Here is a 1,153,433-nt window from a genome sequence, read left to right on the forward strand (position 1 = left end):
CTTTCTTTCCCCTCAAGAGAGAAGTCATAAGCAGAGGTGATTTCTCCCCGCACTGAGCTGTGCTGGTGTGAGGGAGAAAATGATTTCCATAGAGTAAAAGTGCTCATTATACCTCTTTCAATGTGACTGTTTGCAATAAAATTTGTGCTCATCTTGGGTACTGCAACCTTTTAACTGGAATCTGGATTTCTCCTAAAGCTATTTTGGCCTATATATTATTGTTAGATAAGTGCTCCTATGGGAATAAAGAGGTTTCAGAATTCCTATTTCACCACTTTATTGACATTATTATTTGCCTAAACGTTTTAGTTGAGTCATTCATTATATTTGGTTTTTTATCTTTAGTGCATTCTATGAAAATAATGTTAAGAGAGAACGATGGCAAATAACTTACATCCCATTTGCCATTAGTCAGTAGTGGCTGTTTAGTAAGATAAAGTAGCGCAGCAGGAAGATAAAGTTCACAGTGAATTAGCAACCTCTGCCATTTCACAGGATGAGGACATAGTAGCATGTAGGTCTGATATTTGCTATTTCTATAAAGAAACGCTGCCAATTAATATATCTTGCAATATTAACAATGATAATGATTACAACAATAATACAGTAACATCTAGCTCAGTTAGTCAACAGAGCCAAATATCAACAGTACAACGATTGAAATTTCTTTTGAGAGCCAAATTTTTTAAACTTAAACTATATAGGTAGGTACACTGTTATTAACTTAATTAGGGTACTCCTAAGGCTTAGGAAGAGCCACACTCAAGGGGCCAAAGAGCCGCATGTGGCTCGCGAGCCGCAGTTTGCCGACCACGGATCTAGCTGATACTGAATACTTTCTGTGGTGATAAGCACTACAATAAGGATTAAGCTAAGTACTTTACAAGTACCGCCAGCCACATTTACTTCTCACTATAGGTGGGAATCTATTACACATATTACCCTTGAGATATCTGAAGTTTAGAGAGGTTAGATAATTACCAAAGTCACTAACTGAGCACGTTTCAAATGCAGGTTTGTTTTTAACAGGCACCTTGTCACCTGCCAAGTAACAGCATACACCTAGAATCCTAGATGGTATTTTACAGTTTTTAAAGTACTTTCTCATAACCCACCTGATTTGTCATGTAAGAGACCCTTATTGAGGTTGTGGTTGACAGGATAGGTGATATTGCTCATCTGACTTGTCAAAGGAGATAAAGGCTTTCCTTCAATTGATATGCATGTGGCCTGAGCTAGACCGAACCGGATATGATGAAAAGAATCAGAAGTCAGAGATGTTATTAACTTATTCTTTCATCTTCTATGCAATACTCATTAATTGTCTTCTGTGACACAGATGACACTGAGCTTTAATTCTCCTTTGCCTTTGTTTGTCTTCAGGATATTGGGTCGTTTACTGCATCATGATTTTATAATATAAGAGTAAGGGATACCTATTCAAACAAATTCAGATGCAAATTCCAATTCATGATCTGCCCATTAGAAAAGTAGACCATGTACACGGTTGCCATTAACCTTCTGATAACTTTTGTAATCTAAAAAATCTGCATTGATTAATTCTTGGTATTTGCTAGATAATAATATAAACACTTTAAAAATAAACACAGATTTAATCCCCATGATAACTCTGTAATGAAGTTACTATCATTATTACCTTCATTTTTAAAAATAGTTTTACAATTAAAGCACAGCAAAGGTGAGTAACTTTCCCAAGGTAGAGTTTGGGTTGTAATCCAAAGACTCTTGTTTCCAAAGCTTGCTTGCATTCACAATTTATGATGAAACATAATGTTGTTCTGAGGGTCAAATTAAAGTGGGCAATAAATGCAATACACCAAACATAGTCTGAGACATAGTATATATTCAATAAAAGTTACTCTCCTTTCCTTGTGAGCCTAGGTTTTATGACTGCAAAGCTGTGCTATATTCATTAAAGCACTCTGCCTCTATAAATAGTGACAGGAAGGAATGCTGTGTCAGAAAGATTCTAAACAAGGGATCGTGTAATTTACATCACAGAAATAGCCAAGGAGGAAATGTGGCTTTCTGTAAGAAAACAATTTCCCTGTAGCCCCTTTTCCCTCTCCAATCTGCATTTTTATAAGATCAGGTCATTGAGTATGAGTTCAGTGGCTTGTGTTCATAAACAATTTCAAATCTAGATAGTTAATTAAACAATACATTCTTTAGCTGGAAAGAAAAAGCAAAATATATTCTCAGTCTACATTGGAGCATATCAGAAATAAATAAAACTTTGATATAAGAATCTAAATATTTTCCTTCCAGTTCATTGAACACTTAGAATGATTTTGAATTCAGAATGTACATAAAAATAGATATGCATATTAATATAGTCCCTATTCTTTGGAAAAAGGCTAATTCATACTTTATTGATCCATTGGTTGATTGAATGAATAATATTTTTGGTCATTGTATATTTACTTCACTACTGTTTGTTAAAGGTCCATTTACTTAGGGAATGAAAACCTAACAATTATAACCTAATTCCAAGAGCTCTAGAATATTCTCAGGCTATTCCAGGATAGAAACCACATTTAATAATCCAATAAAGACCCCAGATCACTTTAGTAAAGTTGGTAAAAACCAATACTTTTTCATTGTGTTAAGAGTGTAACAAATTAAAATATATCATGTCATCCATGAAAGTGGAATCAGAGACTGCTTAATTTTTCTAATACATATTTTGAAAGAACCATAATGTTTCATTTCTCTGACTTTTTTTCTACCAAAAAGTAAATTATAATACTATTTTCCTCCATACAATCTAAAAGCTCCCCCTACTGTTGGAGAAGCTGTTAAGAAAACATCTTTCAATTTTAGCTTCTTCATCAAGTCAAACAACCAATGCTTTGTTCTATTGGTAGGACTAAAACAAGAGGGGGAAATAGAGTTGTGAGGTTCAACCTGCCATATACCTCAAGGATCATATAGATTGAATATGAGAAGGAAGCTCTACTATTTTTTTCCTTCAATCTGCCTCACCTTATGCATATGTTAAATAGTGTGAACATTTCACCATGCTAGACATTAAAAATACCTCTTTTTAGAATAATAAATCTCCTTAATCAAAGGCAGTTCATTCCTCTGATGCTCAAAACAGAATTAAATGATTTCTCCTATGCTGGAGGAAAAAAGCTTATTTTGGATTTATGATCAAAGGCAAATCTAAATATGAAACTTGACTTATAACTTACAGGTCAACTTTGAGTACCTGGGGTCAGATAGAATTGGTAGAAAAGAGTGGGGCCATTTAAAAAATATTGATGGGACTGCCCTGTTTCTTAGGCTGGGTTCCTTCATAAGTGGACACTGAGATAATAATTTGAGTACAAGTAATTAATTTGGAAATAATCTAGGAAGCAATAGCAGAGAGTGGAAAGTGAGAGAGGATAAGAAGAAAGCCAATAAAATGTGCCTTATGGGACTGATTATTCCTCCTGGTGAATGAGGCTTGGTTATGGAAGCAAACGTAGAGAGGTAGCACATACCTCAGTGTTGCCTTCTTGGGGCTAGAAAGCCAATCTTCTCTCTGTCATTAGTTGATGGATCCCAAATGGCTCAAACCATTAGTTCTACCACAAACCAAGCTGGCCTGGAGCAGGTGACGCACACACATATGCCCAGAAAACAACAGCAATATCAGAGTCACAGGTGTTTTCAGTAAGTGGCTTTGTGCTACATTGACTTGAGTTTAAAGGGGACGCAGCCTCAACAACATCAGCTACCTCTGATTGAAAAGACACAAAAATTATCAAAGGCTCTTTCACTCCTTCTATACAGAGCCATATTGTCACGGCAACTTGAGAATTTAACATTTTGAGTTTTTAACAGTTTGTTCACCTGAATCTGGGGGTTCTCAGTCCATTCTCCTCTGGGTATTGAGGCTTTTCAGGAAGCTTCGTGCATCGGGGCATGTGGGGGCTCAGTGGAGCAGAGAAGGGCATTATGAATACTGCATAGAGACACCAGCCAGAGGGTACTATTTTCTTATGCTGTTTTTTTGCATCTGGGAGATAATTATTTACATGCACCTGGTCAATGCTAAACTGAGGAGATTGAGCCTGTGGACATTTTAGCTACACAAATAACTCCAACAAAGGTAAAATTTCCATTAGAACTTGTCTTTAGACTCTAAGAAGGTTTCATTCTAGTTGAAATTAAAGCAAAGAATATAGACTCTATAAACCAGGCATACCTAGTCTCATTGACTTCTCAAAATTGTCCTTCAGGGAATGTTTGACATTGAGTGTAAGAAAGGTAACTGTCATTGCCCATTATAAATTTCAGTCAGGTCATTTTCCTTTATCTTAAAGTCAATCTTCACTAAGATGCTATTTAACATGTAATAGGAAGCTTTCTATCAACAGTGTCTGCTAGGGAACAAGTGTCAGTCAAATTCCTGACAGCAAACTCCAAGACAAGCCAGTAGAATTCATCTATGTGGTGGCATAAAAAGAAAAAAACAACAACTGAGGATAGCTTTAGGTACTTAGGGGACAATATCAAGGACTCCAATATTAGAGGTGTTCTAGAAGAGAGAGAATTGACATAACATTTATTCAAATAAATAATGACTGAACATGTCCCTAATCTAAGGAAAGACACAAACATCCAGATTCAGGAAACCCAGTGTTCAAAATAAGATGAATCTAAAGAACTCGCACAGATGCACATTATATTTACATCGACAAATGTTAAAGACAAGGAAAGAATCATAAAAGTAGCAGCAGAAAACAACTTTTATATGCAGGGAACCCCCATAAACAAAAGCAGTTCCAAAGGGAGGCGATAAATACCTACATTAAGAAAAAAGAAACACCTTAAATAAACAACCTTACTTTATAGCTCAAGAAACTAAGAAGAAGGAAAAAAAAAAGCTCAAAACATGTAAAGTAAGGAAACAACAAGATTACAAGTGGAATTAAATGAAATAGAGACTAAAAAGGCAATGGACAAATCAATAAAACTAAGGGCTATTTTTGTAAAAATACACATTATAGACAAACCTTTAACTAGACTTAATAAGAATAAAAGAGAGAAAAACAAATAAATAGAATTAGAAAAATTAAGAATTATAACTGGCACCACCCAAAGACAAAGATCTATAAAAGAATACTATGAACAGCCCTAGCTGGTTTTGCCCAGTGGATAGAGTGTTGGCCTCCTGACTGAAGGGTTCCGGGTTCAATTCTGGTCTAGGTCACATGCCAGTTGTGGGCTCAGTCCCCAGCAGGCGGCGAGCAGGAGGCAGCCAATCAATGATTCTCATCATTGATGTTTCTATCTCTCTCCCTTTCCCTTCTTCTCTGAATCAACAAAAACATATTTTAAAAAAAGAATACTGTGAACAATTAATTATATGTCAACAAATTGGGCAACTATCAAAAAATGGACAAATTTCTGGAAACATACAACCTATCAAAACTGAATCATGAAAGAACATACAATCTGAAAATATCAATTACTAGTAAAGATATTCCATCGTAATCTAATACCCTCCAATAAATAAGATTCAGGACAAGTTTTAAAAAGTTACAGAATGAAAGAGCATTGTTCATGATACACTGATTGCTTCAAGTTCTTTGGCATTTTTTTCCATTGAGCAGTAGAATCCATTTTCTCTCCCTTTGCATGTCAACTAACATGATTTCTTTGACTAGTAGAATGTGGCAGAATTAAATCTATGCAAGTCCTGGGCTGAGCATTTTAAGAGGACTGGCAGCCCTACCCAGTTTGGCTCAGTGGATGGAGCATTGGCCTACAGACCCAAGGGTCCCGGGTTCTATTCTGGTCAAGAGCACATACCTTGGTTGCAGGCTCCTCCCCAGCCAAGCACTGGTCAGGGTTCCTGCAGGAGGCAAGCAACCAATATATTTCTCTCACATCGGTATTTCTCTCAGTCTCCTACTCTCTCTTCTACTATCTCTAAAAATCAATGGAAAAATATCTTCAATTGAGGATTTTAAAAAAAAAAAGAAATAGGACTGGCAGTTTCTACCTTGGAATCTAAGAGGTCATTTTAAAACATCTGACTACCGCGAGAAGGAGAGATTTCATGGTAAGCCCTGATCAGATAGGAGCAAGGGACCCAGCTGGGCTCAGCTGCCTACTCACCCTGCAAAGGTGAGAGGTAAGGATGTGATGTCATCTGGGATGCTCCTGCTCAGAGATACTGGCAGCTGAATGATACTACCAAGAAGCCTAGCTTACCCCACATGGAGCTGAACAATCCTTGAGGAAAAAACCTGACTCACAAAAATCTCCAAATACAGCAAAATGGTAGTCTAATCCATTAATTTCTATAAAGATTTTTCTAGAATGTAATAAATAACTGGGGGTACCGTTTCCCCTATCTTATAATAGAAATTGATTTTTTACTTAGAATTTTGTTGAATTACATTTGAACAGTGTATCACATAACATCAAAATTATGTAAATATGCAGATTTGCAAACCTGAAAAAAACCAAAAACCCACAAACCTCCACAAAGTAAAATGAATTTTAGTTCCGTATGTATCTCTAAAAATGCATGTATCTAGGTGCAGTGTGCTTTTGTAGTGAAGGGGGAAGGGGAGAGGGAGGTGAAGACCTTTTTATTAGACCAAACACTTCTTTAAACCTAGCCCAAAAGAATTCCCTAAAAGCCCAGGTGTCGGAACTATAAAACAATTTCTTCAAAAATATATTTTTTCTCCTTTGTTGAAGGAATGTGTCTAGCAGAAATTCAGCTAACAATCAAATACTGCTCTTAGACAACCAGTAGACAAGATGAAATTTTCCTTTTAGCCAGACACAAAATAAATATTGCAGAAATCAAAGTAAATCATAAAATATATGATAGATTGGAACCCAACATTGCCTGTTCTGTCTATATAACATATATGTCATTGGTTGCCTTCAGAGCCTTTATTATCAACAAGTAAAAAAAAAATTTCTCCTAGGACTGGAGTAGAAAGTCTTTTCTTAGAGACATATAACAAATGCAGAATGGCCATTTTTGCTTTTATGGCAAATTGTTCCCTGGACATAAGCAACATATATTGCATTTTTTGGCTCACTCTAAAATACAAATTGAATCATCGTCTGTATCCTCAGCCTATCTAGTTATTAGTATAGTGATTCAGACCTTGGCGTCCACCGCTGAACTGCTTGAGTTAGTATCTCAGCCACAATCCCTAGCTATGTGTCCTTGGAGAGATTATTGAACTTTTCTGTGCCTAAGCTTTCTCCTCTGTAAAATACTTCACTATGTGTAAGGGGGAGGGAGAATTTTAGGATTCATGTTAAGCACAATGAGTGGGTTTATGGAGTTCCTCATACTTCTTTTCTAAAAGTAAAATTCTAAACTGTTCAAATATAAAGTGCTTATTTTTTAAATTAAATTTGTTCGTGTGACATTGGTTAATAGAATTATATAGGTTCCAAGAGTGCAATTCTATAATACATCATTTGTATAGTGCATTGTGTCCACAATCCAAGGTCAAATCTTCTGCCCTCACCATATACTTTTAAAATATATTTTTATTGATTTCAGAGAGGAAGGGAGAAGGATAGAAACATCAATGATGAGAGAGAATCATTGATCAACTGCCTTCTGCATGGGATCATGCCGGCAACCTGGATATGTTCCCTGATTGGGAATAGAACTTTATCTTCCTGGTACATAGATTGACGCTCAACCACTGAGCCAAGTCGGCAGGGCAATCACCTTATATTGACCATCATATCCTTTTCTACCCATCCAAGCCCCTTTCCTCTAGTAACCACTGAAGTGCCCTTTGATATATGATTAAATAAAGAAGATTAGGTACATATACACAATGGACTATTACTCAGCCATAAGAAAAGATTAAATGCTGCCATCAACTAGGCAAATAAGTCAAACAAAAAACTCAAGAGCCATATGATTTCACTCAAATATGGGATATAAAATTGAAAGCAACAAATGAGCAAACATGCTAATTATATTTTAATAAACTCAATTTGGAGAAATAAAATTCATAAATGATTTTCTTAGAGATTTACAAACCACTTTTCTAAAATAACACCCAATCAATATTTTTTAATGTGTTGTCCTGGGTCATAAGAATCAAACTTACCTTGTCAGTTATTTAAAAATCTTGCAATAAGTTGCCCTGGCTTGTGTGACTCAGGTTTGATTCCTGGTCAAAGACATATACCTGGGTTACAGGTTCATCCCTGGTTGAGGCACATGTGGGAGGCAACCAATCAATGTGTTTCTCTCATATCAATGTTTCTCTCTCTTTCTCTCTACCTTTCTCTCCCTCCCTTCCACTCTCTCTAAAAAATAATCAATGGAAAAATGTCCTCAGGTGAGGATAACAACAAAAAAAGTTAAAAAGAAATAAATATAACATAAAATCTTGGATTACAAGTCAAATCTACTAAACAGAAATGTGATTAGAAGTTTTAGGAGAAGAATCTTCACCTTAAGCCCTGTCCAGGTGAATACAACTCACACTAGAACTTTAGAACTATTGATAGAGATATTCTAAATCTTACTGCTAAATTATGCTGACCAACAGCACAAGTAACCTGCTCTTATATAGAAACTAGGGGCCCAATGCACGAATTTGTGCACCTTAAAAGGAACTGTGGGCCATGAGGCTGTGGTGGGCACAGGGGGCAGGTCTTGGCCCATCCTCCACACCCTCAACCGGCCCCAGTCCCCTGTCTGCTGGCAGCCCCACTCCTGCTGCTGCTGCTCCCACACACTGTGTGAATGGCAGCTGCTGCCCTGATCATGCCTCAGGAGCAGGGGGAGGTGGAGAAGCCCTGAGGGGCAATCGGGGCTGGAAGCCGCTGCTCACACCCGCTGCTGGCGCCAAGCAATCGGGGCTGGCACCAGGCCCCAGCAGTGGGTGTGAGTGGGGCTTGAGCCAGCAGCAGGTGCAAGCCCCTGGCGGGACCACGGCATGCGAGAGCAAAGAATTTTCAGTAACTACCGGAGGCTTGCCCCAATGACAGTGACCGGCGCCTACCTTGGTCTGGCGCCCCTGCTCACCTCCTCCACCATCCCACCGCAGCTGATGCCCGCCATGTTTCATGCTCTGCTGCCTGCTGCCGACGCCCGCCATGTTCCTCGCACGCGCCCCCGGTGGTCAGCACATGTCACAGCAACTGGTTGTTCCGCCGTTCAGTATATTTGCACATTAGGGTTATATAGGGTTATATATATATATATATATATATATATATATATATATATATATGGGCTTTTTGGAAATACAATTGTAATTATGCAATTGAAATAACTGAGGGATATTATCATGTATATATATAAAAGGCTAAGCGACCGTTTGACCATTCGACCATTCAACCAGTAGCTATGACGTGCACTCACCACCAGGGGGCAGATGCTCAACACACACGCGTGGAAACATGAACAGACTGATGAATCTCAGAGGGAAGGGTGGAGGGGTGAGGGTGGGAAAGAGATTAACCAAAGATCTTATATGCATACTAGAGGCCCTGTGCACGGATTCATGCACCAGTGGGGTCCCTTGGCCTGGCCTGCAGGAATTGGGCCGAAACTGGCAATCCGACATCCCCCGAGGGGTCCTGGATTGCGAGAGGGTGCAGGCCAGGCCGAGGGACCCCACCAGTGCATGAATCCTTGCACCAGGCCTCTAGTTGTACATAAAAATCTTCATCCTGTATATTCTAAGAATGGTGTTTAACATGTCACATAAAACCACTAAGGAATTTATTTATTAAGAAAGTGTCCAGGATTAACTTTCTCACGTCATTAAGATATTTTTTTTTTCTGGAAAGGTGTTGTAAAAACTTGTGATATTTAATTTAGTACATGTACAATTACATTTATTTATATGCAAGAGAATTGAATCACATATATACTGTCACCAAACAAAGGGGCGGGGGGGAGTTTGACAACAAACAAAAGAACACATGGAGAAAGTCAATGGAAATGGGAGATGTGTAGGAATTTGTTGTGCTTTATTTCCCCTTCCTCGGCAGGCTGATTTGCTGAAAACTATCAAGAAGAGCAGTTTTCCCTGGAGGAAACGGACTCAGTTATAATGGAAAGTAATTTCGGTTATTTATAGGTTCCAGAGAAGCCTTGTGAATTCAATACTGGCTTGTTTATCTGTGGGCAATGGTGTTGTTTTTCCTTCTGCTGGCATCTTCAACTTACTTCAGCCAGAATTGCCCCATTTCCCTCTTTATGATTCCTCAGTGTGCTGATATATTAATTTTATGAACAAGTTATGAATTTTGAAATTTGTTCATCAAGCTCACATACCAGTTACAAGTATTGAAAGTTGTAACTGAACATAATTCTCTTTTGTATTTTGGCTGCCAGAAAGCTACAAGCTGATTTTGCCATCCAAATTTAAAAACTGTACTGAATTTCATTGCACACATTTCTACGTTCAAGCTCTTACTGGTTTAATAGCTCTCTATTGTTTCTATCCTGCTGATCTCTATGTTTCTATACTATAGGTATTTTTGTAATCTACCACAAATCCCTTTGAAAATATGGGGACAATTTTTTTAATGGCTACTTTGATAGATGAAAATTTACATTATTATTAGTATTTACTCTCTATTGTGTTCTTTCTTCAACAAGGGCCTTATATGATAGTAAATACTTGGGTTTATGGGCTTAATTCTGAGCATCTGATATAACTGATATAAAGCTATCTAAGTATAATCTTCTGCTTTTAAATAATAAAAAAATTCCTGAAGTAAAGAAGCAGAGGCACTATTAAAATGCAGATCATAATTATGGAGCAAACATTTTTAAATTAAACAGAATACACACTCCTAGCAATAAGTTTTAAATTTTCATAACTCCTTAGCTATCCGCTATTGGCAGCCCGATCTTAAAAAGCTTTGATTAAAAATTCTCTGATTTACTTTGAAATCCAAATATGTAATTCAGATCCATCCCCGAGGCATACAATTTGCTTTGGAGATCCAAGACAGCTTGCCAAAACATTCTTATCACTCTTCTTATGCACTAGTTTGGTATATTTCATTTCAAAACGTAGCATCTCTTCCTTCAGTGTTGGTACTAAAGTATTTCCCTGCATGTTTTAGTAATCATTTTCTCTCTCTCTCTTTCATAGTACCTGAACCAGGGGGGTGGCGGGGAGCGGGGGTGGGGGGGGGGGTAGTGGGGGAGTACATAGAAAACATCCTTTTGCTGACAGAATAAGACCATTTGTGATTAAGATATTTCTAGAAAATGACATGATTGTGTGTTATAGTGCTTACTACACTCAAAAAGAAAGACAATGTCCCCCTAAACGGAAAATATTTTATTTGACCAATCATCTCTTGTTAACTTATATTCTGTTTAGCACAAGGGGGCTAATCAGATCCCATTGTTTTTAAATGAATGAGGTCTATGAAAATACTCATTCCTGAGCTGTTAACTGTGGGATCCTGTTGATACCCTGATTTTTATATTTTACAATATCCCGAGTAGATGTCCCAAGTTTAACAGAATGCTGTACAGCTACTCTGTGAGCAGCTCCTGGTAAACGTGCTAGCTACTTCATGTGGTTACTCGTTGTTATCTGGCTTCAAAAGCCTGTTGTTCATTTTTATTTTTTACATGCCACCAAAAGGCCCAACAGTGACTAATAAGGGAGAATTATTTACAATGTAATTCAAAGAAAAGTTGCCAAACTGGTCACCAAATGGAGTTATGCATATTATTCTATTTGGATTTTCAGATGAAATTTGAATTATTCACTGTACTCATACTTATGGTCTGTTAAATGATTAACTGCATTTACTTCCAAGAGAACAATTGGCAATGCCAGTTTGCACTTCATTATCCCTATGGCTCTATCTTATTCTACATTAATTTGATGTGATTTTAGTCATATTTAATGAGTTTTATCAATTTTGAAAAAATTAATTATCTTAATTTTGGTTACTGGTCTTTAGTTACATCCCCAGATATAAATAATAAATGCCTTTCAAAATTATTTCTTGAACAGATGCTTCTCTTTTATTAATATCTTATAGATCTGTGTCAAACCTAGAACTATTCATTGTTTTTAATTAGTAGATAACAATTAGCACACACGTATGCATGTAGATATGCAAATATGCATCCATAAATATATGCATTGGTATATATGCAACTATAACAAACACATACGCATGTCAATTAAAGCTAAATTGTTCAATTGAATTGGACTGAGTAGAAATTTAACTTGCATGTTTCAAGTTTGTTGATTCTGTTAAGTGAATATTTCCTTGTTAGAATGGCCTGTTTTCCAATGTTAGTTAAACTGCATAAAGCAATATGAAAGTTTTATAATTTATGATATTACATCACATTTTTATTTTCGATATCTGAGCCTCAGAGCAACTACTACCAAAGTCTTTTAAACAATTAACTATTTTCTCTTCCCACATTAGCTAATCCTTAATTGAACTCAAATTTTAAAACACTACTCTTATCTGATAAATATGTATTTAATTATAAAACAATATTCAGATCAAATATAAATATGCAGATTTTTTCATGCTATCATTTTTGTAATATATAAAATACTTTCAAGTATGCAGCACCACATAAAATTTTATTGCATGAATTCATCAAGCACCATTATTATAAAGGTAATTTTTCAAAATACATACTATTAATTTGACAAATTAACATTTATGGCAAAATATTTTTAAAATTAGCATTTTAAGATACAGTCACATTGTGAAAAGGCAAAATTCTTATTATGTATATTAACTGCACTAATCTTCTAGGCCTGCCATAACAACATACTACAGACTTGATGGCTTGAAAAACAGACATGTATTTTTTTCCCCCACAATTCTGTAGGCTGAAGTCCAAGATCAAGGCATCAGCAAGGTTGGTTTCTTCTGCGACCTCTCTCCATGGTTTGCAGAAAGCCCTCTTCTCTGTGTCTACAGGTGCTCCGCCCTCTGTACCTGTTTGTGTCTTCATTGTCTCTTCTTATATCAGTTTAGGGTCCACTCTAATGACTTCATTTTAACATGATTATATCTTTAAGAACCCTATCTCCAAATACAGTCACTAGAGATTAGGATTTCAGCGTAATAATTTTAGGAGAACATAACTGGGCCCATATCCCTTGTTCTGTAGCCTATGCCATCTCCCAGCAGTGAGAAGGCACCAAATTCTTCCTGTGCTTTGAATCTCTAATGTTCTCTTTAGCTACCAGCTGGAACAAATTCTGTTTTTAAAAGAGTTCACCTACTTGGAGTCAGACCCACCTGGATAATCTGATTACTTATAGGTCAACTGAATCTAGTCTTTATTTACATCTGTAAAATCCCTGTAGAACAGCCCTAGTTTCTGGTTTGGTTCAATGAAAATGCATCAGGAATCTTGGGGTGAGCTTCATCTTCAGAATTAAGCCTTCCCTGAACATTTACTACTTAAAAGACTATTAAATCCATAACACCTAAAATTAAAGACAATGACAAAGTAGATGTTATCAATGTCTTTAGTGTATGAGAAAATTGAAGCTTATTATTTTATTTATTTTTTTATTTTTAGCTCAAAGTACTCCATTTAGCTGAATCTGAATTTAATCCCAGGAATGTCTGTTTATACATCTCATACATCATGAGGCGCCAATTAAATCAAATTAAGGTATTGTCAAATAAACAAGTATTTAAGAGGAAATAAAAATATTTAAAGATCAAAAATTCTTACTAAGCTGCAAGGTATGTCTATATTAAAAATGCTTAACTCTAATAAATATTTTCATAATAGAAAAGTGAAGAAACCCAAGACTCTAAAGACATCTTTTTCCCTCACTCCTTTCCATTGTCTGCCAATTTTGTAACCTGATAGCATTTGTTCAAATGCTTAAGCCTTGCTTCTAAGTCTTACTTTGTAATTGTGGTTCCCCTCCATGGGTTTTATGTTATACAGGACTAGTTTCAATTTAGTGCTTTGTGACATTTTCAGATTTCAAGCACCCAGTCAGTTTTGAAGGATTAGAAATTTAAGCTTCTTAATGTTTCCTGCAAAAAAAGGTTTTATTAGAAGTAAGCTGGAAAAAATTACTTCAAATTATTTTTAGAGTATAGAACTTAGGTATCTCCAATGTATAGCAATACGTTTTTATTTCCTTATCTAAATTTTTAGTATGTGGTTTTTAAAATAATTTAAAATATTTTAAATAAAACAAAAAATCACTGAAGTATTTTTATATTTGATCCTTCTTATGCCAAATTTAACTGAAGAATTCATATAATAATATGAACCAGAGAGGGAGGGCAAAAGAGTTCATTACTAACCCTACATCAATTTCTAAATTCAGTGTTTAGTAGGTTTTGTTGACTAGTTTGTTCAGAAATTTAACTTGCCTTGTATGTGATAGATTGTTCTTTTTTACTTGTTTTGTGTGTGTGACTTCTTAGTTTTCAATTCTCTTTATTGAGAAATAAAGAGGGTACATGCCAGAAAAGTCATCAATTGTAACCCTATAATCCTATAACTCTTATTGAATGTACTAGTATACTGTTTGTAATCATCAACACAATCTAGCATAGAATATATGGATCACCATAAAATTTTCTCTTGGCAGTCAACCCCAGCTCCTATATCCAGTGCCAGGCACTATAGAACATATATATGTATATATACTGGGTGTCCCCCAAAAATGTATACACACTTTAACAGCTGATAGCTCAATTGATGTTTCTTTCTTTTCATATTTAAGCCATTGGAATTAATAATTATTCAAAGTATATATACATTTTTGGAACACCCTGTATATCTGTATGTATATATGTACATATAATATTTGTATAGATATGAATGAATGTGTGTATATGTGATACACACAATATTTAGTGGGGCATTTTTCTAGAATTTTCATTCAAATGCAATAATGCAATATAGTCTTTCAGTTTGGTTTTTCACTTAGCATATTATTGATAAATGTAATAAGTGAGAGGGCAAGATTATATAATAACTAGAGGCCCAGTGCATGAAAATGGTGCATGGTGGGGGGGAATCCCTCAGCCCCGCCTGAACCCTCTCCAATTGGGACCCCTACACCTTTTTCTTATCTAGCTAGCCTCTTCACATTAAAAAAAAATAACTGAAATACCACCTACTCTAGGAAATCCTCTATGAACAAATCTCTTTACAGTCTGTATTAAGTATTTTCATAGTATACCATTCTTTTTCTTTAGCAGCAACTTAGAGTGTATGCAATCTGCTTCTCATTCTTGCCTCTGAATTCTTTCTGGTTGCTCTTGTAATAGCAAAGCTTACCCAATTTACATTTGCCCTTCAAGGGCTTAAATTTGGTTCAGTTTCTAGTTTGCTCCCTGCTTCTTTTTAGCAATAAATTTGGGTTGTGATAGTAAGCCTCACTTGTAATCAAGCCTGTAGGTCTCCCTATCTGAATATTTCTATAATACCTATCACTTTAGCATACCTGAGATTGTGTTCATTTATAGAAAAGTAACAATAAATGTCACCTGATCGTTTGATCTTCTAATAATATTTTATAGCAAGATGTATCTTTCTAGTAATTTAACTATTATAAAACGGAGGCGTACACAAATAGATCACATTGAACAATAAAGAATGACTCAAATATCAAAGCATAGTACACTTAGGGCCCCCCTTGTCCTGTGCCTCAGATATCATAGCATAGTACACAGTTCACATGGAACTCAGCTTCCTTTAAAATTGGAAAGGATGCCATACTCATCATGAAGCAGCTACTTCCACACATATTTTTTTTATTTAATTCACAGCACATACTCTTCGTACTAATTGTTGGAAAATCACCCTAGCAATTGCCTCTGTTCCACTCTGTATTGTTGCCTAACATTCTGATGTCATTACTGCACTTTTATCATCTACTCGCTCTAATAAGATTGTGAATTACTTAGCTAAAACCGGTTTGGCTCAGTGGATAGAGCGTCGGCCTGCGGACTGAAAGGTCCCAGGTTCGATTCCGGTCAAGGGCATGTACCTGGGTTGCAGGCACATCCCCAGTAGGAGATGTGCAGGAGACAGCTGGTCGATGTTTCTCTCTCATCGATGTTTCTAACTCTCTATCTCTCTCTCCCTTCTTCTCTAAAAAAAAAAAAATCAATAAAATATATTTAAAAAAAAAAGACTGTGAATCATTTAAGGGCAGAGATCATGACTTGAGCTTGGTGCCTAGATAAATATTCAAATGCCACCCAGTCCAAATGACTGTGATGAGAGAGGCCCACCATTGCTGGAGACCTCTGATTTTTATTTCAGGGGCCTCACTTGTTCTGCTCCTTTACAGAGGGGGTGAGTAGGGGCTGAGGGAATTTGGGGAAACCCAGACAGAATTCTCCTCCTGCAAGATTTTGCTAAGCTGGCTCCGGGGACCACCGGGCAGCTTCTTCGCCTGAGACCACTGAGCTTTTGTCCAATTAAAACCCAGACACACAGCAATAACAAAGGCACTGGTCTCCTACGGCAAATGCGTGGGGCTCAAACCCCAGCCTGCAGGAACTCACCCCCCCACCCCCCCCCCACTCCCACCCCCGTGGTCAGGGTTAGGCCGATGGGTGGGCCTGGGCTGGGGCTCCTGACTCTGGGGAGAGGGAGACTGCCCCTGACCCAGGAAGCTATCAACCAAAAAATCAGAGAAGCACAGAGGATGATTCAAAGACACAAAAGACAACGCTGGCGATTCCTTCAATGTCTGGAGTAAAAACAAACCAAAACAAAACCCTGAACTTGCACACGCACGTTCAGAAAAATGGAAAAACGCTGCTCAAGGGAAAAGCAATTCAGACCCAGGCAGGAGGGCTGCGGGCTGCCGGCTGCGGGCCCCAGACCCTGCACCAAGCGCGAAGGCGGAGGGACTCTGCTCCAGGTCCACGCTGAGCGACAGGAAGCTGAGCTGCCGGCGCGTGGGGGCCACACAAAGGCCAGCTTTTCTTGCTACGCAGCGAACATGGCGGAGCGCTCCGGGGCTCCAGGGCTGCAGTGCGCACCCTGGGGCTGGGCCTAGGCAAGCGCTTGCCCGGCCTCTCCTCCCGCCGACCACCTCAGGCCCTGGCCTCCAGGCCGCCACCAGCCCGCCTGCCTGCCCCCTTATCCTCACCCGCAGGCTGCCCCTCACTTACCGGCAACTGGTGAGCGCTCGGGCTCCTGCAGGGCCCTGAACTGGTCCATGGCGGAGGCTGGTGGGTGGAGCGGCTTCTTTGCCCAGGACCTCAGGCGGCTTCTCCTGGGCGGCCACAGCTGCAGGCATGCAGCCCGGCTTTGTCAGGAAGGACGTCCAGAAGACATCCGGTCTAATTAGCATATTACCCTTTTATTAGTATACATTCTGCATTACTTAGGATTATGTTTGCCTATGAGTGGTCATCAAAATATCCACAGTTTAAACAACATAGAAATTTCTGTCACAACAATCTGAGGATAGATGACATAGGGAAGGTGGGTGTGACATTTAGCGGTACAAGCTTAGCATAAAAATACAGTTTTTAAAAATATTTTTATTGATTTCAGAGAGGAAGGGAGAGGGAGAGAGTAAAACATCAATGATGAGAGAGAATCATTGATTGGCTGCCTCCTGCATGCCCCACAATAGGGATCGAGCCCACAATCCCGACATGCACCCTGACTGGGAATCAAGTCTGTCTGGCTCATAGGTCCGTGCTCAACTATTGAGCAACACTAGCCAGGCTAAAAATACAATTTTTATTTTTTTCTCTTTTCTTCCTCTCTATTTCATTCCCCTTCCTTTTACTAACTGAATATGTAATTAAATAATCAAATGTACATATGATCTGGCTAAGATTTTGTTGCAGTTTTCAGTTGACCAGGCAAGAACAAAAAGACTTTTACGGGAGCCTTGAACCTAGACACCTGGCCACGATGAATGAGGAGGCTGATTGATTAGGTCTCAGAAACACTTGGATGATGCACCCTCCTGTTCTGGCAACCAGTAATGAAGACATTTATCAAGAGCCCCAACAGGGACTCAAATTCCAGGAGGTCACATCACCAGAAACCCCTTTGTGCCTTCTGCCCACATCCCCTTCCCTTGACGCCCCTATATAAGCTTACTTCTAACAAGCTAAAGGGGAAGGTGGATGTTAGGGTTTTTACGGGTCACCTTCCCAGATTTCCAGCAGCTGGTATTATTAAATGTGCACGTATCATCCAAGCCCTATCTCTGCTTTTTGGCTGGCAGGAGAGCCCCAGCCTCCATTGATCTCCAGTTTCAGCATCTTGTTTATAGTGCTCATTTTTAAATACAGCGTTTCCACTTGGAGTTCCATGAAACCCTTTTGAGAGTCAACTACTAAGTCCACATTTCAGCTCGCATGAGGAAAAAGAGATTTAAAAAAAAAACAACTCATTTATTTTCCCTTTGAGAACAAGTTTTATTCACCACTTCCACTAAAATTTCCTTGACCAGAACTTAACCGCATGGTTGAGCTTTTTAAATGCTCAATATTAGGCCATTTATCCATAAAATATTCAAAGAATTAAAAGGAAGAGAAAATGAAGATTGGTGCACAAGTATGAATTTTTATGAAGGTTGTGCTCTTATAATCTTCACTCTCTAAAATTTGTCCTTTATTGCCACTTAATTTAGCTAAATTAAAAATCACATGTGTGATGCATTTGCAATATGTAGAGACATCCTAACATTGGCTGTGCACTTGGCTTATTTTATTATTTAACTTTCACTTCCGGACAGAATCTTTATAGTTTTTATTTTTATAAGTAACACAGATGTGGTTATAAAACTCCAATAATAGTACATTGGTTTCCTTTTCAACCTGCATTGCTAACTCAGTCAGATCAAATGTTTTTTAAATGCCAATTATGTCCCGTATGAAGTAGTCACTTTCCAGAGTTTCGAGTAGTTATCTTCATAAAAATCAGGATGGTTTGCTTGCTTTGAATTAGAGTCACTCCCTCAGCCCGTGTTCGCTGGAATTCCTAAGGCAATCATCTTCAAAGTTTTTTTCTCAGCTGGATGGATCGTCTGCACAGCATTTCACAGAGCTGGGGCTCATTCATTCTACATGGACCTAACAAAGTTCTTTCTGCAATTACCGAGCAGATAGCCTGGAGTCAGGCAGTGGCTTTCCATTTTAAACCTACTGAAAGTTGAATTTTCATTTAAAAACACATCATAGAGCTGCAACTTAATCTGAAACCCACAATACTCTAACCAAAAGAAGGAAAATGAATCAACTTCTAAAGAAATTGGCAGAACAAAGTTGATATTTCTAATATGATAGAAATAGTGCTCATAATATTTTCCTATGTCACACAATTAAGATATGAATCTCTTGTGGGGTTTTTTTGTCCTTGTTGGAAGAATTTCCAATCTTTGACAAATATATTAATAAAACTATCTCTAATACCTCACTGTTAATAAAATGGTTGGTTTTCAGTCAAATGCTATCTTTATGTTCTTAATACTAAACTATAAAAGTAAAAAAAAACATTCTAAATGAATTTGGTTTTGATACAAAAAGCTACTTGTTTAAATGTAAAATAGTCACCTAAATTAAAACACACTAGTTTATTTTTAAAGTGACATAAATACAGGAACCATTATTATGTATATCTTACATATTAAATGGTCAATAAATGGTTGCTAAATAAGATGCAAATTAATGGATAGCATGTTAAAATTCATAATTTTAACCTAAGACTTTCTCTAAAGTGATAACTGTTTTTGAATTTTAATCTAAACACATTTTACATTTGATTTTGTCAAAATTAAAGTTTGTGTTTGACTCTTATAATTGTGATACACACTGATTTCACTGAATTTAAATGGCTTGTTTTTTACTTATATACAATATGGATTCTTTAGGTAGTTCACAAGCACTTTTATTAACATAAATAACTATACAGCATTTTTATATTGTCTCAGTTTAAGAAATATAATGAAGTAAAACTAGATTAAAAATTTTGGTGAACCTACCGGTGAGAAAAGCATTAGCTAAATCATGAAAAATATAAAAACTGAAATTAATCTATTCATGTAGCTGACTTTAAAAGCAATTGACATCAGCAGGTCAGAAAAAAATTAAAATAAGTTATATAAGCACAATTTTATTTTAGGCAATAACTAGTAGGTTGTAAAGAAAATATATAAATATATGTCCAATATAAAAACTCATTTGCTTTATTTTTGTCCTATTGAATAAAAATATTTTTCACATGATCTACTTAACTTTTAGAAACTCACAAATATCGCTTCTTGGCCTTTTGGCTAAGATCAAGTGTAGAAACTCACAAATATTTGCTTTTATGAGGAGAATAACCAAGATGGCGGCATAGGTAAACACCGGAGACTGCTGCCGCAAACAACCACTTCAAAAATACAACTAAAAGACGGAACAGACATCACCCAGAACCACAGGAAAGCTGGCTGAGGAGAGACTCTTCAACTAGAAGGAAAGAGAACAGCATACCGAAGCTCAGAAGAGGCGCAGTGTGGAAAATATAAAGGTACCGAGGTGTGCGCGCAAAGCAGGCTGGTGGCTGAGGGCGCAGTTGTCGTTTTCAATCAGGAGGGAGTCTCAGACTCTGGGCTCCAGATCCGGGCGAGTCTCTAGGGACTCAGACTCAGATGGGAGAAGTGGCATCAGTTGGAATCTGAGGGCAGCCTTCTCTCCGAGGTTTGCAGTGGAGTCCAGGGTTCTGAGAAGCAGAGCCTCTAGGACCGGGGCTGAGAGCAGCCATAACTGCTCCCTCCGCCCACCCGCCCTGTTGATCCCGCCCCGCCCAAGCCCTGCGCAGAGCCATTTGCTGGATCGCCTCAGGCAAAGGCTAGATTAGCACCTCCCCAGAGGACAGAAGTTTTCCACACAGCTGATTCTCACAGCCGGTCAGCCTGGTGGTCAAATCCCTCTAGTATTAACTACAACAATCAGGGCTTAACTACAACAAGACTGCGCACAAAGACTACTAGGGGGTGTACCAAGAAAGCGTAAAAAATGCAGAGACAAAGAAACAGGACAAAACTATCAAGGGAGGATATTGAGTTCAGAACCACACTTTTGAGGTCTCTCAAGAGGCTTCTAGAGTCTGTCGATAAACTTGATGAGATGTACAGGAAATCTAATGAGACCCTCGATGGTGTGATAAAGGACCATCTAGATAGTAAGCATACACTAACTGAAATAAAGAATATTATACAGACTCCCAACAGCAGACCAGAGGAGGGCAAGAATCAAGTCAAAGTTTTGAAATTCGAAGAAGCGAGAAACACCCAACCAGAGAAGCAAAATGAAAAAAGAACCCAAAAATACGAAGATAGTGTAAGGATCCTCTGGGACAGCTTCTAACGTATCAACATCAGAATTATAGGGGTACCAGAAGATGAGAGAGAGCAAGATATTGAAAACCTATTTGAAGAAATAATGACAGAAAACTTCCCCCACCTGGTGAAAGAAATGGACTTACAGGTCCAAGAAGCGCAGAGAACCCCAAACAAAAGGAATCCAAAGAGAACCACACCAAGACACATCATCATTAAAATGCCAAGAGCAAAAGACAAAGAGAGAATCTTAAAAGCAGCAAGAGAAAGAAACTCAGTTACCTACAAGGGAATACCCATACGACTGTCAGCTGATTTCTCAACAGAAACTTTGCAGGCCAGAAGGTAGTGGCAAGAAATATTCAAAGTGATGAATAGCAAGAACCTACAACCAAGATTACTTTATCCAGCAAAGCTATCATTCAGAATTGAAGGTCAGATAAAGAGCTTCACAGATAAGGAAAAGCTAAAAGAGTTCATCACCACTAAACCAGTATTATACGAAATGCTGAAAGGTATCCTTTAAGAAGAGGAAGAAGAAAAAGGTAAAGATACAAATTGTGAACAACAAACATGCATCTATCAACAAGTGAATCTAAGAATCAAGTGAATAAATAATCTGATGTACAGAATGAACTGGTGATTATAATGAATCAGGGACATAGAGAGGGAATGGACAGACTATTCTTGGGGGGGAAAGGGGACTGGGAGATGCGGGAAGAGACTGGACAAAAATCGTGCACCTATGGATGAGGACAGTGGGTGGGGAGTGAGGGCGGAGGGTGGGGCGGGAACTGGGAGGAGGGGAGTTATGGGGGGGAAAAAAAGAGGAACAAATGTAATCTGAACAATAAAGATTTTAAATAAATAAATAAATAAATAAATAAAAAAAAATATTTGCTTTTATATTACAAACAGTAAGAGAGAAGAAAATATTTATGTATTTTTAAGGTGTTTGGTGAGAACTAAAGAAACAGATGTTTGCATTCAACCTTACCTCTTAGAATTGCCTGTAGTTGAAGGTATTGATTTCCGTTCTCAGGCACAGCTGAGGATATAAGGCTACACCCTAGTAAAGCACAGGACTTACTCTCCTAGTCACCTCTAGTTCTGCTGTGACCCTGCAAACATAGTTACAGTTACTAGCTCCTTGGAAACATACAACCTTTGACAAATTTTACTAACAATAAATGTTTTTGATGATCATGTCAAGAATCTCTTTGGCAAGAATATGGATTCATTTCCTGCAACAAGTTTTGAGAACTCTGCTATCTCCCTTTCCTTTCTGACACCCTTCAGGATAAGAGTAAATTACTTGCATTTTTTTTTCTACCAGTGGGGGAATGCATTCATTTTTCCAGGAACTGTGTTCTCAATTTCTGACAGAAAATCAATAACCAATTTCCCTCCAGTTGAATGTAAAATAAATGAAAAATAAATTGAAAAGAGAAAAAAAATGGTTTTGCATCTGTTAAAGTAAAATTCATTTTCTTGCATTTAACTTTTGTCTTTTGTCATACAGTGGAGAATGGGCTTATTACCTCCATTTTTATGTCCCATTAACTTGTGTGTCCACCCATTTGGTCATGCTATACTCAAAATAATTTAGAACATTATGCCATCCTCAATTGTTAATATTCCCCGATTAAATCCCTTATCATATGCATATACTTGTACATTTTGTTAGTCTATCCATGTGCTATGGCATAAGAAACGGAACATAAGAATACATTTGTCCCATGGAACTTCTTTACTGAGAGGTGTGAATTAAATCCGTGATTAATAATGTATCTTGAAAGAATGAATGAATAACAATGAAGGTACCCAAGAGAATATAAACATGCATTATTATTGCTTAGAGCAGTGGTTCTCAACCTTGGCTGCACATTAGAATCACCTGGGAATCTTTTTAAAATCCTGATTTCTGGGCCTCATCCTCCAGAAATTCTGTTTCTTTGTTACAAATGTTGTGGCCTCACCCCATAACAAAGCAACAGAATTTCTGGAGGATGAGGCGCAGAAATCAGGATTTTAAAAAGATTCCCAGGTGATTCTAATGTGCAGCCAAGGTTGAGAACCACTGGCTTAGAGTGACTTGAAAATCTTGACAACTTGATAACAAGAAAAATAAAATAAATGATAAATGAATCCATTTGTATAAAAAAAATTCTAAAAAGAATAGGGACCTGGAAATCACATTCTTTGGAGACACATTCTTCAAATTCCCAAATACTTCTGGGTTGCAAATATTATGCACTAGTGTGAGACACTGTGGGATTTGCACTCCCACACAATAAAACTATGAAATAATCCTGCCAATATAAGACACAAGAGGAGGAATGAAATCTGTGGAACAAAGAAAATGAATACTCTATAAAGTTGGACTCTTTTTTTTTTTTTCAGAGATATGTAGGACAGGGAGTGATATGTGGCAGTGATTGGGGAAAAATCTAGGAGCTATTTTTAAAACAACTTCTACATGGAATGGGAAATGAAATAACCTAGAGATAAGTAAACGATTACCAAGCTTAGGTATGTCAAGGGGAGACAGAAATGAGATGGAAAGAGCTTAACCATTGAAGTTAATCTAACATATGTCCATATCAGGGTCCTGAAAATTATTAGCTTTGAGACCATGGGAAATCATATCATTTCTCAGTGCCTCAGTTTTCACATTTAAGAAAAAATTAAAGGTTGAAATGTAATAACTAAAAAGTTGATGGAAATACATTTTCCTCTGAGCGAACTGCAAAGTGAAACATAGCATGCATGCTGCAATAAGAAAGAAGTTTACTTTTTAATGTACTGATTTTATGCAAGATTAAAATCGTAAAACAGAACGGCCCACTTCAGAATTCAGGCATCTTTGATACTGAAATAAAGAGATAGGAGAGCGCAGGTATTTCTTTAAATTTATATAGTCCTTTGCAAGGTAGAGGATTGGAATCTTTTGTATATAGATCACTGTTTTGTTACTGCTCTTTTTACTTGGTTTTGCTTTTCTCCTTAGAACTGTCACTTAAAAGGGATGTGACTATTGGTATGTTTTGAAATCAGGTTGAGAATTTGTATTTGCATTATGAAATGAGAGGTATTACTTACCTGGGACTGTGTACATGAAATGAAAGGTAAGCATATAGCTGGAAATGAGCACACTATGTTATTACCAAATGTTTATTCAAGTCTTCTTCCAATACTAAAATTTATATGACTATGTCTCTGAAAATAAGAATTGACTAATCTCTAATCATTTTTCTAATTTAAAAATTGTACGATTTCTACAGAAATTTTCTCTAAGCTTTGTAAATTATTCATTATACTTGTATGTAGGCAAGGCACTATTCCTACAAGAGTAACTGCTGAGGCAAAAAATGTCACATTCTTATTAGAACAAAAGATTTAGACATATCTGTAATATGCTTAATGTGACTTTCTCTTATGTAACTAGTTTACATGCTCCATCATAAGCCTGCATTTTTAAGGGTCATTATTTGAGATTCCTCTTCATTTCTGTGTCTTCAGCTAAACATTCAAATGTTGGGCACCTAATATACTTATTTCATTTTATTTTGCATATGACCTTTTCACTATTTCAAGGATTTAAGGAATGTTATAATTAATTTATAAATTGTAATGAGGAATTTTGCTTTGCTCATTTTTTGTGTTCATCAGTTTAATCACTTGACAAAAACAATGACTTTCCCACATTACCTTCCTAAACAATAACTTGGTATACCATATTGTTATAGTTGGACAAATATGTATATAGCAGTTATCAAACATCAAATCCTACCTTCACATAATAATCTCATTGGATTAAAGAAATGATAGATCCACCATATTTAATATTTTGAGTGATAAAAATAAATGTAAGTATACACACACACAAAGAAGCAAACATTTAAATTCATGCAGAAAAAAACATTATGCTCTCAAATGTTACCACTTAGATGTAATGAGTCAATTCCTTGTGAAAACAAACTAGCAAAACTCATACAAGAGAAATAAGGAACCTAAATTTCCCTGTACCTATTAAATTACTTAAATTCATAATTAACTTAATCTATAACTATAAGCTAACAGCGTAAAAATAATTTCATCAAGGTATTTAACATAAAAAACCCATTTAACAAAAAATCTAACAGCCATTCATGATTTTTAAAATCTCAGTAAATTAGAAATAAAAATATATGTTCCCAACTTGATTTAAAGAATCTAAAAAGAAAAAAAAATTACTATCACCCTGAAGTTTGGGCATGGCAAGGAAGTCTGCTATCACTATTGCTAGTAAACATTGTAGTGCAATAAGCACATTCTTACATAGAACAAAAAGAGAAGAAAAAGAAATAAAAAGAATATATTAAATAGAAATAAATAAATAAAACATTTGTATTTGAACACGATATGAATGTATAAGGTCATATCATCTACTAAAAATCTGAAATAATAACAAAATATAGCAAGATCACAGCATACAAGTACAACTTAAACAAAAGGCAATTGTTTCCCTATGATCAGCACTAACAATGAAAATTTTAATGTAACATCTATAATACTCACCAGAAAATAAATAATTAGTTATAAATCTACTAAATTATATATAAGTTCTATATGCAGACAATTGCAGAAATTATGGTAGAATTCAAAGAACATCTAAATCATAGGAGATATAGTGTGTGTTATAGATTGGAAGATAAATTATTGTTAATATGTTAATTCTTTCAATTTGATCTATAGATTCTATGCAATTCCTATCAAAATCCCAGCAAGTTACCTGATAGATATAAACGTATTGGCTCTAAAGTTCATAAGGAAAAGCAAAAATTCTGAAATAACCAAACCAACACTGAAGAACAAAGTTGGAGTACTCACACTCAAGATCTCAAGACTTTCATAAAACAACAGTAATCAAGACAGCATGATTTTGCAAAAGAATAGACACAGGGAAACATGGAACTAAATAGAGAGTCCAGAAATAAATCCACACAAATATAAAAGGTCAAAGCAATTCAGTGGAGAATGGAGATTGTCTTTTCAACAAAGTGTGCTGGAACAGTTGAATGTTCATCAGCAAAAAAAGTGCTTAACACACACAATATAACTTTCGTAAAAATTAGCTCCAAATGAATTTGCCTCCATAAAATGGAATGATATTCAGTGATAAAAGACAATGAGCTATAAATAATTAAAACTAGAAATGAACTATTATTACTGATACACACAAAAACATGAATGTCTTTAATTTATATGAATAAGTCAAAGAGTCTGCATGAAAAGGCGGCACACTGTCTGATTCCATTTGTATGGTAGTCTGGAAAGGTAAAACTATAAAGACACTACCCATACCAGTGGTTGGCAGGAGTCGGGAGGGAGCCCTTGAGCACAGGGGATATTTTTTAAAGCAGTAAAACAATTATAGATGGGACTGTGATGGTGGATGCACAACACTATGTGCTTGTCAAAATCTATAGAACTTTACAGCATGAAAAGTAAACCTTAATGTATGCAAATTAAAAATATATAGTTTTAGAGGCTAGGGGATTGAATGGTTGAATGCAGAATGTGGCAATATAATCTGTTCAGCAACGAGATGAAACAAGCTCACTGAAACTAGTAGAGTGGAAAGGTTGTGACCTAAGTGACTTCGGAAATGAGTAGAGTCAATAAGACTAAAGGAAAACAACTCTGATCAAGATGTTTTGCATGAGGGCATGAGTTCATAATTCTGACGTACTGTACTATATACGTATGCTGAAATCAAACAATTACATGAATGAAAAGCAGATATTGGGAAGCAGGTTTCTTACTTTTGGAGTAAGAGTTTACACATAAGTGGGAGAGAGACGACTATACTTAATGATGTAGTGTGATCCAGGTGGTAATGTATTAGAATTGGAGACGTTAGCATGAACAAATTTTTGTTTAATAAAGTTACAGATGGTTACATATAGAAGTATGTTTGTATAGAGGTTGGTGTACAGAGTATTTTCTTGCTCTGTTATCTGAGAGGACCTAGAATCACAAATACCTCAGTAGCAAGGAGGACACTTAACATCTCGACCTTTGTCTGTAATACAATTTTTCAATAAAAAGATGCAAAGATTTTATGAGGAATGGCTGATTCTACAAGTAGGGCAGGAAATATACAAGTTGATTCTAGAACTTGTAGTGGCAGATAGTGAGAAAGTGCTCAAGACGTATAAGCAAATAAACTGAAAACAAAATTAAGCAGCAATGGGAATATGTATAAGGCACACTTACCAGATAAAATAGCTTTATAAATGAAGTAGTATTGGATTATGAAAAAAGTATAGAATACATATCTGAGTCCATATTCAAATAAATGATTGAATAAATAAATGGAAAATAGTGAATTTTCTCACTCTTCCCATGTACATCTCTACAAATCAATCTTGTTGAAGTATTTTGACAGTTATTACTTAAAAATAGTTACATGGTTCTCTTGATGCGATGTGTGGTGAGTGTTAATGTATAATCAACCAAATCCATAATACAAATATTTTGATATTCATATTATGTGTTAAGATCTCTATGATTATCAGTTTTATGTAATCAATATATACATGGTTTAATGAAATTCATGTAATTCTAATGCAACTTAAGAGTCAAGAAGTTTTAGAAGAAACTTAGTTTAATACCAAGAGCAACAAGTTAATTTTACCAAGAGATTAGAAGAGAGGGAGGCTAAATTGTTGCTCCATATGACATTTCCAGTTAGGGATAGAATTTGGTACAAAAGCAATTTTATATTATTTCAAGTGTATCATTGTTTCACTCTTATGTGTTGATGGAATACTTCTTTGAGAACAATTAAAGGTTGCATTTTATAAATATGTCAGTGACATACATGTGTTAAATATATAAGTATATATTTCTGTGAAAGTAAACATTCAATGTAATTATGAAACTATAGCATAACCATTGTTAATGACCAAAATTTCCCATGTAAGTTCTAAACATTTTTATATTGCTTAATGAAGACCAGTGGCTGTGTTATTATAAATAAGGATTCCAAAAAATTATGTGTTGAAATATTAATTTTAGTGCTTTTGTAGTGTAAAAAATATCTCATACTTTCAATTTATAAGCACCAAAGACCTCTTTTCAATAAATCACTCTTATGGTTTCCCCCTTGGAGCTGAAATTATTCCCATTCAAGATTTTATTTTCCTCATGTTTATTTGTTTGGTTGCTTGTTGCAGATCAAATAATTTTTAAAATTCTGTTAAAATCTGTGTGCTTGATAAGGGCTGAATTGGCTAGCCCTCAAATTCATATTTTGAAGTCCAAACCACCAGTACCTTATAATTGAAGTAAAAAGAGGTTCGGTGAATAGGCTCAGTATGACTGGTGTTACTAAAAGAAGAGGAATGCCTTGAAGCAGAGAGAAGATGGCCATGTACAAGCCAAAGAGACCAGGCCTTAGAAGAAACCAACTCTTTGAACTCCTTGATCTTGGACTTCTTCCCTCCAGAACTAGGAGGAAATAAAGGTCTGTTGTTTAAGCCACCCAGTCTGTGGTACTTTGTTATGGCAGCCCTAGCAAAATAATGCAGCGGTGCAGCAAAAATAAAAGCTGGGGGTACCTAAAAAAGCTTGTTAGTTTGGAGAAAAGACCCACCAATTTTATGTTTTTGCTTAGTATCTCATTCCTGTGGCTTACCATGACCTGCCCCTCACAGGTTTTCTCCATGCCACCATTTTTCTGCTGTATCCCTGTGTGCAACAGCAGTTAGATTCTCTCACAAGATGCAAAATGCAGTAATTCCTGGTAAGAACTAGTTTGTCAGCCCTAGTGATCTTGCAGTTCAACCTCCTGGAAAGGCATATGCATCAAATCATGTTGCAAGGAGAAATCCCGAAGTTGCCTTAATTTTTTTTTTCTCTAGAATAGTTATCATATCACCAGCTTTTTAAAAATAAATATTTTCCAAAGCATATTATAGTGCAAATTATTAGGCTACATGAGTATTCTAATGCAGTTCCCAGGGGTGAGACAAAGGTAATGAGGTGGTGAGGGGATGAAAATGAGGTCAACAATTATTCCTAATAGAGACAAGAAGGCAAGTATTAGACACCAAAAAAAAAGGGATGGGAAATGCAGATTCAAATGGCCAAATTGCCACGACATAATTATTAGTTATATATTTTGAAGTAAGTACTTAGTAAAGAATAGGACTGAATATAAGCTGCCTGGATTATCTACTTTTCTATTTGTTTTCCCCGTGTGTGAATTTTTATTTTCACAACCTTACAAATATAAATATATTCATAAATATTTCATAAATATAGCTAGATATGATGCATAGATCAGGATGGATCTATAAAATTTTTTTCCTATATATAGTTTCAATGCTTCTGTAGTCACTGGTATACTTTAAATATTAAGAAAAAATACTCTTACTTGATAGTTATCTGGTTTGTTAAGTACATTTTTAGCTAGTGCACATAGATCATTTGAAAATAGTGTATGCGTATAGTTTGTCTGAATGCTTTAAAATTTAATATTTCTTAGAAATCTGTATCAAATTAAACAGTAAAAGTTCTTTACAAAATAGTTGTAGGAATAATTTATATTGAAATTATTGCAGATCATGGTGTAACGAAGCAATTCGGAGCCTCAATATAATAACATTCTCACAAAGTTGAAATCCATGTTAATAAAATAAGTAAATAAACTGTCCGGCTTTTTGCTTGTGTTTATTTTAGGAGTCAGTTATTGGTTTGAGTTTTCTGAAGTCCCTGATATTTTTTGTTTAGTGTTGTATAATAAATACTTTTTAGGAATGCTATAATTCCATCCTGTATTATTTGATATGTATTTTATTTTATTTAGTCACCACATAATCCCTAGCTTATAAGAAATTCTGAGAAGCTATATAATTAATTTATTTTTCATGTTTAAATTAATGGTGCTTCCCCCCCCAAAAAAATTTTTTTTCATAAAAACACAACTTAAAGTTTTATCTATGAATGAAGACTTCAATGGTCACTTGTTAAAACCAACCTTCCACACACCACCAGCACAGTATTAAAACAAAACCAATGTTTATTTTAATGTGGAGTTTTAGCCCTGAGGCCTCTCTTTAGAAAGAGGGATTTTTTAAAATTTCATTTCTTAAAAGTTTATTTTTTTTGATAAAAAGTAACATTTTAATGAATAGCTTAATATGAAGTAATGGTAAGATCAAACATTGCTTTTAAAATTCAGAACTTACATATTGAATTTAACATTACATATATTTCAATTTTCTGAAAGGGTGGGGAAAACAAATGTGTTTCGGCATACAGTTTTAAAAATTTTTGAATTCTAAGAAGATGGAGTTCGGAAGTATGTTGTTTTTTTCTCAAAAGGAATTAGAAGTCAGCATGTTGCTATTGCTCCTTGGCATATGAAGACGCTGTCTTTGTTTTATGTCCTCTGTGTCTCTGAGTCCTGTGATGTCATCACAGCGGAGTGTACTGTACACCACTTTAAATGATAAGAGTTTCAATAGGCACTTTAGTGGAATTAAGAAAAATCTAACACTCTTCCACCGTGATGCCACCTAGCTATCTTCATTCTAGGTTGTCATGTCAGTAAATTGTGTTTAATAGGCCTGAGCTCGTCTCAGTGTGTTTCCAAAGCAGCAAAACCAAACCAAGCAAGTACATATAATAGGATTTATCTTGTGTTGGCAGAATAAACCAAAATTGACAATATGATAAATATAGCAACTTGCTAGAAACCAGATACTCAAAGACATCTTGTCCTATAAAGCTGTGGTGTGTGTGTGTGTGTGTGCGTGTGTGTGTGTCTGTGTGTGTGTGTGTGTGTGAGTGATTTCTTTTTTCTTAAATTTCTCCTGTTGATATAGTCTTTGCTTCTCCCCTAAGTGACTTTATCAGGATTATAACTCTCTTCTTCGCCAAACATGTCTGCCAAGACTTTGAAGCGGGGGCCCCAGTCTGTCAGATAGTCATAGTCCTGGTCAGCTTCCGAGGTGAGAGAGTCTATGGAGCTGAGGGAGTCTGCGACTGATCCGGTTCCCTCGTAGGCATATGTTGCCAACGAATCATATGGTGGGGCGGTTGGGTCCACATCATTTTCCTGTAGCCTTTGATGAATGAAATCCCTTATGTCTGTGTTATCTTCCACTGCGGGTCTCTGCCGAGGTAAACAGAGGGAGTCTGGCTTTATGTCCCTGCGGATTTTGTTATCTTCAATCACTTTTGGGTTTCTCAGAGCACCAATGTCGAAAGCCTGGGTGTCCTCCTCCCCACCTCCTTCGTCGTCATAATGGATAACGTTGTCTCTGATGTCTTCTTTAGAGGTCATCACGGTGTCTTTCTTCTTCTGCCTTCTCAGAGCGACATACAGCACCACTATGACTAGAAGACAAAACATTGAAAGTTGAGAATATGTCAGTTCATCGCCTCATAAAAATAAAATTGATCAGGGCTGACTGATTTTATTTAATAACATACTGTCACTGAAATCAATAAGAATCAGATCCATGCTTATGTTTTTTCATTATCTAAACTCAACCTAATTTTAAAACTATAACTAACAAGAAATCATAGCCACATTATTCACAGACTCAAACAATTATGGCCTTGCTACAACAAATATAACATGCATTATATTTAAATATTTGACTGTCTGGTAAAAAGTGTTTTACAAAGTTACAAAAAGAAGAATGTTATTGCCCAGTCAGAGTGGCTCAGTAGTTGAGCATCGACCTATGAATCAGGAGACCATGGTTCAATTCCTGGTCAGGGCACATGCCCCAATTTCAGGCTCTATCCCCAGTGGGGGGCATGCAGGAAGCAGCCTATTGATTATTCCATTTCATCATTGATCCTCTCTGAACTCAATAAAAAATATATTTAAAAAAGAAAAGCATTGTTTTTGTAAATATACAGAGAGCTGTATAGCATTGATATTATGAAATGTGAATATTATAGCTCATCAACAATAATTAGGTATTACTCATACCTAGATTTCCCAATTATGTTAACTTTTTTAATGAAATAAACATAAATCTTCCTGTGATAATAATTTTTAAAAGCAATAAATAAGCAAGAGATAAAGAGAAGAATATACAATGTAAAGGCCTTATTTTATAAGCTATTTATCTAAGAGCTCTAATTATTTAAATTCTGTGTCCTACTATATTGAGATGTTTTCCAAGCCAAATGCCTGGTATCCATATTACCTTCATGAAGCATGATCATACTTTGAAGTAGTTAACTAATATACTTTCATTATTGAATATCTCTTTGTCTCTATGTTGACTCATCACCATCATTAAATCATATATCTCTTCTAGAGTAAATAGGCACAGATTCAAACCATGAAGTCAGCACTCAACTTCACTTGTCACATATCCCCTCTTCTCCGTAATGATGGTAATAGTTGAAAGACAAAATGTGTTTGATCTACCACAGCAAAGCCTGGAAGATTCTTGTCATAGGATGATGAAAGTCCATTTATTCCCTCTTCCTCCAAAATTAGAGTTTGATGAATTGAAAAGACGGGGGAGCGATAGGTAGAGCTCTTGCAGAATAGGCTCCTCCCAGAGTTTAGGCAACTTTCAGAACTAAAGGGAGTCTTTATTGTTTGTTCACCTGGGGAGTACATGAGAGGCTGCAACCTCACAGAGAAGCCTGGCATATAAAATAGCTTTAGCATTGCCACGATCGAGAGGGAGACTAGATAGATGTGCCTGAAGACCACCTAAAAGGTATCCAAGCACCGCAAGATTCTTATGCTTCCCCTTACCTAGGAAGGATATGAAAATGGTTAAGAATAAGCTGGAAGATTTCAAGGAGCCTGACATTAGTTAAGAAGGTCAAACAATGGATGGACTTTTAAGTAGAGCCCATGGCAAGATTAAGAGTGCCAACATATATTGCTGTCTACCAGCAAAGTAACAAATCTAGACCTGTGCAGGTGCACTGGGGACATGAATAAGTGATGGACAGCAATACATAAGGTTGACCTGAGCAAGAATAACTGCTACACTGTAACAGCAGCCGTGGCCAAAAGCAAGCATCCAGAAGATGTCACGTCATGCTAGGTTGATATGCAAAACTCTATAATTCAAAGAGCTTTTAGATAAAAGAAGAGTGTGAGAGAGGACTGGTTGATTTGAAGTGAAACACCTAATTGATCATGTTCTATTTCAGATGTGAGAACATTATTTTGAATCTTCCCTTTTAGGTTTCTGTCATCAGCACAAACAGATGCCAGACATAATTTACCATAAATTATAATGATATGAAAATACTTTGTTCTACACACCAGGGTACTTGTGTGGAATTAATATTTACATCATGTAAATTGGACTAGAACTTTGCCCTCCAAGCCAAGTGAGATTATGACCCAGAAACTGTTCTTCACAAATTATTGTGTAATGCCTTACTCTATCCTTTACCTCCCACTGTGTTTTTTATTTTGTTTTCAATCCTAGGAATAAAGGGAGGTGTCTACATTTGTCAGGATTTTGTGTGGTTAAATAATAAACATTCATATATAAACTGATTCCACAGTGTCCACTGTGTATCTGTTGCAATTTGAATTTAAAATAATGACTAAAATAACCCCAGAAAATCTCTCTTCACTTTTTGTAATTCCCTGGCAATAAATTAATTTGGGAAATGGAGTCAGCTGAAGAGTTGATGGAAGACGGAAATCCCTAACTAGGTTTGTGTTTATTCTCCCAGAGATGTTACAGAATACATTTACTTTGATCCCTTTCATCTGGCGTACTGCTAGATATTTCAGTGTGGTCTCTTCTGTTCCACTGGAAATGGCTAGAATTTTGATGTGAAGATATTTGAGAAAAGATGAATAAAAATCACTTCTGGCTGGCTGTTTGAACAGAAAAAAAAAATAAATTAGAGGTTCCCTTAGTTTATCTCTATTTATTTCTTCCCCTTCCTCTTTTCTTTACTAGTATTTATTAAACTAATGTTTGAGAACTATTATTCATCTGGTGTATTTTTAATGGCTATACAGTATCTTAGGGAGTAATAATCACTAGGATGTAAAATAAGTGGAGAAGCCAGTACAGTAAATAGGATATTTGTTACAGAAAATTTCATTGCGGCAAGTTCCACAAACTGTTATTGTTTGGAAATCCTCTAAGGCTTGAACACACTTTTGTATTTTTGATTATGTTATTTATTTATGCCCGATGCTATACATCCAAAATAGAAAATTAACTTTCCTAAAAATATAATTCAATATAAATAGATAATCTTCCTTCTAATCCAATATAGCATCTCAGTGAAGAAACATTGATTTACATTGTAATTTGAGGATATACAGGAGAGAGAGAGGCAGAGGGAGAGAGAGCAAGGGAGAAGAAGAAGAAGAAGAAGAAGAAGAAGAAGAAGAAGAAGAAGGAGGAGGAGGAGGAGGAGGAGGAGGAGGAGGAGGAGGAGGAGGAGGAGGAGGAGAAATGAGGGGAAGGGGGAGGAAGGGGCAGGGGAGGGGAGGGAGAGAGGGAGAGGGAGGAGGGAAAAAAGAGAAACGGTTAATATTGAAACCCACCTAAGAGTATAACAATGCACAGCAGGATTGCAATCAAAGCCCCAGTGCTGAGTCCTACAGGTAGAAAAATTGCTTCCACATTACAAGACAGGATGGTACCATCAGAGTCACATCTACAAACTCGAATAGTCATTGTGCTAGTGCTGCTCTGGACAGGATAGCTGCTGTCTTCTATCACAACAGGGAGGAAATATAGCTCTTGTTGCCTCCGGCTGTATCCATTTCTTCTGGCTTCAATTCCAGCTGTGTTGTCTACAAAACATGACATTTATGAAAAGATGGTTACTATGAGCTTCACCTCAAAGTGGATGTCTGCTAAACAGTAAGAGGCTCTTCCTAAATTAATAAAATACATCATATTTTAATTCTTTTATCATGAAAGATGCCAAAAATTAATAAAAGTAATTCTTGGGGGAAAAAGAAAAATTATTCTTCTCTGGTAAAAGAATTACATTTGCTATTTAGAAGGAATATAGTATGGTGTACAAAAAAAAGGAGATGTGTTTACCTATTTATTATGACATCAAAATCTCATAGAGAAAAAATGCTTCTGTGAATATTTTCTCACATGATAGCAGGACAAATTATTACAAGTATGAATCTGCAAAAGAATCTTACCTTACAACCTATTATTTAAAAACACAACAAATATCAAATTGCTATTTCAGATTAACACTTGATTTTCCCCCAACAAATTATGTCTATATATAAACTTTAAAATTTAAATGTTAGAGTTAACATCTAAAGGAAAATAAAGTGTGTTAATATCATTAAGATTCATAAAATTTTTTAAATACCACCATGAATTACAATAATCACCATTTTAATTACAAAAAATATTTTATTTTTCATAAAATCAATAATAGCAATGTTTACTTGAAATAGTCCAAGACAATAGAATTCTAAATATTTCATGTACTGCTACCTGGAATTTTGTATTTCTCACATTGGATTTCCATATTTTATGTATTGAAGTGCTTTTAGGAAATGTATTGATGTTCTTCTTGGTGTCCTTTTATAAAGTTCCATGTTACAGGTACATTTTTATGTGGTACTTACTTCTGAAGTCACGGACTGTAAAATTTGGTTTGATGGCAGCTTCAGGTGATACTCTAAAGGAGAATTGCTGCCCAGCAGGGGAAAGATCTCGGTCAGCAGCGCTGACTAACTGAATGATCTGAAACAAAGTGGAGATGAAACTTGAAGTCAGTCGTCAGTTTCAAAGGGAATTTTACATTCCAGGCTGAAAAGTTTATTTAATGAGGCAAGCAAGTAGACAGAATTGACACATTGAGGATTCATATCAGTAAATCAATTATTTACAAATAATTTTAATGTATAAATATGTAAACATTGATAGCGTATGGGTTCACTCCAAATCAATATCTGCATAACTCAAAAGCTTAATAGCATTGTACTCACCAGTAGGCAAAATAAAATTAAAATGTACTTACTTGCATTTTAAATTAGATGAAATAAGTGCTTTTGAACCAAAGTATGAAAATGCTTACTGGAACAAAATCTGTGAGTATTTAAAAACCCTGACATTAGCAAAATTTCAGCATAGTTATTTTGTGAGAATGAGTTTTACTTCATAAATAAATAAAATGATGAGAGAGATAAAAGGATGCACATTTGTTTCTGTTGTTATGTTTGCTGTCTCTCAATGGGTAAAAGTACATTTTTTTCAGGGTTTTTTAAGAAGAAAGCAGTTTTCATCCAGTTTCAAAGATTTTCCCTAAATTGTCCCCATTGGGTTTTATTGTAGTTAAAATTCTGATACTTCATTAAAATGCCTTTAAGAATTTGGAGATTAAAAATTACTTCTGAGAGCCCAACTATGAAATTGATAATTCACTTCATAAATAAGCATCTCAGAATGGTTTTGAGGCATTCAGTTATTAATATATCCAATGGCTTTGCATCAGAATAAATTTCAGGAACTTTGTGTGAGAAGGTGAGAGCCTTATGCTGGCTTAGTTATCATGTTCCTTGACTTCATCTGAATCCAAAGAAAGACCTTAGATTTAGAATGCCATATCTTGGTCCCAGTGGGCGAAGCATGCATCGTATCTTCTCAGATTGATGCTCTTAAACATGTGATTTAATCTACTTTTTGTTTTAATTTCATACTTAAAATCCAATTTTATGACTCTGATCAACCTTCTGATGCAGATGTGTGTGCATACATACACAGAGACACACAGACACACATCTGAGACTTGGAGTGTCTGGTGCAGTATCAGTATCATCCTCTAATGAGAATTCCAGTTTTTTGGTTCAGTGCGAATCAGTTGCAGGATTATCATAAGTGAGACTTTAATTATTCAACACCAAAGGTCAGATCATGGAATGTGGTAATTTAGCCAAAGAACCACCCTATAGGCCCTGTAAAACTTTAACTTCACACAAATCCATATGCTCAGATCTAGATCTCATCCATAAAATCTAACGTATCGGAGCACTAATGACTGTTTTTCAAGTTTTGTTTTATTTTCTTTTAACTACTTACAAGTAGCATAATTATTTACTAAATTAAAGGTATGTAACGTTAATGCATATCAAGAACATAACTTTTGAATTAAAAAAAAAAGTCATTCAACCACCAAAGAGACATGACAATTGGGGCATAACTGTCACTTACTTGGAATAATTGCCCTAAGGAAAATAACTCCCAGATAAATCTTTGCTGATCCTATATATAAAAATTTACTGGTATACACAGCCTCATCTCTTTCTCTTTTCTATTTCTTATTTTGATACAGACATACATACATACATACATATTCAATTATAATTCAGAAAAGATAAATGGTTCCTATGCATAGCTCCTAGGTGAAGGGCAGAATGGCTGAGGTCAAAGCAGAAGGTGCTCATGTACTACACTCTCCGCAAACTCAAGAGGCATTTCAGGGTTATGCTTTGTACATAAATGTATCCCCATAGGGCACACAAGCCCAACAGAGATATTAGCAAAAGATCCTCCAAGGATACATGTATTTCTCACCAATTTGTCAAGATATTAAAAAAAGGAAGTTATCTCTAGTAACTGCCACTACTCCCAAATTTTTAAACCCTTTAATCTACTAGGTAAACATAGAAGCCTTAAGTAGAGTTCTATTTCCAAAAGGCTTTCATTTAGTGCATTGCAAGTTTCCGATTGATATGAAATAATTAATGTGCCTAATTACTTACAAATAAAGGATTGACTTTTGGGGATGGGGAGGAGGGATCTGAAAAGTAGAAAATGACTAAGTTAAAGTAAACTTCTTATAACTCCCCAAATAACTAAATCAGGTTGTGTATTTGTATAAACATTTATGCAGCACCTACTATTTCAGACAATAAAACAAGCATTGGGCTCATCCTATGTAAATTGTGGGTACATTTAAGGTGTTTATCACTTGGGAAAATGTGACTAAACTAGTCATGCTGAAATAAAACTAATAGTTTTCCCTCAATTATCAAAAGAGGATTAGAGCAGCAGCATCCACTACATGTTTCTGTATTTTCCCTCACCAAAATGACAGCTACTCACACCACATACTGCTATTACACACTTGAACTAGGGCAAGCATAAGTCAGAACATGGATTTTTTTTAAATTTAATAGCCCTATGGTAATGGACATCATAGATTTAAAACTATGAGGCAAATGTCCTATACAGCATAGAAGACAGTCAAAATGAAATAAATACTATAAAAAAAGAAATAAATACTATAGATTAAAGAATGCCCTTATCTAAAAATACATTCTTTTTAAATATTAAGATTTTTTCAAGTAAAAATTAAAACTTCATATTTTCTTAAAGGAGTAGTTACACTACTTAAAGGTGTTTTAAATATAGAACAAACTAAAGGATATCAACATATTTTTTCTTTTGGAACCTAGGTGCACAGATTGGTTTAGTCATAATTTTTTTGCATGAAATACACTTATTTGTTTATGCCTGATAACCATTATTTTATTTTACTCATTCATTCACTCATTCATTCATTTATAATAAGGTAGAAAAAAAACCTGGAGGCCCACGATCACCAACATAAATCCGAAGACTTTGACAGAAACTTTCATTACTGTGTGTGTACATATTCATGTATAGTCTTACAACCTAAAGCACATGCATGGAATAGGCCTTTATACACTCTTAATTAACAATATTGATAAGATACCTGTCCTGGTTTGGCATTTTCACAAACAGATGTTTCATATGGCACAGCTATTTCTGGTGGAAATTCATTGACATCTAGGACATTAATCAATATGCTGACTTTGCTGGTTAATAATGTGTTACCTATTAAAATATAAAAAGAGAAAAGATAATTTAAAAATCTGGTCAGTTATTGCTTATACTGAAAATAGCATATTTTTTTAAATTCAACCTTTATTTGGAATCCCAGTGACCCACTAAGGTGTTGTACTGAGTATAAATAAGAAAGAGATGAGTAAATGAGGTACCAATGTTTCATTCTCAGAGAACTAGCAGTGCACTACACCAGTGTTTAATCCTGAAACTCACCACCAAAGTAAGGCCAACCTTTTAGCTGTTAGTTTATCATGAGAGTCACCATCCTACCAGGGTTAGTTCATAGAACCAATCACCAATAGTAATATTTTCCACTGAATAAAACAAACATTTTTTATGTTGTGTCCATATAATTAAAACATTATTGGTTAGAATCACTTACATATTTAAATAACTCTCTCAAAAAGATTCCTCCTGGAAAGAATGATGATAAATTACAAAGAGAATGAAAGAGAGATGGCTTTTTACAAATAAAAATTAAACAGATGTAAGGATGTAGAAGTAAATTACTTGCTGACATCCTGTTTAATACGACTCAGTTGGTTAGAGTGCTGTGCCATGCACAGAAGGGTCAGGGGTTGGATTCCCTGTCAGGGCACATAGCCAGGCTGTGGGTTCAGTCCCTGCTGGGGTGTGTTTGGGAGGCAATCAATCGATGTTTCTCTGTCTCTCTATCCCTCTCCCTTCCTCTCTCTCTAGAATCAATGAAAAACATACCATACAGTGAGGATTTCCCTCGTACCTTTCTGTGTGAAAGTATAATGTCTTGCTTATTTTCCATATTAACATTACAACATGCTATTCTTATTGCTAGTTTACCTTGTTTGATGCCCATCTGATGAATATTTTTTTCTTTGTGAACCTTATGCACTGAACACAAATATGTAGCAATAAATAAGTAAATAAATAAATAAGTAGTAAAATGTCACTGGTGCTTTCATATTCATTATAAGTATAAATTTGTTGAAAAAAATAAATGTTATGATATAAATATTTTCACTTAAGGTGTAACATTATTTATTTCACACAAGTACAAAGCCAATCAATTTATTTATTAATTATGAACATATCCATTTGTTGCAGAGTATGACATCCTGGGCATAAGGGACATATATGATGATGTCCTTAATATTAAGAACTTCATACCTGAGAAGATCGCTAAGTTTTTTGAGATCATCTATTTTACAAGTGAATAAAATAAAATATAGTGCATGATGTCAATAAATTTTCCATGTAAAAATGTTGCCTAGTTTTGCATTCAATTTTTGGTATGTGATGTTTAAGATGAATTTTCTGTATATACCCTTTTATTTAAATCCAAATTTCAACCTTCAGGTAAAAAGCTCATCATGTAGTTTAATTTCCTAAGAAAATTGGATACTAATTAAGAAAAAGAAAAATAAGAGTAGCATTGCCGTTGTGTATGTGATTTTGATGGAGCAATTATACTGATTTAAAGTACTGTTGCAGTTTAATTAGGGTAGTATACCATAAGCAGTTGAGTAAGTCTAAAATAAAATATAAGGTATTACAACATAAATTTGAATTCCATTATATTTACACAGCATATAATAGTGAAGAAAAATGGTATCATTTCTAAATTAAGTTTATGATTATACTGGTGTTAATGATTATTATTTCCATGTAAATGATACATTGCAAGGCTTTATGAAATGGTATGAACTTTTACCATTATATAAATTATATAAATGAAGTGATTCTCTCTTCAAAGTGTTACTCTTACAAGTACTACTGAAATGTTGCCAATACTGTACTAGTATAAATCAAACTTCCCTTTCTTTGAAAATACAAAATAGTTTCATATAGTTACTTCGGGGGGCGGGGGAGGAAATTATAGAACAGTAGATAAAAAACCTAGACTCACATGTAAAGTAAGGTATCTATGAAAAGAAAGAGAGAGCAATTATTTGAGCAATAGAAGGGAAAAAATAACTTCAATCTAGAATTAAAATTAATGGTTATATTAAGTTCTCAAAAGTCATCTGCACTCTAAGAGTAACTATTTATATGACTGATTCCACTGTTTTGCTCCCTAGTCAATGTCTTTTGCAACCTCCACCTGGAAGTTATATGAGAGCACATTTAAATCTGAAGTCTCTATAATTCAACATAATTTGCAGTTATAGTTTATTAAAATTCTTTATTTTATTTAACTTCTGACTACTTCTAAACTTTACTATTCTCAATAATAGACTTCAGTCTTAGTTTTCCATAACCCAAAACAAATTGTGCTTTGCATGTAATATGATATTGTATGAAAGTTTATAAAAACAAATGTATAAATTAATGTTGAGCCTGAAATATAGTAAGCCTAAAGTTTGATTTTTCTGTACATATGAAAATCATATCACTTGCATTATGTTGAATTAAAAAGAATTTATAAAAAAAATAGATTTATATGCCAAATAGACTTAAAAATTAATTAACTAACAATGTAATCACAACTCATATTGATATTTATACGTAGAAAATTTCCTCCAAATATAGTATTCCCTAAGTCAATTCACTGATTTTTGACCCATTTCACAATAACTGGAAATAATCCATTATCATCCAGATAATTAAATGACTAAGAAAAGAATTATCTTTGGTATCATGTTTATTTTACAATTATATAAAACATGTTCTAGGGTTCTAATGTAGTTATTCTTAGTTATTTTCCCTAATTATATGTATTATAGTAATAGCAAAATAAAATAGAAATATTTTCATGTTGAAAATTTCTGATAATTTGAATGAAGTGAATTTTTGGAGCTTCTGTCTCTTTAAAAAGTCTCAAGATTAGCATAATAAAAACAGCAAAGTAGCAATGCATAAAAGAATTACTAGAACTCTAATAAAATTATTTGGATCCCCAACTATAGCAACACTGATTAATGACTGCTTTTTAATTAATTGGAAGTTGTTCAATCATTGTACCATTTCATTTCACCTGAGAGTTTTTATAGAAGATACAGGGACCAACATATGCTAGTTCAATCTGCAATAAGGTATATTTATACAATTTTGTTCTTCTTGGCAGGGCAAGTATGGGCTATTTATTTCTCAGTCATTCAGTATGATGATAGTTTTCTGCTCAGCTGGCTAGTTCAATCAATGAAAATAGCCTTATGCATAAGAATATGAATAACGTTTACTTTTAAACTCTGTGAATTCAAGCAAAATAAAGCCCAGAATAAGCTATTCTTTTTCTTTTTCTTTTTTTAAATCCTCACCTGAGGATGACTTCTAGAGAGAGTAGAAAGGGGGCAGGAGGGGGAGAGAAGGAGAAACATCAACGTGAGAGAGACACATTGATTGGTTGCCTTCTGCATGGCCTTGACCAGGGGTGGGGAACCTGCAACTGAGGTACATGCCCTTGACCTAGAGGCTGTGGGCCAACATGCTAACAACTGAGAAAAACTGGCCAGGGCCACAGTAAGCTCTTCTTATTGCAGAATATTTAATTAATGCAGAGTATGTGTTTAGCCTCTTTATTTTTCACACAGAAATATAGTGTTTACACCAGCAGACTTATCAAGGGTTCTAAAATCCATCCACACAGTAGTCTTTAAATAAATACTAAACTAGACCAGGGATAGATAGAGATTTTAGAAATGTTAGCTTACTCCTATATTCTTTATAGATAGATGATAGATAAATAGATAGATAGATAGATAGATAGATTGATTAATCGATTATGGGTCTAAGTCACAGTTCTGCATATGTTCCAGTAAGGGCCAACATAATTTATGACACTCCACACACTTGGGTCTCCTAATTTTCATTTAAGTAAATACTAACTCAGTGGGCCAACATGTGCCCTAATTATATTAATAATATTAAAAATAGCATTCCCTAAGAGTTTGAAAAATCTAAGTCTTTGAGGATCAATGGCCCTTGCTTCCACTATAAGAATCCATAGTCTCCTTTCATTTCCCAAATAGTTGAAGCTCAAAACTTTGATTTAGGTGCCAGACATGCTCCAACAAGTACCCTTATAGCATGACGATGGCTTTATGGCCTGGGTAGCTATTGGGAAGAAAGACATCCTCTAGAGCTACAATACAGGTGATCAATGCACTACCCACACTTTCACCTGGAGTTAAGGTACAGGGCCTACTACTCCTACTTCAAAAAACATGCACAAGTTTTGTGTGTGCATTTATAAGAAGGTTTAGGTTAGATTGGACAGTATTCTGATAATAATCTATGGAAACTATGGCTTTGATGAATAGAAGAGACGGCCTCTGGTCAGCTGTCACTATGTCCAAGTCCTATACTCAATATCTTAGACAACTCATTTTCACTATATTGTCAAACATCTTAGGAAACAAAAGCTAATGTACAACATGGTTAAACTGCCCCCAACATTCTGGATGAATGAAATAATTGAAAGTTAGCATGAAAGGAATGCAGAATAGCATATGTAACTGTGACAGGACGTGATACTGGAGGGAGGAAAGATGACACGTGTGAAAGGAGGTTTCGGGAAAACAAAGAGGATGGGGGCGGGGACTCCAAAGGGGAGACTGCATTCTGTTCTGCTGATAATATCTCTGCTCAGACTGGATCATCTGTGTTCAGAGCCTAACTGAGCAAGGAGGGCAGGAGATGGCAGAAGAAGGATGCAGTAGAAGAGTAGCCTGTAATGTGCCTACTTAGCATGACAAAGATGTGTGAATTTCCTCAGGGTCAAGTTAGTACAGCAGAAAGGAGCTGAAATTGAAAAATTATGCTATTAAATCACCAAAGAAGACTGCCTGTTCCACAAGGGGGATGCTGGAATTAAAAGGCTGTAAGGTCTTCTGCTGGTGGCCATATCAAGTTCCTATGCAGATGGAATGAGAGATACTCCCTCCCTTCCAACCACCACCAGCAGCATTAACTAACTAAAATAATCACAGAAGACAGTATTTGGGCAACTGTCAACTGCCAATCCATTTTAATCATAGATGCAGTGGCAACCAAACACTATATGGGGACAGATAAGGGAGATTTGTGCATTTTTATCTCCCTATCTCTTTTCCACTCTAACGGACTAGAGAATCTATTCCCACAAGCAAAGAATCACGGCTCTAATTTATAGTGTCATTGAATTCTGCCGTTATCTATCTGCTGCATAAAACAAATGGCCCCAACGTGTAGTTGCTTGAAATAATTACACTTTTCGTATCTCTCACAATTGTGTGAGTAAGAATCTGGGCAGGCTTTGGCTGGGTAATAGATTGCATTTCACATGGTAGCGACAGCAGTTACGTTGCGGTATTCAGCTAGCAAGTGGCCTGGACTAGAGGTTCCAGGTTTCACTCACACTTCCAGAACACTGGCAGGTATGGTTAGAAGGCGGAGCTGACCTTGGATGGTCAGCCTGAGCACCGGCAAGGCACGTGGCCTCTCTAGTGTGGTAGCCTCAGGGTAGCCAGCCTTCTCACATGACAGGTCACTGTTCCAAGGTACAAGGCAGAAGCTACATTGACGTTCCTGTTAGGCTTACCTTTAGTAATCAGAATAACCTGAAGGGAATGAAATGTGCTAAAGACCTCACCAAGGCCTGGGAATAGGTGTCTGATTATTCATGTTTTGAAGCAGTTGCTGAAGATAAACAAAACTGTTTCTTATTTACCCCCCAGTGAGTTGAGATTGATCAAAAGCCCCTCAAACAGAAACATTCACAGCCAGCTCTTGTCCCCCGCCCTCTCCCACACACACACCTGAGAGGTGAAATTAGCTGCCAAAGTGTTTGTATCACATGCATAAAATTAAATAGGCCTGAAACAAAATGAACCGATACTCAAAAGGGATTTCCCCAAATCTTTCAAGAGATCATAAGCAGATGGACTGGAAAGATACACTTTTGTTGCAAACGGCTGTACTGAGAGCCAGATGGCACCACACACACCTAATCTGTTACCTTAGGACGTTGTGACAATACCCTTGATCATCCAGCCAAACAAAGAAGACCTACAATCACTCAGTCCTGGGGATTCTCTTCTGGTCCAGGCAGGAATCAACTCAAGCAATCATTTGTAACTATCCTATAGATTCTGAGTGACTCCTTGAAGAATACTTAAAACTCCTGTGTATCCACAGTGATATTCATTTAAAAATTAGATTCTAATGAAAGCAGAGAGAAGGAAGAGGGGTGATTTTTAAAATGCAGTCTTCAATTTCAGAAAATATTTCAGAATGGGTGATTTTATAATTACTTCCTCCTGCCTGGCCAATGAAGCTCCCAATCATATAGGGGGATCTGATGTAGAAGAGAAGTGGGGGGTCTGGTGGGATTTTGAGGGTGCAGCGGGGAAGGGATGAGGTCACACAATGAAATGCAGCACTGGATATTCATGCAATCCTGCAAACAGGGCTCGCTGGCAGCTGTCACAACCTCTCCGGACTGATGCCCTGAGGGAAAGGAACAGGTTTCGGAGTTTCCCCAGGAGACCACTCAGCTGTCAGTCCAAAAATGAAAAACACCTCAGCAGGGACTCGTTTAAGAGTGTTAAATCCAAAAGCTGCAGTATAACATCGAGTCCATCTATGCCATACTTACTAACTTTACGCGCAATTATGGAGAAATTATACTGTGCCGTGCTTTCTCTATCTAGCAATTCATTAGTGGCGATGGTTCCTTCGGTTCCATCGATTGTAAAGTAGCTGTCCCCATCACTCTTCCAGTCTATGAAGTACCTGTATATAAAAAGGAGGAGATGCAAATGCACAATGATTACACATTAATCATAACGGCAGTCAGGCTAACTTGACACAGTTCCTTATTTTTTCTCCCTGTAGCTATTACCCACCTTGCAATAAAGAAGAGTGTAAATGACAGCTTCTTTATTGCAAAGTCAGTATGCTCAAGGGGAAAGGGGAAATAATGAAAGATTTAGTGCTCCTGCTGTTCATATTATTTTAGGGTCTTGACACCTTGAAAGCTCAGCAGAGACTAAAATTCTGAAGCTGACCATGGGTTTCCTTAACCTGCTGAATATTAAAACCTTTTTGAGCCGTAAAAATTCCCTTAATGGCGGCTTTGGGAAGAGCTGGGGGTGGGAGAGACATCTGGAAACAGCTGCAAAGAACTTCGGCCAGAGCAGAAGTAGAATCTTTGTATTCACAGATAGGGAAAAGAACATCATATTAAGGAAATTGAGGGGACATTTTTAAACTGACAATGTGGTAAATGCACAGAAATCTTTCCCCCAAAGACATATAAAAGGGCCATTGTTGTTTATTGTTCTATAAATCTGGACACCTTTAAAAAAAACAGTGACCTTGGTTAATACTGTCTTTTTTTATCTTCTTTATTAGCTAATCTTCTTGGTGATAACAGACACTGCCATTTTAGCTACTGGACTGAAAAATCCAAGAAAAAACAAAACAAAAAACAGACATTGAATTTATATAAATCTTCAGGTAATGAGAGAAATATAGTGGCGTGCACACACACACACACATATATGCATATGTATGCATATATATTATATATATAATTATATTAAAACATATATTTTCAATCATAATAATAAACATTTTGAAATTTTACCATGTACTTGACATTGATCCAAATATCTATGTATGTTTGTTTATCAAAAACCCACAAAAGCCCTAAAAGTGAGTACTATTAATCTTCCCATTTCATATATGAGGAAACGGAAGCATGGAGACATTAAGAAATTCTCCCAAGTTCACCTAGTTAGAACGTTTCAGAGCTAATATTTGAACCAGGTCATCAATGTTTTTCCTTATAATTATTATTATAGAGTAGTACCAATTTTAAATAAACATTGTACATGACAGGGCTTTGCAAACCAAAAGGCTCAATGCACCATATATTTATCATCATTATTCTGGCCAGCTGAATCAAGGCAAGGCCACTACAAACCATGGGTGAAAGCAGATGACATCTTCGTTATTAGCCCATCTAAATCACCAGGCCAAAGGAAGTGATCTATTTGTTCATCAGAGTAAGTTAAGGTATCTATTTCAAAATAGCAGACAAGCTGGTCATTGGAAACTAGGGCAGTTTGGATGTCATTTTAGTGCTAAATCAAAATTACTTTGCCTTTCTACCGTAGATGAGATTTATAATTCTTGTCAATATTTGTTAGAAACTGATTTCTGAACCAGAAGATAGCTGAGAATTATAGGATCAGTGTAGGAGTCATGCTGTTAATCTGCCTTTGACAATTCTCTTGTTGATTTGAGGGGTGAGAATGCATTAATGTCTAATGATATCAATGTTGTATCCTGTCTCATAAGAATGTTCTCAAAAACCATAAATGAAGTTAAGGCACATTTGAAAGTCAGGGAGTACAGGGTATAATGAGTTTAATTCTCTCTATCACATAATCTTTTCTGGACAAGAGAGCATTTCTCACCGTAGCCCTTTTCAGAACCTTTACTCAGTAGAGTCCATGCCTAAATTAAGAAGAAAATTGCTATGGAATTTCTTTCATGACTACAGCATTTTTGGAAGAATGTTGGTGTAGATTGTGTTCATTTGTACAATTTAGCAAATATTTGCTCGTGTCCACTATGTTTTAGACCCCATACTAGGATTGAGGCATATTATTTTAATAAAGTACAATCCTACCAATGAAGAGTCTTGTTGGGTAGACACATATAAGCAGATTTCAACATCTGCTAGAAGAACAAAGAAGACATTAGAGAGTGCAAAGAAAAGACATGCAGTTCAAGCCTATTGGTTCAGACAGACTTTCCTGCAGGTGATTGGCTGATATTGGAAGAAGGTAAAGGAATTTTTGAGGAGAAGAGTGAGGCAGACAAAGTGAGGAGAGGAAGAAAGGTTTTTCAGGAAGTTTCAAAAGGAGTTTAGCAAAGCCATGGAGTTTGTGTTAGGAAACTGCCTACAAGTTGTTGGTAATTATGGAAACATATCTGAGAGGCACAATAACTTGAAAAAAGGTAAGTGATTTAAGTCATGAGTTATAACAGCGAGATAGGCTATGATCCTGTGGGTAATGAACACTATCAAAGGGTATAATTAGGGTATGGATTAAAAGGTACGGCCTTTTAATGGTTATCGTGGTTATATTTATTTTATTTTTTTCCATTATTCAACTGTGTTTTAAAGATTTGTGAAAATTTAAAATACTGGTAATATCCAGTATGGACAAATGGGCAGTGTCACCGTTTTGTTCCATGCCATTTTGTTATAACATTGATGAGAAAACAGAATTGATGCCGGCAAGGGCCATGTGTGTGGGGAGCGTGCACTTCTCTCCCTGTCTGCATGGGTTTTCTCTAGGTGCTCTGGTTTCCACACATGCCCCCCCGCTTCCTCTGTCTAAATTGTCCCAATCAGAAGGAATGTAGGTATGTTGTGAGTGGCTTTGTGATGGAAAGGCATCCTGGCATCCTGTTCAATGTTGGGTGTATTTTAAGGGGACCAGACTGTAAGCATTTCCTGTATACCAGAATCTTGCCGAGAGACAAGGATATAAAGGGGTATAAAGAGATTTGATTCAATGGGTTATGAGAAGTACTTGAAATAACTAGGGATATGCCGGCTGAAAGAAGGAGACAGAAAGACATGCCAGCTGCCTTTGACTTCATAAGGATGCTGATATAAAGCAGGTGTTAGATTTACTTGTCACATTCCAGTGGAATAGAGATAAGACGAGGCATTGAATCTATAGAAATTATTCAGATAAATGTAACAAAGACATGTCAGAGCTGCCCAAGGTCATAACGAGTATCCTCAGGGAACAGTAAGCACCATGAGTAATGAGAAATTGACCATCCAAATGCTTGGTGCAGAGGGAGTAGAACAAATTTAAGCATGGTTGGAGATTCTACAAGTACTTGACAATGCTGAGATGCTATTACTATTACCCATATAGAATGAAACCCATCTCTCTTTCTTTGCATGGAATGCAATGCTTTTTTAAAAAAATAAATATTTTTATTGATTTCAGAGAGAAAGGGAGGAGAGAGAGTGAGAAACATCAATGATGAAAGAGTGTCATTGATTGGCTACCTCTTGCACACCCCCTACTGGGGATGGAGCCCGCAACCCAGGCATGTGCCCTTGACGGGAATCAAACCCAGGACGCTTCAATCTGCAAGCCGATGCTCTGTGCACTGGGCCAAACCAGTTAGGGCACAATACTTTTCAATTATTGTTTCCTACCAGCAATCTTGTTGTGACCACTACAAACATACTCTACTCCAAGCACTCCAATAAATTACCACTTTACAAACATAAAATTATTTTTTTCATAACCTATTTCAATAATATCTATAGTCACATACATATAATTCCATCATTTAACCCAAATAATTAAATCATTTTGGCATATTCACTAAGTTGTGCAACAATGCAGCAGTTTTTTTTTTTTTAATTTAAACTTATTAGTTCACATATTTTTCATTTAATGGGGTAAGCTCCAATTATTTGAAAATTTCACTTGTATGAGACAAAAGTTGTGATGTGTGGTGTTAGGATCTTATATTTCTTCTATATTTACTTTATCATATAAAGCTTAACATTGTATTCTTATTCATATTAGCTTAATTCTAGTCAAATAAAGAAATTTTATTTTTATGTAGCTATGTTCTATTAAGTATATATATATATACTTATATATATATACATATGTTTACATATATTTTATCTATATTACATCTATATATTCAAAAGCCCAATAAAACATTGTTATAATTATTGCCATTTATAATTTTATGTCTATTAAAGCTAAAAAATAAAGAAAAGCAAGTATCTTCAGAAGATCTTCTGAGTTCTCTATTCTTTTTTTAAATATAGATTTTTATTGGTTTCAGAGAGGAAGGGAGAGGGAGAGAGAGAGATAGAAACACCAATGATGAGAGAGAATCACTGATGGGCTGCCTCCTGCACACCCCACCCTGCAACCCAGGCATGTGCCCTCACTGGGAATCGAACTGCATGAACCTTCTGGTTCATAGGCCGATGTTCAACCACTGAGCCACACTAGCTAGGCTGAATTTTCTATTCTTATGTTCATTTTATAACCCTGGGAAATTCTCTGAATCTCTGTCCAGGCATGGGTGAAGGCAGAGGGTGATCTCATTTTGGCTTCCCACGAACTAGCAAAATGGAATAGTGATTGGATCCCATATCATCTGCCTGCCAGGGATAGAGCCTGTGTCTTTCCAGCAGGGTTGGGTGGGGGAAGCAAGCAGCCCACCTCCCAACCACACTCACAGGAATTTGTCCTCTGAGACTCAGAGTTGGGGGGATGAGAAACCCTGCCCCTCAGGTAAGATGTTACATCTCATTGGGAGCTGAGGGCAGAGGAGTCATGTTTTCTCAACCACATCAGGCCAGAGTGGGTTCGCTGTCCAGCTGAGTTGGGAGATGGGAGTGGGAGGCAGGGCTCAGGTCCTGTGTCATGTGCCACAGTCTACTGCCATTCTTAAAATGTTTCAGTAGATTTTCTTCTGTAAATATTTCTTCCATTTACTATATGCTTTTAGAAAATTTCCAGGGACAGTAAATGGTAGATTTTTATTTTTTAAATAATTTTAAAAATATAGTTTTCACCATTTATGTTCGTTTCACTGGGAAGTGTCTGCAAAATAACATCCCATATCCTTGGCAACACAGAGGTGAATAAAGCTAGTCTCAGGAAATTCAAAGGGCCTTGAGGAAGAAAGACAACCATCTGCACAGAAAGTATATAAACTGCCTTATACTTGCCAAAATCTACCTCAAAATTGAATGCTGTTACCTAAATACTATATTAAGTTCAATGCACAGATTTTATTTTCTCTTCCTACCTAAGAGCTAAATATTTATCCTTCAAAACAATGCATTTAGGGTTTTAAAAATTTAAATATTAAGTATTATTTAGGACAATCATCTACTTTTGGTTTCTTAAGGACTTTCTTCGTTTTCATACTGAAAACACTAAATCCCAGAAAACTCTTCAATCCCAGACAAAATTCAGACAATCACTTTACATCTAGTTAATTATAATTTACAGCAATGTTATAATTTACAAAGCTGATTAAAAAAGAAATATATCTTTGTACAATGAATCACTGTACACATGTTATTTTTTATTGTAATTTTAAGTTTTCCTGGACACATTAAAAAATTCATGTATACACAAAATGCTGTGTCTATATTGTTGTTTAATGCTTCTACACATATATCAATCCAAATCCAATTATCTTGCAACTTTAGTAAGCAAATTCATGTATTTAGTTCAGTCTAACACTGACATAGAATTTGATTCTATAAATCAACCACCATTGAGTGGTAGTGAATAATAACACATAAAGATGCTGACTTTCTGAAGAGAGAGAACTAGAGTGATATACTAATTCCTTCACTTACCTTGAGCAATCAGGTCAGAAATTTCCCCCTAATGCCTGTTCTCTTTGTCTCCTATAATATTTGGAAAATAATATCCACCCAACAGTGCAATAGTGAGTTCTTGTAAAGATGAAATGAGAGAAGATATATGTGCTTTGGCATAGAATTGTGTGTGTGTGTGTGTGTGTGTGAGTGAGAGAGAGAGAGAGAGAGAGAGAGTATATGTATTATTTTCTTCCTCTCTCTGTCCACATCTAATCTAATAAAAGAGAAGCATGCAAATTGACCACACCTCTGCTACTCCCCAAGCCACGCCTACCAGCCAATCAGAGATACTATATGCAAATTAACTTGACCAAGATGGTGTCCAGCAGCCACAGAGCTGGAGAAAGCAGGAGGCTTGGTTGCCCCTGCGATGGAGGAAGCCAAGCTTCTCACCTGCCCTGGCCAGCTGTGGCCTCCACTCAAGAGAACAAAGTTTTAATTATAGAAGATAAGTAAATCCCAGATACCTGCTTCCAGCCAGCCTCCACTGGGAGCTTGGGTGGCTGGGGGCTGTTGCCAGCCTGCAAACAGCCATCAGCCTCTCACCCAGGATGGCCACACCGTCATGGGGTGAGGGTCCCCACTGGGGGCCTTGGCCAGCCTGCAAACAGCCATCAGCCCCTCACCCAGGCTGGCCAGGCACCCAAGCAGGAACCTCCACCCTGATCTGGGACACCCTTCAGTGCAAACCAGCCGGCCCCTATCCATGCACCAGGCCTCTATCCTATATAATAAAAGGGTAATATGCAAATTGACCCTAACAGCAGAACGACTGGGAATGACTGGTCACTATGACACACACTGACCACCAGGGGGCAGACACTCAATGCAGGAGCTGCCCACTGGTGGTCAGTGCACTCCCACATGGGGGAGCTCTGCTCAGCCACAAGCCAGGCTGATGGCTGCCAGTACAGCGGTGGTGGTGGGAGCCTCTCCGGCCTCCTCAGCAGCGCTAAGGATGTCTGACTTCAGCTTAGGCCTGCTCTCTGCTAGCAAGTGGACATCCTCTGAAGGCTCCGGGGTGCCAAAGGGATGTCTGACTGCCAGCTTAGGCCCAATCCCCCAGGGAGCAGGCCTAAGCCAGCAGGTGGACATCGCTTGAGGGGTCCCAGACTGCGAGAGGGCACAGGCTGGGCTGAGGGACCCCCCCGAGTGCACAAATTTTTGTGCACTGGGCCTCTAGAATATATATATCACATACAACTCAATAGTGAAAAAACAAATAATTTGATTTTAAAATGGACAAAAGAACTTGATAGGTATTTTTCCAAAGGGGACATACAAATAGCCAACAGGTAGATGAGTGGTGTTACACATCACTAATCATCAGGGAAATCCAAATCAAAACCACTAAGAGATAACACCTGAGGGGCCCCAGACTGCGAGAGGGCACAGGCCAGGCTGAGGGGTCCCCCCCGCAGAGTGCACAAATTTTTGTGCACGGGACCTCTACTTATTAATAATGGTGTATTACCTTCCCCCAAAACATTCCTGCCATACAAATGTTTGTTATGTTCTAGACAGCCGTGGGAAAACTACGGCCCGCGGGCCGGATCCGGCCCGTTTGAAATGAATAAAACTAAAAATAAAATAAAAACCGTACCCTTTTATGTAATGATGTTTGCTTTGAATTTATATTAGTTCACACAAACACTCCATCCATGCTTTTGTTCCGGCCCTTCGGTCCTCGAGTCAAAAAGTTTGCCCACCCCTGGTCTAGAACCAAGTTGGGCCATACACAGCCTTCAACTTTAAAATATCTGAGTCAAAAAGCTCCCACACAATCCCCAAAAGTAGAAACCATGAGCACCAATATCCACCCCAATTTCACACTGTGGTGCTTTTGCTCTGCTCTCATTCACTATTTGCTGGCATCTAATTTTTACCTCTGTTATTTTGTGAGGTTTGATACCTCCTTTTCTCTGGATGTTATTCTCCCAGAAAGCTCGCTGCCTTCTTCAGGAGTTACCTCAAACTTATTTGAACATTTTCCACTCAGCTGTACATCTTCAGCATCTTTCCATAGCTGGTCAGACTCTAAGACTATAGGTCTAGTACTAGGTCCTGGCATTTTCCTGATGTCCTACCTTTATGTGACTAATCTTGGTGCCTGACTGAATAGTAAATGTGCGACAACCACCATTTTTTATTGTGATAATTGACCCTAACAGCAGAACGACTGGGAATGACTGGTCACTATGACAGTTAGGGTCAATTTGCATATTACCCTTTTATTATATAGGATATATAAATTATCACAATAATAGCAATGAGTTGATATTTATAAGAAATGATCAAAAATGGGCTGACAGTGGAACCTCCCTTACATTTCCTGGACAATTCATAGAATATATGACCCAGTTCTAAAATGTCTAGATAATCTTTAAGATGTATACCCTCAGAGTGAACCACCAATGTGTACATTGGTTTTGTGACAGTCCGCATTAAATATTAGGGTAGAATGATATTTTAATTGAAACTAATCACAAGAGTATAACATGAAAGCTCTAATTTGGCCTAACTCACTGGCTTAAATAAGCAAAATCTTTAAATACAGACTGTAAGTTATATTTATTTGATGAGTAGATGAAATATCAGATTCAAATAAAAAACAAAAAAATGTTCATGACCTATCGAAAATGAAGCAAATCTGTAATTTTTAGATGTATGCATAGTGACTGTTGCTAAGAAACCTGTTTTAACAATTGAATAGAAATCAAAAATTAAAATATTAACTTAATCTGTATAGGCTACTTGACAGTGTACAATTTTATTACTTTTCTATAAATTAGTTTTCAGAAATGCTTTTTAAAAATTATGTTCTTTATTAGGTAAGCATTCTTCTTAATTTTTTTTCCTAATAACTTTCTTACATTTAATGGAAAAGCTACCTTTGACCCAACTCAACTCTCAGACACATTTTGTAAAACATATCTGAAGGTATAGTTATTCTGAAAATATTACATCTCATTCTTTAAAGCTATAAAGATGTATGAATAATGATTCAGGTCACAGTAGGAAATATTCATTTGTTAAAAAGTAATACTGTTATAGGCACTTCTCACCAACATCAGAGAAGTGTGACCAGACAGGACAGCCCCCTGAGCCAGTGGGAGAACGCTGTCCCCAACCTTGATCCTGGTCTTCTCATACACATGAATTTATATGAGACCCTGACTGCGTTGTGAAAAGCCAATTTGTTAAAGCAATTAAAGCATGCACCTTTATTGAAAAAAAGCAACAGCAAAGCAAGCGAACCTGTACATCTGGCTTATGAAGCACAGACGGACTCTCAGCTAATCTGGAGAGCAGGCTGGGTGGGGAGGCGAAAGGCATCATGCACCCTCCTGTCCATGATCTCAAAATTCCTCTGCTGACTGTTTGGGTACAGATCAATCCTCAAGGTCCCTTCATTTACTTTGTTGTGGCTTCCCCAGGATTCATGAAATGCACCTGGCAACTTTATCTTGCCAAGCCTCGAGACTGCTGGCTTCTCTGCTTAGACTTAAAGTGTAAAATTGTCCCCTTTTCCTTTTCCTTTTCCCCATTCCTTTCTGCATTCTCTCATCAGGTAGTTTTGTGTTTTTTTTGTTTTGTTTTGTTTTTAGCTATTTGCTCGAGTGTCCTCGGCTGGGGAAGATAATGTTTTGTTAGTTACAAGCTGGCTGCAAATTGCCCACGCTGTTTGGCCTTGTTTTAACTTTTGTGTCTCAGTCTCCCTATTCCTCCTGCCCTGGAATCCTGTAACAGTTTTAGCTGGCTCCCAAGGTCACGTCTATATTTTCTCCTTCCTTTCACCCCTTGCCCTGTCTGCCTACTCCTGTTTCTAACTCCTCTCAATAATAAATGAGGACAGTTTAAGCAATTGGAGGGAAACAAAAATACAACACCTATAATTTTAATAATATTTGATTCTGATATATTTATCTTTCTTTAGAGATATGTTTGAATATTACATACTTCCAAATGCAAAGTTTAAGAAACCTGAAACACTAATTCAGAAGAATATATGCAGTTCTATGTTCACTGCAGCATTAATTATAGCCAAAATATGGAAGCCACCGAAGTGCCCACCGGTAGATGAGTTGATTAAAAATAGTGGTACAAATATATAATGGAATATTGCTTGGTTATAAAAAAGAATGAAATCTTTCCATATGTGATGGCTGGATGGATGTAGAAGGTATCATGATAAGCAGACTAAGTCAGACAGAGAAAGACAAATGCCACGTGATTTCATTTATATGTGGGAACTAAAGAAGAGAATGAGCTAGCAAACAAAATAGAAACTGACTCATAGATACAGAGGATGAGTTAATGATTGCCAGAGGGAAGAGGTGTTTGGGGACCAGGTAAAAAAGTGAAGGAATTAAGAAGTAAAAACTGGTAGTTACAAAATAGTCATTGTGATGTAAAGTACAGTATACATAACATAATCAATAATATTGTAATAGCTATGTATGATGCAGGTGGTTACTTGAAACACTGGGGGGATCACTTTGTAAAGGATATGGTTGTCTAACTACTATGCTGTACACCTGAAACTAATACAAAATAATACTGAGTAAAAATTCCACAAGATGAGAAAAAAAGGAAATTAAGGTCTGGGCAGGAGAGATCAGAGAAGGGCTATTTGGATTCATTACAACTAATTGAAACTTGCTTCTAAACTCTTTGAATCCTTGATTAATGTCATTGCATTCTGGCTCTTTGCTGTGTGCAGTGATGATAAAATAGTTATATTAGTAAGTACCCAGTAGTATAGAATAGCAGAGTCCTAAATAAACACCTCGCAAAATAAGCCTGTGAAAAGACAGTTAAGCAAAATAAAATGAAACAAACAGACCATCTCTAAATATATCAAGTAGTTTTACATTTTGATGCTTATTTTGCACAACATATTTTTACTATCAATCTTAAGTCAGCAAACATGTTTTCAGACCAAGAAAAGTTGATTCATACCCTGTGTTTCCTCAACTGATGATTCAAGCTTATTGTTTACTCCAAGGACATGGAAGAAAGACAACTTTCATATTGACTCAAAGGCAGTTTTATCTTTGGACAACCCCTCTTGGGGATCCATCTGTGTCTACAGCTTTAGTGAGTCAGTACCCTTTAGAAGGAAGACTGGGGATACTACTTTATTTCACATAAAATAGCACTTGTCAGACACTAGCTCCTGTGACATTAAAAAAAATGGATTTATAGATGGAGAGTTTCTCTAAAATGTAGCTTTCCTTTATTTCTCCCTCAAGGGTCTTGACTCTAACCACTTTCCTATATTTGAAAGTGAGTAACGCTCAGCTTATCTTTACCCAATGTAAATTTTTACTTATAAACTCTGATTTTTCTTTTCAAGTATTAAATTAAATCATAATTTATTACTATTTTGATATAAACATGCTTTATCAGTCCTCAAAAATAGGACATACAGTAAATTTAAACAACCTAGCAGGTTCTCCAAGATAACGTGTCCACTATGTCCCAAGAGTCTCCTCATTTGTTGCACTGGAGAGAGTTTCAATCCGTATTTATTTACTTTCATATTACTTCCTGTATAACCTTCAATATTTCTTCTGCAGCTGTTTATGTTCTTGAAAGTACCTGTAAATGTGCTCACTGGACATTTCCCGCTTCATAATTATCAACAGGGGCTTCAGGAACAAGATTGATGAATGACTTCGTATATAACAACTACTAACATGGCAGATTCTTGAGAATGCCCCTACAGACACTGGTAATAAATATCGTTTCCTGGCGTTTAACTGGAAGTGAATCATGTTGGTATATGAACATGTAGAACAACAACTTGAACGCCATGAGTAAATTAGCCAGCACTCGACCTGACATGTAGGGCACTCAGCAATTGCAATTTGCTTCCCTTTCCCCAAAACAAATGTTTTCTTTAGGGTTCTCTTCTGATCACAGACAGATATGCTTCAAGAAGGAACATATTTGAGCCACTCTGGAAGATGGATTCAGATGAATACAAAGAGCAGATCTTACACACTCTCAAGACATTTCCTGAGATTTTCCTATGTGCTATGAATATGTTGAGGCCATAGCTTTATGGTTAATCCATGTTTTTAAATCAATAATTACCCCATGGCATAAAATCTTATGCTATATGTGTCTATGTATATTTCCCTATAACAATAGAGTAGTGTTTTGCATTTTTATGTAATTCTTTCAACAATAAAGATTTTTAAAATATAATAATAAGTATTTTTTATAAAAGCCTACTTAATGCTTCTTTGGTATGGTCTTGTATACTATGTGTAGGCAGGTGGTATGTGGGCACGTGGCGAGGACTTTAAAGGTAGATGAGAAGCAAAGCTGAAGGAGAACAAGTCTCAAAATATGTTGTAGGATCAATGTATGAGTGAGGAATGGGTAAACCCACCAGGTTTCAGTCGTGCAAGTGGAATTTCTGGGTTTGAGGGGTTGGGGAGAGAGACTTCTTACACTTTCTTACTCCATTGATTGCTTTGTTGACTCACTACCCTGCAGCCGCATGTCAATAGAAGCTCTTGGCAAAGTCTGGGTTTTGAGGAATTCCATAATTCAACTTATCCAAGGGCTGACTCCAACTGTGCTTCCATAAGCAGACACGATTGTGACAGTGAGAAAAGACACTGCAGAATGCAAATGTTTTTCAAACACGACTTTGGGTGAAAGACAGAGACTTTAGAAAAATGTATTCAATGCCTATTATATTCCAGGCACTGTAAAATATCTTAACATTAATCAAGAGAATCAGCCTTTGAGGTTGTATTATTAAATCCCTTTTAGAAATGAAAGTTGAGGTCGGTTAGCTTGAGTGGCATGTCCAACATCACACCACTACCAAATGCCATTGCAAGGATTTATTGTCAGAGGTTTCTGTGCAAATCCTATGGCTTTTCCACTAATATCTATGAGAAGCCACTATATTTCCCTGTAGGTTTGGACAAAGCATTTTTTAAATGCTTTTATTTCTTTTTCTGCAGAAAAAAAAAGGTTTTTTTATCTTACCTAACAGCACTGCTGCCCACATCGAGGTCTTGTGCAGTGACGGCGCCAATGATGGTGCCAACGGGGGTGTCTTCATAAACCTCCATGGTGTAGAGCGGCTTGCTGAAGACCGGCGGCTCCTCCACGTCCAGCACGCTGATCTTCACGGTGGCCGTGTCTTTGAAGGGGCCCGCGGAGTGAAACCGGTGGTCAAGGTGAAGGTTGGAGGCTTCCACTTTAAAAGTATACGCCTTCTTTGTTTCAAAATCCAATGGCTGTAGCGAGGACAAACCAAACGTGAGGAGGTGCATTCACATAGAAGGCTCAGAGATAGTGAACAAGGCTTCAGATCATTTGCAAGCGAATACAAATTGTATTGGTTTCAGTAATTCATTGTCCTTGACACTTAATTGCTAAGGGGATGTTTCAAGAAAAGAATAACCCCCTCCCCCCCCCCTTGTAGAAGATGCTGGGTAACTTGTAAAGATAACCAGTTGCACACATTAATAATGACATATATGTGCACATCCATGCTAAGTAGGGTTTGTTCATTTTATCTGAGCGGTTAAAACAGCAAAAGAGCAACTTTTAAGGGAAGTATTTTCTGCTCTTATACAATGCTGACATCTAGTGGAAGTTAGCAGTAATTACAACACAAAATTGAAACTGGATAATTAAAGATACTCTTTAGATCCCACTTAAAAACTTGGTATAACAATGTATGTTTCTTTTTCTTGGACTATTTTTCATATTGTGGCAAAAATATAATTTTATATTAAACACTTTTAAATGGGTAGATCTTTTCACTAAAAAAAGTACTGTATCAAGATTTACAAAACTTGCACAGTGTTAATTATGAAAATAGTTTTAGACTTTTGTTTTCTCAGCATTGAATATATAATTATTAGACACTAGAATTGTTAGGCATTGTCAAAATGTGTTTTTAACCAATAATTAAGGTTTTGAACATATATAATCAAATGAAAGAAAACTGTGAAATATATTTGGATGTCATTTGTCACTGATTCTTTATTTTAACTTTATTACTGCCTATATTCACTTTTTTTCTGAATATTAGTTTTATGTTTCCAATAATTGAAAATATTTTATTCTATAAATATGGTGTTGCTGTGGAATTTTATAGAAATGAAAACGTTAAGGTCAATGAATCTGACTCCTGACCACCTATGAAAAGTTAAGACAATGTGAAATTGACATTAACTTCAAGATTTACTGGGACCTTTAAAACTTTCACTTTCTAAATTAATTCCTTCTAGCATGACTCCTAGGACTTGCTAGACTTGCTAATTGCTGTGTGGACCCATCTGTTCTTTGCCTCAGTACACCTGGGGGAAATAAAGGAAGTCTATTTCTCTCTTTCAAGGACAAGATTGTTGTTTTATGTGTTTTCTCTAAGGATGGAAAAGGAAAATCTAAAAATTACTGTGAAATCTTCAAAACCTCTCACAATTCCATGAAGGTTATTATAGCAAACGGCAATTCCTCTTGGACTTGACATTGTTTTTTTCACAGTAATTTTTATTCAGCATCTGTTTATTTTTCCTCTAATTATTCCCTTTGTTTTATTTTATTCATCCATATTTTATCTGCTTTTATATTTAATGCTTTCTTTTACTTTTTAAAATATTTTTAGTTGCTCACCTCATAACTACTTACATATTATATCAATTTTCTTCCATTTCCATCTCTTTCCTGTTAGGGATCTAGATTTATCTTTAAGCCAATAAAAGTAAGGAATGTCATACTCACAGGCTATGGTTGATATTTTAGTTATTGATTATGTCTTGAAAAAGTAGAGGAGATAATCCTATAACGCTTTTGTTTTGATTGGCCCACACCTTCTTTTGTTAAAGGTAGCAACTTATGAAACTCATATTTGCAAAACAGATTGCAAAACATTATTCAAGAGAAAAACATGAAACTGCCACAAATACAATTGGAAATGTTTAGCCCAGAATGAAGAAGATCAAAGCAAGACAGGGCATATATTTCCACACATTGAAAAGCTATCATGTTAAATCAGTTAGGTTTATTCTATTTATTAGTCTCTTATAGAATTAACTAGAAGCCGGGTGCATGAACTCATGCACCAGTGGGGTCCCTCGGCCTGGCCGGCTGGGATCAGGCTGAAACCGGCTCTCCGACATTCCCTAAGGGGTCCCAGATTGTGAGAGGGTGCAGGCCAGGCTGAGGGACTCCATCGGTGCAGGATCGGGGCCAGAGAGGGACACGGGAGGTTGGCTAGCCAGGGAGGGACTGCTGGAGGGCTCCAGGCTGTGTCTGGCCCTTCTCACTCAGTCCTGATCAGCTGGACCCCAGCAGCAAGCTAATCTACTGCTCAGAGCATCTGCCCTCTGGTGGTCAGTGCACATCATAGTGAGCGGTTGAGTGTCCTTAGCATATCATTAGCATATTATGCTTTGATTGGTTGAATGGACAACCAGACGACTGGACACTTAGCATATTAGGCTTTAATTATATAGGATAACTATTTAAGTTATTAAAATGGTATCTTCAGATTTCAAAAAGTGAGAAATGTTTAACAAATTAAACCATTCAAATTTAATTAATTTTAAAATATTAATGGCCTATGTGGTGGTCACCTAGCCATCTTGAGGACAGTAAGATACAATGACAATTAAGGTTTGCTCTCTCTTTGTATTCAACAAACTCAGAGAGAAACATGTTATCTTGTTTAAAGAATGAGTTGTTAGAAGAAATACTAAGTTACATGTCATTTGAAGTTTTGGGGGGAAATCTGATGAGTTAAAAGATATCTGAGACAGATGGATGTATGAGACAGAGTACTAACTAATCCAAAGTAAAGAACATAGACAAGTATATTTGTTTTTGTTAGCTCTATATGGTCAGTGAATATTAAACATGATTTTTCTGTTATAGTGATCCCTAACTTCTAGGGTAAGACTATTTTGACTTTATCACCTTGAGTCCTTTGCCTAGAAATTTTTTTGAGCTGCCCTGGTTTCTACTTCCTTTTTTATGACCCAGAATTAACTTTTATCCTAGAATGCATGAGTTATTACCAATTATTCCTCATTTCGCTCTCTACTTTCTCCTAGAGATTAAAATGCCTCTAATTATCTAAATGATTAGGCAACTTTTTCCAGGTAAGTCCTCAGTTTTATTTACCAATTTGTTTAAAATTCCACAGCTATCTGATGGATTTGACTCTTCACTTTAATATATTTTTATTGATTTCAGAGAGGGAGGAAAAGGGAAAGAGAGATAGAAACATCATTGATGAGAGAAAATCATTGATTAGCTGCCTCCTGTACATCCCCTACTGGGGGTTGTTGAGTCCACAACCCAGGCATGTGCTCTATCCTGAGTGTGTGTGTGGGGGGGGGGGGGGGGGGAGGGGGCAGGAATTGAACTGTTGTGACCTCCAAGGTTCATAGGTCAGCGCTCATCCACTGAGTCACAACAGCCAGGCTTGACTCTCCACTTTAAAGTCCATTTCAAGCCTAGAAATGAAGGGAGAATTCTCATACCTTTCCTACATTTTTAAAGGGAATCAGACATAGCCTATGCCTTTTAAGATCTCTTTACCTATCACAGCAGGCAAACACTTGGTGGTCAGGGAGATACACAGCGAGATGAAAGAACATTTCTGTACATACATGTTTTTATTTTCATATTTTTTACAACTGAACACTGATATCCTGCAATGATAAAGAACTAAAAAAAACATAGAAGAAATGCTACAATAATATCCTAGAAGGCCTTACTTCTTCATGACCCTGACCCTTAGGCAATGCCACTTTATAAAAACTGAGCAGTTCAGAAATAACAAAGACGAACAACAGTGATCTCTCTCTAGGTGACTTTATCCAACCCATATCACTGAGTACCCTCCACTTTTTGTGGAGGGAGACATGGGGTGGTGTCAAGGAATGAAATTCATCTACTTTACAATCGACAAAGACTCTGATATTTGAAATAAAAAGAGAACAGTCAGGATTTCATTTGCTAGAAAAATAAAATAAAATTCTAAGACAGAACTCTATAATTATAAAGGTGAGCTAATTTACTCAATGTCAAATACAAGAGAATAACTTCCTGAGCTCTTCCAGAATTCATCATGTTTCTAGATGATGTTAAGTGGAAATGCATAGCTAGAGTTATATTTTGAGGAATTGGAAAAACAGGGGCTTAGACAGAATTCCAAGATATCCATAAGATCCCTGTCCTAATGACCTGTACTTTTGTATGATCCCATGTCCTTGAGTGTGCAAGAGGCCTGTGAATTGAATGGGATATCACCCCAAATATTTGCTGTTTTATGGAAAAAATAATTATGCAAATATAATTAAGATTCTTACTGGGTGTTGAGTTATTAAAAGGGTGACTATATTTGAAAGCTCTGATCTAATCGTGTGAAGTTATAAAAGAAAGGCACACTACAGGTGGTTTTCTAGGGCTGTGAGTAAACTTGTGAGTGTAGGAGTCCTCCTGGCAACTACTTAAGGGGTGCCTATAGGAAATGAGACTGAACGTTGGCCAGTAGCTAGCAAAAACATACGGACTTCAGTCTTAAAGCCATAAAGAGAAGAATCTACTATCAACCAGTTGGATGAAGGTAAGGTATACACCTCAGAGAATAGCATGAAAGTGGTGGAAAGGAGTAATGAGGAGGGTTGTAACTTAACCCATGAAGGAAATATTAACCCTAGTCAGGAGAAGTCAGTGGCTGGGCCATGTTTTACTTTGCAAGGGGAGGTCAATGGCAATGGAAGCAGCATAAGAAAACCCCTTGATTTCTGGTTTAAGGAACTGGAGACGAGGTGGGGCCTTATCCAGGTAGAAGAAAACATAAGCACGTGTGCTTGTGTTGGGAGAAGAGAGGGAATTCAGCTTTAGACATTTTGAGTTTGAAAAGACTATGCAACACACAGAAATGTCTACAAGGCAGCAGCTAATCTGCCTCCGTTATGTCAATTTGGGGCTAATTTAGAGTTGATGAGACTGAATGAGGAAGTTAGGCAGATGCTAAAAAAAAAAAGGATGAAGACAAAGCTTTTCAAAAACAAGAACATATTGTTTGCAGAAACAAATAATAAACACCACTTAATTTTCTTTGAAATTCTGCATGACAGACTAGCTAAAAAGAAGAGTATTTTAAATTTAAATTCAGGTGTATATCTGCCTATATATAAAAAATTAACCACATGATGGTGCTCTGCTACCAAATCATGTGAACTCACTTTCATGCCATGTAAGACCACAGAAAGAATTGAGTTTTAGTGACTAACAGGGCATAAGGAAAATATAAATGTCCATTGGGATCAGTTGAGAGCGTAACCTACTTATTAGAGTCCTGGCGAAGAGTAAAGTGTTTTATCTCTTATGTTTTTATTTATTTGTTTGTTTTTTAAATATATTTTTATTGATTTCAGAGAGGATGGGAGGTAGAAAGATAGAAACATCAATGGTGAGATAGAATCATTGACCAGCTGCCTCCTCCACGACCTACAATGGGAATAGAGCTCACAACCCTGGTATGTGACCTGACCGGGAATTGAACCATGACCTCTTGGTTCATGAGTGAACCCTCAACCACTGAGTGACACTGGCTGGGCTTATCTAATATTTTTAAGAAAAAAGAAAACAATTCTTTGTTGGATTCAGTGGGATCACAGCTATGTTTGCTATGTTTATTTAAAATGAAGTAACAATGCCAAGTAACATCAAGATAATAAGGGCTGTTTTTTTATTTCCTAAAAGTTTTATTATTTTAAAATAAATAGGCTATTATTTTAGCATTCTTTATCTTAAACATTATATCGTTACTTATTAGTTCCCAATAAATACCTTCTGTAGAAGTGATATGGAACTATTTGAGAAATCACACAAGATATTGATTTGTCCTCTTACTTAATTTAAGTATTCATCCTACTACTTAATTGCCTAAATTTCTTAATCAGTAACAAGAGAACCACACTGCTTGTCTCTGCTTCAGTTTCACCCTAATGAAGAAGCCTTTTCTGGCCATTATGAGATTGCCAACACCCTCCACTATGCTGGTTATCCCTTCACCCTGCTTTACGTTGTTCAAACCTGAATTTAGCACTGTTGACAGTGCTTTTAAATTTGTTTATTGTTCTCACTTCTTTCACTCCTCCAGTAACAGAGCTTTCCCACATCAGGATTCCTCCACTATGATATCAACGACGCTCACCAACAGTGTGTGAGTTAGGTACATATATTCTCAGAAAAGTCGTAAAAGGGGCAAGACCAAGCTTGGTGGTGATAAAGTTTACTTGTACATCTTATTTTTACATTAATTTTTAATCTACAATTGTAACAATAAAAATTGAAAATCAATTAAACTCTGGTAGACTTTTTAATGATTTAATCAAACTAATAGGCCTGATTGTTTCAACAGAAATATATACCTGTTGAATCACAGATATAGTGCAAGTGGGAGTGAATGTTTTAGAAACAACTGGTCTTTTTTTAAAAATTCGAAATATTGCTAGCTGAAGGAAAATTAAAATTGTTGTCATTCTCAAGTTTTAGTCTTTCTGTTCTTTAATTATGATCAGGTAGTCAACTGTCTAAAAACTTGTCTATGTACCTTTTTTAATTTGATGATTCCTTCTTGTGTATCCTCATCTGTGACGATGTCAAACAAATTTCCTCCATCTCCTGGGACAATATTGTATTCAATTTCTGCATTTTGTCCAAAGTCAGGATCCACAGCTCTTATTCTTCCAATAGCTGAGCCAATAGGAGAAGATTCAGGAACTTTCAGATGGAAGATGCCTGATGGGACATAGAAATTGTGTTGACAGTAGAGTTAGTAAAGTATGTAATAAGATTCCTAGACTGGAAAAATATACACAGTAGGATTTATTTATAGGAAGTAAATCAAATTTAAAGCATATTTGTAAAAAATGAAAGGCAATAAGCTGTCAAGTTAAGGATTATAATTAGGAGTAATTGATCCTTTCCTAGAATTTTAATTGGGTATTATAAATAGTAGTGTGTGTTAAATTAAAGTTAGTGTGAGGAAATATTTTACATATTAACAGCATCTGAGGTACCTAATATTAATGTGAAGGTGGTAATATCCATGAAATTAAATTGTAATTAATACAAAAGAATGCAGGGTATATTATATAGATGATAGAAGATATACATATATTTAAATATTTATAGAAAATAAAGGTTATGTTTTCTAGCATAAATAAATATGCAATGTATATAAAATAATATAAATATATAATTAACTAGACTACTTACTCAGTTAGGATAAATCATTAAACTAAAAATGGCATGTAAAACGATTATATATCTAGGTAACTGCATTCCACATTTTAATCTATGATGGAACTAAGTAGAGTATATTATAGACTAATATTCAACTTATGTTTACTAAATCTGTACTGGATATCTGCTAGTCACTTTTACAAACTTTTAAAATTAGGATATAAAGTTCTAGCTCCCATATTTTTAGCATAAAAAATAAAATAAAATAAAATGCTTATATTTTTACCACCAGGTGGAGCACTGACATTACAATTAACTTCATACTGAGTCAGAAAATCTAGAAAAATCCCTACCTATATAAAATATACCAGAATCATAAAAAATTATAATGTCCCACAAAAATGAAAACATGTACATTATTTAAAAGACTTTTCAAAATTTTGTAAGATATAACATGAAGAAAAATATAGTATAAGCTATTTCACTGACATCTTATCAAAGTAGATATTAATGAATTAAATAGCAGTCTGTTCAAATCAAAATAAGGAAAAAAGAAGCAATCAACAGTTTATGGAGAGTCTGCCAAATAGTTTCTTTTTTTCTTCCCAATTATTTTTATTGGCCTTATAGTTATTTCACAATCAGTTTCAATATTTGGTTCTTTCATTAGACCTGGTAGCCCTTACAATTTGGCATCTTCCCTTCCCCTCAAAAAAAGATACCCACCAGTTGCTCTTACAATGTTAAAATTAGCCTTATTTTTCCAATGGACATAACCTCAGTGGGACATGCAATATATTTAGTCTCAAGAGAGCTAAATATTTACCTAAAATGTCTTTAGTTCCATGTAAAGGACAGAAAGTACATTTTACCATTTTACAGTGGTATAAAATACTTGTTTAACTAATTAATAATTATTTAATAGTATGCCAGCCTCCAGAGAATGAATATATGGAGAACACATTTAAGAAATAAACAAATAAGTATAAATAAATAAAAATACTCCACGTGGCAATAATAAAGTGTTATTATAAACATTATAAAATAATTTTGGTGTAAGAAGTTATATTAATCAAACTAGCCACTTCTCATAGGCTAGACTTATATTTTATTAGGTTTTATTCCCTAAAAACTTAATACTGTGGCTGTCCTATAGAGACACTCAGCGTCTGAGGATTAAAGTAGGGTCTGAACTTGAGGCAAGCAGAGCAAAGAGAAAGAATAAATCATATTTTACGTTGTCTACAAGAAGACTGAAGATAGATATTCAAAAGGAATTTTTCTGAGTTTAAATAACCATGATTACATAAGTAATACCTCATGTGGCTTTTGCAACCAACTTTCTATCGAGTGTAGGTATTTCCAATAGCCATATCAAACCCTGATCCTATAGAAGCACTCCTGAGATATTAGCAAATGTGAGGATGCATGAATTCCTGTTTAATGTTCTAAAAAAGTGTTTGACACCATTATTTTAACTTGTACTAAACTTTTCAGGGCAAATTCCAAATATAAAAGACTAGGCATAAATATGTGGGCTATTTTTGTTATCCCTTTTTCTTCCTTTTTTTAAAAAATGGATTTCAGAGAGGAGTGGAGAGATAAAGAGAGATAGAAACATCAATGATGAGAGAGTCATTGATTGGCTGCCTCCTGCACATCCCACACTGGGGATGGAGCCCACAAACCGGGCATGTGCCCTGACCTAGAATTGAACCGTGAACTCCGGTTTCATAGGTCTATGCTCAACCACTGAGCTATGCTGGCTGGGCCTTCTTTTCTTAATGTCTATTAAATAGAAACATGGTTTATCAAAAGGGTCTCCACATCCTTTGCCTCTCAGTTTGTGATGGTGATAAAGAACCTGAAGAAACACTAAAAACCTTAAATCTATAGTATGGATGGTCATGGTCTAATCTCAAGGTACATTAATACTTGTTAGGGAAAGACTTATATTTTGCTATAAAATGGAGAAACTGAGTTCTATGTTGAATAATGGATTGTAAATCCTCCTCCAACAGGATATATAATTAGGAGGCTTATGGGAATAATTATCAAAGACATAGCTGGCAGGTAGATAGCTGAGAGAGATAGAGAGCTGTCAAGTGTAATGGTTTCCAGATTTCAAACACAGCAACCAGCAGAACTGGGTAGTGATGGTGATGCCCCCTGGAGAGGGGAAGGGGTGTGGTTGTGGTGTTGAATGGAATCTTTAGAAAAATATGGGCATCTAACTTTAAAAAATCATGGATATTTACTCTATCTGATCAAGGGGAAAATTTTTAAGTTACATGTTAGGTTTATGAGTTAGCTTTCCATGTGGACATTTAAAAGCAAAAATAAAAGAATCAAAAGTCAGGGGAGATAATCTTGTCTGGTGTCATCACTTAGGAATTATGGTTATCGAAGGTGAAGAGTTCAGCCAGAATCGAGAGCCTCCAATGTCAGAAGAATTTTAAAAACTCTGAAAGGTAACCAGAAGAACATTAGATAATACACATTATGGACGAAAGAGTGTCCCACCTTTCCAAGACAATATGCTGAGATATGAACTTGATGTTTTGCAAAAGCACATTTTATAAGGCCAATAACAATATATGTGAAGACAACTATTTATTTTGGTACTCTATCACTATAAGTTCAGCAGTAGGCTTTTGTTGTTGTTGTTGGTGGTGGTGGTTTTTAAATTGCGAGCATACAATATGCCTGAAAATTTCATAATGGCATTGGAAAACATGCTAAATTGAAGTGGTAGCATTGTCCAAATAAATTTTGATTCCATAGTATTCCAATAACATGCCCTACCAAAATTAAGATATAAGAGAAGTAAAACAGTGATTCACCACCTACATCTTTTATACGCATTGAGGTTTTAGTGTACATAAGACACACATATACAGAGCACTGTACTTTCTGTTCTTTACATAACAGAAATACATTTCAGGAAGGTGGAAGACACATTTATTAAGATAAGAATTTCTCAATAAAATATTGTAGTTGATAAAACGTCTACAGAATATGGAACAAGGCAGAGAAACTGTGCAATACTCATGTCGGATTGTTTAGGTTCTGTCGTTTTATTTCCGATGACTTGACATTTTATCATTTCTAGAAACTCAACAGCAATAAAGCCGGGGTCATTCAGATTAATTCAAAACCAAAGTAATCTTCCCCTGTGCCAAAGTCGGACCACTTATGATGTACTATGTAATTACACTGCCAACATCTTCTGGGCGCCCTACTTTTGACGCATATGAAATATCTTAATGGCGCTACCTGTACCACACACATTAAGAAATAAAACAGGTGACAAGAAATTGTTCACAGACTCAATCAAAATGTGTACTTACATATTCATCAAATATACATGCTATGCTTAACAAAATAACCCTGTGCCTGTGGAGAAGGAGAAAATTGCATGTAGTAAACTAAGTTGAAATTTAATAAAGAAATTATGTACCTTCTTACAAATTCTATTCCATGTTTATTCCAAAGTAAAGGTATCTGTTACTCAGTTATAGGCTAAGTAAGTATCCTCTCAGTATTCATGCTGTTTTAAAAAATTACACTTTGATTTTTATGGCTCACCGTGTGTGTGTGTGTGTGTGTGTGTGTGTGCATGTCAAGGGCATGCATTGATACCTAAGGACAATACATATACATTATAGTTCCTCTTTTTTCCCTTGAAGAAATTTTAAAGTTTTGATAAAAGTACCAAAATAGATATATTTACTTAACAAAGTATAAATCAATGTTATAATTTACTAAGAGATAAAGATTATAGAATCTAAAATATAATTTAAGTGAATTAATTATATAGTACTGTAAAAGCTTTCAGTGATAAGAATAGCATACAAAAAGACGAAATAATCTATTACAAATTATCTTTGACATACATTTTATTTTATGCTTATATAGTAACAACTATTCTAAAATTACTCAAAAGCAATATATGAAAAGTTAATGTTCAACTCCACTTAAAAATTATCTATAAGACACGTAACTAATTTGGAGGTAAATAGTATTTTAAAATACTAGAGTCCTGCCTGGCCTACGTGAATCAGTGGTTGAGCTTCTACCTATAAAGCAGGAGGTCACAGTTCAATTCTCAGTCAGTGCACATGCCTGGGTTGCAGGCTTGATCCTCAGTGTGCGGTGTGCAGGAGGCAGCCAGTCAATGATTCTCTCTCTATCGCTCCCTCTCCTTTCCTCTCTGAAATCAATAAAAATGTATTTAAAAATATTAGAGTTCTAGAAGTATTGTAATGCTTAATTAGAAATTATTTCAAATTATTAAGAATGTTAAACATTGTTAAGAACTTGAAAATATATATTGAGACCACTTAAATAAACAATTATTTGAAATACAACATTTTTATTAAACTTTAGAAAATAAATGCATATGACCACACACTGTTGATTCAGTGATTGAATTCAGGCATTAGCTGTTTCTGATAGTGATCCTCCATGTTTGCAAGTGTGTGTCTGAGATTTACCATCTAATTACATAGAAAAAAAGCTGCTTTGTTGATATTTTTGGTTTAATTACTAAAGCAAATATAACATCACATGAAATGATTTCACCTTATCCTAAAAAAATTAATCAGGAAATGAAAGCAAAAATATATCTTTATGAGTAAAAAGAAACTTTGTATAAATGGTATACCCATTATAACCTCTTATTAGCTATTTGTCTTGAGGCAAAATATTTAATCTTTCTTTTCCTAATCTGTAAAATGTGAAAAATAATAACAACTATAATTTAATTATCATCATTTTTTATTATTATGCCTACCTAACTTGTAGATTTGTGTTTAAAAATTAGTATGCAATAAAACTCAGTAATATCTAATATTGCTAGTTATTTTTTAAATAGTATTTTTGTAGATATCTCTCTATCTTTATATATAAAAGCCTAAGCGACCAGAATAACTGGAACCAGAATGACTGATTGCTAAGACGCACACTGACCACAAGGGGGCAGGCACTCAATGCAGGATCTGCCCCACAGCCAACCTCCCCCATCTGGCCAACCTCCCACAGTCTTTCTCCCTGGCCAGCAGCCCCGGTCGCCCGATTGGGGCCTACTGGCCAACCTCATGCGGTCCCTCTCCCCTGGCCAGCCAACCTCTTGCAGTCCCTCAGTCCGCCCCCACCGGCAGACCCTGATCTCCTGATTGGGCTGGTCCTCAGACTAGGATGGGGAACCGGGGGTGGGTGGAGGCAGATGCGGCCCCTTTTCCAGGGGAGGTGAGGGCCAGATTCCTCTTTGGGGCCAGTGGCCAACTTCCAATTCCCCGTCCGTCCACCTGGCCAGCAGGCCCTGATTGGCTTTTGCCCGTCCACTGCAGTGGTGGTGAGGGAAGGAAGAGGGGGGAGGCAGGGAGCCCTGATCACAGGCCAGGCCTAGGAACCCTCTCCATGCACGAATTTTATGCACTGGGCATCTAGTATTATAATATTTTCCTATAGGAATGATAATAATCAACAGGAAACTGCCTACAGAGGAATGGAGATGAAAGAAAGGGAGGTGTTAAAAAGTTCTGAACAGTCATGCTAATTTTAACTGAAACACTTTCCCATATGTTGAAAATTGAAGGTTTCAAGAATAAAAATATATTGTTGGTTGAAGAACATATTATACCCTCTATTTCCTTGAAAGCCTGAAGCTTTGTGTGTTTTCAATAAGCCTTAATTAAAGTAATAGAAAAATAATCCACAAGGAAGAATGAGTCTGATTTTTAAGAAGATGGATTCAAGCTGTATTTTAGTCAAGCATACTAAACATACAGTGAATGAAATGCCTCAGTAATGGCAGAGAACTCCACTCCAGCTCATAGAATGAATCAGAGATGAACAAATCTGTGGAAGTGTCAAGTATTTGCATCAAGAGTTTTACTGTATTGGCTAAATCACTTCACCTTTATAAAGGTTATAATTGCCCAGACTAGATTTTAATTAAACATGTACATGAATATGAATTACCATGTGCACAATCTCCAGCATATTAATGGATTAAGTTCTATAAATTCTATTTAATGATAGCAATATTTCTTTTCTCAAAGCAATGAGAAATTATATTCTTTAAACTATTAAATTCTGAGATGCTAAACACAACACAAAAATTTAGGGATAGATATTGCCTTGATCTTTTTAGATTCTTTGGATAGTAGATTAATTTTTAAATCTTCCAATAATTCAGATGACTCATATTTGATTCAACTACAATTTTTAATAGCCTCCTCCAAGGAATGATAAAGAAAACTCAAACAAACAAACAAAAAAGATTGTGTTTGTTCTGATGGCATTTCTAGTCTAGTAGGGGAGTGTAATGTGATCTATAATATATATATATTAGGTTTTCCTCAGTCCCTGTTTTTTAGCACAGAGTTCCTAAAACCCTATGAGAGCTAGAAAGGTTTCTTTATGTTAATAAGGTGACTTTTACATTATACATAAGGATGAGGACTAGTTGCAAAGAGACCCAACCCTGTGATTAAAAGGAAGGGGTTCAGGCCAGACCTGAGCCCAGAGGGTCGGAGGGAGACCGCATGGCAGACAGCCGCGTCTCTTGGGACAGACACAGACCCTGACCAGGGTAAGGAGTTCCGCGGGTTTGCTGGCGCCAGGAGATTTGAGATTTGGATTTTGTGATTGCGGAGAACTGAGACTAAAGGGGGCATCCTGAGGAACTGACCGGACCATGCAGTGCCCATAAGAGAGGAGCGTTTCCCAGACCATGCAGTGCTGGTAAGAGAGGAGCGTTTCCGCGGCCGGCCGGCGTTTGTCTGTTTCTTTGTTTTCACTGAACCCTGCTCATAGGACAGTTCGGATACAGACACTCACCTGTGCTGAAGAGAGGGTGAAGGTGCAGACGAGGGGAATCTGGGGAGAGGCTGAGGAAAGAGGGGGAGCCGGAGGAGGTGGCAGCGAATTGAGTGCTGAGACCCCCCTGGGCCCAGGACTGGGGCAGCCATTCCTCCAGAGGGTGGAATTCCTACCCCCAGCCCCCCAGGCAAGGAGCACAGCCACACCCAGATTCCACCCTGTATGAGATAAAGGATTAAAACAAGCTGATTAGTCCCTGGGAGTTACCAGGGTCTGGCCTATAGAGGGATTTTCAGTCCCACCAACAACACAGAGCAGGGTAAGGATTAAAAAAGGATAGAGAAGCTGTATAGCCTCAGAGGCCAACCCAAAAACACTGCCACCCAGAGGCTGAGCCACAAACTGACTCTTAGGGGAATACAAATTAAGGCAGACTGGATCACAAATACGGCCTGCTTTAAAATCAGGACTGTGATTTACAACACGGAGGAACAGTGTAATGCAGGCAAATTCAACACTCTCCTAAATACCTGGCAGGACTAAGGCGAACCAGGCTGAAGAGTAGAAGAACCGAAAGACCATCACTACTGCAAATTTTTTCTTTTTCTTTTTCTTTTTAATTTTTTCACCTTTTTACTAAGAAACCAATTTTTTTTTCTCTTTTTCTTCTTTTTCCATCACCTGATTTTACCCTTTCAATTACCACATTTTTATTTTTAACCAGTATTATTACTGCTACCATTTTACCATTTTTTAAAGTGCCATTTTATTTTCTCTTTATTTTCTTTTGGGATTAGTGTTCTCCATTCTATTTTCATCGTTCCTTTAGCATTAATTTTCCCTATCTCAATTTCACCTCTTTGCTAAAACCCTCTTCCTTACTTTTCCCCTTTTGGTGTCCTGTTTCTCTTACCCTATTCCTGCTCCAGACTTTCCCAATTCCCTCTTTTTACCCCCTGTCTAATTCCACCCTACTTATATATCCTATTTCCAATCTACTGCTCTAAATCCTTATACACCTATTCTTTATCCTTCTTCACTTTCCAAACATTTTTTTCTCTCTTATCTTTCTATTGTTTTCTTGATTGTTGAATATATTGGGCTTTTTTTTTTTTTTATTTTTATTTTTTTTTATTTGTTTGTTTGTTTTGTTTTGTGTTTTTTCTTCTTTTTTAGGACTGGTTGTGAGGTTGTTTTTCTTTTTCTTTTTCTTTTTCTTTTCTTTTTTTTTTTTCTGCTGGTTTTTCCCTTCCCACCCCACCCCACCCCGGTTATTTTTGTGCTTCTGTTTTCCCTTACCCCTCTGGATATTATTGGTGGTTTGTAGTTTGCATTCATCTCCAGGGATCTGTTGCTGGAATTTGTTGAGATTAGTGGCAGTTCTATTGGAGTTTGCTCCTCATACCAATAGTCTCTTCCCCGCTTCTACTTCATTCTCTTTTTTCGCTCTCTTTTTTTCCCCCCTCTTTTTTCCCAATTCTATTTTTGCACTCCTTTTTTGTTTGTTTTTTTCTTATTTTTCTTTTCTGTTCTCTCTTTTATCTTCTTCTCTTCTTTCTCCCTTATCCCCTAATTCTCTTAATTCGGGTGGTCACCTTTATTTGGGGTTATTAATATTGTGAATATACTTGTGTTCAGTGCCTGGTACGTTGTGCCTTGCTCTGTTGTATTTTGTGCCTTTAAATCAACGCAGCAGATCCAAGCAACAGCAGCCCCCTGATCACCGCAGCCTCCTGATCACCACAGCCTCCAGATCACCACACCCTCTGTCTGTGGAACAGCAGCTGTACGTGAAGCCTCCCCCCACCAGCCAGAAGAGCCAACACAGCTGTGAACAACACCCACCAGAGGAGCTGCTGCCAACTGGAAAGCAGCTGCTACCGCAACCGTCTGAGCAGCAACCACAACCCAAGGAGCCCCTGCCACCCAGGGAGCAGCCACTGAACATCTCAACATCTACATATGTCAGCGAGATCAAACATGGGTAGGCAAAGAAACCCCCAAAGGAAAGAAAAGGAGGACTCGCCAGAAAAGCAGCTAAGTGAGACAGAGATATGCAACATGACGGAAAAAGAATTCAGAATAAGGTTCCTAGAGTACATGCACCAGATGTTCAAGAAGCAAGAAGAAACAGATGAAAAACTCAACTACTTATGCAAGAAGCTAGAAGAAACAGATGAAAAAATCAACAACTTAAGTAAGTCCCAAGAAGAAATGAAGAGTGACATAGCTTCAATAAAAAACTCCATTGAAAGTATCAACAGTAGACTGGGAGAAGCGGAGGACCGAATTAGTGAATTAGAAGACAAGGAAGCAAAACACACTCAAACTGTACGGCAAATGGAGAAAAAAATTAAAAGACAGGAGGAGAGCCTAAGGGAGCTTTGGGACAACATGAAACGAAACAACATACGAATAATAGGGGTGCCAGAACAACAGAAAGATGAACATGGATTAGAAAACCTATTCGAAGAAATAATATCAGAAAACTTCCCTGAGGTGGGGAAGAAAAAAGTCACACAAGCCCAGAGAGTCCAAAACAAGGTGAACCCGAAAAGACCCACACCAAGACACATCATAATTACCATGGCAAATGTTCAGGATAAAGAGAGAATCTTACAGGCTGCAAGAGAGAGACGGAAAGTAACATACAAGGGATCTCCCATTAGATTATCAAATGATTTCTCAACAGAAACACATCAGGCCAGAAAAGAATGGACAGAAATCTACAAAGTGATGCAAAGCAAAGGACTGAATCCAAGAATACTCTATCCAGCAAGGCTATCATTCAAAATTGAAGGGGAAATAAGAAGCTTCACAGACAAAAAAGGGCTAAGGGAGTTTATCACCACCAAGCCAGCCATGCAAGAAATGCTAAAGGGACTGGTGTAAAAAGAAGAAATATCAAGCTCAGAAAGAAAACAGCCACACACACACACAAAAAAAGTAATGGCTACAAACAAGTACCTTTCAATAATAACTTTAAATGTAAATGGACTAACTGCTCCAACCAAAAGACATCGAGTGGCTGAATGGATAAAAAAACATGACCCATACATCTGCTGTCTACAAGAGACCCACCTCATTAGAAGGGACTCACACAGACTGAAAGTGAAGGGATGGAAAAATATCTTTCACGCAAATGGAAAGGAAAAGAAAGCTGGGGTAGCAATACTTATATCTGACAAAATACATCTCAAAGTGAAGGCCATAACCAGAGATAAGGAAGGCCACTTCATAATACTAAAGGGATCAATACAACAAGAAGATATAACCCTGGTAAACATATATGCACCCAATGCAGGAGCACCCACATACATAAGAAAACTTCTGGAAGATATCAGGGGAGAGATCGACAACAATACAATCATAGTAGGGGACTTTAATACACCACTGACATCACTGGATAAATCCGCTAGACAAAAACTCAGCAAAGAAACAGCAATCCTAAATGACTCACTAGATCAGATGGACTTAATTGACATCTTCAGAACACTTCACCCCACAGCTGCAGAATATACATTCCTCTCAGGTGCTCATGGGACATATTCAAAAATAGACCCCATATTGGGTCACAAGCAAAGTCTCCACAAATTCAAGAAGATTGAAATCATAAAAAGCTTCTTCGCAGACCACGATGGCATAATGTTAGAAATAAACTACAATAAAAACAACCCAAAATACTCAAACACTTGGAAGCTGAATAGCATGTTATTAAATATTGATTGGGTTACCGATGACATCAAAGAAGAAATTAAAAACATCCTGGACACTAATGACAATGAAAACACAACAATCCAAAACCTCTGGGACACAATGAAAGCAGTCCTGAGAGGAAAGTTTATAGCTCTACAGGCCTATCTCAAAAAACAAGAAAAAATGGTAGTCAATCATCTAACTCTACAACTCAAAGAATTAGAAAGAGAGCAACAAGAAAACCCCAGAGTGAGCAGAAGGAAGGAGATAATAAAGATTAGAGCAGAAATCAATGAAATAGAGACCAAAAAAACAATACAGAAAATCAATGAAACCAAGAGCTGGTTCTTTGAAAGGATAAACAAGATTGACAAACCCCTCGCCAGGCTCACCAAGAAGCAAAGAGAAAGGTCCCAAATAAACCAAATCAGAAATGATAGAGGCGAAATAACAACAGACCCCACAGAAATACAAATGATTGTTAAACAATACTACGGGCAACTCTACTCCAACAAACTAGACAACCTGGAGGAAATGGACAAATTCCTAGAAAAATACAACATTCCAAAACTCAATCAGGAAGAATCTAAAAACCTCAATAGGCCAATAACTATGGAAGAAATTGAAGCAGTCATCAGAAAGCTTCCAGCAAACAAAAGCCCAGGGCCAGACGGCTTCACAGGGGAGTTCTACCAAACATTCAAGGAAGAACTAAAACCTACCCTCCTCAGACTACTACAAAAAATTCAAGAGGAAGGAACGCTTCCAAGCTCATTCTATGAAGCCAGCATCACCCTAATACCAAAACCAGGTAAAGACATCACAATGAAAGAGAATTACAGGCCAATATCCCTCATGAACATAGATGCCAAAATCCTCAACAAAATCTTAGCAAATCGGATCCAGCAGTACATCAGAAGGATCATACACCATGACCAAGTAGGATTTATCCCAGAGATGCAAGGATGGTACAACATCCGTAAATCAATAAATGTGATACATCACATAAACAAATTGAAAGAAAAAAACCACATGGTCATATCAATTGATGCAGAAAAAGCATTCGACAAAATCCAACACCCATTTTTGATAAAAACTCTCAGAAAGGTGGGAATAGAAGGATCATACCTCAACATAATAAAAGCCATATATGACAGGCCCACAGCCAACATCATACTCAATGGACAAAAACTAACACCATTTCCCCTAAGAACAGGAACAAGACAGGGATGCCCACTCTCACCACTCCTGTTCAACATAGTACTGGAAGTATTAGCCATTGCAATTAGGCAAGAAGAAGAAATAAAAGGCATCCAAATTGGAAAAGAGGAAGTAAAACTGTCCTTATTTGCAGATGACATGATATTATACATACAAAACCCTAGAGACTCCATCAAAAAGCTACTAGACTTAATACATGAATTTGGCAATGTAGCAGGATACAAAATTAACCCCAAGAAATCTGAGGCATTTCTATACACCAATAGTGAACTTTCAGAAAGGGAGATCAGAAAAACAATCCCATTTACCATCGCACCAAAAAAATTAAGATACCTAGGAATAAACTTAACTAAAGAGGTTAAAGACCTCTACTCAGAAAACTACAGGACGTTGAAAAAAGAGATAGAGGAAGACATAAACAGATGGAAGAACATACCATGTTCTTGGATTGGTAGAATCAACATCATTAAAATGTCCATACTACCCAAAGCAATCTATACATTCAACGCACTTCCCATTAAAATACCAATGGCCTTCTTCAAAGATCTAGAACGAACTCTCCAAAAATTCATCTGGAATAAAAAAAGACCCCGAATAGCTGCAACGATCCTGAGAAAGAACAAAGTAGGTGGGATCTCAATGCCAGATATCAAGCTGTATTACAAAGCCACTGTTCTCAAAACTGCCTGGTACTGGCACAAGAACAGACATATAGATCAGTGGAATAGAATAGAGAGTCCAGAAATTAGCCCGAACCAATATGCTCAATTAATTTTTGACAAAGGAGGCATGAACATACAATGGAGCCAAGATAGTCTCTTCAATAAATGGTGTTGGGAAAATTGGACAGACATATGCAAGAAAATGAAACTAGACCACCAACTTACACCATACACAAGAATAAACTCAAAATGGATAAAGGACTTAAATGTACGACAGGAAACCATAAAAATTCTAGAAGAATACAAAGGCAACAAAATCTCAGACATATGCCAAAGCAATTTCTTCACTGATACAGCTCCTAGGGCAGTTGAAACTAAAGAGAAAATGAACAAATGGGACTACATCAAAATAAAAAGCTTCTGCACAGCAAAAGAAACCATCAACAAAACAACAAGAAAACCCACCTCGTGGGAAAACATATTTGCCAACGTCATATCTGATAAGGGCTTAATCTCCAAAATTTATAGGGAACTCATACAACTTAACAAAAAGAAGATAAACAATCCAATCAAAAAATGGGCAAAGGATCTAAATAGACACCTTTCAAAAGAGGACATTCAGAAAGCCAAGAGACATATGAAAACAAGCTCAAAGTCACTAATCATCCGAGAGATGCAAATCAAAACAACAATGAGGTACCATCTCACACCTGTCAGAATGGCCATCATCAACAAATCAACAAACGACAAGTGCTGGAGAGGATGTGGAGAAAAAGGAACACTTGTGCACTGCTGGTGGGAATGCAGACTGGTGCAGCCACTATGGAAGGCAGTATGGAGGTTCCTCAAAAAATTGGAAATGGAACTCCCATTTGACCCTGTGATCCCACTTCTAGGAATATATCCCAAGAAACCAGAAACACCAATCAGAAAGGATATATGCACCCAGATGTTCATAGCAGCACAATTCACCATAGCTAAGATCTGGAAACAGCCTAAGTGCCCATCAGTAGATGAATGGATTAGAAAACTGTGGTACATCTACACGATGGAATACTATGCTGCTGTAAAAAAGAAGGAACTCCTACCATTTGCAACATCATGGATGGAACTGGAGAGCATTATGCTAAGTGAAACAAGCCAGTCAATGAAGGAAAAATACCACATGATCTCACTCATTCATGGATAATAAAGACCATTACAAACTTTTGAACAATAATAGATACAGAGGCAGAGCTGCCTCAAACTGATTGTCAAACTGCAGTGGGAAGGCCAGAGAGAGTTGAGGGGCAGGAGGGAGGGGAGTAAGAGATCAACCGAAGGACTTGTATGCATACATATAAGCATAACTAATGGACATAAGACACTGGGGGGTAAGGGAGGGTAGGGGTTTGTCAAGGGCGGGGGGGAAAAAAGGACACTTATGTAATACCCTTTGTAATACTTTAAGCGAAAAATAAAAAAAAAAAAATAAAAGGAAGGGGTTCAGCCCAGCATTGCTCCTTGGTTGAGCATAGATCTATGAGCAGAAACCTGCAACCTGTGCATGTGCCCTGACCTGGAATTGAACTGTGATCTCATGGTTCATAGGTCAACACTCAACCACTGAGCCATGCCGCATAGGCCGAGGAATCAATTTTGATCACTAACCTCAAATGCACCTTCAAAATTGGCTACAGCTTGGCAAGAGTGGCTCAGTGGTTGAGCACCTACCTATGAACCAGGCGCTCACAATTTGATTCCTGGGTTGTGGCTCCATCCCCAGTGGGGGTCGTGCAGGAGGCAGCCAATCAATGATTCTCTCTCATTATTGATGTTTCTATCTCTCTCCCTCTCCCTTCCTCTCTGAAATAATATATATATATATATATATATATATATATATTTATTTATTTATTTATTTTTAAAAAAAGATTAAGTGCAAAATATGCTAGTAAAGGTAACCATTTCATCCATCTCACATGTGTTACTGTCAGTTTACAAAAGCACAATATGCAAATGTAATAACAATGTGCTTGTCTTTGTCTCCTATTGTTCTTTAAATTTTCTTCAGTGAGAGTAAGCTTTGTCTTTTCTGCCCATTGTTAAATAATAGGCAGTCTGATATTCAATTTAATTTCCCAAAATCTAGGTTTGGGCAACAGAATTGTTCAGTCTATCATAGTAATCAGTATTTCAATTCTCATACAAAAGTAAGACATCTCCTGTCTGCTACCAATCTCCAAGCCACACTGGGCCAATTGCAGATGGAATTTGGGGTATGAGTGGCTTGGCAGGTTTTCCCCTGTCTCATCCTTTGCTTGCCAGGGTGATGTTGCCTAACCGAGGAGGCAGCAAAGCTAGGGAACTGGGCTGTTCTACTTTAGTGGATAGTTTTTGTCTCTCTGGGACTGACTCTGGCACTCTTGAGGGCTCTCGGAAGCTTTTCCTACGACAGACCCTGACAAAGGCATTCCCTCTACTTTGATATAACGTTCTCCTTAAGCTCTGCATCTTCTCGCCATCCATTCCACACACAGCGTCTCACTGAGGAAAATCTCTCCGGTAGGTCTTAAAATGACTCTGGGCTGGTTCTCCTTTCTGCTTACTCATTTCTAACTCCTTTTGTTGGCTGTCATTACTTTCCCAAAAGAAAACCTGTTCTTCTGTCTTGCTCTTTCTCAAAACACTTTAGCAATTTTAAGCACGAGGCAGGCATCAGTCCATGCATTTACCCAGGTTTTGGACTTTATTATTGGTCCATGTTGAAGGGAAGGCTTCCCTCTCCAGGCCTGAGAGGCGAGAGAAGGGCAGCCCTAATCCTTACTTTTATCAGATAAGGGTTCCGAATGGCTTCTCCAAAGAAATCTTTCACACAAATTTTCCCTCCATCCCACACCCCATAAAAAGTGTGTTAAAAGGATACAAATAGGGTTGTTGTGATAGATTTTTTCCAAGAGTCTAAAGGGCATCCTGACATTTCAATTGAAAATTCGATTTTGTTCTGGGGCCACACTTGGCTATGTGGTTTCCATTTTATCTTGGCTTCCAGTGGAAACGTCAACATTAATCTATGGTTATATCTGTATACCTTCCTCCTCCTTTTCTCCAATTTCAATTGAGATGACCTTTTAGTCTGTTTCCTCTTATTAAACTCCAGCAATTTGTAAGTATCGTACTATTCACTACAGGGTCTATCTTCTCTGCATTCGGTACTTTCTTCTCAAATGAGATACTTCCAAATAGCTGCAAGCTGCTCATATTCGCTCACATTACAAAACTTTTCCCTTGTCCCTACATCTGATCCTAGCCAGCCTCCTGATTTGCTTTTTCTTTTCCAGCAGAACTTCTCAAAGATAGTCCTGGTTACCCATTCCTACCAGATAATCACTCCACAAAGCGGCTTTCATCTAATATTTGAACCAGCCACTCTATTAAAAACAGTTTCCCCTGAGATCTCCATGACAACCTTGTCCATCAATCCAGTGACAACTTTTTTAGTTGAATTCATTATAAGCAGCACTGGATACTCATGTGCATTCCATCTTTCCTGAAACACATCGCTCCTTAAAATCCGTGACACTATCTTTCTGGTTTTTCTCCAAACACATCTTTCTTCTTCTTAGCTTCCTTTGTTGGTGTTCTCAAATAGAATCTGGATAAGTAATTCTAAAATTTGGCTGCATATTGGAATGATGTAGAACGTTTAAAAAAAAAGAAATAAAAAGACTGCCCAAGGGATTCTCATTTAATCGTTCCGAGTTTAGACCTGAACAGCAGGATAGACTAAACTGCCTGCTGTTCTGCTTTGCAATCATGATCAGGAACCATTATCTCAGGCTGTTTTATCCAAGCTTTTATTCTTCCCAAGAATTTCATCAGCCCCTTGACTTCATTTTTTTATATTCATGCTAAAACTTCCTTACCTTTTAATTCTGGCCTGTATACATATTTGGGTTTTATACATGACAAAGCATCATCTGATTCCAGTACTTCACCTGGATATCTCCAAGGCATTTCTGCCTGAACATATTCAAAACATACTCATGGACCTGCTATGCCTCCAGAAGAAGGCCCTTTTTAATATCCACTGTCGTAGCAAGTAACATTACAATCTCTCTATCTCCAGAACTAGAATCCTCTCTTTCATAGCACATTCATTAAAATTGCTGATTGTTTTACCTCTTAAAAATAACTCAAATCTATCCACATACTGCCATTTCAACCATCTGTGCCACGATCATAGAAAGATTAAATAACTCATAGTTCTTGTCTGTATCACTGCAATTGTCTGCTAACTCTCGTCCATATGTCTGTTCTTCCCACCCTCCCCCCACCAGCAGTCTCTTCTGCATGGCAAGGGTAAAGGGGTCATGTCTATCATTCTTAGTAGAAACTTCATTCCTTCTACCATGAAGAGGACTGGTGGGAGAAAATGCATACACTTTTAGAAAATCAACATGAAAGAAAGAACTTTTAAAATAGATAGTACTTTTTAAGTACAGTAGAATAGGCATAATAAGAATAGCAATTATTTGTATAGTGCTTTCTATTTTCCAGGAACTTTTCTAAACACTTTCTCTTAAAAACTAATATCATCCTCATATGAAGACTTTGAGGTAGATACTATTATTCTCAGTTGGTGATATCCTAGTAAATGTTTAATAATAAGGTCAGAGAGGCAGGGAGGACAGATGTAAGCCCTTCATTTTAGTGTTTATGCCAGTGGGGCATCACTGAACACATAGTTGGGAGATGTACACAACTGGATCTAAGGTCCTGGGAGAGCCAGCTCCAGCACATCACTCTACGCTTCTACAAATGAAGAAACTGAGGAGCATACAACTGGGCACTCCCAGGCAGTGAGATGAACCAATCGAGTGACATTTCTGAGCTAACCTGCAATCTCTCATTTGGTCTTCCCATTTTATTTTACTTGGTTTTATTGCCTGAGTATTAGTCAAATAGAGACAACATTGGGTTCACATAGAAGGTTGTGTGTGTGTGTGTGTATGTGTGTGTGTGTGTGTGTTTTAATACAAGACATTCAATTTTTTCCTTAAATCAGCTATACTGATGAATGCAAATTCCAATGAAGGGTGGATTGAGTGGGTAGGATTTGCTTGGTAAAAGTTTCATTTTTCAGTGCTTATTGAGCAAAATCAATGAAGATATAGAGAAAAGAGAATTAGGAGATGTAAGAGTGTTCTGGGAAAGAAATATAACTCTAAAGATGAAATGACTTCTGTTTCTGCATCCACATTGATTATACCTCTTCTGTCTTTCCAATTCTCCCATCCTTATTACCTAGATTCTAGCTTTCAAGTACAATTTTTTTTTATGTTTAATACTATAGTTCTACAAATGTGCAAATTCAATAAATACATATCTATATTTCCTTGCAAAATGAATTTATTTATAATATTTTTCAAGAAATTGCATTGGAAATCCCAACCAAACCAATTACAAATGAGCAATGAAAAACAACCTACTTATATTACTTAATGAATGCCAGAATGAAAAGTGTTTCTGATTCTCAAAAATATCTATTTTTAATAAATGTGATTTATATACTAACCACTCTCCCCATTACATAATAGTAAACATGATGAATAGTTGGCAAGAGTTCACAACATTTCAAATGCATCAATAGCTTTCCACTGTTCATCCATTTTTCTGGTGTACATTTAATATTTCCTTAAAAGCTCCATTAAATATGTAAACTCTTCTTTTGTCCTTGTAGATATAATTTCTTATCTATCTAACAGAACCCAGTAAATGGGTACTTCTCTAGGAGGTGTGAGTGATATTGCCCAATAATTTCACACACACACACACACACACACACACACATGCCCCATAAAGCTTTATCTCAAATTATCAGTAAATTTAGCATCTTATAAACTAAGCTCCTGAAAAATATTTGGAATTGAAATACACAAGGTGATATTTATTCACCCAAAGCTTTTATTTATCACAAATATTTTCCCCATTGACTTTAGAGAGTGAAAGGGAGAGGGGGAGGGAGGGGGGAGGAGGGAGAGAGAGAGAGAAACCCCAATGTGACTGTGACAGAGATACAATTGTTTGCCTCCCAAATGCACCCCAACCAGGGTGGGGATTGGACCTGCAACCCAGGTACATGCCCTTGACCAGGAATTGAACCTGTGACCATCAGGTACGCAGGCCTATGCTCTAACTAATTAGAAACACAGGCCAGGGACTCACAAATATTTTTTGAAATATTATGAGTCTAGAAAAATTAAATTTGGTGGTAGAGTTTTCTCTCATAATATTTTGGTTTCTGTTAGCCAAACTAAATTTTTAACTGCACCTAATTGATTTGCAAATTTTATTTCTAAATATCCATCCCATATTCATATATTGTGTATGTACACAATGGTTTACATTTTCTGTGATGGCATGTCTTTTATTATTTGAAAGCTCCCTATCTCTTCCAATTTTATTGCTTATGCCTAAAATGATTCATTTGCTTACTACTCCTCATCTCTTTTGCATAAATTATATTCCCCGTTCTTTCAATGATAGCTTACAGTTAATTTTTGTTAATTTATTTTATTGTTTTTCATTGCCATTTTTTTCACAATTCTTTAATAATACATCTTGCTTTTGCAATGGTCTAAAATATTTTGGTACACATTTGTTCTCACACTGTCTAATTCTTACAGGTTTCAGAAATCAGTGTTGGTACTATTTCCTTTAAAATCCTCTCAGATCTACTCTGTAATTATTTGGGTGTTCATCTTATACATTCATATATCATTCTGTATGTAAGGTTATCATTTATTTTACTTTAGGTAGTATAATTTCCCACCAACTTAACCATCTCCTCATTATACATAGAGCTTCTGGAGGAAAGGGATTAAATTTTTTTATCCCCTTAATGAAATACAAAATATTGATATAGACTTTTTTACATTTACACTTCAATAAAACTAGCAATCAATGCAGCATTATTCACTAAATGATGTAATTTATTTTCTCTAGTATTTGTTAATGTGATATATTTCTTATGAACAAAATCTTTTATTTCTATGTTTTTTGGGGGGGTATTCTTATAATCTGTTTAACTCTTCTAAAGAAATGTTTTAGAAGTCCAATTTCTTTTCCTATATGAACATACTAAGACCAGTGATAAGGCAAATATGAAATACAGAAATTTAAAGCATTTGAAACAAATGGTGACTTTATGATGCCTTCACCTCTATGATTAAAAATTACCCACCCATCAGAAGTCTATGTACAGGGTGGGGCAAAGTAGATTTGTAGTTGTGAGTGTGCAAAGCACAGAGTTCATTCTTGTATTATTATTAATTATTGTGTTATTTTCCATATGAATAACTGTAGGCCTACTTTTGCCCCACCCTGCATTAAAGTTTTTACGTGGTTAGATTTTAAGTTCTCCTTATATCTTTGTTCATTCTCTTTCCTGGATTTCTTTGTATCTAAAATTTAAAGAGAGTTGTGTCTTCTATAATCTGCCTAATTTTATCCATGCCTCACACTGCACTTATCACTTCTATGTTTATGTCCGTCAGAAATTTTTCTTTGACTCAGACTTCTCTTTGAGGATCCCTCTATTTTCAACCATCTCCTGCTCATCTCTACTCAAATGTCATTATAGCAGCTGAGAAAACACCTTTCTCCTCAAATTTTTTTCTTCACAGGCTCTTTATCTTACATATCTCTGAATCCCACATATGACTAAGTCCTTTCCATTCTGCCACTGAAACATTACTCAATTCTGCCTCTATGTATCGCCTCCAAACAACTGCCCTGGGTTTGTGTAACATCTACACTCTACTTCAGCCTTTACCAAGTTATAAAAGTTACTTTCTTAAGATACTGATATAAAATATTGCCCCTGTATTCAAAACCACACAGAGATACATAAATACATGTTTCTATTTCAGAGTTGTGGCAATCTATTACCAATACCTTTTTTTATTGTTAAATTCTTACTGTATATTTCTTTTCAACTTATATGTTATTCACAAATATTTTCTTAACTAGTGGCCCGGTGCATGAAATTTGTGCACTTGGGGGGTCTCTCAGCCAGGCCTGCACCATCTTGCAGTCCTGGAGGTCTTGGGGGGTGTCCTACTGACATCTCATGGAGAGAGAGACTAAGCCAGCAGTTGGACATCCTTAGCACCGCAGCAAAGGTGGGAGAGGCTCCCGCCACCGCCGCTGTGCTCACCAGCTTGAGCCCAGCTCAGGGCTTCTAGCTGAGCGGCACTCCCCCTGTGAGAGAGCACTGACCACCAGGGAGCAGCTCCTGTATTGAGCATCTGCCCCTTGGTGGTCTGTGCACGTCATAACGACTGGTTGTTCCGGTGTTTGGTTGACTTTCATAGTAGCCTTTTACTATATAGGATGATCCCAGTAGGATCTAATTACCATATCCTACTTATGGCAATAATTATTTTGATCATATTTATATTTTGGAGTATTATTGCATTTGTAATATAGGTATTACATGTATGTAGATATTTGTCTTATAGTTTGCCTTGTATATATAATATATAAAAGATGAAGGGATTTTAATGGACTATAATGTAATTTTCATAGACTGGAAAGATAATAAAATACATAAGCTTTTAAAGGATACTAGGGAAATTATATTAACAATCAGTATATACTTTTTAATCTGAGTAAAATTGCTTCATTTCACTTCAGTCATTTTTATATTTGTTATAAAATTAATATACAGCAGAAAAAGACTAAGTGGGAAAAGTGTGGATATTTTGCTTTATGTGAATTAAGCACATCACTTAATTGATTTGATTTAATAATGCATAACTTAGATCAGCTTGTAGATAGTCATTTAAAATTCAAATAATGGACACAGTCAACATGCTTATTTTAACAGATGGAGACCTGCTACAGATATCTTTCACTAGAGTAGATGGCAGCTTCATAACTCGATGGAAAAGATTTTGCAAAGAAAGTATTTTGCCTTCATATGACTGACCTGAGCTCCTTTAACATGCCAGATATTATTTATATTGATGAAATGGTATTACTGCCTTTTTATGCACAGTTTTCTGGGATATGTGCAGGATTTTTTTTTGGCTAAACACTGCCCTCAAAAAATGCCTTCTAAGAAGGAGAGTGATCAAATGTTAGAGTTCAGAAGTCCCTGCAGAAAAATTAGGTCTTGGTTTTTCTCACCTAGTTGCCATGTGATCTTGGGAAAGTTATTTAAGATTTTTTAATCATATAGTCTTACTGTTTTATTTCTAAAATTGAGCTAGTGCTATACTATTATAGTAACAATTAAATGGAAACATATATGCAAGTCACTTTGCATAGTGCATGACACATAGTAATGTATGAGTCGATATCATTGTCACTCTGAGCATATCAAATGTGTAGGAAGTTCTGATATCTCACAAACCATCTATTTTACAACAATAAAATAACAAATGATTTATATTTGAATGATACAAATATATATGCTTTTTATTTTCATCTCTAACAGATTTATAGAAAAATGAATGTGATGGGTGTTTAACAATGTCACATATGTAAATGTACACACAAAAATCCCAAAATATGATTAGTAAATTTTAAGAAATTATCTTGTGCTTTTTAAGCAATGAAAAATGTAACTCATGACGTTCCTCTAAAGGAAGATGGTTTTTTCAGCGTAATTGCTTAACAGGCATGAACAAATTTAGCTAGTTATTATTTATGGATAGAATATATGTTACCTTGACTTTTACATTCAAAAGGCCATTATTTCAGTTTGTAATTTGATGTCATATATGCAGTTTAATTGCTCCCCGTGAGAAATATTCCTGCAAAAAGAACATTGGCTTCTAAAGAGATGGCTTTCTGTTTATAAATGGATTCTGTCTTTTCCCCTGAAGGATGTAATTCAAAATGACAGCACAGTAAAAAGGGCTTGACACAAAGGCATGTAACATTTCAAGGGGATTAATTTTTTATTCATGCAAAATGTGAATGCTCCTTTTCTTCTCATGATTTAAAAATATCTCTCACCTGTTAAAGTTCAGACTATAGTTCAAATATGCATGTAACACAAGCAGAAAATAATTGATCACAGGGATCTACTTGGTATATTTCTTCTGCCCTCTCTTTTCTCTGTTTATGGTGACAACTCAACATAAGTCATGCGACTCTTTTGCAGCTGTGTTCTAACGAACGGTTTTAGAGCAACAGGTAAAAGAAAGTAACAACTTTTTAATTTTCACATTAAGTCAAGTTAGAAGGACTGCAACGTTCCAACAGGCCTACGGCTTCATCCAGGTTCCCTTTCATGAGGTAAGATTTGGAAGTGACCTTCCCGATTCAGTGGGGCCTTTGCACTCCATCCTGGTTTCCTGGGCATACTAGTTCCTCTCCCCTGAAGATATTTTCATTTCCCTGAAGCCACAGCCTTCCCAGACTTTGACAAACCGCCCTCCATTTATACCTGCGAGAGCTCTAACCTTTCATTGGCCGAGTTTTATATTCCTCATCTGAAAAAAGCTCCACTATCCTCCTTGTGAATAAGAATACTGACACTCTCTAGGAAGACGTCTTCTCTTCCCTATACTCTAGACTGAATGTATTTTATATGCACAAAACCCAAAAGAGGACCCAGGTTCCCAAGGCCACACTGTATCAAAAGCAGAGTTATCTTCCAAACCATCTTCCTTAATTAGCCATTACAGCTGGTCACATATATGCAGTAGGAAAAAACAACAACAGCTGTGCTTGCTGGGTTGGGAACATATTCTTTATTATTCTCGTGTGCTAGATAATCAGATGCATATTTCTTTCTCCTTTTTAACATTAATTTATATTTTTTCTGTTTCCCTTAATAGCAAAGTAAGGGAACGTATTGCTCTAAGATGCTCTGTGTTGTTAACCACAACAAATGCTATCCAGCCATTTTTTCATATAGATGTTGCATTTGCTAAAGTGTGATGATTTCTAATTGCCACTCATAACATTGGCAAGTAAAATTTATGGTCACTGAGTAAATATATTTCCATAAAAATGGATAATAAATTTAAGGAAAAAATGACAAAGTAGTAAAATATGGAAAACAACATAGCTGAAGGAATAAAATGCCCATTCCATTAAGATTCTCAGTGTTATATAACTTTATTAGATGAACTTAAACTCTGCTTCTGGAGTCAGAAGAAGCGAATCATTTTCTGTTTTGTTTTGTTGTTTTTTTAAACTGTTCCTGCAAATGAGTACCTAGCGATTTGCTTGAATTTCTTATTTTACCAGGAATAAAAACATGTAGTTTCTGTATGTGAAGTCCCAGGAACACTAAACTAATCCTTGAAAAAGTATCAGAAATCGAACAGGTACTGATGGCTGTTAAATGTAACACTGCAAAAGAAAACTAGATAAAACACAAGTGAGAGGTATTCATTTTCAATGAGAAACTGAGTAACAGAGAAGATATATGTATGAATCATTCTATTATCATTGAAATAATAGCAATGTTTACCTATTACAAAATCAAAGTAAAATAGAATTAAAGTAATGTAAATAGCATCACTTTAATCTCTCTGATAAAAAAAAGTATATGAGGATGACTCAACACATAGTCACTAAAAAGAAGGCAGAAAATTCTTATGGTAATTAAATGATATAGCAAATAACATGGTGTCATATATGTGAAATATGTCTTAAATTACATTGCAATTGTCAAGTGTATTACCTTTCAATTAATGAATTAGAGCAATATCCCAATCTATTGTGAATATTTTACTTTCACAGAAATTGATAGCATAAGACTTAGGTGTTCAAGTTTTTACTCATTTATGTTATTTTCTATTAAAGTCACGCTGTGCATGAGTCTAATGGAAAACTGAAAATCTAAAGTCATTTAATTTTTATCCATTACTCTATGCTTATCAAAGACCAAAAGTATCTGAAAAACTATTGCAATCCCGGTAGTATTGGTTGAAATGTAAGAGCATTTTTCAAAAGCTGCACTGATTTAAACTTAACAGGAAAGAACATACTTTTGGGGAATCGAGGTGGATTGTCATTGACATCGGTGAGGGTGATGTTGACTATGGTCGTTCCGGCTAACCCTCCCAGTTGTCCGCCCATGTCCTTGGCTTGGATGAGGACTTGGTATTGTTCTTTGACCTCCCTGTCCATGTTTGGCAAAGCTGTTCTAATAACACCTTAAGGGAAAAAAATAACAAAAGATAAATATCACAAGTTGTAGTTTCCAAAAGAAAATAGTCCACAACAAGAAAATGATTCTACCTAGATTCACTAGCAAGGAGACAACAACAAAAATTATGTGTCTTTTAAAAATTGAAACACCCAAAGTGTGGTTAGGACATAAACATGTTATGGTGACAGCCATATAATGAAATGTGTGGCACTGTGGAATGTAGTTGAAGAATAATGTGTCAGCTGTAAAAGGTGGTCATTTATTTATCAACCAGGTCAGTTGTTATTTATACAGAATGATCCTGTCTTTAAAAGAGAATGAAAATGTTCAATTACAGATGAATATACTAAAAACATTAAGCGATTACACTGAGTGAGAGATTTCTAAAGATGACCATTTTCTTCTTCATTCTTAATTTCTTTAGGATAAATCCATTAATATTTTAGACACAATAAGTATCACCTTTGTATATTTTATTTTGTCTTTAGAGAGTCCTCTTAATTATTTTAGCCACTAGTTTCTTTTACTTTAGTCTTATGAAACTTTGTCAATACAGAGATCTTGTCTCTCTTATCACCAAGTTACTTCCCATTTAGGATAGTGCCTGCCATTTAGAAGGAATTCAGTTAGAATAACTGACTATTTGAAAGATTGGCTGAATAAATGAATGAATCTATAAATAACTAAATTTATGATCATGAATCATATAGTATATATGCATATATACATATCCTACTTTTCCACCCTGTGCCCAAGTGTAGAATTAATTTCTATTTCTATTTATTCATAGTGAAATAACTAAAACCTTTTGGATTTGTTGAAACAACATTATAAATAAATTTTATGCTAAATTCCAATCTATAGCCAATAGTTTTAGCAAAAGATTGCAGAGGATTTGTCTTAAACCCATGTGTCTTTGATAGTGTTGTTCCTTAAATAAAGTAGCACATATGAGGACAAAGATAATATCAACTCTCAGACACAGACACAAAATACAACCTCTGAATCATAAGCTGAATATCAATCCCCATTTAATCTATTCTTTCCACTATCAATTTACCAAATCTTGTTTTGCTGCTAATTCAAATTTAACTACAATCTAAGATTTCTTCTAACCATTGCCAGGAAATAGTTGCAAAAAAGGCAAGCTCCATTTTTTGCTATTGCAGCTTTATTCATGCATTGGCTCTGACTTTTATTCCAAGCTGTTTTTCCTCTCTTCATCACAGTTTCCTAATGTTTCATTCCCAAGTCTCTTAACTAAAAGTTTTCACCTCTGCACCTCAATGGCCTGTCCTACATGCCTTAAGCTATATGACTTCTGCTTGCATTACAATGCTTATATTTTTAGATAAATGCCTGGGTTTTAATTCATATGCATGTTGTGTTGTCCTGTTGTTGACCAGATCTGTCTTTACTCAATTCATTTTCAATATGAAAAATGCATATATATATATATATATATACACATTACTCAATTAATTTCTAATATGAATATTTCCAATATGAAAATCTATAAATGTGTTATACATTCACACACATATATTAGGTTGTTATTAAAGAGAGCAAGTAAGCATTAACAGACTTACTTAAGCCTAGATTTTTTTTCTTTTTCTGGTGATCTGTTACAATTGCCATCATGACCTCAAACTGCCCCGCCCTCCTGCTCCATCCTGAGTCTGTAGGGGACCTTTCTGCTCCTTCTAGCCACACTTCCGGTGTAATGCTGCTCAACTGGAAGGCGTGTTAGAAGTTAGAGAGCAAACAGGGCCCTTCATGTAGTTTCAAAGAAATCTCATCAATGAGTGTGATGTGCTTCTTCTCCCCACAACCATTTCCACTTAAAACCCTTGTCCCCGGGAAATAAAATATGACACTGGTAGATTTTAAATTTTTAGAGTTGAATCTAGGGATTCAGGAAACATTCAATGTGAAAAGAGAATCTTGAAACCTTGTGGTCCATGGAATCAGCCTGAAGGAAAACAAACCTACTTTTCAAGAAGTTACTCTTCTTCTGGGTACACACTGCTTATTAACTGCTTAACTTTTAAAGCCAAACAAACAGAAGTACATTGCGTGGTCTTGAGCAGGGAGGAATCTTGCCAAGGACCGGGCTTAAGTGCTAGTCCAGTGATGGCGAACCTTTTGAGCTCGGCATGTCAGCATTTTGAAAAACCCTAACTTAACTCTGTTGCCGTGTCACATATAGAAATTTTTTGATATTTGCAACCATAGTAAAACAAAGACATATATTTAAATGCCATTTAACAAAGAAAAGTTAAACAAAACAATGAGTTCGCGTGTCACTTCTGACACGTGTGTCATAGGTTTGCCATCACTGTTAGTCGAATGTGACCAGCAGAAAGAAATGCTGCATTCTGTTATTTCAGGTCCTAGGCCTCAGTTAATGAGCCCATCTCTATTTTTCAATAGCTGTATATAAAGATGCAACGACAACCTTCTATAATAATAGCTGCAGCCTAAAAAAAAAACAACAAAACAAAACACCACACATACACATGCATTTTATGGAACAGTATTAGTACTTTGTAGGAGTGATACCACAAACTTTAATTAATCTGGAATACATCCTATTTATTGGAAAAAAAGAGTAGAAAGGTAAGTATTCATTGGCTCCTAGTAGGTTTTGAGTGTGTTAAACCTAATGAACTTTCCAACATATATAATTAAGATAGTAATTAGAGTAAAAACCAGAATGAAGAAAATGGATTTTATTTCTGCCAAAGTTAATGGAAATATATGGCTGAGGGAATTATAAACTTAAAAATATATATATCCAGGGATGCTAGTCTTCCAGGGGATATATTCGCCATCTGCAATCACCACATATTGTATACAAGATCCTTAATCTGGGTGGATATCAGCCTATTTTGTAAAAATGTGTTAAATATGCTGAAAACAAATTGAGATAAAAATAATGCCATACTACATATGAGGAAGCAAATATTATACGTGATAAGCCAGGATATTTATATAAGCTTTTCTTGAATTGAGGGTAGGACTGAGACATGCGACACTAGGTTCCGTGAGCATTTGTACTAAAATATGCTTCATTCAGGCCCTGTTATTAGGTTTGAAGGTATAATAGCAAACACTCTTCCACTTATTCCCCCAGATCCACTTCATACACTTTCCTAGACCTCTGTTTGTTTTCTGGCTTCTGGTTGCCTTAGGCCAATTGTCAGGAGATGGTATGGGTAAAGGAGAATGAGGTTGGCGTTTCCCTTTCATGGAAACCACCCCCTATTTCCTGTCACAGTCCCTCACCCTGCAGTGTCTCCGGGCCCTTCTCATTCCTTCAGACCCAGTGTGGCTACTGAATGTACTTGCATTCCTCTTCCAGATTCTGCCCTGTCCCCATGGTTTCCCTACAGTCTGCTCACACTTTAATAAAGAGCTCTCTTATTAAATGAATCTCAAATTGCCCAATGGGGTGCCATCTGTTTCCATCTGGGATAATAATTAATACGGTCTCTGTCCAAGATTTTTGTGTGCAATGCACATCTAATGGCTGTGTGTTCATGTGGGGTGGTGAGGAGGCCATAAAGAAGTACTTAAATAATTAAGCTAATTTCAGATGGTGATTAGTGCTATGAGGAAAAAGAAATCAAGTGCTGTTAAACACGGTGTCAGAAAACTACTCTCGGGCAAAGCTTTAGAGCTGCAATCTCAGAGAATTGGAGAAAGCAGACCTGGAAATAACACAGGGTGGGGTACCCCAGGGAGGCAGAGCAGGGGAGCACAGCCCTTCAGAGCACCCAGGGAGAGCCCAGGAAGGGTGGTATCTAAACAGACCACAGTGGGGGAAGGAAGTCACAGTGCTTTCCAAAGATAAATAAACTTTCTGGGAAGCAACTTGAAAATCAACAAGCAGAACTATATCAAACTAAACAGCTTCTGCGCAGCAAAAGAATCAGTCAGCAAAATTAAAAAGCAATCTATAGAATGGGAGAAAATATTTGCACATCTGTCTTTGATAAGGGATTATTATCCAAAATAGGAAAGACTCATATAACTCAACAACAACAACAACAAAAAACTGTTAACAATGGGCAGAGGAACTGAATAACTTTTTTGCAATGAGGTTATACAAATGGCCACATGCAAAGGTGCTTGACATTAATAACCATCATGGAAAGTCAAATCAAAAGCGCACTAAGGTATCACAGGTGTAAGAATGGCTGTCATCATAAAGACAGAGAGATAGTAGTAAGTGTTGGAAGAAAGTTGGGTAGAGAAGAAAATTGGTGCAGCCATTATGAAAAACAGCGTGGAGGTTCCTCACAAAATTAAAATTAGAACTACCTTATGGTCCACAATCCTACTTCCAGACATATATCTAGAGAAAATAAATGTAGTAAAAATAAAAATAAATAAAAACAGAAGCTCATAGAATATCTGTACCTCCATGTTCATTGCAGAATTATTCTCAACAGCTAAAATATAGAAATATCCTAAGTATCCACCTGTGGATGATTGGATAAAGAAGACTGGACACATAGAATAGAATATTATTCAGTCATGAGGATCAAGGAAATTCTGTCATTTGAACAACAGGATAAAACATTTGCTCATTACTCATCATCTGCTTTAGCATTTCCAGCAATTTAAAGCACATAATCTCACAAAGCACTACTCTTATTTATGGACAGGTACTAACATATTTTTTTATATATAAAATGAAATTTTTCTCTTCCTGGAATTCATACCAGCCATTGACAGCCGATTTCTCCAGCAGCACAGAACACAGCTAGTTCTTCTTGTACCTGACAACTCTACAGCTTCCTAAAGTCATGTAGCACCTCCCCCCAGAGCACTTCCCTTTCAAGGTCAAACATTCTTAGTTCTGTCTGCTGAAGTTCCATGACTTTTGAAATTAAGCAAGTGAAGTTCACACAGAGTTCTCACAAAGTGTGGCAATGGTTCTCACAAGGAAACCATTGTCTGCAGAATGTTTTTAGTCAAGTAATTTTACTACAGATATGCAAAATATTTTAAAATAGCTAACCTGTTTTTTCATCTTAATACTTGTCTATTCCTCTAACACATATCCTTCCTTGCATTTATCACCATCTATTGTTTTTCTTTTCTTGTTACGTTCCTATTAGTCCTTGTATTAATGGGGGTGTGGAGGGAGAGTAATGATTGTTTTCTGTAGCAAATGCTCTTTTTTTTACTCTTGAAGAGAAAAAAGTTACATCTCTCTCACCAGCACCAATTGAGGTGTATGAATCCCATAAGACTTAACTCTGAATTAATATCAAAAAGCATTTTCAAATAATAAAGCTTTCTTAAGTATTTATATAGTTACTATAAGATATAAACTCTGGGCAGTGCTTTACTTTTAAATGGGGCTCAAAACACCAACACATTTTTATTTTTTTCACTTTATTTTATTTTTCTTTATTGATTAAGGAATTACATATATGTCCTTATCCCCTCATTGGCCCCCCTACCCCACTCCAGTTCGTTCATGCCCTCACCCCCTGGTGTGTGTGTCCATTGGTTAGGCTTATATGCATGCATACAAGTCCTTTGGTTGATCTCTCCCTCTTACCCCTACCGTCCCTCTGAGGTTTTAGCATCTGATCGATGCTTCTCTGTCTCTGGATCTGTTTTTGTTCATCAGTTTATGTTGCTCATTATAATCCACAAATGAGTGAGATCATGTGATATTTATCTGTCTGTTACTGACTTATTTTGCTTCCAACACATTTTTAAAGTCCTGAAAAAAATTATTATCAGTCAGGATATGGCAGAAGGTTTCATTTAGGACAGAGCCTTGAAGATTATAATTCCTGAAATAAAGGTGATAGTCAAATTTAAAAAGCAAAAATCTCGAGAAAGAGTGATTTCTCTCAGCAACCTCTATCAGACTTCCCTGAACATAAGCTAGGAGAGGTTCTCAGAGCACAGACCATCAGAATTGTGAATAAAGGCTAAAGGGCGGGGGGGAGTATCTTATGCATGGAACTCACTTAACTGTTTTCATATGAAATCTAGAAATTCAGGTTTAAATACATAAAATAAACACTCATAAATACTCATTTTTTTTTGACAATGAACATGATATTATAAAAGAGTTCCAGAGATAGATGTTCATAACGGTTGCACAACAATGTCAATGTGCTTAATGCCATTGAATTGTACATTTAAAATGGCTAAGATGGTAATTTTATTATGTATTTTTTGCCACAATAAAATTTTTAAAGTTCAGAGAAATGAAAAATTAAGTTTAGATAAATTATATCATAAAGTTCTCCCAAGTTGGGGCTTAGATAATTTAGGAAATTACAATATATCACCACATGATACATATAGTAGCAGTATCTAGTTACCCACGTCAGACTAGTTTTTGAAATCATTTAGGGAAAAATTTAAATAATTTAAAATAATCTTAAATATAATTTAAGACATAGGGTAAGTAATTCATAGTAATGTTTGTTTTCTTCAATTAAATAATTCTATAATCAATTATATGGAGATATTTAACATCTTGATTTCTTACACTAGGTAAAATATTACAATGTCTCTTGCTTGATGTTTTATAAATTTTGAATGTTTTTCTAATTAAATGTTAAGTGTAAAAATGTATGTCATATAGCATAACATGTTAATATAATACATAAGTAATAGGCTATAAAATTAACAATGTCAATGTTATTTAATATTTTATAGATTTATCTCTATTTGTGAGTTTTAAAAATATCTAATGGTATTTTAAGGCATATAAATGAATATTTGAACACTAACTCAGAAAAAAAAATTTCAGTTAATTCAAATAATGTTTGTCACACAACAGTGTCAATAAAGAAATCTTTAAATATTTTTTCTTATTTTAAATGAAAAATAAATGGTTATATTTATCTCTTCATAAATCTTAGGCACCAGAAGTTTTGATGAGACTCTTTCTTTAAAAATTGTTTTTAACTGCATCTACTCTCAAATGTGGAAACTTTTAAGATAATAGTTTCTCATGCATTTTATTTAATAACAGCAAAAGGAATCATAAAAGAAAGCTATATGGCTGGAACAAATGGAGACTATTTCTGAGAAATTGCAATTATGCTTGATTTTTTATTTACCCTTATTAACCACAAGGTGATAAATTTGACAAGAAGTCTTCTTAATGGTTTCTGTGCATGAAAACTAGTTATCATTTTATTAATGAAGCGTTTCATCATCCACTCTTTTCCTGTCTAGTGGTCTGAGGTATTGTTAGTATCAAGACTTCTGTCTCCAGTGAAAATCAATGCTTCAAAAAATCTATTCCATAGTTTATGCCAGAACTGTTTCATCTTCAGTTCTAAATAATAATCATTATGTAAAAAATACAAATATACAATTATAAACCATATTATGAATCTACTACTTTTCTATGATATAATATTTTCTAAAGACATTAGAATTTATTCGAGGTCGGTAATTAACAAGTAAAGTCAAGGGAATGTAAGTGTTTTGACTCATATAATTGTATCTGTCTAATATTAATTTGACTTTAACAATTATATTTTTACCCATGCTTTCTTCTTAAGCTCATCTTTGTATGATTTTATCTTACATTTTCTTAAAGATAGATATTGGCTTCATCTATAGTCATGTCACCAATATCAAGTCCTTCATCTTTCTGCTCCCACATTTAATCTGAGTACATAAACTCACCTAGTTTATAGAGTTAATCACTGCAAGCCAGTAACTGTACTCTAATACCTCACCAATCTCTCACCTCTTTTCTCGTTCCTCCATCCCCTCTGTCTCTGAGAAGTGCTTCTTAGAGTTTGAAAAGATCTAAGACACATGTATTGTTCATACTTCTATTCCTATTAGATTACCCATTATGGTACATTTAGAAAAGATAGGTAATTATGTAAGAAAAAATAACCCATCATGCTTCCGCCTGATAAAATGATGTTTAATATTTTAGATAACTTCCCTTCAATATTTGTTGATATATTTTTCCTATCCAGCATGTAAAACAGTTTCCCTCAAAGCATGGGGACCTCATTTTATTTAAAAACAAATACAAAATATTTCTGTCTACCCTCCTGCCCTTTCTAGACTTCCCATAGATTCTTATATATTTGTTTTTGAAAACAATTTAAATGGCTTGACTGGTTTTAAATATGAGACTGGTTTTAAAAACATAGACTAGTTTGGTGTTTCCAGTTTGCCAACCCTATCTTTTCCCTACTAGAAGCATACAACTTTATTAATCCAAGTCCATCATTCATAATCTTTGATGACAATAGCAATAAAAGCTCCATGATCTTACCATATGTCAACAAGGCCCAAACTGAACATGATTGAACCCAACCAAGAAAACCTGAAATAAAGGCCTGTTTTAGCCAGGATAATAAAAAAAATAAATTAAAAAAAGCAAGGACTTTTGAAAATGTAAAGTAAATCATACAGAGAATTCTAACTAGCAAATGTGGAGTTGACACACATATGTAAGAAAGATTTATATTTACACAAAGATTTATATTCAATCCAAAGGAAATAGTTCTGCAGCAGTGAGGTAAGACCCTATTTTCCTTTGCTTAATTACAGTGCATGCAAACTTTATTGTAGTATTAGAACAGGCAACTTCCCATGCCAAGATTTAATTAAAGTTTAAATATTTGAAGGCATGGTGGTAATGTTATTTCTAATAAAAAATTTACCTGTCTTGGGATCAATAGAGAAATAAGGTTGTCCCTGAAGAATGCTGTAAACGACTCGAGCACTGTTTCCATAGGTTGGGTCATCTGCATCCGTGGCCTTGACCTGGAGCACATATGCACCTGGAAAATAAGAAGATATGACTCTAGCATCTTTATTTGACTGAGATCAAGGCCATGTACGTTATCTGCTGGGCTTCTTTTTGGGGGAATTTGGCATTACTCTGTGAGCATATGATGTCACTGAGAATAATTTAGCCATTATAACCAAAATGTTAGGCAATGATATAGTTTGTGCAAATGATGCATGCTTTAAATATCAATTTTAAAAGCTGTGTCCATTTCCAGTAGTTAAATCATTGAACTAAAAGTCATCACGATAATTTTATTGATTTGTAACCCATAGAGAACATGCCACTGCTTATATGATCTCTTCTGCTTACTACAGATGCTTTAATTTCATGATTAGGACATCAATAGAAAAGCTAAAAGGTTTAAAGGCTTATTGAACTTTCAAGGGTGTAAGTAATTTGCAGTTGCAATTTAAAAATCAACAATTACATACCAGCATTAGGGAACCTTTAATTAGGATAATATTTGAGAAATTGAAGAATCCAAAATAATTGCAAACATAACTGTGAGAGCACCTCTATGTCTCTAGACTGCATTAACCCAAAGCCTCATTGACATAGAACATTATAGATAGTCCTAATTATCTGTAGCATTTCTCATTTTTTTTGACACTTGGTCATATTACTTATGTACTAAGAGAAATTGAAGGGAATTTTTTTTTAGTCTTCTATATTCATAGTCATACTTGAGTCTTTACAAACTTTTTTTGACTTTTTATTAAGTATAGTTGTATACAAACTTATATTGGTTATTTCAGTTTCGAGTGCACAGAATAGTTGTTTGGGATTTTTATACCTTACAGTGTGATCATTCCATTAAATCTAGTAATGATGTGTCACCTTGTAAACTTATCACAATATTATCCATCCCTTCCCTTCTGGTAACCATACCTTTGGTCTCTGCCTCCTACAACTTTTTAAGTGAGTACCCCTTATTACTGTCCTGTTCAATGCCACTATTCTGACGTGAAATAAAGCAAAAGCAAAAATATCAAACTAGAAATAAATAAATTAATATGTTGCTAACGAAGGAAGGAAATCTCTACTGAGCATAAAGGAGTAATATGTGCACCCCGAGTTATACAACCAGCAGCACCCCTTTTACCTCTTGTAGGAGTCAAAAGTAACTGCTCAGTTCGGGGAATATAAAATTGCTACTTTCCTTTCAGTTACTCAGGCTTTTTTTTTTTTAAGAAATATTTTGAAACAATGTCCAAATTTTACAATCAAAGTATTGAAGTGCAGTGATGTTAAAGTAGGCATTAATTCATTGATTCATTCATTTCTTCTTTCAATAAACAAGTGTGCAGTGGTGCACACCATGGTACTACTCCGAACATACAATAAAATATATGTTATGTAATTACTTACTCTGTCAAATGCCATTCCCAGAATGACAGTTTTAGATTCTACTCTTTTTTTGGGGGGGTGGGGGGAGGAGGCATCTTGGGTAGTAAATCAACCAACTTGCTGAAAATATAGAAATACATGGAAAATATAAGTGGTTTAAAGTGCATCGATGGCCTGTGTGAAATCTTTTTTTAATTTCCCTGATGAATATAAATATTCTATTTTTTTGCTTTTCTTTTTAAAAATTTTACCTTTATTGTTGAAAGTATTACATATGTCCTCCTTTTCCCCCTTTGACCCCTCTACCCCCCCCCCCCCCAGGCTTATACATACAAGCATACAAGTTCTTCGGTTAATCTATTCCAACCCACCCACCCACACCTTTCCTCTGAGATTCAACAGTCTGTTCCATGCTTCTATGTCTCTGGACCGATTTTGATATTCTATTAGTTGAATATATTATTTACCGTTTCTCATCCCTGCAACTATCTCAGCTGGCTTGCATCCCCACTTACAACTGCATCCCTATTTGCTTTTTCCTCCACCTCTTTTTACATAGGGGCATCGGAGTCATTGTCCCATAGCACAAAATCAATCACGGTACTCTCCTTCATTAAAAATCTAATGGGTTTCTCTTCCTATTAAAAGAAAAATAATCTAAACCCATTGACATGCTATGGATAGCATGGCATGAATGGGTTTCAATATCCCTCCCAGAGTATTTTCCAACTGTGCTGCCAGGGACCTCGTGCAGGGACCACACTGACTTATTGACTGTTTATTTGAAGCTCTTTCATTCCTCTGTGCTCTTGCTCCAGTGACCCTGTTACCTGGAGGACATTCACCTTCCACCATCTGGAAAAATCCTACTCACCCTTGATATCCCAGCTCCACTGTCTTTTCTAGGAATCCTAGTTTTTCTGCAAGAAGTAGAGATATTTTCTCCACCCTCTGTACTCTCGTGAACTGTAAAACCATTTACATCAACAGTCCTTCCACACTCACTCTTTGTACATGTGGTGCCTGTCATGAAGTGAGCCCCGAATAAATGTTTATTGGTTTGATACTTATAGTGCTCATATATTCACACAAAGGACACAAATACTGTACCCACAACACTCTAAACAGGTGATCCAGCAGCTAGTTATGGCGTTTACAGGATTTTAAAACACTAAATTGGGAGTTTAACTTGTCTTGAATTTTCAAATGTATTGATGTTCTCACTTCAGAAAGCAGAACCAAAAATGAGTGACAATGCATTAAAAAACCCCATAAGTAAGACATAGCCACAATATGCAATGTAAACCCAGGGGATTTAATATAAATATCTCTGTGAATAACATTAACCCTTCACACTGATGAATAAACAGGAAAAGAGAGAGGAATTTCACATGGCATATCATTTCCTTTTTGCTTTTACTTTATGTATACATTGCATTATAAACAAGAAATAATACACTTAGAGTTAGATAGAGAATCATAAATAGGTAGAAATTACTTCTGAAACAGAATTTGAAAATATATGTACATATTATTACATAAAAAGGCATCAAGAGCAGAGAAATGTAAATCATAAAGGTTTTTAGAGCCAAGCTAGAGTGTATGTGTATGTGTGTGTGTGTGTGTGTGTGAGAGAGAGAGAGAGTGTGAGTGTGTGTGTGTGTGTGTGTGTACATTTATGAGATTCCACAAAGATATTGGAGGTCTGCTAAAGCAGAATTAAATTATAAAGTAAAGCTAAGCATAGATGCACGGCAGGTGAGTTTAGTATTTAAAGTAACTGGGTCCTTTAATCCACTTCACATTAGATTTCACCGCACTGCCCACTTGGCTTTTCCTTCTGAGGATTCTCTTACTGCATTTGCCCCTGAAAGTTGTAAATGATGCCTCTGACTTCTTTGTCTCCCATAAGGGCTGCATATAAGGCATCCATAGGACGAAAAACACCAATCCCTGAGCCCCCATCAGAAAGTCTAATTTAATTGTTCGGGGTGTGCCAAGTATCAGAACTTTTTACAGTCTTGGCAGATAAGCCTAATGAGTACCCAGGCCTGAGAAGCTCAGCCCCATATAATTTCTCTAGAAACTTTCCTCAACAGAAGAGGTTGCATTGCTTGCCATTATGAAAGCCATCTTTGCTTCTAGAACCCTAGTTTTGAACTCTAGGTTTGCTTCTGGTGCCTAGGTTTGAATCCTACATCAACTACTAGCTAAGTGTGTGACCTCAAGCTAATTAGTTAACTTCTGTTTTAGATTCCCCATATTAAAAAAAAGTGAAAAAAATAGTATCCATTTCAGCAGTATTAAATGAGTTAATATTTTAAGGAAATTGTGCATCTTCCACATAGTATGTGCTATTAAAGTGTATGTAAATAAAATAAATACGTATGAACTCACTTTCTCTTCTCCTGCACCACACATAGGGTGACAACTCCCAAATGTGTAACACTAGCATGATTCTTATTCTCAAGTCCCACCCCTCGATGTTCTTATACTGATCTAGACTTTATCTTCCGTATGTTAGAAAATGCAATTTTGAGAATACTTATTTAAAATGTATCAAAATGGAAATGAGACTAGGATGGTTGTATCACTTCCTTAGCGACTCAAGAAAGAAGAGTTTGCATGCTTGTTTTTTCTTAATTTCTTTATTGATTAAGGTATTACATATGTGTCCTTACCCCCCCATTATCCCCCCAACACCCCCACTCATGCCCTCAACCCCTGGTGTCTGTGTCCATTGGTTAGGCTTATATGCATGCATACAAGTCCTTTGGTGTATACTTGTTAAATCTGTCTGAAATAACCAGAACTTTTAATGATTAGAAAGGACTTATGTCATAACAATCTCCTAGAGTGGAAGTAATGTCCCCTTCAAATGTACTTCTAGAATCAGAGCAGGAAACTTGGTTTCTCTCTGAACCCAATTCGGACCCTGCTCAGCCTGGCCTCACAGGGTCCCCCAGCAACCCTAATGCCGTGACAACAACTTATGATTTGTTATTCAGCCCAAGAACCCAAAAGCACTCTAAGGTTATAAAATCCCATCCTCGCTGTGTCCTAAAAATTTTAAACTATACATATTTATACCTTGTGAGTCAACTGTACTTTGATGGATAAGTGAATCCATTTTTATGAGCCTTTTATCTCTCCTTTGTGTGCCAAGAATTCTATACCAGGAACATCAGTACAAATGCTAATGTCTGTTCTCAGTGACACCTACTGAATTCCGATTTCCAGTGATGGTGCAAGTTGCCTCCTTTGTGCCTAGTGTCATTTGAAAATTATTTTCACAGGAAATTCCATAAAATTCATGATGAAAGACACTGGTTTGGAATTCATTCACTCAGTGGCTCTAAGCCATAACTCAGTAAACTTTGCTTTTTTTTTTTTTCTGTGCAGCATTGTATTTTTGAAGGATAAATAAAGCCCATCTGATTCAAATGCCTCTAAGCAAGGTGTTAAGGATGGTTAATGTGATTAATTAGCTTATCTAATACACACCATACATGCCTAAACTTAATTGTTTTTATTTGATTCGATGATTCTGCCATGTTAAGGGTAAAAAAGATCTTTCTACCTATTAATCAACCCAAGAATCCATGAATCCATTCATTCATTCATCTATCCCATGCACCCATCATCTCTCTCTCACTCTATTTCCATTATCTATCTGTCTATCTAGTTTTAATGGAGGGAAAAATACAAATTGAGTGTATTTGTGTGTGTGTGTGTGTGTGTGTGTGTGTGTGTGTGTGTGAAAACCAGACGTCAGAAGTACTGAATCATAGAACCAGCTCTGTAATGAAATATATGATCTTTTGCAAGTTATTTTAATTCTGTAAAGATAATGTGATTTCAGTGGATGGTGTAGTGATTGACCCAAATTAATCCCACCTGAGGTTAAAAAGTGTTTATATACCTATTCATATATCACTATGTCCCTCACACTTCCTTACATGTTAGATGAAGCTTAACTCTTTTGCAGGTGTTTGGCTGAAGTCTATACTAACAAACACAGACTTTTTTTCTGGTTAATAATGGTTGATTAGGGAGTATAAATATAACCCATTCCCAGTTAATAAAAGCAGAGATGTTTGCTGAGACCTTCTAAAAAATGCCCTATTTCTCTTTTTTCCTGGACACAGGTGTGCAAATGTGTGGAACTTCATTACCTACTGCAACACCTTAGGGGGAAAGTGGCTAGAGACAGTCACACACGAGAGGCACAAACTTGGGAATTCCAGGAAAAATAAATGGGGACTCTTGATCAAACCCTAATGAAGCTTAACCCCCAAGTGTTTTGATGATATGAGACCATAAATTCCTTTTTGTGTGAAATTTTATACTTTGATTTAAATTGGCATTTCTGTAACTTTAAATTAACAACATGTTGGTTATTCACTTAAACCCTCTAACCTTCTGTTATTTCTAATCCAAAATGAGAGTATAAATGGTCAGGATCTCATGAAACCCATTTGTGAGTTAATACATATAAATTGCTTAGTATAATAACTGGCACATAGGGAGCCCGTGTGAAATGGCTGTTAAAATTCTTCATCTTTACAAAAAGGGGTAAGATTTCATTGGTTTCCTTCTAATTGCAGTAAATATGTTGTACAAATTGAAACAATACCCAATCTTAACTCTTTCTACAATAACTTTGTCATTATTGCAGATTAATCCTTTGGTTACAGGATTTTGAACATTATCACTGCTCTGTCCAAATTCCTCAGTGCTGTGCCATGAATCACTGCATTCAGTTTGAACTCTTTCAAGACTGTTCACAGTCTGATTGATATCCATCAGCATTTTTTCATTTTAAAATTTAACTCTTCAGCTTCTTCAGACCTCCTCTTCAGGGAAATTTGTTGTATCCACTGCCCAACGAACATGAGAACTTGGACAATGAATTTTTGGTGAACTCTGAGCTTCTCATCTAAGAATTGGAAACATACTATATCTAAATTCCACAAAAGGTTTGCAAAGTATAAACTAAGTACATAAATCGCCTGCTCTGGTGTCTGCATCTCAATCTCTTCCCATAACCCAGTTTACCCTTGGGAGGACTAGAGACAAGCCCATTCACTGTTACACTTCCACAGAATATTTCCATCAGCCTCTTCCTTTGGTTGAAATCTTGCTTTCCCCCATCCTAGTACTTCCTGTTAGCACAGTATAGGCCCACAACTGTCTTCCTCCAACTTCCCATTCCTGCTTCTGTTTCTCTGATTGTTCCTGTTTGTCTTCTCTGGGGGCATTTATTTGGTCAAAATAAAGCTTCTTCAAGTTGCCTCCAACTGTGGTTGGTTTCCTCAGCATCATTTATTCTCAGCTCTCCCCTTTTTTTCAGTGGTCACCATTTCTTAGTGACCTTTAAAGACCCCTTTTCACACACCTCAACTTTTGTCTCTCACTCTATATGCCTGACTCTACAACCTCACTCATATGCTCCCCTAGCCTCTAGGGACTGGATCATCAGCTGTATTTCCCAATAGTTTAATTCACTAAACTACTAGTTAACTAGAACAAGGTACACTCAATTTCTTAGTTACATTCTCAACTTTTTTTTAATCACTTAGGGTTTACACCTTGTCCCATCTCTATTGAATATACATTTATAAATTACGTTTGTCCTCTTCATTCTTTCACTATTTTCCTTTAAAATTTTACTACTTTCACCTGAATTTTAGAGTTATAATACTTAATAATCCTCTGGTTGCCTGTCATAATCAATACCATCCACCCTGTATACTTTTAGCCACATTTGTCTTTCAAAAATGCAAGCGCTCTCTTTAATGCTTTCTTTGTGAATCTGTCCCTACCTACGTATCCAGGTTCACCTATTGCCACACTTTTTGTCTCCTATTTTGTTCTGTCTCGATAAAGTATTACTTCCCTAAAACACAGTGTTCATTCCTATCCTGCTCTTTGTATGTTCTGTTATGGATATCAGAAATGCTCTCCTTCACCAAAGTGAACTGCAGCCCAAATTAAAGACTGGCCTCAGTAGATTCTCTTCCCGACATCATTTCCATATGTTCAAAGAGCATCTTGTTTCACATCTCGCGTGTTTCCACTGGGCAGCAAGCACAGCACACAGAAAAAGGACTGCTGACAGTTCTTTTTTGGAATCCCTGTACCCACTACGGAGCTTGGTATACAAAAGTACTTAACACATGTCTCTTGAATAAGTACATTTATAAAAAATGAGTTTAGCTTAAATATTTTTTTGATTAACCAATGTTAAAGGTTTATAATGAAGCTTTATGATATATTTTGGCTCAGTCAAATAGCTCAACATCCCATCCTGTCAACAGTATGACAGTGATGCTGCTTTGCTGTCTGTTACAGAAATCAAAGGAGCAGCTTCAAATCCTTGAGAACACTTAGTGCCAGTGGCAAAGAGTACAATAAATCAATTACTAGCATATTGGCAACCCTGACACATCAAGCCCTGTGAAGTCTACAGAAGAGTGTACAACTCTACTCTCAGTTCCAAGGAAGGAGACAAACTTTTGTAAAATCAAGGGCTATCTTGAGGTCATATCTCTGGAAAATTTATTATAAGACAGCCTAGAACTTTTTTTTTTATTACAGTTCACTGGAAGGAAGTGGCATTGATTATTGATTCATTCATAAATTCAGACATTATTATGCCACTTGATGCTGCAATATTTGCAAAAGTACTCACAGATCCACATGTATAATGATAGAAAGCACATACAACTAAGATTTGACAATAACTGTAGCCATTATTGTTGAATAATCTTAGCCAATAGAGAATGTGTGTTGTTTGTGTATCAGGACTGTGACTTAATATTAAGGGTTTGTTCCTTCTATGTTGCTGTGGTTAAATGCTGTAGTGATTGAGACTGAGGTTTGGTTTTAATAATTGTTACACACAAAAAAGGACTTGGAAATCTACTTGTTTTGCCAGATTGATTGTAACCCAATTTATCAGGGCAGAACTGTGTTGTAGCAAACAAAATTCAATTACTAGATTTCATATGCCTTCTAATCCAAATTCTCCCAACTGATTAACTAATGATAATAGTTAAGCAACATAATCTGATCTTAGTTTTTCATCTCTAAATTGGGCATTTTTGAATAAAAACTTTAGGTCCCACTATATGAAAATATTTTTTGATTCTAGACAAAAGACCCTGATTAGTGTGATAATCAATGAAATTAAACATTGATGCAATTTTCAACTTTATTTCACTTTACATAAGTTTCTATCAAATATTTACTTTATATGTTTCTATCTTGATTTTAATTTTAAAAAATGATCACTCTTATGGTGATGTACATTTTCACTTATAAAAATACTTCAAAAGTTATTTTCTGTGTATGTGGTCAGAAGTAATTTGTTTAGGGAGCCTTCTAATCATTGCATCATGGGGTGTGAACTTGTTACAGGTTTGGGAAGAGTTTAATTGTCTTTGCCCATGAAGCAAGGAGCCAGAACTGTGGCTATCAGATCCATGACTCAGTTACCTCTGGCCATGTATTGTGATATGATAACATCAGTATTTTATTAATATCAATATTTATGTGACCAAATGTGATATGAAAGGAATAGAAAGTTCTTGGGTAGGATTTTCATACATGTGTACTGATTTAATTGAATAATTTCATTTTTATTTTTCTAAACTTGACAATATCTGTGACTTTCCATTTATATTTCTATTGTGCTCTATCTTTATCTCCCCACTTAGAATTTCTTTCTGATAATAATGCTTTGAATCTCCTTCATTTCCCCATTATTTTACCCCTTACTGAGTGCAAATTATAGACACTATTTAGTATGATGGATAAAATATTTCAACATGGAATTTATAATTACTTAATATAGATGGAAAAATAAATGCATAACCAAAATAAAAAAAATAAATTTATTATTATGAATAAATAGCTGAAGGAAAAATTCATTCCATTGTGATAGACCAGTTAATATTTCTCTACCAGTAAATGTGTATCTTATTTAGAATATAAGGAATGCCTTTTTTTTTTAATTCTCACCAGAGGATATTTTTCCATTGATTATCAAAGAGAGTGGAAGAGAGAGGGAAAGAGAAAGAAATATTGATGTGAGAGAGACACATCAATTGATTGCCTCCTGCATGTGCCCCGACCAGGGCCAGGCCGGGGAGAAGCCTAAAACCTAGGTACCTGCCCTTGACCAGAATCGAACCTGGAACCCTTTGCTCCCAGGCCAATGCTCTATCCACAGAGCCAAACTGGCTAGGGCGGCAATGCCTATTAATAATAAATGTAACTAAATTGAAATCATTCTATTCATAAAAATTGTAAACTGCTCTTTGAAAATTTAACAATATAGAATGATAAGCATTCAGCTTTTAAATATTATTGGGTGACATACTTTTAATAAATATACATTTTCCCAAATAAGTAATTATACTATTTTTAAAGCCAGTCTATTATTAATGGTCATCTAGTTTATGTTATTCATTACTATTACAAACAAAAAGATAATGTATATCCTTGCATATAAAAATTGATTAATATTAGATGATTAATTTATTTCTAAATAAGCATTACGTATTTAAAATAACAAAACATATTTGATTAAATATTTCTGATAGGAAATTAATATATTTAAGATAATACTCTCATATTTTTAATTAGGAAATGCAAATATCAGCATACTTCATTGTACATAAAGTTTTTATATTTTATTTATTAAAATAGCTTTTCGATAAATGAAAGAGAAAAATTATACCAAAATTTTTTTAAAAGTGCAATTGGATCATTGAAGGTACTTGTGGTCTTAATTTCTGAACCAAAAAAAGTATAAGGGATAATTTCCTTTTAAATATTATAATTTCCCCCAAAAAATAGTGGGGAGAGGGAGATTTGATCCCTGACTCACTGCAGAGGAATATTGCAATTCTGATCAGGAGCCCCACCATTCTCAGAACACATTCCTGCCCTGTCACCACGGGTTTTAGAAAAGCTGCAGCTCCTTGCACCTGGAATAGACACTGCCTTTGTGGGGCTTATCTTTTGGAAGAAAAATATTACCCATAATATGCTCCAAAGCTAGACTTCTGAAGCTTCTTTTACAGAGGTAATGTGAACAAAATATTTTACCTAAAAAAGCTTCTGCTCAGTCTATGCTTCCACATATGTGCAGGCTTGATAACACATGTCATCACACAATCACGAAGACGTATTCTCCTGCCTTTTGCATTCTAGACATCAAAAAGATGTGCTTTTTTTTTTCTATTTTCTCACATTCTCTGCTATAGGAAGTAACCATATCCATTAAAGCAATTCCAGTGTTTCTCAGTACATGTGATGGAGAACTGCTGCCTTTGCCTAAACTCCTTTTTGTGCAAATATCAGAGGCCAGAGCTGCCTTTCTTAGCATATCAGTTACTCCACATTGGCCAGGTTTGACTTTTATTGCCTATGGAATGAGGTGAAGTATCGGAGGCAGTCTAAGATACCAACCATTATAATACAAGCTCCATTTGACCAACAAAATATAAATCTCAAAGCTTCATTCAATGTTTCAGGAAATAGGAGAAGGAAATTTAAGTAACTGACACAAAAATGAATTAATTCCAGTAATAATGTTGCATTTTTCCCTTTGCCAAATTATAGTATACTCTCACATTTGATTATGTACTTGTGTGTATGTGTATTTTTTTATATTTCAAGAGCTAAACAACTAGTTTATGTTACTTAATTGTTAATATTTGTTTTCCTCACTCATCTCCCCATCCCAGGTACATCATTGAGCACTGCAACCACCACAAATATTTAATGAATGGTTGCTTAAAATAACTGAATACTGTGTGTTTTTTCTTTTATGAATGGAAGTCCTAAATAGATGTATAAAGTCAATTATGTGGTGTAATAGTTAATGGATATATAAGAAGAGTAAAGAAAACTGCAGTCTTTCAGATAATTATTTGATTAAGAAATAATTTTAATTGGTATGCTTCTCATGTGCTTTTACTATACTAACTTACTTTGGGATTCACGCTCAGTGTGGAGGGATAAAAATAGTTACGTGTTTTACATTTGTTCATTTGAATTAGCATGCTAGAAAATATAGACCTGTTCCACACCCATTAAAGCACAGTTTTAGAGATAGAGTGACTCTACATCTGTAGGCGTTGTAGAAGAGGCGTATATAAAGTAAGAGAATGATGGTGATTTTATAGTTGAAAAGTTGGATAGCTCAGTAAAGCTCATTTAAAAAAGAAACTGCACCAAATATACAAGGCCATATTCAAGTTTAGTTTATAAAATAAATGTAAGTAGTGCTATTTAGGAGAAAAAGTAAAAAAAGCAAAAACAAAACTGAACTTAATGTCATTAAAAAATTAGTATAGTTTCATATTAAAGAAACACAATAAAATGAGGAAGCAACTTGAAAATGACAAAAAATCTGAGTTTTGATCCATCTTCATAGAAGGTAGACTAGAATTTCAATAAATGATGACATTAAGTTCAAAAACTATATGTCTATATCTAAAATACTTTCCCTCCAAAATGACTCACCAGCTATATCTTTCATATATCATAATGATAATTCATAGTTCTATATCAAACATGTTTCCATTCATTTCAGGGTAGATAACATCAGATAAAGTAGAACTAAGAGAGTAGGAGAGCTCTGTGCGCCTCCGCGCCAGCCCCTCTCCCCCCTCGACCCGCGAGTGGGGCTGCACCCACGGCTGTCTCGCTCCAGTCTGGGCTGGGACTCACCCTACCAGTCCGGGAGACCAAAAGGCAGCGAAAACACAGGAAGCAGGAGAGGGACCCGAGTTAGAGCTTGGCCTTTGGAATCAACCAGCACTAATCTTGGCTGTTGGGAGGAGACAACAGGAGCGAGCAGAGACTCCAGTTTACAGACGGACTGCTCTCAAGCAGATTCAAGCAACAGCGGCCTCCTGATCACCACACGCTCTGCCTGGGGAACAGTTGCTGTGTGTGAAGCCTCCCTCCACCAGCCAGAAGAGCCACCACAGCTATGAACAGCACCCACCAGAGGCCCTGCTATCAACAGAGGAGCCGCTGCTACCACAACCGCCCAAGGAGCAACCACAACCCAAAGAGCCACTGCCACCCAGGGTCCAGCCACTGAACGACTCAACAACTAGTCATGTCAGTGAGATCAAACATGGGTAGACAAAGAAACCCCCAAAGGAAAGAAAAGGAGGACTCGCCAGAAAAGCAGCTAAGTGAGACAGAGATATACAACATGACGGAAAAAGAATTCAGAATAAGGTTCCTAGAGTACATGCACCAGATGTTCAAGAAGCAAGAAGAAACAGATGAAAAACTCAACTACTTATGCAAGAAGCTAGAAGAAACAGATGAAAAAACAACAACTTAAGTAAGTCCCAAGAAGAAATGAAGAGCGACATAGCTGCAATAAAAAACACCATTGAAAGTATCAACAGTAGACTGGGAGAAGCGGAGGACCGAATTAGTGAATTAGAAGACAAGGAAGCAAAACACACTCAAACTGTACTGCAATTGGAGAAAAAAATTAAAAGACAGGAAGAGAGCCTAAGGGAGCTTTGGGACAACATGAAACGAAACAACATACGAATAATAGGGGTGCCAGAACAACAGAAAGATGAACATGGATTAGAAAACCTATTCGAAGAAATAATATCAGAAAACTTCCCTGAGGTGGGGAAGAAAAAAGTCACACAAGCCCAGAGAGTCCCAAACAAGGTGAACCTGAAAAGACCCACACCAAGACACATCATAATTACCATGGCAAATGTTCAGGATAAAGAGAGAATCTTACAGGCTGCAAGAGAGAGACGGAAAGTAACATACAAGGGATCTCCCATTAGATTATCAAATGATTTCTCAACAGAAACACATCAGGCCAGAAAAGAATGGACGGAAATCTACAAAGTGATGCAAAGCAAAGGACTGAATCCAAGAATACTCTATCCAGCAAGGCTATCATTCAAAATTGAAGGGGAAATAAGAAGCTTCGCAGACAAAAAAGGGCTAAGGGAGTTTATCACCACCAAGCCAGCCATGCAAGAAATGCTAAAGGGACTGGTGTAAAAAGAAGAAATATCAAGCTCAGAAAGAAAACAGCCACACACACACACAAAAAGAAATGGCTACAAACAAGTACCTTTCAATAATAACTTTAAATGTAAATGGACTAAATGCTCCAACCAAAAGACATCGAATGGCTGAATGGATAAAAAAACATGACCCATACATCTGCTGTCTATAAGAGACCCACCTCATTAGAAGGGACTCACACAGACTGAAAGTGAAGGGATTGAAAAATATCTTTCACGCAAATGGAAAGGAAAAGAAAGCTGGGGTAGCAATACTTATATCTGACAAAATACATCTCAAAGTGAAGGCCATAACCAGAGATAAGGAAGGCCACTTCATAATACTAAAGGGATCAATACAACAAGAAGATATAACCCTGGTAAACATATATGCACCCAATGCAGGAGCACCCACATACATAAGAAAACTTCTGGAAGATATCAGGGGAGAGATCGACAACAATACAATAATAGTAGGGGACTTTAATACACCACTGACATCACTGGATAAATCCACTAGACAAAAACTCAGCAAAGAAACAGCAATCCTAAATGACTCACTAGATCAGATGGACTTAATTGACATCTTCAGAACACTTCACCCCACAGCTGCGGAATATACATTCCTCTCAGGTGCTCATGGGACATGTTCAAAAATAGACCACATATTGGGTCACAAGCAAAGTCTCGACAAATTCAAGAAGATTGAAATCATAAAAAGCATCTTCGCAGACCACGATGGCATAATGTTAGAAATAAACTACAATAAAAACAACCCAAAATACTCAAACACTTGGAAGCTGAATAGCATGTTATTAAATATTGATTGGGTTACCGATGACAACAAAGAAGAAATTAAAAACATCCTGGACACTAATGACAATGAAAACACAACAATCCAAAACCTCTGGGACACAATGAAAGCAGTCCTGAGAGGAAAGTTTATAGCTCTACAGGCCTATCTCAAAAAACAAGAAAAAATGGTAGTCAATCATCTAACTCTACTACTCAAAGAATTAGAAAGAGAGCAACAAGAAAACCCCAGAGTGAGCAGAAGGAATGAGATAATAAAGATTAGAGCAGAAATCAATGAAATAGAGACCAAAAAAACAATACAGAAAATCAATGAAACCAAGAGCTGGTTCTTTGAAAGGATAAACAAGATTGACAAACCCCTAGCCAGGCTCACCAAGAAGCAAAGAGAGAGGTCCCAAATAAACCAAATCAGAAATGATAGAGGCGAAATAACAACAGACCCCACAGAAATACAAATGATTGTTAAACAATACTACGGGCAACTCTACTCCAACAAACTAGACAACCTGGAGGAAATGGACAAATTCCTAGAAAAATAAAACATTCCAAAACTCAATCAGGAAGAATCTAAAAACCTCAATAGGCCAATAACTATGGAAGAAATTGAAGCAGTCATCAGAAAGCTTCCAGCAAACAAAAGCCCAGGACCGGACGGCTTCACAGGGGAGTTTTACCAAAAATTCAAGGAAGAACTAAAACCTACCCTCCTCAGACTACTACAAAAAATTCAAGAGGAAGGAACACTTCCAAGCTCATTCTATGAAGCCAGCATCACCCTAATACCAAAACCAGGTAAAGACATCACAATGAAAGAGAATTACAGGCCAATATCCCTCATGAACATAGATGCTAAAATCCTCAACAAAATCTTAGCAAATCGGATCCAGCAGTACATCAGAAGGATCATACACCATGACCAAGTAGGATTTATCCCAGAGATGCAAGGATGGTACAACATCCGTAAATCAATAAATGTGATACATCACATAAACAAATTGAAAGAAAAAAACCACATGGTCATATCAATTGATGCAGAAAAAGCATTCGACAAAATCCAACACCCATTTTTGATAAAAACTCTCAGAAAGGTGGGAATAGAAGGATCATACATACCTCAACATAATAAAAGCCATATATGACAGGCCCACAGCCAACATCATACTCAATGGACAAAAACTAACACCATTTCTCCTAAGAACAGGAACAAGACAGGGATGCCCACTCTCACCACTCCTGTTCAACATAGTACTGGAAGTATTAGCCATTGCAATTAGGCAAGAAGAAGAAATAAAAGGCATCCAAATTGGAAAAGAGGAAGTAAAACTGTCCTTATTTGCAGATGACATGATATTATACATACAAAACCCTAGAGACTCCATCAAAAAGCTACTAGACTTAATACATGAATTTGGCAATGTAGCAGGATACAAAATTAACCCCAAGAAATCTGAGGCATTTCTATACACCAATAGTGAACTTTCAGAAAGGGAGATTAGAAAAACAATCCCATTTACCATCGCACCAAAAAAATTAAGATACCTAGGAATAAACTTAACTAAAGAGGTTAAAGACCTCTACTCAGAAAACTACAGGATGTTGAAAAAAGAGATAGAGGAAGACATAAACAGATGGAAGAACATACCATGTTCTTGGATTGGTAGAATCAACATCATTAAAATGTCCATACTACCCAAAGCAATCTATACATTCAACGCACTTCTCATTAAAATACCAATGGCCTTCTTCAAAGATCTAGAATTAACTCTCCAAAAATTCATCTGGAATAAAAAAAGACCCCGAATAGCTGCAACGATCCTGAGAAAGAACAAAGTAAGTGGGATCTCAATGCCAGATATCAAGCTGTATTACAAAGCCACTGTTCTCAAAACTGCCTGGTACTGGCACAAGAACAGACATATAGATCAGTGGAATAGAATAGAGAGTCCAGAAATTAGCCCGAACCAATATGCTCAATTAATTTTTGACAAAGGAGGCATGAACATACAATGGAGCCAAGATAGTCTCTTCAATAAATGGTGTTGGGAAAATTGGACAGATATATGGAAGAAAATTAAACTAGACCACCAACTTACACCATACACAAGAATAAACTCAAAATGGATAAAGAACTTAAATGTACGACAGGAAACCATAAAAATTCTAGAAGAATACAAAGGCAACAAAATCTCAGACATATGCCAAAACAATTTCTTCACTGATACAGCTCCTAGGGCAGTTGAAACTAAAGAGAAAATGAACAAATGGGACTACATCAAAATAAAAAGCTTCTGCACAGCAAAAGAAACCATCAACAAAACAACAAGAAAACCCACTTCGTGGGAAAACATATTTGCCAACGTCATATCTGATAAGGGCTTAATCTCCAAAATTTATAGGGAACTCACACAACTTAACAAAAAGAAGATAAACAACCCAATCAAAAAATGGGCAAAGGATCTAAATAGGCACCTTTCAAAAGAGGACATTCAGAAAGCCAAGAGACATATGAAAACATGCTCAAAGTCACTAATCATCCGAGAGATGCAAATCAAAACAACAATGAGGTACCATCTCACACCTGTCAGAATGGCCATCATCAACAAATCAACAAACGACAAGTGCTGGAGAGGATGTGGAGAAAAAGGAACACTTGTGCACTGCTGGTGGGAATGCAGACTGGTGCAGCCACTATGGAAGGCAGTATGGAGGCTCCTCAAAAAATTGGAAATGGAAATCCCATTTGACCCTGTGATCCCACTTCTAGGAATATATCCCAAGAAACCAGAAACACCAATCAGAAAGGATATATGCACCCAGATGTTCATAGCAGCACAATTCACCATAGCTAAGATCTGGAAACAGCCTAAGTGCCCATCAGTAGATGAATGGATTAGAAAACTGTGGTACATCTACACGATGGAATACTATGCTGCTGTTAAAAAGAAGGAACTCTTACCATTTGCAACAATGGATGGAACTGGAGAGCATTATGCTAAGTGAAACAAGCCAGTCAATGAAGGAAAAATACCACATGATCTCACTCTTTCATGGATAATTAAGACCATTACAAACTTTTGAACAATAATAAATACAGTGGCAGAGCTGCCTCAAACCGATTGTCGGACTGCAGTGGGAAGGCCAGGGAGGGTTGGGGGACAGGAGGGAGGGGAGTAAGAGATCAACTGAAGGACTTGTATGCATCCATATAACCATAACTAATGGACATAAGACACTGGGGAGTAAGGGAGGGCAGGGGCTTGTCAAGGGTGGGGGGGGGAAGGACACTTATGTAATACCCTTTGTAATACTTTTAGCGAAAAAAAAAAAAAAGAAAAAAAAAAGAACTAAGAGAAGACTGAGAGTTCTGGAAAAATGCATCCTTAGGTATTTAATACTATGTTCCAATTCCCTTTATACATTGAACACAAAGTTAATTTACAAATGTGGACGTTTAAGGCCCAGGCCTATTTTTGGGAATTCAACAAGAAATATTAACATTGGGCCCTTCATAGACTCAGGCATTTTGAGCTAGAAGTTTCTTAAGATAAAATCTCTTTTTAGCACTTTCAATTTTTGAAATGAGGAAAACAGCCAAAGAATGTCATTGAATTACACCCCACGCGCCCTATTACTATGAGTGTTGGGAGAAGAAACTAAATCTCTTTATTCTTGATCAATGTTTTTTCTCTAATATCTTTATTGCATCAACATTTAAAAAAATAATTTATTTATTAATTTCTTAGAGAAAGGAAAGGGGAGAGAGAGAGAGTGATCTGCTGTACCACTTATTTATATATTTATTGGCTTATTCTTGTATGTGCTCTGCCCGGTATTGAATCTGCAGCATTGGCATATGGGATGACACTATAATCAACTGAGCTACTCGGCCAGGGCTCCATCAACATTTCTTAAATAGGCACATTATGAAGGCAGGTGAATAATGTGGCTAGTGAGGCAGACACAATGGCAATTAGTGATGTTTGCCTCCTTTCCTGTTGGTCCTTTTCATAAAATAACACTCCGCAAGCCTCTCCACGGACTACACAATAATTAGTGGTCAATTGTTGGATTAAGTGATCTATATATGGATGTGGCCAAAGTAGCTAAATTTATCTTATGTAAGACAGTAAAAGTTTTCTTCAAACCAATCAATATTCCATAACTAGTTTCTATTTTTACTTAATTCTTCTTGCTAAATGTACCTTATTAATTATTTGGAAATGAGGAAAGAGTATGTGGATGGATCGAATCAAAACTTTAAAGGAAGACAGGAGAAAAAGTCAAAAGCAAATAATTTGATCTTTTAGTTACCTATCCTTATTTATAGAATAACTGAAAAACACAAAACTACCAAAATATTAAATAACTCTTTATGAGTAAACCTGAAAACATCTTGAAAAAGTCAACATAAAATTTGTTATTTCAAAGGAAATTTCCAGAAAATATGAACAACTGAAATGTTGCTTAATGAGGAAAAAAATACCCTAACACACACACACACACACACACACACACACACACACACACACACACACCTGTAAATAAGCCCCATTGGAAGGCATTGTCATTTTCAATGACCCCTCAACTGGTGGTCATAGATTTTCTCTGTAAATCTGATGGAGAGACATTTTCACTATCAATCCAGGAGTTGACATTCATTGGTCAGAAATATTGGCTGCATATGATGTCGGACATCTAGAAAGCTTCTGGCATTCTAAGCTTAGGTTATCAATCTCTTTTATATTTTGCTAACCAAAAATCTCCCTAGTGATGCCTTATGTTACTGAAGAGAAATGAAGCACAGAATGTCATTATGTTGAATGAAAATTTACTGACAAAGCAGATCTGAAGTCCCTAGGGACAGAATCGTGAGCCTATGCTATATGCCTCAAATTTCTGAGTTACCCAAAATTAAAGCTGACAGAGAGAATTGTCAGGTATTTATTTTTCATTGTATTTAAGACAAGTCTGAAACAATCATTGAAACACCAACATATTATGTTAGTTATGAATACATATTCTGCAATAAAAACGTTGTTTATAAAATGTCACCAATATTTCTAGCATAATTTATAAGGTAAAAACTCATCATTACAAAATACTTATCAGAACATTTAAAAAATAAGTGTAAACAAGGATCATCTAGATTTCATTATTTGCAGTGCATTAGTCTATATATCCCGTTACTCTGACCCTAATCAAATAATTCCAAAAGATTGACTATACCATTATTAAATTATAGAACACAACATCATTAAAATAGTAAAGAAAACTGGATAGGTTATATGATACTTAATGTTTATAATAGCTTTGATATTTTTTTAAAGTCAGCAGAAAATTGACATGTTCTTTCTTAATGACAAGTGTGACCTAATGTATTAAAAGTACTGGTTTAAATATTCAACAACTTCTTAAATATGCAGAATTAATCAAAAGGTTGGTTTATTGTGAGAAGAAATTATAGAAGTAATCCATACTTGTGATATGAAATATATATTAATATTTGAAGAAACAATTTGAAGAAGGAAAAAATAAATTTGGTAAGTGAAAAGGCTACCATACAACTTGACTTTCTCATGGAACCAAACAAAAAATATTGGATATCAGAGATGAGAACAGGAAAAGGCATTTCTGTGGCTTAACCTCACCAGCCTTTCTCCCACTATTTGTCCTGTTTTGCAGGAAAACTTTATACTTCTCAGTTCCCACTTCTCTTTCTACCTCTATGATTTAATTTATACTCTTCACCTGGGGGTTCCTCTCTCTTACGCTTTTATATTTGCTGTAAATTTATCCTTGAAATCGAAATTTAAGTATCATAACTGATAACCAGAATGGTGAGCCGAGGGTTTTGTCCCAGGGTTGTGTCTGGTGATGCTGAAGAATGAGCTCCACGGACCTGAAGATTTTAGCAAACTGTGGAAAATTTATTACAAACAGATTCAGACTCCCCACGGGGACGGGGAAGGCAATAATGGGCTGCCTGTGAAACCTTATACTATAGGGGTAAGTATTGGCTCTGTAGCTACCTGTGTCGCCACCTGATTGATTCCCTCATTGTTCTTGCCTAGCAACAGACCTGAACTTCCTCTGTTCCTATGCCTCAGTTCACCTTGTTGCTGCAGGCCCTCCCTCAGTTTCCCATGCCTCAACTTTGTGTTCAAAAGCATTCTATAATTTCAGCATGGTTGGTTTCTGTGGTAAGGCTTGCTCAAACTGCCTTGTCTGCTATGTTCCACCTGCCTGTATTTCCCACTGGAGCCCTGCCCCGTATGCCTGCATCAAGCTAACTCTCTCAAAACCACCATAGATTTATCTGTGACCTTTCTGGCTAGAGTGAATTTCTCCTCCCTTGTACTTCCACAGCACTCTTTACTTACATTAAATTATTTATTGCACACTACCTTGCTTTACAGATCTTAATGTACAGAGTTAGCTTCACTCCTGGCTTGTACATCGCTTGAAGGCAAGGGCAATCTGGTTTATTTTGCATCTCTCATGATAACCAGAGAACTTGGCCTAGTGCCACCTGAAAGTAGATACTTGATGCAACGTATTAAAAGCAGGTCCTGAGCGTGGTCAATCCAGACCCTAATTGGGAGGCTGGGTCAAAAGGTAAAGGGTTTAACAAAACAAAACAAAACAAAACAAGCAAACAAACAAAAAACAGCCATAGACAACAATATGGTGATTGCCAGAGGGAAAGGGGGGTTGGGGGTGGAAGAGTGCAAAGAGAGGATAAATGATGGTAGAAATAGACTTTGGGTGGTGAGTGCAGGATGCAGGATGCAGGGTGCTGTTTTTATCAAGTCTGCAACCTCACTTTAAAGTCCTACCTATAGGTGTGATTTTCCAACAAATTTGAGTTCCAAAGGAACCAGATGTTTACCCTTAACGCCATCTGTTTGCACTATTACAGGCTTGGCAAATAATAATATCACAGTCCTTCAGTCATTTATATTCATGATGAGGTTTAATTATTCCCTTAACAATTTTGCTCTATCTGCATATTACTTGCACTATCATCACTATGACTTGAATATCCTATATAATAATCCTATATTATAAAAGGGTAATATGCAAATTGACCCTAACAGTAGAACGACTGCCGACACTCAATGCAGGAGCTGCCCCCTGGTGGTCAGTGCACTCCCATATGGGGGAGCTCTGCTTAGCCACAAGCCAGGCTGATGGCTGCCAGCACAGCGGTGGTGGCGGGAGCCTCTCCCGCCTCCTCAGCAGCGCTAAGGAGCTTAGGCCTGCAGCTTAGGCCTGCTCCCCACTGGCAAGTGGACATCCCCCAAAGGCTCCCGGGCTGCCAAAGGGATGTCTGACTGCCAGCTTAGGCCCAATCCCCCCGGGGAGCGGGCCTAAGCCAGCAGGTGGACATCCCCCAAGGGGTCCCAGACTGCGAGAGGGCACAGGCTGGGCTGAGGGACCCCCCCACCCCGAGTGCACAAATTTTTGTGTACTGGGCCTCTAGAATATATATATCACATACAATTCAATAGTGAAAAAACAAATAATTTGATTTTAAAATGGACAAAAGAACTTGATAGGTATTTTTCCAAAGGGGACATACAAATAGCCAACAGGTAGATGAGTGGTGTTACACATCACTAATCATCAGGGAAATCCAAATCAAAACCACTAAGAGATAACACCTTATACCTGTTAGAATGGCCATAATGAAAAAGGCAAGAGATAGCAAGAGTTGGCAAGGATGTGGAGGAAAGCAAACTCTGTGTACTGCTGGTGGGAATGTAAATTGTTGTAACCACTATGGAAAACAGTATGGCAGTTCCTCAACAAATTAACTGTAGAACTACCAGAATGGGATTCAGCAATCCCATTTCTGCATATATATATGCAAAATAAATAAAATCACTAACACAAAAGGGATATCTGTATTCTCGTGTTTATTGTAGCATTATTCACAAGAGCCAAGACAGGGAAACAACCCAAGGGTCTCTCTATAAGTGAGAGGATAAAGAAAATGTAGTACACTCACACAGAAGAATATTATTCAGCTATAAAAAGAAGGCAATCCTTCCATGTGCAACAGCAGAGATGAACCTAATAGGCATTGTGTTAAGTGAAATAAGTCAGATACAGAATAACCAATACTGTATGATTTCACTTATATCTGGAATCTAAGTAAGTCAAACTCATAGAAACAGAGACTAAAATGGTGGCTTCCAGGGGTTACAAGGAGGAGAAAATAAGATGTTAGTCAAAGGGTATCCTGGGCTCTAATGCATAGTATGGTGACTATAGTCAACAGTATTGTATTATAGACTTGAAAGTTGCTAAAAGAATACATCTTAAATATTCTCATTGCAAAACAAAACACAACAGGGAAAACTTGTGATGTGATGGATGTCTTTACTAACTTTATTGTGGTAATCTTATGTATACTAGCATATATATATATATATACACACACACATATCAGATCATTACATTGTATACCTTATTTTATAGTGTTATATGTTATGTATCAATTATATCTCAATAAAGCTGGACATTTAAATAATAAAATACCTACCAGTCACTTTTTTCCTCTTCCTTTTTCCTGATTTACTTTTATAGCACTTATAACTGCTTTTTAAGAAAAAATAAACTAAGACATATGAGAGCCTTATTAATTTTTCTTTCTTTCTAAATTCACTGTCTAGCAAACACTCGATTCTCAATATTAAAATTTGGAAGAAAAGAATAATCTGAAGGAGAAAGTAAAACAATAGATAGAAATGAAAGTTTTAAAATCTGATAATATGTTACTATATGCAAACATTTATATTTATAAAATTATTTAAACTACTAACCCTTACCTAATGCTTAAGTCCTTAAAAAGACTAGTACTTTAGGTAGTTTTAGAACACAAAATAGTGTTCTAAACTAGATTAAGTTAATTTATTGGAGTAGAATATTTTCCGGATGTGTATATAATTAATGAAGCAGACAGGTCAAGGTCTTTTCATAAGATCTGCTGTGCCTTTTAATGTTCTTGACCTATTTTATTCACTGAGCAAACTCTTGTTTTTACATATTTAGCAAAAGTTGAAGTTTGTAACGCTCTGTGTCCAAATTAATGAGGTTTTGACACATGCTTTATAAGATGGCAACACGTTATTAGCCCAGAATAATAAACAGATACTCAAATGAGAAAACTAGACAACTCTGAAGTTCTTCCTGTCACCTTACTCTCCAGGGAAGTGAAAGGTGTTAAGAGGTGCTGAAAAATAATCAGAGAAGAGTCATTTTCTCATTCTGTAGTCTGGCTTGATTTACAGAACGTAACCCTTCAGATTGCATTTTTTTCCAGCTCCCAAAGGAATATATTCATTTTTACTGTGTTTATTAAATCACAGAGTTTAGGCAATGATAAGAAATTGGGCCTGACACTATGTGAGTCCATAGGCAGTGCCAGCGTGTCCTTCTCTTTCTCAGCTACCATCACCGCCCCCACCCCTCTCAGAATGCTCTGTCATCCCTCACAGATATGAAGTAAGAAATGATGGCTTTGTCTAGATAGAGCCCAACTCTGTGAAAATCAGTAGCAGATGTGGTCAACGGGCTATTGCAAAAGACAGCTTCAGTTTTATAGAAATATAACCTACATCGATACTGTTATTTATTGGGAGACCGATTTTATAAAGTCCAACAGCGTCTCACCATGCCGTACAAAACCTGCAGTGTTGCAGATATGTTAGAAGATGACAATGTGAATGAGGCATTTTTTAAAAAGGGCTAAATAGGGATGTGTTAAACTGAAGACCTTTCTGCCAAAAACCTCTTATGTGGTTTGTTTTGGGGTGGTGGTGTGAAGATGGGGGGGGGGGGGTGGAGGGGAATGGAGGGAGGAGAAAGATATGGCAGCTCAAAGCCAGTGACCCAGATAGAAAAGGAAAGGAGAACCGGGCATGATTTTCTCCCTAATCTTGAGAGCACTGGGTGAGATTTAAGTGGAGACCGTGTGTGAAACTGCAAGGCAAGCACATGAAATATAATTTGCTGCCACGTTGGCAAAGGGAGGGGCCGGACTGCAGGTGGGCTCTGGGATAATCTGTATCATGCCATGTAAGCATGATGGAAATAGCTTCAGAGAAGCGTGTGATTGCTGCAACCAATTTAACGCTGGAAGGAAAATATGATTACTCTGTATCTGGGAGTTCCTGCCCCAGCCCTATCCCAGGTGGGAATCAAAGAACAACCACTTGCTTGCTTCCTTACCCAAACCTTAGGGCAGCCCATGGCCTCTAGGTCAGGATACTGGTAGAAATGGGATTTAAAATAAAATCCCTGCTGCTCTTCCTGGCTTAGACTCATCACATTTCAGTAGTAGGTTCTAGTATCTGCCTGGAAAAATTTCTGCTCAGACATATTCTGCCCAAATACTTTGAGTACCCAGACTAATATCACTTCCTCTGTAAGCCTCAGTTTTCTCTGTTATAAAATGGATATAATGATAAGAGTTTTAAGCTCAGAAGAGTCACTGGTGCATTTTCACTGCCCCGGTTAAGTGAAAAATGTTTTACGTGTCCCCTCTCCTACTTGTTGAAAAGATGGATCATTTCTTTGTGTTTCTCTAAGGGTGGCACTTGGGGTATTTGTGTTGATGGGAAGTGGTGAAATAACTCTGCAAAGCAGAAAGGGCTTTTGGTTACTTAAGAGATCATTGGATGGCAGAGTAGCATCATAGCCCTGGGCAATAGGGAAAGAGGGGGCAGATTAGTGCAGCAATTGGGAATTTAGAGAGAGTTGAAAGGGTATTCTTACAGAGTTAGTTGTCCTATATGATAAGAGGCTAATATGCAAATAGACTGAACTGCGGGACAACTGGTCACTATGATGTGCACTGACCACCAGGGGGCAGACACTCTATGCATGAGCTGCCCCCTGGTGGTCAGTGTGCTCCTACTACAGGGGGAGTGCTGCTCAGCCAGAAGCCGGGCTCACAGCTGGCAAGCACAGCAGCATTGGTGGGAGCCTCTCCCACCTCCACAGCAGCGCTAAGGATGTCTGACTGCCAGCTTAGGCCCAAGAGGGCGCAGGCCAGGCTGAGGGACCCCCTCAAGTGCATGAATTTCATGCACCAGGCCTCTAGTATGTTAATAATTGTAACAGTTATTATCACAGTAAAGCTTTGTAACAAATACCCCAAGATTCATTGTCAACTCAATAAGCAACTACTCTCATGCTCATGGCTATGCAGATTCAAGCTGGGCTATTCTGATAGGCTGTTTCAGACTGTGCATCCAGACTGTGGGTCCAGCTGTGCTTGGCCACCTCTATGGGCTGGGCTAAGGGTTGATTCATGTGCCTTCATTCTGGGGCCCAAGTTGACATATTAACAGGTATCTGGCAGCCTCTGTCTTTGTGGCATTTACAGAGCATGAAAAGAAAAACTCAACTGTGTACTCAGATGTCTTCTCGACTTCTGTCATCTCTTAACATGCCATTGACCTCAGCAAGTCACATCACCAAGCCCCAAACCAAGGAGCAGAGATGTCTCTTCTGCCTCTCGTAGGACAAAGTCCTTACAAAGGACATGGATATGGGAAGGGGTACTCATCTTTGACACAGTGTTACTCTGGTCTCTTTCTTTATCATCAATACATTTCCAGAAAAGGCTGTATTGTTATCGAATGTTTCTGAAATCAGATTGTGGGTATAGTCTAGTTGTTTGCTTAATGTATCTGTCTGTGAGATCTTCTCCAACGTAGGAGCAGGGCAAAAAGAGTGTGGCCAAAAGGGCACATATTTATTTTACTAGGATTTCTCTGATTTAATCATTTTCTGGAGCTCAGTGTTGGAGAATTATGTTTCTTTCTTTGCTTGTGCCTGTTATTCTTCTGTATTCTCTTCTCAGAAAAAAAAACAGACCAAAAAGACCTATAAAGAAAACCCCACTTCTATTTTTCAATCATTTAGATTTCACCTCTCTGAGTATCACCCATCTGAGTCTAAAGAAGCCATAACCCCATTATCCCAATATCTACCTTTCCTGTTTCTGTCTATTGAATCCAGAATGTATTGTATCTCCAGCAATAATTATTCACTAAGGTAAAGCATTTATCCATACCTCTATGATTGCATCACACTTTTGTTTGTATTTAACTTATTTAGTTAATGTGCCATTGGATAGGTACCAGATTGGGGACTACCCAAAAATCTTCACACCAGACAATGCTGAGGGACATCCAGGTAAATCTGATCTATTTCTCAGACAAAAAAAGTCAATTTTGTAAACTTTGTATTTGGTTCGCAATTTTGCACTGTCTGGTAGTGAGAGATAAGTTGTCACACATTGCAATTAAAATCAAGAAGAAAATATTTAGCCCAGGCAGTGTTGCTCAGTGGTTGAGCATCCACCTTTGAACCAGGGGGTCCTGGATCAGTTCCTGGTCAAGGCACATGCCTGGTTTTCGTGCTCGATCCCCAGTAGGGTACATGCAGGAGGCAGCCGATCAATGATTATCTCTCATCATTGATATTTCTATCTCTTGCTCCCTCACCATTTCTCTCTGCAATCAATAAAACTATATATTTTAAAAAAGAAAAGAATATTTAGTTGGAATAAAACAATGGTTCCTATAATTTGGGATTTCTCAAACCAGTATCCTTTCATTATCTTTATATCAACAATGACAACAATGCTAATTAAAGCTTGGATCAGTAATAGGATTGTCCATGTTTTATTTTACCGTAAAAAGGACAAAAAAGAAAAATAAACAGTGCAAAACTCTACTACAACTTACAGGTTTGTTTCCCTAGAGATATTTGTAGCCAAAAGGAAAAAAGGAAAAAGGTTAAGATATATTCTCATGATAAAAGGCAATGTAGCTCATGGGGGGAAAGCATGGCTTTCTCCTGATGCTGTTCCATTTTGTCACCCATTGGTGATATCATCATAGACTGGAACCTAGAAATCATTTTCTTAAATAGTTTCATGTTTAACCTACCCATTTCAAGAGGTGTTGAAATTCCAAATGCTATGGGGGTCAAATGGAAATCTTTGGTCACAGAGAGAAAATAGCTGTTATTTTACACAGAACTAGACTGTTTGAGTTTAGAAAAATCTATGCTTCTCTGCTATTTACTTCCTATAGGACTATGCTTAGCAGTCATTTCCCATTTAACACCCAGGCCACCACTTATCTAAATGAGTTGCCATGTGGAAAATGTGTATGTACTTGCAGGCAGAGCATCCTAGCTGCATTATTCAGAACTCTTCTGGCTACAAGTGATAGCAAATCAACTCGAACTGCCTTAAGGGGGAAATGGACTTTATTGATTCACATAACCTGAAAGTCAAGAATGGTCTGGCTTCAAGCGTATCGGATCCAGAGGCTCCACAGCTGTCATCTGGACTCATGCTTTCCACCTCGGGGCTCTGGTTTCATCTGTGGTGCCTGATTTCTCAGACAGTGACAAGCCTGCCAGTGGCTCCAGGTTAACATGTTGTCTCTCAGCCACTTCAGGAGAAAGCAAACGTCCCTTTCCTACCAGACAATTCCAACATAAGTCTTAGAATTGGGCCTGGTTGGCTCAGATCACTTTGGCCTGAATTGAGTGCCATCCCTGAACTTAACTGATTGGCCAAATTGGTTTGACCTCTGGAGCTGCTGCTGCTGCAAGCCACCACAGAGGAGTGGAAAAAGTGAGAATGAGCCAGTTCCCACGAGAAAAGCAAGTTTGTTTGTTTGTTTTTTGTTAATCCTTAACTGAGGATATTTTCCCAGTGATTTTTAGAGAGAGTGGAAGGAAGGGAGAGAGATAGGGAGAGAGAAACATCCATGGATGTGAGAGAGACACACTGATTGGTTGCCTCCTGCACACACCCTGACTAGGGCAGGGGATCAAGCCTGCAACTAAAGTACATAACCTTGACCTGAATTGAACCAGGGACCCTTCATTCCATGGGCCATCACTCTATCCACTGAGCCTAACCAGCTAGGGAGAAAAGGAAGAGTATTGATTCCTTAAATCAAAGGAAGAATAATATGCTAGGATGCTCGGTAGGTGAAAATGCAGATCCCACCACTCTAAAAAATCTAATTACATAAACCCACCATTGAGGGTTATCTACAACAAAAGTCATTCCTTCTTCTATGCCAAGTCAGAGGCGATTGATAAGCCCTAGTGTTTGCCCTTCGAGAGGCCTCAATAATTCAGATCCCAAAGGGTAATGGAACTAGAAGACTCAACAATACAAACAGAATTAGCAACTTCTATCTCTGGAATCAAAATGTTCTTGAGGGAAATTTCCTGAAGGCTTTTGCCTAGGTACAGTCTACAAACTAGTAATGTGTTTTGTAGTGTTTAAAAGAAATTATTTTGCAAAGTTAATTTATCGGAAATGAAAATAACATATGTGTTGTCTTCTTCCACCTAAGCAAGTATTAAATTTTCTCTTTACAAAGGCCTCAGATAGACATAATCAATATTTCTCTCCACTGATGGTCATTCCATTATTATCTTAGCTTAACTGGTCCTTAGTAAGATCCTGAGCTCTTCATTAAAGTCAGAATCTAAATTCTAATACATAGCAGTTTCAAATTCAAATACATCCTCTAAAAACAAAATCATCCTCAGGCTATAAATTAGAGGTCACACTTGATGCTTATTTTAAAATACTTATTAGAACTCTATAATTATTGATCACTAGTTGACTTTTACCTAAGATTTGATAAAAGAGGGGCTGCTATATGCAATGATACTACAATACTATTGTCAACAATTTTTAAAATTATTATTAATAAACTACTATAATAAGGTCTATTAGAAGGTACAAAAGAATAAACATGTTTGAAGTTATCAAAAACTTATGTTGGAGAGGTTCCTTATAAAAATTAACAAAATATAATTTAAAACTATGAACTAAGGATGCATAATATTTAACTTTGGCATAATTTATCCTAACTACAAGGAAATCATTCATTTATACTTGTATTTCTTTGTTCTTTTAATCACATTCACTCCTCATCTTGCAAAATGGAAGCAACATTACTTTATATGAGGCACTATATAACTATTCAAATATTAATCCTTGTGTGTAATACATTCATGCTATTTATTTTTTCAAGCTGAATTCAAATTCAAAAGTATTTTTTCTTGTTTTTTCACCTGAAAAAGTTTATAGCTTCTGTGGTCATATTAAATTTGTTTGGAATATGGTGGTTATATTACATGGGTTGAACTACTTTAAACACCCTGATTGCAAAATCTCTTGCCTAACAGAACCCTGAGACTTACAAAGAGAAACTAGTCCATGCAGTTTTTGTAAAGCTCTCATTGTAAAAGTCAGAGGAATAGCAAGAGAGACTGTTTCCAAATATGTACAGACAAAATTGTCAGCTGCTAGATATTCCAAAAAAAAACCTAAAAAGCGAGCATGTGACTTTACGATGGTAAATTTTGACACTTTTTGATCTTAGTAAATATTAGGTACGTTGGACATATATTCAAAACCAGATACTTAGTATGATTTTTTGAGTGAAAACTAAATAATACACAGGAAAGGAAATGGACTGGAAAATTGTTAAGCAGCCTTACTTTTTGTCCTTGGGACGTCAACAACTCCTATCCTATCCATCAGCTCTGCACTAGGTCATTTCAAACACACAGCATGCTTTTTAGTGGAATTCTTGCTTTCACAAAGTTTTGATTGAAGTCCCAATGCTAACAATAAAAGGTGTCAAACTTTCCATATTTGTAAAGTTTTGAAAGGAATTTTGCCCTAAAGCAGTGGTTCTCAACCTGTGGGTCGCAACCCCTTTGGCGGTTGAACAACGCTTTCACAGGGGTCGCCTAAGACCATCCTGCATATCAGATATTTACATTATGATTCATAACAGTGGCAACATTACAGTTATGAAGTAGCAACGAAAATAATTTTATGGTTGGGTCACAACATGAGGAACTGTATTTAAAGGGCCAGAAAGTTGAGAACCACTGCAGGGTGATCAAAACCAGCCTGCCACAAGTGGACCATCACCCTCCAGGTTTTCTTAGGACAAAGCATTCCCGGGGGTGTCAGTAGAAAAAGTGATTTCAGAGTAGCTCTGCCAATACTGACTACACAGAACCATCATTAAAAACGCTCAGGCCATACCCGAAACACTACATCTCAACCTGTGAGGGTGGAGCACAGGTCTGGGCAGTTTTAAGGCTCCCCGGTGAGGGACTCCAGTGCGCAGCCAGGTCAGAGACCATCCAGGCAATGTTCCAGCTTTTCTTTCTCTCTCCCCAGCGTGCTCAAGACAAATGAATACTTTTGGAAAGCTTGAGAGGCCTCAACCAGTACACTGGGGAGCTTGGGGCTCAGAAGGACCACTGACCCACACCTGAGGAATTTTATAGGCAAGAGGACCAAAAAATGGGGCCTGGTGTGAGAAGGATTGAACTGGAGAACTACTAGAACTGCAGCAGGAAGGAGCTGTACTGCCAACTGTGGTTAAAGGTGCTGCCATATGGGAGCTAGACATGGAGAGTCTAAAATAGAAATATTCTTGAGTTGTTTTGGAAAGAATTTCATTTAAAAAGAATGTCTAAAAATGGTGAAAACTGTGTAAGTGGAACTTACAAGTGCCAATGCTAACAAATGGAGCACTGCCTAGGCCAGAGAACGGAGTCCTTATCCCCATTCTCCCCAGGAGATTATAACCTACAATCTCCAATACCTAGCAGCCCACTGGGCCTCCAGGGCAGGGGCATCCTTTGGACTTTGAGTTAGCCATACCTAGAAAGCATCAAACAAGATTACAATTATAATCTTCTGTAAAACTTTGCATTTCTCCTTGACCCACTCCCCATTCCCAGCTCAGCATTGGAGAGACCAACAACATGACAGTTAGTAGAGAAAGAGGAAGGATTTTAGAAAGAATAAGGGAGAGGAAACTAATGATATTCCGACTTCTCCAAAGCTAGCTTCTAATAAGACCTGATCTGTGAGCCAAGGGAAGTTTTGAACCCAATGAAAATAACATTTGGAAACTGGCCTGTTCAACAACAACACAAGATACATTCAATATTCAAGTTGTAATACAAAGGCAAGAATATGTCAATGGAGCTTGTATGAAGGCAGTGGAGTAGAAAAAAATAAACTTGTTCTATAATTTCAGTCTTCCTGAGTCCATCTCCTTCAATAAACATGTAACTTAAGTTCCTAATGATACTGTGCTTAGTATAAAGGAAAGGAAGCTAAGATAATTATATGCGTGTGGGTATATGGCTTGTCTGACATACAACACTAAATTTCTTGTAGACAGAACGCATAAAATCATTATCATTACAGTTGATGTGACATTATTATATTAGTGGTAAAATAGCATTTGTCTTAAGATCCAGTATCACCTACACCTAGAACTCATAGATGTTCAAATGATTTAGTGAATAGATCGATGAATAAAGAAATATGCAAATATAAGTTAGTGTATCATGGAGATAATCACTTTTTTATTATGTAGTAGTAGAACATCTACATTTACATATGTTTGCTAGTTGAAAGTACTAAAGTCTTGCTTTCTTCTCTCCCAATACCTCGACCCCTGCACTTGTTCCTTAATTTGTGTTTTGTTTTGTTTTTTCTCTCCTAATCTATCTTGCCCACCTCTTTTTAGTCTTAAACACACAGGTACACACACACACACACACACACACACACAGTTACAGGGGTGGGTCAGAGTGGTAACACATGACTTTCCTTGCTCCATACCTCACACCCTTCCTTACTCAGTCCTTTACCCCAAGTAGGAAGCATGAATTTGCTGCTCTTCCACTGATGCGCTTGGTGTACTTGGGAGAAGGGACAATGGCAGGGGCTGTGACCAGTCTACCGTAGGTAATGGCTAAATCTCTCTAGAGCTGGGATTTTGTTTTTGAAAACCTCCCTCTCTGCAGATTATAACCTACAATCTCCAATACCAATTTTATTAGAGATGGATGTGGTATTTTGGTCTCCAAATGCTTCCCTCCTGTGTTTATTCTCACCGGGCTCAAAGTTCAGGTCAGAAAAGGAGTTATTCAGTATTTGCCTTTATCTTTCTCCTCCTCATGTACCTAGTCAGAGCTTAGCAGTTTAATTCCCTATGGCTGTTTGTTTGTTTTCCCTCATCTTCTTTTTGCCATACAGCTATTAACTATTGTTATTCTGTCAAATACTGTATCTCACTCAGAATGTTTAAGTAAATTTGACCTAGCCCTTACTAATTGCTAGTCTTTTGTTCAACTTATGCTGTAAAATATGGTATTTGTTGTCCCCAAAGACAAATCTAATTATGTTATTTATTAGTGAAAAACTTTAATGTCTACTGGTTACCTTCAGGAAAACAATGCCTTTTCAGTTCCTTCCCAGGATGGATGACTTAACCTGCCTTTCCAGGGTTTGGTCCTGGTTCACCCACACACATTCTCTCCACACTGGCCTACCCACCCCTAACAATAACAATCTATCCGGCATTACTACCCACATTATCTCTAAATTTGTTAGCCTTGTAATAATCATACAGTTCAAATGTTCCTCATTCTATAAACAAATACCACTCTTGCCTCCTTCCCAACTTAGGGACAGTTGGTGTGTTGGTTACTTTTATGTCTGAAGTTGATTGGACTATGGTACCTACTTATTTGTCAAACATGAATGTAGATGTTGCTATGAAGATATTTTGTAGATAGAGTTAATACCTACAATCAGTTGAGGTCAGGTCAAAATTTCCTTCAATAATTTGAATCGGCCTCATCCAATAAGTAGGTTTTAAGATAAAAACTGAGGTTTTCTGGAGAAGAAATTCTGCCTGAAGTTTTTCATATCAACTCCTACCTGAGGTTCCGGCCTGCTGACCAACCCTATAAGTTATGGGTAAGCATGTCATGTGAGCCAGTTCCTTAAACTAAATCTCTCAATAGGTAGGTAAATAGATGGATGATAGATAGATTTCATATATATATAAATATAGGATACATTTATGCCATTGGTGTTTTTCTGTGGGGAACTCTGATTAGCTCTTCTCTGTATTACTATAAAATGTTACCTTCTTCTCAATTATAACACCCATTTATTCCTGTGCCTTTCAACTCTTCAAAAATGAACTATTTGATATCCGCTTACACTAATTTGCATCTAGAATATACACAATAAATACTTCATTAAAGAGAACAGAGAACATATTAGTGAATCCATCTTAGTTTTCTCAGGTCAGAAGCTCCACTACAATGTTTTCTTTTGTTCGCTGGTTTGCTTTTCTAAAGAGGGATTGACAATGTATGTTATCTTAAGAGACTGAAAGTGGGAGGAAAGATGACTTTGTGCATATTGAATCCTATTAAGTACAACATGCAACTTATTCCCTTTCTGACAAAGAAAAGGCCCAACAACAAACACTAAGAAACTACAGTTTCAAAGTATGGAAATTGTGTCACTTGTCTTCTAATTAATATGTGTGACATATTTTACATAGAAATGTGATTATTGTTTAAAGGTGCTAAAACTCAAATGTTTGATCATATTTATGCAAAGCTTTTACTGTCATACAAAAATTCCTTACCAAAACACAAAGATTCAGGTAGATGGTTCAGTTGTAAGCCTATTCTTGACATTTTTTGTTATTTCTGATATGACAATTTAAAATATATTTTATTGCACACAAAAACACATTAATGCCTCAGTTCTACCTAAAATGTGCCATTATTTCATTTGCCTATTTTGCCTCTTCTTTCATGCAATTTTTTTTTAACTTCTCTTAGAAAAATTGTCAGGCTTATACAATTAACCCTCAAAAGTTCCATGTGCCAATCTCAATCTTTTGCAGTATTTATTGCCACCAGTAGATGTCATCACTCCCTTCCCAAAAGCGACCATAGATGGCCTTGATTCACAGAAAAAAGACTGATAAATACATAATTTATTAAATCTAAAAGTCAACACTGTCTCTGAGGAATCATTTGGATACACTACAATTTTAATTAGTGTTTATATTTACTATTTAAAGATCATTATAAGCCTGTCACATGAGGATCAAGCACTGACAAACATTTTCACAGTCAGAATTGGTTAGAGTTCAGGTTAAGGCTTCTAAATTACTTCCCCGCAATTACTTAAGAAGAGAAATATTTCTACATCTACCACCACTGTTGATTCTTCCAATGATGATATTAAGGTAAGAAATAAATTAGAAGCTATTGAACACAGTTTATTCATTTTTACAGTTTTTCATTTCTCTTTTAGTAATATTATGACATATTATTTAAAACACATAATTATGTATACATATATCATACACAAACTGCACAAGCGTTCAGATTATTGTATGTAACTTTCATTCACTGACTCATTTGTCCACTCATTCAACAAATATTTATTGAGACCAACAAGGCCCAAGTACTGTTTTAGGCACGTGGATTACATTAGTAAACAGCAAAATCTGACAAATGCCGGAGTTGGTGAAATGTACATGTTCATGGTCATGTAAAAAATCTTATTTATAATAGAAGGATTTTTGACTGAAGAACAGTGCCTTGCCTTTAAGGTCAGATATCTTCAATCCATGAGAAGATATTTTAAAGTTTTAGAGGAACTTTTAGTTACCTGGGAACTGCCTAGCAGGGATCTCCAAAGTCAAGGTCACTTTTTGTGACTTGGCACAAAAGCCATGCTGAGAAACAACGTGGCATCTCAGGATCGTATTGGGACAAGTTAGAAGTTGAGTGGTACGTTCACTCCTTATCTCCTTTTCCTGAGCATCCAACACTCCAAAAGCAGGTAGGAAAGTAAGTGCATGAAACGGCAAAAGCATAGAGGGGAAAAAAGGGTGTCCTGAGTGTTATCACATTTGCTTCAGCAAAGGAAAAACTTCCTCTGCAGCAGAGACTGGAACTGCAGATTCTTCCTAATTCTCCATCTGCTGCTCACATTTTGGGTACTAGGTACACACAGAAAAACCTTTTCCTCCAAAGCATGAGCCTGGTCATCTTTCTTCTGTGTCTGTTCTCGAGAAGATAAAGTTGATCCACAGCATTTGTCGAGGACTTTATTCTCAGGAAATGTGAGGAATAAAAAATAGACATTTTTAAAGACATAAGGCCTACAACCCCACATTTTAGAAATACAGAATGACTATAAGGGGGCTCCAGTGGCGCAATCGGTTAGCGCGCGGTACTTATAAGAATGACTATAAGGTTTGAGTGCTACCATCTTAAGTTCTTTTTTAAAGCTTCACATCATAAATGAGGTAAATGAATGTAGGGTTAGCATTATCCGTATACTTGTCATAACGTCAAGATGAGTTTAGCACGGAGGAGCCTACATCTAATCCTACAATTAATCTGTTTATTTTATTCCTAAAGGAAGTAGACCTGCTCATTTTTTAATATAACTTAGTACATCCTAAAGCAATTTCCCTGTCTGTCTTCCTTTGTTTGCTCCTGTGGGACTCTCTGTTGTTGTTGTTTTTTTCCAATAAAAACTGTATGAGGCCAGAAGCAAGTGTTAGAGACCATTGTCATCTCATCCTTGAAGATCCTTTTTGAATTAGTAAAGTGCTTCCTTGAGTCACAGCAGAGTGCACTGGGGTCAGTCCAATCACCAGATGAAAAAGAATCACATCCTCTCTGTCCCCTCACCCTTCAGCAATGCCACTTCCTTTTCCCTTTCAGATATGATGGGAGAAAAAATCTGCCACCACAAATTTCCCTCTGAGCAGGGTGAACTGACGTTCCGTTTTCCGTGCATTTTGCTGACTTCAAAATGAACAGAATCCATCTCTGAAACTTCAGGGGCATTAAGAAGAGGCCGAGAAGACCATTTAAAGCTTTTCCCTGTGGAAAACTGCTGGTTTTCCTTCCTTGGCATCTGCTAATTTTAAAGCGCTCCTTTATCTGTGTTTCTTCAGACTACCCAACTCATTGGCAAAGTCTCAAATTGTTTTTAAACAGGGAGAGAAAAACACAAGAGTCTGTTCATGCAATGTGCAAACACCAAGCTTGTTATCATACTTTTTTGTACTCTGGGGGTGCCCGAGGTAGACAACTTTAACTGGTACATTTCAGAAGAGTGTATCATATTAGGGGATGACCTTTTTCAGAAACATTTCAATAATTAAAAAAAAAAGACACATGCATCTCATAAAGATTATTCACTCATTTGGCAGAGGAATAAGGGATAAAAATGATTTCTGTATTTCACCAATCATGCTGGGGGGGTGATTTCTATCATATAATTATTTCAAGTAATAATATACATTATTACCTTAATACAGGTTCCTACTGCAGTAGAAATATAGTGGTTACCTGAGTATAGATTGTTTCTCGCAAAGTTGCCTCATACTTAAGCACAATGCTATTCAGAGTGAGCTGAATATTTACACAGAGTTGATGCAAGAGATTGCTATAAAAATGCTTTTGTCAAATATCATCCAATATCACTTTCTTTGGGTAGGTAATTGAGATACATCTAACCTTCATAGTTAAATTCACACATTCTAAGGATGGCAAGAAATAAAGAGTCCAAAGTCACAAATTGTACCCCTGTGTTTACTACTTAATACCTTCTTGAACATGAGGACAATTGGTAAAATTTGCTAAGTATCAATTACCTAATCTTAGCAGATGTAATGATTCAGTTATTCACTCATTTGTTTAAAAATATTTATTAAGCCCGACTGGTATGCTCAGTGGTTGAGCATCGACCTATGAACCAGGAATTTATGGTTCAATTCCTGGTCAGGGCACATGCCTGGGTCATGGGCTTGATCTCTATTTGGGGGCATGAAGGAGGCAGACAAGCAATGATTCTCTCTCATCAATGCTGTTTCCTTCTCTCCCTTTCTCCCTCTCTTTTCCTCTCTGAAATCAATAAAAATCTATTTTAAAAAATATATATTAAGCATGTTTTCTGTGCAACTTTATACAAACTCTATTTATAACAATGGACTGATGTGAATATTAAACAATAAGATAGTTATTATAAAATAAGTACCAAGTAACCACACATTGTTTTTTTATAAAATAAAATAATTTTAAAATTACAATTTACTGTATATAAAAGCATAAAAGAAAAATGGGAACAAAGTGTCCATTCGCAGGGGACTCCTCAACTAAATCATGCTATAGCCTCACAGTGCAGCTTTTAGATTTTTGCAAGAACAAGGAAGGATGAACTGATATGGAAAACTGTCCATGATACAATATTAATGCATAAATGCAGTTATAAGACATGCTCCTATTAAAATTTTTAAAAAAGGATATAGGCACAGATATCCATGCATATGCCCACAACGGCACACTATACGTGCATATGTGTATCTTCAGATACGTGCACACGTGTGTTTTCTGGTGGGAAGAGGGGCTTGTGGAAAAGAAAAGAAACTTCCTCCTTCTCTTTTTCCTCCACATTCTTCCTCTTCTCCTCTCTCATCATTCTCTACTTCCACTTATTCTTTCCTTCTTCTTTTTTTCCTCCTCCTCTACCTCACTCTTCTAATCATGTTTGGATAGTTTACCATTTATTGCATAAAGTTTAAAAAATTAAAGTGATGGGATCATGGACTAATTTGATATATTTGCTTTCATTTTCTATACATTCCTATATTAAACTATGTGCTAGTTTAATTCAAGTGTCTGTTCAGTCATGGTTTAGCAGGCATTAGCAAGCTTTAAAACTTTACAAATCTGAAAGGGAAGAGCAGGGGAAAATGATTCTTGGTCAAACGAATGCATTTTTGGCGAATAAAAATGTAACATTTCCCTCTTGATTTTTTCCCCTCACATTTCTCAGTTAATTGAGGGGAAGTGTTTAAACAGTCATAATTGTCTTCCACTTCCCAGGTGCTTTCATCCGTTTATTTATTCATTCATCTATTTTTCATTTATCTACTTATTTAATTAACAGACATATATATTAAATATATACCTTGTCTCAGTCACTATGCTATGTGATAAGCATACAAAGATGAATAAAGTATAAAGCTCATGCCTCTTAAGAAGCATAAAGGATCCAGTCATTTAAACTAAAACATCTATAAGGTCTGTGAAGCCCTGTAGTAGATGTATGATAATTGTGGAGGAATGGGAGAGGAAAAAATAAGATAGCTAAAGTCTGCTTTTTGTTGTTGCCAGGGAAATCTTAGCAAAAAGGATACACTTCACTAGCGTACTTAGAAATCATGAGGTTTTGTGTTGAGGGCCAGTGATGATGTTTTGGTATTTATTTTCTGGTACTGAAATTGGAATCTGAGGGAACTGTCCCTATTTATAATGATTTTGGTATTGCAAAGTGACAGATTAATAAAGTAATGCTCAATCCTTAAGAAAATAAATTATGGTAATCAACTGGTATGTGAATGGGGTAAATCATTTTAGCAAAGAAAATGAAAAGCATAGCCAAGCAGGATTAAAACAGCCTAGGAGAGAGCTATGTCAGCAAGGCAGTGGTGTAGCAGTTCCCCGAGGTCCTGTAAGTGCTGAGAATTGTGTGATGAAATGAATGCACAACAGAGAAATGTGATAGAACAAGAGAAGTCCTGGGGGTCAGGTCCTGAAGATGTGATGTTAAAGGGGATTTTCCTCTAGAAAATGGGAAGCATTTTATAATCAGAAAAATATTGGTTCAAAATTTGACAAGGCAGTAACTTTAGTTACTGTTAACCATACATTTCCTCTAATTAAACTTTTCTCCCCACCCTGTTTCTTCTGTTTCTTCTCACCAGTCCATATTCAATACCTCAAGAAGTAGAGTCCTTTCCTTTATTTTCTTTCTTAATTTCCTTCTCTTCTTCCACCAGGTTTGGAAGGAGAGCAAGTGATTGAGTTAAAATTCTTTGAAAAATTCTGGACTATTTTAAATATCTACCTAGTGGAAAATGTATATACATTCTAATCTATTCCACTCCCAGGTAGATACAGATACTTTACATGGCACAAAGATGTATGTTGAAACCTGTTCACAGGAATGAAACACTTTATAATAACAAAACCTGGAATCAACTTAATTATCCTTTAATAAGGACATGGATTAATCAGTTTCAGTATGTCCATGTCATAGAAAAGTATACAGCCCTTTACAATATGAGTCAGCTGCATATGTACTGAAAAAGGTATAAAAGAACATCAAGTAAATATATATGTACCTTAATACATTGTTTGCAGGTAGTTTTTATCGCGCACTAACAGGTGGCTCTACTTCTTACAGTCAACGTAAAATGTATAAATACGTTTCCCACATACTTAATAAAAGTTGTACTAAAATGATAGATTATATATATATATATATATATATATATATATAGTTGAAATATCTCTATAAAATATAAAATCAAAGAAAAATACTTTGAATATATAGTACATAAAAAGTATAAAAAATTAGCTGCACTTTGAATTTTATGTATTCTGAGTCTTTGAATCTCTTCAATAATATATGATAATCTTAGTTTTACAATACAGATGAGTTCATAGGCATAAATAAATTTCCAATTTATTTCACTCAATGTATTAATTACGTTTATTGCCTTATTTTTACTTATTAAAATAAGGCATTTGCATTCATCATAGAAATTAGTTTTAGATTACAGAAATTATTTCAGTAATAATCAATTATAATCAATAATAATCAATAATAATCAATAATCAGTAATAATCAATAATAATGCATCTCAATTACTAAAATGTACAAAGAAGGGTGTTGTATGAAAGCAATGTGCATAAATACCTATATTTAAGACAAAATGGGAAAATGAACAATTTTATTTAAGATAAAAATTGCATTTATGTTTTTAACTCTGAAAACCTAAATATCTATTCACATATTAATTCTAATGACTTACAAACCTTTATTTCTTCATTGGATATACTTTGTTAGTTTTTACAAATGAACCTACATTTTTTCCTTTCTTCCTAATAATTAAACATATCTGAGACAAGATATAAAAATAATTTCAAATGTACTCATGATAAATAGAAATATTATAAGCTATATATAAAGAGCTATGATTTATTGAAAGTCAGTCTCAAATTCCAAAAACAGGCCAAACTTACTTAGGACTTTGGATTTCATACTGGAGGCAGTACAATTCTGTTAATGCTTAAAATATATTAATTTTATTATCACTTTTTTTTACAAAACTAAAACCTTTGAAATTTATGTTTATTTGGCCTAAATGTGATCCCTTTCTCCCTCTACATCTCTTTCTCTCCCTATCCTTCACACTTATTTAAAATGAAAAATCATTCCTCTGAGATTACAACAAAAATTCCAGAACTGTCTGTAAACCATCTTTAAGCCTATGTTTCTTCTTGAAACTATTATGCTCCTGAGAGAGTCAGACTTCCCAGTTTTAAATTTTCCCTTCACTTCAAAAGGGATTGAAGTTCTAAATGAACTTTTGTACATCTATTTTAACATTCACCGCTGCCCGCAAGCTAGCTGCAGGTCATTTCAGGTACCAGAAGCTGCACTAATTTGCAATATCTTTCTATGACTGTTTGTAGGTAAAATGTTGCAGGCTCCTGCCTCCAGCCAAGCTTTAGGATAGCACCATAATCTCTGAGAGAAAAATGTGAATTAACCTAATTATCTAAACATCAAAAGGAAATACACCTTACTTGACAATTTTTGAAAAGAGATAATGGTTTCTGTGGTTTTTCAACATTTATGAAAATATAGAAATTAAGATAATGGAGTCACTTAACCAATATTCATACGTAAATCGATCAAATCATTTTTCATTATATGAAAATTTTTTTAGTTTAAAGTTTCAAATTATGAATGATTTGTCAATTTTTGCTTAAACCAAACTTGAAACCCGTGACTGGTCATTCCCATTAAGAAACTTGACCCAAAGTCTGTTCCACTATGAAGCTTATATTAGTGATTGTGTGCTTAGATGCAGTTGAATTAAAAGAACTTTTTGGACCAAAACATTTGCACTATATACTTGGCAAATTGATTGGTATTCTTTGGCTTTGCAGTAACACATAAATTAAGTGACAAGGCATTTAGTAGAAAGATTCTGTGAAGTCTCTCCACATTGAATCAGGATGAACAATGGAACCATCTTCAAGTTTCAATGTGGAGACTGCTGTGGATAGCTGCACCTCCTAAGTTAGTTTCCTTCTAAATAACAAGGAAACTATTTTCCCTTTTATTGATTAAGATATTACAAATGTGTCCTTATCCCCCCAACCTCCCCTCATCCCCCCAATCCTGTCCTCACCCTCACCCCCTGTTGTCCACATCCATCCCTTATGCTTATATGCATGCATACAAGTCCTTTGGTTGATCTCTCCCCCTCACCCCCACCCTCCTCTATCTTCCCTCTGAGTTTTGAGCATCTGATCAATGCTTCTTTGTCTCTACATCTGTTTTTGTTCATCGGTTTATGTTGTTCATTATAATCCACAAATGAGTGAGAGCATGTGATATTTATCTTTCTCTGACTGACTTATTTCACTTAGCATAATGCTCTCCAGCTCCATCCATGCTGTTGCAAATGGTAGGATTTCCTTCCTTTTTACAGCAGCATAGTATTCCATTGTGTAGATGTGCCAAAGTTTTTTAATCCATTCATCTGCTGATGGGCACTTAGGCTGATTCCAAATCTTATCTATTGTAAATTCTGCTGCTATGAACATAGGGATGCATATATCCTTTCTGATTGATGTTTCTGGTTTCTTGGGATATATTCCTAGAAGTAGGATCACTGGGTCAAATGGGAGTTCCATTTTTAGTTTTTTGAGGAAACTCCATACTGTTCTCCACAGTGGCTGCACCAGTTTGCATTCCCACTAGCAGTGAACGAGGGTTCCTGTTTCTCCACATTCTCGCCAGCATTTGTCATTTGTTGATTTGTGGATGGGAAACTATTTTTAAATATGGAAACTGAAGAATATCTATTGTGGTAGACAAAATAATGGTTTCCCCAAATGACCACATCCTAGTACCTGAAATCTGTAGATATGTTACCTAAGATGGAAAAAAAGGATGTTACAGATGTGATACATATTTAAAATTCTAAAATATATTGCAACATAACACCCATTTTTATTTGTTTAATGGTGTCTTTTTTTTCTGGACGTTTATGTATAGTTTATTTGTGATTTGCTAGACTAGCCTGAAAGACAAACAACAAACACACTGGTGTAGGGGCAATGTAAAATCTCAATATTTACTATCAAATCAGCATCAACCCCCACATGACCTTTAGTGAGTTAGCACTGACTAGTGTGAGTGACACATGAGCAGGATGCAGAGTCCATATGTTTCTCTCCCTATATATATTTTTTCTATTTAAGGTTAGCTGGGAAAAAAAAGCTATGGTAAAAATGTAAGTAGGCATATATATATAATATTTAATTTATTCTTAAAATAGTATGCAGCCAGTTGTTGACATATATTTAAATCCAAACTTGACATTATTTTTTTCCTGATAGTGATTTTATGTGTTGTGTGGTACCTCTCCCTAATATTGGTGTGTAGGAAGAATATAGAAACCTAAGGTGTTTATCAGTTAAAGTTCTGACTTAACCAAAACACCGTAGTCAATGCCAACACACTAGGTTCGCCTAGGGAGGTGTCATTATTTTAGAATTATACTCACTAGTGTAGCAACTCGCAAATGAACTGTACTTAAACTTATAAAAACAGACACAATTACAGAAACAGAAAAAAGGAGTTAATACTGTAGTGTTGTTTTGTAAAACAAGTTAGAATTTAATAATTAACTGCAGAAATTATTTTCTTAATCATCCCCTTATTAATTTGGTAGTTTTCTAAAGAGAGGTTTTATCAATGAATTGGCAAGACCAGCTAAAAAATGTTTCAGGGCCCAGTGCAAAATTAAAATATGGGACACCTTGTTAAAAAATGACTAAAACATCATCATGGTGACAGCAGAGATTTAACAGAATGCAGGGCCCTTCTAGCACAGGACCCTGTGCAAATGCCCAGGTTGCACACTTATAACTGAAGCCCTAAAAATGAGTTAGTCATAAAAGTTTAAGGCTAGGGCCCATATCCATATTTTCATACACAACAGCACACGGATCTGTATCAATAGATGTGTCTATATACAATCTCAGAATTAGATTTTAGAGGGATTTTATAGATTATCTACTCCAACCTTGTCTTCTTACAAAGGAGAAAACTGAACCACAAAGCACTTTAATTCTATCAGCAGTTGAGATAAGAAAGGCAAGTAACATTATTCTAAACACACTTAAGCATTTCTCCCGACTGCCGGGTTAGTGCTCTTTCTATCATGGTAGTAGACCTTCCTGCTTTCGATCACAGCATAATTCTGCATAATCCAGTGTTTGAAATAATCTTTGAATAGATTATTTCATGCTGAGTTCCACAGGATAAAGAATGCTGATGACATAAAGAGAGTACAAGAATTTTAAGGGAATTATGTGTACTGATTATTATGCAGTCATGAAAAAACAAAAGTAGAGAATTATATAATTTGTTGTCAAAACTGAGACCCGTTTGAGAGTTGAGACAATGATATGTTGGGAAAACAATGAGAATAGTATTTCACTAAAGTGTAATGACGTTTTTTTAAAGCAGTGTTTTCTTTATCATTTATATTATTTACTTATTATAATTATATATCATTTTTTCTAATTCTCATGGTTTGGAATATACAGATTTAATATTCCTATGGGCAATTCATATTATATTGATTGAATTTAGGAATGAAAGGTAGATATGTTAGAAGCTTTGTTTTTTGGAGGTTTGATAGAAATCACAACATGATGTCTCTCAAAGCTATGAAAAAAATTATAAGCAAATAGACATCAATTAGAAGTGAAAATTCCGAAGTGAGACTGCATTCTGAAACCCTGTGTGTTGCTTATAACTGTCAGAGCATCTGTTTGCTTTTTTATTATAAAACAAGAGAGATTTTGCTACTGGATAAACAACTGATGTTCTGAAGGAGGGAGAGATCAGTTATTAATTGAATCAGTGTTTGGCCGGTCTCAGTAGCTTTTATTCTCAAGGTACTGTTTGATTATGATTGTGAACAAAGACTTTATCCTCTATTAAATGCAAACAGAAGAGGAGCAGGAATTTATAAGGAGACAGAGGAAAGCTGTGTGAGTGACATCGTTTGATTTGTTTGGGAGAAGTATTTGCTCCAGCAGACAACGCAATTCATGTTGAGTAGAGCGATTATACAGTGTGTTCCCTTGTGACACTCATATCCAAGAACTTTAGCGGCGGATAAAATGACTTAGAGCACTAATTATTCAGTTCCAATTATTTTAGGTGTTATGTTAGATTGTTATACATTAAGTTCTTTAATCCATATACAACCTTAAGTATCCCTATTTTACAAATGAGAAAATAGGTGCCTGTAAGTGTCAAATCACTTGCCTATAGTCATTCAGGTTGAAATTAATGGAGTTAATAATGTCTTAATCAAATGCCAATCTATTTTCACATAAAATAGAGGTCCCAAGATGTTTCTAAAAAAATTAATCATTGTTATTTGGGGGTCCATTTTGTTTCCAAATTAGGACACTTTTTTGTTGTTGCTGTTATCAGTATTCTGCAAACACTCTTTTAGCCCTGCTCTTCTCAGTTGTACTAATCCTTTTCAAAGAGACTTTCCAAAAATTACCCTCATGAAAAATAAACAAGTGGAGCTCCCAAAATAATCTTTAGAAGTATTCCTTCTTTTTCTATTTCCCAAGTAATAATCTTATTACTGTAGTAAAAGCACTCTAAACTACTTAATTCTAAGAGCTTTCCCAGGTTTAGAAGTTTTAAACCTGCTTCTGTCATTAGAAATTAACATATGAAGACAACATTTTTGCCAGTTGGGTGTGGGTCTCTATTTTGGTTCAGGTGACACACAAATCATATTTTTTTAAAAAAACTCACAAAATAGAATTTCTATATATTCCATTCATGCAATCTTCTTACAGAGTTGATATCTATTAGAAAAGCAATTGTTCATTCTGGTGTTTAGAATGCTTTGTTGGTTTAAGTATGTACCAGATTATTCTTTTAAAGAATCCGGGATAAGAAATTTAGGTAGCAAAATTTATATAAAATTGGATAATTCTAGAATATCTATTCTGACTAATCAGGCAAAAGTGAGAATAAGAAAATGATACTCAGTTTAAATAATAAATAAATATATTTGACAATGAAAATATAAACATGATCATATGTGTGAATTGGTTCAAATTAAGGCTTCTAGATAAATAGGCACTTAATATTAATTATAAAAATAAAATAAAATATAAATATATAATTCATATTATATTATAGAACTTAACTTTTATAAAGATGATACATTCTTTCAGAAAGGGAAGAAAAACATCTTCGTTTAAAAAGATTTGGGAAAATGGAGTTTCTAGTACTTGTGATAACAATGCTTTTAGTATAAATTATTTCATTGTTAAACAGCATATACTTGACTAAACAGGCAAAAAGAGGAAAAAAGGGCATAAAACCAAACTTTTGGATATTCAGGCTGCTACCAATTTCTTTCTTGTCTAATTTAAAATGTGCAGTAGCTAATGATATTTTGGCACTTTCTTAGCATCAAAGCGTTTCAAGAAATTATCCTATTACATTGTTTCTCCTTATAAGCAAAATTAGCATGGATGACAGTGTAATTGCTATGCTGTCTTTTCCTCTCCAGTGCTGTGGCCAATTAAACAAATTGTATCACATTTTGATATTCTTTTTTGTTAATTATTTGTAAGTGGTACCTTCTGATTTCCTTACTTTCAAGTTTCAGTTTCTTGGTCAGAAATGAAAATAGTGGCAACCTTAGTAAACTCTCTCTGACCTTACTGTATGAACAGCTTTCCTGTAACGGTTATTGTGCAGTGCATGTTAACACTGGCTGTTGTTATTGAATTTGTTTTCAGTAATTTTTCAGTTTTTTTTCACCACTCATATCAGTGAGGTGAAAGAACTTATGGTTCCTGAAAAATCATTTGGGGTAGGAATGTTTCAACCCAATCTGAAGGTTGCCCTCTTTCAATCTTCTTAGATTTAGTTTTAAACTTATACTTTTAATTTAAGAAAGATATGGTTACATAGCTGAAAGAATAATTATATTTTGCAGGGAAATAAAAAATATTTTATCATGAACTGCTAGTACTTTGAAACAGCACTTAAGTAATTTTAATAAAGTTAAAACTATTCCTTTCAGGATGGGCTAAATGGAGCATCTGATTTTATTCCTCATGTTATTGTGAGACTTACTTACACTCCTTATTTTATCTCTGTTCTTCTCTCTCTCTCTCTCTCTCTCTCTCTCTCTCTCTCTCTCTCTCTTTCTTCCCTGTGTTTTTGAGGAGGTGTTTTATAGAGTAAACACTTTTTATTCATAGGTATATTTAAATTGTGGATCTTAACCTCTTCTCTGATACTCAATCCACTAACTCATGTCTCAACAAATTTTCCTACAAAGGATTAATAGCAGACACTTTAGTCTTGTGGCCCACTCTGCCATGGTAGTGTGAAAGCAGGCACAGACAATCCGTAAATAAATGAGCGTGTGTGTCACTGTATTCCAACACAAACAGGTGTTGTACTGCAATAGACCTTTAGAAGGAATGCTTTCTGCGGACAAGGGTTTGGCCAGATTCTTCTCACTGTTCTACTCCTAGTACCTAAAATTATCTGGTAACTAATAGGTATCTCATTTGAATCTGTTAAACATACACCTAGAATAATATTATCGGCAAAATACAATACTATATGATTTGGGAAACACTTGGATCCTATATAAATCAGTTTCTTTTTTTTTTTCAATTGACTCCGGTGCCACACTTGGTTTTTATTGTGAATTTGGTTAAAAAACACAGATTTCCCAGGTTAATTCCTACATAGATTTTTATAGAGTGGCATGCTCTTCACTGCCTTTGAATCTGAATTCCATGCGCTTGTCATACTGAGTTATAGACAGACACAGACTTCAAGTCCTTCATATTGTTTGGGTTAAAGATCTCATTAAGTTAGTAGTCCTGCCATCTTGACTGTCTTTGAGTCTGCTCACTGGATGGACTATTTTCACCTGGATGGATGGGTGTAATCCATCAGTGTCTGGTTGCCTAAAGTTATCATTTGTAATACCAAGCTTAGTTTAAGTCCATCTTCTGACCTCAACGCATTGCACAATGAAAAGCAGAAACAAAAATTGTTTTGGAAAATGTAGCTGACATCCACGTGGACTACCCAGTACAAACAATTGAACCCTGAAAACTCCTATTGCCCGCAGGGTTTATGTAGGTACCACTGCTCTCCCATGAGCACTTGCCATAAAGCAAGAGACAATTGGGCCGAGGTAGCCTTTTGCCTGCGTCTGTGTACAGACACTAACCAGAATAGAGCAAATAAGAAAAAACAGTCCCTCGGCTGGAAGACGGCCTTAAAGAAAAATGATGCTCACAGCTATCCTGCCAGTAGCTGGCAAAGCAGTTTTTACAAAACATATTTAATGTTTACAACCACTTGGAGGCTGGGGAAAGAGTAATACTTTGAAAATATGTTTAATGTTTTGCAGTACTCAGTGGCCAAAAAGCAACTCCTGCTAACATATATTTAACGCTTAGAGTCATTTGGCTGTTAGAGAGAAAAAAAGAACTTCTTGTTAATTTTTAACATTTATTGCTGATCAGTGGCTGCTGAAGCAACTATCAGTGTAGCATGGTTTATGTTTGGGGACACACTGCGCTGCTACAAAAACAATTCATACACTTCTCTCGAAGCCATAAAAAAACTGTCAATACCATTACCTTTGCAATTGTACCACTAATAAAATCATAGGAATCAAACAGAGGAATAAAATGCTCCCTGAACACACAGTCATAACAGCCCGTGGCCAGGAAAAGAGCTCGGCCATGCTTGTGGTGTGGACACCACGCGGACCCTGGAGGGATCACTGGGCCCTGCTCAGTGTCAGCAAAGGTTTTTCAGTGAGTCAGCAGATTCCAAAGCAGAAGTGTCACCTGATAATTGGTGTTTCTTACAAATCAACAGCTTGTCTCCACACATTAAGGTAAAAGAGTGCTCTGTGCCAAAGAAATTTTGAATTGGAATAGAGAGTCTGTAAGGTTTTTGAATAGATTTGGTGCGGTTTGTAGAAAAAAACACACAAAAAAACAGTCGTAAATATTGAGCTCCTGTCAGAGGGAGTGACTCTATGGGAAAAGAAAAGGAATAAGATTATTAACTGGGTCCTCTACATCTTAGGCTTTTTGCCCTGCTAGTTTCTTGAGAATAGAAAAGCTACTGTCCAGCATGAAAAACCAGTATTGCGGTGGGGAAAATGGATTTGGGCCTTATCAAACACTTCCTGGGTCATCTTTGGCTCTCACAAAACAACTTGGATAGCTCAACAAATTGAGAAGGAAAAACTGAATGAAAGACCACTGCTTTAAACACCATTTATACAAGTCAAAATACAATCCAGAGGCTGTCAGTTCTAAGAACACTCCAAGTCCCTTTAAGAATCAAAGGTAACTCCTTCCTCTTTGCTGATCTAGAAGAATTCAGTCCTCAAGCTTAGCAGGGGTGGGAAGAGGTAGGCTTTCATGCGGGCAGACAGATGGGAATGGAATTGTTGGGCTGCAGGTGCAATAGGCCAGAGCAAGGTGTTGGAGCAGACAGAGGAAGGCGTCCACACAGAAGTGTGAGCAATGGGTATCAGAGACCTGTGGATGCAAGGGAGGCATCTGTGGGTGGGAACTCAGAGCTTGTGAAGTGAGCATAACCTCCAGTGAGAGAGAGAAAATAGTGGAAACAGCCAGCTCAGATTGTCAAGGCTGGAATGGAGTCCTCGGGGCATGTGCAAGGGGTTTGCAGGGTTGGTGACAATGAAAGATTGGTTATACATGGGGGCTTGATCAAATAAAATAAATTCAATATAAAAAGCGCTAGATTTCTCACTCTCAGAAAACAGAGTTATAAATTATAAAAGGAGTGAAGAAAAACTGGAATAAATGATGGTGTTAGATTGGAGTTGGGGTACTGGAATGAAATCATGGTTTTCAATATATGTAAAAAGACACACAAATATCTTCTCTCTCTCTCTCTCTCTCTCTCTCTATATATATATATATATATATATATATATACATATATATATATATATTTAGATAGATGCTTTTGTTGTGCCTATTGACTGGGGGTAATGACACTCTAATAGCAAATAGAAAAGAATACATATAGAAACCAGATTTTGGCTTTTAAATACTAATCTTTATATAAGAGGGCTTCCTGTAAAAATAGCATATTAAAGGACTGGGGCAGGCAAAGTGTGTAAGACAAGTCCAAAACAGAAAGTTTTGGGCCAGAAAGTAAGATATAATTAAAATAAATAAGGGTAATATCTAAAGGACCAGCTCAGCTGAGATAAAAAACAAACACAAAACACTGAATTTAGTAAGCCCCACCAAAAATTACTAACCTAGCCCTGACCGGTTTGGCTCAGTGGATAGAGCGTCGGCCTGCGGACCAGAGGGTCCCAGGTTCGATTCCGGTCAAGGGCATGTACCTTGGTTGCGGGCACATCTCCAGTAGGGGGTGTGCAGGAGGCAGCTGGTCGATGTTTCTTTCTCATTGATGTGTCTAACTCTCTATCCCTCTCCCTTCCTCTCTGGAAAAAAATCAATAAAAATATTTAAAAAAATTACTAACCTAAAAATAAATGGTATAATAAATTGCAATTAATTTTATTCTAAAGAACCTTGGAGTCATTTGTACTTTCTGATACACAAGAGTTAAGTTTTCATATAAAAATAAAGATCAAATTATAAAAAAAAACATTGCATGAAATTTTCATAATGATTAAATGAAGTAGGGAATGGAAATCTCTATTTAGATCTTCTGACCCTTAACTATAGCTCAGAAAATGGTAGAATGGTAGTTCTTACTACATAAATTATGATTCAGAATTGACATCAATAAAACGTGTCATAGCGACCTGATTTCCAAAACAGCTGTTTCATAATGGCTTACCTCAGGCAGAAGAGAATACAAGTATGAATATGGATTTGAAGATGTTAGACCTATCAGCACTCTGAGAGGGAAAGTAACTTCAAACAGACCACACTGATTCAAAATTACCAGATATGGAAGAGGACACATTACAGTAACTCATTGTCACTCCAGTGACCTTAAAGAATTAAGACCGCATTCATAATTCCAAATTTGTCTCTCAGGAGTAACTCTGAGTTGAGAATATCCGCATCGTTAAGTAATTTCCTTAGGTCACAGTAAAAGCACTGTAACTATGAATGTCACTTCCATGGCATATTGGATGTCACACAAGTTAGTAACAAAGTGACCTTTCTCTTAAACAATTCACAGATTCACTAGAATTTTCTTAAACTTTCAGGAACCAAATATATTTCACAGTCTTCCAGATCTCAAATCTTGATTTTCCTCTGAAATCTTTATGTACCCTGCTCACCACCATTTCCCCTTTTGTACAGTTTTGTTTCTTATATTTTCACTTTAGTTAATCTTTATTCCAGGTTTAATTGTTCATATTTTTACCTGTACACTTCCCTATTGCTAAATAAGCATTTGCATAATAAGCTTTGTTTCAGCCGAAACCGGTTTGGCTCAGTGGATAGAGCGTCGGCCTGCGGACTGAGGGGTCCCAGGTTCGATTCCGGTCAAGGGCATGTACCTGGGTTGCGGGCACATCCCCAGTAGGAGATGTGCAGGAGGCAGCTGATCGATGTTTCTCTGTCATCGATGTTTCTAACTCTCTCTCTCTCACTTCCTCTCTGTAAAAAATCAATAAAATATATTTAAAAAAAAATAAGCTTTGTTTCAATATTTCAATATCTCTTGATATTTATAGTAAAAATTAAAATAGCTATTTTACTATATGTAGTTTTAGTTTGTGTGATTCTTCTCTTTTATTGAAAATGAAGTAGAAACATTCTCAGTTATTGGGAAAGCATAGCTATTTCCTAGAGAATATCTCAAACACAGTGTATAAAACTGAAGGTGAGATTTACTGAAACAATAGCTGTACTGACCAATACAACATGGTAAGCTGCATTTGGCCTTGATCAAAAATTATTTTTAAGTTCTAAGAAAAATTAAAAATAATTGTTGGACAAAGTGACTTAGAGCAGTGAAGTATTTCCATAGGGTAAGAAGGCTATGCTTAGGAATGGAGTTCAGGAGCTCTGGGAACATCAGTATGATGCCTGGGTACACTGTTAGTTTTGGTTAGCTTTAGGTTGGCCGTATAAAAACAAAAACATCAGATACCACAGATCCAACTGTGTCTCCTGTGCTTTTAGTTATATGTGTATAGGCAAGATTGTGGGACATGGCAAAATTAGCGCCTGGTTGATATTAAATTTATAATATTTAATTTGGATGTGGTATTTAGACTTTTTAGTATTTGTTTGGAATGAGTATATTATGGAGATACAATATATTTTTCTGTAGATCTTTCTAATACCTCCCGGAAGCACAGAAAACCATGTCTCCACCCAATAGCATGCAAAAGCTATTGTGTTCTCCCTCACCTACCACTTGCCTGATTTTTCAGATTTATTTTTCTCTTCAAACACTAGCTGTGAACTCCTTATTTAAGGGCTCAGACTCTGTAGCTACCCCTTATCCTAATTGGCACAACAAAAACCTTTGTAAGGTAATTTTCTAATACTGGAGAGAAGTGTGTATGTTGGTTTAAGGATGCTGTTCAGGTAATAAAGCGTCACTGAGGGTCATGAATTCACATAAATATCTCCAATTTTCATGAAGTCAGAGCAGGTTACTGGTAAACCATTTATTACTAAAGGGCATTGTCTTCTTAAAAGCCATATTATTTTTTCTCAAAATATTACTTTCATTCCCCCCTCGCCCCTGTAAAATCAAAGCACAATTTTAAGAAATTGCTCTTTCCCTTTTCAGGGTCTTCTTTTCTAATAAGATTTCTTCCAATTATATTTCTAAATCTCTAGCAACCATAGCACCACATAAAAGAGGCAGCTCAAAAAATGTAGCAGACACGGAATAACAGATATGTAGCCTTGAATACACATACAAAACTTTAAGTCTAAGTGAAGTACTCTGAGCTAATTTCTCCGGTCAAGGAGAGAATATGGTCTTTGAATGCCCGATAAGGTCACAGACACAATTTCAAGTGCATGCATTTATGATCAATCCCTGTGAAAACTCCTGTAGCCAGTAACCTGCTTCTGCCCTTAGGGTACTCGGTGCAACATTCCTTGTGTGTCTACCATGCCTGTAAGGGTAGCAGAAGCCCCCTGAGGAATGTGAGACTTGGGAAATATTAGCAACAGCTCACATAGGAGTTTCAAGTTGTTACTTGGAAGTGATGAGTAGCTTTCTCTTACAAAAGAGCTAGAAACTAAAATTTACTTTGAAATAAGTTGAGGTATTGGCAATGGTGACTGAGAAATAATTGTTATAATTTAAAATTGTCAGTAAAGCTGGAACCCTTAACTCATCAACCATAAAATAAATATTATAGGGCTTTATCAGTTTAGGTTGTTATTGAAATGTGACTTTATTTTTTAAATGTATTTTTTATTGAGTTCAGAGATGAAGAGAGAGGGAGAGTGACAGAAACATCATTGATGAGCGAGAATCATTGATTGGCTGCCTCCTGTACGCCCCACACTGAGGAAGGAGCCCATAACCTGGGCAGGAGCTCTGACTGGGAATTGAACTGTGACCTTCTGGTTCATAGGTCGATGCTCAATCACTGAGCCATGCCAGTCGGGCTGATTTTACATTATTATTAATTATAAAGAATGAAGATGATACTAAAAGCTTAATTGTAAAATTACTCTAATACTGACTTCATAATCATATTTGTTTCCTAGGGTGATGGCTTAACCACTATGGTGACCTACAGCCACAAAGAAAACAATATCACCCTTCTGGGATTTCCAATGAAAGCAACAAAGGATGCAACACACCCCTTTCTGGACCACCTTCAGGCTCAGCTGTGACACATGTTGTGGATAATTTACCTTCAGCCAAGGATTACTATCTACTATTTGTTGAGTGTGGTGGTTACCTCCAGCTATATAGGTATCTGGAATGGTAATGACATCAATTTCAGTGCAAAGAGAGGACTTTTGTGAGTTCAGGGAAATGTAAATATGGGAAAGAATGTTTTATGTCCTAGATATTTATTTATCTACTTATATATTTAGAATGCAGCAAAAAGGAAGTTAAATAGAAAGAAAATTGGAAAAAATAAATGAAACTGTTGTATCCTCTACAGCAGCGGTTCTCAATCTGTGGGTCGCAACCCCCTTGGGGGTCGAACGACCCTTTCACAGGGGTCACCTAAGACCATTGGAAAACACATATATAATTACATATTGTTTTTGTGATTAATCACTATGCTTTAATTATGTTCAATTTGTAACAATGAAAATACATCCTGCATATCAGATATTTACGTTATGACTTATAACAGTAGCAAAATTAGTTATGAAGTAGCAACGAAAATAATTTTATGGTTGGGGGTCACCACAACATGAGGAACTGTATTAAAGGGTCGCGGCATTAGGAAGGTTGAGAACCACTGCTCTACAGTGAAAGAATACTCTTCTGGGTTACAAGTAAGATGTTTACGTCAACCTGCAGAAAATAAATGTGAAAAGGTCTTGTAGCATCTGATAGAATTCTGGTTTGTTTACTCACCCACAGGAGACATTTCTGGGACACTAGCAACATATGGTCCATCCAAAAACTTTGGCTCATTATCATTAATATCCTGCACTTTGATGATGAATTCTGATTCAGGCTCCAGGGGCTTCCTGGTTTCTATGTCCACAGCTTGAGCACGAAGCGTGTAGAAAGGTTTTTCTTCTCTATCCAGGCTCCTTATTGCATGAATGTCCCCTGTAGTTTCATCAATGGTGAAAACGGTGCCAGCGCCATCTCCAGAGAGGGTGTATTTAACAGTGCCCTCTCCCTTATCTAAGTCAGAATGGAGCTTTAGGGAGAGAGGGAGAGAGAGAGAGAGAGAGAGAGAGAGAGAGAGAGAGAGAGAGAGAGAATGAAGACCATTAAAGATATGGTTCTAGGTTAAAAAGCCATACTTTCAGTACAATTTTTAATCAGAAAAGGTAAACAAAAACAATATAATTCCTTTTTTCTGTTTGTTTTTGTTCACCAACTTTTTAATTATAAACATTTTAAACACACAAAAAAACAAAAATTTGAAAAATATATGGCGAACACCTGTATATCCCAAAGGCTCCACCATTCACCTTTGAATCTACTTGACTTCTCGCAGAGATAGATCCCCTATATGTCCTTCACTCCAGCTTTCTCTCAATCCATCCTATTGCTCAGTACATTGCAGATATCAGAAGTACAGTCCCCAAATACATGAGCATGCATAAATACAAGGATTTTGAACACTTGTATCTATTCGCTTCTTTTTTTCTTTATTGATTAAGGTATTTCATATGTGTCCTTATTCCCCTCATTGCCCCCACTCATGCCCTCACCCCCCTGGTGTCTGTGTCCATTGGTTAGGCTTATATGCATGCATACAAGTCCTTTGGTTGATCTCTCCCCCTTACCCCTACCCTCCCCTGCCTTCCCTCTGAGGCTTGATGGTCTGATGGATGCTTCTCTGTCTCTGGGTCCTATTTGCTTCTTTTACATACTTTTGCTCTTAAACTCTACATTTTAGTTTAGGTTCAGTAAGATAACATCATCATTCAAATTAATGTTATTAACATAAATATATTCATTTTGTAAATTTATATTGATCTCAAAATTTGCTCTGAAAGTATATATGTATATAAGTATAAGCAAAGGATTTAGACCTGAGCAAGTTATCTAATTAAGAGAATGAGAACACAATAAGGGGACACTAGATTTTGATTTTTCTTTGAAAGTTTCTGTATATTTTACTCAAGTCTAAGTAAAATGCTATGAATTATAGGAGGAAGCCTCTCACCCCCTCCCCGCTCCAATTCTTCATAAACTGCTGTGAAGCATAAGAAGGTTCAAGCGTAAAATCAAGCTGTAGATAAATCTTCTTTGAACCTCAGAATTTCAAATTACAGATCCCAACCATACCATTAAAAATATCCAACACATTGGGTATTGCTTTTGCTTTCAAATTCATCTAAAGATATGAGACAGGCAAATGTTCAATGCAAAAGCAATGACTTTATAAACTGTATCCATTTTGTCAACAGCTCAAAAAAATATGTGGTAATATTGCGGAAACGGAGTGAAAATTCTAAATAGGTTTTTACAATGTGATCCAAGTAGTTACCAAAAAAATCTTCATTTAGCTAAAATCAGAACCATTTTCTTTTTGAACTGACATAATAAAAAAGCAAATGTGTTTTCAGCTCTCTCCAAAACCCAAATTAAATTCAGTGTTGCTACTCCTTCCTCTTCCACCTTTTCCTTCTAATTTAAATCTGAGTTTTGTAGAAATTAAAACTTCAAAAAATATTTGAAGGTTTGGGGCAGAGGGTGGGGGCAGGGCAGGCTAGATGGAGTCAATGAGGGAGGAAGGGGGACATATGCTTTCAATGATAAAAATTAAAAAATATATATGTTAAATTTTGAACTGAAAATGAACTTTTTTAATGTAAAGCTCTTGAGAAGATTAGAATTTTTATAGTAGCTCATTGCAGGATAATACCTTAAAGGAGATCACATGCAATAACCTGCATTAGCAGGCAATATTCAAAACCAGTTATTCAGTGCTGATTAAGTCAGGCACATAGGTGACTAGCTTACACTATAGGTGTTTATTCACAATCAATCTAATATTAAATAAGTGGTGTTCACCTGATGTTGGGTACTGTAAAATCTTCTTCATATTACATATTAAATAACTTGAATAGAGAATGTTATAAACTAAAGTGAAACTCTCTTACCTAGAGATAACTTCTTTAATCATTTTTATACACTTTCAGTTATATATACTCATGTTAATAAATGTATATGAATATATACATATTTAAAATGGTTCACATATATTAACATATTCATATATTTTCTCATATGTCTGTGTAATTGTTTTCTTATTGTATATACATATATGCATAATTATTAAAATGATAAATGAGTTGCCCTAACCGGTTTGGCTCAGTGGATAGAGCGTCAGCCTGCGGACTAAAGAGTCCCAGGTTCGATTCCGGTCAAGGGCATGTACCTTGGTTGTGGGCACATCCCCAGTAGGGGGTGTGCAGGAGACAGCTGATCAATGTTTCTTTCTCATTGATGTTTCTAACTCTCTATCCCTCTCCCTTCCTCTCTGTAAAAAACCAATAAAATATATTTTAAAAAATGATAAATGAGTCAATACTTTCAATAACAATATATTATAATGATTTTCAGTGTCATTTGATTTTATTCAAAATTATTTTTAAATTTCCGTATTATATTCATTTAAGGAAGTCAATGGATTTTGCTTTTCTCTTAATAAAAAATGTGATGAATGTGTGTGTCCAACTTTTTAGTTCCTCAAAATACAAGGGTGATTTTTAAGATCAAAACCATGATCACTTTTATCAACATTTTTGAATCTTGAATGATTCCAGAAATTGATCTCTATAGATGAATTTATTTTTAATTTTTCAGCTTGGGAATCTAATTCAGGCTTAGCTTACACTGCAAAGCTACAGCTTAGTTTATTTGCATGAAGAAGGGAGGATGCAGAAGGGAAATTCTTGTGCTTTGCCTCATCTGAGTTGTGTTCAGAAAATCACATGATGCCCTTTTATACAGAGGCTTTAAGCTACACATACAGAAAGCTAATAACTCCTTCAGAGCCATTTAAAAATAACAGCGAGCGATGTTTCTTTTTCAATTATTTTTAAAAAGCTTTTTCTGGGTAGGTGATGACTATTTACTGAATGACACAGCCAACTCCAATAAAATCATCTTCTAATACTGACACTTAAAATAACATTTGTCCTAAAAACAGAGTTCCATAAATGGTGGATGTAGAAATATGCGGTGTCCAGGCAGTTGTTTTGTGGAAGTGGTGTTGTTATTTTCTGCTGTTTTCCAAGTCACCTCAGATGGAGCGTGAAAATGAGATGCCAAAAGAGGCTTAAAAAAGATACTGAGGTCTAGTGTCAGAGTGTAAGTGAAACTGAATTTTAGGACTAAAAAGTTTCGAGAAAGCTAATCTAAAGTCAAGTACTTACTAGCATATCTCTGATTATATTTTAGAAACCGCTGCACAAAAAAAGGAATTTATTCTTCTTTTCTCTGGGTTGAAAAGTGCACCTAAGAGTATAAAATGTTTTTATATTACCGTGTCCAGCAGTGATTTTTATTTTCATTTGCTATTTGCCCGGATAGGGGGTGGTTACTAGGCATGGGGAGAGAATGGGGTTTGTTGAAAGGAGAAATTGTTTTATTTACATACAGGATGTATTCAGATAAACTTGCAAAAATAAATATAAGGCAATTTTATGTGAGTTTCTTTGGCTGAAAAAATTTCATTATGTATGAAACAAATGACTTTTGCTGGATTCTCCTTGGTGATCTTATAAAGTACTAAGTGTTTTTTATAGTTGCTTAGGTTTCCTGTTAATGCCTGCTCTGTTCTCAGGAACATCACAGTGGCCATTGTTATTAGCTACAGTGCCATTCGATTGTTTTTAACTCGTTGTTTATTGACAAAGGAAGACCAGACCCAAAGATGATTTATAACTCTGTCTGAGTAATGGAATCATGCAAACGTTTTCTCTTTCTGAAGCCACTGAATGCTCAAGAATATTTGACATCTATTCCGTTCTGTTCCCGGAGGGGACTCATTTGTTCTTCCTCGCTTGATTGTTGCCATTCTAGCAAGAGGAATACTACTTTACAAGGTTGGGAATTCCCTTCAACAGCCCAATGTGGGTTGAGAACTCCCCTGCCTGGGTTACAGACCCAAAGCTATTTATCATCTGGAAATATTTCAACTTCTATTTAAGAAAGTAGAAACCCATTTCAAAAAGGCCCACATTTCCCCAGAGGTATGCTAAGGAGGAGCAAAGAACAAAGGCAATTTACCATGCTTGGGAGCAACAAAAGCTAATGTTTTAGGATATAGTATACATCTTGTTGCTAAAAGGAACCAACAGGCCCCAAATGGAATCTTGTGCTGTGCCCCACATCACCCAACCAAGTCAATTAACCTAATTGTCTCAACCTCTCCCAGGGATGTCACCTTGAACAAGTCAACCTGGAACTACTTGGTCAGCACTAGAGAGATCAACTGCCAGACAGACTCCTTCCTTTCCCCTTAGGAGGGTGATCTTGCATGAAGTGATGAGTCCTTTGCTCATCTTTTTCTGCCTCCTTTCCATCCATAAAAACCTTCTCCAGCTCTGCAGAGCTCCTTGCTATTTACTGTATGGGAAGCTACCTGATTCATGAATCACTGAATAAGCCCATTTGATCTTTCAATCTACTCCGTTGAATTTTTGTTATTTAACACTGCTAAAGAGAAAATATACTATCCACCAGATATTCTCTTTCATCTTTCCTTTTGTCCTTGATTATTATATGTGTGGTCATATGTGAGAGGCATCCTGTTTTGTTTTTTTTTCAGGTTGTCCTATTTTACAACTTGAGCTCACTCAGATTATATTAAATCATTTGAGAGTGTCACAATATATTAACAGGTATTTCTGCAAAAGTTTGAGAGGTCATTGGCATGGTGCCTGGATTTAGAAGGAAAAATATGGAAGGAGAAGGTTAAAATAATTTTTCATACATTTCCAAAGCTGTAGAACATTTTTCACAGAGCCGTTTTTTAGGTAACAAAACACTTCCAGACAATAAACTATTCTGATCAAACCATCGTTAATGGAATCTCTGTTTTTGAAATAAAAGTGCATTTTATGTATGGTTTTAAGTGTGGTTATTTTTTCAGAATACTAGGTAGATTTTTATGTTTCATTCTAGATTTAAAGGGACAAAAATGATGGCTCATTAATAACAATGATACATTGTTACATATATATTATTTATTAATTTGTTATTGCTAGTATTAATTTCTCAACATTATTATTTTTATTATTAGCACTTACTCAATATCTGTAATAGTTTTATAAGCTTTATTTAATTCTCAAACTAATCAGTGATATACTAACATGATAATTCCAATCAAAGAGATCTAACTAAAGTCAAATAGTTCAACATGTAAAAATTATATTTCAAAAGCTGCATGTTGTACCCTAACCTCTTTGCCTAAGCATTTAATAGCTCTAATACAGCAGTCAGATACAGATCTTAACTCTAATGTAAAACATAGACTGATCTAAAATCTATGAACCTGAGCAGACAGACATTTGGGGCTAAAATTCCAAACCCATTACTTCTTACCTGGATGTTACTGTGTAAGTTACTAAGTTTATGTAAATGTCAGAATCCTCATATGTAAAATATGGATTCTAATATTTACATTGTAAAATTTGGAGAATATTGTAAAGAATTTAACTTCATAACATCAATTTCCCTTCCTTTCTCTCTAAATAAACCCTGTAAAGTCAGATTTGTTTTCAGTCATATTAATTTATATTCATAGGCACAAGAAAACTAATTGGATCTGAAATAATGACAGAAAACCCTATCAGGCTTCTACTTTTTGCTAGGCAATTTTCCAATGACTTTGAGTCTAAAACCACTTTGCAAATCTAAAACCACTCTGATGTTCAGAACAACCCTATGAGTACAGCTCTAATCTTAGCCCTTATTTTGTGGATACAGGAATCATGGCACAATCAAGGTTGCCTCCAGACATACAAATAGAAAGATACAAAGCTGAGATTCAAATCAGGTAGTCTAACCCTGTGTGTCTTTGGGACTAGCACTAAACCAAACTCGTTCAATTTGATTACTATAATATAACTTTTCTTAACTTTCAAAACTGGGTCTCTCTTGAGACAAATTTTAAAAAAAAATCATCAAAATCTTTGGTTCAAGAATTAGATAAACCACAGATGCAAAATACACAGAATTAGTTTTGTGCCATCAGTTTGCTTGAGCAAAACCAAATTCTATTCTTATGGATGCATTACTTAAGAGAGTTTAATTCAAAAATGCTTTAAGAACTTGTGTGCATAACCCATGGACGCAGACAATAGGTGGTAAAGGCCTGGGATGGGGGTTGGGGTGGGCTAGAAGGGGTCAAAGCGGGAAAAGTGATACCTGTAATACTTTCAACAATAAAGCTTTAAAAAAATTCTCTGGACTGCCCATTGTTGATTCCAGGAGATACTAGAATAGAGAACATAACTTAGTACTTGCTCTCAAGAAGACAGGAGTACAGTTGGAGACAATCCTATATAATAAAAGGGTAATATGCAAATCGACCGAACAGCTGAACAACCAGTCTCTATGACGTGCACTGACCACCAGGGGGCAGACACTCATCACAGGAGCTATCCCCTGGTGGTCAGTGCACTCCCACAGGGGGAGTGCAGCTCAGCCAGAAGTCGGGCTCATGGTTGGCGAGTGTTGTGGCGGTGGCGGGAGCCTCTCCCACCTCCTCGGCAGCACTAAGCATGTCCTACTGATGGCTCCTGGACTGCAAAAGGGTGCAGGCCTGGCTGAGGAACTCCCCCTTCCCCCGTGCATGAATGTCGTGAACTGGGCCTCTAGTCTATATATATAAAAGCCTAAGCCTCCGCCAACCAGCTGACCATTTGACCGTCAAACCGGTAGCTATGATGCGCACTGACCACCAGGGGGCAGACACTCAATGCAAGAGCTGCTGCACTTCAATGACTCCCTCTTGCAATCCAGGACCCCTCAGGGGATGTCAGAGAGCTGGTTTCGGCTGGATCCCTGCAGACCAGGCCAAGGGACCCCACCTGTGCATGAATCCGTGCACTGTGCCTCTAGTATGTATCAACAATAATATTCATTCAAAATGGTTTCTTTTTATAGTTTTGTGCTTCTCAAATCACACTTTCCTATTGAAAATTTAAAAAGCATATACTATATATTTTAAAAAGCATGTTATGTTTGTGTTTTATTTAAAATACCAATTTATATATTCATAGTTAGAAATAATTCCAATATATTACGTGTCAATTATATATTTGGGATAATTAATAGTCACCTAAAAAATGAACATTTATGTTGAAGAGAATATACTTGCTTTTATATCAAAACATTTCAATTGAAACTGTTTTTACTAGGTTTGTACACATTTTATAACATAATTTGCTTTGAAACATATAGAAATCCATTATGTTAAGAACATAGTGAAGTAACCCCATTTTTTTATTGTTGACATTATTACATATGTCCACATCCACACCCCCTATCCTACCTCACCCAGACCCTCTCTCCCCATCCCTTTGCTCATAAATATATTGTTGTCTGTGTCTATGTATTATCCCTCTATGTTCTGTGGCTAATCCCTTCACCTTATTTTATCCAGTCCCCTTCCTCCTTCTCCTCTCCACTTAGTTAGAAAAACAGTCACTAACATGTATACTTTCATTCTCACAATTAACTAATGACCTTATAAGTAGATGTGAGAATGTGAGGATATTTAGGCGTGTGTGTATACATGTTGTATGTGAGGGGGAAAAAAAAGATGAAAAGAGCATTTGTGTTTTAACCTGCTCACATATGGACATTTTTTGAAAACTGAAAAAAAGACTATGTAGATATACATACTATAACAATGCTCTTTAGATAATGCAATCTGAAATTATGTTATCTGCTTATTTTCAAGGGTGGTTTGAAGGTGACCCATTTTCTGTAGCATGCATTACTGTAGAAATTGCTTTATGTCTTAATTACAAAACCACCTCATTGAAGTCTTTTATTTCCTTTCCTCACTTTATAATAAATACTTTAAATGGATTTTGAAAATATAATATTACAAACACAGAAAAAATAAATCCAAGTACAGATTGCGTTTTTCATATTATGAGTCAAGCTGTTTTATGTCAAACTTACTGTTAAGTATTCATATCTCTCAGTTTTTTTTTTTTTTTTTTTTTTTTTTTTGTTTTTTTGTTTTTTTTTAAATATATTTTATTGATTTTTTTACAGAGAGGAAGGGAGAGAGATAGAGAGTTAGAAACATCGACGAGAGAGAAACATCGACCAGCTGCCTCCCGCACATCTCCCACTGGGGATGTGCCCACAACCAAGGCACATGCCCCTGACCGGAATCGAACCCGGGACCCTTCAGTCCGCAGGCCGACGCTCTATCCACTGAGCCAAACCGGTTTTGGCAATATATCTCTCAGTTTTGTATAAATAAATATTATCTTATTTGCATGATCTGTATGTATTAAATATTCACTTTTTGCCAAATAGTATGAACATGAATAATCTTAATGCTAAATTTCAATATGTTAAACAGAAATAGTAACTGCTCTGTATTAGAAATGCAGTAAGTTGAACCTTGTTTCTGAGTGCAGGTTAACCAGAGATTTTTTTTTTTCTAAAGATCTTATTATAGACACATTAAGGAAGAAATAATTCGCAGGGCTCACTTATTTCCCAATAGGGCTAATAGGATTCTGAAGAAACCTCCAAAGAGATAATACTTTCACTTCAAATATAAATAGGAAAGAAAAATTAAAAAAATAAAATAAAAACATCTTTTCCAGGTGTTGGAAGCTCAATTTTGACTGCTTTTCACAAATATATATTATTGGATGCCTGAGTAAAATAAGTTGATTTCAGGCTATTGCATTTATAAAGGTCAAATAAAAAAGAAATTCTGGATTATAAAAGCAGATGCTTAATTTAATATTAATGGAGACCTTAAATCAAAGTTTCATTGTTTTCAAAAGTTACTTAATCACTTCGTTATTAAATTTTCCCAATAATTCATGGACTTAAGTTGAATATGTATGTGTGAATACATCACACTTTACTAAAGCTAACATATGAATATTATAGGTTGTATAGTTGCATGATTTCCACAATTACAACATAGTTCATTCACTTAACTCCTTTCACTGCTTTTTATAATTTTCAGGTCCATATATCACTAGCTGCTGATTAAGATAAGTTATAGACAGAATTTCTGAGATTAAACAGGGTCCAATTATACCTGATTGTATTATTGTAGATCATAAAACTTGTATTTCATACAAAATTAAATTCAAATCAAATCTTCATTCTTCATTATGATGTGTTCAGACATAGGGTGAGGCCGCAGGATTGTACAATGTTGCCCAGGATTTCGCTCCCCTTGGTGTATACTCTCTGCATAACCCCAGGACTGCGAAGCCTGTGGATTTAACTCTAGGCCTAGGTTCAGTGGCACTGACCTAATCACAGACGGCCTTTAAAAGCAAGAGGGCTTTTTCCAGGTGTAGACATAGAGGTCAGAGATACATGCCCCAGCTGGCGTAGGAGCACACAAACACCCATGTGGGGAATTGCTGATACAGAGGGGTGACCTCGAGGAGCTGAGGGCAGTCCCCACTTCACTGGTGGTAGTAGAAAAGGATTCTGTTTTCCTGTTTTAGATCAAAGTGAAATATCTCCCAATCTTAACTTTAAATATATATAAAGGGAGAGGGAGAGAGAGAGAGAGAAACAGCAATGATGAGAGAGAGAGAATCATTGATTGGCTGCCTCCTGCACACCCCCTACTGGGGATTGAGCCTGCAACCCAGACATGTGCCCTTAACCTGAATCGAACCAAGGACCCTCCAGTCTGCAGGCCCAGTCTATAGTTGGTTAAATGAGTAAAAATTGATTGTATTTTTTAATGAGTACACGCAGACCCACACTCTATCCACTGAGCCAAACCAGCTAGGCCCAATCTTACCTTTTGAATGAGGTAAATGAATGATCTAGTGTGTGATGAGCATAGGATTGAGGGCAGATCTTTCATCATGTAAACTGTTGTGGGAAGTGAAATGAAAGGTGTCACACTTAGGTTGTATCATAGGCCTCTGCTCTGCCATTCAAATAATAACAGTTAATTAAACTTGAATCAAATGCATGGATTCAGTACTTCCATCACGCCCCATGCAGGTATTCTGTAAGCCAGCTGTCCTAAGCATTTCTTTAAACATAGAATTTCCTGTAATGAAAGCTTAGCCGCGACATCATTATGCAAAATATGTGTTGAATGAAGCAGGGTCAGTGTGCACAGTTTCTTCCTACTCCCCTTCCCCAATTCAAAATCACAGATATTCAGTGGGAAAGGCATCACAATTCACAGAACACTTTTGAAATCCTCTGCTTGAACCTTTCTGAATCCACAACATAGCTACTGCCCAAGTCACTCCCCTACCTTCTGGGTGGAAAGCAATGTGCTGAACATGATTTCTCTTTAATTCCTCTGACATAAAAAATACAAACAATACTGTATTTTAGCTTGCAACAGGCTTCACTTATTGCCTGATAAAATGTTGAGTGCTTTCGCTTCTATGATCCTTCTGTTCTTGAAGATATAACGAACTTGCCATCCCTTTTATATCCTGAAGCCTTCTCTGAAAAGTTGCCATGTAATTTGTTGGTTTTGAGTACGTACTTGCTGCTAATGATGCTTGAAATTTATTGACCCTGTTTCTGGGAAGGAGAATAATAAGGCATTTGAGCAGCCAGCTCAGATATATATCAGTTCACCTACAAAAACTGTCTTTAAAAGCTGCCTAACAGAGGTGTAGGCTATGTCTTTCTTGTTCCAGAACTATTTCTACCAGGACTCGAACTGATCAATCCAGCGCGTTGCATAATTAATTCCTAGACTGGAGAGAATGGCCACTCTGGCTGTCACCCAATTATGTTGGTCATAGGCATCAATTAAACCAAATTGGGATACCTGGGATCGGGTATTCCCATAGTATTTTTAGTGTGATTTGAATTGTTAAGAAGGGGTATAGATTTAAAAAGAACAGAAAACAGTGTCAAAGCAATGGCTTCTGTAATGACACCGATCAGGCCTTTGGGACTGGAAAGCCCTTGGAGAACATTGTTTCAATTACTTCTTTTCACAAATGAGGAAATTGAGAATCCAAAAGGCTAAGTGATTTCCTCAGTATTATAGAGCTAGTTAATTACAGCAATCAAAATAGAAACTGGGTTATCCAACTCTGCCCAGAGTTCTTTCCATTAAACCAAGTAAAATTACCTGCTCCTATTTGGGGGCCACTTGGAATTGAAGTCAACCTTATAATGTTTAATAAATCAAAATATTATTGGCCTATACAATTTTAAAACTTTAAAAATAAAAAAACAACAACCTAGCTTTCTAATGGTTGCAGGCGAGATGAATTACATTCAATGTATTTCATTATGATTTCATATGTAAATGTGTTACAGAATTTATATGGGAAAAAGTCAGTACCACCAAAAGGCATCAGGGACTGAGAACAAATCGATGCTGGCTTACAAATGGCCACATCAATTTCAAGCTCCATTAGCAACACCGGAAAAATAACGAAGAGTAAAATTAGTAGACATAAGCTTTATTGTGTGGGCAAAGAACGATATATATCAAACGAAATGGGATCATTTGATTATTCATAATTATACTAATCTTTTCTATTTAAATAATTTATAGAGATGTACTAATTTTTTATAAGTATTGTCTTCTTTGACATCATTAATAATATTTTTCCTTCTTAGCAATGCCAGTGAGGAGCCTGAAGCTGGGGATATTAAAATATTTCTCCAATATATTACAGCTCGAAAGTTGAGAGACTGGAAACAAAACTCACATGTCTTAGTCTAAATAATTCACTTTCTCTTTCATGTGTTTTTTTTTTTCCATTTCATTTTAACCTATTTTGGAAGTTTTCTTTAACAAAAATAAAAATATTTCCCCCCTCATATTTAACTTTTTAAATGGCCCAAAACTTGTAGACATGAAGAGCAAATAATGTAAAATATTTTCTGCACTTCACATTTTTATCACGTTATATTTTGTAGAACATAAAATTTTATGAAACTATAGTTACATGCTTGCAATGGATTCTAAATCTCTCTTCATTTTCTATGTCATGAGTAAGAGTTGTAAACCTGAAAAATTAAAGCTGCAATGTAATTTATCTTATCCATAAATACTTGACTATAAGTTGTGCAATTTTGAAGTAAACAATGATAGATAAGACTAAGAATGATATTTCTCCATGGGAAGCTATCTGATAAATACCTAGAAATGCCATGACATCATTGTAATATGTCACCTGAATATAGAAAGAAAACTCTCCCCTACCTTTACATGCAATGAATAGTTATGTATAGTTGGTTCAATGAGTAAAAATTTATTGTATTTTTAATGAGTACACACATCTTTCTCACTCTTCCTATTATTACATATATGAAAATGTCAGATAATGCACATACGTATGTTTGATAGTTGTTTTTATTTCTATTGTAAATACAAAAACCAAATCAATCTAAATTTTCAAGCTAATGCATTATATGGAAAGTAATATACCTGATTATTTAGAAATACTTATAAAATCTACAGTGATCACACTTCACAACATTGTCTTCAATTTTAAAATAAGAATTTTAAAAGTTATTACATGTTATAAAGTCAATTGTGGACTGTGGATATATCTCCTTAGCTGGAAACTTGCTATAAAAAGTGAGTTTTAAAAATGACTTTTCTTCTTGTGAACTTTTTCAATCAGGGAGCTTGAGCTTATAATACAAGGCCAAGGCCTATGTCTGAGGAGACAGAAAGGAACTTCAATGTTGGGGTTTAAATTGTGCTTTGTCCTTATTATCCTATATAACTGCTAATTTTCCTTCTCCCTGATCCTATGTGTTTAATCATAATAAGCACTTCTCATCCACAAGGAAAAAAGCAGAGCAATCATAACATTTAGCCATGTAGCAGCAACAACAGTAGAGGGAAAAGGAACAAAACTAGAAATTTTATTCTTTATTAAATCTGTAGTAAGTTTAAGCTTTCAAAATTAAAAACAAATATACATACTAGTATATATACACACATATATACTCTAGTGATAATGCAATTCTAGTGCCTTCTCCATAAATCATGTATGGTTTGTACTATTAGTAACAACATAAATTTTATTTTGCGTATTATATCCCAGGCTGATTTTATGGAGTGCAGAGAGCAGAGTTTCCTGCTTGAAACAGTCCTAATAACTTCGTCTCATTAACAACTGTAGCATCAACTCATACATAAAAAATGTTGTTTCTCTTAAATATGAGAAAAATTTACCTACTTGGAATTCTCTGAGGAAAGAATCATTGATATTATCTATTTTTTTTCAGTTGACTTAAAAATCTTTTTATTCAGAGCTCCCTCGTCATCTGTCTCTCTCTGCAGTGACTTGTCAATGTCAGTTTCAAATTGTACTCGTCACGCTCTCGATGCTACAGGTCCCCTGCATCTGTCAAATGTGACCAGGCAGAGCTGCCATAACGGAGCATTTTGGATTCAAACAGCTGTGGTACCTTCTGGTCTATCGGTGTCGTCATCCTCACCATACTCAACTGTTCTATCTTTGGCCAGGGGCCTCTTTAAAATGACTCTGATAAGATAGTAAGTCTTTACAAAGTATTTCCAGGACCAGCATTTCAAGAAGAGTGATAGTGAATATTTTCTCACATAGAACATTTAAAATTATAGGGGTAATACGATCCTTTGTATCATCAGAATGAATATCTTTGGTGAACCACAGTTAGACTCCTGAAAAGTTAGTCCACCTGCAGTACATTATCTGGCACCATTTACATTTTGCAGCTAGACATTTGCATGGGAGACCAACTTTCATTTACTAAACTTTCTTAGCTGACTCTCATTAGTTCTTCTTCAAGTATCAATTCACGTAGACCTATGGATCCACCATGAGAAAATTGTTCAAGAATGTAGATGTTGCCCTGGCTGGTTTGGCTCAATGGATAGAGCGTCAGCCTGTGGACTCAAGGGTCCCAGGTTTGATTCCAGTCAAGGGCATATGCCCGGGTTGCGGGCTCGGTCCCCAGTGGGGGGCGTGCAGGAGGTGGCCTATCAATGATTCTCATCATTGATGTTTCTATCTCTCTCTTCCATTCCCTTCCTCTCTGAAATCATTAAAAATATATTTTAAAAAAAGAATGTCTAGATGCTTTTTGTCACATCCTTTTATCCAGGTCTTAAAAATAAAGCATGGACATTTAAAAGACAAACTGGAGGCAGCGTCTTCTAGCATTCCTATTATGTTTAACATTATGTGATTCAAAACACGAGTCTAAGAGCAAATAAAAACGGACTTTTCTTTTCAATTCAGAATACAAACCCATTGAACTATCTCTTCAGGTTTGAAGCCCCATCAGTTCACACTACACTATTTTCACAAGAAATATGATTTGATCTGAGAAGAACTGCAGCAGCCTGAAACATATATTCCCAGGACGTTTCTCTAAGAGTACTGTAGCCATTAAGTGTCTTCCATAATGTCTGTGATAAATCTTACTATTAGTGAACAATATCAGTTAAAGGCATCGATGGAACTGCTGCTAGTTCAGCCTACAGGTTCTCACCTGTTATGGAATTTTCCGGTCATAAACGTGGACAGGCCAATCTATTTAGATTTCTCTAAAGCAGTAGACTCGCAGTGGTTCTCAACCTTCCTAATCCTGCGACCCTTTAATATAGTTTCTCATGTTGTGGTGACCCCCAACCATTAAATTATTTTCATTGCTACTTCATAACTGTAATTTTGCTACTGTTATGAATTGTAATGTAAATATCTGATATGCAGGATGTATTTTCAGGGGTTGCGACCCACAGGTTGAGAACCGCTGGCTAAGGCTTCATTTTTATTGTTGTTTTTATTTTATGTAGATATAATGTAGGATATACATTTAAGAGCAGTCTTTGGAACTGAATGGTCTGAGTTTGGTGCTATGATCTTGGGCAAAATAGTGAACTTCCTATGTGTAAAATTGGAATAATAGTGTTAGCCAATAAGAATGTTAGCTAAATAAGATAATAAAAGTAAGGAGCTTCACACCGAACAAAAAGTAAGCACTACTAAGCCTTAGCTACTATTTCCTTCCAGCAGCTAATGCCTACTTTCTTGTCCTCATTGTTACTGGAATAAATCTGCTCTTTGCTTTTGTTACTGCAGTTTAGTCATGGTCAAACCCCTGTCCTCTGCATCTTCTTATGCTTAATGTTCTGTCCTTTTATTTCTATACTAGAGGCCCAATGCATGAAATTCGTGCAAGGGACTCGGCCCTTGCAGCTGCGGGGGCTTGCCTCGGCCCTGAAAGCCCCAGCTTTGTCTAGAAGGTCATCCGGAAGGATGTCCAGAAGGTAATTTGACTGTCCAGTCTAATTAGCATATTACGCGTTTATTATTATAGATTGATAGCCTGAGCCCACATCTATGTGTACTGAGATTTGCCTGAGATCAAGCATTTTCTGCAAGACAAAATAGATCATGGGGTATGAGAAAATCTTTGAGAGACTAGGAAGACTAGACACAGGCCTGCACTTTGAGCTGGTTCACCAAAACCAGAAAGAAAGGGGCTGGACCAGACTTCTTGATTCTTGCTTCGGCAACTCAAAAATCTGTCCATCACCATGACTGTTTCTAAGTACAAAGTGATCTAATTATTGCTGACTCAAATCTCTAGTCATAATGTGCTAGTTATTACTGACTGGAAATATTTCATCAATCAGGAGGACCCTCGCATCTCACCATATAGAAGCAGCAAAGATTATTACATTCCATGTCCAAATGATGGCCAGAATAATGCAGGAATGTTTTTCCTGCCATACATATGAATACAGTCAATGTACAATTCATTTTACTATATCGCTCGCATATAAAAGTATATTAACACTTTATTGAACGCCTACTCAGCTTAAAACAGAGCCTGTAGCTGTTCTTAATCCCAACATATTATTTACTTAGAATTGTTTTCTTACACCATTAGAAAAAATGACAATCAGGAAAATTTCATTGAGAGTTCCTATTTCTGAAATTTTATTCAGTCATTAAAAATCATTACTGATTTCATGAATTTTGAGAAAAATGAGAAGTCATTTGATATGTGTGTATCTACTCTAAGCAAAATAATGTGATCCCTCTAAAATTTCTCTTATTGAATAAATTAGAAAATAAATGTCAAAATAAATATCTTGCCCAATCCCACATAGCTAGAAGATAGGGAGTAAAATGCAATTATATAATAAATTTTCTATCTTTATCTTGCAGCTTTCAGTAAACTATTCTTCCAGAGCATTAAATCACAAAGTACAGTGAGATATGTTATCTATGATTTTACTAAGTCTACCTGAACGTCTAAATTTAGCAATCCCTTTGACAATATCTCAATTTGCCTTTTGGATCTGATTGCAAAGTTGATGAGTATGGCAATCATTGCCAGTGGCCTATTTAATATTCATTTCCCCTTCATTTTTATTAATAAAATCCTTCCATAGCGATGGAATCTATTATCAATGGGCTGTGTCTTGGCTAGCAGTTTGCCTAATTAAAATGTTCACCTTCCCATAGTACTTCAGACCCAAGGGTAGATATGGGATTCCATTTTGGCTAATGAGACAAACATGAACAAAACCTTTGGTGATGTTTAGGAAAATTTTTTTAAATGAACAAACTCATCTGGTATGTACTTTTTGCTGCTTTTCTTTCATTTTTTCCTCTTTTTTCCTTCCCTTTTCCCATATATTGCTGACATAATGGCTAGAAACATAGACACTACTTTATGAGCATAAAGGAGAAAGCAGAAAGTTTAAGATGATGAATTGGAAAATTAAAAGGTTATTTTTAATGTTATCTTGGACTTGCTGGACCAGACCCAAGATATTTATCTCTGGGTGTTTTTTTAAATCTCTACTTGCTTGGAAGGTTACAGTTTCTAACTTAGTAGATATTTTTCTTCATGCAACAGTATTTATGTCTGTAAAAATTATTTCCAATTCATAGTAAGAATCAAATCTCTGTAAACATATGCAAGAGAAAAAATCTTAAACTCATTTAATTTGCTCTATAAATAATTGATAAATATAACATGGACATGTTATAAACATGTTTGATTGATCTCTTTGTATGTTTTTCTAAATAAATATCCCATTCAATGAAAACTTAAGAGCTCTCTAATCTTATATAATAAAGAGCTAATATGCTAATTAGATCAGATGGCAGAATGACCTTCCGGAACTACCAGTGGGTCGGGGGCAGGGCCGAGAGGTAGCCAGGGCCGCGAGGGCCAAACCCCTTGCACGAATTTCATGTATCGGGCCCCTAGTAAATAATAAAACAGCTGTTTTTGTAAAGAATTTTAAAACATAAAACTTAACGGGAATTATCTGTAATGAAAATACAGAGCTACCTTCTACTGCAAATCAGAAAACAGGTCTGTATATTCATTTACATAAAATTGTTTTGAAACTGGTGTTTAATAATGCCATAATCCTTGTTTAATTATATTTTAAGAAAATATAATATTTGTATTTTATAATATTTAAAAAATAGGTTTTTATTGATTTTAGAGAAAGGAAGGGAGAGGGAATGAAAGATAGAAACATCGATGAAAGAGAAACAGCTATAGACTGCCTCATGTACGCCCCCTACTGGGCATCAAACCTGCAACCAGACATGTGCTTTGACCAAGAATAGAACCTGTGACCTCTTTGTGTCTGGTATCAATCACTGAGCCACACTAACGAGGCAAAATTTATGTTTTAAAATGATAATCAGTTCTTTATTAAATTTCTTTTCCATATCCTTCTGCAATGTAATTAAAATTCTATCAAATCAATTACAAATTATCTAGTTTAAACTGTATGTTTGAGCATCTGTATGTAATATGTTTGGACATAGTAATTTTCATTTAGAAGCATGTGGTCAATTACTATAATACAGAATATTATGTAAAATGTGTCCATAACATTTCATGTTTCTCTACTAGCCCAGAGATTCATCATGAAATAAAATATTTAATTAGTGTATAGAAACAAGATTTAGTGAGCACAGCAATATTGAAAAAAATCAATATAATTAACATCACATAAGCTCTATTTTCTGATTAAAGTATGATTCTGTGAAAGCTGATTCAAAGTGGATACAAATAGAAGTATTTATTTATTGAGCACCCTGAGAAAAAGTTTAAAACACATTCATAACTGACGGGTATCTGATTGGCCTTGTTTGAACATTATTAATTGTGCTTTCAAAAATAATATCATAAAGTTGAAGAAAAATATTAAAACAAAAAATGAGCTTTTGATTTAGTATACATATGCCTAAAAAGTGAGCATTTTTCATTTTAATAGTACCTGTGTGGGAACTATATGAGTGTTAAGGGATCTTACTGCCAGTCAAAGAATGGAATTTGCTTCTATAAATTTATGAATAACCTTTGCCTTATATTATAGATAACATTTTAGAATGATATATTTATATTAAATATGTATAAAAGAACTGTAATCTTCACATTTTCTCTAAGTATTGATGTGAATAATGTGTTAGTTGCAGAGAATATCAAGGGCTTATTTAACTAAAATTAATGAATAAGTCAGATTTCACTGTTAATGAAAATATAATTATTTTTTCTTTCATTGCTGTCACATTACCGAAGTAAATAAAACAATCATAAAAACCAATCCTTAACACTCTAAGTAAATATTCTTTTTACAGGTCCAGTAATTTAGAAGCTAACAATTTCATTTAATCATGATTCTATTGCCAAGGAGAATATGTCAGAGTAAACATTGTTATTGGAAATCAACTTTTGAAATAGATTTGGTTGCATTCACAGTGGGTTGACCTTCTGAGCACTATGGGAAATAATAATTTCATTGAATAATTCCAGTGCTGCCAGCTCTCCCAATGTGGGTAATTGACACATACATAAAGGAAAAATACTTGACTGCCACATGAAAAATAATGTGGAAATAATAAATTAATACATAAATTTAAACAGCAAATCATAAAATCAGTACCTGACCTTCTTGAAAAGTACCATATTGTCCGACCAGCTCAAAATTAGAGTAGTAGGTCTAGAATACAGCAACTTTAGTTCTTTTTGACCTGTCCCCCTAAACCACAATTTTGCCTTAGCTATTTAAGGTAAATGAGACTACATTTTAGTTTAGCTTATTCCTAACAAAAGAGTTTACTGATATAGAATTCTGTGAATCCATTTGATTTTATTTTTAAAATTCTGCGTCTCTGTAGTTCAATGCATGTATTTTAAGTAACATGTCATAGTTATCATTTTTTTATTTTGGTACATAGTCCTGAAAGATGCATTTTCTAATAAAGTATTCTACCTGGTAACCCATCTTCTAATATTGTATCCCCTTCACATCTTTGTCCAATCCTTCTAATTCACTCCCATGTCTTGGTTGTGTTTGTCTCTATCAACAACACATTATTACCTCCACTATTTATACACAAGTTATCCTTATCTCCAGACTGTGAGCATCTTAAAAATTTTAAAGGTAATATTTCCAAATATGCATCTTAATTATTTGTACTTAGTAACTAAATAAATGGTTTTTATTGTTGTTGTCGTTTTGTTTTATGAGTCAATGAATGAATGAATGAATGGCCAGTAGGCCAAAAAAAAAATGATTTAGATTTATTTGAAACCAAATCCAAAAATATAATATTTAGTTTCTTTTTGAAATGTATTATTAAAAGCATCATTCTGTGTTCAAACATTTTTGGTTAAGTCATCTTTTTTCTCCTTTTTTTCCCCAAACATTGAAGTAACAAATGCATTTTGAAACGGTAAGAATTTGACTAACAACCAAATAATCTAATGCTAAAACACACACACACACACACACACACACACAATAAAATAAAATAAAAAATAACACCTTGAATTCTGGGACTACACTGAACATATTATCTTTTTATCAGTGAATGAAAACTACAAATACCCTCATCAAATTTCCCACTCCATTTTCCTCTCCTTTCTTTCAGTACAGTCAATCATTCGTTTCTTGTCTCTGCTCATTTCCAAGCTGAGAACATATGGTCCTGCATTTTCATAAGACACTTGTCAAACATCAATTCTTTTGACACTCTGTCTTTTTGTAGTCACTGTGAAAACCTATTGTAACGCCAACTCAGTGCATGTGATCCACAAATGGAACACTACTGGAGAAAGGCAAGGACTGAAGTACATTGTGGCCAATATAAATGGCTCTTATTTCACTCAGTGAAAGCTAAATCCTTGTGATAGTTTTCAAGACCCTCTGATTTTGGGCCCCTACAGCCCATTCTCACTCTTTCCTTAACCTTGTCTCTAATCAAGTTCCTCTGTCTCCGAGTTCCATACACACAAGCCTGCCAACTCACAGAACTTGCACTGGCTGTTTGCTTGCCTAGAGTGCTATTCCTAGGTGTCCACATGACCAAATCTTACTTCCTGTAGTCCATACCATTGCCCATATGGCACCAAAATTAAGAATCCTTGTCAAACCCATCTCAAATGCTGCTGATCTTCCTCACTCTGGTCTACTTGTTTATTAACTAACACTGGTCACCTTTCAACATACACCTTTTGCTTGGCATTCATTCATTCATTCTTTTTTTTTAACCACCTTGCTAGACTGTAGTTTCTAAAAGACAGGGATATTGTCTGTTTTATATGCAAATGTGCCCCAACCATCCAGAAGACTGCTTTGATCACTAGGATTATTCAAAAAAATACTTGTTAAGCTAATGAATGCATGTATAATTACTACTCCGAATGCTTTTCTAAATTTCCTAAATTGTGCATCTGGTCAACTTGTTCGCCTACTCTCTGCGATGGTTATTTTAAATCTGCTCAGCTCACTTAGAGCCTCTAGCTCATTCCTTTACCTGGGCTGCTCAATATGGTTATCCACGTGCTCAGACTGGCTTAATCCTGTGGAAAAGTTTTCAGTCCTTTCTATCAGCCTTTGATGTTGTTTACCATTTAATTTTTAAAATAGTCTGTTGTTGGCTTTTGAGATACTGCTAGTACACTGACCTGGTTTTACTTCTACCTATCTGAAGCTCTCATCCATTTCCTTTCCAGGCTTATAGTTCACCTTTCTCCACCTACTGGTTTTGAGGCCACCTTCTCCTCTTAATTCATTAATGTCATTCACTTTCACAGCTTTGATCCTTATCAATACACTCAATTTAAAATAATAATGTAGGCTCTTTGACTAAGACAATGAAATGCACTAGTGTATATGCTAAGTTTTTATCTTAATTTTTTTTTATACTTTTGTTCAAGCATGACTTTACCATCATGGAGTATGGTGTTAGTATTAGCCTAGCATTTTCTGAAATTCTCATGATGCATAAATGTGACTACATCTTAAGTTATTAAAATAAATAGTTAATAAATGTTCCCCTTCCTTTTCATTCCATGCAAGTTTTCACAAAAAGACCCTTTTCTCCTTTTTCCTTTGACCAGGAGAAGGTTGGACTAAATATTTATGGCTGTTAATCCCTGTCCTTTTAATTTTGTGTAGTTCATGAGTCTTGAATTTAACCAGGGTTGACTTAGCAAGGCTTTTATTCTGGGTGAGAGCCCCATTTCACACAAATCATGAATGCTCTTTGCTTCATGGAACTCTATTGCTTTTTTTCCCCCAGAACCAATTATATCTTAGCTGATCTCTTGCCCTTTTAATTTTCCCTGATAGTTTTCAGAATAAAATGTGCAAACTGCTAATGCATTATTACTCCCACTTTCTGCTTATCCAGTCATGGATAAGGAAACAGAATTGCCTGTCTCTGGTTTATTACAAATTCACTATTCTCATTTATATCCAATATCAAAATTTTCCTTGCCCTGGATCAGCAATGCTCTCTGTCATCTTTGCTATTACTGTAAGTCTCTTTTAATGTTCTGTCTAAATTTATACACTTATCATTTGATATGTGTGAGTATGTCCATCTCCCCAGAGACTTTCATATTTTGTGTCTCTGCTTCAGAATTTCGGGGCCTAATTCCTATTCCTTCATATACTAAAGGTCTATGAGGAATGTTTGCCATTGAGGATTCCTTGAAGTCTCTCTCTGAGCACAGGTGAAATTACCTTTTGAATCATAAATATGTCCTCACCAGGCCCTGGATTAACTTATAAGTATATGATTGGCAACTAATCCTCAATAACAACTCCCTGCACTCTAGTTCCTTTTCAGGGGAAATAATCACAAACATGCTCCCATCTGTGTATCTGGGAAGGATAGTGAAGATAAGCAGCATTTAAGAAGAATTGCTTGAAGGACAGTGGGCCCACCATTTCTTCCAGATACTGGAAATTCTTTTTTAGAATAAGTTATGCCAGCATAGAACACTAATTCTCTACCATATAAAATCTACATCTTATAGAAATGCTTTAACAGTGTTTTTAACAGACATAAGGGGGGACATTACAAGAAAATGCTCTTTAAAATTTACCAGATTAGTTATAATCCTATATAATAAAAGCCTAATATGCAAATTGACAAGTTGCTATGATGCTCACTGACCACCAGAGGGCAGACTCTCAACACAGGAGATGCCCCCAGCCCACAGGTCCCGACCAGGCACACCCCCCCCCCCCGGGAGGGGGGGGGGAGGATGGGAGGAAGGGCCGGCAAGTGGATGGCACCAGGCCAGGTAAAGCAGGTGCCAGCAGGGGCCCCCTGATTGCCCAGCCAGTCGCCACACAGATCAGCCCACAGATCAGCCCCGATCACCGGCCAGGCCTAGGGACACTACCCATGCACGAATTTCAAGCACTGGGCCGCTAGTAAATATATATTTGCTTAAAGTGTCTTAACCACAAGGATATTGTTGATGATCATTGCTTTCATTACTGGGTACCCTCTTCAAAAAGACTAATGGGGAATTTTTTCTTATCTGACTTAAAGGAGCAGTTTGTCTTTTTACTTAGCAAAAACAATTGCATATGCACATGTGCATGTGTGAACACTTCACAGTTAACTTCTGGAAAGTCTGAACATATAACTATGTCAGATTTTCTAAAAGCAGATAGCAATCTTAGAGCCTCATGTGAAACACACTTTTAGAAAATAATTTTTCCTGGCTTGGATTTTGTACACTAACTTAATCTATGATTTCATAAACTTTTTCTTACTTTAATTTTCCTTCTATTCTAATGTCCTCAGTCAATTTATTTTATTTTATTTTATTTTGAAAAAGTATATGCAATTATAAGATATATTAACCCTTCCTGAAAATGCATAAAATAAGCAAATATGCACAAAAGATTAATAATCTTATACAATTTAAATCTCATTCTTTCACATACTATCAAACTGCATGCAGTATTTTACTTTTCATATATATATATATTTCATCTATATATGTAGAGAGAGAGAGCATAAATTTGTTTACCAAATAAAGAAAACTAGAGACTGAAAAACAAAGTCAATATGTTTTGTTTCTTTTAAAGAACTACTAGTGTTTATAATCCTGGCTGGTTTTCATCTCAATAAAGCCAAGTCTCTATTTTCAAAATACAGATTAATGGTTTAAAAATTAATTGTATTCAAAATGTCCATATATATTGATGTAATTAAAATACACATTGTATTTTTGAAAAGTTATTTTAATTATTAAAAATCTAGATATGTCAGAAAATGTCTGCTTTTTGAGCTTCTGTTTAAACAGCAAATGCCACACTAGGTATACAATGACATGTAAATTTCGTTTTCCATTGTTTGTACTATATTTTTAAACATCAAAAGAAAAGAGAAAGATGAAAATTTTTTAGCATTTTACTATAATATAGATCTCAAATAGTTGGAAAAGATGGTAGATTAAAAAAATTCATTTCAATTTGACAAGGAGAATAATTGATTTGTGATATGAAAGAGAAAATGATGAATTAATATATTTTGAATACTTATTGAGATATATAAGCAGAATGGAAAAGTTCATCATTGTCTCTCCAACTTACACCATATATTTCTTCTATTTTCAGAGTTAAATTTGTTTGTCTCTCAGTTGACAGCTAGTAATAGGCAAAAAGCTTTACCCTGATGATTTTCAGAACTGCTAAAATGTCTATGTGCAATCCCATAGAGACTTGTAATAGACCTTAGTGGCATAAAAGTATTAAAGATGATTCTGTATCTTTAATATAGTATACTGACTTGGTTTGGGTCATATAACATTTAAAAATAGAGAATGGGGCCTGGACAATGTGACTCAGTGGTTGAGCATTGACCTATGAACTTGGAGGTCATGGTTAGATTCTGAGCACATGCCAGGGTTGCAGGCTCGATTCCCAGTGTGGTCCTGCAGGAGGCAGCGGATCAATGATTCCCTCTCATCATTGATGTTTCTATATCTCTCTCCCTCTTCCTTTCTCTCTGAAATCAATAAAAATAGTTTCAAAAAAATAGAGAATGGGAGGGAGACAGAAAAATCTTAATTTAAGTGTAGCCTTTGCTACTTAGCTTGATATGTGACATAGAGCAGGTTATTTCATTACTCTCAAACTATTTTCTCTGCTTTGCATGAAAATAACAATGCTACCCTTTTTTTCATGTGGGAAATAAACTAATGTCCATGAACTGTTACTTGGTTTTAGTTATTTTAAATTGCTAAGTAGTCCTGATCCTATTTTTATATAACAAATGTCACCTGTAAATGCAAGTGCAGTGTTTTCTTTATTTGATAGATTTATTCACATGGAAATTTTGCTACAATTCATACCAAGTTACAAGGTGTCAGGAGAGGTGACCAAATTATATGGATATGACAAAGTGTTGAAATTTTAAGAATTCATCCAGAGGATCATGCATGCTTGTTCTTAAATGCTAAAATTATAAATAAGTAAACAGACAATGATGGAGTATAAGTCCCAATAAACATCTATGCAATGTTCCATAACACATGAAGTACTTAAGAGTCTCTAGTATTAGGACTTCTCATATTGGCTGTGATAGTTATCCATAAAAGGAATACAGGCTAAGTTCCCACTTCTTAGCTTTTTTTTTTTTAGAATAAAGCACTAAAACAAAACAATCAAACAAACAACAACAACAAAAAACTTGGTAGTAAGATCCTGTGAGTGAAAACTTAAAGCTTTTGATTATTGTTTTTCCAAAAGCTAATTAATGTTTATATTAAAAATATATTTTTTGAGGTGGCCCAGATATCTTTTGTGAATCTTATTTTTGAGTTTCTCTTATTTGAATATACTTCTTTTTTCAGTATCGGCTTCTAGAAAGAATAGTGAAGTAAAGAAAGAAAAAGGATTCTATATCTTAAGAAAGGATCTGCCTTAATAATATACAAATAAAACAAGGGAAGCAATCTGGTCTCATATTTGCTTGGAATATCCCATAACACTGTTATAGGCACCTGCCACTGACACCAGAGAGGGGTTATCAGTCAGGACAGCCCCCTGAGCCAGTAGGAGAGGGCTGTCCCCAACCTCCATTCTTGTATTCTCATATAAATGGATTTATGAGAGACCTTGACTGCCTTGTGAAAAGCCAATTTGTTAAAGCAATTAAAGCATGCACTTTTATTGAAAAAAAGCAAGCAAACCTATACATCTGGTTTATGAAGCACAGACGACTCTCAGCAAATCTGAAGAGCAGGCTGGGTGGGGGTCCGAGGCATCATATACCCTCCTGTCCATAAGCTTCAAAATTCCTCTGTGGACTGTTTTGGTACAGATTCATGCTCAAGGTCCCTTTTTACTTTGTTGTGGCTTTCCCAGGATTCATGAGAAGCATCAGGCAACTTTTTCTTACCAACCTTTGAGACTACTGGCTTCTCTGCTTAGGGAGTAAAACTGCCCCCCTTTTGTTCCCCTTAACCTTTTCCCTTTCTGTATTCACTCATTAGGGAGGTTCGTTGTTGTTGTTGTTGTTTTAACCACTTCCTCCTGTGTCTGTGGCTGAGGAATATAATGGTTTGTTCATTACAAGCTGGCTGCAAATTGCCCACACTGTTCGGCCTTGTTTTAACTTTCCTATCTCAGTTTCCCTATTCCTCCTGCCCTGGAACCCTGGAACAGTTTTAGCTGGCTCCAAAGGTCACGTCCATATTTCCTCCTTCCTTTCACCCCTTGCTCTGTCTGCCTAAACCTATTTCTCACTCCTCTCAATACCATTTATGTTTGAAGAATAATGAAAATTCATTGAGTACATGTTGATTTAAAAATAGAAATTTTCAGGATGTATATATAATATACACATATATTTACATATTATATCTCAGTTATATTAAATGACTTTATATATCTAGGTTTTACATAGAATGTGTGTATGTGTGCTTATTCTATTGAATATGTAATAATGGTTGATAGACAAATCCTTCTGTTATTGGTACAGGTTACATAACTGTCTCATTTAAGATAGGTCAGGCCAATTTGTGCTAGCTATCGATGGATTGGTGTTAAATAACAGCATGCAAAGAGTTATCCTACAATGAAAACAGAAGCATAGACAGAAACAATTCACAATGTAAGAAAAGTTTATATTATTCATAATATCATTCATTTGCCTTCCAAGTTAACTAGCCTACCATGGAACCATTTAATTTTAAAAATTACAACAAGCACATCATGACCATTTCAAAATCTTATGGTATAGTCCCAAACATGTCTATGTTTGATGGTACTGAATTTCAGCAGAAAAAAATGTACAAGATGCATGCACTTTAAAATATATCATATTTATGCAGAATATTTCAAATTTTAAATATGTATATATAAGACCGAATTAATGTAGCTGAAGTAAAATGTTATAACTGTAAGCTCATTCATGAATATCATGATAACCTTCAATGTAAATTTAAGGAAGCAAAAATAATGGAAAACTTTCCAAAAGCTTAAAGCAGGAGATAAAACTGTAGAAGTGTTTGCTCAACCGTTAATTGTGAATCAATTTGTTTAATTTTCTCACAGTTGATTTTGTTTAATTAGAAGATGACATTAACTAACTGCAGTTCAAGCTCATTGCAAAAATAAAAGAGGGTCTTTGACATACTGTCTTTCCTACTTAAAAAAAATATTTAGTGAGTGGTTAGTACACATTACTCTGTTGTATTGTTTGCTCTGAAAATAACATTTTAAATTTCAGAATATAGTAGCTTATCACAAAATAGAGATATACATATTGCAGCAATTTTTTGAAAGTTAGTGTTAACATAGCATGAGGGAAATGTAATTCAACTAGAGAAATGAAATTTTACATTTTCATCTCTAAAACTGAACAGTGATTCTCTGGAAATGATTTGCATTAATAAAATCTGTCAAAATGTGTTGAATATATGCAACATTTAGACAAATGTCACCATTATCTCTTGCTCAGACATGGTTTGAAGCCCATGTTCATCATGCTCTTTAATATATCATCCATGCATATTAAGACAACAATGGCCTTCAGCTACTTACATACATAATCATGATATAATGTCTGTGGCTTTTAAGAGTCCCAGCAAAATGTTGGATATATTCTTTTTTCAACTTACTTTGTTCTTTCACAGCGAACAGATCATTATACTGGAGATTAAAGCAAATAATCAGTATATACTCATTTAGCTTACAGTATCATATGTAATATTCACAGATCGACAAAAAAAGGCAAATTTACTTGAAAAGATCTACCAAATAGCTACAATGTGTGATTAGTTTTTTAAAGGTAAATGGATTGAGGAATTTGTATAATAGCACCCTACTTGCTAGATATCTCCCGTGGTCGGCAAACTGCGGCTCACAAGCCACATGCGGCTCTTTGGCCCCTTGAGTGTGGCTCTTCCTAAGCCTTAGGAGTACCCTAATTAAGTTAATAATAATGTACCTGCCTATATAGTTTAAGTTTAAAAAATTTGGCTCTCAAAAGAAATTTCAATTGTACTGTTGATATTTGGCTCTGTTGATTAAGGACTTTGCCGACCACTGACTAATCTCATTATGTGGGAGAGTGCCCATTATACAATATTCTCTGTAGAATTATATAAAGATAATTTGCTCTTAAGGTTTCGTCACTGCTAATAGCTAGACTGAATCAGATTAATTGTATATGTCATTATTTTGAAATTGCTGTTCATTGATATTGGGGTCACTGATTATATTGCAAAATGGAAGAACCCATGTGAGTTTCCCCAGATTGTAGTAAGTGATCTTCCTAGGTGGTCAGTAGTAATGGAGACACTTGTTTAAAAGTGTGAAAGGAGGACTTTTGTGATGCTTGCTAATCCTAACAGAGTCATTGCAGTCAGGTGCATGTAGGCTTGCATAAGCCAAGTAATTTGCAATTTTTCCATTTTGCCTTTATAGAACAATTTTTATGAGATGCTAAAAGTTTTCTAGATCAGGGGTTCTCAAACTATGGCCTGCGGACCACATGCGGCCCACCGAAAACATTTATCCGCCCGCTGGGTGTTTTTGCCGCTGCTGCCTGTCCTGCTTAGCTGCCGACTCGCCCCGGGCGCGCAGTGCGCATGTGTGGAATGTCTGAGGGACAGTGAACTGGCCCCGTTTAAAAAGTTTGAGGACCTCTGCTCTAGATCAACTGGCATTCAGTGTAGGAATATCTTACTCAGCAATACCTGCATTTAACCAATTCTGCTTCAGTAATTTGCACTCTTCTTTGAAACAGATCTTTGCACTTATAGACAACTTTGACTGACATGTCATTGTGTTAGCCAAGGAGGTTAGTATTTTAGACAGTAACTGGAGTTATTGAAACTACATTTACTGACCTTGCTTACTCTGTGCTGAATACCTTGTTACTATGAAAATTGACTCGTCATATGCAGAGGAAGATTCCAGCATCTGTTTCTACTCTAAGACCCACCATCACCAACTGAATCAGACTGGAGCAAGAGTGGACTCGTGGATCAGTATGGGCTATAATGTGCACTGAGACCTAGGCTACCTTGCATTGACCCTAGATTCCTTTCTCTTATTCTCTCTCTCCTCTTTTTCCCTGTACCACCCTTCTTTTGCAACTCTTTCCCCTTGAACTTTGACTAGAAACAACCTGGAGAGCTTACAGAAAGAATTGGACCAATGATCAGACACAAGAGACATCAAAACCTATACAAATTCAATTGTTCCAACCGCAACTTCATTAGTCATTGAAGGTGAGGAAAACTACAACCTGAGCTAGACCATAAGGCCCCATATCTCTCACTTCACCTCACTCTATAAAAACGTTAATCCATCTGCTGAGGAAATAAATTGGTCTCCAGATGCTCCTAACTGTGCAATGAGCTGAATAAAGTCATCAATCTCTATTTGAATAATAAGAACTTGCTTTGAAATTTTGGAAAGATTCTATTATCTGTGAATTTTGGACAAGATCCTAAAGAGACTACTCTCAAGAAATGTCCTTCTATTTAATGGAGAAGATGTAAAACTTTGGGGCCAAGAGTGCCATGCACTTAAAGAAGCAAATAAAAGAAAGGGTTAAAGAGAGTGAGACATTGAGAATTAACAGATACGGGAATATCTGAGCTGCTTTGATTTTTTTTTTCAACCGAGGACTTTGTTCGCTTTGGCTCTTACCGTTATTTAGTCTAGGCTATCTGCTTTTCTTGGATATTAAGAAAGGATTGTGCTTTTTCCAATATACATACTTGTTTCCCATAGTTAAGCTAGTTATAAGTGCATCAATCTTCAAAATCAAAAGTAACTTAACAGACACAGTTTTGGCAAGATAAGTTGCCTCCTACTTTCCTCTTTATGATAAATATTGATGAGTGCTTACCCTAAAAGAGGCTACGAGAGCTCACCCCCAAAAAAGTATTCAACACATGTTTCTTAATAAGAGGAAATGGTAACATTTTACCTAAAGACGGCCTCTTTGTCCTACACCCTTCTTAGAACTGCGGTTGCAGGCCTCAGAAGCCTGTCTGCTGCAGAAGCCACTATGGGAGCTGCTGAGTCAATGGCCCAGAGAGCTGTGACCAAGGGCTTCTCAGGGATCCTCCTCAGAATCTCATTTTATCAAGTGAGCAAATCACATGCCAAGGAAAGAATGTGAGTAAAAAGAGCAACATACTGGAAAATAGGAAATAAAAATGTTACTCAAATGGAGTACAGTGAGTCAATGGCCTCTGAAGAGTGAAAACATTCTAAACCTCATACTGGCTTCACGAATCCTAACTTCAGCTAGACAATTTGGTTCTGTCATTAGAGCAAATAGGATAGCCATGTGGCTATTCACATTAGACATCCTATTAAAAATGAGGATTAGTTTATTATATCATGAATGAAACTGATAGAACAAGTATTCAATTTGGCTATTTTACTTTTTCAAAAAATAATCTCTGAATATTAAGGCCTATAGGCCTTCTTTCTAGCCCATAATTTTCCTGGTCCCACTACATAACTTTGACTTAAATTTAAAACCAAATCATAGAAGCCACCTAAAAATCAAATGATGTTTTGATTTTTCTCTCTTTTGATATCATGTATGTAAATTACTCTCAGTAGATGCAGTCTGATTTATTTCCCAATAATATGTGGATTTTATCTCCTTGTCTTTTGCTCTATTCCCATCATGAAGAAAGACACCATTATTGTATGTCTAAAGTACTACAAAATGATCCAACTGGTCTCTTTCCTTCCATCCTAGCCAGTCTTCTGACAGTAATAAACAGTGACTAGAGGAACTTAAAAATAAAACAAACAGCAATTAGGTCATATTCCCATGTCAATAAGTTTCAACTATATATTCAGTAGCATAGCATCCAATACTCTTACTTGCAAGGCCATGCATGATCTACACTTGACTTCTGTGATTCCATCGTGTTGCATTCTCCCTCATGCTTACCAACCTCCCAGAGCATCCAGATCCTAAAAATCAAGATCTTGTCTGACTGAAGCCCTTTACATATGGCTGTTTACTTTGTAGAACTGATTCCTTACTCACACTAATGAACTTTGGAAAGAATGCTTTCCACTTGGATATCATTCATTTAAATATCCCATTATTTACATTTTTAATTATAAAAGTCACAATTTGCTTAATAATTGGTACATAGAAGTATTCAAAAAAGTAAGTGATGAATAAATAAGGAAACAGTTTGCTAGTTTTGGGGATGTATTCCTATGATTAGACAGGGTTTCCTGAAGCTTTCATTCTCTCAGGAATGTATAGGCGGCTTTCTACAAAGCTAGGAGGAATAAACTGAACACTATGACACTAGAGGAACTTAAAAATAAAACAAACAGCAGACTGCAATAGAAGTCAAGGTAGAGAAGATATTAAATGTATCATGGAGATAAAACATGTCTTCAGTAGCATATTAAAACAGGCTTGGGTAGTCTTGGCTAATACACTAATTCATAAATATAGGAGGTTTAATACAATAATGGTTTAACTGCCAGTCATGTATAGCTAAAGAGTAATCTAGCTTGTTAAAACCAATAGCATTTATTTTATTTTCTCTTATTCTAATAATCTTTACCCTTCCTTTTCTCATAAAACCACCATGCCTTCAACCTGTAATCAAGACACAATTTGAGCCGAAACCGGTTTGGCTCAGTGGATAGAGCGTCGGCCTGCGGACTGAAGGGTCCCGGGTTCTAGTCCGGTCAAGGGCATATACCTTGGTTGAGGGCACATCCCAGTAGGAGATGTGAGGAGGCAGCTGATCGATGTTTCTCTCTCATCGATGTTTCTAACTCTCTATCTCTCTCCCTTCCTCTCTGTAAAAAATCAATAATATATATATATATATATATATATATATATATATATATATAGATTAAATCTAAAAAAAAGACACAATTTGAGTTTCTGCCTGAATCTGTGACCTCAAATTGCAATTCTTTGATTTCAAATAAATACTATTGCCTTTCACTTTGACTTTTTCTTTTTAGGTTAACAATAAGTAAACAGAAAATCCAAATGCATGCATTGCCTTGTACCCTATTATATTATTTAAAATTTCTAAAAATTTCAATTAGACGTTTCTATCAATTATTTTATTTTATCTTTATAAAAATTCATCTAAAGAATGGAAAAGGAACATATATGTGCTTAGTGAGTACTCATTAGCAATTTTCCTGCCAATCTAATTGGTTCTAAATCTAAAAAGAAACAAAAAATAAAAAAAAAATGTTGAATTAGCTATGAATATTGAAATTAAAACAGAAACAAAAACAAAACACTGCCACAACAGACCTGACTGATCAGGCTTGTATGAAAAGAGAAAGAAAAAAACACACCACCAGAATTAATGAAACATGACTGGCATTGACTAACAGAGGACATAAATTTCTTAACCTAAGGAATTTTCTTTCTTGAGTCTTTATAGTGATTACTTGATAAATCTCATAGATAGGAAGACAGAAAAATATAAACAATATCTATTATAGATAGATATAAACATTATATGCAGTGGCTGACTTTACACCTCCCTGGAAACCCAGTGGTCAGGTGAGACCATACCAGATTACAACTCTAGATATCCATAGGTGACACACTCAAGGGGCAGACTCAGTGAGCACCAGAGCCCCACTGAAGCAAGTCCTGCTCCATAGGGGTGTCTCCTGTACAGCCGCTCTCTCACCGTAGTGACAGCTGGTCCTCATAGCCAATTGGTCTGAAGGTCAATTCCTCCTAGTGACACCAATAGAAATTGAGGCTCAACTACAACGAGACTGAGCACATAGCCCACAGAGTAGTGCACATAGAGTGTCCACCTCAGGTGATTGCGGAGGCTGAGCCACTGGGCTTTATAAGACACCTACTACACAAGGACATTCTATCAACTCAAGGAGACTTAACAGCTCTACCCAATACACAGAAATAAACATAGGGAAGCAGCCAAAATGCAGAGACAAAGAAACGTGTCACAAATGAAAGAAATGGAATAAAGCAAACTACTGGATATAGAGTGCAAAACCACAGTTATAAGGTTACTCAAGAATCTTCTAGAAACATCCAAGGGACTTAGTGAGACTTTCAAGGACCTTAGTGAGAATGCTAAAAAAAAAAAAAAAAAAAAAGAAAGAAAAAGGTCCAGTCAGAAATTAAGCATACACTGACTGTAATAAAGAATAATATACAAGGATTCAACAGTAGATTAGAGGATCCTGAGAATCAAATCAAAGATTTGAAATATCAGAAAGGAGAAAACACCCAATCAGAAGAACAAAAAGAAAAAAAAAAGAATCCAAAAATATGAAGATAGGGTAAGGAGCCTCTGGGACAACTTCAAGTGTACCAACATCCGAATTACGGGGGTGCCAGAAGAAGAAAGAGACCAAGATATTGAAAACCTATTAGAAGAAATAATGACAGAAAACTTCCCATACCCGGTGAAAGAAATAGACTTACAAGTCCAGGAAGCACAGAGAACCCCAAACAAGAGGAATTCAAAGAGGACCACACCAAGACATATCATCATTAAAATGCCAAGGGCAAAAGATAAAGAGAATCTTAAAAGCAGCATGAGAAAAACAGTTAGTTACCTACAAGGGAATACCCATATGACTGTCAGCTGATTTCTCAAAAGAAATTATGCAGGCCAGAAGGGAGTGGCAAGAAATATTCAAAGTGATGAATAGCAAGGACCTACAACCAAGATTACTCTACCCAGCAAGCAAAGCTATCATTTAGAATTAAAGTTCAGATAAAGAGCTTCACAGACAAGAAAAAGCTAAAGGAGTTCATCACCACCAAATGCTTATGTAAAATTCTGATGGGTATTCTTTAAGAAGAAGAAGAAAAAGATAAAAAATATGAACAACAAAATGGCAACAAATACATATCTATCAACAATTAAATCTAAAAATCAAATAAATAAGAAATTTAATGAACAGAATAAATTGGTGAATAAAATAGAATCAGAGGCATGGAAGTGGAGACTGATGAGTCTCAGAGGATAGGGGGATGGGGGGCAGGAAAAGATTAAATGAAGATCTTATATGCATGTATGCATTACCTATAGACACAGACAACAGAGTGGTGAAGGCCTGGGGCAGGGTGGGAACCAGGAGTGGGGAGCTATGGGGGAAAAAAGAGGGACATCTGCAATAATCTCAACAATAAAGATTAAAAAGCAATATTTTTAAATCATCAAAAACAATAAAAGCAGCATTGAATTCATTCCCAAAAAATCTACTTAATTTTGAAGGTTATTTGAAAAAGAGATAATGCCTCTGCAATGATTTTAATTTATTAATGATAACTATGATTACCTTATTATTTATTATATTATTATTATGTATCACCATTCTTCTGGAGACAAAATTAACAGGGACAGATATTGAAATGTGAGGATGAAGGAAGAGAGAGAACCCTTAGAGTCAGGTAAAATAGTCCTTATAGGTAAATAAAGTGGCAAGAATCACTCTCAACCCCCCACCCAGCATGACAGCCCACCTGTGCCCATGCTATTCCTTTACATAATTCTCTGGATGTTCCCTTTTCAGCCCTTATTGCAACTTGTAATTATAAACATGCGTGATGGTTTGATTAATAGCATGGTTCTTCCTAGCTTCTATGAATGTAAGGAGCATGAATATTTTCCTACTTGTCTGGCACATTGTGAATTCTCAACATACTAGTACATTTAAATAAAGTCACTGAATAAAAGATTAGAAAATCATTTCCGAAGTTAGTTGAATTCTGGTTATTTTTCAAGAGTGAAAATGCTCATATTTTTTTTCTATTTTATAAAGAAAAATTATGTGATGCATAGTGTGTTTGCAAGTGCCCGGGGAAAGACATTCTATGCTAGGAACTGTGCAGACAGATGACCTAAACTGGAGATCCCACAACAAGATCAAGATTCCTGCTCCCTCTAGATGCATGACATGAATGTGTAAAGGATAATTTTCTAGTATCACTCGTTTACATAGAAAGTACATTATTATAGATAAAGTACAGATTGGCTAACCCAAAGTAAGCCTTACAGAAAAATCAAACTTTCCTAGTTGAAAAACAGTTTACTGTAATTTTTGAGGAAGTGTTCAGGGGGAAAAAAATAAGACAACTGTGAATTTTCCAAGCAGATAAGAAAAATGTGTTAAAAAGTGAAAAACAAGTTATTAAAATTATATTGGAGGCTAGACTATCACTCTTGATATAGGCAACTTTAATAATCTATAACTTACTGTGTTCTGAATAAGCAAATGATAGCAGATAGTTCATATAAACTTCCCATATCTGCTTATGTATAATTATCCACCAGTGTTTCGGTTCCAGGTTAGACTGTATTCTGGATGTTGAAAAGGTCAGGCTTTCTGCTCTATAAGTGTTTTGGGTCTTGTGGAAAATTGGAGTGATGTGGAATCGCAGTATTCTTTTTCTTTAGCACACAAAGACCTAGTCAGACAGCAGAATAAAGTAGGAAGTCCATCTTATTAGTCATCAGCAGATCAAGGATAAAGATCCAATTTATATAAATTATTAGATGCATTAACCTTGTGCAGCTAAGTTAATCTGGCCTTATTCATATTGTGCAGCATAATATTAACTGCCCTACCAACATTCAATCTTATGAAAAGAAGTAAAGAACAAGAAGTATGCTAACTGTGGAAATTACTAAGGAGCTACATCATATTTGCTCTTTTATGACTTAATACAACAAAAACAGCAAATGTAATAGGACTAAAATATACCAAAAACTCAATTACCAACAGAAAATCAGATGATCAATCATCAGGTGTTCTAGATGTGACCTCAATTTAGAATTAAATATTGATGAAAAAAAGGTTTAATTTTTGGCAGACTGGCATGGCTCAGTGGTTGAGCATTGACCTATGAACCAGTTAGGGCACACGCACCAGTTGTGGGCTTGATCCCTGGTGTGAGGCAGGCAGGAGGCAGCAGATCAATGATTCTCTCTCATCATTGATGTCTCTGTCTCTCTCTCCCTCTTTCTTCCTCTCTAAAATCTCTCTCTCTCTCTCTCTCTCTCTCTCTATATATATATATTTTTTTTTTTTAAAGGAAAACAAGGTTTAATTTTTTAAAAGGTTTTACTTCTTTTTTTTGTACTAAAAACACACACAACACACAACCCAGAAGAAGAGTCTAAAACTCTGATCTTGATTTAACATTATGGAAAACTAAAACCTTTCAGATATGGTAAAAGGAAACTTTACCACTGTTACAACTCCTCACTATATTTATGATACCAGTTAAACTGTACAATCGCCAGCTGCCAGAATTCATTAGGATTATGTGAGAATCCCCTTGTGAAGTATCAGAAATCCATTGTTTGATTCTGAGTCTCCATCATTCCTATCAATTAAGATTAAACTAGTAACAACTACCTACTTTTGGATAGAGGCAGCTGGCATTGACATGTATGGGCCATTAACTGGATTCTATTAGGCATTTGTAGGGGGGAAATAAACACAGTATCTTAGATGGTATGACTGGTGCACTGAACTAATAATGGAAATGCTTTTTACTCTGGCTCACTGTTTATCAGTTGATGCATGTGCTCTTCTAGGAGAAAAAAATATCAATTTTTGAGCTTTGCCTTAATACTCCAAACAGCGCCTATTGCTTATGGTGATTGAATGCTGAGGATCATGGAACATGCTGAAGATGAAAGCAGTAAAGAATTACATATTGCTGCATCCAGGGACGGTAGGCAGAGTCACTGGGCAGAAACAGGATTTATTTCCAATATGATATGATAATGATCATATTATGAGCTGGTCCAAGATAGAACCTTGTCAAAACTCAGAAAATGGGAGACTGTTTCAGAAAGCCATAAATTGGTAAATTGGAAAACATTTTCTCTAGTGGATAGTCATTTATGGAAGGACAGACGAATGGAATTTTGTTATTGGGTTCAGTTTAGAGCTATTTTTTATTTGGTTGAGTTTAGAATAATTACTGCATGTAGATTTTTAGAGTCATGACATTGCTAATGAGCCTTATGTATACAGGGCATATTTCTTTGTCATCTGGAAAAAGCAAGTATTATTAGCCTTTCGGGGTTGTAAAATTTAATCAAGATTTAATTGCTGTTTTAAGGCACTATAAAGTTTCCCCTTAATAAAGATTTCATGTGGAAAAAAAAGTTAGTTTTCTAAACTAGTATCTCCCAGCCAAATATACCAAAGGACAGCCTTGGGATAACTCATTGCCTTGATTTAATACTGTTATTTTTCTTAACCTAAAAGAATTTTATTTTTGATAATTTAGGAAATGAATATTGAATTAGAGAAGGAATATGAGAGGAAAATTAATATTTATCTATAATCCTCACCTGTAATTTTTGTTACTGAAGTCTAAAATCAAGGATGGAGAGAAATGAGGATAAAAAAAACTGAATTTGGGATGTTGGATCAACACAAATAAATCACATAATAGCACAGACATAAAATATGAAAATGCCTGAGAACCATAATCTTGAAAATGAAAACCCAGTATGGTAGACAAAACAATGAGCGGGCTCCCCCTCTCTCTCTCTTCTTCTTAAAATGCCCACATCCTAATCCCTAGAATTTGTTACCTTGCTACTTTGCCTAAGCTCTGAATAGGTTACCATTTTTAGCAAAAGTCTATTTTGCAGATGTCATTAAATTGAGCATTTGAGATGGAGAGATTATTCTAGATTATCAGGGTGGGATCAAAGTAAACAGGTTCTTTATGAGAGTCAAAGACAGAGATTGGCTATGGAAAAGTAGAACTAGAATGATATAATCTGAGAATGATTATAGGCAATTGATGGATGGCTGCAGCTGTAAGGCAAGGAACACAGCAGCCATTAAAAGCTAGAACACACAAGGAAACAGATTCCCCCAGTGCTCTGGATGAAACATTGTCCTCCCAGCACCTTGTCAGACTTATTACCTACAAAACTGAAAGATATTACATTTACATTGTTTTAAGCCACTAAATTTGTGGTAATTGTAACAGCAGCTACAGGAAAGTAATGTACCCCACTCATTCACTATTAATAGAAAGTAGCATTGCCAATCCTATACTAATAAAATACAAACATGCAAATTGACCGTACTTTCGCTCTGCCTTAAGCCATGCCCACCAGCCAATCAGAGCAACTATATGCAAATTAACCCAACCAATATGGCGGCAGCAGCCATGGAGCTGGAGCGAGCAGGAGGTTTGCTTGCTCCAGTGATGGAGGAAGCCAAGCTTCCCTGCCTGCCACGGCCTGGCTCTGAGCTCCACTGAAAGCAACAAAGTTTCAATTATAGAAGGTAAACAAACCCCAGATACCTGCTTTCAGCCAGCCATGGCCGTGGCCACGGAGCTGGAGCCAGCAGCAGTGAGTTGCCCCTGGCGATGCAGGAAGCCAAGCTTTCCACAGGCCTCCGCTAAAGGCAACAAAGTTTCAATTATAGAAGGTAAATAAATCCCAGAATAGAAAAAAAAAAAAAAGAAAAAAGGGAGAGGCTGGGAGCTTACGTTGCCAGGGTGGTTGGCCAGCTTAAAAACAGCCCTCAGCCCCTCACCCAGACTGGCCAGGCACCCCAGTGGGGACCTCCCACCCTAAAGGGGGTGTGGCCAGCCTGAAAACAGCCATCAGTCCCTCACCCAGGCTGGCCAAACCTCCATGGGGTGAGGGTCCCTACTGGGGTGGACATCCTCCAAGGGGTCCCACACTGCAAGAGGGCATAGGCCAGGCTGACGGACCCCCCCGAGTGCACAAATTTTTATGCACCGGGCCTCTAGTCTATATATATAAAAGCCTAAGTGACCGTTACGACTGGTTGACCAGTCACTATGACAACACACTGACCACCAGGGGCAGATGTTCAACACAGGCACTGCCCCTGGTGGTCAATGAGCTCCCACAGCCAACCTCCCGCGGCCGGCCAACCTTCAGCAGTCCCACCCCTGGCTGGCCGGCCCTGATTGGCCCCAATCAGGACTGGGCTGGATGGCCCTGATAGGTCCCGATTGCCTGCCAGGCCAAGGGACCCCACCCATGTACGAATTCGTGCACTAGGACTCTATAAATATAAGAGCATGCCTAAACAGAATTTCAAAATTATAAACAATGTTGAGAAACCTATTGGCTGTTTACCTGTTCAAATATTATAGCTACTCTGAGTTGAAAATCAAACAAAAAACCTGGACAATTCTACATTTGAATGGCTTGAACAATTTGACAACTAAATTCATTGCCTATTTGATAAAAATGTTTGCTTTGCTACCCCATGGCAATTTAGCAAATAGATAAACGAAAAGTGGCCCAACAGTACAGCAGTTCTGGAAAAGTGGAAAGACCCCTAAGACCCTAACCCAAACATTTCCATCCTCCTCCTGAACCCAGTTACTTGCTTCTAACTCAAAAAGGCCATTTAATGTTCTTAGTGCTGTTTTCTTAAAGTCTGTAAGGTGGGAGTATTACCCTAGGAATCAACAGCTAAAGTATGTGTGAAAAGCAGCCTGGAAGAGTGGCACGTGGTTGGAAGATGTTAGACATCTTCCAATGCCACAATGTGAGACATTTTCCCATCAAATCTGATTCACAGAATCCTCCACACTCCAAGACAATTTGTTTTTTCTCATGGCTCACTGTCATTTACTTTTCGTTTTCCTTTGGGAGGCAGAATATTGCTTTCATCTTGAAAGTGTTTTCCCCAAATTACAGAATAGCTCATCATTTCTGCCATGTATTTTCATGAAGGGGTTAGAAATCCACTTGGTTAAATGTTGGAAACCCACCTGCTCAGATGCATAAGCAACGAAATGGTGTCTGAGCATCTCTTTAGGAACAGCTGCTGATCCCTGCATCCCCTTCATAACTGTTTCCTGGCATCTCCCCAACAACTTAAGCCTAAATTCTGAAAGCATGTGCTACTCAGACACAGTCCACAGATCTTTATGCTCAATAATGTCTAACATTTAAACAATCTGATCCAAGCTTTTTGTCTGTATATTACATGCAAGTATCAATGAAAATTTGAAACCTAAAAATAAAGACTTGGGAGAAGTGTCTGTTCAGGGTTGGGGGAGGGGATAGTAAAGGTTAAAGGGGTAGTAAAGGGGGTCAAATACACGGTGATGGAAGAAGGTTTGACTTTTGGGTGGTGGACACACAATGCAATATACAGGTGATGTATCATAGAAGTGTACACTAGGAACTATATAATTTTATTAACCAATGTCACCTCAATGTGTTTAATTACTAAATAAAATTTTAAAAACTATAATGAGGAAATACACATAAAAGAGAAAATCTTTTCTAGAAAAAATAATAGCAGTAAAGACTCCCCCCACTCTTTGCCCTAGCTATTCATCGAAATTTTTTCAGTATACCTTTGTGCCAAGCACTTGGTCATGTCAAAGGCATTCAAAGCTGAGTTTCTGCTACATGTAGATACTTATATACACTTCCTGTTTTCAACTGCCCCTACGTGCTGTTGACTTCCAAATCTCTATCTCTGAGTCTACTCATTTCTTCCAAGTAAAGTTAACACATTGAACTTCTGACTGGTCTTCATAAAAAAAAAAAAAATCCAAAATTATTCTCATCTCATTCATATTTTAACAGCTCAATACCCTTCTAACATTTTCTCTTTCTATTGACAGAAGGATAATGTGTGTGAAATAGTCACACTCAATGCCTCTAAGCTACAACTAGTGTAGTAAGAATGTAGGGTATGATAGGTATTTGGTTTTGTGTTTCTTCCCTATCATCCCCTTTTGCTGAGAGATTTTTGGTTTGAGTCTTTAGATAAATATTATTCTTGGGAGGATTGCCAATTGGGATACCCTTGTTTTCAGGGCAATAATATGAAACAAGCTAGATAAATCATTGCTCTACATTATCACTGGACACACATTGCTCATGGGAGAAAACCTAGACCTGGCAAGGAGGAAGTCTGTTTCCTCTCTCATTATTTGGCACATTAACTGACTGCAGCTATTGTTTTCGACTTGTAGTGACACATGATTAAGAGAATAATGAGAGGTTCTGAAACTTTTAGAAAAAGACACACAAAATTGAAAGTACTGATGATTCTTGAAATGTTTTAGTATATTCATAATTGTTTAAGGAATATCTTCTTAGTTCAAGATCTAGTCATGATTAATTTTTCCTGGTGAAAGAGTGAGTTATTGACCACAAATGACACTGTAGCCAAAGGAAGAAAAAATACTGAGTGCATAAAATATAAAAAATATAAAATAATTGATGATCAAGAGAAAGAGAGGAGACATATATAAGAATAGAATCAAGAAAAGAGAGTGTGTATTATTATATGGAAGCATTTAGGTTCACATGACAAACAAGCCCAAATTTTTCAGAGCATAGAACATAAACAAACAAATAAAAAGCCTTTATACAACATATTTATAAAAGTTTCAAAACTACTTCAGACAGCACTAGTGAGAACATTATGCAAATAATAATAAGGACCATGAAGAAAACGAATGACAACCCAGCATAGAACTGTGATGTGAGTAGCCTATGCAAGAATGAAGATCTGTGTATCCAGGAGAAAGATGGATCTATTAATATTCCAAACACACTATAATTTTCCATTATTTATGACTTATACATATGAAATATACAATTTATAGCTTGTTGCTTATACTCATGCTTGAATTAACTCTAGGGTAATTTGCATATAATTCTCATTAAAGAGTATGGATTCAATCCTTGTCAACAAATTCTTAGGTTTAGTAAATTTATGAATTAAGGATTCCTGGCTTCTATTGACACATATATATGCTGGAGTTAATATATACATATGCTGGGGATTAGTGGTCCATATCTATTACCAACATTACTCTGGTGCCAGAATTTAGCAACTCGTACAAAATGATTTTTAAAAAGTATTTCTATTGATTAAGCTTTATGTCATTGCACAACTACACTACAAATCATGCCAACCAGTAATTCTGTGTCCTTCTGCATCTTCCTCACTTAAGTTTAGCTGCTTTTAATTCTAAAATAAATCTCTAATTTGTACTTTTCTCTCCATGCTAACTGCTAATGTCTTAGTTCAAGCTCTGATGTCTGCGCCAAACTCTTCATGAATTCCCTTCCTCAAGTTCAATGCACATTCAATGTACTTCTATGTTCCTATCATGGAGGTCTCTCAGAATTAAAATGTGATAATTCCCCTCTTTTGTTTTAAACCCTCTAGGAAATGTACTTTTTTTCTATAGAAAACAAACTAAGTGACTTATTGTGTATAGACTAGCCCTTATGAGGTGGCTCATCTGGAACACTTTCACATCTAAGATGTTTCTTTTCCTTCCTAATCTCTTAATTTGTGCTCCTTCATATGCTCTAAACATCTTAGAGCAGTAGTTCTCAACCTTCCTAATGCCACAACCCTTCAATACAGTTCCTCATGTTATGGTGACCCCCAACCATAAAATTATTTTCGTTGCTACTTCATAACTGTAATTTTGCTACTGTTATGAATCGTAATGTAAATATCTGATATGCAGGATGTATTTTCATTGTTACAAATTGAACATAATTAAAGCATAGTGATTAATCACAAAAACAATATGTAATCATATATGTGTTTTCCGATGGTCTTAGGTGACCTCTGTGAAAGGGTCATTCGACCTCCAAAGGGGTCACGACCCACAGGTTGAGAACTGCTGTCTTAGAGTTTTGCTGAAGATCCACATTTGATCTGCTTACCCATGCTTTGTAGACACAGCTTTCTTGGCTGTATCTCCATTTATTTCCTGTCCTCCACAAGTTGATTTAAATGCTGAGATTCTATTACCAAAAATTAACATCAATTATTACTTTATACATAAAGCTCACTGGGTTTTTTCCATTCCCTCCTTCCCCCACCTCCTTTTCAAAATTCTTAGGGCCTCACAATTGTATTGTAATTTACCCCTCATTTCTATAGCTCATCTGTAACCTAGATTTGCGTAACTTTCAACATTGTGTATTGTGTTTATATAATTTCAAATGCATTTGATTATGAGCTCTTTATGATATGTTCTCTGTCTAAAAGACAATCTGACACACAGTAGGGGTTCACAGAGATTGGCTTAATTAAATCAAACAAAGTTAGTAATCTACTGGCTAGGAGGTAGTTTTCTAATAGAAAGTTCCAGTTCAACTTTTTATTGTATATCGCAACAGTTAAACACTTTCAAACTATCATTACAAGCATTTTCTACTTAGTATGGCAGTTCATCTGCTATCCAATTATCACCCTTTTAAGCCATACACACCTGGAATAATTTAGTCTTGGATCACTGTGACAATTTCAAACTCTTTTCTGTGGCACATCATGAGCAATTGAGGAAATTACAGTCTGTTCTCAATACTTGGTATTCCACGGAGAGTTTCTGAAAAAACTGACAATTTGGAACCTAAAATTCCCTGGTGGGAGTGCATCCATAAAACCAGCAAATATTGTGAGAACTTCATCTGCCCTGAGTGCACTGATCCTAAAATTAACATCCAAGAGGTGATTTTACCACTAATCAGTGTTTTGTTGAACTCTAAGCTAGTACTTTTCAAAGTGTGATTATTGGGACATCTATATCTGATGCATGAGGGTTTCCTGTTTAAAATGTAGATCCCACCCCATCATTGTAGCTCAGTGGTTGAGCATTGACCTATGAACCAGGAGGTCATGGTTTGACTCCCGTTCAGGGCACATGCACAGGGTTGTGGGCTCAATCCCCAGTGAAGCATGTAGGAGGCAGCAGATCAATGATTCTCTCTTATCATTGATGTTCCTATCTCTCTCTCCCTCTCCCTTCCTCTCTGAAATCAATAAAAACACATTTTTAAAAAATGTAGATTCCCATATACTAGCCAAAGCCCACTCATGCTCTGTCGAGAAGGAATCTGAAAATCGGATTTTCTTCTTCTTAGAACACTCTAAGCAATTACAATAAAACCTAAGTAACTTCTGCTATAATAAAACCTGACAGCTGTTCAGCCACGTGGATGACTTCCTGAAGATGGACTCACCTGAAGTTGAATCCTCCCACAGCCCCACTCATGGTATTATTTGAATGCTCTACCTCTAACCTTGTTACATAGGAGCCACTTAATAAATAAGAGCTGCAGTTATTCTTTTTCTATATTATGACAAAGTCAATTCTAGGAAAAACTCAGAGTCTAAATAATGACCTTTTAAAAAATTATATTGAGTTGCCGTTGTTATTGAAATACAGTATTTTCTTCTATAAATGATTATACATAGGGATTGAGCCTGCAGCTGAGGTCTGAGCGCTGGACTGGAATCAAACCTGGGCCGATGGGCATCTTCAGTCCGAGAGCAGATGCTCTATCCTCTGAGCCAAGCCAACCAGAGATGGGCATTTCCAGTCAAACAAAAAGAGAGTGAGAGAAGAATGTGGAAGAGAACAAGAACTGGAAACCACCTTTCAGAAAGCGGGTAGGCTGTGGTTTCAAAAGATGTATTTGGGGAAAGCACATAAATGATATGAGAGAGAAACTACTAAGACTTTCTTGGGGATTGTACGTCCATTCATTGTACCCGAAAGTAAAGGATTTGAGTATTTTCAAACTTCTCTTATCATGTGTATTTTTTTTTTTGTCTTTTAACTACAATTCTGCTCTGGGATTTAAACATGTGGGTCATAGCTTCGTGCATTTCACAACCCCTTGTTTAAAATCTTGTGAGTAAAGGAAGCAATGTGTGAAAAGCCTCAGAACTTTGCCTTGCACAAAGCATGAGTAAAACTCAGCAATGCTATCTATGAAAGGTACTTTTCTTCAATTTTTTCTCTCCCATAATCTTGTTTAAAGCTCCATTGTTTCCTCCTATCCACACAGCATTAAAGGAATAGGAGTTTGTTGCTATTTTATTTTACAATGTGTTGGTCTCACTTCAATGAGTATAATTGGCAACCTAGAACTATGTTTGATTATCTTCTTCCAGCCATATTTCACAAAATAATGTTTGTGACTATTTTCTTAGAAATCATTCACCTATGACAGCTCACTCAGCCTCCCTCTAATCCCCCTTCTATTCATGAAGCCACTTATCCAGTTGTGTGGCAAAAGAGACCTGAAATTTAATTTTGACTATTTTTGTGAATACACACTGAGGTGTTTGTTGTGTTTGCTTGTCTGTTCCACCCCTTTGCTTTCTAATAAGAGGATAACATAACAAATTTTACTCATTTGTTTCGATTTGCAAGATCTGTTTTTCCATAACCATCAACAGATTGTATTCAAAAATTGTTTTGACAAATGGTATATACATTTGTTGTTTTCCACATAACTTCTGCTGTCAAGCTTCATGGGGTTGCTTTCTAGGTAAAATAAACATTTATTACAATTGTTCGATTTATCTTAAAGTTTGTTGGAGCATGAGAATTAGTTTTTAAACACTTTATCATGACAGTAAGCAAAAAATAACATTTTAATAGCATAAGATCTAACCAAGGGACTATTCAAAGCAGACTTCAAACCTCTCAGGTATACCACTGTATATTTTGCCATGCGATATTTACATAACAAGAATGTTTTACACTTACATTTTCAAATGGATACCTGAAGATTTTCTTATCTCTAAATACATATTTAATGATTATATTGTTCAGTTTGTTTTTTTCATATAGGAAATCTGAGAATCTCTGCTATTGGGAGAAGAAATCACCCAGGATAAATGAAGGGGCATGTCTGAAGTACCGCTCTGCACTGCAGACTTGTTAGAAATATGTGGAGTGGTGTCCTGTGAGGCTTGCTGCTCTAAGCTCTTCATCTCCACTGAAACATAAACTCCCCCACATGTTCTTTATCCCATAATTGAGTAATTGTGATGTCCTTCAGGCACTAAATTAACATGTGTCTTAAGTTATAGCCCATTCAACATCATTTTTTATCGCCTTGAAAGTTACATCATGAGAATTACTAATATGTATAAAGCTACATGCCTTCCCATAGCTCCTCACCCATAGCCAGGGCTCACTTGGGAGCCTGCTTTCCTCTCTGCTAACGTGCTTTCCATGTCAGAAAGCCTACTAAACACGTTCAAATGTTATCCTGGCGAGGCAGGCACATTGCCTGCTCTTCTGGTTAGCCAGGATAAGTATCAGAACTTCTCTACATATCCATTCTTTACCCTTCATGTGCAGAAAACCATAGCATTCCACTCTTGGAGGTGCTGGGAGAATTAATGAAATAAATGCTGAGTACTTTCCATGCAGAAATCAGAAATTATCAAAGTCTGGGTATAACTGTTGCCGATATTATGGCTCAACCCTAACATTTACCCTATCACCCCATCGCTCACAGGCATTTTTAAATGCATCCCCTTCTTAAGCCTTGCATCAAATCCATAATTTCCTATGCCTGAATCCTTACCTCTTAAGTAACATCACAGTAATCAGTTTATAGTCAGCCAGAATGACCTTCCACTGTTATGGGAAATGCTGTCATTTCTCAGAAGCCAAAGTGGTGTCCCAGAGCAACAGGGTTATCAAAGTCAGCTACAACTTAAAGGATCTAGACTCATTTTATTAATTTTTATTCTTCATTTATGCATAATTTAATTTTTTGCTATGAACCCTGGTCAAGAAAATGTGTGGTCTACGTTTGCATAGGACCTCTAAGCTACAATAGAGGTCACTTGCTAACCACTAGAAATTCTTCTCTGTTAAGAAACTTTTTGAAACACCATCTCCACTCCATTATTTCCTTTTCCACCTTTTCATCTTATCAACTTTTATAAAAGTTGTAAATAATTCCTAGAGCTCTTAGGACCAGAGAGCTTGTAGTTAAATTCTGTCCCCACATAATATTTTCATATACTTGGTGAAGTTTTGACTTTTACACATTGAAAGCTAGAAATTTTTAAAGTAGAAACTAGTGTCTTCCTCCTAAAATAACTAGCATTTACTTTTGGCCCAAACATTTTCTTTGATCTGGGAAGAATGAATACAATGGCCTACTTTAGTCACACAGATATATCATATAGAATCTTCCCGCTGATGTGAGGGTAGCATTTTCTAACAAGACACTGTGGTTTGGAAAAGGTCAGCCTAAATCCTGGCTGATATTAATCTTTAAAATTAGGTTGATTTTGTCCCTATGTATTTCCTTTGAAAGTTTATAAAAGAACACAATACATTTCTAGTAGTAATGTGGAAGCTACTCGTGTGATTATGTCCAATGTATGTGGAATCCATGATTGAGGCTAAATGATCATAAGACTATCAGGAACCTCTAAGAAAAAAAAAAATAATGATCAGGAAAATTCTGTATCAAAACCAAGCGTAGACCCTGGGAGAATGGCATTAATTCATCCTAGAACACAGTTGATTCCGGACGCTCTGCCAATCGACTGCAAAGGGCATGCCTCCAGCAAAATAGCTGCAAGCATGTTGTGGTTTAATAAAGCTGGAACAATATGGTCACAGCCTTTAAAGCCAGGAAGTTATCTAAATGATGTACACATTAAGGTGGTCATATAATTTGTCACCCAACAGGGATACTTTTGCATGTAAATATGGGTGCTATTAAGAATTTCACCCTAACATCAGGAGAAAAGCTATACCTGACTGGATTATTGCTGAGAAAAAAACAGTTTTTTGTTTTGTTTGTTTGTTTGTTTGTTTGTTTGTTTTTTGTATCAGGAGGAACAGCCCTGGCCCCAGAAAATCAGCAGAGACGTGCACTTCAAGGCCAGGTTGCACTGGGACAATGACATTGCTGTGCTCTGCCCTTCACTGTCTGCAGAAGCGGCTGCAAGGGAAAGGTGCAAGCCTCGCGGGAAAGGACCGGACACCCTGCCCAAATGGCACATGGGATGCGTTTTCTAATCATCTCAAAAGAGCAAGTAAGAGTGACTGGATTTTGAAGCTCCACATTATCGAAGCCTAGGACTTAATGGGGAGCAATTTGAATCCTATATTTTTCCTCTTGACAACATCCACTCTTCCTTCCTATATAAGCTTCTGCTTTAGTCATCCCCAAATTCGCATGGTCCCTGCTCTTATGCATTTACTTATATTCTATTTGTTCTTCTGAACTCTCACCCAGGAAGCTTAGTATATTGAGAGTGTTCATAATTATTTTTCTGAAAGTGATAATTTCACTTCGTTGAACTGGAATATTCCCCTATTTAGTTAATTATTAACTTAATGACTGCTCTGATTAAAAAAACTACTTAGTGATATGTACTCATAGCCATTAATGAAGGCATCACTTTTGAAATATGAATGTGGCTATACTTCAGAACTGATTGAATAATAAATATTCAATAATTATTCTAAAGTATCTTCAGAACCCTATATGATAACTAAAGTTTGGTACTTAATCAAAGACTGCATGTGACAGAAAAAATCTAATCAGTGGAGGCAAAAACTAGAAATATACTTGACAAATTAATTAATAAGCCCATGTTTACACATATTAATAAAAATATACCCCAATGAACACTAGCATTCTAAAATATGAAATCTATATTTCTTTCATGAAATGCACACTTTTCAATTTTACATAAATTGCAAAGTTTATGTGTAATTGTTTATTGTAATAAAGATAAAGGAGGCAGGCATCATACATAATAAATGTTTAAATCAACCAAGAAAAGAAAATTGGGGTATTTTAAATGTGTTTAAATTATTTTTCTTCACTATGTATATTAACATTTATTTTATACTTAGTGTGCTATAAGACTCTGGTCTTGATTTTGTTCATTTGTTCACATGAATATATTTTGTTTAACCCAACTTCCCCGATACAGTGTAAACCCTGAATAAACTTGTTTCATCCTTGCTTTATGATAGGCATCACTGCACTCTCAACAAAGTGAATTTAATGAATTATAGTAATGATATTCCTACTTATTGTGACTATGTGTTCAAGATCATATGATACTGTTGTTCTGGTTATATGGATGTACTCAGATAAGGGAGCCAGAGATTGGGACATGGGCATGCTGGGAGATTCTTGGCAATCTCAGGGTAACTGTGGAAATGGGAATCTGTGTCTTAATCCATAGAATATGATAGATTCCATATATATATTTAATCTTTTCTGAAGGACTGAGATGCCCATTATGATGAAGCTTAAGAGAAAAAGAAAGAGAGAGAGAGAGAGAGAGAGAGAGAGAGAGAGAGAGAGAGAAAGGGGTCATGATTTGTCCACTGGCAAAGCAAGTCAGTTAATTGACAGAAGAAAGTAAATTATTTCTAACTTTACTAAGTCACTACATTATATGATGTTGCTTTCATAAGTCAACACATGACATAGCATTGGGAGACAATTTTCCATCCCCCCTTATGTTCCTGAAGGTCTTACACAGAAAGCAGTAAATGTCTTTAAAAAAAAAAACAAAAAAAAACTATGTATACTTTTAAGAATGTTTTTACATATAGCAAAGCACTTTGAAAAGTTGAGATAGTGTCTTCATCCAAGGCAAAGGTAGACATACTTACTACCCAGTGAACCAGAGGTAATGTCTCCTTTCTCACCCAAGGGCAGGAATTATCGGAGTTCCTCTGCCATAACGCAGCCCACTGCATGGGCAGCATCTACCTGGGCCCATCCTTTTCACCCTTATGGTGTGTGGAAACTGACTCAATTACACTGGTGCTCGTGCTGCTTATTTTACTGTGAGGGACAGCATCCCATTTCTCTGACCCAGGTATCTCATGTCTTCTTCCAGCACTCATGAAACTGAAAGACTAACAGTTCTCGATAGTTGACATAAGACAACATAAAAAAGCAATGGCATTCTTTAATAATGAGTGTGAGTATACATTGAGAGTCTTCTCTAAAGTGGTTACACTGATATATGTTATATAGGAAATGTCCTTTAGGCCATTTCTATGGGAAGTTTCAGGAGTAGAAAATGATTGCTTTCATACTAGTAATCTCATGTATTAGTCATATTGATTAACTATCAGTAGCAATAGAATATGTGGTACTTCATGAACAATGAAATACATACAGATGGTGCCTTCCATGACAGTTGTTTCACTTTTTCTCAGAGTCAAGAATGAGGACTGTTTCTTACAAAATGTACCAAAAGAACCCACTCATATTTCAAGTGTAAGTTTGAGTCAGATAACCGTGTATATATCCAGAAAGTCAATGTTGCTGTAAGATATGAACATTGAATTTTTATTATTTAGGTCATTCTATATTCCCTACTTTTCTGTTACCTTTTCATACAGGTGACCTTTCCCATGGTACTTCTCTAATAATTTCATTAGGTTAAATCTCTTATCATCTGGTATAATATGCAGGTCATAGATTTTTGTCAATGTTAGCCTTTATACAGCAACATTTCCAAGGAATCTAACTAATTCATAGAAAAGATTTCAGCAACACATGCACACACACACACACACACACACACACACACACACACACTGAACTGCAATGTGAGGTTTGTGACATATGTGCTTAAAATATTTCTGGTGAATATACAACCTGGATATGTGATATCACACTATATCATTAGTGTGTATTAGCATACTTGTGCTTCAGCACTTTTGTGTAGATAATTATTATAATACTTGGGATTTAAATCAAAGCCTCCTTACTCGTTATTCAACTGTTAAGTAACTATAGTCAAGCAAAATTAATAAATAATACCAAAATATTTTAGAAGAAAAAAGATTGAAATATATTAGATGTAGGGTAGAAAAACAGCAGGAGGAGGAAGAGGAGAAAAGAAGAAGGAGAAAAAGAAAAATAGTGCTCAAATATTTTAAATTATTTTTTTAATATTATTGATTTCAGAGAGAAAGGCAGAGGAGAGAGAGAAAAACATTAATGATGAGAGAGAATCATTGATCAGCTGCTTTCTGCACACTCCCTACTGGGGAATGAGCCTGAAACCCGGGCATGTTCCCTTGATGGGAATCGAATTTGGGACCCTTCAGTCTGCAGGCCGATGCTCTACCCACTGAGCCAAACCAGCCAGGGCGAGTGCTCAAATCATGCTGGCCATGTTATGTTTGAAATGCTGGCTTCAGTAATTCATATACTGACTTAAAGATAGTTAAATTTTATTCAAGGCCCTGCCAAGTCAATTAAAGTAAACACATTAAAGCTTTATGGCATAGCTATTATAAAGTAAGCATGCCAAAAGCAGAAAATAAATTGTAAAGGAGAGAGAACTAGAATACAGTGGGCATTGACGATTTGAAAAGTACTATCTTGTATTATTTAGTTGTTCAAGTTCCATTTCAAGCAATTTTCCTTTTATACATATTGCTATCTAGTCATATCAAAGATGATTATTTCAAAGACACCCTGATGTTTGAGAGAAACTATAAAACTCAGGGATATGTTTAAGAACCAAGGTGTGCATTAAAATATCAGGCTTATCTAATGGTTTCTTCTGATGTTTTGCTGCAGAAAGAGCAGGTAGCTAAAGAAGCTTTGATCAGCAGCCAGGTCAATACATTTGGCATTGGAAGGATTAGAAGACCTTGATATAGGGCACTTGAATATACTGCAAAGGTACTCAGATATGTAAGTGAGGCAGGAGTCAAGAGGATGTGTAAAGTTTTAAATCTGTATGAAGACTGAGTTGGTATAATGAACCTTGAATATCAAATGAACAGGAATTACTCTGATATTGAATGTTCACACTGTAGGAATAAATTGAACATGAAAACTACATTATGAGCTTTTCTTAAAGCTACGTGACTCACCAAATAGATGGATATATAGATAGATAGACAATAGTTGAGCCATGAAAATACCTCTAAATGTGTCAGTTTAACTTTATAACATAATTTGCATTTTTATTGGGTGCAATGGGTTATATAGGAGTCAGATTTTTGCCCTAATAGTGTGTTAGTTTAGGAGACATTTCAGATAGACAAATTATTTTTGTATTGCAATTAGAGCTATTTTAATAAGCTATCATACTATCTTTATTTTTCCTTTTCTCTCTTATTCTTTTTACTAATCCAAAACCAAATTCTTCATATAATTATTAAAAAAAATATTTCCACTGCTTTGACTTTCATATATAAAAGCATATATTTTTGCTGCTGAATCTCTGTGGAAACTTAGTATTTGTAGTTCCACCCTGGTTTGTCGTAGACTTCCCCTTTTTTGTATCCTTCTCTCTATTCCATCACACTGGCCCCATAATTCTGCAATAATGAATTAATACAATCATCTACTCCTTTTTCTTCTGTCTTAGACTCTTTATGGTAAAGAAAAGAACTGACGCATTGCTGTTAATTCCACCACCTGAAAAATCTTTAAAAAGTAATTTTTCTTAAATCCTAAGAATCAACCATCACTTATTCCTTCCACAAATTGGCCATCTCATCTTCATCAGCACCTGACTGGGTCTATTATTTCTGTGAAAGTTAATTGTATGTGTTAATTTAGCCCGGTCAAGGTGCCCAGATAAACGTTATTCTGGATGTCACTGTGAAAGTGTTCTTTTTTTAAAAAAAAAAAAAAAAGAAATTAACATTTAAATTGGTGGACTTTGAGTAAAACAGATTACCCAGCACAAGGGAGGTGGCCTCACCCAATTAGCTGAAAACCTTAATAAAACAATTATGGGCCTCTCCCAACCAATAAGGAAGCTACCAGCAGAAGACCTTTCAGTTCAAACTACAGCTCTTTCTGGGACCCTGCCTGTCTTCCTATCCTGAAGATATTGGACTTTCATGTCCACAATAACATGAGACAACTATACTTAAAATGAATAAATATATAAATATAAAATTACAGGTATATCCTATTTATTTTGATTTTCTGGTGAACCCCAACTGATAAAAATTTTGGTACTAGGAATGGTTATAGAGACACAAAATCTTATGAATGAGTTTTCTTAATTGATTCTGTGGTTTCTGCAACTGACTCTCTAATCTAATTAGGCTCAAATGTACTAATGACTCTGTTTCCAGTAGTTAAAAAGTGCCCATCAGCAGATGAGTGGATTAAAAACTGTGGTACATCTACACAATGGAATACTACACTACTATAAAAAAGAAGAGACTTTTACCATTTGCAACAGCATGGATGGAACTGGAGAGCATTACGCTAAGTGAAATAAGCCAGCCGGAGAAAGATAAATATCACATGATCTCACTTATATGTGGGGTATAATGATCAACAAAAACTGATGAAAAAAAAAATGGATCCAGAGAAGAGGTGGCACTGAGCAGACTGTCCAACCTCGGGGAGAAGGCAGGGGAGGGAGGATTAGAGATCAGCCAAAGGACTTGTATGCATGCATTTTAGCATGACCAATGGACACAGACACTAGGGCAGTGGAGGCTTGTCCTCAAGGGTGGGAGTGGTGGGGGAGGGGTGTTAATCCGGGGAAAAAAAGGAGACATTTAATACTTTCAACAATAAAAGTTCTTGGATTTTCTTAAAAACAAACAAACAAACAAAACAAAACAAAACAAAACAAACCCAACAATGCTGGTAGCCCGCAGTGTGGTCAAGCAACAGAGACATACAAAATGTCACAATTGCATACTCCTAATTAAACACTTATAAGAGTTAAGAATCTGGGTGATCATTTATATCAGTGGTTCCCAAACTTATTTGGCCTACCGCCCCCTTTCCAGAAAAAATATTACTCAGTGCCCCCTGGAAATTAAATTTTTTTTAAAAATTTTAATAGCAATTAAACAGAAAGATATATGTATTAATGTTTCTACCTTTTTCGTAAAATATAGTAATGTGTAAATTAGAAATATTGAAGTTTGAAATTATGAAACTATTTATTGAACTCAGAATAGAAAGATAATACAAAAAAAGTTAAAACAAATGCACCTGTGGCCATCACCGCCCCCCCTGGAACGCTGCAGCGCCCACCAGGGGGCGGTAGCGCCCACTTTGGGAATCACTGATTTATATGATTGATACGTTTTTGTCAAACTCATGATTATAATCATATGGCTGGTAGTGCCTAGTGTCCCTACATGCCTTAGTTTGTTTGAGCTGCTATAACAAAATACAATAGAGCCAGTCCTATATATAAACAACAGAAATTTACTTTTCACTGTTCTGGAAGCTGACAGTCTAAGACCAGAGTGTCCGAATGATCTGATATTGGCCGTCTTTAGAATTGCAGGTTCTGGCTGTGTCTTCACAAGGTAGGAGGAGCTGGGGAACTCAGTGTGTCTGGTTTATAAAGGCACTAGTACCATTCATGAGGACCCGATCTTGTGTACCTCTTAAAGGCCCTGCTTCCTAAGATCCCTACCTTACGCATTAGAATTTCTACAAATAAATTTGGGGAGACACAACTTTCAGACCATAGCACTGGACAAAGTGTGAAAAGAACCACATATACTCAGGGATTTGAATTCCCAATTCAAGTGCCACAAAATAACCTGACAACCTCTATGCCACAGAACTGAGATTGCTGAAAACAAGCAGAGCATCTCATCCTGTGAGTCACTGAATTAACAATGCAAATTGTCTACTTTTAAAGTGAATGCATTGATGGTGAAGGAATGGCGTCCTGCAAGTTGGAATGCAGATGTATGGGAAGACCATGATGAAGATGGGGGCATTGAAATCATAAATCCTGACGAGTCTTATTGGCCAACAAAGCTGCCTCTCCATCAGTATCTGAGGAAATTATCCCTGAATGCCTCAGGGCCTCCCTTGAGTCAACAGTCATAGAAGACTCTACTGGTTCATCATGAATCCATCCTTACCCGTCCTCTTTACTCTAGATCTATAAATGCACTCAAGTCTCAGGAGTCCCTGAAAGGTGACTACAAAGTGTAACCCACAAGGAAATGCATCACACACCAAAATAATGACTTGCTTTTTCTAATGAATACAGAGAGAAATCCAAAATACACATGTGAGAATAGATATCAAAAGTGTGAGCTCGCCCTAACTGGTCTGGCTCAGTGGAGAGAGTGTTGGTCTGTGGACTGAAGGGTCCCAGGTTCGATTTTGGTCAAGGGCATGTACCTTGGTTGTGGGCACATTTCCAGTAGGGGGTGTGCAGGAGGCAGCTGATTAATGTTCTCTCTCATCGATGTTTCTAACTCTCTATTCCTCTCCCTTTCTCTCTGTAAAAAATCAATAAAATATATATTTTTTAAAAAGTGTGAGCTATTGAATGGAGAAACATAAAGTTGGATCAGATTGGACTTATTGATGTGGGCCAATGAAGCAAATATCCCGCATCTAATGTTGCATTTAATTCTGTAGTTAATACTGCAGCTTCAGGGTTAGGAAGTGATTCAACAGTATGTTTGGCTGAAACATGGAGCAAAAGGTTGCCCACAGTGAATAAATTTGAAATTCCAGACCTGCCTTGGCTTATTGCAGAGGAAGGAATTGCAAAGCTTAGGGAAATTGGAACACTAACAAATTTGTCATTTAAGACCTACTCACGCACTCTGGAGGTGCCAGAGGACACATCTTTCACCATGACCTGGAGAAGCAAGCTTGAAAGGGGAGCTCCTACATCTTTGAAGTGCTCCATGATGGCTTTTCTCTGCAGGCCAGGACCAGCGAGAACTGCTCCCATGGAATTGGGAAATCTACATGCAATCGTAATAATTGGATCCTGAGGTGACAGGGATGGGGTGGCAGCATTCAATGGTCAAAGGCAAAGTGGGGATGGCTGCTATAATGGACAGCAGAGATAAAGCAGCTTTCTGAATACTGGGACACGCTGAGACCTATGGTACTGGCATTGTTCCTAGAAGTGAAATTGATAGGAAGACTATGAAATGCTTACTTGATCTGTATCAGCAAAAAAGTTCTAGTAAACACAAGTTTAACCCGAATCATAAAAACAGAGAGTTACAGCCCCGCAATCAATTCCCAGACTCAAGTTATAGACCCAGAATCCCTTGAATGGAAAAAGGCCTGATCTCCTTGAGGAAGGGACTCATTACACTATAAATTATAAAAAAATGTTACAGTTAATCTTTCTTCCAGCTTTCCCAGGAAGATTTTACTAGGGTTACTGTGCATGGGGGAAATGAAAAACATCAGACCCTTAAGGAACTACTGGGCACTGGCTCTAAACTGACACTAAATCCAGAAGATGTCAAAGTCACTGTTGGTCCACCAGTCAGAGTAGGGGCTGAAGGAGGCTAGGCTTCCGTGGATTTTAGCTCTGGTACATCTCTCAGTGGGCCCAACATATCCGCAAATCTGAACTATAATTGTTTTCCCAGCTCTGGAATACATAGTTGGAATACATTGGAACAAATATACTCCATAATTGTGTGTATATGCTTCTATGTCTATACACACATATATGTATAATATATATAGTTCATAATTAGAATAGCTACACTAAGTTTATCTGTAATGATTCCTTGAGTCTCCAGCCTACCAGCCTACTCTGCAGATTTTGGACTTGCATCTACACAGTCATATGTGACAAATTCCTTAAATAACTCTCTCTCTCTCAAGGACTCTCCATTTCTCTCTCTCTCCTCTCTCTCTCTCTCTCTCTCTTTCTCTCTCTCTCTACACACACACACACACACACACACACACACACACACACACTATTGGTTTGTTTCTCTGGAAAACACCATCTAATAGAGTATCTGTCACATCACACCTGGCATATCATAGATCAATCTCTTTCATTTACACTTTTAAAACGTATTCACTGTTCCCATCACTTTCTCCCTCCTTTGAGCTCTAGGGAAAACCATGAAAGTCAATTTGATGAAGGTCACCTCTGGCTCACTAACTGCCCAAACCAGTACAGGCTTTTCAGTCGTTATTTAATTTAACTTGTGGAGTTTGACATTATTTGTCATTTCTTATTCTTAAAGCTTTCTTTTAATTTATTATCCATGAAACTATCTAATTCTTCTTTGTCTGCTTTGCAGCTGAAAATCAGAGTTCTCACATATTCTCTTTAATTTTTTCTAGGGTATGTTATCCATTTATGCGATTTTGACTTCCATCTATACACCTATTATTCCTATATCTCTATGTCTACTGCCACAGTTTGGTCTTCTTGAAAGGATGTCAACATTAACATTTCTTCCCTGTAAACATAACAATTGCTGAGGCTAATGTCCACTAAGCTGCTCAGAACCCTCCCACCCCCATAACTTTCTACATGAATAAATTATTTTATATTTGAACCTTGGGAAATTAAATTTCCTCTCATTAAATAAAGCTCAGATGATGGGAAGTATACAAAGTAATGTTTTCCATAGATGCTCTAATTGCAAAGAATCAAAGCGAAATTTGAGGCTCAATTATAGTACTTTGGCTGATTATTGTGCTTAGTTTTTTTGCACTTGCTTTTTCCTTTAGCTCTGTATACTATATTATTTATAATACTGTACTTTTCTACAAACTGTCTCAAAGCCTTTCTAGAAAGAGCAAGAGCATAAATATATTTATATATGTTTACACACATATAATGGCTTAAATCGGTCCCCATGCTATCATATTACTATTCCCACATCTAGAATCATTAAGACAGAGTTAATTAAACTTTAACCATTTTCCATGTGGAAAGAAGATTTTGGCAACTGTTGTTTCATTTACATTAGAAACTCACAATGCCTCAGAACCCTGGGTTCATATTACAACTTACAGATGTGGGGCCATCTGCCTGTGAAAATGTCTTAATTTAATAATAGGCTCAAAGTCATACCTCTTTCTTTTTAATCTATTTATAAATACTAACTAATCTTGTAAATGAGTTGGATGAGTTCCATTCTATCATAGCAATTACAAAGGTAGAATTCTGGAATACCAAACAAAACTTGCATAAGCAACTCCTAGCTCCATTTTACTTATGTCCATTAGGAGGTGAAATGCTACTCTATTTAGGACAGACTAGAAGTCGTTTCATTAATTTTTCAACAGAATGTCCATTTTCTCACCTCAAAATTGAGCATCTAAAGGCTACTGAACTGCTTTAATCCAAACCAGAGCTTCCCTTTTCATCAGACCTGCACCAGGAACCTCTGATCCCTGTCTATCTTCTGTCATCAGCACAGTTGGGATAACTGACACCCATGAGGCCGTTGTAGAGCTGTGCTACCCTTTCATTTGTCTTGGATTTCAAAACGCAACCCTTAGATTAAATTAACAAGTTTACTAGCACAATATGAACCTATCTCACCCTAAAAATGTTTTAGTGATTATTATATTCCACGATGATTGTAGGGAGAAAGAGTATAAGTAGAAACAATGTGCAGTAGCACCAGGGGACTTCCATGTTTTGGAGTACTTTTCTCAAGGTTTTCTAAGACTGTTCTGTGCCCAAGTTTACCTGTGGACAGTGATGCCATCGGGGAGTGGTGCCGAGGGCTGGCCAGGACTTACTTGGGCCTCGGTGTCCATTTCTCCCATCAGTGTCCGTTAAGGCTCTCTCTGACTTCCTGCTCAATTTCGGAGGTCACCAGATATCCTGTGGAGCACCAGGACTGGCCCAGGAGTTGTCCTAAGGCAGCGGTTCTCAACCTGCGGGTTGTGACCCCTTTGGGGGTCGAACGACCCTTTCACAGGGCTCGCCTAAGACGATTGGAAAACACATATATAATTACATATTGTTTTTGTGATTAATCACTATGCTTTAATTATGTTCAATTTGTAACGATGAAATTGGGGTCACCACAACTGTATTAAAGGGTCGCGGCATTAGGAAGGTTGAGAACCACTGTCCTAGGGTCACATGCCCAGGCCTTGATTCCTAGTAGGTGGGAATCCTGTCAAGGACATTGCTCCTGCTTAATGGCCCTGAAGATTTTTGGCAAGATTATAAGAAACTGAATTGCCAGCATGGTACTCAAAGACTGATTTGATGTGAGTAGATTTTATATGTACAGAGGTGTCCCACAGGAAATACTTGTCTGGGAGCTCATATGCCTCGGGCAGCCTTGGCTGTGTCTTCATTGCTAACAAAGGTTTCTATTTAAGGACTTTCTGTACCACCTTATTCAATATTCTTTGAATACCTTTCCAAAAAATTTCTAGAAATGTACTGCAAAATATTAAGATCTTGAATAGATTTTCTTCTTTGACCTGACATTGAAATCATAAGACTCATTATGTTTATCATTAGTTTAGGATTCCAGAAAGTTCAGAGGACTTTAATGTTCAAGAGACATGCTCTCATGCTCTCCTATAAATCAACTACTAATACCCCTCTTACTATGGCTTCCCTTTACTGTCCTTGGACTTGCTTTAAACTCTCTTTATGCATATCTATTTTTTTCTTTTGTTCAGACCATGGCAAAATCTTTTAGAAAATTTAAAATCAGAATAAAATAAAATATTTACTGTTCCAGAAAAAAAAGTTTTCTAGTGCCATTGATAAGTTCTATCTATTCTAGACATAGGTAAAAATATTTTATATAAGGAAAATAACAGTAAAGCTTAAATGTGCTGAAACAGACAATTTCCATCAACTATTTTGTGGTGAAAAAAATGCCCATAAACTTCTAATATGACTAGAAAATTGTGTGCTGTGCTGAAGATCAATGTGTACGTATTTGGGTTCCAACATTTTTTTCACCTGACCGTAAATAGCTTCACAAATAGCTTGCAAAGCATATAATAAAGAAATTATTTATAAAGCATAAGCAAGCCAAGTCAAATACTTCAGAACCACAATTCTAATTTTTAAGGTGAAGAGGAAGAAAGATGTCTTGGTCATTCAAGGATACCAACAGCAGTTTCGAATATTTATACCTGGTGATTTTTTTCCTTTTTTCTTTCAGAGGTAAACAATTTCAGAATGTCTATGATGTGCTATAATAGCACTTTCTTAAAGACTTTTATATATTTCAACTTTATGTTTAGCAAAGAATGTAAAAAAAGAAAAAAATATATTAACCAGGGATAATCAAAGTAAAGATAGATTAAATTATATTCCCAAAAGCTTACCCGGGTCACTGAGTCAGGAAGAAAAAAACAGGTTTCTTGAATTTCATTTCCAGTGTTCAAGTCACTGGTTTGTTCCAACTCCTGCGCCAAACATCCACACACAATACACAACGCATAAGACCCCTTGCTATCAAGGGGTTGTCAAAAGAAACAGGCCATTACCTTTCCCACGTACTGAGGTTCGGAGCCCATGTATTCTTCCAGCACAAAGAACTGATTCCATACCCAGCCACGTTTAACTCGTTGGAAATGCAGCTGCCGCCCTGGCAGGTGGATAACATTCTCTCTTGGCTCCGTGGCTAAAGTTTGCTGTAGCTGTGGTGGAAGCGGTGTTAGGAGACCTCCATCAAACAGGACCCAGAGAAGCAGGGATAGGCAGTTCCTTGTAAGCATTGGCAAAGGCGTTCCTACAGCAGGGTAGTCAAAACTCCAGCACTTAATGTGGAATTGTGGAATCCAGGTTTGAGGTGTCTGTGGCCTCCCCCTCTTAGCTTTCTGTTTTATTGCAGAAATGATAATGCAGGCATTAATCCTTTTGATGAAACGGCTTCAGCAGTATTATATTCCATCTAAAGGGACCTATAAAACAGATTAACAGAGATATATTAAATTGCTAGAATCGCATGATAGTCATCAAAACTCTCATTATATCTGGCAGCATTTGAAGAAACAGAGAGGTCTTTTAAAAAATAGATTGATAAATGGTCATTGCTATTCAACCTGTTAATTTTGTGAGACTAAGCTTTTTACAGACTGGAAAAGTATTAGTTACAATGGAGCAAAAGGTGTATCATGAACAGAAGCAATATTTTGTTTAATTCAATAATCATCTTAAAGATACAACAGGGATCACTGTTTTTAAAGGGAACCAAGGGTAAGGTTTTGCAACCTCAGCACTGTGGACATTTTGGGGTGGATGATTCTTTGCTGCTGGGAGCTACCTTGTCCATTTTATGATTTTTTTGAAGCATCTCATTTCCTCTGGTCAACAGATAACAAAGTAGCATCCTCCCCACACCCTGTGTGACACACAAAACTATCTACAGACACTATCAAATACCCCCTGGGAAGAACAAAACGGGCCAAGATTGAGAACCACAGATTTTCAGAATAAGAGACAAAGCAGACAATTTTTAAAAAGCAAAAAGTTCCCTAGTAGATAGTACAAAGAATAAGACCATTCAGGAAAACAAACAAACCAAAACAAGATAAATTACGAAATGTAACAGTAAATGATCGTAATAAAATATAAACTATTACTAAACTGTCAGATGGCTTTACAAGCTTTAAGTTTCTTAAAAAAATTCTCTCTAGCCTTGAATACCAGAAACCCTAGCTATGTGGGAATTATTTTGTAGAGTTTGTCCAGCTCAGAGCAATTTTGGCTCCCTACCAGATGGACAACCTCTACTCTGCATGTAGGTAAAATGAGCTTTAAATCTCTCTTTACAGCAAAAATTTCCCCCCATTTATTTATTTAAGGTTTACTGAGTATCTACAATATACTAGGTCAGTGATGGCGAACCTATGACACTCGTGTCAGAGGTGACACGCAAACTCATTTTTTTGGTTGATTTTTCTTTGTTAAATGGCATTTAAATATATAAAATAAATATCAAAAATGTAAGTCTTTGTTTTACTATGGTTGTAAATATCAAAAAATTTCTATATGTGACACGGCACCAGAGTTAAGTTAGGGTTTTTCAAAATGCTGACACGCCGAGCTCAAAAGGTTCGCCATCACTGTACTAGGTCATTTGTTATACAGTAGAGAAGAAAACGGAGATAATTCTTGCCTCTCTTAAATCAAGAAACAACAAACAAATTAATGGTTACCAAATTAACAAAATTGGGTAAATGTACCAATGCTGTAAAAATAGGCAAGCAGAATATCCTGATGGCAAAACTTAAGTTAGCAAATTCAATTTGGTAAAAGCCTGTGATATGTGACAATTGTACTAACAGCTTCAGGAATAGGGGCATCCCTGTATTTTGCAAGCAAGCCGGAAAGACATGGCTTGATTCAGGGTGGATTTATAATTGGCATTAGAGGCACAGTGTCCACAGCTTATGAGGTTTTCAAGAGCCAGAAATGTTGGAGGCCGGAAATTACATATAATACTTCCAAAATAAGAGAACTAAAATCAAAATCAATGCCTGTTTAATTAAATGTTTATAAAGAATGGCATTTTGTCCACCTGTCAATTCAGTTCAATACTTATTCAGTTACATGTAATATAATAAAAAGTACAATGCGCTCTTCACAATTATTGAAATATCAACATTTAATGTGGAAGCAATTCCCCATGCTTGAGATAAGATGTGAGATGAAGTGTTTTACTCTAAAAGCATTCTATAAGGACACTCCAAAATAGGGTATGACATTTTTTAATAATCTGAATGGATGAGACTTTTAGACAGAAACATAAATAGTATATATTTTATTGCATCTTTTCATTCTGGAACATTAATGTTCATAAAAAGTTAACTTCAACCTATATTGTCCAATATGGTAACCACTACCCATATGTGGCTATTTGGTTGAAATTCGGCAATTTGATATTGCGACGTGCTCTGCTTTTAAACTGTATACCAAAATTCAAAGACAGTACGACAACTAAGAATTTAAAATAGCTCATTATTCATTTCTATATTTATTATTGTTGACACACTAATATTATCTTAAATAAATATAAACTGTGATATCAATTTTATCTCTTTTTACTTTTTAATGTGTTTACTAGAAAATTAAAATTGTATTTGCAGCTCACATTTGTGGTTTGCATTATTTCCCGTTGGACAGCACGGATTGAAACAATAGAGTTGAAATTGCAGGCTGTGATTTCTACTTAAGTCATTTATTCTTAGCATTCAAAATGAAATTTCAAACGTGAACTGTATCATGCCTGTGTAACGATATATTTAAGAGGTTAGAGAATGTTTGCAACTGTTTTCAATAAGCCTGTGTAAGTCCAGTGCTCACATTTCCCTCCTCTGTTTTCAAGTTTAAATTGCTAACAAGGACATCCAATATGTTTTAACTAGAGGCCCAGTGCACAAAAATTTGTGCACTGGCCGGGGCGGGGGTGTCCCTCAGCCCCACCTGTGCCCTCTCACAGTCTGGGACCCCTCGGGAGATAATGACCTGCTGGCTTAGGCCCGCTCCCAGGTGGCAGAGGGCAGGCCCAATCCCTAGATACAGCCCCTGGTCAGGCTCAGAGCAGGGCCAATTGCGGGGGTTGGGGCTCCGTACCCTGTCATGCACAGAGCAGGGCCGATCAGGGGGTTGGGGAGCTCCCCCTTGTCACGCACAGAGCAGGGCCAATCGGGGGGTTGGGGCGCCTTCCCCTGTCAGGAACAGAGCAGGGCGGATAGGGAGATTGTGGCCCCGCCCCCTGTCACACATAGAGCCGCAGGGCGATCAGGGTGTCTGGGCGCAGCCCCTTGTCACGCTGATCCCGGTGCCGGGAGGCCTCGCAACTCCGCTGATTCCGGTGCCAGGAGGCCTCGCGGCTCCGCTGATCCTGGGTTCAGGAGGATTTGCGGATCCGCTGATCCCGGTGCTGGGAGGCATGTTATCCTTTTACTATATAGGATAGAGGCCTGGTGCACGGGTGGGGGCTGGCTGGTTTGCCCTGAAGGGTGTCCCGGATCAGGATGGGGGTCCCGCTTGGGTGCCTGGCCAGCCTGGGTGAGGGGATGATGGCTGTTTGCAGCTGGTCACACCCCCTTCAGGGTTGGGGTCCCCACTGGGGTGCCTGGCCAGACTGGGTGAGGGGCTGAGGGCCGTTTTCAGTCTGGTGGGTGACTGAAGCTCCCAACCTCTCCTTTTTTCTTTTTTTTTTATTCTGGGATTTATTTACCTTCTATAGCTGTCACTGGAGCTGAGAGCCGGCTTTAGCTGTGCGGCTGACTCCAGCTTGAGGCCTCAGCTGCTGAAAGCAGGTTTCTGGAGTTTTGTTTAGCTTCTATATTTATAACAATGTTTCTTAGAGAGCAAGCTCAGAGGCCGGCAAGGCAGGTGGGGAACCTTGGCTTCCTCTGTCACTGGAGCAAGCAAGCCTCCTGTTCACTTCAGCTGCCTGGTAGCCGGCCACCATCTTGGTTGGCAGTTAATTTGCATATCGCCCTGATTAGCCAATGGGAAGGGTAGCGAAGTTACGGCTAATTACCATGTTTCTCTTTTATTAGATAAGATTTCTTGAATGTTCAGCGTCTTCTATGATTCTTCCTATACTTATGCAATCCTCGCTCAGGTGTGCTCAGACACATGGGAAGCTAAACACTGATAGAGAAGATGAAGGGTAAGACCTCTACCTTCCAAAACCTAGTCTAGTACATGGAGCACATTAGATTGTATTTCTACCTTTCTATTCCATAAAAATTTTCTCCTCCACTTTTTAGAAGGTGTGAAGTATCAAATTTTAAAGAGCAAGAACACCTAAGGTTATTCCCCTAAATAGGAGTCTTTTTATGTTATAGTAGAGATTTTTGATGTTGGACATCTGGCTATTTTCATCATCACTGTAACCACTTTGATTCCAGCTGCCCTTTCCCTTTTGGAGACAAAGGTGTCTAAAATCTGAGTTTAATTCCCTACTAGAGCAATCTTCTAGAAATCCTAAACTACCCATGGCATTTCCCAACTGTTATGCTAGAAAGTGTGTCTGCAATGTGAGGGGACTGACTTACAAATGATTGATAAGTAGACAAGAATCTATAATAATAAATGCATAATATGCTAATTAGACCAGACATTTTCCAGGACATCCTTCTGAACAACCTTCTGGATGAAGCCAGGGCTGCGAGGGAAGCCTGGGTCCTGGGTGCCTGCCAGCAGCTGGAAGCCTGGGTCCCAGGTGCCAGAGGGAAGCTGGTTCCAGCAGCCGGGGGAAGGCAGGCCTACTCTTGCACGAATTTCATGCATCGGGCCTGTAGTTTGAATATAACATAGAAAGTATGTTGTTTTCTAAGCTAATTTCCCAGTACATTAAATATTTACATCATGAAAAGAGGAAGCTTCCCACAAAATATTGTAATTAAGGCTCAAGTTAACTGGAGCCATGGAGGAGTACAGCTTGGAACACGATTCCCAGTTCCCTCACACACACATTCTGCTCTCTCCCTTTGGCTCTTGTTGGACACACTCTACCTCGGCATGCTGTGTTCTCTACATTGTGTGTGTGTACACTTCCCTCTTCTTCTTTCTCTAAGAAGGCTGATCCTTACTTATCCCTGCCACCAAATCACTTTTACCATTTTCCTTAAAATAGAATCAAATATTTACAGAAATATTTATTAGTGCTTTATTCTTGTATGTTCAGTACCCATGCAACTGCTCTGTGAAGGAGATGTTCTCATTATACCCATTTTACAGATAAAACAGGAACAGAGCAGTTAAAGGACTTGAACATGGTCCAACCTTTAACACCTAGAGGCAGCTTTGATTTGGGGCAGTCTGCTCGAGAGCCCATCCTCTTGCATGCTGTCCTAGGCTGCCCTGTATTAACGAATGCGTAAACAGAAGAAAGCATCAAGGCTTCAAATCCTAGCAAGACAAGCAATATGAGTTTAAAGACTTGAGTTCCAATATCTGTTTCCCAAAGCTAAGTAGGTGTTTCAATACTAAGCAGCTTAATTTTTCTTAGACTCATTTAGATCTTGTGTAGAATTAGAGGATCTAATCTATCAGGTCGATATCCTCTGAAGTCAGGGTACTCAAAACTCCCAGCACTCAACTACCAGGATATAAAAAGAGACACATAATTCTAGGCAGAGGTGGAAAAACACACACCTAAAAGCAGTAAGTGACAAGGCCAGGATGTTAACAGGATTGGATGGTGGCTGCAAAGTAAGAGACTGCACAGCAACCCAGCTAATCCACCCAGCAAGGTGCTGGGCAGGCCAGGGGACCTGGCATAGGTGCTGCACACAGAGGAAGGTGAGTGGTGTCCAGCTGTGCAGGCTTCTTGCAGTTCCCTTGGACTGGGGCTGCCGGGCAGGGGTCAGTCAGGTGAGAAGGCAGCTGGCTGGTCAGACCTCCTTGACAACTCTGGATCTGGGAGTCACTTCCAGCCTTGGTACGCACAAGTCATAATAAAATGCATGAATAAAAAGATGGGCTCTAAAACAAGACAGATCTGAGGAATCATTTCGAATGAAGTCATAGCATTGTTTTATGCTCAGTACTAAAATCTGTTAAGCAGCATTTGAATTGTGGGGACACAATCAACAATGCTATGGCTGTGGAGCTATATGCGTGATAAAATAGAACACTTCATATTTCATCACAAATAGAAAGTGTGTGCGTGTGTGTTTTGTAACTCGTGTTATTGAACTAGATCCTAAAATCCCTTCCAAGACTGTAGCACTGCAGTCCCTCTGGGAACAGATGAACAGAGATTATTCCCAGCACAGGACGCTGCTCCCAGATCCCAGGCCCCAGCCAGGTTTCAGCGGGAGCTGTGAAAGGGTTGCATCACAGCAAAAGCAATGCAAGGAGACTGAGGACTCTTATTCTTAAGCGAAAGGGAAACAACTCCCCCAGGCCCGAAACACAGCCTGACTTACAAGAAAAAAGCTATAAAACCGCCAACCTGGGTCCACTTGCCCAGCACCAACGGTGTTGTTATCAGAGCAAGAATAGCAGACTTGTTCTGGGGTGTCAGCACCCCCGGGAAACATGGGAACCTTAAAGAAGACATATTTGATACCAAGACCATCACCAGGGCTGTGTTTTATTCCATACATTGGGTTTGGGATATAGTGCTTAAAAATGTATATTTGTCTATTATTCCTAAAATTTTGTAGAGGCGAGGTGGCTTTCCAAAGACTTTTCAAATCTGAGTCTCTGGAGTTAAATATTCCTTTTAGCAGAAGGGCGATTTTTTTCATATATCAAAGCAAGGGACACTTGGGTGTGAAATAGCCAGTGACAGCTTTTCTGCTAAGTGTGCCCAAAGCTAAGAGATATAAAAAGGCTGTGGTTGCTGTCGGTATTTATATAGTTTTGGATGTGTTTGCTTTTAAGAACAACTTCTGATGAAAAAAATATTATTTCATGTAAATTACACACAAGGTCTGCCTTTGTTAGATGTTTTCTTAGGCTGACAGATGTGTTAATTATTACAAACGGTCCCCTGTGAAGGGCAACATTCCAAGGCTGCCTGTGTATTGGAGAACTCTTTCATGGTGACTATGCCTCTGGCCCAGCTGTAATGTTTAATGTCAATGTAAAATAAAAAGATAAAAAGATTTACATTCCCCCCTCTTCTCTCAAGTGAAAAAAAGATATTTTAATTTGAAATAATGTCATGGAAAAAAAAGATATTTTAATTTGAAATAATGTAGAGAGAGGCCTTCTTTTTCATATTATGAAAATAGAGTAAAATCATATATGTAATCCAAAAACTATTAAAATGTCAATCATAAACTTTATACCTCACTTTATAGAAATGTTTACCTTCTACACATACAATTTACAAGTGATTTAACTACATTTTAAATTCTCTGCTTCATATTGTATAAGTGCATTATCTTCATGAATCATCTAAAGATTCATGTGATAATTTAAGAATTTTATTCCTAGAAAAACTATCTGAAGGTTTTAACAGATATTGTGATGTGACATGTTAAACCTTCTTCAGAAATGAAAGCAGTTCTTAGAATGCCTTGGGGATGAACAAACATTCCTACTAAACCTCACTTGGTCTTAGTAAACTCACATCAAAATAAAACTTTGCTATCTCTGTGGTTCAGCAAAACCCTAACCCCAACTCTTTATTTTATAAATTTGACACTGAGAAGTAGAAATAGCAAACCAATTTCTGTTGCCCCTTAGGAGTAAAACAAAGATGCCTAAAAGTGATAATTAGCCCTAACCGGTTTGGCTCAGTGGAAAGAGCTTCCGCCTGCGGACTGAAGGGTCCCAGGTTCAATTCCAGTCAAGGGCATGTACCTTCGTTGCAGGCACATCCCCAGTGGGGGGTGTGCAGGAGGCAGCTGATCGATGTTTCTCACTCTCTATCCCTCTCCCTTCCTCTCTGTAAAAATCAATAAAATATATATTTTTTTAAAAAGTGATAATTACTCTATGGTCTTAATTTGTGGAGTTCACTGACTCTTACTCTCTGATTTGTCTGATCCTACTCTCTAATGCACACATATATACATAAATACATGTATAATAGCATATATTACATGTATAATAGTATATATCGTAGAGAGAGGTCTAGTATATATTATACATGCATCATACATATATAACATGGGACATCTTTCCAGTAAATGATGACAAGGGACACAGACAAGAGATTTGAGAGCACATTCGCTCTCACGGTAGGAGTTTGACTACATTGTTAGAACAGCCTTGATATGGCATTTTACCTTTTTGATCTTTCTCAGAAAAACCCATAACACCAGTCTAATCATCAGAAAAGCATTACACAAGTCCCAATTGAGTGACATTCTGTAAAATACCTGAGCAGTAGTCTTGAAAACTGTGAATGTCATCAAAAACAAGAAAAATCTGAAAAGCTGTCACAGCTAAGGGGAGCCTAAGAAAACATGACAAATTAAATGTGATGGATGAGATCCTGGAACAAAAAAAAAAGAACATTAAGTCTAAGGAGATATGAATAAAGTATGGATTTTAGTTAACAATAATGTATCAACATTGATTATTTAATTGTAACAAATGTATAACATTAATGTAAGATATTAAGTATAGGGTTGGCTGGGTAAAAGGTACTATGAATCCTCTGCACTATCTTTTCAATTTTTTCCGTAAATCTAAACCTGTTCAAAAAGTAAAGTTTATTTAAGAAAAAGAAAAGGAATACATAGGATTTGTAGCAAGGATTTATTATTATTTTTTAAAATAAATCTTTATTGTTGAAAGTATTATATATATTCCTTTTTTCCCCATTGATCTCTTCTAGCCAGACCCAGGCCTTCACCACCCTATTGTCTGTGTTCATGGGTTATGCATATATGCATACAAATCATTTGGTTGATGTCTTCCCTTCCACCCACCCACCCTCCCCCACTTGCCCTCTCAGATTCCACAGTCTTTTCTATGCTTCTATGTCTCTAGATCTATTTTGTTCATCAGATTATTTTGTTCATTAGATTCTACATATGAGTGAGGTCATATATAATACTTGTCTTTATCTGACTGGCTTATTTGGCTTAGCATAATGCACTCCAGTTCCCCATGCTGTCTCAAAGGGTACGAGATCTTTCTTTTTTACAGCTGCATAGTATTCCATGGTGTAAATGTACCACAGCTTTTTTATCTACTTTATCTACATGGTCTCTTTAAATGACAGAAAACAATTCAGACTTCACTGGAGAATTTGTTGATGAATTAATGATTAGTATACAGAAAAACAAGCAAACAAAAAGGCAATTATTTATTCTGTGGAAATGAACAAAAAATTACCACATATGAAATTAAATTACATCATTAAATGTTATATTGAAAAGTAAGACTATAATTTTTGCAACATTAACTCATAAACAGCACCCTTGGGCAAATATATATTTATTAGACATATGTGTTTAGTCAATGCTAGAAAGCAAGACAACAGATTCAAAATGGAGTCACTTGTGCTAGGCCCCATGTCAACAAACCAAGACTTATTTTCAGTTTCAGCATCTCTTTTCTAATGGCCAGATGTAGTGCTGCCCGATTATGAATCACTGAACCAAGCCAATTAGACCTTCAAATTTATTCAGCTGAATTTTAATTTTTTAAACCAAATCAATTCTTAAGAAATTAGAACCCCTTCTTATAAATTGAGAGATTGTGGTCAAATAAATGAGATGTTTTAAAAAATATTTGCAGCCCTGACCGGTTTGGCTCAGTGGATAGAGCGTCAGCCTGCAGACTGAAAGGTCCCAGGTTCGATTCCAATCAAGGGCATGTACCTTGGTTGCGGGCACATCCCCAGTAGGGGGTGTGCAGGAGGCAGCTGATCGATGTTTCTCTCTCATCGATGTTTTTAACTCTCTATCCCTCTCCCTCCCTCTCTGTAGGAAATCAATAAAATATATATATTTTATATATATTTTATATATATATAAAATATTTGCTGATAAATGGCTGTTATCTCATTATCTGGAGGCTTGGTTATGGCTAAAAATGGTGCAACCTACTTTCTAACAGATACAACAAACAATTACATAAAGTAATGGGACAAGAGCAGGAGAAAAATTACGTATTTAGAGTCCTCTTTGGAGATTACCTTTGTAAATGATGGAAATCAGTACTAGGAATAATTCAAGGGCTGAAAGCCACAGAATTGCCATTGTGATTACCACTGCACCATGCCTGGAAGTTTACTTTAAATAGGAAATAGTTTGGGTTTTTATTCTGCCTTCAAATTCTGTATCAACAAAATAAGGCAAAATGCTCCAGCTGTGGTAGACTGAAGAGGGCTTACAGGAAGCCAGCCACTAGGGACTGAGGGAGAGCTGCTTGGATAATCAGCCTAGAGTAGGATTAGATTAATCCCACTTTTAGCAAAATAGCCAAGACGGTGAGGGATCTTCAATTTCATCACACTCCTTAAACTTCATCTTCCTGAATTCTCAATCATATGCAGTTTAATCAGGGGAGAAGAAAAACAAAAAGTGGTACATTCTGAGATCGAAACTAAAGAGTTGGGTACCATATTTCTGGAATGGCACAGTGAGGCATTCAGCAGACACCCTCCACAACACAAACGTAATTTTACTGATGACATTATTTAAAAACAATCATTTTAAGTTGCTGGAAATTGTCTTAAGCATATACAGCAAATGCGGAAACATCCATGCAAGGAAATCTATTCATTCTTGGTACAAACTACAAGAGTCTATGACATTGAGCCCTGACCTGCTTCCTAAGGTGATATTTTAAAATGTATACATCCCGGGTCTGTGTTACAGAAGCTCTCTTCTCTGGGGAGGTGTAGCCAAGAAGTCGGAGGTTCCCTCTCCCCCCAGTTCCCAGGCTGGAGCTATGCTTTCATCCCTGGAAGGAAGGCTGGCAGCAATGTTTCTCATGCTCCCTTCCCCAGCCTGAGGAGCAGAAACCCTATTTCAGGCAGGTGGGATGGAGGGTATTAGACTCCCTTTTTCACCAGCCCTACTCAGAGAGTGAAATTCTACTTCAGACACACGAGGTAAAGAATACTAGGGCCTAAGCATTCCACTAGCTCACTTGTAGGGCAAACATTCCACATGTGTAGCAGCAAAACAAAGAAGACTAGGATTGCTACCCCCCATCACCACCACTGCCCACTCAGAGCAAGGGCAACAGTGCAGGAGAAGTGAGTCCTTGGTTCCCAGCTCTGTATTGCTGTTGCAGACATTCCTCCCAGGAAGAAAGAAGGCCAGAAGGACCGAGAGCTCCACCTCTCTGCCTGGTGGAAGGCACTTTATTTTGAACAGAATGCAAACTCCTTATCTGGGGAAATTGTTGAAAATAATGGAGATCTTGGTGGAGAGCAATTATGAGGAAGTTGTAGACCTATGATACAAGCAAATGGCACAACAGCTAGAAGCTTAATAGAGAGAACTAGGCAGAAAGACAACCAAGAAGAGCCCTGGGGAATCAGTAAACTCCGGGGGTTGGGAAGGTTGTGCACATATGCTAAGCTGAACTCATTCAGTGGCGATCACTGGAGGGGATGAAGCAGATGTGAAAGCATTCTCCAGGCCCATCAACACAGGCAGGAGCCTCACTGGCACAAGAGGCTTCAATACATCTTCCAACACTGACTGAGCAATACGCCACTCTGACCCAGGGGTAACTCCCAGGAAATCAATCTTAAAAATTATACTCATCCCTTGAAGTCTGGGAAAATGTGTGTATTTCCAACCTTGTGCCCTCTCAAAAGCAATTAGAGATGAAACCTTCCAGGTACTTGTCCCCAGGTAAACACGGAGCAAAAATAAACATAAAAATGCATGCAAATTCACTGATCAGCAATAGCAGCCTACAATCACATATATTCAACGGTAGAGAGTAAAAATATAAGTGGCAAAGCAGGCTCAAGCACAGCCATTGAACAATAGGTGGCTTATGCATATGCAGGGCCAATACCACATGTAGCCAGGTTAAAAGGTCAAATAAGAAAACAATAGGAATAAGGATATCAAAGGTTGCACATTGTGGATGTAATAGACATTTCCAAATGAGTTCATCCAATTCACTGAGCAAATAAATGACCAAGCAAACAACAAGAATAATACCCAGGGGAGGGGACTGGAGTTTCAATGTCCACTGCTGTTACAATATATTATTTATAAAGTTCAGTTTTCAACAATTATATGACATGCAAAGCAGAAGGAAAGTGTAACCCATACACAGGGGGTGGGAGGGTGGGGAATCAGAGAAATAGGTCTTAAAAGGGGCCTAAATAGTGATTAAAATACAAAGGCTACATCAAAATAAAAAGCTTCTGCACAGCAAAAGAAACCATCAACAAAACAAGAAAGCCCACTGCATGGTAGAACATATTTGTCAATGTTATCTCAGATAAGGGTTTAATCCAACATTTACAGGGAACTCATACAACTTAACAAAAGGAAGATAAACAATCCAATCAAAAAATGGGCAAAGGACCTAAATAGACACTTTTTGAAAGAGGACATTCAGAAAGCCAAGAGACATATGAAAACATGCTCAAAGTCACTAATCATCTGAGAGATGCAAATCAAAACAACAATGTGTTACCATCTCACACCTGTCAGAATGGCTATCATCAACAAATCAACAAACGGCAAGTGCTAGAGAGGATGTGGAGAAAAAGGAACCCTCCTGCACTGCTGGTGGGAGTGCAGACTGGTGCAGCCACTGTGGAGAACAGTATGGGGTTTCCTCAAAAACTAAAAATGTAACTCCCATTTGACCCAGGGATCCCACTTCTAGGAATATATCCCAAGAAACCAGAAACACCAATCAGAAAGGATATATGCACCCAGAGTAGTGCAATTTACAATAGCTAAGATTTGGAAACAGCCTAAATGCCCATCAGCAGATGAACGGATTAGAAAACTGTGGTATATCTACTCAATGGAATACTACGCTGCTATGAAAAAGAATGAATTCTTACCACTTGCAACAACATGGATGGAACTGGAGAGAATTATGTTAAGTGAAATAAGCCAGTCAGTGAAATATAAATACCACATGATCTCACTCATTTATGTAATATAAAGAACATTATAAACTGTTGAACAAAAATAGATAGAGGCAAAGAAGCATCGAACAGACTGTCAAACTACAGGGAAAAGGTAGGGGAGGGTTGGTTGGGGGGGTAAGAGATCAACCAAAGGACTTGTATGCATGCATATAAGCATAACCAATGGATACAAGACACTCCGGGGCCGGGGGGGGGGGGGTGGTGAGGGCAAGTACCGTGGGGTAGGGGAGGCCTGGGGGAGACCAATGGGGAAAAAAAGGAGACATAGGTACTACTATTTGTAATACCTTAGCCAGAGGTCCTCAAACTTTTTAAATAGGGGGCCAGTTCACTGTTCAGACCGTTGGAGGGCTGGACTATAGTTTAAAAAAAAAACTATGAACAAATTCCTATGCACACTGCACATATCATATTTTGAAGTAAAAAAACAAAAGGGGAACAAATACAATATTTGTATATGCATGTGGTTCACGGGCCGTAGTTTGAGGACCCCTGCCTCAGACAATAAAAAAAAAAATACAAAGGCATTAAGCAGCTATACCAATCATGGACTTTTGACCTAATAGCTCTCGGCCTGAAGTGAAGAAATAAAGAACCTAGGGGTCCATTTACAGATATGTCTTTAGCATCTTTATGTAACATCATTCAATGAAATATTATTTGGTTCTGAAAAAGAATAAAGTACTGAAATGTGCTGCAGCATGAACAGACCTTAAAAACATTATGCTACATGAAAGGTGCTAATCACAGAAAACTCTATATATGTATTTCATTAATAAGTACCCACCACTGCCACTATAGCCTGAGAGAAATCATCAAAAATATGTAATCAGCCTTAGCCAGTTTTACTCAGTGGATAGAGGGTGGGCCTTTAGGCTGAAGGGTCCCAGGTTTGATTCCGGTCAAGGGCACATACCCAGGTTATGTGTGGGTTAGATCCCCAGTATAGGAGGCAGCTCATCAATGATTCTCTCTCATCATTGATGTTTCTCTCTCTCCCTTTCCTTTCCTCTTTGAAATCAATAAAAATATATTTTAAAAAAATGTAACCTTATAGGGGTGGCTCTGGTCTAACAGGACTATATTTTAAAAAACCAGGCAGTACACAGGATTTGGCCAGCAGGCCATAGCTTGCTGACCCCTAAGATCAGAGATTTCTTTGAGTAGTACCTTTTGAGAGGTGGAGTGGAAAAATAACTCTAAAGTCGCTGATAATTAGATATCAGCATCATACTTCTATCTCAATAAGACAAGTGGGTGTGTTTAATTCTCTTTCAAATGCATGAAATGTTTTACAGTAAGCTTTGGAATCCAGGGAGGTGTTCAATAAGACATTATGATGCCCAGGGAGTTTCCTCTATCTTTATCCAACACTTATTCTTTGTGAGGGATGAGCTTTCAAATAATACCCCTCTATTGTCTTGTAAGGGTAAGTACCATTCAACACACAGTAGGAAACACACCACACCCCAGAGTGAAGAAGAGACGCTAACCTGCACTGACCTAAGTCATTTGAGGCTCTAAGTAATGTCCCCAGTGGGACTTAGGCATGTTCCCTACTCTCGTGATTAATGAATACAGTATTTCAGCAGATGCCTGCGCTGCCTTTCAGCACTTGCACCAGATGGGTGACAGAAAGGAAAACAAAAGCCATAATTCCATGACAGCTTCTAATATTGAATCTTGATGTATCTGGTCTCAAGGAGCAGACTTAACGACATTTCTATCTTTTTTATTATTATTATTTTTTCTTCTCTCACCCTGTCTCTTTCTCTCTTAGGACTTGTCATGCTCTTAACATTGGTGAAAAATACATTAACATTGAACTCTAGGAGAGGATGCAGGTAGCTCTCATTCTTACAGCTGGCAATCGAATGATGGGGTTGGGGGAGGGAGGCTCTTGGCACCTGCACAGCTGCTATGCAGCACAGACTTTCTCCGATGATAAACAAAGTGTCCTCTACTTGCTGGTGTGAGCACGTAGACGGATATTGACTTGGGCAGGTGCTGAGCTTTTCATGTATTGCATTGCATTCCCTCTCAAGTGCCACCAGAGTCCTTCTCACTTCTCACGCAGTTAATCATTCATTGCTTATTAACCAATTAATAAAGTCCAGAATCTCGATTGCTTTACAGATTAATAAACCCATTCAAAATGTCTTGGTAATTCCAGCCTTTAAAAGTCAGTGATTCTGAATTGAAGGTTCTGTGTAGAAGGCAGTAAAAATAACATAGCATTTCTATTTCTTACTTAATCAGAAGGTTATACTTTTCACTTATTCCATATAGTGATTTGGAATTGAATGTTTATTCCAATGCAACACCAGTGACCTATACGAACATGAAGTAACGGAACCATGTAAGTAAAAGAAGTTGCAGCTGCTTGTCGGGTCAAGATTTTGGCAATGAACATAAATTTGTCAAGCTATTGCACTTTGCATCATTATGGTTTGGAAGAAAAATCAATAATGCATTTGTAAGGGTAGTAGTCATTGAAACAAAACATAGAAACAGTCCGTGGTGAGGCCACATTTTAGCTGAACTCACAATGGCATGTTATAAGAAAATTTAATGGCAAACCTACAGCTTTGTAGATTGAGAGGCTAATCAATCAGTTCTAGGAAACTTGCAAGTAGAGGCATACAACACCTATATTACACTGGGTATAGCATACAAAATAGATAATTATCTGTTATCTTTGTAAATATATTTTAAAAGTACTTTTTAAAGTTTGGCAAGCAAATATCTATTGCCAGTTTCTTTGCTGATGTTTGAATTAGATCATATAAAAATTAGCATCATCATACATGGTTTTGGATCTAAGTTTGGGAAATACTCATTATTGTGATGTTTGTAGTTGGAAAGAGATGCTGCTTCATTTGGAGCCGGATTAAATGAGGGAGGGAGGCAGGGATAGAGAGAGGAAAAAAAGGAAGTTAAAAATTAGCCTTATTAATATCAGGGCTGTCCAAGAAGAACAGTATACTTTGAAAGTCTATACAACCAGACATCTACCTGATAGGGACAGAACTGTGTGTATGTGAAACATTGAATGATAACAGCAAATTTCCCTCCAAAGTAAACACCTCAATAAATACTCTCAGCCAAAGTAAATGAAAAAAATGTAGCCCCTAGCCTTCTTAAATCATTATTTCCAAACTTTTTGACCTTTAACTGTGCTAGGGTGAGGGACTGCGCCATGGAAGGGTTACAGAATGTTACAGAATGTGCTGGGAGTGGGGACTGACGTATGGAGAAGGATTGTGTTGCCAGGATATGAGGATTGTGTATGTGCTGGGAGGAGGGACTGACGTATGGAGGGGGGTTGCAGGGTTAGGAACCATGAAAGAAAAATTGCTAGATTGTCTTAGACCAGTCAGGTGTGACTCTGTTTACCCCCGCTTTGTGCTTATGAACTTTCTGTGAGCTTCTAAGGTAACAGTTTTGCTATAAAAATCATAATGCACACTTGCTCTTTGCCACATGCCGCGAGGCTTCCCAGAGGGGGAAGGTACGGGCTGTGGTCAGCTGGCCAGCTTAATAAACGGCTTTCAAATTTAAATTCTGAGTCGGTGGTCTATCTCGTTGAGCCAACCCATAACATTAACAATCTAATAATAGGTTTGCTGGGGTCCAACCCCAACAGGTCCAGGGGTCCCCAAAGGTGTGGACGGAGTCGGCGAAGAAGGAATGACACGGAGACAGCGTTCAGTGGATCAGCAGCCTAGCCAGGATCTCTAGCCAGGAACTCCAGCCAGGTTCTGGTCAGGATCTCCAGAGAAGTTTGGTCAGGACTTCCAGCGAAGATCTGGTTAGGATCTCCAACCAAGTTCTGGTGCCATGTTCTCTCGCTAGGTTCTCCAGCCAGGTTCTCCAGGTTCTACTGCCATGTTCTGTCTAGGTTCTCCAGCCAAGATCTGTCCCTAGGTTCTGTGTTCTGTTGTCTTGTTACATCTGTATTTATACCAGTTGATTTTAATCCTGTCAATTTCTATTCCAAAGGTTAGGGCGTTTCTTATTCCAGGGAGTAAAGATTATGTAGCTTAAGTGTGATTGTTTGTAGTTAAAGTGATTACCTACCCGCCTGGCACTTAGTTAAGGGGTTTTATCCCCTCCCTAACTTCAGGGAAAAATCCCTACCTGGGGAAACAACCTTTCTCGGAGAGGTGACCTTGGTTAAAACACATAGCGCCAAGAAAGTGAGCAAACATATTAAGAACAGTATGCCATATATGCCAGGTCCCTTGAAACAGCAAGGATGGACTGGCTCCCGGCATAGGTTAAAACATATAAAGTCGTTTTAATTTGACTTTGTAAATTATCTCAGAGGTTTCTCATCTTTCATTACATGTAAGGCCCTTGGTTTTCCTGTATAATTAATTCTGTTTTCGTTTCTGTCCATTTTTCAATGAGACATATTAATGTGTTATGGCGACTATAACAAAGACCATGAACTGGGTGGCTTAACCAACAGAAATGTATTACCTCATAGTTTAGGAGACTGGAAGTCTGAAAATAAGGCAATGGCAGGGTTGGTTTCTTCTGAGGATGTTGAGTAAGGATCTATTCCATGCCTCTTTCCCAGCTATGGGTAACCACAGGAGTTTTTTGGCTTATAGAAAACGTTCTTTCCATGCCTTCACATTGTCTTCCCTCTCTCTGTGTCATGTCTCTATGTGTCCCTATTCCCCCGACTTTTAATAAGGACAACAGATGGGAGGCATTGTGAGCCACCCTAATGACCTCAGTTTAACTTGATTGTCTCTATGAAGACTGGTTTTCAAATAAGGCCCCAGTCTGAGATACTGGAGAATGTCAACGTGATTTTTTCTGGAGGGCAACACATTTCAACCTATCACAGGTGAATCAATCTTTTTCTTTTTAAATTTTAAGAGCTTTTTAGGTATATATAACATTCGTCAGATGTGTTGTAAATATTATTTCTAGGTTAGTATATGTATTTTATTGGTTTTTTGGATTGTTATAACAGTTTGAATTATAAATTTTTATGGTCAAGTTTATTATTCGTTCAATTGTATTTCTGAGTGTTTCCACTTTCTGATATTGTCATTTACTACACTCACTTACTTGTTATGTAACCCTTTGACAATCTTGGGATGCATTTTGACATACAGAATGAGATAGGAATTCAGCTACTTTTAGACATAATATCTATTGACCTAATATTTTTTTTATATATATATATTTTATTGATTTTTTACAGAGAGGAAGGGAGAGGGATAGAGAGTTAGAAACATCAATGAGAGAGAAGCATCGATCAGCTGCCTCCTGCACATTCCCTACTGGGTATGTGCCCGCAACCAAGGTACATGCCCTTGACCGGAATTGAACCTGGGACCCTTGAGTCCGCAGGCTGACGCTCTATCCACTGAGCCAAACTGGTTAGGGCAGACCTAATATATTTTATTAATCAATAAATGCAATAATGTTTTAGTATAATAAGAGTAACTATTTATCAAATTTGACTATATTCTGGGTGCACTTCTAAAAACTTCGTTACTAGTCATTAATGCTTACAAAAATGCTTACTCTTTATCATTCATATTTTACAGAGGAGGAAACTGAGCCACAGTGAGATTCAGCCTGCCTGTCCTACGGGCTCCACATCTCCATTGGTCCTAGTTGACAACAAGTCCAAGAGCTGTTCAAGCACCAGAAAAGGATGCACTAAGAGATACGATGTATCCAGTAGATAATTATTTTATGCATATGCATCTCTTTCCTACTCCTCCATGTGTAATCACACAGTGGTACCGATTTCATATGGTGTATGAAGACGTGACTATTGAAATGATATGCATCCCAGTAGAAATAAAATCCTGAAATGAGAAGAGTAAGATCTCATAGGTGAGCCTTCTGGCACCAGTCAGCTGGTAGGAGAGGCAACTGTTTTTTTAGTTTGTTTGTTATTGTTGTTGTTTTGTCTTATATCCGCTGGACTTGGTCTTTTGTAGTCCTGGTTTCTTCATTTCCTTCTAGCTCCCTATTCTCCTGAGTCCCAGCCTTCTGAAAGCCCAGTCCAAGTGCATGAAGTATGTAAAAGACTGCCTGTAGGACATGCCACAGAGCCACATTTTTACTCTCTTTGAAACAGATCTTCTTTAGAGGTTTAATAATTTGATTAAATCAGTAGGCACCAGACTAACTTCAATGCAAGGAGAATGAATCCCATGTGACACCAAAATAGAAAATGTAATTACCACAGTAAAATAAAATAAAATTATATTAAATAACTTTGATATATAAAAATATTCACAAGAAATTCATAATAACACACAATAAAAATATATGAAAAAAGAGAGCAAGTGATAATGTAAAGGGTACTCATTCTTAATTAGTAATTATTAAATAATTATCTTTAATTAATGTGTATACATAATATGATGACCTGTTTTCCCATGGGTCCGTAAGGTGATGGTCATGAAGAATTTTATCACTGCATTGTTTGTGGGTAGCTAATAGAAGTGATACATAGGTGTGTATCACTACAGCTGTAAGGAAATAAAATCTGTACAGGCATAAGATGAAATACTATAAAGCAATCAGAAGTAATGAACTAGATTTACATGTAGCGACACAAATAGACTTCAAAACAGTAATGTTGAGTGAAAAAGCAGGAAACAGAAAAAAATTCTGAACAAAAATAATGTCTGCAATATACAATTTAGAAATAAACAAATGACACCACTATTTCTGTGACACTATCTACGGCAAAGTTTGGAAATAGGATTGGAAGGACACCTATAGTCTTGAATAACTGTTTCTAAACATGTGGAGGCATGGAAGAGAGACAAAAGGAAATCACATAAAGAGTGAGAGGTATTACAATGGGCAATGGTGCTAGTTAGCCATGGCCTGAAGCACATGATCACCTCAGTTTTATACGCCTGGGGTCTGATAGAGAGAACAATGTAGCTAGAGCCTTGTCATGTGGGCAACATAAGCCCAGGGTCCAACAGAGTGATCAAGTGATTTCATTGCCAGAGAAATGTCACCCTGAGTGACAAATGATGACAGGTGGCAAAAGTCTTCTCTTTAATGTCTTATGTCCTAACAGGTTCATAATAAATTTGGAGGGGATCTGAAGTATTTATCAATATTTATTCAGTAACTCCCTCAAGAAAATGAAAATTTGAACACTGGTAGTATATTATTTTTAAAATTAAAACCATATCACAAACTTGAGAGAATTACTTTTAGATTTTAGCCTGCATAATTTAAACTCATTTAAACATTTTACCAGGCAATAAACAGGCTATTTTGAGTCAAACACTGGTAGAGAGAACCATCATTAAAATGTGTGGAAAACATTGCCTACTTTGCAAGGGGCTGATTATCATACTTCATACTACTGTTTGTGATATTTCATTTGAGGAATATAATTGTCCATGCACCTTCCATGTTTCTGCAGATCTTGCAAATGAGGTCCTTTTAGATGATCTTTTCAAGAATGGAAGATAGAGATGGGTTATTTCTCTGGAGCAAAGGGTAGATCTACTTACAGTCTTGAGAGGCAGAGATTATATCTGCCTCCAGAGCAAGTCAAGCACCCTTACTACCCATTATAAATGATTCAAGTTTCCAAGTTCAGGGGCCCTCTCCTGCCAATCAACTCACTATGTGTGCAGATGGCACTTGGTTCTTTTCACATCACCTTATGGGAATCAAGGTTCAGCGAATGGGACAAGAAAATGCTGTAACACAGAACACTGCTGTCACTGTGAGTAATTAAGTACATTGTCTCTGGCCAAGAGTCTCATGCCTTCCACCTGCACCCCTGAAACTGTGGCAGGCTAATTTGTCAGCTTGCAAGCAGGTAAAACCTCACAGTTCTTTAACACTAACCAAGATAAAAAAAAAAAACAAAAACACAAAAAACACTGGAAACCCTCTGAACTCTGTGCCTACATAAAAAACAAACATATTTTATTTATGGAAGATAATAGAAGGAACTCCTTAGATTAAAAATGTGTACAGCCATGAATTCATCACAGATAGTTAAAATAATTACTCAATTAGATCTGAATACTCAGAATGTTTCCTAAATCATTATATTCCTACTATTTTCTTTAATGAGCAGGGGATATGGTTCTGTGACCAATTCTGACTTCTTAGGGGGATTTCCCCCATACCACCAAGCAATTCTGGGAGACTAGCTGGGTATACTACAATTCCACTTTATTCTGACACTATTTATCCAGAGATGACATCAGACCCTACTGGTTAAGGGTTCAGTCCTTCAAGACTCTACCCTCACACACACTTCAGATACCAGTCAAACCTGTGCTTCTGACCCACTGGATATAGATCAGAGGTCCTAACAAAACGCTCTGTGGGTTTATTTAATTTACTAAAGGGTCTCACATATCTCAGAGAAACATTATACTTATTAGATTAGTATTTTATTGTCCAGCCAGTGTGGCTCTGTGGTTGAGCGTCAACCTAGGAACCAAGAGGTCAGGGTTTGATTCCTGTTCAGGGCACAGGCTAGGATTGTGGGCTTGATCCCCAGTGTGGGGCATGCAGGAGACAGCCAACTGATGATTCTCATCATTGATGTTTCTATCTTTCTCTCCCTCTCCCTTCTTTTCTGAAATCAATAAAAATATGAAAAAAAGAGATTGACAGTTTATCATAAAAGGATTTGACTCAGGAAGAAATTAATGGGGCAAGGTATGTGGGAAGGGGCTCAGAACTTCCATACCCTGTCAGAAATACCACTGTCCCTACATCCTTTTAGGTTTTTATGGAGGCTTCATTACATAGAAATGATTGATTAAAACACTGGCTTCTAGAAATTTATTAAAAATCTAGGCCTCTATCTTTCCTGGAGGTCTGGGGGTGAAAGTCTAAGTTCCAACCCTCTAATCACAAGGTTGGTTCTCCTTACATCCAGCTCCATCCTTAAGTGTGGTCTAAGAGTCAACACATCAACATAATAAGAGACATCTTTGTGTCTCTCAACACAGGGAATGCCAAGGGTTTGCCTAACCTTGAGCCCAGAACTGTGGAAAAAGACCAATTATATATGAAAAATTTAATTTGATCACATAAATGACCAAATATATATTTCTCAGAAATCACAATATTGCAGCAGGTGGTGTAGTTAGTTACCCATTGTCCCTTTGCTGTGATCTATTTTCAAGCAATACCACTGTTCAGGTAACATTCATGTTATGACCAAATGTATATTCACTTATCAAAACATTGATAGAAGTAAGTTATAGAAAAAAGAGATATTATTTCAAAAGTTATGCTTGCCCTAACCGGTTTGGCTCAGTGGATAGAGCGTCAGCCTGAGGACTCAAGGGTCCCAGGTTCGGTTCCAGTCAAGGGCATGTACCTTGGTTTCGGGCACATCCCCAGTCAGGGGTGTGCAGGAGGCAGTTGATCGATGTTTCTCTCTCATCTGATGTTTCTAACTCTCTACTCCTCCCGCTTCCTCTCTGTAAAGAATCAATAAAATATATATAAAAAAAGTTATGGTTTATTCTAAATAAATAAAATATTAAAAATTTAGGTAAGAGGAATATGATCAAATATAGCTGTTTTTCCATTTTTACAGAGACCAATCATTTAGGCTATGATCCTAATCCAGGAACAACTCTATACTTAGTTGAATAATGCAATTTGAGTATCACTGTGTACTCAGTACTCTTAGTTACAAGTGAATTTTTGATTTACATAATCACATTCTGCCCACTTAAATATTCCCTGTGCAGTTGCACTTTTATATAATATACTTATTTACCATCTGTCCTCAATTTTGGTCAAGAGATGCTTCATATTTCCCAACACTTGACATGGTAATGTTGCTACCCCAAAATCATTTTTGTTAATACACATCTTGCTTATGTGCTGTCAATAAGACTTGCAGGCTCTTACTAGCTGAAAGATGCACTGCCATTGGAAGCTTTATATCCACCTATCAGAAACACAGAAAGTTCCTCTCAAGCCATCAAATATATGTAGGACTTGAAATGCATAAACACACACACACAATTACTGTAATGATATTAAGGAACTACTTGAAATAAATGACTTCGGCTATGTAAACATACATGTGAGTGACTGGCTTACATATATTTCATTTTCAATTTATATTGAGATGTAAAAATAATTTAATACTTATATTATTTACTTTTTTTCTTTAGGTTATTCCCCATAAATTTATAAAATAACATATTAATTTATTGAGAGATTATTCAAGACTAAGGTAAATTAAGCCCTCCCTGCTATTTATTTTTCTGATAATTTGAAAAGAATATTAAATATACATGTAGAATCTTATTTAAAAAACAACAAAACACAAGACTCCAACTAGATCGAATTACATTGCCTAGCTTTTACTAAAAGACACTCTGATGTGATAAATTTTTATAAGCCTGGGAGGCTTTTTCCTCTGGACAAGGATCTAGTTTTTCATTTCAAAAAGGTACACACACACACACACACACACACACACACACTAGTAGCCCAGTGCATGAAATTCGTGCACATTGAAAGGGAGTTAATTAGAGGAATGTAATTTGGACTATTTAATATCAATAATATGTGAGCGTGAGGCAGTCGCGTTTCTGAAATTCAATGACATGAATTTTAGCTATTACTTTGCCAAATAAATGGAATTTACAGATATCATTTAAAAGAGCATTCAGCTTAGCACATTTAGTACCGCTCAGGAGTTTTCTCGTGTTTTGCGTGCCATCTGTTAAGGACCGCTCACGAGTGTTCTCGTTTTTCACGCCCATGGAAAAAGGAGCGAATCTAGATACTTATGTAAATTTTGTTTGGTCCCTCTTCATAGAGAAAAATATTTTACGCAGTATCATACGTTAAAAAAGTACTAGGAACTTTAATTGCTTAATTGTTTTTGTAAATAAAAATGTTATAATTATTGAAAAACAACACCTAAAGAGCATTATGATGATTTAAATAATGTGCACTTTGCCCAAAAACGTGCGGTCCCTGGCATATGTCTTAGAGATTTCTATGCGGTACGCAATGTGTTAATATTAAAAACTCTGGCTACCAAGTCAGGTCTGTTTTCAACTTTTTGCCAGCATTGTAAATTGTTTGCAATATATGCCCATTTGGGGTTGCATATCATGTTTATGAATAAATCGGGATTGCCATACTTCGGTACAATTGCCATAGCATCCGGATATCGCTGCTGCATATTTCAGGGACAACCCTCAAAAGATGATGTAAGTATTACCATTTTACCAAACAGCACATTGTCATTTTCAGATTTAGATTTGGGATAATCCATCAAACCACTATATTTTTCAACTCTCAACTTAGATTGGTTTGCTTTGATGAAATTTACCCAATTGGCCTCCATTTTTGAATACGAATCCACGATAAACTGTTGAGTTAATTTTCCTGCATTTAAAATAGGACTGAACGTGTCCCGCACAGAGAGATGAAATCCATAATACTGCATTTGTGTGACTGGTGTCCTTACATTTTGTCTAGTATTATTGTCGATGACACGGTCGTCTCTGAGTCTTAATGCAAAATCTGTTCCCAAGCCTTTTTCACCATGTGGAAAAAGAATAGAATATGTCATCGCATCTAATGTAGGAAACAGGATATTGATTTGTTTCATTTGAGTGGCATTTGGATTATTGGGATCTGGTTTACAATGAATGAGCAAGTCCCTTTCAAAAGGAGGTTCTCCATCTTCGTTTCTGAATATGACAGCAACCTCGGTTACACGGGGAGAATTATATCTACCCGGGTCACTGTTACGATCGTATTTAATCATCATTGTTACCTCTGTGGGAGCAATACCTTTTGCTGCTGCTTCATATTGGGCTTCCTTTTCTACCTCATGCAGCATCTTGTACGATTTTGTTATTTCATTTATTTCATGCATGAGGTTGTTTATGTTGATCATGAGTCTTTCTGAGCAGCCCTGGTTTTCTGGCATTGCTAATATTTTACTTGTAGCTTCGGCTGTATCCAAAATATAGAGTTGAGCAAACTTCCGAGAAACACCATCCGAAGGATGTAAAGTTCCAGTACAGTGATAAACCTGTCCGTGTATTCTAAAACAGTATGGCCCATATCCTGATGGCGATGCAATATTTGCACCCATGGAAGCAAAAGCAAAAGAACTATTTATGGATCAAATATTTTCCATGAAATTTTTACTGTCAGAATCTTCGTTTGTCATTAATATTTTTAAATATGCCGGGTAATCTGGAAAATGTATATCATTTGGACAGACTTTCCCTTTGCTACAACATCAAGTAAACTTCCCATCGGATGGTTTTTTCATCAGAGAAATTTAGTGATAGGCAAAATTTGCATTGAACAGTCATTCCACCACAACTATGTTCGAGAATTGCATCCGCATGTACTCTATTTTTGCTGAGAAGGCAGTTCCTACCAGTATTGGTAGTACTTGTTGATGACTGTTCTCTAGACACATTCTGTTGTCACCACTGCCTTCTTTCAACTTCAAAGGCACATTGGTCTTTAGACATTTTCTGTCGATGACACCGGTGTTTTTCGACATCAGAGCAACATTTTTCCAGTAGCTGGTGTTCACATATATTCTGTCACAGGCACCGCCTTCTTTCAAGATCAGATGCACACTGCTCTGCAGACATTTTTTGTCGATAATGCCGGCATCCTTTGGCTGCAGAGCTACGTTGTATCAACAGTTGTTCTTTGGACATAGTCCCACCTCTCTGCTGTGATGGTCTGAGATGCAGGTGAATGAGAGTCCTGGCTGTCAGGCCGCTGAGAGCTGTCTGACTAAAGGCTGATTCTGGCTGATTCTGTGGGGGTGGGACTTTCTCTTCCCTGCTGTCAGTTTCCACAGCTGTGATGAGGAAGCTGGGGTGACAGAGGGAGCCGCGCCTTCCAAGATGCCCTCTCTCTCGCTCTGCTCTATGTCCAGCGGTATCCTGCTCTGCCAAGTCCTCCAAACCTCCCACTCTACCTCTCTCCTCGCTGGCAAAGGTCCCAGGAGCCCATGCGTGTGACTTGGCACGGCAGGCCTCACCTCCTGGGCCGCCAATGGTCCCGAGAACCCGCAGCCGCTGTTGCCTCCTGAGGCGCTTGACACCTGTGTATGCAAATTAACTGCCATATCTGTCAGCTTAATTTGAATATTCATGCTGATTGGCTGGCCAGCATAGTGGAGGGATGGTTAATTTGCATGTTTCTCTTTTATTAGATAGGAGATATATATACTGTATATATACCCCCCACCAGCTTGAAGGGTTGTACTCATGCATGTGGGTGCATGCTTTCATGCTGTTTCCACCAAATTCTCACTCTGCCATCTGCATGGTGCAACTGGAAACGTGATTCATCGGACCACATGACTTTTTTCCAATGCTCGACTGTCCAATCCTTGTGTTCCTGTGCAAATTGGAGACGTTTTATCTTGGTAACTGCAGACAGCAAAGGTGTTCGAACAGACCTTTGGCTATTTTGCTGATACTCACTCCATGGCTCCGAGTGCCAACAATCATCCCACACTCAAAGGCTGTTAAATCACATTGTTTACCCATATCTTCAGAAAAAAATCACTTCTACTGTTGTGGTAAACAACCTGCTTCCCTATTTATAATGGTCTGGCCCTCTAGCAACTTCAGCGCAAATTATAGCTAATTTGCCTACAAACGTCAGGTGGTCATAATAATCTGGCCACTCAGTATATATATAAAATGCACTCACATGTTTATATACACACACTCAAACATTTCTCTTCATCATGTTTATCAGTTTTGACTACTCTTACAAGACACAAGAAGGTATGGGTTCAGTTATATTTTCTAATTGGATGATGGTATGAGTCCCTGACTGAAACAAACTAACTTAAATACATAGATCAGTAGAGTTATGTAAACCTTACTCTTAAATATTTTGTAATCTAGATTAATTATATGGTCTATCATGGTCTTTTTCCCCTCCCTCAACTATCAATCATATATAAAAACTTTCAAATACTAAGATGATATAGATCTCCAAGCTCAGCAAATCTTAATCAACATATTTACAAAATAATTAGCAAGTGTCAGGTAAACACACAGTTTAATGGTCAAAGCCAAGTTTTGAGGTAAAAACCTGAATTTAATTAACCATTCTAACTTTTTGTCTCTGTAACATCATGCATACAAGATTTTTGTTTTATTTTTGCTATTTCTTAGGAAATCTCCATAAACATCCATTTCTGTTAAAGGAACAATTTACTAGATATTTTTGGTTCATAATGTTGTTATGAGAGAACATATGCAAAGAGACCAGCACTGTCCATGGCATACAGTGAACTTTCAATAAAGGGTAATCATGGTTATTTTAATATTAAAATAAAGTGACCAAAGCAGTTATCCAAATAGATACCAAAATAGAATATATTTTCAATGGTTTTAGAACATTTAGAACATTTACATAGTTACAAGTATATAGTTCTACTCAGATAATAAGATTAGAATCTACATTATAAGGTTAGTAGCTATAAAGGTGTCAGATTGTCTTCAACTGCTTCATGGGACCATTTTTCCCCTCATTGGCTGTATTTCTGTTTATATCTTCTGTTCATAAAATAGCCTGTTTAATTTCTATACATTGGCTACAATATTAGGATGACAAGTGTTTGCTTTTGATTGTTTAACCAATTAGAAATGCAGCAAATTTGAAAGCGAGGCTGACACCATTTGCTTTTTATTGTAATTGTAACCTTTGGCAGTGGATTTGCAGATGTGATCAAGTTACTAAGTGGTAAACTTTAAAATTAAGAAAACTACACTGGATTATAGGGGCAGGGCCAACCTAATCATGTGAGCCCTTTAACTCAGATCTTTCTTTTTCCTTATGCAGAAAAGGAAGTTTAAAAGGTATGGCAGTTAGTCAGACTCCAAGCATTGGAATAGTTCATACCATTTGGGGCATTGAAATGAAAGGGGAGCAAGTGCCAAGGCAATGGGACATCAGTCCTATGACTAAACTCTACTAACACCCAGTGAGTTTAGGAAGAGAATTTGAGCCCAAGGAAAAGTGTCACCCTAGCTAATACCTTTTAGCCCAGTGATGCCTTAAGCAAAGCATCTGCTAGGCCCTGTTGGACTTCTGTTCTACACATCTGGGAGGTAATAAATGAGTGTTGCTATAAGCCAATTCACTTGGGCTAATTTGTTACAGCAGCAACGGGTGACTGACACAAAGATGGACATCATCTTCATTCAGCTTTCCTGGAGCACCCACCACACTCACTTTTGATGCTCTTGGATTTTTCCAGCATTACTGCTACCTAAGACTTGATTGCTTTTTGTGATTTTTTTTTCTTTTTTGTAAAGAAATAAGTGAAAAGAAACAATGTTATGGTGGAATGAGAGATAGGAGTGACTCTAGGCTTGTGTCTGCCTTGCTGCGGTTGGTAAACTCACCCAAGGCAGGCAGGCCCCTGCACCACTAGCTCATCACCAGAACGCAAACAGTTCACCCTAATTTTCATGTCAAGGTTCAGGGGCTACAATTCTGTGAAATGGTTATTGAGCTTCAGGTATAATCTGAATTATTTTCTAGTAGCTTTGAAAAATATGAACGAAGTTTAAGACACAGAGACAGCTTCAATAGAGCTTATTTATTTTAAGTAACCTAAATAATATATAAAATCCTAATGAATGAGAACATAAAATCAAGTTCTGGAATGTGCGCCTCAGGATCCAAGGACTATTATATTCCCTAAGTATATCATTGTAACAGATGATTAGCCTTTGATTTAAAACACTGGACACAACCCAGTTCTGAATGAATGAGTGGAAATGCCATTCACTTTCAATTCATAAATGTTAATGAGTATTTAAGTGCTGGGCTACATTAGAAAAACAAGGATAAATGAGACAAAACTCCTGATCTTGAGGAGGTTACAGCATGAAAGGTAGACACATATGCACACTAATGAGAGTAACAGTGATGATAATATTAATGCTAATAACAGTAAGTTCCCTTTATTGAGTATTTTATATACCTAATTTTACATATATTACATCACGTAATTCTTATAATAATTTTAAAAGTTTAAGTACCATAATTACCCTGATCTAGTAGATAGCAAAATAGCAGCACTAGTGATATAAATAAATTATCGAGAGTCATGTATATATATAAAAAATGGTGAAAAAATTATTCATATCAGGGACCCCAACTTAGAATCATGCAGAATCAAGGCATCATCCTGTAGCTTTTTCTTTTTTTCCCCTGTAGCTTTTTCAATTCTCTCCTAAGAAACATAGGTCAAGTTACTTAGTATATGTACTTAGATATACAATCACAAAAAAGCACAAATGTTTAAAAACCAAATTCTTGATTTTTAAAATTCAAACTGTCCTCTGTACCGATTCCTATTCGTGTGAATGGTACCTACATCTCAATAGCTGCACATGCCAGACACCACTTAAATTAAGCTTAATTGAATCATTCTTTTCCACTTTCTCTCCCACCAAATACAATTCCAGTCTAACACCCAGACTGCTGACTTAGCCTCTATATCTCTTAGATCCATTTATTAACTTGATTTCAAGATAAGTCACAATCATCTCTTATGGTTCTGACCTAGACCAACACATATCACTTCACAATTAAAGCACTGCAGAGGCCTTCTGACAAAAATGCATTGAAAAATGAAAAAAATTAAAAGTGACTTCAAAGTCTCATATAGTACATTAACTGTACTCATATACCTTTCAAAATTATAGACTTCTTTGTTTTTTTCTCTTTTAATTCCTGCCCTTCTTATTCTCTAGGATCCTAAAATGTCAAGGAACTCCCACCATTATACTTCTAAACAATTTTCTTTCTCTCCCTTATCCACAAACTTCCATTGACTTTGTATTAATCTTCGTCTTCACCCTCTAGTACATTATTATCTCAGAACGTGTCATAAGCAACTTCTTTAAGAAATGTAATACTCCAATCATCCTGAATTGCTTTTCCCAATGCAATAAGAAGAGGCTGTATATTTGGTGAGGGGAAAATTGGGTGTGAAGTAGTTTTAGCCATTCGGCCACAACCAAATGTTCTTTTAGGGGAGTGAGAGCTTGGACAGTGAAGATGATAAGAAAAAGAGCAACGTGAATGAGAAGATAGTAGTGAGGCTGCTATTATATGTCTTAGGGGTTTCTAATCAAGAGAGTAAGCACAGACAGAGTAAAGCTCACGTGCATCAGATGTAGTTCTAGATCAATTTCAAATCCTTTCTTCTTGGTATGAAGTTGTGAGCATTGAAATTCTTTTTGCCTTCAATGTACTCATATCACTAAACAACAGTGCTAAAAACCTCCATTTATTTTGTTCTTTTCTTTTTTTTAATCTTTATTGTTGAAAGTACATATTTCATTTCCTAAGCGGCAATGAAATAACTTGACTTTGAATGTATAAGCTAGAGGTTCTTGTCACAGTACTTTATGTCTTCATAGTCAAAGTGACTACCAATCTCTAGCAGTTACTGATACCTTGATTATCTCTTTTATTCCCTCACACAAAGTAGAGCCAATATTTATAAGGGAAAAACAGAAATGTGCTATACATGCTAATTTTAAAATGGCTATAACATCAGAGTCCCTGGGTTGCTTGGAGTTTACCAATTTACGTGGTTAAACATTGATATTATTCTCCAAATAACAGTATGCTAATAAAGTTCTATTAAAGTGGGTACAAATTTGCATTTGAACAACCACAACAAAATTATTTACAAAGATAAAATAGCAAGAATTTAAAATTGCATGTATATGCTAAGGGGGTAAATAAAGTATGGCCCCCTGAAGCCACCGTAAGTAACTTTATTACTGCTTTCTTTCTATCTGAATTTTTAAAAAAAGAATAAGAAAAAAAAAAACACACAAGATTGTTTAAAAGGATGTCTTGTTTGTTCCTATATGAGGTTTATATGTCTCCCTGCTTCCATATGTGTGGGTAATTTTTTTTGAAATGTTTCTATTTTCAAGATTTGGGTTTTGATAAAGCCATACAATTTTTTGTTGTTGTTGTTGTTTTGCTTTGTTTTGCCTTATCCTGTTTATCCATCTTTTTCTGTTTTTACTAGTTCCAGTTATCAAGTTGCTTATCATGGACTTTATTCCATTTCTGATAACAATATCTATGGGGAAACACTCCACCATTTTTCCATTCTGGACTTGAGGCTCCAATGTTGAGATGGGTTCCAAGTGAATCACGCACAGTCTCTCCCCTGATTGCCAGCAGGCTGGCCTCTATCCTCAGTTCAAGCACATCGGTGAGGTTTTGAGATGTTCTCCTCACTTTCTGACAGACTACAATCTCTTCTGCAAAGAAAAGTCCTATGCTGACTTCTTATATGTTCTTTTAATTTATTCCAAAATGGGTCTGGATGATACTTGTTGAATTCTGGGGTGAGAAGCTGCACCTTTCTCTATTTCAGATTTCATTGAGATATTTAACAAAAACAAAAAAAGTTTGCTTATTTCAGTTTGGGGGAAATAAATTCTACAAGCTTATTTCATATTATTAACTTATTTTTTCCAAAATCTATATTATTTTTTAAGTAAAAGATACCAAGGGTTTAAATAAAGCTCATACAGAATTAAAGTATACAGAGATGTGAGTATATAAAGTGGGCATTTATTTATCTGCATTACAGTAATGGATTGCACTCTCCGCACACTGCACGCTGCTCCTCGGTGCTGAGTGCAGCACTTAGGGAAATGCACTCAGCCTTCATTCAGGTCGCAGGGACTGGAGATCATTCGAACGGCAACCTGGAGCCATCAGCTCTCTAAGTGGCCCTTCCGTCCATCCTTCAGACACATAAAAACTAATGTGTTCTGCCATGCACCTCATTTTCTACTGTTAGGTGTTATGAGGCACTAAGAAAAAGCTCCAGTCTGCCTCACATCTTCCTTTGGTTTGAGATGAAAAGAATGACAGAAATTCTATACATCCTGTGGAGGGCATTGGTATACCCCTGTCGAGGTAGTGCACATTGTGTTAAAGCATCACTTTATCGTGCCTATAAATAGTTCACATATACTTTTGATAAAATATAAAAAACAATTCTATCAAGAAAAAGTATGCTAAACAAATGTCATGTTCTTTGCAATTGAGCATGTATTTGTTGTATATATCTGATACATTTTAGAATTGTTTTCTACTTATAAAGTAGGCAATTACTCTATTAGTGAATAGCTGAGGTCTCTCCTGTCTTCAGGCTCACCCCTGCCTCCACCTCAGCTGCTTGCAGAAGTGGCAACTGCATCACAAAAGGCTGATGAAAGGTTTCGCAAGTGCCAAACTGCTAATTGTTAAGATCTCAAAGAAAATGACCATTTTTTGTTATTATCCCCAGTGCCATACCGAAGGCTGTTAAACAGGTTGCCTAATGTTCCCTACACATTGATTCATTCCAGTGTTAGAAAATGAGCCACGGGAAAAACAAAATGCAATCAAACAGAGAATGAACAAAGGAACATGTGTTAAAAGAGAGACTTCTGGCTAATTTTACAGACGAGAATGAAAACTCTCACAGTGTTTTTATGTGGGCAGGGTGTTGTATAGTCATAGCACTTCACATATAGCAGTTCTAAGCCTATCATTAACAACTGCACTGGGCTGTTTCAAATAAGCGCATGTGAAGGGAAAACTACAAAAAGGGAGAGATATGTCGAGTACAAGTGAAAGAGAAAAGTAGGTTAAAAAAATAATTAAATGAAAAAGAATATTTCAGGAAAATTATGATTAAATACATGAATTAAAAAATGACTTTAGTGTTTTTTTGAACCGCAGAATACTAACCAAAATTTATATATATATTTACTTCAGAGAGAAAGGGAGAGGGAGATAGAGATAGAAACATTAATGATGAGAGAGAATCATTGATTGACTGCCTCCTGCACACCCCCTACTGGGGATTGAGCCCACAACCCTGGCATGTGCCCTTCACCCCCTCATCGGAATCAAACCCAGGACCCTCAATCCACAGGCTGAGGCTCTTTCTACTGAGCAAAACCATCAAGGGCCAAATTCTTATATTTCTTCCCCTCAAGACCTTAAAGTTAACAATATCCATGTCTTTCGCAATTTCCATGCACTCTAAAACTTCAAATTCATCCACACACTTTCAGAATATCTGGTTATGCAAATGAGTCTCAGAACTGGTAAATTTATGTTATTGGAGGGTGTCTTGCAGCATAGGAGGCAGTAGTGTTGTATGCAGCCCTGGGAAGAGCATTAAATGAGATGTTATGAATGCAATATAAGCAGTGATTGCATGTCTGAATCTTGGTTTACAAGTAGAATTAGATATACAGAGACACTTTTTGACTCAGAAATTGCCTGACATTACCATTCTGTATGTTTAATATGCTATCTTTATGGGGATACTTTATGAAAGCTATAGGTTGTGACCTACTGCTCATTACACTTAGTTTCTGGGGTGCCAAAGACTGATGGAGGCACCAAAGTGCATTGTTGCTCTTTATTGGACCTTTGCATGTATCAGCCATGACTCCAATGCTAATAGCATCTGCTCTTTTGTTAGATTGATGTTCAAGGTTAGATAGGGAGATGAGCTTCTGATCTTGACCAGAAATGATTTCCCCACCACTAATTAGAAGAGGAAAAGGACAAGGTGGAGGTTGAACTTGGAATTAATAGGGATAATAGATGCTGAGGGTGCATAATAATACTCAATAAGATAATGCACTCTCTTCTCCAATTGACAAATTTACATAGCAAAGAGACTTGTTATTGTCAATCACGCAACATGTAAGATAGAAAGTTATTTCTGTTAAATATAGGTGTTGTTTTTTACATTTAAAAATATCTCTTTTATTTCACACAGATGACAAAAAGAAAAAAGTATCACCCAATTATTTTTTAACACATGATCCTTCAGGATAAGTAAATATATCTCCTATAAATACATACACTTCACTGGAAATATAAACTAAATATTATTATAAAGAATTATCAATAGAAATGAAACAGAACTGTTTCATTACTTTTACTTATTTATACCTCTTCCTCCAAGATAATCTCTCACAGAGGATGTTTTTTTCTCATTTAACCATCTCTCGCACTGAGAACCACAGTTCCTGAAATTTAGAGGAGGCGTTAGTATTTACCAACAATAACTACTTCTGAACACAAGCAGTTAAGACTGTGTTTCACTTTTTTCTCAAGTAAGTTTTCTAAATATGCTCTAGTAAGCCAGAAATATGCACATATGCACATCTGAATATAAATATTTGCTACCTTCTTTGTGTAAAGGTACATTTTAAGATACATGAAGTATAACATTGGCCTTAAGTTGTTAGGTAGCAGCTTATAGAGACAACAGCTTGTGCACAGATGACCAGAATGTAAGACTTTAAGTGACAAGTGAAAAAAATAAGTTTAAATTGCAAAACCTACTTGGGATGAGGAGGAATAATAAGTTCCAACTTGAAAAGAGCAAATATTTTTTAAAGTAAGTTGTATGAAGGATGAGTCAGATAACTACATGTATGATCAAGCTAGAAAGGGGGACATACTACACATGGGGCAGTGTTTCACAGTGAAAGTGTGAAGGTTTTGCATGTGACCAACTAGATCGATTTTACTATTTGTGTGACTATAGCTAGTTATGCAACATCTCTGAGGTTCCATTTCTTCATCTGTAAAATGCACAAAACAAATCCGACCTCATAGTATAGCTGTGAAGGTGAAATGAAATCATGGGTACAAATGCTAGGCAGAATGGCCCACAGTACGCACTCTATGAATGATACTTATAATTTTTATGCTTATGATTGTGATCATCATTCCAGAAAGCGAGAACAATCTCAGCAAAAATATAAATTTGAGCAAGCTCTGAGCAAAATTCTTTTAATGGGTTTATCAAAGGGTGCTTAAGAGCAGTTTGTGAGAAATAACATTGACAAAAAGCGCTGGTTGAAATGAACGTAGAAGCTCCTTTAATGTTAGAATAAGCATACTGGGCATGCTTTTTTATCTGTCTATGCCTGGCCTTCAGCTCCTGCTTGCTGTTTTCCAGTTCTTTATAAATAATTGTTTGGTTGTTTTTCCTTGATTAAAATGAAATTTTAATTGAAACCTGGCAAGCAGATCAAAGAAGCAAACTGAGTTGAGCTTTACTGATATTATTACTTAGCAACAATGTATAGGGTACGTTAGAGAAAATAAGAATGGAACACTATTACAATGATTAAGGCTAATTGTAAATGTAAACTGTTTAATGCAACTATTAAAGAAATATGGTCTATTGAGAGACACATTCAAATAAAAATCCTAATATTTCACTAAAATACTAGTAAGTTGCATAATATGTGCAAGGGAGGAGTTGAATTATATGCTGAAGTTTACATTTGGGGTTCAAAGGGTCTTGGGTAAAAGATACAGTGTGTTAAATTTGACACATGATGAGTTTGTGTACAATGTCAGGATACTGCATTTTACCAGTTAGACAAGCTAAAAAATAAGTGAGAGATATATATTTAGAAAGCATTAGCCCAGAAGTATTGAAAAAAGCACGAGAAAAAAAACTTATCAAAGAATTCTGGATTCAGGGAGGTGTTTGAAGAGATCACAGAAAGGTAATAGCAGCCATAATAAGGAACCAGAAGTCAGAGCCAGAAATCTTAAGTCAAGAACAGACAACATTCTAAAGAGACAGGGAAAAAAAGGGGGCAGTTACTGGAAAAGTTGAGAGCCATGGGAGATGCTGGCCCACTAGTGATTTTTTTGTTTGAGTAAGTTGCCATTAAAGAGTAGGGATGAACCTTAACTTAGAATGTAAGAGATGGGATAAATCATGGAAGCAGAAACAGTTAACGTCAATTATTACATAAATACATTTGCTCAAAAGAAGCCAGGAACCAAAGTAGGATAAAGCTTAAAAATAAAGTTTCTGTTTATTTTAATATTTTTATAAGGGGGAAATATTTTTAGAGTAAAAATTTGAGTATAAAAAGGAGAAGAATACATTTAAGTAGGCTTAGAAGTTCTCCAGTCCTCCGTCATACCAGCTCCTGACCACAGGCAACCACTGACCTAGATACCGTCACTATGGATAAGATTTATCTATGCTAAATTGTATATCAATGGTATTATAAGTAGGTATTAATTTGTTTCTGGTTTCTTTATCTCAGTATAATGATTCAAAATTTTCCATGTCATTGAGTATATGAGTCATTAGCTCCTTATTGCTGTATGTATTTCATTGTACTAATAATATCCATTCAATTTATTTCATCCAATTTATCCATTCAATTATTGATGAACTTTTGGGAGGTTTCCAGTTTTAGGCTAATAAAACTACTATGAACATTTTTGCACAAATATTTGTGTAGGCATGTTTAACTGAGAGTTTTATGTAAATAAAAATAATAACAACAACAACAATAACTACCTTTTAGAAAACTGGAAAGGTGGGGATCTGGAGTCTAGCCTTGGCTACTGTGTTTATTTGGGGTGGTGTTTTTCCTATTTATTAGACACCATTACCATATGTGCAAAATGTTTCCTCACCAATTCTTTATGTATGTTGGTTCTGCAGACAATTAATTGTGTGGTGCTGACTCTAGTGCTGACCCATGTTGAGTCAATAGCTGATGGATAGGATAGACTGATTTGAGCTGCTAGTATGCAGCTCCTGCATGCCTGTCTCAAAACGATCACAGAGTTTTAGAGCCAGGATGGCAACATTCCTCTCCTGAGTGATTAAATGGCTCTACTGCTATTCCAGGTCACCTGCTTCCTTGGTGAGACAGACCCTGAGCCTGGCTCTTTCCTCTCATCCTTGCACAAACTTTCAGCAGACAAACCTCATTGGGAAGGAACGATGTCCATGGCAGCATGGGGGAGTATTTCTCCATCTGTGTCATGTAACTGCAAGAAGTACTCGCAGATATTCCAGACCAGAGGAAACAGAAATATGTACACAAATTCCTTACAATTTTCAGAAATATTTGTTGGGTGGAGAGTCCTGGCTAAGAATTAGATCTGGCCTGATATAAAGAAACTAGAGGCCCAGCACACAAAATCCTGCGGGTAGGGTCCCTAGGGCCTAGCCTCCTGCGATCAGGGCCATCTTCTGCCCCTTTGCCAGACCCCAGGCTGAACGCTGCCTCCACCGCCGGGCTGTCAGGCCGTTGGGATCACCAGCTCATCCCCGGCTGCTAAGGGGGTCAGGCCAGCAGGAAAGCAAGCACCGGCAACTTCACCTCCATGCACATGGGCCAGGCTGGCCACTGATGGAACATACTGCCTGCTCGGGGCCTCTCACACAGGCACCGCAGCCGCTGCTGCCGCTGCTGCCACTACAGCTGCCGCTGGGGCTTGCGTCGCTGACAGAAGCTGCAGGGTGCACCCATGACCTACCCACTCCAGGGTGAGCAGTCATGAGCAGGCAGTGCGTTCCATCAGCAGCTGGCCGGGTTCACATGGAGGTGAGGTCGCTGGCATCTGCTTTCCCTCAGGCCTGAACCCCAGAGCAGCCGGGGATGAGCTGGTGATCCCAAAGGCCTGACGGCCAGCCCAGTCCTCCCGCCACCCACCCCGATTCCCCTGCTGATCCATCAGAGACTGTGGGCCAGGGGCAGGGACCACGAGGTCAGCCGTTCGGCCCGCTCACCAGTCCCCCGTCCCACCCTGCTCTGCTCGCAGGCTGGAGAGGGGGAGGGACAGAGAGGTGCTCAATGCACTTCATGGTGACCGGTTGTTTGGTCATCATGGTGCCTGACTTTTTATATATAGATAGATAGAACAATCGCAGATCCTTTGCTGGTTCTCTGTTAGCTGAGGGGAGCTTGGGTTATTTTGAAAGGCATTATAAACTGCCCCTTTTTCTTAAGCAACAATGTGCATGATTAGGTGGCAGAAAGTTATAGAAAGGAGAATTTAAGTTGTTGTTTACAAAATGTAAAATGTATATCTCCATAGAAAGCCTGGACAATCTTTACAAGGTAGATTATCTTTAAGAACTTATTTCTTTACAATAGTGCTTAATTCAACCCATCTAGATAGATATAGATTAGATAAGATAGATAGATGATTGAGATATAGATAAATAGATGATAGAGAGAGAGAGATAAATAGATGATAGATGATAGACAGATAGGTAGGTAGGTAGGTAGGTAGATAGATAGATAGATAGATAGATAGATGATAGACAGACATATTGAAAGCCTTGATTATAAGTGCTACAACCCCACTGGATTGTTGGTGACACAATTTTCTGAAGCGGAAGAAAGAGCAAAGCGGTCTTGGAAGACCTGCAAATAGAGAGCTAAGCCTGGGAGCTAGGGTACAGCAACGAGGTGCCTTTCCTACTGCTGTGTTTACATTATTTTTCTTTCCCATTAAACTCCTGGACCACTTACAATAAGCATCTGCAATTTTAAATTATTGCTGTTTTTTGTATTCTTAGTTTTATTTCCCTTGAGTTGATGTCGATTTCTGTGACATCTGATCTGCAGCAGCCTTGTACAGGAGGTATTGTGAATTAATAGGGAGGAAAAAACAACACATGGATTGAGGACAACAGGAGACAAACAGCAGACAGTAGTGGTTTAAGGCAAATATTAATGAAGATGTTCCAGACTATTAGCAGGAAAGTCCCAGGGGTGATTGACATTTGTATTCAGATCCGAGTAAAACAAAGAAACAGGGCCTGATCCAGGCAACATCTTTTTTTCTCAAATACTTTCAAGTAAGAAGACCATTGAAGAAGAGGGAGAGTGGAAGGTACTTAGGCTACATGTGGTTGTCATCCAGCCCAGCTATGCAACTCAGGTCCAGAATTCCTTCCCGGCCACTGATCACACCAAATTCCAAGGATTCATTACCTTCTATCCAGTGCTTTTCTCAGGGGCTTTTGTCGTGATCAAACCTAGTTTATTTTCAATAATTTCACAGTCCATTCTCAAACAAATATTCTTTCCAGAAAATATTTTCTTATAGAATCTGATAAAAATCTAAAATGAATGTATTCATTTGAGTCTTTTGATGGTCATCCCAAACACATACTAGTACACTCAAATTTAACAGTTAGAGATTGACAATATATACTATAAAGTTGTTCTGTCCATTCATAAGAAATATGTACAATAGGTTGCTAATATTTCTGTTTAATATTTCTGAAGGGGCACTAATGCCATTCATGAGGGCTCCACCTTGACTACCTCCCAAAGACCTCACTCCAAATACCATCACATTGGGAATTAGAATTTCAACATAGGAATTATGGGGGGACCCAAGACTCAGTCATTGCAGGGTTTATACATGAATACTCATGCACACACATAACTAAGTGTATACTGTTATCAATAACACTAACAAGTAAAATAAAACCCGCCAGTCTGCTTAATCAATTAGGTTATTTAATCAGTGTAAAATATTGCTAATTTTTAAACAAGATCGTTAATATCACTTTCAACTATTCTCATCCACCGATAAGGGTTTCAGATATATTTGAAATAGAAGAATGGTTGAGGATGAAGAGCAATCACTGCTTGATAGCATGCCAACAGTATGAATATTTGCATAGTTAAAACCAAGAAAGAATTATCAAAGATAAAAATAATTCTATGGGTTACTATTATCTTAGATCCTCAACTCCAAATAATCTTCTGTCTCTTTGTGAGAGCCTACGCTTATTTTCCACCAACTCACAAAGCTGGCATGAGCATTTGGACTTCATGGCACCTTCAGATTCCATGAACGGGAAGATGACAGAGAATTCTGCATCACCTCTCACAGGTGAGGAAAGCCAGGTGTCCAGATGCACTGCTCTGGAGGAAGAACAAGGTGAAAAAAGATGACCTGTGGTCCATTAGCTTGCAATAAACATGACTAATTGTCAAGGCATCGGCTTCATTCAGAGAACTCCAGAGCTCTTTCTTTTCTTAATAAATTATTTTCTAGGATGATGGATGCCGCTGTGGGGCCCACAGGCAGAGCTGAGACGAGCAGTGTGAAGGGAACTTTTGTCACTGTGGGAAAGTGAGTGAGCAGTGACATTAGGTGGGCTGTGACATTGACTGAAATAGATTCACTCAGGGAGACAAGTTAGATAGATCTTTGATCTTTTTATAAGAAGATGGATTGAAAAAAAATTAAGCAGGAGGATAGGAGGGACCGGATAAAACTAAATGTCTTTTTTCCTCTTTTTGTATTCTTACAATGTCCTGGTTCTTCAGCCTAGAGCTTTAAATATTTTTGAAACTACTTTCTGGAGAGACTGTCATCTTATAGTAATTGTGTGTGTATTGAGCTCCTGAAGCTACAGATGCTTTATAAAGCTACAATGTAGATTTATTTCTCTCCATAATCCCAGTCACTTTCCCTGTCTCCAAGTAAAAGGCAAGAGATGTAACATTTCATTGTTAATTACAGCAAGAGCAAGCTGGCTGCCAGAGAATAAAACCCCCAGCACTTCCCCCACCAACCTGCTGAGCTTTCAGCCATTTACTCATTAAACTTATGATGATGATGGAGCTTTTAAAACCTGCTGCTTACAGCGGACAGTAGGCCTTAAAATCTGTCATAAATTGCTCAGTTGAGGATATCAAATGGTAAGGAGAGTGATCCAGTTTAAGAGCCAACAAATTGGGCCATAAAAGAAAGTTGTGTCTTTAACTGAGCTTTCATTTTTACAAAGAATGTGAGGACAACTCCGTGACTATAAGTGGATGCTGAGGGATTGTTTAACTGAGAGTAGTTATCTATAATAATAAAAGGTTAATATGCTAATTAGACCGGACAGAGGGAAGCCTGAGTCCCACGTGCCTACAGGTGGCCAGAGGGAAGCTAACCCGGGTCCCAGGTGCCAGAGGGAAGCCGGTGCCAGCAGCTGGGGGGAAGGAAGGCCTACTCTTGCACACATTTCATGCATGGGGCCTCTAGTTCATAATAAAGGGCTAAATGCACAGGGTTGGGGGGACACCAAAGAAACAAAAGTACCCCAAGGTGCCTTTTGGTTTTGTTCTTAAATAATACAGCACAGACCAGTAAGAACGACTAAATCCACATTCCAAAGTGTATTTTCCTTAACATATTAATAAGAAGCTACATGAGATAAAACATGAATCGTTCAAGGTGAGTATAAATCAAATTAAAGATCTAAGCCTATGAGGAAATGTTCCCTTCCATCTAGTAAGAAATTTAAACATGCCCATCGATTTTGATGTTTGTCATTTATTTACTCAACAAATATTAGTGATTACTTATTATGGATCAGCTGGTTTTTCCTAAGGTCTTTGGAATAAAAGGGTGTACTTAACAAAACAAAAAAGTCTTCCTTTGAGGGAGAGAGATAGCAAAAAAAAAAAAAAAGGCAGAAAGCATAATATGTACTTAAGTTAAATGGCCTATTTAAAAGGGATAAGTCATTTTTAAAAATAGGAAAAGTGAAGCAGCAGGTGAAATGGGATAGGGTGAAATGGTGGTAGGAGAATAGGAAGATGCAAGTTCACCTAAAAGGTCATGTGAGCAAACATTTGGGAAGTGAGGGAGCTGGCAATGCAGACACTTGCTGGGAGAAGAGCTCCCCAGGCCCAGGTGCGGTGGTCACCCGTAAAGATCGGATTTGTTGAGAAAGCACATCTCCCAGTTTTAATCAATAGAAAAGTCAGTAAACACAAAGAGCAGAGGAGCGGCTGGCTGGGTGATGCCCCATATGAAGCAGTTCTTTTCAATAATTGTCAGGGCTAATCAGAAACTGATCATGCTACCCTACAATATTTACAACCACTAAGCACCTTTTTAAAGGCCTACATATGGCACCATGATGCCATTATAAAGATGGGCTTGTGTCAGAAGGTTGACATAAGCATGGTGCACATACTTCTGTCACTCTTCAATTATATATGCATAACAACAATATGCTATAAAAAGCTCATATTCCCATTGACAATGACTTCTGCTCTATTCATGTTAACAGAAGAATTTTTCTACCATTGTATTGCCATACTAATCAATTATTTAGAATCTTAAAGTTCCGGCTACAACTTTACCTGGGTAATGTAGCTATGAGGTTAGAGAGGAAAAATACTTTGATGAAAGCATCATTAAACAAAAATTGGAGAAAATGTACTATTTCGATACAGGCGGTATCATTTAGAACTTGAAATCCTGTAATCCAATCCAGGCAAAAATAAATTATCCTGGAACTGTATGCAAAAGAACAAGAAATGATCAGTAGCAAATCACCAAAATGAGCTGACACCACTTAATAATATCACAGATTTATGAATCATTCTAAAATTTAATTATCTGTTAGTCAATTAAGACATGCAAGCCTGGCGGCATGCTCAATGGTTTATCATTCGGCCAGTGTGGCTCGGTGGTTGAGCCTTGACCTATGAACCAGGAGGTCAGGGTTTGATTCCTGGTCAGGACACAGGCTCGGGTTGCGGGCAAGATTTCCCAGTGTGGGGCATGCAGGAGACAGCCAATCAATGATTCTCTCTAAGCATTGATGTTTCTATCTCTCTCTCCCTAACCCTTTCTCTCTGAAATCAATAAAAATATATTATAAAAAAGGCATGCAATTAACTATATGTTGTATGAAACCCTCTTTAGCCTGACCTTCCAATATGATTTGCAAAGCATTCTTCCTATTTTTAAGAGCCTCTTACAAGCCAGAACTTGCTTTATAACTTTTCAAAGAAGCAGTCTTGACAGCAAACACTCAGAGTATGAATTACAGGCTTTGTTTTCATATTTCATACTTTAATTGGCATTCAAGTTTCAGTACTAAGTTCTGTGTGGCCCAGAGTATGTGATTGTGCATGCAAGTTATATGAGGCCAAACAGTAAAATATCAATAGAATTCTGAATCTTTATAGAAGCTGTTTTATATCTCCTGGGATTGATATTAATGCATATTTTCATTTTATTTCTCTCTTTCTCTCTCTCTTTCCCAGTTTCCCTCTCCCTCTCTTTCAATTCTGACAGCCTGGGTACTGCTTTAGGACATTTACTAAATATACTACTGTGCTTTTCTTAGTGATTAATGACAATTAGGTTTAATGACTATTTTTCTTTATTATAAGTTCCCCTTTACATTTGGGATTTTAATTCTGCAAAATAACCATGCACAGTCATGGCTGTTTGTTCCTCTCAATCTGTCCCAGTGATTTCCCAGGAGCAAATGGTGCAATTGAAATCTTCACCTAACTATTCTCTTTCCATTGTAATTGGTGGCATCCATTTTTGAAGCAAGGTCTATTCTTGAGCTATTGTAGTTTGGTAATTTATGAGAACCCTTTGCCAAAAACAGGCACATGGGTTCTATAAATAAAGCGGTCTGATGATTGCTTGAACAAAACTGAGCCGGATGGATGACTGGCAATAAACTCTCATTAAGGTTAGGATACAAATGTGTCTGTCGTTTCTCTGAATAACCATTTTATGTCTCATTATACACTACTGTGCATTCCAGAAAATGGTAATTTTGAAAGATACCAGCCAGTTTTTAAAAAAAGATTAAAGAAACATAGTATTTAAGGTATATTTAATTAAGTCACATATTTAAATAAAAAGAGAATAAATGTGCATTGATGAAAATATTATTCATATGGAAGCAATAAGATTTCTACTGTAGAGCTAGAGCTATTTCATAATTTAAAAGCTTATTCCTTTTGTGATAAATTTTGTTATTTAAATTCAACTTAACCTCCCCTGTCTTCTAAAACTAAAAAGAGGACTTGTGGGCCCTTATTGTTTTTATTCACAGTTTAAACAAAATTAGTATTTCAGTTTGGCTTAGGAATTACAACTTAAAGATTTAAGTTCTAAAGATTGCTCATTTATAAAATGGCTTATGTACCTCAACTGCAATGTGAAAGTTTTAGAAATATAAAAGAAAAATGTGAAAGTCTTGTTATATTTAAATTGATAATACAAAGTATAGGGAGTTTAAACACAACTATATTTACAAACTCATTCTGATATATTTCAGTTTTTGTTGTTGTCAGTGAACTTTTTGTTGCTTCTCCTTCTTAAAAATTGCTCCTAAAGTGTTTATATTGATATGTTTAAAATTAAACTTGGGAAAATTAAAACAAAATGAAAATTAATGTGTAACTTTTATATTTAGCAAAATATAATTTTTATATCTATTTCATTTTCTTTGATATCAATGGAAGCCTTTTTAAAATTAAGTTAAAGTTTAACACATTAAATACTTATTTGAATAGGTGTAAGATCAAACAGATTTTGAGCCATTTCTACAAGATCTTTTTTTTTTAACATTATGCAAACAAAAGCTGTAATTTAATATTTTATTTTACTGTCAACTTATTCCTCTCCAACTTTTGATATGACAAACCCCATCTTTATTATTAACTTGTAAATATGTAGGACGCATTTATGCACATGGAGAGACTAGATATGGGTGGGAATCCTGTCAATTAACAAATGTTGCCCATCCCATTAGCAATAATAAACTAAAACCCTACTGACAAAATAGTCAGATAACCGGAACTCTAAGAATTTTAAGTTTTGGTGAAATATGGAATCATCAGTTTCCCCCCAGAATATTATTTCCTTCAACTAAAAAACAATAATAATAATAAGTCTTGAGGGTCAACACACTATAATTTATTAATTTAATCCTCATGCTTTAGTTATACAAATAATTTTTATATCTAAAATATATTTACCACCTAAAACATGTTCCTATGTAGATGGGTATTCATAGCAGAAAGCCACTAATCAATTGGTAAAATTAGCATCATTAATTACATTGCTTTAGTTAAGAAGAGCCAGAGTGTTTAAATTGTAGGAGGCTTTCAGGAAGCATGTGTAGGCAGAAGTGTGATCAGGTGTCTGCAGTAACTGTCTACATTATGCTTCCCTTTAGCTGGTGTCATCGCTCTGTCACTCTCATCCATTCCATAATTTCCACAGAAAGAAAGCAAACCACAACAACTCTTTAAATTCTGGAAATGTATGGCAAACTGTCACTGCTCTCTTATAAAGATGTTTATCTCAGGATTTTCCTGGGCTCACAATTTCTCAGTAGGTCTAGCCCTCCTTCCCAAATGCAAAGAAAACCCCAGTGATCAATGGGAACTACAGGGCTTATAACATCACAGCTTAATTCCTTAGATTAGCACTGGGCTCAAACCAGCAAAGGGATCCTGAGAAATTACTCTAAGTGTATTTAAAAGTGCCTAACTTCATCTTCCTCCTCTCCGCTGAAATATAAGCCAAGGCTATGAGGCTTTATCTTAATCATGTTTGAGCTTGAGAGCCATCCGTTGAAAACCTGTCTCAGTTTATAGATATGAGAGACTGTAATATTTTAGCAATTCCTACTGCCAAGTTGCTAAGCAATAAAACTATCTTGGTCCTTTCCTGCCAGTTCATCACGAAGAACTACTTTAGTTTTGCTTAGTCTCTTGGTGCAACAAATGGAAGGCAGCTGCACCAAGCGGACTTTCAGACACAGGCTGCCGAACAAATCCCTGGAACTTTCACCTCTTCGCATGGCTAATTGAGATGGCTTGAAGCAGAGAAATCCTAGAAAAAGCATGCTTTACATAACAGGGATTAAATTTATACAAATTTGAACTCATTCTAGCATCATGCTCTTTTCCCTTAGTCTCTTTAGCCGAGGTAAACATATGTGTGATGATTCCTCAGCTAAAGATACATTTCTCATGCTCTATCATGCTTGTCAAGCTATGTACCTTAAAGTAAATACATATTTCTGCTCAATATTTACTTGTGTTTTAAAAGTTTTGATCACGTGATGGATGGATAATGTGCAAAAGGAGAGAAGTGTATAATGTAAAACCTACAGTTCCACTTTATGTAAGTCTAGTCTTGGTATAAATTTTTTAGATCTTTCTGTGTTTGTACGTATGTGCATATATGTGTGTGTATATATATATATATGTATATATATACATATGTGTATATATATATACACATACATACATATGTTAAAATTTTATTCTACAAATTTACAGCAAAAATTGACACTTTCTTTATTACAGTTAGTGTTTTCATTAAAATTGTGTCAGATCCTGAGTCACCAACATGTCATTATATGAACTAAGACCTCCCCTTTCATCTCAGAGGTGCCATAAAGTCTCTTAAGTCTTGATTAGAGCATAACATTATAGAAAATCCCCCCCACCCCAGGCTTAGAATACACGTGTCACTAAAGAAATGCCCTCCATGCAAACTTACAGCTTCCCAAGAACTGCTCCTGTGCATCTCAGTCCTATAGATACTGCACTTTCTCCTGCTGAGAGACTTTGCGAGGTCTGTTCCCTCAGCCTGCCCACCTCACACTTCAGTGCTTTTACCTAGCCATTTCTTACTCATCTTTAATCTCAGCTTGAAAGCACAGAGTGTCCTAATGGAGGCCATCTCTGTCAGCCTACATGAAGATATGGATTGTCCCTGTTGGACAACATGACACTTTGTGTATCTCCTTCATAACACTTCTCACACTTGTCCCCCCCGCCCCTCGCCCCCACCCCTGCCCCTGATTCTGCGGTTCCCTTCTAAATTGTGATTTCAGTGAGAACAGGGCTTAGAGCCTGGCATTTATTCCTTACTTGAACAGATATCTATTAACATCTCCTATGGTGGAGCAATATATTGAATGCTCAGGATAAAGTGATATATTCTAATGGCATGATTCTCATTGACCTTACCTTTGAGACATGTGAACAAAGAGTTACACCAAAAATTAATAAAAATAGTGGTAACATCTATGAAGTGTGTAGTGTCCATGTGAACATATAAAACAAGTTACTCTGCTATAAGAAATGGATATTTAGGGAAGTGCCCCAGAAGAAGTCACATTTAAGTTGAGACGTAAGGAGCAAAAAGGATGTCATCAGGAGAAGAGAGGGTTCTTAGCTATTTTGTAGAACTGGAATGTTTATGGAGTAAAGAGCTAGTGAGCAATTAGTGATAGACATATTAAGGACAAGAGGTAGACTAAGGACCACTGTTCAGAGAGGTTTTTATATTCTTAAATATTTTAAATTGGGAAGTGACTACACACTATTAAGCAGCTCAGTGATATGAATAGGTCTACCAATTAAGATATATAATGGTGGATTTTTCCAAGATGGTGAAAACAAAGAGACTTGAATTGAAAAATATTTTGGAGCCGAAACCGGTTTGGCTCAGTGGATAGAGCGTCGGCCTGTGGACTGAAAGGTCCCAGGTTCAATTCCGGTTAAGGGCATGTACCTGGGTTGCGGGCACATCCCCAGTGGGGGGTGTGCAGGAGGCAGCTGATCGATGTTTCTCTCTCATCGATGTTTCTAACTCTCTATCTCTCTCCCTTCCTCTCTGTAAAAAATCAATAAAATATATTTTTAAAAAAAGAAAAATATTTTGGAGTCAGAAATGGAAGAACTTAGTCATGTATTGAATGTGAAGGGCCTGGTTAAAGAAGAAATGGGTAAAAATTATAATAAAAGCAATAGCTAACACTCATATAGCATTTGTTGGTATAACTCATTATTTTAATTGTTTCACATTTATTAGTTCATTTAATTCTTACAATAAACATATGAAATAGTACTCTAATATCATAAAGTGAAGCACAGAGTTATTAAATAACTTGTTTAACTCAGACAGCCATAGAGTAGAGCTAGTATTCAAACTATAGTGGTTTGGCTCCAGGAACTGGCATGCAAACATTATACCCAGGTTTTTGGAATAGGAATCCAAGTGGATGGTGGTACCATTAACTGAAGCAGAGAACATTAGAGAAGTGAATATGGGTTTCAATATAAGACTTTGAATTTTGGACTCTATGAACTTGATGAGCCTTCTGTGATGTGTAAGTGCAGAGGATAGTTCTGGCTTTCTAAAGTTGACTGGGAACAGGAGATATGATTTTGGAACTCATCGAAGTATAGATGATAACTAAAACCAGAGGCAAATGAGATCATCCTGGGTTTCACTTTACAGTAGAAGAGAAAGTCTATGATGAGTAAAGGGGACTGGCATAGAACTCAGAAGAAATTGCCTGAGTAGGAGGAAAAAACAATGGGAGGCTGTCACAGAGCCAAAGGAGAGGACAGTCAACCGGTACATTGCAGGTTCTCAGAATGTCTATTGATTTATTGATTGTTCATTAGGCAGTACTTTATTTTAACATCTACATATTTTTACCTGAGTGTTCTCAGCTCACTACATTTCATGCGTAAATCTATGATTGTGATATATGAATGGTGAGTCCTTTTATTTACAATTTTAAGGAAGAGCATACAGTGGGGCCTTGACTTACAAGTGTCCTGACTAACGAGTTTTTTGAGATACCAGCTGTCTCTCCGCCGATTTTTTTGCATTGAGTTGACAGAGTAATTTGAGTTAACGAGCTCCTTAACTAGCTCCTTAACGAGCTTGGTCTCAGAACGAATTAAACTCGTAAGTCAAGGCCCCACTGAAATAGGAAATACATTATTTTCTCTAAAAACATATATTTTCTTTCAGCATCCAATATGTGGTTCAGAAATATAATTAATATCTAAGATCTAAAAATTAGCAAATCTTGAGAATTGCATTTATTGGGTAAGGTCCAATACATTTCTAGGAAATAGCAGATTGGGTTAATGTTAATCTTATCCAACTAATATTTAAAAGGGTTCTCTGATTTATATTACTGCCATATCATACCATTCTGACTAATGTATGGCTAATGGTAACAGCATTATTTAGTTTTATATATAAGTACAGATATAAACTCTTTCAATTATTTTTGTCATGGTCAGTGTCTCATGGTCAAAAATTTAATTAAGTTTTTCCACTACAGCTAAAATGTAACATTGGGATTGATGTGTGCAGTGTGTTTTATTTATCAAAACTGCACCTGACCTATATCAAATTTTAAACAATTGTAATGCTCTACAGGTTTAGATTAATTAATAAGAATCGCATAAAAATGCACTCATGACCAGATTATAAAGTAAAAGTGACAATCTGGTAGCTGAATAATGATCCCAAGAGTTTAACATCAATTATGTGTATATATGCCAGAAACAACTCAGAACACAGCCAAAATTAATTTCACATAATTAAATATTTAGATTTAGAACCAGTTGTCAGATAAATTTTATGGCAAATATAGATTAATACATTGCAATGCTAATTAACATGAATTAAATTTACTCAACATCAGGAACTTGCAATGGTCTGATATAGTCACTTCACAAGATTACAAATTCCTTCCTAAAAAAGTTTTCCATTTTATTATCTTGACTTTCCAAACAGTACCTAGAACTTGTATGGATTGATGCAAAGTTGCTTCTCAGCTAATAGCCACTCAATATGCAGATAACATATGACTTTGAGTAAATAAATGACAAATTTGTTATATAAACTAAAAAGTTCTAAATAAATTTTATTGAAATAGTTAATCTAATTATCAAAACATTTTAAATTAACTTAAGTAATGCAATTTAAACATAGAAAATGATATTTTATCTAAAACCCAACTGAGAAAAAGAAATATCTTACTAACTTAGCCTATTTTCTCATATGAGATCCAGTGTTTCATAAACAGAGATATGTTTGTGTGTGTGTGTGTGTGTGTGTGTGTGTGTGTGTGTGTTTTCCTTCCTTCAATTATCCACTCTCTCCTGTCTCTCCATTTTATTTTATTGTTCTTCTAGGCCAATCACAAAAGCTGTTGAACAATGCTGAGGTTTTTGGTTTTCTTTTTTCTACTGTATTTCTTTAAAGTTCACTGAACTTGTTTCATTATTTCTAAAGCAAGAACCAATCAATCGGCAATTATTTACTTTTTCTTAGAAAAGTATGGGGCCACTTCTCATTCCATCCTACACTTCCCATTAGGGCAAGCCACAATCAACTCTTATGTGAATTACTACCGTAGCCTCCTAAATTGTCGCCTGCTCCAGCTCCCTAAAATCATTTCTTCCTACTGCAGCCAGTGATTAAAATGTAAATAACACATCTTCCCCTGCTTGCCACCCTCCACTGACATCCCATCACAATAGGAATAAAATACAGGGATTCATGGTACCTGAAGGAGAGTGCGATGCAGCTTGTGTTCACATCTATGCATTCATTCCCTTCCTGTCCCCTCTGGACCTACACTCTTGTTCTGCTGACCTCAGTCCTGTTTCCTTAACAGATAAAAGCTCATCCCTGCCTCAGGAACAATGGCTTTGCTCTGCTTTATGCTAGGAAAACTCTTTCTCTAAACAGTTTATTAAGGTCCCTGCTCAAATATCCTCTTCAAAGAAACTCTGTTACTTATTTGACTTTTTTTAAAACTTTTCTTCAGAGCTTTTATCAATACTTACTATAATACTATATCTATGTACCTTACTTTTTTCCTTTATCTTACTTTTTTTCTCTTCCTGTAATGCAAACTACTTGAATCAGGATTTGTCTCTTTTTTATGGTGGCATGTACCCCAACATAAATGAAGAAGCGAGTAACTAAATAATTATGGTCGCTCTATCTTGTGACTGTCCTTACTATTCTCCAATGTGAAAAGGGCAATCTTTTTACATGTTAAGCTATTCTTCACTTGAGACTTTTTTTTACAAAGTTAAATATAAAATTAAAAACAGATATTGCCTTTTTCAAATGGTAATCATTTTTATTCAAATTACCTTAATTCAAATGGCAATCATTTTTCACCTTCCTTATTATTTATGCATTAAATGTCAATTGAAATTACTGTGTTAAGTTCCATGAAATGTGTATTTTATGTCATTTTCAAATACTGTCTGGTTAAATAAACTATATATTCTTATGAATCAACCATGATTATGGCAATCTTATGAAATGTTACTGAATTTCCAGGTATGGAGATTAGTTTTCTATTATGAAAAGAGGAATAGAAGTCTAGAAAGAATTGAAGCACTGAAACTCTAAGCTATTAAATTACTCATTCAAAGAGGTGAGGGATTCTGGGAACATGGTAACCTGAATCTGCTTCAACTCCACGTCAAAAGCCAGTCACCTTTTGTGAGAAAATAGCTACTGCCATTTGTGATAAAATCATTAAAATCACATATACACAATCATATAAATTGTATAATTCTTAATTGTAAATAACACATGTAATTATCTATCTATCTATATAATAGAGGAATATGCAAATTAGCCAGGACGCAGTAATGTCACGACTAAACAGCAGGGACCTGAGGCTGCATGTCACCTGGCCAGAACGAGGGACCTCAGGCCGCGCCCCCTGCCCAGCAGGGCTTGACAGGGGACCTCAGGCCGTGCCCCCCACCCTGGCCCCAGCCCGGGGGACCTGAGACTGTGCCCCCTCCCTCCCAGAAAGGCTTGATGGGACTGGCCTGGTCTGGGTCTCACCCAATGGGGGTGAGGCCAGCCAGGTCTGGGTCTCCTACATTTTCGAAGCACATGCAGGTAGTGGGCGGGGACTTGACTCTAGGGTACACAGCATGCCCCAGACTCTGATAGGAGGGATATTTTCATATACATTTTACTAATTTTCTTTCATCACTGACACTTCTATTATAGAGAAAGGGCAAATAGCAATATTAAAGTATTTCCTCTAATTAATTTCCTTTTAATGTACATGAATTTTGTGCATCAGGCCACTAGTAATTTATATAATTGTGTATGTAAATATATACGTATATATGTGTGTAAATATGCACATAAAATATAAACTTAAATTATTAAAATATATTCAAGGCCATATAACTAGTTATTAGGAGATTTAGGATCATGTCACCTTTTAATGAGGTCTCTGTTATTTCTATCACATTTTTCAGATTGTTCATAAAGAAGGTTCTTAGTTACTATGAAATTACCGTGAGTGATGGTGAATCAGGCACTTTGATCCTGATAGGTGCTCAACGAATTCACTAGTCTCCCAACAAGCAAAACTCTAAAGCAGTCATTCCCACTCAGATGCTTTTGCTCATGATATGCTGTCATGAATACCAATTCTCTAACTCTTCCAAGAATAAATATGCATCTAACCATTTCTTAACCCAGTTAGATAGGAATAGAGACAAAAAAGGAAAAAGAAGGTGGGGGTGTATGGTGCACAATGGCAAATGAAAATGAGAATATTCAGTCAAGTATTTTATTTCTAAAACAGCGAACTATAACAGGGAACAGTTTCAAGGCAGTCGCACAGTAGGGACACAGCAGGTATGAAATATACAGTTGTTAACAGAATGAACTGATGCACTGATGAAGGAAAGAATTATCATGCTCACAGATGAGTAGAGAAAGAAGATGATCTAAGAGTTGAGGTTAAGAGTATTGAAATTTCTGAAGCACAGCACAGCTCAGAAATTCAATCTGAATATATTCCAATTCAGTGCCTTGAAATAGTCATAGTGATTGTCTATCTCATTCCATCATACAAAAAACAAAGCAAAACAAAACAAACAAACAAAAACCTCAAAGCATTTAAATGTTTTTCCAGCATGAAAATGTGCCGGGTTGTAGTTTATGTGTGGCCACTATCCATATTATTTCACTGAATTTAGTTTACCATGGATTTAGTTTATTTTTACTTATTCTAATTTTTAAAAGTAATTTTCCCCTCTGAAGCAATCCAAAGAGTGAAGAGTAAATATGCTGGGAGACTATGCTTGAGCGAAAGGAAAAAAAATGCTTTTAAAGGAGTACAACTAAAAACAATTAAAGTCAATATATTTAATTACTTGTTTTTTTATTGTATATTTTCGCCACATAGAAAATATTTTAAAATAACATGTTTTCAGTTCACATAGTATCTTATCTAATAGTTTTGAAAACAGATAATTATGATACCAGAGGTTTTGATAGTGCAAAGGGGACTGTTCTTATGTTTTGGGAAATAGCACAATATTTATCAGTGTGGTTCCATGCTCAGGAAGAGAGAAACAAACACACAGTTAACTCCAAGTTCATGTTACCTCATCCTACGAACTCTAACCCATGGGCTGTGCAGTGACCAAGTCTTTCCTATCTCTTTCTGGAATTCTCTGGCCTACCCATCATCCCAGGAGACTGGATCCCAAAGCAAGAACTTTGTCTACATACAGTTACTGTTGGGCTTCAGAGAAAAGGAAGCACTAAGAACTTTCCAACCTCACCATCCCTTGTTTATCTCCATCCTTAAAAAAAAAAAAGACATTATTTATCAATTGCTTAGTATTTAGCAGAAAATGTACTTGACTAGTTTATCTCTGTTTTACAGAAGTGTGAAATGGTAAGGATGTCAGGATGAAGTGACTTGCCTAAGGCCATAGTGTCAAGTAGGAATTTATATTCACCTTAAAATTTAATGTGCAGATGAATCCCCTACGTTCTTGATAAAATGCAGATGCTGAACCAGAAAGTCTGGGTTTGGGTTTGAAATTCTTGCTTTCTAACAAGACTCCTAGTCATAGGTTCCCTGGGAGTGGCTAGAGGCTTTGCCACATGGCTTGTTTTCCTATTAGAATAGGAACTGGGTCCCTGGGATCTATGGTTCTAAGAAACTCTGAAGGGAGAGGCTAGTATATTTATGGTCTCTGCCATCAACTTCTTAGTTTTATATTCTCGATTGTAAACTTGATAACCACTTCACCTTGAGAAAACACTTAAACTCTCCAAGCCTCAGTTTCTTCATCTGTAAAGTGAAAGCTAATAGTAGAACCCTTTCACTATAAGGGTCCTCAAAGACCAAATTAGAAAATTCGTGTACATAGGAATATAGTGCCTAGTACATAGGAAATGTTCAATATATATTAACTGATATTTGAAGTTAAAAATGACTTAGAAAATTCAAGAAGAAATTCCCTCCACTGAACTTCCCCAACTCAAATAGCATTGTATTGTTGGGCATTGCCATGTATAAAGTATTGACATGAATTTCACCACTTAAAACAATCCAAATTTATAGTTGAACCATTTTTATTGGTCGGGAGTCTGATACATTTTAGCTGGGTGTTCTACTTAGGGTCTTATAAGGTTGGAATAAAAAATGTTAGTCAACAACATCCTCACTTGAGGGCTCAACTAGGGAAGGATGCAGTTGCTTACAAAATCCCCGCAGGCAGCTGGCAGAACGTATTTCCCTGTGGGTCCAGGACTGAAGTTCCTAGTGTTTGCTAGCTGTCAGCTGGTGACGGATCTCAGCTCCTTGAGGCTGCTTTCAGGTTATGTCATGCGGCCCCCATCTCTGCAATAAAAAAGCTTCCCTCACACTGAACCTCTCCCACAACAAATCGCTCCGATTCTCCTTCTGCTCCCAGCCACAGAGAACTCTGCAGTTAAAGGTCTCCTGGGATTAAATCATGTCCTATGTTAAGGTCAACTGAGCATCAGCCATGACCAAATTGCTGTAGTAAACTCTGTCATAGTCACAGTCCCCAGCGTTATGCAAGAGGTATACCACAGTGGGAGGGAGATCTTAGTGGGCAATTTAGATTATTGATTACACCAAGCATAATGAGGGCCACTACTGGTATATGATTGAAAAGCTCGAAACTTTTTACTTCTCAAGTAAAAATTTTAACTTCATTCAAACTATTAGGAAACATGGATAGTTAGAAATTCAGTTTTAAGCAGTCATTAAGATCTTTTAAACATGATACCTTCTAAACATAGTATTAAAGAGCAACTGAGAATATTCTGTTTTTTAGAGAAATAATAATCTTCTTGGAACAAGGAATGATATATTTTGTACATGTTTGGGGTTTTGTAACAGATCATTGAACATAAGATGTTTTAAAGCACTTAAAAATCCCTAAAAAACAAGTCACATTTTTTACCGAAGGAAAGAAGTTGATATTGGATGAGAAATATTACATAAGCATCTAGTTAACGTGTATAAGGAAATATACTTCCGAACAATAGGAGGAAACGAAGGCCACACTGATTAGAAAAAGATTTACAGACATGAGCTGCATGCACTTGCTTTATGGACTAGAACAATTCTCTGCCTTCTGGAATTGGAGAATATGCAAGGGCTCATTCTGCCTTATGGGCATTTCAGAGCTTTTAATCTAATAAAACCTGTATGTCAGCCGGTAGCGTGTCAAAGTCTCATTACCCTGACTGCTCAGAGCTTGATGTGGAAGGTTAAGTCCTTGCACAAATGTACCCCTTGGGGTTCCCTGAGGTGGAGCTGTGCGGGTTTGCATCTTTACTTACTGACAAGAAAGGGGAAAGAAAAGATAGCATTACGTATTCCGTTCCTGTTTTCACTTATGCATTCACCAAGCACTGGGGATGATAAGAGTGGAGATTCCGTGGCATGGCCTAAGGACTGTGCAGGAGCATGCTCTTCATCTTACTTGTCTCATCAGAAGTCAGTTTCTAACCACATTCCGCAGAAAAGCCTGCTTGCTCCCTCTTTATCATAGTATCACTGGGACTTACTCAGAGATCTCCGGCGAACAAGTGGAGCTTAAGTATTGCAAAAGGAAGGTAAATGTAAACTGTACCTTATTGAAAAAGGTTACAGCGAGACAACAGGCAGAGACTTTTCAAATACAACTTAGTGAACATGAGTTTTACCAATGAGCAGACAACTGAAAAAACAGTGTTACTAAGTCCTTGTTTGAATTTTACGAAGTAGCATCTACCTATGCTCAAAGAAGAAAAAATATATAAATAAGGGAGTATTTTCTGTCTTTAAATAATTGAGAAAAAAATTAAGGGACATGCATCATTTAATGTAGTGGAAGAATGAATGTTATCTAAAATCACACAAATTTTACATATAAAACTAAGAGGTTGGCAGGGTTTTGCTAATGTTGCAAAATTTGAAATCCTTAAAAAAAAAAAAAAACCCTCAATGAGTAGTAGAGAACTGAGAAGTTTGAAAGTAAAATTCTCACTGCACTTAATCTCACATTGTCTTCTCAACCTTTTTGACATTTTAATTGCTGTGTCATTTCTCACTAAAATGGAAAGCATTTTTTTTACATATACATAATGTAGTCTGTATAAAGTGTATTGATAAAGTATAGATAAAGAGGCAGGATGTTAGAATTTTCCCCACTGCAACCTTATAGAATCAATCTCTCTCTCTCTCTCTCTCTCTCTCTCTCTCTCTCTCTCTCTCTCTCTCTCTCTCTCTCTCCTTTTTACATGGAGAAAAGAAAACGTGTTCTTCAATGTCTCTATATTATATTAACTCTAGTATGGGCATTTATAGGTAAAAAAAATATAGTTCGACAAAAGAAAAACTAGAAATGTGTCCTTCATTTCTGCATAGGAGACACTGCAGGAAATCAGTACCTCCCTTTGAGTCTGGTGATCTAGTTGCTTCTGAGAAATTTACATTTCCCTGACAGGCACTCTGTAAGGTCTGGTATACCTGGGTCACAGGAGTCCACACAATTTGCATCTTGAGTAATTTCTCTTTCCTTTCACCTGTTCCATGAGGAAGGAAGATTGAACCAGGTTATAAAAAGGAGCTCATTATGGCTGGGCTGAGAAGAGTAATTTTGTAGGTGTTCCTAGAGTGCAACAGTATCATATAATGATAACATTTCTCATAGATCCTCAGACCTATCCATACAGCAGGAAATGAAAGTCACACACACCGAGGCATACCTGATGCATTTGACCTGACATTCACCAAAAAATGTTGAAATGTCTCATCAAGGTCATTGGTGAAATATGATCAAAAGATGAATATACAGATCATTTCCCAACATATATGCAAGAGGAAAAACATCTAACTTACTTTTCATAAATCTGAAAAAAAACTCCTATATCTTATTCTGTCCTTTAAAAATTTATAAGGTCTAAATGTCAAATAGATATTTATATAATTATACAATAATACCTGTATATTTTCATAATTTGTGTAATTAGTTTAAAAATAAATAAATATAAAAAGGCAATGCTGAAATATTTTTGAATAAAAAATAAATAAAATACCATTAGTTATAATCAACTCTTTAGTATACCTATTTGAAACTTACCTATGGCTAATGTGAGTGAGTCTATTTAGATATCAATCTTAATAAGATAATTGTCACTGAGTCTAAAAATCCAATCTAGTTCAATGTTTTCTCCGCAAGATAAAGATTATAATGAGATCCAAATATTATGAATGTTCATCCTATATTCATGGAAACTAATGTCTGGGTATAGATGAAATATCTTATTACAATTCACTATATTATATTCAAACCTAGTATTTTGGGCCTCATATATAAAATGGATAGAGACTACAACTTTAAATGGGAGATGTTGACAACGGTACATAAAGAAGGGAATAAAAGATAAAGAAAATACTGCTTTTCAACAGTAAATATGTAATTTATTATCTGACTAACACATAATGAAAATGGGCAGTTTTTTTACAATAAAACTTTTTAGGGTAATGGGAATATGTATATGATTATACACATTTTGCTAATAAAACCTTGTTATTTTAATCAGAAAATGGAGCACAGAGGTAATTTTCTTAAAAATCCTTTTTCAATATAGAACCATTTTCCCCTCTAGATATATTCATCAAAATCATATTAACTCCTTTTTCATCTGTATGTATGTCCTACACAGTCCAGATAAATTTTCCCTCTGGCAGTTCTTTGTCTAACATAATCAGTGTTGACAAATACTATTAATCTTTTTGGTGCCCGCCAAGTAAAATTTTTCATCTTAATGCATGTGTCTGCACTGCAGATATTTAAATACTGAATACATACTCTAGCAAAAACTCACCTGGGTTTTTATCTGATAGACAAATTGCTTATCTATTTTGCTTAACCCCATAAACTTCATTACAGCCTACTAATTGGATAGGTATGAATGCACTGGAATCAATTTTACCATGAAATAAATTAAATTGTTTGTTAATCAGATTAAAATTATTACTCCTTTCTGAAAAAGGCAGATTGATGAACAACATGGCCATAGTCGAAAGGCAGTGTGTGTGTGTGTGTGTGTGTGTGTGTGTTAGTGTGTGTGTGTGTGTTTGTATGTGTGTGTGTATGTGAATATTTAATGATCCCCTAGTCTAATGTGTTAGACAAGCAAATAGTAATAGATGTGATAACAATAAAATATGAGGGTGGGGGCGGCCAAGGGGTGGTCAATGGAGGAAAAAGGAGACCTATGTAATACTTTAAACAATAAAGAATTTAAATTAAAAAAAATAAAATATGTACCAGGTCACAGAAAATTAGAAAAGCTTCACCCATCTGTTGTTCTTTGGTCCTAGACCTGTGTTCCAGAAGCTCTGTAATTCCTCAAAGAATCTTTATTTTAGTAGGGTAGCTATCATTTGGCAATGCAGTTAAGATTGAAAATGGGTTCAATCTGGTAGCATTATCTCCACAGAAGGCATTTTTTTTTTTTACAGAAAAACAAACAAAACAAATATTTAATGTTCTACATTGGATGTGTTAGAGGCGTTTTCCAAGGGACAATGTGGTATCTCTCTGGCTGAATATTTTTAGCAACTTTCCGTTTTTATTTACTTATTTTTATTTACTATGTTCTTATTGATTTTAGAGAGAGGAAGGGAGAGGGATAGAGGCATAGAAACATCAATCAGTGATTGGCTGCCTACTGTATACCATCTACTGGGGATCGAGCATGCAACCTGGGCATCTACTGACCTGGAATCGAACCAGTGACCTCTTGATCGACACTCAACCACTGAGCAACATGGGCCTAGTTCTCAGTTTTTATTTTTATATTGAGTAGTCACATGAATGATGTTTAGCAGGAAGAGATAAATCAAGTAAACCATTCTTTCAGATAAGGTAAGTTCCCATGGGTATTGACATGACCTTAGATCAGCTGTGGGCAAACTACGGCCGGCGGGCCGGTGAAATGAATAAAACTAAAAAAAAAAAAAAAAAAGACCGTACCCTTTTATGTAATGATGTTTACTTTGAATTTATATTAGTTCACACAAACACTCCATCCATGCTTTTGTTCCGGCCCTCCGGTCCAGTTTAAGAACCCATTGTGGCCCTCGAGTCAAAAAGTTTGCCCACCCCTGCCTTAGATGAATAGAAAGATTTAATGCCATGAGCAGAAAATGATTAAGGCTAGAATACCCTTGGCAAATGTGTTGGAGAAAATTGGCTTTGTATTCTGTAAGTCCCTTTTCTGATCCCCTGTATACATATGACCGCTGGAATGCACGTGCTCTGTGACCTTGCCCAAATCCTTAGGTTTTTATAACACTACTCAGGAAGAAGATACAAAGTGAAGAAGATGCATGTGGAGTTGAGTTATGAAAGAAGCGTTGCTATGTTCATGCTGTATATTCCCATTTGTGTATTTTATCTCGAATAGTGTCTTGAATTTCAATGAGTTCTTTGTTAGCAAGATATGTTACAGAGTTTCCTTGACCTCTTCTGAAAATTCAGGTGGGGAATTTTATATGAATTGCAGGTCCTTATAAAGAAATGAGTCCATTTTGGAAGCCTAAAAAATAAATTACTTAAAAGAGGTCATGTGTTTGTTAAGCATAATAAAAAATAGGTTGAAGCCCTAACCGGTTTGGCTCAGTGAAGCAGGGGTGGGCAAACTTTTTGACTCGAGGGCCACAATGGGTTCTTAAACTGGACCGGAGGGCCGGAACAAAAGCATGGATGGAGTGTTTGTGTGAACTAATATAAATTCAAAGTAAACATCATTACATAAAAGGGTACGGTCTTTTTTTTTTTAGTTTTATTCATTTCAAACGGGCCGGATCTGGCCCTGGAGCTGTAGTTTGCCCACAGCTGGAATAGAGCGTCAGCCTGGGGACTCAAGGGTCCCAGGTTCGATTCCGGTCAAGGGCATGTACCTTGGTTGCAGGCACATCCCCAGTAGGGAGTGTGCAGGAGGCAGCTGATCGATGTGTCTCTCTCATTGATGTTTCTAACTCTCTATCCCTCTCCTTTCCTTTCTGTAAAAAATCAATAACATATATTTTAAAAAATAAAATAAATAAATAAATAGGTTGAAGAAAGAAATCCAAGCACTTCAAGTGTATTCATTAACTGAAGTTAGAAATTCAATTTATAATTGAAATTTCTAAAAGCTTAGATGCTATATAATAAAAGCCTAATATGCAAATTGACTGAATGGCAGAAAAGTTGGTGGATTGACTGGTTGCTATGATGTGCACTGACCACCAGGGGGCAGTCGCTCATGGCAGGAGCTGCCCCCAGCCTGGAGGCCCCAGGCCAGCCAAGGTGGGTGCCAGCAGGGGCCCCCCGATAGCCCTGCCGGTCACCCCAGAGAGGGAGGTGACCAGTGGTGGCGGCAGGGGGTGTGTCCAGCGAGCAGGCGGAGCCAGGCCGGCCAAGATGGGTCCATCAGGGAGTCCCCGATTGCCCCAAAGATTGGCCCTTTTCGCCAGCCAGGCCTAGGAACCCTACCCATGCACAAATTTTATGTATTGAGCCTCTAGTCTATATTTATAAAAACCTAAACTACCAAAGACTGAATGACTGGTCACTATGATGTGCACTGACCACCAGGGAGCAGACCTTCAACACTAGATCTGTCCCTGGTGGTCAGTGCACTCCCAGAGTGGGAGTGCCACTCAGCTGACTGACGGCCCTCAGATGTCGGGCTCATGGTTGGTGGGTGTCGCTGCAGGGGCATGAGTCTCTCCTGCCTCTATGGCAGTGCTACCCAGCACTGGTGGTGGCAGACACAGCAGGGCCAGGATGAGCAGGAGCAGTACAGCACTTGGCCTGGCCTTGGGCTCCTCCCCAGCCGCCTGCCCCTTTGTGCACTACTACATCCTCTGAGGGGTCCCAGATTGTGAGAGGGCTCAGGCCAGGCTGAGAGACCCCACTGGTGCACGAATCCGTGCACTGGACCTCTAGTCTATATATACAAAAAGGCCAAGTGTCCATCTAACTGGTAGCTATGATGCACGCTGGCCATTTAAAAATAAATGGCACTGGAGACCTGGTGCCAACAAACCAACACTCAGCTTCCCCCAAGTGGGACACAGGCCCCACCACCTCTGCAGAGCAACACCCAACCAAATCGCAGCCAACACTACCAAGACCCCATGGCACAAAATGTGGCCCACAGCCTAGCCCACCCTGGAAACGGTCACTGTGGGCACTGGGTAATGACATCACATAGCAACACCTGGCTTCCTCTCCCTAGTGACTAGCCTCCTTGGAGTTTCTTCAGCCAAGGATCCCGACTTGCTTTACAGCCAGGTGCAAACATTTTCAGTTCAACCAAATGTTTGTGAAACATTTCCCCGTGCCTCAACTCATTTGATCCTCACAGAAGTCCTGGAGTAGGTAGATAGGAGACTTGGTAGAATCCTATTTTCTTTTAATTAGCCAGAAAACAGAGATTTGGAAACTTTAGAAACTTGACCTGACTGAAAAGAAATAAGAAATGCTGGAACTTGAAAATGACTTCAGGCTTTCTCACTGCACAGAATATAGTCAAACACTGCTACAGTTAAATATTTTACCCTTTGTTCTCCCTGCGTGATCTACAATAATAATCTGCTTTGTGTTGATATTTCCTGCTGTGTTGCTGACAATTATCTGAAAGAGACGTTGGGGTGCTTCACTGGGCTGGAAAAAGTTTAGCTAAATCAGAAAGCAGGTCTAATTAAGCAAGTTTGTCTGTATATATAAAAGGCTAAGTTGAATCGTGCATTCGTGATACATATGAAGCTTTTTGGCATGCCTGTGTTTTTACCTGTCATTGTTGATCATGAATTTTGTTGACACTTCTATTATAAAGGGCAAATAGAGATATTAAAATATTTCTTGTAATAAATTTCCTTTCAATGTGCATGAATCGTGCACTGGGACACTATGTCTGATTAACAAAAACATTTATGCTATCACAGAATGAGGGATTCCCTTTCTACTAAACTGCTCTTGTCAAAACCACATCACCCCATTCTGAGCCACATCTGACATAATTAAATACCTTCTTCTGCCCGGCTGACATGGCTCAGAGGTTGAACATCGACCTATGAACCAGGAGGTCATGGTTCAATTCCTGGTCAGGGCACATGCCCTGTTGTGGGCTCAATCCCCAGTGTGGGGTGTTTAGGAGGCAACCAATCAATGATCACCTCTCATCATTGATGTTTCTATCTCTCTTTCCTTCTCCCTTCCCCTCTGAAATCAATAAAAATATATTTTAAAAATAAATAAATAAATACCTCCTTCTTACATGGATTTCAATACATCACATACTCTTCATCTCACCTCATAGGTTATTCCTGACCATCTCTGCTGTTGGTTCCTCCTTTTCATTCTGACCTTCTAATGTCTTATCTAAGGACTCAGACCTTGACCATTTATTTATTCTACTTATATATATATTTGATTATATTTAGCATCTAGTATCAGTACTTAAACATCCTCAATATGATGATAACTCCCAAGCATATATCTTCATCCAAGACCACTCTCCTGTCCTGTGTATTTTTATGTTAATGGTACAAAGACTCAACTATCTATTTTCCACTCAACATTCACCACTTGGACGGCCAATATGAATCTCAAACTTGGCATGTATAAAACTTAACTCTGCTCTTCCAACCTCCATACAGAGGTTGGGGGAAAAAAATCATACAGAAAAAAAAAATCAGACCCACAAATTTGAAGTCATTCTTAAATCCTCTCTTTATTCTATGTTCTACACCTATTGCATTAGTAGCATACTGTCTAACATATTCATATTTTGAAATTTTTCACCACCTCTGCTGCTTACCTGGATTATCAAATCAGATCCCCATGAGTTAGGGAATTGATCCAGCATCAAGCTCAGTAATAACTTCAAGGACACAAGGAAACAAGAGATTCGAGTGAGGCAGAGAAATTTCTAGGATCCCCAGCGTGACTTTCTATGTCCATTTTTTATCTTGTAAAATGTACATTTTTCAAGAAATAAATGATAATTCTAATAAAGTATCTGGTCATGTCACTTGAACAGAGAGAACCATTTTTCTCTATTTCATACTTTATAGTTTATAATTTACATCATATTACCCAGGGTATTATGTCCCATAAATCCATATATTTCAGGTCTGTTTACTATAAGTAATCATAGTATAAGAAATGCTGCCAACCACTTTCATAGTAAGCACTCTCCTCCTAGCACAACGTATTTAGTTTAATTGTCATGAGGTCTGTCATTGTCATGTCTAATAAGAGATCAGACTTCTCACTGAATTTGTTTCTTTCCCAGGTGTTTTGCCAGGGTAAAGGGAATTAATTAATGGAAGACCTGCTGTGTAAACAATTATGTCTCACCTCATAATAGTATCTCTGCTTTCACTCTTATCTCCCCAACCATAATCTGTTCTCCACACAGCAAACAAAGGGGCCAGTGAGAATGAAGGTTTGGTCAGGTCATCCCCTTGCTCATCATTCTGAAATGACCTACTTGCTATTTCTTTCAGAAAGATAGACTAGTTTCTGACAACGGCCCCACATGACCAGTCTCTGTTTTCTCTCTCAATTCATCCTCTATTGATCCCCCTTAATTTTCTCCTCTGTAGCCAAACAAGCCTCCTAGATGGTCTTCAAATATGTAAGGTGTGTTTCTCTTTCTCAATAAATAAAATCCTTGATGATCCTACTTAAAAAATTGCAATTACCTACCCTCCTCTGCCCATTCTCTCTCTCTCTCTCTCTCTCTCTCTCTCTCTCTCTCTCTCTCTCTCTCCATCCGAGGTATATCCCCTTACTGTGTTTTATGTTTTTATTCCTTATCAATTATCACCTTACTTCTTTGTTCTGTTTTTAAAATATATTTTTATTGATTTCAGAGAGGAAGGGAGAGGGAGAGAGAAAGATAGGAACATCAATGATGAGAGAGAATCATTGATCTGCTGCCTCCTCTACACCCCACACTGGGGATCGAGCCTGCAAACTGGGCATGTGGCCTGACCAGGAATCAAACTGTGATCTCCTGGTTCATAGGTAGATGCTCAACCACTGAGCCACGCCAGCCGGGCTACTTTTCTGATCTGTTGTTCTTATTAACTCTTCCCTATATTACTTTACTAGCATACAAGTTTCAGAAGGGTAAGAATTTTACCTCTTTTATTCACTGATGTATCTATACCAAACACCCCACAAGAGGACCTGGTATACTCTATAGCAGACAGTAAATATTTTTGAATGAATACATGACTGCACCAGGAATGACATAGCTACTCATTTAAATTGGATCACCCCTTGATAGAGGTTAATGTTGTATGCATTCCCATAGCGTATTGTCTGATAGTCCATAGAGAGAACAACTTATCCTAAAATAAACTTCATTTAAAAAACATTTTCTGTTTCTAAAGTTGTAGTAATCAAAAAACCAAATTAACATTTTTCAAGTATTTTGCTAAAAATATTTGTGAAGAGTAGGTCAATAAGAAAAAATATAATCATTTTTACAGTCATGCATTGTTAAGTCCTAATATTGCACAATTTTGCTAAATTATAAAAATATATACACATATTTAAAATATTTTGACAGAGAGAAAACTACACAGTTTAAAACTAATTTAAAATGACTACAGAGAAGAGCTTCATTTTATAGAAATGCTGCTGTCCTAATGTATTTTATTTCAGGAGAATTTTCAATTCAATGTTTATACTTCAAAAATCACTAGCTTTTATAAATGATTGCTTCCTGTAGAGAAAGAATAGATTTTACAATTTTTAAAAGTGAAAATGACTGCCAAAGTCTATTCAAATCTAAAAAATCTTTTTAAAAAATATATGTTTACTGATTTTTTTTTTTTAAGAAAGAGAGGAAGGGAGAGGGAGAGAGAAACATCCATGGCCTTGACCAGGAATCGAACTGGTGACCTTTTGGTGCATGGGAGGACCTTCAACCTACTGTACCACGCCAACCAGGGAAAATCTAAGAAACATTTTAATTGGTGAGTAATATTATTTATATACTAGGGGCCCGGTGCATGAATCCGTGCACCTTGAAAGGAACTGTGGGCTGCAAGGCTGCAGTGGGCACAGGGGCGGGTCTCAACCCATCCTCTGTGTCCCCACCCAGCCCCTCCTGCCATGGCTCCCAGTCACCTGTCTGCAGCAGCCCCACTCCCGCTGCTGCTGCTCCCAGGCGCTGACAGCGCCAGCCCCACTTGCACCCGCTGATGATGTGGAGCAATTGGGGCCAGTGCCAGCAGCGAGTGTGAACAGGGCTGGCACTCTCAGTGGATGTGAGTGGCAGCTGCTGCCCAGATTGCCCCTCAGGAGCAGGGGGAGGTGGAGAAGCACTCAATCGGGGCTGGCAGCTGCCGTTCACACCCACTGATGGCACTGAGCAATTGGGGCTGGTGCTGGGCGCTGGCAGCAGGTATAAACGGCAGTGGGCCCTAGTGCCTGGCGGGACCATGATGCATGGGAGCAAAGAATTTTCAGTAACGACCAGAGGCTCGCCCTAATGACAGCGCCCAGCACCCAGCACCCCGCCTTGGTCTGGCGTCCCTGTTCACCTGTTCCACCATCCTGCCGTGGCTGATGTTACCATGTTCCATGATCTGCTGCCTGCTGCAGATGCCTGCCATGTTTCGTTTGCACCCCCTGGTGGTTAGTGCACATCATAGCGACTGGTTGTTTGGTTGTTATGCTGTTCTATCTATTTGGATATTAGGGATATATATATATATATATATCTTGAGGTTCAGAAGAAACTTGAATTGTTGATTCTCAATCTTAATGTGTCATATGGAAATATTTTAGAAAAATATAAGTGATTTTTAACTAAGAATAATAAACTAGCCTAAAAATCATAATTTACCTTTTATAATCATATACCTTTAATAGCATGAAATACACATATGAATGAGAAAATAGAGACCTGAATTTGTGTAGATAGACTCATATCAATCAGCAGGAGAAAACACATATAGAAATGAATTTGGATTTGGTTTGTGAGACAGTGTATTAGAATATCTCCATTTATATTCTGAGGGCTGCTGGTCACTTGAATGATTTTAAAGCAGAAGAACATATAAATGCCAATCAAGGAAATTACTCATGGGAGTCAATGCCTTTCTGAAAGAAAGATACCCCAGGGAACTAGAATGACCTTACACTGCCAAACCAAAGCAGATTGAAAAGTTTAATGCCCAGACAGATTTCGACAATGGTAACGGTATTGGTGTCCTTGGCTTGTCCCTACTCTGGGGAGTTATAACTTTAAATGCTTTGATTTTTGTTTATCATGACAAGTTCTTTAAATATACAGCTCTTTGGACTTAATATCTCTGGCATGCCCCATTTCCCTTCTGTGGATCTGGAATCAACCATAGAAAATAAAAAGTGGCAAAAATGGCAATATCTATAAAGACATCACTTAAATCTGTAATTCTATTTTGGGACTATAACACTATACATTTATAGTGCTATAAACAGAGAATCATATCATAATGAAATCTATATTTTCTCATTTTATATAGGTTTCTCTATTTTCTTTTATGATGTATTTTGTATATCACTCCTCTGGGTCTGGTTCATTAATGCCATTATGGTGGCACATAAATATATATCTGACCCAAAGGGTGACATCAACCTGTATTTTCTCAATCATGTTGATTTTTTTTTATCTTTCCTCACAACACCATCAATGAATGGATTCGTTTCCACTGCTTTTAAAGGTCATCATTTTCCTCCTATTAAATATAACTGCCAGGAATGGCACCTGAATGAGGACAAGAGAATTCTCAGGGCACCTGGGCGGGGGGGGGGGGGGCTGAGGGTGGGCAGGGGGAAGGTGGAATGATTTTCTTTTATTTATTGTTTTTAATATTAATTGTGGGTTCTGCACCAATATCATCTTTGTTCTGGTTAGTGTGACTCTGAACTTTGTGGATTGATATTCCCCTATGTTTATATGCATGGAGATAATGTGCACATATGTAGTTATGTATTAATTTTGAATGGATCACAACTTAAAATTATGTGATTCTTCTCTTCGTGTCCAGCCTTCCATTATGATACTACCAGACTCCTCTAAACCAATTACTATTGTCCATTTTTCTGAATTCTATTCTACAGTTGGGAGCTCAAGTTTCCGACAAATGTGATATGTGCTATTTATACATAGTGATTGCTCATATATTTTGCTTCTCTTTGGAAATCTTTAACAGACTTTGCTATCTTAAGCTACTTGAGGGAAGGAGTCATTTAATTTTAAAACAGTTTACTTAGCATGCATTACAGAGTCAAATAAAGCAGATGGATACACATTTATGGTAATCTTAATGCTTATTTCTCTCCCGCTTCCTTTATATTCTATTAAAAAAGTAAAAGCAAAAACAAAATGTGGCTTTTGTTTGTGTGTTTTTTACTTTGTGACTCTTGCCATTGGGACTCTGCTTGCAGCTTGCAGCTGTAGACACATGTTATTTGTGTTGCACATGATTCAACAACTGTTTTGATTTACGTGGTACAATGTCTGATATATGTTGTGTATAAACATAAAGGGTTTAATATATTCCTTCAAACAATAATCAAGGTAAATAATGTGTGCATGGGGCATACACTGCAGAAATAAATACCAGGAAAGACAGCAGCCCATGCTGTGAGGCACACATCTCCCTGGGCCATCTCCCATTGACAACAACTACACTCTGCAAGGGAAGAATAAGGACCCTTTCTTATGTCAGACCAAAGGAAAGGACTACTGCTTTAGACGCATTTTATTTTATTCTTTCCATCTGCCTCTCTGTCTATCTGCATATCCAATCTCTATGTCTCTTGTCTAATTCATCTTTTTTAAAAAACATATATTTCTGTTGGTTTCAGAGAGGAAGGGACAGAGAGAGAAACATCAATGATGAGAGAGATTCACCAATTGGCTGCCTCCTGCACACCGCACACTGGAGATCGAGCCCGCAACCCCAGCATGTGCCCCGACCGGGAATAAAACCCTGACCTTCTGGTTCATATGTTGATGCTCAACTCCTGGATGGGCAGGCTAATTCACCTTTTTAGACTTTGTCTGTTTCCCTTTCCTCATGGTCTGTCTGTCTTTCCTTTTTTGTGTCAGTCTCTGTCGTTCTTTTGTGTCTCTCTCTGGCTCTTGATCGCACTCTACTTCTCTGTTTGCTCTTTTTCTCCATTTTTGTGTTTGTGTGTCTCTGTATGAACACACACATACACATCTCTTCACGTTGCCTCTTTTTCATTTTACCTTTTCTCATATTTATATAGAACTATAGGTACATAATTTATACTTTATAGGGTGAACTCATTACTGTTCTGCTCTCTTGCATAGTGAAAATCAATCACACTCACCTACTTACTGAGCTGAAGTTCTTCCTTACAGTCGACAAACCTCCTAAGAGTCCGAAAATGAAGAGTCTTATCCATAATGATGACAGCATGCATTAGATTTGCCTTGTGCCTTTTCAGTCAAATTGCAATCCAGCCCACTTAGACCTATGACTTCATGAATGCAAACAGAATTTTTTTAACACAGTGACCTTGACAAGCCTCGCAGTAAAGTTTGATTCTGAAACAATACCACCTGGAAGAAAAATAATTTACATCTAGCATCCCCATTCTATGCCTGCATTATGCGGTATAGGAGAAAGGAGGTGAAATACGTGATTTGTTGAATGCACATTATTTACTAAACACAATTTTAATTGCTTTATATATAACATCTCATTTTATTGTGTTACATATGTATCTGAGTTATTTTTATTTTATACATGGGTAAACTTAAGTTTTAAGAAAGTAAATTCTGTCATAGGTTTAGAAAGTGTATGTTAGAGCCATGGGTACTGAAAATATACATGTCTCTTCTTAATTATATATATTTTCCATCAGCCCAGCTCCAGGGCTTCCAAATTCCTATGAGTATTTTATTATATAAGTTTCTTGCTTATTAAAAATGTGCTTACTTGGAATAACCCACTCTTTTATTTAATCATTACAATCACTGTATGAGTATTACTAAATTATTAGTATCTTCTCCCCAAAGCTAGCATATATTAAATTCTGAATGGGTAAAATGCATAGTTGAATAACATATGTATAAGAGTAGAAACCTGAGTGTTATAAAAAATTAGTTAAAAGCATTGTTGGGGAATGCTAATAGCCAGCTTTGTTTCACCATAAGGTATTTCACTGAGGGCATTGATATCCAAGAGAGAAAAACACACACAATATAGTTAAGAACTTGAAGTTGTTCTCATTTTCTAAGGATGTTAATTTTGAGGAACTGAATACGCTGAATGATTCATCACCTGGCTTGCCACATTCCATTGCAACTGACATTTGCTGAAAATCTCATGGCTGGGTTCTATTAGGTGATTTTACTTCTCTGACAATTTTAAGCCTCACAGCAATTAATTTAATTGTCAACATTTATTTAATTGACCTCAATTAAATAAATGGCTAAGCGCTCCCTAGAATAGTTTTGTGTGTTCCAAGTTAGAGAAGTGAGAGGTGGTAAGTAAAATGAGGATTCAAAAAAATTGATTTTTTTCAAATCCTATAATTTGAACCAAATCATCATTCTTTCCAGTCCACCTCCAGACTGAATTTTGTACATTGAAGGAATATATCTAATTTAGCATTGTACTTTCCACCCACTGACAGCAGATCCATCTTCTGATAATAACCTTAATAGTAACATTTTTTTCTAGCTTTCAACTAGATTGAACCATAAAATTAACATTTATATTATTTTACTCATCGTCAGTATTTATAGTTAATTAAATTTTTAATTAAACAGCACTATAAGTTGTCAGAATTCATGAGCATCTCATATCATAAGGTTGGTAGATATATGTTTAAATGTAGGTGCTGTCAGAGGCACACAGCACTTATTTTTGCCATTTTTAAGAGTTAAAATTAGACATGCTTACATATTATTTAGAAAAAAAAAATACAATTTAAGAATATCTAGTTCAAGAACCAACCTGATCCACCTAACAGCAACCTTGACAGGGAATCAGGACTTAGTTTCTATTCCTGGCTCTGCGCTGAACCAGTCATCAGGTTTAGCAAGTAGCTTACTGGTTCTGTAAGTTCCTGTCATTCTCTCTAACACTGAGATAATAACTCTGACCTACCACACAGGGACACAGGGATGGGTAATGATTAATTGGATAATGTCTGTTAAGTGTTTCCGGCTATTTAGAATAAATGCACTATATGGCTATTAAGTGTTGTTATGTATGTTACTCCGATGTAGTATCAGTGACCGACTGCTCCATAATTATGAGGAAAATCACTTCCTCTGATACTATGAGTACAGTACATATTGATCTAAAAACATGTTCTTTGTAGTGCGTTTAGATTTTCTGAATGAGCAAAGAGCAGCATCCTACACTGCTTTTAAGTTGCATATACAATAGAGCTCACTATCTGCCAGACACTTTTATAAGTACTTCCTCCTTAGAATATTTCTGTGTATAGATGCTATTTACTCATTTTTTTAAAAAAAATATGAGGAACCTGGGACACAAACAAATAACTTTCCCAAAACCACAGAGCTGGTAATGGCTAGAACCAGTGCTCAATGCTTAGAAAACTGACTTCAGGCCACTGTGCTTCATCACAGAATTACACTTATGTTTACACTAACATTATATTTATCTCTCTAGTCAAGAGCTTGGAAGTGTTTGTTATATATCACTCACGTCTCTATCTCACTGAAGAGAGACTATGTGAGATCAGTCCAGGGAGAGCCACCGGGGACAAAAACTTCAGAACCTATTGCCGTATAAAGAAGGCAAGAGTGGGAGTCAGAAATGTACTAACCTGAGCTTCCTGTTCCATAAAGCCTGCCACTTACTTCCTATTCTTGGGGTTAGACATTTTTTTGAGTCTAGTGTTATCTTGGATGTAGGTGTCCTCGATGTTTTTAAATGCAGATAAAATAAAGAAATGCTATATGAAGTTATTTTATAGCACTTGGGAAAGAAAAGGATGTTTTATTCTCTAATATTTTATCAGAATAATTTTGGCAGCAAACAAAATAAAACCCCAACACAATGTGTTTAAAATAAGTGATCTCTCAAAACAAGGAAACCAGAGATAAAGTGGCTTACTTTTGCTTTCTATGAGATAGCATTTCGTTTGTACTGTTTTTATGTAATGCAGCATCTTCACATCATTAATAAAGACCTAGACTCTTATCATATCTGTCCTCTACATTCTTCACCCGTGCTTTGACTAACTTTCTTGAATCCCCTAGTTTCATAAATAACTGTGGTTTCCTGATGCAATTATCATTTTCTTAACAAGGAAGAAAGGGCTGCATTTTGGATAGACAACTGTATAGAGCCTGCTATTATTCTTATATTTCTTTCAATGTACATCATTTTTTTTTTTGTTTCCCATCCTTGATATTCCTAACATAAGAATAAATGTGTTTAAGTGTAGTAATTTTAAACATGCCTTGATGCAAGTTTTACAAAGCAAAATAACAAAAAGATTCTGTGGCACTGCACTGAACTTACTGTTCTCCTAATTCTATGACTCTGAGGACGACCTATAACCCATCTTCCTTCAAGTTCAAATGATGACAGTATCCAAGATTCAATAATCAGACCCACTGGCATTCATGTCTGAAGTGCATGTTCTCCTAGATGTCAGATCAACATGTAAAGTTCAACACAGACACACATACAGACACAAACTCCACTTAATGACTCTGTTCATTTCTAGATTCTGCCCTCTGTAATATATTATTTACATTTTGGTTTTTAAATTTTTATTTAGCATAGTTTGGTGATGTACAGTTACACACATACAAACATAAATATTATATATTACATGTATATATATAGTTTATATACTTAGTTTAAGTATAAATATATTACTGTTGGAATGGACTCTCGGAACTCTAAATCTAACCCTCTACAATAGTTATGCCAAATCCTTTGAAGAATTAATTGATGAACACAACATTGGTGAACACTTTCTTTCTATGAGATAGCATAATATCATTTGTACTAATTTTTATTATACTGAAAATCCACTGTATACTGTAGTTATTCATGTAATTATATTGCTACTTCTACTAGACTATAATAAAAAGGCACAACTAACCTTTACATAAGCTATAATTTTCTCAGTATTTTCCATTGTACATTTTTCAGAGCTAATCAGTACCATATGACAAAAGACTACAGTTAAATAAATCTGGAGAATACTAATTTAAACAAAATTGTTGAGCCCATTTAAGTTAATATGCAACATTACATTCCAAGTGGAATGAACATAGTATGCTGTATTTCCCCAATATATTTGACCAAGAATCATTTTTTGTTGGTGTTAAATTTCTAGCAGGGCTAGTGTACTGTAAAATCCATTAGGAAATGCTAGTGCCATGAGTTGTAATTCATAAAATACTTTCAAAATATATTGTATTTAATTTTCACCAAAGATTTGAGGTAATCAGATCAAGAAGTTATATTGCATTTATTCTGTTTAACAAAAACTTGAAGTTAAAAATAGGTTTCATCACAAATTCAAAACTAAAATGGACTCATAGTTCAACTAAATCCTGTAGTTTGTTCACTGTAGACACTTAACACATGTGTATAACTCCATTTTCTATGTCCTTCAGCACCTGAGACAGCGCCTTGAACCTTGTAAATAAAAAAAGTTGATTCAAATTCCATTTGATTTTATAGTAAATTACTCTTAGTAAAAGACATGTGCAATCAAGAAGTATTACTGTGTACCTAATATTCTGTGCACATGTTGACATACAAAATTATTTTTATTTATTTAGTTCAAGATCTATGACATTTCTAAAAGCTTGTCAAAATGAAAGCAGATTCTGTCTTCTTTTCTATTAAAACTACCTGTTTAGAATATAGTGAGAAATCAGATGTAAATCATGAATTATAAAATCTGTTCTGACATAGCTCTTGGTAAGAAATGGGATGATTAAGCCAGACTATAATGAATATAAATGGTGTTCTACCTGCTCTATTAAGTGAACCAGAGGAATTAGTCAATACAATTTGTCTTGAGGACAAGTAACGATGGAGTCAAATGCACCCTTTAAAGGACTATATTATTGTGGATTCATAATTAACTAGCATCCTTACACTCTGATCAATTAAAATACAACAAACACGTTTTCTTACACATATACATCTGTAGTCAACTGACTTTGCAAAGCTGAAAGCTTTAGTAAAATATTATATATTGTATTCATTATAAAATCAACTTAGCTCTTTTATAAATATAGGACACTGGGACCAGCTCAATGCTTTAATGCCTTCATTTACTTTCTTTATTAGTCTTCCCTTCTCTCATAAATGTTATTGTTATAAATGGTCTATATCTAATTACTCAGAGTTAAATTGAAAATTTCAAATAATGGTTAATTAAAATGTATATTAAATAGTTTATAATTTACAACAAAAATATTTATTTTTCAATCAGACTTTTCAAGATAAATGACAAAAAATGGCTTTGTAAATTATATAACAATAAACACATTTCTTCCTTTAAGGGTAAATAAACTCTTCGTTCATAACTGGTTTATCAGGTGTCTCTATTTTGCTAGATATCACACACATGATAGCATTAATTTAAAAATCTGTATAGCCAAATGTTCCTTTTGCAAAACAAGTATTTACCCATTGTCAGATTAATGAAATTTGAATCAATTTTTTGTCTATAATACAAACAAAAATGCAATAGCTTCTCCTATGTCTACCAGATGGGGGAAAAATAGGTTCACAGCTGTGAGTACACAAAACACAAGGTTTATCTTTGTATTAGTATTTATTAATTACTGCATTATTTCCATACAAACTGCTGTAAACCTACTTTCCTCCCACCTTGTATTAGGTTATTTTGTCAAATGCTGGAGCCACAGAGAAGTTCAAGACAAAAGAAAAGTTGACTTAAAAACATTTGGAAATCTGAGAAATGAAATATGCATATATTTCTTTGCCTAATTTCTGAGTTTGGGTTTTCCTAGATATCAGAAGAAAAAGTATATTTTTATAACAAAATTAAAGAGAATATTGTGTTAACCTTTTTTAAAAAACACAGCTAAAGATTTATAGGTTGAGTTGAACACTCCTGAAAAAGGAGTTTGTAGAATGGCATCTATGTAGGTCAAATTGCAATGCGAAGTGAAAATGCCAGTGGGAGACTGAAGTCTAATCAGGATGAGGAGAGACAAATCTGGGTAGCCCCAGAGGCTCCTTTCCCCCACCCTTTCAGTGACTTTGCAAGCAACTGGTTCAGCTCCTGAACTAGTTAAAAAAAGAAAAAAAGAAAGAAAGAAAAAGCAACAATGTGATACCAGAGGCACAGCTCAAGGTCTTTCTTCCTTTCACTCAACCAGAAAGCACTAGTTATAACAAACTTTCCAGATGTCTTTGTTCCTTCCTCCTAAAAATCTATCCCCATACTCTATCTTTAATTTTTATTCCTTAGTGTTTATAAGATTCTGACATGATACATGCTTACTTATTTCTTGCTTCACTGAGTATAAATGCTGTAAAAAAGGGCATTTGACTTTCTAGTTTATTACTGCATCATCAAAAGTTAGCATATTGCAGACTCTGAAGAATTATCCATTAATTAAAGTGTTTATGTAAATCAAATGGTCTTAGTATGGCAGAATCAACAAATCCCCAAATTGTATAATACATGAGAACAAACTGAAGATGGGTAAAATACTTAAATAAGTCAGAGAACCATAAAAATCATAGAAGAAAACATATGCAGTAAAATCACAGACAACTCTAGCCGGGTTCAGTAGATAGAATGTCAGTCCGTGGACCGAAAAGTCCTGGGTTAGATTCTGGTCAAGGGTAAGTACCTCCTTTGGCCCTGGCCCTGGCCCTGGCCCTGGTAAGGACTTGTATAAGAGGCAAACAATCGATGTGTTTCTTTCACATTGATATTTCTCTGTGTCTTTCCCTCTCTCAATGGAAAATTATCCTCAGGTGAGAATTAAAAAAAAATTGCAGATATATCTCAGAGCAATATATTTGCTGATATATCTCCTAGGACAGTGGTTCTCAACCTTCCTAATGCCACAACCCTTTAATACAGTTCCACATGTTGTGGTGACCCCCAACCATAAAATTATTTTCATTGCTCCTTCATAACTGTAATTTTGCTATTATTATGAATCATAATGTAAATATCTGATATGCAGGATGTATTTTCATTGTTACAAATTGAACATAATTAAAGCATAGTGATTAATCACAAAAACAATATGTAATTATATATGTGTTTTTCGATGGTCTTAGGCGCCCCCTGTGAAAGGGTCATTCGACCCCTAAAGGGGTAGCGACCCACAGATTGAGAACTGCTGTCCTAGGACAAGGAAAAATAAACAAATGGAACTACATCAAACAAAATCACTTATGCAAAGCAAAAGAAACCATCAAGAAAATTAAAAGAGAACCCACTAAATGGGAAAACATATTCATCAATGATATATCTAATAAGGGGTTAATTTCCTAAATGTATAAAGAACTTGTACAACTCAACATCAGGAAGACAAACAATCCAGTTGAAAAAAAAATGGGCAAAATACCTCAGTAGACACTTCTTCAAAGAGGACATACAGAAGGCCAATGGACATATGAAAACATGCTTAATCATCAGAGAGACGCAAATTAAAATGACAATGAGGTATCACCTCACACCTGCCAGAATGGCTATCATCAATAAATCAATAAGCAACAAGTACTGGTGAGGATGAGGAGAAAAGGGAACCCTAGTGCACTGCTAGTGGGAGTATAGACTGGTGCAGCCACTGTGAAAGCAATATGTAGCTTCCTCAAAAAATTAAAAATGGAACTGCCATTTGATCCAGTGATCCCACTTCCAGGAATATATCCTAAGAATTCTGAAACACCAATCTGAAAGGATATATGCACCCCTATGTTCACAGCAGCACACTTTACAATAGCCAAGATCTGGAAACAGCCCAAGTGCCCATTGGAAATGAGTGAATGAAAAAGCTGTGGTATATTTACACAATGGAATACTATTCAGCTATAAAAAAGAAGGATCTCTTAACCTTTGCAATAGCTTGGATGGCCCTGGAGAGTATATGCTAAGTAAAATAAGCCAGTCAGAGAAAGACAAATACCATATGATCTCACTAATATGAAGAATCTAATGAACAAAATAAATTGCTGAACAAAAATAGAACTAGAGGCATGGATACATGAAACAGACTGATAGAGTTCAGAGAGGGGAGGTATGTGGGAGGGGGTTGGATAAAAGAAAGTAAAGAGAGTAGCCAAAGAACATATATACATAACCCATGGGCACATACAGCAGTGTGGTGAAGGCCAGGGGCAGGGGGGTGGGAGGAACTGGGCAGAGTTGTGCAAGGAGAGGAGTGAAATGGGGGATATCTGCAATAGTGTCAACAATAAAAAATGTGTATAATGCTTCTAGAATCTTTCTGTTTCAAACATAAATGGCTTGGCTTTGCCTTTGTTGTTGTTAATTGTTTTTATCTTTTTAAAAATATATTTTTATTGATTTCATAGAAGATGGAAGAAGGACAGAGAGATAGAAATATCAGTGAGAGAAAATCATTAATTGGCTGCCTCCTGCATGCCCCCTATTGGGGATTGAGCCTGCAACATTGAATATGTGCCTTGACTTGACCTGGAATTGAACCTTGACCTCCTGGTTCATAGGTCAATGCTCAACCACTGAGCCAGACCAGCTGGGCTGTTTTTATCTTTGGAGTGAAATAAGAATATAATGGGCAAAACAATCAAGAAACTTCCTCTATTTGGGGTACGGGGATCACCCGGTAGAATTTGATGACTGAAAATCTTGCCTCCCTGGGAAGGAGAGTGTGAATTCCATGCTTAAATTATGTATCACAGCAAGTGGGTGTAGTGTCAATTTAGAAAACTGCATGAATTCTTTGAAAGTCCAACTACTGAAAGAAAATCCATATTCAAGCACAGACTTTAACTTGGAGTTACTTTTCTGTTGGATCTATACATACCTTTGAAAGTGATTAAAGCTATATAAAGATTTATTTCGGCATTTAGAAATTAATCACACACATGGCTGGATTGCAGCCATCGTGACTGCTATCCTAGGGCAACCTTGCTCTGTGACACTGAAAAGGTGATTAGAGCCACCCACCTACCACACAGCCAAGCACTTACAGACACGCAGCCGATAAGGGGCTTGCTTTATAAGTTCTTTCTCTAAAATCATTCACCAGAACTTCCTTTCTTAGCTTTATCAAATATTTATAAGTTTTTACATAGGACAGAGAGATCATTTTGACTGATGAAAAAGTATCTAGCATTCATAATATAACTATGTCAACTCTTAATACCAATAATAAAATAACATTTTACTATCTCCAAGTTATGAAAAAAAAAGGCAATAGGAAATGTTGGTATCACTGCTGATAATAAAAGAAAGGGAATGATTTGACTCCTGTACACTTTTCTGCTTTGGTTTGGTTCCACAGCATGCTAGAGGAACACCAACATATAATCCTGAATAGCCAAGGCTTTCTCTTATCTCTGTAGGTTTACTAGATCATGCCTCTCTGCCTCGCAGAATTTTGACATCTTTTTTTTTTTCGGACAAACTTCTATTCATATTTCAAAATCAGAGCTCAAAGTGCAACTCCTCCTGATGACTACCGTCATTCCACTCATCCAAATGAGACACTATCCATAAGAGAGAGGCCTCAACTCAAATACTGAGGGTATCCTGACATATCACTGAATTATTCACCATGTTCATTAAAATTTTCCTTGGATTATTGTAACACATTATTGTTATGGAGGACATTATTTATCCTCAGAATTATAAATATCTATATCTATAAATAGGAATATTTTGAAGGAAATTTTTTTTAAAATTTCTATATATTCTTGGTGTCTAAAACCACTTTTTTTCTGTTACAAACAGTACTGCAATGCAAAAAAAATCTCATCATACATCTTTGTACCTTTTTCTGATTATTTCTATTAGTTAAATTATTGGAAGCTAAAATTGCTGGGTATGAGATGTTAACACTTAACAGACATCATTCACTTACCATTATAAAAGTTTGTACCAATTCCTACGCTTTACTAATAGTTCATGGGGATGCTATTTGCTCCCAAATCTTGAAAACTCCGTTGTTATTATGAATTGTTTTAATTTCACAATGCTGAGGGGCAAGCCATGTTGTTTTGTGGGCCTTTTAAACCAAAAGAAAACTAGAAAATATAAAAGAAAGTCTTAACAGCATTGAGTTTGGGACTAAAGGGACTTTCCACTTCTATTTCATACATATCTACTTTCAAATTTGACTTAATGAATCTATTATAGATTAATAGTAACAAATGCACTACAATTAAAATTGCATTTTTAAAATCTCTCTAATAGTTTAACTATGAAAAACCAGTCTTGCACAGTGATTAAGATTTTGAGATGAGGGCTCTAACAGGCCTAAGCTCAAATTGAAGTATATGCACTCAAAGTATAGTTCATCATCTGGAATATGTGGGTGATAATACCTATCTTCCTAGTGTTCAAAATGATCTTATATGATAATTTTACTTTCTCCATTTCAACTTGGATGACTTTTATCTCTTCTTCTTGTCTGATTGCTGTGGCTAGTACTTCCAGTACTATGTGGACTAAAAGTGGTAAAACAGGACATCCCTCTCTTGTTCCTGATCTTAGGAGAAACACTTTTAGCGTTTGCCCATTGAGTGTAATGTTATCTGTGGGTTTTTCATATATGGTCTTTATTATGTTGAGGTATGATCCCTCTATTCCCACTTTGCTAAAACTTTTAATTATACATGGATACTGGATTTTATCATATGCTTTTTCTGCATCTATTGATATGATCATGTGATTTTTATCCTTCATTTTATAATGTTGCAGACATAGAGAAGTACCCAGAACAGAACAGGCAGTCAGTAAATGGTGACAATGAGGAACCTGATGATGAATGTAGCATGTCAGATTATGCATTTATCAATACAAATTGGAATTCACCTCTATGTGCTTAAACAGCTATTCCTCATGGTATTTTCCTCCAAAGATAATGAATGTAAAAAAGGAAAACTAATTTGAATGTGATTATTTGTATTGTTAGCAAATTTGGGTTTATGACATATTATAGGCTATTCTTTGAAGCAGGTTAATTGCATTTCTCCAATAAGAGAGATGTGATACTATAAATATAAAACAAAGCTTTTTGGAATTTGTCTTAAAAGGATTTAATTAAAATTAAATATACACTATGATATTTTGCACATTACCTAGAAGTTAAAATATTTAACTTAAATGTTTCAGAAGTTAATTATTTTAATACAAATATAAAATTCAAATTATAATTCTTCTAAGATTCAATAAACTACTTTTAAGAAACTGTTACTCAATTAAAAGTTGTTTTTTTTTAACTTATAGTTTATGGCACATAGGTTCTATGTGCTAGAATGGTTTTTAAAAAGTTTCTTAATTTGATCATATTAGTATTCCCACTGGATTAAAATCAATAGTAGTGCGGAAATAAGTAAGGGCACAGGAACAAATCCTATATAATAAAAGCTTAATATACTAAGTTTCCAGTCGTCCAGTCAGCCATTCAACCAATCAAAGCGTAATATGCTAATGATACCTTAAGGCCACTCAACTGCTTGCTATGAGGTGCACTGACTACCAGGGGGAGATGCTCCAACAGGTAGGTTAGCTTGCTGCTGGGGTCTGGCTGATCTGGACTGAGCAAGATGGATCTGACACACCCTGGAGCCCACCCTCTTGCAATCCGGGACCCCTCGGGGGATGTTGGAGAGCTGGTTTTGGCCAGATCCTGCAGGCCAGGCTCAGGGACCCCACTGGTGCACAAATTCATGCACAGGGCCTCTAGTTCAAAATAAACTCAGTTAAGTGATTGAACACATTTGTCCTTCCATCTATTGAATGAGCACCTAAAAAGTCCTAGACTTTAGAAATTTGGGGAGGCAATAAAAGTGGGGAAATTATGTGATGTGCATCTTAAAGACTGAGTAGCATTAGTGCACCAAACAGAGTGGATAATTAATATCAAGCAGAATAAGTGACTAACATATGCAAACAGAGGGGAGTTCAAGGTACAGTTAGACAAACTGTGGTTGCTATGTGGGAAGCCTGCCTCAGAAGAATGAGTCCAGGCAGAAGGACAGTTGAGGATTGATTAGATAAAGAAGAGCAGATCTTCCTCATTTCACTTATTTATCAAGACACTTGGAAATTATCAGAGATTTTATCTTTCTCATAACTTCTACTGCAGTGGTTCTCAACCTTCCTAATGCCGCGACCCTTCAATAGAGTTCCTCATGTTGTGGTGACCCCCAACCATAAAATTATTTCCGTTGCTACTTCATAACTGTAATTTTGCTACTGTTATGAATCATAATGTAAATATCTGATATGCAGGATGTATTTTCATTGTTACAAATTGAACATAATTAAAGCATAATGATTAATCACAAAAACAATATGTAATTATATATGTGTTTTCCAATGGTCTTCGCCGACCCCTGTGAAAGGGTCGTTCAACCCCTAAAGGGGTTGCGATCCACAGGTTGAGAACCGCTGTTCTACTGTGAACATGGATGGCATCATAAGTAGCATAAAATGTAATCTAGATTATCAATTATTTACAGCCTAACTTTGCTACTTTTTCTATGTAAGTTATCTTACTGTAGCTCATTGTCCTCCATACTTCTCATTTTCAGCTATACTTTCAGTAGATAACCTTGTCAACTACTTAGGAGAGAAAATTAGATCTGCACATTGAAATTACCTTATTATTCCCTAAATATATAAATTCACCTAAATCTATAATAGTCTTTTAATTTTTTTTCCTTTTATGGTAGATAAATCATCCATTTTCCTATATAGGACAATCTTTTAACAAAGTGTTCAGTATTTGGTGGAAATATTAAATTTTGAATGCAATACCATCAGTGCATACAGTGCAGTTAACCACATAATCTATAATAACTTACTGCTTTAGATCTGGTTGTTCTGCCAACCCAAGTTCACATTTTTTATTAAACATTAATCAGCACAGTATTTTGGGCAACTTGAATTACACTTTCTGCCTTTTATATGCCTCACATTTCTTAACTAAATCTTTCCTCTGGGTATATAAACCATTCAAGTCATTTAATTAAACAAACAGACCCTGTAATAGATAGTACACCATCCCCTTCTCCAGAAGAATTAGGTACTCTCTGAATCTCCATCCACTTCTTAATCTCACTAACATTCTTAACTTACTGTAGTTTGACTTCAGATGCCTATTACTTACAAAAGGTTATCCATACAGCTCTGTGGACAAGACTAAGAATCACTGGCAGACTTTATTTTTGTACTCATAGCTCCAAAGGTACTTGATCACTCCCTTCACCCTAAAACTCTTCTTCTCACATTTATCACATGACACTATCCTTTTTCCCCTCTTAGTCTTCTTTCCCCTCCTCCACGTGCAGTCTTCTCAGACTTATCATCTTCTGCACAGATATTACATGATGAAATTCTTAAAGATTCACCTTTAGCTTTTTTCCCTTTGAAATCTATATTCTCTCCCTATATAATTAAAATTCATGCCTACAGCTATAATTATTATTGTGTGTCAATGTTTCCAAAATTTATATTTTAATCTTGGTTTTATTAATATATACTTACAATATAAAATGTTCAGTTTTATCCCAAATATTCAATTATTGCCATATATTATTTGGCATCATCATGTTTTATGCTGTATAGGTACATTAAACCTAATGTACACAAAATCAGGCATCACCACCTGGCCCTGTTTCTCCCTTCAATACCCAGCCTCTTTCCACTCCCTGATCAGTGAACGGTATCTCCAGTCACCTATTAGACATCCAGGAGTCACCCTGAGACCTTCCTCTCTGTGATTCCTCCCTTCTCCCATCCAATCCATCAACAAGAGCCTTAACATTTTTAAGCACAAGTTAAAAATCTCCTATAATATGCCTTAAGCCCTGCCACCTCTCTCCATAATCCTTACAATCTTCATATCCCAAGCTATCTTCATCTCTTTCTGCGGATACTTTCCATCCTGTCTCCCCGTGTCCACTTTAATCTCTTTCAATCTGTTTTCCAAGCATATCACTTTCCCCCTCTACCCTTAAACCCCTTAATTGATTTCCTTTGAATAAAGAATAAAGACCAGACTTAGCTTTTTACAGCCTTGATTAATTAGTGATAATCTCCTATTTGTTCTCTGTATACTAGCCTTTCATTGTTGAAATTGTCTGCGCCCTTTCCCCTTTAAGGGATTTTGTTCAATTTGTTTCCTTTGGATTTCTTTTTTTCTGACCTAGCTTCAGTTTTCTACTTAAAAATTTCCTTGCCTGGCTTCCCCGACTCCTCAGGCCATTTCAGTATATGCTCCTGACACGTGTTTGGCTGTAATTTTGCATCTGTTTGCCAGGTTATAGATTAAGGTCCCTGTCACTTCTATTAAGGGCAGCTTCAGTGCCACCGTGGTTTCTTCAGTACATAGCCTGGCAGGTAGTTCAATCTCCACAAGTGCTCACCTGGAAGACCGAATATTTAATGTTCTGGCATTAAAGGTATTGGAGATACTTATGTGGGTAGGAATGTGCTCAATTTATTTTTTGTAGAAAAAAATAAGAGAATCTGAAGGAGCAGGGTTATTCCAAAAAAAAAGGAAAACTGGTTAGGATGTTAATAGTCTTCTAGGCTCTTGTGTAGACTGAAGATATTGACTAAGGCAAAGCAGTTGGCTTAAAAAGAAGAAGGTAATACTGAAGAAAAGTATTCATGAAAATGATTCAGGGCTTGTTTCTGGCTGGCTGAGTTGGACCAGAGAAAAGGGACCACAGAATCAAATGGCTGGCCCTGTAAGTTATAATCAATTATAGAGGAGAAGGAGAAGTTAGCGGTAATTTCTTAATCATATTTTACAAAGGCAGAGTTAGAGTTGTTTGATATGGAGAATTCTGGAAGAATATGGAGATAAGTATACAGTGCTCAAAGAAAATAACTGAATGGTGAAGCAATTTGGGAGTCACTGGTACAGGAAGCAGAGATATGAACTTAACACATAGACTGCACCATGTGGACAATTACATTTTAGAAGGAGAACACACATATTTGAGCCCAAGGACATGAATAAAAAATTAGCTACAAGTGTGGAAAGAAGAGAATTGATTAATACCAAGCAAGCAAAATGAGACATTCAAGAAGAGAGTGGTGAATCAAGATGAGGACTAAACAAACTAGTGCCCATAATATTTGGTAATGAGAATTTCTTTCTGGAATTATCGAGTGAACACCATTTGCGTAAGATAGATATAAATGAATCTATTTCAAGTTTAAAAGTAAATGCTATAGAAAGCACCAGAAGTTATAGTACAAACTACTCTTTAAATAGTTTTGGTTGTAAAGGAAAGGGAGCAATTTTAGAAATCAAGGGAGGTAAGTGTTTTTGTCTACTAAAATTTAATGAAACAAAAAAAAATTACCCTTATATAGTATTTATTATATGGTATTCTAGTCACCAAGGTCCCTTCCTAACTCTGCAATGGGAAGAAAGGGCTACTCCAGGTAGTAATCTAGAAGATCATCAGGGAAAAACTCACTCCAACAGGGAAAATGGAATCAGTTAAGCAAAACAGAACTGAGTGAAAATCAAGTGAATTGTTAAAAATTCAGAAAGCCAAAAGAAATTCTGCAAGGTCATCAAACTGAAAGGATCAAGAATATAGTTAAAAAAATAAAAAAATCCCTCCAGCTAAGGAAATGAGCACGGAAGGATGACACTACATGATGACGACTAGAATAGAAGGAGTTATTAATGGCTTATTTTTATGTTCTGATCTAATATATGAAGGATGACTAACTTGCAAAGGAGGTAAAAATAGCTTGGTGCTTAAAAAACCCATTCAGAATTAGAGAGACCTGAGTCAACCTTCCAGTTATGTGAATCAATAAGGATTTGATTTAAGACAAGTCACTGTCTCTTAACTCAGTTTATTTATAAAATGGGCAGTAATGCCTACTCTTAAGATGGCAGGGTGGACTAAATAAGATAATATACCTAAAACGTTTAATATGTTAGAGCTGATAGAAATCATTCTTGTTCTTGATGCACTACTAAATTTGAAAGGAAATAGTGAAACTGATTGATAAAATTAAGTCTCTGTTTTTGAAACTAAAAATAGCTTTGCATATCCAAAAATAGATGTTCTTTAATTGTCACTAATAGAAATTACAGTATTCACTTTTTCAATGAGCTGAAGTTCAAGGCAGAATAGAATTTCAGAGCCACAAATACTCCTTGCCTGGAGCTCCTGGTTCATTCATTCCTTGAAAGATACAACAAGATATTTTCTTCAGGTCTAACATTTCCACTCCTCATAATTGTGCATCTCCTGGCCCAAAACAAATGAAGAACAACTGCTTTTGATATATGTGAATGCACAAAAATGAACAGAGCAGATCCTAACCCCAAAAGGAGAGAACTAACTAGAAAAGATCTTTTAAAAATCGCTTAAACATTATGTATTTTTCTCACTTAGAGCCCCAGAACTGCTTTCACATATGCAGAATAAGATAAAGTCAAGGTGTGAGCTGGCCATGCTTGATATCCTTCTGTGAATGTTACTCCCCAAACAGTAACCCACACTCTCCATTTTCTCCATGTGGAAAATTAAGCCAACTCAAGATTTTTCCTTAAAGCTTAGTTTTATTAGCCACAATGCTTGCAAAATAGTCAGTATTTAAGGAACGCTTTTTGGTTGCTTTGTTATTTTATCAAGACTCAGTTTACTATCTGGAGATGTTTACTTACTAATCTTCTTCCACTCTCCTATTCCTTACCAATAAAATGTTTAATTTGTTTATCTGTAAAAAAGAACAAAATCTTTCTCGTTGATATTAATTTTATCAAAAATTAGAATTATTACCTGATTCTTGCAGGGCACACATAAGCTCTTAGAATGTAACCTGAGCCCTAGCTGGTTTAGCTCAGTGGATAGAGCGTCAACCTATGGACTGAAAGTTCCCAGGTTTGATTCTGGTCAAGGGCACATGCCTGGGTTGTGGGCTCAATCCCCAGTGGGGTGCATGCAAGAAGCAGCTGATCAATCATTCTCTCTCATCATTTATGTTTCTATCTCTCTCTCCTCCCTTCCTGTCTGAAATCAATAAAAATATATTAAAAAAGAAGAATGCAACCTGAATCCTAAATTGTTTGAAAGAAATAGTTGTGTGCTACAAAATCAAAAAGATCTTTACTTTGATATTCACAGTGTGTCTCTTTTCATGAAATAGGGATGACACTATTTATCACTCTCAAGCATATTTAAGTGCATAAACGAAAGAATGCTGGTGCTTCTATCTCTGAAGGTAAGTGAAGAAACTCCATGGAAATAAATATATGACCATACAGCTAGGTTTTTATTTTATACTAGAAATTCGTGCACTCGGAGGGTCCCTCAGCCCGGCCAGAGCCCTCTCGCAGTCTGGGAGCCCTTGGGCAAATGGGCCTAAGACGTCAGTCTGACATCCTTAGTGCTGCCATGAAGGCCGGCTTCTGGCTGAGCGGTGTTCCCCCGTGGGAGCACACTGACCACCAGAGGGCAGCTCCTGCATTGAGTGTCTGCCCCCTGGTGGTCAGTGCGTGTTATAGCAACCGATCATTCTACCGTTTGGTCGATTTGCATATTACCCTTTTATTATATAGGATTGTAGCAGAAGATTTAGTGATAATCCATCACTGAAATATGACATGAAGGAAGTGTGGCGGGATCGGTTCCATTTACATTTATCCCACTAAAGAGATTTCTACCTGCATGAAATTGTTTGTATATTCTAAGGTTCACCAAAGGAAGTATATGTTCTGTGATTTTCACTAAGGATTTTACAAAATCACATTGAGGGACTTTATAGCAATGATTAGGAGATCTTAATCAAATCAAATGCATTGACAATTCCCAGAACTCTCTGAGGAAAAACACTTGAGTCATGTGTTTGGTTCTAAACACAACTGATAGAAATTCCCCTCATGGGAATTTTCTTTCCTTAAGTCCCTGGATAGGAATTTTCTGGCAGTGTAAACTACCGAACATGATTAGGAATCTTAAGTTTGTACTGCTTTCTTGTGAATGAAACATAAAATTTAGGTAAAAGTAACATTTCCTCTCTCAAATTCAGTTTAAAATACATATATAAGAGGAACATTTTTAATGTCACAAACTATTATCATTCACTTTTTTTAGAGAGACAGAGAGAGAGAGAGAGAGAGAAAGAGAGAGGATATTGAAACATAGATTGGCTGCCTCCTGCACACCCCCTACCAGGAATCGAACCAGCAACCCAGGCCTGTGCCCTGACTAGGAATCTAACTGGCAACCCTTCGGTGTACTGAAGAATGCCCAACCAATTGAGCCACACTGGCCAGAGACACTTCTTCTTTATTTGAATTCATAGGGAAAAATTTTGCAGTTCATCTCTAAAAATACAAATATTGCTGAGAGAAAATGAAACTCTATTTCTATCTTTTGACAGTAGTGTGAGAGATACAGCAGCCATTCTGTGGACACAATCTATAGCTTTTTACATACCTGCAAGAGACACTTTGAAGAAACAAATTAATTTTTAATAATGAAGTTAATAGAAACTTGAATATTTGTCTCTGAAAACTGCAGTGGTATAGAATTTAAGGTATGTTAGAGAAATACTCAATAATACAGGGAGCATTAATGAAAAAGAGTCAACAGAGTACATTTCTTGAAGAAAATAATTTTAACTATAATTTTAAGGATGCTGTTAAGCAACCAAGTTTAAGCATTCCAGAATATTTTACCTTATTTAACATATAAATTTATGAAACAAAAGGGATATCAAAATAAAAAGCTTCTGTACAGCAAAAGAAACCATCAACAAACCAACAGAGAGCCCACTGCATGGGAGAACATATTTGCCAATGCTATATCTGATAAGGGTTTAATCCCCAAAATGTATAGGGAACTCATACAACTTAACATAAGGAAGACAAACAATCCAATCAAAAAATGGGCAAAGGAACCTAAATAGACACTTCTCAAAAGAGGACATTCAGAAGGCCAAAAAGACATATGAAAACATGTTCAAAGTCACTTATTATCCTAGAGATGCAAATCAAAACGACAATGAGGTCAGAATGGCCATCATCAACAAATGATAAGTGGCAGCGAGAATGTGGAGAAAAAGGAACCCTTGTGCACTGCTGATGGGAATGCAGACTGGTGCAGCCACTGTGGAGAACAGTATGGAGTTTCCTCAAAAAACTAAAAATGAAACTCCCATTTGACCCAGTGATCGCACTTCTAGGAATATACCCCAAGAAAGTAGAAACACCAATTAGAAAGGATATATGCACCCCTATGTTCATAGCAGCACAATTTACAATAGCTAAGATTTGGAAAGAGCCTAAGTGCCCATCAGCAGATGAGTGGATTAAAAAACTGTGGTACATCTACAATGGAATACTACGCTGCTGCAAAAAAGAAGGAACTCTTACTATTTGCAACAGCATGGATGGAGCTGGAGAGCATTATGCAAAGCAAAATAAGCCAGTCGGAGAAAGATAAATATCACATGATGTCACTCATTTGTGGAATATAATGAACAACACAAATTGATGAAAAAAAATAGATCCAGAGACAGAGAAGCATGGAACAGACCGTCCAACCTGAGAGGGAAGGCAGGAACAGTGGGGGTGGGTAAGAGATCAACCAAAGGACTTGTATGCATGCATATAAGCATAACCTAACCCATGGATACGTTCAGTAGGGAGGTGAGGGTATGTGCTGGGGAGTTGGGGGGGGGGGGGTGGTTAGGGGGTGGGAACAGCCGGGAAGAGGTCAATAGGGGAAAAAGGAGACATATGTAATACTTTAAACAATAAAGAACTTAAATTAAAAAACAAAAAACAAAATGGCTATTAAGATTGAGAATGTTATACTAAAAACAAGGAACTCATAACAATAAATCATTAGGATATGATCTTAAGTTTTCCTTTGCTAAGTCAAGATTTCATTTTTTTCTTAAGTGTTCTTTTTATAAATTATTGGTGTTGTCAATACTTGCCTGTGGCTTGGTGAGGGATTATTCTTATGCAAACACTCACACAAATGCATATCAGTCCCCTAGGAGCAATGGAGCCGCCTGGCACCTACGCAGATGGCGCTTTAGTTGCTGGCAGGTGATGAAGGTGGGGAAAGACACTTGTCATCTCAAATCCCAGAGACCAACACTTTCAACTCAGAAATGAAAATATCTCACTTATAAATCCCTCAGGCGGAAGAGGCTGCCACAGCAAATCCTCCTAAACCCCGCCTCTGCGCTGCATGTCAGTCAAAAGAACATAAAGAGGTTCCCTTTGTTTAATAAGCAACTGCAAGTTTTCCTCTCATGCTTCTCATAGCTCTTGGCATTCACAACAACCATGGCCACTTAATCAAGATTCCTTTTAAACTTGTGAATGTTAGCTGAATATCTCAAGAGGGCTGAGTCCCTTCACTTTGAAGTCCATTTTGACCCCAAATGCATGAATCTGGGCTGCCAACATTTTTTTCCTGTGCTGTCACATAATATATACTCCACATAAAATAAAGAACATTGACCTTGAAAGAGAGAGAGAGGGGAAAAAGGAGGAGAACAAAACCACAGTTAGCAACCCAGAGCAGAATGTAGGCTCTGTCAAAGTGATTTCTTATTCCATTTTACCGACGCAGCGTCAGGCTTTATCACCTTGAGTTCGTGTCTTACAGGGGATACAGCCCACTTGAATTGGTAAGTTGCTCAGCTAACGCATACACGTGCTATTCGGGTTGTCACTGCGATAAAAAGTGAGAGAGGAATTCTGTAGGTGAAATACAACTTAGATGGGGAGACGTGGGGCCTAGAAACATTCAGTCCTGGGTAATTAACGGTTCTGACTTTTTTCTGGTCATTTTCCTTTCTTTTAAGGGGTGATGTGCAGATGCCCTAAAGCTGAAATGGGCAGGGTGGTTAGTGTTGAAGGCACTGACTTTATATCATCCCAGACCCTTCCTCCAAGTCAACATCAGAAGTACAAATAGGGAAAACAGTACTCATTGTTGCAGCTAAATGTCACAAATTGTCACCTACCTGCAGCAAAATCTCACAAAACTTCTGTAAACACCTCCTGCCTGTTAGCATGTCAAAGGGCTTTGCGGCCATCATACCCTCATTTTGAGGCTTCGGCTGTTTGATTATCCTCAATTAAAACTCTCTCAGAAGCAATACTGGCAAGGATTTATGTATATACTTCCCTTAGAGGCCACAGGGGAGGCACGGGTTTTGTAAAGTAGGCTGGGTGCTGTTCTGTGCAGCATCAGGAGGCGATGCTGGGTAGGAGTAATTCTCTTAATGCGAAGCTATCCCCATTAAAGCATAAACCGTACATGTGGAAAGCGATTTGCTCAGTAGCAGAGAACTAACAGGGCTTCTTATTGTGATTCAGTAACAAGGGAACAGTGGCGATGCAGTGCTGAAAAAGCTCCCCTAACTCTTTTAATTTTGTTGAAATGTAATTTTCTTCTGTGAAATCAATGTGAAAAGTTGAAATCGTTTTTATTACACTTGGAAGGAAGATGTATATACGTTTCATGTAAATTAAAATTTTCCGACTTCAATAACTGTAAACAGTCCTTCATTTGCACTTTCCCAATGCGCATTAATAAAAGCACGAATCTATGACAGGGCCAGCAAACAGTGAAAGTGACTCCACAACTGGGTCAAAAGTTGATGTACTTAAAAGTTCTAATCAGTTCTGTGGTATTTTATACACTGCTTACATTTCACTAACAGTTGATTACAGTTCAATAAAGATTTTATGCCAACACGAAAGATTGATAAATATTATTAATAAATATATTGAATATCAATAGCAGTATTAATAAAATCCTTCCCATATAATATGGTCAAAATCAATAATAGCATATAAATGTAACAGATGTTGAGATACTATATATTATATGATACCAAAGTCAAAATCAATAGTAGCACTCAAGGATTCTATTTTATTATTTATACTAATAATAAGTAGATGTTTCATCCGTATCATTGTATTTTATTGGAGATAACATGAATCAAGTAAATGTTAGAAGCCATAAATGATTCTAATACATTCATAAAACCATATTTATTTGTTAAAATTGGTTGGTAGCTCGTTGCTTTTGATGGCATTATCCGCTTGTAAAAGACAAGGAAAAGAAATATCTTCCCTTTTTGTCCGTTTTTAATGGTAGCACCCAGTAGTGAGCCAAGTCATGGTCTGCAATGCACACTCCACTGAGGAACTAACAAGGACACTAGAGCACACATGCATACTCATCGACCCACCCCCTGCCCCAAACCCCTGTGCCAAATTCCAGCAGCTCTACTGTGCTTTTCTCAGCCTGCTCCCTTCACAGCTGGTGAGTTGACACTTTCCATCGCTTCACCTCTTGGCAGCAGATGCCTCTCACTTAGGCACAGATGCTGAGTATTCACCCATCACTAACATTAGCCTTGTGTTCTGGACTAATTGGGCCAGCAAAGTGATAATTAAGATTTGAATGATTAGATAACGGATATGATTACTTTTGTAATTAATCCTCATATTGAGTCATCATGATCTGTCCTGGGTAATGACCACTGGTCTATACTTTATGAGATGATTCATTTGAAAAGCAAAGCATTACTAAAAACATCCCTACCCCTACCCCAGAATGAATGTGTGTTTTTTAATATGACACTATGTATAGATATATGATTTTCATTTTTCAAGTAAATTTTATAGTGATCTATTGGATGACAATCATTTTAATTCATGCCAACTATTTTTTGTTTGTTTGTTTTTCAAGAATCCCACTTAGGCTTCTGCATTGTCTTGGAGCTGTGTGACTACATTTAAAAAAAAAAAAAAAAGAATGTGTTTTTTTTCCCCCACCTTCCTCACAAAGTTTACAATGTAATGAAAGCATATACATAAAAACACATTGAGAATGAACCCTGTCCTCTCTCTTGTTTGCACATATCTACAAATGTGTAATTTCACATTGGCCTTGAGTTGCTCCTCCTATCTCTCTCCACATTCTGTTCATATTTGCAATTCGCAAGTAGTAATATGGTAGAACTCTGAGGCTAAAAAAACACTTAGAGTCATTATTCCAAAGCAGACCTCTTAGATCTCTCCTCTCTGCTGATCTTGCACAAAAGCTGGCCCATCTTGACCATCTGTTTCTTAGTAAAAACACCACCAGCTCTGAAACCAGTTAATGTTTCTCATCTCTCCTTCCCATGACCATTACACTCCAATCTATCATTAAAAAATGTTGACTTTTCTCTTCAAATATTTCTTAAGTCCACCCATTTCTCTCCATCACCACGATGTGGGGAGATCCTGATATATTTCTTAAGAAAGGTAAGAGTTGTCCTCCCTCATTTTTGCCTCATTTCCAACCTCCGTTAAAATCCTCAGAGCCTTCTCTTATTTGGTTGTGCACCTCCACCTCTGCTTTGACCTCTCTGGTGTCTCTCAATCCTTTGTGTACACCAATTTCCCATGTGCCATTGCATGAATTTTAACATTAGCTTGGAACACTCTTATTTTCCCCTCCATGCAGTTAACTATACATCCTCAGATCTCTGTTCAAAGATCAATTCTTCCAAGGCTTCTTTGTCTCTCTAAACCAGCGGTTCTCAACCTGTGGGTCGAGATCCCTTTGGGGGTCGAACGACCCTTTCACAGGGGTTGCCTAAGACCATGGGAAAACACATATATAATTACATATTATTTTGTGATTAATCACTATGCTTTAATTATGTTTAATTTGTAACAATGAAAATATATCCTGCATATCAGATATTTACATTACGATTCATAGCAGTAGTCAAATTACAGTTATGAAGTAGCAACAAAAACAATTTTATGGTTGGGGGTCACCACAACATGAGGAACTGTATTAAAGGGTCGCAGCATTAGGAAGCTTGAGAACCACTGCTCTAAACCAAGCCATGCCCTTCCTTTCTAGACTCTCATAGCACCATTCACATTTCTTTCAGAGTACTTGCCACACTTGCATCTATATGCTTTTTTTGTGTGTGATTACTGTAGCTTAGAGTTACATTCCACTATTTAAGTCAATGAATCATAAGTGGATACTGTACTCACAAAAGGGCCAAAATGTATAATTAGCAACAAAGGATAGGAAAGAGGAGGACACAGTTCTTTCTCTGTAGCAGCAGCGTGTGAGCAGTGCAGACCAGGACAGGGGACTGTGTTACCCAGAGGAGTTGCCAACTCCCAAGAGATGTCAGCGGGAGGAGCCTCATGTGGTAGATGGCAAGAGGTCAAGAGAAGGAAAGACAGGAATCCGATTTCCAAAACCATGAGTGAGCACCTGGGGAGCTTTCACAAGCAGGTGCAGCGATCAAGTCAGTGGGGCTTGAGCCCTCATAAAGGCGGTACTTGATAAAAAATATAAGACTATTTTATTATCCAGGCCTAGACATTTGAGTTGTCCTAGGTCCTCCATGAAATTTAATTTTCCATCCTCTGGGTAAACAGAGGCTTTCCTAGCTTGACATTATTAGAGATCCTGGAGGGCAAGGTTGTAGCTGGGTCCAGGGACAGGATCCTGAGATCTCTGACACCTAGAGAGGTTGAAAGAGTGGGGAAGGCCAGCAAAACATGGGGACCGGGGCCATCCAGTTCATATAATAGCCACATAACAGAAGCCCTGTGCTGCTATGGCCTATCATTCTATAACCACCTCTGAGATCATTAATAGTACCTGCATTAGAGTAGAGAAGGGAACCGGGTCCTTATAAAGCAGGTTGCCCAAAGTTACACAAGTAGGAAGTGGTGGAGTCACCTTGAAAATTCAAACTGATTAACTGTAAAACCCTTTCTTCGAACTGTTACATCAGCACCCTTTCAGGCGGACTTTGCAGTGCTGGATGCCTTCCTGGTGACCCCACTGAGGTGGGGAAAAGGCAAAACAGTTATTTTATCGTTGAGAACTTGCTATTCATCAGGCACTATGATGAGTGTTTTCTGAGACTTGTCATTTAATTCTCAAAACAACCAATGAGGAAATGTGAAAGTACACTATATGTTATACCTCTTAAACACCAAGAAGCAAAGAGCTCACTGACTCTTATTCTGTTGCCACCACATTCGTTTCTTTGAAGAGGGTTTCTCTTCCATAATTCTCTACAAAACAGCGCATGTTTTGCCATTTTCTCCCCTTACTTTCTTGTTACTGAATTTAGCTCAACACTAGAGAATAAAAGCCTGGGATAAAATGTTCCCTCTTTTTTCCGAATGGTAATACACACACATACACACACACACACTGATAGGCACACCTTCACACACCCAATCATATTTCCTCAAATGTAACCATTAGCAATAACACATTAGCAATATGCATTTATGTTGATGGCAAAATTTAACTCACAATGTCTAGATAGGTTTAAATAATAATATGAATAAGAAAATGCTACATCTCTCTTTTCTGCATACTACACAGAAGTCCTGTGGTAATTGTGTGTATGCATTTTGGTGCATATGTATGAATGAATTAAAACTAATATATATATATATATATATATATATGTATATATATATATATATATATATATATATATATATAATCTGTCTATCTAGACTTTTAGAATTTTCTGAATTGCTTTCTGAATGCTCCATTTCAGTAAGCATCTTACATGCAAGCCGCATATATAGTCAGAAACTGCTTACATTAACCTGACCTCAATACACAGCTTTCAGAGTCCCCTTACTTGGTGCCGTAAAGATGGATATCTGCATGGGACAAGGGAATTTATTCGAACATGCCAGTTGGTCCTAGAGCTATTCCCGAAGCACCCTCAGTCTAGGTTATGCCTTTCCCTTGTTGCCTCTGTTTGTTCTCCCTCGGTGAATGTGGTGTGGGGACACACTGTAGATGCTTGTGAGGTCTTCTGTCCCTTTGATGATCTCATGCAACAGATCTTTCCTTTATTCCTTTTACCAATGCTGGGTATTCAGTCCCAATTTCTCTACCCCCAGCCAATCCAATGAAAACAGATCATGATATTGATTAGCAAGGAACTGCTAGTGCATTTCTGACATGAGAGTGTTCAGTCCCCCAGTTTGAAGGGTGGGAATGTAGACTTTGTCATGGAGTTCCAGGGAGACACTCGGAAAGGAAGCAGCTTTCCCAGCATGGCTTCTATTCTATTGAGGCAGCTCCTCTGTTTTATTCTAAATTGGCTTTTATTGCTTTGTATGAAGAGCATGTATTTGTAAAGTGTCCTTATTACAGAGTCCTCATCTAGAATTATGACATTATCACTTTTTCCTGAAGTACACCTGTCCAATAAAAAGTTTTGGGCAATTATTTCATTTCTTCTTCAACTGCTCCCCAGATGATTTCCTCACACAAAATCATTACCTTTAAAATTAATAAAAGTATCAAAACAAGTATAGACTTTCCGATTTATACATTTGTCTGCTTCTCACAGAAAATTCTTACACATTTCTGTATTTCTTTTCCTATGTATCTGTGTGGAATCAGTTAGAAGACTATAAATGATTTTGCATGGTGCTCTTAACTTGCATATTGTGGTGAAAAACTTTCATTATGATTATGATAACAAAATCAGTATTATTTCCTTCACAATAAAAATCAGTATCGCCCTAACTGGTTTGGCTCAGTGGGTAAAGGGTCAGCCTGAGTACTGAAAGGTCCCAGGTTCGATTCCGGTCAAGGGCATGTACCTGGGTTGTGGGCACATCCCCAGTAGGAGGTGTGCAGGAGGCAGTTGATTGATGTTTCTCTCTCATAGATGTTTCTAACTCTCTGTCCCTCTCCCTTCCTCTCTGTAAAAAATCAATAAGGTATATTTTTTAAAAAATCAGTATCAATCTTATTTGAAAAAAATTATCCTATATAATAAAAGGCTAATATGCAAATCAACCAAATGGCATGGAATGACCGATTGCTATGACATGCACTGACCACAAGGGGGCAGATGCTCAACGCTGGAGCTGCCCCCTGGTGGTCAGTGCGCCAGAAGCCGGGCCCATGGCTGGTGAGCACAGCGGCAGTGGCAGGAGCCTCTCCTGCCTCAGCAGCAGTCGGACATCCCCTGAGGGCTCCCGGACTGTGAGAGGGCACAGGCCAGACTGAAGGGACCCCCCCCCGCAACCACTGGAGTGCATGAATTTTGTGCACTGGGCCTCTAGTAATAAAATAAAGTTCTTAGCTACCATGTGTAATAGATCATTTAAAAACATTTAAAAATAATTCTATGTATGTCTATGTATGCATACATACCTATCACTATCTCTATCATCTTTCAATTATCTATCTATCTATATATCTATCTGTCTATCTATCTATCTATCTATCTATCATCTATCATCTATCTACCTATCTATCATTTCTTTGTAATTATCATTGATATCAAGGTGGCCATTCCCAGCAACTCAGAAGCCTCCCTGTTTTACCTCTTCTCAGTCATTCCCGCTATTATTCAATTAAGTGAATCATGCTATAACATTATTATTCTTTTCATGGTATTTTCATTTTACATCATTACTACTGAGGTTGAAACTATGCTTCAAATGCATCTTGCACACCAAGTGAACATCTTTTATGAACATGATGTATCAATAATAGCTATGCTATTTGACACTTTGCCTAGTGGAAAATGCTAGAAATAAGCATTTCTGAAATTCTTCAATATTTTTAATTTTATGTGGGAATCATAACTAATGCCAAAAGAGCATAGTGCTTAACAAACTGTTTCTGCTATTTAACGTTCATCTAGCAACCTAGATGCTAAGCTTGCTCCATTCGCATGTGTTGTTATGTTCTTGTCAGATTTAGATAAGTATCTCCAGGACTTATGGAAATTCTAGTTTTCATTACTTCCCAACTTCAACAATTCAGCCATATCCTGTACGTAGCTCATACACAAAACTCAAGGGCTAATTTTTGAAGACATTTTTTACTTTCATTATGTGAGGCTCCATATGGACAAAAAATGTAGTTAATTCTGTAATTTCCTCTTAGAATGCAAAACGTGTGAAACATTTCAGACACTATTAGCACTAGCAGGGTCACTCTCCTTACCACCGAATCCTAATCTTAAACTAACCCCCCAAGATTTTGAAATGCTTACCCAGCTTAACAAGGTTTAATTTTTGATGCTAGATACATTGTACATGAAGCAATAACATGCTGAGGATGCATTGCTTTTTTATTTTTATTGCATAATCTCACTTTTTCATAACCAACTGAAGGCGGTCAAAGACTATTTGACTTATATAGTTCCAAGGAGAATGACACCTATGAGTACATTGTTCTCCTTATAACGGGAGAAAGTTTTTCTAATCAGGTTTCTTTGAGAAGCAAAACTTCAACTTTACTGCTTTTATTCAAACCAAAATTGTCCAATTCCTTTTTTTAAAATCTATTTTTATTGACTTCAGAGAGGACGGGAGAGGAAGAGAGAGATAGAAATATCAGTGATGAGAGAAAATCATTGATCAGCTGCCTCCTGCATGTGCCCTAGACTGGAATCGAACTGGGGACCCTTCAGTCTGCAGGCCTATACTCTATCCACTGAGCTAAACTGGCTAGGACATAATCGCCCAATTCTTGAGCAGTACAACAGGCACACACAAAAGACAATAAATACTCTGTCACTAGGTGTGTAGCTACTTAATCACAAGAGATAGGTAATCCAAGAGTCTGTGCAAACTGAACTTAGATATAGAAGGGAGTAGGTGTGTGAAAGGGATAGCAGCTTAGGAAATTGATATGTTGCTCAAGACCAAGCATAATACAACCAGGCCTGGCCAGTGTGGTTCAGTTGGTGGAGTGTTCTCATGCACCAAAGGTCACTAGCTCAATTCCTGGTCAGGTCACTTGCCGAGGTTTCAGCTCGATCCCCATTAGGTGACCTGCAGGAGGATGTTTTTCTCTCACATTGATGTTTCTCTCTCTGCCCCCTTCTCCTTTTCTCTCTCTCTCTCTCTTTCTCTCTCAAAATCAATAAAAATAATTTTTAAAAAGAATAACGTGACCATCATTACACAAGCTTGATTTATTTAAGCAGATCAGTCTGATGCTTTCATTACTTCACCTAAAAGTTTTTGTGTTGTGTTAAGTGTTCACTCATTGCTGCTAAACTCTCCCCCATGTCTGCAGACTAGAGCATAATTGGGTCTGCTCTTTTTTCCCAAAATATCTTCAAAACAAAGTTGCATAGCATCCAGTAGAAAAAAAAAATCCTGACGCCTAATTGTACCTCTAAGTAGATACAGAATTATGGGATATTAAAACTGTTTGTTCTTTTTTTTCTGATGAGCTGTTTCTCTATTATCTTAACATTATGTTCATCCTTAGACACCAGTCACAGCATTTATCTTGGTATTTTGTTTGTCTCTGCCTTTCAGATGTTTGCCTTCAGGGGCACTGATAAAAAACATCATATTGGGTGGATCTGCATTAAAAATCACTTCGTTTCCTGACAAGCTATTTAAGATGTCGTTTGTGCTTTGTGAAGGCTTTCAGGAAAATGCAGGCACCGAGACCCAGCTGACCCTCCTGTGTCTGCGAGGGCTGCCATTTCCTTCTGAGGATGATGGTTCCAGGGAAGATGCTTCTAAGTCTGCGAGAGACATACTTTCCAGAGTGAACGCTGTTGCTGACTCTCTATTGATTTCTCCTTCCCCCATATAAAGGCTGAGTAATGAAATACAGTTTAATTATTGTAAAATTAAATAAAAGAGTGCAATCATTCCTTAAACATGAGGGGTCAGAGAGTATCTATTTAGGAAGTGCTTGGTGACAGCTGATTCTCAAGTATAGCCCATTTCTGTTGTTTGTTCTACCAGTTATTTTCTCTAAAGAACAAAAAGCCTAAGAGTAGGAACTAGCAGAGTCCCCTATAGTCCTATATATCGTCAATTTATTATATCAGAAGCCGTTAAGAGTGGTCTTTGCGTTAAAATATGCATGTCCATTGATCACAAATGAATCTGAAATGTCACCTAGTTATTACATAGAAAGGAGCTGATTAAAAACAGGTGACCTTTACCAACGTATGTGAACAAATTTTACTGTTCATTAAAGGGTGAGATATCCACATAGTCCAATAGGTGGATATAGTATATTAAATACATTAAATAAATTTCAGTGGTTACAGGCATGGCGATTTTTTAAATTAATATAATTATTACTAACATTTTTGTGTTTTTTGACATTTCATGAAGGTGACTTAGAGAAGCAAAATTTTATTCAGAATGGCAGAAATTTAACTGCCAAGGTGGAAGGACAAAGCTTATGAATAAAGATTGCTTCTGAATTCAGAGAACTGCATTACTTGCCTCTTTTTTTTGTTTGTAAACAAAGGATTTGTATACATTAGTGCCTGTCACTGGGAGCACAGTTGCGAATGAAATAGGTATAAAGTCTGCATCAAAGAGTTTGGATTTTAGCATTTTTAAATGTTGTAATGAGTTCTGTGACTGGAGTTGAAGGGGCATAACATGTGCTTTGGAAACTGAGAGGGGGAGCATTTCAACTAGACTGGTTGGGGCCAAAAACTATTCTGATGAAGTGACAACTTGAGTTTTGCCAGTAGAGAAATCTTGCATGGAAAAATGTCAACTTGATATGACAGGCAGAAATCATGAAACTCAGGGACAAGAAACCAAAAGATGACTGGGAAATAGACTGCTAGAGGGTAGGCAAGGTAAGGGAAGATGCAGCCTCCAGATGTTGCATACAAATGGATACCACAGGAAGGCGTGGATTAGATTCTAACCAAGAGGGGACACTGAAAAGGATGCCTTTAACATAGAACAATATAAGCAAGTTTATGCCGAGAGGGGTCAGTCTTCTGACAGTAGGGGTCACTATTTTGCGCAAACGAGGAGGATAATAAAGAGACCACCAGCAAGTGACTGATGAAGGTGGTGTGAACTGTGGGGAGGCAAGGATGAAAATTCATGTGAGAGAGATTTGGAAGGCATAACTGAAAGGCCCAGAAATTGATTGGATGTGTAGGGTGTGAGAAGTGGTAAGGCAAAGATGATTGCTGAATTTCTAACTTGACCCATTGGGGGTCATGATTGGAAGATTCTTTGATTCCTCTCTTCCTTCCTCCTTTCTTTTTTTCTTTCCTTTCCTTCCCTTTCCTTTTCTTCTCCTTTCTTCTCTCTTCTTTCCTCCCTCCTTCCTCCCTCCTTCTTTCCTCCCTTTCCTTTCCTTTCCTTTCCTTTCCTTTCCTTTCCTTTCCTTTCCTTTCCTTTCCTTTCCTTCCCTTCCCTTCCCTTCCCTTCCCTTCCCTTCCCTTCCCTTCCCTTCCCTCCTTCCTTCCTTCCTATAACATGTAGGTATTACCTATATGATAGATAATGATCTAAGTACCAAGGCATCAGCCCTTAATAAAATAAGGTATGTCTTTTTAAATATATTTTTATTGATTTCAGAGAGGAAGGAAGAGGGAGAGAGAGGGAGAGAGAAACATCAATGATGAGAGAGAATCATTGATGGGCTGCCTCCCGAACACTCCCTACTGGGGACCGAGCCTGCAACCCAAGCATGTGCCCTTGACCAGAATCGAACCCGGGACCCTCCAGTTGGCAGGCCAACACTCTATCCACTAAGCCAAACCAAAATAAGGATTTTATCTTCACAGAGCTTATGGTCTCATTGCAGAACCTATTGTTAGGCAATAAGTATTAAATGTTCGATGAACAGCAAGGAGAAAGAAATGAGGGGGGTGATATTTTGTACTTAATGGTTAAAACAAACAAAAAAAAAAACTTATGTGACTAAATTACATCTACTACTTAATTTTAGTGACAATTAACAACAAAGTACTGCACAAAGGAGACAGTTTCTGTCAAACAGAGTAACACTTAGATTTTATTTCTAAAATGAAAGGGTCAAATGTTATCCTCGAAAGAATGTGAGTGACATTACATTTAAATAGTTCTCCTTGAGTTTGATTATCCAGCAAGAGTAGAGGCAGGTTTGGGATATTTAAAATGACCATATAAATCATCCAAAATTTGTGGCTGTATTAACGAAATATGATATTTTCCTTAGTGTTTTGTAGGTTTTATCAATAACGATAACATGTGGCTGTTGGAAACAGTAGGTGAGAACAAGTTAGAGAACTGAAATCAATTTTCTTGCCATTTGGTTTTGAGAGAGAAGAAGAGAGTTACACTGACAAACTATGAAGCCTAAGGACTGCATTTCTAGGATGAAGGGACTGAAATGGTGTCTGAGAAGTCAGCAGTTTCTGATAAGCTTTAAACTTTGGTGTGGAGTTATCCTGGGTGTTGCTAAAGCCAAAAATTTCTACACATTGAGAAGTGGGTTTGGAAGAGCAATGATCACTCTGCTCCCACTTAACTGCAAAGAATTAAACATGCTGGCCATGCTTACCTAAATGTCTTGTTTTCTAAAATATTCAACTATTCTATTTCCAGAGTGAGTAAGTGGGAATCAACAATAGATTAAAACAGCCCTAGCTGGTTTGGCTCAGTGGATAGAGCATCGGCCTGCGGACTAAAGGGTCCCAGGTTCAATTCTGGTCAATGGCACATGCCTGGATTGCTGGCTTGATCCCAGTAGGAGGTGTGCAGAAGGCAGCCAATCAATGACTCTCTCTCATCATTGATATTTCTATCTCTCTCTCTCTGAAACCAATAAAAATATTTTTTTTAAAGAGGGGAAAAAACCCCAATAGATTAAAACAGACAAATAAGAGTCTCAATTTTGACCTGGCTCTGAACTTCCCATGACCCTTCTTTAAGGGAGAGAGCTTGTGGAGTTTTATCAAGGTGAACTGGGCTGCAAATCTCATACTTGGTAGGTTCTTGAACATTTCGCCCACCCATGGTAACCTTGGGCAGGAAGGGGAGGTGGGGGCAGAATGAGAGCAGCATTTCTCCTTGACCAGCAGCACTGACGTCCCTGGGAGGTCGTTGACCTGCACAATCTCAGGTCCCCCTCCACAACCACTGAACAAGAGCAACAGATAACTTGCTATGCATCATGTTTGGAGTTGCTGTTCGACAGCAGCAATCCTCTACCTTGTTTGCAAATTAGAATTACCTGGAATATTGTTCAGATCCTGGTGATCTGGCCACATAGCTGTCTACTCAGATTTCCTCAGAACAACCTGTGTATGCCTCAAGGCTGTCACTCCTGAGTAATTTCTCAGAACTACTAAAATCTGTACTCCAGGTAAGGGACCCAGGAGCCTGCTGCCTTAAGACACATAGCCACCGATTCCTATATATACACCAAAATATCACAATGCATGGTTTGGAGGAGAAAAACAATGAATTCCACTGCAGAAAATACATTTCCACTATGCTTATTAGTTGAATCAATATACAAAATTGGGAATACTTTTGCATAAATATGTATGCACATAGACATGGTAATTATATAGCTATACATATGCATACATATATCTTCATGGTGATGAATAACTTCCAACATTTATAATTTTAAAAAACATCCACTAATCAGTATAAATGCTATACATATATATACAAATTTTTTCTAAAATTCAAATTTACTATTATAAACACAATGTCTGGAAGTGGTTCCAGAAGCATCTGATAAGGTTCAAGCATTAACTAATTTTAGGGGGAGAGAATGTCCCTAATTTTCTCTACTTGACATATAAGGTGAGAAAATGGTAACAAGGTTTCTGATTTATAATAACAACTATCATTTCCTGAGCACTTGATCAACTGTAACTATGCTTTATCAATTAACTCTTTTATGTATCACAACACTACTATGGGATTGGTACTGTCATTAACTCCACTTTAATGGTCATAAAGACAAAGTTTAGACACATTAACTGATTTTCCCAAGGTCAGTAATCTAGGTAAGTCCCTTAGTGGGATTTGAATCCATGTAGCTGAACCCAAAACCTGAACTTGCAGCAGCAGCCACTATACATTTCTGCCCCATCCACTATCAGCCAAGATTATGGATATATATGTGTGTGTGTGTGTGTGTGTGTGTGTGTGTAAAATCTAATAAAAGAGGAACATGCAAATTGACTGTACCTTCGCTACGCCCCCCAAGCCATGCCCACCAGCCAATCAAAGCATCTATATGCAAATTAACCCAACCAAGATGGCGCTGGCAGCCACGGAGCTGGAGCAAGCAGGAGGCTTGGTTGCCCCAGTGATGAAGGAAGCCAGGCTTCCCGCCTGCCCTGGCTGCTGTGGCCTCCGCTAAAGACAAAAAAGTTTCAATTATAGAAGATAAATAAATCCCAGATACCTGCTTCCAGCCAGCCTCCACTGGGAACTTGGGGGGCTGGGGGCCATGGCCAGCCTGCAAACAGCCATCAGCCCCTCACCCAGGCTGGCCACACCCTCATGGGGTGAGGGTCCCCGCTGGGGGGCTTGGCAGCCTGCAAACAGCCATCAGCCACTCACCCAGACTGGCCAGGCACCCCATCAGGAACCCCACCCTGAAGAGGGTGTGGCCAGGCTGAAAACGGCCCTCAGCTCCTCACCCAGGCTGGCCAGGCAACCTAGCAGGGACACCCCCACCCTGAAGGGGCTGTTGCCAGCCTGCAAACAGCCATCAGCTACTCACCCAGGCTGGCCAGGCACCCCAGCAGGACCCTCCTCCCTTAAGGGGGTGTAGCCAACCTAAAAACAGCCCTTAGCCCCTCACCCAGGCTGGCCAGGCACTCCAGTGGGGACCCCCACCCTGAAAAGGGTGTGGCCAGTCTGAAAAAGGCCCTCAGCCCCTCACCCAAGCTGGCCAGGCACCCCAGCGGGACCCTCACCCTGATCCGGGACACTCTTCAGGGCAAACCAGCCAGCCCCCACCCATGCACGAGGCATATAATAAAAAGGTAATATGCAAATTGACCCTAACAGCAGAACGACTGGGAATGATTGGTCACTATGACACACATTGACCACCAGGGGGCAGACGCTCAATGCAGGAGCTGCCCCCTGGTGGTCAGTGCACTCCTACAGGGGGAGCTCTGCTCAGCCACAAGCCAGGCTGACGGCTGCCAGCACAGCAGTGATGGCAGGAGCCTCTCCCACCTCCTCAGCAGTGCTAAGGATTTCCGACTGCAGCTTAGGCCTGGTCCCCGCTGTCAAGTGGACATCCCCGAGGGCTCCTAGGCTGCCAGAGGGATGTCTGACTGCCAGCTTAGGCCTGATCTCCTGGAGAGCAGGCCTAAGCCAGCAGGTGGACATCCCCTGAGGGGTCCGAAACTGGGAGAGGGCACAGGCCAGGCTGAGGGACTCCCTCCCCCCTCCCCCCCCCCCCGTGCACAAATTATTGTGCACCGGGCCTCTAGTACATATATAATGTTGAGCCAGTTATAATCTTTTCGTTTCTAAGAAATTCAGATGTGAATACAATTGATTAATGGGACTGACACAATAGAGAAAAATGTGGAAAACCAGAAAAAGTCTCACCACTGCATGGCATGTTTGGGATATCACTCAAGATAACCCAGGATCATTGCCTCCTCAAGGGAAAATTCCCTCCTTGTGCTTAGCTATCATGGTGAATAAAAAAAAAAATGTGGCTCTTCTAATTAAAGGCTAAGGGGATTAGCCTTTTTTATTTTCTTCCTATCAGCCTAATGACTTTAATTTATTCATAATTTATACACACCACCATCTCTGTTTCTCAGTTTTGACTCCTGCCCATTGACTGCCAGTTAACCATATTTATTCACATTTAAGGTCATCAAGTTCAGTATTTGTTATGTAATACAGAGTTGCTGTTAATGGCAGGTTCTTTTGTAAGACCACATGATAGTCGCTGGCCACACTAGAGATGGCTGTCTTAAATCCAGGCACATTCATTTTTGTTCAAATCTACTGTGACCAGCTAGGCCTAGAAACATGGTCATATTTTCTGGGTGAAGAGTCCTATGCATTGTGGACATTCTGCATAATAAGCCCCCCTGTAATACTGTGTTTGTTTTTAAATGTCATAGTCACTCCTTTGAAATAGTATTAAAGAAGATTATCTATACATACTGTGTTTTTCTATTACTCATATACACAGCTGGAATAAGCCAATACCTTACTATAAAATCTAGAGAATGGACAGTAAACTGGCTAATGATTGGATATTATAGACAAATATTTCTTTATTATTCTTCTAAATAAACTGAATTCATTATTTGAAATATCTGGTATATTGTTGCCACATTATCAACACAATAATTTCTAGCAAATCTCTGTAAAAGTGGGAAGTTTATATAAAGTGAAGAGAGCAAATAGACATTTATATAAAGTGAAGAGAGCAAATAGACATTGAAATGTGTTTTAGTCCACTTTCCAACATTCAATTCCAAATGTTAATTTCTTTCTTTTTTAATATTGTGAACATCTTTTGCCATGATCATGAATTCTCCTTAAATTCCTTTTTACCCTTATTTCAATACAATAATCTCATTGTATCTATATCTGTTTTTATTTGATAATTATCCTGAGAGTATGTCAACTCCCTTTGGAAAGATGTACATATTACAGATTCTAAATTTCAGTCCTGAATATCCGTATGGGAGAGTGCCTTTTCTGTCAATACTAATCAGAATTAGCTTGATGCAAGGACTGGAGCACTAACCTCTTTCAGAACCCAAAGTGGCTATGACATTCACAAATCATTTATTTTGAGTTGGCCAAGAGTTAAACTATCCTGAAGGTAATATAACTAAGCTGTACTATCTTAACAATCATCTTAAAATATTCATCAATATTATATCAATTATTGGAAAAAGTCACCATATACAAGTTGATAATGAAGTACAACAAAGATTGTGAGCTTTAGGCACAGCCAGATGTGAGTTTGAATCACGGACCCGGTAACTTTGGTATGCCCTTAGCCCAATTACTTCTCCTCATCTGGAAAACTTCAATGTTATCATTTTGACTTGAAAGTAATACAATCGTACATATAAAGTTTAGAGCCTAGATGCCTGACATTTGGGAGTCATGTTAGACACTGCCTGTCCCCATTGACTTTTATTGAAAGTACCACATACTGAGAAACAGGTTATAAATCTTAAGACGACTTTTATAACATTTTAGCAGATTTATTTGGTTTACATTTTGAAACCGCCTACTCTTGGTAAGTGAGGTTATCCTATAAAATGTTTTTTGATCTCATGGAAGTAATAAATTACTGTCAAAGAGATGAAAAATGGGATTCGATATAGATTCTAGGTGGCACCTAGCAATAAGTGGGAAAAAAGGGAAGTGTGATGGAGGAAGCAGAACTACCAAATATGAATAGCTCCTAATTCGCACTTGTACACAGAGTTTTCTCCATTCCCTTTTTAGGCAGTATAATGCAAATTAATACAACTACAACAGTAACCTCCTTAAAAAACTTTAGGTACATCTTTTGAATAAAAACCACAGGTATCTTTATATTTTTAACATAAATATTTCATTTTACACTACACATACCTTCAATGGTCAATACATCAAGTAAGTAAAAGTTCATTGGGTATAGGATACCACCATCAATTTCAAATGTGGCACAAGAAATAGTCCCAAATACAGAGGTGTTTTGAGCAATGTACCAATTTGTTACCAACAAATGTGGCCCTATTTGGTTAATGTTGCCTCTCCCTGTTTATCAAAGTTGCTTAACAAAGAAAAACTCCTCCGAAGACCCAGGGACAGTAACTGTAGTCAACACACTCTTCTCTCAAGGGTCATTGAATCACTAGAGAAACCATTTCCCCCAGAGAAAAGAGGAGTCTCAGTGCAACAGAGGTGATAAGTGTCTTCAGGCTTTGGCTAAAAACATACAACCAGCAAGTCCATGTCAGCCCCTATGGGGATTCTAAACATAGTTTATTCCTGTGAGGGAAACAATAATATCAACATCAGCCGGAAAAGCTCCCCAGAGAATTTCAGAGAGCTAGCCAATTAATATAAACCATGTTCTAACATGTTAATAAAATATCTCACCTCAGCATCCCCACAGGAGGAAGGTGGAATCAACATTTCATGAAATAGGAGAGCTCATGCTACTAAGCACATTAAAGATGCCATGATAAATCTTTACATCATAAAGCAGCTAGATATTTACATAGTGCTTTAGCATAATTGATTTGTTATTGAAATTCAATATGTGTAAGTATGCATCTTAGAGTGATATATATTTATATTTTAAATGATGTTTGTTTCATTGTTTGAAAAGCATTTTCAAGTACAAGCACTCCATAATAAGGTAAGTGGTTGCTATTATTCACTCAGGTGCTCAGAGTGCTAACCAATCAATTAGTCATTGATAATTATAGTGATAGAAGTATTTTATCATTTTTCATTATGTAGAACTTTATCATAATGTGGCATGAAACCACCAGGCTCTATTTCTATGTAAAAAGAAAGTAGAAAAGAAAAAGTTTAGGTAATTTAATCTAACTTTGGGAGAAAGTTGCTTCTATTCTCTGTAGATGTTTTTAACAAACTTATGAGAAAAATGGGTTTAGAAAAAATAATGTGGACTAGTTTTCCTAAATTACATAGATCATTGTCCTAAACTATGTAAATGCAAGAATTATCTAATTTCATCTAGTTGAATAACAAAGTGCAACTTCAAAATTCTAATAAACACCTAAACTTAATCTCTTGTTGAAGAATTCTTTGAAAATAAGTTAACTTTCTTTTTTATTAACGTATTTCATAAAATAAATCCATCTCTCTTTTATCAGAACTATAAATCATATCAATGATATATCAATTGTTTTCAGTTCATTTTTCTTAATAGATACATCAGAAACTATATCATTTAGATTTTAATTCCTACGTGGACACTTAAAACATTCAAGGAATTAACCCCAGATCCTTAACCCAGCGAGAGCTCAGAAAGCTGCCCAAGATTTCAAACTCTCATTTGCAAATTTTCTTCCCATCTAATTTAACTTCGAAGCTTTTAGAATCAGAGATTCTACCCTTTGACATCAACAAAATACTTCAATCAAAATCAAGTTACCTTAGCACTGCACCGTTCTCTACATTATGAAAAAGGTGAAATTCACTCTCTTTTTTTTTTTCATATCTTCTTTTATTTTCTCCTGATGGAAGGCAGGCTGCTATTATGTCAAAAGAAAGGGTCTGAACGCTCACGATCGAAAAGCCCGTTTCACGCTAGGACCCCTGCTCGTAAACTAAGCCTTCCCCACACACACAGTCACTTGCTGCAGTGCAGAACGTCGGCTGAGCCGGTCAGAACTTTCAATGCAGAAACCCAGTGCCATGCAGGCTGCCGGCTCACGCAGCACTTACCTTAATTGAAATATTCCCCGTGAAGGACGTGAGCAGCCAGTCCAATCGCCCGTGCGCGGGGTGGGGGGAGCCAAGTTTGCGATCAGCCCCTCCAAGTAGCTGCCAGGTGCCGCTCGTCCCTGTGTATGCTGAGCCCCTGACTGTCTACGAGGACCCCTTGCAAATCAATAAATCAATGGAAAAGCTGAAACCCTCCGAGGTTCTGGGGAGGGAATGAGGACCGAGCGATGCTCCTGCCCGGAGAGACCCTCCCAGCGCGAGCTGCCTTGGCGGGATCCCTGGCTGCTGTGATGGGCTCCTGCCAGGTCCCGGGAGCCGGAGCGGGGCGGTGATCACTGACCTGATTAGCAGGGACGGTGCCCCGCGCTCAGGCCACGCGCCCGGAGGGTCGCGGGTCTCCTGGGGAATCGGAAAAGGCGCCGAGGCCACTTGGGGAGCTTGTCTTTTTCAGTCTAATGGATGGACAAAACTAGGGCTGTAATGTTGCAAGGAGATTCAGCACAGTGTGGAGCCACGGGAGGGCTTAAATAAACGTGCTTTCTTTCTCCCGCTGTTTCGCAAGGTGCATTTGTGTTAGATATCAGGTACAGTCGACCAATAAATGGGCTGGAATGGGCTGGCTGATGGAGCTGATGTGCAAGACAAGCTGAAAGCTGGACAGTGTTTAGAGATCTGGGATAAAAGGGATCGCTGCGCTTGTCTTTGCCCCAAGCCTGATACATACTTCAACCTCTGCTTAAGTAAAATGCATTTAAGGGTTTCTCACAGCCCTCCGGAGTGCAAGTCTCTGATTTATAAAAAGGAGGTATTCCTACTAAATTAGCATGTTTGGCAGTTTCTTAAAGACAAAGGAACCCAACCAAGACATAGAGAATGCAGCATTGCTTCTGTAGTTTTGCAAATAGCATTTTAAATTAGCATCACACTGGCAAACATGTTTGCATTATGCTATTAACCTGAGTAACATAGGGGGGCTACAACATTACCCCTAAGGGAAACATCTCTTCTATTATCTGTTAAAGTACTAATTATCTAAAAACAAACAAAAAAGCAAGCATATGAGAGAATGAAAATGACAAACATTTTTAACGTAATTATGTGCCATTAGCAACCTGCTGATATCCATCCCCTGACCACCTTACATCAAAAGTTACCACTTCCCTGAAGAGAGTTCATTTTTACAAAAAGGTCACTTAACTACATGCCAAAGCCCCACATGGTTAGTTTTTGACACCTTTCACTTATATAGGAAAAAAAAATTATTCAAATAACATAAAAAGGCAGGTGAGAAAGTCATCTATTCGTCTGAGGGTGAGAAAAATCTTCATTCCTATGAAGAAAATTGACAAGTGTCCTCTCACAAAGGTACAGTGTGGTAAGGTCAGCATTTCTGTTTTCTAAGTGGGTCTCACTTGGGACATATGGCATTCCCTTGCTGTGTGTGTGTGTGTGTGTGTGTGTGTGTGTGTGTGTGAGAGAGAGAGAGAGAGAGAGAGAGAGAGAGAGAGAGAGAGGAGAGAGAAAGAATATTGTCATTGAAATATTTTAATATTTGGATATACTTTAGAAAAGCCCCAAATTTCAGTAAAGGAATGCGCAAAACATAATGGAGAATTTGCCACATGCACTTCCAAATAAAGTTTTTAAAAATGTATTTCATTAAAATATAGGCTTCATGATGGAACTTCTTGGACACAATAAAACTTCAGTGTAACCGATTTGCTGTGACAGAGCAGACACTTGAACTTGGAACAGATGAATCTGTGAAAAGCCCCAGGAGGGCTGAACTGTGTCCCAGGCAGAGGAGGTCTCTTGCTCCCCCCACTGGTGGAGGGTGAGAGCTAAAGGTGAAGAAACCTCAGGAGAGAGAGGATAACTTCTGCAGCTGCCCTGGAGCAGGAAGCTCATTACCCAATTATAAAGTGGCATTAGAGTATTGTAGTAGAAAAGAGGCTGCTTAAATGGAAATTGATGCACATAAATACACTATAAGTAAATAGTGCAGGAAATGTACCTGCTAATTTCTTCTGCAACGATCCTGACTAGTTGTTAACACAGCATGTGTAAGTGCGAATCTGATGGGGTCCACATTTCCGTGTTTAGTGGTCAGGCAATTAAAGCACTCCGTTTTGTATTGGTCTAAGTCTCATTCTGAGGCACTTAGAGAGTGACCTCTTTTTAAAAAACTTTTTAAAACAAATGCATTCGAGGTTAAGCTAACTTTGACCACACTGGATAGTTTCTACCTGGAAGCCCTGATTGAATAAAGGTTGCTATGACGGCCTGGCCTATGGCTCAGTGGTTGAGTGTCAAGTTGAGTGTCAGCCTAGGAACCAGGAGGTCATGGTTCAATTCCAGGTTAGGGCACATGCCTGGGTTGCTGGCTTGATCCCCAGTAGGGGGCGTGCAAGAGGCAGCCTATCAATGATTCTCTCTCATCACTGATGTTTCTATCTCTCCCTCTCCTTTCCTCTCTAAAATCAATAAAACTATATATTTTTTAAAAAATAAACTATGGAGCTGAAAAATTCCTATCTGGTTTGTTCAAGTTTATCTAGAAGTTACTTCAACCTACTATTTCATATGGTCTATTGAAATTCTCAGACACGTTCTTTATCTTACAGAGAGATGTTGTGACCACACTTTTCCAAGGCTTCTAATAAATACTCTCTTTTAAAAAAAATGATAACTCAAATTAAATCAGCTCTTACACATTGCCAAGAAATGTCCCACCTATTATCTCATTGGATTATTACAGGAATCTTATGAAATAGGTTACGATAAGTATTTTACTCATATTTTAATGCAGGGACCAAAAAAGGCAAGTGATTGTCCTTTGGTCTTGGATACTCAGTGGAAAACCTGCTGTGCTCTTTTCCAGGCAAAGCCCATTGTTCTCCACCTTGTTTAACAAAAATGTCCTTGTGAGTCATGTGGTAATCGATAATGAATCTAAATGGATATCTAAATGGAAGCCACTCTTTCTTCACTTATTTGGTTTTATTCTTAAAAGTGAGAATTGTAATAAAGGAAAAAATCCTGAGCAGGTAGGAAACTGGAGATTTATATGTGCAAGAATTTCTTCACTTAGATTATTCATAGGCTTTCCTTCACCTTGACTATTATATTAAGACAGTAGTTTAGATATTGCTCTTAAAATTTCTATATGAATCTCATCTTGCTTTTCTATGAACTTCAGGTTCACATATTGCCTCTCTGTATCTTTCTGTGGTGATTTAATCATCAGGGAAGCAGAACTCCCACATTAATGCTAATTGTTTTAAATATATCTAAGAAAATAAACTAGCAGCTTAACAAAGTGATAACAAATTGATCTTTCAGCAGCAGCAGCGAGCTAATACTAACACAAGAATGCTTGCTGAATGCTAATAGATTCTCATATACTACACATATGTCATGGAAGTGAATGTCTTTGATTGACCAGTCTTTAGGGTAACTTTTCCCATGCTTGAGGCAGCATCACTCATATATATTTATGAATGTGAGATAATACTAACTTCTGGAAATAAAGAAAGCTAGACTCGATATCAGAAAGTTTGGATTAAAGTCAAAATTCTGCAATAACTAGCTTTATCACCTTGAGTCATTTAAAAAGCTTCCAGTTAATTTCATTGGAAAATGTAGAAATTAGACAATATTATCTCTAAGATTTCAGCCAACTATAAAATTATTTGATTAATAATTTGTGATAACCTCTTTACTAAATCAGAAAAAAAAATCAGGCAATCAAGAGGAAAAGCTTGCAGGCAATTATGCTTTTTCTTCTTTCTCATGCCCTGTAATGCCCCTAACATTTTTATTTTGTTCTATAAATGAAATTATGATAAAAACATTCTGTTTTCATAGTTCGAGTAATTTAAGAATTAGGCAGAAATCATTGATTTGAAATTGGACCTGGAGTAGATGAAAAAAAAAGTCAAGAATATGATTTTTTAAAGTAAGTGCATTCATTTAAAGACACATAGTTATTATATCCTAGAGCCATGGGCGGCAAACTGCCGCTCGTGAGCCACATGTGGCTCTTTGGCCCCTTGAGTGTGGCTCTTCCTAAGCCTTAGGAGAGGAGTAACCTAATTAAGTTAATAATAATGTACCTACCTATATAGTTTAAGTTTAAAAAATTTGGTTCTCAAAAGAAATTTCAATCGTTGTACTGTTGATATTTGGCTCTGTTGACTAATGAGTTTGCCGACCACTGTCCTAGAGGCCCAGTGCACGAGATTCATGCACTTGCAGGGGGTGGGGGGGGGGCGTCCCTCAGCCTGGCCTGTGCCCTCTCCCAGTCCAGGAGCCCTTGGGGCATGTCCGACTGATGGCTTAGTCCTGCTCCCTTCGGCATTCAGAAATCCTTAGCGCATATTCTTAACATACAATATTAAAAAAATTGTATTTGTAAAGCCACTATTCCATTTCAGAAGGCAGTTGTTTTAAAATTAAAAACAAAAATAAAACAAAATGAAATAGAATGCATAATTAAAAGGAATAACTGCTTTCAGTAGACATAATTGTATGGTATTGTCCCCCTTTCCTGTTAGCTTGAATTTATTCTGCTTTGTACCTTTAGGTCTGATTACTAAATGAATGCAAAATGAAATAAATAATATAAAAACATTAATAATACTAACTTCAGTTTATATCAAATTCACTCAAAGCTAATGAAAATTAGTGATGACTACAATCTACACTAATAAAAGAGAAACATGGTAATTGGCGTACGACTGCTACCCTTCCCATTGGCTAATCAGCGTATCCTTATGCAAATTAACTGTCAGCCAAGATGGCGGCCAGCAGCCAGGCAGCTGGAAGCGAACATGAGGCTTGCTTGCTCCAGGGACTGCAGACTCCAACGTTCCCCGCCTGCGCTGCTGGCCTCTGAGCTGGCAGTTTGAAACATTCTAACAAATATAGGCCAGGATCTCAGAGCTGAAGTTATACATTGTTTCGATTATAGAACCGAAACAAACCAGATACCTGCTCTCAGAGCTAGAGCCAGAGCTAAAGCTGGCCCAGAATAAAATAAAAGAAAGGAGCCATTGGGAGCTTCAATCAACAACCGCCAGCCTGAAAGAAGCCCTCAGCCCCTCACCCAGACTGGCCAGGCACCCCAGTGGGGACCCCCACCCTGAAGGGTGTGTGACCAGCTGCAAACAGCCATCATCCCCTCATCCAGGCTGGCCAGGCACCCCAGTGGGGACCCCCACCCTGATCCAGGACACCCTTCAGGGCAAACCAGCCGGCCCCCAGGCCTCTATCCTATATAGTAAAAGGGTAATATGCCTCCCAGCACCGGGATCAGCGGAGCCGCGAGGCCTCCTGGCACCGGATCAGCGTGACAGGGGGCAGCGCCCAAACCCCCTGATCGGCCCTGCTCTGTGGGTGATAGAGGGCGGCGTCCCAACCCCCTGATCTGCCCTGCTCTGTGTGTGACAGGGGGCGGTGCCCCAACTCCCCTATTGGCCCTAATCTGTGAGTGAGAGGGGGGAGCTCCTCAACCCCCTGTTGGGCCCTGACCTGTGTGTGACAGGGTATGGAGCCCCAACCCCCCTGATGGGCCCTGCTCTGTGCGTGTCAGGGGGTGGCGCCCCAACTCCCCAATCGGCCCTGCTCTGAGCCCGACCAGGGGCTGCATCCAGGGATTGGGCCTGCCCTCTGCCACCCGGGAGCAGGACTAAGCCAGCAGGTCATTATCTCCCGAGGGGTCCCAGACTGGGAGAGGGCACAGGATGGGCTGAGGAACCCCCTTTCCCCCCGAGTGCACAAATTTTTGTGCACCGGGCCTCTAGTTATGTATATAAAATCCAAACCACACTCATTTTTAGCCATGATTAAAATATGTTACTAAACAGATATACATTAAATACTATTTAATGAACAGTGTTGCTTAATACAAAGAAAAAGGGGCATATTTATTTCTTTAGTGAGTAGCATTTTTACCCTGAGAGTCAGAAAGGAGGGAAGGAAGAGTGAGTGTAAAGTTGTGAAATGTACAAAGATCTGGGAGCATTAATGTGATAAACAATATCATATTAATTTGCTGTTCATTAAAAATTTCTCAGATTAAAAAATCTTAATTTAGATGAACCTATTAATTTGAAAGTATATAACTACAGCACATATAATTGTTTAAAGACTTTTTCTACCACCAAATACTTATTAACATTCTTAACATTTAAAAAAATATATTCCTAACAATTGTCAATGATGTAGGATATCTGTAACTCTCACATGCTACTCATATAAATATAAAACTAGTTTGGTAGTTTTTAAAAATTTAAACACATACCTATTATGTGATGCAGCTGTCTGACTCCAAGGTATCTACCCCAAAGAAGAGAAAGTATATGTCTATTCAAAGACACACACACCAACAATTAACATTATTCATAATATCAAAAAATTGGAAACAATCCAAATGACCATCAACAGGTGAATAAATAAACTGTGGTACATTTATTCAATGAAATAGATTCAAAGGAACAAAGCTACTAGGACACTCAGAAATGGAATCACAAGGCCATTATTCTGACTGAAAAAACCCAGAGACAAGTAAAAATATATATAATTAATATGGAGTCCAAACATGCTGACAGGAGGCAGAAGAGTAGCCGAGGAGGGTGGCGATGGGAGAAGAGGTGGCAAAGGGGCACAAGAAACCGTTTGGGAGGGTGATTATGTATCTTGATTATGATGGTGATTGCAAAGGTGAAATCTATCACAACTTTTCTAATTTGTACTTTATGTGCAGGCGATTTTATAAGTTGTGCTTCAATAAAGTTGCAAAGACACACGCCTTCCTCATTTATCTTTGATAAAATACTACTGTAATTTAATTAAACTGTAAACGCCATATTATATCCAGAGTAAGACAACAGTTGGCATACCTCTAACCCTATATCCTATTTTCTAGAATAACTGTATTGAAGATGAAATAAAATCAGCTACTTTATATTTCCAATGGTTTCTTAAATTGTATCGAGCATTCTCCAGTCCAAGTTTAAAACAAGTTTAAACTTAACATCCTGGTACCTATCAAGATAATATTTCAGCAAAATTTTCTGTAAGGATATAAAGTCCTATTCGATTAAAAACAATGTCCTCTGAGGAATGCTGAATTATTTCTTCATAGGCTCGTATCATTGTCCATTTGTTTAGAGCTTCTCTTTAATGTGCATTGAAATCTTACCATAGCATATCTTTGGCATCTCTGCCACAGCAGGTGACTGTGTTACAGAAAAATAATTGGGCTTTCTCAGTCTCAGGCTGCATTTGACAAGCCTTAAGATGAAAAGACTTTATCATAGCCTTGGTATTGTTACAGAGTGGCTCCAAAAAGAATCTCCCTCCTAGTCCTGTTTATTTACTTACTAAATTGAAGTTTTTCTTTGGGTTTCATGGTAACTCCATTAACTCTGAATACCATGTTTCACTTTATCCTCAGTCACACTGACTGTAATACCCAGTTTCCTCTCATGTCTACTTGCTCCTTTTCACTTTAGGCAAAAGTCAATAATTTGCTGCCATCACATAAAGAATAGGTGATTTCCATCTGTCTTGGTGACTCTATTTCCTTATTAAAAATAATTTAAACTTTCTGCAGTAATACAGGGTTTGAACACATCCCACGCTGTTGGTGAACAGTCTGAAATAAGACTTTTACTACCTTGCATACATCAAATATATGGACAAGTTTTTGGAATAATGGTGCAGTTTTAACAATAGTGAAAGAAAAAATACAGGAAATCTGATGACTCCCTAGGGTTACAACATCACAGAAACAGAACGACAGCCAATGGCAGTTGTGAACTATTGGGCTCTTAGTTTATATACATTTGCCTCAGTTTCTTCAAATTAAAAAGGAGGATAATTATTATGAAATGAGTTCATGTATATATAGAAATAAGATTAAGTGAGTTACTAGACATGGAGAACTACTGTTACAAAGTGAGGGCTCGGTAAATATCAGCAACTGTTATTAAACATGCAATCTATGTACAAGCAAACCCTAGACTTTGTTATTTCATCTGTGTGTATGTTAGTGTACTGTGTAAAAGATAAGGGCTCAATTCTCTCTTTTTGTTTTGCAACGTATCACCACATGGTGTTTTCATTGGCTTTACATGAATAATGCTGATGGACCCACCTTGAAGATTTAGTCTAATTTACTAGATTATTGCATTCATGTCCTCACTAGTAGTACCTAGAGTGTTGACATTATTTAATTACGGACCTCACAAAGACATCTGTTGGCCAATAATATCTTAAGCTCAGCTCCAAAAGCTATTACTTCCATCTACCAACATGTCTTATTGATAGTGATTAAGAACAACAGCTGAAAATATATTATTACAAAACTTTAATAATTGACGTTATTATAAGTCTCTGGTTGCTTATTGAATAAAATGTAAATCTCTTGACTATCATTAAAAATTCTCCTTGATTTCCCCGCATTTCAAAGAGAAACGCTGGTCTCTTTAATTGTTATGAGAATAAAATTTTCCATTCGGTGTGTTTTTATTCCTGGGGCTTAATCTTTCCAAAATTCAAAGTGCTTTTATGTTAAAGGACCTATGCTATTTGATAGGTCACACAGTGTTCAATGTAAGTATTAGACACAAAATAGACACTCAGTAAATATTTGCTGAGCACACAGTGTAATGCCCTATTGAACAAAATATTGGTTTTCTGTAACTGGCAGATGTTCACCTGCTCCATCATTTTACTCTCTGTTTAAAAGCAGCACAGAAAAATCTTTAGGGAATTAGATTTCCAGATGCCTGCGCCCTGCTTGGGAATATGAAAAGCTTCACATCACCACACCAGACTATTTCATTGAGGCTGCTCTCTCAAAGGGGCTACAAAGCAAGGACCATTTACCTTTATCACAGAATGTGTTGTGTTTTTTTTTTTTTTAAATCAAAAGACAAGCATAGGGTTCTTGACTTCTAATGGAGAACACACCAGTTATTTAAAATGCCTTTTAGCCGAAACCGGTTTGACTCAGTGGATAGAGTCTCGGCCTGCGGACTGAAGGGTCCCAGGTTCGATTCCGGTCAAGGGCATGTACCTGGGTTGCAGGCACATCCCCAGTGGGAGATGTGCAGAAGGCAGCTGATCGATGTTTCTCTCTCATCGATGTTTCTGACTCTCTATCTCTCTCCCTTTCTCTCTGTGAAAAATCAATAAAATATAAAAATAATAATAAAATGCCTTTTAGTGTAAGTCATATTTTATAATGACAAGCCAACTTTACAATCTAATTGAATGTTTTTAATTCACATACTTTTGCTGAGTATGTACTCTTCTCCAGGTAAAAGGTGGGTTATTTTTTTGTTTCATAAGATTGTCACTCTAAGGTTTTTTTTGTTTTATTAATTTTTAAACTCAGTGCTATGGATATGAAGAAATGAGAATCATATATTATTAATATTTCTTGAGATAATTGATATCTCACAATTTATATCTTCATTTATAATTAAAGCATACAATTTATTATATTAATGACAGAGGACAAACATACTCGCAGTTAGTTGTGAAATGATGGATTGTAGTAAGTTACCACACTGCTTTTACTAGCTTTAATTATGAAAAAAAATCACATAATTATGAAACTCGCTCTAAAGCAAGATGACTTAACAACTTAAATACATAAAATTCTAATAAGAACAAGAGTAACCCTTTTGTAAATAGTTTGAATAATTCTAATTATTCCAGAATTATTGCAATGCAAACTTTATGTTTTCTCTCTAATGTTTACATTTAATAGGAAGACAATTATCCTGTTCTAATGAACACTGATTGCTTTCAAAGTGAGCAAGTTGATGGAATAATTCAGGCTTTTCTGAACTGAGTTTTGACCTATCCTTGAATGGAAAGCTTAGTTAAGAATCTCAATGGAAATGTCCCTCATAGGACCATCTACTCAATTCAGTCTTTTTTAGAAAGGGTAGGGTAATAGACGGGTGTGAGGTCATAAATTTGTTAAAATTCTGATGTTCTATGGGTAAACACTTAATGCTCAGCGGGCCTGAAGTTTGGTGGTAATATGAGTGACTCAGGGACACAAATGAACCCTGAAGCCATCTGAAGTTGAGGCATTCCCTGGAGTTGCACTAAGCTGAATCTCTTGAGCATATATACGTTGAAAAATCTCCTGAGCATATATAAGACAGAGAACAACACCAGGATTTTAGCAGTCTCAGACATATATCTGTGGTCGAGTTAGTACAGAAGGGTCCTCATTATGAGTGATTTTTGCTGGTGTGGTTCCCAGATGAAGCAAGCCTGGAGTGTGAGTGTACCACTGAGTTTGCGAACAGGTATATGATGTGGGAACATCTGCTAGGTGTTCTTAGGTTTTACATTAGGCCTGCAGACCATTCTGTTATGTAGGCAAGTGAGGTTTACGGTATTCACACAGGAAAAAGGGATGCACATAAAAGAAAATCTGCCAAATCAGTGTTGGGGCTTGGCCCACTGAAGCATCATCTGTAATGGCCCCCCAATACTCCAGGACTATTGTGAGTAGATGAAGTCAGAAGAAAGATAGATGCTCAAGTTACTGTAAGAGCGGCTGAGGGTAACTGAGGCACCTCTGAATGCTGCCCTGAGAGGCAAAATACTGGCAATGAAAGACCCAGCACCCAAACTGCAGAACAAGATATGTGTAGGGTGTTTTCCAGGCAGCTGAGCCACAAAGAGGGTCAGTCCCATAAGAAGGACGTTCCAGAAGAAGCCAATTGTCATCAGGAGAGTTGTCTCTACCATTGAGCGATGAAGGAAGATTTCTCGAGGAGAAACAGGGAAGAATTAATCAGGGACACAGGCATCTACCTAGAGCTATTTCTCAGTAAGGCTTCAACTCTTATAAAGAACTAAGTTATAGAAAGTTTACTAGGTAAAGCAACGTAGATATATTTATTACCAGGTAAAGTAACTTGGATTAATTTAGGGTAACTTTCCCCAGATCAGCAATGCTAGAAAGTGGCCTGAGATTGAACTTCAGCAATCACCTCAGAGCCTTTTCTTAAAGTCAAGTCCTATGTGTATTCTGATTCCATAATACATCCATTTATAGTGTTGTATATTTCTCAAAAAGATTGCACATGCATTATTTCCTTGCAAAGTACTATATGTATAAGGTAAGAAAATCATATTATTATGCCCAATTTACAGATGAAGAAACTGAGGCTAACAAAAAATAAGTGCATCTTATTTGATGTCACAGAGATAAAATGTTAAAAATAATAAATTACAATTCAGGTTTTCTGACACCCCATTGGCATAGAGATTGGTGAGCTTTTTAAAAAAGAACATAGATAGTAAATGTTCTTGGGTTTGTAGCAAAGAAGCAAAATTGAAGATATCATGTAGGTACTTATATAATAATTTTAAATATAACCATTAAAAATGTAACATCTTTGTTTGTGGTCTATACAAAAACAGATGTAGGCCTGATTTCATCCTCAGGCCATAGTTTATCTACCCAAACTACATACCAACATAGGTTTGAGTAGTTATGTGCAATAGCACCTAAATTTCATAGTGATGAGTTGAATAGTGCCAAATCATGTGCACTTCTTTTACTCAACTAAGTTGTGCTTTGAGTAAATTTACATAAATAAACCTCAATTTATACAGAACACATCTATATAAAAGGCTAATATGCAAAGTGTCCCCTTGGGAGTTTGACTGGGAGACAGGGAGTTTGATCGCTCACTATGATGTGTGCTGACCACAAAGGGGCAGCACGGAATGAAGGAAGGCCCTGACCAGCGGCCAGCAGTCGGGGAAGGAAGGCCCTGGCCAGCAACCAGAAGGAAGGCCCCGGCCAGCAGCCGGAAGGCCCCAATTGGCCCTGATCACTGGCCAGGCCTAGGGACCCTACCTGTGCAAAAATTTTGTGCACTGGGCCTCTATTTATGAAATAACACAATGACATCCATAAACTAATAAAATAGCATTTGTTTCCAAAATGATATTCTATATTTTATATATATTTGAATTCTTATTTCAGTTAAAAAAAATCAAATATAACCCCTTTAAAATAAAATTATTATGACTTACAATAAAATAAAGTTATATTTTAAATATTTTCTCCATAAGTAAAATTAGTAGATTGAAGTAATCACATTGTTTATGCTGTAGTATTTCCAAAAGTACCCCAAAAGCGTGCAGATATCTGAACTCTCCACCATGACAATATTGTTGCATACTCAGTGATATTTCCCAGAGAATGATGAGTTTGTGTCAACTTAATTATGGTACTTTCTTAGAATAATGTAGAGAGGAAATCTAAGCTAGTAAACATATATATGAAAGCATAATTCTTTAATACTATTTTCCTTCAGAAACCATTTTACCTGAGCATGTAAACTTCAGAAAAAATATTTTTACTCAGATACAAATAAGTGGGAACTATTATTAAATATAAAAGCAGAAAAAATATCAATATGCTCTTTCATATAACAATTAAAACCTGTTATTTTGTTCACTAGGAATAAACGAGGAATCGAAGATAGTGACAGCAATTACTGGTAACACAACTGACATGACATTTGAAAATCGCTAAAAAGAATTATTGCTTTGCCGCAAGCTTTTAATATGTTTTATCTTGAAACTTTCAAAACAATACTATGGTTTATTAGAGAAAAGTCTATTGACTGAACATTTGTGTAGATAAATGAATGGCCTTTACTTCCTCCTCTGGTTTGTACACTTGGATTACCCAGGGAGAGAAGTGTCAGCTTGTCATTCTGTGGTGTGATATGGGAATGGAAGTAATCTTAGGGAAGGCTTGGAATGTAAGTCTACATGAAAACAACAGCTTCGCTCAGGGAACCCAGGAAATCGCAAACATTTGCCAAATTAATAGGCTTTGCCTTTTACATCATCGCATATTTAAGGTCTTTTTTTTTTTTTCTGAATATGAACAAGCATGACACTGAGCAGGAATTGCAGGAATGCGGCACTTTGTGTTTGAGCTGAAACCATCTTACTCTCCTGACTGTGATCACCCATGAACAGCTCTAGAACATGAAATGTGAGTTGACTCTGAACTTACTGCAATGTTTTTCTAAAATATGCACATAGAATGCTATTTGTGTTGTTGATGTCCATCTGATACTGGTGTACTAACCTGGCTATTATTTAACAGGAAAGGAGTGAAAGGGGAGACCGAATAGTATAGCATGCCATTTATTCAGCTTTGTCAAAAGCTAAATTTAACACTGTCCAAATCTGTTCCCTACGCATCGACAGGGGGACTGGACAAAGGCACTTTAGATGCAGTACAGTAAGGTCTGAGTGACATGGGAGGCTAATTGCCCATCAATCACACCTGGAAACAGGTGTGGCCGGTGCAAGCCGGAGAAATCTGAACATTTAAACTTCCAAACAGAAAAGTGAGCTCTCTCTCTCTCTCATGCACTGACTTCTTGGGACTCCTTCTGTAGAGGGTTGCACTCCCCTCTACCCACATGGCTCAGGGCCACGTGGGACTCCACACATGGACAGATGGACGTTAATCTGGCCTGAACGCTGAACCTCACCCACTGCAACATGGAACGGGAACGCTGGACACTGCCCTTGTTTCTGGCTATGCCACGACGCTCTATCCACTGAGCCAAACTGGCTAAGGCAATACTTAGCTCTTAATGCTAGTTATAATTAACTGTTATTATTAATAATTAGCCTTAAAAACAAGGAGAAATTTTTTTTAAAAAAAAGATGTAAATATTAAAGTATTTGAAAAGAACATTGGCCAAATATAACTCTGAAGTAGCCACAGAAGATATGTGCAGATTTTAGGCCATGGTTGGGGGTATGGACTTTTTTCTAAGAAAATTGAGCTTCACAAAATTTCAAAATTATTATCTTAACATGTGTTACCACGTACTGTGAGGTCTAATGGAAAACTGAAATTATCTCTGTGTGCACAAAAAGTTTTTTCTTTCTCTTCTGGTATAAAGAAATAAATAATAAGTTACTAATTTTTTCATAAAGAAAGATTATCTTTTACTCTCCTGACCTCTAATAATCAAAACAGGAACATAACATGATACCAGGTAGCATACATTTTTTATCATGAGCTTCAAGAATTACCATTCTGCTCCCATTAATGAAAACATAAGCATGATTTTAATTAGCCTGAATGTGCCCTGGAAAAGCATAAATCCCTTAATCAGCTTTGAGACATGGAGGGTGGTCACCACCTCTACCTGCCAAATTCATCATATCCTATGGGAAAAAAATCTTATTCTTCTAGTTCTTTCTTCAAATTAAAATGATCACTTCCATTGTAAACATAACAAAGGTAAAATGAATTCATTGAGGAAACACTTTTTGTTTCACTATATATACACCAATTTTAATAGTTAGATTAATACAACTGCTTTTATGTCTCCTTGAAAAGTGATATATTTTTCTCTTCATAATTCTATATAATTCTTCAACTGAGTAGATCTACAACCAAAAGTACTAGTATTTAGAAGAATTGTACACTATCCAATCCACAGCAACAATTATCACCCCCTCATCCCAACTTTGCAAAGTATTTCTCTTCTTTTAGTGCATTCACTGTCATTGTGAGGGCCTTTTCTTTTTTAGTAAGGTGATTCCAACTTCCCGGAGTCACCTTTATTATGTTGCATTTCATTCTCACTTTTTAGAGTGGAAAGACAATTATACCCATTCTTCAAATACACGCACAATTTAAATCTACTTTATTTTCTCTACTTTTGCTAGGCATCATATCTAAAATAAAATTTGGCTTTGTTCATGTGACATTGAAAAAGCACAAAAGTAAATACAAATCATGTAATTTACATGAATGCCTCAGATAGAATTCCAAGTATTCAGTTAGTTGGTAAAATATTATATTTTGTAATGATATTTATGGCGTCAGCAAAGTAATTCCCCCTTGATTTGTAAACTTTCAGGAATGTTTCCCCAAATAATTCTAGATCACCATGTTTTGAAAATACAGAAAGCATTATTTCTTTTACCTTACAGTCCAAGCCCATGTCAGAAATCTGTGCCCTTTAAGTGCTTTTCCTACTTCATCTGCAGTTTATCCTGCAGCTATGCTTTGTGTTTAGTCTATCAGTGAAGTCAAGAATGCCAAAGTCTTTTTTTTTTTTTTCGCTTAAAGTATTACAAAGGGTATTACATAAGTGTCCTTTTTCCCCCCCGCCCTTGACAAACCCCTACCCTCCCTTACCCCCCAGTGTCTTATGTCCATTAGTTATGCTTATATGCATGCATACAAGTCCTTCAGTTGATCTCTTACTCCCCTCCCTCCTGCCCCCCAACTCTCTCTGGCCTTCCCACTGCAGTTTGACAATCAGTTTGAGGCAGCTCTGCCTCTGTATCTATTATTGTTCAAAAGTTTGTAATGGTCTTTATTATCCATGAATGAGTGAGATCATGTGGTATTTTTCCTTCATTGACTGGCTTGTTTCACTTAGCATAATGCTCTCCAGTTCCATCCATGATGTTGCAAATGGTAGGAGTTCCTTCTTTTTAACAGCAGAATAGTATTCCATCATGTAGATGTACCACAGTTTTCTAATACATTCATCTACTGATGGGCACTTAGGCTGTTTCCAGATCTTAGCTATAGTGGATTGTGCTGCTATGAACATCTGGTTACATATATCCTTTCTGATAGGTGTTTCTGGTTTCTTGGGATATATTCCTAGTAGTGGGATCACAGGGTCAAATGGGAGTTCCATTTCCAATTTTTTGAGGAACCTCCATACTGCCTTCCATAGTGGCTGCACCAGTCTGCATTCCCACCAGCAGTGCACAAGTGTTCCTTTTTCTCCACATCCTCTCCAGCACTTGTCGTTTGTTGATTTGTTGATGATGGCCATTCTGACAGGTGTGAGATGGTACCTCATTGTTGTTTTGATTTGCATCTCTCGGATGATTAGTGACTTTGAGCATGTTTTCATATGCCTCTTGGCTTTCTGAATGTCCTCTTTTGAAAGGTGTCTATTTAGATCCTTTGCCCATTTTTTGATTGGATTGTTTATCTTCTTTTTGTTAAGTTGTATGAGTTCCCTATAAATTTTGGAGATTAAGCCCTTATCAGATATGACATTGGCAAATATGTTTTCCCAAGAGGTGGGTTTTCTTGTTGTTTTGTTGATGGTTTCTTTTGCTGTGCAGAAGCTTTTTATTTTGATGTAGTCCCATTTGTTCAGTTTCTCTTTAGTTTCAACTACCCTAGGAGCTGTATCAGTGAAGAAATTGTTTTGGCATAAGTCTGAGATTTTGTTGCCTTTGTATTCTTCTAGAATTTTTATGGTTTCCTGTCGTACATTTAAGTCCTTTATCCATTTTGAGTTTAAGGAATGCCAAAGTCTTGCCTGGCCAGTGTGGCTAAGTAGTTGAGCATCGACCTATGAATCAGGAGGTCGCAGTTTAATTCCCAGTCAGGCCACATGCCCGGGTTGCTGGCTCAATCCCAAGTAGGGCCCATGCAGGAGGCAGCCTATCCAATAATTCTCTCTCATCATTGATGTTTCTATCCCTCTCTCCCTCTCCCTTCCTTTCTAAAATCAATAAAAATATATTTAAAATAAAAAAGAATGCCAAAGTCTTTCATGCCATGCAAGCTGACCTCTTCTGATTCCCACATATATACATACTTTGCACTATTTTATAGCCACACTATACTATATTATTTCTCTTATTAAAAAAATTGTGTGACATTAGTTAACAGGATTATATAGATTTTAAGTGTACATGTCTATGATACATGATCTGTATATTGCATTGTGTGCCCACCACCCCAAGTCATGTCCTGTCACCATATAATTGCCCCCTTTACCTCTTATATTAATATTAAATATATTTTTTAGTTTTTAATCTTTCCAAGTGACATTCTAAAAGTTAGTGAACCTTTCACACTGCCTACTAAGCTATGGAATTATGCACATACAAATGGACAACAGACATATGAAAAGAGGCTCAACTTCAACAGCTGTTAGAGAAATGCAAATCGAAGCTAAGAGATACCACCTCACACCTTTTCGGACGGCTATTATGAACAAGACAAGCAATAAGTGTTGGAGAGGTTGTGGAGAAAAAGGAACCCTCATTCACTGCTGGTGGGAATGTAAACTGGTATAGCCACTATGGAAAATAGCATGGAGGCAACTCAAAAAAATTGAGTTTCCATATGACGCATCAACCAACCCCTAGAACTTTTCAAAACATTTATTCACAAAAATATAGGCATGCAAATGTTCATTGCAGCATTATTCACGGTGGTCAAGGCATGGAATCACCCAAGGGTTCTTTGATAGATGATTAAAGAAGTGGTTCATATGGAATACTACTCAGCCATAAGAAAAGATGAAATAGTGGTTTATTGGTCTCTCCTACTTATGACTGTGGTGGAAATAGAATCCTCTGCATCCTCATAAAAGATCACAATTTAGGAAATCTACCATTTGTCATAGAAATATATGTATAAAATGTGCTGGCTAATTATTATTATTATTTTAAATATATTTCTAGATTTCAGAAAGGAAGGGAGAGGGAGAGAGAAATAGAAACATCAATGATGAGAGAGGATCATTGAGTGACTGCCTCCTGCATGCTCCCTACTGGGGATGGAGCCCTCAATCCAGGCATGTGACCTTGACCTGAATCAAACCAGGGACCCTTCAGTCCACAGGCCGACCCTCTAGCCACTGAGCCAAACCGGCTAGGGCAGGGGTGGGCAACCTTTTTGTGAGTGTGTGCCAAAACCAGCAAAACTTCTGACTCAAAATTCTTCTGCGTGCCAACCCTAATTTTTTGAGAACATGTTACGCCTACTTGATATCTCTTAAGGTGTACGTATGTGAAGAACCTTGAAGAAATAATAAAATTCATTCGAGCGACAAAAACACAGTATATAATGATGAAAAATACATTTATTTTCTAATGTATACATGTACACTGATAGTCCAACAGAAAACTTTATGACTCCATTTGATATTATCAGTGGGACTTTTGCTGCTGCATCACTGATGACAGAGATTTTACATCAGGCTTATATTTCGTGACCTTCAGAGATATGCACGAGCTACTACCTTCATCCGTCAGGCTACTCTTATTATGAGACTTAACAAAATTCATCACTGAGAACAAAGATTCACAAGCGTATTTGGATGAAACCAAAACACTGGTCAGATCTAGGAAGGCAGGGAGAGTTAAGGCAGAGGCATAGAAATTGCTCTTCCCGTCTCTCGTCAATCCATGTCTATGGTCTTTAAGATAACTTGTTATGTAAAATTATTTATTTATCTAAGATGCACCTACACTGAATTTATCTGAAAAATAAAAAAGTCGATATTAAGGAAAAAATTGTAAATGGAAGATTATAAGAGAGGGTTTCGAATGCCAGCAAAAGTTACTGGCGTGCCATGTTTGGCACACGTGCCAGGGGTTGCCCACCCCTGGTCTAGAGCATGGTTAATCATGGGGTGAGAGCCTCCCTGAGCGACTGGGGATTGCTTCTAAATTTCAAGGAGTATCACCCAAACATTTAAGAGTGCTCACAGATGACATAGCTATAATTTGCATCAGCACTTCCTGAGGGGCTGGGCCGCATATCCATCAGTTTAAAAACATATCAAGTGCTCTCGTTCACAGGCCTGGTAAACAGGAACCTGTCAGGGACATACTCAGGATGCTATCTGAGCATCTGCTTAACATGTACTACAATAAGGAATGGCTTCTGCTCCAGATATACCTCTAATCCTAATAAGTGCCTACTCCAAAGTCAACCGCATCTGTTCCTATTAGGGGGAAAAACAGGGTGGTTTCACGCAAATAAAGCAACTGGGGAAAAAAAGTTAAAGAAAAATCAGTGAGAAGTAGCACATAAATAAATGAGGGTGAGATGATGATGCTATCAAAATGTACATCTGATTTAGAAAATCAATCTGGACAATAATTTGACACTTCAAAAACATAAAATACTAAATGGCTGAAAAGGATTCAGTTGTTAGGGATAAGAACCTCAATTTATTCACAAGAATATGCAAAAAAATACACACAGGCACGCAAGCACTCACATACAAAAAAAAAACATTGAAAAGAGATGAATTAATGCTCCTTTTTATTCTGTACTTTTCAAGAACAAAAGGCAAATTGTTGATCGGCTAGAAAAGTAATTTACATGAATGCCTCAGATAGAATGCCAAGTATTCAGTTTGTTGGTAAAATGTTATATTTTATAATCATGGGGTTACTTTTTGTTATAGCACAGTGCATAATAATGCTTTCATTATTTTCCCAATATTCTTAATATTACATTAGAATAGCACAGGTTGCCCTGTTCGTATTCTCATTTACTAAAAATGGATCCATGCCAAACCAGTTTCTGTTTACAAACTATTGTCACAAAAGTGAGGGTTCAAAATTATTGAATAGCCAAGATGATTCATAGGGAGGAGACAGCACAAAGCAATTTGCACATCTCCTTTACTTTCTCCAGCCTGTTGTAAGAAATAGGTGGAATGCTAACTTATCCTCCTTCTTAGATTTATGAATAAATAAAATGGAGTAATAACAGCTAGTAAGTCACACTGAAATGGTCAGATTAGTGTGTTCTTTTATTGTTTTCAAATAACAATGCCCTATCTTGTGACTTGAGTTACAATGTGCACAGAATATGATAAAATAAAATTATATCCTCAAGATAATGACCATGATGACACTGGGAAACTATATATAAAAACAGAACCTATTTCATAAAAACCATGAAATTTTAATCTATTTTAATCTATATTAGTATTACATAATATTTGTATGTAATAGAATTATCTGAAAATTAACAATAAAGAGGAAAATTTCCACTTTACAATAGTGATACTAGCTTATAAATCAGAATAGAATTTTGAACAGAAAAACATCTATTCACTCAAACTGGTTCCCATTGGGTCGGTATTTTTAAACACCAATAACAGAGAATTTAGGAAGAATAGCCATAGTTTTCTTCATTATTTTAACAATTATTTCTTTCTTTTTAATGTAATGGGTATTCAACAAACAATTCATGAGGGGATTTTATATTTAATCCTACTAATGAAATTAAATGAAAAAGATATATAGTATCATTAAAGTAGGGTGTAAGAAAAATGCTAGTGCTAAAATAGCTATTTAGTAGGTACCAAGAGATGTATATGAAAACCATATTTCATGCTGTAACCCTTTCATTAAAAACTATTACACTATTAGGCATATTTATCCCTTTATCCCAGTAGAGGTGTCAACACAAAGCATATATTTAAAAATAAAAATGATACTCTTTGTAGGATATTAAAAGTGGCATCTAAATAAACAAAATATAAAAAGTTAAAAATTGTAAATCTCTACCATATATGGACATAAAAACAAAAATGCTTGACTAGCTTGAATTGCAATGATAAAATCAAGTACCATTATGAATGTATTTTCTATGTTCCAAACTAATTACTAAAATGAATGAAATAAGGAGAGTGATCATTTATATCATACATGAAAAAACAGGCAAATTTCTTGGAAAAGGAAGAACATAAACAAGAATACACCTATTTCAGAAGTTATTTTAGAGACTCCCTAAAATATCAATAAGGTTTTTTTAATAAGAGCCCTATAAATATAATCTTTAAGGATTAGTCATTTTCATTCTTAAGGACCATGGGGAAAATGTGCATTTCATTATAATGAATATAAAGATCACTTTTAAAAAGTAAAAGGAAAACCAAACAAGATTTTATTTTCTATTTGATTAGTTGATATTTGGTCTGAAAAGACATATATACATCTTTTTTATATAAAAACAATAGGAAATCCCTTCTGTGAATTTTAATTATTTTCTTAAGAGCAGCATGTAACAATGCTATTGTTTTAAAATTCTATGTGGAATTATTTTCTATCACCTTTAAAGCAACTTTGAGTTATAAAATCATAGATCTATACACCATTTCCAGGGTATAATGGCAAAATAAAAATTCGAAGAACTATAAATGATAAAAGGCACTCAGTGAATTAAGTATAAAAGCCCTTATGTCTTACCAATTACTGCCTAATGAACAGAAAACCATTGCATTTGGCAATGACCTTTGGGAGGACATCAAGGCACCAAAATAATGGTGATTAAATACAACATTAGAAAAATTTAACGGCTGGTTATTTTTCTGTCTACAGAAATTGTTTTTTTATTAAAATATTGTTCTGGAAATGGTCATTTTAATTTCTAGATGATTTTAACACGTTGTAAAAAAATAGTGAGTCTTCAGAGTTGAGAGACAAGCCTCTCTCCTCTCACCCCCATGCTTTCTTTCTCTTTCTGCCTTTTCCTTCTTTCTTGGACTCTTCAATTCACTATATATTTATTGAGGTTCTACTATAAAAATACTCAGCCCCTTCTGTATGTGGCTATTTTCGATGGCATTTAGGGACCTCGTGGGCATGCCTAAGCGGAAGTTTTGCTCCTGAATGCTTCCATCTAACTTGGCCGCTTGCTACCATGTCCAGTACACTGGAAGCATCATCCAAGTCCACAGTTTGCTAATAAAAATGTCATCGGTAATTCAATATTACTGCCGTTTTACTGTTGGACATAAAAATAAAACAATATTAATGTGAGTGATCAAACACCAAATGCCATTTCTTCAGAGTCAGAATGGTATTTTATAGGGACTCTCCTAAGTTACAGTATTTTCTGAACAGCATGAACAGCAACATTTTATCAGTGTCATGGTTATATTTTTGATACTGAATGATATAAACTTGGACAAGAAAAACTAGATAAGGCCTATAAATTTCAAGACAACATGCAGAAATGTGACTCATATTTCACAGAACTTTAGGTGGGAACTAAATTGGTTGACACTCTTCTCTCCTATAATCACAGTACTATAAGCCATTTTGAAATGCAACTCAAAGGACATAATTTCATCAATTTATAATAATTGTAAATCTATAGTCCTAACAGTACCATTTGTTATTAACTTTGTAATATCAATTTGAATCTATTTATAAAAAAGAAAGTCTATAAAATGTCTACATTTCCTGCAAGCTGATATAAAAATCTTTAAATGAAAAAACTAAAAATATCATGACAGCCCTGGCCAGGTAGCTCAGTTGGTTAGAACATTGTCCAGACACGCCAAGGTTGTGGGTTCCATCTCCAGTCAGGGAACATACAAGAAAGCAAGCAATGAATGCATAAATAACTGGTACAACAAGTAGCTGTTTCTCTCTCTCTCTCTCTCTCTCTCTCTCTCTCTCACTGTCCCTTCCTCTCTCTCAAATAAATATTTATTTTTAAATATCAAAACAGTTACCAATTTCATTAAAATTTAAATTGTGGGTTTTAAGACTCATTTGTTCGCAAAAGCAACCCTTTTCATATCACTTTAGGATATTTAATTACCCTAAATAATACTTACCATGAAGAAAAATATAAAAGTGACACAAGAGTAGAAACAAAATTTACACATATATAGGGATCTATATATATGCTATCTTGAATCTACATCTAATATCTATGAATATGTATATATATGTGTGTGTGTTAGTATCTTTATCTATTTTCTATCTACCCATGCTTTTATATGAAAGACTGAAAAATCAGATACCATAAAACATAGACAAATAAAGGAATATAAAAATTAAAATTATAAATTAAAATATAAATGAAAATTTAAAATATTTTATCCCATTTGAAAGAAAAAGCATTTTGTTTTGCTGTTGCTTTGCTATATCAATGTTTATAAAAATCAACAAAGTCTGACAACCCAATAACATTTTTGGTAAACAACTTACACAGGTAGTACATGTGTAGAAGGAAAAATACATTTAAACATATAAAATAATGTCTGATCATACTCCAAATAATAATCCATTATTAATTATACATACCTGCACTTTAGATAATCATTTTGCATATATGCTATATGATTCTTATTATTTATTTACTTTTTATATATTTTATTGATTTTTTACAGAGAAGAAGGGAGAGGGATAGAGAGTCAGAAACATCGATGAGAGAGAAACATCAATCAGCTGCCTCCTGCACACTCCATACTGGGGATGTGCCCGCAACCAAGGTACATGCCCTTGACCGGAATTGGACCTGGGACCCTTGAGTCTGCAGGCTGACGCTCTATCCACTGAGCCAAACCGGTTAGGGATATTATTTATTTATTTTTTGCTAGGTATGGTCTTTTATTTTTCTAAATCTTTACTTTATTAACACAGCGTGCTTATTTCCCTAGTAACTATAAGAAAAAAAGTAAAGAAGAGATCATATATGTACTATAACATGAAGAAATATTCAAGCATCAATTACTAGTTTAGATAATCTAAATATTAATTATTGGCCAATTTTTGTAAATGCTATCCAATTTGCTTTAATGTCTTTTGAAACTTCAACTCTCAAAAATAATAAGGAAAAATTAAGTACGACTATATACTGTCAAAATACATCAGTAAAATATGACATGTCACATGATAATTGCTATATATAGTAAACAGAAACAGATCACTATTTTCAGTAAAGAAAGAAATTATTTTATACAAACTTCCTTCAAATGACCTCTTTTGGTAAACATTAATTTTGGCATTATTTTTCAAATTTTAGAATCCTACATTAGAATAAATGAAAGCAGGTATAAAGAATTGATGGGGCCAACATAAAATGAAAGAATAACAGAAAAAAAAAGAGTAGTACATATCACATTTAAAGGAATAAAAATGTGCTGGTGATTTGACTTTTCAACTGACATGCCCAAATTGTTACACCTCAGATTGTCCTGTAAAAAATTAAAAGCAAAATCATTGATATAACATATCAACAAGATATATATGTGTGTGTGTGTGTGTGTGTGTGTGTATGTGTGTGTGTGTGTATATATATATATGTATATATTTATATATCCAATCTAATAATAAACATGGTAATTAGCCATACCTCCGCTACTCTTCCCATTGGCTAATCAGGGCAATATGCAAATTAACTGCCAACCAAGATGGCGGCAGGCAGCCAGGCAGCTTGAAGCGAACAGGAGGCTTGCTTGCTCCAGTGGCGGAGGAAGCCAACGTTCCCCGCCTGCCTTGCCGGCCTCTGAGTTTGCAGTTTAAGAAACATTGTTACAAATATAGAAGCTAAACAAAACCCCAGAAACCTGCTTTCAGCCAGCCGGGCTTCAACCAGCAGGACTGCAACATTGTTTCAATTATAGAACAAATGCAGATCCCTGCTTTCAGCCAGCAGGGATCTCAGAGCTGGAGTGAGCAGGACCGCAACAGTGTTACAATTATAGAACCCAAACAAACCAGATACCTGCTTTCAGCCGCCGAGGCCTCAGAGCTGGATCCAAGCCTCAGAGCTAAAGCTGGCCCAGAATAAAAAAAAGAGAAAAAAAAGGACAGGTTGGGAGCTTTAGTCAACCACCAGCCTGAAAATGGCCCTCAGCCCCTCACCCAGACTGGCCAGGCACCCCAGTGGGGACCCCCACCCTGAAGGGGGTGTGACCAGCTGCAAACAGCCATCATCCCCTCATCCAGGCTGGCCAGGCACCCCAGTGGGGACCCCTACTCTGAAGGGGGTGTGACCAGCTGCAAACAGCCATCATCCCCTCACCCAGGCTGGCCAGGCACCCCAGTGGGGACCCCCACCCTGATCCAAGACACCCTTCAGGGCAAACCAGCTGGCCCCCACCCGTGCACCAGGATTCTATCCTATATAGTAAAAGGGTAATATACCTCCCAGCACCAGAATCAGCGGAGCAGCGAGGCCTTCTAGCACCGGGATCAGCAGAGCCACGAGGCCTCCCGGCACCGGGATCAGCGTGACAGTGGGCAGCAACCAAACCCCCTGATCGCCCTGCAGCTGTGTGTGTGACAGGGGGCAGGGCCACAACCTCCCTATCGTCCCTGCTCTTTTCGTGACAGGGGAAGGTGCCCCAACCCGCTGATCAGCCCTGCTCTGTGCCTGATAGGGGGGAGCTCTCCAACCCCCTCATCGCCCTGCGGCTCTGTGTATGACAGGGTGCGGCTCCCCAACCTCCTGATCGGCCCTGCTCTGTGTGTGACAGGGTGCGGCACCCCAACTCCCCACCCCCATGGGCCCTGCTCTGTGTGTGATGGGGTAGAGCCATAACCTCCCCATCGGCCCTGCCCTGAGTGTGACAGTGGCAGCACCCAACCCCCTGATCGGCCCTGCTCTGTAGGTGATAGAGGGCGGCGCCCCAACCCCCTGATCCACCCTGCTCTGTTTGTGACAGGGGGTGGTGCCCCAACTCCCCTATTGGCCCTACTCTGTGAGTGACAGGGGGGAGCTCCTCAACCCCCTGATCGGCCCTGCTCTGTGTGTGACAGAGGGGAGCTCCCCAACCCCCTGATCGACCTTGCTCTGTGCGTGACAGGGTACGGAGCCCCAATCCCCTGATCGGCCCTGCTCTGTGCATGACAGGGGGTGGCAACACAATCTTCCTATTAACCCTGCCTTGAGCATGACAGGGCACGGCGCCCCAACTCCCCAATCAGCCCTGCTCTGAGCCCGACCAGGTGCTTGGCAGGCACCTAGGGATTGGCCCTGCACTCTGCTACCGGGGAGCAGGCCTAAGCCAGCAGGTCATTATCTCCCGCGGGGTCCCAGACTGCGAGAGGGCACAGGCCAGGCTGAGGAACCCCCTCTGCCCCCCGAGTGCACAAATTTTTGTGCACCGGGCCTCTAGTATATATATAGTTTGGGAAGAGAACTAACTCTATGGACCAGAAGATGTTGAAGGCAATATGCTGAACAGGACACACACCACAGAGGCCTTATTATTACATATAATTTTTAAACTTAGTCCTTATATGATTTTTCCCATATATAATGGCAGCCTATTATATTGCTCTCCTTAATTGCTGTATTTGTAGGGTAGGTAGACTAGACACAGCAAAAATTACCTCCAAGATGTTGCTAATGCAATTTCCGAATGATTGACCTTCCCTTCTCACTGACATTTGTGCATATTTGAATCTAATTGAACTGAGCACAGCAGAAGACTCAGGCGTGGAGCCAGCGTTCTTCCTGCCTGACCCTGTTCCCAATGCCAACTCCTGAAGGAGCTTCAAGAGCAGCCCAACCTCGCCAGGCGACGTTGAAAGTAGATTCTGCTTCTGAGAAACACAAAACAGCTACGCACCTGCTGGAACTGGGAAGCCCTGCTTGCAGAGTTTACACATGTTAAACAGTTGGCAAACAGTGGCATTTGTCACCTGCATGGGTTTTCCTGGTGAAGCCTGTGTAACAGATTGAGTTTCTTTGGAGGAAGCAGCTGGAGTACTAGTCAAACAATTCATCTTTTTTTTCGGGGCCTGATAATTATGAGAATTCAAATGGATAATTAAAAATCTTGTGTGTCCCATATACTATTCCAGTAATTCTCAGTGTGAACAAAATCCATGAGAGTATTTTTGAGCCCCGAAATAAAGACCATAATTTCAATGCAGCTTAAGCTATAAAAGACCTTACTATGAAAACTGTTTTGAATAGGGGGAAGATTGTGGCAAGGAAAGAAAAGGCGTTGGAATACTTTCCCTTGTTGGTACTAACATAAGATAGGAAGCAAGACTATTTTTTTTATCCATTAGGTGTGAAGTAAGGCTTTTGCTTATTATAAAAGTTGATATGGCCAGAACAAGCTCAAATGTACCGAGGGGAATGTATATATGTTGCATGTATTCCAAAATTCATGGGATAATATATTACAATAAGAGCCCTATTACATATATTTTCATTAAATGGCACATTTATGGTCATCTTATCCATTTTGAAACGGAGAACTTGGCTACTGAGCAAGCTCCAAATGCACAGTAGTAGCCTGAGACATCGAGTAATGCCAGCATTTTTAGGTATTAGAGAAGATCCTGCTATCATTTTTCTCAAAATAAGTACATTTTAAATGTAGATGTCAGGGAAAAACACACACTTTGTTTTTCTTGAACACTCCGTAGAAAATATTATTTGGTGAATGTTAAATGAGATATAAGAATCTTACATAATAAAACCCTAATATGAAAATCGACCAAACAGCGAAACAACCAGCACAATGGCTGATCATTACGATGCACACTGACCACCAGGGGCAGAGGCTCAAAGAAGGAGCTTCCCCAGCCCTCAGGCCCCAACCAGCGGTGGTGGCAGGGGGCAGGGGGCAGGGCCAGCGAGCGGGCAGCACCAGGCCAGCCAAGGCGGGTGCCAGTGGGCCCAACACACCCCCCCCCCCACCGCATCACCCCACCAGTTGCCCCACAGATCGGCCCTGATTGCTGGCCAGTCCTATGGACCCTACCTGCGCATGAGTTTTGTGCATTGGGCCTCTAGTGTCTGATAAATGTGGAGTTTTGTACTGACTAGACTCAGCATAATAAAAATTCACATTAATTACAAAAATTAGTAAAATGTTGATTCTTCAGTGGGAGCATGACTAAATAGTTCTGAGAATCATCAATATTGCTAGAAAGAAGAGGAATGATCTCTCTCTCTCTCTCTCTCACACAGAAACATTACCATCATAAATTAACCATAATTAAATATAAGTCCATTCTTGATCCAATTCCTCTCCAGAAAATAGGATTGACAGTAGACAAAATAATTTGAAAAATGTGTAGTGATAAGAATACACTGAGGAAGAATAAAAACCTTCTGATTGAAATTGCTTTGTATCAGAACTATTATAAGTTTCACTTACAACATAAGTAACTGCAGCTTAATTGCCACCATAGCTACAAGAGAGTTAATTAAAAAGTTATTGATAAATATCTACAGACTAGAGGCCTGGGGCACAAAATTTGTGCACTGGGGGCGGGGGGGGTTGTCCCTCAGCCCAGCCTGCACCCTCTCCATTCTGGGACCCCTTGGGGGATGTCCGACTACCAGTTTAGTGGGATTGGGCCTAAACTGACAGTCGGACATCCCTCTCACAATCCAGGACTGCTGGCTCCCACGCTTGCCTGCCTGCCTGCCTGATTGCCCCTAACCACTCCTGCCTGCCAGCCTGATCACCCGTAACCACACCTCTGTCAGACTGATCAACACCTAACTGCTCCCCTGCCGGCCCAATTGCCCCTAACTGCCCTTTCCTGCCGGCCTGGTTGCTCCCAACTGCCCTCCCCTGCCGGCCTGATTGCCCTTAACGGCCTCTGCCTCGACCCCCACCACCATGGCTTTGTCTGGAAGGAAGTCAGACTTCCAGAAGATGGCCAGTCGACCTGGTCTAATTAGCATATTACCCTTTTATTATTATAGATAGATTATATAGGATAGGATTGCTTAAATGGGGCGGGGGGGGGGGGGGGACTTTTTCAGCAGGAGGAGATGCTCTTGGCAGACAAAAACACCTAATCCCTATATCTGGACTGATAGCCAGCCATATGTGAAAGCGGAAAGCGGTCATTAAAAAATTGAACCGTCTTCTTACACCTTACACCAAATAGCTGTTGTCCTTAAAACCCCTCCTCAGCCCCCACCTTAGGTTCTGCCTTCGCAGTTCACCCAGATTAGGTTCTGACTGGCCAGTTTTGATGCCAGTCAGTGTCAAAAGCTTCGCCTCCTAGGCAGCCATTGGCTCCTGGCACTTCACCCAGGTTAGGTTCTGATTGGTCCGTTTCTATGCCAGTCAGCATCTCCGGGCCTATCTCTGGGCCTGATCAAAGAGATGGGGCCGGGCCAGGGAGAAAGAGGGAGGCAACAGCTGATCAACAGCCGCCACAGAGGCTGCGCAACAGACCCTGCCTCTCTCTCTGAAGGCCTCTCTCCAGGCCTGATCCTCAGCCCCCTTGGCAGTCAGTGCTGGGTCACCATGGCAACCCAGCACTAACTTCTGGTGTTTCATCAAGCCTTCATAGTTAGGGACCCTGGACCCTAGCTCTTTACATATATAGATACATATTATAGTTTAAATTAATTTCAACCACGTTTATAACATTTGAATTATAATAAGGAAACAAAGAATACAACTTTTGCATAAATTATATATTTAATTTCTTAAAATTAAGTTTGAGAATATAGACAGTCTTTTTGGGGGGCCATTATAAATTTGCATAATATTCACATCACATATGAAAAGGTTTAAATATAGTTGTTACCATCATTTATAGGTGCAGGTACAGTGATGAGATCTTCACCAGCATATGCTCACCTAATTTTTAAAAAGTAATCAGTGTCTTTCTATAATAAGCTCTAAAAATAAAACCACTGACAGTATGTTTTATTTGTGTCTATTTTTATCAAACTCACTGTGATACTCTTAATCCAAACGTATTTTCCTACATTTGTATTAAATATTAATTAATCAAGAAGAGTGTGTTAAAGAGCATAGTGAGGGCATTCAAATGTGAAAAATTATGCAATTACTCCAGCACTTATAAATATATCTAAACAACCTTGGATGTTTAACCCATTTTACCAAATTAAATTTACACATGGATTCTCAGATCTGCATGCTTGTCTTTCATTTATTCTAAAATTCCACTTCTTTCAGTGTTTTTCATTTGAGGCTATTGTATTAAATCGTAACTCTCTGCAGACATTTTATCAATTGAAAGGAGTAATAAATTCCAGGTGCTTAGCTTTTCTAATGATTTAACTAATATAGTTGTGTCGGAAGAATAGAAAATGAAGATGTGCATACTCAAATCTCTAATCTCACGTCTCATCACAGGCACAGTCTGTACCAGTGGTTCTCCACCTTCCTAATGCCGTGACCCTTTAATACAGTTCCTCATGTTGTGGTGACCCCCAACCATAAAATTGTTTTCGTTGCTACTTCATAACTGTAATTTTGCTCCTGTTATGAATCGTAATGTAAATATCTGATATGCAAGATGTATTTCCATTGTTACAAATTGAACATAATTAAAGCATAGTGATTAATCACAAAAACAATATGTAATTATATATGTGTTTTCCGATGGTCTTAGGTGACCCCTGTGAAAGGGTCGTTCGACCCCCAAAGGGGCCGTGACCCACAGGTTGAGAACAGCTGGTCTATACTGTGATGGGACTGGAGAGCACTGGTAAACCTTGTTTCCTGTCTCCCACTTCCTGACTTGGATTGCTTATTTGGCTACAGCAGAGAGAGTATATCACAAGCAGTGCTATCTGGTTCTAACCATCCTCTTCTCTTAGCTCCATCTGAACCACACATACGTCCTCTCAGACTCCAGTGGCATCCGGGATGCTCTTTTCACAGAGAGCTGAGCAACAACTCTGAGGTTGCTTCCACTGAACTACTAGCTTTGATAAAGTCAAGCATTTCTCGTTTTCTCTTCAGTCTTGTCTCCTATAGTAGGTACTTCCTGCTGCAGGTTTTAGTTCTGATTTATCCTCTTTTTTTGGTCTCTCTTTTCAGTGGCCCAGCACCTCTAACCTACATTAAATGGTGCCTGTTGATAGATCTTGATTACAGTGCTGTAAAAGATTTTCCCTCTCAAATGTTAATCTCAATCTTATATTTTTGTTGAATACATAACAATATATGATTCCTTCACTCATACCGTTGCTTTGAATTAAGTGGACTGATATAGAAAAAAATGAAAAGGTAAATGATGGAAATGTGAGCTCAGTTATCATCAATTTGTTCAGTAGAGCTTTTCTAGGAATGGATATTTCAAAGGGACATAAAGAAAATAAGTTTCTCAAGAAGTAGCAAACCAAGCAGGTATAAGAAAAGCGTTTTAGGCAGAAGGAACAGTGACTGCAAAGACCCTGGCGCAGGGCAGGTTGATGTGCTGGAGGGACAGCAGTGAGGGAAGGCCTTGTGGCTAGAGCACAGTGTGGGAGAGGAGGGGCCAGGAGAAGACATAAGAGCAGCAGCAGAATGGTGACTATGTCCGACCTATTGGTTACAGTTTGGGTTTTGGATTTTATTTCCAGAGAGGTGAAAAGCCATTGAAGTGCTTGAGACGAGGAGGGAGTCATTCCTGTTTAAATTCTAGCTACTGTAAAAAGATGAGCAGACAGGGTCTGAAATAAAACTAACTGACACTTGAAAATATTTTCTCCAATAAAAGCTGAAGATGGTTTTGACCAGTGGTCAGCAAACTGCGGCCCCTTGAGTGTGGCTCTTCCACAAAATACCACGTGCGGTACAGTGCAATTGAAACTTCGTGGCCACACTCAAGCGGCCAAAGAGCCGCATGTGGCTCGTGAGCCGCAGTTTGCCGACCACTGGTTTTGACTATTGTCAATCTATAGATATTACAAAAAGCATTTTGATTACAGATCTATTTTTGCGAAAGTCTAATTGGACTTATGATGGATTATATGAAGAACAGTAGGGACTTCAAGACTATGGAATAAAATTAGCAAAATTATAACATTTAAAAATATAATGTGTTAACTGAGTTAGTACATATGCCAAAACTAGCAGAAATATAATGGAATGAAGACACAGGAAGACTTTTTCTATTAGTAAACAATTTTCACAAGGACTATAATTAAATGTATGTCATTACCATAAGCATTTAAGGTACACATTTTTAACAAATATATATATATATCTGAGGAAAAAAGGACTCCTTCATTCTGAAAAATATCCAGTAGGATCCAATCCAATCCTCAGTTATAAGGTAGGCATTGGCAAGTACATAGATAAATAATAACATTACACCAGTATCTAGTGCTCTGTTTTATTATAGAACTGAATAGTCTGTGGTATTCCAAAATATTCTCTCTCTCAAATATTAAGGAGCAAAAATTGGATGTAAATTTTAGTTCTGAACAAATGCAAAGAAGTATATAGACAGGCATATGCTCCAAATTTAGATGAACAAATCTTGCATGGGTCCATGAAAAAGTCAATGTCCTACGTGAAGCCCCAAGGGTTTAAACTTGGCAATCAACCTTTTGTAAGGTAGGTCATTCTAATATCAAGACTATCTCATTTTCCAATTTTGCCTTATTTTTACTTATTAATATTTCAAATCCTAAATACCAAGAGACTCCCAGGAATATTTTCATACTTCTTGTCCCATTTCAGGGGATATTTCAAATCAGAGAGAGATTATGTGTCTGAAACCTCTGTAGGCCTTTCTTATTTTACACAAAGGGTGTATGTGCATAAATTTGCTGAAAAGTCTATTTTCACTTAACTGAGTAGACATGATCAGTTCTGGATCCCACACTTTTGGTGAATCCCATGAATGAAATTTAAAATAAAAAGAGAAATTGATATATAGGAACAGAACACAAGAATCAGATATTTTTGTATGTGTGCTAAAGAATCTACTAAAAATAATATTTACAAGTTTTTTTAATACATTCTTTAAGTTTGATAGCTGTGTATTAACTATGGATAAGTTTATAAATTACTGTGAACCCCAAATCTGGACTTAAACTATACGTTTATCAGAAAAGTAACTGCACATTATCACTAAATACTGTTTCCTTTAACCATTTATATTTCAAATGCACAAAGAAAGCTCTCAATAAAAACGTTAGGTTTTGCTGAAATCTAAGCTCTCTTGATTATGCAGACATCTAAGCTGCCATTATATACAAATTTACTCAACATTTTATTTTGCCTTTCTTTCTCCACTTTGCCAATCCCTAAATACGCTATTTAAAATGGAACTTATATGAGTAATGGACCTATTAAACTGTTTACAATTTTTCTATGAACACCCTGCCCCCAATCTATATTGTCATACAATTGTGATTACATGACTGATATCTATTTTACTGAGAGAGGGAAAAAATAACAGGAAGTATCACTGAACCATAGTGTCGATTAACTTTAAATTCATAGAATAGCTGTGAACCTCAGAGCCATACAGCCCTTCACTAGACCCCTGTGAATTATCTGTCATGGTTAAGGAAAGCATAACCATTTGCCACAGGTATGCCCGGAGTGTCTGGGCTCCTGGGAGAGTGCAAGAGAAAATGGAGTAGACGCCAAAGAGTGTGATTGGAGACAGCTGCATGGGGAGAGGAGATAAGGTAGTGGAAGTGGAGGTGAGATGAGAGAGAATGAAAGCATTGACAGCAACAGCCACAGACTTTTGAGAGATTAGGTTTACAGAGTAAGATCTGTATCCACAGCTTCAATCTGGGAGAACATTTCTACACATTAAACAGCCTCAAGGAGATAGTTTACTCTTAGCAACAATGAAATGCCAGTAATGTTATTACCGCCTAGGTGTCTGAAACGATATGATTACAATTCATGAATGGAATCACCAACAAACTGTATATCTCCAAAGGATAGGGAACCACAAACATTGCAGAGCTCACACGGCTGCATTTGATATTGTCTGCTCAGGTTTAAGATTCTGAAATTAATATTAGTTACTAAGGTTGACTTTTATTAGAACGGTAAACAGAGAAATTCCTCTATATCATTTCTAAACATATGTTGGTATATTAATGTATTTTAATTGTAATGAAATGTACTTACAGCTTATTAATTCATTTCTGTATCAATCCAACATCTACATAGCATTACATACAATGAAAAGATAAAACTAAAGATGGAATTCTAATGCAAACAGGGGTTATGAGAAGCCCCTTAGAAGAAGTGCCATGAATCGAGTCTTAAATAATGGCCCTGCTCAGAAAGTGGGGTGTTTGAGAATAACAAATAGAACTTGGAAAAGCCCTGGGTCTGGAAAAAAACAACATAATATTTTTAGGGAATTTCAGACAATTTAATATAATTTAATCTAAGGATGCACTAAAGAGTTGTAGATTAGGGTACAGATTTTATGTATATATTCCCATAAAACGTAGTGGCTTAAAACAATTAGAACATTTTCCTGTTATGTTGGTCAGGGTTTAGCAGGGACCATTCGGTATCAGCACTCGGAATCATGTGAAGGCTCCCGCAGTCCCATGCCTTGCAGTTGATGCTGGCTGTCAGCTAGCTGAGACCTCAGCTGGAGCTCAGAGGAGAAACCTTACAGGTAGGTGCTGGGTTCCAAGGATGGCCATTGCTTTTTATCACCCAGCCTTCGAAGTCATGTACTGCTACTTTCACCATATGATATTCATCATAAGTTACTAAATCCAATCCATATTCATACGGAGGGAAATTAGACCCCAGTCTCTCAACGTCTAATTGTCAATGACACATTGTAAGAAGAGCACCTGTAGGAAAGCTTTTACTCCTTCATTCTCCAGCTTCCTCCAGCTCCGCACATCTCCTCATTCTCTTGGCTGCAGTAGCAGTGACTTCAGTCCCTGATATATATAGCACGTTTCCTTCTCACCATAGGCCTGTATGCTTGCTGTTCCCTGTCCTGCATCTCTTTTTCTAAACAACTCCTCTTCATATGTGAAGTCTTAGTTTAATTGTTCCTTTATCCAGTATTTTGTCCCAGCCCTCAGTTACCAAAATTCAAAAGAATAATAGAAAACATTGTTTTCATCTTGCATCTTCATTTAGTCCAATCCCTGCAACTATGGTAATTTTCTCTCATACTTATCTATATTAATTATTCAAGCATATTGCCTAAAAGTTTATGCACAATCAGGTTACATTGGACAGTGACAGATGATTACTAGAATTAGTGGGGTGATAACAATGTAAGGTATAATAATGTCGAATCACTATACTGTACACCTTAAATGAATATAAATACTGTAATCCTATATAATAAAAGCCTAGCAACTGAACTGTGGAAAGACCAGAATTACCAGTTGACCAGTCGCTATGATGCGCACTGACCACCAGGGGGCAGACGCTCAACACAGAAGCTGCCCCCTAATGGTCAGTGCGCTCCCACGGTGGGAGTGCCACTTGGCTGACCAGGATGAGTGGTGCTCTCACAGTGGGAGCAACTGCTCAGAGGGCAAGTCCACAGCCACTCAGCTGACCAGGATGAGTGGCACTCCCACAGGGGGCCAATCCCCACAGGACATGCTCCCCACCAGTGCACAAATCCTGTGCACCGGGCCTCTAGTATTGCATAACCATACTTAAGTAAAAATGAATACATAAAAAGAAAAGCTAGAGCAGGACGACAAAGAGTGACTTCAGTGCAGAGACAAGCCACACTGCTTCTCAAGTTCATTTTCCTGCTCCAACTCTTTTCAAAGAAACGCACCTCCAACATGTGATTGCTGGCTGTGATTCTGACTTGTGGATCTTTGTGAAAGACACTGACATTTGTAAATGCATAATATACATGTTCGGTGACACCATTTTCAAGTAATGATCTTAAACTTTTTTTTTAAACTTTGTTCTAATTTTTATGTCTCGTTTTTCACTAACCACTATTTCTATCCACTCACTTCTATCTGGAGAATATTGCATAAAAATTCAAAGGGAAAAAGAAGGAAGAAGAGGAGGATCAGGAGGAGGAGGAGAAGGCTAAGGAGGAGGAGGAATATTTAGATCTCTGAAATTTATAACTAAAGGTGAATATTAAGAAACCCATGATATTAGAGTCAATATTTTGGAAATCAGTGTAAATAAAGTATGCTGGGAGAGTTTATATAAATAAAATACCAAAATCCTTTGAGCAAAAGAAACAAAAAGGCACAAGAAGATATGTAAAGCATTTTAAAACATGTCATTTATCAGGTTATTCACACAATGCTTTTATTATAAATTATAATTATTTCTATTAAGCTGACAGTTGTGTCACTTATTTACTCAGTTAATTTTAGGGTACATTAATAAAAATTTCCTTATTTTTGCTTAAGAATCTTGAATAAGTAAATGATATAAGATTTCTTTTATCAGTTATAAACTAAAGCAAAATAATGTTCTTTCTTAAAATAAGGTTAATTTTTATACTATACATCAAATATAAATAAAATATTTCAAATATACTTCATTTTAGATATTATGTTATTAAATAATTTTATGTTAATATATCACATCACATACTATATTATTCTAAAACAAATCTCAGAAGTGAGTCAATGTCAGTGGGTTAATTTAATTTGAATATTTCCTCTCCACACACAAATGGAAAATTTTAATGTGCTTCCTTGGATATTTTAGGCAAACAGCACAGGTTATGGTGATCAGTGGACTTGTCTCATTGAACAGTACATGGACCCCAACAGTGACCCATGATAATTTGGAAATTAGAACAAAAACCAAAAAAATGTCCTTCACCAAGATAATCTGAGGCATACGCATCTAATTAATCTTGACCTTCACTGCCCCGTAAATAATTTTTAAAAATTAGATATATGCATATTATTCATAACCAACAAGTTATTTTTATTATAATCTAAAAAAAGAAGAAGATTTTGATGGGGAAAATATATTACTATAGGCTTTCAAATGTTCTTACCATGTCCCAGGAGATTGTTAATCCTCCATCTGAAGACTGAGTCTGGTCTACACTATCTTAGTTATGAAGCATAACCTTATTTTCATAAATATGTTGGTTATCACAGATTGCAGAAATACTTTCCTAGCTCTGAAACATTTCAAAATAAGATACTGAGAACACCATTAGCTATCTTTTAAACTATGGGCACTTTACCCATCACAAAGGAGCATTGGTTATATCAACACTGTTGATTTTAGGTTTTAGTTTATTGACCACAAGGGAACTACTATTTTTATGGACTCAAATTAAGGATAATGAAATTATCATAAATATAACTAAAATACTTGCTATGTTGCTATATTTCTTTCATATTATTCCTTGATGTGCAAGCAATCTAAGATATGCAGAGGACTTGGTTTTTACTAGCACTGATGTATGTTTTATGATATTTACTTTAGACTAAACCATTCAAGTGTAATTAATTCGGCCTCTGCTGAGTAATCTTTGAAGTTGGCCAAATTGAGGATACTCAGATCAAAATTCTGGCAAGTTAATAATAAAACATACACAGAGATTGTTAGTAGAAGACCCTAAAGGTGAGCAGAGCTGTTTTTAACAGATGGAAGCAACAGGGCAATAATGCCATTAAAAATACAGAGACCTAGGCATCATGGCTTAGTGGTTGAGTGTCTACCTATGAACCAGGAGGTCACAATTTCATTCCCAGTCAGGGCACATGCTTGGGTTTCCGTCTCAATCCCCTCTAGGGGGCATGCAGGAGGCGGTCAATCAATTATTCTCTCTCATCCCTGATGTTTCTCTCTCTCTCTCCCCTTTCCTCTCTGAAATCCATAAAAATATTTTTTTTAAAATACAGAGTTAGAAAATTTTCTTCCAAAGTCCATTGTGTGTCCTTTTAAAGCTAGAAATAACCATTGAAGACCATTTCTGGTGGTATAAGAAAATAAAAATGGACTATCTTTTGCAGTCATGTCATAAAGATTTTTTTAAAAATAATCTGTAAAAGGTATCTTATTGTTCAATGTGATTTTTCATAAGTTTGAACTAAGAGGATTTGAGCAAACAACATCCATTCTCTTTTAAATGTGTAAGTGTGAAGTTTAATAGCAAGACAGTTGTCTAAACAAAGAATAAAACAGGATTACCAAATACTGATTTATTTATCTATTGACACTGGTCATTTTGAGAAATATGGCTCCACCCCTCTCTCTATTGTCAGTTTTAAATTCTCTATATGTATATATATAAAAACCAGCAAACAGAACGCAGTAACAACTGGAAGGACAGAACAACCAGTTGCTATGACGCCCACTGAGGCCTGCAAAATGGCCCAATCAGGGGTGAGGCTGGCCAGGCAACCCTCCTGCAGCCCCACCCCCGATCGCCCCCCACCCCAATAGGGGACAGGGCCAGCCAGCCAACCTTCTGCCGCCCCTCCCCCCAGAAGACCCAGCCCTGATCCTCCCCGATTGGGGCTGGCCTGGCTGGACCCCACCTGTGCAGGAATTCATGCACTGGGCCTCTAGTTATGATATAATTGACATACATTATATTTGTTTCAGGTGTGCAATATAATGACATGATAGATACATGTTACAAAACGATCACCACAGCATATCTAATAGACATCCATCACCACATGTAGTTACAACTTTTAGGACCTCCTCTCTTAGTAACTTTCAAATATACAACATACAATACAGTGTTATTAACTGTAATCACCATGCTTTACATTACATTCTTATTTTATAACTGAAAGTTTATACCTTTAGACCACATTTGCCTATCGTCTACCCCCTCCTCTAGGAACCACCAATCTCTTCTCTGTATCTGTAAGTTCAGTTTTGTTTAGATTCCAGATATAAGTTAGATAATATGGTATTTCTCTTTTCGATGATTTAATTTCAGTGACCTTGACTAACACCAGATGCCTCAAACTAGGATACAATTTTTACAATCCAAATTTTAAATAATTTTCATTCTGGAAAGAGATGCATAAAACAAACAAATCTCGGGCTACCTATATTGTGCCTTGTTTTTTTATTTGTTTGTTATTTGCAGTGGTGAAGAAATACTGAAAAATGTAATTCTCACCAGCACAGAGTTAATTTAATTTTTGAATATTAAATTGAAACAAGTCAGATGACAGTTGCTTCCTTCAAAGGAAACATTTTAACATCATAAAATATGTAAAAGATCAATAAGACCACTGAGTTAATTCTTAAAACAAGTAAAGCTTGTGCCCTTTAATGTTCCTTTCATTTTTTATGCTAACCAGTACAGTGTTTCTGTATTTATATTAAGGAATTCAGGTGCTCCTAATATATGCATACAATTATAATTGCATCCTTACAATTTTTTTCAGATGCTCACATATTAAATACCTGTGGTTAATTATAATATATGAAAAAATTTAATAGATGCTTCATTGTTCCAAGTAAATGTCTTTAGTTTTCTCAATAATTGAGGCCTGAATGTTTTCTAAACCATCTATACTATTCAAAAATTTAAATCAAAATTGTTTGTAGATTTTTTTTGGAAACTTACTGTATAGAACTTTATAATCACTATATATTAAATAAAACCCATGCAATATCAGTCTATTGTTGTGTGCCTTGGGTGTATTATGAAGCTACCCTAGATTTAAGCTTCTTATTTGGAAATTGACAGTTTTCATGAAATTTGAATAAGATGAAATTAGAAAACAGGAAGCATTCTTCTTGGACCATAATGGATGCATAGTAAACACCTATTAGCTGATTAACTTTTGAGAACATTCTTTCTAACTTTAAGTATGATTAAAAATATATCCATTGAGGGTAAAATCAAGTGCTAATAGTCTTATAAACACTGAAGTGTATGTATTTGCTTAGTAATTATTTAAATTTACTTACTTGATATCTATAGCTATTAATTATTTTTTACTACTGGGAAGAAAATAAGGCACTATAATTATAGAGTTAGTAAAATGTCACTTTTTCTAGAAGCTTGCAATGCTAGAGAGTTAAGGGAGTAGTAAAAGAAAAAGACTCAAAATGATAAATTATAATTATTTTACTTGTTACATATTAGGGATACAAAAATACAACAGAAAAAGATGAATTGAGTAATTTGATGTATTCAAACCATAGGATTATGATATATTCGATATTAGTTGGTAAAAAACAAATCTTATCTCTATAAGGTGGTAACATTTTTCAAAACAGATAACATCTCTGACTCATGGATTTTGCTAATAAAGTAGATCGCTACCTTATTTTTCTGCTCTTGTAATAATAGCACAGCAAAAACTAAGTGTATTTTGGTTAAGCAAATCATTCTAAGTGCATAAACAATTTGTAACCTATAAAAATATGTGTACATATATTCTACTCAAGTCAAACTGTACGTATACAAAGCAAAAGGCATTACAAAAATACTTTGATTTCTTGTACAAATGCCAGGTTGCCTAGGAAGCCATAGCTTCCACACGCTCCGGGGGATGGCCACATTGCCCCATTGCCCCAGCAAGGGCATTACTTCCCCTCTGTTCCCTGAGCAGGCAGAAAGAACTGGCTCGCCAATCTCCCCGTGGGACAACCCGTCCCTTCCCCAGAGTACCTGGGGAATGAGAACCAGTAAAGGAGAAATTCCCTTGTTGGGTTCATGCCCAGTAGAACTCAAGATTGTGCAGGGGGAGGTCCTTCCACTCTGAGGCATAGGCAATAAGACCCAAAATGGTGACCATAAAGGGGAGAAATCTAGCCTGGGAAAATCTGGGAAGATCCAGGAAAGGAATTGGATAGGGGGAGGGCCCAGCACAGGCCTGTGAAGAGCCAGGAAAGAGAGTGGCTACTTTGAAAGAAAGCTTACCCCTTTCCAAACACAAGGAGGTATAATCAAAGCTTCACAAAGGCCAGAGGTTTGTCCCCTTGTTCCCACATGTTCTCTCTGTGTAGCAGCCACACAGGCCCAACTGCAGGTCTAAGCACCAGCATGGGTGCAGCAATGCAGGCCCCACCAGAGCACAACCAGGGGTAGAGACTAAGCTAGCAGTGAGGGACAGAGACTGAGCTAGACTACTAAAGCTTTGGCATGGGCTGAGCTGAACTATGGAAGCTTCGGATTTCTTGGTGATGCGGAGCTAATTGCACAGAATCTCTGGGCCCTGGCCTGGCCCTTCCTCTGGGCTTGGTGAGAACAAGTGCAGGATTGAGGCCCTGGAGGTGGAGCTTATTCTGCAGAGAGAAGGAGCTCAACCACCTGGTCCTGATGAGACATCAGCGCCTGGGGGCAGCCCTTTGCTTTTGCTCCAATAAACCTTGGGACAGTTGCTCACAGCCTCCTATGTGTGGGTCCCTGACATGCTTCTCTCCCAACTTCACAAGAACCCACGACTGTGAAAGAATCCTATTTCCACAAAAAATAGACCCGGTACAAAAGACTGCATATAATTTCTTCACAAATGTTAGACTATCCTTCATGCATATAATTTGGCTTAAAAATAAATATCCAAAAGATTGTTTACTTATCTTCTGAGTTATCTCTTTTATTCTTATTATTAATTAACTTATTTCTTGTCATCATTTATCTTTCCTTCAGTTCTTTCTCTCCTTTTCATCATTTTTCTTTCAGAATATACAAGTTTTTAATAGCTACTTTACCTGTATCTGTTCTTTAACAAAACGATGGCCAGATCATGCCTACTGCTACAGTTGAGGTATTGTCAGCATTTTCATAATAAAAAACTGCTCTTCGGAGGTTTATAACTCAACTGTAAAAATTCACACCGGGCTCATCTTGTCACATAAGGTCAGAGCCTGGAGCAAATTTATTTTACCAATTTTCAAACAGATTAATGTCAGCAAGGCTCTAAGTTGTGCAAACATAAATCAAACACTGAAGAAATGTATCCCCCCAAAATAATAATAACCCTTTGGCTGATACTTATTTTAAAATTATTTAGTTCTTGTTAAATTTTCTTATGTCCCACACAGCTGTTGAAAAAAAAATAGTTCTAGGAGAAAGAGGAGGCAAAAAATGATGGCTTTCCTCCAAGCCACTAACATTAGCATATGTGGCCATAAAATAAATAGCCTTCATGGCAGGTGGCTTACCCTCAAACACCCCAACTTCTCAGTACTTTATATAGGCTGCTATTTAAAATATGTTAAGGCTTCTTTTAGAGAAAGAAGCTGTCATAGCTACACCTTTGCAAAACCATTTCAAAATTCCTACAAAAGCCAAAAACTTTTTCTCATTTTGTAGAATATTGAAATTACCAAAGCATAGAAAGTTATATAAAACTATTCCACTGTTTCATATTAATGATGATACAATTCTCAATCTGTTTCAGTAGATATGTTCCCAAAAGTAAAGACACACATATGAGTGAGTTTATCATTATGTGGATGAGAAAGGGGCCACGTGCTAAACCTGGCAAGCTCGGGGGAGGCCTTCATGGTGGCCTTACAAACTTAGAGACCTAAAGTAACCACATAGGATGCTCTGAAATTAAAACTTTCGAACTAAAAAGTTACAGTGCTTAGTCATGTCCTAGGCCAGTATCTTTCCTGACAAAGGTCAATTTTTACCTTAATTGAGCCTGTCTATTGCTTTTTTTTTTTTTTGCAACTTTTTGCATCTACAGTAACATTTATACCTTTGGAATGTCAGGGTAATTTCCTTTTTTCCAGACCTCTCACTGTACCAAAGCAGAGACCACAACACCCTTCATTGTTATTGTCATCCATTTAATTGTTAAATGTTAACTATCCTATACCCATCTATGTGAAAGAAGAATATGTCTATTCATTTTACTCTTTATGCAGTCTCAGAGATTTCCCTGTTTTGCTTTTTCCTGTCTCCCTAATCTATCACCGAAGAATTTTATGTGACCACCTGAGACCTCCTCCTCTGATTGTAATGTGTAAAATAAGATTCAAAACTACCATTCTCTGGAGCATTTTCTCAATCTGTTGAGATTTTGCTTCCCTGCAATTGTTCAGTTGGCTCAAATAAACTCATAAAAATTCTCTACAGGTTTAAATGTATTTTACCTTGACAATTACCATGACTGGATCCAGGAATTGGCAAGGCGTTGGGACGGTAAAGGTTGGATGTGTCTTCTCAAGATACCTCCTTCTAAAATCATTCATAGATTGATTAAAGTATAAATTAGAAAAAAAATACTAAAATAGAAATTGGCAACTATTGTCAAGCCATATTAATGTTCTTTTGTGTAGAACAAAAACAGAATTAACAAAAATAAATAGAAAAAAAAAGATAAGAAGCCCTAACCGGTTTGGCTCAGTGGATAGAGTGTCGGCCTGTGGACTAAAGGGTACCAGGTTCGATTCCGGTCATGGGCATGTGCCTTGGTTGCTGGCACATCCCCAGTGGGGGGTGTGCAGGAGGCAGCTGATTGATGTTTCTCTCTCATCAATGTTTCTGACTCTCTATCCTTCTCCCTTCCTCTCTGTAAAAAATCAATAAAAGTATATATTTTTTTTAAAAAAAGATAAGAAGAAGAGTAGAAGAAAATGAAAGTAAAAAATATTTTATTCAACAAGAGTACTGCCAATCTGGAAAATTCAGAAGCCGTTCACATAGAAAAACTATTATGAAGAATGTAAGCTCAATGGTTTATTATTAAATACAATGCAGGCCCTTTTATGCTAAAATTCAACTAAAATCTCATCAACCAAATAGCAACCTGGCCTTTTTGTAATTCCATTCCATCTGAGAAGTACATGCATTGATGTTTTATCTGAGATGTAATGATACACATTTTATTTTGATCTTACTACATTCTTATTTTAAAACTTTATAGTGTTTATATAGCCATAGTAATGATAAATATCATAATCATAAGAATAGCTAAAACTTACACAGTTCTTACTATGTGCTTAAATTATCAGTATTTCATATTCACAACAAATTTCAAGCTAAGTATTGTTATTATTAATTCTACTTTATACACAAGAGAGAACTTTAAGTTAGCAAGTTGAAGTAACTAGTCTCATGATTATGAGATAGTAAACCTAGAATTCAAAGCCAGGAGGCAACATATCTACATAATGTGTTCTTTACCACATTATGTTAGATATTTCTCATTTTAATATGTCATTTGCTAGTTGCTTTTTTAAAACCTATTCCTCTAATGTTAGAAAGAATGGTTGTTTCCTGCAGTTTCTTTTAAGAAACCGCATTGCTTTGTAATTTCACATATATGTTTGCTGGTTTTCTATTATTTCCTCAGATTGTTGATTGAAAGTGGTATTCCTCAGGAAAAAAAATGTGTACACTTATTTTACACATATTTTTATTATGTTCTATTTATGAACATAACTATTAATCTATATCCTTGTCAATAAGAATAGGTATGGGTGTATGTACACATAGTCACAGACATACATATTCCTTTCTAGTTGAATAGCTATGAAATGGAGTCTCATTCATTCATTTAATCATATGTGAAGCTGGACGTTTTTTAAATATTTAAATAAATGTATTTCCTCACTGTGTTCATAATCTCTCTCCATATTGGTGTATTAATTCTATTTTATCTTTAGTGAGTTCATTTGCTTTTGTAGTACAATTTACTAGGTTTAGTGACAGCGGCTTATTTTCATAAATACATAAGTTGGGTTATAGAGGTATGAAGTGTTTAGTACATACAAGAAAAGGTCCAAAATTCAATTTGGCTTGAACATTATCAACTAAGGCATAGGGTAGTTGTCAGAGGCCACTTTTAGGAGATATGATTGGGAAAGACCAGGGCAGCCAGATCACAGTCCTATGTGCCAGCAGGTTTGAACCTTGGAAGAGCTTGAGAATGAATCACACCTTCCTGAGCCTATTAGAGACACAATCACAGCTCAGATCTTACTTGGTTTATCTGGTTACATTGAGAAAGAAAACTGGTTTTGGCCTGGCTGGCTAGGCTCTGGTTGAGCTTTGACCTATGAACCAGGAGGTCACTGGTTTGATTCTCGGTCGAGGCACATGCCTGGGTTGCAGGCTTGATCCCAGGTGTGGGGCATGCAGGGGGCAGACGATCAATGATTCTCTCTCATCATTGATGTTTCTATCTCTGTCTCCCTCTCCTTCCCTCTCTGAAATCAATAAAAATATTACAAAAAGAAAAGAAAACTTGTTTTGGAGGAGAATCTGAATGGGAAGGACTTATCTCTGCCTCCCTAGGTCCATGGTTTACATTGGGGGTTCATGAACTTGGGAGAAAACATGTACATCTTTGTTCTCACTGACCTCAAACCTAAATTTAGTGTTTCCTTCAATTAAGTATTTAGACAACAGACACAGCAGCAGTGTCAATCTTAATACGTTATCACTAAAACAGTCCCAGTTATTATCATTTCACCTACAGTCGTTGCAAATATCTCAAAATACTATTTAAACTCAATGTAGGAATTATTAGCTCCACCAATAGGTGTTCCTTTTTTAAAATAAATTAAAACTCACATGCAAATATTACTATGTCGCATGGTTTAAGTATTGATAAGTATATTCCAGATAAATATGTTTATCCTAAATTTTTATTTGATAACTTGAAACATTATTTTGAGAAGAATCAGAGCCCCTGAAAGCTGAGTACCTGAGTGAGTGTGTGATTTAACCAATATTCAGGCAATGAGGGCCTGGCCGGGATAAAAGTCTTCAGATGGTGAAGAGATTACACATCATAAAGAAAGCACAAGAGCTGATTATCTCTCTCTTTGTATATCCAGTCAGTTCAGGGAGGGCAGAGTGAGCATTTTGGGTTTTTATAATTTATTTCAGAAAGACTACATCTAATCTTATTTCATGCCCACCTCCCAAAGTCCAGGAGTGTTTTTAACATAAATTTATGTACACAAAGCTAATGATCACTTACGACATTGTGGGTACCAGCGGATGCCCTCTGGTATATGATGGTAGATTTTGACCTTGATAGCAATTTGACTATGAGATCATCTTCCACTTACTTGGTTTCAATATAAGATTTTGTTTTCTTGATACCAGAAAGAAATGTTTTCTTCATTAACTGTAACTATTCCTGGTGCTGCTTGTGTGAGGCAGAGTGTGAGCTTGCATGGGCCCCGCTGGGAATCCAATCTGTATCTGCAATGTATTATAGGCCTGTCACCCCAAATCATGTATGGTGAGACATTCTTTGACTTATAGACATTTATCAAGTTCATGCTGCTGTAAATGACCCTCAGTTTGGAAAATGAGAACAATCTTCACAAAACTTTTTTCTGAATAGTTTCTGTTAGCTTGACAGTTTCTTAGATAACTGAGAAACTAGACACCAAACTTTAAGGACAACAAATTAAACCAGTCAAGAGTTCTGGCCAGAGAACAGTGGATATGTGGGAATTGGTCTCTGACAAAATGCTACATACACAGTATGAATGGGGTATCTGTTATATATAACATCAATCAGCAGAAGGCTAGGATGCTTAGAGGAAATATAAGAGGAAAAGGAAGTTGGAAATAGAAGAAACATAGGGTGTTTTTATTTTATTTTATTTTTTTACATATATTTTTATTGATTTCTGAGAGAAAGCGAGAGGGAGAGAGAGATAGAAACCTCAATGATGAGAGAGAATCATCGATCGGCTGCCTCCTGCGTGTCCCCCACTGGGGATCGAGTCCACAACCAGGGCATGTGCCCTTGACCGGAATCGAACCTAGGACCCTTCAGTCCGCAGGCCGATGCTCTATCCACTGAGTCAAACCAGCAAGGGCAACATAGGGTGTTTTTAAAGCAGAAATTATGATGACTGGTTATAACACAAACATTTTTCTTGCCAATTAGTGCAGAAATCAGGACCTCTGAAAAACCTCAAATAATCAGTTAAGATGCAATTTTGTTAGACTCTAATACCTTAGTTGTAATTTGCTCAATTTCTAGAATACTCAACTGGTGGTAGTAATATTAAAATTTCTCTTTAAAAAACAAAGTTTTTTTCTTCTTCTCACATTTAGTTTTCTCAATTAGGAAAAGCATTGAAAGTGAGAACATCCAGCTTCTTTCATCTGGCTATGTGATTTTGACAATAATCAATTAACTCATTGAAACCTGTTCATTTTTTAGGGTCCTAGTTGCAGATGAGAAGCCATGGTTTCTGTTTTCCAGGAACTCTCACTCAAATTAGAAAAGAGTGGATGCGAAAACAATTTTAAAGTATAAATTAGAAAAAAATACTAAAATAGAAATTTACACAATTGGTGTCACCCTTACTTTAAACAATAGCCTCCACTCAAAGGAATTGTTTCCTATCCTACGCAGTTCTAAGAGAAAATAGAAGACAAGATATAAAAAAGTATAAAAAAGAATAAACATGTAGAAGAAAAATCAAATATACAGAATAACTATCACTAGAGATTGAAGAAGCTTAAAAATAGGACTGCATAAAAAACCTCTTAGTCATTGGGTTGACTTAAGTTTGGAGATTAAGTCAATGGTATATTAAATATGTTAAGGTATTATTATATCTCACATTAAAAAGAATATGTATGCTCCCTAAAAGACATAGCATTATGCTTTGTCAACTTTTACTTGAATGCTAATCTCAAACTTGCAGTTTAATTTTCTTTCTCATCCAGAACCTAATGCTCTTGTTGCCCCTTGCAAAGCTATCAGTCCCTAGGCCTGGTACCCTCAGTGCCTGGTGGGTGAGCACACAGCTGAGAACACTGTAAACTAGTGGGGCCACAACATGGCATTTAAGCAAGACTTTGAGACTTCAGAGACTGCATGGGGTGGCCAGTAAATGCAAGGATACCTCAGGGCAGGAAACTGGCATGGACAGAGCCTCGTGGGTGGCATCTTCTGTTGGTGGAGGAATGTGAGGTTCAGTGAGAGAGCCAAGCAATGGGGTCCACAGGCAATTGGGACATTGTTGAAAATTATAAAGTAAGAATGGTTGCTATTTAAAAATTGAGACACTTGCTAATTTTCTATTTTTAAAAAATTTATTGATTTCAGAAAGGCAGGAAGAGGGAGAGAGAGAGAAACATCAATGATGAGAGAGTATCATTGATCGACTGCCTCCTGCATGCCCCACATTGGGGATCGAGCCTACAACCCAGGCATATGCCCTGACTGGGAATTGAACCGTGACCTCCTGGTTCATAGGTTGATGCTCAACCACAGAGTCACACTGTCTGGGCTCACTTAGTAATTTTCAGCTGCAAAAATTATTAATTATAGAATTCAGTATGGTACATATACACCTCTTAAAAAGTAATCATAAAAATCTATTATCTATAAAATAATTTCAGTAGCCGGTCTATATGTAGGGAATTATCTTTCCAAAATATGGCCCAGCTTTACTTTTCTTATAAATTACAATTCACTTTAGGCTTTAAAACCCCTGAAGAAAATAGTTGAATCAGATTATTTCTTTCTATGATAATTTTCTATTTCATAAGTCACATGGTGTTAGCCATAAAAAACAAAAAATCCTTCTTAATTGTTTAAGTACCTTTCTTCTTTATTTCATGCCTTCCACATTTATTTAACATGCATAATATAAATGTTAAATATGGTGCTATAAGGCTGTAAAAATAACAATAAAGAAAATAGAACTTGTGCTATCATCTTCTAACAATGGGGAGAGACAGGTTGAAATAACTAATAGTGTTTCAGGAACCATCACATATGGCAATACAGCGAGTGGTTATTTGGATACACTATTGTTTTTATCTGGGAAAGTTATAGTTTTGGACAATTTCACACATTCAACTGTAAATGCCAGGATATTGGAAACAGTGTCCAACATTTTACTGGAGAATTAAATTAACTTTAACATGCCAAGTCTAATATCTTCTTGCATGTCATTGGTAAATGCATCCATTTTTAGACTGAGGACATATGTAGAAGGCTTAATGACTCACCTTTATTTCTGGGCATTTAAGCTATACATCCATCTTATTTTTAGAATTGAATGAACATTTGGATTATGGACTACAATTTAATCTGTACATAGAATACCTTTTTTATATTCTACTGATCAATGATATTTCCACTAGAAAAGCACTTACATCCAACTAAGATAAAAGTAAAAGCTTCCTTTGCACTCTGAATTGTTTCAACTCACTACATTTCCATTTATTGTAGGAGAAAAAAGAATTTTAGCATCTGAAAGCTCCTCTACTTGTTCTCTTTTGACAAACATAATTTGGATTTCTGTGAGTCCTATTTTAGATTGACTGAGATACATGCAGAGTAAACCATACCAATCATTGTTATGCATTTTCCTTTCTAAGCTACACAATTAAAAACATACACCTCACAATTATGTACATTTTTACAATTTTGCAACAAAACATAAGGCACTTCTATTTTAGAAAATCTTAGATTTAATCTCCTTCCCACTCTGTCCTCCAGTGTATCCAAAGCTGCCTCATTTGTATCATATCTTATCATCACTGATGCATAGATAGTGCAATTTGTGTCCGTAGAGAAATGATGGAGAGGTTGGGAAAGCAATAAAGGGGGTAAACCCATTTTTCTTGGAGAAACTAGTTGTAGTATTGTCTGTCTGGTTGTAAGTAATCTGTTTTAATTCCTCAGTACTCCAAACCCGATATTGCTTGTTAGTCAATAGGCCATGGCTTCTTGAATTCAACACGACCAGGAGAAAAATTGAAATATTAGAGCACTGGTTATTTGACTTACATGACTATGAAATCGGAGTGCTATGATCTAGGCTGCTACAGACAGCCTTCCTTCAAATCCCTTAATACAGTGGTTCTCAACCTTCCTAATGCTGCGACTCTTTAATACAGTTCCTCATGTTGTGGTGACCCCCAACCATAAAATTATTTTCGTTGCTACTTCATAACTGTAATTTTGCTACTGTAAACAATATGTAATTATAGATGTGTTTTTCGATGGTCTTAGGCGACCCCTGTGAACGGGTCATTTGACCCCCAAAAGGGCTGCGACCCACAGGTTGGGAACTGCTGCCTTAATACCACTGAATACCATTTCGTTTCAGATCGTTTACCCTGCCTGCCAAGTAGTCATCCCATTTTTGTTTTCCTGAGGGACTTCAGCCACATTCAAAAGGCATGCGCTTCTGAACACTCCATCAATGAACTCAGAGGAAAATTCTGATTGATATTTGCCACTCATAGTGGTTCTCATTTACGACTCAAACCAATGAGGGATAGATGGGGAATTTTGCATAAGCTCTTTTGCTCATTAAAAGTAGGCAGCAAAGCCCAGCCAGTGTGTCTCAGTGGTTGAGCGTAAACCTATGAACCAGGAGGTCATGGTTCCATTCCTACTCAGTCCCCAATGGGAGGTGTGCAGGAGGCAGCCAATCAATGATTCTCTCTCATCATTGATGTTTCTATCCCTCTCTCCCTCTCCCTTCCTCTCTAAAATCAATAAAAATATTTAAAAATTAAAAAAATAAGAGAAGCCCTAACTGGTTTGGCTCAGTGGATAGAGCATTGGCCTGTGGACTGAAAGGTCCCAGGTTCGATTCTAGTCAAGGGCATGTACCTTGGTTGCAGGCACATCCCCAGTAGGAGGTGTGCAGGAGGCAGCTGATCAATGCTTCTTTCTCATTGATGTCTCTCTCCCTCTCTCTCTCTCTCTCTCTCTCTCTCTCTCTCTCTCTCTCCTTTCCTCTCTGTAAAAAATCAATAAAATATATTTTTTTTAAATAAATAAGAGAAGACAGCAAAAAGAGAAGCATTTTTATTTCCTGAATATCACAAGATCCACCTTGAGGAAGGTCTCAAAACACGGAAGAAGATGAAACCAAAAAAAGCTCAGAAAATAGATTTGGAGCCTGGATTGGAATTTCTGTGGTCCTTTGCATGTACAAAACCAAAATCCTTTACTTTTAAGTTGCATTTTCATTTTTGTTTTATTTAATGCCTATTATACATGATCAATATGGAACTTTCTAGGACCATATAAAGAAATACAAAAATCATCAATCACTCCTTGGGACTGATTAACATATATGTGGTAGGTGTGAATGGGAGTGTGTAAAGGGGATCAAAGGAACATGAGGAAAATTTTGTTAGAAGTATAAACACTGCAACTGTTCTCTTTGGATAGTCTAGTTTCTTCCATTTCTCAAAATATCTAATGCAGAATAATAATACATTGTTGACATCCATAGCTATATCTACCCTCTCTCCAATACACTGCTTATCCTTATTTTAAAGTAGTTTTACTCATATTATTGAATCTGCTTAACCTGGTTGTTTATATCCTGAGTATGGTTTCCCTAAATATATATAATCTGTCCTATAATAAGTATGTTTTTTTTAAACTTCTGTTATACATGGTTTTCTCATATCCATATTAGAGCAATTTACTGCACGATAAAACTAATGTAAAAGTAGCCACTAAGAACATAATGGAATCAAGTTCCTTGATCTTAGATTAGAGCAAGACAGTCAGTTAGTTGACAGGAGAAACTCCAGACAATAGTTCCCATCCTTCACCTGAAATGACACCTTGCTTACAGAATATTATGAGATCAATTACACATCTCCTTATGGCATGCATAATTTATATTTTTTGTATTAAGTCAAAAGTAAAAATGCACCAAATATGTTCAATGGAATTTTTTTTAAATATATTTTATTGATTTTTTACAGAGAGGAAGAGAGAGGGATAGAGAGTTAGAAACATCGATGAGAGAGAAACATCGATCAGCTGCCTCCTGCACATCTCCTACTGGGGATGTGCCCGCAACCCAGGTACATGCCCTTGACCGGAATCGAACCTGGGACCCTTGAGTCCACAGGCCGACACTCTATCCACTGAGCCAAACCGGTTTCGGCATGTTCAATGAAAAATTTAAAAAAAAAGATGCTTGTGCCACATAAATGTCTAGCTCAAATTTGGGACCAATTTTAATTTTAATTTAAAAACAAATCACCATTATCAGGATACAAGCACTTACTGGAAGGATACTTCAAATTATAAAATTGTGACTGATACTGCTTATTTCAGTATGGATAATTGCATACATATTCATATATTTTAAAGTAGTTTTTTTTTTATTCTATGTCCTCTGACTCACTATTTGCATAAAGGTATCTTGTATATCAAAGCCACATGTTGGAAGGGCTGCAAATATGGAATTATGTTTATTGTTTGAATGTCTTCTTTCTTTTCTCTGTATCCCATGTTATTCATTGACATTCTCATGACATTCTCAATATAGAAACTATAGAATAAGTTATCCTCTTTTCATTGCATTCATGTCTTTCCTTCCCTGTTACTAAAAGTAAAGGAATGCTCTAAATTGGGTTCAAGGATATTTAAGTCTGATATACATTTTGAAAATACTTTAATTTCAACTTTATTTTCCCACCCTATGTAAGAGAAGGGTAATATGCAAATTGACCCTAACAGCAGAACAACCAGAACGACCGCTCGACCAGTCACTATGAGGCACATTGACCACCTCTCAGTCCTTTTCTCTGGCCAGCAAGCTCTGATTGCCCAATGTTGAATGGGGATCCAGGGGTGGGTGGTGGGGGATGTGGGCGGTGCCAAGCCAAAGCCCCAGCCCTGCCAGTTGACCATTCACAGAGGGCGACCCATGGCAGGGGGTGTGGGTAGGGGCGGTGAGCGGGCAGGAATGGCTGACTTCTTGGTCCCTTCCCCCAGCCATCAGGCTTCAATCATCCCATGGTGAATGGGAAACCAGGGTGGGTGGCGGCTGGGGGAAGGGCCAGCTGCGGGCAGCTGGGGAAGATGGCCAGGCCTAGGGACCATACCTGCACATAAGTTTCATGTGCCGGGCCTCTAGTTGTATAAAGAGCACACTCTTTGTACTAGGAACACATTGTTCATCACATTTTTTTGTTAATAAGTGGAATTTACTTTTAGATTCAAGAAAAGGTTTTCAGTTTGAGAAGCAACTTACTATATGTGAATACCTGAAGCAGTAAATAAACACAGTGCTCATCCCAACTCCTTATGTATGATGAGAGATCAAATAATACTACAATTGGCCCTTGAATAACACAGAGGTTAGGGGCATAGAATCCCATGCATAGGCACACATTCACACATAACTTTTCATGTACTCACAGCTTAATTACTAAAAGCCTACTACTGGCCAGAAGATTTACTGATAACAAACTATTGATTAATATTTTATATGTCATATGTATTATATACTGTATTTTTACAATAAAATAAGCTAAAGAATAGGAAATGTTATTTAAAAATCATAAGGAAGAGAAAATACATTTATATTATTTATTGAAAAAAACTGCTGATAAGTGGATCCACATAATTTATATCTGTGTTGTTCAAGAGTCAACTGTACTTACAGTTCTGGAAGTTTAGTGTGTATAATCTCATTAATTAAGCTTTGTCTGAGTAGGATACGTTTTAGCATGTATATTTTAATTTGATCAATGAAGATTCTTATCACCCTATTTGAGCATTTACTGCCTAAAAAAGAAAAAAAGTCGTGTTGATAGAATTGCTCTTTATCTCCACTCTCAGGTAGTGCCAGGGAAATCTCCAAAATGTCTTTCTTCACTTTATTTTTTACAAGCAAAATGGGAAGGCTGATTAGCTTGTTTCCTCACCCTTATCTACCTATTCACATATCTTCCTTCTACTCAAAATTAAAACTTAACAGGGGAGGAAATAAAAATCTATAGCAGTGAAGAATTCTATTTTTTTATATTTAAGTTGTACCGAATCATGGCACTAAAGTAGAGAAATCAGAAATATTCATCAAAAGAATTAACTTGGGACTTTTAAACTATATTTTTATTGATTTCAGAGAGGAAGGAAGAAGGAGAAAGAGATAGAAACATCAATGATGAGAGAGAATCATTGATCGGCTGCCTTCTGCACGTCCCCACTGGGGATGAAGCCTGCAATCCAGGCATGTGCCCTGACCAGGAATCCAACAGTGACCTCCTAGTTCATAGGTCAATGCTAAACCACTGAGTCATGCCTTGGCTAACTTGGGATTTTTAAAGGGTATGTGTATATTCTTTGGAATTTGTAACCACATTTATAAATAGGGCCTCAAAAAGAGAAAGGTTATAGTAGCTAATATTTATTAAGAATTTGTTATACCAGGCACTGTATTATGTGCATTGTGTGTATTATTTCAATTATTCTTACTTGTAATAGCAGTTAAACAATACTACTGAGCAATTATTTAAGTTGTTATAATATGCCATATACTGTGCTATGTATATGCCATATATTTTCTATTAAAGTTCATATATTACATATTTTAGGATAAAAACATGAGCTTTTATGTGAAAATAGTAAATGAGAGTCCATTTGAGTATTTCTAAGCAATTTTACAATCTATAATAATAAAAGCATAATATGATAATTAGACAGGGCATCCTTCTGGACAACCTTCCAGACAAAGCCAGGCTGCAAGGGAAGCCCAGGTCCCAGGTGCCTGCTGGTGGCTGGAGGGAAGCACAGGTCCTGGGTGCGAGAGGGAAGCCAGTGCTGGCAGCTGGGGGAAGGAAGGCCTACTCTTGCATAAATTTCATGCATCGGGCCTCTAGTACAAATCATAAAAAAATAAATATAATTTTTATAATCCAATTTTATTGAAGTCTCCTTATAATTAAAAAAAAGGTTTTAGCACATACTCTATAATTTTTACTCTTTTGAAATATTCCTTTCTAATATGTAAGATTTATTTGCCAATAAATTGAAATCTTGGCATAATTCTGTTTTAGACATTAGAGTTGGAATACAATTTTTTATAAGTAGATTTTATGGCAAACAGATACATTAAACATAAATATAAGTTTATGTATATCATTTTTACTATTTTTGTGTTACTATTTTCAATAACTCAGGCACACACATATCCTTATTTGTCTGCATATTCGGGTTATATATTGCATAACCCTAAAAACCAAATGCACACATGAGTCATGTGGATCATCTGTACGTTGAATGACATAAAACATTAATAAGAGTCTTTTGGTCTAGAGAGAAACTTATATGAGTATTCTAATAATAATCAGTAAAAAAAAAGAGTCAGTTAGTTTAATGGTAAATTTTACCATCTTACTACTCAAAAGTGAATTTACCTGATAAATTGGAATACAATTCAGAAGCGAGATTTTAAAGTTACATGCATCTCTGATTTTCATTTCTTGAGCTAAATTTCAGGTGCCTTTTCAAAATTAGATCTAATATAAACAAATAGCCAAACTTGGATTTTATAGTATATTTTATAAAATCCAATATAAAGAAATCATTTAATAATGTTATTTATTTTGATGTAGTAAAAGTGTAAAATTAGAGATTATGAAAAGTGCACCAATTTCTGAGTCTTATATCCTACAGTTTCTGACGATAAAAACCCTTCCTTGAATAACAGCCACATTAAAAAAAACACTAAAACTAACACTCTATTCACTTTTTATGTTTTAGTAAACAAAATCATGTTATAAAAATAGAAAGAAAACAAAAATTATTTTAGCCATAAGAGAAGAGATTTTAATTAATTTTTCATCATGGAAGTTGAGCTTTGAGGACTGCATTAAAAAATTTAAGATCAATGTCAGAAGATTTGGAATCAGGTGCTGAAAAATATTCCTAAGAGAAGCAGCTTAAATCACTGATTCGTATCCCTTCATTTCAATAGTTATGAAATTAGCCCAAGCTCATTCATGTTATTGAATAACTGTAAAGGTGATGACAGTCCTTTCATTGTGTGGCTTCCATCAAAGTCATAGAAAGAACAGTACAGATCAGATTTCCTGAGGCTGGTGATAAAAATGTGACATTTAACCAAAGTTATTTGAAAATTCAAAAGGCTGATTTAGATTAAGAGAAATCACTACATCCAGTTTTTGCCCACTTGGCTCTTTTTATCATGACAAAGAAGCATACTGCAAAGCAAACATATTCAATACTTAAAATTAACACTTGTCATAATGAAAAATGGAGAACATTATGACAACAACGAGTCTTGGAATTGATTAGAGAATATGGACCATATCCGTTCCTTGTGATCCTTATCTATGTAATCAAACTGAGGTTGTGTTAGTCAAGCTTTAAGTGTTCTGAAATTGAATAATTTTAAAAAGGCATCATTGTACTTTCTTACTGGCATTTGAATTATTACCTTCATCCTATAAAGCAGCATCTTTGTACAATAGGACATTAAAAAAAAAGTATTGTGGGGATGGTTAATAAAAAAAAATTTCATAATGAATCTTAAATCTGAATATGAATAGAAACTTGAGGTATGGGAGAATAACAATAAATCAGTCAAAATAGCATAAGATATGTCTATCAGCTCAAAATATCCTGGAATAATATTCTATGTTATAGGGATCTGATTGATTATAAATATTGCTGTCAAAAAATTAGTAGTGCATCTCCTTGTTAGAACCCATGCTCTTGACAGACCACATGTATGTAATCTGAAACACACCATGCACGTGATGTAAACGGAAAGATTCATGCACTCCCCATGAGCAGGAATAATCATGAGCTCTTTGCAAATTGACATAACACTAGACAAAGTGCTCCATCTGAGCAAATACTACTACTACTAGAAATTAATAATAATAATAATAATAATAATAATAATAATGGCAGATCCCAAAACTTTCTTGAACCTGTTCTACTGAAGTAGACTTGGGCCATGAAGGTCCAGGCTTGTTTGGTAGAAGTTGTGAATCACTGAACATATCCTGGGAAGGTCGGGTGGCTAGGAACAAGCCACTCTGCCGGGAGATTTTATCTCTGAGACATCTGGTACTACTCTCCCTTGGCCAGGGACTTTCATGACAAACAGATGCTCTGAAAAAATAGCCAAGTCAAGTTGATGCAATATGGGAATCCCTCCCCTATCCTGGACATGAGTGAGCAACACACCAAGTTAATTAGATACTTAAATTTACAGAGAACAGATTCATAGACACAGAGAGTGAACTGGTGACTGGCAGAGGGGAGGAATTTGGGGGGACTTGGGAAAAAGGTGAGAAATACAGACTGGCAGTCATAAAACAGTCACGGGATGTAAAGTATAGCACAGGAATTTAGTCAATAATATTGTAATAACTAGGTCTGGTTCCAGATGGGTACTGGAAAGCAATATTAGGGGGAACACTCTGTAAAGTATATGACTGTCTAACTACTCTAATGTAAACCTTAAATTAATGCAAAATAATTCTGAATGTAAACTTAATTGAAAATAAAAATTTAAAAAATATTTACAGAAATTGACCTTGCAGAAATAGAAACTGCTCTTCTTCTAATGGTGATCATGGTGAAACTTCAACACAAAACTAAAGCTATGGGGGAAAGGACATTTCACTCATAAACGGATGAGCAGAAAGACTATTACTTCATTGCCAAACAACAAATGATAGAAGACTACAATAGCCAGTACTAATAGAAAGAGACACATATTAAAACTGAAAGTAAAATAGATGATTACAGAAGTCAGTAATGCAAAAGCCAAGTTACTTTTCATTTAATTGAATAAAGCAAAGTAATAAAGCTGATGAAAAGGCTGGTCTGACATTCAAGATTTGAGCTTTGTTGATTTTGCCAACACTTTACAGTCTATTGAAGATTTGTTGGTTCTACCACCTGGCGTAACTATTGAACCTGTGTCAGCCAGAAGGATGGGAACATGAATCAAATAAATGAGATGATGTAGACAGTGCTCAAATGAGTATCTAACTCTCCCTCTTTGCAAAATGCTGAGTTATACAAATGACAAGACACAAATCACCTGGCTCTGCTGAGAGAGAAGGAGAACATAAGGCATTTTAGAGATCTTTCCAGCCATAACTTTCTTTTTAGTCAGATTTTAGCCCTTGAAAGGATAAAGTCATGTTATCTGAAAACTCAAGTTATATAGAATATAGTATACATATTAATTAGCATTCAACAATATCTTAATTCTTTCTAGTTTCATAGATTTGTCTTAATATACATAATTCTGGGTGGATTTTGTAACATGTATCCCACCTTCTAGATGTGCCCTACTTTTGAACAGTAAATAACTTTGCTTTCCAAAGAATAGAGGTAAAGGTAGCTGTAGGGGGTCATTACTTAAAGAGACCAGTATAAGCTAAACTACAGAAAATAAATGGATGAACATCATTCACATCTATCTCTTTGAGTGAGTTTAGAAGGTCTTTGAGTGCCTCTCCAAAGACATTAAATAGCACAGGTCACAGACAAATTTATCTAAGTACTTCCACTTCAAATTTCACAAATCTTTGTTATTTAAAACTAGAGGCCTGTTGCACGAAAAGATTCGTGCAATAGGCCTTCCCTTCCCCTGGCTCCTGGCACGGGTTTTCCTCCGGCACCCAGGACCCAGGCCTTCGCTCCGGCCGGAGCCGCCTTCAAGCCTTAGCTGTTCTGGCCGGAGCTGCCTTCAGTCTTCGCTCCGCCGCTTCGCACCTACGTATGCAAATTAACCGCCATCTTTGTTGGTGGTTAATTTGCATATCTTGCTGATTAGCCAATGGGAGGCATAGCGAAGGTACAGTCAATTACCATGTTTGTCTATTATTAGATAGGAGCATAGCTGGCAAAAAGCTAATCATACAGATTGACATGATATATATTTTATCCATACATATAGACACAGTTTACACATTTGCAATACGTGTAAATATTTATCTGTACTTAAACATTCATATGTTTTAACCACCCAAAGAAATGTTGGCATTACCACTAAGAGCTGGAAAAAAGTGAAATACGATATAAGTTGAAGAAGAAGGAGCATTAGTAGGATTTAATGGATGTTTTAGACTCTAAGATGGTTATGACTAGTTTCAAATACTATTTCCAGGAAACGGTGGTTCAAATTTAGTGGCAGGCTTTTTTTATGTGTTTTCTTTTTTTTTTTATGAAACTATGTGATCACCTGTGATGGCATAAAATTTTAATTCAAATTTTATGGTAGAGATTTTTGTTTGTTTGTTTTAAATATATTTTATTGGTTTTTTACAGAGAGGAAGGGAGAGGCCTAGAGAGTTAGAAACATTGATGAGAGAGAAAGATCCATCAGCTGCCTCCTGCATGCCCCCCACTGGGGATGTGCCCGCAACCAAGGTACATGCCCCTTGACCAGAATGGAACCTGAGACCCTTCAGTCCACAGGCCGACGCTCTATCCACTGAGCCAAACCGGTTCGGCGATTTTTGATTTTTCCTATTAATTTTCTATGAACAAAGAAGAGGTGATGAATAACTACAAATTAGTTCATTATATTAAGTTGATAAAGATCATTTTTTGTGTAGATTGTTTCATTTAGTGTGTATCTGCTTTAAATCTAAAAGAAAAGGTAAAATATGTTGTACGTACATAATTAATAACGGGTCTAAAATTCAAATAAATGCTACTGTTACTTTTAAAACAGTTTTAATATATAAACTGGGTTACGGACTACATTTTTATTGGTAACCAAGGTGATGTTCAAGTTAATTATGGATACAATAAAGAATGAAAAATTTAAAACTTCAGCATAACAGAGCAAGAACATTTTCTCCTTGACTCTACCAAACAGATTTTAAAATATGCCTTTAAAAGAAATTTATTTTTTAAAAGATTATATGATGAAAAATGTAACAAGTAGCACAAAAAAAGTATATATTTGTTATTTATTGCTGCATAAAATATTACCACACAACTAGGGAGAAAACAATTCACAGCTCACGGTTTCTTTCTTTTTTTTTGAATTGAGGTATAATTGACATGTAATATTACATCAGTTTCAGGGGATACAACTCAGTGAGCCTATATTTGTGCATATTGTGAAGTGCTCGCCACAATAATTCTAGTTAACATCCATCACCATTTACCATTTCTCTGGGTTGGGACCGGGGGGAGGGCGGGGGCTGGGGCCAAGGCAAGCAGTGCCGATCGCCTCGCCCGAGCCCTCACCCGCCCACCGGAGACAGGGGGCCCACTGTTATTATTATTAATAACAATAATTTATTATTATTTTATAATAATAAAAGTGTAATATGCAAATTGACCGAACGGCCCAACTGTGGAACAACCATCCAGACAGCCTTCCAGGTGACTTCAGGACAAAGCCTGGGCTGTGAGAACCGACCCGTGGATGAATTTCATGCATTGGACCTCTAGTGGGATTATATAAACCTCAAGTTAAATGAATTAGAAGGAGAAATCTGGTTTTCAAAATTAGAGTCTTGCCCTAACTAGCAAGTCTTTGGTTAAGTGGATAGAGCATCAGCCTGCAGTGGGAGGTGTGCAAGGAGGCAGCTGATCAATGTTTCTCTCTCATCAATGTTTCTAACTCTCTATCCATCTCCCTCTCTCTTTGTAAAAAGTCAATAAAATATATTTTAAAAAATTGAGTCTTGGTATCAAAGTCAATTTTCAGTTGTGAAAATGTGCTTTTTAAAAAATGTGTTCTCTTCTTCTTTAAATGTATACTGAAGACTTTGGGAAGGGTACTAAAAGATTGTCAGATCCTTCATTAACTCAACATTTACTTATTGAGGGTCCCTACACACCAGGCCCTTTCTTGGTTCTGAGGAAGAAGCAGAGATGAAGGGGAAAGTGTGGCCTTATGGAGATGATTTTCTTAAATGTGGCTAGGTTTGTGTGGGATAAAATCATATATACATAATCTAGTTAAATTATCTTTATATAGTTTGTATTTACAATTATAACAATCTTTATCAATTGTTATTAGCCTTAATAAGCAGTTTTATGCCATGTAAATACTTATTTTAATTTATAATATACATTGATAGTTATTTATTTCTTATAGACTCAGAGATTTCTTTGTGCATATTATCTTGTGCATTGTTTCTCAATTTCTACAAAATTAAAATATCTTAGATTTAATGTTTGTCCAAAACACTATAGGTAGAAATGATATTAAAAATTATTCTCACAAAGACAAATTATGCAAAAAAAGAAAAGAACAAATGGTATGCTAGCAATTTTCCCCTCTTCAATTAATCAGACACTCAATTGGCTTGAAAAATATGTATATCATCTAAGACAAGCTATCCATCTTGGCTGGCACCTAAGGTAGATGGGCCATTCTTTACCTTGTAGCACTTTTACTATATAAACCTAAACGTATAAAATGAAATTCTAGACACACAAGGTTAAAGAAAAGCAGAGTCAGGTTTCATCTTCTGCAATAATGTTAAATGGTCAAGGTGGAGAACAAAAATAATATCCATGTTTTGTGAAATATAAGGGAAATGTGAACCAGAATGTCAAGAATGATGAATATAACCAGAAATCCTCTCATAGAAAGAATGTTGTCTACACAGCATTTTCCACAGATAAATCACACATTCCTTTTTGCTCTTAGACCAAGCAGTGAGTCAGTAATTTTCAGTAAGGCTTACCTTGACCATTTGAGTTGTTATGATCACATATTTGACTGAATTTGGTTGCTTAAAAATAAAAATGTTTTTAACACTTCTAAAAAAAAACATATATGGTATATATTTGGAGTTTGTGATACTGAGACATTGGGAATATAATGCAGTTTGCACTGGATGCTTTGCCTTCCTATCCCTGAGAGTTAGAAAGTCCTTGGGTGAGTCAATAAATACAAAAAAACACATATTTTTAGTAATCATGAAGGAGAGTCTGAAAATTTGAACAAACAATACAATGGAAAAAGCCTTATACTGGTCCCTGAGTTACCATTTAATCTACTAGGTGGATCAGAGAAGCAAATTCAGCTGGCTGACCAGGAGAGAACAATGAACTAGAGGGACAGGCGGCAGTGCACATGAGAGACAAAGAGCCTGGCTCAGCCTCTCTCCTTTGTTCTAGCTTCCTAACACTTGGTCATTTTCCTGTCATTGGTTCCCATGACACATCCCAATATCCTTATAATAATATTTTCCTTTTGCCACTTAAGTGTGGTTATTTAGGTGCATTGGTCCTACAGCCAAAAGAATGCTAAACAGCAATAGGTTTTATTAATATTTCCATATGTGGCCTGATGTTATTTTCCTAAGGTAACTCAGAAAACAGATTAAAGTTAATAATATAAGTGCCAATTCATATTTCCAAATATAAACTTTGCATAATGTAAGTAAAATATGCTTAATTTAATAATATAACATAATATAACATTTTGTATAAAATATACAATATGACATAATGTATAAAAATAAATTTGTTATAAGTTTGGGTTTCAGATTCTTTTTTTCCCCTTTATTGATTAAGGTATTACATATTCCCCCATAGCTCACCCCCACCCCCACAAATGCCCTCACTCCCCTATGGTCTGTGTCCATTGGTTAGACTTATATGGATGCATACAAGTCCTTTGGTTGATCTCTCCCCCTTATCTCCACCCTCCCCTACATTCCCTCTGGGGTTTGATGGTCTGATGATGCTTCTTTGTCTCTGATTCTTTATAATGGTATATTCTGATAAAGACAGCTATCAAAATGATAGCTATTCATGGGTTTATGAGAACAACTCTCAGTTTTTTTCTAGGGTATAGCTGCTCTTATGTGCAGGCTATGGAATTTAGCATGCTTGGATGTTTATATAGTATAAACCACTTAACCAGATGAATCCTGGATAGTGCACAGAGGATTATGGGTTAACTTCTACCTAATTATGACCTTCTGGGTACCCTTAGATATAATTTCAGGCTTTAGTGTCCAATAAGGTAATCTCCTTGGATTCCGTGATGAAGATGTTTGATTGTTATATCCATTTTCTGGCTCATGAGAACACTTACAGACATGTCCCCCCGTCTCCTAGATCAGTGGTTCTCAACCTTCCTAATGCCATGACCCTTTAATACAGTTCCTCATGTTGTGGTGACCCCCAACCATAAAATTATTTTCCTTGCAACTTCATACATAACTGTAATTTTGCTACTGTTATGAATTGTAATGTAAATATCTGATATGCAGGATGTATTTTCATTGTTACAAATTGAACCTAATTAAAGCATAGTGATTAATCACAAAAACAATATGTAATTATATATGTGTTTTCCGATGGTCTTAGGCAACCCCTGTGAAAGGGTCGTTCGACCCCCAAAGGGTCGCGACCGACAGGTTGAGAACCGCTGTTTTAGATGAACCTTCTCTGTCTTGACTTGAGGTCGAGGAGAATTAGAAAAAAATCTACAGCTTATTGGAGAACTAAAAGTGACCTAGCGTAAAAATGCTCAATTTATTTAAATTGTATATGAATATAAATATACAGCTATAAAATTTATATATATACACAGGCATATACATATATATATATATATATATATATATATACATACACAATATCCATTTTAATATCTATTTCTATACCTGCATCTCTCTTTTATTTATATTATTAAAGTTAGAAATGACATGTGATTTGAGGGGAAGGAGAAAGAGAATAATTATGACAGATTTGAGTGAGCTGCTTTTTGGTGCATAATTGGTGTTTTTGAGAATGTTGCTGAGATATAGGTGAGTAGCTATTAGGAAAAGCCTTACTGTTTAATGTCATGTTCTGACTTGAAATGCCATGGGTTATACTAAAGATCAGTTATAACCCCAAGTATTAAAAATATCCCTGTTGTGTTTATGTTAAGTTTTAAAACCACCAAGTATCCATTCATCATACTGACAGAACCAGTATTTTAATAAATAAATAAATAAATAAATAAATAAATAAACAAACAAACAAACAAATAAATAAATAAGAGCATTAGTTATGAAAACGCTACCAACCACACTCCAGGAACTGTTTTCAATATTAAAAGCATTTACTTTAGAAAAATTCAGTAGTAAATGCCTTCTCTACCCATTTTAAATACAAATCTCCCAGACTCCTGTCAGTTTTAAAACCCAGGAATATATTTCTCAAAAGAAGAGGAGCCATTCCTTTGCAATGTAATCATCAAGAAAGATAGACTTGTGAACAATTCCTGCAGAGCAAATGCATCACATGGTGATTACAGGCAATAATACTGTATTATGTACATGGAAGTTGCAAAGAGAATAGGTCTTAAATGTTCTCACCATACAAAGGAAATGGTAACTGTGTGACAGTGTGGAGGCTAATGCTGTGGTGGTGATCATTTTGTAATATATGCGTGTATCAAACCAACCCGCTAGACACAGAGGCAATGATTTTCAATTTGTGATGGATACTTACCAATTAGAGAGAAACATTACTTTTTAGCTTTCCGCATCTCCTATTATTAATTAATGTCTAAAGTCGAAAAGCAATTTTGCAAGAACTAAAAATGAAATATTTGTAAACAAACTACGGGATAGACATTAGTTTGTCCTACTTAATTTGATTCCTATATTTTCAAGTATACATGTTATTTATTTGCTTTAGAGAAATTGAGTTTTTATCAATAGAGGAAATTAAATTGTGCTAATCTGCTTGAAGAGTGAAGTTGGTTCTGGTGTAAGAGCCTGCGAGTGATTTCTGTAAACTTTTCTCAATAAACCTTTCTAAGCAATAAAGGTTTGCTACCATGTTCAATAGACAATTAAATACTGAAGAAACTACAGCAGGGCTTTACTCCTATGTCTGGTACTATTAGTTTACCCACACAAAGGAAACGGTCACTTTACGAAAGCATACAAGATGACAATGCTCTCTTTTGAAAAGTAATTAATTATCACATATATTTCTATTGTAATTGCAAGGTGACGTATGTATATATATGTATGTATATATGTGTATATGTCTACATGAGTTGAATTACACCATATAATCAAATTATGTGAAGCTTTTAAAAGAAGATATAAACTTATGCTGCTGTTTGATTATAGTACAATCATAATTCAGTACTTTATTATTTTTTTTTAATTAAATCTTTATTGTTCAGATTATTACATTTGTTCCTCTTTTTTCCCCCAATAACTCCCCTCCTTCCAGCTCCCACCCCACCCTCCACCCTCACTCCCCACCCACTGTGTTCATCCATAGGTGCATGATTTTTGTCCAGTCACTTCCCGCATCTCCTACACCCCTTTTCCCCCCAAGAATAGTCATTCTATTCCCTTTCTATGTCCCTGATTCTATTATAATCACCAGTTCATTCTGTACATCAGGTTATTTATTCACTTGATTCTTAGATTTATTTGTTGATAGATGCATGTTTGTTGTTCATAATTTGTATCTTTACCTTTTTCTTCTTCTTCCTCTTCTTAAAGGATACCTTTCAGCATTTCATATAATACTGGTTTGGCGGTGATGAACTCCTTTAGCTTTTCCTTATCTGTGAAGCTCTTTATCTGACCTTCAATTCTGAATGATAGCTTTGCTGGATAAAGTAATCTTGGTTGTAGGTTCTTGGTATTCAGCACTTTGAATATTTCTTGCCATTCCCTTCTGGCCTGCAAAGTTTCTGTTGAGAAATCAGCTGACAGTCGTATGGGTATTCCCTTGTAGGTAATTGAGCCTCTTTCTCTTGCTGCTTTTAAGATTTTCTCTTTGTCTTTTGCTCTTGGCATCTTAATGATGATGTGTCTTGGTGTGGTCCTCTTTGGATTCCTTTTGTTTGGGGTTCTCTGCGCTTCTTGGACCTGTAAGTCCATTTCTTTCTCCAGGTGGGGGAAGTTTTCTGCCATTATTTCTTGAAATAGGTTTTCAATATCTTGCTGTCTCTCATCTTCTGGCACTCCAATGACTCTGATATTAGTCCGCTTAAAGCTGTCCCAGAGGCTCCTTACACTATCTTCACACTTTCGGATTCTTTTTTCATTTTGCTTTTCCAATTGGGTGTTTTTTGTGGAATCTTTGGTTTGATTATTGTGCTCCTCTGGTCTGCTATTGGGTATAATATTCTTTATTTCAGTCCGTGTATGCTTACTTTCTAATTTCTTTATCATAGCATCGAGGGTCTCATTAGTTTTCGTGAGGCTCTGCACAAATTTATGGCAAGCCCTCAAAATTGCGATTCTTAGCTCCATATCCTCCATTTCTGTCATGTTTTTTTGTCTCCGCATCTTTTATGCTTTCTTGGTGCACCCTTTGTGGTCTCGGTGCACAGTCTTGTTCTAGCCAAGCCTTAATTGTTGTAGTTAACACTAGAGGAATTTGACCTCCAGGCCGACTGGCTATAGGAATCAGCTGTATGGAAAACGTCTGCCTTCTGGGGAGGCGCTAATCCAGCCTTTGCCTGAGGCGATCGGCAAATGGCTGTGCACAGGGCCTGGGCGGGGCGGGATCAACAGGGCGGGCGGAGGGAGCAGTTATGGCCACGCTCAGTCCCGTTCCCAGAGGCTCTGCTTCTCAGAACCCCGGCAGCCGCTGCAAACCTCAGAGAGAAAGCTGCCCTCAGGTTCCAACTGATGCCGGATAATCCCGCTTCTCCCGTTTGAGTCTGGGTCCCTAGAGACTCGCCCGGATCCGGAGCCCAGAGTCTGAGACTCACTCCCGACAGAAAACGACAACCGCGCCCTCAGCCACCAGCCCGCTTTGCGTGCGCACCTCGGTACCTTTGTATTTTCCACACTGCGCCGCCTCTGAGCCTCGATTTGCTGTTCTCTTTCCTTCTAGTTGTAGAGTCTCTCTTCAGCCAGCCTTCCTGTGGTTCTGGGTGATGTCCGTTCCGTCTTTTAGTTGTATTTTTGAAATGGTTGTTTGCGGCAGCGGTCTCCGGTGTTTACCTACGCCGCCATCTTGGTCTCCTCTCTCAACTCAGTACTTTATTATTTTTGTATTGATTTCAGAGAGGAAGGGAGAGAGAGAGAAACATTAATAATGAGAGAGAATCATTGATCAGCTACCTCCCTCTCACTCACACTGGGGATTGAGCCCACAACCCGGGCATGTGTCTTGACCAGGACTCAAACTGGGACCTCCTGGTTCATAGGTAGACACGCAACGACTGAGCCAGGCTGGCCGGGCATAATTGAGCACTTTATATGCATTCCTTCCACACTCATAGATTTGATCTCAGTCAATAATATATATGGCAAGAAAATCAAAACAAGAAAACAACACCATGCTTCCTTACTATCTTGCCACTGCTTCTACACCAGATTTATTACAATATATGTATATTGGCATTATAATTTACCTTCAATTATTAAGTAAATTAAAACATTTTGCTAACATCCTATTAGACTCCTCATTTGAAGCTGAAGATTCAAAAGATTTTTAGAATTTCAGATAGTACTTGCTCAGGAGTGCATGCTACTCAAAACATTAGGAGAAGAAGGAGAATGTAGATCAACTGTTGAATGGGAATCTCTGTACTTAAACAAATGCGTGAATCTTAAATATCTCAAAGCAAAAGAAAAGTGTTCTAGAATGTTGCTTTTTTTAAAGTGCTAAAGTTAGACCAAGGAATGCAGTTTTATTCTAATGGACATTTAAGTTAATTGAAAAGCAGATATTTAAATTCATTGTAAAGATAAGAAATGCATTATGGGTCAAATCAAACATTCCTCTCCTGTTATGTATGTTTTTGTTTCTGTTATATTGGCTTTATTTTTAAAATCATAGGACTAGTTTCCTGTTATTTGTATTACATATACTATCCCTTCAATGAATGAGTTATGATTTAAAATATTTTCGCATGGAGACAGACTGTTGATTTTAAAGCTAATAAATCTGCAATTTCTGTCTTTTATTTTCAAATTTTGAAATAAATCTTCCATCCAAACAGAGATGGGAGATGTTGATTTTTTAAAATTTCTTTATTGATTAAGGTATTACATATGTGTCCTTATCCCCCCATTTCCCCTCCTCCCACCCCCCATTAATGCCCTTACCCCCCTGTTGTCTGTGTCCATTGGTTAGGCTTATATGCATACATACAAGTCCTTAGGTTGGTCTCTCCCTCTTATCCCCACCTTTTCCTACCATCCCTCTGAGGTTTGATGGTCTGATCCATGCTTTGTCGTTGATTTTAAAAAATGCAATTAGCACTTGTTGATTATAAAAATAAATAAAAGAAAAAGAAAACCTTATTGTTCATTGACTCATAACCACCCTTCCATCACATCTGTTTTCCCAGTTTTATAGCCCTACTTGTAAATATAATGGCATGGATTTAATTCATATTTTAAAATATTAATGAGACTAAAAGTTAGAATCTTTACTATCACAATGAGCATTTAGTGATTAGAAATTATCAACAAACTTAAAAGACCTGCTGTTTCTTTCCAGAAGAGTCTGCCTTTTCCTGTCCTAACCGTTCTTGCTATAATCTTCTGGCGAGACACCTATTCATGAAAGGCTATTACAACTCCAGAGAGATGGAACAGAGAATTTACGGAAGTAATATACCATTCCTAGGACAAGGGTTTTATAGGATAGAGACAGTTTGATAGAATTAAGATGGTTTTACATATTTTCTGAAATTTTCTAAGAATTAAACCCATTTGGTTATTTCCTCCAGAAATGATCAGGTTCAGGAGACAAATTTAAATTAACCATATTCTAAAGATTTATACATTTTTGGAGCTTAGACCATTCTGGGAGTACTCAGGCTACATGTGAACAAATTCATAAAAATTATGAAATTCTGCTGCCAAAGAAAGATGTAAATATTATTTAGATCATTATGTTTGGAATAGTATATTGTAATACGAAGATCTTCTTTAAAAGATCTTGGAAATGTCCGAGTTTTACCATATTTGACATTAGTTAGTTTGCGAACCTGAGTAAGTCACTGAGACTCTTTGGCCTCTGCTTTCTCTTGGCTGAGAAAAATGGCCAGGTGAGATTTCCAATGTTTCTTCCAGGTCTCAATTTTTATGACTTTGTGCTCTGATTCAACTCCCTATGCCTTGCTTTTCAAGTTGTTACACAGATAAATCAGTAGTTGTGTTTTACTTACTTTGCCAAAATGCCTTTTGTTGTTTGGGAGAAAGTCATTTTTCATTCCTTTTTTTCTTTCTTTTCTTGATGCTATGTTAAGAAACAATTTTAGTTTGGTGATAGGTGATGGCTTGGTAATATTTTTTGACAGTCATTTTATTTCTCCTTTTTTGTGTGTGCGTGTGTGTGTTGTAGTTGTGTGTGTGTGTGTTTTTTGAAAAGTCACATACTCTTCAGAAAAATAAATCCAAAGCAATTTAACTAAAACTTACAGGTGACTTTCACTGAGGTCCAGAGATACTGAGGCCGGTAATAGATTGAGAGGTTATACTCCAACATTTTAAAATCCGTACATTTTCATTTAAGCTAAAATAGATGGAATTTATTTTTTTATAAGTTAGAACAGTAGTAGGTGTGAATAAAAACTTAAGGCAATGATATTTGGATGAAAATGAAATTACTCCCTACAAAAATAGCAATGTCTAAAAGGTGCATTTGCATTAAAGATGTGGACAACCAGAAGCCACAAAGTAAAAGTGTGGGTGCCATTGGGTCTGTGGTAGGCACTTTGGTTATGTAAAAGCTACAACAGCATTTATTAAGAACCCACAATGCGTATGCACTGGTTCCTCTCCTCGGTGCAAAATTTACAACTGGTTCCTCTCGACTTTTTAAATGATTGTCTAATATTAGCCAAGGCAAGTGGATGTTTCTTCCATCTGTGGGTCCAAATTAAATTTCCCCTTAAATCCATTCCTTCCAAAGGTCAACATCATGAGCTACTTTGAGAATCCCCGGCCAGGTTATTACTCCTGTCGCTTTCAGTGAACTGATGACCAGCCCTACCATCCTCTGGTTTTCAATTGAAAATGTGAATCACAACAATTTTGAAGCCATATGTTTTTAACCTTTTGCAATAAAGCTCAATTCTCAGCGCTACATATTTCATCATAATGTTGTGAAATGCAATAAATCATTTCTTAAATGCAAGAATGTGACCATTAAGAATTGGATATGTGTATTTAGTATGTGTAATGTTTTCACACAGCATCCATAATGGTCATGTAACAAAACTCATTTGTCTCTTAAACAGGTTTAGTATTGTCCTGTTTTGTGGAGCTGAAGCAGAACTAATGGCATTCCTGACTTTTATCAATTTTTCCCAGACTTATTTGTTAAGGCACATAACTGATACTTAAATATATACACCTTCAATTAAATAATATTTATGTAATACCTTTTATAAGAACCAATAATATAAACTAATTAATATTTTGCATAGGATTAATAGTTTTGACATCATTAATTATGGCCATAAAACAATAAGCACAATTAATTTCATTTATAGTAAGACTTGAAAACTTTAAAAACGTTTTATTGGATTTTATAAATTTTATCTTTCATTTCAGAGAATAGGTTCAGTAATATATTTTTGTTGAACAAGATTTTCTATTAGAAACTATTTAAATCCCACACATTCTTACTGAAAAACTGTTAGGTAGATACTAGAATACAGTGACTATTATGGCCTGTAAAAGTATCATCCTTATCCTCAAGAGACTGCTAAGATTTAAAATATATATATCCATTTGTCTATCAGTTTTGAAGGCCACCCTGTGCACTTGGGACCTGTAGCTATACCATGTCCAGAACTGATGTAGTTCTTTCAGATGCGATGACAAGGATAATGAGAAGCATTTACTGCCATCAAATATGTAGCATGGAAGCATAAACGAGAAGACTAAAGCATCAAGGGAAGAAAGTGTCATTAAGAGATAATAAAAAAAAATCACTTTCCACTGCATATCCACCTAAAGTTTAGCTAGAGACAAAAAATAGACTACAAAGTTCCAGTGGAACATAAAAATGTGACAACACCTCTAATCTTATGATAGATTTTTAACTACTTAGACATGTTCACTCACCTTTAGCAGGAATATACATTAAAATAATTTATTTAAATTAATAAACTGAATTAATAAAATATATAAAATTATCTTGTTAGTTTTCAATGTTATACATTAAGATGGTTATTGAATTTGTAAATAGGGAATCTAAATGGAGATGTCAAGGAAGTAGTTGGAAATGCTATTCTCAATTTTAGGACAGTCTAAGAAATTTGAAATATTCTACATGAAATTCACAACGTTATAATACTAGAGGCCCGGTGCACGAAATTCATGCATGGGGGCGGGGGGGTCCCCTTAGCCCAGCCTGCACCCTCTCCAATCCGGGACCTCTCGGGGGATGTCCGACTGCCAGGATCGGGCCTAAACTGGCAGCCAGACATCCTTCTCACAATCCGGGACAACTGGCTCCTAACTGCTCACCTGTCTCCTGCCTGATCACCCCTTAGTAACCCTCCTGCTGGCCTGGTCACCCCCAACTGCCCCCCTGCCGGCCTAGTTGCCCCCAACTGCCCCCCACTGGCCTGGTCACCCCTAACTGCCCCCCTGCCATCCTGGTCGCCACCAACTGCCCCCCCCCCCCGCCAGCCAGGTCACCCCTCACTGCCCACCCTGCCGGCCTGGTCACCCCACACAGCCTATTTGGTTGTCCGTTCAGTTGCGATGGTCACTTAGGCTTTTATATATAGAGATGAGAAATCCTTGAAGGAATAAAACAAGGTCACACATAGGTTTCTCAATTACATGCATATTCAGAAAAAAAGGAACCAAAAATGAGTGATTTTGAAAATAAGAGCAAAATGAACACTTCATGCAATTATATGAAAGAGGAAAAACTTTTAGGAAGAAATCATTATCAACGTCAAATGTCTAGAAATGTCAAGTCACTTAGAGAATGCACATGTGCACACACACATGCACATATATGTACACAAATACACACTCTTAGCTAAGATATTGTTGGAAATCCTCAAATACTAATTTTAGGCATTTTAATTAAAATTAACCTGAATTATATATGAACTGAACGTCGTTGAGATTTTGGAGACAAGGAGTGTATACTGCTTTTGCCAATATTTGTCTGAGAAGGAAAGAAAAAATAGAAGGAGAGCTAGGTGTAATAAGTAAACAAAGAGTGAATACAAATATTTTGAGGCAAATATTTTAAGTTAGAAACATGAAGAGTGTAAATTCGATTTAAATATCAAATAATTATGATAGGAAGACAGCTCATTGAAAAAGGAACACACATATGAAAAAGAACTTTTTTAAAAAATTTAGGTTCCTTGGAGTGATTTCAAAAAAATTTGTGACAAATTGTCACACAGTGACAAATCTATATTTATTACAGTATACAATTCATTTCATTAAAAGCAAATGTTATCTAGTTTATTGATTATATCTAAATTGAATAATTACTTTTATTCACATTATTTTGATATTATGAAGCCACTACCATAGAACACAGGAGAGCTTTATAATAGCAAGACCACATTTACTTAAAAACATTGAAAATTATAATATACAGACTAAATGAAAATAGGGCATATTTCCATCTGGGAAGTGATGACTATAAAATTAATGAAAGACATGTGAGTAAATATATACTATAAAGATAAAATTTTGCTTGCTGCTATGACAATTTCTGTATTATAAAGTTAGCAGTGACAAAAACAAAACCCAGCATAACTTCACAAAACAATAAACGTATCATTACTAACATTCTCATTATCTAAGTACTCCTAGAATCATGGCTATTTCGAAGAGATTTGTGCCACGGAAGCTGATTCATGATTGACTATCTTATGGCCGTGTAGCTTTTAGACCTAGACAACACTTGAAACATGACATTTCAATTATGTTCAAGAGTGTTGAGTAGAGAACACTGAAGTTGAAGTCTGCCAACCCATCAAGTCCTTGTAGTAACTTGTCATCATCACTGAGTCTCTTGCACTGTAGATCAGGGATCATTCTACCACATCATATTTAAGACGCAAAACTCATGAACTAACATATTTTAAGACAATTTTATTTTTAAGTAAAATAGCCACATTTTTTCAAAATTAATTATAATAAACATGTTATAACAATCCCCAAGGTACCAAACCACTACCACTATTTCCTTCTAGGATTAATGATGTGGTCCACAGATTAGAATGATTTTTAAAAATATATTTTATTGATTTTTACAGAGAGGAAAGGAGAGGGATAGAGTGTTAGAAACATCGATCAGCTGCCTCCTGCACACTCCCTACTGGGTACGTGCCTGCAACCAAGGTACATGCCCTGGACTGGAATCAAACCTGGGATCCTTGAGTCCACAGGCCGACGCTCTATCCACTGAGCCAAACCGGTTAGGGCCAGATTAGAATGATTTAATAAAAGGTTTCTGACAGGTTACCCAGAAAACTGATAACTTAAATTATCAAATAATCTAGAAATACGCTAGGTAAGGCAGTTATATGATTTAATATACCAGCCAAGATACTTTGCAGGATTAAGGCAAGGTATAAATATTTGTGTGGGAGCAATAGGCATGAACCACGACTATAATAGGCAAACCAGGATACACAGTCTCTTGAATATAGATCATATTTATTGGAATATTTTTTCCTGTTTTGCTGTATATAAGAGAGCGTAGCCGACTTTAATTAATCCTCCCCATCAAATATTTTAAGTATTAAGTGTCTTATATAGAAGCAAACTCTCCATATCACCTTTCAAGGTGAAGGGTATGTGTGTTTATACCTATGTGTATGTGAGCACACACAAAGATATCTTCATTTGACTATCAGTAGTAGATGCCTTTTTTGTAAGACACTGTTAAATCCAACTTCAAAGTCATACATGTATTTATCATTTACTTGGCGTACATCCAATACTATTAACTAATGAAATGTGAAATCAGAAAGGCACAAAAGGGCTAAATTGGAAGCAAAGAAGTGTGATGATGGCATTCAGCATTCAAATACGTAAGTAGGAGATATGAAGGTGAAGAAACAAACTTTCTTGTGTCTTTTACTGTTTATCAATGATATGATGTGAATAATCACTATCTGTTCTCATTTAAATGTACAAGTTCCCCTTGGGCATCAATTATAACCTAACTGAGGACATAAGCAACAGCTAAAACCTGACAAATGTGTGTGTAGAAAGCCCCTTGAAACGTAATCACTTTCTCATCAAAGAAGAAGCAAGGATATTATAACCAGGCAACTGGGACACCTTGTCAGTTATGTATAAATTGGGCAATAAAGAAAATAGCTTGACATCTGGGATGCCACATCCAGAGAGGGCTGCTAAGGGAATGGAATCTTCACTTCAATTTGGACTTGTCTGCCATAATTCCTCAACACTAGAAGACGCCAAGTCACATGACAGAATTAATCAACAAATATTCAAACAGCCAAGTAATAAAAATATTGCTAAAAATCTGCTCATACTGTAAAAACATTATTTTTTTAGTTTTAAATTAGAATATTTGGAAAAATAGGCTTGAAATATATTGATCATATAGAAAAAAATGCAAGAAATATATTTGAACATTTTTAAGTCTCCATATATATATTTCTACTCACGTTTGCTCCCAAGCTATAGTCCCTAATATCTTTTTAACCCCAGGAGGGCTTCACCTTGATCATCCACTGTTTTCTCCAACAGAACAACACTAAAACTGAATTTACTACTTTTTACCACTTTACCCTTCAGTATTTCCTATTTTGATAAGAAAGTCCAAAATTCAGGTACTTGGGTATTGTCACGGGCTGTGTTCTCAGAAAGCAAATACTGAGATGGTGTTTGAGGTGTGAGTTCTTTTGTTTGTTTGGCTGGATTTTGTTTGTTTGTTTTTTTGTTTTAGAATCATCCACTGTTAGAGGAAGGGAAAGGAGCAGCATTGGGCAGATGGGGAAGCATGGGATGCCATTTTGGTGGGTGAAGACTCAGGCAAAGGTCTGAATCTAGAAGGGCCATCAAATGGCCCTCAGCTGACTTCAGATGGCTGGGCCTTTCCCCTCTTTGATGGGTCATTGGCTGTGGGGTGCACTCTTGAAGGGAGAGGTGCAACTGTGCAGAAACCTGGGGACACATGACCATGTCAACCACATTCTATATCTTACCCCCAGAGCCACACATTCACTCAGTAGGTCTAATCAATGTTAATTTTTATATTTTTCTGCTGCATCTTTTATAGCTTAGCTGTTACTGTCTTAACTCTGGCTGCTTGTCTGTTTTCTAGGTATTTATGCCCATTTCTTTGAGTACGTTATACCAGGACAGCCTGAAAAAACATCTGCTTTCACGCACTGATTACATTTCATAGCAACTTGCCCCTGCCTTCTATATAGGGCCACAATGACAGAAGCTAACATTAACAGTCATTCCCTTGCACTTTGACCAATTCAACTGCTACAATGCCATCTCTGTGCTATGATCTTCAAGTGCTTTATATTTTTGTTCAGGTTCTCTTTCCTTTATTCATGTTTCCTCTTGCCCCCTTCATATCAAACTGTTAAGCTTCACTGTCACCAAAGAAGGCTTCTGCCCACTGGCAGGAGTTTATATTTTCTTCCTTGAACCAGCTCTATAATAAAAAAAGCTTCAGCGCACGTTAGCTCATCTCTTTAGTAACAGTACTGTAACATCAATGTGAACATTTTCTAATGAAATGTATGGACACTGGCAGTAGGTTTTGCCTTGAGGTTTTAAAAAAATGAGACTCACAGAGCGTGAGGGAAAGGAGGGAAGGAAGGAGGAAGAGGGACAGCAATTTGGGGATAGACAGACAAAGAACCAACTGGTTTAAAATGAGGTATTTTAAGTCACAGAAGAATTTTAAATAATCTACTTGCCAAATAACCATGTGTGGCATCAACAAAGCTACTTAACTTCTCTTGAGTTTTACTTACAAATATACAAAATGTTGCTATTAATACATCATAAAAATGAAATGGGGATTCAAATCATAGTTTCTGACACACAGTTTATGCTCAATTAATTATAAGTATAACAAACTGGGTTGTGGGGTGAGATGACTGAGATTTCTGTCTGCTCTGCCTACTGGCAAAACAACCTGTTTTTAAACAAGATAATTCAAAGAGTTGTGTGAAAAGTCAAGTACCTCAGTGCTATATAACATAACACAATAAATATTTGATTAAATATTTAAATATTGTTTTAAAATATTGGCTATATTTTAATTAGTTAATTTTTAATATAGAAAAATATCACTCTTCAATGTAAAGTTCTGTGGGTCTTTTAATAAGATGCTATTTTCATCCAAGCTTATATTTAGTTATCCACTAATATAAACACTTTCTGAGTAAAAGCAAGCTGCTTTATAGGGTGGATCTGGAATCCTTCATAACCACAGATCCATGGGCGAAGCTGATTCAAAACAATTTTCTAAAGAGGATTTGAGTCCTAAATGCGGCATGCTCACATCACAGCTCACACCAGATGGCTTTTACTGAGTTTGTTTTTTTAATATATTCTTATTGATTTCAGAGAGGAAGAGAGAGGGAGAGAGAAATAGAAACATCAGTAATGAGAGAGAATCATTGATCAGCTGTTTCGTACATGCCTCACACTGGGGATCGAGTCTGCAACCAGGCATGTGCTCTGACAGGGATCGAACCATAAACTCCTGGTTCATAGGTCGATGCTCAACCACGGAGCCAGGCCGGCTAGGCAGAGTTTTTAAGCCTCCATAAAAATATTACAACCCTAACCCCACTTTGACTATTCCTAAGGAACATGGCTCTGGATTCTCATGGCTACCTAAGAGATATATTTCCTGCGTTTGCCAGGAAGCAAATTCTCAAATCAATGTCAGCCAAAATTTACTGAAAGAATTGTGACACTAAATGCTTTTCAAGGATGCAGTCCAGCCTGTCTTTTTAATTGGTTTTATGCACTTGTGATTGTGTGCGTGTGGGAGGGTGTCACCAGCCTTAGGTACCTTGTTGCCAAATCTCTTTGAAGGACATTAGAGTGGCTGAAGGAAAGGATCTGGGTGCCTGAGTGCAAGAGATTTCTCTGTTTTTCTTTGGTGCATCCCAAGTACCTAGTGTTTGTGTCTCACACATAGTAGGTTGAATAAATATCTGTGGATGAGACCACTTTAATACAGTGCCTTCATCAGGAAACCACTCACTATAAGTAACTAATTATTATACCAGGAAGTATCATGTTTTCCCAGGACAATTCCTTTATTTTCATATCATGGCCATTTAAGATTGTAATGAAAACGAGTTCCCATTCACATAATTTTCAAAAGTCTGAAGACAAACTTCTATTCCATCTCAAGCAAATTATATATGCCATTATGGTGTTCAGTTTCAGCCTAAATCCTAGTGATACTTTATGGTGAAATTTTAATTTCTACATTTTTTTGCTGATTTTATTTTAGATTCTTTTGAAGTTATTTAAGATGCTTTCTGGAATAAACAAGTCACATAAAAATCAAGAGGGGGTGGAAAGCCCAGCCACATGAAGCCAGCTGAGGGCCAACTGACGGGCCACTGCATATCTACTCCACTCCTAACAAAACCTGATTTTTTTGACAAATTATTACCAAGATGATGGCACCTATATAAAGCAGAGGTTGAGTTATTTTTAATAAAAAATATATCCTTGAAAAATGGGCATGGGATTTTTTAAGGATAATAGCATTGTTCTAAATTTAGATGACTACAATTCTGTGAATATACTACACATAAATGTTATATTTATGTAAATTTCAATAAAGCCATTTTTCTTTAAAATATTGTTATGGCAGCAACAAGAAAGTAATGCAAGCATATTACCACAAATCTAGTAGCTTTAAAGCACGACAGATTTGTTCTCTTAAAATTCTGGAGTCAGAAGTCTGAAAGCAATTGCTCTGGGCTAAAGTCAATGTCACAGCAAGGATGATTCCTCTGGAGACTTCTAAAGGATGATCCCTTTCCTTGCCTTTTTCAGCTCCTAGTGACCACTTTTATTCTTTGACTTGTGGCCCATTCCTGTATCTTTAAAGTGCATCACCCCAGTCTCTGCTTCCCTCATCACATCTCCTTCTCCTCAGACTGACTTTCCAGGCTCAGCCAGATAATTCAGGATAATCTCCCTAATCTCTACCTCAAGATTCTTCACTTGATCACATCTGTAAAATCGCTTTTTGTAAAAAAGGTAACATTCACAGGTTCCAGAAATTAGGACATGGATATGTCAGGGAGGCCATTATTCAGCCCACCAGAATGTCCTAGTGCAAATATTCACACATGCACACACACAATCATGTTCTAAATGAGAGACAGATATAGAGAAAGGTAATCAATGCCAAGAATATTGAGGATTCATATATATATAACGCCTGGTGCACAAAATTTGTGCATGGGGGGGGTCTCCTCAGCCCAGTCTGCGCCCTCTCCAATCTGGGACCCCCTCGGGGGATGTCCCACTGCGGGTTTAGGCCCAATCCCTTAGGGACTGGGGGACTCTGGCTGGATGAGGCGGGGCTGAGGGGACTGGGCACCACCATCTTTGTGAGGGCATGACAGTCCATTAACATATTCCCTTTTTATTGGCTGTGGGCACCACCATCTTGTGAGAGCATGCCTGCAATTAGCATATTCCCTCTTTATTAGATAGGATATGTATATGATTGCCTAAGGAGCACAGATATAGACAGGTGATGAAAAAGGGGAAAAAGAGAGCAAAACAAACAAAAGAAATCTACACTAATAAAAGAGAAACATGGTAATTGGCGTACGACCGCTACCCTTCCCATTGGCTAATCAGCATATCCTTATGCAAATTAACTGTCAGCCAAGATGGCGGCCGGCAGCCATGCACTGAAGCGAACAGGAAGGCTTGCTTCCTCCAGGAACTGCAGACTCCAACGTTCCCCGCCTCACTTGCCCGACTCTCAACTGCAACTCTAAGCAACTATTACTATGTTGCAAATAAGAAGCTAAACAAAACCAGCTTTCAGTCAGCCCCGGACTGCAACATTGTATCCATGTTTTCAGCAGCGAGGCCTCAGAGCTAAAGCTGGCCCAGAATAAAAAAAAAAAGAAAAAGAAAACAAGGAGCGGTTGGGAGCCTTTAGTCAACTGCCAGCGGGAAAACAGCCCTCAGCCCCTCACCCAGACTGGCCAGGCACCCCAGTGGGGACCCCTACCCTGATCCAGGACACCCTTCAGGGCAAACCAGCCAGCCCCTACCCATGCACCAGGCCTCTATCCTATATAGTAAAAGGGTAATATGCCTCCCAGCACCGGGATCAGCGTGACAGGGGGCAGCGCCCAAACCCCCTGATCAGCCCTGCTCTGTGCCTGATAGGGGGGAGCTCCCCAATCCCCCGATTGCCCTGCGGCTCTGTGTGTGACAGGGGGCAGCGCCCCAACCCCCTGATCCGCCCTCCTCTGTGTGTGACAGGGGGTGTTGCCCCAACTCCCCTATCGGCCCTACTCTGTGAGTGACAGGGGGGAGCTCCTCAACCCCCTGATGGTCCCTGCTCTGTGAATGACAGGGGGCAGCGCCCCAACCCCCCTGATGGACCCTGCTCTGTTAGTGACAGGGGCCAGCGCCCCAACCCCCTGATTGGCCCTGCTCTGTGAGTGACAGGGGGCAGCGCCCCAACCCCCTGATTGGCCCTGCTCTGTGAGTGACAGGGGGCAGTGCCCCAACCCCCTGATCGGCCCTGCTCTGTGCATGACAGGGGGTGGCCCCACAACCTCCCCATCGACCCTGCCTTGAGTGTAACAGGGGGCGGTGCCCCAACCCCCCAATCGGCCCTACCCTGAGCATGACTGAGGGTGGCATCGCAACCTCCCGATCCGCCCTGCTCTGTGCATGACGGGGCGGCGCCCCAACTCCCCAATCGGCCCTGCTCTGAGCCTGACCAGGGGCTGCACCTAGGGATTGGGTGTGCCCTCTGCCACCCGGGAGCAGGCCTAAGCCAGCAGGTCATTATCTCTTGAGGGGTCCCAGACTGTGAGAGGGCACAGGCCGGGCTGGGGGACCCCCCCCCCGAGTGCACAAATTTTTGTGCACCGGGCCTCTAGTATAGTAAATAAAAGAATGGATATCTTTGAATATTGAAAACACAAATGTGATTAAGCTACCAGATATAACTTATGAGCCTCAAACTATAGACTGTAAATTTACAATGCTTTAAGGTTGGCATAGGTCATCGGAAAATCCTCATTCCAAGATTGTTTCCCCAAGGATCAGCAAGTATGTTGTTGTATTAGATTGTCTGTGTAAGTTAACTTTCTTCCAAAATAAATGTCTCCAACAAGATTTTTTCATTTAAGGAGAGTGAACCAAACGGGAAGCTATCATAAATTCTTTGGCTCCCAAGTCCTCCCATTAATAAGCAAATAAAATATCAGGTTTTAAAAACAACAGAACAAAACCTTAAACATGAAAATATAATAAGTTATGATATAGTGGTTCATCTCACCCAAACTTACACTTTTAATTTGATAATGCCCCAGGTTGACATTTTTCTTTTTGGCATGCCGAAATTTCCTTTTATTTCAAGCAAGCCTGTCCCATGGCAAGCATCTAATAGAGAGAAAAATGGATCTTGTTATTTCTATGGCCACCTTGAGGGCACATTGCAGCTTGCAGAGCACATGGCGATACTTATGGTGTCAATAACAACATCTAAATAACACCAGTTTTAATCATAGTCATCTTGTATCGTCATGGGTGCTCCCTGAGCGCTTTTTAATTTGATCATATTGAACTGTGCTGTCCTGATTTTCATGAATTAGGGCAAAGTCACCCTTACTCACCATCTGAAGTCTCAGATGTTGCTTCCCACTCAGTAATGAAAATGAAAATTATTTTCCTTGGCAACTCTGATGATATTCTGGTTAATTATGAGAATGTCATTCTTAGACTATTTGCATATTTGATAGCTAGAAACCCCTCTACTTTATTGCCAATTTTTTCCCTTAAAATATTAGTTTCCTACTTTACTTTATGTTATTTTGTCTTATTTTAAGAACTTACTAAAGTTGCCTGAAATTCTTTTTGAAACAAAGGAAGACAGTAGAATACATTTAAAAAATATTTTCATTTTTATTAATTTTATGATACTTATGCCGTATCTATACATCTAAATATAATATGTTCCCCAAATTTATTTGTTTATAAAGGGCCAGCTTATAAGATGTAAACTAAAACTTATAATGATAATTGAATTAATTATTTTCTGAAACTTCTCAAGGATTGCTCCCAAAGTACACTGAATTTAGAAGTAGATATGTACTTCTTGTCTAAAAAAAAATAAAAGAAGTTCATTCAGAAATTCATTATTGGCAAAAGATTATATATGTAACAAAATAAATCATATCTTTAGAAATTATGAACAAAATGGATTATTTTGTGTGGCTATGTTATTCAATTGGATGTTCTTGACAATTATGTTGACTTGATAATTGCATGGCTACACTCAGAATGCATTGATATAATAGACTTCTACTTTCTAAGGTAATTGCTTTCTAATGACAGACTGCACAGCTGGTCACTGGTCAGTGGCAGTAACTATAATTTGCTTTGTGATGACCTCTCACACTACTACATTTTCTTATCTTTCTAACTCTCTATATTAACAATGCTGAGTTAAAAAAAAATCAGGATGACTGCATATTATTAAATTCTGCTGATTAATAAATACAGAAAATGTTTAAATCTTCTCATGATAAAAGCAAATACAGATTAAAGCAAATGTATTATTTTAAAAATGTCATGAACACCCTACAATCAAACAAAAGTTTCTCACATTATGTATCGTTTCACTTTACAAATTTAACAAACCCCTAACAAAAGATAATGCCTGATATCCGCCATTTATTGAGTATAGAATTTATTGTATTGGCTTAAAAACACCATTTTATGTAATCATTTTAATAATCCTGTAGACAGTCATATGTTGGAAGATTTTGGAGAAGAGGAGTTCATGGTCATAACAACCATGGCTATACCATACACATTACCATATACTGTGCTTCCTGAATGTAGAGAGATAAACCTATTGGTCTATGCTGTTCCAATAGAATGTAAATATCTTTGTATAATATTGCTTATTCGCTATTAAGAGACAATAAGATCAGATTTATATTTCCTGGTATCAGAACCCGGGATTGCAGGACTAATAGTTTTCCTAAGGGTATTCTAATTACATAGCTACTCTAGGTGATGAAGAATATGACAGGCAATGTTTAATAAAAAGGTGTTACAGATGGCATATCTGAATCTGTGAAATGCAAACTGACTTTAATGAAACTGCACAGTCATATTTGATTATCTTTATCTTAAACTTTAAAGAAACAGGGTTTCTAGAAAAAACAATCTAGACCAATTTTATCATCTTGTCTGTTAGCAAGTCGCTCTGAAACCTGGACAAAACAATTCATTTTAATGCTATGGGTTTTCTAAAATATGAAACGACTGTTTTCAGCTTTTGAAATGTTGAATTGTTAAAGTTATGTCATATACTCTTAGAACTGAAAAATGTAACAACAAAACTTAATGATGGGCTCAATAGTAGAAAAGAGATGACAAAACAGAGAACTGCTGAGCTCAAAGAACCACTGAAAAGTAAAGAGAAAATAGATGAGAGAGAGAGAGAAATGGGGGGGGGGGGGCTCAAGATCCTGTGGGGCTATAACAAAAGATCTCACATTCATGTCACTGTAGTAGAAAGGGAGGAGAATGAGGGTGAGGTTAAAAAATGTTAAAAAAAATGATGATTATAAACTTCTAACTTTTTTTTTTAAGATCACTGATGAGAGAGAACCATTGATCTGTTTGATCTGTTGCCCCTAATACGTCCCACATTGGAGATTGAGCCTGCAACCCGGGGAATCTGATTGTGACCTCCTGGTTCATAGGTTAACACTCAACTACTGAGCCACACTGGCCAAACTAAAAACTTCTAAATTTAGCAAAAAGATATAAACTTACAGACTCACTTAGCTGAATGAACCCTATCTAAGATAAACCCAAATAGATCCTCCTGAAAATGCATCATAGTCAAGCTTCTGAAAACTAAAAACAAAGAAAAAATTCAAAAGCAGCAAGAAAAAAAAATGTATGCATAGGAGAAAACAAAGATGAATGCCAGTGAATTTCTCATCACAGACCATGGAGGCCAGGGAAAAAAATGACACTGTTGAGAAGATAAATTTTTGTTGTTTAATTCACCGTGTCTGTGGTATTTTGTTATAGCAGCCCTAGGAAATAAATACATAAGGTATCTGATGACATCTCCTCTATGGAGAGTTTATAGATACAGGAGGATGAGTAAAGGGCACTCCAAAATGCATGGGATGGGAAGAAAGGCATAGGTTGCCTAAGAGGATTGAAAGTTACAGTTGATGAGATGAAAGGGAATCCTAGAGCATGTAAACAACCCCCCCAAAAGAAGCGAAGGGATATCATAAACAGAGGTCATCACATGAGTGTTTTGTTTTTTTCAAATCACTAATTTTACCTTATCTTTGGATACGTGTTTGAATCCTTGAGTGGATGAAAGCAGATGAGTCTGGGCTGTTCTTTGATACAGAGAAAAAGATCATTTACCCCTTTATCCTCATAGGAAAACCAGTGTATTCAGAGTTTAGATATTGTTTCAGGATGATGAGGTGTTATTTTTTATATAAAGGTTTCTATTCACTTAATAGAAAGAGATGGATGAAGCTAGCAAAGATTAAAAGTGGGAAGACTGGCATCATACTTGAGAGCAAATTACTGAAGTTATTAAGAAAGTGTAGTCAACTGGGAAGTCATGTGTATGATATTTAGTCATAAAAATGAAAGTTGAAAGGTTAAGGTTTGAAATAAGCACACATAAGAAAGTGATAGATTGGAAAAAAAAACCTGTGGATTCTATTCTGCTTAAAGAAAAATTACATTTTGGGATGTTTGGGGGAAAGTTGTGGGGGCAAATAGTTTTGGACTTTTTGGGGAAAACAGGAATAAATTTTGAAAAGATTGCAAGTTGGTAGAAGAACTGGAAGTTTAGTAATAAAAAAATGGTGTTTAGGTTTTGTGTTTAAAAAACTGGTGGCTGCATTGCCAAACAACTTTTGTAAACTCCATGAGTGAGGTTTGATATAGAAAATAAAATTTTCATTTATTTTTTCAAATACTGTTGCAGACTGCTAATACCTCATATTCCATAGTGTTGGGTTTATGTGGCTAAAGGACCACCCAGCTGAAGGATACATTTATTTTCCTCCCTTATAGCTATGAGTGAAAAACTGACCATGTCCTGACAAGAGAGTGTTATATGTGCCACCACCAGATCCTACTCTTAAGGAATTGGGGATCTTCAGAGAGAATGTGGATATTTGTAAGCAAACCACTCACAAAGGCATGGCATGCATCAAGGATGCCAGACTATTAAACTCCAATTCACTCTTATTTAAGAGAATTATAAAAAAAAATTCTAGGTTTAGTCTTAACATCCTATATAATAAAGATGTAATATGCAAATGGTAGTTACGTAATGGCCAACCGCTTAATGAACTGGATACGGATCAGCAGGAGGGTGGGGCAGCGAGCTACAAGCTGGTGGCAGAGAGCTACAGGAGGGGGCAGGGCAGCAAGCTATGAGAAGGGGGGCAGGGGGAGCTACAGGGGGGGCTACAGGAGGGCAGGGCAGCAGGCAGAGAGCTACAGGAGGGCAGCAGTGAGCTCCTGGCACACAGATTTGTGCGCAGGGCTACTAGTATTAAATAACTCCTAAACTCTTTTGGATACAGTTCAGATACAAAATAATCTATCCTATATAACAAAAGGCTAATATGCAAATTGTCCCCTCAGGAGATCGACCAACCAGGATTTCGACCGCTGGCAATGACATGCACTGACCACCAGGGGGCAGCACGAAACAAAGGAAGGCCCCAGCCAACAGCTAGAAGGCCCTGACAGGCCCTGATCACCAGCCAGGACTGTGGACCCTATCCGTGCATGAATTTCGTGCACCGGGCCTCTAGTTTCCAAATAAGCCCCCTGTCCCACATACTGACTCTCACACATATTGTTTAAAAAAATTATCTACCTTGTACCTTGTAGCTACAGGAGAAGCCCAAAGTGAAATAAGCACTTAGACATTAAATAGTCCTTGTTCATGCCATTAATGATGCTTATAGTAGAATTTTAATAATATTAATGATGTTATAACATGTCTGTATGCCTTTGCAAAGGCAGACTTGATTTTGATACGCAAGCAAAGAGGGAACTTAAAACAGCTGTGAATTGGCATCAATGTATTGCCATAGAGAAAAACTTATTTTAATCAGTGTGTTTGCTCAGAAGTTCACTTTCGTGTTTAGATAGTTAAGTCCCATAATCCCCTAAGAAACTAAGGCAAATGTTTCATTTTCCGGCCTGTCCATAGAAGTTCTCCTTTCTTCTATCTTAATTTACAAAGCCTGGAATGCCTTAATAGGAAAGAATTGTTCCAGTTGCTTGCAGGAAATTAAAGAACTGAAATAGCCTTCATTTTGAAAACAATCAGTAGCATAACCTCTGCGTGCCAAGCAGACTGTCAAATGAAACCACTTTAGAAAGCAGTCCTCATGTGTTTAGGCTTCATTAGCCAGTGGGAACAAAGGAATTCTGTTAATACGTATGCACAGCTACCTGTTGTTCCTCTTTCAAAGGCTGCAGAAAAATCACACGGCATTAATAAACTGGCCAATTCCCTATTTTCGGGCTGCCTCTGACATTAGCAGCTCCTGACTTTTTGCCTTCTGCGAGGATTTACACACTGCATTTGTTGACCCAGCATTCAGGAGCTTCTGTGCACCATCACAATCATACTGTCCACTCAGAATTAAACTTCATTACCCCCTGCCATTCCCCCCGCCCCCGCCCCCTGCATGTGAAATGTGTAGAGGGAGGCTCTCTTAGTCCTACATGAATATCACTTATCAAAGTTCCATTGGAAGACTTGGTCTCCAAAGTATAATTTTGTTCTATAACGAATACTCACGACAGTTTCATGTGTTTGGATTGAGGGAACCCAACTAATAGGTGTCAAATTGTACCTGAAGCCATTGTCCTCTCAGCCCTCAGGCCATTGCTGGCCATGCCAGATTTGATTTTTACTCAGCATAGGTTTGCTGCTAGGGACCCGCAAGGCCATTTTTCTAATTTGTCTCTCAGGTAGAATCCCTTTCAGTTTGTCCTGTCTGTCCAAACATATATGCCTGTGCAAGTACATCTGTATATGTACAGACATAATTCTCAAATGTTAAACTATTTTAATTATTTATACATGAGAATCTTCAGGTCTGTGTAAATCAATCATTGAAATATATATATTTTTCCAGTATGAAGAGAGTTCTTGATATCTTACATACCAATTATATGCTAGATGTCTCTGCTTAGGAAAAAAAATTTTTACATTTTTGAGGTTCTAAAAAAATGATCTTTTATGACAATCTTATTTAGTGTGACTTCCCATAACCTCAGTTTTTAAGCAGAAATGGAACTCTCATCTTACAGCCATTCTGACTTATATAGCAAAGTCATGGGAACATCAAACCTTTTGATTTAAAATGAATCAGGAAATATTTTAGAGATGCTAATTCAGCACTGTGAGTTAAAAGAAGAATAAGTGATGCAGATGGGTACCCTGATTATATGAATTAGACCAGAAATAGAATCATTGGTGGTTCTCTAGAAATAGGAGAGAATGCTAGGATGTCGCCTAGCTGGCATGTTGCCTGGTGGGGCCGCCTGTGGAAGGGGCTGTGGATGGTGGGCCAGCCGGCCCCACCCTGAATGGGGTTGGGGGGCTGATTGCGGGCCAGCAGCTAGGGGGAGGGGCTGCAGGAGGTTGGCTGTCCTGCCCCACCCCATATTGGGGTAGGGAGGCTATCAGGGGTGGGGCTGGCTGCAGGGAAGGGGCTGCAGGCTGATCAGGGTGATGGAGGCCCACTGGGGATGGGGCCGGACAGGGGGAGGGGCTGCGGGGGGGGGGTTAGCTGGCCACCCTGCCCTGGATGGAGTATGAGAGGCCGATCAGAGGCGGGGCCACCCAGGGGGAGGGGCCGTGGGAGGTTGGCTGTGGGAGTGCACTGACCACCAGGAGACAGCTCCTGCATTGAGCGTCTGCCCCCTGGTGGGTCAGTGTGTGTCATAGTGACTGGTTGAGCAGTCATTCAGGTTGTTGGGTCGTAAAGGTCACTTAGGCTTTTATATAGAGAGATGTCCAGTAACACAGGGCATCACAGTCTAACCATGTCATAAGTTCAGAGAGGGAAAAGAAATTACTCTAAGTAGGTCTGTGCTTCTACATACTAACTTGCATAAAATAAACCACAATAAATTCTGACTAAAGGTTAATAATAAAATAATCCTCATTCTGCAAGACTTTAATTTTAGTACAAGGACCAACTAAAGATAGCAAACAAAAAAAATTATTACAAAACAGTACATTCAGTGCTAAATGCATTACTATATTCTTTGCAGTTTTATACTTCAAGAGCATTTGGTTGGTCTGTAGACTGAGTTAAATTTTTCATCGTTATTATTATTATTTTTTTAGTAGCTCAATGCAGGTCTTTTATTCACATACCCACCCTTCTATAAAATACCAAGCAGCAAACTAGTATTAAAGCAAATGCAGGTCAAGTTCAGAATTAGAAAATCCTCAGGATGATTAGAGGAGAGGAAAAATGTAGAGAGCTCAATTTCAGATCAAAGGTGTGTCTCCTGACCCGACAGAACAATCAGTCTTTGGCTTTTACACAACAAGCAAATTCAAAATGCACTTCATAAATAGCAAATAAATGAGCAGCCTCAGAAGATCATTTTAATGAGTGTGACTCTCCTGATGGCAACCACACATTCCGTATTCACTGCAGCTTCCTGTGCAGGATGCGAGTCAGGAAAACTTAAAAAGCACTTAAAAACCAGAGCCGACAATGAAAAGCAGAAAAGGCCATTGAGGTTTGCTGAAACAGAAGCCTAACAATATGCCTTCAAAAGACACTGCGGAGGCAGCCTCTTAGGAGTCGTCTCATAGAGTTAAGGCCGTTCTTGAAAAGGTAAAAATATCAGAAGCAGCAGAGAAAGATCCTTTTAAAAAATACTGGAAGTTTCTTAAATATGTTTTAGTTTTTAAAAATAAATGGTAATCTGCTTTGATGTAATTTTACATTTGAATGCATGAAATACTACTCATGTGAAGGTTAGAACTCTAGAAATATTTTACATCATTATTTACTCTGCTCAGAGGGCTCCAGTGCCAAGTACCCAGTGGGAACTCAATAAATACAAATTGATGATGACGATGATAACTTCTGTGAGACACACGCACAGGTTGACAAATCAGTTATTAAGTCCCTATGCATTTTAACTTTGAATTTGTCTTTCTAAAGAACTTGAAATGAGATTTATTTGGGATTGGTCTGATATATTCTGATGAGAAGTGAGGAAACTGCAGACACAGACTTTTCATAGCGATGATGCAGGGTTTATTTATTAGGCTCATTCACTGGGCAGGTTAGTGAGCTATCCTTTCTGTTGTCACCCACTGCATGCTGGGGCAATGAGCCCTTGTGACACTATAAACTCAATTAGAGCATGAATTAATATTTTATACATGAAATTCCACAAGTTATACTTGGTTGAACTGAGTAACTGAATTAAAGTATGGCTTATAATTAAATCCTTATCAATCCCCCTGAGAGCACAGCCAATCTGTAGAGCTGGTAGGTCCTCAGTTCTCATTTAAAATGCTGAAGTGACTTTTCAGGTAGTAAGAATAATCAGTTTTAGGCAAAAGACAATTGCTTGCTGCAATACAGTCACATTTGTAATTGATCAGCAATGGCATGATGATTTATCATTCATGACATGATACTATACCAGGAGGCTTAACTTAGACAGTGGGGCATTCAGGCTCAAATTGGAAAACATTTCAGAATTAGACTAGATCTATACTCCATAAGATATTTTAAGTGTCTTACCTATCAAAATGCAGCAATTAACCTAGGCCTACTTCCAATAATCATATGATTCAGAGTATTAAAAGTGTGTATATATATATATATATACTTTTGCAGGCATATCATTGGAGTTATAAAAATATTTTTAATTCACTTGTGACATGGAAAAATGTCATCCTGGGTCATACTGGAGAAGAGTTACTTATTTAAACTGACTACTTTCAGACCAGTTTTAGGTTCATGAACACGGACTTACTTTTTCATTAAGAAAAAATCAAGTTCAATTTTATCCAATGGTCTTTTGACTGTAAACTGCTTGCCTATTATCAGAAATCCAAATACAAGATTATAAATTTGATGTTAATTAGCAAGTTACTTAATATAAAGCATGGAAAATAATGATGAAAAGGCTCAAATTTGAAATGGGTTTCTATTGGAAGAATCAAGCCACATAACCCCAAAAGTTGCTTGATTCTTCCTATCCAGTGGAGGCAGAAAATAAAAACAAAACAAAACAAAACAAAAAAACACAAAATGACATTGAAATAAAGAGACATGGACTTGCATCACAATAAATGAGACTGAGCGATGGTATATTCTGCCTTTTACTTTAAATTATTGAGAGAGAGGGAGAAAAGACATGTTATACATCACAGACTAGTTTAGATCTCAAAGCACTGCTTAAATTTGGCCAAATTATATGTTTTCTTGAATCTTTAGCTGTAAATGTTAATAGTGATTTACTTACCTCAGATAGTCATGAGACCATTAAATTAATAAAGGTGAAAGAAATTTCTTAGTAATTTAGTCCAAATAAAACATGCTCTTATTTTAACTTTTTATCTACTAGGAAAATTAAATGCTGTTTTATACTTTGTAGGTGTTTAAAGGCATGAAATATATTTATTTTCTCAATACAAAGCATTCACAATAATGACCAGATGTCAGTGAAAACAATTTTTGAAATGATGTCCTTATAATAAAGAAATTTTATTTAGAACATAGCTCATAAGGAATCAGAGATGCAAACTTTACTTAAAAAGTTTCTAGGAAATAGAATGTCAGGAAGTATTAAGGCAGATTTTGGAATTTTTATTTTATTGGTAAATTAACACACGTGTGTGTGTGTGTGTAAAGCAAGACCATTTATCCTTCATGAGAAAAAGTATCCTAGGATTATGTATAATATGCAATATTTTAAAATAACCTTGTTTTATACCACGTCTTCTATGGGGTGACAGTGTACTTCTTATAAGTTGAATGGGTAACATAAAACCGTGTAAGTCATATTTTAAAAAGTTAATAAGTTACCTAGTCCATAGATTACCTTTACTAAGGGTGAATCACAAATTTTAATCTAACAAAAAAGAGAGTATATATGAGAAACCATCAAATTTTGACAGCAGAAAATATATGTATAGTACTAGTTTACTTATCTCAAATAGCCAGGAGGCCCATTGAATTAATAAATCCAAAAGAAATATATTTATATGTACTGTTTCAGTTTAATGAGGCTTTAAAAATAAATAAAAGGACATAATCAATTATAATTTAATGTTCTCTTCTATATTTGCTAATAATAGAACATAACACATCTCTTTATCCCAAATCTGAAAATGAGGTTTTGATCACATCACTCTAACCTGTAATCAAATATAATAGTTTATAAAAAATTAGGAGCCAAGTTTACATTAAACAGCATAAACTGAAGCTGGCTAACTTAATAAAGCATTGCGGGAAGACCATTATCTGAGTGGGAGGCAGGCTTAATATACTCGGTACCTGTAAATGCCATTCATAGAAAATTGACTCAAGATTTATAGCTATGGGTAATAACTCAGTGTCTGTGAAAACCAGGCACATGCCTCAGCAGCAGAAATTAATCCACAAAAGATGGTAATGTTATATTGCTGGGTATGAGAATTATATCTGCTGATGACCAAAAAGTATATCACTTAGAATTTGGCAAAATTCAAAAAAAATATTTGTTTAAATACCAATAATGTTAAAATAAAAATCACAGCAAAAATATGTCTTCTGATTGCACTCTGTATTGATTTTGTTATGTAGTAAATAAAAGTAATAGTGTTAAACAACAAAAGCCAATGATGTATGTTAAAAAGTCTGCTTTTAAGGAGAAAAGTTTAATTTTATAATATTTGAAATATAAATAATGAGGGCTTTATTTTGTTGATTTCATATAACACTCTTATGAAAAAATATATTGTATGTAGAAAGTAATATAAAGTGTCCTAGACAGACTGGATTGTAGCAAAAGAAACAGACATAAGGAAGAAATGTTTCCTTTTCAGTTGCATGTAAAATCCTGTCAAATTCTGTATCTATATTTGGTAGTGAAAATATATCGCATATCAAGTCATTTTTCCAACACCATCACTAATATTGATCATATGAAATGGCAAGGTTTAATATTTCAAATATTCACAAGACACAAATGTATACTTCATTTCACTTATTCCAGCTATGTATACTTATCTCGAAGCCTGATTGTGAAAATAATTGTCATATATGCAAAGCAGCGATTTGAGGCAAAAAATTTTGTCTATGAAATCTTGTTCTTTATGATTAATAAAAAGAAAAAATATATATGTATACATATATGTATACAAACATATATATATATATATATATATACACACACACACACACACACATATACACACACACACACACACATTGGGGGCAGGAAACAAAAACATTTTTTATTAAGTGACAATTTCATGTTACAGTGCTTACTTCTCATTTTGTTAGGAAGGACATAATTCTTTAAAGGGCACAAAAGTCTAAATAAAACTATATTTTCTGGTTGACATGAGACACTTAATACAATATAAATATCTAATTGGTATCGCAGGAGGTCAGATGGCTTTGTCCCCACACTCAGGAACTCTAATATACTTAATTAGAGGCCTAGTGCACAAAATTTGTGTACTCGGGGGTAGGGTGTCCCTCAGCCCAGCCTGCACCCTCTCACAGTCCAGGAGCCCTCGGGGGATGTCCGACTGACAGCTTAGACCCACTCCCCAGGAGCGGGCCTAAGCCAGCAGTCAGACATCCTTAGCACTGCTACAGAGGTGGAAGAGGTCCTGCCACTGCCGCTGCGCTCACCAGTGAGGCCGGCTTCTAGCTGAGCAGCGCTCCCCCTTTGGGAGTGCACTAACCACCAGGGGGAAGCTCTTGCATTGAGCGGGATCCAGCCAAAACCTGCTCTCCAACATCCCCCAGAGGGCCTGGATTGCAAGGGACCCCACCAGTGCACGATTGGGACTGGGGAAGGACGCAGGAGTTTGGCCAGCCAGGGAGGGACTGCAGGGTGACTCCAGGGCATTTCCGGCCCATCTTGCTCAGTCCTGATTGGCTGGACGCCAGCAACAAGCTAACCTACTGATTGGAGTGTCTGCCCCCTGGTGGGCAGTGCATGTCATAGCAACTGGTCAACCAGTTAACTGTTTGCCCCCTGGTGGTTATATCAAGCGGTTGAGCAGCCTTAGCATACCATTAACATATTATGCTTTGATTGGCTGAATGGACGACCGGACAACCAGATGACCAGACACTTAGCATATTAAGCTTTTGTTATACAGGATAGCAGGTCAACATGAAATGTATCTAAACATACAAAAAGAGAAATAGGCTATTTGCATATTAGCCTATATAATAAAAGGCTAATATGCAAATAGACCAAATGGCGGAACAACCAAACAACTGGTTGCTATGAAGTGCACTGACCACCAGGGGGTGTATGCGGAAAATGGCGGGCGTTGGCTATGGTGGATGGTGGAGCAGGTGAGCGGGGGCGCCAGACCAAGGCAGGACACCATCATCGGGGCGAGCCTCTGGTGGTTACTGAAAATTCTTCGCTCTCGCTTGCTGCAATCCCGCCTAGTGTTCACACCTGCTGCCAGTGCCAGAGCCACCACTCACACCCACTGCCAGCACAGGTCCTGGTCCCACTCGCACCCGCTGCCAGTGCCTGGTGCCGGTCCCAACCACTCAGTGCCATCAGTGGGTGTGAGCAGCAGCTGCCAGCCCTGATCACCCCTGAGGGCTTCTCCACCTCCCGCTACTCCTGAGGGGTGATTGGGGCAGCAGTCACTGCTCGCACCCGCTGCTGGCGCCAGCTCCAATCACTCTGCACCATCAGCAGGTGAGAGTGGGGCCGGCATCGTCAGCGTGTGGGAGCAGCAGTGGTGAGAGCGGGGCTGCGGGCAGACAGGGGACCAGGGGTCATGGTGGGAGGGGCCGAGACTTGCCCCTGTGCCTACCACAACCTCACGGCCCACAGTTCCCTTCAAGGTGCATGAATTCGTGCACTAGGCCCCTAGTTTTCTCATAACACACATAGAAGTAATTTTTCGTTATAAAAATAAGCAAACAAGTGGCATCTATTAAAAGGGTAATTTTTCTTAGAACTGTCAGTATTTTGTTATTATGTAAAAACTGAGAGTTCATCCAGAGGGCCACTGAAGAAGAGTTAAATATTTGTCTCTATGTGTCTCCATGTGTGAGTCTATTCTATATAATAAAGAGCTAATATACTAATTAGACCGAATAGCAGAATGACCATTGGGATGACCTTCCGGATGAAGCTGGGGCTGCAAAGGCCAAGGCAGGCCCGGGCTGCAATTGCCGAGCCTCTTGCATGAATTTAGTGCAGCGGTTCTCAACCTGTGGGTCACGACCCCTTTGGCGGTCAAACGACCCTTTCACAGGGATCGCCTAAGACCATCCTGCATATCAGATATTTACATTACGATTCATAACAGTAGCAAAATTACAGTTATGAAGTAGCAACAAAAATAATTTTATGGTTGGGGGTCACAACATGAGGAACTGTTTTAAAGGGCCAGAAGATTGAGAACCACTGATTTAGTGCATCAGGCCTCAAGTGGGTATATAAAGTAAGAGTTTTCTATGAAAAATTGCAATTTCATTTTGGAGACAATTTACACAGAGACTAACCCTTTCAGTATATCCTCATGACTTATCCATGTAATATAATTTTTTTCTTTGGAGCATCATGGAAGGCAGATCCTAGTTGAAAATAAAGGAATATATATGTTTCTTTTTACCTCTTACTACACCGTTACTTCCTACATTTTGAAAGCATATAAATCTTGTCTGACTTACTATTCTATTTGAGTAATTTTCTGCTAAAAAAAAAAAAAAATCTTGGATCACTCCCCTTTTCCCAGAGTACACATTAGACTCACTTTTTAGAAGCCCTGACTTAAGGAAAGTATGCTTTACTTAAGCAAGGTCAAAAATGACCTTGTCCTGTGTTCTGCCCTTCAGAGAGTTTGCTAGTTCTAATCTGATTAGTAGATTCCAAAAATACATTTCTGTAATACAATTAAATGGGCTATAATGGTTTCATATGTTAGCTGGCTATATGTACATTTGAAAATAGATTTATGTACTATCATGAAAAAGTCTAAGTGCCTAAACTAAGAATATGGACAGCATGGCTTGATGTAAGGTATTTGCAAATGGAGGTTGGGACACTGGCTTTAGATAGAAACAAAAGAATAAAGGCTTAAAAAGCATTGCTTTCAACAGACTATTTTGAATTACAAATTGTAGAGGCCCACAAACTATTTTCTAAACTTCTATTAGAGACTTAAATGATTGATTCCAACCAAATTCATGTTATTTTTTTTCTAAAATATGTGATTAGAATTCACTACTGTTCATACACAGCTACTAGTTATTGCAGGATGGTTTCATTTATCATTTACAATATATGCTTTAAAATATTGTTTCTACAAGACATATCAGGAATCTAAATCAGGAGCTTATATAGGAATTTATTTTTTCAACACACATTTTTTATCCTCACCTGAGGATTTTAAATGATTTTTTGAAAGTGGGGAAAGGAGAGGGAGAGAGAGAGGAGAAAGAAACATTGATTGGTTGCCTCCCATACACACCCCGACTGGGGATTGGACCCACAACCTAGGTATGTACCCTGACTGGGGATCAAACCCATATCCCTTCAGTGCATGGAAGGATGTTCCAACCAACTGTGCCACACCAGCCAGGGCTAACACACATTTTCAAAGGTAACTCATAGATGTAACCTACCATTATATAATCCTAGAGAGCCTCACATCCAGTCCTTGATGACTGGGTAACACTTTTGTCTCTGGTCATGTCTCAAAAGTAAAATTGAATATTTACATGTGGTAAAACTAGTAACATTTTAAAACATAGCATTTACATATAATAGGTGAAAGTTTATGAGAACAAGAAAAGTGGCTGAATGACATGGTAGCAGATTGAAGAGCCATTTGTGTGATAAAACTATTGCATTTGGTGTCCAAATAGTTGTAGAAAGGCAAAAAATAGAAAAATGAAGAACATTTTGAATAGTTACCTATGGAAATAGAAACTAGTCAAAGTATGTCACACTGGGTTATGGGGAGGAAAATAGAAGATGCTATTTTGGATTTGGGATCAGATCTGTCATGGGCTTTTAAGAAATCTGGATTCAGGGCTTGGATTTTAGGAATTTTTGCATATGGGGTGTTTCAAGGAAGTGTGAGCAGCTACAGAATCTTGGGAAGAAAACTTGAGTCTACTGCTATCTAAATGGCATATCATGATGCTAGTAAAGAAAACTGTGAAGGCTCTATGGAGGGCAGATAAACCAGAATAAGAAAAATAAGAAATTAAAAATAAGGGTTTTCAAATAAGGCTGAGTAGTTTAAATATTCCAGGCTTAATGAAGTGACGTTCAATTTAGAATAAAATTAACCTTGATAGTTCATTATATAGTGTGCTTAAATGAAATCACAGAAATTAATGCTAGAGGAAGGTTAAGGAGAATATAGATTAAAAGCAAACAGAGCATTCTACCAAACTGAGAGTAGGAGTTCAAATTTAAATAGGATGGGACTCACAGAGAAGTTGATAAAGTCCTGGACAATAAATAGAGACTCTTCCTTTGAAAGGCTGGACTAGGAAGGGAACAAGAAAGCCCAAAGCTTTGGAAAGAAGAGACGCCTGTGTGTTAGGCAGAATTCAAAGATGATCCCAATGAGTTGTCCTTTCATAGAACCCTCTGCCCCCAGTACCTGTGCTTTTTCTAACTAATAGAACGTGATGAGATGTCATTTCAGTAATTATGTATAGAAGACTCTTAGATGGAAGAGGGAAATTCTGTTGGTGTGGAAAGAGTAAGCTGATACATTGTGAGGGGGTCTATGGAGGACCACATGCAAGGGAAATAACGGATGAACGGGCCTCTGGGTAGCAGCCAGCAAGAAAGCAGTGGCTTCAGTCCTACAACTGAAAGGAAGGAAAATCTGCCAGTAACTACCTGAGCTTGGAAAAGGATGTAGAGTTTGAGGCACCATCAAAGTCCTGTGACACTTCTACTGCAGCCCTGTGATTCCTGAGCAGAGGAAAAATCCAAGCTGTGTCCCAACTCCTGATCCATAGAAACTGTGGCATAATAAAGGTTTCTTGTTTAAGTCACTAAGTTGGTGGCACAGTATAAAAATAATATAGTCTGAAGAGGAATCCTGTATGCATGTCTGTCTTGAAGATAACAGAGCTAAGTGACTCAACAAACAGAAAATGCCCCTGAGCCTGTATGGATATCCTAGCTGACACTGTTGTATAATATTATACTTGTCTTGCAGGGTTGCTGTGAAGTTAAGTGAGCTAATTCAAGTTAAATGTTTGGCACATGGTAAGTGCTCAAATAAATGCTAGCTATGCTTATAAATCTTTGAGTTGGGGTGGTTTTGGTTTTGTTTTTCCTTAAAGCAAAATAACTGATCTAACTTGCAGGGAGAAGAATGGACAGAGGAAGCTAATGACTCATGAGAAAGAAATTGTTAGACCACATAACCCTGAAAAAAAATTGGGTCCAGAGAACATGAAATGTGAAAAATGAGGTAAATAAATGTTACTATAAAAAAACATAATCTGGCTTTACTTCATTTTGAAAAGTGAAAATATAGTTCAGTGATTTGAATGAAAAAATTCATAAGTCTTGGGAGGGTCCTCAAAAAACAAATGAAGGAAAAGAGATGGCCAGTATCAGGATATTATTAAGCGTCATTTCTTCATTTACATTAAAAAGCAGAAGAATGGGAGATACACATGCATATATACATAGAAAAGACTTTTCATACTTATGTGTTGGGATTCCTTAAAATGTAAACTTATGCCATAATTATTGAGCTTGTGCAAGAATTTATACATGTATGTTAGTGTATTCAAAGATATCTGTTAAGTCTCTTATTTTTACCACTTACAAGAAGGAAATAAATTAAAATGAGTTGACTTGAGTATTTTTATACCTACAGAATATATTTTAAACAAAATTTTCAGGGATATTTTAACATTATATATGTATACTAAGCATTAGCACACTCAAGAAACATATTTTTCCCTCAGCCTTTCTTAAGTTATCAAACCTATTTTCTTCAGCCCCAAGGGTAGTATGCTTCATACTATTTTCTACAAATACTGTTTCTCAAACTGTAATTTAGTGAATTTCATAATCAGAAAATGTTTTTCAAAGGATCTTCATTTATTTGGAATTACTCACTTTTTTACCTATTCATTCATTTATTATCAAACTAGAGGCCTGGTATACGAATTCGTGCACCTGTGGGGTCCCTCAGCCTGGCCTGTGCCCTCTTACAAACTGGGACTCCTCAGGGGATATCAGACTGCTGGTTTCAGCCTGATCCCCACAGGCCAGACCCCACCCTCTAGTATGCATATAAGATCTTTGGTTAATCTCTTCCACCCTCCCTCTTCCCCCATTCCCTCTGAGTTGCATCAGTCTGTTTCATGTTTCCATGCCTGTGCATTTAGTGTCTGCCTCCCTGGTGATCAATGTGGGTTATAGCTAAACTGACCGGTCAAACGGTCGCTTAGGCTTTTATATAGAGAGACTAGAGGCCCGGTGCATGAAATTCATGCACGGGGGGATGGGGAGTGGCCCTCAGCCCAGCCTGTACCCTCTCCCATCCGGGACCCCTTGGTGGATGTCTGACTGCCAGTTTAAGCCCGATCCCACAGGGCTCTCTCACAATCCTGGACTGCTAGCTCCTAATCACTCACCTGCCTGCCTGCCTGGTCCCCCCTAACTGCCCCCCCTGCCGGCCTGGTCACCCCTAACTGCCCCCCCTGCCAGGTGGACACCCCTTACTGTCCCCCCTGCCATCCTGGTCACCCCTAACTGCCCCCATCTCAGCCTGGTCGCTCCCAAGTACCCCTCCCGCACTGGCCTAGTCGCCCCTCACTGCCACCCCTACCAGCCTAATTTCCCCCAACTGTCCCCCTGCCAGCCTGGTCTCCCCCAACTGCACCATCCCCCCACCAGCCTGGTCGCCCCTCACGGCCCCCCTGCTGGCCTAGTCACACCACACAGCCTGCTGTTCAGTCATTTGGTCGTCCCTCACTAACCCCCCTGCTGGCCTTGTTATAGGCAGCCATCTTGTGAGAGTGTGAGGGTTAATTTGCATGTGACCACTTTATTATATAGGATATTTACTGAATGCCTACTATGGCTGTTTTGAGAAATGAAGTCAAATATTCTATAGTCAATAATTCTATTATGTATCTCAGTCCTGTAAATTTTCTAAAATATTATAAACTGCTATGGATGCTAGTAGTGAATATCTCCAAGAGCTTTTCCATCTCATTTTGCTGAAGGCTATGTCATGTTTCATTTACTTGTCAGAATGACTTTGAATACTGAAGCAACATAGTTAATATTTTCCAAGAAAACCATTACTCAGAACCTGTTGTGGATTTGACACTTCCTTGGTTTCCTTATAATTGCAATATAAATGAGAGATTTTGAGGTGAACTTTTGGGTGTGGATGTTTAATGTTTATGCAGCCTGTCATCTGGTTTACAGATATATAAACATTCTATTAATCTATGAGGATGATTCTTACTATAGGGTGTGTACTTTTTGAGCTTCAGCTAATTAATTCATTTTTAATTTTTAAATAATCAGAAATCATGGTATGCCTCTGTCTGCAAATGAAAATAAGCTGATTATTTTTCAATTAAAAAAATTATCAGACATAATAGCACGTTCTAGGATTTGATTAGTTACTGAATAAACATGCATGCTTTAGAGCTAGCAAAACTAAAATATAAGAATGCCTTTGTACTTCTGATAAGATTGTACTGGACATATTAATATGTGATATATTGACCAAACAACAATCAAAATGACAAAAAAACACATAGTTATCATTATGAAAGTAGTTTAAAATAAACATGATGACAAATTTTTCTAAGAGCAGGTGTTGGCTTATTGGCTTGCTATCATTATTAGTTCTCACTCATCTCCTGTGGCTACTTCAGGTGAGCAGTAGCTGAGGATATTTACTGAATAGATTTGATAAATATCCTGAGCAACATGATAGATGGTAGTATTACAGACAGAAGTTGTCAAAGTCATGCATCTTTAAGTATCATTACATCAAACACTGATTTTTTTTCTGTTATATCTCTTAGCAGAAGCAAATAAAAGTTCAAATGACATTTTTTACAAAAATATTGAAACCCAATCCTAAAACTCATATGTAACCACAAAAGACCCTAACTAACCAAAGCAATCTAAAAAAAAACAAAAACAAAAACCTGGAAGTATCACATTTCCTACTTTTATAGTATATTACAAAGCTCTAGTAAACAAAATGGTATGGCATTGGCATGGAAACAGACACATAAATCAATGGAACAGAACCGCTGAGAGCCCAGAAATAAACCTGTGCATATATTATGAATAAATTTTCAACAGAAGTGCCAAGATAAATGTGAAAAGTATAGTATAATCTATAAATAATGATGAAAAACACCACCACCAATATCTTTATGTAAAAAAATGAAACTGTACCCCCTATCTCATATCATACACAGTAATTAACACAAAATGCCCTAAAAACTTGAGCATAATACCTGAAACAGTAAAACTTTTAAAAGAAAACGTAGGTACATAGGTGGTATCTCCTTGACATTTGTCTTGCCAATGTTTTTCTTTGGATTTGACATAAAATGCTGTTTAACAAAAGAAAAATATAATTTTAAAAAGTTTCTACCCAACAAAGAAAACCATCCTCAACAAGAAAAGGAAACCTATGGTATGGGAGAAAACATTTGCAAAAAGAAAAAAATTAAAAATCCACAACTGACCCAATTTAAAAAATGGGCAAATAACCTGAATGGACATTTTTCTAAAAAGTCATCCAAATGGCAAAAGGTACATGCACAGATATTTGACACCGCTAATCACCAGGGGAATGAAAATCAACCCCACAATGAGATCTCACCTCATACCTGTTAGAATGACTATCATTAAAAAGGCACAAGATAAATGCTGGTGAGAGTGTGGTGAGAAAGAAACCCTTGTACACAGTTGGTAGGAATGTAATCTGGTATAGCCACAATGAAAAAAAAAAAGTATAGTGTTTCCTTAAGAAATTAAATGGGATATTATCAGTTTAAAAAGAAGAAAATACTGTCATTTGTGAGAATATAATGAACCTGGTGGACATTATGCAAAGTGAAGTAAACTAGACAGAGAATGATAAATACTGCCAAGTAGATTGGTGGTTGCCAGTGGGTATGGGAGAAATAGGGAGAGCTTGATAAAAGCATACGAAGTTTTGGTTATGCTGAATAGGGCCTAAGAATCTAATATGTAACATGTTTAGTATAATTGATAATACTGTATTGTATAACTGAAATTGGCTAAGAGAGTAGAAGTTGTGTTTGTATTACCAAAAAAGATAAATACATGAGGGAAAGGACATGTTAATTAACTTGATGGTGAGAATCTCTTACAATATATTATTCATATATCCAATCATCATGTTATACACTTTCAATATATTATCATTTTATTTGTCTATCCTATCTCAACTAGCTAAAAAAGCATGAAGAGCAACATGCAATTTCAAGGGTTACTTTCACTCGGGCATGAAATATGAGATACTTGCAGAGATGTGTCATGAACCTCACTGATCTTTGTAAATACTTGTAGGGACTAGTTCACAAGCTAATGAGCTACCTCATCTCTGAATAGATAATATAAGTGTGTATGTGTGTGTATGTATCACCCAAACTTAAAGTTCTTTTCATCTTTTCCTCACTGAGATAGTTTGTCACTTAAATAAGTTATGAAACTTTTAAAATATGATTCTTCCCAAGACTATGCATTTCTGTAACATAGATTTCAAAATTGCCAGTGTTCTTAGCAATTTTGATTTTGAAATTTGCGAATTTAAAATAAAACAGATATTGAACTTACCAACCCCTTCTAGCACTGATGTGATGAGGGCTGTTTAAAAAGGTCCATGATAATCATTCTTTCATTAATGGATTCCAAATGACTTTATTTCGTTCTTTTTTAATTGGGACATTTATATCATGCCTTGGCTCTCCCTGAGCTTGCAGTCAATTATAGCCCCGTATCTGCAGTACTTTTTTCACAGGAAATGCTGTTAAACAAGTCCTTTCCCTGACCTTTAACAGTCACCTTGGTCCGTTTGAAAATTAATGTGGAAAGTTCTCATATGCCTTGTTACATAGTGTACATCATCTCAACCTGGAAAGATTTTCTGCAACACCACTTCAAAATCCAAGGCACCAAATTCCTAAGGCGATTAGGGGCAGCTGCAGTTTCTTGCACTTGTACTGCTATCTCTATGACATTTGCTAATGCAAATGCTACATGTATTATTTAGCATTAATAAATATTAATCTAGCAAAGATTTTGTAATTAACCTTAGATTGATGACTGCAATTTTAGTAATTGGTTCTCTTTGGGTATGCTTGCTCAACCAATTAAAATCACCTAATTGTATTATCATAACTTTCTATTTCTTCATTTTTCAGAATAAAATATTTAAAAATCAAGATATATTACATATAACCACAGCAATTTCAAGGTTGTTCACTCTACTAATTATATTCAAAAAGGAGAATGGAACTAACTGTCATGATGTTCTGATATCAAGATAGCCTTTAGTGAATGCAACATTGTTTCTTAAATTTTATATATATATGTATATATATATATATATATATAATGTCATTCTAGAAATTTGCCTTAGATGAACATTAATCTCAATTGTCCCTAGTTGAAAGAAGACAATTTTCCACTTTTGGAAAGTTTATCATTTTCATCTTTAGGTTTATTTACATAATTTCTTAAATGATCTCTAAAATGACAAGTCTATTTCTCCCCAGACTATTCTCAAATTTATTTCAGGTCCAAATTTAAACAAACAGTTCCTATCATTGAGAGAGAACACTACCTGACTATAAAAGTGTCCTAGATATATATGTCACTTACCACCTGAAAATATGTGGATGCAATACCCAGGAAATAGATTCTAGGTTTAGCAACACAAAAAATAATACTTCAAAAATTTATTGAAAATATTTAGTGCAGGAAATTTGGTGTATCACAGGAAAGTTGAACATGAAACATGGCACTCACTACAGGAGCCCTTGACATTGCTTGATAGTTGAAAATTGTTCGGGAATGATTGCCTGCTATGAGCTCTTTTTAAAGGGTTCTATTCATGTACAGTGCAACCAGCTGGAAAAGTCAAAACCCTTAAAGTTGGGGAGTTTTATATCTTAATGATTCTTTGAAATGTTACTCACTAAAGAGTGGAGTGTGTAGACTTTACCTATAGGTAAGAGAGAGCCAGAGAGAGAGAGAGAGAGAGAGAGAGAGAGAGAGAGAGAGAAGAGCTCTCCATCTCTATTTACGGTTATTTTACTTGAATAAGATAAAACAAGTTTCCGATGGAATTCCCTCATTTATAAAGTGATCTAATATCTACTGTGGGTATATTTCATACTGTATCAATATTTAATGCTACGATTGTTTACTTACAAATTATTTTATGCTTTCGATGGTGATTATTGCTTATCACATTTGTAGCATTGTCATTAATATTACTCTTAGCATTACTAGTAGTTTTAATAGTAGTTTTACTGTTACATTACAAAGCTTTTGAACATCCAGTATGATATAGTCTGCAGTGGAATCAGAATTAGGCTACCTCTTTTGGATTTCCATCACTCAGAGTAAGCTTTTCTCAGTGGACGTCACGGACTTGGGTTAAGCATTTGGTCTGTGGGGCCCTTGGCTCTCTTTTATGCTTCATCTTCCAGTAACTGAACCTGGAGCTCATGCCTAGAGAACCGCACTGTGATAGGCAAAATCTGCAACTGTTATTATGGTGAAGGATGTTTGTGCACAGTGGTCGGGGAGTGGCGTCACAGTTACAGGCAGGAGCAACTCCCACAGTTCTGGGAGAGCTAGGACCCGGACAGTCTCACCCTGCCAGCCCCAGGACAGCCTCCTGCCCTTTTGCTGAAATAACCACTACAGCTTCCTTTAAGCTGGACAGGTAAGGAGAGAGAGAGGTGTCCTCACTCTGAAACCTTAGGGATGGCCCTGAGGTTTCCTGTCAATTTCCTGAAATCGTGTATCCTGCTTCGTTTATTTCTGGTGTGGGAAATTGTTTTGTCTGCTGAACCAAATTAGTGCAACACTACATTGATTAGAACACAAGAGGACTTGATGTTTACTTAAGTTTTATTTATTATTTAAAGCTTCAACTAGAAATGTATTTTTTTTCATGGAATTATATAGCATGAGAATAGACTGAAAAAAATTAAGTGGTTGTTCATTTATAGTTCTTCCATGCATATAAAACCATGAAGAGACCGCATTTTATACTTGAAAGCAAGGATGTTTGGAATCAAAGCATTACTCTGGGATTTGCTAGTTCTATGACCCTTAGTGTTCGGCTTCAGTTTTCTCTTCAGTAAACTGGTACTAACTGCATGAAACCACCAGGATACAGTAAGGATAGAATTAGCTCACCTATTTACCAGATATAGATGGGCTGTTCATTATGCTAGGCACTATTCACTGAGTCAGAATTCAGCAGTAACCAGGAGACACCCTGGACCTTCCATTTTAGTGATGGCAATGCAGGGAGTATGGTTAGAAAAGAGCCTGGCAAACAGAAGGCACTCAATAAATTCTACTCTCTCTCCTCTGCTCTGGGCCACTGCGTGCAGACACTTCCTAACACAATGGTAATCTCCTTTAGTTAATGATGTAAATCATACTATACATGAATTTCTATCAAAATGAAATTATAATTTCTTTTTTCTCTATTTATGTGTCTTATTCACATTTTAATTCTGTTTATAGAACTTTGGTTTCAAAATATTAAATTGGCCCAGCTGGCGTGGTTCAGTGATTAAGCATACAGACCTATGAATCAGGAGGTCGCAGTTTGATTCCAGGTCAGGGAACATGCCTGGGTTGTGGGCTCGATCTCCAGTGTGGGATATGCAGGAGGCAGCCATTCAATGATTCTCTCTCATCATTGATGTTGCTATTTTTCTTTCCCTCTCCCTTCCTCTCTGAAATCAATACAAATATAGTTTAAAAAATGTTAAACTGCATTTTTCTCAGGGAATATAATTCTTACACATCATCTCAATTTCTCCCTCTCCCAGTTCAATATGATGCCATAATCTCTCAGCCTGGTACTCAAAGCATTTGTCAATTGCCTTTCTCTCTCTGTCTCTCACTCTGCTCCTATGTCACCAGTCAAGATAGATGGTTTGCCCATTCTCAAATATGTTCTTTACTGTTCTGAAACTTTGACTTTTCAGTTGGATATCACTATTTTAGAAACCATTGTCTCACTATAGATCTAGTCTATCTTATCTTTAAAGAATTTTTGAACCATTTTAAAAATGAGAATTTTTAACCCTCATTAAAAGTGTAATTTCATGAACAAATAAATGAGTATGTGCATCTCCTAGTTCTAGACCATGAACTCTTTAAGAGTAAGGGTTTCTCATTATTTTTTTAATATACAGGTTCATTTAGCATATACTTTTATACATTTATATTTTATAAGCTCTCCACTAATTTAGTTGAAATAAATATAACTACTTAGTTCAGTTTACATTCATAATTTCAACAATGGGTGAAATGTGTATAAAAATATGCTTCTAGATATTTGACTTGCTAGGATTTTTATTTTTCTATTAAACAAATTATAGAAAAATTATTACAGGTGTTATAATAAAATAATTAAATTTGTTTGTTGACTCAAATGGTTAGTGATAAATATCCTTAAAAATGTTTAAAGTTAGAACAGTTTTTTAAAAAAGAATTTACCCTTATTGTATTTACACATAAATGATAGTTCCATCAATTTAATTGAAATGTATGTCAAATTGGAACTGCACACTTAGAGTAGGATTGCCAAATATTGCAGTAAATAAACTAAGTAGAAAAACATATGGAAGGAAAAGAGAAATAGGCTAATTCTCTTTTTCTTTTTAAATTTGATATCATAAGATAGTTCATTTGCTCATTTTAATTCAATATTCAAGCAACTTTTAGGGTTTGTCCAATGTATAACTGATTATTAAATAATGTAAACTTATTTACTAAAGAATGTTGGAGAAAGAATTAAATTCATTTTTATCTGCAAAATACTGCTTGATAAATAGTCTCTTTTTGTGTATACAACTATCAATAATCTTTCACAGTTGTAGTAATTTGAAAATGCAGGCAGACAAGTGCTTAAGCATGTAGTCAAGACATTTAGTCAAAATGCTGTAGATGAATGTTATATGGAATTTAAATCTAGTCATTATTGTAGAGTTATCTACTTAGCTCACTCTAGGTTTTACATTTGTACACAGTGGGGAGGAAATCTAGACAGTGGAGGATCGGGTTTTCACAGAGCAGAGTAGTAGGTTCTGTAGGCTACTACCTGTAGTCCCAAAAGAAGCTTTTGCTAACATACATGTAAAACACGTTTTTCATTTAAACTTAAGACAATGGAATTTGGGCAAAGGGTTGGGCTTCATTGAGTAATGCTTTTGGCTTCAACCATTTTCACCTGCTTACAAAGTGGTAGATTATACCCAGGTAGATGTAAAATCTCAGTGGGAGTAAAACTACAGAGAAATATTACAGCATGTTCATTACATAAGAGCTTACCAAGATTGTATTCTAATTTGTTTGAATGAAGAAAAACAAAAACAACAAATAGGGAAACAAATAAGGACAGGTCTTTAGGTTCATTAGACAAATAGACAATGGAAGCAAAGATAAAAGGAATAATGGGAGTAATGGGAAGGCTTTGAGCAAAGATAGGTAGGGACAAAGGAACCAAAATGGAGGCCCTGCCAAGCCAGTAAGTTAAAAGGGAATAAATAAGCATGCAGTTTCTTCAAATGGTGAGTTGGCTGAGCAGAGATAAAATAAGAATTGGTACTTTATCACATAGCTGTTAACTTGTTGCTTTGCATTTGAGGATAAGAGAGTTGAGTCTATTACCATAATGTTTCAAAATCATATGCCATTTGCCACTTCAAAATTAGTTGATTTAATAAAATGCAATCATACTTTCTAAAATGCAAGTATTCAAGGCTGAGTCTGTATACACACATGTATCTTACCAATTCATATACATTGCAAAATCACATTTATAGCATGCATTATGAAAATTAGAATATTAGCAATGGCTTTTTAGTACATTCATATCGAATATCATTTTTAAATATTGCCTTTATACAATTCTACTATGGTCTTTGATTCATGGTCCATGAGGGAAGGATCTCTGTCTTCTCCAGTAATTTAATGTGTATAAATTGCTTTAAATAATATCTTCAATTTAGAAACCATTTATGCATAATCATGATATGAATAAAAAGTTCTAGACTATTTTGACAAATAGCATCTTTTCTCACTCCCAGATTCAATGCCCTAGATAGTACTAATTGCAGAGGAAATTAACTCAGCCCACATTTCACTTGGGAAAGAAAGGCAGTTAATTCCCTGAATAAAACAGTATATTTTATGTCACCATCACATTACATTTTGTTTTTGGTGTCACTATTGACTTTCCAACTTACTAAAGTAAAACCAAGTCAATAAAGTACTTTCTGTTTAAAGTCCTGTTAGATGTTTGGGATCATTTTTAGCCATGAGTTTACTTGGAAATCCAGCAGACTCTTTTTTTTCTAGCTCTCCCTTTACGTTTTCAAAAAGCTGAATTATTTTATACCTAGTATCTGCCAGCAGTAAAATTGAATCCATTCTTGTCTACCAGCCTTTTGTTACTCAGTAGTTTGTGTTAGTAGCTGCTTATCCTCTTTCCTCTTTCATATTTCTGACTCTTTTTTCTTCTTATACGTTGCCTAGCATTAGGGGACATGGTGATACTGAAGTTGGAAAAAAATTACTAAAAGAAAAGGGGGGGAAAAAACCTTACAATATAGAAGTCGCTTTCTGCCAGCAATAGAAATACAGAGAAAGGAAAAAGTTGAATTCTGACAGGATTAGCCTGCTGACTTGCTGAGTTTATGAGCCCTGTAAAATATACCAATAAGAGAAAAAATAGAAAATAGGAGACAGTGTTATAAATCTGACCAACTGACTTCTTCACCAAGAGCTGGGAAATAAAATCAAGTTCTGGGTTCCATTAATGGTTAGTATGTCACAAAAAAGAATCAGTTTGCCATCTGCTTCTCTGCTCGAGATTAATAGAAACACTGGAGGTGGAGTTCTTTTGTGAAATAATTATGTGATGTGCAGCAGAATAATGTACACCCTTTTTCACCTCTGACATCTGGGCATTATACTAAATGCAAGTAGAATGGGTTATACATAGACATTTAAAAACTGTTGAGGTAGTTTATCTAGTGTGGGAACTAGTAACACAATTCACTGACGTTTAAAATTAAAAGACTAAGCCTAGATCAAGATATAAGTGATTATTATAAGACAACCTAATGTGGAAGCTCAAAATTAGTCCTGCGAACCACACAATCCATATTATTTTGGGATGTGCCCAAAGTCGGGCATCAAACAGGCCCTAACTTATGCTAATCAAACAGTGCTTATCTACTTATTATGTCAATTGGATGCCCTTTCTAAAAAACACACAACTACATAATTAATTTTTTAAATTTTTAAATTGTTGATGAAGTATGGAATTTCTTTCTGGAATACATTACCAATGCACAGCCACAAACATTTCCCACAAAATTACAAAGAATGAATATAACCCCGATATCTGCCCAAGATCCTTAATTTAACCATTACGAGGACTTACCTGTATTGTCTAATTTTTTTATACTTACCAATTATTATTTACAAGAACAAATACATGATCTTATAAGAGCAACAGAATTATATAGTTCCTAAATGTACCACATTGTGGGATTGGTAAACCATATTATGATCTATTCAAACAGTAGAATTTATTCCATCTTTAGAATTGACATTTTTATTCAATAGGTTAATATTTTAACTGCATAGTTTATATTACTAACCACAGACAAGTTTTAAAATGTGGATACTACTCATTATTGTTGTTAAGAAAATATATAAATATATGCAAAATGAAAGTTTCAGAAAAATACACTCTAAAACTTCATAATTATTTTTGTTTGTATTTGGTTTATCAATTTTGCCTATCTAAATTACCCAATTTTTCCAAAGTATATGTATAGAAAAAATGTACTGATTAAAGACCATCCTATTTTAGTGGCATATATTTAAACTGCAGATATTTCTGAGAAGCATAATGTACCATGTAGCTACAACTGTGTGTATATAGATTGTAAATGGATTGCTTGAAAGAAGATGAAACTAATTTAGGAAAAAATACAAATATAAGTAGTAGAAAAGTTACCGATGCTGAAGCCTTTATCCCATGCCCATCCACTAACATAAAGGGGAGAAAAATATGCTAATTCCCCCCGAGAAGTGATAAAATTCACATTCAAGTCCTGAAAAACACTGTTCTAAGAAGTGACTCTTTTCTGAAAGTATATCCTATTCCTGGATTCAGGAGTTCAGAAGAGTTGCTATCAGATTATCAAAGGAAAAACTGGATCAAATTATAGAAATCCCCTACACAGTAGGTGAGGAAAAATAGAAATGGGTTTGACAAAATAAGGCAAGAAGTAATTTTTTTCAGTATATAAGCACCACCACCACTATCACCACCACCATCATCACCGCCTTCAGTGATACAAAAATGAACTTGGGAGTCAGTAGTTTTGAAAAGTTGCTATCTGCTACATCTAGATGTTTAAGCACTCAACTAGAAGATAGCAGACCATTTCAGAAAGCATAAATAAATTAGAGAGAAATATCACCAGGACAGGCTGCCTGCTCTTGGACCTGACACTAAGCAAAGCTACCGGAAGGTGATTGGATGTCAACATCAAAGCTGGATATGAACAACAAACAGAGGCTTGACCATGGAAGAAGTAGTGAAAGAGCTGAGTAGTGTTACTCTGTATTCTGTGTCACTGATGAAAGTCAGCTCCCAAGGCAAGACTGTCAGATGAATTACATTGGGGGTGGAGGGGGCGAGGTGAATACTTTTTTAATAGGTAAGAAGAAGAAACAGATGTTTACTGATGCTTACCAAAGCTATATAAAAACTGTGTCATCTGCCCATATATCCCAGAGTCCTACATAAAATGAACAAATATCATCTATGTAATGGCTCAGTAACTTTCAAGCAGTTTTCACTTGCATGATTTCTTTTGATCTTTATCACCAGAATTAATAATATTACTGTTGACAAAGGGGGAGGCTGACACACTAGAAATCTAACTGAAATGATGGAGGCCATCTGAGTTCCAACAGAGCTGGGACTCACACCATAGACTTCTCAGTCTAATTGCCCTATTCAATCCACGTATCATGCTGTCTTTCATGACCATAGAAACCTATAAAGAGAGCAATGATTTATAGTCAGACATGCATTTTGAGTGTGATTTATTTCATTAATGTAAGTGATTTTGGATGCCTGCTCCATTAGGCATCATAATGACTTTCATTACTAAACACATTTGCATTTTGAAGTAGAAATGGGTAATATCTTCTTTTTTTGTGGGTAATTTACTGCCAAGAGGGGGATTTTCTCATTATATAGTAATAATGCTCTTAATTAAATGTGCTCTGGCAACACTAGAAATAAGAACGTACTTTTCCTTTAGTGAACTGAATTTGTCACCTAGGAACAGTCTTGGTACTCTGAAGTCCTAAAAAAGAAATTAAAGGATAATAAAAATTGATTAAGTTTTTTTTTAAAAATAAAACTTCAAATATTAAATACTGGTACCCACCCAGCCTTTTAATTTAAAAATATTCTATCTATCATCTATTTATCTATCTATCTGTCTATCTATCTATCTATCTATCTACCTATCTATTTATTTATTTTAATCCTCACCCGAGGATATTTTTGCATTGGTTTTTTAGAAATAGTAGAAGGGAGAGACAGAGAGAAACATCGATGTGAGAGAAACACATCAATTGTTGCCTCTCACATGCCCTGGATCAGGGCAAGGAGCCTGCAACTGAGTGCCCTTGATCAGAATCAAACCCAGAAACCCTTCAGTCTGCATGCCAATGCTCTTATCCACTGAGCCCAACTTACTAGGGCTAAAAATATACTATTTTTTAAATTATATTCTGGTGTCTTTTAAAATAAACAGAATTTGTTTAAAATGAAGTAACTTTTCCCTGTAAATGTTCATTTGCTTTTCCCAGGTAAATGTAAAATACTGTCCTGAGAAAAAAGAGCCTGACTCCATATCTGATCTATGTCATTATCCAGTGCCAAGTCTTCCACAATCTTGGTATTTTTAGCACCTCCTTAGATCCCTTAGGATGGTGTACATGGGCATGAATCAAGCAACAACACAATACTGTAGGTGCTATGATTCTCTATGATTAAACAATAGAAATTGGTGAATATCTTTATATAAAGGTACAGAAATAATCTCTGGAATGGATTATCCCACCAGTTAAGCTGACATATGGTTTTTTCCGTATCAACCCCATTTATCCCACATGTCCCACTACTGGCCTATTGAAAATGCCCATTAAATGAGCAAACCGTTGATCAGTCTTTTATTATTAATTAACCAACTACACTGTAAAAGCAACTAGAATGGTCAAACAGACTTTTTCAGCACGGTCAAGTACAAAAACTTTCCTGCAAAAGCCTAAGGATGATCAGACATAAACAAAAGCCAATATCAACAATGTATGTGTTTCAATCTTAGTAAAACCAAGGCAATGTGTTTGTGTTGTTTATGTAAATTTGGGGGAAGAAGAGAAAAACTGCATTCATATGAAAGCCCCTAAAAACAACCAATGAAACCTTATAGGTTTAAAAACTTTACTTATGTAATACTACAAGTTTGAAAATGCTAGCACACTTAACATTTAGATGAACATGGGTTTCATTATACTGCTTACTGGAATTCAAGGTCAACAGAGTTGTCGTTTAAAAATACATTTATCTTTCCCTTTCGAATGTGTATACAACTGGAATGTTAACTCAATGTACACAGTCCTTGGGGTTTAAATAGACTTTTCACGAATTGTCCACCTCATTTCTGGAATAGTTCAGGTGTTTACAGTCTGAGGATCAGTAAACATATTGTGTTTACTGATCCTCAGACTGATCAATTTTTATGGTCACTCAAGTTTCTGCATCACAGCAACTGCTGGTCTCCTAATCTCATTTCTATCTCAGTCTTATAGCTGACATATGATTTTTTCCATATCAACCCCATTTATCTAGAATTCCAAAACAAACAAAAAAATTTTCATATACGATAGGTAGTAAACTTTACCTATCTGGGGAAATGGATGAAGGCTACATGTCAGAAAAAAAGAAAGTAAAAATTAAATATGAGATTTGTTACTGTTTAAAATTCTTTGGCCATTTTATCATTGACCACCCATCTGAATTCTTATTCTTATGAACATGTCTTCTACTACATAACTTCAAATCTCTTTACATATTCTGCACTCCATCCCTTCCCCATTTCCCATACCCTTGCTTTGCTCTCTCCCGACAGACTGCCTTCACATCATCACCTGTGACCATCAGAATGGCTTCCCTAAAAATAAGCAAGTAAACCTTCTTGAGAAACTCATCCCAAATGTTAAAGTTATCACTTTTTTCCTTACTATAGACAGACGGTGCTTATCAATATAAAGAACTATCTATATCGAGCAAATAAACAGATATATTCATAACATAAAAATAGTTATTGCCCAGCCAGTGTTGTTCAGTGGTTGAGCATGACCTATGAACCAGGAGGTCATGGTTAGATTCTGGTCAGGGCACATGCCCGAGTTGTGGGCTCAATCCCCAGTGTGGGGCATGCAGGAGGAGGCTGATCAGTGATTATCTCTCATTATTGATGTGTCTATCTCTCCCTCTCCTTTCCTCTCTGAAAACAATACAAATATATTTAAATAGTTATTAATATCTACTATCAAGAAATTTTAACATTTAGAAAAGGAAAATAATAAAAGTAATAATGATGACTACTCAAAAATATTTCTCATCTTTAAATGTGTTAAGTACTTTACTTGCATTTTTAAACATTTTCATAGCAATTCCAGGAGACTATTTCCATTATACAAACATAGATACATGTGTGTGTATATATGTATATGTGTATTATTTCGGCTATTGGTTCAGGTCATATTGAAAATTAGTGTTGAATCATGATAGACCCCAAAGATATCCTGTACTCCTAACAACTTCAGTGCTATTTTAATTAAGATATGGAATCTCAGATCTCAAGTACAAAACGATTTTCTTACATGAGCTGTATGTACAAATAACTAAAAACAAAACTGTGTATGTGTCAGTTGATGATCTGAGGGGAAAACAATATGCTTCTATTGGAGAACAATACCAGTAAAAACTAAAATAATTAAGAAAAACAGCTTCAGTGAAGTTATTTTGTAATTATTCTGGAACAATTGAAGACTTCAGTTGAATAGGACTTTTATAGATATGTATCTATGTGTAGCTAGATAGGTAGACTATATATATATATATATATATATATATATATATATATATATATAATTTGTGTTTCTATGGCACTTTTAAAGAAGACAAACTGATAATATAATTATTTGTGATAAGCAAAGAGTGAGAATGGCAGAAACAGAGAAAAACATTAGAATTACAAAACTGTCTAGGTCGATATTCCCATAAGAGATGAGTGTATTATTTATTCTTACAGCTACTGTCAATTATCTCTGATTTCTGGTGTTTACTTATACCTGTTTTTCTATCTAGGTGGACAGTTGACAATTATTTTTAAACTGAAATGGTGATAGATATTGTTTAGATTTCTAAGTTGTCTGCTCACAGTATTGCCTTATCAAATATAAACTCAAGACTTCAAATATCAGATAATATAGTCTGTACAATAATAAATACCACCATGATTGCAAAAAGGAGAGACTCCAATTAATATAAAAATACCCTGCATTTAATGAAGAGTAATTATTGTCAATATATAGCCATATTACTCTTTCTGTATTTTGTAGAGAGAGGGAGAAAGAGAGAGTGAGAGACAGAGAAAAAGAGAGAGACAACTGCTGTCATACTAATTCAAATAAAAAAGCCTTAGATTGACCAAGGAAAAGGCTCTTTACCAAAGGGATGTATAAGCCAGCATGCAATTAATAAATTTACATTTATTATTGACAGGTAAAAGTTGATCAATTTCTCCTTCGGGTAGAGAGCATACACAAAACTCATATTGCTTGCATTATGAGATAAAGAAGATAAAATAGATGGACAAAGTAGAGTTATAACAGCAGACTTTATCCTGATAAAATTTCCTTTTTAAAAATGCATATTGACAAATATTCTTAACATGTAAAAATGTAGAATAATTTTGTTTGGTATTTTAATGCATATTTCATTAAATATGGTCTTTGAACATATAATTACCATTGTTAACAATATAGCTCTTTCTGTTATGTTTAAGTGCTTTGATAAATATAAACAGAATTAAATTACTTTATAAGCTAGTACACCAACAGTTTCCTCAAGATGTCTATCTACCCTGCAATGGGTAGATTGTCTTAATGCTGAAAGCAGAAGGGCATGCATATCCCGCCTTGAGAGAAACTGACAAAGGTCAGTGTCCTCAGGTCTGTTCCCTGAAAATCTGGAGTGTCATGAATCTGGATAATTCAGCAACACAATACAAATATATAAGCCATGACAAAAATTAATAAAAATAAACATTCATAATATTTTTCTAATCTGGGGCCTATTGTTACAGAATTGAATAAGGCTGAAATTGTTTATAGAAAAAGTCCTTTTAGAATTTAACTAAACATGTGATTTGTTTCTGCCTTGGTAACAATAAATAAATTGATGGTAGTTCATATAAATTTGATTTACTGAATTCTAGTTTTATTCATGATGGTTTACAAAAATCCAAACTACCAAACTAGTTACTTAATGCGAGAAATAAATGAACTATTTAGAACAAAACTTTCATATTCTCATATCTTAACCTTGAAGATATTTGAAGAATAATAACTTTATATAATTATAATAGACAAATAGATGAAACTCTGCATGAGATAGATATATTTTTTAAATGAAAAACTTTTAGTGATGTGAAGAGAAATAGATAACTGAAGTAAAATAATTAAAATGTAACACTTAACTGAGTTTGTAAATGAATAATAAAATAGCCTCATAAGTTTCTTAAATTTATCAATATGCCGAGTTAATGGAGAAATGCAGATAGTGTTTATCAGCATATGTCTTCCCAGGTGTATTTAAATTTGTATTAAATATTTTTATCTTAAATGGCCGCTACTTAACTTGGGAAACACTGAACTTAGGGAATAAAAACTACTATTAAAATTACATGCCAATTGGGCCTATTATGTAGGCAGAGTATAAAAAAATATTTGTGTGATGTCTAATAAAAGGCATGAAGATGACATATCCGCTCTTATAAAAAGCCTTTCTAATAGCTAGTCTTTATTGGTTAAAATTATCTTCAAAAGGTAAAACTTTGGGATTTTGTAAGCTCCTTCTTTTGCTCCACCCAACCCTTAAGGTAGGTGGTGTGTGTGTGTGTGTGTGTGTGTGTGTGTTTAATTGATTTCAGAGAGGAAGAGAGAGGGAGAGATAGATAGAAACATCAGTGATAAGAGAGAATCATTGATTGGACGCCTCCTGCATTCCCCTCACTGGGGACCAAAGCCAGCAACCTTGGCATGTGCCCTGACCAGAATGCTCTATCTACTGAGTCAAACAGGCTGGGGCAAGGTAGGTGTTATTAAGAAGTTGAAGAACTTGATTGCTGCCTTGCTTAGCTTGGGTTGCTATAACAAAATAGCAAAAACTTGGTGGGGCTATCTACAAACATTGTTCAGATTTTTGGAGGCTGAGAAGTCCAAAATCTAATCAGGCAGATTCCTTTTTTTTGTTTTGTTTTTTAGAGAAAATGCTGTTCCTGGCTTGAGGGAGTAGCTCAAAACCTAATCATCTATTATCAGATAACATTGAATTAGACCAAGAAAAATAGAGATTCCTTAGTAAATTCCTCATATTCTGTCAACTGTCATATTTTTTTTATTAGATGATGTTCATAAACAGTGCCGTATCCTGTGGCTTTAGAGGCATTTCTCCGTCTCCTACCCCACTGAGTTATAATAGTGTCTGTGGTTAGCAGTAAAGCAAGTGTCGAAGCGGATACGAAGGAAGAGATTTAATACAGCCCAGATTTAAAAGCTATGATTGTATGGCTTTATGCCAAAAATATATTGCATGTAACAAAATAAATAAAATATTTAAGTTTGTTTTATTTTGTTTTCAGGACACTGTCCATTATATGTTAGAAGGGTTGGGAAAGGAAATAAAAAAGAAAGAGAAGCTCATGTGTCCTCAATAAGATGGATAGGGAAAAAAGTCTATGCATTAATAAATGGTGTAGCCCGAGGGGTTAAAATAGCAAGCAAAACGATTTCTAGGTGAATATATTAATACAAGGAGACCTGATACACAATCTAATTTTGTGTATCTCCTGGGAAATCACTTACCTAGTTTGTGAGAGATTTGTGATGAACGGTTGGCGGGTGGGATTCCACAGGGGAGACTTTCTATGTGACAATTTACAACAGGAAATCAGGAGGCTTACATTAGTAGAAGAAAGCTACAGGTGAGAATAATAAGTGTTGAAGATTGGGTGGATCAAGCAATGGAATAGTTGTAACATGACCAGGAGGTGGGAAGATATGTGACTCAGACATCCTGCTACCAAGAAGAGGGCTAGTCACATAGTCACTGCTCAGATGGATTAAAGAGTGATGAATGGATGGATGGATGAACCAATGAATGAATAAATGGTGTCAGAGAACTTTCTAAAAATAATAAGGCATCAAATGTACCTTATAAGCATGCCTTATCTATATAATACTTTTATGAATTTGGTCTGTGGTAAGATGGTTCTATCATGAATGTGAAAATAGAGCGAAATTTGAACAAGGGTGTACCCGGGGCAAAGGTAGTTTTGAAAATAGAATAAATTAGATTAATAACAAAACTCAAGTATTTCAAACTTTTGTCCACACTGATATCACTGTAAACACACAGCAAGGAGAAAAATCAACAATAGAAAAACACATATATTTGTTCTTTACATACAAACATATTAAGTCACATTTCAAACTAAACTGTGGATTAATGGTATATGTGGCTCTTTTTCTTTAATATGGCTGAGTTTACTCAACTTTAAAACTCAAATATTTGCATTCACATCACAATAACTGTGCATTTCCATTTTTATTTATTAATATGTTTGTGCCTCCCTCTGGTAACAGATACAGCCATGACAAATTTTCTGAGCAGAAGCTTACAAAATTTGGAGGATGCAAATCTTGTTTTTCCTTATTAATGGGTGATAACGTAAAAAAAATAGTGAAACTCAGGATGTAATCTCTTTAAATATCTAAAGAATTGGGTATAACTGATAAATGCTACTGTTCCAGTAAAATTATGTCATTTCTATTCTTTCAGTGGTACATTTGGTTTGTATTATTTAGAAGGCAATTTTGTCACTGACATACATTCAATGCTATTAATAAATGACTTCCAGATGCCCAGCACCAAGATTACATAAGATGAATCAGATATCTATGTCATTTCCAAAGAGCTATACTCCCCAGGGAGATAAATGATATAGGTAAACAAGCATATGATAAATAGAGACTAATAAATGACAATGCATAAAAAAAGGAAAGAAGTTCTGTAGATGCATAGAGAAAGTTAACTGGCTAGATTAATTAAATCTCCACGTTGAAAGCTATCTTCTTAAAGAAATCCAACATAACTTTGATTTCGAAATTAATTGATCTACAAAAATACAACTCTCTGTGGCTATTATTTTTAACCACTTCCTCACCCCCACATTCCAAAAAAAAATGCTCTGATATCATCTTCCTGCCAGTTTATTTCAGTTTTTCATGGCCAAGTAGAAAACAAACAAAACAAAAAAACACAAAAAATTAGTCTAAGCTACTGTATTGATTAGCGGGGTGGGAAAGGGTAGGAGGGGTATTAACACTTGATTTTATTTAACATGTATCCAGTGATTATTTTTTAGTTGAAATAGTGGAAATAATACTCACTGCATTTATCTAGAAAATATTTCTGAATAAACTACTTTTAGAAAATAATTTTAAGAGGAAAATTAAGCTCTTTTGTTTGCTTGTTTATATATTTTTATTCTGTTTTTAATCTTCACAAAGTAAAATACTTTGTCCTTCCAAATGCTTCTCCTTTCTGCACTTCCTTTGCTTCAGGCACCTAGTGATCTAATTGATCTAATTCTGTCCAGATCTTTCCTTCAGTAATCGGGGATGGGCAGTGGGAAGTGCTGGAGAGGTGAAGTGTTGGTACAAAAAGGTAACACAGAGCCAAGAACAGGAGATGGAGCCAAGAAGAGAAGCATTATCTGCTGGAGATATTTACTTAAGTTTGCTGTCTAGTGTATTTTATATTCCTTCATTCTGCATTCCCACAAATATTTAATAATGCATATATTAGTTGGTCATAGTTTCAGAATTGGATTTGCATTGCTTGAAATGAAACATATTGCTAAGTTTGACATTAAGACAGATTCTGTGACAGCAGAGAATGCCCAAGGGACCTCATTGCATTTTGGGTTATAGTTTCTTCCATATGTAGTGTAACATCAGAGGTCTCTTTGTTGTCCTATTTCTGTTTGGCTAATGGCTTTATATTTTAAGTTCATATTAGGCAAACACAGGAATCCACTCCTCTCTAAGAGTGGAGATTATACCGTGGTATTTTTGTTATTCTAGGGTATATCCATTTTTTCCCACATATACGTGAAGGTTCATCGGTATTTGCAATATTTTTGAAAATATTTTTAATTGATTTCAGAGGGAAAGGGAAAGGGAGAGAGAGATAGAAACATCAATGATGAGAGAGAATCATTGATTGGCTGCCTCCTGCACACCCCTTACTGGTGGTTGAGCCTGCAACCCAGGCATATGCCCTGGACCAGAATCAAACCTAAGACCCTTTAGTCTACAGGCCGATGCTCTATCCACTGAGCCAAACCAGCTAGGGCAATATTTTCAATATTTATATTATGACACATATATAGTGGGTTCCTTCTGAATCTGAATCAAATACTATTTTCGTATAACACACTATATCTATGAAAACAAATAATTCTATAGATGAAACAGATTACCATATATTTCCCCTCTACAAATATACATTTAGATCAGCCTTTTTATTTTTGTCTATGAATTGTCACCAGAAATTAATTATAATCATCAACCTTTGATATTGCCACTACATGAAAAACATGAAATGTAACTAGCCTTTGATTTCTATAAAAACATGTTAAAACAAATTGCTCTATATTTGTGAAAAACCAAATACATGCTCATTAATAACCATCAGTAATTATATACACACTTGAAATTACACTTTACTGTATGGCTTTGACTAGAACATTTCTTTATTTTTTATTATTTTAAATTTATTTTTATTGCTGAGGGTATTACAGATGTCCCCCATTTCCTCTCTCTTTAACGCCCTCTACCTGGCACCCTCCCCACCCTGGCCTTCACCTCACTATTGTCTGCATCCGTGGATTATGCGTATATGCATATAAATTCTTTGGTTAATCTCTTTCCACATCTGTCAGTCTGGCCAGGCTTCCAGGTCTCTGGCACATGCACTAACTTCACTTATGTAGACAATGAGTATGCATTGGTTCAGGAGAACAGAATGTCCAGCAGTAGGTACAGAGCTTTAAAAAAGTTTGATAGATCAGTATATCAACAGAGTCACCGATGACTCAGTTTTTCTTTGTAAACTGGTGCAAACAGTGCAAACTTTAGTCTAATATTAGCTTTCCTGATGGAGGAGAATGGCTTCCAATGCAGTGAGAGCCAATGCTTCCTTACTTGCATTCAGTGTAAAAGAAAGCAGGGACAACCATAAAAAGTTGTCATGAGCATTGACTCTTATTAAATTAGTTGAACCGAACGTTTCACAACTGCATAGAAGAGATATGTTACACCCACTATCCCTCCTGTGCCCTTCATTGCCATACAGTCTATATCTTTCAACACCGTGCTTCCTGTGCCAAATTTCTAATGTAATACTCTCAGTTTTCTGTAATAATAAAGTCCTATTTCATTTCTCACTAGAGGCCCAGTGCACAACATATGTGCACTTGGGGGGGGAGGGGTTCAGCCCAGCCTGTGCCCTCTCGCAGTCCAGCAGCCCTCTAGAGGAGGCCTAAGCCGTCAGTCGGACATCCTTAGCACTGCCGTGGAGGTGGGAGAGGCTCCTGCCATCACCACGGCACTAGTCAGCCATGAGTCTGGCTCAGAGCTTCTGGCTGAGCAGAGCTCCCCCTGTGGGAGTGCACTGACCACTAGGGAGCAGCTCCTGCATTGAGCGTCTTCCCCCTGGTTGTCAGTGCATGTCATAGCGACTGGTCGTTCCGTCATTTGGTCAATTTGCATATTACCCTTTTATTATATAGGAAGGAGGAGGATTTGACTGCTGGCACTTGTGTCATAGCTCCTCAACCATATCGGACGGGGGGGGGTGAATGGCACCCTAAATTCCTAAAACTAAGAGCTGATATGTACTACATTGAACTTAGTGGACATCACAATACCACAGGCGATGTGTTACACCTGGAAATTCATGCTATGCTGCATTGCTAATCTCCTAAAATTTGCTGAAATTTTTGTAATGATTAATTTATAAATATTACTTCATTCATTAATGAAGAAAAATAGTTTTGAGAATATATATTTTAAGGTTTAGCAAATGTATTTTATGAATAATAACGTGTTCTTTCCCCCCACAACTCGTGCAAAAAACATGCTTAACATTTACATTTTAATATCTCTAGTGCGGGTCCTGAATATTATCATCCCATCATGGAACTGTTGTAATCTGCACAGGTGGAAGCACTGGGTATAGAGACAGAATCAGTTGCTCTTCAGAAGCTATTGCTATTCAAGACAAAATGCATTAATGTCCTGGAAGAGAATCAGCTGAAGGACTTTTTCCTCATTTTCAAAATTCATATTTTCCTCTGATAAATTTAGATCACATATATTATTATAGTCTGCCCCAAAATCACTTCATTGCAAATATTTATGCAGTATTTTTTGGTTTGGTTAATGATGAATGTCTTGGAATGCTACCATTAACTGAAGAAGCGGTATCATAACTCAACTACAATAGACATATATAGCAAAAGTAGTTTTGATAAGTAAGATCACACAGTTTATAGAGTTGGAGAAAAATAAAGTTTTGGTTCAGATGGATATACATGAAGAATTATGAATTAGGATTTAAGTCACCTAACATAACCACTCATATTATTTCAAAAAACAAAGGGAGGATTATTTTATAAGTATTTTCACTCAAAACAACGTTTCCTGTGTGTATTTTGCTGTAGAATGCCACTGAAGAGCATCTCCTCATTTGAGACACTAATCCTTCCTAAGAGTAAAATCAGCAGCAAAACATTTTTGAAAGTTATAATATGTTTTGGGAGAACTATACAATGTTTGATCCAAAATTCCTAGTGTTGAATTCCTACTTAGAGCATAAAACTTTTCTTTATGGGTCACAAAGTGTAATGACTCATATATGCCTATGTTTACTGCCTGGTCAGCAACTTTTACTTGAAGTAACTTCTAACGTTAGTCAAATACAATTGAATGGATGCTACTTGCTTTTAATCTAATAACTCCATCTATTGTTTTATAGATATCCGTGCTAATTTTGTATCATATTAAAACTAAAAAAATACCCAAAAAACCCAAACACTTATTAAATTTAAAAGTGAATACTATAAAGAGTCTGAGAAACAAAGAAAGTTGTCCAGATACTAGACAAAATAGGCCATGGAGAATTGGAGAATTGTAGAAAAAAACTCATGGCAGTCTTGAGAAAAACATAAAAAACGATGTTGCTATATATTAAGAAAAATGCTAAGTTATGGCAAAATAAAACTGATGGAAAGAGATCAAACTCTAGGATAAATCATTTTGGGATAAAATTAATGTTCAGTTACTCTGTGTATTATACAAGGGGGGCACTTAGAGTCAGTAAATATGAAACTAGCACCTTCACTCTTTATAGCTAGAAAAACAACAGATATTTCCAAGCTTTCCATATCTCAAGGTTTCAAGTTACTGTGAATGGCCAGTCATGATCCAAGTCTGGGTCACCCAATGACATGATTAAGTGACTCATTTGCCTTGTAATAAAAAGAGTGGCAACTGAAATAACAGAAATTTTACTGAAATCAATGTTTAAACACCTGTCCTTAAAAACTATGTTTTCCATTTATCTTCTGTGCAACATTAAGCCTCTGGTCCTAATTTATTTCCATAATAATGTATTGGAAATATTAATGCACCTTGCAAGGAGTTATTGTGAGGCTCTAGTGACAGAATGTGTTTGATATGTTTGGTAAATTGTGAAACCCCACTAAATCTTTAGAAATGCTAATTTTACCACTAATGCAATACACAATGCAGTGAAGACATACAGGTGTATATATATAAAAAAGGATAAACTCATAGAAGAGCTTAGGAATAATGAGACTTTTGAGTTAATAGACTTGGTGGCAAAATTATTACTCCACATGCAACATTAAAATAATTTGATTAACCCTCACTGGGGACTTTTAACATGTATCATACTACTTATTTCTTCAGAAAGGCTAACATAGCCACATTTCTTTGTCCCTTCTAAATTATTTATTCTCAAAGGCTCTTTTATTAAATATCTCTCTGAAATACCTGCAAATAATAGAATGAACTCACTATACCTTTCTTAATATACCATATCTATATGCAGTTATATCAAATACAATGTTTCAACATTTACTTGTCACAATATTTTGTACTTATTATCCTATATAATAAAGAGGTAATATGCAAATTAACCCTCATGCTCTCACAAGATGGCTACCTACGACCAGGATGGCAGGGGGGTTAGTGAGGGACGACCAAACAACTGAACAAGCAGGCTGCGTGGGGCAACTAGGCCAGCAGGGAGGTTAGTGAGGAACGACCAAACGACCAACCTGAACAGCAGGTTGTGTGGGGTGACCAGGCAAGCGGGGGGGGGGGGGAGGGGGGGGCGGCCGGGGGGGGCTGTGAGGGGCAACCAGGCCAGCACAGGGGGGCAGTTGGGGGCAACCAGGTCAGCACAGGGGGACAGTTGGGGGCAACCAGGCTACGGGGGGGGGGGGGGGGGAGGCAGTAATAAGCGACCAGGCTGGCGGCGGGGAGGGGAAGTTAAGGGCAACCAGGCCGGCAGGGGAGGTGAAGTTGGGGGTGACCAGGCTGGCAGTGGGGGGAGTTAGGGGCAATTAGGCTGGTGGGGGGGGCAGTGAGGGGTGATCAGGCCAGAAGGGGGCGAGGCAGTTAGGGGTGACCAGGCAGGCAGGTGAGCAATTAAGAGCCAGTGGTCCAGGATTGTGAGAGGGATGTCCAACTGCTGGTTTAGATTGATCCCCAGGATCGGGCCTAAACCAGCAGTAGGACATCCCCCAAGGGGTCCCGGATTGAAGAGGGTGCAGGCTGGGCTTAGGGGACCTCCCACCCCACCCGTGCATGAATTTTGTGTACCAGGCCTCTAGTTAAGTAATAATATGATATAACTTCAATAAAATGAAATATAAACTACTATATATCTCATAATATAATAAATTATTGCAGGCATACACATGAAGTATTACACACATTCAGGAAATTAAGCCATTTGAGACAATGTGGATCGACCTTGAGAATATTGTGCTAAGTGAAATAAGTCAGACAGAATGGTGGTTACCAGAGGAAAAGGAGTGGGGGTAGTTCAGGGGCTAAAATATATGGTGACAAAATGATTTGACTTTGGGTGGTGGACACAAAATGCAATACACTGATCATATATCACAAAATGCTACACTTGAAAACTATATAATTTTATTAACCAATGTCATCCCAATAAATTTAATAAAAATATCATAAAAAATAAAAACCTGATAACTTGTCCTAACCTGTTTGGCTCAGTGGATAGAGCGTCAGCCTGCGGACTCAAGGGTCCCAGGTTCGATTCCGGTCAAGGGCATGTACCTTGGTTGCGGGCACATACCCAGTAGGGAGTGTGCAGGAGGCAGCTGATCGATGTTTCTCTCTCATCGATGTTTCTAACTCTCTATCCCTCTCCCTTCCTCTCTGTAAAAACTCAATAAAATATATTTAAAAAAAACACAAAACCTGATAACTTTTAAAATGTATAAGTCATATATGTTTATTATATATATAATGGTGTAGTTGCATCTTGTTAAATTAAGTTAGGCACCCCTTACTGTTTTAGCAATTCATGTAATTGCCCTGTAATTTTGAAGATGTGCATAATAAGAATGCACAAATGACAAAAATTATTTTTATGTAAACAGTGTAATTAATACAGAAATCTCAAATTCTCCTGCCAAAGTCAATATGCGCTTAAGTTTGAAAAATCCTGGCTTACTGCCTTGAACAACTTGGAAAATATTAGGTAAACAGCTTTTAGTACAATAAATATACTCATAAAGCATGTAAATGAGATTCAAGGAAGTATTACATAAGAAATGCTGGAAGATATGATACTGAGTTGCCCTTTATTCCCCTCTATGATAATAAAGAAGACAGATTATGACAATGTTCATTTAAATAGGACAAAAAGATAATTGATCTTAGCATAAGAGAATAAAAATTGATGTAGTTGATCACTACTGCAAAGTATTCTATCTTTCCCTTGGGGAAAAGTGTCATTATTAAATATGCTCATCAAAATTGAATCAGAATTGTGTACTTATGGACTCTCTTCCCTCAGAATATGCAAAACTATTATGAATATGTCCAAATATCCAAGCAGTTGTCAATTACAAATCAAGGCTTTTGTCTAAAAAGTTTTAACTTCCAATATCACAAAAGTGTCAAAAGTACTGTACAGTGATGCACCACATATGAATGTTGTGTCAGTGACTGACTGCATATAAGGTGGTGGTCTCAAGATTTTAATGGAGCCGAAACCGGTTTGGCTCAGTGGATAGAGCGTCGGCCTGCGGACTGAAAGGTCCCAGGTTCAATTCCGGTCAAGGGCATGTACTTGGGTTGCGGGCACATCCCCAGTAGGAGATGTGCAGGAGGCAGCTGATCGATGTTTCTCTCTCATCGATGTTTCTGACTCTCTATCTCTCTCCCTTCCTCTCTGTAAAAAATCAATAAAATATAATAAAAAAAAGATTATAATGGAGCTGAAAATTTCATATTGCTTAGTGACATCATAGCCATCACAATGACATAGTGCAATGCGTTACTCGTGTTTGTGGTGAAGCTTTTGTAAACAAATCTAATGTGCAGCCAGTTATATAAAAGTATAGCATGTACAATTATGTTCAATACATAATACCAGATAATAATAATAAACAATTATGTTACTGGTTTATATATTTCTTATACTATGCATTTTATCATTGTTTGAGGGTGTACTCTCTCTACTTGTTAAAAAATAAAAAGCGCTTGCCGTAAAACAGTATGTTACTCCAGCAGCAGCCTTATATATCTTGATTACCCAAGTCTTTTATGGTATCATTTTACTCTTGTGCTTGACTTGATCTGGTGTTGTTTTGTACAGTAACATGCAATAAAGGCTTGTTGCTTAGGAGAAATAAGCTATACCATACAGTTCACCACCAACCTGATGTGTAATAGATTATACCATCTAAGTGTGTGGATGTGTTCAATGACAAAATTACCTAGTGATGCATTTCTCAGAACATATACTTGTTAAGTGGCACATGACTGTATTCAGGAAATCTTTTTAAAACCTATAACTAAATATTGTCTGTTAAAAAGAGCATTTCAACCTTTGGGTTGGTCATTCAGTAATATTTTTCCATGTGAAATTGCATGTTCTTTTGGGACATTTTGTTTATTTCTTTGTATGTAATATTTTATACCTAAACATTTTCACTGTTTTCTTTTACTGAACCTCTTGTTATTCAGATGTTGGGTGTCATCCTGGTCAAATGTCCCTTTTCTTTTTTTCTTCTGTCTGATGATTGGTTAAAATCTAAATAGGAAAACTCTTCACATGAAGACTATATCACTTCTATTACCATTCTTGGTTTTGGATAGGGAATGGACTTGGGGAATTCAACTTTCAGTGTATAATTATTTAATTTATCCTTTCATTTTTATGTTGGTCATCTACTCTTAAATATATGTGTTTTCCTAAGTCTCAGAAACCAAAGAATCTTCCCCAAAGAATATACCTTCAGTCTTCTGTGTAGACCAGGTAGAGACTTTCATATGGCTATATGAATTCAAGGAGAGAATCAGGGAATCTATGATATAAACTTGCAAGTAATTCTCTTGTTGTGAGCCCACTGTCACTTCTTTCCAGAGGCAGTCAATCACACCAGTCACTGAGTGGTTAGTAGGTCCTACAGGGTTGCAGTATGAGTATTGCAATGTGAGGCTTCTTGGCTTTCTCCTCTGCCATTCATTTCAAGACTTTAATTTCTCGGGATCCAGTGGATAAGTATTTTTAGTGTATCTACATTTATTCTCAAAGTTTTATTTTATGATGTATCTTCTCTGAATTTCTTGCCAGTTGGTTTATAACACTAATAAAATATTTTAATGGGTTTCTTAGGAGGTAGGGAGGCTGGTATGTCTTTATACAAACTACCGTCTTTAGCCAGAAGCCTTCCTTTATCTTGTAAATGTAGTGACATCAGAATTTAGTATTAGTGCTATAATTTAAAAAAAAATAGAAAAATATTGCTTCAAAGAGCTGAAACTAAATCAATCTTGGGCTTATATATATATTTTAATATATTTTATTGATTTTTTACAGAGAGGAAGGGAGAGAGATAGAGAGTTAGAAACATCGATGAGAGAGAAACATCGATCAGCTGCCTCCTGCACATCTCCCACTGGGGATGTGCCTGCAACCCAGGTACATGCCCTTGACCGGAATCGAACCTGGGACCCCCCAGTCCGCAAGCCGACGCTCTATCCACTGAGCCAAACCGGTTTCGGCGGGGCTTATATTAATTGCAAGAAAATGTGCTGGCATTACTGAGGATTTGTAAATGAATGAGTCCCTGCTCTCAAAGGAATATCATGATAATTCGGAAGATTTAATAACTACTTCCAAGTGACTAGATGTTATGAAAAGTGAAGGAAATATCATTAGAAATGTGCGAATACCAATCCAATGTACTACATAGAATATGATATACACTTAGAATAATCCAAACGACTTAGTAAAAAAGTGTCAATCAAAATGAATTTTGAGAATGTTAGGACAGTTCTCACAGTTAATAGTAAACATGGGAAAGGTCCCATCAGCTGTCTTTAACCTAAACTATCTTTTGGTTTCTTGCCATGGCTTTAACTGGAAACAGACCACTGGCATCAATAAGGAGTGGCATTGACTTTGTTACACAATAACCCATTGGCAGCAATCTACAAACTGGATGGGGGTCAGTTATCCCAGTGGAGTGATGCCTGCCTTAGGATCATCCCAGTTATAACTGGATTTATTTGGGCTCCACCAGCTCTAAAAGGAGAGAGAGAACTCTTTAGATAATTTAACTTCTAAAAGAAGAAAAACAAACACCATTTGAGTTCACAGACTTGAACCACTAAAGGGAATTTCTGGGATTCCAATTTGTCTCCAAATCTCTTTTAAAAAACAATGCTTTATAAGAGTCATGGAAGTAACCAGACTACTTCATGCTATAGTTCAAATAACAGCAGAACTAGATAGCTGTCCCTAAAACCATAAAACTATTTTATCAAAGAAGTTCATGAAACTGGATAGGCAGTGTTTCAAAGAGGACAATTGTAGAAATAATTGTTCCTATTTGAGGTAGAGTTTATGCTGCCTTCAGTATAATACACTTTCCTATAGACTTATATTAAATATTACTAAATAATTAGGAAAATAACCCTGAAACTAAGTAATTTGGCTAAAACTACCTAATAGAATTTTATGGATTCTTTGGACTGGTTAATGCAACATATTCTTGAACTTTAATTTGCATTCTCTTGAACCCTTTCTTAGAAGTGAACTACAAATTCTGATTATAATACTTCTTTTGGTATATGCAGTGTTATAATCCTAAAATGAGTGACTTTACGAGAAGTTAATGTTCTGTGCAATTTCTAACCAATGAAATGGCAGAACAAATAGTTTTCCAGCAAAGAGAATAGAAAGTCCTGACACAGATACTGGAACAGCTACTTTCAAAAATTTATCACATGGCTACCCTATACATTATACATACAGGGTGGGGCACAAGTAGTTTACAGTTGTTTGTATAGAAAATATTACAGTGATTATTAAGTAATAACACAAGAATAAACTCTGTGTTTCGTGTATTCACAACTCTAAACCTACTTGTGCCCCACCCTGTACATCACACAGTCGTGGAGATCTACACTGATCATGTCTCTGAGATGCTATATCTTTAAGCTTTGGCTGATGATAAAATTTGGGAGACAACTAGGGGCCTGATAATTGAGACCAACATAATTCTTTGCCCCTCGTTAAACAGTCCTGATGAAAAATCAAACAAAAAAAGTAAGTGCTTTGCTGAAAGAACCACTGGCTTCTATATTATATGACATGAACCAAATCACAGCTTATAATACTAATAATCGATTCCAAAACCTTCACTTTAAAGTGTGATAGCCTCAGCCTAATGCAAACTATTGGTGTTGCAATATTAGTGTTACAGTCACCCAGTCCAGGCTCTAAAACAAATCATATAAATATCCTCTCCAAATCCTCGATTTGTAGAGATAAGACAGTTCAATTTGATATTCTTCCTGACTGCAGTAACTGTAGTAAATTTAACTCTGACTAACACATTAAAACAAACAAATAATAAAAAGCAGTTGGACTTTACCAAGAGCTACATGCATCAAAAGAGAGTCGCTGCTATAAGGATTCTTAGAAAATGGACCTCACTTTCGGATCAAACTTACAGAACACATAAGAAAGCTGAATTTGTTTTAAAAAATTGGTATTCTGCTTCCCTGTGAGTTTTATTTTGCACTCTATAGTATCAAAATATATACAGTAGAAAATTACTATTTTTTTCAACTGTGAAACATATAGATTAAAAAAATCAGAAAATTAATTCTATTAATTTGTGATAAAGTATTTTATTAAAATAAAAGCATGCTATTTTAGGAAGTGTTTAGTTAGATATCATATGAAAATTGATTTGAGAATAACAAATAATTAAAGGCCAATATATAAATACTAGAGACCCAGTGCATGAAATTCATGCACGGGTAGGATCCCTAAGCCTGGCCAGCGATCAGGGCCAATCTGTGGTGCAAAAGGCGGGGCGATCAGGGGGCCCTCCGCTGGCACCCGCCTTGGCTGACCTGGGGCTTGTGGGCTGGGGGCAGCTCCTGCATTGAGCGTCTGCCCTTTGGTGGTCAGTGCAAGTCATAGAGACTGGTAATTCTGCCGGTTGTTCTCCCATTCAGTCGATTTGCATATTAGGCTTTTATTATATAGGATAATTTCCTGCAATTAAAACACCATTTTATTTTAAAATTTGATAAGCTCATTAATCAAGATTGAAAATCCTAAAACAAGGGGAAAAGGGATATTTCGATGTTTGCATTTGTTATTTTTTGATACCAGATATTTCTTTTTTTAAAATATATTTTTATTGATTTCAGAGAGGGGAGGAAGAATGAGATAGAAATATCAATGATGAGAGAGACTCATTAATTGGCTGCCTCCTGCATGTACTCCCCTGGGGATAGAGTCCACAACCTGGGCATATGCCCTGACCAGTAATCAAACTGTGACCTCCTGGTTCATAGGTCCCCGCTCAACCACTGAGCCACCACCACGGCTGGCCAGATATTTCTGTATAGACCCCAATTTGAAGCATCTTTTCAAAATTTAATGACATGTTATATACTCTTGTTATTTACAAAATAAAGTCAATTTTAAAAGTTCTTAAAATTAGAGCAGCTTTAATTCTAAACAGAATATTACCACCCATATGTAAAATGCTTTTGGGAAGGGATATTAATGTTAATTTAAATATAGCTCTTCTGATAACTCATAAATGCAATTCAATCGATATTAGGTATTACAAAAGAAGCTCTGAGTAGCTATGAAAATCTATAGCTGGAGGGTTTATATTTATTTTTTGTAAATGCATTCAAGGAAAGGAAATAATACAAGCAAGGCACCTCAACTCGAGTTCAAACAAATGGCCATCCATTACAGGTTTTCAAAGCATTTTAAACATCTTTTCTTATAATTCTTGACAGCTGAGGGCAAACAAGGTTCTTTGTTAATTTATGTCTAAGCTGATACCTCTAAAGATCCTTTGAGATTACTGTAAGCTCCAACTAATGTCCATTTCCTTTATGCTACATTTGGGCTTTCAAGAGTTATGTCCTCGTGGGTGGCTATCAGTCTCCCAGAGTCATTTACCTGAATACATAAAATGAAAAGTGACGAGCTTCTGGGTTGGACTTACTATTTGGCACATTACAGCTAATTTATTATAGATTAATCTGACCTTAACAATACCACCTCCTTTTCACTTTATTTTACTTCTCAAGAAAGAAAAAATACTTAATGGATAAAAACAAGCAAAAGTAGGTTATATGTGACAAAATAGTTTATGTATTGCCAAGTTTCATACATACATATATTCTATGTACACATAAAACCCTTAGGAAGTTGAAATCATGTACAGTCATGATGAAGCTCTAATTTTAGTTTGAAGACATAGTAGTCTTCATCATTATACTTAAAATAAATAAATAATAGTTTTATTAAAGTAAAAGTTTTACTTGAAATATCAATGTAGGCAAGAAAATAAACATACTCTTTGTTATGCATAAAAATAGAACACTGACTTAAGTTTTATTTATTTTTTATAAAGAAAGTATATGTAAAAAAGAAACCCAATAACTTTTATGCATATATACATAAACCATGGACATGGACAATAGGATGGTGAAGGCCTGGGGCAGGCACTGGAGGTGGCATACCAAAGGTCAGTGGGGGCGGGGGGGGGGGGGGGCAAGACATATGTAATACTTTCAACAATAAAGATTTAAAAACAAATAAACCAAAATAAACAAAAAAGAAACTACATAATACTATGATTTATAACATGTGATAAATAATGCACTCAAAATCATTTTTGAGATAAAATATGACTATTAAAGACCATATAAAAACATAGACCCAAGCACTGTGTTGATATAGGCACATAGATATTCTAGCATCCCTGGAGACATAAACCATTTGATCCTTTTCTGCATATACCTGTAAGTAGGCTTGCCTACAAGCCTCTAAAATTTTATGGAAAACAGTTATTATCAAAGGAAATGGGTAACATGGCAGTAGGATACATTTATCAAGACTCTAGACCTGCTCACATGTAAATTCAAAACATATTATTAATACCTATTATCAGGGCTCAAACACAGAAATCTAAAAATAAATATTTAAATATATATATACTAGAGGCCCAGTGCACGACATTCGTGCACTCAGCAGTGGGGCGGCGGGGGCGGCGGGGGCGGGGGGGGGGGGTCCCTCAGCCTGGCCGGCCTGCACCCTCTCACAGTCAGGGAGCCCTCGGGGTATGTCGCAGAGCCCTTAGCACTGTCGCAGAAACCACAGAGGCTCCCGCCACTGCCGCTGGGCTTGCCAGTGTGAGCCTGGCTTCTGGCTGAGCAGCGCTTTAGCTGTGGGAGCACACTGACCACCAGGGGGCAGCTCCTGCGTTAAGCGTCTGCCCCCTGGTGGTCAGTGCACGTCATAGTGACCAGTTGTTCTGCCGTTCTGTCAATTTGCATATTAGCCTTTTATTATATAGGATGGAGATTATATATATATATATATATATACATATATATATATATATATGATTTCAGAAAGGAAGGGAGAGGGAGAGAGAGATAGAAACATCAATGATGAGACAGAATCACTGATTGGCTGCCCAGTATCACAACCTGAGCATATGCCCTGGCCAGGAATTGAACAGTGACCTCCTGGTTCATAGGTTCTCCTGATTCATAGGCTGACACTCAACTGCCTGAGCCATGCCGACAAGACTAAAAGTAAATCTCTTCAATTGAATTTATAGTCCATTATTATCCTTAAATAAACACTTCTTAGCAGATAAAATGTGGCTTAACAATTTTGAATTTTCAATAATAACATTAGGCAAATTAAAGGTTGTGCTACCTAACCCTTTTTATTTAAATAGAAAGTAAGTATAAAAACAGGTCTATAATAATATTTCAACTTACTTCAAACTTTTCTCTGTGAAATCATACCAAAACCTGAAGCTTCTTTTATATAAATTTTAAAGAAATAAAGTAAAATTAGTCTATATCTGTCTATACCTATAATTTTTAAAATATTTTATTATAGGCCATATATATATATATATATATATATATATATATATATATATATAGTTTAAAAATAACAAAACTGTGTCCTCTAGTTTTAGGACAGCAGCTGGTTTGACAGTTGCTATATTAACAGTGGGAAGGACAGAATCATGGCCAAGAACAGAAGGGCAAATCCTACTTGCATGAAAAGCTGCACATGAGCTGTATATAAATCACTCCAGCATAGTACTTTTAAATCTACTATCATAAATATAAGTTATGCCTGAAGACTCTGGGAACTTAAAATAGCAGCCTTAATATCTTGACCTAAAAAGCATGACTCAAATATTAACTTGGAAAACAAAAAGTTTACCTACTAAAGATTCAGAGTTGGATTAGACCTTGTTTACTTGGGCTGATGTTAAATTCTAAAACGGACTTAGTTATAGAGGGTTGCAAATCCATTGAGAGATCTGGAAGTCCTATGGTAGCTCTAGGAACAGGGTGCTGTGTCCTCTATGGTAGAGGTAAGTGCAGAGTGTTGTAGAAGGCAGACAGCTATGAATAGGAATATGTCCTATATGAGGTGACATTCAAAATGAGACCTGAAGGAAAAGTGTGGGGAATTAGGGAAAGTCATTCCAAGTAGTAGGAAAGGTTTCAATCCAAATGCAAAATAAAATTATTCTAAGGCATTTATCATTTGTTAATAATTCATTATTCAACAATTATATATTGAACACCAGCTATTTGAGTGCAGATACATATTAAAAAAAACTTTATCAAAATGTTAGTTTATCAAGTTTTATTTAAACTTTTTTGAGGCTATTATAAAAAAACTATCAAACAAATTTCCTGTCTCTTACTCCTCTTAAGATTAATAATAGAAACTTTTTCTTTCATGGTGATTAATTTTCATGACCACAGATTAAATATTTTATAACTATATATTAAAAGGGTAAATATATTACCCAAAAATGCATTGCAAGTGAAATAAGTATATTTCCTAAATAATCAATATAAAATATCTATTTATTACTGATAAAATTGTTTAAAATATTTTCAGAGCTGGAAATAGGAAACATATACTAGTAAGGACTCAAACCTATAGCCCATATATATTATGGTCAATATATGACAATCAAATAAGACAAATAATAGCAGAAAACCTAATAAAGAGTGTGTTCCTATTATATAAACCTTAACATTAAAAACAGAATCAGTTTTCATCAAGCAGCAAGTTCCTGTTTAAATAAAAATAATACTATGGTGACTAAAATTTGAAAGAATATTTTATATTATATATAATATTATTCTAATTATATATCGTATTATTATTTATACTGGGGATTTTCAAACCTTTTCATCTCCTGGCCCACATAAACTAATTACTAAAATTCTCAAGCACACCAAAAGTATATTTTTTGCTGTTATGACAAAAAAAAGGGTGTAATTTTGATTCATTAACAACAGCTATTGTTGTATTGGTTGTTGTAATTTTTTTATTTGACAATCTAAGAGAAAAGAGGTCAGTGCTCAGGTACTTTGTGTTTTTAAAATTCTTGCAGCACACCGTTTGAAAATCTGTTATATAATAGGACCTGAGGATTCAGCAAGGGGCAGCAATAAAATGCACCCTTATCCTTTCTCTAAAAAAGCAATGGGAAAAAAATATCCTCAGGTGAGGATTTAAAACAATAAATAAAAATAAGTTATAAGAAATTGATATGAGCTAAAATTAGGTTTCTCTATAATGTATATGTTGAAGCACTAACCACTAGTACCACAGAATGTGGCTGTATTAGAAGATAAAGTCCTTAAAGAGGTTATTAATTTAAAATGAGATCATTAGTATAGGCCCTAATTCAATATGACTGGTATCGTTACAAAAGGAAATTAAGAAACAGACTCAAACAGGGATGGCCACAGGAAGATACATAGAGAAGATGGCCATCTACCCTCTACAAGCCATGGGGGGAGGCCTCAGCAAAACCAACCCTGCTGACACCTGAACTGGACTTGTAGCACCTACAACTGCGAGGAAATGCATTTCCATTGTGTAAGTCACCCAGGCTGTGGTACCATTCTATGGAAGCTCTAGCAAACCAACACAGAGATCATTAACATAGATTGTGTGTTAACTACATTAGCCACTCTTAGGAAAGTCTGATAAGGAAGAGAGTAACAGCTCAGAGATGAGCACTTGTGGGAGAGATAAGGCAGAATACAGTTATGTTAAGGGAGGCCATCTCTGGAAGCAGCATCACTTATTCATAGTGGCCCAGTAAAATGGCTCATTGCCAAGTTGAGATGTTAACTGCTGCTGCATCTCACAGAGAAGCACTTCTAAGCCCTGCCTCTCAGGGTGGAGCCTTAGCAGGAGACCAGACTTGCCTCAGGTCTTTTCCCAGCACCTGCTGTGATGAATTCTTAGCCAAACAATAAAAACCAGCCTAGTTTGGATTGCTGCTTCACACCAGCCCCTTTAAAATTATTTCTAGTTACCCATCACGAAATTAGGAGATATGGGGTTGTGAATGGAATCCAAATCATGTAAGTCTTCATGCTTAAAATTTTCATCTGTTAATATGATTGGTGTTTTTGTAAGGCAATCCTCTCTGGATGTCTTCGTGTTTCTGCTTGATCTATACAACTAAGCAACATACATTTGCATGCTATAATGACAGCGAATGTCTCCTCTCTTTTCCCACAGTCCCATCTGATCTCTGCATTCTAAAGGTGGTAGATGTACGGAGCCTTTTTTTCCGCCTTTCACCAGAGACCTGGGTTCCTTTTCAAAGGATAATAAAACCTTTCTTATCTCTCCAGGAGACAAAGTTTACATTCCTGGTTATAGAATTTCTGCACCTGCCCCAAGAGAACATCTGTTTACACAGAATAAAAGATATGCTCTTTCTCTGAACAGCAGAGGGGAGGAGGAGATTTGTCAGAACCTGCAGAAGTTTTAGGATTCATAATTTTGGAGTTCGTCTCCTGAGGTGCAGTCCCAGTGTACCCCCATGGTACATTTGGTTTTTATTGCATAGCCCCATGAGGGATTAAGGAATGGGAAGCAGCAACAGCATTAGGGATTCAGTGAGTAAGTAGGAAGGTTCTTTTTTTTTTTCTTTTGTCACTGATCAGTATCTGGTGCTTCTACTAATATGTGTGTGTGTGTGTGTGTGTGTGTGTGTGTGTGTATCTTCCAATCTAATTTTTATCTATCATATAGCAATCCTCTATCTATCTATCTATCTATCTATCTATCTATCTATGCAAATTAGGGTAACCTCTCAAACTCTTCATGGATTCATGACTTAAAAGGTATATATATTCAAATGAATATGGCAGAGAGACAATATGTAAGAAGTATATTAGATTTTTTTGAGAATTTTACTGTAGGAAATAAAAACAAAAATACATGAACATAAAAATATTGCAAGCCAAGCCTGCAGCCCCTCAAAACATTCCTTAGGCCAACAAACCTACATCAATATCATTGTCATTTTAAAGCCCTTCAGCTTCTAAAAAGGACATCTGTTTTATTGCCAACTTCACATGTGGACAGAGATTATAATGGATAAAAATAAACCTTCCAGAAAAAGGGATCCAGAGGCCACAGAGGACAGAGAAAAAGGGAACTCCTGCCAGAGAGCAAATCCAGCCAGGAGCAGATGGCCAACCAGGACTTAACTATACCTGGCAGTGCAAGGAGTCCTCCTACCTTCCTGGACTAATGACTTGACTGCCTTGTATTTCCCAGGCTTGCTTTTTCTGAACTCGGGTTATAAATGGGTTGCTCATTACCTCAATACAACTGTAAACTGAATGTGTTAGGGACACATAACTAGAATTTCAATTTACAGGTGTGAAGCAAATTTTTTGACCTACAGCAGTTCTTGAATAGAAAATGTTAACACCAACTTCTGTGTTTTATCACAGCCATTATAACCAACAAAAGCTATTAAAAATAAAATGATCTTTGATTGACCCCGCTGTGCTGGAACCTCAATGGCCTGACCAATGAACAGGGACTCTTGTTCTAATCATTTGTATGCAGACTCCTAAACTTATTCCTTCCTAATTAGAGAACACCTTTTCAATCTCATTAGCATAACTAAGAAGAACATAACATACCTTTTCACCCTTTCCAGCTATTAGTCACCTCTAATTTGCACCTTAGTGAACCACTCTGAATCTTTTCACTGGTGTGTTCTTGCCTGGCAAAGTAAGTTGTTTGCTTTTGTTTTTAATTATAATTTGTTTAATTACTGAAGATTGTTAGATAGAGGTTAGAGTACAACAAAGAGCTATATGTGAATCTGATACATGGGACTATATATCACATATAGATTTTGGAGGTTGAGTTGAAGCTTTAGGATTTTTTTTTCTCTAGGAGAGAGGCTGAATGTGTGCACTAGAAATATGAATGGTATGTCATTATAGTTAAAGTGTCTAAACCCATAGCTTTCAGCAGAAACTTAATATTGTTTTCACTTCTTTGGTATAATGAAACTGTCAGGTGTTTTTCTATCCATATAATATTTTTTTAGCCTCATCACTACATGTGGCTATGCAATAAATAAATAAATAAAATTTAAAAAATTAAAAAGCTAACCAATTTCCAGGAACATCTTAAATAATAGTATGCCTCTTTGTCCCTTCTCTGACTTGTTCCTTCCTAATGGTTAGAGGCAAATGAGATGGGTATGGTGGGTCAGCAAACTTGGAAGTGAGTTGACCTTGGGAATGGAGGCAATATAATTTGGAACCAGATAAAACTAATGAATTTTGTGTGTGTGTGCCTCTATACAACTGAATTTCTGCATGAAGAAAACATACTTCTATTTTGTAAACCTATCTGTGATGCCTGCTATTTCTAGTCAAGCTTATTAACTAAGAGATTTGGCAAACTAAACTCTTAAGTAGACAAGTTGTCAGACAGCTATTTTAAACTTCCCATATGTTTTGGACACCACTGGTACTTTTCTTCTATGCATGAAATCTATTCGATAGTACAGCCATATTTTGAAATTTACAATCACATCTATACTTGCCATATAAGATCTAACACTTAGAGCTACCCACCTTCATTGGAACATTTCGCCCATTCACTAAAACCCACAAAACTTACTTTTGGTTTAAGAATCTTTACTCACTAAAACATAGTTATCTATCACTGATGTCTTCCCACTCTAATTCAGCATTTATACTTCACAGCATGCATTTTTATACAGCACAAGTGGATTATATTTTACAGTAGTTTCATAATATTTTATTGTCATATTTTGACAGTTTTGGTAGGAATATGATAGCACTAATTTAAACAACCAATAAGCACTTATTATAGATACAACTTATTGAGGTGTATTACATGCCAGTTTTCAAACTATCACACAAATGTGTTAGTGAGTAGAATCCCTAAAAATATGTCTAAGCTCTGGCTGGGTAGCTCAGTTGGTTATAACGTTGTCCCAATATGCTAAGATTGTGTATTTCATTCCCAGTCAGGACACATATAAGAATCAACCAATGAATGACAGACATAGTGGAACAACAAATCTCTCTCTCTCTCTCTCTGTGTGTATGTCTCCCTTCCTCTCTTTCTCTCTATAAAATCAATTTTAAAAAGATATGGCTAAGTCTTATCCCCTCAAATAAGACTTATTTGGAAAAAATATTATTTTCAGGTCTATCTAAAGTAAGGATCTCAAGTTGAGATCATCACGAGTTAGGGAAGGCCATGAATCCAATGAGAGAGTCCTTATAAGAGACAAGAGATTAGAAGATACACAGAGACACACAGAGGGGAGGGCCATGTCCAGACCCAGAGACACAGAAACAGACACGTGAAGGTGGAGGCTGAGATTACAGCAATGGCTCCACACAACAAACAATGCCAAGGTTCTGCCAATCACCAGAAGCCAGGAGGAAGCCTGCAACAGTTTCTCCCTCAGACCCTCCAGGAGGATCCTGCTGGCACCTGATTTTCAATTTCTGACCTCGAGAACTTTGAGAAAATAAATTTCTGTTGTCTTAGGCATCTACTGAGGAAGTAGGGGACTGTTGTTACAAACCCCTAAATTACCTAAAAATGAAGAAGCAGTGGCTTTGGGTTTTGGCTCATAAGTAGAGGCTGGAGGGAGTTGGAGGTACATGATAGAAAAAGTGACATTGTGAACGGATGGCGCGAGAGCCCCGAAGGAACTGGAGAGCAAGCTTCTATCATCTTAGGGACCACACGTTTTCATAAACAAATATTGGTGGAGATACGAAAAGCTGCTTCTGGTGAGTCACAAAATCAAATGCGGAGCATGCTATTATAAATTGGAGGGAATGTGATCTTTGTTGTAAAGTGTCAGAAAACTTAGCTGAGTTGTTTTCTACTGTTGGGGTTTCTGCTGTTGGATTAAGTGATGAGCCTGGATATATGTCTGAGAGATTTCTAAGGTAGGGGATGAAGGTACAGCCTGGTTTCCCACTGTTTATAGGAAAATGTGAGCAATGAGCAATGATTCACTGCCAAGACTACAGGGAGGGGCATGGAACACATTCTCTCTCAGAGCTTCTGGAAGGAACCAACCTTGCTGACACCTAGATTTCAAACATATGACCTCTGAAACTGTGAGTACATGCTTTTATGCCACTCAGTTTATGATAATGTATTATAGTCATGCTAGTAAGCTGTTGTATATTACATGCACTTTACATGTGGGAACACGGAGCCTTAATAAGTTTAAGTAACCTTGCCATGGCCATATAACTATTAGGTAATAAAGTAAGCTTTTGCACCCAAGCACTCTATTCTACAGAATCAATTATTTAGGGGAATACCTAGAGAGACACTTCACTTTTTTGAGCAGCTCAACATGTAGTGATGGACTGAGCAGATAACCAAGGGACTCATTCAGTTTGTAGTCATTCCAGTGTGCTCCAGAAATAGGCATTTTTAGGCAACCGCAATGCCCATAGAAGCTATAACATGTGTGGAATCAGAGTATAAACCATAGTATGTATCTATGATCAGAACCAAGGCATAGACAATGAAAGATTGCAGAGCAACGTCAGCCATAAATGGCACTACCTTCATAGAATTAATGTGAACCAGCCATGTGAAGACCCAGAGGCTGCATGGCAATTCATCATTTACATTAAGGGCTTAATATAGTCGATGAACTTTCCAATTATGGCAGCATCACTAGATTTTCAGTGCTAGTATAAAATAAGTGAAGAAACTAGGAAATATGTTTCACACTGGTAAGATATTATATTGGGACTTAGAGACCTGCCATTGTTCTGATTCTTAATGAGTCAATAATTAGAGGGGTACTCTAGGTGCATTCTATACCTCACCCAGCCTGAGATTTTGTAAATGACCATTAAATGATAATGATTGTATAATTAAATATAATACTGCATTCGACTACATTATGCTAGGTGTTATATAGTAACTAGAGGCCCGGTGCACAAAATTCATGCACTGAGGGGTGTGGGGAGGTTTCCCTCATCCCAGCCTGCACCCTCTCCAATCTGGAATCCCTCTCACAATCCGGGACTGCTGGCTCCCAACCACTCGCCTGCCTGCCTGCCTGATTGCCCCTAACCGCTTCTGCCTGCCAGCCTGATCACCCTCTAACCACTCCCCTGCCAATCTGATCGACGTCTAACTGCTCCCCTTCTGGCCCGGTTGCCCCTAACTGCCCTCCCCTGCAGGCCCAGTCACCCCCAACTGCCCTCCCCTGCTGGCCTGATCACACACAACTGCCCTTCCCTGCTGGCCATCTTGTGGTGGCCATCTTTTGACCACATGGGGCGGTCATCTTGTGCAAGTGTGTGACGGTCAATTTGCATATTACCTCTTTATTATACAGGATGATATGAACTTGACATGTTGCTTTGAAGTTCTTTGGGTAGACAAATGCTAAGATGTGAGGAAGAATAGGAAGAGCAACTGTAGTACTTTTTAATTACAATAATCTTAAAATCAATTTTTATCACTCATATTTGCAATACCCAATCTATACTAGCAAATATTAGGAATTACTAAGTTATTAGCCTTAGGAATTGTAAATATTTTTATAATTTTATATATAAAACATATATTTATGTGTATATAAGTAAATTATATATGGGTATATATATATGCATATATACATATGCAATTTATAAAACTGAATGGCTTTTGAGGACTTGTTATCTAAGCTTTCATTTTTAATTGAGGAAATTCAGATTGGGGGCACAGAGAAGCTCACCTATATACATTATGGTAGAGTTTGGACTAAGCTAAGAATCATTGATTCAAACTCTACCTTTTTTATACTACAAACTCCAATATTCATTTTAATTATATAAAAAATATAAACTTGGGTTTCTATTTCCAAGTTTATTTCATCCTTCTAATCAAGCACCCTGCCTTATTTGCCTTTTTATATTTTTTATTAGCTAAAATATATAGAAGCAGCGTCATAGGACATTAATGTGTAAAAAAAATGTTGTTACATACTTGCCTAAATTATGTGTTTGATTAAAACTGCTCTAACAGCCATGCCTTTCTAACCAGTAAAATGAGTCTCATGCATCAAGGTAATGACTAGACCTTTCAGATGATATATTGCACAGCACAATACCTGTAGAAATGAGCTCGGAAAGAATAATTACAAAGGAAGTGTGTGTTTGAGGAAACAACTTTACAATTAGAGTCATGCCGTTATTTCTGTTTTCCCTGCACATTCTTAGTAGCCAATATGTTGTTTTAACAATTATAAGATATTACAGACTATTAAATATGAAAATGAGTGTTCATCCATGAAGAATATTTTAAAGTTAAATACCTTCCATCACTTTACATTTATGTATCAAAAGTATATAACAATCATTTTGCTTACAAGCTAGTCTTATTTCCTAAGGCTAGTTTATTTATCTTGCTAGCTTCATTGTTTTCATCTCCTCAGTAACTTGATACCATAGCACTGGGAATTAGTACTGAAAAAGTACATATTTAAATAAAGTGCTTTTAAAAATAAACAAGACTCATCAGGATTTTTACAATATTATTTCAAAAACAATTAGTTGATATATCTTTCTGAAACCTCAAAAGCTCTCAGACATTACAACCCAGAAGCAAAGGACTGGTGTCCAACCAAAATTCTATCCAGCCAATGATAGGAGCTCGGTGGAAAAATCAAAATAACTTGAATTCTAATTAGTGGTGCCTGATATAGAGATTGGGAAGCAAAATGTTTTTTTTAAAAAAATAAACTTAGTTCCCTAACTGGTTTGGCTCAGTGAATAGAGCGTCAGCCTTCGGACTGAAGGGTCCTACGTTCAATTCCGGTCTAGGGCATGTACCTTGGTTGCGGGCACATCCCCAGTGGGGGTTGTGCAGGAAGCAGCTGATCAATGTTTCTAACTCTCTATCCTTCTTCCTTCCTCTCTGTAAAAAATCAATAAAATATATTTACAAAATAAAATAAATAAATAAATTTAGTCACATGTGACTTAATAGTGACAGAAGGGAGTCAGCTGTGATAAACAAACTGACTTACTGAATCTTAAGTCCTCAAAAGAAGAGCAAAACCAACCAACACTGTCATAATATTTATTTTTATAGTGTACTTCTATATATTTATACTGTATCTGTACATGGTAAAATGTTTTAATAAACATAATCTCTTTATTTTAATTTTAATCTTTACAAATCCCTACTTGTTTGTAAGTCAAGGGTTCACTTTCATACTTCTTAAATGAGAAAATTAACCATTAGGAAGGAAATTTGTCTAACTAATACACAGCCCAAGTGCAATGGTAATGAGAGTCATCACTCAACACTAGGTCCCCTCAGCTCCTTAATCTTCTCACTATCCTGATTGGTAGTCAACAACGTAAAAGTGCCACCTACATGATAATAAAGGTTAATAGATTAATTGTAAATTTCTGAGCTGAAATGTTTCTGAAAGGTTTCATAATATTTGCAATTTTTGAACCTGGGAAATTGTTTAAAACTGAGGCTCCCCAAAATATATTATTATTTCCATTAAACAGAGATTGTTTTTAAGAGCAAGATTTTATGCAAAAAAACCCCAGTGATCCCATAAGCATACTTAAAAGATATTCAGAATAAAGCCTCTAAGTTTAGAGAGATTGATAGTAGCAAGTGTGTGGTAATATAGAGAAATATCATACCTGCTTATTGTGTGTTGATTATGCAATAAATAACCTTTAAAATGTTCATTTAGAAGAAGCAATAGGCAGTAGAGTTGAAAGGATCTATACCCATAATAAATTTTTTTTAAAATATATTTTATTGATTTTTTACAGAGAGGAAGGGAGAGAGATAGAGAGTTAGAAACATCGATGAGAGAGAAACATCGATCAGCTGCCTCCTGCACGCCCCCCACTGGGGATGTGCCCGCAACCCAGGTACATGCCCTTGACCGGAATCGAACCCGGGACCTTTCAGTCCGCAGGCCGACGCTCTATCCACTGAGCCAAACCGGTTCCGGCATATACCCATAATAAATTTTTAACAAGCATATGAGCATAGGCCTTGAGAAAATAAAGCAACAAATTCACACAAACTCATACTGGGAAGGATAGTGGCAAACATAGGGGAATCTAAATCAGATTAAATGCTATTATTTTATTCATACATGGCTATGACCATTTAACTAATCCTAAGTAATGAAAAAAATAGAAACTGGCTTCAGTTCTATACCTGTTATAGGGACTGTTAATAGGAATGAAAAAAAAAAAATCAGTCTGGGTCTCAGTAGACTTTGCATCTATGTAAACACATTATACACAAGAGCCTACACCAAGTTGCCTTTCCATTTGGCCAAAGTTACGAGAAAATGGAATAGATTAGAAATAGTGAGAAAGACATGTCAGTCTAACACACAGAAAAGGTGTCTTCTAAAGAACTAAGAACATTAAACTTGGCAATAAATTTACTCTGTTAAAGGGGATTGCTGCTGCCTCTGACTGTGAACAAGTATTCTATATAATAAAAGGCCAGCAACCATAACAACGTAACAACCAGAACGACCAATCAACTAGTCGGTATGAGGTACATTGACCACCTCTTGGTCCCTCCCCTCAGCCCCCAGGCTCCAATCGCTGGATGGCAAATGGGGAACCATGGGGAACCAGAGTGGGTGTTGTTGACGGGGCGAGACTGGGGACTGGTGAGCAGGTGGAACAGCTGACTTCTTGGTCCCTCCCCTGGCCTGCAGGCTCCGATAGATCACCAGATGGCGAAGGGGGAACTGGGGTGGGTATCAGCGGTGAGGTGGGACTGGGGACTAGCGAATGGGTGGAAGATGGCCCTGATCATAGGGTAGGCCTAAGGATCCTACCTACGCACGATTTTGTGCGCTGGGCCTCTAGTCTGAAAATAAGTGGTCAGAAAAGTAAAAGTAAGCTACATAATAGAAAAAAAGATGACAAAGGAGAAATACTAAACTTCATTTGTAAACATTTATTTAAAATAACTAAAAATATATGAAATATGTTATATAGTATAAATCTTTCTCAATTAAAGATTAATTATAACAATTGACAACCCATATTGCAGTAACTATTACTGCTCATTATACTACTTTAAGGTAGAATTATCACCTCCATTTTATAGGTGATAAACTCAGGTTTACTTCTTTTTTTTTGGTTAATCTTCACCAGAGGAGTTTTTCACATTGATTTTTAGAGAGAGTGGAAGGGAGGAGGGGGAGAGACACACAGAGAGAAACATCGATGTGAGAGAGACACATCGATTGGTTGCCATACACATGCACCCTGACCAGGGCTGGGGACCAAATCTGCAACTGAGGTACACGCCCTTGACCAGTATCAAACCTGGGGCCCTTCAGTCTGCGAGCTGATGGTTTATCCACCGAGCCAAACTGGTTAGAGCTACTGAGGGTTATTTAAGTCATTTGCTCAGATATGATTGCTGAGTGGTAAGAGGTAGATTTCACACCTTCATCTTTCTAACAGTCCATAAGATCTAGAGATTATCTTGGTAAACTTCTCCATGTAATTTAAAACCACAGCCTTCCCAAGGGTATATTGGTCAGCACAATTTAAACAAAAGATTAGTCTATGTCACTATATTTAAACATCACTTCTGCCAGAGGACTATTTTAAAAATACATAGGTTACAGTTCTCAAATCAGCATAACACATTCCCTTCTTTTATTGGAAGAGTGTGCTTATTTTTAAACTTACATATTTTTGACCCAAGATTTCTGTTGCTATATTTTAGAAATCTAGACAAGACAGCTTAAATTTACGTTACTCTTTAATACGATGGCCGTCATTCCTATATAGCTTCCTGGGAAAATAATAGCTTTAAGGATAGGTTTATGTGAATTTCCACAAAGTCTATAGGGGAACACCAAATTACTCTATCTGCGGAGGTGACAACTAGGTTAGATTAATAGAATAAATATTTAATTCTGTATTTCAATATTTTCTTAATTGCAACATTTTGATATTCTTTTCTAAAGGCATTCAACTTATTTAGCTGCCAAGTGACAATAAATAGGTACATTACTGCTTTTTATTCAATGTCTTTCCTTCACCTCTCACATATCAACCAAAATTTCCATCATTTTCCAAGCAAATATCACAATACCCTCATCAGTGTTTTCTAATATGTACTATGAATAAAATCCACTAGCTTCAACCATTCTAATCCACATAGGAATAAAAACACATTTCTTGCTGTGTTTTTAAGTGAAATATTGATCATCATGTTCATATAATATTATTATAAAAACATGTACATTACTCAGCCTGGGTCCATATGGTATTGAATTAGAATTCAAAATTCTATTACAATTCAGAAATGTGTGCATATTTTCAGTTTCTTTTATAGGACTACCGACAGTTAATCATTAGGGTGAACCATTACTTTTAGTATAAATGCCAAAACAAATATCTATGTGTTTAATAAATATGATACTTATTAAAAATTAATGTTAATCTGTACCTTGGTTATTTTATCTTCATAGAAAGAAATTCTGGATAGGATTATAGCACATAAAAATGATTTGGAGAATAAAAATGCTACTTCAAAATATAAACTAAAAACTACACTTTCTTCACAAAAGTAGTCATTTAATTCTGGCTTATATTACTTATAACTCTCTTTAGGATTTGGAGGTTTTCTTTCTTTTATAACACCTTAATGACAATCATTAAAGGAGGACTGCATGTGTTATATTCATTATTGGGAAGGAAAATGTGGCACAGTTAAATGAGAAAATAGTCATGTTATAACAAGATGCCTAGTGTTGAAGATGACAACTCCGTGTCTACTCCTTGGTTGATCAGGATTTCCATACACAACCATATTTATCTAAATCCCTTCTGCCTTTGAAAAAATGTTGTTCCTTTGTTCCCAAGGCAAGATTCAACATCTTTATTGTATGATCCTATTTTGTCTTTCCTTTTGTAGGAGCTTTATTCCATCTATAATCCATAGTCTATTGCAGTGATGGCGAACCTTTTGAGCACAGCGTGTCAGCATTTTTAAAAACCCTAACTTAACTCTGGTGCCATGTCACATACAGAATTTTTTTGATATTTGCAACCATAGTAAAACAAAGATTTATATTTTTGATATTTATTTTATATATTTAAATGCCATTTAACAAAGAAAAATCAACCAAAAAAATGAGTTCGTGTGTCACCTCTGACACACGTGTCATAGGTTCGCCATCACTGGTCTATTGTATTTTTAATATTTCCTTCCCTCTTTTTATTAAATTATTAAAATGCTTAATAGTCCTCTATCATCAATATCTCATTCAATACTTTATGTGCTTACTTCTATCACTCCTAGCTAGTTGGTAGTTCCACACTGAGAAACTTTGAGGCTGGAAATATAAATTAGAAAATCAACAGAATGGAAATAATTTTGGGGCTATGTGAGTACAAAATGCCACCCAGGGATTATGAGTGGCATGAGAAGTCCAGTGCACTAGAGAGTAGGAACAAAGACAGATATCTTATACTTGTCTAGAAAATTTACAAGGCAACTAGGAAAGAGTGTTAGAAAGAATACTGAGAAATAATAATTAAGAGAGAAAAGATTGGCCAAGTTCTAAAATGCCACAGAAGGGGAAATGAGATTGTCTACATGAAGGTGATAGCAAGCTTATTGACAGATGCTTCAGTGGAAGGGTGGAGGTAGAAATAAGATAAGTACATAGTGAGGATGCAGACACATTGTTTTCATATTTCTAGTTCAATTAATATGTCTGTGATGAAAAGTTATAGAAAGATAGTTATGGCATGTGGACTTAAGGCAAAGTTGTGTTTTATTTTAAAAAGCTTTTGCACAGCAAAAGAAACCATCAACAAAACAACAAGAAAGCCCACTGCATGGGAGAACATATTTGCCAATGTTATCTCTGATAAGGGTTTGATCTCCAACATTTATAGGGAACTTATACAACTTAACAAAAGGAAGATAAACAACCCAATCAAAAAATGGTCAATGAACCTAAATAGATACTTTGCAAAAGAAGACAGAAGGAAGGCCAAGAGACATGAAAACATGCTCAAAGTCACTAATTATTTGAGAGATGCAAATCAAAACGAAAATGCGGTACCATCTCACACCTGTCAGAATGGCTATCATCAACAAATCAACAAATGACAAGTGCTGGCGAGGATGCGGAGATAAAGGAACTCTCAGGCATTGCTGGTGGCAATGCAGACTGATGCAGCCACTGTGGAGAACAGTATGGAGTTTTCTCAAAAAACTAAAAATGGAAATCCCATTTGACCCAGTAATCCCACTTCTAGAAATATATCCCAAGAAACTAGAAGCACCAATCAGAAAGGACATATGCACCCCTTTGTTCATAGCGGCATAATTCATCATAGTTAAGATTTGGAAACAGCCTAAGTGCCCATCAGCAGATGAGTGGATTGAAAAACAGTGGTACATCTACACAATGGAATGCTACACTGCGGTAAAAAAGGAGTTGTTACCATTTCCAACAGAATGGATAGAACTGGAGAGCATTATGCTAAGTGAAATAAGCTAGTCAGAGAAAGATAAATATCACATGATCTCACTCATTTGTGGATTATAATGAAGAACATAACTTGATGAACAAAAACAGATCCAGAGACAGAGGAACATTGATCAGACCATCAAACCTCAGAGGGAAGGTAGGGGAGGGTGGGGGTATAGGGGAGAGATCAACCAAAGGACCTGTATGCATGCATATAAGCCTAACCAATGGACTCAGACAACAGGAAGGTGAGGGCATGAGTGGGGGGATAAGGACACATATGTAATACCTTAATCAATAAGGAAATTAAAAATAATGATAATAATATGATTTCCTTACATTAGCATACCATGCAGGTATGCACACACACAAATAGTGTATTTCATACTACCTTACCACTTTTTAAGTATTTTATTGGGGCTTTTATTTTTAAGTTTGTAAATTTTATGGTATGTTAATGTGACTATTCTGGAAAAATAATGCCAAAAGAATCTAAATTTTCTGCTCTTTATTGCTAATTTTTGAATGCTTTCTTTGTCTCTATATATCACCAGTATTTTGTAGTTTTTATTTTCTATAAACTATTAAATGAAAATTTTCCTAAGTTTGATGATTACTTATATTGATACCCCAAATTCAAACAAAATAAGTTATACTCAGGTAATTTATGTATATAATTTATGTGTGTACTTGAGTGAACTTACTTCACATTTATAATTATACTAGAGGCCCGGTGCAGGGTCCCTCGGCCTGGTCTGTGCCCTCTTGCAATCTGGACCCCTCAGGGGATGTCAGATAGCTGATTTCTGCCCAATCCCTGCAGGCCCAATCCAGACAGGAAGGAGCCTGATCCTGCATGTTGAGTGTCTGCCCTCTGGTGGTCAGTGTGGGTCATAGCAACCGGTCGATGGTCATTCAGTTGTTCGGTCGTTCGGTCGCTTCGGCTTTTATATATATATATACTTTTATATATATAGGTGCATATATATATATATATATATAGATACTTTGTTTCAAACTGAAAACATTGGTAGTTAATAAGTAGGCAACAAGATGTAGAATTAATATATTTTAAATTTTTCAGATATAAGTCTAAATAATCAATACAGATGTGACTGAAATGAAAACATATTAAAGCAATTTGGCCATTTGGTTTTACATTTATTTTAAAGTCAGAAAAAAAACAGATTGATTTGAGGCAAACAATATTCATCTTTAATCAATCTATACTTCAGTGATAGGAAGGACTCACTTATTCAAACTCTTGCAATATTATGACATTGCTATTAGAATAAAGGTTAACAAGTTGTATATGGCAGAGTTAAGTTCCTATGTTGACTAAAGATTTTACATTATATATCCCTATTTCTACACAATAAGTGATACCCAGTAGCTAAATATAATTTTTTTAAAAAGATGCTTGGGTTGTTTAAAATTTTAGGGGGTAAGGTTGAATTGAGGGGTTTTCCTAGAAGTTAATTTTTCAATGTATTTATGAAACATTACTAAATGTTAACATTATATAGTTAAAATTAATAGCCTCACCATGGTCTTTATATATAACTGGTTCAATAAACAAACAAAAGGGTCATTGCAAATTAACATTCTAACATTAAAATTCCAATCAAAATTATTACCTTTCAATGATTAAATTTGGATATCAAATGGAATGCAGTTTATCTGGATTTACCTTTTCTTCCAAAATAAAATTTTATTATAAATAGAAAATGAAGGAAAAAACCTGTCAGGGTATTTTAAAAGATTTTCCGAGTTGATTAAAATATTCAATAAATGGCCCTAACAGGTTTAGCTCAGTGGATAGTGCATCAGCCTGTGGATTGAAAGGTCCCAGATTCGATTCCGGTCAAGGGCATGTACCTTGGTTGCAGGCACATAACCAGTAGGAGGTGTGCAGGAGGCAGCTGATTGATAATTCTCTCTCATCGATGTTTCTAACTCTCTATCCCTCTCCCTTCCTCTCTGTAAAAAATAAATAAAATATATTTTAAAAATATTTAATAAATAAATAACATTGCTTAGAGCTATATAACCAGAATGAATCTGCTTATGGAGTAACTAAGACACTGTTTTAGCATCAGCTGACATACCACAGATGCACCTATCCTATTACAAAAAAAAATTATCAACACATATACAGGATGTATAAAAATATCCAATGAAAATATAAACTTAGTTTCCTAGAATATATGTTTTTATAATAGTATTATCAAAATGTATATGTGCTTCTATATGTATGCATCATAGTATAAATATGTGTATAGCACTATATATATACATATATATGTATGTATATATATGTATATACATATAATAAAAGCCTAAGCAACCCTTATGATGGAATGACCAGAATGACAGGTTGCTATGATGTGTACTGACCACCAGGGGGCAGATGCTCAATGCAGGAGTGGCCCCCTGGTGGTCAGTGCACTCCCAGAGGGGGAGTACCGCTTAGCCAGAAGCCGGGCTCATAGCTAGTGAGCATAGTGGCGGTGGCAGGAGCCTCTCCTGCCTCCACTGCAGCACTAAGGAGCAGCAAGCCGAGCAGTAAGGAGCAGCGAGCAGGTGGGCAATAAGGAGCAAAGGAGCAAGGGGTCCCAGACTGCAAGAGGGCACAGACCAGGCTGAGGGACACCCCCTCCTTCAGTGCACAAATTTCGTGCACCGGGCCTCTAGTATACATATAATCCCAGTAGTAGTAGACAGATATTGATATGCTTTCTATTAATTCCAATTTGGGGACAGTTACTATGTGCTGATCCCTGGGTCAAGAACTCCACAGGCATTATAACATGAGCAGATGAACAAAGTAAAGCAAAAATAAGTGGGTATCATGGAAGTCCAATAAAAGCATGGAGCTAGCTCAGTAAAGTCAGCTTTGACTTTAAAGTAGCTTGTTCCTCACTTCTAGCCTATTCACTCACCAGTCTTAATAAAATCCCCTATTAAGCTGGGAAAATAACAGTTCTTTAGGAATATGTGATGATCCCAATTACTTCAAATCAAAACTACCTGTTCTTCAAGACTTCAAAGTCTCTCTTCAACCTTAAACCATTTTTTCACATTACATCTTGACTAAAACTCAGGAAGAGACCAACCTCTCATCCCTCATGTAAAAAACTTTATTAAAATCTCAGAATCTCAGTAGATTTACCTCTTGTTTAGCCCTAAATTTTTTTCCTGTCAATCAACATTCCACCTTCTTTTAAAAGTCTACTTTAAGCAAACTTCAAAGAAAACTTCTTAGTTATCACTACTTTTGGATATCTTTCAATGATGCTTATTAATGTCTTATTTTTTCATTTCAATTTTTTTTCTGTCTACACCATTTTCTTTTTCCACTGTAGAACCATGTATACCTAGTACTGTGTTCTGACTCAATCAATCCTTCATAAAACAAAACAACATTTTAATTAATCTATGTAACAAAAACAGTATCCATAGAAATTACTCTTTTTTTGAAGTAGAAGTGTTTCTACTAAGTTATTCATATTGGGATCTACTGAATTTTGTGGTCTTTGTAACATCTATACAAATATATTATGGCAAATTTGCAAGTTACAAGGTTGTATCTGTGTCCTTGAAACAATCTGTATAGTTAATTGGCATGTTCAAAGTCATAGCGTACCCAATTAATACTGATGCCCAAATAATTTGATATTAAATAATCAGATATTGTAGACAGAAAGACACTAATAAATACTCAATGGAAGACACCTTCTGTATTATCGTAGGGCAAGGTATTGGTTACAGTACCTATCATTTATCATGATGAAGACCATTTTTCTAATTGCCTTTTATATACCCCAAAGATTATTTTACTACTTAAGAAAATGCTTCAAATAATTGTAATCCTAGTGGAGGAGTGATTTTCTGCTAAATTAATTTGTTGGAAGTACTCTCTCACTGACTTTCACACTCCAGGAATTGAAGCTATTTGAGGTATGCGAATTAGTAGTGTTTCCAGTAATAATGGGATCACTCAAACCTCACAAGGACCACTTGAACTTTGGGGTGCACAGCAGAGAGATAAAAGAATTTTCAGGGTTACAGCTATCAGATAAAGAGAAATAGGACACTGGTGGCTACCTCATGTAAATTACAAGTGCAGAAAAGAAATACATGATCATATTTAAATATCATGTTTTTAAAAAATGAATAAGAAATCATATTCATTTGAGTAAATAGAAAAATTTTGGGAGAATTCTAGGAGTCTTACCTTATTTGCCTGCATTTTTATATTTCTTCTCAATTATTTTTTTTCCTCACTGAGTGCTGTGGTTATTGAAAATCAACTGCAAGATTACAACTGTCTCTTCTCCTATCTTTTAGAGCAAATGTTAACTCTGAATTGGTATACTGCAATGAAGTGTTCCCAAGCAATTGAGAATCTATACCTGGAATAAGTGGCTATCACACTGTAGAAATGCTGGCACATGGCATTGTTTATCATCGTATATATGGGACAGCCAGCAATGCTTTGATTTTGTGCTTTGTCTACCTGAAGCTAAATTTAGAAACTTTTTTTTTTCTTGGCAAGTAGCTCACTATCAAGCTCCTGCTGGTTAAACATTTTTCAGAGGCTTCTTTGTAATATGCTGTTGCTTTTAATTCAAGTAAAAGAGAGTGTAAATATGCTCCAGGCATAACAAAATGTGATATTTCTATTAACAAATAAGAACATAATAAATTAAGAAAGATGCCTATGCTTATATGTTTGCAATGGCCTTAAAATTATATTTAATATTGTCTCCATAGTTTTGCCTTTTCCAGAATCTCATACAGATTGAATTATACAATGTGTGCAGCCTTTTCAGAATAGCTTCTTTCACTTAGTTCTATGCCTTTCAGGTTCTTTTATGACTTCCTAGCTCATTTCTTTTTAGCACTGAATAGTATTCCATTGTCTGGATGTACCACATTTTATTCACCTACTAAAGTATGTCTTGGTTGTGTCCAAGTTTGGGCAGTTTTCCATAAAGCTGCTAAAACACCTGTGCACAGGTGTTTGTGCAGACAAATTGTCAACTCTTTTGTGTAAATACCAAGGAGCATGATTGCGGGATCACAGGACAAGAGGGGTTGTCCCGTTCTCATCCCCACCAGCAATGAATGAGAGCTCCTGCTGCTGCACACCCAGGGCCGCATTTCTCACGGTCAGTGTTCCAGACTGCAGACTTTCTGAGAAGTGCAGAACGGTGTCTCATTGCTGTTTCAATTAACTTCATTTTCAAACATATTTTAACAGATGATATGGGGTACTTATCAAATAATTTATTTCTCATATTTTCTAATACATATATAGAAAAATATATTTTTTGTTTTTAACATCCCTTATATTGCCCTGTAACCCTGTGCTTAACTTTCTTCTCCGACTCATTTCTCTTTATACTTTTTGATGACTTTCTTTTGAACTGAGGTCCAATATTGAATAAGCTCATATTTTCACCGTTTTTAATAAAAGTTTTTTTCTGCAAACACACATTCATATTTCATTCATTATTATTCTGTTGTCTGTGCATCATTTATCAATTCAACACACATCAACTCAATGGTAGTTTGTAGCTGATACAGTGGTTGTGTTGAAAGTATAAAAGCTAATAGGAATGCATTCTTTAAGGAGTTCACAATCTGATGGATTCGATAGATATGGTAAATGAATCTACAATATGAATATAATAATACTATTGAATAAAATATTTTAATTTTCAAAACAAAGCTATAAATATGTTATGTGGTAGTCTTTATTTTAAAAACAAACAATTAAAATAATTAAGTGCATTCTCAAGAAAACCCACTATTTACTTATTGTCTGGGTGGGAATTCAAACACAGACACATTGGCCAGAGTGCAATGTACTTTAGTTAATTGTGCACATAGTTTTACTGTGTGGAAATGACTTTTTGAAATTCAAATTGATTAACAAGTTGTAGCAAGAGCATTAAAACTCAGAATTCAGAATCACAGCCTTTTAAATCCAGAAGGGAATGTATATCATACCTGATTCCTTTGTGATGTAAAGGAATCAGTTTCCCATACTCTGGGTTCTATAAGTTCCCTCAATTTTCTTGGTCACAATTGATTCTCATATATATAAGTACATCAACATATATGTGGTAAGCTTGCTTTCAGTAAATATTTTTTCAAAAGGACCAATGAATTAGAAAGGTTCATCAGCAATGACTCCATAAATATTGATAGTGCTGTTTAGAATATACAATTTGTGTGGAATGCTAATGTTACCATCATAACTAGCTAGTTATTAATATTGATGATAGGAAAGGAGCAAAGGAAGGTCAGACATAACTATCGTCTGACAGCTTCACCAGGAAGCTGCACTTTCACATACCTCACCGGGATCCACCAACCCATTCCTTGCCGATCACTGGGGAAAGGGGTCCAAAAAGGCAAGATGAATGCATGCGCCCTGAAGTCCGGGTGACCTAGGGTGGGTGCTTTCCTGACAGTCTAACTTGGAACAAAGATAATTGGCTAGAGGGGTTGGAGCCACCACAACTGTGCAAAATCTTAGGAGGTTTAAATCCCCAAAGGATCTCTCTCTCTCTCTCTAGTTCCCCTTGCTTTGCCTCTGCTTTTTTGCCTTCCCTGTTCTGTGACCCATGCTAGCCAGCCATGTGGCCCTAGAAGACACAAGAACCATGGCCACACAGACCACATACAATGAACTGCAGCTGGGAACGCAAGCTAAACTAGCCAGATGTTGCACTGCACTGTGCAAAGGTAGAAGGGGGCTCTCTGGGCAGTGGCTTTGATTCTAACTCCACTGAAGACAAAATGGGACTTTTTCCACAGCCGAACTGGGGGAGATGAGACCTTAGAAACTCTGTGATTTAATTCCATTGAAATAAAGCTTTTCATGATACCTCATCCTCCCATGGGGCCTCGGGAAATTTTTAGTCCTGCAGCACTCCAAGAATCCCACTTCCACCAGTAACAGATAGAGACATGGAGGGCACCCCACCAACAAGACCAATACTTGTTGAAACATGGATACAGTAGATATAATTTAAGAACATGAATAGAGACTGGAAAAGGCAAAACAAATCAGAGTTCTCCCCTCACATTTTTATAGTCTGGGTGCTTGGAGTTTGATATTTACCAGGATCTCCTTTACACAAATTCTTTCTACAGACACACATACACCTACATCTTCACCTATGGGACCCGATACATTTTCTTCCTCCATTTCAATTTCCTTTTTAGTCCTAAATTGTCCTCCTTTCCCATTAACTGACTAGATATTTTCATTTGCATATGTCACAGGAACACTCTATAAGTCACATGCAAAATAATCCTCAACATGTCACTCTCCAAAAGATATCTTAGCCCTATTCTTCTCAGTTAAACAGGATAATCATCAACACACTCTATCATAATGCTTTCCTCTCATATTTTTCGTATCTGGCCATCATATTAGCCAGACAACATCATGGAGTTTACATAATGTCATTCAACACAGGATCTATTATCTAATCTTATTCACACTCCCAAGTCCATTGCCCACCTTTAAATTACTTATTTCCCAACTGAGAAATATATTTGTTTTCCTGTGCTTCTGTCTCAAATTATCTCAGGCGAGTTGTGCTATTTTTTGTCACTATAATTCATTGACTAGAGCATATTACTATTCATATTGGTCCCAGCCTGTTTCTCTCTTCCCTACCAAAATTTTCCAAGATGCTAAAGTTGTTAGTCCATGTTGTTAAGGGAAAAATTTGAATTTTTGGGGGGTTGCTAATGCTGTGCAAAATAATGCAGCTCCATAGGATTTTCATGACAAACTTAACTGGAGCACTATCTGACAAGACGCCCCTGCCATTTATTTAACCATATGTCAACTCAGGCTATTTATTTAAGAAATAATTATATAATAAAAAAGTAATTTTTTAAAATAATATAATTACAGAAAGATCCAAAGTAGACTTATACCGAGCCAGTAGTTTAAAAACATGGGGAAAAAATAAACCAATATCAAATTAAAGTAAAACTGTAGTCTTACAGAATTTTATAGTGGTGAAACCTGAAATATAAATATAAAGGGGTTTCTAAAATCATATTTTTAGAAATCCATGATGAAAGCTGTATTGCTAAGAATCTCCACTAAAGAATAAAAAAGTAGGAGAGAACAGTAAGGGATAGGGGAGAGGAAGGAGGAAAAAGGAAAAAAGAAAAGAAAAAAAAAAAAAAGCAGAAGGGGGAGGAAGTAAATGAAGAGGAAAAAAATGATAAGAAAAAATAAAAGGAAGAGTTTCCTATGGTGACAAAAGTTTAAGGAAACAATTCTTAGTTAAGGTATTCTCCAAGATTTTAATACACAATATTCCAATATAACTAAGGTGCCAATTAATTTTGCCTTCCATACACCCAAGGTTCTAATAATTCTTAGCACACAGAAATTTATCTTTGACTGCTGCCCAATGTGTCTCAGTGGTTGAGCGTTGAACTATGAACTAGGAGGTCATGGTTCGATTCCCAGTCACAGCACATGCCTGGATTGTAGGCTTGATCCCCCCCCCCCCGGGGGGGGGATTATGGGGTGGGGAGGGGAGTGGCGGAGGGGAGTTTAAGAGGCAGCCAATTAATGATCCTCTCTCATCATTGATGTTTCTAGCTCTCTTTCTTTCTTCCTCTCGGAAATCAATAAAAATATATTTTAAAAAAGAAATTTATCTTTGTCAAACCTATTTTTTTCCAAACACAAAAAATCCTTTTTGTCATAAAAATTACTTAATAGAACACTTTTTGGAATTGATAATAGTTCAATTCCCTAGATCATTTATTTTTTACCCCATAATTTTTTCAGGATATTAAAATCTCTGAATCTCTAGCAACTAGCAGAGTGCTCAGCAAAGTAGGCTCACTAGATATCACTTAGAAATGTCTTAATCTTTAGTCTCATCTAAATTAAAACATTTCTTTCTCCAGGAAGCTTTTCCAGACCCATCACACCTGGTCAGGTCTTACATGCTTTTATTGCACTTTATACTTTTTTCCAGAGTCTCTAACACAACTTTAACTAAACAATTAATAGTGTCGTTATTAACATAATTTTCCCCTAGAGAATGGGAAGAGGAACCAATTCTGACTTAATGATCATTATACCCATAATACCAAACACTGTTCACAGGATTTGTTAGATGCTCAAAAAGAAGTAGTTATCGACTGAATCAAGGCACTGATGTTCAGAGAAGTGATGTGACTATCTCCTATAGAACCAGCCAATGAATAAGGGGCGAGTTCAAGCAAGAGTGCAGATTTAAAACACAGATCACAACTCTTGCTTTTGGACTTAAACCTTGTTTCTTTTAATATGGTAGCCACAGGCACTCTTGGCTATTTTAATTTGTATTTGTAGTTAAATTAGTTAAATTAAATAAACTTAAAATTTTAGAGCCTTATTCACAGTAACCACATTGCACATGGTCAAGGTCTTATGTGCCCAATGGCTTGCACACTGAAGAGTGCAGAAGAATCTTTTCATGTTGGCAGGAAGTTAGTTCAATTAGACAGCACTGCTCACCCTTGACTCTGTCAAAAATATGCAATACAAAAATAATAAATAGCCCTCTCATCAAGCTGAAATATTAATTATATTTACTCTAATCATTTACCTAGCCTGGAATTCTTTATTCTTAATTATTTTTAAAATATCTACAAAACTTCCAAAAAAATCATTTGTGAAGTAAACTTCAGTTTAGCAGTCAATATATAGTTTAAAACAATATAAATACGGTAATGTGAAAATGACAATAAGCCTCTAATTTATCTATGCTGATGACAGACAGTAAAGAATTAGGGTCATTTTGATAAGAGAAATTTAATTGAGACAAACAGTGTAACATTGCTTATGTCTACAAAGCACAATGGAGATCAGGTTAATTTAATCATCATGGATAAGACAAATAAATAGAAAGGGTAAATAAATGCATGATGACCTCCAATATTAATTTTGGATATGTAAATTGACTCTATTATCTGGTTAATGAAAATAATTATTAAAATTAGTACAGGTAAAGTCAAGGCTGTTTGGATAGTGACAAAGTATATTATATAGGAAAAAAATAATCTGACTCTTTATTTTAGGAAAAACAGAAAAGTGTTACTCTACATTTAAGAATTATCTTTAAAATGTGAAAATGGTTACATGAGTAGAAATGGGTTTAGGTTTTTTCGGGAATGATGCATTTTAAGGAAAGAGTGAACAATTTCGTCACTTTCTATGCTACCAAATTGAGAAGTTCTTTAAAAACGGAAAGCTATTGCTCTCAAAAGAGGCAATAGAAACATTTTCTCTTTCAAATAGTAAGGCGTCCTTCTAAATATAGATCTCAGGAAGTCTTGATCCTAGAATTAGGTGCTCTTGGAAATTGGCATTTCGAATCTTTTGTTCAGTAAACAAAAACTCAGAAAATCTGGGTCTGTTGCCCAACTGCATTCAACAAATAAGTGTACAGAAAAGTGAACATTCTCCAAAAGTATTCGGGGTGGTTAGTAGGATGTTAAAATACCCACGATAAAGTCAGTTAGATTTTTCTGATATTCAAGCTTATGAACTTGGTTTTTGTAAGTAGACTAGTATATTGGAAAGGGGTAGAGGACATATAGAATGGTGCACCACTGAAGTAGGTGTGACATGGAACAGAAAGCAAATAAAATAGTGTTGTTCATGGGGATTCATTCACATGGCACAAATTGTAGAAAAAGCTTCATTTAGAAGGGGAATGCAGTTATTCCTTGGGCTATATACTATATAATAACAGGCTAACATGCAAATCTACTGTACAGTGGAACAACCGGTCACTATGACACGCATTGACCACCAGGGGGCAGACGTTCAACACAGGAGCTGCCCCTTGGTGGTAAGTGTGCTCCCAAAGGGGGAGCGCCACTCAGCTAGAAGCCAGGCTCACGGCTGGCGAGTGCAGCGGTGGTTGCGGGAGCCTGTCTCGCTTCTGAGGCAGAGCTAAAGACTTCTTGGGGGATGTCCAACTGCCAGCAGGGCCTAAGCCGGCAGTCGGACATCCCCCAAGGGGTCCCAGATTGCAAGAGGGCACAGGTCAGGCTGAGGGACCCCCTCCCCTCCACCAGTGCACGATGCCATGTGCCATGCCTCTAGTAATAAATAAGAAACTCAAAGTGTGACTTAACATGTTTGATCGAAATGTACTGAATGTTAATGCAGGATGCTGGAAAATATATTATCCACAATTAATAGAGACAACCACTGTCCTTTTAAAACTGGACATCGTTATGCTTTTGAACCTCTTTCATTACCCCAGCTAATTCTAGTTTATAAAGTTGTCTCAGTTCTTTATTGTTACTGTAATAAACTATCACCAACAGCATGTAAAACAATCACGTTTATTATCTTACAGTACAGAAGCCAGAATTCCAAAATCTGTTTCAGTGGACTAAAATCAAGGTGTCACCATAATTGTGTTCCTTCTGTAAGCTCCAGGAGTTAAAAGAATCTACTATAACTCAGAATGGTGAAGAAAGAATGTAAAGGAATATAAATATAATTCCAGATATTAACATGAAAACATGAATGCTTATCACTGCTTTAATAAAAACAAATAATTTTTATAATGTTTTCTAAATTTCAGTTTAGTCAATATCTCTGGAATATGATCAATAGATTACTTTAAGGGATGATAGATACCGCCTAATTTAAGGTTCTAAGAAAATCAACCTGTCTGCCATAGTGAATGGAATCATGGCTACCATGATAAAAGATAATTTATTATTAATTGTGGTTAAACTCACAATTCCACAACAAAACAACACTAAAAGCTTAAACTTTTTATATTATTGGGAAAATTAATTGTGAAAAGAAATGCTTCATATAATTATTACTCTGAAAATTGGCCTTTCTAAATTTTGATAATTTGTTCAAAATTAAGGCAGTTAATTAATGGTTAGTATTCAAATCCAGACTTGTTGGGGAAAAAAAAAGATATGGTCCAGATATACCTTCCAAAGTTAGTCACTTAATTGTCACCTTTTCATTTTTTCTCTGTCTTTACAAAGGATCAGGATAATTTTCTTCTGGCTTTTTAACTATGACATCAAACTCAAGAAATTATGTGTGTTTTCCACAATGTCAAATACAATTTTGGTTATTAAATATTCTTGTAGCAAAATAATTACATAGTACAGAAAAGCAACTCAAACACCAAAAAGAAATGATGAATTATTGCTTTCAACAATTAAGTAGTACTAATATTTCATTGTGTATATTTTTCTTGAGAATTGAACAGCTATAAAAAGTGTGTTTGGATTTTTAGTTAGCATGTAATGACTTTGACTGTAGTACTGGACATAGAAATATATTTATTTATGCCTTTGGTTATTGATAAAAATGTTAAATGTTTAGTTTATGGCTAAAATACAAGAGATCCTTTCTCCCAGGAAGTATGAAAAACAGGAGATTTAAAAAAAAAATACTGTACTAAGTGACAAATTGAATAGCCATATATAAAATGCTATTTACTTTATCTCATAGTATATTTTCATGATTATATTACCTTCATTCATTAAATTATGAAAGTCTGTGTCAGTGGAGAAAACAACTTGTATATGAAAGAAAAAAACAGAAATAATCTATACTATTACTTCCTCTTAGCATTGGTCTTCCTGACTCTTCTTACACATTTTGAAACTTTCAATTATGTGCTGTCTTTTGCTCTTAAATGTTTACATTTTTAATGGGAAATGTTAATACTATGAGGCACGAATCTGGCTGAGATCTCAGTGACCTATATTATCTCTCATGGACACACTAGATACTTTCTGTGATCTTCCTGCTTTTCAATCAGTTCATCTTGCTGTGCAATTGCTTGTGTATGATCACAGGATCTCGTGTAAGACTACACTCCATTGGTCGCCATCACTGGGGAAAGAGGTTGTGAGGATGAATCACAGAAAATCAGAAGCCTTGAGAGTGAAGAAGGAGCCTGGAGTCTAATCAAATCATAGATTGTGTTTGACTGACTGGAAGTGGCTGAGAATCTAAGAGAAATCAGCATTCTATCAAAGGGTTAAAGAGCGCTCCTGGTTCCAAACTTGGGTAGGTATACTTTAACTCAATGATTAATCTGAAAATTTTATTAAAAAATAAGTTTTTATTGATTTTAGATCAGAAGGGAGAGAGGAAGAGAGGGAGAAAGGTAGAGAGAGAGAGAGAGAGAGAGAGAGAGAGAGAGAGAGAGAGAGAAATAAACATCAATTATGAGAATCATTGATCAGCTGACTCCTGCATGCCCCCTACTGGGGATCGAGCTAGCAACTCAGGCATGTGCCCTTCACGGGAATCAAGCCCGGGACCCTTCAGTCCTCAGCTCTATCCGCTGAGGCAAACCAGCTAGGTCAGTCTAATCATTTTTAAGTTAGTTGGGATGTGCTTTCTTTTTAATGTGCAGTTTGACATTGGCACTGTATAGGCCAACTTTAATTCATGTTCTGTTAGGCTGAACATCATTCATCTGGACTCCTTCACTCTGTTGAAGTAATGCTTATGCCCTCAAAAGCAGATTTAATGGACAAGTTTTATGTTAGATAACATCTATGCATATCTACAGATGCAACCTTTTCATTTAAAACAGAAGTCTAGCTAAAGATAATAACTTAATTTCAAGTGATTTTTCCTGTGATTTGATTCTCACTCACAGACTTTCTATTTAGGCTAAAATTGCTAATACTAACATTTCACTAGGTCATACACTTATGAATCATCTTGTGGAATAGGTTCAAGGCAGCTTTTGCAATTAATAACTAATTAAGTCCAAGGCCTAGGGCAGTGATGGCGAACCTTTTGAGCTCGGTGTGTCAGCATTTTGAAAATCCCTAACTTAAGTCTGGTGCCGTGTCACATATAGAAAATTTTTGATATTTGCAACCATAGTAAAACAAAGACTAATATTTTTGATATTTATTTTATATATTTAAATGCCATTTAACGAAGAAAAATCAACCAAAAAAATGAGTTTGCGTGTCACCACTGACACGCGTGTCATAGGTTCGCCATCACTGGCCTAGGGTGTCATATATATAATGAGACTGAGTGACTTGTTAACTCCTAAATCTATCATGAAAATAAAAGGTAGCATACCAATTATGTGTGTGCTAATACTTAAGGAGTGTCAAATGACAGGTGTCAAATAAGTGACATATTGTGAATGTAAAACTTTCAAGGAAGCCTTGCAGCTTTATTAATCCATTGAGTTTCCATAACATCGGACCAAAAATATTAAAAGAATTGATTCCATGTTGGATTTGATTTAAAATATATTCTCAAACTGTCACAATCAGTGAAACAAATATATTTGAGTAAAGTTCTATTTATTCCACTTAGATTTTATGCATCAATCACTGGTTATTAGAAAATAGATACAACCTGATTGACTAATACAAGTTAAACAGACATTAACTATAAACTGAGGAGTTTAGAATTACACACACACACACACACACACACACACACACACTTAGAATATTATTGCCATATATTTTATTTCTATTTTGCTGCTTTCATAGGGCAAAAACATTAGAGTACATAGAAAAAACTACTTCATGGACACAGTTTGTTCTAGTTTATCTATATATACAAAAACCAAGTGACTGGAATGCTGGAACGACTGAACGATCTGTTGCTATGATGCACACTGCAGCTGGCCAACCTCCCGCTGCCCCTCCCCCCCATCAGCCACCCCAATGATTGCCCCCCTCCAAATCGGGGCAGAGCCAACTGGCCAACCTCCTGTGTCCCCTGCCCCCTGCCAGCCCAGCCAATCGGCCTCCATGAGGGGTGGGGGTAGCCAGACCCTATCCGTGCACGAATTCATGCACCGGGCCTCTAGTAGCTGTATAATTAAGCTAATTTATACTAAATATTTATCATATTTATAAAACTATAACCTCCTCAATGGGACTGAATGATATGAAAAAAAGCAACCTGCCATCTGCTTTGTTTCTGAAGATGCAAAAATCTATCAAAGTTGCCAATGCTGCCATATAGATTTTAACATTTTTTTTCATGTAAAATGTCAGCAAATATGTTTACTTGCCTTTAATTGTCCAGGTGAAAAAAAATGACTTGGGTGGAATTGGAATAACCTATATTTCTCATAAGCCCCACTTACTTCAGTTGCTTAGCAGAGTATTATATTTTGAGATTTATAAACAGAAATGTACTAATGAAAACAAATTTCATTTGAGGAGTATTTAGATAATGATTTATGTAAGTATGAATTAAATAAACTATTCTGAATATTATTAACTATTCCTCTTGACACAAAAAAATTAAGGGAAGAAAAACACAATTAAGAAATGTGTTCTATACTATTTGCCTATACATCATCTGCCATAAGCAGAAAAATAATATATTACCTGAGGAGTAGAGAGTATAAAGACATTTCTGGGAGAATGTAAAAAATGAAAACACAATTTTCTTTTTTTTTTTAAAGTAACTCATGTTGCTAATATATTTCTAGTTACCAAGATATCACAGACATTATTTTTTTCTTTTATAAACCAACAGATACAATTTATTAAGTATTTCAGTAATCGTATAATGAGTATACTATATTCTCAAAATGAGTTGACTATTTTTTAAAAATATTTAGACATAATATTTTCTAAAATAATGAAATACTCCATATTGTTTTTTAAGAAGTTATATTAATCAGAGACAACACAATATATCTAAAAAGACAAATGAGTTAGCTAATTAATTTTTGATGTAAAAAATGTAAATTTGCTGCAACAAGAAAAATATTTCATACACATGCCACAAATACTTTGTGAAATTTATTAAGATATAACATATAATACAACCAATGTATAGGAAACACAAAGAACTGTCTTAGAACTCTCTCTTGAAAATTCTTCACTTTGGAAACTTGAATAGACAGGAACCCTACAAAACACTAAAATTCTTAAACAAATGACTGAGGGTTAAAAGTGAGCTTTGAACCCCAGGCTTAGAAAGCTCTATATTGATTGGCACTGCTCCGGAGATTTAGCATTGCTATCATGTAGGTATGAATTCACTCTGAAGCTTGCCTTTCCTCTCAGGTGGCACTGTATCAATTCTTCAGAGTGCCCCCCGCCCCCCTCCCCGCCCACTCTAACATCACCTGGATATTTTACCTGTGGTTACGTCCCATAGACAAATCTGTTGTTTACCTAAAAGTAGGTTTTAAGCCTCTTAGCATCTCAGAGTATCCTCTGAGCTTCTTTCCACTGATGTCTCCGAGCTTTCCTCAAATCAAGCATGGTGTGTTTTCTTCAAGGGTCCTGGGAAAACATCCACCATCCTCTCTCTCAGAAATGCTGGACACGCAGGCACATCCACTCAAGTAACCTCTGGAACAATTACCAGGCCTTACCTCTAAGCCTCTGGAATACTTAAATTTGAGTCTGACATATCTGTTGTGTCCTTGAAGTTCAAAAGACTCAGGTCAGTTCTCCATGCAGACACATCAAAGCTGCTCTCCCTAGGTTGTGGGTCTACAATTAACTAAATCACTTCCACATTTTTCCACTCTGAATACCCAACTTATTCACTTTTAGCCTTTTATAACTTCCAAGGAGTATATATCCCCTACACTTTTTTCAGGACATTTATTTTGATGTAAATTATATGATGTAATAATTTTGGGTCTCTTGCTACAGGGAAACAGCACCTGAAATAATCTATCCTATCTAATAAAAGAGTAGTATGAAAATTGACCATCACTCCAAAACACAAGATGGTTGCCCCCATGTGGACACAAGATGACCGCCATAAGATGGCCGCAGGGGAGGGCAGTTAGGGGTGACCGGATCAGCAGGGGAGGGCAGTTAGGGGCGACCAAGCCAACGGGGGAGGGCAATTAGGGGCAATCGGGCCAGCAGGGGAGCAGTTAGGCATTGATCAGGCTGACAGGGGAGTGGTGAGGGGGTGATCAGGAAGGCAGGCAGAAGCGGTTAGGGGCAACAACACACCCGTGCTCGAATTTCGTGCACCAGGCCTCTAGTACGTATGTATGTGTGTGTGTGTGTGTATACCTATATATATACCTAAACCTAATATGCAAATTGTTTCCCCTGGAGTTCAACCGGAAGACCAGAAGTTCAATCGCTCCTATGACGTGCGCTGACCACCAGGGGGAGGTGTGGAACAAAGGAAGGCCCTGGCTGGCAGCCAGCAGCCAGCAGCTGGGGAAGGGAGGCCCAGGCAGGAAGTCAGAAGGCCCCAATCAGCCCTGATCGCCGGCCAGGCAGAGGGACTCTACCCATGTATGCATTTCATGCACTGTGCCTCTAGTGTATCTATAAATGTCCGATGAAGATGATTTTTTTAGTAAACCTCAATGGACTACAAAGTACAATTGTGTTACTTTCACAACAAGAATTCACATTCATCTCAAATGTCTTCATATCCGAAAAAAGAAACAAAAAGCACAGAATGAAAAGCAAAACTTAAAGAGAACCATGAAAGAGAGAGAGAAAAAAAGAAATGTTTCTAGGCAACCATATGTATAATGCATTGAATACATCCATTGCTTTATTCATTTTTGTTCAGTGTCATGGATTAACATTTTACTGTTGCTATTTTATACTAAAATCCAATATAACGTGTGATATAAACAAACAGCATGTACAAAACGAACAAGAGTTTTCAATGATCTCTGAGCAGAATTATGTATCCCTTGTACATACAAGTGAAGGAAGCCTGAGGCTCCTTGTTTTGAATGTGATATGAATATGCCTTTTTGCAGAAAGCACACACAGGCTTTTCTCCTTTCGTTCCTCACTCCATTAACTCCCTTGACAAAAGGTGCATGCAGATCTTGGGTGGGTTCAAAGTCTTTACTTTGTATGTTTCAGATAAGCTGAGCTGTAAGAGTGGGGGTGTCATATCAATTTCACTTGGATAACAAGTATATTTCAAAAAAATAATAGTTTCTTATATGTCTACAGACTCCTAATGTAAAATCTGACAGAATGTGTCTGACCAACTCCAGTGTCTACTTTGAAATAAAAAAAATTTAAAAAAAATGAGAAAATAACTTTGAAAATGAAATGTATTATTCTTAAATGAGACAATTTGGAAACTATTATTGACGTAGAACTCAACATTATGTTATCCTCATTAAAAAAGGAAAATTCCAGAATGGTACACAAAATGAGAACTGGTTTTATATCATATCAGTTATACAAACACACTTATTTTAACAAGTAATAGGCAATATGGACTATAAACTACTTCTGCAAAATAAAAAAATATTGGCAATGTCAGCATGGAGAGAAATCAGTGCCACATGAGGTCACTACCACATTCCTTTTGTTCATTGATATGAACAGTATTGGTTTTATTTTTCTGACAACCTCTCTTTTTTAAAATCTTAGTGTTTTCATGTGTCTTTTTTTATTACTAAGTCAGTGTTTATTAACACTTGGAGTGGGGGAAACGAGTTAAGTCGGCTCGCGTGAATTGCGCGTACTCCGCGGGAGCCGTCTTAACTCGGTTTATATAGATTTGCAGTGGAGTGTGGGAAACGTGTAAACTCGGGCCGATTGTAACTGCGTATTACCAAATATTTGTTTGTTTGCCGTTCACAAAGATACCTACCTGCGTATGCGAACCGTTTCATACCCATTGGGGTAATAGGTATCATAAAAATCCCTGATTTTGCGCGGGAAACCTAAATAATTGCCCGCGCCATCTTATATTTTGGCGGGAAATTCACCCCACACCGGAGTGTTAACATACAGTTCATTTTCAAAAAATTTCCCCATTGATCCTGTCTCCCCTTCACTCTCCCCTCCCAAGACTTCATCACACTATTGTCTGTGTCCATGGCTTATGCATATATGCATATAAATTCCCTGGCTTATGTCTCCTCTCAGCCCCCCACCCCTACCTTCCCTCAATATTTTTTAATAGCAACACAACTGCCTGACTATAAAACAGTAAAATTATCCTTGAAAGTAAACTGTACCAAACATCCTTTGCAATTTACTCTTTAATTATAGAAAAAAAAAAGATTGCAGATATTTCACAATTATCATTCCTATGACATTTCTCAGAAATTATAATAGCCTCCTTTAAAGTTCCTTAAAATCAACGAATAACAATTTTATAACATAACCTGAATTATTTTTTTATTTCCAAATCAAAGTGTCCTTCTAAGTTTGTGGCATGCTCTTACCATACTCGAGGTATTAGATGTATCCTAACAAATAAAGCGGGAATATGCTAATTGACCCTCACACCATCGCAAAATGGCGGCACCCACACCAATAAGGAGGGAATATGCTAATTGACTGCCCCACCCTCAAATATGGCGGCACCCACAACCACAAGATGGTGGCACCCAGTCCCCTCAGCCCCACCGGGGCAGCAGGCATGCAGCAAGGCCGGGCCCGCCCCCACGTGGGCCCAGCCACTCCACATGCCTGCCTCTGGAGTCCCACAGTCTCCTTAGTTTCCCAGCCGCCCAGGGCCGGCCCGAGGTGCAGGCAAGCCTCGGATGATGGCTTTCTAGCCGCCCAGTGCCACCCTAGGCTCAGGTAACCAGGGCCGGCCGAGGCTTGTGCTGCCAGCAGTAGCAGCAGCAGAGGTGTGATGGGGCGTCGCCTTCCCCTGATTGCTGGGTTTCCTCCTGCCCATGAGGGCTCCCAGACTGTGAGAGGGGACAGGCCGGGCTGAGGTTCCCCCCCTCCAGTGCATGAATTTTCATACACTGGGCCTCTAGTATTTAAATAAGCATGTAAAAGCTAAAAATTGCCATGACTAAAAGACACATGTGGATCTACTTTTTAAAGTCTGTTCATTCAAGGTCTTTTCTCAATAAGAACACCCTCCATTATTTACTTGCTCATGACAATGATATAAAGGTTATATTTAACCATCTTTTCTATCCTTCATATTGAAATGCGAAAATTGAAGTGAAATGCACTGAATTCCCGGTTTCTTATCTCCATGGTTTTGAAGAATGAAGCCATGGGAAAAAAGTGATCGGTGAAAAGTACAGAAACTTTATTGCAGGCAGACACTACCTCTAAAACCTAATTCTAAATCCTAAGCCTAAGACTCTATCCCCGCTGAATGGACAGAGGGGCCCCTGAGAAGGGTGACCACTGCTTTCTTTGTCTTGAGGCATTAAATAGGCTGCAGTTCTTCGTCTGAACCTGGACCCTTCTTATTGGTCATTGTGCTACATAGAGTTTGTTTTCAAAGCTCAAAGTCCATGTGGTGTCCCACACCTTCTCTCACCCTTATCTTGTTGGTTGGAGTCACTGCTGATTTATCTTATAGCTCTCCCAGTTGTGTTGGCAGAGAAAGCCTTATCTCATGGCCCTCTCAGCTACTTAGGGCAGGGCTACTTTTGGCCTAACTTATGGTCACTTTAATGGCTAAGGACCGAGATGCCTTTTGGTTTATGGCTGTCTTTAATTGTACAGGCCAGATATATTTCTATTTGCCTATTCCATTTCTCTATCCTCCATACAAGTAAGATAAACACCCTGATGTCTTCAAGTCTCCATTCTGTATTCCTCTTCTATAGACTAAAACTTTCATTCCTAAAACTTTCTAAACCTGCCTAATTAAACCATCTAGGTAACCCTTTCAATATCAATTTATATTAGCACATTTTTCCAACTCTAATTTAAAACCATAATTTCACTCTATCTACTTCTCCCTCTTTCTTAGTATTACTATAATCTTGCGCTTAAACTACTGCAATTGTTTCTTAACTTGGCATCCTGCCTCCATTCTTGCTCTGTATTACTCAGCTGATCAAATAATTCTTCAAAACATAAATTATATGATGTAATTTCTCTGTCACAAAACTATAAATGTTTTCCATCATATTCAAATAAAAATTAATCCTGCCCTGACTAACAATTACCAATATTGGAAAACCTGCTTACCACTGTAGATCTATGTATGACCATTTTGAAAGAAGGTACAATATTTGGTATTGCTATTATAGTTTTCATTAATCCATGAACATTTGGTATTTAAAGTTAATACATTGCCCCAAATATTTGACATTTTGAATATAAGATATAATTATAGAACTAAAATAAGAAGCAAAAGTTAAAAATAAAAGTGTCATTTTTTGGAAATTCTTAAATGCATATTCAATGAAAAAAATATACAGTTGGTAACATATAATTTATTATCTGAATTCCCCTACTCTCTCATTAAAACTTGCAGTCCATGGAGATGGTGGGGAAGGGAAATCTGAATTTGCCTTTATTTTAGTCATTAGAAATTAAGGAGCTTCATTAAGTTTCTAGCTCAATTAGCATTTTCAGATGAAAGATGACTTCAGCCTTAAAGAACAGTAGTTTTTTCATAAATCATTGTAAAATATCACTTAAGTACTAATTCAGTGGGGGGTTGGGAGGGACAAAACTAATTAGTAACGTTTGCCAATTTCTGATCTGAAATTCCCAGCATGGTTGAATTCAAGTTACCAACCTGACATCACTGAACAGGGTACAGAGTTGGCAAGAGCTATCTAGTAGCACCTCATTATATATTTCTGCCATAGATGTAATAAATGAAAAACAAACTGCAAAACAGATAATAACAAAATGCACTAAATTAATTAGAAAAAAATTTTTGTATCAACTAGTAAATACTCAGAGATTATTAAATTATAATTAATTCTAATAATGGCTGTGTTTAACATCCACTTTGTAAAGTTCCTAAGAATTTAAGAATCCCCTCTCCTGAGACAGTGAACTGATTTTGCAAACCACTCCTTACAGATCCAACATTTCTAGTGAGCTTTTTGGAGGTCCTGTGACTCTTAGGATATTTTACACATATTAGCTTTATCTGGCCTGCTAACTTTGAGCTTTTCAAAAATGAGAGTCATGTTATATTGTGTAATATGTATTCTTTAATAGCACAGAACTGAACAGGTAAGAGTTACCCTATAAACAGAATTGTTAGTACATCTATGAACTCTCCTTCTAGCTCTAAAAGTTTTTGAGTAGAAAGAGCATTCCTGTAGAAGACTTTAAAACCTATGAAAGTTAAACCTCATCCAAATTACATTCATGATATAAATGAATTAGCTCATGCAAGTTTCAATTCTGACAATTTATGCAAAATCCTGACATACTGTCTCCAACTTAAGATATATGTCACCTAAGAGCACAGGATCTCTGCTTGGTTGACATTTGCAGGAACGTCAAGGTAAAAGACAAGTGTGGTAATCATAGCAAAGTAGATCAAGAGGTGCACAACAGTTTTGAATAAGCTTTCGAGTTCAAGCTGGTTGATCTGAACTGAATTATTTATGACTTTAATTTTTTTTTGTGGTTGTGCAGAAGCTATTCTTCCTAAAATAAAAGAAAACCAGAATTAAATTATCTCCTGAAAATTCTGAGTCCTTCCCCTGACATGAAAGCTACCAGAGATCCCAGAGATTCTGTAACTTTGAGCAAGAGTGAAATTCATTCAAAACCAAGGTATTTACCTTTGCCAAACAAGTGCCCCTGTAATTGCCAGGGGATATATTCCAAATGCTCTATGCCTTTATTAGCTTCCTGGGGCTGCCATGACAAATACCACAATCTGGGTTGCTAAGAACAACAAAAATGTTTTGTTCTAAAAGTGAGAAGTCTGAATTCAAGGTGTCAGCAAGGCCATGTTTCTTTCAAATCTTTAGGAGTGAATCCTTCCCCGCCTCTTATTAGCTCCTGGTGGTTTGCTAGCAACTCTTGGAGTTAACTTTACTTGCAAATGCACCACTCTAATTTCTGCCTCTATTGTCACATGGCTGCCTTTCCTTGTGTGCCTCTGTCTTCTCTTCTTATAAAAACACCAGTCATGGTGGATTAGGACAGACTCTAATGGCTTCATCTTAATTTGATTACATCTGCAAAAAAACTATTTTGACAAAGGCCACATTCGCAGCTACTGGGGGTTAGCTGTGAATATATCCTTTGTGCAAACACAATTCAACCTATAGCAACACCTTTCTAAGTATGAGCTCTTTAGTAGAGGAATAAATACCGCTTTGATGTATAATAGATTTGAGATGACAAGCCAATTTTGGGGAATTTATCTTTTTAAAAAATATATTTTTATTTATTTCAGAGAGGAAGGGAGAGAGAGAGAGCTAGAAACATTAATGATGAGAGAGAATCATTGATTGGCTGTTTCCTGCATGATCTGGGATTAAGCCCACAACCCAGGCATATGCCCTGACCAGAAATTGAACCATGACCTTCTGGTTCATAGACAGATGCTCAACCACTGAGCCATGCCAGCCAGGCTTGGGGATTTAATTCTTGCACAATTGCTGTTATGAAAAGGTAGCAACACAGACTTGACATTATCCTTTTCAAATTTGATATATAATGTATCCTTTTAGATATTTTAATTATATATTTTAGTTTACAATTATATTTCAATAATACTTTATACACTCAAATTAAAATGAGAGGCTCAAAAATGTTTCCATTCAATTGCTCTTTTTAATCTATTTCCATTATAGTTAATCATGTTTCCTGTTCATTACAAATTTAAAAATCTAAATGACAGAAAACATCATTTTTTAATCTATTAAAACCTGCTCCCTTTCATGCACCTTGAATAAGTATATCCATTTAGTAGCACTATAAAAATGTTGGCGTGAGTGTAACGAGATCATTAACTTTATTGCTATAATCGTGGTATGAGGCTAAAACTATACCCTCAGCAAGGGAATGAGTGTCCAGTGGCTTCAGTATCTGTCTAGGACTTCCACTGTACAACATGAACTCCTTTGTAATTGAAAAATTAATTACCTAGCATTCATGTTTTAGTTTTTCATAGTAAAATTACACGTTATCATATTAGTGCATGAAGCTAATTTTTGTATTTACCCATCTTTTATTTTACTTTTTAGGTTTGGTTGATGTATACAATAAAATTTATTATAAAATTACATTTAATATTTTATTCTTATACATTATTATACAAGCAATGAAAATTGAATATATTTCAACATTAAGATGTGTGGCTATGATTTCTTTAATCAAAGAATAAATAAAAAGTTCAATCATATATCATGCAAAACTTGAATTATTGTGTGAGCCAAGACTAGTTAAGGAGTATGAAGACTATGGATCTCTCAGTTGATATGGTTCATACATTTCCAATAGTGAATGAGATGCATATGACTGTGATAATAATAAAAAATCACTTTGTTGTAAAATTGCAATATGGAGAGGAGAAAATAATATTCCTAAGAGCACATTAGAAAAATAAAAATACCACAAAATAATGGATTTAAAAGAAAGTAATTATTTTAAAAGAAAGAGATAATACATATATAAAATATGACAAATAGTATGAATTAACGAATACATGGAAAATGAGGTAAAGCAAATACAGGGAATAGGTAAAAGTAGAAACAAACTGCAATTGTATGTATATATCCAGTTTAAAATACCAAAATTCTAAGAAAAACATTGGGAACTCTAGAAAAATAAATTGTTTCTTTTGAATGGGCACAAGTTAATAAAAACAAAACCTATGGCGTAATCTTACTTAGTTAATTTTGAGTCTCCACTCAAATTGTTAAAGTGCAGCTAAAAAATATACAGGTCTTGCAACATAGAAACCCACACCTGAAACCTATATGTTCATATTGACCAATGTCACCTCAAACAACTTAATAAATCCATTGATAACTCACCAACTAATCTTTAATTTTTTTCCTTTAAAGATGCATGACAGTTATTAAGTACATAATCATGTATATAATCCTAAATTATATATTTAACATTCTAAATATATAAGAGAGAGAGAGAGAGAGAGAGAGAGATAGATATAATATATATCCTATCTAATAATAGACAAACATGGTAATTAACCGTACCTCTGACACACTTCCCATTGCTAATCAGGGTGATATGCAAATTAACTGCCATCCAAGATGGCGGCCGGCAGCCAGGCAGCTGAAGTGAACAGGAGGCTTGCTTCCTCCAGTGATGGAGGAAGCCAAGGTTTCCCGCCTGCCACCGCCCAGTTCTGAGCTGCTCTCTAAGCAACTATGTTGCAAATATAGAAGCTAAACAAAACCCAGAAACCTACTTTCAGTCAGCCAGGATCTCAGAGCTGGAGCCACAACAAAGTTTCAAATACAGAAGGTAAACAAAGACAAGAAACCTGCTTCCAGCAGCCGAGGTCTGAGAGCTGGAGCCGAGCCTCAGAGCTAAAGCCGGCTCTCAGCTCCAGTGACAGCCATAGAAGGTAAATAAATTCCAGAATAAAAAAGAAAAAAAGGAGAGGTTGGGAGCTTAAGTCACCCACCAGCCTGAAAACAGCCCTCAGCACCTCACCCAGACTGGCCAGGCACCCCAGTGGGGACCCCTACCCTGAAGGGTGAGTGACCGGCTGCAAACGGCCATCATGCCCTCAACCAGGCTGGCCAGGCACCCAAGCGGGACCCCCACCATGAGCCAGGACACCCTTCAGGGCAAACCACCAGCCCCCACCCATGCACCAGGCCTCTATCCTATATAGTAAAAGGGTAATATGCCTCCCAGCACCGGGATCAGCGGAGCCGCGAGGCCTCCCAGCACCAGGATCAGCGGAGCAGCGAGGCTTCCTAGCATGGGGATCAGATGAGCAGCGAGGCATCACTGCCCCGGTGTCAAGCGGAGCCGTGAGGCCTCCCAGCACTGGGATCAGCGGAGCCATGAGGCCTCCTGGCCCCTGGAGAAGCGTGACAGGGGGCAGCGCCCAAACGCCCTGATCGCCCTGCAGCTCTGTGTGTGACAGCGGGCTGGGCCACAACCTCCCTATCCACCCTGCTCTGTTCATGACAGGGGAAGGCACCCCAACCCCCTGATCAGCCCTGCTCTGTGCCTGATAGAGGGGAGCTCCCCAACCCCCTGATTGGCCCTGCTCTGTGTGTGACAGGGTGGAGCCGCAACCTCCCCATCCGCCCTGCCCTGAGTGTGACAGGGGGGAGCTCCCCAACCCCCCTGATGGGCCCTCCTCTGTGCGTGACAGGGAGCAGTGCCCCAACCCCCTGATTGGCCGCCTCTGTATGTGACAGGGGTGGCACAACAACCCCATGATCTGCCCTGCTCTGTGCGTGACGGGGGGTGGTGCTCCAACCTCCCAATGGGCCCTACCCTGAGCGTGACTGAGGGTGGCATCGCAACCTCCTGATCCGCCCTGCTCTGTGCATGACAGAGGGTGGTGCTGCAACTCCCCAATTGGCCCTGCTCTGAGCCCGACCAGGGGCTTCAGGGCAGGCACCTAGGGATTGGGCCTGCCCTCTACCACCCAGTAGCGGGCCTAAGCCAGCAGGTCGTTATCTCCCGAGGGGTCCCAGACTCTGAGAGGACACAAGTGGGGCTGAGGGATACACCCCCCCACCAGTGCACAATTTTTTGTGCACCGGGCCTCTAGTCATTTAATAAATTCATTAAAATTATGGAACATTAACTTTCCACTGATGGGAGAGACCTTTAAGAAGTTTCATAATATCCAGTAATATTAAGAGTGTAAAGAAATTAGACTGTTCATAATTTTTTGGCAATCACTTAATTTGCTGAAACATTTCAAGAGAATAGTTGGCAATATCTAGTAGTATTTAAATATTAGAGGTGATATTCAAGGCTCCAGTCTTGTACCAGCTGCCTGGCATGTGAAGGACAGGTCTGCCTGGAAGCCCTCAGTCTGAGCATCCCTTGAGGAGACAGTGTCCCATGGATCATTCCCATCTCTGCTCAAATGTTACTTCTTATGAAGAGCTTCATGATGAAACCTTATAAGAGTACTCATCCCACTTCCTCTATCACCATGCTTCACATTTGTATCAGTCACCCCTATCTGACATTATTTTACAACTTTTTGTTAAGGAATTCCTTTCTCTCCTACCCTAGAAATGTGAGCTCAAAAGGGGAGGGGCTGGTCTCTTTTTACACCATATCATCATTGTGTCGAACAATGTCTGGTGCATAGTAGTTGCTCAGTTAATAGTGGTTTAATAAAATGAAAACATGGATATAATATTTAAATGCATATAATATCTGATATAATGTGTAAATAATAGAATGACTAAATATAACTCACATTTGTAACTAGTATCCCCCATTCCTGCCATCTATTCCATCAGAGACTACCAGGTTCACTTGTATAAAATATTAATAAAATTATTATTCTTTTTTCCCAGAACAATCCCAGTAATTTTATTTTCATTTGTTTTTCTTTTGTTTATTGTGGTTTATAATGCTTTGGGAGGAAATTCACATTCCTCAGTCTGATGTTCTAGGACTCCCACATATTGCTTAGTATTAGTCTTCAAACTGAAATGGCTTTGCTTCATCCATGAATTAAGACTTAATACCTCAACAGTGGCCACTCTCAAGTAACTACAGATCTCACAGAGAGATCTTTGGTTCTTCTGAACAGCCAGAAAATACAGAACTATAGTACGTGATATCTAAAAGTCCAGTTAGCAAGTTAGACTCCTATGATTTTGTAATCATATAATCATACTTTCATAGCGAGAGTAGTCAAAGCATTGATAACTCACCAACTAATCTTTGAACTTCTTCCTTTAAAGATGCATGACAGTTATTAACTACATAATCATGTATATAATCCTAATTATATTTACATCCTCATTTAACATTCTAAATATATATATACATATATATATATTCACATATATTCTTGCTAAACCATCTAATATACTTAAACAGGTGAAATATTTATATGTTTCAATTTGCAGGTAATTCATTCTTCAAATATAACAGCATTTGGAAAGCGCAGTAAGAAATCTCCAATTGTTATTATTAATTGACTAGAGTCCCGGCACATGAAATTCATGCATAGGTAAGGTCCCTGGGCCTGGCCTGCAATCAGGGCCAATATTCCCCAGCTGCTAGCAGCTGGCCCCGTCCCCTGCCGCCGCTGCCGCAGGTTGCCCTCTGTATACAGGGTGACCGGCAGGGCGATCAGGGCCTCGGAGCTGCCCACATCCATCACCACCCATCCCTGGTTCCCAGTTCCCCATTAGGCGACTGGAGCCTGCTGGCCAGGGGGAGGATCCAAGAGGTTGGCCATTCCCACCAGCTCGCTGGCCCTGCCCCCCATCGCTGTTGGTCACGCTCTGTGTGTGGGACAATTGGCAGGGAAATCAGAGCCCTGGCGCCACCCATATCTGCCACCACCCACCCCTTTCTCCCCATCCCCATTAGGCAATCGGGCCTGCAGGCTGGGGGTAGCTCATGCATTGAGAGTCCACCCCCTAGTGGTCAGTACACGTTATAGCTGACCAGTCATTCTGCCATCCAGTCAATTTGCATATTATGCTTTTATATATATATATAGATGACTGGCCTAACCCAATTCCTTCATGAAAATAGATCCTACTTCACTTTTAATAAGATGTTTGTAAGGTCATTTTGTATTGCATAGTTCTCAATAGTTTTATTTTAGATACGTGTGCTGTCTCCAGTATTATGTATATACATTTAAGCTATAAATTTTTTCAAAAATATATTTTTATTGGTTTCAGAGAGGAAGGTAGAGGATGAGAGAAATATAAACATCAATAATGAGAGAAAATCATCGATTGGCTGCCTCCTGCACCCACACTGGGGATTGAGCCCGCAACCTGGGCCAGGAATTAAACCATGACTTCCTGGTTCATAGGTCAACACTCAACCACTGAGCCATTCCAGCCAGGCTAAAATTATGAAACTTTTTAATATCTATTCATTTTTCTTTAATGTAAAATTTATAGTAAAACATGGTATCTAGCAGATACATAAATAGATACAGCTATAGGTATATGGACATACACATATATGATAGATCTTTTATATATACTTTCATATATTCTCCAAAGTAGTGAAATAATCATAATGTATATATGTATTGGGGATAATTATAATTTTCTCATATAAATCATCTCTTTCTTCTTTCTTCACACATCTGAATTGTTTTTGTAACTTTATATTAGTGATATAACTTCTAGTATAGTACAATTTTCCTAATTTACCCGAGGATTGGGATTATCTGTAGTACTTAATAAATGTTCTCATTATTGAGCCCTAATTCTTATGAACAGAATCAAAATCTTATGAAGGTGAGGGGCTGGGACAACTGTCATCATCAAACAATTAGGTAAACCCACTGTTCCTAAATGGAATGTGGCTTTACAGACACCTCAAATTATACCCAGCATGAAGTAGGAAGCAATCATATTTTAAATAGATTATCAAATGGTCCTGTATTAGTTTTCTAGGGTTGCCAATGACAAATTACTTTCAACTGAGTGATGTAAACAACAGAAATTTTTGGCTTACAATTCTGAAGGCTGGAAGTCCAAGATCAGGTGTTAGCAGGTTTGGTTCCTTCTGAGGGCTGTGAAGGAAGGGTCTGCTTCAGGCCTCTGTCCTTGCCCTGTAGATGTCGTGTGTTTTTTCCTCCCTATGACTCTTTATATCTTCTCTCTATGCAAGTCTGTATCCAAAATTTCTTTTCTTCTAAGTGCACAAGCCTATTGGAATGGGACCCACCCGGTGAGCTCATTTTAACTGAGTATCTCTGTAAAGACCCACTGGCAAATAAGATCACATTCTGAGGTACTGGGGGTTGGGACCCCAACACAGGAATTTGGAGAAGACGCAATTCAATTCATTACAAGTTCAATGGCAAATCTTTATTTCCTAATATTACACATGTACATTTAATTTAATAATTATTAATAGGTATATAGTCATTTTTCATTTCTCTCTAAACTTTCTTCCTTCTACCATTATGAAAGAATCACATATCTCTAGAGGCCAAATGTGATCAAGTTTAATGTGTGCAGACACATTCTAGGTGAAGAAGCATAAAATCCGTACTGTTTAATCTCATAGAGAAATTTGTTAGTTGTTACTGCCAAAACTTCAGAGCTGGGGTAATTCCTCAAAGCCCTGCAGCAATTCTGCTTTCCCTTTTGACATAAATAAGTGAGAAGAAAGTCTGCACAGCTTTTTTCCCCCCTAAGACAAGAGAATAAAAACTGCTGGTTAACCCTGGCAGAGGTGAAAAGATCAAAGACGAGGTACAGACTTCTGGCAGGCAATCTTTTGTCATGATGAATAATTAATGAGCACCCCAGAGCACAATCTGCTGCTTCTGAGCATCCAGCCCCACATGCTATGGGATACAAATCTCAAGATGTAAAAGGATTCTTATTTTATAAGCAAACACCTTCAGAATCTGAGTTTAGATTCTGAAGTTTGAGCCTATGTAATTAAAAATCTTGGATTCTGAGGGCATAGGCAACCATCCTTTTCTTAATTTGAATGGATGTTTATTATTGATACTTTAAAATGTTTACTCTTATCTCCCTTCATTTTTTTCTACTTTGTGAATAATTGATACAATTATTCCTCTCAGTTTTTAAAGATCTGATCATGGTTCTCAGATTTTTGACAGTTGTGAAGATATCTCCACATTTAAGCTATTAAATCTAGAATATTTCTGAGCCCTCAGCTTCCTTGTTCTTTGTTCCTCCATCATGTTTTACTGGCAAAACCCTAATTCTTGTTTTATCCAATATCCCTGCTACTCTTCATCTAGATCTGAACAACCACATTTGATTGGAGAAAAACACACAATCACGGTAACCGTTCTTACTTTAAATTCATCTTCCTGAGGTAGACCATTAGAGCTACCTGAAATCCAACTCAATTTCCCTAATCAAAGGAGAGAAACCTACATATTTTCTCTTGTCAGGCATCCAATGCACTCTTCCTCTGCTCACCTGATGACTGTTAGGCACATTTTTGCACTCCATTATGCCCCGCTGGGGGCTGTTGCGATTCCTGGTGATTTTCCTGTTATTCTCATTGTAGGTTTCACGATCAATGGCCTTCGGCTTCCAGTGAACTGCCTCACCCAGTTTCTGGTGACTGCCTTATACCTGGCCTCCACCTGCTCCTGATCCCACCAGTCACGCTGACTGACCTTTACAAGAGACATGAATATCCCGCTCCACCTACTTGCTCTGCAGATGCCATTTTGGCCTCAGCCCTTCTGATAGCTGATGGAACAATACATTTATAATTCTTGACCCCTTTTGGCCTCATGCATCCTCCTTCAGCAACCCTGACAACGACCTTTCTCTTTATTTTCTAGAAAAATAGAAAGCATTCCAAATCAAAATTGCACACATTTTCCCAACACCCCATCTACAACTCATATATGCATGTCTCTACTTTGCTTTCTATTAAAATGGAAGACCTTTGCATGCTCTTCTCTAAGCCTAACAGCTTCCTCCCTCTCTTTTGTTCATGAGATCTTATGTCCGCCCTCCTACTCACACATCCTCCTCTTACAACCATCTTCCATGTTTGTGTCATAATTATTTCATTTGGTTTCTACTGAATCACTACCAGAGTTATAAAAGTACAATATTTTGTAATACTATATTCTATCTTAAAACAAGCAGAATATTTCCTGGATCCCACATTCCTTTCCCCATATAGGCTATGTCTGCTTCAATTTTAGATAAAATTGATAAGGAAGGGCAAATCTTCTCTCTCCAATTCATCTTTTGTCATTTTCTCTGGAACAAATTCCAAATAATATTCAATCCCCATTCTTTCAGGTAAGGCCCTGTTTAAGGTCATCAGTGACTTCACATCCCAAAGGTCTCAGGCATGACCTTGCTCCAATAGCACCAATCAATCCTGCTTTATTTTCTGAAGCACTTTCTCTATTTAGATTCTAGGGCATCACTGTCCAGAGCCTCAATATCTTGAATTTTTCTTTAACTTTGTGGATTGTCCCATATTGTATTTTATTTTGCTGGATATGGTATAGAAAAAATCATTCTGACACCTGGTAAGGAAGACTTTATCCAAGACTATAGCCATAGAAGTATTGAGATAAAGGAAAAAGTCTGTGCTCAACTCTAAATACAGCAAAGATAGCTGGGGGTTGCTAGCCAAAGAGCGGAGTAAGGGCGTCAGTGGATGGAAAGTTACTAAAAGGTGACATTAAGGTTTGTCAATAACATATAGATCCTTAAAAAAGGAACCAAAAATGACTCTTGCTAAGGCTGGGCTCAGCAGGCCAAAGATAGATTCAGAACCTGAGTAAGGTTGGGTCAAGGGCAGAATCTTTGTCAAATCCCAATTTTCACCAGGTTCTGAATTTTAAGATGCCCCAGGACTTAGTCTTTGGACACTTTCTGTCTCCGTCTATATTTACCTACTAGGTGATTTTATCCAGGACTTTGGCTTTAAATACCACCTACATTCTTAATTTTCATTATTTTAGTTTCTACCCTGAATATTTCCCCTAAATTCAGACAGAAATATTTAAATAGCTACTAGACAGCACACTTGGATTACGTATATGAACTTACATCTCAACATTTTCAAAATCTAACCCCTGACCTTCTCCACCAAATGAGCTTCTCTGCCTTCAGTATTTCTTACCTCAATAAATCACATTGAATTCTAGTTATCCTTGATACTTCTCTTTATGTCATCCCTATATCCATTCTAGCAAAGCTTTGTGACTTCAATCTTCAAAATAGATCCCCAAATTTCCCACATCCAGCAACATAATCTAGGTTCATAATACCTTCAACCCCTATGTAGACTATTACACTAGCCTCCACTAAGTCCTCTGGTTCCCACACTTGTCTTCTTATATTATATTATGAATTCAGAAACCAGAACAATCCTTTTTAAATGAATGTAATATAACATTACCCCTTTGCTCAATGCCCTCCAGTGACTTTCCATTTTAGAAGGAACTTTGCAATAAAATCCAAGCTTATGGCCATGACTCCTGAGGCCTTACAAGATCTGTCCTTGGGATTCTGCTCTATCCTGACCTCCTGCTGCATCTTTCCTCCCCTTCTTACTGTTCGCAAGCCACAATGGCTGATGATCTGTGAACACCCAGGCATACACCTGTGCCTTTGCGCTGGATAGTCCCTCTTCCAAATACTGTCCCTTAATTTTGGATATGACATATTTCCTCATTTAAGTCACACACCTGTTCACATATAAATTTATTCAAGAAGCCCAGCTGGCATGGCTCAGTGGTTGAGGGTGGACCTAGGAACCAGGAAGTCATGCTTCAATTCCCGGTCAGGGCACAAGGCTGGGTTGCAGGCTCCGTCCCCAGTAGGGGGCGTGCAGGAGGTAGCCGAGCGACAATTCTCTCTCATCATTGATGTTTCTGTCTCTTTCTCCTTCTCCCTTCTTCTCTGAGATCAATAAAAATATATATTTAAAAAAAGAAGCCTTCCAAAATTCTTTATATAAATGATCCACATCCTGATCCATTACTATTTATGTACTTACCCTGACCTACATAGCAATTAGCATCTGTTAACATACACTACATTTACTGAATATTACTTGTCTACTGCTACAAGTAAAATTATAAGAAGCATTTTGCCTTTCCTTTTTACTGATATGTCTCAACACTTTATACCTTTCATGGTAAGTGTTAAACACATATTTATTGAGTGAATGAAAGTACACAGTATTCATCTAAGTGTAATATTTTTAATTTTAGAAAGAAGCACAGGAATAAAAACCCTAATGAATGATGATCTAGAAGTAATGTTATTGAAATTGGGGAGAGAGGAATATAAAAAGTTTGCCGTGTGTGTGTGTGTGTGTGTGTGTGTATATGTTTTTTTTTAATTTTTTAAAATGATTTCAGAGAGGAAGAGAGAGGGAGAAGGAGAGAAAAACATCAATGATGAGAGAAAATCACTGATTGGCTGCCTCCTGCATTGCTCCTACTGGGGATTGAATATCTGGGGATTGAATATTAAATCTGGGCATGTTCTCTGACCACAGATGGAACTGTGACCTCCTGGTTCATAGGTGGATACTCAACCACTGAGCCAAGCAGGCCAGGGCTCTTTTAAACTATTCTTTCATCTTTCCCCAAACCCTTTATTCCAAAACCAAAAAAATTGCATTTTAATACTTAAAGACACATATTGTAGTTTAAAAAAATCAGGAATGAAATATTTGCTAAGAAACAAAACATTCTAAATGTAAATTTCAGATCACTTTTAAATACTACAAGCTGTATTGGCTGTGATTTACCTGGTCTAGCAAAAATAACATTTTATAAATCACACAGGATTTCCTAGAGATTATTTTTCCTCTGAGCCATTAATATACCAATGAAAAATAGTAATGAAAAAACTGCCTTCCATCTAAATGTTAAATCCTTAGGTTTATATTAGATGAAAACATTAATCACTCACATGAATAATTACTTTTCAAATTATGCCTATTTTCACATAACCATTCTACTTGTCTATCTCTATGGACATTTGAAAAAAATGAAGTTGATTTATTATACATTTAGTGGTCTATCTGCTGTCTACCTACCAGTTTGGAAATTCTGCTTATTTTTTTTACTGCATTGTTAATTTCAATATGATTCTGAATTTATAATGGACAAATAATACATGCATATCAAAATTCTATAAATTATAATTTTCATTGTATAAATGGCATGATTTGGATATCTTAAAGACAATTAGAAATTTGAGTTTAGGGTTCAAATTAAATAAGATAATTTACTATTTATTAAATGCTGTGTTTCATAGTACAATTAAATAGATATCAGAAAATTATTAATCCAGATTAACAAGAAATTCATGGCTTAAAAAATGTATGGGTTTCACACATTTTGTATTCAATTGGAGATCTTCTCATTTCCCTCATGCATTTCATAAGTCAGTAACACTGCCAATAGTACCTGTGAAATTTATCTCAGTCACACACAACCCTCCTGCACTCCTGCTGCCTTTCTCATTCCATAACCACACTTAGTATCATTGCAAATTTTCTAAATAAGATCACATCACTGTGAACATGAAAGACACTTTTAATCCAAGTCATGGATTGAGTCATATTACATACCCAGAGATTTTCTATTTCTTTATAATGTGTTTCTGATGAAAGAAAAATGCAATATCAAGTCAAATTTTATTTGAAAATGGTAAAGTAAAACTAAAATTTTTATTGGTATTTGCATTTTAAATACTGAAGTCAAGGAATAATTTTTAATCAATTTTGTTAAGAAGCAGTCCAGTAAATAATTAGCAGCCACTAAAGATATAAACAATATCTGAAAGGGATGTGCAAGTTCAAATACAGGTGTAAGTTTAGCTACCTCTGTCAAAGTATTCAAAAAAAATGATGTTAAAAGCACATCTATAATAATAAAAGCGTAAAATGCTAATTAGACTGGACGTCCTTCTGGACGAAGTCGGGGCTGCAAGGAAAGCATGGGTCCCGGGTGCCACAGGGAAGCCAGTGCCGGCAGCCAGGGGAAGGAAAACCTATTCTTGCACGAATTTCATGCATCGGGCCTCTAGTATATTATAATGGTGCATTGACTTCTATTCTCTGAGCCTAAAATTTTTGCTGTGCTTTAATTGTCTAATTACCAGAAGGGCAGTACTGATGGAGAAAAGAAAGCACCATTTGTTGTTAGTTATGGTTTTAAAATCACAAAGCACATCCACTTACTAATATAATTAAATCTTATATATCATAAATTTTTTCTGGATGTTAATTCCCTTTTTCTGAAAATGCTAATGCACAGATACTATCATTTGTATAATTTTGAAAGGTCTTTTCTAATGTAATTGAAGAATGAAAATGGAGGAAAAGCTTTCTGTCAGTTCTTTGTCATGAAGAACGATACTTTCTTAATTTATTAATATTTCAAAGCATTCTAGCAGGTTTACGTTTTAGGTTCTTCCTATCCATTGAGCGGTTTAAAGGCCATTATATACATGAAAAAGACAAGAAACTAATAAGCAATAGGCCCAAATTTCAAACCTCAGGCCTAGGGGATCACGTGGTCCCAGGTGTTCCCCAGAAAGTGTTTACACTGAAATGTTCTCTTGTTTCAACTAAAACCTCTCAATGTAATAAACTTTGTTTTAAACATAATCTTCACAACCTGCCCATGATTTATTCTGCCTGTTATTTTAATGACTGATTTGTCATCCTCCCCCAACATTTAGTAGAGAAATGGCTTTACTTGAACAACACTGGGTTGCACTGCAGGAGTTCACTTTTAAGTAGATATGTTTCAATGAATATCTGTGCTGTTTTCCATTGGCGTTTGGGAGTCCTCAGATGTGGAGGGCTGACTGCAGTTAATGCAGTTAATTAGCACTTTCAAAAATGACAGCTTTCTATGCCTCCGTTTTCTTGTTTATATACTTACACATTCTCTCTCCATTATGCAATGGGATTAAATGTGTTTCCTTTCATCTTTCTGCTCTTAATGAACACTTTCAGGTAGACTGTAGTGAATGTTTATTTTACATGTTTTAATGCACAAAAACAAACAAACAAAACTCCCCAAAACATGTATTAACCTGCTAGTAAGTGCTCAGGACTATGCTAATTACTTCATATAAAATAGTAAGCCAAAGGCATATGTTCTCTGAGCTGGTGGAGCTAACTGTTCAGTGGGACAGGCAGGCACCGAAGAAGGGAAGACACAATAACAGAGCCCACGTTATGGGGACCTGATGTACAGAGAAAGAACGTCCACAGTGAGGTCATGCCTGGATGGCCTCTCTGGGGAAAGCCCTGTCTGGGGTGAGAGAAAGCCCATCAATGTGTTGACCTTAATAGCCTGGCTGGCATTGCTCAGTGGTTGAGCATTGATCTATGAACCAGGAGGTCATGGTTCGATTCCCAGTCAGAGCACATGCCGGGGTTGGGGGCTTGATCTCCAGTATGGGACATGCAAGAGGCAGCTGATCAGTAATTCTCTCTCATTACTGATGTTTCTATCTCCCTCTCCCTTCCTCTCTGAAATTAATAAAACTTTATATTTAAAAAGAATAATAAACTAATGTTCTGAATAGAGACTTGCTGAGTTTACCTTAAAGGTTATTGAGCTGACTGTAAACATTTAAGACAGTATCTATTTATTGGAAAATAGAAAATGACATGTCTCATATAAGAAATTGAAAGTCACATTTCTATAAAAATTTTAACAATTCACTAAAATGTTAAAGATTGATATCTGAAATGAGAATGTTCGCATTTAATTTTTAAGTTCTCTGGTTTACTGGCATCCATGTAATTAAAAGAGAACTAAAATATGTTCACTCTGCAAAAATAAGATAAAATTTTATGACAAACATTTTTAATTCTATCTCCTATGACTCTTCTTGAATAGCCTTGGAAAAAATTACTAATTCCTCTATGACTTTATTTTCAAGTAGTTCAAAATAAAAATCTTAGCTTTTATTTAAAATATAATGTAGCTCATTCATTCTATCAATCTGGACAATTAAAATATATGTCAGAACTTTGAATTTGGCCCAAATCCAGCACAAACTATATTTTTCTTAATTATTGTTCTCACTGGCAGGTCATCTACAAAAATTAGATTTAAGCAAAAGTGGGACACTTCAAAATGATCTTTCTGCTTTGTCTTGCCGTTATTTCTATGACATTAGACTTTCTTTTGAAAATAAAGTTATCCTTTTGCACTAGACAATTTCACGAAGCACCTTTCAATTCACTAAGTATAATCACAAAGTACATTTAAGATAAATGTTGGAGTCAATCTTACCAGTTATGCCTACAGTGAATAAGCTTAAAGCCAACAAAAGTGACCACAGGACCTTGGTGTAGTGTTCCATTGAGCATGCCCCTGTGTCAGCTAGGCAGGGATGAAGGGCCCTGAGAGTTACGGTGAAGATCTGAGGTTTCTTTTAATTCTTCTTTCTAATTGCCATGTTATTTTAAAAGTATTGAATATTTTCCAGAGAAAGATCATTTATGGCATATTTCCTTCAGATTTTTATTAAGATAAATTATTGTTTAATCTATGTTGGTTATTCATTATTATAAAATTCAAGCTGTTTTAATTTGTAGGTAACATCACCTGGTATTTTTTATGTTTATATGTCGTCGTTGTTTTCAGTCTATTTAAATTCACTAATTCCTATTATGGAAATAATAAAATAAGTGAAACTGAATGAAGTTCATACAAGTTTCATAAACAACAAATCCTATATAATAAAACCCTAATATGCAAATCGACCGAACAGCAGAAACACCAGTCACTGTGACGCGCACTGACCACCAGGGGACAGACACTTAACACAGGAGCTGTCCCCTGGTGGTCAGTGTGTTCCCCCAGGGGGAGCGCCGATCAGCCAGAAGCCGGGCTCATGGCTGGTGAGTGCAGGGGCAGTGGCAGGAGCCTCTCCTGCCTCCACTGCAGGCAGGCAGTAAGGAGCGAGGGGTCCCAGACTGTGAGAGGGCGCAAGCCGGGCTGAGGGACCCCCATCCCTACCCCAGGGCATGAATTTTGTGCACTGAGCCTCTAGTTACCTATAAAACTGGAAGTATATTGGGACAATGACTACTTGAAAAAAGAATACGTGAAACGTAAAATGATAGAAGATAACTGAGAATACTAACTTCATGGATATGTACTAAGCTTTCATATTACAGATGAGAAAACCAGTTTCTGAAAGAACCAGGTGCCCTGATTCATACTCCAGGGGACTTCATCATGCATTTCATGAAGAGATCATTCTCTCTTGACAAAACCACTGTCTGTAAGGTACCTTACAGCATACTTGACATGTTAGCTGATAATTGCCTCTCCTGGCTCTACCTTGTCTAGATTTATGGTTAAAAAAAAAACAAACAAACAAAAAATCCTCAGCCCTGGCTGGCATGGCTCAGTTGCTTGGGTGTCTTCCCAGGCACTGAAAGGTTGCCTGTTTGATTCCTGGTCAGAGCAAATGCCTGGGTTGCGGTATCAATCCCACCATAGGGGTGTGCAAGTGGTAGCCAATACATGTTTCTCTCTCTGTGTGTCCTTTTGTCCTCTCTCTTTAAAAACCAATAAAAATATTTCAAACAAAAGAAATCTCCAGTTTTACTCCAAAGCAGTATGCTTTTCTACATGCTTTCATATGGAACAAAACTAGTAAAAAACCAGAGGAAAACATTCTTAAAAGCAAACCAGATATTCCAAATTTATTCCTATGTAATTTAATCCATTCCTTCTTATAAAATCACCTGTAACAAACAATAATTTTTAATATTTCACAAAAATTTTTACTAACACATAGGCTAGGCAAAATTTCAGCACATTATTACTCAAGTTTAATTTTGTCAGCATGAGTGACTCTTATAATTTGTTCCTTATCAGGCTATTAAATTCCATTCCTCTGAATATTATTTCCTTTACTCCCTGTCGTATGTCAAACTTATACAGCATCATCAAATTTCTACCAAGGTGATAAATATGATTGTGTCAAAGATTTTCCCAACAAATGCCATTCACCTTGGGAGATGATAAATTGATACATACCCATCATAAAATGTCCAAAGTAATGTAGTCAATTCATCCATATGGCCAGCGTGTTCCTTCAGTAATGGACACCCTCTGACAATTTAATGCTTCATTTGCTTAGCTGGTACTTCATTCCACTTTCTTAAAAAATTATCTAGTGACTTTCAGGGGTGTATAGGAAGACCCTCATACATATCTCATTTCCAAGTATCACCCTTTCTCTTATCTTTGTTCCTTTGAAGGTATAAACATTTTAAAGTTAATCACTGTAGTTAGAAATGAAAATATAGGTCTTGTAAATAAATTTTTTGAAAAAATTAACTATTAATTAAGAATATGACATGTCAAAACATTTGCCTAATCAAGCCATTCTTTCAAGGACAGGAGGAGACATGCAAATAATGTATGACAGTATTGCTGCCTCAAGTTCCTTACAACCTAGTAAGAAACAAAGCTTATATGAACAAGGAAAAGAAATGTACATACAAACATATTTATTTATTCCTCAGTGACTGTTTATTGAACACTCATTCTGTGCCCGGAGCTGTTTGAGGTATTAGGAATCAAGCAGTAGACGTGGTCACTACTCTCGAGGAAATGACTTTCTACTGATGCAAGACAAACTACAAAGCAAAGACAACGAAAGGAAATAGATGGTTGCTGGCATTGTGACTCTCAAAGTGCATGGTGAGAAAGCCTTATGAGATGACAACAAAGCAGAGATCTACATGTAATGAGGGAACAAGCTTCAGTAACCTCTGCTGGGAAATCTACCAGCAGAGGAACAGCAACGTGGACCCCTCAGGCAGAATTAAACGTGGCCTATTTGGATATAGAAAGTGAGAATGAGTGCATGACAGCAGAAGTTTTCAGGCCATATAAGGCTGGGAACTCCAAATTCAGAAACAAACTTTGATCACCACTAAGGAATTACTTGTAGAAGTTATAATTTACCAAAAGAAAGGATAGGGTAAAATGTTGCTAAACTTAAAAAATTGGAGAAAGGCAGAGAAAACTCAAAAAAATACAGATCAAAATATTGCATGTTATCCATCATATTTCATATAACAGATATGCCTGGTAATATAAAATGTCAATTGGTTTCAATAACTTATTTTGATACAACATCCATCACTGTAAAGTATTAATGGCAAAAGCAATAATCATGTAATATATTCTAGAAGTAGGAATAATGTGACGCTGAAGAAAGTACTTTGTAACAAAAAGAAACGCGCCAATGCAGTGTTCTGATTTAACATGATTTGACACACCTGATCCAGAAGAGTATCGAACCTGACAGCTAGGCAAGACTTCAAACAAAACCTGACAGTACTCTGCCTGCTTTTCCTTCGTTCCTTTTAAATTATGCAGCAAAAGTTATTTAATCATTTAAATCATAAGTGGGAGGCCTTTTATGTCGCATATAGCACACAGATAAATATTTATTTAATTGGAGACAATTTACCTTACCATCATTTCGATGCTTTCACTTTTCCACTGTACTAACTATATAAGTAATAAAGATTTTAATTTATAATTTTTGTAAAGGAAATCAAGTCGATGCAGTTGTATGAACTACACCTTTTATTTTTTCTGTTCTGATGCTTTGATACCTTGGGTCCTTGCTGACCCAGGAAGGAATGCCCCTCGCAGAGTAAGCTAATTTCTAATAATAGCAAACTATGCCCTAACTGGTTTGGCTCAGTGGATAGAGCGTTGGCCTGCGGACTGAAGGGTCCCAGGTTCGATTCCAGTCAAGGGCATGTACCTTGGTTGCGGGCACACCCCCAGTAGGGGGTGTGCAGGAGGCAGCTGATGGATGTTTCTCTCTCATGGATGTTTCTAACTCTCTATCCCTCTCCCTTCCTCTCTGTAAAAAATCAATAAAATATATTTTAAAAAATAAAAATAAAAATAGCAAACTGGCAGGGAGTAGGTTTCACATATAAGCCAGCCATTCCAACAACTATCTTCTTTATGGGGCTCTTCAGTCTGGGCCATTTCCTCAGGTACCAGACAATTAAACACACAGCCCCTGTGAAAAGTAGCCTATCCTGCACCTGATTCCCCTGCCTCACCCATTCCTTCCTGGGGAAATTACAACAAGAATCCGTGAAGGTTCTGGCCCACATTTACCGTGCACTCCCTCTACCTCCTGACCAACCCTGGTGCTTCCCCACGTGGCCCTGCATGGTGGGTCAGGACTCCTCTTTCCAGGGAACTGAGAGTAAGAATTTGCTCCTTCTTGACAGTCATGTCTTGAAGACATGTTTGCATGTCTTACCCTATCTGATTAAAACCTATTTCATTTTTACCTATTTATTTGTTTATTTATTTAGTTAGTTAGTTAGTTGATCCTCATCCAAGGATATTTTTCCATTGATTTTTAGAGAGAGTGGAAGCAAGGGAGAGAGACAGAAAGGGAAAAACATTCATGTAGGAGAGACACAAATATTGGTTGCCTCTTGCATGACCTCAGCTGGGGATCGAGCCTGCAACCAACGTATGTGCCCTTGACCAGAATCGAACCTGGGATCCTTCAGTCCTTGGGAAGATGCTCTACCCACTGAGAAAAACTGGCTAGAGCTGAACAGATCTCATTTTAAACAGCATTCTTTTTTTATTATTCTTTATTGATTAAAGTATTACATATGTCTCCTTTTTACCCCATTGACCGCTCCCCGACCACTCCTACCCCACAGCACATGCCCTTACCCCCCTACTGTCTGTGTCCATTGGTTATGCTTATATGCATGCATGCAAGTCCTTTGATTGATCTCTTACCCCTGTCCTCCTCCTCCCCTGCCTTCCCTCTGAGGTTTGATGGTATGTTCCATGCTTCTCTGTCTCTGGATCTATTTTTGTTCATCAGTTTATGTTGTTCATTATATTCCACAAATTAGTGAGATCATGTGATATTTATCTTTCTCCGACTTGCTTGTGAGCCAGTCACAGCATTCTTTTTATAAAATTAAATCTTAAAAAAAGGTCATATGATAATTTTACCATATAATATTCATTTTGCCATATAATATTAGAATTAAAATGACCTTTCTACTATTGACATAATTGTAGTTATAATTTGGATAATGAAGTTCTGGCCACAAAAATAATTTCTGGTTTAAATTTTCACTTGACATTATTAAAAACATTAGCTGAACGTTTACAGTTCCACATGTAATGACTAGATTTTTAGACTATTTCACAATGCTGTGTGCAGTGAAACCCTTTGGCATACACGTATGTCGAATCCTAATTTCATATTATTATTTGATATTCTTTGAGTTCGCCTATTGAGATACAAAAGGAATAATTTTAAATTATATTATCACTGAATACAATCAGCACAACCATAATGGCTGAAAGAATAATGACAAATATATTGCTTTTACTTTATTTTAATTATACCTGGAAAATACCTTAAACCATAAAATGTGCCTATTTTTTTATATTATAGTGTACGCTCATTACTCGCAGGAAAACTTACACTACTAATGTTAAGTAACACTTAGCTGAAATGAAAGGAAGATTTATAGTATATAAAACTAGAGGCCCAGTGCATGAATTTGTGCATGGGTGGGATCTGGCTGGCCTGCCCTGAGTGGGGCTATCGGGCTGGGCTGGCTGGGGGACCACGGGCAGTTCGAGGGCCAGCCCTGCCCCTGATCAGGGTAGGGGGCTTTTCGGAGGCAGGGCCAGCTGTGAGGAGGGGCTTCGGGCAGTTGGCGGGCGGGCTCCACCCCCGATCGGGTTAGGGGTTGGCAATCGGGTCAGGTTGGCTATCGGGGGCAGGGCTGAGGGGATGGGCTCTGGTTGGTTGGCTGGCCAACCCGCCTCCTGGTCAAACTTCCGGTTGAACTCAGGGTCAAGGGGACAATTTGCATTTTTGGCCTTTTATTATATAGGATTAGTATTTATCCCCTCACAGCACTGGTTCATACTCCTTCCCTAAGGATCCCCCTTGTGCTGCCCAGATTCAAAGCAATCCATTTTGTCTGTATTTCACAGAGTCACAGAGTACAGCTTTCTCTCTATGGAACTGAATAGTAATGGGTTAATCAAACCAAGAAATTCCTGCCTGACAAGACATCTCATAAGAGGTAGGATAAGATCAGGAAACAGGAACACCGAGAAATAAGAAGTGCTGATAAATATCTACTGTGCATCATAAGATTCCACAAAGTCAGGAAATCCACAGACGGGAAGGAGTCAAATAGGACCCTTTGCAGATTCCTCGACTTTGGAATGTCCTTAACTAGCAATCATTAAAAATGTGGATGAGTCTAGTTTGCCAACTTCTTCGCTACTAAAACATAAGTGTTTAACATAAACCTCACACAATGACTAGCTACTATAAACATTATTTTCTCTCTATGTAAAGTATGTTTGTTTGTTTGTTTCTTTAACAAAAATATAGGAAGGGTGTAATGCTAGTCCCTTTGATTACTGAAACTTGCAAGGTGTTGTGTTTTTTTGTTCTTGTTTTTTGTTTTTGTTTTTGTCATGTGTTTACTTCAAAATTTATCACAGAAGCAAGAGAAGGTTTGGTGTATGTTTATGGAACTGAGGAGCAATATCCCTGATATTTAAAATTGTTTTTGGTCAGGCTTCTTTCAACTTGAAATACACTCCCCATCACTTTATTATAATGACATTTAGCAATATGAGGTTTAACAAGGTTCAGCAATTTCTCAAATATATTTCCACATTTTCACTTAAGCTTTGCCTACTTGATAACTGCCTTTGCTGTCCTATTAACCACTTATACACTAACACATGCCATTTTTGCAGCATTGAAGCCACTCTAGCCACGGTCACCACTAGCCTCCTTTTTGTTTCATTTTGCGGATTTTCAAAGGTGTTGGGGCAATATTGGTTAAGAAAAAAAATTATATAGGTTTTGTATAAAAGCAGTAAACACATTGTCATAATCTGTACTGTGAACCAGAGCGGTGGTCAGCTCTGCTCACTCCTGCTTTCCTCCCCTGCATCTGAAACTACCTGGATTCCATTTCCATAGACAAACCATCTTCATGACTTACAGAAGTTCATGGGGATTGTGTATTAGTTTGTTTTGTTTTTTTGATTGTTGGGACAAAGAATCACAGGCAATATTTGTCTCCTGTCAATCTCTTGGACTGTATGCTCCCACTCACTAACGTTGCTCACCCACCCCAGACACTCTGGCCTTCTCTTGTGTCCTTCAAGTATGCCAGGGTCATTCCTAAATCTAGCTCCTTTCCAACAGCTCTTCCTTCTGCCTGGTAAACTCTCCCTGCATGTGGTCACATCACCAATTCCACTTGGTCATTTACATTGTGGCTTAAAGATCTTACCTCACAACATTTCTCTGACCACCAATCAGGACTCCCAGCCTTCCCATCTGTTATATCAATTTGCCTATTTGACTTGATTGTGCTTTCTTAATTTCTAATCATTTCTTAAAATTAATAATTCATTTGTTATTAATGCATAGATGAATATATTTGAGGTGCTTTACTTGGCATTGAGAATAGGTTTAAGGTTCATGGAGCACACCACCTCAAAGATGCCATCATTACTGAATTAGAATAAAATTTGTAAATTAGATAGAAAAGATTCTGCTCCTCACTTCATCGAAATAATTTTTGCATAATTTTAATTTGGACCTCCAAATATATGTTTCCTCCAATATTGTAAGGGATTATCAATTTCTGCATCTCTACCTCAGCTAGCCATAGGATTCAAAAAAAGAAATATAAGTATTTGATAGTTTCAGCAAGTTTAGAAACAAGTTGTAATCACCTAAATTAGTATTGTATATAGTAGTCACTAACCACATGCATGTGGCTATTGAGCACATGAAATGTAGCTAGTGAGAATGAGGAACTGACTTTACACTCTCATTTAATGTTAATTTAAATGTAAAACTTGGAGCAGGACAAAAGATGTCCTATAAGAACAATTTGAAACTTACTTTGTTGTTAATGATATAGTTACTTCCTATTACAAATATTCCATTGTGTTTATATCATGTAATGTGAAACATATCACAGTATTTGATAAAAGGCCTAAAATTAAGAACTAAGACTCTATGCCTTGTTCCTGAGGAAAGCTGTAAGGGTCTTGAATGTCCCCAATGTTCCCTTACCCATGGGTTCCCCAGAATAAGCTTCCATAACCAAACAACCCTCCCAATTATAGGGACCAGGCACAGTGCCTGATCATCCCTTAAGAACAAATATCTGTTCCTTGACAGCCAGAAGGATTATTCAAGATGGCCCCATCCTCCTGCAGGAACGGAGATCACCTCACCCTCTTGTTATTATGGACCATGCCTGCCAGCCCTGGCTTGTTCCCTCTTCCCACGGCAAGCCCCATATGGCCATGCGTGGCCGAGTGCTCTCCCTGCCAGGCTGGGAAGATATCGGACTAATACATTGCTATTGATCTCAACTGCCCAGTGTCCTGTGTCCTTTGCTGTGTGTTCAGCCATTACTATAACCCTAGGGCAGGAATCCCTCCTTCATCAATAAGGCAAAAAGAAGGCAATGAAAACATAATAACATGTTGATTTACTCAAACTTGTATGAATATTGTTTGTTTATTGGCAATAGTTTATATATGTTCAGAGTATGAATTCAGAACATATAAACAACATTTATTCCTATCAATGGCCTGTTTTCAACAATGGATAGTCCTTGTTTTTCAGTGGTTCTCAACCTTCTGGCTCTTTAAATACAGTTCCTCATGTTGTGACCCAACCATAAAATTATTTTTGTTGCTACTTCATAACTGTAATGTTGCTACTGTTATGAATCATAATGTAAATATCTGATATGCAGGATGGTCTTAGGTGACCCCTGTGAAAGGGTTGTTCGACTGCCAAAGGGGTCGCGACCCACAAGTTGAGAACCACTGAACTGATATTTTAGATGCATATAGTTTAAATAATAAAATTTGCCAATATTTAATTATTTTTGTTCTCATAAAAAAAGTAGTTATAAATGGTTGTAATTAATATTTGAAAAAGATCTCTTAATGCTAAATTAAACACAAGTGTATAGATTGTATTTGGTTCACTGAGCAGCTGTTGTCCAAGTTCCTTGTAGTATTTCTTTAAACCAGGCAGATGCCAGAAAGTAATACTTCATTTTCCAGATTCTTTTGAGTCTAGGAATTTCTGTGATTTATTTCCTGCCAATAAGATGTGCTGTAAGGCACATAGATTCATCTAGAAAGAAAGAGAGAGAGAGAAGACAAGGAAGAAGAATTGCCCAGTTTACTGGACTCAAGTGGGCAGGAGAGAGTGGGTCTAAGCCAGTTCTCCCAGTTGTGGCTTCCTGGTAACCTGGTTGTAGAAAAGGTCATGTGTTCTTGCAGCTGACCATGCTGTGGTGGATTTGACACTGTCCTGGAGCAGGAGTCCCCTTTCCCGAGTCTCCTTAATGCTCCAACGGAGAGAATGCTTTTGCTGGCCATTCCTTTGATGTTGTTCTGAGTATCATATAGTACAGTACCTGCCTTCCGATCCTAATTAACATATTTAAACATGGATTTCTGTATAAACATTAGCTTTCTGCATAGCATAGAGATTTCTGTTAGCTCTTACTGAACCTTGGATTTTTACTGGTCTGTTGGAGTCAATCAACATGATAATGCATCCCTTGAAACACAATTTAAGGTTATAATGTGACTGGCAATTACTCCTATCTCTCAGCCTTTCATTGCCTCCAGTGATGCAGTGGCTAATTTTATATGATCATATTTTTTAATCCCATTAAAATACTATGGCATAAGTAATATACTTCTGAACCGAACCTAATTCTTCCGGGTCCCTAAGTCATTGATGATTATACCTCTAAACAAAAATTATAAACTGAGCACCTAATACAATGCAATTGTTGCTTATGATTTAGACTCTCCTTATTCTTTTTTTGTTTATTTAATATTTCCCGGAATAAGTGTCCAGTGAGATAATCTGTAATTTAGGTAAAATTTTACAAAGTAATTATGGATGGAAGGGGATAAAGCCATTCCTTTAAAGAAAGAAAAGTAATAATAAGTAAGTAAGTAAATAAATAAATAAATAAATTTTTAAAAGGTGGGAAAATAAAAATCTATGGATGCCCTGAGGTGGGAGGAAAGGTAGTAATTGAAAGAACACGAGAGTGACAGGAACACATGGGACTGAGAATAGGCCTTGGAGCAGAGTGGAGACAGGGCCTGAGATGAGGGACCTTGAAACTTCCAATTTAATATCAGGATACAGACAAATAAATAGCCAATAACCCAATTTAATGAGATGGGAAAAACAACAACAACAACAAATGAATCGACACAGATTGTGGGGATGATAAAGGCATAAAGAACAAGTGTGAGCAGGAGACGGTCCAGGGTGAGAAGGCATGTGGGTGAAGGTGGTCAGAAAGTGGGTAGTTCTTGGCAGAGTTTTAACACATGAGTGCCCCACAATGCATAGGACTACAGCTGAGAAAGGGATCATTTTGTGGTGTGCATGGTTTAGCATGGAACACAGGGTGGAGAGTGGCTCTAAATAAATCTGCAAACAAAGGATGGACCATGAGGAGCCTTGTAAAACATATCCGGTCACAATGAAGTTATCACTGGAATCGCCTATTGCTCTGGAAACACAAGGAGTATTCTGCGATAAGGTTGGAGAATTCAATTTAGGGAATAATTGTACCCCAGAGACATTTACATCAAGTTCTGATATTCCCAAGTGTAAGAAGACCCATAATGTTATGGAATGAAATGCCATGATAATTAAACTATCAGAAGGCGACAGTGCAGCATCTTGCACTCTGGAAGGAATACCAGATGCAAAAAGGAAACTCCCATTAGCACCCCTAAAGAAGCAGTTATCCTAGATCTCACCCCTTCTGTCAGACCCAGGGGATACATGGGACAACATATGTTTTCCATCTAGTTTCAAAAATGTGCTTAGATGACAGGCATCCCTTCGGGGCAAGAAAAAAAAATGGATTTCAAACAACATGGAAAGACGGAATAAATATCATGCTTCAAAAATGAATTCCTCCATCTGTCTCATCATATGCAGCAAAAATTTAAAGGAGCCTACTGCTCTTCATGGAAATATGTGTGGGTAGATGCCAGGGTGGGGGAATTAAAATGTTCATTGAGAATCTTTGAACATCGACTATGTCACTAAGCTATGTGTATTGAAAAAAATATTTAAGGCTATAAAAAGAGGATGTATTTTTGTAGATTTTAATTCAGTTAAAAGGTAATGGCTAGTACAAGTAATTTAATGTTTGTAAGGTTCTGTGTGTGTCCATGGCAGTGAAATGTTTCAATGAAGCACATATGAACAGAGTCTGACAAGTTGGGAGACAGACACAAGCGAGGGCGCGCACAAACACACACACACACACACACACACACACACGTCAGAAATAGATGTTCATCTTAAGACATTCCATTAAGTAAATGATGAAGTAATTAGCGGAGCAACTTTAAAAATATAATAGAAAAAGCATCCACTAAGAATATAGTAGAATTCATGAAAAAATATAAACTGAAAATGAATCTTTTAAATGTCTGCAATGGGAGATAGATGGCTTGAAATGGAAGGGGACGCATGGTTTTCTAGCATCAAAAAGTAAAGGAAAAGGGGAGCATTTTATTTCTTCGATAGCCTATAGCTAAGCAAAGAGGCGACTAATCTATTTATTAGAAACCACTTAAATTGATCTGTTACAAGTCAGACACTGTTCTAAGTATTTAAAATAGTATATACAAATATTAACCTACATGATTCTTATAACAACTACTCTTTTCTATAACTGTCTGTATTTTAGGTAAGTAAAATAAGTCATAAGAAGTTAGATAACTTGCCCAAAGTCATACCACTGACAAATGGCTATGCTGGATTCATATTCATACAACACAACAGAAAGACTATGCTTGTAACTTCTATAATTTGGTGCCACGTTACAAACATCTGACTACTGGTACCCAAACTGTCCTCGCATCCTGAGAAGCCCCAATGGAGTAAACATTAATTTTTAATCATGTGGTAAATAATGCAACTCATTCTCAATTTGATGACATGAAAAAGGGATGTTTGACTCTGTGCTTACATGTTTGAGAAAGAAATGAAAAATAATATAAATTTATTCTGAGCGATGCCACTTTGTTTCAATCTTTCCTTGGGAATTTGCAATGTGTGTTTTTTTTCATTGTTGTTGTTTTGTGTGAACTTTGAACCATGAACCATAAGTATGTCTCTATTTGCCTTAAAATAGCATAAAGATCACAATGGTTGAAAAACAAACTGTTATTACATGAAAATAATCTGCTTGCTCCCCAGTATTTTAGCTGCACACTGGCTGGTCTAGGATTTGTGAGACAGTGGGTCCTGCTAAGGGTGCTCTTGAAAAAGAAGTGCAAAGAAGGCCACACTATAGAACTGTACCAAGCAAGGCTGTAGTGTCAGGGTAAGTTGTAGAAATTCTGAATGGTTTTGAAATAAGATAAAAAGTCATATAGAAACTCAAAATTGCAGTAAGAGCTGATGAAACGCAGTGTTGCCAAAGGGACTACATACATGATACAAGGGATATTATCTAGAAACTAGAAGCCCGATGCACAAAATTCGTGCAAGAGTAGGCGTTCCTTCCCCTGGCTGCCAGCACTGGCTTCCCTCTGGCATCTGGGACCCAGCCTTCCCTCTGGTCACCAGCTTCCCTTGCAGCCCAAGCTTTGTCCAGAAGAACATCTGGTCTGATTAGCATATTACACTTTTATTATTATATATGACTAGAGGCCTGGTGCACGAATTAGAGCATGGGTGGGGTCCGGCTGGCCTGCCCATCCCTATCTGATCAGTCAGGTACAGCCAGGGGGAGGGGACACAGGAAATTGGCTGCTGGCCCCGGCCCCTGGTTGAACTCCAAGTTGAACTCCCTGTAGAGGGGACAATTTGCATATTAGCCTTTTATTATATAGGATGATGGAGGTTTTCTGACCACAGAATATGAAACACAACTCATCACTGCCAGGCTTCAAGAACTACCAGAAAGGGTTGGACCCCAATTAATCACTTCAGTAGACTAGACCCTTTATGTGCCGTTTCACCTTCTGTGGTTTTAGTTACCAATGGTAAACCTTGCCCCCAAAAATGCTGAACAGAAAATTCCAGATTTTTAAGGAAAGATATTGAGGGAAATACTGAATTAACATAACTTATTTTACGGTATATTGTCAAACTTGTTTTATTTTATGATTAGTCATTGTTGTTAATCTCTGACTGCATATAATTTATAAATTAGGCTTTATCATAGGGATAAATATATAAGAAAAAATACAAGAATATACGTATAGGGTTAGATACTATCCACTGTTTCAGGCATCCACAGGGGGGCTTAGGACATATTCCCAGCAGAAAAAGGGGGATTACTGTACTCTAAAGTCTCTATTGGAGCTAGAGTATGACACTAGTGGAAATTACTGAAGCATTTCAGGTGCCTTCCCATTCCAACCCCATAGCTACACTGAGAATTTTATAGGATCAGAAGTCATACTGTGTCCTGGTTATAAACTAACCAGACAGTTCTCTCAGATTTATTATAGATACAAATTGTAACCTTCCCTATGGTCTTACCTTGCTCTAGTTTTCCAAGAACTATATCTTTGCAATATCCAAAGATCAAATGTAGAATCTCTTGTACCTGCTTCTAACTACCTATATTATCAATAACAGATCTTTTAAACTTCATCTACCTGTATCTTCACAATTGACATTTATTAAAACAACATTCAAATGTTATATATTATTTAAGATTTTAATATTAGCTTGAGTCCGTGGCCCCAAATGATAAGAAGGCACTTGTTCTAAGCATTCTTTTTATTTGGCATTCAGTTCAATGCCCCAGATTATCTTTGAAATTGATTTAGCCATGCAGTGAAAGTGTGATGACTCTGTTTTCAGAACTGATATAATTTTTCTCATGAGAAACCTCTTATCTGGTTTAAATTGTTGTTAGGTTCAAAAATTTAAGTCCCCTGTGAAGATTTAGATCAGTATATTTGGGGCATTGTTCAGTCCTTCCCTTCTTACTCTTGCCTTGTATTTAAGATGAAAGGGGCTTATCGACCTCACACATTTGGGATGAAGAGGCCCCCTGGAACAGTGGTGATCCTGCCTTGTGTGTCCCCTTTTTCCCTCATTGACCTCCTCCCTTCTCTCCCCCCTCCCCAGGCCTTCACCACACTATTGTCTGTGTTCATTGGTTATGCATACATGCATATTAGTCCTTTGGGTGTATATTTTTAATTATCAGCCACTCTGGATTAGCCACACTAAAGTCTCTCTTAACTAAAGTATTGGTTACACACACACACACACACACACATCATTGCCAATGGATATTTGATATTAAGCTAGGGAATCATAAACTAGAATCTATTGTGTTGCCTTAATCTATATATATAAAAGCCTAAGCAACTGAACGACTGAACAACTGGTAGACCAGTCACTATGACATGCACTGACCACCAGGGGGCAGACACTCAATGCAGGACCTGCCCCCTGGTGGTCAGTGCGCTCCCACAGGCAACCACCACGCCCCCCCAGCCGTCTAGCCCTGATCAGCCCCAATTGGGGAAGGCCATCCTACCAACCTCCTGTGGTCCCGCCCCCAAGCCAGCCTGCACATATCAGTCCCGGGCCCTGTTTAGGGTGGGAGACAGCACCGATCACCCCCGATTGCTGGCCAGGCCAAGGAACCCCACCTGTGCATAAATTCATGCACCGGACCTCTAGTATAATCATAATTATCCATGAATAAGTGATTTTATGTTCTGTTCTATCCTGGTGTTTTTATCAAATTGCCAAGTTCAATTGTTTCATGAGCCTGATATAAAAGAAAACTGAGGAAATTAACCAATTAGTATTTTTTCAAAGCTTGAAAATTAGATTAAAGTTCCCTATCTTCAAGAAAAAATTAAAGCTTTCACTGTGTACAATTTACTCATTTGCATCCAAAGACCTTTGATTAGAATAATTTTTCAATATAAATAATTAGTAACAGACCATTTATTTACTAAATGTTATATGAGAGACCCAGCTGTCTGTATCTCCTTCATTTCACTGTTTTGAAGATAGGATTTTCGCATGACATTTCACTATTTAAACATGCTTATTATCTAAATAAAAAGTTCTTTGGGGATTGGATATTTTAATGTTATTTTCCATATACTGTCCAGGAAGAAACACATTTCAATCTAAGAAAATGATTAACATTTTTATATAGTTTGACTCTACTTTTAATATACCCTAGAATTATATGTCATCACTCTATTCTGATGTGGAAGAGGCCTATTTTTTATCAACTTTAAAATTATACTCTGCTCACTTGCAAATGGCAGGTCAGTGCTAATTGAGAGAAGCCTTAAAAACTCTTGGACTTTTTCCCTCCACAGAGTTTCCATGCACTGGATGTTCTAATCCTTGGCTTTCCAATATTGCCTTTACGAGGTTAAGAAGATGAATGCTCATTGCTTTTAATCCTCCCCATGATTTATGAGCCTCTTGGTATCCTTTCCCCAGAGCAGCTACAACTGTGTGGTTGTTCTGCCTGCTGCTTAAATTACACAGGCATCTGCAAAGTAAATTATGGATTGTTGTCCCCAGACCGTAACCAAGCATGCTCTTCCTCTCTCCTGCAGGATTTTTTAAAATTTTTATTTATTAGTACAAAGACCATGTGCATTTTTACTTGTTTATGAGCTGAAGAAATTGTAAGCTAACCTAAATGACAGCACAGTAACCCAGATTATGAACTGTCACATAACATCAAAGCAACATGACATATAAGCAGGATTACTTTAAAGCTAAAAAAACAAAATCTCCCATTTGTTTATATCTTTCTTCTTTGTTTAAAGAAATGTCATCTTCAGGTGCAGAGAAGGAAGGTGACCTCTAAAATAAACAAAAAACTATATGCCATAGAATAAATACACATATAAGAGACCTTTGAGTCTCTACTGAGTGTGCAAGACTTTAAAAGCATCTTGTGGCCTATGGATCTTTAAAATAGTACTCAGTAAAGAAATACAAAATTACATAAAGGAAAATTCATGGCATATTAGAGTATATTTTACTTATTTATATATTTTAAATATATATATATATATTTAATATATTGATTGGAGAGAGAGGAGAAACAAAAAAAAGAGAGACAGTTGATTTGTTATTTCACTTATGCATTCATTGGTTGATTCTTGTACAGGGATGGGAAAAAGTTTGAATGGAAAATAATACAATAACTAATGAATAATGATACAGGAATAAACTGTGCTTCATATATTCGCAACTATAAACCTACTTTTGCCAACCCCTGTATATGCCCTGACCAGGGACGAACCTGCACCCTTGGCATATAGGGATGATTCTTCATCCAAATGAGCTACCATTTCAGGCTGGAGTATCTTTTTTTTTACTTAGGTTTTCTTGTATTGATACCCCTTGCAGTAAGTCTGTTTTAATAATCCTGTAAGCTTGAAGAAATCATGAGCAACTGGAAAAGTCCTTTCTTTTGAATAAGAAGCCTCACAGAGTCTAAGTTGAAAGAATTGAGTCCCTCTGCATTTTCCTTTCTCTCTGTGCGTATTATTCTGTGCCAATGATAAATCATAAATTTACAATAAGTCCATTGTCACATCCTAACAGGCATACCTCAAATGACTAACCTTTGACAATTACCAAAAATTAGAAATATCCAAGCATTGATTTTCTTCAGATGTGCTAACTGCAACCCAAACAATAACCCATCAGGGAGAAAACGATGACAACAAATTTACATAACAATTGTTATTAATGCCTTACAAACTACATTTCTTTTTTTTTTTTTAACAGATGGCTCCCGATTCATTTTTTTACCCTATTGACAACTCAGCAGGGAGCTGTGAGCACTAACACCAACAATGCTCAAACCCACCCCTGGCGGAGCAGACCCTTGCTCTCCGGGTTTCCATCAGCTCCTGCTTCAGCCCATCACTGCGGAGAGACTGTGTTCCCCAAGTGTCAGGACTTGATATTCAGAGAAACGCCCTGCAGACATTCTTTTTAAATTGTTGAAAACGTAGATACTAGATTTCTTTGCGTCTGTGACAGCCTCTGTCATTTACAAACCTTTCCTTTTGTGAATTCACTTTGCTCCTCGTCATAATGAAATAAATTATGAAAGAATTCCTGAAGGATTCGATTTAGTTAAAACCCTAAATCAGCGGTTCTCAACCTGTGGGTCGAGACCCCTTTGGCGGTTGAACGGCCCTTTCACAGGGGTCACCTAAGACCATCCTGCATATCAGATATTTACATCACGATTCATAACAGTAGCAACATTACAGTTATAAAGTAGCAACGAAAATAATTTTATGGTTGGGTCACAACATGAGCAACTGTATTTAAAGGGCCAGAGGGTTGAGAACCACTGCCCTAAATTATTTAAATATATCTCTAAATAAACAAATCCACCTTTAATACTAATTACATAAATATAATTGTGTAAGAAAGTACGGAAATAAGATTAAATTGGACCTTCCAAAAGATTAGAAAAATATAACCCCCCAATACCTTGCCAGCCATCATTATTTTACACTCACATACACATAAGTACACACACATGGCTGTGATTAGTTATTTCTCTAAATTAAAAAATAAAGAACAGTCCGGCTGGTATTGCTCAGTGGTTGAGCATCAACCCATGAATCAAGATGTCCCCCTGGTTTGATTTCCTGTTAGGGCACATGCCCAGTTGCGAGCTTGATCCCCAGTAGGGGCATACAGGAGGCAAATAATCTATGATGCTTCTATCTCTCTATCTCCCTCACTTCCTCTCTCTCTAAAATAAATAAAAATATTTTAAAAAATAAATAATAGATATAGCTCCATATCATATACAACATAAAACCCATTGCCCAGGTACACCCAAATTTCATTCAAGATTCTTCATCATTTGGACCAACTGTTCTATATTTGTCAACCAACTATCATCATATTTGGTATAGATATCATTCTCTAACATACCAAATGGTTTAAAATACCCCACACATGTTGTGGCAGTTGTTGTATCTGTGGGTATAGTATAGAGAGAGAACCAAGGGATGATTATGAAATATGCTCCTCTTTTATTTGGATTTTTGGATATGTAAAACTTAATTAAGCTTTAAAAAAAAGATCCAAAGTACTAAATTAATAATTACAAGGGCATGGCCTTAATTTGTTATTACTCATACCTGCAACTCAGATAATATTTAGGTTGATGATATCATGGTTGTGTAAGAAGAACAAGTTGCCAGTTCTTAGAATTAAATTTAAAGGCTAACTTCTTTTACCCTATCAATCTGAGTATATGGTCTGGAATGAAGCCCCCCTCCCAATATTATTCAAGATAAGAATTTTAAAATTAATCCAATTTCCTATATAATGCAAATATTTTTATAAAGTAAAAGAAGAAATAGTCTCTATATGAAAAATCTGAATATTGATCAGAATAGATTGAAAGATTAAATGGATAGATGCCACTGGGGATGAGAAATCAGTGGTATTTGGATATAAAATACTTAACTGCATTTCAAACTTTTAGACTTGAACAATTTTATCTAAAAATTTCTATAGTTTTAATTCAGACCTAACACATGAAATTCACTGATAACATTATAAAAGTAGACTCAAGCATAACATTCTTTGAATAAGCGTATCACCAAATAAAAGTTAAAAACAAAAAGAGAATATTTAATGAGTAGTTAGTAACTGTGAGCATGCAGAGAGAGTTTAACAGATGTCACAGCAAGTTCCATAAAGCCCCATTCATTTAATGCATGTTGGCCTCATCTCTTCAACCTTTTTGTTTCTTAGCCTCTATATCAGTAGTTGACCTTAACTGATCACTGCCTGGGAACTGCGAATGAGAAGCCTGATTTGGCTCCAGCCTAAGAATAGATGCTACAATGACTAAGCAGGGAGTGTCAAGGCAATGCTTTAATTAGTGTCGCCAGCAGGTTAACTGCAAGCTTTTAAATCTGAAGGTTTAGATTCATGCTATCAGCAAAGAAAAAGCAGCCTACAGTTGCCTGCCCAAGAAACAATTGAACTCGATTACGCAATATTAATATTAATAGTCAAGAAAATTGGTGACATGGTCGTTTTGTTTCCTGTGCCAGAGCTTCAAGAATGCCTTTGAAATGAGAAAGACCCAACCAATTGAACAAAAATAATATCTACTAATTTTGAAGGAGTGTGTGTGTGTGTGTGTGTGTGTGTGTGTTGAACATGTATAATATCAAATAGGAGGGTAAAAATAGGGTAAAAAATAGGGTAAAAGGTAAACATCTATTTCTATCTTTAGAAGCCACATACCCACTAGCTCTTTTCAAATCTGCTTGCAAATTGAAACAGTGAGAAACATACAGTGAAGAAGCTTATAAATATAAAATCCTTGCTAAAAGAAATAGTTCCTTAAGTTTCATGGTTTTGTCATATTTTTATCAACCACCCGTAAATAGAAAAATATTTGAAAAATCTGAATTTTAATGAAATAAATATCTCAAAAAGTAAAGACATTTTAAATAATTTTGAATTTTGAAGTACTTATTAAGAGGTTAAAGACATGTCTTGAATACATTTAAATGTCTCCTACCTTGAAGAAGTCTGGCATCCTTTAAAATCCCCAACTGTTGGTGAGTTCCAAATGGACTATATTCCCAAATAGAATCAAACACAGCTGGAAAGACAAACATACCCAAAGTTGTAATATCAATTTTTTAAAAAATATAAAAATTATAGAACATTTTATTTACTTTACAAAAATAGTTCAGTCCTTTTGTATCCTACATCCAGTTTCTCCTATTGTTAGCATTTGACATTGCAATGGTTCATTTGTCACAAGTTTTTATAATATTGATGCATGAACTCAAAGGAACCAATATTGATAACACTGTTCTGATTTCATTAATTTTTCTCTAAATATCCCTTTCTGTCCCAATTATCACATTTAATTTAGTCTTCATCTATCCTCAGTACCTCTGAACAGTGACAGTTTCTCAGATTTTCTCTGTTTTGATGACCTTTAGAGTTTTGAAGAGTGACGATCAGAATGTCCCGCAAGCAGAATTTGCCCCATTTTTTCTCATGTTTAAACAGAGGGATGTTGGAGTGGAAGGTCGGATTTTTGGAGGAAGACCGCAGAGGTAGTGTCATGCCCAACACTTCATATTAAGGGTACATGTCACCAGCATGACTTCTGTTCTTCCTTTCCTACTGTGCCTTGCAAGCAAGTCACTAAACACAGCCCACCCTCAGGAGTTTGGAGTTAAACTCCACCTCTTTAGATAAAAAACAAAACAAAAAACCCGTAAAAAACTACCTACAATATCTATTTGTGCACTCAGCTATTACTTTTGTATTTTGTCTTATAATCTAATACTGCACTATTTATCTTTGTTGCACAAATTGTTTTAGTTTTGCAAATTGATGCAGGGATATGCCCAAGCATGTTTACTGTAACTTTGTTCAAATTTTGAAAACAAATGGCATTTTTAAAGCATCTGACTCAGAACAAACGCAAATACAACTGCTTGACATAACTATGACAACTATTAAATTGATGGAACTATTTTTACTAATAAATTATTGGAAAATATTTTAAATATTTTCATATATATATGTGAATGAGTATCTATAATTGTGTGTGGTAGGGTGTGTGTGTTGAATATGTATAGTATCAGATAGGAGGGTAAAAATTTGTTATTTTATATTATAATCAAAATTGACTATCATACCTAACTTAGTCAAGAGGAACAATCACAAAAACAAATCAATATTACTAAAGTGTGTTATGAATACATAGATATTTGAAAACACAGTGAGCCAGTACCGTGAACTTGAATAAAAGTGGACACCATTAGAGTCAGGAGAAATAGCATCTGTGGTTAAGGCTCTTAGGTGACAAAAGGATAAGACCAGACATCCATTTTATCAGTAAAGTTAGTTTTTCATCACATGAATTACACTTTTTTTTCATGTTCTACCTTCTTGTGGCATAAAGATAAATCCCCTTTATGTAGCTTACCTACTTCACTGTGGGGCAGTGATAAAAGTGTACAGCAATGGAAACAAATGGCACGAGAAACATGTAAGCAAGAGAAGTGTCAAAAAAACAAGTAACACTTGTGCTTCAACAAGACCCAGGGCACTAGTTCACAGTAAGCTAGACTGCAGGCGCACAATTCATGAGGGCATTTCAGCAAAGGTAAGGAAACCCGGACTAGTATCAGCTGAGGACAAGTAGATGTCAAAAGTGGGTAAAAGGATTCACTGCAAAAATCGCAACTTGGGCATAGGCATAGGTTTCATTTTCAGTGATCCTACCACAGTGAAAAGGATTTGAAAAAGAGGTAAATGCTAGAAAGTAAAGAAAGAGGTCAGAAACAAATCTCTGGCAAAAATATGAGATGTGCCTCTTTCAAGAATACGCCGAGATATTTGTAATAATTTCCTCCCCCCAAAAATGAAAGTGAAATCATCTCATCTTCAACTTACCAATATTCACCTTGCACTTATAGACTTCCTTGTATCCATTCTCAATAAGTATCTCCATCAAACTATGATAATTGTGAACTTTGTGGTCAGGATGAGAGAGTGTTTAATGTTACATGGAATTGTTGTTTTACTGTATGTGTAGCTCAAAGATCATTTTCCTTATCTATAAAATAGGTATCATCCAGTTCATGGAATTGTGATATTTAAATGTCATATATTAATTTTATAAATTACAAAATCTGGGATATAGAACACCCAATTCACAATTCAATATAGAAGTTGCATGTGATTTCTTATATAATAAGAGGCATGTTTTTTTTTTTCCTTTTTTGATTTAGTAAACATAAAAATATTACTTTTTCAAAGTTTACCTTCTACTATGAGAAAGAACTGAAACCAAAGGAAATTAAATTACATTTTAGCTATGAGATTTGAGGGCAGAAACAAGGGTCTGTCCACAGATTAAAGAAAAAAGTACTTAAGCAAGTTTCCAACTGCTCAACAGGAAAGCAAACAACACAACATGAATAGAGATGATGTTATTTATTTTTTACTTAATTTCATAACAATGTGTTTGCATTTATCTGTAGAAAATTGGTATTAATATGATGGAACATTGACATTTCCGTAAGGTAGAAATTGGGACATTATAATTTCATAGGTGAATAGGCAGAAATAAAATATGCATGCGACATTTTGCAATAAACCATGTTTTGCTCTTTAGAATTCTTCATTATACATATGGATATCCATTATAATGAATCCATGAAATAAGTTAGCTTCAACTAACTCCAAGAACAATTGTGGAGGTGCCATTGAAACCGATTTACGTTGTACTGCATGAAGACTTGTATGAATAATGCAGCCATGCAGTCTCACTTATCCAAACTGACTTAAAGCATAGAAAGAAATATGAAGTCATATTTATTGGAGCATGAGATAGAAAGAGAATACATAGTAAGGTGTGCAGGAGCTCAATACATCAGGGTTTTAAATCACGATGTCAACTGAAGTGTAAGTAAAACACAGCCCTTCAGTGATCCTACTATTAGGGAAAGGGGCTTCTTAGCCAATGCTTTAGACAGACAATGTAGTTATTTATGGATAAATACATGTGTGCCTATGATATATAACATAATAAAATATCTAGCAGCTTGTCAAGAACTAGATTAAAGGAACCTCCATTGTTTTACTGTAGGTACACATAAACATATTGTACTTGGTTTGGGTTAATTATCTAGTGTGCAATTCTGCTGTATGCCTTTTAGATACCTTTGCTCTGTTGCATTATTTTTGGGACAAGTAAACAGGCTTGCTTTCTTTGTCCCTTCTCTTTCTCACCAGAGCTAATAGTTTTTTTTCTTGGGAGGAGGTGGGAAGAAGAGAGGAGATGGTGCATTTCATGTCCCTAATATGCTTCTGGTAACATACAGCTCATAAAAAGAAAAATCACTAGAGGATATGTTTTGTTTCCACTTCTATCAATTTGAATTTTAAACTCTATCTGTGTTGGAAACATAATGAGCAATTGAATGGGTAAAGCAGAATTGTTAATAGACATTAATATTTTATTTAATTAATAATGAATGACATTTTATCTTAGTAATATATAAATTGCATTTTTATACTCATCTTTTTGGTTAGTTCCTTGACACTTTTGAATTTTGCACAGATAATGTTGAACATGTTATTGTTTGAATGCGATAAAAAATAAATAGCAGCAACATTAAAATTTTGGAGCCTATATTTATGGTCAGGTCTTTAGAAAACAATGTAGAAAACAGACATGCAATATTTATATCAACTTCCAGATGACTTGAGAACACAGTCCATGTACCACACTACAAAGTGATGGGGATGCCTCATGAATAAATACAAATGCTAACTACTGGATGGTGGCCTATGATATTCAGGCATTATTTCAATAGACATATTAGTTTATTACCTAGAGTCAGCCAATCTCTCTGTAATGAGCCAGATTATTAAGTATTTTAGGATTTGCAAGCCATACAGTTTATGTTGTTCTATTCGGCCAGTCAGTGTAAAAGCAGCCACACACAACACTTGAATTAATATAGCTGCATCCCATTAAAACTTCATCTGCAAAAAATAAGTAGCAGGCCAGAATTATCTGCAGGTCATAGATTACTGACTTTTAAGGTAAAGAAACTTGATGCCTCCTGAAATGGGTTTCCTGCCAAATGTGTGACTCGTTTTTTATGATGTATTCATCAATGTCCAAGCCTATAAGACACAACCAAATTGACAGGGACTTAATAGTCATAGTCCAATTCTATGTGTTGTTCCATTAACAATAATTAATAGGGTGTGTCCTTAAGGGCATCAGGAAAATATGACATTTCTTAAATTACTTCTGCTGTCAACTGCCTTAGACAAGAAAGCTTTCACAAAGAGAGAATCACTGTGTTTGAATTATCGTAAGACACAGCCATCTCCTAAAGATGACTAAGTACTAGATAGCACTATAGTTGGTACGCCCTTTATGCACATTCCTTTGTGGTAATAAGACAACCACACAGACATAGAAGTATTATGCCCAGGTTATAGATTAGGAACCTGAAACTCAGCATGACTATGTAAACTGACCAAACTCACACTGATAGTAAATTAAATCAGAGCATCAAATGTTGATTTCAAATCTGTCTGACTCAGAAGCTCATGCTCCTCTTTTACATATTACTCAACTGTGTACATCGGCTACTACAGCTCTCTGCTCTATTAAAGTTTTGCTTGGGAAAATTGCTTGCTATTTGTAGCCACGGCAAATTTCACAGAGCCCTCCTCACTGGTCAGCTTTCTTTATATTTCATTTCCGCTGTCCTCCAACCCTCCTGAGGTTCAAGAGTGAAGCTGCCTTCTGTTCAATGAACTGCAAGAACATCTTACAGGAGAGCTTATAACTTCATTATGTTTCACTCCCAATAGCTTTGAAGTGTTTCGCTTTTTTACTTTCTTTTGTTTTTCTCCAAAATAACCTTTCCTCTACTTTCCTAAAAGCCTATACATCGAATCGCCTTGATTTTAGCCTTTCCTACTACCTCCAGACTCATGCCTCAGCTATGATTTCATTTCTCTCACACTGCTGCTTCCCAACCCCCAGCCAACAAACACACGCAGGCTTCTTCCAGCCTGATCTTAATCCTCCAATCCCTCAAATTATTTCCAACCACTCGCATTTATTTTACTGCAAAACCTCTTGAAAAAAGTCCATGGCCTTGAGCAAGTTTGCCTCTCACTCAAATACCATTTCCTCCGGCACTGTTGCTCTGCCATCATGAGTCTGCTGAAATTGATCTCTCCAGGTTCGCCTGCATTCCTGGGGAAAATCTCTGCTGATTGGCTTTAGCGCGAGGTATATAGATCTCTTGGTGGCAATTCATGTTGTTAATCTCTCTCTTAACTTTGAAACCGTTCCCTTGGATTGCCTTTTTCTCTGTTCTTTCCCTGGACACCGTCAGTGATGAAGTCCTTTAAATGTCTGCTTTCCTTAAAGGAAGTGCCAGTGTTGAATTTATCTTCTATTTATTCTCTCTTCATATTCTTTTCTGTGGCGATGTCACCTACTTTCATGTATTCAGGTATTATTCTATAGAGGTTCTCTATTTGCTCTATAGGCTTGAAGTCCCTCCAAGAATATGTCACTAACCAGTAAAATGTAATATGGCCTAAAACAAACTTACCCCGGGCACACCCACAAAGAAAACCAATCTTTCTTTATCACCTATGGCTCAAAGTTCAGAATTGAACTATTTAACTCATATTCATATTCTCTCTCTCTCTCTCTCTCTCTCTCTCTCTCTCATCATTCTTTCAGATATCACAACTGCTGCAAGTCAGTCCTCAAGCCTTACCATTTTATTAACCTCCTCATTTCTCTCAAGGTTTCAACTGGTTAAATGAGGACCCTTCACATTAGCGAGAACAATTTGCTTTACTCCAGTTAATTTCATCCAGAAACACACAGACACACCCAGAACAATATTTGGCCCAATATGTAGGCACTTTCAGTCAAGGTGACACATAAAATTAATCATCAGTGTTACCTTTACACCAAGGCAATAAATACATTACAGACACTGGCCATCTTTATCCCAGTGATAACAGGCATTGGCAATAGGGAGAAAAAGAATGTTTTCTAGTTTACTACAAAAAGATCATTCTATGCCAGGATCTGACAATACAGGGTCAGCACGAAAGGATCTTCCACAGACTCATAGACTGCCTACTTAAAGACAGCTCTTCTGGGCAACAGCACACCGGGACACATCAAAGATAAAACAAAACATTAAAGGAATGAAATTAAGCTGTTAGGATTCAAGTTCACCATCCACTACAATAACTATTTCTATTTCAATGTTTTTGTTTTTCATTCCTGCTTCATGTTGTTAGCTGTTCTTAAGTTAAAGATGTCAGTTTTAATTGAAATTCAAACCCTCAAGCAATAAAAGAATCCCTTCTGAAGGCTGGCTCTTGCAGGAATGGGATCCTAAATAACTCACCTTGATTCCAGAAAATGGAATTGTGCAAAGAGGTAACTGTAGGAAGATAATTATGAGAGCATACATACATACTTATCATTCTGCTTTTTCATATACTTAACTTCCACACTAACCTAGATGAATTGTATATGGATTCATTTAAAAGAAAGGAAAAGAAATTATCTTAAAATCTATTAAAATATATCAGCTTCAGATGTTTGCAGAAGGGCATAGTTTAAAGATGCCTAACATTTTGCTGAAAGCATAGCAGTACTCTTTCTTTGAAGAAACTTTGTCCAATGGAAATACTGCCTCATTAAAATTCTCAGTTTGCAAAGCCTGAACTTTAAAGTGCAATTTTTTTTCCTAGTGAAAAAAGAGCTATATTTAATAATCTAAATTAAACTTTTCCAAAAATAAATGAATGAATACCTTAAACTATTTTAAAACTAACTGTGATAAAAATAATTTAAAATTCAAAGTTTTATCACCAGTGACAAAACACTCTGTGTTAACTATGCCTTCTCAATAATATCTATAGCTGTGTAAATAAAATAATAAATAGCTCCTTTTAAACTTTAAATTATTATCTGTATTAATATATAGGTATGTTTATTATTGGATTGTCAAAGGAATTTCATATTTGCTCATTTCTAAACAGCTGCCATCAATCTCAGCTAAAATTTTTTTGAAAGTCATATTCCTCATTACAGAACTTTCCTATTTCTTTTGGGGACTTTAACTTCACATGAATCCTCATGTAGTTCTCATTAAAGTGTTGTGGGATTTTGTTTGTTTGTATAAAAGTGTTCTAGAAAATTTACCCCAAATTCTTACTTATATAGATGATAGATAGAGCTAGAGCTAGAGCTAGAGATGTATATTTATCTCATATTAGTTCTCTTTCTCTGGAGAATGCTGATTAATACACTTGCCCATTATGAAATATTAAATTATTTCTGCTTTCTTAAGCCACTAAGTTTTAGGGTGGTTTGTTGAAGAGCATTAGATTTCTTGTAACATAGAAACCCACACTTATATGATCATGTTGACCAATGCCACCCCCATTAATTTAATTTTTTTAAAAAAGAGCATTAGATGAGTAAAACGGGGCAATTAACAATTAATGACTAAGGAGTAATGAATAGTTTTGTTACAAATTTACTGTTATATAATCTCACTACCTTTAATAAATTTTGTAATACACATTTAATGATTCTTTAGACCACTTTATCACTCCTTATTGCATTTTCTCCCTCATATACTTGATGATTTTAGACTCACATTCATTAATTAAATATATTTCATGGTGCAATGTTTAGATTTAAAAAACTGAATTCTTCATATCATTATTTTCTGAGGTAAAGGGGTTTTAAAAAATATTAAGTGAAAAGTTTGGGTATGCTAATATGAAATTAAAGGAACTTTAAATTATGGATTGAAAGGAAAGCCTTGGTACACTAATGTATTGTGATTTTCTAAGATGGGATTTTCCCAGAATTTCTTTGACTGCAGTTCTTCCTAAACCCTCTACAGCAGCGGTTCTCAACCTGTGGGTCACGACCCCTTTGGGGGTCAAACGACCCTTTCACAGGGGTCACCTAAGACCATCGGAAAACACATATATAATTACATATTGTTTTTGTGATTAATCACTCTGCTTTAATTATGTTCAATTTGTAACAATGAAATTGGGGGTCACCACAACATGAGGAACTGTATTAAAGGGTTGTGGCAGTAGGAAGGTTGAGAACCATTGCTCTACAGGTACCAGGATGACAACATTAACTGAGAGACTATGAAAATGTGTAACCTTTGCTTTCAAGTTCTTTGTGCTCCCTTTGACCTTAACCCCATCACAACCTTGGGTGCCTACAAACTACCTCTGATTCTGGATCAGCAATCTCATTATTTTTTGTCTTTATTTCTTTGCATCTAAAAAATAAAAATAGTGATCAGTGTATCTAGTTTGTATGGCTTCTATGAAGATTTTAATATAGTAAATGTAAAGAGGTATTGTTTTCAGTGTAAATTAAAATACCAATTACCATAGGACGTGTTAACTGTAGTTGTTGCTACTTAGCTGATGCATTTCGATAGATTCAGAAATGGTGTTTTTACAGGTCCTAATTAGTTATTAATTTGTTGAGGCTTTGTGCTAATGTGTTGCATCAGTCAACATCATATAGGACTTTAATAAAGTCTGGAGATACTGCTGATTGTCCTGCCTAAAACCCTCCTTCTTTCTTAGAAAGTCTGTAGAATATATAACATAACCCTTGAATTCAAGAAACATGCATTACTGAAAAAAGTAGAGTTAAAACCACTAAAGAAGTGATCACAAATTAAATCTACTTTGGAACGCTGAAGTATTTTTGCTTATTTTCCTTGCAGGTTAATTGTATGAACTTTAAGCTACACATTCCAATGCTTATCTCAGCCCTGAGTCCACTTGATTGCACAAAAACCTCTCTTTAAGATTCTTTTTTATGGTTTTCCTGATGTAAATGGCCTCCTGTGTGACCTATAGAAATAACACTGAATTTTAAAAAGAATATTCGAAATTCATTAAAAAGATTAAAGCAATAACCCTTGGGCTTTGACCCCATCAGTGCTGACCTGCTGAGGGCCTTCACTTCCGAATCCTGCAGACCAAATAAGCACCTTCTGTTATGACCTTGGGACATGGACATTTCCTAACTGCTCTGTTAATAGAGAGTGAGCCTAAGGGCAGGCTGAAACTTTTAGTAACATGCACATGAAGCAAAACTTTAAAGATAATGAGATTAAGTATTGGTAAAGAAATGTTCTTTATATCCAACTATCACCTGGGTAAGAATGTGGCTATTAAATTGTGATGTGAATAAAGCACCCACTAAAGATGCCTTGAAGACTAATTCTTGAACTTGAAGAAAGAAATACAATCCACTCCAATTGGCATGGCAGAAAGGTTAACACTAAATAAAATAAGATGTTTATGAAATGTCAAAGGAGATTAAGATAGTGGTATCACCTCTAAAACTTTAAGAAAAGACTGGGCTTGATAGCTGTGTTTAGTCATCTGCAATCCAATGGTCGGGAAACTGCGGCTCGCGAGCCACATGTGGCTCTTTGACCCCTTGAGTGTGGCTCTTCCACAAAATACTGACTTCTGCGCATGGGCCACGAAGTTTCAATCACACTGTACGTGCGCGCCCACATGTGGTATTTTGTGGAAGAGCCATACTCAAGGGGCCAAAGAGCCGCATGTGGCTCGCGAGCCGCAGTTTGCTGACCACTGGTCTAGTCTATGTGTATTAGTCAACTCAAGCTGCAATAGCAAAATACCATACACTGGATGGTTTGAATATTATTTGGATTTTGATGTTGAAGTCCCATATTGGGTGTCCCTGGCTTGCAGATGCCCATGTTCTCACGTGATGGAGAGAGATAAGTTCTCTGGGGTTTTATCTTACCAGCCCACTAATGCCAACTGACCAGGGCCCTGCCCTTAAAACCATATCTAACCCTAACTACCTACTACGATATGTTTCATCTCCACACATCAACATATTGGGAATTAGGGCTTCAACATATGAATATATGGGGACACAAACACGGGGTTTTCTAACCAGGGCACTATAGACATTATGGGCTAAACAGTTATTTGCTGTAGACTGCCTTCTGTATTTGAGGTGCTGAGCTGCATGCAATAAACAGAATCTAAAACCTGACTCATCTTTCTCACTTCTGTCTCTCCAAGTTGCTGCCAGCACTGTTAGCAGCATGTTCCTAGCCATGAGGGATACATAGGGAGTCATAATAATCTTTCTCGCTTCACCCCCACTGTACCCCATACAGATCATATTTGATTCCCTTGCTTTTGCTCACTACTTTTTCTTTCCTGGTGTAAACCCTCCGTCTCTTCACCCTTGAATTACTGCAATACTCAGCCAATCTACTCTCTCTAGTTTCACCACATATCACTTCCCTGGCAACTCTTTTAAAATTTTTCTCAGAGACATTCTCTTTCCAAAAACCATTAACACAGATGGTGTAGTCTCTATACTGTAAATTCTGAAAACTTTCAAGTTTAGTTTGAAGGCAGAGTTTCTTTCTCAACATCAGCACCACTAACATCAGGGACTGGCAACTCTGTTATTGTGGGGAGCCTTCATGTACATTGTGGGATGTTTAGCAGTGGCCCTGGATAGACTCTACCCACTAGGTTCTAGTGGCATCACCAGTCTCCCATTTGTCACAACCCCAAACACCCCTAGACACTGCCACAGTCCCTGAGGGAGAAGGGAGGGGGAAATCACAATCATTTGAGAAACACTAGTTCAGATCATCACTTCTCAAACTATCTGCGATGTGTTCAGGTGTGTTTTATTTTTTATTCAATGTGTTTCAGATTGATAATTTTGTATACATATTTATGCAACACTGATGCTCACCTTATGTCTACTTTATTTCAGATACCAAAACATTTAAGGAGTAGCCCTGGAATATCTACCACATTAAAATTAAGCAGCACAGATCTCTAGTCAGGAGTTGTACTAATCCATTATATAATAATAAATGTAGCAACTTTAATAATATTACATCTCATAGGCAGAGATCTGTAAACAGCTCTAAGTAGAACTTGCATATGTAAAATGTCAAGGAATGCATTCCTTAGAAGGGCAAATAAACATGAGCATATGATACTTTGTGTGGTACTACACCAGTGTCTGCTTATATTTGCACATGCATTTTTTGAATGGATGAGTGAATGAGTGAAAAGAGCCCTTAGAAGTTTTCCTCCTTGATTCTACACAAAGTAGAGGAGTTCCATGAGTGAGGTTTCGTGGGAGTGGGACTCCGTAAGAGCAGAGGCTGTATCTGCACATCACCAAGAATAATGCCGAGTTAAAGAGTGCATTATTACTTTCATTTTGACCATTTTAGCGCGAAAGGAAAGAATAGTGAATGAATAAAGAACTTATAGTGTGGATTTTCTTAAAAAGTTCATGGAAAATTTTCCTATGTCAGAAAACCTAGTGGGTCTTTCTTTTTTCTTGTCCACAAGGTTTGCACTGTCAAGATGATGTATTGCATGAAAATATGTGTCAGAGCTCGGTGTAAATATGTGATGTTTATAAACTAAGATACAGATAAATGGCCAAATAAATGAGGTGATGCCAAAATTCAATTCCAGGAAAAGTTTGTTCATTTGTCCTTGAGGGTGGACATAAAACTATGTATGAGTGAATGAGTGAGCTGTATGTATGCAATCTATATAGATGCCTTATGTTCTGAAGCTTCAGAGTCGCACCGTTTAATCAAAGTAGCAAGGTTATAAAAATTGTATCTCTGAAACAGAACCCAATCTTGGTTTCAAATGATTTTATGATGTCAGCTCAACAATTTGATCATATTGCTTGAGTTGTAAAATGTTAAGACAGCAATCAGACTGTTTTTAATTTACTCTCTTGGCCTGGATCCACTCTGGTTCTTGTAACATTCTGTCAGCACTATTTTCCTATTGAATGCCAATGAGATGTTCTACTGTGATTTCTTGTTTTTAAGCCAATATTCCAAGTGAACAACAAAACATGTGCATGCTGATTGGCAGAGACAAAAATGTTTATTTTTTTCATCATATAGCAATTTTATACTTTTTTAAGTAGCAAATTATCACACAATATAGCCTAAGAATGAGTGTGTGTATTTGTATGTGTGTGTATTATGTATTGAGATAGAAATGCTATATAATTTCATTAATTAAATATTATATTTAAGGAGAAAATTACACAACTTATAGAAACTATCATTTATTTGTGCTGAGTTTCAAATAAGCTAACAGTGGTATTTTTTGCCAATGAAATTTTTTTCCCATAAGCATTATTAGATCTTTGGAATAAGAGCCAGAAAAGGAAGAATATATCTATCACACTTTGAAAGCAGCTGTCTTTACATCTAGTACTTTTATGGTATAAAGACCTTCTTTTGAATCTATTTTTAATGCACAAATTACTATACAGTTTGCACAATGCAATCCACTTGTAAAATTCCAAGCCTACCGTACTTTTATAAGTGATTATATGCATTAAGAACAAAATGATGTGCACAGGATTACTTTCTGTAGCTGATTACTCTGGTCAAATTAAAATATGATTCCACCTACATTCAGATTTAAATAACACATTTATTGTGTAAAGTCAGGTTCACTTGTAAAACCCTGCTACCTGTTCACCAAGAGTTTCAAGAAACTCACTTAATATAGAGACACAAACTTAAAAAAAAATGATAGAAGTGTCCTGTTAAGCAAAATTACTATATGGTGAGTGACACATCACTTATACATAAATATATGCTCATGAATATATATATATATATATATATATATATATATATATTATTTATAAATCTTTAATCAGTTACCCACACCTGTGCCTCATGATCTGCAGTCTATATTTTTAATACTTCTCTGCTGAGATGCTAAAATCATCTCACTCTTCCTGGTAGGGTCATCTTGGGAAGTCATGTGCTTCCTGGTATTTAGATTTGTATTTTTAGGAGTTACTAATGTCCTGTGCAAAAGGCATTTATTCCTGGAGGATTAATTGTAGCTCTCATATTCACTAAGCCACCAAATGCCCCACCTTCAGTTGTGAGAAGTCAATGGTGTCAGACACTTGAGTGACACTTCCCCTGTCAAAGCATCAGAACATCCCACCTGGGCATGCAGCTGCCCCGGGGTTTTGGCAGTTTGCCAAAACCTCTTCATTTCATGTTTTTGCCCCTTAATTTACACATAAATGTCAAAGGAAGTGCTCAATCTGCAGCGGAATGATGCAAAGCTCTAGCATCTAAAATAGGCATAACTTTAAATTGTCCAGCTGTCTGCAGCAAGACACCATGATTATTTCTAAAATCTCTATATCCCAAATGTACTGAAGGTGAGAATATTTGTTCAGAGTTTGGCACAAACGCACTTAGTGCCAAAACCTGATCAGGTGTGAGGGCATTGGAGAGTGAAAGAGTCTCCTTAGTGAGGTTGTTTGTGGTCCCCTGCAGAAATAATAATGTGTTTGGTGACAGCGTGCAGTCTCACATCTCAATGGTGATGTTATATAAAATACTCTGTTTGTGCCCTACTATCATTTTAATATCCAAAAAAGTCTGAATTCCAAAACCCATTTGCCTCCAAAGTTAGAAATTAAAGACTGAAGACCTATATCTTATAGATATAATCCTGATGTAGCCAGTGACAAATGAGTAAATGTAGGGTCTAAGCTTTGAAACTTTCCCAAAGACAAACCTGCCACAATTAGGACTAGAATGAGGATTTTTCTGACTCTTCCAGGACTTGAACCCAGTGCCAACACCCTGTAGCTCTCCTCAATTTTGTGAATTGATTCATGGATATTTGCTTTCATTTTCTCAGGCTGCAAAGCCATTAAAGATGAGTTGTATTGCCCTTATGTTACTTTTGTAGATCACTGTGCTAAGTTTTGAAAGAGGTACCTGCCTTAGAAAAATAACTACAAAGTTACTTTTAAGAGATAGTACTTTTCCAATCATGGTTTTAATGTGTAATATTTAATCAACGTTAACAAGTGCAATATAATTTTTATCTGCAGGGTAGAATAAGATAATTATACTATATCTCTTAGTATAAATCCTATGTTCTTGCTGACATACAACTTCATATTACATAAACTATGCCTCGTTTTCAAAAGCAAAATTGCATTTTATTTAAGTAAATTATTATAGATGTTGCCCCTGAAATCCACCTGAAATTTTTTTGCAAAATAACTGGTAGAAAATAAGTGGTAGGGAAGGGAAAATGACTCAGTTCGCCCAATGGATGTTGAATCATTTGAATCATGATTCCTACTAAGTTATTTTAATAGCAGAGTCGTAAACCAATTTTAGTGATTTATAATCACCAGGAGAGTCCCCAGAAGTGGCCTTGAAATTAATGATAGGTCTGCATTTAAGTAACCTCCTTTAGCAATGCTTTATTTCGACGAGGAACTTCCTTAAGAGAAACACTCTGACTTAATTACTGAGACAGTTCATGTTTATCACCTTTGGCTGCAGTGGGGACTTTTAAAAAGAATGAACAGAAATGTGATTCTTTTTTTCTCATGAGGTACAAGAGCAATGAAGCAGTATAAGTCATGAAGAAAAATCCTAAAAATGGTAACACTTGTCAACAGAAACTAGGACATTGAACTTAATTGCTTCAGTTAATGATGCCTATGATACAGATTACCTCACTCTCCGCAAAAGTGTGTGTATGAAATTCACAGATGCTTGACTTCGATTTTATGTTCATCGGCATTGATAATTTTTGACAGGAGCATATAAATAAGCAAATAGCAGTAACTATGATTTGTTCACAAGGCATTTTCCTATGTGTGTCTTTTCAAATAAAAAGACAATTTTCCTACTGATTTACTTTAAAAGGTCAAAGAACACTCTTGACTATAAATTCCTACAATTCTTCAATTAAGAGGAAAAAGCAGTAAAATTGGAGCCAGGGGAATTAGTTTCGTTCTTAACTTCTATATTGAGCTCACTGTGAGCTTAAGGCAAATAAGGTATTTTTAGCCTTTGTTTAAGTGCCAAATGAGGTTAAAAATACCTATGCCTTATATAATATAGAGTTTATAGGAGGATCGAAAGAGATAATATAAACAAAACATGTAAATCAAAATGAGTGAAGGTGTCAAAAGGTATAAAATCTAGTTATAAGATAAATGAGTACTGTGCATGTAATTTATAGCATGTGGACAACAGTGAAAAATACTGTGTTGTATATTTGAAAGTTGCTAAGAGAGATGTTAAAAGCTCTCACCACACACACACATTGTGTTTATGGAAGGTGATGGATGTGTTAACTAACCTTGCTGTGGTAATCATTTTGCAATATATACATTTTAGAGGCCCGGTTCACAAATTCTTGTATGGGTAGGGTCCCTAGGCATGGCTGGTGATCAGAGCTGATCTGCAGGGCAACCAGTGGGATGATCGAAGGGGCCCCTACTGGCACCCACCTTGGCCGGCCTGGCGCCACCTGCTCCCTGGCCTCGACCCCCACCACTGCTAGTCACCTCCCTCTGTGGGGTGACCAGCGGGGCGATCAGGGCGCCCCAGCTGGCACCTGCCTTGGCTGGCCTGGGGCCTGGGGCCTGTGGGCTGGGGGCAGCCCCTCTGTTGAGCATCTGCCCCCTGGTGGTCAGTGAGTGTCACAGCGATTGGTCATTCCCCTGGTCATTCCACCAGAAGGTTGATTTGTATATTAGGCTTTTATTATATAGGATATAAAATCATTACATTGGCCAAAACCGGTTTGGCTCAGTGGATAGAGCGTCGGCCTGCGGACTGAAGGGTCCCGGGTTCGATTCCGGTCAAGGGCATGTAACTGGGTTGCTGGCACATCCCCAGTAGGGGGTGTGCAGGAGGCAGCTGATCAATGTTTCTCTCTCATTGATGTTTCTAGCTCTCTATCTCTCTCCCTTCCTCTCTGTAAAAAATCAATAAAATATGTTTAAAAAAAAATCATTACATTGTACACCTTACAGTTATAAAATGTTATATTTCAATAAAGTTGAGGAAAAAAAATAAAGACTTTCCTCTTATCCCAAAAGTAGAGGATTTAAAAGAAAGGCATGTGGAAGTAATGGAAAAAGATAATAATGGGACAAAAGTGAGTCCATTTTCTCTTTTCTCCTTTATGTTGTCTCCTAAGCACAACTGCTTCACACTGATGCAGAGCAATATGAGAGTAGACAATGTTCACAAATAGATTCCTGGTGTTTGAAATCTGATAAAAAATTAAACAGCCGAAAGAATGACAAGAAAATAATTAATTGATGAGGATAGATCGGCTCCATATATAATGAAATTAATTAGTTTGCAATAGCAACTAACTCCACAGAACAGTTCTCGACCCCCTCACTCCATAGCAAGACCAGGTCTTTTCCTGTAAGTCAAGAACTATAACATTGCAGCCCAGCCAGCGTGGCTTAGTGGTTGAGTGTTGACCTATGAACCAGGAGGTTGCAGTTCGATTTCAGATCAGGGCACATGCCCTGGTTGTGAGCTTGATCCCGAGTAGGAGGTGGGAAGGAGACAGTGATCAATGATTCTCTTTCAAAATTGATGTTTCTATCTCTCTCTCCCTCTCCCTTCATCTCTGATATCAATAAAAATATATTTTAAAAAGGTACTATCACATTGTGTACAAAGATGACAATGGTATTCATAGAATCTCAAATCATTCATCCTTGAGTGAATAGTGAGGGCATTAAAAATACTCTATAGCAGTGGTCGGCAAACTGTGGCTCGCGAGCCACATGAGGCTTATTGGCTCCTTGAGTGTGGCTCTTCCTAAGCCTTAGGACTACCCTAATTAAGTTAATAACAATATACCTACCTATATAGTTTAAGTTTAAAAAATTTGGCTCTCAAAAGAAATTTCAATTGTTGTACTGTGGATATTTGGCTCTGTTGACTAATGAGTTTGCTGACCACTGCCATAGGTATACACATCATAAAATGGCACTTTTCTCTCCTTCCTCAGTGATCACATGATTAGAGAATCTTATGTTCCCTATTGGAAGAAGAAGAAACTACAGGTGATCTTCATTTTTTTCAATTAGAGAAAGCTAAGTGTAAACTATACTTCAATGAGAGGTGGCAACAAATAACATATAGGTCAATGCACATGCACACACAACACAACATGATTTTTTAGTCACACTTCTGTCTTTGCAACCTGTGATTTTTTTGTTGGGTATTTACAAGGCGCTTCTAGCTACCTTTGAGGTGGCTATTTGTGCAAAGAGGTAGGATCAGTGGTTCTCAACCTTGGCTGCACATTAGAATCACCTGGGAATCTTTTTAAAATCCTGATTTCTGGGCCTCATAGACCCTTAACTCTAATTTGATTAGATCATTATGCTCAGATGCTTAGAGGCTTAGAGCAATGTAGTGGGAAAGACATGAAGACGGTGTTAGCTCAATATCCATCAATGCTGGGACCACTTTGCCTGTAAAAATGTCATCAGGTTACCCTGCTGTGTGAGAGAAAATCACTGCCATGGCATTTAAATCAGCCAGGATTATATTTAGTTTCAGCAATGGCAGGTCATGTTTTTGCCACTTCAGGCCATGAAATTGTTTGAAATGGTATGACAAGAATTAATATACTAACAGTCATGGAGGGCGAGGTAAACACAGATAAAACTACTATAATATAGATTCCTAGATGATTCACATATGCTTGGGAAACAAGAACAGCAGGGTCATAAACTTTATACTAAGACTGAAACAAGTGTACAAGCACCTCTAATTTGAAGTCTCATACCATATACATTTTTTTCAGTTACAGTTTACTTTCAATATTATTTGTCGTGGTTCCAGGTGTAAAGCTTTGTGGTTAGAAAATTATATAATTTACATAGTATTACCTTCAATATTTCCAGTTCCCAAATGGTATTGTACATAATTATCACAATATTATTGGTTATATTCCCCATATTTTACTTTATATCCCCGTGACTATTTGTAACTACCAAGTTTTACTTCTCAATTCCTTCACCTCTTTCTATCAGTTTCCCAAGCCCTGACCCTTCTGCAAACACAGTCTATTCTGTGTCTATGAGCCAGTTTCATTTTTTTGTTCATTGACTTTGTTCATTACATATGGCATATAAGTGAAATAATACAGTATCTGTATTTCTGTATCTGTCACTTAGCATAATACCTCCAGGTCCATCCATGATGTCACAAATGGTAAGATTTCATTATTTTTATGGCCAAGTAATATTCCATTGTATATATGTAACATGGCTTTTTTTTACCCATTCATCTATTGATGGGTACTTGGGTTGCTTCCATATCTTGGCTTTTGTAAATAATGCTGCAGTAGACATAGGGATGCATATATTATTTCAAATATAACACTTCCTGATATCAAACTATACAAGGCTATAGTAATCATAAGAGCATGGTACTGTCATAAAAACAGACTAAACTAATAGAAAAGAATAGAGAGAGCTCAGAAATAAGACCATGACTATATGGTCAATTAACATTTGACAAAGGAGGAAAGAACATACAATGGGGTAAAATTAACCTATTCAATAAATGGTATAGAGAAAACTGAGAGACACGTGCAAAAGAATGAACCTGCAACACTTTCTTACACCAGGTACAAGAATAAACTAAAAATGGTTAAAGACTTAAGTGTAAGAATTCAAACCATAAACATCCTAGAAGAAAACATAGGCAGTAAAATCTGACATTTCTCATAGCAATATTTTTTCTGATATATCTCCTCCAGCAAGGAAAACTAAAGAAAAAATAAACAAATGGGACTACATCAAAATAAAATTTTTTATGTAAAAAGACAACCTACTAAATGAGAAAATATATTCACCAATGTTACATATGATAAGGGGTAAATATCCAAAATTTATAAAGAACCATACTACTCAACACCAAAAAATAAAACGACAAACACACAAGTAATCCAATAAAAAAATAAGCAGAGGACCTGACTAGAAACTTCTCCAATGAGGCATACAGACGGCCAATAGACACATGAGAAGATGCTCAGCCTCACTAATGGTCAGAGAAACGCAAATTAGAACCACAATGAAATATCACCTCTCCCTTGTCAGAATGGCTAGCATCAATAAAACAACAAGTATTAGAGAGGATATGGAAAAAAAGGAATCCTTGTGCACTCTTGGTAGGAATGCAGATTGGTGCAACCATGGTGGAAAACAGTATGAAGTTTTCTCAAAATATAAAAAATGGGCCTGCCTTATGACCCAGGGATTTCAGTTCTGGGTACAGATTCAAAGAAACTCAAAAACTAATTTGAAAGAATATAAATGCATCCTCGGACCATATATTTTAAACCATTTGGTAAGCATTCATAAAAATAAAGAGATGTCCTGTAGATAGCATGTGTATAATCATTAATAATTATGGTTTAATCCATAAATTCTCTCCTTTTAAACACTTAAAATTATGTATAATAATATGTAAAATATAATTATACTCAAACTACTTTTTTTTTGCATTTGTTTAACATCTTTAAACTTATATATAACTAGAGGCCCAATGCATGAAATTCATTCAAGGGGCAAGCCAGTGGTCGGCAAACTGCGGCTCCCGAGCCACATGCGGCTCTTTGGCCCCTTGAGTGTGGCTCTTCCACAAAATACCACATGCGGGCGAGTACATACAGTGTGATTGAAACTTCGTGGCCCATGCGCAGAAGTCAGTATTTTGTGGAAGAGCCACACTCAAGGGACCAAAGAGCTGCATGTGGCTCGCGAGCCACACTTTGCCAACCACTGGGCTAGGTCCTCACAGCCACAGCAGCTTGCCTTGGCTCTCACAGCCCTGGCTTCATCTGGAAGGTCGTCTGGAAGGACGTCTGGAAGGTCCTTTGACTGTCTGGTCTAATTAGAATATTATGCTTTTATTATTATATAAGACTGCTAAAGTACCAAGTGATCTGGTCAATAGAAAATGTATTTTGATAAAGAATCATGTGAATTATTTGTTTTATTAAATATGTATGCAACTTAAATAATAACGTCAGTAAACCATTCTCTAGATTTGTTATGTCATCAGAAACTACAATTTTATTCAATATAGTCATGTATTCGCCATAACCAGTTTAGATCAGTGGATGGAGTGTCCGTCTGCGGACCGAGAGGTCCCAGGTTCGATTCCGGTAAAGGGCATGTGCCTTGGTTGCGGGCACATCCCCAGTGGGAGGTGTGCGGGAGGCGGATGATCGATGTTTCTCAATGTTTCTCTCTCATCGATGTTTCTGACTCTCTCTCTCTCTCCCTTCCTCTTTGTGGAAAATCAATGAAATGTATATTTAAAAAAATATATAGTCATGTATTTAATTCTATAGTAAATGAAATAAAATGCATATTAATTATACAAATTATAAAAGCAATAGCAGCAGGAATAATAATAAAAAAAGAGATTGGTGAAAACTTGCATTTTCAGATCACTTTATTGCATAAATTTCTGTGTGTAAACAAAGCAATCATTTAATTTCCATATATGGAGCCAGTTTACTTTTTAGATATGTTAAGTAACGCCCATTCTCTAAAATATTATGAGACCTTGATTGCATACCTGGAGAAATGATAGTTCTCTAAATTTTCAGTTAACTTTAAGCTGGACTCCACCATAAATCACATTATAGTAGGCAAAGTTCTGTTACACCCAACATCTCAATTTTACTAGAGTGTGTCACTTCCACATAATCAAGAAGAAAGAAAAAGTGACATGTGGTGTTGAAGAAGTGCCAGAACGTATTGAAGATCTATAATCCATATGTACACACATAGTTAATAATATGTTGAAAGCCTTTTGCAGGAAGTATCAAAGTAAATTTATTTTCCAGGGTTTCACTTATAATCTTAATTTAAATACTTTGCAGTGTTACAAAAGGCAAAGCTATTTATCTTACTCTTATCTCAAGTAAATGCAAAATAAATGAGCTAATCTATTCAATATTTCACCTGATATTTCAAAATTGGGATTTTTAAAGTGCTTCAGATGGTCATGCATTAGTAGACAACTTCTGCATTTTAAATCATACTGACTCATCTTAAATGGTGCATTGGACTCTGAGTGGTAAACACACATGCAATACACCAATGATGTATTATAAAATTGTACACCTGAAACCTATGTAATTTTATTAACCAATGCTACCTCAGTAGATTTAACATTTTAAAAATAATGGTGCATGCCCATTTGGGGGCTGTTTTATAGAGCATATGCTAAAAAATAGTGTCCTAAAGAAAATTCTTCTAACTCTAAAAAACAAAACAGTTATGTAGCAAAACTGAATAGGGAGAATTAGTATGAAAGTTATTTTTAAAGGTTATCTTGTGAATGTCTAATCCATTAGTTACTAGTTCTCTTTATAGAGAACAATAGATCTGTTACTGTCACATGTACACTTCAGAGTCAATAATACTGACAGGTACAGAGATGTATATTTCTTAAGAAGCTAGTAACTCACCTCCTCAATGACTGGCAGGTGACCCAGAATGCTGAGAATAAAAATGCATTGGCCCATTTTGGCCTCAAAGAAGAATGAATTTTTTTTAAAAACATTGCCAGATAATGTGCCATTCTAATATTTTAACTATACCGTATTCCTACTAGGTAATCTTAATAAACAACACTTCTCTTTTCATTTATACTACAGGTCCTGTGCAAGAAATTCATGCACGGGTGGGGGGGGGGGGGGGAGGTCCCTCAGCCCGGACTGCACCCTCTTGCAATCCAGGACCCTTCAGGGACGTCCAACTGCTGGTTTAGGATCAAGCCTAAACCCGGTAGGATCAAGCCTAAACCGGCAGTCAGACATCCCTCTCACAATCCGGGACCGCTGGCTCCTAACCGCTTGCTGCCTGCCTGCCTGATCACCCCGAACCACTCTGCCTGCCTGCCTGATTGCCCCTAACTGCCTCTGCCTCACCCCCCAAAACGCAGCTTCGACTGGAAGAACATCCAGAAGGTCATTTGGCTGTCCAGTCTAATTAGCATATTAACCTTTTATTATTGTAGATTGCATCCTAAATTTACAATAAAATTAAAACATGTGGCAATATATTCCAGGTATGTTGGTATAGTCTATCCAGGATAAAATTTTAAAATACAGTTTTATAAATAATGTATTGATTAATACATCATAGTTTGTTTGATATGTTTTGGTAGTGGGTTAATTAACAATTATACAGACAGTCTCTGACTTACGATGGTTTGATTTAGATTTTTTACTTTATAATGGTGGGAATGGGATACAAATTGAGAAGAAATGGTGCAACTGATTTTGAATCTCCATCTTTTTCAGTGCTGGAGATATTCAGTAGGACGCTCTGTCCTGATGCAAGGCAGTAGCAGTGAGGCCCAGCTGCCAGCCAGGCATGAGGTCACCAGGGCAAATTATGGATACTTAGTGTTCTGTGTTGCAGCACTTTTTGGATATTGTGTAGTGAGCACGTTTAAGGTAGGCTAGGCTAAGCTATGATAGTCAGTAGATTAGGTGTAATAAATGCATCTTTGACTTACAATAGCTTTAGCAAGACATAGACCCATAGTAAATTAAGAAGCATATGTAGTTTACCCAGTGTTTAAATAGGTAACTATATTAAGGGGATTTATAAAAATGGAGATTCAAAGAATTAAATATACTGAATGAGGGACTGCAATATTGAATGAGCAATGATTGAAAGTAAGTCTCTCAAGCATTATTTTTCATCTGAATCCAAAAACCTCTAATATTAATCCAAGGGAGGTCATTTTTACAGGCAAATAACTCTATTATATAGCCAAAGGACTGAAATAATTTATTTGGATTGTTCTGCCAATAATTAATTTGCTCTGCCTTTGAGCTGGTTTAACTGTTTTCTAGTTTAAAAATCTCTAAGAAATTATATAAATTATTTTTTGTCTTTTTTCCTCCCTTAACATTCCATGATATGATAGGCACCATCATAAGAAGACATTGAAGTGATAAGTGGTTCTAGCCTGGATGTTGATCTGTCCCTACACCTCTAGCCTATTCTCAAGGCCTGAGCATTCTCCTCCAGCATATCTGTGCAGCTCTGGGCAGGATAACCATCGAGAAGCAGGACACAGTCACTAAATATCCCAGATTCCTCATCACTCAGTGAGAATATTCTGAGGCAAGTTCCACAATTTGCCATAGAAGTTTGCCAGTAAAATTGAACCACAGTATCTCACAGGGGTAATTTTTGCACCCGTTGTCATCCCATGTCTTTGTCTCACTTTCCTATTATCTCATTGTGCTTCCTGGAATTACTTCCCCTCAAAACTGTTTGACCCCAAATACATGTCTCAAGATTTGCTTTTAAGAATCCCAAACCTATTTTTATTTTGGAGGTGAAGGAATAAAAATGTTACTTTTTCAACATTGGATCTCACAACATTACTATCCATAGGGTATCAAACCCCAATTCATGTGCAACAGAGCCAAGACACTTAGTTCTCTTTTATCAACTATTTTTGTTCTTTGAGAGAGTAGAACTGTTTTCAGTTAACTAACAAATCAATGTCTTATGTTCGTCCATTCTGCATATAATCTATCAGTAAAGAAGAAAATATTGATACTATAAGGCAATAGTTGAAATTCACCTAGTAGTGGCTATGCAGTTCTTTGTTGTCTCTCTCAGTTCCTGTCCAAATTGGTGGTAAACTCAACCACTTCACTGAAATCACCTTAAAAGTAACTCATCCACAACTTTAATATTACAGCTTGAGTCCAAATGACCATTACATTTTGTCCACATACTGCAAACAATGGTTTCCTTGATATTATTCCTGCTTACTATAGCCCATCCTCCAGCCAGCATGCAGCGTAAGTATTTAAGTGCTTTACTATGATTACAACGTTCCCTTCCTTAAAGTATCTATTGGCTTTACTTTGCAATTAAAAGAAAATCCAAGTTCTTCACAGTGGCATGAAAACCCTGCATATGGCTTCTGGCTCCTCTCTACCTCACCCTTTCTGTCCATTCTACTTTTACTATGCTTCATCCAGGTAGGGATTTTTCTTCTGCCCCCAACATCCAGAAACACACAATCACACGCGCACACACACACACACACACACGTGTGCGCACACACACACACACACACCCCTAAATATTGTCTACATGAAATGTGTACTTAAATGAGAACAAGCTTCAATGATCTGCGATTCACTTATTTTTATACTAGAGGCCCAGTGCACGAAATTCGTGCACGGGTGGGGTCCCTAGGGTTGGCCCATGATCAGGGCTGACCAGGGCCAGGCCAATCACATGCATGTTTTTCCCACCTCCCTGCATTCTGAGGGTGGGCGGGGCCTGTGGAGACAACAGAGGCAACAGAACTGAGGGGCTGTAGTTGGTGGCCGCTCCTAGGATTCGGGGCCTGCCAGCCGGGGGGAGGGACTAGGGGAGGTTGGCTGACCTTGGAAGATTGGCCAGCCGCTGAAAGTTGGCTGTGGGATCGCACTGACCACCAGCGGGCAGCTCCTGCATTGAGTGCCAGCTCCCTGGTGGTCAGTGTGCATCACAGTGACTGGTTGACCGGTCTTTCCTGTCGTTTGGTTGCAAAGATCACTTAGGCTTTTATATATATATATACACTAGAGGCCCGATGCACAAAATTTGTGCACTCGCGGGGGGGGGGGTGTCCCTCAGCCAGGCGTGCACCCATTCACAGTCCAGGACCCCTTGGGGGATGTCCACCTGTCGACTTAGGCCCACTCCCCAGGGGATCGGGCCTAAGCTGGCAGTCAGAAAACCCTCTGGCAGCCCAGGAGCCCTCAGGGGATGTCCACTTGCCAGTGGGGAGCAGGCCTAAGCTGCAGTAGGACATCCTTAGGGCTGCTGAGGAGGCGGGAGAGGCTCCCGCCATCACCGCTGTGCCAGCAGCCGTCAGCCTGGCTTGTGGCTGAGCAGAGCTCCCCCTGTGGGAGTGCACTGACCACCAGGGGATAGCTCCTGCATTGAGCGTCTGCTCCCTGGTGGTCAGTGTGTGTCATAGTGACCAGTCATTCCCAGTTGTTCTGCTGTTAGGGTCAATTTGCATATTACTCTTTTATTATATATGATAGAGGCCTGGTGGATGGGTGGGGGCCAGCTGGTTTGCCCTGAAGGGTGTTCTGGATCAGGGTGGGGGTCCCACTGGGGTCTCTGGCCAGCTTGTGTGAGGGGCTGAGGGCTGTTTTCAGGCTGGCCACACCCCCTTCAGGGTGGGGGTCCCCACTGGGGTGCCTAGCCAGCCTGGGTGAGGGGCTGATGGCCATTTTCAGGCTGGCCATGGCCGCGCACTGGAAGTAGGTATCTGGGATTTATTTATCTTCTATAATTGAAACTTTGTAGTTTTGAGCGGAGCTCAGGTCCGGCAGGGCAGGTGGGAAACTTGGCTTCCTCCATTGCAGGGGGCAACACAAGCCTCCTGCTTGCTCCAACTCTTAGTTGGGTTAATTTGCAATATCCGCTCCTGATTGGCTGGTGGGTATGGCATGTGGGTGTAACGGAGGTGAGGTCAATTTGCATGTTTCTCTTTTATTAGATTAGATGAGATGGGACTAGTTGCTTGATCTCTTGAAACCATAATTTTCTATTCTATGCATTAGTAGTAACCACCACTATCTTGAGTAGTTATTGTGAGAATTACACTGATACATGTAAACATGTATAATAAGGTAGGCACTTATGGTGGTGATATTTGACACTATTAATAAGCCAATAATACTGACCCACTGAATTGAATGTTGGAAATTGTCAACCTGCCAAGTAAAGGCAAAGCCAAAACAAGTCTATGTTTATCTCTGAGATACATATGCTAAAGTTTAGCTATATTAGATGTTCAAAATTGTTTTATTTCATTGAATTATAAACTTAGTTATTTTGATAAAATATCGGTACAATGTATTAATATGTAGCTTTGGCAAACTACAATATATCACATATCCCATAGCTTTAAAATATATATATGTACAGTATGTATCTTTGTCTCACGAAATAGTGGTCACTATAATAGGCTATTGATATCTGCTAGCATAGAGTAAGTTACTGTTACTACTGACGTCATTTAATTGAGTGTAGATATTACTAAATTGTTTATTTTATATGCCTGTGCTGTGATCTGAGCCATTTATCAAAGAGAAAAAATAAAAACAGGACTTTTAAAATCTACTTAAAACAAGCTCATTGTAGTGATCTGGCTATTACCCTCTCAAGAACACTTAATCATGGTGATAGGACACTATTATTAAAATTAAAACAAAATGCTGCTTACCCAGGAAGAGTACATTTACCTTGAGAACGATCTCATATAACTGATATATTACTTACTCTGGCATAGGATACTGCTCCAGTAAACAGATTAAATAAAAAGTCCCCCTTGCCAACCCACTGAACTCCTAGTACCAACTTTCTTCCCAACCACCCAGATTAATCTTAACTTTATCTTCTTGTCTCTTTTCTCATAGAGGAACAGAGAGGAGAGTTGGAGAGACTGAGAGAAACAGAGAAAGAGAAAGGAAGAGGGTGAGAAAAAGAGGGAGAACTCCAAGGCTTTAAATTGATATAATAGACACATTTCATATTTTCTTTTTATAAATTAAAAATACAACTAAAAGCAAATAAAGGCAAGAATTTTCTCACAGGAAAACAATACAAAATGCAGACATCCAACAGCTCCTGGTAGAATCTTTCCTTGGATGCTTCATTTACACCATGCCTTCACAATAAACCTACTACACAATGAAAGCAGCTATATGTCTACAGAAAGTAAAATGCCATCACTTTAAAAATATACTCCAAATGAGTGGTGTGTGGGAAGATTATCAACCTTTTGTTCTTCTGAAAGGATAAAACAATGAAAAATATAGAAACTCAAAAAATAGGGTCTTCTTCTTACAAAATCCTTTTAGAATCATAGACCTTAAATGTAAAATAAATAAGCCAGAAATTCTGTTTTTCTTCAATACTTTAGAATTACTTTTCACTTTATGATAATCTTCAATAGCTGACTTTTATAGACATTACAACTTATGTGTATCTAAACCCATATCTCAAGTGAGAATTTCCTTAAGAATATGTTAAGTATTCATATATTTAAGATTATTCATATTTATACTTCATATATTATAGAGATTTTCAGGCAGTTTATTGAAAATGCACATCCTATATAATTAAAGGCTAATATGCAAATTGTTCCCTCAGGAGTTTGACTGATTGGGAGTTTGACGGTTCGTTATGATGTGCGCTGACCACCAGGGGGTGGTATGAAACCAAGGAAGGCCCAGGCTGGCAGCTGGAAGGGCCTGATTGGCCCTGATCGCCAGCCAGGCCTAGGGAACCTAACCATGCACGATTTTGTGCACCGAATCTCTAGTAATACTATAATCTATAATAATGAAAGCGTAATATGCTCATTACATTGCGGACGACCTTCCTGATGAAGCTGGGGCTGTGAGGGAAGCCAAGGTCCTGGGTGCCAGAGGGAAGCCAGTGCCGGCAGCCAGGGGAAGGAAGGCCTACTCTTGCATGAATTTCATGCATCAGGCCTCTAGTAAAATATAAACAACAACAACAAAAACAAGAAAAATTGTACTAGGAGTTCATATCTTATTATCTACTAGGAAAAATATTTTAGTTTTTCAAGGGAAAAAATGATTTTCCACATTCAGTTAAAATATTATATATATATATACATATAAATATATATATACATATAAATTATATATATATACATATATATATATATATATATATGTATATGTATATATATATAAATAATTGATTTCAGACAGGAAGGAAGGGAGCAGAGGGAGAGAGAGAAACATCAATGATGAGAGTCATTGATTGGGTACCTTCTGCATGCTCCCTACTGGGGATCAAGCCTTCAACTGGGACATGTACCCTAACCAGGAACTGAACCATGACCTCCTGGTTCACAGGTTGACACTCAACCGCTGAGCCACACCAGCAGGGCTAAAAGTTAAATTTTAACATGTGGTGTAAAACTAGACACAATGAGAGAGGCAATAGATCAAATTGGCCAGGTCATCACTCAAAGTTTACTTTGATGAAGTCAGAAGGCATAGCAAGCAAATTAGCATCTCTTCAAAGCAATTCTTTGGGATGGTCACTGGAAAGGGACTTATAAAATTGCTGATGTCTAGAAATGCAGGAAATGTGTGTTATTTAAAATAAAAATAAAATAAAACAAAGTTAATTCCAAATGCTGGTGGAGTGGAATTTGCAAAATATTTATTAAATAATTATTGTGATATTACTTTTGATGGGAAATGAATGGATAAATACAACCTAATGAATAGATACTCAATCTCCACAGAAAAGTGAGAAATGTAGTGACACAGAGAACAAAAACATATTTTCTCATAAACAATCTATGGGTTCCCTCAATATCCAGCGTATATATCTAGAAATCCTTCAGTCCAGCGTACTTATCATTGAGAAAACAGGTATGGAGAAATCCAGTATGATATTATCCAGCCCCTGGTTGTTTTTAAATTTAAGTAATGAACAAATTCATATATGGTGGTTTTTATATCACTTTTGGTTGCATAAATAATTACTTATTGTATATACGATAGTTGGTTTCAGATCAAAGTTTTTATGAGAGAATATTGACATACAGCCTTAACATTTCCCTCAGCTTGCCTAAATTTTAGACAGCTCCTTTCTGACTACAGGCCCTTGACTTCCCTTTTGGAAATTTTGCAATTGTAAATTCTTCTTTGAGATGTACATCTTCTCCCAGCTTCTTGCCAGTGTTATAAACTAAGAATGCATTTCCCAAAGACCCAGGAATCATTCTCTTTAAAGAGACAATAAAAAACAGAGCCCCTATGACCCAGTCTCTGTCGGGGGACAGGAGCCTAAATTTAATTAGGTTCAACTAGGTAACACAGCCAATCACATTGACCAACCTCCCCCAATATCTCTAGGACTCTTCCAATCGCTCACCTCAGTGTTTAAAATTCTCCCACCTTTTGTTTCAGGGAAGTTGAGTTTAATCTCTCTACCCTATTGCAATAATCTTGAATAAAGTCTTCTTGCCTATTTAACCTATCTGGTGCATTTTTCTTTGACAATATACTTTCATGTAACATGTATGCACATGATGAACATTTAAAACACAATTTTCACATATCCTAAAAGGACTGAGTTTAAAAAGAGATTAATGATTTAAAAGCACATTTTTCTTTGTACGAAATTTTTTTTAAAAATAGAGAGATATATAAAAATCTAACAATTTCATTTTAAAAATAGGTCGGAATAGTGGTCAGAGTACTTCCTACTCTGCTCTTATAGTCCATGATGGGATACCTCGGAGGTTTGCCTGAATGAAAAATTGAACAATGACTGTAACTTTTACAGATGGCCAAACCTAAAAAAGGCATTTTCAGCTTTTCTGTCAAATAAAATAGGCATTCAAAATAATCATATAAACTAACAGAAAGAGGGTGTAGTACAATGAATAAGGGAAAAGAAGCAGGAACATGAATATAATATATAAAAATCAATTTCAGTGGGGCAATCAATGTTTTCTTAAACTTATAGAAAGCTCAAGTCAAGATTTGCATATCCCTTATTTGCTTTGGGCCTAATTTTAATACCCAGAGTTAGTGCACAATCAATGAGGAGGAGAAATCTTAATCGTTTTGCAAAATTACCCCAAGTCAATAAAATATCAAATTAGAAGCTCACATTATAAAGATTAGTTGATTGGCTTGAATTAAGTAATTGTTCTCAATCTTTTCGTAGGAAAGATAGAATTGATAGTAACTTTTAACTCTGTAATTCTTTATTATTCAGTTCGGAAAGTCAATATTTTTGCCTAAGTTATTTATGTCTTTAAAAAGGCAAAGACACCTCAGGTTTACACTGCTAGACTGAACTTGCTTCCCTTCAAGCCTAAGGCTTACTACAATTACAATAAAGGAAAAACACTGATAAAAAACCATAATCATGTGAAAAATAAGGAAGAGCCATCAGAGGCAGAGATTTCAAAAAGCTCATAGAGGAGATGGCATGATTAGCAGCCGCCAAGATATGCAAAGTGTTAAAGTGGAGGAAGTTTCTGCAAAGCAGAAAGCCTTCTGCAAAGTCTCATAGACACAGGAAGACAAACCCTGTACTATATGGTCTCCCTTATATGTGGAATAACAAAAATGTCCTCTCCAGCACCAGAGTAGAACAATGGATGTTTCAGTGGCTGCCTTTCCCAGTGCCCTTCTCTCCCTAGGCTCCTCACCACCTCCCTTTACACCCTCTAAACTCCTAAAGTCCTGAGTACTGGGAAACTAGCTATAGATTTGTTGTTCAAATAAAAATAAATAGGTTACTCTTCTTGCCCTGGTAGTGAAACTGACAGATAAGTAACTTTATCCCATAAAACAACTTAAAGGTCATAGGAACGATTGGCTAGGAGGTATATAACTCCCAATAGAATGGAAATCAAACAGCAAAAGACAAAACAACGGTGGAATAAAAATTCTTAATTTTGTTGTATTTTAGTTCGTGAACATATAACATAAAAACGCAAACTTATGTGCATTTTAATTCAAATTATGTAAACCATTTTGGAATAGTGCTATGAATCCTTTTATTTTTATTCCAAAAAAATAAAATAAGGGCCAACCAAACACTCATAAAGGAGAGGCATTTGGCATTGTTATCTGTTTTTAATTATTTGTAATATTCAGCATGGATGATTTTCCATGTTTTCCTCCCAGTAAGTCTGCAAATTGTAACAGTGTGAAGGTTAAGACAGCTGTGGGTGTAATCACAAAGGAAACATTTGAAGACAAGGCGGGCTAGCTTTTGCTCCTGGCATCTCATTATAACTTTTGGCAATGGTGTTTCCAGTCAAGAATTATTGACCTTAATTTTTGTAGCATCTCTAGGCTATGAATCAAAGGAGCTTTTATATTTTTATACTATACATTGCATCATATATAATGGAATCCAAAAAGTTCGCTGAAGCCCCAAATAATATTTGTTTGTTTTCCAAAACCTTAAGTCCTTTTTCTTGCAATAAATATGTAGATCCTTTGAGATTTAACTCAGAAAGCTGGCCTTAGAAGTGCTATCTAGTACTCACAGAGTTACTAGTTATTCTCCAGCTAACCCCCAGTGAAAAGCTGTGCTTTTTGTAATAATTCATGTGGATGAAAGTGTCTTTAAACTGATGAAGTTGTCTTTAAAATTACCTGTTTTCTTTATTTATATACAGATAATTGAAACATTTTTCTCTCCTCTCACCATATGATTTAAAAAGTTAAAAACAAACAAAAAAACTGAACAGTAAAAATAATATTGAAAATGTAAAATTATCTTAGAGGCACATAAAAATATAAAAATCAATTCCTCCAAAAATCATTCTTAAAGAATGTGCTGCATTGCAAAATCAAGTTTTTTGGCTCAGTGGATAGAGGGTCAGCCTGTGGCCCAAAGGGTACTGTGTTTGATTCCAGTCAAGGGCTCCTCCCAGGCCCGGCTGTGCAGGAGGCAACCAATCGATGTGTTTCTCTTACATTGATATTTCTCTCAGTCTTTCCCTCTCTCTTTCACTCTCCTTAAATATCAATGGAAAAATATCCTTGTGAGGATTAACAAAAAACAACAACAAAAAACTAAATGTTGGTTTACCTTTCTTCCAAAGGAGCTTATTTTACAGTAGAGTGTTTAATAAACTGTTGTTCTACACCTTATATAACATTGTGGATTTTAAGAGTCAGACAATTGTTTTCTTTGATCTTGAACAGCAAAGTGAATTGCATGCTTCCTAGATCAGAAAGCTGTTTGTGCATAACTAATCATCTTCTATCAGGTACACAGAAGGGAAGGCTACTTGATATTCTGCTGGGTCAAGTAACACCAAAAATGATAGCACTATCTTTCCTCTGTTTGTCAAATATCAAATCATTTTTTATGCATTTAAAAATAAAGAAAACCCCAAATTGACAAGAACTTATTTTTAATTCATATGCAGTTTTGGTTGAAAAAGAATTTGAACAATGGAATTTGTCAATATTTTTATAACTTTTTTTTAGCTTCAATGTACCTTCAGTAAAAGCTGCAATATTTGGAGACAGTCAACATTCAAATAGAATCTTATCAGGTAAATTGCATAGAAGTTATAGGTATCTTAGACAAATACTACTCAGCCAGGAAAACTTGTTTTTACCTAGGCACAATCCTTATTACTCAAATATCCAATTCTCCCTCCATCAGCTCAGTGGCGAATATTTTAATCTAATATATAATTGTAATTTATTGTAATTTAATTTAAGATAATTAAAATTATATAAGTTAAGCAATCTAATTCTGATAAAAGTTAGAGTGTTCTAAAAAGATAATCAAAACATCATCTTTTTTTTTTTTAACCTCAGGGATATGGAAGAAATTTTTTAGCCTACTTTTTAGCCTGGTGGGGATTTCACATAAATGGAAGTTTCCAGAATACAGGGTAGGACAAAAGTAGGTTTACAGTTATGAGTACAAAAAACACAGAAGTGCCCCGCCAGCCTGGCTCAATGGTTGAGCATCGATCTATGAACCAGGAGGTCACGGTTCAATGCAAGTCAGGGCACATGCCCCTGTTGTGAGCTCAATCCCTCAACAGTCTTTAAACAAAGTTTATTATGGTATTATTATTTATTTATTAACTATTGCATCAAATTTCATATGAACAACTGTAACCCTACTTTTGCCACATCCTCTAAGGCCCCTATGACCCAGTGTATTTTTAAAATACAAATTCTGACATTTATAATAAGATGCTGTAATAATGAAAAATTAATATTTTAATGCTAACTTTACATGTTGTTAAGCACATTTTTTAAAAATATATTTTATTGATTTTTTACAGAGAGGAAGGGAGAGGGATAGAGAGTTAGAAACATCGATGAGACAGAAAAGTCAATCAGCCGCCTCCTGCACACCCCCTACTGGGGATGTGCCCGCAACCAAGGTACATGCCCTTGACCGGAATCAAACCTGGGACCCTTCAGTCCGCAGGCCAACGCTCTATCCACTGAACCAAACCGGTTAGGGCTTAAGCACATTTCTTGACATTCATGTCCTATGTCATATATGAACTTATTCTTGCCTTCATTAGTCCCACTGTATATCTGTGTTAAACTTACATGTACAATGATTCCCCATTCCTAAACCCAGGTAAACTGTCACTGCTTACCTCTGTCAGTGTTTGCAACATACACCATTTTTCAACACACTTTATTTCTATATATTATATGTAAACTAGAGGCCTAGTGCATGAAATTCATGCATGGGGGAGTCCCTCAGCCCAGCCTGCTCCCTCTCCAATCCAGGACCCCTCAGGGGACATCCCTCTCACAATCCGGGACTGCTGGCTCCTAACCGCTAGCCTGCCTGCCTGCCGGCCTGATCACCCCTAACTGCCTCTGCCTCAGCCCCTGCAACCGTGGCTTTGTCCGGAAGATGTCCAGTTTAATTAGCATATTACCCTTTTATTAGTATAGATGTGGAAGTATAATGTAGAAGGCTTAACTTATTACTAAGGCATTGGAAAAAATGAATTGTACTTTAGATTCTAATGGCTCTTTAAACCCAATATATATCCTTTTATATGTAAAATGGAAGTGGGGGAGGTAGGAGGGGGTAAAGAGGGGATCAGTGGTGATGGAAGGAGACTTGAAGTGGGTGGTGACCACATGACTCAATAAACAGATGATGTATCATAGAATTATACACTTAAAACCTACATAATTTTATTAAACAATGTTACCCTAATAAATTTGATAATTTTTAAATCCTTTTAGAACTTCAGAAAGCTAAAAACCTATAATAATGAGATTTTATTGTTAGAGTCAGCATAAGATTAAAGGCAATAAAAATGCTTTTCACTTTAATCTTCCTTTATGCATTTCATTAAGAACTTATTGAATTTATTTGAGACCCAAGTTGTCAACTGCATGTCCAGTTGCATGCAAGAGTTATATGATCCTTTAAAATACAGATGTGAGCATTTGGGGATAGTAAGTATGTAGAGTAAGCATGAAGATCGAAAGAGATACTAACTCTGTCCCCACTTGAAACTTCCTCATCCTTAGACTTCGGCTAGAGTTGCTTCATATACCTTTAAGTAAAGCCCCCTCCACTCTGACATGACATTTTATTTTATGTGTTAAATAGTAAATATGTCTGCACCCAAATTCAATAATTCCTAAGTGATGTAGCCAACAGAAAGTTATATAAAAGCTCTTAAGAGAAATATTTTTAAATAAATTAAAGGGGAAGATTCAATGTTAAAAGCACACTGGGTCCTAGTAACACAGAGTAAATAATAATAAACACCCGAGGCTCTAATAACTTAAATATGACATCTCTCAGAGGCACTATTGCAAGGAAATGTCACATATTATCCTATCAAGCCCTTCAATTCTAACTTACAGAACAAAACAAAATCAAATTGCTGATAGGTACTTGTATATATGCTGAGATAAAGGGCCTTTTTTCTTTAACGTGTAATACTAGAAAACCTAGTGGAACAATGTTTTTATTCCTTGAAAATTTATTTGTCAGACATATACCACTATTAAGCCATTAAATGAAAGGTACTGTCTCTCCTCATTATTTAAATACAACGAGAAAACCTCACACATTTTATTTCTTGCACAAAAGAATGTGGTGGGATGTAATTTTGCATGCAGGGATCCTTTTTCCTCTAATTCCTTTCCCTGAGGATTAAATTATTTTTTACAGGGTAACAAGGTTTTCAAATCCTCTCTCAACTCATTTTAAAATGGTGTCAAAAGCAAGGCTTGTTATATTGGATTTGTAGAAGTCTCAGGTTAACATCAATTCCTTTTAAATATTGATATGTAGAATAAGACATACATCTTTTTTTAATCAATTGATGTGTGAGGGCTAAAATTCAGAATTTCCTTCCTCGATTTCTGATTCTAAATAAATTTGTTACCTCACTTATTCTGAAGAATAAAGCTAGATTAAGAAAGAGTCCTACATTTTATTGGCTGCTCTAATCAACAGACCATTAGACAAATCCAGAAACAGACCTACATGTCCTCCTCATTCATCTCTCAAGAGACACAGCAGGTGAAGCACCTGTTTGACATCCCAGGACTGCGAGCAGGCATCAATCTATTTTACGTCACCCTCAAGTGATTCCACACAGTTTTGAAGACTGAAAAGCTTTGTATTTTTAAAAAGAGCAATAAAAAAAAAGAACATAAAATTGTAATGTTCACTTTGCGTCAATGCAAAATGTTCCGCTCCAAGATTCATGAAATGCCTTATTGTGCTGATATAAGAAGTTCTTTAAATTTGCAGTACTGGTGAAAATTAGAGCTAGATATTCCTATAGGAGCCATGGAAAGCTCTTTTATTAGTCTTCTAACACAAAACATAGAGTTGTCTTCAGAAATTTATTTAAATAATTTTTGCAACATCCTCCCTTTACTAGTTAGTGCATTTATACACCTAGGGACATGTGGGTGTGGCTTTATATTTTATTTCTAGTTGTTGTTTTTGTTTGTTTGTTTGTTTTTTTTTAAATCCAGTGTCCAGGTCTCAAAGACCTCCTGGGCCAGGATTCCTGGGTGTTTCAAGGTAAAATGTGAACGTCATAAATTCATTTTCCAAGGATATTTCCCCCGATTAAATAAGTTAATTGCATTAAATTAAAGTTGTAGAGCATTTAGAAGCGAACTGCAGAGATCTACATAAGGTATAATAAGTGTGTAAAGGAGAAAGAAAACAATCATGAAGTAACAACCAGAATAATTTCTGACTAGTGTGTATTAACTCAAATGGACTTTCTAAAATTTAACATTTCAGGGTCAATCATTCAGGGCCCTTTTAGTGGTAAAAGGCTATGGTTTTATCTAACTGGACTAAGTATCTTTCGCTATGTATGCAATATCTTGCTATTTTTTTTCTTCTAATGTTCATGTTTATTCCCTAAGCTCTTTGATGAACAAAGTGTTAGATAAGCTCCTTGAATCTGGGGATTATGTGTCATCTCCCTGAAATCCACAGCATGAACTTGCTGTGCTGGACTGTGGAGGATCAATACATGCTTTGAGGCACACTACTGCCCCCCTAAGCCACTGAAATAGAGTTGCCCTTAAGAAGACACTAGCTCCCCAGTCAAGTGTCTGTCACAGGGAATGGGCCTGAGCAGCGCTGGCTCTCTGTGAAGTGCAGAGGGCATTTTTACTGGGATCTCCTTGTGGAATAATAGTTGATAAAGCCTGATAAGCTCTACCTTTCCTCTGTCCTCTGGTTACCTTCTTAGAAGCACAAAGAAGCTTGCAGACTGACTATCCCTCCCCCATCCCCATATATCCTTCACAGAGGGAAGGCAAAGTCAGGGACAAAGGTCACAAGTAAAGTTTCTTAATTCATCCTTTCTACTTAATTTCATAGAAAACCATGTAGGTAGGAATTAAGTTTCCTGGAAGAGAAAATTATATCAATAAAACAGAAATGTTAATTACAAAGATCAACTTACACTGTAAAGCCTTCTCATTTTTTCTCCTAAAGTCCATTTTTGTAATATTGATTCCTATTCTAACCTTAGGTAATAGACAGTTTCCTGCACTTGCCTTCACACTGGTTCTGGCTCAACCAGAGAGCTCTCTTCTGCTTTTTTGTTTTGTTTTCTTTAGTTTTATTTAATAAAAAAATTCCCTTAAATTATGATGATGATCATGATGGTTGTCTCTTTCTATATGGGCTATTATAATTAGAACAAATATTGTGGGTTAAGTTTAATTGAAGGGCTTTATTTCATTTTTAAAATATTTTGAGGATATTTACTATGTGTTTATTTTGTAATAGACTATATTGGAATTTAAGCAATATTTAAAACTGTTTCTTTACTATGATCCATATTTTTTGCCATTTTACAAACTGAAATGCATTGAATATGAAGGTTTACCGATATGTTACCGAATAGAAACATTTTGTAATTTTTCAGGATAGAAAAATTCAAACCATTTCTAATCTATCCCCATGGAGATGGTCATAGCTAAGTTTTCTGGGTGTTTGGGCACACACATGTATTTATGCTTATACAATGCAATGACAATGCATTACACTTAGAATAAAATCAATATAAAGATCTTTGATGGCCTAAGGAGGAACATGTGATGTGATTTCTTTTTTAATTTATTCCTTCACTTTTCCCCTTGCTCTGTCTTCTCTAGCAAGCCTTGCCTGTGATTCGCCATGGCCTCACCCTGTGTTCCCAGGTCACTGCACCTCTTCCTCTGTATCCTTCAGATCTTTTGTCCAGGGTCTAAGCAGGGTCACCTCTGCTTAGAGCATTTCATGAACATGTATCTTATGTATAATCTATCATCCTGTCCAATTCCACTCTCATTATCCATACTCTTATTTTTAATAACATATTTTTAAATAATGTATCTCTATCTTATATTATTTCATTTGTGTGTAACTTCATGCAGCCTAGCTTCCCCTCAAGAAGATAAACTTCATGGAGGCAGCAACTTTGTCTTATGAAGGCATTGCCTTCAACACATAGTAGGTTCTTTTTATTATTTCATAAACTAATGAATTTGTATTGACATTCTGTTTATCTCAAATTCCGTGTCATCAGTTTCTTCTATTCTGTGTGTTTCCAATCTTTCCTTTTGCATTGAAAGAACCTATCTCTTAACTTCCTAATTTTGCCTTCATGAGACTCTCTGGACCTACCCATGCCCTTCAACTTGCTCACATGCCATTAGATACAGTCAGGGTTCCAGATGGTGAGTTTCCTAGCCTCTGCGCAGGAACATAATTCTTTTTTTTAAATATATTTTATTGATTTTATACAGAGAGGAAGGGAGAGGGATAGAGAGTCAGAAACATCGATGAGAGAGAAACATTGATCAGCTGCTTCCTGCACACTCCGCACTGGGGATGTGCCTGCAACCAAGGTACATACCCTTGACTGGAATCAAACCTGGGACCCTTCAGTCCCCAGGCTGATGCTCTATCCACTGAGCCAAACCAGTTAGAGCAGGAACATAATTCTTAGAGTTAGTGTGCTTTTGTCTAAGATTAGTGTTCCAACACCTAAGGATTCCTCATACCCCTAATATGTAAAGAGCATGTTTGCAACTACAGAGACAAGAACTCAATGCAGATTTCATTTTAAGTTTTGTTCTATGAAAAATTACACCTAATGGTTGTTTCCTGCCCAGTTGGTGTGGCTTAGAGGTTGAGCTTTAACTTATGAACCAGGGGGTTACAGTTCAATTCCCATTCAGGGCTCAATCCCCAGTCTAGGGTATCTAGGAGGCAGCTGGTCAATGATTCTCTCTCATCATTGATGTTTCTATCTCTCTCCCTCTCTCTTCCTCTCTGAAACCAATAAAAAATAAAAGAAAAGATTGGCGCCGAAGCTGGTTTGGCTCAGTGGATAGAGCGTCGGCCTGCGGACTGAAGGGTCCCAGGTTCGATTCCGGTCAAGGGCATGTGCCTGGGTTGCAGGCACATCCCCAGTGGGAGATGTGCAGGAGGCGGCTGATCGATGTTTCTCTCTCATCGATGTTTCTAGCTCTCTATCTCTCTCCTTTCCTTTCTGTAAAAAATCAATAAAATATATATATAAAAAAAGAAAAGATTGGTTCCTGTTATGAAATTCTGAAAACACATACATGCATAGCTATATATGAATAGATATTCAATTACTGGCCCGCTCTACCAGGGGCAGAGAGTATAAAGCAATTGGATGCAGAATTTGAGAGCCCTGGCCCTGTTTGTGGTATGGCCCTTGTGTTTCAGCATGTGACACAGGCAATTATTTCTTTATTTCCTGAAATTTGGTAAAATATTTCCTACCATCCATCCCTGTCACCCTCCCTCCTTCTCTTCTCTCCCATTCTTCCACAAATGTGAGCGGATTGCCTCATGTGCACTCTGAACGGGGGATATAACAGAACTGATGTTCAGCTAGTGTGCATCTGTGTGGCTTTGCAAATGACTTCTTCACATTTTGGCAATCACTTCTCAGCATCTTCCAAAACCCTCATTTCACTTACTGTTCGGGGCACCACTCCCTTAACCATGATTTAGAAACTTAAACTCCAATTGCAATGCCTGTCGCAGCAGGGGTGTCATGGGCCCTGCTTCAGTGCTGGAGCAGGGGAATTTCTGGTTGTGAGACAGCCATGCTCAGCCACCCATTAAAATTCCCGCCAGCTGGCTCTGGGCTTCAGCACTGGCTCCTTCCCCAGAGCTCAGAAGGCCAAGCAGTACACTCACCAAACCCCATCCTGTTCAGGGAGGCTAAGTCCCTGGAAGAGTAGGAGGAAGAGAAGGCAGCCTTCATGCTGGGGTTGGGTAAATAATTAAGAGATACGTAGTGCCCTTCTAAGATCAGAGAAATAAGCAAGTTAAAATTCAATGGCTGCACTGTTCTGTTCAATAGAATTTTGTGCATTAAGTGGGATCACTAACCTAACCTTGGCAGTTAAAGCAATATCAGAGGAAATTCCTTTTAAGACATACAGCCGAGAAAATTGGGGTGAGCTATAGAGAGAGGGAGGGGAACATCCTGTGGAGAGGCTCCAAGTTTGAGCAGGATCCTGATGTCTTGGGGAATATAAATATGAAGGGAGTACTGAGAATGAGAGAGGAGGGGGCAATGTGGGAATTGGGGGACTAGAAATATAGGATCACGTGTGCCAAGGTAAAGATAGTTTCCAGCCTTTTTCTCTTCAGCCCAGCAGTTTGCTCTCTGAAACTAAAAACTAATCAAGTTTCCTAACTTCTGAAAAACTGCTCCATTCACTCCTCATTTCCCAAAGGAGTAAATCAAAGCTTCTATCTGTAAGTCATATTTACAAAATGGTACTGAATTTTTTAATTGTGGAAGGACTGTTCTTCTTTCTTCCTATCAACATTTAAACAGCCATATGTTATGGGAGCTAACTAAGATCATTGACCATGGAGGCAGGAAATCTGGGGAGGACTCCAGGTTGTGCCTCTGATTAATTCTATGATGTAAAAGTTATTCACCCACTCAGCCCTTCTCTGTAAGACACAGATAATCACAGAACATGCAAAGTGTGTAGGAGATTGCCTGACCTAGAAGAAGCATTCACTACACGTCAGCAACCATTTATTTTACTTAAATTATAACACTGACAGCAAGGAAATGGTCACAGTTATAAGAGAAAGCCATATATATATATTACTTCAATTTTTTTTCTGAAAAACTATTTGATTGTAGAATAATACCCTGTTTCAGGTATTACATAGTGTGTACAGCCTGGAAGGCAGAAAGTTATAAGGGCTTAATTTACAGTTATCTCAGTCAAGTAAATTAACATATTTTAATAACTTCCTACATCATAGTAATAAGCCTGAAGCAGTCCCGAATGTGTAGGCTGGGCTGGCGAGGCAGCCCAGAAGGAAACTAGATAAAGTGTAAACAATTCCAAAGATTATAGGCAGTTAATGGAATGGCGAGGGTAAGATTATATCTTCACTGTAAAAGGACACCAAGAAATAATTTAGGCAAATTAGATAGTTAAAACTATATCTAGCTAATAAAAAGCATATTGAATCACTGGTATTATTTCAAGTTGTTTTGTTTTTTTTCTTCCAGAACCATCTTTACAATGCTTATGAAAGAACATAGCTGATTTATAATAATTAGTGACAGGACCTAAAATTTCTTTTACTGTTGAGAAAACCTGACTGCCTCACTACCTGAAAAGAACTCACCTAAATGACAGCTTCACTATGAAGTCCCGAATTCACCTCTGTAAACTCTTTAGCATGCTCAGTATCACAAGGGATACAACTCCAAGCTCATTTAAGTGCATTAGCACTTATAAGAACCCAACAAGTAGATGGTAGCATGCATTGTTTGGCCTGGCATTAGGGAAACGAAACGTCTCTGAAATTTTCTCATTCCATTTATTTTCCTTCTCTTCACAGATTTCTCTTTAAATGGAGATTTTTCTATCTGCTTCTTTTTATCTACATCTAATAAAGATCAATTATGCAAAAAATTCTGCAAGAATAAAAGGAAAACTTTCAATAGCCACAGCCATAAGTATCAATGTTTCCCCTTAAGGTTGTTTTCCATACATGGGTAACTTAAAATCACTCATGTGGCAGAAGGGATATTAAAATTACACATTTTAAGTCTGTGTCACTTTTTCTAAAATCCTGGTATAGACTACTAATATTTTTTCTTTAATGAAACTGGGGGTGGTGGTGTCTGGTTCTTAGGACATTAGTCCAAGTTAGTAATTGAGCCAGCATTATGCTTTATGTTGGACAATTTAGACTGTGTGTAAGCAGTCATAAAACAAGTCTTCATCTTTTATAGTATACGAGAGGCCCGTGCACAAAATTCGTGCATGGGTAGGGTCCCTAGGCCTGACCAGCGATCAGGGCCCAACTTTCCTTCATTCCATGCCATTCCCTAGTGGTCAGCGCCCATCATAGCAAGCGATCGAACTCCCAGTCTCCCGGTCGAACTTCCAAGGGGACACTTTGCATATTAGCCTTTTATATATATAGACTAGAGGCCCGGTGCACAGAAATTTATGCACTGGGGGGGGAGGGTTGGTCCCACAGCACGGCCTGTCCCCTCTTACAGTCTAGGACCCCTCGGGGGATGACCACCTGCTGGCTTAGCTGGCTTAGACCCGCTCCCCGAGGGATTGGGCCTAAGCTGGCAATCAGACATCTCTCTGGCAGCCCAGGAGCCCTTGGGGGATGTCCACTTACCAGCGGGGAGCAGACCTAAGCTGCAGTTGGACATCCTTAGCACTGCTGAGGAGGCAGGAGAGGCTCCCACCACCACCGCTGTACTGGCAGCTGTCAGCCTGGCTTGTGGCTGAGCAGAGCTCCCCCTGTGGGAGCGCACTGACCACTAGAGGGCATTGAGCGTCTGCCCCCTGGTGGTCGGTGTGTGTCAGCCCTATTTTCTTAGGGCTGAATGGTATTCCATTGTACATAAGTGCAACATCTTCTTTATCCAATCATCTCTGGAAGGACAGTTCAGCTGTTTCCAAGTCTTGGCTGCCATGAACTATGCTTTAATGAACACAGGGATGAGTATATCATTGCAAATAAATGTTTTCAGAATTTTGAGGTAGATACCCAGAAGAGGGATTGCTGGGTCATATGGTAACTCTGTTATTAATATTTGTGAGGTACATCCTTAGCTTGTAACTCCTATGTCCTTAAAATTGTCATACATATAATATGTCTAAGTAGGTAGGAATTATACGAGGGTGCATATCCTGTGATTTTAAGAAGACATCTAAACTTTATATCTCTTAGAGATTTATAATTTTCTTCCACAAAATATACACATATTCAAAATAAAACTGATTACACAGTTGCAATTGCTAAACACTACATTAGATAGAAACTTTAGTGATTTTTTTTAACAAATTCTAAATAAACAAAGGTAAAGATTAATATTTAAAATTCATTCAAAATAGTAAAGCTTCCACATTTCTAATAGGTTTACTTATGTGACAAGAATGCTTAAATCATTGTGATTTTTATTTTAGAAACAATACACTAGCCAAGATGCAACCTAAAGGCCCATCAATAGGCAACTGGATAAAGAAATGTGGTACATATATACAGTAGAATATTACTCGGCTACTTACCACTGGTTTTTCGGTAGCAATTAAACACCATTTTAATTTCAGTCCAGCATCTACATGTTTGCAGTGTGTTATCTTAAAAAAGGACCTATTTGCAGTTCTGTTCTATTGCCCAGTCCATGTTTTCTCCTCTTTTCTTTCTTTCAATTTCAATAAAGTCTCCCTATTGTCTCATACATTTCTCTTGACACTAAGCTATGTACTGTATGCTGTTGGTGGCCTTTCCTGAGGATAATTGTAAAATCTGTCTTTTTCCAATTATGAGAGGTGTTCTATAAATTCTTTGGGGTGTATTTGTCTTGAGATGTGTGCCCATAACTCTCATTAATGTCGCCCATTTAAACTTGATCTAATGCTTTCCTTTTCTCTTTAAGTGACTCCAGTCTAGCGTTAATGCAGCTTTGTTTATAATCTCTAAACCACCCCCTCTCCTACATGCAGTCTCTCCCAAATGCTATGCATGGAGGTCATTTATGAAAGTGTATATCACAAAGCAATATCAAACCAACTGCTTTCCTTGAAAGGTAAAATACTATTACTTCTTTTACAGATGCTCTACTGCAATATATAAAATACAATATTTAAGCATGGTAGACTGAGAAAGAGTAATATTGAACTAAAACAAACTTAGCGGTAAAAATAACTTGCTTAGATTTATCAAAGAAACAAGGATCTATGGGAATGAAGGTTACAGAAGTTATGTCCTAGACAATATTAAAAAATGGCACACTCTTCATTTAAACTTGAGACTGTATCACTGGACTGTAATTTTATTTATTATTATGATTATATAATAAAGTTATTTTTGATACACGTTCTATTGAATGCAGGCAATCTGTGAAAAGCCCCTGATTTCATATCATTTTCTTCAACTTTTATTTTTCAGCTTTCAAAATACCTCATAATATCCACGTTTTTAACTCATTCCATACCTTAATTTCCAGAACACAATCCCCTATCATGACAGTAAATTTCAGCCCTATTCCACATGAGTTTTCACATAATGTGTATAGAAAACTTGTCATCACCCAGGATATATAGTTTTAAAAAACTAGATATTGTGTTACAGCCTTTTTACTTCCCTGTGATTTTTTTTTCAGTTTTATTGAGAAATAATCAACATATAACACGGTGTAATTTTAAGGCATTCAGCATAATAGTTTGACTTACATACATTGTGAAATGATTACCAAAATAAATTCAGCTAACATCTATCATATCATATGGATACAATAAAAAAGAAAAAGGGGGAAAATCTCCTTGAGATGATAATTACTCTCATTATCCTTATAGCTGACCCTGTCCTTAATGAACCTGTTCTCCCAGTGTATCGCCCCCTTGAAATTCCATTTCACAAGATATTCAGCTCTAATTCATTGGCTATTCTAACTTCCTACCACAACCATGTGTTCAAAATAAATCTTGGATATTCTCAATCATTTCATTTCTCAGATCCAGCTCCAGGTAGCTCAGCATCATTAAGGAAAATATTCACAGAAAGACTCCATTACAAAAAGGTTTCTAGTTTTCTCTGGATTTTAAAAATATATATTTCAGCCCTAGCCTGTTTGGCTCAGTGGGTAGATAGAGCATCAGCCTGCAGATTGAAGGATCCTGGGTTTGATTCCAGTCAAGGACATATATAGGTTGGGGCTTAATCCCTAGCCCTGGTAGGGGCACATGCAGGAGGCAACCAATCGATGTGTCCCTCTCACATTGATGTTTCTCTGTCTTTCGTCTCTAAAAATAATCAATGAGAAAATGTCCTCAGGTGAGGATTAACAACAACAATATATATATATATATATATATATATATATATATATATATATATGTATATATAAAAGGCTAACATGCAAATTGTCCCCTCCATCAGGAGTTCGACCAGGGGTGGGGCTGGGCAGCCAACCACCCGTGGCCCCTCCCCCCAGCCGGTCCCGCCGGATTGGCCCACATCCAGGCAGGCTGGCCACATCCAGGCAGGCTGGCCAGACCCCACCTGTGCATGAATGCATGCACTGGGCTTCTAGTATACATATATTTCTGATCAACTTATCCAGGCCTTTTTCTATTCTCCACTATTGTTTCTTTGACCGCCAACCCTCCAATCCCATTGGCCTTATTTCCAGCAAATCACCATAGCTTCTTCTTCACTAAAGTAAAACAATCCTGCTCTCTTCTTTCCTCACTTTTCACTTACACTTTGGCTTTCTTTCAGGCTCAGGTGAAACTACTCCCTATCCTTTCCAAGGCTACAATCTTCTGCCTCCTCCAGAATCATATACAATTTAGTTTACTTCTCTCCTGTGGCTTTAAGTTTTTACGATCTCTCCTCCTTTTCTTCTTTCTCCTTCTACTTCTATAAATTCTTAACAAATTTGTTAACACGACTTTTTCTACCATTCTTTTCTTTAGGCATCACCCTATATACGCTGCTTTCCTTTTCATGCCAAAATTTAGTTTACAAAGATGAATGTCTTTACGGGTTTCATTTTCTTAACCTCTATTCTTTCTAAAATCCATTGTAATCTCAGCATTTTATAATTCTTGAAAACAGGTTGATAATGTTTTACATGCAAGATCCAGCAATTTTTTTACTGACCCTCACTTTGTTTAATATGTATTATTTTTTTTGGTGTATTTATTTTATTTCTTTTATAGTTTTTGCCTTCAATATTATTTTGTCTTAGTATCAGGTATACAGCATAGAGGACAGACAATTATATACTTTGCAAAATGGTTCCCCTGATATTTCCCGTACACACCTGGCACCATACATAGTTATAGCAATATTAATGACTACATTTCCTATTCTGTACTTGACATCCCCATGATTATTTTGTGTTGTTTTTTTTTTTATTGCTTAAAGTATTACAAAGAGTATTACATATGTCTTCTTTTTTTTTTCCCCCCGCCCTTGACAATCCCCCGGCCTCCCCTACCCCCCAGTGTCGTATGTCCATTGGTTATGCTTATATGCATGCATACAAGTCCTTCGGTTGATCTCTTACCCGCCCCATGATTATTTTGTAACTACTAATTTGTACTTCTTAATCCCTTCATCCCTTTCACCTAGTCCTCCAAACCCTCTCCCCTCTGGCAACCACCACTAATCTTCTCTCCGTGTCAGTGAGTCTGTTTCAATTATGTTTGCTTATTTATTTTTTTCTTTAGATTCCATATATATGAATCATTATATCATTCTAGTGTTATATCCAAATGCTCTTATTTTCTTTATTCTCCTAGTTCAGGTCCTCTCATACTAAGTGGTATTATTTTTTTAATTACACTATTCCATTTTAATTATTTCTCTTCATAGGATTATTTTAATTAGTTGCAATAATTTTTGTTGAAATAGCAAAAATCTAACTCCAATTGGTTTAAACAAACAAAAAAAATATATTGGGCCAAATGGCCTAAAATTCAGAAGGCTGAAGCATGGCTAGAATCAAGCATACAGCTGACAGTATCAGTTGTTGATACCTCTCTGGGCTACAGTTTTGCTGATGTCTTTGTTGGCTTACATCTCAAGGTCGGTTTGTTCTCTTGGTAATCTCATCTAATTTCTATCAATTTGGTACTGTGGTTAATATAAAAAGCCTATCACTTAATTATAATCAATAACTATTAGCTTTACTTGATTTGTTAGATGTCTTCTTAGAAAGACTGAGGAAGTTGTGCTTGAATTGGCCATCTCTGAGACTCATGACCATCTTATAATGAAGAATGTGTTATTATCTATTATTTTAAAAAAAACAAAAAAAACATCAGAATACAGAAGTCCTGATGCCAAAAAAGAAAAATGCTTGACAGGCTAAAGTAAACAATAGATATTAATTATCTAAAATACAAATCTGATAACATGACAAATACAGCCCAAATTCATGAGTCTGGCATTCAGAGCTATTTACACACTGCCCACCAGGCCTTTTCAGTTCAACTCTCACTACTTCCTGGCTTCTGACAGCTCAGTCCTTGCCACAATGGGACTCTTAGCTCCTTGAAGTATGAACTATAAAGTACTTGCTTTTAAATTTCCAGCATTGGGTAAAATGCTGAGAAGAATGTGCCTGAAAGGGTTCCAGGTGTAGAGTATAAGCTCATTAAATATTTGTGAACTCAAGTCTCTGAAAGTAGCTGAAACCATGCAGGAATCAGCTGAAATAAACAATTTATCAATGCAAATGGGGCAAATTACAATGTGCATTTACATTAACCTACTCTTTATAAGGACAAAATGATTTATTTATTTCATCTTAATATTTGAAGTTTATTTCAGGAACATATTGCTGAAGCAAAAATTAAGAAAAAAATAAAACAATAAGGACTGGCTGTCCTCTATGCTCTCCAAATGTTTTTGAACTTTAGTGCAAAATGTACTTTTCCATCAGCCTGCCCTCAGTTACTGACCCATAGCTACATTGAAGTTACTTCTCATTGTAACATTTTGGCACAGTTTTCAGCTATTCAGTAATTATTCCAAATACTAAAAAATTCTCTCCACCATAGTTCTCTTCACAATTTTTTTTTTCATTTATGCTTTCACTCATTCAAAACAACATCTAAATAGAGGAGTTAAATTTGAGCTGTATACATATGGTTATTTCATATCCACTGTAAGCTTCAACTAGAAAATTACCTATTTAAGAGAAGGCATCATTCCTCATCCACATATGTTGCTTACCTAACCCGACACCTGGCGGCAAATATGTGCAACACAGGTGTAGCTGTGTTGCAATACAACAAATTTACACAAACAAGAGGTTCCAGCCAGCCTGTTGAGACCACAACAAAGACCCAGAGGATGAGTCACCCTCCACAAGCCCTGTGGCCAGATGAGGGGCCAGGGCCTTAGAAACCTGAGCCCCCACACCCATTTGATGGAGCTGATCTGGCGCTTGCAGCAGACCACAGAGGACTACATCATGCAGCTGGAGACCAGGCACCCGCAGCAGGACCTGGTGCTGGAGAAGCAGAGGCACAGTCAGGCCACCAGGGAGCAGGAAGCCATCCTCATCCACAGTGTTCAATCTCTTACACTCTGGGGCCACAAGTAGCCTGGAGCTCCAAATGCTCTTCTCCCCACCCTTTCTCTGGACTCTAGGGGTGATGTAGGAGGTGGGCAGCAGGCCCAATCATCCAGACAGTCTGACTAAGTAAGTCACCAACTGAGTGATTTGGAAGCAGCATTCATTGGTCATGACATGTGCAACCATGGGATTGACATCTCTGCCTTATACTACTCCAGCTAGACTACATGAACTACCAAGGGAGACAAATACTATGGAGACAAGAAGACCTTGGGCTTCATTGACCTTGGTTTCAGTGAAAACAAGCCCTACATTGATTTGATGACTAAAAGGCTGCCCAACCAGCATGGCACAGTGGTTGAGCCTCCACCTATGAACCAGGTCGATTCCCAGTCAGGGCACATGCTGGGGTTGGGGGCTGAATCCCCAGTGTGAGGCATGCAGGAGGCAGCCGATCAATGATTCCCTCTCATCATTGATGTTTATCTCTCTCCTTCCCTCTCCCTTCTTCTCTGAAGTCAATAAAAATATATATTAAAAAATAAAAATAAAAGGTTGAGACAGAGTGACATGAACAACATTGATGATGCCCTACTGCAAAATTCCGACTAGAGAAGACAAACATTCCTGTGGGAAGAAGTGGCTCGAATTCCTGGCCTACTACTGCAAGAAGTGGCTCGAATTCCTGGCCTACTACTGCAAGAAGTGGCTCGAATTCCTGGCCTACCTGGCCAGCTTGATTCAGAAATGTGGTTGTTCTAAGTGGCTGCTGCTCTGTATTCTTCACCCATGGTCCTGTGTGATCCAGGTGAGGCCTTTCTGACCCCCATCCAGTTCTATGCTGGTTTCACCTTTACTCCCACCTGTATGCGAAAATTGAGCCGATTCATGCCCATCTGGACAGTAAGATCACTGAGGTGAATACTCATCCCTTCCAGCTGACTGTGGACAAGTTGGAGAAAGCCCTGCTTCAGGTTAGACTCAAGGGAAGAAAGACCAAAAGCCTTGTGTTCATGAACCATAATCCTCTGGGAGACATCTACTCCTGGGACTCACTGAAAGAATACCTAGAATTTGCCAAGAGGTAAAACCTACATGTGATTACAGATGAGATTTTCATGGGAACTGTGTTTGATGAGTCCATCATCACATTCCACAGTGTTCTGAGCAGGAAACATCTGCCTGACCCCAGCAGGACCTGTGTGATCTGGGGCACCGGTAAGGGTTTGGAGATCCCTGGCATCCATTAAGCACTCTGTACATCCACTACAAGGAGGTGGCCTCTAACGTGAGCTCTTTTGGCTTCCCCCATAGCATTCCTACCATCAACCTGTGTTGGCTTCTTGAGGACACAGAATTAATTGACAATGTGTACTGCCCACTAATCCCTCCTGGGCTACAGGCAGCTCACAGGTATAACAATAACACAGTGAAAGCATTAAAGTTCCCTTTTCTCAATCATATCTCGAGCCTCTATGTCTGAATCAACTTAAAAAGTACCTGAACCTATCCATATTTGAAGAAGAGCTGCTCCTTTATCACCCCTTCTTGAACAACTACCTGATACTATCCCCTGACAAGTCTTGTATATGCGAGCAGCCTGGCTGGTTACATCTAACCTTTTTGGATAATGGCCTCTGCCTAAACGTCACCATGCATCGGTTATCTCAGGCACTAGAGGTGCATAGGCAGTACCTGGCAAATAAGCAACCAACGATGCACTGAGGGAATAAGTGGTCTGCCTCCCAACCAGCAGCTCCAGCCAATCACATGTTCAGGGTATCCCTGACATCAGCGTTTGGTCCAAAAAACTGTAATATTGACTTCCATCTGTGACAGCAAACAGTGGGCGTCTCCAGAAATGGACTCATCTGACCCAGTCATCACCCTCCTTTAGCTGAGCATCTGTCATTCTGGAAACTTTGTATTTTTTCATTTTTTTGCTGGCCATTTTGTGCTGTGAAATTATTTTAGGAGGTGAGGGAATGAAAAATAACACAAATATATATATATATATATATATATATATATATATATATATATATAATCTCCAAAGACATAGAAAATACTTGGTGAGATAATTTAATCAATTGATTAGAAAAGGAGAAGGTTCTGAAGAGCTGGCTTTCCTCCCAAGCAACTGGTTAATTTCTCACTGTGTAAATTTTAGCACTACATTGAAAATTAGGAAACTTGAATTCTAAGCATATCAATAACCTAAAATAAATTTGTGTTCTCTGTGTATGTAAAATTAAGGTTTTTGGATGATGTAATCTTGAAGTTCTATTTCTACTTTAAGATTCTGTGAATGACATGGGCTTCAAGAAGAAAAGATAACTTTGACATTCTTCAGGGAATACAGAGGTAAGTATGCATTGCCTAGTGAATTTATAAATTTTGGAGTATTTTTGAAATCAAACAATACTTGCCAACTGGCTAGCATGGCTCATCACATAAACCAGGAGGTCATGGTTCTATTACAGGTCAGGGGCACATGCCGGGTTGTGGGCTCAATCCCCAGTGTGTGGCATACAGGAGGCAGCCAATCAATGATTCTCTCTCATCATTGATGATTCTATCCCTCTCTCCCTCTCCCTCTCTAAAATCAATAAAAATATATTTTTAGAAAACTTGCCAATAATCTATATTGCATTAGAATTACAATAATATTTATTGTTTGTATAACACTTTAAGTATAATGTAAACTTTAGTTAGTAGTTTACAAGGTCATTTCACTTACATTATCTTAATTGACCCTGAGATGAATATACATATGTTTATATAAATAATCAAAGATACTATATACTTCCATTTCCCCTCCCCCACTTTTACATCCCCCAAGGTAATTGATTTTTAGAAAACTTAAGTGATTCACTGAGGTGCACACAGCTGACAGTCATTGGCCTTTTTTGAATAAGTCAATATTCTAGGTGACAATGTCAATGCTATTTCCTATTTGGTGCTGGATCTGTCTGCAGTCCAGTTATGCCTTATTGGCTCTCATTTGCTCTTAACTTGAATGTCAAAATTCAGTCTTATGTTCAAGATCTCTCTCATAAGATTTAGACCCATCTATCCAACTGCCTACTGGGTATTGTAAGTTGGATATTCTAAAACTATCTATGGTTCAACACTTTTGAACATGTCTCTCCTAGACCAAAATTTTAAGCATACTTTCTGGTACAAAAAATGACACTATTCATTATCCATTTGCTTGAACTAAAAATTTGACAGCCATCCTTTATATCAGTCAATCTTGGGTGGAGAAAAGAACACTGATAAGAATTGGTAAAGGGCAAGGTTGCTAGGAGAGACTACAAGTACTTGAGGAAATGAAAAATAACACAAAGAAGGGTTAATAACTATCATCGACATCATCGACTTCAAATTGACAATTATTCTTTTTGAGACTATCCAATTTGAGTAAATTTAATATCGCTGAATAGAAATTTAGGCATTTTTTGTAACATTCAATAAATTATTTCTTTTATAAGAATAACTACAAAATAAAAATGCTGCAAATCATCACAGATAAAATATTTTATATTTGATTTCTAGCTTAGAAATAATGCCCTTTGGCCATTTCTCAATGAATTCTGATGGTTTCCTTTTGGTAAATAACAGTATAAATATATCTTTCTTTTATGAAATTTGCCTGTGTACCTTATCGCTGAAATTTTATTTTCTTGATAACATTTTCATTTCTACTACTTCTGTAAAATAAAACTATTTCTGGATTATTAAAATACTATGAAAACATACCATCTCAGTGTCAAACACCTCTGGGATTGTATAAATATATGTGATAGAACTAGTCCCAAAAAAGCTTAAATATTGGTCAAGGTGAACATTAGTTCATTGTAACATAATAAATATACTTATATAAATATTAAATGAAATATGTATATCATTTCATTTTCCTTAGGATATAGTGTACAGTGACTTTTACTGTTACTTAGTAAGCAAAGAGATTCCAATAGTATCATATGTTGTATATTCTTTTCACGAAGAAAAACACTTTAGACAATGGCTATTGCAATAATTTTTGAGGATTATGGCAGCTTCCAGGCACACATTATGTTCTTGGATCTGACTTAAAACCACTTTTTTTTAACTAGCATAATAATAAAAGAAACTTAAACATTATATGAATTTCCCAGTTTATTTCAATAATGAAGAAAATAGCCTCTGGACCCAGAAATTTTGGGTTAAGAAATAGCTGTGTAATATTGGGCAATACACACACACACACACACACACATATATATATGTCATCAATTGAACAATCAGTATGCAAGACCTCTAAGACATATTCAAAGGGAAATAACTATATATGCAAATCACCCATTAAGTAAAGATTCAAAGTATGTTATTTTCCTTTTAATACTAGCATTTGAATAATATGGTCATTTACAATACTCCTAATTATTTCCAACTATTAAATAATTTATAATTTGCTGATGTATGTCAAAATAATTAGCTGCCAGAAAGGAGAAAAGCATGTTTTATTCTGTAAAAGGGAAAAACTTCCATCACCTATGACCTGCTTTGATTATATTGATTCAATAATGTCAGACAGTTCCCTTCAACCAAGATTTTATGTCTCTTGCAACTACCAGGATGACAGACTCTGTGTTCTGCTTAATCTTGCTATTCTACTGAGATTAACCATGTGAAATAAAATAAACCCGACATATCAGAATAATTTGACAATTAAGAAAAGTATCATTAGCTTATAAATAACTCAAATGAGTACTGAACAAAAGGAAAGAAAAATGAATCTTGCCTTTTGTTTCAGCACTTGCTTCAGATTCAAGGTCAACTTACCAGCCCCTCATGGTTTTCCTAATGTAATAACCAAGCCTTGCACAGAATGAAACCCTGGAAGTCAGGAGGAAGATTCAAATGTCAGGTGGGAGAATACTGTGAATAAAATGATCAAAAAGGAATTAACCAGAAGAGTATGATTTTTCCAAAATACATGGTTCTTTATGAGATGATGGGTAATATATGCTCTGTCATTATACTAGTAAGTGCTGCTAGCTAAAAGCACTTGCCACTTATGATACACTACATTTTCTCTGGCAGTCCGTGATGCCAGTTCCTTTGGGATTGCAAAAAAATATATGTACCCTCATTAACAGTGTGATAAGTATTTGAAAGCTGTGCCAACATTTAACTCATGTCTGCCAATTGAAATGGGAAAATGTTCTTTATTGATTGGAGAAAGAATCTTGTTTGAAGGTAATTGGCTCTGCGTCTTTCATTGATAGAATACCACCTCCAAAAGAAACATATGTTCAACTTAGAAAACCAAGGTTAGATGTGAAAGGCTGATCACTTTTTCTTTACTCAAGCCCTGTTCCTGTTGACTTAGGTAAAAATTCTCTCTGCCGTGAATCAATGGTTTATAGATCATCTGGTGTACTTTAGAAGCAGAAAAAAAAATCTTCAAACAAGAAGTTAACAAATAAACAAAGCAGAAGAAAAATAGAGAGCCAGGAATCTCTCATAGAAAAGGGTGGGAATGGGGTAGAATGGTTAACAAACAAACAAAAAAAAAATAGCTATTTCAAAAACAAAAAGACACACACAAATCACATTTTACTGCACTAAAATAATCACTGCGAAAATGTTGGTACAAATGAAATGCTCAGTTTTGGAAAAGTTTGGTTTGAGATGCCAACAAAACATGCAAGTAAAGATGCCCAGTGGCACAGGAAATAAATCACCTGTTGTTACTCAGTGTTGAGGTGGAGACAGAAATAAACACACAGTCACAAAGAGAAGATGCCTAAAGACGGAGTGCCAGGGGACTCTGAGAGTGAATGTGGTGGAAATCAGACGTATCAGCAGTGAAAGTGAGAAGCAATGAGAAGCAGTGAGGTCAAGGGAAAACCAGAGGGGTGTGGTAACCCGGAAGCCAAGGGAAGAAACGCTCCGAGGAGAAAGGAGCAATGGACTGTGTACAATGCCGCTGGAAATCAAAAAAAGGGGTCACAGAACCAATGCCGTGGTTTCAGGGGGTGACTGTAATAAAAAAACGTTTGTTGAAGTGATGGTATGAAAGTGTGATTTTATAGGGTTCACAAGATGACGTGAGGTGAACAATGATAAGATATTAGAGACAGACAACACTTTCAAGGGCCTTGCTTATAAAAAGGAGCAAGACTTGTTCCACTTACCATAATACCCTCTAGGTCCATCTTTGTTGTTGTAAATGAAAAGATCTGAGTACACAGTTTTAGTTATAAATAAGCCACAGAGATGTAGTACACAGCACGAGGAATGTAGTCAATAGTACGGAAATGACCTTGCACAGTGATAGATGGCTACTACTAGACTTAGTGCTGTGACCATATGGTAAGGTATATAAATGTCAAGTCATTATTTGTACACCTGAAACTACTCGATGGTCTGCCAACTATCTTTAATATTTTTAAATGAAATATAAATATAAAATTGCAAAAAAGTCAAGAAATAAATTGGCCAGTTAACTAGGAAATGACTTTATGAGGGGGCTTTTATGCTAACAGAAATGGTCCCCAGAGGGGTGAGATTGGTCAGGCAGGAGACAGGGATGCTAAAGCCAGGTCTATGATAAGTGGGAGGCAAGAGGAGCTAGTTCCCAGCTGGGGCATAGGGCCTCAGTAGAGAACACAGGTGATTCATTATTGCCGAGGGATTGCCGGAAGCATACACAGGCCATGTTCTGGAATGTGGAAAATTCAGAGTATGTGGATGGACACAAACCACTCACTTGCCAGGTTACTCTGAGGCAACAGATAATGATCCTAAAGTTACTGGTAGGTGGTGAGTTTTTATAGGTCGTAAATAGCAGCTATTTTTTCAAACATATGCTGTTTAATGGACTTCCCTACCCAGTACTGTGGCTATAAAGATCGGAAACTCCAGGGCTCTGTTAATTTCCACAAAGCTGTGGTTCTTTTTATTTATTTATTTTCAATTGGATGAATTTCACCTGTGACATTGTGTACATGTAAGGTGCACTACATGTGACTTTGACACATCACATCGTGACATGGTTCCCGTTGTAGTGATATTTACCACATTATACAGTATATGCTCAGTGGGACAAGTCAAACAGCTTGGTATCACTTTTATGTGGAATTTAAAAAGTCAAACGTGTTGGGGGTGGGGGCAGGAGGGAAGAGAGTAAATGGCACTTACCAGGGATGGGTGGAGTGGGATAAGACTGATGATGCTTAAGGCTACAAACTTGTAACAAGGGCTAAATAAGCCATAGGGATCTAACATACATTACATTGAGTAGAACTCATAATGTTATACTGTATGCATGCAATGAAATGAAAGCCATGATTCATAACGCCACACACTCCTTCACCCAGAACCCACACAGCCAACTGTCCTGAGCTACCAAGAATCCCAACCCTTCCATGGGGATGCTACTCCTTGTCCCCAGAACAATCAGCAAATGTATACTTTAAAAGGGCAAAGCATTACCAAAAATAATTTTTAAAATTATTAATTGGTAGATCCAATCCAATTCAGTAAACCATCATGATGCTCTCATGTTCTGGGCCACGGGGTCTCCCAGCTTAACTTTTAGTGCCTTGGGGTCCACATGACAGAAGGGTACTCCACTATGCCCGCCCACCCTGCTGCTTAGGATCCAATGTGCCCAGAGGCACACCTTGCTCTGAAGGGTTCTCACTTGCTCCAAGGGCACCACTGTACCCAGTGTGGCCACTGATCCTGGCTCACTTTCCTCCACCAACATCTCTGGCCAGAACACCCATGAGAGTGGCTGGAGGTGAGGACACTTCTCTCTTTTCTTGGATCTTTGAATACTTAGAGGGTGTGGGTTTCCTCTCAGGAAGCTTGAGGACCATCTGTCTCTCTGTCTCCAGGTTGCACAGGGAGGACAAGACTTTGTGTCTGCTACAATGTTCTCCAGGGCTGCACAGTACACTCCCTGCTCCATCTCCCACGAACAAAAAGCCTAGAATGTAGTCTTTGTGTTTGTGGGAAATGGAGCAAGATGTGAAGGCCAAGGTGAAGGCCTGAAGGAGAGATGTGAAGGCCTGCAAAAAGTAGAGAGGCCCCAAGTAGGGTTGAGACCTGGCATGGCACAGAGGTGGCTCCTTTCCTGCTCCCTATAGGCCTGGAGTAGAGGGAAGGCCAGGGCTCTTCCTCCTGAAGCTAGAGTATTGGTGGCCGTGCCTGTGCTTGGCCTCTTTGGTGTACAGTCCCCAGAAGGCTGTGGTAGCTTCTTTATTCATCTCCTCCTTGGGCACACTGTGGTCAAGGGGCCAGCCCATGAAGTCCTTGTATGTTGGGTTGGGTCTTAGATGAGCTTGGCAAGGCCAGGCCAGTTCTAGTGCCTGAGCAGTGTGACATCAGTAATGATTTGCATTTCCTCTGCATCACTGCCAAGCCCTTGACCAACAGGCTGACCAGCAAGAGCAGCAACTCTGAGGGGGTGGCCTTTGGCAGGTGCTGTTGCAGTGATGGCAAACCTATGACACGCGCATCAGAGGTGACACGCGAACTCATTTTTGGGGGGATTTTTCTCTGTTAAATGGCATTTAAGTATATAAAATAAATATCAAAAATATGTCTTTGTTTTACTATGATTGCAAATATCAAAAAATTTCTATATGTGACACGGCACCAGAGTTAAGTTAGGGTTTTTCAAAATGCTGACAAGCCGAGCTCAAAAGGTTCGCCATCACTGTGTTGTTGCAAGCCATGAGTGAAGGACAGGTCCTTGGGGAGGGGCCTCAGAGTGTGGTAGATCCAATCCAATCCCGGATGCTCAGTGGGAACAACCTGATGCCTTCTCCCATGGTGGTACAGAGGCAAGAGGGCACCTGGGGGCCTGGAAGCACAGGAAGGACTCTCAACACTGGTGCCAGGCCATCAGCGCCAGGCAAGCAGCACTCTGCACTGTACCACAGTGTCTTTCATCAGTAGTGCTCTCCTTTCTCAGGAACACCAGCTTCTCCAAATTCAAGGACAGGACCTGGTTCTTCTTGTTAGACTCACAAGACCCAGGTGATTATAAGCTGTTTAGGGGTACTGCTTAAAGCACTGCGGATGCCAGGAGCTCAGTGTACACATAGTACTGACACCCTTGCCCCATCTGGGTGAGTTAACAAGCTCTCTCAGCCATGGGACATACACCACTAAACCAATGAACCCCAAGGAAGATAGGCGAAGTGCTACCATGGGATCAAGATCGACCTCTAGTCCATCCAAGTTCTGGAGGGACAAGCAAATGGGGCTGGGGTGTCCTGTCTCTCAGCTTTGAAGACGTATCCAGCCCTTACTCTCTCCAAGGTATCAATATCATCTCTGTTATTACGGTCTTTAGAGTCTCAGTTATTTACCCACATTATGCAGATCCTCTTTAACCACTAGCTCATACTTATGCACATCAAGTATTTCAGTGATTCGCTCATGTCACTCTTTAAGCTGGGAAATCGTTTCTTCCTCTTGGCATCTTGGGGAATCACTACTAACAGTAAGTTCTCCTTTTGTATTCTTCATAGCACTTATAACAAACTTCTTTTGCAGCATTAATAATATATATGAAAGTTTCTGGCCTATGTGTTTCCGTTCTCGGCTAGACTCTAAGAATAGCTATTATATATCATGTATCTTTATATATGCAATTCTTAGCACATTACTCAAAATATGAATGTTCAAAAATACCTGAAAAATTCTACATGTGAAAAAATAGATGTATATGCAGTCACACAGATACTGTGGTGACAAATGCTAAAATCTAAGCAACTGAAATCAGGCATCCTTTTAAAGAGAGAGCTCTGCTTTTGTTTAAGGGAACGCTTTGATAAGCTGTTTTTGAATGCAAGGTATAATACTGAGGTTTGGAGGGAAACAAAAGAAAAAAAATACAGTTAATTCTACTTGAGAAATATGCAGAAGATTCCCTAAGTCTTCAGTAAAGTGTGTCATCGACTCAAAGCTGTGTGTCTATTTGAAGGTTAGATGGCCAAAATATTGGCTAGTTTAAGGCAGAGAAACAACTTGGAAGAAATGAAATTAGGAAAAGCTACACATAATGAAGATTCAGTACAATGGCTTGTGCTTGTTTTCTTACAGCCTGTTTGATAGCATTCATATTCTTGCAGGTTTAGGTAAAAAAAATAGGGAAGCCAGTGATAAGCAATTTAATGGAATGCACCCATAAATTCTTCATGTCACATTCCATACAAGAGCTAATTTCCCATTTGAATTATTAACCTCTGTAATAGGAGACAGAAATGGAAAGCCTGGAACATCTATCACTCGTGATCCTGGCAGACTGAAATGTGACCACTTCAAATAAGTTTTAGTGAACGTCCAAACTGAATTATCAGATAAAGAGATGATAATATTTTTAAATGGAGTGAATATAAATATTGACATTGACTTTAATGTACCCTTATTGAGTCTTATGATGTATGAGGAAACAAATGTAAATATTATTTTTAAATTGTTGTAGGCCTGTGCAACCACATAGTGGGCATCCTCTGCCGGGTTCTGTAGAGACATTGAAAGCCAAAATGCTCAAGGGCCCTGACAAGGTTGTGGTGACTTATGAGATACAAATCTTTCAGTATACAGTAAACAACAACAACAACAACAGTGCTTTGACCTATATACTTGAAAATACTCAGGATAGGTCTGCAATTGCCAAAACATCTTTAAATGCTGTTTCCAACATGTTCTGTATGTATTTATGCATGTCTTGTCTTGTTCCAGAAAGGATCGTGATCAAAATGCACACACGACAAAAAATAAAACATAACTTGGAAAGGATGAGTGTGAATGCAGTGTTCAGTGACATGAAGAGGTGATTGCTTTGATGAAGGGTAGAGGAATATGTTGCCTAAATATCTTCTTTTAATTCACTGGCAGTCATGTCTATCACAAGTGTGGAAATAGATTCCCAAGATGTTAGAATATAGCTATGAAACTGTTTAGTTTAACATTTTAATAGACTTAGTTTACATTTTAATTCAAAAAAGAATATCATTCTTGGTTTTTAAAAATTCTAAAGCTGACATAAAGGAAGTGAGAGTCTGTTTCCTCTCTTGTCTTGCTCTCCACATATTTTTCTGTGTGTGGATGCCTCATTTAATAAAGTATAAAATGCAGGGCACAAATCAATATAGATTCTATTAGGTTTCACTTATATATTCAACACACATTTATAATATCTCTGTGATACACCAGGCTCTCTATTGGGCTTCTTGAAAAACAATGATGAAGTAAAATCAACTCATGCTCTGCCCTCTGAGAACTAGGAGAGGCCGACACACGTACTGTTCAAATGCACTGATGACTATGTAACTGCCCGCTCTGGGTAGATGCCATCCAGGGGAACGGCAGACTATTAATAAAGCTGGGAACCTGGCCTCACCTGAGGGGCTCAGGAACGATTTCCCTATGTGGAGTTATTTTGAGCTGAGCCATCATGGAGGAGCAGATCAACTGGGTAAAGAAGACAGTGGGGAAAGGGACTGTGGAAACATTATTGCTAAGGGGAGACAAGAGTATTGCAAAGGCCCTAAGGTTGAAAGAGACAATTTATGGAAATCCAATTGGAAAGAGATTAGTTCATTCAGGGAAATCTAAAATGTGCCAGTCTGTATTAAGTGTGGGGGAGACTATTATGAGAAGGCGTTTACAGAGATGGCAGATTTTATGGGGTTGTAGGCATTTTTGCTGCTGGTACCTCCTCGCCTGGCTAATCCATTATAGAATTTCATTTAGATAAACTGTGAAACCAAGACCCTAATCATGTGCAATAAGAAGAATGGCATGACTCCCTCATTGTTTTTATTTGACTAGGTCCTTATAAAGCCTTGGATGTGTCTCAAACTAGTTAATCACAGATTTATTTTGTTTTTTAACCAAAATTAATCACTGAAAAAAATCATTTTTTGCTTCCCTACTTGTGTTAGGCTTAATTGTTTCTATACTATGTACCCAAAGGAAATAATCAGTTATTATATATATAAACTACCAAATCCCTGTCTCACTTATATCCTTGGAAATATTGGGAAAAGGACGTTCTCAACTTCTTGGGAAATTTTGTGTACTAGCAGGGATTTTGTGAATAGATGCTTATGCTCTTCTTTGAGATCCCTATCAAACAAAACTTACTTAACTCTAAGAATTAAAGAGAAAGAGATAGTAAACAAAACAAAATAAAATAAAATAAAATAGCAAAATAAAACCTGATTAGCCATAGCTGGTTTGATTTAGTGAATAGAGCATCGGCCTACAAACTGAAAGATCCCAGGTTTGATTCCAGTCCAGGGTACATGCTTAGGTTTCAGGCTCGATCCCCAGCAGAGAGCATGCAGGAGGCAGATAATCAATGACTCTCATCATTGATGTTTCTATCTCTCATTCTCTCTTCCTTCCTCTCTGAAATCAATACAATTATATTTACAAAATAATAATAAAATAAAACCAGATTAAATAAACTAACAAAAGAGCACCAGAAAAAAGCCAAGGTTAGAGGTGACTTTATACTTATTTACTTGCCCTAAAACTTATTTACTTGCCCTGCCGGCCTGATCACCCCTAACTGCCTCTGCCTGCCTGATCACCCCTAACTACCTTCCCCTGCCAGCCTGATCTTGCCCCCAACTACCCTCCCCTGCCAGCCTGATCTCACCCCCAACTGTCCTCCCCTGCCGGCCAATTTGGTTCTGATTGTTCAGTTTCTATGCCAGTCAGTGTCAAAAGCTTTGCCTCCTAGGCAGCCATTGGCTCCTCACAGTTTAGCCAGATTTGGTTCTGATTCTTCAGTTTCTATGCCAGTCAGTGTCTCTGGGCCTATCAACAGGGCCTGAACAGAAAGGCAGGGCTGATCAGCAGCCCTGGTGGAGGCCTGGAGAGAAATGGAGGCAAGGCTGCTGACCATGCCCAGAGCTAAAGAGAAAGGCAAGTGCTGATCAACAGCTGCCACAGAGGCTATGGATCAGACCCTGCTTCTCTCTTTAGGCCTCTCTCTGGGCCTGATTCGCAGACTCTTCAGCAGTCAGTGCTGGGTCTCCATGTCTGCAGCCATAGCAGTCAGCGCTGGGTCACCACAGCAACCCAGCGCTGACTGCAGGAATGATTTCTGGTTAGTCGAGCCTCCTGGTCGTTGCAGATGTGACAGACCCAGGGTTTTTATACATTAGGATAGATTACTTAGTTTTTGAGAAGCAAGGCTTCACAGGGTCTGCTTACCATTGCCAAGAGCCAATGGTTAGTCTTGGGAACATTATGGGTGGGTTTACAAGGGTTTGGATGCCTCGTGGTTTGAGACAATATGCAATGTACAGCATTACCTGTGAAGCATGAGTGACAAAGATACTGAAACTGCACTGAGTCAACATCTACTATGTCAACTTGACTGATCTTTTCAACAAGTCAATGTTAAGAAAAAGAGGAGAGAGAATTAAGAGTCACAGCAGCAAAGCATAATCTGTAATCCCTGGGTGTGTCTTGTTTTAAACAAACAAAAAGTATGAAAATATTTTAGAGAGAATAAGGGATGTTTAAATATAGATTATGAACTAAATAGCATTAGGGAATTCCTGTTAATCAGTTATTAAAATTTAATTGTGAAATAGTGAAAAAAAATCCTCATATTTTAGAGGTGTATACTGATGTATTTGAGGGTAAAATGCCAAGATATCTGAGGTTGTATTTGAAATTCTTTAGGTTAAAAAAATAGTCAATGAAACATATTGGGCTAACATTTGATAAGAATAAAATTATATCTTTGTATTATTTATATTTTTCTTTACTTTTCTGTGTGTTTGAGGATTTTCAAAATAAAAAAGTGAAAACTATAAATAAAGGAAGCTTAAATGAATGTAAATATAATTAACTGTCTCTTATTGGTATGACAAAAAGAAGGAAAGAAGAAAGGGAGGGGAAGGGAAGGGAAGAAAAGTAGAGGAAAGATCACATATTTAAGGAAAATATCACCTTGCTTTGAAACAACTAACATTTTTGTAAGGCTTTGGCACATAGTGTTAAGCACTTTTGCATTTGAAGTCTATTCATTATGCCATACATGCTCTGTGCATACAGTCTGACCCATCACCCAATGCTGTTATATCTTTTTAGTACCAGATATTATTTTCAGAACTTATCCTGATAATGGTTGACTTCCAGAGTCTTCAGGAATGTCCAATAAATAGACTGCCCTTGTTGATTTGGTCAGAACATGGAAATTAATTCATTTCATGCAAGTAGAACAACAGAGGAGCTGATCCCAACTCAATTTACAAGAAAACTAGCAAACTCAGTTGTAATCAGTGTTTTCTAAAGCATAGGCTTTTGCCTGATACAACTATAGTTTTAATCACAGGAAATAGTTCTCCCTGTTTCCCATAAACTGCCAAAAAATAGAATCCACAGGTGATAACCATGGCTAATACTATTGATAAGTAATCAATATGTTACTGATGCTAAGCTGCATGCATAACGTAAATTATGCCCCTTACACAGTTATAGAAACAGAATCTTAAGTCTACCAAATTGCCCAAGGTCAATTTGTTAAAAGGCATCTGAGCTGGGTTTTATATTTCAGCTTTCTCTGCTTCCAAAGTGAATGCACTTTACTTTATATTTCAGAATCTATTTTATGTTAAGAAGAAAATATTTAGTTGCAGAACTCAGAATTGCATATAATTTCCCATTAGAATAATGATTTGTGATATGATTTGCAAGACATAGATGAATACAGTACGTTATATAGCACTTTACCCTCATTTACAACTGCAGATTGAGAATAGCTACATCCTTAAGCCAATGTGAGCCTTCATCAGCATATTTCCAGAAGCTTGACCATCAGGGCTGGAGATCCTCTGATCAGCCTTGCAAAGACCCAGGGCAGCCTCAGTCAGCAATGTGCCTTCAATGGCAGTTATAAACATAGTCCTGGGTTTGTTGCACTTGGGAACTCAAGGAAGCTCCTGTCAATACCCAGGGCTTCGCTGAGAAAGCTATTGTTGTACTGTGTCTGAACTTTGAATTGTGTGCTGACCTTAATTGGCAACAAAACTCAGCACTGAATTCTTTGCTGTCTGAATATCACCCTAAGTATTGACCAAGTCTCACATTTCCTGAATATTGAAGTCAGGGGTCAGTAACTGGGGGTAATTTTGCTTCTGCAAGTCATTCTAAGACATGTGTTTAAAAAATATCTTGGGAATGAAATCATAAAGCCCTTTCTCACTTTCTATTACTTCGTGCTAATTGAGGGAGCCAGATTTCTAATGGGTCTTCAGATTAGATTCATTTATATCAGCGAGGGTTTCTTTCATTTGTTTTTGTCTCCATGCCTTTCATTGCCTGTGCTACTTTTCAGATGAAGATTATATATTTTATATGTTGAACGTTCCTCAAAACATTGGCATAATTGTTTTTAGGAAGAGGCACAATTGTATGAGAACACATCTGAGCAAATAGCCAAGACCGCACAGCTAGTTCTGTCCCTGTGATCCCAATGATGGCAGCTCCTACTGGTTTACACTGAGGATTGGCTACAGTCCTAACTAGATGGGTGTCTGGCTTTTCAATTATACTTTTATGATTTCTGTCTCTGAAACCTGAATGCATAATTCTGGTAAATAATTTTCTACCTTGTATATTTTGTATATTAATCAAGATTTATGCAACTTAGTATTTATATTAAGTACTAGAGTCCAGGTGCACTAAATTCGTGCACTCACGGGGGTTGGGGGGGGGGGGGGCGTCCCTCAGACCAGTCTGCACCTTCTTGCAGTCTGAGAGCCCTCGGGGGATGTCCGACTGACGGCTTAGGCCCACAGGGAGCCTAAGCCATCAGTTGGCCATCCTTAGTGCTGCCTGAGCAACACTGAGCGGCACTCCCCTGTGGGAGCACACTGACCACCAGAGGGCAGCTCCTGTGTAGAGTTGTCTACCCTCTGGTGGTCAGTGTTCATCATAGCGACTGGTTGTTCTGCTCTTTGGTCGATTTGCATATTATATAGGAGAGATTAATTAAATATTATATAGGATAGATTAATTAAACCTTCCAATCTAAAGGCAGATGCAGAAATCAGAAGAGTGGATTAAAAAATATACTATTTTATGTTATCAATGAGACAAGTTAGATTTTAAAAAACACACAAACCAATATTTTGAATGGGATGAGAAAAGTATGCTATGCTAATGGGAGCCAAAAGAGCAAAAGAGAATTCAGCTAGTTTTGCTCAGTGGTTGGGCACTGACCTATGAACCAGGAGGTCATCGTTTGGATTCTTGGTCTGGGCACATGCCCAGGTGATGGGGTGGATCCCCAGTGTGGGGCCAATCAATGATTCTCTCTCATCATTGATGTTTCTCTCTTCCTCTCCCTCTCTGAAACCAATAAAAAATATATTTTTTAAAAAAGAGTAAAAGAAAGCAGAGTGCCTGTACTAATAAAGGACGAAATATACTTAAAACAAAATTTGTTCCAGAGATAAACATAATGTAATATAATTACAAAAATATTAATTAGTCAGGACAAATATAAATAAACACTTATATGGAGCATAGCCCAAAAATACATGAAGCAAAAACTAACTGAAATGAAAGTGAAAATAGACAATTCAATAATAACACTTGGGTTGCGGGTGAATTTCCCGCCAAAATATAAGATGGCGCGTTAAAATGCCTATATCTTTTGAAGTATGGGTTCGATTGAAATGAAATATTTGGTAACACGCAGTTACAATCGGCCCGAGTTTACACGTTTCCCGCACTCCACCGCAAATCTATATGAACCGAGTTTAACACCGCTCCCTCGGAGTACGCGCAATTCACGCGAGCCGACTTAACTCGTTTCCCGCAACCCAAGTGATAATAATAATAATAATCACACTTATATGTGGAATCTAATGATCAAAAGAAACTGATGAACAAAATAGAAACAGAGGCATGGATACATGGAATAGCCTAACAGCTGTCAGAGATAAGGGGGGGAGGGGACAATATGATGAAATATTTTTAACTGAAATTGTGGTGATAGTTGCATAATTATGAATTTGCAAAAAAAAACATCAAATTGTACATCATTGCATTTTATGGTATGTGAATTATATCTGAAGATGTTTTTAAAAGTAAATAAATTCACTGGGATTTTATGGAATTCTAGAAGAGAACAAGTTGCATAAAGGGAGCAGTTGGATGGATATTTCAGTAAATTACTATTTGTTTTGCTTAGCATTCTGATGCTAAATATCAAAGCTAAAATACATGTTGATTAATTGGCTATGGAGATGAAGGTCACTAAGGTAATCCAGATGGCACTAATTTTTCTATTTTAATGCTACTCCAACAGCCAGGAATCATATAATACTATTTAATAATAGACAAACATGGTAATTAACCGTACTTCCAACATGCTTCCCATTGACTAATCAGGGTGATATGCAAATTAACTGCCAACCAAGATGGCGGCAGGCAGCCAGGCAGCTGAAGCGAACAGGAGGCTTGCTTGCTCCAATGATGGAGGAAGCCAAGGTTCCCCGCCTGCCGCTGCCGGCCTCTGAGCTGCACTCAAAGAAACAATGTTGCAATTACAGAACCTAAACAAACCCCAGAAACCTGCTTTCAGCCAGCCGGGCCTCAGAGCTGGAGCTGCAACAGTGTTTCGATTATAGAAGCCAAACAAACAGAGATACCTGCTTTCAGCAGCCAAGGTCTCAGAGCTGGAGCCGAGCCTCAGAGCTAAAGCCGGCTCTCAGTTCCAGTGACAGCCATAGAAGGTAAATAAATCCCAGAATAAAAAAGAAAAAAAGAGGTTGGGAGCTTTAGTCACCCACCAGCCTGAAAACGGCCTCAGCCCCTCACCCAGGATGGCCAGGCACCCCAGTGGGGACCCCCACCATAAAGAGGGAGTGAGCAGCTGCAAACAGCCATCATCCCCTCATCCAGGCTGGCCAGGCACCCAAGCGGGACCACCACCCTGATCCGGGACACCCTTCAGGGAAAACCAGCCGGCCCCTACCCATGCACAAGGCCTCTATCCTGTATAGTAAAAGGGTAATATGCAAATTGACCCTAATAGCAGAAAGACTGGGACTGACTTGTCACTATGACACACACTGACCACCAGGAGGCAGACACTCAATTCAGGAGCTGCCCTCTGGTGGTCAGGGCCCTCTCACATGGGAGGAGCTCTGCTCAGCCACAAGCCAGGCTGATGGTGCCAGTACAGCGGTGGTGGTGGGAGCCTGTCCTGCCTCCTCAGCAGCGCTAAGGATGTCAGGCTGCAGTTTAGGTCTGCTCCCCGCTGACAAGTGGACATCCCCTGAGGACTACCGGCTGCCAGGGGATGTCTGATTGCCATCTTAGGCTCAATCCCCCGGGAGCGGGCCTAAGCCAGCAGGTGGACATCCCCTGAGGGGTCCCAGACTGCGAGAGGGCACAGGCCGGGCTGAGGGGCACCCCTCCTCCCGCCAAGTACACAAATTTTTGTGCACTGGGCCTCTAGTCTATATATATAAAAGCCTAAGTGACTAGCCACCCAGCCGACCAGCTGGTAGCTATGACGCACAATGACTACCAGGGGGCAGATGCTCAATGCATATGCATGGAAACATGGAACAAACTGATGAATCTCAAAGGGAAGGGGGCATAGTGGAGGGCAGGAAGAGATTAACCAAAGATCTTATATGCATACTAGAGGCCTGATGCACGGACTCACGCACCGGTGGGGTCCCTCAGCCTGGCCTGTGCCCTCTCACAATTTTGGACCCCTCGGGGGATGACTGACTGCTGGTTTCGGCCCAATTCCTGCAGGCCAGGCCAAGGGACCCCACTGGTGCACGAATCCATGCACTGGGCCTCTAGTTATTAATAAATAGGTTAATAATTTATTGTATTATATTTATATGTATAAATTCAGCTTATGGAATAAAATAAGATATTCTTTAGATGTTTAGCAATATTTAAAATAGTGCACTATATTATTATTTTCCTTAAAAAGTATCAACTTAGAGTGTTTCTTTGAATAAAAAAAATGTATTTTGTTGTATCAAAAAGAGAAACTAAATAAAAAAAGGCGGGAAAAAGTAGATTTACAGTAGTGAGGATGCAAAAATAGATGTTTATTCTTGTATTGCGATTTGTTAACTTTTTTATTTGTATTGTAACTGTAAAACTAATTTTGCCCACCCCTATATACAGTGAAATATTATTCAGACATAAAGAAATTTAATTGCCATTTACAACACATAAGTAGACCTTAAAGGAATTATATTAAGTGAAATGAGTTAGAAAACAAACGACAAATATTATGTGATCTCACTTATATGTGGAATCTAAAATTATCCCAACAATTGAACTCATAAATACAGAGAACAGATTAGTGGTTGCCAGAGGCAGGGTTTTGGGAAGGACAAAAATGAATGAAGGTGGTAAAAAGGTACAAACTTGCAATTATGAAATACATCAGTCCTGGGGATGTAATTTGCAGCATGGTGACTATCCTACATAATAAAAGCCTAATATTCAAATTGACCAAATGGCAGAACAACTGGTTGAACGACAGGTTGTTATGATGTGCACTGACCACCAGGGGGCAGACACTCAATGCAGGAGCTGCCCTTAGCCTGCAGGCCCCAGGTCAGCCAAGGCGGGTGTGCACGGGAGCCCCCAATCACCCCACATCGGGAGGCGACCGGTGGCAGTGGCAGCTGGGGGCAGGGCTGGCAAGCAGGTGGTGCCAGGCATCCAGGGCAGGTGCAAGTGGGGACCCTGATGACCCTGCCGACCACCCCACAGATGGCACTGATCGCCGGCCAGGCCCGGGAACCCCACCCGTGCATGAATTTCATGCACTGTGCCTCTGGTAGTTAATAATACTGTATTGTATATTTAAAAGTTGCTAAGAGATTATATCTTAAAAGTTCTCATCACAAGAAAAAGAATTAACTCTGGTGGTTAATAGTAACTAGACTTAATTATGCTTAGCACTTCACAGTGTATACACATATCAAATTATAATGCTATATACGTGAAGCTAATATAATAATCTATGTAAATTATATCTCAATTAAAAAAAGATAGGTATAATACAACTGCTCATTATTGATAGTAAAACAAGGCAAATTTACCATTATTTCAAAAGAACCTTTACAAATGTTGATATTACTGATAACAAGTCAATTTTTCTGTTAGATGACACTCTATGCCAAATCCAAGCTCAGAAAACCGTTTGTGCCAATCCCATCTCTAGGCAATACCAACCTCCATCACCCTTGAAGGGGATGTCGACTCTGTGTTACCAGCTACACATTAGCTCTTAGAAATACTTCATTACATTTGGGATAATCCTTTCAAAGAACAGTGAATGGAAACTAAAACGGAAAATAAACATCTACTATGATAAGCACAGATGCTGCAAAGTGCAGCACAAGCACAGCACAAAGTGTTCAATTTTAATCAATGAATGAAGCATGGTAAATTGCCCAGCCTCATTCATCAAAAATGGTGCAGAATGCACTTCCTCTCTCATGAGCAGCAGATGATTAAGGATCATTCCTTCATTAAAGCTTCTTGCAAAAAAAAAAAAAATATCAACAAACTGGTATTTTTTTATTTCTATTTATTTGACACAACAGTTGTTTATCTTCTTAATTTTAATTAAGGGTTGCAATCATCAAAGCATATAGACTATATTAATGAGAACTATTCTTCTCTAGTAAGTTACTATGGTATTCAGGGAGAAAAAAACTAAGAGCAATATTAACATTATAAACCAAATGGAGTATAGTAATAATTTTTAAACTTCAAGCTTTTTGTTATTGTGATATTGTTGTTATTATCTTTCTTGAAAATGCCTCTGGCAGAAAATTTTACATTTTAAGAAATAAGACCTGATGAAAAAACCAAGGAGTAGGGCTCACATTGATACACACACACATGCACACACTGATAAAAATAAATCATGGATCAGTTTCTATGTGTCAGAAACTATATCAAGTTTTGGATTATGAATAGCCAATGCAACAATCATCAAGCAACTGAAAATCTAATGGAGAAGCGTAGTATATAAATATTATATCTTGATGCTAGAGGTTTGCTCGGAAAGTTACAGAAGTGCTGAACAAGAGTAATGGTGTCAGAAGGCAAGAAGCTGGTATCGTAGCTAAACTACCCATGAATAAGTAGTAGCTAGATATAAAGAAGATGAAGCTTAGTGGAAATGACATTTCATAAAGTGAAAATAACATAAACCAAAGTAGAAGGCTGAGCAGCAGAGTGATGCGTATGGAGGGAATTACAAGCAGAGCACAGTGCAGGCAGTAAAGGTTGTGTCAATTCACCCCCGGAGTTAGGCATAACCTGAACCCTAGTCTTTTTGTTAGCATCTCTCAGGAGAGAGGATGGTATTTCCTTTCATTTTTCTAGCCCCAACATATGATCCAATGTATATTAGTATATCACAGAGAATCTAATATTATTTTTTCATGTCTTATTTTAATCATCTTAAACATATATTCTCACCACTCCCATAGATCCAAACTACTTAACACAATCATAATCTTGATCTAGTTACATTGTTTGTCTCATTCTTCTATAATTTTATGTTCTAATCACATTGGAATATCCAGAATTAACTCATCATGGTGTATACATCTTTGCCTCATTCTTGTACATAATATTTAACAACTCATTTTTTGCTGCTGTTGAATTTTCAGTAGTCCAGTTATTAATTTCTATGGGAAATGTCTTTCATTTTTCTCATAAAGCATTAATTGATCATTTCTTAGTACATCAACAACATTGAAAAATATTATATATTTCTTTAAAGAACATATTTTCTTTACTTCTGAGACCTATGTCTTATCAATGAGAAAAACATACAAAACCTATCTACTTTTCTTTTTTACCATTATTCAAGCACTGTATGTCTTGCTTGGACAACTTTAAAAGTCTCCCTTCTCATCTTGTCACCATTTATAGATCCTCAGAATCATCTTTGTAGAATGTAAACCAGTAGTTTCTCTCCCAGTTTTCAGCGTTAAAATCCTTTAGTAGCTTCCATTTGAAACTGAATTACAATCATTTATTCTGAAGCTCTTCCTGATGTGCCTCCTGCCCCCCACTTTATGTCACCATCACTTGCTCTGTCTCAGACACACTGGACTTAATTTATTTCCTTGAAGACACTGGGTATGCTCTTGCCTTAAGCTCTTTGCATTAACCAAGGCTTCCTTTAGGATGCTCTTCTCACCTATCATTATATGGCAGGTTCCTTTTGTCTTTCGATATTAGCCAAAGCAGGTCTCCACAAGGAAGCCTTCCAAAGTCACATGCTCAGTTTCTGATATTTTAAAATTTCTTTTTATTTGTTAATCCGTTTCACTACAGTAAACTATAAACCCAGGAGAGAGGTTCTTTCTCAGCCTTATTCACTGCCGTATTTCCAATATCTTAACTAATGAAGGAACTCATACATGTTTGGGGGTTGGGGATGAATGGATCTCATTTATTTATTTTCAGCAATCTCTGCTGCTATGCCAGGAGCAAATGCAGCCTCCATCTCAGCCGAGCTTTATGCACAGGATTTGGGATATAGTAAGATCTCAAATATTTGTCAAATAAATATTGAGGTAAAGTCAATGTTTGTAAGAGAAAAATTCAATATATCACTTATCAATATACATCAGTAATAGAGCAAAATAATGCAAATAATTTCAAATACTTTTCTACAGAAATGATAATGTGTAGTGTATCCTTTCCCCATTCATAAATGAAACATTATATGAAAAATAAGTAATTTAACTTTCATGACTTACTCTTGAGCTAAATGATATATAAATATTTCATGTCCTTAGGCTGCTGGAATAACACAATTTGCTCACTGGTATGAGGATAAAGTATGTGGGGCAGCTTCTTCAGGAAGCACGTTCTCTAAGTCCTTCGGCTTCATTTTCCCTGATTTTTTTTGTGATTCATAAGTTCTTCTCTTGCCCATGACCTTGGTATGGCATTCCTTTGAAAAAGTCTGATGGGTTTAGGAGTGAAATCCATGACATTAGTATTGAAGAAAGGTAGCTGACTCACCAAAGAATAAAGTTCATGATATTTATGGTGCCAGGTTAATCTTATTTGTGGGCATGGTGGCTATAAAAATGAGAATGTCAAAATAATTCGTAGTAATAAAGAAGTTAGTCAAAAGATCTAGTCAAAAATTTGATCTTTTTTATATTTTATTACAAGTAATTTTTATAATGAATGTATTTACTAAGATTTACAGCATCAAAATGTTGTTTTAAGGGTCACTGGAACACATCTATTACTGAACTTTCCAAAGTTAAAAGTTAAGCAATTGCATAAAAACTAGTGGCCCGGAGCACAGATTTGTGCACATTGAAAGGAAATTAATTAGAAGGTGGTCGTGGGGTGGGACTGGGCGAGACCAGCCGGACATGCCCTGAAGCCAACCTCCCAGGGTCCCTTCCCAGCCAGCCAGCCACACCTGGGGCGGCACCGTGGTGTCCAGGGCATCTGAGGAGTGAGCAGGGTCCCTCCAACTGGTATGGTCCCTCAGACTGGCCTGTGGGGATCGGGCTGAAACCGGCCTCCAACATCCCCCAAGGAGTACCGGAGAGCGAGGGCGGGAGGGCACTCTACAAAGTTGCTGTCGTTTGGCAGCTCCTGCATTGAGTGTCTGCCCCCTGGTGGTCAGTGTCTGTCATACCTACCGGCCAGTCAGATGGTCACTTAGCCTTTTATATATATAGATAAGTACAGACAAAATTCTACATGGATAGTTTAATAGTTACACACAATCCCATTTTATCCTTACCTTGCTCTTCAAGTTTTTGTCTCTAGAATTGACTTTGCTTTTTGTTACTGTGCACGTGAATGAGATTCTCATTAGAATTTATGTTCAGTATGCCCCATAATTCCCAGAGGTAATAATAGAAAAATAAATCACTTTACTTCACATTGTGCCTATGAAGCTTTTGTATTGATGCTTAAATCAAATTAAAGTAAGGTCACAGAGATACCTAACTCTTCTAGCATTTTAAAAAAAGCACAAAGGAAATGGAAAAGGATTGCAAATATTTAATCATATTAAGACTTGGTGAAATAAATCTAGCATTTAATGGCATCTCCCAACCGTTTTCTCAGCATGTAAGTCTATATTTTAATCAAGTGGATAGTTTGCGCTGAGATTTTTATCTGGTTTCACATTAAAGTCTACTTACTATTGTGATATACTTTTTTTTTTTAGTCCCAATTCAGCTTCTGAGTTTTGTGTTATCTGCCTATTATTGATTAAATAGTTTCCTTTTCCTGAAAGCACTATATTTCAACTAATCAGTAAAATAGTTCATCTGAAGGGTAAAGAGAATTACTCTAAATCTCTTCTAGCCTTTTTCAGAAACACATATATTGGAAACTTACGTGTGAATATGCGCAAAATCTAGGTTCTATCTGGCAACAAATTATGGGCAATATCATTCTGAAATATATTCCACACATTCTTGATGATGTTGTAAACAAACAAGTTGATGCTAAGTTTTTGCCAAAAGAATTTAAAGTTCAGCACATTAAGCATTCTGAGAATGAAACAGCTTCTGAAAACTTCTTAAAGAAAATAGAGCAGACCAAAAATTAAATTTAAAATGCTTCTCTGTTTAAAAGATGCAAAGGCTATCCTGCCCACAGAAATATAACAGCCAAAGTCAAGGAGATGAATCACATGTCTTTATGCACACATTGATAAAAAACAAGATGTAGTGAATTATGCAAGTCAAATATTTCCACATAAAATAAGAATATTAGTTCTTGCCCTAACTGGTTTGGCTCAGTGGATAGAGCGTCGGCCTGCGGACTCAAGGGTCCCAGGTTCGGTTCTGGTTAAGGGCATGTACCTTGGTTGCGGGCACATACCCAGTAGGGAGTGAGCAGGAGGCAGCTGATAAATGTTTCTCTCTCATCGATGTTTCTAACTCTCTATCCCTCTCCCTTCCTCTCTGTAAAAAATCAATAAAATATATTTAAAAAAATAAATAAAAATTTAAAAAAGAATATTAGTTTTTGTCTTTTCTCTTAGAGAAGAGGAATCCTATATAATAAAGCCTAATATGCTAAGTGTCCAGTTGGCCGTTCAACCAATCAAAGCGTAATATGCTAATGATATGCTAAGGCCGCTCAACTGCTTGCTATGACGTGCACTGACCACCAGGGGGCAGAGAGTCGACTGGTTGACCAGTCCCTGTGACATGCACTGACCACCAAGGGACAGACAGGGGGCAGATGCTCCAACCTGTAGGTTGGCTTGCTGCTGGGGTCAGGCCAATCGGGACTGAGCAAGATAGGCCAGGCATGCCCTGGAGCCCTCCCATGGTCCCTCCCCAGCTGGCCAACCTCCCATATCCCTCCCTGCCCAGATCATGCACACACCGGTGGAGTCCTTCAGCCTGGCTTGCGCCTTTTCACAATCTGGGGCCCCTCCGGGGATGTTGGAGAACCAGTTTCAGCCCGACAGTGGAAAGACTGGTCACTATGAATGCACTGACCACCAGGGGGAAGATGCTCAATTCAGGAGCTGCCCCCTGGTGGTCAGTGCACTCCCACAGGGAGAGCACAGCTCAGCCAGAAGCCAGGCTCACGGCTGGTGAGTGCAGCAGCAGGGGCAGAAGCCTCCCCCACCTCCGCGGCAGTGCTAAGCCATCAGTCAGACATCCCCTGAGGGCTCCTGGATTGCAAGAGGGCGCAGGCCAGGGTGAGGGACCGCCACCCGCTGAGTGCACCCATTTCATGCAACGGGCCTCTAGCAGGGTAAATAAATATACAAGTAACAAAAATTAATGAATCAATCATTTAATCATCCTTGTTAGTTTTTATACAGGCCCTAAGAATTAAATGTCAGATTAGCACTCAGGCATAAATTGGTTATGATTTCAATTCTGGAAAAAGAACCACATGAGCAATGAAAAGTTCTATGTTATAACGATGCTCTTATAGTGCTTGGCTACATAACTAAGTTAGCCATCTGGGCCTTACTTTCTTCATTCGCTTGGAGATGATTAACTACTCAATTTCAAAGTATCTTTTAACAACAGAAAGCTAAAACTTATGGGACAATTGTCCCTTTCCTTTGATTCTCAACGCACTGACAATAATCAAAGCAAATATTACTTCAACATTACAGACTGCAAAAAGAAACAAAAACCTGAAATACTTAAAAACAGGGCTCTGGTCACCAAACTAGTTAATAAGATGAATGCAAGACAATACAAGTCTCCTAATTTCTGGTTAGCTGGCTTTATGGCATACTAAAATTTAAGAAATGGCATTTCTTTGCCAGATTCATTTAAAGAACAGTGCTTATAAAATTGCCATAATATCTATGGCCTAGATTAGTTTATGTTCTTAATAAAATATATAACTCTTTAAAAACTAGTTTACACATTCAATTTAGTATTGCAAATAATTGATCATTTAGGAGAAGTAATAAAACTAATTTTCTGAAACTCGTAACTCATAAACTACTCTTTTCAATTAGCTCAAGAGATGATTCAAAAAAATCACACATAGGAAGCATTAGTGGGGAAATAACTTCATAATATAAATAATGGAAAGGCTCTCATTTGCTTGTAAGTATAGAGAACATGGATTCCTGAAGAAGATTGCCAAACTTAGAACCTCGGCTCTCCCATTTCCAGCATTCAACTGATTTTGGACAAGACAGTACATTTTTTATGTACCTCATATTTCCCTTCAGGAAAATGGGAAAATTACCCTGTTAACTCATATAGGTAGTAATTGGTGCATGGTCATAATTCAATAATGATATATACTATTTTTAAATATATTTTTATTTATTTCAGAGAGGAAGGGAGAGAGAGACAGACAGACAGAAACATTAATGATGAGAGAGAATCATCGATAAATCAGATTCCTTCCCTTATGCCACACACTGGGTATCCAGCCTGCAACCAGGGCATGTGCCCTGACCAGGAATTGAACCGTGACCTCCTGGTTCATAGGTCAACACTCAACTACTGAGCTACACAGGCTGGGCAATGGTATATACTACTAACGTTTAAGAGCTACCTATAACATTGTTAAGCATGAAAACATTTTTATTTTGTTCTCTATAATAACTTAGTTCTGAATTAGTTTGCTTGGACTGCCATAACAAAGTAATGGGCTGGTTGCTCAAACAACAGAAATTTAGAGTTCTGGAGGCCAGGAAGTCCAAGATCAAGGTACCAGTATTTCTCTTTATGATGCAGGCTCCCTTTGTGGCTTATAGTTAGCTTCCTTCTCCCTGAGTCCTCACTTGGCCAAGAGAAAGCTAGCAATCTGGTGTTTCCTCTTCTTATATGGACACCAGTTCTATTAGGCTAGATCCCCACCCTCATGACCTCATCTGAACTTCTTTACCCACTAAAGGCCTTATTTTCAAAGACAGTCACATTGGTGGTAAGGTCTTCAACACACAAATTAGGGGGTGGCACAACTGGAACCATATCAAGATCCTATTATATTTAAAGTGCTGATGTTATTTTCTATTGAAATTGAAATAGTTATTTGTCAACTCCTTCTGAACTAATATTCTATCCACATTCATTCCCAGGCATCCCCTAAATTCATATTTCTATGGAAAGTCTCACTTAATATTGTTTTATAAACATTTACAAGAGATGATTTTTAAAAAATCACATATAGGAAGCATTAAATTTTTTTAAAAAAATTAAGTCACATATAGGAAGCATTTAAAAATTAGCCAATATTATTTTTAAGGTAGATTTGGACTTATGTATATCACAATCTCTGATTTATAAGCAGTTTTGAAAGCTTGTTTCTAACTCTGAAACCGTAACTAAATATTTGTGAATTATTGGCAATAATTCCCTTTACTATAATAATGGCTCTTAGGAAGCTTATTTTACCTGCCATCCTAATATAGACAAGACAAATTTGAGAAATGCTGATACAAGTTCATTTTATTTTTGTTTTCAGTGTAATTGTTCACCTAAACTATATAATTGCATGACAGAAATAGTAGTATAACAGTTGACCATTAATCATATATAAATTGGCTAAATATAATATGCCACTAATCTCTACAGCCCATTTCAACACAACTTTTTCCTAGAATTCATTACATATGTGAATCTGGTGAATCTTCTAAAACATAATTGAATTCACTCATTGTATCTACTTGCTGTTTGGAACTTCTGATTTCCTAGAAGCACACCTTCCCCCAAGTGTCCCTGGCATTAGCAAGTCAGACACACCCAACTAAATGTCACAATTCTTCACACAGTGATCTCTTCAGCTGCTTTTTCACCATCATACTCAGTCCTATTTTTTCATAAAGTAGAACTTTGACATCCTCAACACTATAGAGCAATATCCACTACAATGAGTTACAGATTGAGTAAGTGAATTCTCATACATTTCTTGGTCAGGTCTATTATCTTATCACCTACATAGGCATCAAAGGGACTAGGATCTGGACAAAGTTGTCTACCAGCAATTTCTACTTCAATGTGTAGGGCTTGATGTTCTCTTAAGATCATCGTCTTGGATTTAGAAAAATGTGGCTGCATTATCTTTTAGGAGATAAAATGAGACTGGTCAGTGAGGAACAGGGAGAAAAAAAATATCAAAAAAGCTAAGAGTGCGAAACAGGAACTAAGGTTTGGATATGAAATGCCCATAATAAAAATGTTAACTATATTTTATAACTGCCTGAAATGTACCAGGCACTCTGCCAGGCTTGTGTATACAATCTTTTCAGTGTTTACAGCAACCATTATATTATGAACAGGCTTTGTTACTTTCCCTTTCTGTAAAGGGAACTGGCTGAATCAATAAAAGGTTAGGTGGTTGCCCAAGGCTAGGAGAACATGCACATAAATGTTTTCCTTTGCCAATGACAGTGTCCTTTTCATGCACTATGGTATAAAATGTGAGAGAAGGAGAGCAAAGAGACTCATATTTCTTATAATCAGAGTAAGACAGTAGGGCAGAAGAAATGAGGAACATCGGGAAAACGATTGAGTTTTATCTCTCGTTGAGTGTCACTTGGCATTGTGAAAACTTGAGCTCTCAAAGATAAGAAATACATATGGCATTTAAGTAATTTAACATTTGACTGAATACTGTAATACTATCTTTTTTGACCAAACATAAAGAACAATCTAGGTTTATTGAAAATGATATGGCAATTCCAAGTGTATACAGTATACATGTTATGAATTGGTGATGGTGCAAGTTTGAGACAATCACTTTGGAAAGCCATTTTGGGGGTAACCTGGTGAAACTGAAGAGGAACCATATGTTAAATCCAAACATTCACTCCTTAGATCCTCAACCCTCACCAGGAACATGTGTAAGACGGTTTACAGAAGCACTGGCTTAATGCATAAATATCTCACACACACACACACACACACACACACACACACACACACATATACTAAAGGCCTGGTGCATAAAAATTCATGCACTAGATGGGGGGGAAGGGGGTCCTTCAGCCTGGCCTGTCCCCTCTCACAGTCCAGGAGCTCTCAGGGGCGGGAGGCAACCTGGCAATCAGGGGAAGGTGATGCCCCCATCACACCTCTGTTGCTGCCACTGCCAGTAGCGCAAGCCTCAGCTGACCCTGGGTGGCTGGGCAGCCACCACCAGAGGCTTGCCTGCACCTCGGGCTGGCCCTGGCTGGCTGGGGGGTTGAGGGGATTGGGTGCCACCATCCTGTGGCTGTGGGCACCGCCATCTATGAGGGTGTGACAATCAATTAACATATTCCCTGCTTATTGGCTGTGGGCACCACCATCTTTGCAGTTGCATGAGGGTCAATTAGCATATTCCCACTTTATTAGATAGGATAATGTTTATATATTCATTTAGTTTACTTTAGTGCACATGTAGGTATACATCTAATCTAATAAAAGAGAAACATGCAAATTGACCACACCTCCATTACGCCCAAGCCACGCCCACCAGCCAATAAGAGTGACTGTATGCAAATTAACCCAATCAAGATGGAAGCCGGCAGCCATGGAGCTGGAGCAAACAGGAGGCTTGGTTGCCCGGGCGATGGAGGAAGCCCAGCTTCCTGACTGCCCTGGGCAGCTGTGGCCTCTGCTCAAGGCAACAAAGTTTCAATTATAAAAGATAAATAAATCCCAGATACCTGCTTCCAGCCAGCCTCCACTGGGAGCTTGGGTGGCTAGGGGCCATGGCCAGCCTGCAAACAGCCATCAGCCCCTCACCCAGGATGGCCACACCCTCATGGGGTGAGTGTCCCCACTGGGGGCCTTGGCCAGCCTGCACAAGCCATCAGCCCCTCACCCAGGCTGGAAAGGCACCCCAATGGGGACCCCCCACCCTGAAGGGGGTGTGGCCAGCCTGAAAACGGCCCTCAGCCCCATACCCAGGCTGACCAGCAACCCCAGCGGGACCCCCACCCTCATCCGGAACACCCTTCTGGGCAAACCAGCCAGCCCCACCCATGCACCAGGCCTCTATCCTATATAATAAAAGGGTAATATGCAAATTGACCCTAACAGCAGAACAAATGGGAATGACTGGTCAATATGACACACACTGACCACCAGGGGGCAGATGCTCAATGCAGGAGCTGCCCCCTGGTGGTCACTGCGCTCCCACAGGGGGAGCTCTGCTCAGCCACAAGCCAGGCTGGCGGCTGCCAGTACAGCGGTGGTGGTGGGAGCCTCTCCCACCTCCTCAGCAGCGCTAAGGATGTCCGACTGCAGCTTAGGCCTGCTCCCCGCTGGCAAGTGGACATCCCCTGAGGGCTCCTGGGCTGCCAGAGGTATTTCTGACTGCCAGTTTAGGCCCAATCCCCCAGGGAGCGGGCCTAAGCCAGCAGGTGGTCATCCCCCGAGGGGTCCCAGACTGCAAGAGGGCACAGGCCGGGCTGAGGGATCCCCACAAGTCCACAAATTTTTGTGCACTGGGCCTCTAGTATTATATAGATGTCTATAAAACATGAATCAATGTCAACAAAATGTGAACTATGAATACTTTTAGTATGACTCCAATTATATCAAGGTTAAAACCAGAAACAAAGTAAGCTATATATTGCTGATATGATAAAGGTATTTAAAAATGCTAAAATATGTGAATAAAATATTTAGGATGAGTGGTTGCCACTGAGAGGGGACAAATCTGTTTGAAGAGGCACAAAGGGACCTTGCAGGGGAAGGGTTGTTTTGTTTCCTAAGCTTGATGCTGGGCATATGCCTGCTCCTTTTATCATTTGTTAAGCTACATAGAGCATATCTAGTCTTCCAGGGCATATTTTTTTCATAGCATTTTACAAACAACCAATAAAGCAGTGCTTGGAAATATTAGAGACATTTAAACGGAATGCTTAGTGAGTGATCACAGTTCCCTTTCCAGGGACAACTGCTTATCAATTCCTTACTCCCTTCGACATGTTTCTGCACACAGAGTCATATGTGTACATTTGCAAGAGGATAATTTGAAAGATGACATGATTGCTCAGACATTTACAAGTCGGAGGAAAAGGAACACTCGCTCATTAAGCACTGTACTCTGTCTCCCCCAGGGTTTGCCACCAGTTAACCTCTTTCATCTTGTGCCCTCTGTGCATCAGAAAGAGATAACAAGTAGGAGATGATCTGGGCCACTGAAGCATCACTCGGCACACTATCCATCACAGAGCCACTTTACAGCATCAATATCAGAACTTCCTGGGAGCAAAGTGGCAAGTTCGTATCAGTCACTGCAAGTAGCCCACAAGCAGAAGTGGCATTGTGGTGTTAGCCCATCTGAAGGGCAGTCTTTTCCCTGTGTGCTGAGAGGACACGAGTGAGGAGAGATAACTGCTAATAGCCACACTGTATGCTTGTATTGTCATTATTGCCATTAATATTTGCACTTAGGGATTCCTATATTTGATATGAGAAAAACCTGGGAGACACCTTTCTGAGGCAGGGGGTCACCAGCCCTGCCTGGGACATTGTGGCCTGCAAGTTGGCTGGAAAACGAGGGCCAGCCCTTCCTGGTGGTAACACCCTGAGCCAAGCTGCTACCCTTGTCTTGGTGATGGAAGTGGACATGGCACTATGTGGGGAACTGAAAAATAATGCTTACTCTCCTCCATGTAGGCTGCCAGATGTTTTGAATGTTTTTAACACTATAACTGCCTACCTTCTAATTTAGAATTTTAGTTGGCATATCAACCAATGAGTGCAAAACTGGACCAACAGGAGGACTGAGGTGCTGACTCAGAGCCCAGCCGATCCTCTTCTGGTCCCTCCTGGGAAGGAGCTCAGATTCTGGAAGCTTCTCAGGGGTGTTAATGCAGCTGGGAACAAAGAACATGGCCCCTGGGTCCGGGCATGAAGGGACCATCTCTGTGAGATCCAGGCGATGGCTCCATTGGCCCTGCCCACTGTGCTCATGGACGTGTTTGTAAATGTAAAATGCAGTCAGTATTGAGAGATTGTGTGCGCCATCCTATTTACTTATGATTCTCCACAAATAAATATTTTCATAGAAAAAAATAACAAAAATGTCTTTCTAGAAAAGAAAATTCATATTATAAGATACTTTACTCAGAGTACTACGCTATAAAGCAGAGGTGGGGAACCTTTTTTCTGCTAAGGGCCATTTGAATATTTAACATCAAAATTATCAGTTTAAAAATTAGCTTGCTATATTTGGTCAAACATTTAATTAACTCACCCCTAATGCCTTGGCTGGCAAGGCCAGACAAATGATTTCACGAGCCTTTTAAGGCCAGCAGGCTGGACGGTCCCCACCCCTGCTACAGAGAGACTTGGCCCCTTGGTATCAAGTACCACCAATCAAAACATTTTTAAGAAATTATGAAGGAGAACTTTAAGTCTCACTCTAAGTAAAGGCCACAACTAGCTTTTTCTTCCAGGTCTTGACTGCAACGTTGCTTCTCAGCCTTCCCTGAGAACTCTATCTGAAATTGAAAACTGCCCCTTCCCATCCCAAACCAACACTTCTATACTGCTGCTCTTTACTTTTTTTTCTATTTATAATATCAGATGGCTATGGGATATAGGGATTCTATGGGGAAAGAGGGGGATTGCAAATAAAAAGTTCTAAAACTGATTGTGGTGGTTGCTGTGTAACTGAATATACTGGGAGGCATTGGTTGTACACTTTTAAATGGTACATGCACACTTCTACATGTACACTTTTAAATGAGCTGTATGGTATGTAAATTATATCTCAAAGGTATTTGAAAGGAGATTGTAAAGAAAAAAATCTCTCCAATGTCTATGCTCCAAGTTCTGAAAAACCATAGGGGAGTCTCTCTCTCACATGGAAGTGTTAGTGTCTTAATTTAAGCTGCTATCACAGAAATGTCATAGATCAGGTGGCTTAACTTTTTCCCACAGGGCTGGAGGGCCTGCAGACCTGGTAAGGACACTGTTCATGTTTTGCACTCATGATGGAAAGATAGAACAATGGCAAGATCTCTAGTGTCTCCTTTTATAATCCCAATAATGAGGGCCCTCCCCTCATGACCTAATTACCTCCTGCAGTCCTCATCTCCAAATATATCGGGGATTTTAGTTTCAATGGAGGTGCAGGGGGCACAAACATTTAGTCCATGGCAATTATAACTTTAAGAATTAATCATCAAGTTGAGCTACAACAGTGAAGTCCAAAAGTCGCAAATGATTAAAATCAAGGCTTGGATTGATGAGGATGAAATACATGTACATAATAGCCACAAAGTAGAGAAAGACTAAAATGTGAAATATGGTCAAGGCCATGAAGACAGGATGTAACAGATATCCTGAGATAAGAGGGTAACAACTTAGCAATATAATGAGGACTTAGAGTGAGTAGATGAATGAATTTATTATGCAAATGATCTGCACTGCACTTAAGGGATGATAATAATAGTACATATAACCATAGAGCATAATTGCAATCAGCACCAGTGTTTTGCAGTTAAAATCGCATATGAAAAATCAAAACAGGAGGCTCCTTCTTGACATTCTTCAGCCCACTGTTACCAAAGACTAAGTGGAGCACAGCACCAGAACCACCAGTCAAACTGGGTTACGTGATTTCAAACCCGTTCTTGAATTATGAGATAGTATTTTGAGTAGCCACATGACAGGTCAACTCCTTTTACAACTTCAAATAATTTCGTAGAACCTGCTTGTCATTTATTTCCTCTTCCTTCACCACGTTCTTTCATTTTATTTTATAGTAACTCTTTAGATGTGCAAAAGAATGCAGTTAAATAAAATGCTATTACATTTAATTATTAATCTTTGTATGTCAATTTCATAGCTGATATCAAATATAGGATTTCAGTAGTACAAATTAGAATAAAAATCAGGTGTACATTTTGCCAAAAAATTTGTTTGAAAATATATAAGCATTCCTCAAAAATGTATGTTTGCAAGGAATAAATAGATAAACAGCTTTAGATAGGAAAATAGATTCTAGGGGTTTCAGGGTTTAGATAGTAAAAGACAATCATCTGCAAAATTTAAATTTTCCTGAGAAATACCTAGAAAAATTTTGTATGTGAGCACATTGAGACTAGTTATTTCATGATAGAAAAGGCCAGGGGGTAGGTAGTTGAATGGCTATATGCCTAAAGAAAAAGCAGAGGGGAATAAAATATTAGATGGAAATTTTATGGGGGATAAATAAACACTTATAATGTACTAACTTCCTGTAAACCCACAAATATTCAGAAACTATGCCTTAATTGTAGATAGTAGAAAGAGTGTTATATTTGAGTTAGATTCGGAGATTTTTTTCCCATATCTTATAAATAATAAATAGTATTGTCATAGTCATCATCATTATCTTCACTCGAGCACATGCCTATTCTCATCTCTCTACATATCCATTACCCAGGTCACCTTGCCCAAACACATGACTTTAAATAACTCCTAAATATAGTCTCTAATTAATATCTCTAGCCTTGAGCTCTTCATTAAGTTCCAGATTTGTATATATTCAACTACCTTTTAAGATCTTCACTTAGATGAAAAATAGGAATTTAAAAATTAAATTCTTAATTATACCACCTTCCAAACAGCGCTGATCTTCTTAAGGCCCCAGTACAACCATCATTTATGAGTAACTCTGAATAGAAGTAAAAACCTCAAGATTCACTGTTCATATCAATTTTTCTCACAAATGGCAGACTAGTCTATCAGCAAGTTCTTTTATCTCTACCTATAAATTATATCCGGAATCTCATATCATCCCCACTACTAACCCCTCAGTCATTCATTGTCATCCTTCACTTAAGATATAACAGTACTTTCCTCGTGTATCTATAAGGCAGCCCATTGATGCCCATGCTCCACAAAGTAGCCAGAAAGAGAAGAGCTATTTAAAAATGCAAATCAGATTCTGTCAGAATCCTGTTCCTAATTTTAAAATAGTTCCCTATCGGACCATCTGGATAAAAGCCTGTATCTATCCCATGGCCCACAGGTAACTCTGAGGTCAGGTTGCACCCTGCCTATCCAAGTTTGGCTCATTTTACTCTCATTACTCCGTTCTGATCTTGCTTTTTTGTTCAACACACTGAATTTATTCTCACCATATTGTCAATATACATTATATTCATGCATACATACATACAACTCCTCCTGGTTTTTTTCATCCATTTTCAAGGTTTAAAAAATCACCAATGTATTATTTCTAAGCTTTTATTTCCATACGAATACCTCTTTTAAGCTACAGATAACAATATTCAATTTACTAATAAGTAATTACTCTTGAAAGTTCTAAAAAAAACTAACTCACCCCTTATTATTCCCTCATTTCTTGCCAAAAATTGTTTGTCTTTATTCACTAGCACCACAATTAACCCAACTGCTTATGTCACCCCAAAATATTCCATATTGACATACTGATTAAAAAGTTGTAAGGAGTGTACATTGCTAGTGGGAGTATAAAGTGGCCAAAATATCATCTTGTAAAACTGTTTCACATAATCTACCAAAGCTAACTGTAAGCTTACCCTATGACCTGCAATTCTATTTCTAGTATAAACCCAAGAGAATTCAGTACATGTTTGCCAAAAAAAAGACATATTAAAATATTTATAGAAGTTTCATTTCCAATGGATAAAACTATAAACAAGCAAAAAATATGTATAATATACTGCACAAATATATTTTTATATTCTAAAATAATGGATTTGTAAATAGCAATACAATAAACTATTTCTAGACGGCACAGTATAGATAAAACTGTTAATAAAAGTGTCAGAGAGAAAATATGGTGAACCTATGATTCTATTTATATAAAATTCAAAACCAAGACAAAAATCAGAAGAGTGTTTATATTGGGTGGAGGAGTGTGTGGAAGCATTGAGGAGAAAAGTGAATGTGGGATGCTTCCAGGGGGTCGCCACTCTGCATCATAACCCAGAGCCTGATCGCATGAGTTTCTACCTGTTTAGCGATCATCAAGGGTACACTTAAGATGTGTGCATGTGTTGCATATAAATGAACCTGCAATTCTAATAAACATACAAAAAGCAAAGCTCTAGTAAGGCACAGAAATCATTGGTTCTTCCTATGTCATACAGTGTTACATTACCTACTACTGAAGCCTTCTGGGCTTCCAGTTAATGACCACAGGCACATGAATTTTTATTACTCTATTATTTACAGTATTATGATTTAGCTAGTCCACATTTTAAAACTCATTTAATAAGGAAATATTTCTATGATGACAGTTATTGCCAACAATTGAATTATATTTCTAAATTTAATCCACAATGACTTATAAAAGAATTTCCCAACGTATAAACTCAATTTTAATCAAAATAAAGCAAATTAAAAACAAGGAAGAAATAAAATAATTATTTGAGAATAGAGAGCAATGATATTCCATGAAAAAGAAAGCAAGAAACATTATGTCCAATATTTTTCTTAACTTGTTCTTCAAGTATAATGGTTTTGGGATAGAAAAGAAAAAATATTGATTAAACATAATTTTGAAGATCATTTATTGCTTACAAATTCTGAAAGTAAAAAATGAAAGCTCATGATGGCCCAGGCATTGAAAGAGCACCAAGCTTCTTTAAATAAATTCAAATCTCCTGGTCTGAAAACAACAAACATACAATCTAGTTCTTCAGAATGGTGTTAGGATTTGCAAAAGAGTCATCCTGCCTCGGAGTCCAGTAGCAATTTGTGGGTAAAGTTTTTATTTTATATATCATGTTAGTATTCAATGGCTTTCATAACAAATTATCATAAACCTCATGATTTAAAGGATAGACATTTTTTTCCCCTAGGTGTTATAGAGGAGAGAAGACCTCCGGAACCAGCTAGCATGAAGTCAGGTCGTCAGTAGGTCTGATTTCCTTTCTGGAGGCTCTAAGGAAGTACCATTCTACATTCTCCAGCCTTTTCCAGCTTCTAAGTGGCACTCCAATTATTTTACCTGTGGCCCCTTCCTCCATCTTCAAATTCAGCAAAGTTGTTTTTCTCTGATCATTTTTCAGTGACCATGATGCTGGGAAAGATTCACTTACTACTTTTAAGGACCCATATGATTTCATATTGGACTAAATAACCCAGAATAATCTCCCCATCAGGTCCTTAGCTTATTCACATCTGAAAAATCTCCTTTGGCATGTAAGCTAACATACCCACAGATTCTGAGGGTCACTTTGGGGTCATTGCTCTGCCTACCACACATATATTGAGTCTGGAGTGTCTCTTCAACATCAAAGCAATATTGTATGTAAGCCACTGATTGCATGAGGCAAAAGTTCAGGGTAAACACTTTGGCCAGGGATCATATATAATAAAAGGCTAATATGCAAATTGACTGAATAGCAGAACAACCAGTCACTATGACACACACTAACCACCAGGGGGCAAACGCTCAATGCAGGAGCTTCCCCCTGATGGTCAGTGCACTCCCACAGGGGGAGCACCACTCAGCCAGAAGCCAGGTTCATTGCTGGAGAGCACAGCGGCAGTGGCAGGAGCATCTACCACCTCCTCAGCAGCACTAAGCCGTCAGTCGGACATCCTGTGAGAGTTCCTGGACTGCAAGAGGGCACAGGCCAGGCTGAGAAATGCCCTCCCCCCGAGTGCACAAATTTTGTGCACTGGGCCTCTAAAATATATATATATGTATGTGTGTGTATATATATATATATATATATATTTTTTTTTTCAGATGTAAATATATGTCTAATATTTTATATACTATATAGGTAGCATTTAAAGCCAGGAGATCAGATGAGACCACTAATAAAGGAAGCATAAATGGAAAAAAAAGGACCAAGGACCTAGTACTGGGGAACAGTAACACTGTCAGATCAGGGGGTCACTGTAGGAAATAGAGAGCTCAGAAAGTGAGTGGAAGAGAAACCTGGAAGTTAAATGCAGTCTCTCATTCAGGATGATAAGTGGCCAGCTGTTTCATCAGTCAAGTAAGATAACTATTGAGAATTGATCATTGCATTTAGGAAATAACCATCATATCATTTAAAGGGGCATGTTTCAATATATTGGGGATAAAAAGGCCAATTTAAAAATGGTGTAAATATATAATATAGTATTTTTAACTATAATAACCATGTTGTGCATTTGATCTCAAGCACTTATTCATCTTCTAGTTGCAAGTTTATACCCTTTAACAACATCTCAATTCCCCCACCCCCTTATTCCGTAATAAAGACCATTTCCCCTCCATTCTTATGAGGTTGGCTCTTTTAGATTCTACATATCAGTGATTATCACACAATATCTGTCTTTGACATCTCTCCAAGCATAAAGCCCTAAGATCCATCCAAGTTGTCACAAATGACAGGATTTCCTCTTCCTCTTGACTGAATATTTCTTTGTGTGTTTATAGATACCACATCTTCTTAATACTGTTAGTCATTAATGGACATTTAGGTTATTTCCATATCTTGGCTACTTTGAATAATGCTTACATAAACAGGGAGAAATATATCTTTTCACTATCTTATTTTCATTTCCTTTAGATGTTACCCATAAGTGGAATTGCTGGACCATACAGCAGGTGCTGTTTTTTTATTGTTTGTTTGTTTAGGAACTTTCATACTATTCCACTATATATCTCAAATCATGTTGTATACTTTAAATATGTATAATTGTCTTTGTCAATTAATATTAAAGTGGATTAAGAAAAACATCAGAGAATAATTGAATTTAATCAGAGCAATCAACTATTGTTTATGAAATTTCCAGCTAAGCTAGAAGAAATGTAGTGACAACTAAAAGAGAAAGATTTGCCCAGCTGTGGTGGCTCAGTGGTGGAGCCTGGATCTATGAACCAGGAGGTCACAGCTTGATTCCTAGTCAGGGCACACGCCTGAGTTGTGGGCTCAATCCCTAGTAGGAGGCAGCCAATCAATGATTCTCTCTCATCATTTATGTTTCTATCTCTCTCTCCCTCTCCCTTCCTCTCTGAAATCAATAAGAAATATATTTTTTTAAAATTGTTTAGGAAGAAAGTGTTGGAAGAATTTCCTTTAGGATGTCAGTGCTGGCTTTTTGAAACAGCCTCAAATGAAAGCTCAGAAAGTTTATTTATAGCAATGGTTCTCAACCTTCCTAATGCCACGATCCTTTAATACAGTTCTTCATGTTGTGGTGACCCCCAATTTCATTGTTACAAATTGAACATAATTAAAGCATAGTGATTAATCACAAAAACAATATGTAATTATATATGTGTTTTCTGATGGTCTTAGGCGACCCCTGTGAAAGGGTCGTTCGACCCCCAAAGGGGTCGCGACCCACAGGTTGAGAACAGCTGATCTATAGCAACAAGAGAGAAAACAGAGGAGTCAGATGTAAATGCCGCTACACTGATGGATTTAATTTCTATGATAAAGTAGTCAACAAGGCTGAAAATGCGATGGGGAAAAAGCTGGAGATTTCAGAAGAAAGAAGAAGGTGGAAGCAGTTGCTGGAGACAACTTGCTGTACAGTGTCATATACGACGCTATAAATTATAAAATTGCATAAGACATAAGAAGAGACAGAGCTTATGTGCATTAATACATGTATGCATACACACCGACGGTTTAGTCCATAGTAGGACTAATAATTGCTTGTAGGTTGATGTGGATGCCCAAAAGAGCTAACTTTATCTTTAGCTGCCATAATGAGACATACAGCTATCTAGAATACAGGTGACAATATATTTTGTTCAGTTCCTTGCCAGACTTGAAAAGGATGATGGCTTCAGAGAGAGGCAAAGAAATTAAAACATACAGCTGAGTTAATAAAACAGGTGGGGCATGTGTAGAAGCAATGGAGAATGCATTTTTGGGTTGAAAGTAATAGGATTATTTCATGGCACTTATCTGTAAGACCAATGTGGTTACAATGTCAAGGAATAAAAGAAACTGAGCTGAGGAGCACAGTAGAGATCATTTAGGTAAAAAACTTCTCCTCAAAACAGGAAGCTGTGCCTCTGGAAGGAAGAGCACTGGGTTAGGACGGGTAATCTTGGCTCCAGGCCCTGGTCTGCAACTGATGCCTTCAGGAAAGGAACTGTCTTTGGCTCCCCACTGGAACTACCTCAGTGAGCAGTATGATGTGTTTTCAAATAAAAACAAACACACAAATAAATAAATACGCATATCTAAATAACCACATACTATCTCTGAGCCTCGTTTATTTTATCCTCATTTAAAAAATGGGATAATATCAATCACTTTATCTACTTGCAGATAATCTGTGAGTACATTGTTGATGGTAAACCATTTGTGTACATGTTGTTTCCAAAAATACAATCATACTTTCATTCATTTTGCGTTGTTTTATTTCTCTAGTAAAATGTTAGGTTCTGTGCTCTAAAACCTTGATCATATTTCGAAGTCATGTGAATGGAAATCTCTAGTATCAGAGCTCTTTGAGTAAAATTTACAGCTGCTAATAAGCATGTAAAACAGGACATTTCCAGAATCTCCAGTTGAGACTAGAAAATTCTTTCTAATTTGCTTTCCCTGAATGGTAGTTTATATTTTAAATATAATTTTCTTTAGAAAATAAAAACTATATTCTTTGTATTCATACTGAATTTTGAAGACTGATAACTCAAATTTTGTGGGGTTTTTTCCTACTCTTGAGGTTTAAGAAACGATGGACATAGACATGTAAACAACATAAGGATAACAATAAGTAATGTCCTAGAAAATCCTTAAGTGCAGGAAGCTCCCTAAGGGAGCATGACCCTAGTTTATGATTCTCTGGGTATTTATGGGTTAATGAAGGGGAAGGGAGTCCTTGCAAATTTTTCTTTTCTTGGCACTGTCCTTCAATTTATGCCCCTGGGTCACCTCTTCTGAACCACTGAGGCAGAACAAACATTTTCTTACTTGTATACTTGTTTTGTATATAGAATTTTAGTCTACGATTTTAAATGAAAAAGTTTCCTTTTTTCTGTAGGATGTGCATAGAGAGTAGATATATGACGGATATCTATTTAAATTCAATTAGAATTACAATTCTATCTAAAAGAGAATGTGATAAGAAATCAGCTATAATAAAACAATGTCCTTATTCTGAAAGAAATAAAGCAATTCTCACCAACCTTGCATTTTAGTTTTTGCTTGTATTTGAGATATTGCAAAGGCAGCAAATAGGATAATCCCAGCTGGTCATAGTCTCAAGGAAAGAGGACATCCTCACACAGAAGGGAAAAAACCTCGTGTCTCAGGAGTTCTATTGAATGTTTATGGCCAAACCCTTTAATAAAACTCCCTCATTGTCTTGTCAAGATCTGCTGAATGAGTCAGAGTCAGGGATTTAAAAAAAAAAAAAAATCTTGCAATGTAGCAAAAGTGAGAACTGCTTTTCTCCATAAATTATGTACATTTCACTGGTGGAAAATGTCTTCCATGATATCATTTTCTCCAAGGCAAAGAATATTGAGAGGTTCTTAAGTTATATTTTTCATTTAGAATTCAACAGTTCAAAGATATCCTATTAATAATATCATCAATTGGGTTAATAGGTGAAATTACCTAGTTTCTTTAGTGCCCAATGGAATAATTTCCACAGTAGGTCCTGGAGTTAAAACACCAGTGGGAATAAAAACAGGATGACGTTTTTAAACAAATATATAAATCTGTTTAATTTTCCGTTGCACGTAACAGGTGTTTTTTTTTCCATATGTTGAATGAGAAAAAAACCTCAGCCATATGGTAATTGCACTGTTTGGAGTGGAAGTTTGAACATTTACACACAAAAAAACACAGAGAGAATTTTGGAATCTGCATTTGTCTTTCAAGTCTACTCCAGCAGAGTATTAGCTTAGAGAAATTACCTATGTCTTAAAGCTTACATGTGACTGGACGATATCAATACCTGACTCACAGTGTGGTACAAAAAACACTTAGCAAATTAGAGAATACTGTGACACTGTCAATTTTATTTGGTGTTAATAGAAATAATTTTTATACTTGAAGAAACATTGTGGTTGAATTTTATAGCTTTATGCATACATTGTCTGAAAATCTGAACAAAAAAAGTATATATATTTAAGCACATTAATGCACTTTTTTTTATAATTTCAAAACTAAAGAAAAACATTGCTTATATGGAACAAAAAACAACTGTGTACACTCTACCATTTCACTTTCACCAATCGCTAACTTTTGCAATTTGGTTATCATATTATCTCTATTATCTCCCCTTATAATATATATATATATATATATATATATATATATATATATATGTATGTATAAACATGTACAACATACTGTCTATTTATACGCACATGCATACATACAAATATATGGGATTTTTTAGGGCTACTAAAATTTGTTATAGACATCATTTACATTTATCCCCAAATATTATGCTGTGTTCTAAAATTAGAAATAATACCTTTTTACATAACTGCAATTGTAAAATTGTGAAAAACAGGAAATTTAACATGATATCACAGTATTATCTAAGTCATAGTTAGCATTAAATTTTTGTGTATGTATTTCAATAATGGTCTTTATATCTGAACAGCATCTAACCCAGTGTAAATGTTTAAAAACACACTGCGGTTAAATGAGTTCATATTTTATTTCACTCATATTTTGAAGAAAAAAACTCATTGATATATCAGATACATTTCTCAAAATGATTGTAAAAGATGAAAACCTTTAAAAATCATTTTACAGTCACTAACATACAAACTGAATAAACAAAGCAAACACATATTTATGTGCACATACACATACATTACAAAGACACACACAGAATATACTTAGGAAAGTTCCACTATTTCAGGGTTACTTTAACTACAAAGTTGGCTTATCCCCAAGTATTTATTGCTCTGCATTGGCAGGTAAATTATAGAGCAGGACATAGAACAAGACAAGAATTCACATTCTTCACTACAGTAAAACTTCAACCTGGTTTCTTATTTGAAGATTGATACCCGACAGTAATCATTATTTTTATTTTTCTCACACCAGTCTGCTGTGTTAGAAATCATACATATTTGCTACTACAGATATTGATCAACTTTGACCTAGCACCATCTACAAAGATACTAGAAGTTCTAAGATAATATTTTCATTGGAAAAATGATAAAAATCAGGGTGGAAATCTACCAAAATTTAGATAATTTGTTTGCTAACTCAAAAAAGCACAGCAAGATGATTTTTCTCCTTCACCCTCCAATATTATTTTTCCACATTAAATCACTGTTTTATCACTTGCCTTAATTTTCTTTAATCCTCACCCGATGACATGTTCACTGATTTCACAGAGACAGAAAGAGCAAGAGCGAGGAGAGAGGGAGAGAGAGAGAGAGAGAGAGAGAGAGAGAGAGAGAGAGAGAGAAGAAACATAGATCAGCTACCTCCCACAAATGCCTGGACAAGGAATCAAATCTACAGCCTAGGTATGTGCCCTGACCAGGAATCAAACCCGCACTCTTTGATGCACAGGTGGATACTCCAACCAATTGAGCCACATTGCCAGAGCTAATTGCCTTAATTTTAAAAAATATTTAGTACCTCATTTACTCATGGATTTAAATATGTTTCTGTTTAGATATTTTTAAAATGTGAGGTTTTAAATAATATCATTGGCTTGCAGTTGCCCTTTAAAAAATTAAATATAATTTTAATGTAGAAATATGTTATCAAAATGCATTGGTTAAATATACTGTTCTTATCCCAGAGTAAAAACAAACACATAAACAAACAAACAAACAAACAAACAACTCCCAAGTTTTCATTACTTTCTATTAAGGAATTGAAGAGTCTAAATTGGGCAACTTTCTAAATTCTTTGCAATTATATCTCTGTAGACCTTGTATTAGAATTTGGATTTCTGCCTCCCAGTGGGCCCTGCTACTTCTAATGTGCAATTAAAGGAAGCAAAGAAACCTTGTTTATACAAATGGAAAGCTAATGAGATGGTACAATCGATGTGAACACGAGATCATTTCAGAGCCACAACTCTACCACTTATAGTTCCTAACAAAAGATTAGCTGCAGTTAAGGGAATACCCCGAATGAAATTAGCTTATCTCCTGTTTGCCTTTTTATGATCTGGGTTGAATGCTAGAATCTCATTATCAGTGCCCACTCCTCTTTTAAAATCATCCCCTTTGTTTTTCTTAAACATTTCAGCAATTATTATTCTGTTTACTGCTACTCTAATGTGAAATTATTTAAAAATTCCCCAGTAAACATTCATTTTGAATGCAGATAATATTTATAGGAAATACTCTTATTTCATTGTGAAATAGACAATAGCGCATCTCCCTCCTTAAAATTTAGTTAAGACTGTTTGCTTTCAGATATTCCCTAGCCACAGATTTAAGATCTTTAAATAATTTTAGAAATCATATAACTTCATTTCTCAAGTTATACACTGAGAACCAAAATATTGAATTAGGCTGCTCTGCCATTTAGCATAAGAACATTGGCTAGAAATGTAAATTTCTAGACTCTCAGGACAGACTCATTTTCATATGCTGACATTCCCCAACATCTTTCTCTTAACTTAATTACTACTATTAGTAAATTGCTCCAGTTTATACAAATAAGGAATAGACATTTAAAAGAAAATATTTAGTAAGAATTATTTAGTCCATGTTAAAGAGCTTTTCTTTGTACATGGCCCTTTAGTCTGATTCTGATTATGGATTGGGAATAAAACTAAAAAGCAACATGGAATTGTCATTATTATTATTCCCTCCTCTGTTTTAAGAAGTGAGAAATTATTTTTAATTTTTTTTAAATGTATGTTTAAGGGATGCTAAACCATGTTTTCATGAAATAGTTGTCAGCTGTTTCCTAAGATGCAATTCTGCCACATTATAAACACAGTGCGTGTGATATGCTGCAATCGGCTTGGAGGGACAAAGAAAAAACAACCCTGATTGCTGCCAATATTTATATATAATTAGATAGCTGGTCACTCTTCCCCAACAGTGAGAACACTCATATTTTAAAACTCTTTGCAAAGCCAGAGTAAACAACACTGAGAGACAAGTTGGTCTTTGCTCTAAGTGTTACCAATTACAATCTCCTCTTCCACTAAGAAACAGCATGGAATTTATAATTATATTAATAATCCTACAAATATGTGTACAGCTGGACTCAGGTTTTTACTCTGTGAACCTAGCTAGAGAAATTCTAAATATAGAAAAAAGGTCTTATGCACAATCATGCTCCCTTCAACAGTACAATGATAAAAATGAGAGATGAATTAAGCAAAAAATATAGCATGCTTAATTAAACTATGAGAACCACTTAAAAGACAGAACATAGAAGAGAAAAAAATGAATATTTCTCAGAGGATCATACATAATCCAGATACCTTTCATTTTAATCACTCCATCTTGGACACAACAATCTCACATTCTTCTCCCAACAACTACCTGAGTATTAGTTTTTAACTTTCACAAAGGACACAGCTATCTCGCACAGTGAGACAGGAATGCAACCCATAGTGATGACAAAACACTTATGTCCTCAAGTCACATAGTTCATTATTTCTATAGTTTACCTTTTATATGTTTAAATGCTGTTTTTATCAGAAATGTAAATATCCTGTAGGTCGTTATAATATCTTTTACTATAAAGGTATTAAAAAATCAATATTCTCTGTTGCAAATTACTCTTTATGCATAAAAGTACTTGTTTTGAGAGAAAGTATGATGCCTCACATGACTCTCACTGCAGTAATACTTTGTTTAGTTTTAATAAAATTTGATTTAGAATATTCAGTAAAATGACAGTTTATCACCTACTTTAATGTGTTACAATATCCTCAGGCTTCTTTCATTTTAGTTTGTAATTTTGCTGAAGTCCTAATTTCATCCATACAGATTTTTGGATCATACATAATAAGCCACTATATGTTATAAAATTAACTGCTTTTAACTCAGTAAAGACATAATCTTTTATATATAGACTAGAGGCCCGGTGCACAAAAATTTGTGCACTCGGGGGGGGAGAGGGGGTCCCTCAGCCCTGCCTGTGCCCTCTCGCAGTCTGGGACCCCTCAGGAGATAATGACCTGCTGGCTTTGGCCTGCTCCCGGGTGGCAGAGGGCAGGCCCAATCCCTAGGTGCAGCCCCTGGTCAGGCTCAGAGCAGGGCCGATTGGGGAGTTGGGGCGCCACCCCCTGTCATGCACAGAGCAGGGCAGATGGGGAGGTTGCGATGCCACCCTCAGTCACGCTCAGGGTAGGGCCGATTGGGGGGTTGGGGCACCGTCCCCTGTCACACTCAAGGCAGGCTCGATGGGGAGGTTGCAGCGCCACCCCCTGTCACGCACAGAGCAGGGTCGGTCAGGGGGTTGGGGAGCTCCCCCCTGTCACACAAAGAGCAGGGCCCACCAGTGGGTTGGGGAGCTCCCCCGTGTCACACACAGAGCAGGGTCCATCAGGGGGTTGGGGAGCTCCCCCCTGTCATGCACAGAGCAGGGCCGATCAGGGGGTTGGGGCATCGCCCTCTATCACCCACAGAGCAGGGCCAATCAGGGGGTTGGGGCGCCGCCACTCTCACAGTCAGGGCAGGGCCAATGGGGAGGTTATGGCTCTACCCCGTCACACACAGAGCAGGGCCCATGGGGGGCAGGGGGGTTGGGGCACTGCACCCTGTCACACACAGAGCCGCAGGGTGATCAGGGGGTTTGGTCGCTGCCCCCTGTCACGCTGATCCCGGTGCCGGGAGGCATATTACCCTTTTACTATATAGGATAAAGACCTGGTGCATGGGAAGGGGCTAGCTGGTTTGCCCTGAAGGGTGTCCTGGATCAGGGCCTGGATGAGGGGATGATTGCTGTTTGCAGCTGGTCACACACCCTTCAGGGTGGGGGTCCCCACTGGGGTGCCTGGCCAGTCTTGGTGAGGGGCCTGAGGGCTGTTTTCAGGCTGGTGGGTGACTGAAGCTCCCAACCGCTCCTTTTTTTCTTTTTTTTTTTATTCTGGGCCAAGGCCTCTGCTGCTGAAAGCAGGTATCTGGTTTGTGTTGGTTCTATAATCGAAACACTGTATCATCTCCAGCTCTGAGATCCCGGCTGGCTGAAAGCTGGTTTTTGGGGTTTTGTTTAGCTTCTATATTTGTTACAATGTTTCAAACTGCCAGCTCAGAGGCCGGCAGCTGCAGGCGGGGAACGTTGGAGTTCTCCTTCACTGAAGCAAGCAAGCCTCATGTTCGCTTCCTGCTGCCTGGCTGCCGGCCGCCATCTTGGCTGGCAGTTAATTTGCATATCATCCTAATTAGCCAATGGGAAGGGTAGCGGTCGTAAGCTAATTACCATGTTTCTCTTTTATTAGATAGGATAAAAGCCTAAGTGACCAAATCACCAGTCAACCAGTTGCTATGAAATGTGCTGACCACCAGGGGGAAGATGATCTATGCAGGAGCTGCCCCTTGGTGGTCAGTGCATTCCCACAGCAAACCTCCCATAGCGGGCCAACCACCCGTGGTCCCTCCCCCTAGCCAGCTGCCCTTGATCGGCCCTGATAGGCCCCGATTGACAGCCAGGCCAAGGGACCCCACCCGTGCAAGAATTCATGCACCAGGCCTCTAGTATTATCATATTAAACAAATTACAATCAGATATGCTAAATATTTTGGATATTGTTTGTGGAAACCTGGCTGAAAGAAGGAAAAACAATATATAGGTAATTTTTTAGTATAAAAGGGCGAGTGGGGATGAAAGCAAGAGAGAGTAGCAGGGAGGAAGGGAGATAGAGAAAGAGAAGAGAGAGAGAGAGACAGAGACAAAGGATATTAAATTAAACCATCACTTAACAGTGATGGTAGAATTAGATGTAAAGCACAGACAGTGCAGTGTGTCAGCACATAAATGTTATTAAAAGAGAAATGCTATATGTTATTATTATTTTAAGTATTTTTAACTTTTAAGGATTATTCATGATAGCAAATTTCCAGAATAAAATTTGTAACGTTCAATTTTTTGAGTATAGGTTTTTGCCTATTCAGTAGTTTTTAAGTAATATGATTACATATAAATCCTCAAACTAAATGACCAATTACTCATTTTGGTCATCTTTCTAAATTTTAAAATTTGCTAATTTTTTTAAACCAAAGACATTTTCTTCCATATAGCTTTGTTAACTTGTAAAAGTCACATAAATTACTAGACTTTCAATACTTTCGTTTCTGAAGAAGGTAAAACTATGGTACATAAAGTTCTTTTAACTATATTGACCAACATATACTAACAAAATATTAAAAGGCATTAACATATATTTTAAGTCTTAATTTGTTTTCAAACTTAAACAATAAATTTTGAGTTCTAAATTCATTTAATCAATAGTTAACATGCATAGCATGATCCCAGGATTTGCTTATAAACATTGAGATCTATTATTAATCATTGTTTTTATCATGGAGATACTATATTTTTCTCAATAGTAATAATAAACAACTGGATGTTTACTTGATCTTCACATAAGTTTTATCTGTAACCACAACTGTATAGTATGGAGATCTCCATTCTACATATAAAAATAAAAAATAAAATGAACAGGTTAAGCAATTTGTCCAACGTTACATAAGCAGATTGCAAACCTAAGTAGTTAGACCAAGTATTCTAGCCACTCTGCTATGAAAATAGTTAAAATACCTTAGATTTCATTTAAATGGATTTATTGCAATGTAGCTAAATGTCTACATGATATGTCAATATTATTCATGGAACAGTTTATTAGTACTCCTAATATTTCAAAAATATTAAGGACAAAAATACAGGAGAGCTAGAAATAAACCATGGCTTGCCTCCCAACAAAATTATCCACCCATCCAGAGCTCCAGGCCACACAGTTAGCCCACAAAGAGGATGTCTGTCTATGTTTCTCTCAATATATTGATTGCATATGTTTGCTTTAGTCAAGCTTACCATAGGAAAATCAATTTTTCTGGCTGAAAATTTTACTTCCCCAAATCTATGAGAGAAGAATATAAGAGAAGCAGTTTGAGCAAAAATCTGGAGATGAAGGGAATATAGAGAGTAAGCCAGACAGATGGCACACCAATCGGAGAATGAAAGCCTGTACAGCAATACTCACTGAAAGGAATGTCCAATGACCCGTACAGTTGTTTGCATAGGGCATGCAATACACATCCTCTACTTTTTATCTGCTTAAAATTGTCAAAAGAGAAATCAACAATGGTTAGCTCTGCTTTTGATATGAGTGGACTTATGATATGTCTGTCTATTTTAGATACCTCGCACAAGTGGAATCATGAAGGATTTGTCTTTCTGTGGCTGGCTTATTTCACTTAGTATTAGTATTTACAAGGACATGGAGGAATTAAACCCCTTGCACTCTATTGGTGGGATATAAAATGGTGCAGCAGTTATGGAAAACTGTATGGAGGTTCCTAAAAAAAATAGAACTATTATATGTCCCAGCAATTCCACTTCTGGGTATGTATCCAAAAGAATTTGAATCAGGATTTCAAAGAGACACAAGCATCCACTTGTTCATTGCAGCATTATTCGCAATAGCCAAGGTATGGAAACAAACCATGTATCTATCAATAGAGGAGACACACACACACACACACACACACACACACACACACACAATGGAATATTATGGAATATTCATCCTTAAAAAAGGACATTCTTCCATCTGTAACATGGATGAACAAGATTTCTTCTTATATGAGCAAAACAAATTCTCTATTGTGTGAGCCACTATGAGCTGGGTCTTTTGTTAGGAGCAGCTGAGTCTCTCCAGATCTTCTATGCATTGATTATTACTATGAAGCCATTTTTCTTGGCCTTTTACTATGACCCTCAACCACAATATTTGGGTTAGGAGTTAAGCAAAAGGTAAATTTAAAACGGTTCCAAGGCAAGTGAACGTGGGTGGGTGATCATGCAAGTGAAGTCCTGCAGCACTTTTCTGAGGCTCTATACTTTGGACCCGATTCAGACACAGCAGCTTTTTAAAGCCAATTTTTCTATAATAAGATTTTATGATTATCAGAATAAAATGTTTAAGAACATTCAGAATACAGATGTAAGGATATTAAAAGCTCACTTAAACTATCTAGAAATAACCACTGATCTCTTCTTGGACAGTAAGTCCTTTTGAGCTCACATGTCTCTAGTTCTACATAATATGACAGATCATTTTAAAATACCAATGATAGTTAATGGTTGAAATAACCCCACAAGGGGTTATTTAACTGTCTTGTATTCAGAAATTGTGGTGCTTACAAGCATTCCCTATGAGAAATATTACTAAGATATAATAGCATAAATATTTTCTTGATATAAATTCAAACTAGACCACACATCTTTTTAAGGTTTAGTATACAATTAAAAAATCATCTGAAGACATTTTAATTTGCTCTTTTCTTAACAAAGTCTCTATTTCCTCCAACATTTCACTATAACACCACTCAAAATTAAAATATTATCATTCACAATTAAAATGTAAGTGTTGTGAATCAAGTGGAATATTTACTTTGATCGAGGTAGGTTTATAGTTTTCTCTTTTTTTCTATTTTCAAAATTCTTCATCTGGCCACCTTCCACTGAAAGAAGTACCTTATGATACTCATGTGCATATTAACAAGTTTATCTATCTATCTATCTATCTATCTATCTATCTATCTGGTAGCCTTAGGGTTACTACACTAAATTTAAAATATTTTTAAATGGGAAGGGGTATTTAGACAATAATATTGTGGTAAGTTTACATGGTGACAGATATTTATTAAAATTAGGGGGATTATGACATTGCAAGGTATAAAAATGTCTAAGCACTATTTTATACCTGAAAGTAATATGTTTAAGCACCAACTGCACTTAAATAAAACATAAATAATAAAACTATTTAATGGTAAAACAATAATAAAAATTGAAATTTTCACCCAGCCGGCATGGCTCAGTGGTTGAGTATTGACCTATGAACCAGGAGGTCATGGTTCCATTCCCAGTCAGGGCACAAGCCAGGGTTGCAGGCTCTATCCCCAAAAGAAGTCATGCAGGAGGCAGCCAATCAATGATTCTCTCTCATCATTGGTATTTATATCTCTCTGTCTTCTTCCTTCCTTTCTGAAATCAATACAAATATAAAAATTTACTTTTTCTCACAATATTTTTTTAACAGCTGGTGTCCGAGTTTATTGGAGACATCTATATGCTGAAATAAGGAAGACAGAGTAGAGCAGGATTTTCAAACTCAATTCCATTACCATTTTAAATCAGAATATGCTTTGTTGTGGGGACCCTCCTGTGTATTGTAGGATGGTCAGCAGCATCCGAGGCCTCTCCCAGCTAGATTCAAATAGATCATACCCCAATGTAATAATAAAAAATATTTCCAGATATTGCTGAATGCCCCTTAGTGAGTAACATCCCCCCAGGCTGAGAAGCCCTAGGACAGAAAAAAAGATGTTTCTGGGCCAAGCTTCAAAACAGCGGTTATCATTCTATTTCCACGGGCTAAAATTCAAGCTGAGACAACATCCACAGAGAGAAAAGTTTAACTGAGTCAAAGGAAATTATTCAATAACAAGACTCTGTGACTATTACACAGTGCCTTTACTCTCCCCAATTTTGGGGGGTATAAACCTTGACATTTCTTTATAAAAATCCTATGCTTTGTCTCTATTTTGCCATAATCACTGTTTCTACCTCCTTTATAGGTTCCACGTGGTTCCCTTCCACTTTCACTGAAAACATTTTCATACATGTAGGCGGAAAAATCCACCTTTTTCTCCTCCAACAAAGAAAGCTGGACAACTGAGCTATTGATTTTTCAAAATCTTATGCATATTATCATAATTAAAGATTGTCTTTTGTCAATATAGGAGATAAATCTTTGCAATCATGTGTTGCAATACGGACATGTGAGATTGAAAAGAATTGGTCAAGGTGCAGTTTAAATTTGTGGGGGGTCTGAATTTTGACCCATTTCCTTTACTGCTTATTACAACACAATTTTAATCATATTAATAAAGTCTAAACTTATTTCCTGAGTTCTCAAGGTATTCCAAAATGTTGCTTGGTAGCCCATACTTAACGTCATTTATGAGCACTACCTATAACCCACTCTTAGGCTCCACTTTCTCTCCAAGATAAATACAATTTTTTTTTTTTCTGACTCTGGACACTGTTTCGATACCCAATTTAGTCAGGCATAATCTTCATTATAAGCCATTCTTTCACATTTCATAAACCCCTTATACAAGAAGACAGTTATCAATGCTGGCCCCTATACTTTTTCTGAAATTGTAAGTGTACTCAGAGTGTAAATTAGATCACACATAATGTGATGTTATCATGTCAGTTAGACAATTCCTTTTTAAGAACACTTCATAGTGTTTTTCTTTAATACAAACTTGACCGTTTCTTTTTAAACAAATGCTAATTTATTGTTCCCACGTGTCTATCATAATATTAAGTACAGTAACAATATTTTGAAAAATAAAACTTCTTCCTGGAATGCTAAATGAATACAGATTATTTGTATTTATATTCTTGTTCATTTGTAAAGGATTGTGGTCTTTAAAAGGCTGCTCTTGGTTAATATGCTTCCTGTACTATTGATAACTTGATCAGTATTAACTTTGTATCTTTTTTTATTTTTGCATTGAGTAATGATAAATTTTGAGTGCAGGAACAATTTTAACACAGATTTTATATTAATGTACTTTTAATGAAATTGATTTGATGGCAAATAATAGGCCTTGGAGATGTTTTTCTAGGAAGCTTACTTCTAACTATAAGGAAAAATGAGATGTATAGATTATGAAGGCATCTAATTTACCTAAGTTTACTAGATGCTCCCAAACATAGATAATTAAGTGTATTTATGAGTGGTGGCTTTGGAAATTATTTATGTAAGTTAATATAAACTCAGTTTCTAGAGTTTCTGCATCACCTCTCTATCAATGAACGTGAGCATTTTTTATAAAGATCATTTTGAAGATTAACGGAAAAGAGGAAAGACAGTTATTGCATACTCATACTCTGAAACTAATTTGAAAAGTGGTCAATTATTGAATGGATACCTCTCAAAAAGGCACTTAACTGAGAACTGAAGTCCATATAAAATTTTTAAAAATGTAAGATTCTCTAGACCAGAATCTCCTTATCCAATAAAGCCAGTTTTGTGAGATTAGGTCTACATAGCAGAGAAGTGTTTTGAGGAATTGATTCCTAATAGGGGCCCTAGTAAAATAACAGCAAAATTCTTTGTGATTTTATGAAGATGGAGAGGCAAATACCTATAGATTATTAAAAGCTTATTTCCTTGTAATCAAATTATAGTAATGTTAAAATGTAAGCAAACAAGTTTATATGCCTTGGGAGTACTGAAACTAAATTCATATTATTTTCCTGATTTTTACAACTTTATTATTATAAATGCACGTCTTCAGATCCAAAAAAGAACATGAAAAGCAGCAAAGCAGTTTAAGATATGATATCCATTGAATAAGATATATTTAGAGACAACACTCTTTTCATAAGTTACTTTATACCAATGTTTTCATCGGTAATTATTCCCAACAAATTGACACACTCATAAAAAGCATGTTCCCAGCACTATGTTGCTTTTGTTGCTATGACATCAAGTATATAATTTTTATAACATGAGATAAATAAGGTAATGTAAACCTGTAAGTAAATTTTAGGCTAAACTCACCAGAAAATTAAATTACTGTAAACAACACATTTAATGTTGCCAGGAAAACGTTAGGTAACATCTGTGAAGATCCTCTCAGAAAATGTTTACCATGATGTAACTTTTCTTCAGAAAACATTTAATGACTCAAATTCCCACTTATTTTCAGGACCTTGTAATTGTCTGTGTCCCCCACTAGACTTAAGACCATAGTCCAGCCTGGCCTGTGTTCTCAGTGGTTGAGTGCCAAACCAAGAATTAGGAGGCCATGGGTTTGATTCCTGGTCAGGGCACATGGGAAGATTATGGGCTCCATCCCCAGTAGGGGGTGTGAAGGAGGCAGCTGATAAATTATTCTCTCTCATTATTGATGCTTCTCCCTCTCTCTCTAGCTCCCCCTTCATCTCTGAAATCAATAAAAATATATATATAATAGAGGCCCGTTGCATGAAGAGATTCGTGCAATAGGCCTTCCCTTCCTCTGGCTGCCAGCACCGGTTTTCCTCCAGCACCCGGGACCCAGGCCTTCAGTCTTCACTCCGCCGCTTCACCTCTATGTATGCAAATTAACCAACATCTTTGTTGGGTTAATTTGCATACTCTCCTGATTGGCTGGTGAGCATAGCAGAGGGATGGTTAATTTACATGTTTGTCGGTTATCAGGTAAGATTTTTAAAAAGGCCATCCCACTTGCTGATCATTATATCCAAACACAGGCTCTTATACAGACTTATTCAGAACATGCTTACTGAGTAAAGAACATGCTACTCAATGACAATTCTGGCCAATTAACAAGGGGAAACATTCTACTTTATTATTGATAACTCCAGTAAGTACTAGAAATAATAATAAGGTAATGCAGACTGTCTTCAAATGTATACCTTGTTCTAGAATCTAGATGGTACACAGGCCACATAAACATTCATAGTGTGTTAAGTCCCAAAATAGCTCTGTGCATATTATGAGGGCACTTTTTTGAATTTAATATTTTTGGTGGGGGCAGGATTTAAGGGAGAGAAACAACATCTAAATCGTTCTAGTAGGTGTATATGCTACTTTTTTAATAATAATAAATAATACTTTTCACATTGAGAGACTAGACTCCTTAATAGTATGTGCATCTATATATATACCACTGATCAGATCTCGATATATATTACAGATTAAATAATCAATTGTTTTCTCCACCTTAGTAATTTTGAAGTGGCGTGGGACAGTGTTTAAAACGAGAAATTCTCACCCAAAAGTAGTGCCTAAAATGACAGCCAAATGCAGCTGGCTGATGCAAACACAAATTAAATTGTTTGAGTGTGACAAATAAGATATTGAATTACAGATTGGTTTTATTGATGCTCCTGACTTTGTGCTCTAACCGTAAATGGCTGAGCCAAAAGTTCAGACCTCTGTCTCAAGCCAGGCTACTCAGAGACTGGAGAAACTCCAACGGCGATGCACAGAGAACTGAGAAGTGAGGGCAGAATACAGAGCGTCCTGCTGATGTGGCACCTGATACCCACGCTCCCTCCCTCCCTGGCAGAGTCTGCTGGTAACGCCCTGCTCCCCTTCCTGCCTGCATTCGTCTCTGAATTATTGTTTTGTTTTCAGTTAGCCACAATCACTGGGTATGAAGTTGAATCCTGAACCAATTGTAATGGATACAACTGGTTGAGAAAAACTCTCAATTGCCAACATTTCTTGTACCAAAAAATATTCTAATAGTAAATGTGTTTTTAGATGGAGTATATAGCAGCAACTTTTGTGCACATTTTCTGGGGAGTGCTTTTACCAATAAAATATTAACAAATAGCTTCACGAAGCTGCTACTGCTACCTATAAAGACAACAGAAATAATAACCTAATTGTATTATAAACTAATGAAAGCATACAATTTTCCAAGACTGAGATTTACTCTCCACCTCTAAAGATCACATGAATCAATGATTCATAAGGAATGAACTGATGATGTATGAGAATTTGAGTTCTATCCCCTGAAATCATTTCAAGCATGACCATTCTAGATGATGTTGAAAAAAAGGACTAAAATTAAAGCTGAAAATGTACCTCCCAGTCACCTTAGAAGCCTTTTCATTATTACTTTGTAAAAAAAGAGAGCACTATAAAATTAAAAACCAAAAATATATTTTCTAAACTAGATGTGTTTGAACAAAGAAGGAAATGATAATAAACAATCTAACAAGTGTACTTAAATAGGAATTCCAAATGCTAAGAGCTGATTCTTGTAGCCTCAACATGCAGCATCAAATGGTTATGCTCTCCTCAACCTCTTGTTGATTAGTCTTTACTTCAAGCATGTGTAGGACATGAGATATAGAGATCTGTATTCCTAGATGTAACTACATTAAATGAATCCATTATTTTATATTACACAGACATTTTCCATTAAATTAAGAAATCAATATATCTCTGTTAAACTTCAAAGTTTATGGAAGTGCATTTGAGGTTATCCATAGGGCAATCAAACAAGGCATATTCACAGTAATTGCCAGTTATGTGTTGCAATGAAAATCCATAACTATGGTGCCTTAAAATATATGGCTCTAAGCATACTAAAAGCATATGACCATAATTCATTTCCTAAGTGAATACAATGATGTCATCATTCTTATAATAAAAAAAAATAGTCAGTTAAATGTTAGGAAATTAGAAGAAAATATATTAAGTAGTGAATCAGAATTATTGTCTTTGCGTATTTCCACCAGATAAAATGTCACATTTAAGAAAAAAAAATCAGGAAATACACATGCAACAAAAATATCTCCTCTTTCTTCTCTTCCTATAAAGGAAAATGTAGTTTGAAGAAATAAAATGTCCTTTCTCTCATAAAACAGTTATAATAATACTAGAGGTCCGATGCATGAAATTCGTGTACTTGGAGGGCGTCCCTCAGCCTGACTGCGCCCTCTCGTAGTTTGAGAGCCCTCGGGGAATGTCCAACTGCCATGGAGGCGGGAGAGGCTCCTGCCACCACTGCTGCACTTGCCAGCCGTGAGCCCGGCTCAGGGCTTCTGGCTGAGCGGCACTCCCACTGTGGGAGTGCACTGACCATCAGGGGGCAGCTCTTGCATTGAGTGTCTGCCCCCTGGTGGTCAGTGCATGTCATAGCAACCCATCGTTCTGCTGTTTGGTCAATTTACATATCAGCCTTTTATTATATAGGATGAATAATATAAATCTGAAATTTACCTTCTCAAAGATTCCCAATTAGAGAAAAAAAATATGTTTGCCCAGGGGTCAGTCTTTATGAAGATCATCTGCCACACTAAATATCTACTGACATATTAATGGCATGTTCTGTTCATAGTGACTGAGCTGCTTTTGCATTAGGACAGATCTTTCGTGCAAATTATCTACATAGGGAAAAATTGTCCACAGAATATATCATTTAATTCAAATTTCAGATGAATTGATAATTTTAATAAACTTTAAATCATGAAGATATGTGAGGCATAAATCATTTGACCTCTATTCCCTAATTATACCAGATGGTGCTATATTTTCTAAACACTACCATCTAGAAGACATTGCATAAATATGTGACTACAGGTAAAATTATGAAGACACACCAACTTAACATATGAAATTGAAAATGTGAGAAACTATTTCTGTTGTTTAAGCTGTTTACATTTCAAACAAAACATGTTTTTAATTCACCATGTAGAAGTGTAACCTGACAGACCAGGTCTGTATAGGCTCCAGGCATTTACTATCTCATTTGAATGTACTAAACACTGAACTAGAAGGCAAGCTCCTTTAACATCAGACTAATAAATAGGTACCAAGATTATACTATGATAAGGTCTTGCTTAAAAGTATACACTTAGAAGTATCCCCAATTTATAGGGAGCGGAGAGACAATACATAGTGTTTAGCAACTACCTTGGACAAACCTGAAGGTGCCAGCTCGATTAACTAACTGTATGAACTGGGTAAATAATTCAATATTTCTCTCTTTTCTTCACTCTAAAATAGAAACACTAATTTTAAACATCTCACATGGTTATGGTAATGTAACAAATGAGATACGTTAACAGCATCTAACATACTGAATTCAGTCAATGCTAAACAAACCTTGTTTCTATTTTTAGTGCACAATTATTGTTGATCATTATCTTTGATAGTATTTCTGCTATTATTGTTGTTGTAACATACCATGCTTTCTCTTTGATTTTCCAAAAATAACAGTTAGTCGTCAAGTATTCCTTCATGTAAAAGAGAAAGAAACAAGCTCAGAGTACTTTGATGGCTCGTTTGAAGAATACAAAGCTGGAAAATGGCAGGGTTTAGAATGAAATATAGTTGTTTAACTCCGTTTGTAAATCTCTTTCAATAACTCAACCTGAACCACATGACAGCACGTGTCTTTAACAACCACCTTTTTAGGTTATGTGAATTACCATGTTGGCTGATTCAGCTATTCCCTCAAAACACACTTAGGGCGTCGCCAGTTTGGCTCCGTGAACAGAGCTTCAGCAGGTTCGATCCCCAAATCTGGTCAGGGAGCCTGCAGGAGGCAACCAATCCATGTGTCTCTCTTACCTAGATGTTTCTCTGTCTCTCCCCCTCCCTTCCATTCTCTATAAAAGATAACTAAAATAAACAAACAAAATCACTTAGGTGTGACATGGTACAGCATTGTCATTTTGATTTGCATCTTTCAGATGACTAGTGACTTTGAGCATGTTTTCATATGTCTCTTGGCTTTCCATAAGTCCTTTTCCGAAAAGTATCTATTTAGGTCTGCTGCCTATTTTTTGATTGGGTTGTTTTCTTCCTTTTGATAAGTTGTATGAGTTCCCTGTAAATGTTGGAGATTGATATCAGTGATATCATTGGCAAATATGTTCTCCCATGCAGTGGACTTTCTTGTTGTTTTGTTGATGGTTGCTTTTGCTCTACAAAAGCTTTTTATTTTGATGTAGTCCCATTTGTTTATTTTCTCTTTAGTTTCCAATGCCCTAGGAGCTATATCAGTGAATATACTGCTTCGGCATATGTCTTAGATTTTGCTGCCTGTGGATTCCTCTAATATTTTTATGGTTTCCCATCTTATGTTTCAGTCTTTTATCCATTTTGAGTTTATTTTTGTGTATGGTGTAAGTTGGTGGTCTAGTTTCATTTTTTTGCATGAATCTTTCCAATTTCCCTCCAAGACCATTTATTGAAGAGACTGTCTTGACTCCGTTGTATGTTATTGCCTCCTTTAATACCAATCAAATCGACAATGTGGAACCTGTCAGAATGGCCATCATCAACAAATCAACAAAGGACAAGTTCTGGTGAGGATGCGGAGAAAAAGGAACCCTCGTGCACTGCTGGTGGGAATGCAGACTGGTGCAGCCACAGTGGAGAACAGTATGGAGTTTCCTCAAAAAAAACTAAAATGGAACTCCCATTTGACCCAGTGATTCCACTTCTAGGAATATATACAAAGAAACTAGAAACACCAGTCAGAAAGGATATATGCACCCCTATGTTCATAGCAGCACAATTCACCATAGCTAAGATTTGGAAACAGCCTAAGTGCCCATCAGCAGATGAGTGGATTAGAAAACTGTGGTACATCTACACAATGGAATACTATGCTGTGGTAAAAAAGAAGGAATTCTTACTATTTGCAACAGCATGGATGGAACTGGACAGCATTATGCTAAGCAAAATAAGCCATTCAGAGAAAGATAAATATCACATGATCTCACTCATTTGTGGAATATAATGAACAACATAAACTGATGAACAAAAATAGATCCAGAGACAGAGAAGTATCAATCAGACCATCAAACCTCAGAGGGAAGGTAGGGGAGGGTGGGGGTAAGGGGGAGGGATCAACCAAAGGACTTGTATGCATGCATATAAGCCTAACCAATGGACACGGACACCAGAGGGGTGAGGGCATGAGTGGGGGGTTGGGGGAGCAATAGGGAGATAAGGACACATTAGTAATACCTTAATCAATAAATAAAATAAAATTTCTATGGCATCTTGTCACTGTTATAATAAAACATTGAATTAAAAAATCACTTAGGACAGCTACTTAGAGTCTTTTGGAGTTAAATAGGATGTACTGCTCACTCTTTATCTACATTTTTATTCAAATCTCTCTCATCTATTTCTAGAATGGATCCTTTACTCACCTTCACCCTCTCTAAACTTTAAAAGTTTCATCTTCAGAACCCGTCACTATATTTTAATATACACTAAATGTCATATGCCTTCTCTGATCCACAAATACTGATACTCCTCTATGAGATAATGACTAGTTTACATTCATTAAACTTTTAGAAATGTATTTTTAAAATTCTGATGTTGATATTTCTTACACATGTACAAATATGTTCTTATGACTGTGCACTCAAGAAGAAGGTATCTGAGAAACCCAGTGGCTTTAATTAATTACCTCCCTGAATGAACTGCTTGAATTATTTCTAACTAGAAAACCTCTAAAATTATACTTTAACAAAGGAGTGTTATGAAATCATACATTTTTTAACTACTCTGTATTACAACACCCAAAAACCTTGGATCAAATTGATGAATACCTTAGGTATCTACTTATGTGAAAAATACAGATTACATATATATGTGTGTGTGTATGTATGTATATATATATATATATATATATATATATATATTACACATAAAATATATGCCACATGGATTTTCTTTCTTATTCTAAATGTCATGTTTTAACAATGAGCATGAAACCATAAATTCATTTTAAATTATGTTCTATCTTCTGGTAACCTAAAAAAATAGAATACAAAAGCATTTTGATAAGTTGCATGCCTGACATAGATTTTCTCAGGTTATTAGTGGAGATCATTAAATGCTGGGTGAGAAGGAGCTGCAAAATAGTGAGCTGTCATATCACCTTCGTTTTAATGAATTTAGGGTGTCATTTTTTGAGGTATGCTGAATATTTAGCGATAAAAGGGGCAATTTGTGAGTGTTTTTGAACTAAACACTAACTTTAACTTTATAAATTATGTAAATGATTCCAAAATTAACATAAGGCACACAGTATATTTTCCAAAGATGTTGCTAAATGTAATAAGTTTTGAAACACTGCAATTGTTTCATATTTTGAGAAATATAATAATTTCTAATGCTAGGTTTTCAATCTGATTTATAGATAGAATTAGAAGGGTGGGTGTTTTTGCTTGTTTTAGATAATTTTGTGGAAATTTATTCTTAACATATATTTCACTATAGAATCGGGGTGGGGGGGAGCACAGCTTACTTATAACGATTCTTTGATTTTGGTTTCTATATCTGACACTATGACATGAAATCCAACAAGCAGTAAAAAGAGGTTTCCAAACATACACTCATGAACACATAAATCAAACTACAAAATCTACAGTGTTAAGAAAATACGAATCTCTTTATTCCGAATTCCTTAAATCAATAGTTCATTGAACCTGAAGAACAATTTTCCAGCACTGGCACACACATCATCTGGTTTATGCAGTGAGCTAGATAGTTGTTCAATATGAGAACTGAGTCTACCTGTTACAATAAATGCCTTTACAACACAGATGCCATAAGCACACGATACTTGCAAACATCAAAATGTTTATGTATGTTAATACATCAATTTGTGGACATCTAGATATGCAATAATTCTGGGAGAAATAAAGAGTTTGGTAAAACCTTTAAAGCATTATAAATAATATCCATTGTACTTAAAGTTAAGCAAGTCTTACTAATATATGCATGACCGTTTTATACTTTACTAAAAGGCTGACAATGCAAGATATACTAGAGAAGTCCCTAATATGGTTCCTTGTACATAACAGAGGTTTTATTCAAATTATAAGAGATTTGCAGCCTTCCCAGAACTCAGATTATTCTAAAACCAGAGGAAACTTTCTAAACCTTTTGCAAGTCTAATTTCATAGGAGCATTCTATTGTCTATTTTTAAGTATAGTTGGTATACAATATTATATTGGTTTCAGGCCTATAATATAGTGGCTCAACATATATATTCTTTACAATATGGTCACCTCACTAAGTCTGGTAATCATCTGTCACCATGCAAACTTATCACAGTATTATTGACTATATTCCTCTTCACCCTTTTCACCCATTCTCACATTCCCCTCCATTCTAGCAAGCATCAGTTTGATCTGTTTCTATGTGTCTGTTTTGGTTTTGTTTTGTTTGGTCTTTTGTTTTTTTCAAGCTTACACATACGTGAAACCATATGGCATTGTCTTTCTCTGCCTGATGTATTTTAGTTAGTATAATACCTTCCTAAGTAGAATTATCTCAGCAATCATTTCTCCTATGAAATTCTAATTTTTCAACACTGGAAAAGTTTTACTGGAATGTTAATTTAGATGAAAAAAAAAAAGTGAATCACTGTGCATAGTTTAAAGAATGAATTTACCCTATAGTTCTATTACTCTTTTCAGTAACTTCTATCCCTCAGAAAAAAAGTATTACAACTATCATAGTAGATGCTAACTAGTAATAACATTTTGCTACCAACTAAAGAAAAAAAATCATAGCCAGACCTAATATCATCCAGTGAGATGATCTATAAACACAGTTTTTCTATAAAAATGCCACTGAACAACTCACATCGGCTTTTCTTTTTCTACAATTTTCAAACTGTAATGAATTTTTTATTATCTTTCATCCAATTCCATGTTAATTTAATTCCAATTAAATTAATTTCACCTAATTCCATATTCTGATAACCTGATCTATTATTCTCTGAGCCCTGGTAAGACTGCCATTTCTTAAACAGACAGCACTTATTGGAAATTAAACCTCTACTAATGTATTATAATTATTACTAGAGGGAGATTTGCTGCTCCAGCAGGGAGTCGCAGCCAATGTGAAGGTAACGTTGCTTCCAGGGAACTGTTAATATTTCTTCTTCATTGAAATCCCACATAATGGATCTTGCCTAAGGCTGATTAATGATTTCAGAGCTGGAACAGTGATTTGTAGCCAAATCAGTCCTCACTGGAGGAGATTCCGGGTTATTTCAGTCAATAATGTTAAATAAGTGTAAACAGTAACTTCAGTTAACGCACATGTAATCTAGTAGGTAAGAAAGAGAGAGGCGATAAAAGGAAGTAAATAACGGTAATACTGCAGTCTGTGCATTTCATTTACACGTATAACAGATACAGGGGAGAAACACACTGCAGTGTCATCAAACCCATTGAATTACTTCACTGCAACACATTTTCTGCATTGAAAAAGCAATTTCCCAAACAAGTAAAAGCAAATTGAGCTAAGTGCCTAAAATAAATCAGCATCTTTCCCTCCCTTCTTTAGTTTATATCACCTACCCCGCTAAAGAAGAAATTGGACGAATAACCTGGAATGAAACTTTTGCGTGACAGATCTGAACTAGTGGAAAAGGTTTCCTCTAGGCCAGTGATGGCGAACCTTTTGAGCTCAGCATGTCAGCATTTTGAAAAACCTTAACTTAACTCTGGTGCCGTGTCACATATAGAAATTTTTTGATATTTGCAACCATAGTAAAACAAAGACTTATAGTTCTGATATTTATTTTACATATTTAAATGCCATTTAACAAAGAAAAATCAACCAAAATATGAGTTCGCGTGTCACCTCTGACACACGTGTCATAGGTTCGCCATCACTGCTCTAGGATAATACCCTATACCTATATAGACTTCCAACAGTGTTCATGCAACCCAAGCTCTAAGGATCCCACCTTCTGAATCAATGCAGGGCCTTTAACCATAAGGAATGACCTTGAAATCCCTTTGCCCTAAGGCTTACATGAGGAATGTGTAGAATCAGTACTCTCTAGCCACTCAATTTAATCCTTCGTTGTTAACACAAAGTCAATATCAATAAAAGGCAGTAATATAACTGCAGTTAAAGACAATGTTATAGACCTTAATGCGTGTCTTCCAACATGTATTTCACTAATGGTCCTGCTTCCCACTGTTCCAATGATTTCTAAACAGAAAACAAGGGAACTTACGAACATCCTGATACGCATTATTTGTCCAAGGTTTCTGGCTTTTGATTATCAAAATTAAGTAATAAGAATTGAGTCTAAATAACATAACGAGGGGGGAGAAGAAATGCTTTCAAGTTAAAAGCTACAGGTCTAGGCATACACTTGTGAGCACTACCATTACAGTGAATGGAAAATGAGAACTGTTGATGCCTTTATTTAGCTAAATGATATAATTCTAGGTAAAACATAAAATATGGCACACAATTTATTTACTAGGTTTTCAAAAATCTGGAAGAATATGGACTTAATATCCAAAAGAACATCCGTGCATTTGTGATATGAAAAATTTCCCTCTGTTACTGAAGGAATGTATATAAAAAGCTACAGGAATTGGTATTTGACTTCTAAGGATATATCTGAGCTTCCTTTCAATTTTGACTTCTACAAACACTACACATCCCACACATATACTTGTCAAAATACATACATTATCATGACTCAATAGCTTTTAACCTTCAATCATAATCACTACCAAACTATATCATATCCTTCAATCAAGTCAATACCAAATCATATTTCTTAAAGAAAACATGAGTGTTTTCAATGATAGATTCAAAACATTAAGTGCAAAATTAAGTTTCCCAAGGCAAAAGTTTTGACCATCAATGATAAATATAGTAGTTTAATGGACCCTTTATATGGTTATTTAAGTTAAACTTCTTGGCTTCATATGCTGTTAGTTATTTTTTAAATAGCTTGATTAAATGCAATTCAAATAACGAACACTTTATGCATTTAAAATGTACAATTCTATGTATTTAACATATTCATGGAGTTGTAAAACAGCACCATCACACAATTTTAGAACATTTTTATCACTAAAATGAAACACCATGCTCATTAGCAGTCACTCCTTATCTTTACTCTCCACCCTCAGTTACTAGGACCATTAATTTATTTGATGTTTCTATAAATTTGCCTATTCTGAACAGCTTAGATAAATGGAGTCATATAATATGTGGTCTTTTGTGACTGGTTTATTTCATGCAGTATATTTTCAAGGTAAATACTTGTAGCATGCATGCATGCAGCACTATACATTCTTTTATAAAGCCAAATTATGTGCCACTGTATGGAGACAACACAGTTTTAGTTCCATCCATCAATTGGTGGGCTTTTGGGTTATTGCCACTCTTTGAATAGTATTAGGAGCAATACATTTGTGAGCAATTTTGAAGTAGTTTTTTTGTGGACATATGTTTTCATTTCTCTTAAGAATATATAGGAGTAGAATCACATGGTCATATGGCAGCACTATATTTACCATTTTTGAGGAGCTATGAAACGGTTTCCAAAGCAACTGCACTTCTTTGTATTCTTATCAGCAATATGTGAGGATTCCAATGTTTTTCCAACTTATTATTATAGGCATCCTAAGGGGTCTGAAGTGGTGTCTTATTATAGTTTCTTTTTAATTTACATTTATTGTTGAAAGTATTACAGATGTCCCCCTTTACCCCTCTTCTCCTTACTCTTCACTCCTGTCCTCTCCCCAGGCCTTCCCCCCGCCCCCCCCCCCCCCCTGCCCCACTATTGTCTGTGTCCATGGGTGGTTCATATATGCATATAAGTTCTTTGGTTGATCTCTTCCCTTCCTCCCCCATTCCCTCTGAGGCTCCCCAGTATAGTTTTTATTTGAATTTCTTTAATGACTAATGATCTTATTGTCTTACATGTGACTATTGGGCATTTGTATATTTTCTTTGGAACCTTTGTCTATTTTCAATGTAATTATTTGTATTTTTATTATTGAATTGCAAGAATTATTTTATATACTTTTGTATATATTTGCTTTAAAATATTCTTCTCATACTGTGCATTATCTTTCATTTTCTTGATAGTATTATTTGATGCACAAATATATTTAATTCTTATAACATTCAGTTTGTGTAAGTTATTTTTTTCATATTCTTTTAATATTATGTCTAAAAAGTCTTTGCCTAACCTGAGGTCATGAAGATTTACTCCGTTGTTTGTTTCTTTTTTCCTAAGAGCTTTATAATATGTAGCTCTTACATTTTGGCCTATGACCTATTATGAGTTAAATTTTTTTAGTCATCACCTAAAGATACATTTATTTTTTCTTAAATTGATTTTGGAGAGAGAGGGAGAGAGAAATATTGATGTGAGAGAGAAAAATTAATAGGTTGCCTCCCACACATGCCCCACGTGTAGGTGCCCTGAGGAGGGATGGAATCCGCAATCTTGTGTGCGGGATGATAGATACTTCAACCAACTGGACCACTCCAACCAGGGCATGAGGAAATTTTTTAGGGGTTTGAGGAAGGGTCCAACTTTATATATTGCATGCAGATATTCAGTTACCTCAGCACCATTTGTTGAAGAATCTAGTTAGTAAAGTTTTTAATACTGAATAATATTCTTGCCTATTCTGGAGGGAGTCAATGTGGGGAGGGGAATGGAGACATCTGTAATACTTTAAACAATAAAGATTGTTTTAAAAAAAGATACTTGCCTATTATAAGCCTCAGTGTATTCATTAGTGGGATGGGGAGACTAATATGAGTTATTTTCAGGACTGAAATCAGTAATACATAAAAAAATCATACTTAACACATAGTACGTGCATTTTCGCTCTTAATAGATTTCCAATATCTTTATCTATTTCTGTCTCTGTATTTTCTCCTCACTCTATCACTTGCTGCCATATATATATATATATATATATATATATATATATATATTCTTAAAATGTTCTTTTTTCTTATCCTTCAGCCATGCTAAATAAATAAATAGGTAGACAGATAAATAATAAAATCGGCTCCATGTGACTCAGCTTTCTTAAGTATTTGCTGAGGTGATTCATAGTTAAAATTAAGGAATGATTAGAAATAGTATTTATAATAGAATCATATTGCTTTCATATAGATACAGATATAGCACCCTAACATTTCTTAACTCTATTTACTTGAGTATTAAAGTTTCCTTTACTACAATGTCCCCTGGTGTGGTCTCTGTCCTGATTTCCAGCACAGAACTCCTAAAGCCCATAGAATTTCCTGAGTGATATAAGAGATGGGCTCATCTTCTGTTTTAATGAGGTGATTAGATAGCTTCAGAATGAAGACTAGTCACTAAAAAGACCAAGCCTTGATTAGAAGCTTAGAAATTTTGGCCTTACCCTGCCTCACTCTGGGGAGGAGGAAAGGCCTGGGACTGAAGTAATTGCCAATGGACTATGATTTACTCAATCACACCTTGAAATTAAACCTCCACAAACCCCCTTAAACAACAGGATTTAGAGGGCTCCTGGGTCAGTGAATACCTGGAGGTGCTGGGGGGGCGGGGGAGGGTGCATCAGGAGAGGGCATGGGAGCTCCACACACCTGCCCAGCCTACCTTGACCTCTGCATATTTTCCATTTGGCTGTTCCTGATTGCATCTTCTTTAATAAACTAGTAAGAGTAAGTGAAGCACTTTCCTAAGTTCTGAGATACTCTAGCAGATTATTAAATACTAGAGGCACAGTGCATGAATTCGTGCACCAATGGGGTCCCTCGGCCTGGCCTGCGAGATTGGGCTGAAACCGGCTCTCCTACAACCCCTGAGGGTCCCGGATTGCGAGACGGCACAGGCCAGGCCGAGGGACCCCACCGGTGCATGACTGGGGCTGGGGAAGGATGCGGGAGGTTGGCCAGCAGGGGAGGGACTGCGGGAGGCTACAGGGTGTGTCCGGCCCATCTCACTCAGTCCCGATCAACAGGACCTGAGCAGCAAGCTAACCTACTGGTCAGAGTGTCTTCCCCCTGGTGGTCAGTGCACGTCATAGCGACTGGTCAACTGGTTGACTGTCTGGCCCCTGTTGGTCAGTGCATGTCATAGCGAGCAGTTGAGTGATTTTGATTGGTTGAACGGACGACTGAATGACCATTTAGCATATTAGGCTTTTATTATATAGGATGAGGAAAGGGCCCTGGGAATCCCTAATTTATAGCTGTACACACATATATATGACTCAAACAAAGGTGCAGAAAACCTTTGTAACTTACCAGCTATGTGAATTTGGCAGAATTATTTTCACCTACATATACTTGCCCATTTAGTTGCATGAGAGGACCAAGATGTCTCAGGAGTTTCATGAGAATTCAATGAGGCAGTGCATGTGGAAATGCTGTCCGGATATAAAGCACTAGATAAATGTTATTTATTTACAAAAGTTAATTTTTACTTCAAAGAGAAACCCAAAGACCAAAATTAAATTGTGGTTTGGAAATGTAAAAATAATGATTTTTAATGTCTAAAATATTTTAATAACTCCTCTGGGTATAATGACATAAAAATATAAACTGATTATAGAATTACATGCATATTCAAATTATTGTCAGAGCTTTCAAATATAATAGTGAATTATTGAACCATGAATTCTTTTTTTTTTTTTTTTGGCCACTTTGAATTTATCTTGTGCAAATTGTTGACTCCATTGGCCAACTAATAGCAGATCCTGAAGTACTGGAACATTTCTACTATATTCCTTTGCAATAACCAATTATACCATCTGCCAGTGTGAGTGTTTTTCTCTTCATTGCAAATCAGAGGAGTGTGTAATTATCCCAGTGAAAGGGAATTTCTCAAGGAAAAAAAGTGGAAGAAATATTTTCTTGTTGCAACAGATGTAAAGAGTGCCAAAAATTATAGGATGCTGTTTCCCTTTATATAAAATCATACTACATAAAAATAAATAAACATTATCAGTGGAGGCATAATGCTCTATCTTATCAATTACTGAAATCTCATATTTTTGATCCTAGCATTTGGGTTAGAACTAGATCAATATTAAGAATGTCATCCCTAATTAATTAAAAAGAAGGTATTTTGGTGTTTTGAATAATAACAAAACAGCCAATTAGCATTTATTTACTTTTAGAACAGGTATCAAATGATTGATTTCAAAGCACAATAATAGAGTCTGCTTTATAACTGGAGCTGCAAAAACACACCCTAAACTTTTAAAAAGTGTAAAAACAAGGGAGGAGGTGGTCTAGAAATAAACTGCAACAACTGTAATAATTGCATTAACAACATGGGTGATGTCAGTGATCCACAATGTATCAGTAATACCTATCTTCTCTTTAGAATGTTCACCAATATTTTAATTGAACTGCAAAATGTCCTGTTTGCAACTTTTGGAATTGCAGAGATTCTGGTGTGAGCACATAAGTTGGAAAGAGAACACTTGGTCCTGTAGGCATGGTTCAGTGGTTGAGCATCGACCTATGGTTCAATTCCTGGTCAGGGCATATGCCCAGGTTGCAGGCTCAATTCCAAGTGTTTCCTTCTCATTACTGATGTTTCTCTCTCTCTCTCTTCCTCTCTGAAATCAATGAAAAAATATATATATATACATATATATGTATGTATTTAAAAAAAGAGAGAGAGAGAGAACACTTCGATAAAATTTGGTGGGAGCTATTGGGCTTCAAAAGTATCCACATAGCCATTAGAATATCTCAGCTAACAGTAGAAATGTGCATGCCACATTATAGTTGACGTAAAAAAAAACCCACAAATTTGTTCTTAGAGCACTTACAAATATGACATTTGTGGACTAGGTATACCATACTTAGAGTACTGCTTTGAGGCCCTTTTCTAGCATTATAGATAAATAGTTATAAACAGAAAAATAAAAGTGTTTCCTATTTCATCAATCTGAAATAACAATAGACTAGAGGCCCGGTGCACGAATTCATGCACCAGTGGGGTCCCTTGGCCTGGCCTGCGGGATCTGGCCAAAACCAGCTCTCCAACATCCCCCGAGGGTTCCCAGATTGTGAGAGGGCACAGGCCAGGCCGAGGGATCCCACTGATTACCTGGACTTCAGCAGCAAGCTAACCTACCAGTCTGAGTGCCTTCCCCCTGGTGGTCAGTGAACTTCATAGCAACTGGTCGACCACTCAACTGCCCCCTGGTGGTCAGTGCATGTCATAGCGAGCAGTTGAGCTGCCTTAGCATATCATTAGCATATTACATGCTAATAGGTTGAACAGCCAACCAGTTAACCAGATACTTAGCATATTAGGCTTTTATTATCTAGTATATTTTCATGTTAGGATAAATAACAAAATTAGAATTACTGGATAACAGAATAAACAGTGTTAAAACTTTGTCATAAAATGAAAAATTGCTTTTGAGAATGGCTGAATTTTCTTTGCAACCTACATACATGATTTTCTTCTTAGAATATCTTTCTACATCCCAAAACCTAATAGAATTTTACCTACACTTAGTTATGCTATTGATATGGCCTCCATTTTACACCAGGATTTTAAAATTCTTTTAAAGTTAATTTTAATATGTTGAAAGAGTGAGAATATTTCTCTAATTCTAAATAATTTTAACATAATTATTAAATATTTTGTTTTTCCCCTATTCCTTTAGATGGTATGTTTATTGTCATATCTTCTGTATTCTAGAACTTGGCTTTTTATCAATTTTTTGCCCAACAGTGTTTCTATTTCAGCATTTGTTCATTTAAATTATCAAAGAATTATAATGTATTTTCAAATAATTTCTTTGGAAATAATTTTCTATTTCCAAAGCAAGTATGGTTTCCTTAAAACTTTTATATCTCACACTTGATTCACTTACTATTAATATCCTAAATTACTGTGGAATATTAAAATATATTTTAAAATTACTTCTAATACAGAATTAACCGTGGTTATTCTAAGTTTTCTATTTTCTTTTTGACATTTTGAAAATAAATACTAGCACCAAATTTGTATTGAATTTTTATTTTAGACTTTTAAACTTAAAATATATTTTTATTAATTTCAAAGAGGAAGGGAGAGGGAGAGAGAGAGAACAGAAACATCAATGATGAGAAAGAATCATTGATTGGCTGCCTCTTGCATGCCCCTATTGGGAATGGAGCCTGCAACTCAGGCATATGCCCTGATTGGGAATCAAACAATGACCTTCTGGTTCATAGGTTGATGCTCAATCACTGAGTCTCATGGACCAGGCTGTATTGAATTTTTAATTGCAATCACTTAAAATTTAAAAATTAAGTCTGTAATACTAGAAATTTGGATATTTCCTAGTGACATTAAAAAACCGTGCTATCCATATATTTAAATTTTCTTTTTGGTCTTTAGGAAGATTTTTATATTGTTTCATATGTTCTCTACATTTTTGGTAACATTGCTGTTTTTTTTTCCTATTTTCTCATGGAGAATATTATGAATTAATTTTTTCCATTCACCATTTTAATTGGCCACAGATTTTTGAATATTAATTTTATATCCAAAAACCTTACTCAATCATCACTGGTTCTCTTAGTTGGTTTTTAAATTATATAAACTTATATGCAAATAATATTTGTCTCTTACCTCCACAAAAAATTTTTAATTTTAGTTTTTTAAAAAACATACTTTTCCACTTTATTTTTATTTCTCTTTGCAACAGAGTAAAATAGCATATTGACTGTATTATGATAATACAAATTCTCTCTTCTTATTAGGAATCAATTTCAAATGCTGTCAAATACCTTTCAGCCCTCATTTTGTGTTAATACATTTTTTTTTCTATTCAGACATTTCCATAGACTATATATTATTTAAATCTACATTTTTCTTTTTACATTTATCAGATTATAGACCAGTGCACATGTTCTACTCTCATACCCACAGGAAACTTAATAGTAACAACGTGTTTCCTAGTAAGAAATTAACTTCATTTTCTAAGGTGTAGCCTTTCATAGGCTAGAATAACCTCTGTTGTCCCTCCTACAATACCAATCAAATTTCAATTCTCATTTCAACAGTATCATTATCTCACTTAGTGTTTTTAAAATAATCACTCATGCAGTTTTATTTAATATTCACCATAATATAGCAAAGTTGAAATGCCAGCAATTCCATTGCTATTGAAAAAATTAACATAGCAGGAAGCCTATACTAGAGCCCTGATGTGGCTGGCACTGAGACAAAGTAAGTACGTGGCTTTCAAAGAAGAACAAATCTTAACAATAATTATTCTCTTGTAAAACAAATTGGAATGATTTAAGAAGAACATTAGATTTGGGATACCAACTTCAAGTCCAGGGTGAGACCTACATGGCAGTTCCCCCAGGGAATTTCTTCTGGGCACTATTATAAAAACTGTCATTTGGATGATACATGATGCTACTGTACTTTTTTTTTTTTTTTTTTTTTTTTTTTTTTGTTAATCCTCACCTGAGTATATTTTTCCGTTGATTTTTAGAGAGAGTGGAAGAGAGGGGGAGAGACAGAGAGAGAGACACATCCATGTGAGAGAGACATTGATTGGCTGCCTCATGCATGCTCCCCAACCAGGGCCAGGGATCAAGCCTGCAACCCAGATACATGCCCTTGACCTGGATCCAACCCGAAACCTTTCAGTCTGTGGGCCAATGTTCTATCCACTGAGCCAAACTGGCTAGGGCTGTATTTCTTTTTCATCACAAGGAACAGTAAAGTAAATTATATTAACTTACAGAGAAGGGATGATTTCAGTTGACGGTATCAAAGGCTTTGAAGCAGAGATGTTACAGGTTAACTGCAAAGCTAGACCCTGCAGTATGTAAGAGGAAACATGCCTATATCCTGAGGAGCACACATGTTCATCTATTCAACACCTCACTTTTAAGTAGGTCCCAACTGCTTTGACAAAACATTGGTATTATGGACTATGTCCTTTCTGTCCAAATTCACACATTGCAGCATTAATCCCTAATGTGATCGTAACTGAAGATAACGACTAGCAATTAGGTCATAAGGATGAGACTCTAAGCCAGTTGGGCTGGTGTTTTTATACAAAGAGGAAGAAGCCATGTGAGAATATAGAGAAATGCTAGAGTTTTTAAAGTAAGGAGAAAGGCCTCACCAGAAATCAATCCTCCCGGCACCTCACTCAGACTACCGGCCCCCAGAACTTTGAGAAAATGAATTTTTATTGTTTAAGCCATAAGGTCCAGGTATTTTGTGACAGCAATTCCAGCACAGTAATGCCAGTGGACTCACTTTACATTTTTGGAAACTATCATATAGGACACACTCTCTTAATGGCCACCTAAATGAAGACTTTTTGCATGAAAACACAGCTTGACTGATTTAAATAATCCTAAACTCCCTTAGTCATGGTGACACACTAGAGCCTGAAAATACTTTGTGATACTCACATGGAAAATTGCAAGCACGCCCTTTCCATGGGTGACTTAAGGGATGAGTCTGCCTAAGTGTCTCAGTAAGAATTTTTAATTTATGCCATTGTCACCTATGTTACTGAAAAACATTGCAACTAGCTGTATGGAATCCCCACATGTAGAGAGATATAGTGTGTGTGTGAGAGTGCATATATGTATGTGTGTGTGTCAGAGAGAGAGGGAGAGAATTAGACAATTATTATAAATATTGTAATTTAAAGATAAAAACTAAATAATACAATTATTATAAATAATGTAATGTAAAGATAAACACTAAATAATACTTGTAAACATGTTTTAGGGTAGGAGGAGGGAGATGAGTTTTTTTCATTAATAGTTGGATATAGCTCCTCTTTATTTTGAAAATTCAAAGAGTAAAGTCATAAAGAACATGAGAAAAAAGGAATAAAGACCTGAGACTCCCAGATAGTTGTAGCTGTGAAACCTGTATTTCTTTGTGTTTGATGTGCATTTCTTGTTAAAACAGAAAAGTAAGTTGTGTATTCTGTGAACAGAATGCATGCGGGTGTACTGATCTGAAAATAATTTGGTATATTGCCTCTAAAGCAACGATGCGAACAAGAAATAAAAGGCTATGAGAACTTACATATTTTTTCTCATGTGCATCAAAAGCTAAAAGAGCAATATAAGAAGACATTCATACTTATACATCTGGTGTGTTATTTTTCTTTCACTCAGAGTTCTAGGATAAACCACTCTTCTTTATCTGCTAGACCTTACTACTTATTAGTGATTTAATAATTGAAAATATGTCTTTAAAGTTGTGGCTAGCTTTGTCATATACTGTTTAGGTTTTTATAAACTAGAGGCCCAGTGCACAAAATTCAAGCACTGGGGGGAGGGAAGGAGGACCCTCAGTTCAGATTGTGAGAGGGCGCAACCCAGGCCGAGGGACCCTACTGGTGCACGATTGGGGCCGGGGAGGGACACGGGAGGTTGGCCAGCTGGGGAGGTGTTGTGGGAGGGCTCTAGGGTGAGTCTGGCCCATCTTGTTCAGTTCTGATTGGCCAGACCCCAGCAGCAAGCTAACCTACCTGTCAGAGCGGTAGTCAGGTAGGTGGTCAGTGCACGTCATAGTGAGCGGTTTAGCAGCCTTAGCATATCATTAGCATATTATGCTTTGATTGGTTGAATGGACGACCAGACAACTGGACACTCAGCATATTAGGCTTTTATTATATAGGATGATACCAATAAATGTGTTAACTCAATTCACTAGAAAGTGGAATTTAGTATGAAAGGGTTTCCCATGGGTCCTATCTAAGATTTACTAATGTATTAAAATTTAAAAAAAGTCTTTTCCATATAAAAGCTCTAAAGTAAATGTGAATTGTAGCATTAACAAAAATACAGCCAAACAGGAAGACAGTGGCCCTTGAGGGAGATGCCTTGGATACTAACCAGGCCTATATGAAAACAATGCATGGCTCTGGTTATATAACCAGACCTAAGATGTGGTCCCCAGGAGGGTGCCACAGATGTTGTGCCCAAATACCTAAAGATGATCAATCATTTGAGAATTAATACAAGTAAATCAAACTCAAAAGTGCAAATACCCCTTCCCCCAGATAAAAAGCCACATTATAATCCAACGATTTCCCAGTAACCTTAAATTCAAGTCAAAGTGGTGAGAATTGGGTGGATCACATTACTGTGGATTGTCACTCTATCATGCTATTCTCACGCTTGTACGTGAACTAGAACATTCCTATTGGTGCGTGCTTTTTCTGTGGGGAGTACTAATGGCATGCTGAGAAATTAAACCTTCCAGGGTCTTCCATTACTCACATATTAACCAGTTTCTTTTTCTCTTCCTCTTCAAACTTTTGTGGGCAAGTGATTTCGATTGAATGTTCCAGGGTACCTAGAATCTTTTCCCACAGTTTTATTTCCTGCCAGATCTCTAATTTTGTTTAGAAATTCTCCTCCACGCTAACAAAGATGTGAGTGGTGTGTCTGATTGCTGTCCCAACTCAAATAGGACCTGATTTTTCTATTGATATGTCACTTTACGTATTGCCAGTGATTAGCTCAAACATGCTTTTGTGATTTGACTCTGGCTCATGAAATATATGGTGAAATAGATTGATTTTTTATAATTTTCATGGGCAATTAGATTCCAAAAGCTGCTGCAAATGAGGATTTCTAAAATTGGAAACTTTCTGTGGTCATCGTCTCCCAGGTATATGCAGAGGCAGTGAGAGCAGAAAGCAGTGGGAACAGAGGCTGCCCAGAGAGCTAGCTAAAGTGCTGTGCAGAGAAATGGGGAGAGTGAGGTCTGGCTAAGGGTGCTACTGCGTTAGAGATCCTAAAATAGCTCAGTATGCTTGTAATAAAATCCATTAGCTTAAGCCAGTTCAAGGTACTTTCTGTTATGTGTTTTCATCTAAGCCAGAACTCTTTTGAAACACTCCTGAGGGAAAATACATAAAATATTAGGCTTATGTCATTAACACCCAAAGGTTCAGCAAGAAATTCTCAGGCAAGCAACTGTGAAGGAGTAAACCTTATTTTAATGCTGATTTTGTGCCACTAAGTAGTAATACACATGGAAGCTTACAAAGAGTTTGCTACAATATTTATAACCTATAGTAATAATTTTAGGAAATCCAGAACTACCTGAACTCAGAGGGAGAGGCGATAATATATTTAGTATTATGAAAAAAGTTATAAATACAATTTCCATTATTGATAAAATCTTTCATATCTTATGAACCTACTTTTTTAGGCAGATGTTAAATCCATTTTATCATATGAGTGATACATGCTGTGACTTTCGCCTTTTGGAGTGCTGAATTTTCTACTGTACCTATTATAAGTTAGTTTTCTTTTGCCTCACATATTAGTTTGGATTCATAAAGCTCCACTTTGCCTACATCATGTACAAGTAACATCTTGTTAAAACTGAAGATAGGGCCTCTCCTTGGTTTATAGAAATTAAAAAAAAAACCACTAATTAAATAAATTATCAATCTTCTTTGCATACTCTTTGCATAATCTTCTCTATCTTTTTATATAAACAATTATATTTATTAGTTCTTTGAAGTAGTAATCTTATGTTCTCAAAATGCAGGAGGAGGAATTGAGATGTAGGAAGTTTAAATATACTTGCTCAGGGCTATAAAGCTAATGAATGGCTGAGCAGCAAGGATCTTAATGAGGTCAGTAAAACATGTTCACTGCTTTTCTCTTACAAATCCAAAATCATGTCACCTAGCTCTCAGCGTCAGATTCTATGGGAAATTTGTAGCAATATAAACGCTCCAGCTTCCAGTTTGCAATACAAATTCAAAGTAATCTTTCTGGAGAAAAATAAGGGTTACATTAAGAAAAATACACACACACACACACACACACACAATTTATACAACTCTAAATAGGAATTATTAAAACACTTGCAACAGTAAAGTATTTTGGAGAGGAAAAAATAGAGAACATTCCTCAAATTCAATAAATGACACAGCCCCCAAAATAAGGCTATGTATGCCACCAAGGGAGATGATAATTACTTTTTTCCTGTTAATATGCAAATTGGGATAAAGAGATGTAATAAAACAAAAAAGAGAACATTACCACATTGTTTGTATTTAATCATTACTTTTATGTTTGTTAATATGACTAAAATTGATGGAAATTTCTCCTGCATCATTTCTCCCCCTCTCCTAATGGAATACCTTATCAAAATGCTATAATAAGGTGAATAGAAATTGTTTCCATACATTATGGTTTACCTGCATTTTTCCTTGAATAATTATCATAAAACCTGATGTGACAAGTGTTATTTGCATCATTTAATTTTGGAGAGGCCTCGGATATCTAAAAAAAAAGTCTGTTACATAATTGGTATATCAAAGCATTAAATGAGCTTTGGGCAAAAGAAACCACTTTAGAGATAAAGTGTCAGTTCTGACTGCTTAGTTTGAGAGCATTAAGTAAATTAGTTCCTTTTAGCTGGCAGGGACAGACATCCATCCCATTTAATTTCTACATATGTTGCATCTTTTACAGTATGTCTATATAGTGTATTTTTAAATGTTTTTATTATATTTTTTTAAATATATATTTTATTGATTTTTTACAGAGAGGAGGGGAGAGGGATAGCGAGTTAGAAACATCGATGAGAGAGAAACATCCATAAGCTGCCTTCTGCACACCCCCTACTGGGGATGTGCCTGCAACCAAGGTACATGCCCTTGACTGGAATCGAACCTGGGACCTTTCAGTCTGCAGGCCGATGCTCTGTCCACTGAGCCAAACCAGCTAGGGCTGTTTTTATTATTAATTAAATGGTTCTAATTTATAATTATTCCCTTGGCTACTTTTAATAAAAGAAACATGCATATTTATATATTTTTAATTTTAGTGTCTAAAAAAATCTAATCTGATTATATTTAATAATTTATAATTTATATCCCATATTATAAAAGTAATGGATCTATTATGGAACATACCAGTATACATGAACTGAAGGCTCAAGGAACAAAAGCAAGTCCTATGTAACAAATCATACTTTTGTAAATGACATATTTTTTCATATCTTAATCATTTTTTCTATGATGTATTTGTTTTCTTTGGTTTTGTATTTCAAATCCAATTTAATATTTTGGCTTTTCACTTAAAGTAAATTCTTCCATGTATTAGAATAATGTTATATATTTAAATTAAAGAATATGTAATGCTTTAATTATTTAATATATCATAGCTAGTTAGTCCTTCATCCATGGATAACAACTGATTTTGACTCTACTACCATTATCAATATTGCTACAACAAACATCTCTGTATATAAATTTTTATTACATTAAAATTCCACTATTTGAATTATTGAGCCAAAATGTATTGGCTTTTTAAATGCTATTCAGAGGCATCAAAGTCAGAGAAAGGAAGGTTTTAATTTTTTTATAATATGTGGTGTCATTATAGCCCTTTGTTTTTTACCACTATTCTGAAAGGAGAGAAAATCCAATTTTAATATCTCTTTACAGTCTGCATAACAAAATAAGTTTAAGCAAGAACAAAACAGGCTCATTTCAAGAATATTTCCTAGATCCAAGTACCTAAGTGCAGAGTGTCTTTTCTGCAGCTATAACATTTTTCTTGGTAGGGTCCCATTTGCCCTGATCACACATCTGGACCCTCATTTTGGATGCACCACTGTGAGTTGGCCTTATTACAACCTAATCACACCCCGCCCACATGGCACAGCAGAGTGATTCAAGAAGACACAACATTAAGCCTACTAAATATGCATAAATCTCTTCAATTAAAACTCGGCAGGATCATTTCCATGTTAAACATACAGACTAATTGTTAATGTCCCTTTACTGCGCTAATGTAATTATTTGTGCAAATTAAATTCTTCTTCATAATTTTTCCCCTAAAATTTTCACTGTGCAATACTAACGGGGACTAAACATCACTATTGAACTGAATAGGAGTAGTTAACTTTAACTAATGATTGCACCTTAGTTCAATATTTACCATGCTCTCCAATGTCATATTTTAGTTATTTCTATACACCATCGCCCAGTTATATTCTGCACATTACATTCACTGAAGGAAGATATGGTGAACTTAAGTCTTGGTACCATCGTCAGTGTCATGCACAATAAGAGGAACAATCACACAAAGAACCATCACCTTGAGCAGCCCCTTAAAAAATGACTCTCTTTTAAGGAAACCAATCTTTTCAAAAATCCCATCAAAAGCAGTTGGTTTCTCTATTATGATGTGAAATATTGTATTTACTTACTCTAGCCCCAAATCTGAAACCTAATGTACCAATCTTTTACAAAACTAGAAGCTTGAAGGTTAAGTTGAACTTGGCATTCTTTGATGTCACATATTTGATGTTAGGTTATGGTTTCCTCTAAGTTGAAATTTGTAAAAAAGTTTATTTGGAGATATCTTTTGATCATAAGAGTTTGGAAGACACTAAAACAGTCTCTAAATAACACATGCTATTTCAGGAAAAATGCAGTCATTGGGAAAATAATCTAGTGTTTCCTCAATTCTAACTTGGCTCTATAACATTGAAACAATAAGACTCAACCTTTTCTCAATAAAATGACTTGGAGCCGAGACCGGTTTGGCTCAGTGGATAGAGCGTCGGCCTGCGGACTGAAGGGTCCCGGGTTCGATTCCGGTCAGGGGCATGTACATTGGTTGCGGGCACATCCCCAGTGGGAGATGTGCAGGAGGCAGCTGGTCGATGTTTCTCTCTCATCGATGTTTCTAACTCTCTATCCCTCTCCCTTCCTCTCTGTAAAAAATCAATAAAATATAACTTAAAAAAAAATAAAATAAAATAAAATGACTTGGAGTCTTGCCTAATATTAGACTGAGATAACAATGTTAGATATGGTAACGATTATTATCTTAATTGTAAGGAAAATGTTGCACCTTCAAATAGAAAATATCGTCAAGGCCTAGTCCCCACTTTTTTAGTCAAGTAGATTATTCACACAGTATTTCATTTATGAAACAGATTTATGTTTGCAGTTTGTTCTGTACTAGGCACTGTGGTGAATATGGGAGATATAAATTCAGCGCTGACACACAGAGCCCATGCGTTCACAACACTCTTACTCAAGACAGACATGTGCAACCAGAGAAACACATTCTCCCAAGCACACATAAATGTGAATTAATGACTCTCTACAATCTGTGCAACTGTGCTGAGAAATTATAGTTGTGATTTGATAAGGCAAGGGAGGTCAGAGATGTGTCTTTTGAGAAAATGTGCAGCACAACCAGGTTGGTGAGATGTGTGAAAGGAAAAGAAATGCATCCTTAGTCAAAGGGTACAGCTGTATGGGATATGGAAAGACATTGTGATAGGAGAAAGCAGGGCAGTTTTCAGGCCAGTGTGGTTGGAACGCAGAGAGATTATAATTCTAGCAATGGGTGTGTATGTTGGACTTGATGTTGGCATTTGGTAATGGCACAGACAAGAGATATTTAGGGTGACATAAATGAATGGAATATATGTATTATAAGTAGAAAAGAAGTTATTCTAAATGTAGACTAGAGTTTGCTATCATCACAGTATAGAACAAACACAAAATAATCTGGGAAGATTTCTGCTTATGACATAAAAAAGTATCACTTAACCTAGGCATGAAAATGAAAATACCTGGAAATGCTGGGTAAATGTATTTATAAACTGATTTTGCAAGTCAGTTGGTTCATGGAAGTCCTCAAGAGGCAAAATGAAGCGAGAAGAAGGTGGAAATTATGGTCACTGGCCTGTATTTATACACAAGGAGCTTGAACTAGGAGAAGGAATGGGGCTTTAGTACCAGCCAGCAGCATCATGAACTGACACCTAAACACAATGAGGAATGGATTTTTTTTAAGCCCAGACGGGTACATGAAAGAGAAACAAATGTCCATATATTATAATATATATGATTTTATGTTTCTATTAGCCAAGTTTATTTCCTAATCAGTATAGAACTCAAATTTATTTCAAAAATGTGAAGTGACTAACTCATATATCTCAATCTCCTAGTTTTGACTTTGAGAAATTAATATGTTATATTTCATTATATTTTAGTTTTTGCTTCTGGTCTGCATGAGTGAAGAGATAGAAATGTATTTAGGTTTATATAAAGTAAGGGATGACTTTCAAAATAACTTTTATTCATCACATTTAAAATTGCCCTTCCACATGTGTGCTGTTCAGGTTCTAACTTAGGGGAAAAGGACACCATCAGCTAGAGGCACTAAGATGGTAATGACTGTGGACAACTAAGCCACATAATGAATTTCAGAATAAGGACCAATGAGTTTGCTTTTGTAGAACTACTTCTTAATGTTATTTATCTCAGCCTTTGGGTGTAAGAATTTTTGACTACTATACACAGTAAAATAATGGCTTTTTATATCTTCAGATGCAATTGGGATTTAGAAATTTGCAAAGGAGAATTCAGAAGAAAAATAAAGCAGGCAATGATTACTACCCTCCCTTCAGAGGATGAAGGCTTTTAAAGTCTTCACAATCAGTTGCTGTTTTGTCTATTCTATTTGATAGCCTCATTGGAGAGGGTGTGGTACTTGGGGTTAGCCAAGCTGTAGCTAAGTGGATTCTTCCACTTAGAATTTTCTGCTTATGCCTTCATAAAAAATAGATTAATGACAACTTCACAGGATAGTTATGAGGGTTAAAAATGATACATCTTAAAATTATTGGCATCATTATTTGCATATATTATTGGTTTCATATTTATTTGGTGATTGCATCATGCACGAATGTATTGTATTAATTGGACTGTCTAGAATTAAGGGTCTTCATCTTAAATATTTGTTTATCTCTTAGGACATGACTCAGTGTTCTTTCTCATACTACTTTCACAAACAACCATTTGAAAAACTGGATAAATCCCCCCCAAAAAAAGGTGAATAATAAAGAACATAATTTTTAATAAAGGTAACAATAAACAAATAACATGTCATATTGTCCTCTGATATATGATAAGGTCAAAGTGAAGTAATAGGAAAATAATGGGATTTTGGGTATTCACATTACTCTGCAATGGATTCAAGACACTAAAACACAATGGAAAATTAAATGGTTAAATATAAAGTCAAGGGGTTAATATGAAGTACAGGGTATGGGAATATTCCTAGTGACTGCTATTCTCTATGTAACCTGATAAGGTTTTAGAAGGTTTAGTACCCCACAAACAAAACACACAGGCTTCATTTAGGATTTTGTTCTTAAAACAAAATTCATCATTAGGAAAAACAAAACAAAACATTGTTTAACTTAGTTTTGCATTTAAGTATTCTAGTAAGTTCACTAACAAGCAGACCTTGTCATAAATCATTAAAATAATATGTAAATCTGACACTATGTTTAGAATGAAGAATCCCCACTAAATGACTCTGTATCCAATGGATTATGGAATTTACCAAATACATAGTCTAATGAAAATGTTTTGTATTGATTTTTCTAAACAATTTGTCTACTTACTCAACTATTTAGGAAAAAAATGTTTGTGAAATAACAAAGGACAAATGAATAGCGGATTAACTGATTTTTAAGATATTAAGCAAAGAAACAAAAGACTCATGGTCACAGACAACAGTAAGGTGATTGCCAGAGGGAAGAGGGTGGGGGAGGTAGAGGAGGTAAAGGTGTATAAATGTCAGTGGATGGAGACTTGACTTGGGATGGTAAACACATAATACAATATACAGATGATGTACTGTAGAACTGAGTGTCTGAAACCTAGATAATTTCATTAGCCTATGCCACCCCAATAAATTTAATAACACTTACAATAAATGCGTTGATGGTAAAACTAAAACAAAAATAACAACTTTGTACTCTGAAAGAAATGTCATTCATCACAAAATTGAATCCATTAGTATCCAAGGCTTATATTGCAATTTTTTAAAATTAAAAACTATTATTTAAGGGCCACATTTGCTAATATTCACTTCATTAGTATGCAACATTTTATTCGTTAATTAAATAAAATTTTATTTTATAAATATTATACATACACATGCCTATGTCTATGTCTATATCAATGTCCTAATCTACATTATTTCAGCAATACAAGCACATCATAAATAGTAAATGCTCAGGAAGTGGTAACATATATTGTTATTACCTTGACAATAATTCTTCCTTCTATTCAATGAAATTTAAATGGATAAGATATTTTAAAGTGGTAAATACAATTATTTTCAATGTTTTGGCATAGAAATGTGATTTCAAAACTTATGCCTGAAAATTCATATATTCATGAATATCTACACTAATAAAAGAGAAACATGGTAATTGGCGTACGACCGCTACCCTTCCCATTGGCTAATCAGCATATCCTTATGCAAATTAACTGTCAGCCAAGATGGCGGCCGGCAGCCAGGCAGCTGGAAGCAAACAGGAGGCTTGCTTGCTCCAGTGACTGCAGACTCCAACGTTCCCCGCCTGACTTGGCGGCCTCTGAGCCGGCAGTTTGAAACATTCTAACAAATATAGGCCGGGATCTCAGAGCTGAAGTTATACATTGTTTCGATTACAGAACAGCAAACAAACCAGCAGCAGAAGCCTCAGAGCTAGAGCCAGAGCTAAAGCTGGCCCAGAAGAAAAAAAAAAAGAAAAAAAGGAGCGGTTGGGAGCTTCAGTCAATCGCCAGCCTTAAGGCAGCCCTCAGCCCCTCACCCAGGCTGGCCAGGCACCCCAGTGGGGACCCCCACCCTGAAGGGTGTGTGACCAGCTGCAAACAGCCATCATCCCCTCACCCAGGCTGGCCAGGCACCCCAGTGGGGACCCCCACCCTGATCCAGGGCACCCTTCAGGGCAAACCAGCCGGTCCCCAGGCCTCTATCCTATATAGTAAAAGGGTAATATGCCTCCCAGCACCGGGATCAGCGGAGCCTCGAGGCCTCCTGGCACCGAATCAGCGTGACGGGGCAGCACCCAAACCCCCTGATCGCCCTGCGACTCTGTGTGTGACAGGGTGCGGCGCCCCAACCCTCCCCACCACCACAGGCCCTGCTCTGCGTGTGACAGGGGGCGGGGCCACCCCCCCCCCATGGGCCCTGCTCTGTGTGTGACAGGGTAGAGCCATAACCTCCCCATCGGCCCTGCCCTGTGTGTGACAGGGTGTGGCATCCCAACCCCCTGATTGGCCCTGCTCTGTGAGTGACAGGGGGCAGCGCCCCAACCCCCTGATTGGCCCTGCTCTGTGCATCACAGGGGGTGGTGCCGCAACCTCCCCATTGACCCTGCCTTGAGTGTGACAGGGGGCGGTGCCCCAACCCCCCAGTTGGCCCCACCCTGAGCGTGACTGAGGGTGGCATCACAACCTCCCAATCCGCCCTGCTCTGTGCATGACAGGGGGCTGCACCCCAACTCCCCAATCAGCCCTGCTCTGAGCCTGACCAGGGGCTGCACCTAGGGATTGGGCCTGCCCTCTGCCACCCGGGAGTAGGCCTAAGCCAGCAGGTTGTTATCTCCCGAGGGGTCCCAGACTGCGAGAGGGCACAGGCCGGGCTGAGGGACCCCCCCTTCTCCCCCCCCCGAGTGCACAAATTTTTGTGCACCGGGCCTCTAGTATATAATATATATGTGTTTGGTGATCAATGTTGCATACCTTTTCTTTTCTTTTTCATTTAATTAAACATATAAAACACACCTTTCAAGTTTTTCAGAATAAAAATGCTTACTTTTTTTTATACTTACTTTAATCTACAAAAGGTCTTTTGACAACCAATCTGGTTTCTCCTAGACCATTTGATAAGATTCCCTGTTGAAACTATCTGTGCTTCTTTTCTCAGCTCCTTCTTTACATTTTTCTACTTTACAATAACTATGGTATAAAGATAAGTAATGTTTTGTGATGGCTTCCTCTGTGATAGACACAGTTCTCAAAATATAACATATATTTGTTTGTTCTTATAATAACCTTATGTAGTACACATTAAAGGCCCCTTTATATAGGAGTGGACATTAAGACATACTAAAGTTTATGGTGTGCTTTCAATGCCACAAAGCTAATATGTGGTAGGCTGGGATTTGTACAAAAGAAACTAACTTTCCAGAAAGCATTTTCCAATGAATAAGCAATACACTGCCTCTCCAATACCACAGAGACCCTGGGAAGAAATGGATATTGTAGGACATATTTAAATAGCTATAAATAAACACTTGGGACCCCATATATAAGCTCCTTTAAAAAGTCTATTAAATTCAACTAGATCATTTACAATCTACTTTGTAATGAGTTCCAGAATAGTGACCAGGGAGGTCTAAAACAGGACATTGTGCTCACTTGGTTCACTTCAGAGAAGAATAGTTAAGATCCCCAACTATGAATCCCAATCCCTGTTCCATAACTCACTGGTCATATGACCTGGGCCAGTTCTTTAGCCTCCATTTCTCAGTTTCCCGTTCTCTAGAATGAAAACAATAGCGGACATGTCTCTTACGTCAAGCTTACATTTGGAAAGCACATGAGAAACTGTCTAACAATATCCACTCCATAAGTGTTTTCAATCAATTATATGCTAGAGCTACATCTAACAATATTGTTGATATACGGAGTGTTCTAAAAAATGTACACACACTTTAACAGCTGATAGCTCAATTTTGAAAATGAAATGTATTTTAATAAACACTGCCTTTATAATTATTCAAAATGTGTGTGTATGTGTGTGTGTGTGTGTGTGTGTGTGTGTGTGTGTGTATATTCATTGTTTGGGACACCCTATATATAATGGCTATTTTAGTTACTATATGTATGTGTGTTTGTGAGTGTGTGTTTGTGCGTGTATGTATTATTTAATTTGTTGTTTAGACCTACAACATTTTCCTCCTACATTTTTTGTTTGTTTGTGTTTGTCTTAATCCTCACTGGAGGATATTTTGTTTGATTTTTAGGGAAAGTGGAACAGAGAGGGAAAGACAGAGAAACATCACTGTGAGAGAAACACATCGATTGGCTGGTTGCCACCTGCATGTACACCAGGCCTGGGCCAGGGAGGAGCTTGAAACCAATGTATATGCCCTTGACAGGAATTGAATCAGGGACCCTTTGGTCTGCAGACCAATGCTCTATCCACTGAGCCACACTGGCTAGGGCCCGCCTACATTTTATCTAACCTAGAAGTCAGGTTACTTATCCTGACCTTTGAAACCTAAATTCTACACATTCCATGGCTTCTGGATGTTCTAGTGCTATCAATTAAATTCAAGTTAGGGGGTATGGAAACTTCCTATTCTCACCCATGGCACTGAATCAGTATTCTGATTTATTCATTCAATGCTGGGACAAAATGTACCTTATTGGTGTTGCCCTAGTCCACATTATGTCATTATAGAAACAAAATTCAATTCTTTGCCTCCATTGCAACTCACCAAATGCCTTATTTACAACTTATTATTTTATGTTATACATGATTGTTTCTAAAATATCCTGCTTTTTTTCCTTCAACTTGAGATTGAGGATTCAAACAGTGGTTGGTTTTCCTTTTTATTGATTCTCATTCCTTAGATCTCTAGAACTGTTCAAGCACCTCATTCCATCTATACCATCAGTTGAGTTGATCCATGTCATGAGAGCCTAAACTTTCTCTCCAAAGAATGTATTAGGGTAGTATTTCCTAAACAGAGTCAGCCCAGCATGATGGCAGAGGTTTTCACTGGCTGGCATGAAAGGGTGTGTCATAGGAATAGGATATCTGCTCATGGGCAAGCATAGCTCTTCTCATTTGATCCAAAGCCACTTCCCTATATTACCAACTTTTATTATGATATTGATATATTTTTTAATAAAATAATCATGAAATAAGCTCTGTTATTTGATGACAGAGAAGTCAATTTAAGAAGCACACCTTTGTCCAGCTGGCATAGCTCATTGATTGAGCATTGATCAATGAACCAGAAGTTCATGGTTCAATTCCTATTCAGGCCACATGCTCCGGTTGCAGGCTCAATCACAGTGTGGGACATGCAGGAGGCAGCAGATTAATGATTCTCTCTCATCATTGATGTTTCTATCTCTCTATCCCTCTCCCTTCTCCTCTGAAGTATATATATATATATATATTTTAAATTAAGCAGACTTTTTGGCTAGATATGATTAGCAAAAAAGAAAGGAGGAGAATGATGAGGAGAGAAAAAATAAGAGAACAAAGTTTAACAATAACTTACAACTGTGACAATTCATAAACAACTGAATGACCCTGCCTTGTTGAAGAACTCATCACCACCATACCATTCATTTAGCAGCTAATATATCCCAATAGGCCCACCTAATATTGCAACAATATTTTAAATCAAAAGTTATTCAGTAATCATATTGAGGTTCACTTATTTCAGGAAAACTATTTCAAAAAAGTACTCAGGTCAAAATAATCTTTTCTATGCTATTTGGAATCAAATTCTAGGGCAGTGATGGCTAACCTTTTGAGCTCGGCATGTCAGCATTTTGAAAAACCCTAACTTAACTCTGGTGCCGTGTCACATATAGAAATTTTTTGATATTTGCAACCATAGTAAAACAAAGATTTATATTTTTGATATTTATTTTATATATTTAAATGCCATTTAACAAAGAAAAATCAACCAAAAAATGAGTTCGCGTGTCACCTCTGACACGCGTATCATAGGTTCGCCATCACTGTTCTAGGGCTTAACCTAGACCTTCTTGAGTGCTTGAACAGATTCAAATCTCCTTTTTAGAAAAAATTCAGGTCCCAACCACCTACTCTTGGGAAAAGTCCATCCCACTCTCAAACGAACTGAATTTTTGTTTGTACAAAGTATAATTTTTGTTTCCAAACTTTCAGTTAAGGTGACATGAACTATGCCATCCTGCATATCTGCTATGCTGAGCATCCAGATTCCTCTGTAATCAGCAGCACAACCACTCAACCACTTATCAAAAATTAAGCATAAAATCATAATATTACTTGAGACATCTGATATTTATCAGTAAATATAAGAAGCTTGTTAATTATCTATCCCTTTCATTTCTCTGACTTATAATTTCCATGAATTATAATTTCATATTATGTATTCACTTTATTGAAGAACAATGTAAATTAATTCTACCTGAAGAATATATCTGCATCCCTGATTAGAGACCTATCTGAAAGTATTAGCTATGTCACTTAATCATTTATTCACCAATCACTTACTGTGTTGCCACTTTGTTCCAAACATTGTGATTGAAGTTGGAGCCAATGGAAAGGCATAAGAGAGAGTAACTGTCTCTCAGAGTTCAAAACAGAACACAGAAACAGACTCATTAAAATACAAAAATTCAATGGATAACACTGAGATAACAGAGGACTAGAAGTGAACACCAAAATACTATCAAAATCAGAAGACAGATGGGAGATGAGTATTTACTGCTAGGCTGGGGAAGGGTGGGATGAGGATTTAGGTAACTGGAGTGTGTGTCCTAAACAAGAAAAAAATGTACATATGTGACCCAAAGTATCTGGGAAGTTTAAAAAATGGTAGGTAGGTATATAATACTAGAGGCCCGATGCATGAAATTTGTGCAAGGGGCTCAGGCCTCGCAGCCATGGTTTCATCTGGAAGGTCATCCGGAAGGACGTCCAGAAGGTCGTTCTGCTGTCTGGTCTAATTAGCATATTACCCTTTTATATTATAGATAAGAATTTATTTATTGGAGAATTGCTGTCTCTTGAATAAATATTTGGATTGTCTGCTAATGTGTAGGTCAGGGGGAGAGGCCACCGACTTCTATTGAATATAAGGAGACCTGTTCACTATAGCACTTTCTGTTGCTGTCTGCAGTTTGTCCTCAAGAAACCCCTTAGTACTCAGCCCAATGTAGCACCCTCTAAAATCCTTTTAATCTAGAGCCTTTTGTCTAAGCATTAATTGTGTTCCTGACTTTGTACAAAAGATAAATATCTGCATCCACAAGGAAAAATAAGCATATTCCCTGAATTCTGTTTTAATCGAGGGTGTTCTTCATTTGGGCATTTCATAAAGCATGTGTGTGTTTAAATCACAAGCAGAGCCCTGGCGATAACTAATGCTTTCACAGTCTGATTGTATTCTACATTGTAAGACTAACTATCTTAGCTAATACATGTTTATTAGATACACAAATACTGTGGAAATTACTCAAATTCATCAAGTATTCAATTCCCATTGCCTGAAAAGAACATCAATTTAGGTCCTTACAAAGTAATGCAAATACCCAGTTATACCATGGAGGTTCCAGGAAGCTATAGTGTACAATCCAGTGGTAAGTATTAGGTTCAAAAAATCATACCACTCTTTCCATCCACCCCCATATTAACCCCTCCTATTAAAGTGAGAGCTCAAACATTTTATGGATGGTAAGCACTTTACACACATGTGGAAAAAAATCACCAGACAGATTCTAGTGCTGCTTGTATTGGGAACAGAAGAGAAATATTTTTATTGTTGTAGTTTACATTTCCCCAGGTTTTCTTGTTCAGGAATGCAGGCTGATTTTTTAATAGTATTATAAATATGTTTCTCAGATTAAATTGATGGGAGATGGGGTAGTGAAGGATATAGGCCCTCAGTTACTGGGAGGTGATCTCTAGTATCATGAATGTCTCTGTTTCACTAGGACTCTGACCACCAGACAGTCTAACAATGTAAATTGAAATTCAGGTTTTGGGACACAGGGTATCCGTTCAAACATATAGAGATCTGGAGACTAAAAGTATTAGCCCGAATTTCTGGTGGAGGCTGGGGGCAAATGGTCAGCCAAGGAGACAGTATGTAATCAATCTCCAATTAAAACTTTAAATACCAAAGTGGTCCTCTCTGCTTGGCAATACTCTCTGCGTATTGTCACACCTCATGACTGGGAAGAGGTGAAACCTTCCATGACCCCACAGAGAGTCAATGACCAGAAGCTGTGAGTTTGGACCTCTCTTGGATTCTGCCCTATCTGCCTCTTCCCTTGGCTGAATTTAACCTGTACTCTTTCACTGTAATAAACTGCTAAGTGTAAATATAGTGTTTGGACTGAGATCTTGCAGTTGTTCTAAGGAAATTATAAAACCAAAGGTAGTTGTGTGTCCTCTTCAATTTGTCACCAGCCCTGGGAACCACAAACCAGAGGCTGTTATCTCAAATGAGGCAGTCTTGCGGAGTCTGATCTCTCAGCTGGGGTCATGAAACCTTCCTCCTGGTGGGAAATAATTTCTGGATTTTCTATGCACAATGCATAGGAGGCAAGGTTTTGGACACCTTTCTTGAGGGTGAGTTGTACAGGACAAAGAAAAGGAGGAAAACTGATAATTCTTAAAATACTGTTCACTGTTCTAGTTTCCAGGCGTAGTAGACCCTGCATAGTTTCCAGAAAGATCTGAGATTATTTTCACCCCATTTATTAGACCTTGAACTTGCTACTTAGTCTCTCTTAGACTGTGTCCATATTCAAGTCCATATAAATGTAGTATTAGTATCAATTTCAAATAACGTCTGTGAAGATTCACTGATATAATGTCTATCAATATCTTAGTTCTGTTATAAACATATATAACTGTCCTTAAACTTATACAGTCAAAATACCCGATGACTCACCCTTATATTTTCTATTCTAATTATGATAAATGGTGCATAATGTCATAGATCTTAAATCAGGACAGAATCAAGAACCTGAAACTGATTGATATATTCACAAATTCAAGTGGAACACATAAATTGGGCAGTTAAATTAGGTAAAATAAATCTTCCAGATGTCTTGCCACATAGCTGCAGTATTTAGCTAATTCACACGTATGTCCCCTCGAAGCAGATGCATATCCATATTCACTCAGGAAGTGGTGTGCTTGCATATCTACTATGAAAGAAGAATGAGTGTACAGATGAAAATAGCTGCTCTCTGAGGGAAAACTCTAAAACTGATGCTAAATTTGTGTTTCTGCCCATATGTGTTTATGCACCTTGAGTCGTATATGAGCAAAGTGTGTGATTCTGGTGTTTCTATTCCTGTTGCATCATTCTGGCAGAGTTATTGTAAAACATCACGCTAATGAAGCTGAATTGCACCGGGGGCACCCCTTGCATATAGCTTGTAAACACTGAAAAGAGCGCTTTGTGTTGCAGGGGCAATATAATTCAACGCGTCTCTATAGTAACTCTGAGGAAGATTAGAAAATATGATGCTACTGTAAAGAAGAGAATTTCTAACACTGTCCTCTAAAAGGCATATAAAGCTTTCATTTTATAGCATTTTTCTTTACCAATACAAGGCTTGTGCATTGAAGAAATTTTCAAACTTCATGAACATACGGAGGCATAAAGGGATGGAAAGAAAAATAAAATAAACACACACACTTCCCATACCCCTTAGTCCAACGGTTTTCAACCTGTGGGTCGCGACCCCTTTGGTGGTCGAACGACCCTTTCACAGGGATCCCCTAAGACCATCCTGCATATCAGATATTTACATTATGATTCATAACAGTAGTAACATTACAGTTATGAAGTAGCAACGAAAATAATTTTATGGTTGGGTCACAACATGAGGAACTATATTTAAAGGGCCAGAAGGTTGAGAACCACTGCCTTAGTCCAATACACAGTCATATCAGTTTCACACAAAGCACATTGTATGTATTATTTTGTTTGACAAGTTGAAAGTAGAAAGTAACTTTTATTAGATTATACATCTGCACATTTCTAGAAACTGCCCAAAATAAGATTAATGAAAAGTGTTCATTCTAAATCAGGGTCTGATAGTGGACTGAGAAAAGATCTATAAGAATACAACATATAAAGCAGCAGTTCACTCATGGGTGAAGAACTAACTTGGTTGTAAAGGCCCTGTGAACAGATAACAACAAAAGGACCCTCACACTAGACAGAGATCTAAAACATCCGGGCATCTCCTGACACAGGCATCATTCTCAAAGCCCTGTACCTTGGAAACATTTCGTGTCTGGTTCTAAAGATTGAGATAATAACTTTAAGACAAGGTAGTTTAGCCCTGGACGGTTTGACTCAGTGGATAGAGTGTTGGCCTCTGGACTTAAGGGTCCTGGGTTCAATTCCAGTTGAGGGCATATGCCTGGATTATAGGCTCAATCCCCAGTAGGGGGCTGCAGGAGGCAGCCAATGAATGATTCTCTATCATCATTGATGTTTCTAACTCTTTCCCTCTCCCTTCCTCTCTCTAAAATTAATAAAAATATTTTTTAAACTGAAAGAATGTTTATCGATTTTGTCTTATAAGCCTTTTTATTCTCTTAAAAATATATAACATTATACCATTATGTATTTATTTACTTTAATGTCCTCAAAACATTCTTTCCGATACTGTGTAATGTTTACAATACATAATGTATTATGTATTACTAAAAATTAACCAGGAATTTTCAATATAGAAAAGTCAATGAACAAGAACTTGAATAGGCCTATCATAAATGTTTTCATTCAATACTAAGTATAATTACTCAAAACATTAAGTATTATATTATAAATATTAAATTATTTGACTGCTGATTAGTCTATTTTAGTAAATATTTTAACTAATTAAATATCTTGAAAAATTTGGAGAATGTAATTTTGGACACCTATTTCTTCTTTTGCAATATCTAAAATATAAGTGCAATTTACTTCATTTGGTATTGTAACTCATTCTGCCAAACAAAACAGGAAATGAGAATACTGTTTACTGCACCCATAACTTACATACTGTATTTCAATGCAATTTATGTATATAAAACATTATTTATCCAAACAGTACTCATTTGGCTTTACCTACGTATTTATCATTTCATCTCTTGTGGTATCATGCTTCTAGTATCTTTGAAATAAACCCCACTATTCCTCTATTTTGCCTTTATTCTTGAAGGATATTTTAGCTAGGTAAGGAATTTTAGATTTCTTTTTTCATTTCTTTCATCATACCTAAGATGTGTCATCGACTTGTGGCTCTTTGTTTCCTTTTAAAATATAGTTTTTAATTGTTACTCTGAATGTAGTATACCACTTTATACAGTTTTTTTTATTCTTTTACTATTATTATCTGCATTTTTACATTGCTACATAGTTGTGAATTTCCTTGAATTGATGCTGTTTAAAAGTTGTTGAATTTTTTGAATCTGTAAATTACTGTTTCATTTATTTCTAAGAAATCCCAGTAATGATCTTTTCAAATATAGCTACTACCCCTTTTGTTTTCTTAGTTCCTTGTGAGAGTACAAAGAAATCTCTAAGTTCTTCTCATTCTACTTTAATACAGTTTATAAATCTTATTTTCGTAAATGTTTATATTTCTCTGTGCTTCCTTGGTCCAGATGTTCCTCATTATTAATTATCTTTATTTTACCTACTCTACTTTTAAAAGCACTGATTGGATTGTTAATTTCAGTGAATGAACTTTTTTCAGTTTTAGTAATTCCATTTGGCACCTTAATTATTCCATTTGGCAATTCCCCTATATAACATTTTATATTTTGTATGCCTCTGCCATAATTTTTAATCTTGTCATTTATCTTCCAAGTGGACTAAGATAGTTATGTAAAGTCTATGATGATTCTATTCATCAAGAATGTCTCTAGGTCTCTTACAATTGTCCTATATCTCATTGCTTTCTTCTCAAGTGCTTTATTGAGTTTTATTTTATGTTGCCTATTTTTATTCATAAAACAATTTGTAGTAATATCTTGAGGACTAGTAAAATATTAAAGTATTACATAAAAGCTATGTGTTTGCTTCTCCTAGGAATCTGTAGGCAGCAGCCATCTGGGATCAACTTAACACAGGTTTTATGAACTGTAGGATTATGGGCATTAGGAGACAGATAAAGATTTGTTATGGGATACTGTTCTGTGTATTGTAGAGGATTAAGCAGACTCCCTGATCTCTACTCATTACAAATCTATAGCATCTCCCTTTCCCCAGTTGTGACAACTATAAATATCTGCAGATATTGCCATATGTCCTCTGGAGGAAAAACTACAACCAGTTTTGGTCTACTGGTTTGACCCAATTTCGGGAAATAAAATTCACTGTCACTCCCAAATTGATTGAAGCTATGCTAGAATTCATGATGTGGTTGTTTTACTAATTCCAATCTTTTTCCAAAAAAATATATTTTTATTTATTTGAGAGAGGAAGGGTGAAGGAGAGAGAAACATCAATAATGAGAGAGAAACATTGATTGGCTGCCTCCTGCACACTCCCCACTGGAATCGAGCACTTGCCCTGATCAAGAATCAAACCATGACTTACTGGTCCATAGGTCGAGGCTCAACCACTGAGCAACACCAGCCCGGCATTAATTCCAATCTTAAATGTATGGTATAGTCCTGACCTTCAGAGTACCTATTCAAAATGTAGAATTTTACCAGAGCCCAAAAATGGTGGGATCTAGGCTCACTTTTGCTTTCTTTGGGATATAAACTGGGCTTGTATTGCTTAAGGTCTCAGTCTCCTAGCTTAGCAAATTTCTCCAAGATAAAAGCATTCTCAAGTGCTGGACTGCTTCTTTAAACTTTGTACTAACAGTTCCTCATTGTCATGTTAGCTTTCTGCATTGTTTTATTTTTGCCACAACAATTTAGCACAAACTTAGCACCTAAAAAATACAGACTGATTTTCTCACAGCTTCTGTGGGTAAGATGTAGGGGCAAAGCATGATAGAATTTTGTCCCAGTGTCTCAGAAACCCCAAATCAGTCTCGGTGGGGCTATGGTTTTCACCTCAGTCTGGAGATTCTTTCCAAAGTCAGTGATTATTGATAGAAGTCATTTTTTCCTCACACCTTCTATGTGGCCCAGGCTATGTCAGGCCAGCAAAGGCATAATGTATCCATTCTATTCACGTTTCAAATTACTCTGTTCCGTGTCTGCTGAAGGACTAATATAAGGGCTCATGTAATTAAATTGTCCTACCTGGATAATCCCGGATAATCTCCCTATTTTAAGGTCAACTGCTTAGTAATCCTAATTATATCCGAAAAGTCCCCTGAGCCTTAACAAATGCACAGGTATGATAGCTCATCATACTGACAGTTTCAGCGATAAGGGAGTGAAATCATCTTGGGGCTAAAATTTTCCACAATCAGCAATGGATTTAGGAAGTGAATTTTTTTTTTTATGAATATGTTTCTTTTTCTGGTTGCCTTTATCTGGAGCATTAGACTGAATACTTGCTCTGCTATTACTGAAAGCAGAAATGCTCTTGGTCAAGCTTTTGTTCAGTGCCTTAAAAGTTTGTCTTGAAATTATTCTTAAAACTTTGAAGTAGATATTTTTAAATTATTATCATAAATGAGATTAAATTGCTTTGCCCAGGATCACTTTTTGGTGACCCCCACACATTTGGTGACCCAGTCTATAACAATACCTTTACAACGTGTTTCAGCAGAAGACAGTGACAAAAATTAATCTTCGCCCTGGAGCTACATATACAGAGGATATGACAACGGTTTTTACTGGAAACCTTGTTGAACATGTTTGAATTCAAGTTGAAATAAAATGTTTCAGAACATTCACACCAACCCTCAAAGAAGTTATAGAGTCACACATAATTATAAAGAACTCAGAGAAAAGCAAAAAAGGCCATCTGTAAGATGTGAACAGATGTAGCTGTTCCAAATACTTTGCTATTTTCAAAGTTGAGAATTCTAAATTTTAAGTAATTTGTGTTTATATGAGTGAAAATTAACACTGGTGAAAAATTAAATGTAGAAATTATTTGTGTAATTTTGTTCATTAAAAAGTTATCCATTATGATTACAATATATTTATACATAAAAATAATTCACTACTGGAAAATTATAAATATAATAATAATAAACAGACAAAAATATTTATGACAAAATAAAAAAATATATTTGTCATATCTCTTATCAAATAGATCAGTTTTATTATAAATTTAAAATATTAGAAAGATATGCTTGTTGCAAGTATAATTGGTTGTTAACATCCTATATAATAAAAGGCTAATATTCAAATCGACCGAAAGGCAGAACCACTGGTTGCTATGGAGCACACTGAAGACACTCAATGCAGGATCTGCCCCCTGGTGGTCAGTGTGCTCCCATAGGAGGAGCGCCTCTCAGCCAGAAGCCAGGCTCAGGGCCGGCAAGTGCAGCAGCGGTGGCAGGAGCCTCTCCTGCTTCTGCAACAGTGCTAAGGATGTCCAATTCATGGCTTAGGCCCGCTCCCCGTTGGACATCCCCCGAGGGTTCCCAGACTGTGAGAGGGCGCAGGCCGAGCTGAGGGACCCTCCCAAGTGCAAGAATTTTGTGCACCGGGCCTCTAGCGTATTCATATTAGTATAGGTTGAGTTCTTAATCCACCATGACTGGTGGCCTTATGAAAAGAAAAATTTGCCCAGCCAGTATTGCTCAGAGGTTGAGCATCAACCTATGAACCAGGAGGTCACAGTTGGATTCCAGTCATGGAAGGCTGGATCCCCCAGTGGGAGGCATGCAGGAGGCAGCCAGTCAATGATTTTCTCTCATCATTGATGTTTTTATCTCTCCCTCTGCCTTCTTCTCTGAAATCAATAAAAATATTGTTCTTTAAAAAGTTAAATTTAAATACAGATTCTCATACAGAGAGATTGCTATTGTGAAGATAAACACAAAGATCAAAGTAATGCTTTACAAAGCAAGGAATGCCAGAGATAGCTAGCAAACCACCAGAAGCCAGCAGAGTCATGGAATGTTTCTCTCTCACAGACCTGGGAGCAACAGTGACTGAAACCTTCAGCACAGACTCCCAGTCCTCAGAATGTAAGACAATAAATTTCTGTTGATCAAAGGCATACCTGTGGGACTTTGTTAAAACAGCCCCAGGAAACCAAACCATAACATCCTCTTTTGAAATAATATTTCAACATTGATAAAAGTAAAACAACACATGGTTCAAAATGAATACTTTAAAAAGTCATGAAAAATCATCCAAAGTCATTTGTATATTATATGTTTAATAAAGTAATTTTCTAATACTTAATATTTAGAATACTTACACATACTTTTAATACTTAAAATAATCTCATACTACTTAAGCAAATCAATAAAAAATATCTGCAAACTTGTGCGTCACGCATATTATGGCAAAACTAGATTCATTAAGAAGTAACTGAAGTCATCCTTATTAACAATCAATGTTAGATAAGAAACACAATTTTAAATACCAATTGGCCTTAAATGAACTTTTCAAATTAATGTTAAAATTGCTTTACTGCTATTTGAGTTATTCACAGAGTCCTAAATGATTAAAAATACAAATAATTTGGCATTAGTGTTTACTTCATTAGCTTTATGCTGTTAATTAAATATTTTCAAAATGAAAATATGGCAAAATTTATTTAATTTCAGCTTTTATTTACTTACTAGAGGCCTGGTGCATGTATTCATGCACTGGTGGGGTCCCTCAGACTGGCCTTCAGGGATCGAGCTAAAACTGGCTCCTGGACATCCCCAAAGGGGTCCCGGATTACGAGAGGTCACAGGACAGGCTGAGGGACCCCATGATCAGGGCCAGGGAGGAATTGCGGGAGGGCTCCAGGGCGTGTCCAGGCCATCTTGCTCCGTCTCAATCAGCCAGACCCCAGCAGTAAGCTAACCTACCGGTCAGCTAACCCCCTGTTGGTCAGTGCATGTCATAGCGACTGGTTGTACCGTCAAACAGTCGGACACTTAGCATATTAGGCTTTTATTACATAGGATAATCCTAAAGATATTTTCTAAAGAGATCTGCACAAAACCAGCAAAATTCAAAAACTTATTTATATGAACAGAGATTTTATATTAAATTTAAATTACCATTTTTTTTATGAGTCATTATTTTTTTTTTTAGTTCAGCATATTCATCCTGTGTGTCATGTGTTTCATTTCTCCCACCACTTTTTCCTCTTTTAACTTCTATGAACACTGTTTTGGTTCATTAATATGCACCCATGATGTCATATTTTTGCCAACATAAAACTTAAATTGATGAACTATACATCATTTTCATGTAAAGTCAGCCTCTCTTCTTCCCTCATAAGTTCAAGTCTATAAAATGAACACTATATAGTGTAGCATAGTCAAAATCACAAATGAAATATAAATGATAATTTATACGGTATTAAATAGAAGTTTGTAATGAATGCCAAATAGAGGGACCTTCATTCCAAATTTCTCATGTTTCTTTAGGGGGAAAAATTGTCTTCCAGAAATAGACCTGGCTTCACTGGTTCCTGCTGGACAGGGGTGACTTTATTTGATTAGTGAGATTGGTGGAAGCAACCAGGAAACACTTACTTTGGCCTCCTCTGCTTGGTTTCAGAATTAACTAACCTGGAGACAAAGTATTCTAGTTGCTCTTCTGTGATGAAATACGTGGTCCTGCCCTGCCTTGAAGATTGGAGGAGAGCTGGTACCTCCATCTGACAACACCTACATGGGTTTCCCATTCTCAGTTTAAGGATTTAACAGATATAAAGCTAAATCTTTAAAGACACACTACCGGACTTTATTCCTGCCTTGACTTGCTGTGTGATTTCAGATAAATTTCTTAAACACAGTGTTTCTCAGTTTCCTCAATTTAAAATAAAAATGGCACTATGACCTGCTCTAGTTTTTTTTTTTATAAAATTTAAATGGGCTAATAAAAATAGAAGGCATAGAAAGTGCCTGGCTGCCAATGAGCATTCATTATTATGACAGCTACTGGATGGTTTCCCTGTTACTTTCAATTGTTCAGTGGTTGGGTATAATAGATACCAGTGTTGACCCCAGAATTCCTAACAGTTTTTGAGCAACATCATGTTGTTTTTTTAATTGAAGAAATAAATTTGCAAAATCTGTTGAAAAATACTAATCTAGAAGAAAAAGGGGAAACCCAATATAGACCAATTCCTGTGTTCACAGATTTTCACACACTATCTAATTAAGGGCAATAAAAGCCTGGCTCTAGTCTTTAGTTATCTCAGGATTAAACAATGAGGAAAGTGAGGAACAAATAAAAAATATGTAAAACTGAGATACATAGGATAGCTACAACATAGTATTTTTTAATCCCTTTCATGAGGGGGCCATGTAAATTTCTCAGCAGAGCTATGGGTATATCTTAGTATTTTCTAAAGATCAGATATTGTTTTTACTTGAATAAACCCAATTTGTAATTATGATACATTATTTCTTGTTGACTATTTCGGCCTAATTTAAGAATTCAATTCAACTGATTGCAGAAAGTGGACTTTGCCTCAGTTACATCAGTGTCTAAACTGTTGGATCTGCAATTTAAATATTGTGCGCCCTGGGGGAAATTAGTTGCATTTTTTTAATTTCTAACATATTTTCCTATCAAAGGTAATATTGCCACCTGTCACAACTAACTCAACATAGGACAATCCTGTGTGATATGTAGTAGCCATGTGCTAAATGTGTAGCTATAACAATGGTAATATTTTTACTTTACTGCTTCACTTTTTCTTTCTGATTAAATATGCATAATATATGTAAAATTTCATGAGAGACTAGCCTTTTAATGATACTGGACTGATTGTTAGAATGTTTTAGTAAAACAAATATGAGATTATCTTGAAATATATATATTCATGATGCATATGTATATACACACATTTCTTTAATAAGCCATAAAATATAAATTTATATTGAAAACATCTGCTGCTTAAAGTATAGATTTTTAATCCACACTTCAATACAGTTTTTGAATTGCAGTTTTAAAATTTTCCAGAAACAGAAATTATATTTCTAGAAAAATCTTCTATACAAGTAAACACACATACACTCACACACACACACACACACACACACACACACTTACTTCAAGAGAGAGAAATTTTCTGTCTACAAATCTTATCAAAGAACTAATCTTTTAAGAACTTCCAAATAAATTGGAATTGACCTGTCTAGTCCTGTGGAAAAAAAGAAAAAAACAATGGATTTAAATGAATTCAAAGCATCCATGACTGAAAATATTATTTATTTACTACTTGAAAAATGAATGTATCACTCATGTGTAAGTTTGGGCTTCCGTATACACACATTTTTTGTTCTTTTTTTTTTTTTTAATATATTTTATTGATTTTTTACAGAGAGGAAGGGAGAGAGATAGAGAGTTAGAAACATCGATGAGAGAGAAACATCGATCAGCTGCCTCCTGCACACCCCCCACTGGGGATGTGCCCGCAACCCAGGTACATGCCCTTAACCGGAATCGAACCTGGGACCTTTCAGTCCGCAGGCCGACGCTCTATCCACTGAGCCAAACCGGTTTCGGCCATTTTTTGTTCTTTAAGTTACTGCAAATCAACCTGAAGAAATGTCTATACCAAAACTCATCAGGCAATCTCTCAAAGATTAATAACGGAAGTTCTAGACCAAGTTTCTGACTCAAGTTTTGTTAAATATGGATTCAATTTCTAATTTTCTAACAATTCTTTAATAATTTCACTTAAATTATGTAAATTATTTAAATGTACTGATCAAGGAATCCCTTGACTAGAATAGTTTTACTCCAAAGCATGGTAATTATTTGACCCTTTATATATATAGTACCAGTAACATAATTTATATTTTTAAAAATATGTAATATCTCCTCAAAATAAGATGTGGAAGCTCAATTATATAGTATATATAGTAATTTTAAGCGATTATATACTCTGTTGGTTGAATCCAACAAAATCCTTCTTGCATTATTTGGCAAAATGTATTTACATGAGAGATTATTATATTTAATTTTGCTATTGTCTTTGCCTTTTCTAAGACTCATGTTTTTTAACAAAAAAGTAAATTCTTAATAAAATTCTTAATATACACATACATATTTGTGATATTATTGGAAATAAAGTATTTGGTCTGTTAAAAATCAGCTTTATTTTTTACTTTAAAATTTTTATGTAGGGATGATATTTTTAAAACACTCTGAATACCTTTTCCTTGTTATACTTAGTCAGCATTTTCACATATGTTTCACATAGGTTAGGGGGGGAAATAGCAGTAAAAGCCAAAGGCTGAAAGTTTAAATGTAAGAAATACTAGAACTAGAGAAGTCACAGTTGCCATAGCAACATAATCTTGCCATATTCTTATTATTCTTTTCCTCACAAGAAGGATTTTCAAAGCTCTATAGAGTTCCTCCAGATAGTATGGGAATGTGGTCTGTGTGCATTTAATATAGAACTTTAAGGCACTGTTAATATAGTCCAGATTCAGTGGAAGAAACAATTTATTTCTAATTTAATTCAGAAAGTATAAGCATTTAAGGAGATTTTTAGTATTGCAATCTTTATAGAATAATATATAGCTAAGACTATCCTTTTGCTTTTTTTCCAGGACACATAAAGACAAAACCATCTCATAGTAAAATTTTAGAGTCATCTCAAGGTTTCACTAAGTTTGATTTCTTTTATTTCCCAGTGGCTTAGCAGTGGTTTTTATAATAAAGCAGCAGGTATTAAATGTTTTCTTTATCAGTAAATATTGTGTATTTTCTCTTAGTCCTGAGTATAGACAAGTTTCTTCTAATTTTTTGATGTCCCAATTTTACTTTAAGATATATCAGAAAATTAATAATGTCAACCCATTCCATAGTCTGATTTCTATCTACCTAATCTTTTGCTACAAAATAAATATACACTATGTCTGAGTGTTAAGTTCGTTTTTTACTTTATTTCAAGAGTAGACTCACTTTTTCTCAGGTCTAATTAATTTCCACATATCTACAAAATAATAAAAGTTTTCATATTACAAAACTGCCATCAATAAATGCAGTGGATTTTGGAAAAGCTCCAATTCTAGTGTGCTCTTGATTGCTTTAAACAAAAAAAAAAAGCTATATATTGTCATTCATTATTCCTTATATATCTTTTGAGATAGAAATCAAGATTAAAATGAAAGATCAGAGTCAATAAAGGAAACAATATAAGATAGTTTTGTTGGTGAGGTTTAAATAAAAATTTTCATGTGTGATTTTATTACATTTTGTTTAAACTTAAATGTAATTTTATTTTACTTACATTAAGGAAAATCTTTGAGACCTAAATCTCCATTTAATATCTCTATCAACAGCCACTCATTTTTTTCCTGCACAAATATTATATTGTAACCTAACTTATCATTTTATAAATAGATATTTTAGAAGAAAATGAACATATTCCCAGTACTTCTAAACAACATGAGATAAGCACAAGCATCTGTATGGCGATCAAATTCTAGAAATACTATGTAGGCTGCCAGAATGGGCACCTGAGGAATCCTGTGGACCCTCGCTCCAGCAAAGGGACCACAACTTAAAAAATAATCAAAATTATTAAAATATATGAAAAATTTCCTAAAGACATACATCAAAAAATATTTTTAAAATATACTAAATCCATGTGAGAACAGTCAGAGTCAATGGCATTTGAGCAGCAACACGCAGCTCCATTGGGGTTTGTGAAGCCATATCAACCCAGGGCTCCCTCTTCCCCTGGCTTTCCTCCAGGGCTGTAGAATTACTCCAGGAGGGGCAGGACGCTCCATTTCTTATCATCCCAGGCAAAGGCTCTATTCTAGGCAAGAGATGCTGAAAGGTCTGGGAACTCTTTCTCCATCGAGCCTCAACTGGTAGGGCGTAAGCCCCACCTGATAGGCAGCAGGCTGAGAATACTGGACTATTTTCCCCCCCATTCCAACTCACTCATAGCATGAAATTTCTACCTTTGGAGAGGCAAGAAGAAAGACCAGAAGCTGCTGCCCCACGGAGCTTCTTGAACATAAAGCAGGGCAGTTATTCCAAGAAAAACATGCCATTATCCCCATACCCATCTCTGGAGCAGAGGAACAGAAACTTGATGGGAGCAACAGCAATCAGAAGAGGTGATTATGTAATCTTAAAAGACAGTGTACTGGCACATTCTTCACCCTAATGTTGAAATAATTATAATAAAACCTAAATATATGGAAATATACCCAATGTTCAAAGATCAAATGACTTCATATTAAATTGGTAATACTACCAAATTGATCTACAGATTAAATATGCCATCCTTTAAAATTCCAGCTGATATTGTAGCCAAAATTGACAGGCTGACCCTAAATGTCATTTGGGATATTAATTCCGTAGGCAGACGCTCTAGCCACTGAGCCAAACAATACATACTATATTTTAATATACTTCCTCTGTCCCATAATAATAGTAGCAGTTGATGAATGTAATTTGTCCCATAATAATAGTAGCAAAAGAAAATATAGAATGCGACATTTATTATAAAAAAAAACTAGATTAAATTAGACAAATTAAAAATAGTACTCCTAAGTTTTATTGTGAGTGTTCAGATAGTTTCTGGATTTTTCAATAATTTTGTTACTGCATTTTAAACTTGTAGGTAGGATCCCTTGGCTGCGAAGCTTTCCTTTCCCTATATGCGTGAGCTTAAAATTATTGGAGCCATCGTTCTTCATTGCTTCCCGCATAACTTGTTGAAGTGACAGAACGTATTATCCAGTATTTCAGGAGAAATATTATCAAAGGTTAATATGGTGCCTCTTCTGCTAAGAGGAATATGTCTAAGTTTTTCTCCATAATCTTTGCATTTACGTCCACAGTTTTGTTTTTTCAAAGAATCAACATTAGCATAAGATTCTCCTTGACAATTATTTTCGGAAGCACGTTTCCAAATTCTTGATATGGTCATTCTGTTGCACTTAAATTGTTTTGCAGCTAATGTAATTGCAACTTTTCCTTTTTCTTTTGATGCATCAAGAACTGGACAATCGCAACTCGATCTTTGCTTGAAAACTCTCTTATTTTCATCTTACTTTTACAATGGGTTGATATTCAACTGAAATAAAACAATTGATTTCGATGAAATTAGAAAAATAGTTATAATTCGTAATAATTAGATTAACCTAAAAATTGAAAGATGTGTCAAAACAAATGACAGATGTCATGAAACATTGATTTTGATGGAAGGCTTCGCAATTTTGCGCTACCACATAACTCACAGCTGCATTTGCCAATAATTCCCATTTAAATATTCACTTGCTACTATTATTATGGGACAGAGGGAGTATTTTTTAATTTATTTCAGAGAAGAAGGAAGAGGGAGAGAGAGATAGAAACATCCATGATGAGAGAGAATCATCAATTGGCTGCCACCAGCACACCCCCTACTGGAGATTGAGCCCACAACCCTGCCATGTGCCCTGACCAGGAATCCAACCAGGAATCCTGGGTAATAGATTGATGCTCAACCACTGAGACACACCAGTGGACTAAAGGTAAAATCTTAGAGAGAAAACTCTTGGGTGCTGAAAGGAGTATTAACATGATAAACTGCAAAAGAAATGAAGAAACAAAAATGATTAGATATGTTTGTCTTCCATGAGTGCTAATATAAAAACACAAAATGCTACTCAGGTAACACTCATCTAATAGTCTCATCTTTAATATTGTGTTTTAAAGTTAATATTGTTGGGAAGACAAGTTATTAAAGATAATTATACTTGAAACATACTGAATATTTTATTTGATTCACGTAGTTACATATTTTTAAATAATATCTATAATATTTTATATTCTAAATGTTATGTTAACATTTGAAAGATGGCAAGATATTTTTAAAAACTTCTCTGGAATATTTATTTTCATCTCTACATCATTAAAAAAATACAAAATTTATATAAAAACTGTCAAACTCTTCAGTAACTGACATTATTTCACACTGACTATGGCTAACTTCTTGTCAGTCTCTGACTGCCTGAGTATTTTTAATATGGTAGGTCAGTTCAGTAGTTCATTATGTTGGGTTGTTACTGTTGGACATTATGTTCTTCTAAATGCACTTGTAATACTTTCTAAGAAGTAGAATTTATGGTTCAAAGAGTATGCATATGTTTTAATATTTTTGGCATAGAATGACAAATTGACTTACCAGAATATGTACTGCTTTATATCTCAGCACTATTAAAGAACAGGCTCCCCAAATCCTGTTATTAACATTTTTAAATCCATTTTTATCATTAAAGCACTCATTAATTAGAATTTGGTTAATTCTTATTTCTAATTTATAAATAAAATTTTATATTTTTGTACTGTTTAGCCAACTGTTCTGAGAAATCATTTTCCTATTGACAAGTGCCAGCTTTTTATAATTCAAAGCAATTGTGTATCTATCACCTTTAAAATCATGCTTCTCCCTGAAATTTTATAGCCATTTTTTTCTTTTTTGTTTAAATCTTAAATTAAACAAGTACCTATCTCTGCATATGCCATCAGGTAAACATTTAATTTTGTTTTTCCAAATAATCTACAATCAAAAACACTTATTGATTTGATTATTTTTTACCATGGACTTGTAATGCCCCCTTCATCATAATATTCAATTAAGTGTGTAGTGACAGGAAATGGAGTGTTCTATCCCTTACTATCTGGCTCACTTTGGGAAACCTCAAAGATGCTTCCTGTCTGTGTCTTCATCTATAAATGGAGATAACATAGAATTGTTATGAGAATAACTTACTCTGTGTATGATGAAGACTTGAAAAGTGGATAGTTAATGCTTAATGAACTATGGACTAGCTAAATACATCTATATATTAAAATAATAAATATTTCTAAATATTGGTCTAGAATTACTAACCCCTCTTTGAATTGTCTATACTTACACTAGAATGAGTCATTATTAAACTTTATTTTCACTTTATGATGTTTGCTAAATCAAAAGGTCAGAAATGTCATACCATTCTTATTCAAATATCTCTTCACTGTTCTTCCAGACATGAAAATTAGCATCATTATATCAAGTTCTCAAATGAAGAGTTAAGCAAACAAACAAAACTAACAAATCCCATTGAGATTTTTTAAATTGTGATTGTGATAAAGATCAATGTGTGAAGACTTGACATGTTTTTTAAATCAAATCTTTTCTCCTAAGAACATCAAAGTCATAAAATCTAAAATGCAGTGTTTTGTTTGTCATTTAAGCAACTGAATTGTATTCTTATAATGACAGAGCAATTTGAAAGGTCAAAAATATTTACAGTCTGTGAAATATAATTGGTCCTTGTGCGAAATATAATAATTGGTCCATCAGTCAATTGAAAGAAACTAGTTTACTATTTAATGATTACTTTCTCCAAAGTATAATTTGTGTGTGGGTACAGCCTGAACACAATCTGCATATTGAAAGTTGTATCTCTACTGAGTTCTAGTTAGAGTAGGCGTTTAACTGAAACAAAGACTGCACAGGGCATGTCTTCCTTTGGTTAATTGGTCTTCAGAGGCTATTTGGAGATATCCTATTATCACTTCCCCAAACCCCACAACTGTAGCAACAATTAAACAAATAATAAGGTCACCTTCCCTTTCTATTAATGAGTAGGGCTAAAAGTGACATAAGGAAGAAAAGGCAAATATCACTGTTTTATTATGATTCTACCTGGTTTAATAGAGGTTTTTCTATTTGCGAAAGTAGGGATTTTTTTTGTAGTTGTTTACATTTGGAAAGCTAACAACAAAAACACTTGAACAATACAGGCGTGTGTGTATCTGCTTATTTACACCAACTTGTTTCAGAGAATTGCAATATATTTAAAGCAACACGTTATTATTTTCAAATTTAATAAGTGTGTTATGTTTGTCCACTCTTTCTCATTTAATTTCTGATACCTGTTACTGCAGTGTATTAAATTGCCATTAATTATACACCCGTTAACCCAGCATCACAATATAATATATCAAACCAGCATGTTACATAGTTCAGTGCAAAATTCATTTGTAAAATTTTATGGTAAGCTTAAATAATTAAATGTTGCTTCAGATGTTTACATTAGAAATTTTATAACTCAAACTATGATTACTAAAAGGCAAAAGCATTCATTATATGGTGGACACAGACTGTAACCGCCTCCCAAATACAGCTGTACACAGAATCATTGATAGAAATTTTAAAAATGAGAACTGCACAGGTAAAATGAGACATTAGGTGCTGTGAATTTCACTTCTATATCCATGTATCTACCTTGATTCTGATGTCCTAACTCATACCCCTCAGTACTTCTAATCTTAAAGCAATGTGTACTTTCACATTCTAAATATGGAGCAATTATAAGTTAAAACTCAAAATGCCAGAACACATAAGCAATTAGTACATAAAAATTCTAGCCCGGCCAGGATGGCTCAGTGGCTGAGCTTCAACCTATGAGCCAGGAGGTCAAGGTTCGATTCCCGGTCAGGGCATATGCCCGGGTTGCAGGCTAGATTCCCAATGTTGGGCGGGCAGAGGCGGCCATCAATGATTCTCTCATCATTGATGTTTCTATCTCTCTCTCCCTCTCCTTTGTCTCCAAAATCAAAAGTAATTAAAAAATGATAAAAATTCTAATTATAAGATTTTTTACAAAGAATTATCATAAATTAATAACTTGTGTTTTTCAGATTATGGTGATATTCAAACATGCAAAGAAATTTTCAATTTTCAAATAAATTCATATTGTACTCTAGTGGATATGTTGTCCTCCTTTATACACAGATTTATTTATAACTGAAATTTCATATTGAGCTTTTGTGGCTCAAAATTATTCTCATTACAAAATAGGTGACTCTCTTAAGAATTAATTTAAAGTCCCTAATTCTTCTAAATTTGCCTTAATAAAACAGAATCAATACTTTTTTACTAATTGGGATATTTTATCTTTCAAAATTAATTCAATAATAAATTTATACATAGCTGTGGGAGTAGGGTATGTTTATACTGTTCAAATTCTTGTATTCTGGCAACTCAAGAAACATTTGTCTCCTAAATATGTTAAAGAATTGTTTCCCATAAAGAGCACAACTTTGCTATAATCAGCGAGAGAGAAACTGGTGAAGTGCCAAAGTGAAGATACTTGCCCTCGTTTTGGGGAAATACATGTCTAAAACTTTTTCAGGGAATACATTATTTGAAAAATATGTCTTCAAATAAAATATGTGTAATGCTGAACCACAAGACCCGAAGATTTTTTTAATGGAACAAATATGTAGATGAGCATAAGTTCTATTTTCTCTATACACCAGATACATTGATTTCTCAGTATCCTGCTGTTTTAAGTGAAATAAGGAGCCGGTGCTCAAACACTTCAGTACTGGAAGTGGTACTGTATATAATGCGGTGAAATACAAGAGACATAAATGGGTAGACTGGATGCAGCAAAGTGCTCCCAAAATATAGATAACACTGGCAGTCCAAATACTGAGAATCCAAATAAAACATTTGTGAGAACTGAATGGGGGAGGAGGGTGGGGAAAGAAAGCTAAAGTTAAAAGCAGGGTCTCATAACCTTGACCTGCTCACTGTAGAATAGTGTGAGAATGAGAATAAAGATGCATTTTGTTTTCTTTTGGGCACTGTTTCCAGAAACCTGATGAAAGACTTGGGCTATCTTTTATAATTTAAAGGGAGAAAACACACTTTTAAGATCTAAAGCAATCTCCTTTATAGAGGATACCAATTTAAAATACAACTATTGTAACATTGACCCAATTTCAACTATTATATCTATAGAAATAAAGTCCTACAAAAATATTAGTAGAGACTGTGAATATTGTACTAATGGCATAGAATCTTAAGATTAAATTCACTGTTGCAACGGCCTCCCCCCAAAACTATTATTTAGAAATGCTGTTTCATTACATTTTAATAGTAAAAATAAACTCTCTCAAGGATTTATTTGTTACAGGTTTGATTGAAGTTCATTAGTTACGGCCTTCGGACCAGGCCCAATATGCTCCAGCCACAATATCTGCCCTTGAAATTTTCTGGTTAGGAAAACAAACACAAAGAGGTTTAGCATAGAATGACAATGATGAAGGCATACCTGATGAGGGAAGAGGATGCAGGATACTCAGTTGCGTTTCAAACAGGTGCTTTTCAGACACCTGCAAGGGGTGGTTAAAGGTACAGTATGTGGCTCTGGTGGGCAAGTTAGAGCACACGGCTGACACATGGGTCTGTGAGCTGTAATTCCCCAGCAGAAGCTGGAAGGATGAGCATAAGCAAAGGCCTGATCCCAGGCGCAGAGGCACGAGGGCCTGGCACTTTCAGGTAATGGAGATAAATGAGAGACATGTCTAAAGATCAGGTGAGAAATGAATTTGAAAGAAAACAGATGGTTAGTGGTGATGTTGGAAAACTTATTGTCTTGAACTTCTTTGATTCACAGAATGCCTAATGAATACCTTGCAAAGCTGGTGCAGCATTTTATATTGTGATGAAGGGAAAATAATAAAATTAGAATATTAGATTTCTCCCAAGTGCTCCTTAGAATGCATGATTGTAATGGTCTTGTAGAGCTAAATGCCAAAAGAGGAGCCAGATTATGTAACCAAGAAAGAAATGTTATAGATTTAATACATACATAAAGAGTGACTTATATGTTATTAAGTACAATCAAATTTGTATTACAGGTATGAGTAAAATACATCTAGCACCCCAAGAGATCCAATTGGGGCAGGCAAGGGATTTTAAATATCTACTATGTATGTTACTATCTACTTTTCTCCGAACACTTCATTAAACAAAAAGCAACATTGAATTCTGAGAGAATATGGCAACAGGAACTGAGAAGAAGCTCTCTTGTCCCATATGTGTTCAGAAATGCATGCTTCCTTTCTATTACACCCACACGTCCTACTACAAATAGTACTGAATCATTATGTTATGGCATCATTATTTTTTAGTTGCATAAACACACACACACGATTTCCTCATCCTCATTCATAATAATTTTCTACTTCTCACTGCTTTATTCACTGCATATTCCTTAACTGTTTTATGTCTTATACACACCCCTCTGATGAAGCATCATTCCTAACATAGTGCACACATTTTTCCAACAAACAAATGCATGTATTATTGTATTGCAATGATATATTTCAATATTACAATAGTTGTATTTTATTTCTGTTCTGGAAGCAAATTGGAAGGTGCATGAGTTCCCCCCACTCCCTGGAGAGATTAGGAAAGCCACACTAGAGGAGCGCTATTTCAACTGGAACTTGAACGTGAGAACCACAGGAAGTGGTACTGAGAAGGAAAGCTGCACTCAAATTGTGGAAGGCCTGCAATACCATGTTAAGATAAATGGACTTTATACTGTAAGTACAGAGTAGGTTTAGGTCAGTGGTTGGCAAACTGCGGCTCACGAGCCACATGCGGCTCTTTGGCCCCTTGAGTGTGGCTCGTCCACTCAAGGGGCCAAAGAGCCGCATGTGGCTCGTGAGCCGCAGTTTGCCGACCACTGGTTTAGGTGATGCCAAGCCATTTGAGGTCTTTAAACTAGGGTTGACTTGATCTACTTTCTGTAACACAAAAGAAATTAGATTGGATAGGTAAGCACAGTGGACAGAGAATCAAATTAGAAAATCATGGCTGTGGTCCAGATGAGGGTATGATAACCTAATTGAGGTAACAGCAATAGAATAAAACTAAAGGTGAAAAAAGCATTACAAGCCACAATATGTGATATAGAAAAGAGTCAACATCCAAAGAGGTATTTCTAAGTCAGAATGAAGAGTTAGTCACTAAACTACATAGGGCCACATAAGCGAGGAATAATGGAAAATGTACTAGAGTGGGTAATCTGGGAAACTGAGGATACCCTTAATGTAGAGAATTCAGATTTAGAAGTAGATTGCAGAAATAAGGGAAAAAAACACATTAGGTTGTCAACAAAATGATAGTGAGGTACCAGCAAGATATGAAGTTAAAGCCATTTGATACTTGGATAGCTGGCTCTGTGGCTCAGAAGAAAGGTCTCAATAGAGTAAATCAATTTGTGGTTGTTGACATTTGGTGATATTTTATGTTAGAAAAATGTATACTCGAAAAGGTAGGGAGAGAAAACATGAGGACCAGATTTATCACCCTGGAATAAGAACAAAGGATTTAAAACAAACCTTTGAGTTCCAGAAAGTAAGGATAGTATATGACTTTACTGAGGCACTTGAGAATAGTCAAATGTATTGAAAATGGAAGAGAAGTAAGGGAAGGAGAGACAAATAAATGGTTTAATTTGCTGGGAAGAGAAATCTGGGTCATAACCTAAAGAGAAAGTAAGATAGAAGAAAATATAACTTCTTTAAGATGGCAAAAATCTAAGTATGTTCGTAAGGTGGAACAAGGCAATGCAGAGGTCCATTTCTGAGAATATCTGAGTAACACAGACATTCACAGAGATAAAATCATTAGCTCTACCCAGTTTGGCTCAGTGGATAGAGCATTGGCCTGCAGACTGAAGGGTCCTGGGTTCAATTCTGTTCAAGGGCACGTCTCAGTTGCAGGCTCAAACTGGGAGGCAGACAATTGATGTGTCTAGCTCACATCAATGTTTCTCTCTCTGTGTCTCTCCCCCTCCCCTCCATTCTCTCTAAAAATCAATGGAAAAATATCTTAAGATGAGGATTAACAACAATAAAAGATAAAATCATTACATCATGACTAAGATAAGATTACTACTGTAATCAAAGTACTTGATCTTGTTCTTCCCAAAGTGTATGTTCTCAGCCTCTTTTGGTTATGTCAACATACTGCTAAGTTTCTTTTATTTTTTTTTTTATTTTTTTTTTTTTTAAATATATTTTATTGATTTTTTACAGAGAGGAAGAGAGAGAGATAGAGAGTTAGAAACATCGATGAGAGAGAAACATCGATCAGCTGCCTCCTGCACATCTCCTACTGGGGATGTGCCCGCAACCCAGGTACATGCCCTTGACCGGAATCGAACCTGGGACCTTTCAGTCCGCAGGCTGACGCTCTATCCACTGAGCCAAACCGGTTTCGGCGCTAAGTTTCTTTTATATCCATGATTATTTTCACATATAAGGTTGACATCACTTCTCGAGATATCACACAAGTTGTGATTTTACAGTTAAATTAACCATTCTACCTCTGCAAGATTTATCAACTTTCTTAAAATAGAACAAAAATATAGAACATTAATGTTTCCTATGTCCGTTAGAAATATGTTTGCAAGCAGTTTCAGTTGACCATTCAAATATGCTTGCTGTCCAACCGGGGGCATGTATTCACTCATTAATTCTGAAATTATTTATTTGCAGGTGTTTTCCACTAGCAAAACACACGCAATAACCTTGCAACACTTCACAGTAATATTCTGATCATATTTTATTCAAAACACTCATGATAAGATGCTACCATACACATTTATTTATGTGAGATTATGAACTATCATTATATGTGTATAAACATTATATAATCACAGCTTGAAGACTATTGGAACATAAAAATCTATTTGGATGATGTTCTCTACGCAGGCAGCCCAGAGGCCATAATTCTTTTGGGAAAAGTGATCACCTTAAGACTAAACAAAGTCAGCTCACTGATGCGATATTGTTTACGTGTTATCATTTACATCTAGTGATGTTCCCCCCAAAAGCAGCAAATCTAGTATTAGCTATTAAAAACTAAATGTATTATATTACAGAACCAGCTGCTATTTATTTTGATTTTACTTCACGGCAGGTACAATTAATATTGTTTTAGGCATAGATTTATAAAATTTTCTCCCTGGGTAGTCTCATTAGAGAAAATGTTTGCACTTAAATACCCATGAAGATTATTTTAATATTTGTTAATATAGAACATTACAGGGGAAAAAAACTTAATGTACAATGTACTAAATTAATTAACAGTAGAGTGACTTTCATAATTAGTTTTCAAAGAAACCAAAAAGTATGAAAGCTGTATTAACAATGGTTCTCATGAAGTATTATGTCGTTCCTTTGTCTCTTGTTTCTTAAATCTAGTGTCATTCTAAATATGGAACTTTCACCTTGCTGGCAAAGCTCAGTGGTTGAGCAGCAACCTATGAACCAGGAGGTCATGGTTCGATTCCCGATCAGGGCACATGCCCAGGTTGGGTTGCAGGCTAGATCCTCAATGTGGGGCATGCAGGGAACAGGCAATCAATGATCCTCTCTCATCACTGATGTTTCTATCTCTCTCCCCCTCTCTATTCCTCTTTGAAATCAACAAAAATATTTTTTTAAACAAATAAATAAATAAATATGCGACCTTTATCAAGCTGTGACTGCTCTTTGTTTTAAGTCCTGGGGGAGCAGTAGTAAAGACAACAGACAAGCCATCCTCCTGGAGTTGACATGCTGCCTGAAGATAGACATTTACAATAACACACAAACACCTGACTACATGATGATTTCTCACAGTGTCAATTTGCATAGAGAAACTTAACAAGGAGAATAATAGGGATACAGAGAGAAAAGGCCTTAGCTAGAATAGAGCAGCTTTCAAATATCTCCTGAAGAGGTGATGTCTGGCTGAGAACAGATTAACAGGAAAGAGCCAGGCACCCCTACATTCATTGCAGTGTTATTTACAGTAGCCAATATATGGAAGCAGCTCCGGTGTTTATCAATAGATAAGTGGATAAAAAAGTTGTGGTATGTGTATGTCTTCATATAATGGAATATTACTTGGCCACAGAAAAAAAATGAAATGTTACCATTGCAACAACATGGATGGACCTAGAGGGTATTATAGTGAGTGAAATAAGTCAGTCAGAGAAAGACAAATATTCAAATGATTTTACTTATATGTGGAATCTAAACAACAAAATAAATGAACAAACAAAACTGAAACAGACCCATAGATACAGAGAACAGATTGATGGTTGCCAGAGGGGATGGTATTAGGGGGACTAGGTGAAAAAGGTGAAAGGATTAAGAAGTAAAAATTGATAGTTACAAAATACTTATGGGGATGTGAAAGTACAGCATAGGGAATACAGTCAATAACATAATAACTATTGTATATCAGGGTTGGGCAAACTTTTTGACTCGAGGGCCACAATGGGTTCTTAAACTGGACTGGAGGGCCGGAACAAAAGCATGGATGCAGTGTTTGTGTGAACTAATATAAATTCAAAGTAAACATCATTACATAAAAGGGTACGGTCTTTTTTTTTTTTTTTTTTAGTTTTATTCATTTCAAACAGGCCGGATCCGGCGCGCGGGCCGTAGTTTGCCCATGGCTGGTATATATGGTACAAGATGCACAGTTGAATTTCCGGGGGAATCATAAATTAAATAAATGTCTAACCACTATGCTGTATATCTGAAACCACAATAAAATAATACTGAATGCCAACTATAATTGAAAAATAAATTTTTTAAAATAAAATATTGCATTAAAATATGAAAATACCCAAAGGCATCAGAACATTGGCAGCAGGAAGATGATCTAATATGCTTTAAAAGAACAATAAATATTTTTTGACATTATGTGTTGAGCAATAGAAAAAGAGAAAGTGCAGAAGCCAAGATTGCTAATAAAGCATCTTGCCGGGAATCTTAGTAGAGATGAAACAGAAGGCATGGAAAGAAAGAAATAGCTGAAAGATAGATATTTTATAGTTAAGCAGATAATTTCCCTGGATTAATACCCTGTTGGTCCTTTAAAATTTAAAGTTAAATTTTAACTTTAAGAAATATTACTATTGTCTTGGTCCTTACAAATTTTTAGAAAGAATTTATTTGTTAAGAAAAGAAAGAAGAAATCAAAATGTCTATTATCTAACTTGAATCCCTTCTGTTGCAATTAGATGTCTATTTCCTCATATTTTTCCTCTTAATAAAAAGGAGAACAGCTGTTCACCATCATCCATACATTCTTTTTATAAACTTCAAGTCTATTATTAAGCGGTCCTTGGTTTTGTGATGCCTAATTCAATGTAATCATCCAGATTGACTTTTTGAAGTCAAAAGCACCAAATATGATTTAGTAGTCAGTGACAAAAATAACCTAAAAACAATACATTAAGAATCTGTAAAAAAAAATACCAATAAACAATGTGAAAAATCTTTAGAAATTTGACTAATAACACCATTATTTTGTGCACCAGCTGACAAGAAGGAATGGTCACATGTTTTCTAAATGAGTATTTGTATTGTTCTAGAAACTGGGGTAACAACTCAAATCAGTGTTTCTGGCTTATCGATGCTTATAGACCAGAGTGGGATTTGGACATCTGAATAGACAAAAGCAAAATAGTATGGTGAGTATTCAAGACTGTGGAAAGAACAGGGATTATGGGATTCTCTATGGGAACAGGATGAATCTAGATGGTGGTAATTTCTGGGTTTTTTTTTCAATTATAGTTTAGACTCAATATTATTTTTATTAGTTTCCAGTGTATAGCATAGTGGTTAGACAATCATATCATTTATAAAATGTCCCCTTGATATTTCAAGTACCCACCTGGCACCATACATAGTTATTACAATATTTTGACTATATTCCTTATGTTGTATTTTATAATCCCTTGACTACTTTGTAACTTCCAATTTATACTTCGAAATCCCTTTACTTTTTTCACCGAGTCCCCCAACCCCTGACCCCTCTGGCAACTACCAGTCTGTTCTCTGTATCTATGAGTCTGTTTCCGGAATGTCCATTTATTATGTTGTTTACAGTCCACATGTACGTGAAATCATTTGGTATTTGTTTTGTCTGTCTGACTGATTTCACTCAGCCTCTAGGTCCATCCATGTTGTAAACATGGTAAGATTTCACTCTTTTTTAACACTACTTTCTTTGTTATGATATATACATTTTAAAATCTTTTAATTATGCTTTTTATGTGGTGGTGATTCTAACATAAGACCTGAAAGAGGAGTAGAATCCAAGGAAAAGTGGAAGCCAGAGGCCACTGCAAAAGTTGAATGCAGACCAGGAAACAGCAGCCACACAAGGCTGCCAGCCATATAGAAAAATGCCCTCAGAGGAAAAGACTCTAAAGTCAAAGAAACCAGTTAAGAGTTTATAGAGTTAAGTTGTATATCTGTATGAATATTTAAATTCTATTGTTTTACTTGACAACTTCTACTAGATGGGGAGGGGAGGAGGAGATTAGGACTCTGCATTGTGAAGATAAATGCCACATTTCGCTAAATCGCATTTTTTCTACTTCAGCTACAGAGGATAATCTCTATCTACCAGAAAACACTTAGTGTGAAATTAGATCTTTCTGGAATAATAAGAAAATATGAACCTAAGGTAAGGTATCTAGCACTGTTTTCTAATGTCTTTTGCTATACATATTCTTTTCTCTTGGAGGTGATAGGCCACACATGTAACTTCTCTTCTCCCTGAAGATGTGAGGGTGGGCCCTGGGCTCATACATAAAGCTGGTGGAAGACGAACACTACCAGCCCGGGAACACTCTCCTCTAAACTGCACCTTCAAAGGTACTGTTTATGCTGTGTAAATATTTGCATCAGTTACAGGAAAGAGAATATTTATCTTACTTAAATGTTAGGTGTTCCTTTGTTATAGCAGCTTAGAATGGACATGAACCTTGGTAAAAAAAAACATAAACCCTGGTGTGTCCAGGATTAGACAATTATTGTTTTAACTAATGATAATATTGTTTCACTTATTTTAAAAACATGTTTTATTGGCCTGAGAGAGAGAGAGAAAGACGGAGAGAGAGGAAGAGAGAGATAGAAACATCAATGAGAGAGAAACATCACTGCTACCTCCTGCATGCCCCACAACCCGGCCATGTCCTTGACTGTGAATGGAACCAGTGACCTCTAGGTGCATTGAACACATGAGAAGCAACTAACTGAGCCACACCAGTCAGGGCTTGTATCACTTGTTGCTAAAAATTGGTCGTGGCTAGTTACATATAGTATAAAAAGTTTATGTGATTATCAAGTTATTTTCTTATTAGCTACTAGAGCAGTGGTTCTCAACCTTCCTAATGCCGCAACCCTTCAATACAGTTCCTCATGTTGTGGTGACCCCCAACCATAAAATTATTTTCGTTGCTACTCATATGCAGGATGTATTTTCATTGTTACAAATTGAACATAATTAAAGCATAGTGATTAATCACAAAAACAATATGTAATTATATATGTGTTTTCCGATGGTCTTAGGCGACCCCTGTGAAAGGGTCGCTTGACCACCAAAGGGGTCGCGACCCACAGGTTGAGAATCGCTGTACTAGAGGCTCATTGCACGAATTCATGCACCAGTGGGGTCCCTCAGCCTGGCCTGTGAGATCGGGCCAAAACTGGCTAACTGACATCCCCCGAGGGGTCCGGGATTTCCAGAGGGCACAGGCCAGGCCGACGATCGGGGCTGGGGAGGGACGCAGGAGGTTGGCCAGTCAGGGAGGGACTGAGGAAGGGCTCCAGGGCATCTCCAGCCCATCTTGCTCAATCCTGATCGGCAGGACCCCAGCAGCAAGCTAATCTACAGGTTGGAGCGTCTTCCCCCTGGTGGTCAGTGCACGTCATAGCAACTGGTTGACAAGTTGATTGTCTGCCCCTGGTGGTCAGTGCACATCATAGCAAGCAGTTGAGCGGCCTTAGCATATTATGCTTTGATTGGTTGAATGGACAACCAGAGGACCAGACACTTAGCATATTAGGCTTTTAGTATATAGGATTTTCCCCTGTCCAAGTTTAATTCTATATTTCAAACTATCATTTAAAAAATATAGAGATTGTTTCCATCATTGATATACTCTATACTTCTGTTATCTTCCCAAATCTTTTCATGCCTTTTAAAAGCATATAATGTTGAACATCTAACTATTAAAATGTGTAATTCACTGGCAAGTGCTCTGATAATCCTTGGTGACCTTGGATTTTCAGCTTTGTCAACCTCTCAATAACGGCTTATACAAGTTAGAAAAAACTGGTCTCTAAAGAAATCCTTTAAAGGAAGTAAATTTTAAAATCCTTTCATGCATTGCACTGCCAATCACTGGTGGCTAATCCCATTCAGGCTCCATAATTAGTATTCCAAGGTAGGGATTCCCACCTGCACCAAGTTGTACAACATCATGAAGTGAGGAGGGGTGCGTGAAGAGAGACTCCCTTGAGACCTCTCCATGACAGAATGTGTAAATCAATTTTAATTAATTCTGCCTCTTTAAGTCTGCCTGCTCTTTAGGAGAGATTGCAATCTGCCTCTGACACTATGGCAAGATAATTAACAGAGCCACTGCTGGAGACCAATAGCACAGGCGGCAGCTGATACCTGTGGCAGGACCCTTCCTGTCATCCGAGTGCCATGGAATTGTGAAGACGAAGGACAGGCCATGCAACATTAACATCACTAAGTAAGTGCATTATTTATCACACATTATAGTGGTTGACTTATCCGGCTTGTAACAGAAATTCAGAAGATTGATTCTAAAACACTTTCAACTGTCCTGGCAACTATCTCAGAACTCACTGGCAAACATCTCCAAACGCGGCGGCCCACAGTCCCTGCCACTGGCAGCAGTGGTGTGCCTATTGCCCTACTTCCCACCCCACAGAAAACCAATCAAACAAAATGTATGCCTAGATGAAAAAAAATAGAAGTTGTGAACTATAAAGGTAAATATTACATATACATTACATTCTCTAACCTCCATTTAAGATATGTTTTTTGTTTGTTTGTTTTTTGCCAGAATCTGGCCTCTTTCCATGTTACCATAAAAATAAGAATTATTTTATTAGGGAGAAATGAAGAGCATTAACCAAATCAGAGTAAACTATGTTTGCTTTAACAATACTAAAATTTGACTTTATACAAATTTCAAAGATTCATATAAAGTCAAAATGTGCTCAACCATTTAATTAAGTCTTCCAAGTTGCAACAGCCTAATTTATTCATTTCCTTACATATCAATTTACTTCCATTGGTCAATGGAAGAGCTACAAAGTGATATACTAAGATACTATGAGAACAATAGCACGGTTCAACTAATTATCTCTATATTCAACATTTCAGCCACTATTTATTAAGAAATGTATCATCCTCTTGTTTATCCCAAATATTCATTTCCATCATCATTCTCTCAGGCATCCCCTGAGGTGTCATATATGTAGGGTGTGCATTCTCTCTTTTTATTATTGAGGAAATAAAAAGATTTTACAACTGAATCCGACCCTAGCCAGCATACCATAAGGGAGGTGAGTAAACTCAGGTTCCTGAGACACTAAGGGACTTTAGACCTAAAGTTAGTGAGAGATGGAATCCAAGCTGGCAAGCCGGGCTTCGGACTTGTGACCCAGGAGATATTCCACTAAAGAGAGAGACTGCTGTATAACCTCAGAACAACAACAAACATAGCCTGATATCCAAGAAGCCTCAACAAATGGATTCTTCATTCCAAGGCCTTCTTTCACTCTTTCTAATTTATTTTTCCCAAATTCTGGTATCTGGTAAACACATATATACCTTAGAACTGATATGACATACTTTCCTGTCCCAATTCTAAATAATCCTGGAAAAGCTTTTTTTGTCCCTGCTCTTGTGCTTTCAAAAGAGAAAATACTGGGAACAGGCAAGATAACTTTGCTGTTTGCTCCTGGAGATGTCTGCCCTTTGAAGACTTGGAACCAACTGCAACAGCATGCCTATCAGGACTAGCAGCTCGCCGATCGGTACTTGCTTGTCGCAATACCCTCTCCTCTGCACTTCCATCAAGAGCTATTAGGCCATTAGTTCTGTCCAACCCCCAGTAGTTCCTTGAGTTGCAAGACGTGACTAAAAATTATCTAGATTTATTAAGAAAGCATTTTCATGAAACTCTGTATGTCCCATCTCTTCCTTCTGTGATACTCTAACGCAGTGATGGCGAACCTATGACACGCGTGTCAGAGGTGACACGCAAACTCATTTTTTGGTTGATTTTTATTTGTTAAATGGCATTTAAATACATAAAATAAATATCAAAAATATAAGTCTTTGTTTTACCATGGTTGCAAATATCAAAAAATTTCTATATGTGACACGGCACCAGAGTTAAGTTAGGGTTTTTCAAAATGCTGACACTCCGAGCTCAAAAGGTTCGCCATCACTGCTCTAAAGACTCTTTCAAAATGGTGTTGTCATTGGTGTTAGTCAGGGTCTCTAGCAAAACAGTTCCAGTAGAATTTTTACATGTACAGATAAATTTATTTTAGGGAATTGGCTCATGTGTTATGGATACTGGCAAGTTCAAAATCTGTACGATAGGCTAACAGTCTAACAACCCAGAAAGAAATGATGTACAGTTCAAGTCCAAAAGCAATCTGCTGGCAGAATTTCCCCTTCCTTGGGGATCAGTAAGTCCTTGAACTGTTTCAGTGAGGCACACCTATATTATAGGGAATAATCTGCTTTACTTGAATTCTGATTTAAATGTCAATCTCATCCAAAACACCTTTGCAGCAACATTCAGAAGTGTTGCAACACAGAGTTGGGTACCGTGGTCTAGTCAAATTGACACACTAAGTTAAAGATCATGTCTCTTATCTCAGTCAATTAAACTTAGTTTTGCTAGATCAACAATTTTTCTAGCCAGCTGTCAACTTTTGACAGCTGACGCATGGTTTATAAGCATCAGGCCTTTCTAGAAGTGTCATAACTAATAATACACTCCAGTTTCTTGGTTAACTCCAGAACCTACACAGGAGATAAGATTCATGCAGAATTTGAATTCTTTTCATTTGGCAATTGCAATATTAGCAGGACCTAAGCCAATGTTTAACAAATAACAGGTACTCAATAGATATTTGGAAAATAGATGAATGAAAAAAAAAATAGATTAGTAAGTCAGATATTTTGGAATTTTTCTTTGCAGAAAAGGAATGATATTTTCAAAATGATATCATTATCTAAATATATGTACTGTGGAAACTCTCCTAAAAGTCAGTACTTGAAATTTAACATATACCAAAAATATGATTATGGGATAACCTTACATGTGTCTAACACAGATAGATATTCAGACACACAATACCCAGAGAAAACATTTCATGATTTTTTATTATAATTGAAAATCATTTGTTCCATATGGGAAATTAAATTTTTTAAAGTTTTCCTTATTCATTCATTCAGCTGCTTTGGTGATGTTCTGCATCCTTATATTGTTTCACAAACAGTACTGAAATATTTTTATTCCTTAGATACCACTGTCTTTTTTTTTCATACATCTCCTTAACACTTTCTCTAATTTCTTAACAAACGGCACTTTAAAGGTGCCCTTCTTATCACTTGTATTCACAGGTCTTCATCTTAAAAAGCTCTAGGTGACAAAAATACCTGAGTATCAAATTGATGCCATTATATTCATGAGGATGGCAAAAGTATTCTCCTTCTTGATTTATCTCAGTTTTTATTCTCATAGCCTTTCATATTTTAAAAATGTCTCCCATAGGTCACCTCCTAAATCTTTATAAAAACCTCTGAAAGCAACTCATTTTTCTTATTTCAGTTAGGAACTGCATTTGCCTGAAGAAGGGGTCCCATGAATAGTTTTTGTGCAGGACATGCATCCCAGAGAGTGCCACCCAGGACTCTGTAACCACAAATGAATGACTGCCTACAATGTTAAGCGCTATGTAAACGTTTGTTACCTGAACTAAACTTCCTAGAAAACATTTACAAAGACTCACTGTCCTAAAACCTTCTGCACTTTTGATTACACAAGGAAATTATATTTTGCTGGGTCTGTCAATCTGAACATTAAGAAATGTTCTAGTGGCCCATAATATGAGTATAAACAATGTCTTCTCTGTACCTTAGAGGTGAAATCTCCCATAAAGTCACTACTCAGAATAGGCTTTACTGTCTACACCTGACATTAGATTTGGGTGCAGACTAATAAATAGTTTACTGTTGATTCACAAAATTCTGTCAACCAGTTTATCTACACCAACAGTTGGCTCATCTGGGAAAGGACCTCTGCTATCAGTAGCATCGATGTCTTCATTGGTCATTAAAATGTCTACATTATTCCTCTTAATGAATTCCTTCCGTTAACTCTAAAGAAAATTTATCATCTAGAATACAAGCTGAGTTTTTTTCATAAAGCTATTAAAATACAGATAAAAACTTGCATGTGACTCATCATAACTTAAAGACAATTGTGCCTTAATCCTCCACAGAATGTCAAAAGCTATAATTTTATAAACACACATACGCACACACAAGCAAAATCTAGCTTTACAATATGCCAAGAGCAAAAAAAGAAAGCATTAGAAGTTTTAATGCTCTAATTTTTCAGCCAGAAAATGGTATGCTCAGCAAAGTAAACTGTTTCAGGTCCAAGAGCCAGTTAGCAGTTAAAGTGGTAATCAAAGTCAATAGTATCTTACTCCAAAATGATGCCTACACCTCAATAATTACTAAATGAGTGTGTGTGCATACAGAAGTATATATGTGTTTACCCTAACTTTTTAAATATACATGTACATAAAGGAAATAAGGTTTTTTTTAAGTGCAGGGTTCTTCTGTAAAAAAGTAATAACAATTGTAGGAATAGATCCTTAATAACAGATAAGGTGTTTTCTTTGGCATTAGAAAAGAGGAAATGTAATTTTATTATAAAGATTTGTTGGAATTTATATTTCCTTTTGGGCAGTGGTTCTTAAAAAGAATATTTCATCTTTGTTTTTTTAGTCTGTTTTTAATAAATTATATGATAGAGTGGCATTATTTCTTAAAAGTAACTCTAGTGAATAATTCATTTTACATTAAAAATTACAGTGATTTATCACTCTGAATGATTTACATTGCAATATAAATTTCCTGAGTTGGACAGAAATTTATATCGTCACCTTTTCAGAAAGAGAACCATTTATAACCTTGAAAAGTGAAATGAGACCACTTGAATCTACATAGCTTAAAAATCAGGACTGAACTGAGTTCATTTGTGTCAGACAGACTCTTTATTTTTTGTCCAGGGCATTCTTTTCTAGGAAGTCAAGTGTGTAAACTAGTAAGTTCACTGTTTGCTTCAAGAAATACCTATAAAGAAATTTATCTGGACATATTTCTGCTTGTATGCTCCAAATCCTAAGTATTTTAATAAATTAGTTACATATACACTGAGTGGCCAGATTATTATGACCGGCCAGATTATTATGACCATCCCATCAGTACTTCATTGACACTTCCAAAAATACTGACTATTGAAAACTTCCTAAGCAAATACTCTCAAGGTTTTATTATTATTATTATTATTATTATTATTTGCATAACTAATTCACTTCATTGTACCAATGGGGTGGTCATAATAATCTGGCTGGTCATAATAATCTGGCCATTCAGTGTATTTCTGTGATAATCTGAATTTAAACTTAGATGAAAGGGAGAGGTGTAGATGAAAGCAAAATGTCATGCTAGGTGGACAGAAATAATGCCTAATTAATATGTAGGATCCACAGACAGTTATCTGTACAAAGCCTACCTAAGTCTTCATATATTCCATATGTGTTCATTTGAATGTTCAATCCCAAAATACTTCACATAGTACTAAGAATACTGTCTGGTGAAGACCGTAAGAATACTATTACCTGGAGAAAAGCCTAATGACATTTAAAGATGTTTGTTTTTATTAATATTGTAGATTCAAAGGTAAATTCAGGCTCAAAAAGCTGTATGCAAATAAAATATTAAAAATCAATTATGTTGCTCATTAATTATATATTGCATATATACATATAATTATATTGCTAAGAAATTATATATTATGTCTATAAATGTCAGTATAGAATATATATACATGCGTATCATACGTGTGTGTGTGTGTGTGTGTAATTCCCATGTATAATTATTGCTCCAATGAATTACTAAAATGAAAAAGGACAGGTTTTCCTCAAGGTACAGTGAAATCCTTATTTGGCTGTGCATGCATGGATCAGCTTTGATAGCAGGAGGTACATTATAACCTTAAAATTTATCATTGTTACATAGAAGTTACAGGTTAAAGGATGACACAGTCAACAAAAGTGTCATTTGTGAAATCAATATATCACTGACGCAAAAATCACTCTCCAAAACACAGCCTTGGGGTCACGGTGGTTCGCAATGATACACTTTAGTATCTCGTCTCAGGAATAGGGAACATGCCTGAGTCTGCATGCACTGAGCCAAACTTAAAAGTGTATTTTAACCAACCTGATATATTCATTTTGATATATTCAATTTAATGTGAGTCAGAGAATTAGAACATCAAAATAATTAGAGAAGAATCTTGGACTAAGACCAGGATATTTGGGCAACAGTGAACTGTGGATAATAATCACACTGAGATAAATACTACAATTCCTTTTGTTTGGTGAGATTAACACACGTTGTGTAAATTCGCCTCATGAGATCAAGACCAAGGTTGGGAAGGAAAAAATGGTAAACGGAAATGTCAGTAGCATATTCTACATTTGCTAGAAATGCATATATAATTGTTTTTTATATTGCCCCATTACTTCTTCATAATCATCCTGAGCATTTTATAAATATATTTTTGATTTCAGAGAGGAAGGGAGAGGGAGAGAGAGATAAAAACATCAATGATGAGAGTGATGAGAGAGAATCATTGATCGGCTGCCTCCTGCATGCCTCCTACTGGGGATCACATGTGCCCTTGACCAGAATTGAACCTGGGATGCTTCAATCCGCAGGCTGATGCTCTATCCACTGAGCCAAATCAGCTAGGGCCAGAGTATTTATTATTTCTAGACAGGCTTACATAAATTCATGGACACTCAGCAAGTAAGTAGAACAGCTAGAATTTATCCAGATCTTCAACTTGGTAAAAACAAGAATAAGCCATCAAATCCACCACCAATAACTATAATAATAATAGAGCACTGGGTAGTCTACCACTTTAAATTATTATATCATTTGATCATTTTTGTTTCATAACTCATTAAACAACATTGATGCTTAGCATCTACTACTTATGAAACACTTGTGATACAGGTATATATGACCCATGTCCATCTCACAAGGAGCTCACAGCCTTTGGACATGTGTGTAAGTGCTCATGTGTGGGGCTGAGACAGGCTCAGATAGGGCAATAAGAGTACAGCATGTTATTGATTATGGTATTGCTTACAGAGAGCTCTATAAGCTCCAAAGAACATATTTCTGACCATCACCCTCTGATGGAGAAGTATTTCTGAAATATATTCTAAATTTAATGGAGCAGGATTTTTCTAGAAAAATATAAGAACAATATGGTGCTTATGAGAAACTTCAGAACTTTAAAAAAGACAAGAGTATTTAAAATCAGGAAAAAAAATTGTGACCCATGTATTAAATTTGATAAATACATTATAAAATTATTTTACTGTCCAGTTAACATTTTTCCAGAATGGCTTTTTTTTTCCTACCAGCATTTTCATCCACTCAGAACATGTACTAAATTAATAAACTAGAAGAATTGATAGATATTTTGACATTATAGCTTCAGGCAAAGGCATAATCTCTAATTAAGTTGAGCTTCTAATTAGAAATATCACATGGAACACATTTTAATTAAGTACCACCTTCTACACATAACGTCAAACATGTGACTTAGCATACACATGTACGCCAAGGGAAGAGGAAAATGCTGAAGAGTTGGCCTCTTCCACAACACCTTAATGTCCCACGTTTCCAAGTATTCCACCTCCCTAGCTTTTAATGTACTAAAGGTGTTAGTGTGATAACTGTGTGTTTATGTCCAGTTTAAGTCCTAGTACAGTGATGCTCAACCTTCCTAATGCCGCAACCCTTTAAATACAGTTCCTCATGTCATGGTGACCCCCAACAATAAAATTATTTTCGTTGCTACTTCATAACTGTAATTTTGCTACTGTTATGAATCATAATGTAAATATCTGATATGCAGGATATATTTTCATTGTTACAAATTGAACATAATTAAAGCATAGTGATTAATCACAAAAACAATATGTAATTCTATATGCGTTTTCCGATGGTCTTAGGCGACCCCTGCGAAAAGGTCATTCGACCCCCAAAGTGGTCGTGACCCACAGGTTGAGAACTGCTGTTCTAGTGGGTCATGTGTTACCCCGCTGCCCCCAAAAGGAAAAACTGATGAAGAAATACAGAAAGAGAAAAAAAATCTAAAGATGATTCTCTTCCTCCTTCTTCCACCCGATGCTACCCATTAAGTTTTCTTCCTTTGATGAGTAATATAGCATTGCACTTAATATATTATCCATAGTTATGTCTTTGCCCATTATTTAAATAAACATTTTTATTCAATGAATATATTTTACTGTAGAAACTATTCCAGTGCTTTGGTTAGAATAGACACATAATCTTCCTTATTAGAAATTATTGAAATATTCTTTTAAAAATATACTTTACTGATTTTTTACAGAGAGGAAGGGAGAGCCATAGAGAGTCAGAGTCAGAAACATGGATGAAAGAGAAACATCAATGAGTCACCTCCTGCACACCCCCTACTGGGGATGTGCCTGCAACCAAGGTACATGCCCTTGATCAGAATCGAACCCGGGACCCTTCAGTCCGCAGGCCGATGCTCTATCCACTGAGCCAAACCGGTTAGGGCTGAAATATGCTTTTAAATATTTGCTTCTTGTTTAGGGTCAGGGTTATATGGGATGCTATTACTATTAAAGCATAAACACCTGTTACTAGTGAAGCATGACTTTATTTAAATTAGTTGAATCATTGCATTAAGTTTCCAGTGGCTATGAGTGAACATCCCTCATTTGCTTAATGACTATGTGTGTTTTTTTATGAAATGCCCATTTATGTTATTTGCCTTTTTCCTAGTGGTTGAGGTTCAAAAAAGAATGGCATTCTCTTTTTCTCAGTTTGGGAGAAGTTGTTGGGTGCAAAAAAATCATTACTTCTAAATGATTTGACAATGTATTTTTATCAACTGGTTGTTTTCCCTTTAAATTAGTTGAGGTATATTATACCATAAAGATAGTGAATAATTTCCTTTCTGAGTTTCATTGCATGTTTGGCAAAATTTGGACAATTCTAAATTTTTAAAAACATGTATATAAGGATATTTTCAGTTAGCTTGATCTTTAATTTTTTTTATTGTTGACACTAATACAGATGTCCATATTGTCCCGTCTTTGCCCATCCCCACCCAGCCCTTGTACCCCTTCCCTCTGGCCATTACCACACTGCCATCTGTGTCTATGGGGTTTGCATATATGTTCTACTAATCTGTTTACCTTCTTTCATACAGTCCTTCCTCCCCCGATCCCTCTGACAGCTGTCAGTCTGTTCCGTTTACTGTTATTGTTGATGTTGAGTAATGGAAGTTAGGTCTTGCAGCCTTGAGGGCTTGCTACTACCTCCACAATCCCATTATTTAACTCACATAGTAAAAATCAATGGAAGAGTTCACAGAATAGATGTCTTTCCCATGGAGACCTGTTCTTCACAGCAAAAGAGAAAGAAAATGTCCATTTGCTGTAAGTAAATACAAGAAGTTATAGCCCTAAAAGAAAGTAAGGAATCATCCATACTTCTCCCACCTCTGGAATCATTCTAGTCCACCCTTTAATCATTTCTTTTTTGCTGATAAGAAGGGGTGGGGAAGAGGCCAAGGTTGTTACCTCAGAGAAGTCAACTCCATGAAGAAGAGGCTCACCATTCAAATTAACAATAGTGAAAGCTAATAAAGATTAGAAGTGGATTTAACTGCATAAACATAGTGTGTTTGCCATCAAGTGTAATACATTTCTTTTTTAAAAAATATATTTTATTGATTTTTTTACTGAGAGGAAGGGAGAGAGATAGAGAGCCAGAAACATCGATGAGAGAGAAACATTGATCAGCTGCCTCCTGCACACCTCCTGGGGATGTGCCCGCAACCAAGGTACATGCCTTTGACCGGAATAGAACCTGGTACCCTTCAGTCCACAGACCCATGCTCTATCCATTGAGCCAAACTGGCTAGGCTGTGATACATTTCTAAGTGAAAATATTTGTCACCTTTAAATTTCACTAATTTCTATTTTTATTCAAGAAAATAGGCAAAAAAAATGATAGGCCATTTTAATCAGCATGTAAAATCAATCTCTACTAGCAAATTAATTTTGCAGGTTAAAACCTTATAATCATTCTCTAGAGAGCTTGCACTTTAACAGATTTTACTGAATTGAATAATTTGGTTACAATGTCATTTTCCCAAAGGCAATAAAAGTTCAAAACTAAAGTACTTAAGAGTACATTCCTAAATCTGCTTTGTTTTTGTTTTTTCTTTTTTCAGTCTTCTTACTTAATATATTTCTCAACTGTTGAATGGTCACTAAACTGTATATTTATCTTTAGAACAAAAATGTTCATTTAAAAAAGTGTATTTCCTAAGCAAAAGACAGAAAGCTAGAACAAAATTTCTCTTTATTAAAATAATATACTATACCTATGCTGTTTTAAAAAATATACAATCTTTGGGTTTATCTTATGCTTTCAGTCTTCAATGATTTATATGTATTTCAATCCTAAAGGAAGGTTTTATAACAATATACCTTGGAATATAATGTTTCTATTTTTTAGCAAATGCTCTTTGATGTTTATCAAAGCCTTCTACTTGAGAAAGAGTAAGCAAAAATGGCAGAAATGGTTGTCTCCTCATTATTTATATTTAAATATGTTTCAGACATATGGGAGAAAATATTTTCAGTATAAATATTTTCACAAGGGACATTTCTAATGTTTGACAAGTGGACATTTAGGTCATGTATACCTAAACAAAAATATAAGTTTAATTAATTTTAAGGTATCAGTGACCTATTTCACCAGATAACTTCATTTAAATATTAGAAAATCTTTAAAAAACTTAATACATTAATTCACTCTGTCATTGAAGTCAGATATTACTTTTTCCTCTTTATATCCCCAGAGCCTTACACAGACTTTTGATCCTATTATGTAATACACAATCAATACATTTTAAATTCTAGTATTTATATAGTCAAAATCTATCTTCTCTTTAATGAAGTAAAATTTGCTTATGGACAACATATAATGCTGGCTTTTGGCTTTTAAAATGTGTTATCTATGAGCAAATATGTGTTTATAATTTTACTAAAATTTTTTCACATACTTTTGGTAGAAATATTTGCTTTCATAGCTTGTAAATAATTTTAGCAGTAGTCAAAGCAGTTCACTATCGGCTTATATACAATCACTATTGACACAATAAGCCTTTTTTGGGATAAACAAACACTACGGAACATTATTAGTTCCTATAAAATCCTCTCTCTTCACTATGAATGTGTCATGCTGATGAAAAGAGTGGCTATTTGGATGAACGGAACATAATCAGGATTGTCATCTGATTATTTCAAGTACCTAATTATTTCATTTGTAAATATATTTTGAACCCTCTAAATGTGTAAAGAATACACTTCAATTTTGTATGTTATACAACATAATTGTGTTCACAAAAGGGGGGAAATGAAGCTTTATTTTTCTAAGCAAAACTTTGCTTCTGAAAAGTGACAGGAAGGTTGGTCACATTCAACCTCATTAATCATTCCAAAGATGAAATATTTTTTGCATGAATTGATACAAGTCTTCTGGTTCAGCAACAGGAATTGAAACTGAAAAGCGCTTGGGGCACAGAGTAAGTGTAATTTATATAATGAGACTCTTTGCCAATGCATCCTTTCTTCCTCATTCTGGTCTATTTCCTTTGTCTCTGCAGTTATTAAGCTAACATTCTTCAAATCTCTTCCCACCAATGGATGCTTCATTTCTCATTCCTTCCCATTGACTGACCTATTTTCCTCAATTTTACCTCCCAACCAACAATTTAAAAGCTTTGTTAACTACATTCTCAGCAGCACTGGGCAGATTTCCTTTGGAAATAAGTGAGTCCCCAAAAGACTCTACGCTTTTTAGTCCCAAGTAATTGAGCCTATTAACTTCTCTTGTTTCTTGGGCCAGAACGCACTTCCAAGAAAAAATGGTGAGATGAGGGACATTCCAGCTTCTAGAAATACTCTTAAATGGCAGGCAAAGGATTGGGGGAAATGTTGAAAATGATTTTTTGGAAAGGCTATGTTTAAAAAAAAAAAATGTGTTTCTTTTCTCCTTGAAATATTCTGATCAATAACCTAGGTTACCTATTCATTAGAAATCCAAAACTGGATTGCTATTTGATATCTGCCTATGAAATATAAAATTCAGGGATTTTTTTTGCTTGTTTCTTGTCTGTTCTTATTGGAAAATGTATGTGAAAACTATGGATTGGACATGGTGGAGCATCATGTACAGACCATGTGTTCAGACGGCTCACTTAAGTCTTCACAATGAAATAAATAAATGGGGGGACTCAATTATGGACTTTAATTCACAGAAATTGAATAGGCACTCCATGTACTTCCGTGTATCCTCCCATAATATTCACTTACATAAAATGATTACATCTGGATCTTTTTATTTAAGTATGATATAAAATCAAATTGAGATAGAATTAGATGTCATTTTTGTATGCTTTAAAACTTAATAAATACTTGGCTACTTTATAATACAATGAAAAATAAATAAATTTGGGCTGGGCTGGTGTTGCTCAGTGGTTGGGTGTTGACCTTTGAACCAAGAGGTCACAATTCGATTCCCAGTCAGGTCAGGGCACATGCCTGGGTTGCAGCCTCAATCCCCAGAGGGTGACCTTCAGGAGGCAGGTGATCAATGATTCTTTCTCATCATTGATGTTTCTATTTTTCTCTCCCTCCTAATATATATATATATATTTTTTTAAATTAAAATTTGGGCAATTTGTTTAATCCTCACCCAAGGATATGTTCATTGATTATTAGAGAAAGAGGAAGGGGGGAGGGAGAGGGGGAGGGGGAGGGGGGAAGGGGGAGGGAGAGGAACTGATGTGAGAGAAAAATAATCGATTGTCTGCTGTGAGCTTAAATCAAGCCTACCTTTTGGACATTTTAAGCATTGAAACATATTCATAAATACTAGTATACATCTGAAACTGTAAATATTTTATCAGGAGTAATGTTCATAAAAGTCAACCCCAGTGAATTTTATCCTGAAGTAAAGGCACAACTGTGAATAAGTAAAGATTAGTAGAAATGAGTTCACCTCAGTTCCACAGACTTTTGCTGAGTTCCATGACACACTCTGAATTATTGGCTCATGCAGACAATTGAGTTAAGACTGGCCGCATCTAAATCAGATGATTCACTGAAAACAGCTTTCTAAGGTAGAGGAGTTAAAACAATAATATTAAAAAGGGTTCCATAGTTATAGAATTGACAACTCAAGCCAGATGATTTCATTTCTTGGGAAAATATAAAATGCATTATGAGAACAGCATATGTTGTTATTGTTATTGTTAATGTAATTAGTTTAACATTAGAAATGTATACAAATATGCCCAATTTGCTAGAAGAACAAAAGAAAGAAGCATAGCAACACATCCAGGTCCACATAAGACATTTTCAAACAATATCTGTGTCTGTGACATAGTGTGAAGCAAATTAATTTGACAAGTTGGTCTCAAAACTTCATCTGAATGAGCAAAATTTGTGCCCACAGTGAGGGCTACCTCATCTTATTATTTTACGGTATTCTTCCTTTTTGCTTTTGTCCATCATAACAGAACAAGTTCTCTATTGAGAAATCACTCCAAAGACTTTAAAATTTATTTATAGATCATTCACTAATTTTTTTTCTGTTTTGTGTATATTTGGGAGGGGGTCACTCTTAATTGTTTTTCTATATATTTTTGTTATTAAATATTTATATCTTATGTTTTCTTACTCATATATGCTAAATATATCTGTACTTAGTATACCATTTATTTTTTTCACAAGATACGCCATTTAATTTTTGTAAAATATATTCTATAAAGACCAATGCAGTTTTCTTTACTCATTTCCTGTACAGAGTGTTATATTACTGGCCAACTTATGACTATGATTTAATTATAACCTCCCTGCTTCTTCTTTAGCCTTTTTCTTTTTTTTTTAATCCTCACCCAGGGAAATTTTTCCATTGATTTTTAGAGAGAGTGGAAGAGAGAGGGAAAAGACAGAAAAACCCATCGATTGGTTGCCTCCTGCATGCATCCAGACCAGGACCCAGGCCGGGGAGGAGCCTGCAACCTAAGTAAGTGCTCTTGACTGGAATCAAACCTGGGACCCTTCCTTCCACAGGCCAGCACTTTACCCACTGAGCCAAACAAGCTAGGGCTCTTTAGCCTTTTTCTTAAATCAAAAAGCCTCTGTCTTAACTTCAGGACTTGTGTTTCTAGCCTTATACTCTATTTTGCCACTGTCTAGTTAACATTTATACTTTCTTTTTCCCCTTAACCTTCTCCACTTCATGAATTTCCTAGCCTGGACAAAGACTCCTCTACCCAACTACACACTTCTCTTGCTCACCAATCTACCCTAATTAAACTGGTCACTATCAAGTGCTTCTAATTTTTTCTTTCTAAATAGTCCTCAAATTTCTACTAAAACTTCTCTAATATCATCACTTTTTACCTGGATGAAAAACTCAACATGGACCAGTCCATCCTACTTAACTTGAATCTATTCTCCTTACTAGACCCCTTAGAATCTGTGTCCAGATAAACTCTTTTGTTTTATTTTCCTGATGTAATACAAAGCAGGTTGTCAGTCTCAGAGGCCTGGGCAAGCATGTAATTAAAATTTGAAAGTGGTGTCTCAATTTATACATTTTGGGCCATACCTTCCATGTATGGTAGTGATATGATGTTTACATTCACGGCACTGTTTTAAAGTTTTTATGAAAGTTCTTATATACGTTTTAATGCAATTCTAAAACTGTAAGTAAATAATAGTTAAAATAGTATGTAGTTTGAGAAACCCTTGCCTATGAGGTAAATTCCATGATCCTTGGAAACGTGGAAACAGCTTTTGATTGTTTTTGTTCAGTAATGGGCTATTCTTACTTTTTGAATTTTCTAAAACTTCTCAAATGTTAGTGCCATAGATAATAACTTTGGTTCATACTTTAAATCTCTTTTCTTTATTACGTATGAGATGGCAAATGGCAAGTTGAGCACATTCTTGAGTCTTAGCTAGACCAGTGTAATTAAAATTTTAATTAATAAATTTTTTTATTTTCGACTAGTTCTAGTTGTCTGCCAAATATTTTTCTGACAGTTGAATGAACAGAACCTCTGATAAAATAATTCTTAACAGATTATTACTTATTACCTCTTACCATCTATTGATTATGATCAGAGTATAAAGGTTGTTGAAAGTAGGACTTTAGGTTTAGAAGAAGCTTAAGTCAACATACGGGATAGTCATTAATATTTCCAGGGAGGCTTTGAAAGAAATAGTTGTCTTATTATATCACCATTGCTTGACGAGTGTCATCTCTGAATAACAGCATTGGAATAAAATTTACTATCACTGTCATATCTATTTCCTTTATCAATCTTTTATTTTCTAAGGGTGTTGAATAATTTATATTTAATTATTTGTTAAATATTTAACAAATATTTATGTTCAAGCCACTCTGCATTTTTAATGCAGGGGTTGGTAAACTTTTTCTGTAAAGGGACAAGCAGTAAATTTTTTAGCTTTGTGGGCCATAAAGTTCCTATTGCAGCTACTCAATTATGCGGCGGTATCACAAAAACAGCCATTGACAATACATAAACAAATGGATGATGCTGTATTCCATTAAAACTTTATTTATAAAACTAGGCAGTGGTCCAAATACAGTCCGCAAGCCACAGTAAAAGAATACCTACTCAAAGAGAAAGCATACATGAATATATTGTCTATTTTGAAAGAGTGTTGGACCCTGGCCAGGTGGCTCAGTTGAGTGGAGCCTTATCCTGTGCACTAAAAGGTTAGGGATTCAATCCCAAGTTGGGGTGTGTATGGGAGGCAACTGATCTGTTTCTCTCTCACATGGATGTCTCTATCTATCATCTATCTATCTATCTATCTTTCTCTCTATATAAAAATGAAAAATAATAATATCCTCGGGAGAGGATTATAAACAAGTGTTGGTCAGATATGAGCCTCATGTCCACTGTCCTAGAGCACTGAGGTGAAAAGGAAGGTAAGAATGAATACCCATCATAAGAAGAGCTGTAAGAATCTAACACAGCTCTATCTTGAGGTGTAGAAGATGAGAAATTAAGTTAAAGTTCAGTGATGAAACATGGATTTAATTCACTGGGGAAATAATATTATTATGGGTCTTTTCATGTCAGGCATGCTATGAAGAAAAGGTCGGCCATTTTCAAATGTGCTAATGTATGGACATCCTGTGCAGTAAAAAGCTAACACAGCAGTCCTGAAGGCATTACCTTCAAAGAGCCCATCTGGGGGTTGGCCCTTGGCTGGCTGTTAGGAACCTAGCTATTTTAGCCACCCTGGGCTGCTAAACACCTGCCTTCCTTCTTGGAGTCTGAAATTTCACTAGTTATAGCTGATTGTTGCTTCTACGTGAACACTCGCCAATAAAAACCTTGGAATCTGAGTGTCAAGCAGGCTTTCTTGGGCCACACACATGTTGCTGCGTTTTGCTGTGAGATTCAGGAGTGCATTTCGTGTGTGTAGTGGGAGTGAGTGGAGAGGGATATAGGATGTCTGGGCCCGGATTCCTCCAGACTCAGCTTGATCCATCTGTTCCCCTGTTGATTGTGTTAGTAAAATATAGCTGTGAGCACAACTGCCTCTGAGTACTGAGAGTCCTTCCAGCAAATCACTGTGTACATGTTCTTAGGACCTCTAACACACACACACACACACACACACACACACACATGCTACTCATCCCGATTACTTAAAAAACAAGTTTTCTATTCTGTTCTCTCCTACTGCATTTTCCCCTTCCATTTCATTTTATGTTCTAACACTCGCTTCTAATGTTAATCCAATCAATTGTTATATTTAAATTAAAAGCCATTTGTACCTTACTATATGATTTTCTAATCCACTAATGCGGCACTGTTCTTGGTAGCCTGCTGAGCTGTCATCCTAGCCTATCTACCCTATTTTTTATTTCAACCATTTGCAACAAAGCACACAGAATCTTTTCTTTCAAGGAGTTTAGTGCTTATCTGTGACAAAAAAGACATATAGCAATAGCATGTCAGTTAGCCATTGCTGTATAACAAATTGTCTCAAAACTTATGGGCTTAAAATAACAGAAAATTATAATTTCACTAGAGGCCTGGTGCACAAATTCATGCACCACTGGGGTCCCTCAGCCTGGCCTGAGGGATCGGGCTGAAACTGGCTCTCCAACATCCCCCAAGGGGTCCCAGATAACCAGAGGGCGCAGGCCAGGCTAAGGGACACCACTGGTGCATGATTGGGGTTGGGGAGGGACGTGCGAGGTTGGTCAGATGGGGAGGGACCACGGGAGGACTACAGGGTGTGTTTCGCCCAACTCACTCAGTCCCGATCAGCCGGACCCCAGTAGCAAGCTAACCTACCAGTCAGAGCGTCTGCCCCCTGATGGTCAGTGCATGTCAGAGTGAGCAGTTGAGCGGTCTTAGCATATCATTAGCGTATTATGCCTTGATTGGTTGAACGGCCAACCAGATGACTGGACACTTAGCATATTAGGCTTTTATTATATAGGATAGTTTCTATGGGTACCTCTGGCTCTCGGTCTCTCATTATGATGCAGTCAAGTTTTCAGCTGTGATTACAAACATTTCAGGTCCAACTTGCATCTAAGTTCACTCACATAGCTGTTGGCTGATTCTCATTCACTACTGTCCAGAGTCAACAGTCCTTGCCACTTGGGCATCTCACAATCCAGGACAGCTGTCTCCTAACCACTTGCCTGCCTTCCTAATTGTCCCTAACTGCTTCTGCCTGCCAGCTTGATCACCCCCTAACCACTTCCCTGCCAGCCCGATCACCCCTAACTGCACTCCCCTGCCGACCTGGTCGCCCCTAACTGTTCTCCCCTGCAGGCCTGGTCTCCCCCAACTGCCCTCTCCTGCAGGCCTGGTCTCCCCCAACTGCCCTCCCCTGCTGGCCTGATCGCCCACAACTGCCCTCCCCTACCACCATCCTGTGTCCACATGGAGGCGGTCATCTTGTGTGTTGGAGTGATGGTCAATTTGCATATTACTCTTTTATTAGATAGGACTGTATTCATTAGAGACTAGTCAGTAAAATCAGTCACACTCTTGGAATGGGAATTACACAAGGGCATAAACAACAGAAGGCATGGGTCACTGAGGACAAGTTAGAGTCAGCCTACCACAATATGAACAAAAAATAGTTTTATACTGTTTTGGCTTACTATGCATGTATGTATATATTATTTATGTATATGTGTGTATTATTTATATGTACACATTCTACTTTTGAGGAAGGCCATTATATTGTTTTTACAAATAAGAAAACTAAAAATAAATGAGGTTAAGTTCATCCTATGTGCACTAGAATTTCATCCCAGAGAGTCTAGTTATGAAGTGCACATTTGTAATTCCATCATACCTCCCTATGTGGATTCAAACATAGAGGGAAACATTTATCATTTCTTAAAACTCAATTAATAAACATTTTAAAAATACAAATAAATGACTATGTCTTCTGTGCATATGTTAGGAAAGCAATAAATATTTGTTTGATGAACAAATTAATATCATAGTTTATTTAGGGTTTCCTGGAATTACCTAATTTTTAAAGGTCATAAATTAAGCCTTTGCTTTACATATGAGAGTTAGAAAAATGAAGAAGGAAAAAAAAAAAGCCCAGCTGACATGGCTCAGTGGTTGAGTGTCAACCTATGAAACACGAAGTCATGGTTTAATTCCCAGTCAGGGCACATGACCAGGTTGCAGGCTCAATCCCCAGTGTGGGATGTGCAGGAGGCAGCCAATCAATGATTCTCTCTCATCATTGGTGTTTCTATCTCTCTCTCCCTCTTCCTTCCTCTTTGAAATCAATAAAAATATATATCTAAAAATTATTATAAACATGTAATATACATGCAGAAAAGGCACATATCATGTGTAGACTTCAATTTAAAAAAGAAATACAAAAAAAGAAAGAGAGAGAAGAAGGAAGGAACAAAAGGAAAAAGGATGGAAGAAATGGGAGAGAAAAACAAAACTCTAGGGAATGTTATTTTAACTTGATATCACCCTTAAGGAATCAGGATGGATTTTCAAACCAGTTTTATGTGACATATTGTATACAGTTAAAGCGCAGCACAATGAAATCCTTTGAAGTTAAGAATTAAAGTGATATAATAAACAACAAAAGTTTATACCATAAGATATAATTATACATACACCAGGAAACCAATATTTGTGAACACAAATTAATCATGTTTGTAGTTTAAAAATATAGTAATGATGTGTGATAAAAGTTATTATCAGTATACTAATGTTAATATGAATATCTCTTTTTAGTTAAAAGAGACAAATTTAGGGTTATTTTACTAAAGTCTGCAGGGTTTTGGAACACAGTAACTTATTAGATTTAATATATTTCTCATAAAAGTGTCTCAGAAGAATTAATTTCATGCTTGACACATTTTTCATAGACTCTGTGATTTTATATCTCTGATTTATAATAGGCTAGTTTTGTTGGATGATAAATTCTCAAATTGCAGAAATTTTAAAACTGAAAGATTTTTTTAAATATAACGATGAAGTTTGGTTGGTAAAATATGAAATATGAACCTTTAAGTGAGTTCATTTTACCAATGGTAATATAACTACAATAGCTATATATTTCTTTGTAAAAATAAAATATAAATTAAATAGACATTTTCCATTTTACTTTTTCCCCACATAGTGGGCTAATTTATAATAGAGTAAAACCTCAGTCAGCAAAATACTCAAGAATTTGGTGATCCTTACTCTTTCCTATCCTATACACTCACAAACTGGCATAAAATAAATAGTGGTTGGTTGGTATAACGAACCTATGACACACGTGTCAGAGGTGACACGCAAACTCATTTTTTTTGGTTGATTTTTCTTTGTTAATATATAAAATAAATATCAAAAATATAAATCTTTGTTTTACTATGGTTGCAAATATCCAAAAATTTCTATATGTGACACGGCACCAGATTTAAGGTTTTTCAAAATGCTGACACGCCGAGCTCAAAAGGTTCGCCTTCACTGACCTAGTGTGATGTTCAATACATATTTGTTGAATGAGAGAATCCGATGTTTAAACTCCCTTTATAGAACTGATCTTGAGAAGCTTCGCATTATATCCAAGGATAGCATTCCTTTACTGTGGCAGATAACCCCATTACTGAGAATTTTAGCTTAAAATTTTTCTTGTTATATAAAATTTTTCTTGCTCTTTAAAGAAAATCTATCCATCCATTGATTTCATAATATGGTACTCCTTGGAGATATGTGACATACAAATGAATCCCTCGATTGTCCGGCAATCTTTTAAATATTTGAAGCAAGCTATTTTAAGGAAATGTTACAGAAGTATTAACTTATGATTTCTTTGTCCTGTCTTTCCAAACCCACTGATTGACCCCACACCCTCTCTCATGATATTAGCTAGATTTCTGTGGGTAAGAGAGTTTGCAGGACCAAAACAAATTTACCTGAAAACCTTTTATCTTTTGTAAATACCTAATGAACTGAGCAGCTATGTCAAGTGTCAGAGACCATGTCCCCTGTCTGAGGGAAAATGATTGGCACTGGGCAGGAAGATATCACAGATCCAGTGTGTGTTGCCTGGCATGGGATAAACAATCAATTTTCTCAATGATCACGCCAGCTTCCCCAGAGAGAACACACATGGCAAACATGACAGACTAAATAGAAGGGACGTTTTACTCTTGAATAGATGCTACATAAGTGTCTTGACTTATATGGCCCTAGAGAAGAGAAAGCTCTAATTATGCCCAAGATTAGTTTTCCTTCAGTCCTCAGGAATAGTGGCTATAGGTCTGAAGGAACTTTAGCCAAGGAACATAAAGAAATGTGCTACCTTGCCCATTTCATTTGGAAAAAATATATATCAGTGACATGCAATTGCATTCGCCTTAAAACTTGTTGAAACTGTAAGTCTAAGCTTCCTCTGATTCCCCTCCTTGCCTGTTAGTCTACAGAGCAATATGAGATAGTCAAGAGTAGAAGGTTCAGTGCCAGAAAGGAAAAAGATTATAAGCCTATTATCTAGGAAAATATTCTTTACCTAGTCTAAGATTTTACAGGTATAAAACAGAAAGAGTGATGCCATTAAGCACTATTTGGGATACAATCATGGGTTACCTCCCACCGAAGAAGAGGAATATAGGTAAATAGCAACACTCTCTGAGAGTTCAATCGATATTTAATGCTTTAGAATTGAGATATGAAAATTTCCTTTAATTTAACAGCATTTCTTCAGGCAGGCAGGACTGTGTGTAACATAGTTCATCAATTCTGGGACACCCCATGTTGTTCATATTATAACATTTCTAAAATTGAGGTGCGTTTTCTAATCAATAGCATGTCAGAATTACTTGGGGATATTTCACTTAGCATAATGCACTTTAAAATTTTTAATCACGTAAATAGTGGTATCTATAGAATCCCTTTTTGGAGATGAGACTATCATAAATCAGGGTGACTATTGTGGTTTTATGTCAAGTCTAGACCCATAAAGGTGACAGACTTATCAAGCTACTTTCTTTTTACAATTCGATGTATCATGCATATGGTGGCAAAATATGTTGGCCAGAAAACAGACGCCTGGCCCATTATCAATTTTAGTGTTAGTTACTGTTGTTTGCTTGTTTTCTCCTCAGAACTACTGAACTGCCCAATAGGGTAAAATCTGACTTTGTGAGTTTGGAAAACCTAAATAAGATCAGAAAGGTATATCCATTTTTATTGCGCTGATCAAATCCATTCTCTGGCCAAGTGGGCAGTTGGGAACCAGAAATTGACTCATCAGAGTAACTACCAACGTTGGCCCTTGAGTGACAATCAAATAATGTCTCCTGATGCATTCCCTACATAATAGTTTTTTTTTTGTAATAGAAGAAATAACTTCTGCAAAGCAGTTATGAAGTGTTCAATACCTAGGGGGCCCTCAGAAACTTATTCCTCAAGTTGTCATTCTCTGAAGATATTCTAATTGTACCAACCACCTTCAGGTACAGTACCCAGAACTGACAAGACTCCTGTGTGCCTATCATGTCTTCAATCTGGTTACTATATTTCTGTTCATGAAATATAAAATCCCATCAGCTCTGTTAGAGCTACATCATACTATTGATTCATATTGATCTCACTGTCAAGTGAAACCCACAATCTCTTCCACACACACTATTGTTAAGTGATCCTAGCCTTTATATGGGTGGCTTTTTGGACCAGGGAGCAAGACCTTACATTTATCACTTTATAATCCTTCTTAGTTTGGCCCTTTACTCTTTGTTGTCCAAATATAGTGGATTCTCTATTCTGTAATATAGAGTACGGGCCAAATTTCCCTTCCTTTTGTCATACTCAAATCTGTTGTGAATAACTGCTTTATAGTAACTTGACTGGTTACAACTACCTAAATGATTGGAATAACTTTAGATCCTGAAGGAATGTGTTATAACTTTCTCTTTAGACTAATGCCTTTTTACACTATCCTTTACCTAGTTATGAAATCATACCTTCTATCATCAAGTTCACATTGATATGTCCTAGTCATCAAAACTTATGAGTAATGTTTTAGTTAAAACCAATGTACTGCATTTCTTTGATCAGTTTGTCTAACATTCTTATTTAAAAGAGGATAAAAGGCTGTGACATAGTCTTAAAAAAAAACCTTGCTGAAGTCTAAGAAGCACAATAACACCTGAACTCAACCCTTTACTGTTATTTTTTTTGTACATTTCAATATCCGTTTATGGAACCACCAAAACAAAGCCTAAAGATTCCAGAAATTCCTCCCTCTTTCACACAGATTATATCCTGACAATACCCCTTCTTAACAACTTGTTGCCCTTAATAAAATGTGTTTCCCACCACTATCAATGCAGTTACTCCAGAGTAGCTAAGACTAGAAGGATTACTGATAGTGAAAATCCCTTCAAAATAACTTACAGTGGCTTCACCTTACGCTTAATTCCTACAACACATATGTAATAAAGAGTGTGACTATTTTTTTTTTAATGTTTGACTGGACTATTGAGACAATAATTAAACTCTCTACATATGTTGGGTTCACTGAATCAGTGAACTTAAGCATTTTTCCTTTGTGTGTAGAAAATTAATCTGTAAAGAGAACAGTTCTTAACATTTGATAAAGCGTTTAGAAAAAATTTCATGAAATAAAAAATATTACAAAAACATTACAAATCATACAGTAATGAAATATGTTCTTTCCTAAAATGATTAGGTTAGTTCAGAGGTTGCTGATATAAAAGCATTGCAAATGATTTGAAATTTCTATCTTCATAGTATATAGCTCTTTTAATATATATATTTTTAATATATAAATGTGTTTATATTAACTTGTTAGAGTTAATGGATTGGACATTAATACACTGTATTGGGCAGAGAGGAATAGCTGTTAAACTTTTATTTTCCACTAGGGATGACAACATATTACAGTGAGAGAACTTTAACATGAAACACCATTTTTAAATACCTTTGCTCTTTAATTGAGTTATTGCAATTCCAGATTACTATCTTATTGAAATCTTCAACAGATAATTATATTCATTATTCATAAGGTACTAAAATTTCATCCATTTAATGAATATTTATTGAACACTGTGAATAGGTATTTTATGCTAGGAAATATACGTTTGACATAGAATTTATAGACATTTACAAAACATGAAACAACACATACACATATCAATAGCACAACTTCTACTCTCAGAACTTCAGGAAATATTTATTAACTAGAGATTTCTTAATAATAAATACATGTTTATTGTTAGTAAATTTGAATGCAATTAAGTTTTGATTTATAATACTATTTAAAGGATTTTTATTGTCAGACAGCTCATCATTGGTAATTACACAATAATATAAATGTTAGGAGAGGGGTCTGGGGAAGGTTTGGTAATCACCGAGAGGGTAGTAGCTAATTCAGCTAGGAGGACTCAAGGATTCAGAGCTTGTTGAAGAAGCTGTATTTGTGCTTTGTAAACCACCTGTTATAAATGCCAGTAAAAAAACAATTTCAATTTTGACTTGTATGTTTGTTTGTTTGTTTTTCTGCTGTTACTAATATGGGAAAGCTATAGCAGCATCAGCAACAATAACAACAAATATACTATTGGTCAAACTACATTGAAATTTCTTGATTAGAGGAATTTGTTTTCTTTCTCACTGTTTAGAAATGGCCAGTCAGGATTCTCTTGGTTTTAATCTCTATAGACGTAGTTGAAATAACCATACATCAGAGGACTGGGCCCTGTGGGTAGCTCCTTGGGCAAAGGTATTTTTTAACGATGCAACTTTCATCACTTGAGCAACACTCCAGGTTTTAGAAGCCACTAGAGATTTTGTATGAGCTATTCAGGTCACCAACTTTAAAAAAGAGGATTTTTTTTTTAAGTCAGTGAGTATTTTGAGTATTTTATGCCTATTTTAGGCTGTTTTCCAGTTCTCTTTGATTTGTTGTGGCTGGTGGGTTTATTGTCTTTTAACATTCTGCAGTGCTGTTAATATCTTGCTTCTATTTTTAATCTTTGCAAACAAACAATATCTCACTTTCTGAGTAAAATTTATAAATAGAATCACCTTGCCCAATGTTTGCTATATATATCTTACCTTCCAAGGTTGTTTAATGAGAAAAAGACCTAGGACTCCAAAACTTATTCCTGCCTTCAAAAAAATAACAGGAGTATTTAAAATACTAATGCTTTGTGCCATAGTTGGGTTTTTTGGTTGGTTTGGTTTTCATGAATATTTTTTTGAAGGCAGGGCAGGGTGGATGGGAAGAAACCAACCAATGAACTTGCATGCATATATGCATAACCCGTGGGCACAGACAATGGAGTGATGAGGGCGATTAACTTTGGACAACATGGTGGCAGGTGGCATTTATATTATTTTATTTTCTGAAATTTCAGATATTCTTCTGAGTGCATACATGCACATATTAATGTTTATATATATTTAGACTATTAATCAGTTAAGTAAATCTCAAATATAAGAAATAAAAACGGAGGGAGTCTCTTTCTTGATGCAAATATTTAAACCATATAGATGAAAAAATTCTGCCACAGCATGTATATATGATACAATAAAAAATAAAAGAAAATAAAATTAAAATAAAAACTGAATTGGCTAGAAAACTCCACACAATTGTTTAGAGTGACTCCCCATTATCTACAGGAAGAATTCTTCTGCGTGTTATAAGAATTAATCACATTCATGCTATCTACTTACTTGTTTCCCAATTCAATACTGAATAGTCTGGTAAACACAATGAAGTCAGTTAAAGCAGAGTAAAATGATACTTTAGAGACCACACTGTCTGTTTTACAAACTACCTTATTACATACTAAATGGATTCAAATCATGCTTGATGAATAAGAGAGGTGAATGATATCCTTATGGTCTTTTTCCAGGGATTTTAAAAGGCTCGCTTTGCTGAACATTAAAAAATAAAGTCAAATGAGATTTTAATAGACTGACTTTAAAAGCAAGCAGCTTGCTTTAGTATATTTTTATTATTACCCTATTATGGAACTAGAAGTAAAGAGAAAAGGCAGCAAGTTAGTTACTTTGTTATAAATATCATAACCTTATATACATATACTAACAGGCAAATCTTCACAAAATATTCAACTCCAGATTGAGTATATATATATATATATATATATATATATATATATATACTTTGTGCCATATATATATTTAGTTTTGCTGATTGTTTTGAAATAAGTAGTTGCACTGAGAAATATGTCACACACAAAAAAACAGAAATGCTTAAACCATAAGGTAAAATAAATTCTTCAAATCCATCTGATGGAAAGGAAACTGTGTTAAAAAAATTTTTCTGCAGATCCTACAATTATGTCGTTTGATTTTTGAGATTGAAGTAATTTTAATTTGAAGTACAACTTTTAAATATATTTAAGAAATTTCAATATTTTATTCCTGAAGGCATATCAGTTGTCAATTGCTATTTGGAGAAATTTATCGCACATTTATCTTTTTTATCACAAGAATCAGTTATGTGATAACAGACACAAGTATATTTTGACATTTGAATAGAGAATAACTTTATGGTTATTCTCTGTCAAGCCTAACAATATAAAAATGTAAAATAAGGGAATCTTACAAAGGACGAATTCTAGAAAGACACATATGTATATAAATAAAATATACAAACCTTGAATAAAATAACTTAAATTATATGTGTGTATATATTTTAGAAATATACATATTCATGTATTACATGCTCAATCTAAATAAAACATTAAAGCTGAAACCGGTTTGGCTCAGTGGATAGAGTGTCGGCCTGCGGACTGAAGGGTCCCAGCTTCGATTCCGGTCAAGGGCATGTACCTGGGTTGCGGGCACATCCCCAGTGGGAGATGTGCAGGAGGCAGCTGATCGATGTTTCTAGCTCTCTATCTCTCTCCCTTCCTCTCTGTAAAAAATCAATAAAATATATTTTTAAAAATAAATAAATAAATAAATAAAACAATAAGTAAAGTTGAATATAGGCAGGCTGAGGTGTATAAAAATGTCTATTTTTTTAAAGAAACGAAAAAAGCAGCAATCCATTTAACAGACCAAAATTTAGAATCTATGGCTCTAATTTTCTCAAAAGAAAAAGTTACAGGACAGCACTTGCTTAAGAACTAAGATAAATATTGTTGTTTGAAGAGATTGATTCTGATATTTGAAAACAAATAACTTGGTTTTATAAAAGCAAAAAAAAATGCTTCCAAGGACTTTAGTTACTTGGTGTCTTTTAACAGAGCAGAGATTGAAAATATTTCTATAAAATTACTAGTGAAAAATCTACGAGTTAAAACAGTAAAAGAAAATTGTAAAACAGTTCAAATGTCCCATGCTAAGTTTATCAAAGTAAATATGTCAACTCAAGAACATCCAATATATATCTCTTATCTTGAACTTTATACTGTTATAGGTTATTTTGGTATTATAAAACTCATTTGCATTGATAGATTGAATTAATAAGTACCCAGATTTTTTTATAATGTATATTTTAATATACTATATATTATGTGTCTGTATCTTTAGTTTAACACAGCCAGGATGAACCAAATGAGGTTTGTTCTGAAATCATTAGCTTTTATTTATTCAATGACAGTGGTAGACAAAATTTTGAAACCGAAAGGGAAATAACTAGTGATACAAAATCTCACTGATCATCACTTTAGTATGTTTCACTCAGCAAGGTTTATTAAGTACTAGAGGCCCGGCGCACAAAAATGTGTGCACTCGGGGGGTCCCTCAGCCCAGCCTGTGACCTCTCACAGTCTGGGATCCCTTGGAGGATGTCCACCTGCTGGCTTAGGCCCGCTCCTCGGGGGATCAGGCCTAAGCTGGCAGTCAGACATCCCTTTGGCAGCCTGGGAGCCCTAGGGGGATGTCTACTTGCCAGGGGGAGCAGGGCTAAGCTGCAGTCGGACATCCTTAGCGCTACTGAGGAGGTGCGAGAGGCTCAGACCATCACTGCTATGCTGGAAGCCATCATCCTGGCTTGTGGCTGAGCAGAGCTGACCATCAGGGGGCATCTCCTACATTGAGCGTCTGCCCCTGGTGGTCAGTGTGTGTCGTAGTGACCAGTCATTCCCAGTCTTTCTGCTGTTAGGGTCAATTTGCATATTACCCTTTTATTATATAGGACAGAGGCCTGGTGCATGGGTGGGGGCCAGCTGGTTTGCCCTGAAGGGTGTCCCGGATCAGGGTGGGGGTCCCGCTGGGATGTCTGGCCAGCCTGGGTGAGGGGCTGAGGGCTTTTTTCAGGCTGGCCACACCCCCTTCTGGGTGGGGGTCCCCACTGGGGTGCCTGGCCAGCCTGGGTGAGGGGCTGATGGCTTTTGCAGGCTGGCCACAGCCCCTTCAGGGTGGGGGGTTCCTGCTGGGGTGCTTGGCCAGCCTGGGTGAGGTGCTGATAGCTGTTTGCGGGCTGGTCAAGCCTCCTAGTGGGGACCCTCACCCCATGGGAGTGTGGCCAGCCTGGATGAGGGGCTGATGGCTGTTTGCAGGCTGGCCACACCCCCTGCAGGGTGGAGGTCCCTACTGGGGTGCCTGGCCAGCCTGGGTGAAGGGCTGATGGCTGTTTTCAGGCTGGACACGCCCATGGGCTGGAAGCAGGTATCTGGGATTTATTTATCTTCTATAATTGAAACTTTGTAGCCTTGAGTGGAGCTCAGGGACAGCCAGGGCAGGCAGGAAGCTTGGCTTCCTCCATCGCCAGGGGCAACCCGAGCCTCCTACTCACTCCAGCTCCGTGGCTGCCGCCATCTTTGTGAAAGAGTGAGGGAGTGAGGGAGTGATGGTTAATTTGCATATTACTATTTTATTAGATAGGATACCCAAAGATCACCAAACTGTGAGAATTCTTGATTATGCATAGTGTAATGAAAAATAGTCCTAAACATCAAGCAACTTCAAGGCTAATAGTAAAATAAAGTTAGATGCACAATTTGATTAGCGTTGCACTGCCTGTTATTAATATGATTGTTCATTGTGTTATTTCTCCCATCTTTTTTTTTAACATATTCCAAGGCACATTTTTATTCTCACAGTGAAACTAAATCAGAAATAAAAATTTAAAGAGCACTTCAATCTAACTAAGAGAAGTCATCTTTACTCAGCAGTATTTTTACCCTCTAAAACCTAAAAAGAGGAGAGAGAAGATGGGAGAGAGAGTGGTAGGTTTACTTGGGGAATCATCAAGTACAAAAGTACAAAAACTGGAAGAGAGGAAGAGACACTTTAGACAGAGGATAGAAGAGCAGACAGGGAATTGTCTTGAGATTTCAAAGTGGTGAATCTGCCCTCCACTGTGTTTGGTGACTTGTAAATCCCCCTATAAACCAATGTCATGGTCCATAGCTATGCTATATAGGGATTGTGAACAGAAAGAGACAGCGTAGGATTCTGACCAGATTAGATCAGAATCAGGGGAGGAGTTTCATTGTGAACCAGGGACTGACAGACACACTGCTATTGTTACCATGCCGCATTGTGGGTATTTGCTCAGTGATAAAATAGAGGCATGTGGGAGGAACGCTATTGAAAAAAAGATGAAAGTGATTTCTGGTACCTGATAAGGACGATGCCAGGGGTGGTGGTAAAACCGAGAAATGCTTTCACTGTTTTTATAGAAATAGTTTTAAAGGGAACTATTGTCCCAAGGTGTAGATCCTGGGTCATCACATTAGGTACTGAAGGAACCTGGGCCTGGTAGAAATAGGACTGTCACAGACTGAAAGTGATGAGAGAGAAATTAATAAAACCTAGAAGAGCAGAATCATGTAGGGGCCACTTAGATAAGACGATAAGGCCAGTGACATCTATGGAAGGAGGCACAGAAAAAAAAAAAAAGCCCTCCTTATCTATTGTCAGGTCTGTCCCTGGTCATACTCAGTGGGGGGAGGAGGGGGGGCGGGGAGAGAAGACAGTTGAAGTAATGAAGATAAACCTTGAATAGAAAGTGATAGAAAAGTAGAGTGGTTCTTAAGGGTCAAATGGAAAGGTATTCATCCTAACCCGCTGTTTTTGCTGGGCTGGATTTTAAAGAAATTACTTCTAAAAAAAACTCAGGTTCTCTCAGGATAAGGAAAGATTTAACTCTTTGTGGGTGGGGTATATAAGGTTATGAAAGCATGAACATGTATGACATCCTCTGTAAATTTAACCAAACGCCAATCTTCATATGAAATTATTTGCAGAGATGTTAAGGCAATCTTGAGTATTTGTTGACTTGGCCATTAAAAATAAATGAGAATGGAGACATATCCTTATATAATCTAAGTACATTGAGTATTATAAATGCATGGCCCACAGTGTACCAGATGGAGATCTACCCGGAGAATGCCCTATCAGTCAACTTGGAATGCCCAAAATAAACATATGTTTTAGTCACATATGAAAATGGCTCTACTGGCCGAGGCCGGTTGGCTCAGTGGATAGAGCGTCGGCCTGCGGACTGGGGGGTCCCGGGTTCGGTTCCGGTCAGGGGCATGTGCCTGGGTTGCGGGCACATCCCCAGTGGGGAGTGTGCAGGAGGCAGCTGATCAGTGTTTCTCTCTCATCGATGTTTCTGACTCTCTGTCTCTCTCTCTTCCTCTCTGTAAAAAATCAATAAAATATATTTAAAAAAAAAAAAAAAAAGAAAATGGCTCTACTGCCTCACCACCATTATTTAAATCTAAAATAAAATTTTCATAACAGCTATATATTTAAATAGAGAAGTAGTGACTAAGAAGTCAGTGCTTGCTATTACAATCATTATAGAAATAAAGATAAGAAAATTACAAAAAGATTCACCGGGTTAGAGGTATCTCTGTTTTGGCTTTTTATAAGACAATTCATAAGAAAAACTCCACATTCATTAATTCATAGATCCAGTATTTATCAAATAATTTATTTCAATAAACATAAAACCAAACTATTTTTATCAAATGATTTAAGATAAGGGAAACAAAAACTGCAAGAAAAGAAAAAATGTCTAAAGGTAATTTAGTTTTATTCATAGCTAAACATAATTATTTTCAGCAATTTTTTTGTTTATTGTAGGTATTGCTGTGTTTTCAGAATACAGCCATTGGCTATTCTCGGATTTTTTTCACCTGGTGTAACTACAGAGATTTAGTGTTTAATTTTATGTGTCTAATATGAGAACATTCTGCTCACAATGACTAGTAGGTCATTTATATAAAAGCCCAGCGACCGGAATGGCAGAATGGTCATGGTCGGTGGCTATGATGCGCACTGTGGCAGCCAACCAGCTTGACCCGGGCCCTGATCATGCACCCCTGCCCGCCCTCCCCTCCCCACACCAGCCCAGCCCTTGATCAGCCCCCAACACCCAGATCAGGGACGAGGGCAGCCGGACTCCACCCATGCATGAATTTGTGCACCAGGCCTCTAGTTTAAATATATGAATAAAATGAACTTTAGGTATGAAGGAGTGGCATTGATGAAAAAGGCAGTATGTTTCTAAAGATAAACAATATAAAACCTTTGCAAATTATACATGATCTTCTGCCAGGTCATTTTAGGGGATAAATAAAGGTTATAGAAATAAAATATTAGACGTGTTAAGGTTGTCAGAAAATATTAACTGTACACCTAGTGTTTCTGGCATAGAGAAGAGGGTCTCACTATTGCTTAAGGAGGAGAAAATGGAAGCCAAGAGGGAAGGGTTGGCATTGGATCCTGAAATAAGTTGGCAAGAATCGCATTCAACTTCTGCTCCAGCCAGCAGATACCAACACATAACAACACTAATGAAGCTGGTTTCACAATAAGGCAACCTCCTAATCAATGGTGAAATTTGAACAGAATTTGTAATGTAGTAGTTAAATAGATTACTCTTTCTTTGGCCACTATCCGACATTTAAGTGTCTATTATCTGAGAGGTTTTAGCATGAAAACCAGAGATGCGAAAATGAACATGACTTGAGTCTTTCCTTCTATGTAATTTATAATAGAGGAGATACAACTTTAATAAGTAATTACAATTAAGAATGATGAAGATTATGAGGGGATATAGGGAAAGTGTATAAACAAATTACATGGAGATGTCCTTCTTAGGAAAGACCCTCTGAGGTGAATAACTTAATAAACTGCAACATGAAAGAACAAGAAGAAATCAGGTGGGGGTCATAGTATTAGGGGAGAGACAAACTGTGTTCTGGGCTCCGAAAAATGATGTGCAAATTATGAAAGGGGTTGAAGGACTTGAAGGAAGTCCTGTATGCCCAGAGCTTACAAAAGGAAAGACAGTGACCATTTTTTAACTGTAATCTGATTTTACCAGGGATTTTTCATATAGAATAAAATCAGCTTCATTGTCAATATCATGCATCCGCAAGTGAACTTCACTTTTCTTCCTTGCTAACATTACTTGAAAGGTACTTTCTTATTTTAAAATGTGTTTAAAACTGAGAGCCTTGAACAAAATTGAATTTTACTGCTTTGTTATGGGTGGTTCTGTTATTATCTCCAAGTAATAGAAGAAATTGAGGCTGAAGGAAATTAAATAGTTCTCCCGAGGAGGTTGCCCTGACAGGACTCAAACCAAGGACTTGCCCATAACGTACACAGACTATTTCTTCCTGGGATGCAGAATTCCTTTCACAATCACTAGAACAGCTAGACTTCTTAGCTGCAGAGAGCTTGGCTACTCACTGAGGCTGAAAAGGCAAATGGGGATATTTTAACAAGCAGCTCAGGAAAGATCCATTTGTCAGTTTTGACATGAACCATGGAGGGAAGCATCTAGTTTTCTTGGGCTATTAAGCCGATACAGCAACTAGAGAGCAAAACCATTTACTTTCTGCCATGCAAAGTAGATAAATTAACATACTAATTTTTAAAACTCTTTTAGCATTGATTGGATGTGGTCCAAGACAACAAATTAACAAAATGTTAGCGAACACAGCTATGGCAGAGCCTTCCTCAGCCCAAGTCCTTGAATGGATTCATTCTGCCTCATTCCAACACATACTTTAAGTCACTGGAAGGTAAACTTCTGTCAAATCAATTCACTGCTATTTGAGTGAAAGATGTTCATTCATAATAGCAAACTAATATAAAAATCAAGCATATTTCTAAGTGTTTGCCACACACACACAACAGTAGGAAAGAAACAGATGTTATTAATGATTCCTCTAAGGAGCACATTTTCATACCAAATTTTAATCATTTATTTTCTTCTACAGGCTCAACATTTCTATTTGGAAGAAATAATTCTCTTCTAAAACTAAAGTTATTTAATTCACATCTAAATTGATCTCCCCCAAACTTCCCCATAGCCTCTTCCTAAGGTGGTCTCTATTCAAAGAAAATGATACTACCGATCATTTAGCTTAGTTTTCCAAATTTATTTTATTCACATTAGAAACTGGTGACATAATAAGCCTCCTTATTTACTACATAAAAGCTTTGAAAATAAAATGATACAATTAAGTTTGATAGCCTGAATATTTCATTCAAATTCAAACTAACAAGTCCAATAATGCGACTGACAATTATCTCTACATAAAAGTATAATATTTGTTAATTTAAAAAGTATAGCCTGCAAATATTTGCCAGTTGACATTTTATAAGTAATCATTAAATTCCTAAAATAAGATATATTGATTTGATTATTTAGCTACTCCATCTTTGGCTCTAATAAAAAATCTAAATTCAATCTTGACCTTCAAAGTCCTTCATTGGGAAAAGTGTAAAAACTGTGTCATTATGTAAACATAAATCCTTAGTTCTTAGCAAACCAATAATTATTTGACTAATATACATACGTTTCAAAAATTAAAGGACTTGATGCATTATTTCACGGAGTTAATATGTGTAGTCATAAAATAAAACCCAAAAAGTCCATGTATAAATATTATAAATAATGCATCAGACAACAACTTTGAAATACTTTGAAATTTAGAGCACCCCTCTCATTTTCCTTCAAATATGTTCTGTTAAAATATTTGTGGACACATTTGATGATATTAATGCTGGAACCATTTATAACGTTGGTAGGATTATATAATATAGTTTATTAAGGGCTACATTAATGTTAATGATCACTGTATTACAGGACATGAATAGCACCTTCAATTTTGTGTAAATCGTTATAGTTTGTTGAACCTATTCATTGGCAGAAAACTTTTGAGGACTGAGCCAACAATCACCAATCCTGAAAGGAGTAAGAATAATAAGAGAGCAATGAAAATCCATGTTGGTACACATGTTGCCTAATACTTCTGTGAATTCCATGATGCCTCTCTGTTAACAGTCTGAAAACATTTTATTTTGAAGTAGTCAACATTCTTTCTCTTTAACATAGTGATATTTTGTAATTGTAAAAACAGTACACCATATTATGTAATATAGAGACATAAATACAAAAATCACAACGCTCTTTTAAACAAATACAATTTGAACAAATGAAATATGATTTAAACTAATTTATTGAATTTAAATCAATATACCGTATACATATTATCCTGTTCTAGGTGCTAATTCTCACTTTTAAAGATTTCATCATCTTAGATGAGTAACTGAAAATTTTAATAGAAAGAAAAAAATGCTGTGTCAAATTAAGCTAATGTTTCAAATTGTTTTAACAAAATAAAATGAATTATAACAATACTACTTATTCATTGATTCAGAAAATTCTATGTTCCTATAGTTCCTCAAGTAGAAAAAAAAATTGATTTTAATTCTAAAAACATTAACCAAAGTCCATATGTAATGTTTGTATGTACCTTTAAGTTATATAATCTGAATAAACTTATAATCACCTGAGAAGAAATAGCCATATATTATGCTGAACAAGTTCCTTATAAGTATAGTTAAATGATTTATAGTATATATAAAACTGTATTGCTTAATATAATAATTCATGTACAAAAGGAATTGTAAAGCCCAGTTTGGTATTCTGAATTTTAGGACTATTCATCTTAAATTCATTGCAGGCAGTCTGCTAGTTATATTCTAAGTAAACCCTGAAATAGATTTTGTGGACCATGAAAAGTGAAAGGTATTGAAGAATGAAAAGTGGAAGGATTGTGTTGTATGTGGGTTGTCCTTAAAAATAGAGCATAAAAATCAAGCTGCAGCAAAGCGTGGTATATACAATGCCTTTTAAGTATCAAGAAAGTAGACTAGAATCAAAAACCTTCCTCAAAGAGCCATGTGTCTCTTCCAAAGTCACATTTTCCATTGCACTAGACTTGCTGTCCTAGTGAGGCTTTGCGAATATACTGTAAAGCAGTCATTCAAACCCAATGCAAAGGCAGGTCTAGCATCTCTCATTCTCTCACATCCCTAGTGAGCTTACTCTACTGTAAGGCTTTGCTCTATCATAGTTTCACTAACAAATGGTTCCATTTGTTTCACATTGTGTATTATACATCAGAGCGTCTCTCCAACCCACCAGCACTGTCATTGTTCATTCTCGTGTTCCTTGTATCCTTTTCTCTTATCTCCAAGAATGCTTTTTATTGAAACGATTCTGCTTAATTACCCTATCTCTCAAAAGTAAATAATGTGCAGTGTTACATAGTGAGAAGACATTTTGCTTCTCCTGAGAGGTTTTAAACTCTAATTTTGTATGCACCTAGCAATATACAAAAGCAGTAACTATGAAGAGATAGAGATATATGTACAATTATACATTCATCCATTCATTTATTTCTTCACTCATTTATTCAATAGCAATTTTTAATATTTACTAGGAGCCATATGCAGTTCTAGACATCGATGATATAAAAAGAAATAAAATAGAAAAGAAATTCTGTCTTTATAGAGTGTGTGTGTATATATATATGGAAGGAGGAGACAAGCAATGTCTAGGAAAGATTTGATTACTGTGGGTTGGGGGGCAATTTTATATAAGGTTGTCAAGGGGAATCTTACACAGAGCATGAATACAATATATGAATAGAGATCTGAAGAAGGTTAGAGGGTAAGCCAAGCAAGTATCTAATGAAAATATGTGCCTGGCAGAGTTCATAGCAAGTGCAAAAGCCCTGAACTGAGAGTTTATATGGTTTAATTAAGAAACATTAGAGGCTAGAAGTGAGTATATGGGCCAGTGAGTGAATCAGTGCATGGACAGATGGATGAGTGGATGCACGGCTGGATGCATGATGGATGGATAAGCAAGGGCAAAATGAGTTGGAGGTTAGGACAGAGAGAAAAGTAGGCAAGTGTAGATCACACAAAATCTTCTAAACAAGTGGCTTATACTTTAGACAATTGCCCTATTATTATTTTAAATTTATCTTTATTGTTGAAAGTATTACTGATATCCCTCTTTTTGAAGGTAAGGAGAACACAAGGAAGACTGTTTTAGAAAATTATTGAGTTCAGTATCCAAATACAAATATTCAATCAAAGGAAAATGAGAATCATCCCGAGAAATGAAATAAAAGCAGCAAAGAAATGTAGGCCTGTGTGTGTTTCAAATGAGCCTAGAAAAATTGAATATAGAAAATGTTAAGTACTATATTTAGGTTCTCAAAATTTACTCAATATCTGACAGAAAGTGAAAATGAGGAGCCCAGGTGAAAGGGACATGGCTAATTCCTCCTGGATAGAATATACTAGCTATATCTCCAAAGATGAATTATCAGAACAAAAACAAAACAAAACACAATTAAGGTGCAAGCAAAATTTGCAGGAAAAAGAATTAAATCCCACATAAAAACAAAGGTAAATAGGAATATCTTTGGAAGATATGTAAAATTTACCTTATCTAGTATTGGCAACTGACTAGGAGGGGAACCGGAGGAGAAGGAGTCTCCCAGGCTTCAGATTTGCATAGCTGGTTGGAAGATGTTATTACTGACTGCCATGAAAATAGAGGCGGCATAAATCATACCTAAGAGGATGAGCTTTGGCATCAGACACAACTGGCTTCCAGCCTCAGCTATTCCACTTAATAGTTTTGTGCCCTTGCCATTAAATTTATCTCTTTCAGACACTTGGTGTCATCGTATATTAAATGGAAGATGTAATACTTCAGAGGGCTATTGAATCATCAATTTTGATAATATATGTAAAGTATTTAGTATGCTACCTGACATTGAGTAAACATTTAAAATATTAGCCAATATTTCTGTAAATATTGGGAGTAAATATAGGAGTATAGGAGTCACAGGTGTATTCTCATGTCTCAAGAAAGTCTGAAGTTCAAGGAATTCAATAGGACTTTATATGTTCATATGTACATGTTCATTAAGATTATTAGAGTAACTAGAGGCCCGGTGCATGAAAATTCATGCACTGGAGGAGGGTCCCTCAACCCAGCCTGCCACCTCTCAGAGTCCGGGAGCCCTCAGGGGTAGGAGGCAACCCAGTGATAGGAGAAGGCGATGCCTCCATCACACTTCTGCTGCAGCCACTGCCAGCAGTGCAAACCTCGGCCGGCCCTGGTTACCTGAGCCTTGGGTGGCCCTGGGAGGCTGGGCAGCTGCCATCCGAGGCTTGCCTGTGCCTTGGGATGGCCCTGGGCAGCTGGGGGACTGAGGGGACTAGGGGACTCCAGAGGCAGGTGCGCAGCAGGGGTGGGCCCGGCCTTGCCACATGCCTGCTGCCCTGGCGGGGTTGAGGGGCCTGGGTGCCGCCATCTTGTGACTGTGGGAGCTACCATCTTTAAGGGCATGACAGTCAATTAGCATATTCCTTCCTTATTTCTGTGGGCACTGCCATCCTTGAGGGTGGGGCCATCAATTAGCATATTTCCTCCTTATTGGCTGTGGGTGCCACCATCTTTGGAAAGGTATGAGTCATTTAGTATATTTCCTCTTTATTAGATAGGATGACTTTTATCAGAAGCACTATATTAGGGTAAGACAAGCAAAGAGGTGTGGGAATTGAAGGTTATCAAAGTCTCAATGAGAGACAACTATGAAGGAAAAAAATAAATTTGTGTATAAGAGTGAGGAATTATTTATTTTTATTTTTTAAATATATTTTTATTGATTTCAAAGAGGAAGGAAGGAGAGAGATATAGAAACATGAATGATGAGAGAGAATCACTGATAGGCTGCCTCCTGCACGCCCCCTACTGGGGATCGAGCCTGCAACCCAGGCAAGTGCCCTTGACCAGAATCAAACCTGGGACCTTTCAGTCCACAGGCCAACGCTCTTTCCACTGAACCAAACCGACTAGAGCAAGGAATTATTTTTTTCAATAATAGTGTAAAATGAAATCATAGCAAAATATTCTAAATATATTTGTTACACAAACAGGATGTAAAAGAACATATTTTCTTTCCTTTATTCTGTAATTCATTTTAATCCTTGACAAGTATGTGGTTTTGCAAGGGGCCTAGGGACAATTGTGGAGGATGAGAAGGAGCAAACATCTCAGTTACTAAGAATCATTTTTTATAAAAATACTATAATCCTTTCACATTTGATTAACATCTTCAGTAGCATTAAGGGTTTGTTTTTTATTTTAATTCCAAGATCATTGTCTATTTTAAATCAGCAAATACATTATTCTCAAAATCCAGTTTACTCTTGACAATACATCTGTCACACAATCTCTCTACACCAGTAATTATTTTAGGTTTCACATGATTAATTTTTCCCCTACTCTGGATAATCTCCTTTTTTAAAATATATATTTTAAAATGTTTTTTTTATTGACTTCAGAGAGGAAGGGAGAGGGAGATAGAAACATCAATGATGAGAATTATTGATTGGCTGCCTCCTGCCTGCCCCCTACTGGGGATTGAGACCGCAACCCCAGTAGGAATGTGCCCTGACTAGATGGAATCCTGACCTCCTGGTTCACAGGTCAAAGCTCAACTACTGAGCAACACTGGCCTGGCTGGATGATCTGCCTTTTAATGATTGCCCAAATAGATTTCTGATGGTTTAGCTTGTGTTTCTAACTTTAGCTAGAATGAAGATGTAATACCTCACAAGACCTACAAACGCAGCTCCTTGAAGCAATGTAACAAGATGGAGAATATTGTCTAAGTTCCTGAGGATGTCACAATTCACTGTGCTGGTAGGACACTGACTGGAGATCAGTGCAAAGAAAGCGAAGATAAAACTGCATTCATTGTAATCTCTTCAGAACAGAGCACAGTACTTGTCACATAGTTGAGGCTTAATGAACATGCCCTGTGAGTCACAGATTTTGTGAAATAAATGCAAATGATGCAAGACTGGAGATGTGAAAGTCGTATTAAACAATGACAAATCATCTTTTGGATAAAGAATTTATCATCAATTGCCTTATTACAAACCGCATAGCCAATAGTTTCATTTAATTATCAAGAACTTGCCCTGGCCAGTTTTGCTCAGTGTATAGAGCATCAGCCTGTGTACTGAAGGGTCCCAGGTTCGATTCAGGTCAAGGGCACATGCCTGGGTTGTGGGCTCAATCCTCAGTGGGGGGACTTGCAAGAGGCAGCCGATCAATGATTCTCTCTCAATTGATGTTTCTATCTCTCTCTCCCTCTCCTTTCCTCTCTGAAATCAGTAAAAAATATATTTAAAAAAAAAAGGCCCTGTCCGGTTTGGCTCAGTGGATAGAGCATCAGCCTGCGGACTGAAGGGTCCCAGGTTTGATTCTGGTCAAGGGCATGTACCTTGGTTGCGGGCAACATCCCCAGTGGGGAGTGTGCAGGAGGCAGCTGATCGATGTTTCTCTCTCATCGATGTTTCTTAACTCTCTATCCCTCTCCCTTCCTCTCTGTAAGAAATCAATAAAATATATTTTTAAAAAATAAATAAATAAAATATATTTTTTAAAAAAGACCTATATGCACGCATACAAGGCATATAAGCCTAACCAATGAACACAGACAACAGGGGGGTGATGGCATGAGTGACGAGGGTTGGGGGGGATAATAGGGGGGATGAGGACACATATGCAATACCATAATCAATAAAGAAATTAAAAGAATTTGCAACTGTCAGAGTTGGTACATATGTGAAAATGTTATTTCAGAAAACACAGGAACAGTAGAGGAGACTATCCCAGATTTAATTTATTCAAAACTCTTTAGTATTTGAAATGCTCTCTGTGGGATTGGCTCAATCTTTCAGGGACATATAATTTGCCAATATAGTTTTCTTCATTGTAAGAGTCATAATGTATGTCTCAATGGTCATTTGAATAAATCAAGACACATTATGATGCACTGAAATCCCATCATCACTTTTGCAAAATTACTTTTTTTATTGACCAAAGAGTAGATGCTGTAATACATGGCTATTTTCATTAATCAAACAGAGCCATCAGAAAGTAAATTTGCACTAAAAACAACTATTTCACATAAGACACACAATCATCCTTAGTTTTGTTTTAAACCAAAGGACACGACCCTCCATTAACTCTGCACTCACTGTTTCCCCATGAGATATGCTGGATAGCATGACTATCAGATGTTTTAGTTAATCATCCTTGACCTTCTACAACTGGGCACAAAGTGTTTTTGCTGTGTCTACTGCATCTTTATTTTCAAAATTCTTCCTTCATTCCTCCTTGTGTTTAGTGGTCCCACAACAGTATCATTTCTACCGTGCCTAGTTAGGGAAGAGGGGGAACAGAGATAATTTATTTTTCCCTTAGGTCCTCTTTGTTTGAAAACCAGAGTGGTGATTTTTCAGAGAGCACAATGAGAGAATAAAGTAAATTACTACTTTATAATAAATATAGGGAAGATCAGCAAAAAAAAATTAAAGGATATTTACTGAGAAAATTCAAGTACTTAATTAATTTGACCTCAACACTAACAAAAATGTTGCCAAGTATACTCTCCTAGGTTTATAGTAATTAAGTACTTTGATTGTAATGAGCATACTTATTACAAAAATGAGGTACTCTTTCACCCTGATTTGAAAACAGGTGTAGTTTCAAAGCTCTTTTCCAATCTCATTTCCTTTCAATACAAAGTCAAGAAAAGTTCGACATGGCCCTGAGTCAAGGAAATTATACTCATTTTGTAGAAATCACATACTCAGTAAATCAAATATCCTAGAAGGCAACTAAATTATTATGATATTTAAGGATATTATAAGAAACTACAATTATTTTAACTACATACCATATCAAATTATATTAGCAAGTATTCTAAATGATATTTTTACATAGTAGTTTTGAAAATAATGAGCTATTTGTCATATACTGGGAAAGGGAGGGGAAGAGAAAGAAGAGAAGGGAAAAGGATTATGGTAGATTGAATATCTCCATCATGTTCATCATTTAAAAATGTATATTTTTATTGATTTTAGAAAGAGAGGAAGGGAGAGGGATAGTGAGATAGAAACATTGAGAAAGGACCATTGATCAGCTGCCTCCTGCATGCTCCTTACTGGGGACTGAGCCTACAACCCAGGCTTGTGACCTGACTGGGAATGAAACCAGTGACCTCTTGGTTCATGGGTTGATGCTCCACCACTGAACCACACTGGCCAGGTTTGTTCATCATTTTCTTTCCAGTGTAGAAAGAGTGACTGGGAAATAGTAGGTGCTTAATAAATAAGGACTGATTACATAAAAAAAGTTTATTAAGTTATTATGTGAATAAAACAATACAGTAGACATACAAGTAAGACTAAGAAATATGCTGAAAGAATGGAGATAGATAGGGACAAGTGATTTCAAACATAATTTAAAAATTAGGTGGGATTTTTAATAAGAGATGAAGGTATCACACTCCTTAAAAGATAGTATTGTTCACTGCATGGAAAGGTGCCTTCAAGGAAACAAGTTTAACTGGGATAACAATCATATGATATAAATAAAATATATTATCTTTATTATAGGGATTTTAAAATGCTTTATTTCAAACGAAAAATCTAGAAGGAAGAAGGAAGGCAGGAAGGGAGAAAGAGAAGAAGGGAAGGGAGTGGGGGAGGGAGGGAAGAATGACTATGGAATATAAGCTTGGCATCAGCAAATGAAAAGCATTAAATGTGCTCATAAAATAAAGAGCCGCACAATCTTGTAATAAAATTTGCATTTCTATTTAGCAAAATACTGCAATGAAAGGAATTTTGAAGCTTTCTCTTGCAAGAATTTGTTAGTTCTCTGTTAAAATGCACAACTATTTTAGAGGCACACTCAATGTGAATCTAATTATCGTGTTATTACTATTCCTATATTCCTACCCATACTCTAATCATATGGAACATGTTTCATTTTTGATTTTTCAGCACCAAAATTCTTAGGCCTGTTATATGTTCTAGTTCTTGAATGGAGAAAATATTCTGAAAATGTAAAATAATAAAGTGATTAATAGATTTATAAATTATTAAAAGCTAGAATGTCCTCAAAAACAATTACAAATGGGAAACAGTGTTATGAAATACATTAATAATTTCAAATATATTGTACTGTTTACCTGGGGAGTGAAATATTATTAGAATATTCCTCCCATGTTAGGAGTAAAAATATAACTAAACATTCATTTGTTCTTTGCATTGGGGTTAGATCAAGGAAATTAATCTTGCTAATAAGGAGAAGTGTTCATTCAGAGATCACTCATTAGATCACATTATCTCTCTGTGAGTCTAACAAGTTTTAATGGCATTATTTTACCAGTAACCTATTTCTGGCAAGGGGATTGCACTGGTATTTACTATAGGATCTTCCATTAACAGGTAGCCCCACCTTCCTTCACTGTGTGATTATATATTTCTCACTCATATAGTCAACTGTGAATCTGGGCAAATCTCTAGGGCAGCTACCTCAATGCAGTGGCTCATTTGTGCACTTTCAATCAGTCCATGCTTCCATATTTGCTGGCTGACATGACAGTAGAAGGAAGGTTAAAGAGACAAAAACCCAGAAATTAACTTCTATACAAAAGTCATGGTCCCTGTGGATCCAATTCTATTTGGTAAACTAAGTCAGAGGCCAGCTAATGTCAATGTGGTTGAAACTATAGAGGGCCCTCAAATAAAATCATTTCACTCAACATCATTTTGTTATCATGTTGATGAAAAAAAAAAAGAAATCAATTCCTGGCAGGGCACCTGTCTATGTGGAGTTTGCACTTCTCCCATGTCTGCCTAGGTTTTCTCCTGGGACTCCAGTTTTCTCCCACATACCAGTGAATAATCATGTCTAACTTGTGTGTGTGTGTGTGTGTGTGTGTACACTACAATGGAAGGGGGTCCTGTCCAGAGTTGGATCCCACCTTGCACCCTGAGCTGCCAGGAGAGGCTCAGGCCACTAGGTACCATAAAGTAGAAAAAGTGGAATTGAAAATAATGGTCTTGTTTGTATTTATCTTTCTTAAATGTATGCATAATTCATCAGTTTAATATTAGAAATGTTTTAGGTTTTTTTTTTTGTTTTTTTTTTAAATATATTTCATTGATTTTTTACAGAGAGGAAGGGAAAGAGATAGAGAGTTAGAAACATCCATGAGAGAGAAACATCGATCAGCTGCCTCCTGCACATCTCCTACTGGGGATGTGCCCGCAACCCAGGTACATGCCCTTGACCGGAATCGAACCTGGGACCTTTCAGTCCGAAAGCCGACGCTCTATCCACTGAGCCAAACCGGTTTCGGCTGTTTTAGGTCTTTATTTAGTAATTTAGTGAGATTTTTGTAGCCAGAAATGTACCATAGGGACTTAACTCACTTTATAAATTAGCCTATGGAAAATCGGTTTTGTTTTATGTCAATTGGCTTAAAGTCACAGTTTCCAAGAGTCTATAGGTGGCATTAAGTGAAGACTTACTGTGGAATCATTTTTAATTTTCAGAAAGAAGGGATGAGATGTTGGTCAACTGTAACAATGTCTACATAGGAAGTGTACTATTCTTTCCTTCAAAAGAAGTTATAGAAGGGTGCTTTGTGCAAGAGAAAACTTCAATGTAGCGAGAATAATTGGACCAGGAAGATATACTTAATTTAAAGAGACCCATGCCCTGGTCTCATGGCTCAGTTGGTTGGAGCATACACCAAGAGGTTGCAGGTTTGATTCCTGGTCAAGGCACATGCCCAGGGTTAGGAGTTCAATCCCGTCAGGGTACGTGTGGGAGGCAACTAATATCTATCTCTCTCTCTTTGTCAATAAAATTACATATATATATATATATATATAGATATATATATATAGATATATATAGATATATATATATAGAGAGAGAGAGAGAGAGAGAGACACCCATTATATGAGCTAGGAATTTATCCAAAGGTAATAGACATTTCATGAAATGCATATTTTAGCCTTTTATGCAAGTTTATCAGTTAAAAGTTTGTAGGTTTTTTGTTTTATGTTAATATCATACTGTTTACTAAATATGTTTGGCTCTTTCTTTGCTGGTTTCTTTATTATTTATCTTGTTTTTTTCTGTGTATCCTAGTCTTTGTGTGACAGGGTAAAAAAAAAACAAACTGGGGCTTAAATATCATACTAAAATATGTGTAAATGGAAGATATTTTTGATTCATATAAACAGACATAATCTTTATAATTTAAATTTTCCTTCTCTTTGTCCCTCTCCCTCTTTCCCCTACTTTCTTTTTCTATAGATGTGCATATGTATGTTTCTATGTCTAGTTTACACTTGAATTGACTTATACCACTGGGAACTTACAAACTTCAATTTTCTATAATAAATCTGTGTAACAAACACACACACACACAAGTGGACCCTTGTTTGCACAAATGAGCTCATAAACATGTACTCCTACACTTTCACCTTAGTTTGTAAATGGCCAGACACCTAAAAGTCTAAAAGGTAGTCTATAAATATTAGATGCAAAAAGAGCTTCAGGTAGAGTTAATTTTTACCTTGTTTACCCTCCATTGTCAGGAAAAAGGAATCTCCCAAAACAATTAAGTTAAAACTGATTTCAATTCATAAAGTACCATTGAAACCACAAAATTATAGCCACACACACACAAACAAACCAGAACAAAGTAAGTACTGTAGATGTTTCATTTGACAGCCCGAAAATTCAACCACATTTCTCTCATTATAAATATACTACAGGCCCGATGCATAAAATTCATGTAAGAGTAGGCCTTCCCTCTGGCACCCAGGACCCAGCTTCCCTCACAGCCCCGGCTTCGTCCAGAAGGTTGTTCAGAAGGACATCTGGTCTAATTAGCATATTACGCTTTTATTATTATAGATATAAGATGATTTACATTTTTTTATTCCTTTATCAAAAAGTATGTATGTGTGTTAATATTAGAAATGTTAGGAATGAAAGGAATTTTGAAGCTTTCTCTTTGGTTCTAACACACCAAAGTAATATAAGAAATCTGGAGTGATATAACAAGTACTTATTGTGTGCTACTCTTCCAAATACTAATCTTATCTCCTGATATATAGCAGCGCACAAGATATAAAGATCCCTGTTCTCCAAGTGTTTACATCCCAGAAAGAAAGGGAGAAATAAACAATAAGCATATTGTAGGAAAGTAGAAATGTGGAACTGAATAAAGAGGACTGTATTGCCTGAAGGTTTTGTGCAATTTGCACTAATAAATAGAGTACTGAGGATAGGCCTCAAAGAGAAGGGGGACTTGAACAAAGACACTTCAAGGCAGCTGGCCAAATAGGTATCTGGTGAACAGCATTCCAGTCAGAAAGAATGGCTACCAAAGGTGGAGTAAGCCTCATGGAATTCTCCAGGAGAAGCAAGAAGAGTTATGAAAGCAGAATGGGAAAGGAGAAGAAAATTGATTAGAAATAAAATTAGGGGGCACATCACACAGTCCTTGGCTTTTCCTGGGAGGTAAATGGAAAGCCATTAGTTGCTTTTGAACAGAGGGGTTGCATGATCTAATATGTTTTCAAAGGATGATCCTTGCCTTGCTATTGAGGCTAAAGTTTGGAGAGCTACAAGCTATGAGACGAGTTAGGATGCTAATGCAATAATTCAGATAAGCAATTATTACTACTAGACTCATGATAGAAACAGTGAAACTGCTGAGAATTGGTAAGCATCTACATGTACTTTGGAAGTATTTCCTGGCAGATTACACCCATAATGCAAGAGAAATAGAGGATATAGGAGAGTCTGAGAATTTTTGCTTAAATAACTAAAAGGATGGAATTTATCAACAGACATGGTAAAATCTGAGAATAGAATATATTTGTGCGTGAAGACCAAGAGGTCATTTTGGACTTGTAAATTTGAGATGTCTATCAGGTATCCAAGTGTACCATATGCAAAGAAAGCAGTTGGGTAGAGATTAGGGGAGATCTGAGCTGGAGATATATATTTGAAAAATGTCAACAGATGGTGTTTAAAACTATGAACTTGGATTAGATCACTATATGTGTGGGTGTAGACAGGAGAAAAGAAAGCTGCTTCAATATTAATGGGAGAGGAGAAATCATCAAATAAAACTGAGAAGGGATTGCAAGTGAGGGAAAAAAGTAAAACCAAACGTGCGTGGGCATCTGGGAAATCAAGTTTTTAAAAAATTGTGTTAAGGAGAGAAAAATTAACTGGGTCAAATAAGTATTAAATAAATTGAAGACAGAGACTAGTCTTCTATATATACATGCATTAATCAGTTGGCAGAAAATTTCTGGAAGAATATACAGGAAACTGCTGGTGTGAGGAAAAACCTCTGGGAAGTAGGAGAGTGGGTAAGTAGAAAGGGAGATGAAGATTATAGTTTCATACATTCAACAATACCTGATTTTCTTCACCATGAGTGTAACTTACATTTACAGTAAAATATGAAAACACACATTTAAAAAAAATAGCAGTCATCATCTAGATGACAAAATACATCAAATGACAACTGATGAAAACACCAAACAGGTTAACTTTGAAAACAAAACAAAAATCTTCAAAATAGCATCCATGGTACTGTAATGGAGTCCCAAACTCCATTAGTTTTTACTTGGATTAAACATTACCTCCAGATGGCTTCTTTTAAAATGTAAACATGACAGCATTTGGATTTTTTTTAAAACAAGTAAACCTCTCATTGTTGGCAACTAAATGGTGTTTGTAGCTTTTTTATCATACACTATACTTTTCTAACTGAGTTGTCCTACATGCAAGTCCATATTTTTAATGTTGTCTGCCTTCTATGTTGTTTCAGTAAGTTTGCTATTAAAATGTATGAAACTTTAAAAATACGTAAATACATACAGAAATAAAATGTCAATATGTCACCTGAAATAGATACTATTATATAGGTAATAACAAAAATAGTTTAGATGGCAGATGGCTATAATTACTACATGTACATAGACAGCTATGCATGAGCTATATGCTACATAAGCAGTGGTTCTCAACCTTCCTAATGCCGCAACCCTTTAATACAGTTCCTCATGTTGCGGTGACCCCAACCATAAAATTATTTTCGTTGCTACTTCATAACTGTAATTCTGCTACTGTTATGAATCGTAATGTAAATATCTGATATGCAGGATGTACTTTCATTGTTACAAATTGAACATCATTAAAGCATAGTGATTAATCACAAAAACAATATGTAATTATATATGTGTTTTCCGATGGTCTTAGGCGACCCCTGTGAAAGGGTTGTTCGACCCCCAAAGGGGTCGCGACCCACAGGTTGAGAACCCCTGAACATAAGGGAGAAATGTATGTTCTATAACTCTGTGAACATAGGTATAAAGATAGGTAGTAGAGTTCAAGATGGGAAGGGCATGTAATCCAATATCAGGTTGTCCATGAAAGACATGGCCCATAAGAGTTTTTAACAAGGAAGTACTGAAATGCCATGGACTATTATGGAGGCTGACACCAAAGCTAAGGTCAAGTATTAACCAATAAGGCATTGACATTATAGGCAACGAGTCCATGATAAGTCAAGAATAAAGTCAGATATCTCTAGAATAATAAATTACAAAGTCAACCCAGAACCAATGATCTCATCTATTTATATAAAAGCCTAAGCAACCGGTTGACCCGATGACTGGATTACCAGCTGGTAGCTATGACACCCACTGACCACCAGGGGGAAGACACTCAACGCAGGACTGCCCCCGCGTGATCAGTGTGCTCCCACAGCAGGAGCACCGCTCAGCTGACAGATGGGTGCCAGGATCCAGGCTGAAGGCTGGCGGGCACAGCTGCAGCAGCGTGAGCCTCTCCCAACAGCGGCTACAGGAGCAGTGGAGCCTGAATGAGCGGGAGAGGAACAGCGCCCAGCCAGGCTTGCGCTCCTCCCCAGCTGCCTGCCGTTTCACTCACTACTTCATGCTGTGCTGGATCAACACAGACAGCGGGCTGGAGCCCAACAAGCTGGCGGGTAAGGCCAGGCTGCAGTAGAGCGGAGTCCACTGATCCCCACAGGCCAAGCCGAGGGACCCCACTGGTGCACGAATCTGTGCACCGGGCCTCTAGTTCCAAAATAAAATGGGAAATGTTAAGCTACCTGGTTTTCTTAGTATTGAGAACGAAGTTGAAAAATATTCAACATCACTAACCACCAGAGAGATGCAAATTAAAACTACAATGAGGTATCATCTCACACCTGCCAGAATGGCTACCATCAATAAATTAACAAACAAGTGTTGGTGAGGATGTGGAGAAAATGGAACTCTAGTACACTTCTGGTGGAATGTAGACTGGTGTAGCCACAGTGGAAAACAATATGGAGTTTCCTCAAAAAATTTAAAAAAAATGAATTGCCCTTTGACCCAGCAATCCCACTTCTGGGAATATATCCTAAAAAAATTTTAAACCACCAATCAGAAAGAATATATGCACCCCTATGTTCATAGTAGCATTATTTACAATGGCTAAGATCTAGAAACAGCCCAAGTGGCCATCAGTAGATGAGTGAATAAAAAAACTGTGGTACATTTTTAAACAAAGAAGGCGCTCTTACCCTTTGCAACAGCATGGATTGACCTGGAAATTATTATGCTAAGCAAAATAAGACAGAGAAAGACAAATATCACATGATCTCACTCATATGTGGAACAGAAAGAACAAAATAAACTGACAAATAAAATTGTTCCAGAGACATGGATACATAGAACAGAATGATACATCTCAAATGGGGAAAGATGGGGAGGGGCAGGACGAGATTAATCAAAGAACACATACGTAACCCAAGTATACAAACAATAGTGTGGTAAAATCCTGGGGTGGGACAGGGTCTGGGTGGAGAGGGGCAAAGGAGAGAAGGGAAATGGGGGACATCTGCAATTCTATCAAATATATATATGAACTCTGATTTCTTTCATTATAAAATCTGTCAATGCAATTTTCTAGGTGAATTTTAAATCTACACTAATAAATGAGAAACATGCAAACTGTGTCACTCCGAGACACCCACCAGCCAATCAGGATGATTATGCAAATTAACCCAACAAAGATGGCGGTTAATTTGTATACACAGGCGCAGAGCGAAGACTGAAGGCTCTGGCCCAGTGAAGACTGAAGACTGAGGAGGCTTGGCTTCTCCACTGTGGCCGGACCAAAACCGGTGCTGGCAGCCAGGAGAAGGAAGGCCTATTGCACGAATCTCTTCGTGCAATGGGCCCCTGGTTATTAATAAGCCAGAGGAAAAGTAAGGAAATGCCTTCACACATTTTGTAACTGTTTTTACTTTCCCCTAATTTCTATCAGAGAAAGACAGGTACATCCTCTGTTTGTTTGCTTTTGCAAAAAGGTTTTTGGCTCTACCTTTTCAGCCTAAGATTATCTCTTTACTTTCATGGCTTTTAAAACTTTCTTTGGCATGAAAAGAATAGAAGAGTTAAGTGCACTTACATAAATTGGTTAAGTAACCATTAATGAAAATATCTTGGCTCTGTATTAAAGTTATTTATCATAGCTTTGTGACTGGAAAGCAAAATATAATAATTTTTCTGGGTAGTTCTCTGTGAATTCACAATACTAGGATTTTTTTTTCTCAACTCTATTTGTAAAAACACTCATAATTTACCAGTTTTACATGGTGACATGAACTAATGGACCATCTTTAAATAAATTCACTAGAGATCCAGAATATGGCAAAATACTTTTTTTCTGTAGTGCTATGAAATTAGCATCAAACGCAGAAAACTTTACCATTCTTCACCTCCCCCATGGTTGTCATCTCTACACTGTAAATCACAGAGCAAGAATAAATGAAGTTGTTTTCCTCCTGTCATTCATATTTCATAGCTTTCTCTATAGTGTAGATTTATTTCATTTTTAGGAAGGATTAATGCCAAAAGAGTTTATTGCCTTCTATCAGAAACATTTAGCTAGCTGTAGAGATTGTACTGAAGAAGTTGCTTTTAACATTTGTGTGTGTGCATACTCATGCACACATGGGAATAAACATGAAATATGAGAGCATCACACAAATACTTTGAAAACGCTTAAAGTATATTTCTAGAGTATTTACCTTAATTTTCAAGATGTCTTAGCACAGAATATGCCTCTAAAGAGACTGCAGATTTAATGAGAAAATAGACATGTAAAGGAAGCAATCACCATGTTGGAATTATAAGACAGATTTTTGGTTCCTTGTTATGACATTTATAGTTGATGTAACATTGCTTAAAATTATGGACTGATTTGTCCACCAGTCTTATCTCTCTGTGTATGCATATTTGTGTATTTATTAGAATATATATATGACATATATATGATATATATATATATATATATATATATATACATTCACATATATATGAAGGAATAAGAGTAGATGGTAAATTTAAGCGTAATTTTGAGGGTGCCTAGTTATGAAAACATGCCAATGAGTTGTCTCTCCTTCCTCCAGAAAATGAAAAAATAAATAAATAAAATAGAGAGAGAGAGAGAGAGAGAAAGAGAGAGAGATAATGTCTGCCTCTCTGTTCAAAAAGTTCCCCAGATAAACTCTGAACAAGCAGCCGATGTTCTCATGGAAAAACTGGTTCTTATTGAAATTTCACATTCTTGGAAAAAATAATGATTTCTGTGCATTATTAGGCCCAAAGCTTCATGGACATGCACCCTAAGATTTCTTGTAATTACTTGGAAATCTACAGGCACAAGGGAAGGGGCCTGACTCATTCTTTGGATGTGATAACATGACTCACATGAATGTTAAGGGATAATGGGCAACTTAGTTCACTGCAAATCAAACAGCTCCATGATCCATCATTAACCTAAGTGAGCCTTCTCTTTATTGAAGTAACCCTCTAAATGAATAGGTCACAGCGATTTAAAAGCTCACAGATTTGTTAATGTTCCAAGGACTTAGAGTCTATTAGATCAGATGGCCTGAGCATGTACAAAATCGTAGGCACTTTGGATGGCTAAATTGCTTTGGTGTGTGTATAAATATTTTCAAGAATATTCTTTGAAACTTGGTTTAAACAGAGCACGCTACATTTGTGACATTGTTCTGCACAAACGTGTGCATGTGTCAAATTGAAAGGAAAAGAAAGGACTCTGTAGAGAAATACCGCACAAGAGGAAATAAGTTCGCACTCTAAGCTGACTTTCATAATGCAATTAACTCCATTAGAGAGAATGGAATTTTGAATACTGTTCAAATTAAGGCAGTGCAGTCAGCAGCAGCAGCAATTCAGGAAGAATTAGCAGTGCCCTTCTGTAGAGAGCTACTGAATTAAACCTTGGAGGGTTTTAAGATTAAGCCATTTAATTGTTACTTCAGGAGCTCTGGACTTTGCACAGACAGGAGTCCAGGTGTTAATATGGATTCTCCTCTGTTACCTTCAGATAACAAAACTGAATCTCAGAGCCAATTAAGACAAATCTTTAAAGGCTTTCTATCCCTTTTCAGTGTATCCTGAGAGGTTTATTTTAATTGTAGACACCATGGGGAACGGGGACATTATACATAGTGAGACAGTATTGAATCTGGAGTTGAAAAGACCGCACGTACTCATGCAAATTATTCTGCCCTAACTTTAAAAACAAAATATGTTTTTGTAGGCTAACACATTTTACTCTTCTTATTCCCTTAATCATTTTAACAGGAGAACATTGTCTCAATATCAAATACTAATACAAAAGCATGGCTAATTAATGATTATTACATTTATAGGCCAAATTATATGCATGAAGCTATTACATTAAAAAGGCATATAATTCACAAATATGCCCCACTCTTCTCTCTAAAGATAACTGCCCTTAACATATCATCATGTAAATTGTTCAAACCCCTTTTATATGAATTGTATGTTTAGGTGAATATGTGCTCATATTCATCCTTTCATTCATTCATTTATTCATTCACCAAACACTTATTGAGGATTCCTATGTGCCAGGCATTATAGTAGGGCTTTCCTCACAAGGTTTGCATTTTATGTTGGAAGACAGTAGGAAGTAGGTCCTATTTAGAAAAAAATAAATATGTGTAAAGATAAAGATAATTATTCAAGGGAAGGAAGTATTCCTTACAGTGGTTAGAAAATGTAGCTTTGAACTAATACCATTTAAACCAAGATCTACACAAAGGGGAAAGCCGAGTGAGTGCAACGTCCCTGTGGCAGGAGTAAACTTGGCAAAATGAGAAAGGAAATGGAGGGGCTAGGCCAGATATTGGCTTTAAACCATGGAAAGTACTTTGCTGATATTGGAGGGTTTATATCTGGCTATTGTGGCACTGAATTGGGAGTAGGGGTGGATAAAAGTAGAAAAAGAAAGACTAGTTTGGAGACTGACAATAGTGGTTGGAACAAAGATAACTACGGTGGAGGTGAGAAGTGATTTGATTAAAGATATATTTAGACAATAGAGTTATGAAGCAGTAGACTCAATATTGACACTGACTGTGGGGAGATGGGAGGCAAGCAAAGCCTCAGAGCTGACCCTAAAATCTTAAGGTGTTAAATGAATAATTATATAATTGACTGAAGGAAGATTAGGAAAATGAGTACATTTTGTTTGTGGTGAGGAGGGGCAGAGACCAAGAGTTTATTTTTGAACAAGTTGTGTTCAGAATGATTAGTAGATCTTACTATGGACTATATTGTGCCAAAATTCACAGGCCACATATGTTGAATCCCTAGCCCTCAATGTGATGGCATTTGGAGATGGGGCCTTTGGAAAGTAATTATGGCTAGATGAGGTCATAAGGATGGGGTCCTCCTGTTGGGATTAGTGCCCTTATAAAAAAAAAAGCGCCAAAGCAATTTCTCTCTCTCTCTCTCTCTCTCTCTCTCTCTCTCTCTCTCCATAAGCACTAAGAATAAGAGTACACAGTGAGAAGTTGCTGTCTATAAGCCAGGAAGAATGTTCTCATGAGAAACCAAATCAACTCAGCCAACATCTTAATCTTGGACTTCTGACCTTCAGAACTGTGAGAAAATTAATGTCTGTTGTTTAAGACACTCAATAGATAGTATTTTGTTCTGGCAACTTGAGCAAAAAAATACTGAGGTACAAGTGGAAATACTCAGTAGTCATTCTGATACTGAAGTCTGATACTCAGTACAGGGAATGGAGACAAAGATTTGGAAAGACACATTCACATGGCATTTAAGCCACAGCAAGTGGCTCAGGCTACCTCTTCAGAAGTTTCTATATTGAGAGGTGAGTAGGACTGCATCCTGGGAATACCCTGTTTCTATTTATAGCTCTGACATGGGAGAACTCAGCAAAGGAGAATGAGAAGCTGTGGTCATTGAGAGAAGAATAACGTCAGAAAACACTGGCAAGTGTATTTCTGCAGAAAATAATCTAAGTATTCAAACTGCTGGATTTTGTACTTTGATGGATACTGCCAAGCTTCCTTTCAAAAAAGATGGCATATTTTACAATCCAGCCAAAACTCTATGAGATGGGCCTGTACCTTTGTGGCATAATTGTGTTTTTGAACATGTGTAACTCTACTTTTTGTCAAATGTAACAACCATTTTCACTATCTAGAGGTGTGTTTAAATTTTAGGACTGAGGCAGATCACATGCCATATATTTTCATTTATACCCTTGTTTCCCTCATCAATGCTGCTATATAACCATAGGCACATAAACTTCCTTTTTCAATAAACATGAAAATATTGAGTATGTATTATAAATGTATTATGGAGTAAATATCCTTTTAATACTGTTGTTAAAAGGTATATTATGCTTAGTATATACAGAAATTTGCTCTACTTGCCACAACTCTAATTCTGGTTGCAACAGATAGAATTCTAATACATACTGGACTTCCTTCTATGTTAGGATCTAATAAGTATTCCTTGGTATAAATTAATTAGCATCACATTCTGGTCATTTCCTAACAACTCTTTTTGACATTCAAGATATTTTAATAAATGTTGAAATGGCAGCTAAAATTATTTGATGTTTCATTTGTAAATACTATTTCAGTTGCATTATTAAAATTAATGCCATCTAATTGTATCTTCCACCTCTGCTCTAGATAAATTTCATCTCCTCTCTATTAGTTTGCAAACTTGGGAGCTTCCCAGGTAAAATCTGAAAATTGTTTGTACACAGAAGGCAAGGAAAGACTGAAGAAAGAGGCAGGCCACTCTAGGCTGTCTTGGGCAGCTGCCTGGTGAGTAGATATTGACATCCACCTACCAGAACCTTAAAAGTTTTTACAGATGCCTTAACAGGGTTCAGTCACATATTCAATCCAGATGGTCTCAAAAACAAATTACTCTCTCTCAAGACTGTGTACTTGAAACAGCAACCAGTGTTGGAATGGTGAGGCAGGGGTCCTCAAACTTTTTAAACAGGGGGCCAGTTCACTGTCCCTCAGACCGTTGGAGGGCCAGACTATAGTTTAAAAAAAACTAGTCGGCTGCTAAGCAACAGGCAGCGGCAGCAAAAACACCCGGCGGGCTGGATAAATGTTTTCGGCGGGCCGCATGTGGCCCGCAGGCTGTAGTTTGAGGACCCCTGGGTGAGAGGAACAGACATTCCAGGGAGCCATGATTGCTCAAGTGCAGCACAAGGGTCAACCAGCAAATGCATCCTTTTAATGACCTTCTCTAACAATCTAAGACCTTGGTTATCATTTATTTCCCTTTCTCTTTCTAATGACTTCCAACTCATCTATTCCTATGTTCAAGCTTATATTAAAAAAGAAAAATAAGCCGCCCAGCCAGTGTTGCTCAATGGTTGAGTTTTGACCTATGACCAGGAGGTTACAGTTCCATTCCCAGTCAGGGCACATACCCAGGTGTGGGCTCAGTTCCCAGTGTGGGGTGTGCAGGAGGCAGCCTATCAATGATTCTCTTTCATCATTGATGTTTTTTTCTCTCTCTCTCCCTCTCTCTTTTTCTCTGAAATCAATAAAAAGAAAGAAACAAACCAATCCCCCAAACTTCCCTTAACTCTGTACCCTCTCTCTAGTTCCATCCTATTCTCCTCTTTGCTTGATTTCTAAACCTTTTGAAATATGGTGGTAAAAGTTTCATCATAATCTAAATTTCACTGATGATTCTTTAAACTATCAGAAACTTCCATTTCTTTCTATTGAAAACAACTTGTCATTTTATTTATTTATTTATTTATTTATTTATTTATTTATATAAATGACTGAAGGACCAATTGCATTCTAAAGTGAATGAATTCTCTCATAACAATTCCTGACCACCAAATGCTTTCATCTAACCCAGTGGGCCAGGTCTTTACAAATCTAGCTTGATATAGTCATGGAAATCTAAAATGAGAAAGACTTGACCATTAGTACATGTTCTCCGTGGGATAAAATCATACTAAATCAAAAGAAAAAAAAGCAAGAAACAAGAATAATTCTCAAAATTCAAAACATTGTCTGCCCCTCAAGTTTTTATCTTTCCACATTTTAGTGCAGACAACAAGTCAGGACTCATCTTTCCATGGAGAAAAACGTGTGTGTGTGTGTGTGTGTGTGTGTGTGTGTGTTCTAACAATGTTCCAGCAAACAGAAGTTCTGGAAACCGTTCATTATATGGCACCCGTAAGGTGTTATGATCAATCATACTTATAAGTAGCATACTACTATGCCCTGATGTTTAACTACTTCTTTGGTACCTGGTGCTAAGTTTACATCACTCAGTCATTTGATTTAGGAGTTTATAAGTAAGTCCTGAATTTCTCTAATGAGCATCTGTGCACAAATTGGGGACTCACCTTCTCTCATTAGAATCTTCACACATATATGTATACGATGCACATATTTTACAAAGAATTCTAAATTGTTCAAATGTCACACCCCTCATATCAAAGTAATTTAAATCCATTTATAGCATAATGACTTAGATATTCACAGAGCAAAGGGTATGAAAGAAACCTGTAACCCTTTAGTGAAAAAATAACTAAAGCATATTGAAAATTTAAATTATCCATTAGTACCATGATCTATCTATCTATCTATCTATATAAAAGCCTAAGCAAAAGAATGACCAGAACGACTGGAATGACCAGTCGGTTTGACACACACTGACCACCAGGGGCAGACGCTTAAAGCAGGAGATGCCTCCTGGTGGTCAGTGTGCTCCCATAGCAGGAGCACCACTCAGCTGACTGACCCATGCCAGCAGCCCACCAGCCTGGAGGCAGCCACTCGCTCCCTCAGTAGTCCTTCAGGTCCAATCTCCAAAGAAGGGGTCAGGCACCGACAGACCAGTGCCACCTCCAGCACAATCCTGACAGCACTACCAGCCTCCAGGAAGTCAGCCTCGGGAACCATAGCCACTTCCCCTCCCTAGAAGCTCTGCAAGGAAGAAACAATATCCAAGCGGCTGCCAGGTGGATCCCGACAACCAGTGCGAATGTCAGCAGGACAGATCTGGATTTTGGGCCGGCAAGGATGTCCAACCTCCTGCCCGGAGGGCCAATCGAATCCCAGACCCCTCCCACCCTCCTGGGGACCCCACCAGTGCACAAATGCATGCACCGGGCCTTTAATAATAGAATAAAGTGATACAAAACTGAATGGACCTATATTTATAAAAATAGTAAACACAGACCCTGTTTTCCATTGCTTAGCAGATGCTGATTACATTTTTAACTGATAATTGAATAAATGGATTCTTATAATATTTATCCAGTATCTCATAAAAAGTAGAATAACATTATGTCAAGTTCATCTTGATTTTTCAATAGTCATGACTTTCTATTAGTCTTATCCAAAAACAATTTATACCATATTATTAGTTATCTTAACATGTGATGCTTAAAAATAACTTTGAATAACCACTGTTTGCTATTCAACACAGGCGACACTATTCATATTCACATGCACATACAATTTTTCTTTAAAGTTTGGTGATAATGTATCAGCCTTTTAGTATAGTAATTCAGAAAAAGAAGCAATTACCTTAAAGACAAGTATTACAATGCTTTAAATTGTTCAATTATCATGTATTAGTAAAAGTTCCCAATAAAATCTTAATTTTCCCTTATCTAATGATTAAGTTTATTTTTCTTGATATAAATTGAGCCTATTCATAAAACTCAATCTTTGTTAAACAGGAAAGGTACAATAATTTCCACCTATAGTTTAATATAAATAGAATCATGAATTGGTGTCACATTATAAGCAAAATATCTATTGATGTGGTAACTGACATAGTAACACAGGACATAATTACTATAAAAACAGCTTTAATTTGTTAAAAGACTAAAAGAATACTACCTTACCTTAAATAAAACTCTGTAATCACACTTTTCCTTTGAAAGTATGGAGACGTTTATTACCCAGTCTACTAGTAACTCATTTTTTTCTATAAAATGATTTTTTCAAATATATACTTATTGATTTCAGAGACGAAGGGAGAGGGAAAGATAAAAACATCAATGATGAGAAAGAATCATTGATTGGCTGCCTCCTGCATGCCCCCTACTGGGGATCATCGAGCCCGCAACCTGGACATGTGCCCTTGACCGGAATCGAACCCAGAACCCTTCAGTCTGCAGGCCAATGTGCTATCCACTGAGCCAAACCAGCTAAGGCTAGTGATTCATTTTATTACACAAGTCCTTATATTTGATATTTTTACATAAAAATATGGCTCACTTCTGAAGAGAACCATCACTTTATGCATCTTCCTATTACAATTATTAGATTTAATGGTATGACATCTGAATGACATAGATGTGCAAACACAGTAATATTTCACATTTTATTTAAAAACAGTTAAATCAGACTATTCCAAGTTCCATTTTATTAACAAGAATGATTTGATGTTCATCACTGGGTATTTTAAAAATGTAGAAGTGACAGAAATTCTTATCAACCACTAAATGAAAATTGATTTCAACCAATGTCACATACTATTACATTTTATACATGTCACAAAAATACCAGATGCAAAAGATGCTCAGTGTAAGGACAGCAGTTTTGTGTTCCATCCTTAAAGAATGCAGTCAGGTTGAGGTGGGAGTATGTGTCACGTGACTCACTAACAGGGATTTTATTTTCACCATAAACTAAGCACTGGTTTTCCTGTGATGAGAACATAATATGTATCATACCACATGTAGAACATCTCCCCTCCCATAATAATTCTTTTTGTGGAAATTATCTCTAATGATCACCTCACTAAGCAGATCAGTGGAAGAAATGAGGTCCAGTATGAAAAAAATGATTCCTGGCCTGAAAACTTCCCCCTACTGACTGAAAATGGTACACAGCAGAAGTTAAGAATCCAGCAATGGGAGATTTGCTGAATACAATAGAAAAGAAAATGAGGGATATGCTTTTATGGGGAAGGGGCTTAACATTAGCAGGATTAAACCTGGATGTCAGTCTTCAGGGTAAAAACTATTAGTAAGGGGAAAATACCTCTTGGAATTGGATTTTCCAGTTAATATGAAACCTTTTGTTTTATTCCAGTAGTTTCTATAGCAAGTGGAGGACAGCCACTCAATCTTGTTACTGAACAAGCCTGTGTGCCGGTGAAATTAGTAAAGTGAAGCTCCTACTCTGTGCGTAGCTAAGCTCTTGAGCATTCCAAAACAATTTGTCAAGCACCTACTTATGGCTCAGGACTAGTATCCACCTGCCTTTCAATTCTGAAGAGACCTTCAGCTTAAATCATGGGGCGGGGGGAGTAATGTAATATAAACCTCTTCAATTAAACTCCATTCTAGAAATGATAATAAAATATATAAATTAAAATGATTCTCAAATTGCTTAGGATCATTTAATGAATAAACAATGTCACTGGATGATGAGGTTCAATATGTCCAGCTGTGTGTCTGGAAATCATTTTATAAATCTTAAAACTGATCAGGTGTGCTGAAAAGATTAAGCAAACTAATACCTGCTTGGCATGGTTGGATTATCATGTTTTTGGTCATGTAGAGGGTAATTTAAAACTGTAAACATGTTTTCAGAACCTACCCTATTTAAATTATTTTCCCCCTCAGTCAGTAAGAAGTAAGGCAATTTTCCAGCTGAGCAGTTTGTGAATGAGCTTCAAAATACCTGGTGAGAAATTGAGAAGCATGACGTGGTCACAAAAATCTGCCAAAAGTATGTCAGTCCCCTCTCCAGAGAGTATAGAGAAAGCTGTCTGCAAGTGACATCAAGCACTACGAACTACAGAGATTCTGAAGTCACTGTGATTCCAAATAGAAAGAAAGAATGATGTTTTAGGAGAAAAATATTTATAAAATGCTGAAGGTCTCCTTGAACAATGGCTTGCTTGCATGTTCTATAGTGCACAAATGTCTTACTTTTCAAATGTACCACCAAAGGCTGAATACCCTTAGGATAATTTTGAAATGCATATTATATAACCCACAGTACTCCGGTCATCTATTTCCCTTCCACTTCCTCCAAATTAGTTTTGTAGTAGCTAAGTGAGGTAGTTGTACACTGAAAGACTAGCTATTAAAACCTTGAAACTCTTTTTTAATGAACGGTGAAGTTGTAAAATGTACACGGAGAAGGGGTTTTGTATTTTACCAAGAATCAGCAGAGGCAGGTATTTACAGAAGCTGTTTAAAAACAACGCATTGCATAGTTTGCCGTAAAAAAAAAAAAAAATAGGTAACAATAAAGCCGTTTATAACATAACCTAGCATTTCTAATTATTGTCATTCGAAAATCCAGCCATGCCAAGAAATCGGTAGCACATCGTAGCTAAAATCTTTCTTTCCCTCCCCTTTGAATGTAACCTCTGGCCCTGAAGGCTGGAGACTGACTTGTTTAGAACTTAGGGAAGTTTCCCAAAGCTCAACCCTGCACCGGCTCCTAATTCAGATGCCAGATCGGTGTGCAGCCTCGCTGGGCTGCTGACGGCGCCAGGCAACACTTTATTAATCATGTATGGATGTCGGTGCGCGTCCCCCGAAGCGATCCCACACGATGCGATCCCAAGCGCAGGGTAAGCCTTACCTGATGGCAGACGCCGCGGCACCGGCAGCAGCAGGAAGGGCAGCAGCGGGAGGCAGCAGCCCAGCGATGCACCGAAGGTGAGACCCTCCTCCGTCTCCCCCGTCTCTCTGTCTCTGCCTCTCTTTCTCTTCCTTTTAAATCACGGGAGCAACACACTGCCTGGCATTTGCTTCCCTCTCATTCCCAAAAGGTTCTCCTCGCGGGGCAGCCGGTGCACACCACTTCCTCCCTGGAAGAGGCAGCCTCCCTCCTCAGAAGCGCCCGGACCCCTGTGCGTCCTCCCTCCACGTTTCCCCGTCTGATCAATGGTGCTCTCCCGGCGGCTCCCGCACAACCGCAGCGGCGAGCGGCCAGCCAATGGGGGCCCGGCGTCCCTGCCAGGCAGCTCCCCGCCCGCAAAACAAAACGCCGCGTGCCTCGGACGCGTCGCTGAGTTGTGAAAAGTAATTGAATCCCGCCTTTGAGATGGATCTTGTTTGTGCATTTCCCCCCGAGCGTCCATTGTCTCGTGTTTGGATCGCATGGAAGGACTCTGTAGCTCACAGAACACTCACTGGAGGAGCCTGCGGGCGCGCGAAGGTTCTGGGCTGCTGAAGTGGGAGCAGGTGTGGACTGTTGAAAATCTAAGAACTATCCGTTGAGAAGCCAGAGGCTGGGTTTCTAGTCCTCAGGCTGCCACTGAGTCAAGTCCGTTTGACCAGGAAGGCGTCTGATTCAATAAACTTTGCACAAGAATCGGGTGTTAAATGGTAATAACCTTGTCCAAGCACTTTCTACTGATTCATTCACCCGTTTCTATGCATGCTGAACTTGGTCCAGGTTCTGTGAGGAACTAGTGTTCAGACTATACGGATTGATCTAGTTTAATTAGTTTTGGTATATTAATATATTGCAAGATTTTTTATTAATATAAAATGTCTTTTAGTTAGGGGGTTTGTTAGTGATTCTCTGCAACTTTATAGGATAGTACAATGATTTTTAAATCTTATCATAAAGACTAATACTATTGAAAACAACAATTCTACTTTCGCCAAGATTGCACAACTACAATGCATGCTTTATGCGTGGTGGTCTTGCTTTACATTTCTGTACATGGAGGCCAAAGGGAGACCTAAGAGGCAGCGCTTCAGATTGGTAGATGGCAGGTTTAAAAAGTCAGAGAATTTACAACAAACCAGCCTGTCTGGGCGCTGCACACCTGCTCATGAGAATACTAAGGATTTAAATAGAGGTATCACCTGTGTTCAGACACGTAAACAGTCCTGATGATCTCAACAACAAGCACCTTTCATGTTCAGGACTGCTAACTCGCAGAAGGCTCCCACTGCGGAGTGGTGGGCAGAATGCACATTCCGCGCTCAGGGGATGGTGAGGAGCCTGCCATGGCCCTCGCCCTGCTCTGGTCCACTAGTGATAATGTGCTCCATGATCTCCTCCAACGATTTTACTAATGGGGTACCAAATAGCGAATAAAAATGTACTTAAGTGCATCGGGAATCATTTCTTTTCTCTCCAAGAATCTGTCACTTTATCATTTATGTTAAGAATGCAGCAATATTTGGGGTAATCATTTAATGTAAGTATGTCAAAAATCTTGAGTACAGAATCTCTATGCAGTTTAAAATATGGGGAAATAAAAGTAGGATTGGTAGCTTGAACCAATGCACAAATAAGAATGTGTTTTTTCAATGTCACTGTTGAATAAGAATAAAACTAATGTGTCTTTCTAAAATCTTTTTGTTCCACTGAAATAATACAAATGGATTGATGCATTTAGTGTAGCGAAGCTTTGTGTGTCCTGACAAGTTGAAATAGCTTGGGGACACTTTGCAAACAAAACAATTTTGTTACCTGTCCATCATGTGACAGAGGCATAGAAATGTGCAATATTTACAGCACTGTATGCTTGTCACTATAAAAAAAAAGAAGCACTCAGTTTATTATAACTCACGCATGTAGCCAATAAAATTCTATTCGGCACTTTCTCTGGCAGAGTGGAGTCATCTGGCTTTGGTGAAGAAAGGAATATGCTAATGAAATGGGAAATATAAACATTAGCTATTGCTTTCTAAAAATTTTTATTGATTACTGAGAGAGAGAGAGAGAGAGATTTGTTGTTCTACTTATTTATGCATTCATCAGTTGATTCTAATACGTGCCCTGTTAGGGGATGGAACCCAAAACCTTGGAATATAGAGACAATGCTCTAACCAACTGAGCTACCCAGCCAGGACACATGTTTATTTCTTAATTTTAAAATAAAGTGTATTTATTTATTTATTTGAATTCACAAATAACAAGTCATCGAATACAGAACACTGTCTCTGTTCTGTTGGTCGATGGTTTTTAATATGCGGTCCCCAGACAAGTAGCGATGGCATCACATGGGAACTTATTAAAAAGGCAACTTATCAAGCTCCTCCCCGTTCCTGTTGGATCAGGAATTTTAAGATGCTACCCAGAAATCTGTTAGATGACCCCAATGCACACATGTTTTAGAATCATTGCTCTAAGGAAGGGATTTGCAAACTACTGTTACGGACCAGCACCTACTTTTGTAAGTAAAGTTTTATTGTAACACAGTCACAACCTTTCTTTCCATACTTTCTATAACTGCTTGTGCACCATAATTGCAGAAGTGAGTAATTGCCACAGGGATCTATGACCTGAAGCCTAAAATGTTTAATATCTGTCACTTTAAGAAATATCCGTCAACCACTGTCTACAGTACAAGATGTGTTATGTAATTAGTACAAATGACAAGAGTTCTGAAAGAAATAGCATTTGAAAATGGGGTGGGAAGGTTTAGATTAATGAAGACAACAGAATTTGAAATAGAGTGAAAGTGATGTGGAAAATTATATCGATGTGTGTTCTTTACGGAATTTTGCTTTTCCACCCTGAGGGAGAAATATACTTCTCCTCTTTAGTCTTGGTATATGACATGCTTTGATAGGAATGAAAGATAACATCACTTCCAAGCTGAATATTGAAGAACAAATATAAATTTGTACCTACTTCATATACAGGCTTTATTCACAGCTAGATTGTTGAATGAAGAGAACATTGGAGTCTTAGCTGCCCCAAGATGAAAATTTAGCTTAAGAAGAAAATAAAGTTTTGATCTGAAATCCACTGAAGTTTTCGGGTCATATAACCTAGTCTATCCTGATTAAAGCACAGAAGAAGAATTAACATAATTAGAGTTAAGAAAGTAAGTGCTAAAATGAACAAACATGCTGACTAGGACAAGGCAATTAACTGGAAACTAAAAATCATTTTTTATTTTTTGGGGGGATAAATGAGTAGGGTTTCTTTAAGGAAGGAATTCCCTGAAAAGTAGGAAATGAATATTAAAAATAATTAGAGATAATTAAGGCTAAGAAGTTAGAACTTAGTTATATAGCAATGGGAAACCATGGGAGACTGTTTAGAAAAGGAATGACATCATCAAAATCATGCTATTGAAGGTTATTATGTTGGCAAAAGAGAGCTAGATAGACAATAAAAAAAGAAAAATTCACCACAGGCTGTGAAAAATTAAAATATGATGTAACATGGGCCTTAACTCAAGCATTGTCACCTACTTTCAATAAATCAACAAGTGCCATCAACTTGACTGCCTAAACAATATTAAGGCATCATTTTATCATTTATTTTAGCCACAATTATTATTGCTTTGCTTCAGGCTCTCACCTTTTCTCCCCAGATGTTTGTAGTCATCTCTTAATACGTATCTCTGTCTCCTTGACCTGTCTATTGTGGGTCAAGTGTAGATTTGCTTCACAACTTCTTTAATCCTCCCTGGTTGATGAGACATTTCCAATCTCATAGGGGAGAGAGCGGAGACAGAAACCAGGAGATCTCTTCCAACAACACATTTCTCAGAAGTGATAAACATCACTTCTACTTATATTTCCTTAACCAGTCACAGACACGTTACTAAAAGTGATGCCAACGTCACAAAGATGCATAACCTTCCTAGAGGAAAATAATTATTAGAAGGGCTAGTGATTATATTGAAATAACAAAATCTAATGCATTCTCATCTGAGTTTAAAGCAACAAAAAGTTGAGATTGCCTAGCCGGTGTTTTGCATGTCTAGAGTAAATATCACATGTTCTTCATCTTCGTTTTGCCACTTCAGTGTAGTATTTATTGTTAAATAGAAACGTCTTAAAAAGGAAAAAAAATGTAAGAAATCCCATGAGATTAAATAAAAGTATTTCATTAAGCCATGGATGTAGATAGTAGAAAGAAGAAAAAATTAGAATAAATACACGGAATAGTGTTTTAAATCTTGGAGATCATGCATCCTTTCTTGTATTATCTTTAAAGTGGAGGCTGGATCAAAGGCCCATGCACACAGTTTAGGTGCCAGCTGGCGTCCAGAACCAGCGTAAAGGCACCTGACCAAAGTGGCTCCTGTGAGTGGCATGGCTTGACTCTACTGGGATTTCCAGAGAAATATATGGAATACCGCCAAGAATTTTCCAATCAAAAGGCCAGCAGCTCCCTTTCCTTATTTATCCAGACTGCCTCCTTTTTTGGGGGGAGATCTTTACATTTCCAGGCACATTTACTCCCATCATTGTTTTCAGTGTAAAAGTAGCCTGAGGGCAGTAAGCAAAGACCAGCCACACTCACTTGTTCCTCATAAACAAGGAAGTCAATTACATCCCCATGGATTTGCCCCTGTAGGCTGCAGCTAAAAATGGAGGGTTCAAGAAAAGGTTAACAGTCATCTGATAGCCTAAGATAACATTCATGCCAGTAACAAGGGGCAGAAGGGCAAGATAAATGCACAGTACTGTGAGGTCACATATTTTGGGATTTAAAATAAAGTAAAATATCCAGATTTTCTAGGGTGAGCTGATGACTTGAAATAAATGAACAGAATCAATTGCCAGTGTGTAGCAGAATATGAGATTTGACCAGTCATCATAATAAAACACTATAAAAACTATTACTAATAATAAATGGGTTAGTGTTTACTGAGCAGAACTGGCTGTCTGCACAGGGTTAAATATTTCACATACATTGTCATGGCATGTGTGAAGGCGGTAATATTATTTTCTGCAGTTTGAAATGAGGAAACGAAGTACTGGAGAAGTTAAATAACGGATAATGGTCATAAACATAGTAATCAGTGGAATCTGGATTTGCATCATGGCAGTTGAACTCCAGAGCTTATTTTCATAATCACTAAACTCTAATGCTCGAACCTAATATTTCTTTATTGCCATATGAATACAAAATCTAAACATAGCAGCTTTATAATGCCTGATTTCAATGGCAGAAAAAGTCTTGATTATTAAGAAACAGCATTTTTCCATCATGAACTGACTGGTATTTTAATAATTCATTAAACAAATAATAATTGAATTCTACAGTGTACATGGCTTTGTGTTAGAGGTGAATGCAAAACAGTAAACATTTGGGGATCAAGTGGGAAGTTTTTGTTCCTCAGGCAGCGGTTCTCAACCTGTGGGTCCCGACCCCTTTGGCAGTCGAACGACCCTTTCACAGGGGTCGCCTAAGACCATCCTGCATATCAGATATTTACATAACAATTCATAACAGTAGCAACATTACAGTTATGAAGCAGCAACGAAAATAATTTTATGGTTGGGTCACAACATGAGGAACCGTATTTAAAGGGCCAGAAGGTTGAGAACCACTGAATTATAGCAACTATATATTTTACCACTAACTATGTACAAACGAAGTAATCTTACAATGAAATATCATTTTGTCCCAAGATCGATCATCAATGTATCTCCATTAGGAAGAGAAACAAACATAATATTTTAAAATAAAAAGATGCAACTAATAGAAGGCTTTGTCACAAAACAGTGAACTTTAGACTCAGCAAGGTTGCAACAGGTAGAGATCAGACCTACTTCAGTAATGTTCTGACTTGATCAGCATTATGTGGAATAAATGAATTTTTAAAGACCATGTATGTTTTAAATAAATACTACCTCATTTAAATGCCAAACTAGAATGTAAGAAGATATTTATAATTGCCATTTTATAGGTGATATAACTGGGGCTCAGAGGAGAAATATCCTTTGCTCAAGGTCACTCTGACAATAAGTTTCAGGATTCAGAATCATGATTCATACTCAGAGGATCTCATTCTAATGTTTTTCTCAAATGACACCTACCCAAACTGAGTTATCTAATTTACACCACCAGATAATAAACTTTCTCCTTAGCCCAGGAGCTGCCATCAGTCAGTAAAATCCCAACTCTCCCCTTCCTACCACCTACTACTCCCCATAATGGGGAAAATTCTGATTAGGTATCTTTTGGGGGCAGCCACAAGTATTAGTAAATATGTGGAAATAAGGAACACAGGATATATAAACAATATGAATGAAGCAGGAATTTTGGGGGTAAAATAGGACAGGTTTAGGAAATTTTTCAAATTTTGGAAATTGAGGGGACCATGGAGGAAGCACAGGGCTGCAGAGCAGCAGGAGGTATATTTCCATAGAATAGGGAAGCTGAAAAGCTGCAACAGGTAATATTTCCATAGAATGAAAAAGCTAGAAACAGCAAAAGGTCTATATTTACAAAATAAAGAGAAGGAAGTTTTTCATCCAGAAGGAGAGAAAGAAAGTCCAAAGGGAATAGAAAAACAATAAGGAGGGGGGCGGGAGACCTCACATTTCTCACGTGAGATTCGACCTTTGAGACCAAGAGTTACTATACAGTGGGGCCTTGACTTACGAGTTTATTCCGTTCCTAGACCTAGCTCGTTAACTCAAATGACTCTATCAACTCAATGAAAAAAATTGGCGGAGAGACAGCTGGTATCTCAAAAAACTCGTTAGTCGGGACACTCGTAAGTCAAGGCCCCACTGTAGTCACCAGTCTAGGGAAATAGTGACCAATCAGAGGGGATATCAAGGCACCAGGATCTGCAGCCTTTATAAGCCATAGGGAAAAGGAAGGTGGGACCCTTTTCCCCCTCCCTACATGGGAGTCCATTCTGTGGGACTCTTTCCCTCTCCCCATGTGGGAGTCTGTATTTATTCTTCAATAAATCTCCACCTTTGCTATACCGCTTTCTGTCCATGGATTCATTCTTCGATACTGGCGGACAAAGAATCTGGGTTCCAGTCTAATAATTCCGTTTCATTAATATGTTGTGAAATATTGAGGAAGATCACAAAATACAGCTGGGATTAAACTCGTGCTAAAAGACAAGTACAATGTGGATGGGTAGGAAGATTCACATATTCAAGCTTGAAGCCTCTGTAAACTAGCCTGGTTGGAGTCTAGGACATGTGTTATAGAAATTTTAAATTTATTTCTTTTATTAATCCTCACCTGAGGATATTTTTTTTTCCATTGCTTGTCAGAGAGAGTGGGAGGAAGGGAGGAAGGGGTGGGGGAAAGTGAGAGAGATATATCAATTGGTTCCCTTCCTCACATGCACAACCAGGGCAGGGAGTGGACAACAACCCAGAACCTGAGACCTCTCAGTCCTCAGGCTGATGCTCTAACAGTGAGTAACACCGACCAGGACTTTTTTATCTTAATAAAAATATTGTCATCACCATATATTAAATCGATCAGAATATTAAGTTTCTTATTTTTTAATTTACTGAGACTTGAGGAAGGGAAAAGAGTATGAAGCAAATATTATTCTGGGATGGACAGGACATGGATTAAGATACAAAATAAATAAGTGAAAATGCATTTTTGAAATAAATTATAAGATACCAAGACTTCCTGGATACAGATGATAATGCACAGAAGGATGACAGACATTAATCTGAATTTTCAAGTTTAAATAACTAATAAAATATTGTTATCCTTGACTGATGGGAAGTTTGGAGTGAGCATTACTAATACAGGGAAGATAGGTCCAATTTATTATAGACTAGAGGCCCGGTGCATGACATTCATGCACTGGTGTTGGGGGCGGTCCCTCAGCCCGGCCTGTGTCCTCTCACAGTCCAGGACCCCTTGGGGGATGTCCGCCTGCCCGCTTACACCTGCTCCCCATGAAGCTGGCAGGCGGACATCCCCTGAGGGTTCCTTAGCACTGCTGCATAGGCGGGAGAGTCTCTCACCACCGCCACTGTGCTCCCCAGCCATGAGCCCAGCTTCTGGCTGAGCAGCGCTTCCTCTGTGGGAGCGCACTGACCCCAGGGGGCAGCTCCTGTTTTGAGCATCTGTTCCCCTGGTGGTCAGTGCGCATCATAGCGACTGGTCGTTCGGCCGTTTGGTTTATTTGCATCTTAGCCTTTTATTATATAGGATATTTACCAAAAAAATTAAATAATAATGTTTGCCAATCCATGATAAATTATACAACTGGATATCAACTTCATGGCAAGAATAATAACATTAACAACAATGAATTAATAGTGTAAACAATTTATAAAACAAGTATATAAAATGCAGTAGATTTCACTGCTACCCGTGTATATGCACTGTAGAACTTCAAGTATATGTTAATAGCTTAGGAGTACATCATATACCTAAAAATCTGAATTTTTTTTGTACTTGACATCTTTATATTTCTGTGTGCCTGTATGTTATATCTCTTACAAATGTAAAAGATTTATATTTTAGAAACAAATCTGATATAAACTTTTGATATAAGAAATCACATTTTTAAATTAAACATTTTATACTTTTTTCTATAACATGTGTACAGAAATTAAACTTTTATTAAAAATATGTTTATGGTTCTGAACAATTGTTTAATTTGATGACATTATTATCTTTTGGATATTATATTGATATTAAAACAAAGTCTACTTATTTCCCAATTAGTAACTTTCATAATATATCTGATATCATATTCTTTAGAAGTATAAATACTTCAAATTGGAGCTACTAACAATAAAATACTAAAACATATTTTATATAAATATCCTATTTTCCATTTTAATAGTTTTAAACTCCTTTTTCTATGTATTTTCATAGTCCATTTATTTTTTAATATATTTTTTATTGTTGATAGTATTACAGATCTCCCCCATTTCTCTCCCTATTTCCTCCTCCTCCCAACTCCTACTCAACCCCCTGATAGTCCATTTATTTTTAATTGGATTGGCCACATTATTATTTGCCTTCATTATTTCCCTCTTTAAAAAGATACCTAAATAAAAATCATATATTTCAGTGATTGTTGGGATTTTTGTTAGGTTTTTGTTTTTGTTGTTGCTTTGAAATATATATTTTTATTGATTTCCAGAGAGAAAGGGAGAGGGAGAGAGATTGAAGCATCAATGATGAGAGAGAATCATTGATTGGCTGCCTCCTGAATGCCCCACACCTGGGCATGTGCCCTGACAAGAAATCAAACCATGACTTCCTGGTTCATAGGTCGATGCTCAACCACTGAGCCATGCCAACTGGGCAAGTGCTTGTTGTAATGTTAGATTTTATAGTCAAATGTCTACTACTAAAATAGAACGATCAGAATTGGGTAAATTAATGTGTGTGTGGTTTTTTTTACACAGAAGTATATAAGCAGGGAGAAAAAAAGAAAAAGGAAATGAAAAGAGGTTGCAATATATGATATGTGAAAAGAGGCTATGTATCTCACTTATTTGCTCCTTCATCTCTTTCTGACTCTGTATGATAGAATTAAACAAATATGGAGTGTCTCCAGTCTAAAGAAGCTAAGAGGTGTGGGAGGAAGTCATCCAGAGCATGTGAACTCCTATTGAGCTGAGAGCTGGACCCGGAAATTGGAGGCTCCTCACCCCTCCACTGTGCTTGGAAAGTGCTTTTAGTCCACAGGTCCCACCACAGGAGTGGTTTTTCAGGAAGCAGCCTGGAGCATGTAAAGTGTTTCTGAGTCGATCAGGACTGTGTATGTGACTGAACACTGGTAAGGCCTCTATTTAAACTCAATGCTCTGGCGGGTGGTGTGGAGATCTGATAGGCTTGTGTGTCCCAAACAAACCTCCTGAATCCCCTTGCTTATTAAACCTGACTCCTACCAATCGGACAGCTGTCCCTTGACCTCCCAGGTCTTAGTGGCTGGCCTGTTTCACATTTCACCAGGGAAGAGCCCAAAGTTCCAACCCAACTATGGCTACTCTTGAATAAGGTTACATTTATAAATACAAAAAAAAATATGAAGGTGAGTAAGTAAATGTCATTTCCCTTATTTCGTGACATTATATGCTCAGCATTATGTTAAGAGAGCTAAGCCAATGTCTCAAGGCTACTCTTGAAATAATGAAATCTTGAAGTAGGGAAAGATGGGTAAGAGTGTCTCATTAAAAAAACAACAACATGATAAGGCCATAAAAATAAACCAACACAAATATGATGATACAAATATGGCTGTTGTATCATCATTCTATTTAGTCTTAGACTGGACATCTGTATTTTTATTGGAACAAGACAGTATACAAACTTACTCTTCTTTGAGCTATTTAGGGGGCTCCACATGATAAATAGCCCATTCAAAGTCAGCTTATTTATCAAGGGAACCCATGGATAGGCAGAGTTTCTGATAAATGGCCAAGCAGATTTCATTCCATTTGCAATAAAAAGATGATTAGAGCAAACTCTTAAGGGATACTGGAAATCATTACATTGCAAAATGACAAATTTTAGGATGTCAAATTTCTTTACTGCTGCTTAACTCAAATCTACAAGTCCTGGGTAATAAAGACCTGTCTAAATAGCATCATGCATGAGTATAAATGAGAGTTTTACTTCCCTATAAGCTCAATATGATTAAAGTAAGATATGACTGCCAAAAAAGCAGACAATTGAAATGGTTGAATAAAAGTATAGTCAGATAAAAAGAAATATCTCTTCAAAAAGTTCCAAGATTTAATGAAGAACTTGGGGAAAACAGTTGAGACAATAAACACTGTTATTTGCTCAACCGGCATGCCTCAGTGGTTGAGCATCAACCTATGAACCAGGAGGTCAGGGTTTGATACACGTTCGGGGCATATGCTTGGATTGTGGGCTCCATCCCCAGTTTGGGGTATGAAGGAGGCAGCTGATCAATGATTCTCTCTCATCATTGATGATGTTTCTAGCTCTCTCTCCCTCTCCCTTCCTCTCTGAAATCAATAAAAATATATTTTAACAACAAAACACTATTAATTTACCTGTGTTCATGTGTAATAAACATCTGACTAGGAGTGCTTGGTTTCAAAGGGCAAACTTGTACTGTATTTTACAGTACAGAAGTTACAGCTTAAAGTCAACCTTTCAATAACTGGAACAGTCAAAAGATAAAGTCATCTGCATGTAAATACGTAAAGTTTCTCTGGTACTAGAAGTGCCCAAACAATATATACAAGGTGGGGTGCAAAAGTAGGTTTATAGTTGTTCATATCAAAATAACACAATAATTAATAAATAATAATGCAAGAATAAACTCTGTTTCGAGTACTCACAAATGTAAACCTACTTTTGCCATACCCTCTATATGAAATGGAACAACTTCATACCTGCAGAATGGTAGAATGACAGGAAAGGTTAGAATAATTATGCCAAAATTGACATTGCAAAAGGAAAAAAAAATCATATCCTCTCTATTGCTCTGTTATGCAGGGTATGAGCAATGGTTGGTTTTAGAGGAGACAAGCTTGTTTTTTCTTCCAATATCAGATCAGTAACATATGCTAATACCAGTTCTCATTTCCTTGACAGTTCCATTTTTTTTAAATCTTTATTGTTCAGATTATTACAGATGTTCCTCTTTTTTCTCCCCATAGCTCCCCTCCACCCGGTTCCCACCCCACCCCAGGCCTTTGCCACCCCCCACTCTCCTCGTCCATAGGTGTAAACTCTTTGTCCAAACTCTTCCCATACCCCCTACACCCACTTCCCCCTCACAATTCCTTATATTATTTATTTTCAACATCTTTAGTGAATTATAATTTATGGTCCATAAAATCCACCCATTTTAAATATACATTCTAATGTGTTGTAATACATGTATACAGTTGTGCAAGCAGCACCATAATTCAATTTAAAACATTCAAATCACTCAACCTGATCCTTGATGCCAATTTGCAGTCAGTCAATCCTCAGTCCCACCCCAACCCCAGGCGACCACTTAGTCCATCTCTATATGTCGAACTGCTGTACATTTAATATAAAGGGACTCAGACAATATAGCAGTCCTTTGACCTGAGTTCTTTAGATTAGCATAATATTTTGAGCTTCATCCATTTTGTAATATTGGTAAGACATTCCATTTATATTGATGAATAGTATTCCATTGTTTGTATATACCATATTCTGTTTATTTGTGTACCAGTTGATAAACATATGGATTTTTTTCCACTTTTTAACTCTATGAAAAACACTGTTGAGTGTTAGTGTAAAACATGTTTTCATTCTCTTTGGAAGATTTGTAGAAATGAAATCACTGGGTCTTTTGTTAATATATATATAATTGATTTCAGAGAGGAAAGGAGAGGGAGAGAGAAACATCAATGATGCGAAGGAATCATTGATTTGCTGCCTCCTGCATGTCACCCACTGAGGATCAAGACCACAACCTAGGCATGTGCCCTGACCAGGAATTGAATTGTAGCCTTCAGGTTCATAGGTCAATGCTCAACCACTGAGCCACACTAGCTGGACACGTATTAATTTATTTTAAAGAAAGTACCATACTGTTTTTCAAAGTGACTGTACATTCCCACCAAAAATGTAAGAGCATTCTTGCTGGGGTTCTTGTTCCATCATCTAGAAGGGTTCAGCAATCTGGAGAAGGGCTGTGTGTAACTTAATAAAGAGTCCAGAGACGAAGCATAATTTTGAAAAGCATTTGGGGGACAGAGGAGCCTAGCTAAAGAAACTAAGTTCTCCTTGTCTCAAGACCCCTTGCTTTTTAGTAACACAATTTGTCCTAAGGCAAGGTGGAGATATACACTTCAAAGTGTATACAGAGTCCATTGTAAGATTATCAGGTTTTGGGGAAATTGCCTTCAGCTGTTCACGTGTTTGGCCAGTAGGAGGCAATAACATGTAGATTAAGATGCTCTGAGCTGTCTGGCAGTAAACCATCATCCCTTTTCAGGTGTGGGGAAATGCCCTTGCCACTCCAGATGATTCAGCCCTGCTTTCATGCTGGAATTGTTCCCTGGAAGATTCTAGCTTTTCATACCCTTTCCAATAGTTTGTATTGTCTATCATTTTTATTTTAACTATTTTAGTGGGGAGAAGTGGTTTCTTATTGTGGTTTGCATTTGTATCTCTCTAATAATTAATAGTGTTGAACATGATAATTTTTCCATGCTATTCTTAGCCATTTATATGTCTTCTTTGCTGAAATGTCATCAATATTTTTGCTAATTTTTAATTGGGGTTTGTCTTCTTATCATTGTAACATTGTTCTTCAGATTCTGAAAATTAAGAGATATGTGATTTGCAAATATTTTCTCCCAGTATTTTAGTTTTCTTAATGGTGTCTTTTGAAGTGCAAAAGTTATTTTGTTTGTTTTTTAATTTTGAAGAATTCCAATTTCTCTTTATTTTTTCTTTTATTTAAATATGACTTGGGCTTTTGGTACTGTGTCTCAAAAATTTTGTCTGGTCCAAGGTCACAAAGATTTTCTTCTGTATATTCTTCTAAAAGTTTTATTGCTTTAGATATTAAATTTTGGAGCATGATTTATTTGGAATTTAAAAATTTGTATGATATGAGGTAAGTGCTATCTTCATCTTTTTACATGAGGGTATCCAATTTTCCCAGCAGCATTTGTTGAGAAAAGCTATTCTTTTCTCATTGAATTACCTTGCCACTTTTGTGTAAAATCAATTGAAGTGGAAGATAACAACTTCATACACTATGAATATGTTAGCATCATTTTTCCCTAAATATAAGCCATACCTTTCAGGAAAAAAAGAATAAAATTCATGAATGAGAAATATTGTCTCTTATACCCATAGTGCATCGCGACCCCTTTGGCGGTCGAACGACCCTTTCACAGGGGTCGCCTAAGACCATCCTGCATATCAGATATTTACATTACGATTCATAACAGTAGCAACATTACAGTTATGAAGTAGCAACGAAAATAATTTTATGGTTGGGTCACAACATGAGGAACTGTATTTCAAGGGCCAGAAGGTTGAGAACCACTGCTCTAAGGCATAGTAGCCCAGAATTTATGTTTAAGCCTGCCTAATAAAAATTTAGTGTATAGTTATTTAGCATTAATTGTTTGGTGAAGAGAACAGAGAACATTATTTGAAAGGTAATTTTCAACATCTTAATTTGTAAAATGCTCTTTTCGAATAAAATTTGAAGTTCCCCTTGTTGCTTTTGTTGTTGTTTGCTACTGCAGTGTTTAGAAATAAAACATATTTTTATTAAAATGTCTGAGTTCTTACTATATTTCACTACATTTCCTTCCTACACTTACCATTTAGTAGGTTAATTATGTGTTGACACAGTTTGTGATAAGAGCTGTAGTCCATATTGTAATAAGAGGACAGGGTATAATGGAGAGTGCTTTTTAAAATATTTTTGCTAAGAGCTGCTACTTACGGTTGCCAAGTGTGAGATAGTACCCAACTTAAGGTATTCCTCAGGGAATGGAGGGTGATCTTTAATATTACAGGCAAGAAAGCTGACTCTGAACTACTGTTATAGCAGCTTAATGGTTCCCAGTGGGAGATAGTTACAGGATTTATTTTACATGATGATTTGGGAAATGTCATCCTTGTACCCATGTCATGTAGAAAAAACTCATTCAGAATAAGCCATTCACTGATACAGAGAGTGATTCGGATGCTTTACATAAAGTTTACTAGAACGAGAAGTAAAAAAAATTCTTCCATTGGCTGAAAACTTAGTGTTCTAAACACAAGGGGAATAAAAATTTACATGGGAAATCAAAGGTGAGGATTAAATCAGTAAAGAAGGCAAATACAGCTATGGGAAACTAGAAGGTAAAATTAAAGCAGGAATGAAGGAAGGAGGGGGGGAGGGAAGAAGGGAAAGAGGAAGCAAGGAAGGAAGGAAGGAAGGGAGGAAGGAAGGAAGGAAGGAAGGGAGGGAGGGAGGGAGGAAGGAAGGAAGGAAGGAAGGAAGGAAGGAAGGAAGGAAGGAAGGAAGAAAGGGAGGGAGGGAGGGAGGGAGGGAGGGAGGGAGGGAGTGAGGAAGGAAGGAAGGAAGGAAGGAAGGAAGGAAGGAAGGAAGGAAGGAAGGAAGGCAGGCAACTACAATGTTTGTGACTGTGGTAGACTGTGGTAGTCATGCCTTTTGTTTTGTTCAGATCTTTCTTATCCACTCCTTCAGTGGTGTCCATCCACTGTTATTGTGTTGGACATGTGAGAAAATATATCCAATAGTCAATAGCAAATATGACACAAGTAATGGCTTGTAAGTACTTGAACATTGGAGCTTGCCCACTTGCTGTTCTTTGGGCCACTGCCAACTCTTTCATGTGCAGTGTTGTGTGTGCATGCATGCGTGCGTGCGTGCATGTGTGTGTGTGTGTGTGTGTATTTAGTTTTCTGAAAAATAGAGGCATGAGGAATACATATGCCATCTCAGCTGAGCCATCTTAGACAGCCATCCACAGCTATTGCAACGTTGGCAATAATCAGCTGAGTCTGGCCAAGACTAGAAAAAGCAAAAGTCCTCTAATTTACCCCAGAACAAATTTCTAACTTACAGAATTGTGAACTAAACAAATGGCTGTTGTTTTCAGCCATTATAATAATTAGGCATCTGTGATTTGTTTTGCAGCAAATGCTAAGATGAGTTTTTTAAATTTTTTTGTAAATATGAGAGTATATTATAAATTTTTTTAATCCTCACCTGACGATATGTTTATAGAGAGAAAAAGTGACACAAGGGAAACAACAATATAAGAGAGAAAGATGGTTCAGTTGCTTCCTGTAAGCTCTCCAACTAAGTAAACCAATCGATCAGGGTTGTAGGTATTTTTAAAGCAAATGTTCAGTAACATATACATTTATGCTGAGAAATGATAATTTTTATTCTTATCTATGTGGTTGATGACTTGATTATTTTAATATTGACTGCTTAATACAGTATGTCATTATGCTAAGAACCAAAATTAGCACTTTTAATTTTAGACCATTTTTAGCTTCTATATACATAGGACCAACAATGATTTAATAATAAATAAGCAATCATAAGATTTCATGAACAACAAAATTGCTTAAATAAAAAATCTCCATTGGCAAGCTTTAAATACATGGTCAAAAACAAGATAGTGTGGAGTAAAGTTTAGTAATGATAAGAACTACGTAGCATGTTGAACCTTTTTGTAAGTTTCAAACATCAACTAAATAATATTCAGCCTAAAAATACATCATTTCCATTTTTATTTAATCATATTCTGATACACATATTGAAAAAGGAAGTTGTTACTTGAATTTTCCAGCCACTTAGTAGAATTATATAAAATGTAATTATTTATAAAGTTAGAGGGAATGGTAAAGAATGACAGTGTGTATTTGGTCTACCAGTCATTTTAGGTGTGTAGAATGGAACCAAAACAAATAATCTCTTTGCATATTATGAAATAGCAGCTATATTTTTCTCAAGTCTGATCACGTTCTGTCTAGATTTGTACTTTGGCAATAAATCACCTTCCTTTTTCTTTCATTTTCCCATGGTACTTACATTCACTCAGAAGTGCCTTCTTGAAAATCATTTCCAATCTTCTAAATTTTAGAGTAAATTTTACCAATCAGCTATTAGCTATCTGAAAATACTTGTGGAATATATTTTTTAATTTTTATGCATTTATTGGTTTAAGAGAGATAAGAATGGAAAGAGAGAGAGAGAGAGAGAGAGGTTTGTTGCACTTACTTATGCATTCATTGGTTGATTTTGTATGTGCCCTTACTGGAGATCAAAGTCCCAATATTAGGGTATCAGGACAATGTTCTAACCAACTGAGCTACCTATCCAGGATTATACTCGTGGAATATAATAATTTTAGGAAAATATAATAAAAAAAACATAGAAAGAGAAAACAGAAAGAAACAACAACAACAACTGAAGACTGAAAATAAAAATCCATTTATTTTGGTAGCATTTGAATAGAAATATAACTGATTACTAATTAAATATCCACTCTTTGTAATCAAAGCACTAGAGGTATAAGAAGCAGAAAGCTGGAAGATGTGAAAAGAAGAGAGTCCTTGGAAGGGTGTAATTCAATGTAGGTGTTTACTTGTTTTTGTTTGTTTGTTTGTTTGAATAGGCAATACAAGCATATAGTGCACTATTGAAAGTGCACAAAATGGTGTGCAGGGGAAAGACATTCTCTTCCAACTCTGAATTCAAATATTCAGGTTTCTCTCCCAAAAGGCACCCAATGTCACTATCTTTGATATTATTGTTTAGAGAGATGTCTGAGTTCCTATAGTTCAGATTTTCTCCTTATATATCTAAAGGATAGTTTTCTGTGCCAAAGAAGCCAAACTTATGTATTTTTCAGTAGGATTTTGATGGGACAAAAATCACAGGACTTCTATGGTTTTGATCTAATAGAAAAGAGGAAAAAAATGAGCTTCGCTAACATCCTCAGTGTTTATAAAATCCATACAGAAAGTCCCAGAGCCCAACAAGGAATTTAAACAGCTCATGTCATTCAATTGTTGACCTCAAGAACTAAAAGAACCCTAGAAGCTTTCAAAATTAGCTTTCCCTTGAAGTCAATTCAAGACTTTTGGTTTTAAATGAATTACTTAAAATAGTTTCTCTTCCTTTTGAAGAATAAACATTAAAAATATAAAATATCCCATGCATTAGTAGTATATCTTTAAATGAAGCCATTTTCATTTGGCTTTTATGAAAGTCTATATGTATTTTTTTATTACTTGTAAGAAAATTGTTCCAAATCATTCTTTACTCACCTGTCAGATGATTACACATCTCTTCCCACTGCCATATGGCAAAGAGTACTCCCTGTGGGAAGAATCTACCTTGCCATACCATTGATGTTAGGCTTGGTCATGTGACTCTTTTTGGTCAGTTGGGAAAATCACATATTTGTACCCTGGGTCTTCGGTCTTCCCCCTCCTCCTGAGAAGCATATCACTAGATCCATGTGGGCCTGTTTATTCTGTTTTTGGTTTCTGATTTTTAGACATAAACTGAGTTATAACCAACTCAAAAGCAACTCAGATATACCACTAAATGTGGAATGTGAATATTCCACTTCTACTATCAAAAAGCCCTCGACTTAAAAGTTTTTCTGAAAACAGAGTGAGGGATTTTTATCCAGTGATAGTGTGGAGTAAAGTTTAGCAAACATTAATTCCCCTCTGCCTCCTGTAAGTGAATGGTGTTTCTTTTGGGGCCATGTGACTTGGGATGTTAACAAATCTGATGCAAGCATAGGCATAGGCTTGCAATGTGCTTGTGCAAGGGAGCTTGTCTTGTGTTTCTACCACTGTCTTTTTTTTTTTTTAATATATATTTTATTGATTTTTTACAGAGAGGAAGGGAGAGGGATATAGAGTTAGAAACATCGATGAGAGAGAAACATTGATCAGCTGCCTCCTGCACACCCCCTACTGGGGATGTACCTGCAACCAAGGTACATGCCCTTGACTGGAATCAAACCTGGGACCCTTGAGTCCGCAGGCCGACGCTCTATCCACTGAGCCAAACCGGTTAGGGCTCTACCACTGTCTTAAGAAAAACACAGTCTGAGAGTATCAAGGGCACTTCTTGAGCCTTATGAGGATTCCATTCTTGACCAAACTTCACTGAACCTCCTTTAAAGCCTTCTTTTTACTAGGCCTTCTTCCTTCTGAGCCCATGTTTTTGTTGTTGTTTTTTGTTTGTTTGTTTGTTTGTTTTTAAGAATCCTACTAAGGGAGTTGATGGAGGATTTCTCCATCTTTTATTTTCAGAGAAGCTTTCTTACTCCACCTTTGATATCTAATCAAGTGTCTCTTCTCCCTCACCCTTAATACCTAATCAATTTTCTCATAGTAATTTTCTATTGATTGACTCTTCACTTTGCCTGTTGGCTATGCATCATCAGTTGCCTATGTGTGTTTAGAGCAGCGGTTCTCAATCTGTGGGTCGACCCTAAGACCATCGGAAAACACATATATAATTACATAGTATTTTTGTGATTAATCACTATGCTTTAATTATGTTCAATTTGTAACAACGAAAATACATCCTGCATATCAGATATTTACATTACGATTCATAACAGTAGCAAAATTACAGTTATGAAGTAGCAACAAAAATAATTTTATGGTTGGGGGTCACCACAACATGAGGAACTGTATTAAAGGGTCTCAGCATTAGGAAGGTTGAGAGCCACTGGTTTAGAGTTTAGTTCACTCTATCTTCCTTGTTGTAGTGGTGTTGAAACTCTTCCTTGCTTGTTTAACTAATCTGGTGGAAATTTTATCTTACAGTAATCCCTGTTAATGGGGAAAATATAGAACAGAGCCATCTCACCCAAACCACAGGACTCCAGCTTGAAACTGAGCCCCCCGATGACATGCACACCTCCAACCTGAAGATTTGCTGCAATTTCTCCACTGACCTGTGACTATGAAAGAGATAAACAACAACAACAAAAAAATCTGTTATATGCCACTGAGTTTTAGGAAGGGGGGTTGTTGACCACCAATGGCTTAATTACATAGACATCTGATACATTGATGATATAAAATAAACAATTTTGCTTCTTAATCAAAATGAAATTGAAAAAAAATCATACTAGGCATTTCCCTATGAAATTATATTACAAGGAATAATCATTACAGTTACATTAAGATACTTATGGATGCCCCCAATGAATAATATTTCTTAGTAATGTTTGTTTAATGAGGACTACTAGGGAAGACTACTTTAGACTTTTTGTCTAAAGTCTTTATTTTTTTATTTTTAATATATTTTATTGATTTTTTTAGAGAGAGGAAGGGAGAGAGATAGAGAGCTAGAAACATCGATGAGAGAGAAACATCGATCAGCTGCCTCCTGCACACCCCCCACTGGGGATGTGCCCACAACCAAGGTACATGCCCCTGACCAGAATCGAACCTGGGACCCTTCAGTCCGCAGGCCAATGCTTCATCCACTGAGCCAAACCGGTTACGGCATAAAGTCATTAATTCTCAAAAGTTTTGGATGTCTCAACATATATTTTATAAGATAGGGTCTTTTGATGCATTATAATATTGAACATTTAACTAGATATTCAATGCAAATGGTTCTTTTTTTAAATATATTTTATTTATTTTTTACAGAGAGGAAGGGAGAGGGATAGAGAGTTAGAAACATCGATGAGAGAGAAACACCGATCAGCTGCCTCCTGCACACTCCCTACTGGGGATGTGCCCACAACCAAGGTACATGCCCTTGACCGGAATTGAACCTGGGACCCTTGAGTCTGCAGGCTGACGCTCTATCCACTGAGCCAAACCGGTTAGGGTGCAAATGGTTCTTTTTAAGTGTCTTATGTGAAAGGTATAATTTATTTGAATTTTATTTTAGTAAGAGTATAATTAATCAGATTACAAATAACTAATCTTGAGTAAATACCTTAAACTTATTTGATCTTGGGATTTTCTTTAGTCAGAAAATTTGAACAGTATTATTTTATCATTCTTACCAGGTCAATAAATTTATGATTCTTAATATTTGTTATGCATACATACTGAGTATAGAATCATAGATTCTACGTGGATACAAAGATATATAATCTCTGATCCTTAAGAGTTACAGGATCACTAGGGAAAAGCAAAAACAGATTATATAAAGTAAAAAAGTAATCATAACTACAAAAATTCTCTGCATTCAGTTTAGGAAGCTAAAATAAGAAAAGCTATGGTGAACTTAGCTGGCAGGAAATTTTCTTTACATTCACTCAGGGTTGATATTATACCTGGAATTTTAATATATCCGTCAAACTGCATTATTGATATGTCTTCTTAATGAGTTGCCCTTTATTGAGAATCCTACTTCATGTTCTCAGGTCAAAAGAAAGGTAAGTTCTTATATTTCAAAAGCAATTCTTATATTTTCTTCTAAAAACTTGTTAGGATCACATACTGCTTAATAAGTCAAAAATAACGAGTTTTAATTTTCTTCTGTAGTTAATTTCTTATGCAATTAGTTGTGAATCATTTTTCTATTGCATTTCTTTTTCTCACAACATAAGAGATATTGAGGAGACTAAAAAGTCATTGATGAATGGTAATATTTTGAAGATACCTTTACTTACAGTATATATGATAAAAAGGGTATTTTATATTTTTATTGTAAAATCTATACTGGGAAATTAATGTAGGATGCTGATAAATGTTCACCCAAAAGAAAGAAGAAAATACAATTTGCTGTCTATGATTTTGATTTTTACATGTTAAGTTAAGGGACAAAATTCCCTTAAATATATAGTTTTAATATTCACTTCTGTTCAGTTCTGCCACATTCTCCAACGATTATTTTTTCATATGTCAGAGTTCAGCACTAAACTTTGTATTATCTTAAATGTTTATTGTATGTTTATTGTTAAATGTGATTTAGACGAAAGCATCCCTTCATTCACAGTGTGAGCCGTAGAGTACATTTGGTAAACAGACAGCTTTTTAAACACAGTGAAGATACTAACATGTTTAATGTTTTAGACACATGTAGGAGACTTTAACACCTATATCAAAATTATTTTCATATGCAGGTTACTTAGGTGATATTAATTAGACTAATGGTGTTTCATAAATTATTATTTTAATATATTTTGGAAGATATTCCCAAATCCAGACACTTAACAATCATTCTTTCCTGACCCCATACCTTTAAATATTTATGTGCTATTAGCAATTCTACTTCTTTCTCTCTAAGCAAAAATCCCAATTTCCTAACCTATTGAGCTTAAGGAATTATTTCTAATTCCAACATTTATTACATTCCTTATTAACCTAAATTTTTCCACTGTCTCAGATCCTAGGAGGTCCTTGTTCTCTTCCTCCCTCATTAAGTATATTGTCTTATTAATTATAATTATACAAATAAAACATGAATCCATAGCCTTAAAACATTACAACCAATTCTGTTTATCCTAACTCCCAAATCCCATTCACTCCATTATCAGAAACTATCAGTTTTCTGATCATTTTATTACTGATCTTTTTTCCAATATGGTCTTAAAAGTATACCATCTTAATTTCTTCATTAGTTTTCCTTGAATAGTGTAATAATGTAGATATTATTCTTCAACTCTTTTTCTCTCTTGCAATATATTTTGGAGTCCTAACTTGGCAGCACAAGTATAGAATATCCTTCTACATGTGAGTATAGAATATAGCTGTATAACTATTTCTCTAGTATATACTATATTGTATGGCAAATGCATAAGTTATAAACTTGGAAGGGGTCTTTTTAAAATATATCTTTATTGATTTCAGAGAGAAAGGGAGAGGGAGAGAGAGATAGAAACATCAATGATGAGAGAGAATCATTGATTGGCTGCTTCCTGCACACCCCCTACTGGGGATCGAGCCTGCAACCCCTGCATGTGCCCTTGACTGGAATCGAACCTGGGACCTTTCAGTCTGCAGGCTGAAGCTCTATCCACCAGCCAAACCAGCTGGGGCAGGAAAGGGTCTTTTAATTAGTGCATTTTATGTATGCACTAGAGGCCCAGTGCACAAATTTGTGCATAGGTGGGGTCCCTCTGCCTGGCCGGTGACAGGGGCCAATCGGGGCCAGCCGGCCAGGAGGATGGACCGCAGGAGGTTGGCTGGCCATGGGAGGTTGGCTGTGGGAATGCACTGACCACCAGGGGCAGCTCCTGCTTGAGTATATGCCCCCTGGTGGTCAGTGCACATCATAGTGACTGGTTGACCGGTCATTCAGTCAACCAGTCCTAATGGATGCTTATGCTTTTATATATATAGATAAGTGCAGTTGTATTGCTCTCCAATGTAACATCAATATACAGGGGTGAGCAAAGTAGATATATAGTTGTGAGTATGCAAAACACAGAGTTTATTCTTGTATTATTTTTTATTAATTATAATATTATCTTCCATAAAAACACTATAAACCTATTTTGCCCACTCCTATACACTGTGACTAGTTCTTTTTGAGAATATCCACTTTCTCACCATATTGTTAATATTTTATATTATCAAACATTAAAATTTTCTTATGTGATGTTTGAATAATGCTATTTGTATTGTTTAATTTACTTTTCTCTATTATTCATGATATTAAAAACGTATCTTTTTATTCATGTTTTGCATTCTTATTACATTATCTAGGCTATGATTAGAAATTAAATGTTGTTGAAAATTTAATCAAAAAGCTTATAATTTTTTATTAAAAGATATTTATGCTATACTTTTCTCATAGATATAAAGTTTATCAATTTTGATAAATGTCCTTATATTTCTGTTTTTTAACAGTCATTTGTTTGATTGCTTGTTAGGTATAGAATATACATTGTATGGCAAATGCTATTTTTTGGCATCAGTGGAGATGATCACATTGCTTTTCTCCTTTACTTAAAATGGTGAATTACATAATGTTTGCTAATATTGATCTATCTTCACTTCCTTAATGAAACTTGACGTGAAATACAGGTTTGTAGGGTATCTGTCTTATGGTTTCATATTTATTATTTGGATTATCTTATATATTCTTTGTATCTAAACACATAAGTGATTCTGGTGAATATGGACATGCAACACCCAAACCCCCCTTTCTTTAACTCTTTAACTTGATGCTGGGAGTGATGAGAGCAGTCTTCAGCTGTCATCCCCATCATGGATCACCACTGCTGCAGTCAAGGACAGAATCTTTCCAGGAGTAAGGGGTGATGATTGTCCAATTACTGCTGGTGGCCTGAATAAGAAGGCCATGCCATTTATACCAATATGAGGTCACTGCATATCAGGCTGGAATTGCGGACCCTATCACCAGTGGTAATTGGAGCATACATGGTGGTAGACTTTCTTAGTGGAAAATTGGATGGTAGAACTTGGGAAGAAATACATTAGTTGGAGGTATGTACCAGAAATATGACTAGTATGGGGGATATATTAACTATAATGCAATGGCATTGGATAAACATGGAGAAACTGAACTGATAATAGTAAGAGAGAGAAAAAAGAACACAGGGAAAGCTAAAGTAATTAACAGGCAATTGTATATCAAGTGTGAAAGCCAAAAAGTCTCAGTACAAATTCTCTCTAATCTTCAACTTTCCTATGGGGGTAAGGCAGAGAAATTGAGGATTAAGTTCAAGAGTTATTTTCAAATTATACTGTATGCCGAAGCAAGTTTGTTGTGCCAAAGTCAACAATCTGTTGAGTGGTAATGGGACTCTGATACATGGGATGGCTATATCAAGGTTGATGCCCTGAAAAATCTTGAATTTGCAGCAACAGAAACAAATACTGAGCCCTGAAATGGCAATGTTCTTTGAGGAAACTAATTCACTGTAGATTGGTGAGTTGACTATATTGAGCCCTGTTTACCTTGGAAGGTCAGTGGTCTCTTCTGTAAGTAATTCACAACTTTTCTAAGTATGATTTGTCTTTACTGACTGCAGGGTCCTAGTGAGCACCATATTGGAAAGTTTGCAAATGGTTTATTTTATTGGAACAGGATCCTACATTACATAGCATCAGGGATACAATTTTTAGGGGGAAAAAAAAGAGTAGAAGTAGGTCCAACACCATGGGCCCCATTAGCTGTATCCTGTATCAACCATCAAAAAGCTTCTAGTCTAACAGAGTGTTGGAACAACTCTAGTGTTATTTCCTTCCTTGTTTATCGCATTGGTTTATGTTTTATCCTTTAATTCTTACAACTTCTGTTAAGTCTACTGTTGATCTTCTCCTCCTTAAACTAAGTTTATTAGTGTAGCTCATCCTTGCACTTTAATTTATTTGGAGGTATGTCCTCTCTGAATATATGTAGCTTTTCCCCACTTTGTTTTGTGACTACAGAAATTCATTATATTTTCATGTTAAATAAGTTCTACTTTGATTTCTTTTTTAAGGTAACAGTTTCTTAGTAGGATTTCCCTAATTCATAGATGTTTTAAAAGATGACTTTTTTCTTGATACTTACTTTATTCATCTGATCAATCAATGCAAACTATATATGGAAATGATTGTTTGATTTTTTTTTAAGATTTAATGTCAGCCAACTATATGGTCAAATTAGTGAATGTTTTTGGTGTGTCTGTAAATTAACGTTCCATACCTTGTTTGATCTCAAAGTACTCATGTGCTAGTTTGAGATTATTACATATATTTCCAACCCTATGAATTCTTAATGCTTTTATCTGTTACTCTTAGAGAGGGATTGTTAAGGATTGTTACCACAAAAATGGACTTTGCATTTCAGAACAGAGCATCCTTTGTCCCTCTGTCCTTACTGATGGCAGCGGTTGCCTTCAGGTGTCAAATCTGGATTGGCGCCAGCTTTAGATGGCTGATGAATTGCTAAACAGTGGCAGGCAAAAGTTTGACAGTTTTGTCCTTAAAGTGAGTTTTTTCTCTATAGAATCATTTGTGGCAAAAGGAATGATAACACCAATTATATTCACTGGGGATAAGTAATAACCATAAACAGGAAAAATCCAAAGATGAGAGGCAGCAACCAAAGATGGGTTCAGCAAGAGAAGATTAAGAAAAGGAAGAAATAACTTCATCATGATGTCAAATTTTAGGTTCTAATAGATGCATCCAGTTCCACAGGTAAACCTTCCAAAAGGAACACTATAGTAAGAAATGGTTTGAAACCAGGAGTGGAGCTAACTTTCAGGAAAAAAGGTGGAGGATACATTAGAGGTTGGATAAAAGATCAGAGTACAGATGAATTCTTCCAATGAGTTTTTGGGCATTAGAGTTCAAATTTATATTTATTTATTCCATGGGCATCTTACCAGTGTTTCTCAAATTTTAATCTAAATATAAATCACCTGGGGATCTTGTTAAAAATGCAGATTCTGATTCTGTAAGTATGTTTGAGGGCCTGAGATTTTAATCCCTAAAACCCTCCATGGGATTTCTGTCTTGCTGGACTCTGAGTACTCTGAGAGGCAGGACACTCACTGTACTCTCATAATTTGGAAAAACTTAACAGAAATGTAGAAAATCAGGAAGGGGTAGATAAGAGCAGCATGAACCCAGGGGGACAGAAATATTAACTCATAGATTCTGAATGCTGACATTTTTGACATTGGGAAAGAAACTGGGAGACATGCTGGCAGGATTCTTCTGACAAGTGTGCTGTTTCTCATTTCTATGTTAAGGAAAAACTGTGGAATCAGAGGCAACTCTCCATCCCACCCACAGAACATGTGTTCCTTTGAATGAAAGGGAGACTTGAGCTCTGTATTCCTCAGTTGTAGCGTTAAAAACATCATGCTCTAAAAAAAAAACAAAAAAAAAAAACCCTAAAATAAATGATTGTGAAACCAAAGTGCTGTGATTGGATCCAGAATCTTTGTCTCACAAAGTCAGAGAATTGGTTCATGGACAAAGAAGGTAAGCGAAAGCAAAGTTTATTGAAAGATAGACAGACTCCCTCTAGCAGGGAGGGGATTCAAGTGGGTTGCCTCCAAGGCTTCTTTGTCTAGGTATAGATATATGCCTTGCCAGCTCTTGATTGGTCCTTTGAAAGAATTCTGCTTTTACACTTTAAAGCTTAGGTCTCCCTCAAGCATATCCCCCTCAGCTGGGTTGCCTTAGCAACTTGTACCTCTGGTTCAGCTCTAGGTCACTTGTTTTTTTCTGGGGCACAGTCAACAAGCTGCATCCTGTCCATGTCTGCAAGATCCTGTTATTCTAGGATTTCCCCATTTTTCTTTCTCTCCCCAGAGTCCCATCACTGACTACCTAGCCCTCTTCTACCTCCTCAATTGGAATGTGCTGGGTTGCATATCTGGCGCTTTGGCCAGACGGGTCATGCTGTGCTGTCTGTTCCTAAAACACATAGATAGGAAGGTACTGACATCAGGCCAGGCCTTGAGATATGGTCTCATGGCCCCTTCCCAGCACGCAGGCCTTCTTTCCCAGAAGGCCCGGAAGTCTCATTCCAAATTTGGGAAACAAAGGACTGGAAAAAGTATAAATAAAGAGAGTTTCCTCCATATTGGGGGCCCAGAATTTGAAAGACACATTTTTCTCTGGGTCTCCACAAAATTTAATAATAAAATGTAATTCCTGTAGTCTGGGCTGCAGTTCTGCCTTTACTCCGGCAGGGTGCTGTAACTGTAGTCTGCTGGCCAGCTTAATAAAGGCTCTTAAATTTAAATTCTGAGTCGGTGGTCTATCTCACTGAGTGAACTCATAACAATACCACAGTGTACAGAAGAAACCATACATCAGCACTACCTTATTGTGTGAGGTACTAACAGCCAATGGTAAAAATTTAGCAAAAGAATTGCTAGTGATAATTATTTCTTTCCCCCCGCCCTCTTCACTGAATACTCTTTACACTCAGAATCACTACCTGATCATTTATTTCATTTCAGTTATCCCATGTTTTTGAAAAAAATTCTTTGCTAAAATTATCCAGACAATATATTAATAATCTCGTCTTTAAAATGAACATACTTTTAAAACAGCTTAAGGAAATGAGATCACTAGGTGTTTGTTTTAAATCCTCACCTTATTGATCTTAGAGAGGAGGAAAGAAGAGAGAGAGAAACATGGATCGGTTACCTCCCATACACGTCACGACCGAGATAGAATCCACAAATCTAGATATGTGCCCTGACCTGCAATTAAACTAATAATCTTTCGGGGTATGGGATGATGCTCCAACCAACTGAGCCACTTGGTCAAAGAAAGGTCACTAGAATTTTTATATGAACCATAAAACTTTACAAAAGCATAGTGAAACATGATATCTATAACTCAGCATGAGCTAACTACACACATAAAACTCATTTTCTAAAACATCCTTCAAGGTGGGCACTAGATATTTATAGGTGGGATCACTTTGTAAATTGTACAAATGTCTAACCACTATGCTATATATCTAAAACTAATTAAAACAATATAAATGTCAACTGTAATTGAAAAAATTAAAATTAAAAATGTGGTTAAAAAATAAAATGCCCTTTACTGTCTCTTTCATACACTGGGCTCCTAAATTAAGGGGAGGGCATTTTTAATGACAATAATAATGCATGCTGTTCTTTTGTTGGGACCCTTGCAAGAAGACTGTATATAGCAACCTTCATTTTACTAACAGAATTTGAAGTTCATTTATAAAGAAAGAAAATGACACATTTAAAACAGCTCTGACATCTATCCAACAGAAATGCTTCCCCAAGACACTAAATGCCTTCTAAAATCCACAGACGCCTTGCTCTACAGAAATCATAATATCTGAAGAGGAACTTTAAGGTAGCATAGTGAAACATGATATTGACACCTCAGCATGCTGGGCTAATCTCCCCAGACATACACCCGGAAATCTTCTGCCTTTTCTACTTTACTGTGCGGCTGGGAGAGAATCTCAGTGCTTCAGATACCTAGAATTAAGTTTCCCAAATGGGACATATGTTAAATACTCCCAGAGTTCCTTCCCTCTGAATTGCCATATGATCCATACAGTGAATATGTTCACCTGTTCTTCACCAGCCATCACAAGAACTTCTCCCAAATATTATTTAATCCCGTATGTGAGAGAGAAAGGTGATGGAAATGAGAAGATATAAGGTCCTCTTTGATGAACACGTGGTTTCTGTCTCAAAATGTATCAAGTTTATCTGTGGATAAATTTTCTTTTATATATATGTTATTGATTTTACAGAGAGGAATGGAGAGAGATGGAAAGTTAGGAACATTGATGAGAGAAAAACATCGGTCAACTGCCTCCTGCATGCCCTCTTCTGGAGATGGAGCCCACAACCAAGGTACATGCCCTTGACCAGAATTGAACCCAGGACCTGGCTTTGCTGGCCAAACTGGTTAGGGCTGGATAACTTTTACTTATTCTATCCCTCTCTTGTTTAGGCCTAGTGTTTTGTTTTCCCAAAATGATTATTTCAAGTCAACTATTTAGCTGTAATATTAATATTAATATGTAGCTGTCTGTTATATAAAAACAACAACAACAAAATCCAAACAAACAAAGACCTTCTTTTGCATTAATGTTAATTCGATTTCAGGTAACTGCTGTTTTATTCTATAATTTCACTGAAGTAGTCTTCCAGAGTAGAAAATGAATCCTAACTCTTTTACCTATTAGTATGTGATAGGTAGAGCTATTTAATTGTTCTCTGCCTGGATATCCTCATGTATAGTGAGGATAATACTATTTTTCTCATAAGATTTTTGAAGGACAAAATACAGTAGGAAAATATTAGTACAGAGTTGGTGCATTATCATAAAGTCTCTCATCTTTCTGTTGTCTAAAAAATGTATTAGAGCAGTTTTTGCAAATATGCAATCAGAGACCTAGGTTAGGTGAACTCTCCAAAGATAGGTATCTAGGGCCTTCATAATGAATATCTAGTGGGTTAACATAAACTACAAACATTTATTTAATTAGATTATTCTATAGGACTAATTCAGTTCACCATTGATTATTTTTTTGAACAAAAATATCAAATTAATCTGCTCTTCAGTTCTCCCCAAATCTTGAAACTAAGTCAGTGCCAAAGAGTGAGACTTCCAAATGTTAAGGTTTATAAAGACAACTAGAGGCCCAATGCAGGAAAATTCGTGCAAGAGTAGGCCTTCCTTCCCCTGGCTGCCAGCACCAGCTTCCCTCTGGCACCCAGGACCCCGACTTTCCTCCTCCAGCGTCCGCAGGCATCTGGGGCCCAGGCTGGCTTTCCTCCAGCCCCGGCTTCCTTAGGAAGGATATCCGGAATGACATCTGGTCTAATTAGCATATTACCCTTTTATTATTACTGATGGTGATATCTATACTTGTCATATTAATGTATGCATGTTCAAAAGGGGATATGTTGCCTTCTATTTCCTATAGAGATCTAATAGAATGAATAAATGCAATAGCAATTGATCAATGGCCAATTGGACTGTTTTTTAACTAATGTCTTTTTTTTGGTCATTTTATTCACTTAAAGTATTTTATATTCAAATGTAACTCAATTTGAGTTTAAATCAAAATCAACATGCATTTAACATAAATATTGGTTTTACACACTCTCTATTAGGATTAGTTAATACATAAAGGACATCAAGGCCCAATTTTAAAATATGCAATTTTTATGAGATATATTGAAAATGAACACCAGAGGGCACACATATTTAGAATTGAATCCAATGAGGGCCTCTTAAAAAATTATTTTAGTACTCCCACAGAAATCAAAAGGACCAGTTATTGATATTTCCAAATTGTTGTATGAAAAACAGTAATCTATAACTAGGACATCAATACAAATATTCCCATTGGTGAAATGAAGTTCAATTTCATCTCAGTCAGGGCCTCTCTCAATAAGATCACCAAAACAAAATTTTTGTTTGTTTTTCTCCAATTCATGTTATTACTCTGTTCAGAATATTTTCTTTGGTTGGTGGGCACATGGTGCAATATACAGATCTTGTAACATAGAAACCTACACCTGAAACATATATTATCATGTTGAACAATGACACCCCAAAAAATTTTAATACAAATAAAAGAATATTCTCTAACATTACTCTCATTATCTTTTTGTGTCCAACTTTCACACAACTAAAGCCATGGTTCATATCAAGGCTTTACATTTTCTAAAGCATTTTAGATGAGTTTTTTTCACCTATATTTTCTTGTGCATCAAAAAGCGTTATAGCTGGATCAATCTCCATCATTTTTCATTCCAGTGAGGTGGCTTAGTATGAGAAATTTGAAAGATAGATTATCCTATGCTAAATAATATAAACAGAAAGGATCACTTTACACGTTTTAACATAATTTTAACTGAGATATACATAGAGATAGTCAGGATTAGAGGCAGAGACACACAAAATACAGCAATTAGCTAAGTTCTTAAAGTAACTAATAAATAGATAGATGATAGATAGATAGATAGATAGATAGATAGATAGATACTAAATCATGAGATAAAGTGAAGCAGATTAGAAAGGAGCCTATTAATTGTGTGGAGGGTAGGTCAAAGTACAGCTGAGTCACCTTAACAATGAAGCCCTAGATTTGGCAATAAACAACCAAGCTGCTCAGAATAGAGACTTGTTCCTTTTTTAAAAATATAGCCCAGTTCTTGACATTGTGTTATGTCATTGAATTATGATTTGATTGTTGAAATCATTTCCCATCTTTCTGACTTTTCTGTGCAATCTAAAATAAGCCCTTATTAAATAGGATAGTGAGAGTTTGTCTCTGTTCCTAAATACTTGAAAAAGAATGCAGCATGCTACCTTCCTCTGAAAGTATTTCTGATTGCTCTACACCTCATCCTGTCAGCACCATTGTCACAGTTGTGTTACTGTTTCTTATTGGATTCTGTGACTCTGTACTCACCTAAATTTTCTTCCTACCTTACTGGGCATTTGTTTTTAATCTAGTTTGCTGGTATATCCTAACATATCTAGTAGAGTTAACTTGCTGAAATATCCTGCTCTATCAGACTGCACAAAGTGAAGATTTCCAGGGCTTGATCAAGGACTGGATTATCTTTTCAATCTACATTCTATTCCAGGGAGAGCCCATTCACCAAAATGGCCATCATGTCATGGGTGTCATGAAGAAGCCAATTTATATCTTTGGGGTAAAGCTTTCTTGATAGGTATGCTAGAAAGTACCATATGAATATCCAAATGAATACGTCATAAGAAAATTTTCTGATCCCTGAGTCAGTGTCTTCCCTTTCCCATTCCAAACCCACAATCCTTCTGCTCTGCTGTTCTCAGAGAGAAGCGTTTGCTTCCTTTCCTTCATCTTTCCTACAGCTCCCTGTGGCAAAGTCCTCTCTTGCCTGATGAACTAAAATAGCCACCTAATTCCTGTACTCTTCCCTCCACTCCAACTCATCAATATAGTAGCTGGAAGCATTTGTAGTAACTGTTAATCTCATTATTTCATTCTACTAAAACAAAAAACAAAAAACAAAAACACATAATTTTTAATCCTCACCTGAGGATATTTTTTTTCAATGATTTTTTTAGAGAGTGGAAGAGAGAGGAAAAGACAGATAGAAATATTGATGTGAGAGAAACACATAAATTCCTTGCCTCCTGCACGAGCCCCAAACAGGGCCCCAGTCAGGGAAGAGCCTGCAACTGAGGTAGGTGCCCTTGACCAGAACCCAACCTGAGACCCTTCAGTCCACAGGCCGATGCTCTATCCACTGAGCCAAACCAGCTAAGGCAAAAGAAAATATTTTAGTCGCTTCCTTTTGCATTTTATTTTAAATATATTTTTATTGATATCAGAGAGGAAGAGAAAGGGAGAGAGAGATAGAAATATCAATGATGAGAGAGAATCATCAATTGGCTGCCTCTGCACGCCCCACACTGGGGATGGAGCCCACAGCCCAGGCATATGCCTTGACCGGGAATTGAACCTCCTGGTTCATAAGTCAATGTTCAATCACTGAGCCACACCAGCTGGGCCCTTTTGCATTTTAAATGAAACAGAATTCTTACATTGTGATCTATATGGTCCTATATTATTTCCTCCTGCACACAGTTCTAAGCTCATTTTGTCACCTTTGGTTGATCACTGTAGTTTCAGTTTCTGGAACACTTCAAGCTTATACATTCAGGGCCTTTGCACAAGCTTTTCCTCAGCCTGTAAAATTCTTGTCCTAGAAATTAGGATTGCTTCTGCATGCTAATTTTGCCATAAGCCTTTTCTTACTCTTCTACTATTATTGTCATATTAACTTGATTTTCCTCTAATTATATGCTGTTATAAAAGCTTTCTTCAATGTTCCTTAGAATGAGGCAATTGGTAAAAAATGAACACAGATTAATATGCCTTTTATAATTATTTTTCATTATACACACACACACACACACACACACACACACACATATATATATATATATATATAGAGAGAGAGAGAGAGAGAGAGAGAGAGAGTTTCTTCCCTCCAAAGTTTATACCATATTGAGAATAACTCTTTCAATTTTTCAAAGGCATATATCACACAGGTCAATATGAAAGATTCAATGAGCTTGAGTTGAAGGTGTTCTAGTGTTGATCATAACCTAAACCATAATCCTTGGCCTAAACCAGAAAAAATAGTGACTAAAGTTTTCTTTTAGTCAGATCACCAATGTGTCCACAATATATAGCTATGAATGAAAGGACCTCAGGATGTTTTTAATCCCCCAAGCTAAGACGTGTACTTGTTGAACTTAGTGATGAAGTACACCCAGTGAAGCAGGCTTCCCAGCATTCTCATGAGAGCCACCCAGCTCGCCAAAGGGGCCTGTCACTCTTAATCTACTGTCAGCATAGGGTGCCAATATTATATAGCAAAATATCACTTGGTTTATTTATCATTCTAAAAAACACACATTATTACCAATATAACATTTGGTAAAGCAGGGATTAGCAAAGTTTCCCTGTGAAGGGCTAGGTAGTAAATATATTAGGCTTTGTGAGACAGGTTACTTCTGTCTCAACTACTCAACTCTGGTATTGAAGCATATAAGCAGCCATATACAATATGGAAATGGCTATGTTCCAATAAAACTTTATTTACAAAAATGAATGGCTGAACAAAGGGTCACTGTTTGTATTGAAGCATTAATTAATTCCTCTATTTAGAATATGCAGACTATGCAAGGCAGTAATATAAAATAATAAATATATGAAAGGTCATTAAAACTTAGAAATGTTTGTGTCTTGTCATTTGAGTATGACACATATGTCTATTCTCACAGTAGCCTTAGCTCAGAACAAATTTTGGACTACAGATTTAAAATTGAAAATAGGATCAATTTATGAGCTGTTCAAGAAAATCTATTTCACTACTTTATAGTAAGTACAGCTACATTTGAGGCAGAAAACACTATTACCCAGCTTAATGGCACATTTTATTATCCAAAATTGGCTAGAATGAACTTGTCCAATTTCCAAAAATAAACCCTACCATAGGAAAATAAAAAGTAATTATTATTGAATCTCTAAAAGAAATGTTTCAGGTTAAAATCAATTCAGTGTGATTTAGGGTCACATCTTGTTTATCCCCCATTTGCAAACAATCAGTTGGAAACAAAGGCAGTACATTTATAGCTATTTTCATGGTAAAGGTTCAAAAAAGTATTGTTCATATTGATAATGCAAGGTTAAAGTATCACATGGCTTGTTACTGTGATTGCAAAGGTTATGAGAAAAACAGCCAAAAATTGCAGAATAAATGCAATTTTCCTTTTTTTTTCCCATGAAGGAGATTTTGAGTAGATTTTTCATGGTTTAATGTCTGAACTGGCAAACGAAAGAGTTGAAAAGATCCTAAAGATATTTAAAGGACTTCAATATCAGAGAATTATGTGAAAAATTAGGAAGAGTTCATAGTGAAACACGTGAAGAAAAGTTAGTTTGGCAAAACTGATCTTTACTAAATATCTTTATTTCATGAGAAAGCACCTTGCTTATGGCTTACTGATTCCCTTAAAATTATTTTCTGAGTTCTTTGGGTTTCAATTATTTAAAGAAATGATTTGATCATTAGCAAGCTTTCCTTGATAGAAAACTCAATTTCTTCCAGCTTCCCACATTTGTAACATATTTGAGTTGATAGTTTTTATTCAAGAAATATTCCAATGCATATTGTTGTTTCTAAAAATGGGAAAGTAGAAGGAAATTCTAAAGATAAGTGATAAAATATATTATTTTTCATATTTTAATAGCATAATCTTAGAGATTATATCTGTCAATTAAATTTTGATCCATAGATATATTCTATTAGTGACTGCAAGATTAATACCATCTTCTTTTGCAGAGCCAGAAACTCACACATAGTATATGTTGTAAAAGACACATTTGAAAACATATTTTTATTCTCTCTAAACAAAAAAACACAGAAAAATGAAAACAAACAAAAAAAGTAAAACAAAAATCTCATGATGATTTTCTTTCATAGAAAAATTGATATTTAATGTAAACCTCCAAATTATGTTTCTCATGCATGGGATACCAAAACAAGTCTCAAATTTTTCTCTCCTGTGCTCCATTTCAGTAGATTTATGCTCAGCCAGAAAAATCTCTGTGTGTGTTTTTTTTTTTTTTTTTTTCTTTTTTTTTCTTTTTTTTTAATTAAATCTTTATTGTTCAGATTATTACATTTGTTCCTCTTTTTTCCCCCCATAACTCCCCTCCTTCCAGCTCCCACCCCACCCTCCACCCTCACTCCCCACCCACTGTGTTCATCCATAGGTGCATGATTTTTGTCCAGTCACTTCCCGCATCTCCCACACCCCTTTTTCCCCCAAGAATAGTCAGTCTATTCCCTTTCTATGTCCCTGATTCTATTATAATCACCAGTTCATTCTGTACATCAGGTTATTTATTCACTTGATTCTTAGATTCATTTGTTGATAGATGCATGTTTGTTGTTCATAATTTGTATCTTTACCTTTTTCTTCTTCTTCCTCTTCTTAAAGGATACCTTTCAGCATTTCATATAATACTGGTTTGGCGGTGATGAACTCCTTTAGCTTTTCCTTATCTGTGAAGCTCTTTATCTGACCTTCAATTCTGAATGATAGCTTTGCTGGATAAAGTAATCTTGGTTGTAGGTTCTTGGTATTCAGCACTTTGAATATTTCTTGCCATTCCCTTCTGGCCTGCAAAGTTTCTGTTGAGAAATCAGCTGACAGTCGTATGGGTATTCCCTTGTAGGTAATTGAGCCTCTTTCTCTTGCTGCTTTTAAGATTTTCTCTTTGTCTTTTGCTCTTGGCATTTTAATGATGATGTGTCTTGGTGTGGTCCTCTTTGGATTCCTTTTGTTTGGGGTTCTCTGCGCTTCTTGGACCTGTAAGTCCATTTCTTTCACCAGGTGGGGGAAGTTTTCTGCCATTATTTCTTGAAATAGGTTTTCAATATCTTGCTGTCTCTCATCTTCTGGCACTCCAATGACTCTGATATTAGACCGCTTAAAGCTGTCCCAGAGGCTCCTTACACTATCTTCACACTTTCGGATTCTTTTTTCATTTTGCTTTTCCAATTGGGTGTTTTTTGTCGAATCTTTGGTTTGATTATTGTACTCCTCTGGTCTGCTATTGGGTATAATATTCTTTATTTCAGTCCGTGTATGCTTACTTTCTAATTTCTTTATCGTAGCATCGAGGGTCTCATTAGTTTTCGCGAGGCTCTGCACAAATTTATGGCAAGCCCTCAAAATTGCGATTCTTAGCTCCATATCCTCCATTTCTGTCATGTTTTTTTGTCTCCGCATCTTTTATGCTTTCTTGGTGCACCCCCTTGTGGTCTCTGTGCGCAGTCTTGTTCTAGCCAAGCCTTAATTGTTGTAGTTAACACTAGAGGGATTTGACCCCCAGGCCGACTGGCTATAGGAATCAGCTGTATGGAAAACGTCTGCCTTCTGGGGAGGCGCTAATCCAGCCTTTGCCTGAGGCGATCGGCAAATGGCTGTGCGCAGGGTTTGGGCGGGGCGGGATCAACAGGGCGGGCGGAGGGAGCAGTTATGGCCACGCTCAGTCCCGTTCCCAGAGGCTCTGCTTCTCAGAACCCCGGCAGCCGCTGCAAACCTCGGAGAGAAAGCTGCCCTCAGGTTCCAACTGATGCCGGATAATCCCGCTTCTCCCGTTTGAGTCTGGGTCCCTAGAGACTCGCCCGGATCTGGAGCCCAGAGTCTGAGACTCACTCCCGACAGAAAACGACAACCGCGCCCTCAGCCACCAGCCCGCTTTGTGCGCGCACCTCGGTACCTTTGTATTTTCCACACTGCGCCGCCTCTGAGCCTCGATTTGCTGTTCTCTTTCCTTCTAGTTGTAGAGTCTCTCTTCAGCCAGCCTTCCTGTGGTTCTGGGTGATGTCCGTTCCGTCTTTTAGTTGTATTTTTGAAATGGTTGTTTGCGGCAGCGGTCTCCGGTGTTTACCTACGCCGCCATCTTGGTCTCCCTCCTGTGTGTGTTTTTTAAAATCTCTCTCTCAGTATTGTTCTCTCTTAGTAGTCTCTAGTCAAAGATACTCCACTCAGAATATTATATGAATTTACACTATGATTCCAAACACTTTTCTAAAACATGGCTGAAATTCAAAATTCTGTTGGACCCCACAACCACAATCCCAAATCTATTACTAAATAATTAGGTTTTATACTCAACAGACTATAGCTGTAAGTCTGTTGTCTGTTTCACTTACTATATTATAGGCTCCCTTATGATCTCATGCCTTTTTAATATTTTCAGATTTTTCCTATACATTGTAGGAAACATTCACTATTATTTATAACCTACTCCATAAAACCTGCCACTAAAGAAGGATTTTAAAGAAATATTTTCACAAAGTGGTTAGGAAAAGGCAGTGTTAATGTATTTCCTGATGAGGCAAATATTAATGGTTGTCACTTAAATCTGACCTGCCCTATTAGTGATTGAGAATTTAAAGATTTTTTTTGCAAGATAAGACAGTAATATCATCTTACTACCTTAAAGACACCCATTAGTCATGTCCTAGGCAAATTTAAATTTATGACTCAGACATAATTCTTCCAAATATGCCTGCTATTTATAAAAAGGCAGAGATATATGACTCAAAAATAACACTAAGACAGAAATAATTTTGCACTTCACTTTGCCACATTGACTTTCCTCTGGAATGGATGGCAAAATCTCCATGTTTTATGAATAGGCTTTTGTCAATACTGTAGATGTATATTTCCAACTTCTGAGTCAAGCAAAGCCCTGAGTCAAATAAAACAAATGATCAGCTCCAGCAGAGGCAAGGGGAGATGTGTAGATAAGAACTATGCATTAAAGACTGATGGAAAGCCATACGTGTTTTTAAATGTGCCACTGGTGACGTGGACTGTGCCTTAAAGAGAAGGTTAAGAATGTCACGTATCACTAGAAAATGACTAAGTTGTTCTGCTCATCTGACAGCCTCTCATTCCATATGATCAATTGTGGAGAAATAGCATACATTTTTGAGGGATGGTGGGGAAGATATGGGCAGAATGTAGCACAGATAAAATATGTATTTCCCCCAAAATCTGTACAAATATTGTCAAGAGCATGGGAAAGAACCATGCTTTCTATATACTCATTGCTCAAGATAACTTAGTACAAAATACTAAATTTTTTTTATGATTGACAGTAATAGAACTTCCTTTTCTCTGTAGACTATCATGTACTTCAACTTAAATTATTTGTGATTTTAGTAAGCATGAAAGATGTAAATTAAATATTGTCTCCAACATGTATCTTTGCCCTTGAAAAAATGATCAAGTTCTACTTATTTTTATAAATTAACATCAAATATATTTTCCAAAACTCCAGTGGCAATAATTCTATCCTCTTCTAGTCCTGTCTTTTTAAATCATCTATAAGAATCAGAGATACCAATTTCTCTCCCAGTGGAACATAAGCATTGGGTTAGGTGAATATTAAAATGTGAATCTTAAAATGCACAGGTTTTTGTTACAATTAAGTGATTTTCTTAATACCTCATGTCAGGTATTGTCCAAAGAGAATTATTTTGTTAGAAAGAAAAACAATGAGCACTTATATGTTCTGAAAACCATCACCGATTTCTAATTGGCATATTTATATTACACTCTCACTATGTTTAAAAGTAAAAGAAATTTTGTTCTATTCCAAGAATTCCAAGAAAAAAAAATCCACATTAAAAAAGGTGAGAGGCATTTGTTTTCTGAGCACTCTTCTCTTCCCTATTATGATGGATAGGCTAAAAAAAGTTGTGTTTTTATCATGCATTTCCCTCAAAAATTTTTCCAGAAAGTTTAAAAATTGGGTCAGATGAACAATCATGAATATGAGGGAAGGTTTTGTCTCTGTGTAAGCAGATCAGATGAAACATGAATTCGGTCCCATGTTACTAGCTATGCAATATCCACCTTGCCATTGTGAAAGAAAGTGTGCATTGTAACTTTATTTGCTTTTAACATTGAATATAATATATTAGAATATGATTGTCATCTAATATATTTATTCTCCTGCAGTTCTTGCTTAAAGACCCCTCACTTTATCTAGGCTGACAGTGTGCCCAAACCGCATATGATGAATGCAATATTGTGTTATGTCTTCGTCAATAATGACAGTCCTATCACTTGTCAGTTCTTCAATTTACCCAACTCCTTTGTGGTTGGATGTGGAGGGTGACCTACATATAGTCCATGAGATATGAGGGGAATTCTGTTGTGTAGACCCTAGGAAAACAAATAGTTTTTCTAATAAAAAGGGACAGATGATATTTGGTGATATTCATTCTCCAATTCATTGAACAAAGGCTCAAATGATGTCTGAAACTGTAAGCCCCATGTTCCAACTTTGAGGTCACCTGCATTAGATAAAAGTAGAGCATAGGAGCCCTGGCCAGCTTGGCTCAGTGGATAGAGCATCGGTATGCAGACTGAAGGGTCTCAGGTTCAATTCCAGTCAAGGGCACATGCCTGGGTTGGGGGCTCAATCCCCAGTAGGGGACGTGCAGGAGGCAGCCTATCAATGATTCTCTCTTATCACTCATGTTTCTATCTCTCCCTCCTTCCCCCTTCCTCTCTGAAATAAATAAATATATATATTTTTTAAAAAGTACAGCATAGGAGAGTGGGAAGCCAGATAAAAGTCTCTGTGTTCTGACAACACTGTTAGCAGCTATACCACTGACAGCACCATGATCTCTAGATTTCTTTCAAAGTAACAAAAATAACACCCCACTAATTTAAGCTTATTAAGTAGATGTTTAGTTCCTTGCTGTAATAAGCATTCCCAACTCTCACAGCTCTTAGTTGGAAACCAAAACAAAATGAGGTTTACATAAAGGCAGTTATTAGAGAATTAAAAACAGTGGTAATCTTTATTTAGCACGGGTGTTACCATTTTGTATCAGATTCTTTTGGGTTCTTGGGACCAAATCCAAGGGGTGTGTGTGTGTGTGTGTGTGTGTAGATGGGGCTTCCCACACAACACCAAGCAATTCTCTTCGAAGAGAATAGTAGGTTTTCTGAGAATTCAACTCAATTCTGACACTGTCTACCTTGAGATAGTATTCGATTCCACAAGTTAGGGGTTCCGTCCTACAGACTGCCCCTGACATGCACACACACTTCAGAAGCCAGCTACAAGCTCAGGCTGTTACCTATGCTTCTGATCCACTGGCTATAAATCATAGATTCCCATGACCTCCTGCTGGGGTTCAATTAATTTCCTGGAGTAGCTCACAGAACTCAGTGCAATATTTTACTGACTACATCACCAGTTCATTATAAAAGGACATAACTCAGGAATGAGATATGGAAGATATGCATAGGGCAAAGTATGGAGTAAAGGCATTGAGTTTCCATGTCCTCTTCCAAAATCTTCGTGTGTTACCAACCCCAAAGTTCTCCAAACTGTGAGCTTTATGGAGGCTTTGTTACATAGAAAGAATTGATATAATCACTGACCATTAGTGATTGCTTCACCTTCCAGCCTCTCTGCCCTCTCCAGAGGTCAGGGGTGGGACTGAAAGGTCCAGCCCTCTAATCACAGGGTTGGCTCCCCTGGCAGTCAGGGCCCATCCTTAGGTACTTTATAGAAGTCACCTCATCACATAACAAAAGTCACCTTTATATCAGTCATCACTTAGGAAATTCCAAGGCTTTTGGGAGTTGTGAGCCCTGGACCCTGAAGGAATACCAAATATATACATACTAGAAGCCCGGTGCCTCTGTCAAAATATTAAATCATGATATGCAAAATTATTTCTATTTGAAACCAAAAATAACTTATAACATTTGTGTATCAATAATATACTTATAGAAATTAAAAATGAGGTAAGATTGGATGTATAAGATGGGTGACTTTCAATACTTATAATAAAGTTGTATTAAGGGTTAAATTTACATTCTTTGTATTTCTGTGTTCTCTAAATTAAGTAATTTTATTTATTGAAATTCATTAATTTGTTGATATAAATTTTACTTTCATAAATAATTCACCATAGACCAGAAGCATACACACAATTCAAACGGACTGAACAAGGCTCCAAAATGCTATAACACTTTATTTATATTAGAGAATGATGTAGGATGTGTTGTCCTGAATATTATGATCGTGTGTGTACATTTGAAGACTTATGAGTAATGACTTGTCAGTTGGAGATAGGTATTTAACACAGGGTATATTATGGAATACTATCTTTCCATCCCCTGTAAACATACTTGATTTCTCAGTCTTTACAGTTCAGGATTCTTGTTCTTAAGCAATAAGCCTCAAGGATAAAGAAATGGATAAAGAATAGAAGGCAGTTAGAAACAGATAATCTAGAGTAAGTTATCATCATATAATGTCAAGGAGATTCCATATATTAATAAATCAAAAATTAACTCCAAACTCTTCAGTCCCCACAAGGTCATGGATAGAAGAGCAAATAAGCAGGTGACCATGTTGGGAAGTCTAATAGCACATGCACTGTCCACATATAATTTTTATTTTCACCCTTTTCCAGTGCTTATTCATGGAGCATTTCCTAGTAATAAAGATAAAACTTATCTGGGACACCAAAACAACCCAGGCTATTTTTTGAGCTTACTATCACTAACAGGCAGTCTTGATAACGTTTTGGATGCGTTTTCACCCATACCTTCTGCTATGAGAAGCATCTGTTGACTTGGTTTGGGTCTGGCTGAGGATTTTTTCTTTATCTCTCTGAGTAGTGAGAAAAACAAACAAACAAAACAAATAAACATTAACAAAAAAGACACTGATGCTTTGTTTATCCTGATGTCATATGAGAGAGAGCAAAGATGACACTTTTAGAATCTCCTTACTTCCAAGTTTTAGTAATCATCCAGAAGCTCTTTCTCTATGTAAATACACCAGTCCTATTGAGGCTCCACTATTATGACCCATTAGTCATAATTACCTACTAAAAAACCCTATCTTCAAATATAGTCACATTTGAGGGGTTAAGACCTCAATACATGGATTTGGGGAGGGGCACATTTTTCAGTCCTTAACAGTAGTTAGAGCTAGAAACTCCTATTTGAGTGAAGAGCTGCAATATTTCTCAATGCCAGTGATATGGCAGGTTCCCAATAAAATCTAGTGGAAGAAATGGAACAGATACAGAGGAAGAATAAACCCATAAATGTGTACTAAGCAGTTGAAGCACTTAAGTAAAATGGTAAATTTCTGAAATCTAAGTAATATTTAAAAAGCATTTATCTTTAAATTAGAAAATTACAGTTATACTAAAATTATATATGTAAAGTGAAAATGCTATAAATTTTTAAAGTTCTTTTGTGGTTAAAAGCTCAATATGAGAAGGCAGAATTACATAGAGGTTGGAAATTAGTGTTCCAATTATCTATAGGAACGTATGCACAGGTGACCCAGAGCGTTTCATTCGGATATACCAATACAAATGTCAAAGGGTACTTACTATTAATTAATATGGCCGAGCTTAACCAAAAACTAAGAAGAGAGAGACACACAGGAGATAAACAATGCAAGAAATCACACAGGTTTATTTACCAGAGAGCTGATGGGTTTCAGTCCTTGGCAGGCCACCCGGAGACACTCGCTGACAGAGGAGACACACGGAGGTCGTCAAAATACGCTGCAGCAAGGAGCTTGGTCTCTTGACTCGAAGAGAGGCCTCTTAACAGTCTGGGCTCAAGGCAGAGCAAGAATGGCAGTTTCACAGTTTGGCAGTTTCCAGTGGGGAGGAGAGCGTCCTGTCTGTGGAGGGCAGACAAGGGTCTGAACCACAGCAGATTTTCTCTCCTTAAATCCTTGAAGCTGGGCGTCTTCAGTGACTCCTATCGGGTGCCATACACGGGTGCCGCCCTGTTATCTAGGTATACACTCAGGCAGGAAAGTTGTGACCATGTTCAAAGCTTATCAATCATACATACGTCTTATTTTTGGAGTTGTTTACAAGTTTTGGTCTAAGAATAAAATGAGGTCTACTTATGCTAACTTACGCTAATACAAAATGGAGTCTACTTTATGCTAACTTATGCTAATACAAAATGGAGTTTACTTTATGCTAACTAAACTTATTACTATAACAGGCTTCTTCAGTGTCTCATGTCAGTGTGCTCCGGTGGCCTTCTGGGCTTATCAGGATACTCACGCAGGGGGTTACAAGTTACTTATCAGGAGTTAACATGCTGGGAGTTGTTGGTCAGGAGTTACAAGTTATTTGTCAGGAGTTAACATGCAGGGCGTTACAAGTTACTTATCAGGGTCTCACACACACAAGTTAAGTTTCACTTCTAAGTAAAGTTTAAAATTCACTCTAATAAAGAAATGAAATTTGATTATACTGTCTTATACTAACTAAACTTATTACTATAACAATTAGTCAATATAGAATCAGTTGGACAAATGATTTCCATATCACAGAAATCTGGTCCTTTTATTTGTATTACATTTGAATAAATGTTAAAGGCTAGGGCAGTGATGGCGAACCTATGACACGCGTGTTAGAGGTGACACGCGAACTCATTTTTTTGGTTGATTTTTCTTTGTTAAGTGGCATTTAAATATATAAAATAAATATCAAAAATATGTCTTTGTTTTACTATGGTTGCAAATATCAAAAAATTTCTATATGTGACACGGCACCAGAGTTAAGTTAGGGTTTTTCAAAATGTTGACACGCCGAGCTCAAAAGATTCGCCATCACTGGGCTAGGGGGACTTAGCATAGCCAGTCAGATCTCTTAAATGGCACGGGACGATAGATGGCACTTGGTAGAGAGCTGGTTAATAAGACTGAGCTCTAGCTGATTACAGCAATACCGATTTGCGAAGCTAACTGCCAATCAAAAACCAAGCCCCTCTTTTAGAAACACCCATTTTGCCAGAGTTGACAGATGATTCTCTGATCTCATCTCAATGTCCATGTAAAAATGCGCTCTGCTAGAGCACTTTGTATACCAGTGACGGCGAACCTTTTGAGCTCGGCGTGTCAGCATTTTGAAAAACCCTAACTTAACTCTGGTGCCGTGTCACATATAGAAATTTTTTGATATTTGCAACCATAGTAAAACAAAGATTTATAGTTTTGATATTTATTTTATATATTTAAATGCCATTTAACAAAGAAAAATCAACCAAAAAAATGAGTTCGCGTGTCACCTCTGATACGCGTGTCATAGGTTCACCATCACTGTTCTATACTGTGCTTGACCCAAGCTCTTGTCACTGAGCACTCAGGTAATTGTGCACTTTCTACGGTTTCTCTGCTTCTAAAAGTCACAGTAAACCTTGATCGGTGTAAGTCAGGCCTTTGGCCTCTGAGGGATGGCTTTCCATACTAGGAAGCAACGTGGAATAATTTTTAAAAAGGGAAAATAAAAAGAACACGTGTAATATCTAATCTGAAATAGAGGAGGAAAAACAGAGAGATGATACCTTTAATTATGAAAGGGCTAGTATTTGGAAGAAAGAACTGCTTCATAAGACAGAACTGAAAACAAGAGTTGGAAATAAAGAGGCAGTTTTCAGCTCAATTAAGGAGGATCTTTCCAGTGGTAGGGTTATTCATTAATTTAATGATCTGCTTCATAATGGGAAGAGTTCCTGATGTGGGATATTCTCAAGCAGAGGCCAGATGACAATTTATTAGAAGAGGCTCATAGTGGGTTGGAGTTTAAGCTAATGGACTTTGAAATCCATTTCTATTTATTCTGAGTACTCACAGTGACTCAAAGAAGGCTAGCACACTGCCTGAAAATGGCCATAGGGAACTAATGGATCTAACATTTATTGAATACTATGTTCTAAGACAGTGGTTCTCAACCTTCCTAATGCCGAGACCCTTTAATACAGTTCCTCATGTTGTGGTAACCCCCAATTTCATTGTTACAAATTGAACATAATTAAAGCATAGTGATTAATCACAAAAACAATATGTAATTATATATGTGTTTTCTGATGATCTCAGGTGATCCCTGTGAAAGGGTTGTTCGACCCCCAAAGGGGTCGAGACCCACAAGTTGAGAACCGCTGTTCTAAGAGATACAAAGAAGTGTATGGTAAAGTATAAAAAAATTATTTTCATGCCTTTGATAAAGAGGTTACATATAAAGTAATTTTTGCAATTAACTTGGATCTTAAAAATAGTGATTTATTTTTACATATTTTAAAATCCATATGCTCAAATAGATTTTATAAGAAATTTACAAAATTTCTAAAGAAATATGTAGTAATCAAAGATACAATTCAGTACAATCCTTCTCTAAATGTTTTAAATTCTGAATAATTGGGCATTGCACTAATAGATATTAGACAACAATCTTTAATAGTAGAATAATATCTCTATTTCTTTTTGTCTTTTTAGCATCTAGCAAAATACCAGGCTTTTCATTGATGCTCAGTAAATTTCATTTGAATTGAACTGAAGTAATATAGAATCTATACTGTTTCTTGAATAGATATAATTTCTTTTACCAATATTATTAACAAAAATAACAAAATAGAATCAGACATACTAGAGCTGCACACATGACCAACAGAAGTATTTTATGTCATATAACTGGTAAAAGTTAGGCTGACCTTGGTCAACACCATTATTAAATCTGTAGGTATTGAAAATAGCTGCAGGCTGAAGAAAATACTTTACCCTGAAAAATAATGGAGACATTTAAAAAAAAGACTATCAGGAAAAGAATAATTTTAGCTCAAAAACAAGCAAACAGTCATTCAAAGAAATTACAGAATATCTGAAAGCAGAATAGTACTTATATATTTATTCTCTGTTCATTTATATTTGGTTGGATCGTGTTTCTTACAATGCATGTGTGCATGGCAAAACCTACTGACTTTTAGTAGCAACGTTTCCTTCTTGCTCTCATAAACTGTCACACAATTTAGCTGTCTTTCCTGTTGCAGCATTCAGGAAGTTTTCCATAGTACCCAGTTACCATCACAATTGCATTTTGAGCCAATCCTCAACACCCTCAGGACAACTTATTTGGCTGGAGCAGCATGGTACATTTACAGCTAAAGAAAAAAAAATATTTTGGTAAATCCTCACCTGAATATATGTTTTCAGTGATTTAAAAGAGAGAGAGAAAAATGCATTGATGTGAGAGAGAAACATCGATCGGTTGCCTCATGCCTCCTGTGAATGCCCTGACTGGGATGGAACCAACAACCTATGTATGTGCTTTGACTGGGAACCCAAACCACAACTTTTTGGTGTATAGGACGATGCACCAACCAACTGAGCCACCCAGCCAGGGGAAAAATATTTCATTTTTTAGGTTAAAAATGAAAAACAAAACAAAAAAAAGCTCATGCTAATCATTGATACGAAGAGGTATAGTATAGGAAAGAAAAATAAATCTCTGACGTGAAATGAGGTTTAAAATAAATGTTTGGTCATTACTCAATGCCCTAAATGAGCTCCTGATGAGATTTGAAACTTTATTTGTAGTTATTTTAAAAATGCAAGTAAAACGTTCTATTGCAGAAATGAAGAAAAAGGTACAATGAATAATTAAGCTCATTTTTATTTTCTTAAGAAACACCTGTTTCTTACACAAATGAGGAAGATTGTTTTGGGCAGCCTTTTCTTTCCAAGTGCCCTGTCATTTTTTTTCTTTTTAGGACTAAGCAAATCTCTAGTAGCCAGGCAACCATATGTTGTCCAGGTTGGCCAGTACATACTTATGCACACGACTGTAAGGAAATCAAAACAGGTAGGTTTCCCACTGGTAAGGATATTCATTTTGAGGGCCTCCCTATCAAATACCACACTGGATGGAGTAAACAACAGAAATTTATTTCTCAGGTTCTAGAGACCTGAAGTTCAAGCTCAAGGTGCTGGCAAGTTCGATTTCTCTTGAGGCTCCTCTCCTGAGGTTGCAGTTGCCTGGATTCTCACTGTGACCTCACGTGGTCTTTCCTCTTTTCCTTACAACCCTGCTGTTTCTTTTTGTGTCTCAATTTCCTCTCCTTAGGACACCAGTTAGATTAAGACTCATGCCATTGGCCACTTTTAACATAATCTTATCTTTGAAGGCTCTTTTGCCCACTTAGTCATATTCTGAGGTGCTGTGGGTTAGGGTTTCAACAGAGGAATTTTTGAGGAACACAATAAAATCTATAATAGTGAGCTACCATATTTTAGCAGGAGAAATCTGGTTAATCCTTATGTTTAATACCTTTATATAAGCATAAATTATACACATTTAGCCATGAACTAGAGATATTCTCCAGAATAAAGACTGAAGCAAGAGAGCTAAAATAACAATTTGGAGAGTACCCAAGGATGCTCAATGAAGAATTCAAAATAGTACCCTTATCATTTTAGAAGTAATGAATAAGATGGAATATATGAGGAAAATAGGATTTCTGTGTCACATGATATTTTAGATTCTTTATTTTAAACTAGCATCCCTTTGCCTTAATTTGTATATGACATTTTAATTATTAAAATTTTTTCCACATAATATAATTAGAAATCTAATGAGAGAAGGGTGTACAATGCCCCCAGACTTTTAAAGAATAACAATACATATAAAGATCTAAGAAAATGAGCTCAATTACTTGGAAATGTGAAAAAAGGCATGTTTCCAGGGCTCTCTTAAATCAAGCCGACTGTGTATGTCAGGAATTCCAGTCAGATAAGAAGGTCACAAAGGTGTGTTCCCAAAAGATAAAACTTAAGAAAGTAGGAAAATTTTACATTTCAGAGTCTAATCTACTCTATCCCAATTGCTAGCTGCTTTATTCCCCTTTGAATACCGTAGTGTTCATCTCATTTTTGTCCCACACTAGGAATAGATGAATAGCACACCAAAAGCAACAAGAAAGAACATTATACAATGTGTCCCTTATGAATATCTATAAAAATGCCCAGTGTCTTGAAGCACAGTCTAAGTGGAATATAATGAGTAGAAACAGACAATACATGCGCAATCTCATGAATATGCCATTTTGGAGGTGGAAAGGGTTCTCAGCTGGAAACAAGTGTAGGCTTGACCCTGTTTCTCCTTAAGCCACAGTTCTACTCCCTACCATATAAGAAAGAAATTTATATTCTCAAACCTGTGCTATACGCCCAATGTTTCTGTTCTTAAAAATGATTATTTTGCAAAGCGGATTATTATAAATGTCTATACATGTACGTACTCAAGAAAAATTATTCACAAAGTTGTAAGACAGCTAATGGAATTTTTCCATAATCAAAATGTCTTATTTTCACCATTATACTATACTAGAGGCCCAATGCATGACATTTGTGCAAGGGGCTCGGCCCACGCAGCTGTGGTGGCTTGCCTCAGCCCTCGCAGCCCTGGCTTCATTGAAAAGGTGGTCTGGAAGGACGTCCAGAAGGTTGTTCGGCTGTCCGGTCTAATTAGCATATTATACTTTTATTATTATAGATTATGTTGTTGGGTGAGTACATATATACATCTAATCTAATAAAAGAGAAACATGCAAATTGACCACACCTCCGCTATGCCCCAAGCCATGCCCACCAGCCAATCAGAGCAACTTTATGCAAATTAACCCAACCAAGATGGCGGCCGGCAGCCACAGAACTGGAGCAAGCAGGAGGCTTGGTTGCCCCAGCGATGGAAAAAGCCAAGCTTCCCGCCTGCCCTGGCCAGCTATGGCCTCCACTCAAGGCAACAAAGTTTCAATTATAGAAGATAAATAAATCCCAGATACCTGCTTCCAGCCAGCCCCTACTGGGAGCTTGGGTGGCTGGGGGCCATGGCCAGCCTGCAAACAGCCATCAGCCCCTCACCCAGGCTAGCCAGGCACCCCAGGGGAGACCCCTACCCTGAAGGGACTGTGGCCAGCTGCAAACAGCCACCAGTCCCTAACCCAGGCTGGCCAGTAAACCCAGCAGGGACCCCCACCCTGAAGGGGCTGTGGCTAGCCTGCAAACAGCCATCAGCCCCTCACCCAGGCTAGCCAGGCACCCCAGGGGGGAACCCTACCCTGAAGGGGCTGTGGCCAGCCTGAAAATGGTCCTCAGCCCCTCCCTCAGGCTGGCCAGTCACTCCAGCAGGACCCCAACCCTGTTCCAGGACACCCTTCAGGGCAAACCAGCCAGCCTCCACCCATGCACCAGGCCTCTATCCTATATAATAAAAGGGTAATATGCAAATTGACCCTACCAGCAGAACGACTGGGAATGACTGGTCGCTATGACACACACGGACCACCAGGGGGCAGACGCTCAACGCAGGAGCTGCCCCCTGGTAGTCAGTGCACTCCCACAGGGGGAGCTCTGCTCAGCCACAAGCCAGGCTGACGGCTGCCAGTACAGCGGTGGTGGTGGTGGGAGCCTCTCCCACTTCCTCAGCAGTGCTAAGGATGTTTGACTGCAGCTTAGGTCTGCTCCCCACTGGCAAGTGGACATCCCCCAAGGGCTCCTGGGCTGCCAGAGGGTTGTCTGACTGCCAGCTTAGGCCCAATCCCCTGGGGAGCGGGCCTAAGCCAGCAGGTGGTCATCCCCTGAGGGGTCCCAGACTGCGAGAGGGCACAGGCCTCGCTGAGGGGGCCCCCTGAGTGCACAAATTTTTGTGCACCGGGCGTCTAGTGTGTGTTTATATATATATATATATATATTTCATATAATGCTCTTGTAGATATTAAAATAATGCTTCATTATCTCATATTTCATCTTTTTTTGATGAATGGTTTAAGGTCATTCTGACAATCATTAAATTTAATACAATGAGATTTATGGTTTATAATCTTCTCTTTATCCTCAATGTCACAGAATATCATGAAGATTTATTTTGTATATGTTTTTTATTAATTTAAGCATGGTCCTGGGAATTCTTTTTCACTCCAAATAATTTTTATTTATCCTGAAGTGTTTTTTTTTATTTTAAAATATTTTTTATTACTAAGAAGCCTATGAAAATTTTGTCTTGTTTTGGCTTTGCTGGATTAATCTTCATTATCTATTTAGTTTTTTTCTTAAATTTTTTTTTACTTATTTTTCTCCTTTCTCTCTATTCTCAAATATTTTCTTTACCATTTGTTAACTTTTGTTGAATAAGGGTGGTGAAAGCAGACATCTCTGTCTCATTCCTATTCTTAGGGGAAATGGTTTTAGTTTTTGCCTGTGAGTATGATGTTGGCTATAGGTTTGTCATATATGGCCTTTATTTTGTTGAAGTATGATCCCTCTATTTCCACTTTGCTGAGAGTTTTTATCAAAAATGAGTGTTGGATTTTGTCAAATGCTTTTTCTGCATCTATTGATATAATCATGTGATTTTTGTCTTTCAATTTGTTTATGTGATGTATCACATTTACTGATTTGTGAATATTGTGCCAGGCTTGCATCCCTGGAATAAATCCCACTTGGTCATGGTAAATGATCTTTTTAATATATCTGATTTGCTAATATTTTGTTGAGGGTTTTAACATCTATGTTCATCAGGGATATTGGCCTGCAATTCTCTTTCTTTGTAGTGTTAGGATAATGCTGGCTTCATAAAAAGAGCTTGGAAATGTTCCTTCCTCTTGGATTTTTTGGAATAGTCTGAGGAAGATAGGTGTTAGTGCTTCTTTGAATGTTTGGTAAACCTTCCCTGTGAAGCCATCAGGACCAGGGCTTTTGCTTGCTGGGAGTTTTTTTTACTACTGCTTCCATTTCATCAGTTGTTATTGGCTGTTCAGGTTTTCTGATTCTTTCTGATTCAGTTTTTTTTTTTTTTTCACTTTAAAAGCAATTAAATCTTTATTGTTGAAAGTATTACATAGGTTCCCGTTTCCGCCATTGATCTCTTCTAGCCCACCCCCACTCCCTGCCCCAGGCCTTCACCACCCAATTGTCTGTGTCCATGGGTTATGCATATATGCATACAAGTTCTTTGGTTGATCTCTTACCACCCACCCACCCTTCTCCACCTTCCCTCTGAGATTTGACAGTCTGTTTCATGCTTCTATGTCTCTAAATCTATTTTGTTTATTTTGTTCATTAGATTCTACATATTAGTGAGATCTTGTGGTACTTTTCTTTCTGATTGATTTATTTCACTTAGCATAATTCTCTCCAGGTCCCTCCATGCTATCTCAAAGGGTGAGAGATCCTTTGAAATATTTTTATATTTGTCTTTTACTATAAATTGAGAACACAATACTAATTTTTATTATTATAAGAAAATACTGAGGGTATCCATGCCATTTGAAATATTACTAAACTTTGTTGAGTATTCATTGAAATATTTACACATTGAACTGTAAAGGGATGAGATAAATAGTCTCAGTGTTATGATAAGTGAAATAAGTCAGAGAAAGACAAATGCCATGTGATTTCACTCTTATGTGGAATTTAAAACAACAACAACAAAACCAAACTCTTTGATACAGTGAAGAAATTGGTAGTTGCCAGGGGATAAAGGTAAATAAACAAAAAATGTATTAAATAATAGATTAAATTTATGAATGCTGTAAATGCATAGGAAATGGGAAAGAGTTAGGAGGGTGTAATGTTAGAATATGTCCAGAGGTAGAAACAGAAACATATATCCTTTTTCTGCCTCCTCCATCCTCTCACTTTGCCAATTCTGAGCCTGGGACACAAGGAGGAAAGCGAATAAAAGTTTTAAATTTAGAGCATTTGTGCCTGAATGAACTGTTTTTGTTTCTATTTTTTGTTTTAACCAATAGGCATGTTGATGATGGTGAAGGGCATATCTATTTTTATTTATTTATTTTTAGATATTTCATGGTAGACTCTGCATTTCCCTCTTCCAATCCTGAGTATATGTTCAGGAGGGAAAAAAAAACAAAAAGGTTGGCAGGGGGTTTGCACTCTCTCACTCAAAGTTGAAAAAATAAGAATTTTATGCTTTTATTTTCTAGGTTAACCATCTTAATTTCAAGGTTTTAATAAATCAGCTTAGCTATAATAAATCTTCTTAAAAACATGTCTCCTTTTCACTATTGTGATATCATTCTGTATATGATTTCAATTTTATAGTGATTTATATTCTTATTAAAACAATTTTATCGAGTGCCAGCCAGGTGACTCTGTTGGTTGGAGCATTGTCCCATATACCAGAAAGGTTGTGGGTTCCTTCCCTGGTCAGGGCTTGTATGGGAGTCTACCAATTGATGTTTTTCTCACACATCAATGTCTCTCTCTCTCTCTCTCTCAAATCATGTTTTTGTGTGCTCAGTTATTCATTGCTCAAGCTAACAAATATCAAAGGTAAGTTATGTTGTGCGCATGCACCCATACGTGTGTACGTGAGCATCAAGCAACTCCTTACTCTTTCCATGTATCAGAATGTGTTTGATGCCCTTAAGCTGCTGTCTTAATTCCTAATCCTGCATGTTCTTATTCGATTTGCCTAAAGTACTATCATGGTATGAAAGTTGGCTCTTGATTCATTCACATGAAAAACATTAGTCTGGGTAAGGAAATAATGGAGAAAGATAAAGAAATAACCAATTTATTAAATATTTTATGGAAACTAGCCTTATATAAATATCACATCTAATACATAGAAGAAATGCAAGTTCAGCATTTAATGATGCAGTGGCAAGGCATATTAATGTGAAAGTTTGGTCAAGTTAAACAAGACATACTTAACCTCTGAATGTCTCATTAACCCACAGACTAGAGCACTGACTTGCAATGGAGACATTATAATACGCTGCAAAGTAAACTCTATCTTATCAGTTATCACAGTTTTACTTGTGCCTTAGCTTAGGACATCAAATAAATTCACAGCAGGCAGCATTCCTGGAGGAAATAATGATAATTAGACCTAACTTTTTATAGTTATAGGAAATACTGAAATCTAGGAAATACATAACCAAGAGCATAGTTAATAATTATTGATACATAACCCATTTACTTTAAAGGGATTACTGCATAGCCTTAAGACTATAGAAGTTAGTGTCATTTTGATTTAACTCTCACCATTTTGATCTGGCTTTGTCATCATTGTACACTTAAAACAAAACAAACAAAAACAAATAAAACCAGGATAGCATTGAGCTAGGAACACTGGCTTTGGAAATTTAGACCATAGGTTGAATCCCTGTTCCATAATTTTCTATCTCCGTAACCTTAAGGATGTTACTAAGCTTTTCATAAATTCATTTTCATATATATATATATATACTAGAGGCCCGGTGCACAAAAATTTGTGCACTCGGGGGGGAAGGGAGGGTCCCTCAGCCCGGCCTGTGCCCTCTCGCAGTCTGGGACCCCTCGGGAGATAACGACCTGCTGGCTTAAGGCCTGCTCCTGGGTGGCAGAGGGCAGGCCCAATCCCTAGGTGCAGCCCCTGGTCGGGCTCAGAGCAGGGCTGATTGGGGAGTTGGGGCGCCGCCCCCTGTCATGCACAGAGCAGGGTGGATCGGGAGGTTGTGATGCCACCCTCAGTCACACTCAGGGTAGGGCTGATTGGGGGGTTGGGGCACTGCCCCCTATCACACTCAAGGCAGGGTCAATGGGGAGGTTGCGGCACCACCCCCTGTCACGCACAGAGCAGGGCCAATCAGGGGGTTGGGGCACTGCCCCTCCCCTCCCCCCTGTCACGCACAGAGCAGAGCCCATCAGGGGGTTGGGGAGCTCCCCCGTCACGCACAGAGTAGGGCAGATAGGGGAGTTAGGGCACCGCCCCCTGTCACACACAGAGCAGGGCCGATCAGGGGGTTGGAATGCCACACCGTGTCACACACAGAGCCGCAGGGCGATCAGGGGGTTTGGACGCTGCACCCTTTCATGCTGATCTGGTGCCAGGAGACCTCTCGGCTCCGCTGATCCCAGTGCTGGGAGGCATATTACCCTTTTACTATATAGGATAGAGGCCTGGAGCACAGGTGGGGGCTGGCTGGTTTGCCCTGAAGGGTGTCCTGGATCAGGGTGGGGGTCCCCACTGGGGTGCCTGGCCAGCCTGGGTGAGGGGATGATGGCTGTTTGCAGCTGGTTACACACCCTTCAGGGTGGGGGTCCCCACTGGGGTGCCTGGCCAGTCTGGGTGAGGGGCTGAGGGCTGCTTTCAGGCTGGTGGTTTTGACTGAAGCTCCCAACCGCTCCTTTTTTTCTTTTTTTTTTTTTCTTCTGGGCCAGCTTTAGCTCTGGCTCTAGCTCTGAGGCTTCCGCTGCTGGTTTGTTTGCCGTTCTATAATCAAAACAATGTATAACTTCAGCTCTGAGATCCCAGCCGGCTATATTTGTTACAAAGTTTCAAACTGCCAGCTCAGAGGCCTGCAAGGCAGGCGGGGAACGTTGGAGTCTGCAGTCCCTGGAGCAAGCAAGCCTCATGTTTGCTTCCAGCTGCCTGGCTGCCGGCCGCCATCTTGGCTGACAGTTAATTTGCATAAGGACATGCTGATTAGCCAATGGGAAGGGTAGCGGTCGTACGCTAATTACCATTTTTCTCTTTTATTAGTGTAGATATATATATATATATATATATATATATATATATATATATATATCATTTTCAACATTAGTAGGTGTTGTAGCACATAGTATTTGTGTTACAAAAGGCCCTATTCCAAAACTTTGATCTCTCACCTACGACAGCTCCATGTGTGGTAGAGAGTTCCTGGGATTTTGAGTAGTGTCTCACCTTTTCTGCCTCAGCTATTTTTTTTTTTTTTTTTTTTTGTAGGGAAATTTCTTTAGATGTGCTGCATCCAGGAAAAACTCAAGTAGTAAAGATGGGGTGGGCATAGGAGTAAAGGTTAACCCCTAGTGCAATTTCACCTCCCCTACTTAGGCGATACAATTCTGTGGCATATTCTACATGATTCCTCATAGAATCCACAGTAGGATTGAGCCCCAATTGCCCACAGTTCAGTAATACATCTGCAATTTTCTTTCCTCCTCCTTTGTCACATCACCTCTCTTTTCTACCTCATTTCCATTTCTTTACTCCTGCTTTTTCTCAGATATTCTACATGCATCCAACTACTTATCCCAGCTTCTGGTAGATTCATATTAGAGAGTTGTTTCTTATCATGATCTTCATTGTCTTCATGGACCTTGTCTGGATCATCATCATAATCACAACCATCACTTTCATCATGATTATTTGGTGTTTATTTCCATGTTTCCCCATTATTATAGAAAATATAAATTCTTAAGAAGACATGGAGATTTCAGTGACTGATATATTTATTTGACACATTCGAATGCAAGGAAATAGGATGATTTTAAGAGATATATAGCCCCCTTCTTATTATTTTGGTTCCATTTAACATCAAGCAGAATTTACATAATGTAGATTTTATGACTTGGTGAACTATTGTCATATTATTTTTCTTTACTCAATTTAGCCTTACTATAACTCTGAATTATATCAAGTGGTTTTTATCAGAAGTATTTTTAAAAGTATGGAAATGGGCAACATCATTTTCAAAACACTAAAGCACATAGGGAACCCACATTTTTATAAAAGCAGAGTAAGGTTAATAATTTTTATCTACTCATCAAATATTCATAAGTAGTTGAGCTCAATGAAAATATATACCAGAGAAGATAAAATTATATGCTATAAAGTATTATGTAACTTGAAATATTTATTAACTCAGATAAGTCTTCCCCAGGATTACTATATTTTATCTGCTCAGCATATAGTGACTTTCATTTTGATCCTTATTGCTTTAAAAACATTATCAGTTCAAGTTAGATTTAAATTTAATTGTGTTCAATAGTAGAATTGCTTGCACAGAGCTTTACTATAATTTTTTAAATAACTGAGGCATAATAATTTCATTTGAATCATTTTATATATGAGATGCAATATATTAGAATGAGAAGTCAAAGCTACATTATAGTAATAGCTTTTAGATAGTCAAGTTTTAACATATAATAAAAAATTTTGTTGTATAACATATTCAATACTAATGTTTAAACATAAAGAACATGAACCACTTAAAATGTTATTGCTGTCTATTCAATAATTTCTCACACAAGGAATCTGTACTGTGCCAGTACTAATCTAAGTTCTGTGGATCAGCAATAAATAAGATAGAATTACTTCATTTTAGAAGGCCATAATCAGTTAGAGAAATAAATAAAATAGTTATAAGTATGTTTTATAAATTATTATATTAATGAAAATAAAAGTATGAATGTTTGTGAAAGGAATGAATATCCTATGTTAGAGTAAGAAGAGATCCAGAGATACTAGGTCTCCCCTAGCAGCTATATAGTAAAATTCAAGATATTCCCAAGTATTCTCAGACAACAAATGTAGATGAGAGCTGAAATTTGAGAGTCACTGGGTATCATACAATGGCCAACATTCTAAGAGTCAAATGATCCTATAACATAAGTAATGAAGATATAAACATGAACTTTGGCTTCAGACAAAACTAGGGAGATTAATCAAGAAGCCAAGGAGAGGACAGCATGAAAAACAACACTCTTAAGTTTAGTATCCCCTTTGTCACTCTCAATGAAAAAACATACTTTCCCATAAACATACATTTTAGAGAGGTAGAGATAAACATTTGCCATAATGACAAGAAAGTTAAAATATCTTACTATATACAACTATGTGACTTTCTGAATCAAAATTTCTTAATGGGATAATGGAATAATGACAATGATGATGATGATGCTTTTAATGATGTTGATTATCTTATTAAATTGTCATAGAAAGGAGATGTTTTATCCTATATAAAGTGCCAACAAAATTGTCTTTTGTTTTTGTATCTAAAAAATATTTTATATGTTCTACAGATTTTGTCAGAAAACAATACTCTACAATCTTTCTGTCAAAAGTCATCCAGGAGCATATACCGTGGCAATAACTCTTTGTTGGCTTCAGTTAGAAATAAAACCAATCATTAAACATTAAAACCACTCAGTTGACTTAATTGCTGTACTTACATGATTTCTCATTATGTTTGAGTGTCTAGAGACATTTGCTGATGGAGAAGGACTTTTCTCTTTATGTCTGTTCATCACCTGCTCTGAAACTAATTTGGATTTATGGGGGGGAAAATGGCATTTTTATAGTCTAATTCTCTCCAAGTATAGTTCACAAGATGATTAGGATATGAACTGCCAAAAAAACATGCAAAGTTGTGCATTGCCATAATTTTAGACTATTCTAAAGAATTGAAGACAAGATTTTGGTTTACTTAATAAATACTGTTTTCATAAACACTTTTTACAATGTTTTTACTCCCCAAACTTGAAAATGTATAATTTCAAATACATTTTCTAATTTAAGAAGGTTTCAGTTATTTTATGTTTCATTTGCATTTTGAAACTACTTATAACCTTATAATATACATGTTCAGAATTTTATAACTCAGATTGCCATAAATTACCATTGCAATATAATTAGAAAACAGAGCACCCATGCATTCTCATTTTAGTTTTTTACTATATATATTTGTTCATTGATTACCTTACTTACATATTAGCAGAAGTTAGTGGATGCTTCATGTTTTTCTAAGGAACATCAAGACTTAAATAATCCTAATGGTTATTATTTAAGGGTATCCTAAACCTTTACTTTGTGGAGTGTAAAATTATGTTGAAAATACCTATAGAGAGGCTATTTATGCATGCTAAGAGAAAGCTCACTTTGGGGTTGGTAGACAAATTAATGAGTCTACTTGAGTCTTGAAGTTAATATCAAGTTTTTTGACAGTTTGGAAAAGGAATCACTTAAAACACTTAAGAGAAAACAATACCTAGCTCCTCACCTCAGGGATCAGAATTGCAGAAATAGTGATGATTGTCAAATGAAACAGTGATTGTACAAGTTATAGTGGAAATATACAGTAGCTATTTTTTTGAACAGAAAACTAGTTTCTGGAGAGATGATTTCAAATATTTGAGATTTCTTAGAGCATTATTCCACTTCATACCCTCCATGGAAGGTATCTGCTTGATTTAATGTTATATCTTTACTTTCTTCATTGAGCCATGTTAGGTCAACATGCTTACCATAACCACCTCAATTACAAAGATTGATCCATGCAGTGACAGTAAGGGTAGCAAGCTCTCAGAAAAAGTCATGGACATTGGGAAGAATATAATTCAAGAACTGGACAATATAAAAACATTTTTAGGGGAAGTGGGATAATAATAATTAGAGGAGAATAAGGAGAGGGTGCTGGGATTTTAAAAATTGGGTTCTAAATATGTACTATACTGGTTGTATGAACCTTAAAAACTCTATTATTTAATCTTTGAAATAATCCTTGCATATTAGGTAATTCAAAAATTACAAAATTTGATTGAAATCTACTCAACCAGACCTTACCAGAGCTAGAATATTATCATAGATTTTTCTGGTTCCAACTACCATTTTCTTTCCAATATGCAACACTAACTTAACTATTACTAATAGCAGTCATACATGGTCAGGAAGCAAGTCGTAAATCAGAAGTGAAATAATATTATTCAGCCATGTAAGAATGCAGTGTTACAGAAGAATTAGAAGCACACTTTCTGGAATCAGATGGTATTTAAGAATACATTTTGTTCCAGGGAGGGCTAATGGTTATTGATTACACTTAATTAGTAAATATTTTTAGTGTGAATCTTTGACAGATAGCTCCTCCTACCCCCCACTTCCCACCTCCAGAAATGTCTCTAGAGAATTGCCGATAGCAATTTGTTATGAATATTCAAGGAAAACGCTTTCAAAATGTTTGAGATTTTTTTAAAAAAAATTAGTTTTTACATCTTATGTTTCAGGGCAATAATAAACAGGATTACTATGCTGTTGTTGAAAAACAGTAACATATGACATTTAACAAAAAATATTTAAAATAAGTTGAAATCACAAATTTTTAAAAAAATATATTTTATTGATTTTTTACAGAGAGGAAGGGAGAGGGATAGAGAGAAACATGGATGAGAGAGAAACATCGATCAGCTGCCTCCTGCACACCTCCTACTGGGGATGTGCCTGCAACCAAGGTACACGCCCTTGACCGGAATCGAACCTGGGACCCCTCAGTCCGCAGGCCAACGCTCTATCCACTGAGCCAAACCGGTTAGGGCGAAATCACAAATTTTACAAAGAAAATTCTATAGAATCAATAGAATGACCTGAAATGTTCCTTACATATTTGTCCACATCTTTGTCTGCATAAGGTCTACCCTATGGTTAACTTCCTTAAATGAATTTTAATCCAAACTGATTAATGCACAGTTAACAAATGGGGCAAGTCTGAGCTAAACACATGTTAACTCCAATGTGACTGAAAGTACTAGGCAGAGTGAAATGTTAACAAACAGTTATCAAAAGGTAAAATCTTGACTGCATGGCCTGAGGTTACATTTCAATGATGTATGTAAACTGGGTCATGAAGTTAAAAAATGATAAACTCAGCCATTTTAGAAGTACCTGAAGAGTAACTCATTTTTAGTTGTCAGCTCTGGCTGGGTTCATGGTCCATGTAAAGTATTTTGGATCATTTTTTGAAATTAAGAGTAAAGCACCACATATAGATCACATTGATTTAAATATTACCACATGGCTGTGTAAATCTGTTTATAAGTTTGCATTTTTCATTTTAAAACAAATATTGCCAAACAACATAAAAGGATATAGTAATTGCTGCATAATAAAACTATAGAAATGAGAGTGAGCTACTTATAGTCACTAGAGTTACTCAGTGAACATCAATGTTTCATAGGGTTTTTCTTGCAAATTATCAACAAAGCAAAACAAAATCACTTCAGTATGTGAACCTCATCGTAAAAAAAGTCATTTGAAAGGAAATATAATCAACAACAAAAGGAAATGGCATTTAAATGACACTGCTTCATGGAATATAGCAGATTAAAACACAAGGAATGTCTTCACTTTTGGAATGAATAATATAAACACCAACAGAAGCATAAAACCGACAAAAAAACAAAAATACCTTGAACAATGAAGTAAGCATGAAGTTAGGACACCATAATTTTTAGAGTGTCTTGATTAAGCCAAGGAAAGAAATAACATCCACACCACTGAGAATAATAATATTGGTGAAAAAAACTTTCAGATTCTACAGTCAGTAAGTGGAACACAAAGAGAATAAGGAGTGAGTGGGAGGGAAACATAGACAAAGTTCTAATACTTTTAAAATTTTCTAATATGTAAGTATTGAGGATGTACATTCAATTTTAGAACGTCTCAGCAGAAAGTAAAGGAAAATAATTGTTATGAGATTATAATGACTTATATTGAAGGTTAAGGGAGAAGTCTCCCCTTCCAATCCTTTAAAAAAATAATATTAGACCATCTTCAATAATAGAGTCTGAGCATCACAGAAGTAATTAAAGCCTAAAAGGTAAAAAAAAAAAAAAAAAAAAAGCTTTTTTTAAAGTTAAAGGTCTGTTTTTCTCCTGATATCCTCCTGCTTCCTTGTCTTTTGATCTGTACATATACATTTTAGTTACTTCTGGAAAAAAAATAGCTGAATTTACACTTTTTAAAATGAAATAGAGTTGAAAAAAGAAAAGCAAATCAAACCTATGGAGTTTTCCAGCAAACTAATTTGTTATGTTGGGGTAATGTGAATGGTGGGAGAAAAGCAATTATTCTTCTTCAACTTGTTTAAATAAAACACCCATTTTCTCTAAAGTAGCACAAACAGTGCAAGAAGCAAAGTGTTTGCACTTAAAAAGATCAAGGTTTGAATCCTGCATCTGTCTCTTTCCAACTATGGGATTTGGGCAAATTAATAGCCTGAAGTTACTGTCTGTAAAATTGGGAAAACAATAGTTATATTTTAGTTTTTGCCATCCTGAAGAAATAGTCACTTGGCTACCCATCTACACTAATAGAAGAGAAACATGGTAATTAGCGTACGACCGCTACCCTTCCCATTGGCTAATCAGCATATCCTTATGCAAATTAACTGTCAGCCAAGATGGCGGCCGGCAGCCAGGCAGTTGGAAGCGAACATGAGGCTTGCTTGCTCCAGGGACTGTGGACTCCAACGTTCCCCGCCTGACTTGCCGGCCCCTGAGCTGGCAGTTTGAAACATTCTAACAAATTTAGGCTGGGATCTCAGAGCTGGAGTTATACATTGTTTCGATTATAGAACCGAAACAAACCAGATACCTGCTCTCAGAGCTAGAGCCAGAGCTAAAGCTTGCCCAGAATAAAATAAAAAAAAGGAGTGGTTGGGAGCTTCAATCAACACCTGCCAGCCTGAAAGCAGCCCTCAGCCCCTCACCCAGACTGGCCAGGCACCCCAGTGGGGACCCCCACCCTGATCCAGGACACCCTTCAGGGCAAACCAGCCGGCCCCCAGGCCCCTATCCTATATAGTAAAAGGGTAATATGCCTCCCAGCACTGGATCAGCATGACAGGGGGCAGTGCCCAAACCCCCTGATCGGTCCTGCTATGTGTGTGACAGGGTGCGGCGCCCCAATCCCGCCCCCCCCCCCCACAGGCCCTGCTCTGTGTGTGACAGGGTAGAGCCATAACCTCTCCATCGGGCCTGCCCCGAGTGTGACAGTGGTGGCGCCCCAACCCCCTGATCGGCCCTGCTCTGTGGGTGATAGAGGGTGGCGCCCCAACCCCCCTCCACGGACCTTGCTCTGTGTGTGACAGGGTAGAGCCATAACCTCCCCATTGGCCCTGCCCTGAGTGTGACAGGGTGCAGCACCCCAACACCCTGATCCGCCCTGCTGTGTGTGTGACAGGGGGCAGTGCCCCAACTCCCCTGTCAGCCCTACTCTGTGAGTGACAGCGGGGAGCTCCTCAACCCCCCGATCGGCCCTGCTCTGTGCTTGACAGGGGGGAGCTCCCCCGCCCCCTGATTGACCCTGCTCTGTGTGTGACAGGGTACGGAGCCCCAACACCCCTGATGGGCCCTGCTCTGTGCATGACAGGGGGTGGCGCCGCAACCTCCCCATCGATCCTGCCTTGAGTGTGACAGGGGGTGGTGCCCCAACCCCCCAATCGGCCCTACCCTGAGCGTGACTGAGGGTGGCATCACAACCTCCCAATCCGCCCTACTCTGTGCATGACAGGGGGCGGCGCCCCAACTCCCCAATCGGCCCTGCTCTGAGCCTGACCAGGGGCTGCACCTAGGGATTGGGCCTGCCCTCTGCCACCCAGGAGCAGGCCTAAGCCAGCAGGTCATTATCTCCCGAGGGGTCCCAGACTGTGAGAGGGCACAGGCCGGGCTGAGGGACCTCCCCCCCCAGTGCACAAATTTTTGTGCACCGGGCCTCTAGTATTTTATAGTCTGTGACATGATAATAGAAGTTGGGGAGCAATTCTGAATATCTCAGTATTGGTTTGGCGGCTGTGAATCATAGACTGGTTCATGTGCAAATTAGTAAGAGGATAACCCCAAAGGCATGGAATAATTTTCATTTGTCTAAGCATTACCCATTGTTTAAACAGCCTTGAAATTATTGTTTTTGTGCTTAAGATATCTGTGTCTGTAGCAAAAGTCCTGTGAAAACTTTATTTTTCCTACCAAATAATTATTTGGTTTGTTTGGTGCTTTTTTTGTTTAAAGTTTATTTTTAAAACTTGACTTAAGACTGTTATGTGTATTTCAAAATAATTTACATGTGATTAAAATAAACAATGCATATTTTACAAAATAAAAAACGTATGATATGAGCGTTTTCATGCTTCCAGGTACATAAACTCACTAGAGGCCCAGTGCATGAAAATTCATGCACTGGAGGGGGGGGTGTCCCTCAGCCTGGCCTGCCCCCTCTCACAGTCCAGGAGCCCTCAGGGGTGGGAGGCAACCCAGAGATCAGGGGAAGATGATGCCCCATCACACCCTGCTGCTGCCACTGCCAGCAGTGCAAGCCTTGACCGGCCCCGGTTACCTGAGCCTTAGGCGGCCCTGGGTAGCTGGGCAGCCGCCATCTGAGGCTTGCCTGCACCTCGGGCTGGCCCTGGGTGGCTGGGCAGCTGCCATCCGAGGCTGGGGGGCTGAGGGGACTGGGCGACTCTGGAGGCAAGCACCCCAGTGGGGCTGAGGGTACTCAGTGCTGCCATCTTGTGGCTGTGGGCACCGCTATCTTTGAAGGCATGGTAGTCAATTAGCATATTCCCTCCTTATTGGCTGTGGGCACTACCATCTTTTAGGGCGAGGCAGTCAATTAGCATATTCCCTCCTTTTTGGCTGTGGGTGCCACCATTTTGCGATTAGCATATTCCCTCTTTATTAGATAGGATGTAAGTTCAGATAAACTGTTTTCTTAAATTCCATTGATCATAGATAGCATCAACAGTTCAAGTGGCCCTACTTAGTTTCAGTGATTCTGATACAGAATCAAAGTCTCAATAAGCAATTTAATATTATTTACATAAGAGGAGATAAGTTTGCAAAGCAAATTCCTTCAAAATATTTATATAGCATGGTAAAAAAAAAAAAAACTTGAAAATAAAAAGGGCTGAATTTGTCTCAACTGCTAATAAATTTGAAAATTTTATCTTGGGCATAAGGCCCAAGTCTGGGTCAATTGGATATTCAATTCAATGAGCCATCTGCTAGATATTTTTTAATCTGATAGAGTATAAATTTGTATTTAAATATGTTTTAGTCCTCAAAATGTTCATACCACAAAATCACCATTTTGATTGGCATTGATTAGAACCTTTGTCTGGCAGTTCCTGCAGAAAGTCCAAGAACTGAATATAGTAACAGTGCAACTCAATTAATTGTCTATGGTGATGGACATCTAGGGCAAAATATTCAAAGGGCATCGACTATTTCTTCTTCTATGATGGCAGGTTTGAGCTATTAGTTTCAAGTAATTCATGCATTGTCAATCCTGTTTCAACAGAACAAAAGGATGTCAGTGGGATTCCTTCAGAGGTAAGAGGGTTGAAGAAAAGTTATTTCTGCTATGGCTAAAATGTATGGCACCAGCCATGTACATGAAGAGACTGCCTCTAGTGGTTCTAAGATGCAAATCTGATTTTCTAGAACAATTAGATCTTTGAATGTAGAAGAACTACAGAGGGATTACAAAATGTATTATTTTGAAGCATACATTTAATTAATTGCATTTAGCCTTATTTTTAGTAAGATGCCATAAATATAAAAAGTATAAGAATGTTTTTGTGTATGCTATTTCATAATTTGTGCATATAAAAAACTTAAAGTAGATGTTATGTACTTATTTTGCACAAATTTTTATCATAATTCTCCATTGCAAACACTAGCACCAATTTTCTAATTGTGTTTCTATGACAGATACAGGACTTATTATATCCAAATATTATAAGATTTCTCTAGCCCAGTCAGCGTGGCTCAGTGGTTGAACTTCCTATGAACCAGGAGACCATGATTGGATTCCCAGTCAAGGCACATGTCCAGGATATGGGCTTGATCCCCAGAGTGGGGCATACAGGAGGCAGCTGATCAATGATTTTCTCTCATCATTGATGTTTCTATCTCTCCCCTCTCTCTTCCTCTCTGAAATCAATAAAAATATATTTTTTAAAAAAGATTTCTCTAAATATTTGTTCTAAGTGGTATTAAATATTTTAGAGCCAACCTAATGAAATCATTTGGCAAAGATAGTAAACTTAACCAAATTTTTCATTATCTATTTCATTACTTCTAAATACCTTCTAATTATTTATTTAAACAATTAGGATGTTGCTATAAAAGTCAAATGAGAGCATATACATGAAAGCATATAATCTTAAATATAGACAGCAATATTGCTTTGAGACCCTTTCTAGTCTTACTTCAATCTGTCTATCCCAGTGGATACATCTCCTCCAGGTAATTTGTTCTAAATAGTGATGATGTTAGCACTGATGTAAAGTACAGAAAACCCAGTTAAATTTTGATTTCAAATAATGAACATTACTTTTAGTATAAGTTTGTCTCAAATATTGCAAGAAGCATGCTTACACTAAAAATATTAAATAGAGTAGAATGAAGTAGAATAGAGTATGATACTAGTCCCATAAATCTTGGATGTATATAAATTAAAATAATCACTTATAAAATATTCAACTTTAACTAGGTGGTTGATACTTTTATTTACTAAGTCCAGCCACCCATTCATTGCTAATTAGCTTACGCTTGGAACTATATTTTCCAGTGTCTCTTTCACTGTATATAGATTAGACCAAAGAGGACCTTGCTATTATTTTATTTTTTTTAATTATTTTTTTGTTATTGATTTCAGAAGAGAGAGAGATAGAAACATCAATGATGAGAGAGAATCATTGATTGGCTGCCTCCCTCATGGCCCACACTGGGGATCGAGCCCACAACCCAGGCATATACCCCAACTGAGAATCAACTGTGACTTCCTGTTTCATAGGTCAGTACTCAATCACTGAGCCATGTTGGCTGGGCCCTTGCATATAATTTTAAATTATGGAAATGAAGCAGCCTCTGTTTATCTGTGGGTCTTTGAAGTCAGATATGGTAATGGGCACAGAATTGCCTGTTGGGCTTCAGATAAATTTCATTTTTCTGGGCTCATCCTTAATCTCTACATCTTGATTGCTGATATTATATTAACAACAGTGCCTCTAGAAGTTTGGTTGTGGCAAGGGTCTTTACAGATCTGTCCAGAAACTGTCAGGCAAATACTTGGATCTCAGCGTCCCCTGTAAAAGTTTCGATTCACCCAACTGTATTATGTTTCATGAGGACTTGTTAGTCTATCTTTGTGCCTGCTCATCAAACTGATATTTACTTCTCAGCTCTTCAATTATAAAAAACCTAATTGCGACATTATCCATGAATTCTGTCATGATCATTATAGTTCTTTATCTCTGACTAAATTCAGATAATTATAGATAAGAGAAGAACCAACAATCTTATCTGACTAGCTTCATCAATATAAATTGGCAAATTTTGTAATTTGCTTAGTATGTATACCCACCTCCTATGAGTCACATTTTGCAGCTAAGTAAGCTTGTCAATCTATAGTCTATGTTACCAGCATTTCCCTATAAGAACATTTTATTGTTGGTTTTTGTAATGTTCATCTTTCTAAAATTATCTAGTAAATTTATGGAACACGTCACCTGTAGACATACAGGAAACCTTATTCAGTGCAATAGTATTCTGGACAGCCTTGCAACTTTCTATTGAGTCTATTTTATAGCAAAGGAAGAATAATGGAATTTTCTGTTATTAACCTCTGATCTTAACTACTTGGTTGTAACTATCACGAGCCTGAAGAAGCTGTGGATGGCATTAGACAATGCCTTGTTGTGTTAAGATAATATACTAGAGGCCCGGTGCACAAAAATTTGTGCACTGGGGGGGGGAGGGGGAGGGGGTCCCTCAGCCCGGCCTGTGCCCTCTCGCAGTCTGGGACCCCTCAGGAGATAACGACCTGCTGGCTTAGGCCTGCTCCCGGGTGGCAGAGGGCAGGCCCAATCCCTAGGTGCAGCCCCTGGTCGGGCTCAGAGCAGGGCTGATTGGGGAGTTGGGGCGCTGCCCCCTGTCATGCACAGAGCAGGGCGGATCGGGAGGTTGCGATGCCACCCTCAGTCACGCTCAGGGTAGGGCCGATTGGGGGGTTGGGGCACCGCCCCCTGTCACACTCAAGGCAGGGTCGATGGGGAGGTTTCGGTGCCACCCCCTGTCATGCACAGAGCAGGGCCCATCAGGGGGTTGGGGCACTGCCCCCTGTCACTCACAGAGCAGAGCCAATCAGGGGGTTGGGGCACTGCCCGCGCCCCCCCCCCCCCCCCCGTCACGCACAGAGCAGGGCTTATCAGGGGGTTGGGTGCTGCCCCCTGTCGTGCACAGAGCAGGGCCCATCAGGGGGTTGGGGAGCTCCCCCCTGTCACGCACAGAGTAGGGCCGATAGGGGAGTTAGGGCACCGCCCCCTGTCACCCACAGAGCAGGGCCGATCAGGGGGTTGGGGTGCCGCCACTGTCACACTCAGGGCAGGGCCGATGGGGAGGTTATGGCTCTACCCCGTCACACACAGAGCAGGGCCCGTGGGGGGGGCGGGGGGGTTGGGACTCCACCCCCTGTCACACACAGAATAGGGCTGATCAGGTGGTTGGGGCACCGCACCCTGTCACACACAGAGCAGGGCCGATCAGGGGGTTGGGACGCTGCCCCCTGTCACACACAGAGCCACAGGGCGATCAGGGGGTTTGGGCGCTGCACCCTGTCACGCTGATCCGGTGCCAGGAGGCCTCTCGGCTCCGCTGATCCCGGTGTTGGGAGGCATATTACCCTTTTACTATATAGGATAGAGGCCTGGGGGCCGGCTGGTTTGCCCTGAAGGGTGTCCTGGATCAGGGTGGGGGTCCCCACTGGGGTGCCTGGCCAGGCTGGCTGAGGGGCTGAGGGCTGTTTTCCGGCTGGCAGTTGACTAAAAGCTCCCAACCGCTCCTTGTTTTCTTTTTTTTTTTTTTTCTTCTGGGCCAGCTTTAGCTCTGGCTCTAGCTCTGAGGCTTCCGCTGCTGGTTTGTTTACCGTTCTATAATCGAAACAATGTATAACTTCAGCTCTGAGATCCCAGCCGGCTATATTTATTACAAAGTTTCAAACTGCCAGCTCAGAGGCAAGTGAGGCGGGGAACGTTGGAATCTGCAGTCACGGGAGCAAGCAAGCCTCCTGTTCGCTTCCAGCTGCCTGGCTGCCGGCCGCCATCTTGGCTGACAGTTAATTTGCATAAGGATACGCTGATTAGCCAATGGGAAGGGTAGCGGTCGTACGCCAATTACCATGTTTCTCTTTTATTAGTGTAGATTCCAAGTTGCAACGTATACTTTGAATCAGTGACCAGCATATTTCTTCCATAGCCTACATTCAGGCATGTGAGAGTCAAGGGGGTAAAATGAGAATGAATTTTCTTACTAATACCCCTAGCAACGTCTAGGGTTTTCTTCCTATTTGCAATTTGGCTGCTCTTTTACAGATGTTATTTCCCAGTGGAGGAAGAATTACTCCAAAGGACACAAAAATGTCAAGGAAAAAATAAAATTCTCTTTAAAGAGGTATTTGAGACTGCCACTTGGCCGTATTGGGATCCTCATGCCAGTTAACCAACAAAGAAGAAGGTTAACAGCTTGGTTGGTTTGCCTATCCCAAATGCTAGGAAGCAGGGCAGGTTGTTCTGAAGCTGCAGTACAACCAAAGACTTGGAGTTGGCCAAGACAACTTTTGGGGGAAGAAAAAAAGTCTTACTCCTAATGGGATGGTTGAGAAGAGGACTGGAGAGGACAAATACCACACAAATGTTTAAAAACAAGGCGTGAATTAGTAACAGGTAACACATACGTCTAGGGAGATAGCAGAGGCCATATCACAGGCGTCTCTACACAAGTGGTTCTCAACCTGTGGGTCGCGACCCCTTTGGGGGTCGAACGACCCTTTCACAGGGTTACCTAAGACCATCGAAAAACACATATATAATTACATATTGTTTTTGTGATTAATCACTATGCTTTAATTATGTTCAATTTGTAAACAATGAAAATACATCCTGCATATCAGATACTTACATTACAATTCATAACAGTAGCAAAATTACAGTTATGAAGTAGCAACGAAAATAATTTTATGGTTGGGGGTCACCACAACATGAGGAACTGTATTAAAGGGTCGCGGCATTAGGAAGGTTGAGAACCACTGCTCTACACACTGTGGCTGTTGGATTTAATATGTCACTTACATATTTAACCCATGGAAACAACATGGATAGAGTTTAAGGAGAAGAATAAGACTTGTTTCTGTCTTGAAAAATAGATATATAATGTGTTTTTCAGATAATAGGAGAGAGGAAAAAAAAATTTAAAGAAAAATGACCAAAAAAAGTCTATAACTTTTGAACACAGAACCATAACGACTGCTTTAAAGACTAATAAATATTTCACTAAATATTAAATAGATGATAAGCTATTTAACATGGAAAATATTTATAATGGACCCATCTTCTATTACTTTGAAATTATTTACAGAACTATTTTAGAGATTTATATTTTGTAAAGTGAGTTTAACAAAAACAATTTAATTATGTCACCTTGACTGTGAAAATTCATTTGATCTTGTAAGAATAATATTAGACATGTAAGTGAAGAATACATTTAAATGATGCTGTCGAAAACAGTTTCCTGTTGATAATTAAGTGCTTTGACAAAATTCAAGATGTATACAAGTGTGAAATATTGGCCTACAATTACAAGGACTGTAGTTTCATTAGAAAAACTATATTGATTTAAAAAACTTGGATAAATGTTTGAAAATAGAGACACAGTTGTTTTCTCTACAAATATTGATCTGTTTAAATAAGTATGGCTGAAAAACAATTTTTTTTTCTTGATTTAAGCAAATAACTCTGGATTTTTTTGTGTGTATGTGTGTGTGGGGGTAATTATATTAATTTCTTTATAAAGAAAATCAAGTTCTTATGAAACAGTCAACACTGATATTTATTTTAATAAATTTTAGTCATTTAAATCTTTCTAAAAATCTGACAATATATTATAACTTTCAGAGCTCACCAAACTTTATATCATTTTGTCACTCATATTTATTCATGTTACACATATATGCTATTCTATTCTATGAGCTAGGATTTATAGATTATAGGGGTAGAGCAATAAACTAAACAAAGTTGCTTTTACTTTTTCATGAAATAATTTGATTCCATTGTGTCCACTTTCTTAGCATATCAATTATACTTCTTTTAAATGTTTTAGTGTTCCCAATATCTATTTTTAATTAATCAACACTCACCTTCAAATAACACCATACTGCTTTCTGTTTAATACAAGTACCTTACATTAGAACAGTTCCAATTCCCCCCTCCTATCCCTTATGACATTGTTGCCATTCTTTTAATTTATCCATAATATATAATTAGTCTATACATTGTTACTATCATTATTTTAAACAAAAGATATTTTATATCACTTTAAAAAAGGTTTTATTTTAACTTTGTTTATTCCTTTTCAGATGCTCTAGATGACTTTCTTTATATGGACTTGTGTTTCTCATCTATATAATTTTCCTTCTTATGAAGAAGTTTATCATTTCATGCAGGACAGGTCTGTAAGGATTAAATTCTGTTTTGGGTTCTTTAGAAAGTCATTATTTCTTCTTTTTTATAAGGATAATTTTTCTAAATATAGAATTCTAGAACTTTTTCAACACTAAATATTTGACTTCACAATCTTATTTGTGTCATTTCCATTGTAATTCTTGTCTTAGGGCCTTTAAATAAGGTGTTTCTTTTTTATTATTATTATTCAATACTAAAGGCCCAGTGCATGACATTTGTGCACTGCAGGGGAGGTCTCTCAGCCTGGCCTGAGCCCTCTCATAGCCCGGGACCCCTTGGGGGATGTCTGCCTTCCAGCTTAGGACCTCTCCCCATGGGAAGCGAACCTAAGCTGGCAGTCATACATCCCCTGAGGAGTCCTTAGCACTGCCCCAGGAGTGGGAGAGGCTCCCACCGCTGCCACTTCATTTGCCAACCATGAGCCCACCAGCTATGGCGAGCTCAGCCATGATGGTGGAAGCCTCTCCTGCCTCTGAGGCAGCGCTAAGGAGCAGCGAGCCTGGCTTGTGACTGAGTGGCGCTCCCCCTGTGGGAGCACACTCACCACCAGGGGCCTGCTCCTGCATTGAGTGCTTGTCCTAGTGATTGGCTGTTCCGCTGTTCGGTCGATTTGCATATTATCCTTTTATTATATAGGATGGAAGATTATTTGACTTGGGTGGTAAATTCACAATGAAGGATACAGATGATGTATCACAGAATTGTATACTTGAAACATATATAATTTTATTAACCAATGTCACCCCAATAAATTTAATAAAAATAATTTATGTCATTATTGCAATTTCTCACAGATTTCATTCTCCATGATACCTCAGGTAATTTGGACTCATCACTTTCTTGGTGTGCTGTCAAGATGCAATCATGGACTGGTGTCTGTTTGTCCTATCTCCTGCCTATACATCTCTTTTGCTTTTCACTGTCATTTTCTATAGATTAAACCCAGAGTAGTCCTTCAAAATATAAATGTATCTTTATTTTATTTTATCTTTATTTGATAATTAAGCTTTTTTATGATTTTACTTTGTAAGTCATTTCCTTATAATTCAAAGTGCTTTTTTCACCTTCTTTCAATTTTGAAGTTTCTGAGGAGAAGTATAATACTAATACTATTATCATTCATTTCCCTATATAGATGAACTGGATTTCTTTCTTAAAGTCCTTAGGCCATTTTCTGAAACTAGGAATTTTTAAATATTACCAAGATACATTAACTAAAGGTATCCTTTTCTTATCTTGTCTTTTAAAAAAAATTTCCCTCATTTGTTTTAGCACGTACACTCATATTCTTGATATTTTTATTTTCAGAACTAATTTTTCCTAGCCTCTTGCTCTACTTTGTAGGTAAAATATGATTGAATATGGTGACACTGTAACACATTTTAAAGCCATCATCATGTTTTACTCTCTGAATTGTATTACTAAATATTTCATTTTTTAATATCTTACACTGAATTATCTATTTTCTCCTCCAGAGTATTATGATCCTTGAATGCCTGTGTATCTTTAAAATGAGAAAGACTTGCTTAAGTTTTCCTAAGTAGATGATTAGACTTCTTTGCTATTTTATATGTATATCTATTTTTTCAATAGTTGTCACCCACAAGTAGACAAATAAAATAATTGGAAAGTCTTTGCTGGATTATGCTACAGGGTTGGTAAATGGGAGAGAGAGACTTATGAACAGGATTTATCTAAGACTATCATGATCCATGTCTCAATCTTATGAGAATATTCTCAAGTAATTTTATTCCCAGTTATAAAATGAAGCTGTAAATAGGTGTCTGGGGTATAGTTGGCTTAGTTGTTGTGGAGATAGGCATTCACCAATCCCCTTATTTCTAGCCTTTAATTTACTTCCAGCTCTTACTACTTGTATTATATTCAAATTTCCCCTACACTTCTACTTGGCAAAAGAGTTTCCTCCTCTTGGCTTCAGTTATTCTGGACTATGAATTCATTTACTCCACCTCAGTGGTCATCACCCTTTCACTATCCACATATCTTCCAGAAAGTTGATATCTACTCTCACATTCTTTCATTCTTGTGATCTTATTCTGTTAATTATTTTTCAAATGAAAATAAGATCTCAGAAGGAAGAGAATAATGAAAGCATTATGAACATTGGCTGTATGGAACTTGGAGTCAGTGTGATCTTTCAGTTTTCAATTAGTTATGGAGCCTGTTACTGCTTAAGGCTTTAATTGTTTAGCACGACTGCCATATTGGCATTTCCATCAACTTAACATGGCATTACATTTCTTTGCCTCCCTCATTAGTGATTTTGAGCCACTGCCTAATTAGATACAAAGAATGTAACAGTAGGGTGCTGTGCGTGTGCTTTTTCCCAGTCAATAGGCATTTATAAAATAAAGGCTCTGTTTCTATTACAGTGTTGTGTCTGATGTAAAAGTAACAGATTATATTTATTATTCATCTATTTGTCTATTGCACTAGGTAAAGCCCTTTACAAATAGCACTTCCTCACATTACCCTTTTGAAGTAGATAATATTATTATTTCTCTATTTCACAAGAGGACTCTAACATTCACCCAAGTTGGTTCACCCATAAATGGCAGAGCAGGGGAGAAAAAACTAGTTTTTCTTTCATCCAGACTGTGTTGTTATTCAGTTTCAAAATGTTCAGACTTTGATCTCAAAGAAACAGAAATATGAACAACTAATGTAATAGGAATGGTGTTTATTCTTCTGCCTTTCCTAATTTCTGTCCCTATGCTGATATCCTTTTAGTTCTTATAGGAATAGGGAATAGTGTTTGGCTCCTCAAAGCAAGGAGCACCCATGTTTCTAATTTTAGTCACGTTGCTTAGTTAGGAGAGGCAGAACCAGAGAGAAAGTCATGCATTATTTTCTTGAAGACAGGTTTGTACATGAATTTCACATCAGGAATTAGCATTTTTTTCCCAAAGAGGAACATGTTTTTTCATATTACAATCAAAATATACCTCTATATTTTATGGTGATAAGACAAATACTCAGAAATGGGATTTAATAGGACAGAGTGAACATAGTCCCCACCACATTTCAATAAAAAGGCTATTTGTAATCATTTTAGTACATGATAGTGGGGTGGAAGTACATTATCAGACCAGCTATTCTGATGCATTTTGGGAAAATGAAGAGTTGAAGTGATTGACTGGAATTCAAAGCAGAGATAGTAAAGAGGCCATAGCCCAGAGCATTCATAGGCGATGTTTGTAAAACATGGGAATAGGGAAAGAAAGTATTTGAGTTGAGGTAGACAGGCTTTCTGCCTTGTTCCTATATCATAAATAAAGAATGCCAATCACACCGAGTTTGCAAACATTGAAACCTCTGTCAAAATTCCCAAGCTGGGCAGAGACTCGCTGTATAAATTGATCAACACAACTGCTGAAGATATCCACACAGTTCCCTATGTTAAACATTTTAAGTTTTCATTCACAAATATGAATGGGCAGTAAAATTATCAAATATTTAAGGGAAATCAAAGCACAAATTTAAAATTTAACAACCCAAATGAAACATAAAGAATAATGTTTATAATGTAGAAACAAATCAAGATATAGAAAAATGATTTAAAGTTTTGCTAATTAGTAGTTTCAAGGAGATTTAATAAGAAATTGGATATGTAAAAATGGAATAGCTATTATAAAAGAAGAAATTAGACTATGAATGAGCTCTTAGATATTGAAAATATGATTATTTCCATATATAATCATATGTATATAACCATATACTGTATATAACCATACATATAACCATAAACAACCATATATATATATATATATATATATATATGGAGAGCAAGAGAAAAATAAATCAAGAAAATCTCCCAAATGTAGAACAAAAATCAATAGAGATGAGGAATATGAAAGAAATAGAGACGTGAATCATTAATTTAGAAGTTTAACATTTATCTAAAAGGAACTTCAGAAAGGGAGACCAGAGGAAATTTTTTCAACAAATTGATAAAAGCAAATTTCCCAAAGGTGAGACATGTGACTTGAAATTGCTGCCTGGCTGGCATGGCTAATTAGTTGAACATCAACCTATGAACCAGCTCAGTTCTCCTTCAGGGCATGTGTCTGGTTTGCAGGCTAGATGCCCAGTAGGGGCATGCAAGAGGCAGCCAATAAATGATTCTCTCTCATCATTGATGTTTCTATCTCTCTTCTTCTCCCTTCCTCTCTGAAATAAATAAAAATATATTTTATAAAAAGAAATTTCAAGACCCCACCTAGAAAGGGGCCTCTTTACCTAAGGCAGTGGCCCAGTGAAGGGTTATCATCTCATCTGTCAACACTGGCAACTCTGTTTCCTAGCAATGTGCTCTAGCAACAAGGACTTTTGTTTTGTGCTGGCAGCTGGATATCAGCTCTCGGTGGCTAAAAAAGACTCCCCCAAGAACCAATTTGTAGAAAGGTACACCTCAAGTTAAATTTGGAGTTTATTTATTTCATCCCCCCTTGCCTGAAATAATAGGGTAATTAATCTATCATTGATTTAGAGTATGTTCTTTCTTTATTATCTTATTAAGAGATACTATCCTGTATGTATAGGCTTGTGAATTTATTATAATTCCTGTGGTGAACTTGTGTTAACTAAATTATTGGCAAGGCAACACCAGTTTTTAAGCATAAATTGCCCTCAAACAAAACAAGTTGTAAATTTTACCTCTTCCTTTTCTCAAAATGCATTTTTTATTGTTAAGACACTAGAGGCCTGGTGCACGAAATTTGTGCATTGGGTGTGTGTGTGGGGGGGGGGGGGGTCCCTCAGCCCTACCTGTGCCCTCTTGCAGTCTGGGACCTCTTGGGGGATGTCCAACTGCCGGCATATTCCCTATTAGGGCCTAAGCTGGCAGTCGGACATCCCTCTCGCAATCTGGGATCCCTCGCTCCTTATTGACCGCCTGCTTGCTCCTTACTGCTTGGCTCACTGCTCCTTAGCACTGCCATGGAAATAGGAGAGGCTCCCACCATTGCCGCTGTGCTCGCCTGCAGTAAGCTGGCTTCTGGCTGAGCGGTGCTCCCCCTGTGCGAGTGCACTGACCACCAGGGGGTAGCTCCTGGCGTTGAGCGTCTGCCCCCTGGTGATCTGTTCACATCATAGCGACTGGTTGTTCTGGTTGTTCCACTGTAACAGTCGCTTAGGCTTTGATTATATAGACAAAATGTAGATTATGTGCAGAAAATAGTGCCAATGTATTTTACAAAATGGTTGTACCAACATTTACTGAGACTCAGATTTCTCCTTATATTGCTATTTTTTCTATTTTTGTCATTCTAGTGATTGTGAACTCATATTCCATTTGAGTTTGATTTTGCATTTCCCTCAGGCCTCATGATTTTATGTACCTTTAACTGGCCATTTTGGATCTCTTATATTGTGAAGTCCGGTCTGTGCATTTCTTAGATTTATTTCTAATTATATCATTTGTCTTTTGTCTTACATATTTATAGAAGGTTTTTATACAGTCAGGATTTAAGAAAGTCTAATTTATCAATCTTGTTCTTGAACCTTTATATAGGTTTTTGTGTCTTTTTAAAATAAATCTTTGTGTCTCCCTATAAATTTTATAAATGTAATCTATATAACATACTGGAAGCTTTATTGTTTTAGCTTTTGCATTTAAGTCTAAAATTTGCCTGGATTTTGTTGTTGCTGTTGTTTATTTGTTTTAGGTATGGATCAAGATTTAGTTATTATTTGTTGTTGTTTTTTATTATTAGGATATGTAATCAAACTTGTACTTTTTATTTCAAAGTTTATTTAGGTTGTCTACCAGGGCCCCTTCTTTTTGATAGAATTGGACCATATGTCTGCTTTCCCAGCACCACAGAGCTGTGAAAAATACTGCTTAAGCTTCTGATCTCTGCTTGGCCTCTGAACTTCTTGCCCCTGACCTTACCTCTCATGATGCTCCTTAGTTGAAATTATTGTCTTCTTTGAGTAAAGCATTGCTATCTCAGCAGTATACATTTCCCAAGCTCAAATGAACCTTGATTAAAAGCACTGGGATGCCCATAGAAATCTGGAAAAAGTGTCCATGAGCTCAGCATATGAATACTATATGTAAAATGAAGCTAAATATATTTGCAATATATCTATTTTCCTAATTTAACCCATTGAATTGAAATTTCCTAAGTTAAAAAAAAAATCTGACATTGTCATTCATTGCAACGTCAATGTCAGTGACTGTGTAGTTTAAAAAAGAAAATCAGAAAGGCAGTAAATAGGACAAAAATTATGAATTTAATACTATATTTAAATTAATTTTTTATCATCTGAATGTCTTTGTTCTCCCAAAATTTATACGTTGGAGTCCTAATCCCCAAAATTCATGATAAAAGGAAATGAAGCCTTTGGGAGGCCTCATGAATTACATTAGTGCCATAATCAAAGGAGCTCCAGAGAGACACCTTGCCTCTTCCATCAGGGACACAGCAAGAAGGTGCCAATTATGACCCAGGAAGAGGGCCTTCAGCAGAAGGCAATCATGTTGGCGAATTGATCTTGTATATCTAACTTCCAGACTGTGAGAAATAATGTTCTCTGTTATGGTAACTTGACTAGAATAGACACTTTTCTTGTATTAAGCAAATCATTCCTATTGTATTCATATCACTGGCTCTCAGATTTTGGTGAACAAAAATATCACAGGCTATTCTTGTTGAAAATATAGTAAATTATACCATCCCTTCAAAAAAAATTGATTCAATGAATCTAAGGAGGGAAGAAGGCTAGAGATTAGAATTTGTTTTAAGATATGTACCTGGGAATTCTGCCGTATTTTACTTTTTGACTATAATTTATATGGCCTACAGAATCTGGTCTACTGGTTAGTTACCAAGGAATATCAGGGTAGAAAAATAGTAATCAGTCAGTGAATATGAAGGGCATTTCTGGAAAGTTAAATCAATGTGCTTCATATGCAAATTTCAAGGGTTTGCCAAGTGGCATATTCACTATGCACGAGAATATACAACAAGCATTCAAAAATGCATGGAAATTTTAAGCAACAATACAGTTTTAAACACTTAAATATACTACATCTGAGGCTATCTAGGGGCCTCACCTTGAAGTCACCTCATTAGCATAAATTTAGGTATAATCAAATGTGGCTTGTTATGAATAACAAAAGACATTCCTATCACCTCTATCACTCAAGAAATTCAGAGTTTTAGAAACCCTGTGTCATGAAATGATAAAAAAACAAAAACACCCAAATATTATAACAAAAGTTGCTTCTACCACCTTTATCAGGAAGTTTTTAGGAGCTCTGTGACAGGAACTAGGGAAAAGACCAAATATATATGATATCTTATTATATTACTAGAGATCCAGTGCATGACATTCGTGCACTGGAGGGTGGGGTCCCTCAGCCCGGCCTGCCCCTCACAGTCTGGGACCCCTCAGGGGATGTCCAACTGTGGGAAGTGGGCCTAAGCCAGCAGTCTGACATCCCCCAAGGAGTCCTTAGCACTGCCGCAGAGGCAGGAGATGCTCCCACCACCACTGCTGCTGCACTTGCCAGCTGTGAGCCTGGCTTCTGGCTGAGTGGTGCTTCCTCTGTGGGACCGCACTGACCACCAGGGGCAGCTCCTGCATTGAGCGTCTGCCCCCTGGTGGTCAGTGCACATCATAGCAACTGGTCTTTCCACTGTTTGGTCAATTTGCATATTAGCCTTTTTTTATATAGGATTTATAACAATAATATCTTCCAACCCAAAAATACAAAATGCTTTTCTATATGTTTGTGTATTTATTTTTTATTTCTCTCATTGATGTTTTATACTTTTCAATATATCAGTCCTTTATCTTATTAGATAAGTTTATTTATAAGTATTTTATTATTTTGGTGCTATTTTTAATGGGATTGTTTTCCCAATTTCCTTTTCAAAAGAGAGTTTATTATTGAAGTATAGAAACATATATGATTTTTATGTGTTGATTTTGTACCCTGTAACTTTACTGAATTTGTTTTAATTCAAACAGGTTTTTTGTTTGTTTGTTTTTACTGGAGCCTTCAGGGTTTTCTATATATAAGATAATGCTATTTGCAAACAAGGAACATTTTACTTCTTCCTTTCCTATTTGGTCTGGCTAGGACTGCTAGTACTTTGCTGAAAATAAGTGAAAAGAGTGGACATTTATGTTAAAAATTCTCAACAAACTAGGAATAAAATAAAATACCTTAATATAATAAACCTCACAGCTAACATCATACTCAGTGGTGGAAAACTGAGTATTGTAAGTGAAAACTTGTAAAATAGTCTCATATTTATAGTAATAGTATATTCATCCTTAAAATACGTACTTCTGGAAAACAGCTAGGCACCAGTAATCCCTCACTGATATTTGAGGGATTGAGATAAATTAAACCTAGTCATTAGTCACTTTGAGAGTCAGACTGCTTCCAGTTGGTTGCTACTTTTAAGCTATAACTACTTGCAATCTCAACTGAAAGCAAAGAGTACTTGCAGGTTCTTTGTTAGTTGGCCTTGGACTTCAGTTTTTCCACCCTCATCCCCATCAGGGAGAATAAATCAAGTGAAAAGAAGCCCAAGTGCAAGATTTATCTTCCTTAGTTTGCCTTCTTTTCTTTAGTGCTATAATTTTTTGCTGGTTTATTAGTACTTTTATAACTTAGAATGGGTTAAAAATACCATGGCTAAGTCATCACTGTTACCTCAGTGGGGGGTGTTCTTTCTCCCTCTGAGTTAAATCTTTAGTAAAATTTACTGTTACATAAGATTTTAAGATAAGACAGATATGATTTTCTGCCCTGAGAAAACTACAGATTAGACCAAAGTATATTAAAGAAGTTAACTTAATTTTTCATGAAGGCAAGGTCATAAAAATGAAAAGAAGACAGAAGAATTATAATGAATTGGCAATTGATTCTGATGCTGACAATAATGGGTATGTTTGTTGTTTCTTTCTCGTCTCTATGGATCTGAAGCTAGTGCCCAGTTTTTGTAATCCCAGGCCACATTTTGTGAATAGGATCTCTATGATGATATTCAGGAAACAGAAGTGGGGAACAGTATATTAAACAGTATATTTAATATATTCATGTATATATTAAAGACTAAAGATTACATTCAGATTTGGTGCAGATTCCATCATTACTGGCTTAACTGCTTTGAATTACCCTATTTTAAAACAATATCTTGAATTCTGATACCCATTATTTCAGTCTCCACTTAGGTTAGTAGCATGTGTTTAAATGGTATTTTTAGAAAAATTTATTTATTTTAAGGGTTTTAAACAAAAATTTAACAGTAGGATATATAAATAATGGTGCATATCTGTATTTCATTGACCTTAAGCCCTAATTGAGATTCTGCTCTAGGAATAAAAGGTTTTTCATCTTCCATTTCAAGCTAGCTAGTCCAAAGCATTGAACTGTGTTAAATGATGTGCTACACTTTCTCAGTTGTTCTTTGTGAACTAACACACTTGCAGAAATTCTTTATTTTAGATGCAAGTATGGAGCCATGAAAACTTGAGGTTATTGCTTTGAAGTGTGGGAAATAACTTTTTCAAAATGAAAAATAATTTCTCTAAGATATCTGGTGAATAAAAACATAAATGTTCTACATCCAAGCTATTCCTTATTTTTGAAAGACATGGATTAAAGCAATTTGTGTGTCAAAATTATACATCTTAATGGGCATTATAGAACATAACGCTATATTTTGCTATAAACCCATATTCAACATATAACAAATTTATAAGCAATTTTATAGTTTTTACCTCATTTCCTATCTATATTATTATATGTATGCTATTCAGCTCCTGGGATCTTTCACAGGAATTTCTAGAGTAGGAATTGTATTATCTTTTACCACTGAAAACTGTTATTAATATAAGAGGTGTTTTGGAGAGGGATTGCTCAATAGGTAGTTTAGGAAGGAACACTTGAAATGGTAATGTTGACACATTAATTATGCTTCTGAAGTATAAGCAGGAAAAATTAAAACTCTGAACAATGTTAACTATTGAAAAACCTACCTTAAATGCACGCTCATTATTTTTTCTAGGTAAATAAAGTTGAAAAGGATTTGATTTTTGATATCTAATTCCTGTAAGCAACCACATTATCAGAGACTATATTTTTTCTATAAGCCCTGAGTATTCTTTTTATTAAACTAGAAGTTTAGCATGTGGATCTTAAGAACCTGAGAGTCACCATGTAACTTTGGTACATTTAAATGCATATCTATAATAATAAAAGTGCAATAGGCAAATTGACCGAACAGTCGAACAGTGGAACAAACATCTGGACATCCTTCCGGATGACCTTCTGGACGAAGCCAGGGCTGCGAGGGTTGAGGCAGCCACCGTGGCTGTGAGGGCGAAGGCCTACTCTTGCACAAATTTTGTGCATAGAGCCTCTAGTTTTTAAAATAAAATGTTCGATGGTCATGGCTAAATACACAGAAGACTATACACTAGATTACACAGGACTGAGTATTTGAGGAATCAGGAGCTTGCTACTCCTGATCTAAATCATCCCAATATATAGCTACAAGGTATCAAAGTAAAGGAAAACATCACAACAAAACAATTGCCTGTCTCTCTATATTTTCCCAACCTTGCCATATAACTTAAATTTCTTTATACTAGTACTAGTGTTAAGACTTAACATTCATGTAATTAAATTGAAATATTCTATTATTTAAAAATGCAGTGTAGCTGAATACATCATGTAATAAATTAAAAGCTTACTGCAGTAAAGTCCTTTGTGCTCACACATCTTAAAAATCACACAATGAAAACAAAGCTTAATCCTAGAAATAATTTATATATGGGCTACAGCCATATACATAAATAACATTTCCATCTGTTACAGGCTGGGAAGTTTCTTGAGTTTAGCAATGGCAATCCAGCTCCTTAGAAGAGTTTTATATCTTCCTTAGATAGGTCTGGTCCTGGGAATGACTCCCTTATCCTGTCATAGATGAAAATTTACACAATATATTGTTGAAATCACCTATTTTTTTTCTTTTTGTTAATCCTCACCCAGGAATATTTTTCCATTGATTGTTTTAGAGAGAGTGGAAGGGAATGAAAGAGACACAGAGAGAGAAACATCGATTGGTTGCCTCCTGCATGTACCCAGACCAAGGCCAGGGATGAAGTCTGCAACCAAAATCGAACCCGGGACCCCTTCAGTCCACAGGCCCATGCTCTATCCACTGAGCCAAACCAGCTAGGTCCACCCTACATTTTTATTTTTTTTTGGCCTCAGCTATTACATCCATTGACTTTTAATTCAGAATATCACCTAATAACTTAAGTAATATAGGAATAATCAAACCACTCAGAAAGAGAGACTAAAGAAAAATAAAGTCATAATCTGTTAAAACACTACAGGATAAAACAAAAGTAATTCAATACAGATATAAGCACTGTGGATTTCCCTGGAAGTCCAAGATTGTTTTCTTTCCTGCTGAGGGGTCAGTTCGCACTTTCCTTCTCACTCTCTAGTTCCATATTGCCAGGAGCAGAGAAAGGATAGGCTATGACGGTTAATCTGAGGACAGTTACCTTATGACTTCTACTGGCTCCAGTGGAATAAATGTGCAGGTGGACTAATCAGAGCAAAAACCTGGCAACGTCCTTTTATTGTTCAAGGGGCAGTGTCCTATATCTGGCCTCTGCTGGAAAACTGTGAATAGAAAATTAAATTAAAAATACATGCCAATTATTGTTTTTATAGAAATGTTAATTCAAAATGCTTAAAAGTGCAATAGGCAAATTGACCGAACAGTCGAACAGAAGGTACTCATTCTGATTTTGAAGGCAGTCATTTATGTCAGTTTCACAAATTCACCTGGTTCTTCTTTTTTCCCCCAGGTTGCTGCTGACAACTCTTTTTATGAATGAAAATAGGGGAAAGTCCTGTAGATGAATAAATTAAAACCACAGCCATTGTGGTGGAAAAAAATTTAAATATGGTGTCAAAATTATCACGCTAAAACTTATGTATAGCTGTGCAAAATTGAACCAATAGTACCAAATATAATAAAATGATTTATTTACATTTAAATAAGCACTTGGACTGACAAAACAGGTTGTATCCTTTTACAGAGGATAGTTTATAGTTCAAAGAGTTTAGAAGTAAAACAAGTACATCTACTAGTTGAGTTTTTAAATTTCTAATAATGATCACATTCATTTAAAATATAGTGCTTAATCAAATGAACAAATAATATGTAGGGGTGTTCCAAAAAGTGACTTAAGGTTAGATAAATTAAGATATTGTAAACACGACTTTGAAAACTTATTGGACTTTATTATGCACAGAGATTTCAAATTGCGTAATATGATTTACATGGAGGGCTTTTTTAAAAGAACCTCTGTTTCATTCTTGTTATGTAATCTTATTAACTAAGTTTACTTAACAGAATTAATTATTTTTATTATTTTGAAATAGTCCAAAATATGTATCTATTTTAATGAGCCTGATTCATTGATACATACAGCGGTTCTCAACCTGTGGGTCGCGACCCCTTTGGCGGTTGAACAACCACCATCCTGCACATCAGATTGTTACATTATGATTCATAACAGTAGCAACATTACAGTTATGAAGTAGCAACGAAAATAATTTTATGGTTGGGTCACAACATGAGGAACTGTATTTAAAGGGCCAGAAGGTTGAGAACCACTGCATTAGAAGATATATCAAATATAACATATAAAAACATATTTAAATCATAAACCAGAAAATTACTTGATTATTTCAGTTTATTTCCTAAGACTAAGTATGTTGTTATTATTATTTGCTGTAACTACAAGTCAAAATACATTATTTTCAGAATAGGTAAGACTCATCAGGCTAAAACAAACCAGTTCCAAGGAAACTTGTAACTTAACTATAAAAATACCCTTGTACCTTTATGTCTCCCAGACTACATTCAGAATGTTTTAATCTTATATATATACTAACTCATTTCCTTCTGGAATAAAACTACCAGTTTTCCTTATGAGAAGTAAACAAGGATATACGTGTGTGTACACATATTGTAAACAAATTTTGAAAAATTAATGGACTTTCTTATGAGCAAAGATTTCAAATCACATAATATGATGTGCATATACGGCTTTGTTAAAAGAACTTTTATCTCATTATCTCATCTCCCACTGCATACTTTTTCCTGTAGTGGGAGATGCTGCTGTGATGAGTGGTCTCTCCTGATTTTCCCTAAAGCAGAGGTCTTCCTAGATTCCCAAGTTATTTGTTCTTTATGTTTTATTTTTCAGATTTAGTCTTTCCTTCTTTTGATTCATTGATAATAAGGATCAATTCATTGAACAAATTAAGATGTTGTCATATTAATAAATATCTTTGATTTTATTTGAAAGAAAAACACTGTACACAGAAACAAGAGCGATACAATCAAGTTAATCATTCATAGCCTACCTTAGACTGTGAACAGATGTTTTAATTAAATTTGACTGTGAAATAAATTATCCCTTGGCGTGACTTAATAAATAGCCATTGGTACAATAAATTACAATACAAACATTTACTTGACCGTCATTGCTCTACTTGCTTATTGCAATGAAGACTGCATTAGCTTCAGTGCCATCTTTATAATCTTTTTTGTAAGCAAAGAGAGGCTATTTTTTTCTCTTAACAATGTGCTTTTCTATTCATCAGCTTCTTAAAAAGTCTGTGATTGTCGGCTTTATCATCTGTTTATTTTCAGTCAGTAAATGCTCAGTTATCATTCTGAGATGAATAAAAAAACAAAAGAGACCACTAAGGCTAATAATTTTTTTTTTCTGGAAATACGATAAAAGAAATACTTCTTCCTAACTCTTTATTTCAATTTAGGTTTTTATTGCATTGAAATGTTTACAGAAGACTTTCATTGCTTGTGTTAGAGCTTGTGTGCAGCAGAGGTGGGTTTGTTTTTCAAACTTTTACTTTTTTTTTTAAAGAAATACTTATCTAGTGATGTACTAATTCTGATAACACTAATATAAAAATATATTATTGAGGATTATTTTTCTATGTCAAATATAAAGAAAATCATAAAATTCATTTTTCTGTAATTGCATAGAGTTAATAAGAATAATTTATTAGGAGGTCTCTGGAACAATATCCTAAATCAATGTTTATCTGTAAGACAAAGGATAACTTTATATTAGAAGGAAGTTTTGCTTACTTAGAAAGTTTAGAAGCATTGTACATTTACCTGAACTATTGCATATTCCTCTTTAATTTTGGCTAAATCCATACACATTTTATGTCAATGTTGAGGTAGTTTGTCATTTTTCTTTATCTACTTCCCACCCCACCTCTTTTGTACATGCCATTAATTATTTGTAGCTTGCTTTGTAAAATATGTTTCCAAAGGTTTTAGAGATTACTTTAATTTTGGCATTTAAAAGAAAGCCCAGAATAATCCAAACATGAATTCCAGGGATAGGAAGGATTTATGAGAATTTTTATATGGTATAGTCATATGACCCAATTCCAGCATGTCATAATTTCAAGAGTTTCATCAAAAGGTTGATGAGACTTGGGGACTCAACAGGGTTGAGTCACACATGTGGTCACCTGTTGGGAATGGCTGAAGGCATTTCCCCAAACCTGAATAAGATACATTAAACTTATTGCTGACTGCCAGACAGTTAAAGGGCATCTTAATCTACATGATATTGCCTCCTACTGGCCAAACACCTGTACAGCCGTAGGCTAATTCCCCCATTCTGACAATAGACTCTGTACCAAACCCTGACCCTTTGAAGTGTACACCTCTGCCTTGCCTCAGGACAAATTGTGTTAATAAAAAGCATGGGGTCCTGGGGTGGAGGAGAGAACCTAAGGCCTTAGACCAGAAGTTCTCAGTCTGTGGGTCGCCAAAATACATCCTGCATATCAGATATTTACATGACGATTCATAACAGTAGCAACATTACAGTTATGAAGTAGCAACGAAAATAATTTTATGGTTGGGGGTCAGCACAACATGAGGAACTGTATTAAAGGGTCGCGGCATTAGGAAGGTTGTGAACCACTGCCTTAGACTTAAGATCTTGGATCTTAGCTCCTTTAGCTAAGCTCCTCTAACCCCCAATGCCTTTCAAAATTATATCTCTCCGGACTCTTTATTAGTCTCTGGATTCCTATTAAATCTACGCACAGCCTTCTCCAGATTCCTGAACCCTTCTTAATGCTGGGCCAAGAACCCTAAAATGTTTCCAACATAAAACTTAATTTTATTAATATCACTTTTAGTTTTAATGTTTCACATAAATTTATCAATTATTTTTGCATTTTCTCCTCTTGGCATTATATAATTCATTTTCAAAACATGACATCACTTCCTACGAGTTACAATCTTTATGTAATTACAATGAAACATAATCCTTTTAAAAATATTAAAATAAACAAAATATTTATGTATAACATTGATTTTGCTGTAGGTTAAAAAAATATACTATGAGTACTTATTTTGTTTAGTTAGAAAGGTAAAAGCATAGCATATGCTTGTAAATGCATGTTTTCTTTCTACTATCACAATCATATTCCTAACCACTAAGTAGTCCCTGAATACTTTGATATTTGCTGGAGATTTGCATGCAGGAAAGTGATTTTGAATGCTCCCTTGGAGGTGTTATGAAAGAAACAGGATTGGACAGAAGGAAAATTTCTACTATGATGCAGTTGGATCCAAGATCTCAGTTCAGTCTAAGGGAGCAATAGATCTAGGATGGCACTTAATTATTCTTTCATCCTGGGATAACGGGGGAGGGATTTACACTACATCTCCACATCATCCAGTTATTGGATTACAGCTGGCCTGTGAATCTTACCTTACTCTTTAGATGGGGGAAGTCCAATGGTTGCATTCAGCTAAGAGATGACATTACTTCCTGAAGCTGGGAGGATTGTCTCAGTTATTTGGGATTGGAGACTTGGGTGGCATTGCATTGCTTTCATTTATATGCATTGCACTGCAAAGAACTAAGTAACAACTCATTAAAATCTCACAATTTTTTTCTTAGCTTCCTGTTCTATCAACTTTCGCTTGGGCTTTTGACCTTTTGAATCCATAATAGTTCCACTTCTATTCATGTGCTAACAATTCAACGTGTGTGGGTCAGCAAATGTCATAGACTTGCCTACCATTTTTACGTTTTTTGAATAATTGAACCTCATACCATTATCTATTTTACAGTAAGGGAGTTTGAGGAAGTGATTACTAAAGAATAGAACCATAGACTACACAAATAAATTAGACTTCTCTTTATAAGGCAGATGTAGAAAATGGTTATTGGCTAGGCTGTTAAGATAATTTTATCCTTTCTTTTAACATTTTAGATGTTTATTTGCTAAGTAATAATGCTCTTTCGTAAAGAGTTTAATTTTGAAAAAAATAACAATAATATTTAAAACTTTTCCAAGGACTATTAAAAGTATATCCCATGAAGATATTTATTTCCTCTATGTAATTATTTAAAAGAATTATTTGACTTCCTTATTCATATATCTACCATTCCCATTAAATTCTTGCAGAAGTTTAGTGTCTTCAATGTCTTTGATATTGTCACAGCATGCTATTTTTATAAAGAAGGCCAAATAATTAAGAGGGTTGGGGGATTTCCAAGGGACCTGGCTCTTTTACAAATATACAGAGAGCTCACACAGTTCTTCAAAATGATTAGGCATTTAAAGTTCTTTCCCAGCCAAGATACAAACAAATGATGATAATTCATGCCAGTCAGGTTTTCATATCACATTTTATAGAGCAGAGAAAGAAATCTTTGTCCAACCTGAAGATATGTACTTTTATATAGAAATTATTATTTTTTCTTAAGTAAATGTATAATTAATGTTATGTCTTTAACATATGTCTTACTTTGGGTATCACATCTACTATTTCCTTAAGAATTGCTGATCTAGTAAATACAACCTGATTTACTTTGTTTCCTATATTTGTATCAAATTACACAAAGAATAATTTCAATCATAAATTTGGGAAATTAATTGAGCATAAAATCTGTTAAGAGTTAAGGGCTTTAAAAAAAGAGTTAAGGGCTTTTGTGTAATATATATATATATATATATATATATATATACACACACACACATACACACACACACACACATATATATATATTTAATTTTTGTAATAGTATCATTGTTATAGATATGCTACTTTTTAAATGCCATGATGAAATACAATAACTCACTATTTTCAGGAATTCCTTAATGTTGCTTAAACACCAGATACTACTCTGATGAACATGTCCTTCACATTTAAAGTAGATAATGTGTATTAATTAAAGTGACTATCAATATATTTTATAAAATAAAAGTTTTGGTAGTAAAGACTGGCTTTTAGTATCTGTTTTTGCCTCTTTGCCAATATAGCTTTGTGAACTTTTAAATGAATAGTATATTTTCTCTGATTTAAAAGTTACAATGGGATTGTCTTGAGAAACATGGCTTAGCATTTTAAATTCTGACTGATATTCAAGTTGCTTTCTCATAAAGAACATTTTGTATGCTATTCTTTTTTATTATTATTTTATTTTTCAGAGGGAGGAATAGAAATTAAAACTGCAGGAGGGCACAGTGGTTGAGTATCGACCTATGAACCAGGAGGTCATGGTTTGATTCCAAGTGAGGGCAATACCTGGATTATGGGTTTGATCCGCAGTGTGGGGCCCACAGGATGCAGCTGATCAGTGATTCTCTCTCATCATTAATGTTTCTATCTCTCTGTCTTCTTCTCCCTTCCTCTCTGAAATCAATAAAAGCCGAATACGCTAAGTGTCCGGTTGTCCAGTTGACCGTTCAACCAATCAAAGTGTAATATGCTAATAATATTCTAAGGCCGCTGAACTGCTTGCTTTGATGTGCACTGACCACCAGGGGGCAGATGCTCTGACCAGTAGGTTAGCTTGCTGCTGGGGTCTGGCCAATTGGGACTGAGAGAGACCAGCTGGACTTGCCCTGGTGCCCTCCTGCATTCCCTCCCCAGCTGGCCAACCTCCTACGTCCCTTCCCCACCCCAATTGTGCACCAGTGGGGTCCCTTGGCCTGGTCTGCGCCCTCTCGCAATCTGGGAAACCTTAGGGGATGTTGGAGAGCTGGTTTCGGCCTGATGGCGGAATGACCAGTCACTATGAAATGCACTGACCACCAGGGGGCAGACGCTCAGTGCAGGAGCTGCCTCTGGTGGTCAGTGCACTCCCACAGGTGGAGCACTGCTCAGCCAGAAGCTGGGCTCATGGCTGGCAAGCACAGCGACAGTGGTGGGAGCCTCTCCCACCTCCATGGCAGCACTATGGATGTCAACTGACGGCTTAAGTTGACAGTCAGACATTTCCCAAAAGGGCTTCTGGACTGTGAGAGGGCGCAGTTCGGGCTGAGGGAACCCCCCCCCCCCCCAAGTGCATGGATTTCATGCACCGGCCTCTAGTATATATCCTATATAATAAAAGCCCAGCAACTAGATGGCAGAACAACCAGAACAACCAGTAGAGTAGTCACTATGATGAGGAACTGCCCCCTGGTGGTCAGTGTGCTCCCACAGTGGGAGCACTGCTCAGCTGACCAGGATGAGTGGCGCTCCCACAGCGGGGAGATCCCCACAGGCCACGCCCCTCTCCCCCTAGTGCACGAATCCCATGCACTGGGCCTCTAGTATATATATAAATTCAGGAAGCTTTCATATTCATATGATTCAAAAAAATAATCTATGAGATTATAAACAAAAAGTAAATATGTGAATTAAAATTTCAGACTTTCATAGATACATTTGCTATAATTATGTAAAACTTTGGTAGACAAGAGTTACATACGTTTGAAAATTCTCAATTAATTTAAAAAGAGATGATTTTTTTTTGTGCTTGTTCAATAGAATTGTCCATAGCATATTATTATCACAGTCTACTACTACTGTTGTCCTACTTTACTGTATCACCCACCAGCAATGAGTGATTATAGCTGATGAGCTCCAAAAATATGTTAATTTGTTTAAATATTTGTTGATAGCCTAGCTTCAGTAATGCTGCAATAAAAACAATATTACTCATAACTTTGCAGCTCAAGTACATCCAATAAGTTTCTTAACCAAAATACTGATTCTTTCAAGGGACTGATCCTGCATAGTTGACTATAAAATTCTGGATCAAACTCTTATACCATGAACACCAATTTACTCATGTTCCCTAGATTAGATTAAGTGAACAAAATGGAAGTCATTCAAGAAATATGATGTGTCAACAGAACTTTTTGTATGAATGTTAAAAAATTGCCTCTAAATTCAAGACTAATTATTGATTTTTATAAAGAGAGAATATATGGATTCCACCCCAAGAGAAAATCTTTTCAAAGTAGTGAGTATATCCACATTGGTTTAGTTTGATATGAAAATTTGAACTTTCTTGTGTCTTTCTTTTGGCTGCAAACATACATTGCACATAATCCTACACCTTAGGATTTTATTAATATTTATATGTGGTGTCTGAAGGGGAAAAAAAATGTCCTGGTCAAAAAGATAAAATGAGCTTCCAAATTTATTAAATAAACAATTTGTTTGAATCAAAAAAGACAAATGCATTTACTAATGAAATACATGAGATATCTTTCAATGTTTGCACTACGACAGTTAACATACCCAGATTTCAATCTCAGTTTGCTTATGTAACCCTTCCCATATGGCAAAACTTTTTTTTGCTATTTCCCAAATAAACATATTTTTGTTAGGATCTCTCAATGCCCGGAGGCGTATTCTTTTTTTTTAAAATTTTTATCACCATAGAAACAAAACATTTCTGTGGTTGAGATATTTTTATCTTGGCTAGTTTGTTTATAAAGACTAGAATCTAATTTTAAGTTATACTAAGTGCTTGGAATCTGACCTCATTTTTCTGAATTTATAGCTATAGCTATAGATGGACTGATTTTTAGACAGATAGATATTCTGTTAAAATGATCTTTAATTTGATGACATATTTGTTTTGATATCAACATGTAAAAGTAAGTTTAAACTCCTTAAAAACAGACACTGTTCACTCTCGCCTATTGTTCTTTGTTGATTACATAGTAAAGTGCCTGACACATCATCTATAGATGTAAAAGGTTAATATGCAAAGTGTCCCCTTGGAAGTTTGACTGGGAGACCAGGAGGTCAATTGCTCACTAAGACGTGTGCTGACCACCAGGGGGCGGCGTGGAAGGAAGGAAGGCCCTGGCCAGCAGCCTGAAGGCCCTGACTGGCCCTGATCCCCCGCCAGGCCTAGGGACCTACCCGTTTGTGAATTTTGTTCACAGAGCCTCTAGTAGGTGATAATTATATGTTAGATTGAGTGATAGTATTTTTGAATGAGAGTATTCTCTCTCTTCAGAGTCATTACATATATCCAGAGAGTATATTGTAAAAATAAGTAAGGCATATTTAAACAAAAATTGGTTCAAAAATCATTCCACATATCTAATACTTAACATATGAATGTGTACAGATTATTTCCATTAATCTGTGCTTTGCCCATTATAATCAGGATGGTGGTAAATATTACCTATCTTTTTTTTTTTTAATATATTTTATTGATTTTTTACAGAGAGGAAGGGAGAGAGATAGAGAGTTAGAAACATCGATGAGAGAGAAACATCGGTCAGCTGCCTCCTGCACATCTCCCACCGGGGATGTGCCTGCAACCCAGGTACATGCCCTTGACCGGAATCGAACCCGGGACCCTTCAGTCCGCAGGCCGACGCTCTATCCACTGAGCCAAACCGGTTTTGGCAATATTACCTATCTTAACACAAAATGTCTTCCTCAAAGGTAAGAGACACAGTGCTTCAAAAGCTATTTGAATTTGCTTTACCATCTTATTTATTCTATCATTGATAACTGAGTTGAGTAAAACCTTTGATAGTATTCATTTTTATGATTTTATTGGAATCATTTTACCTTTTACATTTTACTTGGTCACTTCACCAGGTCCTGCATTTCTATATCTTAGACACAAGGCTGGAAACTCTAAAAAGAAAAACTATAAAGTTGATTGATAGGAAGTAAACTACTTTTGGGTAACATGAAATTTATGAAATGTAAAAAAAGGAGACCTCAAAAGTGCAAAGTAAATAACTCAACCTTCATACCATGCATGGCCTTGCTACAAACTTCTAATGTCTGATACTTAATGTAAAATATAGGGAAGCAAGATTAGACAGTTCTGAGTTAGAAAGACACATATTCAAACTGCAGTCAATAAAATTAATTTAGACCAAGGCATTTAGTTCATAATGGAGAGACCAGAGATAAGAGATTGAAAATGGCTCCAGTAAGAATTCTATTCATTTGCAGTTACCAAATTTACCCAGGAGTATAGTTTAAATTTTGTACATTTTGACAAGTTGCTTGTTACTTTTAATCACATCTCTCTAATGGCACCTTTACATAAAACATATCATATTCCTGAACATTTTTAGCACATAATTACACTCGATTATCATATTTTTAAAAAAATCAGAAGCTGAACTAGGCTTATTAGTAAAATAAAAATGTATATTGAAAAACTAGCTAATTTAATAACCTAAGGAAAGTAGAAAAAATATAGAAACGCCTTTGTTTTCACTCTCATCACATGTTTGTTCACTGATGCATGACTGGTACAGCAGAGGAGTCCCCAATTCCCCATTTAATCAGAGATCCTAGAAAACACATCCTAGGGAAAAAAACAAACAAAAAACAAACCCAGCATCATAGGATTCTGATTTATTTTGTCCTGCAAGATAAAAAGAGACTTTACATTTGGTATTGGTCAATGGAGCCTTGATCTGTGTTTATTTGGAAGATGCCAATCTGTACATTTTTTCTTTTTTGTAAAATATTTTTTTATTGATTTCAGAGAGGAAGGGTGAGGGAGAGAGAGATAGAAACATCAATAATGAGAGAGGAAGTCATCGATTATCTGCCCCCTGCACACTCCACACTGGGGACAGAGCCCGCAATCCAAGCATGTGCCCTGACCAGGAATCGAACCATGACCTACTGATTCATAGGTCGATGCTCAACCACTTGAGCGACACCAGCCAGGCTGCATTTTCAATTTAAATACCCACAAGCAAAGAGAACCGCAGAAAACCAACTTTTAATTTTGACTCACTATATGAAGGATGCAAGTTTTGACTGATTAGGTGCTGCAAAAGAAAATCAAGGTTGCCCATGAATTTATTTCTAATTTAAAATTCAAAGAATCAGGGCTTATAGGAATTTTTAAAACATTTTTAAAAAGAGGAGTTTGACATAGATTTTCTTTATGGATAAATCTCCAGGTTATATAATTGTGATGTAGGTTGAGAGCAAGCAATATCTCATTTTTATCAGTTGGGCAGCTAAGGGATCACATGGTAAATTATTTCTGATAGGTCACTTGATATATACAAGAACCTCTCAATCTCCATTACTAGGAAAACAAAGAAACAAACAAAAATCATGTATTATATTCCTGGCTATTCCACCCTCTCCCAACAAGGACTCTCAAAACTCATTATTTAAGGTAAAATGATTTTACTCATTCATGATTAAAATCCAAGTAATTCAGTATCTTACACTAAATGATTGTCAAAATTATTTAACTATTAATAGTTTGTATTGGGGAGAACCAAGATGGCGGCATAGGTAAACACCTGAGATTGCTGCCGCAAACAACCACTTCAAAAATACAACTAAAAGACGGAACAGACATCACCCAGAACCACAGGAAAGCTGGCTGAGGAGAGACTCTTCAACTAGAAGGAAAGAGAACAGTATACTGAGGCTCAGAGGAGGCACAGTGTGGAAAATATAAAGGTACCGAGGTGCGAGCGCAAAGCGGGCTGCTGGCTGAGGGTGCGGTTGTCGTTTTCAATCAGGAGGGAGTCTCAGACTCTGAGCTCCAGATCCGGGCAAGTCTCTAGGGACTCAGACTCAAACGGGAGAGGCAGGATTGTCTGGCATCAGTTGAAACGTGAGGGCAGCTTTCTCTCCGAGGTTTGCAGCCGTTGCTGGGGTTCTGAGAAACAGAGCCTCTGGGAACGGGACTGAGAGCAGCCATAACTGCTCCCTCCGCCCGCCCTGTTGAGCCCGCCCCGCCCAAGCCCTGCGCAGAGCCATTTGCCGGATAGCCTCAGGCAAAGACTAGATTAGCACCTCTCCAGAGGACAGAACTTTTCCCATAGCTGATTCTCACAGCCAGTCGGCCTGGTGGTCAAATCCCTCTAGTATTAACTACAACAATCAAGGCTCAACTAGAACAAGACTCGCACAAAGACCACAAGGGGGTGCACCAAGAAAGCATAAAAATTTCGGAGACAAAAAAAACATGACAGAAATGGAGGATATAGAGCTAAAAAATGCAATTTTGAGGGCTTGCAAGAAACTTGAGGAGAGCCTCACAAAAACTAATGAGACCCTCGATGCTACGATAAAGAAACTAGAAATTAAGCATACACGGACTGAAATAAAGAATATTATACCCAATAGCAGACCAGAGGAGTGCAAGAATCAAGCCAAAGATTTGAAATGCGAAGAAGCAAAAAACACCCAACCGGAAAAGCAAAATGAAAAAAGAATCCGAAAATACGAAGATAGTGTAAGGAGCCTCTGGAACAGCTTCAAGCGCACTAATATCAGAATTATTGGGGTGCCAGAAGATGAGAGACAGCAAGATATTGAAAACCTATTTGAAGAAATAATGGCAGAAAACTTCCCCCACCTGGTGAAAGAAATGGACTTACAGGTCCAAGAAGCGCAGAGAACCCCAAACAAAAGGAATCCAAAGAGGACCACACCAAGACACATCATCATTAAAATGCCAAGAGCAAAAGACAAAGAGAGAATCTTAAAAGCAGCAAGAGAAAGAGACTCAATTACCTACAGGGGAATACCCATATGACTGTCAGCTGATTTCTCAACAGAAACTTTGCAGGCCAGAAGGGAATGGCAAGAAATATTCAAAGTGATGAATACCAAGAACCTACAGCCAAGAGTACTTTATCCAGCAAAGCTATCATTCAGAATTGAAGGTCAGGTAAAGAGCTTCACAGATAAGGAAAAGCTAAAGGAGTTCATCACCACTAAAACAGCATTATACGAAATGCTGAACGGTATCCTTTAAGAAGAGGAAGAAGAAAAAGGTAAAGATACAAATTGTGAACAACAAACATGCATCTATCAACAAGTGAATCTAAGAATCAAGTGAATAAATAATCTGATGTACAGAATGAACTGGTGATTATAATGAATCAGGAACATAGAAAGGGAATGGACAGACTATTCTTGCGGGGGAAAGGAGAATGGGAGATTCGGGAAGAGACTGGACAAAAATCGTGCACCTATGGATGAGGACAGTAGGTGGGGAGTGAGGGCAGAGGGTGGGGCGGGAACTGGGAGGAGGGGAGTTATGGGGGGAAAAAAAAGAGGAACAAATGTAATCTGAACAATAAAGATTTAATTTTAAAAAAAAAGAAAAAAAAAGAAAAAAAAAGTTTGTATTAATGATATTGTATGTGTGTTGAAAATATGCAACTGAAGTGCTGAGTTTCTGTAATATGTGTGATGGTTTATTTTATGTGTCAACTTCACTGGGTATGGGGTGCCCAGATTAACCATTACTTCTGGGTGTGTCTGTGAGGATGTTTGTCAATGAGGGTAGCATTTGAATCAGTGGACTCAGTAAAGTAGATTGTTCTTCCCAATGTGGGTGGCCATCGTCCTGTCCATGGAGGGACTGAATAGAACATAAAGCAGAGGAAGGTGGAATTCACCTTGTTTTTCCTGCCTCATTGTGTGAACTCAGACATCAAGTCTCACCTCATCTTCTGCCCTCAGACTAGTATTTATACCACTGGCTTTCATAGTTCTCAGGCCTTTGGACTCAAACTGACTTATATCACAGACTATCTTGGGTCTGCAGTTTGCAGATCACAAAACTTGTCAGCTTCCATAATCAATGAGCTCATTTCTCATATTCAATCAATCTATATACCTGCAGAACCCTGACTTATATAATATTTCTGTGACTGAAACTAATCTCTATGTAAATGTTTTTAATCCTTTTTAAAAATATAGTGAACTTACTTATTTTTTTAATATAATAGCATACTTATTTCTTTAACAAAGATTTTCAACTCTATTTTAAACCACTTCATCTATCTCAGCAGTTCTCAACCTGTGGGTCGCGACCCCTTTGGCAGTCAAATGACCCTTTCACAGGGGTCACCTAAGACCATCCTGCATATCAGATTTTTACATTATGATTCATAACAGTGGCAACATTACAGTTATGAAGTAGCAACAAAAATAATTTTATGGTTGGGTCACAACATGAGGAACTATATTTAAAGGGCCAGGAGGTTGAGAACCACTGATCTATATATATAAAAGCCAGTGACCAGAATGGCAGAACGACGAGAACACCCAGAAGGACTGGTGGCTATGACACGTACTGCAGCAGCCAACCACCCTGATCCAGGCCCCGATTACCCCCAACCACCCTGGCTGGCCCCACCCCCAATTGGCCCCCATTACCCCAATCAGGGGTGGGGCTGGCTGGCCAACCACTTGTGGCCCTTCCCCCAGCTTCACCCCCAATCAACCCCCAACACCTCAATGGGAGGGCCAGCCAGCCAACCTCCCAAGGCCCTACCCCCCACCAGCTCTGCCCAATGGGCCCCCATCAGGATGGGCTGGCTGGACCCCACCTGTGCAAATATTCATGCACCGGGCCTCTAGTATTCTATAAAAAGTACATAGTTTAAACTAATAAATGATGAATAAAAAATTTTACTAGGCAATATTAGAAGCATAAATCTACATCATTATTCTGTAATTAAGGACAGAAAAAAATAACAACTCATAAGTTATTTCAAGAACCTGCAAATAGAGAAATGTTTATAAGAAATAATGCATAGAGACAGGTAAAATATAAATCTACCTCACACATTAAACACTTCCAATGCCATCACTATACTGAGGGAATTATTATATATCAAAAGACAAAATTGTATACTGGGGACTCACTCATTCAAATATACATTCTTGTTTTCTTCTTTTGAAGGTAGGAAGTTGGGCAATGAAGAAATATGCTGACTAGCAGCAGGGATGTTATTGCTCATCCTCCTGTTCTATGAAAACAATTTTTTTAAATATACATTTTTATTGATTTCAGATCGTAAAGAAGAGTGAGAGAGATAGATACATAAATGATGAGAGAGAATCATTGATTGGCTGCTTCCTGCACACCCCCCTACTGGGGATCGAGCCCACAACCCGGGCATGTGCCCTTGACCGGAACAGAACCTGGGACCCTTTGGTCTGCAGGCCGACACTCTATCCACTGAGCCAAACCAGCTAGGGCTGAAAACAATTTTTTACTTAAAATTAAATATTTCAGGCAAATTGGCTCTTAAATGTGGGAAGGTGAAATTGTCATTTCTCTGATAGAAATCTTTGCTTGGCAAATATAGTGGCCACCTTTACCGAGTTTCTCAGATCCTTTCACGTTTACCTGCCTTCAGCCTCCTGCTCCCACTCCAGCTTCAGTGGCACCCTCACAGGCATCTAAGTCCTCCTGGGCTCAGTTGAAAGGATGGCGTGGGACAGTGATGGGGAACCTTTTGAGCTCGGCATGTTAGCATTTTGAAAAACCCTAACTTAACTCTGGTGCCATGTCACATATAGAAATTTTTTGATATTTGCAACCATAGTAAAACAAAGATATTTTTGATATTTATTTTATATATTTAAATGCCATTTAACAAAGAAAAATCAACCAAATAAATGAGTTCGCGTGTCACCTCTGACACGCGTGTCATAGGTTCGCCATCACTGGCTTAGAACATGGGGTTTGGCTTTCTGGCAACTGCCAACTGGGCCAGTTGAGGTAATCCCAGAACAGTTGAGTATTAACTTCTTCATAAAACACTTTGACTAATGTCACATTGGGATTAAGAAAAAAATCAGCAAATGGGCAATACATTTTCCTCACTCTCTAGGATTATTTCAAGTCCTGATTTTTCCATGTAGTCAGTCTTGCCATGTTCTGTGGCTAAGCACATGAAAGTATCAGGCAATTGTCTGTGTCTCTTTAAGTCTCAACAGGAAGCAATAGGGTATCACCTTGTACTCACTTTCCGTCTAGCCTGTCTTGTGCCTTTCCCTTATCTTTTTGGTACTGATATTATTCTTTAGTAATTTAACATTATTGGTGATTTTTAATCTCAAGGTCCACTTTCTGGGGAAGCTTGGATAAAATAGCATATAATCCCTGGATCTGAGAGAGCCAACATCTTATCTGGAGCTTCACTTGCATGATTTGTGGGTATAAAGCATTTAGACTATGACATGGAAGGTTATCTCTCTTCAAAAAATCTATGTTCCCAATTCTGCCATTTCTCATTATTGAGCTTGAGTAATAAAATCAAGAGTCATATATTTATTCACCAAACATTTATTGAGCACCTGTGCATGTCAGGCACAGTGCTAGATCTTGAAACACAAAAATAAAAGAGGTATGACCCTAGGACTCAGAGACCATGCCTCCAGCATATGGCTTTATATTTTTCTAATATAAGAACAAACAATGGTGCTGATTTTTACCTGAATTTTATTTTATATTTAATCAAAATCAAGGCTTCATTTGATCAAGTGAGGGTGTCCTATGAATATATACTTTGTAACATTACCTTGAATTTGCTCAAACATATAAAGTAAGTTTGAGTTGTTTATGTTTAGAAATTGAGGAAGTTGGGACCCAGAAAAGTTGTGAGTTGTCACATGTCACACAGATGGAAAGAAGCAAAGCATGCAGATCTCGTCTGACCACAAATTCAAACTGTTTCTATAGCCACTCGTTTTTACCCTGCTCATGATATCCCCACTTAGAATTTCTGCTAAACTGTCACCCCTGTTTCAGCTATGAATGGAACAGAGCTCACTGTTCATACAGGAAGTGAAGTAGTGCAGTGCTTCAGACCACACTTCCTCTTCCAAAAGGAGACAAAGTCTTCCAGTGCTGCAAGGAATATTTTCTTTTCTTTTTGGAATTTTCAAATTCTACAAATAGAAAACACTAATGTGTTTTTGAATGCATATATTTACATTTTAATAATTATCTAAAATTAACACAGGCTTATTCTGGAATAAGAAAAAGCATTGACAAAGCCTTGCCAATGTGTGATTACATTTGGCATTGACAATCACGTTGTTGCCAGTAGTATGTTAATTGTAGAAAGCTACAATTAGAAAATAACAGAGGAAGTTGGCAGACTTCATATTACTTAATGGCAAGTAAAGGCTATTAAAGGAAGAGGTCATCAATCAGAATTTGGAAAAAAAAGGAACAAAAACAAATTATTTCTTCAAAATATAAATGACCTGGGCTTAATAAGATAGTCTATTTGAACAAAGCGAAACCCTGATCCCATATAGAGTTTTTAGAAATGTTGAATTCAGATAGGCAGTCTTTCAGAAGCATATTTGGGGTTGGTTGACTTCAGCAAAAGAAGGATGTGACTAGTCCGGCTAGTATGGCTCAGTGGTTGAGTGTTGACCTGTGAACCTGGAGGTCACGGTTGATTCCTGGTCAGGGCACATGCCCGGGTTGCAGGCTCAGTTCCCAGTGTGGGTCCTGCAGGAGGCAGCCCATCAATGATTCTCTCTTATCACTGATGTTTCTATATCCCTCCCTTCCCCTCTGAAATCAATAAAAATATATTTAATAAAAGAAAAGAAAATTTAAAGAAAATTAAAAAAGCAAAGCAAAGCAAAGCAAAGCAAAAAGAAAAGAAAAGAAAAGAAAAGAAAAGAAAAGAAAAGAAAAGAAGCTAGCTGCTGCTAATGGGCTGCTGTTAAGAGTACCATATGTGCTTGTCACTTATTAGCTAGCTTTCAGAGGTGTATGTTGAAGGTTGGCACTGATTCATTGAGATGGGTTTAATACCAGGTGTGGTGGTTAGTTGTTACTATGAGTAATGAATAATCAGTCATTCTCATCTGGAAATGAAGTACAGACATGTTTTTTCCCTACCACCCCCTATTTTTTTTTCTAGCACTAGGGATAGAATGTTATCACTACTGTTGACTCTCTTTTAAGTTGATGTCTCTCTTGAGGGTGTCTGGTTTTCAGTTTGAGTGCTGATAAGCATAATTTTCATTCTATTAATATTATTATGAAATTATTTGTTGACTCATGTCTGATAGGAGGCTGAAGATCTTTTGTCATTTAAAAATACAATTTTATGTGTAAACTATTATTTCTCAATACGTTGTAAACCCTTTTGTAGAACCTCAAAGCCTTCCAATTACAATATTAACCTTCAGGGTAAGCTTTTAAGGCTCTGCACAGTGAACAGTCAATGACTTTGAGACATATCACAATGACTCTTAAGTATTGTAAGAAGGAACTGAAAAGTGCTTGGCAAAAATGCTTCAAGATTTCTCAGGCTTCACAAAGAAGGAAGGCCCTACAGCCTTACAAAGACTGTCTTGGTAACCAGGTTATCTTCCACTTTTGCTTATAGATTTTTAGTTTAAGTAAGAATTGACTGTTCTACTCATTGGTGGTGTTAATCCAGGCGTCATATGAAGTTTAGCAAGTTTATTTTATTATCCATAATGATTTCAGCATAGGAATTTAATCAGTTATGTGACCCTTGAAAGTAATAGATGGTTCCAAATTCTGCTAAGAATAGGATTGACTTCAGTTCATAATCTCAGGTAAGAAACTTCCCAAAGTCTTTCTCCTTTTCTTTATCAAAAAGATAGCATTGTAAACTGCATTTGATTTTTTTGAACTATATGTCTTTTACATAAACAGCAAATGCCTATGAATAATAGGAAGTACAAGTAAATAATAGAGGATACCAATTTGGGGCATTTTCACTTATTCTTCTATAAGTGCCTTCTTACATTATGAAAATGTGGTGTAAACTCCATTTTCTGTAAAAGTTCTAAACTACAATGAAAAGTAATTTACATAAAAGACAGCAGGTACGAACGTTTTGCAGCATATTTTTTTTTTTTCTCCATACAGGAAGAGAAAGAGAGAAGGAAAGAAAAGAAAATCATCAAAAAGTTTATGAGGTCGTATCTGAAATGAAGTCGACATTAAAAAACAGCCCTTGGCTTTTGATGGAAAATCACTTACAGTCATCCAGGTTCCATGGAATGCATTTAAAGCAATATAGCAGGTGGGGCTTTGAGTAACATCTTGAGTTAATTTATTTTTGAAGTACACAATGAGTTTTTTATAATATAATTGAATTAGAGTCAGAGGGAGTATCTCTTGTTATTTTATAGTTACCTTACAAAAGTATCAGAATATTTGGGGGATTATTTTTAGATATGTAGGCTATACTCTTAAATGAACATCAGACATATAGCTTAAAAATGTTCTTTTTAGTTTAATTCTGAGAAGTTGCAAAGATGCAGTATTATAAAGCTACTCTTGTGATGCTGAGCCAACCAGCTTGTGTGGCATTGAACAAGGTCTTAGTTGATATTATGATAGAATTTGAATTTCTTACTAAATTCATCTTATATAATAAAAGCGTAGTATGCAAACTGTCCCCTCGACCAGAAGTTGTCCGGGAGTTCGACCAGGGGGTGGGGCTGGCCAGGGGAAGAAAGGGAGTACATGGCCAGCAGCCAGCAGCTGGGCCTCTAGTATATTAATTAACTTGGTTTTTTATAAAAAGGCCTTTAATCTGTTCTCCAGCTTCTGCTGCATAGAAATAGGAAGCCATACTTTAAGTTCAGAATTAACTACTTACAGCAATTTCATTAATAAAATTAAGAGAGAGTGTGTGTGTTGTGCTTAAAATCTCAAGGGTGCCTACTTTCTCTTTCATTTTTGGTATGAAAAAAATGAAATAATAAATATGAATAAAGTGACATGAAACTGACAATCATTTTACTTATGGCTTGTCATAGTATACTTGTTTCTGTAGTTTTTAAAAAATATCTTTATAATTTGAGAAAGCCAAATAATACTAACCAAGTATAACTTGAGGAAGGATTTTTTTTTTCCAAATCCAACTTCCCATTTTCATTACACTTAGAAAAACATAAAATCAGATATTTTCTTAAAATACATTATATTAAAATCCTGTAATCCGTTTGAGGAATCTTGGAAGCCTGAAGAGAAACTGTGAAAAAAAGAACATACACTGCTCTTTTCTGTGTTCTGTTTTAATATCTTCTAAGAAGAGACACTGTAGCAGAAACCCTGAGTGTTCCCTGTTCTTCATCTGGAGTCCAATTTTCTCTTGGCTTTCCAAGGACATGAGGTTCTTTCTGGCGCACAGAAGTTATTGTAAGACATCGCGTACACAGAGGCATCCATCATAAACTGCTTGGTAGATCTGAGGATGACAGGTAACTTGTCAGCAGGCACGTTCCTTGCCGTCCTGTGTTGCAGCCTGGCAGCCGCTCTACACTCTTTATTGAGCTTTCTTTTGGCAGATACTTTCAGAAAATAGAGCAATCTAATCAAAGCGTCCATGAGACTCCTGACAGAACATGTGCCACTTTGGAGACATTTGCACTTACCATATGGCAAGGGCATCTTACACTCTGAAATGGTGATTATTTGATTTTCATTCTTTGAAAAGCATGCAGGATTTATAATGGTACAAATGCACCCGTCTTAAGACAATTTATAAGTTGCACAGTTAAATCAAAGAGAAGTTTGAGTGTGAATTCCATGATAGTATAGAAATGCATTATCCCATTCAGTCCTTCTTCTTGTCTACTTAAACTATTCCTAAAGGGATACTAAAACTATTCTAACATTTTCAAATTTCATATCATATAAGTTTATGCCAAGGGATGATGCAGTAGAGACAGTGATAATAAAAAAAAACCACAAAAAACAAAATACAAACCATTGGCTTAAATAATGGTGCTTAATTTTTCTTTCTTTTTAAATATGTTTTTATTGATTTTTTTTTAGAAAGAGGAAGAAGGGAGAGGGAGAAACATTGATGAGAGAGAAACATCGATCTGGTGTCCCATGCACGCCCCCTACTGGGGATGAGCCTGCAACTGGGCATTTGCCCTGACTGGTGCACAGGACTGTGCTCAACAAACTGAGCCACACCAGGCAGGGCTGATGCTTCATTTTTCTATTAATTATCTGTTAATGGTGAGTCAGTTGGCTCCATGTGAGCTTTACTCTAGGATGCAGACTGAAGATTGGCACTATCTGGAACACAGTTTTCTGGAAGAGAAAAAGGAGATATCCAAAGGATCGAAAACTGACTGAACTTCTATTAGGAAATGGTACTCATTATGTCTACATGTAATTGGCCAAAGTAAATCACAATGCAATCCTGGTACCCATCAATGTTGCTCAGATATTTCTTCTTCCAAAAAGAAAGTCAACTAAAACTTATATACTTATATATAAACATAAGGTCCATGGAGGAGAAGTATATACCAATTCCTGGAAATACATATATTTGAAAGTAGGCCATTAGGTATTGAAATATATATTAAGCAACTTATGTCTGATTTTGGACTTCAGTTCTGCTATTGATTTATACTATCAGATGTTCACTTGGTAATAAATTATAAAATTATATGAATATAAGCGTATATATTTCCTTCCCTATTTTATTTTTGAAAGCAATGGAACATTACACTGTTTAGAATGATATGCCATTGCTACACTTTAAAGGGATCGGGCCTAAACTGGCAGTCAGACATCCCCCAAGGGGTCCTGGATTGAGAGAGGATGCAGGCTAGACTGAGGAATGCCTGCCCCCCATGCACGAATTTCATGCAGTGGGCCTCTAATATATATGGTTTAAATCCCAGAGTGTTATTTTTCTTGGGAAATTTCTGTAGTGTTTCCTAATACTGAAGAGTAGCTTGGCCATGAATTATATTTGTCAATGCTTTACTTTTCTTTTTGCTAGCCTAACTATTTCAGAATTGGAGGCCAACATCACTAAATTCTTTATTTTACTTGATAAAAGTTATTGTTCTCTAGGAACAAGTAATTACAGAAATTATCTGATGGCAGGAGATATGTAATTAACTAACCAACGTGAAGAATACTGTAAACTCTGAAATGAGAGATAAATACAGAATATTAGCATCTATTCTAAGATAAATGTGTCTCCAGACCTTGAACAGGTGTTACCAGGTGTATATAATTTTCCTTGGTCCTCAAAATCAAATTTCAGAGCTATTCCTCTGGTTCTTACCAGTACTTATAAACAAATTCTTGTAATTTCTTCAGTGTATGGCCTGTTTTCACATTATCAGGCCCAGCATGTCAATAGGTGGCATCTACTATGACCAAACCCTAAGAGATGGCCTGGTGGGAAGAAAAAGAGGAGAGAACAGTTTCTGAGGGGTTTATTCTTGCCTCGAAGGAAAGGGTCTCTGCAGCATCTTTCAACATAGTGGAAGTGCCATCTCTTAATAGGGAAGGATGGGCCAACTCTTCAGCTTCTGTTAATCCACAGAAGAATTGGTGGATGTCTGAAGAATCAACTTCCTCAAGGGCATTTCTCCAGATATTCTCATCCCGTGTTTCAGAGTACGAGGTTTCTCCCAACCAGAATCCTGACGTCAGTGAGACTGATCTGTGTTGGCTAAGCATGCCTACATTTCTGGAGCTCCAGGCCTCTAATGACTTGTCCTTGAGCCAATGTCACCTACCAGCTGAGTCCTGCCAAGTTGTAGAAATGGATCTGCCTTAGTATCCTGACAGTGGTCTGCCTTTGGCTGAAAGCATCCTATGGAAGGTGTGGCCTAGGCATGAATGTGATGGTGGATTCAGAGCATAGCCCAGGGGTGGGCAAACTTTTTGACTCGAGGGCCACAATGGGTTCTTAAACTGGACCGGAGGGCCGGAACAAAAGCATGGATGGAGTGTTTGTGTGAACTAATATAAATTCAAAGTAAACATCATTACATAAAAGGGTACGGTCTTTTTTTTTTTTTATTTCAATAGTTTTATTCATTTCAAACATTTTAACAAGAAGAATGTAAACACTAATTATTATAATTTGAAACTTCAAAAAAATGGAGGAATCATAGCACAATAACATACCTTATATTGAAGATGGCAAAGGCTCTTACCTCAGAAAGGCTCTGATACTGTGCTCTCCAGGGGCGTGTCTCCCTACATCACCACGATAACGTGTTTACGCATTCCCAGGGTGATGTCGGGAGACGCGTCCGCGGGCATTACAAGGAGCCTCTGGAAGATTGAGAGGTTGTTCCTTCTACTGAATGGGCGGGTATAAATCCGCCCACTCAGAAGAAGGAGCTGCGGCCGTGTTTCCCAATGTTGCCATGTTAACACTGCTACTGGTGAAGGAGCCGAGGGGAGAGCAAGAGAACCCTCCGCTCTTTTGGCTCTGAGGGCTGGATAGAACAGCCGAACAGGTTGGATCTGGCCCTTGGCGGCATAGCCACTGGGTCCATGTCAATTATGCTTCTTACAGAGGGAGAGTTAAGTGACACATTGTCATGGCCTGTCTTCTGGGGGCCATATAAAGGGCTGTATCTCAGGGCAGGGCTGTCAGCTCCTGTCTCCTATTTGTCTGAGATTCTCTCCAGGGGTGTTAACTTCCCACACATTTAGGATGGATATGCGTGGGTGTCCACAGTGTTTCTTGGTGTCACGTGCCTTAGCAGCAACACTAGTGTAGTGCAAGCCTGAGGCGAGGGGTTGTTGCTGTATGCTGGTGTGAAATTGGTCACCATGGAGGAGGCTGCGCAGGGCTCATGCAAAATTGCTTGCTCTAAAGCTGGGTCAGGTGAAGCTGACAGTGTAAAGTGGTAGTTCTGTCACAGCGTTCCCTGAAAATAGAACACTGAATTGTGTAAAATAGTTAAGTCTATTCATGAGAATGTAATAAATTTTATCTTCTCCCATTCTAGTAACTCAAACCATAACTATTATCGTGTCTTAATCAAAGTAAGTATATTTCTCAGTGGATCTAAGCTGAGATTAATTATATCACCTGGTTTATTTTTAATAAGCAAGCTCAAATATTTAAAAGATCATATATTCATAGGAATATTTTAATATGGATTTTAAAAATAAACCCCTAAGGTTTACTTTGAAAAATGTTTTAATCCTTCTAATTAAGTTGTGAATGAGGAGTGACCTACATCAGATTATATATTTTTTCCCTAATCGGCGGTAGGAGAAATAGAACAGCATGTTTAGTCTGAAAATAAGCAGCCTGGTTTGTCTGAACATATTTATAGCTGGTATATTATCTTTTGCTCTTTATGCTCGGAAGATTAGGACTCAATGTATTTTGAAGGAGAAAAAGTAGAATTACCCTGGGAAGTAAAACTATTAAGAGCAATGGACTTTCCCACCATGAAACTGCACAAAAGACATACATATCGAGACCTATCAAATGTGCCTTTAACTTCTGCATAGGGGGTAGAAGGCTAACAGAGAAACAACACAGGCAGTTCCGAAAGTAGCCTGAGACCAAGGTCAAGCTATCAAGTATGAAATGGTCGAGCTTATACTAGTTCCAAACAATTTCACACTGCAGGTGGAATGAGATCTAAGAGATGAAAGCAGTTAAGACGAAAGATTCGAAATGGAAAGATACGAAAAGCAAGTGTCTTACATCCTACTAAATACCATTGGCTTTATATCATTTTAAAATATCCTCATGTACGTTTTCACACCCAGGATCACACATTTATATTTACAATAAAGGTGCATATCTTTTCGTCAATGCTCTGCCTCCCTCTTACTTTTTAAAAAGCCTCCCTATCTGGATCCCAGGTCATCAGTCTATGGTGCTTAGTACTCCTTTATGTTGTAGGGCATCTGCTGGCTGCTGGTCAAACCCCTGAGTTCTTACAGATTTTAGCCCTGGTTTATTATTATTCTCTCCAGACGATTTCTGTCTCAGTTCTGTTTGGTTTTATTATTCATAGACATCAGCTTCCCACACCTGGGTATCTTGATTCCTCACATTTTTCTCCTCCGTGCCCTTTTCTATGCTGCCTCCACTATTTTTTTCCTATAATAGTCTCGAATCCCCAAAAATGATACCTGTAATCTGCTTCAAGCATCACACTCTCAGTCTGATGTTCATCCCCTCATCTTTCTCATTTGCTCCCTCTTGCTCTGACTTTAAAAAACATCATTAAACCTCATGAGCACCTACAATGCATTTAACCCATGGTTGTCCAATAACCCTTTTATGCCCTCATTTGCTTTATTTAGCTTAAATTTTATAATCAGTTTCTAAATACACTCTCTCTTGCCCTTCTCTCACTTTTTGACAGGTTTTTTAAAAAAACAAAAACCATATTTAAATTCAATTATTTATCTAATCCAAGCCAGCATTCCTGTAGCTGGGTGGAAGGCACATATCATTCTTACTAGTTTGTTTGTTTGTTTGTTTATATTTTTATTGATTTCAGAGAATAAGGGAGAGAGAGATAGAAACATCAATGATGAGTGAGAATCATTGATTGGCTGCCTCCTGCATCCCCCACACCTGGGATTGAGCCCACAACCTGGGCATGGACCCTGACCAGGAATCAAACCATGACCTTCTGGTTCATAGGTTGATGTTCAACCACTGAGCCACACTGGCCGTGCCTTACTAGTAATATTAAATCATATTTTGACCATTATATGACAATGACTCTCACATGGAGCCCTAATGCTGCCTAGCAATTTCATTCCCCTTTCTTCTAGAAAATGATGTCATGTTTTTTCCTGGCTCTTCATACCACCAATAAGACATGTTCAATCTCAGCTAATGATCTAGTTTTCTATATGATCAAAATGAGAGAAACATCTAGAAAAGAGCCTCTGGGCATTCCTACCATTAGGGGCTGTCTACCAACATATACACTATTTGTTGTTTTTTTCTTCCTGCTATGGTGGATTAACAACTCCTTTTCCTCTCTGAGGCCAAATTTCCCTCCCCCCATCCCATTCCCTTTTTCAATCAATTTCATTCTCGTGTGTCTTACATCATCAACATTTCTTCTCCATTGACTCATTTCTCATTCCCAAGAGCACATTGACATGATATTATTTCTCCTCTTTAAAAAAAAGAAAATAGAAAACTTTTTTTTTTTAAATTTCCACTTCCCTTTCTAGCAATCTATCTTCTCTCTGACATGGAAAAAAATCCTCAACTGTGTTTCTGCATACATTCTTTCCAAATCTCCCATCCTATTCTCTCTTATTCACTCTTTGATCAGTCTCCAGTGTCTACCCAATTATTAAAACTTCCCAGTCCCAGTTGATAAATTTAATATTCATCTTACTTGACAGATCAGCAGCCTTTTGTCCCAGTTTCTTATTCTCTCTTCCTTAAAATAATTTCTCCAGTGTTCAGGCTTTTATTATATTTCCCCTCTCATACCTCTCAGTCTCCTCTGCTGGTTCCTCCTCATATCTAATGCCTCCTAATAGAAGAGAGCCTCAGGTTCAATTTGGAGACAACTTTCTTTATATTTTCTCCTGTGGTGACCCTATCTACTCTCATGGTGGTAAATATATTTTATTCTATGAAATTGACAAATGGCACTTGTCCATCCTACTTTTGATTCATGCTCTTGTTGAGGAGAGGGCATTGAAGAGAGCTACCCTGCTAACGCTTTTAATGCCTTATCCATCAACTAGTTGTTCTGGTCAGTATTGGAGCTGCCCTTTTCTCTTTGTCTTTCTCTCACTTTGAGCTTATCCATGAGAAAATTCTGATGGTTCCACTTTCAAAGTGTATCCAGAATGTGTCCATTTTTCACTGTCTCTGTCATGACTTTTCTGGTCAAGCTAGTAACAGACCACCTCTGAATGAATGCAAACGTCTCCGCTTACTACTTCCAACCTTTTCCAAAGATTTCACTGATATTTGTCAAGGAATAATCAGACTGTACAATCAATCTGTATCAAGGCTGGAGTATTTTAGCTTTCCAGGCAAGAGTGTGTGTCACTGTGAAATGAGATGATTGAGTCTATCTGAATGTAAAATCTGAGGGCAAAATGGAGAAAAATCCTCTGATTAACATAGATTTCTGAAAGTCTCCTTTTAGTTGATTATAGGGGATTGAAAACTTCCTGAGGGTCAGTGATTATTGCATAATGATACCATTTATGTGGGTAGCAACCAGGGCACAATTCCCAATTTTTAGGAGTAGTTTTTTTAAAGTTCCCACAACTCCAGATCATGCAGTAAATAGATGCTGGGCACATGTACAAGGTTCAAGCAAACATTTCCTTGATCATATTTAACCTTTCTTGTTTTTCATAAAATTTCAACTATTTATTTGGGGCCTTCATTAATACCCTTAAATATTAGAATATATTCCCAGCACTAAAAAAGAAAATAAAGATGTCTTCCACAGGTTGAATTTGAAATTATAGAAAATTGTATGCTTTGGGAAAATAAAAGTTAGCTGTAAAATTCAATTGGTTTGATGCTAAGAAACTGTCCCCCGCTGCCTAGCACAGAATTAGATAAGAGGTAAGGAAAAGGACTCAACTTTTTTCAGTCCCCATATAAACTGCTTATCTGATGTATTCCATTAGCTCTCCTTAGAACTTACTGTGAAATCCTAATGTCTGTTTAGCACTGTGCTGGTGTGGCTGAAATGGTTTCATTGATATCATTTCTGAGGAGCAAAGCATTTAAAAATGTGTTATTGGAAATTAGTTCTCTGTAAATATTCACCTAAACTGAATATCTCTGCTACCACTTTTTGAGTTTCCATTTAATGACGGCTGCTGCAGCTACGTTGGCTGCTTAGGAGAGCACCTCTGTGCCAAAATGACGCTAGCTCTCAATGTATGCTTCCCCAGGAATGGGGCCAACGGGAAGTTTCAGTGGGTTGTTTTCAGAAGGGCTGTGGGAGGGCCCAGGAGCAGCAGTGATGGCAATGGACATGAATCTATTAGAACTGGTTGCGTGAACAAAAGGGAGGCCTTCGGGACCTATAAGTGTTCTTGTGAGGAGCATATATTTTAGGGATGTGAGTACTCTTCTAACACATTTTTGGGAAAAACACAAATCTTTGTATCTTTCATCTTTTGCTTTTGTGGAGCTACTTTACTTTATGCCTGCCAAAATCTCAGCTAGAAATTCCTAATGTGCTAACAGAGCTAATCTCTGAGATTCCTCCAGCTTCAAAATTCTACAACACTGTGGCAACTAGTACTGAAAATGTACTCATGGTTATAGTTTTCTTCCTAAAATAAGAATGGCATAAAACAGATGAAGATCCAGGTGCCACATGAAAAGCAAAATGACTAACTGTATCAACATGAGGTACATCTTGTCCTCATTGCTCAACTGCAAGGCACATTTTATGGAGTAATTTGGATCCTTATATACATGCATCCAGTGTGTGGAAAAATTAATTCCATACCAGAAAATTAAAAGCATGTTAGTCAAGAAAGTTATGAAGCCTGGTAACTTTGGTTATTGTATTTTATTTTCTCAACTATTTGTCAATAGACATTTCTCTATCAATTGAAGATTATCCAAAAATTATAGGTACTTGCTATTGAGAGAGGTAAGGTTTATGCAAGTGAGCCAGAGCATTGTGTATTCTATTAATACACTTAAAAACTTGATGTACCATATGGTTGTATTTTTCATGAATAAAAAGTATATAATTCAGGAAAAAACAATGAACATAGATATGAAAAATTTCAGAGGCAGGATTTTAAAATGATTTTAAGAGATGTTGATTGCATAAATCTTTGACTCTAGACTTTCCACTCATTGAGAAAACCAATGAAGTTAATGCTTAAGAAGTAAATGAAGAAGTTGGATGTACAATGACAAGATGTTCAAGTAAATATTTAAACATAGATCAAATTGTTTTGATTTTTTTGTAATTATAAAAGGAAATATAGAATCAAACTATTGACAATAGCTCTATACACCTAAATGAAACAGCATCAGCACAAATAGAATGGTATCTTAGCGGCACAGATATCTTACGCATGTCATTTGTTTTATGTGGCAGATGGATGCTAAAGCTTGCTTTCCCCATTGGTTCAAGTTTCTCTTTCCTAAGTGAGGGCACATTTTAGGCATTTAGATGATCCTTAGAGGTCTGACTGTGGGTAAATTTAATTACCCGATAGAAGAGAGTTTCTCTCAGAGCTGAGGGAAGCTGCAGGCAGGGGCAGTGCAGAGAACATCTGAATGCTGAGTGTGGAGAGGTAGAGAACACTCCAAAAGATGATCAAAGGCTGAGGATCATGAGTAGGATGTGACTTTACCAAATGAATTTTAGCTTCAAGACCTGTAAGTGCCATGTTTAAGGTGATACTCCTTGTTAGGAACACAAAGATTATTAGAATAAGTTGTGTGTTTTTTCACAGTATTTTAAGGGACTGTTGTTGTTTTTTTATGAAAGTATGATTGATTTCATTTAAAATAATCAGAGAAACAATAGAATATATAGACACTGAGACAGGAATCCTAGTTAATGAGTTTCATATGGTGAATAAAACTTTGAAAGATATGTTGTTGTTTTTTCAATGAAATAAGTAGCGGGGTCAAAGCTGAAAGTGAGTATCCTTTGAGGATAGAGGATAATGTATGAGATATTGGTCTGAGAGAGTGGATGAGGACAACAAAGCACCATTGTTGAGCAGTATAAAGGCTCTCTTGAGATGAGTGATAAGAGAGATAAGTCTGAAGGGCAGGCTCTAAGTAGATAAAGCTGATAGAGTAGATAAAGTTTTAGTCAGGGCTGAGATTTCAATAAGAATGCCCAATGAAGCAAAATAAGGGCAAAAAAATGAAGAGAAAGGGGGAGATTGTATTTGTTGATTAGGGAAGTTAAACTCTAATGAAGAAAAGTGAGGATACAAAGTGGGTAAGGCAGAGTAAAGACGTCATAGGATCAACGAATTATTATTTCCTCTGGTATCAAAGAATAAATAGAGATAAGTAAGCTAAATTGTGAAAATTAGAGTCTTGTCAGCCTTTGCCAGAGTTTATAATTTAAAAAAAATATTTATATTGGTTTCAGAGAGAAAGGGAGAGGGAGAGAGAGATAGAAACATCAATGATGAGAGAGAATCATTGATTGGCTGCCTCCTGCACACTCCACACTGGGGATTGAGGTCACAACCCAGGTATGTACCCTGACTGGGAATTGAACTGTGACCTCCTGGCTCCTAGGTCAACTCTCAACCACTGAGCCACACTGGTCAGCTTATAATTTATTTCTGAGGTTTACTTTTTCAATTTGATCAGAGGGGAAAGAAATATAATTTTTAAATACTAGACATAAAATGGATTTTCAAATAAAAAATGTATTGGGAAACAGGTAGTAAGAGAATATAGATATATGAGAGATGATAGATAGATAGATAGATGATAGATAGATAGATAGATAGATAGATGATACAGGTAGAGAGATAGAGTTTTAAATAAACTAGAACTAAATAAAATAAATCTATAAATAATACAATTTTGTTGAATCTTTAAGTTTTGGAGAAAAGAAACAACCATATGATTTGTTTCTGCACAGCCTCTCTGCCTTGGGTCTGTGAAAGATCACATGTCTGATAAATGATGAAGCAGTAGCCAATTTGATTCTGAAACCCCAGGAATAGTACTGGCTGCTGACAAAGGAATTATATTCTCATTTTCACTAAGCCTCTAAGATGTCCTCTCAAATAAATATTCTAACTGTGACAGCAACAGACACAGTAATCCATGAAAGAAAAGACCAGTAGTGAAAAGTAACAGAATTCAGACAAGGAAAGCGATTGCACTAAATGCATTTAAGCACCACATTATTGATGACTTTTGGCAATGAAATTTAAAATGAACTGTGTATTCATTTAACATTATCAGTTTCAGATGTAAGGCAAAAGTGAATAGTGTTAGTTTACAACGAAATTAAACATTTTATTCTTCATTTGACAAAGTAAATGGATTAGTTGTTTTATGTTGACAGACTATGAAAAGGAAAATGCATTATTTTTTAAAATTTAGTAGTTGAGCTGGTTAAGCCTTCTTATTCTCATTTAAAATTCTCATTATAAATGATTTGACATATCTAGGAATAAATTGTGATAAAATTACTTTGATAATACAGTGATTTTTTAAAAATCACTTCTCCCTTTAGAGAAGAAGGGAGAGGAAAGAGAAGTAGAAACATCAATGATGAGAGAGAATCACTGATCGGCTACCTGATGCACACCCCACACTGGAGATTGAGCCTGCAACACAGACATGTGCCCTGATCTGGAATCTAACCTTCTGGTTCATAGGTTGATGCGCAACCACTGAGCAACACAGGCCGGGCAATACAGTGAATTTTTAAAAATAACTTCCAAGTCATTTCTGAGTTTCTATTCTTGTGGGAAAATATGCATAATAAAGCATGACATAATTTGCATTTTACCAATATAGTTAAGATTTTAACTCTTACACACAACATAAGAACTGTTAATTGGCATCTTTATTACTATTGTTCAGGGGCTAACTGCTGCAATAAAAATGTTTGCTATGAAGATGAATATTTTTCTCTTGCAATAAATAGGAGGAGAAGATGCTATTTCAAATTGTTATCCTTAGCCTTAGGAAAAATGAAATCCTGTGTTATAGAATGAATATGCAACCAACATATTGTCAACTAAACTTAAATTTTCCCCAAAAAAACACCAAAATATGGAACAGGTTTTTGGAAGATGCTCATTAAATATCAAGAACATAACAAGAGTAAGAACCTGTGCGTGAAAGAGAAGAATCAGAGAAATGGTGAGAATAACTTTAACAGGCATTTGACTAGTTTATTTATATTGAATAAATAATTTTTAAATAATGATAAGTTCTAAGCATAGTCCTCAATGTAAACACTTGTGTTTTAGAGATGAGTCTTTGCTCTATTTTGACAATTCAAGTTGAATGTGAGGAAGAATTTTGGCTACTAGCTATGTGATGTAGGCTAGAAATGAAAATCCCTCAGTTTTAATTTTATCTTCTGCAATAAAAAGCTATGACACAGACATATGAAATGATACTTGTTTTATATTTTAAAAAATATCAGATTACCTATGGGGGGGTGAAAACTGACAAGGAGTTTATTTATTTGAATTTTAAATTTCTAAAGAGATCACTATTTATTCTGTATATATAAAACAAAATAAATGAAATGTTATCATTAGTATTTAGTGGCAAGTTTTATTTATTTTTTATTACTTGCAAACATATATTTGATTTTTATTATGAGGGGAGCAAAGGCAAAGTGTGTCATGGAAAAATATGTCTCAAAACCTTTAAGCAGATCTAAAAAAGTTAAAATAAGTGAGACCCAGGATTACTAATTTAACTTCATTCATAGATAAAAGTGATTTAAGTGTAAACTTTAAGAAAGAGAACATGTCCTATTAAAAATGATGGCAGACTGTTTTGGACTGATTATTTAGTCTTTTCCAAGTTCATATATTGAATAGCTTCCTCCCTTGCCTGGCCAGTGTGGTTAAATGGTTGAACATCAAACTATGAATCAGGAGGTCACATTTCAATTCCAGGTCAGGGCACATGCCTGGGTTGTGAGCTTGATCCCCAGTAGGGGGTATACAGGAGGCAGCCGATCAATGATTCTCTCTCATCATTGATGTTTCTATCTCTCTCTCTCCTTCTCCCTTCCTCGATGAAATCAATAGAAACATATTTTTATTTTTATTTTTTTATTTTTGTGTGTGTGTGTTTAGTGTAATTCAGCTCCTCAGAGCAGGATTATATTTTATTAACTGAGGTTCACATCTTAGATCTGGAGGGACTCAAAGTGCGGCCCCAGGAAAGGCCCAGCAGAAAGCTGCACTTTGTCACCTTTAGCCTGCAATTTTTTTTTTTTTTTATTGCTTAAAGTATTACAAAGGGATATTTTTATTCTTAAAGAAAAGCTACCCCTCAATATGATGGCATTTGGAGATGTGGCATTTGGGAGTAAGTAGGTTTAGGTGGGGTTCTGAGAATGGGCCTTTAAGTTACAATTAGTGCCCTTGGAAGAGGAGAAAGAGAGAGGAGAGCTATCCCTCTTTCCAGGCACACTCATGGAAGAAAGGCCATGGAATCACAATGAGAAGGTGGCTTCCATCGCCAGGAAGCCTCTTCGAAAACCTGTTAACAGTCTCTTAAAAGGTTAAACACAGCTCCCATAATACCCAGCCATTTCACATCATGGTATTCACCTAAGACAAACAAAAACATCCTATATAAGGAAAGGCTAATATGCAAATAGACCAAATGGCAGAACAACCGAACAACCGGTCACTATGATGTGCGCTGACCACCAGGGGGTGCACACGGAACATGGGGGTGCCGGCCGTGGCGGGATGGTGGAGCAGGTGAGCGGGGGGGGGGGGGGGGGGGGGTGCCAGACCAAGGCAGGGTGCCGTTTGCTGTCATCGGGGTGAGCCTCTGGTGGTTACTGAAAATTCTTTGCTCCTGTGCACCACAGTCCTGCCCAGTGCTCACACCCACTGCTGGCTCCGGAGCTTCTGCTCGCACCCGCTGCTGGTGCCTGGTGCCAGGCCCGATCATTCGGCGCCGTCAGGGGGTGTGAGTGGTGGCTGCCAGCCGCTATCACACCTGAGGGCTTCTCCACCTCTCCCTGCTCCTGAGGGGTGATCAGAGCAGCAGCTGCTGCTCGCACCCACTGACGTCACCAGTCCCGCTTGCACCTGCTGCTGACACCAGCCCCAATCACTCTGCGCCATCAGCGGTGTGTGTGGGGCCAGCACCTTCAGTGCGTGGGAGCAGTAAAGGCAGAAGCGGGGCTCCTGGCAGACAGGGGACTGGAGAGCCTTAGCGGGAGGGGTCAGGTGGGGCATGGAGGATGGGCCAAGACCCACCCCTATGCCCACCACAGCCTCGCAGCCCACAGTTCCTTTCAAGGTGCACAAATTCATGCACTGGGCCCCTAGTATATCCAAAAAAAGACATGTGCAAGTACGTTATAGCAGCCTTATTTGTAAAAGCCCAAATTGCACACAACCATAGTATCTGTCAACAGTAAATGGATATAAATATAATGGAAAACGCTGACATATGCAGCAGGATGGATAAAACACAAAATCATTAGGCCAACTGAGAGGTGTCAGAAAAAAAAGAATACTAATTTTATTATTTCAATTATATACAATTTTAAGAAAATTAAATTAAATTATAATCACAAAACAAATTATTGGATATTTAATATTTGTCCCAGAGGCTTGGGACAAAGAGATGATTACACTGTAAGGAGATACATGGAATGTTTTGGGGATGAACAAAATAATCTGCATATTATTTATGTAGTTGGGTTTCAAGCTCATAGTTTGCTATCATTCACTTAATAGCATATTTTAAATATTCAAAATGTACTTATTACTCAATACAGTTGATTAATAAAATAAAAATTGGAGGTACAAATCAAAGTTTCCTTTCTCAAGTACTCATGTAACTTAATAAACAGAATTTGTCAGACTCAAGAATTTGGGAAAAGAGCTAAATAAGCCTATGGAAAATGAAAGAACATAATTAATAAATATAAATGTATAGTAACAATTAGAATAGACAAATGCTAGTGTTAATAAATTCAATAGCTAATACTTTGAAGGAAACTAATTAAATAGGTAAACCACCAAATAGGTAATCTAACCAAACAAGAGAATAATCACTAATTATAGGACAGCATTTTACTCAACTCTATTCAAATAAGTTTGAAAATTCACTTCAAATTCACAGAATATATAAATTACTAAGAGAGCATAAATGTAAATAAACCAATTATCATGGTAGGATTTGAGAAAGCTGTCAGCTCTTTGCCAAAATAAAATGACTGATTTTTCACAAGTGGTTCTATCAAACCTTCCAGATATAAATATTTCTAGTGTTATTTAAATGTTTCCAAACAGAGAAAAGAAGTTCCCTCTCTCTTTTCCACCAACCTCCCTTTTTAAGAAGTTAACATAACCTTTAGTTATAGGCTCTTAGCCTTCTTTAAATGCTTACTGATTTCAGTAGTGGGCTAGGTGAGTTAGGGTAACTGCCATGGGGTTTCCCTGGTTGTGTAGGTCGGATTGCTTCCGGTGGCTTCCCTTATCTCTATTGGAAGATTGCAACCTCTGTGAAAACTGATGCTTTACCTCAGGGAACGTAGTCTGGCAACTGGCAAATCAGGCTTGGGCACCCCACCACTATTAAACTAAGGAAATATTTTCTCTGGCAGTAAAACAACAAAGGATTGTCACTACTGAGTGGGACAGCTATCCTCTTTCTACCTTCTGCTGTTCTGGACGGGACTGACTCTATGTTGGTTATAATTCATATAATTCCCTTCCTAACTATTTCAATGATGAAGCTAACTCATTTTTTCTTATAGATTTGTCTGAGTAATTCATTATTTAAATTTAAATAGCATGAACCAGTTCACTTTTATTCTACATAAAATATTTTACTAATTTCTCTCTATAATTTTTAGGGTTTTATCTGCTAAGAGAAAACATTTCCAACCCTGCCTACCTGAAAGCAATTATAATTTGGTCTCTGTTGAAGAAAAGGAAATGAAAGGTGAAGTTGAACCCTAGTTAACAATGAATGATAGAATATTTTTCCAGTCTTTCTATTGTGGTAAAATATACATAACGTAACATTTACCATGTTAACCATTTAAGTATATGTACATTCACATTGTTGTGCAACTATCATCATCATCCATCTCTAAAACTTCACTAGATATTTTAAAACATAAATACATATAAAACTTTATTGACCTACTTAACCTTTTTTGTGAGGTAGGAAGATAATAGCAATATTGAAAAATTGTAGGAATTGTCACTTGCCATTTACACATTAATAGTCTTAACAATTAACATAGCTAGTTCTACATTTTAATGATAAAATAGCTGAAAATAGATACCACTTTTTTAGAAAGATTATTTCACGATTGTCAATGTACTGACTATACAGATATTATCAGAAGTAATACAACACCTCACAATTCAAGTGTCATGTATGAATATTAATTATAGCAAAAATCAATTCAAAATTTCAAACAAAATATGTAAATGACTCATTCTTTCTGCAGATGGTTTCTACTTCAGAGTGAATTTCTGCCAAGACTCATATAAAATTTTAAAATAAAAATCAGTGTATGTAATTTCAAAGTTTTCTGAATCTTTGGTTGTTATTGATGAAATAAGAATTACAGGAGAGACCAAGATGGCGGCATAGGTAAACACCGGAGACCGCTGCCGCAAACAACCATTTCAAAAATACAACTAAAAGACGGAACGGACATCACCCAGAACCACAGGAAGGCTGGCTGAAGAGAGACTCTACAACTAGAAGGAAAGAGAACAGCAAACCAAGGCTCAGAGGCGGCGCAGTGTGGAAAATACAAAGGTACCGAGGTGCGCGCGCAAAGCGGGCTGGTGGCTGAGGGCGCGGTTGTCGTTTTCAATCAGGAGGGAGTCTCAGACTCTGGGCTCCAGATCCGGGCGAGTCTCTAGGGACCCAGACTCAAACGGGAGAAGCGGGATTATCCGGCATCAGTTGGAACCTGAGGGCAGCTTTCTCTCCGAGGTTTGCAGCGGCTGCCGGGGTTCTGAGAAGCAGAGCCTCTGGGGAACAGGACTGAGAGCGGCCATAACTGCTCCCTCCGCCCACCCTGTTGATCCCGCCCCGCCCAAACCCTGCGCACAGCCATTTGCCGATCGCCTCAGGCAAAGGCTGGATTAGCGCCTCCCCAGAAGGCAGACGTTTTCCATACAGCTGATTCCTACAGCCAGTCGGCCTGGTGGTCAAATCCCTCTAGTGTTAACTACAACAATTAAGGCTTGGCTAGAACAAGACTGCGCACAAAGACCACAAGGGGGTGCACCAATAAAGCATAAAAGATGCGGAGACAAAAAAACATGACAGAAATGGAGGATATGGAGCTAAGAATCGCAATTTTGAGGGCTTGCTATAAACTTGTGCAGAGCCTCACGAAAACTAATGAGACCCTCGATGCTACGATAAAGAAATTAGAAAGTAAGCATACACGGACTGAAATAAAGAATATTATACCAAATAGCAGACCAGAGGAGCACAAGAATCAAACCAAAGATTCGACAAAAAACACCCAACTGGAAAAGCAAAATGAAAAAAGAATCCGAAAGTGTGAAGATAGTGTAAAGAGCCTCTGGGACAGCTTCAAGCGCACTAATATCAGAATAATAGGGGTGCCAGAAGATGAGAGGCAGCAAGATATTGAAAACCTATTTGAAGAAATAATGGCAGAAAACTTCCCCCACCTGGTGAAAGAAATGGACTTACAGGTCCAAGAATCGCAGAGAACCCCAAACAAAAGGAATCCAAAGAGGACCACACCAAGACACATCATCATTAAAATGCCAAGAGCAAAAGACAAAGAGAGAATCTTAAAAGCAGCAAGAGAAAGAGACTCAATTACCTACAAGGGAATACCCATACGACTGTCAGCTGATTTCTCAACAGACACTTTGCAGGCCAGAAGGGAATGGCAAGAAATATTCAAAGTACTGAATACCAAGAACCTACAACCAAGATTACTTTATCCAGCAAAGCTATCATTCAGAATTGAAGGTCAGATAAAGAGCTTCACAGATAAGGAAAAGCTAAAGGACTTCATTACCACTAAACCAGTATTATACGAAATGCTGAAAGGTTTCCTTTAAGAAGAGGAAGAAGAAAAAGGTAAAGATACAAATTGTGAACAACAAACATGCATCTATCAACAAGTGAATCTAAGAATCAAGTGAATAAATAATCTGATGTACAGAATGAACTGGTGATTACAATGAATCAGGGACATAGAAGGGGAATGGACTGACTATTCTTGGGGGGGGGGGAAGGGGAATGGGAGATGCGGGAAGAGAATGGACAAAAATCGTACACCTATGGATGAGGACAGTGGGTGGGGAGTGACGGCGGAGGGGCGGCGGGAACTGGGAGAAGGGGAGTTATGGGAAAAAAAAGGAACAAATGTAATCAGAACAATAAAGATTTACTTTAAAAAATAAAAAAAATAAAATAAAATAAAAAATAAAATTCACGAACCTTCATTGGCTCACAGCAAGAAAAAGCAAAAAAAAAAAAAAAGAAATAAGAATTACAAATTGCCAGTTTCATAGACTTAAATTGATATGTGTGTGTGTGTATATATATATATATATACATATATATACAAATTTAGTATAAAATTAAAATTATATATAATATATATACATCCTATATAATAAATGTGTACTATGCTAAGTGTCTGACCTTTCCGCTGACCGCTCGACCAGTCGCTATGATGTGCACTGACCACCAGGGGGCAGACACTCTGACTGGTAGGATAGCTTGCTGCTGGGGTCTGGCCGAGGCCGAGGAACCCCGCCAGTGCACGAATCCATGCACCGGGACTCTAGTGTATATATATTATATATAATGGTAACTTGATAACTTTTAATGTGTGATCTGAAATTCCAGGTTTTAAAAATAAATTATTTTATTTTTGTTTGACTTTCTTCTACAGTATAACTTTCATATTTTTAAACTGTAAAATACAACACCTATATTTGAATTTCACTTTAGAAATGTATATATATTTTACTTCTCTAAAAGTAAATGTATTTTACATAAATATTGTTTTTTGTAAACCATAATTATAATGAGTAGTTTCTTTCTCATATTTTAGTAATCTTACACAAATCATGGATATTTTAAATGCAAAGTGTAAATGCTGCCTAAAACGCTGAAAAGGAGAGATGTTAATGTCCCTAACCAATTGACAATGATTTGGAGCAATGAAAACTATTCCCCTCAAATTATTTTGCTTCTTTACAGTTTTAACCTCTACTTGTCTCAAAAACTGATTTAAGGTTTAGTAAAATGATTGCATATTTTTAAAGTTGAGATTGAAAAGTAGCTCTTCAAAGTGTAAAGTCCCTCAGCATGAATGGGCATACTTCTTCTCCCAGTATTTCCTGCATCAGACAGGTTCCCAGAGAGAAAGAGACTACACTCTAGGTACAGTATTTCAGGTGGTAAAGGACTGAATGCAGGTAATTAGTTGCTTATACAAGCATTGGAAGACCTGAGTAGAAAAGGTCAAGGAGGCTTTGAGGAAATACAGTGCAAGTGAACTGTTCTTGAAGATTTCATCTGCCTCAAAGATTGAAATGGGTGTTTTTCTCTGAAGACAGAAGGGAACTTTTGGTGAAGCTTCAAATTGGCTGCTGACAATATCCGTGAGCCCGTTCACAGCTTCCACTGGTGAATAATTGCTTAGGATTCTCTTCCAACTTACAAATTTTGCATGAGTGTCTCTCATTAGGAGACTCAAAACTGGAACCCTGTGAATTGGGCATTCTGGGAAATTTAGACCCAGGTTTCTCTACTAAGATAGAAATACCTAGTAAATGCAGAAAATACAGAGTTGCTGAAGGCTACCTGAGAGAAGCATGAGCACCCTTCTGAGAGAAGTGGAAGAGGAATGTGTGTAGCAGTTAGACGTAAAAAACCTTCCCTGAGCTTTCTAAAGCGATGTGACGCAATCTTAGATTATCATCAACTTCCTTGAATTGCCCTTTTAATTGATATTTGAGAAAATGTCTAAGAATGCTGGAAAGTCAATTCTATTTCCAATATTATTAGTATTTCATATGTTCAGAATAATTGGCAGAATATACCACAAGCATTAAATACACAAATACTTCAGAGAGTGTTGTAGGTGGTAGAAATAGGAAAGTAATAGAAATGTTACAAAACAACCACAAAATGTAATTTGCCACCAAATGAGTCAGATTTCAATATTATTAAGATAATGAGGCTGATTTTGCCAAATAAAACTGAGTTTTACTATATGCAGCTCAAAAATGAACTGATTTGTACCTAGGTAGGACTTGCAATCACAGACCCAGCCTCAGTTTGTATAGAAAGGCAGGCATTTTCAAGAATAGAAAATTAGGAAAATTCAAAAGGTTTCATTGATTACCCCTTTATCATATAGCTTAGGATCTCAAATCACTTTACTAGCCCTACTAGCAACATTAATGAAATATTTCTTAGTCTCACTCAGAAATGTAATTATTAGTGTGCTGCACAAAGTAGAGACAGTCATGTAGAGTTAGGATCAACAAGCATTTATTAATCCCCAGAGGGAAAGTAGGGGAGGGAGGGGCCAAGGGGAAGAGATCAACCAAAGGACTTGTATGCATGCATATAAGCCAAACCAATGGACATGGACAACAGGGGGATGAGAACATGAGTGTGGTGGTGGTGGGGGGGGACGATGGGGGTTTAATGGGGGGGAAGAGGACACATTTGTAATACCTTAACTAATAAAGAATTAAAAAAAACAAAACAAAAAAAAATACACACACACAAGCATTTATAGAGCAACTGTGATGGTCCAGAGTTCCCATGACTTTGCCACCACAACCATTTGATTCATTTGACATCAAGGACAGTATACAGAACTTAATGTGTGCACATGTATGTGTGCACATGTGTGTGTGCTTGTTCTTGTTTTACCAACAGTCTGCTAAGACCTTTCTCTGCTTCTCTTCTATGATGGCTCCTGAGTCTACATGAAATTAGGTTTCCTTTTTACTTGCTAAAATCTGATATTGAAGCTATTTCCATTTTACATTTCAAGCATAAATTTTATACTCCAAATTGGACATTCCAGGTAGCTTTTTTGTACTAATAAAAGGTACATTTTCCTACATCAGAAGCCCTATGATTCTTAAAATTTTGTACTTGTTCAATTTCATCTGAGTCCCCAGACATTTTATAAGTTAACACTATTCCGTTGTTCTCATTATCAATTGAATACTTGAGAGCCTATAGACCTCAGTCTATATCAGGTCATCACTATGAGGGCTATTACCTTAGATTAGGTTGCCTAGAAACAGATTCTGAGACTGGGGAGCTGGGTGCAGAGTGTTATGGGGAAGAGCTCTGAGTTCCCTGTGAAGAAGACATGAATTTTGGGAGACAGAGCAAGAAGCTCATTTTTGAAGCCCACAGGGAGATGTGGTGCTGAGTTAGCCTTTTCAAGGAATCTCAAATTGAGCCATTTGTATCCCTACATTAGCTAATCATGACGGGAGACTTCCCACATGAGTAGAAAACTGTTAACCCCGCAGTCCTGGCTGCCGCCCTATGAAGGACCTGCTTACAAGGCTGGCCTTTGGCTGACATTCAGGAACCCGGATTTCAGGATGGCTACTGGCACCTTGGTTCCCTGCACCTACATTATTTATGCAAATAGTATGATTTATGCTGATTACCTGCTTTACTTCGGGGAGTACATGCCAAGCAAACGATACCTACATGATCAGTCCCTGAGAAAAACTGTGGACCCTTAGTTTATAATGAGCTTCCCTGGGTGACATTTCATACATGTTGTCACAACTCATTGCTTGGGGAAATGAACATACTCTGTATGGCCATTCGGGGAGGATTCTTAGAAGTTTGTATGTGGTTTCTTCTGGATTTTCCCCATGTGTCTTTTACTTGTGCTGATTTTGCTTTGTATCCTTTTGTTGTTATGAATCATAGCCATGAGTATAACTATGTGCTGAGTCCTATGAGTCTCCTGAGTGAATCATCAAACTTGGGGGTGATGCTGAAGACCAGAGTACAACACAGAAGAGAGCTTTACTCAAACACAGCGATTCCCTGTGGCCAAGGACAATTCACAGGGAAGAGCCAGCTTTGAGCCATTTGCAGCTGTTATCTCCAGGTGCATGGAACACGAGTTGGTCAGACTTAAAGAGGGGATTCAGATGAAAAACGGTTAATCTAATAATATGAATACTTGTGCCACTCAGATCCACATGCTTTTTCTATTAATTGTGCCTCATCTGGAAATAACATCTTCAGATTTCTAGTTAGTGTTTTGTTTTGTTTTTTCTTGGAACACTAACGTGAGACAGGTTAGTATGATGGAACTATTGCCTCTATTTCTGCAACATAACTAAAATTCATCAACTACTGCTCCCTCCCTTTTCTACGGTCCCTCAAACCTTGCTAGTGTCTTTGCTTGTCTATGCAGTTTACCTGGAGATCACCTTGTGTTCATCCCTAAGGGTCCCAAGTCACTTGGTAGTTTTTTAAACAGTATCTCCTCAAATATTAATGTATCTTTAAAATGGGGCATGGGATCACCAAAAGCATTGATTGGTGCATCATTTGAGCTCCAAAACTACTCTTTTTTTGCTCTTATTATATAATAGCAATGCTCCATCCTCATTGTGATCAAGACCAACTATCCACATCAGTAAGGCAGCTTTTTATTTGTCAGCAGGTCTCTTGGAATAAGAAGCCTAAAGAGACAGGTCAGCAACTATAACTTAAAACTCTATAGAACTCCTGCTGTATATCCAGGCTGAGCATTAGCCTTCTGGGAACCAAGATGCCTCATCTTACAGAGCCCAAATTTAAGGGGTTGAAAGTACAAATAACTCAACGGCATCTCTAGGAGTTATGACAAGTTAACCTCCATATCTCTATCCCTTCATTTCCAAACCTCTACATTGTACCTCTTGCAGGTACTGAGCCATACACTATGGTGATTTTAGTGTATACCACATCCTGATAATGCCAGGATATGATCTTATATCTCATCCCTCCAACTGTATCCTTTAGAAGGTATTCCTCTAGTCCTGTGGTCGGCAAACTGTGGCTCGGCAACTGAGGCTCTTTGGCCCCTTGAGTGTGGCTCTTCCACAAAATACCGACTTCTGTGCATGGGCCACGGAGTTTCAATCGCACTGTAGGTGCACGCCCGCACATGGTATTTTGTGGAAGAGCCACACTCAAGGGGCCAAAGAGCCGCATGTGGCTCGCAAGCCACAGTTTGCCAACCACGGCTCTAGTCTATTAAGCTGGTAATTTCAGAGTGAACCAAAGTGGTGAAAATAGTGGATATCATGTTTATGGCCATTTGTCACTGCTCCTTTATATAAAGTAGATCATTATTCCTGGGCAATGTTATATGATAATTTATGCTAGCAGAAGGAAGGCTTTAAGTATTCTCATGGTTATCCTGTCTATGGTCCCGCAGGCAAGAAAGAAAAACCTATGCTGGGAAAGTATGTCAATCCCATTCAAGGTGAATTGCTGTTCATTACAGAGTAGAAGCCAAATATAATTAACTTGTCACCGAATGACTGATTGTTTTTCTTATAGGATGGTTTCATATTGGAGGCTCAGGTTGGTTTGTTTCTGACAGGGAGCATAAGTGGCAGTAGCTAAATTAGAGTGCCTATGCCTAGCAACCACCTTTGCCAGTATAGCTTTTCCATTCACATACTCGTTGTTTCAGCACTGGGTGGCTAATGACAGCCGTGACTAAAGTCAGTGGGCCAAGTCATTCTATCTACTTGGTTGGTTAGTTGTGGATTCCTTCTAGTAGTGTCAACCATGACAGAAAGATCTTTACTTTGTCCACTCTAGTAGATTCATATCCATGCCTTTTCCTCAGAGATTGTCTATGGTCTTCCAATTTTTCTCCTTCCATGTCTAGGTTCAGTAATAAAGAAATGTACAGTTATGGAGTCCATGTTGGTTGAATGATCAAATACAAAACTGCTGATAAATAGATTGATGTTAATTTGCAAGAAAGTATTTAAACACATGCTAACAGAGCCTTTTCTGTTCCACATTTATACCAGTTCCTGGAACAGAGATGGCATGATGAGTGGATTTGAATGTGGAACTAATTTAGAATATATTAGTAGTAAGTATATGAGATGGCAGAATAGGATGAGAAAAATATTGATGAGTTAGGGGAACCAGAGCAAATTAAATGAAATGTAATGAGAAAAAATATAAAGTATCAGGCTTAGCTCCAAAGAAACAACTGCAGAAACATAGAATGAGTCTTTACACCAGCATTTGTGAAAAAGATATATGCGTTCTGGGTGACTGCAGCTTTTATATGATTCTGTTGCGTGGTGTGAAAAATGAAAATTTGATCTTAGACTATATTAACATAAATGCAGAATACAGAGTGGGGAATTGTATGGTCCCACTGTAACCTCAGACCAAAAAAGCAGTTAGGGTAAAAAATCCAATTTGCATGCTAAATTTTTTAAAAATGTCATCCAAAAATAGAATACATTTAGAAGAAAATGGCCAGTTTCAGAGAATGCCTTACTATAATAAATAAATAAGAAAAGAAAGCTTTTATAAGTATTTAAAGTACCTTGCTCTAGAATGATGAATATTAGATATACATCACAGAATTCCAGAGGGGGAAAAATGGTGCAATAAAAAGAAAATATGGGTAGTGGTTCCAAATAAGTATAGAAAAATTTACAAGTTCAAGATGCTTCTGGGATGGGTTCTGTGTTTGTTTGGGCTTTTGGAAAGCAGACAAAAAGTTTTAAAAGAATGTATGAGATTTAATAGGGGAGATGCCTATGGAAGATAATGGGAGTGAACACTCAGAGCATGTAGGAAGAGTAAACAATAATGCAGGTCTGAGTCCTCTGAAAGGGGAGGGGTAAGGAAGGAGACTTGAGTTGCAGTGTTGGTCTTAGAAAATCTCAGCCTTGTGGAGAGCAAATCCCAGAGTTGGAAGAGCAAGAGAAGAGTTGCATTTGGGAAGATAGGCCAGGTCTCTAGGACCCCTAGACATTGGCTAGGTGCAGCCCTCGTAGGGTGTGGTTTCAATATGAACACAGTCTTGATGTATAGTGCCAGACACAGGTTCACTTATATCCCGTTGTAAGGAATTCTGATTCTATCAAGGACTGGGTGCATGCCGACAGCATTTTTTTTAAGACATGTAACTTTCTGTTTCAAGGGCCTGACCTTGACCTAGAATCCCATGGATTTATGCTATGCTCCTATAGTAGGGCTTACTATAGACTACACAGTGCATCTTTTGCTACCACTGGTTCTTCCATCACCGTACATACTGCTGGAAGGTCTAGGCCAGGGGTGGGCAAACTTTTGACTCGAGGGCCACAATGGGTTCTTAAACTGGACCGGAGGGCCGGAACAACAGCATGGATGGAGTGTTTGTGTGAACTAATATATATTCAAAGTAAACATCATTACATAAAAGGGTACGATCTTTTTTTTTTTTTTTTTTTTTTTTTTTTAGTTTTATTCATTTCAAACGGGCCGGATCCGGCCCGCGGGCCGTAGTTTGCCCACGGCTGACTGGTCTAGGCCTTAATCAAAGCAAATAGCTTTCCATCACACCTGGTATATAGGTGAGGAAATTATTCTTAATGGTGGAATATATCACCCACCTCCAGTACCTCAAGATTCTTAATAGGTGTTATGCATGGTTCTTTATGATAGAAAATATAAGATACAGCAATTTGCCTTTTATTTTAGGTGTAATTTTTAACTATTTGGACCCCTGAAGATTGTACTAAAATGGTACATCCTTGATATCCCTAAGGTTTATTTTCCGTATTCTGGAATTTATATATATATATATATTTTTAATATATTTTATTGATTTTTTACAGAGAGGAAGGGAGAGAGATAGAGAGTTAGAAACATCGATGAGAGAGAAACATCGACCAGCTGCCTCCTGCACATCTCCCACTGGGGGATATGCCCGCAACCCAGGTACATGCCCCCGACCGGAACCGAACCCGGGACCCCTCAGTCCGCAGGCCGACGCTCTATCCACTGAGCCAAACCGGTTTCGGCTGGAATTTATATATTTTGTTAAGGACTCTATCATGCCAGCCACCTGTTGAGTCTGTCCATTCTTCATGATAACATCAATATATTGGATCAATGTGATGTTCTACTCAAGTATGATTCCATGATTGACACACCATATGCTTTAGAGCCACTGCTTATGATCTCGTGGTAGTCTATAAAATACATCTGGTTTTAGCAGGGGCCAGACTTGTGAATGAAATGGAGATATTATGGAGACCCTTTCCTCTTCTTTCCTTAGATCTTTATTATTGTACTAATCTCTACCACCCTGATACACCATGCTTTATTATTTTTATTTACTATTTTATCTAATTTGACCTGCTAAATGCTGTATTTTGGCAAGGTTTTCATTTTTACCTGAACCAGAATTTATGGGGACAGAAGGACATAATACTTCATGTATCTGAGAAACAACATCATGTTAGACCCTGGGTTCAATAGCGTTTAAGTTGTCATATAATTTTCTTTGAACATTGTACTGTCATCCAAGCAAATATCTATAGGCACTTGGAAAAGAACTTGGAAAAATAAAATTACTAAAGTATATTATTGCTATGATGTTTCTGGGTCTTTCTTCCTATTAACCTGGACATCTCTTCAGTTACATGTCCTAAGGATCAAAACTATGGAAACTGTATTATGACTATTACTGGGTTACTTCTCTTGACCTCCTTTTCTCTCATTACTGCTTTATTAAATCATATATTACATTCTGGTGTTATAACACAGTATCTTTTTAAACTACCCATCTCTTTTGCTCCTGGAGATGCCATGTTTCATTATCAGTTTCCATAACACCCTGCGGCTTAAACTTCTCTTGGCTGTCACTCTGATCTTGACAGTCATTACAAAAATTGCATCTCCCGGAGGCTTCTGGTAGTCCTACCCTTTGCTATTAATTAGCCAAGCTGTGACCTTTCCTGCCTTCAGCTTTAACCTCCCAAGAGTTGCTACTGAACTTATTAATGAGGCTGGTGCCACTCTTACCAGTGTATCCTTGACGGCCTTGGTAAATGGTGTGTCCCTTGGGTCTTTTCATGAAACAAAATTATCTGTTGGGTCTTGTGGCCTCATTTAATATATCTATTCTAGCATTCATATTCCCCACACTTGTTTTTCTTTTTCTTCTCCTCCACCATCTGCCATAGCAGTTAAAGCTTTTTAGCTTCATTCAGTCTGGGCACTCATTTTCTTCAGGTTTCTAGGAGCCAACTTGGCAGTGAGTCTGCACCCACTGCAGCAGTCCTTGTTAGGTCGTTAAATACTATATGCTGAGAGGATTTCCTTACAAATGAGGTAGGCAAACGGCAAGGTATGAGGCAACAGTCCCCATTAGACTATTCTCACTTCAGACACCAGCCATGATTTTGGAGGTTCCCAGGGCCTCCCTTACTTTAGACTAGCTGGTTACAAATATGCAGGTCCCAACACACTCCCTTAGGTTCAATAATTGGCTATAATGACTTACAGAACTCCTTGAGAGTTATCAAACTCATAACCATGCTCATAACAGCAAGAGATGCACATCAGAACCAGCCAGATGAAGGGATGGATAGGGTGACATCTATGAGGATCCAAACTTGGTAACTCAGGGACATGTTACCATCGCAGCACTAAATTGTGAACATACCCAAAGAGTATCACCAACTAGGGAATCCCATCCAGGCCTTCAGCGTCCAGAGTTCTTGTTAGGGTTCAATCACACACTGTCTGTGTCTGAACGAGAGTCTCCAGTTCCACCTCCCTACCTCCTTCTCCCAAAGGTGAGTCACCACTCCCTCCAGAACTCTGAATTGGTATGGCATGGCTCACAGACCCATTATAAATCACATTGTTGGATTATTCCAAGGCTGAAGCCACCAGGAAAAACCAAGACACTCCTTTCAGACAGAAGACTCCAGGGTACAAGAAATTATCTAACAGTAGCTGAGGGCAAAGGCTGGAACACTCTTTCAGTAAATAAAATTCTTCACTATACACCCCCATGCTGCTAAAGTCACCCTACACCTGCCTTGTAGTCTGGCCTCTTTGACCATGCACACTCATAATCCAGGCCCATGGGTACTTCATGGCTCTAAAATGCTGGCTGCTGCCAGTCTTTTCAGTTCCTGTGCAAACAGTCCTTTCTCTTTCTTCTCTGGTCTATCCTGTCTCAGACTGAGGAATACTGAGAATTAACACTAGTTATTAACCAGAAAGACAGGAGAGAAGGTAGGTGCAGATATTTAGCAGAACCCTATTTTTCTGAAAGACCCCCCCTTCATGGGGCGGGGGGGGGGGTGCTAGCTTCTAATAGGAATAGAAAGGGATGAGCCACATCTGCAGTCTCTGAGGGTAGTTTGGAGAACAAAGTGTCCCCACATAATGTACCAGCATCCCAGGTTTTCTCAAATAGTGTTCTAACATTATATGAAAAACCATCCTCAGTTGCGTGTTCATTCACCTTTAAATTTTTTCATCTCCTTATATAGAAGAGAAAGGCCTCTTTGTAAACTGCCAGGGCTAATCAGCAGACCCTGAGCGATAGATGAATGATAACTCTGACACACATTTCTGTGAATGAGAGGGCTAAGGGACTGCCTGGCTAGAGGAACCAGATAGCCTCATTCTCCTTGAGAGTTAGCTTTAGGCTTTTATTGTAACAGCAGTTTGAGCTAAAGTTTAAGTTTTAGATAGAATCAGTAGGGTATGAATTCTTGGAAGGACAGAGCAGTCAGCAGTACCTTTAAGCATAAAGATTAAGCATAAAGATTCCGGTAAACATCCGAGGGTCCGCACGTACACAGACTTGTTCGGAAAGGTCAAGGAACAATTAGGGGTGGTTGTCTTCAGCCAACTCCCCTAGGAAATTATTTTGGAATTTCCCCCTTACTGACTTTCCAACCAAGTCTCCCATGCTCCCCGACAGTAAACAATCAAACAGGTCTTCTGGTCTTCACCCTTAGTTTCTTAAGCTCTAGGTTTTCATATCTCACAAAAGGGTGGCAATGCAACTTTATAATAACCATCCAAGTACATTTCTCTGCATGCTTTGTTTTCTGTGCTTTGCAAATATCAGAATTATTACACTGGTTAGGGAGTTTTCCCAGCAGAATGTTTTCCTAAGTCAACACCAGGGAAAACATTACAGATAGGGCACCCTTATGTCAGAGAACTACTTGTGCTTTGAGCTGGGGTTTTCAGTGTCTGCTGGCCAGTGAGTGAAGTGGCTCCAAAAATACTTCTTTCCCCTGGCTCATGCAGGCATCACTCCCATTACCATTATGTCAATCTGTTCCTTGGAGAAATAGTCTCTTAGATTAAGTTAGAAGTAAATATATATATATATATATATATATATATATATATATATATTTTTTTTTTTTTCTTTGTAAAGATTAACATCTGGAAAATGAAAATGAAAAAAGCAGGATTAAGCATAAAAGCAGCCAAAACATGAGATAGGAATGACAAAGACTTTATCAGCCAACAGGGAGTTACAGAGCAAATAATTTCTACTTAGAGGAGTCCTACATGGGGGAGAGTGGCAAGGCCCTTGGACTGCTACTAATTGTGTGGGAGCATCCTACAGAGAGTATGATCTTGGTCAAAAGATCTGAAGAGGCAGACCTGCAGGAGTTAATAGCTCAAAGCTATCAGCTAACCCCACTCATCCAATTCCTTCCTGAAGGAGTATCTGATTCCCACATCTCCATGCCTATTTAATTCCAATCACACCATGTTGGATGCGGTGGATTTACACTAACTTTGGTAAGACTGTTCTTTTCATAGTGTACTTCAATTTAAAAAACAAACAAAAAATCTTATAAGCAGTAAAATTGGATAGCACAGTCTATACCATTTATGAGTTAAAATATAATAAACATGAAAATATTACAAACAACTCTTAAAGTATAATGCTAGTCATATAAAACATTGCATGTGCCAATAAATAAATGCCATAAAAATATTAACTAGGTTTGCCTTTGAGTGGTAAAAGTTTGGGGAGTTGGAATATTGAAGTTATTTTAATATATCTCGTTCTTTGTGGAATTTTGCAGCTTTTGAAAATATCTAAATATCTTTTAGACAGACAGATCTATGTGTACCTCTCAACAATATCTTGGCTCCTAAGGCAGCATACCCTCTGAAGCCAGGCATTTTGTGTTCAAGTCCTCCCACATTTGCTGTGCCACTTTGATTTGATTACTTAGCTACTCTGTTCTGTTTTCTCATTTATAAAATTGAGATTATAAAAAATAATGCTTAGTGCAAATTTATTTTATGTTGACTACATGTGTTAGAAACTTCTATAGTCTGGGTTGACTATAGACTATTATTACTATTTTGGCAACTTTTTAAGTACAAAAACTGGATGAAATGATAGCATTTTGGAGTTTTTAGGCCACAGTTTGACCTGCTTCTTAGATTTGTAACTTGAAGGAAATAAGCTAATACCTATGAATCTTTATTCAATATATTCAAATTGAGAATAATTATGTAGAGTTTGCAGGGTTTTGAAGAATATTGAATAAATGAATACACGTAAGTTTTTGGAAAATGCAATAATAAGCCTGCAATAATGATGACAGACATTTTTTTTTAAAATATATTTTATTGATTTTTTACAGAGAGGAAGGGAGAGAGATAGAGAGTTAGAAACATCGATGGGAGAGAAACATCGATCAGCCGCCTCCTGCACATCTCCCAGTGGGGTTGTGCCCGAAACCCAGGTACATGCCCTTGACCGGAATCGAACCTGGGACCTTTCAGTCCACAGGCCGACGCTCTATCCACTGAGCCAAACTGGTTTTGGCGATGATAAACATTTTTACTTGAGAAATTTATGAAGTGAAATGTCTCTTATAGCAAGTAAACCTCATGGAATCTTTTCTTCTCAATGAACTAGAACTTAAGTCATCATCATTACTACCATCATCTTCAATATTATCAACACTGTTATTTTCATTCTTAATTTTATACTTTTAGCCAGACTTAACTAATTCACTTATGCAAGGAATTTTCTGAAACATACAAATCAATTGCTTCTTACCAAGAAAACAAACAAACAGAAAACTATATTCTTAGCTGTTCCTTAGACTAATTTTTAATTCAAAAAAGAATACTCATGTTTGAAACAATGTATTCTGGCCTTAGATTACAGTTTTCTTTGCATGTGTTTAATTTTCTAACTTTAAGTATTCCATTGGATCAAAGAGATAAGAGAGATAAAATATAGTCAATTAGCTAGAAGCTGTGCACACATATATTTAAGTGATTCAACTAATTATCATTTTTATATTTAGCTTTAGAAATTAATACTTTCCACTTTCTCAAATTAACTTGATTACATGAAAGATGTCATTACTAGAATAAGATCAGGCAATGTTCTATTGTATGGTTTGCTTACTCCACAATACATTAACCACTTTTGGATACATCTTGGACATCTAAAGAACTAAAAAAAGGTGCCTGTCCTTACAACAAGAAAATGTATTATTCAGGCAGCAAATGAATGATTTTTCAAGAACTTATATGATAAAAGAGGTCAAAGGACAACTGAACATTTGCTTACCTTGAGCAGAAGTAGAAAGAAACCATAAAAGCCTATGAGACCATTAAACTAGAAGAAGTGATGAATTGTTGGAAGCCGTGAGTTTATGAGAGTGTGTAGCTCCTGGGGGCTGCATTAATGGGGGCATCTCAACCATTTGCATGCTTTTTCCTCTAGAAAACACCAGGCTTTCACAAAGAGGATCCAGAGAGATCCAGAGGAAGCTCTCTGCAATGCTGGTTGGAGAGAAGAACGGTGACTGGAAATACATCCTGACCACTGCCCTGTGCAACAAAGGCTTCTTCTGCAAGGGACGGTGACAGGACACAGGCAGAGTGCTAAAGGGTACTTTCTGGGCTGGGGAGGGAAAGTGGAGCAGGAGAGGGTATGACATGCAGCTTAATTTTAATCCATATGTTTAATATAAATTCACTTTCGATTATATGATGTTAGTAGATATACATTTAAAAAGCTAAAAATAGTGTATTTTTGTGAATGTTAGGATATATTTACCTTAATAGTAAAAACTTTTCTATAATATTTATAATATTTGTTATTGCTATTGCATTTGTCCCATTTAAACATCCCTATCTAGATTTGGCCTCTTCTGTTTCACTTTTAAAAAAATGGCACACAGTATTTCTAACAGCTAGATTTAATTCCTAACAGGCTAGAAAATGTGAGCCATAAATTTGATAGTCAGAATATACATTAAAATATTTATACAGCTTAGCTTTTCCAGTAATGACTGCTGTTCAAACCTGGGAAATGACTCTGCGCTGATCCACCGTGAAGAATCTCTGCTTTGACAAGCGCTTTGCAGCGGGTGGATATTAGGTCTCCCTACAGGAAGTTGGATAGCGCACTTATCCCAATAGTGCAGACTTATTTACTGACGAGATGCTTCCATTTCAGAGAAATTCCTAGTTTCATTTTAAATTTTGGGATAGGAGACACCAGTTACATTTGCGGAGAAATCGCTACTAAGGTCTTCAACACATAAATAGTTGATACTGCCCACAATAGATTATTACTTACTCCTTTACTTCCTCTCAGTGTCGGAACCTACTATTTGAAGCAAGACGTAAGTGTGTTACAGCCCTGGGAAAATATTTTCAGAAGCAATCTGTAATATTTAACATTTTAAGCACCTACTGATGCTGTAGTGTTAAGAATCAGTGTTTCCCTTGGGTGTTATTTGTGATCACAAGTGACCATCACAGACTGGCCTCTCCCGGGCTTCCTGTGGCACACAGATCTGGGCTACGGGAAATTAAATACGTAAAGTCCCATCTCTGATTTCATCCTTAACCATTTGGTAAGGAAGAGCTATAATTTTTATTCAACAAGTGCCTATTCCCTAATATAGAAACACACACAGTTTTGGAAACATTTCAATGATTTCACAGGCTACGGGTATCAGATACTGAAATGATGTTGGAGGCCATGTCGTCTCACCCTTCTGTGGTAAGTGAGAAAGTGAGGGTTTGTGAGGTTGCATGGGATGCCTGTAGTTCCAGACAATGGCATCGGACTGTTTTCTTTGGAAACTCATCATCCCCCTTGTAATGTATTTTCTTAAACGTTTGTTGTTTTTATTTACGTTCACGATTTCTTTTTTTAATTAGTTGATACAAATTTTTTCTTCAGCTATTTTACTCCTCACATTCGGCATCATTTGTCTATCACTGTGTGAAGTAATGTACAAGAATAAGTATTTATGAGTCCAGCTTTCTGAACAACCAAGATAAGAGATTAATATTTTTTATTCTATCTTTCTACCATTTACCTATTATACACAGGAGAATGAAAATACCATGGAAAATGGAAATTAAAAAAGAAAAATTTTATTACCCATAGAAAATCTATGTAGGTGATTATACTCCGTCTTCACAGGGGAGTGAACATAAAAGGGAATAATCGCCTTTATCCCCAGGCAATCAAGAAGAATTCTTTGGCATTTTTTCCCCCCCAGATAAGTAGCTCAATGCTCTATCAGAGGAGCATATAGCTATTCAGTTAGAGTGATTCACTCAAACTGGGCAAATTTGTTGAATTCTTTTGCAGTGTACATGAATAGATAAGGATAACACAAATTTACACTTTTAATTCATGAGATAGAAATTGATATACTTTATATAAAATGAACACTTTTGTCTCTTCAGTGAAATGTATTGTGAATTCTTATTTCTTGCAATTTTACAACTCTCTACCTACTTGAGAAATTAAATATCAATATGTAGCTTTTGACTAAAATGGCTAACATAGTCTTTATTCACTCAAATCTTTTCACTGTAATCAATTCAACAGAAATGTTAAAATGCAATCTGTTCAAAAATATATTTCAATATATAACTAATAAGAAATATTTGAGACTCAAAATTTATCAAGAATAAACATAATTTCTATAAATGAATTCATCTAAGTAATAGTCTGATCTCAATTTTATATTAAATAAAATACTTTTCTAAAATTATAAGGAAAATTATTATAATAAAATTCAAAATTCCCAAATATATAAAACTTGATCCCAGGGAAAGTGAAATAATTTTAAATTGTTTGATATTTTTACAAATATTCATTTGTGAAGGGTGTACGTGATCTATTCTCCAGAGGTTTGCTGAATACACTTTCCCAATTACTACTCTAGAAATAGTATCAAGTTTTTCAAACATCATAGAGTATAAGATTAGAGAAATTTACCTCATTATCAGTTTAGGGTTTTCAGATTGCCTATTTATTTTTCATTTCAAAATTGAAGTATGGAGAAACTAATTGAGTGGAGGTATTTCTTATCAACCCAGTCAGCATAAAATGATTCCTTTGCTTAATGTTAGTGTAAACTTATTAACGTTACTGGAAGAAAATATTACACCACTGAACTAGAAGTGATGGTGATGACGATTCAAATAGTGGACAATACAAGAGTCAAGAAATGTTAGACTTACCCAGGATTTCTCTTTCTATGGCTCTTTTTGGGAGAGGTGGCATGAAGGCACCATTAAATACAGAGAAGTGCATTTTAGACTGCTTGTGTCTCTTTATAAGCCATTCTAGTTTCTAAGTGCCCTTGCCTATTCATTGTAGTTACTGCATAAGATATCTGTGTAATTTTTTTTCTTTTTATGATAGCAGGTCACTCCTCTATTTCTGACTTTTACCCGTTCCTTAAGGAATGTTAAGTCATGAACAGGGAAATGAAAATAGGCTTCTCACCGACACAAGGTTCAAACTAACGGTGACTAGATACAGGCAGCGCCAAAATAGAGGTAGTTTTTCTATCTCAACCAGCACTGTTATTTTGTCTTTATCAACATCCAGGATTCAATACCATGGCTCTGTAGATTTCAGGGTACTGTCTTACACTCCTCAGTTGAACTCCATAGGTTCTTTGCCATGATACATGATCCAATTTTTGAAATGAACTCTTCAATTTTACCCACCTCTTTCTTAGGCATTTGAGAACTCCTCCTCCTCCCCTCCTTGTATCTCCTGTTTTTGAGCCTCTCTCACAAAATATATAAAGAAAATCATAGTTACAGGTGTTTGTGAAGTTTGTATAAATGTATTACTTTACCCACTAAGATGAGCTTCCTTTAGCCCCTGAAACTGAATCCACTGTTTTATCTCTTCCACAGAAAGTGTTAAGCCTTTGTGGATGCATCCCATGACAGGTTTAAATTCCTTGCACTGCTTTAAAGGTATTAATAAAGCCACCCTTCATTGCCTTCTAAGATGAGATTTTTAAAAATTTTATTTTCCTGTATTATTATTTTCTTAACAAAGTGCATATTCTGTATTGGAATACTTGATTAAAATGCAAAGCTTTAGGCTTATTTGTTTAATAAAATATGGGACCCAAGCTAGTGGTTGATGTATCTTCATCTAAAATATTAGTTATGTTATATATGCACAGCTTTATATGTGCATAATTGTATAAAGATATCTCTATGCATAAGAGTATGGTGGATGTTATGATGCACAACTCAGATCCTCCTTCAAGCTGAAGTTCTATTTCCAAAGGTTGATCAGAATATTGCTGACAGAAAGACCTCAGTTGTCAGCCTTCTTCCAAATTATCTTGGTTAAAGAAAGGTCATACTTGTACTTCTCAATCCTTTCACATTTCTTGCCCATAGTCATAGGGTTGGAAAGCATAGGAAATATAGTCAATAATGTTGTAATAACTGTGAATAGTGACAGTTGGATACTGGCAATATCAGGGGAAACACTTTGTAAAGTATATGATTGTCTAACCATTGTGCTGTACACCTGAACTTAATACCAAAAAATATACATATTGAATGTAATTTAATTGAAAAAAATTAAACATTAAAAAAGAAGGTCATATCAGATCCTCTCTGGGAAACCTGCATACCATGACAGATTGTAAAGGACAATCAAGGTCTGACTCTCTTGTTTCTACTGGGGACATCTCTGAGGACCATTGAAGCCACAGAGGCTCAGCTAGGTATCCATAGATATTGAATCTCCTGCAAACTTCATCTGACCATGCCTCCTTCTTTTCTTTCCTTTCTAGAGATTTTGATCCTAAAGCCCACCCTAATAAACAATTTTGCATGCTAATAAAAGTCTCAGAGTCAGCTTCCAGGGAACATAACCTCCAATAGTCACAGGCAGACAGATCTATATATATAAAGAGTCAGGGTCCGTTACATCCAAAATGACCAGAGGCTCAACCTAAAGCCCAGGCTGTGCTTGCAGTGGGCTCTGGTGGGTGGGGACTTGTGGCAGCAGGGATGGGGCTGGGGGAGGCGGAGCCAGCACTCACACTCACTCACAACCACCCACATGCACAGGCACACACACAGAGCCCACCAGCTCACAGCCTTTTCTCCCTTTTTTTCCCTACCTCCCAGCCCATTCTCGGAGCCTCTCTCAGAATGAGACCCCAGGGCAGACATAGGGTGGAGCTGCCCCCATGGCCCTGCCCCCTCCCAGCCAGAAAAGAGGAAGAGGGAGGGAGGGAGGGAGGCAGGGAGGCCTGAAGGACTGCTGAGGAAAACAAAGAGAGACAGAGACTGGGATGGAGAGATGAAAACAACAAAAAAGCAATATTAAAATATTTCCTCTGATTAATTCCCTTTTAATGTGCAGGAATTTCATCCACTGGGGCCCCTAGTATATAGCTAAACAGCTGAATACTTAGAGAACAATTACATAGCACCCAGCTTGAATTAAATTGGGACCTTCTACCAACTTATGTTTTCCTCAGATAATATATCTATATCTATATATATATTTATATAGATATATATCTGTCTTATATTATGGAAATTTTAATGTGTGTCCTGATTCTACAATACATATGAATTGTATGAACTGGGGGAAGCTATTTATCTCCTGTAAATCTCAAAAATCTTATCCATAAATATTGTTGCAGTTAAAACTCAGTGGGATAAATCATGCTAATTAGTAAACATCTTTCTTGAAATGCTTCACATTTATTTTCTATTTTATTTTCTAAAATTATATGATAATGCATTTTTTGATACACAATTTGAATATGGTAGTCATCAAAGAGGTAGATAAAGTCATAGCATGGTGTGATATTTCCTACTAAGCTTTCCCCTTCAGAGGAAAACATGAACACATTTAGAGCTATAGTTCAAATAAACCCTTTACCTGGATTATAGTTTAATTATGCTCTTGAACAACACGTGATTTGTAATAAGCTTCCTAAAGGATGATAAAAAAAAACTTATGACTGCAGGTTGGGCCATATATACAAACATCAGGCTTCAGAAAATTGTCTCTTAGGACAACTTTTTTTTTTCCTTCTGCTTTTACACAACTGAGGTGGAAAAAAAATAAATGGAATGTGGGAGAATAATTAGATATAATATCAGCAGACTTGTATTGCTTCAAAAAATAAAAGATAGGGTTTTGCAGTGGGGATCAGAGTATGTAGCTAAATTTTAGTTCAATAGGGTCATACATATGCTTCTTTTGATCAGAATAATATTCCTTTTGATTTTTGGTTGATAGAAAATTTTGCATATCACTGGGAGAGGGCATGGTGCCATTTTACACTATAAAATACATCTGGGTAACCTAAGGCAAGCTATTATAAATCATAAGGCAAGTCGGGTTTATTGAATATCAGATTTCCATTAAATCACATTCATACACAAAGAGACACTTCAAATTGTAATTGAAGTTGCCAGCTTCCATTCATCTTACAGAGGATTATTCCAGCTACACATTACTCATTTTTTTGTACTTTCAATTTTTCTGAGTCTGCTTGCTGTAAGAAGATAAAAAACAACAGGCTGGGTATTGTTGTTGTTGTTAATTCTAACACAATAGTTGTTATTTCCTAATCACAAAGACAATATATTTTTTTCATTAAAAAATAATAAGTAAAAAATATCTACACTAATAAAAGAGAAATATGGTAATTAGCGTACAACCGCTACCCTTTTCATTGGCTAATCAGTGAGTATATGCAAATTAACTGTCAGCCAAGATGGCGGCAGGCAGCCAGGCAGCTGAGAACAGGATGCTTGGTTGCCACAGCGATAGAGGAAACCAAGGTTCCTGCCTGCAGCTGGGGGGCTCTGAGCTCCTGAAGCAACAGCTCCAAAAGATACAATGTTTCAATTATAGAAGCTAAAAGATGGGGGTTAATCTGCATACTCAGGCTCCAAGCGGTAGAGCGAAGCCAAACAGCACTGAAGCCGCAGAGCAGAGAGGCCTCACTGCCCCGGGATCAGCGGAGCCGAGAGGCCTCCTGGCCCCGGGTTCAGCGGAGCCTGATGGAAGCCCTGTGTGTTTATGCACCCTGGGGGTTCAGAGGTCCTGTCCTAGGCAGAGGCCTATGGCGAAATTTTCGACTCTGAGAAGCAGCCTACGGGCTGGAAGGCGGCTCCTCTGACCTCAGTGCTGGAGAAGACCATTAAGCAGAAAACTAAAGAAACCGATTTTACATCATTTCCCAGGTGTAGAACAGTTGGCATGTAAGCCCCTGACCAGTGCCCAGCCTCTCTTCTGTCAGTCTATCTCACTCTTAGGTACCATGTTCTTTGTTCTGTCTTAACTGCAACTCATTTTTAAACTAGATTGCTTTTAAAAGAAGACTAAATAAAGTTTCCCTTATGTTATTTAGGTGGTGCTGGGGCTGCTGGGGCTGCTGGGGGCCTGATAGAAGACACAAACACGCAACGGGGGGCCTGTACCCAGCAGCCCCAAGGCCCGCCACCTTGGTGCTGGGGCTGCTGGGGGTATCAGAGACACAAACCCGCAGGCCTGGCCCCCAGCAGACCCAAGGCCTTCATGGCAGCACTAAGGAGCAGCAAGCCAAGCGGTAGGAAGCAGCAAGAAGGTGGGCAGTAACAAGGGAGGGGTCCCGGACTGCAAGAGGGCACATGCTGGGCTAAGGGACCCCCCACCCATTCCCAGTGCACGAATTTCGTGCACCGGGCCTCTAGTATATATATAAAAATAAAAAAAATAATAAGTAAAATAGGCCCTAACCTAATAGCTCATTTGGTTAGGGCAGTGGTCAGCAAACTCATTAGTCAACAGAGCCAAATATCAACAGTACAACGATTGAAATTTCTTTTGAGAGCCAATTTTTTAAAACTTAAACTATATAGGTAGGTACATTGTTATTAACTTAATTAGGGTACTCCTAAGGCTTAGGAAGAGCCACACTCAAGGGGCCAAAGAGCCGCATGTGGCTCTCAAGCCGCAGTTTGCTGACCACGGGGTTAGGGCATCATCTTCATATACCAAGGTTTTGGGGTATTTTTTGTTTTTTTGTTTTTCTGTTCATTCAACAGCTTTTATTCAATGCTACAATGTGCAAAACACTGTGCTAGTGCTGCTGGAACAGAAATGTTAGCTGTTACTCTAATGTTTTTATTTACAACATAATGATGAGAACTACATTGATTTTGCATAGTTTTTGATCAACAGCCTTTATACATTTCTTAAAACTCTGTTATTTTATTTAAAAAACTTTCCACAGGATTAACTAATTGTGGTTGTGGGTTTGATCCTGGTCAGGGTACATACAATAATCAACCAATGAATGTATAGATAAGTGGAAAAACAAATCCATCTCTCTCTTTCTCTTTCTTTCTTTCTTTCTTTCTTTCTTTCTTTCTTTCTTTCTTTCTCTCTCTCTCTCTCTCTCTCTCTCTCTCTTTCAAATAAATAAATGATTTTTAAGAAGTAGTTCATTGAAATTTTAAACAAAAAATAAGTAAAATATTTCTATTTTATGTTTCAATTGTAATCCATGTTAAAAAACAGTTAATAAAAGTGATGTACCACAATAATTTCAAATGCAGAAATGCCAGTCCCAGGAACTGTCTGGAAAATAAATTATTTTTAAATTGAGAAATTTTTAGTATAGCACAATGAAAATTATGAAAGCACTTGAATGATTCCTAATAAATGCCAGCCAACTTTTATTCTGATAAATGCAGGCTTCCTATGAAGTAAATATAACAACTTTGAAGTTTGGTGAGAAAAAATTGCAAAAGTTTTAAAAATGGATCTTAACAAAAACAATTGAAAAAAAATTTCTTATTTTTAATAATTTCTAAATTATATCAGTATATATATATATATATATCCCTAATATGCAAATAGACCAAATAGCGGAACACTGAACAACCAAACAACTGGTTGCTATTATGTGCATTGACCACCAGGGGGCACGTGCAGAACATGGTGGGCATTGGCCATGGTGGTGGGATGGTGGAGCAGGTGAGCGGGGTCGCCAGACCAAGGTGGGGGGGCCAGTCACTGTCATCGGGGTAAGCCTCTGGTGGTTGCTGAATATTCTTTGCTCCTGCATGCCATGGTCCCACCCAGTGCTTGTACCTGCTGCCGGTGCCAGAACTGCCACTCGCACCCGTTGCCAACACCTGGCTCTGGCCACGATCACTCAGTGATGCTGGCGGGGGGGGGGGGAGGGGGGCGGCGGCTGCCAGCCCCAATCACCCCTGAAGGCTTCTCCACCTCCCCCTTCTCCTGATGGGCAATCTGGGCAGCAGCTGCTGCTTGCACCTGCTGCTGGCACCAGCCCCAATCACTCTGCACTGTCAGTGGGTGCAAGCGGGGCCGGTACTGTCAGCACATGGGAGCAGCGGGAGCAGGGCTGCTGGCAGACAAGGGACAGGGGGGCTGCAGTGGGAGGGGATGGGTGGAGGCATGGAGGGTGGTTCGAGACCCACCCCTGTGCCCACCACAGCCTTGTGGACCACAGTTCCTTTCCAGGTGCACGAATTTGTGCACTGGGCCCCTAGTAAATCTCATAAAAGCAAATGTACTATTGTCATTAAAAGACATATACCATACAAAGTACATGTAATTTACACATACAGCATGAACTTTTTAAATGTTACTTCAATGAGTCCAACCACAAAATATAAATGGAATAAATGAATTATAAGCTTACTAAGGAAGTCAAAGACACTCAGTTCTTGTGTAGTGCAGAAATAGAAGTATTGAAGTACTTTACTTGTTTTTCATTTTGTTTTTCCTTTCACTGTAAGTCTATTGTATACTTTTCATTTTGTATTAGCACAAATATTTCACATGATAGCTGACTTAAACATTTAACGTTTTCAAGGTCACATGCTCTTGGAGGCCATTCAAACCATGCATGTTCCTAACCAACTTATGGAACTTATGACCCTATGGTATGAACACTAACATGCTCTGTCTGCCTCTGTCAGTATTCCTGAAGCTTTGAATAGACTTGCAGTCCCGGTCTTCTACCTACTTATCTATCTTCTATCTACATCATTCATTCATTTGTCTATTCATTTGCATTGATTTATTTGTTCATTCTCCAAATATTTATTAAGTCTTCATTGTGCAGTCGGTGCTATGCTAAATCCTGGGAATCTTATATTTGATTATTTACAGATTATATATTGTCCTTGTGATTTACTTCTAGCTGTGGAGATAAACATGAGACAAATAATCACACAAATGCAAATGTATATTTTACAGTTAAAGACCCACCTATCATGAAAAGGAAATCCTATGTTGAGAAAAAAACACAAACATCCAACAGTTTAATCTGGTTGGGTCTAAGGGAATCAAGAAAGTCTTTGTACTTTAATGTGAAAACTGAGCAGAGGAAATGTGAGAGAATGGGCAAAGAGAAAATAAAATACATTTCTAACATGAGGAAATATATCTGTGAAGGTCCTGAGGATTAAGTCACTAATTTTAAAAGCCTGAGTAAATAAGTCGATTGGCATGAGATTAAATGGAAGAAATAAGGAAGATCCTACTAATTTTAAAATGCTATTTCTATAGTCCCTATGTGGTTTTTTGTACTATTACTATGTACGCTGTTTAGTTTATGTTCTGTTACTACTGTTTAACATAATTTTTAAAATAAATTGTTATTTTAATCCATTGCCTTGGTGAATTTTCTTATTGTCATATTTTTAGTTGATTTCCTTAAATTTTCTAAGTATAAAAACATACAATTAAGAACAGTTAATTAGTCATGCCTCCTTATCTTCAAAATATAAATATAAAGCTAGAAATAGATATGCATTCTGCCCTCTCTTTAATTACATTTGCAGTAATTTCAAAACAATATTAGTGATAATGGTGATAAAAATTGTGTTTTTTCTTGTATTTAATTTAAGATGCTTTAAAAGAGAAAACCTTGGTTAATTTTATTCAACAAACATTGATTTAGTATATCATGTGTCAGGCACTGGGATAAGGGAAACAGATCAAAAATCCATGTCTCATGGGCTTATATTTTAATAAGGGTGTGCATGTATATGTATAATCAATTTTCCTGTTTAGCATTCTTTTATACGGGCTTAATTAGTTGAGAATAACAGATACTAAATATCTAGCAGGAAAGCTAAGAGATAACTTTTTAAACATAGGTCACTGATTACCATATAATTATGTAAAAGAAAAAGAGCATTTTATTTATCTAAATGACATAAGCAAAAATGCTTTGTTTACGTAGGTTTGCAAGTGTATAAGGATATATGTCCTTCTAGGAGGTGAATGTGTATCCACTACTTCAAGGCAAGTGGAACTTTGGAACTCCTGAGATCTAATGGAATTGCTCATTTAACATGTACCCCCAGAAGCTTTGGGGGCCATTGGGATGGAGGAGGCCGCATACTTATGAGGCATGTTCACTTTTTATTCAGAAATATGCCTCCATTGTTAGACATCTCTCAGTGAAAATTTTTTGAGGAGAGTGATTACATCTTAAATTTACACACATCTTTTTTCTCCAACGTTAGGTATATGTAAAGATGAAATTCCAAGTTCCTCCAATTGCTATCATTTTGCCCATCCAGGTGGGCTTCTTGAACATACTCTGCAACAACCCAAAGCCAGTTTCTTCTCCTGAGGATGACCCACACTTGATCCATAGCAAGTTCTGACCCATTTTCTCATGCAAAAATTCCTGTGAGTCCTGGTCACCCTTAATCCAGCCACTTCTCTGATGGTGTGACATCAACTTAATTAGTAGCTCCTTTGGGTTTCTCAGATGTGAATTGGGCAGTACCCACTGTGCCCCTCAATCACCAGGAGAAATATATTTTGTTTTCTGAACTGTACATATTTTCCCTTAACACTCCACTTTGCTATAATTTCTCCAGCTATTGTTGGTTTCTCCAAACTCAATTATAAACTGGAGTTGGATTGTCAGATAGAGATAAAATATCTGTGTTGGTCATGTACTTTGCAAGTCTGCATAGAGGTTACATATCTCACTTTAGATCATGGCACACAAACTAAGTAGAAAGCTTCTATCGTAGACCAAACCATACCTGACTTATGATTTGCATTGAGTTTTAAGTACATTAATCTTGTGTGACCTTTCTTTATCATAATTTTAACAGCTACATAGAGGGTAATAGTTCACACACTGGATATATGCCAAATCTCTTATGAGCTTCCCATTTCAAATATAAGCAAGGTCACTGAAAGGTTCTACCAGGTTTAAAAGCTCCTTAGATAATTTCCCTTTGATGGTCTCAGGTCTGAGAGGCCATCTTCCACTTTTCCTTATAGAATATAAATGCTTATATCCTTTATAACCCTTTAGCATTGCACTTAAGTACTTTATATTACTAATCAACATTTGATTATTTTATTCACTTTTATTTGTTTACTAATTTTCCCTCAGTTGACTCTGAACAGTGACTCTCTTTATTCAGGGCTTATATTGTAAGCACCCAATAGGTAATTTCTAAGTGAACAAATTGATATTAAATTACTAAATGACAATATTAATTATATAAATATTAGAGGCCCAGTGCATGAAATTAGTGCACTTGGGAGGGGTCCCTCAACCTGGCCTATGCCCTCTCTCAATCTGGGAGCCCTCAGGGGATGTCTGATGATGAGGAGTGGGCCTAAGCTGGCAGTTGGACATCATTAGTGCTGCCATGGAGGTGGGAGAGGCTCCCACCACCACTGCTGCGCTCGCCAGCCTTGAGCCTGTCTTCTGGCTGAGTGGCAATACCCCTGTGGGAGCACACTGACCACCAGGGGTCAGCTTCTGTATTGAGTGGGATAGGGCCAAAACGTGCTCACCAACATTCCCTGAGGGGTCCTGGATTGCGTGAGGGCACAGTCCAGGGCGAAGGACCCCACAGGTGCACGATTGCCAGGCCGGAGAGGAACCATGGGAGGGCTCTAGGGCGTGTCCAGCCTATCTTGCTCAGTCCCAATCAGCTGGACCCCAGCAGCAAGCTAACCTACCGGATGGAGTTTCTGCCTCCTGGTGGTCAGTGCACATCATAGCAAGCAGTTCAGTGGCCTTAGTATATCATTAGCATATTATGCTTTGATTGGTTGAACAGATGATCGGACGACTAGACACTTAGCATATTAAGCTTTTATTATTTAGGATTATACTTTAATATATTTAACTACCATCCTAATATTGCACTTATTTTCCTACAATTTTTTAAAAATATATTTTATTAATTTTTTACAGAGAGGAAGGGAGAGAGATAGAGAGTTAGAAACATCGATAAGAGAGAAACATCGATCAGCTGCCTCCTGCACATCTCCTACTGGGGATGTGCCCGCAACCCAGGTATATGCCCTTAACCGGAATCGAACCTGGGACCTTTCAGTCCGCAGGCCGATGCTCTATCCACTGAGCCAAACCGGTTTCGGCATTTTCCTACAATTTTATATCATTAATACTTGGAGGATCTTCTCAAAATTATTTTTTGTTTTTACATATAACTAAATATTTTAAATAGATTCTTAAAATTAATCATTGTTGATTTAATACATGCTTTCAAGATTTTTAATATGTTTCTCAGAAGCCTCAGTAACACTGACAGTTAACTTTTAATTTTTTGACAGTTTGGGAGGTAAAAATGTCAGCTTGCTATTAGTTAATTTTAATTATTTGGCTTTTAGTAAAGTATATGTAATGTTCTTTGTTTTGTTTATTATGTTTGTATATCATCATTATCAAAATTTGTTTTAGTAAACTGAATGTTTATGATCTTTGTTGACCTTTGCTATTTTTTTACTGATTTAACAAAACTATTTTATGTATTAATAATATATACCCTTTGTATATATGTGGCCAATGATTTCTTAATCAGTGTTGTAGAATTATAATTTTTATGGTGACTTTCAGTTACAAAAATTGTAGTATTCTGGGCAGTCAATTCTTAATATTTTGTCATTTAGTATCCTAAAAAGGCCTTTTTTGATAATATATTTAAATAACACGTGTCATTCTCTATTATATACATGTTTTCCTTAACTCTTAAATATTTCTTCTAATTACCATATGCTTATTACATGCTATGGATACTGAAATGAATTTATAACTTAAAACAACAACAAAAACACACACACAGCCATGAACTCTCTGTTCCTTTAGTTTTATTCACCTTCATTAAATTAATCTGTTTTTTATCATCCTACCAAGATTTCAGGCTATAATCACGTTTTCTGTGCAACAAAACTCACGTATTGTTTTGGAATACCAGGCCACATACTAGATTAGCCTATCACACACTGTTTTGCATGCATAATTAACTGAACTCCCATTGATCTGTTCATTTTAGATTATGACCTAAATTTATGTACATTCTTATTTAGGATCAAGCCTGGCCAGATGACTCTTCCTGTCCACGTTCTTCATTTTTCTGGTCAGCTCTTCCATACTTTATTTTTTCTGAATTTTTTTTCTGTGCAACATTTCGAGATAATACATATACAGTGCCTCCATGACTAAGTGAGAGGATGGCTAAGTATATAGTAGTACAGGCCTTAGGAAAAAAGTCTGATTGATCAACTATTCAAAATTTCACCCAACAGTGTTTAGTAAGTGCCAGACAATGCTGTTTGCTATTGCTGTTGTTGTTGTTGTTGTTGTGTGTGTGTGTGCGTGTGAAATATTGTTGTCAATGCACACATGAAACCTGCCCTTGTGAAGTTCAGATTCGAGCAGAATTTGAGATATCAGTGGACTTGTATTCTTATTCAGCCACCGCTTAGCAAATATTTACTAAGTTACCATTGTACAAGTGAGCTAAAAGTACTTTCCTTATGAAGTTTAAAACGTAGGGTGAAAAAGACAATAAGTACTTTTTGTTTTCACTACAAAACTAGATAGTAGCTATAAAAGAGGTGAAGCAAGGTACAGAAAAGAGCAGTACTTAAGCCAGCCAAGAAAATGACCCAGGAAAGCTTCCCCAATAGAGGTGACATTAAGATGCACTTTCCAGAATATGTACTTTTTATTTCTGGGAAGAGAATTGAAGAAAGCAATTCTGCATGTGAGGAAAGGCATATTGTTGTGGGACAAAATGGCCCATATAAAAGCACAAAGATCATTATGGCAGATGGGAATGAACTGTGCACCTGTCTCTTCAAGTAACTCTCCCTTTATCTCCTTTAATATATATAGTCCCACCTAACCTTGACTTCCCAAAATTTGCAGCAAAATTTTTTTTGTATCCACGATACACTGGAAAATGATTTTTACTTTTTCAGACAAATTCCTCATTTAAAAACCACTTTTAGTTAATAGCACCCCTTGAAAATTTGGAAAGCTCAAATAGGAGAGCAATTTCTAGGGTCTCCTAAAGTACATATGCTTTGTGATCAGTTCCAAATATCCCATTTTGGAGATATTTTCCACGTGTTTATATTTCCCAAATCACAGAGGAACTTGCATTTTCATATGTAAACCAGACACATTAAGTTCTGTCTAAAAAAGAGCTTTTCTCCAGATGAAGAAAGTGGTGAAAGACATTACAAAAGAAAGAAACAGAGAAGAATTGTAGCATTTGAAGCTGCTTAGCTATATGAAAACTGTCGACTAACCCAGTGTCATGGGGTGGGCGTAAGACATAATCAGGCATCTGGCAAGACATATTAAGAGCAGATTGTAAAGGGAAATTGTGAGCGCACTATTATATTTGTTTTAGAGCTAAAATCTGAGTAAGTTAAAACTTTTGAGTAGTAAAAGTGCTGGTTAGGGCTACTGTCCTGGAAATGTTCGTTTGAATCAGAGATAAAATATTCAGGCTTATGTTTAACAAGCCTTCAAGGTAACAACCTTGAGGTATATGTATTTAAGAGGTATGAGCACCATTCTGATTGATAGTGGTAGCTGTAAGCATGTAAAGCTAGGAACTCTATTAAAATTTGGACTGCTATACTTGACAGTAGGTTGAATTATTATTACTATACTCAACAACACTATAGGTCTTATGCTCTCTTTTGGTTAAAAACAAAAAAGAAAAAATATAATATATAATGACAATTTTATTTTCAAAATAAAATTTGTAAACACAACATAACTCAGCACACACAATATTTGAAATAAAACAATATCCTGAAAACACAGCCTATATAAACAGTTGCAGGCATGGAGGGTGGGGGATTACTGAATATATGAAACAGAAGTAAATGAAAGAGTAGCTGAGATCCAATTTCAAGCAGTTGCATCCAGAAATTCATAGTTAGAGTTGCTGGGCCAATATAACCCCACCCCCCCAAGCTCTCCACAAAACTCCATATATTTAAAAAGCATAATTAAAATTTATGCATGTACACACTTCAAAAAATATATGTGTGCACTTTGACAATATTAACTTATTAATTGGATATTAAGCCAAATTAAATTAAGAATAAATTCTTAAATAAATTAACTTTCACCTGGTTATGTATAAATGAGTAAAGTGATTTTTAAAAAAATTCACACCCAAGGATATGTTTTTATTGATTTTTAGAGAGAGAGAAAGAGTAAGAGAGACATAGCCAGGTAAGAATGAAACATATATCTGTTGCCTCCTATATGTGCCCTGACTGGGAATCAAACCTATAACCTTTTGGTGTACAGGATATAGCTCCACCTACCTGAACCACCCAGCCAGAGCAATAAACATGACTTTTATATCTAGAGCATCAGAGTCAAAATAATATTCTAAATATTACACTTTGTAATAATCTGGAAGTAGAAAAATTTAGATTTATACTGAAATTTCTAAATTGTATTTGAGTAGGAGCTGTTATACAAGCAATGTGAAGAAAAAATCCTGATGGTTAAGAAGTGGGAAAAAACAACTATATTTACTTCTTTACAGTTTTTGACATAAATTGAAGACACTCAATTTTTTTTTGTGGATTGATGAAACTAAAAGAATTGGAAGAGAAAGAAATAAGATTAATTGTAGAACAGAAGCAATGTTTTAAAAAGATGTAAGTGCAAGAAGTGACATTATACATTTAACAAAAAGTTTTTTGTATGTATCCGATAAAATTAGAATATTTTTATTCAAATGTTTAAAGTTGCAATCTAAATAAAATCCAAAAATATTACAGTTTAAAATAGAATAAATGTGGAATTAGCATGTAATTTATTTCTTGTTCTAATAAACGGGATAAAAACTTTATAAGAAAAACTTTGATGACAGCAAGCAGTTTCTCAGTGTTCATCAAGGACATGCAATTAGGACTAATGGGAAGAAATTTAGGGTAGTGCAATTAAGGCCAACACTGTTGGTGCGAACTACTGGGTAAGAGTCTGGATTCTCACAGAAAGAGAAGGAATACCCTCCCACTGGGCATATAATGGCAAAGTAGACATTACACTAAGGGGCTTATTAGAAATAGTTTTCCTCTACTTGCAGGGAAATGGACTCATGGTCTGATTCCCACGCTTGTTCCCTTATATTCAATGAACCTAGACCCATAAGGTCTGATTTGCCATTTGTTTAGATTCAAAGAACTGAAAGAGTTCTCAGAACCCCAAAACTCAAAAATGATTCTTTTCCCCTCTATGTCCTCTATTTGATATATCAAAGAATTACTTGAGTTCTGGTCGATGTGGCTCAGAGGTCAGAGTGTCTGGCCCACTCACTAAAGGGTCAGGGGTTTGATTCCTGGTCAAGGGCACATACCGGGGATGCAGGTACAATCTCCTGGCTAGGTTGGGGTGCATGTGGGAAGCAACCACTCTCTCACATCTCTCTCTTTCTCTCTCTCTCTCTCTTTCTCTCTCAAAAGAATCAATGGTGTATCATGAGAAATCTAAGATCATCCACACCCTCATATTCTCAATTACTGTGTGTGAATGCAAAGGTTGAAAAGTGAAAAGGCTGATAAGAAAAAAAAAGTTTATTTGAAATATGGTGTTGGAGGAGAGTTCTGTGGATTCCCTGGACCACGAGAAAAACAAACAAGTGGGTCTTAGAGCAAATAAAACTTGAAACATCGCTGGACACAAAAATGACAAAAACTAAAGCTGTCCTACTTTGGGCACATCTTGAGAAGGCGGGTTTCCTTGAAACAAACAATAAATGCTGGCAAAAACAGAAGGCAGCAGGAAATGAGGGAAACTGCATATGAGATGCATTGACTCTATAAATGATGCATAGGCAGGAGTCTACAGGAGTTGAACAGGGCTGTTGAGGAAAGGACATTATGGATGTCACTCATTCATAGGGTCTCCAGGAGTTGGAGCCAACAAAAGGGAACATAATACACAACTGTGTGTTAGGCTTTCTCATACTATTAGATTATGATTTCTTTCATTGAATAATGCCTTCTTCTTTTTCATTTTTCAAAAATGAAGAGATAGATGAAGTGAGACATAAATAGAAGAGGACATTTTAAAAAGAAATCAATACGTCCTAACATGGTTTAAACAAAATTTTAGTTTTATTAACTGTTTTAGAGGCTGGAGCAGTAGTAACACATTGTTTCCTTATTTCTCACAAAGTATAATTATCATCACCAGGAACAAAGGAATCTACTTCTTGTAATTTACATAAATTTTTATCAGATCATCATTGTTGAAGTCCCATAATAAAATACTAAGTTAGAATTTTAAAAATCCTAATATAGAGCTTATATAGAGTCATCAGTTATTTAACTAGTTAAAATATTTATGAATACCCTCCAAATTTATGAGGATAGAAGTAATTTTGTAAACATACCAATAAAATAGTTTGTATCTCATTTAACACAGTAATGTTTGCTTTAGGTATAGAGTTGATCATTGAAATAACATTTCAAAAAGCTCTTCAAAAATGAAAATACCCCTTATGAAAATGTGTTAAGGAAGCATAATATGAAATGGATTTGGAAAGACATGAAGAGAGCTCTCATGCTCTACCCTCACTGCAGCCATTACCGGTAGAAAGGAGGAGGATTTCCCTTTTACCCTAGCAACAGCAAGCTGCCCTGGCCTACAGCCAATGAGAAGCTGCACCACTTCAAACTTTTATTGTCCTCCAATGAATTTTTGCTCAAAACAACCCCTCCAACTTCTTCCTTTCCTTTATATATAAAAAAGTGCACTTCTCCTTTGTTCTCCAGACTTTCCTATGGTTTACCACAGTTTGCTTGTGCCAAATTGCAATTCCTTTGCTATTCCTAAATAAAATTAATTTTGCTGGTAAAATGTCTTACCATTTTAATGTAAAGTCTGACAATCTACAGGCCAATACTTAATATCAATATATTATGGTATAATAAATACATTTATAAGAAAAAAGAATAGCTCTAGCTGGTTTGGCTCAGTGGATAGAGCGTCAGCCTGTGGACTGAAGGGTCCCGGGTTCGATTCCAGTCAAGGGCATGTACCTCAGTTGCAGGCTGGATCCCTAGCCCTAGTTGGGGTTTGGGAGGCAACCAATAAAAAAAAAAAAAGGAAAGGAAAGAAAAGAAGAAAAAAGAGTAATGCTCTAGTAAGACCATCCTAATTTAAGACATTGAATAAATCCAAATATTTTTGATCTACCTTAACTATTAAACACTTGCCATGTGCAATGCTATATTTTATAACCTGTAAAGAATATAAACAAGAGAATAATAAGAAACAACACTGCACTGGAAAACTAGTAATATTCTAGGTTGATAAGACAAAAATTCCAACATTATGAGATAAAATAAGAAAATTTTCAAAAAAATATACAAATTCCTATGAGTTTTTAATTAGTACCCAAATTATTCATATTTTAACTTTGACAAGGATTTAAAGATTGGGTAGAATTTTTATTGAGTTAAAATATTATTGTCCTAAAGGAAGTTAAATATCTATTGAATAAATGAATGAAGAGATGACATGAACTAGAAAGAACATTTATGATCCAGGGAAGAACCATTAGCACAAAGACAGAGAGTGAACTGTAAAAGCAGAGAGCATATTCTATTTATCCATCCTACAGAGTCATTATAGAGGATAAGATGAAAAGTTTGGATAAATAAGTATAGACCAACATGGTTTCCAAACTAAAACGCACAATGAGGATTTTGTGGAAATTAATGTTAAAATTACTTTTTTTTTATTTTGGAAATTTTAAGCTAACAGTGGGAAGAAAGGATTGGGGTGAGCAGTGCTAGGAATCTATAAAACAATGTAAAGTTTCCTTGGTAGTCATCATCTGAGAAGAACATAGAGGAGAAAATTTCAGAAAAGTAGGACCTGAAAAATTGTTTAGACACTGGACCTATAGGATACATCTTTCTCTCTGCTGCAAGTAACAAAGGACCCATATAAACTTGCTTAAATTACAAATGAGATTTCTTGGCTCACATGACTGCATGGTCCATAAACAGTTATTGCCAGATTCAAGCAGGATTTGGTGCTATAGCCCAAAAGACTTCATTATGATGTTTCTAGCCCAACTCTCTGCTATATTTTTCATAAGGTTGGCTTATTTTCAGGTTATAATTAGTAACCCCCTACCGGAAGCTCCAAGCTAGCATATTTTTCTATGTCCCTGACACATTATATATAAGTTCTGAGCAATAGCTAGGATTCACATGCTTGCCTTAGCTTGATAGAAAAACCCTTTCCTGGAGTAGATTCTACAGCCTAGAATCATGCTGATTGGCTAGTGGTGGTCATGTGACCCTTTCTCAAAACTGGGGTGTAACTAAACATGGAAGAATAGATATATAAAATTTTCAAAAGAATAAGGAATGCTGACATTTGCTGTAGCAAGAATGGTGCTTTTTAGACATTTGGATTTATCAACTTGAACTGAAAGGTAATATTCAACAGTCTCAATATAGTAGCAACTGGAGAATTTATTATTACAGTTTATAAACAAACTGGAGAATAGTAAATGGTAGAGCAAGTGTATATGCAGTTTTCAAAAATGAAATGGTAAGTGAAAGGGGAAAAATTATTCTCTTCTAATATATATTACACAAGATCCTTACTTCATTAATATGTCCAGTCTTTACCTTCTTTTTCCTTCAGTCTCTCAACAGCTTCAGATTTTCTCTCTAAGCAAGCTGACTCTAAACGTGCTACATCAGAATGGCCCTCCTGGAAACATTCCCCTACACTGTTCTTTATTCTATCCTTCCCTCCACTGAGCACTTTCTCTCTAATCAATCCAGATATCTGCCTTGTCCTATTTGGAGTAGTGCGCATCAGTGAAGGAGACTGTAACATTGTGAGATTTAGAAACTCCAGAGGAGACAACCACACCTCTTAGGAATAGCTTTTGTTCCTTATCAGCTCTTGAAAAGTCCTCACTCGTATCAAATACTCCAGCTCCATAGACTTTTCTATCAATAGATTACTGAGCTTCCTAGTTCACAGGTGAAATTGGGTCTGTCAAGTAGATGAAATTAAATACTCGTAATTTCCGTCTTCACATCTTGTTATAGCTATTGAGAACCAACTCTTCTCTGGAATCTTGGCACAGATACTTAAAGACTCTAGTCTAAAGTAATTTATGTGCAACTAGGAGAGAGACAAAAATCTATATTATAAAAGGCACTGGCCATAACGCTGTAACGCCGTAACGACCAAACGACCAGTTACCCAGAGGTGCATGGAGCACCTCTAGGTCCCTCCCCCACAGCCCACAGGCTCTGATCACAGCAAGGCAGGTGGCCAGCAGGTGGGCAGGGCAGTGGGCAGGCATGGCGAGGTGGGTGCGGCAAGGTGGGCATGGCGAGGTGAGCGCGGGTGAGCGGGGCTGCAAGTGCAGTGGGGCAGCAGACAGGTGGGTGGGGTGCGCGAGGGTGGGTGGGACCGCGAAATTTTGCACACTGGGCTTCTAGTGTAATTATAGTAAAGTGATGTGCATGCTATGTTAGGGGTTTGCCAAAATGTTCGAGGATCTTTGCTCATCTTGATTCAGAAAAACACATTTAACCTAAATTTTAAGGACAAATTATAGTTGTACTGACTAATATAAATACATGATAAGTAATTGCAAACAGAGGATCAGCCTGCTTAGTTTTCAGAGACAGAAAGTATGATTGAATACTGAGGATTGTGGACATTTGCTTTTAACTAAAGGCAGGAGCAGTAGAAGTGAGAGGTGGCTACAAAAGCATGAAGATAAATAGGAACAAATCAAGAAAATCTTTTCTCTTTAGGAAAACAAAGGAAGGTGGAAGGGTCAAGCCATAAAATTATAACTAAAACATTTCTGAATTCATCTACCAGGAGGCAGCGGTTGCTTTGGCAATGAGGATGTGATGGAGGCAGAAACCAGGTTACCTGCAATAAGGAGAGAATGGGAGAGAAGGACATATTTACAGCAGGGACCATTAAATATTCCATGAAGGTTGGTTGATTAAATAAGAATCAGATTAAAATGGCAGCTCTTGTCGTAACCGGTTTGGCTCAGTGGATAGAGCGTCGGCCTGAGACTGAAAGGTCCCAGGTTTGATTCCGGTCAAGGGCATGTACCTTGGTTGTGGGCACATCCCCAGTGGCGGGTGTGCAGGAGGCAGCTGGTCGATGTTTCTCTCTCATCAATGTTTCTGACTCTCTATCCTTCTCCCTTCCTCTCTGTAAAAAATCAATAAAATATATTAAAAATAAATAAATAAATAAATAAAATGGCAGCTCTTTGGGAATTATAATCCTATATAATAAAAGGCTAATATGAAAATCGACCAAACAGCGGAACGACCAGTCACTATGATGTACACTGACCACCAGGAGGCAGACGCTCAATGCAGGAGCTGCCCCCTGGTGGTCAGTGCACTCCCACAGGGGGAGCACCGCTCAGCCAGAAGACAGCTGGTGAGTGCAGCCGCAGTGGCGGGACCTTCTCCCACCTTCACAGTAGCGCTAAGGATGTCCAACTGCCGGCTTAGTCCCGCAGTTGGACATCCCCCGAGGGCTCCTGGACTGCGAGAGGGTGCAGGCCAGGCTGAGGGACCCCCTCAAGTGCACAAATTTTGTGCACTGGGCCTCTAGTGAGATATATTTGTCTGCCTCTCTCCTTTCAATTAGGGAGCCACATTTTTCTCTAAGCCATGTAGGGCAGGTGCGTTGACTGTGTAGCCCATGTAAGTCAGTCAGATTACAGTTTTTAGGGAATCCATATGTACTTTGGGATAGATCGATTTTTCTCCTATGAAATTTGGTACTATGAGAACTTAGTATCTCTGAATCTCCCAAAATTCTTCTTTCCTACCATCTGGGGAGAGACGGCAGATATCAAAGAAGCACATACACAATGAGAGTTGAGAGAGAAAAATGAACAACAAATTGCTTACAGCAGAGTTGGAGCATCTGACAACTAGCAGAGCTGAAATGCAGAACAATGTTTAGATTTAGTTAGTGAGCCAAAAATTTGCATTGTGAATCAGCTAGCCGGGCTTGCATTTCTGTTATAGAAAACTAAAAAGATTCCTGCTGAAAATAGATATTCACATTCCAAAGACAATTTTATTAAATGGTCAAGAAGAAAATATCTCCTCTTTAAAACCAAAACTTTTACTTTTGCTAAAATCCTTTTTCATTCGGTCTTCCCAGTGAGTCTGACCCACTAGTGGTTTTGTTTGTTTGTTTCCTTTTATTTTACTTTAGCACTAGTTCTATTGAAATATAACACATATTAGGAACAAAACATAAAAGCACAGCTCAATAACTCACCACAATGTGAACACCCTGCAATCTTTTCTTTTACACAAAAGTTCCCAGCATACTGATTTTCTAATATATTTTATTTTGCTTTTTTTAACTTTTTACAAAGGGAGTACACAATATGCATTCTTTGTGTCTGTCTATTAGTTATTAGTTGACACAGCTATTGGAGATACTTCACCTCCCAGTTTCCATGCAGCTGGGACAATTCTGGCCAGTGAGTGGCCATCAGAATATCACTTCTGACCGGAGCCTGTAGTGACAACGTGCTACAGCTCTCTTTTGCCATGGACCGGCGCACGCACAAGAAATAAACGTTGGCAAGCCACTGTGGCTCAGAGTTGTTTGTTATTGCAACATAACATGATCTTTTCTAAGAGAAACATAGTATCTTTTATTTTTTTTAAGTTCGCTTTAATATTATTTCCTTTTTCTTTCTTTCTTTTTTTTGTGTGTTACTCCTCACCAGATGATATTTTTTTCCATTGCTTTCTAAGAAAGTGGAAGGGAGGGATGGAGAGGGAGGGAGAGGAAGAGAGAGAAAAACATTAATGTGAGAGAGGCATCGTTGATTACCTCCCACAGGCACCACAACCAGGGCCAGGGATTGCACCTGCAGCAGAGGTGCTGGCCCATAACTGGGAATTGAACCCACAACCTTTCGGTGGCCGGGCCAATGCTCTATCCAGTGAGCAACACCGACCAAGAATAATATTGTTGTTTTTTAATAGCAAAATACTGGAAAGAAGTGAAATGTCCATTAATACCTGGACATCAATACATCAACCTTAAATTGTACTTCATCCATAGTATAAAACACTATGTAGCCCTCAGATATTGAAATACTTGTGCTGCTTAGAAAGAATATTCATGTCATATTAACTGAAAAAAAGTGAAAAAAGGTAAAGTACGTATGATCCATTTTAATAAGACGATAGATATGTTTATATGCAGATAATCAAATTTACATATTCACATTTTCATAAATACAGAAACAGAATGCAAACTAAATTATGAATAGGGTTTATTTGTGTGGCTGAGATAATACTTTTTTTATTTTTGTTACAGTAAATATATAAGAAAAGATGAAAATGCAGTGTGATGCCTACATAGCAGCCTATAAGATTGAGGATGTAGGGAAGAGAGCATGGTGATTAATTCCATTGGTGCATGTGTGGGTGGGTGGGATTTGGGGGGGGGGGTGTTGCGGAATGCTCAAAAGGGATGATGGATCTGATGAATCGGGAGCAGCATTATCACATGAGATAAGAAAGATTGAAAAGGGAGAGAGGTACAGTCATGGAGGACTGTACTCATTAAGATTTTTCACAACTACTATGTATATCTTATAAAGTAAAAAAAGGCAAGGAGGTATACAAAAGCTGAGGTGCAAAAGAGCCACAGTTAATTTGACATTTCTGGATCTTTGACATGTGAAGGCTGGAGAGGCTGGAGTGAGCCGGAAAACCAGGAGGCACCCATGGGTTTCAGCAGGATAGTAACATCAGCTGCGGAGGGGGGTTAGCGAGGAGCAAACCTGGAAGCTGAGAGATCAGTTAAGCAGTGAGACATAATAACAACAAACAATTTAGTGGCAGGTTGAAAAGGAAAGAAGATGGATGTGAAAAATAGTTCAGGGGGAAAGACACAGGACTTGGTCATTCTCCGGATGTGCATGAAAAATGAGAGAGGGCTGTTTTGCCTTCCAAAACTTTAGGTGGGGAAACTGCATAGATGGCGATGTTTAACAGAGGGTAAAGCAAACTTGTGATGAGCAAATGCAAGAGGGTGAGAGGAAATAGAAATGGCAATCTGGTGGTGACCGTAGTGGGTTTAGTAGTTTAGTTTTGAACATGTAGTTTTGAGGTGCCCATGGGCCTTTAAGAGAAGCTGTCCAGTAGGCAGTTGGATGTGTAAAGACTGTCAGTCTGTAGAAACGTAGTGTCAGGCACTGTACTAGGCATGGCTGAGATGTATGACAGGCATGGTTCTCACCCTCCCAGCCCTGAGAGCCTAGTGGAGATGCTATAATCTGGAGCTCAGGGGAGAGGTCTAGGCTAGAGCTCTTAGCACAGTGGTTCTAATGCCGCGACCCTTTAATACAGTTCCTCATGTTGTGGCCCCTGACCGCTTTCTCCTGGTTCTTCCCCCTATGGCAGTGGTTCTCAACCTTCCTAATGCCGTGACCCTTTAATACAGTTCCTCATGCCAAAACCGGTTTGGCTCAATGGATAGAGCGTCAGCCTGCGGACTGAAAGGTCCCGGGTTCGATTCCGGTCAAGGGCATGTACCTGGGTTGCGGGCACATCCCCCGTGGGAGATGTGCAGGAGGCAGCTGGTCGATGTTTCTCCTCCATCGATGTTTCTAACTATCTATCTCTCTCCCTTCCTCTCTGTAAAAAATCAATAAAATATATTAAAAAAAACAAAAACAAAACAAAAAAAACAGTTCCTCATGTTGTGGTGACCCCCAATTTCATTGTTACAAATTGAACATAATTAAAGCATAGTGATTAATCACAAAAACAATATGTGTTTTCCGATGGTCTTAGGTGACCCTTGTGAAAGGGTCGTTCGACCCCCAAAGGGGTCGCAACCCACAGGTTGAGAATCGCTGTCTTAGCATATAGGATTCAGAGGTATCATTTACTCTGAGCTATAGGCCATGCATATAACCCCATTTAAATTTGACAACATTCCTATGAAATGCTATAATGTTACAGGTTGGGAACATGAAGCACAGCGAGTTGAGACTCAGGGATCACAATCTGGCCTTTGGGCTGAATTTTATTCTAAGTGCTGTTTTGCTGCGGAGAGTTAAAAGTGCCTCTAGATATGTTCACATGATCTATTGTGTTACTTTCTCTCATTCTTCACTGTCTGATGTCACATGTGTTCACTCATAATCTTTCTGCTCTCTTCAGGCACATGGCTTTGTTCTATGTGGTTTACTAAGTGCTGGCGGTTACAGTGCTAGAACATGGCTGACGGGTACTTGAACCCAAGTCTAGGGGACATCAAAAGTCTGTGCTCTTTGCTGCTACCCTATTCTTCTGTGGATGGCAGGTACCGAGCCCTCCCCCTGCCCAAGGGCCCAATTACAGTTAACATTTGTCTTAGTTTCAGGTGTACAGCATAGTGAACAGACTATACCTTACAAAGTGTTCCCAGCAACATTTCCAGTTCCCACCTGGCACCATATAGAGATTACAGTATCAATGACTATATTTCCTATGCTGTACTTTACATCCCCATGACTATTTTGTTACTGTCAATCTGTACTTCTCAATCCCTTCACCTTTTTCACTCAGTCTCCCAATACTCCCTCCCCTCTGGCAACCATCAGTCTGTTCTCTGAGAGTCTCCATGAGTCTGATTCGGTTTTGTTTGTTCGTTTATATTGTTCTTTAGATTCTACATCTGAGTGAAATCGTGATTTCTCCCAAACTCCCATATTTATCATTTCTTTATTTTGCCTGAGGCTCTCTTAATTGTCCTATTGTCAACAAGTTGTATTTCCGGAAAAATCTTAAAGATTTAGAAGACTTTATGTATATAACACAGCAGAATGATAAAAAAAAAAAAAAGACGTTTAACCAATTTAACTTTATATCTGCAGGTTAGACCTCACAATTGCAAGTGATTAAGTTTTAGCACTCATGAATATGTGCCTTGAGATAAAATTTTAAAATAACACTGCCTTAATGACCTGCAAATAATGTTATGGATACAAGTTTTCAGAGATAACATATGTAGTTTCTTAAGAAACTTAGATGACAGTAAGATTAGAAGCTTTGCGGGGGTGGGGGGGGTGGGGGGGGGGGTGGAACACGAAGCTTTGGAAAAATATTACATGATATAAGTTAGTGCTAGAAATAGAAGTCAACATCAAAGATTCATGTAAAGAGTTTGTGTTAAATATTGATATGAAATGTGAGAACAAATAATATTGCTAAATTTATGTGGTTTTATATACAGAATATATAGATGATCTATCTAAATTTTTTTAAATCATTGTCATAGATATTTGTCTTATTAATCTATTTTCCTAGAAGTTTATTAATCAATGTGCCCTAAGACTTATAATTATTCTATTGAGAAAATGGAAAATCAGCTATCTTCTGTTTAGATCATTGTTTATTCAGAATGTATGTTAAATGCATTTTTGTACTAAATGCAACTTTGACTTCCCAGATTGCTTACTAACATATAAAAAGTATATTGGGATTTTTTATCAATCACGTGCTTGTTTTTATAAAGAGTAACAATTCTCATAATAACCAATCTGAATTTTTTTTCTCTTTCTCTAAAATTAGAAAGGAGAAAAGGTAGAGAATATGGCTATTGATTAGGGACTCCTAAACAGAGGAATTAAGAGCTTTCACTGTCCTGGAAAGGTGATGACGTGTTAGCAATATTGTTTTTGTAAATTATAGTGAGAAAGAAATATATTAGCCTTTCAATCGGTGTCCCAATTGTCATGATAAAATTTCTATCTATTTCTTTAGCTAAGTTGAGTGATCCTTTATGGAGTGGGATCTATCAAATCTGTAATTTTAAACAAATACCAAAAGGTATCAGAAATGATACTTGTCTATAAGAAAAGCATTTTCCCAGCAAATATTCTCAGGGTTGTGGCTGTATGTGTTCCATTTGGAGCCTCATTATGAAATTCATGACTTCTCTCTTCAGGAGGTCAAATGCCCTCTAACACATCAAACTTAATCAGGTGTACATGTTTGATTAGTCCCACTGCCATAGCTGCAGGCCATCTACCTCGCCACCACACAGCCAGGAAAATGCGGGTATCATAGTTTGTCCTTTAATTCTTTCTGTGCTGTGACCTCGCTTTTGCCTCTTGGGGAGTCTAAAATAGCAATGCGACTGCCTGAGGCTTCTGAAATAGCAACGAGTTCTTCCACAGTGGGTGTGGTGGTATTCCATTACAAATGATTTTTAATATGACCATTTTTTTCTGTGTATAATTTTTCTGCTGGCTTTGACAACAAGAAATTGAAAAAAAAGTCTTAACATATCCTTTTGCTTTTTGTTTTCAAAAGTGCTGATTTGGTGTGACATAAACTTCTCTCATTTCTGTTATTTGGGAATTTTTCTATTTTGGTCAGATCAGAATTATAGCTCATAAGCATGTGATATAGCATCTCGATTTTCTGAGAAGTATAATTTTGCCATTCACTTTGTACCAGGTTCTCTTTCTGCTTATTTGTGTGTGGCCGGTCCTGTGTTAGACAGGTGAACCTTGAACAACACGGGTTTGAGTGGCGTGGGTCCTCTTATACGCACATTTTTTGTCAATAAATGCCTGCACAGTTTTGGATCAGTGGTTGGGAGTCTGTGGATATGGAGGGCCAATTATGTGCATTGTTGTAAGCCATTTTATCGAGGGTACTTGAGCATCCGTGCATTTGGGCATCTGTGTGGCTCCTGGGACCAATCCTCCTTACTAGAGAGGGAATCATTAACTGTCTCTGGAGTCAAAAGTTGAATGCAAAATTTGACTGGGGGCCACTAACTCCTGCGTTGTTCAGGGTCAACGGTATACTTCTGCTGGATCTCCTCATGTCAGGTCTCTCATCTTTATGACGTAAAAGATGTCATCCACCTAGTGTTCAAAGTTTTATAGATTTTGTGTACAATTTTTAATATAAGGTGATGAACAGTTTCTAGAACACCATTAAAATACACACTTTGTTACGCCTGTATTCCAAGACATTTAATTTTTGTCATTGCAATTCTGTTTTTGTGAATCTGTAAGTGACAATATGCAGAAGAGTCACACAGATGTCTAGCAACCACAGAGGTTGGATGATTGCGGTTTTCATTCCAGTCACATATTTTGTGACTCCTTCTTTTTAAAAATATTTGGCCAGCATGTAACTTGGGAGGACTTCATTAAAAATATTTAACACATGAAAGGTGTGCATTGTGAGTATTTAGAAATGAACACATTCACATCAAATAGAGCACATGATTATTTTATATGTGCATGCTAATTAGCTCTAGATAATATCACAATTGTGACTCTTTAAACATAAATATATATATATTTTTTGCTATGTTTCTATATACAGGATCCAACATTATAAATCTTACAAATAAAACTATACAAATTAAAAAAAATATATTAAAAATTAACTCATGACCTAAGTATTATCTTAAAAGATTTATGGGGTGTTATTTGATATACTTCATTTTGATAGGTGAGAATAGCAGCAAATGATAAAGTAAAAAAATGTTCAACAAAGAATAGTAACTAAGGAACAGTGCTCAAAAAAAGCATAATTTGAAGGTACAGAACAGAAAAGACATTTTCCAAAAATTCTTGTGAACTTTTATGAACAGTAAGTGACCCTCCTGTGGTAAATAGAAAAGAATCAGGTATACCATGTGCTACCAGGAGGCTGCCTGTTTGTTTTGATTGGGGTGTTTTGCTATTTGGCTCACCAAATATTACAATTACAATAGTAATTAGAAATAATCATCTCAAGTCTTAATTATATCAAGGACATAACTTTGTACCTCATACATTCCATTGAAAAAATCCAATCAATTAAGTCTACTTGCCCCAGAATTTATGCTGCAGACACACTGTTGACTTCTTAGAAGCATTTAAACAAGATCTGTGAAATACTGATGGCATTAGAGAACAGTTAAAAGGAAATGAAAAACCTGCACTTTTGTTGGTAGGAACAATAAAAGAATACTGGTAACCAAGGAGAACATTTCATCTACCTCAAAAAAAATACTTTGTTGTCATTGTTTTTGAGCAAGATTTTTTGTTACATAAATCTAAGAGTAAAATAAAAAGCAAGAAATAAAAAACTTGAGTCTTTATCATTCAAGCTCATCTAATTCTCATTTACCACCTGAAAGTTCAAAGAATGTAAAACATAGCCTCCAATTTGGAGAGATAGCTAAACACAACTTGCTATCACAGATGATAATAAGAAAATGACTATTTCCCATAAATTTAACAGTATTTAGCTTAGACACCATGAAAACTGAGATAATCCTAACTAACCTTTTCTACTTTGATGAAACAAGATAGATATCAAGAATATTAGCAGCTTAATAAGAATTATAATTGGAGTCATTTTTCAAAAATCCATGAATATTATCTCCTTTGATTCAAAATTACTCAATATCAAAGATATTTAAGTGACAAATGGTATTTAATATGGATGCATGTTATCTTATGTTCATAAAATCCATAAAAAGTCCTAATGCTGAATCTAGTTTAAAGATTGTTCCAGAGGGGATTCTGTTGTGAGTATAAAAAAATGCAGCATGTCAAAAATATGCTAAATGGAGTTTTAAATTTCTATCATATTACTGCCTCCCAGGCAGTCACAACATTGCTACATAATTGAATATTTTCATCGTAGTACCCAAATTATCATTTGAAACATAACCTACAGAGAAATGTTATATGTAGTATCCTAGTCTCTTGTATTAGCTATTATTGCCAAATATAATAATGGTAGTTTAATAAAGAATGTCATAGAAAAAGTTTGTAAAAAGAATACACATAATCTTTCTCTCCTAAGAGCATAAGATTCAAGGACTATTTTTAACACAGTAAAGATAGCATCATCTTACCTCATCACTTTGGCTAAAGAGAAACTTTTATGGAATAGACTTCAATTTCTTATATGACTGATGAGAAGGTATTTCACTCAAATTAAGGTTAAATCTTATGTATAATGCTTTTAAACTAGACTGTTAATGTGCCATTATTTAAAAATTGATAATCAAAATCAATTGTAATTATGTTACTCATTTTATATTATGCATTGTTTTAAAAATGAAAGGGGTAAGTCACTTAAGTCACTTAGTCCAATAATATTGACCTACCTATAAAAAACCAACTTAAGTCACTTTTATGAGACACAGAGTTACTCAGTGCACAGGACTACTGGAAACATGCCTCTTAATTTCTAATTGAGGAAATTAGGTTAGGTGATTTGGAAGCTGAACATAAAATATGTAAAACAGAATCTGTAGGAGACATGAGGAAGGGTTACAAAATCATGCGAAACATAAGTCTCCAAGACTTAGTTACTTATTGATTGGGATTTTGGTAGACAAAATGAATATCCCCTGACCCCCCAAAACAAAACAAAACAAAAAAATCCACATTCTAATGCTAGAATTAAGATGGATAATTATCTCACCTTGAAATAGGTTGATTATCTTTGATTACCTGGTGGGCCCAATTCAAGGGCCCAACCAGTGGTAGAAGTTGTCCAGCAGTGTTACTCAAATGGATGAGCATTGACCCAGGAACCAAGAGGTCACCTTTTGGATTCCTGGTAATGTCACATGACCAGGTTGCAGCCTCGATCCCCTGGGGGCGGGGGGGGGGGACATGCAGGAGGCAGCTATTTCATAATATTTCTCTTTCATTGATTTTCTATCTCTCTATCCCTCTCCCTGCCGTTCCCTCCAAAAAAAAAAAAAAAAAAATCAATTAAAAAAAAAAGGTAGAGGAGGCATAAGAATGAGAACCAGAAAGACACCAGTGCCAGAAGAACCCAACCCACTCTGTTGGCTTTGAAGATGGAGAAAGTGCCACAAGCCAAGGAATGCAGGCAGTGTCTAGAAGATGGAAAGGGATCAGGTTTTTACTGTGGTGCCTCCAAATAGGAGCTCAGCCGTGCCAATACCTTGACTTTGGCCCGAAGGACCCATTTTGGACTTCTGACCTCCAAACTGTAAAGTATGCTAACCAACCTCAGCTAAATGCATTTTCTTAATTTCTCCAAATGTACTAAAATGTCTGAGAATCTAAGTTCTTAGAAGCCTCCTCCCCAGATGCAATTTGCATTTCCTAATTTTGGTATTTTTATAGACTCAAACAATGATTCCTTTTTTAATTAGACTTTCCCAAGGAAAACTTTTCTCAAGAATCAGATAAAAAACATTCTATTTATTACAGTATACTTTTATCAACATATTAACCTTAGAAATTACTCTAAATATAAATTAAGATATGCTTAGAATAAAAAAAAATAGAGCTGAATAGGCCTGTAAACTAGTTTGAGCAAATTTATATTTGTAAATGAAAATTACAAGAAACTGTTTGACATCAACATAATAGCATTTTTAACACATTTTTTTGAAATCTTTTATCAGCTAATAAGTAAGACCTCTTTACAGTGAAAACCAAAACACTTTAATAGACCTATCTCTCCCCCCCCACCCCCCTTAGAAAACATTAAGTTATGGCAGTGCCCTCTGTGAACAGACCCAGGGACGCCCCTTCTTCCAGCTTCTGACGGCCCCCCCGCCAGCATCTTATCCAGTCACCACCTTTAGAATCACCTCCGAGACCAGCCAACACACCAGTTTTTTCCCACCTTCACTCCTTATTGCCGAACAACCACGAGCTCCCAAATTCGTCAGAATTGTTCCACCAGGTGGAGGCTGCCATCAACCGCCTGCCCAACCTGCGTCTGCGGGCCCCACACCTACCTCTCTCTGGGCTTCTGTTTCCGCCTGACAGTGTGGCTCTGGAGGGCGTGGGCCCCTCTTCCGAGAGCTGACGGAGAAGAAGCCGAGGGCGCTGAGCATCTTAAAGATGCAAAACCAGCGCGGTGGCCGCATTCTCTTCCAGGACGTGCTGGAGCCTCCCAGGATGTCAGGGAGGCCGCCCTGGCCTTGGAGAGGAACCTGAACCAGGTCCTCTTGGAGCTGCAGGCCCTGATTCTCCCCGTAGACCCTCCTCTCTGTGACTTCCTGCAGAACCACTTCCGGGGTGAGAGCTGAAACTCATCAAGAAGATGGGCGACACCTGACTCACCTCCACAGGCTGCCGGCCCCCAGGCTGGGCTGGGCAAGGATCTCTTCAAAAGGCTCACCCTCAAGCACAGCCAGGAGCCTTTGGAGCCCAGAGGCCTTTGAGGGGCCCCTCTGCATCCCCTGGTGTCTGGCTTTTACCTGAGCCTCTCCCCCAAACCACTAGCCATTCTTTTAACCACCCTGGAGCCCTCTCCCATGCATTGGACCAAATGAAACAATAAAGCTTTTTGCAGCAAACAAAAACAATAACAAACATTAATCTACAAGGATTGATGGAGATTATTATACCCACATTATTGTACTTCAAGGTAAGAAATTATATTCAGAGACTTTACCGTCTGTCCACTTGAGAATTGAAACTTAAAATCAAACTAAAACCAAACAAAATATCTTTGAAACGTATTGAGACATGCTCTCTAGCTGCATTACCCTATTGAAATATAGAAAGTTGAATTATATTTAAAATTAGTTTTCAAAGTGTAAAGATTTTTGAATGTGTGGCCGAATGAGCAATTGCCTTCACATTGAAAACAAACTATATGCTGAGTGAGAGATTACAATTCGGAGAGCTTTGCTTGTGTGACAATAACATAGAATGGATAATAATTGAAATGATTATTAGCTTTGCTTTCTCCACTGAGGAAAAATAAGGCATGGAGAAGGCTATGTTTTCTTAGTATAACAAAATGAATAGAAGCCTAGGTGTGCTCAGAGACTAACCTGTATTTGCAGCACAAAACAGGCCTTTATTAGCTGAATGATCTTCAAAAATGTGCTCAATATCCATCTTACCACCTATAAAATGAGACCTATATAATCAACCCCATCTACTTACTGTGAGAATTAAATGATCACATACATTTAATTACATCAACCTGCCATATTGTCAAACATATAACAAATGCTCACTATTACTGTGATTACATAATAAGATAGTAACTTTCAAAAAATATATACGTATTCACTTACCTTATATACATACATACGTACATAAGAATTCCATTATTTTAATTCTAACATTTAAAATATATTTTGTTAAAAAAATAAACTATATTTTGTTAGTATAATTACCTTAGTAAATCATTTATAGTAATATTGCACAGATTTTTATAAGGATTGGAAAAGTGCATGCCTTCAGAAAAATGTATCTTTTGTGAATTTAATTCACTCATCAGGGATGTTACCTGACTGCTTTTACAAAAGAAGTGTTGAACCCATTCTATTGCCTGTTACCTGACTGGGACTCTAAAAAAGACCGGTTCTTCCTGTCACAAAGATAGTTTGATTATTATTTAGAAAAAGAAGAGTTTAAGTTGGGCATTGGATTAGCAGAAAGACGTTGACATTCTACAGGCTTTAGTTAAATCTCCAATTGGCAAAAACAGCTAGAAAATTAGAACACTAATAGAGCAACTGGGCTGATTGAGAGCTGGCTTGCAAAGCCTGATTAAATCAATCCATGATTCTCACAAAAAGGAACAGCAGCAAACAATCTGAGAAAGTCAATTGTTCCTGTAACAGTTTAAGGTGATTATTAACTTAAAAATTCAGTAGACTCTAAAGTTACTGGGGATTCTATCTTAATTATTTGATGTGTTAAATTCTCAGATTTTAGTTTAGTTAAATCAAGTTGAATTTAGTTCAATGGGTTAAATGTTCTGTGCTTTATAGACATTGCCAGCTTATGGTAATAACCTAGAACTACACCTCAGAGCTCCTTGTTATCAAGATCCTTCCTGTTTATACAGAGATCTCAGCCAGAAAGGAGCCAGATTCAGAACTATTAATTACAGAGAAAACCCCGTGGAAAATTGAACTTTCACTCAATATGTTGCATGCACATGGAGAATGAATTTTTTTTCTTCCTAAATGTGTCTAAATAGATATGAAAATGGGGAGGTTATCCACAAACAAAATAACTTTTTATTCATATATGAAGTATTGGAATCAATTATTCATTGTTGTTTTGAACTACTTGTTTTTAAAACTAATTTTAGTTGATTATGTCCAACTGGATTATATAGGGTGTCCCCCAAAAATGTATAGATAATTTAACAGCTGATAACACTTAATTTTCACTCCTTTTCAGGTTTAATTGATTTGAAATAATGACTATTTTCTTTGTTCAAGACTATTCTTTGAACAAAGAAAATTTATCCTAAAGTGTCACTAGACTTTTTTTTTAATGGGGATACATAAAAGATAAAGTTTACAGTACAAAACTGACAACAGTCAATGAATTGAAGGCTCACAAATACCGAAGAAAATGATTCTTGATGTTTGAGATTGCATTGCTTCGTATTATCAGCAGTGCCTGGACCAGAAAGATCATCAGTTTGAAAACAGACATTGACCTAAAGAATTATTTATTTCTTTAGATTCTTTTACATTTTGAAAATTAACTAAATGTTAATAAGCACCGACTTTATAATCATTCAAATTGTGTATACATTTTTGGGGGGACACCCTGTATTTTTACTGAAGGAAAGGGCCTTTTTGTTTTTTCTACTCCATAGAGTGCCTTCTATATCTTTAGAATTCAAATATTGGTAAGTATCTATATATTCTTTACCAACATTCATATTCTTGATTGTGAGCAAATAAAAATCACCAGGGAAAGATATGACAAAAATTTCATGATATTTTCAGCAGCTGGTGTCAATCCTTGTATATTTGTATCATCATTCCTTTTTTCCCCACTAATTTTCTAACTATTTTAAACTATCTACACTCACCAAATTTTTAGCCTCATCATAGGGATCTAAATCTCTAACAATCAATGTCTCTAGTAATCTCCCTCTTAATGGGCTCTCTCCCTACAATAAACATACTCAACTCTCTTCTTAAACATTTAAACTTTCTATCACCCTGTTTCTCTCACCAAACAAAGCTTCCTTCACATGTCTTAGAGGTGTTCTTTATTCTATGACTGCCATGCTTCATCTCCCATGCCCTCCTTAACCCACAGTACTTTCACTTTACCCTCATCAGATTATAGAAGTTGGTTATAAAAAGATCTCAAATACCCACCATGCAGATTAGCCCACTGGAGATCTTTAAACAGACAGTCCAGTACTTATTGGTCATGCTTCTTTTAGCTTTTTTGAAACTATGGTCTGATGGTTTCGTTCTTGTATTTTGGATTTTATATTCTATTCAAAATATATACTATATATTTTATAAAATATAAAATATCTGTACTCTATATTATGCAATACAGAAATTTACTCTGAAAAGAAGTTTCATTTCAATTCATCTAAAATCTTCAGAAAGCAGACTGACATTTACCTAATATAATTGAGAATAATAAATATTTAGCATAATTTGAGGGAATGTGATGAAATTATATGCCATGGTTATTTTAGCATAAAGAAAGAGAAAAAAAATTAAAGTAATCATGTCACTGTCAGATGATGGGTCCCAATCCAGAAACTTTAATATTTCTATTAGTATTTTGAAACAGTTTCTTAAGAATTAGCAATTACCATCTCTGTCATTTCTAGTCATCATGCATTAGGTGGACATTTAGATATTTCTCAGTGAAGCCAGTTACTTGTCATCCATTGTAAGCATGCTGACAGCATCAAAGAAACATTTCAATTTTTGAGCTCCTTTTCAGCACTTGAAAGGCCATAGATGTCTCTTGATATGGTCACATTCTCTGCTAAGAAAAAAGAAAATAAACTGGCTTAGAAATAATAAAGGAAATCTTGATATTCTTTATGCAGATGGAACATTGCTGGTTTTGCTCCTTGGGTGAAGAAATAAGCCCCAAACATAATTCACTAATCTCACATCTAAGAAATCATCATGATCCCCCCAAAAGTCCCATCTTCTATTATGAAAATAACCAAATGATTATCTATAACAGAAAAGTAACATTTTAAAAAGGTTTTTAAAAAAATAATGGATTAGGATTCACATTCTATCCAACAGAGATGTGATTTTAAAGATAATAAATATTCCAGTGCTTGACTGAACTTGAGGCAAGTCACTAGTTATTATTTTTTTTTTGGTTGTTTCTTTTAACGAGAGAAAATTAAAACTCAAATCCAGCATCATTAAACAAACAAAAAAAATGTTTCTTTCTTGGTTGACAGGGGAGAAGCATATATATTTGTTCATGTGAATAGGTAATTTTTTTAACAAATAAAGGTCCTGAACTCACTAACATGAAATATTAGCTAAAAATAAGAGTTCGCTAATTGCTAGCAAACTAGCAGAAAAGAATGAGATGAATGAATATGTGGATTTTTTAGTGCCAAGAGGAAGCAACCGTGCACACAAAAGTTCAGAATAATAAACCTTTGCTTTCCATGAAAATAAATCTATAATCACTAGGAAAACTGAGGAAACTCTTCTGAAAGTTCTTTAGAAAGATTTAACAATAAAGAAACATATTCTTAATCTTTACCATGTTGACACAACTAGTACAAAAAAGGCAGCTCATACTGAACATAGCCTGAATGAACTGAGGACAAAGAAAGAAATGCAATGTGAATTTAGTGCAAACTGCCTTAGAGAATTCTGATACTCCAGGTTTAAATCTGGTCCATTGAATTATAGGGGAATTGCTGGCATTTTATATATTCTTAGTATTATCAAAATATAAAAGTTAAAATTGATTGGTTCAACAGATGATATACTCATTGCCATGATTACCTCTCAAAATATCAATTTCAAATCAGGCCTAAACAATAGTAGCCTTCATTTTGAAATTAAATCTGAGCATAAATGAGTTTATTTTCTATGTGAACTATTTAGATTTATGTCTACAGATCATACATTGACCTTCAGTAGAATTGAAAAATAATAAACATGATATATGATATATACATAACATACATATTTATTATAATATGTGGGAGTAACAGAAATAAATTTCTAATTTAGGATATATGTGTAATTATATAATTTTTCTAAATAAAGGAGATTTACCTTTCAATTTTAAAGCAATCTATTTTCTAGTTAGGTTTAAGTCCTATTATTCCAAAAGTTGCTCTTCTCCAAAGAAATGTCCTCACATTTACTATGTTTTCATTTCTGACATTGATTCCCTCAGCTTCCATTACAAAATTTCATTCAAGCCATTACTTTTCCCAAGAAGCCTCTGAGAACCCCCAATTATGAGTTCTGTGTTCTTCCCGCATGCTTCCATTGTGCCCCCATATATTTGCCATCAAACACTTGTCACCCCACACTGCATTGCCTTTTATTAACCTGCATGATGGCCTATGAGGTCTGTAAAGTGAGAATACATCTCTCTAATGCTCATGTATTGGAGACAGCATATAACACGCATGTTCCATATACTACATGGTTACATGTGTGCACGACCGAGTTGGAGTTGAAGTCTCCCAGTACTCTCTGCTGAAACAGATAGTTTTCAATATTTGAATTGTATCTCTCCCTATTGAGAACTTAAACCTCCTATGACAATATGATTTAAGTGTTTGTTCCAGAAAATTCTTGTTCAGAAAGATGAAATGATCAGCCAACGAATAACTGCTCTTTCCTTCAGTAAGTTCCTAAACTTTTCTGGAGCAGCTGCTTGCTTATTTGGCAACCATTTGTCCAGTAAAGTTTGATTTCAGGACCCTGGACTCACTGTGTTTGTTGATCATAATCTGTTATGTCATAAACTTCATAAACTTTGCCAAATGCTTACCTAGTTCTTTGAAAGATTCACCTCAAACTCCTGGAGTCCAGACTTAAAAAGTCAATAGTTAACTTTTTCAATTCCTTCTTTTCAGAAAATGTCAAAATGATAACCTCACATGAGGCAGTACATTGCATTAACTCAGCTTTACTCTGACCAACAGATTGTCCTATTAGCCTTTGTGAGAAGTCAACAGTCAGCACTTTCAAAAATTCAAAATTCCTCTGAGAAACCTCCTATACTATAGTTTCTTGTATTTTATTCTTTGACTTACAATGTGCTATACATGATCATGAACAAATAAACTGATTACCTGAGCTGTCTGAATGCTTTTATCACAAAGTAAATAATGTACTATTTCAACCTTTTAATAACACATCTTAAAAGATTGAAAATCGTGTGCCTTTCTCAGATATAGGTTATGGCAGACTGTAGGTGTGATCTGAAGCATATTATGTTCCTGAATCTTCTTGAGTTGCCTTGTTTAGTTCTTTTCTCTATGTTTCTGAACATAAATAAACAAACACCAGGTTTAAGTTGGGTTAATTTTATCCAAGAGTGTCCCTATGTCTCATGCCAAAGATATGAGGATATTTTAGGATTTGTACCTAAGTGCCATTACAACTTTTATTTTTCTCTATACTCCAGTGCAACATAGTGTATATTGTGTTTAAATGGGTAGATGCAGATATTCCTAGTCAATTTTATGGTGAAAAAAGTAAAGTAAAATCTTGATAATTATCTTTTTTTTAACCAGCAGGTATTAAAAGAAAGCTATTCATGTATGATCTCAATGTTTTCGGAAAGAACTGAAAAGTTTCCATTTTGGTTATGACATTTTTTTGTAGTAATACTAACTGCTAAGATTTATGACAGAAAAGGATACAGAGCAAAAACAGCAAGAAAATGATCTGAATCCAAAAGGAGTCCCTAGAGGTCCAGTTTAGGGTTCAGAAAACATCTGTGTCTGAGGCCACAGAGGTTGCCCCACGTCTGGCTGTGAACTACAGGGACATGCGTGGAACGTCTCTCCCCAGGGAGACCCAATGACTCTCAGGGTCCAGGACTTTTATTGGGGCAGGAGGAGACTGGTCTTAGTTGTGATTTTTAATCTAATTTATACGCTATAGTGCAATTGGGTGCATACCTCCCAGCAAGAAAAAATAAGGGAATGAGTTCGTAACTAACCCACCTGTTTCATTTTACAATAACATACACATGATTTACCAAAAAAAAAAAAAAGTGCCACTTAGAAATATCATACCATTTATATTCCTGGTCTTATTAAAGCTTAGGCGTGAGGTGTGCTCCATGCCTTCTGTGCCAAAATAAGGATGAACTTTCCGATGACAGAAACCCTATCTGACTTTCTGAGGATCGGAGTGACTGCAGAGATCAGGATCCTACAGGAGTTCAAAAGGAAAGGAACAAAGATTCTTTTAGAAATAAAACAATGGAAAAATCAGGCAGGAACCATGCAGAACTGCAGCCAGGTATGGGATCTGGTGCAGTAATTTAGCTACATGAGAGCCATCCTAATTGGAGCTTGAAGGCTAATGCATGTAATTACTCTAACAGTCAAGCCCGAGACAGCTCTAAATACAGAGCTGTCCTTCATGTTTTCCCTCGTAGCTGCTAGTCCTGACTTGCTTGGTCCTTCCTTTTGGCAGCTCACCTTTTTGCCACCCATCTGATTCCTTTTACATAGGGTCTAATTTTGACTTCCACAAGTAACTGCCAACTTCCTTGATTTAGATCTTCAGCCCATCTATTTTATCTGAATGAGTTCTAGACTTAGCTAATATTTTCTGATTCCACCAGGTGATGTTTTGTAACTTATGATGATAACAAATAAAAAAACACAGTTTTTGAAGATATATATCATTTCTGACACTGAAACTGCAAAATGAAACAAAAAATTAGCAGACATAAGAGCTTTCAATAACTTTAAACTATATCTGTTTATTATTGTTATTATTATTATTACTAGAGGCCCATTGCAGGAAGATTCCTGCAAGAATAGGGCTTCCTGAGACTGGAGCGAAGCAGAGAAGGGAGCGAAGCCCACTGAGGCAGGCTTCACTCCCTGCTCCGCTACCTCGCTCCCTCCCTTCCCCGTCACCTCGGCTCCCTCCCTTCTCCGCCACCTCGCTCCCTCCCTCCCCCACCGCCTTGGCTCCCTCCTTTGCCACCTTGCTCCCTCCCATGTCTGCTGCCTCAGCTCCGCTCCCATCTCTGCTACCTCTGATCCGTTCCCTTCTCCGCCGCTTGACTCCCTTCTGCAGTGCTTGGCTTCCTTCTACACTGTCTTCAGTCTTCACTGGGCGCCTATGTATGCAAACTAACTGCCATCTTTGTTGGGTTAATTTGCATACTCTTCTGATTGGCTGGTGGGTGTAGCGAAGGTACGGTCAATTAGCATCTTTGTCTTTTATTAGTGTAGATTACTACTCCTATTATTGGACACTGAACTGCAATAGTATTTTGCTATTAAATATTCATAAGTGCTGGATATGGATTGAGTGGGTTTTTTTAAAGTATAAAAATAAATAAATGCATTATACTATAGAACACTGACATTTTAGTAATTCAAATGTGCTATAATTTCAAAATTATTTATGTTATTATCTAATCATCCTTAGATTCAGAAAAAGCAAAGCATTAAATCTCAAGTTATCAGATGGTGGTTAGGGATATTAACAAGTGGAATTATTTTTAGAAGGGAAACAGAGTCCAAAATCCAAGAAATCAGGCAACAGAAATGAAAACTTCTCATAAGGAGAATAAAAGTACACAGGATCTGTAATGCAGGCGGCAGTGCTGACTCTGGGCAATCATCTGTGTGAGAGGAGGTCAGGCTTGAGGAGACGGAGGTCTTCCGGAGCAGAAATGCTCTTAGAATAGGGACTGCACCCTGACTCCTCCCTTTGCATCACAGTGGAAACCTTGGTTCGATGCTGGAGTACTGAAGTCAGGGAATGAAATACTGAAGGTATTCTCAACAAAGACACTTGCAAAATGTGTTTGTTTGAACTCACTCTGAATCAAAATTTGCTCATGTACCAAAAGCCCTCAAAATAATATGAAACCTCAAGTTTGTATAGTTTAACCAGATGCAATTTTTAAAAAAATAGTAAAATTGAGTAAGAGTATATGAGATGAAGTAAAAATAACTATTTAAATTTTATGAAGTAACTTGTCCAAGATTTATGATAAGAACTCTTTATTGATATTTTCTATTTAAACAAACATTTGTCCCCATAGTAAGGAAAGTAGAAGAGACTACTGACTAGATGATAGTTTCCTATTCTAAGAAAGACCTCTCTATTCATTCAGCCATTTGAATAAACTTAGAAATATTTGTAGATATGTATAGAGTTAGACTACACAACTTTGGTTTCTTAGCATTACAAATACAATTCCTATCTGTTAAGATTGTAAATAAGCATATTAGATTTTAAATTTTTTATGTATTTATAAACAAATATTACCTATATTTTAAACTTTTAGACTTTAACTTAGAAATATAGAGATTTAATATAGGCTCCTGTTAAGATTCCATAGTTCTAATTTCTTAGAAAGAATACTGCATTGCATAATAATGGAGAGGACAGAAAGGAGCAGTGTTGAGGATGTGGGGATGGGAGAATGGAGAGAAGAATTTTAGTATTAAAAATTTCAATAAGTTTGAAATGTATTTTTTGACAACTACTTTCACATTCCCTGACAGAAGAGTCACAATAATCTTACAGAGTATAGCATGCCGCAGTTTCACCCCAGCATCAACATGTTACGGTACAGTGGTATAATTGTCACAGTGAATAAACCAATATTGATTCGGTATTTTTAATTAAAGTCCACATGTCATTAAGATTTCCTTAGTTTTGACCTAATGTCCTTTTTCTGTGTCAGCATCTCACCCAAGATACTACGTGACATTTGGCTATCATGTCTCTTTCCAAAATGTATTTTTGTAATTTTTAAATATAGAATATAACAGAATGCATTGCACACTGAGACTGCTAAAATATTGAAACAAAACAACCATGTTTCAGAGGTGGAAAATGGATTATTGAGTGCTAATACATCAGAGCACATAAATAATGCATGACCCATATCTTCAAGATTACATTGGAAATCCTACATATTGAATAATATTGAGACTCGAACTAAAAAGAATATGCTTTCAAATATCCAAAGGTAAAGTATTGCTGAAATTGGATAAAGTGGTTTTTACAAACAGGATATTTTTTCAATTTTATCAGATAAAATAATATTCTGTGTTTTGAAAAGAATATTGAACTGTGAGAAACACTAAGATTTTGTTCGAATTCAAAAGTGAAATGTTTCCAAATGAATTTTAAAAACATTGTGACTTATTTGCTTGAAGACAATAGCGTAATAGAAATAATGGTCCTCAAGTTTTCTCATCAGTGGAAATATAACCAAAAAAAAACCTAAAGAATGTATTTCTTTCTTTTTTTCAAGAATTTTTATTTTTATTATATTCTTTAATTCTCACCTGATGATATGTTTATTGATATTCGAGAGAAAAGAAGGGAAAGAGAGAGAGAGAGAGAGAGGGAGAGCAAGACATCAATGTGAGAGAGAAACATATATATCCCAGGGATCAAATCCACCATCTATGTATGTGCCCTGACTGGAAATCGAACCAGCAACTGTTTCGGTGCATGGGAGGGATAAGCAACTGGGCCACCTGGCTGGGGTAGAATGCACATTTATTATACTATAATATAGATTTTGCATTGGGCCATTAAATTTTTTATGTCAGCTGCTAGTTTATACCATAACTAGAAAAATTTTAGTATCTAATAATGACAATCCTATCAGATACTTAACTGTATGCCAAACGATTGTAGATAGTCTACAGGTTTTAACTCATTTAATCCTTGCAACTCCTCTTTAAGTATAATTATTAGCCCCATTTTTAGAGACAGGAAAACTGATAAACAGAGGTGGTAAATTGCATAGTACATTTTGGCTCTAGGAACATTGATCTTAATCACTACATTCTATAGCAGTGGTTCTCAATCTTCCTAATGCCACAGCCCTTTAATACAGTTCCTCATGTTGTGGTGATCCCAACCATAAAATTATTTTCGTTGCTACTTCATAACTATCATTTTGCTACTGTTATTAATCGAAATGTAAATATCTGATATGCAGGATGTATTTTCATTGTTACAAATTGAACATAATTAAAGCATAGTGATTAATCACAAAAACAATATGTAATTATATATGTGTTTTCCGATGGTCTTAAGCGACCCCTGTGAAAGGGTGATTCGACCCCCAAAGGGGTAGCGGCCCACAGGTTGAGAACCGCTGTTCTATAGCCTCATATATAGGAAATACCACAGTACCAAATTTCTAACAGTTGTAACTTAAGTTTTGAGTCTCCTTAATATCTGATAAGGGAGCAATCCATACTATTTCAGAGAAGTCTGAAATGTGTAATGGGCCTGGGTACACATAAACCATGCTCCACTGTACGCTACATAGATCCTGATAATACTGTATATTTTGTGATAGATTACAGTAGCAAAAATGTTTCTGGTGTTTGAAGAGTATTACTTTGTTGAAAGTAAACTTTTCCATTTCAGTGGAGTCATTCATAACTGAGAATTACAAGACATTTTATCATCTCAAGATTTCCTGTACAAAGCTCCTATGAACTGCATTTTATCATTCCTTAGGTTTCAAGTAAAACAATCATATATTTGAGCAGGAGCTATGACATGACTTCACATATTCCCCATAATAACACCGGAATACATGGAGCATTATGAGTTTTTACAAAGTTCTTTTAGGCTCCCCTGATATTAAATTTAGAAAACCTAGTGCTCCAGAAATGATATTTTCCCTGCATTGTATCACTTATTGTGATGATCACAGGATGGCTGTACTTTCATAGTTATGGCATGCAAATATCTAACCAACATGACAACCTCTTCTTTGCTAGTCACCCTATTAATTGTTTGAGACACAACAGTGAAGAGTCTGGACACTCAGAAAATGAGCAATCCTTTGGGAAAGATTGATAAATAGTATCATTAATATGCATGAGTAGTAAAGTATGACAGTACAAAGATGCCATCTCAGTCTCATTGAATCACATTCTAATCTTGACCCTTTACTGAGACTAGTGTGGTACCAAGGAAACAATGCAAAGTACACATTTATTTGAAAGAAAGAAAAAATTAGTTGTCACTCAATCTACTATGTCCATAACATTGTCTAGTCAACATATAATCATTAGGGAATAAAAAATTTTTTATGTATTTTCCCTTCTTGTTTTGCTGCCAAGATTTTAAACTCTCCTGTCTAACTAAGCTGTCTCCTTTCTGACTAGCCACATTTCAAGGACTCATCAGCAGTGGGGAGCTTGAGACAAGTACAGAACCTCAGCCTTGAACCCAAGCCTCCAGAATTTTAACCATATCCTCAGGTGATTCATATGCACATTAAAGGTGGGGAGGACTCTTCTGAAAGAGGGCACAAAAAGAAGACCTGAGGGAATTCCTATTGGAAAGTTGGCAAAAACTGCTCTGCCATCTAGGCCTACAAAGCCTCCCTCACTTTTTTAGAGTTCACTTGTAATTCAAGGAGAAGGGTTCAAAATAATAATGCCTACGGAAATAGGTGAAGGATTTCAGAAAGTGCTCTCAAAGATGTTTACAAGTGTCCTCCAAACAAAGGTCTTTGGGAATTTTGTGAAGCCATCTTGACATCCATGCCAGAATGCAGTTCTCTGTGTGTATTTATTTTGTCCTATCATATTTTTTTTTCAGTAATTTTAGGCTAATTTCTTTGATAAGTATATATCTTCTGTTTGGACAAGTGTGTTTACAGAAAAAATTATGCAGCAGATAAATAAACTCAGTGTGCCGATTTAACTGTTATCCACATATTAGATTTAGCGAATAATTCATGACTTCAATGACACAGTTCTGAGAACAGCTGGAAGTTGAGTAATCAATTATAGATGCAGCTCCCCCAGGCACCGGAAAAAAGATGGGAGTGTTAAGAATTTTTATTCCCTCGGCTACTGTGTCTTGTCAAATCACATCTTTGAAATGGTGACCAAATACCGGGAGTTATGGCACGTTGCTCACTGGCATAAGCAGGCAGTCAAATTTTTATCTGGGTGATGCTCTTGTGGCTAGTTATCTAGTTGAAGTAAGTCCAGATATCTTTTAATGTAAAAGCAAATATAAGTTCAAAGGATAAAAATAGTTTATCATGTGTCTTCTCTTCTAGTGTCTGTTTCATCAATGGTTAAATGAAATACTACCTAAGAACATGGACTTTTGAATCAGATTGGCCTGGGTTCAATTCCTGACTCTTTCACTGCCTACCTGAATTACCCTGAGCAGATCAAATAGCATCTCTGAACTTCCTTCTTCTCACAGTTACAATAGAGATGATCAATGTTACTGAAAGGAGTTTTTAGGGGTGAGATAGGCAGGTTTAGGACATTTTACGAATTAAAGGGTCCATGGAAAAAGCACAGGCTACAGAGCTGGAAAGGGTACATTTCCATAAGCTAAGGAGCTGGGAGTAGCAGAAGGTCCATTTCCATAAGATAAGGGAGCTGGGAGCTGCAGAAAGTTATACATTTACAGACTAAAGGGAAGGAAGCCCCTCATCCTGAGAGGGAAGAAGAAAGCCCAGAGGGAATAGGGAAACAATAAGGAAGAAGAAGGAGGGAACCTCATGTGAAGTTTGAGCTCTGGAGTTGCTATAGTAACCAATATAAAGGGATAGTGACCAATCAGAGGGGATATCAAGGCACAAAGATCTACAACCTTTATAAACTGTAGGGGAAAGGGACTCGGTGGGACTCTTCCCCCTCCCCACGTGGCAGTTTGTGCTTGTTTCTCAATAAATGTCCACCTTTTGCTATACCAACTTTCATCCGTAGTTTCATTCTTCAACTCCACCGGACCAAAAAAAAAAACAGGAACCATCCTGCCCAGAGGAACACTGCTCATTCCAGTCCAATTTTCCCATATCATTACTTATTTAAGAATTAAAACATTAGCCCAGCCAATGTGGCTCAGTAGTTGAGCATCAACCCATGAACCAAGAGGTCACCAGGTTGATTCCGGGTCAGGGAATATGCCCAGGTTGTGGGCTCGATCCCCAGTGGGAGACATGTGGGAAGCAGCTGAAAGATAATGTTCCTCTCTTATTGATGTTTCTATCCTTCTCTCTTGCCCTCTCTCTAAAATCAATAAAGATATATTTTGGAAAAAAAATAATTAAAACATTAAAAGTGTCCATATAATAGTTGCTTGGCTAATGGTTCCTAAATCATATTAGATTTTACAATAGCAAATTATAGGAAAGAAAGCCTCAGCTTGTTATCCATTACTGTTACTAAAAGAGAAATCCCTGATAATAAAGACTCCCAGAATTATCCTCTCTTTTGAACTTAACTCTAAAATATATGATTCTGTAGCCCTTGCAACAGTAAGTAGCATATTATCATCAACATCAGTGGCAGCTGCAGCCTAGAATATGTAGATCAGGCAGGTAAAGCCCTCAACTAATGATGAGGGTGGGTTGCTCAGTGTGGGCAGATGATGACCACAAGAGACTGAGAATTAAGAGGACCTGAATCAATATTTCTTAGTCCATGAAACACTTGTCCAGAAATATACCAATTAATAACTTTCCTGGAGATCAAATTATCTATACTAATAAAAGGGTAATATGCTAATTATATAGGATAGACCTGATGTCCTCCGGACATTCTTCCGGACAAAGCTGCAGCAGCTGCAAGGGCCGAGGGCCGGTGGCGCAGGAGAGGTGGTGGCACAGGAGAGGTGGTGGCGTGAGAGAGGTGGCAGCACAGGCTGGTCCAGCACCACGGCCCCTTCTGCAAAGGCAGTGGGAGAGGGGGCTGCGCAGTCCCAGTCCCAGTGCTGCCCCTTCCATAGAGGCAGCCACAGAGGCAGCGGCACAGGCCTGGTCCTGGTGCCATGCTTCCACAGAGGCAGGACAGGGTGCGAGCTGCTGTGCCTCAACATCCCGCAGCCCCTCCCCGAGCCATCCTGGCCTCAGATTGCCCTCCAGCCACCAGTGGGCAGTGGGCGGGGCCGGCGCTAAGAAGCGAGGGCTGAGGGCCAGCAGTTGTGGCAGCTGGCAGTGGCAGCAACAGCAGGGTGATGGGGGTGGCACCTTCCCCTGATCGGCCCTGTCACCTCCTGCAGAGGAAGGCCAGACTGCAGCTTAGACATCAGTAGGACATCTGCTGAGGGCTCCCAAACTGTGAGAGGGGGTGAGCCGGGCTGAGGGACCCCCCAGTGCACAAATTTTTGTGCACCAGGCCTCTAGTCTTACATAATAGTCTATTCACATAGGCCAATATCTTTCTTATTAATCAATCATTTTTTTTTATCAAGATTCACTTCAAGTTATTCACCTCACTATACCCACTAATCCTAAAAAGATGTATGTTGTGAACTTTACCTAATTAAGCCAATTTGACTTTTTTTTTAGACACATGTTAAACCACTTGAACCTGGACCAAAAAACCTTGTCATTATCTCTCTATTAATTTCCCCTCTTCTGAAACTGCTAAAATTCTCTTAAGATGGCCGAAACCGGTTTGGCTCGGTGGATAGAGCGTCAGCCTGCAGACTGAAGGGTCCCAGGTTCGATTCCGGTCAAGGGCATGTACCTGGGTTGCGGGCACATCCCCAGTAGGAGATGTGCAGGAGGCAGCTGATCGATGTTTCTCCCTCATCGATGTTTCTAACTCTCTATCTCTCTCCCTTCCTCTCTGTGAAAAATCAATAAAATATATAAAAAAAAAAATTCTCTTAAGATGGTATCCTCTGTTATGGTTGTAAGTTCTAACAAATGTAGTTTGGTATATTTACAAGTTGTCTGAGTGATATTTGGGAGAATTTAACTGAAACAGTCTTTTATAATGGAAAGAGCAAAAGACATTTTAATTGGAGATTTTGGTTGGATTCATTACTCAGACTCCAGGTAGCTGAGACACATACAACAAGTTACTTAATGTTTTTGTGAATGAATTTAGAATATTGGTATTTTTTCTTCCTGCATCACCAGGTTCTTAAGATAATACAATATAATGATGAAATTAAAATACTTTATAAATATTGAATGATTATACGTATGAGGCTTTGCTTAGTAGTGCTATAGGTGTACATAAAATTGATTACCCATGCCAAGAACACTTTTGAGAGTGAAGGTGGAATATTTATGGATGCCTGGGATACTCAGCATAAAAGGGAACTCTGCCAATTCAATTATTAGTATGAATTCAGGTGTTGCTTTCATTTTGTTGGTAGTAAAACATATCTCATAACCTCCACCCCACCGCTACTACCACCACCACAACAACCAATAATGACAACAAAACAGTTCTTTCTTTGGGAAGAATCTCAGGAAAACTGCATCTGTCTCAGTTTGGGGCCACAAAAGGGATTCAAATAAAGCATCAAAAAGAGTTCTGCTTCCTGACTTCTCAGGGTTTCTTTGTTTTCTTCCTTGTATCTGGGGCAAGTGAACCAAATAGATTTATATAGAAAATTTAGCTACAAATTTCCTGTGGCATTTGGTTGTACTCTGCCTCTCCACAGAACAACTAAACAGAGAAATTAAGAAATAGCTAAGTGTAATAAAATACTCAAGTGAGTGTGAAAAAATGAGTAGAAAGAAATGGAGACATTTTCCATAAATGATTTACATCCTAGATAGCAAGTCTCTGACCAATAGAATTTTCATTTTATTTAGTTTTCATAATTTCAATGTGCATAATTTAAAAATTGAGTTCACTTTCTCATACAACAGGACACTTAATCTTTAAAATGGCATTGTCATACAGTATCATATTTCAGGTGGAAGCTGAAACCAGTCAACTGAAAAATAACACACATCATGAAAATGTTAATCACAAGGTATCTTCCAAACTCCACAATTTAAACTGTATTCTGCTAAAACAGTTGTCATATATATATATATATATATATATATATATATATATATAAAAGAATAAATAAGTAAATATATATATTTAATTGATTTCAGAGAGGAAGGGAGAGAAAGAGATAGAAACATCAATGATGAGAGAGAAGCATTGATTGGCCATCTCCTGCATGCCCCCTACTAGAGATTGTGCCCACAACCTGGGCGTGTGCCCTTGACTTGAATTGAACCTGGGATCCTTCAGTCCCCAGGCTGACACTCTATCCACTGAGGCAAACCAGCTGGGGCTGATTCTTTTTCATACCCCCATATTTTTAAATCAATTCAATTGCTATATTTTCTAATAAGCCTATATTATACTTAATTGCTAAACATAGAATTTAAGTTGGATGATAAAAATAATTATACAGAATAAAAAGTCAAGTCTCTTGTTCTTTTTATTTTGCAATGCTTTTTAGAATTGATAAGTTAGCAACAAAGTAAATTGAAGTACATAAAGTACTTGTCAGCAATTACAAATATGTTAGGGGCAAAACACATTAAAATAAATGATAGCAGATATGGGTTAAGATAGTACAATTAATAAAATCATGTCATAAATATTCAAGCTATTTAGAATAAGTACTCTATAAAATTTTTGTGAGGTCATTAGCACCAAAGCTAAAAAGTTACTAAGGAAAACATTGCAAGAATCTATTAAAAATATATGAAGAAAACTTAGATTGTGTGTGTGTATCTGTGTTTCTGAGTCTGTGTGCATGTGATTAAGAGAGAGGAGGACTGAAAGATAAAGAAGCCACTCCAGGTGTCAAAAATGATCAAAATGTGATAAATATTAATTAAATAATATAATAAAATAAGCTGATTTACTACATTTAATAATAATTTCTGTTTAATGATGAAATTACTGAAATGAATCATTTTTATATTAGACTTAAATATGGTATAAAAATGATCTCCCCCCAAAATATACTTTTCAATACATTTTACTATTTAACTCCACATTTTTCTATCAAAATGGAATGAAGTACAGACTTTGCATATTATTTGAATTTTTTAGTTTTTATTTATATGATTAATGAAAACAAATTTTATTGTTATTCTTGTTTTTCCTTTCAGCAAACCAACATACCAATTCTTCCTTTTTAAAAAAAAATCTATTTAACATTCTAACATCTAGATAAAACAATTATTTAGTCAAAATGATGTCTACCTAGAGTGTACAATTGAATAATAAGCAGTATTATTTAGAATGCTAACAATATCTACAAAGTTTATTTAATTACTAATAGATTATTGGAAGTCTAAGGTGCAACTCTAATTAATTTAGCGATGAAGCATTTCACATTCCTTGTGTTTGATTGACTGACAAGACTTTTCTAGAGAAACTAAAATGCAGAGTAAAACTATGTTTTATAGAGTAAACCTATAATTTATTCAACAATGATAGTCGTATTATTCACTATATGAAAACCAGTAACAAAATGAGAATGAATTTATTTCATTTTTTTAGTATGTGACCAAAAATAAGTAAAAACACAATTATACAGAACACTGAAAAATGTACTACTGTGGAAATGTCACTGGAGAATTTAGGCTTTAAAAACCATTCACATTTTTTAATTGCATCATATTATAAAATTCATTCATAAACAAATTAGAATTAAAATATGAAGTTTTTGCTTTTCACTGGTTTTATTTAAAAATTAACTTCCGCCAGAGCCGGTTTGGCTCAGTGGATAGAGCGTCGGCCTGGGGACTGAAGGGTCCCAGGTTCGATTCCGGTCAAGAGCATGTGCCTTGGTTGTGGGCACATCCCCAGTAGGAGATGTGCAGGAGGCAGCTGATCGATGTTTCTCTCTCATCGATGTTTCTGACTCTCTATCTCTCTCCCTTCCTCTCTGTAAAAAATAAATAAAATATATTTAAAAAAAAAATTAACTTCCAAAAAGAAAGCAAATAGGCCCTTTTCACTATAAATTATTTTAGAATCACAAAAATTCTTGAAATTTACATTTTAATTTTAGGTTAGACGAATTCAATTATTTCTTAAAATAAAAATATAGTTTAGAAGGAATAAAAAAGCTTTCTATCTTAAAAGTAAGAAGACATCTTCTCAAGACACTGCTTGCGAGAATAACATGGAAGGGTATTCATGAGGCTTCAAGTATATGGAGCTACTCTGAGCAGCAGCAGCAGCAGAAAATGTGGGAAGGGAAACTCACGCTAAGTGTCTAGCATACTCGCATGAGCATTTTCAAAAAGGGATGCACGTGCTGTGAGGTAGACAATGGCACACCAACAATACTACTTGAAAAAGTTGCTGGTTGTTACTTCCCAGTAACTAGGGATTAACTCAGGGCCAGGAAAATTGTAATGAGAACATGGAAATTCAAGGTAGTTCTGGAAAATACAGCATTTCGTACTTAACTATGAAAATATTCATAACTGTCAGAAGAAACTTGATAATTACCTTTCTTTGGATTGTACAAAACTCATAACTTATTCAGATAGGGATAATTTTAAACTTTAATTGTGACATTCAGCTTGAACTCTAAAGTTTTATGTTATAAATACTGATTGCTAAATCCAATACATTGTGATTATTACCCTTATTTTCCTGCAGAAGCTAGCAACTGTTCTGAAGGATTTAAATGACAAATTCTATAGAGTGATCCAACTAAATAATTTCATTATACGATCTTTTATAACTGCTGCTATTTATTTGGAAATATGGTACAAAGGGGAAAATGTCACATGCTTTTCTTTCTGTATATGTTCTTAATATGGTTTTCTCACTTTTACTCCCTGTTCTCAATATTATAAAGTATGTATTTGAAAGACTTGAATAAACATGTGTTGTGTGTCTGTGTAGTTTTCATTAATACCTAGAGCCCAAATGTATAGAAGTTCTGGGTAGACACTAAACAGTAGTGGATTCCTGAGTTTTGGTATCTGCTGACATCATCATTATGCATCATCATTATTACTACAAATATGTTTATTTAGATGCTCTTGAAATTATGCTTCAAGGTTTCGTTACTGTAATTTTAATGCCATTTATTGTAGCTAGAGTCATGACCATTCTATTCTATTTGGTGTCTAATGCATATACCCCTGTCACCTGCACAATAGTGAAAATGCTCATTCTGTGTGCTAAAGATAATTTATTTTATGTGAGATGGTAAAAAATCTTACCCATCAAAAACTGAATGGTTATATATGGATTTAATTCCAAAGTTGATTAAACACATATTTTTAATAATTATACTGTCATCACCACTGTGCTGCAAGCATAAAGAGATGAAGACACAGTCCCTGATGTCATACAGGCCATGGGGTAAGACACACAAATCAAGTAGATATAAAATAACATGATGATTCCAGTTAATTTTGCCTGTTTTGCACAAGCAGGGGTCCTTCTTGAAAGAAAGAAGACTCATGAAGTGTATAAACTCCATCTTGCTAGTAAATTCATGCTTGACTTTAAAGAAAGGAGTTCCAATGCTATGGAGGCCCATGAAAGAAGTGAAGGATAGCCTCTAGCCAACAGACAGCTAGAAACTGGGGCCCTCCCTCCAACACCCAAAAGGAACTCAATTCTCTTAACAACTGTGTGAATTTGAACTTGATCTCTTTCCCATTGAGCCTTAAACTGAATGCCGCCCTGGTTTATGTCTTGATTACAGTCTTGGGAGAGACCTTGAACCAGAGGACTCACCAAAGCTGGGCCCATAGAAACCATGAAATGTTGTATGTGTGTATGTATTTCTAAGTTGCTAAATTTTCAGTCATTTGTTATGCATTAATCAATAGCTAATACAGTATTCTCAAAAATTAAAAATGGAGCTGCCATTTGACCCGGTGTTCCCACTTCAAGGTATATATCCTAAGCCTGAAACACCAATCAGAAAGGATATATGCACCCCTATGTTCGTAGAAGCACAATTTACAATAGCTAAGATCTGAAAACAGCCCAAGTGCCCATCAGTAGATGAATGGATTAAAACACTGGTATATTTACACCATAGAATCCTACGCAGCTATAAAAAGAAGGATCTCTCACCCTTTGAGACTGCATGGAGGGAACTGGAGAGTATTATGCTAAGAGAAATCAGCCATTGAGAGAAAGACAAGTATCACACGATCTCCCTCATATGTGGAATCTAGTAAACAAAATAAACTGAACAAAACAGACCCATAGACATTGAAGCATGCAACAGACTAATGTATTTCAGAAGAGGGGGAGGGAGAACAGGAAGAAACTAAACAAAGAACTTATATGCATATATGCATAGCCCATGGACAAACAATAGTGGGGGAAGGCCTGGGAAAGATGGGAGTGAGGTGGAGAGGGTCAATGGGAAAAAAAGGGGGACATCTGTAATGCTTTGAACAATAAAGTTTTAAATATAAGTATATATATATATATATATATATATATATATATATATAACTAATACAGATTTTTATATAATATCAATATTGATTGAGATGTTGAACGAATGATAGAATTTACTGATAGGAATAAATATTTAGGGGAGAATAAAGTTCCATGCAGTTAGTGAACATGGCAAGGAGATGAGAAGCAGCAATATTCTTACAGGGAATTCAGGTGGTTTATGCTGCAAAAAGTTTCAGGCAGAAAGAAGGAGGCAGCCAAAACCCAGAAGAGGTTATATATCACTTTAGGGGACTTGAGTTTTTAATCATTCTTGTCATATAAACGTGTCGATAGAGCAGAGGAGAGAGAGGTTTGAATGTGATTTAGATAGATAACTGTTATAAAGAGAAAAAATTTAGGACAGGCAAGATTAGTAATATATTAGTAATAGCTAATATTTATCAGGCACCCTTCCACCTCATTTAACATCCACAGCCTCTTTCTTAAATTTTAGCTGTTATTTCTAATAAAATAATGTTGAGGTATAGTCAAATTATGAAGGATGCAGGACCAATAAATTGCAGAGCCAGGAGTTGAACCCAATCAGAGGTGCCCCAGAGACCATCTCCATAATGACTATTATGTGCTGCCCCTCTGTGGCGGTTTTAGAAACTGCTGCAGTGCTAGCCGATCTTACTTTAAAGGAAGCAGATAGGAAAAACATCCTTTCAACTTCCAACTTTCTGGCTCCACACCAAGACATCTGTCCCCCCTCCCTTGTGACAATGGGTGCTGCCCTATTTCCTGTCCCCACTTCTCTTCTCAGTATTCAGTCCTCAGTATTCGTTCTATTAAACTTCTTTCTTGCCTGAACCACCAAGTCTTTTCTCTGTTCTTCCTCTTTCCATTAGGTTTTAAAGTTTAATTTGAATTTCATCAAAACCTTTAAAATCTTATTTGAAGAGAAGTAGCAATAACTCGTCTTTATCTTCACCCACAATGCTCGTTCCTTTCACTGGACCACACTCATAAGAGATGAGCTGAAAGAGAAAATATGAACTTGTGGCTTGCCTATTCCATAGTGTTTCTTCCATGCATGCCCGCCCACACTATCAGGAGGTAAGACAAAGAGGAGGGACATTTAAATGTAGACCCAAAGGGAAGTGGGCCAAAGGCAGCTTGTCCAGTGTTGTTTTATAATAGCCCACCTGGCTTTTTTCATTGATTAAGCTGAGATCAAGCTCCAGGAAGCTCAAAAATATCCTATTAAAAGTATCCTGTTGCCTTTCATTGCTTTTGTTTCCATTGTTGCCGTTCCTAAATCTTTCTCATGACACTAGGTGGGCCCCCAGGATTCAACTGCTAGATCTACTGCCTGCACGCCCTGTAGCTGTGAGTAAATTCCATGTTCTTTACCTCAATTTTGTCACCTCATAGTAATGCCTACCTCATAGAGTTGAAATGATAAAGTGCAAGGTAAGAAAGACTCACACCAAGCATTCAAATATTAAAACTCACAAATGTATTAAAACTTGCAAAAAAGTGGCAAAGTTTCATTCAATATGGAGCTCAATTGTTTTAATAAAGTTGAATATTACTAATTACTATCATCTGGTGTGAGCCCTAAACAGGTAGATTATATATTTTAGAACATGTTATCTAAAAATCAAAAGCATTTTTTAAAGAAAACTAACAACATATTGTGAACACAAGAACTTAACTAAAATGAGTGTTAAACTAATTACAGCACATTATATTAGTTGCTCTGAAAGTTGACCATAAACTGAAATCACTGTCAATATCATTTACTATTATTTAAAAAGATCATTAAAACATATATTCATGTTCCCAACTATTTTCACAGAGATTATTTTTATTCTGTTGTGATAACTACAGAATGTTTGAAGATAATTCTATATTATGGTGATTATATTAACAACAGGATTATTTTTTTAAAATTGCATATAGTCTATATATACAAGATATGTTTTTCTCAGATTGATTTTATGATCTGTGCAATATCCTTATTCTTGATTTGGTAATAATTTCTCCCATATTCAATTGTGAAGCAGAATTACATAAGAATAAAGATAGTGAGTTAACAATATGCTATGTTTAGCACCCATATTTCAATGATTGAACAGAATAAAATGCACAGTAGTCCTCCCTTACATACAGGGGATATGTTTTAAAACCCACTGCAGATGCCTGAAACCACAGATAGTACTGAACGCCATATATCCTATGTTTTTTTCCAATAGATACATACCTATGAAAAAGATTAATTTATGAGTTAGGCACAGGAAGAATTAACAATAACTAATAATAAAATAGGACAATTATGGCAATATCCTATCTAATAAAAGAGAAACATGGTAATTAGCCGTATGGCCTCTACCCTTCTCATTGGCTAATCACTGAGATATGCAAATTAACTGCCAGCCAAGATGGCGGCCAGCAGCCAGGCAGCTGATGCGAGCAGGGAGGCTTGCTTGCTCCAGTGACAGAGGAAGCCAGGTTCCCCGCCTGCCTTGCCAGCCTCTGAGCTGCTCTCTAAGAAACATTGTAACAAATATAGAAGCTAAACCAAACCCCAGAAACCTCCTTTCAGTCAGCCAGGCTTCAGCCAGCAGGAACGCAACATTGTTTCAAATACAGAAGGTAAACAAAGGCCAGAAACCTGCTTTCAGCAGTGGAGGAGGTCTCATAGCTGGAGCTGAGCCTCAGAGCTAAAGCTGGCCCAGAATAAAAAAAAGAAAAAAAGGACAGGTTGGGAGCTTCAGTCACCCGCCAGCCTGAAAACGGCCCTCAGCCCCTTACCCAGGCTGGCCAGGCACCCCAGTGGGGACCCCAACCCTAAAGGGGGTGTGACCAGCTGCAAACAGCCATCATCCCCTCACCCAGGCTGGCCAGGCACCCAAGCGGGACCCCCACCCTGATCCAGGATACCCTTCAGGGCAAACCAGCCGGCCCCCACCCATGCACCAGGCTTCTATCCTATATAGTAAAAGGGTAATATGCCTCCCAGCACCAGGTTCAGCGTTACAGGGGGCAGCGACCAAACCCCCTGATCGCCCTGCGGCTCTGTGTGTGACAGGGGGCGGGGCTACAACCTCCCTAACCGCCCTGCTCTGTTCGTGACAGGGGAAGGAGCCCCAACCACCTGATCGGCCCTGCTCTGTGTGTGACAGGGTGCGGCACCCCAACCCCCTGATTGGCTCTGCTCTATGCGTGACAGGGGGTGGCACTGCAACTCCCAATCGGCCCTGCTCTGAGCCCGACCAGGGGCTGCACCTAGGGATTGGGCCTGCCCTCTGCCACCCGGGAGTGGGCCTAAGCCAGCAGGTCGTTATCTCCTGAGGGGTCCCAGACTGTGAGAGGGCACAGGCCGGGCTGAGGGACCCCTCCTCCCCACCGAGTGCACAAGTTTTTGTGTACTGGGCCTCTAGTCTACACTAATAAAAGAGAAACATGCAAATTGGTGTCACTCCGCTATGCCCACCAGCCAATCAGAGTGACTATGCTAATTAACCCAACAAAGATGGTGGTTAATTTGCATACACACGCACGGAGCGAAGACTGAAGGTTCCAGCTGAGTGAAGACTGAAGACTGAAGACTGAAGGCTGAGGACTGAAGAGGCTTGGCTTCTCTGCTGCGGCCGGACCAAAGGCCTGGGTCCCGGGTGCCAGAGGAAAACCAGTGCCAGCAGTCAGGGGAAGGAAGGCCTATTGTGTGAATCTTCGTGCAACGGGCTTCTAGTATTGTAATAAAAGTTATGTGAATTCTCTCTCTCTCTCTCTCTCTCTCCCCCCTCACCCTGTCTCTTATAATTGATACATAGCCTAACTCTATGTGATAAACTGGCAGGTAGTATATCACATGCAGATGCCGGACAAAGGGATGATTTAAATCCTGGACAGGATAGAGTGGGATAGCATGAGATTTGATCAGGGTGCTCAAAACAGCAATTTAAAACTTATAAATTGTTTATTTACATAATTTTTCATTTAATATTTCACACTACAGTGTACCACCATTAACTGAAACCACATAAAGCAAAACCACAGATAAGGGGGTACTCCTGTATTTTGCAAAATCAGATCTGGACCTTTGCAAGAATTATACTTAACTGAGAATAAAACTTACTACAACCACTCATTGTAGAAAAGAACTATTTGTAGTAGGGGCTCACTCAAAAGACGCTTCAACTATAGCTTCAAGGTATCCAGCCACTAGTTCACTGATTCTGACCACAGCTGCTTCAAGTATCGTGGTGATCTTTTACATCCCACTGTAAACTTTCTCAAAAGCCTCAGAGTCTTTATTGTTAAATGAGAATAATAACTGAACTACATTATAGAGCTATGAATAAAATTCAATCTTGTAGTATATGAAGTGTTTGGCATAATGCCTGGCATAAAGCAAGAAAGCAAATAACTGTAATTTTAATCTGGACACACGCAGGTAACAGTCTCAATTAAATGAGATATCCCTCTAGTCTTATAAAATAGAAAGCCAATGTGTTTTTCTTGTGTTTAACAACCTATTACAATGTCTTATGAATAAAATTCAGCCATTGAACAAAGTGAGGGGAGAGTAAAATGGGCTGAGAATGAGCACAGATAAAATTATACCTTAGTTAGAAGGATTAAAAAAAAATAAGTGTATCTTGCCCTAACTGGTTTGGCTCAGTGGATAGAGTGTGGGCCTGCGGACTGAAGGTTTCCAGGTTTGATTCTGATCAAGAGCACATCCCCAGTAGGAGGTGTGCAGGAGGCAGCTGATCGATGTTTCTCTGTCATTGATGTTTCTAACTCTCTACCTCTCTCTATTCTTCTCTGTAAAAAATCAATAACATATATTTTAAAAAATAAATTAAATAAACGTATCTCATTGGGAGATACATTGTTACCTTTTCACAGTTTAGGTTTATGTCTAACTTTTCATGCCTCAACATTCTGTGTGTGTTTTTTAAAGCCTCATGAAACACCTTACAACTAAGAGTATAAAAGCACCATGCACACAGCTATGATAGTGTGAACTACTTTGAAGTTTAAAAAACCATGCGTGGGTAAGCCCAATTTCACTTAGTCATACAATTCTTTAAGATCTTTCCTTTTTAAAATGTTACATAATGTGTAAGTGGTGCTCTAATCTATAAGAAGATATGTACAGTGAAATGACAAGTCTTTTCAGGTAAGAATAAATACATAAACGAAAGAAATCTCCCTGTCTAGAGATGATGAGCAAAGCACTGGATATAGAAACATTAACTAGTGTGGCTGGCAATCTCAGTGAACAAACTAAATATTATAAAATTTCTGGTTATAAAAACTATCTAAGCATAAATCAACACAATATATATTTTTTGCTCACAGGAGTGAGCAAAAGTAGGTTAATAATAATAAATAATAATAATATAATAATAAGTAAACAATCATATAAAAATAAACTTTTGCATACTTACAATTGCAAACCTCTTTTTGCCCATCCCTGTATTTTAAGCCATGTTTTATCATTAATTGAATGCATAGTCTACCCATTTTAGATCAAATAGCTGCCAAAAAAGAAAAAGAAAAGGTGATTCCTGCTAAGGTTAAATTTAATTCAAAGCATAGAAATAGTACCTATAGTGTCATAGCTGTCATCTTGATTTGTAAGTTATGTTTTAAGTGCTTTCTTTATATTGTCCTATTTTCTACTGTTGTTTTTTAATGCCATCGACATTCTTCACATAGTGATTTGAAAAATAAAATACAAAAAACCCAAAACTTCATTATACTTTACCAGTACTTATATTTATACCTTTATGTAACTCTATTCCTCAATTTGTTAAAGTCAAAAATTTGAAAACAAAACAGTATCAATGTCTCCTTATGAAATAAAGTATTTTTCATATTTATATTTCCAACACCTGCCTCTAGGGCACATTTTTTGTTGTTGTATAATCATGAACCTTTGTTCACAGCTTAAAAAGTAAAACTAAAATGATAAAATAAATAATTATAAATATTATCTTACATGGCCTTATATATTCATCTACTTATCATTTTGCATTCTTTTGTAGCTGTATTTAATTCAGTTATTTTTATGTTCAAATGATTCCCATGCTCATTTTGAAACCCATTTTAATAAAACTTTCTTCATGTGGATTCTTATCTTAATAAAACTCAGAATCAAGTACATTCTGCGCTACAGGAAAAAAAGAAAGTATAGTAAAGAAATAAACTTAAGGGATGGTGTTCAAGAAAGCAGCATTTAAGCTACAGCTGATGAAAAGGAGACAGACATGGGATGAGCTATGAGAACGGAGTTCTGGGCGAAGAAATGAGTCAGTCTAGTGCTTTGTCTTTCCCTGTACCTGACAAGGCAATGGAATAAAGCTGCACAGGTCAGCTTTGGCCTCGTTTCAGGACAGTAATCATGCTGGGTGGTGGGAATTTTGTTTCTTGTGCTTAGAAAAGCTAACAAAGTTTTTGTTTGTTTGTTTGTTTTTACAGACTTTATTTTTTAAAAAATATATATTTTTATTGATTTTTTACAGAGAGGAAGGGAGAGGGAGTTTCTAACTAGAGAGTTAGAAACATCGATGAGAGAGAAACATCGATCAGCTGCCTCCTGCACATCTCCTACTGGGGATATGCCCGCAACCAAGGTACATGCCCCTGACCACAATCGAACCTGGGACCCTTCAGTCCACAGGCCAACGCTTTATCCACTGAGCCAAACCAGTTAGGGCAGACTTTATTTTTGAGAGCAGTTTCAGATTCATTGAAAATTGAGCAAAAGTAAAGGTACTCCCCATGTGTCCCCTGGCCCTACATACACACAGCCTCCCCCACTATTAAAATCCCCCACCAAAATGGCACATTTGTTACAATTAATGAACCTCTATTGACACATCATTATCACCCAAAGTCTGAGGTTTCCATAAGGTTCACTCTGAATGTTCATTCTATGGGTCTTGCCAAATGTGTAATGGCACATACCCATCATGAAAGTCATGCAGAGTAGTTCCACTGTTGTAAAAATCCTCTGAGCTCCACCTATCCATCCCTTTCCCCCCTAATCCCTGGTAATCACTGATTCTTTTGCTGTCTTCATAGTGTTGTCTACCAGAATGTCATATACTTTTAAGTCAGCTTCTTTCTCTTAGTAATATGCTTTAAGTTTCCTCAGCATCTGTTCATTGGTGGTGAGTTGGAACATCCTTGCCTTGTTCCTGATCTTAGCAGGCATGAATTTTGATATGATACTAACTATGTGTTTTTGGTAGAAGTTATGTATCTTGTTGAAGAAGATTCCCTCTGTTTCTTGTTGTTGTTTTTCAGAGAGTTATCATTAATGGGTGTTGTATTTTGTCAAATGCCTTTTCTTTTTTACCCAATAATATATTTTTATTACATACTGTATCAAAGGCTCTTTTTTTGAAAAAATACTCACAGGAGGATATTTTTTTTCATTGAGAGAGTGGAAGAGAGAAGGAAAGACAGAGAGAAATATTGATGTGAGAAAAACACTTTGATTGGTTGCCTCCTGCCTGAGCCTGACCAGAGCCCAGGCCGGGGAGGAGCCTGCAACCTAAATATATGCCCTTGACTGGAATCCAACCTGGGACCACTCAGTCTGCAGGCTTATGCTCTATCCACTGAGCCAAACCAGCCAGGGGTCAAAGACTCTTAGTTAAGCTACAATGGTAGCAGTACTAAGTACAGTTACCTGGAGTGCCTTTAAAAAAAATCTTTATTGAGATATAGTTGATATACACAAAACTAAACACCTCATCACAATCAAGATAATAGATCTGTCACCTCCAAAAATTTCCCTTATTTCATTTTATTTTATTTTTAGTTGTGTGTGTGTGTGAGTGAGTGTGTGTGTGTGTGTGTGTGTGTGTGTGTTGGTTTGCATCCATTGACATGATCATGTGACAATATTTATTTAACCTATTGATCTTATGTATTACACTAATTGATTTTCATAATCTAAGCCATTCTTGCTCAACTTTTATACCTGGGATAAATCCCACTTGGTCACAGAGTATAATGACTTTTATAAATTGTAGGATTTGACTTGCTAATATTTTTTGAGAATTTTTGCATCTATCTTTATCAGGAATATTGGACTATAATATTATAACGTCTTTGTCTCGGTTTAATATTAGTGTAATTTTTGCCTCATAGAATGAGTTACAAAGTATTCCTTCTGAATCTATCCTGAAGGGTTTAGGCAAAGATATATAACCTTATTTACCTGTTTGTTTGTTTGTTTGTTTGTTTTTATTAAATTGACACAGGCTGCTGTTGAGTAAGGGATGAGAGAAGGCAAATATAGAAAACAACAAGACCAGGTCAAAGGCTTTTCCCTGGCTACTGCAGGGGTGATGATGCAAGAATAAGAGGAACTAGAGCAAAGCTAATGGCTATTAGGCATATTTTGGAAGTAGAACCAACAGGACTTGCTCAGAAATAAGTTGTATGGAATGAGCCAAACGGAGGAATAAAGGTGACAGCATGTTTTCTCATTTGACCAATTAGGACCATGATGGGTCAACTACTGAGGTGAGAAAGGCTGCAGAAATACCAGGTTTAAAGGGTGAATCAACCTGACTTTGCAAATCTTAATTAGTTTAAAGTCATCAGTACGTTCCTCAATTAATCTCCATGACTAGAGTTCTAGTGTAGAGTGATCCATTCCTCTAATGCAGCGGTTCTCAACCTGTGGGTCGCGACCCCTTTGGCGGTCGAACGACCCTTTCACAGGGGTCGCCTAAGACCATCCTGCATATCAGATATTTACATTATAATTCATAACAGTAGCAACATTACAGTTATGAAGTAGCAACAAAAATAATTTTATGGTTGGGTCACAACACGAGGAACTGTATTTAAAGGGCCAGAAGGTTGAGAACCACTGCAATGGATAGGCCAGGTCAGAGGACATTGGTGTGATATTCCCACATGTCTTTCCTTTCATTTCCTCTGGAAGGCTGATTTTCTAATTCACCATTGCCTTTAGTCACATTTTGAGGAATATTTTAAAAATACATATTTTTTTAGATGCCAATGACTAATTCTTGCAACACAACCCTTTCCTGGTGAATGGGTGGCATGGATTAGCTCTGGGTGTCCTTCATTTGGATGTAAGTTTTACTAAATATATCATAAATATATTATAGCATATGGTTGTTGCTGTTATCTAGCTTCAGTGTTAATGAAGATATATTTTCTTCTTTTAAAAATATTTCAGAAACCAGCCAGCATGGCTCAGTGATTAAACATCTACCTATGAACCAGCAGATCACAGTTTGATTCCCAGTCAGGGCACATGCCAGGTTGCAGGCTTGACCCAGTATGGGGCTTGCAGGAGGCAGCCAATCAATGATTCTCTCTCATAATTGATGTTTCTATCTCTTTCTCTCTCTCTCTTCCTCTCTAAAATCAATAAAATATATTTTTTAAAAAATAAAATAAATAAAAGTATTTCAGGGATCTTCTGGAGAAGATAGTGAATTAGAAGCTTGTTCTGATCCTGGAATCTTTCCCTTAAGTTCCAAATGTATACTTATGAAATATATTTGTGTATACACTGCATTGCTGACTTCAGGGGTATGCATAAGAATAGAAGTTTTGTATAAGCCATATGGCAATTAAATTTATTTGCCATAAAAATTCATTTTAAAATGTCCATTTTGAATTATGATTATGAGAATTAATTATGTGTAGCAGAACTGAAGTTAGAGTAGGCATTAAAAAGCTTTTGTTTAATAAACTGATTAAATTTTAGATTAAAAAATATCTTCACCAGCAGGGTGTTATGCAGCCCAAAGCACTCATTTTAGGGTTTAATAAAATAAGTCCAAAGGATTTTTCCCTGTTAAAACATGTTATATAAATAGATTTAATCTTCCTAATTTAAAATAACTGTATAAAGGCTAAAAATTAGAATGAAATTACACAAAACTATTTTGAGAATATTTTCAGAAATTGTATGCTCTCTTTGCAGCCATAAGACCTTACATAGTTTAAATAAGAAACAAAACCTGAATATTTTTACATTTAAGAAATGATAGTGCATCCTGATCCCAAAACAACTTATGATATGATTTTCCTATTAACTTGGTTTTGAGTTACAAAACAAAAATAAAACAAATTCAAAAATCCATTCTGGTTAGTCTTAGTGGAATAAAAAAAAATCAACATTTGGACTTTTATTCTTTCCAGTTAGGAGTTATCATCACCAGAACACTCTGTTTCAGAGGAAGGAAACTAAGATATATTGAGTGCCGGACTTTGTGCCAGGACATCTATACGTATATCTAAAGGCTAAGCGACCATTATGATGGAACGACCAGAACAACTGGAACCACCGGTCACTATGATGCTCAATGACCACCAGGGGGCAGATGCTCAACATAGGAGCTGCCCCCAGCCCACAGGCCCGGATCACTGATGGGGCCTACCAGCCAATCTCCCGGTCCCTCCCCCTGGCCAGCAGGCCCCGATCACCTGATTGGGCTGGGACCCTTGGCTGGGATGGGGAACAGGGGGTGGTGGGTGGCAGTGGATGCAGCCACTTTCCCATGGGGGCTGAGGGCTGGCTCCCTCCTTGGGGCCAGCCGCCAACCTCCTGGGTCCCTCTCCCCATCCCTCCACCCACTGGCAAGCCCCAATAGCCTGATTGGGGCCTGCTAGACAACCTCCCAGTCTCTTCCCCACGGCTGGCAAGTCCTGATTACCTGATGGGGGCTGGACCCTGGGCTGGGACAGGGAACTAGAGGTGGGTGGTGGAGGGCTTGGGTGGGGAGGGAAGAAGGAGGGAAGGGACAGGGAGGCAGGGAACTGTGTAGTGGTGGCATGTGGGTGGTGAGGGAAAGAGGAGGCAGGGAGGCAAGGAGGTGGGGAACCTGATGGGCCCTGATCGCCGGCCAGGCCTAGGGACCCCACCTGTGCATGATTTCATGCACTGGGCCTCTAGTTTACATATATTTTCCCATTAAAATTTCATAATGACACATCACTTACCTATACTATGTAGGATATAAATAATGTACAGAGAAATTGACTAACCTATGCAACCCAACAAAGCTTAGCTATGACAAAACGAACTTTACTTCATAACATCGAGTTGGGCTAATTGTGCTGAAATGCAACATTAAAGGTTAATTGTATGATATCATCGTGCATATATTTTATCAAGTCGTTGATCATAATACTGTTTTATTTTTACAAAGATAGCTACCTATGACAAAATGTGATCTTTAAGCTAGAGTATATTATAAGACAACTACATTACATAAGCAATTATTTCATATTCTAATATATTGATTTTCTTATTAAATCAGAAATGGTAAAGTGAAAATTTTATAAGCTCAAAAAAAATTTCTTGATTTTTAAGGTAATATTTAATATGTTTAATTATATTTTATTTAAAAATCTGTGGTTCTCATAAAGGTCAGAAGTAATTATACCCACCAGGTAGAAAATAAACTGTTCTGAAGGATACCTGATAATTAAGTTACTCAACACAATCACAAGATAACCTAATTCGGTAGTTCACTTGGCTCTAGTGAAAAGACAGTTTTTCCTTATATTGGGTTGGAATATATTTAGAGTATTTAACCTAGTTTTGCTTACATGAATCAAAAGCTCCAAGGAAAGCAGAGCACAGAGAAAATGTTTGGAATCTTAAAATTTACTGCAGGGGATTTGTGGCTCTGGTCATCAGCCAAACAGAAACGACACAAAGATCAAAGAAACTACTGTTAACTGGATGCCCAAGAGGAAGACATGACACTCAAGTCCAGGTCCAGGGTTAACTGGTAAAATTGTGGGACAAGAAGTCCTGTCTTCCTTGGTCAAAGCCAGCAACAACCAGCTGGCATGAGGGCTTGGAAAGTGCAGCTGGGAGGGTCTCCTTACCTGTGATCCAGAGTAGGACAAGGAAAGGGAGAGGCACATCTGAGGGCAAGAGATCAAGGAGCAGTGAGGATGGTTTCTTACTGATGAAGAATGATGTTTCTTCTTAAAAATTTTCTTTAAATTGATTTCAGAGAGGAAGAGAGAGATAGAAACATCAATGATGAGAGAGAATCATTGATTGGCTGCCACCTGCACTAGGGATTGAGCCCGCAATCTAGGCATATGCCCTGACAGGGAATGGAACCATGACTTCCTGGTATATAAGTCGATGTCCAACCACGGAGCCATGCTGGCCAGGCTTATGTTTCCTCTTTATTGTACAACCACAAACACATTGAAGTGGAATTTATATTTAAAAAAATTAAAGGTAATAAGTTACAGTATTTTCAGCAAGTCTTCATAAAACATTGTCCAGATATTTCCATGTTCTCATTTCCTGCCTATGTTTTGTTAGTCTTACCTTTACAAAATGCAGGATCTCATTCTGAATATAAATTAATTGTAATCATATAAGCATAATTAAAATTCCATAGATGAGATCAATTTTATTCTTAGAAAAAAATAGTGCAAAGCACTTTAAAAGATGGGATAATAATAATAATAATAATAATAATGCAATTCAAAGATAATGAAACAAAGTAACCCATATTCATTTTTCAGCAGGCTTTAAAATATGCACTGTTTTTCCTAGAAAGGATGTAGACTAATATAGGTGAAAAGGTTAGCAAACTGAGGACTGTGGGCCAGATCTGAGACCAGTTCTGTAAATATGTTTTATTACAGCAAAATTATTCCCATTCATTTAAGTATTGTCTTTGGACATTTTGGCTTAAAATGGCAGAGGTGAAGAGCTGTGACATAGATGATACGGAGCACCAAAGCCTAAAATATTTACTAACTGGCTCTTTTATACAAAAAGTTTTCAAGTTTATGAGATAGATTTGTAGGGGCTTTGTTTCTCTTCACTGAAATTATCAGCAGAAGAGCCTATTTTACTTATATCATCTGGGAATAGCAGAAAACAACAATCTCCAAACCAATGATATGCCCCTCAAATGCCCACAACCAAATATAGGTGATAGATTTCAAAGCTATGTAAGGAAAATTTGTTTTGTCACTAGAGCCATTTTCAATACCCAATTAGGTTATATTATAATTGTGCTGAATAACTTAAATGTCAGGTATTCTTTAGAAAAGTTTAGTCTTGTGTTTCTACGAGGTAGATTTAATTCACATTTTTACCTAATAGAAACTCATTCGGATTGTAGCTATGATTGCATTTATTTGTTTTCACAGTCATCAGTAACACAATAATTACCTAATGACTTTATATTGAAATTCTCAGGTCTTCATAATTTAATATAATATTTGCATAATATATGTTTCACTAGCAAAGTTAATTATTCTTAATATGATAAATATTTTGTTTACTGATATAGTTATCATTTTGAAAATACTTTAGTTTTTAATTATGTTCTAGGAATATGGATATTATTATATTTGAATTGATAATAGGGTCATATGTTAAGTAGTGAACATTTTATCTTGGACATAGGTAGAACACAAGAACATTTCTCAGGATGTTTTAGCCAAAAATCAATCTCAGATTGTTTGATTTTTAGGAAGCAAGATGTTGAAAACCATAAAATAAATAGACAAGTTACATATTGCGAAATCAAGTTCTAATAATTGCAGTGAAACTTCCCAGTGAGACTAATTTTTTATTTTAGTCCACAAACATTTATTGAATGTCTACTGTGCAGAAATCATTGAGTATACTAGTACACACTAAAATAGTTTAATTGCTATTTCTTCAAGGAAACAAAAGAAAAGAGAGAGGAATAGAGAATGATTTTTTAAAAAGGATATATTGTGATGCCAATGAAGTGGCATACATCTAACTCATTTCCAATATGAGGTGTCTGAATTCCTCGCAAATTATATTTAACACGGTTAACTTGATATAAAGCATACATTTTACTTAACATGATAAACAACTCAATATAATACACATTAAAAGACATGACACTTGTCTTTTATATATACATGTTTATTTTTTACCATAAAATTAAAAACTGAACTCAGGTGTAATAGATCGTTTGTTGTTCTGTTTTGGTCTGAAACTCCCTGCAGCCTGAAGGGCAGAACAAAGGAGGAGACGTTTGTTCCTTTCTGAGATGGAATTTCAGGCTGGGGCCTAGCCAGGTCTCTTCAGCAGACAGAAGCCCACAGTTTCCCTATCTGCTGTTTTGGGGCCACCTCTGCTGCCACCCAAATGAACGTGGGTAACGTCAGATGGCCTTGGCACTGACTTCAGTGTTTGTTGCTGTCTTGAGCCACCAATGGAGAGTCAGAGCACCGCTCTCTGTTAATGCAGACAGCCTTCTCCTGCCAGACACATACTTTAGTTATGAGGACCAGAGAGCCTTCGTCTTATTACTTCTAACATTATTACTTCTTAGCAAACTCTCAATTTGCTGAAAGTCCCATCTCAATCCAATTTAGCAAAAGTTCCATTTGGGACCAAAATGAGAAAGATATCAAATGTCACACTGAAAATGATCCATCTTAAAAATACTCCAACAAAGTTCTTAGAGAAGTTTTCACAGCTCAACTTGTTTGTGCTTTAAGGGGAGACCTTTCTCTATTTCTCTATGTCTGTTTCATTGTAGGAAGTAGTGGGCATCTGTTGCGTCTTTTCCTTCAATATCATGTCACATGTTGCTGCGGGTGACTCACCAAAAATTGCCTTGCAGGACCATCCTTTTCTGCACAGGAGAGTTCTGATCCTTGGGTGGGACTCTAGGTCTAGCCCTAGGGTAGAATATATGTCTCTATTGAATCATCCAGTCTATTGCAATCTACACACACAAAGTAGTGACTGGTTCAGGGGATCAATGTTGTCCTAAATTGATCCAATCAGAGGGAAAGCTGGGACTGTTATTTATCACAAGAAGAAGCTCTTTGCATGCTGACTTTGAACTGAGGAGGTTATTGATCTGGTAGGCACCATGTAAAGTGAGAGAAAGGATACACCATAGGAGTCAGGCTTAGAAAATCATAAAAATTATGCTCTGATGACAGTTTGAATCCTAGAAATCATGGTGCTTGTAATGAAGACTAAACATAGATTTCTCAGTTTCTGAACCAATATGTGTGGTTTTTTGTTTTGTTTTGTTTTTTAGTTTTTGTTTTTTTCTGCCTAAACCTGTTTGCCCTGGGTTGCATGTCATTTGAAATCAAAAGACTGTAATGCAGATATTATCACATACATTTGCCTCTCGTATGGTGGTCCCTGGAAACCCTCAAGCATTCCATTCCATCAAGTGTGGCCAGGAAGGGCTGCTTCGTAGCATAAACCAATTACTGTAAAGGTAAGTACTTATAGAATGGCCAATTTCAAATGACTCACATGATGTCACTAAACTCCGATTTGGGGAGAAACGTGCATGATTGATTCCTGTGAACCACAAGCCACCATTAACACACGTAACATCCCCATTCCTTCCTGGCATCCTGTACTCTCTTGGAGGTTATGCGGGGTTTTTAAATTTAGTAGAGGGACTTCTGGTGTCCAATCTGGCATGCAAGGAGCTTAGAAGTCATGACTCCATCCTAACAACAAGTAAAACGCTAAACTTACTGAAAAATATCCACCACTTTTCTTAGATTAAGAAAAGAAGTGATCATAGGACAATAAGCTGATGTCCCCCAAATTGAGACTGACAGGCAGATACAGAGAATCACAATTTACAGGAGCAGAAACCCCCACACAAAGTGTCCCCAGGAACCAGTTCTGGGGTAGGAAACCCTGAATGGTAGTTGATGAATTGCTGGAAGCCCTGGGTGCATAAGTTTGACTGCTAAGCCTCCCGGGGGACCCAGTCCTGGGGCCTCCCACACTTTTGTTAGTTTTAACCCCAGGAGCTCTACCACGTTGGTAGAGAAAATTCTCCCCATGCTTCTGGCAGTGGGAGGGGAAAATCAACCATTTTGAAATACTCCAGAGCATCTTTTTTTAAACAAGGCCTGTGCTCAGGAGAAACTATTTTATCAGAGCCTAACCTGTCGGTGTTTTTATTGGAGACTCTACTAGCTGGGGGAAGGGAAATGCCCAATTCCAGGCCCCTCCAGTAATCCGGTGTTTCCCAAATAAAGGGAAAGAAGCACTGAGAAGCACTGATGGAATTCACAACCCCAGGGTCAGACTCAACTAAAGACAGACCTGATCATAGGACTAAAATGGTATAGAAGAGTGTGGTCACCACTGTAGACCATCATATTGAGGGGGATACATATATACAGGCATTCATATATGCAGGATGGGGCAAAAGTAGGTTTACGGTTGTATGGGAAATAATATAATATCAATGAATAGTAAGACAAGAATAAACTCTGTGCTTTGAGAACTCATTACTGTTCACTTACTTTTGCCCACCTTTGTATATATACATAAGCAATGAATGGACTTGGACTAGATGAGCCACGGACTCTGCTTTCTTCACTCTTAGCTACAATCCTACCAATAAAGTTCCAGATTTCCTTGTCATCAGAGCCTTGTCTTAGTGCCTGGTAAGGAATCAGTATGTTTTTCATGTTTTGATATAATCATGCTGTTAATAGCTACATAGGAATTCTTGCTTGGAAACATAAGCAAGTTCTTTTTACTTGGCAAAGACAGAAACTGGAAAACTTAACTGATCCTCCTAACTTAGGTTTTTCATTAGCAGACAATACATAGTATATTTGAGGATATTTAATGCATAGCTTAGATCATGAAATTATTACTAACCTGATGCGGTACATTCTCTCTCCTGTCAAAATGGCTGTCAACAACAAATCAACAAATGACAAGTGCTGGCAAGGATGTGGAGAAAAAGGAACCCTCGTGCACTGCTCGTGGGAATGCCGGCTGGTGCAGCCACTGTGGAGAGCAGTATGGAGTTTCCTCAGAAAACTAAAAATGGAACTCCCATTTGATCCAGTGATCCCACTTCTAGGAATATATCCCAAGAAACTAGAAACACCAATCAGAAAGGATATATGTACCCCTATGTTCATAGCAGCACAATTCACCATAGCTAAGGTTTGGAAACAGCCTAAGTGCCCATCAGTAGATGAATGGATTAGAAAACTGTGGTACACCTACGCAATGGAATACTACGCTGCGGTAAAAAAGAAGGAATTCTTACCATTTGAAGCAGCATGGATGGAGCTGGAGAGCATTATGCTAAGTGAAATAAGCCAGTTAGAAAGAGACAAATATCACATGATCTCACTCATTTATGGAATATAGTGAACAACATAAACTAATGAACAAAAACAGATTCAGAGACAGAGAAGCATCAATCAGACTGTCAAACCCCAGAGGGAAGGTAGGGGAGGGTGGGGGTAAGGGGGGAAGATCAACTAAAGGACTTGTATGCATGCATATAAGCCTAACTAATGGACACAGACAACAGGGGGGTGAGGGCATTAGTTGGGGAGGTTGGGGGGTTATGGTGGGATAAGGACACGTATGTAATACCTTAATCAATAAAGAAATTTCTAAAAAAACAAATTATTACTAACCTAAGTCAACTTTCAGAATGTTGCAACAGGGCTACATAACAATAAAACTTTTTTTTTCTTTACTGTTTTATTTTACAATCAGACACCATATGTGAAGGAGCATTTTCAATTTTGAAAAACCTGTTTGGTTACAATTCAAGGCAAATGCAATTCTCACTAATTGCTTTAAACTATTCCACAATAAGGAGACTAAAATGTTGGTCCCAATATGTGTCTAATGTGAAAAGTTAAAATGAAATTTTAATATAAGATATTTTTATGCTTAATCTGGAAATAATTATCCCTTGATATTTGCAAGATCCAAACATAATTAACCCTAGACACAGTTTCAGATTTGAAAAAAAAGAATAATAAAAAAGGTAGTATTAAAAGCAGTAAATCAAAGCTAATGAAGCAACATTAGCACTTTTATGTTGTAGGTTCTAATTAGAAAGTCTGTTAATGAAATTGGCACATTTACTTAATTGCTGTGAACAATTATTTTCAAATTAAGTTTGGCAATTAAATAGCATGATTAAGCTCATAGTAGAAGATTTAGGTAGGGGTATGTTAACTATTTTGTATGCTGTATTATGTATGGCGGTTTAAGCTCTGACTATCTGCTGATTAACAAATGTAAATGACAGTAGTACTTTTTGGTCTTGGCAATTTATGCAAAGAAATGTCTTACTGCTTTAAATGCTGTGCCTTGCACAGTAACTTGAACTACTAGAACCCCAACTTCCAGCCTGATCCACTTAAACATATATTTTTCCTTCCTGTATGTGTCAATCTTCCTGAATTATGCTTCTGCAGTTATAGGCTCCATTTGCTCCCCTTTCATTTAGCACTAGAACTCCGACTTCAGTACCAACATGAACAATACCAATTGTGCAAAAATAGAGGTTTCAAATTGTTGCAACACTAGTAGATTGTTTCATCTTTAGCAATAAGCTTTGAGATGGCTACTATTAACATTTCTGTTTTCCAGATAAAATTGAAGTTCAGAAATATTTTTTGAAACCCTCTTAAAGATTCACCATTGATAAATGGCAGGATGGGGATTTGAACATAAGTTCACTTACTATAAATTCCATGCAACTTCTTTAAAATAGAGCTCCCTCTCATTATGTCTGCTAACACGGTTTCTTCCCATTGAAATGTGAAGTACAAGTCTCATTCTACTGGCTTTTTCGGTATCTGATGCTGCTGACCACTCTCTCATTTTGAAACTTCCTTGACTTCAAACCATCATTTTTTCCAGTTTCTCCTTTCTACCTTTGATGTCTCTGTTTTATTCGTTTTGCTAAATTGTCTTCCTTGTTCTAACGCCTACATGTTAACAATGCTCCCTTCTCAAGCTATATTTTCCTTAATACAAAGTCCAGGGATGCTGCATCATCTTATCCTGTGGAGTTGCCATTTATCAAATCATTATCTCTCTGATCCAAATGTACCCTTCACTTCCTCCTCTGAAAATAGAGCTGGGCCTTCAGTGATTTGTACTTTGCTGCCTGGCATGATTTTAAACGTTGTCAGTAGAGTGTACTAGAGGAGCAGTGAAGGGAAAGTAGGTATTTAACTGCCATGGTATTTCTCTGGCCAGGCTCCTGCAGTACAGTTTCTCTGGCCTTTATCTCCTTCAGTGAATAATTTTTTCAGCACTTGGCTCTTGCAATGCAGGGTAGCACCAGCTAGTTCAGCAAGACCTCGGGTGGCTTTGCTAAGAGTTCCAAAGTATGACACTTACTTGTGGACAGCTTATCACAGAGGGCCATTTTCCAGCAGGTTCTTCCATTCGGTGAGCTGGGTTCACGACCTTTCCATTGAAGTCTGGATCTCAAGTCTGGTGTGGGGGTTTGGGGGGGTGTAATGCATATCTGTGAATGCTCTGTCTGGGTCTGGGTGTAATGACGTAATGATTGCTCCTTGCACCTCCTATTTCAGTATTCTTCAGAGTTCTCTCTCTTCTTAACAAATCCCCTATGAATTTCAATTCCCTAGGGCAGTGGTCGGCAAACCGTGGCTCGTGAACCACATGCGGCTCTTTGGTCCCTTGAGTGTGGCTCTTCCACAAAATACCACCTGTGTGAGCGCACGTACAGTGTGATTGAAACTTCGTGGCCCATGCGCAGAAGTCGGTTTTCAGAAAGGAGATAGACGAAACAAGTATACAAGACGAGTGTGGATGGGAGAGTTGGAAGGAGTCGACCTCAGCGAACGTACCTCAATCAGATTGAGGATGTTTTTTAGCAAAGACCAGCTTAGGAGCACCCTAATTAAGTTAATAAAATGTACCTACCTATATAGTTTAAGTTTAAAAAATTTGGCTCTCAAAAGAAATTTCAATTGTTGTACTGTTGATATGTGGCTCTGTTGACTAGTGAGTTTGCCGACCACTGCCCTAGGGTAAATAATAGTTATTTATATTAAACTTTCCCTGTTCAAAATATGGTGTGGTTTCTGTCTTCTAGTAGGACCATGAGTGATGCATCCACTGACACCTAAAACATCTTCACAAGTTCAAAAATTAACTCATAACCCAACCTTAAGAGAGTTGGGGTTTCTCCCCTATTTCCTATATTTTGAGCCATCCAAGAAAGAAGTTTTGAGTAGAATTTATTTTGCTTCCTCTTAATTAAGCCATGGGATCATATAATACACAAGTCTGTGCATATACACACACATATTTACACACACATACTCATTGACTCATTCTGTCAATTACATGATAACATTTTCAGGATAATTCTCAAGTGTAATACATGTGGCAGAAACTACAGATCTTCATCATTTTTTTTAATGATTACTGCCTTGTTAATTTTTCCCCATCTGAATCACTTTTGTCAACAGCTTGTCTCTGTTCTGTGGTCAAACCATTTTAGTAAATCCTAGCTTCCTGGCATTCAAGAATTCCACCTTTTCCCAGGACTACAGCTTAACTTCTGAGTGTTCCTGAGAAAATCACACAATTGAGCAGTGTGGTACAAAAATAAATTATTGGTCATGAAACTTGTGGGGCTCCCAACAATTCAATTCTAGTCTCATATTCACCACCATGAATTTTGAAAATGTTCTCCACAATTCTAAATCTCCAGTATATGCTTCTCTTCCTTCACCTTTTACCACTTATATAAAATAAAATCTATTTGGAGAGAGTACCAATATGTTACAATCTCCATGGAATTATCAGTGAATGATATGTCCTCATCATATTTTTTTATTTTATTGATATTGTAGGTGACGTATCTCAGTGTTATATTCTTATGCAATAAAACCAATATGTTTTATAGCAAAATTTATTTCCTTTTCTTACCACTTCAGTGTCTCCTTCTGAACCCACTCCTTCCCATCAGCACTTATATATTTTCAAGTATATCACATAACAAGACAAAAATAACAATAAGCATGACCACCCAAAGAATATTAGTAATCCTCTTCATGTTTCTTATTCTCATTCAATATTCCTTTTTTCAAAAAACACCACTAACATCTAACTTGTTGATCAACCCAAAAGTCTGGAATTCCTTTCTCTTTCATACTTGAACAATTGCAGAGACTCTTTATTCTAAACTTTTCTTTGATCTGTTTAATTCTCTTTATTTCCACACCAACATAAAAGTCATCTTTCATCAAATTTTATTTGGATTTTTTGCAAGTTTCTTCTATTCACTCTTAGCTACCATATTTATTTTTGTGTTTTTATTTAAATTGCCTTAATGAATATACTAATTATTAGATCATGTCAATTACAGGTTAGTAGCCTTATATATTTTCATGATCCTTACAGAAAACAAAATGATTAGTATCGTTAAAATTTTCTTCTGAAAGCTTTTAAAATATCTATCTCCTCAACATATCCCAATCAACTTCTCCTCTCCTCTCCTCTTTTTCTCTACTTCAATGGATTGCATTCCATTCTCCATATTCCAGTGTTTCTGAATATGTGATTTTCTCCACACCTGGATATTTGCAAACATGTATCATTAAGATCATGTTTCCAAGGGTGAAAATTATATCTACTTTACTTTGTTTCAATAATAAAATAAATTTCCACTTTAAAATACAATGGTATGAAATCTGAGTGAGTACTAAATGAATCCCTATTATATAAGGGTTTGTTGACTGCAGATAAACTTCCTAATGACTCGACCAACAATTAATTTGAATTGTTTTATTATCTGTGTCACTTTTTTATATCAATTTATTTTAATGCTTTCTTTTATAATGTATTTAATTTATTTCCATATTGAACTTGGTTGAAGATAGAAATAATAAGCAACAATGACACTGAATTATAATGTAATTGATAATTCTGGAAATAGACAATAGTATGACTATCATTATATCTATATGTTGCCTTCATATTATTAAAATCATGTACATCATGTCAAGATGTCTCAACTTTTAAAACTAGTGCTGCCCTAGCCAGTTTGGCTCAATGGATAGAGCATTGGCCTACAGACTGAAGGGTCTCGGGTTTGATTCTGGGTTTCAGGCTTGATCCCAGTCCCTGGTCAGGATAGTGATCATATTCATATATTTTATACATTATACATGAGGTGTTAATATGCTATTTGTGGTTTTAAATAATAATAATATTCTCTCTACTATCTCATTATTTAGAGGCAAAATCTGAACATTATTAAGATAAACACTCATTTATTTTAACCAAAAATACGTAAAAAATACAAGCAATTGCTTATGAAAACATTTTATCTATATTAGGTACCATAAAATATAATTATATTTTAGTCTACATTTTAATGTATCCCCACGCCTACATCTTCCTTCCAAAAATAATCAAAGTACAATATATAATTCATATATTTATCTTAAATAATTTTTAAAGTAAACAATATGCTTTTATTGTTGCTAAATGGTTCCAAGTTGCTTATCTAAAATATGCATAAAGATAGTGTATTTGTATTGCTGTAAAAGGTTTTATTAAAACATATCCACAATACAAACTAATTAAAAATAGGCTTCTCTATAATTTATAGTGTACCACATAAAATGACAAAAATTCTTAAATTCTTAAGAGGATTTATATGATTATATTGTACTATTAAAGAATTCCTTTGACCTAAAATGAACAAGAGTGAATTACTCTAAAGGAACATGTTCTCTCATGCCTTAGGGCTTTCAATGATTATGTTTTCTCCACTTTAAAAACTCAGCTCTATTCTCCTTTCAGGCTTTCTGCTTATTTTCTACACCCACATGATTTCTACTTATTTGGTCTAAGTACAAATGTCACTTCTTTCTAGTCTTCCTTGATTCACCAGTCTTGCTTAGGTTACCTTGAACTTCTGTTTTAAAAATACTCTGAATTATTTGTTGCTTATCTGATTTTCTGGAAATTTTTTAGGAACCAAGAGTTCAAAGAACTTACCTGCTTTTTTCCCTATGGTGTATACCCATCATCTAACTGGGTTTTGGAAGGATGGGGGCAGGGGGTGAGGGGGTGTATGAATGAATAAATGGCCTCTTAAATTTTCTATTTGCCTTCGAATTTGTCCTCCTCAAATTGTTTCTCTAGTAACTGCTAAAGTCATCAATCAAAAATGCTAACTGTTTAGTCAATGGCACTAGCTTACTTACAGCTGAAGTTGCACCATTCTGTCTGTTTAATTGAGGATTTGCACTGGGGATTTAATTACAGTAGCAGTTTCTTAGTTCATGCTCCCAAGGGTTCTGAGTCTATGGGCAGAGGGGAGCCTACGTGGTTTTCTGGCCAATCTTTAACAAACACTATTATACAGAATAAATATTGGTTCCTCTCAATGGTATGTAATGCTCACTGTTTTTTCACCTATCTATCATTCATTTATCAATTCCACTCTATACAAGTGCTGTAATTCATAAAAACCATACACTTTCATAGTTCACTGTTTATACTCTTATCCTCTTTAAAAAAAATCAGAAATTTCATTTCAAAATTGAAGTTAAACATAAGCAATTGTCTCCACATTTTTAAATTGGTTTTCATATTTAAAATATTCCACATGTAGAAAGGCCAGGGAATATGCTCTCTGCCAGTGGTCAGCAAACTGCGGCTTGCGAGCCACATGCTACTCTTTGGCCCCTTAAGGGTGGCTCTTCCACAAAATACCGTGTGCGGGCGCACATGTACAGTGCGATTGAAACTTCGTGGCCCATGCACAGAAGTAGGTATTTTGTGGAAGAGCCACCCTCAAGGGGCCAAAGAGTCGCATGTGGCTCGCGAGCAGCAGTTTGCTGACCACTGCTCTATGCAATATACTATGTTTTCACACAATTGTGTATGCTCACAGTATCAGACCACATCACCTATTTGTTTGACTAGTGTAGTTATAACCTCAGTTTAGGGTAGATTCCACTTTGCCAGATGAACCACCTGATATGCCAAGCTATTTATTTTGGTATGCCTCTGTACTTAGTGTATTATATAGACATCTTTTGCCTCTTGTGGCTGCCCAAGTGAAGTCAGTGTCCCTCTAGTTTAGAAATTGTGTTTTATTCATCTATATATTCTTAACATTGAATGCAATACTCAGACTATCATAGGACTCCAGTTACTACACTAAATACTTGCTACCATTTATCACTTTTACTTTAATAAGGGCTCAAATAAGCAATATTCATATAGCATCTCCCTCATGCCTTCCACCATCAAGGTGTTCCCAGGTAAGAGATGGGACAATTAGGGTTCAGAGATTTAAATTATCTAAGTTTAAACAGACAATTAGAATTAGGATTCTAAATAATCTAGCTATAAAGTCTAAATAGCAAGTAATTACAGAAAATCGCTAACTCTTTATGTAATGGGCCACTTAATTAGTCAGCAAGCCCTAGGTTACATGGGCACTTAAGAGTTTGTGCTTCTCTTAAAAAACCTAATTATTACCAAAGGCTCTTCTACTTTAGGTTGCAGTATTATCGGTTGTTAATGTAATGATTGACTCTGTTGCAATGCTCTGTCCTGAAGCATGAAGTCTAAGGGTTTCTTTATGTCAAACTTTCTGAAGCAGTGAGCAACCATTTTAGCTGTAGGGCAAAAGTTAGTTGTAAGAGTTTAAGAAGGATCAGGTCAGACAGTGGGGCAGGATTTCTCTTGAAGTCTAATGAAAAGAGAAATGAAATTACCAAGAAATGAGCGAAGAGAACCCAGTGGTTACATTTTTCATATCCTAAAACTTCATTATATGCTTTTTTAATGTTCTGTTTTGACTCATCAATTTATTATAAGGTAAAAATTAACCATCACTGCCTTTATGTACAATTGCTTTTTTTCTCTCTATATTAAAATTATTTTAACTACTTCCAATCATAATTATTTGGGATACTATAAACCTTCATAATAAAATAAAGCCATTATAGTTATGATGAACTTACATATTGAAGGGGTCACACATATCTTCAGTAGATATGGTTAGAATACAAATTAATTTTCCCAAGTTTGTTAATATTCAAAACAAAGTGCATATGGCCAAGTCTAGATCTAAAACAGTAAGCAGTACTTATTATGATACTGAATGCTATATGCAAATGTGTTTCCAGCTTAAGATATGTTTAAGAAACTACATTAAATTATATTACTTTGTTTTCATAAATATTAGAGTAATTATGCCATTAAATTTATGTAGTCCCTTCTCTCTCCCTCTCCCTTCATCCCTCTAAAATAAATAAAAACATATTTATATTAAAAGAAGGAAGAAAGAAAGAAAGAAAGAAAGAAAGAAAGAAAGAAAGAAAAAAAGAAAGAAAGAAAGCAAGCAAGCAAGCCCTGGTTAGTGTGGCTCAGTTGCTTGAGTGTCATCCTGTGCACCAAAAGGTTGCTGGTTGATTCCTGGTCAGGGCACATATTCAGTTGAAGGTTTGATACCAGTAAGGGGGATGCAGGAGACAGTGGACAAATATTTCTCTCACATCAATGTTTCTCTATCTCTCTCTCTCTCTCTCTCTCTCTCTCCTTATCCCTTCCTCTCTCTCTAAAATTAATAAAAATATATTTTTGGAAAAATATCTAGTCATTGATATTTATTTTCATCTCCAAGTTTTTTCTGAGTCCAGGAATATGTTGAAATGTCCAGTGGATATCAATTTTTCATAATTTTAGAATAATTAACATTTTGACTATAAAACCAAGTTCTCAACATTTATTATCTGAGAGTGATTGATCATCCCACCTATATTCTGAGTCTCAATTTCTTTATTTCTAAACTGAATGTAAGAGTGCAAAGGAAAACCTAATATCAATCTTCATGCCTGAAGAGACCACCATGTGTCCAGCCCAATGCTGAGGGCTTCATGTGTTGCTGAATCAGCAATAAGTGCATGTGACCTTCCTGTGGCCCCAGTCTGGAGGCCAAGAGCATGGACTCTCAAGTCAGAATTTGGGGGGATGATAATCCCCCAGGTGCTGGTCTTAACATCTTTAGCTGTGAACTGGGACACTTAGTTTAGTCTCCGGATCTTAGAGTGCTCATCTGCAAAATGGGGTAAGAATAACAATACCTCATAGGGATGTGAGGGTTAGTGAGCTAATACAGGTAAAAACGTGTATATCAGTGCCTGCCTAATAACCATTATTAGGCAGGAACTGATATATTAGCAATTTTTGTAATGACAAAAGATATAGTATGTGAAAATGTATGTCCTCTTAAAGAAAGTTAGTAATTACTATTTAAAAGAAGGAGGCAAATGCATATTGGCAGCAATTCTCCATGAGTCTCCCCATTCCACATCTTATGAGCCAAAGGCTTTTTATTCCAGGTTGTCTTTCAAGGATTTTGTATAGTAAATAGCCTTGCAAGATAGAATAGTATCTCCACAGACAGCAAAAAACAGGTTTGTTTATTGTCTAGTATAATAAAAGTAATGTTTTTCAGAACAAAGGTTGAATAGGCTCATCAACCATTATTAAAAAATTCACCCATTTCTGTTTGGGATTCCTCCCCTATAGTGCCACCCACTGCTTTAGAGCTTGGGGAATGCTACTTTTCTGCTACTACTATTTTTATGTGTAATAAACTCCTCTTTGCCTCTGATTCAGAGGTTTCATGCTTTCTGCCAGCAGTCATGAAACCATAAGATGCTAACTTGTTAGTTTTCAAGTAGATCGTCTCAGATCCTTCACAGTTTTTGACAGTTTAAAAAAATAATAGAAACATGTGTTTCTGTGCTAGGAAGGATAAGAATTTGGGGCCAATGATCAAGATTTGGGGGTATGGGGAGTGGCTACAGTGTTTTGGACAGGTTCAAGCCTTGGACTGAGGAGAGGGCACAGTCCTCTCATTGCCATGTCCAAGTCCCAGCTGGAGGACAGAGCCTTCCCAGCACAATTATAGCCAACAGCTATAGTGTAAGCTGGAACCTATGGTCCGAACACGTGGCCCCACGTGCCTGTGTGATAGAGTTCAGGTGCATGTAGTTGAGTAGGGTTGAAACCAATGAGAATGTTGTAAACATCTTGATCACGCCCCTACTTTGCCTCGTGGCATCTGCTATAAAATAAAGACACGGCTTGTGGGCGCTGGTTCTGTCTCCTCATCAGGGAGCAGGGTCCCACCGAGACGCAGCTTTTGTTCCCATTCTGTCTTTTCTCAATCCTTTCACCACCCCCACTCAGGGTCACTGAACCAGGCTGAGCTGGCATGAGTATGCCATGGCCGTGCCGGTTCCCCACATGGGGGAAGTCCATGGGACTATGTAGTAAATAGGTTAACTAAATTTTACAGACAACTGCTACACAATAAATGGTTTTTCACTCTTGCCTGTAAATAAGAAAAAATTGAGTAGATGCTCACAGGCCACACCAAGAAGTGAGCTCAAAGACAGCTGTTGGAATGGGTCTGATTATTGCTAAAGCTCCTTTGGATGTTGGAACTAGTCAATGTGGTGGTCAGCTTCAGGTCCATCCCTCTACAAAAACTATTCCTAAGGTCCCTCTTGCAATCAGGAGTTACAGAGTCACACACCTCTGCTGACTCATTAAAGAAGGAAACTTGTGGCTTTTGAGGGTAAAAAAACCCCCACAAGCAATTCATTACAACTTTGGCTGGTTTATATAAAAGTTGAGGGGCTGGGACATGTGATACTTGTTAAGGAGAAATGTCCACAACTGGGTTATCTTAAAAACTAGCTCCTCCTGCAGTCTTTCATCCCAGCTTTAAATGTACTCAAGTATGGCGGTAAGAAGTCTGAGTTTTTGTCATGGGACCCAGCTGTTGTGAGGGAGAGTTACCTTTGAAGGGAGAATTCCCTGAAACAGTGAGTCTCCTATGGAAAGTCATAGAGAAAAAATGATCTGTGTTTAGGCTCTTACTGCCTCAGTGAGCCACTGGGGAATGAACAACTGCTAGCTAAGATTTGGGGTCAACCCCACAGCTTTGGAAAAATCTTAAACTAAGACATAAATGTCAGGTGTTATGAAAATGGGGCAGCAGATATCCTGGATTAAGATGAACTTCTTTAAAATATGTCACCACTCTGTGAGTCACTTAATACTTTTAAATAATACTTGGTTTCTTTTTCCGTTTTCCCCCTTTATTGATTAAGATATTACAAATGTGTCCTTATCCCTCCAATGTCCTCTCATCCCCCCCAGTCCTGCCCTCACCCTCACCCCCTGTTGTCCACATCCATCGCTTATGCTTATATGCATGCATGCAAGTCCTTTGGTTGATCTCTCCCCCTCCCCGCCACCCTCCCCTACCTTCCCTCTGGGGTTTGAGCATCTGATCCATGCTTCTCTGTCTCTACATCTGTTTTTGTTCATTGGATTATGTTCATTCTAATCCACAAATGAGTGAGATCATGTGATATTTATCTTTCTCTGACTGACTTATTTCACTTAGCATAATGCTCTCCAGCTCCATCCATGCTGTTGCAAATGGTAGGAGTTCCTTCCTTTTTACAGCAGCATAGTATTCCACTGTGTAGATGTGCCAAAGTTTTTTAATCCATTCATCTGCTGATGGGCACTTAGGCTGATTCCAAATCTTAGCTATTGTAAATTGTGCTGCTATGAACATAGGGATGCATATATCCTTTCTGATTGGTGTTTCTGGTTCCTTGGGATATATTCCTAGAAGTGGGATCACTAGGTCAAATGGAAGTTCCATTTTTAGTTTTTTGAGGAAACTCCATACTGTTTTCCACAGTGGCTGCACCAGTTTGCATTCCCACCAGCAGTGAACGAGGGTTCCTTTTCCTCCGCATCCTCGACAAAATTTGTCATTTGTAGATATGTTTATGATAGCCATTCTGACAGGTGTAAGATGGTACCTCATTGTCATTTTTATTTACATCTCTCGGATGATTAGTGACTTTGAGCATGTTTTCATATGTCTCTCAGCCTTATGTATGTCCTCTTTCAAAAAGTGTCTATTTAGGTCCATTGCCCATTTTTTGATTGGGTTGTTTATCTTTTGTTAATTTGTATGAGTTACCTATAAATGTTGGAGATTAAACCTTTATAAGAGATATCATTGGCAACTATGTTCTCCCATGCAGTGGGTTTTCTTGTTTTGTTGATGGTTTCTTTTGCTGTGCAGGAGCCTTTTATTTTGATATAGTCCCATTTGTTTATTTTCTCTTTAGTTTCCATTGCCCTAGGGCCTAGGAGCTTTGTCAGTGAAGAAATTCCTTCTGCATATATCTGAGATTTTGCTACCTGTGGATTTCTCTAATATTTTTATGGTTTCCCATCTTACGTTTAAGTCCTTTATCCATTTTGAGTTTATTTTTGTGTATGGTGTAAGTTGGTGGTCTAGTTTCATTTTTTTTGCATGTGTCTGACCAAATTTCACAGCACCATTTATTGAAGAGACTGTCTTGACTCCTTTGTATGTTGTTGCCTCCTTTGTCAAATATTAATTGAACATAGTAGTTTGGGTCAATTTCTGGGTTCTCTATTCTATTCCATTGGTCTACATGTCTGTTCTTGTGCCAGTTCCAGGCAGTTTTGAGAACAGTGGCTTTGTAATACAGCTTGATATCTGGTATTGAGATCCTTTCTACTTTGTTCTTTCTCAGGATCACAGTAGCTATTCGGAGTTTTTTGTGTGTTTTTTTTTGTTTTGTTTTATTTTTTTTATCCCAGATGAATTTTTGGAAAGTTATTTCTAGATCTGTGAAATATGCTATTGGTATTTTAATGGGGAGTGCATTGAATCTATAGATTGTTTTGGGTAGTATGGACATTTTGATGATGTTGATTCTACCAATCCATGAACATGGTATGTTCTTCCATCTGTTTATGTCTTCCTCTATCTCTTTTTTCAATGTCCTGTAGTTTTCTGAGTAGTTAAGTTTATTCCTAGGTTTCTTAATTTTTTTGGTGCAATGGTAAATGGGATTTTTTTTTTAATTTCTCTTTCTGTAAGTTCACTATTGTCATATAAAAATGCCATAGATTTGTTGGCATTAATTTTGTATACTGCTACGTTGCCAAATTCATTTATTAGGTCTAATATTTTTTGATGGAGTCTTTAGGGTTTTCTAAGTACAGTATCATGTCATCTGTGAATAATGACAATTTTACTTCTTCTTTTCCAATTTGGATGCCTTTTATTTCTTCTTCTTGTCTGATCGCTTTGGCTAGCACTTCCTGTACTATGTCTAACAGGAGTGGTGAAAGTGGGCATCCCTGTCTTGTTCCTGTTCTTAAGGGAAATGGTTTTAGTTTTTTCCCATTGAGTATGATGTTGGCTGTAGGTATGTCATATAAGGCTTTTATTATGTTGAGGTATGATCTCTCTATTCCCACTTTGCTGAGAGTTTTTATCAAGAAAGTGCATTGGACTTTGTCAAATGCCTTTTCTGCATCAATCTATATGATTATGTGATTTTTGTCTCTCAACTTGTTTATGTAATGTGTCATGTTTATTGATTTGTGGATATTGTACTAGCCTTGCATTCCTGGAATAAATCCTACTTGGTCATGGTGTATGATCTTTCTAATGTAATGCTGGATCCGGTTTGCTAGAATTTTGTTGAGGATTTTAGCATCTATGTTCATCAGGGATATTGGCCTGTAATTCTCTTTCTCTATGGTGTCTTTATCAGGTTTTGGGATTAGGGTAATGTTGGCTTCATAGAAAGAGCTTGGAAGTGTGCCTTCCTCTTGAATTTTTTGGAATAGTCTGAGAAGGATTGACTAATTTTTTTTTTAATGTTCGGTAAAACTCCCCTGTGAAGCCATCTGGTCCAGGGCTTTTGTTTGCTGGAAGCTTTTTGATTACTGTTTCAATTTCATCAGTAGTTACTGACCTATTCAGGTTTTTTTATTCTTCCTGATTGAGTTTTGGAAACTTGTATTTTTCTAGGAATGTGTCCATTTCATCGAGGTTGGAGTAGAGTTGTTTGTCGTATTTTTTGACAATCCTTTGTATATCAGTAGGGTCTGTTACTTCACCTCTTTCATTTCTGATATTGTTTATTTGAGTCCTTTCTTTTTGTTTCTTGGTGAGCCTGGTGAGAGTTTCATCAATCTTGTTAATCCTTTCAAAGAACCAGCTCTTGGTTTCATTGATCTTTTGTATTGTTGTTGTTGTTTTTTGTCTCTATGTCGTTTATTTCTGCTCTGATCTTTATTATTTCCTTCCTTCTGGATACTGTGGGATTTTCTTGTTGCTCTCTTTCTAACTCTTTGAATTGTAGGGTTAGATAATTTATTACCAGTTTTTCTTGTTTTTTTGAGGTAGGCCTGTAGAGCTATGAACTTCCCTCTCAGGATTGCTTTCATTGTGTCCCATTGATTTTGGATTGTTGTGTTTTCATTGTCATTTGTTTCCAGGATGCTTTTTATTTATTCTTTGATCTCTCTGGTAATCCAGTCATTGTTTAATAGCATGCTATTTAGCCTCCAAGTGTTTGATTTCTTTTCAATGTTTTTATTGTAGTTAACACTTGGAGTGGGGGAAACGAGTTAAGTCGGCTCGTGTGAATTGCGCGTACTCCGCGGGAGCCGTCTTAACTCGGTTCATATAGATTTGCGGTGGAGTGCGGGAAACGTGTAAACTCGGGCCGATTGTAACTGCGTATTACCAAATATTTGTTTGTTTGCCGTTCACAAAGATACCTACCTGCGTATGCGAACCGTTTCATACCCATTGGGGTAATAGGTATCATAAAAATCCCTGATTTTGCGCGGGAAACCTAAATAATTGCCAATAATTGCCCGCGCCATCTTATATTTTGGCGGGAAATTCACCCCACACCGGAGTGTTAATTTCTAGTTTTATGCCATTGTGATCTGAGAAGATTCTTGTTATGATTTCTATTCTCTTGAATTTGAAGAGACTTTGCCTGTGTCTTACTATATGGTCTATCTTTGAAAATGTCCCATTTGCACTGGAGAAGAATGTATATTCTGTAGCTTTGGGGTGAAATATTCTGAAGATGTCAATTAAGTCCATCTGATCTAGTGAGTCATTTAGGATTGCTGTTTCTTTGCTGATTTTTTGTTTAGAGGATTTATCCAGTGGTATCAGTGGGGTATTAAAGTCCCCTACTATGACTGTATTGCTATCCATCTCTCCCTTGATATCTTCCAGAAATTGTTTTATGTATTTGGGTGCTCCTGTATTGGGTGCATATATGTTTACCAGAGTTATATCTTCTTGTTGAATTGCTCCCTTTAGTATTATGTAGTGGCCTTCCTTATCTCTTGTTATGGCCTTTACTTTGAGGTCTATTTTGTCATATATAAGTATCACAACCCCAGCTTTCTTCTCATTTCCATTTGCCTGAAATTTTTTTTTCCATCTCTTCACTCTCAGTCTGTGTGCATCCTTTGTTCTGAAGTGGGTCTCTTGCAGACAGCAAATATATGGGTCATGTTTTCTTATCAATTCAGCTACCCTGTGTCTTTTGATTGGAGCATTTAATCCATTTACATTTAATGTTATTATTGAAAAGTACTTGTTTGTGGTCATTTTTATTCTTAATGTTTGTGTTTCTTCTTGTCTTACTATTTCTTCTTTTTACAGCAGTCCCTTTAGCATTTCTTGCATTGCTGGCATGGTGGTAATAAACTCTCTTAGCCCTTTTTTTGTCTGTGAAGCTCCTGATTCCACCTTCAATTTTGAATGATAGCCTTGCTGGGTATAGTATTCTTAGATTCATTCCCTTGCTTTGCATCACTTTGTATATTTCATTCCATTTCCTTCTTGCCTGGTGTGTTTCTGTTGAGAAGTCAGCTGATATTCTAATAGGAGATCCTTTGTAGGTAACTTTCTGTCTCTCTCTGGCAGCCTTTAAGATTCTTACTTTGTTGTTGGTGTTTGCCAATTTAATTATGATGTGTCTTGGTGTTGGTCTTTTGGGGTTCATCTTGTTTGGCACTCTATGTGCTGCTTGGACTTGTGTAGTTTTTTTCTTTCCAGTATCAGGGAAGTTTTCTGTCATTATTTCTTCAAACAGGTTTTCTATTCCTTGCTTCACCTCCTCTCCTTCTGGTACCACTATTAAGCGAATGTTGTTTCATTTTGCATTGTCCCAAAGCTCCCTTAGGCTCTCCTATGGCTTTTTAAGGTTTTTTCCAGTTGCTCCTATGTTTGTGTGTTTTTTCCTACCTTGTCTTCTAATTCGCTGATGCGGTCCTCAGCCTCTTCTAGTCTGCTGTTTAAGCCTTCCATTGTGTTCTTTATTGCAGCTATGTCATTCTTCATTTCCTCTTGGTTCCTTTTCATGTTGGTGATATTCTCATTCAGCTCCTTATAATTCTTATTGAGTTGTGTGTATTTGTTATCCAGCCATTTGAGCATCCTTATAACCATTATTCTGAATTTTTTCTCTGATAAGTTAGTAAGCTCAATTTCATTTAACTCCCTTTTTGGTGATTCCTTTTTTTCTTTCCTTTGTGGATTGCTTTTTTGTCTTCCCATGTTTTGCTGTAATGTTTTAATTGTAGCTCCCATTGCTTTGCTACCCAGTTTCTTTTGGGTATGGTGCTACTGGTGTGAACTCTCAGGTCTCCTGTGCTTGGTAGTATAGTATAGCTCCCTACTTGAGCTATTTGGGTTCTCTTGATGTAGGCCTGTGAGCTGGAAAGGCGCAACTGAGGTGTCTAGAAGTCAGCAGCCATGGAGGGGGTGTCCCAATTTTTGCTGTCTTGTGCCCTTAGTTGAAATCACGCATGCCCAGTGGGGACTCACAGTGGCACCCAGGAACTGTCTGTTGGGGTGGTGGGGCTCAGGAGGCCTGCGTTCTGGAAAGGCGTGACTGTGGTGTCCAGAGTTCTGTAGTTGTGGGGTGGGCAGACTCAGCGTTTGCTGCTGCCTCCGTGGTTGGATACACGCGATCCCAGCGGCAGTTCACAGGGGCACCTGTAGTGTGTTTGCCAGCAGGGTGTACTGACATACTCTGAAGGGCCCTGGCACTGAAGCTACTGGATTGCAGTGTCTGTGGGCAGGTATCCCAGAAGAGGGAATTCAGCGTTTCGACAGCTCAACAGTGCACCCCTGTTTGTTTAAGTGCGTGTCCAGCGGGGCTCACAGCGGGGCCCCAGGGCTGCCTGTGGAGCGGTGGTCTAGAGAGACCAGCACGCTGGAAAAGCATGCAACTGTAGTGTCCAGAGTTCTGCAGCTGTGGGGTGGGGAAACTCAGTTTTTGCTGATGCACCTGTGGTGGATATGAGCGTGTTCCTGGTGGTGGCGCACAGGAGCACCCGCAGTGAGTTTGCTAGCACAGGCGCACTGAAGCACTCTGAGGGGCCCTGGCATGCTTAATCAAGGTGTCTTTGGGCAGGTATCCAGGGTGGGTGAATTCAGAAATTCTACTGCCCAGTGGAGTGTGTCCCTATTTGTCCAAGATCAAACCCAGCGGACGCTCACTGCAGCTTCCCAAAGTGCCCTGTGGATGGATGGGCTCAGGGAGAATGAGCAACTGCGGCAGTGCTGAGCTCTGAGGCACTCTGAGGGACCCTGGCGCTGAAGGGCCTTGGCGCTTATGTTGCGCAGCTGGGTGTGTGGGGGTTGTTAATCAGGCAGAGAGAATTCAGAATTTCTACTGGGGGGCAGTGTGCCTGTGTCTGTACAAAATCACACTCAGCTGGGGCTCACAGTGACTCCTAAGAGAAGTCTATGGAGAGGTGTGCCTCAGAGACCTGCGCCTCAGAGACCTGCGCGCTGGAGACTCGGGAATGCGGAGGTCTGCTGCTTGGGAGGGGGAGGCTGCACTTACTGCAGTGGGAGCACCTTCGGAGGCGGAGATTCCAGGGTCTGTGAGTGTGCATGTGGGGCAGCAGGATTTTGGCTGGAGTGGCTGCTGGGTCGCGGGCAATGTTCCAGGCCTGTCTGGGTGGTGGTGCTAATGAGTTCCTAGAAGAGGCCGCTCTCCCCTTCAAGATGGCCTGGGCTCCTGCCAAGTCCCGCAATTTGGGGAGTGCCCGCAGTGGTGGTTGTCTCTCCCTGTCCCAGAGAGCATGGTCTGCCAGCCTCTGCTGCTTCTCCCAGATTTAACTGTCCCTCACTCACTCACACACACATCACACACATCCACACACTCTCCACACTCTCTTTTCATCCACTCACTCACTTCCTATCCCTCACCTCCATCCTGCCAGCCACCATCTTTTTTTTCTTTCTTTTTTTTTTTGCCAGAGTCTATATTCCTGGGACTATACTTCTTGTGTAATAGGCAAGTATTAACTTGCTTCCCTTCTAAAAACACTGTGACTTGCACCTTAAGGGTAAATATAAAAGACCTACGCATTTTAAAGAAAATACTACCAGTATATCATGTAGCCCTCAAGAAAAATACATAAATTTATTCAAAATCAGACTACTTTCACTTACTCAGGGGAGCTTCCAGAGGGATAACTGACTCTATTTATGGGCATGCTATGGAAAATCTTCCCTGAGAGGGAGTCAGACAATCAGAAAAGATTGAATGAAATTTTTTTCTTGACTAGCTAAAAAGATCAAAGACACTACCTTGTCCCTGGAAGATGTAAAACACTACCTTGTCCCTAGAAGGTGTGCAGGTCATCTTCAACTCACTGACCGGTGTTGTTATAGATAATGGAATTTTGTTAGATATCCTGATTGCTGGGCAGGGTAGAGTCTATATAATTACTAATATATCCTGCTTAATAGGTTGGGCCAAGTAAAAAATCAATATAAAACCTTATGGAAGAAGTCACCTGGTTCATTAAGGCACACCCTCATGGTTTGTGATGTTTATTCAGTTGGTTGGATTCAATTCCTTGGAGGACATGTTTGAAGTCAATATTGTGCATTGGCCTCCTTTTTACTCTTTGCAATGTTACTCGTGATAAATTTAATTAAATAATTTATGAGACAATGTGAATGAATTTTTCCACAACTCTGTTATTAAGATTAATCAGAGAGATCAATATAATTGTGGGAAAATTCAATAGAAACAAAGGTGGTGTAGAAACAAGAGGTAGGTAGTGTTGGGCAATACCTTTTCATGGATTTCTCATGTTTCTATACACTTTGCACAAAGAAAACTATCTGACTGTGTTGAAGACTATCTTTTCAAGGTTGGCTGTTTAGAAAACTGGCCTGAGAAATATAGTAGTTTTCTACAGAAAAAAGGCAGGTTTGCTTACTGTCTAGTATAATAAAGATAATACCTCCCCTTGGGGCAAACGTCAGACAGGCTTATGTCTGGTGTAAGACATCTGGTTCCCTAAACTAGAGTTTCTTCCCTTAATACAACCCAGTGGATATATAAATATCACATGGCCCTCTTTGTGTCACTCCATAAGAACTGAGGCTCAGACAACCAGTGCAAATGCTGATACTGTGGCTACTATTATTTCTTTGAGTAATAGATTGTACTTTGGTTCTTACTCAAGATTCTTGTGTCTTCTTCCAGCTCCCAAGAAACTGTGGAAGGCTAATTGGTTAACCTGCAAGTAGGATAAAATCTCCCACCCTTCACAGTTCTTATAATATCTACAAAGTGTGAGCGGACACTCTCCTCCTTCACCTTTTAGTAGAGCATAGTGGTTACCAACATGGAATTTAAATATAGATGCCCAATTCAGATTTCTTATTAACTCTGTGATGTGGGGCAAGTTAAACCTCCTTTCTTTGCCTTAGATTGTGTGGTATACAGGGATCTAAGTTGGACCTCAAGAAGATTTCTGCTCCTGATATGTGCGTTCTATAAAATATCCTTCATGACTCTTCAATATCATGGGATCGTATTCTCATGATTAGGTCACTAATCAATTGTCTTTAAATTAATCAAAACATGGGTCATCCTTACCTAAGGAGGTAAGCTTATTTTTTAATACTTTTTTTAATCCTCACCCGAGGATATATTTCCATTGATTTTTAGGGAGAGTGGAAGAGGGAGGGAAAGACAGAGAGGAATATCAATGTGAAAGAAACACATCGATTGGTTGCTTCCTGTACAACCAGGACCCAGGCTGGGAAGGAGCCTGCAACCTAACCCAGGACCCTTTGGTCCACAGGCCAAGGCTCTATCCACTGAGCAAACTGGCTAAGGCAAGCCTTTTTACAAGAAGTCAGAATAAGAAGCCTGACAGAGCAGCAGCAGAAATAAGAATTAATGAGTTATAAAAAGAAAGAAAAAAACAAAAACAGAGCAGCAGCAGCAGACATTTCCTTTGGGCCTGGTGGAGGACATGCACAGTTAGTTCTAAACTGTGTCTGTGGAGAGGCATGACCTCTAAAACCTTAGGGCCTCAGCGCCGCAACCACAGGCAACAGAACTCTGTCAGCCCCTGAACAAGCTCCACAGGATGGCGGCACCTTGATTTCAGGCATGTGAGTCTCTGAGCAGTGGAGCCAGCCAAACCCTGCTAGACTCTGGGCCTCAGAAAATGGGAGATAAATAATGTGTATTTATTTTAAGCTGCTAAGTTCATTGCACTGCATTGAAAACAAATGCAGTGTCTTGTTTGTAGTCTGAAATGTGGTTACAAAACAGTATTTACCTCATAGGTTCCCTAGAAGGAGAAAAACAGTAAATATGCATTAAAATGATTTTACAAGTGCTGGCACATAGTAAGAGCTAAGTGAAGGCTGGGTCTTATTGCATACGATTGTAGTAAGTTTGCAAACATTTGTATGTGTATCCTAATAATTCTAGTTTAGGGCACCAGGATGTAGCAGTTGTTCAGTTATATAAGAAAATAACGTAACTCTTAAATCTTATAATACACTGTGTAGAAGTTTGGCTGCAAGTTTAATGTTAAGTAGAAAAACTATTTTTGCCTCTTACAAGCTTCCAGGAACTCTCCAAAGTACGCACATGCCCAGTGCAAACTGTGAAGTAGGCAAAGCTGCTCCTTTAGTTTCCAGGCCTCCTCATTCCCTCACCACCTCTTAAAGCTTTAAAATGCACACACGCACACACACACAGTCATAATTATATATATGTATTCCCATACGATTGCATAATTTAAATCTGTGCATAAATATGATAAAAATACACGCTTTCATTGCAGTCTAATTTAGCTCTTTCAGTTTGGGGTCTGTATTTCTCTCGTTCGCTTCACCATCTCCCCTAAATGACTTCACCCTCCTCATCCTCATGTTCACCTGCAACCACAAAATAGCTAGTGTGTTTTCTGCTGCACACACACACACACACACACACACACAGCATGGTTCTACAAATGTGTTCAAACTATGCCTATGATACATTTTATTAAGAAATGTAATTTATGTATATATATGTGTATATATATATGAATGTATTTATGCATAGACAGACACACATTTGTGTGTATGTGTTTTGTGAATTTGACATTTCTTGCTAAACAATGCCTCATGAAAATACCTTCATGCACCTTCATCCCTCGCTTTATATTCCATTTTTAATGTCCATCACTCTCCTACCACCAAATAGATTCTGTCCTTCCTGCTGCTGTTTAAGTGAGAGGTGGGTGGGGTTGCATCTTGGGAGGTGGAAGAGAGTGGGAGGTGGTAGAGGATCAGTGGAGCTCCGTGGGCTGCCCTTGCATCACACCGCGGGGATGGCAGCTAGCGGCTGCCTGCAGAAGTACCCAGGGCGTTTTCCACCCAGAAGCTGGGGGTGCTCTGTGGGTGTTCTTTAGACAGCTGTCGCCAAAGCAATGAAGTGTTGCAGGCCTGAGTCTCTAGATGCTGTCCGTCAGTGTCTTTGATTTTTAGAACTAACCACTTCTTGGAGTGGAGGCATGGTTTCCCAGTAGCACCTGTCAGAATAAAAGCAAAAGGCAGCGCTGCATTTGCATCAAAGCTGGGATATCAGTGAGCAGAGATCAACTTTCTGTTTCAAGTCTTTTTTTTTTTTTTTTTTTTTAAAATGATGTTATGTAGAAATAACCAATAATTGTTGCTCACATGGCCCAAGAGAGACAACTCACAAGGAGAAGGTGAAGGTTAGCATTGAAGAAAGATCTTCATCTTAGAGCAAGAGTCAGCAATTATTGTGGATTGGATTGTGCCCCCCCTCCCCCCAAATTCATATGTTGAAGTCCTAATGTCAAGTATCTCAGAATGTGACTTTATTTGGAGACAGGGTCTTTATATAATTGCTAATCATTTACTTTTCAAGTTAAAATGAGGCCTGTAGGACAGACCCTACCTATTCAATATGAGGGGTGTTCTTATATAAAGGGGACATTTGCAGGCAGAAATGCATACCGGAAGAACACCATGGACAGGGACACAAGGAGCAGGCGGCATCTACAAGCCAAGAAGTGAGGCGGGTAGACAACAGATCCTTCCCTCACAGCCCTGGGGAGAAACCGAACCTACCTATACCTTGACCTCAGACTTCTAGGTCCACAACTGAGAAAAAGCAGACTTCTGTTACTCAAGCTCTCTAGGTTGTGGTACTTTGCCACACAGCAGCCCTAGCGAACCAATATCACAATGTGCGGCCCACAGGCTGGAGCTGACCCTCTGTCTGCATTTGCAAATAGTTTTACTGAAGCATAGCCACAGAAATTGATTGACATATTGTTTGTGGCTACTTTGGGATCAAATAGGAGAATTAAGAAGTTGTGAATGAGACTGTGGCCTAAAATATTTTTATCTGTCTATTTACAGAAAACGTTTGCCAGCCCCTGATACAGAGGTGCAATCACACCTATTCCCATGCCTAAGAAGTCCTAGCCTCTCAGGTCATTCGCCTTCAGCCAAATTCATGTGCCCACATCTCATTGGATAAGATTCAATTCCTCCTCAGCTCCTTCTCCATAAGTCTTTCAAGATACATTCTGGATCCTGTTGCTTACAGTTTGGAACAACCTTCTGTAATGTCAAACTCCTCTCTGAATCTCCCTGTATCTCTTGTTCAGATGGCCAGTTGGCCATGTCTCATCTAACTTTCTCATTTCTATCTCAATTAATGAATGTGTAGTATATACTACACAGTGTACTAAGTAAGCACTTTGCATGTATCAGGGAACTTACTGTTCACAAAAAGTTTGTGTGATAGGTATAACTATTATTTCCAACTAACATATGAGAAATCTGAGCCACAGCTTATGTAACACAGACACTGTCACAGTGTGTGAGGAGGCTAGGCCTGTGGTTGGCAAACTGCGGCTCACGAGCCCCATGCGGCTCTTTGGCCCCTTGAGTGTGGCTCTTCCTAAGCCTTAGGAGTACCCTAATTAAGTTAATAACAATGTACCTACCTATATAGTTTAAGTTTAAAAAATTTGGCTCTCAAAAGAAATTTCAATCGTTGTACTGTTGATATTTGGTTCTGTTGACTAATGAGTTTGCCGACCACTGGGCTAGGCTATAAACTCAGGCATATAATATGCCCATGATGCTATACTCTTCATTGTTTTCTTGTATTTTCTCTCATTTTTCCTCTTGTGACACACATAATGCAGGGTCTGGAGGTAGGACTGTTATATCACCACCTTACTTTCACCAGAAAATTATTTCTTTCCTTATCTCACAAAATGATGTATCCCCTACCCTCCTTGTGATTTACATACAATTGGACTATATCACTGCTACCCTTCATATATTCTGCCATCATTTGACTTCCTTGTGTCTTCTCTGAGTATGCCTTTACCAATGTGTCCTTGTGTTGCTAGATTAACCTTACCTAGTGAAAATCTATGCCTGGTTAAGCCCAACTCTCAATGCCTCTGGTGCCTGCAAACTCTTCAGCTCTCCAACAGCCTCGTCCTTGATCCCTGGATGAGAGAGACCTTTCTTCCTATGGACTGAGGAAATATAAATCTATTTGAAGGGACCTCATCAGCTTTCCACCACCAAATCCACTGACATACCTGCATCTGTATCAATATATGGCGCTTGGTGGAACTGACACCTGTGTTCTCCAAGACCCCGACTTCTCATTGTGTATGGAACCCAGCACTTCTATGCCTGAAGCCTTAGAGGCCACAGTTATCTTTCTCTTGAGGACTGATTTTCTCTCCTTTTATCTATCATTTCCATAACCATTCACAGATGTTGTAATACCTACATACCCAGCTTAAAAGAAAAACACCTTCTTTGAACTTATGTCTTTCATCTATCAATCAAAATGTTATGGCCTCTTTGAGTGCAAAATTCCTCTGAGATTCTCCCTAGACTTTTGCTTCAAGCATGATAGAATAACTCTTACCACAGAACACAACCGAAACATGAAAAACACATGGGACAAAGGTTTTCAAGTGCCAAGGTAAAGATGACACTGGGCAGAGTGAAACGGAAGAGGAAAACTTTATTATTCGAGGCTATTGCAATCAGAGAGAGACAACAGAACACAGTCTGAGCTCAATGCTAATGACAAATGGCCATAGAGTTATTGAGAACGGAGGGTGAGGGGGCGATCTTAGGTCATTGGTTTTTGCCAACTGACTTTACCCAAAGGAAAGACAAACTCTGTCTACCTTTACAACTAAGAGCAAGGTGCCTGCCATACCCCCCAGAAACGTGGCTTCTCTCCTCCGACAGAGACAGAAAGATAGGGGCACTATCTTCCTTGATGCTTACATTTGAAAGAAAAGGCTCCCAGGTCCTGGAGAAAGGCATTCCTGGCTTATAAAACTGGCAAGAGGCTTTTAAAAAGGATTTACATTTCAAAGGAGCGGATGAAAGATATAGGATAGCAAATTTAAGATTCTAAAGCATATGCTGTAAGGAAAGAAAGCACAGGACCCTGGAGTCAGAAAGAAACCTGTCTAAAATGTAGTCAAGCTGAGGGGACTGTTACGGTCCTCTGGGGCACAGGCTTTCAATAGCACAGGCACAGCAGGAAAACACAGGGAAATAGCCCCTAGTAGCCTGGTATTTGGAGGGGTCTAATCAATGCCAGAGTCTCACTTGGTTGATCAGGCAGAGATGCCCGGCACTGCCTAGTCAAGGAGCTGTAATTTGCAAGGCAGGGTAACTTAAATGATAGGACTGCACAGGGAGCTGATAGGAAGGACCGAGGCATTCCAGTGTTCCAGAAGTCTGTGTGACATCACCTCAGCCACTGGGCTGAGGGCTGGGCTCAGCATGCACAAGATAAGACTGTGAAGCTCAGAAGAAATCACCCGCTATGACATTGAAACCTAAATAGTGAAAACAGAGATGGAACATACCTGAGGCTATTTCATTTCTAGCCCAGATGGAGTGAGAGATTTAACCAAATACCTCAGGTACTCAGGGGAGGCCCAATAAGTCCATATAACAGGACAACTGTAGCAACATTGCAACCCAAATGGGCCTGCCCTAACAAAGAATAAAATCAGGTCTGCCAGTACCCATGCAGGGGCAGGCCTGTTGGCATAGATACTGATGAAGGAAGGAAGCAAGGGGAATCAGACATTCTTGAGCCTAATGGGCTGGGGGGCATGAGCTTGTTTGCTTCACCAGGAAGCTACATACTCATTCACACATGCCAGGGGACTTAATCTTCTGAGAGTGGAGAGGAAATCTCCCCAGAAGCACTGCCTGCCCTCCTGTACCATCATCACCTGGTTATTACTTCCTGCATGTATTTTCATGGTAAAAAAAAAAACATTAGCTAGGAATGGTCTACTGCTGCTCTCCATCCTAAATCGGGGTTGACCCAGAAAGAGAGTGCTGGTAGACAATGTTCCCAGTGATCACAACTTTGGGTAATACAACTAAATGTGCACTTAGAAGGGATGACCTGGTCCTGACCAGGTGGCTCATTACACAAGGTTGAGGGTTAGATTCCTGGTTAGGGCACATGCCTAGGTTTTGGGTTCCAACAGGGGTTGGAAACCCTCTTTCTCCTCATATCTCTCTTTAAAAAAAATCAATGAAAATGCATCTTCTTCTTAATATTATTATCATCATCATCATAATCATTACTATTATTAAAAGAAGAAAGAAGAAGAAGAAGAAGAAGAAGAAGAAGAAGAAGAAGAAGAAGAAGAAGAAGAAGGAGAAGAAGTTGTTGCTTGATTTGTGGCTATATACTGATCCATTAGTGATAGCTGAAAGGTTGACCAATAGATCAGGAATTCAAAAGAATATTGTTGGAAAAATTGATCAGGAGGTATGTGGGAGAGAGTAAATTTATCCTGTAGATCAAACATGTCAAACTCAAAGGCTAACATGGGCCAAATAAACAAGGCATGTGGCCCTCGGACCATGAGTTTGACATATTTTCTGTAGATGTTAGTAAGCATCTTTCCTTAACTAATCTAGTGCTGTCCCAAAGGGCTCTTATACCCAATCTGGCTTGGCTAGAAGGAGATGGAGGCTATAGATCCACCCAAATTGTCCCTTTCCTCATTGAAATTGATCTGCCTTTGGCCAAGTGCTGAGTGATCGACCTCCCAACAGCAGAAATCAAACCTAAGCTGTAGATATTGACATTGCAGATACCTGCTAGGGTATCTGAAACTTTTTTCTGTAAACAGCCAGTTAGTGAATATCTTAGGCTTTGTGGGCCATATTGTCTCTGTTGTAGCTACTGAACTCTGCTTGCCATCATAACCTGAAGAGAGGAAGTTAGTAAACAAATGGGTGTAGCTGTAATTCATAGAACAGAGATTAGACCCAAGAGTTGTGGTTTGCCAAACCCTATCCTAAGGGAATCATTGAGCAACCTGGTGCCCTATCCCTCCCCATGATGGAGCAGGAAGTGTTTTCTCTTTAAAGAGCAGACAACTAAGTCTCATGTGCATTTCCCTCTCCACCATGCAGTGCTTTTGTTAACCCCGTTTGTGGAGTACCCTGGCATTTCTCTCAAAATAACATTTGACAGTTGTTTAAAGGGAAGGTTGTGGTGCAGTGACTGTGTGGCCAGTAATAGCATATGCCCCATCACACAGAGGCAGCTGCCTTTTTAAATGGAATTGGAAATGCAATGCAATTAAAACAATAAATGACTACAAATCCCCAGTGGCCTAAACAAACAAACAAAACATTATTTTTTGCATCAGCATCTGATTACCTGTGTATCTGCAAATCTTTGTTGGGATTTTTGGGCTTATCTGGGCTCTTGTATTGAACTTCTCCCCATGTTTCTCATATAAAAACCTGGGACGGAAAAATAGAAGTTACTTTGTGCATGGTCTTTTCGTGACAGGAATATAAGGAACTGCGAGAGAACACACAATACCTTTTAAAACCTCTGTTCTGCTCAAAATTGGCACACTCTGCTCTATTCTACACATTAACACAAGTCACTGAGTTAAGCCTAAAGTAAGACAGGTAGAAAAGTACATTGAGCCCGGTAGGAGGGAGAGATTAGAGAAAACATTGGAGAGAATATTAAATATTTGCTGAAAGAATTCGATCTATTCAATCTACCAGAGGTCTGTAGAAAGTTTAGCAGCAGTACTAGGGCATATTGCTATGAGTGTGAGCCCTAGAATTTATAAAATATGCTCTAAGCTAGTGTTCAATTGATGGCCTCATTTCTCCATAGCAAGATTGAATGGGTCAGGGAACCAAGCAGTAGAATCAACAGTCACTGCTCCTCTCACATCTCCAAAGGATAGAGTTTAAGTATTTTTGTTTATGGTCTTTAAGCCTTGGGGTCAGTCACTTGGTGGACCACAGTGCCAAAGAGAAGACTTCTCCCACAAGAGGATCCATTCAGTGTCCAAAGTTTCTATTTCATATTAAAGCTTAGTCCTTTGGGGCACCTTGGCCTACTATGGGTGCGGTAGCTGCTACACCAGCATGGTGGGTGTTCCTGGGTGGGAGAGCAGGTAAACTAATGGGCAAGTCTGTTACAGGATGGGCAAAGGAGAGAGAGGGAGAGAGGGAGAGAGGGAAAGAGAGAGAGAGAGAGAGAGAGAGAGAGAGAGAGAGAGAGAGATCTTTGTTTCCCTGGGGTTTTATCTAGGAGCTTTTCAAAATAACCAGTCATCTTCCCAAGCTTTCTCTGGACTGCATTGACCCTCTAGTAGTCAATGATCTTTTTCCCAGGTTTGACTGACAGGCCTTTATGGCCAAGCACCTTCCCTCCAGCATTTTCACTTCTATTGAGCATATGCTCACCTCCCTCTTTCTTGGATCCCTTCCCAGTGATCTGCTGGGAATGGACTGGTGATTCCCTGGGAGTAGAGTGAAGCTTTAGCTTCCTGATGAAGCAAAAGGACCTCTGCTCCCAGCTTACCAATGTCTGCCTTCCCTTGCTTTCTTCCTTCTAATGTGTAACTAACTACAGTAACTACGGTAACAAAACTCCCTCCTATCATAAAGCTATGAAAAATGTGTTTCTCCTTTGGCAAGAGCCAATTAGCTAACTACCAAGTGAATTGAAGATAAACTGTATGTGACAAATGGTGTCAAGTCGTCTTATGTGGGAGCTGGTTATGGTTTATTTTGAGAATATGTCCCTGCAATCTCTCAGTGGATTGTCTTGTGTATCACATCTCAGTTTAATGTCTATTCAACACGTAAACTTGTCTTCCTCTTCTACCTTTGTGGCCATGTTTTCTGAGTTGGGAGGGGATTTTTAAAAATATTTTTCAAACACCCAAATGACCCTTTTTTGACCATATTTTAAGGAGCTGGAACTATATACTTTTCAGCACAAAGTCTCCAGACCCATACAACAGCATGAACAGGTCAGTTCCTGGGATCTGATCTTCTGAGGGCAGATCACAGAGAAGGTTGCACAATCCTAAACACGTTGGGTGTCCTAAGCTTGTCTATTTGGGAGCATTTGTGCACGTGCAGGCATTTACTTATACTCATGAGAAACTTCCAACTGCTGGAAGTAGCCTGGGTTTAAAAAAAGGAGGTTGGCCCAGCTGGCATGGCTCAGTGGTTGAGCGTTGACCTATGAACCAGGAGGTCACAGTTTGATTCCTGGTCTGGGCACATTCCCAGGTTGTAGGCTCAATCCCCAGTGTGGGGTACGCAGGAGGCAGCAGGTCAATGATTCTCTCTCATCATCAATGTTTCTATCTCTCTCTCCCTCTCCCTTCCTCTCTGAAATCAATAAAAATAATTTTTAAAAATGTTTTTTATTTTTTTTATTTTTTTAAAATATATTTTATTGATTTTTTACAGAGAGGAAGGGAGAGAGATAGAGAGTTAGAAACATCGATGAGAGAGAAACATCGATCAGCTGCCTCCTGCACATCTCCCACCGGGGATGTGCCCGCAACCCAGGTACATGCCCTTAGACCGGAATCGAACCTGGGACCTTTCAGTCCGCAGGCCGACGCTCTATCCACTGAGCCAAACCAGTTTCGGCTTAAAAATGTTTTTTAAAAAAAGGATGGTGGACCATTGCATGGCCCAGACATGGCTCTCTGCCCTCTGCCATGTTCTAATTCCTAGCTGCAGGAGAACTCTAAATCCAAACTCGACCTTACAGTTTCAAATTCCTATAAAAACCAAGAAAGGGTTCCCACAGGGCATCTAGTAGTCAGATGTTGTCTGGCCTGTGACTTGAGGTGAGGAGAAACCAACACAGTGATTTCTGCCTCTGAGCATTGATGTCCATGAATGGTGAGGATAAAGGAAGGTAATAAGTAGAAATGGAAAGAGCCTCCCCCTCACCCCCCTGAGTGAGAGACAGGAGTGTTTGTCCCAGGGTTTTTCTAAGTGATTAGAAAGGAGACTGAGGGAGCTTGTGGTATAGTCTGTTGCTTTCCACACGATGTTTTATTTTGTCTTTGTGAAGACATATTTATCACAGCAGGAGGAGAGAACATAATATATTTCCCAGTCATTTTCTTCATTTAAAATGTTTAACCATTTGTACTTATGGTGAAAGGGATACGATGTGATCCTATTAAACAATAAGAACTGGCTGTTAAAGAGAATCATTAGACAGGGGCGGCCATCCTCGTGTGAAGCAGAGCCTGGCACATTGCTCCCTGGCCCAAGCCTTCCGGGGTTTCAGAACCATTAACCTCAAACTAAAAAGTCAACCTGGGAGGCATCAAGCGTTTATTTGAGATCCAAGAAGAGCTATCTGGGAAGCAGTGATTCAGGCAGAAACCCAAATAGTGCTCTGATCACGGGGTAAAGGCAAGGTTGGCTTTGTTTGTTTTTAAGGAGAAATTAAAGGAAATATATGACTAGAAAAATCTCTCTTGATGCTAATAAGCAAAGCTATTCTGGTCAAGATATGTACTTTCCTGTTAGATTTGCAAACAGTTATTTGGAATACAATGTTGGTTTGGATAAGTCCAAAGGTTCATTTTGTGCAATTCAGACATTCAAAGTTTGAGGAGTGAGACAGGTAAAAATTTCCTCTGGAATGGTAGCCCCAGCTCTAGTTTAAAATGGCCCCACTTATGGTACCTTTTCTCAGAAGCTATAGACCCTCCCCAGTGAAGACACTGAGGGAGGAAAAGCATGTGGTCCCTGGAAGTTGTGTGCATATATCAAAGAGCTGGCGCCTGATTACTGGTCTGTAGATTTAAGGAGACACTTACTTCACGGGGCATAAGAACCTGAGGAAAAATGAGTGACTAACCCCACATTCCCAAACTTCCAAACCACTCTGTGGTTATTTGAGGGCATGAAAAAGGCTCAGCTATGCCAGTGTCCACATGTGAAGGAGCCAAGAATCTAGAGAAGAAAGTAGACAGGGAGCACTGCTCAAGAGACTTTTGACAAAGATGCACCAAGCCCACCAGGAGGGGAGTTATGTACTGATGGTGAGTTGAAGACACCCTGTATTGTGTGCTGACAGTGAGAGAAGCAGCTAGGAGAAGGTGAACATGACCCCCAAAACCCACACACCCACGCTGTTGAGAAAACCTAAACAGCCTCAGCAACCAGCAGCAGACAGAATAAATCCTATGAGGCCAGGACTCCCCTCCCCTGGCAGGGACTACCTTACATAAGAAAATCTTTGCCTCCCTTATCCTATCTTCCTGCCCCTTCACACTGGAAATGCTTAAACCAGTGAACAGTGCGGGGCGAGGAAATCCCCTTTAGGAAAAACACACTGTCTTCTGCTTGACAAAGTCCTGGAGTGTGAGGCGTGAAAGCACAGACCATACCCTTCAATGCCCTTTAGACACCTTGTCCACAAATCAGCTCCCTCCAGAGAGTACCAGAGAGTACATTTCATAAACAGAAGTTACTATGATGCTATTGAACCTGCCAAGAGAACAAGTGGCCAAAAAATGAATAAAAATGAGAGAGAGAGAGAGAGAGAGACTGAGATTCTACAAAACACAGTTAAAATTAGTAACCTGAGAAATATAAAACCAATATATAATCACATAAGCTAAGAGACCTCAGTAAGACAGAAAGGGATTTTATATTTATAAACAATGTCACACCATTGTTTTTCTGTGTTTTTTTTGTACATTTTTCATGTTAATAAATGTTAGATTTCTCTAAATTTTCAACTCTAGGGAAAATATATTCTTAGATTTTCCTAGAAAATGATTCCTTTCAAAGTGATTTTCATATTTTACTGCACTTGCTTTATACTTTCAGCTTCTCGTGTGGTATTCTTACATGTCTATTTCTCTCCTATGACCAAAGAGGAATATATTTCCACCCACCTACATGATATCTCCTCTTAGAGAGTATCATTACTGCTAACTCATCACAGTCCCATCTCTTGTCTTCCAGAAATCGCTATTCAACCTAATATCTCATTTCTGTGAGAAGTACTGCAATTCCACTATCAGGCTAAAGTAATAAAGTCACTTTTGACACTTGAGATTCTTTCAATCTCCATAGATAATATATCTCCAATATCTTTTTACTTCAATATCCTCAAATATCTTATAGTCACATTTTCTCAAACTAACCACAGCCATAGCCACAACAAAATTCAGAAATGAAGGATTTTTTTTCCCTATTTATACAGATCTTGCTGTTGGTCTAGCCATCTTATATTATAGTATAATATATCATTTGAAAGGTATCTGATGCTGGCCCTGTCTGGTTTGGCTCAGTGGATAGAGCATCAGCATGCAGACTGAAGGGTCTCGGGTTCAATTCCAGTCAAGGGAACGTACCGTGGTTGCAGGCTTGGCACCTGTCTGGGCATGTGTGAAGACAACCAATAGATGTGTCTCTCTCACATCAATGTTTCTCTCTGTGTCTCTCTCCCTCCCTTCCACTCTCTAAAAATCAATGGAAAAATGTCCTCCGGTGAGGATAAAAAATAAATAAATACAACGTACCTGCCCTGGCTGGGGTAGCTTATTTGGTTGAGCATCTCCCCGTGCACCTGAGTAATTCCCTTACCAGACCCCTCAGGGCACAGTCTTCCACAAGTCCCCAAAACCACGGAACCTCTCATTGTTATTTTGTTCCCCTATATACCATCGCTATGTGCTATAAATGTTAATCATTAACTATCACATACCCATCTATGTAAAAGAAGTATTTATCTCTTCATTTTACTCTTCATCCAATCCCAGAGGTTTCCCTGCTTTGCTTTCTCCCACCCCCCTAATATATCACCAATGAATTTCATGTAACCCACTTTACGCCTCCTCTTTTGATTGTAATGTATAAAATACAGTGCAAAACTGCCATTCTCTGAAGCATTTTCTCAATCCATTGAGATTTTGCTTCCTAGCACTTGTTGTCACTTTGGCTTAAATAAACTCACAAAAATTCTCATAGCTTTAGACATTTCTTACATTGACAACTACTACTGGAAATTGCAGCCATTCTCAGGGTAAAGAACATTAGTTTGGTTAATGCTGAAAGAAACAGGGAGCAAAGAGCCTTCTAGTTCCTAGTATCACCCCCTTTTAGAAGAACCTTTGGTTGAGTCAGTTGACAGAGGAGAAATGTGATATGGTGAGTCCCAGGCATAGTATCCCAAAACAGTATAGAAAGGTGATTTCACAGCTATGAGAAAGTTGCTATATAACCTGTACACTCATTAAGCTTTCAACACACCAGGAATATTCACACTGAATTATTTATTGCCTATGCATTTAAATTTTTATTATTGCTTAGAAACACAACTGACAATGCCAAATACAATATTTTGATTAAACCTCTATATTTAGAAACATTACAAAATTTTTAAAAATCATAGATAATAATTACATGTTCATGTTAAGCTGCTGATTGACAAATTAACTTAAATGCATAGTATATTTTTCATGTTATTTTGTGAGTATTCTTTAAGTTCAGTCGCTCCCTAAAATAACTCTCTATACAACTTGATTATCTTGACTCCATCAGTTTGAATGGTCCAAGAAACTGCATTACAGTTTCAATTGAAATCAGGTTTTAAAAATTATTCCAATAGTATGTGTATCAACAATTAAAGCTGTGTCCTTACTGAAGATTTCTAGATTTACCATCTAAACTACTCTCAGCACATTTTAACATTTTGTATTACTATATATTCAGCATTTTAAAGCCTATCAGTAGTGTATGCCCATAGGAAATATATATTTTAAGATGTAGAATTTGATTATTTTAGGCAATAAAATTATATTAATGTTCTAATGAATGCATTAAATGCATTAAATGTCTTCATTTGCCATGACTGCTCTCACAAGTTCATGTAATCATCTTCCAACAAACTGACATAGTGTCATTTTATTCTACCTCGTATGTTTGGTCCAAAATAAACAATTCCAAATATGGAATTTCCTCCCAAATCTAAGTGGATAAATCAAAGAACTGTCCGGTATTCGCTGGCACCCTGCCCCGGGGGAGAAAAGACCCCCTCCCTCTCTTGGGCCGGTGAGAAACTGACCTCACCACACTGACGTCCAGAAACTGCCCCACCCCGGTGGAAAGTCCCTGCCGGACAAACGGCTCCTGGAAATGACCAAAACCGCAGGACAGACCGCAGGTTTCACCTGACTCCGGAAAACCCCCACTGCCACCATTTTCTGCCAGCATAAAAACTTGCTCCTGCTCCAGTCCGGCGCGGCTTCTCCTGCTCCCCTCTCCGAGCTGGTGAACCCGCCCGTGTGTTCCCAATAAAGCCTGTTTAATCTGGTCTCTATTTGAACTCACGGTTTTTCCTTGTGGCGGCGTAAAACCTAATAAGAACTACATAATTTTATCTGTATATTGGTCAGTTTATTTAAAGAACCAATGGGATATAGAACCAGATGTATTAGAATGAAGTGGGTTATGTGTTATGGAGGCTGAGAAGTCCCAAGATGTGCAGTCTGCAAGCTGGAGACCAGGGAGAACTGGTGGTTTAATTCTGGCCTAAAAATCAACAGGTTCCAGATCCAAGAAGAGCTCATGTTTCAGTTCATGTCAAAAGGCCGGAAAGTTCAACGTCCAGGTCATGCATTTGGACAGGAGGAGGTCCCTCTTACTAGAGATTCAGACTATTTCTATTTAGGTCTTCAACTGATTGGATAAGAGCCACCCATATCTACTACTTCAAATGCTAATTTCTTCTAGAAACACTCTGGCATACACACCCAGACATAAAGTTTGATCCAATATCTGGGCAGCCTGTGGCCTAATGAAGTTGATACGTGTTATGGAATAAATGGTTGTTTACCCTAAAAATAACTATGTTGAAGTCCTAACTCCCAAGGTGAAGGTATTTGGAGATGGGTCTTTAAGGAACTAATTAGGCTTGGTGAGGTTATAAGGATGGGGACCTCATGATGGGATTAGTGCTCTTATAAGAAGATACACCAAAGAGCTTAGTGTCTCTCCACCATGTGAGGAGACAGCAAGAAGTTGGCCATCTGCAAGCCAGAGAGTTTTCATTAGGAACTGAATGAAATGGCACTTTGATGTCCATCATCTTGAACTTCCCAGCTACCAGACTGTGTGAAATACATTTCTGTTATATAAGCCACCCTGTCTATGGTGCTTTGTTTCAGCAGTCCAAACAAACTGATATACAAATTAGGCATCAAAATATGGAATCATATGTAAATAAGAAGGGGAAGAAAAAGTGCTGAAAACAGAAATGCTAGCAGCGGTTCTCAACCTGTGGGTCGCGACCCTTTTGGCGATCGAACGACCCTTTCACAGGGGTCACCCAAGACCATCCTGCATATCAGATATTTACATTATGAGTCATAACAGTAGCAACATTACAGTTATGAAGTAGCAACGAAAATAATTTTATGGTTGGGTCATAACATGAGGAACTGTATTTAAAGGGTCAGAAGGTTGAGAACCACTGTGCTAGAGGGTTCCATAGAAAGGGAAACTATTAGATAATCTAGAGGATGAAAAAGTAAGCTTGCTTAAAGGTTTTTAAAGGGAGAATTTACTACTACAGATGCTCTTTCCTGCCTCAACAGAAAAACCCCAAGCATTAAATTAAAAGTTATAGATTCTGTTGGTTGTAGACTTAACACAATTGAATTTGAAACCCTATGGGGTTATTGATTCTGATATATTCTGGATTCACCTGAAACAGATACACTAAAAGGGGGTGGGGTGTCATCATGAAACCAGGATCCACACAAAGAAAATGAGAACTCTGCAATGTGCCCAAGCTTCATTACCAGGATGTCTGCAAAGAGATTTATGCCCTAACTACATTTCCCAAGGCGAGAGATTAAAGAATTTATTTCTGTGAAAGCTGACTTGCCAAAGGGAAAGAACTCCAGAATATTACATTTGGAGTCCTCTATTAAAAAAGTAAATCCCCCCAGGCTCTCAAAGTGTGCAATTAGCATTTTAGTCTCTCATTATTAACTATGAAGGTGTAAGGGTGCGATGTTTAATGTTTTCATAAACTGTTTTGTTTTTTCTCTCCTGGTACGTGGTAGGATTGTATTTTCCTGTTGATTGAATTTAGGCATAACCATTGCTTTGGTCAACAGAGTAGAAGTGGATTTTTTTTAATTTTTCCATTTCTGGACAGAAACATCAACAACTTATTTCTGTCATAGTATTGGATATGACCCACTACTGTCACTCCATCGGCCAGGGTCATGGAGTGAACATTATGGTGACACAGAACAGATCCCCAAAGCAAACTTTGATGAACAGATAGCAGGAGACATAATTTAAACTTTACTTTATTGGCAAGATTGTGGAGGCACTTTTTTATTTCAGTATAATATAGTTATCCTTACTGATATAACAAAAAAAAATCCCAAGATATTTGAGCAAAGTCTCTAATAAAAGACATATTTCAAAGCAAATAAAAGAGAAACAAATACTTTAGAGGGAAAAAACACACACACATTTACTTTGAGGAAAAACTTTAACAAAATAGCAATTTTATTAGAGTCCTAAAGAGGATACAGAAATGATGGGCAATGAAATAAAGAACAATGAGATAACAATGAGTATCTTTGAAAATTAAATTTAAGAAAGAATAAAAAAGAAGATAATTAAAATATAAGATATAAGACATAAGTTGAGGAAATTTCCAATGGACTAGAAAAAAATATAGGTAAAGGTTATTTGAAATGTAAGAGTAACACTATGAATGTTAGCATTCTCCAACATCATAATATGAGTTGCAGGAAACAATTTAAAAAAAAGAAAATATGAGGAAATGAAAACTAAATTAAGTAAGGTAACCTCCCTAAATTTAGAAATACAAATTACTTTATATTGAAATGAAATAACTATTCAAGAGTAAAGGGAAAAATAAATTTAAATTCCCATATTAAGATATATCATGTACAATCTGAAATGTAAAGACAGGGAAAATCATTAGTAGGAGACTATGTTTTGATTTTTATTTCAGAAGCCTCTATGTGTTCTTTAAGCAAAGATGACTGATATGTTTTTTATTACTTTTGCTGTTGTTGTTAATACTCCCTGGAGGATATTTTTCTATTGATTTTTAGGGAGAGTGGAAGAGAGAGGAAAAGACAAAGAGAAACATCGAAGCGAGAGAAACACATTGACTAGTTGTCTCCTGCAAGAGCCCAGACTTGGGAGGAGCCTGCAATCAAGGTATGAGCCCTTGACTGGAATTGAACCAGGACCCTTTGGTCCACAGGCCAATGCTCTATCCACTCTGCCAAACCGGCTAGGGCCTTTTTATTCCTATTAAAGCATATCTCTTAGACGCGTAAAGGCTTATCTTCCTTGCTGTTCTGTATTTCAGTTGTGTTCTTAAGAAATTTGAAGCCCCTTTGAGTCCTGCATGTACAACGCACCATTCCGATTCTTCAGCATGGAGGGGTCACTCCCAGCTGCTGGGAGTGAAGCTGGATCACAGGCCCTGGCTTCCAGCCCTCTTTATGTATTGCCCTACTGGGAATAAAAAAAAAGTTATTTTTCCAATTTCCCACGCATTTATGCATTGTGAAAGTCCAGCGATCTGGCTTCTTGCAACACACAACACATTCCTGAAGCGTCATCTAGCTTTCCATATCCCATCTGAGTCAGCTGAAATTTTATTTAAAGTGCATTGCAATTTATTTTTTCTATCTGTCCAATCATGCCTTCTTTTTTTTCCACACAGAAGTTGATCTTTAGAGCACTGGCTAGTAATATAAATATACCATAAGCTCATTTTCATCTCACAGTGTGCTTCCTGCGGAAGCTAATAGTCAGCGACGGTTCCAGAAGTGGGCTGAGAAAAGACACTGAGAGAGGATGTTGCAGCTGAGTCACTACGTGCAGGTTGGTAATAAGGACCCCATCACTGGTGGGTCAAGTGCTTATCCCTAGCATGTGTTAGTAACGTATTTGTTAACATTTTCATCAGCGTGAAATGTGGTTTTGTGCCATTGGAAGAACATGCACTAGCAATGGTACATATCAATCATTTGAGAAATACAGGGGGGCTAGTAATTATAAGGACAGTGGAAATGGGCCACTGGAGGAGAACTACAGAAAGGGCTGTGAATGATTAATCATTAAGTGAAGGCTTCTATAATAGCCAATGATGAAGTTGGCAGCTTATTAAGAGACATTCATCTCCATCAGCTAGAAAGCAAAGTTTAGGTCCAGGATCACGAATTAATCATGGGACGAGTTGAGTTCTAGAGACGTTTGAATCTCAACCTAAGTATAAATGTTATACTGAGGTCCAGGGCTTAAGTAAAAAAGAATAAAACCCTGTCATAAGAGATGGAGAGATATGAGTTAATACATTCAAATATTTTTCAATCCCCCAATTATTGGTGACTTCTCAGAATCTCAATTATTGGCTCATTACTTCTTTCTGAGCATAGCAGTCTCTCTTTGCTTGAAGAAAACACAGAGACTGTTTATAAGTCAAAACATAGTCTCCCCAAGATCTTTCTCCCCCTCTCATCCCTTCTTCCTCTCCCTTCTTGTCTCCCACCTTCCCTCCCTCCCTGTCTTTGCTTTGTCTCTGTGTATCTTTATCATTTCTATCTCTACCTCTCTCTCTCTCTCTCTCCCTCTCTCTCTCTCTCTCTCTCACCAAACCTGGGACCCTTCAGTCCACAGGCCAAAGCTCTATCCACTCAGCAAAACCAGTCAAGACTCTTTAGATGGAAGTGAAAACAACCTCAAAAGAATGAGGGAGAGGATTAATTTCCAGAGCATTCACAGATGCCATTTATGTTGCCAGTCTTCCTTCCTGAATTGTTTTCAATTTTCAATTGAGGGGTTATTTTAATGCAAATAGATGAACCTGGTGAAAGGGAGAAAGAGAGTGAGGAGGGAGTGTGGGAAAGAGAGGCTTTGTAATGACTTCCATATGAGGACAGCCTGGGACCCCTTTCTCCAACCTCATCTCCTTCCATCCTTTCTTTCATTTTGTGGTTGGAACACATCATAATTCCCCAACTTATACACTATTTCAAGGCTCTAGGGTCTTAATTGGACTGCTCTGTGTCCATGTAGAGTTCTTTTTTCCTCCTTTTGGTATAGATTCAAAACCCTCTGCCTTTCTCCTTTCCTTCTTTTAGGGAATAAGAAGAGAAGAAAGAGCCCTGACTGGTTTGGCTCAGTGGATAGATCATTGGCCTGTGGACTGAAGGGTCCCAGGTTCGATTCTGGTCAAGGGCGTGTACTTTAGGAGAGTCTTTCTAATTACCTTTTCCTGTCTGTGTGAGGTACCCTCCCCTGGGGCCCAGTGCTATCCTGTGCTTATCTCTGTCATGGTTCTAGTCATATTGGATGGAAGTAATCACTCTGATCCTCTTTTCTAATTAGAGTGGTTCTCAACCTTCCTAATGCCGCCACCCTTTAATACAGTTCCTCCTGTTGTGGTGACCCCCAACCATAAAATTATTTTCGTTGCTATTTCATAACTGTAATTTTAATACTGTTATGAATCATAATGTAAATATCTGATATGCAGGATGTATTTTCATTGTTACAAATTGAACATAATTAAAGCATAGTGATTCATCACAAAAACACTATGTAATTATATATGCGTTTTCCGATGGTCTTAGGCGACCCCTGTGAAAGGGTCGTTGGACCCCCAAAGGGGTCATGACCCACAGGTTGAGAACTGCTGGTTTAGAGAATTCACTGTTGTCATGGCTGAAAAGGCAAGGGAATTCAGAAATTTGTCTTAATGAAAAGTAAAACAGGTAATATATAACTTAATAAATTCAACTCAGATGTCAACCAAATTCAAAGGTTTAAACATAGTCAACTTGTCTTGAAAGTTGATATTTATTCACATATAAAGCAAAGAAACATGGTGATAATAGACTTTAAACAAAGCTTGCCCTGGCCGGTTTGGCTCAGTGGATAGAGCGTCGGCCTACGAACGCAAGGGTCCTAGGTTGATTCCGGTCAAGAGCATGTACCTTGGTTGCGGGCACATCCCCAATGGGGAGTGTGCAGGAGGCAGCTGATCGATGTTTCTCTCTCATCGATGTTTCTAACTCTCTATCCCTCTCCCTTCCTCTCTGTAAAAAATCAATAAAATATATTTAAAAAAAGAACCCACAAAGCTTAATGGGTTTTAGGTATCAACCATAATGAATAAAATGAAAAAATTTCCACAGAGTAGCTTATATTGTAGGTTAAAGAGCCCGTCAAGCACACTTTATATTGACCTAGCTTGTTTGGCTCAGTGGATAGAGCATTGGCCTGAGAACTGAAAAGTCCAAGGTTCCAGTCGAGGGCACATGCCCTGGTTGTGGGTTCAATCCCAGTAGGGGGTGTGCAAGAAGCAGCCAATCAATGATTCTCTCCCATCATTGATGTTTCTATCTTTCCCTCTCTCTTTTTCTCTGAATTCAATAAAAATATATTAAACACACACACACACACTTAGGGCAGTAACTGAAATTCTAATAAAATAAAAACATCTTCAGAGTGCTAAACATTTGTACCGTGGATGAATATGTTATTCAAAAGCAGTCACCATTGCAACTCAAGGACCAATAATGCATTACAGGGATTTTCTTCTGAATGGACTTTTGTTTGATGCACTGTGCACATGCTGGTTCCCAAGTTTGATGGCAATGTTCTCACAAAGAAAAGCAACAATCAAACAAGAACTGCTGGGAAAGACAAACGGCACCTTTTCCCCCCTATAATAATTTATGATTTCCTTATGCAATGTGTTCCTGAACAGATAAACACTGGGAAAGAGAAGATAATATTTAGCAATGATTTTTGTATTCTTTTAATAGAGTAACTGTATCCAATATATTTTAATTTTAATGCTTTGACCATTTCAGTACAATGTTGTTGGTTTAACTGAAGTGCCTATTTTAGTATACTAATTATTATTTGTAACTCTATATGGATATGTAGAAACTTCAGCCATTTGAAAAATTAAACATACTTTAAATGATTGTTTTTACTTAAAAACATAAATGTGAATGATTTATAACAAATGAACACTTAAATTATTAACTATAGCTGTATAGACATTTTCTTGGGTTATAATTGTTAATCAGTTTTACTTAACATAACCACTTCTATATCTTAAAGAAAACTTTGTTATGCTAGAATTACAGGGCTAAAAATGCTGTCTGCGTGAAGTTTTCCTTATGATGGATGACATTAAAACTGGATTAAAGACAAATTAGGTGTCTTGGTGTGGTCCTCTTTGGATTCCTTTTGTTTGGGGTTCTCTGCGCTTCCTGGACTTGTAAGTATATTTCTTTCACCAGGTAGGGGAAGTTTCCTGTCATTATTTCTTCAAATAGTTTTTTAATATCTTGCCCTCTCTCTTCTTCTGGCACCCCCATAATTCGGATGTTGGTACGCTTGAAGTTGTCCCAGAGGCTCCTTACACTATCTTCATATTTTTGGATTCTTTTTTCTTTTTTCTTTTCTGGTTGGGTGTTTTTTGCTTCTTCGTATTTCAAATCTTTGACTTGATTCTTGCGATCCTCTAGTCTGCTGTTGGATCTATGTATATTATTCTTTATTTTAGTCAGTGTATGCTTAATTTCTAGTTGGTTCTTTCCATATCCTCGAGAGTCTCACTAAATTTATCAGCGGTTTCTAGAAAATTCTTGAAAAACCTTAAAAGTGTGGTTTTGAACTCTATATCCAGTATTTTGCTTTCCTCCATTTCTGTCATTTGTGACCTGTTTCTTTGTCTCCACATTTTGGCTGCTTCCCTGTGTTGATAGAGTGGCTTTGTGTGGTAGGTGTCCTATAGGGCCCAGTGGCTCAGCCTCCCCAATTACCTGAGGTGGACACTCTTGGTGCACCCCTTTGTGGGCTGTGTGCCCAGTCTTGTTGTAGTTAAGCCTTGATTGTTGTTGGTATCACTAGGAGGAATTGACCTCCAGGCCAATTGGCTGTGAGAATCAGCTGTGTCTATGGTGGGAGAACTTCTGTGCTGGAGACACCCTTATGGGGCAAGACTTACTTCAGTGGGGCTTTGGTGCTCACTGAGTCTGCCCCCTGAGTGTGTCCCTTATGGATCTGAGGAGTTGTAATCTGGATGGTCCCACTCTGACCACTGGGTACACTGGCTCTTGGATCTCTAAGGAGGTGCTAATCTAGCCTCTTCCTGAGGCTACCCAGCAGGAGCTATGGAGAGATCTGCAAATTCCTCTTCCTTGTTTGGGGTTTGGAGATGCCCAGATGAGGCCCAGCTGTGAAGCAATGCAAGCTACTGTGGGGCCTTGGGCCTTCTTTTGGATGGTCTGGGTCTCTCTGACCCAGCTGCAGTTTTTTAGGTTATTTTAGATTGCAAAGGGCCAGGCCTGTGGTCAGCAAACTGCGGCTCGTGAGCCACATGCTGCTCTTTGGCCCCTTGAGTGTTGCTCTACCACAAAATACCATGTGCGGGCACGTGTACTGTGCTATTGAAACTTCGTGGCCCATGCGCAGAAGTTGGTTTTTGGCCTGGGTGAGTCTATTTTGAAGAAGTACTGTTGATATTTGGCTCTGTTGACTAATGAGTTTGATGACCACTGGAGGCCATTCATATGCAAAAGCCTCTGTGCACAGGTTGGGTGGAGCGGGGTCTCAGAGAATCAACAGGGTGGAGCAAACAGCTATGGCTGATCCTCAGCCCTGCCCTAAGAGGCCCCGGGTCTCAGCGTCCCGCAGTAATCGCTGCAAGCACCTCTGAGAGAAAGCCACCCTGGAGTTCTGCCCGATGCCAGATAGTCTAGTTTCTCCCCGTATGAGCCTGGGTCACCAGAGACTCGCCCGGAACTGGAGTTCAGAGCCATTGGGAATTTGTGTCTCCCACCCGATTGAAAATGACACCCGCGTCCTCGGTTGCCCGCCCTTTCCACATGCGCCTCCGTACCTCTGCACTTTACTTCTGCACCTCTTCTGAGTCTCAGTGTGCTTTTCTCTTTCCTTCTAGTTGTAGAATTTCCACTCAGCCAGCCTTCCTGTGGTTCTGGATGATGTCCATTTTGTCTTTTAGTTGTAGTTTTGAAGTGGTTGTGCGAGGCAGCAATTTCAGGTGTTTACCTATGCCGCAATAATTAAAATGCCAAGAGCAAAAGACAAAGAGAGAATCCTAAAAGCAGCAAGAGAAAAAACAGTTACCTTCAAGGGAGTACCCATAAGATTGTCAGCAGATTTCTCAACAGAAACTATGCAGGCCAGTAGGGAGTGGCAAGAAATACTTAAAATGATGAATAGGAAGACCCTACAACTAAGATTACTTTACCCAGCAAAGCTATCATTCAGAATTGAAGGTCAGATAAAGAGCTTCACAGATAAGAAAAAGCTAAAGGAGTTCATCACCACCAAACAAATATTATATGAAATGCTGAAAGGTATCCTTTAAGAAGAGGAAGAAGAAGAAAAAGGTAAAGATAAAAATTATGAGCAACAGATACATATATTACAAATACAAGTGAATCTAAAAATCAAGTGAATAAAAAATCTAATGAACAGCGTAAACTGGTGAATATAATAGAATCAGGGGCATAGAAAGGGAGTGGACTGACAATTCTTGGGGGGAAAGGGGTGTGGGGTGCAGGAAGAGACTGGACAAAAATCGTACACCTATGGATGAGGACAGTGGGGGGCGTGTAAGGGCAGAGGGTGGGGTGGGAACTGGGTAGAGGGGAGATATGGGGGGGGGGAATGGAATGACTGTAATAATCTGAACAATAAAGATTTATTTAAAAAAAGACAAATTAGGTTGCCAATAACATGCTATTTGCAATCATGCTGAAAGATGGGCACAGGACTTCTGAATCACAGTGAGTGCCATTTGTTCTAGCAATTGTAAATGCTCCTCGAGAAGTCGGAAGAAGACAATGAGGGACAGATGATAGAATCCCTGTGTGCAAGCCAAGGTTTGCATTAGCATATGCTGTTGAAAGCTTTCTCAGAAGTCTCCTACCTAAGCACCACACATTTGCAACAGAGTGTTGATAGACCCAGGCACTGAAATCCCTTTGGAAGCTTTGAGTGTCACGCTCCAGACAGCTAATGAATTACAGAATGAGATCTGAGTCCAGCATTGGAAGCGTCTACTTTCAAAAATGTCTTATTAATCATTTTTAGACTTCCACAGTTTCATCACTGTCAGAAACAAGCCATAGTACAATTAAGTGAAAAGCCAGAATCATCAAAAGGATATAAAATTCATCCAGCTCGCAAATGAAAAAGACTTGATGTCAACACAACATGATGAACTGAACCTTTAAGAAACCTTGAAAAAGATGTGGGTAAAGTATCTGGCAAACAGTGGTTTTAAACCATAATAGGAAAAAATGTAAGTCAGGATTTCTTATAAATGGAAATCCCCAGGATCCAACTCCAAAGATTCTGTTCTGTCCTGAGACCCACACTCCTCCAATACCACTTTTATGGTACCCATTGCTACCTGTCTTATTCAGGATTTCTGAAAACAAGATTGCTTTTCTGTATAAAACTCCTGATAATTGACATGGGCAATAAAATTGATAAAAATGTATGATATTTGGAAAGGGGACATTTTTGTCTCACATAGAACATAGTAGAGAAGGGGCCATTCAAGAGTAGGCATGTAAATTTAAGAGCTATGACCAACAGAGATCTCTGACCATTAGCCTTTATGAGAACTTGTAGGAGGAAGGCATAGAAGGGCAGTGAACTAAGCCCAAAACCCAGTCCTTCAAAAGTATAAGTTCTACCAAAGAAGGAAGAAATAGAAAAGAAAAAGTTATAATAAATAGCCATTGGAACAGGAGGAAAATATGATGTTAAAACAAATGTTTTGTTTTGTTTTAAAAGTAGCTATTCTGGGATGTACAAAGAGGAGAAAATCTCTTACAGTCAGTAAAATGGGTGTTTCCTATTAGATATAAAATTTAAAAACTATAATACTCCTGTAAGAAAAAGTGCTGATCCTTTCAAAGAATAGTTTCTACTGATTCCCTCTGAGCAATGCATTATTAAAACACTAGACCCAGTGCATGAAACCCCTGCATGGGTAGGGTCTGTAGTGGTTGCCGGCTGCTGGCCGGGGCCTTCCTTCATTCCGTGCATCCCCTGGTGATCAGCACATGTCATAGCGAGCTATCGCACTCCCAGGGCGGTCAAACTCTGGAGGGAACACTTTGCATTTTAGGCTTTTATATATATACATTGAGTGGCCAGATTATTATGACCACCCCATCAGTACTTCATTGGGCCACCTTTTGCCTTCAATACTGTGGCAATTCTTCTTGGCATTGACTCCACGGGATGTTGAAAGGTGATGCGAGGAATCTGACACCATGCCTGATGAATAGCACTGTCCAGTTCTGTGAGATTTGATGGTTGTGGAACCAGCTGCCTGATGGTTCTTTGAACTTCGTCCCACAAATGCTCTGTTGGATTGATATCTGGTGATTGTGGGGGCCACCTAAGCATGGTAAAGTCTCCCTCATGTTCTTGAAACCACTTCTGCACAATATGAGCACCGTGGCATGACACATTGTCTTGGAAGAAGCCATCTCCATTGGGAAAGGGGTCCTCAAACTTTTTAAACAGTGGGCCAGTTCACTGTCCCTCAGACCATTGGAGGGCCGGACTATAGTTTAAAAAAAAAACCTATGAACAAATTCCTATGCACACTGCACATATCTTATTTTGAAGTAAAAAAACAAAACGGGAGCAAATACAATATTTGTATTTGCATGTGGCCCACGGGCCATAGTTTGAGGACCCCTGGTACGCCATCAGCATGATAGGATGGACTTGATCAGCAACGATACTTAGGTATGTTGTGCTATTCAGACGTTTATAATGACCTGGCCCTCCAGCAACTTTAGTGCGAAATTATAGCTAATTTGCCTAAAAACATCAGGTGGTCATAATAATCTAGCCACTCAGTGTAGATCCATTATGGAATAAATCTGTAGAGGTGCATTTGACTAGAGCTGAAAAGCCTTATTAAATTTAAATTTTAAAAAAATGATAACACAATAGGGTTAATCAAGAGAAATTTTATAAGGGAATTTTTGTATAATTGCATACTGATAAAGTAATAACATCATTATTTATTTTTTAAATTGCAATATATTGCACCACCTCTAGATGCTTGAAAATTGAACCTTATTTACTTGCACTCAGACACAGCAGTTTTAGGTAAAAATTAAAATCATAAATGTTTCTGATATATTGAGAGAATAAGTCCAAGTTTATTACAGTACACACACCATGATGCAAATATTATAAAAAACATATATGTATGTGTCTTGTGTATACACAGACACATGAACACATGCAGAGTTTTATTTCTCTTCAAATGGCCTTTCTTGCCACAACCCCAAAACCCAGATTTAAAAAGTTCATGTTTTAGTTCTCGGCTTTCCTGCTTTTTCCTTTTGCTGATGATGTACACTTTTTCAACTTTCCAATTCCCTTCAGAGTCTGGCTATCTAATATACAAATATGGTTAGTGGTCGTAAATGCATCCAATTGTTCTCTGTTAATTCATTAGCTAGATAATGTGCTACCTCTCCAAGGAAATGCAATGCCTAACTCTCTATATACATCTCCTATAAAAAGCACACGGGGGAAAGCACTAATGCTGGAAATTTAAAAACATCCAACTGGGAGTTAATTTATTCAAGGGAGACTTCTTAGAGTCCTTTAAATCACATTAATAGAGTGGCTGCCTGCTCTATGAATGCATAAATCAGTCCCAGGTGCTACAGGTTCCTCAAAAAAATGGGAATATGTTCCGTTTGATTTTTTTCTAAGAATGACAGCAAACAAAATGCTTTTTGTTATTATTGGTGGTAATATTTTTCATGTCGAGGTTTTAATAAATAGTATTAGACTTGAAATTTTAATGATATGGTAGATTTGTAGAGTCCTTTTTTATAATTGTGTGATGATCTATGCATAGTGGTTAAATAGGGAATGGAAAAGAATCATATTTAATTGAATTTTGATTAATAGGTAACCTATAACCATTCTTGTGGTCATAAGACTTGGCTATATTAATTATTATTTGAAAAGAATGGGTGAATACAAGGAAGATGCTTATATTAATAGTCTTATTTTACTGTAAATATTTTCTAATTGCTGTATTTCCTCTACTTTCAAAACTTCAATCATCATCTCTATGCAAATGATCTCTCATCTGAGTTCAAGGCATTGTTTTTCCAAATTGTACCTGGATAATTCATTTATACTGCTCACCAGAAAATTATATACAACATGTGTAAAATGTATAACATCATGCTTTAAAAAAAAGCTTTAGTTAGCACACCAAAAAACATAGAAACACAAGAAAAACATTACCTAGTATAAATATAAAAATAGTGTTTTTAGTGTAAACCAAGTGTTTAAAAATGTGAAATATTTTAACAAAATACATGCTATTTACACAGAACCTTTTTAAAGCAGCCTCCACAGTTATCGTATGAGATCATCATGATGAAGTCATAATAAACAATGAATCAAACACATCACCAGTATTTGTATTGGTCAATAGGAAAAACAAATTTAATTTACTTTAAACAGATATAATTTATTGTGACATACAAAGCAGGGAGATAGAAAGTGCCAGTTCTAGGATTCCAGACACAGCTGCTGCATGTGGAGGGAGGAAAACCATTCCAGTGGAGACCTACCAATTAGCCCATTCTTTCATTTAAATGCAAACTGGCTGTTGATTCCTTTTAATTACTGCTTAAGAAAGGTACTAAATAGATCTGTAAAAATAAACCTTTAGGAGAAATGATCAAAGTGCAATGATCAACTATCACAGTACATATCCATCTACCCCTCTTCTGTCTGCTGCTTCAAAGAAATGTTTAACCAATTTAAAGGATTTGCAAAGAAATTGCAGACAAGCTATAATTTTGAGTGCATCAACTGGACCATTATTAAGAATGTCAATTCATCAGAATTCTGGAGGACAGAAGTCACAAAACGTAGTATCAACACTCAAAACATTTTATGGCATCTGTGTGGGAAAGGTCCCAGTTGATACCATGGTGAATTTTGATGATAGTAGAGAGAGTTATTGACAGACCTAGGACAACAGGAGCCCACACCACAAATCTGAAAGAAAGAAAAACAAAGCTGTCAGATCCAATCACTGCCCAGTGATGACAATGATGACAGGACAAAACTAATGAAAAAGAGAGATTTTTCCTCAACCTGGTGCCCACTGGAAAAGTAGAAGCAGCACTAAATGAAAATACCTGTGGTGTAGAGCATGAACTTAGAAGCATTCCAGCAGAGTCAGAGTTAAATACAGTTGCATTGCCAAGAAAGGCATGAATGAAAGATTCGTTTGGTAATTGTATTATCAACACACCTCTAAAAGGTCACCAAGTGATTTCTCAAGAAACTTCAGTAGATCTTATATCTTCAAGCTGCTAAAGTTCCTTTGACAGTATCATTTTTAAACTGTGCACATATACCAGTGGGAACACTCTTGTGGCTATTAATAGAGTCGATACCTTTTTGTTTAGATTTTACCCAGATACAGGTATAAGAACCAGAAAATGATCCTGCAGGGATTACTTTAAATTCCTCTGATCTAACTAAATATGAAAGGTGCAATGGCTGAAAATTACCAATAGTGTTTCTTCAAAGGATGTGAGCAGTTTTTCAAAAGCTGAGCATGCAACTGCAAATGAATATGGAGGATAAAGTTTGGAATGATTGTACAGGAACAAATAAGTTAGCAAATTTGGAGGAACAGTATATAATTTTAATTTTTCAAAATGGCCTTGATCCTCAAGCAAATATGGTATTTAAAAGTATTATTACAGAAATTGGTGTAAAGAATAATGTCTTCTTTCCCCCCCCAAATTTCCTTTTGAAGCATTGCCTGTGTGACTCAGAGGTTGAGAGTTTATCTGTGAACCAGAAGGTCACAGTTTGCTTACCAGACAGGGCACATGCCTGGGTTGCTGGGCTCGATCCCCAGTAGGGGCCATGCATGAGGCAGCTGGTCAATGATTCTCTCTCATCTCTCTCTCTCTCTCTCTCTCTCTCGCTCTCCCTCACTCTCTCTCGCTCTCCCTTCCTCTCTAAAATCAATAAAAAAATATTTTTAAAAAAGTAGTCTAAAATCATCTCTCTTATAAGTGAATATATTGCAAATACTATTCTTAAAGTTAAATACATTGCTGTTTTGATAGAAAGTATTTTATAAACTTTTAACTATGAAACAATAATATTCCCTGATATTAATTTATTGCTGTATTCTTTGAAAACATTTTCTGAAAAAAGCCTGTTTGTTTCTCTCTTAAAATTTTTGTTAAATTGCAGATTAAATACCAGAAAAAAAGAACAGAAGCCAATTTATCCAACACCAGTTCTCTAAAACCCTAAGCTTCCTAAATCAGATTATGTTACCTAAGACTATATTGATCATAATGGTTAAATATAGGCTAATTATAAATACATATGTACATACATACATACATACATACATACATAACACTATATATCCAAAATCTTGAATGAAAGAAAAAAGCAACAGAATGAAAGGAGTGAAAATGGTTTAAAAAAGATATGACATATCATTTGAGCTGAAAAGTGTCCTTAAGTTCCAGGCATCATTTGCATTGGAATCTGTCATGTTTACTGAAATTTTGTAACATTAGATTATGAGATGCAGTACATAATAATTTTTGTAATTAATATTAAATAAATCATACATTTTATATTAAAATGTTTCAGGTTTCATGGGGGACCAAGTTTTACTTGTATAAGATGCTGATAATAATAACATTCATGTTAACAACAATAATAAAATATTCAGATGAAGGAATGTTTCTGTAGAAGGTAATGATGCATATAATATCTTTCTCCATTTTAAAATGACTGTTCCATGTGCAAAAATTGTTTTTTGAGTCATTTATTTATAGATCTGTGAACCTACTTATAAGAAATGCACTTTTTTTTGTTATTGTGTGAGTTTAGAAGGCACCAAGTTTATATTAGGTCCACTGAGAACTGTAAAAATAAAAATCATAAGCATAATTTTTCATCTAAGATTACCTGCATTACAAAGCAAATTTGGCTTACAGTGTATTACTTTCTCAAAATCTCCCTCAACATGCAATAAACACCTGCTGACTACATTTATTTCTATGTACTAGTGCAAAAGGATGAGAAAACATTGAGGCCATGAAAACACAAGCAACAATGACAAAAGCCCTGCCTCTTTCTACTTCAGGTATGTGGATTAGGAGCTATGTCATCTGAAATATACTGTGGTGATTTGTCAGGGACATCATGGCTTGTACCTCCCAGAAAGCTTAATGTTTCAATTTCCTGTGCTTTAGCACCACCTTAAAGTTGTCAGATACCAAATGGTTCACCTGATTCAATGAGTTAGTGGCATTTAGAATGTAAATGTGTGTTCAAACACTAGTTTTGTACTGAAGCTGATGACTTTTTAATTTTTTTCTCCACGTTAAACATTGTAGAAGCAACTACTCTAGATATTTACTAGTGAATTTATTTCTACCTATTTCACCAGTAACATGGGTCAAACTGACTTGCTAGGGCTATACATCCATTAAGTAGAAACGTCTATTAGTAGCTGATGATGACAACGATGGGCATTGTCCACTCAGAGAAATTAGGAAAATGTGATTTTGTATGTGAGCTCTATGCACATTTATAGAGAATCAAACATCTCTACTTAATGGTCTGTGCTGCAGAATTCTATCTCTGTCCAAAACTACATAGTGCTAACATATGAGCATAAAATTTAGAACCTAAAAGTGTGTTAGGCTGCAGCTCCCATTAGAAGACAGCTCAATGGCCTCACTCAGTGATCAGAGCAACTGTAAGCACTAGTGAATTAACCAATACTAGTAACACATATTAATTTCAGTATACTTAAATTTTAAATAATTAACTTGAATTTATTGTGATTAAATTAAATATTTCACTTAGCTGTCTATAGTGATTTAACTTGCCCTTCCTATATGCCAGCCATTATACAGATTACAAGCATTATTTTAGTTATTTTTTATACAATTATATAGTGTAAGTTTTGTTACTGTTATTACTGTTAACATTTTACAGATGAAGAAAAGAAGGATTAGTCTTTAGTGGTCATGCATCTGATAAATTGTGGTTTCAGGCTTCCAGTTACACTATATGGCCTCTAAAACAGATTGATTGTATTTCCAGTACTTCTTAGAATACTCTAGTAAGATCTAATTATATGTTATCTATTCTATCAGTTACCAGAAATATTTTTATAGCACATAAGTTTAAAGAAAAAACAATGTATGTGACCTAATTGTAAAGTTTAAAGCTATATTGGGATAAAACTCAGTAATAGGTTATTTTATTTAAAAAGTTTGTATTTAAACAGAAGTTGTAAAAATATTGTACCTAAATATGCACAATAGAACATTACGTTAAGGCAGACAATAAATGCATCCAAACTACCCTGGTTTTGAAGCACAAATGTGTTAAGATAGCTGTTTATAGTTTCCTTCATACTTATCAAATCTCTAATATATTATAGTTATATTTTTCATTATTTTGATACTTTTTATTTTGATACTTTTTACTCATAAATATATATATATATATACATATATATATATTTTAAAATATATACATATATAATTTTTTTAGGCTAGTCAAGTGAAGCAGTGGGAGTGGAGAAGGAACAAAGAAATCTGTCACTGGCTGTGATCAATTAGTTGTAAGACACCACTGCACTTGGACCAGCCTACTCATAAATATTGTATAATAAAATTTTATAACACTTATGGAATGTCAGAACCTATAAAAACAAGCATTCTAGAGATTCTTGTTTCACATATACTTCACAGAACCCACGTGTATGCTAATTATCTTGATATCTATATCTATATGTATCAATTAGGTTGTGGTCTGAATGTTTATGTCTTTCAAAATTCCTATATTCAAGTCCTAATGCCTGATGTGATGGTGTAAAGAGGTGAAGTTTTCAGAAGGCAATTAGATCATGAGGATGAAGCCCTCATAAATGGAATTAGTACCTTTTTAAAAGAGACTCCAGAAGGTTCTCCCTCCCCTTCCCCTATGTGAGGATAAATTGAAAAGATAGTATTCTCCAATCCAAAAAAGAATTCTGACCAGAAACCAACCGTGCTGGCATCCTGATCTTGGACTTTGAGCCTCCGGAACTGTGAGAAATACATTTCTGTTGTTAATAAGTCACTCAGTGTATAGCACTTTGTTATAGCAGCTGGAACTAAGACAATGGCTATGTATATTCAGATATAATGCCTGCACAATAACCTAAGACTGAATTTCAGTACAATACATAAGACAGCCCATCCTATCTAATAATAGCCAAACATGGTATTTGACCGTACCTTCACTACGCCTCCCATTGGCTAATCAGCGAGATATGCAAATTAACCGCCAACAAAGATGGTGGTTAATTTGCATATGTAGGCGAAGCAGCAGAGCGAAGACTGAAGGCAGCGCCGGCCAGGGCTGCGAACGCTTGGAGGCGGCTCTGGCCGGAGCGAAGGCCTGGGTCCCGGGTGCTGGAGGAAAACTGGTGCTGACAGCCAGGGGAAGGGAAGGCCTATTGCACGAATCTTTTCGTGCAACAGGCCTCTAGTATTATATATAGCTAAATCACATGACTCAATGTGCTTCAACCAGATTTAGTCTCTCTCTCTCTCTCTTAGGAATCTACAGTTGAATTGACCATGAATGAAAGGCAGTCCATGATGAGTCACTCTGACCGCAGCAAGAGCATGGACACTAATTTTTTTCTCACACAGTTTTTATATTCTTCCTGAGACATGGTACAATACAATTTATCTATAGTCTTTGAAGCTTTTCCTATTCTCTGTCATTCCAACATATTATTTTCTTCTAAAAACCCCCACATATTTTCTATTACTTAAACCCAAAGCATCCCAACTGACACAACATGCCATAGAGCACAGTCTTATTATTTTCACTTAAATTGTCCTCACAATTCTTCAATTGATGCTTATTGAGCACTTACTATATAGACAAAACTATAAAATAGAAACTCAGCTTAAATCTATAAATAGAGAGGAAGGTATAAGACTAATATGCAAGAAACTTGCAATAGGAGAGATTTCATTTAACTAATCAACATGAAGTAATTTTATTAACAAATAATTACTAAAGCCATATTTTGTGTCAGTTATATATTTAATGTACACTTTTGTGACAACACAATTTATGTGTAGAACTGACGTTTAATCTTAAGGGCTAATCTAGAAATAAATGCCTGTAAAATTAATGGGTTCAGATATAGATCTAGTATAGTTTCAGTCAAAAATTACATTATTTCAACAGCCATTCTTTAAATACCTATTATATATTCCAGAATTTTAAATGTAGCTGATATTAAAACCACACTGGTAAGTCCTGTATTATATTATTAATTTGATTGCATAATGAAAAAAGAATGTCTCTCCCATAATACTATTATGCTTCCCAGATCAAAATATAGAAACTATGTATATATTACCTTATCTCTATATTATAATTTTATACATTTGACTTGCAGCGAAGAGATAGCTTCTAGTGGAGCAACTAAAAAATACCATACTCTGTTAACCACACCTCAATTTGAAGTTGTCAGGGTGCTTTTTTGTCTCCAAAATCCTACAGATCTATTTCCTAGAGAGAAGGGGAACCAGAAAGTTGAGGCAGCCTCCTGGCAACATTTTTCCATTCAAAGATTTTCTCTGAGAAGTTCCCTGCATTGAGAGACTGATTAATTTACTGGAGTTTTGGACACTTGCATAGAGTTGATGAGAGGATACGAATAAGAATTCTGAGAGGAGCGGCCAGGATTACACGCCAAATTTTCATTTGGGACCCTGAAGAGATATGCCTTAAATCGGGTGAACAGAAAATAGTCCAGCACTCACAATAATGGAAACCAGGTTTTGACACGGTCAGCAGCAGTTCAGGTTATCTGCCTCAGTTTAATTGACTCTTGAAGCAAACATTTTTGGAAGAAAAAACAATTAGGGTTTTAAATTGCTATGTAATGCTTCATGCATAATTCTGGGTTCTAATGTAAAAATAATCAGGCATGCAACAATAGCTAAAAGCAAACCAAAAGAGAAAGAAAGAAAAAACAGAAACAGAAACATCATAGTAAAACAGCCAAAAACAAAGACAAAGAGGAAAATTATGCACGCAGCCAGAAAACAAAATAAAAGAAGCCAGAAAAAAAAGGCATATTCCCTTCAAAGAAAGACACTTCAAAAGAACAATAGAGACCTGTAGACAATGGACTGGAATCTTTGAAATGCCTATCTAGAATTCAATACCCTGTGAAAATAGCATTTCTAAATGAAGACAATGTCAATTTTCAGAAAGACAATAACTAGAAGTCAGCTGTGTAAGCCTCTGATTAAAGGATATGTATAGGAATATTTTCTGACATTGGAAACAATTACAGATAGAACTGTGAGGATAAAGGAAGGCATGAGATGCAATGCCATGGGTAAGTAAATGTGAGGGTAGTTTAAATGAAATTGTGGAGCTTTAAATATAACATATTAAATACATATATACAGAGAGACAGAGAGATTAATTAAAGCATACACACACACACACACACACACACACATATATATATATATACATATATATATATATATACAGTAAAGTCAAAGGTATGGGAAAAGGATTTCAGACAAAGCATTCAAAGAGTTCTAAAATCCTTGCAATGTGGAAACATTCTAATTTTATTTTACCTTTAATAAGTCAAAAGATTATCTTATAAATTTTGACATGAATACTCAACTGAAAGTAAAACAATGAATAACTAACAAGTTATCAGAAAGAAAAAAAACAAATCTGTAAGAGTGGAGGAAAGGAGACAAATTATAAGACATATAATAAGATAATATGTTTTAACACAAATATATCAGTAATTAAAGTAATTATAAATAAATTGAGCAACCAATTAAAAGAAGATGTAATAATGGATTTAAAAAGAAAGCAATAGTGTGCTGCTTATAACCATGACAACTTCCATATGACATTGAATAGGATAGAAAAGTTTACAAAATGAAATTATTAATCAAAATAGATCTTACTTAGTGATATATAGAAATACACTGACTTAGCATATGGCAAATATTGAATAAAATAACAACTTTTTTTTTCTTATAATATGTATGGTACACCTTGGGATTTTATTTTTGGGTTTTTCTCTTTCACACTTTAAATGTTCAAAATTGCTTACAGTGCTTATTTCAAATTTTATTATTATTACTAGAGGCCCGGTGAACAAAAATTTGTGCACTCGGGGGGTCCCTCAGCCTGGCCTATGCCCTCTTGCAGTCTGGGACCCCTCAGAGAATGTCTACCTGCTTACTTAGGCCCACTCCCTGGGGGATTGGGCCCAAGCTGGCAGTCAGACATCCCTCTGGCAGCCCAGCAGCCTTTGGGGGATGTCCACTTACCAGCAGGGAGCAGACCTAAGCTGCAGTCAAACATCCTTAGCGCTGCTGAGGAGGCGGGAGAGGCTCCCGCCACCACCACTGTGCTGGCAGCCATCACCCTGGCTTGTGGCTGAGCAGAGCTACCTCTGTGGGAGCACACTGACCACCAGGGGACAGCTCCTGCATTGAGCGTCTGCCCCCTGGTGGTCAGTGTGTGTCATAGTGACCAGTCACTCCCAGTCGTTCTGCTGTTAGGGTCAATTTGCATATTACCCTTTTATTATATAGGATAGAGGCCTGGTGCACGGGTGGGGGCCAGCTGGTTTGCCCTGAAGGGTGTCCCAGATCAGGGTGGGAGTCCCGCTAGGGTGCCTGGCCAGCCTGGGTGAGGGGCTGATGGGTGTTTGCAGCTGGTCACACCCCCTTTAGGGTGGGGGTCCCCACTAGGGTGCCTGGCCAGCCTGGGTGAGGGGCTGATGGCTGTTTGCAGGCTGGTCACACCCCCTTCAGGGTGGGGGTCCCCACTGGGGTGCCTGGCCAGCCTGGGTGAGTGGCTGATGGCTGTTTGCAGGCTGGTCAAGCCCTCCCCAGTGGGGACCATCACCCCATGGAGGTTTGGCCAGCCTGGGTGAGGGGCTGATGGCTGTTTTCAGGCTGGCCACACCCCCTTTAGGGTGGGGGGTCCCCACTGGGGTGCCTGGCTAGGTTGGGTGAGGGGCTGAGGACCGTTTTCAGGCTGGCCAAGCCCTCTGGAGATGGAAGCTCCCAGCCTCTCCTTTTTTTCTTTTTTTTTTATTCTGGGATTTATTTACCTTCTATAATTGAAACTTTGTTGCCTTGAGTGGAGCTCAGAGCCAGCTGTGGCAGGCAGGAAGCTTGGCTTTCTCCATCACTGGGGCAATCAAGCCTTCTGCTCACTCCAGATCCGTGGCTGCCGGCCACCATCTTAGTTGGGTTAATTTGCATATATTCGCTCTGATTGGCTAGTGGGCATGGCTTAAGGCACAGTGAAGGTAAGGTCAATTTGCATGTTTGTCATTTATTAGTGTAGATAATTGACTGGAGGCCTGGTGTACAAAATTCATGCACTGGGGGCGGAGGGTCCCTCAGCCCAACCTGTGCTCTCTTGCAGTCTGGGACTACTCGAGGGATGTCTGACTGCTGGCTTAGGCCTATTCCCAGTGTCAGGCCAGCAGTTGGACATCCCTCTCACAGTCCGGGACCCCTCGCTCCTTACCGTCCGCCTGCTTGCTGCTGCTTACCACTTGGCTCCCTGCTCCTTAACGCTGCTGCGGAGGCAGGAGAGGCTCCCACCACCACTGCTGCACTTGCCAGTTGTAAGCCCGGCTACTTGCTGAGCCGCACATCATATCGACTGGTTGTTCTAGTCGTTCTGCCATAATGGTCACTTAGGTTTTATTATATAGATTTTAGACAGAAGAAGGGAGAAGGCGGGGAGAGAGAAACATAAATGTGAGAGAGAAACATGGATAGGCTGCCTCCTGCGTCTCCCCTATTGAGGATCTAGCCAGATACCTGGGCATGTGCCCTGACTGGGAATCAAACCAGTAACCTCTTGGTGCACAGGATAATGCTGAACCTATTGAGGCACACCAGACAGGGGTTCACATTGCTTATTTTAGAATTTTCATCTTTCAGAATTATCTGACATTGATGATATAGTTGACATAGTTTTTTTTAGGTTTCTGCTTTATAATGCTTCATAAAAACCCCCAAATCTCAATGGTTTATAGCAACAGGTGTTTATTTTTACTAATAGGTACTTATTGGATTTAAGAGTGCCCCATGTTTCACTCATTCAGAGATTTGCAACAACCTGGGTTTGCTTTTATTAAAGATAGATGTAGGAAGACAAGAGCTAAGCTAAAGCACAAAATTAAAGCTACAAAAGCACATTTTATGCAGCATCAATATACAACTGATGATTTCCTACAAAGATCTATATGACTTAAAGAGGGAATGTTGTGTCACCTTCCTATAATTTATTTCTTTGTATTTGAGTAATGTTTAAATTTAATGGTTGCCTTCAGAACATGGTGGATATAAAACTAGATCTCAGTTAACTGTAGATTTTTACAGCCCCTTTAGTCCATATTTACCTACTTCTAAGATTATTCGATTAGGTTATCTTAGACTCCTAGCTTCATGAGGACAGGAACTGGGTGTGCTTCACGCATGACTGCATTTCTAATGACTGACATTGAGTCTGGGGCTCAGTAAATATTTATTAGGTGATTAAATTTGGGTGCTTATGTCAGCATAAATTTAAAAATCCTGAAATTGCATATTCAATATTCTTGGATGTTAAATACTTTTTTAAAATTCATGGAATTTGCATGGTAAGACTGTTGCATTTATATCTTTCTTATGTATTTTCATTTTGTAAATATTTTTATATATTTAAAATTTTTTACTATATGCATTCTTGTTGCAGCTGTCAGTAATGGGGTTGTGAGGTCTCTGGTTGACCAATCAGAATACTACTGACCTTGACAATTTAATCACAGAAAACCGACCAGGACAAGAACAAAATACATTTTTAACAGGTATAACCATCCTATATAATAAAAGACTAATATGCAAATTGTCCCTCGGGAGTTCGAGCGACTGGAGTTCGACCACTTGCTATGATGTATGCTGACCAACAGGGGGTGGTGCAGAACAAAGGAAGGCTCCAGCTGGCAGCCAGCAGCCAGGGGAAAGAAGGCCTCGATTGGCCCTCATTGCCAGCCAGACCTAGGGACCCTACCTGAGCATGAATTTCATGCACCAGGCCTCTAGTAATCCTATATAATAAAAGGCTAATATGCAAATTGTCCCCTCTACTGGGAGTTCGACCAGGGGGCAGGGAGGCCAGCCAACCACCCACAGCCCCTCCCCTTGGCAGCCCCACCAGGGATCGGCCCCAATTGGGGCAGGCTGGCCGACCTCACCCATGCATGAATTCATGCACCGGGCCTCTAGTTTATAAATAAATCCTCAAGTTGATTTTAAAAATAAAAACTAACAAAAAAGAGAAGAATTATGAAAATAAAGTCTATATACATGGAAATCTGAATTTCTAATAAACCTATAAACAGATTTCCAACTTGATTAGTAATCAGTAAAATGTCAACCTTAAAAATGAGATATCATCCATATCAGATAAAAAAATGTAAAAGTCAACCATAAGAAAGTTTTTGCAAGCTATGGAGAAGCACGGGGATTGGTTGGAAAGTCTGTAAGGAGGATTCTCCGAAAAGTCAGGGGCCTCTAGGGAGACCTTGCCAAGGTGGCAGCCCCTGCCTTGACTTTTCCAAACAAGTCCGAGCACCTGGGTGTTTTGTTGGAATTTCTATGTTTAGTCTTTAGACCCAGCCTTGTAGAAGCATGTGCTTTCTCAAGGATACTTACCCTGCTAATAGTATCTAGAGATTAATTTTAGTTCAAGCTGTTGCTACAATAGAAGCCTAAGGAGGCAGGCAAACGGGGCTGTGCAGTTCCTTTAGCCAGGCAGTCCCTTAGCCCTCTCTTTCACAGAAATGTGTGTCAGAGTAACCCATTCATCTGCCACTCAGGGTCTGCTGGTCAGTCCCAGCAATAAGCCTGTAGCAATGTGAATTGTCATATATTGATTAAAGCATAAATATGTACAATCTAGGAGGCTTATCATCAAAATTTGGTGAAGGTGAATTTGTTCACATTTTTGATACAAGAAATCAAGATTTCTGACATACAAATTCTTTATTGTATCAATTTCTATAATAATAAAAACATGAGAACAACTTTAAAAAGTAATATAAAATTATTCAAAGGAATAGATTAAAGCTGAAACACACAAAAGTATGAACAGAAATACATAATATAATGAGATAAAACAAATTGATCCCTGTTAGTTATTTATATCAAGTTGGAAACTATGAATAAGCTTGTATAAAATAGCCATATTAAAAGTTTCATAAAACCATGCAGATGAAATTGTGAACAGCTCTCAATTCTGAGTCCTGTGAGAGGTGAAAAACATCAGAGGAACACAAGGAGCTTATAGTCTCTACACTCTCATAGTTCAACAGTCAGTAGCAAGTATGGTGAGGACCACAATTAAATAAAACTATGTTGGGTTGATCAGTATTACTGGTATACTCTTCATTCCAAATTTTGGATAAATTGTTAAAATGTAAAGAAAAATGTAAATACTTATATAGTTGCTGTGTGGTAGGAAAAGACTAGGGATGAGGATGGGATCTTGTTCAAAACAATATCATTCTAAATAGAAGATTGTGCTTTTCTTCAGACACCTTAGTCAAATAGATGATGTATCAAAATACCATCACACACCCACAATCACTACCACCACTAGCACATTTTTAATAACTTTATGATAAAAGCCAAAGGAAGTTCTGAAATGAATTATTAAGCAGAAATCCTCCAGCTGAAGTTTGCAGCACCCAGGTGTGGTGATTGTGTTACTGAGGATTTTATCCTCAGTTCATCTGTTGTGCCACCAACTGATTAGTTCATAGTTCCCTGGAAATGAGTGTCTTTCTCTGTGTGTGCTTTGCAATTTTTGCAGTTCATTTAATCTCTCACAAGGCTTCTTTTATCCTCTATCAACTGAACTTTTATTTCTCTAATTGGCAATTTATCATTCATGTGTAAGTCTGAGCATCTTCTCTCCCCTACTCCAGTTTTCAAGAATTTAAAACTTAACTATTTTGTTTCCTTTTCCACAATAAAGATAATTTAATAATCTGTCAATACCTATATTTATTTATATTAGCATAAATAACATTGAAATTATATGTATTCATGGTCAATCTATAATAATAAAAGCATAATATGCTAATTAGACTGGACATCCTTCCAGACGACCTTCTGGATGAAGCCTGGGCTGAGAGGGAAGCTCAGGTCTCGGGTGCCAGAGGAAGCAGGTGTCAGCAGCTGGGGGAAGGAAGGCTTACTCATGCATGAATTTCATGCATCTGGCCTCTAGTAATATAATAATAAACAGATTTTTATTTTTTACCAGTGAAGATTTGGAACTGTTACATTAGTTTTGTTTGTATTGGAGTGTTAAGTATAAAAAGATTTTCTTCAAATATCTTAGGTCAGTATTTAACAAAGATGGCTCATAATGTTCTAGAGCAGGGGTCCTCAAACTATGGCCCGCGGGCCACATGCGGCCCGCCGAAAACATTTTTCCGACCCGCCGGGTATTTTTGCCGAAGCTGCCTGTCCTGCTTAGCAGCCGACTCGTCCTGGGCCCGCAGTGCGCATGTGTGGAATGTCTGAGGGACAGTGAACTGGCCCCCTGTTTAAAAAGTTTGAGGACCTCTGTAGAGATACATACTTTCATAGTCAGTTTTCTTAGACCCTGTCCTGGAGCATAGAAATCAGAACCTCCTAAAAATGCATTTCCGTTGCTGCATTTTAAAGCTGCATTCTCAAAAATCTCTGGCCACACTAAAGTTTGAGACAATTGTCATGTTGTACATTTAAATTTTTATAATACCCTGTGTATTCTTTTCAAGTTATATTCACAGGCTTTTATTGATAATTATTTTTGCTATTCTGCCACATTCACTGAGATATTCACATAATTTGCTATTACTGGGATTATAAACACATTTCTCTCAGCATTTTGAAGAGATTATATTTTCCAGGAGATTGCTATTTCCTGGGCTTTCTTAATTTTTATAATATTCTTATTATATTAAGGTGGCAAGAATTTCAAATAGCTCCTTAAATGTGTATTAATTAGTTGTCACCTAGGTGGCTTTGAAATAAATTTTCAATAAAGTAGATTTACTGTTTGTACATTTTTCTCCATTATCAAATCAGTTTGATTATATTTATTGTGTTTTTTAAAGAAAACGAAACAAAGAGGACAGTAGCTTCAAAGTATTATATACTACAGTATAAATGCAATTCCTAAATTAGCCTAATAGAATCATAGCAGAGAAGATGCAATATTTAAAAGATAATTGCTCTGAAACCTAAGTAATCTTATTAACCAGTAAATTTAACTAAAAATAAAATGATAAAAAATAATTGCTCAAAATAGCCTGTAGAAAGAACAGGGAATGGTGTAGAATGGTAGGGAAACATAAACTGCATTTGTTCTCTGTGTGTGTTGTGTGTGTGTTTGCCTGCCTGAGTTTTAATTATTAGTACATTTCTCTGGAAGTTTTGGTAGACTATAACAAAATGGCATGGCCATATGTCTAACAGAAAAAAATATACAAAAACATTCTCATGGAAAATGTATTTAAGCATTATATAATATTAACTTTTCTAATATTAAAAATAAATACATTAATTTCTATGAATTCTTTTGTTGTTGTTAATCCTCACCTGAGGATATTTCTTTTCCCCATTGGTTCTTAGAGAGAATGTAAGGGAGGGAAAGAAGACAGACAGAGAGAAACATCGATGTGAGAGACACACGTGGATTGGTTGCCTCCTGCTTCAATCAGAAATGGAGTCTACAAGCCTGCAACCAAGGTACTTGCCCTTGATTGGAATTGAACCTGCGACCCTCCAGTCTGCAGGGTGACACTCTAACAACTGAGCAAAATTGGCGAGGGCAATTTCTATGAATTTTAAAGTTATTGGTTATTAGTGCCCCTTCTTCAGTATAATAATTTTTCTTTTACCTTTTGTTACCAATCATCATATAATATAAATAATACCAAATTTACATTTCATAAGTGTAAGCCTAAAGAAGTAATTAAATGTTTGTGTGCCTGTGGCAGGTGGGCACATTTTATTTTGCTGGCCCCTCCTCACTAAAGGTGAGAGTGCCTTTGTGAACCTGGGTAATTAGTCCCTTCTCTTCTCTAAATGTACATTGTTACTAGCCCTTCTCATCCTCTCCTAATTTAAAAATTTATGCTGCCCATGACTTCCCTGTTTAAATCTCTCCAGTAACTTCCAAACCTACACAGGATATAAACCAATGATTCCTTGTTCTGGTTTAAAAATTATTTCACAAACCCGAAAATCATTTAGCTTTCAGGTTCAACTTTCATCACTCCCTCACTCTTCATGACATTACAATCTCACTGCAACTCTTTCTTTCTTCATCAAGGGAAATTTATTTCTACCTAAGGTCCTCCATATTGGATCTACTTCTTTAAAATGTGCCTTATAAATAAATAATAAATACATACATACATAGAATGTGCCTTTCCTGACCTTCACATTCCTATCTCCTCCTTATCATCCAGATCTCAGTTTAAATGCCAGCTCCACAATAAAGCCTTCTCTCACCCTCCTATCTCCTATGACCTCCTAGTTGATTAGCATCCTAATGATTTTAATTATCTGCTAAGAATTTTACCATGTGGTGTAAGACATCAAATTAAGGTTCATGAGCTGCTTTGACATCTGGTAAAACCAGGAGTGCTTTGAATGACCCAATTGCAAGTTCCTTTCCCCATTCTGCTTCCAAGGATAAGGTCCCTCTGCCAAACAACCTTCTTATTGAGGAGACCCGGACTGTTTCAGCTGAATCCTGAGCAGTGGGTTTTACTTCCCCACCGCCTACAGAATTATTCAAACAAGACAGTCTCATAGAAATCAGGAGGTACCCCCCTCCCCTTTATGATAATACAAATCCAGCCTTCTATGGTTCCTTGTTCACTCTGTTTCTGAACACAACCTCTGTGTGTGACCCTACATGGCATGAGATGTCATGTGGTTGTATCTGTGACCAATAAACTGCCATGGTTCTCATCTACCCAGTGTTTGGCCATCCTCAACAATGGGGTGAAGAAGAGGCAAATAATATATATATGTTTATATATTTTTCATTTTTTTCATATTTATTAATTGATGAACTATATGCCTGCCACCATAAAAATATCCATATTAAAAAAAAAAAAACTTCATGTGTCATCTCATATCTCTGGACCATTCAATAATTTAGCATTAATAAAATCTTAAATAAGTGAATGATTCTATAGATTTCTATTTCTACCTCAAATATTTAGAAATTATTACAAATATTTATAAAAACACACACATAATATAGGTTTGTCAAGAAATATATCCAGATCAATGTCAAAACAACAATAACAACAAAAAACATGAATGACTCTGATAGTAAATCAGAATTCTGAAAAATCTTTGAAAGTCAAAAAACACAGTAGGTAAGTGTGGTCGGTCAAATTTCCAAATTGTCAATGCAAAGATTTTCCATCCTAATCCCCAGAATCTATGAATGTGATGAGGTACAACTCCCATGGTTTGTGTTATTATGTTACTAGAGGCCCCATGCACAAAATTAGTGCACAGGTAGGGTCCCTAGGCCTGGCTGACGATCAGGGCCAATCGGGACTTCTGGCTGCCTGCCTGGGCCTTCCTTCCCTGGTTGCTGGCTGCTGGCCACTGGCTGGGGCCTTTCTTCATTTTATGCTGCCCCCTGCTGGTCAGTGCACATCATAGTGAGCAATTGAACTCCTGGTCTCCCAGTTGAACTCCCAAGGGAACACTTTGCATATTAGCCTTTTGTATATATAGATATGACATGGTTGGACATAAAATAGATTATCTTGGTTGGGCCCATTGCAATACCTGGAGCCCTAAAAATAGCCTCGAATTTTCTCCTACTGGTGGCAGAAGACAGGGTCAGAGAAATTTGAAACATAAGAACAATTCATGGTACCATTACTGGGTTTGAAGATGGAGAGGGTCATGACTCAAGGAATATGGTGATCCCTCAAAGCTCAGAATGACCATACTGATGTCCAGAGAGGAAATGGAGGCCTCAGTCCCAAACCTCACACAACCACATGCTACCAACCATTGAATGGGTTTGGAAGCAGGCTCCTCCAGAAAGAATATAGCCTAGCTAACATATGTATTTCAGCCTTGTGAGTACCTAAGCTGAGTACCCAGTCCAACATACTCAGACTTGTGAGATGATAAATGGATGTTTTAAAGCTTAAAGTTGCTCAGTATACGACAACTTGTTATGCAGCAGTAGGAAACACTATGCCCTGATCTATGTAGGAAATCACTCTGTAAATCATGCACAGTAAAAGGAAATATAGAAAGACAGAGTCAGTTTCACATGCACGTAGCTTGGTAGTAGTGGATACAGGATCAGCAGTGGGCTCTGGGGCAGCCATCAGTATTTACCTGGACATTGAATATGAAGCATCTAGGTTATCTGGCCTTATTTTAGACCCTGTCCTCACAGCTAGAGCACAGAATACAGATAATACTTGCCATAGCCTCAAAGAACCAATTCTTGAGCTAAAGAGTCTGGGGATTTGAATGGTTGGAAACTAGCAGGAAAAATAATGTACCTGCATCATGCCAACAATTAGTCATGTTCACACTCATCATCTGAACATGACATACTTCTACTTCTGTAACCAGAAAACAAGCACTAAGTGGAAACATCTCAAACTCAAAGATAAATATAAAGCCATAAATAGTAAGTCAGCAGTCACCTTAAAAGTGAAACAGTAATTCTCCCTCCACACTCAAACAGAACTATGATTAAAGGAAACATCAACTGTGTTATTGTCTTTAATAAATGATACCTTTAGATGAATACTAAAGAACATTGCATCAATACACATGTAGCAGGCTGTAAGAAACATAACTAATTAGACACAGTAGAATTGATTGCCAGAATCAAAGATAAAAACACAAACAAACAAACAAAAAGCATTTGAGGCAGAGTGGCAGGATGTTCTCAGAAACAAGGTTAAGAACCAATAATTTTATGTTCAGCCAAATTATGCTAAAACTTCAAGAGTAACAAATAAAGGCAGCAGATTGAGAGAATACCCATGAGGATGTATAGAAAGAAGAGAGATAACATGGGGTGTATATTCCCTTGTGGGAGCCTTCTTGGGAGTCTTCATGGATGCAGTCCTAGAGACTGTAATGAAATTTTGTTAATTGCACAGAAACAACCACCTACAGAATCTTCTCTCCAGCATATATCTGGAAAATGCCTCATATGACATGGATGAAATGAACTAAGAGCCAGTACCATTCTCCATCTACCTTATTTCCCTAAAGTTGGAAAAGTCTCAAGGTGAAGTTCTTTGTTTTGAAATTTCAGTCAGGCTGATGATTCCGCTAAATCACTGCCACTTCCCAATTAGCCTAGAAAAATGCTTCTGCCTCTATGTAACTCTTTCACACTACACTTTACATGATGGATATTTGGTCAGTGCAGAATGTGCTAAAAGACATCAGTCCTACTGGGGCACTTCTGCTATGGCCTCCCACGCACACTGACATCTTCTACACCACGAATATAGTGTGTGTTTGATATGAAACTGTATTTTCTAAAACAAATTTTTGGCTATAGACTTAGTAGGAAATTTTGTGGTAAAAGTCTATATTTTTTCTTAGTTTTAACTAGGATGCAATAAAATTGAATTTATTTCCATTCAACATTAAGTTGATGTAATACATCTAGTCATGCCTTTGTTATGCTGGAGCTATAGGCTAATTGAAAACAAGGAGATTCAGAGTAGATAACAGTATACCCTGTTTACTCCAGTCATGGTAATGAGCAAACATCTCATGGAATAAAGGTACTTATGATCTGTGAATGAAAATATGACAAAAAGAGGGAGAGAGAGAGAGAGAGAGAGACAGAGAGACAGAGAGACAGAGAGAATTAAGGATTCAAATTTGCCAAAGCTCTGAAAGAATTATTAAAGGACATATCCCAGCAAAATAAAATAAAACATGTGAAAATCGGACCAAGAAGAACCCTCTAGTTATCCATAAGAAAACCCAGCCTACAGAATGGTGCTTACAAGCCTTGCTTGGTTTCTTATCTTGCTTAGTGGGAAGATGTTCATGTTGATTCCCATTCAGTTTGAGTTCTATATTTCCACATTTTCCTTATAAACAATCAAATCTATAAGATATGCACCCATTTTTATTTTTTCCAAGTTTTTACAGTTATAAACAAAATTTCGATGCATTCTAGATGTATTTAATTTTCGGTTATTTATATAGAATGTGTATTTCCAAATCTGTTTATTAGGTAAGATAATATGTGTATATTTCACGGTTATGCATGTTCAGGAATTTTGAAGATACAGCTGGTTTCCTCTAACCAAATACAACTGTGAGCATGGCACATTTTGGCATTTTCCTGCCATCTAACTTTCTCCATGTTCTGTTTATAAGAAAGGTAAGTCATTTTAAAACATAAAGACTATATGCCAAAGTCATTTTCAAAAACATAAGAATGCTTTGGTTTGTGTGTTTGATTAGAGCACATTTTTTGTAACATAGAACATATAAAAGCTATTTAAAAACTACTATATAATGAATTTTTAAAATTAAAACTTTAGAGAATGAGAGAAAATATTGATAATAGTTTTGAAAACGAAATTAATGAACCTGAATATATAAAAAGCTAATAAGAATTAGTAAGGAAATATCCAAAGATGGGTCATGGAAAGTCATTTCACAAAAGAAGAAAGACACATGGCAAATAAACTTATCACAAAGATGCTCATATTTACCGTAATCATAGAGTGTAAGTTAAGACAAAAGCACACAACAGTTTTCTGTCACATCAGCAAGTATTATAGAGTCTGATAACTTCTAGAATATATTACAGTGACGATAAAGAGCTAGACTCATGCACAACTGATTGGGGGAGGAGTTTAAAAATATTTGGAGTAGAATTTGTATAACATATGGAAATAAAGTTAATTATACTCATTACAATAAAAATAGTAATTCAAAAGAATTAGATGCATATATGTATTAGCGATCTGAAATACATTCGTTGTATACTGCTCAAAGGGAGAAAAAGCTTCTGAAACCTATGAAGAGCATATTTTATGTTATTATTACAATTTTCTATGCATGTGTGGATAGTTATAGATTTATATAGAAGATTTATTTATATATGAAAAATAGATGTTTATGTAGAAAATTATTTAACTGTGGATGATTCTGGCCATTAAATTAAGGAGCAAAACATGCTGAGGCACAGATTTCCTAAAAAAAAAAAAATTATTATTGTGGCCCTATCTGGTTTGGCTCAGTTGATAGAGTGTCAGTCTGTGGACTGAGGGGGTCCCAGGTTCAATTCCAGTTGGGGGCACATGCCTGGGTTGAGGGTCCCTGGTGGGGGGCGTGTGGGAGGCAGCCAATCAATGATGTTCTCTCATCATTGATGTTTCTAGCTCTTTCTCCCTTCCTCTCTGAAATCAATAAAAATATATTTTAAAAATCATTATTATGTACATTATAATAACTTATAGTTTTAACATTTATGCCAAATATTTTCATTTTATTATTCTACTCTGATTTAAATTAAAAAAAACACAATGTAAAGCAGTTCTTTAAAAATGCATATCAGAATATTTGGCTTATAATAAAATTAATTATAACATTGAATGTTTCTTCTGCTTTTTCACTTATTACATAAATGGTAAGCTTTTGCATAGTGATTGTATATTTTGGCTCATATAACAATGTAGAAGTTTAGAGAAGAAAAGTTATTTCAAGGACAAGGGAAGAAAAAGAAATAGATTTGATTGACAAATTCAAAGTCTATTGAGATAACACTTCCTTTAAAATAAAATTAAGTTCAGGTGTTTATAACTTCACTTCAGGCAATAGAACGAATGAGAATGCCAAATCTACATGAACTTAGAGGAAAATACTTATAAACTTTGTTTAGGTCTGGTAATAGCCTATGAATCTTGAGATCAGAAGAAAGTTTAAAATAAAAGATAACTTGAGTTGTAGGTATAGATATTTGATAAAATAAACTGTACACATGAATATATAATTTTTCAAATATATTTCCAGTTACTTTATATCATAGCATTTGAAAAGAAAACAAATTGAAAGAGAAAAATAAGGCAGAATTTTGGCCAGATTAGTTTTCATCAGATCAAAGAATCTATGCACTTTGTAATTTAAAATAATTCAATTAGTATGTTTGAAAGACTGACCTTCCAATATTTAAGGTTGACTGTATTTGAACTTCCTAAATCACTGAAAATATAATTTCTTGTAAGCTATTTATTTATATGAAGCCAAATTGTTATGGGATTCCTCAGGTGAAGACAAGCAAAATATATAACTGGTATACAAATGAGGTTATCTATCACTTAGCCCTGTGTTAAAGAATCAGCCACAACTTTATAAGTCATTGTTTTCATGTTTTAGAGAACGAAACTTAATTACTGCTTCTTGCTTGAATATCTTCCAGAAATAAATTTTGTTCTTTAAGATTTACTGCGGTTTATTTCTTTTCTTATTTTTCATATAAAAAATGTATTAGATTTATAAACTTACTTGACTACAATGGGGGGTAGGAAGGAGGGAAGGAGGGAGTGAGGAGAGAGAAAGAGAAGAATTTTGTTAAATCAAATAATTTAATATATTAATATAATTTTAATGAATAATTTAGCAAGTAAACCACTTCTATCATCTCTCCTCATTTATATCATTTAGAAATTGTTTAAATTCAGTTTATATTTTTCTAGTGTTGTAGCTTTGATTGGTCTTTGTAATCTCACCTTCATTTCCAGTTTGGTTCTAAAACTTCTGGATCATTTTCAGGGTCACCCTCAGTGTGATGTCATCTGTCACACTAGCTAAACAATCAATGCACTTTTTTCTGTTAGTCTTTCACTGGAAGACGCCAAGTTTGCTCTTCCATCTCTGAGAGGAGTCATATATATTGCTGTAGCTATTCATTTTCATTTTGAGTAATACTCATAGTCATTTCAGCAAACCTTGCAGCTATAGCGTCGTCATCACATTCTTTATTCCTTTATTGCCTTTTTCGTAACTGAATCTTCATTTTCTCTAAAGCTCTCATCAAACCTCTGTCTTTTACTTGCTCCAGAATAACATACACACATGTACATATACACATATATGTATGTATAATACATTAACAATTACAAAGTTTGCAATTCTAAATTCCTAAATTATTGAGCTAATCCTTACGCTTTATTGAGGGTATTATAGTTGCTCACAGAAGATGAACATATGGATATGTATATATATTAACCGTCACCCAAAGGTATTTTTTTCCATTGATTTTTTAGAGAGAGTGGAATAGAGAGGAAAAGACAGAGAGAAATATCGATGTGAGATAAAAACATTGATTGGTTGCCTCCGGCATGTGCCCTGACCATGGCCCAGCCAGGGAGGAACCTGCAACTGAGGTACATGCCCTTGACTGGAATCAAACCCAGGACCTTTCAGTCCGTAGGCTGAAGCTCTATACACTAAGCCAGCAGTCACCAACCTTTCGGACTTCACGGACCACCAGTGGTTCACGGACCACCGGTTGGCGACCACTGCACTAAGCCAAACTGGTTAGGGCTGACTATATATGTTAAGATAATGGCTTTAAAATGAAAAAGTACTACAATTTTGTTTATGCTTATCCCCAGTTTTATTTAAATAGTCTAATATCTGTCACAAACTTTGTGTTATCAATGCTTTTTTAAAGTTTTTATTTTAAAATAAATTCAGATACACAAAATATTTCAAAGAATTTTCATATAGCTTTCATTCAGTTTCTTTAAAACTTAATATCATATAGCCAATTCTAAACCTCTGAAAATTGAATTGGCACAATACAAATAACCAATCTGCCAATTTTATTCAAATTATTTGAATTGTCTGACTAATTTCCTTTTCCTGGTCCAGGATCTGATTTAGGATCAAATCATGCATTTAGTTGTCATGTCTCCCTAATCTCTTCCAACGCAGTTCCTCATTGTTTCTTTGCTTTTCCTGACCTGAAAACTTTGTAGAATGTCCTTTAATGAAGGTGTATGTTGTGTTTTCTCCTGATTGTGTTATGTATTTTTAGTAAGAATACAGTGGAAGTGATGGTTTACCAAAGTAGGTGGATGTTGTTAATTTGAGTCATTACTAGTCATATTAACTGTGTATGCTTGGTTAAGTTGATGACTGACAGGTTTCTCAACTGTAAAGTTGTTTTCCCCTTTATTAATAAGGATTACATGGCAATAAACTTTCAAATTATATATCTATACTATTCTTATACTTTGTGCTAATGTTGGCAAACATTGATCCAATTTTTGTTTACTTTATTCTTGCTTGGATATGTTGTAATCTTTATCTCTGGATATTTATTTCATGTGATAATAAATTCAATAGACTAGAGCAATATGTCCAAGATAAATGAGATGAAGGATATGGTTTACAGTTTTAGACAGCTGCGAAGGTCATGGCTTCTCGAGGTATTTTAAAAATCTGCTTAAAATAGACAATAAAGAATCTTGATGAAAACGGGAATTGAAGGTTAGTACCCATCTGATATAGAAAAAAGGTATATTATTTCTACTACCCCATGGAACATTAACAAAACTGAATCACCCCATAAAGAGAATAATGATTTGGAAACGTCTATGGAAAATAAGGTATTCAGTAGTTTTTATTACAGGAACATTTTTCTCTACTAATGAATATAGAAATTTAACAAAGGAAAAGATGCCAGATTTTGCAAATAGTTTAGCAGCATTAGAAAAGAAAAGAGGTTTTAAATTGATCTGAAATCTTAAGGTCTAGATTTATGCTTTAGGGCTATGATCACACATTAAAGATGGATGCCAATATAATCAAAACTTAGCAGAACAGCTGAAAATGACCCAATGCACGTTTGCCCTTAGTGATAATATCCTTTCAGAGAGGAATTCTAATTGCAACTTTTAACATTTCTCATAGTCATGGAAAGGCATGCCGAGCATACAATTCAATCACTTTAATTACCATTAATTTTTTTCATCTATATTCTATCTTATTGAAAGCAACTAATAAAGGTAAAGTGTCCTTGACTTCTTTATGATCATTGGAAATACAATGATCCATCTTTTCCCCTTTTACTCAACATTGAATAAATCAAATGGGGTTATTCCTTCTACCTAAGACTAACAGATTGAAGGAGGCACAGGCAGTGCAAGGCTTTTATAAATTATTTATATTTTGTTTGGAAGCCCAAAGTAGAACTTTCAGCATCTCATTTCAGGTCAATGGCTTAAAGCAACAGCATAAGGGCTCTAAGTCCTATGAGTGGTGTCCTTATAAAGAAGCACGAAGTACACAAAAACACACGCAGGTAGACAGTTTGAAGTTGGAGGCAGAGGTTGCCGTTATACTGCTATAAAGACCAAGGAATGTCTGGGATCACCAGAACTTGGTCAGCGCATGTCATAGTGACCAGTTGTTCGGTTGTTCAGTTGTTCTTCCATTCAGTCTATTTGCATATTACGGTTTTATTGGACAGGAAAACACTTTGTATGTGTAAGAGATCATAAAGTATAGTCAGCATTTGTCAAAATCAAATAATATATGGAGAGATTCTTTAATTTATTAGGTTTGTATTAACCTACATTTATTGTAATTTCACTTTAAATAGAGCATAAGAATAATATGGTCTCTAAATGCATGCATCACATATTCAACTACTTCTGCAGTTAATTATAATTTAGATTTACTAAATCATTTGCTCACATTTCTTTCTTGTTTTCTTCCTTTTGGTGAAGTGCATGGTTAGCTCTTCTTTCTGGGAGGATCTGGAAGCCATTAGTGTCTTTGTTTTTAATGTCTTTACTTCACCATTACTTTAGACTGTTAGCTTAGTTGTCCTTAGATTTCCTGTTGAACAGTTACCTTATTATTTTGAATGTATCATTCGATTGATCTCTGCCATTTATTTTTCTGGATTAGAAATCTACTCTTTGTTATTTCATTACGATAACCTGTACACATGCCTTGTGGTTTAGAATTTTTAAAAATATTTTTATTTCAGAGAGGAAATGAGAGAGAGAGATAGAAACATCAATGATGAGAGCGAATCATTGATCAGCTGCCCCCTGCACACCCCTTACTGGGGATTGAGCCCACAACACAAGCATGTGCCTTGACTTGGAATCCAACTGTGACCTCCTGGTTAACATTCAACCCCCGAGCCATGCCAGCCAGGCTTGTTTAGCATTTTCTTCTTTTTTTATTGTATTGTTTTATACTAGAATTTCATTTAATTATTTAATTGTATTTATTTATAGATATAAATTTTAATGTAAGGATAGATGGATTTAAAAATCTGGTGGGGGAGATTGCTAGATGCCCACCAAAGCCTGTTTTATTTTCTTCAATGATACATTGTGCAATATATTATCCATACTTAACATTAAACACAGCCATGTGGCTAATATAATCAATCATGAATGAACAGAAAATACATGCACAACTTTTAGACCTTCGCCATCATACCTTCCCGCATTAATCACTTTACTATGGCCCCTCCTGTCAACTTAATAGATGCACAAAGTGAATTTCAAGGCACGTGTTCACTATGGCAAGGTCCCAGTATAAAAAGATGCTTAATTTCTGAATCACCAATAGGAAGTAGTGATACAAAGGAAAACAAACCTATTTTCAACATTAAGAAATAACCCTTTTTGTTTTAACCATTAAACATTTGCTCTTTATAGCATTGACTAACATTACTAAGTACAGTTCTTTCCAGTAGTCAGATTGTATTTATTTACTGATCAGGAAAGGCATTTTCTCAAATGTGCTTAACTCACAAGTTGTCTGGAAGTTGCAGTTGAACATATTTTGCTATACAATAGAATTTGTAAAATGTAAAAAAAATATAAAATTAAAAAAATATATTAGTGCTGATAATTGTAGACATTATACTCTGACTCATTATTTTTATTGTACTTTTTTAACCCCAATATTAGGATATTTTTACCTGCTATGCAGCAGATAGTTGCATCCATTATATCACTGATACATGTACTTACTGTGTAGTGATTTATATGTTCATTTTATTGTTAGTGTTACCGGTAAGAGGACGAGACCTCTGTTCTTGTCTTCTTGAAGGAAATATTTCAGTCAGGAGAAGAAGTGCAACAAAGCCAGCCAGAATTTATTGGCCACAGCAAAAAACACACGTAGGACAGTGAAACAAGGAAGGGCAAAGAAGAAGCAACAGGAGAGCCCAAGGGAATTTTCCCTCTAGTGTGTTATTTGTTTTATTTGTTCTAAGTGATGTTGATACACAGTTCTCTAATTTTTTTGGAGTCAAATTCATCTATTTTGCTTTGTATGATAAACTGAATCCTATCCACCCCACATGTAATTTAACTTTGACCTTTGTCAGTGCTTCTCAACATTTTCTACTGATGTATCAGCAATAGTGCAGGAATCTCAGTGTTTCATCTTAGAACTCTGAGAAAGGGTTTGGACACTAGCAGGACTAGCAATAGCTGGCACCTGAAAGAACTTTAATTAAATTTTCTTTAAACCTTAAGAAATATGCATGCATTTGGCCTTGTACTCCTTATTTTACCTTACTTTTTAATTTAAGGGATTATTTAAATGCCTCTGTAAGGATACATTGGCACTTGTTTTTCAGATTTAAAGTTACCATGATGTCTTCCTGATTGCAGGTAGCTGTATGATATGGCTGATGAAATTATCGAAATGGGTTGTATACCCAATTCATCTGTAATTCCTGTTGGTATGGGTGTCAAGTAGGGTTTCAGAAACAACCCACTGTGTGTGTATGCGTGTGTAACAGTCAATTCTTTTCCAACTAATTTCAGTATACATCCTTTTGTTTCTGGTGTTTTTAGTCTCTTTATACACTTTGATGAAGTATCAAAACATTTAATTTTGGAGCTACCATTTTAATAAATATTATAAAATATTTCTGTTACCCCCGGAAGGATTTTTTAAAATTATCCTCATGCTTTGCATCCTATTTTTCAGCCTGAGGTAACAACTGTCCTCCTTTCTCTGATTAAAGATTAGTTTTGCCCATCTGAAAATTCATATGAGAAAGATCATAGAGGTTATACTTTCATATCTGGCTACTTTCAATCAGCAGACTGTTTATGAGATTCATCTTTTTTGTGTGTTTAATAACATTTTCTTCCTTAATATTACTAAGTATACATCACAATGTTTATTCATTCACTTGATTGATAGGTATTTGTATTGTTTCTAGTTGGAATTTTATAAATAAAACCAATATGACCATTTGTGTACAAGTCACTCTATATATACAGTTTGCATTTCTCTTGGTAAATACCCCAAAATGAAACTACTTCATTATGTGAGCAATGCATATTTAAGTTTATAAATTTCCAAACTCTTTTATACTCTAACTAGCAATGTATGAGATAATAAGTTACTCCACATCTTCACCAATACTTGACAAGTCTTGATTTTAACCATTCTAGTGGTTGTTTATTGGTATTTCATTGTGGTTTTGTTTTTGAATACTTACCTGAGGATATCTTCCTATTGATTTTGAGAGAGAGTGGAAGAAAGAGGGAAAGACAGAAAGAAATATCAATGTGAGAGAAACACATTGATTGGTTGCCTCCTGCATGCACCCCTAGCAGGGCCTGGCCCAGCCAGAGCCTATAACCAAGGTACTGCCCTGACTAGAATTGAATCTGGGACCCTTCAGTCTTCAGGCTGATGCTCTATTCACTGAGCCAAACTGGCTAGGGCTCATTGTGGTTTTAATTTGCTTTTCCCTGATGACTGTTAATGTTGTGTCTCTTCATATGATTACAAGATATTCATATATTTTCTCTGGGCAAGTGTTTATTCAAATATTTTACCCCTTTTTACTGGATCATTAACCATCTTGAAGTTGTAGAGGTTTTATGAAGTGTGTACCCAAGTCCTTTGTCTAATAATCTATGTCAACTATTTTCTCTCCATATAATGCTTACATTTCATTTTTTAAAAAATATATTTTACTGATTTTTTACAGAGAGGAAGGGAGAGAGACAGAGAGTTAGAAACATCGATCAGCTGCCTCCTGCACATCTCCCACCGGGGATGTGCCCGCAACCCAAGTACATGCCCCTGACCAGAATCGAACCTGGGACCCCTCAGTCCGCAGGCCGACGCTGCATCCACTGAGCCAAACCGGTTTCGGCTACATTTAATTTTTAAAAGGTGTCTTGTAGAGGATGACTAATAAGGTTAAATAAATTATATCATACTTTGAACACAATACTTTTTGAGTCCTATATACAAAATCCTTGTCCAACTTAACATTACAAAGATGTTTTTCTAAGCTTCCCTCGCCCCCCCCCCCCCCGCCCCGCCTCCCCGGCCACAAATATATTTCTTATGTTTTTCTATATTCTTCCTATCTTTCCTATGTTCATGGTCTCTGTATTCCACACCATGGATTTTATTTCTATTCTTACATATTCTTTATATAGTTAGTATAGCTTAACAGGAAGTCTTTAAATCAGGCACTGTAATTCCTCCAAATTCCTTTTTCAAAATTGTTTATGTAGTTTAGGTCCTTCACACTTAACTATAAATTTTAGAATTAGTGTCAACTTTTCCAATAACAATCCTGCTGAGCTTCTGCTTATATTGCATTGAATCTATGTAAATTCACTTGAAAAGATTGACATCTTAATAAGATTGAAGATTATAATTCTTGAAAAAAGGTTTATCACTCCATTTATTTAGGTCATATTTCATTACTCTCAGCAATGTTTCTTAGTTTTATGTATACAGTACTAGCATAAATACTGATAACTTTATATGGTTCATATTTCTGGATCATATTGTCAATGCCATTGATTTTTATTTTCTATTTGTTAATGGCTATTGTCTACAAACTGAACTTGATTTGGTCTATCGATCTGTTATCTTATGAATTTGTTAAACAAAATTATATTTTCCAATACCTTTTATAGATTTCTCATGATATTTTATACATGCAATGATATCTTCTGTGAACAAAGAAAATGTAGTAATTTTCAAAAAGTATATATATATAATAAAAATTATATATTTCTATATTTTCCTTCTGTTAATACAATGAAATTCATTACATAAGTTTTAAATGTTAAACCAACTTGATATTCTTAAAATAAACCACAGTTGTTTATTTGGCAGTCATGGAAATACACTGCTCAAATCTTCAGAAGGGCCGTTCTCAGGGAGTTTGGTTGATTAAGCCTCAGCTGACAGCTCAAATTTTTGATTTGCAAATTTCCATCTTTTCCCAATGACTGCTACTTCAAGTTTTCTCCTGAGTCTTCTTGGTAAGACCTTCATAGTGCTTATAACTTCTCCGGTAATCAAAGTGGTCCAGACTCATCTTATTCATGTTCTGTCCCAAACATAGAATAAATACATGATTTTTATGGGAAGCCTTGTTTTTGTGTTTCTTTTTTATTTTTATTTTTATTTTTGGTTGAAAATGATATATCCAGACCATAGTCTGGACACTAACAGTGATCTTTGACACTATATTTCTTAGAAGGGGCTTCTTTCACTGTTTCTAAGCATTTCCAAGGACAGTTACAGGAAATGTATTACACAAAAAGATTTGTGAATTTATACTAATATTTCCAAATAAAACTTAGGATAACAAAACTTTAATTTAACCTATTTTATATTGTATCTGTATGTCATCTTTTACCCACCCAGAACCCTGGTAGACAAAGGCACCTGGTATGATTAAATGAAAATATTATTGCATTACTAATTTTCATTATCAGTCATTAAACACAAATATTTGTAGATGAACAATGTCCATACCACAAACAACATGCTCCACTAGTATTTTCTTCAGAGAAACCTACCCGAGAAGGCCTTTGTTGTAGTGTGAGTATGGTAAGTCAGACACTACTATGTCTTTGGGTACATAGGCAAGTTCAATTTGGGGGTACAGCTCCTGAGAGCTCTTGTTAGCCTTGGCCTTAAAATTTAGCAAATCTAGATTTTCCAGTAAATAAAATAATCATTTTAGTTCAAGCTTAAATTCCTCAAACAGAACACAAAACATAGAGAATAGTGGTATAATTAGCAACTTCAAATCCCCAAAATAAATAGCAGCTTTGAAGCTGGAATATATTCAAATGTTAATAGTGAAGCTAAAAGCCAAAAACTGAGAGCCAGATGTTATTTTTTTTTCGCTTTCTCTATATAGTTTTCTTTTCATTTGTTTTATTCTTATGAGCTATCTACTTAAATATAATCTAGAAAAATTTCAAAGAAGAAGGAAGAAATATGATGAAATACCAGTGGTAAACTAAAGCTTTTATCTTTAAACTAGAGGCCTGATGCACAAAATCCGTGCAAGGGGCTCGGCCCTTGCAGCCCGGCTTTATCTGGAAGGTTGTCCGGATGGTCGTTCTGTTGTTCAGTCTAATTAGCATATTAGCTCTTTATTATATAGGAAGGAGTTTTTAGGGGTGAAATAGGCAGGTTTAGGAAATTTTTAAAAATTAAAGGATCCATGGGAAAAGCACAGGGCTACAGAACTGCAAAAGGGTACATTTCCATAAGACAAGGGAGTTGGGAGTGGCAGAAGTTACATTTCCATAAGACAAGGGAGCTGGGAGTAGCAAAAGGTCTATATTTACAAAATAAAGAAGGAAGAAGAAAGCCCAAAGGGAATAGGAGAACAATAAGGGAGAGGAAGGAGGGAATTTCAGTACTTCCCTTTGAGGCTTAAGCTCAGGAGTTGCTATAGTAACCAATCTAAGTGAATAGTGACCAATCAGAGGGGATATCAAAGCACAAAGATCTGCAGCCTTTATAAACTGTGGGGAAAAGGGACTCAGTGGGACTCTTCCCCATTCCCACATGGGGGTCTATGCTTGTTCCACCTTTACTATACCATCTTCCATCTGTGGTTTCATTCTTTGATTTTGATCCCAGGGGACACCCCGCAGCTCCAGTCCAGAATTCCCGTATCATCTTCAGGGATCTTGTGCTCCGCCCACCAACTTGTGCTTCTCGTTATGCGATTAATCATCAAGGAGGATACATCTTGTCAAGGGTTGCCAATTGCCTCCAAACTAATAAGAATGTGTGCATTGTTGCCCCTGATCTTGCTGCTTTATCAACCCTCCCATGTTTACTTTTTGTCAAGTTTCTTGTGACTCTCAACTTTACACACTGTATTCCCTCTGCCAGAAGCAGCTTTTCTGAGTTCATTCTTTAATTAGCTTCTACTTGGCTTTCAGCACTCAGGTATATGCCATCTTTTCTGAGATGGTTGGGACTGTCTTAGGTCATCCCATTATACTCTGTATTTGCATCCACCACAGAACTTATTTTATTCTATGAAAATCAGCAGTTAACTTTTTTATACCTATCATTGCGGTGTGAATCCCTTGAAGAAAGAACCATACTTCACATATTGCTGTATCCAAATTGCCTGAAAACAAGTTTTTGATAATTATTATTTTGATAAATAATTCAAAGAAAAAATATTCTTGAATTAGAAACTAATATTAAACAGTGAACTTCATGTTGTCAATGGTCTTGTCTTTATTTGCCCCTCTCTTTTTATTCCATACTCCACCAGCCTCATCCTTCTTCATGATATAAGGCTTATAAGATCTACCTGTATAGTGTAAAATTCTACTGAATTCACACCAATCACTCTTTCTGAGATCAGTCCCAAATCACCTCTCCCTGACTGCTTTTCAAAACTCCCCTGTCATATTCAAAGTTTACACTGAATCCTAAGATATAGTACCAAAAGTACATTCTTCTAATGACTGAGAATATATATAGGTACCATGATTATATTTCATTGAACATTTAGCATTTTATAGAATATACAACTTGACATTTATCTTTACTTTGAGTTTATATCAGAGACTTATCCTGAGTGAGAAATAGGATTTTAAAAAAATATATGTATTCACCTATAAAAATTATGTTTTCTATATAAATTATAATTTAGCGACCATAAAACTATATAAAGATCAAATGTAGGTTTTATGCCTTCAGCATAAAAATAAGAAAGTATTATTTCATAGACAAAATGCATACTGAACAAAACAAATTATACTTTTCCACACAGTGATTCATCAGAATGTGATCTTCCAAAAAAAAAAGTCCATTAAGATATATCCTACAAGTGCACTGAATAAAAGTATATCTAATTTGTATAGCCAGAAGCAAAACCTACAATGGGAAAGAGATCCATGCATTCTAATGAGAAGTCATATTAACACTGACTCTAGCTTTTTTCTGTGTCATTTCCCTCAGTCATCAGAGGACATCCTTGAAGCTCACTGCAAAACATATGAAGAGATCAATATTTTCACCTTTTTGAATGCATATCTGTATGACATGAATCATACAGTAAGGAAGAATATTGAAAAGAATAAAAGTGATACTGTTACAATGTTGGCACCAGTTGTTACCAGCAAATTGACCTTGATTCAGCAATCTGAGTTCTTAAGTTCTAGCTAAGAAAGAATTCAGAGGCAAGACTCAAATGCAAAAAAAAAAAAAAAAAAAAAAGTTTATTTAGGAAGTCAGAGAGGTAGAAGTGAACCATAGAAGAAATGGGCTCAGGAAACTAATTACAGAGGCAAAAGGAGGGCCTTGGGACTTAGTAGAAAGAGGGAAGCAAGGAAAACACACCTGAGGGAAGGGCATGGGGAAAGGTGAGGGAGTGCTCTGGAGAGAGAGCCACTTGGCTTTTAAGGGTAGGGACTTTAAGGGATGTCCCAGGGGAGGACCTCAAAAGAATATCTATTACCTTTCTAGGTGTGTCCTTCAAGGTCATGGTCTCCACCGATAGGTTAGTGCCGGGCAGGGGGCCGTTATCCAATACAGCTGGGGCTGATGTCAGCTGTGGTGTTGCTTATTTGATTTTGTTGTTTTTCTGGGTCTAGAGCTGAATCGCAACTGATAACTGGTTGTATTAGATGCAGGTCAGAACCTCACTGTCCTGGAGGCTTACTGTGTAAGGGCTATTCTCCGCACCTCCTTGTCTGTTCCCCCTCTAAGTGGGTCAGACCCATATGACTAGCAATATGCCAGGGGAGGGAAGGTCAGGGGAGAGTCTGAACAGCATGACCAGGGATATGAAGGGGGGTCTATACCACGCGACCAGCGGTATGCCTGGGGAGGAAGGGTTTCCCTGGGTGTGAGGTCCTTGTTTTCCCCACTGCTAGGCACCTAGGGCTTGCTGCCCTGGTGACCTTCTATACCTGGCCCCTCATCCTTGTTCTGGTCATGTCTGTCTAACTGTCTACCTCGTAATACTTCAAAAATCTAATTTTACTGAGATCAGTCTTTGTTCTCACTGAGTTACTATGCTGTGCGTCTTATCCTGAAAACAGTCAAAGTTGTTCAAAATGGAGTTTTTCAATATTGACCTGAATCAACACATTTGCTTTCTTTTCATGTCTGTGAATATTAAGGTTCCCAACTTGCCTCCCAAATTCCCTGATGCTATAGCACAGTATTTTCCAGCTGAGAGACACTATTAGGACAGTTACTCCTACTTTCATTATTTCATCATTTTACAGTATATTTTGTGTGATTTAAAATTTACATCATTGCCCTGGCCTGGTTGGAGTATTGTCTTGCATACCAAAAGGAAACACTGAATTACACATACAACTGTGGATATGATTGTCCCTAACTCTACCCTTAAGGGATATAATCATTCATAGTGAGACTTTTAGCTTGTGGATTTTGATCAAAACGAAGAGAATTAGTTGAAGACACTTCAAACTATGTAGTCAGAAGATAAGCATATACCTAAGAAACATTATTTTAAAATGTAATATCATTCAGGAGGATTTCAAGTTTAGATTCAGTACTAGGCATCCTCAGTGGTATGGCACACACAGATGAGAATATCTCCTTAGATGGATACAAGAATAAATAAAAAGTTCCCAAATTCAAGTTATCCCAAAATTAAAATGTGTGCTTATAAACTATTGATAGTGTTCACTATCAGTTCAGCATAACTTAACATAAACTGAGTGATATAAAATTAATTTTATATTTCCCTGCCTAAAATTTAAAGATTTATTTTATTATTTCTGCAGATTAACTTTCATTCTTCTGCCATATGATTATAGTGGTAAAGATTTTCAACATTATTTTATATCTAATTAAACTCAGTGGAGGATTTTAATGGGGAACTATGACAGGATCATTTTTTACATTTTTATAGCAATCCCTCAGACTGCTCTGTCATAAGAGATGGAAAAAGGAAAAAAGTCTAAATAGTAAAATCTGTTAAAAAGTCAATCCAATAAATTATGATCAGAACTTGGTTCATATTAATAGTAGTGGGTACATTAGAGGATATGGTAGAAATACATTTTAGAATTAGAATGTACAAAAATCACTGCTAGATTATGTAACTTTCCTTCTCCCAATACTTCCTAAATTAAGATCCTGATATCTGAAGATTGAACATACTGATAATGGATGTATTTTTATTTAATTCCTTATCTCTAAACTAATATGAATTGCAAAGAGAAAATAGACATCCAGCTATCCCAAGATCTATTTTTTCATTGACCACAGTACTTTATTTGGATAGTCCTAGAGAATGTTACTTATATTTGTTTCAGTTTCTTAGTAGTTGACTTACTTTTTTTTGTATGTCTTCTCTTAATATAGCTATTGTGGGCCTGACTTTACACAGCAATGGATATTTTGGTGAACTTGAATTTCTGAGACCTATCTTTACAATTTAATTTATCCAAATTCTATGTAAATTTTCTTAGCCAGGTTTTTGTTCTGTTTTGTTTTAATTAATAAAACTTAAGTACTATGGTAGGTGGGTGGGATAAAAATGTAGAGAAACAAAATTCTTTTCAAATGTTTGAAAATATAACATTACAAGTTTAGTTTATGAGACTAGATATGGCATAAAACCTAAAGCCCTGAAATTATTGGAGTTACATGTGGCATTACTTGTTGAAGATTAACATAGTTAATAGATTGTCTTTTAAAAAGGGAGTTTTACAAGTAATGAAAGAGTTGATTTGGCATTTCTCATGGCTAAATGCTCCTTTCAATAGACACAAACTTCCTAAATGTATCTTTTAAAACAGCAAAGGAAAAGCTGAGTAGTGTGTATTCAAAGTTCCAAATAAGAACTGGTCTGATAGAGGAACTTGATCTCTTTATTTAATTTGCTAATAGCAGTGTTTTCCATGCCTGGGTGCATATCAATGTAATTTGTTTCCTTTTGCTAGTGGCATATTTTCTTAAATAAAATCAATTTACTATTGTAGCATTATTTTAACAATAAAATATTTTCCCAGCTAGTGTTGCTCAGTGGTGGAGCATCAATTATGAACCAGGAGGTCATGGTTCAATTCCTGGTGAGGGCATGTGCCTGGGTTGTGGGTTTGATCCCTAGTGTGGAGCATGCAGGAGGCAGCTGATCAGTGATTCTTTCTCATCATTGATATTTGTATCTCTCTCTCTCTCCCTTCCTCTCTGAAATCAATAAAAATATATGCAATAAAATAAAATATTTAATGCACTGGACATATTGCTTCAATAATCACACTATCATTATTTGTAAAAGAGATAAAAAGTTTGAAGGTAATCTGATTTACCAATAATTATGCTTCAAATATGTTCCACAACTAGGGCAGAACTTAAATTTCCAGTAACAAATAAAATAATTTTACTAAATGGGTAAATAGCTTTTCTAAATATTTTAATTGGTACATAAAAATATGCCAATTGAAGAAAAACTGAAGGTTGTCCTGCAAATTCTAAGGAGCCTCTTCATGCTGATTAATGTTCTTCATATTTTACCATCTTCCTTTTCTATGTAGATAAGTCATTTTAAAATGAATAACTTGTAATTTTACTTGTTTATTCAAATTATACAAATGTGCTTAAGATTGATGCATTTTTATAAATGGCAATTTCTAGCATAATTTAGAGTCTTTAATAAAAGTGTCTATGCTCATATGTTTATTAACAAAACATTAATGGAAAACTTAACATGAGTCAAGAACAGTGTGTATTAGGAACATCCATGTTACCCATTTCTGCACCTGGGCATAAACATTTTAGTGAATGCTCTGGTGTCTTTTTCAAACATTAAAAGGTTGAGATGGCAAATATCCTATATAATAAAAGCCTAATATGCTAAGTGTCCAGTCAACCAGTTGGCCATTCAACCAATCAAAGCATAATATGCTAATGATATGCTAAGGCTGCTCAACCGTTTGCTATGATGTGCACTGACCACCAGGGGGCAGATGCTTCAACAGGTAGTTTAGCTTGCTGCTGGGGTCCGGCCAATCAGGACTGAGCGAGATGGACCAGACATGCCCTGGAGCCCTCCTGTGGTCCCTCCCCGGCTGGCCAACCTTCTGTGTCTCTCCCAGGTCCTGATCATGCACTGGTGGGATCCCTTGGCTTGGCCTGCGTCCTCTCGCAATCTGGGATCCCTTGGGGGATGTTGGAGAGCCGTTTTCGGTCTGATCCTGCAGGCCAGGCCGAGGGACCCCAATGGTGCATGATTTCATGCACCGGGCTTCTAGTTTTTAAATAAAAGAATATGATGTTTAAATAAATTACCTATGCTAAAAATAAGATTTAAACTTATTAGATCATTGGGTAGTTGCAATTTCAAGAATTTTAATTAAATACTAATAGATTTTCAGTCACAAATAAAATAGGAAAGAAAAATTATCACAGAATAGATATATGGGATCAAAATCCTTCTAACAGAAATAAAACATACACATAACAGATGATGTCAATAATGTCAGCTTTTAAAAAGAAGCCAATTTTAAATTACTAGATAAAAAATTGTGTTCTTTCTGCAAAGCACAGGTTTTCATTTGGCATGAATGTTTGTAGGAGGTGGCATTCAGAAAGCATTAAATTGAAGTTCCATCTGCCTGAATTTATAAGTTATTAACAGTGTTAAATTTTCTTATCACTCTGGTTTAGAAAAAGGATGTATACACCTGTGTCCTGGCTGACATTGCTTTTTTTTCCGAAATAAAATTATGGATGAATTGTCACTAATAGAAATCTTCACTGCAGAAAACAGAATGTCGCTGAGTGCACCAAGGCATTCACTCCTACCTATCAGAAATGTAAAATATCACTCCAGAAAATGCCATTTTAATGTAGCATAAAATAATGCAATTTAATCTCTAAGCAGGTGTGACACTAATGGGAAGTGAGCATAGTTACTCCTCTATCTCATTCAGTCAACAATCTCTATAATATTTACTTTATTGTGAAATTGTTATTTTATTACATGAACTGACTCATTCATTTATATGTCTTGCCTTTTCATTTCCCTATAAACTGTACAGCATATTTTCAATTAAGGGAAAAAAGTGTTTGATGAATAACCCTTTTTCATACATTAAAATGTTGAGATGGCAAATAAAAACATCCTGTACTAGATGGTTAAAAATGGACAAAAGAAGAGTTTTCTCTGAGCTAGCTGAGGGATGCCACTCCTGAAAGGACATACTCGGCTAAATGGAAGTTTAATGCTTTATTTTAATATGTAAACCAAAATTAATTTTAGACTGTAGTAAAAAGTAAAAGCATTTATATGTGCAAAAATAACTGCATCCAGTGAGACATGGATTTAGGTGGCAACCTAAATTGTGTTCCACCAAGACAAAACGGAGGTTGCTTTTGTAGCAAAAGCTCCCACCCAGGTTCTCAATTAAGTCTGTTTTATGTAAATTAGGTATCCAAATTGTACGCTTCTGATTTGTTGGTACAGAAACAAGTGAGGATACAATTTGTATAGTTCTGATTGGACAGGGCAGATCTCACTCAGTCCAAGGAGGAAACCAGGGTGTTTTATTTGTGGTTTTGTTTGTTTGTTTGTTTTTGCAATTGGTTGACTCAGAAGTTTTATAATAGTGGGCATAATTTGGGAAGAAGAGGGTTCAGTCTGAGGTTCTTTCAGGTGTAGACTACCTGAGAAGCCCTGACATCAAATGGCCACTAGGCTCTTATTACTTACAAAATTTGGGCCTAGTTTGTTATCAGTGAAAATGAGGTATCCACCCCTGGAAGTTGGGTATCCCTTTCTCATCTGGGTGCTGGGGGTTTGAGGCCTTATGATATCTGGAGAAAAATACCTTTTTGAGACTTGCAAGAAAGGATGACTCATTTTTATTTGCATGGAATTACTAGTATATCCCTGGGTTGCTAAATACTAGTATATCCCTCATTCCATTTAGCAACCCAGGGATATACTTAGCCCACTCTTTGAAGGTGTGTAGGTGGAGATTCATCAGATCTAAAAGCAAAGCCAGTGTCCAAAGTTTCGGCCCCTGGTGGAGCTGGGTCCGGATAGCATTAAGCTAGTTTCAATCCATCAGTCCATGATGTAGGATCCACATGGCGGTGGGCCACATGGGCGAGTGCAGGAGCATGAGAGTCCTGCAAGCCAGGAGTGTGAGCCAAGAACGCAAGAGCACAAGAAAGAAAACTCTTTTGTTTAGGATATTAAATATCTCAACTCTTTCTGCCTTTGCAGAGGCCATGCCTCCTCTGGCCAATGACCTGTTCCCAGGTGTAACTGACATGAAAGTACCTTTCCTATGTTACCCAGACTCTACTGGGCATGTGTCTATACTGCAGCTTCCTGGCCAAGTTGCACAAATGGCATGACCATAGCATGTGGCCTTCCCTTTGCTCCTTTCCAGATATTCATAACCAGGTTAAATTACAACGGTATCAATTTGACCTTGAGGGCATTCATCTCAGCAGATAAATTCCTTCTCATTAAATATTTTTTTTCTCCTAATGGTCCACAAATATGTAAAACTTTATGGTAGATGAATTATTTTCTTTAATATTGAGCCTGTTGCTGTGTGTTTTTGTACATATTTTATCAAACCAATGTCAGAGAAGAAAAAAATTTTCCTCTACTCTTCTAATTTCATCTGGCTGGTCTAATAATCAAATTGACATGAGGCAAAGTTTAATAACATATATGCCTACTGTATATATGGGACAGACTCAAGATAACTGAGTAAATCCATAAAATGAGTAAAGCTACCACCTTAAATGCCATTTTCAGCTAAAGAAAAAAGATGTTGGGGGTGGAGAGTCAGTTATGGAAGGCGACCAGGAAAGGTAAAAGGGACATTGTTATGCAGACATAAATCCTGCCTTCTGCATTGATAGTGAAGGCAGGCTTGATACATTAAGAAAAACACCCTTACAAAATACAAATATGTTTTAACAAATGGTAATTTCTACTTGGTTTTCAGAGCTACACCCAGGTCTCCAATGGCCTTCTGTCTCTTTAGGATAGGGAGAGCTAGTTCATAATTCCCATCATCAATATCCCAAAGAGGCATAAACTCTGAGTTTCTCTCATTTACTACAACACAGTGTACATGCAAACATTTATATGGGCCTATCAGATCTCTAAATGAGTCTCAGGGCAAGGGAATCTGATGCAAACATGCCAATGTTTATGATGCTTTCTGTGCCATGAGTAATATAGACTGACCTTTGCCTCTCACCTTAAAGTCTTCCTCACAGAAAGCTGTGTTGGACTACAATGTTAGCCGGAAAATAGGTAAGATCTTAGATCCTTCACAGGATTGACTTTGTCAATGAGGATGAGACACTGACAGGGCATGGCTTTCAGGAAGAGAAGGGCAATGTTTCTGAGGCCTGGGTTCAGGGGTATAGAACAATTTTCTGGGACTTGTTAGTGAATAATCTCACCTAAGTGGAAGGTGGGAGGGGCAGTGGAGAGGTGGCCTGTAGGCTCCTCCACTGATGTACCTATAAATGACTAAGAGTTAAATTAAAGTAGAGAGGCTGATCATGAGAGGTATGATTGAAATGTGCTGCCCAAAGGGTGCCTTTGGTTTCTTTTACTCTTCTCTGGGCAGATAGAGGAAAGTATGTTATGGTAACATTGGGTTAGCAAGCTCATTGGCCCAAACCAAAGGCAAAATGACTATGGCTACTGACTCAAAGAGACTCTCAAACTGGAATATATATTGAAGGTTATTACTAGTTAATAAGACTTTGAGTGGATCAAAACTTTAAAAATTTATTTGGTTAAGATATAAGTAGTGTATAAGCAAATAAAAACAGAAAAGAAATGTGCAGTGTCTATTGGCATGAAGCCCCTTTCTATCCCTATATTCTCTGTCTGATGCCTCCATTCCTTCCTAACACACTCTTAATTCTTTAAAGAAAAAGATTACTGAATTGTGGACAAGCTCTCCTTGTCCCCAAAAGAGACAGAAGGCCATACACATCCACTTGTACACTGGTGAATTTGAAGAGGGGAATTGAAATTGTCATAACTCTATGGAGTTACAGGTATCAAAGTCACCATACAAGCAGGTTATACTCAAATCCAAACAAGGGAAATTGGATGAAAGGTACAGTGGAGAAGGAAAGCTAAAGTGACTTTATAAATGTGAATTCCAGAGCAAATATGATTTATTGTCATTCTAATTCTACTGATGAATATACTGTTGTTATCAATGTGTTAGTGTTTGAATTTTCCATGACTCAAGTAGTAGAGAGGACTTCCCCATTCAGGGACTGTCACTTGTATAGAGGGGCTAGTGAAGGATCACCCTTGATCCCCAACCCCCAGCTCACCCACCCCAGCTTTCTCCCCATTCCCTCTCCAATGGTCAGACAGGAACTAGGTAGTCCCTGGGACATAAGAGATGAATCAAAGCTTTATTTAAATTAATGGGTCCTAGAGTACTGGGAGCCATTTCCCAGTGCAACAGTGCCACCCATTGGACATAGACGCCATTGACTACACTGCGCTTTAAAAGAAAAAAGAGATGTGGTAGGCAAGCCTGGCCTTTGTGGCTATTTATTTATTTATCTATTTATTTATTATTATTTTTTAAAATTATTTTTATTGTTGAAAGTATCGCAGATGCCCCCTTCCCCCCCCGCCCCCGCCCCTCCATTGCCTCCCTCCTCCCTGAACTTCCCCCACTTCATCATCCAGGCTTATGGCACTATTGTCTGTGTCCACGGGTTATAGCTATTTAGATTTATATGAAAAAGTAGCAGCTATCTTTTTTTAAATTTAAATTCTTTATTGTTTAAAGTATTACATGAGTCTCCTTTTTCTCCCATTGATCTCTCCCCGGCTGCTCCCACCCCCTAGCACATGCCCTGTACTGTCTGTGTCCATTGGTTATGCTCATGTGCTTGCATACAAGTCCTTTGGTTGATCTAGTAACACCTATCTTGTTGAGAGAAACTTTTATATCCACTGCACTTCATGAATTAAAACCACTAGCTCAGTAGAGCTCTTGATTCACAGAGGTTCCCCTAACTACCTGGGTCTGGTTGACTGGTGGCTTACCTTAGCTGAGATGCAATGTTATCTATGGGAATGTTGCAGCTATTTGACTTCAACACCAACTAGACAGAGCCAAAGATTGATTTGGATGTACTGGTAAAAGGACAGAACTTAAGTTCATTTTTCCTCGTCCTGGTCAATACTCCATTGGGCAAACCCTGTTATAATTTTACTGACTCAGGTACCATTGCTACTTGTTATTCTGTTATATGGAAAACCACAGGCTGGCTGAATAAACATTCCCCTCTGGAGGTGAAAACTGTGGAAAAGATCATTGCTCTGATTGAACTATCTGTGTCACTTTTAGATGTCCACGATAGGGGTCATTTTCAAATGAGATCGACTAGAATCAAGTTGCTTTTGGAGCCTGCATTGCGCAGGTTGCCACTCTTGCTGATACTGGACATGGCAACATCCATCACAGTAAAGGACTGTGATTCTGATGCAGAGGGCACCACTGTATGCCAGAATATTGACACCTGCCAAAAGTTGACCATTGATCTTTCATTGACAGATTGTTTTCTCCAACTTTGGCAGTCTTTGACCTCCTCTCAGGACTCTTATTGGTAACTTCCCAGGTACTTTTGCAGGGTTGGTGCCTTATTATTATTTTTTCTACCCAATCAGCTGACTCTATCCACAGCCCTCTGGCATTGGCAACTTATCTGTGTCATGATTTTTTTTTTAGTTCTTCTAATTCATTTATTTTTATTTTTTTAAAATTTTATTTTATTGTTTAAAGTATTACAAATAGTAGTACATATGTCTCCTTTTTATTCCCATTGACCTTCCCCCAGCCTGTGTCATGTTTTTGACTCTCCAAATCATTTGCAGCATGACTATGGTATGTCTTTTCTTATAAAAGCCCCTAAACTAAGAGTGAAAAGTAATGCAGGAATACATCTGATACTGTTGATATTCAGAATCATCCATCAGCTGCATCCTGAATGCCCCTACTGGGGATTGAGCCTGCAACCTGGGCATGTGCCCTGACTGGGAATCGAACCGGTAACCTCTTGGTTTATGGGTCTATGCTCAATACTGTCTGGGCTTATCTTTTTAAAGTATTTTTTAAAATCATTTTCTAATTGTGATATTACTTTAGGGAAGAGGAATTGCTTCTTTCCCTTATGCTAGTATTGTTACTTGTAATTAACTCTGTTGCACGTGTTTAATGATAATAAATCATGCTCCATTTGGTGTGGATATGATTTAATAAATCGTTTTGTGAGGAGTAGGGGGAGTGAGATTGGACTTATTGCTTTCACATCTTGTCCATTGAACATTAGATATGTAAGGAAAGGATCAATCACCTCTGAGAAGAATTGCTCACGTGATCACATGGGTCAGTTTTAATTTTCTCAGAAGCAGGAATGTTCCAAGGAGAGCTTGTTTTTGTTGAATGGATGCTGATTATACACTTTGGATCAGTGAATCCATGGGCTATATGGGTTTGCGGGCACCTAGGATTGAGAACAGAATAATCTACAAATTGAGAGAGAAGCTTTGACATAGAGCAATTAAATTCCAGTCTGCAAATTAATGTCCATATCATTGTAAACAAGTTATTTAAGTGTTACTATAAGCCCCGGCCATAATAGAAGCAACCTTTTTCCTGTGTTGTTTTTTTTTTTTTCACTAAAACTATCGAATACTGTGGTTTATTACATCAATGCAATAATTCCCCCAGTAACTGTTATATGGCAAAAGTAATCAGATAAAGTGCACCACTTGCTATAATACAAAGTAGCCAGGCTTTATTCCTATATGAAAGAAAATGTATGTCCTTTTATCCTCTTCAGTACCCAACTGGATTAAGAAAAAGAAAATCTTTGTCATTGTCCTGCTGCTTCTCCTGGGTGATTGGAATGTTTATTTCTCCAGCATCCTTTTTTCCAAGCAGGTGACCATTCATCAGACTTTGCCATTTAGTGGAGCATGACTCATTGAAGAACTAAAACTTTCAGACTGTTTTCAAACCATTTCATCTAAAGCCAAACATGACTGAAAATAACACATCTTTGACCCCAGCGGAAGAGCCCAACTTGTGTATGTTCAGTGCCGTTGAAATGATTACTTGAGTGTTTAAAAACCACCCACCTGGATGGATAACGAGGGAAGAGTGAGAAAAAGGCTAATTGTGCACTTCAAACACCATGTAGTGACAAATATATTTCTTTAAGGGAGCATAGAGAGCTGCAATTGAATATTATTTCTGACTTAAAAGAATAAAAATAACTTGCCTAAGATCCAAAAGGTAGTTCGCAATAAAAATGTGTTTGATAGAAATGCAGCAGGAAGAATACATCTCTGTTGTTTTGTCCCCTCAAGCCAAAAAAAAAAAAAAAAAATCAAATCAATTTGCTTCTATGCTAATTGAGGAAAAACATCAGCAATCAAGCAGCGCTATTTATATTGTGTATTTTCAACTGCAAGGAAAAAAAACAGATAAATAATACAGCATCATTCTATCTCAACATATTTTGAATCATGTTTACCAAATGACTAATGAAACCAGATGTCATCAAGTCATAATGTTCTCTAATTGTTCACATTATATAAATATATTTGTCCGCATGTGTGTGTGTATGTGTGTGTCTCTGTAGCTTTGTTCCCAAGTAAGATGAAAAATACCATTTTCTCTGAAAATAAAATGCAATTTCAATATAGAAACAAATGATATAGCTACTATATGTATAATTTTCCATATTGTATTTTGAGGCAATAAAGTGAGAAAACATACCCAGTTTTTTCTTTTGCTACCTAGCCTAAATCTTTATAATAGTCAATATATATTTATTTTAATACTTGAAGGGGTGCTTAAGCAGGCTTACATTAATGATAATTTGTAATTTATGTTTTTTGAGGACAATTTAAATAGCCTAGATTAAATCAAACTTTGGATTTAACACTGAAGAAATATATCACTCATTTTATTAATTTTAGAGTTCTTAATAGAAAAATAGTCTTATACAGTAAAATGTTTGCAAAACATAGGATGAATCAATTTTCTTTACTAGAGGACTATGGAATTTGTTTCCTATTGCATCTGTAACAAAGTACCAAAAAATTGAGTACCTGATTCTTTCACTTACATATAAGGAACTCTGAGATTGCACTGGGCCCCTCAGGTAATCCAGGACACTCTTCCCTCTAAAAATCCTTACTCATGTCTGCAGTGCCGTTTTGCCATAGATCTTGAGAATATCATACTAAGTGAAGTAAGACAGAAAAAGTCAAGAACTATATGATTTCACTCATATGGGAGATATAAAACTGAAAGCAAAAAATTAACAGACAAGAAAAACAAACTAAAAAAACCCATAGACATAGACAACAGTACGGTGGTTACCAGAGTATGGGAGGTTGGAGGCAGGTAGTAAAGGATAAAGGGGGTAAAATATATGGTGACAGAAACTTTTGATGGTAAACACACAATGTAATATATAGATGATGCATCATACAATTGTACACTTAAAACCTATGTAATTTTATTAACCAATATCACCCCAATACATTTTAAAAAGTAGAAAACTAAAAAATCCTCTACCACAAACTCACGATTCCTTACACATTTCTCATTACAGAGGCCAGAAAAATCAAATATCCTCTTGTGTAACTTTTACACATAGAGGTGATGATGGGACTCACTTCTGGAGAGTACAAAGCAAAGAATCACTGGTATTAAGAAAGATTACATACTCCTGATAAAAATAAAAAAAATAAAGCCAAGGTCTACTCTACATGGGCTCCTGCATCCTGTCTTTGAATCTCCCATGAGGACACGGCACTCATGGTGATATAAGCATGCTTTGAACTCTGAGAAAATTAAGAAGCTCAGAGACATGATCACAGTTCCCTGACTTGTTGAGTATCAACTGATGTCAGCAACCACAACCACATACCTCCACACCTGGTATTATGTGGAACAAATAAAGCATTGTTTTGCCCAATGTGCTAGCTTTTTTCCTGTCATTTCAGCCTAAATATTTTTAAATTATTTTTTACGACTCGAATATGCACAATGATTTTCCTACAGTGGGAAAAGATAGCAAATTAGGAAGGTGAGAATATGTAATTCCAAATGTAGTTACTAATGAAATACATTTTTTGTGACTCATCCCTACTGAAAGAGACAAATGTTAGAAAATGCCATATCAGATTCAGACAAGAAGGTTGAGAATTTATCTTGTTATAACATTTATGACATATTGAAGCTCGTAACCTCCGTTCTTTTTAAAATTTATGTTATAAATTCAATGAGCTAATCTATCACCATAGAATTGTTATAGAACTTATTGATGTCACTCAAAGTTAAACATGTTTTAAATTGCTACAATTTTTTTCTACACACGTTAAGAATTGTCTTATTTTGATGGTTAATGTATTTTTTTGCTTTTGTTTTATTCACTGGCAAATATGTTACCTATCTTGAAGCCTGAGATAAATGTATATCATTTAAATTAGAAGCACACCTACACGAAAAAAAGAAAGGAAAAAGAAAAAACAAAGAAAAAAGACAAAAGAAAGAAAGAAAGAAAAGGGAAGAAACAAGGAAGAGAAATACACCTTCATATAGCAGAGAAATTGATACATTTTTGCATTGTATGCTTTTAAATTTAATACCAAATTCTTTAATATTATTTCAATGAGAGTTAAAGGATTGTTGGTGCCTAATTGACAGTTTAGGCACAAATGATGCTATCTATGTGCCTTCCCAGCTGTCCTGAAAGCCCACACAGGTTCTGGCCCAGTCTCATGGAATGCTCTCCTGCAGGAATGTCCTTCTCAATTTACTCCTTGTCAGAATATGGTCCTCCCAAAATCACACATGTAGGCCACGTTTAGGTGCTACAGTGAGATACGGATACAGATAGAGATGAGCCCAGAAGACTGATATAGGATAAAACATATATGGAGATTTTAAGAAGAATTCTGATGAAGGGGTGTGTGTGTGTGTGTGTGTGTGTGTGTGTTCTGCAAAATTCCATTTAAGAGACTATCCATATATAATTTATTTTCACCCACAAACTGTGGATTTTATTTGAAATTATGACCAGTGACCCAGATGGATCATTATTTAGCCCAGGCAGCTTCTGTTTTCTTTCAACGGGAAAGCTTAGTGTAACACAAAGAGTATATAAATTACAGGGTCACTCTTAGGCTAGGTCAACTGTCCATCTTAGTGGCAGTAAAATGATTACTCGCTCAGTCAATGAAGAGCAGCAGCTGATCAAGACTAAGCATCAGGGAGAGTTTTCAGACTCATTCCAGCTGGCAAAATGAAAATCTATATTGGGACCCCTGGGACATGAAGAGAGAACAAAATTGCTTTGAGCCACTGTGGTGGTTGATAAATGGCACACTAAGAGAAAAACATTAGTCTCTTTACCCACCTGCCCAAGTCTAGTGAAATTCAAAGAAAATATGTACCTCACTGGCATGCAATTGAGGACTTAATTTATTCCCTTTCACCAGCACAAATACTCTGGAGTTCATAATTCATTGCACATTTTAAAAGGGATAAAATAATATAATTTACCAAGGTCACGTATTAACTTTTCAAGTGTTGTATGTAGAACAAGAGCATAACCCCATGAAGAAAATGTATGTTAATATAAGTAACTAGAGGCCTGGTGTATGAAAATTCATGCACTGGGGGAGGGGTCCCTTAGCCCGGCATGTGCCCTCTCACAGTCTGGGAGCCCTCAGGGGAAGTCCTACTGATGGGGAGCGGGCCTAAGCTGCAGTCTGGCCTCCCTCTGCGGCAGGCGACCAGGTGGGCCAATCAAGGGAAGGTGCCGCCCCCATCACCCCGCCACTGCCGGCCTCCCTCTGCAGGGGGCAACCGGGCAGCCAAATCAGGGGACTGCGCTGGCAGGCATGCGCCCTGCCCCCATCGCTCCTCCGCTGCTGCTGGTTGCTGCTGCCTCTCCCCTCCCCCATCACTGTCCGCTTCCTCTGGCCTGGTGCCGTCTGCTCACAGGGCCGGCCCCACTCCCCACCAACTGGTCGTTCTGATGTTCAGTCGATTTGCATATTATGCTTTTATTATACAGGATATTTAAAAGGCAGTTGTTCATAAATTAAATATTTTTGAAATTACAGAAAAAGAGTAATGCTTTATCTTCAGACTTTTTAGAGGCATGCGATACAAAGAAGAACTAATCAGGGAAATATCTTAGGTCATATTCAATCTAGGATTTTTTTATATTTGCAGTATGTACATTAATCTTTCAATGCCATTGGACAAATAAGTTGAAATCAGTCAGAAATAGTCAAATCAATCTAAATAGTAAATGAAATTAGACATTTTTAAAGAGGTAATTCAACTATGATAGTATAATTCAGTCTCTGATTATTATTTTCAATATAAATTTTGGCAAGGATATAATATAAATATGTAACAGCAGTTAAGAATATTTATTTTCTTGCATGTAAGCTTAAAAAATAGAAATGCCAAAGAATATTCTTTTTTTTTTCTATTGACCACTCCCATTATCTAATATTTGGAAAAAATAGATCAAATAATTAATGATTAAACAAATTTTTGAATAAGTGGGACACGAGAGATTTGAATTGGAATATATGAGACTGTGGAAGTTTGAATGAAATTAATCAGTTCCAGGGCAGAATTAGAAATGGAGAAGATTTTTCTTTTTCTTTCCCCCCCCCCCAACTTTAATATAGCCAAAACCAGGGGAGCTTTCATTCTTTGATTTTATTTTTCATTAGAAAAAGTGATGTCTATTAGATATAATTAAAGCAAGGTGTTTAGTTCTCTTTCTAGATGCCCAAGGTTGAATTAAGACTAGGCTGTCTAAGGACAACTTCTCCTCTCATATTTGCAAAACTACGCACATACGCATTTGTAATGACAAATGCTGCAAACAAGGTTCATGGCATGCATCACCTACGATATCATTCTTCCACCTGGTCATCATGACTAATTTGCTCTTCATTTATAGCTGCTTATTATCAGAGGCTCTCCTTGCCCTTATCAAGTGTATCAACGAATGAAGCAGATGACTTATATTCCCTGCTCATGTGATCAAACCTTAAAATCATGCTTATATTTGTATAAAACCCATATGTCATCCTTCTCAGTCCCCATTGCAACACATTAAGGCATTTTATATAGTTCATGGAATTTATTACTAAGAAAGTAATATTGATTTGCTTCAAAATGAAATGAGTAGAATAAATATCAAGAATTATAAAACAGGTTGGGAGCTTATCTGAACTAAAGATTATCCCTTTGGTCAATTTTGAAAACACCAATAGAGCCAAACTGTTGTATATATTAACACTAGAGTTCCAGCGCCAGAAAATTCGTGCACTTGGGGCAGTCCCTCAGCCCGGTCTGCCCCCTCTCACAGTCTGGGAGCCCTCAGGGGATGTCCTACTGATGGGGAGCAGGCCTAAGCTGCAGTCTGGCCTTCCTCTGTGAGAGGTGACCAGGCTGAGCCCACGGCTGCTGTGAGCCCATGGCTGCCTGAGCCCCAGGCCTCACAGTTGCTGTGGCTTTGTCCTGGATGGACGTCCAGAAGACATCTGCCCTACTTAGCATATTACCCTTTTATTAGTATAGATTTTACCCACTTTAATTCCTTCACAAGTTGTCACCTACTCATATGAACCACAGAGATGTCCGTTAGCTTCTATCTTGTAAAAACCTCAGCTTTGTAAAACGGATCTTTACATACTACAAATTCAATTAAAGCCTGAAAGATTCTCATCAAGGACATGCATTTTTGAAAATATTAAGTAGTCTAAAAGAAATTTCCAGCATCCTTTGAATTATGTAACAAATAAGTCACAATGACCTATTCTTTGTTCTTTGGTTTTATTTGAATAACCCATCAGATGGACGTCTGTATCATTTTCATAGTAATTTCTTGGCTAAAGTATTCAAATCGGGGAAGGGGAAGCAAATGACTAAAGGCCATGTCTTAAACCTGCATATAAAACAGCCCGTCAGCTGCCTAAATTATTTTTAAGAATTTTGGCACATCTCTATGTAAAGAATGATTATGGTTCCAAGGGTTTTCTGGAGATAGAATCATTTCTCAAACTGTAACAAAACTTTTTTGATTTTTTATGGAAAAGTCATGAAGCTGAACTACAGAAGTCACTTGCACTAATCTGTTGGCTAAAAGAATACCTAGGGAGAGCTAATATGTCCGTATCCCTGTACAAGTGTAAACATATGTGCATGCTCAAGAGTGCATTTTAAGCACCATTAATGTGGATAAAGGACAGCATGACAGTCATTTTTCATGAGTGGTGGTTTCATTGATGCAGTTCCTCTGAACAACCCTCTCCAGCTCTAACTGTTCATGTGCCACAGAAATAGCTCAGTATGTTCATTCATCATTTGAATGATAGGTGGTAAAATCTCCACTCCTTTGTCTCCTGCTGAATTAGTGTATTTTCATGGACTGTGCTCTTTCAGCTCATTAATAGCAGCATTCGTTGCACAGTTCCCTCCAGTTCTCTCCAGGGCTGCTGCGCACATCATAGGAGGCAATAAAGGCAGGAGGTAGAATATGGGACGGGATGGGACCCCTGGTTGATGGGGGTGAATGAGGCAACAGCCAATCACTTTGCATTATGGTTAATAAGCCAACAAATGCAAAAAGGGAAGATGAATAGGATGAATCAACTTTGAGAAACAAATAACATAGCTAGCTCTTGTGTTTCTCTCTCTCTCTCTCTCTCTCTCTCTCCTTTCCCTCTCTTTGAGTACAGTGTAGCTGCCATGTTTTCTGTGGCACAGAAATCATTGCAGGTGGGACATTATTTTCAGCACTCACACTAGATCATGGCAATATGCTCCATTTGGATTTCCCTTGGAAGACCTCCCAGAAGCCTCTGATAATGCAGAGCACAGCTGCTGGTGATCGTTAGCATAAATAGATTTGGCTTAGCTGGAAGCCTAAGGCTTGGAAGGAAAACATATATCTGAGTTCAACTGTTAATTCAAAAGCTCAGAAATTAAAAATAAATAAAATAATGAAATATTTAAATGTTTATATTGTACATTTTGCAGATAAAAGATTCTGTTCCTAAGATGAAAAGTAGACTTCTTAGGGAAGGTGGAAATTGTATGTAATGTTTTCAGTCAGATAGAGCATTCGTTAAGATTGTGAGCTTTCCCGTCACATTTGAGTGTGTGTGTGCATACATGTGCATGTCTTAGATTGAGTTAAATATGAATAGAAATTGGCAAATAATGGTAAATCAAAATCACTCTTAGGAAAAGGAATATGTAATATTATTTTAAAATTACACTAAAATGAATAATGCTCGTGTAATTAAAAGTGAATTACCGAAGAACACTCTATTCTTTTAAATCTTTCATTTTGTTTGTTTTTTCAAATATATTTTTTATTGATTTCAGAGAGGAGAGAAGAGGGAGAGAGAGAGAGACAGAAACATCAATGATGAGAGAGAGTCATTGATTAATTGCCTCCTTCTCGCCCTGTAGCGGAGATTGAGCCCTTAACCCAAGCATGTGCCCTGACCAGCAATCTGACTTGACACCTCCTGGTTCATAGGTTGATGCTCAATCATGTTGGCCAGGCTAAATCTTAAGTTTTTAAAGCAGATCATATAAAATCAAATGGTTTCCTAGTAAAAATAGTATTTAAAAAATTTTAAGGTTGGATATAAAAATCCCCAAATCTTTAGTGCTATTGATTCATTTGCATTAAATTAACTTAAAAATATTTAATTAATATTTAGTGCTAGGTGGATATTAAGATGACTAATGCCAAAAATTCAAAAGCACAGACAAAACAAAGTATAACAACTTATCCTATTTTTGAAGTGGATGAGATTAAAAAACACACAAATGAATTCCACACTATGAAATATCTAAGTCTTCATTTAGGAACTGCAGAGCACCAAGGTCCTCAGACTATCTGCAACATCTGTACTCAAGGTCTTGAGAGCAACTTAACCCTTAATTAAATTGCAATTTGACCAGTCTATCTATTCCACTAGATTGTGACTATTTTTTAAGAAAACCCTTTTTTATAAATATATAATGGATCCTACCTATAATTAAAAATAGGAAAAAAGTGTGGGTAAAGTCTCAAAATTGATACTCAATAAATCTAAGTAGTAGAAAACAAAAGATGTCTCCAGAAATCTGAATTGAATCTGTTTTGTCAGATTGAACAAAATTATAATATTCCTATCAAGCCTCTGTGGGTTTTAATTGAGAGACAGATTAGCAATGAGAAGGATTAATTATTAACCAAAATATTTGTGATATTTGCATTGTAATAAATCCCATGATATTGGTCTTGATTCAATACCATCACCACTAACCAACAATATAAAACAAACCAAAATTGATTCATAAATCATTTTTAAGTATTATAACAAATGATATATGTTGTTTTCATTGAAAAACATTTGGAAAGTTTTAATGATTATTTTCCTTTCCAATCTTCTTAAGGACTTTACATGGTTCTTATCTAAAAGTGTCTCACCATAGTCAATAGTCCAGGGGCTATTAGTTTATTACTATTTTAATGTTGGCACTTCAAAAATTCATGCAAAAAACACACCTGTCTATTCAGTTAAACATGTAAATCTTTTTACTTTTAGTTCCTTAACTATTAAATTATATCCCAACCAAATTAACCTCTCATTAAAAAGTAAAATTATGTTTTAAATGAAAAATTAAACATCTTCATTTTAGCTATGACTAGCATAAGGATCTTAATTTAATTTTTCCCTCAAATTTTACTAACATGTTTTATTTAAAAAATGTTCTGGTTACTACACTCCAATTATGTCTCATTTAATTATGTACTACAGTATTCATTTTTAATATCATATGTATAGATTTTTGTAAAATTTTAGTTAGAAACAAATTAATCTTACATTAAACACAAGAACTGTGTTTTTCAAATGTTTATTTCTTTTCTTAAAATAATAATACATATTCTAACTTTGGCCCAAAGAAAGTTTAAATTATAAGCACTTAAAAATAAAAAAATTATAATGTCGAAATAAATTCCTCCTGCAAATATAATTAAAAGCTCTAAATAACTTTTCAAAATTATTCCAGAAGACATAGTCATTTGTATTTTTTTGAGGTTGAAGAATAGAGATAAACCTGAACAAATGAGGACAGTGTATTTTTCTATAAATCTCTCAAAAAGACTAGAGTATTCATAAGTATTAAACTAATAGATAACAAGAAAGGTAATTTTCATAAGGTTTGAAACAATTGGTTCCATGGAGGATCATATTATCTAGAATATTTTAGCAAATAATTCATAATTGAATGAGTTCAATCTCTTATTGTATGAAACAATTGCAGTTTAGTTATATATATGGAAATGTTTCATCTCTCTTTAATAAAATCAATTTTAATAGAAACAAGGATTTTTATTCACAAATCTATGCAAATTAGGCTTAGCACATTTTTTTTTTTTTCCTGGTAAAGAGGGCTCTTAATGAAAACTGAAATTATGATTCCTAAGATTTTGTGTGGAAACTGTTGGGTCGTGTCTGCTCACCAATGTTAGCAAGAGAACTAATTATGATTATTAGTTGAATAATAAAATCTGATGATTATAAGAATATTTGAATCTATTGTCCAACAAATATTTAATGAATAAATCAAGATGTGTCCTAGAATTTTTTTATCAGATTCCAATTTTTAACAACTGATATGTGTTATTTTCCCAAGATAGTAGACTATCTTCAACAACCTCTGCTTTTTCACTGATTTGATTCACTAATTTAAGAAACTGCAGGCTCATGAAATCCCAAGGAAGCTTATTTGTTAAGCTTCAACATCTTACTAATAAAACAAACATCATCTAGCATACCACTGTACAGTTTAGAGTAAAAGATGCAGAATCAACCCTAAGCAAAATGTAAGTGGGCAAGCTGCATATGAGTTTCACTTTATGTACAAGTCAAAGATAAATTTATACGTTTACTTAGTTATGCATCCCTAATCTAGCAAATTGGCCATATCACAAATACACACACACATAATTACATTATAATGACAATACTGGAACACAAAAGTTTATGTTGTGCTATCTGGTGAGAGGAATCACTGATATTTTCATAGAAACACATAAAAATTGAGCCTTCCTCAGAGTACACAGGCATTAAGTCAGTGGTTCTCAACCTTCTGGCCCTTTAAATACAGTTCCTCATGTTGTGACCCAACCATAAAATTATTTTCGTTGCTATCTCATAACTGTAATGTTGCTACTGTTATGAATAGTAATGTAAATATCTGATATGCAGGATGGTCTTAGGCGACCCCTGTGAAAGGGTCGTTCCACCGCCAAAGGGGTTGCGACCCACAGGTTGAGAACCGCTGCATTAAGTATTTGCTTTCTGGCCGAAACCGGTTTGGTTCAGTGGATAGAGCGTCGGCCTGCGGACTGAGGGGTCCCAGGTTCGATTCCGGTCGAGGGCATGTACCTGGGTTGTGGGCACATCCCCAGTAGGAGATGTGCAGGAGGCAGCTGATCGATGTTTCTCTCTCATCGATGTTTCTAACTATCTCTCTCCCTTCCTCTCTGTAAAAAATCAATAAAATATATTTAAAAAAAAAGTATTTGCTTTCTATTAGTCAGGATAGACTTACATACTTGATATGTGTTCATGTGAACGTTACCCTTGAATTCAATGAGTGATGTTTATAATGGGGAAGGTTATGTATGTGTCAGACCTAGGGATTATATGGGAAATCGCTGTACCTCCCTATTAATTTTGTTGTAAACCAAAACTGAAAAAATAAAACCTTAAAAAAATAATTGTAGTGTCTATGTTATGTGCAGATATCTGTATATATTAAACCCTAATATGCAAATAGACTGAACAATGGAACAACCCAACAACTGAACAACTTCACAATGGGTCGCTATGATGTGCACTGAACACCAGGGGGCGCACGCAGAACATGGCAGCCATTTGCAGCAGGCAGCAGAGTGTGGAACATGGTGGGCATTGGCCACGGCAGGGTGGTGGAGCAGGTGAGTGGGGATGCCAGACCAAGGCAGGGTGCTGGTTGCTGTCATTGGGGTGAGCCTCTGGTAGTTACTTGCTGGGGTCCAACCCCAGCAGGTCCAGGGGTTCCCCAAGGTGTGGACGGAGTCGGCGAAGAAGGAATGACATGAAGGCAGTGTTCAGTTCATCAGCAGAGTTGGGTTCTCTAGCCAGGATCTCCAGCCAAGTTCTGTAGCCATGTTCTCTTGCTAGGTTCTCCAGCCAGGGTTTCCAAATTCTCCAGCCAGGTTTGGTCACCAGGTTCTGTCGCCAGGTTCTTTTGCCATGTTCTGTCTAGGTTCTTCAGTGAAGTTCTGTAGTCAGGTTCTGTCCAGGATCCTTTGCCATGTTCTATCCAGGTTCTGTCTCTAGGTTCTGTCTCTAGGTTCTTCAGCCAGGTTCTCTCGCTAGGTTCTGTTTCTAGGTTCTGTCTCTAGGTTCTGTCTAGGATCTCCAGCCAAGTCCTGTCTCTTGGTTCTCTCTCTAGATTCTCTGTCTTGTTGTCTTGTTACATCTGTATTTATACCAGTTGATTTTAATCCTGTCAATTTCTATTGCAAAGGTTAGGGCGTTTCTTATCTCCATTCCAGGGAGTAAAGATTATGTAGCTTAAGGGTGATTGTTTGTAGCTAAAGTGATTAACTACCCACCTGGCACTTAGTAAAGAGGTTTTATCCCCTCCTTAACTTCAAGGAAAAATCCCTACCTGGGAAAACAACCTTTCTCGGAGAGGTGATCTTGGTTAAAACACATAGCGCTAAAGGGAGCAAACATATTAAGAACAGTATGCCATATACGCCAGGTCCCTTGAAACATATGCTGTGCAGATGTTTCTTCTCTGCAGCGACTGTGTCAAGCAGCAAGGATGGACCGGCTCCCGGCAGTTACTGAAAATTGTTTGCTCCCATGCTGCTGTCCTGCCTGGAGCTTGCATAACTCAGCACCCTCAATGGGTGCAAGTGGCAGCTGCTGGCCCCGAAAGCCACCCAGGGCTTCTCCACCTTCGTCTGCTCCTGAGGGGCAATCGGGGCAGCAGCTGCTGCTTGCACCCACAGACGGCATTGGCCCTGCTTGCACCAGCTGCTGGCACCGGCTCCAATCGCTCCACACTGTCAACGGGTGCAAGCAGGGCCAGTGCCATCAGCATGTGGGAGCAGTGGTGAGAGCAGGGCTGCTGGCAGACAGGGGACCAGGGACTGCAGACAGGAGGAGCCAGGCAGGGCATGGGATGAGCCAAGACCCACCCCTGTGCCCACCGCAGCCTCGTGGCCCACAGTTCCTTTCAAGGTGCATGAATTCATGCACTGGACCCCTAGTAGAATAATAAATGTGAATAGTGTGCATTAGCATTGCAAAGGGTTTCTTATGTAGTGTGTAAAAATGGTAGTAGTGAATTTAAAAAATTAACTAATTTGAAGTACTTTAATAGTAAACATTAATATCTTTTAAAAATAAATAACAGTTATACCAAGTAATTGCACACACACACACACATAATGATGGCAACATGTTAAGAGACACAGAAGCAAAACCTGGAATAATTTGAGCAATGATATATGATAAAGTAGTATTATATTACACCCAATTTATAAAATAAATATCCAGGAATTCATACTCATTTAAATGATTGATTGAATGAATGAATGAAGTGAACTAATTTTCCATAGAGAAAAATTCAAAATGATATTTGGAGATACTTTATCCTCAGCATATGGAACATAACCCCCCACTTTTTAAGTGTGGACTACTAATAATGATTTCATTTCAAAGAGGGGTATGGAAACAGAAGCAATGAATACATTTCCAGTGAAGAATCTTGACAAACAGTACCTAAGCCAAGTGAGCAAAGTTAATATCAACATTGGTAAATCATGTCTATGGTAAGCACCATTGATATGATGTAATTAGAGTGGCACATCATCTTTGTGTATTTTCTCCCCCAAAAAATATAAGTCCAATCTAGTAAAAAAGGAAACCACCAAAGAAATTTCAATTAACATACAGTAAATAAAATACTTTTTCAGTACTTGCTATAGATTGAATGGTGTTCTTCCTAATTTTACATTTTGAAGCCCTAGTCCCCAGTGTGCCCATATCTGGAGATAGGGTCTTTGAGAGGTAATTAAAGCTCATTGAGATTGTAAGGGTAGGGCTCTGGTCCATTAGACTGTGGCCTTATAAGAGAAGGACGAAATCTCTCTCTTTCCCCATCACGTGAGGACAGCTATCTACAAACCAGGAAGTGAACCCTTCTCAGGATGTGTCCATGCTGGTACCCTGACCTCTGACCTTCAAACTTCAGAACTGGGAGAAAACAAATTTCTGTTATTTAAGCTATGCAATATATGGTGTTTTGTTGTGGCAGTCCTAGAATATTAATACAGTACTTCTTGATAATGTCAAGGTTATAAAAACAAACACAAGAAAAATCTGAGAAACTGTCATAGCTGAGAGGAGCCTAAAGAAACAGAAGGACTACATGAATGTGATATCCAGGATGGAGCCCTGGACCCCAGTTAATAATAATATATCTATAGATTTCATTAATTGTGACAAATGTACGGTGTTAATGTGAGGTGTTAGTAATAGGGGAAATCAGATATACAGTGCATCGAGACTCTCCACTTGAAGCTTAAAACTATTCTAAAATACAATTTTATTTTTAAAGTAAATAGAATTTCACCTAATTTATGTATAAATATGTGCTCATAGAGTGTCTGAAAGCTCTTCAGTTAATCACTTCATAAATAATTATTGAAGAAATCTCAGGAAAGTTACGGCAATGAGGCTGGAAATTAAAGGTGAAAATAATGTCCTTTGGAGATCTCACAGTGTAATAAAACATAATTCCCATATTTTACTGCATAATACATTTTATTACACAATTTCTAGTTTAGCAGTATTTCTAGCAAATGCATCTAAAATGCATTCTTTGACATGTATTTTACAACTCAATTAGAGAGGAAAAGGTGAATATATCTACTTCAGTTGATTCATTTGTAAAATTGGACGGTTTGGTAGACACAGATAGAATGTCTACCTTTAAATACTGATTTACATGATTAATGAACATGAAAGAAAATTATATAATACAAATTGGTTCATATTTTTACTTTTTTTTCAGAAGCCAGCAAACTTAGTAAATTGTATCATGTCTATAGCAAGCATAGTTCTGCATATAGGAAATCTTCAGATAAAAGATCTTTTTAACATGCTCTCCCATGGGTCAGAGTAGTATAAGGAACCTTTCTGGTCCAAGAAAATAAAGTTATGAAATTTGCAAGCTTTATAGATTTTAACTAAAAAATGGACTACTTTCTCTCATATGCATTGCATTCACTGATAAACATAAAAATAATCATTTAAAATGTTACTATCTCTGAAGTATATTTCATATTTAATTATAATAAGTTAAATATATTACATGATTTGCATAAATCTTTATCACAAGATGTTTTACCTCATTTTCATTAAATTTGAAAACAATGTTTAACAGTTTGCTGGCTATTTTCAATTAATCAGGTGGAAAAGTGTCATGGAAGCTACCAAGATGCCCTGCAGCAAAGGTCAATTACTTGTTTGTTTTTCCCCCTATAAATTAAATAATCATAGATTTAGAAAAGCAATTTATAAGGACAGTTAAGTCACTAATATATTGTAATGATCTCCTAGCCACTGTGTCTCTATAACTAATTCATATTTGATAATCAGTGAACCTCTGGATTAATAAATAAACATCCTTAAATCCAGCTACTGACAAATTTAGGAGAATTGATGGCTCCCTCCTTTGATCAAAGAGAAAAAGTAATAAGTTTTATAGCTAAGTGCCTGAGACATTGATGTTGGCTATTTTTCCTAGACTCAGAGAGGTAAAGATACCAGGTGTTTTATTTTAAAAACAATTCTTTCTCAATGAAGTGTTGGTTCTATGGTTAATGATGTGGCAAGTTCACAATAATTCCAAGTGGAAAAGTAGGAAAGTGACTCCTGGATTTCAAAAGTCTTCAATATCTAGAAACACTAAATCAAACACTAACCCTCCTCTCATATATACTGTATATATGATACATATACATACTGCATATAACATTACACAAACCTTAACATACCTATTATAAATATTTTATATAATATATAATATAATATATTACATATAATATATATATTATAAAGATTGGGGCAAAAGTAGGTATAGTTTTGTGAGTACACAAAGCACATTTATTCTTGTATTGATTTTTAAAATTATTGTATTATTTTTCATATGAACAACTATAAACCTACTTTTGCCCCACCCTGTACATTATATATTATATATAAACAATAAATGTTATTCTATATAAACATACAAATTACATGTAATATATTTCATATGCACCTATTATATGTTTTACATATTAAAATATTTATTATATTACATATAATATATTAGTTATATATTATATACTACTTATAAAGATACCTTTATATCTATACCTCTATATATACCTTTATATCTATACCTTTACATATATATTCATACCTTTCAATTTTCAAATATTAGTGAGAAGAGAAACTACCATTGAGAAAAGGACTGTTAGATCCATCTACAAATGTGTACATCAGGAAGAAATAACAGATCTATTTACATGTATAGCCTCTCAAAATGGTACTTTATTTGCAAAACTAGAGAGGTCCAGTGCATGACATTTGTGCACTGGGGGGGTATCCCTCAGCCCAGCTTGTGCCCTCTTGCAGTCCGGGACCCCTTGGGGGATGTCCGCCTGCCGGCTTAGGCCCACTTCAGGCTGAGCTGCACTCCCCCTGTGGGAGCATACCTACCACCAGGGGACAGCTCCTGCATTGAGCGTCTGCTCCCTGGTGGTCAGTGCATGTCATAGCGACGGGTTGTTTGGTCGATTTACATATTAGGGTTTTATTATATAGGATAGGGTCTTTGCAAATGGAATTAAGATGAGTTAATTAGGCTGGCCCTTATCCAATAAGACTGGTATCCTTAAAGGAAAAGGAAAGCACCATCTGGAGATAGAGACATATAGAGAACATACAACATACAACAACAGTCCCGTAGATCAAAGTGCTGCCACTGAAACCCAAGAATTACCTGGGAACCACCATCAAATAGAAAGAGAAAAGGAAGCCTTCTCCTCCACAGACTTCAGAGGGAACATGACCCTGCTGATACCTTGATTTTGTCCTTCTTGACTCCAGTGAAACAATACCATAACTTTCTGTTGTTTTGCTATCTAATTTGTGGTACTTAGTTATGGCAACCATCAGAAACAAATAAAGCAGATTAAATAGATACAATTTGGTATACTAATTGTTGCTCCATCCTCCTGTAGTACTTTTTTTTCCCACCATTTGCTGGATAAAGAGGCAGAAACTGTTTCTTGGAATTGGAGACTATGAACCACTCCAAGATAAAATTTTCTTTTTCCCAATGAGGTGTTAACAGTCGCTAAGCTTTGAGAAGTGTGTGCATGTTTGTCTATATGGATCTATCAGTGGGTTTACTAGTGACTTTCTACTATTTACTTTTCAAGGTGGAGAATAATGAAAAGATTAGTTAAGTATATACCAACCCAAATTCCCAAGAGATTGGTAGAGTAGTATATAGTGATATACACTGAGTGGCCAGATTATTATGACCACCTGATGTTTGTAGGCAAATTAGCTATAATTTCGCGCTGAAGTTGCTAGAGGGTCAGACAATTATAAAAAGGAAAGCAGGTTGTTTATCATGACAGTAGAAGTGATTTTTTTCTGAAGATATGGATAAACAATGCAATTTAACAGCCTTTGAATGTGAGATATATTTGAATGTGAGTTGCCAGATTATTATGACCACCCCATTTATACTTTGTTGGGCCACCTTTTGCCTTCAATACTGCAGCGATTCTTGGCATTGACCCCACAAGGTGTTGAAAGGTGATTCGAGGAATCTTACACCATGCCTGATGAATAGCACTGTCCAGTTCTGTGAGATTTGATGGTTGTGGAACCAGCTGCCTCATGGCTCTTTTAACTCCGTCCCACAAATGCTCAATTGGATTGAGATCTGGTGATTGTGGGGGCCACCTAAGCATGGTAAAGTCTCCCTCATGCTCTTGAAACCACTCTGCACAATATGAGCACCGTGGCATGTCGCATTGTCTTGTTGGAAGAAGCCATCTCCATTGGGATACGCCATCAACATGATAGGATGAAGTTGATCAGCAACGATACTTAGGTATGTTGTGCCATTCAGACATTGTTTCACACAAATTAAAGGGCTGAAATCATGCCAGGAAAACATGCCCCAAGCCATAACACTGCCCCACCAGTTTGAAGGCTTGTACTCATGCATGTGGGGTGCATGCTTTCATGGTGTTTCTGCCAAATTCTCACTCTGCCATCTGCATGATGCAACTGGAAACATGACTCAGCAGACCACATGACTTTTTTTTTAATGCTCGACTGTCCAATCCTTGTGTTCCTGTGTGAATTCGAGATGTTTTATCTTGGTAACTGCAGACAGAAAAGGTTTTTGAACAGGCCTTTGGCTTCCATATCCCATACGATGCAGTGTATGGCTAATTTGCCTACAAATGTCAGGTGGTCATAATAATCTGGCAATTCAGTGTATTGTGTTAGTTATTTCCAGACCATTTTTGTTTAATCAAATTGCTTGGTACATTATAGCAAAGTATAAAATGAACAATAAATATTCCTCTACTAATCTCAGTTCTAATTTGATTTTAATCATGTGTTGTATTTTGGGTTTTATACTTGTAGTTACATCCTTTGGAAGAGGGATACTGTTATTAATTTCCAATCATCAGCTGTTAATATGGAGCACAGCAATATTAGCAATGCAAAATATTATAGTAAATGTTTGGATAAATGAATGAATACATGAAGTATAAACAGATTACATTTTGTGCAATGAGGCTCAGTTATCATTATCATCACAAGAGAAAATGTAGTGATGTTACTCTTATTGACAGAGAAAATCACCATGGGGTGGGCTTGTGTAGATAGACCTTGAGTTTTGTTTGACTTTTCAAAGTATGAATCTATTGTTGCAGGGAACTAATATCTAATTTTCATAGTCATTTTATTAATTATCCAGCATCCACAAAATTTACTTATTTTGGTCCAATCTGGTCATCCACAGCTAATACCTTTGTTTCATAAATCATTGATTAGATAGTAGCTGAGAGTTCCCAGCTTCAGACTTCAGATAGAAATGCTGACAGTTTTCTCAGAATGTAGGCTGACACATAACATCACCAAGAGGGACCTGGAGGACAGAAAAGGGATGTTCACATTTGGATCCAAGGCTCTCTGTTCCACTACATGAAAGACATGCAGCCATCACCCCCACCACCCCCACTCAAGCCCCTAGTTTTACTTGCCATCTTGGAGGGAAACAAGAGGAGGGAAAATATATTTGAAGGACATACTTATTCAAGAGAAAATAAACCATAGAACTAAACCAGATGGAACCTCTGTCAATGTTAAGCCTTCTCATATCCATGCTATACAGAAAAGTCCTAACTTTTCCATGAGAAAAATTAGTCAAATAAAAAGAAAACCTATGTTTCCATTGTACATCTGGACAATAAGTTATTGTTTTCTACCTGGGGTTCAATGCCCATGCTTCTTCTAAGCATTAACTGCACACATCATCATCTCTTCCTTAAATGTCCTTCATTCTTTAGTGCTCTACAACTGACTGCACCATTCAATTGGAAATTTTCCTATTACCATCAATCGTGACCTTAATTTGGTAAATCCAGTAAATAACTTATCAGTCATCATCTTTCTCAAGTTTACTGTAGCCTTTGTCAGAGAAGATTATACTTTTCTCCTGGCTTCTCTGATACTCTGTTCTCCAATTTATTTTTATTTGTTAATCTCTCAGTATACTGCATCCCCTTCTCTTTGTTTATAATTGCTCCACTACTTCTTGCCACATTATGAACACCTCACATCTTGACCACTTTTGTTCTTTTACAGCATCTCTCTATGTAATCTCATTAATTCCTAAGACCTCACATGCCCCTCCTAGTTAGTGGCTCATTGTTTCTGGGCTGTACTTCTCCTCTGCCTCCCAGCGGCATATTCCAAACCAATCACTTAACTTTTCCATTTGGATGATTCACAGAACATAACCTGCCAGTAATGAAACACAACATAATATGTCCAAACACAACTTGTTCAAGTGAATCTCTTGATCTAATTCCATCCACAATTCAATTTTTCCTATAACATTCTCTACATTAATAGATTCTTCTTCCACCAGTCACTCAATCTGAAGTCATGAAAACATTGTTTATCACTCACCATTACTTAAACTACTAGATGCAATCCATCACAAAGTTTTATAAATTATAACTCCTATATATATCTCAAATCTGTCTATTTCTTTCCAGCTCTGTGACAAACACATGAGTTGCAGGCAACATCTGTCAGATGGATTACTGAAAGAGTTTCCAAATTGGTCTTTCCTTCTCCACTATTTACTCTGGGAAAAAATATATACATTTTTCAGCACAGCAGCCAGAGTAATCCAAATTAGTTTCTTGCTCTCCTCTCTGATTAGGATAACATTTAACTTCTATAAATTCTGTATTTCTGTCCAGAAGTTCTTATATGATTCAATCCCTTCTCGATGCACTTGTCACCCTGTCCTCTTCTTTATTCCATTGCACAATCCTTGCTTCTTCTTCTTGAAATTAATAAGAAAAAAAAGTCTGCTAATCATGTTTACTTTTATAAAAAGTAGGTAATACACACATACACAAAAGAGGATACATTTCCTCCCCATCATTCAGCTTAAAATAGAACTACTGAACTTTTTTGAAAATTCTTCCCAATTTACATCCCTAGCTATACACTGTTTCTTATTGAAAACCAACATTATATCAGCAATTCCCTTGCAAATCTTCATATTCTTACCACAAATGTACAAGCCTGCAAAACGATTGCTTAAATTTGTCTATTTTGTCTGGTTTTGTCTTCCTTGATGGAGTCATATAAATATATTTTCCTGTTACTTTTATTGCATTTGATGTCAGGTTTTTGAAATTCATTTATTATATCAAATTGTAGTTTATTTATTTAAAAAATAAATATATTTTTATTTATTTCAATGAAGAAGGGAGAGGGAGAGAGAGATAGAAACACAATGATGCCCCACACTGGGGATGGAGCCCACAATCCGGGCATGTGCACGGACCGGGAATGGAACTGTGACCTCCTGATTGAGAGGTCGATGCTCAACCACTGAGCTACGCCTGTTGGGCTCAGTCTCTCTATTCTAACACTTTTGCATCTAGTGGTATTTGTAATCAAGGTTTCCCTTTTACTTTTTGTTATTCTTGTGGTCTCATTTGTAAGTTTGTTTTAAATTAGTTTGCCTCTTTAGTTGTCTTGTGTGTTGTTTTTTTAGTACATGACTACATGAAAGATGAAGAAACATAAACTCTGGTGTTTACTAAAACCTCAGAATGTACAAATTGAGCTCCAAGTACCCCTTCAGTTCCCAGGAGAAGCAGGTCTGGTCAGTGAGCTCTGCACTGCTCTTCGGCATTGGAAAGGAAAAGTAGTTGGGTGTTAATGCTTGAGGCTAGTCAATTACCATCATTTTCTGCAACTTTGGAACAGACCAAGATTTCTGAGTTACTTATCTGGAGTAAATTTTTGCTAATGCTGTTGCTTTATGCAATCAAGGTGCAAGCATTGATTTTCTCAAGTAGATGGAGTCTTTTATTCTAATTTGTCCCCCAAGAATTCTTCTACCTGCCTTCTCTCCAGGTGAAATTAGTCTCTTCCACACCAACAAAACACACAAATTCTCTACACTGTTTTCTCAGTTTTTGTAGCTGTTTTCAGACTCTTGGATGCTTCACCTTTAAGCGTGAGTCTCTAACTCCATGGTGACTGCAGCCTGGCTAATTCTCCGCCCTTGCAGAAACTTAAAAACCTCAGCCAGCCTTGTATTATTATTGTTGTTGTTATAATATATTATTTTAAATGTAATAATATAGCACTTTCTCCCAACACATATTCCAACTTCCTCTGAGCAAAGAAAATTCAATCAGGCCTCTAGGATCACCACTTTTTTCTATGTGTCTATCACATTGGCTAGTACTTATTAACTGCTGGATAATAAATTATTTAATAAATGAATAATTTATTGAACAAAATAACCCTCTTGAGATATCATCTATTCATATTTACATAAAATACATGTTCTATTTACATATTATATTATGCATTTTCTCTAGCTGCTGACTACAATCTGTTCTTGAAAGTGAGATATAATCAGGCAGACTTTGTTATTATAAAATCTTTATATTCTCTCCATAAATATTATATAAACATTTAAATGTATACTATTACATTAGTTTACATCCCCTCTGGATGATGAGCCTATTAAAGTTGGGAGCAATTCCTCATTTAACAAATGAATAAATGGACATAAAATATTTAAGTTTCTCATATGCCACATACATTTTTTTATTGACATGATTCTGCCTCAGTCCTATCTTTGATGAAAGCATGTTCTGTGAGGGTAGACAACCATGAAAACTAAGACTGATAAATAATAAAATGCTGAGAAATGAAGATTGCTTCAATGGGAACAAATTTAACTGGAGAAAACAGCAATGGCCTTGTTATGAAGATTTAACTAACTTTAAATGTTTAGCTGGCCATACTGCAGTCCAGAGAAGAGACCCATTTAAATATTTAAAAGCCCATTAAACATAAATCAAAAGTTAAACTAGAAAGGTATAAAGTTATAGATGATAATTGGTTCTCAAAACTCTCTTGTCTGTTTCAGCCTAGAGAACAATGCTAGCTAGTTACCAGACTCAGTAGTTATAGGAACCAAATATTACATGGACAAATGACATAAGTGTAAATGCAAGTTAAAAAATAACCACAAAAATGTAACTTTAAAAAGGAAGGATATAATAGAAGTTTTCAAAAAAATATTTTGAAAAAAGATTATTTAGTGAAATTCAATAGTGTGTGACTCATTTCTATGCTTCAAATGATAACCATTGAAATTTTAACTAGTGGGTTTTAGAACCTTAAGACATAAGATGTACTGCAGGTGCAAAACTACATATTTTGTTATATAATAAAACATATTTAAATAGAAATATATGTCCAATAATAGATTATTCTCTGTTCTTTTCTAGCATCTGGGCATGTATGAATCTGGAAAGTACACCGTAACTAGGGACTCTGCCTTCACTCTACTTTCACTGAGTGGAAGCTATTGCTAATATTAGTAAATCATGATTTTTCTGCTTTATTTGAGGCTGAACAGAGTGTGGGGCATTATAGGCACTATTCTTACTGCTGAGAATAGTTAAGTCCACAGAAGTCCTTATTTTAATGGAGAATAGCTTCTACTGAGGAGACAAAATAATTAAATCAGAAAATAAATATATAACATGTGTGATAGCAAAAAGGGTTAAGAAGAGAACTAATTCAGGGTAAGGGGAAAGGGAAGGATGGGGAGGTGCTGTGATGTGGGTAGAAGAGGCCTCTCTCTTAATATCACTCTGGATAGAGACAAAAATGCAGTGATGGAGAGACACATTCTGGTGGAGATGATTCCAAACAGGGGCAGCAGCAGCAGAAGAATACCCCAAATGAGAATGTTTTTGATGTTTTGAGAAACAACATAAAGGCTGGCATAGTTGGAGCAAAATGATGAAGCAGACAGAGCTACATGAAAAGAGCAGGGCAATGGGGGGGGGGTGGGGTATGTGTGGGCGGAATCCTGGAGGGAGATGTAAGTCATCAGAAAACATCATAAGGAAAGCTGGTGGACAGTGAGAAAACATGTTATTTAACTTGTACACAAAACAATACAGAGAAAAACAATACTGGCAAAAGAACCCATTAACCTACAGGGGAAAGGAGAATAGGGTATAGGTATGTGAAATCAGATAGCTACAGGCTTAGTACAGGTGATAAATGACATTGGCTTTGACTAGGGCAGTAGGTAGAGGAAATATAAACAGATTCTAGAGATATTCCAGGGAAAGAGAAAACAGGATGGGCTCTTAATGAAGGGTAATAATACCCAAAGTCTGAATAACTACAACAAACCTTCCTATTTGCTAAGGGCTACATTGAAGTAAGGAAGAAGTGGATGCATCCAGCCAGTAGCTGGGTAACCAACCAGTTCTTAAATATGTCAAGGATCAGACTTTTATTCACATGAGTATATCTTAAGAAGACCACCTCCTCTCTAAGAATTACTTTTTTATCATCAGGGAAGAATTGGGGAGAAGAGAATTCATGACACTTAACAATAGAAAAGGAAGATAAACCTTGTATTAATATATTAGCTAACTCTACAACACATGCTGATAGCATTCATTTGACAGTGCTCATTCTACTGTAGAACAAGTAAGACTTCATAAAGGTTCACTCCTTTTCCTCAGGGACAAAAACATCAAAGAGCTGTTGGTAACTAGTTTCCCAGAGAGCCCATATGATTCCCAGCTGTTGGTATTCTTGCCATTATGTAGTCCCCTCTCATATTGTATCTGGGTCAGTTTGTGTTATCCACAAAACACAGGCTTATCTCTTCTGAGTCCAGGTCAACACCATTATATTCATTTTCTGTCTCTGTCTCTCTCTGTTTCTCTCTCTCTCTCTCTTTCTGTGTCTTTGTCTTCAGATAACTCTCTCTGGGAAAAGGCAATTGCAATATTATGAGGACACTCAAGTAGCCCCATGGGGACCTCAACAAAGCAGTCAACAAAGAACAATGGCCTCTAGCCAATAGTTATGTGCGTGAATCATGTCGGAAGCTGTTTCTTCAGCTGCAGCCAAGCCTTCACACACCTGGTGGACATCTTGACTGCAACTTAATGAAATCCTAAGTCAGAACCATCTTGCTAAGCCACTCCTGAATTTCTCACCCACAGAAGCAGGGCAGCTCAATATTTATTTTCTAAGCTGCTAAACTTTGGAGTAATTTTTTATGCAACAATAATTAAGCAAGACACATTTTAGGATTGAGACTGTCATGCTGTTGCAACAAAAACTTCATATGTGAAGCTGGCTTTGGAACTAGAGAGTAAGTGGAAGCTGCAAGAACCTTGAACGAGTGTTGATGAAAGCTGAAAAGGCTTTTCATAGATGGTTTATAACAGTGTGTTGGCATTTGAGGGTGTTTTTAAAATAAAATGCTAGCTTAAAATAGCAAAAAAAAAAAGAATTAGACATCCTATTGGAAATCAAACATCTAAAGAGATTGGAGAGAGAGCTATAACTGTAGCCAAAATCAGATCTGTCACTTTCATCTCTACACAGTTAGTGTCCATAGCTAAATATTTCATTTGCTACAGTGCCCAATTCCTACTTGCTAAAAACATTTGTCCAGAAAGAAATTTCAGGGCTTTCTTGTACTACTGATACAATTCTAATACCACTAAGTTGATGAGGTAGAAGGAACCTGTTCTTAGCACCTGATTTGTATCCTAGAATTAGGCTGGTCCCTCTATTGGCTCTTTAAAATTACAATGTTTCTTTTTTTGTAGTTTTTCTTAATATGAGGTCAGAAGTGTGGAGGACTGGGGAGGGATGTGTTAAAGTCTGTCTTCTTTACCTGGATGCCTTAATGAGAGTATCTTGCCATTTTTGATACAAGGAAAAATCATTAAGAAAACCTTTTCCCTAAATAATCAGTTTAGATGTCTATCCTATATAATAAAAGTCCAGCGACTGAAACAGTGGAACAACCAGAATGACCAGAGACCAGAATGACCATGGCCCCTCTCCCCAGCTGGCCCTGCCCCCTAGCTGGGACCCCATACTGATGCGGGGCCCCCATCAGGGCAGGCCAGCTGGCCCCCAGCCATATACCAGGGCTCTATCCTATATAATAAAAGGGTAATATGCAAATTGACCCTAAGGGCGGAACAACCAGAATGACCACTCGACTAGTCACTAAAAGGCATACTGACCACCTCTTAGTCCCTTTCCCCTGCCAGCAGGCTCCGATAGCCTGATGGCAAATGGGGATCCAGGGGTGGGTGGTGGCAGGGAGTGGGGCCGGCTGTGGACAGCCAGGGAAGATGGCCCTGATAGCAGTACAGGCCTAGGGACCATACCTGTGCACTAATTTAATTGCCGGGCATCTAGTATATATGTAAAAGGCTAATATGCTAAGTGTCTGATCATCCGACTGGTCACTATGATGTCCACTGACCAGTGGGCAGATGCTCAATGCAGAAGCTGCTGTGATGTGCACTGGCCATTTTCAGAGAAATGGCACCACATACTGGTCCCCACAAAGCAGCACTCGTTATCCCCCAAGTGGGACACAGGCTCCACTACTACCCCAGAGTGACCACCAAATCGCAGCCAACACTGCCAAGACCCATGGCCCAAAATGCGGCCCACAGTCTAGACCAGCCTAGAAACGGTTGCTGTAGGCGTGGGTAATGACGTCACATAGCAATGCCCGGCTTCCTCTCCCTAGTGACTAGCCTCTTTGCAGTTTCTTTAGCCCAGGAAGACAACTTGCTTTATAGCCAGGTGGAAATATTTTACACTTTAACCAAATGTCTGTGAAGCGTTTTCATGTGTGCCATCTCATTTGATCCTCACAGAAGTCCTGGAGGAGGAAGATAGGAGACTTGATAGAATCCTATTTTCTTTTAATTAGCCAGTAAACGGAGATTTAGAAAGTTTAGAAACTTGACCTGACTGAAAAGAAGTAAGAAATGGTGGAACTTGAAAATGACTTCAGGTTTTCTCACTGGGCAGAATATAGTCAAACACTGATACAGTTAAATATTTTACCCTTTGTTCCCCCTACATGATCTACAATGATAATCTGCTTTCTGTTGATATTTACTGTTGTGTTGCTGAAAATTACCTGAAAGAGAAGTTGGGGTGCTTCACTGGGCTCGAAAAAGTTTAGCTACATCAGGAAGCAGATCTAATTAAGCAAGTTTATTCTATATATCCTATATAGTAATAGAGAAACATGGTAATTAGCCATACCTCCGTTACCCTTCCCATTGGCTAATCAGGGCGATATGCAAATTAACTGCCAACCAAGATGGTGGCCGGCAGCCAGGCAGCTTGAAGCGAACAGGAGGCTTGCTTGCTTCAGTGATGGAGGAAGCCAACATTCCCCGCCTGCCTTGCCAGCCTCTGAACTTGCAGTTTACGAAACATTGTTACAAATATAGAAGCTAAACAAAACCCCAGAAACCTGCTTTCAGCCAGCCGGGCTTCAGCCAGCAGGACCGCAACATTGTTTCAATTATAGAACAAAAGCAGATCCCTGCTTTCAGCAGCTGGGATCTCAGAGCTGGAGTGAGCAGGACCGCAACAGTGTTACAATTATAGAACCCAAACAAACCAGATACCTGCTTTCAGCAGCCGAGGCCTCAGAGCTGGAGCCAAGCCTCAGAGCTAAAGCTGGCCCAGAATTAAAAAAAAAGAGAAAAAGGACAGGTTGGGAGCTTCAGTCACCCGCCAGCCTGAAAACGGCCCTCACCCCCTCACTCAGACTGGCCAGGCACCCCAGAGGGGACCCCCAGCTTGAAGGGGGTGTGACCAGCTGCAAACAGCCATCATCCCCTCATCCAGGCTGGACAGGCATCCCAGTGGGTACCCCCACCCTGATCCAGGACATCCTTCAGGGCAAACCAGCCAGCCCCAACCCATGCACCAGGCCTCTATCCTATATAATAAAAGGGTAATATGCCTCCCAGCACCAGAATCAGCGGAGCCGCGAGGCCTCCCAGCACCGGGATCAGCGTGACAGGGGGCAGTGACCAAACCCCTTGATTGCCCTGCGGCTCTGTGTGTGACAGGGGGTGGGGCCACAACCTCCCTATCCGCCCTGCTCTGTTCGTGACAGGGGAAGGCGCCCCAACCCCCTGATCAGCCCTGCTCTGTGCCTGATAGGGGGGAGCTCCCCAACCCCCTGATCGCCCTGCGGCTCTGTGTATGACAGGGTGTGGCGCCCCAACCCCCCCTCCCCCCCACTGGCCCTGCTCTGTGTGTGACGGGGTGGAGCAATAACCTCCCCATCGGCCCTGCCCTGAGTGTGACAGTGGCGGCGCCCCAACCCCCTGATCCGCCCTGCTCTGTGTGTGACAGGGGGCGGTGCCCCAACTCCCCTATTGACCCTACTCTGTGAGTGACAGGGGGGAGCTCCTCAACCCCCTGATCGGCCCTGCTCTGTGCATGACAGGGTATGGAGCCCCAACCCCCCGATGGGCCCTGCTCTGTTTGTGACGGGGTGGTGCCGCAACCTCCCTATCAACCCTGCCTTGAGTGTGACAGGGGGTGGTGCCCCAACTCCCCAATCAGCCCTATCCTGAGCTTGACTAGGGGTGGCATCACAACCTCCCGATCTTCCCTCCTCTGTGCATGACAGGGGGAGGTGCCCCAACTCCCCAATCGGCCCTGCTCTGAGCCCGACCAGGGGCTGCACCTAGGCATTGGGCCTGCCCTCTGCCACCCGGGAGCAGGCCTAAGCCAGCAGGTCGTTATCTCCCGAGGGGTCCCAGACAGCAAGAGGGCACAGGCCGGGCTGAGGGACCCCCCCTCTCTCCCCCGAGTGCACAAATTTTTGTGCACCGGGCCTCTAGTGTGTATATAAAAGGCTAAGTTGACTCATGCATGCGTGATACATATAAAGCTCTAGCTGGTGCCAATCCTATGCATGTGTTTCTATCTGTCATTATTGATCATGAATTTGATTGACACTTCTATGATAGAGAAAGGGCTAACAACAATATTAAAATATTTCTTTCAATTAATTTTCTTTTAATGTTCACGAATTCGTGCACCGGGCCACTAGTATACATATAAAATACGAGAATAATGAATGGGTTCTTGCAATCAACTACATTTTACAAAAGATCTGGTAAGAAATTAGTGATGATTTAGTGATAGCATAATTAAAAGAAAGAAGTGTTTATGTAAATCCATTCCACATTGTTTCCTCATATTCTAGACTTCCACTTCTGTGCGTTGTCACTTCCCTATGAAAGGCGCAATGTGTTTTCCCTCCTCTATCTGTGTATTCTGTATCTGTGTACCATCTGCCATGTCTGACATGATTGCTGGATAAATACACCCTTTGCTGTGGTGATGAATGCTGTGTTCCACACTTTCTTTTGGTGGTAGAATCAATTTCTGTTTGGACTTTATGATTTAAATGGAATTCTGTTTTATGCAAGGTTGTGACACTTCTAAGCAACATCAATTTACCTTCAGACATCCTTAGGTCAGAGAAACAGGAATAAAAGTATTCTTACAGTAAATTTCTTGAACTTTGCAATTCAATTTTTTTATGCAGAATATACTTTCTTTGGAAGATATTGCATTTAATTAATTTGTTTCTATTAAATATCTGTTTATGCATATGCTATCTTAAAATTTTGTTCCAATACATAAAAATGTTATTTAAATACTATTTGTAGAATTTTCAGAAAACCCTAGAGTATTTTCAAGTCTTTGTCTTGCTGAAAAAAAAAAATACCCAGTCTGCTCAGGAATATTCAATTGACACTGAGACAGAGTAATAAAAGAAAATGGGGAATATTTGTAGAAAAATGTAGATGAGCAGAATTTTAAAAAGAGTAAATTAAATTGGAGATGTATGGCTAACATGACTGAATTCCAGGTTTTTCACTTTAGCAATTTGCTTGGAAAAGTAATAGAGCATTAGCAAACTATTGTGCAATCTGGTGTAATTGCGGCACCAATGTAACACATGCCATGCCATGGATGTATTCGTGTACAAAATAACCACAATCCTGGCATAACAAAGAAATAAAACTTTAAAGCTGGATTTTATGGGACAGGGAAGAGAAATCAAAGAAATTATGAACTAAGGTAGGTTTTTTACTCTCTTGTCTTCTTGCAGGAGCTTCCAGCTGTTATGCTCACACAAACAGATTAGTTGAGCAATACATTAAAATGTACAAATTAGGTCTTTACAGTGAAATTAATGGCCAGTTCATCCACCATAAACTATAATTTTACAAAGGAAATGCTGCATCATTAAAGTTAGCATTTATGCATCCCAAACATGCAGAGTAAAATGACAGCAGCTTTCTCAAAATGGTGCTATATTCCACTAAAGTGCCTATCATTTAAAATGAAGTGCAATAACATGACTCCACTCTTTTAAGGAGGAAAGAAGGATGCTGCTAAAGTCATTCATCTTGTTCTAAAAAAATGAGAATTTTAATGGTCTTTAAAATCTTAAAACAGAGCACAATTTTGCTCTATTGTTGTAGTATAGGACATCAAAATTATGCATTAAAAGGCAGTAATGATACGGTAGATAAAATAAAATTGTTTAATTTTGAGAAAAATTGGCATGATCATATTTAGGTGATTTAATTTCTGAGGTATTAAAGTACTTTTATACTTTTACAAAATTGTGAAGTTTCACTGAGTTCGAAAGAACTGGACTTGAACCTACTATCATATTCTATATCTAAGTGAGTCAGCGCTTAGTGAACCACCACCAAGTCAATGTTTTCAACTTAGAACAGCTATCTATCATGAAGTATGGGAGTTTTATAGCCAGTGTATTAGGGAACTTGAAATAGAAAATGGGATTAATCTTTTGCTTTATATTGGTGCTCTAACTTAAGTGCAATAAGAGTTGTACCTACTTATGATTACATTAAGCCTTTTTATAGGGTCAAGTGATTCTTCCATTAGTTTCAGGGAGATGGAACCCTTTCTTATTTGTCCTCTTGCCATTTCACTAGTCAGATATCAGAAGCATGAAATAGTGCTTTTATATATACCCATGCTTTCCTATCTATTGGGAGGATGATGAAATTTAAATGTATTTTGCATTTTGACACCTGAGAAAAGAAGGAAGTTTCTAGATATGAATAGAAGAGTAATATAAAACGCATTTGATTACAGATTCAAAGAAAGAGGCAATGATTATAATATAAAAACTGATTACAATGGCCCTAGCAGGTTTGGCTCAGTGGATAGAGTGTTGACCTGTGGACTGAAGGGTCCTGTGTTTGATTCCAGTGAAGGGTGCATACCTCGGTTGCAGGCTTGATCCCTGGCCCTGGTCAGGCATGTGCAGGAGGCAACCAATCTATATGTCTCTCTCACATAGATGTTTCTCTCTCTTTGTCTCTCCCCCTCCCTTTCTTGCTCTCTAAATCTCAATAGGAGAATCCTTGAACTTGCATTTATAAAAAATTCTTACAAAATGCTGTGGAATAATCACTAAATCAACACCTTTGTTTTTTGAAAGATTCAGATTCCACAATTAATTATTACATACTTCAAGTGTCAGATGCTAAGTTAAGTGATCTCAGACACAAGCACTCATTTACTTGGGTCAACAATCCTTTGCATCATCCTCATTTAATATAAGCAAACTGACAGACAATGAGGATACCAAATACTAACTTCAACTGCACATAGTTAATACTTTGAATCCACATTCAGAATTCTACCTAAACAAAGTAGTATAACATATAATGGGAAATAATGAGGTCAGAAGTAAATGCAGATTAAGTTCCAGAAGGGAGGGCTTATACGGATCTTGAATTTGAGAAGTGAATGAGAATTTAGACTTTGAATGAAAAATGTGCATAAGCATTCCTAAATAAAAAATACTCATTCAAAGCAGCAGTTTGGAATGTGAGAGATATATCCCATCCCTCAATTACACTTGTGCTGACCTTAATGATCATGAGTCTCATCAGGAACACGTTCATTTTTCATGCTGAGAGTCACCAGTAACATTCACTTACAGAAAAATTGTGTATGTGTTGGCTGGGATAAGTTTGTTCTTTAAGCAGGGTGTATTAGTTTTTATTTTTATTTTTATTTTATTGCTACACAAGAAGTTACCACACATTTGGTGGATTCAAACAGCACCCACTTATTAGCTAATAGTTCTGTAAGTCCAAATATTCACCTGGATTCTATGCTCAAAGCATCTCCAAGCCAAAATCAAGGTGCTGACCAGGCTAAACTTTTATCAGGAAGTTCTGAAATAGAGTCCATTTCCCAGCTCATATAGGTGAATGGCTGTAGGTCTGAGGTTCCACTGTCCTTGCTTGCGGACCAGGCACTGATCTCTGCTAATAAAACCCTCCTGTAGTCCTTCTCACATCACCCATTTAGTTCTCAAAGCCAGCAACTGTGTGTTTAGTCTCACACTTCAGGTGTCTCTCATTTCCCCTTCTGCTACGGGCTGAAGAAAATGCTGGGCTGTTAAAAAGCTCATGTGATTACATTAGGCCAGGGTAATTACTCCAATCAGAAGGTCAACTGATTATACACTTAATTACATTTGCCACATCCCTGAGGTGATGTAAGTAACATATTCATGAGAATGCTATTCATTATATTAACATTCCCAGGGCTTGTGCTGAAAACTTTGGTGGAGGGCACTTTTTAAAGTGCCTGCCTCATAGGACATATTTCTTTTTTAGCCGCTTTCATCAGTCAGCCCTCCCCCTTTGAGAATGAAGTTGCTTATTCAGAATGACTTTCTTTGTGATCTAAACACTTAAAGGCCTTTCACTTGACTTCACTATATTACTTGATACTTTTGATGAACTCTATATTTTCTGGATTTTCACAAACCTATTTTTTTCTAATTTAATACATCTTTGACCACATTTGGGTTCACTTTTCTTTCTTGCTGCTTTCCGTGTTCATTTTTTCTGTTTTCTTTTTGTTGTTAATCCTCACCGAGGGATATTTTTTCATTGATTTTTTAGGAAGAATGGGAGAGAGGGGGAAAAGACAGAGAGAAATATCTATGTGAGAGAAATACATCGATTGGTTGCCTCCTGCACAACCCCCCACCAGGGGCCCAGATCAAGGAGGAGCCTGCCACCAAGGTAAGTGCCCTTGACCAGAATCGAACCCAGGACTTTTTGGTCTGCAGGCCGATGCTCTATCCACTGAGCCAAACCAGATAGGGCCATTTTTTTTTTTTTTTTGTGGTTTTGCTGTTGTTGTTTGTTTTTCCTTTACCGGCCTTGACATGTCCACCGAGCCTCTGGAATACAATCTTGTCTTCCTCCTGTTGAGCATTTGCTCTCATGGATTCCATTATCACACTTCAACATGTATTACTAAGACTGCCTTCCTTGTCACTATGTAGTCTTTGGCTTGTATTTGAAAGAGGCTATTACCTTCTCTCACCTCAAATGTCCAAATCCTTTCCCTTCTCCCCCAACACGTTTCAGTTAGAAAAATCCCAGCATACCCAGGAATCCCTGGCAGAAATTTCAAATGCAGTGTTTCACTTTTCCTTTTTCTCCTTCCTGTCTATTTGAACAACAACAACAAAATCTCTTGGATATGTATCATTTTATTACTCATATCAGAAATTACATTGTGGATGTATTACCCATACACATAAATTGTTCATGAAATTTTCTTACCTAATTTTCAAGACCCCACTCTGTTACCTTTATACTTCATGAACTTGAGAGATTTTAGAGTTGATAGAAAGTCAACATATCTGTAGATTACAAACAATGAGTAGCTACAATTTTATATTCTTCTAAGATAATAGAAAATAGAGTTTAAGTATTTAAGAAAATGTACAAATATACAAATGTGTGGATTCAAGAAAATGGGCAATAATTTTGTCCATACCCATTACACTGAAAAAGCTCTCATTAAAAAAAAATAGATCAAACTAATTTTTTTTTAAGTTGGGAAATATCTGAAGGTAGCCTCAAACTTTTTTATGATCCATGCCTAAAAAAAGTAAATGATACTTAATCCTTTTTTTTGCATTTTAGATTATATTAAAGTTGGTAAGGTAGATTCTGGGTTTGTATAATGATAATTTACTGGAACTGCCTTTTGGTAATATTGGTAGCTGATAGCTCAAAGATGAAATCCTCCTAGGACATTCCCTTAGCCCAGTGGTCATCAAACTGCGGCTCGCGAGCCACATGCGGCTCTTTGGCCCCTTCAGTGTGGCTCTTCCACAAAATACCACGTGCGGGTGCGCATGTACAGTGTGATTGAAACTTCGTGGCCCATGCGCAGAAGTCAGTATTTTGTGGAAGAGCCACACTCAAGGGGCCAAAGAGCCGCATGTGGCTTGCGAGCCGCAGGTTGCCGACCACTGCCTTAGCTCAAGAGAGCTGCCTTTCCCAACCTCTTGCCTGATTCTAGGCATTGGCTTATATCCAGTGACTGGGAATAAGAAGTCATAGAGGCTCAGTACATTTGCCTCAAAGCAGAATGTTTCTGAAGGGCCATCCATATTCTAGAGTCCCAGTGATCAGCTGTGGTCTTGGTTGCAAATACGTCACTTTACAGTTTAACAAATCCCTCTCACCAAACCAACACTTTCACACTCACGTAGATGGTAAGAAATTTTTGCAACTATTTTGGTGGTGCATTTAAATGTTTTAATTATCAAATGATATGCTATGACTTTTCTCTGACCATCTCAGGATACCTATCTGAAAGAAATCTATTTCAATGCAAGCTGCTAATTTAGTTGTTTCTACTCAATTACCATAATCCTCAGAAATAGTGATTCTAAATTATTTTCAACAGGACTGTATAATTTATGGTTTTATTTTTTAAATGTTTTGACACAAAACATATCTAAGTTACACATCACTTATAATAATGGGTATCTAGACCATGTTCTAGTCTATGTCTCCAAGATTTCAGTTTGTGCTTTTTTCAAAAAAAATCGATTCCCCAACGCAAGCTATTTAACAGAATCACCATCTGCCTGCCCTAAGGTTTAACATCTCTAGAGGAAGGCAGAGTCCACTGGGGAAATTCTCACATAGATTTCAGTTGAAAAGATAAGGATTCCTAACCTCTTGTCCTTTGTGCTTGGGGAAATGGAAGACCACTCAATACTGCTGGCTACAGATCCAGCTGGCTGATTCTGACCTCCTGCTTTCCGGCCAGCAGCGGGCCAAGCTGTGCTCTGCCACCAAGGGACTTGAAAAGTTCAGGCATGGTCTCATGTATTGCCAGTTCCACCCTAATTATCCCAAGCCTCAATGATCCGGTCCTAATTATCACAAGGTTTTTTCCACTGGGATAACTGGGGTTTCATTTCCTCTATCAAATCTGTAGAATTTATTCATGACTGATAGATTTTTAAATGAATGTTTTGGGTTCCAATTTTTATGAATTCAATCAGTATTGTATTTTCAAAAATAAAGCACAATCTAAAAAGTTTTTCTTTAAGAAAAACAATAGTTAACTGTATGCTATAGTTAGCAAGTGATTTTTGGAACTTTGATATCTAGTTAAGAAGTAAGAATAAAAGAAAGACATGATTATCTCCAATTTCATCAAGTTTAACATTGTTCATTTACATTTTTTACTACAAGAATCCCCTAAATATTCTCTGTAATAACTACTTTAAATAAGAAAACAAACTACATGCTTTTGATTTTTTTAATGTTTTTCAGGGAATGGGCCACTTACATGGGTTAAGTAACTGGAGAAGACTATGCAGTTACTCAGACATCAGGTTGTTATAAAATATGTTGAAGAAAGAAAAGTGTATTTGTTTACACTATTATTTTTTTTTAAATTAGAGGTCTGGTGCATGAACTTTGTGCAATGAGAGGGGGTTCCCTCAGCCTGGCCTGCGCCTTTTCACAGTCTGGGAGCCCTCGGGGAATGTCCAACTGAGAGCTTGTGACTGGATGGCCTTCTGCTGCTGCATGGCCTGCTGCTTGAGCTTCAGCAGCTGCTGCACATGCACGGGCTGGGCCACCACAGTCTGTCCTGCGAACACCATCTAGTGGGTGAGTCAAGCGCGGAGGCAGGCTCACCCTGAGTTCCCTGTGCTTCCCTGAGTCACTGAGTTGTTCAGACTGCCTTCTACAGAGAATGGCACCGGGATCTGGCCTAAGCCAGCAGTCCAACATCCCTCTCACAGTCCAGGACTCCTCGGGGGATGTAGCAGTGTGCCAAGTGGCAGGCAGCCAGGGAGAAGCCCGAATTGGGACCAGGAGCTGCGCCACTCACACTCATCCCAGCCGGCTGTGCCTGCTTGGTAGTGCTGCCACAGAATTGGGAGAGGCTCCCTCCGTGGCAGCTGCACTCGCCAGCCATGAGTCTGGCTCCTGGCTAACTCAGCGCTCCCTCTGTGGGAGCGCACTGGCCACCAGGGCACAGCTCCTGTGTTGAGCGTCTGCCCCCTGGTGGTCAGTGTGCATCATAGCGACCAGTCATTCCTGTGGTTCCACCTTAATGGTCACTTAGGCTTTTATATACATAGATACTTTTGGTAATTCATATTTCTGAGTTTTTCTGTTTCTTAAAGCATTTCCATAATTTTTGCCCCAAAGCTTTTCCTCAAATATGTGTGCGCCACTTCTCCACAAGTCAGAAACCACTAAAAATATGACTTTTCCTAATTTTTTTTTTATTTTTGGTAGCAGCAACGCAAATGAGCTTACTCTTTCCTGCTGTATTTGTGTGACCAAAACTATTGAGTTATATTATGAAGAAGAAGAATGATAACAGAATCCTGTGTGCATCAAACCTCTTACTTTGGAGTAGTTAATTCCATAGGCTATCATAGTATGATATCTGAGTTTATTATTTTACCTGAATACACTAGTGCACTAGCTGGTGAACTATCGGAGATAATAGGCAGTTGTTATCCATTTAATTAGATAAAACAGGGTCATATTTTGGTCTTTTTGTTTTTGGGGAAAAACTCATGTTGTCCATGTATTACATACAGTTTCCCAAGAAGCAAATTTGTAGACATAAGTTTGCATGTAAGAATTTTGTTGAGGAGTGTTCTTGGTATTAACACCTCGAGAGGCATGTAGAAATTAGGATTGGACAAAGAAGGATTTGAACTTCAGTGCATTATCAGTGGAGGTCTGGGTCAATCCCATGGACAGCTGTGCTGGGATGGCCCTTCAGAATATCCCTGCTTGTGGAAGGAGATCAGGCATTTACACCATCACACCGTGTCATTAGATGCTGAGTGCCCTGGGGAGACAGTGTCCCCTTGGGTAAGGCACTTTTCCTTGACTGAGGAAAATTCAAAAAGTGAACTCAGTATAAAGTTGTCAGTTACCAAAACATTCAGGTAAAGTTTGTTAGCACACCAGGGCAGCCGTTCCAATCCACCTTTTGTTCTCTTCAGCTCCACATACTTTATATAATAAATTATGGAAAATTATGGAAACTCTTCTTCTTGGATTCATGTTGTTCATATTTCCTAAGATAACTTGCAACAGGAATAGACTTCAACCTCACCTCCATAGATGATCTTGCAGCTGTACCTGAAATCAACCTTTTTTTTTTTTTTTCTACCAAGTCTAGATTCACTTTAAGCAGCATCTTCCCTGTCTTAGGAATTACGTGGTGTGTTGACCCAGAAGTTCTTCCCAATGGGACCTGAACTCCTGGTCATCATGCACCTTTCAGCCTCCTGCACTGATGCATTCACATCAAACTTGGGTTTGGAAATACCAAGTGATATCTCAGAGGATCACAGAGGTGCCAAGCACGTTGTTTTCTGTCCTTGCATAACGACATCCCTGCCTGCTCTGATGATCAAGATCAATTACTCCTGCTGAGATAATGACACATTTAATTGATTTTTAGCTTAAAGTTTAAAAGGGCGCTTGCTGCATAGACTGGTGGAAGTCTTCTCCCTCAGGAGACTCAGATCGCTAAAGGTAAAAAAGGAGAAATAAGCAAAAATCCTGTAAATTGATCATTAAGAATAAGAGTAAACAGGTTGAATTTTACTTCCAAACCTCCGTTCTCAAATCCATTTTTCTACTTTTTTGGCACCATGGTATCAAATGAAGGTTGTTGATTGTAAGAATAATTGTATCCTGGAGGATAGCACTCTAACCTAGCAAGGTATTATCTGCAAGTTGGCACATGAGTTGCACTTTCCAAGCTGGTAAATTTACATTTTATATACAAATCCTCAAAAATAATGGTGCAGGTTAGGCCCTGCCAGCAGAAACAGTACCTGGAATAAATTTTGATTCCAGTTGGGAAGAATTGTGTCATCTTCTAGTGTGGGAGGACTCCATTGCAATTAACTTGCCACCAAGAGGCCAGGTGATCTCTTCACGCAGCATGCCATTCTAGGGATTCATTATTGAACTTTGTGCTTGAAGTAGCAGCATCTAGGTCTAAAGCTAGCCTCATGCTGGACTGGACCCTGCTCCAACATGGAAAGGAAACTCTGGACACTGGATCTGATTTTAGCTCTACTGAAGGCCCAGCTACACTTCTTCTATGACTGGATTAAGGGAAATGGCACTTTGGAAACCCAGGGATGAAATCCATGGAAATTAAGCTTTCTACCATATCTCATCCTCCGTGGGGGCCTCCAGAAATGTTATTCCAGTGGTACCCCAAGAACCACACTTCATAAGCAACCAGGGAAGAGAAGACAAAATGTCTGACATCTGTCCGATGTTACTCTATTTGGTTGTTTAATACCTTGTCAGTGGTGCATGCTTTTTGTTGGCCGTCGTCTTGCACTATGAATATCATATAGTAAACCTATTCCCATAGGTTCATTGACATACATATTCCCAAGACATCTTTGACCCTGATCTGGTGATCTCATTTTTGATTGTTGTTTTGTTTTCATACTTTCTACAAACCTGCTACGCCATCTGCAACTGCCCATGAGTCTGTATCTATTCTTTTACTGGCCTGTTTTCCCCCCACATAATGTGAATGACCTAAACTTTGCTTGTTGGGAGGATTTCTTCTCTCCGTTAACTCTCAGGGCTATGCCAGCATGTGGCTCCAATGAAGCAGCATTGGGCTTTTATTGGAGGGTGACCAAATACTCAGTCTAATCAACCCAAAGTCTGAGAAAGATAGAAATGACCAAAACCAATTCAAGAAGAAAGGACAACTCAGAATAAACATATTGGTAAAAGAGAGTTAATTTGGAATCAAAATCTTATCCAAAACATTAGTGCCTCCTACCCCAAGAAAGGAACAACAAAAACAGGACACCAGCCAGATAGCTCCCCTGGTAAATGTTATCAAATATTGGCAAAGCAGTCAAAGACGCCTAGATTCATGGGGAGAGGCATAAACCCCTCCCTCAAGCTGAAGGGGGTCAAACAACTTTAAGGCCATGTTAAAAATTTCTACAGTGTGATTGCAACAAAATTAAATCTACTTCTGAAAGTATTCTGGGCAGATGTCATCATGTTAGAAAGGCATACATAATTTGATGTAATATATTCAGATCATGAGGAGTTTTCTTTGATTTTTGAACTTACATTGTGCTCTAGCACATTGAACAATTTAACCACTCAGGGTAGAGACATATATCAAGAAAGACACTTACAGAAATCCTACATGCTAGCAAAGCTCAAATAATACACTGAGCTATATTCCAGGTTAAATATAAATGCCCTTTCTTTGTTAAAGTCTCATAGAGATATCTAAGTCAATGTGAAAATTTCTCCTATTTTTGGCAAAATCCCAACTAAATTAAAGTGCATAACTTTGCATCTTCATGTTTGTGTTTTTCTGACACTCTGCAAATGGAACTCAGCCATTTCCCCCTGAGAAAAGGAGGGGTGGGTCTGGGTTTCTTCTTTGATTGCTACAGTCTTGACAGTCAAAGCTTCTCCAAGAACTCTGAGACTAAATAGCGTTGAATGGGTTTGCTGAAGATGCTATAAATTAAATCTTCTCATGTCCCAGTTTTCTCAAGTCTCAAACAATAAATAGGACAACTAAGAATAGCACCTCATTAGGAAACAATTCAAACATAGCTGGCAATGCAGCATATTCTATCTTTCTTTGCTGTTGCTAGTCATATGTATGCTCCTACGAAGGTATATGTGTGTATATAGTACATATATATAAAATTTCCATATCATTTTCAAGTCTATGTCCTTTGGTCCAGTGTACATAATTGTGTACTTAAAATTAATTGAGAGGTTATAACAAAAAAGAATATCTTAACCATTTGCAACAGCATAGAGGGACCTGGAGAGTATTATGCTGAGCTAAATAAGCCAGTCAGAGAAAGGTAAGTATCATATGACTTCAGTCATATGTGGAATCTAATGAACAAAATAAAGTGATGAACAAAATAGATCCAGAGACATAGAAGCATGGAACAGACTGAGGAACCTCAGAAGGAAGGCAGAGTGGGTTGGGGGATGGATGGGGAGAGATTAGCCAAAGAGGGAACTTCTTTGCATGTACACATAGCCCATGGAAGCAGACAATAGGTGGTGAAGGCCTGGGATAGCAGATGTCAGGTGGAAGGGGTCCATGGGAAAAAGGGGGACATCTGTGATACTTTCAACAATAAAGATACATTTTTTAAAAGGTAATTGAAAGGAGATAAACTGACGCCCTTGAATCTGTAAAAGGAGGCTGAAAGAGAGCTAAAGCATTGTGGCTCTGATTTGCATGTCAGTTATGGGCAGTGTTCCAAGAGATCTGAATGAGAGCTCTCCAGGAAAAAGGTTTTTAACTTGGCATGAAAAGAAAAGTAAGGAGTGTTTTAGTGACATCAGTGAGAAATAACAGTTAGTAGCTTTGAGAACTTGTCCCTCCACAGAATCAACCCTCATCCCCCCAACAAAATGAGCAAAACTATTCAGAATCACCTTTGTCAGAACTTTGGAAAATAGTCAAAAGTTTACAGCAAGCAAGCAAGCACTTACTGGAGAATTAGTTGGTTTAGAAATCCTGGGAAAGCTGTGCAGCATTTTTACTTACTCGTGCTCCTGTCCTGCTCCCCATCTTGGCTGCAATCTGAGGACAGCAGCCTGTTTCCCTGTGCGGGACCCTGGGTCTCCGGGCCCAGAGAGGGAGAGGGCAGACCTTGCTCTCTAGGATCTGAATCTGTTGGGTTGGACCAGTTTGGGGTCTGCCTGAAGGACTAAGCAAGGATTTGCATTTATTCCCCCTAACTATTCAGTCTCTCAGGAGTAGAAAAGGAGCGAGGTACAGAGCATTCTTCAAAAACTGTGAAAGGCGAAGTAATCTGCTGCTGCCTGGGGCAAAGATTACAATGGAGACAAACAATCAATATTTTTGAAAACCTGGGAAGAAAAGCTGGGGGGAAAGTATTTTTGGAGAATTAGAACATTATAAAATATCCCTCATGCACAACCCAGGAAAGGATGCATGCTAAAAACAACAACAAACAACCTTAGAAGACTTCGTTTTCATCTATGGCTGATCTTAAAAGCTGGGGCAGATTTGTAAATAGCATGCATGGCACTGAAGAAGTATTTCAACACAGAGCCAATCTACAAAGATAGAGTATTTGTATTTATTTTTTTGTTCCAGGCATTCAAGAAATCTCTATCCAAATGTTCTATTCATTTACATGGTCACAATGTAAAAAAAAAAAAAAAAATGCTTCAGAGATTTCATGTGACAAATGATAGTTTTTAAAAATAGTATATGAAAGTTACTAAACCATCCAACAACTCCACCTCAAATGCAGAAAACACACACACACAAAACAAATTGCTGAGGAGGAGAAAGAATCTGATTTTCAGAGTTTGCAAATTATAGTACTTAAATATACAATATTTCAACAACAATAGCAAAATAAAGCTTTTGAAGAAACAAGGAAGTATGGCTCATTACATTAAAAACTGTCCCTGAGGAAGCATAGACATGAACTGTCCTAGACAAAGACTTTACATCAACTGCCTCCTCCAAAAAGTTAGACAAAACATATGTTGTCACTTCAAGAAGTTAAACAAAGCATTGTCATCGTGTGACCCAGCCACTTCACTCCTAGGTATAAACCCAACAGAACTATAAATAAATATTTGAATAAATACATGTACACAAATATCCATAGCATCACAATTTATAAAAGCCAAAATGTAGTAACAACCCAAATGTTCACCATCAGAAGATGGATAAACAAAATGGAACATATGCATAATGAGATCTGTCTTCCAAAAATTTCAAGTGCTAACACTTGCTACAACATGAATAAACCTTGAAAACATTATGCTACATGATAGAAACCAGGCACAAAGTCTCAGTTATTATATGATTCCATTTAAATGAAATATCCAGAATAGGTAAATTGATGAAGACATAAAGCAGGTTGGAAATTTCGGGGACAAGGTGGAGGGAGAAAATGAACTGACTTAAGGAATAGGGAGTTTTCTTTTGGGGATGTGAAGAGATTCAGAAGTCATTAGAGATGGTATTTGCACAACATTCTGAACATACTAAATACCATTGAATTGTAGTCTGTAACATGGTTAATTTATTTTATGCAAATTTCACCTCCAAAAAAAACATTTAAGAAAAAATGATGGGCAATCTCTGCTACCAACTAGGATATAGTAGGTAATCCGAGGCTGATGCTTTATTGCAAAAACTAGAAAAAAGTCATAGACATGACAAGCAATATTCTTTGGGACTTACCAGAGGTCTGTAGAAGTAAGGAGGACTAGCTGAATAAACACAGCCTAGAAGAAGGACTTTTCTGGACAGAGCTGACTATGGTTAGTCAATTTTTCTTAATCCGGGGATACATCAAATCTGGAAAGACTCTGAAGAGAAAGTTTAGCCAAGGCAGAGGTCACTGTCAGGGGGAAGAAACCACAAATTTGTAAGCACTGAGGAGGGCTGGAGGAAAAACTCGAGGGCTTCCGTACATATAGTCGGGATGACCCATGGTCATTTCCTGAGTTGAGGAGCACAGCAGATGCTGAAGAGTGGCCAGAGCTTCAACAGGGCAGAATAAACCCTGCAGTCCTTAGGTGCCTGGAAAACAAAGGCTTGCTGGGGAGTGGTGCTCCCTGCAAGTTCATTTTTGTGTCTTTTGTTAGATATTTGGATTTTCCCTGGTGTGACCTGCAGAGTGGAGTCATAGCTTAGGAATGCTAAGGTTAACCTCATGGCCGAGGTTAAGGATAACATTGTACTTTAAGTCGAAAGTCTAGAGGGTGACATTCTGAGAGAAGAGAGCACACCAGAGGCAGCTGGATTTTTACTGAGGCTGCAAGCCACCTTAACCCAGCTCCACGTCTGAAAGGACTGAGACAATCAGTCCTTCCAGCTGCCTGTCAGAGTCAAGGTCTTAGCCATTGTGATGATAAGAACTGGAAGAGAGGATTTAAAGCTGTCATTATGCACAGATTCTATGATTGTGTACTATGTACAGTCCAAAAGAATCTGAAGACAAATGATAGAATCCGTAAGTGAATTGTCTAGGGTTGCTGGCACAATGCCTGTATTCACAAATACACATTTAAAAAATAAACCATGGGCTAAAGAATTTAAATGGAAATTAGAACATATTTTAAGTGACTCATAGTGAAGATATTTATATAAAAATCATGAGATAAAGCTAAAGGAATTCTTATAGGAGAATTTATAGCCATAAACACTTAAAATAAAATAAAGAAAAGAAAGACCAAAAGGAAATGATTTAGCTTTCCCAACATGGCAAGCTAATTCTTAAACTCCTGTGATAATTCAAAAGGCAAAAAAGAGTCAGGGCAGTATTAAAGAAAAACAAGGCAGAAGGACTAAAACACCAAATATCAAACTAAGTAATAGAACACAATTAAAGTTCATAAATAGACCATGGTTACCCAATTCACAACAAAGGCTACACTCTACTACAGTGGGGAAAGCACAGTCTTTTTAATACACAGTGTTGGGTGGACTGGATATAGATATGTGAAAGCAAGTTTCTATCAAACCCCTCCTCCTCCAGCAATGCTACTCTGGGGGCAGACACTGACCAGGAAGGGAAAAAAAGCACACCACAAAACAGTTTGTTTGTTTTTTAACGCACATACACGCATGCTAAGTACATGCTACAAAAGTATTCACAGCGGTTTTATTCATAGTAGTCACAGAAAATGAACCTATCCAGAAGCCTATTTACAGTGCATAAGATAAATTGAGTTATATTTACAGAATGTTATGCAAACACTAATGAACATAATCTATAAACACATGGAACAATGTGGATGAATTACACAATAATAATATTGAGGGGAAAACCTCACACATGAAAGACTACTAACCCATGTGATTTCATTCATAGAAAGTACCAGGGCGCCCTAGCTGGTTTGGCTCAGCGGATAGAGCGTCGGCCTCCGGACTGAAGGGTCCCAGGTTCGATTCCGGTCAAGGGCATGTACCTGGGTTGCGGGCACATCCCCAGTGGGGGGCGTGCAAGAGGCAGCTGAATCAATGTTTCTCTCTCATCGATGTTTCTAACTCGCTATCCCTCTCCCTCTCCCTTCCTCTCTGTAAAAAAATCAATAAAATATATTTTAAAAAAAGAAAGAAAGTCCCAGGGTAGACAAAGTCAATCTGGGCTGTCAGAGCTCAGGACAGGGGTCAGTCCCCTTGTCGGCAGTGTACAGAGGGGAGGGGGCACGTGGACAAGTCCTGGGTCTTGGTGCCAGTTGCCCAGATTGGTTCAATGTGTTAAAATTCATCAAACTTTACGCTATCAGGATGTTATATTGTGCAATGTGCATTGATTGTACATTAAGAGTATATATACCTTTTTATATGTGTATTAGACTTCCATAAGAGGTCATAAAAATATAAATACGTGTTTACTTATGCTTCCGAATGGTTCTTTCCATATTTTAAGAAAGCCGAGGTTTATTGATTTTTACTCTGTATATGAAGAAGCCCAATTAGAAAAAAGAAAAAAAAAAAAGAAAAAAATATATAATTTTTAAATTACTTTTTACCAGTGATTCTCATCCAGGGGATATTTATCCCCAAAAGGAACATTTGGCAATACCTAAAGTTATTTTTAAAATTTTCTCTACCACAGAGGGACAGGGGAGATGTGAATTGATATCTAGTGGTGAAGGCCAGTGATATGGCTCATCACAGAGAATGTACACAATGGCTCCTACAAATAAAGTATTTGACCCAAATTGTCAATGACACCAAGGGCGAGAAACTCTGAGTTAAACAACATGCTTTTTATTAAATGTGTGTTTAGTAAACGATGAGGCTTTCCTTAGCTCCACTCTGTTGCTGATGGGAATTCCCGGGATGCGATCTTTTTTGAGACTCATTGGATGTCACATGCTTCTTGCCATATGTTTCTTGACGAAAATCTTGCCTCCCCTTAGCTTTTAATTCCCCAAATATTAATTAACCTTCTCAACTGCAAGTTAATCTCAAATATGCATTAACACCACATTTCCTTGTCTCCTTTCCCTGACCCGACTTTATCTGCTAGAAGCTTATCTTTTTCCTCAGGCCCAAATGAAAGTCAGATTAAGGAGCCAAACAAGCAACATTTTGTTCAAAACAAGGTAAATAGTCATGGAGGCTTTTCTCCGGTATCAGCCACTTACAGTACCAACATCTTCTCAAACTGTACCCCCGGGTCTGTAAGAGCAGGGGTGGGATGGGAGAACAATATTTTGGTTGTTGTCACTTGCAGTTCCCTTGCCTGAACCCCAAGAATAAGCCAGAGGGCCTGTGGACTGATGCTTTGAAAGAAAAAAAAAAAAAGGCCCTATCCACAGAACGGGACAGAGAAAGGTGAAAATATCTAAGAAAAAAACAAATGGAGATTAATAGCCAGTACAGTATGGTTTTTATGTTCTTCTAGGTTATAAAGGCATAATATTACATAATGACATTTTCATCAATATCGCTCACTGTCACAGTGAATATCCAATCAGGACAAGACCATTACGGAAAAAAGAAGTTTAAAACACTGGATTCTTGTGATTTTTATTCCACTGAGAGATCAGTCAGAATAAGTATAGTATGTTGCATTTCCATTACTATAGGGAATACCATATGCAGATAAAGGTTTCAAGAGGCAAAAAAATAAATGATTCATAGTGTGTGTCAAATATAAACAGTTAATCTGAAGCAACAAATTATTTCACCCATAACACTGGAGTGGTCAAGGAAATGTGTGAGAATGGTTTCAGCTTCAATTACTGCATGTGTAAGAAGGGAAAGGCTATTTTTCATCCTGAAGTATGGCAAGAAGAGTAAAATGTAGAATTTGAAGTTAAATATTCTTAAATTACTTGCAAATTTCATATTATAGTACTGGCATGCCTATAAAGAGATTTTTCTTAAAGATGACAGTAGAATATTTGATTTTTAACCCTTTTTCCCAATTAAATCTTTAAATTAGAAATTACTGGAGTTATTAAAGAATGAGAGGATGGGGATAGAAACAATTGTAGAAAATTTTTCCTAATTTTCAATACCCAATTGCTAAGAACTTATTTCCCAAATACTAGCCTTTATCCTATTGATATAATTATATCAAATTATACAGACATTTACTTAATAAGAGAAATGATCAAATTTTGACATTGTGTTACTTTCCTATGATTCAATAACTTTTGTGATTTGAGAGATATAAATAAAAGTCTGTTACCACCAAGATCAGGAAAAAACAAAACCCTAACTCTTAGAGTGATACAAATAATTACATAAGGTACTAAAAATAAAAATAGCACTGGGAGATAAAATGACAACTCGTTGAAGTCCAACAACTTTCTGATCTAAAAGCGATTGTTAATGTCTGTACAACTCATTGAAAAGACATCAATATTTGTGGACTATTATTCAAGGCGTTGAAGTGATAAGAAACTAAATCACACTCTTCATCTCTTTCATCTGTAAAATCTAAGGTTGCTTCAATTTAAAATATGTCATCCAGGGAAAAAGGTAAATCTAGCATTTCCATTATTTTCTTGGCTTCATTTTCATTACAAGTTTTCATGTAAATTCAATTTTTCTTGAAGTACAAATATTATTGCATTATTTGCAGAAAAAAATGCGCAAAGTAATTTTAAATGAAACTTGCACACTCTCCTCACTTCCAGGGGCGGGGGGGGGGGGGGGGAGGGAGGGATGCAAGCTAAATTATTAAAGAAAAAAATACTAAAATATACAATAGTATTTTTTAAAAACTAAGAGTATAATCTGATATCTAACTTGAAAAAAGCTGAAAAAGGCAAGAAACCACTCACTAAGATAGAAAAACACACCTACTATTTTTTTAAGACAAACTGAAGAATTTGTAAATATTAACCATTGTAAACAAATAAATAAAATAGCATGGAGAAAGTATCCAAAAATATCAGTAATCACAGTAAATATAAATTTAGGTATTTTGCCCATTAAAACAGTAGATATGTTTAATAGATAAATGCATCTGTATGATCTTTGCCAGAGACATATTTATTTACAAAAAGAGAAAAGTGTTATTCAAGATTAGTATAACAAATTTTGATTAAAGAGATAAATTATAACTATTTGCAGAATTTTAAAATTATAGATCTCTATATATAGATTTATATATTTTTTTTCTCTCTCTCTCTCTCTAGAAATCAGAGAGGTTTCTTTATCCATCTGCCCCTCCTGATATACCTATTTCTCCATGGAAATTAGCCAACCATGATTTAAAGTACTTCTGTTAGCCAGAAATATCAATGACAATGTCTATAACTGATGGACCAAAGCCAGATATGTGCTGTATGATCTTTGATTATCACACTACAGCTACTGTTTGGCTCCCATGTCATTCCTGAGCTTTGCTTTTATTGTTGTTGCTTTCTTATTTGATTTTGACACATATGGGAAAACTGAAATTTCCCTTCTTTATCAGTCACTAAAGTGAAATGATTATTAAGGGGAGTGATTTCCCTTATAAAATTGTTAACAGAAAATCCCTTCATTTCTTTAAAAAGTGACAGTATCTTTGCCGGGCTAAAAATAACTCATTGATGTGAGGAAGATTTACATAGGCAGTGAAAACCATTATTTCCCCCAGGTTATCTAGATGATAGCTGCTTTATTGTTTCCTGGCAACAGAACACTCCCAAAGTGCTATAGCAAACACTTCAGGTGTTAAATAAACTGTTAACTGCTGTTCTACAGCTGATTTCTAGATGCTCTTCACTGTAGTGACAGGATGTATGCTATCATCTATATGAAAGTCTGCTGAGAGATCACTAATAGTGAGTCATTGCATTGTTCTCTTTCTCATTACTGTATGTTGTTATCTGTTGCTGTAAACACATGCACACATTCTGATGGTCTATCTCAAACAGTAAAGCAAAATGTTTTAAAAATATGCATCTGATTTGTAATACTAAGTGCCTCATCAATGATGCAAGTATGTAACCAAGAGGAAGCAAGCTGAGAGCATTCAATTCTCAACAGCTCCTGTGTTATGATGAAATGAAAATGGAATCCTAAGAGGCTGAGTAATAATACATGCAGCCACACCATTCTATTTACATATTTTCTACAGAGTCTCCAGAAGTGTTAATACCGTAGTACATTTTCTGCTTATTTTCCTTAACAAAAACTATATACACATTTTTTAAACTAAAAGTGAAAATGTCACTAAGCGTTTGCAGAAGATAAATACATCTTCCAAATGCACTGATGGCTTATTTCTACAATTCCAAATACATTTCATTACATCCTAACCTCTTGATACAATACATAACTATTGAGGTTTTCATCAGTAGATGCTCTAAACCTAGCGATTTCCAGGGTAGTTAAGTCAAATCTCTAGCATTCAATAGACCAGTCTAGTTAGAGGACTAGAATTCCAAAACCTCTCCACCATCCACACCAATAACACTGATATATTTTTTCACCTCTATACTTGCTGCATATTCATCAGAATATGTATTCACATCTAACACAATAATATATATATTTGATTGTTACGTACCCATATATGCCCAATTTTCATGAGACAGTGTTGTAATGTACCCCACAAATCACACAAGGACGCCTCAATAAGTCGAATTAAGGAGTCACATTTATTGCAAATCCTGGACTACGAGGGGGCATTTTGCTCTCCAAATCTCGCAGTAATTACCTAGCCCAGTGGTTCTCAACCTGTGGTTCACGACCCCTTTTGGCGGTCGAATGACCCTTTCACAGGGGTCGCCTAAGACCATCCTTTATATCAGATATTTACATTATGATTCATAACAGTAGCAACATTACAGTTATGAAGTAGCAACGAAAATAATTTTATGGTTGGGTCACAACATGAGGAACTGTATTTAAAGGGCCAGAAGGTTGAGAACCACTGACCTAGCCCCAACACCAGATTTATATAGGCAAAAATCACAAAGGTATTGATTACATCTCAGGGTTTGGAATGAGGAACCTGGTTTGCAAAAAAGCAGTTTACAGAAGCAGAATTGAATGAGTTAGTTAAATTATAGTTTTGGGTCTCCAGATCACTGAACCAACAGAAACACATTGCCTGGAGCCATGGGTCTTGGGACCACTGAGTTGACAGAAGCACATTATCTGGAGCCCTCCAGTCTTGGAACCACTGAGTCAACCGGAACGCCTTATCTGTAGCCACCGAGGCAATTTAGGATAATTGTGCTGATCTGGTTCCCAGGTACAGAAGGATGTGTTTTCTAAAACCAGTATGACCACAACCAATGGGGTATTCACATTACAATCAATAAGGTATTCAATTGAATGGGGTGATTTATATAATTCAGAAAATCAAAATAACTTTTCTACTATTTTAGCAAGCAAATAATGACAGAAGCCAAGTCAGCAGGGTTAAAATATTAAACATTTACCCAAACATGGTTGCTACCATGCTTCAACAGGAACTTTGTTGTGATAACCTTCCTTTATGAAGTTGTTTTCAGAAGTTCCAGCTAACCACTTTCTTGATAACCCAGTGATAAAGTGAATTTAAAATGGGGCACATTTTGTTTTGTTTTGGTGCACCATAGTCACATTCATTTGGCTTAACTCTAATTCTAACTCTAATGTGACCATAGTCAAATTCATTTGGCTTAACTCTGTTCCGTTGAGGCTCATAGTGATAATGTCACCTTAAGCAACCCTTTGTCTTCTCACATTTTATCACAAAGCTTTTTTTGAAACCATAAAAACTTGTTCATCTCAGAAAAGCACAGGTTGGTACTATGTGGAACTTGTCCTGAGGAACAATTATTTTTTAAAACAATATGTTTTTATTAATTTCAGAGAGAAAGGAAGAGGGAGAGAGAGAGAAACATCAACGATGATAGTGAATCACTGCTCGGTTGCCTCCTGTATGCCCACACTGGGGATCGAGCTTCAACCCAGGCATGAGCCCTGACCAGGAATTGAACCGTGACCTCCCTGGTTCATAAGTAGATACTCAACCACTGAATCACACTGGCAAGACAAGGCACAATTCTTTAATTAATGGGTGCCAGCAGTAGGTGAAATGTTCCAGGATTCTGTCCTTGCATGGATAAAAAGGGGGGAGATTTTCAGCACCATTCTCCAGCAACACAGCAGAATGGGACCCCTAGCATCATTAACAGTGACCTTGAGTTGAACAATTATATTGGCTTTGCTTGTTTACTCTTTTCTAGGATTGCCTAGATCTAAATAGTCTGCCAACATCTCCATATCTTGTCTTAATCTCTGCTTTGACAACAGAGTTAAAGCGTAGTTAGTTTTTTAGATCTGGAATTTATTCTTGACTTAACTATTGCAGAATTCATGATTGCTTTCTAAATTTTTGATTCATGTGTAGATTTCTATTAAATGTGAAATAATATTAGTATTTGTCAAATACTAATAATGAAGACCATAGGGAAAATTCAAATAACATTAAGTCACGTTAAATTTTTATAATCTCAATGCGGGTTACTATTTGCTAAACTTTTTTGCCAGTCTTAAGTGAAATTGTTTTCCATGCAATATGAATTTGGTTCATAAGAAAACAAAATCAGTATATCAATTGAACAGAAGGGCATTGAAGATTTCCTACTTTATAGCTTCACATTTAAATTGGAAGCTACAGGTTTCCATTTTAAATGGAGAGGGTGTATGTGTGTGTGCAATCAATCCCTATATTTTAATAAAACTTGAATGGCATTAGAAAAGAATAAACTAAAAAGGTCTTCAGTATCATCAAATAGTTTTAGAGCTAAAATTATGAATCATGATCCAAACAAATAATTTTCTCTAATATAAATGTGCTCTCACAGCTTCCAGTTGTTATTGAGAGATGGTAGCAAAATTTGTATTCCTTAAATAACGTAATCTTCAATATTTTTAATTTGAGCATTATTAGAAAGAGGCATGTCACTTTATTCTGTTTTTATTTTTTCAGGTGACTTGGAGAAGTGACCATATTCATCCACATGGAATTTCATGACCTAATTTGTTCTTTATATGATGCAAGTGAAGCATGAAACATTTATGTAATATTAACTGGGTACTTTCTCTATTGAAACTCTATACAAATAAAGAAAATGGAATATTTTTATAGTACACAATTCGGGAATCTTTTACCTAAAATTGGATTTTGAAATTAAGTTCTGCAATGCCCGAGCAAGTCACTTCTCTATAGCTATAGTACCATAGTCGTCACATTTATACACACAATGACTAGCAAGTTTTAAAACTTTTGCAACTTTTGTGTTACTTGCATATGTCATTTGAGTAGCATTTTTACACAATCTTTCCTAGCTACGTAAGTTTGTAGTTCAAGTCTCATCATGTCAAACTCTAAAAGAAGTCTCTTAAATATGTGAAAACACATTCTTATTTAAATATTTCAAGTTGGGTATGGAGACAAATGGTCTTCAAATCCATTAGTAAACAGTTCTCTACGTTCTCTTCATGCTTTGTGAGCAGAAACAATGCCTATCTTAGGTTTGGGCTATCATTACAAGGATGTGGACAATATATATAATATCCCCCAATAGAGCAAATAAGAGGCTTGTTTACTGTCACATAAAATAAAGATAATACCTCCTTTGGGGACAATTCATGCAGGCTAACAGTCTGGTGAGATTACTTTATGTATCAACTTGAGTAAGCCACGGGGTGCCCAGATATTTGGTCAAACATTATTCTGGATGTGTCTGTGAGGGTGTTTGTGGCTAAGACTGACATTTGAATCAGCAGATTGCCCTCCCACGTGTGGGTGAACCCTCATCCAACTGGAGGCCAGAACAGAACAAAATGATTGATTCTTCTGAAAGTAAGAGAGCATCCCGCCTGCCTGAAAACCTTCAAACTGGAACATTGCCTTTTTTCTTGCCTTTACACTTGAACCTTGGGATTTCTCTCCTGACATTCTCTTCCCCGTGTGTGCAGATATCAGTTAATCCTTTTGGTGTCTTGCTTAAGGAATTGGAACTTGAGGAGCTGGTACGAATGCTGATACCGTGTCTATTGCTGTGCAGTGGTAATAAAGTCATTTGTCTCTGACTTAGAATTCCCGTGTCTTCTGTCAGTATTCATGATATTATAGAAGTAAACTTGTTAGTTTGCAGGTATGGAAAATGATGTAGACTCCTTCAGAAATCTTGATAAAATTTTACTTGGAATGCCCACTTCTATAATAACATTAAGAAACAGAATCAAAACACCCATTCCCAGCTTATGTACATATATGCAACACATCATCACTATTTTGCAACCAAAAGTTTTACATTTGAACTTGACATTTTTATAATTTCTACTAGATGCCCAGTGCACAAAATTTGTGCACAGGCAGGGTCCCTAGGCCTGGCCAATGATAAGGGCCGATCAGGTTCTCCTCCTCCTTGCCTCCTCCTTCCCTTGCCCCCTGTGCACCACCACCCACCCCCAATTCCTTGTCCCTGCCTGGGGGGCCCGACCCCGAATGGGGCCTGCCAGCCGGGGGGGGGGGGGGGGGGACCAGGAGGTTGGCCGGCAGTCCCCATTGGTGATTGGGTCCTCCAGGCTGGGGGAAGTTCCTGCATTGAGGAACTCCCGTGGTGGTCGGTGTGCATCACAGAGATAGGTCATTCTGGTCGTCTGATTGTTGCAGTCGTTCCATCCTAATGGTCACCTAGGCTTTTATATATATAGACAGTACAGTGTTCACTAACCATATTAACTGCAAAAGAAAAATTAAGTTATTTATCTGTTTGTCATTGAGCAGTAATTCAATTTAAGAGAATTTATTATCTTAGCTACATTCTCTTCTTTTCATGTCTCACCTCTGTGCCACAAGGTGATGTGAGGCAATGGAGATAAGACTGCAGTAGTCACTATCCTCATTGTCACACCAGAAAGCTAGTTGCAGTGGGCAAAAGGCAAGAGGAAGCAGGGCATCTAAAATTCCCTAGAGTTTCTCACAGTTCAGTGGCAGTCCTACAATAAATGGCCAGGATACTTGTTAATAATAACACTGATTTGCCTGGCCAGCATGGCTCACTGGTTGAGTTTTGACCTATGAACCAGGAGGTCATGGTTCAATTCCTGGTCAGGGCACATGCCAAGTTTACAGGCTCAATCCCAAGTGTGGGGCTTGAAGGAGGCAGGCAATCAATAATTCTCTCTCATCACTGATGTTTCTAGCTCTCTCTCCCCCTCTCCTTTCCTCTTTGAAATCAATAAAAAGGATATTAAAAAAATAATAACTCTTATTTTTAAAACTTTATTTTATTTAAAAATTTAGAACATGCCCTAACCGGTTTGGCTCAGTGGATAGAGCGTCGGACTGTGGACTGAAAGGTCCCAGGTTTGATTCCGGTCAAGGGCATGTACCTTGGTTGCGGGCACATCCCCAGTAGGGAGTGTGCAGGAGGCAGCTGATCGATGTTTCTCTTTCATCGATGTTTCTAACTCTCTATCCCTCTCCCTTCCTCTCTGTAAAAAATCAATAAAATAAAAAAATAAAAAAAATTTGGAACATCTTTAGATTTAAATGATTATTGTAAAGACAGTATACACAATTCTTGGGTAATCAATGCCATTTCCCCTATCATAATCTCTTAAATGATTATGATAAATTTGTCATAATTAATAAAACAATATTGCTACATTGTTACCTTATTGATAACTAAAGTCCATACTTTATTCAAATTTCCTCAGCTTTTCCCTTAATGTCTTTTTTTTTTCTTCTTTGGTATACCAACAAAGATAGCACATTACATTACATTTAGTTGTACTGTGGCCTTAATCTCTTCTTGGTTGTGACAATTTCTTAGGAGCTTTTCTTGGTGGTTTTTTTTTTTGTGTTTGTTTTAAATAACCTTGATGACTAATATATTACTCATAAAATATTCTTGAGTTGGGATTTGTCTATGTTTTCATCATGATTAATCTTTATGCAATGCATTTATTAATGACTATCCAAAGATTTCAGATCTTAACCACTGGAACCTGTAAATGTCACCTTATAAAGAAAAACATTTTTGCAGATATGACCAAGTGAATGATCTTGACATGGAAAAATTATCTCAGCTTTCTTTTACTGATAAGAAAAACTCACCAAAATGTATTAATAAAAAGAATGATCAAGTTTCAAATATTTGATAAAGAGTACTACTTTATTTTTTGTAAAGGTAGATGGATAAAAACTATAATTTTCTTGTTATATTTAAGAAAAATAAAAATAATAAATATCACACACATGGGAGTGAGTGAGCAGGTTAGGAGAGTGAGAGGAGAGCATAGGGACATCACTCCTGTATTCATTCTCTTGTTTGAATTGTGGCATAAATTATGCTTGTATTCAGGAAAGCATATTTTTGTTTCAGAGAAATATCCACAATAAACAAGTAGCCAAAGAACAATGATAGACATTTATTGAACCAAGAGCCAAGTATTGCTCCAGATATTTGGGGCACAATGATATAAAAAAATGGGGAGAAGAAAGATTAGGTCTTTTGGAATCAGAGTTTTATTATAATTAATTTATGCTTTCTTTATGCTCAATATTTTAAAATCTTTTTAGCCAATATTTTTAAATATCTTTCCCATTTTATTACAGAGTTTCAAAAATAAAAAAGAAAACCCACCTTTAAACTAGTTATTCATATGATGAAATGTTTTGAGAGGCTGGGTCTAGTGATTACCTATGTGTCTATTTATGGTCATTCTTTATTAATCTAAATAAAACAATGGTTAGATTTGATTTTTATTAAAGACATGTTCTCTCCTTTCCCTCATGTGTGGCTCAGCTTCCCAAGTTTGCATTGACAAGAATGAGAAATATTTCTCACTGACACATCATGCACCTGAAAAATTCAGTGAAGAGTGATGATCCTGAATTTTAATGAGTGGCTTTCTGTTTTCCATGGACCACCTATACATCACGAATTAAGAGCTATAAAATAACACAAGAAGCACAACAAACTCTCCATTTGACTAGTGAAATCTGAACTAAATTTAAAAAAATCTACTATGAAAAGTCATGCTACAAAGGGATTATAAATTTGCATGTTTTTGAGACAAGAGCTTCACAGAAAAGTATGCTTCAAATGATAAAGTTATTAATATTGAAACATGTCTATTTTATTGAATACAGCACAGTTTTTAATCAAATTTATAAAAAATGTATGCTCTTATTCAAAGTATTTATGACACAGTCTTACAAAAATTAAGGAACATGATCCCTAACTTCAAGTAGCATTGGGATTTCTGGAGTGTGATTATTCTCATCTTTCTTTAGTTGCAACTCTTAAATAAGCTATGAGGATGTGAGAACATGCACCTGTGTCCTTAGCTTCAAGAAATACTTTTTTTTCTTCATTATCTTTTTCAATCAGAGAGGTAAGGATGTAGATGAGATCACATTTTATAAATAAATAAGCTTTCATGAGAGAAAAAAAAGGAGGTGGTAGAGAAGGGTCAAAGTACTGAGCTCTAACTTTTCTTACTTAAATCATCACCCAGCTCTCAGGTAACACACCAGCCTCCACTGGAGATATGTTTTAGTCTGGGGAGAGAATCTGAGTAAGAAATTATTCATCATGTTAATTCATTCAAACAAGTGAACCTTACATATAAAATACCTAAAAAGTAGAAAGCGTTAAAAAAATGTTTTTATCTTATTTTGTTGCAAGTGTGTGTACTTATTATTTTTTAAATCTTTGGCCATATGAATAGGGGAAAATACATATCTATAATTATAGGCTATACTTTAAATCACAGTTGTCCATTGTGAGCTAACTGATATCTGAAGCAAATTATTATCTACTAGAGGCCCAATGCACGAAATTCGTGCAAGAGTAGGACCTCCTTCCCCCAGCTGCTGGTACAGGCTTCCCTCTGGTATCCAGGACCCATGCTTTCCTCACAGTCCCAGCTTTGTCTGGAAGGTTGTCTAATCTAATTAGCATATTACACTTTTAATATTGTAGATAAATCTTACAAAATGTAATAAAAAAGCTTTAGGGTTTAGTAGATTCAAATTCAATCTATCTTTAAATAAAAACCCTATTCCAATTCAGTGAGAACTTGCTATAAACCAGGTGTTATTTTAAGGATTGTTGGGGAAACCAAAGATAAAGAAAACATCATGTTCCTTCTTAACATATTACCCAGTAAAATAAAGAATATATTTAAGTAAAACATCACTTACACCTTTTAGTGTGTTGTGGTTTTTTTTTGCTTCATTCTTTCTAACATTAGTAAGCATGTTTTTAAACTTATAATTGCTAATACCTTATATGTGAGGTTCAAGTTCTAAGAATTTTAACTCATTTTTTAATTAATTTTCTAAGTATTTTTCTACATTTTAAGAAAATCTGTGCAATAATGCTGTGGCAAACTTACTTTGCATATTCTTTTATGTAGCTGTTTTACATTAAGAGTAAGCTTCTGTTAGCTCAGTTCTCTTGCAGTCCACAATGAAAATATGCAATGAGCTGAATTAAACATCTGCTTTCCTCACATCCACTTTCTGTGTGTAGAAGAATTATTTCTCTTACAAAAACAAAGACAGATTAATGATCATAGCACACTCCACTGGGAGAGGAGAGATGGGCAAGTCTGGAAATGGAGATTCATGAGCATTCTTTTCATCTCTTTTCTAACAGTGTCCTCAAATGACCAAAGAGTACGTGAAGATATTAAATATCCTTCTAGCCCTCACCTTCTAAATCTCTGCTGTCGGCCAAAGCTGGGACTTTTTGTAAGGAGGAGAAAAATTATTACCCCCAGACGTAGGTATCAAAGCTTTAATTTCAAATGCCATATTGTAGAACATGTTGAATAAATTGTTACTGCCCTAAGGTATGAATGAAGGCACTAAGGTATGAATACGTAAGAGTGACATTGGGTAGTTATCCCAAAAGACATGAAGTGACGAATCAACAGAATTTGGAGATCCATTAGGTGTGGAAATTAAGGGAGCTGGTATAATCAAGTACAATTCATGTTTCCTTCATGGCTTATCACTTGGGCAATGTTATTTGGATACAGAATTTTAAAATGTGGAGATATGTAAACATTATTTGTTACAAATGCTTGTATAGTATGTCTATATGCTTAGTAAAATAGTTGCTAACATTTTCTAAATATTTATTGAATGTCTAATATATACCAGGCATGTTTTGGTTTGGGGAGTAAATGCATAACTGAGTCATAGGTTCTCTTCTATTTAAATTGTCTGTACTCCTGGAGTGGGATGGGGAGGGCTAGAAGGGATCAGTGGGGGGAAAGTAGGGGACATGTAACACTTTCAACGCTAAAGATTTAAAAATCCTAGATAATAAAAGGGTAATATGCAAATAGACCGAACATTAGAACAAGCGAACAACCAATCAAAGTGTAATATGCTAATGATATGCTAAGACTGCCCAAACGCTTGCTATGACATGCACTGACCACCAAAGGGCAGATGCTTTGACTGGTAGGTTAGCATACTGCTGGGGTCTGGCTGATTGGGACTGAACGAGATGGCCCAGACACACCCTGGAGCCCTCCCGTTGTCCCTCCCTGCCTCGATTGTGCACCAGTGGGTTCCCTCAGCCTGGCCTGCACCCTCTCACAATCTGGGACCCCTCAGGGGATGTCAGAGAGCTGGTTTCAGCTGGATCCTGCAGGCCACTCCCCTTGGGAGGGTTCCAGATGCAGGGCTCATGGCTGGTGAGCGGTGCTGCAGTAGCGTGAACCTCTCCCAGTGAGGACTGATTGGGTGCGAGCCTGCAGCAGGCACGGTGGGGTTGGAATAAGCAGGAGTGGCAGGTAGGAGCTGCAGGCAATGTTGGACTGTGGGTTTTCGGCCCGATCCCTGCAGGCCACCCAGAGGGACCCCCACCCTTGCACAAATTCGTGCACCGGGCCTCTAGTAAATAAATAAAATGATTCTTTCACATGGAAAAAAAAAAAAAACAGACATAGCAACCTGTATTTTTGTATCATAGAGTTCTTTAAATTTTTTGTTCTTTTTATATTCCCACGAATAAAAATATGTTTACATTCATTTTCTAGTATCCATGTTTTCATACCATAGTTGAAACCATTAAAGGCAGTTTCATGATCAGGGTGAGGAAATTAAGCATTATTCCTGCCATGTAATTTCTCTTCCTGCTGTTTTAGAAACATATTTTCTCAATCATTCTGACTTCTACACCTGCTGCTCAGATAGCAAGCACTCTTATACATCAAGGTGATTTTAAACTGATTAGGGACTTTCTCTCCAGTGAATAATAAGTTAGGTCATCTTTGAGACATAATAATGATAAATATAAACTGAATGCATTCCCCTCAGTGAATCATTTAAGTGGTGCTGCTGTGTTTCTGCCTCATTCAACATGAAGGTTACATGGGGACCTGTTGTCAGCTTACACTGAGTAATGGAAAAATGGCTTTCTTCTTTTTCTTACAAAGCAGTCTGTGGCAAATAAATAGAGCAAATAATTTCCCATTAAAATGTATCTGATGATGACTATATGGTTATTGTCACTGCATAGAAATACAACTACCATTTTTAGTTTTTAGAGGCATAGAGTACCTCTGTATCATCATTTCAGCTCACTTCCCCCAGTACTCTCTTTTATCTCCAATGGCAAAGTCTTTCATGCTTATCCAATGTTCATATTAACACAGCCTATCTCCAGAGCATATACTTTTACTTAGATTGGTAGAGTGTATCTCTCCAAAATGATATTTTTTTACTTATTGTGACAGCGGTCAAGTGTGAAATCTTTTTATTTAGCTACATGGTAATGTATGGAGTCCTTATTTATCATTTATATTTTCCCTCTCTTGTTAAATTGATTTTTAGAAGTCCATATGTAATATAGATTACATTTCAGCCCTTCTAAATCAGACAAGCTGTGATTAGACATACTGCTTTCACATTTATACTGACCATGGTTAATTATAATATAAAGTTCATTATACATTGGATCAGTTGAAATCATAAATACAATTTAAAGAGTAAATAATTTCCAGATATTTATATAATGTCTTATTTCAATGAAAAGGTGATAAAAACAATGATATTGGAATCATATTGTGAATCTGAAGCTCTAATTCTATAATGTATACATTCTCAAAGACACTATGATTACTAAAGGCTCACAAAACTGTGACAAATGTGTTATGCTGGAATAAAATATGTTCCTTCCCAGAGATAACAAGAGAATTACTAGTCACTGGCAATAGAATGAAGCTTCTGTGATGGGTCAAGGAGACCTTTGGGAAAATGATAAAAATGGTTACAAGTGCTGGACAAAGAACTACTGAAGAGGCAAGAGTAAATTCAGTAAATTCAGTATCAGGAATAAGTCATTGTAAGATGAAACTCAAGAAAGACAACATAACTTGTTTCACGAAGGAAAAGTATTCAGAAGGTAATGCTGTCTAACAAAATAAAATGGTGTCACATTGAAGAATAAGGGATGACAATTGTTTAAAAATCTTTCATGAGGAAATATATAATATCATTGGGAGAAGATTTTAATGTGAATATCCCCGAGTATTTTCTCATATCACCAAACAAAAGAAAAATTATAGATGAAAGTTACATTTATAACCCAGAGTAGACACACACTATTAGCTGACATGTGTCAAATAAAAAATTTTAGTTTTAGTTTTTAATAGATGTCTCTCCTAGTGTCATTTTTTTCCAACTAGTCTTAGGTCATCACATTGTTACATATCAAGCAGAAAACTTATTCTTGTTTACTGATTAAGAATGTCTTTTTCTTAGTTAAGTTCATAAGTGATACATTTTCAGTAATGCTGGTATAGGGATGTTTAATGTCTCCCCAAAATACAAACCCAAAGTATATAAATATATAATATCAATTTCTGGGATTCATATAATTTATATTTCTTCCAAGTGGTATTAGTACTTCTTTACTTTGAAGGATAAATAATTATATTATTTGACTTCATATTTATAAATTGCAAGTTCTTATTTTCTATTGTTTACATGTCTGTTCATTGAGAGCAAAGCCTTTCAATAGTGAAAATAACATTAAGAAAAAAATCTCATTGGCATTTCATTAATATTGCAAAATAGATTTGCATTTGATTATGATAAAATTTTATTTTAAAAATAATTTCTATTATTCAGTAATTATTTTAATTTTAGGGGAAAACAATAAAGTGTATATTAACCAAGAACAGATTGTATTAATTTTTCTTCAATTTTAAACTTTACTGTAGAAATGCTGTTAGTTATAGATTGATATATAACAAATCATCCTAAATTGAGTGGCTTAAAACAACAGCATTTATCTCACAGTTTCTGTGGGTCAGGAATCCAGGAACAGCTCAGCTCTGCTAGGTGAGTGAAGTTCAGGATCTTCACCAAGGTGATAATCAAGGTGTCGACAGGGTTGTAGTTGTGTCAGGCTCAACTGGGGAAGAATTTATTTTCAAGACCACTCATCCGGCTGTTAGCAGACATAAGATATAATTAGGGTCTTAATGTTTATTTGACTCTACTATATCACTCTACCAACAAAAGTATATAAACATTGAATTTTAAAATACGGTATAATATATGAATACTTATTTATTTATAAGTATTATAAATAAATAATATTATTTAAAATAATAATAATACTATTATTATTTTATGTGAAGCAATTCAATGCACCTGAATTGCTGTGCCTCATCTTAATTGCTTCAATTTCTTTTTTGAAATTTCCTCATTTTTTAAATATAAAGTGGTTCCATCCACCTGAATTGCTGTGCCTCATCTTAATTGCTTCAATTTATTTTTTGTAATTCCCTCATTTTCTAAAATATATAGTGGTTTCATCCATCTTATGAAGTAGTTAGGTTTGAAGTGATTATTGTTGACCATTTATGAAATAAATTTAATCTAAATCCCAGATATTATGTTGAAGCTATTTAAAATTTATGGCAGAATATTGGCTATTTTGTGTTCATAAATTCATTTTTATATGCTGTGTTATCTGTACAACGCTACTTTTCATTATAAAAGTGATTCATTTCTAATTCTGCAATATGAGATGAACACATTAATGTCATAATCAACTATTGTAAAGAAAATTAAAAAATGTAAAATAATACATAGAGTTATGTTTTTGCATTTTATATTCAAAGTGCATATGATAAGAATCACTCAGTCAGATATAATGATTTCTAAAGTAATCTCTGTGTTGGACATTTACATATATCAGATTATATTTTTGAATAAAAGTGTCCTTGGTCAAAAAGTTTCTGTAATGTAACTTTTTAGCATAGATTCATGCATGCTGTCATGATGTATTTAGTTTTCACTGTTTAGATAAGTCCATTGATTTATACATGTATGTACATGTGTGTATACTCCTATCACATACATATAATTGTATGTATAGATTTCATTCTAAGTAATGATTTAATTATTTATACATTTAGATATACTAATGAAAAAATCATTTTGTATATTTTTGGTTTGAAATGAAAGTGTATAAAATTTCTTCAATATTATGAAATTATCTACACTAATAAAAGAGAAACATGGTAGCCAAGACCGGTTTGGCTCAGTGGATAGAGCGTCGGCCTGCGGACTGAAAGGTCCCGGGTTCGATTCCGGTCAAGGGCATGTACCTGGGTTGCGGGCACATCCCCTGTGGGAGATGTGCAGGAGGCAGCTGGTCGATGTTTCTCTCCCATCGATGTTTCTAACTCTCTATCTCTCTCCCTTCCTCTCTGTAAAAAATCAATAAAATATATTTAAAAAAAAAAAAAAAAAAAAAAAAAAGAGAAACATGGTAATTAGCGTACGACCGCTACCCTTTTCATTGGCTAATCAGTGAGTATATGCAAATTAACTGTCAGCCAAGATGGCGGCCGGCAGCCAGGCAGCTGGAAGTGAACATGAGGCTTGCTTGCTCCAGTGACTGCAGACTCCAACGTTCCCCCGCCTCACTAGCCGGCCTCTGAGCTACAACTCTAAGAAACTATGTATTATGTTGCAAATAAGAAGATAAACAAAACACCAGAAACCGCTTTCATTCAGCTGGGCTTTAGCAACATTGTGTCGATGTTTTCAGCAGGGAGGCCTCAGAGCTAAAGCTGGCCCAGAATAAAAAAAAAAAAAGAAAACAAGGAGCAGTTGGAAGCTTCAGTCACTCGCTTCCGGAAAACAGCCTTCAGCCCCTCACCCAGACTGGCCAGGCACCCCAGTGGGGACCCCCACCCTGATCCAGGACACCCTTCAGGGCAAACCAGCTGGCCCCCACCCATGTACCAGGCCTCTATTCTATATAGTAAAAGGGTAATATGCCTCCCGGCACCGGGATCAGCGGAGCAGTGAGGCTGCCGGCACCGAGATCAGCGTGACAGGGGGCAGCGCCCAAACCCCCTGATCGCCCTGCGGCTCTGTGTATGACAGGGGTCCGGGCCACAACCTCCCTATCCGCCCTGCTCTGTTCATGACAGGGGAAGGCGCCCAACCCCCTGATCAGCCCTGCTCTGTTCCTGATAGGGGGGAGCTCCCCAAACCCCTGATCCGCCCAGCTCTGTGTGTGACAGGGTGTGGCGCCACAAACCGCCCCCCCCCCCCCCCCGCAATGGGCCCTGCTCTGTGTGTGACAGGGTAGAGCCATAACCTCTCCATCGGCCCTGCCCCGAGTGTGACAGTGGCAGCGCCCCAACCCCCTGATCGGCCCTACTCTGTGGGTGATAGAGGGTGGCGCCCCAACCCCCCTCCACGGGCCTTGCTCTGTGTGTGACAGGGTAGAGCCATAACCTCCCCATTGGCCCTGAGTGTGACAGGGTGCAGCGCCCCAACCCCCTGATCCGCCCTGCTCTGTGTGTGACAGGGGGGAGCTCCTCAACCCCCTGATTGACCCTGCTCTGTGTGTGACAGGGTACAGAGCCCCAACCCCCCTGATGGGCCCTGCTCTGTGTGTGACAGGGGGCAGCGCCCCAACCTCCTGATGGGCCCTGCTCTGTGCATGACAGGGGGTGGCGCCGCAACCTCCCCATCGACCCTGCCTTGAGTGTGACAGGGGGCGGTGCCCCAACCCCCCAATCAGCCCTACCCTCAGCGTGACTGAGGGTGGCATCGCAACCTCCCTATCCACCCTGCTCTGTGCATGACGGGGCGGCGCCCCAACTCCCCAATTGGCCCTGCTCTGAGCCTGACCAGGGGCTGCACTTAGGGATTGGGCCTGCCCTCTGCCACCCGGGAGCAGGCCTAAGCTAGCAGGTCGTTATCTCCCGAGGGGTCCCAGACTGCGAGAGGGCACAGGCCGGGCTGGGGGACCCTCCTCCCCCTCCCCCCGAGTGCACAAATTTTTGTGCACCGGGCCTCTAGTCTATATATATAAAGAAGTAACATGCAAATGAGGTCTGGACTCCATAACGGTCACGACCAGCTCAGGAGAAGGGGCCGGCATGGCCCTGAGCCTGAGAGAACAACACACAGGTGTGGACCAGAGCCTGAGAGATCAACACAGAGGGGTGCCTGCTCCGAGCCTCCATGGCATGGCTAGGGGCAGGCCCCCAGCGGACACACACACCCATAGACACACACACACACGCACACACACACACAGCACCTGCTCTGAGCCTCCGCGGCCAGACTGTAGGACATCCCATGAGGGCTCCTGGACTGTGAGAGGGGGCAGGCTGGGCTTAGGGACTCCCAACCCCCAGTGCATGAATTTCATGCACCAGGCCTCTAGTCTACACTAATAAAAGAGAAACATGGTAATTAGTGTACGACCGCTACCCTTCCCATTGGCTAATCAGCATATCCTTATGCAAATTAACTGTCAGCCAAGATGGCGGTCGGCAGCCATGTACTGAAGTGAACAGGGAGGCTTGCTTGCTCCAGTGATGGCAGACTCCAACGTTCCCTGCCTGACTTACCGGCCTCTGAGCTGCAACTCTAAGAAACATTGTAACAAATATAGAAGCTACACAAAACCCCAGAAACCGGCTTTCAGTCAGCCAGGCTTCAGCCAGCCGGACCGCAACATTGTATCAAATACAGAAGGTAAAGGCCAGAAACCTGCTTTCAGCAGCTGAGGCCTCAGAGCTAAAGCTGGCCCAGAATAGAAAAAAAAAAAAAAGAAAAAAAGGAGCAGTTGGGAGCTTCAGTCACCCGCCAGCCGGAAAACGGCCCTCAGCCCCTTAGCCAGACTGGCCAGGCACCCCAGTGGGGACCCCCACCCTGATCCAGGACACCCTTCAGGGCAAACCAGCCAGCCCCTACCCATGCACCAGGCCTCTATTCTATATAGTAAAAGGGTAATATGCCTCTCGGCACCAGGATCAGCGGAGCAGCGAGGCTCCCGGCACCAGGATCAACGTGACAGGGGGCAGCACCCTAACCCCCTGATCGCCCTGCAGCTCTGTGTGTGACAGGGGGCAAGGCCACAACCTTCCTATCTGCCCTGCTCTGTTCGTGACAGGGGAAGGCACCCCAGCCCCCTGATCAGCCCTGCTCTGTGCCTGATAGGGGGGAGCTCCCCAATCCCCTGATCACCCTGCAGCTCTGTGTGTGACCGGGGGCAGTGCCCCAACTCCCCTATCGGCCCTACTCTGTGAGTAACAGGGGGGAGCTCCTCAACCCCCTGATCGGCCCTGCCCTGTGCATGACAGTGGGGAGCTCCTCAACCCCCTGATGGTCCCTGCTCTGTGCGTGACAGGGGGGAGCTCCCCAACCCCCTGATTGACCCTGCTCTGTGTGTGACAGGGTATGGAGCCCCAACCCCCCTGATGGGTCCTGCTCTGTGTGTGACAGGGTATGGAGCCCCAACGCCCCTGATGGGCCCTGCTCTGTGAGTGACAGGGGGCAGCGCCCCAACCCCCTGATTGGCCCTGCTCTGTGAGTGACAGGGGGGCAGCGCCCCAACCCCCTGATTGGCCCTGCTCTGTGTGTGACAGGGGGTGGCGCCGCAACCTCCCCATTGACCCTGCCTTGAGTGTGACAGGGCGCGGTGCCCCAACCCCCAATCGGCCCTACCCTGAGCGTGACTGAGGGTGGCATCGCAACCTCCCGATCCGCCCTGCTCTGTGCATGACAGGGGGTGGTGCCCCAACTCCCCAATTGGCCCTGCTCTGAGCCTGACCAGGGGCTGCACCTAGGCATTGGGCAGGCCCTCTGCCACCCGGGAGCAGGCCTAAGCCAGCAGGTCGTTATCTCCCGAGGGGTCCCAGACTGTGAGAGGGCACAGGCCGGGCTGGGGAACCCCCCTCCCCCCGAGTGCACAAATTTTTGTGCACCGGGCCTCTAGTCTATAATAATAAAAGTGTAATATGCTAATTAGACCAGCGAGCCAAACAACCTTCCAGACATTGTTCCAGACAACCTTCTGGATGAAGCCACAGAAGTGGGAGTCAAGGCAGAGGCGGCCACCACTGCAGATGGGGGCCGAGGCAGAGGCAATTAGGGGTGATCAGGCAGGCAGGTTAGCAGTTAGGGGGTGATCAGCCAGGCAGGCAGGTGAGCAGTTAGGAGCCAGTGGTCCCAGATTATGAGAGGGATGTCCAACTGCTGGTTTAGGCCCGATCCTGCAATCAGGCCTAAACTGGCAGTCAGACATCACCTGAGGGGTCTTGGATTGTGAGGGGGTGCAGGCTGGGCTGAAGGACTCCCCCCTCCGTGCACAAATTTCATGCACCAGGCATCTAGTGTATTATATTTGAGACAAAGAGCAAGACTTTAATTACTTAAAATAATATATGTTAGATTTATAGGAGTACCTTTTCTGAAAGGTATAAAATGTATCGACTCCATCACGAAATATGGACAATTTTGGTTAGTACATGTTTGCCTTCCACCTTGGAAGTCCACATACTCTTAGCAGGAACACATTTTACCTTTTTTTTTTCAGTTCTATTAGAAGCTCACCATGTTGATTTTTTTTTACTTTATTTTTATTGTTGACACTATTACAGATGCCTCCATATTCCCACCCTTTGCCTACCTCCACCCAGCTCCAGTTCCATTCCTCCCCCTGGCCTTCACCACACTGTTGTCTGTGTTCATGGACTAGGCATATGTGTTCTTTGGCCAATCCCTTCACCTTCTTTCATTCAGTTCCTCTCTCCCTATCCCCTCTGACAGCTGTCAGTCTATTCCATGTATCCATCACTCTATTTCTATTTTGTTTGTCAGTTTATTTTGTTCATTAGATTTAACACATAAATGAGATCTTACGTTATTTGTTACCATGTTGATTTTTAAAGTACTTCTTTTGGGTGTTTTCAGGGCTATCTGTGTGCATGTCATGTTGATTTTATTCAAACTTTCTCTCTCTCTCTCTCTCTCTCTCTCTCTCTCTCTCTCCCTCTCTTTCTCTCTCACTTTCTCTTCCTCCCTCCTTCATGTTCATCTTATTCAAACTTCTCTCTCTCTCTCTTTCCCTCCCTCATTCTTTCCCTCTCTATTCTTGAAAAACATTTTTTTTCACTTGTTCTGTTAATAATAACCAGATAAGTTTTATTTCTGGTGATATGGCTCACAGACCTGTACCTGCTGCAGTGTCACATTTTTCAAGGAAGGAAATATATTAAGGCAAATATTGAATCTCAAGGTTGACTCTGCTGTCATTACATTCTCTGATTAATGTACTACCAATAATGCAAACCCAGAAAAGTTCAATGTGCAGTAGGCATAGAATCTTCCCACTAGTAAACAATCCTAAGTGTAGCATTTATGTAGAAGATTTGAAATTTCCTTGATTAAATATTAATGTTCATGATAATTAACAAGGAATAAATTGTCGATCTGTAATTAAACTAGTGTATTTCAAAATGTGAATGGACATATGGTTACAGAAATTAATGACTATTTCAATGCTTAAACATTAATTTTAGAAAAAAACCCAAGTGTGCCAGGTCTCATCCATGGAGGAGGTAATTTATAATTAATTATAGACACATATGGTCAATGTTACTCAGGCACAGATGCACAGAAGACGCATTTCTTAGGTAATAAAGGAGGCAAATGTTAAATTACCTATAACTATGAAATACTATCTTTGTTGCCATATTGTGAATAGTTTGATATAATTATCTGATCTACATTTTCTATATGAATCACTACAAAAATTATAGTTTTGAAACACATTTCCATAGCGGAAAAATAATTCCTTTGATTTATATGTTAACATTTAAGAGGTAGCATCAGGATAAAATATTTTCTGAAGGTGTTTGATAAGATGTATTTGAATTGGTTGGGAGAAAAAGGTAAAGATAATATCCAGGTCATTATTTATTTTGTGTAGTTGTGAATCATGGTTTAATTGATGTGTGGATATCATATTTATTTTCCCTTGGAAAAATGATTTCTCTTTCTGTGGCCTGTGCATGATGATCAACAAGCACAATCCTTGATTTTTCATGGCTAGTCTCCTCAAAACACTGGCATTCACTCCCTTTTTGCCTTTGCTAATGTAGTGTGGATAAATTAACCACACCGCATGTAAGACTATAAAGAAATGCAAAAGTAATTGCTTTTCTCTTTTATTTTCTCTGAAATGTAAGATTATGTGTTTGTTGATAAGGTAGTGTACTTTATTTGTACTTCTCAATTTTTTAATTTAATTATCTGATAAATTAAATAAATTATTGCCTATTTATGGCTCAGAAAGTAAAAATATGCATGCTCAATTTTCCCAAATCTCTCTGGATAAATCAAATATTTCTCATTTGTTTATATAAAACTGGCATTATTTTTTATTTTATTTTTAAATACATTCTTTATTTTAAATACATTCTACTTTTTCTTTATAAACAACAACAATAAAAATGTGTCTGGTGCCTATTGTTAGGAACTGTACTTTGTACTTAATAGAGTAGTGCTTTAACTTTTGTTTATAACTTCATTTTCAATTTTGTTTGTACAAAGCACTTTGAATAGTCAAGTTTGATTTTTCTTGATTTTTCTTTGGATTTCATGTATTATCTGACTGTTTAAAAGAATAATGTTAATTGTAATTAGAATTCTTATTGATATGTGGAATAATACTGCTTTTTATATTATGAAAATCATAACATATAATCTCTTTTCAGTGTTCATATTTTTGTAAAGTGAAATAATATTGCAATTTGAGCAGAAAATTATTAGGCTTCTGATAGTATAACTTAGTTTCCACTTGGCTGACTATTGTTTCCACCTCCACACTTGAAATTTCATACATGACCTGATATCTCTAAATCCCAATATCCACGTTAAACAGGCCATTGTTGCCTTGCAAACAATGTTAATAAAGAAACATGATACAGGTCAGAAGCTTTGATCTACATCGACAAAGGAACAGCATTAGAGAAGGAATAGTGATGGTAAAATAAAAATTTTATTTTCATAAATTAATTGATCTAACAATGAACAGTTTGTTCAAAATTATAATAATGTATTTTATTATCTATTATATAGATGCTCAAATATAATTGAAATAAATGACAGCAAGAATATAAGGAATGGTAAGAAGGAATTAGATTATTTTGTTATTATAAGGTACTTGAACTACCTATGAAATAGGATAGTATTATTTTAAAGTGACTTTAGTTTAAAATGTATATTGTGAACTGACGGGTAGCACCTAAAAAAGAAGATAAAATGAAATCATATACTCAATACTCAATTGAAACCACAAAAGACAGAAAATGAGTGAAAGAAAAAATTGGAACAAAGATGCTAAATAGTAGGAGCTCTACTAACTTCAGACTGACGGCAAAGTAGGAATAACAATAATAATAATAATAATTATTTTTTAAAATATATTTTATTGATTTTTTTTACAGAGAAGAAGGGAGAGGGATAGAGAGTTAGAAACATCCATGAGATGCCCTAACCGGTTTGGCTCATTGGATAGAGCTTCGGCCTGCGGACTGAAAGGTCCCCGGTTCGATTCCAAGGGCATGTACCTGGGTTGTGGGCACATCCCCAGTAGGAGGTGTGCAAGACGCAGAAGATCAATCTTTTTCTCTCTCATTGATGTTTCTAATTCTCTATCCCTCTCCCTTCCTCTCTGTAAAAAAAAAATAAAATATATATTTTTTAAAAAAAGATACATCGATGAGGAGAAACATCAATCAGCTGCCTCCTGCACACCCCCTACTGGGGATGTGCCCAAAACCAAGGTACATGCCCTTGACCGGAATTGAACTTGGGGCCCTTCAGTCCACAGGCTGACACTCTATCCACTGAGCCAAACCAGCTAGGGCTGAATAATAATTATTAATGTAATAATTATGCATGTAAGATTGTTCTCTTTACTCACACATTTATTTGATTATTTATTTTATTAAAGACATGGCTATTTATTTGATACTTTGATTTATAAATCAATACTACTTTATTGTGTTGCTCGAGTGTTCTGGCTGGGACTTTGGGACTTCTTTCAGCTGGCTCTTGTGCTCCTTGGACAAACCCCTATACCATTATTTGCTTATTTATTTTTAACCAATACTTATTCTGGTACTAAAAGATGCTCCAGACTCATCGTGTATTTTTTCCATCCCATTGCTGAAACCAATCATGTGTCCATGGAAACCTGTTTGCTTTCATTGGACAATGAGATTAGAAATCAAGAACTGGGCTCATTGCTCTTGGGATGTTTTTTTTTTCCAGCTATCTCAGCTGACAGAGAAGATAAATGCATGGGTGTATAATAACCTTATTATATACATGTATCCATAAATATTTCTACATGTAACTATCTCTATCTATATTATCTCTCTCTATATATAGAAAAGGCTAATATGCTAAGTGCCCAACTTTCTTTTTTTTTTTTTTTAATATATTTTCTTGATTTTTTACAGAGAGGAAGGGAGGGAGATAGAGAGTTAGAAACATCGATGAGAGAGAAACATCGACCAGCTGCCTCCTGCACATCTCCCACTGGGGATGTGCCCGCAACCCAGGTACATGCCCTTGACCGGAATCGAACCTGGGACCCGTGAGTCCGCAGGCCGACGCTCTATCCACTGAGCCAAACTGGTTTCGGCCAAGTGCCCAACTTTCCGACCGGTTGCTATGACACACACTGACCACCAGGGGGCAGATGCTTAACACAGGAGCTGCCGTGACGCTCACTGACCATTTACAGAGAAATGGCACCACGGACCTGGCAACACAAAGCAACACTCGGCTTCCCCTAAGTGGGACACAGGCCCCGCCACCATCCTGGAACAAGATCCCACCAAATCGCAGCCAACACTGGCGAGACCCGATGGCGCAAATTGTGGCCCACAGCCCAACCCAGCCTGGAAACCGTGGCTACAGGCACCAGGTAATGATGTCACATAGCAACGCCTGGCTTCCTCTCCTTGGAGTTTCTTCAGTCCAGGAACACAACTTGCGTTATAGCCAGTTGGAAACATTTTACACTTTAACCAAATGTCTGTGAAGCGTTTTCCCGTGCCTCATCTCATTTGATCCTCACAGAAGTCCTGGAGTAGGTAGATAGGAGACTCAGAGGAATCCTATTTTCTTTTCAATAGCCAGAAAATGGAGATTTAGAAAGTTTAGAAACTTGACCCGACTGAAAAGAAGTAAGAAATGGTGGGACTTGAAAATGACTTCAAGTTTTCTCACAGCGCAGAATCTAGTCAAACACTGCTACAGTTAAATATTTCACCCTTTGTTCTCCCTGCGTGATCTACAATAATAATGCGCTTTGTGTTGATATTTACTGCTGTGTTGCTGACAATTACCTGAAAGAGAAGTTGGGGTGCTTCATTGGGGTGGAAAAAGTTTAGCTAAATCAGAAAGCAGGTCTAATTAAGCAAGTTTATTCTGTAAACATAAAAGGCTAAGTTGACTTGCACATGCGTGATACAGATAAAGCTCTCGAGGGTGCCAATTGCACACGTGTGTTTCCATCTGTCATTGTTGATCTTGAATATGGTTGACACTTCTATTATAGAGAAAGGGCAAATAGCGATATTAAACTATTCTGATTAATTTCCTTTCAATGTGCATGAATTTGTGCACCGAGCCACTAGTGGTAGACATAAGGTTATAATGCTGTCTCCAACTTGAATCCATTACTATACAGATCATTCTCTGCTTGCTTTTCTGTGAACTCCCACTCAAGCCATAAAAAACTTGACTACCACTCTACACCATCTGTTCACTTAATTGTTCAGTTCTAGTATACATGTATAGCAGTATCAGCATTTTTAACCCATAACCTTCAAGTTTATTGCTTTACACAGTTTATCTTGTTTTAAAAGACCACTTATTTGCAAATTTACTTAGGTCAGCAACAATCCTTTCACCTGCATAACTGAGATTGTTTTATACATTTGCAATTTTTTGGAAGGGGACTCACAGCATACTAGCACATTCAATCTTGAGATTCCCTAAATCTTCCAAACATATATTTTTAATTTGCATACATTATCACTCTTTTTGCTGTAAAATGTTTTTGAAAAATGTAATTTTATGTATCCACAATTATGTTATCATATAAATAATTCCACCACTCAATTTCTTTTGTTTACTTATTCAACCTTCTCTTCTTATTACCCCAAACCCTTAGTTACCACAAATCATTTTAGAATGTTTATACTTTGACTTTTCTAGAATGCCATGTCATTGCGATCATAGAGTATGTGATCTTTTCAGACTGGATTTTTATATACATTTAAGATTTATCCATGTCTTTTTTTGTAGCTAGGTGGGGCATTTTTAAAGAATTTGTGATAAAATATATCTAGCATAATCTTATTTGAACCATTTGTAAGTATAGTGTCATTAGATACATTCACTATGTTGAATAACCATCACATCTATTTGGTGTCTCCATTATCATCATGTTTCTGCTATATTTCAAATTCTCCATGAGGCCTAACTTGGCCACCTTATTTAATATTGTATCTTACCATTAATTATCACACACACACACACACACACACACATACACACACTTCTTTAAAACACCTTTTTTTTTTTTTTTCCCCAGCCTTGCCACTGAAAACCTTCTAGCACATGATGCTATTTGTTTATTTATTTGTTCATACTGGCTTGGTCTTGGTTATTTGCAATCTACCTGTATATCTCAAAACCAATATGACAGTGTGGCCCCAAAGTGCCTGCAGGGAAGTTTCACATTTTAAATAGCACTTTAAAAAACACTAGCTGCCTCTCTCATTCTTATATTGGCCAAGGGTCAGTAACAGACTTCCCTGTATCTGTAGAAATAACCGTAGATCTGCCCGCTTAGATAGGATAGCCCTTCTTACACAGTCTAATTTCCTGCTCCTGGCCAAGGCTTTTAATTATAAGTTGACAATAACACATTTTAATTTTTGCGTATTTTGCACCATTTATAAAACAGAAAAAGTAAAAGGAAAAAATACCAAAATACAAAATCTATTTTGTATCATAGTATTATGTGGATTTGTTTTATATTCTGTAGGACTAGAATAATTAATTGGTCAAATAGTGTTGCTCACTTTCTAATTTTTTTTGTGAAAAATCCATAAACTATTAAAAACCATATTTAAAGCTTATGTTTTCATAAGTCTATTTTTTCTCATCATCAGTATCCTAACTTGGCATTTTAAAAATAAACCAATCTTGATTTTTTATTGAAATAGACACATATTTGAGGTAAATTGTTTTAGGTATTTATCTCACTATTTCAGTAAATGTGCTCTAAATTTTGCGAACATGGATATTATAAGCTCTATTATCTACTTTTATATAAACATCGTATTTAATGACAATATAAAGATCATCTCATAATTAGAATTTAATTGCCTTTCCATAGACATATATTGCTTCCACAGATTTATTAATTTGAATCTTACAAATTTATTAATAAGTATTAAAATTTATTAATGCTTATTAATTTTATCATTCATAACATCATTTTATATAGGTTAAAATCTCTGTGAGTTATATCATTTTGGAAGGCTTTATGTAATGCCCCATGAGCTGATAGGTTTGCTCCCACTTATAACAAAATTGAACCCTCGGGGTCTTCCAGTTCACATGGCACGCATGATTACATGAGTTTATTTATTCTTCAACCAGACTTAATGGAAAATACTGCATAGTAGAATCAACAAAAATATGGGTTCATCAGGATTACATAATCCTTTTCTTTATATGTGTCTTATGTTCCTTTGAATAGTATTGCTTACAATACATTTAAAATTGATATCAAAGCAGGATAGAAGCAAGAGTACTACCACAGCGAGTTGACTTATTTTATTGTGTAGCAACCCAAGATGTATTCATTGTAAGTTTTTCCCTTTAGACAGGGAAAAACCAGAGCTACAGAAAAAGAGGGTTTAATATAAGAACAAATGTTTTCTACTGCTGCATTTTGCATTAACTGCCCCCTAAGGCTAATTTCCCAGAATAGATCAGTTGGAGGTACCCTGGAGCAAATGCAAAGGGAGGAACACCTGGTACTCAAAAACACAAACTTTCTTTTTTGTTCTTGTCTTCTCTTAAAATATCTTAACCCCCTCCACCAACTTATCTTACATATTTACTAGTGTTAATAGATTATACATATGTGGATATAAATATTTTTGTGAGATTTTTTTCACATGTTGTTATATTTGTTAGAAATAAATTTGTGTGCTCTACTATGTTAAAGGTTCAATATCTAGCTCTTTAGTTCCAACCTTGATAACTATATTGGTTTAATACTAATTCTCCTTGCTTTTATTTTCTTCTATCTGGACTCTTAACTCTTAGTAAATTTATTCTTTTTTCCTTTATAGTGAAATTTTTAATGTCTGTTTCTCTTTAGCTGTCTCTCAGTTTTTTATTTATCTAAAATTAAAAGTTAAATTTAAGTGTATAATATTCACTGCTTAAATCACTTGCCTTTATTAATAATATTAAATATATCTGTAAATCATGCCCATTGCTGTTTATTTTATTTTATATTTACATATATATACTGTAATTTTTAACATTTGTCTATTATCATTAAGCATTTTCAAAGTTTTATAATTTTAACTTTTTTAAAATATATTTTTTTTATTGATTTCAGAGAGGAAGGGAGAAGGAGAGAAAACTAGAAACATTAATGATGAGAGAGAACCATTAATAGACTGCCTCCTGCACACCCCACATTGGGGAGCAAGCCCATAACCCAGGCACGTGCCCTGACCTAGAATTAAACCGTGACCAGCTGGTTCATAAGTTGACACACAACCACTGAGCCATGTTGGCCAGACTACAATATTAAATTTTTAATAAGCATATATCTCCAGCCTGACTCTCCTTTTGATATTTTTTAAATTTCATCTTTGAAGGAGATAATGTAAGCAGGTTGTGTTTAATATAGCACTTAGTTCCCCAAAGTCACACTAAGTCAAAATTACTCTTGTAAGTTTCAAGTTTTATCTATGTATTAGTGGCCTGATGCACGAAATTTGTGCACGGGGGTTGGGGGTTCCCTTAGCCCAGCCTGCACCCTCTCCAATCGGGGACCCCTTGGTGGATGTCCGACTGCCGGCCTGGGGGTTCAGGCCTAAACTGGCAGTCAGACATGCCTCCCATAATCTGGAACCGCGGGCGCTTAACCGCTCACCTGCCTGACTGCCTGATCTCCCCTAACTGCTTCTGTCTGACTACCTGATCGCCCCTAACTGCCCTCCCCCGCCAGCCTGATCTTGCCCCTAACTGCCTCTGCCTGCCCGATGGCTGGGGTCTGGGTGCAGGTGAATGGGATCTCTGGCTGGCAGGCTGCTGACAGCAAGCTGTCCAATGGCCAATTCTATGAGGAATGGGGCTCCCTCCTCCCTCCTGTCAGGGTCCGGTTTGAAGGCTGGCCACGCCCCGATTGCAGGAGACCTAGAATTCCACCGTGCCCTGGCCAGCCAGGGCCCACAGCCCCCTACTACCACAGCACTGCGGCATCCCAGGGCCCACAGCCCCCTGGCAATCAGTGAGGGGTCGCCACGGGTGGCCAGGACCCAGGACTGACTTGCACCGTGCCTGCAGGAGCAACAGTCAGTGCTGGGTTGTTGCAGTGCCCCTGGGAGCCAGGAGGGGAGGGACCCAGAGGTCTGCAGTTCAGCCCGCTCACCAGTCCCTGCCCACCCGAGCCTGCTGTGTGCACAGTCTGGCGTTTGGTTGTCTGTTCGGTTGTTTTGGACATTACGTACCCTAGCTCTTTATATATATAGATGAGACCTACTAGTAAAGTACCTCTCAGAAGCCAGCAGGAAGTTTTGCTTCCAGTTTAAAAGTTCAAGGCAGACCATTTATATTAACTAGACAGTTTATGTTTAGAAGCCATGCAGTGTGGTGTAGAATGCTCAGTCACATTTAAGGATGCAGCATCTTTATGAGGTCACCTTGGACCCTCCAGCTCGACATAGCCACCAGGTGAAAGCAGCTGCACATGTCAGCGTAAGAGATTTGGGCAGAACATCCTCCTAGACAATGGAAAGATATTTGAAAATTAATAAACAAAATATTGTGAAGATTTTACTTAAGGTGACAGATATACATCATAGGAGAAAAGTTACATATATATTACAAACTTATAGAGCCTTTTTATATATTTGTTGTTCAAGAAGGTCAAGGATTAAAGTCCTACTTTATATAAATTGGACATAATAATATATTTTTAAATATATTTTTTATTGATTTAAGAGAGGAAGGGAGAGGGAGAGAGAGATAGAAACATCAATGATGAGAGAGAATCATTGATCAGCTGCCTCCTGCATGCCCCCTACTGGGGATCGGGCCTGCAACCCAGGCATGCACCCTGGACCAGAATCGAACTGGGGACCCTTCAGTCTGCAGGCTGATGCTCTATTCACTGAGCCAAACCAGCTAGGGCTGGACATAGAAATATTAATGGTAATATAGTTTTTAAAAATATTAATAGAGTTTTTTGGTATGGAATAATCTAATTTGACAATATATAATTATTATAATAAATTTTAGTTAAGAACTAAACTACAAAAATGTAATTTCTATAGTAGGCTTTTTTAACCTAAACGTTAACTCAGACTTCAAAATGTAAGTGGATCTTATACTGAAATATTATTTCCTGAGCACTTCAAGATTCTTTGCTGGAAATAATTACATTTTTAGATAGAAAAGTGAAATATAAGAGTAACCTTAACCTGAACTAATGTTATTCTAACTGTCATGATCAGTATTGTTCTCTTCACAATATTGCAGCAACATTAGGTATATATAGTAACTAGGGCAATTACTTTAAAATCATGCCTTCCATGGCAATAATGTTTTCTTTTTGACATTTTTAATCCTCTGCCCTATTAGACGTGTTGAAAAGTAACATTTTTCTCCACATAGCTTCAAATTCATCCTGTTAAGTATTCTGAAAATACCAGACGGGAAATGACAGAAGCCCTCAGCACCAGCTGGAAGAAGCTTACATTGGCCAAATTTGAGACAATTTGAACCTCAAAAATAATAAAAATATTAATGGATTTTAACACATTGAATTAACATTTAAAAATGAGTGTTTGTGAAATCAAATAACATTAATACTATATTATTATTTCAAAAATGTTGAAAAAGTCTTAATTCTGAGTAATAGATCTCCAAATTTGGAAAAGCAGGTACTATGTCAGATTAATGAGTTCCTGTCAGCAATACAGCCTGTGTGTGGCTACTTATTTTACCTCTATGTAATTCGTCACCTACATTGAAAATGTGACTAGTTTATAAAGTTAAACCAATGCATATCTTTTGGAATAATCTGAAAGCAATACACAAAACCACGCACAAAGTATTTATTGCCTGCTCTAAATATGTGAAAATTATATACATGTAAACTTTAACAGGTAAATTACTGAGCATATATCAGTAAGCATACAGGGTATCCCAAAAATTGTGCAACATACTTTGAATAGAACAGTAAATACATTTCATTTTCATTTAACGGCTGTCAGCTGTTAAAGTGTGTATACTTTTTGGGGGGACACCCTGTATACGAGTTGCTGAAAGAAAGTTTTCAATGAGTGATATTTTATTCTAGGAAACAAGAACTGGTTATTAGTGGTTAAAGAGAAATTGCTGTGTTTAATGTGTGGTGTGTCTATATACGAATGTGTGAGCTTAGAAATAGACTTCTCTTTATGTGTCATCAGTAAAACAGGAATAATAACTCAAAATTATCTGTGAAGAATGCAACTTTCCAAACATGAAACAAGGATCACCAGGTGATAACCCTCAGTAACCCTCAAAAGTTGAACTTAATAATATACAAATAATGCTCTTTATAAGTACCAGACCGCAAGTTAAAAACTTTACACAATTCATGTATTCAATATTCATCCGCAGCTCTACTTAGTATTAATGGCACTATTTCAGTTATAAGTGAAGGATAGAGAAGTAAGGTAACCTTTCAATTTTACTCAATGACTAATTGGGTAACCTTGGGTGAAAACTCAAATGTTTAATGTTCTCACTGAGATGGACTCAGTTCTGAAAATGACGATTTTGGGTTGCTTGTGTGAGAGCCCAAGTACGCGCAGTGTCATCCTAATTGTGAATTATGAAACAGATTGCCTTGCAGTTTTTTTCTAGCTCTTCCCAAAGACTGTTTTATTCCTGATACAAGACTATCTTAATTCTTAAAATTAACAGATAATTCCCTCACCTTATTTGCATATATGATACATTGTAATTTGGGCCAGGGTGACGAAAATGGGGCTTTTTTAATTTTTAAACACAGTGAACACCAGAGTGTCTGATTCCTCTGAGTGTTGCCAGTTGCCAGCTGCCGGCCTGAAAAAGCAATGTGATCGCCAGAAATGTAAAATGCAGCCTTTAATTTGTCCTGATGGTCTGTTGAGCAAGACATTCATCCATGACAACACCCACCTGTTCATACCTAAACTTTCTTTGGCTACCCACGGTGACTGCACAAGGCTCAGCAAGACATAAATCATTCTTTCCCTTTCTGGAGGTTTGAAGGCACGTACTTAAATAGAATCTTTATTCATACCTAAAGTTGAATAATTACGAAGAGAAAGTTTTCACAGTGATGACCAATATAATTGGGTGTGAGCTGAAATGACCAATTTCTTTGTTCTGAAGAAATATTTTCTGTGGTTAGTTAATAAGCAAGGCAGGTTTTGGATTTTTTTTTTTGTTCATGTACAATTCAAACTGAAAATGGGAGAATCTCATTTGAAATACTTTTTATGAGCTCATCTAGCTGTATAACAAAATAATAAATATTTGCAATTCAGTAGTGACCTGTCTAAAAGGTTTAAGGAATTTATATATACTTTCATGTTTAAGCAATTCAATTACATATCTAATCGCAATAAACATGCAACTGTATATATTTTTAAAATTAATTTCAGAGATGAAGGGCCAGAGAGAGAGAGAGAGAGAGAGAGAGATCAATGATGAGAATTATTGATCGGCTGCTCCCTGTATGCCCCCTACTGGGGATCAAGCCCCCAACCCAGGCATGTGTCCTTGACCAGAATCGAACCCAGTACCCTTCAGTCCACAAGCTGATGCTTTATCCACTGAGCCAAACAAGCTAGGCACAACTGTATTTTTTAAAAGATTGTTAATAAAATTTCAGGGATGATTTAGGCTTTTAATTATTGTTCTTAATTTATATTGGGGTCAGTCATTTTAGATATTACTTGTGTTTAAATCAATCAGCCGTAATTCTTTCTAGTTTTGGTAAATTTCATGGTGTACTCCCACAGGGTCATCTTGGAGGCTAAATAGGAATACCAATAGAAAGTAGATGTAATTGTGTGTTTTTTGACATTCGGTGTAAAACAGGTTGATGATTATTCTACTGTGAGTCTTATTTACCCTTGCATCATTTTTTTTTCTCATAAAAGTGACTATAGTTTTGAAATACATTTGTATTCAATATTCAGACAATAAATAAAATTCTGTAGTTCATAAATGTTGAAACTAAAGAAAGAACATACACAAAGGAATTGAAATTGCTTGGCCTCTAAGTTAGCCTTTCAAAATAATTATAGGATTAATGTACTAGATTAGATTATCATTCTCTCTGTTTTCTTCTTTGTACATCCATTCCTTTGAGGTGTGAATTTTTCAGTAACTCCAATAGTGGACAGAGTATCATTCTCTGTCGAATTTATGTTGGGCATGTTGGTATGATTAGATATAGGCCAATGGAATGCTAACATATATGTTAAGATTAACATGATAGATTTTCAATCCTGTCCTCTGTTTGTTCACAGTAAGAATAACATACCCCAGATAGCCACTGACAATGCTTTTTCAGCCCAGATATAAAAATGAGACATGTGGAGTTGGTTCCATCTACCTAGGCCACCAAGATCAGCTAAACCACAATTGAACTTCAGGCCTGTGTGTGCCAAAATAAAGTTTTGATAGAAAGACATTGAAACTTTACAATAAGTTATTTTTTTCAACAAAAAAAATATTTATACAGATGTTTTAACATGCATTGCTTCTTAATTTTAAAATATCCCACATTTGTGGGTATTTTTCTTCATTTTATATGTTGTTTGGCTTATATATTCACCATATTTTCAACTTTATTTTTGTTTCATCGCTCTTTCATTGTTTAATTAACTAATTAACGATGTTATCTGTATGAGCTAATTATTTGGAAAGGCCTAACATTATTAGAGAATTTTGAAGATTAATCGATTTTTGGTAGTGATGCGTGTTAGTGAGTTGAAAGGAAACCCTAGAAATAATATGATAACAAATTTTCATGTTTAAAATGATGTTCTTAGTAGTAATAACCTTTATTTTAAATGCCATTCCTTACATAGTATCTCAAGTACATTTCAGATACATCTCATTAGAAATGGGCAACAGTGGTTACAATTCTTTCAACAATAAATCACCCACCTTTCATCTGTTTCTAGAGGCATACGTTTGAAAGAGGAATATATTAGTGCATGAGATGCTATTTTAAGTTTTAATGAACACAGTTTTGTGCAACATAGCTGTCTCACAAGAGCAATAAATATTTAACCCAATTGCTATGGGACAGAGGAAAAGGAACCATGCATTCCTTGGGAAAATATAAAATATAAATTGATATGAAGATAAACCTTTTTCTGTAGGTTAAAATTATTCTTGTAAACACACTTGGATTGCTTTATCAGTGTTTACAGTTTTTCTTAGAGAATTGCTTACATCGGCCATAGTTCCAAGGAAAACAGTAATTATTTGATTTAAATGAATGAAATCCAATGAGACCCTGAACACTTCCTAATATTCCTTTCCATGCCTATAACTTCGAGAAGTACCATAACTTCAATGAAATACTAGCTCTGCATAAGTGAGTGCGGTGTCAGCGATGGACTAAAAAGCACATCAGACATGAAGAGACTATTTTTAAGGTCCATGGCTGCCTGCACAATTAATTCACTTATAACTCAAGGTCCTTAAAGTGAAGCTTACTAAAGAAAAGGCTTATACTACTTAATAATTATCAAATATATACTAGTATTTCATGTATTATTACTATTATGTCCTTATATTACAAATCAGTAAATTTGGAATCAACTTCAAAAAAGTAAATGTGAGCCCTGACCGGTTTGGCTCAGTGGATAGAGCATCGTCCTGCGGACTGAAGGGTCCCAGGTTTGATTCCTGTCAAGGGCATGAACCTTGGTTGCGGGCACATCCCCAGTAGGAGGTGTGCAGGAGGCAGCTGATCGATGTTTCTCTCACATCGATGTTTCTGACTCTCTATCCCTCTTCCTTCCTCTCTGTTAAAAATCAATAAAATATATTTTAAAAAAAACAGTAAATGTGACTATCAAACACTTCAAAAAAGTAATTGTGAACATCAATTACTTCCAAAAAGTAACCACTGTGATGATCTGTAAATTTGGAATTGACCTCAAATAAATAATTGTGAACATCGTTATGTAAGATAAGAGCAATAGAACCTTATCTTGTACACTTAAACTCTTGGAGAAGTGTTTTTATTTTTTGGGGGGGAAAGTTGAAGTTTCTAAAATATCCTTTGTAGTCAATTTAATCTTATGTCACTTTGGTCAATGAATTGATTTATTTCACATATTAAATTATTTTCACATTAAGTCTATTTTCTCACATCTGGTAACTATATCTCTAGAGCAGCCGTGGGCAAACTATGGCCCGCGGGCCGGATCCAATGAATAAAACTAAAAAAAAAAAGACCGTACCCTTTTATGTAATGATGTTTACTTTGAATTTATATTAGTTCACACAAACACTCCATCCATGCTTTTGTTCCAGCCCTCTGGTTCAGTTTAAGAACCCATTGTGGCCCTCGAGTCAAAAAGTTTGCCCACCCCTGCTCTAGAGACAAACAACCATTGCCATCAGCACTATTAAAATGTGACAAATAAAAGTGGGTGGTTTTAACAGGCATACCATTTTCCTATAGCTTACGGCTCATTCATATAAAAAGTCAGTAAAAATGAAGGCAGAAAAGGATTCTGAGGCTTGTTTTCAACTTTGAATATTCTCATCTTAATGCAGCGTAGAGTTATTTGAACATTCTGGCCAGTAGCACACCCTTTCTCACTGCCTAGGCTACTGTATTAGCATATACAGAACATAAACAAAAAGATGGTATTGAGTATTACAGAGATGTCAGAACTAATAGATTACATTTTCTTTTAAGTTTTTGAGGGTTAAAATTTCAAAGTGAAATTGCCTGAGAAGATAGTTATTAGAAATGACTAAATATTAAATATTTAAAATACTAAAATAAAATACAAAAACTGTATTTTAAAACATTCCATTTATAAATGATAGATACGAAAATATTACACCAAAATTATGGGCCTTTCTTCAGGTGATTAAGTTGTCTGAAGAAATGAGCAGTGAATTCTATAGAACTGAGCCCACTGTTGCATTGATTTCTCTGTAAAAATAAAATGTTATTGCACAGAAATAATGTCTAGAATAGCATGAAATGGATAACACATTCATTCCATAAGTTCACAGATGGTAACTTTACAGAAGCATTATGAACAAACAAGGTAACTCCATTTTCAGAACAGTAGTTTTCCACAGAGAAAAAACCTCTGCCTCTTTCATGATGGAAGGATTCCAGTGTGAGAAACCCACCACTACATGACTGTCTGACCCCCCTGGGGGAGGGCGGCTTTGTGTTTTTCTCTGCTCTGGGCCCATCAGACAAGCTGGGGCAGTGAGCCTGGGGTTTTGAGCCCATGCATCTTTGTCACCACGGCCACTTTTTACATAAGGCACAGTGAATGCCGGCATGACAAGGAAGACATGCTGTTGTCCTCCCACAGAATCAGTCATGCTATTCTCCTGGTTGTTGACAGCCGCTTCCGACAGCCTCCTTTGTTAATCAAGCAGGGACAATTATTTTCACATTTAGCCCATTCTGTGAGATCACACACATACCTGCTTCCCACAGCTCCTTGTTGCCAATCTTTCAAACCTAATGTTTCCAATACACAGATCATCCAGTCTAATAATTAGCAACTGTACAAGAATCCATATGAATCCGTCTAAGTCCATAATTCTGCCATCTTTTAGTTCAGAAAAAGTGAGGCGTTTTTTTATGTGTTGACTATTACATTATTAAAAAAAAAACAACAACCCTAAAACATTGAATGGTTCTTTAATAAAATTGTGTAATGGAAAAAGTATTATGATTAATATAATTTTGTGAACTGGAGATGCCTTATGTTCACCTAAATTACTGTCTAATTCTGCCTGTAAAGAGGAAACTACTACAAAAATGTAGTTTGTTTGGGTCAAATAAATAACTTACCCTACAAGACAAATAATTATTGGCATGTTTTAAACTTCGTGTTGGATCACGGTTTTCATTTTACTACTACTGTCATTTTTTTCTGATTTCAATATCCTAAGAAGGAACAAGAGGACTAATATAAATCTAGTGCTCACTGATTTGAAAAGATTTTTCAGGTAGTTATTAGCTAGATTTTTTCAAGAATTATTTTTCTCCAGCATGTTATAAACATAACTGTTTGAAATGTTTGGCTTATGTTATGCCCAATTATAAAAAGAAAAAACAAACAACAACAGAAAAAATGTCTTGCCCTCTGACCAGAGGATCTGAAACTCAGGGGGCAAGATAAGTTGTCAGAAAATTGGTGGACCTTTCAACCTGCCACATGATCATGTATCATAGAAATGTACATCTGAAACCTATGTGATCCTATTATCCAATACCACCCCAATACATTTAAATAAACAAATAAAAGTACGTCAATTTTTAAAGAAAGAATAATAGCAATGTATTTTGGATTATTAACATGTATAGAAAGACATTATACCACAACAGCAATACAAATAATCAGAAAAAGGAAATAAAAGGATACTGTTTTAAGCTTCCCTACGTTAAATTCAGTATATTATTTGACAGTATAAAATGATAAGTTAAAGATACGTATTTTAAATTGTGAGAAAACAAATGAAGTATATAACACATAGTGATATCACAAACAGAACAAGAGTGAAAATAAAAATGAAATCATATATATATATATATATATATTTTCACGTGCAAGAAAGATACAATCTTCTTTTAAGTCATCTTTTTCCATCTTTATTGGTTTAGAAATTGATTTAGAGCATTTTAGAAAGAAAGAATAAATGCTAAATGATATTTTATAAAAGGTTTTTATCAGTTGCTTTGCTAACATTAAGATGAGTATTTATTGCCGAAACCGGTTTGGCTCAGTGGATGGAGCGTCGGCCTGCAGACTGAGGGGTCCTGGGTTCGATTCCGGTCAAGGGCATGTACCTGGGTTGGGGGCACATCCCCAGTGGGGGATGTGCAGGAGGAGGCTGATCGATGTTTCTCTCTCATCGATGTTTCTGACTCTCTATCTCTCTCCCTTTCTCTCTGTAAAAAATCAATAAAATATATTAAAAAAAAAAGATGAGTATTTATTAATAAAACGACACAGATAAAGAAAGGAGTGGGAGCCCATGCTATTGCAGGGATGTCCTGACAACAACACAGAGGAAGGCCCCGGTGTTCTTGATTGCAATAGCATGACAGGTCAGGCACTATTCTATACACACATTCCTACTGTGCTTTATGTTTAAAAACATGATACTAAGAAGTTGGTAAATGATTTATTTGAAAAAAAAATTGAGGACATGTTATAAAACAAATACTATTTATTTTATTTATTTATATAAAACAATTTCATAAATTGTCCACTTATACTCAGCAGTAGAGTTCTAACATTAATTTTCTTTTCTTCTTATAACTGAAGACAATAATAAGTTTTATACCTTTAAGGAAGCAAACCATTTTTTGCTGTCCTGTTGGGGGAGGACATCACCACCAGTTGACTAGTTGACCCTTGAGCTGGCCTTGGGCAACTGGACGCACCACATGCCCTCGCTATCCTTGGAATGTATGTTCTGCTCACCATTCCCACCATGGGAAACCACTTCAAGGATGCAACTTTGAGAGAGTTAGGTTTGGTTAAGACCATCTGGACTGCTTGTTTCAACCCTCCACATAAACTTTTAAGGTTCTAGTGGGTTGGTGCAGAGATCCGCTTGTCTTGTGGTTGTCTAAGGCAGGCTTGTAGATTCCCTTACTTACTAAGCCTTCTACCTATCAATCTGGAGGTCATGTTTATTCAATCTCTCTCCTTGCCCTCTGAGTACAGAGGCCAGTGTTGGATTTTACCTGAGGAGCTCCCAAGGTTAAAACCAACAGTTCTGTTTTATAATTTTATTTTCTTTTATTCCTGAATTTCTCTTACTCTTATCAGAGGAATCCCATGGGTGCTTGACTCACATTGATCATTGACAAGAGGCTATTTTTATAAGATATTTTCATATTATTTCTTATTAGCATAGGAATCCCATTGATCATTGATCATTAACGAGAAGCTATTTTTTTCATCAGATATCTTTATATTATTTCCATGATCTCACTCTTATTTTCAGTTGCTCACAATTCACTGGAAGTACAGATTCATTACTAACTGCATTGTACAGGAAACTATTTCCTTCCAGTACACTCTCAAAATGCTTGCTGCAATACAGATGTCAAAATTTCCCCTTTCCTTTGCCAATAGCTTGTGTATTCTCTGAACTCTCTTAACTGTCTGATATAAAATAGATGTTGTTTTTATTTTATACACCACTCAATTTTATGTGTCTTGTATCCCCTGTTGGATAGAAGCAGAGAATATATGACAGTTTCCGTGCTACATAAATGCATATCACTCGGAGCTACAGCTATTTGAGTTGCTTTTAATTTTTAAAGCTGTGTATTCACTGAATTTTAGACTAGGCTGCATCTGTTTGAATACTAGCTCTACACACATAGGTACTATAATATACATGGCATATAAAGAGATCAAAGAAAAATCTATCAACAATGACCTGTAGACATTATGCCAGAAATGTTGTTTGTCTTTTTTTAATCATTATTTTATTAAGATGTTTTGTTTGTAAAGGAGTTTTAGGTTTATAGTTGGTTCTCTTTTACTTTAAATAATACATAAATAATGATTAAAATTTTGAATTAATGAGTACATGATATGATGTGAGGCATGATTAATTCCTTAGTAATCATTTAATTAAAAATATCCTTCAGCATTTACTGGATCCCGAGGATGCAGAAACAAACAAAAAATCAAAATCACTGCCCTATGGGTTTTTATATTCTAAGAGAGGGAGACAGATAGTAAAAATTGAAAAGTAATTTTGTGAGTCAATATGTACTTCCAGGATGCTGAAAAAGTTGTTCAAATCCTGGACTAAATAATATCACCAGACAAAAGTTAAAGTGCTATGTTATCATAATGCCAACACACTTCTTATAGAGACTATTTCATGCTAGGGGTTCTTTAGAACTAAAATCTGTTTAATTGATGAAAAATTCAATTTGGGGTAGTGAGTAAATGTCAATTGGACATGTATACACTTCTGATCTGGAGGAGTGGTTCAGAAAGTGTTGCATAGATCATTCTTATCTATAAGAATAGTTACTACCAATGTGAAGTGAGAAAAATAAAGACAATATTTTAGGTGTTTTGGAAATATGATGTTATTTGATTGAAAGACTTATCCTTTATAATCCTTTTCTCCTATATTTTTCTTGAGAGAACTTACTTTGCTTTATGAAGTGAAAATTGATAGTTGTTCTCTTAATATAATAATTGACAGAATTAAATCTGGAAACAACTAGAAATATTCTAGAGCACACATAACATATCCCTATCACTTTTTGAGAAATTCTCAAATTTGTTAAACAGGTCATTAGTCTAGCTGATTTAGCAATCAATAACTGTTCTAAAGTAAAAACAAAACAAATTAACAACAACAAAAAACACACTGTGTGACTATTTAGTGAAATCCACAAAATTATTCATGTCATACATTGAAGTCTAATACTAAGAACTTTTTAGGATCTTAGAGTATTTATACAAGTCAGTGGGGGAAATAGCAAGAGGTAAACCATCTGTCTACATGGCATAAAAATTTGTGTGCATTCTATAATCTATATTCTATAATTGAAGCTAAGAAAAATGTTGAAAATGTTTAATACTAAATAACACTAATGCTGACAGAAAGTTGTTTTTTGTTTGCCTTAGCTCATGTTTGAGGAACAAGTTTTATATGGTCTAAGCCTTTAGAGATATAATTTTTTTAAAATATATTTTTATTGATTTCAGAGAGGAAGGAAGAGGGAGAGAGAGATAGAAACATCCACTATGAGAGAGAATCATGGATCGGCTGCCTCCTGCAAGACCCCCACTGGGGATTGAGCCCACAACCTGGGCATGTGCCCTTGACCGGAATCGAACCCGGAATCGAACCCGGAACCTTTCAGTTCGCAAGCCGACGCTCTATTCAGTGAGCCAAACCGGATAGGGCAGAGATATAATTTTTAAAAGACGGTTATAGAAGGATTAGAAACCATGTGTGTCTTACTCTAATGTGCATTTCCTCACTTTTTACCTAAGTTTATAGTTTTACTACTGTTAAATTTTAAATTGAACTACCCTTTTATTTCATAAAAAATGAACCCGCTACATCAAAGGTAGATGTCATTGTGTTGTCAGTATCTACTAAAGGGCATATAGTATGTTAAATGTCTGGGTGATCTCTTATTTTGATGAATCCACTATAAATCACAATAGGGCCTTTCGCACACTGGTTGCAACAAAAGAGAGAGAAAGCCCTGCCGGGTTGCTCAGTTGGTCGGAGCATCCTCCCTTACACCAAAAGTTTGCGGGTTCAATTCCAGGTCAGGGCACATACCTAGGTGGTGGTTTCCATCCCCAGTCAGGGTGCTTTTGGGAGACAACCAGTCCATGTTTCTCTCCTCTCTCACATCAATGTCTCTCTCTCTGTTTCTGTCTCTGTCTCTCTTTCTCTCCTTTCTTTTCTCTCTAAAAATCAATAAAAATTAAAGAAAGAGATCTAATATGAAGAGGTTGAGCAGAGTATACCAAAATTGTCTCTAGTAAAGCTCAGATATTGAATATATCCCCTTTCTCATCGTAATTCCCATATAAGAATGGTTGAAAATTGCTTTTAGATTTCTTACCATTCCATTTACAAGAACATATTGCTATGAGATGAATGTAATCCTGTGTTCATGGGTTTCCATTAAGGGTGAGATTGTATGTATGCCATTCTTACATAAACCCAAAGTAATATTTTCCCCACAAGTTTATGCTAGCTTTGTTTCTAAGATGATTAAATCATAAAATATGTTAATGTTGATTGTATTCATACTTGGCATTGAATATTTTAGTGTCAAGGGATGAAGTCTAACAATTATTACTGTTCAAAAATAACTTCTTTTACAAATTTTATTTTTCAGTAACTTGCATTTGCTTTCTGATTGCACAGTCCATTCATTGCTTATTTCAGTGATGATGTATAATTAGTTAAGCATTATCTCTGAATAAGTTTGCAAGACAATGGACTTTAAACCAAACACTAGATATTGTTTTCTTGATCCAGTTATATAAGTATTTACACAGATTTTGAAGTGTTGGTTATCAGAAGAACTAAACTGTTATATAATATAGTCATATATTAATGATGGTTGATAGTAAGTTTATCATTTGCATACTATGAATCAAATTCTCTTACAACAGAGTACCAAAAAACCCCAACTCATTTTAACACTGTTCTGTAAAAATACAGTAGTTATCAGTTATGCTTTGGGAGATAAAGATCTGTGTGCGGTTTGCTTATACAACTACCCAAATGTTAACCAGACATACTAGCTATTTTCAATTCTTTTCATTAGGGTTCATTTGCCTTAAGCATGCTTCTTGGAGAAGAGCCAGTTTTAGATTTTTCAGCTGCCAGGATTGACTTAAAAACTATAACATTTGGAGATGATCACAAAACATTTTAGTTTGAAAACTAGATAATTTTGAGTAATTCTGTTGATTATATTCTTAAGTATGTTTTATGCATTTTTTAAAATAATCAAACTTTGAGTTACATGATGTCCAGTTATCACTGGATAAAAGAAAAAAACTCCCTATATATACAGTCTCCATAAAATATGTTTATCAACTGTTATTAAAAATGTACCTAAATATTTAGTTTCTGAGCATTTGCATTTCACTAAAGCTATAAGTGAATGACAAATTTCAGCTTAATATCTTTATGCCACATATTCACATTTTCTCCTAGATTTGTGCTCAAATTTTAACTACCTTTCTTGAGTAAACTAAGTCAGAGAACGCCAAAATGTTTATGATAGTCTTTGAAATACATATTTTACTTGCATTTGGAAATATTCTAATATTTCAAATAAACTGATAACAAGGCATATGCATAGCATGTATAGCCTTTTAGTCGTCCTTCTCACTCCACCTCACCTAAATCCCACTATTTGGTAAAGATAAACACCTTACATATGATGATTAACACTAGAATTTTACATTCACAACTAGTTATTTATATAAGTAAATAAAACGTTCTAGAGGTTTACATTTATTTATTTATTTATTTATTTATTTATTTATTTATTTATTTTTTGGGCAGGAATTACTGATAACTGTTATTACGACCAATGCCAACTTTAAAATCCCGCCTGGAGGTCGGGTGAGAGCGGGAGAAGGGGTGGGCAGCAAAGTGACCTGCGGACCAAGCAGAAGGGAGGCCTCGAGCCCGTGGCCACTTGGGTTTCCACCAGACAATGGCTCCCGGGTGGGGGAGAAGCGGCCCCCACAGCAGGGTCTGCCCAGAGAACAGGCTACAGAGGCCAGCAAGAGCCCAGCCACGACCAGGGCGGGCAGAGCAAACAGCGCCCAGAGGACGGGAAGCTGGCAGCAAGCACGCCGTCCTGTGCAGGCGGAGCTGTCGGGGCGCCAGTCCTCCCCCGAGAGGTGAGGCGTCCGCGGCACCTGCCCCTCTGCTGGGAGGGGCTCCATCTTCCGGGAAGGCTGGTGCCGAGAGGCTTCGTGGGGGAGACCCCGGGGCAGCCCCCCGCCCTCCATGAAGAGTGGCCGTCTCCACGTCCAGCTTCAGGGCGGGCGGGGACCCAGTCCTGCTGGCAGGGCCGAAGCCCTAGGTCCTGCGGAGGCTGCACATCTCGCAGTGGCTGGTGCCCGGCTGGTTCATAAAGGTGCAGTGCTCACAGGCCCACATGGCAGCCGCGGCGGCATGCGAGGAGCTCCCGACGGCTCCGTACTCCTGGAGGCCCGGAAGCTGCACCCCAACGGTGCTGCAGAGCTGCTCGATGGTGGCCCACTGCTCCGACTTCTTCCAGGTCTGGGCGAGCTCCTCGTTCCGGGTCCGCACGGCCTCCAGCAGCAAGCTGATGCTGTCCTGCAGAGGCATGACTTCATTGGTGACCAGGAAGAGCGGGAGGTGGAAATCCGAGATGGTGTCCAAGAACATGGCGGAGGTATTCTGCGACAGGTAGGTGGCCAAACTGTGGAAGTCCTGTGTTTCCCCTAACACGTCCCGGTTTTCAATAGGAAATGGATTTTGTGAAATAGAAAAAGTATAAACTGGATCCTTGGGGAACGTTGTCGTGATATCTATGATCAGATACTCCACGGGCAGCGGGCGGGCCAGCTGGGTGATCTCGTTGCCAAACTTGTCTATGTCAGGCAGTCACTTCCACAGCGTCAGCAATGTCAGTGCAGGAGCTGGAGGAGAGCCTTCATTCTACGTTAGGCAGCTGCCAAAGTGTCAGCAGTTTTAGCTCCTCCTTGAGCAAGACACTAAGTCAAAGACCGTGGTCCCTCCTGCCTCCCTCCTGCCACGGCCACATCTGGACCCCGCGCACCAGCACGGAGACAGCAGAGAGGCCCAGGGCCCCTGCCTGCGTGAGCGTTTAGGGCGCCGGGCCTGGTGCTGGGACCCTAGAGGTTTACATTTAAAACATTAATTTATATAAGTAAATTTTAAAAATCTACTAGAACAAATCCACTTCCTTTTATAAAGACCAAGACTTTGAGAGAAATTGTATAAACAAAGTAGTGATTACTAGCACTTGACTGCCTCCAACTCTGTTATACAAAAAAGCCTGAACTTTGACCTTTGTAATGGTTAAGAAGTACTAAAGAACATATGCATACTCCATGGACTTGGATAATAATTTGGTGAAGGCCAAGAAAGGGATAGGTAGGGGAGGTTGGAGGTAGATAAAGGCAAACACTTTAATAAAAAATAAAGAGTACAACATGTAATTACATTGGGAATGGTCAGCCTAGTTTATTTACCAAATCAATAGTAGAATAACTGTTCTTATCTCTTAATTAATATACTAGAGGCCTGGTGCATGAGATTCATGCACGGGAGGGGGGTCCCCTAAGCCCAGCCTGCACCCTCTCCAATCCGGGACCCCTCGGGGGATGTCTGACTGCCAGCAGAGGGAAGTCTGACTGCCGGCAGTTGGACATCCCTCTCACAATCCTGGAACGCTGGCTCCTAATTGCTCACCTGCCTGCCAGCCTGGTTGCCCCTAACTGCCCCCCACTGCCGGCCAGGTCACCCCCAACAGACCCCTCCCTGCCAGCCTGGTCACTCCTAAATGTCCCCCCCCCCCACTGGCCTGGTAGCCCCCAACTGCTTCCCCTGCCAGCCTGGTCACCCCTCACACCCCCACCTCCACTGGCCTGATCACCCCACTCAGCCTGCTGTTCAGTCGTTTGGTCATCCCTCATTAACCCCCCTGCCGGCCTGGTTGTAGGCAGCCATCTTGTGAGGGCATGAGGGTTAATTTGCATATTACCTTTTTATTATATAGGATGATTATAAATATCCAAGTATATTAAAATGGATTGAGCATACAGGTGTGTTTTTTATTTTATTTTAAAAACTGTACATTCCATATTTTCTTGATTCTCATTTTATATTTCAATATCTAATAAGAGGTCATTATAAAACATAGTCCTTGGTTTTGAAATGCAAAAAAAGCCCAACAATCTGTTTATTCCAGGAGCATCTTACTTTACATTCATATTACAAGCCTTTCTTATACCTCAACACCAGAACATAGGAATTTTAATTGCAGAAAACTATGAAAAAGAAATTTGCATCTCTTCTTAAAGACTTTAACAGGGTAAACTTTAACTTTTCCTGTTAATGAGCATGTAAATACTTTCCTTTGAAAAATAACACTCTCTAAATTACCACAATATTAAAATATAAAACAGTTTTAATTAATGCTACTTTAAAATAATCTCACATAGCTAAATGTGGAAGAAACTGAAAATAAGGTGGTCACATTTTGAGTGAAAGCTCTCTGACTATCCTATTGATACACTGATTTTCTGAACATGGAATTGCATGTCAGTGCCTGGTGGTCAATGCTCACTCCCATTACAATATTAAATATAAAAGAATTGCTTTAAACACACCACAGTCAGGCTGCAGGACTGCTTGGGACAGGAGGTAAACAAGGGACCTGGAAAATGACAGATTCTTCCTGCTTAGTCTGACAGGCAGCAGGCCTAACTGATACTTATTCTTGGCTCTATCATCCTGAAATGCAGATGTCAGAACATAGAATTCTCTGCCAAATTTTATTATGTTAGCAAGCTTGTTTCTATTGCTCAACCTTTAATCTGCTCTTAAAAGTTAAGGTAACAGCCTGGCTGGAGTGGCTCCATGGTTGAGTATTGACCTATGAACCAGGAGGTAGTGTTTTGATTCCCCGGGCACATGCCAGGGTTGTGGAATAGATCCCCAATGGAGAGGGGAGGGGGGGCATGCAGGAGGCATCCAATCAATGATTCTTTCTCATCATGGATGTTTCGACCTCTCTCTCCCTCTTCCTTCCTCTCTGAAATCAATATATATATATTTAAAGAGTTTCTGGTTCATGTAAGAAAGGTTCATGAACAAGAAACAATCAAACCCAAAACTGATATGAAGCCCACCCAGGTACATGATGTTACAGGATGGCTTATAAAGTGAAAATGAGAAAGTTTAACTTTTATGACTAGTTGCTACAATGGGTTTTTCCAGACAGCATGTGATTGGTTAAGAATGATTTTCTTATACCATTTTTAGAAACTTAAGTTTATTTTATGACTATTGGAGCCATTTACAAAAAAGAACAAGCTTTGCTTATGTTCATGAACTAAGCTAGATTTAGTACAGTTTACATGACTTACATGGTTTTGTCTCCTCAGAGAATTATCAAGTTTGATCTTCATTTTATATTTAATTTTAAGTGATCACACTTATATTTGGAAAATATATACAATGTAGAGGATCTTTATTAGTAGTACTCATGTATATGATTCTCTAAAAATTAGTTACAATGGCTTAGAAAGAAAGACCAACATTACAGGTGATTTTGGATAGTGGTCACAAATTTTTCCAACCCAAAACATCCAGACATTATCCTGGATAACTCCAACTAAAAATGAAAAATATAGGAAATAACATTGATTTTTATTTAGATGACACCTCTTAAAACAACCAATCTTCAGAAGCAAATATTGTACTACTTAGTCATTAAAAATATTCCAATTCAGAAATCTGCAATCGAAGCACTTTAGTCTAATTTCACCTTGTAAACTTTCTTATTCAGTTACTCCCACCACATCTGTTCCTAAAGTTACAGAAAATTTCAGACCTGGACTCTTCTATTATTTCCGTGTTTTCTGGTGTCTCTATGTCTTCTTTTGATAGCATGGACTCTGGAGCCAGTCTGCTTGAGCATAAATACTAATATCCTGCCCTAGCCAGTTTGGCTCAGTAGATAGAGCTGTGACCCACAGAATGAACGGTCCTGGGTTCATTCTGGTCAAAGGCACGTACCTCTGCTGCAGGCTGATCCCTACCCCTGGTCGGGGTGTGTGTGCGAGGCAACCAATTGATGTTCTCTCTCACATCTATGTTTCTCTCTGTCTTTCCCCCTCCCTTCCACTCTCTCTAACAATCAATGGAAAAATATCCTCAGGTGAGGAATAACAAACAGAACAAAACAAAACAAAATACCAATCTCCCACTTATCCTGTGGAGCAACTTCTCTGCACATTGGCTTTCACATCTGCAAATGGTAACTACGATAGCATGCACTTATGAAGGTCATTGTAAGGAATGAAAAGGCTGAGCACATGAGCACTGTGCAACTGAAAGCTTCTTGTACAAACCATCTGTGATTTATAACACTCTTGGTTTAACAACCTTAAAGTGTGGGTTTAACTGAATTATAATTAGTCTATATCCTTCAGTAGAGTACAAGTTATTTAGTGGAGAGAGACTAACTTTTACTTCTGCATCCATCGGGGGGTCATCTTTTTTTGGCCACATATGCAGTGAATAACTGCATCGAGTGGATCTATTGCCAATTTATAGCTAACTCCATCCTCCATGGGCTAATTTTTATCTAGCTGTCTTCTCCCAAGGTATTGCTGCAAATGTTATAATGGCTAAGCCATTTAAGAATGCCTGACATCCCAGTATGTCTCAGGATTAAACTTAATGATGTCTAGAGAACTTCCACAGAGGCTTATGTGTATGTGTCAGTCCCTTCATTAAGTTGTAAATCTCTGAATTGAAGAAACTGTACTTTATTCACTTCTGTACGCTTCACAGCACCTTAGCAGAGTACCCTGAATTTGATAAACCTCAATACATATAGAGTTGAACTGAGTTATCCAGCTCAGATGTCATTTCTTAGGCAAGACTTCCCTTAGTCCTTCATGCAGAACTGATTATTCCCCATGCTGTACTAAGAATGGACTTCGATGACTTCGATTGTGAGGTGGCCTTTTGAATGTGAAATCTCCCTACCTATACATAAAAGTGGACCTATGGCCTGACTGATCAAACTGTAATTTCCTTCGCTGGCCACCCAGATTCAGTGATTAGTCCAGAACAGCCATTTGACCCAAGCCAGGCCTTCTGAAGACCTTCATAAGACAGAAAAAAAGTCAATAAATTAATGTTTATTCCATAGATATTTATTGAATCAACCTTTGAAAGTAGAATAAAAATGTGGCCAAGAGAGTACAATTTGTACAAGAATATACAACTGGTAATTGCTATGCTAAAGTTATAATGGAATTGTTTTTTAAATTTCAAAATGAGTGTTGTTTTCTGCATAACAGGCTTCCTTTAAATTTTCCTATTTCTCCAGAACTATTATTAATACTCTATTCACATTTCGCTCTATTCTCCCCATTTGTATTCTTTGTATATGAAATGTCTAAAGTTGTGTCCGAGCATATTGTTTGGATGTAATAATGATTTTCCATGGCCTGTTCTGAGGGATCTGAATAGCCTGGAAACTCAGGGTTGACATTGGTGAGTGATGCTGTGCAGTATGATAAGTAAATTTAGCTAATGATGTCATGGTAGATTGACTCTTATTTCATAGATATAATTTCTTCTTCTGGGCCTCCAAAAATTCCTAGAAAAAATAAACTATTATTTTCATAATACTGCTAAAAGTTATAGACTATCCTTTAGTATTAACCATCTCTAATAATAAAAGCCTAATATGCTAATTAGACCAGACAGCTGGACAACCTTCCAGAACAACCAGTGGACGGGGGGGCAGGGCCAGGGAGCCTGCACCACCAGGCCAGCCATGGCAGCCCCAGTGCCCCCCCACCCCCAATCTGCAGAGGCAGTGGGAGAGGTGGTGGTGTGGGACTGATCCCGATCCCAGTGACCCCCCTGTGCAGAGGCCACAGGAGAGGCGGTGCTGAGACTAGGTCAGTTCAGCTGCCAGTCCCAGCACTGCTGCTTCCGTAGAGGCGGTGGGAGAGGCAGAGGCACAGCCCAGTACATGCGTCACCCCTTCCACAGAGGCCACGGGAGAGGTGGCACTGGGACTGGGCCCATGCAACTGCCAGTCCCAGCGCTGCCCCTTCCCCAGAGGTAGCGGGAGAGGGGACTATGCGGTCTCAGTCCTGGCACCACGCCGTCCACAGAGGCGGGGATGGGGGGGTGTAGGGGAGAGGGGGTGGCACAGTCCCAGAGCCTCCACAGAGGTGTTATGGGGTGCGACTGCAGCACCTCAACCTCCCACAGCCCCTCCCCCACCCAGCTTATATATATCAATAAGGCATGTATTCTGCACCATTTCCCAAAGTGGTCCTGCAGTACTACTCCATGTAGCTGGCTACATAATGTGTTCTTCTTGGCTGCATTCCCTTCTATGTAACATCCCTCCCACCTGCCGGTGTATAGTGAACCCCACGAAATAAACCATGTCTTAGTTTCTGCTTCTGCCTCTAGGGAGAAGTGGACCAAAACAACAAATAAATCTACAGAAATAAAGTGGACACAGAAGGTTCTTGCAACAATCTTCCACTTCCCTTTTACCCAACGCACCCAATCTTTTTATTTCTCTTTTTGTTAATCCTCCAAGGAAATATTTCCCTATTGATTTTTTAGGGATAGTGGAAGGGAGAGGGAAAGACAGAGAGAAACATCGATGTGAGAGAAACACATCGATTGGTTGCTTCCTGTGAGAGCCCCAACCAGGGCTGGGGCTGGGGAGGAGCCTGTGACCAAGGTACATGCCCTTGACCAGAATTGAACCGGGACCCTTTGGGTCGCAGGCCAATGCTCTATCCACTGAGCCAAACTGGCTAGGGCACACCCATTCTTTTTAAATATTGATTTGCACTATTCCTGATTCTATGATTTTGGGCAAATCATCCATTTTTACTGAGCTGTTACCTTATCTGCAAACTAAAGCCATAAATGTTTAAAACTTCAAAAACTTGTCAGAAAAAAATGTATAAAAATTGAGAAAAGAAATATAAATTTCTATTTTGTATTCTATAAAATTATTACAAAATGGAAAAAAATCTGAGTACGAGTGACAGTATGATAAATAGAAAGATGAGAATGTAGTTAATATTTGTACATTAAATCTGTATTTACTTACCAGTACCTGCTGCCTATTCTCTTTTTTTCCACATTACTCATTTTAGTAAAGTGTTATCTAATGCTGACTCACATCTATAGGGCACCAGGTGCATCATTGGAGAAGCACCAAGTTCACAAGTTCAGAATAGTCACAGGAATACTAGGAAGTTGGAGCAAGAAGATGCCCCCATGCACATGTCTAGATGTGTCTTCTCTCTGTTTCTGGAATGATTTCTTTGGGCTATCTTTTTTAATTCCATTGGATCAGCATCCTATGTATTTTTACCTTGACCTTTAGAAAATAGTCTCATTTGGCAAATGTGTATTAAACATCTACAACTGAAAGAGTGTGCTAAGTTTTGATGAGACAAAGATAATTAATACATGGAGACAACTTCTGGATATTCTAATGGCTGTATGTCTACACTATTCTGAACCTAAACTCTAATTGATCACACTATTCATGCCTTTCTTGTTGATGTCACATTATTTTGAGCTTGACTCTGGCTGTGAATGAACTCTTTGATCCCAAAATTTAATCTTGCATTTTCTATAAATTGCCTATGTTGTCATATTATTAAATAGATCTATCTATCATCTATCTATCATCTATCTCCACATATACATGTCATGAGAAACAAAAATTAATTGCTTTAAAGGTGACTTGTTTTTATTTTATTTTTCAATAACATTTATCACATCTATGTTTTATGTTTATGGAAATGAGAAAAAAATACCTCTATCTTGATAGGCCTTTGAAATGTTGACAGTTTTTTATTAAAGATGTTATGTTAATTTACACATGGATTTTGTTAAAAAATCCTTTCTGAGTGTTTCCATCTGAACTGTTTAATTCATTGCCTTATGAAAGAAAATAATCAGTTAATCCAAATTCTGTAAATCAGAGAAAGTATTTCCCCTAGTTTTGGCCATTAATTCTCTATATCGCTTGGAACAAAGTATCACTCCACAATCTATCTGGATAGATCCTGTGCAATTACAATAATTTGCTCATTCAATGATTTATGCCTTCACCAAATATTTACTGGTGCTTAGTTTGAACCATATGAAATTGCCAATATTTACTTTCTATTAATTTATAAGCATATAAATTTCCTAGAATCCTATCATATGCTTCTTTTTGTAGATTTAATTATGTATTGCATATTTTTCCAGTTGCTTAACTTTTCTATTTCAGGAACAATAATAACTTAGCTACCACTTTTCAGGCCAAGTATCTTACAGTGTTTTCTTTTTAATAGAGAATCTTTATAGTGTAGATTCAGTCCATTTAATTCAAATTCTGAGTTGCATGAAGCACAACTTTTATATATATATATATATATATATATATAATTTTTTTCAAAGACTTCTTGTAAGTTCAAGTAAACAATAAAGGCCTAAATCAATTTTCTATAAACACAGCCAGACCTAGTTCTTGTAGTCTTTTCTTTTTATATAGCATTTTACTGTCTAACCCCCAGCATTATTGTCATTTAATAATATTAATTACACTTTTCAAAAATCCAAAAAAGTCTCTCAAACTGGGAATTTTACACAAAGAGAAGAAATTTACAAGGACATGTGGAGGAAAGCTATGCAAAGAGTATCATTTCCAGTGAAACTTTAGTCAAATTAAATTATTTATATTCCGGAAATGTGAACAATGTGCATTCATTTTTGAGGGGGAAAATACAAATTTTAAGTTAATTGTTTGCATACTGTTGTTATGATGAGAACATTTATGTTCATTGTAAATGTGTCTCTTTATTTGGTAAAATCAACAACTCCTCATATATGTTATATTTGTGAATAAATTATTAGGCAAAAATATAGAAAATTTTCTAGCGATTCAACTATATTTAGCTTATTAGTTAATCAGTCATGAAAAAAAAATGGTCCTCACAGTGTTATTTACAATAGTCAAGATTTTGAAGCAGGGTGACTGAAAGCTGTGCTCTTAGTCAAGACAGCAGAAGGAGAAAGAGCTTGGAAGTGTGCCAAACCTGGGGAGCCCATGCATCTCCCCAACTCTCATTCCATTGGGTTCAACTCAATACACAGCCAGATCAAATGTTGTGGGAACCTAGAAATGCAGTTTAATTTGTGTGCAAGTAGAAAAGAAAACTGAGTTTGGTGGTCAGTAATCTTTACTATATTCCTTATTTCCTACTAGATTGTAGTTAGTAGTAATTATGTTCTGTTTGAACCAGATTTTCAGCTCATTATTGATTAGGACTTGATCCCTTGAAAATATTCTTATACTTTCCTTGTGGTCGTGTGTGTGTGTGTGTGAGTGTGTGTGTGTGTGTGTGGTGGGGGGAAGCATTTAAAATAACTTACATACAATAAAATTCAACATTTTGATGTGCATTTCTATGAGTTTTGGCAAACACATGCTATATAATAAAGAGCTAATATGCTAATTAGACCAAACAGCGGAACAACTATTTGGACGACTGTCTGGATGACCTTCCGGATGAAGCCAGGGCTGTGAGGGCCCGAGACAGCCGTGGCTGCGAGGCCTGAGCCCCTTGCATGAATTTCATGCATCAGACCTCTAGTATATTCATATATCCACAAACAATCACAACCTATAACCTGAATCAATTTAAAAGTCTCTTTGTGCTCCTTTGCACACAAACTCTTCTCCCATCCCCAGTTCCTCTCAACTGCTGATCAGTATTTTTGTCCCTAGTTTTGCTTTTGCAAGAAATTCATAGGAATATAATCCTGGGTTATGTAGTATTTTATGTTTGACCCCTTTTACTTAGTTTATTTCATCTGAGAGTCATCCTCAAAGTTGATTCTTTTGTATTACTGAGTAGTATTCAATTGCATGAATCACCATTTGGTTACCCATACACAGTTGAAAGGATTGGCGATTATTAAATAGGTATTATAAACATCCAAGTCTAAGTTTTGTATGAACTTGAGTAGCCAGTAAGATTGATGATTAATGCTAAAGCCATGTTTAACTCCATAAGAAATTGCCAAATGGTTTTATAAAGTGATTCATTATTTTTACATGCGATAATTTAAGGTAAAAGTGAAACACCCAAGGATATATCATTTCTATTTAGAGCATTGCTATTTCTTCTTCTTTTTTTAAAATACTCACCCAAGGATATTTTTCCATTGATTTTTAGAGAAAGTGGAAGAGAAAGGGAAAGAGAGAAATATCAATGTGAGAGAAACACATCGATTGGTTGCCTCCTGCACGTGCCCCCAACAGATCCTCTGTCTGGGAGGAGCCTGCAACCAAGGTACGTGTCCTTGACTGGAATTGAACCCAAGAACCTTCAGTCCACAGGTGGACGCTCTATCCACTGAGCCAAACCAGCTAGGCAGAGTATTGCTATTTCTTGAATGTGCAAGTCATACAATTCCCCCCAAAATCATCATTTAGTTTTAACTTTGTTGTCTTATTTGGGGATTTAACATTATTTTAAACCATATGGGTGCATTTTTAAAATTCCAAATATATGCAATACATATACAAGAAGAAAAATGTATTTTCCAGGCAGTGTGAAACGTTTTTGAAAGATCAATACCAATTAAATGCATATGAAATGTCACAGAAGGAAACCAGGACTCATTAAAATTAATCATAGGACAAATGTTACCGTGTCAACTTAGACATTTACCAAACATCCTAGAAACTAAAAAGACACTCACAGTGGTAGCACATTATCCCAGCAGGCAAATTCACGAGGACTGTTAATGGTGTCTCACTAATTGAGGAATAAAAAGCTTCTGTTACATTTATTCTTTATTCCTATGACTAATAGTAAGAAGGGAAAAAAATCAAACATGTTTGTGGAAATGGGTAGAGTGGAGATAATGGTCTATGACATAGATTCAGGGCTCTTTTTTTCATTGGATGTTTGTTCTTTTTTTTTAAAGCACAAGATATGAAAACAGGCAAACTTTCATAGAGACTTACCTATCCCCACTTTAGCCATATTGCCTCCTAGCTCTTCCTTCAAGCTCTCAACTTCACTCCTTTGTAATGGAAACCCTTGGTTCCAGACAGTTCTTCCTATACTGACGTGGCCTGCAACCTCACTTAAATCCATGGCTCTGTTTGAATTCTACTTTGTCAGAAAATCTTCCATTTCCACCAATAAATATAGCAGAACTTCTTTTAAAAAACAATCACCCATCTGTTCACAACATTTCATTTTACTTCCTAGCACTTCTCATGTCCCAGCAAATATAACTCTATAAGTTTAGTTTGTTTGTGAATTAACTGTATTATATAGCATGCCATCACATGTCCTTGAAAATTCATGAATTTGCAAGTTCATGAACATGCAATACAAGGAACTACCATGCAAGTTCATAAGTTAAATACTGCCTTGTTGTCTATTTTCCAGAAGGGCCTATTTTTTTGAATTAACGGATAAATAAATACGATTATGTAATATATTGACATAAATCATCTCTAGCAGTATACAAAATAAATTTATAAAAACAATTATGGCTACTTCATAGTTGAAATGTAATTGCATTTTTTGATATAACATCATCTTGGCTCAATGCAACCTTTGAATGAAAGGCTTTCATTAATGTTTTAATTACAGTTATATTTATTGAGTGCCCATACTATCTGCAAGATACGGATAGTTCCAACCGGATACATTATTGAACTAAAAACTAACAGTTTACCCAGATGAATAAGTACATAGATAATTATAACAAATTTTTAAAATTTTCCAAGACAGGAAATATTCAAATTGCTATGAAGGAGAAATGAAGATGTGATTCTACTTATTATTCTAAGGGAAAATAGAGTAACAATTCTATGTTGACTAAGGAAATAAATTGAAGTCAGGAAGAGGGTATATTTAAAGCATTGCCGTGAGTACCGTGCAGGGGGTTGGGACTGTAGTGAGGTTAGTGGACTGGGGTCTGGTGAGTGAAGGAATGCCCAGCATCATAAGGAAATAGGAAAAGTCAGTCCTTGTGTACCAAGAGAAATGTCCTCATAGCCAAGAGCTCCTGAATCAATTAAATTAATTGGAATTCAGGATGTCTATGTGTGAGTGTGGAAGCAGTACACAAGATAGAAAAGCAGGGACTGTTGAATGCTTTAGTGTAGTGGAGTCTGAAAGAAATGATAAATTAGAAAGATTTGTGGGAGAAAAATCCAACTTTGAGAGAATAATTTTTAAATCTGATTTACCAAAAAGAGAAGAAACCATGCCATGAAAACATCAAATACCATTTAGTTATCATTTAACTTTTTCACAAAATAAAAAATGAAGGCAATAATATAGTTAAAAATATCGTGTGCTCATCACCTATTTTCAACCATTTTTAGCTCATAGCTCATTTATACCTACTATGACACCATCTACACCAGAAAGTAACTAATTTCTCAACCTTCCTAATGCTGCGACCCTTTAATACAGTTCCTCATGTTGTGGTGACCCCCAACCATAAAATTATTTTTGTTGGTACTTCATAACTGTAATTTTGCTACTGTTATGAATCGTAATGTAAATATCTGATATGCTATATGTGTTTTCCGATGGTCGCGACCCACAGGTTGAGAACCACTGAACTAATGGAAGCAAATCTCATTAGGATGCCATTTATTCTGTATATATTTTAGTATACACTTACAGTTTTGTTTTAGAAATCAGGCACGTTATCATTGGACATAAAGCATGTATAGGGATCTTGCTGTTTTTGTAGATAATGATTTGTATGACTTGTTTATTCTTTTTCTATAGAAAAAATATGCAGTCCCAGATTGTAATTAAAAATTCTATTTAAGACTTCCAAATGGAAGATGAAACACTATTTTCACCCTGCTTAATACTGCATCCTCATTTAAGGATGAAGAAAATATTTAAAATCCACTGAGTTGGGGGATGAAACTTATTGTATATGCATACTGTCCAATTTTATAACATGGATACCTTTTAGAATATGTGAAAAGCACTTTTCTTCCAGGTAAACTCTATTCAGGCACATTCTTTTTTTTTTTTTTTTTTTTTTTTTTTTTTTTTTTTTTTTTTTTTTTTTTTTGAGTTTTAGAGGACGTTTATTAAACCTGGGGACAGTGAAACAGGAAGGGCTGGGGAAATGAGCTTAGGCCCTTTTCCCCAAGGAGTCAGAGAAAAGAGGGCCTTGGGGACAGGTTCAGGGGGTTTGCCTGGAATGAACTGTCAACTGCCCATTGCTGCTCTGGTTGCAAGCCTTGAGGGGAGGGGACCTTAGAGTTTAGGAGATGCATGCCTATGAGGGGTAGACCCGGGGAGGGAAGGCACAGACGGCTGGAAGGGAGAGCATGCATTGGACCTTTGTTTTTTTTTTGTTTTTTTTTGTTTTTTTTTTTTAAATTAAATCTTTATTGTTCAGATTATTACATTTGTTCCTCTTTTTTCCCCCCATAACTCCCCTCCTTCCAGCTCCCACCCCACCCTCCACCCTCACTCCCCACCCACTGTGTTCATCCATAGGTGCATGATTTTTGTCCAGTCACTTCCCGCATCTCCCACACCCCTTTTTCCCCCAAGAATAGTCAGTCTATTCCCTTTCTATGTCCCTGATTCTATTATAATCACCAGTTCATTCTGTACATCAGGTTATTTATTCACTTGATTCTTAGATTCATTTGTTGATAGATGCATGTTTGTTGTTCATAATTTGTATCTTTACCTTTTTCTTCTTCTTCCTCTTCTTAAAGGATACCTTTCAGCATTTCATATAATACTGGTTTGGCGGTGATGAACTCCTTTAGCTTTTCCTTATCTGTGAAGCTCTTTATCTGACCTTCAATTCTGAATGATAGCTTTGCTGGATAAAGTAATCTTGGTTGTAGGTTCTTGGTATTCAGCACTTTGAATATTTCTTGCCATTCCCTTCTGGCCTGCAAAGTTTCTGTTGAGAAATCAGCTGACAGTCGTATGGGTATTCCCTTGTAGGTAATTGAGCCTCTTTCTCTTGCTGCTTTTAAGATTTTCTCTTTGTCTTTTGCTCTTGGCATTTTAATGATGATGTGTCTTGGTGTGGTCCTCTTTGGATTCCTTTTGTTTGGGGTTCTCTGCGCTTCTTGGACCTGTAAGTCCATTTCTTTCACCAGGTGGGGGAAGTTTTCTGCCATTATTTCTTGAAATAGGTTTTCAATATCTTGCTGTCTCTCATCTTCTGGCACTCCAATGACTCTGATATTAGACCGCTTAAAGCTGTCCCAGAGGCTCCTTACACTATCTTCACACTTTCGGATTCTTTTTTCATTTTGCTTTTCCAATTGGGTGTTTTTTGTCGAATCTTTGGTTTGATTATTGTACTCCTCTGGTCTGCTATTGGGTATAATATTCTTTATTTCAGTCCGTGTATGCTTACTTTCTAATTTCTTTATCGTAGCATCGAGGGTCTCATTAGTTTTCGTGAGGCTCTGCACAAATTTATGGCAAGCCCTCAAAATTGCGATGCTTAGCTCCATATCCTCCATTTCTGTCATGTTTTTTTGTCTCCGCATCTTTTATGCTTTCTTGGTGCACCCCCTTGTGGTCTCTGTGCGCAGTCTTGTTCTAGCCAAGCCTTAATTGTTGTAGTTAACACTAGAGGGGTTTGACCACCAGGCCGGCTGGCTGTGGAAATCAGCTGTATGGAAAACGTCTGCCTTCTGGGGAGGTGCTAATCCAGCCTTTGCCTGAGGCAATCGGCAAATGGCTGTGCGCAGGTTTTGGGCGGGGCGGGATCAACGGGGCGGGCGGAGGGAGCAGTTATGGCCACGCTCAGTCCCGTTCCCAGAGGCTCTGCTTCTCAGAACCCCGGCAGCCACTGCAAACCTCGGAGAGAAAGCTGCCCTCAGGTCCCAACTGCTGCCGGATAATCCCGCTTCTCCCGTTTGAGTCTGGGTCCCTAGAGACTCGCCCGGATCTGTAGCCCAGAGTCTGAGACTCACTCCCGACCGAAAACGACAACCGCGCCCTCAGCCACCAGCCCGCTTTGCGCGCGCACCTCGGTACCTTTGTATTTTCCACACTGCGCCGCCTCTGAGCCTCGATTTGCTGTTCTCTTTCCTTCTAGTTGTAGAGTCTCTCTTCAGCCAGCCTTCCTGTGGTTCTGGGTGATGTCCGTTCAGTCTTTTAGTTGTATTTTTGAAATGGTTGTTTGCGGCAGCGGTCTCCGGTGTTTACCTACGCCGCCATCTTGGTCTCCCAACCCTTTACTTTCTATTCAGGCACATTCTTAAGGATTTTCCAAACTGACCTGACTATTATGGATTACATTCTATCTTTCAAAAAAGAGAAATGTGTTAATTAGTGTATTTAAAACTTCAAATTATAGCATTAGTGTTTTTTTTTAATTCTGTGGAAACAAGATAGAATAATTGAAGATATCAGAAAAATAGCTTATGATAGAATTGAGAATAAAATTTTAATTATTTGCGATATAAAATCTAAGATGAGTCTTCCTATCAAATTCTAAGTATTCATGCAAATGATTAAGATGAAAAGAGTATAATTTCTTTCTGATCACTCACCTAGGTTGGGAAAGATGGGGACTGTCATAGGTGGTCAGACACTCCATTTATCTAGAATTGACATATCTTCTAAAATAAGTATGTGATACCTCAAATATAAATGAATTTGGAGAGGAACAAGAAATTAGCATCACAAAATAATTATCTTCCTAATTTTCTTTTTACATTGTCATTTTTTAAAACATTGATTACTCTAAATCAGTAACCACTTAGGTTACTCCTCATGCAATTCTTCCATTAACTATGTATTTACTTAATACAACTTACATGGCCAAATATTTTCTATCATTTACTCCCATTCTCTGCCAATGAGTTCTAGTCATAACTATTCAGGTTCATACAGGTTAGTTTTATTAATTTTGAACTCAATTTAATTGTTATTTTAATATGTTTACTCTGTATCAACTGTATTATCATTCTAAAAACTTGCCTAATGTTTTTCCAGAATCATTCAGCCTCTATGTTTGTACTTGCCTAATAACATTAATACCTCTAAGAAAAATATTCTCTCACTTGTGAAAACTAGTAAGGAAGATTTTATTCATAACTATTGCAATAGGTGTCAAGACTTTTGTAACACGGAGACAGATTGGGCCCAATTTAAATAGAACAAGAACAAGTGAGGATTTGTGTCCAGGGAGCATGCTCAGAGATCAGTGGTTAGATTACTCAGAGGTGAGAGACATCTGGGATAGGGAGAATTCTTGCTAAATTGACCTCACAGGCTTCTTGTTGAGGGCATCTTAGAGTGATCAGATATCAAGGGTGAGGGATTCTCTCTAACCTGACTTAGTAGGATTCTTGCTAAAATGAAGCTATGCAGGCCTGGCCGTGACTGGGGCCCAAGGTGGAGGCCTACTTACTAGTAAGAAGAGGGCTCAGAGGAGCCTGAATAACGTTGGTAAAGAGAGCCTCTTATCACACCATAAAGAGTAGCATTGTGAATTATGTTTCTCTGAGTTCCAAAAAGTGAATTTTAAAATTACTTTTGTCATAAAATGACTTTTAAACGTGAATTATATTCATGTTTGAGGAATCTATTTTTGCTAATTAGCCTTCTAATGGAAATCTGGTTGAATGAGCTTTTCTTGTCCCTTCAGAGTCCTATCTGTAATGCAGAATGTTATGTATCAATTGGTTGAGATTTTTGGAGACTACTCTTTTTGGTATGAAAATCTAAATCAAAAGATAGGTATTTACTATGCAAACATATATTTTTTTCTTTGAATCAGAGAACTCTAAAATATCATGTAGGGTCTTAATCAGCAACCAGTATATGTGTGGAAGATATAAATTACATAATTCTTTTTAGTATAATTAAGATATTATCATATTACTCTTATATTACTCAAGTGTTAACAAAAATATATGTGAGCAAAAATAACAAGAAAAGTTCTCTGTACATTAAAAAAAAAACAACAAGAACAGGTATTTTGAATATCTAGTAATTCTTAGGCACTGTACTAAGAAGTAAGGAAATATAAACTAATTAGATAGACTTGCTTACTGCCCACAAGTACCTCACATTCTACTGAAGGATATCATATAAAAAGCATTGATATGCTTTTTGATATTCACTTTCTAAATTTTAAATTTACCTGACTCAATCTCAAGGATCTAAAAACCTCATGAATTTTCCATATAATGGCCCAGTGTGCCCTCTGCATTAACAACCCTTGCAATTGTCGGTATCTGCTGAGAGGTTAATTGCTCTTAATTCACTTTGGTGTTTTATCTATAAACTGGAAATCAAGCAGTTACATTCCTATTTAGAGAGAAAACCCTACTGCTTTTCTCCTTATTTTTGCTCTTGCTCTCAAACTCACTTTTTACCTGTAACTCTCTTTCATTAGAGTGTGAACTCAGTTAAACCTGGGTTCAAATGAAGAAATGTTTCATTTATAAATTATTTATTTTAAAAAAGACATCTTTCAGCTTCAGTCTTCTTATCTGTAAAAAGAGAGCAAATAATGCCTATTCTGTAGGATTATTTACAAAACTGAATGAGGTAATACCAATGAAGGGATACAGACAAATACTCCAGCAAATAATAAGATCCTAAATGATAGTTAAGTCCCCTTTCCTTGTTATGCAGCTAATTTATTACTAGTTCTTTAGTACTAATAGTTCATTTAAGAAAGAGTTGTGCTATAGCGGAAAGCTGTTACATTGAGGATTTAAAAAAAATAAAAAGAAAGATAAAAGCAAATATTCTGAATGCCTACTATGTTCTAGGCACTGTACCATGCATTTCTGCTTCTAACTTTATCTATGACCTTGGCCACCTAACTTAATATAGCCTACTTTAAGTTTATTTGTCCTCAGAGTAAGTAAATAGCAATTTACATTTCCTCAAAGACATTCAATGAACACTACCTGTACATGGTGTTAATATAGATTATTATCATTCATAGTTTAGTAACTTGGGGAATTAGAGATTAAAGCAATTTAAGCATCTTTTCTTTTTCTTGGATTTGGATACATAGAGATGGAGGTCTGAGTATTGGATCCCCATTTGTTAGCTACATAAACTTGGGCAATATGCTTAACCTGAGTCTCATTATTACTATCATTAAAATAGAAAAGAAAGAATCACAGAAGATGATTGTACAAGGAAAGAATTAGGTAAAATCTCTTAACATGCACAAATACAGTAAACCCTTTTAAAAAGGTAGTTATTGTTGTTAATGTTATTTTAGTTAGTTCTCCCCTCCTCAAAAGTATATAATATTACAATGATTCATTTCTCCTCTGCCTTTATGGAATAGCCCAAATACCTTTTTAAAAAGCAGGAAGAACAGATTCCTCAGAATTTGTGAGACTTTCACTCCTTCAGGTTCTAAGTCTGTTGGTAATATCTCAGCAGGAGAAGAAGTTTTAGAATCACCACGTGAAGCCTGTAACCATTCCTTTTAAACAGCAACCAGTTGGGAACTCATTTACTCAACAGTACACAGGAGGATAGTCAGTAACTTACTAGCTCCAAATTGGTAAATGAAACCAATTAGTTTCTGATACCCAACTGTATTGCATTTTGCACAGTGCACTCTAGTACATAAATAGCAGATAAAGGCGTGGCTAATTATAGAAGTGCTTATTTGTAATTTAGAATATACACCTTTTAAAATCAAATATGGTATGTTAATACAAATTTATTAATAATTTTTATAGCTAGTAAACTATCAGAATAGGCAATTTCAAAAGATAATTAGCAAACATATTTAAGCAAAGGAGCATCACTAAAATGCATAATACTTCTCATAATGACTGCATTAAAGAAAACATATTTGTGAGCAAAAATACATAAATATATCCAAACATTTTAATATTTTCAACATATGTTTGTATTATTTTAAAACTCCATAATTATATTACTTTCTAAATGCTTTTAGATCTTCCTCATAGCAGAATAATTCTTAAAGAATATATTTGCTAGCAATTTTATCTTTGAAATAATAATGCTAAGCGTGCCCAAATGCAATGAGGAGTTTTAAATATTTTGAGCAGTAGAATCATTACTAGAATAAGTGCCCAGAAACCCAGATGCTTCATGTGAAGGTAAAAATGAATTTGGAATCATGAGTTATATTATGTGTATTTTAAAAGCAGTTACATTATTTTATTTTATTCTTTATTGATTAAGGTATTATATATGTGTCCTTATCCCTCCATTGCAGCTCCACCCCCCAGCACATACCCTCACCCCCCTGGTGTCTGTGTCCTATGGTTAGGCTTATATGAATGCATACAAGTCTTTTAGTTGATCTCTCTCCCTTACCCCCACCCTCCCTTGCCTTCCCTCTGAGGTTTGACGGTCTGATCAATGCTTCTCTGTCTCTGGATCTGTTTTTATTCATCAGTTTATGTTGTTCATTATATTCCATAAATGGGTGAGATCATTTGATATTTATCTTTCTCTGACTGGCTTATTTCACTTAGCATAATGCTCCTCAGTTCCATCCATGCTGTTGCAAATGGTAAGAATTCCTTCTTTTTTACGGCAGCATAGTATTCCATTGTGTAGATGTACCACAGTTTTCTAATCCACTCATCTGCTGATGGGCACTTAGGCTGTTTCCATATCTTAGCTATGGTAAATTGTGCTGCTATGAACAAAGGGGTGCATATATCCTTTCTGATTGGTGTTTCTCCTTTCTTGGGATATATTCCTAGAAGTGGGATCACTGGGCCAAATGGAAGTTCCATTTTTAGTTTTTTAAAACATATTTTTGTTTATTTCAGAGAGGAAGGGAGAGGGAGAGAGAGATAAAAACATCAATGATGAGAGAGAATCATTGATCGGCTGCCTTCTGCACACTCCCTCCCCCACCCCCCCCCCACCCCCCGGCCAACTGGGGATTGAGCCTGCAACCCAGGCATGTGCCCTTGACTGGAATCGAACCTGGGACCTTTAAGTCTGCAGGCCAATGCTCTATCCACATAGCCAAACCAGCTAGGCAGTGGTTCTCAACCTTCTGGCCCTTTAAATACATTTCCTCATGTTGTGACCCAACCATAAAATTATTTTCGTTGCTACTTCATAACTGCAATGTTGCTACTGTTATGAATCATAATGTAAATATCTGATATACAGGATGGTCTTAGGCGACCCCTGTGAAAGAGTCGTTCGACCGCCAAAGGGGTCGCGACCCACAGGTTGAGAACCGTTGACTAGAGCAGTTACATTAAATTTTTATATAATTATTAAAGTGGCATAAGAGGAGTTAAATAATGTCTTAGAGTCAGTGATCTTGGAAACCTTTCAAAAACTTTCAACAAGTTCCCAGCTTTCAAAATGACAATGATGATATCTAACTTAAAAGGTTGTTTGTTGTGAAAAATAGTGTTATGCAAAACACCTGGCAAATGGCTAGTAAACAAAATATTTCTATTTGAACACCTGTATTTATTGACTGGGGGGGGGAGCAAAATATACCGCTTTGGCATATTTATTATTTTGAATTAAAGTCACTTAAGAAATAGCCAGTGCAAGAAGGGCACTCAGACCCTCCTCTACTCCCTTCAATGCAGTAAAGAAATCTCCCAGGAAAAAAATACCAGGAAAAACCAAGACAACCTTATCACTAGACATAGAGAATTCAGAGCCAAGAAGGCTATAGAAATAAACCTATTATGTCTTACAAATTTACTACCCTAAGCCCAAATCCCTTTGACCTGCCCATTCTTCACAAATTTATTGTTTCTTTGTCTAAAGGGTATAGAAGCTGCCCGCTTTGTTCACTTTTTTAGAGTTTCATATTGCTATGAGTTCTCATTCGTACTAAATTAAACTTATTTTTCTCCAATTCATCTGTCTTATGTCAACTTAAGTATCAGGCAAGCCAAAGGAACTAGAAGAGAAAATGGGAATGTTTTTCTTCTCCTACATGATTATTACCCACTGACCTCTAGGGTGGGGAAAGGGTCTGAAGGTTGAATAGACCACCAATGGCCAATGACTATTCAATTATGCCTATGAAAGGAAACCTCCATAAAAGTGATAACAATAACAGCAAAAGACTAGGTTCAGAGATCTGCCAGGCTGGTGAACCAGAATGTATCCACATGCTACTGTGCCAAACCCCAAACTCCATAGGGACAGGAGCTCAAGCATTCAGGAGACATTTTGTCTGGCTGTTGGATTTGTATTCTTTAATATCCTTTGTTATAAAGTGGTAAATTTAGTAAGTGAAATGTTTCTATGAGGCTGTGAGCCACTCAAGCAAATTAATCAAATTCAAGGAGAGAGGTGTTTGGGACCCCTGATCTATAGCTGGTTAGTCAGAAGCACAGGTGACAACCTGGACCTAAAACCAGAGTGAATTGTGGAGGGGTCAGTCCTGTAAGACCGAGCCTTTCATGTGTGGGATGTGTTGCTACTCTCCAGGTGACAGTGTCAGAACTGAGTTGAATTATAGGACACTCGGCTGGTGTCAGAGTTAATTTCTTGATGGTTTCAGGGGGAAAGTCATAGCAGAATTGATTTCAGAATCATGGCAGCTCTGCTTGCCATTACCAAAACTTGGTAACAACCAAGTTGTCCTTTACTAGGTGAATGGATAAATAAATTGTGGCACAATGAGACGATGAAATATGATTTGGCCCTAATAAGAAATGGGTTATTAAGCCTTGAATAGGATGGAGGAAACTTAAATACATAGGGCTAAGTGAAAGAAGTGAATCTGAAAGGCTACATATGATTCTAATTATATTACATTCTAGAAAAGACAAACTATGGAGACATTAAAATGTTCAATAGTTGGCAGGAGTTGTGGGGGAGGGAGGGATAAATCAGCAGAGCACAGAATTTCTAGGGCAGTAAAACTATTCTGCGTGACACAATAATGGTGGGTATATGTCATTATACATTTGTCAAAATCATAAAATTGACAGTACCAAGAGAGAACCTGCATGTAAGCGATGGGCTTTGGGTGATAATGATCCATCAACGCAGGTTCATTAATTGTAACCAATGTACATTCTTGTGCGTGATGTTAGTAATGGGGGAAGTTGTGTATGTGGAAGGGCAGGGTTTACATGGAAACTTGGAAACTCTCTGTACTTTCTGCTCCATTTTTTTGTGAACCCCTAAAAAGGACAATCTATCTTTTAAAAAATTAGATGGAAAAATGAAATATGAAGCTGATCACTCATATAGATCTTTGTGTCACAAAGAATAATGATGGAAATTGGTATATTGTAATAGCAACTGGAATAAAACAATACTTTTAATTTTCAGCTCTACAGTTTTCATTGGTATCTATTTATGTTTCCTGTTAAACTTTGTCATGAACTTTATATTGGCCCCCAAGATTTCCATATCCTAATTTCTAGAATTTGGGAACATTACATTATGTGGGTAAAGAAAGTTTGCATTAGTGATTTAGTTAAGGATTTTGAACTGGAGAGTTTTCTAGATGATGTGTGTATGCCATAAGTATAATCATCAGTATCCTTATTGTAGGAAGTGTACAGAGATTTGACACAGTAGAGGAGAAGGTGAGGTGACCTCGGAAGCAGAGATATGGCCGAGAGCCAAGGAATCCTGGGAGCCTCTAGAAGTGGAAGAGGCAAGGACTGAATGTCCCTGTGACATTCAAAGGAACCAGTCCTCTTTACAA

The 1,153,433-nt window shown here is 37.1% G+C and overlaps 1 protein-coding gene and 2 pseudogenes across 3 annotated transcripts; 2 read left to right on the plus strand and 1 right to left on the minus strand.

Annotated features, from left to right (window-relative positions):
* Positions 1 to 30,325: 30,325 nt before the first annotated feature.
* On the minus strand, positions 30,326 to 748,964 carry CDH12 (cadherin 12). 3 transcript variants are annotated; one of them, XM_070411429.1, is made up of 13 exons: positions 748,675 to 748,964; positions 523,514 to 523,597; positions 213,220 to 213,636; positions 153,106 to 153,400; positions 99,062 to 99,181; positions 90,214 to 90,381; positions 65,176 to 65,363; positions 58,578 to 58,831; positions 45,747 to 45,883; positions 39,060 to 39,181; positions 35,947 to 36,064; positions 34,888 to 35,139; positions 30,326 to 31,718 (listed from the first exon to the last, which is right to left on the minus strand). In XM_070411429.1, the coding sequence occupies exons 3-13, from the start codon at positions 213,448 to 213,450 to the stop codon at positions 31,219 to 31,221; spliced, it is 2,385 nt and encodes a 794-aa protein (XP_070267530.1). In that variant the 5' UTR covers positions 213,451 to 213,636; positions 523,514 to 523,597; positions 748,675 to 748,964; the 3' UTR covers positions 30,326 to 31,218. The 3 variants fall into 3 exon arrangements, with proteins under 3 accessions (XP_070267530.1, XP_070267532.1, XP_070267531.1); XM_070411431.1 differs by lacking the exons at positions 523,514 to 523,597; positions 748,675 to 748,964 and adding an exon at positions 400,001 to 400,043; XM_070411430.1 differs by lacking the exons at positions 523,514 to 523,597; positions 748,675 to 748,964 and adding an exon at positions 320,562 to 320,765.
* On the plus strand, positions 563,983 to 572,912 carry LOC139008428 (probable inactive 1-aminocyclopropane-1-carboxylate synthase-like protein 2; annotated as a pseudogene).
* A 250,507-nt stretch (positions 748,965 to 999,471) lies between the features above and the next one.
* On the plus strand, positions 999,472 to 1,000,664 carry LOC139008429 (sentrin-specific protease 6 pseudogene; annotated as a pseudogene).
* The last annotated feature ends 152,769 nt before the right edge of the window (positions 1,000,665 to 1,153,433 follow it).

Source organism: Myotis yumanensis, unplaced genomic scaffold (assembly GCF_028538775.1).
Source record: "Myotis yumanensis isolate MYYU_CA2020_CCGP unplaced genomic scaffold, mMyoYum1.0.hap1 SCAF_4, whole genome shotgun sequence".
NCBI classification, from domain to species: Eukaryota; Metazoa; Chordata; class Mammalia; order Chiroptera; family Vespertilionidae; genus Myotis; species Myotis yumanensis.

Coding starts and splice junctions, on each gene's coding strand:
- CDH12 (XM_070411429.1), bottom strand. CDS start 213,450: ATGCTTACAAGGAACTGCCTATCCCTGCTTCTCTGGGTCCTGTTTGAT. Junction 65,364..90,213: donor TCCACCTCGATTCCCCAAAA/GTATGTTCTTTC, acceptor ATGTCCCATCAG/GCATCTTCCATCTGAAAGTT. Junction 35,140..35,946: donor TACAGTCCGTGACTTCAGAA/GTAAGTACCACA, acceptor CATGTTTTGTAG/ACAACACAGCTGGAATTGAA.